The following is a 1,096,633-nucleotide window of genomic DNA, read 5'->3' as shown; positions in this document are numbered from 1 at the left end:
TGATATCACTTATATGTGGAATGTAAAAAAGATGAATTCATTAAAAAAAGAAAAAAAAAAAGAGTAGAGTGATGGTTACCAGTGGCTCGGAGGTGAGGAAAACGGGAGATTTTGGTCAAAGGGTAAAACCTTTTGGTTTTAAATAAGTTTTGGAGATCTAACTTATAGTACAGCATGGTGATTATAGTTAACAATACTGTATTATCTACTTGAAAGTTGCTAAGAGAGTAGATCTTAAATATTCTCACCACAGAAAAAAAAGAAAGAAAAACAAAGAAAAAAAAAAAAAGAAATAATTATGTGAGGTGATGAGGTGTTGGCTAACACTATTAGTTCACAGTATGTGTATCAAACCAGCATGTTGTACACTGTAAACTACACAATGTTGGATGTCAAATACACCTCAAAAAAGTTGAAAAAGAAAAAAAAATCAGTGAACAAAATGAGTTTATTAAACATATATTCCATGATTTTCACATATCTTACAGTTCTACACTTAAAGGGCATTTTTGTCATGGACCCTGTGTGTGCGGGTAATTTGTGTATTACTTGTAAGAATATTTGTCTTTAAAAATTTTGTTTTATTAGGTTTTGATCAACTTCTCTCCTATCCTAAAACCTAAGGTTAGAAGATATCAACAATTTTAATGTAGATTGTGAAGAGATGTAATTCCCTTAAGAACCCATGAACAACTCTTGTCTTTTAGTAAATATTATACGTGCCATGTAAGTCTGTTTTTGCTGATTCTTTTCTTAAAAAGGATTTTTTAAAATTTATTTTTAGAGACAGGGGAAGATAGGGAGAAAGAAGGGAGAGAAACATCCATGTGCCATAGCAACATGGATTGATTTTCTCTCACATGCCCCCAACCGGGTACCTGGCCCACAACCCAGACACGTGCCCTCACCAGGAATTGAACCAGCGACTTTACGGTCTACAGGACGATGCCCAACCCAGTGAGCTACACCAGTCAGGGATGCTTCTCCTTTATCATATTGGTCATTCACTAAGCAGAAAAGCCAACTAATTTTTAAGAGCAAGCTCTCTAATAAAGATGAAACTGGCAGATTTCCTCTCTCCTCTCCACAGTGTGTCCCACTGGCTACGCAGAAAGCAATTACAATTCACCAGTCAGCTCTTCAGCTCTTTTTCCTGTGATAGCATCAGCCATTTTGCTCGGGTTTTTTTTTTCTTTTTTTTTTTTTCTTTTTCTTGATGAACAATAGCAGAAATAATGGCCTAATTCGCTTTTAAAAACTATTTGCTTTCTCCAAAAACAATCCAACATTAACCAAAGTTCTTCCTAATAAATAAGGTTATCCAATTATGCATTTTAACACGACGTTGCTCTTTAACAATATCAAAGTGAAAGAGGTTTATTAGAAAAATATTTAAAACTGAGGAATTAATGTGAGCTCAGAAGAAAAACAAATCTTGATCTGTTTGAACTTCCCATGTTTTAAATGTATTTACAAGTTCTTTTTGGATCCCAGAAGAGTCTATTTTGTCTTTCAGTGCTATTCCTAACACGATGTGATGTATCCTCAAGCCTTTTCATGTAATTTGAAGGAAGCTGCTCTAATATCCCGTTACTTCAGAGAACAAAGTGGCCATGTTGATTACAACACCAACAATAACGAATTCTTATCTCATTCCATGAAGTGCATTTCTGATCTACTCTGGGTTTCACTTTATTTTTTCAAACACACCCCGCCCAAAAAAATGGAATGTAACCAAATCTCTCTACATTAAATGAGACAGGAAAAAATACCTCTTAACATTGATTATATTTAAGATAAAATGCTAACAATAGTTATGCAGTAGAAAACTGCTTTTCATCCTGGTGTTGAGGGGGAAGGTGAAAAGCTCTTTATAAACCTAATTCCACTAGAGGGCAGTGCATCCCAGGGGAGGATCATGGCCAATGTTACAGGATGTTGAATTCAAAAGATTGTGTAGCAAATATAGAAAATGTATGTGATATTATGTTAAGTGAGAAAAAAGATTGGTATCCCAATACTCTGTAAAAATTATGTATGCTTATGCACAAGAATCATATAGCAGTTAAGAACTTAATCTTGGCTTTAATAAGATCCTGAATTCATCCCTGTCTTTACCACTTACTGTCTATAGGTCCTTAGATGAGCTGCTTAAAAATCTCTGAGCCTCAGTCTTTTTTATCTATGAAATGGAGACAATTAAAAATACCATGTAGGATTGCTGTGAGCATTAAAAGGGATCCTATGTGTAAAATGTCCAGCGTGGTGCCAAGCATAATACTGGTCAACAAAAAATAGCAGGATGATGATGATAATGAAAAAACAAATACTAAAATGGAACATAGGAAAACTAAAATAATTTCTGTTAGTGAACTGAGTTGTTTATAGGTTTATTGATTCATTTTATTTTATTGAAAATTACATTGGAGTGCTTGTGGTAGAACATATTTTAAATGACGTTTAATGGAAATTATTCTCTTTGATAAATATTCTGGTTTTTTTTTTCTAATACCCTATTTTCAGCAGTTTTAAACTTAAGAGGGAAAAAGTTTCATTGTCCTAAAAATGTTATTTTTTTCATTTTAATGTTTAGAATATCATTATCACATTATTGCTATTTATTTTTATTTCTTAACTGAATATTCTATCAATATCCCAAGGAAAAATAGGAAGATATAGATAATTTGTCTTTTAATGCCTTTAAATATTATTCTGCTGGAGCTATGTAGCTTCAGGGAGGGTACAGTATACTTCTATTAGAACTCTCAGTGTAAAAAATTATCTGATGAAAAATAGAAATATTTAATAGATTGTCATATATGCCAATTACTCATTACAAAATCATTTTTTCAGATGAGTTCCAGTAATCATTTAGAAGTTCTTGTACAGAGGCAAAAGTGGCTAAAATAGTCCATCACTGACAATAAAAGTTCATACAGAAATAAAAAATTAATGCCTCTGAAATTATAGTGTGAGTCAAACTGGAAATATTTAATTTATGAAACTTTGATTTATATATTGTTCACTCTGTTCTTAGTCTTTTAAAAGTAGCTGACTCACCACCATCCATTATATGAAAAAAATATCAAATAAAAGCCAGTCCCGGGCCATATGTGCCATCTCAGGTCTTTGCCTAGATTGTTACCATCACTCCTACATCATAACCATCACCGGTGTCATTAAGATGACCACCATTTCCACCATCACCAACATCACCACCACATCACAAATATCTTCACCATCACCATTACTTCTTTTGCCCTAATGAACTCATTGTGGACTTTTTTCATCTCCTTACTCTTTGAATCCCACCTGGCCTCTTTAATAGAGAAGAAGGAAATAAATTGAGGATTTCCTGTACCTTGTTGTATTCTGAATCAGGCAGAAGTGACAACAGATTCTTATGCATCTAAGAATGGCAAGTAATCACCTCCGTATCTAAACCAGGATACACTCTTGAAATATCAGGCTCATGATGATGACTAAGAAATATCATCAGACCGGGAGTTGCAAAGCTGTCCTCCTGCCTTCTTGCCTATCACAGATGCGTTCTGGTGGATCCCAAGGCAAGTTCTCATCACTAGAGTGTACTCCAGAAAACAAGGGCCTCCATAAGTATCAAGAAGAATAAGAAATTTGGTATACTATATAAAATATGACCGCAACTTTAACCTAATTACCCTTTCATCCCTGCCCTTCTGGTGACCTTTGCCCACATAAAGCTGGACATCCAGGGTACCAACAATCTTGACCAGTTTAGCAAGAACAATAATTTGCTGAATTATAGGATTCTGCTCAATATTCTGGATCTAAATTGCATACAGTGGTTCCTAATACTGGCTGATAATAAGAATGTCCTGAGGAGGGCTAATTTTTTATTTCTATAAAACAAGGTCTAGAGACTTTGAATGCTATAATTTATACCTTTCCCAGGCTGTCCCCTTAAACGGGTCTGATTTGCCCCACAGAGGACAAAGGAAAGCACACAACTGACACCAGCATATTTCAAGATTTGCTCATAATGTCCTCTTACACACCTGCTCATGACATTTACTTAGACCCTCCTCTTCTGTTTTTTCATTCAATTACATTGAGTACCTCACCATGTCCTTCCATTGCCCCTACACACACACACACACACACACACACACACACACACACACACACACACACCCCACTTGCCTTTATCTCTTAGGTCATGGGAACTTAAACAAGTTGAGCTGGCCTCATTCTTCCTTCCTAAGCTTTCCCACTGCAGGTAGGAAATGGAGACTATAGAGCTTTAAGACTATGTTTAGTGTGTGAGCTACGTTCTTCCTGCACAGTTTAATACCTTAGTTTCAGAGTAGCTTTGTACTATGTCTGACCATGGATTTCAGGAAAGACTTAAACCACAAAGAAGCTACCTTTCTCCTATCTAGAAAGCCTAAGTTCACTTATGGCAGCAATTAGCATCCATCTGTGTTCTTCTATTACTGTCTATCCAGCGTGTGGGTAAGAACTTGGCAGAGTGACAGAGGATATCTTTGTCCTAGGGCAAAATAATTTATTACGAAGAAGTGAAGGGAGACAGAAAGGTATTCTTTGAATTAATGACAAGAAAGCTGTCGGGGGATGGGGATTACTTGTAATAGTATTTTTAATGTGCTGATTTGGATTGGTGTTTGATTTTTGAGAGGATGACCTTTGAATTCAGCCTCAAATCCTGCAGCAGAAGGTTACCTTACAGGAAACTTTCAAAGACTTCTGAGCTGCATGCATGGGTTTAATTATCTCTCCCCGGTTGTGAACTTTGGCAAAATTACAGAAGTGCTACTGCCCTGCCAGTAAGCTGGCCATTCCTGTAGTGAATGATAAATCATTCTTGATCTGGCCAGAATTCTCATCACACTTTACAGTCATTGATCTATAGAAAGCAAATTAATAGCACAAGTAGAAAGGCAAAGCATTTGATGTGGGTTATTTGCCAAGTCGGCCACTGTCCTGGCATGCATTTGGTGATAGATAGCAATACTGGACATGCTTCCAGCATTTAAATTTGGTATATTAATCCAGTAGCTGGGATATCAAGCAACTCTCTTTTTGGGGTCATCCTCCATGTTGAATCATCACAGTTTAGACACCTTCCCCTTGAATCCCTCATTAAGCCCTTAAATAGGATGGTGTAATTATATATCTAACCCACCAAACACAATTTCCATAGGACACGTTTCACATAATACAGATAGTCATGTATTTCACTGCTTGAATATGACTCAGTGGAAATGAGACACTTTTTAAGCAGGCTTTTAAAAAAAATTTAGGACACATTAGCAAAAACTGCTAAGAACACAAGTACTCACAGGAACTAGAATAAAAAGGAAAAATAACCAGAAAACCAGGCTTAGGAGATGGCAGATTAGGCAGCATCTGTTCAACTTGGCAGAGTTCCTTGAAGTAACTTCACACTATCCCCAAGGCTGACACTCAGCACAGCCAAAGAGGCTTGTTAATGGAAGGAGCCTGAATCTCCAGCTAGATCTGAACAACAAGCTTCCTCTCATTTCTCAGGGTTGGACCTCCAACTCCACTGATTATTTCTAGACAGGCCTTCACCCTGCTTTGAACTTGACCATGCTTTTGTATTCCTGGTTATGATTTTGAACCCTACCAATGACTACCTTATTTTTCTGGTTTGGCAATGAATCCCCAGACTACCTAGTTCAAGCATCCTCCTGGCTTGACTATGTTCCCAGGCCTCTCCTACCGATGCCATCCTTCCCCATAGAGTGCTTCACCAGCTCCACCTAACAGCCACTTACCTGTTGGAATTTGAAAGGTACTGGGGAGGTCTCCTTATTACTTGCTTCTCTGGGGAAGCTTCCTTAATACATTCATGTAGAATTCGCAACTCCCCCCTTTGTGCTCCCACTGCACCCTTGTAAAATTTGTTGAATTAATTTGTTTATGTGGCTCTTTCTCCTACTCAAGTTCTTAATAGCAAATATTAAGTATCTTGTAACTTTTAAATTTTCCCATTGTCTTGTACAGGGCATTTATGACACATCTAAGTCTTCAATAAATGTTTGACTAATGAATGAATGAATGCTTTCATAATATAGTCATTTTTTCTCCAACACAAGGCTGAAGTTCTATTAACAGTTACTGGTATGTTTATCACTCATGGAAAATACCACATCTACTTCTAGGAATGTCATATGAACTTACAGAGTCCTCTACTCAAGATAAGAATGTTGAATTTATACAGTACATTTTCATTTATGTGTTATCTTTTGAGATCATTAATTGCAATTAACACTAAGAATTTAACTGTGTCCTAAGTGTTATTCTTAGTACTTATATATATATTGCCTCCATAAATCATCACTACATCTCTGTGAAGTAGGAACTATTGCTATCTTGAAGAAACTAAATCTAGGGTAGTTAAGAAACTTTTCCAAGTTGTCAAAGCTAGTAAGTGACAGAACCAGAAATCAACCTAGTACCTAATTCCAGAGACCCTGCTTACCCACAACACAGCCCACATCAGAATAATCTGTTCATCTACCCAAACAACCAGACAATAAAGACATACCTTCAAAGACTGTGAAGAGAGAAGTTATAAAGTTTAAGGGCAAAGACTAAAACCTAAATTCTATGGTCCTCTTGCTTGTTCCTTAGTTAAACATTGTACTAGTGGTCTTCTCAATGCAATGGACAAAAGAGGGAGTGAGAGAACCTTCTAATGCTGAAGCCCAGTAGAATCCAGTGTCTCTATTATCTTTATTTCTTTTTTTAAAAAAAATTATTTGTTTGTTTTTTTACTTATTTATTTCTAGAGAGAGGGGAAAGGAGAAGGAGAAGGAGAGAAACATCACTGTGGTTGCCTCTCACTCGCGCCCTCAGCTGGGGACCTGACTTGCAACCTAGTCATGTGCCCTGACTGGGAATCGAACCAGCGACACTTGGCTCACAGGCTGACGCTCAATCCACTGAGCCACAGCAGCCAGGGCTATTATCTTTCTTTTTATTGTTAGCCTTGAGCTTATTTTCTTATTTTTCCTCTTTTATTCTAGTTCATCTGTCTTATATTATTCTCTCAGATACCCGACACAAAAATGTACAGGAGAATGAGGAGATACATAGATTTAAAGTAAAGATATAAGTTAAGGAGGAGGGTGGTGAGTACTAAGTACCTCCTATCCCTACTACAGTCATAAGCCCTGACAATTTGAAGAGCGCTGCCCTACAAGTTGCAGAGGAAATAAAAGAATGGCCACTAAATATATGAAAAGATATTCACTTCATTAGTAATCAGGCAAACGAAAACATCAATGAGATACCATTTCATATCCATCAGATTGGCAAAATTTTTAAAGTCTAATAACACCGAGTATGGGGAAATAGGGACTGTCAATGCCTGCTGGTGAGCATGTAAATGAATGTAACCACATCAGAGAGTAACTTCACAGTATTTAATGAAGTTGAAGATTTATGATCCTCTGTGCCCCAGAATTTCTGCTTCTATGTGAATCCCTATAGAAACTCTACCACATGCATATTCAAGGATATTATTTGAAGCATTATGTTTACTAAGAAGAAATTAGAACATGGATGTATATTAATAAGAGAATGGATACATAAATTCATATATGTTTAATGTTTTTTTATTTTTTAATTTTAGAGAGAGGGGAAGGGAGGAAGAAAGAGACAGAGAGAAACATCACTGTGAGAGAGAAACATCGATTGGTTGCTTTCTGCAATCTCCTTATCAGGAAAAGAGCGTGGAGCCTGACACTCAGTCCTGTGCCCTGACCAGGAATTGAACCAGCGACCTTTTGGTTTGTGGGACGATGCCCAACCCACTGAGCCAGACCAGCCAGGAAAATTCATATGTGTTTAAATGATAAAGTACTGTGAAGCAGCAGTGAAGTCAACTTGATATATCAACTTGGTTAGAGTTTTAAAAAATGTGTAATGAGAAAAGCAGGTTAGTGGATGAGGTGCTATGCAGTATAATAACATTTATATAAACTTTGAGAACAGACAATTCTAAATATTTTTCAGAGATATGTACATATAGAACATAAGCATAAAAGCATGCACAGGAAGAATACACATCACCATTGGCATAGTGGTTGCCTCTGCAATGAAGGAGATAAATAGGGCTAGTATAAAGAATAAATGGGAATTTATGTTTAATATTTTTTTTCTTTTTAAAAATAGTTTGAAATATATATGAGAAAATAAATGTTTTGAATTCTAGATAGTCACTATTCAGAGGTTATTAATGTTTAAAATATTTTAGTAAAAAAAAAATTCTAGTTTCAAACGAGTTAAACATCGAGTCCAGTAAGAGAGGCTACAATTAAGGACAAAGAGGCTTGAGGACATAAATGGACCCAGACAGCTCCAGTGTTCCAGAGACTGTGAGTTATTGTCAGAGCTGGCTATGCATCACCTAAATGGAGGGAGGTTCCTCTTCAAGGCCAGCCATGGTTATTTCCCAGCAAGAAAGATAGTTTGGACCTGTCAGACAACCTTTTATTTCTCTTAAAGTCGGGTAGAGTTTCTGTGATTCACATTCTAATATCGCTTGTCTTTGGTAAATCTTGCCACCCACACTGGTGTAAGATGAACAATATTAAAACAAAATTCAATTTTCACCAAAACATTGTATGCACTGACTACAAAACAAAATTCCATTAGTGAGCCAAGCCAGATCCTTTGGGTATAGAATTCCTGTTTCCTTTGTGGTCTCTTCTTACATCGCATTGTTAAAAGACTTTAAAGTTTTATTTTTGGAGGGCTGGGGAGCCAAGTTGAAGAGCTGTTGTAAAGACGGGACAACTTTAGTATGAATAAGGGTAATATATATCTGTAGGAGGTCTACACACATCAAATAATGTTTAAATCCATGAGTTCATTTTCTCTCTCTCCCTCTCATACATAGACACAGACCACAGACACACTCACACAGCTAGTTGCTCACCATGAAGATGCTATTTATTTTAAAAATTGGGAAATAAAAGGAAAGAATTATTTATTCTACCTTCCCCATATGAACTACATCACTACATAATCAAATAATACATGAACCATAGTTTCTCTTTATAAATAATTTCCAACAAATAAATGAAGAAGAAAACTGAGGATGCAACTACTGCCATTTAACAACCCCTGAGAATGAAATCATCTGAACATTAAACATTCACAGCAGCTCAGGGCACAAAAAGAGAAACAATCAGACATCATGTGCCCCCTGATGAAAAGCATACTACCACCTATGAAATCAAATCTTTAAAAAATCAAATCTGACTCTGAGAAAGCTCAAGATCCACCTACTACTTTAGAAGAATACAAAGGAGAGAAGAACGTGTTAAAAGGGGAATATAGTCAGCAAATCCAGGCTGTGGGCAACCACTGGAGAAATTATGTTTCTATAACAATAATCACAAGGAAAAAAGAGAGATTGAGAGGAAACCTGTAAACTAAGAGACTCTAAAGGCAACGCTTTGAAAATCAGGCAAAAGTAAATTACAGCGTTTAGTGTTAGCACATTTAGATTATGAAACTGTACAGAAAAAATGAGGAAGCAAATATCATAAATTCAAGATAGTGTTCACTCTTGAGGGAAGGATGAGTTCAGATTAGGACAGGATGTGTGTAGGAAAATCTGTCTTCTGACCTGAATGGTGGTATCAATGATGTTAGCCTTCTAGTCACTCATTAAGCTGTTATGGATCATGGGTTAAAGACAGTAAATATTGAAATATAAGATGGTGAGGAGAAAAAATAATAATAAATTAATTTGCCTCAAGTAGAACTTCAACATAGATCTATGAATTGTATAATTCTTATCGAAAGCTCTCAGAGCACATCAAGTAATTATAAAAACAGTGTTAACAGGAGGGAATGTAGTGGTGGTTATATTTCATTTGGCTGGAATGTAATTTAGTTTGCTTGATGTAAATATCATGAATACCTGCCATGTGATGTTTATCAAGAGAAGTCTCGTCCATGTCATTAAGAAGCAAAACATGCCCTGACTGGTGAAACTAAGTGGACTGGGAATCATACTGCAAACCAAAAGGTCACTGGTTTGATAACTGGTCAGGGCATGTACCTGGATTGCAGGCTAGGTCACCAGTTAGGGGAGCATGAGAGGCAACAAATCAACGTTTCTCTCCCTCTCTCTCTCCCTCCCTTCTCCTCTCCCTAAAAATAAATAAATAAAATATTTTTAAAGCAAAATATTAAAAGGTAGACAAAAGCCCATTATCTTAATCTGCAAAAATTCCAAACATGAGGTCAAAAAATTAATTCGTGTTCTTTTTTATGCCATAGGACAAAATTAAATTTCATTTATACATTTTAGTACATACTTTGCCTCAAAGTCAGACACAATATAATATGTTATACCCTAATTTATCAGAGTTAATAAATTAGAGTTAAAACTAAATTAAACAGCATGCATTCGTTGTTAATTAGGGAATAGTCACATATTGTTTTCATATATTACTGACATTAAGGATGTATTTAAATGAAACTTTGTTATAAAATAGCTGTATATTTTTGCTTCAATACATTTTATTATAATACACCATAAAATTAATTAAAAAAATAAATCCAAAAAGGATTTGTAAGATTATATATTTTTCTGAAAAGGGTTCCAGAATTTCTCTTTTAAAGACAGAAATAGGAGGAGTCTGGTAAATGCTGGTCTAAAGGAGAATAACTCCCCTTCTTAGCTTAGGCACAGGATCCTTCATAATCTGACCCCACCTGTTCTCTAGCTTCTTCTTACTCCAGCTATTTTACATCCCAAAAATTCTTGGGCACTAAAACCTCTATGACACTAAATGTCATATTTTCCAAACCCACCCAAACTTTCCACAACTTTATATTATGCATAGTCTCTTTCCCATCATTTTTCTCTAATTCCAATGACAAACTCTTACTTTTTTATTGGGTTCCAGTGCACGTGTTTGCTTTATAAGCTTTTCCTAATTTTGTCCAATAGAGGTAGTCAATCTGTGTTCACTCAGTCTGTGTCTTGACTTCTGTGGCTGCAAGTACAGAACCATATTGTAACTCATCATTTTGAAGATCTGTCTCTACCCAGGGTTGTTAGATAAAATACAAAGTGTCTATTTCAATGAAAAAAACAACAACATATTTTTAGTAGAAGTATATCCTATGTAATATTTGGGACATATTTATACTAAAAATTTTTATTTGTTGTTCATCTGAATAGCAAATTCAATTGGGCTCCTGTATTTTTATTTGTTAAATCTAGCAACCCTGATCACTACCATAAGATCATAAAAAACTTGAGTGGGAATGACTGTTCTTTATATCCTCATAATGCTTGGTGTATTTCCATAGCTTTCATTAAATGTGCATTAAATACATGAATGATTCAAGTGAGACTCTTATGAGAACACTTTGTGAAATTTACATTGCTATTTATTCAGCAAATAACTATTGAGCACTTACTGTGTTCCATGCACTATCCTAATAGCAGCAATAAAGCACTTTTAAATATGCACCAGCAATCTAATATTGCAGCTTTTAAATAATATTTCCTATGCTTTCAAATAATGGATTTTCAGGAGGTTGGATGGTTATATATCTAGTCCTTGATCTATACTGTTTAATGGTCCTGATTGACCACAAACCAAGAGCTTGTTCTTATGGAGTTTAGTGGAGACAGACAGATGATAAGAAGTAAACAAGTGCATTAATAATTTTAGAATAGTTATAAAAAGTGTTATGAAAACAACCAAACACAGTAAGGTGTTGAAGAGCAATTAAAGGCTTCTCTGGGGAGGCGACGTTTGAAATGAGATCTCACTGATGAGAAGGAGCCAGTCTGTGACCATCTGGGGAAAGAACTTCAAAGCAAGTGTACAGCAAGTCTACAATAACGAGGAGGAACAACTAGACAACCGGTGTGAGAAATAGAAAAAGCACCTCAAACTGCAAATCAAAAACGTGCTTAAACTTCACCAAAAAAAGATACATGTGTATGAAAATATTCAGGCAACTGTAAATTAAGACCACGATAAGATATCACCACACTTGCACTGGAGTAAAAAAAAAATCTAAAGGTCTGACAATAGCAAGGGCCGGTGAGGATGTGCAAGAACCGAAGATCTTATACACAGCTGGTGGGAATGTAGAGTGGTACAACCACTTTGAAAACAGTTTAGCAGTTTTCTTTAAAGTTAAGCCTGTATTTATCATACAATTGTGTGTGTGTGTACAGCAAAGAAAAGTGAAAATATATGTCTGTGCAAAGAATGACTTTTTTTAAGAGAGAGAGGGGAAGGGAGAGAGAAAGAGAGGGAGAGAAACATTTATATGAGAGAGAAACATCAATCGGTTGCCTCTCCTATGCGCGCCCCACCAGGAGCTGAACCCAAACATAGGCATGTGCCCTGACCAAGAATCGAACTGATGACCGTTTGCTTTGCAGGACAATGCCTAACCAACTGAGCCACATCTGTCAGGGCCTGACAGTTTTCACATTAGCTTTGTTGATAGTAGTAAATCACTGCAAACAGCTCTAATCTCCAAGAACAGGTGAATGGATCAACTCATTGTGGTATATTTGTACAATGAAATACATCTCAGCATTCAAAGGAACAGAATACTGATACATGGAACAACATAGATAAATCTCAAGAACATTATGCAGAGTCAGATAAGCTGGACACTAGAGTAGATACCATATGACTCCATTCATATGAAACTAGACAGGCCAAACTAATGTAGAGAGACAGAAAGCAGATCAGCAGTTGCCTGGGTCGGGGGGAGGACCGAAGTGGTGATGGGGAAAAGGAATTAACTGCAAAGGGCATGAAGAAACTTTCTGAAGTGATGAAAACATTCCCTGTCACAACGGTGGTGTATAAATGTTTATAAAAATCCATCAAACTTACATTTAATATGGGTACATTTTATTATATGTTAATTATAGTTTAATAAAGTTGATATTTTTAAAACTGCCAGAAGAGACTATGTATTCAAGTGTTAAAAGGATTCAGGATTTAGGATGGAGGAAACAATTCAGCATATTAAGTTACCCAGAGAGGATTAGGATTTCTGGAACAAAGATTTTTAAGAGGAGAGAAGCCAGCCCAGGGAGAGGAAACCACAGGAGCAAAGGACAAGAGTAGGGAATTCGCACAATAGAGGGTAAAAAAAAATTATTAAATTTTGGCGTTGATTTTTTCGACAAAGCAATGTTGCTGAGAATTGGGGCTTTATTATTTTCTCATCATTGTTTAGCAGCAATAAAGTGTGAATGCACAAATGATTAACTATTACAGCTTTTAAGTCATGTTTCTCAAGCTTTTGCCTAATGGATTTTCAGGCGGTTGAATAGTTGTGTCTAGTCCTTGACCTACACTGCTTAATTATCCTATCGACTGACTCGTGAAATTCTATCATGTGCAGTGTATGCTATAAATGAAGCTTTGTTCCTTGTGTGAAATTGAGAGCTCTCTGCCTTTCCCCTTGGCTCATGATCAAAAATCAGGCTGCATCTTCTCTCACTGGCTGAAAAAGAAACATAACAAGACAAATGACCATGGTATTCTATCAGAAATCCACATGAGTTCCTCTCATATAAGTTTTTTTTTTTTTTTTTTTTTTTAAATTACACACTGGAAGCAGATTTAAAATCAGAACCAGCCACACCAGCATGAAAGTTGGTGGCTGAGATGGGGTAGCTTTTGGACATTTGGAAGGACAGGCTGCCTCTTTTTCTTTTTTCTTTTAAAGATATTTTTTATTTATTATTTTTAGAGAGAGGGGAAGGGAAGGAGAAAGAGAGAGAGAGAAATATCATGTGTTGTTGCCTGTTGCACACTCCCAACTGGGACCTGGCCTGCAACCCAGGCATGTGCCCTGACTGGAAATCGAACCAGTGACCCTTTAGTTCGCAGGCCACACCAGCCAAGGCTCTTTGAAAAAAACAAAACAAAAACAAAAAAAAAAACCTATTGACACTGTTACAGATGTCCCTGTTCCACCCTCCCCTTCTTAGCCCACCTCCACCCAGCCCCTGCACCTCCCTCCCTTGGACTTCACCACACTATTTTCCGTGTCCATGGGCTATGCATATACAGTAGTCCCTCTCTATATCGCAGTTCATTTATTGCGGCCTCACTGTATAGCGGGATTTTTAAAAATATTACATTTAACTATTTATCATGGATTTTTCACTATATTGCGGAATTTTGCGGTACTGTATACGTATGTTGTTAAAGTTACATAGGTTTAAGAGTGTAGAATATGTTTAAGAAAATAAGTAGTGTTTACAAAAGTGTGGAAAAGATTAATAAGGGAGTGGAGAAGGTTAATAAGGGACTGGGAACGGTTTATAATTGTGTGGGAAGGGTTTATAAAGCCTTAAAATATATGTAAATACTAAAATAAATGTAAGGTTCCTACTTCGCGGATTTTCACCTATTGCGGGGGGGGTGGGGTCTAGAATGTAATACCCACGATAAGTGAGGGGGAATACTGTATGTTCTTTGGCTAATCTTTTCACCTTCTTTCATCCAGGTTCTCCTACTTGCTTCCCCTCTGAGATCTGTCAGTCTGTTCCATGTATCCATGCCTCTGGCTCTATTTTGTTTGTCCAGCCTCACCAGCATGAAGATCAGCGGCTGAGGTGGGGTAATTTCTAGACATTTGGAAGAACAGGCTGCCTCTTGAAATATATTTCTCCTGCTGACTAATGGCAAAGAATCTACAAGAAAGTGACATTCCTGTATCTTGAGGCATTTTTAAAATATATGACCTCTCAGGTCATTTTGTACCTGAACATTTTAACATTCTAAACTGGCACTTGAAAATCCAGGTTCATGGGTTAAAACAGGCCTGTATATATGTCACCTGTTAAATTTATGTTGCGCGTGTACTTTTTCTGAATATATACATACAGAAAAAATATAAAAGACTGAGTGATGGTATATTCTCTAGCTCATCCATCCAAATTAACCCTTTCTTTCACTATCATTAGTCTTTGTGATAATTCTACGGGTTATAGAAAACTGATAATATAAATGATTCCTGTTCAGAGAAATGCAAATTAATTGTCACCAAAGAAATGCAATTGATTATTGCGTAGATGAATAGATAGGTCCATTTTGCATCTATTTGGAAATTCATTTCAGTACTCTTTATCCCCTATAAATGTGCTCTTTAAACTGTCCTTTGAACTCATTGTAGCATCTTGCTACTTACCTCACTAATGAGTTAAACAAAATATTTGGCGTATGTACACTTCATAGTTGGTTTTACCTTTTTTAAAAATTATGTTTTACATTCACATAATTTTAAATCTCAAAAGCAAACAGTTGAGTGAATCATTATATTATTGTAGTTCATGATACATTGTAACATTTGATTTTTGCAAGTTTCCTTCTTGCTTGTTTGCATATTTTTCTTTAATACATGTCTTTTTCTTGGAATGGGTTTGTGTGTTTTTTAATTGAGGTCAGACATAGATAGAACAGTGCCTAAAGTGTAGTAATCTTAGGTATAGAACTCAATGATTATCTATCTATTATCTGTATCTCCATGTAATCACCACCGAGATAAAAAATATTTCCAACACCCTGTAACATTTCTTAGTGCCCCTTCCCAAGTAATATCACAACTATCACCTGCTTTCCTCCTTCAGAGGTAACCATTATTCTGGCTTCTATCTCTGCAGATTAGTTTTGCCTCTTCTTGAACTTTTTATATGCTCTTGAGCAAATCGAGCAGTGTGTTGTCTTCTGCATCTGCCCTCTTTCACTCATCATTATGTCTGTAAAATTCATCTATGCTATTGTGTGTAGTTTATTCATTTTTCATTGCTGAGTAGTATTCATTTTATAAATCTACCACAACTTATCCATTCTCTTGTTGAAGATGAGAACTCAAGCCATCTGCTGTCATGCAGCTCACTTCCTACAATACCATGACTTTGCTATTCCACTGGCATCATCAGTATAATTTTACTATTTTAGTAAACTTTGTCCAGGAAGATAAGAACTGCAAACCACTTTTCTATTCATTCTACGAGCTTCCTGAAAGAAACTCTTCAACAGAAAGTATCCAAAGATAATTTATTCTCCAACTCTCCTTAAAACTCTACCTTGCCTTGCTGTGTCCCTCAACCCCAAATTACCATATCGTTACCCTTGCCCATTCCTAACCAAGACCCTCTCCCTTAAAATGAAAGACTAGCTTTCAAAACAATTTTAGAACTTCATAAATATCTTGACTTTGCCCTTCCCAATCTGAGACACTCATTAAAGCAGACTTTGTTAAAGTAGTTCTTGACCCAGCTTTGCCTGATCAACAGGTGATTTTGGTACTAATTTTGGAGGCCAGAATTCAATAAGAAGTACTGACTTGGTTCTCATTTTTGGCTTTTATAAATAAAGCTGCTGTGAACATTCTTGTACATGATTTTTTAAATGGACATATTCATTCATTTCTCTTAGGTAGATAACCTGGAGTGGGATTGTGTGCTTGTATTCTCATTTACCTAACTAGTATCATGTTAGATATCTTACTGTAATTCATTGAGCTTTTCAGTCTTAAAAGAAAAATCCTAATCTGAAAATGTTTACTGATTTTAGACAGAAAGAAAAAGAGAGAGAGAGAGAGACAGAGAGAGAGAGAGAGTGAGAAACATTGATTGGTTGTTTCCTGTACACACCCCAACTAGGGATCAAATCCACAACCTAGGTGTGTGCCCTGACTGGGGATTGAACCCACAACCTTTTGGTATGTGGGACGATGCTCCAACCAACTGAGCCACCCAGTCAGGGCCTCTCTGCTTTTCTTGAAAAAATGAAAGACTTGGCAATGCCAAGCCAGATTTATTCATTTTCACAGTTGCCTGGACTTGAACCAGAGCTAGCTATCTACCTCCTTTTCTTATTTAAGTCATCTGTCTGCTCCAGCAGGAATTCTAGTTGGTAACCTATATTCTAACCACAGACTTGGAAAGGAATTTTAGGCTCTTATTAATTCTATTACAGATAACCAAGAGCAGGTTTTGCTGGAGAGGATAGGACCATCGGAATCTAAGAAAGCAGCCTCCTCTGCCACTGTAGCTGGATGGCAGCAAGGATAGAGAGCAAGAATGGCTTAGGACGTCTTGATCTATTTTGCAATTCAATCCAGAACCAATGCTTTCCAGATAGAGACTAGCAAAATGAGAGGCATGGTTACTAAAAAAAGACCTAGGTCAGTTTCCCTTACTCATCGTCATCATAAGTAACACTTAGAAAATATTTTTTTTCACTTAGGGTGTTGCACATGCAAAGAAGAATTAAAATCTCTCCTTACTGCTAAACCAAAAGAATTCAATCTAATCCAGAGCACTTTCTTATAAAAACAAATTAGTCATTAAAAGACTAACATAGCTTCTCTATTATTCTTGTATGTAGAAGAAGAGAGCAGAACAGAAATCAAACATACATCATCAATGTGCCTCACTAACACCAAGGGCTGGACAAGACTGTGCTAATTGAAAATTTTTTCCTTCCTCAGAATGAGGTTTTACTTTTCCCAGCCTGGAAAGAGAACGTCTATTTGGGAGGTATATCTGAACTTAGTAAAAATAAGTCTCTTAACAAAAGGAAGTTGTCTGTCTGTACTTCATACAGAGAATTGCAAAAAGGAAGCCACTCCTTACCACTACCCAGTCATCCAGGGGAAGGAGAAGGTGACTCTTTACCTTCCTTCCTTCCTAATAAATTTGTGCTGAAATGCTTAACCTTGCCATGAATAAAATTTGCCTCTCTATCTGCTTGGTCTGCTATGATGATTTTAGGACAACTGAATGATCCATGGGACAAGGAAAGGGAGGCTTGAACCATTTAATCCTCATGCTGGCTCAGCTCATCACACGTACTGAACCTCAGAAACACCAGCACTGTGCACAGAAGGAGAAGGATGGCTAACAGAACAGAAGGAAAGACCCAAGATCTGGGGGCAGCTGTAGCAGCATGGAACCTTCTGTTTATTCCTATAGCTAAAAGCATAGCCTTCTGAGAGGAGAAGAGAGGGAGTCCCTACATCTGGGTTGTACTTATGTTGTTTAAGAGCCAAATAAATCATATCCACCATCATTTGTCGAAGAGCTTGATGTGAACCAAATGACTCCATCAGATGTCCATCGTAAATATAGATAAATGAGAGAGCTTTTTACATCAAGCTAATTGTTAACTGCCCAGAATAACCATGGGGTTTGCAGGCAGCACTTGACTTTCAGGCTTTCAAATGTGTGTGATCGTCAATCATTCAGTCCAGAGCCTGCTGCTTCTAGCCCTCTCCCCAAAGCAGGACGCGTACCCTAGGCCGCAAGACAGCTGGAACTGAGAATCTGGAATGCCCACTTGCAATCTCTACTCTGCCTCTCTTTCTCTGATCCCCTGCAATGCCTTCCCAGGCTCCCATTGTGCCCGCTGCATCTCCAGCTTCAGCCCACCTGGGGTCTCATATTTTGACCCACAGATTTGTCTTCTAGCTCATCACCAGTCTCCGTTGTCCTGGGTTCAGGTTCTAACAATGTCTATTATTCAGCCTGGCCTTCCTGGATTTCCTTTTGAGAATTGTCTCAGTAATCACCCAGGTCAAGTTTCCTGCTTCCCATATAGATGGTGGAAAATATTAAAATTAAAGGCATCTCAAAATATTCTTCCAACCTACATTGGAAGTATGCAGTTCTTTACATATTTTTGCTATTGCTTAAAATTTTCATTGGCTGCTTTCTTTATGCTAACCACAGCACTAAATGTTAGTTTGGGCATTATCTCATGGAATTGGCATATCCAGGTTTCTAGGGATATATACTCAACAAGCTCATGCTTAAAATAGTTCAGAAGGTTACAGTTATAAAGTCACTTACATTTTTTAAATGTGAAATATAAGCCAATTTTCTGAGCTACCTTAGTTATCATCTCTAGTGGACAAAAACCAAGCAAGACCTTTAGAGATGAGTGTCTGGGAAACGTTAAGAATATAAAACACATTTAGGAGATATTAGAAAGGCATTATAGAGAGAATTATGTTTAATATCCTCCATTTTCTGAGTAATAACCTGTAGCTGTTACTTCATAAAACTCAACAGTTTCAGCAGACTATATTTCTTGAGGTTACAAACACACTTAAAACATTTACATTGCACTCTGCAATTTAATTTATCAAACTTGACTCATCTGTGGAGTCAGCTCAGTAATTCACATGTAGAAGCTCAGAGTGATGCTGGTCACCAGGCTAAGCAACTCCACCGGAATCAGGAGACATAGGTGTGCCACGTTTTCTCCCATGACTCACTCTGTAATGTTATGGGAGTCACAACTTCTTGGAGCCTCCTTTTGCAAACAGTAATGTTAACAGAGAGCTCCAAAGCTCTAAATCTTTTTAGATCTGACATCCCATAACCCCACTAATCTTCTGTCATGTGAATTATACATCACCAAGCTGAAATGCCTTTGACGCCAGGACAAGTAAATGAAGTGGCTAAATATAGTGAAGACAAGGAGGGATGGGGAGGGTCTCAGGAAGGCAGGACTTTAACATCAATTTCCATAATCTTTATTACATCCCCCATTCTAAGATAATGACAACTGTTTTTTTTTTCATTTTGTATAAAGTGCTAAGTAACCATGTCCTCAAGACAGAGCTAAGCAACCCCCTTCCAACTGTATTGTCATGCCCAACTCACTCCATTATAGAAACCCAGGAACTTCAGGTAGCCAAGGGCAAGAATCAGGAGTGGTCAGACTGTGGCAAACTGGATAGCATGTACTGCATCTGTTGGTACTCCGATTGGAACCCTCAGATCACTTTTACCAGCTCTTTGTACCCACTTTCCAGCTCCTCATGGTTTGTTGCAAGTGTTTCACCTTGTGACCATCAGTCTTGTTCTTGGGCCCTAGAGTTAATCTCTGATAAAGACAGGGGAAGTGCCTAGAGATTATGCCTTTTCCTCTTTATGGCCATTCATAGGCAATGAATGCCTTTACCTCAAGGCAGAATAATCTCTGAGGTATCAGTTATGCTCCCTGTGGGATCAGGCTGAATCTGGGATGTCACCTGAAATGACATCCTTCCTTGGCTTTTCCCCTGCTGTATTTTGCTTCAGGACCCCTTTATCAGTTTCTGTTGGAAACACTTTCTTAATAAGTCACTCCTAACCAAATCCTTGGCTCAAGACTGCTTCTGAGAGAACCCAATCTGCAATATCATCAAAATGTATTCATACGTATTTTTTTAAAGGTTATTTTTGTATCAAACGAAGTATATCGGAGAACCAAAATTAACCAGTAAGCCATCAATTTGCAATCCCTGGTTTAGTCAAAGAAAAAGCTGTAATCCCAGTCTAGTGAAGAAAGCACAGGTTTGAAGAGGGTGCTGAAGAATCTGAAAATATGTTGAGACCCTCCAGGGACCTGTATATTTAATGACTATGACTATCATAAGCTCTTAGGTTTCCTAATGCATTTGGCTCTTTCTGCTCTATATATCAACACCTGCTCTAACGACTAGAGGATAGAAACAGAAGGACTAATTCTTGGGCTGGTTTGTGATGCACAATAGAAATTACTTACTCTTTTCATATTTTAAAGACTCTACAATGTTCTTTGTACTATAACGCCTAACATTTGTTTAGTATAATATAGTTTCCAAAGTGCTTTCCAATACATGATCTTATGCAATCCTTACAATATCTCTGTAATGGACAGGAAGGAAGCCCTGTAATGTAATGTAATGTAATGTAATATAGTATAATGTAATGTAATGTAATGTAAGTAATGAAGGAAGTCCAGAGAGCTGTCCTGCCAGCCACGGGAAAGGCAGATAACTAAAAAACTAGGCCAGGACTGGGCCAAGTCAGGCACAGAAAGGTCTTGTGATGAACAATATGAAGAAACAAGCAGAATAGTCCACAAGCTGGTAAGGAAGCAAAGAGTTCTTACTTAGCAAGCTCCAGCATCTGGTCCTGGGGATTCCATCCAAGACATTAGTTTCAAAGAATTAGCTATTCTGGGAATGGACTATGCCTTGGAGGAGCAAGTGGTTATGATGAGATACTGACTTAGTCATGGAAACTGAGGTCCAAGCCAAATCAGATCAAGTCTGAGCTGCCTGTCTGACTGGTTGCTAATCTAGCCTTATAATTTTTCCTATTTGTTGGTCAGTTTGATCTCAGAACCTGAGGTCAGCTGTAAGCCTGTGGAAGCACAGTGATTAACAGCATATACTCCTAGATCTAGTCTGCCTAGGTTCAAATCCTGGTTCTGCCACTTGCTAGGTATCTTATTTTGGACAAATACTTTTCTGTGCATCAGTTTCCCCATCTGGGAATTGCAGCTAATAATAATATCTAGTTTGTAGGATTATTAGGAGGGTTGAGTTAATATATGGAAAGTGGCTAGAGGAGTGGTCCACATATGCTAAACATTATGTAAGTGTCAACAGTTAATTTAGGATGGAGGCTGCAACTTGTATGGGAGGAGGGGCTATGCGGCTAGGAAGCCAGGCAGGTTATTACAAATGGGGAGCTAGGAGAAAAGCTTAAGAACATGATTAATTTAGTATCTTACTGAAGGCTGTTGGATGACTTCAGAAAAGGATTGGGAACACTGTGATGAAAAATTATTGTCTTAACTCTATAGTTTCATTTTCTCTTCCCATGGCCTTGAATCCTCACTAGGCTGAGAACACATTCCCATTTCTGCAAGTCTTTAAAAGGTCAGGAACTTGGAAATATGCCTGCCCTTTGACAGCCCTTGCTCTTTATTTGTTCTGTGCAAACATAGAGGACTTCCATTCTATTAGTACCAGGAGTCCTACCTGCAAACCAGGACTTTTTCTGTAACTTGTCCTGAGTTCTACAGCCTCCTACCTAGAATTAGTTCTGCCTCCCAGTCAGGGGAAAGGATGGAACAGTGATTTAAAATTGCGTTTGTCTTTTCCAATGGGAAGCGATGGAGATAGCTTTTGTTATGCCCAAGAGGGTTCAGAGAAATGAAAAGAGTTAGCTAAATTATTATTCCATGTGTACATAAATTAATTACAAAAACTTTTGGTCACTAGCTTTCATTTGGGAGGAGAAAAAGAAAGCATTCCTATGGCTTTAGCTCCATAAGTCTGGTTGGAAGAAACGTGACAGTGATGGGGTACTCAGACATCTTGGAAATGGCAGGACATTGTAGGGTAACACAGAGGATGAGGATTTGACATTCACCCAACACTGATTTTTGAAGCCCATGGTATGTGATGAACTATGCTAATCACATTCATCTCACACATACTTTTTCCTAACATAGACATATTTCAAATGCCAACACCATGAGCTATTTGAAGGAGAATTAGTTAACAGTTCAGTTTTTCTATTATAAGTAATATTGCAAGAGCAAGCCATTCATAGAGTTGAATTAAAATATTAATTTTCCAAGAGTTCTGGAAGTTTTATTTCTATAGATATTTAGTACATCCTCAAAATGAGCGATGGCTGCTATGCTGGTTTTAGAAATCCCCTAAAACCTTTTATTTTATTTTATTTTTCCCGGACAGTCTAGGCTCTGGCTTAGCACCTTAGTGGCAGAGAGCTAAATGAAAGGTAGCAAACACATTTGCTGAAACTATTTTCCCAGTCTGAAAGATAATGACAGTGATAGCCCAGCATAGGAAAAGGGGTTGAAGATAATCTAAAAACCAATCCGTGCACCTGCTGAGACTCATAGGCTACAATATGATTTGAAGATGGTGCAGTCTGTCACGACCCTCAGTAAACAAACATTTCAAAAGGGTCTACTGCACAAAAGGCATGATCTTAGGTGTGGTAGGAGATCCAAAATAAACAGAAGTCATAAATGCTATTCTTAATAATGTTTGTAACCCATTTAGGGGAGAAGAGATACAAACATACTTAAATATGAAATAAAGCTTCAGAATGGACGGTTTCAGTGTGTCTATTGTTACTCTCTCTGTTGCAATAGAGCAAAACACTTGAATAATAGAAGGGATTTGGGCTCATGTATGTGGAAAGGCCAAAGGTCAGGTGGGCTACAGTCGATTTGACTGGTCAGCACTGCAATGTTATCCAAGTCCTAATTTCTTCTGGTTTCTCTCCATTTTTCCTCCCTTAGGTTGGCTTCTCTCATAACTTTGTTCCAGCCTTCACATTTCAATGTCACATTGACTTTTATGAAGAAAGAGAACTTACTTCCCAGCAATTCAAGCAAGAGTTCTGAAATTCACTCTGCTTGGACATCTTAAGTCCCACGACTACTTGAGTGATGGATGTGCTCATTAACATAAGCCAATTTTGAATCGGCCCCTAGATCTAGGGAAAGAGGGAGCTTCCCTCCCCTCAATTCTTGGGCTGTGTGAAGTAGGGATGGATAAGCAAAGGAGACTCTGGGTATTGTTAAGAAAGACAAAGAGAAAGTGGACATTGTGTAAGCAACCACCCATTTCCACCCAGAAAAATACGAAATCTCTCCTAGAATTAGGTCTAATGTTTCACAGTTAAAGTGGTAGTGATTCTGCTGAGGCTAACTCACTCACTGAAATTTAAGCTAATTTATTTTTCTTTTTTTCGGAATGAAGCTGGAAATATATCAATTCCTTTTTCCCCCCTAATAATCTTCCTTCATGTTTTGAAGAGGGCTATTGGCTAATGCCTGCAATTGTCATACATTCAAGTAATTTGAATTCCTTATTCTTAAAACTTGCTTGAAAATTACCCATTTTTCTACCCTAAAATTTTTCCTTCTCTTTTCTGGATGATCCTCAGTATTTTAGATGTCAGTGGGACCCAATGCTTACTATAGCTATAGCTATGATTAATTGAAAGCCAATTATGTGCCAGTAGAGTCTATGTGGTTTTATACTTTGGCTAATTAAATGCCCATAACAATGCAATGAGATATGTGATATTACCCATACTTTAAAGATGAGGAAACTAAGTTCAAAGAGGTTAAGCAACTTGCCCTAAAGCATGACACATCAGAGACTGAATTAGAACCCAGGATTTCTGATTCCAAGTCCGATTTTCTCTTCATTTAGCCAAATTTCTTCTAAAGCACTAATAGTCTAGCTTGGGTAATGCTGAAAATAACTGGTAAATAAATAATATTCCTGTATATTATTTAATATAAGGAAATTATTCCAAGTTTAATATATTAAAACAAACTATCCTTCTTCACTATTCAAATTGTGTTCCCCCAATCACTCTAAAGCCAGGTTTGTGAAATGCTATGGGTCAAATGCATTATAATATAGAAATGATTAATGATTTATGTATGCTAATAACATTTTTATAACCCTACTTCGAGTCTTGCTGATTAACTGATTTTAGACAAGGTTACTTATATTTGACAATATAAGAAAAGGAATAACTTTTGCTTTCAAAGTGAGCCCGAAATTTCACTGACTAAAGCAGTTATTGGAAAGGGTTAAAAAGGAAAAAAATGCAAACACTTATGTAATGTTGAGTTTAAGGGATAAAAGGCCTCAATTAAAGCCATGCCAAAAAAAGTAATTAGGCTGCACATCATTGTGAGAATGAACTGGAACAAGAAAAATGAAAACTCCGGTCAGGAAAAGAGAGAGCAGCATCATGGTGCTATCACCTTATATTAGCACAGAATTATCCTCTTGGTGACATTCTTTTTCTCTCTCTTAGGCAGAATGCTGTTCATCACACATTTGCAAATGTTTCTGACAGTCTCAACCCCCATCTATCTTCTAACAATCAAAGCACTGCATTTCCAAATGTCCTTTTGACCTCCTTTGTCCTAGAACCATCAACAGAATAATATGTAGTAAGTAGGAGTCTACCTGGGTAATGTGACCCTATGAAGAACATTTGATTTTGGGACAATTAAGGAGGAAAAGAAGCTTATCCTATAAGCTTATATAGGAAGAAATCCAGTTAATTCAATCCAAATAGTATGATTTACTGGGGATGTTTTCAATTACTAAAAGAAATTTTTAAATGTTTGTACTCTAACACATTTTCCTGATCTATTATATGCTTATTTATTATATAAACATGTAAGTTATAATATTTGTAATATAATAAGTATACAAAACAACATCCCCCTTTTGTTAAGCAAACATACACACATTTCCACTGGCCTAACAAATCAATTATTTTTCTTTTTTCATGTCCCTTTCCAGTTCATGTCTCTCTGTAGCTATAATTTGAAATTTATTCTAAGTTTAATACAAATACAGTTTTATATACTGCTTTATTCCTTTCACATTGGGTGATAAAGGTTTTACATATGCTATGTCAGCATGGTAAGTATTTTTAATAAATTTATGGTACTTAATTAAGAATGTTTTATGATTTGCTCGACCATTTTTCTATTGTACAGATTATTTTCAATTTTTCTGATTAAAAATGAAGCTATCATGAAGTTTATATTTCATAAAACTTTCTCTGTATTTTGGTACAGAAAGTAAGAAATTTAAAAACATAAGATAAATTTCCAAATATATCACTATAATTTTTTTAAATGTGCCTGATTTAGAGTCACTACTAAAAAGGCTTTAAGCTTAGCATAATAATTTTAATTTAAAGTCCACTATCATGAAACAAAATTACAGCCAATTGGTTTTCATATACCTTTTAGTGGTTGTGATAGAGTTCAATGAAACTTTAAATGTATATATACAAACATAATGCAAGCTCTATATGCAATTTAAATTTCTAGTAATCACCTTATAAAATTACAAAGAAACAGGTGAGATTAATTTTTTAAATATATTTTATTTATTCCACATACCCAATATATTATTTCAACATGTAATGAATATGTAATACTATTAATGAGATATCGCATGGTTTTTCTCATAATGTCTTCAAAACCTGCTGTATATTTTACATTTATAGCACTTCTCAATTCAGATGCCAAAGTTCCATAATAAATACTTGCTCTGTATCATATTACATATATTTATAGTTTAAAAAGCTAGATTTCCATATCGGTTTGTTCAAAACATACTTAAATGTTTTCCAATAATTTGAGTATCAGTTTTTAAATTTGAATTGATGGATATTAAAATGTAAAATTTAGTACCTCAGTTGCATGCGCCATATTTTAAGTGCTCAACAGCCATGTGTTATTGTATTGGACAGCACGATGTAGGTAGAGGTCTTGTAACTTCAACTTTTCTGAGCAAGTTCTATAATACACAGAACCATTAATTACTTTAAGATTTCTTTCTTTCTTTTTTTTTAGGGAAAAAAAAAAGTATTTCTCATCCCTCTCAACATGGAAAATTCTTTAATAATCATTCATATTCATTCTGGTCAAAACTGTATATAGGGATCCAGTAAATGCAGTATCAACCTTTCTTAAAGATTTAAATAGATGGATACTACAATGAGATTTTTGTGAATAAAATGTTCCCATATGAAAAGAGAATGAGCTCTTTCAGAAGCTTTTTCTGAGTGAGGTGGAAAGATCCAATTAACTATTTTCATAGCACCAGCTGGTTCTTTGGAGCCGAAAGAAATAACACCTCCCAGGAGTGAACATTTATTTCACTTACAGTCAGAAATGCAGTCACTCTGATTCCCTAAGAGATCAGGCTACCTGTTGAGCTATATGGATGGTAATTAGGATGACAAATAATAACAAGTAATAAGGACATGAATTCTCACCCCTATGGCTTTTCTTTAATCTTTATTTAATTTGTCTATGTGATTTTGGTACTAACGAGATTTTTAAAAATCGATTTCAAGTTCAGGCTTACTTCCTGTCTTATTAGTGTGGTGTTTTATGATAATTGTGTGATTCTAAAACTGATGATACCTTCTATTTTATTTTGAGAATTTCCACTTTTGAGTACTTAGTATGCACCAGATGCTAGTATAAACATTTCATAATACAGTCAACGTATTTAATATTCAACAACTACCAAATGAAGTAGAAGTTAATAACTTGCTCAAAGTCATACAATTATGATCTTAATAGACATTGTTTTAGATAAGGAATTTGTTATTGAATACTACATTTTTCTTTCTAAATGACTTCATTCTTCACACATGCTACTTGTGTTTCCTTCCTTCCTTCCTTCCTGATTTTATACCTCCCTCTCTACTTTCACTATACAATCCATCACAGTCTAGTCTCCACTATCCAAACTGCTCTTGTTGAGGTCACTAATGACCTTCTAAGTATCCAGCCCAAGGGATCTGCTTTCAATTCTCTGCAGCAATTGATCTCTTTTAAACATTATCTTCTCTGAATTCCTAGAGCACTCCTCTCCTGATTTCTCATATTCTCTACACTCCTATTTAATCATCTTCATTGTGCTATTCCTCCTCCATCTGTCTCTCTCTTTTCTAAAAAATATTTTTTTATTTATTTTCAGAGAGAGGAGAAGGAAAGGAGAAAGAGAGGGAGAGACACATCAATGTGTGTTTACCTCTCACACACCCTCATCTGGGGACATGGCCCATAATCCAGGCATGTGCCCTGACTGGGAATTGAACCAGTGGCCCTTTGGTTCACAGACTAGTGCTCAGTCCACTGAGCCACACCAGCCATGGATCCATCTGTCTCTTAAAGGTAGTATCTCACGTAGTTTGTTATATATATAAATATATATATATATATATTTATATATATATAAAGTACTGATCAGTCTTCAGACTAATCAGAAGGAAAACCTTCTCTACCAGCACTAATTTCTTAAGTGAGCTCATCTAGTCTCATATGTTTAAGTAAGAGGCATACACTGCTGATTCAATCTCCAGTTTGGATTAAATTCAAAACTCATATACATATTCAACTGCGTACTTCACATCTTCACTTGGATGTCCAGTAGGGATTAGCAATTTAATTTGTTAGAACACAATTCCCGACAGTATCCCCACCACTAACATACAAGCACAACCAAATGTGCCTCTCTTTCTTCTCCCACATTTGATCCAGATTACCAGATTGAATTAACTTTATTTCATGAATTTGTTACCTATGTCTATTACCACTTGCCTAATTTAAGGCATAGCTATCTCCTGCTGGGGCCAGAATAACAACCTCCTAACTGCTCCCTGGGCTCCAGTCATGCTACCTCTTCCGACCAGTTCATCTTAACTTCCAGCCTTATCTCTGGTTGTTTTTCCACTCACTATATATATTTCTATTATTATATATAACAATATGCCACATCCTTTTTTGCCTTGGGACCTTCAAATATGCCTTTTCATTTACTTGGAAGATTCTTCCTTGATCTGTTCTCTACCCTTCTTCATCTGAGCATTATAACAGTGTCTACACATAAAGACCTTAGAATAGTACCCCAACAGAGTAAATGCTACATATTTATTAGTTTTTATTATTATTACTATTTTCAGAGATCTTTCCATGTCAGTCACTATTTCTCTTCACAGCCTACATAGTTTATTTAATCGGTCCTCTCCTGTGGGCATTTAAGTTGTTTTCAATCTTACCCTATTACAAGTCCTTGAGTTTATGTTATTTGAAATACATCTTGGATTAGTTCCCTGGAAATAGGCTCTGAGATGGAGAGTTGTGTGTAAAAGTTATATTAGAAGTGCTCTTAAGAGCTATACCTATAAGAGAGTAAAGAAGTAGAACTGGGCAAAGAAAGAAGCTGACTTGCAGTTTGATCACATCTGATCCGTGTAACATTTGGAGGTGAGAAACTTCTTTAGAGTTGTCCTAATTTGAGACAGGAGATTGGGCCTTTGTAGGCCTACATCAGCCAGTCACTGGCCATGGACTACATGCTGGTAGAGAGTATAACCTTTGGTAAGGCAGGTCCCTGAAGCTGAGGGAAAATCCCTGTGAGGAACATAGCTACATCAGTGGCCAAGATTCTCTACAGCTTAAGAAAAGGTACCTTGGCCTTAAACAAGCAACTTGAGCCCAGCACCAGAATATTCAACAGAGCAGGGGTACTCAAACTTGAGGGTATATCAGAATCACATGTGCAGCTGGTTAAGATACACATTTGAGGGCCCTATCCCCAGCGTTCCTGATTCAGTAGGTCTAGGGTAGCTTACTATAGCCACATGACTCTCTTCTGGCAACCAGATGTGAGCTATTAAAAGTGCAAATATGGTACTCAAAAGATAGCTCCATCCACACAGAGGGAGTACAGTACACTCAATCGCCACCAGCTCCATATATATCCCATTGCAATGTAATGTTGCTGCTCCTCCCATCAAAGGAGAAGTCTCTTTCTCCACCCCTTCAACTGGCAGATAGAATGGTTTTACAAGTGACATTGACAGAGTTCCAAGCCTAGGTCTCAAGATGCAAGCAGTCTCTTCTTTTTCTTTCTTGGAACCCTGTGACTGCCATGAAAAGATGCCTCAGTTAGTCTCCTTGACAATGAGAGACCACATGTAGAGAAACGCCTACTTGACAGCCAGCGAGTGAGTAGGCTATCTCAGATCATCCAGCCACCAGACAACAACTTCCTAAGTGATCCCAGATGATATCAGTAGAAAAAACATCCACTTGAGCACAAACCAAATTGCCATGAGCAAAAAACAAAACAAAACAAAACAAAAAGGTGTTTTAAGCCATTAAGTTTTGGGGTACCTTGTTATGTAGTAGTAGCTAATTGATATATAGAAGGTGGAAAAAGAACAAGCTGGAAGGAACATGAGGCCTGGGCCACCCCACAGAGCATAAAGACCTGATTTTCCTAGATTACTATGTGAGAGAGAAACTTTTACCTAGTTTGAATCACACATCAAATACACAATTTCATTTTACTTTCATATCACCTATGAAGTAAATGCTGAGATATTTTCTTTATTTTATAAATGATTAAACAAAGCTCCTACAGGTATAAGGAGGAAGCACTTAAACAGTTTGGAACCTGTTTGGCATGGGTCTGTTGAGCTGACTGGTAAGATGATTGTAGAGCTACTGAACTGACTCTCCATGTAGGAGAAATAACAATGACAGCTTATGTAGCAGTTACTGCTCGAAAAACACTGTTCTAAGCACTTTATACTAATATATTCATTCAATAACTATTTATTGAACCATTGATATATGCCAGGCACAATTCTAGACACTCAGGATACAACACTGAACAAAACAGAAAAAGATGTCTGGTCTTGCGGAGTTTATATTTTAGCAAAGACACACAGTGAACAATAAATGTAATGCATATTAGAAGAAAACAATTGCAAATCACATATCTGATAACCATATATCTAATAGAGACTTTTATCAAGGATATATGAAGAACTCTTATATTCAATAACAAAAAGACAAATCACACAATTAAAATTGGTCAAAGAATTTGAATAGACATTTATCCAAAGAAGGTATACACACGGCAAACAAGCCCATGATAAGATGTTCCACATCATTGGTCATTAGGGAAATGCAACTCAAAACCACAATGAGGTACTACTTTACACACACATAACCCATTGTCTTCTCAGATCACCAGCCAACTGAATAAACCCCCCTAAATATTCAATCCTTGTCTCTACTTATTGGTTCTGCTAGTGGTAGGCAGCATGAATGCCAGCTTTTCCAGTTTCAGAATCAGAAAGTCAGACAATAAGTGTTGAAGATGACTAGAGAAATTGGCATTCTCATACACTGCTGGTAAGAATGCAAAATGATACAGCCTCCCTGGGAAACAACTGGGTAGTTCCTCAAAAAGTTAAATATAGAATATCAGGTGACCCTGAAATTTCTTTGCTAAGTATATACCCAAAACAATTAAAATATATGTCCATGTATAACCCTCAGGTTCACAGTAGCATTAGTCATAACAGTCAATGTGTCCATGAAATGATTAATGAATAAATAAAATGTGGTATATCCATATAATAGAATATTATTTAGCAATAAAAAGGAATGAAGTACTTGTTAGAAACAAGGACATAGTGACTCCCAAACCAGTGAAAAGTCATTAGTAACAAAGGGCAAATGTAATTAGAGGGTCTCTGAGAAGGGAGCTGACAGCACTGGCATATCTACAAACCACTGAAGGGGCATTTAGATAACCGTGTTAGATTGTAACTCCGGAGTAACCAGTAATGGAGAAATGGGGATGTAGGAGAGGGGAGGGGGAGCTAATTGCGTTAGGGCGGGGAAGCTAATCACTCTCACTTTAGGGCAAGGAAGATAATCACTTTAGGGTGGCAATTTTAGGGTGGAGAAGATAATCACTTTAGGGTGGCAATTTCAGGGTGGAAAAAATAATCACTTTAGGGTGGCAATTTCAGGGTGGGGAAGCTAAGACTATAAAACCAGTTTCCTTTGTCTACTTGGCGCGCACATTCTCCTGGCTGTGAGGGTGCGCCCGGCTCTGCAGACTCGTGAATAAAGGCCTCGTTTTACTGCTCAAGTCCTGTGTCCCAGTTTTTATTGTAAGCGTTTCTCACATACTGATACATGCTACAACATGGATGAACCTTGCAAACATTCTAAGTGAAAGAAACAAATTACAGAGGACACATACTGTATGATTCTATCTACATGATATGTCCAGAATGGGCAAACATATAGACACAGAGTAGATAAAACACTGTGTAGGGATGAAATAATTTAAAAAATAGAAGAATGATAGCTGAAGTGCACAGGTTTGCTTTTTGAGGTGAGGAAAATGTTCTAAAATGGATTAGGGTGAGGGTTGCACAACTCTGTAAGGACACTAAAAACCATTGAAGTGTGTATTTAAAACAGGTAAATGTTATGCTATATAAATTACATATCAATAAAGTTATTCAAAAAAGGGAAAGTAGGTGATGGATGAGCCCTGAAGATATCTGAAGGAGGAACATTCTGGCTGAGGGAACATCCAGAGCAGACCCCTAAGGCAGAAGAGCATCCAGTGTATGCAAGGAACAGCAAGGAGACCAGTGTGGCTGGAACAGAGTGAAAGAAGGAAAGGCTCACAGGAGATAAGGTCAGAGAGGTAACAAGACACCTATTCATGTATGGACTTTCAGGTCATTTTGGAGACTGTCTTTCCAGTAAGAAAGATGGGGAGCTTTTGCTGGGTGGAGGGCAGAATGACATTATGTATGATTTACATGATAAGTTGATAAGTCAATCTGATGTGTTGGGAACTAGACCATAGCATGCGGTAGAGACAGAGAGACTAGTCAGGTGGCTGTAATCCATAAAGAGATGATATTGTTACAGAGTGAGGTCCCAAAAAGAGCCTGCAGTTGGGAGATGGGGGAAGGGGATAGCTTTCAAGATACCTTTGCATATCCATGGCTAGTAGCTAGTGTCTTAGTTATGCAAATGGTTTGGTTCTTCCTGAAGCCACAAGGAGATGGGAGGGTCTTTGATCATAGAATGGTGAGGAAAGAGCATATTGGGCATTCCCAAGGTTCTGTGAATGGTCAGAACAGGTTACCACACCCACTGAGTCACAGGCCATGGTCAGGGATCTAAAAGTAAGGCAGCAGCCATTTTGCAGAGAGAGCACCATGCAGTTTTAGAAGGAAAGAGTTATCCATGTGGCTTTGAAAGGACAGAGAGAGAACCATGCAGCTTTAAAAGGATGGAGAGAGAACCGTGCGTGATCCAGTGCAAAATGGCACATGCTTTTCTGGACTGTTATACAGAGGCTGATGACATCATACCCCAGATCCTGAAGGAGAGTGCTGACAGATAAGGGATAGGGAACTATTGGGCTTGGTTTTGGTTTATAGCCTTTTGGAGAGCAAGGGAAATGCTGGGCCCGGTGGGAGAACAGGGCTCTGAGCAGGAGCACTCACAGCCCCGCTCCCCCCACCCCAGGTTGAAATATTGTAAATAAAGACCTGTTTTCCTCAACACTAGTTATTGGATTTTACTCCAAGGCACGATGCGAAAGAACTCCCTTTTGCTCAGTAATAATATGGCAGCTTAGACACCATTGGTAGGTAGTAAGTTAGATTCTGGAGATATTTACTCATTTAATATTTACAAAAATGCTATGAAATAGTTAATAACATCACTCTAATTTTACAGATGCGGAAACTAAGACCTTATCATTCCATAGCTCCCAAAGTCACACAAGGAATCGGTAGCAAAGCTGGGAGTTAAACCCAGGCAATCAGGGTCCTGAGTCTGTGTGATTCATCACGCTGTGCCATCCCTTTCAAAGCTCATCTCTTGTCACCTGTGCCTGTCCGTTCCAAAATGTGAACCTGTTGGGAATTTTAAAAGCACACAGGCCACAGCTGCATGCTAGACTTCCCTTCCAGATAACAATGTTCCTGCGGCTCCGTCTAACAACTTTGTATTCATATTGAAATAGTTCGTTTCCATGACAAATGAGCCAGCATGAACATTGACGCAGACAGATAAAAGTTGAAGCCTAAAATGAGAAGGCAAAAAACCAAGGATGAAAAGTATGGCATTGCCCTCAAAAGGAAGAGGAGAATAAATGTCACGGGAAGAGAAACCGACGCATACCACAGAGGGAAGTGAACTGTAAGCCTTTGCGAACTGACATTTTTGGTTCTACTAAAAGCCAACGTAATGGGAGTTAAATCCATTTTACATTTTGCAGTGTCTGAATCGAGCCATTGTGCAGCTTTTACATCCTGCTGTGATGACACACCGTAACTGCAATCCTGTCACTCCTCCCAACCCCAAGCTGGCCGAGAGCCATGTTTTTTATAAATCCAAATTTCTGAATTGGAAAGAAATTGCATGTGATTAGCTTTTCTTTTTTCTCCCTCCAAACAATAGTCTATCAGGAAGAGATCAGGGCATTTCACCAGAATTTCTACATCATGCCCCCTTTCCCTCCTCCATTCCTTTCATCCTCTTTAAATCTCACCCGTACTCAACTCCATTTGAAAATGGAGATTCCATTTCCATTCCTGCTCTGTGTTTCAGCTCCTCATGGTCATGTGAGACTCACCCCTTTTCCTGCTTTCAGCATCCCTTCACCCCACCTCCATCCTGCACCCCAGTAAGATGCCATGCCTGGAGTAGTAGCTGTCATGTTGCAGCTGGAGTGGGGGAATGCCAAGAGAATCCCAGAGCTTCAGTTCATGTGAGATGTTGACCATGCTCTGGAATCTCCTTCCTCTAGACTTCTGTGAGATATTTATATGATTTCATTGCTTCAGTTTAGTTTTCTATTGTATCAGAAGGTATCCTAAAGAAAAAACTAATTACCAATCTTACCTCCTCTCTCTCTTCAGCTTTTCCCCAGTGCTGGTCTGGGGAAACAGGGCATGCTGATAGAGGGTGGTTTCACCTCCACTTGTCCTTCACCCAGTACTGAGCCACACTGGATCTGCTTTTCTCTTCACCTGGATGTTTCCCTCCAGTCCCCACAGTAATCAAGCCCTCTCTGGCCTCCAGTGAGCTCAGAAACCAAGGAATCTTGTAAGAGTCAGGAACCATTTTCCAGAGTAACACCTGCATTTTCCAACTGTGGTCTGGGTCATCAAGCAATAGCACAAAGTCAGTGCAACAGCAACTTACCACTCACTAGCCTTTAATCCACCTTCTTTCAGAGAACTCAATCGAATGAGTTTCCAGTTTCGTCAAGCATTGCATGTTATTTTGTTATTTATTTCCTTGGCTTAATCTGCTTTAATATTTTCTTCAATACAAAAGCAATTCAAAAATTAATACGTTTTTTTCAATAGTATGTGTGTTTAAAAGTTTTGTTACAGAACCCCTGGGCTGCTCCAATTGAAAACAAACCCACGGGCTTTTAAGTTAGGGGTCCGATTGCCCGCCACCAGAATTACAACTCTTAATACTTCAGATGAGTGAAAAGAAAATTGTTTATTTAACAGTTACACATATCCTTGCCTCCCCCCTACCAAACCTAGCCAGTTTTAGGAAGGTCAGAAACACCGTCTCCCTACTTCCCAAACACAGTTCAGCTTTACCAGCGGCTGCCAATCATTCAATCTGATTGGGGAGGTCCTTTCTGTGCTGCGGTGCCCTTCAGCTCTCAATACAAAACTGCCGGGATTCTCAGCCTCCTTGCAAACTGTCTTCTTTCTGTAAACCGCATGGATCTCCTCTCCTTCTCCAGAGCACCCCTGCGAACACCCGCCAGCGAGTGAGACAGCCCCAGAACGCGCCCTCCCCCTAAAGTGTTCGCAGCTGCCTATATATCCCTGACTGCGTCCTCTGACGCAGTGGGTGTTGCCAACAGTTCTGACCATTCACAGAACCCGCCGTAGACTCTGTGTGCTTTCCATACCGTCCCCTGGTTCAAGACTCCTCCCATCCACCTGAGGCCTTGGAAGCATCCAAGCAATTTTGCATAATGAAAGACACCAGTCACCAGCCTCAGGCGTGTGGAGGCATTCTGAAAGCTGCTTCCTTCTCCCCATACCCCAGCCGCAAACTCTGGGGATTTTTTGGACTCCCCTGTTTCTGTAACAGTTTGGGTGGTAAAATGTAAATTTCTTATCCTCTTTTAAAGACACAATGTGTTCTAAGACTTGAGCTTTGCTTACACTGCTAATATCTGCTTCTATAGCGCTTTAATAATTTCAGCTCAGGCAAATTCCTCACTTTCCCCATGCTCTTTCACTGCTGTGGCATTATTCTGCTGTGACTGATGTAAGCACTGAACAATGTGCTGGCATATTAAAAAATTGTATTTGGGCTGCCTAACTTCCTTGTGATAAAAATCTTTAGTATGCCCACTAAAGCAATCTCTATTCCCTATCAAGACCAGCTTGTGATGCTATTGTCTCCTTGAGCTTTCTTTTTTTTTATGAGTTGGAATGAACATAGAATTTATCTCAGACTCAGAAGTAGCATACACTATGTTTCTGCAGAGTTATTTTTCATCACAAACTAATAAACAGTAGAAAAAGCTCTCCATGGAATTAGTTCACCACATCAGATCTCCACTGTATCACTGCTTGGAAAATTAAAGAGAGGCCAAGAAATCAAGCACAGATATGTGGCAACCTCTATGATAAGGTTGTCATGTGGGATTGGCGACAGGATCTCTCTCCCCAGAAATAAGAGGATGTTGTGACACTGTGACAGAAAAGTGATGCCCTGACAATTTTTTTAATGGAGGCTACAGCTCTGATCTATCTCCTTCACATATCATTGAGAAAGGACCTTAAATTCCAGTCAGATACAAATATTTCTGAATTGATTTACATTGAAAAATAGCATTAGGTCTTTTTTGTCTTCTTTGGATGTGTAAGTCTTTGTTTGAATTATATGGAAGAAGTCCTCAGGAGCAATAAAATTCAGCCCCATGTAACAGTATTGAGCTTACATATTGTATCTGCCCATGTTTGCTCCAAGGGAGGGCCCTGCTGACTGTTTTATCATAAACCACCTGGAATCTCCCAGGAAGACTGAGTACTGTGTAAATGGCATTCCAAAACAAGCAGGCCTGTTTTATATCCTCTTTAAGACGGTTTGTATTGAAAAACTGAAAGGACTTTGTCATAAAGAGCTGTGAGCATGACCTTAAGGGCAGTGTCAACAGTGTCTCCAATCCTTATATTTTGAGGTTCATGAGACAGGACAATTCCGAATGGCAACAGTAACAGATGGGAAACCTGGGGCAGCAGGGAGGCAGTGTCACACGGCTGTGATCCCTGATCTGCCACTTAGCAGCTATGTGACTGTGGCAGACACACCCTACGGTGATTGCCAATGAGTCACACCACTGTATAATCCTCTCCCCTTGAGTGTAAATGGAATCTATGGTAAACATGATGGGATGTCATTGTCATCGTTACCTTCCTTTATATACCCCTCCATCTTAATAGACTAGAGTGAGATATTCTCCTTCTGGATATGAAGAAAAATAGCCATATGAACTGCCTGTGAAAAAGGCCATGTGGCCAGTAACTACAGGCAGTGTTCAGGAACTAAAGAGCCTTCAGCTAATAGCCAGTAAGAAATTGGGCCCTGAGCCACACAGCTGCAAAGAAATGAACTTTGCCAACAACCTAAAAGAATGGTTGGCAAGCGGATTCTTCCCCATTTGAGCATCCAGATAAAAATGTAGCCCATCTGACATTTTGATTACAGTCTTGTGAGGCCCTGAGTAGAAGACCTAACCAAGTTGTGTCCAGATTTCTTTCATGGAATTTTCAGGCAATAAATGTGTGGTGTCTTAAGGCACTAAATTTGTAGAGATTTGTTATGCAGCGATAAAAAGTTAACATAATGATGTAGAACAAGTTTCCCCCTCACTCCTTGAATCTCACCTTCCTCACCTATAAAATGTGGATAATAATAGTTGCTTGTAGACGGGTTTAATCATCAAATGAAATAATGGCTCTTGCTAAAATGGTAGTTGTTCTATTGTATTATTAATAATCATTATTTTGGGGTTACATGGTGCTATTAACACATCATATGGCTGGATGAATGAAGAAATGGTCCTACTCCTGGGGCTTATTATAGAAGTGGGGCAAAGGGCAAGGCATGGTGGTGAACACATCTAACAGACAATGGTCAGCAATCAAGATCTAAGAGGAAAGGTTGAGTCCTAATTCATGGGTGAGTCACTGAATCTAAATTTCGAATAGGTGACACTGGAAAATCTGGTAGGTAGGCAATTCTGTGAGCCATGGCCAAACTAGGGCAGGATAATGAGACCCAGAGCACCAGTCTGGGTTTCAGGAACTGAAGTCCTTTCCAGGCCCCAGCCCAGGGAAAACCGCGTGTGAGTACAGGGAAACACAACCAACTGTCCTGATTCAGCTCCCCCTGAGGCTGATACAGCAGTCTACTAAATATTTTTCAAATCACCTACTCTGTGCATAGCAGTGTGCTAGGCACAGTCAGTACCAGGAGGAGTGGGAGGATTCAAAACCCATTGCCTCGCTGTGTTAGCAGTGAGAAGAGCGGATATGCTCTATCTTATCACTGAAGTTGTAAAGGCTTGGGAGGTTTGTCTTCCAAGATAATCCAGAAGCTCCTGAAAGCTGAATATTAGTGGATGTGAGACTAGTACGGTAATGCTATTTTGAGTAGTTTGTTAAGATGTTTCATTGAGAAAATAGAAAGTAACACCAGTAATTCTAAGTGGAACCTCAGTAACTTCGGAAGTAGAAGTGCCCTTCACAACCAAATTTTCCTATTCTGGGTAACCTGACACCTACCGCCTGATTAGCACCAGCTTCGTCAGGTGGTCCTTGATCATCCATCTGCCTACACAGAGCCTAAGAAAATGTTTCTTTTTCCTCTGCTTTTCACCCTTCATGATGCATTTGAAGGATGTGTGGTGGTTAAGAGCTCAGACGCTGGAGAAAGACATGCAGGATAAGTCTAGCTCTGCCACTTACCAGCTCTCTACTCCTGCACAAGCTTACTTAACCTCTCTGAACCTGGAATCAGGTTAATAAAAGTATGTTAGTAAAGTACTTATCACAGAGCCTGAGTATAGAGATTCCTCACTAATAACAGTCGTTGTTGTTATTAAAATTATTTGTACTTAGATTTCGGTTGATCATGTAGTCGTGGACTGTACTAATCAGATGACACCAGGTAGAATATCTCAGAAGCTTAATTCAGTGAAGCTAAATTGTTTATAACTATGTCCTAGGTCAGGGGTTGGCAAACTCTCTATAAAGACCAGATTTTGAATATTTTAGGCTTGCAGACTATGTGGTCTGTGTTTTAGCTACTCAACTCAGCTGTTGTAGCTAGAGAACAGCCACAGACAATACATAAGCAAATGGATGTGGCTGTGTTCCAATGAAACATTATTTACAAAAAGAATTGGCTGGCTGGATTTGAGCCATAGTGTGCTAATCCTTGCCCTAGCCCTTTGCCCATGTACAAGGTATTCCTAAACAGAACTCTTAGGGAAAGGGCACAGGTCAGAGTGGACACAATGGCAGCTGAGTCTCAATTTTGTCATGTCCTGACTGTAGCATTCTGGGAATATTTCTTAACTCCTCCATGCCTCAGGTTCTTCCTCTAGAAAACCCAGGGAATCGTGCCTCCCATACGGAGTTATTGAGGATGAGTGAGCTCAGGTATATAAAAGATAATTGAGCAAAAGAGATAACATGTGCAAATGAGATAAAATTAGTATATATATTTCAGTTTTTTTCACATGAGTTTATTTCTGATCTGTCCAAGTAGATTGTAGGTTTTTTGAAGGCTGAACAGTTGTTGTTTATTTCTCTTAGCCTCCTCTTTAGATCCTAGAAAAGTACTCGGCAGAAAGCAGGGCACTGACTGCATTCACTTTCCTCCTCTAAAAATCAATTGCTCTTAGTTGCAGACAGTAGAAACCAACGCTTGCTAAGTGAAACAGAAAATGAATTTGTTGGAGGAACATGCACAAACCAGGGGAGCCAAGCTGAAGCCGGGGTAGGGATCCAGGTTACACTGGCTGCTGCCGCTGACTGTCCTGTGCCTGCACCCCGACAGCACCATCGAGAGCAATTTCACACAGTTCCTGCATCATTGCTTTACCCACTGAAGATTGGAAGTCCGTAATGAACTGAATGTCTGTGACCTTTTCCCAAATTCATGTGTTGAAATCCTGCCCTGACCCCCATTGTGATCATATTAGGAGGGAAGGCCTTTGGGACGGAATTAGTTCATGAAGGTGGAGCCTCATAACTGGGGTTAATACCCTTATAAAAGTTATCTTTTCACCCTGAGGACATAAGAAGATAGCAGTTTGCAACCCAGAAGGTTTCTCACCAGAACCCAACAATAATGGCACACCAATCTTGAACTTTCAGCCTCCAGAACTGTGAAAAAATAAAAACGTATTGTTTATAAGCTACACAGTCTGTGCTTCTTTGTTATAGCAGCCCAGACTGAACAGAAAAAGTTCCAGGCAGGAAACTTTGAGTGGCATAGGCCAGATCATCTGCTTGTTCTCTGGCCATAAGAAAGCAAGGAAAGAGCCCTGGCTGGTGTGGCTCAGTGGAATTAGAGCTGGCTTGCAAACCAAAAGGTTGCTGGTTAGGTTGCTGGTTTGATTCCTGGTCAGGGCACAGGCCTGAGTGGCAGGCTGGGTCCCCAGGTGGGGCCATGTGAGAGGCAACAGATCGATGTATTGCTCACACATACATTGATGTTTCTCTTCCTCTCTTTCTCCCTCCCTTCCCCTTTCTCTAAAAATAAATAAAGATAATCAGAAAGAAAGAAAGAAAGAAAGAAAGAAAGAAAGAAAGAAAGAAAGAAAGAAAGAAAGAAAGAAAGAAAGAAAGAAAAGAAAACTTTATTCAGTCCATTTGGCCTCTGGAATGAACAATTGAGCAAGTCACTTAATGATGTAAAAATAGGAAAGATTTGGGGGCTGGGCAGCAAGAAGAATGACAAATGTCTACTATACTGATCATCCATGAACATGAGCCACTTGTTTGTGGAGAACTTTTGGATCATAACATAGTCTACCACTGTGGCTTTCAAATCAGTTGTTTGTCAAGTAGGTGACGGAATAAACTAAGTCCTCCAAGCTCTTGCCTTTGGTCCCCTATAGTACCACCTCATATCTGCTTTTCAACAACCAGAACCTACAACTCTGTCAGAGGGCTCGAACCCATTTTGTTTGCAAGCGAGACAGGCTCAAAGTGCCTGGGCATCCCTTAACCAATAACTTATTAGGTATGGATATCAGGTACAGTATAGCGTAAATACTCTAGCCTCCTTGACCCTTGATAAGAACCATAATGAAGTATGCTTTTTATACCATTTTCCAAAAATTTGCCACAGAATTGAATTTCACTTGCACATTATGGTAGCTGCCTTAATAATAAACCCCTTATAAAATGCATTCCCTTCCTTTTATTACTACACATGCATACATACGCAGACACACACACACATACTCTCTCTCTCTCTCTCTCTCCTCTTCTCCCAACATCCCCCAAAAAACTACGTGTACTCAATCTTTGTTTCAACTTTGCTTCTGGGAGAAGCCCTAACAAATGTCTCTATATCAGAATGTTGGCATACTATTTTTCAGACATATCAGGAATATTGAGGTCACTCCCACAACAAAACTCTATAATTCACAAAAACAATTGCACATGCCTAACCAGGCAAATATGACATTAAGCAAATACCATTTTCTTTCTCTATTAAAGAATCAGTGTTAAAATTAGAGTACTGTATGTTTATTAAAAAATCTGCCATTAGGATTAAAACACTGATGCTATGAGGAAAGGAAGGAAGGAAGGAAGAAAGAAAAAAAGAAAGAAAGAAAGAGAGAGAGAAAACAAGAAAGAAAGAAAGAGAAGGAAAGGAAAGAAAAAAAAGAAAAGAAAGGAAGAAGGGAGGGGAGAAACAATTCAGACAATCATTTTTCAGGAGAATCAGAAACACATAAAGAGCATGGGCCTTGCCTTTCTGGAAAATGATAAGGAAAATTGCTTTGAGGCAGCATGGTAAGAGAAGCGCTCCCTATGCTCTGGAAAAACGAGATATGAGAAGCAAACGAGAAGGGCTGTAAATCACTGGGTAATCAAAGCAAAAGCTATTATGCAGGGCCCTGTGGAAAGCAATCAGAAGACGAAAAGTCAGGACAATTCTCTGTGACTTAAACAGCACAAAGGCATCAAGTCTTGAAACTGAAGGGACTCATCTTGATATTTCTGATGGCATTCAGCAGTGACTGCTGTTCTCCTCTGGGAATTAGGAGGAGGGGGCTCTTGTTCTTGTCCAAGGAGAAAGATAACTTGAACATATTTTTTCTCTGCACTGCATACTGGAAATTGAATTGAGATGATAAAGATCAAGCAATTGCGCTGAAGCACTGAACTCTTTATGAAATAATAGCCCAGGTACTGAACTCTAATCTTGTTTCTCTTTGTTGGAAAAGGGAAAGATTTGACTATCACCTGACTTGGTACAGGTAGAAAGATGGAGCATTAGTCACTGTGTGACCTGTGGTCAAAGTTCTCTCTAATAAAGGGAGCCAGCAAGGCAATCACTAATACAGAATAGTAAAGGTAACCCAGTGTATCCAGAAGAGAGAAATTCTTGCGGGTGAAGAGGGTAAGACTAGAAGTGACAATGGGGTGGGGAATTGGTAGGTTGTGGACATGAAATGCAACAACAACAAAAATAGATGAACTGCAGCTCTCACGCAAAAGGACATACGAAGGGAAAAAAGCTTGGAATCAAGTTTGATGTCCCATTCTCCTGCAGAATACATGAATTTTGGCAGCAGAGACAATCTGGCTAATATATATATATAATATACAGAATTCTGGTTAAAATGTATTTATTTGTGGATGTAGAGCTGAATAGTGTCATTGAAATCAACTGCGAAGAAGATTCTGGACTAGATACAAGGGCTATACGGACTTTCTGCAGTGGTTCCAGTAGCTAACATGTGCTGGACTGACTACAAGTTTATTTTCCCATTGACAATACCATCGTTTCCTTTGCTAAATGTCATAACTGGGGCCTTATCAGGCCCTTCTTATGGAGCAGAAAGCAGATACCCCATCTTGAATCTTCTCAAATGCCAACAAGTTTCTGTGGTAAGTGGTACAGTCCATCCAGCTGGCCCAAGTTATATCAGTTCATCTATGGTGGCAGGCAGTAAATAGTTACTTTAAAAGTCTATATATTAGCAACAATCTTGAAAGCATGATTGGTTCTCTCTCCTGGATAGTCGCTTCTCTATCTGAAATGCTAGGCACAATTTCTCCCAAAGTGGCTTCATGTGATTCTGGACAATACATGCATAGGCATGCAAATGCAATGAAAACCACACTAGGTCATTAATAACTGTAGGCACACTGGTAGGTGACGGATGTGAAAGGGATGAGTTTCTGAGCATTAATAGTGTAACAGATTCTTTATTTAATCTTTAAAAACTGAACTTTGAACTTTTTATGAGTAAAATTAAAGTCAATATGTGTCTTCCATTTTGAACTTAATGTAGGGTTTATAAGGAAGTTATAGTAATATGAATGTGCAATTACTTAAAGAATTACATATAGTTATATAATTCTGATGAGTTATTTCCTTAATCAAACGGTTACCAGTTTGAAGATATGTCAAAATGTTCAAAGTGTCAAATGTCAATGTCAAAACTAATGAAACCTTAGAGGATGGATCAAATAGATCACAAACCGAAAATAACTGGTGATAGGGAAGACAGACAACCCCGAGGAAAAAGATGACTGCAAAGGAGATGAAGAGTAAACACAAACCCCCCCTGAGAATTCCCTGTATTAACCAGATTGTCTCTGCTGCCCAAATTTATGTACTCTGCTTTCTGCATGATGATGGGACATTCAGGGCTTTTCGCTTTGCTCACCCAAACTTGATTCTAGCTCTTCTTCCACCCTAAATTCTTTGTGAGCTGGAGTTCATCTATAGATAACCAAGTGGAAGGAGTTAATTTGACCAGTCAATAAACAGTAATCAACATAGGATGTGCACATGTTAGGAAACGACCACACCTGGAAGGTTCCCATGTACATGTTTTCTTTTCCTACAGCACTCCCTTTTAGTTCAATCTGATACAAAAACCCCTTTCATATTCAGAGTAGGACAATGTCCCTTTACTTTAGCCTCTTTAGGACCATTAACATTTATAGGGAAAAAACAACTTTGACAGCATCTGCTCCTACATTCTGAAACTCTGTGGTGCTTACTTGAAGCAGTCAACCATCAGTCTCATTAAGTGTTATCTAAGAATAGACTTGTTAATTAAAGCTACAATTAAGCTTTTGGAGCAGTCGATAAAATATGTGATTGTGTTAGTTTTCTGTTGTCGCATAACAAATTGCTTAAAGCAACATATCAGTAGATTTCTTATCTCTCAGTTTCTGTAGATCAGGAGTCCAGGCAGGTCCTCTGCACGGGACCTTACGAGGTGGTGGTCTCCTCTAGAGGCTCATCTGGGGAAGAATCCACTCCAATCAGATGTTATCAGAATCTACTTACTTGTGATTGTTGAGGCAGAGAGCCCTGAGTTCTCAATGGCTGTTGACTGGAGGACACCTTAAATCCTACAGGCTGCCTGCAAATCCTTGCCACATGGGCTTTCCAACATGGTCATTGACTTCATCAAGTCAGCCAGTAAGGAGAGTGTTTAGAGCAAGTGTGCTAGCAAGATGGAGGCTTATATAACATAATGTAGTCATGAGTGACATCTCATTATTCGGACTATAGTCTATGGATTAGAAGTAAATCATAGGTCTCATTTTCACTCCAGGGGAGAGGATTATACAAGGCTGTGAATGCCAGGAAACTTAAATCGTGGAAGGCTTTTTGCATAGTAAATACTCAATATTAAGATCCTTTGAAAGGATGTATATTTCTCTCAGGAGTTAAGTAGGGATACCCGATGGCCATGGGCCCCAACCAAGCAGCAATGACTGTCCTCCTCTGATGTTCTCATACACCTTTGTGGGAGCCATTTTCTCAGGCATCAGTACATGCAAATACAGAAGCAACAGCAGCCAAGCAAATATTCTCAGCAGACACTCGGTCACCTCAGAGAAGGACCCAAGAGGCTTCCCTCATCTCTGCACTTGAAAGTGCACACAAACCAGACTTTTCTCTAAAAACTAAAGTCTGATTTTATCTGAGCAGAAAAAAAATATTTAACTAACTAGTATAAAATCATTCATTGCTTGTGAGTAATATAGACCTACTATTTTACCTTGTTTTTCTCAAAAAACTTTTTTGCTTCTAGCCCTGGCTGGTGTGGCTCAGTGGATTGAGCACTGGCCTGTGAACCAAATGGTTGCCAGTTCAATTCCCAGTCAGGGAATATGCCTGGGTAGCGGGCCAGGTCCCCAGGTGGGGAAGCGCAAGAGGCAACTACACATGGATGTTACTTTACCTCTCTTTTTCTCTCCCTTCCCTTTCTCTCTAAAAAAAAAAAAAAAAAGAAAAAGAAAAAGAAAGAAAAAGAAAAACGTCTTAAAAAAATTTTTGCTTCCAATCTTTTCACAGAAAATTTCCATACAAGAGCTTCATGACTGTCTTTATATGGATCTGGCTCCAACTTTGTTTTATATCTTTGAAAACATCCTCATATGTCAAGTAAACCAACAACCTGAAATAGGGAGAGACTGAGCTTCCTAATAAAGAAAATAAAAAAGTCTTGACTGGATCAGTGCCTGAGATTTCGGGATGTTACCATTATGTGGTTGTGCTTCAGTGCTCTGAAATGATGGCCCTTAATTTCAGGTCTACTCATCACTGTCTGAAGCCAAAAAAAAAAAAAAAATTGCCGAGGACATAAAACTGAGGAAAGGTGAAGGTACTGCCTCATTACCTATAAAATATGGTTTTATCTCAAAGCTGTAATAGAATTCATTTTCTTTCTAGTACTAAGAGTTATTTAGTCTTATGTGCTTGAAATTTTACTTCATAGCTTAATGTGAGAAAATCTCATTTTGCTTTGAAATTCCAGTTTTTGTAAAAGTTTTCACTGTAAATAATAGGTTTTTCTTATTCTTGCTGAAATACACTTATTGTCTGTGATAGAGACTCAGCGGCATCCTGGTGCTCTGCAGAGGAAAATGCACATAGGGCTGTAGCATAGTGCCCAGAACATACGTGTTAAAGTCTGAATAGGAAACATCCTGATGCATATAATGGGTCAGAAATGAGATAGTTAGATATTATTACACAATATGTTTTGTGTTTTCTTGACTCCTTGGCACAATTGACAACCTTCTTCCAAAACAAAACAAAAACCCTCTTTTTTATTCTGGAACACTGTATGTCACTTATATCATCCTATTGCACTTAATGGTATTCTGTGTTTTAAAATCTACCTCTAATCCCTCAAATTATTTTCAGGTTGTATCTGTGGTGTTTACTAGCATTTAAATCCTGGCTCTGCTATAGTATGCAAGCTATGTAAACCAGTCTATGTATTTAACCTCAGTGAACCTCAGTTGCTTCATCTATAAAATGGGACTAATGAAGGCATCCTCTTAATTGTATTGTGATGATTACATATACAGCACAAAGAAAGCACCACCCTAGACAGGGCTTGGCCTATCATAGGCCTTTCATATTCCCTTCCTTCTACATGTTATCAGCTCCAGAGACCTCATCTCCCCAGCAGCTTTAACAATCACTGCATTTACATGATGCCCAAATTGAAATACTCTACTTTGGTATCTCACCTAGGCACCATTCTTATATCTTTAGCTTCATGAACTCTGTAAAAGTTCATCTGCTCCTCAAGGAAAGTGTGTCTGGAATCAATCTTAACATATTCTCTTTGAAAAAAAAAAAAAAGACTCTGGAAAACACTTGGCAGCTCCTCACAGAATTAAACCCAGAGTTACAGTACAATCCAGCAATTCCAGTCCCTGGTATATGTATATCCAAGAGTGTTGAAAATAAATATCCACACAAAAACTTGTACATGAATGTTCATAGCAGTATTATTCATAATAGCCAAAAAATGGAAACAACCCAATGTCCATCAACTGATGAGTGGATAAACAAAATGTGGTAAATCCATACAAAAGAATATTATTTGGCAATAAAAAGAAATGAAATACTGATGCATGATGCATTATGGATAAAACTTGAAAACATGCTAAGTGAAAGAAGGCAGGCATAATGTCCATATATTATATGATTTCATTTATATGAAATAACCAGAATAGGCAAATCCACAGAGATGGAAAGTAAAACAGTGGTTGCCAGTGCCTAGAGAAAATGGAGAAATCAGGTGACAAAAATGGGTGCAAGATTTCTTTTGGGGTGATGAAATTTTTCTGGAATTAGTGCTGGTGGTTGCACAACATTGTGAATATGCTAAAAACTGCTAAACTGTGTACTTTAAAAATGCTAAAATCATGATTTTAATTTTATGTGAATTTTATCTCAATTTTAAAAGAAGAAAAAGCAGTGTGTGTAGAAAAAGCAGTGACACTAGTCCATGGAAGCAGAGGGGGTTGGGCCAGCGATGTGGAAAGGGATCTTTGATCTCCAGCAAACCAAGGTATTCCTTAAGGGCACCTGAGCAAGGTCCTGGGGGGATATCACTCTGCTCACTTCCAAGCAGTACTTGGAAACTGACCTCCTGAGGCTCAACCAAATGGGCTGTTTTTGCAGCTTTGCTGAAATATATTCAAATCCATACATAAAGACCAAAAAAGAAGTGAAGATTGAAGGGTGAAAGAAGCCTAAGAAGGAATTGAAATAGAAAGGAAGTTCCTTAGGGACCCATTTATTATATTTTTTATTGCCAGGTTTAGTTGAAAGGGCAATAAATCACTTGCTCAGAATGCATTTAATATTTCCAATGCATTGTCTGTTTATGTCATTTTCTTTCTCCTGGCTTTTTCCTCTTTAATCAAAACTTTGACCATGAAGGCAAATAGGAGGTCTGGGACTTCACAACATTTTACAAGTGAAGCAAAATCTATTGTTCACAGGGACTCAGCTTGAAGTCAGATTCTTTGAAGGTAACCTGGCAGATGACCTGATTTAAGGTGATGAGAATATTTCAGGGAATTTTTTTAAAGACATGCTATACCTGCCTTTATCAAAATTTCATTAATCTTCTGTTTTGGAAAAGTTCCCATGAAAAGGACTGGGAGAAAACTTTCTCATATCACCCCCTTAGATTGTGAAACAGATCTTAGTAGACAATAAAGGAGTCCATGTGTTCACACAGATGGTTGTTGAAAAATGAGTCATGCTCTTCAATTTGAGAAAAAATAATAATAATAACAAGAATTACAAAACTTCATGATTTAGCCAGGTCATGTTCAGGGTCTCATGAATGGCCAAAATCAGATCATTTGGGATTGTAACAGAACCCATGGGCTGTTCAGTTATTAGGGGTCCGATTGCCCGCCACCAGAAGCATAACTCTCAATACCAGAGTTTGGTGAAAAGAAAAAGAATTATTTATTTAATGGTTATATATTTAGATTATTTGCAGATTTCTGCCTTAAGTCTTACTTTCTTTAAAACACCCACAAACACATAGTTCTGCCTCCCCTGCAAAACTAGGCTAGTTTTAGAAAAGTCAAAGATACAGTCTTCCTACTTCCCAGACACAGTGCAGCTCCCAATCATTTGATCCTGATTGGGGAGGTTTTGCCTATGTTGTGGTGCCCTCCAGCTCTTAATACAGAACCACTTGGAGTTCCCAGCCTCCTTGTAAACCACATGGAGCTCTCCCTTTCCTTTCAAAGCCACATGGAGTTCCTTCTCTGCCCTCCTTGCAAACCACACAGATCTCCTCTCTTCCTCCTCAAAGCCGCATGGAGATCTCTCCTTCTTGCAAACCACGTGGATCTCCTCTCCTCTTCTCAAAACCGCATGGAGTTCTCCCAGCCAAAAATGTCTGCTGCCTATTTTTAAATTCCAGACTGCATCCTGTGATGCAGTGGGTGTGGTGACCAGTTCTGACCATTCACAGAAACTTGCGCAGGCTCTGTATGCTCTTTCTGCACCATTCCATGGTCAAAACCCCTCCCATCTTCTTAGGGCCTTGGAAGAACCAAAGTCATTTGCATAACTGAGAAACTAAGCTACTAGCCATAGTCATGCAAAGGCATTTTATAAGCTGTTCCCTTTTCCCCACCCCCCAACCCGCAGGCTCTGAGTATTTTTGGAGACCCCCACTCTGTAACAGGGTTAGTTTGCTCCTCCCAAATTCTTCTCTCCCCAACGTCAATTTTTATAACAAGCAGTGTTTCTTAAAGGGCAGCTGTTACCCTCTGACCCTCTGTTGTACATCACGTGATCTGACAATGATTAGGAAAAGCTGGTGCATCCTACCTGGTTGTATTAGTTCATTAGGAATACCATCCAAAAGCACCACAAACTGAGCAGCTTAAACAGAAACATATTGTTTCACAGTTCTAAAAGTTAGAAGTCCAAAATCAAGGTGTCAGCAGAGATGATTCCTCCTGAGGGTTATGAGGAAAGGTCTGTTCTAGGACTCTCTCCCTGGCTTGTATGTGACTATCTCCTCCCTGTGTCTCTTTGAATAGTCTTCCCTCTATTAGTTGGTCTTTGTGTCCAAATTTTCCCTTTTTATAAGAACACTCATTATGTGAGAAACGCTCACAATAAAAACCGGGACACAGGACTTGAGCAGTAAAGCGAGGCCTTTATTCACGAGTCTGCAGAGCCGGGCGCACCCTCACAGCCAGGAGAATGTGCGCCCCAAGTAGACAAAGGAACCTGGTTTTATAGTCTTAGCTTCCCCACCCTAACGCAACTAGTTTGCCCTCCCCTCTCCTCCTTCCCCGTTTCTCCATGACTGGATACTCCGGAGGTACAATCTAACGCGTTCATCTAAATGCCCCTATTGTGATTTGTGAATATGCTAATGTTATCCACTCCCTTCTCAGAGACCCTTCAATTACATTTGCCTTTTGTTACCAATGACTTTGCTACTGGTTTGGGAGTCACTATGACCTTGTTTCTAACAATTTCCCCCTGTCTCTTTTGGAAAATTGACTACTCAAACCATTCTATTTATTCCTCCAAATTTAAGGAGGATTTCTTGACTTTCTTCCTCATGGTTAGGATTCCCTTTGGTCTCTCGGAGGAGGAGATTATGAAAAGTTGCTGCATCTGTTTAGTTAGTGCAGTCTCAATTAGTCTTTGAACTAAACCTCTAATGCATGGAATACAGCAGCCTAAAGCTGTGAGGACACCTGTTACCACTATGAGGGATACCAGAGCTGATGAGATTATTCCTTTCCAGTTGCCAAACCAATTTTCTAACCATTCTGTTATGGGATTGTCAATACCTGAGTTTTCTGCTAGCTTATTTGCTAAGGTAGTTAGTCTCTGCAGAGCCTTAGTGATAGATTCATCAGGGGCTGTATTATTAGGGATAAAGGTGCAACACTGCCCCCCAAGCATTACACATACACCTCCCTTTTCTGCCAGCATCATATCCAGTACCATCCTGTTCTCCCAAGCCACTCAACTGGTGGCATTTAATAAATAAATCAACAGAAGAGCACTGACCCAAACACTGCTGCTATTTGATTTCTAGCTTTAAACTCATTTGGAACTCCTCTGGGGACCCCAATTGCGTCAATATAGATATGAGGATCAAAGGACCCACCAGGCACCACTGACCTCTTTTCCCTAACAGGGGCAGTCTAGTCTGGACCAGTTTTGGAAATGCTAGGGTAAATGGGATAGCCAATTGAACCAGGGCACAGGTTCCACTCCACCTGTCAGGTAAGATTTTCCAGAGACTCCTTTGCCCACAATACCACCAGACATCTGCTCTGGGGACTTGGAGGGGAATATAGTCGCCGGCCCCACTGTGAAGGTGGCTCGCATTTCTGGTATGAGTGCATGTTCGGAGTTCTTCTGCAGGGGTACCTGAATTTGCTTCCCACCTAGAGAGGCAAGAAGAGTAATTCATGGGCCCCACTGAGTATGAAGGGAGGGATTGAGTCCCATTACTCCTTATAGAGGGAAGAGGAGAGACAAGCTTCTGCAAGTCCCATTTCCCCATGCATTCTCATCCTGGTAGAGAGCGAGCATACAGGCGATTCCCGAGGGGTCAGAGTCCCAGCCTAGTGGAAATGGTACGACCTGTGCCTGGGGTCTCCCTGTGGTACAAGCATAACAGTTGCTTTTATTCAGGGAATTAACAGCAAATTTGACCCATTCTACCCAAGCATTTGCGTCTCCGTACCCAGTCTCTATCTCTAAGGTTTGTCTGAGATCTAATATACCTTAAAAACTTTTACCTTGGCTGGATTATTCTGGAGTCTTTTCTGAGGTGTAGCTGAGAGAAGTTAGATTTTCTAGGGAAGGAGTAGCTGTCACTAAGTGAAGACCTAGCCACCCTACTGGATTTATGTCAGATACATTAGCTTTTAGGCCATAAACTCTGGCAGCCACATGGGGTTCCTGACTTAAGGTCTGTGGCTGGTTCAGTGTCAGAAGAAGAGGGTTGCACTGGAGAGGCTGGCAGTTTCGGGAAGGAGCTCCTTGGTGAAAGTTATTTTAAGCAAAAGAGAGACCAGTTTAAAGTGAAGCCCACTGACCAACCCATACTTCGCCAACCCAACCACTTAAGTTCAGCCAAACTGTTGAGTCTCAGGAGGCAGCAATGCAGATGGGCTTCTTAAGTGCAGCTTCTATGTACAGACAATCACTCAGGTAATGAGATTATAGACTTATATCCTATGAAAACAGAAAGAACACACACATGTTAATTCACACAACACAATTCACAAACCAATTTCTAAATTTGCAAGACTGTCTTATTGGGAAGACATCCAGTTGCAAGGCATTTGACATTCTTCTTGCCTGTAAATTAAGCATTATTGATAATGTCACAGACCTGGTTTAACTTTTGAATGAAAACAAACTTTTAATTAAAATAAACTTTATAGACACAGCTGCACTAGTTTATAGTCTACCACTGATCATTGTGATTTTCCTCAAATCACGATTTTTCTTCTTAAGATTACCCTCCTTGTTATTAAAGGGACTGCATTAAGTCCAATGTTAATTTAGCCTATTCATTTGCATAAATACAACAAGAGCAGCGATTGATATTATAAATTTTTTAAGTCTGCTTTGCTGGAACTCACACAAAGACTCTTCAGGTTGACCTTTAGTCTGCCCCCTGGGCAAGAAGCTGAGCCACACACCTGCCATCTGGCCTTGCCTGTAAAACCCATGCTTTCCCAAATCCTTTGGGTTTTCCATTGTGCCTTAAGTTTCTTCCTAGCCATTTATTAGGGAAGCAATCTTCGTTTTTTTTTCCCTAGAAAGATTGCCATGGACCGCACAACCAGCCAAGGTGCCAGGCCTTTCCCTCATGGGCTTTCATTAGCCTAAGCATGCCTCCTTCAGGCATGACATTCCAGTCAAAGCCTCGGCTGACATAACCACCATTAGCAACTGTCTTTTTAGTTTTATGCAAAGAAACCTAATGTAATTACTTACTTCTTTAAATTGCCAAGTTCTGGAGGGATCAGGTAGGGAGAAAAATATAAGTGTGAAGGAAAATTCTTGTCCTTCTAATATTCCCTAAAATTGCATTTCCATGCCTTATACTTTCTTTTGTTCACTTTCCTACATGTGAAGTTTTTTAAATTTTCTCTGGGAAACCTCAATTTTCCTTTCAGATTATATGGCCAGTACCAATACAGAGAATTCCAGACCCTTCCTAGGCCTCAGAGAATTCTAGGTCTCCAACAGCTAAATGCCAAACCAATACAGGGAATTCCAAATGACCTTTCATAGGTCCCCAATGGCTTAATGCCAATACAGAGGTACAGTAACCATACAATTAGACCACAAGTAGTTGAGGTTTCCCTTTTCCCAGGTTTAAAAACTTTCACAACCTTTCTATACATTTTTATGACTTTCCACAGACTTTCTGCAACATTCACAAACTTTCCATATATTTACCCATTCAGATTTAACCATAACCCATTTCCAATTCTTTTCCACACTGTAAAGGACTCTACCCAAACTCAGTATTTAGCAGCTAAAATTTCCCTAGATTTGTAGATATTCTGCAGTTTTCTGAAGCTTAGACCTTGCAAACACCTGTCATGCAGCAATGACTTGAATGTTTAGACATATACCATTTTGCAAACAAAGCACATCACCTTAAGAGCATATCTAACCCACCATTTTGCCCACTTCAAAGATGGCGGCAGCATTACATGCAGCATCTTTGAAGATGGTGGCACCCATAAGTACCACCCACAAGATGGTGGCAAACCCACGTGACTTATCCACCATGGTGGAGCACTCACATGGCTTACCCTAAATGGCAGTATACCTATGAGGCTTAGTGTCCAAATCACAACCTTCATGCAGGCTCTGGAGGGAGAGACAGTTGCTTTAATTGGCCCATTCACTTACTTTTTGCAATTTCTTACAAATATTTGGCCAGTTTCTGTTACAATGGTGACTTTTAAGAGTCCCTGTCCCACAGCATTCTCTGGATTTAGACCAGAATACTTCCTCATTTTGTCCCTGAGCTTCTGCAGGGATCTGATGGAGCTGTATTTCGAATGCCTTGGAGACATTCTGTGCATGGGGAACGGACTCCTTGATTTCCCTGATGACGAAGCTCCTAAGGTCTTTCATTTGAGCCCTAGTCTCCGGCCTGTTATCCCAATCAGGGTCTATACTGGGAAACTTTTGTTAGGCCGGGACAATTTCCTGACCGGGGGATGTTCCCTTTCCCATATCCTCATAGCAGCCCGTCTGATCATTCCCTTCTCTTCCCCACTGAAGATGTCTAGTATAGACATTAATTCTGTCCACATGTATATGCTGGGTCCGGGGAACTGGTCTAGTTGTTCCACCAGTCCAAGGGGGTCCTTTACCAAGCGCTTCATATTGCGCTTGAAGTTTCTAACTTCAGTGCTTGTTGAAGGAGCATTTGACATATCTAATATGTCCTGGACCCCTGGAGACTTCCCTAAGGGGAAACCGGCTGCTCTGAGGGAATGGGGAAGTTCTTTACGTCTTGCTTACATTGTTTCAATTCCTTTCTTAATTTAGATAAGTTGCCATCAGCGCCTTAGGTGTCATGGGGGCGGATACTGCTGGGGTATCTGCTAGGTGTTCCTGGCCTCTTCCGTCTGTACTGTCCGTCCACGGTGCCTCTGCCCAGTTGGCCGCCGGCTGGCCAGGGCTATAAGGCACTGGGAGACAGGACAGAGGGTCCCAGGCCTTCTCTTTTTCTTTTTTACAGGGAAGAGACCTGCGGATCTGCTGGTAGGTGGTGATCAGCAGAGAGCATATTCCCTCTCTTCCTTAAAGGCTGATGCCTGGCCCTGGCTGTTGTGGCCCAGTGGACCAAGCACCAGCCCGCGAACCAAGTGTTGCCGGTTCAACTCCCAGTCAGGGCACACGACCAGGCCACACGCCAGGTCCCCAACTGGGGGCACGAGCGAGAGGCAACCACACAGCGATGCCCCTCTCTTCTTTCTCCAAAAACAAACAAACAAACAATCCAAAAAAAAAAACTGAACACACATATAAGACCAGGGCTTGACAAACCCAACATTCATCAGACCCAAATAGGGGCTAGGAGACAGATTTCCCCTAAATGGGTTCCTTTGGCCAAAGGAAACAACAATAATTTACCATTGTCTGTTCTTCCTTACTTTTGGTCCCCACCCCTAGGCCTAAAATTTCCATTTCCCATCCTCAGCTGATTCCCGTGGCTGAATCTGGCTGTGTTCTCAACCTAACGGACCCAGCGGAGGGGCACTCCACACTCGCTTACTTGCACACAGACCAAGATGCTTCGTTCATCTCCGGCCGCTTCCCTCACAGGACAATGGACCCAGCGGAGGTGCACTCCGGCCGTTTCCTCACGGGAGAACGGACCCAGCGGAGGTGCACTCCGGCCATTTCCTCACAGGACAATGGACCCAGCGGAGGTGCACTCCGGCCGTTCCCTCACGGGAGAACGGACCCAGCGGAGGTGCACTCCGGCCATTTCCTCACAGGACAACGGACCCAGCGGAGGAGCACTCCGGCCGTTCCCTCACAGGAGAACGGACCCAGCGGAGGTGCACTCCGGCCGTTTCCTTCACGGGACAACGGACCCAGCGGAGGTGCATTCCGGCCGTTCCCTAACGGGAGAATGGACCCAGCGGAAGAGCACTCCGGCCGTTTCCCTCACGGGACAGCGGACCCAGCGGAGAGGCACTCCACACTCGTACCAGCCACACACACAACTCGTACCAGCCACACGCACAACTCGTACCAGCCACACGCACAACTCGTACCAGCCACACGCACAATCAGCTTCCCGAGGATGCCCAACCACCAAGGCAGTACTTAAGTCCAATTTTCCTACCTTGGCCCGTGTACGAGGTTGCCTGGTTGCCGCGGTGTTTGCTTTTGTTTCCCCCTGCGTCGATCCACTGCTGTCCCAACAAGAAGTCTCGGGTCGTTTCCGGACACTGAGGCGGGTGGGCCCTGGGTCAAGCGGGCCACCCAAAAGCGGGTAGGACGCGTCTCCCCACCTTGGCTCAGAGCCCTTCCCACATACAGGCGGAGGATCCCGGACGAGCCCCCAAATTGTGAGAAACGCTCACAATAAAAACCGGGACACAGGACTTGAGCAGTAAAGCGAGGCCTTTATTCACGAGTCTGCAGAGCCGGGCGCACCCCCACAGCCAGGAGAATGTGCGCCCCAAGTAGACAAAGGAACCTGGTTTTATAGTCTTAGCTTCCCCACCCTAACGCAACTAGTTTCCCCTCCCCTCTCCTCCTTCCCCGTTTCTCCATGACTGGATACTCCGGAGGTACAATCTAACGTGTTCATCTAAATGCCCCTATTGTGATTTGTGAATATGCTAATGTTATCCACTCCCTTCTCAGAGATCCTTTAATTACATTTGCCCTTAAGACCCTTCAATTACATTTGCCTTTTGTTACCAATGACTTTGCTACTGGTTTGGGAGTCACTATGACCTTGTTTCTAACAATTATACTGGATTGGGGCCCACCCTTAGTAATCATATTTTTACTTGATTACTTCTATAAAGACTCTATCTCCAAATAAGTTCACATTCTGAACTACTGGGGTCTAGGACCCCAACATAGCTTTTGGAGGACACGCAATTCAACTCATAACACTAGTTTATGCAGCTTAATGAAGAGCTAAGAGGCCCTTTCTTTTGTTATTTAAGAAACCTGTTGATGGAATTTGCCCTAGGGGAGGTTGGTTCTGGACCATCCAGGAAGGACTGGAATTGGGGACTACAGGATGGTTCAAGAAGAAGAGTGTGCAAAGATGAACAGGGATAAAAAGATGCATGGAATTTCGAGGAGTCCTGAGGATAAAGCTGCAATCTGGAGTCTAGCCAAACTAACTTCCATAGGCACAGATCAGAGTCTGTGTGCTTAGCACACGTCATAGATGCTCAGCAAGAATCTATTTAAGTGGAAAGAAATGCAAAAGACCAAGCTGGGCACAAATGTAACATAAATGCAAGATGGGATTATATCATCTAGGAAGTCTCCCTTGCAAACAATAGAAATTGACTCTGCCTGACTTAAACAGGAAACAAATTCATTAGGATCATATTCGGAATATGAAGAAACTTTTAGGGGTGAAGTTTCACTATCTTGCTTGTGGTGGTGATTTTACAGGTGTATAAGTATGTCAAAATTCATCAATATGAATCTTAATATGTATTTTATTTTATGTCAGTTGTACCTCAATAAAACTGTGTTTTAAAAAAAGGGTATTCAAAACTTCTGTACATTGGTGCTGGAAATGTAAATTGGTAGAGTCACTTTGGAAAACTATTTGGCATTATCTATAAAAACTGACAAATGCATATCCTAGGACCTACCATTTTACAACTAAGTAATCACCCAGTAGAAATGCCCCAAATCTTCACCAAAAAAAAAAAAAAAAAAAAAAACTGTACAAGAATGGTCATAGTGGTACTATTCATATTAATAAAAAATCTAAACTGCTCAAATGCCCAACTGGTTTGCAGAAAGGGTTAACTCTGCAAGCCTGGACACTCCCAAAGTCTTCAGGACTGGTCCTGGGTGTGGCTCCAGGGAGATCTCTGAGCCCTTGGATTATCCTGCCTGCAAAGAATGTCTTTGTTTGGCTAAAACCATAAACTATGCCTGTTAGTTTAAGCTAATAATGTGATTTATGTGAACACTTGTTTTTGTTTGCCTGAGCCTTTGGGCTGTGCTGTACTGCTTTGATCTCTGAGGGGGTGGAGATTGAGTAGCTGAGGTCATTCATGGGGGCACAGCAGTACCCACATGACTGACTTCAGAAAAGAAAAGGGGGGGGAGGGGAAAAGGAAGGAGGGGAAGGGGAACGGGAAGGAGAAGTGGAAGGAAATTGAAGGGGAAAGAAAAACTAAAAAATCAAACCAACCCTGGACACCAAGGCTTGGATGAACTCCCCTGATCGGCAACACTTTGCACATGTTGTCACACATACCTGTTGGAAAAATTAAGCACTGTCCATGCAATTCCACTGGCAGAGGACAACTAGAGTCTTGGGCCTAGTTTCCCCTGGACTCAGCTCTATGCACCTTTCCCTTTGCTGATTTTAGTCTTTATCCTTGAATTGTAATACACTTTCTCTGTATGACAGCTTTTCTGAGTTCTGTGAGTCTTCCTAGCAAATCACTGAACCTGAGGGTGGTCTTGAGACCTCTGACACAAATGACTAAATACATTATAGTATATTTGTAAAGTGGAATGTTTTACTATTCCAATAAGCTACAACTACACAAAACCATAAAGATCTCATAAACATAACAGGTATACACACACAAAAATGTCGTATGATTAGATTTGTATAAAATTTCACAAAAGCAGGCACAACTAATCCATGATGTTAGGAGTCATGATTATGATTGTACATTTGGATGACAGAGAGTAATAACTGGAGGGGGAATAAGGAAGCTTCTAGGATATTGGTAATATTCTCTTTGATGATCTGGGCACTGGTTATAAACATGTTTGATTTCATGAAAATTTAGTGTGTAAAAATTGATCACTTAAGTGATAAATATATACACATACACATATACAGGGGTGGGCAAAAGTAAGTTTACAGTAATTAATGAAGTAGGTTTACATAAATAAATAATAATACAAGAATAAACTGTGTTTTGTGTACTCACAACTGTAAACCTACTTTTGCCTACCCCTCTATATATACATGCATATACTTATAATACATATATACTTCAGTAATAAAAAATGTTAGAGAACATTGGATGGTGTGGAAGAGCTCTAGAAACACTGGACAATCAGGCTAGTAGACTCCATAGCTAAAAAAGAGCCCAAACATCTCACCACAGAACAGGTCCAGTGAAAACCCCATGGTTACACTGCTGGGTACCAAATGGCCATTGTCTTGGCCATTATTACCGTGGCCACTGGGAATGTTGTCTCCAAAAAATGGATGTACCTGCTCTTACTGCAGGTGTTACTTCTTGTTCCTTGAATGAACTCAATGGGGTCTCTGCTTCTTCCCTGAACCTGCTTCTTCTTTAAGATATAGAACAAATATGGGTATTGGTCATGGACTAGGTCATGGACTAGGGGTAGGCCATAGGCTTTCATTTGAGCAGCAAGGATGGTAAAAAAATTGGTCTGGCATTTTTCGTTTCTATAATGGGAAATTCTGCTTCATTAGAAGAAGTGACAGATACTGAGTAGTCAAACAAATGAGAAATGTGCACTAAAGATGGTTTGCATATGGAGATCTAAACCAAGTTTTAAAAATGATTATTGAGCCCCAATTATGTGTCAGGCATAGTGTGACATAGTACACTCCCTGAAAAGATCTCAGAAATCTTTGAGGTCTTTTTGAGCATTCATCCAAGTATTGATCTCTCCATACATGATCTGCAGACTACTGGAGGCTGGGGAAAAAGTATATAAAAATGATTAGAGAACAGTACTCTGTGCTCATACAGGGCAAGGAATAGTACCTGTTCACAAGCTAAATGAGGAAAATTCAAACATCTTGGGGCAATGGATAGAAAACTCAGGAAGATCTTGCCTCAGTAGCAAGAAATAAATAGTTCTAGATGAACACAGCTATTTGAGCTAGGTCATAAAAGCAAGACCCCAAACAGATCAAACTGTATCCAAGTAACTCAACATTCCAGAATAAAGCTCAAGAATATTTATGGGAATACAAAAATATCTGACGTCCAACAAAGTAAATTTTACAATGTCTGGCACTCAAACACAGATTGGTAGACAAAGGGGTAGGAAAAGGTGATGCATAATGGGGAGAATAATCAATTAATTGAAATTAACTTAGAATTAACATAGATTGCTACAATTAGAAGCTAAGAACATTAAAACACTATTACAACTGCATTCCATATGTTCAAAATGTTAAGTAGAGATATGGAAAGAATAAAAAATTAATAAAAGATTCAAGTAGAACTCCTAGAGAGAAACCTATAATGACTGAGATGAAAAATACACTGGATAGAATTAATAGCAGATTATCCATGGAAAAAGAAAAGGGAAGTGAATCAAAGGCATAACAATAGAAGATACACAGAGTAAAACCCAAGAAGAAAAAAGGGTAGAAAAAAAATGAATAAATGTGCTGCAAGACAACTTCAAGCAGCCTAATATACATGTTATTGAAGTCTCTGAAAGGTGGTTGGGTAGAGAAGAAATGTTTAAAGAAATAATGGCCAAAAAATGTCCAAACTATGGAAACTATAAACCCACAAATCCAGATGGAATGAACAATAAGTACAAGAAATGTGAAGTAAACAACACCAAAACACATCATCTAGTTGCTCAGAACCAGTGATAAAAAGAAGAGCCTTAAATCATTTGGAGTGGTGGGAGAGTATTTCAGTCACTGGACAGATCTGGGGCTGTTTTCTGAAAGTCATAATTTTTTATTATCTTTTTAAAGCTATGCACACCCTAGAAAAATTCAATTAAAAGGGCAAGAGCTGAGAAGAAAACAGACACATGAGAAGGGTTTTACAGTATTCCGGTAAGTTCAGTGGATCTGAAATAGAGTTGGGAAGTAGAGATGAAAAATAGGAGACACTTAGGAAGAAAACTGACAGTACTTGGAGACTATTTGTGAAGGTAAAATATAGTTCTTGCAGGAAACTGGTAGATAGTGTTAAAATTCATTGAGCAAAAAGGGAAGACAGTAATTTAATTTTAGACATTCTGAGTTTGAGGTACATACAGACTCACCACTGAAACCTGAGGAAAATGTCTGACATACAGATGTAGGTTTGGGAGTCATTAGCACATAGTCTGAATTATATCCCCAATTCCTCCAGCCTTCTTGTGACATTCTTACCTTTAATATCCAAATAGAATGACCTTAATTCTAATATCACACATGCAAATGCAAAAAGTCTGGTCCCACCAAACATTCTTCGGGCCAAGTAGGGAAAGAGCCGAGGACCCAGATCTCTGAGGAGTGGCACTAGCCAGCTGTTACTCTTATCTCGGGACTCAGAGTAGGGTCTTGAGGCTGGGACTCAACCTCTGAGGAGGGGGCACTGGCTGGCTGGGCTAGGACAATTCTGAAAGTTGTTGTCCTGTAAAAGTCTTTTTAAATGTATTGCTTATCTCTTATGTGTTTAAAATTAGTAAAATGAAGTTCTTCATTCAGACCTCTGAGAGGGGCAATGAAACTGATGTGAGAGTTTTGGAAAAACTACAAGCGAGACTCACCTCTACTATCAGAATAAACTGCTGCTAAGATGCATTGCTAGTGTGACCCTCAAGAACAGGAAGCAAAACTGAAACAGAAAGGAGCAAGTCCGTTTTTATTCCTTCAAACTTGCAGTCACTCTCCATTGGCAAAGCCCAATGGGGAGCAGCTTGCCAAGAGGAACAGTGGTTTGTACAACCCCAGCATCACTAAGTGGAGCACAGAATGATGCATTTGGAATTGAGAGACAAGTCACTTAAAGCTGGCAAATTCTGCCTGGTGGTGGTCGGGGGGCAGATAGGCAAATTATTGCGGTTCTTCTTGTGGCTCTAATCGAGAATTATGGTTCCAAGGCATGGATGTGTCAAATCTTGCTTGTTGATCTCATGGAGCTGGTTGTGCTTTCAAAAGGCAAAGCAGAACATGACTGCTGTCACAAGCAATCTCTCCTAGAGACAAGGCAAACTCTACATCTGAGAATAGAGAGGGAGACAGAACCTAAGCTAGACACTCCAGAAAGCTGTTACCTGTAAAACTCTTTTAAAATGTGTTCTTTATCTCTTAGATGTTTAAAATTAATAAAATGAAATTCTTCATTCAGATGTTATAGCCAGTTTGATACATATTAAATTTCAAATGGTCGTCTCAGGAATTACATCTGCCTCCACATATAGTAAGAAACCCAGCCACAGATTGGAGAGGATTTAGCAGCTCTGGCAATTTTAAGTCATCAAGTGAGGGCAACTGTTACAAGGCTGCCTCTTTGGAAAATAAAATAGGTAAGCTTCTGATAAGGGCAAAATTGTAAGAAACAATGTACTTGGAAGTTGAGAATTGAGCACCTGCTGTTGAAGGGGAATAAAAGTCATCAAAGAAACTGGGGAAAAACCTTGACATCATCAAAGAAACTGGAGAAGAACCTTGGCATGCTCTTAGAAAACCACTTATTTATGAATTTACAGCTACGTGAAGTAAGGGGACTCAACCCATGCTATCATTTTGAGTTACTTTTGCAAGTCTACACAACAGTATCAATAACAGTACTTCTGTCGCTGTAGCTGCCTCTTCAACCTTATATTCTTTTTGAACTTGAGAAGCTTAGATTTTAAAGTGTTGCTTTGATCATGGAGCATCTCAGTCATAGGATGTCAGAGCTACACAGGACCTTGGAGCAAGAGAAATCATAAAGAGCTAAAAGGAAATCTGTAACAATAAAAATTTTATAACTATAAACGAAGGCCTCTGGGTAGATAAAGTTATATGTGTCTGAAAACTAATATTAAGGAAGAAAACAGATTGTTTGGTATAGTTCAAGGAAATAAATAAAAAATGCATATATACATCCTGACTGCTGTGGCTCAGTGGATTGAGTGTCGGCCTGCGAGCCAAGTGTCACTGGTTCGATTCTCAGTCAGGGCACATGACTAGGTTGCACGTCAGGTCCCCAGTTGGGGGCACGAGTGAGAGGCAACCACACAGTGATGTATCTCTCCCTCTCCTTCTCCTTTCCCCTCTCTCTAAAAATAAAATAAATAAACAAATAAATAAATTATTTAAAAAATACATATATACATAAAGAAACTGGATTAGGATGAGAATTACATTTTAATATTGAAGGTAGAAAGTAATGGAGACTTTATTATTTTGATGAATTTTTTTACACCATTAAATAACAGATATCTTTCATCTAGGAAACTCAAGCATTTATAAATAAATTATGAGTAGGCAATATTGTTCAAAATTTTATAGAGATGCAAATCCTCACAAATAGGAAAGATAAAACAATTTAGGTACAAAGAAGTATTGTTCTAGTTATACTTATTGAATCCCCAAATCTGCTAAGATCTTCAAAGGTCAACTATTTTCATCCTAGTCAACTTGACTCAGTGTTATGGGCTGAATGTTTGTGTACCCCCAAAATGCATATGCTGAAGTCCTAACCTCAGGAAGGAGTCTCTAAGGAAGTATTAGGGTTCATTGAGGTCATAAGAGTAGGGCACTAATCCAATAGTCTTAGTGTCCTTTTAAGAAGAGACACCAGAGCACTCTCAATTTCTCCTCCCCCACTCTCCACATTCTGTTTTTGTACATATCCACCAAGGAAAGGCCATGTGAGGACATACTGAGAAGGTAGCTGGCTGTCTACAAGCGAGGAAGGGAGTCCTTACAAAGTAAGTCCTTACAAGAAACTGATTTTTCTGGTACCTTGATCTTGAATTTCTGATCCTCCAGAACTGTGAGGAAATAAATTCCTGTTGCTTAAGCCTCCTAGTCTGTGGTATTTTGTTATAGCACCCAAACAGACTAAGATACCCACCAAATCATATACATTATTTTACAGTACACTGCTCATAGGTGAATCACTGCATAACTTCTCCAGTGATAATTGAGAAGTAGCATTTGTTAATGGTCTATCTGCTACTCTCTTTCACAAAGTTATTTTATTTATGATCTTTAAATGAAGGTTTTTTATGACGTTAGATTGACACACTGAGAAATGGTAGCGTCAAGTAAACGGCTGTAATTGAGCTTGGTTTGAGCCCAAGAATTATGTTAAAGACCAAGAGTGCACAGGAAGGAAAAGGTGACAGTCACTATTTGGAAGCTCAGGCTTTACGTATCATGGGGAAGGGAAGGACCCTGACCACATATGTGTTATTTCAACCACAATAATCCAGACCTAAAATAGCTTACTAGTCACAGGACTTTAAATAGAAAGGCTGACCACATAAAAGTTGATTGCCTTTCAGCTTAGTTTACTTTATAAGCACATATACCAGGTACCTACTGTGCACCAGGCATCTTCTGCTTGGAGATGGAGAAGCATACAAAATAGCTAAAGAGGCAGTACTTTCTATTGGTTAAGAGTATGGGATCTGGAGCTAAATAGAACAGGGTTGAAATCATAACTAGCCAATTTACATACTCTGTGCCCTCAGGCAGGTAACTTAACTTCATTCAGCCTATTCCAGCTTGCTGCAAGTGAAACTCACATAACAGTGTTTGATGTATTATAATTCATTAACAAACTGCTATTAATAATGTCAAATATGAATAATTAATACTTTTTCAAAATTAATTATTTGAGCCCTATGGGCTTGTGATCTAATTTGAAGCTAGATGTTGGCACCTCCTTATAAAGGGAATATTGTTATAATAGAGGTTCAAATAAAATACACAGGAGCTATTTGTTTCTAGGAGAAAGAAGAGATAGGGGAAAGTTTTCTAAAGGACCTAACACCTGAACAAGTAAGGAAAATTAATTTCTAAATAATAGACTGTCCTCTAAGTACTCTAAGTTTGTAGCTGTGATGATAACACAGGAATGGAAAAATTCTTAAAAGAGATCCAAGTTGTTATGGGCTATATTTGTGCCCCGCACCACACCAGACTCATATGTTGAAGTCCTAACCCTATATTTGGAGATAAAGTCTTTAAATGGGCAGTGAAGCTATAATGAGAGATTTAGGATAGGCTCTAATCCAATATGACTAGCATCCTCATATAAAAGACCACATGGGAAGGATCATGTCAAGACACAGGTTAAAGAAGGCCATCTACTAGCCAAAGAGAGGCCTCAAAATAAATCAACTCTGGTGATACCTTAAGCCTGGATTCTAGCTTCCAGAACTGTAAGAAAATAAATTTCTGTTGTTTAAGACACCCAGTCTGTGATACTTTGTTATGGCAGCTCTAGCAAATTAACACACAAATATATACTGGAATGTGATGTATGATAAATGTGGAATTACAATTTCATGGAGAAAGAATAAATGGGGTCATGAAAGTTGCCTATTCATTTGTGAGAAAATACAGTAGAGCTCTACTACATGCCATACATAAAAATAAAATTTAAATGTTATTAAATATCTAAATGTAAAAATAAAGCATATTAAAAAATATATAGAAAGATTTTTATAACTTTAGTGCTAGCGAAGTCTTTTTTAGCAAGTTAGAATCCCCAGAAGCCAAAACACTGATAGATTTTAAGTGCATTATAGGGTGGTGGGAGACCTGTTTAGAGAGGATAACTTTGAGCTAAGAATGAATGAACCTCCAGGGAAAGAGGAAGCTAAACAACTGCTAAACCCAAAGAGAATGAGACTATCTTATAGCAGCACCAGCCAAGGAAGGTCTCTCCTTATTCCTTCTCCTTCTACCCCTGCCTTTGCCATGGCAGATTTAGAAGTCTCAAGTTAGCAAGCTAGAGGTGAGAGGAATGCTAGACTGACAAAGAGAATAAGAGGACCACTCCTCTCTCTTCTACTGCAAATGGTTAGTGCTTAGCAGGTCTCAGCTGGAGGGAAGGGAAAATACTTATGGGTATGGCATGATGAACACTTTTATTTTCTGAGACTGTGTTTAGGACATAAAGTTACTGTAGAATTTTCTAATTCCTTTGGACAAGTAAAAATTTCATGGAAACTGCCCAAAAGTTTACTTCTGTATAGAAGAAGGTGCACAGAACACACACACACACGCACACGCACACACACACACACACACAAACACACATGTACTTCACAGGGCACACTTAAAGAAACAGTAGGGGTCAAAAATAAAGCTTCTTTTTATATCACCCTATGAGTTCCGTGGGTTCAATAAACTAGTTACACCAGAGAGGACTCAGCTAATGAGAAAAGAAATAGGGGGAACCTATTCTAGATGAAACAGTACAGAAACCTTATCTACAGAAGAATTATTTAACCTCAGACCTAAAGGATGAAAAAGGAGGCAGCTACACACAGGGAGGAATGGCCTCAAATAACAACTGATGTATTTAAAGGAAAAGGCACTAACCCAAAGAACCAAATGAACAGGAGTGAAGGTAAACTTCAGTTTTCTTGTGCAAGGAAATTTCAGTCACCTCCTTAATGGAATGGGGAGGCATCTGGTCCAAGTGCTTCTTAAAAGACTTTCAACCATCCTTCCTGTTTCCACCCCCTACTTGCAGTGTGACTTGGTCTGCCAATTCCTGTGCCTTTGGGGAATTCTGCAGTGTAAACTGGGTTTCTTCTCAGCTTTTTATGAGGCTGCTTTAGGTTTCAGCTCATTTGTTCTGCTAAGTCAGGTACCACTTGTTTTTCTGTGCCCTGGCTTCCAAATTTAGTTACTATTTGTGTTATGTGTTAGAAATAAAATGATGACCAAGATAGACATGGGTCTATGTTTCAATGGAAGAAACAAAAAAGAATAAAACAAATGAAAAGAGAAATAGCAAACTGTGATGAATGGTGTGGGGGAAACTCATGTATCAGGACATTAAGAACTGAAGTTTCAACCGAAGCTCCCATACATTCCAAAAGAGGTCCCAGATTCTTGCTAATCTAAGTGGGAGGTTCATGAAAAGTCAACAACCCCCCTGAGCTTGTCAGAAATGCAGAATTTTGGGCTCTATCCCTGACATTCCAGGTGATTTATAGTCACATGAAAGATCAAGAACATTGTACTAGAATCATGCAAAAAGTTTCAAAGGCTTAACCCAAAACATGTGTTACAACTCTCTTGAACCTCTTACCTATGTGTGACTTGTTAAAGGCACTGTAAAGAAGACTGTATTCAAGAGGAACTACTGCAATGAAGATTTTGCAGTGGGGGGATGGGGTGGGGGAGAAAGATTGGGTTCAACTCCAAATACACCAAGGACAAGTGGAAATTTATAGTCAAGGAACAGGGTTGGGGTCAGTGGATGGGAAATTCCTAAGAGGAAACATCAAGGCTAGGGAATTCTTGCTAGACCAACTCAACAGGATTCTTGCTGAAGCCAGGACAGAGCGATAAAATATCAAAGGTGGGGGATTTGAGCTAAACTGGCCCAGCAGGATTCTTGCTAAAACTGGACTAAATGGGCAAGGTTGGGGCTGAGTCAAAGAGAAGACTCAGAGGAGCTGACTCAAGTTTGGCCAAGGAGAGAGTCTTTGTCAATCAAAAAAATAAAATAAAATAAAAAGTCAAGCATGTGGAAAAAACAGGGGAATGATTTATTGAAAAGTATTTCATTGGGAGAGACACTTAAAGCGCTCATGGTTCGTTCTCCACTGTGGGAGAGAGCTTCAGAGTGTGTTCCTCACTTCAAACTTTTATGAAAGCACTTGAAGAGGTTGATATGATTTATACTTGAGAAAAAGAAGCAGCAATCCATGGCAACATGGTTAAGGACTGTGTCTAGTAAATAATTTTGTCCTTTTTTCTTGGCAGATCAAAGGTATTTAATTCCAGGGCCCAGGCATGGAACCTGAGGCAGCAATATTTTCCTGGGATTATTGTAAAAGGGACCTGCCCAGAACCCACCATAAGGGCTCTGAGTTGTACTGAAGATAGAAGGGCAGGGAATGATGGAGAGAGTGTCCTGGGAATGGCAGTCCCAGAGCCTCCAAAGAATGTATGAATAGTGTCCCCAGGAGGGCAGCTCTTGACTAAAATGTGAAGGGACAGAGAACAGTGAGTTAAATGAGGAGTGAGGCTAGAAGATGCTTTGGACCTAAAGAACCCTAAAGCCTCACTTGTGAGGACACAGTGACATACCAGGTGACAATAGTAGAGACAGGTGGACAGGGTCAGGGGACCAAAACAGGTACAGGGAGGGGAAGACTGGACACTACCTGGCAGCTGGCCAGAATTTGCTTGAAACTCTATGAGAGACACATCCCAAAGCTCTCAGAGATAGTTAGGTGGCAGTTTTCAGCAGCAGGCAGTTCTACATGGACAGACAAAGACATGAACCAGTGAAATGTGAGCTGTTACTTCATTATAACCAGTCTGGACTGAGAGACCAACAAGATCTGGGAAAACTCTAGGTAGCACATGCCTAAATAATATGTACACTATATATATAATCAGTCATTCACTCATTAGACAAAAATCTATTGAGCACCTGTGAGGTACTGATGTAATAATGGACAAGACACAGTCACTGCCCTGAAGATGGTAGTGAAGACGTTTCCAGTCAAGGGGCTACAGACAAAAAATAGCCGCTTTTGTGAGGGGTAGATGAGAGTTTGTAGAAGTCCTGTATTTATTCCTAGGCAGTGGCTCTCAAATGTTAATGTGCATAAAAATCACCTGGAGAACTTGTCAAAATGCAAATTCTGATTCAGGAGATGTAGGGTGGGGTCCGAGATTCTGCATTCCTAACAAGTACCCAGGACCAGGTGATGCTAATGCCACTGGTCTGTGGACCATCTGATTAGTAAAGCTCTAAATACCTAACCAGTATTGTAAAAACAAACAAACAAACAAACAACCCCATTCACCTATGATTTTGATACCGAAATGTTACTGATAAAGACAAACTTACCTTCTCTTAATATTACACAGGTTATTGTACCAGCGTGTAGTCTGGGTTACACCTGCACTGATGTTCTTTGATGATCCAACTGAGGGAAGATATGATTTTGACATTGCATTTGGTATTTTAAAAATTCAGGGATAATAGTATAGAAGAACATGACTTTCTAAATCTCACTGTAACAAGCTATTAGTCTATGCCAAATTGTATGCAGATTGTCATTCTTTTAGATAACTTCAACAGCTACTTCTACCAGACTGTCCCGCCCTCATGCCCAATGGTAGTCTTCACTGCAGGTGGGAATGGGAATTGGGTGAGTTACCCAAATAAACAACTCAGGCCTGGGTCTTTTTACCAGAACCCAAGACAAGTATTTGAGGATCATCGGTGGTACCATGCTCCATGGCCACTTAACTTTGACCCAGGCAATGGAGTCAGAGAAATGGGAAAGGAGGTTAGGTCACTTCTTTATCCCAAGGGTTATCACCTGTCAAGGTAGGCCTAGCCAGTCATATGCCTGCTTTCAGTTACAGCCTTAGTTTTCAAACCACCAGGTTTTAGAGGGAAACATACCAACTTGCTCCACCCACTCCCAGCCTCCATCTTCCTAGATAGGCAAGGCTACTTTACTTAAGAGAAAAATATATTTTTATTATTTCTAAAACCAGTTTATTAGTTTTCATACAGAATTACAGGTAGCACGATCACCAATTTGCAATTCCCTTGAGGCTAAACCACTGCTCTCCTCTCCTTAAAAGAAAATACCTCTTACCCTGACTGGTGTGGCTCAGTGGGCTGGGCATCATGCTGCCAAGTGAAAGGTTGCTTGCTGGTTCAATTCCCGGTCAGGGCACATGCCTGGGTTGCAGGCCAGGTCCCCTGCTGGGGGCATGCGAGAGGCAATGGGTGGATGTTTCTCTTGCACATCGATGTTACTGTTCCCCTTCTCCTCTCTCTGAAAACAAGGAAGTAAAATCTTCAAATAGAAAATTGCACCTCTTCTTCTGCGTTAGTCCTCTCAGAAAGAACAAAACATGATTGCCGAGGGGGTGAAAGGAAATCCAGTCCTGAGGAGAAGGTAACACAGCTCCATAGACCTGTCCCCAAATCCATCAGAAACAGCAAGATGTTTTTGTTTGTTTGTTTTGTTTTTAAGTTTATTTTAGAGAGAGGGGAGGGGAGGGAGAGAGGGAGAGAAACATCAATGTGTGGTTGCCTCTCATGCGCCCCCAACTGAGGACCTGGCCTGCAACCCAGGCATGTGCCATGACTGGGAATCGAACCAGCAACCCTTAGGTTCAACGGCGGGCGCTCAGTCCACTGAGCCACACTAGCCAGGGCAGAAAGAGCAAGTTTTGCTGGGTGCATTATATGTTTCCATGAAAGGAATAGTTTGTGGTTAAATCCTGATAGGAGACGCAAGACTGGATGAAGGAAACAGATTTAGTGGAGAATCCATCCCAAACCACAGTTACATTCAAGGTAGACACGAGCAGATTGTGCTTCAGTGTACATTTGTGGAAGGCTATGATTTTGGAGCTTGTTGGTGTTCCCTGAGGGGGCTTCCTGTTCCAGGTTTGAGATTTCCCCTTCCCCATCAGGAAAAGAACAAAGAGCTAGAGGCAGAAAGGGAGAGAGGGATTGTTGGGCAGAGCAGGCTGTGGTTTCTGGTTTGGACTTAAAGAAGAATATTGATAGTGCCTGCAACTTGATAAGAGGCACTGAGTGAAACAGAGTTTGAGAGCAATCTGATATCACATCCAAGTATCACTAAGACAGAACTTGGTGGGAGGCCCATTTGAAGCTTGAGAGCTGCAGGCGCTCCCTCTTGAAGACTGGCTACAAGAGAATAGATTGACAGAGAACAACAGAAATATTGGAGAAAAACGCTTTAAATGTGGGTCCACGTGCTCCAGCAAACAGGTTCCCTAACTCCCAAATGCCACCTGAGAAACCCCTCTACAGCCCCATCCCTACCTGACAGTGCCCAAACCAGTGGTCCACGGAGTGAGGTCCCCAGAGCAGTAGCATCAGTATCACAAGGGAAGTTCTTGCACCAGTAAAATCTTGCTCCTCACCTCAGACCTACTGGATCAGAAATGCAGAGGGTGGGGCCCCTAAGCTGTGCTTTAACAAGCCTTCCAGGTGATTCTGATGCATGTTCAAGTTTGGCAGAAAAATGTTTTGTGTTTTTTAATGCAAAAAAAAATTTTTTTTTTCCTAAGTGGAGGACCAGTGCTCTATGGGTGCAGAGTTACTGTTAAATTTGAGAAATCAGTGCCTGAAATGAGAGAACAGAAGGCATAAGAGTTTGTATAGCTCATAGAGCAATTTGAAACATCACAGTTGTTGAATTAGAGCTGCAATGGAAACATAGGATTTTGAACATGGATTTTGGGAAAGGAAAACTGCACCATATGCAGATGTGAGATAATTAATACCTGCGAAGTGGGGGCACCAAGAAAAGGTTGTCTTACGAAGTAGCACAAGTGCTTTAATCACGCAAAAATGTGCAGTGTTGGTGCTGTGTAAACTTGTCCTGAAGAGCATGGTAAATTCCTCCCTTTCCTCTCTTCTACTTTCATTTAAAACTGTCCTTCAGGGAGCAAGAGACTGAGCCAATATCCACAGACCGAGTGGGATGAGAGTGGTTTCTCGGTGGAATTCATAATAAAAAATGGTTTTTGCTTTCTGGGCACTGCTTCTCCATCATTCTAACTGCCTGCCCTTCACTTTATAGCTGGCCTGGATTAATTCCCAGAGAATGGAGTCATTTTCCTGATGGAAGCTTTGGGCACTGATTGGAAGGAGAAAGAATGGGGGATTAGTGGGGTTTTAGTTTTGCCCTGATGCAATTTAGAAACCCTGTCAACTCAAAGGTATTCCGGAGACACATTTTCTATTTTCCTTTCCTGTTTCGAACATTCTGAATTTGGGCCCCATTTTTTATCTCTTTGCCATTCTTGTTCAATAAACGTGTTTTGGTGTGCATTCATGAAATACTTACCATGTGCCGTGCACAGTGCTGAATGACTTCACACACCCACATTTTCACCTTGTCTTCTCCAACCTCTGAAAAGGAGTAGGCTGGAAAATATCTCTCCTTTCACTCCCTTGTCACGATTTTTTCTGGCTTTGGTTTGGCTTTATGTTGTTCTTCGGGTGAAGAAATTGAGATTCCCCATATTTTAAGCTATTTGTGAGAGAGGAGGTAATTTTTAGAAATCGAAGAGAACACACAAATATCCTTTCACAGTGGGATTGCAGCCTCGATCTGTGACTTTATCGGTTTTGTGATTTGTTTCTTTTTTTTCTACTGAATAGAGGACGGGGGTGGGGAGTGAGTTGTACAGAGGTAATCACTTCCACTCTTTATTGTGTTACTTTGTGGAATAGACCTCATATGACTTGAGGCAGATACTCTGGGCTCTTTAAATCCTTGCAGGTATACATTGTAGCCACCAGGGGTCTGGTCAGCTGTCTTTCACCAAGGCAACTGAGTCAAAGTGGCAATCAAAACCAGCACTTGTCCAGGCTGAGATGGCAGTGATCCCCTTACTGTGGACGGTGCTTTCACTGAGAAACAGGGTGGGGAAAAACTCGCATCGTATATATGTTAACTATTGAGAGAAATGAACCACTGTAACTTATGTCAAACAGAAGCTAAAAGGATAGTGATTTTTAAAGTTTGGGAAACAGGAAACTTGTAATCTACAAATACAACCTCTTTTCACTAGAATAGTTTCATAAAGGAAACTTTAAGAGGTGAGTAATGAGTATTAGCCTTACTTAGAAAGAAATAGAAAGTCGTATGATTTTTTTTCACAAAGATGCACCTGGTCTCTATTCAATAATCTTAGTCTGTAAATTCCGAGCAGTCCATGACTGTCTTTCTCTTTAACAAGGCAACTCCGTGCCTTTCCTTCTTCAGGTTAATCTGTTGAAAGTTGCTCAGGAATCCATTTCTGGCTGTGGGCTAAGAGACTGATTAGGAACTGAGACTAGGGTCAGCCTCTATCTAGTTGGAACCCCTTCTCCTCTGCTTTGTAGCTGTGTGAGCCTGAGTTTCCCCATAGGGTGTCGTAGGATTACATGAGATAATACACATAAAAAATGTAGCACAGTGCCTGGCCCAGAGCCCAATAACTATTAGATATGATTATATTTGTTACCAATTAAACGCCTAAGGGAATTTTAGTTGCATTTGTTTCAGCCGTTTTTCTTCTTGTATTCTATCCAGTCAGGACAGAGTTTTGGGGTTTTTTTTTCTTTTCTTTTTTGATCTCCTTCCCATGTCTTTTCATCACACTTCTCAACTCAGGAAAGGGTTGATCCTGAGATAAGCATTTGAAATGAAGTCTGCTTTGTGTTTGTCCTTTGGGGAAAGGCTTTGATCACCAGCTGTGCTGGGGGCATTTGACAGGCTGCTGGCACCTGGCTATGGGGAGAGGCATCTTGAAAGGTTTAGATATTTTTAATAAAGAGAAGCAAAAGGGCAGCTGGTGGATTCCTTGAGGGTGTGTACAAATGGCAATTTTGCCTACTCCCAATACCTTGAGGGCCATGCCACTTTCCAGGGCCTCCAGTTGGCCAGAGTGTCTAGATTTCCAAGCTCCTTGTGTTTCTGGGCTGTGAGCTGGCAAGGGGTGCATAACCCTGTGCCCTTAGCATTCCGGTCACTCACAAGCCAATGCTTTTCTCTGGTCCTCATTAGAGCCTGCTGTCTCTGCCATTCAGAGGACTGCAAGAGCCTCCATAAGCAAGAAGCAGGGCATCTGGAGAGGGAACTGGAGGGCAGGGCCTCCTCCTCCAAGGAGCTGGTCCCAGCAGCAGTATGTAAATGACTTCTTGGAATTGCCAGCCTCACCCTGGTGAGATCACCTTGCAAGTGGGCCTGATGCCAGCCTGACAGATGGCTTGGGCTGCTGGCCGCACAGCCCACATTAGGACCATCAAGGGTGTGTTCCTTGAGGGTAGCTGGCCCAGCCGGGGTGTCAGGGAGGTCATCCAGGGGCATGGCTCGGGCTGCAACATGGGTTCCCAACTCTGCCTGACCCTTTACTCCAGCCTGCAGCATGCTCTTGGAAGGGGGAAAGACCAGCTCTCTCTTTCCACCTAAAAGCAAACCTCTGAGTCTCATGATTTTCAGCTGATGTCCATCCTAGACTGTGCGACAGCCCCTCAAGGAAGTGGCCGCATGTTCCATCAAACGAACCAGCTACTGCAGAGTTAAAAAGGATAGTAAAATAGTAAAACCGACATGGAGACTTTGTTCAGAACCCCGTGACAGCTATAGAGTATTGAAAAAATATTAAACTTTCAAATTTTATGATTTCATGTCCTCTAAGACCACAGACCTCTCAATCTATTCTCTTTTTAAAGCAGGAATCCTTTTAAACATAGTTAGAAAGTAAATGTATAACTTCTTTTTTCCTCCCTACACTCAGACTGGAGCTGGTGAAACTTAATGTTCCTGGAATCAGCCTGTGGATTTGAGATAAGGATTCAAGGAGAGAAGCCTTTTAACTCCAAACAGAATCTGTTTGCAGCTATTGTTCAATTAACATAAAGTATTCTGTTACAGGGTATGTTGCATAATGCATGACACTGTAAACCAGACGTTTTAAGTGCTGACACTGAACTCTTGGATAACAATGAAGGGGGAGGTAATTTGTTAATTTTTTTAGAAGTTCCCTAAAGAGAATGCTTCTCAAGACTGAATGAATCAACACTTCAGAGCTGAGATGCAGCTGAGGGTTTTCTGTGTGTGCTCATGACGATAGGAAATCAAGAAGGAAACAGGAGAAACCACATGTCACGTTCTCTTTAAGAGCCGCAAACGGTGTCAGAAGAATTAAGATTAAACCTCATGTGAATCGTGGGTGTGGAAAGTCACCAGCTAGCTAATATTAACATAGCTAGCAACAAAACGCTGTTGCTAGAAATAGGACAGTTGCAACGCTACCACTAAGCAATTTGCATTCTGTGGACCAGCCCCTAAATTCCTCCTGGCTCCTGCGCCCTTGGGGCATTGCACTTCTGGACGCTTTTAGAAGGAGTTCACACTGGGCTGGCTGGTTTCACCACAAACTCTACCAAAAAGAAGTGGCAAGGACATCTGCTTTGTTTGCAGGAAAGTGGTTGAGCTACAAGCAAATCTTTAGGCATCTGAGGAATTGTGAAGCTTGTGGATTTCATACGGTTGCTGACAGGGAGGGGCAGACAAGAACCTTTTTTGGCTTGCCTCACCATGGATAATCTGTTGTCTCAGTCTAGATTCTCTTATTTCAAAAAATATCCTCTCCATGCAATTAGAAAATACGTATCGATGCTGAGAAACCAAAAAACGGAAGAACAGGTATCCTTTTGTTTATATTTAAGGTTAACTGATGTTTGTTCCGTGGGCGTTGCTTTTATATCAATTGGTGATTTAGTTCCTGCTAGTGTACCCGTTTATAGGTACAGGTCAGCTTCTGCTTGGGGCTGTTCAGACTTGGCAATCAGAGGAGCAAGCAGGCTGTGAGGATTTATTTGAACTTGGAACATTTGGATCATTGAAGAGCTAGCTAGGCTAAACTACTCTATGAGAGTTAAATTGTGGATTCCTTGATAATTTTCTAGGGCCTCAAATGTGAATTTAAAAACTTATTATCTCCACAAAGAAAAATGATCAGGCCTTAGAAATAGTCTTCTTGTATTAATGGCTATGTTACTGTCACCAGGACTTAAAAAACAAAAACATTTTGTAGACTGTAAATACAATAGCTTTAAGCAGATCACTAATGAGCTGAGAAGGTCATTAAAAAGTAATTACTCCTTTTTTTGGTGAAGGGTAGGGGATGGAGCATTGCAAGTTTCAGTCTTTTCAACCAATCAAAAGTTCGAATTTCTAGTAGTAGGCTCTAACATGTGGGACTAGAAATATTTTTAAAAACTGTTAAAATGATCACTTCTTGTCCACTTTTTATTTCATTTCTTGTTTAAATTATGCATTAATTTTTTGTTTTGCGATTTATATCATTTTATCACTTACAATTATGAAAAAAGGCGTTTCTAAATACTGCTTTTCTGAATTATACCAACTTATTAAAAGAAATTGCTGTATCTGATCCATTAAATCTGGTGGTTTTATTTAGAAAGAAGAATGGCAATGGTAAAGGACAAATGTATAGCCACATTGAAGACAAGAGTCATAAATTGCTTGGGCATCATGCTTGTCACTAGAACTGCAAGACTGCGTGGGAGATATTAGCAGTGTCTTGTATTTGAATGAGATGACCTACTTATTAAAACACTTCCAGGAAGTGAAAGCAAATGTCAGCGGACAGAAAATCCTCTAATGACAGGTTTCCCCAAAACGTAGAGGCATAATTTGGAAAACTCAAAATCATTACTACTGTTCAAGAGGAAACTGTTTTTATGCTGTGCTTTAATAACGTTACATGAGCTGGTAATTCAGACTGTGCTCACTAAGGAGCTATGCTTAATAGCCAGTTTATCTCCTACTTAGGCAAGGTGTCATGATTACAAGGAATGTCTTGGTTTCCAAGTCTCAGCATGCGCTTGCTTTTGAAGTGGAAAGCCAGAGAACCAGGTAGTGGTGCTGTGAGTTGTCTGCCACACTCAGGAAGTTTATACCCATAGACTTCTGGAGGACTCATTACAGGGGGGAGGTGGTGCTGTGAGTAATAGAGGGGAGATTGCTGAAAGGATGGGGCTTTAACTGTGGACTGTGGATTAAGTGACCCCTCCCCTGCTTTTCTAAGTATTACGAGTTTTTGGAGAACTGGCTATATTGCTTATACAGTTTCCTTTTCCAAGTTTATTTTTAAAATGTTGCAAAATGCATTCAGAGCATTGAATTTAACATGGGTCCTCTGACTTGGACTGAGTGGGTTTTACAACCATTTGAGATGACCTAGAAACAGCTGTGGGCATTGTGCTGATTTCTTAACTTCACAAGTTAATGGAGAGATCAAGAAAAATGATATATTCAATTCTTTTCTGAAACCAATTACAGCTCGGCAGACATAATGTCTCACAAAATTAGGGAAATTAGGTCAGAGTCAATCATGGCTAACCTTGGAAAGCTTGTTGGAAAGTTATAAAGGAGGTTAATGATGTCTGTAATTTTAGGACCTGCATATTAATTGTCTCTAATCCTTACATTCTTGTAAGATGGATCCTCACTATGAACATGAGGGAAGAGAGACTTAGAGGTCTTGAATGGCTCAAGGCCACTCAGGTAAAAAGTACTGAAAGAAGATCTGAACTCCTGTTGGCCTGGCTTTAAACTTGATCCATTTGACCATGTTTTATCTCTGAATAATCCAGTGACAGCAACACAGCAAACTGCTAACATTTGTTTGTTTGTTTGTTTGTTTTTTGTAGAGAGTATTTCCAACATTTTAGTGGTTACATACCACTGTCACAATTCTTACCATAAGGGTTTACTATCTGTATGTACTTATGAAGTCCTTAATATTTTTCTGTTTTTGCATTTAATTGACTTACTTTTAAAAGTTAAATTTGTTTAGAAAGAAAATTTCATATCAGTACGATACATGGAAAACCACTGTCATTTGCCATAACTAGAAGAGTAGCATAAATATAATAAAAGCTAATGTTAAATTCTAAGTAGATACCATTAGCTGTGAAACCTGTAAGTGTGAAACCTGCTCCATTTTGTTAAGAAGGAAGATTAGCTTTTAAGTGATTAGCATCTTAGTAGCCAACAGAAATTCTCCTGGGCAAGAGTAGAAGGGAATTAAAAGACAGATAACTTTCTCAGTTCCAAGGAATTCATTGTTGTTTAGTATGGTGTCTGTGTGCCACTTAAAGTCTCCTTCCAATTCATCCAGCACCGCTGACTCCCACCAGTGTTGTGTTCCACGCTCTTGGAGAATATGATTCCAGGCACACCACCTGCTTCTCCACCCCAGTTCTTTTAGATATGCATACTCCTCCCTCTAGCCTAGAATTGTTTCCTTTACTTACATCTTGCCCACCTGGAGATCTCCTACACATCCTTCAAGACTCACATTCAATGGGCTCATGAAAAAGCTTTCTCCAGTTCTGCTGGGAAGAGTGAAACATAGCCTCTCCTTTCTAAGATATTGTCTGTTTCTAATAAGGCCCCTTGCTATATGGTATGTAGTAAGCCATCTGATTACATGCTCACAAAAACACAGCCCATACACACATGATGCTGAATAATATCTTGTTCTTTGTTCCCTCAGGCCCAACTTGACACCTGGCACAGGGTGATATGGGAGAGACCTATACCACGGGCAAATTGCCTATGGAGCACCTCCTTTTGGGCCTCTACCCATTTATTGACTAGACCTGAAGGGTTCCCACACTTAACAGTCAAGGTCATTGTTATACTTACCTTGTCCACAAATGCTTTTTTCTCTTTTTAAAGTATATTTTATTGATTATGTTATTACAGTAGTCCCAATTTTTTCTTCCCTTTGCTCCCCTCTGCCCAGTACCCCCCTTGCCTCCAGCAGTCCCACCCCCCTTAGTTCATATCCATGGGTCGTGCATTTAAGTTCTTTGGCTTCACCCTTTCCTATATTATTCTTAACTTCCCTCTGTCTATTTTGTACCAACCAATAATGCTTCTTAATCCCTACACCATTTCCCCATTTCTTCCCCTTCCTCCTCCCAGCTGATAACCCTCCAAATGATCCCCATACCTATAATTCTGTTGCTATTCTGGTTTGCTTAGGTGGATTTTGCTTTTATTTTTTAGGTTAAGTGGTTGATAGTTGTAAGTTTGTTGTCATTTTAATGTTCATAGTTTTGATCTTTTTCTTAAGTAAGTCCCTTTGACATTTCATATAATAATAGCTTAGTGATGATGAACTCCTTTAGCTTTACCTTGTCTGGGAAGCGCTTTACCTGTCCTTCCATTCTAAATGATAGCTTTGCTGGATAGAGTAATCTTGGTTGTAAGTCCTTGCTTTTCATCACCTTGAATACTGCTTGCCAGTCCCTTCTTGCCTGCCAAGTTCCTTTTGAGAAATCAGCTGATAGTCTTATAGGCACTCCTTTGGAGGAAACTCTCTGCTTTTCTCTTGCTGCTTTTAAGATTCTCTCTTTATCTTGAACCTTTGGCATTTTAATTATGATGTGTCTTGGTGTGGTCCTCTTTGGGTCTAGCTTGTTTGGAACTCTCTGTGCTTCCTGGTCTTGTATGTTTATTGCCTTCACCAAATTTGGAGAGTTTTACTTCATTATTTTCTCACATAGGTTTTCAATTTCTTGTTCTTCGTCTTCTCCTTCTGGCACCCCTATGGTTCAGATGTTGACACGTTTAAAGTTGTCCCAGAGGTTCCTAAGCCTCTCCTCATTTTTTTCAATTCTTGTTTCCTCATTCTGTACTGGTTGACTTTTTTCTTTCTTTCTTATGTTCCAAATCATTGATTTGAACGCCGGTTTCCTTCCCTTCACCATTGATTTTGTGTGGATTTTCCTTTGTCTCATTTAGCATAGCCTTCACTTCTTCCTTTTATGCATTTGCCTTACTTAAGCATATCTGTCAAGCCTGTGAGCATCTTTATCACCAGTGTTTTGAACTCTGCATCTGTTAGGTCGGCTATCTCCTCATCGCTTAGTTCTCCCACGGGAACCTTGATCCGGTCCCTCTTTTGGGCCAGTCTTCTCTGTCTCCTCGTCTTGACAGGCTCCTGTGTTTGTTTGCCTCTGTGTCTTAGGTAGAGCTGTTGCACCTGTGACGTTGTAAGGTGCAGAGCCTTAGGCATTCATCAGTACAGGGCGACTCGTTTCAACATGTTGTGGCACTGTATGTGGGGGAGGGGTCTGAGAGGGAACAATGCTGCTTGCTCAGCACTTGCCCCTTTTCCAGGCACTTCTCTCCCTTTGTATGGTACTGGAACCTCTCTAGCTGTTGTCCTGGCTGTCATTGCCAGAGTGGGTGGGTCTGCGGATGTTCTCGACTATGAGTGCCCTTTAAACAAGCGGTCTCTGCTGAGAGATGGATAGTTTTTTCCTCGGTCATAGTCCCCACTGGTTTGCACAGTCAAAAGCAGTGAGGTTTTATTTTCCCCAGCTGCTGGAACCATGAGCTGCACAGTCTGGTCTGGTGATGGGAGCACTCCCCAGGTATCCCTCCCTACTTTTTAAAACGTGTGACTTTCTGCTGGCCTGCCACTGCCACCACTGCTGCTGCCACAACACTGCATCCTCTCTACCCCGGCTCCACCCCTTCTTCCTGTCTGGATGGGTATTTCTTCTTTATATCTTTGTTTGTTGGACTTCCATCCAGCTCGATATTCTGGAACTTCTGGTGGTCTCTAGCTTTGAGGTAGTTGTATTTCTTTTTAGTTATGGAGGGAGATGCGATGTGTCTGTCTAGGTCTCCATCTTGTCTGGAAGTCCCCACAAATGCTTTTTTTGTTTAAAGTTTCTCCTTAATGTTCTTCCCTCTTGCACTTGATGTCATACAGATGTGAAGGTTTGACCTGAGGGTTGGTTGGGTTGGTTGCATTAGTAGTTTATGTTGCTGTTCTTATTGTAATGTTCTAATCAATGGGTGAAAGGTTATTTTTTCAGTTGAGAACAAATTACCCATCCTTTGCATCTCTACACTCTATTTTAGCAGGCTTTTCACAAAGCTAAGTCCCTAATTAGGTAGAAGATTAAGGTTATTAATTAGATGAAGGTGCTGAAGGTTGGAAAAATTTGATGATGAACATGATTGAACAGTATTATTCAAATGATGTTTTAGTGGTGATGGTGATGGTTGGGGGGAACCAAACCTAAACGAGTTCTCAGATGAGTTTGGGCAGGTGGTCTGAACACTTTCATAAGGGTTTATGATTGCAGCTGTTTTCTTTTGGTCAGATGTTGATGCATGAGCTTATGGGGAATAAATGGGACTTGCAGGCAATAGTCTCTTGCATACTGGAGTCCCAACAGCCTTCTCTGTGGCTCAGGTGACCAAGTAGGACACTGAGTGTAGATGGGAGAAATTGCTCCACTTCTGGTCAGACTGTAGCCTGGCTTTAGCCCAATGAGGCCTACAGAGACTTGAGTACTCTACAAATCCCTGGGGAATGCTACTCTTAGGGGTCAGCATCTTGGATGTAAACATATTGATGAGTGCCAGTGTTAAATGATAAGAGAAGAAAGTATATGAACTCATATGGGACAGTCTTCTCTCTCTTCCTTGATCAAACACCACCCATTTGGTGACAACTCCCGAATATTTATCCCCAGTGCACATTGGCCTTGTATATCCAGTTGCCTATTTGACATCTCCATCTGAATGTCTTGTGGATATCATAGACTGAATGTGTCCAAAGAGAATTCACAAGCTCTGTCCTCCCCAACTTGCTCCTCTTCAGGTCCATTGATCAACACAGAAGCTCAAACCAGAAACGTGGGAGTTTATTTATTATCAACAAGTTGGTCTTCAGTCATCACCTAACCTCCCCTCTGGAGTCAGCCTCCTTGGTGGCTCCCTTTCTCTCTCTCACTTCCCTTTTGCAACCTCTTAACAAGACTAGTCAATTGTACTTTTAAAGTAGTTACTGAATCCTCCATCTTCACCTACCAAGCCTGCTACACCATCCTTTCTTGCTTGGACCATTTTAATAGCATTCAAATTTGTGTTCACTCTTGTTTATACTACAACCCAGCTTCCTCATAGCAGCCAGAATTTTCTTCTTTAAATGAAAATCTTATTTCACCCCAGTTCAGGGAACATGATTATTTTCCTTTTCTAAATTAGCGCCAGTGCCAAACATAAATAAGACACAGAGTAGGTGATAAATTTATATAACTGAGTGAGTGAATTTGGAGGTTGGAGAGTTCAGGGGCTGAGGTGCTGTTATGCAGGTGAGGGCAAGCGATGGTGAAAATTGGGGTTATTGTCTTTAATAAGCAGAGGCTGCTGAGATCTAGGGGAAACTATAATTTATTTTATGGATGTGGAATTACTGTCAGGAGCTAAGGGATTTGCCCAAGGTCACACACCTCATTTGTATCAGCACTGGGATTTGAATTTGGCCTGCTGCACTCCCAGTTCAATGTTCTTTCCAGCGTATATTGTGAGTCTAAGCAGAGGTGTAGAAAAGAGCAACATGACTATCAAGCAAAGAGAAAAAGCTTCTACAGGCTGAGTCCAGAGGGTAGGGTAGGTGATGCCTGAAGATTGGCTTGTCAATAATGAATCAACCTCCTTGATGAAACACTGAGACGGAGAAGAGCCTGCTATTTGGAGCTCTTGTCCTTCAACTTACACTGCCCTGCAGTAGTGTCAGCAACTTGAATCTCTCTTCCATGTGTCCCACAGATGAGGGGTCAGAAAATACAGGATGGCTAATTTAAGATACAAAAACTTAGGATGAACTGTGCTGATGGTGCCTTGCTGTCTTGAATAGAAAGACAGCTAAGAGCTGACCTGGCATGTTTTGTCTATTTAACAGTGAATCTGCTTAAAATGAGGAGAGTGATCTTTGGTGCCAGGAAGCATTTATAATAGCTATATGTATAATTTTGGAATTAGACCCTTGAACTGGTATAATATCTTCCGACAAAATTAATCTACAAATATTTTTACTATCTTTCTATATCCTTATTATCTGAATATGCAATCACATTACTATTGATGTCCTTATATAAAAATGGACACAAATGTTGACCTGGATAGGACTGAATGCAGAGAAAAGAATCTGTCACCTGCCATCTCGTTTTGTGGAATTCCTTCATTTCTTCAATTGTTAAGGAGGTTTTTTTTCCAATATAACATATGTAGAACATTTTTACAGTTAATGAGGATATAAAAATGAATTAGATGTAGTGTAGCTGCTCTGTGATACTTATAGTTTCAATGGGCAGAAAGAGCTGTACTGAAGTGTTTATAATATAAGGCAAAAACCACACAAACTGCCATTTTAGCGGGTGTATCTGGCTCAGGACTTGCTCTGGTTAATCTGCTTTAAATGAAGAAAGTGGTTTTTGGGGGCCAGGGAGCACATGCAGTAGTTATATTTTAATTAAGAATTAGAATTATATTTTATTTTGGAGGCTGTTCTAAAGTTTCTCTTCAATGGCTTAAGAAAAGCTTTCTAGTTCAAACAGGATCACTGGATTTTTTTTTTTTAAACTTCATCTGAGGACATGCTTATTGATTTTAGAGAGAGGGGAAGGGAGGGAGAAAGAAAGGGAGACAAACATCGGTGTGAGAGGGAAACATCGATTGGATGCCTTTTGTATACTCCCTGACTGGCGACCAAGCCCGAGCCCTCAACTAGGCATGTACCCTGACTGGAAATTGAACCCACAACTTTTTGGTTTGTGGGACAATGCCCGACCAACTGAGCCACACCTGCCAGGACAGGATCACTGGATTTTTGGTTTTTGCTTTGTTTCTTAATAGAATGCTAACCTCAAAGTTGGGTTGTTAAATAAATCTTTGAATTTAACTTGAACCTTAGAAACTTAGTTCTTCATTTGGTTCTTATATTTTCTCTGAATAAAAATATAAAAATTAAGGACTCCCCTTACACCCCCCTCAAAAAAGACTATGTTAATATTTAGAACATTACATAAGCATTTCGGTTGCTGAATGAGGCTTTCCTCCCTAGGTATTGATTGAAATTTCACTCCAGCTTGGTTTAAAAAATGTTAAGAGTTTTTAGCTCCTTAAAGTAAGTGAGTTGGTTATATCCTGATAGTATACCAAAGTTATACATTTTATAAAGTCTCTAAAAAAAAGTCATGTAAAATTGGCTCTTGAGGTGCTACTCTTCCCCCCATTCAACCCCCCATGAACCAATTCCACAAACTTGTAAAATTTAGTTCTTTCCATCCAATAGATACATGGGTAGTCATACGGGACATACTGGGACTCTAACAGCCCCATAAATAAATGCAAAATTCCTATTGGGGTGGGTATAGCAAAGGAGAGTGACAAGGCACCTTCAAAATACATAACAGGAGATAGGACCAAGGTGGGAAAGTCAGAAAACGCTGCCCTAAGGGACTTAATATGGAGTTAAAATGGAAGGAAGAGTAGATATTAACTAAAGGAGGATAGTGAGGGGACAATCGGAACAAAGGTCTTGGCCAGAAATTATCAGGGAAACGAGAAGAAGTGAAGAAGGGAGTGTGTATATTGGGGGTAGGGGGGTAGGGGCTAATGAATGCTACCCAGAGAGAGCAGTGCTTGAAAGAATCCCGGATGTAAGGCTCAGTGAGGAAGAGACTTAAGAAATGATTGTATCTGTATATGTGTTTTATGTATGTGTTTCATAAGACCATAGGGCTAATTTGTAGGAGAAACATGGAAGTTCATTTGGAATGTTCCAGATTAAATAACTATAATTAATAGGCAGAACACAGGGAGAGGCTGTGATACAACAATAAGGATGGACTCTCTAAAAATGAGAGGAAAAGAAATGGGCCACCTTTTACAGAGGACGGGGTATGTGAACCCCCACCCCCCACCCCCCGCCTTTGGGGGTTGTTGTAGAGATGATTTCTGCATCATGGAAGAAAAGATTGCATTATCTGGCTCCTTCGAACCCCAAGATTCTAGTGTAGTGGGAACTTCAAAGATGGGCAATTAAGACACCTTAGGAACAAAGAGAGGGCACAGATGCATCAGTTAGCATTCATTTGTTTTATTCGGTTAGTGGTAAATACCCCATAATCTGAGCATATTGCTCTGGAATCTAAGGCCAAAGAAGACAGACTCAAATGTCTTTGGAGATTCAGGAAATAAAGCAACATCCAGAAAATACATCAGATGAGAAACGGATGCACCAGTAACTAGCTTTTCTGAGCCTGATTGGGCACTGAACTGCTTGTACACATAAGGATAAAACACTGTGTATAGTTATGCAATCATTGATGAATAGGGGTGCTGAGAAATTCCATGTTATTTTGTGGCATTTTAACTACATTTAAAAAAATACTTCAACCCTCTTTTGCCTTCAGCTCTCTTTTATGCATTTAATGCTGACAATTTGTTCCTTATCATGGTCCATTCAGAAGTGTTCCAGTCTTCTTGTCCACATTAGCACAGCTGTGAACTATTCGACATGCCTGGGAGACACCTGAACCCTCAGTTGATTTCTGAGCTATTTCTAATCCTGTTATCTTGCTTCTAAACTTTCCTAATCTACTGTACGCAGATGCCTTTGAAATGTAAGAGTCAGTAAATGGATGAACACCTAAACCTTTGCTTTTAAATCAGCATATTAACTCAAATGTAGAACTCCCTTTTTTGGTGAACTGCAGTGTAGCTTTTTATGCATATTCCAAAATTTGCTATCACATTCCACTTCATAGACAGTATGTTGGCAACATTTTATTTGCCAACTTTTGTTCAGAATGGAAGATGACATATTTTCTCATCTGGTACAGATAATTCCATGCCTTAACAGAAAAAGAAATGAACTTTCCACATCTGCTGCACTGCTCATAATTTACTGTGAAGAGAGCAGGAAAAATGCTGGAATTATTTCTTTCCTCTTCATCCTAAAGGCAGTGTATTAGTAAGGCTATTTCAAGAAATATAATTTGGATTATGCATTCAAGAATAAGGAATTTTACATTTTTATTGAATGCCTTATCTGTGCTAGGTGCTTGGCAAAGTTCTTTACATACGTTGTCATTTAATCTTCATAATGGCCTTACAAAATTGGTGGAATTATGCCCCACTTGTGGATGAAATAACTGAGTTTAAAGAAGTAAGAGAACTTGGAATACAGCTCATTAGTGACAGCAGTAGAATTTAACTCCAGGTTTGCCTGTCTGACTCCAAGACCTGACCCACTGCCTCATACTGAGACACTCCCATAAATAGGATTCTTTTCTTCCCTCCTTTCCCTCACTAATTTTCTTTTCTTCCTTCTTTTCTTTAATTTATTGAGAATAAAGGGGTTACAAATAAAACCACTATAGCTACTGTGCAGGAAAAACACCTTAAATCCTTTTAGGTGGAGATCCACAGTTTTGGGAGTTTTTAGGGTTATTCAGTTTGGGGAGACTTCTTTTAAGAAAAAAGACTATGCAGCAGAAAGAAAGAAGTTACTCCTACCATTTGCAACAACATGAATGAAACTGGAGAGTATTATGCTTAGTGAAATAAGCCAGGCAGTGAAAGACAAATATCATATTATATCACCTAATACAGGACACTAATGAACAACATAAACAAATGAGCAAAACAGAACCAGAGGCAAGTAAACAAGGAAGAGACTGACAGTGACCAGGGGGGAAGGGGGAGGGGAGAAAGAGGGAAATAAGGGGAATGGTCTAGTCAAGGAACTAATATAAGTGACCCCTGAACATGGACAATGAGGTGGGGGTTGACTGTGGGAGAAGGGGTGGGTGGGGAGGGGGGAGCAATGGGGAAAAAGTGGGACAGCTGTAATAGAAAAAACAATAAATAAATTAAAAATAATAATAAAACTTTCTTGAAATGTTAAAAAAAGACTGTAACATTGTAAATATTAAATTAGATACAAAGTGAATATTTATTTAGAATGATATAAGAAATCACAACAAGTTACAAATCAGGGTGACAAAAACAACAAACATCACAAAGAAAAAGAAGTGTTTTTACTAATTAACTTATGTACCCTAAATGTTTTGTTCTTATATTTTTGCATTACACAGTCTTTTTTTAAAGTATATTTTATTGATTATGTTGTTACAGTAGTCCCAAATTCTCTTCCCTTTGCTTCCCTCCACCCAGTAACCCCCTTCCCTCCAGCAATCCCACCCCTCTTAGTTCATGTTCATGGGTCATGCATGTAAGTTCTTTGGCTTCACCCTTTCCTATATTATTTTTTAACTTTCTCCTGTCTATTTTGTACCAACCAATTATGCTTCTTAATCCCTGCACCGTTTCCCCATTTCTCCCCCTGCACCCTCCCAGCTGATAACCCTCCAAATGATCCCCATACCTATGATTCTGTTCCTCTTCTGGTGGTTTGCTTAGTTTTTGTTTTTGTTTTTATTTTTTAGATTCAGTTGATAGTTGTCAGTTTGTTGTTGTTTTAGTGTTCATAGTTTTGATCTTCTTTTTCTTAAAGAAGTCCCTTTAACATTTCATATAATAATGGTTTAGTGATGATGAAGTCCTTTATCTTTACCTTGTCTGGGAAGCATTTCATCAGCCCTTCCATTCTAGATGATGGCTTTGCTGGATAGAAGGATCTTGGTTGTAGGTCCTTGCTTTTCATCACACTGAATACTTCTTGCCAGTCCCATCTTGCCTGCAAAGTTTCTTTTGAGAAATCAGCTGATAGATGTATAGGTAGCCCTTTGTAGGTAACTCTCTTCTTTTCTCTTGCTGCTTTTAAGACTCTCTCTTTATCTTTAACCTTTGCATTTTAATTATGATGTGTCTTGGTGAGGTCCTCTTTGGGTCTAGCTTGTTTGGGATGCTCTGTGCTTCCTCGACTTATGTATGTCTATTTCCTTTGCCAAATTTGGGAAGTTGTTCTTCATTATTTTTTCACATAAGCTTTCAATTTCTTGCTCTTCCTCTTCTCCTTCTGGCGCCCCTATGATTTGGATGTTGGCATGTTTAAAGTTGTCCCAGAGGTTCCTAAGCCTCTCCTCATTTTTTTTCAATTCTTATTTCCTCATTCTGTACTGGTTGACTGTTTTTTTCTTCCTTATATTCCAAATCATTAATTTGAACCCTGGTTTCCTTCTCTTCACTATTGGTTTTGTGTGGATTTTTCTTCATTTCATTTAGCATAGTCTTCACTTTTTCCCTTATGTGTTTGCTGTACTCAGGCATATCTGTCAAGCCTGTGAGCATCTTTGTCACCAGTGTTTTGAACTCTGCATCTGTTAAGTTGGCTATCTCCTTGTCTGTTAGGTTGGCTATCTTCTCGTCACTTAGTTATCCCACTGTAACCTTGATCTGTTCCCTCTTTTGGGCCATACTTCTCTCTCTCCTCATCTTGACAGGTTCCTGTGTTTGTTTGCCTCTCTGTCTTAGGTAGAGTTGTCAAACCTGTCTGGGTGCGTATTTCTTTATATCTTTGTTTGTTGGACTTCATGCAGCTTGATTTTCTGGAACTTCTCATTGTCTCTAGTTTTGAGGTAGTTGTATTCCTTCTCAGTTGTGGAGGGAGATACACGTGTCTGTCTAGGTCTCCATCTTGGCTGGAAGTTGAACAATGATTTTTTAAATATCCTCTAAAGAAGTAAGTGAAACATAACTCAGACACTTCTCTAGCATAGTTAATGTATATATGTATATGTTTTCTAGAGTCAAGAAGTTTCATAGACTAGCTTCTGGCTCTGTTTTTCCTTTACCACCCACATACTTCAGATGCTAGGCACCACTGCACACATTTATTTAAAGATTTCAGGCCCTGTGATTTAGTACACTACATAGTAGCAGTATTCCTGGATGTCCTTTCTCTACTAGGCCAGCTAACAATGACTTAACCACAACACATGACTACAAGCTACTTTTATTCACCTCACTTAATCTAAACAAAATCTAAACATAGCCTCATCTCAGCTTTTTAAAGCCAGATCCAAAATTTGCCCATGGCTGCTCCAATGCTACCTGATAGGAGAAATGTAAAAGGAGGAAAAGTCAGCAAACGAGTATTTAAAAATCAATGGTAGTTCCAATATCTTTTGCAAATTTTACCAAAGTTAGGATGGTCAGAGCATTTCGGACCTTCACAGGGGCCTCCGCAAATGAGGCGCATAGAACTTAAACTTCATTGGTTTCCAAGGAAAGCCAGCTCTGGACAAAAGGTATAACAGCAACAACAACAACAAAATGGTGTTACACTCTAATATGCAAGAATCCATGCCATAGGGTAGCTTCAGAAGTAATGGTGTATGAGATCCTATTCTGAGCAGCTTGAGTTCCCAACCTCATGAAGGAAGTAGAGGATGTTCTTTCTCTGTGTTTCATTCTCTAGGAAAGCGCACTATGGAGATAAAGACGTTCTGGTACTGCTAAAATTGAAAGGTGCCCAACCCCACTTCATATTTGCAAAAGACTTATTATTTGCAGTGGGATTACTTGCTAATAACAACAGATCTCAAAACTCCTGTATGGGTCTAATTAATATTAAATACACCATTTACTGTCCTTCCAAGCAAGCCAGTTAGCACACAGAGAAAAAGCCTTTTATTGCTGTTAAAGGCTACACAGTAGAAAAATTATAGCAGCACTAAAGAATGTCTTTAAGAATTCATTAGGATGTAATCAAGCTTTTGCAAACTCATCTGTTATTTGCAATTATAACATAGTTACTGCAAATTGTCTCTGGATAAAATCACCTTTGTGCTGGATTTCTTTGTTGAATTTTGCTAATATATTCAAATACCCAGCTTTCTCATGTATGTCCTCTTCTTAGAATCTCTTCATTATTCTTACTCCTGTTTTTTTTTATGTTTAATTGTCCTAAAACATAAACAGTCCTTACAATTGTGTCCTGTACCATCAACCCTATTATAATATTTGCAACTAAAATTGACTATGGCCTGGAAATAATCTCAAAGCTAAACATATTATAGAAGTATTTTGGTCTTATATAATGAGTGCATAGTTTATAATCACATTGTTTGAAGTGATTGATTGAATAGTGAGTGTTCAACCCTATTTCTCTAGTGTTGACCAACTACCCTTTTGCTCTGTTCCCAACATATAATTTCTATGTAATGCACTTAAAATTATTTTTGTAGCTTCTGAAATGTTACACAGGTTTTTTTTTGTTTTTGTTTCTGTTTTTAAGAGATGAAATTATTTCTCTTGGGAATACACTTTTTCAAGAGAATGGCATTTTGTATTTATGAAGCTTTCCCCCTTCTTTCATCTAACTGGTGCTGCAAAAGCCTGATACACCTGCTCAAAGAAGCATTGTTCCAAGGTCCTGTGTAAGAACACAAAGACTGACTTCATAGCTGGGAACACAACTGTAACTCCATTGCCATGGCATTGCCCTCTAACTTTTGTTCTCCTCTGTACCATGACTATGCTGACGTGATGCTCAGAGTTACTTAAGATGGGAGAAATAAGATCTTTTTATGGTTTTAGTGCTCTTTCCCCTGATCCTTTAAAATAACCGATTTTAGGCCAACATGTATTTACCCAGCTGAAGCTGCGAAGAGAGGGGGGGTCTGCTGCATGGGCAACAGCAGATCCTCCATATCACCCTGCCCAGGCTCTGTAGCTTCAGCTTCACTGGAGAGGACACTCCAGCGTCATCGCAAGATATCGATTCAACACGGGAGGAGACATATACCGTGTCACTCCCGAGTTGGACTGCACAGCCATTCTCGGCGGTGCAGATAGACTCTTAAGAAGCTACACCATCGTCTCTCGAGACGGACGGCTGCCGACGATGTATTTACCCAAAGAAGTACAAAGCCCTATTTGATTTAAGAATGCTGGAGATTTAAAATGCTAATAGAGGGTGGGGCAAAAGTAAGTTTACAGTTGTGAGTAAGCAAAACGGAGTTTATTCTTGTATTACTATTTATTAATTATTGTATTATTTTCCACATGAATAACTGTAAACCCACTTTTGCCCCACGCTGTATATACTCTCATTCTGTTCTTTAGTATTGAGGACTATTAGAAATATTTTTAGATCAAAGTTTTATGTTCCTTGTAAATCAGTGCTCAAACTTTAACATGCATTGGAATCACCTGAAGGACTAAACTAACAGCACACCTTGGAGATAATTGTGGGTTTGCTTCCAGACCGCTGCAATAAAGCAAACTGTAATCCTTTTTCGTTGGCGGAAGGTCTTGCCTTGAATCACTAAAAAACATTATGAAGCACTCTAAAGTGAAGCACAATAAACTGAGGTATGCCTGTACAGAATACACAGCCCTATTCCCAGAGGTGCTAATTTAATAGGTTTAAGGTGGGGTGCCAGAATTTTCATTTAAAAGAAGTTCTTGGTGGTAGGGACTACAGTGTGAGAAACACTGATGTAGCTCATTTGATGAAGCATGTTTTCAAATTCAGAGCTGACCAATTCAACACTGGGAGGGATTGCCATTCCTTCTCAAGAATAGACTATGCCATTTACAAGATGGAGAGTCATTGCTAAAGCTAGGTGGATGGATAGTGATAACTCACAGTTTCACAGGCTCTTTAAACATTTTTTAAATTAAATTTATTGGGGTGACATTTGTTAGTATAATTATATGTTTCAAATGTACAATTCTATACCACATCATTATATATTGCATTGTGTTTTCATCACCCAATGTCAAGTCTCCTTCTGTCACTATATATTTGACCCTCTTACCCCCTTTTACATCTCTGTTACCTCCCTTTCCTTCTGGTAACCACCATTCCGTTGTGTGTTTATGAGTATTTGTTTATTTGTCTTGTTTGTTCATTTGTTGCTTTCAGCTTTATAGCCTGTGTATGAGTGAAATAATTGATCATTTTCAATCACAGCTGCCCCATGCCTAGTAGCATTACATAATGCTTAGTAATGCAAGAAATTGTTAAACAATGTCTTTGCTATAAGAATATAATCTAAAATATTTTCTTATCTCTTTAATTTCTTCTGTTGTAGCTTTTTACTGATTAAACTGATAGGGCAACTGAAAATTTTAATTATTGATTTAAATTATGGAATATAAAAATGGTGTAAATGTTGTTATGTCCTCCATACAACCTAAAGCCATTTTAAGTTCTTAGCATTAAAAAAAAAAACTCTCAGTTTTTTCCTTGTCCATTTTCTGATTAATATGTAAATGTAATTATAAAGACTCACAACAAAAAATAAATTTACCACTTGGAATGATGAAATCAGTATTCCTAATACTGTTTAATGGCTTCTAGATCCTTAGAACATGTGTTTAATACATATTCTGTTGATTTTTCAATAACACATGTTAATGAGCATATCTCAATTACCTACTGAATACTCTCTTTAAAATGCCTGTCTGTGATTATTTACTCATAAGATTACACTCCCATTTTAGCGATAATTTCCAACTCTGAGAAGATAAACCCAAGGGATTCTGGAACAGCTTTTGCTTGGAACATGATTTCCCTGGTGATGGCGTCCAAAGGTTAAATAAGAACAAGTGAATAGATGTAGACAATGACCAAGGATGTTTCAAAATCAAGTCCTTATTAATACATTCTTCAATGTCATCAATGAGGGATGATTGGGCACATATCCCAGGCTTAGGAATTAGTGCCTGTGGAGGTTACAGGGTGCTCCATTGTGTTGAAAGATGAATGAATTTAATAATAAAAAAAAATGATACACTATAAAAAGGTAATTCAATAAACAGGGCAGATTCTTACATATTTTTAAATGGGTCATTGTGGAAGAATTAAAAGTATTAAAGCCAATATGGATATTTGACTCCTGGCTTTGACATTCAAGAGCGAGAAACTGTTGGGCAAGGAGCTTCACCTGTGTGAGTCTCAGCTTTGTCAGCTATAAAAAAGCAATGAACAAGATCTATTCTGCTTATCTCAAAGGATTGTGAAGATTAACTTTAATTACATACATGGAAGTGTTTTGTCAACTAAAAAGCCCTAAACAAATGTGTAGTTTTGGTGACTGTTCAGTGAAAATTGATTCTCATTTCCCTAAAAGTAATTTAAATTCTTGAATCAAATGTGCAATGTTGGCATCTTTACTTTTCCAAGGTTAAAATGAGCAATTTAATCATTTAAACCCTGTAAGAATACATGTAGAATTTTTTTAAATGTCATAGATTTTTAACTGCACTAACTCAGAAAATAGAAACAAGTTGTGCAAACCTCAAAACAATAAATAGTTTCATCAAGTTTGTTGAAAAAATGACTGTCATATTTTAGGAAGATGTAAACTTAATTTCGTTTTAGTAATTTTATGGTAGAATCTATCATCAAGTAGTCATTAGTTGAAGAATTAAACAAGATAAAGCCTTGTACCAGAGCAAACAACTATCTAAGAAAGTAGAACTTCTAACCCCCTGGCTGCTGTGGTTCAGTGGGTTGAGCGTCGGCCTATGAACCAAGGCTTACTGGTTCGATTCCCAGACAGAGCACATGACTAGGTTGCAGGTCAGGTACTCAGTTGGGGGCGTGAGTGAGAGACAACCACACAGTGATGTTTCGCTCCCTCTCTTTCTTCTTTCCCCTCTCTCTAAAAAAAAATAAATAAATAAACAAACAAATAACTAAATTATAAAAAAAAATGAAAGTAGAACTTCTAAAATCTCACTAGTTTTCAAGAATAAATTGTAGTTACATAATTTAAAAATACTACTAACTGGTTATCAGAAAAACTTGTCAAAGGAGCTTCTGAGATCAGTCAGTTTTTTACTTATGTCTTAATAAGGAAATCACTTGAACAAAAAAACTTTGTGTTCAGTCTTTTTGACTTATATCTTATTACATTGATTAACAGTGCCTATAATATTTTAAGTATCTTATTTAATGTTTTATTATTTGAATGTCATATTACATTGAATTATTTTAACTTTTATAGGAGCAATCAACTTTATTTTTATAGGAGTAACCAATACTTTAATCTATTTAAAGGAAACTTTTTTTTTCATTTAAAACTCTATCAGTTAGAATGTTTTTATCTGCAAGTAACAGAAAAAATATTTTGTTTATTATCTTACATTAATGTGATAAGGCAGGCTCCAAGGTTGGTTGAATTGTTAGCTTAATTATATATTAAAGGGCTTGGCTTCCTTTCATCACTATTTTGTCATTCTTGGTATTAGCTAGTCCCTGAGGAGGAAGGGTGGTGGCTGCAGCACTATCAAGCATTCAGAATTATGGGGAAATTTTATTAAATCACAAATTGCTGAGTGCAGCTCTCAGAATTTGACTGGTAGGTCTGGGTGCGATCTAAGAATCTGCATTTCTAGTAAGTTCCCAAGTGATGCTGCTGCTGCTGGTAGTAAGGGCCACACTTTTAACTTAAACTAATGATCCTGGAGGGGAATAAATATTTGAGGGTCATTGGTAATGTCCATTACCAGGTACCTTTATCATTTGGAATATAACAGAGTTCTTTTTATTTTCCTCATAGGCCTAATGGCCATTTCTAGTTTGTTGGCTTCCTGTTAAACATTCTAGAATGGGACACTGTTCATTTAGAAGACCAGTACATATTCCTTTTAGTTGATGTAGCAGTTTCTTAGAGGACAGTTTTGCATTCAGCTGTTTGAACTGGGGAATGGTTGGGTCAGTTCAATCCCCCAATTTGCTTTTCAGTGTATTTGTTCCTGAGCTAAAGAAAGCTTTCTTTCTTTCCTTTCTTCCTTTCTCTCTCTCTCTCTTTCCTTCTTTCTTCCTTTCTCCTTCCTTCCTTCCTTCCTTCCCTCCCTTCCCTCCCTTCCTCCCTTCCTTCCTTCCTTTCTTTCTTCTTTCCAGAATCCTCATTTCGTAATCCCCCAAATATATTATATTTCATACATTAAATTACTTTTAATATCTTCTGAACTTGGCTACATAAACAATGCCTTTTAAAACCAACAAAGCAAAAATAAAGTTGCTTGAAGGTATACAATAAATGCTAATTTAATTTTCCACCTGATCTATATTTGTAGAGAAGTTTCTAACCTAAAGTTTTAGCAATTTTCTTGTGTTGCAAAAATTCTTTCCTAATAATTTGTAATTCCTCTTCTCTATCATCTGTCTTGTAAATGATTTTGCCAAATTGCAATTCCCCTTTCTCTATCACCTATCCTACAAACCATCTTTGGTGCGGGTCCCCCATTTTTGGTGGAATGCTCAATGGGAGTATGATCGGTTCACATGGTCCAGGGCAAAGGTTCAGGATCCTCATAAAGCAATTTCTGTGCTGTGAAACTCCCTCTCTAACTTATTAGCATAATAATATTTTTTGTGCCTTTCTCCCCCTCACTTTTTCTCACAGTAGACAGAAAGGTAGAGAGAGATGATTTCTGCAGGGGGCCTGGAAGACATGGGGCAATTCAGGCAAAGATGCAAGCTTTGCAAAAAACATTTGGCTTCTAGAAAATGGTGGGGTAGAAAATCAATGAAAAACATACCGTTTTGGAGGTCTGAGGAAATGCAACCATTTCCAAAACTCTTTCAGAACCCAGTGTGCAGTGGAATAAAGAGAAAGAAAAAATATTTCTGATGTGAAATTGAGAGAGCATATAAATGGAAGGAGGAGGCCTGGGCTATTACTGCAAACACAGCAGGGGGCCAGGAGTCATGTTATGGAATCTATTTAACAGTTTCAACTATTTGTGACAACCAATCCATCAGCAAGGATTTCAAAGTTGGTAGAAGACACTGGCCAGTGGCAATTTAACTTACTTGGCTATTCTAAGGTCTGCTGCTTATACCTAGTCTCCCAGCTGCCTTGTCACTAAGGTAATACCTGATAAACTGTGCTGAAATTTACAGTGCTTTTGATTTTGTCAGGCGTTGATATACATGCCATTAAAATCCAAAGCACAAACTTAGCTAAAATTTCCTACATGCATGGAAGCAGCCACCTCAACATTATCTTTTAATTTCAAACATTTATCTGGGCTTAAAATCTGGGTGTGAAATTTCATCGGATCTGGGCAGTGTTTAATATTGAACACTTCTTGAAATGATTAATGTTTATTCCTGTTCAGATCAAGTCGTTCCAGTTAACTAACCCCTTTGCGAGAGTCACACTCACTTTGCTCTTCTTACTTCCCTTTCTTATCCTTATCAGCATCCCCACGTACCCTCATCTCCCACCCAGGACTGGTCGTACCCACCAAAGATCCCAAATATCATTACAGGCTCTGAACCCACTGAATGAAAAAACTGAGTCATACTTGAAATGAACTTCTTTAAAAATAAATATTAAAAGAATACACTTCAAATTCTCTAATTTCTTCTGCTTAGTTTCATCAAATATTTAATTATTAGAATGCTAGCAAGTGTTGAAACTATGGAGTTTTGTGGGCTGATAAATATTTGTAAAGTATTTGGGTATCAATATATGTTAAAACTAATCAAACACAGGTATCTTATTTTTGAGTCTGTTTGATTTTTTTTTTTTATTGCTTCCAATTTTTATTCTCCCAACACTGCTAAGACATAGAACCAAGAAGATTTATAGCAATTCTGACAGGTGGTTGTTAGACACTCATTTTATATGAAACTTCTTTCAATAAGACTGTATTTCCCCAAACTTGACTCTTAGTATGTCTTATATTTTGTAAGAAAAATCCTTCTATGCACAACAATCTTTAGCAGAAAAGAAGGGTAATCCTGCCTATATCTATATATAAAAATCTCATATGAACGTATATACACATATATGTTGTATGCATGTATATGTATGTGTATACACACATTTGTATATACATGTAATACAGTATACTATATTTCTTCTTGAGATGAGAAAGTGGAAATTGCTACACACAAATCTCATAGGAGGTTAGCTGGTCAGAGGTGGCAATGTTGGAAGAAGAGAATTTCTGGCTTGTGGATCAAGCATTCTCCACTGCTCTGGTTTGAATAATGTTAATAAATTTCATTTTTCATATACATAGGAAGTCAAAGTTGGTGCTACTGATGTTCGTTAGCTTGGTGGAAGAGGTTTACAGGCATAGAATAGAGGCTTGGTCTACAGAGGTATGTTAACGCTCAAGGATCAGCCAAGTGGTTGAATCAGCTGTCCTTTTAGGTTTTTCGCTGCTCCCAGGCCTAGGAATTTGTGAGATGATTGACAGTGGATTAAGCATAAAATATGTAACAGTTCTCCTGGAAATAGCTGGTTTTATTTTTTATTATTATTAGTTTTGGCTTAGCAATAGGAACAATGACTTTCACAAGTTAGGCAATCAAAAAGTAAAATTTCAGTGTAAGCTACTTGAGGTATCAGTCATGGAGTAATACATTTTGGGAGGAGTAAATTATGAATTCAGTGTTAATGCTGGTGTATTGCAGTATACAACACATAATTCTGAGAAGTTGCCTTAGATAAAATGTTTGAGGTAACTAAAGCAATCCAATAGCAAATTCTGTACAGTGAAATTACCCTCTATTTTGTAAGATTATGCTAATGTCAAATAATGTCTATATCATGTACTTTTCCTATTTTAGATGCTTTGTCTTTAATGTGATGCTGTAGTGTCAAGGTTCAACGAGTAACTAATAATCATTAAAAATTGATTACAACATTGAGCAAGCAATAGTATATTCACTGTACAAAATCATAGGCTTATAACACCACTGGGTAGACAAAAATTTTGCAAGCCAAAGGTAAGTCCTAGACAGTTAACTCCTCAGACTCTTACGGGGGAGACCTGAGTCAGGGGCTCCCACTCAGTTCTTGCCTTGCTTGCAAGAGAAGTCAGGTGAGAGACAGCATGTATAGTGGAAATGAGATAAGTTTATTTATGAAATACATTTGAGCACAAAACTACAGGCAGGGACCCAGCTACTCTGAATAACCCAGTATAGAACTGTGAGTGCTTTGACTCTTGCGGTTTAGGAGTTATATACTTTGTCCAGTTTCTAGGTTGCCCCTCCTCCTCTCCCTTCCAGACCTTGGGATTAATATACAATTTCAAAGGCTTTCTTTCCCAGCTAGTGGAAATATACACACAGAACTTCAAAGGTTCCCCTCCTTCTGTGCTATCATAGTTTTGCTTGTAATGTTCTGGACTCCTGGCAATCTTATTGGATCAGGCTCAGGATTGCTAAGTTAATGGGTAAGGCATGTCTTCCTCCTCCTTCCTGCCTCGGTTTGCTATCTATCCTGCGTAACAAGACTAAACATCTACTTCATTCTGATTTTTATGGTTTCACTTTTGAAATTTAAAAGTGACCTCGCTGAATAAAATCTCAGTGTTTCCTAAAAGAAATTTAGAAAGCTGTCCAGAATTTTTGATTCTAGACCAGTACCACTTACTTGGGACAAAACATAGGAAAAGAGGCAAGATAGTCCATCTGTTTATTTGGATGTTGAACATGTGGCCAGAGAGCGCACCGGAATATGATACATGGCTTGAGATAAGGGCCACATTTTTTAATGGGGTAAGTGTTGATGGAGAAAAACGCCTTTAGGATATAAAGGGAGGGCTTTTGTCCTTAGTGGTCTCTAGACTTTTTGGAGGATGCGCTCAAACTCAGGTGTAGCCCTGCCCTCTAGTGGCTGTGGGTATGAGAGGCCTTCAGTTCTATGTTTCCCCTATCTGGCTTATTATAGTTTATTAAAAATCAGCGTCCACCAAAAATCACTTATTGGGGGTGTGGGTTAGGTGAAAGGTTCAAGTGGCAGAAGAAATAGCCAGTGGCCGAAGGGAATGTCCGTTCTTCAGCTTCCATTTGTGGACGCTCGGTTTTTACCCCAACCTCTGAGGTTCCACACACTTTAAATCAATGAAAAAGGTTGAATCCTCCCTTGAGCCTTTTGAGGCTGATCTCCGCCCTCTCATTACAGAGACACTGAAGCAGACCCCTAATCGGGGTAGAAGTTTGGGAAGTAGCCCAGCGATGACCCGCTCCAGCAGTTAGAGCAAAGAAGCTGTTAACAGAGGTCTGCAAGTGAGGGTGCGAGGTATCAGTAACTAGTGCCTTTCAGCGCTCGCCCCTTCCCTCGGCCGTTCTTGAGTCGTCTACTTTTGAGTGTAACCGCCACCCGACGGCAGGGGTTTCCCTGGTCGCCTTTGTTGAGGGCAAACACCTCCAGGACAGCGACCGTGACTGTGCCTGCCCGCCTGCTCATACCCCGCGGCTGCCTCCTGAGGATGCGTGGCCGGCGCGAGGGAGCGGGCGGTCTCCGACCCTCATGCCCTGTGGGTGCGTAGAAACCGGCAGGTACGTTCCCCGGAGGCTCGCGAAGAGCCGCCAAAGGGACCACGCTCACTCCTACCGGACTGCTCCGCACCCAACCAGAGACCACTCGGGGAGGGCCGCTCGGTCTTCACTTCCGCCGTCTCCGCGCGTGCCTGCGAGTACGCGTGCGCGCGCGCCTCTTGCAGCGGAAGTAGTAGCGACGGAGCTAGGTCCGCGGAGGGCCCGGGAGTGCAGAGCGCGCCGGGGCGCCTGGCGGCAGGCGGCGGGGAGGGGCAGAGCGCAGGAGGCGGAGGCGGGAGCAGATTAGCGCAGACGGCCGGCCGACAGTGACGGCCCCTCACCTCCTCTTTCTTTCCCCTCCCCGTCCGCGCGCCTTCCCTCCCCTCCTTCCGTTGCTATTTCCTCACATCGGGATCTGACTCCCTCCTAGCGCCGCCGATCAGCGAGCAGTTCCTCTTTGCCCGAGGCGCGCGGGGCGCCCCGGCGAGCCCCGCGGGTAAGTCTCCTGCTGCCCGGAGGAAGGGGGTCTGGGGCATTGGGAGTGCACCACTATTACCCATTTCCAGAAACTTCCAGGTCCTGAGGGACGGGGCGTCCGGGGATACCCGGGTTGGGTGGGGTGTCTTTGGGCGCCGCCCTGCCAGCTTGAGTTGGGGGTGACGCGGGTGACCGAGGGGGTGGGCGCGGGGTCTGGGGACTCCCTCCTCGCCTTCTCTTCTCGTCAGCGCCGCTTCTCCTGGTTTCTCTTGCAGATGCTGCTGCTAGGGGTGGTGGGAGCAGCCGTGGGACGCGTGGCCGGGAGCGGGGGTGACAGCCTGGGATTCCGGGGGCTTCTCTTCCTTGTCTTCCTCCTCTCTCTATTCCCAGTGTGGCCGTGGCTGACACTAAAGACTTTGTAGCCACCAACCAAGTGCTGTTTCAATGGAAAATGAAGGTAAAGGCCCCTGGCAGACGGTTTGCAACGCGGAGTTGAGGGTGTGGTGGTTTGCTTTTAAGTTGTCTTTCCCTACCTTTTTATTTTCCTGATTTTATTTTTTTCTTTTAATTGTGAAGTGTCCAAAGAATTGCGTTCTTAGGATATCTAGATTTTATTTTGGTAACATAGGGGTATTTCGGAAATTAAGGTTCTGTGAGGTGACTGAGCTTGATTCTGTTTCCCTGACAAACCTTTAGTTTGGGGAACAGAAGGGAAGTTTTCATTTCAGATAGCATCTATGTTTATTTAAATCGCTATTTGCAAGTAATTACTAGACAGACAGTGGAAATGGGGAGGGAAGAGGGCCGTATCTCTGTATATGTGCATGTCAAGTCTTGATATGGTATGTGACTGGATTCGTTTATAAGAAAGAAAAGGTTTTTTTTTTTTTTTTTTTAATGAAATGCAGCTTTGGGGGGAAAATCTCACTTTTTTCAGTATGTGGACACAAAAAGTTATGAATTAATGAAATATTTGAGGTTATTTCCGTTTCAAGTTCCTCTCTATTTCAAAACATCATTTAGGAGGTTGACAGTGGAACTTGTTTGGCCACTGTACACTTTGTACACATTGGATTATCATTCAGGTGTTACTTAATTCCTTTGGTCTCATTTAAATATTTAATGCTTTTCATACACAGCACTGATTATTTTTTAAAAGCGTTGAAAATCTGAAGAAATAATTTTTTACCCTCCTGAAACAACCACAGTTACTCTTTGGACTGACTTCTGACTTGTGTGTGTTATTATTATTATTTTCTTGCTTCAGGTCTGCAGGATGCTATAAAAGATAATAACAAATTACAGTTTGTCCTCTTGTATCTTTTGGTTTTAAAAATCTGTACAGTATCTGGTAAAAAGTGCTGCAGTAGAGCTTACTGGCTGCTTCCTAATTTGTTTTTCCCTTGTTGAGAATGTAAGCTTGATTCTTCTAAGTAGGACTAGTAATTGTAAAATAGATGCTTCTTATATGCAGTAATCTGTTTTGCTGCCTGAGACCCTGGGATATGTGGGAAATATGATGAAAGGCACAATTACATTGCTGAGTTCTACTTTGGATGGGTAATTGGTGGAAGACATTTTCTGAAACACTAAAGTGTATAACTGCAGGCGAGTTACACTGTCTAATTGGGTCTTTAGAAACAGCCCTTGAAAGCAGTTATATTTTTGTCTGGTGATATGGAAATACCACTATTCTGAGGCCTTTTCTTCTTTGTCTTTTAGTTTATAAATTTAAGAAAGGCAAGTCCTTTCTGCACAAGAGACAAAGAATAAGTGCATTCATTTATATACCTGTTTCTTAGTAGCTGCATCTTAACAGCTAAAACTTGAGCTTCTGCTTTCAGAATGGTCCAGATTGAAGAGAGTAGCTTCAAGTAGGTGGATTCTTAGATGTTGCATTTATTTCTTGATCTCTTAGGAAAAGGAGCATGACTAACAAAACTGGCTCTCATATTGTCTATTGAGATGATGGGGGAGAGGAGTGGTATATGCTGCTGGCTGACTGGGCCTCTCTACTTTTTGGCCAAATAAAATTGATTTGGCTTTATAATAAAAGATTATACAGTTCTTAAAAATTTGGGGGGGTTTTCTGCATCATAATAATCAAGAGGCCATTTTTGTCAGTGTCTCATAACTAACATTTTTCTCTTTTCATACTTAAACATTTTAAAGAAGATCTGTATAGTGTAGAAATTTTAGAAGCAGTGACCATTTTGAAATATACATGTATTACATGATAGTAATCACTTACCTTTTTATATAGTTAGTATCCTCATTTGACATGGTGTGTTAGCATCTTAGGAGTTGAAACAAAAATGGATTCAAATCATGCCTTCACCACTAAAGGTTGTATGACTTTACCTTTCTGAATCTCTGCTTTCTTTTCTAGTTTTTTATTTTTTTTTAATCCTCACCTGAGGACATCTTTTTCATTGCTTTGAGAGAGAGACAGACAGATAGACAGACAGACATTGATGTGAGAGAGAAACATTTATTGACTGCCTTCTTGTATGTGCCCCAACCAGGGATCGAACCTACAACCTGGGTACTTGCCCTGGCTGGGCAACCTTTTCAAAGATGGGACGATGCTCCAACCAACTGAGCTACACCAGCCAGGCCTGTTTTCTAATCTATAAATTGGGATTTATAACACTTAGCTTACATAGTTAAGAGGGTTAAATGAGGAACTCCATATAAATTTTCTTGGAGGAGAAGAAGTCTAGAGTTAAAGAACATGTGCTGTAGAGCCAGGCATCCTGATTTGAATGCTAGGTCCTGACTTAACAAAATTTAGCTTTGTGTAAATTATTAAAGCTTTTCGTAATTCAGTTTCTTCATCTATAAAATAAGGATATTGATAATACCTACCGTTTAAGGTTGTTGTAAGCGTTTATAACAGTATTTGGCATATATTATATGCTTAATAAATGTTAACTGTAAATAGCCTAGCCCAGTGTTTGCATACTAATGTACCACCAGGCATTAATGTTGCTGTTATGGCAGCTGAATGCTAACAGGGAAACAGTAGTGGCCAAAATGCTCTCCATGGCGTTGTCATTGTTAGTTAGGAATCAGGTGGAGTTAAGTACAGAATTTTCTGTAATATCATGGCTTAAAGTTGGAGCGCTACCAAGTAGCCAGGGGCCAATGTAAAAAGAGGCTTGGATTTGAATCTTGCCAAGTTTTTTTTTTTTTTTTTTTTTTTTCCTATCCTAAAAAACTGATGAGTTACTATGCTTCTAAGCTTTGTCAGCTTCTAGTGCTTTTCCATCTGTAAATGGAATAATGCCCTCTTGGAGGGCTGGTGTGAGGAATAAATGCAGCCTGGTCTGCGAAGTGCCCAAACATCATGACACACAGAACGCATGAATGAGTGACTGCTGTTGTTCCCGAGAAACAGAATCCTTCAGTAGGTTTGTAGATAAGTCACATCCTAGCTGTGTACAGGGTAGAATTGTTAGTGGTGCCCAGGAGCATTAGCATGAAGGTTCTTAGGGTGGTGTGCCGTGTGTACAGTTGTTGCTGGAGGGAATGACGTTTATGTGCTTCCTTTTCAGCAGATGTAATATTCTTTGACACTTCAGTTTTGATTCTTCTGGACCTTTCTTCTATGGTTTTCTCAGCAAAGATTGACAGATTTTTAGCCTTAGCTTCCAGGGCGCTTCATGAATATAGTACTTCCTGCTAGTCACTAGAAATATTTGAAGTGTTAATTTACTAGAATTTTAGGGACTGGTCAGAGACATCCATTTGTGGGTTAGGATTTTATCCACATCCTTTGGAACTCCTTTTTGCATGTTTATCACAAATCTAAACAGATACCGCTTAGGAATCAGATATTTAAGTAAAGGACCCTTTTTCTGATTAAAAAAAATGTATGTGTAAAGGGATGGCTTATTAGAAAACATTGTTAGCTGGATAATTTTGCAAATAGTTTCTCTTTTCCAATAATGGATTTTTTTCTGTTAGAATAAATTTGACCTTTCCCATAGCAAAACCAATATAAAATTAATGCACATGAAACTATTTAATAATAGCCATTAATGTTTCTTTGACAAATGGGTAAATATGTAATGATCTTCAAGATTTCAGGACATGCTTAATTTAAGGCTATAGGCAGAGCTAATAGGTCTAGAATAAATCTCCCCCAATTTCTTTGACTAGCACTTAAAAATGATAGTATGTTTATTTACAGCTTACTTTTTAAAATAGTTGCTTATTCAAGTTCAAATTATTAATCATTTAGGAATGTCTTAAAGATTGTGTTAGAGTAGTTGGAAACACTATAAGGAAAAATAGATAAGAAACCACCTTAATTGTAGTTCTTCAAGTAGGAATGGGAAACCAGATTATAACAATATTTTATATTTTGGGGTATGGAAAATTTAACTTATTTTGTTTGCAGGTTTGGCAGCAAGATAATATTCTTAATCACTATTTCTAGAAGAGTCGAAACTAAAAGATTATGTATGTGACAGCATTGTATAAATGTAGTAATTTAATGCAGAGGAAGTATATTGCAGAGACTGAGCAGTAGCCTTCTGACAGTTGAATTCTAACTACTTGATTTGTCTTAATGTTTTTATCCTCCATTTAATGTCAGCAGAATTCCACTCTTATTAATGGAAGCAGTAGCAATCAAAATGGTCTCCTAGGGAACACACCCCTTGGGGCTCAAGGCTGATTTTCTTTTGAGATCTTGGTTAACTGTAACCTGTTTGACAAGGTTAAATTTTGCCTTAAAATTTGAAAGAACACTGTGATTTGATGGTAAAATCAGTTGGGATGAATTTTAAATTACACTGTGGTTGCATGTAACATCTTGAAGATCTCTTTAAGGACTGGTTCAAAGGGTCAGCCTGTATTTACTTTGTTAAAAAGCAAATTATTTTTATAAAGATTTCAGGTATCAGCTGTGACATTATCTTTACCATTTTCTTAATGAACAGGTGTTGGTGAAAGGCAGTAAAGTAAAATTAGGTTGGGCGAGTTTAAGTTAATGCTCTCATTTCCTACAGGAAATGATTTCTTGGAAAAAATGTCAGGCTAAATTGATGCATTACCTCTTGAATTTATATGGCTGGTATTTATATGCATTTGTTCATGTCTTTCATCTTCAAGGCTTTATTTACGTGACTTGACAAAGGCACACATCTTTGAATTACAAGGAAATTACTTAAATCGGTTCAATTAGATTAGTTGGGCTAGACTTATTTGATATATATATTTAGAAAAAACTTGGATGAAATGTTAAAAGGCTTTTTTAAGTTACAGACAGAAGGACAGTAATAGCAGGGGTCAAAAGCATCACCTTTAAATGGCTGTAATTGGGCATCAAGTTCAAGTTTGATTTCTGCTTCAGATATTAGAGAAGATGTATGAATTGCAATTATTTAATATAATGGAATTATTTAATAACTCAATATATCGGATGTTAGAGAATGTGTGAACTGGAATTGGAATGTGTGAACTGGAATTCGTTAATTATAATTCCTTGCTTAAGTAAAGCCTTTTGGCTTGGATTTTGATCATTGCATAAAAGTGCTGAGCTAAACTGTGTCTCCCAAGAGGAAATACTGTACAGCAATTTAGCATGACATATTCGTTCTTTTAGAAAACTGAGACATTGATACATCCTTGTAGAAATTATTCTAATTAGTTATTTATCTACTTAAAATGAATAACCTAGTAAAGTTGTAGTAGCAGTAGGGCCCTGAAACTAAATATATTTGCCACTTGGTAATTTTGTTTGATATGCAGCCCTTTACAGCAAAACTCAAATAATAGCTGAAGCAGAAATATTTAGGATATCAGCTATCATACTTTCCTTGAACATTGCTTTTTAAAACTGTGAAGTGTAAATTAAAACTTTTGATTAGGTTTTGAGTTTCAGATACTGAATTTAAAGTTACTTGATTGTGGTATCTTAAAGTCAAAAAGGATAAAGCATTTCCTAAGAACCATTAATGCAGTTAAGTTCTATTCTCTGCCTAAGGGAGAGATAAACTTTAAAACAGAACCTGGATTTCCTCTCACCTGAATCAGCCTTTCTTTCTCAATACTAATAAATTAGCCTTTGGTGCTGAATACTCATATATGTATTGAAAATTTGATATATGTGCCTTTGTAACTAGATTTTGCTTTGTAACTAGATTTTGTGTGACCATCTGTTTTAGAGTTTCCCTAGTGGAATGTTTGCTTTATCTGCCTTCATCTGGGTTTATACAGGGGAGGGGCAGAAATACTAGCTGGTTCAAGCTTTCTGTGGGAATCTTACCTCACTTCTCTGTTGTGTCAGTTCTGCATTCCCTTGTAGCAGCAAAAGTGGTTCATGGTACAAGTGCCAGAAATAGCATGCAAGCCACTTTTTAATGGCATGCAAACTAATCTCTGCTGTGTCCTTTTCTTAATGCTTGTCAGGGCTGTTATTTACTGAAAGTTGACATCTGGCTTTGGAAGTGTCTGAGATCAGATGGGAAATTCCAGTTTCTTTCCCACTCCACAAAAAGGATGTGGTCTTTACTTTTTGAGGTCTGCCTGCCCCTACCCTAGCAGTTGGTAGTTCAGTTATAACATCTTGTTTAATACCCTTAATTGATTTTAGGGGCCAAGTGAGATTAGTTCCTTCTGATTTCTTCTGTTAGTAGAAAGGAGGAGAATTGGGCTTGTATCTATAGTAGGATGGAGAGTAGGGATGGACTAGAGAGACATTTTGCTCCCAGAAAAAACCAGCAGAACTTGGGCAGTAACTATTATACATCCAGGGAATGAAGTGGGGGTGGAGGAGGAAAGTTGAGTCAGAAACGACTACAGACTGTTAAGCCAGCAGAAGTGGATGGGTGAAGGTGCCACTGACCTGTTGGAGGAGTTAGCTGATGTGGGGGCTGGCTAAGGGGAGTGTATTGAAGGTTAAACCATCAGGGCATGCGTGTCTTTTTTTTTTTCTATATTTTATTGATTATGTTGTTACAGTAGTTCCAATTTTCCCCCCCTTTGCTCCCCTCCGCCCAGTATCCCCCTTCCCATAGTAATCCCCCCCCCCAATGGGTCTTTGGCTTCACCCTTTCCTATATTCTTCTTTTTTCTTAAATTAATTAATTAATTTTTTATAACAAAAAATAACAATTCCCCCCTCTCAGACTTAAGACCCTTTATAATCTTATAAAGGACAGTGGTCGAAGGTCTCGTTCTCCTCTAGCTGCTTCAAGCTGGACATGGTCATCATCCTACCTACCCTTGGGTCCAGAAATCCCTAATAAGGTTGGGGGTGTGGAGGGGAGGGTGGCCTTCCCACATGGGGAAAGATCGTGCAGACTCCAGGTCAGTTGGCTGTCCCCGGACAATGGCGTGCTTGGTTTAACAGGCTGGCATCCTTGTTGTATTCTGGGGGCAACAGATTTGGCAACAGGGTTAAAAGGCATCATTCAGTCCATAACCACTAGATGACAAAAGGCAGGGATTAATTTTTCAGTGTCCCATATTAGGGGGAAAAAAGAAGTCTCTTTGGAGGAAGAGGTTGTGCATGTCTTAATGCTTGTCAGGGCAAAGACCCTCATTTGTTCTTAATTCAGCTTGAATAGACTCTGGCATGTAGCCGTTTTCTATTGAGTGAAAATGCTGGCTTCTTCACTTGAACTCACTGGTTCTCAACTGGGGGCGGTTTTGCCCTCCAGGGAACATGGGCTATGTTTAGAGATGGTTTGGGTCTGCACAACTAGGGCAGATGCTGCTGGCATCCAGTGGGGAGAAGCCAGGGTGTTGGTAAATATCCTATAATACACATGACCCCCTCACCCCTGCTAATAAAGAATGATCTGGCCCCAGATGTCAGTGTTGTGGAGGTTAAGAAGCATTGGTCTAATCAAAGGCACAGAAGTTAACTTCTCTAAGCCTTGTTTTCCTCACATGTAAAGGATGATGATGACTCTTCCTCAGGCTTGTCAGGATTAAACTGGGTAAGATGAAAGATCTGAAATGAAAGAGCTGCTCAGGAAATGCTAATTCCCTTTACTTTGGGAAAATTATTTTTTCCATTGGTCTCTTAGGTATTAATTTCAAGGCTTTACATATTTTTTGAGACATGGAATGCTCAAGAAACCTATGCTAGCTTAGCTTTTAAAATCTTAATGCTTATATCATGGTTTCATCAAATTGTGATTTTGACTGTACTTTGGTTTAGGTTTTGAGTATTTCATGATTTGTAACCAGCAGTAGGGCAAAAATGTTGAAGTCTAGATTAAAAGTTTTACCTACTAATTAATGAGGTGGATGAACTTAATATTTTACTTGCTCTCAGAACTATTCTTTGACATTAAGAAGTGAAGTGTACCGAGCTCTTTTTGAAATTGCCAGACCTCCTGAATGTAATGCCCTTTTCCCTTTTATTCATTTATAAAATTTCAAGTAGACTTCTTTTTGCAGTCAGAATTCTTCATCAGATTTATTTATTAGGCTCTTCAGGAAGTGGCTTTTTTTTGGACACCCAGTATGTTTTTATTCGTTTTTGTGAAGTGTGGAATACCCCCAGCTCTTCCACTCATGTTAGGGACACGATACATGTATTTTCAATGCCAATAATACAAGGGACGGTTCCCTTGGACATGCATTCTAGTCATAACCTCACTGTGTAATACCTGCTTACATGTACACAGTTGTGTGGTATTCTTATTTTTAAGGAGTTCTTTTCTGCTGTATTTCCTTTTAGGAAAAAAAAACCTAGTTTAGTGTCACTATACTTTAATTTCCCCATCTATAACATTCAATTAATAGGTAAAGGTGTCTGAGCTAGTGAACTATTTATTGGACCCTTTATAATTTTTCTTTTATTAATAGTGTGGAATTTAGAAGTAACTTTCTTCTTGTTTTTCACTTTAAGATCATTTAAACATAATATTAAAATAGTTGGTTAGAAAAATAATTTTTGAGGAAAACCACTTAAAATGGGAAATAATATATGTGGTAATAAGAGTACATTTTGTGACAGCAAAGAAGTTCTCATTCAACTTAAACCTATAGGATTCAAAGTTGGTGGCTTATAGTATCTGACCACAATTTACTTTTAAGAGCTTATGTGGCTCCCTGTTGTACCTGTAGCTATTTAGATCAGTTAAGTAGGGTGTGAGGGATGCCACAGTCATGTCTTTAATAAGGATTTTGTTTGCGAAAGCCAGTAAAATTAAGTAGTTAATTAACTGCTATATGAAATGCATTCTGTTGGTGTATGGTGGAGGAACAAGGAGAAGGAGTAAAGAAATCTACCATCTGTTTGTACAGTTGAATTACTGGCTAGTCAATAATTTCAAGGAAAATATATTATTATTAACAAAGGAGATCAATAGAACAGAATAGAGAGCCCAGAACTAAACCCAGGACTATATGGTCAACTAACATTTGACAAAGGGGGAAGGAACATAAAATGGAGTGAAAAGAGCCTCTTCAACAAATGGTGCTGGGAGAGCTGGACAGGGACGTGCAAAAAAATGAAGCTAGACCACCAGCTTACACCACACAGCAGAATAAACTCAAGATGGATCAAAGACTTAAATTAAGACGTGACACCATAAAAGTCCTAGAGGAAAACATAGGCAGGAAAATTTCAGCTGTCTCATGTAGCAGTATTTTCACTGATACATTTCCTAAGGTAAGGGAAATAAAAGGAATAAAGAAATAGGACTTCATCAAACTATAAAGAGTTTCTGCTCAGCAAAAGAAAACATCAGCAAGATGAAAAGGAAACCAACCATATGGGAAAACATATTTGCCCATGATACCTCAGACAGGGGATTGATCTCCAAAATATATGAAGAACTTACACAACTCAACACCAAGAAGACAGACAACCCAATTAAAAAATTGGCCAAGGACCTGAACAAACTCTTCTCCAAAGAGGACATACAGATGGTCCATAGGCATATGAAAGAATGCTCAACATCACTAGCCATCAGAGAGATGCACATAAAAACCACAATGAGATACCACTTCACACCGGTCAGAATGGCCATCATCAACAAATCAACAAACAAGCGCTGGTGAGGATGCAGAGAAAAGGGAACCCTAGTGCACTGTTGGTGGGAATGCAGACTGGTGCAGCCACTATGGAAAACTGTATGGAATTTCCTCAGAAAACTAAAAATGGAACTGCCTTTTGATCCAGCAATTCCATTGCTAGGATTATACCTGAAGAATCCTGAAAACACCAATTCAAAAGAACCTATGCACCCCCGTGTTCATAGCAACACTATTTACAGTAGCCAAGTGCTGGAAACAGCCTAAGTGCCCATCTGTAGATGAGTGGATCAAAAAACTGTGGTGCATTTACACAGTGGAATACTATGTGGAAGAAAGAAAAAGGAGCTCCTGCCATTTGTGACAACATGGATGGAACTAGAGAGAATTATGCTTAGTGAAATAAGCCAGGCAAAGAAAGCAAAGTACCATATGATATCACCTAATACAGGAAACTAACGAACAACACAAAGGAGCAAAATTGAACCGAGACATGTAAACAAGGACAGACTAACAGTGACAAGGGGGGAAGGGAGAGGGGGAAGGGAGAGAAGGAGGGAAAGAAGGGGAAGGGTCTAGTCAAGGACCTAGTATAAATGACCCATGGGCATGGACAACAGAGTCGTGACTGACTGTGGGAGAAGGGGTGAGCGGGGTAGGGGGAAGCAATGGGGGAAAAAGTGGGACAACTCTAATAAAAAAACAATGTAAAAAAATGAAAAATAAAAAGTAAAATGGAAACGTTCAAATAAGAAAAAAAAAAAGAGGACCACAGTCAACATTTTTTAAAACATCTGGTGTTGCTAGTAAAAGAATTGTTGCTAGCTGAAGGCTTTAAAAAACAGTAGTTGCATGTTTAATGTATGGTAACAAAATGGAGAGATTTTAAAAATATGTACATCATATGGTACTCCTTCCCCCATCCTTGCACCACATTTCTGTCAGGACTTGGAATAATTTATACAAATTGATCTATCAACAAATGGAGTATTATGCCCACCTTTTAACTTGATCAAAAAATGTCAAATTCTTTCTAGGTGTAATTGCTTAACAGTTATTAAAGTGTTTAACTGTTGTTTAATTGTTTTAACTTCCTTTGAATAATAGAAGAAAGATTTGCTTTACTTTCAGAGGTTGTTCTAAAATCTTTTAAACTTTTTAATTTAAATAATTTTATATTTATGTCAAAGTTCAAAATTAGTATAAAGAGTTCTTATATACCCTGTTCCTAGTTTCCCCTAATGATAAAATCTTATAACCATAGTATAACGATCAGAACCAAGAAATTCACATTTATAAACCATCCTTTTTCTGGTCTAGGATCCAGTGTGACATTCCACCTTGCATTTAGTTATATCTTTTTAGTTTCTTCCCATCTATTAAGTTCCCCAGTCTTTATTTATTTATTTTTTTAAATCTTTTGGGATCTTGAAACTTTTGAAGAGTACTGGTCAGTTATTTTCCTAGAATGTCTCTCAATTGGATTTGCCTGATATTTATTTACCCATGATTAGTGTGTCTTATGACTGGTTATGTTAACTGTAATCACTGGTTAAGGTGGTGTCTGCCATATTTCTCCACTGTGAAGTTAATGTTTTTTCCTTTGTAATTAGTAATAAGTGTAAATTTTCTTTTGTAATATAATAATTCCTTTGTAATTGATACCTTCCTCTTGTGGGGTGGAACTTGGAAATCTCAAACATCCTATGTCTCATCACAGGCCAGTTTTTGCCTCTACTTATGGTTCTTGATGGCAGCAAGAACTAATGTGTTAGCTTAATGATGATTTTGTTTCTGTCATTCCTTCTATATTTATTAATTGGAATTCTGTTAAAGAAGAACTGCCCTTTTCCCTCTGGTCAGTAATAGTTCAATTATTTATACAGATTTATGGATATTTATTTTACTGTATGGGTTAAAGTCTTAATGCTTTGTTGCTCAGATTTTTTCAGCTTTGCTTATTAAGAGTGCTTTCAAATTTGTACTTGTGTCCTTTCTACAATGTTCCCATCATTTTGTGAATACTACTTTACTTTCTGGTATTGCAAGATGTTCTAGAAGCATCTCATGTTTTTCTTGTTTGCACCAGGCACAGAATCAGCCATTTCCCAAAAGGAGGCTGGTTCATTTTATTGGAGAATGGTACCTAGAAACCAAGATCTGTATGTTAGGTGTGCCCAGTACTCTTGGGGTGTCATCATTTCTAGGTCCTCTCAGTAGATAGAGCTAGCAAATATATGTATAGTAATAACAATGTTGTGGGAGGAAATAGGATTCTTCCATGGTGTCACAGGAAATGCATTTCAGGGGTACATGAGTAAGAGTATTTGAAGTATAGTGGCAAGATTTATTGGAGCAAAAGCAAAGGAAGGGCTTAGGTGATGTTTCATCCATGACCAGGTGGCTCAGCTTTGTTTCACAGTGGAAGTAGCCCAGCTCTGGGGTTGCAAGCTCACAGTTGTCCCCACCAAGCCTAGGAGGAGGGCCAGGACCCAGAACTACTGTGCCATTAGCCTGGCATTTGAGGCTCTTGTAGTCCACCACAGTCTCTGTTCTTGTCCAGCTTGTGATGGCAGCTAAAGAGGGAAAGTATGACTGCCTCCAGCCTTTGTGAAACTTTGATTATATCTCCTTGGGTTTGGGAAGGAGTAGGCTTTCTTTCAAACTATCGAATCTCTCTGCTCAATCTTCCTGTGGCTATGTTGGTGCCTTCCTCTATCCAGTCCTTTTCCCGGATCTCCTGGGGTTTCATGCCCTTATTCTATCTGGTCTATTTCTCAGATTTTCCCAGGTTAGAGTCCTCTCCTTTATGGTCACCATTTTGGCTCTTGTGCATGCCTCATAGATTGCTTTGCCATCTGGCTTCTACTGCACATGAGCTTAGTAGAAAGACTTGCCCTGTGCTATCTTGGCTTCTACTGTGTATGTGCTCATCAAAGGAGTTCCCCCCTCACTATCCCTCCCCTTTTAATCTGGGGGAATGGCCGGTTGTTCTTTGGAAGATTGGAAAGACAAGTCTTTCCTACTTGGAGATTAACATCTCTTTGACTGAAGATGCAGCTGTTCCCCTGGAGTGTCTGAAGCTGCCCTTTCCTGGTTAATCAGGCTTACTGTCTGATTCCATTTGTTCCTTTCCTTTGTTAATAACTTAAGTACCTACCTGCTGTAACATACGTACACATATATTAAAATTTTCTTATCCATTCATCTATATATAGTAAAAACTATGAGTTCATTCTGATGCTGCCAGATCCAGTCCCATACCTCAGGGTTTATTCTAGTCTCCCTGCCATCTTTTTCCCTTTTCTTGTTACTTCCTCCAAAGATGAGAAACCTGGTTCTAATTCACAACATATTTACTTATTTGTTCAGTCCTAGTGCACACACAAAAGTAGTTTCAAAATTGCTAACCTATTCCCTTGTGAGAAACACTTTTTAAAAACTGGAGTACAGTATTTGTTTTTAGCTTTAAAGTATAGTCATAATCTGTTTTCAAAAGTTAGTTAGGTAATATTTTCCCCCTACTTCTGTATCGTTGCTACTTACTTGTAATAAAATTAAGTTCATTTATTAACTGTTGGTATTCTATTTTAGGTTCTTCCCACATCCTGTTTGATTTTAATTTCTTAAAGCCTTTTTGAGGTAAATGGTAACCTTTTTCCTCCTCCATTTATCTGTAATGAAGATCTGTTTATAGAAGACTGGATCTGCTGTAAGTTAGGTACAGCAGGAATTGCTTTGGCTGATAATTCATTTGAAAGGAGCTGTGCTCTGGCATTCCCTTGGGCTTAGCTTCCCTGTTCCTTAGTTACAACTCTCACATCTACATCTTCTACTCTTGGGAATTTATTCCATTTATGGTCACATATGTATAAGTGCTTGAAATCAGTCCCCTAACTAAATTGTCTTTGTAATGGTTGCCTAGTTTTAGACCCAAAGTCACTTACGGACTGAATACTACTAATTCCCTTATTGCTGTGGTAAATCACAAGTTAAATTATTTTACAGATCTTAATCTTTACTTTTTTTAGATATAACTTATATATCATAAAATTTGCCATTTTAAAGTGCACAATTGAGTAGTTTTTACTATACACACAAGGTTATGTGCATTGATCTAATAACTCCAGAACATTTCTGTTACCCCCCAAAAGAAATTCTTTTCCCATTAGCAATCTTTTCCAGTTCTTTCCTTTTTCCAGCTCCTGGCAACTACTATTTGTCTCTGTGGATTTGTCTACTCTGAATATTTCATGTAAATGGAATCATACAATATGTGACCTTTTGTGTCTGACTTCTTTCACTTTAGCTTGTTTTCAACATTTAGAAACATTATGGCATATATCATTTTTTTTTGTTAAATAATATTCTGTTGTATTGATATACCACATTTTGTTTATCCATCGTCATTTGATGGATTTTGGTTTCTACTTTTTGGCTATATGGATAATACTGGTGTGAACATTCATGTACAAGCTTTTGTGTGAATGTATGTTTTCAGTTCTTTTAGGTATATACTCAAGAGTGGAAATGCTGGGTTGTATGTTTAATTTATTGAGGAACCCCCACAGAGGTTGCACCATTTTTCATTTCCAACAGCAGTGTTTGAAAGTTCCAGTTAATTTCTCTACATCTTCTCCAGCACTTGTTATTTTCCAGGGTTTAAAAAAAATTGTTCTCTTGGGCATATTATATGGTATCATGTTGTGTTTTTGATTTGTATTTCCCCGATGACTAATGATATTAAGCACCTTTTCGTATGCTTATTGGATATTTCATGTCTTTGGAGAGATTTTTATTCAGGTCCTTTTTCCCTTTTATAATTAAGTTGTTTGCTTTCTTTATTGTTGGGTCATAAGATTCTTTATGTATTCTGGATACTATATAGGAATGTATCCTATACCTGTACTTGCACAAGCATACAAAGAGGTTTGTGCAGGGGTGTTCATTGCACATGGTTGCAGATGGGCAAAAGATACATGAAAATGTGCTCAACCTCAGTAGTGAAAAAATGTAAATTAAAGTAATCATTTCACACTTATCGAACTGGCAATTAAAAAAATGTGGTGTTGCTTAATTTTGGCTAGGTGGCAAGGAAAATAGAAGCCCCTGACAGTTGTTGGGAGTTTATTTGATATAGTCCCTTTGGAGAACAATTTTGCAATAGCTGTGAGAATAAAAAAACAAACAAACAAACAAACACCCTACTGTTCCACATCCGGGAATGTATCTTGTACCTATACTTGTACAAGCATACAAAGAGATTTGTACAAGTATGTTCACTACAGCAGTATTTATAATAGCAAAAGACAGGAATATCCCAAACATCTGTCATTGAGAGGATTAGTTAAATTTAAGAACTACCATATAATGAAATGCTCAGTGGGCTATTAAAAAAGGAGGCAGATCAGTATGTGTGGTGAAATAGAAAGAGATCAAAGATACAATGAGTGAAAAGAGCAAGTTGTAGTCAGGTGGCTACCTGTATAATTTAAAAACAAAAACCAGAAAAAAACTTGGAGCATACCTGCATAGAAAATGACTGGAAGTATACACAGAAAACATTTATTTCTGGGCAGCAGGACTGAGGAGATGGGCTTATTACATCAAACCCTTTCTTATTACTTGCTGTTTAAAAACGAACAGGTCTTTATTTTTTTTTTTAAGTCATTGAGATGACTTAGTAATATAATTTTTATAATTACACTACTCTTTAGGAATAAGAGATTTTCTTTCTTTTTCTTTTTTAAGTTGATTATTTTGTGTGTGATCCCTGTTGGTCTCCAGAGGTAAATGCATTTGTTGTTGTATCGCTCTACTGAAAATGGATTAGAATTAGCTCTTGGATAAAAACATCTAATAGCATTTAAAATCTTGTTTCATTCCAGGCATTGTAAATATGGGAGAGAAATAGGGTTTTTGATTGTGACTGTGAACATGATTTGTGATTGTGCTAGTTTTTAATTTGTCAAATGAGTAGTATTTAAATGCTGGTCGTCTTTGGAGCCTAATTGTGCCACTGTTTTTTGTGTCCACGTTATATAACTCACAGTTTCAGTGTGGAAGGTAACCTTTTCACAGTGTCTCCCTTAACAGAGATTACTAATAACCGTAGTTTTTGTTCCATAAGATGCACTACACCCCCCCCCCCAAAAAAAAAGTGGGGGAAAATGTCTGTGTGTCCTATGGAGTGAATATTGCATCACAGACCGTGATGTGTATTACTTGGCCTGTTAACAGTGGTGACAGCTGTTAGAAGAGGAAGCGGTGGGCCCACGCGAAACCCCTGGGGATGCTTAAATGTCCTACTTTACTGCCGAATCTCAGGGTGTCTGGTCAGTATGAAGATAGCGAAGAAAGTGATATCAGAGATTATGAGCAACTGAGCTTCATAAATTCTGACACTAGCAATGATGAGTTCTTGGGGTTCCTAGAAAACTAGAAGAGTACTTGAACCTTAAAGTCTCTCCTCATTTGTTAATGACAGTGATGATGGTTCTTAATATTGCTGTTGACTGCTCTTCACTTTACATGGTTGAAATATTATTCTGTTGTATTTTATTAAATATTTTAGTACACCATTTGGTTCGAAATATTTTTTTTCTTGTGCTTCCTCTAAACCTAGGAGTGTCTTATGGTCAGGCGCGTCTTATAGTGCGAAAAATACAGTAATTGTTAGAAACCTTAGTACCATAGACTAGCGATTTTCAACTGGTGTGCCACAAGAGTTTTTCAAACATGCAATACCTGACTATTTAATCAAGGGTACTGACCTCTTTTCCCTTAGAATATCAAATAAAATAATCACAACAGCCAACACAACAATAGCTATCTGGTGTGAATGAATCAAAATTGTACCTATTTTTTGGTCACATGGCAAAAAAGAGTATAGTTTTTGGTGTGTCACAGAATTTTAGTGATTAATTTGTGTGTGCCATGAGATTAAAAAGGTTGAAAATTTCTGTTATAGACAAGAGTTCATGGTATCTCCCTGCACTCTGTGAAACCATTCCTAGAATCTTAGAGTTTGAGGGGACCAACTTCCTATCCTGTATAAAATCACCAGTATTACCTGCTAGAAAGTTTTGGTAATTGGAGACTCTGTACTTTTGCTTGTTAACACTAGTTCTGGTTTTAAGCTTGGCAGAATGTTGTGTTTCATATAACAGTCCGTAAAATATTTGAAGATGCCTGTCATATCCTTTATTTATCTAGAAACTTTTATTGAAATCCAGTTAGTGACCATACACTTCCCTTCATAATTCTTTAGGCCAAATATTCCTAATTTATTCTACCAATCCTCTTAAATCCTCATTTCCAGAAATGTCACCACTTTGCCGTAGACCCTAATGATGCTTTAAACTGAATATAGAATGGTCGAGGTATGATTGGGTTGTATAGTACTCTGGAGTCATTAGTCCTTGGTGTAAAAGCTGTACTTCTCATAATGCAGTATGGTTACACTGGAAATAATTTTACAGTTCTGTATTTTTTATTTTATTTATTTTTAAGTATATTTTATTGATTATGTTGTACAGTAGTCCCTGATTTTTTCCCCTTTTCTCCCGTCCACCCAGTATACCCCTCTTCCCTCCAGCAATCCCACCCCCCTTAGTTCATGTCCATGGGTTGTTCATATAAGTTCTTTGGCTTCACCCTTTCATATATTATTCTTAATTTTCCCCTGTCTATTTTGTACCAACCAATTATGCTTCTTAATCCCTGCACCATATCCCCATTTCTTTCCCTTCCCCCTCCCAGCTGATAACCCTCCAAATGATCCCTATACCTATGATTCTGTTCCTATTCTGGTTTGCTTAGTTGGATTTTGTTTTTATTTTTAAGACTCAGTTGTTGATAGTTGTAAGTTTGTTGTCATTTTAATGTTCATAGTTTAGATCTTCTTTTTCTTAAATGTTAAATCCCTTTAACATTTCATATAATAATGGTTTGGTGATGATGAACCCCTTTAGCTTTACCTTGTATGGGAAGCACTTCAACTGCCCTAACATTCTAAATGATACCTTTGCTGGATAGAGTAATCTTGGTTGTAGCATCCTGGCTTTTCATCACATTGAATACTTCTTGCCAGTCCCTCCTTTCCTGCAAAGTTTCTTTTGAGAAATCAGTTGATAGACATATAGGCGGCCCTTTGTAGGTAACTCTCCTCTTTTGCTGCTTTTAAGATTCTCTCTTTATCTTTACCCTTTGACATTTTGATTATGATGTGTCTTGGTGTGGTCCTTTTTGGGTCTTGCTTGTTTGGGACTCTCTGTGCTTCCTGGTCTTGTATGTCTTTTTCCTCCGCCAAATTTGGGAAGTTTTCCTTCATTATTTTTCACATAAGCTTTCAATTTCTTGCTCTTCCTCTTCTTCTTCTGGTACCCTATGATTTAGATGTTGGTATGTTTAAAATTGCCCGAGAGGTTCCTAAGCCTCTCCTCATTTTTTTTCAATTTTTGTTTCCTCATTCTGTACTGGTTGACTTTTTTTCTTTCTTATGTTCCAAATCATTGATTTGAACCCCAGTTTCCTTCCCTTCACCACTGGTTTTGTGTGTATTTTTGTTTCATTTAGCATAGACTTCACTTCTTCCCTTATGCATTTGCCATACTTAAGCTGTGAGCATTTGTCACCAGTCTTTGGAACTGTGGATCTGTTAGGTTGGCTATCTCCTCGTTGCTTAGTTCTCCCACTGAAACCTTCATCCATTCCCTCTTTTAGCCATACTTCTGTCTCCTCATCTTGACAGGCTCCTGTGTTTGTTTGCCTCTGTGTCTTAGGTAGAGCTGTCGCACCTGTTACTTTTAAGGGGTGGAGCCTTAGGTATTTGTCAGTATGGGCGACCCATTTCACCACGTGGTGGCGCTGTTTGTGGGGGAGGGGGTTGAGAGGGAACAACGCTGCTTGCTCAGCACTCACTCCTTTTCCAGGTACTGCTCCCACTTCCTATGGGACTTATACCTCTCTAGCTGTTTCCTTGGCAGTCGTTCCCAGAGTGGGTAGGTTTGCTGATGTCCTACGACTGTGGGGGCCCTTTAAACAAGTGGACTGTACTCAGAGACCAGTAGTTTCTTCCTCCACCCCAACCCCCACTAGTTTTCACAGTCAGAAGCAATGAGGCTTTATTTTCTCTGGTGCTGGAACTGTGAGCTGTGCGGTCGGTCTGGTCTGCTGCTGGGAATGCTCCCCAGGTGTCACTCCCTACTTTTTAAAATGTGTGACTGCGCTTTCCACCGGCCTGCCATTGCTGTTGCTACTGCCACCACTGCACCTTGTCCTCTCCGCCCCTCCTACCTGTCTGGATGAGTATTTCTTCTTTATATCTTTGTTTGTTGGACTTCCATGCAGCTTGATTTTCTGGAACTTCTGGTTGTCTCTAGTTTTGAGGTAGTTGTATTCCTTCTTAGCTGTGGAGGGAGTTACAGAGTGTCTGTATAGGCCTCCATCTTGGCCGAAATTCCTGCAGTTCTCTAAATGGTATATGAGTTCAGTTTACATTTGTGTGTTATTCTAGAGTTGTATCATCTGGTACTTTAATAGTTGGCTTTTGAGCTTTGGTTTTTACATTTATCTCTGTTGTACATACTGGATGCTTTTGGAACTGCAAAGGTGGTGCTATGTTGCCTTACTTACTGGTTCAGCCTAATAAACTTGTTTGAATTAGGATGTAAGGTGGCTGCTCCTCTCCAACTTTGAGTGGATGTCATCTTGGATAAGCATGCTGTTTAGGTAGAGTTGTTGATAAAATATTAAATAAGATAGAGCTTAATAGCACGCGTAGTTGTACTGAGATAATAATGTTGGCTCATCTAGCAAGAAATATACCCATTTCAGCCCATGTGTCTTGTCATTTAATCATGTGACAGAATTTATAAACTGTTGACCTTAGAAGACGGAACAGTCTTAGTGTTCCAACTTTGTGAGAAGTTCTGAGAGACATATTGGTTTTCTTTTCTTTTTCTTTCTTTTTTTTTTTTTTCTCGATTTTCAGAAAGTATCTGCTGTATCCCAAGTTTTTTTGGTGTGTGTGGTGGTGTGGAAAGTGAGAAGCTTCTTTGCACCAACATTGTTTTTGGTTAAGAAGGTTTGTCCTCAGAGTTCTTTAAAAAACATCATTACTGAGCTATAAATTCAGGTATTATACAATTCACCCATTTAAAATGTACAATTTAATTGTTTTTGGTATATTACATTAGTAATATTTTAAATGTTTTAAAATATATTTAACAAAATTGGCTGTTTTAACCATTTTTAAGCATGCAGTGACATGAAATATATTCACAGTGTTGTGAACCATCACCACTATTTCCAAAGCATTTGCATCACCCCAAACTGAAATTTTGTACCCATTAAACACTAACTTCCTATTCTCCCTCCTTCCAGCCCCTGGAAACCTCTAATATACTTTCTAACTCAGTGGATTTGCCTAGTCTAGGTACTACATCATGTAAGTGGAGCCATAACAGTGTTTTTGTGACTGGTTTATTTCACTTACATAATGTCCTCAGAGTTCATTCCTACTGTAGCATATTTTAGAATTTCCTTACATTTTGACTAAGGAGGGACTTTTTTTATTTTGCTATTTGTTTTCTATATATTGTATCACCTTTTTTGTCCCTTATTTCCTACATTACTGCTGCCTTTTTGTTTAGTCTATTTTTTTGTAGTGAGCATTTACATTCCTATCTCATTGCCTTTTGTTTATGTTCCATAGATAGTTTCTTTGTGCTTATCAGGAAGATTGCATTTCATATCCTAAAGTTATAACATCCTAAATTTGGATTTATACCACTTTAATTTCAATAACGTACACAAACTGCTCCTTTACATCTCTACCCTTATCCTTTCAGTTGTTGATGTCCCAGAATTACATTTTTATACGTTGTGTATCCAAAAACATAATTAAAAGTACATTAGTCTCTTAAATCATGTAGAAAACAAAATGTGGAGTTACAAACAAAAGTTATGACAATACTGGTCTTTATAATTGCCTATGTATTTACCTTTACTGAGATGTTCTTCACATGGCTTCAAGTTATTGTCCAGTGTTTTATTTCAACCTGCAGGGCTTTCTATAGCATTTCTTGCAGGACAGGTAATGAACTTTCTCAACTTTTGTTTTTCTGGGAGTGTCTTAATTTCGCTCTCTCCTTAGAAGGGCAACTTTTTCCAGACATAGGATTTTTGGTTGATTTTTAAATTTCTTCAGTACTTTAAATGTATCCACCCATTGCCTTCTGGCCTTTACAGTTTTTAATGAAAAATGTGCCAGTTATCTTTATTGTTGATCCCTTGTGTGTAGTGAGTCAGTGCTCTCTTGCTGCTTTCAAGATCTCTCTTTGGATTTGCCTTTTGATTATTATGTGTTTTGGTGTGTGTCTCTTTGAGTTCATTCTGTTGGCATTTGTTTGATATTTTTGGATGTTTATATTTGTGTTTCATCAAATTTGGGAAGTTCTTGGTCATTAGATCTTCAGATATTCTCTTTGCTCTTTCTTTCTCTTTTGTTTTTTTGGAGGTGGGGCACCCATAATGTGTATGTTGTACAGCTTACTGGTGTCCCACAGGTCCCTTTTGTTCTGTTTACTTTCCTTCAATCTTTTCTGTTTCTCAGATTCTAAGTATCCATTGATATATCTTGAAGATTGCTAATTCTCCTCCTGCCTGTTGGAATTATCCTTTGAATCTCCTTAACTGAATTTTTAATTTCAGTTGTTATACTTTTAAGCTCCAGATTTTTTTTAGGATTTCTTTTTAGGTTGTGTTTTTTTAGTTGATACATCAGTTTTGTTCATATATCTTTTCTTTTCCTTTTGCCACGTCTTCCTTTAGTTCTTTGAGCATCTTTAGGCCAGTGTTTTAAAAGTCTTCAGTAGATCTACATAATGTTTTTTTAAGGGGTTTACGTTTTTTCCTTTGAATGGGCCATACTTTCCTCTTTTGTTGTATGCCTTGTGATTTTATTTTTGTTGTTGTTGAAAACTGTACATTTGAATCTAATAATGTAGTAAATCTGTAAATCAGATCCTTCCCCTCCCTTGGGATTTGCGTTTTTGTTATTGTTGTTGTAGGTTATTTCTGTACAGGGCATCATCCTGACCTGTGCAATTCCCTGGGCATGCATAGTGACTCTAATTTCCCCATATATGTGCTTGCTTTTAAGTTTTCTTGTCTCTAGTGTCTGGCTCTCAAAAGGGGAAACAAGGAAAATGATTAGGGGGGAAATGGTTGCTGGCCTTTTAAATCTTCTGGAAGTCACTTATCTGGAGGGGAAGGGGTGGTTTGCAACAGTTGGGGGAGGGGTGCAGCAACAATGGATGCCCTTGTTTTTGTATGTATAATACCTCTGTGATTAGAAGCAACAGTCAACAATCCCCCATATTTGGAGGATAGGGTGCTTTTTGCTTTCCCCTCTTCGCTCCCGTAAGCTGACCTGCTGCTCTACGAACATGTCCACAGCTGTCTGCCATGGGTTGGGGGTGGAGGGTGAGGGGGGTGTGTGTATGTCAGGGTGGGGTATACTAGCTGCTACTATGCGAAGAGCTGAAATTGACGGAAATTAATTGCAGTTTCCCACCTAAGCCTTCTCCTGGAAGTTGCAAGACTTTCATAGACTCTAGAGATGTAAAATAGTTCTGTTAGAGAGATTCTGCCAGTGCAGTTGTCTTAAGTCCGGACAGATTCCTGGTGTTTCCTACTCCAACATTTTCATATAATCCCTGTTCTTAGATTTTTAAGTCTAGTGTCACCACAGTAAAATTAGTCTTCTAAACTTTATTTACTTTAAGAGTTGTGGATGATCAGGTCAATTTAAATACAGTATAATCATTAAGAAAGAGGGCTTTATAGTTAGACATTGGTTCAGTTCCTGGTTATACCACTTACTTATTTTGTTGGTTTCTTTTCACCTTGAGTAAATTACTTCTTCAACCTTCAATTTCCTCATCTATAAAGTAGGAAAATAATAATGTCCTTTCAAAGAGTTTTTCAAGGATGGAATGAAGTAATGAAAATAAAGCCCTCAGCATCACCACTGGCAGTTAAGTTAACAAGGTGAAAAGTGTAAATCTCTTTCTCTTCCTACTACTAGTCCTTTTCTAATCATACCTCCTCCAACTACTGTGATAACATTTATAAAGTACAGTATGCTGAATCAGGAGTTTGAGACTTTTTTTAAAAACTCAAAGCTTCAGAATTACAGAAACATTGTATTTCTTGCAGATCCTTTAAGTCAAATAATTCATTTTTTTTTTAAACGGAAGTGCCCTGTGGAAGTTTCATAGCTGGAACTTTTTGTTCTTTACACTTCAGGGTTAAAGCCATATAGTTAACAACCAAAACTTTATTCAGATTACTGCTTCATTCCACTTACTTTTGGACACTTTGGATTCAATTGTATTCTTTTGCAGTGTCATTGATTATACCTTAATAAAAGTATTGGAAGTTGAAGCAAGGAATTAAAAATAAAAATATACATGTCAGTTACTGATGAAAGTATATTAATTACTTGTTATATAAATAGTTGCCGAGGAATGGAGAACTTGTGTGATTAAGAGACCTTTGACTACCCTTCTACTTTTTGCCTCTCTTCTCAGGGCATATTTTTAGCATGGTAACATGTATTTCTAAAGAAAGAAGCCCAGTTATTCATGAACAAATATGAGGACCATCCAAGTATTCTGCAGTTATTTGTAATGCAGAACAAATAGAGCATTAGCATTCAAGTGAAAGCAGTTGGATCACTGGATCTGCCTTTGACCTCATAAGATACTCTGGACTATAGGAGTCCCCTCCACACACACACACCCCGCCCCCCAATATGGATCAGGAAAGAAACGGTTTAAATATGAACTTATTGGGATTAATTATTAATTATAGGAATGTACAGTTTTTTTAGACAACTTAGTTTTAGTTGAAACAGTTAAGGAAGAAGTCCGTTAACATATTCCTTTGCTCTTTTAATAGTTTTTGAGAACCAAATGTGTGCCAGGCATGGCCAACACATGTTTGTGTGACCCACAGTTCTTGGAGCCATTGAATTTACAGTGTAGTGGAGGGAAGAAGACATATTTGGAGGAGCTGTGATAGCTAAGCGGGGTTCCAGGGGGTGAGTAGTTTGTTAAGAGTTGTGGTGGAGATGTTACAAAAAGACTCAGAAGGTATGTGGCCTGAAAGCTTTGTAGAATATGGAGTGCTCAAGGCTGGAACTGGTTCCTCTTGTCTGTAGAGATGTGCTGCAGGCATTGCAGATAGTGGGACTAAGTGGTAGACTTCTTTTCCCACAGAGGCCACTTAGAGTTGTGTGGTTTTGGAATTTTTATTTAGTTAGCCATCTAAACAAATAAATTATGTATTTTACTAATAATAGAGGATAGGTCATTCTTTTTATGGAAAAGGCAGCATTATTAGGACATTTAAAACAAACTTGTTTGTATCAAGTAAACTATATCTAATAGAATTCTTATGATCTCCAATTAGGTAACATTTCCTTTTTTAGAGATACTCATGGAGATACTCATGTGTTGTGAGTGTCTAAAGTGAGGTAGAAGAAATGATTTCCTTGGGGTGGGGGCAGGCTCAGAATGTGATTGTTTAATAGAGTTAATTAAAGCTGAGATTTGTTACTATTTATCATAACTGGTACTGTGTGTTACTGCAATACCAGTTTCTTTTGGCTTGAAAAGGAAATAGCTGGTACAAGCGCAGGCAGCATTCAAGTTGCCTGACTCATGAAGTGGGAGACTCTCTGAATTTCTGATGTCTTAGCTTTCTGTGTAACTTGACTCCTCAGTTTGCTTTATTATTATTATTATTTTTTTGTCCATATACAAAAGTGGTGTTTTCTTGCCTGCTCTTCTTATTCATGCTGGGAGTTGATTTTTCTAAACATGGCTTTTGTTAGTGGGTACTGGTCAAGAATTCATTTCCCTGATTGTATCCTTGGAAGCAGCTAGGTCATAGGTTAATGGAAACAAAAGTATTAAGTAGTGGATTCTACAAAAAATAAACCTAACCATTGAGTAAGATGGCCTTTTTTGGGGGGGGACAGCAGATTATAAATGTGAGCCCCTGCAGATTGATTTGTACATTTCATGTAAGACTTTTGTCTCAGTTGGATTACAGATGGTTTACAATTGCATTCAATAGACAATAGTTGGGAGTGAATGCCAGAATCTGTTTCTGAATCTTACTTAAAGAGTACTGTGTGCTAAAAATTGAAATGCAACACTTCTTTTATTTGACCTGGACATTTAAAAAATAAAGTAAAACTTGGGATCAGATGAATGAAATCTGACAAGATAATTTGTGATTGATTTTTTAAGTTGCACTGTTGTGGAAGAAAGTACACATTTACCTTATAAAGTACTTGAAGAAGGACTTTGTTCTTGAAATGTGTATATTTGAGTTTTTTCAAGTTGGAGGAATTAATGGCAAGAATAGGTAAAGTTGAAAAGAGTCAGTGATTTGTTCTTCTGTGAGTCATAACAGGATAAGAAATGAACTATATTTGCCAAAGAAAGCAGGGATGAAGAACCAAGAATTCTGTCCAGTGGGATAGAGAGGTTGCCAGAAGGGTGGCAGAGGACTGCCATCATTAATACCAGAATTACATTGACTGAATGGCTCCGAAAAATGTCCATTTACCACCATGTAAAAACATTATTGAATATATAATGAACTAGATAGGTAGAAAGGAAGGTTGGTAGGATTCTACCTGTCATATTCTTTACTTATTTACTTTTTTTTAATTTAAGAAAGTACTTAGTATTCTGGTAAGCATGGATTTATTAGCAGTTACGCATGGGAAATGAAGGGGAGGCATCGGGAGAACTAACCTAAGTAACGCTGGAATACAGGATTTTGACTGTGCAATCTAAGGCTGTTGACAAAAAGAACTATAAACCTAAGACTAAAGACAAAAGAACTGTACACAATGATTGTGTTAGTAACTTTTTTTTTCTCACAGTGGTATGGTTAGAATTCCAAAACTACTTTATATTCTAGATTAGAGCAAATAATGTAATGGTGATAGGTCACAGGTTTTTCATTATAAGAAGAAAATTAAAAATAAGGGAAAGGACTGAAGAGTTAGGTTGGAACTTGCAGCTTCAGTATGCACTCATGGTTTTTAACATATTTATAGATAAAAAGATAGCTAGGTAGCTAGCTAGATAGATAGGTGTTTGAGTGTATTTGTATATATTTCTTCACAACTCAGTCTGTTGTGAAGGCCTTAAAGCCATGACACTTCTGAATAATATTTGTCACTAAAACGAACCAAGGCTCCCTGGAGAAATGGCTAATTCGAATCCTGGGGCAGGGAAAATACAAAGATAAGCTTGGAACAACTTGTGGTGCCAGAAATTAAGAATTGTTCAAAAATTGGTGTGAACATGTCAAAAGGCCATAGCAAGCAGCCTCTTCAAGGCTCTTTACTGGCTACAACTGGGACAATTTCAGCAACAAAATGAATACGAGGATTCAGCTTAATAAATGTAGATAGAATAGTGGTATTAGAAAAAAATCACCATTTTGCAACCACTAGAGTTATTGTTTCAGTCAAGTGTTTAACATAGTGAGCAAAAGTATAAGGTATAGGATATTTTACATAACCTCAGAATATCGCCTTACAAAATACTTATTACCTATAAAGGGAAAACTATTAACTTGATAGTGGGAAAATCTTTCAGTACTACTTCAGCCACTGTGATCAAAATTAACATCACCAGTAATGGGACAAATAACATTGTTCTTGCTCTTCATTTACTTATTTTTTTAATAGCTCTTAGTAACTAAAAATGTCTCCTCTTTTCTTTTTCTTGCATTGTTGGCAAAATCATGTTGTTTGTCCTGTAGAATTTCCCACAGCCTGGAATTTGCCAAATGTGTTCTTTTGAAGGAATTTAATGTACTACTTTATTTCCTGTAAATTGATGGGTAGGTTGAGTGTTGGCTGTATATTATCACTTTAGGAGATTTCAAAGGCCTATCCTTGGGATTCTGATGCAATTGGTCTGGATTTCTGGCTGTAAGAATTCTTAAAAGCTCCCTAGGTGATTTTAATGTGCAGTCAGGATTGAGAACCGTTGTTCTAGACCTAGTTACCACCGATCAGATTCAGCTTCAACTTTTTTTTTCTTCTCAAGAATACCTAATAGCACCTCTATTTTAATACCTAACTCCCCGCTGATGTAAAGACAACTAAAGTTTGAGAATGACCATACTCCATCTTGTTTTAGATGATGAGACTGAATTTTTGTGATGACTTTTTCTGATATAGTTGGTAGGAAAATAGGAACTTGAATACTATAGGGGGCATTTGTGGGTGTTTCTGAAATCTTAGTTATGTATGTGACCCTAGATATGTTTGGTGTGGTATTCATAAGAATGTGTTTACAGTGCCCTTTCATTTTATGCCACCATTTTTTCATTGGTAGGGCTGAACAGTGATCCTAAGCTGATGAGACCTGCTGTCTTTGAGACACGTGCCGGCTTCTGCTCTGTGTCAGCAGTCTGATCCTTGTAGAGTTTCATGAGGGACAGATAGACTTTTCCTGCTTGCATGGCTACTACTACATTTGCCAGTAAAATACAGTGTCTGGCAGTTGGAAACTTTGATCTCATTTTTTTCAAAGGTGAAATACATGGACTTGGCTAGTCCTTGTACAAGATAGACTAATAGTGCTTTTGATGCTGAATATTATTATGAACTTTGCAGAGGGTATCAAGATGACAAAAACCAGGTCATACCTTTGTGAAGATGTAGAGTGTAGGTGAGGCAAATGCATACATGTTATACCATTATGTTACCTTAGGGGAAGGGAGCGAGTATTTGAAATCTCACTGTGCCACAGACTTTTGTAAGTGGTGTTTCTTTAGTTTTTGTTGAAATCAAAATAGGTATAATCTCAGTTTTCCACTGTGGAACAAGACTCCAAGAAGTTAAGTAACTTGTTCCGGGCTACACAGATGGCAAGACAGAATTGGTATTATAAATTGGGATTTAGTCAAGTCTGACCTTGACTAGAGCAGTGTGGTTCTCAAAATGTGGTCCCTGGACAATCAGCATCGACATTCCTTGAGAACTTGTTAGAAATGCAGTTTCTAGGACTTACCTCAGACCTGCTGATTTAGAAACTCTCAGGTTAGGACCCAGTAACTGTGTTTTAACAAACCCTTAAGGTGATTCTGATGCTCCCTAGTAAGTTTGAGAACCACTATACTAGAGTGTTTCAATCCCCTCCTCCCCTTTCAAAGATGTAAAACCCTTTGTTTTAAGTACCAGTGTTTTGTTTTGTTTTTTTTTTTTCCCTGAAGCCAAAACGTAAAACAAATAAAAGCAGAGCAGTTGTATTTGAAGTTGGAGCTGGGCCTGGGACCTTGTCTTTTCAGCTCTGAAGGGGATGTTTGGTTAGATACCTGCTGTTAGATACCTGCTGTACTGTTATCCCACCCACCTGAACATGGTATAGTGTAGATACAGGTGGACTTATCAGCATTACAGAAAAATACTGGTTGCCTTGTTCTCAACCAGATGATTAATTACAGGAACTTGGGATCATTTGGGCATCTTTGGGACAAAAAAAATCACTACTTCTTCTAATAATAGTGTCGTGGTTCTTCCTACAAAATGTGGCTTGGAGATAAGTGTGCAGAGTGCAAATTCTCCCTTCTGCCTAGAGTGATTTTTTATGCATGTAAGCGTCTCTGTGTCGGTAATTGCTATTACATTTAGTTGGAATTATTTAGTATCATTTAATAAACAAGCAGCTGTTTCTTAAATTGAGTAGGTTTGCTTTATTTCTGTAAGTTATTATAAACCATACTCATTTGGAACTGCTGTCATCAGTATTGTCATGTTGGAACTACTGTGCCACTGTTCCTGTTTTCTTCGCCTGTATATGCCTTCTTCACATTTATATAATGGCAATCTGCGGTTTGATTTTTAGAGTTCCAGGATAACCTTGCTTTCACATGCTATTGCTATTAAAACAACTGTGGTGAGGTGCGTGGTTTTTCAAGTTTAACACCTAGTGTACCAGATTTTGGGGGTTATTAGATATCTTTCTGATTACTTGCAAGTGAAGGTTGGAAAATTTTATTGTTAAGAGTTGACCTGAAAAATTTTAATAACTCATATTTAACACTCCAGAATTCTGCAGAGATGAATATTTTTATTTTTCCCCATGGCTTGACTACTGGTGGGTAATTTGGGCTACCTTTGCTGATTTATTTTTTAAAATCATATTTCTGTCCATGTGCTGCATGAAGTGACAGAATTTGCAAAGTTAATTTTTCCACAGGGATAGTTTATGAACCTATGGCAGTAGCTCATTTTAGAAAGTATTTACCTTTTAAAAGTAAAATACTCTAATGTTTGCATTTAATCTAACCATGCCTTACAGCCCCATTCTCTACGTCAGTGATTATCAACTTCGATTGCACAGGAGACCCACCCTGGAGAGCTATTAAAAATAAATTGTTTGCTCCACCCCAAACCTAATGATTGATACTCTCTAGGGATGGTGCCTGAACACTTGGGTTGAAACAAAAAGAAAGTTTCCTGTCTTAGTCTGCTCTTGCTGCTATAACAAAATAGCATAGACTGGGTGGCTTAAACAACAGACATCTGTTTCTCACAGTTTCGGAGGTCTGGGGAATCTAAGACCAAGGTGCTGGCCAAATTTGGTCCCGAAGAGGGCCGTTTTCCTGGCTTGCAGAGGGCCACCTTTTTGCTGTATTCTCACATGATGGAGAGAATCCGCAAGGCCTCTCTGGTATCATGAAGGCTCCACTCTCATGACCTAATTACCTCACAAAGGCCCCATGTCTAAATACTGTTACGTTAGGGTTTGGGACTTCAGTATGAACTTGGGAAGGATAGATAAAATTTAGATCATAGCAGCCCCAAGTAATTTTAATTTGTAAGAGAACTGGAAACTGATATATGACAGTGCTTTGAGTCAAAAAATATGAGCGAATCACCTAGGAATCTTGGAAAAACCAAATTTGGGTTTAATAGGTCTGTGATGAGGCCTGGTGCATATAGGATCCATATTTAACTGAATTATTTGTATATTCTAAAGAGCGGAAAGTTTCTGCAGTTTTTTTAAATTTTAAATGTTTATTCAATATTCAAAATTTTTTTATTGAAAGGAATATATGTACACATATATATTTGTAAAGACTTATAAACATGTAGTTTGGTAACTTTTCTTGCTAATATCGTTTGTAGTTTATATGACAAAATTAAGTATATTTTTAGTTCATGCTGTTCTGCAAAAAGCACCATTGGCTCAAAGAACAAGGCATGCATTTGGAGACTCAAATCTAGCTTTTCTAGGTAGTCCCATACTGCAGAAGGCTGGATAAACACTTTTTTTTTTTTTTTTTAACAATTGTCTCTAATTAGTTTTTAAATACATCCAATGGAAAACTCTAAGCTTGCCTTATTTGGGTAGATCTGGGTCATTTAGTAGAGGTAGATATGTATAATGAAACAGTTATTTCATTCTAATCAGATTTGGCCTAGTCACACACAAATTAGATTTTCATTGCTGTGGCTTTTACTAGTGTTCAATTCTTGTTTGGAACACTTCCTGGGTGCGACTTAGCCATTCCCTGCCAACCATTCTTTATGGCTTAGCTCAGGAAAGTTTTCCCAGAATACTGAAGGTTATAACAGATTTTTTCTCTGAATTTTCAGACTTAATTTACTTGTCATTGGTGGTAATTTGTGTTATAGCAACTCTTAATATCTGTGGTTTGGTATGACTTGGCTCTCCAGACTGAATTATTCATCTCTGCAGGTTATAGACTTAGGAACTTTGTGGTTGTATGTATGGTCTGTTCTTTAGTAAGTGGTAATTGGTTACATGAATTAAATAATCTTAAGGTGTAGATCTAATAAATACCATTATTTGAAATAAATGTAAAGCAGTTATGAAGAAACAAAGATATGGTTAAACCCAGAATATTTTTAAGTTTAGGTAGGAGATTAGCAAATAATCTAGTGCTTGAAACCTGGGACCACAGACAACAGACTTCTATAATAACATGAGAAAAACAGCCTATCTTTAGATGGTTTACTTTCAGATGATTAAGATGGTCACTTTCAACTAAACTTATGTGATCTTTTATAATTCTCAAAACTGAAGCATTAGTAAGTCACTCAAAGACTGTTTTTCAGCTGAAAACACTCATTTAATCAGAGAAAATTAAATGTTTGCATGGAAACATAATAATATATATTAGCTGCCAAACTTTTCTGTAGTGGATGCACCTTTTGACAGTTCCATCAGCAGTGTAACAAGGTTTCAGTTTCTCTACATTCCAACACTTGTTAAAGCCTGCCTTTTTAAATTTAGCCATCCTAGTGGAAGTGAAGTGGTTTTGATAATGTATTTTCCTTATGGCTAATGATTTTGGGGATCTTCTAATGTGCTTTTTGGTCATTTGTATATCTTTGTAGAAATATATATTCAGAAATTTTACTTATTTTTAATTGGGTTGTTTGTCCTTTTATTACTGGATGGTAAGAGTTTATAGATACAAGGCCTTTATCAGGTAAATGAATTGCAAGTATTTTCTCCCATTCTGTGGTTTGTCTTTTTCACTTTCTGGTGACCTTTGCAGCACAAAAGTTTTTGATAATGTTGAGACATTTTTTTGTTTGTTTCTTGTACTTCTAGTGTCATGTTTTGAAATGGTGGTCAAGAAGATTTAAGCTCATGTTTTCTTCTAAGTTTTATAGTGTAAGCTCTTATATTTGGACTTGTTTTAAGTTAATTTTTATGTATGGTGTGAGGGAGGGGTCCATCTTTATTCTTTTGTGTGGTATATAGTTGTCCCAGAACCATTTATTGAAGAGTCTTCCAGTATTCTTTACCATGGTGAATAGAATTATTATTTAGCATGTAAGAAAGCTGGAAATCTAGTGTAATCCTTGATATATGTGTCTGGTTTTATTATCATGTCCTATCATTTTTACCTGTGCTTGTATTCCCATACCCTATCACCCTTGTCCAAGCTACATTTCTCTTTTGTTTAGATTTACATAATAGTGTCCAAACTGGTGTACTGTAATCTCACCACTCTTACCCTTCATTTCTGTTATTTTCCAACTTGGACCTTTTTATTTTAAGACCACAGTTCATGGTCTTTCTTTTGCTTCTAGGATTAATACAAAAATTCCATAGTATAATCTATAGGGCCTGGTAGGGTGCCCACCTACTTACTTGGCCTAGTTTTGATTTTATGCCCTCTTGATTTCTTCAGTCCAAATACTTCTCGGTAGACTTTTCATATCCTCCCTCCACCACAGCTACCAGCCTTCCTGCATCCTGTGTTTCTCTGCCTTCACACCAGTAGTTTTGGATAAATTTTCCATTCCCTTATCTAAGGCCAACCTTTCTACAAACTCTTAGCTGTCATTCCCTTTCATTTACTCAAAAACATCACTAGATCAGTTGTCCCATTTCTCATCTGCATTATCAGTTTTTCCTCTAAAGATCAATTTGCAAACATGCTGTTATTTCTTCCATCTTAAAACAAAAGAAACCAAACCAAACAAAAATCCCCCTCACCTCTTAACCCTATGTTTCATTCTGGAGTCCAGTGGTCAGTTCTCAGTCTTCATCTTAACTTTTCAATAACATTTGTCCCAGCCATTTATAGCCTCCTTGAAATACTTCCTTTACTTGGCTTCTCTTTTGGTTCCTTACCTCACTGGTTGCTCTTTCTTTGTCTCTTCTTTTGTTTACTGCTCATTTCTAATCTCTGTATGTTGAGAGAATGCTCTAGGGTCAGCCCACAGACATTTTCCCTTTCTTTTGTGCTGGTGTGTGTTTATTCTCAGATTTAGTACCATTTATATGCTCATGACTACGCATGCCTGGACATTTCTGCCTAGATGTCTAATAATAGCTAGTTCCTTTGCTTATTTCAGGTTTTTGTACCCAATTATTACCTTACTGAAGAGGTCTTCCCTGGGGCCCCGTACCCTATGTAAAATGAAACAACTCCTCCCCTGCTTAATCCTTTTTTTCTTGTTTTCTAGAGCATTTATTGCATAGCACTTTATTTGTAATCTTTTATCCCTATGAGCTAGAGTTCTTGCCTGTTTGGTCACTTCTGTGTCTCCAATACCAAGGACAGTGCCTGGTACATAATAAGCATTGATTCTTTGTTGGAGAACTGAATGAGTAAATGCCGCCTTTTAGTATTTCATTCTCTCTATCTTCCCTCTTTCTTTTGGAACTTTGAACATTCATTTCTCTCTGTTCTTCCGTTGCTTCCCTTAGGCAGCTTCTTGACTTTTACTTCTGTAAGCACCACTTCCTCATCAAAACTTTCCTGTCCTGATTGTAAGTTCTCAGGTTCACCGGACTTCTCCTTCACAGTAGTGGTCATTCGCAGTTTCCCATTTATTGGTCCCATTCTTTGGTAATGTTTTTCTTCCTCCTCATCTCCAGGCTGTTTTTGCTTATTGTTAAACCCTAAGGTCCCAGCACAGTCAGATTCTTAGTAAAAGCATTGTTTGTTGAAAGAGTAAATGAATTAACAAATAAAACTACTCTTATGAGCCATATAATGAATGACTCATTTGAGCTAGTAAATCTCTGTACTTTTGCTTAAAAAAAATAGGATTAAAATTCTATAATTTCCATAATTTTAAGTTGACATAGAACCTAGTAAGCATAATTATAGTTTACATCTCTGCCTTTAGCCACGACTTGACTGCACTGTAGCCTCCCTCTATTGTGAGATAAATTTCTTCATTGAAATTAGTCCTTACTTATCAGATGGCCATCCAGCTTTTGCCAGACATATGCAGCACTCATCATTCTAACTCCAAAGTTGTTCTTTTGCAAGTTCACCCTTTGGTTTTGGTGTTGCTTTCTTTCATACGGCAGCCCTTTCATATTTAGAGAGTTATCATCGTGCCCCTTCAGTATCTTACACTTTATTAAATGAAATAAGCTCCCCTCTCTTGAGATTGTTTTCAGCTGTTTTTAAGCCCATAACATGTTCCTGAGGGATTTTATATAAAGTATGCTGCAATGTAGACCCTATCCATGTACCAGCTACCAGAGGATTACTTTAAAAAGGTTTTATGAATAAGGTTCTTTTTCTGCATCTTGGATACTAGAGATGGCAATTTCTAATATATTAATGATAAGAGAAGTATACTTTAATAGAAAAATGATTGCACATGTAGCTTTACTGATCTTTTTTTAATTGATGAGAGAGAGAGAAAGTGAGAAAGAGAGAGAAAGAGAAAGAGGGAGGGAGAGAAACATTGATTTTTTTTTTTTTTTTTTTTTTTAATACATGCTTTGGTTGATTGTTTTATGTTCCCTGACCTGAGATTTAACCTGCAACCTTGGTGCATCGGGATCACACTAACCAACTGAGCTACCCAGCCAGGGCAAGTTTCACTAATCTCGATTAGTAACTTAGTTCTCTGTTGAGCTTCTTGTACTATTGAAATGTACATATAAATATTAAATAGTTTTGGGCGAAAAATAGCTATTTGAGTGCTTATCACTGGTGGTTCAAATGCTATATTAATGGTTATAATTCTGACACAACTTCAGGTACCATTTGTCCTCATTTTATATATGAAAGAAACTGAGGTACAGGAATCTTAGAAATAAAAGATTTTCAAAAGATTTTCTTAGTCTCATTGTCACCGCAGGCAATGTCAACATATTGATCCTTCTTAATTTTGTTTTATGATCTCACAAGATAAAATAACCATGTCAGACTAGTTAGGCCTCTGTAAGAACGGTGTTGCTCAGAGAAACATAGGAGGCAGCGAGCAGATAGAAAGAAGTTTATTTGAGGGAATTAGCAAGCAAGGAGGAAGCTGTGCCGCGAATGGCCCAACTCCGGGGTTGGTCCTAGGGAAGGAGGGGCTGTTTTATAGGGGGAAGAAAAAAGAAACTATTGAATTCAGTTGTCATCTCCCAGCTTTGAGTCTGGGGCTCATCAAGGCCAAATGTAGCTCGGGTTCATATACCCCACTATCATGGGAAACTCCCAGGCAGCTGCAGGCGGGTGAGGAGATGAGGGGATGGCGTGGGAACCAAGGCTGTCAGTCTCACTGCTTTATGAGTCAGGTAATGTAGGGGAAATTTTCTCCAATTTTTAATTTAGAGATGGTTCACTGTAGCCTTTCCTCTGTCCTCCTTGGTTTTATAGGATTGAAACAAGGGCATTCAGTGACTCTAAAACATCTGTACAGCTTTTATGAAATTTCCAATATTTCTCTTAAGGTTTAAAATTTCAAAATTATGTAAAAATATTATGCTATAAAATAATTTCAAGACTTAAGTCTGTCTCTAGTTTCCTCAGAATTTGTAGTCACTAATATCTTCTCATTATAAAGTGGAAAAATAACTTCTGCTCTTTTCTTCTAAGGTACTTATACATTCAACAAATGAGATTAAGAACATGTAGTATTTAATTATTTCTGAACTTGGTCACACTGAGGGGATCCTTTTTTCCCCACAACTCTTTACCATTTTATGGAGTAAGTACAAAAATTTTTTTATGGACACAGGCCTCCAAAATGACATTTTAATAATAGAAACTTTAAAAATTATTCTTCCTTAATCTCATTTATTGTCTTAAAGAAGTGTTGCCTCAAAAATATTTTAGGGGAATATTGTACCTTAACCATGTTGATTATCCAAGACTGAAAACATTTCGCCTGAAAACATGGATCTGGGCAGTAAGGTGATCACTTCAGTTTCAGTATTAATTTAATCAGTGGATGTGTGACAGCTGGAGTATTTTCTTCTCTAAAAGTTTCAGTAGGGAACTTTTTGTCTCTCTTTCTCATACTTACTCAAAACTTTTTTTTTTTTTTTTTTTTTTTAATCTGTAAAGAACCTCTGCTTAGGATCCAAGACAAGGGTCTGGGTTTGGGATTTATTTCTAGATGTGTGTTAAACGGTTTTTGCTACATATATACTTAAGAAGCTGCGTAAGTAGGTACTATGGTTATCATCATCTCTGTGACTTACTCTGCTTGTTCACATTCCCTTCACTAACCTGTGCATCCTCTGCTTGTGTGGTCTCTTTAGCTTTTTGTTTTTCCTCTTGTTTGGGACTTTAAATCTGACTTGCTGTCATGGTGCTTCAGTAGAACAGCTAGGTGTCCTTTCTGGGTAGTTAAGAAATGAGCTGACCAACAGGAGTAATAAAGTGAAGAAAGCTTAGCTGTTCCTTGTCCTTTGTGTTAAAATTAATAAGTTTAGAGGATTATGATTACATGTAATCATTAGGATCTGCTAGACTGGACATCTGTTTTACTTTTTACTCATTATGTTGGTGTAGAAATAGCATCTTTTTCATTTAATGTGAAAATTATTTTGTGTTCTAGCTGGCACTGGTGGCCTATTTTTTGAAATGTGCTTTCTGGAAAAATCAGCACGTGGTTAGTATAAAATTATCTTATTAGTACTAGATACTCATTTTTAGTCTGAAAATATTTGTTTTCTAACTGTGGAAAATAAGTTGCTCTGAATGCTTGATTTTTTATTTATTCTAGACTGCATTAGAAATATTTGGTATATACAAATATTTTCCTTTGGTTTAATTTTCTAGGTTGCACGTTTTCAAAAAATTCCTAATGGTGAAAATGAGACAATGATTCCTGTATTGACATCAAAGAAAGCAAGTGAACTACCAGTCAGCGAAGTTGTAAGCATTCTCCAAGTAAGTGCTTGGTGGGGAAGAAAGGAGCGGATAGTAGACTCAGTCCTTAAGACTGTAGATAAGTGTTGTCCAATACAATTTCTGTGATGACAGGTGCAAAAAAAAAAACTTGACTCTTTTTCTATTTTTCTTTCTCTTTAGGAATTCACGTATTTTAATGATGGCCTTAAAAATATTGGCTATCCTTTATTTGAGGGTTTTCTTTTTGGATTGTTGTATTTATACTCTGTTTTAAAACCACTTATTTTAAATATATTTAAGTGTTGCAAGACTTCGTTATTGGAGTCTGTTATAAAACTTTGGCCAGAGAAAACATTTTAGGGGTCTAGGTAATTTCATTCTTTAAAAAAATATATTTATTTATTTATTTATTTATTTATAGAGAGAGGGGAAGGGAGGGAGAAAGAAAGGGAGAGAAACATGGATGTGAGAGAGAACATCAATCGGTTGCCTCTCTCAAGGACCCCAACCGGGGACCGAAACTGCAACCCAGGCAGGTGCCCTGACCAGGAACCGAACCGGTGGCTTCTTGTTTTGTGGAACAATCCCCAACCAACTGAGCCACACTGTTCAGGGCTAATTTCGTAATAATGAATTATGAGAGACAGTGTCTGAAGAATGAAGAATACCCCAATAACCCGTTCATCTTAACTTCATAATTTCGAGTAATTTAGGAACCACAAATTTTCTGCATGAAATAATTATGTAGTCCAAGAGCAAAAGGTAATGCCAACCTCAAAGTTTTGATTGGCTTAAAAAACAAGGGAGGTCATTCTGGCCCATTGAATATTCTTTTGGAGAAACTAATTTTAGAAAACAAAACAACAAAAACAAAGATAATTAGAATATACTGATGTTTTTGCTTTCTGTAAGAGTGGCTGGTTTGTATTCTTCCTTTTCCCCACAGGAAACCTTTTATTTTATTAAAAAAAATTTTTTTTATTAGACTTTTATTGCTTACATTAAAAAAATTTTTATTTAAGTATAATTTATGTAAGATAGACCATACCCATATTTCATGTACAGTTTGCATTTTGACAAATGTAAACAACCACCACTACAATTAAGATATAGAACATTTTCATCATTTCCCAAAACTCCCTTTTGTTCCTTTGCAGTTAATCCCTTATACCTCTGGCCCCAGGCAACCACGGATGTACTTTCTGTCACCATAGATTAGTTCTGATTATTGTAAAAGTTCCTATAAATGTGATCATACAGTAGGTATTTGGTTGCTTTTCTTCTTTTGTTTTCTGCTAACACTTTTAGTAAATTTTATATGTAAAATCTAATAGGCTGATCTTCAGAATGGTCTAAACAAATGTGAAGTCAGTCATAGGCGAGCCTTCCACGGCTGGAATGAGTTTGATATCAGTGAAGATGAGCCACTATGGAAGAAATATATTTCTCAGGTGAGATATTTTTCTTTCTTCCTCTGTTGCGTAATTTACATGTATTTTTGTTAGTGTACTTATTTGTGAAAGGAAATCTCTAAAAATGTTTTTTACCTAATTTTTTCTTTTTGTTGGGGTGTACTGTTAGGTTGGAATTTCTGTCATTTTTAGTATGCAAGTCTTTAAGGGTTTCTAGACATACGACACACAGGTGATGCTGTTATTAGTGGTTTTCTTTGCAGATGTCTAACACTTTTTAATTATAGGAATGCTAATATTTTTTAAAGTAATATGGTCAGTGTAGAGAATTAGTAAAAGTAAGTTTAGTAATTTGAATCCAGACCACCTGAATTTCACCATATTTATAGTTTCTCTATGATCTTTATTATCCTCTGAGCCTTGTCTGTTTCACCTTTATTTATAGTTTCTGTATGATCTTATTATCCTCTGAGCCTTGTTTATAAATGAGAATAATAATCTTAGGAGATAGTAAGCTATCAATAGATAGCTATTTTTAATAACATTTTATCAATAGCCTAATCTTTTCAGAAAGACTTATTGTAGGATTTTTTCATATCTGGACAAGTTATGTTAGTGTGAAAAGTTCTAAGAATCCTAAGGCCAATTTTCAACTAGTAGGATTAGTGTGCCACACAAACTCCTTTTTAGTAAAGAAAATTTCTAATGCCTTTTAACCTGCAGGTTCTTTTTTTTTTTTTTTTTTAACAAGGATCTATGTTTAACTTTTCCTAAAGGGCTTTGTCTGTTAATGGGCCCAAATTTACCAATATTATCTGTGCAAATGAATTTGTCTAAAGTAGAAAAACTGAATTTTTAGACATTAAAAAATCCTGTGTGTGTTTGTCTTGTTTTTATGGAATATTTTTATATGCATATTTGTATTCTGACATTCCCACATGACTTAGTCCTTCAGAAAGTGTACTCTGGATTTATGAACTACAATGAATTGACTTACCCCAAGGCAGTACGATTTAATGTTTTACTTCATCGTCTTTCAAAGCTAGAGTACCTGCATCATGGGATTGCTATGGGAATGAAATTAAACAGTGCCTATAATGTAGTTAAGCACAAACAACAATTGATAGTATGTATTAGTTGTCAGTCATAAAGCATGAGTTGACTCTACTCCTCTACAGAGAACGCAATTGGTTGTTTTGCAAACATTTGGAGCTCGCAAGTGGTGCCCTAGTACTATGGCACAGCTGTTTTAGGGGGGGAATAAAAAAGACCATGGTCCTTGTCCTCGTAGTGTGATGATAACATGTAACATTGGAGAGAGTTTTATGGTTTATATATTGCTTTAATATACATTCTTAGTTGATCCTTACCACAGTGTTTGGTATAAGGCACTATTTTACTAGATGAAGAACTTGTGGGGCTTAATGAGATTAAAAATCATACAAGTGGCAAGAGCTGGATTCCAAATGGAACTCTGACTCAGTCAAATATGTCGTTTGTCAGCCCGGAACCACATTTCAATTGTAATTTTATTTTGCTGGGGCAGTGATTTTCAGTGCTCTTTGTGTTAAAGTCACTTGGAGAGTGCCCTAAAAATGCTGAAGCCTGGGCCCTGTGCCCAGAGATTCTGATTTAATTGGTCTGGTGTGAACCTGGGCATTTATTAGAACTTCTTCACGTGATTCTGATGAAGCAGGGTTGGAACCACTGTACTAGGGAATGGAGCCCTAAAGGGAGTGGGAGTGGGTAGCATCTCACCTCAGAACTGTGGTATCCAGGGGCTGGGGTGAATTCTCTGTAGCCTAGTATTTTGTAGCTTGGACAGCAGTTGACACCAGAGGAAGAGATTCTGGCAACAGAGCTCTGATGTTTCAGGAGTAGGATGTCCCCCTAGAAAAAAAGTGGGTGGCTCTGGTGCTTAATTATTTAAATACTGCCTGATTGAGTTGGCACTGTGGTCTTGTTTCTTTGTATACTATTGGTTCTGTTAGAATGGGTATCAAGAAAAGCAGCCTTAGGAAAAGGCTGCTTCTGTGGAGAGGATCTTACTTTCTATTCTTTGCTGCCTGAGGTGGTTATTTCTGTGGTATGTGAGTCAACCACCGAATTATAGTCTGCACTAATTTTTACTTAGTATAGGAATGTTTTAAGCTAATAATTTAGGGGTTCTACCCAGTGTTTAATGTAATCTTTAGTGTAAAAATCATTTCCCACTTATTCTAGCTTCAGTGGAAATTCAGAACAGCTATATTGTTAATATACTGAAATACATGTGCACTTTAAGAAATTGGTAATTTCTTAGTTTTGAATATAGATATTTAATTTTCTTTTTTTCTGAAAGGGCGATGTTATAAACTGGTAACTTTTAAATGTAGTAAGTGTAAATTTTTTGTTAATTGAAGAGATACATAAACTAAATATAGACTTGTAATTTTCTAATCATGCTCCAGCTATTTTATTTTTTTTCAAGCTTTTGCAGTGATGGAACCCAACTTTCATTCATACAAAACTGTTGAATTGTTGTTTGTTTTCATTTTCAGTTTAAAAATCCCCTTATTATGCTGCTTCTGGCTTCTGCAGTCATCAGTGTTTTAATGCATCAGTTTGATGATGCTGTCAGTATCACTGTGGTAAGTTTAAACTATTGGTTAATCATATAAATTAGGATTGGCTTTTATTTTCGAAAACAAATTAAGAAATGCCTTAATGTTTTCTCAGGTATTTTTGGTTAATATCCAACATGCTTTCAGTTGTAATCTCAAACAGTGTTCAAGGATGAGTGATTGGCACATGTGAGGATTATTTAACAATTTGGTAATATTCTATGATATTATTATAGGACATATATAGTGATATAATTTTGCAAAATTTTTATTTATTACTATGTGCTAGGTAGCTTCCCAATATTTCAGAGTTTATTCTAATGAGATCAATACTGAGTTCAATGAGTTGATTTTTCTTTTACTATTATGAAGTGTGTTAGCATTTGGAAGATTTGAATAACCAAGTGAATCAATATTTTGTAAATGACCAGAGCATGATGCTATAAAATTTTTAGTCATAAAAGATCTATTCAAAATGCAAGATAGATCAGTGGATTTTAATATAATAGGATATAAAAAGTTCATCGATAAAGTTTTATATTCTACAGTGCACATTACTTTCAAGTAGCTAACACTTATCTAATTTTGGTGTAGTAGCAAAGAAGACTCCACAATCATCTGAAAAGGCTTTTAAAGTATTGCTGCTTTTTTCCTAACATCGTCTATGTGAGGCTGGATTTTCTTTGTATACTTTGGCTTAGTCAACATAGTACAATAGATTGAATGCAGAAGCAGATAGGAGAATCCAGGTTTTTCTTAAGACAGTCATTAGAGATAGAAAAATTGAAAATGCCACTTTTCTTACAGTTCTTTTTGGGGGGAATATATTTTTCATTAAAAATGTTATGTTTTAATATGTAATGGGTTTATTATTTTTAGATGAATTAATAAGTAGAAATTAAAACAGTAATTGAAAAAGTATTTAATATGGCAAACATCAGTACATATTACCTACATAAACAAAAGCTAGTCCTCAGTTTTTTAGAGCATAAAGGGATCCTGAGATCAAAAAATCTGAGCTGTCTTAAAGGAGGCAAGCCGCTATCAGTTTTTTTCCCCCACAGAAAAGGGCAAAGTTGTGATTTTTTCCCCAGGTGATCTCAATACTTAGTGTCAGGTATCTTGGGACTACAGATAGAGTAAGAAAAATAAAATACAATTAACAGTTATTTCTGAAGTTATAATGTGTGATTTAAAAGGATGTTTTTTTGTTTTGTTTAGGCAATACTTATCGTCGTTACAGTTGCCTTTGTTCAGGTGAGTAGGTAGCCTGTTTTGCCAACATGAAAATATTTTAGTTATTGCTTAAAAAATTAAGGCAGCTTATGGCAGAATCTCTAGTTATTAGGGGATGATAATGTTGGTCAGAACAATTTATTATTTATTTATTAAATAATTTCAGAAAAAACTCTCCAGGGAAGTTTGTGGGACTAACTTGACTGCTTTGATTTAGGTAGTGGCATGAAGAAAATCTAGTTTCTAATTTGATAGTGTTAGAGATAACTGAAGCAGATGGAAACAAAAAAGCACAGTAATATATATATATTTATCCATCAATAGGTTTTTAAAATATTTTCCAATTATAAACTCCAGCCAGGGTTTATTTATTTTTATTTTTTATTATTCATTTGTTTTTTAATTGTTTTTTTTTATTACAGTTGTTCCACATTTTTTCCCATTGCTTCCCCCCCCGACCCAGCCCACCCATCCCAGTGTCCATGTCCATGGGTCATTTATATTAGGTCTTTGACTAGGCTCTTCCCCTTCTTACCCCCCTCCTCTCCCTCCCCTTCCCCTCTGGTCACTGTTAGTCTGTTCCTTGTTTACATGCCTCTGGTTCAGTTTTGCTCATTTGTTTGTATTGTTCATTAGTTTCCTGTATTAGGTGATATCACATGGTATTTATCTTTGGTTGCCTGGCTTATTTTGCTAAGCATAATTCTTTCTAGTTCCATCCATATTGTCACAAATGGTAGGAGTTCCTTCTTTCTTTCAGCTGCATAGTATTTCATTGTGTAAATGCACCACAGTTTTTTGATCCACTCATCTACAGATGGGCACTTAGGCTGTTTCCAGCACTTAGCTTTTGTAAACAGGGCTGCTATGAACATAGGGGTGCATAGGTTCTTTTGAATTGGTGTTTTAGGATTCTTCAGGTATAATTGTAGCGATGGAATTACTGGATCAAGAGGCAGTTCCATTTTTAGTGTTTTGAGGAAATTGCACACTGTTTTCCATAGTGGCTGCACCAGTCTATTCCCACCAACAGTGCACTAGGGTTCTCGTTTCTCTGCATCCTCACCAGCACATGTTGTTTGTTGATTTGTTGATGATGGCCATTCTGACCGGTGTGAAGTGGTATCTCATTGTGGATTTTATTTGCATCTCTGATGGGTAGTGATGTTGAGCATTCTTTCATATGTCTATGGACCCTCTGTATGTCCTCTTTGGAGAAATGTTTGTTCAGGTCCTTGGTCAATTTTTTAATTGGGTTGTCTGTCTTCTTGGTGTTGAGTCGTATAAGTTCTTTATATATTTTGGAGATCAATCCCTTGTCTGAGGTATCATGGACAAATATGTTTTCCCATATGGTTGGTTCCCTTTTTATCTTGCTGCTGTTTTCATTTGCTGAGCAGAAACTCTTTAGTTTGATGTAGTCCCATTTGTTTATTCTTTCCTTTATTTCCTTTGCCGTAGGAGATACATCAGTGAAAATATTGCTACATGGGATATCTGAAATTTTCCTGCCTATGTTTTCCTCTAGGACTTTTGTGGTGTCACAGCTTACATTTATCCAATTTGAGTTTATTCTTGTGTATGGTGTAAGTTGGTGGTCTAGTTTCATTTTTTTTGTACGTCCCTGTCCAGTTCTCCCAGCACCATTTGTTGAAGTGACTCTTTTCACTCCATTTGATGTTTCTTCCCCCTTTGTCAAATATTAGTTGAACATATAGACCTGGGTTTATTTCTGGGCTCTCTGTTGAGTTTTCTTGATCTTTATGTCTGTTCTTATGCCAGTACCAGATTGTTTTGATTACAGTGGCTTTGTAGTATAGTTTGATATCAGGTATTATGACTTCTCCTGCTGTGTTCTTCTTCCTCAGGATTGCTGTGGCTATTTGGGGTCTTTTTTGTTTCCATATATATTTCTGAAGTATTTGTTCTAGGTCTGTGAAATATGTCAGATATGTCATTGGTATTTTAATAGGTATTGTGTTGAATCTGTAAATTGCTTTGGATAGTGTGGACATTTTAATGATGTTGATTCTTCCCATCCATGAACATGGTATATCCTTCCATTTATTTGTGTCTTCCTTAATTTATTTTTTCAGTGTTATGTAGTTTTCCAAGTAAAGGTTTTTTACCTCCTTTGGTCAAGTTTTTCCTGGGTACGTTATTTTTCTTGTTGCTATAGTAAATGGGATATTTTTCTAGTTTCTATCTCTGATATTTTATTATTGGTGTACCGAAATGCCTTTGATTTCTGAATATTGACTTTATACTCTGCTATTTTGCCAAATTCACTTATTAGATTGAGTAGTTTTTTTTTGTGGAGCTTATAGGGTTTTCTATGTACACTATCATGTTATCTGCAGATAATGACAGTTTTACTTGGTCTTTTCCAATTTGGATGCCTTTTATTTCTTTTTCTTGTGTGATTGCTGTGGCTAGAAATTCCAACACTTTGTTGAATAGGAGTGGAAAGAGTGGACATCCGTGTCTTGTTCCTGATCTTAGGAGGAATGCTTTCACTTTTTGCCCGCTGAATATGATGTTGGCTTCAGGTTTCTCATATATTGCCTTTATTATGTTGAGGAATGCTCCCTCTATTCCCATTTTGCTGAGTGTTTTCATCATAAATGGATGTTGTACTTTATCAAATGCTTTTTCAGCATCTATTGATATGATCATGCGGTTTTTGTTTTTCATTTTGTTATGTCGTGTATTACGTTGATTGATTTGTGAATATTAAACCATCCTTGCATCCCTGGGGTGAATCCCACTTGATCGTGTTGTATGAGCTTTTTAATGTGTTGTGGATCTGGCTTGACAATATTTTGTTGAGAATTTTAGCATCTATATTCATCGGCAATATTGGTATGTAGTTTTCTTTCTTTGTTGTGTCTTGGCCTTGTTTGGGAATTAGGGTAATACTGGCCTCATAGAAAGGGTTTGGGAGTCTTCCCTCTTTTTGGATTTTTTGGAATAGGTTGAGAAGGCTAGGAGTTTGTTCTTCCCTAAATGTTTGGTAAAATTCACCTGTGAGGCCATCCGGTCCAGGGCTTTTGTGTGCTTCAGTTTCACTAGTTGTTATTGGTCTATTTAGGCTTTCTGCTTCTTCTTGATTCATTATTAGAAGATTATATGTTTCCAGAAATTTGTCCATTTCATCTAGGTTGTCAAACTTCTTGTTACACAGTTGTCTGTAGTAATTTCTTGCAATCCTTTGTATTTCTGTGGTATTGGTTGTGATTTCTCCTCTTTTGTTTCTGATTTTGTTTATTTGGGTCTTCTCTCTTTTTTTCGTGATGAGTGTGGCTAAAGGTTTGTCAATTTTGTTTATCTTTTCTAAGAACCAGCTCCTGGTTTTGTTGATCTTTTGAATTGTTTGTTTAGTCTCTATGTCATTTAATCCTGCTCTGATCTTGATGATTTCCTTCTTTCTACTCGCTCTGACCTTTGTTTGTTATTGTTCCTTTAGTTCTTGTAGCTGGGTTAGATTTTGTATTTGAGATTCTTCTGTCCTTTTTAGGCTCCCTTGTATATTATTTGCTGTTTTTATCTTGCTGCCTTTAGGATTCTCTTTGTCTTTAAATGTTGCCATTTTAATTATGTGCCTTGGATTTGGCCTTCTTGGGTTCATCTTCATTGGGACCTTCTGTGCTTTTTGTACTTGTGAGACTTTTTCTCTCCTCATGTTTGGGAAGTTTTCTGTCATTACTTTTTCAATCAGGTTTTCTATCCCATGCTTCTCTTCTTCTCCTTCTTGTATCTCTATGATATGGATATTGTTTCATTTCATGTTGTCCTGCTGCTCTCTTAAACCCTCTTCATTCTTTTTCAGTATTTTTTCATTTGGTTGCACTGTCTGAAAATTTTTTTCTACGTTGTTCTCTAACTCACTGATCTGATCTTCTGCTTCATTTTATCCTTCTTTTGATTCCTTCTCCTGTGTCCTTCAGTTCTGAAATTGTATTCTTCATATCTTCTTGGCTCTTATTGATAGTTTCTATGTCCTTTTTAATGCTGGTGTAGTTCTCATTAAGTTCCTTGTAGTTCCCTAGAGTTTGTTGTAGTTTTCTTTGAGCTTGTTGAGTTCATTGAGCTTCTCATTACCATTGTTTTGATTTCCATGTCTGATAGTTTGCTTGCTCTATTTCATCTATCGCTCCTTCTCGGAATTCCTTTTCTTTCAATGGGGTATTTTTAATTCGTCCTCTTATTGTAGGTGGCTCTTCTTGTTTGTTTCTACTTTTTAGGTTTCTACTTCTTAGGTTTATCTGCTTTTATTTTCTGCCTTTGCGGTGTGACCTTCTGTGGTAGGAATCCTGTGAGATTCAGTGTTGCAGGCTCCTTAATCTGCTGAACTTGATGCTCTGGGATGCTCTTTATGCCTTTTATTTGGCCTCTCTGGTGGTATTTTGGTTTTGGTTGTTGCTGTGTTGCTCTTACGTGGGTCATTCCCTCCAGTTAGCTTTCTGAGAGTCACTCCGCTCGCCTGTCTTATAAACAGTTACTGAGCTGCTGCTAAAACAGAGCTGCAAGTCCAGGCAAGAATCCCAAACTCACAAAGATATCCCCCACCCTCAATCACCATATCAACTGCAAATGAGCCACTGTTAATAAGGATGTATAGAGAGCAAGAGGCAGAAAACTCCTGTAGAAGATCTCAGTGGAATTGGTCTCTGTAGAATCTTGTTTTTTTTCCACTTTCTTCTCTTTCTGGATTTGTCCCTGATATCCCACCCTGGATCTAGGCAGTCTGTTCAAGCCTACTGGTGTTCTACTGCCCGTGTCTCTTTCAGTTGTTTTTTGCTCTAGTCACACTGTAATCTGCAGTCAGGCTTAAGCACCATGAGGGGCAGAGCTGAGTAATTTCTCCAGGAGGAGCTACTGCTCACCCTTTGGCTGATGCCACTTGGAGAGGAGTAGTCTGCTTAAGAGATTTCTCCCGTAGCACTGGGGATGAGTCTGCACTGTGATCCGATCCACTGCTCCCCAGCTCTTTCTCTAAAACCAGTGCCCAAAACTTTAACAAAGTGCCTCTAGTTCACTTCACCCTCCTGTGGCTGCAGCCCGGGGTGAGCAGACCAAATGCACCCCTGCTCACGCGCTCAGCTTGGGCCCGGCTGGCAGGCCAAAGGCACCCTGCATGGCGAGCAAAAACGCACCCCAGCTGGTGGGCACAGCTGGCCTGGACCGGCTGGGATGTGCTCCTGTGCGTGTGCGCCTCAAGACTCTCACCCCGCCCCTAGCCTTTCCTCCCCAGTCAGCAAAAAAACCAATCAAACCAAAAAACAAAAAACAAAAAGAAAAAAAAGTAAAGGAAAGAAATAACATAAAAAATACACTGCTCCTTGCCTCATCTGCCAGTGGGCACAGCCTCGAGCTCCACCCCCGACTCCTCTTTGGGGAAGCTTAGGGACATTGAAAAGTCTCTCTGTGCAGCCAGCCACTGCCCCGGGAGCCAAGCCAGACAGAACTTCCCTCTCTCTTGGGTCTCCTCCATGATCCTCACCAGACAGGTCGCTCTGAGGAGGTCTCCTCTGCCACCAGCTGCCCCAAGGCTCAACGCCCACCAGTATCTAGATGGCAGTTGAGATGCTTTGTCCACAATTAGCTGAAACTCCAGACCGTTTTTGGAAGTAAGCAAGCGTAGCCTCCACTCACTTCCTCTGCCACCTTTTTTTTTTCAGCCGGGGTTTAAATTCCTCATTCTTCTACAGATGGGATGTTTTGATTTGGATCAAACTCCCTATTTAGCAGAGACACTGAAACAGTAAATAAAACATGAAAAGAAACTCCTTTTAAAAATTAATTTAAATAGTGTGGAGATAATGTCAGGATTTTTATTGACCATTATAGACATGAATAAAAACATGGCTTAGTTTTATGTTTATATATCTGATACCTTCTGAGAACAATGATAGCAAGTTTCATTTTATTAATTAAATGTTCTAAAGCATGGTTAATAAGAATATAAGGAAGGATTATTCTACTTGAGGGAAAAATATATATGATCCTGAAGTTCATGTTGTTTTGAGTCTTACTATATTTTAGGTGATTATGGTTATTTTCACATGATTTATTCCTTGGGTGTTTACTGTCATCCTGTAGTAATAGCTAATTTGGTAAGTTTATTAGTTTTGTAAAAGCCCAGTGTTGAAAAACCAGTTAGAATCAGATTGTCTGTAGCAAGTTTGTGAGCTCCATCAGTACTGTCAGGGATCCTGTTTCTCGAGAATCCTCTTACTTAGAACAGACATAAGTTGCCCTACGGCAGGTGAACCTGGTTAGTCTAGCAGGTCATTCAGGCTAGGCACTGTTCAAGGCTGCTATTCTTTCAGCCTTATGGGCGACAAGACCCACTGGATCAGTAACTGGAACCCTTTTGCTTTTTTAATAATACTATATATATATATATGGAGGCACTTTCTTAATTAAGGATTCCTACAATATTATCACTGTGTATGGAAGACCTTAGTAGCTTGTTTTGGTAAACAGAGAGCTCCTGTCCTCAAAAAAAAAAAAAAAAAAAATGAAACCAAGCAAATAAAGATAAAATTGCAATTTTAACATAGTTGGTGTGGAATTTTACACAAAAGTAGTATGTTATTCACTTTAAGTGCAGTGGCTGAAACCATCTACTAAATATCTTTATGATAGGTCAGTTGATGGGAAACGCAAAGAATCAACTCCAGTTTCAGATTGATAGATCTGGTTTCTCGTACAGACGTGAGTCTTTTCCCCAATGTACCTATGAAACCAACAAAAACTATAAACAGTAATTAAAAACCCTCTCTGAAAAAGATCCTATTTATTGTCACTTGAACTTATCATAATATTTTATCAAAAAACAACTTAAAAAGTATCAGAAATTTGTAATGCTTTATCATTATGTAGTGTTTGTGTTTTTACCTGTGTTTTAGAAGGGAAGTGCTTTTTATATTTACTTTATGTCTGCTTTTTTTCCCTGTCTCTTTTTAATCTTCTTCCCCATCCAATTATGCACCCTCACAGCCATAAAAATAGCTAATTTTTTAATACAGTCGTATATTGATGGCACCTTACAATAAATTTAAAAAAACAACTTTTAGGCATTCATTAAAGATGGCTATCAGATTTTTGGTGGTGTGTTATGTTAAATGGTCATTTTGATAATGGAGGTATCTTTGTAGTTTTAGGGAGTAAAGGTTAAGAAATCTGAAGAGGGAGGTAAAGATTGGGCACCTTTTATGGTATTTATTTCTAGGATCCAATATTGGTGTTTTCAAGCCTTCTGTGGAATTTTTAGGTAACACTTCCAAATTCCTTAATATCCTTGGTATGGCTGGTGGAGGGATGTCTTGTAATTTTTTTTATTAATAGGTTTTCCTCACTCTTACATTTGTTCCTCTTGCCCAAGTGAACACTGATTTAGTTCTAAGTTATTCTTATATGACTTTGCTTCTTCTTTCTTTTTTTTTTTGCATTTTTTATTTGAAAAAGTTTGTGATGGGTGTGAAATTTTGATTTGTACTAACACTGTGATCATTTCAAAACTCCCCAAATTTCACTCCCACTGCTCCTTCTCCCCTTCTCACCTGAGATCAGAAGATTGATATGCTTAGTGCAGATATGAGACAAAAATAGCAGTGTTATTGTATGAAGCAAGACTATCCGTGGAAATGTACACTAAAGTGTATCACAGTTAGGGCTTCTGAGAATTTCTACTTTTGCCTAATTCAGGGTGATATGAAAGGTGTTTATCAAGGTAGCGCAAGCCACATCTTACTCCTTGCTTATGGTATGTTCTTTTCAAGCAAACTTATTCCATAAACCTTTTCAGTTAGCAAGGATCTAAATCCTCATATCAGATGTTGCTTGCAGTTAAATGTCTTTGACTTCTTTGATCATTAAACACTAAAAGTAAAATTGTCTTAATTAGGCCCTGGCTGCTGTGGCTCAGTGGATCGAGCATCTGCCTGTGAGCCAAGTGTTGCTGGTTCGATTCCCAGTCAGGGCACATGACTGGATTGCACGTCAGGTCCCCAGTTGGGGGCACGAGTGAGGGGCAACCACACAGTGATGTTTCTCTCCCACTCTTTTTCCTTTCCCCTCTCTCTAAAAATAAATAAATGAACGAACAAATAATTAATTTAAAAAATTATCTTAATTATGAGGCTCAATGATCTTAACTTATGATAATTGAAAATTATAAAGTCTTTGGACATGCTAATCAGTTTTCTTTAATTTCTGATAAATAACTTGACCTTAGGTTTGCACACGGAATATTAAAATAAAGAATTGGGAATATTTAATAAACAAAATTGTTTTGACACTTTATTTAATAGGAGACAAGCTTTTATGTGCAGAATATAATTGCACATAAAGGAAAAGATAAGAATTAGGAAATTTTTTTTTTAAGATTTTATTTACTTATTTTTTAGAGAGAGGGGAAGGGAGGGAGAAAGAGAAGGAGAGAAACATTGATGTGTGAGAGACATGGATTGGTTGCCTCTCACATGTCCCCAACTGGGAACCTGTCCTGCAACCAAGACATGTGCCCTGACCAGGAATTGAACAGGTGACTTTTCTGTTTGTAGGATGAATCCTAACCCATTGAGCCACACCAGTCAGGGCTAGAATTGGGAAATTTTAAAATAATTCTTGAGATCAGTATTTAATTAAGTTTAATATAGAATATGCTCTTAGCAACATACATATATACATTTTATTATAAATGTTGATTTTAATATTTTGTTCTGCTTTTTTAAAAATAGGAATATCGTTCAGAAAAGTCTCTTGAAGAACTGAATAAACTTATGCCACCAGAATGCCATTGGTATGTTCCTTTGTCTTTGATATGGATTTCTACTTTTAAAAATAGAAATTGAATGTGACTAGTGCAGTGATACATTGTGGCCTCAAACTTGTTAAATATAAGGTAGAAACCATTAATCTGATATAAAAAATTCATGTTCTGTTCAGTGTAGCAAGTTGTACTAATACTTTAAAGTTATGATTTTGATATTGTTAAGACATGCATTTGTTCAACAGATACATTTTGTGTGTGTGTGTGTGTGTGTCTGTGTGCGCATGTACGCACAACCACATGCTGAGCACTGTTGTGGGGACAGTGCTGTACAAACAGACCCAGATGGTTATTTTTTCTCAGGCACACCCACTGGAAGTCATTTTTAAAAAATAGTGGCATGGCTTTCCTTTTCAGCCATGGTTGTTTCTGTTTCATATTATAGTGTACGTGAAGGGAAATTGGAACATACACTTGCACGAGACTTGGTTCCAGGTGATACAGTTTGCCTTTCTGTTGGGGACAGAGTTCCTGCTGACTTACGCTTGTTTGAGGTAAGTTTGCTGTCTTAGTCTGTTTGTGCTGCTCCAGCATGCATTCGACTGGGTTGCTTATCGTCAATAGAAATTTATTTCTCACAATTCTGGAGGCTGGAAAGTTCAAGATTAAGGCCAACATGGTTGAATTCTCTTGAGGGCCCTCTTCCTCCTTCATAGCTGATGCCTTCTCACTGTGTCCTCACATGCTGGAAGGGGCTGAGGAACTCTGTGGGGTCTCTAAGTACACTAATCCCATTCATGAGGGTACCACCCTTATAGCCTAAGCACCTCTGAAAGATCTCACTACCTAATGCCTTCATCTTTGGGGTTAGGATTTCAGCATATGAATTGGGAGCGGGGGAGGCACAAATATTTAAAACATAGCATTTTGTGATCTATTTGTGAGTAGTGAACATACTTGGATTTAGATGGAAGAATACACATTAGCAGTTGTAAGGATTAACACATAGTTGATTTGATCATTTGGCTTTCTAGTTTAAAGAGTGACATATATAAATATTTTTTTTCTTAAAATTAATGTGTTTTTCCCAGAATCTTTTGAGGAATTTATTTAGTGAATTAGCAGATCTTTATGGAAATGTATTTTAGACATTGTGGGAGACAACAAGATGATGTGATAGAATTTTTATAATCAGTGAGTATACTATTTGTGTATACAAATCTCGCACCATAAAATAAGATAGAACTTGTTGGGTAAGAGAAGTACTGAGAATGCAATATAAAAATTTAGAAAAGTGGGGAGTGGTTACTTCTGATTTGAGCAAAATCAGAGAATACGTCAGACAGCATTGCTTTAGTGGTAATAATTGAAGGGCAGGACTGGATAGAGATGGAGAAGACAATGAAGGAACATAATTTAGGTCACTCTAATGTGTTCCGGTATATAATACAGGACTAGAGTATGTTAAGGGTAGAGAATGTGTGATGGAATCAGATTCGGGAGGGTCTTGGATACAAAGCTCCACTTCAGATTTTATTGGTTAGGAATTAGCTTTGAAGATCATAGGCAGCAGGCAAATGCTATTACCCTTAATCTGGCCACATCATGTAGGACGGATTAAAGGGATGGAAAATGGAGTTAGACAGCTTGTTTAAGAGGCCCTCACAGCCCATTAGCATGCCAGTATCATCTGTTCCTGGGATTAACAGGCTGTTTCTTAACACCTGTAGAGCTATCAGTCTGTGAATACTTACTATGTCCCAAAATATGAGTGTTCTTATACAGAAGTTATGGAAAGTCTGAAGAACCTTCTGAAGTATAATAACAGACTGCACTTTATCTTGCAATAATGGTCTTTTTTTTTTTTTTTTTTTTACAAATACTTAAAATTTGCCCTTAGATGTCAGACTGCGAATGTTATTAATTTCACTTTTTTACCTTTTGTCTTCCCTTGGTAGGTCTCTTTGTTTTATGTTTTTATTCATTTTTTTTTCCTCTCTTATTCCACCTTAATATTAGGTTTATGACAAGAGCTTGGATTGTTCTTCCTTAGAGACTTGGTAGACTTGTCACTTAATATAAATCGTCTCCCCTCCCTAATTTAAATTCATGGAGTTTCTGTCATCATTTACTCTGGAGTGCTTCTCTTCCAATTCAGAAGCAGACCTCTTCAGTTGTGCTTCTTATTGTTTGAACAATTTGAACAGTATAATGAGATAGAAACTTCAAAGCACCATTTGGGATGGTAGTGTTTTAGGGTTTTCATTTAAATAAGGGTTAATTGATCAAATTAATTATCTCCAAGTTTGTGTGCAAATAGGAGAAAACTTCAGATTAGTACGTATTTTATCCATTCAGCAACTATATATTGAAAATTTACTTAAGTTCAGTAAGAGGGGATTTTTGGCCTTTTAAAGTTTGATGCTAAAAATATTAAAGCATATGTTATGTGAAGTAACTTATTAGTTCCGATTGTTTTCCCCTGTGTGTTAACTTTTCAGACACTTCATCAGCATATATTTTACTTGGCAGTGCTATCGTTATGTGGATTTTTCCACTTATACATATATAGCTGAACATCTTTGATTCCCTCTATCCCTTTTCTGCCCTATTTGTTTTGCCTACTACCTGGTACCACAAGCAGGCTTTTGCAACTATTTTCCCAGTAGATTGAGATAACTTTCCTAAAAGATGGGAGAAAATCTCCTGTTCTAGATTTAAATGTACTGACTTAAGACGTAATAAGGCTGGTAAAGTCTATTTCTCTTCTATACACAGATGTTTCGCTGAATTTGTCTGAGGTGTGATCTTTGGATGATTTAGTAAGGCCAGCCAGTCATTTGATGTTCCTGCATGAAACAGGCTATTACGATTTAAAGGAAACAGAAAACTCCTCAGTTAGTCTTGGGATAGTATTAATGTCTCACAGAATACATAGTTCTCTTCTTGTGGACTTGACCCAAGGCCAGGGTTGCCACTTTAGCATTGTCATGTTGCAGCTCTAGGGTTTCAGTGGTTAATATCAGTGGTTCAGATTTTGACTATAAATCTTGCATGGGCCTTCAGTAGCATTTTGTCATCATATTCAGTGACTTGAATGCTCTACAACTTTTATGTGATACTATCTTTTCATAGGTTATGTCTTAAGTCAGCTCAGGCTGCTGTAATAAAATGCCAGAAACTTTCTGGCTTAAACAACTGGCATTTACGTCTTACAGTTCTGGGGCTGGCAAGTCCAGAGTCGGGGAATGACAGGATTCAGTTTCTGGTGAGGGCTCTCTTCTTGGCTTGCATCCTTCTAGCTGTGTCTTCACATAGCAGAGAGAGTGATCTCTCCCTTTTCTTATAAAGCCACTCATTGCATTCTGAGGGCCTCACCTACATGACCTCATCTAACTCTAGTTCCCTCCCAAGGCCCCATCTCCAATTACCTTCCCATTGGTGATTAGGACTTAAACATGAATTTTAGGGGGACACAATCTATTTCATAACAGGCTGGGACTGTCATTTGTAGACACTTAAAAATATATTAATATTGGTAACTTGAGGAATTCTGGTTTTTTTCCCCCCTGAGACAGTTTTTCAAAGCCAAAGAATATGTCCATATGTATTGGTGGAAGTAATCTTAACAGTTTAGAAGCCTTAGAGTTGGGAGAATAAACATTAGAGGAATTGAGCTATGAACATGTTTTCCAGGTCTTTTTTTTTTAAGGGTTTTAGTTTCACTTTTAACAGTATTTGAGAAAAGGCACCCCAGGCCCTTTCATTGATGGTAGCCACTGGATTAGTCAGACAATGACGTTAGATGAAGCAGTATTATAGACTTTGTATATCTGTATGACACTACATTTTGCTTTTTTGGAAACAGCATATTTTCCATATTGTTCCAGGTGTAGTCTATATCAGTATTTGAATAAAAATTCTTTATAAGAGAAAACAATATAAGAGTCAGAGGAAAAGAAGGTTTCTTTTGTCTTGTAACTTTCTAAGTTGTAACTTAGCTGTAACTTTCTAAGCCCAAACATTGCTTGACATGTAGCAAGTTTTTTTTTTTTCACTTGGAATTCTGAATGATTAATTCCATTGACATTTCTTTTGTGTCTCATGTGCTTCGGGTTAGCCCATATCATTCTTTAAAATTGTCTTTAATATCTAGACACTGGGTACAATTGCCTTTTTTATTTAAAAAAAAATATCTAATTTTATATGATTTTCTGAACGTATCAGATTTCTTTTAGAAAACTGCCACGTATGTGACAGTTTATAGTCATGAGTACGTGTACAGAGTTTATTCTTGTATTATTATTATTGATTATTATTTTTCATACAAACAACTGTAAACCTACTCTTGACCCATCCTGTATTAGTCATTGTTATGACACTAGATTATCAGACCATTTAAATCTGGGCAGAAAAGTGATCGCTTCTAGGAGTTAAGTTCGACTGGGGCAACTCAGAAGTCTAAACTTAAAATAGTGAGCCTTCTTATCTCATGCATCTATCTACTTTGTTATAGGATAGTAGTCTGACTCTCAGTACTTTTTGGTGTCTTTAGGGTTGTTCCTTCTTGTTTCTTAGTTCCCAGGACAAGTAAAAACCAAAGATAATGAGTTGAATGAACACAGATCTACCAACTGAAGGACTAAAACTGCACTTAGACACTATGTCCTTTTCTGTAAGGCTCACATTCTTGCACACTCTTGTTAAAGGGCCACTAGCAAGAAGCTTCCTCTATGTGGGTTAACTCCATTAGTGGAGCAGTGTCAGAGCATTTTCTAACCTCTTTAGTTGCAGAATACATTTTCCATTTACTCAGTGAAAAACTTCATATTCTGGCAAACTTAGATTCTGATTTGGTTGTGCTTTTCAAAAGAGTCTTCAAACATTGCTAGAATATAAGCATGTTGGCTAGAATATAAGCATGTTATGATATTTTAAATTTACTTATTCTGGTAATGAAGCTGATTAGACAAAACGTATTCCCTGTCTTCAGAAATGAGGTCCTAGCCTCTGTGGTTTCTGATAAGTAATGGACTGCTGATCTTATTGAGGAGTCCTTGTACATGAGTTGCTTCACCTTTGCTGCTTTCAAGATTCTGTCTTTGTTTTTTAATAGTTTGATTATGTCTCTCAGTGTAGATGTCTTTGATTTACCCTCTTTGGAGTTTATTGAACCTCTTAGAGGTATAGATTCATGTCTCTCATTAAATTTGGGAAGTTTTCATCTATTTTCAAATATTCTTTCTGCTGATTTCTTTTTCTTGTTTTCCTTTTGGTGCTTCCATAATGCTTATATTCGTATGTTCCATAGTGTCCCACAGGTACCTGGACTCCTGCTCATTTTTCTTCATTCTCTTTTTCTCTCTATCCTTCAAACTGGTTAATTTCAGTTGTGCTCTCTTTAGGTTTGCTCACCCCCACCCCTGATCTGTTATTGAACCCCTTTAGTGAACTTTTCAATTATTGTACTTATCAGCATCAGGATATCTATTTGTTTTCTTTTTATAACTTATTTGTCTTTGTGGCTGTTCTCTTTTTGTTTATTACTTGCTTTCCTGATTTCTTTAGTTCTTCATCTGTGGTTTCCTTTAGTTCATTGAGTATAGTTAGGACAGTTGATTTAAAGTCTTCCGGGACAGTTTCTGTCATTTTTTTCCTGTGAGTAGGCCATATATTCCTGTTTCTTTGTATTCTTTGTAATTTTTTGTTGAAAACTGGGTATTTTTAATATTATGGTATTATAACTCTGAACATCAGATTCTCCCCTTTCTTAGAGTTTGTTGTTTTTGATAGTTGAGGGCTGTAGTGGTCCATTTTGGTGACTTTTCCAAATTATATTTTGCAAAGACAGTACTTCTTGTTGTGTGTGGTCATTGAAGTTTCTGTTTCATTATTTCAGCAGTCAGCCATATCTGTCTGGAGCCCAAAATGGGGGTGCGGGGAGCCACACTCCTGGCTTTGCAGCTTGTCTCTGAGCTGTGGTGCTTCTTCAGCATTGAGCTAGACTGCCTACTCTGACTTCACCTTCATTTCCTGCCTTTTCCAGAGGTGCAAACCTTCGGTCCTCTCAGGTTTTTTTTGAGCATGCGTCTGGTTCTGGGCATACATTTTGCACTCTGTCTTCCATGGTGTAAGAGGTAGCCTTTCCAAGCCCTCATTCTCGCAAGAAGCTTCTGCCTTAGCCTCTTACTGTATTTTAGGTGTGTCTGTTGCTTGCCCTGTTCTCTGTCCCTTGCCTGCTAATACATTTTTAAATGTTTAGCAGACACCCAGAAAGCTACTCTCTGGTGGGTGGGGGTGTGAAATAAGGTTTAACTTCTGCATGAGTCCCTTAGGGAACTGCCAGGCAGGTCAAAATACACAGCTACAGTATTTTAAAAACAAGGTCTATATTAGCTCCCTGATTACCAGTAAGCTACACCAGTAACATATGCTTCTGTCCCTACAGCCAACTGCTGCTTTGGGGAATGCGAGATAGTAGACACGTAAACAAAAATTTCACAATGCTCTTTTATTGAAATTGAGCCACCTTTTTTTTTCATGAAGTGATTCCCTGGTTGCTTAAAGTTTTTCTTTAATCCTCACCCGAGGATATGTTTATTGATTTTAGAGAGAGAGGAAAGGGGAGAGAGAAAGAAACATTTGTCGTTTGCCTCCCATATACACACCGACAGGATCAGACCCACAACCTAGGTATGTGCTCTGACTGGGGATCAAATCTGCAACCTTTTTTTTGGTGTATAGGACAACACTCCAACCAACTGAGTCACCCAGCCAGGACAGTTGCTTTAAGTTTTTGATTCCAGAGTTGGTTCTGTCAGTTCTTGCCAATTTATGATTGTTTTAGTAGAAGGAGCAGTTCTTTGAGAAAACTCCACTGTTTTCTTTGATGTTATTCCTGAATTATAAGTTTTATATTGACTTCAATGTATTCTTTTGGTAGGTAAATTTGTTAAATTGATTTAGAGTATGTTGCTCCCCCTCTTACTGTGATTTATCACTCAAACTTTGCTTTTAAAAGTTTCTGAATTATTAAACTTACATACAAACTTGTAAAAAAGAACAACTTACAAATAACTTAGGAAGCAGAGATTTTAAATTAGCTGTTGGAAGAAATTGAGTAGAATGTTGAAGGTGTATGGTATATTTGTGCAATTTAGGAACATTCCTGTTCGCTAAAAACTGATAAAATTGCTTGCACTTGGTATATATTTCTGTAACAGTATTATCATTACACAGCTCAGAAAACCACTCCAATCTTAGAGCACTGGGGGTGTTTATTTTCTTAGATAATATAATCTTGAGCTGTACTTAGTGTTTTGTTGTCTGATTTTTATATTTCAGTGGTTAAAAAGCAGTATGCACTGAGGAATACTATTTGTGTTTAAAATGTTGAAGAAAAAGAACTTTTTTCTCAACCTAAATCACTAGAATTTAAAAAGAAAATATGGAAGGGTTAGAAGTAAATTAGAAGTAAAAGTTAGTGTCTTTGTTTAAAGAGTCATTTCATGTTGGTATGAAAGAACTGTTGCAAAAATAAATTCATTTTTTTTTCCATTTAAAAAAATATGTTTATTAATTATGCTGTTACAGTTGTCCCAATTTATTTTCCCTTTGTTCCCCTCCACCCAGTGGTATCCCTCCCTCCAGTTGTTCCCCCCTTTAGTCCATGCCCATTGGTTGTGCATACAGTTCTTCTCAGCATCTTTCTGTCTACTCCACTGCCTCCTACTATACTTCTTTTTTTTTAAATGTGTTTTATTGATTATAATGTTACATTTGTCCCAATTTCCCTTACCTCTGCTCCCCTCTACCCGGTGGCCCCCCTCCCTCCAGTTGTCCCCCCCTTTTAGACCATGTCCATTAGTTGTGCATATAGTTCTTCTCAACCTCTCTCTGTCTATTCCATTCCCTCCTACCATGATCCTTAATTCCTATATCATCTCCCTCCCTCTCCCCGTTCCCCCTCCCTGTTGACCTCCCCCCAATATGTTCCCCATACCTATAGTTCTTTTTCCACTTTCGTTGCCTGTTTAGTTTGCCTTTGTTTCATTTCCCTAGCTTCTGTTGTTGTTTCTTGTGATGCAGTTTTCATTTTAGATTTCATAGTTTTGATCCTCCTTTTTCTAAACCAGTCCCTTTAACATCTCATATAACAGTGGTTTGGATATAATGAACTCTTTCAGTTTTATTTTGTCCTGGAAACACTTTCTTTGCCCTTCTATTCTGAATGACAATTTCGCTGGATAGAGTATTCGTGGTTGTAGGTTTTTGCTTTTCATTACTTTGAATATTTCTTGCCAGTCCCTTCTCGCCTGCAGGGTCTCCCTTGAGAAGTCAGCTGATAGTCTAATCGGGACCCCTTTGTACACGATTCTTTTCTTTTCTCTTGCTGCTTTTAAGATTCTCTCTTTATCTTTAACTTTTGACATTTTGATTATAATGTGTCTTGGAGTGGTTCTCCCTGGGTCCAGTTTTTTTGGAACTCTCTGTGCTTCCTGGACCTGTAAGTCTATTTCCTTCCCCAAGTTTGGGAAGTTCTGCTTTATTATATTTTCACTTAATTTTTCAATTTCTAGTTCGTCTTCTTCGCCCTCTGGCAAACCAATGAATCTTATGTTGGGCCTTTTATAGCTGTCCCAGAGGTTTCTGATCCTCTCATCATTTTCCTTGCTTCCTGTTTCCTCTCTCTGCACTGGTTGACTGTTTGTTCCTTCTCTGTGCTCTGGTTTGTTGATTTGAACTCTGGATTTTTTTTCCTCACCATCTGTCTCGTATGTGGTTTTGTTCCTTTCATTATGAGTGTTTTTCGATTCTTTCTCATCTTTTTCCAGATCTTTTGTTAATTCTGTAAGCCACCTGATAACAATGGCCCTGAACTGAGCCTCTGACAGGTTTCTTATTTGTTCATCTGTCAGGTTCTTCATCTGTTACCTGGTGAGCTGCGCCACTGGGATTTCTATAGTTGTCTGCCTCATTTTGACAGATGCATTTTGTTTTCTTGGGCCGGCTATAGGGGGCAGTGCCTGTGTACTCGTCACGACCCAGCGACCGGCGGCAATCCGCAACCTTTCTCGCTGCGCTGTGGCCCTTTGTCGTCACAACCCAGGGACCGGCGCCTATCCTCAACCTATTTCGCAGCCCTGTGGCGCTTTGTGTGGGGGCGGGGGTCCAAGATGGATTCACACAGTTATTCCGCTAGGAGACCGGGATCCATCCTCCCGCCCTCTGGGGCTCACTGTTCAAGGCGATGTGGTGGCTGCTTCTCCCAGCGTTGGGGTTGCAAGCTGCCGGGGTTCGACTGCAGCCGGGGTTGTTCTCCCTGCTGCTGGGATTGCTCTCCCTGCCGCTGTCCCAGGTGCGACCGCAAACAGCGCCGCCCCCTTTCGCTCTTACCTGCCCAAAGGGCGCCGCTGGTTTATAACTTCATACGTTGGGCTTCCGTGTAGTTTTATTTTCTGGAATTTCTAGTTATCTTTTGTTTTGAAATAGTTGTATTCCTCTCTAGTTGTAGAGGGAGACCGAGCGTGTCCGTCTAAGCCTCCATCTTGGCTGGAAGTCCAATAAATTCCTTTCTGAAATTTGGTTTCTTTCAATAGCCTTAGTGAAATATCTTAGAAATTATTGATAACTGAGTTCTGGCTTTTGAATTACTGGTGACTTGATTAAGTTGAATCGGTGTACTTAAGTCAGAAAGTTAATAATTTATGCAATCATTTATCATGGGATGCAGTTCATTTCATGTAGTCTTTTCAGTAGTTTATAGCAGTTAACTGTTTATTAAAAAACGAGCTCAAAGAATTTTTAGTTACATTTTTGTTCACTTAAATAATAGGAGGAATCTTATTTTTCAGAGCAGAAGTAAGATACTATCATAATCAGGCAGCTGCAGATAACTATTTTGGAAGATTATTTTCTGGGGGAAGAAATTTCTGATTTAGTTTTAATTCTAGAGTAGAGAAGTGATTGACTTGCAGCATACAGTATACCAAGATGTGCTTTAGTTTGAGAACTTATTTGTAGCTGTCAATTGTTCCATGTGAACTACAATTAGAATCAGTTACTTTTGTTTTTCAGGAAACCTTTGTGACTTTGACATTTACTTTCTGCCTAATTTTTATAGGAATAATCCTCCAAATTTTTTTCAACCATTTTCATTCTGTAGATGTTAAATATTCAGATTGTGGATTATATATGCATCTAGATTCTTATTTATGTTCTGACTTTTAAACTGCCTTGTATTGGGTTGGTGAAAAAGTTCATTTAGTTTTTTCCTTAAAATAAAAGACACATTTGTCATTTTCATCAATAACTTTATTGATTTGGATAATTTTGGTATGTTGGCTATCTTCCACGTGGCATAACTTTGCTTGTTCTAAATTAATGTCTCATTTTGATCACTGTAAACCTCAATCTACCCCCGACCGTGGAGCATCGTCCAACAAGAAATCTCCAGAATGAAACTTCACAAACCACTTTTGACATGTTTGATCAGTTACAGTACCTTCTCCATACACTGCACAAGTCTTTTTTTTTTTTTTTGCGTTTCAGTTGCATATTTACCTTTCTTGAAATAATAAAGCATAAAGTGTTGAAAATGTGTATTTTCTTCCATCTTCAATATTAAAATGGCTACACAGAAATACACCAATTTTGATTAAGGTTTTTTAAATGCACGCTGATATGACAGCTGTCACAATACAATCTAACAAAATTGTTTCTAATAAAGTTAAAGACAAGCACTATTAGAGACATCTTATGGAGAAAAACCGAACAAACTTTTTGGCCAACTCAGTATCTTATTCACACCAGAGTGCCTGAGGAAAAATGAAGAGAAAGTGAAATATTATCAGTTTTCCTGTTCATTAACAGCTCTTCTGAAGGTTTAATGTTTAAACTTTTGACTGAAAGGCATGAAGCTGGCTGGTTCTTTGATTGCATTTTATCCTACCTTTCTCTCATGAATGCAGTGAATAAATGACTATAATATCTTCTTGGATTAAATTTTTACCTTGTTAAACTGTAATAGGCTGCCTAATTTATTAAATACTACTCTTCTTTGAAATGTCTTCCTTTCCTTCATTCCCGCAAAACTGCTTCCTATGAAAAACTCTTGGAATCATCATTAAGAGAATAACTTGTAACTTAGAAAATATTCTCCTTCAATAGATAGTTGAGATCTGTGCAGTTTGCTACTTTGTATGATTTATCAAGTTTTATTGATAATATATTCTTTAGAATTTGAGTTTTATGAATTTATAATTGTGTAGAGAGAAGATAAGGATCCAAAGCCTCTTTTTCCTCCTCACCAGTTTGAACACTAGACAAGACTGATTGCTTTTATGCTAAAAATATACTTTTTTTTCTGTAGAAAAACCTGATCTGAACAAAAATCCTTACTCTCTTAAGTGGTTCTGACACGGCTAAGGCTGACACTGGTGAGCTAAGTAACTGACAGGGCCAATAAAGCCATGCATTTTCTCTTAAAAAAATCAGATTATTTTTATGCTCCTTGTCCCTATAGACAACAACCTAATGTTAGTATTTATTCATATTTAACATTTACATTTAAAATAAAAAGTCTTCAGTGGGAAAGCATAAGTTTCATCTTTCTCAGAGAAGGAGTTCTGTAGATGCATACAAGTTTTGTCTGCTTTTAAATATTAGCAGATCTTTTCTAATTAAGAGCTCAGAAAATTAACATGCAGTTCTGATTTTTGTAACAAGCATTACAGAGGAGATTGCTAAATAAAATAAACTTCGTTGACTTTTGTGATTAAAAAATATCTTTGCTTAACTGCTTCTCTTAGAAGTAGTTATAAAACTAGGGAGGAGAAATAATTTGCAAATTGATCTGCTAAGTAATTGAGATGAACTGGACTTAATTTGTCAACATTTCGGTTTCACCTCCATAGCTTACTATTTATATAATGTTGGATGAGTTACTTAACCTTTTAAAGTGTCTGTAAAATAGGGATAATAACAGTACTTGCCTTATTGGAGTTGTTAGTAGCTAAGTAATTGTTAATAGGTAACTTAGCATAGGTATGTAGCATAGTGCCTACCAGATAGTAAACAATGAAATGGCACATGATTGTTTTTAGTATTAATATCATCCTTTAAGGAAAAACTAACTTCTTTTTTTTTATTTTGGTAATAAATGTGTCAGTGTGTAAAATCGTACGGTCCCTAAGATTAATTTGAAAAGAGAAGTCAAATAAATATGTTCTTTTAGTAAAGAAAAATTCCATTGCCTTTGAACATGGCAGCTGTTTTTCTTTTTAATCTGTAATATGTTGAAGTAATGAACCCAAATGTACCTGGCTTGTCTTTGCATACATAATTATATAAAATGGGAAGCCTTTTGAAGACTAAAGGACTGTTGATCTGTGTTTTAAGGTATACTCTTAATAAGCCTGCTTTAATACTAAAATCCATCACGTTCACATGGCACTAAACTTTAAGGAAATGTTAATGTAATTTGGTCTCCTTGGAGTTATATAATTTATTTTCATTCTGAACATTTAAAAATTTTATGATCTAATGATGTAAACTGTTAATTATATTTGCAAAGTTATATATCTGCCTAGCACAAGAGCACACCAAGCATTTTCCTGCCGCCATGTTCTTTGCTCCCTTTGTCTAGAATCCTTTTTTCCCTAATTATGGCCCAGCCTTGGGGCTCCAAGGTAATTAAGGGTCTGCAAAAGGATTATATACTTTGGAGAGATGTTGTCTCTTCTATCTGGAATGTCACTCTTCATCCTTATCATTGCTGTTTTCCCCCACTACCAGGCATTGTATTATATATTCTTGTTTGTTTATTTTTCAAGTCACTTTTCCCATTAGAATAATAAGTGAGGGCAGGAAGATTTCTTTTTTACTGATTACCACTGTGTGAGATATAGTGCAGGGGTCTGGCACATTATAAGCATTAATAAATATTTGTTAAGTGAAATCATTGGCATTGATCAAATTAAAACATAGTTTTATTGTATAGGTGGGGAGAAAAAAAATCCATGAACCAATATTAAATAATTATTTTCTGTGAGATTAAGGTATTTATGCTAATAAAAATGAACCATTTAAAAAGATGAGATTATCTCCCATAGCCCCCCCAAAAAAACATGATTTAAAGTTTAGAGTATTTTGTATATAGTATGAACTATCAATCAAGAGGCCTGATTGAGAGCACCAGCTTAATTTATAATAGCAATGAGACTGTACAATCAGTTCATTGCTTTAGGTTCATTTCCTTATCTTGTTTCCTTTCCATGATATAGCTCAGTGCTTGGTACATAGTTACAGTAGTCAGTAAATGTTCGTTGGGTGAGTGACTGAACCTGTAAAGTGAGTAAAATCATGAGCTAGGTCTTAGTTTCCTAGAGTGTCCCAAGGACCCTTGAATAAGAGCTTCTGAAATAAAATGGCTCAAAGAAGTTTGGGAAACACTATTTCATTGATTCTCAAACCTGAATGTGCATCAAAATTAGCTGGAGGGCTTATAGATACAGTCTGTTAAGTTCACCACTCCAACCTTTGTGTTTGAATGAAGTAGAGCAGTGAATTTTTAACAAGTTCTGAGGTGGTAGAGGCGATGATGCTGGTCCTGCTGGCATGCAGTTTGACAACCCTGCTGTATCTATTTCTGTTGAGGTGATTCACCTAGTGTATTGAAAGGTCTGAGAAGCACTGCAGTAGGGGAACCTGTTTAACTGTGAACTATTTCTAAAACTTACTTGACCACAGTGCCCCTTTTGTATTTTTATGTTCATGTTTGTCTGTCAGTCATGTATACATTATATTTTTATTACATAACTTGGTCTGTTGTTCTCTAGGCTGTACTTAGAAAAACAGGGCCAGGTCCCATCTGCAGTATTTTCCACATAAGATGGTGTTTTGTTTTATTTTTATTTTTATTTTTTTGCTTGCTTGGGTAGGTGAATACTTAATTGTATTAGGAGTGAAATTGTCAGAATTGAACTCTGTTGCAGAGTTGGAAAATAATATGATAATCATGGTCTACATGGAATTGTTTATAATACATTTATTTAAAGTTTATAAGGTTTATATACATTTTTGATTCTTGCTATTGTACATTTGTGATAAATATAGGGGTACATAACAGAAAAAAGAATTTTTTGAAAATTGAGGCCAAAATGAAGAAATGATTTCTTTCTCAGTACCTTTTATACCTTTTAATCATATTTCTCTTTCCATTATGGTGGTTTTAATCTGACAAACACATTTTCAGAACTTTACGACATGGGAAAATTAAATAATATTTTATCATGAGAGTTGAATTTTCTTTAGATAAAGATTAAGTCTCAGTTTCTCCTTTTCTCTAGGTGTATTTTGAACTTTAGGTTAGTCTTTTCTCATGGTACAGCATTCTACTTTTCATGATGGGTTTTGTTGACTTAACCTTCATTTTTAAATATGACTGTCCTTATCTGGTCTTCTGTTTTAGAGTAATGGATATGATAAAAGACTATAGTAATTAACAGAAAGGGGCTATTTGAGGAAGAAGTAATGGTTACAAACTCTTTAGATGTTAAATGTAGTACAGAGAGTCTGCATATTTGAACGGAATAGAATGCTTTATGTTCCCCAAGGCTGTGGATCTTTCCATTGACGAGTCCAGCTTGACAGGAGAAACAACGCCTTGTTCTAAGGTGACAGCTCCTCAACTGGCTGCAAGTAATGGGGATCTTGCATCAAGAAGTAACATTGCCTTCATGGGAACACTGGTCAGATGTGGCAAAGCAAAGGTAATTTTTTTTCTTGTTTTGAAAATAGCAGTTCCTTTGTTTTCAGCCATTTTCTCAGTTCTTTTTCACTAATTATATGTAGACTTAATCCTTAGCACCTATTTATGAAGCTGAGGAGAAGCTGTCTCTCTGAGGTATATTTGTCTACAGTTCTGCCATTTAGCAGATATGGATCCTTTAAAGCCGTAGTCCTCAGTACCTGTTCCTTCTTTTCTTTCTTTTTCTTTTCATTTTTTATAGAAACAGTGGCTTATGAATATGTTTATTCTTGGCTAAATAAAGTTTGAATTTAGTTGATGTAGTACTCTGGCTACAATTTTCTGACTACATATCATTCATGTACTGATTGATTGCAAATATTTTGTTTCTGCATTCTAATGCACAGCTATAAAAGGCATCAGTCAGTAGTATTTGAGGAGACAAAGACATCCTACTTTAAACGTCTAATGAGTATAAGATTAAAATTGCAGAAATAGTAATATAAACAAAAATGAGCTTCAGAATCGAGTCAAAAGGAAGTTTAATGAAATGTTTGCTTTTAAGGTTTGTGTCACAAGCTGTAAATACTAATTATCTTTAGTGACATCAAAGTGTAAATTTGTGCTCACTTTGATAGCACGTATGTGTGTACCAAAAATTGGAACAACGCAGAGAAGATTAGCATGGCCCTTGTGCAAGGATAACATGCAAATTTGTGGAGCGTTTTATATTTTTAAAGGGAAAATGTAAATTTGCTAAGTGAACCTTGGATATATGTATGTCAGATAACTTGCTGAAGGCAAGGATTTGGAGAAATGGAATGAAGAGTTTTTTTTTTTTTCTTTTCACTGAGAGTTGATTCCATCTGAATATAAATATATTTTCCTGTTTTTCTCCTTTAGGGTATTGTCATTGGAACAGGAGAAAATTCTGAATTTGGAGAGGTTTTTAAAATGATGCAAGCAGAAGAAGTGAGTACTTAGTGTGTTAATGATGCATGTTGCAAATCTGACATTATCTTTTGTAAGTAGAGGAAAAGAGAATATAGGTAGATTACTGTATGTGCTACTGACAGTCAAATTTTATTCAGAATATCACTCAATTGTCTATGTTTTAAAACATTGGAAAGCCTGTAATTGGAAGGACTTGAATTGGTGTTGTTAATATTCTATAATGTTTTGACACTTATTCATTGTTTATGAGATAAAAAGGTTTATAGCTTATTTATAGGGCTAATTCTTTTAGAAATTAGCTTTGTTATGTTACTTTTAAAGATTACTGACTAATTACTAGTATATTGTCCCTACCAAATGTTTAGGTAGAACATGTTTTCTACCTAAATCCCCAACTTTATATAGTTCCAAGTAATGGGAAAAAAGATTATAAAGTAAAATAATCTGGAAGATATCCTTGTTCAAGGATTTTGAAGATTATGATGTCATTTACGATACTTATATATAAAAAAGAAGTTGCAGTCTACAAATACTGTTTTTTCCCCAGATCTTCTGGATTTCTCAAGTAACTTGCCAAACTCTAGTATTCGTGATGCTGTGTATAAACCATTCCAAGAAGCTGGGCAGTGAAGAGACCACTAGAGAAGGGTGTTAGCAGATCAGAGAGCCAACAGGATAAAAAGACTTGGGTTACAGGCATGCTTGTGGATACCAAAAGGAGAAAGATGGGAAAAGTGAGGGGCAGCTGAAGCTAATGAAATCCTGGAGAAATCAATTGGAAGAACAGATTTTTCCTCAAAGAGAGGCATAGGGAGCATGGACCTTTTCAGAAAACAGATTTTTAAAGTGTAAGCCTCAGTTTCCTCAATGAAGAAGCATTTTTATCTTAATGGAGAGCTGGGTGTGCCAGAGATATAGTAAGCACCAGCACGGGTATGTGAAGCACTTAGCAGAGTCCCTGGCACTTAATATATCTTACTAAATTTAGTTAATTGTGGTGACAGTCTTTTCTAATTTGTCCAGGCACCGAAAACCCCTCTGCAAAAGAGCATGGACCTTTTAGGAAAACAACTTTCCTTTTACTCCTTTGGTATAATAGGTAAGAGAAGAGTGAGTATGTATGTCTCATATATTTACTTAGGTTGTTTTTGTTCATTTGTTTGTTTTTTTTTTAGTATGAAGGGGGAGTTTAGATACATACATACTACATATACACATATATTTATTCATTTGAGTAACCCAATTTTAGCTTTATTACTACTTTTTTAAAGTTACAAAACTGACCCTCAGCCATTGTCCTTTTGTACAGTGATAAAATAGAACTCTGTTTAATTCCTATAATTAAATGGCCTTTCTGTAGACATACTATTTTTTGTGATTATATTGTTTTATGGATTACCTTTTTTTCACATATCCTATCATAAACATCTTGTCATTAAATAGACACTCATCTAAAACATGTATCAGGCTTCTCTGAGACATTCCTGTAGGTTCTTTTAGTTTTTAATTATGTCAGTGATTGTTCAGTGCAGGTATTTATTGTAAACACCTGTCATTTTCTTAGGATAAATTCTTAAAAGTAAAATATTAGGCCAGATAATATCCATGTAATTTTTAAATTTTTGGCGTGTTTTTAAAGGCTTTTGTTTTATATTGCCAAATAATACCTTTCATCAACAAGGTAAAAGTGTCTCTCTTCTAGCACCCTTGCCAACTTTGTTATTAACATTACAGGTGAATAAAAGACTTATTATTTTATTTCAGAATTTATTATTAGAGTAACGGAATACTTTGTTATATGCTATTGATCCATTTTTGTGACCTGCCAATCTATTAAACAATTGCATTAGTTTTGTAATTTTTCCTTTAATTCTTTCATGATATATTTTAATTATTCTTGCTAGCTTATAATGTTTTAAATTAATAGTGTATTTTTAAAGCAATATTTCTACTGTACAGTTTCAGTGAAATAATTTCTTAAATATTAATTCTATTCCATCTATCTTCATCATAAACATAAAGTAGGAAGATATTTTGTTCCTTATTGAACTGTTTATGTTCTCAAAGCTCCCTTCCTTTGATTATTGCTACTTATTTTCTAAGATTTATAGTGAATTAGATAAATTGAAAGGCATTAAATCTTTCCAGTTTATATAAACACGGTACCAAGAAGCCACTTCAAACTTAGGGATAAAAATATTTTAACTGGATGATTACTTGGCTTTAATGCATTAGACATTATTTTTCTTGTTAAGGTAGTATATGGATTGGGTAAGAGTTAAGATCAAAATCAGGAATTAGGAGACTTCTTTTGGAAAAGGGCAGATAGTAAATATTTTAGCATTAGGTCCATAGAGTCTGTGTTGGAAATACTCAACTCTGCCATCAGCATGAAATAGATAACACAAAACAAATTGGTGTGGCTATGTCAACAAATTTTATTTATAAAAAACATGCAGAAGCTCCATAGATTGTAGTTTGCTGATCCATGATATAATTCATTGAATATAATATCTTTTCTTAGGAGAGTATTTGGGATAGGATCTTAGAAGGTCACAATATACATCATTATTTTTTAGTTATAGAAAGATGAAGAAACTTTTAAAAATATTTATATTGATCTAGAATAAAATCTTGAAGTTGCTTTATTAAACCTCTGATTATGTTGTGGTTTTCCTCATAAAATCAGTAGCGTACCATCTGCACCCCTTGTTTTCAAAGACAAAGGTTAAAGCAGAGAATATGGAATTAGTTGTTTCATTTATATTAGTTGATTTTTTATTTTTAAATGTCATAAAATTAGTAGTTTTTAAATATTAATGCAGTTTTAGATGTCTTAGGTATGATCCATCTCTCTTTGAGCCAAGTCCTAAGTACTTCTTTATTTGTGTAATGTCTGGATATTGAGTTATGAGAAGTAAAGTTACTGGATTTATTTTTGCAAAGCTGATAATAAGTGTAAGACCTGTATGTCTTATGTGACCTTCTTTTTTCTCCCAATTGTATGAAAGTATTGGCATTGTTTTCTTATACTGGGAGCTTTCATATATTACTGTTTTAAGGGATGGGTGGCAGCAATGGCAACAAAAGGTAAAGTGTGTGTGTGTTTGTGCATGTGTGCATCAGAGCATTAACTTTAATCTCTCCTGCTTAATGGATTTTTGTAAAGTCTTGTAATCATTTCCTGATATACTTTCCCTTTAATATCAAGGAATATTTTGCTGTCCTCAGCTTGTTATTCTATCTGTTCTGTGCCTAACATTTTATGTAAAAAAGAAAAATAGCTGTTTGATTCTGTTTCAGGTATCATCATGTTGGTTGGCTGGTTACTAGGAAAAGATATCCTGGAAATGTTTACTATTAGTGTAAGGTAAGGTCTTATGGTTTGTTTATAAGTGAAAGTCTCTTTTGCTGTTTTCATTTCTCTGATAGGCATAGCTTATATTCCTTTGTGGAGGTTTTGTATGGGTGTATAGAGTATAATATTTCTACTAAAATAGTTAAGAATTCATGTATTGAAAGAAAGTCTAGGAAATTTGAAATCAACATATGTGACAATGGAGAAAACCCATACTAGATGTCTGGTATTATCAATCTATTATTACATTTTTATATGTAAATTGTTAAGGATCGATGAAACCAAAGACTAGCAGCATGGAAAGAGAAAGACCACAGTATAAAAACTGAATAATTATTTTCAGTGGAAAAAAATGAAAAAATTCAAGAAACAGAAGAAAACAATAAACAGCATTTGTATTTCCAGAGATCTGTGAAGAAACAGCATTCATGATAGACAGATTGCTATAGAAAAGGATACGTAACAACAAAAAGGTTTTAGAAATTAAGATTACAATTGCTGAAATTAAAATTTTAATTTAAGGGCTGTAATATACAGTTGAAGAGGTCTCCTAAAACATTGAATAAAAAGTCCAAAACAGAATGAGATAAAAGTGTCAAAGAGAATAATTCAGTAACTACCATATCTAACTAATGAGTTTCAAAAAAAGGTAAAAAATTATATAAGAAATGTTACATTAATATTTTCCCAATCTGAAGTGAGATATGAATCTTTACAGTTTGGATGGGTTCTCCAAATGCCAAGCAGGATGAAAAAAAACCCAACCTAGATACATCATTATGAAAGTAAAGAAATTAATCAGGCCATCTACAAAGGAAGGCTAATTAGATGGGTATCAGACTTCTAATTAGCAACAGCAGTTCCCATCAGAAGGTCTTTTTAGGTTTTGCTGAAGATTTCAACTCATGAGACTCTCGTAGGTCTCATCTGGTACCCATGCCCTGGGCACAGTGGGGCAGCTTTAGGCGTCCCTCTGCTGAGAGAGCCCTTGCAACGGTTCGTGCAGCAGTTCAGCTTAGGTACAAGGGGATGAGATGATCTGTGAGTGTGGGAATGACCCGGGGTTCCAACAAGAATCTGGACCACCCCGTTTTGCTAAAAGGATAAGGATGTTATGATGGTATCCTTTCATCTCTTATATTTGTTTATCAACATTTACTTCATACCATTTATAAGTGGAGAAATGCTCAAGGCTGGCATGAGTGTAATGGTGATAAAAAGGAAAGAAATGAAATATTTAAATGGATTCAATTTGTAACTGGTGTTTATAAGTCTAAAAATGAAAATGTTTAGCAATTATGTTACAAAGAAGATGACTGTCTCTTTTCAATGAAGTTATGAACCGTCAGCATTTTCAGAAGTGTTGCATTTGAAGAAATAAATACAAAGAGAGGAACCAGAATTGATAAGCCTATAACCTGTTAGAAATATTTTTTGATTTTGAAATCACTATTTATATTCCAGGGTCATTCATGACAGTTAATGAACAATTAGTGGCATCCAAAGGATATTGCCCATTTCAGATAAATATTCTTTTAGGTTGAGGAATATAGTTAAAATTCAAGTGAAAACTTTAACAATCCACTTTATTCCTATGAATTATTGATAAAATTGCTTAAATATAAAAGCATGACAAGGTCCATTGGATCTAGATTGTAAATGATGATGCCTAGTTTTCCTGATATAGTGAGGGTTAATGAAAGCATAAGATTCTATTTGAACTTAGAATAGTTCAAAAGTGAGAAGGAAGTATTAACGATAGCACATATTTCTTGACTCTTTAGTGAACACTGTTGAGGCGGTGGTATTATAAATGTTATTTATTGGCTTTCAATTTTAGAATCAACCTCTAAACAAAGCATGGAAAAGTTAATTATGTTATAGAACAGAATCCTAATAATATCAAGTTAGATCATGCAAAAAAGCATGTATAGAAATTGGAACGTAAAAACAGAGGAGGTAACATTGTTAGAATGAAGAATAGAAATGCTTATATCCTTACCTATAGTGGAGTCAAAAGATAATACTTGAAATGGGATAAAAATAGAGATTTAATTCTTTATGTCACAAAAGAAACAGTGAAGTAATTAATTTTTTTGTTATTATAAAATACACATACCCTAAAATTTGCTATGTAAAAATGTGCAATGCAGTTAACTATATTCATAATGTATAACCATCACCACTATCTAGTGTCAGAACTTCCTTCATCACCCCAAAAGAAAACTGTGTTCATTTCAATCAATCTTCATTCTTCTGTCTCCTAGCCCTTGGCAACCACTAAACTGCTTTCTATCTCTGTGGTTTGCTGGGTCTTTGATATTTCATATAAATGGAGTCATTTGTCCTTTTGTGTCTGGCTTCTTTCACTTAACATAATGGTTTCTTTTTTTAAAAAAAACTTAATTGTTGGCACTATTACAGATATTCCCATTTTCTCCCCTTTGGCCACCTCCACCCAGCCTCTTCCCCCCCATCCCCCATGGCCATCACCACACTGTTGTCTCTGCCTGTCATTTATTCATACATGTTCCTTGGCTAATCCCTTCACCTTCCTTCATGCAGGACCCCATAAGTATGCTATGAAGCTCTTTTTTAAATTTAGGAATCCACAATTGTTGAATTTAATTTCTTGTTTTCATTTTATTATTGAGAAGGTAAAATACCTTAAAATACTGATTAAAAATTTTGTGGATTTATATTTAGATACCCTTAAAACTTTCTAGAAGATGTTATATAAATTTATTTTATAAAGCTATTATTGGGTAGCTTTGAAGAAATCAGTTCTAAAGGTTTTCAGGGTTCATGCATGTTGAGCATATATTGGTACTTCATTACTTTTTATAGATGAATAACACTCCATTGTATGGATGACTAATATTCCATTGTATGGCTATACCACAATTTCCCATTCATCAGTTGATGGACATTTGGGCTCTTTCCAAGCTTTTTGGCTATTGTGAATAGAAATGCTGTGAACAGTCATGTGTAAGTTTTGTCTGATCATCTGTTGTATTTGTAGATGAGGAAAGTAAACTGCAGAGGTGGAGTAATAATAGCTCAGGGTCATACAAAAAATTGGTAAAGCTAGCAGTACAGATTTAAGCAATCTGATATCAGAACATATATTCTTTACTGTTTACTATTTACTTACCTGACAGCAAGTAGGTGTCCAGTAAGTGTTAGCTTTCCCTTCCTTGTGAGGCCATTTTTGGCGTTGACAATATTAATTTTGCAATTATTTTTAGTCCCTATTTTAAGTAACAGGCAATTGAAATTATTGCTGTGGTTACTATGTAACTTAAACTTCGATACATTGGTTCCAGTTTGGCTGTTGCAGCAATTCCTGAAGGTCTTCCCATTGTGGTCACAGTGACTCTGGCTCTTGGTGTTATGAGAATGGTGAAGAAAAGGGCCATTGTGAAAAAATTGCCCATAGTTGAAACTCTAGGTAAGTCTGTGAAAAGTGCCTACTTATGCAAAGATGTGTTAGTTTACACTAACAATGAATTATCTTTGGGTTTTATAATTTTTTGTCATAGAGGTTTGCATAGTGATGGTTGGCTTGTGACAATGTGCGTATGATTTTAACAACCAAAAAAGGTAATTAAAAATGCTATCACTCAGGATAGGTAACTTTCAGAGAACTCTTTCTGCACCATGGAGTGTTCTAATTCTTCAAATGTTTTAAAAATCCATATAACAAATGAAACTTTCTTATTTTTATATTTAAAGATTTTATTTATTTATTTTTAGAGTGAGGGAAAAGGAAGGAGAAAGAGAGGGAGAGAAACCTCAATGTGTGGTTGCCTCTCACGCCCCCAAGTAGGGATCTGGCATGTACCCTTTGGCACTCAATCCGCTGAGCCACACCAGCCACGGCAACAAATACAACTAATGGAATTTTTTTCTTTTGACATATCAAAAAAGATAATTGATAATTACAGATCTTAAAATGTCTACTTAAGTATAATTTGCTGATAAGAACCATAAATATACAATAGTTAAATTTCTATAATACAACTTTATATGTGCTAGGAAAATTGCAATAGCTTTATGTATGCTATGAAACTTAGTATTTTTAAAAATTTAGGAATCTGAAATAGTTGAATTTAATTGCATTTTATTATCAAGAAGGTAAGTTACCTGAAAATACTGCTTAAAAAGTTATGTGGGTTTATATTTAGGTACCCTTAAAACTTTCTAGAAATATATTATATAAAATTATTATATAAAGCTAATATCGAGTAACTTTGAAGAAATCAATTGTAAATAAAGAGTCAGCAGTTATCAATATCTAATTTTTAATTTTAATTTCAGAAACTACCTTATGATGAAGCAAACATGATGAGAGTCAACACACTAAAATTATCAATGAGCTTAATTTGTACGAAATTCAGAGAAATGGGCAGGCTTCTACAATACAATCTAATTTATTTTCAGTGTAAACTTGCATTTCTCCTTGACTCTTGGTGACATGTAATGATTTATTCTTTAGGCTGCTGTAATATCATTTGCTCAGATAAAACTGGAACACTGACGAAGAATGAAATGACTGTTACTCACATATTTACTTCAGATGGTCTGCATGCTGAGGTACTCCACAGATTGATTTAACAACAGAAACTTGGTGTTTAGCATTCTTAACTATCCCAGTGTCTTACCTTTAAAATGGCTATAATATTAGCAGCAGAGCTTTCTCTTTCCGATGTGATTCTACCAAGTTTTGTTTTACGCCAGTTGTACAGTCCTGAAACTTTGAATGCTGCTTGACACTTCTTTTTTTAATGATATTTATGTTTAGAGAGAGGGAAAGGGAAGGAGGAAGAGAGGGAGAGAAACATCAACATGAGAGAAAAAAACAGCAATCTATCAGTTGCCTTCCATACATGTCCCAATCGGGGATGGAGCCCACAACCTAGGTGTGTGCCCTGACCTGGGGTCAAACATGCAGCCTTTTGGTGCATGGGATGATGCTCCAACCAACTGAGCCACCCAGCCAAGGCAAATCCATAATTTTATGAGGTCTGTCTGGAAAAAGTCCAGCCATTGTTAATATAATGAGATTGGTTTGCATGACATCAGTGTAACTTGGCAGTCAAGGAGAGTGGACTGGAATGTGCATGGATGAATAATGATAACTTCACTCTAATAGTCAGTGGGGGTAGTAGACTGGTAGACTCCATTGAGTGAGTAAGTGTACTGTGTGGCCTTCACATTCAAAATGAGTAGAGCAACGATTCTGCATCAGATTATGCATTAAGCTTGAACATTCCTCCATGGAAACTATTCAGATGACTCAGAAGGTTTTGGGGGATGATGCAATGAGCGCAAATAAAAAGTGTGGCAAGATGCTTCAAAGATTGTCAAGAATCTGTTCAAAGCGATCCACATCTGGAAGGCCTGTAACAAGCAGAACACCTGAGAATGTGGAATGTGTATGGGCTGCAATCAACAAAGATTGATGACTGACTGTGAGAACTAGAAGCTGATCTGGGGATTCCAAAAACTAGTGTATCTGACTTTTTGATACAGGATCTTGGCATGAAATGTGTTGTGGCAAGATTTGTTTTGTGGCTTCTGCTACGAGAGCACAAGGAACGTTTTGCTGCAGTTGCTAATGACTTGATTCAAACTGCTACCAATGAACAAGATTTCCTCAAGAAGGTCATAAGTGGAGATGAAATGGTGGGTCTGTGGCTATGATCCATAAATGAAGGCCCAGTCGTCCCAATGGAAGTCCATGTCTGAAGTAGGTGCAGTAAAGTTGCAGCAAGATCAAGACCGTGTTAACTGTGTTTTTTGATTGGGAAGGTGTTATCCATCACGAGTACATCCCTCCAGGCCAAGCAATTAATAAGGAGTACTACCTCAATGTTCTTCGTCCTTTGAGAGATGCAATATGACGAAAATGGTTGCAACTATGGGGAACTGGTGATAGGCAGCTTCATCACCACAACATGCCTGCTCATGCATCATGTCTTGTGCAGAGGTTTTTGGTGCAACATCAAATTATCGAGGTGACTCAGCCCCTCTACGCCGCAGATTTGGTGCCCTGAGAATACTGGCTTTTCTCAAAACTAAAATCATCTTTAAAAGAGAAAAGATTTCAGACTGTTGATGGGATTCAGGAAATCTATGGAGCAGCTCGTGGCGATTCCAACAAGATTTTGCAGTGTTTTTTGAACAGTGGAAGAGATGCTGGGAGAGCTGTGTGAGGTCCCAAGATGCCTACATTGAAAGGGACTGATGTATCGTTGTCCTATGTTTAATGTTTCTTGTATCTTTGATCTTCTTCAATAAATGTCTCTTTTTCATAGTAAATGGATGGATACTTTCTGGACAGACCTCATATATGTCAGGCATTAACCATTTGTTAATTTATCTCTAAATTATCTTATTTTTATTGTAAATTTAACTGGTGTTTAGCTTGGTTTGTTCTAACCATATGGGATAAGTATGCAGCTTGTCTAGCTTATAAGTGCTAGAATAAATCACTTAATGTCTCTGAGCCTGCATATTTGCAAAAAGAATTCTGCTTTTGTCTACATTACAAGCTTGTCATGAAAGTTAGATGTGGTAGTGGATTTGAATTCCTTGCATATTATAATATGTCATTAATATAATTTTTTATAAATTTATGCTCACTTATGTATAGAGATTTTCATGGTTTATTTGTATTTTATAGTATATTGTAGGTAGAAGAAACAAAAGATTATAATGTTAATTATTCTTCTTATGATATACTATAATTATAATTATTATAATTAATTATTAGTATAATTAAAGGTTTATCATTGTGGTGAAATTAGAATTTGTTTATTTAACAATTATATGTTCTTTTATACAAATTTCTTTACTTTTTTATGTATTCATGCTAACAGTGTCATGATATATAAAATGAAAGGAATGCAACTCATTGTAGATTTTGGTTTTCATAAATATTGTCCCTATCTACTGGTTATATTATTGACCCTGCTTTATTTCTTAGGTTACTGGAGTTGGCTACAATCCGTTTGGAGAGGTGATTGTTGATGGTGATGTTGTTCATGGATTTTATAACCCAGCTGTTAGCAGAATTGTTGAGGTAAATACTTCATTCTCTAAGAAGGTGACATTCTTCATAATGACTTAGGGTACAGTGATGATTTCATAGTTTATGTGTATTTCTCTTAGGCGGGCTGTGTGTGCAATGATGCTGTAATTAGAAACAACACTCTAATGGGGAAGCCAACAGAAGGAGCCTTAATTGCTCTAGCAATGAAGGTATGTGCCTAATCTCTCTTCTTTGACATAGACAACATCATCCCTAACGAGAGAATGAGAATCTGTCAGTTTTAGTATTACTGGTTTTAGGTATTTTGTTTTTACTGCCTTTTGGGAAATACTCTGTATTTCCAGGAAGTACAGAGTACTATAAAGCTTTTTCAGTATAACTTGATCCCTTATATGCAAGAAACAAAGTAATGACCAGTTATGGAAGAAGAAATGTTCCTGTCTTCCATAATCTTTAGAGTTTTGTATGAAAAATTTTATGTGTGTTACACCTGAAAAATACTAACTTTGAAATGAATAAAAGGCAACATTCTATTATTTCCATGTGCAGATATTAAGGACTTCTTGAGAAACCAGCTTTTCTTTTTTCAGTTTTCTTTTTTGTTTTAATTATCAATTTATTTAAATGAATCTAGAGTCAGAATTTGTGTTAGGGAGATGGAGTACTGTTCTTAGTAACCCTTTTATCTGTTGATATTGGTTCCCTTTTCCTAAGTCCTTCATTTGATTAAATGATAAACCTGAAAGTCCAGACATATGTTACTCCCAAACAAAAATAAAAGTCTTATGATATTTTTAAAAAGACTTTACTTATTTATTTTTAGAGGGAATGGAAGGGAGAAAGAAAGAGAGGTACAGAAACATCTATGTATGAGAGAAACATCAATAGGTTCCCTCTCACATGCTCCCACCTGGGGACCCAGCCCACAACCCGGGCATGTGCCCTGACTGGGAATTGAACCAGCAACCTTTTGGTTCACAGGCTGGCACTCAATCCACTGAGCCACACCAGCCAGGGCTAAAATTTCTACTTCTAAGAGAAGTCTTAGAAAACTTTGAGAATTTTGTGAAACAGGATGTGCTTCTAAATGAAGTTGCTTGAATTGAGATCCAATATAGAAATGCTGGTTATTATTACATTTAATTTAGGAAAAGAAAATTGATATTTTTAGAATATTTACATTTCCTTAACAGTCAGTAACACTTTATCATTTGTCCTCCTTATAACTAAAATAGCATAGTATAGCTTTTTAAAAGCTATTCAAAAGTTGAATTTGTTCACAAATATTTACTGTATTATACTTAACAGGATATTCAAAAGTTTAATCTGTTAACAAGATTTACTGTGTTATATTTAACTTTTATCTCTTTGAGAGATAAAGAATGTGAAACCAGCTTCTTAGGGTGGAGGCCTCACACTGTAGGTAGGACATTAACACTGATGTGCTTGGAACAGATATAAGGCAGACCAAGATAGTGGAGAGCTAAGTCCTAAACATTGAGCCACACATTAGAACAGTGCAAATTCAGACCTTGGGACCTAGGCTTTGAAGGATAGAAAAGTTTATTTTTTAACTTTTATTTTTTAAAAGATTTTATTTATTTATTTTTAGCGGGGAAGGGAGGGATAAGAAGAGAAACATTGATGTGAGAGAGAAACACCAATTGGCTGCCTCCTCCATGTGCCCCAAAAGGGGATCAGGCCTACAACCCAGGCATGCGCCCTCACCAGGAATTGAACTGGAGACCTTTTGCTTAGCGAGATGACACCCAACCAGCTGAGCCACACTGGTCAGTGTGGTAGGAAGGGTTTAGGTAGTAAGTCAGGGTAAGAGCAGTAATAAAAGCATAGGGGAATAAATAAGCATAGAATGGATTATGGCTTTTGAATTGGTTAACCTGGATAAAATGGAAGGAATTTGAGTAACCCAGAATATTGTTAAATAGGCTATATGGTCAGTTTCTGGAGAACCTTTGAAAACCAGGAAGAAGAGTCTCAACATGTTCCAGTCGACAATAAAGCATCAACAAAAACTAATGAACTAGATTTTTGAGTAGTTTGAAAAATATTTTTGAATATTTGGAGGAAAATGCAAAAGGGTATTGGGAGGGAGAATAGCTACATGACATTGGTAGTAGGCAGAATATCAAGTGGTCAGGTGAGGGTGTAAGGGAGTAGAATGGTAGCAACAATTAAGAGAGAGTTGAAATCTTAGGAAGAGAAGAATGGAATCTGAAATTTCTGTTCATTATAAAAGTAAATACTTGGTATGGGTTGGGTGTCTTTGTTTAGTTGTATCCTGCTTCTGTCCAGAATTTGAGTCAGTAGAGATTTTAATATAATCAGTGTTGAAGACTTAGTGTGTATACAGTTCAGGTGGCATGCCTGGGAGTGTATCTAAACATCCAGGCTCTCATGTTGAATATGTATGCTGCCATTCAGAGAAATATGATATATAGAGATGGAGTACTGCTATTCTTTCACTATTATTTGAAAAATAATTCAGGTATGTCTACCTAGTCTAGCCACAAGTCTGACCCTTGTTCTTTGTTAAAGGAAAAAATGATCATGTGTTGGTGAGTTAACTCTTTTTGTGCCTTATAGATGGGTCTTGATGGACTTCAGCAGGACTATATCAGAAAAGCTGAATATCCTTTTAGCTCAGAGCAAAAGTGGATGGCTGTTAAGTGTATACACCGAACACAGCAGGTATCCTTTCCATTTAAAGAATACTTATTATATCTTGTTTAACATAGAACGACTATTTTTCATTTATTGTCTGTCCATCTTTAGATTTATACAATCATAGAGTGTAATAAACATCTATTGCTTTAAAGTGTGTATAATTCTTAGTGGGTTCATCCCTTGTTATTCTTGCATTTTCTTTGACTTCATGCATAGATATATCCAATTATGCTTTGTGAGTAAACAACCTAAATGAATGGGAGCCTGGTCTCAGTTTCTTAAAGCTTGTGACATCAAATTCTTTCAACCTGTATTTTGTCCTTGTTGACAGACTATTAAGGTCTCTGCTGACTGTTGTCTGTGTTCTTTCACTGAAGGAATGTCTTGTCTTCAGAACTAACAAAACCACATTGTTTTGTGGATCACATGTGTATATTTCATATTAGTTGATCCAGCTTACAAACTGGTAAAGTGAAAATCACTGATATGTCAAGCTACTACTACTTTGTGATTGGGTGTAGAAATTTTTACAGAGCGTAATAAGAGTTTTTAATTATCTCCAGTGCACAGTTATATCATTTATAGTTGCTATTTAAAGCTTGATGCTTAAACTTTGATCTCAAAAAAATATATATATATATGTATTTTTTTACATTAACTTTATTAGGAATTAATAATGAGTTTTTCACCTGTGAGCAAACATTTTGAAACCAATACACTTTGTAACCTAAAGCTTTCAAAAATTGCATTTGAGTAATATAATTTTCAGCTGCTGTCCCTTGACCATCTAGTTATATAGCAAGAATACATATGTGAATTTATTTGCAAAGCCTCTTTTTAAACATTTTACATACTATCACACAGTACTTCCAGATACTGTAGCTCATGTAAAGTTTTAATGATTTGATTTCAGCGGTTTTTAATCCAGCCTCATCCAGGTTATATATTGGAAATTGTACTTTGAATCTTCTCAGTTGTGAAAATGGCAGAATATAGATATCTGTGGTTATTCTTCCTATATGCCAACCTGAAGAGTTTCTCTTACAGAACAAAATCAACCAACATAACAAAACCCAAACCCACTGATTTGACTCAGGATCTAGAATAAGTCAGCCTGGCACAGATAAGGCAAAGTTATCACTTTAAAAAACAACCTCAGTGGTTCTCAAATACTTCGTCTTTAGAGGATTTTCATTTGAGCATAACAGAGCTCTATACTCTGTGCCTGGAATCTGCATAAACAGCAACCAATGAATAAAAGATACAAATTTAAAAAGAGAAAGTATGGGAAAGACTCATGGTGAACAGGTACCTTTGAAGGCAGAGATTAAGGAGTAAGGCTGAAAACTGGAGACCAGATTGAAAATCTGAGTAAGGAACCAATAGAACTCCTTCAGATACCTTTTCTGTTTTTTGAGGTCATTTCATTAGCTCTGTAGAATATCAGAAATCTCATCTAGGGGATTAAGACTGGAAGGTAGAATTAAATTGGTTTAAGACTGTGAAAAAGGAGTGACTAAGGGGGAGACATTGTCCTGAAGGGCAAGCCTCTAGACCCTAACTCCACCTTCGTAGAATGCCTGCACGCTTCTCCCTCTTCTAAGTCAGGACTGAAGAGTTTTAGAGAAGCTGACTGGGATTCCAACAGTACCGAGTAATCCTAACTAAGCCTTTGTTCATTGGTGGGACGTATCTACTCCTGGGCTTCATCTAATCAGCATACAGCCTCAGATTGATCAGCTCTGCCATTCATTGCCCACAGAGCTTCTAGACCTTTAATTGCTTCAGTCCTAAAGATAAATGGACAGTGAGGGATTGCTAGATATTTGGGGAAAGTTTTCAGTTTGAAAGACACCGAACCAGCAGAGTACGCGGTCTCAGAGAAACAAAGATAATGCCAGATTTTTAAGTAAATTTGCAAAGACCATAAAAATGACAACAAAATGCTTTAAATAGGAAGTTTTTTAAAGTCAAGGAATCTATCAGAAAATAGAACAAAAAGTCAAAGAGGTGGATAAAATAAAAGATAAGGTACAAAAACCAGAATATGGATTTAGGAGATCCAGTATCTACCTGATAGTGGTAACAGGAAGAAAGAATAGAAAATGGGAAGATTTTGTCAAAAAGCACCAGAAAAATTTCCAGAGGAAGGACTTCAGCTTCTAGACTGGAGGAGGTTGTACACGCAGGCCCAGGAAAAGGCCCCGAGACTGAAAATCTTCCTTCGTAGGCTGAGGGCCCTGAAAGACCTGAGAGAGACTGGCCCCTGCAGTCTCATAATTGATGGAGTTTTTAAAGGGAAACTTACACAGGAGGTGATTCTTGGGCAGCTGACAGATGAGATGTTCGGCAGGTGCCAAAGCATTATACAGGGTAAAGGAGGAGATAGTCATGGGTACTAGTATGTGAATGCTTCCAGGTATGAGAAATTAGTTTGCATGCTTGACCAGGCCACAGCAATGGCCTGTTACAGGAACTAGCACGTAGTGGGAGGCAGAGGAGGGTTACTGATTTATGTCAGAATGAGCATAGGTTATGATCTGTCTGTCTCTAAGTGGGGTTTGGAGGAAGCCATCTCCCCCTTCTGGCCCAGGTCCAGCTCATGGGTCAGGCAAAGGTCACATCTTGGAAGTCTCCTTCTCAGGGGTAAAAAATAATCAAATTATTTGATTATGACGGTACTTAGGGCGAATTCTAGAAGGTTCCAGAGGTTTTGGGCTGGGAGGCCTGGCGAGGGGAGATCATCTATATAAAGGTTTAGGAATTAATGTAGCTTTTTTGGACTTTAAATGCAACATTGGGTAGTGGAGGCTGGAAAATAATAGAAGAAAGTATTCAAATTGAGAGGAAATTTATTCTTAGATGAACTAAAAAACAATGTGGGGATGGAATAAAATGGATATCCCACACCTTTTTCTTAGAAAGATACTGGTGGATATGTTAGTCCAGGAAAAGACAATAAACTAAAGAGGAAGACATAGCACACAGTGAGTTCTAACCAGGACAGGGAGCTGCAGTTATTCATTGTGAGCCTTTGTATTACTTTACTGTGATAAAATATAGAAAAAAGTCTGATAGTACCCATAATTATAAGGTGGTTGTGAAAATTAAATGGGATCACATATATACTAATAATAGCAGCCAGTAGAAAGCCTAAACCATTATTTGGGCTGATGTTAGTTCTCTCTCCTATTGAGTGGTTGAACCTCTCTTCAAATCTCAGAGTGCTTAATCTGGAGTTTAGTGTAGCACTGCCTTCAATGTGTGGGTGTGAGGGTATAGGATAGATGCCAGTTTTTAAATTTAAATTTATTTTTTATTTTTATAAGATGCAGAAAACCCCCACATATGAACTTTTAATCTTCAGAGTTCAAGTGCCACTCAGAGCCTTAGTCTTGAGGGACTTCCCTGAGAATTATGAGAAATGAATGCTATTGGCTTTTGGACTCCAATGGCAGATAAGTACAAGTTGAAATTAATTTGAATTTATTTGCTATGTTTTTTCTAGGATGGACCAGAGATTTGTTTTATGAAGGGTGCTTATGAACAGGTGATTAAGTATTGTACTACGTACCATAGCAAAGGGCAGACTTTGACTCTCAACCAGCAGCAGAGAGATCTGTACCAACAAGAGAAGGCACAAATGGGCTCAGCAGGGCTCAGAGGTAAGCTCCTTCAACATAGTCCCCGAGGTTGGAAAGGTAGTGCTGTCTGTTAATTGCAGATGAATTCATGCTTCACATCTGAGCTCCCCAGATCTAATCCAGGCTTTGCAGAACCTCACCATTTCTGAAGTGTTATGTTTTAGTTGGCTAATTGGCCCCCCAAACCTGGAAAAATTGGAATATTGCAAAATATGAAATCTCTAGGTCATAATAGAGTCGCAGTGGTCTCTAAGTAGGTGATAGAAATTTTATTTTAAACAAGTTTATCTCAAGGGAGATGGATAAAGGTAAAGTGATGTTATTCTTTCCTTATTTCATTACTTGATGGTCTTATTTGTTAATAGATCAAAAATACATTCTTAAATATTGAAGTCTTAAGCCCCTAATTTGTCCTTTAAGCTGAGGTGATTGCTTACTTGTTCCTCATCTGCTTTCTTCCCTTGGCGTTTACCAGAGGTAAGGAAGTACCCAGATTCTGCTGATGTTTGTGTTACTGACTAAACATGACATACACATCGGGCCACTTCTCAGGGCCATCATGTATAGGATTTAAGAGGTAGGGATTGAGGCCATACCTGGTTTTAACCTTCTGAATAGTTGCCTGGCTTGTGGGACACACAGACACACACTTACGTAGTCTTTCCCAAGGAAATTGGAAGAGTTGGCTTCCTGAATTTAGTATTTTTACAAAATGCAAGCCAAGCACTATAATTCCTGGGAGGAGGACACAAGTTGTGTAAAAAATCTTCTTACTCTTGGTTCACTTAAGCAAGGGCTTTTTGTGTGTATAAAACATTTGTATAAATTTATAGACTTTCTGATTTACAGGTTTAGAAAGGCATTCCTGTGGCTTTACTTGAGGTCAGAGTTTTGTTACTCTTAGCTCACAGCAAGAGGGTTTCAAAGTTGGTTTGGATTTAAGAGACTTTGAAGACATCTTAAAGTCTGGCATGTGGTTCTTGTTTTCCTTAATATTTGGGGCAGGGATTTCACACTTTCTTTTTATTCTAATTCTTTTTTCATCTGGAAGAATGTAGTGATTTGTGTTTGTGTGGTTTTGTGTTGTAATGTGAAATAGACCAGAGTTACTGGAGGAGAAAATCTTTGTTTCACAGGGCTTTGGAAAACATTCTGGGTATTTGTCTTGTTTCTTATTTTTTCATTTCCTCTGCTTGTGCTCCATTTTTCTCTTCCCTTTGAAATTACTGTAATGGAGAACAGAAAGATTTTAAATATAACTTGATGTTGCGTCTTAAAAAACTGAAGCTTTTTAAAGTACATGTGGTTTGTAATTTTGAAATTAGAGTGTTTCTCTTTATGTTTTAGTTAGGGACCCTCCACATGAAAAAGGTCTACCCACCCTGTCCCAAACAGTAGTGACAGATCTTCATTTGTTCTAAAGAAGCAAATAAATATAAGATACTAACCTCTAGGCTGATACTATTCCTCCATTGAGAGTTCCAAGCACTGATCACCTTTTCCTAGGATTTGCTGACACAAACTGATACTGTCTCCCTCTGTTACTATCTGCCTCAACACTAGGTATTGTCAAGGTGAAGTCCTATACCTACCTATTTACGTAGATGTGTGGCCCATCTGTAGTACACAAGTAGTTAGGTACGAGGTCTGTCTGGAAAAAATCCAGCCATTATTAATATAATGAGAATGGTTTGCTTGACATTGATGTAACCTGGCAGCCAAGGAGAGTGGACTGAAATGCGCATGCATCAATAATGATGACTTCACTGTACTAGTTACTGGGGGTGGTAGGTGCTTTGAATGATCATGTGTACTGTATGGGCCTTCAAAATGACTGAGCAAGTAGAGCAATGAATCTGTATCAAATTTTGTGTTAAGCTTGAACATTCCTTTGTGGAAACTATTCGGATGATTCAGAAGGCTTTTGGGGATGGTGCAATGAGTGTAGTGCATATAAAAGTGTGGCACAAATGCTTCAAAGATGGTTGAGAATCTTTTGAAAGTGATCCACATTCTAGGAGGCCTGCAACAAGCAGAACGCCTGAGAATATTGAACGTATATGGGCTGCAATCAGGAAAGATCAGTGACTGACAGTGCAGGAACTAGAAGCTGATCTGGAGATTGCAAAAACCAGTGTGTCTGAGATTTTGATGCAGGATGTTGGCATGAAATGTGTTGTGGCAAAATTTGTTTTGCGGCTTCTGCTACCAGAGCAGAAGGAACATTGTGCTGCAGTTGGGGGAAATGTGTGAGGCTCCAAGGTGCCTGCTTTGAAGGGGACTGAGGTGTCATTGTCCTGTGTACAGTGTTTCTTGTGTCTTCTTCAATAAATCTATTTTTCACATCACGTGGTTGGATACTTTCTGGACAGACCACATATGTGACTCTTAACACTGGAAAAAATGGAGGTTTTTGCTTCTAACCTAGGTTTTCCAAATACATCTTGATCTTCCACATCTTTTACTTGAATAAGAATGGATACTTCCTGTGATATTGCTGGGACTTTTCAGTTTCCCCATGAGATGCTTATGTTTAGTTGGAGTGTTTCGTGTGTGTTTTATTTGGTAAGTTCTTCAGTCTAATAATATCCCAGGTAGAGACACATCCCTTTGACTCATAAGTTACAAGAGGTTCCAGAATTCTGAGAATAAACTAAATGATATTTGGAAATGAACAGTACTTTGTACTATATCTTTTTTTTGTATGTTTTATTGATTATGCTATTACAGTTGTTCCAGTTTCTTTTCCCTTTGCTCCCCTCCACCCAGCACCCCCTCTCCCTCCAGCAGTTTCACCCTCCACAGTCCATGTCCATGGGTCGTGCATATAAGGTCTTCTCTATATCCCTGTCTATTCTGCACCCTCCTACTATGCTTCTTAATTCCTGTACCATTTCCCTCCTACCCCCTTCCTCCTCCCAGCTGACACCCCTCCACATGTTTCCCATACCTATGATTCTGTTCCCACTCTGGTTGTCTGCTTAGTTTGCCTTTGTTTCCATTCCCTAGCTTCTGTTATTGATAGTTGTGATTCTGTTGTCATTTTAATGTTCATAGTTGTGATCTTTTTTTTTTTTTCTTAAAAATGTCCCTTTAACATTTCATATAATAATGGCTTGGTGATGATGAACACCTTCAGCTTTACCTTGTCTGGGAAGCATCTTATCTGCCCTTCCATTCTAAATGGTAGCTTTGCTGGATAGAGTAATCTTGTTTGTAAGTCCTTGCTTTCCATCACATTGAATATTTCTTTCCAGTCCCTTCTTGCCTGCAAAGTTTCTTTTGAGAAATCAGCTGATAGTCTTATAGGCACCCCTTTGTAGGTAGCTCTCTTTTTTTCTCTTTCTGCTTTTAAGATTCTCTCTTTATCTTGAACCTTTTACATTTTAATTATGATGTGTCTTGGTGTGGTCCTTTTGGGTCTAGCTTGTTTGGAACTTTCTGTGCTTCCTGGACTTATATGTCTATTTCCTTTGCCAAATTTGGGAAGTTTTTCTTCATTATTTTTTCACATAAGCTTTCGATTTTTTGCTCTTCCTCTTCTCCTGCTGGCACTCCTGTGATTCGGATGTTGGCACATTTAAAACTATCCCAGAGGTTTCTAAGCCTCTCCTCATTTAAAAAAAATTTTGTTTCCTCCTTCTATACTGTTGACTGTTTATTTCTTCCTTATGTTCCAATTCATTGATTTGAGCCCTGGTTTCCTTTCCTTCACCACTAGTTTTGCATGGTTTTTCCTTCATTTCACTTAGTATAGCTTTCATTTCTTCCCTGTCATGTTTAATCTTTTCTGTCAGGTCTGTGAGCATCTTTTATCACCAGCACTTGAAACTGTGCATCTGTTAGTTTGGTTATCTCCTCGTCTGTTAGGTTAGCTCTCTCCTCATTTGTTACATTTGCTGTTTCTTGTGGCTAAGTTCTCTCACTGGAACCTTGATCTGACCGCCCTTTTGGGCCGAACATCTCTCTCTCTCCTCATCTTAACAGCTTTCTGTGTTTACCTATGTGTCTAGGTAGAGCTGTTGCACCTGTTACGTTGTAAGGGGTGGGACCTTAGTTATTCGTCAGTACAGGGCGACCTGTTTTACCACTTGTGGTGCTGTATGTCGGGGAGGGGTCTGAGAGGGAACAATGCCGCTTGCTCAGCACTGGCACCTTTTCCAGGCACTTCTCCCACTTCTGTATAAGCAAGCTGCCTCCTTTGAGAGACTGGTAGTTTCTTCCTCTGCCCCAACCCCCACTGTTTTTCACAGTCAGAAGCAATGTGCCTCTGTTTTCCCCAGCATTGGAACTGTAAGCTACACGGTCTGGTCAGGGGCTGGGATCGCTTTCCAGGTTTAATATGTATGACTCTGCTTTTTGCCATGGCTATAGTCACTGTACGGCTAGCCGCACCACCAGCTACCACTGCCTCTAGCTGTGCACACCAGCTGTCGCTGCTGAGCACCTCCCTCGGAGCTGCTGCTTGGCACCTCATTCTCTCTGTCCCAGCTGCGCCCCTCCTACCTTTCTGGCTGAATAGTTCTTCTTTCTTTCTTTGCTGAACTTCCCTGTCGTTTCGATTTTCTGGATTTTTTTTAGTTTTGAAGTGGTTATAAATTCCTTTTTAGTTGTGAGAGAGAGGCAGCATTTCTATTTATGCCTCCATCTTGGCCAGATGTCCTGTACTATATCTTAAGTGCCTAAGGATGATAGGAGCTGCAAATTACCAGAGTTGCAAGTAAGAAATACCTGTTAATGTTATGGAAAGAATGAAGGAATCCAAACTGTTAGTGGTTTTGTTATCACTTTAAAGTTAACTTTACTCCTAGGTATATGAAATTGTTACATGCTGTGTCTAATTAATTAATATAGCCTTCTCTGCAAGCTATTGAATTGTTATACAGACCTCTGAACTGGAAATCTGAGAATAAAATTAATAAAAGCCACCTTCAAAGGTATCTTGCTTAAAATTGATTTTAAAGCTCAACACATCTATAGTTTTTCCAAATAATTAATTATATTTTATAAAGAGCCAGTAGTTATGTTGAAATGAGCTGCATATGGTTACTATATGAAAATATTCTTTGTTTCTCATTTTCCTTCTCTTCTTAACAGTTTTGTCTTATTCCTTTTAAGTTTTAGTACTTTAAAGCAACCCAATATCTAGAAGCATTAAACTGTAATATTTTACTACATAATAATTTTGGTTTTTAAAGATTCTATAATAACCACAATGACATTATAGTTTTAAGTGATTTATTTGAGAAGTGTTAATATCTCTAAGCTTTTGTCAAGTAAATTCTAATGTTTTCTGTGATTCACATTTAAAAAATTTTTTATTTTATTATTATTTCCTAAGTTCTTGCTTTGGCTTCTGGTCCTGAAGTGGGACAGCTGACATTTCTTGGCCTGGTGGGAATCATTGATCCTCCTAGAACTGGTGTGAAAGAAGCTGTTACAACACTCATTGCCTCAGGAGTATCAATAAAAATGATTACTGGAGACTCCCAGGAGACTGCAGTTGCAATCGGTATTAGGCTACTTCCTTTTGCTCATGATAATTTTTTAAAAAAGTTATCGCAGTGCATAGTTTTGTGAGCCATTAGACATGAAATGTGCTTATATAACATTGAGATTACGTTATAATTAAAATTGATTCTTTTCTTTGCTCACACTGTAAAAATTGTGGAACAAAACTTTAGTTTAAAAAGTAATATTGTTTTTTAACCTCATAATCCACTGTGCTGATGAATAAAAGCACTAGATCATGAATATGAAAGGAACCGTGAAATTTAGTTTTTCCTTTTAACGTGAATATTTTCAAATTAGACTTGTACCTATTTTGAAAGAAAATAGCTTTGTTTATGTTTCTGTTGTCTCATCACATATATGCCTATGTTGTTTGAATGCCATTTATGATTACCTTAAGAAATAAGAGGGGAAAAAATGGACGTGAAAGTTAATCTTAAGAAGTAAAAGGGGAAAAAATGGACACTAAAGTTAATTTCCCAGAGCCTGTGAAGTATAATTCATACTGATAAATTTAAGCAGTTTGCTTAAAGTTCATTAATTATAAATTTATTACTATGTAGAGAGACTGGGATGGGAGTTTCACACTTTGTTATCAAAGAAGAATGTCACTAGAAACTTTAACTTTGTTGGGAAGATTATACTTTGAAAATCTTGCAACATTTATTTTCATTTACATACAAACTACACGATAACCATAGATCTACCGCCATTTTATTTGACTTTGGATACTTAAAATGCACTCTGATCTTCATTAAAATTGAGCTGCTGAGCAGAACCTTATTGCTCTTGTTTTAGTTTTTAGGTTTGATGATGGATTAAGTTGTGAAAACTTTACTCTTAAATTTAAACAAAAATAAGAGTCAAATAGAAAACCCCAGACTTGTAAAATTCAGTTAGTTTTGTCTTGCCAGTAGTTTGTCTTGCAATCCCTTGATATAGAGGCATTTTATACTTAAAAGAGAGCAGATAACAAGTTACATTAACTGAGCAATTTGTTTAATTATGTTTTTTTCTTCCATTTCACTTTAGCTAGTCGCCTGGGGTTGTATTCAAAGACTTCCCAGTCAGTCTCAGGAGAAGAGCTAGATGCAATGGATGTCCAGCAGCTTTCACAAATATTACCAAAGGTACACATAAACTAAGCCTTTTAGATGAAAGGCCTTATACTAAGTGTTTCCATTTCTACTGCTATGAAAATGGAACTATTTATATGAGAACAGTTAGGACATGACCACCAAATTTGTGGTCCAGATCATGAGATGAAATCTTATCATTGAAATCAGTCTAATTATTGAGAGTATTTGTGATGTGATCACTATGACCATCATTACAAATTTATTAACTTTAGCAAGAACCAAATTTCATCAGAGGAAAGTACTATATAAATTAGCAGTGGTTGTTGGTTGTATTATATTTATAAAGTGCAGTTGAGAGAGAGACCATTACTTTATACTCCTAACCTTTTGTTCTCTTTTAATTGTAGTATATGTAATGCTTTTTTAAAAAAATTGAAATAACATTTACATGCAGTAAAATTCACCCTTTTTAATGCACTAAGTTTTGATGTTTGGTCTCATAACTACCACCACAATCAAGATATAGGACAGTTTCATCACACCCCCAAATTCTCTTGTGCTTTTTTATAATCAGTTCCTCCCTCTACTTCCAGAATGTGGCAACCACTGGTTTGTTTTCTTTCCCTGTATTGCGCTTTTCAGAATGCTCTAAAAATGGAAGCATGTAGTATGAGGCCTTTGAATCTGTTTCCTTCAGTTATTAGCGCATGCATTTGAGATTTATGTTGCTTGTGTGTGTGTGTGTGTGAGCAGTTCTTTTTTTGTTTGCTAAGTAATATTCCTTTGTATGGGTATATGTTACCTATCCACTGGTTTAAAGACATTTGTATTATTTCCAGTTTTTGCAGATTTTGAATAAGCTACTATAAACATCTGTGTATAAGTTTTTGCATGAATATAAATTTTTATTTCTCTTGAGTAAATACCTAAAACTTGTTGCTGGGTCCTATGGTTAATGTCTGTTTATCTTTGTAAGAAACTGCCAACCTGGCTGGTGTGGCTCAGTGGATTGAGTGTCGGCCTGCAAACGAAGTGTTGCTGGTTCGATTCCCAGTCAGGGCACATGACTAGGTTGCACGCCAGGTCCCCAGTTGGGGGTGTGAGTGAGAGGCAACCACACAGTGATGTTTCTCTCCCTCTCTTTCTCCTTTCCCCTCTCTAAAAATAAAATAAATAAATAAACAAATAAATAAATTATTTAAAATTAAAAAAAAAAACAAAAAAGAAACTGCCAAGTTGCTTACAAGATAGCTTTATTACTTTGCAACTCCATCAGCAATGTTTGAAAATTCTGTTTGCTCTGCGTCTTCACCAGCACATGGGATGGTCAGTTCTCACAACCCTCATTTTGATAGGTATATAGAGGTATCTTATTGTGGTTTTAATTTGTATTCTCTTTATAAATAATGCTGTTGAGTGTCTTTTCATGTGCTTCTTATTTTTTGCCATTCATATATCTTCAGTGAAGTGTCTGCCCTGCCTATTTTTTAAAAATTATGTTTGTGTTCTTCCTAAATTTTGAGTGTCCTTTATCAGAAATTTGATTAGAAATATTTTTTCCCAGTCTGTGGCTTATTTTTTATTCTCTTAGCACTGTTTCAAAGAGCAGAAGTTTTAAATTTTGATGAAGTCGAGTTTATCATTTTTTTCTTTTATAGGTCATTTTTTGATGCCTTATCCAAAACTCTTGGCCTAATTCCAAATCACAAAGATATTTTTCGTATGTTTTGAAATAATTTTTGTCTATGTTGTGAGAAATGGGTTATGATGTTGAAAAGATTTTTCTTTTTTCATTTAAATGTCTTTTTATCTTTGATTGTGATGCTTTTCAAACAAGTTATTTATAGGGGGAAAAGGTATCTCCTGCCCCACAACACAGTAATTTCTTTAGAACCAAGTTACCTCATGTGAAATTAACTTACTATGTTGGGATGCTTTGTGGGGACTTTATAAAGCCTGGTTTGTGGGTATACAAGTCTCATAGGACAGGCCCCATAAGAAGTAGGAAGCATTTTTGCATCCAAGTTGTTGAAAGTTTGAATTTTTTGTCCTCGTTGCTTGTCTTTTTATACACATATGTGCGTATGTCCTTTAAAATAAGTGCTTATTATCTGGTATTTATTTTATTAGACACTATATAGCTATCCACTGACAGTAATAAAGTGTGCTACCTTCTCTTTTAGTTCACTTATTTTTACACTCACAAGTGCAAGTTACATATTTAGAGCACTGAATTTTCTTAAATTATTTCCACATCTTAAAGCTTGTCTTTTTTTTATGAAGTCATTAAATTTTTTAAAAATTGTTTTATTTTATTGATTATGCTGTTATAGTTGTCCCAATTTCTTTCCCCCCTGCTCCCCTCCACCCTGTAACCCACCCTCCTTTCTGTTGTCCCCCCCTTAGTCCATGCCCATTGGTTGTGCATATAGTTCTTCTCAGCATCTTCCTGTCTACTCCACTCCCTCCTACTATGCTTCTTAATTCCTGTACCATCTTCCTCCTTACCCCTCTTCCTCCTCCCCACTGACCTCCCCCCAATATGTTCCCCACACCTATAATTCTTTTTCCCCTCTCGTTGCCTACTTAGTTTGCCTTTGTTTTGATGCCCTAACTTCTGCTGTTGGTTGTTGTGATATAGTTTTCATTTTAATGTTCATAGTTTTGATTCTCCTTCTAAACAAGTCCCTTTAACATCTCATATAACAGTGGTTTGGATCTAAAAACTCCTTCAGTTTTACTTTATCCTGGAAACACTTTCTCTGCCCTTTTATCCTGAATGACAGCTTCGCTGGATAGAGTAATCGTGGTTGTAGGTTTTTGATATTCATTACTTTTGAGTATTTCTTGCCAGTCCCTTCTTGCCTGCAGAGTCTCCTTTGAGAAATCTGCTGATAGTCTAATTGGGACCCCTTTGTACATAATTCTTCTTTTCTCTCCTGCTGCTTTTAAGATTTTATCTTTAATTTTTGACATTTTGATGATAATGTGTCTTGGTGTAATCCTCCCTGGGTCCAGTTTTTTTGGAACTCTGTGCTTCCTGGACCTGTAAGTCTATTTCCTTCCCCGACTTAGGGAAGTTCTGCTTCATTAGTTTTTCACATAACTTTTCAATTTCTAGTTCTTCTTCACCCTCTGGAAGTCCTATAATGTTCGTTCGCTTATAGCTGTCCCAGAGGTTTCTGAGCCTCTCCTCATATTCCTCACTTTTTGTTTCCTCTTTCTGCACTGGTTGACTGTTTGTTCCCTCCCTATGTTCCGATTTGTTGATTTGATCCATGGCTTTCCCTTCCTTACCACTTGTCTTGTATGTATTTTTGTTCACTTCAGCAGGACTAGCCTTCATTCCTTCCCCGTCTTGTTTAAGATCCACTGTTAGGTCTGTAAGCTGCCTTATGACTATAGCTCTGGACTGAGCCTCAGAAAGATTTGCTATTTGTTCATCAGTCAAGTCCTTTATTTGTTTTTTCATTAGCTGTGTGATTGGTATTTCAATCATTAATTCTGCCTTTCTGACCGTTTTATCTTTCCTTCTTGGGCTGGGCGTTGTCGCACCTCCTGCGCTATATTGGGCGGAGCCCTGTGTGCTTGTCACAACCTGGTGCCACGCTGTGGCGCTTTGCGTGGGGGCGAGTGACCAAGATGGATTCCTGCTGTTACTCTCCGCTGAGGAACCGGGATCTTCCTCCTCCGTCCGCTCGCCCTCCGGGCCTCACTGTCTGAGACAATGGGGTCTGCCTTCCCCGGCTTTGGAATCGTGAGCCAACTGGTCTGGTCTGCAGCTGGGTTGGCTCCCAGGTGCTTCTCTCCTCCCCCCAAATACAGGTGTCTGCTTACCAGGTCCCTCTGTTGTTCCCTGCTTTGGCTGCCACCTCCAGCACAGTTTGATCTTTCAGCCGTGGTTTCGCCCTTCCTACCTGTTCAGACGAGCACCACTTGTTTATGACTTCATATGTTGGACTTCCATGTAGCTTTATTTTCTGGAACTTCTTGTTATTTTTGGGTTTGCGGTAGTTGTAGTCCTTCATAGTTGTGGAGGGAGACAGAGCGTGTAGGTCTATGCCTCCATCTTGGCTGGAAGTGAAGTCCAGCTTGTCTTTTTATAATACTTTTTCTGATTAGAAAATTTATTCATTCATTGTATATCTTCATTGTGAAAAACTGGAAAAGCTAGAAGAGTAAGAACTATAATGCAAACTCCCTGTAATACAATCCAGGTACACAGGAGTTATGTACCCACAGAGCATCCAAGATAATAAAATAAATTAACCCATGTTTCTTTCTCACATGTTTAACAAAACCTGTGTTGTTTGTGAGTTTAACAAAGCCTGTCTGGTCCTTTATAGTGTTATAAACCTGAATATTCATTTAACAGAATTTTAGCACCCCTGAAATCTTAGATATTATTATAAAACATTTTTAAAATGGATGCACGATGTTTTGCTTGGGTATACTGTGTAAACACCCAGCAAATATGTGGTTATATAACCTTTTAAAAAAAAATTTGAGCTTCCATTTATATTTTGTTACTGTAAATAATACCTTTTGGAGGATAACAATAGCAACCATTTACCATGTGCCAGGCAATGCATATATTACATAGGTTATCTATTTACTCCTTATAGCCACCCTATAAAAGGCAACTTTGTTTTTGCTGATGGAGGAAACAGGCACATAGAACTTGGGAGACTTAACTGAAGCCTGAGAACTGATGAGGGGTGGCATTGGCATTGGGGCTGGAGCCATGTCTGTGTGAATCCAGAGTTCATCATCTGTTGCTTATTGAGTCATTAAACATTGTATATAAGACCTCGTACCCAATTCTGATTACTTCTATAGAATAAATTCCTGTGTGTGTGAAATAATAAGACCAGTGGTCAACACATTTTAAAGCTCTTAACACGTATTGATGAATTACCCTGTGAAAAGGTTTTAGTTTCTAGTTCCACAAACTGCACCTTATAGAGTCGCATTAAGTCCCTACACCTCTGGCCTCACTTGCAGTTAGATTTGGGAGGTAGTTACTATTAGAAATGCACTGTTTTGCTCTTTCCTTTTCTCTTTTTCAAGCTCTTGACACTCCTGAATGCTGTTTTCAAAGCATATGGGAGCAAGTATGGGTGTTTGTTTTAGGTTTAGTGGAGAAGACGTTTTCATATTTGAATGAGACTTTTTCTGTGTCTTATCCTGATGGTTTCTTTTTGACATTTGTTTCTGAAAGAATAAATCTTGTAATTAGGTTCCCTGGGAGTATTGGGACGGAGTGTACATTAGTAAATATATGTGAAATCTGTAGTTAATTAAACGTTTTTCTCATTTGACCTTTGCTCAATCCTTTCTTCTAGATCTTTTCTCAGAAATGCTAACAGGTAGTGAAACTAACAGATTAAAATTTTATTTTATTTTATTTACTTCTTCAGTTCACTCTCTGGCTCTGTTAACAAACCCAACCTAAAGGTAGTTAGAGAAGAAAGAAGCAAATTACAATTTACATCATCAGCCTGGACAAATTACATCATTGGTCTTTTCCAAAAAGAGTTTTTGTGCATTAATCAATTATCATGGATACCCTAAAGCTGCTCCAAAGAAACTAAAAAAATTAAAAAACATAAGCCTTGTGAGAAGCTCATTTATTGAATTGCTTAAAGTCATCCTACTCTAAAGAGAAATTTCATAAATACCAGGGCTTTCTTTCATGTATTTCTTCTTTTGAATACCTGAGTCTTTATTTTTTTCTCTAAATATTTTTACTGAAATTTTTTAGTCCGCTGAGCTTAGCTGTCTCCCTGCCCTCACCTCCCCCATGTTCCCACCCCTTACCCCAACTTTTTTTTCCCCACTTATGTTTATATAACTGTCTTATAGCCAAAATGTGTTCTTGTTTTATGCTTTTAGTTCAGATCAGTTTGAATAGCTTTTCACTTATTAGTGTTAAAAACAAAACTTTTCTTCCTAATTTGTCAGCTCACTGAGGTTTTTCCACATGTACTAAATCATATTAATTCTGTTCCTCATTAAAATGCTTTTCAGTTTTCCCTTTCCATAATTTAACCACACATTTCAAATCTTTTAACATTGCTCTGTCTTTTTGACCTAAGCCAGTTAAAAAGTTGTATAATAATTGAATTTTGCTTAATTATTTATAAAGTTCATCTGGGCGTTCTCATTGTTTTTGTTTATGGCTTCTTACAATGTATTCTATAGTTCCCATTGTTAAACGTGGACATCCTCTTTTGTCTTCATTTTTATAGCAGTACCTGGATTTGTATTTCAGTCAAACCTGTTAACCAAGTCCCTGTAATACAATCCCAATTCGTGTGCTGTTTAATTTTTGGTAGGTTATAAATACTTATTTTAGTCACCTATTTTCTTCTTCAGTGCATCAGGTAACTTTATATATGTCTTGAGAGATTTGGGGACCTTTGGCAGGTTATTTTAATGCTGGGAACACTTTTTTTTTTTTTTTTTAAATTAAGCTCTCCTTTAATATTTTCATACTTTCTGCTTTCATAATTTTATTTTCCTAGTCTGTTAATGTTGATCAAAACTGTTGAGTACTGACCACAAATATGACACAGGAAAATAAGTACCCACGAGAAGAAGAAAATCCTTTTATAACTTGTTTCTGAAAATGCATAGCCTTTCCCCCTCCCTTTAATGATTTTTATCTTTTCTTCCCATATTATTCCCTAATCTCTTCTTTTCTGACAAAGTACTACTTTTTCCCCACCGTCTTTTTATCATACACTGTTGTATCTTCCTATCTTCTCCCCTTCTGCTCCCAGACTACAGTGATTTTATTCTGTGCTTGCCTTTAATCAGTATATTCCCTTCGTCTAGGTAAAGAAACAGACATAAATGTGGAAGGATTATTAATAGATGAAATTCAATTACCCTCAACTTTAATCCTAGCTCTGTGTTATAGTGATGTAGTTTAATTTTTACTCATTTCTAGGGCTTTTTAATATCTACTTTCTTGAGGCCATAATTTTGTGTTTATTAAGTTTCAATATTTTTACTCATCTAAAAAGATTAACCTGTTCATCCTGGTGTTTTAAGAACAAATTTTACTCTGTACAGTGTTATGTACCACATGCAAAACACCAAATGAGTGTTCAGCTTTGCATTAGAAAGAAAGGTGCCTGGAGACATATACTGGATGGTGGGAATTGTGAAAATTCTAGTCTGATTTTGCTTCCCTTGAAGTAGGAAACAAGGTTTTCAGTTGAGTGTGAGGTTGGAGAAAAGGATCAATTGAAAGTGTGAGGAGAGAAAGCTAGTCTGAGTGAATTTGCTAGGAGAACAGGAAACAGAGTGGTGTATTAGGTGGATATTAAAATCACCATGGCTGGTAAGTGTCATTGGAGAGAGTGACAGGAAGGTGGAAGTTCATGTTTTTGTGACACATGAGGAGTGACTCGGGAGCAGTGAGTGCTTGCAGTTAGTTATAGGGAAGTGTAGTCTCCAGTGACATTCAAAACTCAGGTTTTATGAAGAAAGGGTGATAGGAGGATACCTGTCCCCTCTAGGCTTTCCTGGTTGTACTATTTGAGAGGAATATAGGGATGGCTCATGTTTTGTGGAAAAATTAGATTAGAGTAATGTGGAAAACGGGAGGATGTAGGAGATTTTTGTTGATTACTGATGACTGACTTTGGGGCACAATGAAAGGATTTCAGAAGACAGGAGAGATGGGATCAAAAAAGGAGATTAAATATATGGTTTGAGAAGATAAGAACATACAAGCAGTTGGACATATAGTGGAGGGGTTCCTAATGAATTAACCTAAATAAAAGAATGAGCAGACACTTGACACTTTAAAAAAAGGTAGGTGGGTACTTTACAGGCCTGGAGAAGTAGCTATTCTTTCTGTCTCCTGAGACAGAACAGAGGGAAGAGGTCATTTTAGTTGTATGCCAGCATTGTGAGGAAACAGATGCAAGAGAATTTTCCCTTTTATCCGTCTCAAAGATTTCAAGAGTAAGGCTGTTTTTCTTGAAGATTGTGTATTTCCTGTGGTACCTTTGGTAAAGTTTGAAATGACCATGTCAAATGAATGTCTTAACAAACACATGGCTTAAGCTTGATCTCTGTGGCAAATTAAATACAGTTTAAATTAATAATTAAAAAAAAATCAGTTAGTTATAAGCATATGGGTTATTCTTGTATTTCTTAACATTGAGGATTTTTAATGTTTCTTACTTTTTAACAGGTTGCAGTATTTTACAGAGCTAGTCCCAGGCACAAGATGAAAATTATTAAGGTGGGTCTCTAAAAATCAAATTTTTAATCTTTATATCCAAAATGCTACTTCTGTCTTCCATTATGTTTGCCTTACTAGGAATATTTGATAGAGTATTACAGTCAGAAGTACCGTGGAGCAAACACGTGATTTTTTTTTTTTTTTAAGAACCTTAAATGGAAACACTAATAGAGAATTTAGTTAGCAAGGAAGATGTAAAAGAAAACTTTAATCAGATATCTGCAGATACAACCTTCTTAAAACAATTGAAAAATGTAGAACTCTGTTCTGACAGGAGTCCATAATCGAATCATCCCCATGTGAATAGCAATAATTACTTAGAAACTGAATAAGTGCATCAGAAAGAAAATGTTATGAGTGTAAACAATATTTAAAAGGCTATAGTAATATATATAGTAATATTTATATTAGACATATATATACACAAAGCAATTGACATAGTATCCAGTAGTTAATGGACTAAAATTATTTATCACCATAACTTTCTATTGTATTAGTTCAGGGTTTCTTAACCTTAGCACTATCAACATTTTGGACTGGATAATTTTTTGTTGTGAAGGGCTGTCCTGTGTATTACAGGATGTGTAGGAACATCCCTGACCTCTACCATTTAGGTGTCATAGCATCCGTGAAGTCGTGGCAGTCAAAATTGTCTGCAGATATTGTGAGATGGACATCCCTGAAGGCAAGGCTGCCCCTGAGAACCAGTGCATAATTGACTCTAGATCAGACTTTAGACATACAGTTCTCACACATTGCGAATATTAACCCTTTGAAAGCCATGTGTAATTCGAAATTTGGATCAACATGAGAAAAAATTATATCAATATATAACCTGAGGTATAAAAAAAAGAGAACAAAACATAAAATACGAATTATTCCATTCTTATTTACATTTATAGCCATCGAAAAAAGAGTCGCTGGGGACGATGCTGGCACTATTGGGAAAATTTGTCATCATCACTCACAGCAACATTGGCACTCAAAGGGTTAAAAGAAACTATTTAAAGCTTTGTCCTAAGACCTCAATATATTGAAATTTATTGAAAAAATTGGTGATCTATATTATTTCCAATCTTAATTATGTGAAAAAATACAGAGGGTTTGTTCATCACTTTATCTCTGTAAAAGCAACATTTTAATCAGAATTCCTCCTTAACCCCTTCCCCCTGTCTCCCACTGTAGTCTCTACAGAAGAATGGATCAGTTGTAGCCATGACAGGAGATGGAGTAAATGATGCAGTTGCTCTGAAGGCTGCAGACATTGGAGTCGCAATGGGTCAGACTGGCACAGATGTTTGCAAAGAAGCAGCCGACATGATCCTGGTGGATGATGATTTCCAAACAATAATGTAAGCTTTGTTTCAGTATTCCAGTATTCCCTGATTAGTATCAGAGAATCTTCTCCCATTCTTTCCTCTGCCTCCTCTGTAGACAGTTCAGGTGGAAAAGAATTAGCAATATTTCAACATTGGATGAAATAAACTATTTTACTAGCTCAGTTAATCTTATTTTATGAAATAGCATGTAGTTTTGGAGAAAATTATTCTGTATGAAATGGAAAGGCCCTGCCATTTATTTGAGAAATATTTACTGACTGCCAATCAGGAGTCACATTTTTCTGGCCTTAAGTGTGGTGGTACAGCAGTGAACCTGTATGAGGTCGGTATTCTAGTTAAGTTCAGGCTATCAGAAATAGGCATATGCGTTGCCATATAATAAATATTAAAGACAATCAAGTTCTCATCCGTACCTATTTTGTTGTCAGTGATACAGTTTGCTAAGTTAGAATAACTTTGTTTCAGCCACAGTTTCTAATTGATTTAAGATTCTTACGTAATACATGGTGGTGTCAATGTCACAGTGTTCAGGTGAGGGTCGCCTGAATCCTGTTTTGGTAATCACCTATCTGCCAACCTGAGTCTTAACTTACTTCAGTGATATATGCTAATTATATCCCCATGGTGCTTCATTCACCTATTGTGGCCGAGAGTGAAGCATGTGGGAATTCAGGACTCAAATTGCCATGCTCTTATAAGGATATAAGATTTTTTTTTTCTTTCCATTCTTAAAATTATATAAAAATCTTGAAAGAAAGGGGGAGTTGTTTTAAAAACACATATTTTCCTAGATTCAACCAAATGAATGAGATAATTTACATGAATCTTTTTACTATAATTTTTCTACGTCTATGTATAGGAGCAAAAGATAGTTTAAATTCTGTAATTGTTATATATCTCATCCCCATTTATTTCCTGACATACATTAATTTAACCTCTAACCATGCATGCATCTTGAACGTTTAAGAAAAATAAACTTGGGTTAAAAAGATTATTTTGGTATTACAAGTGTGTAGTATTGTGTCTTATGTAGAAAGACAATATGTGATTTTAATGTTGAAATATCTTTTTAAGAATAATAAATTTAATATTGTAGAATGAAATTAGTTCAAATGGGGCTTATTATCAGGCTTTACTTTAATATTTGCTGGAATAATGGACTAATTTTTTCTAATATTATGTGAAGAAAATAATAGATTCTTTTAGCCATGTATATATATCAGTTGGAAATTTGTTTTCAAAATTAGTGTTTTAGTATAAATATCTTTATTTTTGTGTAATAATATTTTCTTTTTTAAAAATTTCAGGTCTGCAATTGAAGAGGGTAAAGGAATTTATAATAACATTAAAAATTTTGTTAGATTTCAACTGAGCACGTAAGTTTGTAAGAAGTTTATCACCATGAGTCTTATAGATAAATTACATGAAAATTGTAAGTCAAACAGAATGCCTAGAAGCTTCTGTACTCTTTCTGCAGGTTGTTCCATATATTTTCCAAAATCAAAATTAATTCAAAAATGAAAAATGGCATCGTTAATAGGTTCTTAATGTGGTACTTAAGTGTCTATGTCACTATCAAAGTACAGAAACCTTTGTGGTTTATTTAATAGCTCCTGAAATAACTAAAATGTGTCAAATCTTAGTGTTTCCTCTTGGTATCTTTTTCCAAAAGTAAAAGGGCTTTTCTGTAGTCAGAAAAAACAGTTACCAAAATATTGAAACTGTTAACTGTTATGTAGCAACAGCTACTCCAAACTCGATTTTTAAAATCTTCCTCTGTTTCTTGTCATGTAAACATCTTGAAGATTCTTTATTAAAATGCTGTGAATTTTAAGAGTTAGCTCCTGGTTTCAAAATGTTCTTAGAAGTATAGGTTTCCTTTAAAAGCACAGTAGTAACATGAGATTTTTAAATGCTAAAAAAGTGATATCTTAAAGTTAGTAAGAATTATACTGTGCTGACAGATTTTTTTAAATGACTTTTTTTTTCAACAGGAGTATAGCAGCATTAACTTTAATCTCATTGGCTACATTAATGAACTTTCCTAATCCTCTCAATGCCATGCAGATTTTGTGGATCAATATTATCATGGATGGACCCCCAGCTCAGAGGTAAGACTTTTTTGATGCATAAACTAGAAAGATAAGGAAGGTATGATATCCTGTTTTAAGTTTTAAGATTTATTCATGGGTAGCATTAGAAACCTTTGCAGCAATACGTTTGTTATAAATTGTGTGATGTGTGCATATCATTTATTTTCTTTGGGTGCTCATTCACCCATTATGAAGCTGAGCCTTTACCCCATGTTCGATGCCCAGCCTTGCATTGAGAACAGATCAGGGCAATCCCTGTCCTAAGGAAGTAATCTTTTTGTTTCTAATAATGGGATGTAATGGAGAAATCTTTGAGTTTGGTGTTATTAGTTAGGCTTTGTTGCCAATTTTAGAGACTTAGGGAAAGTATTAAAGAATCTAAGCATGTAGGTATTTTCTTTTATAATAATGGGACCATAGATATCACTTCCCCGTATAAAGAGTAGTTGAGTAATACATGTCAGTGGCCATTACAACAAATCCTCCTAGTTGAAAGTTCCTTGCATGAAAGAGTTTTTAAAGTCCAGATGGTAGGTCATATATTTTAGGGCATATTTGAAATAAATAAACTTAAATGTAGATGAAGTTGGACAATTTTTTGAAATTGAACTATTAATTGCCTATTAAACTGAGATAGATAGATATGGGTAAAAGAAGAAAGAGTGATAAAATTTGTATTTTCGAGTAACCATAGCCAAGGATTCTTTGATTCAACACTTCGTTTTTATAAGAAAACATTTAATTTGCTGGATAATTGAGGTTAATTAAATTTGAAAGTAACAAATTTAAAACTTTAAAAAATAATTCACTTTTGTATTTGTTTTGAAGCCTTGGAGTAGAACCAGTGGATAAAGATGTCATTCGTAAACCTCCGCGCAACTGGAAGGACAGCATTTTGACCAAAAACCTTATACTTAAAATACTTGTTTCATCAATAATCATTGTTTGTGGGACTTTGTTTGTCTTCTGGAGGGAGGTATAGTAACTGGATAAGCTGCTTTATTAACACGTATTCTGTACGATAGGACTCAGTTATTTTCGTGTGTTACATGGAAGGCTGGAAAGTTAGAGCTCTTTGAAAATTTGATAATAAAACCACTTATTTCTATTCTTTAATGAATTTGTTTATTTTTAGAGAGAGGGAAAGGGATGGAGAAAGAGAGGGAGAGAAACATCAACTTGCAAGAGAAACAGTGATCTATTGCCTTCTGCATACCCCTCACCGGGAGCCTGGCTCACAACCCAGGCATGTGCCCCAACTGGGAATCAAACCAGTGACCCTTCACTTTGTGGGGCAATGTCCAGCCCACTGAGCCACACCAGTCAGGGTGATAATAAAAACATTTAAACATAGTTTGATTTTAGTTTTTGTGGGTTATTGGTATTTCTTATTCATTGTAATGTAAATTTGCCTATACTATCAACTACAATAAAAAATAAAAATATATGAAAATTTGGGGAGACATTAGAAAATCTGAGTCTTACATTGCTACTTTATTGTCATCAAAATGAAAGTTGTTTTAATATCCATTATATGTTTTGTAAGAAGACTTTACTTGATGGTGACTACAGCTATTCATTAGGAGACTTATTTAAATGGCATATAGGAAATTTAGGTAACTTATGTTTTTATATCATAAGACTAAAGATATTTTATCTGAATGGAAAGAAATTATTAACCTTTTAAAAGCATGTAGTATTTGTCCATTAAATTCAGCCACTGACAATCATTTTTTCCTCTTGGCAGCTACGAGACAATGTGATAACACCCCGAGACACAACAATGACCTTCACATGCTTTGTGTTTTTTGACATGTTCAATGCACTAAGTTCCAGATCCCAGGTATGTTGATGAATTCAGCTGGGTAGAGCACTTTCTAATTGTAAACAGGCAGGATTATGGGTTTTTAGCTTTCCTCGATTTTGTAGTCACAGATTACAGCCTCAGATAGAGCTTTCCTACAAGCATGTTCCTACAAACTGTGTCATAATGGGTCTGGGCATTTAGAAAGATAAGCCTTATCTTTGACCAGAAAATCAAAGTAAATCACAGGTGTTATCACCGGATCTTTCTTCTTTCCATTCTCTTACTTGGATATTTTTAGGTTAACATTATCCAAGCTTAGGGTAGCCCTTGTTGGCTCTGTTAAGATGGTGTTGGTCTCCTTTTAGAAGCAAGTATTATTAGAAGTACAATAATTATTTTTTTTTGTCTATTCATCTTTTCTTGTTAACTTCCATCAGTGTGTCAAAGCTTAGGACTTTTTAACTGCCATTGTAGAATTCAGTTCAGCTAATTAAAAATTAGAGGTGAATGTAATAATAAAGTAGTTGTTGCTATGACCAAAGAGTAATAATCAAATTCTGCTCTGCCAACAGACCAAGTCTGTGTTTGAAATTGGACTCTGCAGTAATAAAATGTTTTGCTATGCCGTTCTTGGATCCATCATGGGACAGTTACTAGTTATTTACTTTCCTCCACTTCAGAAAGTATTTCAGACTGAGAGCCTAAGTATACTGGGTAAAGCAAATGTTCTTTATAATTTATATATTTTAGATGAATTGTATTTTCTTTTTCTTAGAATATATTTTATTGATTATATTGTTACAATAGTTCCAACTTTTCCCCCTTTGCTCCCCTCTGCCCAGCACCCTCCCTCCTCCATGAACTGTAATTTCTAATGCATTGATTCTAATAAAATTTTTCTTTTAAAAAGGGGAGTAAGAAAAGTGACTGATTTGATTTGAAAAAGGAGTATGTGCTCTTTTTTCATTGGGAGGGGTTTAGGAGAGTCACTCTCCTTACTCTAGGTTTTTATTTCTATTTTTGTAATTTTTTCCTAGTTTTTCTAGGTTATTAATAGTCAAAATCATATTTGGTTATTCTGTAATACAGAAAATTAAAACTTGTTATATACTAATTGTAGTTTATAACTTTTCAATCTTATGTAAAGAAGAAATAGATTTAAGCTCACTAAAAACCAAGTTGCTTTTTTATAAAATAATAATTTCAATAGTTAAATTAATATTTCACTATTGTTAATTGCTAATTTGTAATTCTTATTTTATCAAATAACACACTAATCCTAAAAGCAGAATATTTTATTAAGATTATATAGAAGATAGACATTATTCTTTCACATACTGTGCACTAAATATTATATTGTACATTTAAAAATTAATTTTCTATATGAGTGTGAGGACTGATGTATTTTATGATAATGCTACTTTTAATTCTTGTTTTTTAAGCTAATTTGGATATTTATGATTTGAGTGATACAGCCTCATTGGATTTTCTGTTATAAGTTAAGTTTACCTTAAAAGTGAACTAGTTTAATGCCAGTATTTTAATTTCACCTTCACATTTGTTCCTCTTAAAAAAAGAGTTTTAAGGAGACAACTGCAGTTTTTCAAGCGGTAAAGAAGAATGAATTAATGTGATTAATGTTGTAAACACATGGGCTTTAAAGATGAGTTCTTCTAGGCTTTCAGATGAAATAAATGCAAATTTCTAACTAATGTTTAGGCATTTTTCAATCAAATTAGTTACCCCTGCTTGAATAGCCTTTTAAAAAGGTTGTGTGATCTATTAAATAGAAAATTCTTGCTTGTGTTGCATTAAAAGTTCTAATTATGAGGTTATTTATGGTTTAGGGAAAGTAATCAGAGGACTTGGATTCTATTCATAGCTATGTGATTTTGAATAAGTCACTTAACTTTGAGCCTGGCTTTCCTTATTTTTATACTGAGGCTGATTATTTACCTCATGGAATGGTTGTAAAACAATGTATTTTAAAAGCTGTGGTAAAATGTTAGAAAAATATAATTTATTAAGCTTTGCAGCTATAAGTTTCAAAGAATTACAAAACCCAATTTATTTTCTTTTGCAGATCTGCTGTTTCTTTTGGGTCTCACCTCGTCAGTGTGCATAGTGGCAGAGATTATAAAGAAGGTTGAAAGGAGCAGGGAAAAGATTCAGAAGCATGTTAGCTCAACATCGTCGTCTTTTCTTGAAGTATGATGCATATTGCATTCTTTTATTCCCAAACTAGGAATTGCAGTTTGAAGATCATTTAGAAGGGAAAATTCAAGAGGATAATGAAGATTTGAGGACTTTTTAACTTTTCATTGACTAAAATGAGCATTAATGTTAAAGACTTGATTGGAGACTTTAACGTGCTGACAGTCCCAAGTGAAAATATGCAACTTTGATAACAAATTCTTTAATTTAAATTGGCTTTTGCGATTGAGGGGAACTTTATAAAGTATATGGGCATTTATTTAATTAAAAGAAAAAAAGGCAAAACCTAAACCACTTAAAGAAGTTTAACAATACAAATAAATACACTGTCTATCTTAGATAGATATAAATATTTTTTTTAATTTTTAAATATTGTACTATTTATGGTGGTGGGGCTTTCTTACTAATACACAAATAAATTTAATCATTTCAAAGGCATTCTCTTCGGTTTAGAAATTGATTCACAGGAGTGCCATATTCAGCTACTGTATTTCCTTTCTTCTGAAATGTAAGCAGCTCAATTACCTTGTGTTACCATTTTTGTATCTCAAGTTTTTGCACAGGATGTGACCACTGTCAAATCACTCTTCTTTTCTTTCTTTTTTGTGACTGAAAAAACCTATACTGCAATTTGAAGTAAATGTTTGCTTTTCTTAGTAAGTATAAATGGTTGCTTTTTTCCTCCTCCCACTATGAATCTTTGGTCTAGCAAAATTCATATAGGGCTGTCAAGTGGCATTCTAGTTAGGGTAGTCATGTCTGTAATTAAGACTTAGTCAAAGAGTCAAAAGTATTTAAGACTGATTGGGCTGAAATTTATAAAAACTTAAATTAAAATGTTATGCCTTCTTTTAGAGTTAAATACAAATATACACTTCGTCAAATGTCATTCTTTCATCCCTTAAATATAAACCAAGTACCTCACCCTAACAACTGAATTTTATTATTTTTAATGTCTTTTTAAAGCATCTTTCTTAGGAAATATAGAGTGCTATACTTAAAAAATAAAAAAGCCCTAAAACCAGGCAAGTGGTTTCAGAACCAGGGTGTATGTGGAAGATCCTGTGTGGGCCTTGCTCTTCATGTATCTGTAGCCCTTCTGGCCTAGATTGCAGCACAGCCCTGAGCCTGTCCCTTCTCCTGCTTACACCCCTGGTCCTTTTCATTGGGCGTGCTAGAGAAATAGATGGCTTCACTCTTGTATTGCTGTCAGTTTTTATGATAGTTTGATGAGGTAATAGGTAATTTATTTAGAATGTATGGTGATTTGGGCCAGAAATTCAAAATTACAAATCCTTTTTCCTGTTGACTTTGTTTCTGAAATAGAAGTGGGTCTTAAATTCGATGTTTAATTCTTCCGGAAGTTAGTTTTGTATTTTATAATTATTCTTTATTTTTTAAACTGTTTGGATAAATTGTGTAGTTTTTATCACTCATATTAAACTGCTGGTGTTAGCACTGAAATGTTTTTATTGGTAGGGAAAATATCTATACTTTGAGTCTTTGTTAGTGAAACTGTTGAGTATAAGGAGATGATATGTTTGCAACTTATTCTACTTTACTCTTTAAGACTGAATAGTCAAAAAGAAAAAGAAATAAAGACTCAATAGTCAGATCTCATTAGCTAGAACATAGAGGCCATTGTCTAATCAACTTTATCTTTAGTGACATGATATCTCACTCCTAAATTTTGTAATGATTTTTCTTTTTTGTTACAAAGACTTGAAATACATATTAAATCAATGTTAGTCTTTTGCATTGTAGGTTCAAATTATGAGTCGTATGAAATAAATGTGCCCGTTTGTTTGTTTGGTTTTTGAACAACATCAGCAAAAAGATTTTATAAGTAACGACCTTCCATTTAGGATTTGTTAACATTAAAGTCATATGGATGTTGAACATAACAAAAATTGAGCAGTATTCAGTACGTAGAGTCTGTGATTTAGAACTGAAATGTACAGTATAGATATACTATATCCAGGTTTCAATTTTCCATAATACAATAACAAATCAGAATATTTGTATATATATCTTTAATAATATATTATCCAAATCAGCGTGAATAATTTTAAATGCTCTAGTATCTAAATTTTAACTTTTAACCTCGTTTTCTAGCCTCAGGACTTGGTAGAGTTCCTAACAATACTAACTTACCTGTTGTGATTTGATTTTTGTTATTGTTGCTGTTACACTATCTCATGAAGTTATTTGGCCCCAAAGTGATTAAACATCAGGGAAGTAAAGGAACTTGAAGTAATTCACCAATTAGGTACAGTTCTCAGGTGATTAAAAACTGGCTGCAAGGAAATACGGCTTTGGGTGTTCTCTCACATTTGTACTGAGTATTCATGATCCAGAGAGGAAACAAAATAAAACCAGGCAACCTAAAAAAACCTACCCCCTCAGGATACAGGCTTGATTTGATAGCTGTGCCCACACTCACAGAATAAAAAACATTTTTTACCTTTCATACTTATGCAAGGTACATCTTTTACATTGGTAGTCTTTCTGAAATCACTTTAAATTTCTGTCTCTTTCATGTAGGACGTAAATAAAGTGAGTATTGGCCATACTTAAAATAGTTTCTCAGTGAAATGAATTGGTAGCAAAAAAATATCTTATCTAAAAACCTTAATTAACTTTACCTTGCTTTCTGCCTTTTTCACTTGGCTATTCATGGGTATTTCACTTCCACATATGACTCATCCAAAAACCTAGATGGATGAATTGATTATCATTTCAGTAGACCTTTATTTAGTAGCTGGAGTGTGCTAGGAATAGAAAGGGGGTGGCATCCCTGCCATGGAGGAGTTCGTGGACAGGATTATCAGGGGACATAACTGTTACCAGGTCATTCCATGAAACATAGTAGGCACATTTATTTTAAAAATGCACATAGGAGACTTCTGGCTGAGATGGAGGCCTAGACTAACACGCTCCGTTTCCCTCCACAACTAAGAAGGAATACAACTACCGCAAAACCAGAAATACCCAGAAGTTCCAGAAAATAAATGGAAGTCCAACATATGAAGTTATAAAGAAGTGGTGCTTGTCAGGACAGATAGGAGGGGCCAAGCTGGGGAGAAGAGTTCAGGCTGTGCTGTCTGCAGCAGCAGCAGCGACGGGCAGCGGGACGGCAGTAAGCACAGACACCCGTATTTAGGGGAAGGCGAGAAGCACCTGGGGAGCACCCCTGGCTGCAGACCAGACCCATCAGCTTGCGATTACGAAGCCGGGAAAGGCAGACCTCCATTGCCTTGGACTGTGAGGCCCAGAGGGGGTGGGGACGGAGGAGGAGGCTCCCAGTCTCTCAGCGGAGAGTGAACAGCAGGAATCCATCTTGAACCCCCACTCCCCGCAGAAAACGCCACAGTGTGGTGAGACGGGTCGCCCAGCTGTGACGAGTGCACGGGGCTCTGCCCCCTATAGCATAGGAGGTGTGACAGCCCCACCCAGGAAGCAAAGGTAAACACAAAATGGTCAGGATGGCACAGATCATGATAGAGATCCCAGTGATGCAGCTGACCAGACAGCAAATATCTAATCTAATGAAGCAGCAGATAGGAAATATTTCTGAGGCTCAGTTTAGAGCTTTGCTTATAAAAATGCTTACAGACCTAACAGCAGATCTTAAACAAGATGGGGAAGGTAAATGAAGGCTAGTGCTGCTGAAATGAGTAAAAACACATATGAAACTAGTGGCAAGGGCAAGAAAACCAGAGATCAAATCAACAAATAGGAACATAGGGAAGAAACAAAGTCAACCAGTGCAGAAAGAGGAAATGGAAGTGAGGAAAATGAGGAGAGGCTCAGAAACTTATTGGACAGCTATAAGCAGGCCAACATCCGAATCATAGGGCTGCCAGAAGGTGAAGAAGAACTAGAAATTGAAAAATTATGTGAAAAAATAATGAAGCAGAACTTCCCTAACTTGGGGAAGGAAATAGACTTACAGGTCCAGGAAGCACAGAGAGTTCCAAATAAACTGGACCCAGGGAGACCCACACCAAGACACATTATCATCAAAATGTCAAAAATTAAGGATAAAGAGAGAATCTTAAAAAGCAGCAAGAGAGAAGAAGAGAATTACATACAAAGGGGTCCCAATAAGACTCTCAGCTGATTCTCAAAAGAAACTCTGCAGGCAAGAAGGGATTGGCAAGAAATATTCAAAGTAATGAAAAACAAAAACCTACAACCACGATTACTTTATTCAGTGAAGCTGTCATTCAGAATAGAAGGGCAGAGAAAGTGCTTCCAGGACAAAGTAAAACTGAAGGAGTTAATCAGATCCAAACCACTGTTATATGAGATGTTAAAGGGACTTGTTTAGGAGAAGGAGGATCAAAACTATGAATGTTAAAATGAAAACTGTATCACAACAACCAACAACAGAAGCTAGGGAATTGAAACAAAGGCAGACTAAGTCGGCAACGAAAGTGGGAAAAGAATTATAGGTATGGGGAACATTTTGGGAGGAGGTCATTGGGGAGGGGGCAGGGCAGAAAGGGAGGGAGATGGTACAGGAATTAAGCATAGCAGGAGGCAGTGGAGTAGACAGGAAGATGTTGAGAATTATATGCACAACCAATAGGCATGGACAAAGGGGGGGACAATTTTAGGGAGGGGGGCGTCACTGGGTGGAGGGGAACAAAGGGAAAAGAAATTGGGACAACTGTAATAGCATAAATAATGCATATAAAATTAAAAATGCACATAGCATTAAAATGAATCCAGCATACAAGTTTACCTTGACATTGGCATTTGGAACTCTTCGAAATGCCTTTTTAGATGAAGCTGCAATACAACAGCTGATTTGCATACTAAAATATGCTATGCATTAATATTAATCTTAACTGGCTGATATGTGACTGGACAAAACTACCATCCCGATAATTAAGCGTCCTTGACTGTTGTTGGACAGCTTCATTTGGAATTTTGGTTTTTAGAGTTTGTTATTATTAAAAATTGGATAATGGTTAGCCAGTCCTTGATGTTAATATAGATATAATTAATTGTCTGCAAATATTGTTGTGGGTTTAGGTTTATAAAGAAATAAGAGGTAGTTTCTTGTCTTTGGGGAGTCTTGAATCATAACTCTGGAGACCAAAGTAAAATACATCTAATACAGTGGTAAAATGCTGCCCGAAATGCTACAGTAGCCCCACTGAAGGAAGTTGTCAGAAATTTCCCAGAACTAGTGGCAACTGAATCAAGCTTTAAGTTGGGACTCTCCAGCCCAAAAGGAGCATGACGTTGCAACCAAATGGCAAAGCCTCTGCAGAGGTGTTGGCGGGTGCTGGATGGAACAGGTGGGAACTACACGGAGTCTGGGGTTGTTAAGGAAGGAAAATATACATTAAGAAAAACAAAAACAGAGAGACTGACTAGAGAATTGTAGAAGCTTAAAGGGCAGAGGGACTAGCTGAGCTGTGGCAGTCAGTCACTGTGGAGAGAAAGGCGTAAAATACCTATCTTCTAAGAAGTAGCATTGTCACGATGAGACAGTACAGGATAATATGGCCACTACCCCAGTTTCTGGCTCTTTGGCTTGAATAGCAGAGCTGTCGGGAGAATCAACAAAGCTGAGCAGCCTTAGCGGGATATGAGTCAATTGAAAATGTGACTTTTGTGGTGTCCTTGAGATTTGCCAAGGGACATGTTAGGTAGATTTGTAGAACACAATGAATTAAAACCATGGCTGACTGACTATAATGTAGTAGGAAAATAATTTCATGTTACAAGCATCTTTCCTTTTTTCTTTCCCTGTCTTTCCTCTTTTTCTTTTGTTTGGTTAAAGTAAAGCAGTAAATGAATGTGAACTCAGCTTTGACAGAATAAGATATTTTTTGAAAGTAGTTTCTTTGTAGAGTATGGTTTAAGAATCAGTGAACAGTTATATAGGCAAGGACATTTCAGCCTCTTGTTATAGAGCTTTCAGAATGAATTTGTTATTAAGGTTACTGACTAGAAAACACTGATCAGAATGGCTGGTAACACATCTTTTTGATGTTTGTAGTAGACTCCTAAGAGTTGAGAGAATATATTTAGCAAAGAACTGCATAGCTTGGACTGAAGTTTGTTGTGGGTGGAAGCCCAATTAGTGTATAGCATTAACATTAGAAAATAGTTACTTGCTCCAAACAAGTAATTTATAGCAGGAGAGTAGAAAACTTGATTTTTTTTTCTGTTTTTACTCATAATTCTTCCTTGGGTCTTTTCAGCCTCATATTCCACACAGTGTGCCAACACAGCATTTACTACTCTTTTTGGAAACTATTCCTTTAACTTTAAATCCTTTTTCCTTTGCCTCGATTTTCAGAATCAGAATTGTTACATGTTTTTCAAAGACCAGCTAAAGAGGCACCGAAGGTGTGTGTGTATGTGTGTGTGTAGTATACAGTTTCTTATAAATACTATTAAGAATAAATGCAGGGCCATAAGCTTGGGTATAAAATTGTGAGATTTTTTTAGAAAGCATTAAAAATTTAAGTCCAAACCATGTCACTGATAAATCTAGGCAGAAATGGGATCTTTTTTCATTCAAAATTAAGTGTGGTGAAATTTGGTAAAGGAAGTGGAAAATATTTGAGCCATTAGATTTTTGTTGTCACTTGCTGTTTTCTATTTTTTTATTTTATTAAATTTATTGGGGTGTGACTAGTTAATAAGATTATATGTTTCAAGTGAACAGTTCTATAATATGTCAACTGTGTGTTGTGTTGTGTTGAGCCATTAGTTTTGATCCTTATAAATTCTTTTCTGACCTAATCATGCCGATGTTTCTATATATACATGAGTGCAGCTCCCTGTATTTTTACATGTGCTCCAGGCAGCAGTGTTCATATGCAGGTCACTGTCTACACTTGACTTTGCCATTCCTGTTGCCTGTTGCTCCAGTCTAGGCAAATTGACAAATATTCTGGCAAAGGCCCACATTGCTGCAGTTTTTCTGTTGCTAATAGGCTTGGCAGAACTGCTTTTCATATCTAAATCAAGGTTGCCCCATCACCGTTATTTCTTCAGCAATATTGCATTGTTCTGTTTTGTAACCCTCTAAGTAGAAACCCAGAGAAGGAAAACTCTGACTCCAAAAAACCTCCGCTGCCTTGCGGCATACCTCTTCAGGGGAAAGGCTAAGGGAGTAAACCCCGACAGAAAATCCGGAGCCGGAGTCCCTAAGGCGGTTTGACGTTGTAGTCAACACCGGCAACTCCTGCGGCGCACCTGAAGCCAAGCTGTATTGACTCCGTCTTTCCCTTGGACCCTTCAGCTGCGAAGAGAGGGTGGGTCTGCTGCATGGGCAACAGCAGACCCTCCATATCACCCTGCCCAGGCTCTGTAGCTTCAGCTTCACTGGAGAGGACACTCCAGCGTCATCGCAAGATGTCGATTCAACACGAGAGGAGACAGATACCATGTCACTCCCGAGTTGAACTGCACAGCCATTCTCGGCAGTGCAGATAGACTCTTAAGAAGCTACACCATCGTCTCTCGAGACGGACGGCTGCCGACGACGACGAAGTAGAAACCACATCTCACAGTATTAACGGTACACAGTGCTAGAAAATGGGCAATTGTTCTACATGAGCCTAGAGGTCCATTTTTTGGGTTCTGAGTATTTCTAGCTTTTGAAATAAAAACAAAATAAGCTTTTAAGAACAGTTTAAAAAAAAAAACAATTTACTCAGCACTATTAAAAGCAATTTTTAAATCAGGCCTTCCCAATGATAAAGTACACTGACATGCACATTAGTTTAGAAGTGACAGTTTGGTGCCATCCTATAGTCATAAAGAAAAGACTGTAATGCCTTGACCATTTGATTGCTCCTGAATTAGATGGAGGTGTTACAAGTTAGAGAAACTATTTTAATAACTTAGTACTGCCCCAGCTCACCCACATGGGACTGTTGATTTAGTTAACAGCCAGCAAGCCAACTCTGCTGCCAGATTTGTAAATAAAGTTTTATTGGAACACAGCTATGCACATTTATTTACATATTGTTTATCACTACTTTCATGTTGAGGTATTGCACCAGAGACCATATGACTCACGAAACCTAAAATAATTTACTTTCTGGCCCTTTAGAGAAAAAGTTGTCAACTCATATATTCAAAAAGAAAAAGTTGTCTACTCATAATATCCACTGCATCCAGTGGCCCAGAAAAGAGGTGGTATCAATTTTATTTCCCTGTCTCCCAACAGGATGTTCTTTCTGGGACTCCTCCTATCTCCCAACAGGATGTTCTTTCTGGGATAAATGTACTTGATACCAGATTTGATATCAGTGACTCCTCTGAGCCTCCAACAAGGCTCCTATGTGCAGGAAGTCAGAGAGTCTCAGTCTGTTCTCAGAACATCTTGCTTAGGGAAGACAAAATTTAGTAATGATAGAAACTAAAATATCCTTTCAGCCCAGTCTTAGTGAAAAATACAATCTCTAAACTCATTTTCTAGGAACAGAACATTCTAAACCAAAACACATTTACCTTGTATTTATTATATTTCTAAGATAAAGTTATGACAATATTCCTTATTGAATTTCTCTTATAGTTCGCACTTGTCTGACTTACTGCTTACAAAATACATTGTGGTTATTATAATAGGGTCAATTTCTTTAATTTGTCTTTAAAAAACAACTTGCATAAATCTGGGTGCCTGAAGGGCTACAATACTTTGGAAATTTGGGTTTGTGGATTTCACCGTTCCCAGATTTCAACACCCAGGAACCCACCCACCATTTTTACTTTTTGTTTTCCAGAGCTTCTTGGGACAAGACAAGGGAATATCAGAAGCTTGCTCTCTTGATGCCATTCTTCCTAGAGGTTTCAGTTGTTACAATAATTTCTGACTCTAATAGTACAGGATACTCATTGGCGATATTTGTAAATAGAGGAAAGAGGAAAATATTTCATAATCTCAACCCCCCAAAGACTTTAACCTAGGCTCCAGACATACATCCACAACAGAACCCCTGATTCTCCCACTTCCCAACTGTACACCATCCTACAGAAATAAAGGACAACCAAATAGGAAATTGCAAAATGGTTCCTGCCAGTATTTTAATGCAGGCATAAAAATGCTGATTAGTATAGCAATTTTAGCAATAATTCATAGTATGGAGTTCTCACTGGCACATTTACCCCCCCGCCCTTTTTAGAAGTAATGTTAATATGTATTTACTTAAAAAAAAAATGTTTCTATATCAGAGCAAGTTCAGCTTGCTACCGGATTAATCCACGTAACCCCTCCTCTGTCACAAAATTAATTACTCTGTATCCATTGAGACACTGCAAAGTAGACAGTGTTTTTCCTGCCAACATCCCTTCACTTATCCCTCATAATGTGTAACACATGTGAACCAGATAGAGGACGACGGGCTCAGTAATGCCGTGTGTCCTTCAAAAAGCACTAAACTATAAAAACACTCCTGGGAAGTGTTCATAATCATCTATGGTCGCTAATGGGATGGCATAATTTTTTCACAGAGTCAAATGATTCAGTCTTATAAATGATCAAATATCCAATATTGATACATTTTGATCAGCTTTCTTTTTGCCAAAACATTCCTAGGTGTTCACCGATTCTGATGACAATAGGTTACATTGTACACAGAAATCTCCAAGTGTCTCCAAAGTAGTAATGAGAAAATTGATTCTTAAAGCATATATATATACATGTATACGTTTGTGTGTCTATACAGGTGGGGGAGGGCAAAAAATCCAGAATTATCTTCTGGAGGGCAGGCCCCTTGTAGTACAGGCTTCCCCCACTAGGTGAGTGTTCTAGGAGCCCATCTCTATTAGTGAACCAGCTGACGTTGTTGTGAGAGCCTGCATTCGGTTTCAGTGAATTTTTTGAAGACTCAGTGCATTTGCTCATTTCATGATGGGTGATTTACAAGTGTACCTGCCCACACCACACTGAGTGTTCAACGTTTTTTGAGCAAAAATGGCGTGACTTCTGTGCCCCACCCACCTTATTCGCCCGATCTCGCCCTGAGCGACCTTCTTTTGTTTCCTAGGATGAAAAAAGTCCTTAAAGGGAAATATTTTTGCTGATGTGGAAGAGGAAACAAAAAACAGCAGAAGCACTAAAAGATCAAAACAAGTTCAAAAACTGTTTTAAGTGGTGGAAAAAAATGTCTCAATAGGTGTATTGCATCAAATGGAGAGTACTTTGAAGGTGACCGAAGTTTAAACATAGAATAAATACACCATTCTTTATAAATAAATTCTGGGTTTTTTGGGGGGGGGTCCCCCCTCATAAATACACATAGATACATATATTGAGAGAAGGAATTAGCCTCTTAACCAGATATTTAAAATGTTACCAAGACGTATGCCCTGAGCAGTCTGACTGCCGTGGCTCAATTGGTTGGGCATCATCTCGCAAAGTGAAGGGTTGCTGGTTCAGTTCCCAGCTGGGGCACATGCCTGGATTGCAGGTTTGGTCCCTAATTGGGGCATGTGTGAGAGGCAGCCAATTGATGTTTCTCTCATACCGGTGTTCCTCTCTCCCTCCCCCTTCTTTCTAAAAATAAAAATAAATCTTTAAAAGATATATGAATTACAGTATATTCATGTGAAATTTGATTTCTCTCTGAAAACAATCTAGTGAAACTAGCTTCCATTGTAATCTCACTCATCTATTTCCCATTTTAACAGACCAGTATATCGCCTGGTGCAGTCATGCCTCTGAATTTTAAAATGTCTTTTATCAGCCTGAGGTTCTTATCTTAGAATTTTTATAGCTCAATGGACTTAAATTTTAGCATTATTACCTGGAAAGAAATGCCAAAACTACTTATCCTGTATGGTTAAGATGGCTGTTGCTGAAAGGGGGGCAGGCATCTTTGTAATACATCTGTCCAAAGTATTCAATTTTAAATTGGTACAAGGTGTAAAATCATTTTCAGTTGTCTTGACTGAAACACATCAACAAAAAACATTATGACATAAATACCAAGTACCCCAAATCCACCTCACTTAAAGCACTAAGGTCGCTAGGTTTGGAGTAGGTACTAGTGAGAGTTTGTCCTCTTACAAAAGTGAAATTCTTTTCTACTGGTCTTAGGAGTCACTGTTCCAGGTGCTGCTCTGGGTTCCTGCTGTGCCCGCGGGTCAAATGGCATGTGTTGGAGAGTGGCACCCAGTGAACCCTGGAAACCAAACTGGGTTTGGCCTCCTTCGGTTATTGATAGGGCCAGGATAATAACCCTAGCCATTTCAGAAGGAAGAAATTTCCAGGAAGTGGTAAGACTAGCTCTTAATTTTGTCTTTTCTTAACATATCCGTGGCTCTTTCAAATTAGGGTTAAAGACACTACAGAAAATCCCTGGTAATAAGGCAGAGGGGCAGGAAGGGCACAAGTACTCACAGAGGGATTTTTCCTTCCGGGTTTTTTTTCTTTTCATCCTTTTCTGAGGTTGTGCTTAGCTGCCTATTCACATTCTTTCGGCACTTCTCCACTCTGCAGTGTGGCTTCAGCTTAACATCTCTGCTGAAGTTGCTTTAATATTCTCAACTCTTGTCTTTCTCACCTTAGCCATAGTTGATGGTGTTGACCTCCTTTACAGCTGCAAAATTCTGCTACTAGCTCTGGCAATCACTGGTCTGAGGGCGCCTTGATGTTTCTGCTCAGCAATCTTTTTCCCAGATCCCTTGCTTTGATCTTGGTTTTCATTTATGGATGTTAACAGTAATGTCTTAATCATTTCATGTTTTTAGTACTAGGCACTGTACTTAAAGGTACGCAGCATTTTATCCTTAGACAATAATTTGAACTATTCTGATCATGTTTTACAGATAGGGTAACAGGCAATCATGGATTCATGCATTTTATGCACAAAGGAGAGAAAGATAATTATAAGATCTTTCTAGCTATCGAGGTCTTTATCTCCTAAAATTGTTCATTTGGATTCTTTTTCTCATGGTCAATTATCATGAAAGGCCTTTAAAGTTGATATTTACAGGATATATATACAAAAATTCCTATATCCAGATAAAGGGGCTTATAAAAATGAAGTTCAAGTATAATTTCATCACAACTAAATTCAGAACATGATTGCATTAGTCTTTTTCTCCAACTTTATTTCTAAAATTATTCATTTTAGTTCTCCAGAGTTCCTTTTGTCACTTAAACTGCTTATTGAAGACACCCATTTCCAAAGCCTCAGGTGAAATTTCATTAGCTAGAATGCAGTAAGAAAGAGCAAAACCTGAAGACTAGATTAAAAACATAGGAAAGATTTTACAAATGGAATATGGGACATACAACATTCTGCTTTGACACATGCTCCCCTTGCCTCCTGTACTGCATCTGAGTTACATCCTTGTCTCATAAAGCCTTCTCATCTGGTGCCTGCTGTCTCATTGTAGGATCCAGTCTATGCCAGTTTGCACCTGACAGACTGCTTCATAAAATGTTCTCTTATTTCATTGTGTGTTGTCCCTCAAAGCAGCTTATGTCTTCTGGGGGTCAGGGACTGTGGCATTATTTCTTTGGTAACCGCCCTCAGAGATCTTGTAGAGGGTTTACGATCTCTCCTTTAATACATACAGGAGATACACACCGGGGTAGGTAACTTTCCTAAGTTCCCACAGATAGTATGAGTTCATGGACATTATTAGATTTTAACAACAGCAAGGCTGGGTAACCTCAAGTGAACAGCTGTGATTGAAATGGCTAGGGAAAGGAACCTGACTTCTCAGTCTACTGGAGGGCCCCTTTGCTTGAAAAACTTCAACATGAAAGAAAAAGATGATTGATATACTTCAGTTGACTTTTAATTAAACTGTGTTGCCCATGCACTCTTTAGTTTAATGCCTGTGAAGTCATTACCAAAGCGGAAATGGGAATGAGTGGGTTTCCATGCAGGGTTGGTGGTTTTAAAAAGCAGTGTTGATGAGCTGATATATGTGATACTTTAACAGGTACATTTTCCTGACTGGCCCCCAACTCCAGAAATCAAGGAAAAGAGATTTTTTGATACAACAAGGTCTTATGTGCTTCTAGTCCATATTGCAGCCACTATTTGCTGGCAAAATACATTCTCTTCTCAAAAATCCATGCATGTGACTTCTTTTCTTGATTCTTCTGGGAATAACCATTTCTCTAGAGACATTAAAAACATCCTTACTAAGGATGCCCTCTTCCTAACATAATACAATATTTTTTAATTTCAAGAACTCTTATTTGAAACAGAAGCCAGTCTTTTAGGTTGAAAACTTGAGGAGCAAACGAGATTGTGTTTTGCCTTTTGTAAGTGGCTAAAGCCAGTCACCACTGGCTGGTGCTGGGCTTACTCGCCTCTGAGAGTGTGGTGCTACTAGGAAAGTGGAGAGAATTATTTACCAGGTCGTGGGAACTGAATATGGGCCTGTTCAAAACAGTAGCTTAAAGCCACATTTAGGGTCTTTACTCATGGGATATACCAGCGAGGGAGTAGAGAAGAAAGGAATAATACAATTTGGATGAGTATAAATGAAATGAAGGTCGGAGTACTTTAAAATCTTGCTCAAATGTATTCATCCCTCTTGCTTTTTTATTTTCAAGTTCTTTATTTGGAACTGGCCAGTACCTTCACAATTCTTCTGGTAGTTTGAATTTTAGCGGTTGCTAGTGTGTTCCAGAGCAGTGCAATCCACAGTAAGAAATCTGTTTTGCACAAACATCTAATATATAAGATGCATATCTGATATTGCCCATTAAAAATGTTGGTTATGACTCATTAAATTAACTTCACATCCCATAAATAGGTCAAAACCTACAGTATAAGAAATGGCCTAATTCTAAAATTTCTTAGTGTTTTCTCCTCCTAGATCTAGAAGCTCAGGATGCTGTTTTTTATTTTTGTTCAGGCCATTGGGCTTCATCCTTCGTTTTAAAGCCTGGAACATATCTAAAGTGCTCACCAACCCTGCCATAGCCTCATTTACTAAGTATTTAAAGGTGTACAGTTTTCTGTGTGGCATGCTGTCTTCTGTTTTCCAAGGCTCATGAAGAGTAAGCGATGTAAAATCATTTTTTTCAAAAAAATAATAACCTAGCTTCTGCTTATAGGAAATGATTGAGGTAGGACTTCTTTTTGAAAACATAGCTGGCTGAGTTGCTGCAACTTAAAGGTAATAAATAGAATATTATTATTAACTTACTGAAATGGAACAGAGAAGTACAAATATGCTTTCAAATGTTTGACGAATACAAGAGTTTCTTAAATCAGGTTGTATTTATTAAAAGCAAAATACAAAATACCTTGGAATTCAAAATTACCCATTGCAATGTTTATCCCCTAACTGGTTAGTTCTAAAGAAAAAATGTAATCATTTCAAGGCAGGTAATAAAAATATTTTAAGACAGAATTACATAATACACTTGCTTGCAGACTGACTTTATTCAAGCTTTGAGGCCTCAATATATTCCTCTACGTTTTCAACCGTTAATATCCCAAACCGATTGTTTCCCTCGTACCAACATCTACTGTCTGAGGTGGTTCCCGCTCTGTTCTTTGACTGGCGGGTACCTTGTTTCTTTCGCTTTTGCTTTTTTGAATTTGGTTTACCCTTCAGCAGGAATAATTCAGCAGGGGCATATGACCTTGTGGCATGGAACAGATGTTCATAAAGCTGCTTTGCTTCAGGACACGTGCTCAGGAGACTTTCTACGGTGGTTGATGTTAGCAGTTGTCGGCACAGTCCATGCACGAGGCTTCCACTATACAATCTGTTCAGCACGCACATGAGAGAGAGAGAGAGAGAGAGAGAGAGAGAGAGTGAGTTAGAGTTGAAGCAGTGTCAGTGCACTGTGACAACCATCATTAACATGGCTTCAATGAATGCATCTAAACACTGAGAGCTCTTCTATAAAATCATTCAAATTAAGAATAATCTGTTCCTTGAAGGAAGGAACTGAGTTGTTATTTAAAAGATTACTTCTCAGCTAGTGACATTTTTAACATCAAATTCAATGATGGATGCTTGCTGGTTCTACAGCTAGCCCAAAATTGAGCAGGCCTCTTAACACTTCAAAGAAAAGGAATTAAAAATGCCTCTGATAAACCAAACAGGTAGTCTGTTGAAATAAGAAAATTTAATGGCATCATTTGCAAAGCTGTCACTTACTTTGGACTAAAAACCTACTTCATAAATATAAGATGGGATTAACTGAAAGCCACAAATTTAATATATAACTTACTGCCAGATCTGGCCAACCAGTGCTTTAGCAATTGATGTATAACTCCCATCATTTAATTAGGGTAAAACCATCACTTAAAAAGCCTTAGTACTGCTGAGATGTAAGAACAGTGCTTTTACTGAAATCATTAAGAGAACTGTTTGGTCTTGTTTACCCTTTTTTTGGGGGGTGGGGGTAATTATTTTTGTATTTTTTCCATTATGATTTATGCCCCTTATACACTCCTCCCCTCAATCACCACACTGTTGTCCATGCCCATGAGTCATTTTTTTCGTTTTGTTCAATTCCTCCACCCCCTAACCCTTCGCTTTGCCCCATAGCTGTCATCCTGCTCTCTATGAGTCTGTCCCCATTTTCTTTGTTAGTTCAGTTCATTAGATTCCACCTATAAGTGAAACCATATGTATTTTCTTTCACTCATTGGCTTATTTCACTTAGCATCATGTTCTCTCCAGGTCCATCCATGCTGTTGCAAAGGGTAAAATTTTCTTCCTTTTTTATGGCTCAGTAGTAGTCCACTGTGTAATGTCCTGTAGTTGTTTTATCTACTCATCTAGTGATGGATATCCTGTTTTGTTTTTAAAGGGATTTCTGGTATTTAGAGCGCATCCAGTCAAGAATGACCTAAGTTATTAAAGGCTAAAAATAAAGTATCCATAGGTCTAAGGCGAATTAAAATTTCACTTGGTAAAGGATTCTAGGGTTAGCTCACATATTAAGGCCCAGAGACATAGTAACAACACTACTGCTAGGAAGTTTTTCACCTTGAGGCATTTAAAGTCACACAGCATATTTTGCATGCTTCCATATATCACTCATTTATTCAACAAATATCTGCATACTTACAATATGCTAGGCACCGGGGCTACAACAATCCATAAAATAGACAAGTTCCTGTACTCTCAGAGTTTAAGTTTACATTCAACTGGAGAGAGACAAAGCATATATACAATCTCAACTCCATTTTCAAAACTCTCTTCATTTTATCTTCTTTAATCACCAGGATGTCCAATTCTTTGATCCTACCACCTTTTCACTGGCCCACACACTACTGCTACATTTCTTTTTTACGCAGTTTAAATTCCATAATCAAACATTACAAATTGCTTCCTGGCTGCGTCTCCCTTCATACATGCCTGGCAAAACAAAAGCCTTAAAGTGCATGTAAGCATCTAATAGCCATCTCACGAGAATAAAACCTCCATGACAGCAGAAAAAATTTTTTGATGTTTTGTTCATTACACCATAAAGCAGAGTAGGCATTTAATATTTGAATGATTGAGTGAACAATATGCCAAATGGTAAGAAATGCAATTATGAAATACAAAAGAGTAATAGGGCGAGAGTGACTGGAAGCAGAGTGATATTTTAGTAAGATGATCAGAAAAAGCTTTTATGAAGTGATATTTGAACAGACTTAAAAGAAATGAAGGAATAAATTATACCCAACCAACAACTGTCTTTTTAAAAAAATTTGGAACTGATTTTTAAAAATTTGATCTAATCATGGACATTTTCTTTGAGAATATAGAAATAATTTAATATTTTCCTGTTTCCAGTTCTTTAGCTATAATAGTGTTCCAAGACCAATGATACTAAGATTTATTTTAAAAAATAACTTCTGTGCTTTAAATATGAATAAAAGTGTCCGCTTCTGCGAGCAGCCGTCTAAGCTGGGTCCCCGCGGTGCTCACCGAGTCAGGTCCGGCTCGGGGAGGGGCGTGGACAGCAGCTGGTTGAGGTACAGCGCCATCTGCAGGCAGCACTGCCACTGACAGAAGACGTGGGCCGTGTCGAGGTTCAGTCTCGCGCCAGGCTGCGCCTCCTTCACTCTTTGGAGCTCTTCGTACAACATCTCAGCGCCATCCTCCCGCACACCGTCCTTGTCTAGATAAAGAAACAACCCAAGGGCGGTAGTTCCCAAAACACTGTATCAACCTGTAATTTTCTCCATATATAAAACTTCAAACTCCGTAAAGAAAAAAACTGGTTTCAATAACCAAAATGCTTTTCTTTTCTGGCTCTTTATTATTTTAATACCAATGTAAAAGCCTTGCTGTATAAATTGAAATATTATACTGAAATACCGTTTTAATGATAATTAACTTTATTCAACTTTAAATTATTTTTTTCTTTAATCTCTTCCACTGGTGTACCTCCTGACTTTAAACATATCTGCATCAAACTCTCCAAACCATGTCTGTCTCTGAAAAGTACAAATCAGCTATTAAATATCATTCTTTTTATCGTTCTCTTCCACCAAACTCCCTTTCATGGAGACCTTCATGCGATAGTGCACTGTAGCCCATGTGTTCAGAGCACATTTGAATTTCTGTTCTATGGGAGGAAAACAAAAGTATGACTCAGAGGGAACGTGGCAGATCAGCACTTTTCTCAGAGAGGATAAGGGAAAGGAGCAACAACCCCGGGAAATGAAGAATGCTGTGTGTGTTCACCCAGAAGCTCCTGCGGGCTGGTGTGAGCAGGGTGCACAAAATGACGTCCAGACCAATTTGAAGGTAATAAAAACGAGGCCCACCTTTTACCAATTAGCGAGCAGCAAGGCACTGAGCCTGCCTGGGTGCCGGGTCCACAATTCCTAAAAGAAAAGAAACAGACCCTTGACATGCCCCTTCTGTTGGACTCAGGTAAAAACTTAATAGGCTTGTGCTCTGAGAATTTTAATGAACTATATTTTTCATTCAATGAGAGGAAATAGCCTAAACTTGTGTCTTAACCATTAGTGGGCCTATGTGTTCTGCATTAAGTTGGTTGTCTGACAGCTACTGCCACACCTGGGGTTTCTTGGAGTCTATGCTGGTTATTTTACTTAACTTATTTTAAAAAGTAAACTCAGAGTAGCACTAGCCAGTAGAACTTTCTGCAATGATGGAAAGTTCTATATCTGTGCTGTCTTCTAACTACAGGTGGCTACTGAGCACTTGAAATGTGGTAGTAGCTCAGATAGTACTGTTTTAGAGGGTGTTAACTATTATACATGTTTACATAAAGTGCTACAGCATTCATATCTTTAAAGAGAATAATTCCATTAGGGATTTGAAGTACTCCAGTGCATCAACATTTATTTCACCTGATATTTAAATTTAGATGAAATTGCCTCAAAGTATATTTCTCCAATAGAAAAAGAAGTTACTGCTTCCTTCATCACTACTTACATACTTATGAAAACTCACAGTGGAGATAAGAGAAAGCAAAAAAACATCAAAGCATGAATGTTTATTATAATTGAGGTATTCAGAAGGTTCACAAATGGGAAACTTTAAATGTTTCTGGTGATGATGTTGCAGCTGTACCGATGATAGGGACAGGGAGAGAAAGGTGGAATACAAAGTGCAACTGACATCGGTTACACTTCACAGGTTAAAGCATTTAGGCGCCACAGAGCAGGTGGGATTGGGCAGTGTCAGTGCATCTTCACTGCTGTGCCCTTGAAGTCAAACCCTCCAGCACTGAGCCTGGCACAAAGAAGTGCTCAAAAATATTTACTAATGAATGAATGATATATTGGTGCTTTCATCTCTAAGTTCTGATATAACTGATAGGAGTAGATGATACAAGCATTTTTTAAAAACTTTCTTTATTGTAAGTAACAAACAAAAATATACTTCTGGAATTTCCAGATACCTACCAGGGCTGTTGAGTATGGCATGCAAGGGCCCCATCAGCATCCCCAGCAGTAAGGCTTGTAGATGATGAAGTTTTGCCTTAGCTTCCATGTGCTGCAACCAGTAGCAACTGACAGCAATGGGCAACTTCAAAGAAGAAGGGATGGGGTCCAGGATGGACTGTTTCACCTTTAATGTTTCCAACAGAAGTACCTGCCGTCTAGCCAAAGAGAGCTGAAAATATATACCAAACATCTTGCAAGTTACTTTGGGGGAATTTTTTTTTTTTTTTCCTAGTATGAAGAGACTTTGTGCAAATGAAATTGCTGCTGTCAGATTCTTATCTTACTGTGTAAAAAATCAGCCACACCCAACATTTAGAACATGAATAAGGTGCTTAATAAATATGGTTGAATGAATATATGTACTGTCTACTCCCACCACACAGCCCTTGCTCATGTCATTCCATCCTCCAAATAGGCTGGCTGAGCAGCTTCCGTACCCATGTCACTTGGGAAGCTTGTTAAAATTTCAGTCCTCAAGCCCTACCCCCCAAATTTTGGTTCAGTAAATCTGAGGGATCCCAGAAACCTGCATTTTAACTATTCTGCTTTGAGAAACAATGATTTATACTCAACCAATCCCTTACTTGGCAGTGAATATTTAGACCCCACCTTCTGCACGATGCCATTACTTATCACCTCTAGAAGAAACTTAGATTATGTGCACCCTTGTAGCATGGCATACAGTTTTCTATTTGTTTGGGTCTTGCCTCATGTTTGTACCCAGCTGAATGTTTTATTGTCTTTGTGTTCTTCTACACAGGGTGCCTATTTGTAGGTGAGAGGTATATTCAAGGGAGATAGGAATATTTGTGCTTGTAGTTACACACCAGATTCACTTTTACTCCATGCTTTAGAGAGTGCACTTCAAGTAAAAGGAAATAAACAGCTATGAGGGCTTTGGGCTACCTGCTGAAATAATCTTACCTTAATGAATCTTAAGACTGAACAACCACAAGGGCCCTTGCAGGTCACATACTTATACAGATGAGGAAATTAGGACTATTAAAAGGGTGCCTTCAGAGGCACTTGACGATCAAACTTTAAGAGAAAAATATAATTGTATTCCTAGCGTCCGCTAGACAGTTTCTTAACTTTCTGAGGGTCTGAGTCATTTCTCAGCACCAAACACCTAATTAGTAGTCAATAAGTGTGCTGACAGCTGAGAAGATGTTAACCCAAAATAAAACACTTCATAATTGACAAAATAGTTTCATCATCAGTGCATGACAGCATTAAATCAATGATTTATAAGTACTAGTTTTAATAATACTGTAATAAAAGTTTTCTAATTAGAAATATGTAAAGTGCTTTACAGTATAATCAATCACCCCTGTGAGAAGTAGCATAACTACTTAAATGTAAAGTAAAACAAAAACTCTTCTTTTTAATCTCCTAAACTGGTAGAAAAACACACCAAGTAAAGGCTAAGGAAATACACGCATTCTTTACTGACATATAATGCTTAAATTATTGAATTCTTTAGCCAAGTTACAACACAGGAACAAAGCAGAGTCTGAGCTTGACTTCGGAGATATTCTGTCCCCCACTAACTCTGTGGCCTTGGGCAAGTTTCTGACCATTTCTATAGACAGTCTAATCATCTGAAAATGGGCATTATAATGAGTTACACAAAATGTCCCATGGAACCCACTAATCCTTAGCCCCTTCCGAAAGGGGCACTACTCTGCTCACAGCCCTTAATTCTGGTTAGGTCTTATCCCATGTGACAATTCCCAGGGGGAGGGAAAGCACAAGCTTGTGGAAGAAGCTGCCACAAAGAGGCAGAGGTGCTCAGAGAGAGGCCCGTCTTGGCACTGCCTTACTCCCCAAGAACAATCCACTTCCATTTCTCCTTATGATTATCATCTCGTTGGTTAACCTGAGTGGTGCTCTGTCCACTGCAACTAACCAAAATTGAAAAGCTATCCTATGTGGTTACTGCGGGAGTTCAGTGAGAGACTGTATAAAGTTTCTATTACAACAGTTGGCCCAAAGCAGATAAAGTATTATTACCACATCATATTAAGAAAAACAAAATGAATAGATACCATCACAAAGTTTCTATACTTGTACTTGCATTTGTCTCTGGAACCACTCTTGCACCTGATACTGTTTAGAAGTATCATGCCCTAATTAGAGCTAACATCAGTGAGATAAATACAGAATTGATCAGCTTATGCCAAGGGAAAGCCAAGTGGTATCACTGCGTAGGGAGTGAACTAAAATTTCACCTTACTTTGAATACAGTTAAGTGATGAGAACACTTGTCATCTCCACTTATCAGGGAATATAATCAGCCTGTGACATTCATGGACCCAATTGGATTTTCATTTGTGGGGAAAGTGTCCTGATCCCTGTGTCACACCATATAGGAGCAAATTAGTTCTAGATAGGGTATAGATCTAAATATGAAAGGCAAAAAAATTTTTTTTCATGACCAAGAAGTAAAAAGTAGTTTCTTAAGTCACACAAATGATAACCATAAATAATGAAAATTTAGTCTATATTAAGAACTTCTGTTCATCAAACCATATTAGACAATCCACAGAGCGGGAAAGGCTATTCACCACAATACATGTTATTTAACAAAGAACCTGTATATAACATAAAATAAAATAAAACAGAAAATGGACAAAAGACTGAACACTTACATAACAGAATGTCCAAATGACCAATGAACACATGAAAAGGTGCTCAAATAAGTCATCAGAAAAGTGCATATATAACTAGGAGGGAATTGCTTGGTAATAGGATACATATGTTCAGCTTGGAAGATATATGCCAAGTAGTCTTGTAAAATGGTTTTACCAATTAATATTCTTATCAGCAAGCTTATAAGTTCCTCTCACTTTACACCCTTGCTGATACCTGGTATTTTATAGCCTTTTAAAAACTTTAGCTATTTTAGTGGTTGTGTAGTGGCATCATTTTAGCCAATTTTAGTGGCTGTTAATTTGTACATTTTCACTAAATGACTTGCACTAGAATGTTTATAGCACTGTTCACAATAGCCCAAACTGCAAACTACCCAAAGGCCCATCGGTTATAAAATGGAAAAAAATTTTTGGTATATTCCCAAACTATAATAATACATAGCAATGAGAAATGAATTTTCTACAACTCACAGAGATATGAGTAAATCTCACATTGTGTTGAATAAAAGGAGCCAGATTAAAGAATTCATACTGTATGATTACATTTTTATAAAGTATAAAAAGTCAAGACTATTCAATGTTGTTAGAGGTCAGGATAGTGATTAAAGGGGGTAGGAGAGGGGGTGACTAGAAGAACCAGATAGTAGAGAAAGCTTCTGGGGCGCTGATAATGACTCTTCATTTGGGTGTTCTTTACATGGAAGTGTCGAGTTGGTGAAAATTCATCAAGCTGTAAAATTAGCTGTGTACTCTGCTGTATGTACATACTCAGAAGGGATGGACTGCAAAGAGGCAAGAGGAAACTTGTAGGGATGATGGATACATTCATTATTTTAACTGCAGGATGGATTCACGGATGTAAACATATATCAAAAGTCGCACTTCAAATACGGACACTTCAGTGTACATCAATTATTTCTCAACAAAGACATAAAAAATTGTTTTTAAAAAATCCTCCATTACAGCACCATTTATGTTAGGAGTGAAATATAATTTTGGCAAAACATCTTTTAGAATGTTGCTAATTTTAATTTTTAAAAAATATTTTATTTTTTTATTTTTAGAGATAGGGGGAAAGAGGGAGAAAGGGAGGGAGAGAAACATCGATCGGTTGCTTTTTGCACGCGCTCTGATGGGACCAAACCCGCAGCCCAGGCATGTGCCCTGACTGAGAGTCCAATCAGCGATCTTTTGCTTTGTGGGATGATGCCCAACCAAGCCATATGGGTCAGGTCATGGCTAATTTCAATTTTACTGGTGTAGGTAAAGTTTTAATAAATCCCTTCTCTTTGGAATTTGACCTATGCTCAATTGTCTAGTTCTGTAACCCTGGAGATGTGATAAAGTTAATTCTGTTACTTAGCATGATAAAAATGACTCTTGTAAAACTACATCTAGACTTGAACTATAAACAAACTGTAAACACCAGATGGGGACACCATATCACAGGGCTTCTGTGAGTACAGTGACTTGTAAGTAAGCATGTCCCTAGCAGAGACCCTGAAAGTGATGTCTATGGAATTGTTACAAGAAAGGTTGAATCCTGTGGGGAAGGAGGCCAATGAGACTTTTCCTTTCTTTAATTGAGATAATTCACATAATAAAATTTACCCTTTTAAAGTGGTTTTTGTATATTTATAAGTTTGTGCAACCATCACTAATTTTTAGCAGCATCCTTAGCCTCTGCCTACTAGATGCCAGTAGCAACACCTTCCTCCTTCTACCCCCACACCCACCCCTTCCCCCAGGCAGTGACAATCAAAAGTGTCCCCAGACATTGCCAAATGTCCCCTGGGGGGTGAATCATCTCCAGTGGAGAACCAATGGTGTAGAATGGTGCAAGGTCTCTCACAGAGGAAAGCCGGATTCAAACCTGCTGGGAAGCTATGGTTGCTGTCTTACATCCCTGAGTAGACAGGCACCAAGAGTGATCTGTGAGAGTCTTGTGAATCTGAATATTTAGTTGGATCTAAGAAAAACTCCAATGGGCATTGAAATTGGTAAATTTATCTGCATGTAATTTGTAAATTTGTGTTAGCATAAGCAGTTTCATATCTGTTTGTAATTTTTAATATACTTATGTAATCAATAAGAATTTTTGTTTTTACTTTGAAAAGGGGATTAGTCTAGTGTTACTCAGATTTAAGCAGCACTACTTAGGCTAAGAGTCATTTTTCCATTATCAGACTAAGCTAATCACCATGATGCTATAAATTCAAAGCCCAAAAAAAGGTCTTCATCAATAAAAAATAAAAATAGACCTAAGCATCAGTATTAATCTGGTTAACTGAAATTTGATGCAGCTGATATGTTAATTATGCCTATGATCAATGCCTTTAGGCACATCTTTTTTTTTTTTTTTGTAGCTCATAATTTTTTCCTATTATTATTTTTTTTAGAAGCCACATAACCCCATTGTATTGGTAGCTAGTAACAATATAGTAGTACTAATAATTACAGAGATAATACAGACTACTACTGAAATACAGTGAAGTGGCAGATTTGGAGCTAAAAGATCTAGGTGAGAGTCCTGGCACTGATACTCCCTGGCTGAGGTATCACATAGTTACCACTCTGAGCCCTGGTTTTCTCAACTATGAAATGGGGGAAGTATAGCAGCCAACTTCAGTTTAGTACACTGAGAGATAATATACATAAAGCACTTTGTAACCTGTAAAGTGCTTTACAAAATTTACATTAGTATTACAAACACTTACCTCAGTCAATTTGCTTAAGTCAGAATGATCCTTGGGCAGTTCTACTGCATCAACAATTGATGTTTTGATATTTTTATTCATTCTTTCCACTTCACTGAAAGCTAGAGGCCGAAGAGGCGATGCATTCAAGCACACGTTTTCCAGATGTGGAGAAACATTCAAAAGAAGCCCATAAATGACTTGCCGGATGGGCAGAGCTATTCTGTGGGCATTTGGTTGCTGCATGTTTTCCACCTGTGTGTGAAGGATGGTCCGTCTTAGCACCAAAGCATCGCTGATGAAAGGAGCAAGCTGACCTTTGGCCAAAGCCACTAGGACCCATTCTGGTAAACCCAGATTCAAGGTCTCCGGACAGGCATAAGTACCACATTGGAAGAAGTCCTGCAGCTTCACCTGGGACTGCTGGTATTCTTCCATGGAACAGCAGAGAAGTTCCTTAACATCTTCTCGATCCTTTTTCGGGAGACATTTCAGAACATTATCTAGTGCTTCAGTAGGCTCAGCAAAACGAGACAACCAATTCAGAAGTCCAAGAACTCGGTGGTGTCTCCTCCCTTTAGAACTGGCACCTCCAAGAGGAAGACGTACTTTACTTAAGAATGTCTCCATGATGGGCAGATTAATATGGTCATTTCCACATAGCACCGCAAAGAGAGGTAGTAGAGCTTTATTCATATTGCTGAAGTGATGGCAGAATGCATCAAGGGAAAAGCATTTGGCAGGGATATAGTAGTCTTGTGTGCCCTTCATAGTGTTCATATTTCTCCACTGAAAGCTATTCAATGGGCAAAACCCAGCTTTCAGGTCAAAAATGCAGAAGTCACTATCTGATGATAACACAGGGCAATTCCAATGATTAGCTAGTGTCATAATATCCTGATCTGCTTCTGAAAAGCATTGGACAAAATATACCCGCAGCTTGATCAAAACCTGGATGAACACTTCCCGGATGAGTAAGGGACAGACATACCCACCCCCACCAACAGAAAGGGAATGGGCCTTCTGGATCTTATCTCTAGCTCGATCCTTCAGAGTTGTAAGCTTTTTATCTGAAATGTCACATCCTCCATCTAATACAACATATGGACATATATTACAAGAAAACAGTGATTCAAAGAATTTTTGTACAACGTCCGCAAAAGAATCATAGTCCCCTCCATATCGAAGCTCCAAGTTTGAGTTGAAGCAAAGCCGGTGGAAGAGAGCGTAGCCATCAATAATAATTTTTGTGTCTCGCAACTTCAAATCAGTGAAGAACTCATTACTATGATCTTCCACAAAACTCATTAGTCCTCGGATACCCATGATGACTGTCTGAAGAATTGCCTGTTTAAAACAATAGAATACACTTTCAATTGGTGCTGATTACAGAGCACCAAGCCATTGTTTCCACCATCATCAAATCAACAGCAAATGCTATACAGAGCTCTTTAAGTAGGACATGTTAGGTGTCAGCATCTCATTTCTTATCTAGATCCTCAGGCAATACCAAGTAGTTGAGTGCTTTTTCATTCTCTTTTGCTTTCCCCGTGTGTTACAAGGCACAGATTCAACGGTCCATGGAGTTTGATCTTTGGATACAAATGAGGTTGCTAATAAATCTAAAGGAATATTGATTAAAGTCCATTACTGACACACTAGTACAGAACTTCTGTTGACTTTGATACTGAGATAGGCAATAGTCTTACAACACAGAATATTTGTTTTGTGGGCTCAGAGTAAAAAGTTGCAAGTCAAAAAAATTATATCCTCAATTTCATAATTAATAAGTCAGAAAGCATCAAGGCTTCAGTTAGTTAAAGTATGTAGAGTCAATGATATGGATCCAGTTTTTCTTTTTTGAAAATCAGAGTCTGGGAACTTATTTCAGGCATTGGCTTGTGGGCCCATCTTAATTGGCATAGTTTTGAGGAGGGGACATTTTCATGTCTCCAGGAACTAACTGTCCAGTTTACTGCAACCAGAGGCTCTTATCTTCTTGTCTTTGTACATCTGGCCCAGTTACCAGCAATATCCTTCAATATCTGGCTAACTTAAGTCACAGGATCAGTATTACTAGTTTTTCCTTTGGCCTTACAATCCAAAATGGCTCAGCATGGGAGTTACAAAATCGTGAGATTTTGTCAACTATGGATTTTTCTGCATTAATTTTGATTTTTAAAGGTATTGCATTAAAATGTATCTTGATTACAGAGTTTTTGAACATGCCTTGCATTTTGCGTCTTACTCATTTTCACCCTAGTCTTGGCCCTATCTCTGATAAGTATACAGAAATAATACTCATTTCTTTAGAAGTTCGTCTTGTATGTAAAGTTTGACAGCAGAAACCGTGTCAACTCATCTTAAGCTAATTGCAGAACCTTAGGTTAGGCAGTTGTTCAACAAATACGTGCTGGATAGGAGAAAGGCGCACAAAAGTTTTGATCTAAATCCTCCAACACAGGCCTTCATACCCCGCACCACCCAGGCCCTCACAACCCGCTCCTCGGACCAACAGCTGAGCCCACCTGCTCCGGCCTCCCATAGGACCGGCCAGTCCATTAGAAGCCCTCGGGAGCCAAGCAAGTACTGGAAGCGGAAGCCCCTTGCACCTGAGAGCGAGAACAGGAAGTCTCCAGGCCTACGTCACTGGGAAGCCCGGAGCCGGTAGCGCCAGACAGCACCAGGGGTAGTGGAGCGGGCACTCCAGCGGCGCGAGATCGCTAGAGGCTGGCAAGTACGCTCCGAAGTGGCTGCTGTCAGGTTAGGGCCCCGCTCTCTTTTCCCCGCCCACTTGAGTCCGAGCACACTTCCGCTCCGGTGACAGTCTCGAAGGCGCCTCTCCCGACTTCCCAGCATGCCCCGCGCTGTCTCCCTGGCAACGGTGCCCAACATCCGTGGCCCAGGTAGTCCTGGAGCTGAGTGGGTCCTGAGGGTCTGCCCAACCTAGGTTCCATTTACGGGCGGGACACTGAGCATACTTGGGCACTGCCGCTCCTCCGCTCTCGACCCGGAAAGGTATGCGAAGGAGCTCTCTGCCGGCCGTGCCTGGCTCTCCGGCGCCGGGGAGGGTAATGGACCCCCAAGCCTTCTATCTCCCTCGCTTCCCTCGACTCCTTACCTGCCGGGTCTGCTCCACTCTCTGGAGAATAAGTGTTGCTGGTGCCCCCTCGGTATGTTAACCCGCTTTGTGAAAATATCGCTTTAGGGAAAGTTGAGGCAGTTATGTTAGTTTTACCCTAAGGTTAGGCTTACCTTTAAGGTTGGATTGGTAATTTAGCAGAATCTGGTGTCAAATCTGCTTCCTCTCATTTATCATCATAGTGAAGAGAACTGCTTGGCTTCAACCTGTGATCAACACTCCCTTCCCTTGTCTTCTGCCCCCAGCCAGATCAGCTTCACCCGCAAGGGTCGGTTTGCACAGAGTGGTATGGTAGTCTTTCACTTTTCTCACGGTCTCTTCAGCTTTGTAAATTTTCTCTCCCCAAACCCTACAACACATACTTTTCCCCTTCCTCGGTCAGGTGTTGTTCTGCTGGACGCTTATTTAGTCTAACAAAGTTTATTGAACACCTACTATATGTCAAGCACCAAGGATACAAAGGTAAAGAAGCCACTATGGACAACAGTATGGAATTACCTCAAAAAACTAAAAATGGAACTGCCTTTTGAACCAGAGATTCCCCTGCTAGGATTATACCCGAAAAATCCTAAACACTGCTGGGTTTAAACGCTCATTTACAAATGGGAGCCACTGGGAAACTGGACTTCTCTGAACTCTTCTGTCCTTCGGTATACAGACACCCTTATCTCACCTTAAAGTAAGGAGAATTCCTGAGTGATATGAAGGGTCCTTTTTATTTGAAAAGCTGTAAGTCCATACATTTTTTTAACCGTTTAAGTTGGCCAGAAAGCCTCACTTTTATCCTAGCAGAGGAAGGTAACAAAAGATACATTTGGATGCCTGCTCTCCAGTTTTTGTTTTTTGTTTTTTCCAGCAGATTTCACAAACACTTTCCGTGATCTTGATAACTTCACTTACTTTTTTATTTATTCAGGGGTTTTGAGGTACGGGCCTCAGCTCTGAGTCCCAATTCAATGCTAATGTTTTAGTGTTGTCATGAGTACATAGCCACTCAGGTGATTTGATTTCTTTCTCTTTTTTAATTTCTTTCCTCTGTTTTCCCCCTCCCTCCTCTCTCTTCCTTCCTTCCTTTCTTTCTTAGCTGGTTGTAGTCTCCTCACTGGTATCAGGTGAAACTTACTTGATTAATACATTATTTCAAGAAGAAAAATGCTGTAAATAAGCAATTTTCAACTAGTGTGCCGCAAGAATTTTTAAAACATGCAATACCTGACTATTTTGTCAGGGGCACTGACCTTGTTTCCCTTAGACTGTCAAATAAAAAAATGATAACAACCAACACAGCAATAACTGTCTGGTGTGAATGACCTATTTTGAACCATAAATATATAAAGTCATAATAGAGTGGCATCAAGAGGTCACATATAATAAGGTTATGTCTGATTCGTTAATTTTTGGTACCAGAATCCTTATATATAAGTATAGTCACCTGATATTTTAAAAGTTACTTTGCCTGGCTGCTGTGGCTCAGTGGATTGAGCATCAGCCTGTGAGTCAAGTGTCGCTGGTTCGATTCCCAGTCAGGGCACATTACTAGGTTGCACATCAGGTCTCCAGTTGGGGGCGCGAGTGAGAGGCAACCACACAATGATGTTTCTCTCCCTCTCTTTCTCCTTTCCCCTCTCTCTAAAAATAAATAAATAAACAAAACTAACAAATAAATAATTATTAAAAAAAAATAACAAGATATCCAGTGTCATTACTTTAAAAAATAAGTTACTTTGGAGCAAAAAGGGTAGGTAATTACTAGTATTATTATATATTTGTAAATCAATCAAAATTATGCCTGTTTTTCTTTTCAGATTGGCAAAAATATATATTTTTTAGTGTGCCACACAATTTTAGCAATTAGTTTATATGTACCACGAGATGAAAAAGGTTGAAAATCGCTGCTGTAAATGGGCATTTACTTGTTTAGTTATGTTCTGAAGCCTATTGGCTATGTACCCCAAAATACACAGATAACATCTTGTTTTATCATTATATACAATAGGTTTTGTCTTATAGCTTTGGAATTGTTGAATAAGGAAACCTGACTACAAGTCATAGAATCTTCAATTTAAAATCTTGTTTTTATACAGACTTAAAACAAAACCCTCTTTTCATGATTAGTAACAAAAATTTTTATATCTTAATGAAATAAAAGTGATTTTGCAGTGCACATACATATGAAATGGTACTCTTTTTATAATTCTGCTATGCATTTGTAGCTCTAAGGAATTAAAACAGATTTACCTATAACACATTTGTATTCAGTTGACATTAAAATATAGTTTTAGGTTTGAACTGCTTTTGTGACATTTCTTGTTTCCACTCCAAGGAGAATGCTCCATACATAGTATGTGTAACTGAAGCTTTAGAAACTGGATCAGAATTTGCTTAGGATGGGAAAAAATTCATTCAGAATCCTTATCCCTTTTCACATCAATTCTAAGAAATGCAAATACCATGGTTTAAAGTCCACAGATGTGAAAAAAATAAAAAAGTCTGAAGAAACCAGCATCATGCTCATTTCTGGTTTAGTCTTAGCTCAGTATTTGTTATCATAAACAAATAGACATGGTGGAAAGAAAGACTTACAAAAAGGTTGCAAATATATAGATTTAAGGAAATGATAATGTTCTTATATTTGGATGTTTTTTGAAAAGTTGGTGGGAAGTATATATCTTAAACAGCTTGTTGATTGAAAAATATATATTCATCTCAGAACTTTGGGGGAAATTGACTGTAACTCAGTTTTGCCAAATGTGAATGTATTAGGGAAGTCTCCCTTCCTATGAAAGACTGCCTTCTGTGGGAATCTTCAGTATCTCTGCCTTGTAACATTTTTCTTTTTAGTGGTTAAAGTTAACCAACATGGGTAAATCCACTAATCAGGGTGCAAGCATCACTGCCAAAAACTTACACTTTTTGTTGGGAATAGTTCAACCTTTTTTAGACCTGAGCTCTGGACTTTTTATCTTTAAGGCATTGACCAGTGCTACTTGGATGAATTCGACCATCTCCTAGGAGACTTGAATGTTAAGTTTCTACAAGCAACGAAACCAGTTATTTCATGTTTGGAGCAATGCTGAAATTCCAAGAAGCTGCTAAATATGTGAGTGGATCAATAGCTAATTCCAGTTATCTGAAGACCTTGATCGCAAGAAGATATGTGCTTCAGCAGAAACTGGGCAGTGGAAGTTTTGGAACTGTCTATCTGGTCTCAGACAAGAAAGCCAAACAAGGAGAGGAATTGTAAGTAAAAATACTTTCTATAGATCTTGACTTGGCATCCTGTGTGTGCAACTTTTAGCTGATTAAAAATATGAAGTACCCTTCACTTTGACCTTTGCGTTGAGGAAATTAGCAAGAGATAGAAAAGCTCCTTGAATGGTGTCTTCAGATAAGATTTTTGAAGGCATTTCAGCAGGTGAGTAAAGTACTCAAATGACTTAGAGAAGGGAAAAGGGGTAGATTATGTCAACATAAAATTCCTATGCATCCTAGAGTCTCAATTACAACATTGCTTCAATTTAACTTGATTGGGACTTCTCAAGTGATAGAATAAGAATTGTTTATAATGACTACAGTTTTAGAAATGCTATGAAATACAAATAAATGGAAATTTATGTTTGAGGTGACTATGGTGTCTTAAAGGAACTATGGTGTCAGTTTTCTTTGCCTTTTTTCTATAGAAGAGTTTTTCAATGTCTTTAGTTATACAGTTCTCAAATTAGATATATAAACCAAACAGGAGCTCCCATTTAAAATTAGCTTATGCTGATGACCTTCTTACTACTTCTCCTTTGATTTGATTGGACCCTATAAACTTTCATAGTAGAGAAAAATGCTTAACACTGTTGAACAGTACATCTCTTACAGATAAGGATGAATCTTCATTTTTAGCTTAAAATTTATTGAATTTGCCACAATGAAAAGTTAGTTGGAACTGAAGTTAGGATAAGAAACTTGTGCATCAGAAATACAGTAGGAAGAGAAAACAAGCAAGAATGATGTAAAAAAATCAGCCCTTAACTGAATAACTCATTTCTATCCTATAACCTATTTTGAGGCTACTCTAAATTCTCCCAGCAATTGTCTGTTGGATATTTCAGTGTGGGTTTAAAATGAGTGTGATAAACAATTTTCTACTTCTTAATATTTTGTAGGAATTATAAAGGTAAATGTTACTGATGTTTCTACTTTATTTTAAAAGTCAGCATTTTAAATGGTCTCCATGACCAGAATTTTAAAAATTATCTGGAATTCATAGTTTTCAGAAAATTCCTACCCGAAGAATGGTGACAGTGCTGGTACTCTTCTGGTGTCCTTAAAACATGCTTTAAGGCTCCTACTGAAAAGAATTTTTTCCCTTTTAAGTCCTAGGGGTACTCTTCCAGCCATTTCAAACAAGATGATAAATTTCTGAAAATTACTAGAGAATCTTGATAGAAACATTGAAAGTAAGGCTTAAATATGACTCAAGACTTGTAAAACCATACTGTAAAGTCTGTATCCAGTTTGGGTTTCTTCAACTAAGGAGGAATATGAAAAAACTTAAAACAATTCACAGGAGGGCTGAAAAAAAGTTGATTAAAGGGATGTAATGTGTGGAGACCAAACTTGAAAGCTACAGACTTGAAATGATGGATGAGTGTAGTGTGTGTGTGTGCGTGCGCGCGCGTGCGGGGGTGTGCATGCGCATAAAGGAAAAGGGAGAGGGAGAGAGAGAGAGACAGCGAGACAGAGAGACACAGAGACACAGAGAGAAAGAGAATGAATATGAATATGAGAGAGAAGAGGGACTGGTTGATTGGGAAGTGATGTTAGTGACCCTTCCTGTACCTGAACTAGTCTTAAAACTTATATGACTTGAGCTGAAGATGATTGACCAAGCCTAGGTGTGTAGAATGAATCCAGTACTGAGGATATTTGACAAATCACTCGACATCAGAAGGTCTAGTCTAGAATCTCTCAGAAAGGAATCACTCGTCATCAGAAGTCCTACAACATATTGGCCACATTCAGCCTTCAGATATGTTTCGTTTGGCCTATATAGTGCTCCTTTAAAATCTAAATTAGTTGCCAGCATTTAAAAATGAGCAGCTCTTATAAAAATTGAGTCTTTTATCTTCTCTTAAAAAAAAAAAAAAGATCAAAGGATTTGGTAACATTTGCTAGCATTTTTGCCTATGTAGCCAGTAGGGACTGGAGCTGGGTAGCAGGTGGCCACTTAAGACAGGCCCTGTACTCCAATCAGCCACATTCTTGCTATTCCTCATTGTCTCTTTTACCTAACTACATCACACCTTTCCACCACCTGCCTACCTTTGTAGACATCTAATTTTATAACTCTCTGATAAAGTCATGAAGAATCATGAATAGGGCTGCTCACAAAATCCTGGCATGCTAGAAGGAAGAAAGTATAGTGTCACAATTAAGACCACAGGCTCGGAGGTGAACAGGTGAGGAAGCAAAGCCAGTCCTGTTCCTAACTGTAAGCTTAAGGTTATGCGGGTTCCTAATCTGAGCTTTAGTTTTATTATCTGTAAATGGATATATTTTATAGATAAGAAGGATTGTAATAAGGGTTAAATAGATATCTATACGTATATAGTATCAATATAAATATTATATAATAAAGGCTATAATATGAATAAATAGATATAAATTTGTTTGTAGATATATGTATAAAATATAGAATACAGATATCACATTCTCTTACATATAATTATCACTCATTAATAGTCAAAGTTAATCTTACTTATAAACAATGAAAGTTAAGAAATAATTAAAGGAAGCCTGATAAAACTTTATCTAATCATCACTCAATGACAATAATTGGAATTCTCTATCAAATGGAAGTTTTTCTTTGGCATTCCACTTTGAAGAGAGAAAAATCAAAGAAATATTATATCAAACGTGATTTTTAAAACTTCTTTAAAGAACTTTCTTGAAGTTGTAAAAATTCTATATTCTTTTGTAGTTATATAACTGTTCAAAAGAAATTGGTCCTCATAACGTTGACCTTTTAGCTGTACAAGATAGCAACTCATCTGTAATTGTTATTTTTAATAGATGTGCAGAGACAGGGAAACTAAACTCATATTTTTTTTAGACTCTTCCCCCAGAGTGTTGACAGTTGAACCTTCATTTTATGAGCAAAGCACATTAATTAGCACCACCCACTCTCTAAGCAGTTTGGTTGGGTAAGATTTTAAATTCTGAGGGGACTTCCGGCCAAGATGGAGGCTTAGATGGACACGCTAGGTCTTCCTCTACAACTATAGAGGAATACAACTACTTCAAAACAAAGGATAACTAGAAATTCCAGAAAATAAAACTACACGGAAGCCCAACATATGAAGTTATAAACCAGCGGTGCCATTTGGGCAGGTAAGAGTTAAAGAAGGCAAAGCTGTTTGCGGAGCGGCGGGCGGGGCGGCGAAAAATCCGGGAGGCAATCAAGCCCCTGACGTGCGCGACTCCAATCAAGCCCCGGGCGTGCGCGACTCCGGGCGCTGGGGAGAGCAGCCGCAGCATCGCCTTGAACAGTGAGGCCCAGGGGGGCGGGAGGACGGATCCCGGTCTCCTAGCGGAATAACTGTGTGAATCCATCTTGGACCCCCGCCCCCACAGAAAGCACCACAGGGCTGCGAAATAGGTCGCGGACAGGCAGGCGCCGGCCGGTCGCTGATTTGTGACGCGTACACAGGCACTGCCCCCAACAGCCAGCCCAGGAAAACAAAACGCATCTGTCAAAATGTGGCAGACAAATATAGAGATCCCGGTGGCACAACTCACCAGACAGCAGATAGAGAACCTGACAGATGAACAGATAAGAAACCTGTCAGAGGCTCAGTTCTGGGCCATTGTTATCAGGTGGCTTACAGAATTCACAAAAGAGCAGGAAAAAGATATGAAAGAAGCGAAAAACTTTCATAACGAAAGGAACAAAACCACATACGAGACAGATGGTGAGGAATCCAGAGTTCATTTCAACAAACTGGAATATGGAGAAGGAACAAGCAGTCAACCAATGCAGCGAGAGGAAATGGCAAGCAACAATGAGAGGATCAGAAACCTCTGGGACAGCTATAAAAGGCCCAACATAAGAATCATTGGTTTGCCAGAGAATGAGGAAGATGAACTAGAACTTGAAAAATTGAGTGAAAATATAATAAAGGAGAACTTCCCAGACTTGGGGAAGGGAATAGACATGCAGGTCCAGGAAGCAAGGAGAGTTCCTAAGAGACTGGACCCAGGGAGAACCACTCCAAGACACATTATAATCAAAATGTCAAAAATTAAGGATAAAGAGAGAATCTTAAAAGCAGCAAGAGAGAAGAAAAGAATTATGTACAAAGGGGTCCCAATTAGACTATCAGCTGACTTCTCAAGGGAAACACTACAGACAAGAAGGGACTGGCAAGAAATATTCAAAGTAATGAAAATCCAAAACCTACAACCACGAATACTCTATCCAGCGAAATTGTCATTCAGAATAGAAGGACAGAGAAAGTGTTTCCAGGACAAAATAAAACTGAAAGAGTTCATTAGATCCAAACCACCGTTATATGAGATGTTAAAGGGACTGGTTTAAAAAACAGAAGCTAGGGAGATGAAACAAAGGCAAACGAAACAGGCAACGAGAGTGGAAAAGGAACTGTGGGTAAGGGAAGCATAGTGGGGGGAGGTCAACAGGGAGGGGGAGTGGGGAGAGGGAGGGAGACGATATAGGAATTGGGGATCATGGTAGGAGGGAATGGAATAGACGGAGAGAGATTGGGAGGAACTGTATGCACAACTAATGGACATAATCTAAAAGGGGGGGACAACTGGAGGGAGGGGGGCCACCGGGTGGAGGGGAGCAGAGGGAAGGGAAATTGGCACAAATGTAATATTTTAATCAATAAAACACATTAAATCTGAAAAAAAAAAAAAGATTTTAAATTCTGCTTTATACATTAGGCCTTAAACACTGGGAATTGGTTAATGTTAGAGATGGATAAAAATTTAATTCTTTAAAGAATTTTTCTGTAATGTTTTGAATGCTGTTCCCTTAATAAGTCAGAGTATATCTGACACTCCTTTTATTGTTTTGCAGACACACCACTAACCTTTTGAGATAACACAGAAAATGTGTCATACCTTTACATACCAGACTATCCGTTGGTATTCCTTATAAAAGGAGTGACTGAGGTATACCATGAGTCCCAGATGGTCTGTAGGACACTTATTATGAGTCCCTTTGAAATATGCACTTTTTATTAATCAAAGAACTTGACAAAACGGAACAGTTACACAGTGTTTCTAATTTTTCCATCAGTGCATTGCAATTTATCATCGCGCCACTTGGGGGCACCATTCTACCACTGACATTTTTCATATACTGTGAATTTTAATTACAAGGTAAATACCATATTCCTTTGCATTTTTTATTGACTTTCTGCATTAGCTATGAGATAAAAATGTAGAAAGCACTACAGGCATTGAACTTGGTTAGTTTGTGTTTGAAGAGAACTTTCTTTTTGGCATAAATATCTGGCATTCCTTTTTTAGTTGTCACAGTAGGGTAAAATTAAACTTAAAACGAGTAGTGAATGAGATAGAGCTTTTCCCTTTGTTACATTCTGCATCATGAAATTCATAAAACTATTTGTGGATATTTTCTTTCATAATTATAGAAACTCTGGTGTAATGGGTGTGAGGATGTTAACTGATCCCTGAAGATTATCTTGTTCTAATTCTAGTTCATAATTTTATATTTTTGTTAATCTGGAAAAAAGTTATTTTGTAAACTTATTTACTTTTTTTAATCAGACCTATAAGATTTTGATGAGCCAAGACGTTATTTTGGCCCTTAACATAATACATGTAACTTAAAATTTTGAGAGGGATGGTAGGGATATAAGCTTACCCTAAAATACATGATTAAACTTGTACACGATAACTTGTTAGTGATAAAATGCATGATTAATCATGGCTACAGTCACAGTGAATTTCAACAGTCACCTTATCAGCCTTGAATACTGGTTATAATGGTTTTTATAATTTTCATCACAATTAAGATACAGTGATATTATTATGTGAAGATGATTTTCTGCTGTAACCTTTCCTTTTTGAGTTTAATACAATTTATGTATTAAACCTTTGCCTTGGACTGAGCCCCTGGGAGGAAACTGAAGCAGAAGGAAATAAGACTTGGCTCTCAGGAGCTTCCAGTCTAGAAGAGAGGCAGAATTAACATACAAAAAACAATGAGCAAACATGCAGTGCTTAAACAGCTGGGTGGCAGGTTGATCTTAGAGATGTTGGAATGGCCACTGCCCAGCTCCCTTTCTAGCTACATGTAATCATTATCTTACTAGCATCTGTGTTTTATCTAAGAACTTTTTTTCCCCTCTTTTTCCTGTCCCTATAAATAAATATACATATATATCTCCTTTTAACTGTGTGCCTATTCTTTGCCTAAATATGGTCAGCATGGTTAGCATGGAAATACCTTCTCTCTCCACATGGCATTTCTTCTCAATATCAGATGTCTGTAGCATGAGATGAGGACCAGGAGGTAAATAAGGAAGGCTGCCAAATCCTTAAAGAAATGTCCTCAAGACCACACACTGAGGCCCAGCCTTCTGGAAGAGCTCTTGGGCCTGCATTAGAGTAGCTTTTTAGAAGTACTAACAAGCAGATTTTCCACCCAGCCACAGAAACACAATGGAGGAGGGGGGCTAAGAGTTGCTGCTAGTCACGCAGTGGAGGGGAGTGGTCTGAGATTTGAAGGGTAAGGGAAGTGAAAAGTCAGAAAGGAGTGATAACAATTTAAAAACCCACAACAGTCTGGGTCCATCACTGTTAAGCTAAGTCTCTCTCCTTAGCCCACTCTCTCCTGAGAGCATCTCAAACTTGTAGCCCAATGCCACAGTGCCATGTTGGAGTATAATGACCAACAGCATGAAGCCTAGGAGGTCAGCCCCTCTGAAGGACAGGACTGTGGAGCCACCACACTAGGATTCAGTTCTCAGCTTTTTTTCTTAATATACTTAGAGATGGTCAGTCTTGATGAGGGGCTTATGTTAACTAAGTTCAGACAAGATAAATTTATAAATCATGATGCTACTTCTTAATTCTCAACCTTGGCTGAAGAGTGAGTCACAGTATTTTAAAATACAAATGTTTTGAGTCATATACTCTAATACATTCTGTTTAAATTGGGAAACACCCCAGGCATCTGTATTTTTGAGAGCTCCCAGGTAATTCAAATGTGCAACTAGGTTTGACAATATCTGGTCTAGGGGGAGAGGAAAACACAAATGGTATAATTAGAAAAATAAATAGTTGCAAGCTGCCACACTATTGCAAAAGAGAAGTCTTGGTTGCTGTGAGGTACAATAGACTTACTTAAGTGAGAGGATGGAGTTGGGTGAGGCAAGGCTTCCCTGAGGACATTGCTGTTTTGGGGGAGACATGAAGATGATTAAGAACTAGCCGGTGGTTTTCACACTGTATTCAGCATCAGAATTGCCTGGGGACTTTGTTAAAATACAGATTGCTGTGTTCTACTCCCAAAGTTTCTGATGCAGCAAGTCTGGGTGGGACCTGGGAATTTGCATTTCTAATAGTTGCTGCTTCTGGCTTGAGAACTATGTTTTGAGGACCATTGTATGAGGCAAAAGGGAGGGAAAGGAGTTCCATTCAGTGCAAAAGGGCCTAAGATGGAAGAGAGTTTCAGCGTATATATAACTTTGCATCTTTTTTAAAAGCACTAAAATATAAGTATTTTCCCACAGTATCAATACTCTTAAAAACATCATTTTAAATACCTGCACAATAGGCCACTGTATGGCTGTATCATCATTGAGCTTCCTCTTGTTGGGTATATACATCTGGTACCCTCTGGTACCCTAAAAAAACTATTGTGCTTTTTAGCATCCTCAGAAATCTGATGTGATTGTTTCAGCATATTCTGTCTGTCGATGGTATGGCTGTGGAAAACTAATGAAGAGCAAGCTCCAGTCACTGAGAAGTGACGGGCATTCTGTGTCATTCATTTGAAGTGTATGTGGGCCAGTTATGAATTATGGCCACATTTGCTGAGATGCTCAGTTGTAATTAGAAAAATAGGACTTCATCCATTTTATATTTATTTCTGACACATTGAGAAATGGAGAAATTGGTTTTCATATTGTAAAGGATGAACTAAAAAGCCTCCATTCATGTGTCAGTTTTCACTATTTATAAAAAAAGGACATTATTTCTTCTTAGAGAATTAATAAATTGGTTATAGTAGTCTGACTGTCAAACAATTAAAAATGAGTAATAGTTCTTACTAGAATGCATAGATTTTATATTTGAAACAAGCTTTCAGTGACACAGAATGTGACAGCAATTTCTATTTAATAGCGGATAGCCTTCAGCAAAGCTATTGTTTGTATATTGCACCAACTAACACCTATTATGGATCTTCTGTCTGGTTTATGTTATCATTTTAACATATCCTTACTTTCAGTGTTGAGTTGTAAATAAAACATCAGTAAATTTAATCAGTCCAACCTCGAGCCCAGTCTGTGTACGCTTATTAAAGCTATTATTTCTATATTATGACCAGGAGTTCTCTCCAATGGTATCTGTGAAGGGGAAATCAGGTTATTGAGTGGGCTGAGTTAATTTAATAAGATTCACTGGTTTATACGGTAAAGTGTTATAAAAGCAATTTTGAGGAAACCAATGATTTCTTTCCATTTTGCTGTTTTAGAAAAGTTTTCTTTTGTTTTTCATTGTAGTGAAAAATCTTCAGTCTTTTAAGAGGGATTACAATATGAAAGAATATTAAAGTATCTTTAAAATAATTTGTCTTCTGTAGAATCTTGTGCTTAGGCTCCTCCTAGGTAAAACTGAAAAGGGTAGATTTGAACTTGTGGCTTTGCCAGATCTCTGTCTGTGATAGAGTCAAGCCTCTGAGATACTGGGAAATGGAAGGGAAAAGAAGAAATGCAGGGGTGCACAGTTACTTTGACTTACCTTAGTCATGATAATGAAGCTGATATTCTGGGGTAAATAATTTACATTTTCCTGAGGCTGCTTTGCTGCATGTGTTAGCATAAAAGAAGCTGCGAGCTTTTTATGGTTTTTAATATTTACAGGTGAAAGATGAAAAATAAAATATTTTAGGATTCATAGGATGCAGGGAAGTCCACAATTTCATTTTGACTTGGGCAGGCGACCAAAAAAGCCTGCTTGGAAGACTAAATCACCAAGAAGCATTTAAAAAGCAGTCAACATGGAAAAAGCCCCCCCCCCCTTTAAATATGCTTTATTGTTTATGCTATTACAGTTGTCCCAATTTCTTTTCCCTTTGTTCCCCTCCACCCAGTGAGCCACCTCCCTCCAGTTGTCCCCCCTTTAGTCCATGCCCATTGGTTGTGCATGTAGTTCTTCTCAACATCTTCCTGTCTACTCCACTCCCTCCCACTATGCTTGCTAATTCCTGCACCATCTCCCTCCTTTCCCCGCTTCCCCTTCCCTGCTGACCTCCCCCCAAAATGTTTCCCATACCTATAATTCTTTTCCCACTCTCGTTGCCTATTTAGTCTGCCTTTGTTTCAGTTCCCTAGCTTCTGTTGTTGGTTGTTGTGATACAGTTTTCATTTTACTGTTCATAGTTTTGATCCTCTTTCTCCTTAACAAGTCCCTTTAACATCTCATATAACAGTGGTTTGGATCTGATGAACTCCTTCAGTTTTACTTTGTCCTGGAAGCACTTTCTCTGCCCTTCTATTCTGAATGACAGCTTCACTGGATAGAGTAATCGTGGTTGTAGGTTTTTGCTTTTCATTACTTTGAATATTTCTTGCCAGTCCCTTCTTGCCTGCAGAGATTTTTTTTTGAGAAATCAGTTGATAGCCTTATTGGGACCCCTTTGTACATAATTCTCTTCTTCTCTCTTGCTGCTTTTAAGATTCTCTCTTTATCCTTAATTTTTGACATTTTGATGATAATGTGTCTTGGTGTGGTTCTCCCTGGGTCCAGTTTTTTTGGAATTCTCTGTGCTTCCTGAACCTGTAAGTCTATTTCCTTCCCCAAGTTAGGGAAGTTCTGCTTCATTATTTTTTCACATAATTTTTCAATTTCTAGTTCTTCTTCACCTTCTGGCAACCCTATGATTCGGATGTTGGCCCGCTTATAGCTGTCCCATAGGTTTCTGAGCCTCTCCTCATTTTCCTCACTTCACGTTTCCTCTTTCTGCTCTGGTTGACAATTTGTTCCTTCCCTATGTTCCGATTTGTTGATTTGATCTCTGGTTTTCTTTCCCTCACCACTAGTTTCGTATGTGTTTTTGTTCATTTCAGCAGGACTAGCCTTCATTCCTTCCCCGTTTTGTTTAAGATCTGTAAGCATTCATATAATCAAAGCGCTGAACTGTGCCTCAGGAAGATTTCTTATCTGCTGTGTTGTTAGATTAGATATTTGCTGTCTGGTCAGCTGCATCACCAGGATCTCTATCACGATCTGTGCCATCCTGACCATTTTGTGTTTACCTTTGCTTCCTGGGCAGGGCTGTCACACCTCCTATGCTATAGGGGGCAGAGCCCCATGCACTTGCACTCGTCACTACCAGGTGACCCTTCTCACCATGCTGTGGTGTTTTGTGTCGGGGCGGGGGCCCAAGGTGGATTCTTGCCACTTACTTTCTGCTGAGAGACTAGGAGCTTCTTCTTCTGTCCTCACCCCCTCCAGCCTTCATAGTCCAAGGCAGTGGGTTCTGCCTTCCCTGGCATTGGAATCATGAGCTGACAAGTCTGGTCTGCAGCTGGGGGTGTTCCCCAGGTGTTTCTTGCCTCCCCTTAAATACGGGTGTCTGTGCTTACCGCGGTCCCACCACCATCGCCGCCAGCACAGCTTGACCTTTCCATCCTGGCTTCGCCCCTCCTACCAGTCCAGATGAGCACCACTTCTTTACAACTTCATATTTTAGACTTCCATGTAGCTTTATTTTCTGGAACTTCTGGTTATTTCTGGTTTTGCGGTAGTTGTATTCCTTCTTAGTTGTGGAGGGAGATGGAGTGTATCAGTCTAGGCTCCATCTTGGCTGGAAGTCCAAGGCCCCCCTTTTTAATGCTTTAAAAAATGTTGCTATTGTTTGAAAGATAATAAAAGTGATTTATTTAAAATAGATAGTTTGTTGACAGGAAAAAAGTTTAGATAAATTACTATAATATAGTTATTAGATTTTCAGACTAGCTGTTTAAATTCTTTACTTATCCTGCTCTGTTATTCTGATGTATTATTTTGGTGGATTTCTGAGTAGGGAACCTAATGGTTTTGCTAACACTGAATAATACCCCCAGGAAGTAAGAAATATAATTCTTCATTTAAATGTTTGAGATATTTAATGTTATAAATGTTATTTTCTCTCATTTATTCAGTAAATAAAATATTTAAGGATGAGTGTATAATGTGTAAGAACAAAATCTTATAGGTGTAGTATAGTTAAAGTTCTCCCCCTCCTAAGAAAATCCTTTTGTGTGTGTGTGTGTGAGGTGTATTATAGCAAAGACTGAGCTGGTTTTTAATAGATTGCTGAGGGACATCAGTAACCAAATTTAGGGTGTTTAATGATTGGTGTCAGAATATTTTGGGGGCTAACTTTAATTCCCTGACCCCAAAGTAAGCATGACACTCTGGAGTATAATTGGTAACTAATCCTTCTAGTTCTTGGTTTTCTTCAAGCAACCTTCTCGACTTCTTCCTCCAGTAGTTTTTGGTGGGTCAAACAGCCAGCACTCTGCTTGGCACACAGCAGGGAATTCTTCTGCACCATCATTTGCTCCAGCAGGGTCAGCTGAGGGGAGCATCTTCTTTTTTCAGTCCTTTCCCTCCTGAAATGGTCTGGTTTCTTTTTTGACTTTTGCATTGACCTGGGAGTAGGTATGGGCAATTTGGGGTTAGCACCCACTTTTATAACTATTTTGAACTGAAAATTTGAGTTGTGATATCATACATCTTTAAATAACTTGGAATGAGATCCATCTATAGCTTAAATGTGGAATAAATGAGAAGGTGAAAACTCTCATATTGAAACTAGCTTCAAGCTCACTTTTTGACATTTGGACTTATTTTCCTGAGGAAAAATGTTTAGCTGCCATGAGATAGATGTCTAAATAGTGAACTCATAGTGATGTACATGACTTAAAAGTCAACAATGGAGAAAAAACAACCACCTTTATGTTACTATTAACTTCTTGATTAATTATTCCTAAGCTTAGTTTTGGAACTAGTGATTTGTAAATATATAAGTATTTATATGGGAAATAGACATAGTTGATACCAAAGAGTTCTAAAAGTAGCTTGTGTACTATACTAATTGTGCATTGTGTAAATAATTCCATGTGGGATTAAAAATAAGCAGTTAATATTATATGACCTTCATTGCTTAAAAGTACTGTGAAATTGCATATTTGGTCCATAGTTTCACAAGAACACAATCACTTATTATTTCTCAGCTGCTTTCATAGCCCCTATTACCTGATACTCGTAAGTCTGAATGAACAATTATGAAATCTTTCACTTGCTATAGGACATACTTATTAGTACAACACTGCTCTTAGTCATTATGTGAAAAGTCCACCCAAAATTTTAGTCATTGAAAAAGCAAACCCTGGGCATGAAGAAACTTTTGGAGATGGTGGGCATGCTCATTATCATGATTGTGGATATGGTTTCACGGGCATATCCATATGTCAAAAATTATCAGATTATACACTTTAGATATGTGCACTGTATTATTTGTCAGTTATACCTTAATAAATGTATTTAGAAAATGCAAACCCTGGAGCATGATATAGGAAAACCTCTAAGATTGTTAAGCTGGTCAATTTTGCAGTTGTTAGTGACAATCATTGTGAAATTTTATAGTTTAAGCCCAATGTTGCTTTTTAATTTTTGGGTTCAGACCAATGTTCTATTTTTAGTTCAGAGAAAAACTATAGGCTTTGTTTTCTATGACCTTTATTGAGCAAGTGAGGAAAGAAGGTTAAACTGTATGTTGATACTCTGGTCATATGTTCTAGGTTTCCAAGAGTGGAAAATGTGGACGATTGAAACTTTGATTAGAATGTGTTTGGGTGTTAATTTCCTCAACTTCTCTCATATATGATAGGCATTCAGCATTTTAATTAAAGTTTGATTGGTGTTTCTAATTTTCTCCTAGTTTGAATTTGGAAAAACCCCGAAAAACCAAGCAGCTATACCTGCCTTCCCCCAGGGAAGAGCTGAGGAAGATTTGTGGCCTGACAGCCCTTCATTTCTTCTCTTCCTCCTCTCCCCATACCTCTCATCTCACGGGCCTCACACAAAGGCAGACACTGTGGGTTTGGGGGCAAGATCAGCCGATCCCCCTTTTTATAATATTGGATTTGCTGTTCGTTGACCTGCTGCTTTTAATTCATGTGCCCTTTCAAAGTTCTCTTAGTACAACGATTATTGAGCTCTAAGGAGTAGTTTCTATTATTTTTAGAATTGTTTTAGAAATGAAAATTACAAGAAGGATCAATGAGAGATGTGGTTTGTAAGGTTGCTTAACATTACTTTAGGCAGTGAAGCATTTGGTTGTTCAATGGAGATGGGACTTGACACATGTGAAGTTGAATTTTAAGTAAGCCTTACTATCTTTAAAGAAGTTGAGTTTTGAGCTCATAAAGGGTAAATTATATTCAAAGGTTTTGAAAACTGAGAATAGAAGATAATTTCCTCTAGGTAAAGCTTATTTCAGCATTATTTTATTAGTCCTGCATAATCATAAAAACTCTGCGTGTGTTCCTACATCTACACAAAACTATGTAAATATGTATATATGCATACACAAACATGCATATATATGTGTTTCTGTGTATGTATGTACACACATTCTTCATTTTACACTTTTTCAGTCTAATGCTAATTTTAGCAGCAAAGGTTGTACTCAGATGATAACCAATATCCTGGTCTGATGGATGAAGAAGTCAGGGCTCAGTATTTCATACCCATACTTGGACAGACACTAGAGTACCCTGTGGGGACGTCTACTTTATAAAATTTCAAAAGGCATTAATATGGCCTCTCGTTCAAAATCCCACGCTGGGAGGCACTAACTACCCATGCCTCTGCAGTGTGGAGTAATTGTGAGGTGTCCCCTTCGCAGCTGCCTCTGGCTTATATTATGCCATTAGCTAGACTCACTCCAGGATTCCTTGGAAACTGTGTGCCTACCTGAATAATTTATTACTCAGTGATCAATTATTCATAACTCGTTATTACAACTGAAATAAAACCTAAAGGTGGAATTATTCTGCCACTTATGAATATCCAAAAGATTGTCAGGAGATTGCAGTAGAGACTTAAGTCCTTGCAGTCCCTACTGCCTGTTTGTTTCTCTCCAAAGAGAACAGGCTTCTGTAAGGAAATTGGAATTGATAAAAGCAGTAACAAATTACTCCCTGCTGATCGTGCTGCATTGGTTCATCTATTCATGCTGTTTGTCTTTTTAATTCTGGCCTTAGTTATGCCTAGAAATAAAATTACAGTTTGAGAGAATTTAGGAGACATTTATGACACTTTTGGTTTATTAAACCACTCTTAGGAGGCAAACAAGGATACAAAACTTGTCCTTAGAATATCTTTTCTGGGATAAAATGCAGGTAGCCTACAGTACATTTTATTGACATTAGTTGTAGCACATTTGCTTGTTCCATCAGGGTAATATCTGAGTTGTAATTTATTTACTTATTAGACCATAGCTTTTATAGAAAGAAAAGCCATGTTTCTCACATAAATAAAAGTGGTTTTGATAAAAGTACTGTGAAAGTATACCCAGAAGAGCCTAATTATTTTTTAAATTTAGGAAATATAATACGGAATTGTTTGGCTTACGCCAGCTTGATTTTTTATATATAGATAATCACCATGCTTTAAAAAATATATTAAATGTAGTCGGAGACTTTGAAATTCCATTTGCTTTGGGCTGTAAAGCAGAGGTTTGGTTTGCTTTTAGGGTTTGGCTTATCCTGGGACACTCTGGTACTGAAGAGTGGGCCGAAGTCTGCGGCACTCCACATTCTGGGTTGTCATTTTGGTGTTGTGGCACTTTCTGTGTGGTCACTTCCAAAAGTAAGTCAGTACTGATTTTGAACTTAAGAGTTCTAAGACTGCAGTTAACCTTGCCATGTTAAAAAACCCTAGTCTGCAGATAAAAATCCCTAACTGTTGAGCAAACATTTTTTAAGTAGAGGTTCCAGATGTTTTGTGTGTTGATGTTGGTTTTCCAAATGGAATGAAGGCTAAATGTTTAAACAAATTTTAAATGGCCTAAACCCATAACTCTCACACTGGAGCAACATATAATATCACCAAGCAGGAGTTTAAATGTGGATTTAGATTTACTACTGTAAAAATGGGTAATTAAAAAAGAAACAAACGAGGATAAATGTAAATATATCATTAGTAGATGAAAAATGTTCATGATTTTTGAATTTTTAATGATTTTAATAAGTTACACATTTATATGACTTAAAAAATATAAAGAGGTATACTGTTAAAAGTCTCTTCCCATTCTTGTCCCCTTTTTCCTTAGTTCCCATCCTCTACTCCAAAAGGTAACCACTGTGAAGAGTTTCCTGTAGATCCTTCCAGGGTTGCTTTATGCATATATAGGCAACTCTGGAATATAGATTCTTATTTTGGCTCCCTTCTGATTAAAACTAGCATATTATATATATCTGTTTCATGCTTTTTAAAGATTTATATGTATTGATTTCATAGAGAGGAGAGAAATATTGATTGGTTGCCTCCTGCACGTGCCCTAACTGGGAATCAAACCCACAGCCTCGGTATGTGCCCCAACTGGGAATCAAACCCACAATCTTTTGGTTCTTGGGACAATGCTCCAACTAAGTGAGCCACACCAGCTGGGCCATGCTATTTTTTCATATGCCAAAGTATCTTGAAGATCTTTCCATGTTAGTATAGCGTTTGTCCCCATTCTTTGCTTTACAGTTGTATAATGTATTCCTGTATGCCGTAGTATAATTTATTCACTTTCCTGTTGACTTACATTTGGGTTATTTTTAATCTTTTGTTATTAAAAATGCTGCTGCAGTGAATAACCCTGAACATTTGTCATTCACAAACATGTCACTATTTTTTGCATATGAGTTTATACCTCTTCACTAATAGGTGTATCTTTCTGGAAGAGTTTGAAAAGCAATGCCGGAAACTTGTTACTGAGGCCTAGTGATGGGATGATTTTTCACTTTCTGAAATAACTTTGCTGTGAAGTGATATTGACAATGATGTTACTTTGCCCTCCTGTTTTCCTGGAGGTGACGTAAGCAAATGTGTAAATCTGGTGACAAATTCTTTATAAACAAAAATCAAGTTTTAAAATTGTCTAGGTTGCTTGCAGGCATTTGATATAATGAAACATTTAAAGCTACGATTTTTGGGGGAATAGGCTCAGTGCCCTCTTACCTTAAGCACTTGAACACCAAAGGCCGCTGCTGCCTTTGAAAATGTTAATAAGTGTTCTGTGCAAAAAGGAGTTACACTATTAAACAAGTTTAGAAAAGAACCCCACCCCCCCCTTTTTTCTTTCTTGAGGGACTCTTCAGAGCCTTAAATCTGCTAGGATAAATTGTGACTCTTCAAGAGCTTTTCCCAAATTTGTTCAACCACTGAAATCCTTTTTTTCAGGCCACACTTATTAGTACTAGTGTACTGAGGAGCCCAACTGAGGAAACACTGTGCTTGTTGGGCACCGTGGACACCAAGCTGAAATTAGTGGTCATAAGCCTTTGAGGTAATGAAATTTACAAAAGATCCAGTAAGGGGAGTAAGAGTAAAAGTCGCTGTTTAAAAGTCACCATTATGAACAGCAGATGGTGGTAATGTAACATGCAGATCAATGGCAATATTAATTCACAGTCTACAATGTCATCTTCGTTTAATTACATCCTACCAATATTTCAATTTTACTGGTTAAATGAGTAAAAAGCCAAAATAGATCATCAACATACTTTTAATTTCTTCCTCAGATAAGTGCACCTCAGCTGAGAAATAAATGTGGAAAAATCTTTCTATCTTCACAGACCATATTAACGGGCATGAAATAGGTGTGGTTTTTCTTATGTATTAGATGCACATTTCCTAGTTTGTGTGTACACAAAGATGTTTGTATGCTTTATCTCAAAAGAAAAAGCCATAAATTTAACCAAACTTAACTCTCCACTGTCCATGACAATGGCAAAGTACAGTTTCATTCAACAAGCCCGTAGTTGGTGGCTGCCAAAGAGATGAAGCAGCTACAGCCATTGTCCTCCAGGAACCAGCATTTGGGCTGAAAGCAGGATGTGAATGCTGATAGCTCTGTTAGAAGGGCCAATAGGGTGAGAGAGATGGGAGTCTGTTAGAGGTTGAGAGAGATCTGGGCCACTTCCGTTCTTTAGGAGTCTATTAAAGGCTTTGTAAAATAGGGCAACAAAAAATGAGGAGGATTTTATTTTTTTATATTCATTGATGAGGGAGGGAGGGTGGAAGGAGGAGAGAGAGAGAGAGAGAGAGAGAGAGAAACATTGATTTGTTATTTATATATTCATTGGATTTTTCCTGTATGTGCCCTAACCAGGGATTGAACCTGCAACCTTGGCATATTGTGAGAATGCTCTAACTGACTGAGCTCCCCAGCCAAGGCCAAAATAGTGTATATTTTAAATTTAAATTTAACAGCAAAAAAAATATTAACACAAAAAATGCAATGCTATGTGACTATACTACTCACAAGGTAATTACAGAATTATTATGAAATTTAATTCCTAGTGTATTGCAGTTGGGGTAGCCCGAAAATGGGAAATATATCAGCGGTTTTATGGACAACATCTGTCAGAGCTGTCAGTGGGTCTGTGGTAAGAGGGTATGTAATCTGGCTTGGAGCTCTTGTCAAGAGTCAATATTGGAAGCCCTTCATGAATCTGCAGCCCTGAGCAAAAGGCCCTTTTGGCCACACCTAGCAGTGAGCCCTGATGCAGAGGATAAAACCAGAGGAGCTGCAGAGAAAGGAGGCTTATCCAATGAAGGACATGTGGATCCCCTCAACGGATATGGAATTGCTGAAGATGGCCCAGGGAGGGGTTTTATAACTTAGATTGATGAGTGGCCCTTAATACGTGAAACCTTCAGAGGGGCAGTTGGGCAGCTTTTCCGCTCCGTCCCATCCTCCCCTCTTACTCTAAGGGTGAACTTGCTTTGCCTCTCTTTTCTAGATATCGCAGGAAGACCATCCTCAGGCAGGGCTGATATCTTAATAAACTGGTTAGACTGTGTCTCCCCTGGGCACGGGATAACCATGCTGTTCCCAGGTGGGGAAGGGGTCACTCTTTTTATCTGAATATTCATCTTGTCAGGTCCTGCAGGAAAAAAATGAAGGGGTCCAGTTTATATCAGCCAAGTGCTTAATGCAGCTGAGTCATTCGGTCAGTAACAGGAAGCAATGTGGGCCTTTAGTAACCTACAGAGTGAATGTCTCTGTCTTTGGTCAATGGATCGACTGCTGAGAGAGTCAGGGGCTGCTCTAGGCATGGGCTATAGCAGCAAACACAACAAAGTCTGTTCTCAGTTCTGGTGGAGTCGGGGAGAGAGGCAATGAATCAAATAATATAGTATACTAAAGTATGATTAAATGCTCTGGAAAGAGTAAAACAGGGAAAGAGGGTAGGGAATGCTGGGTAGGTGTCTACCAGACAAATGCTAGTCAGTAGCTTATATTTTGTTTGGTGTTAAAATGATAGTAAATAGTTACTCTGACAAAAACACCCAAGATAAAATATCATTGGAAGGACTTGTTGAGCCTATCACTAAAGGTCTTGTTTTTTTAGAAGCAGAGGGATACAGAATCTTCCGTGTGCTCTTATTTCCTTGTCTGAGCAATAGGGCAGAAAGACCCAAGTATGGTTTTTCAGCTCTTGCTCCTGGAGGGGTGGAGGGATTTTACATGGAAATAGGGTGACTGTGGGTCGGGAGAAATGGCACTCAGGTTTTCCGTGGGGGCTTGAACTGCATTTCACTGCCTTGAGATCAGTAGAGGTGAGCTTATGAAATCTCTAGCTGTTTCTCTCTGGCTCTGCCTAATGTGTGTCTTGCTGTGCTCTGATGAAGAGATTTCACACTGCGGTGAATAGGTGCCATGGTGTTGGGATGGGGAGATCTGGTAAGAGGACAGCTGCCCCCATCCCTGCCCTTGCAGACAGTGTCTCCCAGGGTATGTTAGGAGTTAGGTATTTTCACAGGGGCATGTTTTCCAGGCTGCAGCTTCATTCAGTTCCTGAAAATGTTTTGTTCCTTCAGCAGTGACTGGCACACCCAGTGTGTTTTCCTCTGATCAGACTCAGTAATGCAGAGGTCCTCAGGAAATTCCTCTACTTGGAGTCTGAAAGCCTCCAGATATCTTCATTAATGGTTTCTTTGGGGGAGCAGATGAGTCTAATATAGAGCTGTGTCTTGAAGCACCCCTTATTTCTGCCTTCAGAGAAGATAACAAAAGGAGTCAGAGCAGATGCCCTTCACAGGGGCAGATACCTCCTCCTGTCTTGGCCCCCAATTTGAGGGAAAACAGAGCCAGCTCTGGATCAGGGCTGCTTAGGCATTGAAAGATCCCCTCTTCAGGCTGGGGGCTGAAAGCTATTGGTGCAGTTTCTGGATATTGCTTATCATTGTTTTTTAAGTAAATAAAACCCATTGACTCATCTCTCTATCTCTTGATATCTTAAAGCCTCCATTGTAGTTCCCTTCAATAACATACTACAGTATGGAGAAGAGAGGGGAAATCACCCCAGACTTTAGACCCTAAGACAGTCTAACCGGTCAGCTCCCCAATCTTCACAAATATGTCACTCTGGGTTGATAGGAATTATCCCTGGTCATTGCTGAGGTAATTGAGGAGAGGTGATTGGTTCAAATCTAAGGTGTGCTAGGGAAACGAGAACAAATGTAAGATTTCCTTTATCTTAATTGAGGATTTAACCATTTAATTTTGAAAATAAACTCCGTAGTTGATTGAAGTATTTAATATTATTTTGCCTTACTTTTCTATAATATAAAATTGATCAAAGTTGATCCTATTAAGTCCCATAAATTTGTCTTTTTATATTATTTTCCATTAATAACATAAATTTTTCTTTTGAAAAAAACCAAAATATTTCAATAACATAATTTTGTTTGATTTTACATTAATTCTATGAAGCTGCTTCAAATAAAAAAGTTTTAAAAAAATTCCAGATAACTACAAGGTATTACTGATCTGTAGTTTAGGAGAACCCTTAATTAACATTGAAAATGCACTTTCAGATTATTTTAAGGAGAAGCGTTATTTTTCTTGGTCCCATGAAAACATATTTACCTCATTGAAGCTACTAAGGAGTTTTTCAACTTTATTTCAAGGTACTTTTTCTGGGGCTGGAGATTTAAATATAAGAGGAAATTTTATTATATGCATTGATTTTGCTATTTTTACATACATTCTTGAAGAGTTAGGGTAAAACTTTTGGGACTAAATAGTCATATTTCTCTGACATAAGTTAGAATTTTATACATGTAACTCACAAGAAATAAAACCTGGCTTTGTAATAAAAGCCCCATCTGAGAGTCTCATCATTCACTGAAGCTCCATCAGTGTGCTTTAACTCTTCCATATAGACCTTTCAGGAATGGAACCAAATTAAGATCCACCCACATGGTGTATCAAAGTATTTGTGCATTTGTATCAAAGTATGTGCACAGTTGATTTCCATTTGGGAGCATTGCTCTGAGCACCTGATTTTCACAGACAGCTAAAGATGTATCAGTTCTTATAAATGCTCCTATGGCTCTCGACTTCCTCATCTGTAACCATGGCCTCGCACCCCTTCCATGTTAAGAGCATTCACACCAATGAGAGGTATATAGGGGATGGACAGATTTGAGACCTGTCTCACTTTATCAAATGTGTAGAAAGCAAAGTTGATCCAGTGACCAAGAATGAAGTTGGTTAGTTTAGCAACAGTCAATTATGAATAGCTTTTTATGTTTGAGTAACACAGGAAGGACTGGCTACATCATTTGTGAGACCCCAATAAAAGATACAAATGCAAGGCCCCTTGTTAAAAAATTATTAAGAATTTCAAAGCAGTGAGAGGAAAGCATTAAACCAAATGTAGAGCCCTTCTAATCATTGGGCTCAGTGTCACTGCAGAGGTCCCATGCCCATGAAGCTAGCCCTGAACACAGGATAGCATGGAGATGACTATGGGTGGGTGGGTTGGGGGTGGCAACTATAGTCTCCCCCCAAATGAGAGACCTATGGCATTGTTCAGTAGCAGTTAAAGTAGTTGAACTGTTTTGGTTCCAAGGGTCTAAAAATAATTAGCAAGGGTCAAGTCATCTTGTTTGAACAGATCTTCTCAACCTCACATGAATGAAATCTTAGACATAAAGGTCTTGGAGGCTATGTTTAATGAGAGAAAATATGTTTTGTCTTGTCATTGTTCACTGGCTTTCATTGATTTTCTCATGGAGGCACTTTATCTAGCTTTCTGATGATTCACTGAGTGGAAGCTTATCTTGTAAATGTTTTCTGGGGTGAAGGATGATATGTTTAAGCATAGGTGTAGTTTCACGTTTTCCCTGTTACTTGAGAGCAGATGATCTGAAGCCTACACCCATTATGAAAGCTCATATTTTCAGGGTCTAGAGGCAATTTCCATTTCAACGGAAATGGCAGTGTCTGAAATTCAGCAAATCAAATGTAAAGTGTCCTTTTTTCTGGGAGTTACTGCTCTTTCTGAAGACTGGTAAATGGTGTCACATGGACTGGCTTCTCTTCCCACCACATATCCAGTGACCTGCCAATTCTTCCTTAACAATTTCTCCAATTTACCTTTTTCTCTCCACTGTCAACTTACTATAGACCTTTGTAATTTTATATCTGTAGAGTTTCCTGACTGGTGGGCCACTCTCCTCTTTCCTCAAGCTCAAGGACAACCATTTTTTAGAACACTACTTTTATAATGTCACTCTCTTGCTAAAGATCGTAGAGCTCCTGTCAGACAAAATTTAAGGCATTCTGTCAACTGGACCCTCTCTGTCTATCTGAACTGTAAATCATTCCCCAACACGATCAATCTACTGTCTCTCCCACGCACCTAGGAGGGAGAGAGTGCAAAGGCGTTTTAGCCTTTAACCTGGAAGTTTCTCTGGCCCAGGTTGCAAGGTTGCATAGTGTCCTTTGTGGTAGCTAGAGAGCTCCAGGGCTGATGGGGGGCTTCCAAGTATGATCTATCCCTTAGTTACATGATGACATATAAATTAACCTACAACATTGCAATTACACTGCTACACACATGTTCTGTCACCTTAAATTGTGCCCCTTGTTTATGGGGAACCTTGTAATTGTTAACTAACAACAACTGTGTACACCTCCACTCTTCACCTACAATTTAAGTTCCTAGAAGAAATAAATTGGGCCTTTGAGGTTTTTTATACATGCCTCATGATGCCCAGTGTTCCCAGTGCCTATTGAATTCATTCATTATCAACTCAATTACCCATTGATTGAACATTACACAGTCTACAATTGATGATCAGGACTTAGGATTGAGCACTGATGAGATAAAGAATCACGGGCCCAGAAAGGCCACTCTGGGAAGTGGCAATGGCAGCAAGATGGAGTTCCTGGGGCAATCATGCCACCGGGTCCAGCACCAGTGACGTTGGCACAGAGATTGTCCACACTCTGGTCTCCTGAATCTCTTAGGGAATCTGTGACCCACTCACTGAGTTTGTAATAAATTCCTTTTTGGTTTCAGTCAGCCAAGTCTTTATTTTGTTGCTTGGAACCAAGAAAGCTGACAGACAACAGGAAGGAGAGTACACATGTATTAGCAGTATTTAAAGTAAGATAGCTTGTGTATCCACACAAGCTGAAATCTTGTTTTTCCTTTTTTCAGAGAAAAGCAAGAAGTAGAAAAAAACATCCAGAGGTAGGAAAACCACCGACATTCTCTTTCAGTAGAGATTCAGTCCATTTTAGACATAACTAAAACCAGGTCATGTTATTCAGTCATAAGGAAGAATATTGAAATATTTGTGCAATTTACCAGGTACAGAAACAGGAGACTTTCCCTACAAGGACCGCATGCTATCCTATATCTCATCCAATGTGAGAATCCCTTCTGCATCTTTCACAGCAAATAGGCCAGCCAAACTCAATTGATAGTGCCTGTGATTCTTGTCCACCAGCCCCATTACTGCAATCAACAACAGCATAGATCACATATTTACTTCTGAATACATCACAGCAATTTAGATGTTTAAAGAGTCTTTGTTCAATTAAGGCAGTAGTCTTCAAACTTCAGTGTGAAGTATAAACCTCCTTGGGACATTGTTTATGTGTAGAATCCTAGGCCTGAGCATGGAAAGTTTGATCCAGTAGGTCTCAGCTAGGATATAGGAGCTCTGGATAATTCTGCTACAAGTGGTTTATGATTTTCATGGTTAGCCACTTTGCAAAAACAATGTGCCTATTCCTCAGAATGTTAAACATAGGGTTACTATATGACCCAGCAATTCTACTCCTGGGTATGTACCCAAAAGAAAACATATGCCCACACAAAAACTTGTACACCAGTGTTGATAGCAGCATTTTTCACAATAGCCAAAAAGTAGAAATAACAGAAATGTCTATCAACTGACAAATGGATAAACAACATGTTATATACATACAATGGAAAATTATTCAGTAGTAAAAAAATGAATTACTTATAAAACATGGATGAAACTTGAAAATATTATGTGGAGTGAAAGGAAAAACTCACAAAAGACCACATATGGTATAATTTCATTTATTTGAAATATCCAGAATAGGCAGATCAATAGAGACAGAAATCATAGATTAGTAGTTGCCTGGAACTGTGGGACATGGGAAGGGGCAGTGACTGCTAATGGGTAAGAGGTTTCTTTAGGGATGGTATTATTTTCTAGGACTTCCATAACAAAATACCACAGCCTAGTTGCCTTAAACAATAGAAGTGTATTTTCTCATAGTTCTGGAGACTAGAAGTCCAAAATCAAGGTGTCGGCAGGATTGGTTTCCTCTGAAACCTCTCTCCTTGGCTTGTAGGGGGCCATCTGCTCACTCTGTTCTCACATAGGTCTTTACTCTGTGTAATCCCTCACCTGACCCCAGTGTCTCTTTCTTTCTTCCTGCAAGGGCAGCAGTCATATTGGATTAGGGCCCCACCCTAATGTCCTCATTTCTTTTTTTTTCTCTGCACATGTAAGCATACTTCTGTAGGGTAAATTCTTTTTTTTTTTTTTAATATGCTTTATTGTTTATGCTATTACAGTTGTCCCAATTTCTTTTCCCTTTGTTCCCCTCCACCCAGTGACACCCCATCTCTCCAGTTGTCCCCCTGCCTTAGTCCATGCCCATTGGTTGTGCATATAGTTCTTCTCAACATCTTCCTGTCTACTCACCTCCCTCCTACTATGCTTATTAATTCCTGTACCTTCTTCCTCCCTTTCCCCCTTCCCCCTCCCCACTGACCTCCCCCCAAAATAGTCCCCATACCTATAATTCTTTTCACACTCTTGTTGCCTACTTAGTCTGCCTTTGTTTCAATTCCCTAGCTTCTGTTGTTGGTTGTTGTTTTCATTTTAATGTTCATAGTTTTGATCCTCCTTCTCCTAAACAAGTTCCTTTAACATTTCATATAACAGTGGTTTGGGTCTGATGAACTCCTTCAGTTTTACCTTGTCCTGGAAGCACTTTCTCTGCCCTTCTATTCTGAATGACAGCTTCGCTGGATAGAGTAATCGTGGTTGTAGGTTTTTGCTTTTCATTATTTTGAATATTTCTTGCCAGTTCCTTCTTGCCTGCAGAGTTTCTTTTGAGAAATCAGCTGATAGTCTTATTGGGACCCCTTTGTATGTAATTCTCTTCTTCTCTCTTGCTGCTTTTAAGATTCTCTCTTTATCCTTAATTTTTGACATTTTGATGATAATGTGTCTTGGTGTGGTTCTCCCTGGGTCCAGTTTATTTGGAACTCTCTGTGCTTCCTGGACATGTAAGTCTATTTCCTTCCCCAAATTAGGGAAGTTTTGCTTTATTATTTTTTCACATAATTTTTCAATTTCTAGTTCTTCTTCTTTACCTTCTGGCAACCCTATGATTTGGATGTTGGCCTGCTTATAGCTGTCCCATAGGTTTCTGAGCCTCTCCTCATTTTCCTCACTTCTTGTTTCCTCTTTCTGCACTGGTTGTTTTATTCCTTCCCTATGTTCCGATTTGTTAATTTGATCCCTGGTTTTCTTTCCCTCACCACTAGTTTCATATGTGTTTTTGTTCATTTCAGCAGGACTAGTCTTCATTCCTTCCCCATCTTGTTTAAGATCTGCTCTTAGGCCAGTAAGCATTTTTATAACCAAAGTTCTGAACTGAGCCTCAGGAAGATTTCCTATCTGCTGAGCCATTAGATTAGATATTTGCTGTCTGGTCAGGTGCGTCACGGGGATCTCTATCATGATCTGTGCCATCCTGACTGTTTTGTGTTTACCTTTGCTTCCTGGGCAGGGCTGTCACACCTCCTATGCTATAGGGGGCAGAGCCCCATGCACTTGTCACAACCGGGCGACCTGTCTCACTACGCTGTGGCATTTTCTGCGGGGGGTGGGGGTTCAAGATGGATTCCTGCCGTTCACTCTCCGCTGAGAGACCAGGAGCCTCCTTTTCTATACCTACCTGCTCCAGGCCTCACTGTCCAAGGCAGTGGAGGTCTGCCTTCCGTGGCTTTGGAATTGCAAGCTGACGGGTCTGGACTGCAGCTGGGGGTGCTCCCCATGCGCTTCTCGCCTCCCCTTAAATACGGGTGTCTGTGCTTACTGCTGTCCTGCCTCCATCGCTGCTGCCGCCGCAGACAGCACAGCTTGAACTCTCCTCCCTGGCTTCGCCCCTCCTACCTGTCTGGACAAGCACCACTTCTTTATAACTTCATACGTTGGACTTCCATTTATTTTCTAGAACTTCTGGTTATTTTTGGTTTTGCGGTAGTTTTATTCCTTCTTAGTTGTGGAGGGAGACAGAGCGTGTTAGTCTAGGCCTCCACCTTGGCTGGAAGTCTCCTGTGTTTGTTTGCTTCCGTGTCCCAGGGAGAGCTGTCACTCCTACTACGTTGTAAGGGATGGAGCCTTAGGTAGTCGTCAGTGAGGGGCGACCTGTTTCACCACGTTGTGGCGCTGTATGCAGGGGAGGGGTCCGAGAGGGAACAATGCCTCTTGCCCAGCACTCGCCCCTTTTCCAGGCACTTCTCCCACTTCCACACTGGACTGTCACCCCTCTAGCTGCTGCCCTGGCCATCGTTCCCAGAGTGAGTGGGTCTGTGGATGTTCTAGGTCTGTGGGGGCCCTTTAAACAAGCGGACTCTGCTGAGAGACTGGCAGTTTCTGCCTCCGTCCCAACCCCCACTGGTTTGCACAGTCAAAAGCAATGACGCTTGATTTTCCCCGGTGCTGGGACAGTGAGCTGCGCAGTCTGGTGAGGAGCTGAGAGCGTTCCCCAGGTGTCCCTCCTGACTTTTTAAAATGTGTAACTGAGCTTTCCGCTGGCCTGCCACTGCTGCCGCTGCTGCTGCTGCTGCTGCCACCACCACATCGAGTCCTCTCTGCCCTGGCTCTGCCCCTCCTACCTGTCTAAGTGAGTATTTCTTCTTTATATCTTTATTTGCTGGACTTCCATGCAGCTTGATTTTTCTGGAACTTCTGGTTATTTCTAGTTTCGAGGTAGTTGTATTTCTTCTTAGTTGTGGAGGGAGATGCAGCATGTCTGTCTATGCCTCCATCTTGGCCGTAAGTCCCTAATGGCCTCATTTTAACTTAATCACCTCATTAAAGACCTTATCTACAAATAACTGGTTATATTCTTCTGTATTGGGAGTTGGAACTTCAACATATGAATCAGGGGTGGGAGGGGGACACAATTCAGTCCCTAATAGGGATGATGAAAATGTTCCAAAATTAGATAGTGGTAATGATTTCAAACCTTTGGGAGTATACTAAAAACCACTGAATTGTACATGTTAAAAGAGTGATTTTTATTGTATGTGAATTATATTTCAATAAAGCTGTTATGAAGAAAAAAATTAAATTGGTTATGGCTCTTGCCTTTAAAGAGCTGACAGAGTAGGCAGGCCAACAAGGATGTAAATAGGCACTTTAAACTCTTTGCAGGACATGCTAGGTGACGTGCTAGGTGAAGGTGCACTTAACCTATTTTTATAGAATAGAGAAAACATTGTAGAAGAGAGCGTAGGAGCCAACACTTACAGGATGAATGTAAATCAGGCAGAGAAGGGGTAGAGAGAGGATGTCCAGGTAGGGGAAATTGAGTGAGTGAAGGTATAGAAGCATGAAACCAGGGCATGTACTGTATGACATAGTTATCATGTCCCTTCTTAGTCTAGTCTCTCTTGGTTAATACTGATATTATCAATGTTTTAACCACTGAACAGAGGTTACATTAATAATGAATTGGAAAACGCCTTGGCCTTGAAGTCAGACTCTTCTGTGTTCATATCTCAACCTCTCCATTTACTTCAGACAATTACCTAAACTATCAGTCTCAGTTTTCCCATTTGTAAAATAAGGAAAATAATAACTACTTTATATAGTTATAAGTATTAAATACACAAGAAACATTTCTAACACATTTTCATAAGTTATTACTCAAAATGTATTAGTTCTGTCCCTTTCATTTCTCTATTCCTTGGATAACCTGATTTTTAGACTCCTGAACATCTTAATCATCATTTCTTGGGTTAACTTTAGGGACGATATTTTCCTTGAAATAAGGTTTCCAGGCCTGAATTCAAGGGCCTGATGGAACCAACTATATTCATACTAAAATCCTTCAGACATTTCAAAATGAGCTTGAAATCTCAGGAGCTCTATGAGCAGTCATATCATATTGTGGTCTCATATTGAGTTTGGGGGGGCAACTAGTCTTGTCCCCACATTCTACCTTCAGAGTTTTTATATTGATAGATGAGCCATTTTACTCTCTTAAGCCAGTTTTCACTCATTTGAGATCTGAGGATTTTATTCTCCTAGCTGTAACTATGGAACTCCAGATTTATCCTTGCAAAATTTAACCTGGGTGGTTTCCAACTCATATTTCAGCTTCATCAATCACTTTGAAAAATTGACTCTTGACTATGTCTATTGATTATGCTGCCTGGCTCTGTGTCTCCTATTTGGTAAATATGTCTTTTTGGATCTTCAAGTCATTAATAAAGTGTTTGCAAAGATCTTATTAGGGATGGATTCCAGTGACATTACAGGAGGGAGCACCTGCAAAGTGGCCTGAGACCCAAGACTCTAGCATGTTAGGTCTGCTTGTTCAACCAGCCGTGAATCCACATGAAGACTGCATCTCTCCCATATTAAAAGCCTATCACAAGACTCTTCTTGTTGAAGCCATGAATCCACATGAAGACTGCATCTCTCCCATATTAAAAGCCTATCACAAGACTCTTCATGTTGACATCTTTTATCATGAATTTATCAGATGGGCTGAAATCATGATATGCCATGGCTAATTGCTTCTCTCTGATCTACCAATAAAATAACCCTCTCAGAAAAAGAAATTAGGTTAATTTAGTGCGGCTGATTCTTCATAGTCCATGCGAGCCCCTGCTGGCCTCTGCCTCATGTTCTAAATGCAGACAAGCCATCTGTTCAATCGCCAGTCCTTCGACTTTGCCAGAGATTCATGTCTTACTGCTCTACAGTTTCTGGAAGTTTTTTCATTAAAATCAGAACACGTGCTCTTGGAGGGCGTGAGTAGGCAGGAGGTTACCTCTTTCTTTTTTCCTGATTATTCATCTTAGCAACCTTGTGTTCTCAGTGTGCGGCTCATTTGGGCCTGACTCTATAAACTCAGAAGGCAGGATCGCATGGTGGTGAGGTGCCCAGGATTCAGAAATGGGATCTTAGTTTTAGTTTTATTATGATTGGGTAGCCACTCTATTGACTCTGTGTCTTTCAGTGAGGTCCTTAGCCTGTCTATATCTCAGTTTCTTCATTTCAGAAGTGAGGATTATAATAGTGTCTTAGCACAGTGCATGGTGCCAAATAACTGCTCCATATACGGCATTTGCTCTTGTCAAAATTAACACCAGTATCACTATGTTAGTATTGGATGTTTTCATATGATTATCTCATATCTTGGCCTTTGGTTCTCTTTTTAGGATATTCATTTTGTTCTTTTAGGGTGCATGATGCTTTCTTGTAGTTTGTAATCATTTGTCTCTGCCTTTCCACTGGATTGCAAACCCCCGGAAGGCAGAGGGTGTGCCTCAGACAAGTAGGGTGTCTCGCACAGTTCAGGTGCTGCATATACATGTACCGAAATTAGAAACTGGAATTAAGGTGAGAGTTGAGAAGCTTTTATTAAATTAGACATCAAAGTGTATTATTCCATATGTACATTGGAATCCTGTTTCTGAGCAAGTTCTATTTAAAATAATCACTGATGTCCTTTCTGAGGAAACTACCACTGCTATGTGACTAAAGTGAAAACCAATTTATGTCATGAAGGATACAGAGGTTGAAATGCCCTCTTATAACAGGCAAACATTACATCTATGACATTATCATCAGTAACAGCAACAACAGTAATAGTAGTAATAATCATCATGCATTCTAAGAAGTTTGGAATTAAATTTGAAATACAATCATAGCAGCCACTTTGGGCCAGCATATTTGAGTTCTTCTTTTCCCTGTTTCTTATTTCTACCTACTCTTGCTGGTCTCAGTTTTCTATTTTATTATGTAAGTTGTGTCAAGCCCTTGGTGGAATAAGGCAGAGTATAAATACATGAAAGCAATAAATTATATAACAAGACATATTTGAAGGGTCATTGGGACTCTGTCCCTTATCACTAATGGGAACAGAACAAGAGGAAACCGACACAAACAGTTTTTTAAATATGGGCTAAAAATGTCAGGGAGATTTTCCTAATGATGTTTTAAAACTGACTGGAGTTTTGGGCTCATATTGGGGTTGGGTGTGGAATATTCTCAGGAGGGTGCATGGTCAAGTCTCACAACCTTCCTGGGTTCCAGTGTCTTTATATGTAAAGTGAGGGTCTGGACCATCCATGGCTCCCAAAGCTCTGTTGTCAAATAAGATCCCATGCTACCTGGGGGGGTGGGGGAGGATGTGTGCTCTTGCTCTTGGGCTGCTCTTCAAACCCATCCTCCCCCAGGCCTCCAGAGAACTCTGGGGCTCCTCAGCACTCTCAGCCCTGGCAGTCTCCTGGAGCCCTACCTGCTGTTAACCTTGCTGTTTGAAGTGTGCTCCCTAGACTAGTGGTTTAGGGCCTCACCAGTGGCCTTTTTATAAAGGGCAATGTCGGACCCATCCTAGACCTGTATTGGAACAGATACCCCAATGATTTGTATGCACAGTAAAATTTGAGAAGCACTTCTGTTAAGATCCTGTTTCCTTTCTTTGAGGCTTCTCCAGATATCCTGCTTTATGAGTCTAACAATTCTTTTTCCTTTCATTGTATGAACATGACAACACTTTGATTTATTCTCAAATTTCAGAGTCTCTAGAAACAGTGCTGGTGGGAAGTGATGCTCAAGACTTGTTTTTAGTGTCCTTGGCTCAGTTTTTTGACCTGAGGAGGTGATCTCCCATGCAGAGTTCCTGTGGACTCCTGGGGCAGGTAGGACAGACTCTGCACAGCCATCTCTGTGAGAGGCAGCAAGCACGAAGGTTCCGAAGCACTTTATTTAGCCAGGCTCCCGTTGCCTTCCTGACTCTGAAAAATGAAGCCTGTGTAATGAGAGACAGGCTAGCCGCCTGCCCCCTGTCTCTTTCTCCTCTTACACAGTCTACAGAACCTTTTTGTGTTACAAATCAATGACTAAATCCATAAGCTATCATTCAAGGAAACTAGATGCTTTCTAGTAGAAGATTCTAATTTGAGCTCTGTAGGTAGGTTAAGCCCTGGTTTGCTTTTTATTTTCATTCCTCAGCAAAAATATGAGACCCAGAATCAATTGCTTAAACTATCAAATGGAAGTATGCTAATTCAGAGCTTTGCTCCTCTTCCTTTCCATCTCAGAATTAAATACAGTGACAACCTGCTTTATGCTAAAGTTAAATTAAAGAGTTTTAGAGCAAGTCCATATATTACAATTACCATGATGATGAAACAGAGACTGAAATTTAGAAATACAAACTTTTTGCTATTTGTTTGTCTTAATGTTAACGGGAGGCCAACCAGCACCTACCTATTACCAGTAAGATTAGGGAATTTTATTTCATCAAAACCCTAGATTATATTTTCATTTTATTTTTGGAGTATCAACCTTCTTGCCTGGATCGTAATTTTATTTTATTTTAAACTGGGATTATCCTTTGTTAGTTTAACCTAGTCAAGAAACTAGAACTAATTGTTTTTTCTTGCTTCTTAAAACTCAATTTTTCTCTGTACCTTAATTTCATGGTAGGCTTCGATCACATCAGGCTTTCTCATTGAAAGCCACAATTCTGGTATTTTCCTATAATACTTAAAATGAAAACATGACAATAGTTATGTGTTTAAATATTGCATTTTGAATATTAACCTAACATTAATTTAAATTTAGAGCATATAAGAGTTGTAACAAAAGCTAACCTGGTTATCTGTGGTAAATTATCCTTTCATATCCTTATTGACATTGTCACGCTCCTTGATTTTCTTGCCGACATAAACAGGATCTTTGCTTTCTTTAAGCTCAGTGTCTTTCAGAGTGTGATAGAATGAATGAATGATTTGTTGCATTAAGTTTTATATTATCAATTTTAATTTTAATTTTTTTATTTATTGAGAGAGAGAGGGAGAGGGAGAGAAAGGAGAATGAGAGAGGAGAGAGAGAGATTAATTGATTTGTCGTTCCACTTATTTATGCATCACTTATTTATGCATTCATTGGTTCATTCTTGTATGTGCCCCGGGATTGAACCTGCAACTTTGGTGTATCATCGGGACGATGCTCTAATCAACTGAACTACCCTGTCAGGGCTGTTTTTGTTTTTAAGGCATATTACTAGTTAATTATTTAATAACTTTGAATCAAATGAGTTTTGCACAATTGAACAACTGAACTTTAAAAATACTGGCCCTTACATAAACAAAATCATAATGTAGACTTATAGTACCTAAGACAATCTCAAAAATATAGCTTTCACCACTTTGCTAGGAAAGCTAAGTCCTGAGAAACTTTGTCTCCCTCCTTTGTATGGTCTTATCCAGACCTCTGAGTCTGTGACTGTGTTACTGGCAATAGCTCTTGACTATTGGCAAGATTTTCCATAACACTGAAATGATAAAAACAGACATATTCATTAGTGCTTCATCAAGAGTAAGACAATTAAATTCTATTCCATTCTATTCTATTCTATTCTATTTTTGTTTTTGTTTTCCCTTCTCTAATGCTAAGCAGGAGAAGAGTAGAGTAGGGGCTACGAGTTTTTGTTCTTTGAATAATGGTTTGAAAAATGAAAAAGTTTTAGGCTGTCTTGTTACTAGACATTGAAGACCTCTATACTAACAAAATAGAGGGGAAAACTGTTACGTATGGAAGCAAAAGTATGTACTTTGCAATTGTCTGTTTCCTCCTTCAAGAGGTAAATGATGGCTCTGCTGTAACTTGCTGTTTGATTTTGGATAAAATACTAAATTCTCAGAACTTGAATAGGTTGAGGTGCTTTGATTAGTCTGCTTTTTGAGGGTCTTATCTAGCTTTAAAATTCTAGAAGTACATAAAATCCATTTCAAAATTTGAAAGGAAGTTGAATAAGGAAACAGGATTAGGAAAACTGGGTAGCTTTGTGCTTCTCTTGGGCAAGGTCACTGCAGTAGGTGTCATCTTTGAGACATTGTCAAACATCTCAGCAAAACTATTTTCCAGGTTAAAATACCTTGGCCATTTTCTTGATCTATGCTAATGTTTCTGTCAGCTCCTATGGGTAAGTCAGCTCTTAGATAAGGGCTATTTCAGCAAGTTTGTTAGGAAAAATTTTTTTCTAAACTTTCATTTTCTTATGGATGCCCAGTATATAAGCTTATATATTTCCATAAAGGAAAAATTCACATGTGGGAGTTGTGATGCCCATTACTTTTGCAACAGTGCTTGGTGTGCTTTAGATTTTGATCATGTAAGAAGTCAACAAACATTTATGGAATGTCCACTGTGTGCTAAGACTTGTGCTAGACACTGGAGGTACAGAACTGGACAAAATGTATTGTTCTCAGTCTGAGGGTGAAGCCCAGCAAATAAATATGAGAATGCATAATTGTCAAAGTGATAGTAGCAATGGTGGAGGTGATGTGTGAGCTGAATTTTTAAGGGTAAGGAGTATGTAAACTTGAGTTCATTGAAACACAGCCTTGGTGAATAAAATGTGACCTGGCCTTTAGGGTGCCTTCATTCCGGTAAGGGAGTTCATACGTTGGATGATGTTGTCACAGGATGCAATGGCAGCAGAGGAGAGAGGCTGCTAATTTAGCTCTGGTGGGGTCGAGAGAGACTGTTAGGCAGAAGCTTCTTACAATGCCTCAAAATGAGTAAATGTCATCTGTAGTTCTTGGAGCTTTGTTTTACCTTCCAAAAATTATAATGACCAACCCTGTGCTTCCAACACCTAATAAAGTCATCCATAATTTTTTTAAGTTTGAGACTTCTGACTGTGTAAAACAAAGTAAATCTGCACATTAGTAATTTTTCTATTTCCAGAGAATTATAGAAAAAGGCATATTTATTAAAGTATGTTTTCTTAAATTTCTTTTGTTGGGGGGCATTAGAGAGGAGACCAACTATTTTAGGAACTCCCTTTTTCTTGGTCTTTTTTATCTCAGAGGTTTTATTTTTTTTAATTTCTATATTTTATTCATTTATTTATTTTTTTAATTCCTACCTGAGGATATGTTTATTGACTTGAGAGAGAGAAGAATGGAGAGAAAGAGAGAAACATTGATGTGAGAAACATCAATTGGTTGTCTCCTGCACCCACCTCAACGGGGATCGAACCCACAACCTAGGTATATGCCCTGACCGAAATTGAACCCACAATCTTTAGGTGCATGGGATAATGCTCCAACCAACTGAGCCAGCCACACAGCCAGGGTGATATGTTTATTGATTTGAGAGAGAGAGGAAAGGAGAGAGAGAGAAAGAAACATCGATGTGAAAAACATCATTAGATGCCTCCTGCATGTGTCCCAACTGGGGATTGAACCCGCAGCTTAAGCCTGTGCCCTGATTGGGATCAAACCCACAAGCTTTTAGTGTACAGGATGAAGCTACAATCAACTGAGTCACCCAGCCAGGGCTTATTTTTATTTATTTTTTATTTGATTGCTGAATTATCCTTGCCTTTTACTATTTTCCTCCTTGCCACTCATTTTAGATTACCTTCTGTTTGCCATCATAACTCCTATATCTAAAATCAAGAAAAAGAAGGGAAAAGTGGTGAATTTTAATCATTTTGAGTCTTAATACTTTTTGATAACTGATAAAATTTTTGACATATGACAATTTAGCATTAATGTTATGTTTCTGAATTATTTAAAGAAATTCCATGTTGTCTTAGTTTCCAGATTTATTAACAACAAATAATTTCTAGTCATTTATCCAAATATCTCTTTCTCACTGTAGATTCATTCTTATATAGTTCATTGTAGTATATCATGAATTTTTTGAAGATTCATACTAATGTCCAAGTAGAAAAGAGTCAAATTATACCTTTTCAAATTTAAATTAGGAGACTTAGTGCTTTGTAAGTGAATAAAGCCCTTTATTCTCAAGGGACTTTGTTTTAATTTTTATGTACAGCACAGCTAAACCTTTTTTTAAAATTGTTTTTAAATTACAGTTGTCCCATTTTTCCCCCCATTGCTCTCCACTACCCAGCCCACCCCTTCTCCCACAGTCATTCCCCACTCCGTTGTCCATGTCCATGTCCATGTCCATGTGTCATTTATACATGTTCTTTGACTAGACCCTGCCCCTACTTATCCACCTTCTCTCCCTTCCCGCTCCCAGCACAGCTAAACTTAACTTCATGCTTTGGGTTTTCGCAACCTTAATTGTGTACAAATGAGTGGAGTGTTTACCACATTCTCCACCTCTGCTTCTAGTCTCTTCTTTAAACGTCTCCCCTTTCTTTGTGTAGCAAAGTGTTATATCAGAATGTCTGTGGCCGCCAGGATGGCTTCAACGATGAAAGACTTCTCTCTCTAACAAGAAGGTCCAGGGCTGATGAAGTCAGCACTTACGTCATAAGGAATCTTGGTGGCTTCTCTTTTCCATCGTTTAGCCTGTCCTCTTAGGGTGGCTTCTTTCATGAACCCAGCTGGCTGCTGAAGTTCAAGGAGTCACATGCAGATGATAACATGAAGAGGCAGATTAAAGAAGAGTTTCCTCCCATGCTTGTCTTTTTATCAGTAAGAAACATCTTTCTTAGAAACCCCCAAGAGACATTTCTTCACATCTCACAGGCCTAAACTAATCACTGTCAAGGGGCATGGACTACATGATAGGCTTAGATCAACTATGATTCATCCCAGGGGCTGGGGAGTGGTTCCTCCATTCAAGAGCATGTGATGGTGGAGGTGGAGGGAGATGGGTAGACAGCCAGCAGTGTCTCTTAAAATAATCATGCTACAGTATTCAAGGATCTTACTCATCTGTCTAAATAAGAAAAATAAAAGTGCCTGACCACTTGTCTGAAGGTGTGTGGGAAGAGGAGCCATACACGGTTTTGAGGGGGAAATGAGAGTTGACTCTACTATGTCCCTGCAGGTAAAGAGAACTTTTAGTCTGTAGAAAGAAGCCCAAAGAGCTGTGATTTAGAAACGGGGGAGGAAATAACCACCTTGTAGTGAATGCGCAAATATACAGGTTCTCCCAACATGGCCGAAACAAATGCTGGCTTTTGCAGATCCCCAGATAATTAATACTCACTCCTGGATGTCTTGGTTTTGCTATATAAACTCTTCGGTCAAGCCCTAGGAGAAGGGCTTTGCACACAGAGTAGTTAGACTTTTTAACTCTTCTCCATATGACCTCCAAGGATCCATCTGGAAAAGGGCTGGATATAGTCCATCCTGTAGGCAATTCTCTTCTGGCATCGACACCGAAGATTCTCTGCAGAGAACCAGCAGGGAGTACCAGTGCTGTTTTCAGCCTTGCAGCATGTGCTTGAGCCATTTCTATTTTTCGAAAAAATTTATACAGATGGAAAAGTCATCAAATATACATGATTTTTAGGTATTTTTTTATTCAGGCAATATTTGTCTTCAAACCTCCCACTCCTGAAATACTTGTTCACATTCTTCTGTTACTTAGGGGGAAAAAAGGCAACTTGCATGATTTATTATGGTACCAGCATCGAAACACTTCATGGAATTTGACACCACAAATGAAAATAGAATCTAGACAGGAGCCAAGAATAGCATATTTGCCAAACAAAAATGTCTGAAATACTTCTATTTTTATTTGTTTTTTATTACCTTTATTAGTTATTATCAATTATTTATTCTTTGCTTATTATCTGTATGTAATGCTCCTGTATGCTGCTAGTGTATTTATAAACTAAATCAGTCTTGAAAAGATTAGGAAATGGAATTTATCTATAGGTTATAGTTGATTTGTAGTTCCATTTCTCAGTATTCAAGGCATCTTATTTTGTCTAGCCAACTGCAGGAATATCCTAGCCATCTTCAGGAGTCTTGATAAAATAGACCAGGATTTAAAACAGAGGAATTTTCTTTATTTTTATCCCTATGGAAGATGGTGTTGGCATTCCCTGGGCAATTAATATTTCCTATGCATGGACCCAGCATCCAACTGCCAGCACCTGCAGTTCAGCCTGAAGCCTCTCTCTGGCCACTAGGGCCCCTGTACTCCAGTAGGTTGGAAGAGTGGGAGTATTAATATTTCCAGGGAGCAGTCTTAACCAGAAAGGAATTGGTCCTCGCTCCTCAGGCAGGGGAGCTCAGAGGTGTGTTCTACTCTGGCTCCCAGAGTTCCTCCATAGAATTAAGCCACAGGTGCCCACTGTGGTGACGAGCTTGATAATAGGCCCTATAATGGCTTCCCTCCTTCTCACTTCTCCACCCCTCTTCACTGCCCAAATCAACTATTGCACTTAATTCCTTTTTTCAGGAAATTTTTCCTGGGGACTCCAAACTAAGAGGGTCTTCTAGAACAGGGCATGGCTTAATGGGAGAGTTCCTTACATTTGTTTTTTAAAATTTTGTTATATGAAGCTTAAATGCTTTTTTAAAAGATAAAATGGGATACATAAATGTATGGGGAGGAAGGAAGGAAGGGGAGTGGTTTGTGAACCTGCTAGTTTTACAGATATTTTAAAAGTACCCCTTCTTGTAACATTTTTATTCCACATTTCATATGTATACTGTAGATATGTGTGTATGTTACTCTAAAGAATGCTATATACATATTAAAAATCTGAGTTTTTTTGAAGTGGTTTAAAAAAAAGTTACATGGTTATTCACATTCACAGCCTATTAAGTATTGCAAATACATTTGTCTACTGGGTATTGATTACATAGGACAAATAGAAAAGAATAATAATTTCATTTCTTTTGCTGTTTGGAATCCACCTGGGGAAAAGGCAATTCAGAATACTATAATGTAGTTTCCGTGTGCAAAAGTGAGTGTCCTGGGCCTCCAGTCTACAGATTTGGCCTTTTCTTCTCTCCTTAAAGAAGGTCTAGGGAACCCCATGCCTTATCCCTAGTTCTATGATTGCATTTATCATAAATTTTCAACTATTTTTATTCTTGTTGACCTCAATGAGACTGAGCTCTCTTAAGAGGGCAAGATTTTTATCTTTTTCATCATTGTATCCACAGCACATAGCATTGTGTTTGGCATACTGAAAGCAGTAATTAAATGGTATAATAACTGAAGTATAGAATTTTCTATCTTAATTTATTTGGTAATGGCTGTCTGGGGCCTTGTGTGGAGTCTGAAGTTGGGCTTGGCAGGAGATTGCTCCTCAGTTGCTGAAGTTTGCCATAGACACCTGTACTGTACCATGTCATTGGAGCCCCTACTGTGTTCCAAAACTCTGCTACACGCTTGTGATCAAGGGTGGAGAGGAAAAGACCAGATGAATGAGAGTTCTAGCCCCAAATGAGCTGAAGTCAGGGATTTAATTGTTAAAAGCAAGAAGAGCAGCTCATAGATTATGGCATGATGATGATCCATACAATATTTTTGTTCTTTTTCTTTGATCACAGTCATTAAAAATATGTTTTTGAATTGCTAAGAGAAGCAAAAACAATTAAAATAAAATAAAATTTTATCTGGTATATGCTTCACTAACATCTACAGTTTTTCTTTCAGCTACTCTTTAAGTAGCTTTAGTTCCTGTTTTTTTCATTTTTCCCCCTTTTAAAAATTTATATGAATTTATACAAATAAATGTATATGACTATAAAATTTACAAGTGTATATCACCCATATATTGCATTGTGTGCTCATAACCCGAAGTTTAGTCTCCTTCATCATCATTTATTTAACCCCCTTCACCCTTTTTAACCTCCCCTACTCCTTTGCCCTCTGATAACCATCACACTGTTGTCTGTATCAATGAATTTTTTGTTTGTTTGTTTTGTTTGTTCAATTGTTGTTTTAAGTTTTATCTCCCACATATGAATGAAATCTTATGATTCTTGTCCTTTTCTGTTTTATTTCACTTAGCATGATACTCTAGGGATTCATTCATTGTTGCAAATAGCAGTATTTCATCTTTTCTTATGGCTGAGAATTATTCCCTAATATACATGTACATCTTCTTTATCCAATCATCTATCTAAGAACACTTGGTTTGTTTCCATGTCTTGACTACCATGAAATAATGCTGCAATGGACATAGGGGTACATATATATTTACAAATAAATGATTTCGATTTTTTAGAGTAGATACTCAGAAGAGTCATATGGGTCATATGGTAGCTCCATATTGAGGAAACTCTCTACTGTTTTCCATATGACTACCAATTTACATTCCTACCAATAGTGTATAGGGTTCCTTCTTCTCCATATCCTCTCCAACACTTGTTGTTGTTGTTTTGTCTTGTTGATAACTGGCTTTTCCATTTTTTATCAATGTGCCACTTTTTGGAATACATATCACTCTCTGACATTACATTTTCATACCCTTTACCTTTTAAAATTATATGTCATATTAAGGGAATGAAATCACTTTCAAAATAGTGTTTCCTACTATCATGATATTCCTACTTGTAAATGAGAAATACTGTGACCTTAAATCCCTTAGAAGATCTTAAATTGTAAGACTCAAATAAATAAAAATTAACCTAGAGTCAAACCTTTGGACGTTCAATTTTCATTATCCCAAAGTGTTTACTGTGACTCATGTTAACACCAGAATGTGCTTATTATAACTGCATTGGTCAGGGCTCCTAGGTGTAGATAAGAGCAGCCACCCTCTGCACAGTTTAAGCAGAAAAAGATTTGATCCAGAATACAGATAACACACAGTGGCAGTGAGAGGGTGGGGGGTGGCAGGAGAAGGCTGACAGCTAAGTTTCCAGGAACATCAGCCAGAACCACACCACCGAAGTGACCTGCTGCCACTGCCCCCAGTGCCATGCTGTTAAATGACACCTGTATTAGTAAAATGGAGGCCCTGTGTCCACCCTGTTGCTTCACACAGCTCACATACAAGGCCAAGATCTAGGGTGTAGCTGACTGGGAGAACCCAGGTCAGATACTGGCACCCTAACTCAAAAAGGTGGAAGATGTAGGGTCTGTTTGTTGTCTGTTTTTATCTATCTGGGGAAGACAGGACCCATAGTCCAGGGGTCTACTTACAATTGTAGGGTGGTGGTCTAAGGATGCGGGGCAGCCACAAATGACAGGTGTCAACTATGGTGCTGTCTCATGAAAATAACAGCAGGCAAATTGTGTAAACTGTTTGACCTCTACTGTTAAAAAGATGTGTAACAAAAAGAGGGAAATTCACATAGTCAAGGAACATGTATAATGACCCATAGACATGGACAATGGGATGGGGATTGACTGTGGGAGAAAGGTAGGTGGGGTGGGGGGAAGCAATGGGGCGAAAAGAGGGACAACTGTAATAGAAAAACAATTATAAAAAAGGGAAGTATCACAGAAATGTTAATGCTGATTATGTCTATGGTGAATTGTAATATTTTCCTTATGTTTTATCTTCAAAAATTTCTATAATGAAACTATATTTCCTTATAAATTAGGAAAAAAATCAGAGTTTACCATTTGAAAAAGAATTCATTAAAATAATTGTTGCCTTGCTAGATGGATGAAATCTCTATCTTAAAAGTTCTGGGCAGATTTATTTTTCTCTCTGTCGAGCCAGTAAATGCTGAATCAAAATAAATCAAATTACTCCTTGTTTAAGCTGAGGTTAAAATCTATTTCCTGTGGCATTGCCCTCAGTAGGTACAGTAGTTGTTGATAACATTAGAGAGTCATAGCATCTTAAAACAGAAGGGCCTCAGTCATCACTTACCCTAACTTTATAGCATTTGCCTCGATTTGAAGTTTTTTGTAAGAGAAACATACATATACACACACATTTGTGCATACTTATCTGTTTAATATTTGTCTTTCCTAGGAGACACAAGAGTAGGGATCATGAATCCCCAGTGCCCTCTATCCCATAGACACATGGTAGACATTTACTATACACTTGCAGTGCCTGGTTGTTGATGGCAAAATCACAGGGAAGGGACTGTAGCTAGTTATCTGTAAACTAACCAGGAAGTCCTCCAGTCCCACCAGCTGACTGGCTGTCATGGAGATGGTTGTGGCTTCATGAAACATCTTTCTGCCACTTTCTGCAATCGTCACTGGAGATTCTAGAGCTCTTTTAGGCCATTGGCCTATTTTTCCCTTGAAGACCTTTTTTTTTTCACTGCAGGCCCCTCTTGAACACTAGAAAACATGAGGGTCCTGCTATTTTCTATGGCCTCATTTGGAAAGAGCACAGATCTCTGTGCTTAGGATCCCCTACCCATCTTGGAATTCTGTTTCTATCAAGCTCTCTAGACCTGGCCAAGGGTCATGACTTTTCAAGGGCTCAGCAGTACCTAACTTTCTTGCCTCCCTTCATCTGGTCCAGGTGGTCTGTTTCTGACCTGGGGCCAGGGAGGACACTCACCCACTGGTCAGGTGTTCCTCCATGCCTTTTCTTTTTGGTCTTGGTCTCGCCACTTGAAAATGAAAAGCCAAGGATTTGACTCATTTTCTCTGTAGTTTTTGATGTCATCTCTTTCCATATACTGCTGCTTCAATGGGGGAAAATGTGAAAGAATATGAGTAAATTTGGGAAAAAACAACCCTTGCTTAACATCTCGAAAATGCCATCTGTTTCATTTGTATAAAAGGTGGGCAAATTCTAAGGGAATGAAATTCGCTATGGTTATCCCAGATTTCCAGTGTCACTCTTCAAGTTTTGTCACTTCACTACGGATTCTGGAAAGAAAGAAGTATGCCATTCAGGAGAGGGAACAGAAAGTTTGCAAAATGAGTCTGCTGGGATACCTGTTTTTGCTGCTGTCATAAAGTTTCTCCTGAACAGTTGAGAGTCTGATAAAGTAAATATCTGTCACATTACTTAGCAGGGGGTGACGGGCTGAGAGTCACTGAGCAGGTGACAAGCTGCCCTTGACTTGGTAAGTTTCCATGCATTCATTGGCTGATATGGATCTCATCTTAAGTGATAAGCAATGAGAGCTCCCTCTGTTAGTTCCGTGGCATAATTTTAGGTAAGGAAAGAAGGTAGAATGATTCCATCTCAGCCAGAGATGATTGTATTAGATATCACCTGTCTTAAGAGTCCTAACTTTATCTGCTAAGCTGTGAGAAAATGAGACTTTATGCTTTATCATCAGGCTTCCAGGTGGGGCTCAGGTAACTGTATATAAAGTCTCATGCTCTGTTAGACAGTGGTTGATGTTTGCAAGGAGAAACAAGTATGTTAAATCTTTTTATAGCATTTTTACAACTTCATGTAAGGCTTTATATTGTCATGCTTAACCTCTGTGACTTGCATAACTGCATGTTAGTTGGGGCACAGTAAATTACTAGAAAAGCACTGTGAAGATGTCATTGAGCTGTGCCCACTGTTTCATAATCATTAGAAGTTATAAAAAAAAACATAACTGCAGACTTCTGGTAAAGATGAAGGTATAGATAGACACACTTCGCCTCTTCACACAAACTCAAGAAGAATTACAACTAACCTCGAAACAAATAACACCCAGAACTGCCAGAAAAGTCAAACTGTATGGAAGACAGATAACCAAGGATTTAAAGAAGCCACATTCATCGTGACTGGTAGGAGGGATGGAGATGCAGAGTTGGGGTGGGGAGGCGAAGAGACACAGTGTGGCAGGGAGAGGCAGCAGCGGTGGAACGGGCAGTCCTACATTCATGTGTGGTGGATAAAAATCAGGAGCGATACCTTGAGAAACAGTTATCCCAGCCCCAGGCCAGACCACACAGCCCAGGGTTCCAGCGCTGGGAAGATAAAGCCCCATAGCCTCTAGCTATAAAAACCAGTGGGGGTTGGGCTGGTGGAAGAAACTGCCAGTTTCTCAGGAGAGTCCGTTTAAAGTGGGTTTGCATATATTCCTGCACAGACTTGGAACATCGCAAACCCACCCACTCTGGCATTCACTACCAGGGCAACAGCAGGAAGTGCACCAGTCCCATATAGAAAGCGGGTGAAGTGAATGGAAATGAAGCAAATGCCGGGAAAACCTATAGAAAACAGGCAGTGGCACTGTCCCCTCTCTGATCCCCCTCCCGCACGCAAGAGCCACAAAACATTGAATCAGGTTGCCGTGCCCTGGCGAATACCTATGGCTTGGCCCTATACAACTTAACAGATGCTCTAAGACAGGCAGTGAGGGCATAACTACCTAATACACAGAAACAAACACAGGGAGACTGCCAAATTGAGGAGACAAATAAATATGGAACAAAAAAAACAACAATAACAACAAGACCCCAGAAAAAGAGCTAAACGAAATGGAGATTGCCAAGCTATCAGATGCAGAGTTCAAAACACAGGTGATCAGGTGCTCAGAGAACTCATTGAGTACAGCAACAATATAAAGGAAGAAATGAAGGTTACCCTAAATGAAATAAAGAAAGATCCACAGAGGTTTCCAATCAAGATGGAGGCATAGGCAGACATGGCTTGCCTCTTCATATAACCACATCAAAATTACAACTAAAATATAGAACAACCATCACTCAGAACCATCAGAAATCAAGTTGAATAGAAGTCTGACAGCTACAGAATGAAAGAAACCCTATCCATCCAGACTGGTAGAAGGGGCACAGACACGGAATGGGCTGGTCCCTTACCCACTAATCATGGATAAATATTCAGGAGGTATATCTTGGGAGTGACGAGTCCCAGCCCCACACCAGGCCCCCCAGCCAAGGGTTCCAGTGTCAGGAAGATAAGTCCCCACAACTTCTGGCTGCAAAAACCAGCAGGGATTGAGTTGGTAGAAAAAAAACCACTGGAGCCCCAAGAAGTTTCTCTTAAAGAATGCACACACAGACTCACTTACTCAGACTTACTCCCTCTGAGGCCTAGCATCAGGTAGCAGCTTGAAAGGTACCAGTGGCATACAGAGAGCAACTGAAGTGTCTGGCATCAAGGTGAACAGAGGCCATTGTCCCTTTTCTAAACCCTACCACACAGAGCTGACAAACTGGTGCCATATCTGAGACTCCATCAACCTGGCTAACATTGTTTGACCCATCTTGGGTATTCCCAGAGTCTCCACACCACCCAACTTAAGGACCCACCCAAGCTGCTTTTCCATATGAATAGCTTGTCTTGGCTCATGCTTTACAACTTTCTAAATCATATGAAACAAGCAATAGCTGGCCTCAGTGAGCCCCAGACCTGGCACTAGCAACAGCCAGCCTAGTTTCATAGTTTGGCTTCACCTGGCAATCTCCAAGCCCAGCACAAGTAGCAGCCATCTCATATTACTTTATAGCTCAAGAAGGGGAAAACAGAAAAACAGAGGTAGGGGCTCACCTTGGCCTGCAACATCCAGGAAACTCCAGGGCCAGTGCAATCAGGGCTGGCACAGCCAGGGCCAGTGCAACCAGTGGACAGCTACAGATCATGTCAGAGAACCACCACCCTGCCCTTGCATAGCTGAACACAGAGAGCAGAGGTTGGTGGTAAGTGGTCACAGCCAGTCCTTGCAGCTGACTGGCCTGGATAAATCCCTCCCATTGACTGGCCAACAACAACCAGGGCTCAACTACAAGAGGAGGGTGTACTCAGTGCATGTGAAGGGCTCACCTTGAATACCCAGCTTGGGTAATAGGGGAGACTGTGCTATTGGACCCTATTGAACACCTACTACATAAGGCCACACTACCAAGACATGGAGTCAAAGCAGCTCTACCTAATACATAGAAACAAACACAGGGAGGCTGCCAAAATGGGGAGACAAAGAAACATGGCTCAAATGAAAGAACAGATCAAAACTCCAGAAAAGGAGCTAAGTGAAATAGAGAAAAGCGATCTATCAGATGCAGAGTTCAAAACACTGGTTATAAATATGCTCAAGGAAATTAGTGAGTACATCATCATTAAAAAGACCCAATCAGAAACGAAGGATACACTAATTGAAATAAAGAACAATTTACAGGGAAACAACAGTACAATGGATGAATCCAAGAATCAAGTCAATGATTTAGAACATAAGAAAGCAAAAAACAATCAGAACAATAAGAAGAAAAAAGAATTTTAAAAAATGGGGATAGTATAAGCAGCCTCTGGGACTACTTCAAGAGGTCCAACATTCGCATAATAGGGGTTCCAGAAGGAGAAGAGAAAGAGGAAGAAATTGGAAACCTATTGAAAAAATAATGAAAGGAAAGTTCCCTAATTTGGCAAAGGCAATAGACATACAAGTCCAGGAAGCACAGAGAGTCTCAGACAAGATGGATGCAAAGAGGCCCATTCCAAGACACATCATAGTTAAAATGCCAAAGGTTAAAGATAAAGAGAGAATCTTAAAAGCAGCAAGAGAAAAGCAGAGAGTTACCTACAAAGGAGTTCCCATAAAGCTATCAGCTGATTTCTCAAAAGAAACTTTGCAGGCAAGAAGTATTCAAAGTGATGAAAAGCAAGGACCTACAGCCTAGATTACTCTATCTAGCAAAGCTACCATTTAGAATGGAAGGGCAGATGAAGTGCTTACCAGACAAGGTAAAGCTAAAGGAGTTCATCATCACCAATCCATTATTACATGAAATATTAAAAGAACTTAATTAAGAAAAAAATCAAAACTATGAAAAGTAAAATGACAACAAACACAGCTATCAACAACTGAATTTAAAAAACAAACTAAGCAAACAACTAAAATGGAAACAAAATCATAGATATTGAGGTCATATGGAAGGTTATCAGCTGAGAGGAGGAAGTGTTACAGAAACAGGGGAGTCCAAAAATCCCTGGAGTTTGCGGCTGGGGGATGGGGAGAAGGAAGCAGCTTTCAGAATGCCTCCACACGCCTGAGGCTGGTGGCTGGTGTCTTTCATTATGCAAAATTGCTTGGATGCTTCCAAGGCCTCAGGTGGATGGGAGGAGTCTTGAACCAGGGGACGGTATGGAAAGCACACAGGGCCTACGGGGGGGTTCTGTGAATGGTCAGAACTGTTGGCAACACCCACTGCATCAGAGGACGCAGTCAGGGATATATAGGCAGCTGCGAACACTTTGGGGGACGGCGCACTCGGGGGCTGTCTCCCTCGCTGGTGGGTGTTCGCAGGGGTGCTCTGGAGAAGGAGAGGAGATCCATGCGGTTTACAGAAAGAAGACAGTTTGCAAGGAGGCTGAGAATCCAGGTGGTTCTGCATTGAGAGCTGGAGGGCACCACAGCACAGAAAGGACCTCCCCAATCAGGTTGAATGATTGGCAGCCGCTGGTAAAGCTGAACTGTGGGAAGTAGGGAAACGGTGTTTCTGACCTTCCTAGGTTTGGTAGGGGGGAGGCAAGGATATGTGTAACTGTTAAATAAACAATTTTGTTTTCTTTTCACTCAACTAAATTATTAAGAGTTGTAATTCTGGCAGCGGGCAATCGGACCTCTAACTAAAGAGCCCATGGGTTTGTTTTCGATTGGAGCAGCCCAGGGGTTCTGTAACAGACGGGGGAGAAATGAGGGAAAAGTAGAGGGATTTAGAAGTATAATTGGTAGGTATAAAATTGACAGGGGGATATTAAGAATAGTAAAGGAAGTGGAGAAGCCAAATAACTTATATGCACAACAGAATTCTGGATGGGAGAGAGATACCAGGTGGAGGGGCCAAAGAGGGAAATCTTGGGACAGCTATAATAGAATAATCAACAAAATATACTTAAAAAATAACTGCATATGTCATTTCAAGCTTCTTATAGTATACTAAGAATCTGAGGTGCCACTCTTAATAACATAAGGTCATTTTTAACCAAATTCTTGATAGATCAGTTTCTCCCTAAAATACGTTACAAAGCATAATTTCTCTAGAATTTACTGCATTATCAATGTGAAAGCACAATTAGGGAAATGGAACCAAATATTCCAACTTTCTAAATTACAGTCATAGTTAGACTCTTATAAATGCCAGAGCCTGTGAAGTCATCCTTTCATTGTGGAAACAGTGGTTGTGGTGGTTGTTTTTTTTTGGGGGGGGGGGATGAATTCAGTATGGGAAGACCATGAAGAATATTTAAAAATAATATTAGGTTTAACATTTTTAAACCAATGTTTTACAATTGTCTTGTCAATTATTTAACCACATTTTTTTTTGCAACTTGTTACGGTTTTTTTGGTAAGCATTTGACTTAGTTTCACTAGCAAATATAATTTTCACACTTATCCTTCATCAGTTTGTCATATTTTAGTCACAAATTTACAGTAATGATTCAACGGGCATAAACAAGTTTGAGAATAAAGACAATGACTTGGGTAGGCACATACATCTCAACTGAAGGACAGAAATGGGTGTGCCAGAGAACACGTCCTAGTCCTGGGCAGTCCCTGTGGGAAAGGCAACTATCAGCATCTGTTAGGAAGGACTGGAGGACTCCGGTTAATCCATGAATTGGTTAAAGGGCCTTTATTTAAGAGAGTTTCTATGTAAATACATTTTCATTAATATGCATAAGTGGTAACTCTTAAAGAACATTTTTTGGAAAGTGATTTCTAGTACAGGTCCTGCAGAACTTGCCTTAATGAACGGCTACAGCTCACTTATAATCAGTGGAATCTGTCTGCACACATAATTGGTGCTCTAAAGTGCTTCTCCCCAGCAAGCTAGTTTACACTCTGGTGCTATAATTGGTTTGTTCATCAGACTACTTTTTTCTTAGATGGGAAGAAATAATGTTTTGGTCCACTACTCATTGAGTTATTACAATTTTTAAATTAATAATTTGGAGATTTAATGAGTTTTTGCTTCACTTATATATGCTCAAGATGCTAAATACCTCTGACAGTGTCTTTAGATTTTTTTCCCTTCTCATAAATACCAGTAGTAATAATGTATGCTATGCAAAGAATAGTTTAAAAATAAAATAAATAGATATTGTCCTAGTAATAGATTTGGAAAATTTTAGAGCTTAAAGACAGACAGAAGCATGTGTGTGTGTATGTGTTTGTGTGCAGTATGTGTATTATACATACACACACAAGCAGAGAGAGATACAGTCAGAGAGAGAAAGACGGAGAGAGATAGGAAAGCAAGAAAAAGAGACAGAGAGACAGAGTGACATATTACGTTTTATTACATTATATTCGCATACAGAGAGAGAGACAGACAGACAGACAAAGGGACACAGAGAGATAGACACCAAAATAGAGACAAATTGAAAAGCAGACAGAATCAGAGGAAAACATATGACAGAGAAAAAAACAGAGAGACAGAAAAAGACACAGAAACAGAGCCACCCTGCAAAAACCAAAGAGAAATGACGATATCTGGAGAGACAGAGAAAGGGCACCTCAGTGATGTTACTCAGGATTAGTTCTACCTCTGCCCTATTTGGCCCAAACTGTAGAGCCAACAGATGTGGAGGTCAGAGGCCTTGGGGAAGCCAGGTTACTGGCTAGGACAGAGAGGCAGGCCCAGGCACCACCTGGAGACAGAATGTCATAATAGGCATAGACCAGATCTATGAGGAGGTCACAGCTTGGGTATTGATTAGATGGCCCTGTAAGTGTTCAGATCTATTAAATGTGGGGTTTTTTTTTTTTAGCTCTAAATGTATTTAAATTTTTTTTTTGGCTGCAGAAAGGTATTGAAGGAAATCCCTGTTGGAGACCTCAATCCAAATGAGACTGTGCAGGCCAATTTGGAAGCCCAGCTCCTTTCCAAGCTGAACCACCCAGCCATTGTCAAGTTCCATGCAAGCTTTGTAGAGCAAGATAATTTCTGCATTATCACGGAATACTGTGAGGTGAGACTTTCCCTTTCTCTTTGAAATCTTGATAAAAATCTGTTTCATAGAAAAAGTTGTCTGCAAAGAGATATCTCAAATGTTCAATTACCAAACCACAAACTGAACTATAGAGACCTGGGTCTCATGTCTTGCAGCTAAGAATGATCATCTCTAGGTAACTGACAAATTTGTTTCTAATGAAGGGTTTCTCTCATTTCTAAAAGTCAGAATGAGTATATTTTAAGGAGGAAGTGCTGCAGAAGAATGCTTCAATATCTTTTGGGGGGAGGCATTTCCCAAACTTCTTACAGTGGTGCAGTGCTTACCTGGACATTTAGGTGCTATAATACAGTCCTGGATAGAGCAGAGGCACATCTCCTGAATTCTGGGTTTTAGTTCTATGGCTCATTCCCTCAGTGGGAATTGGCAATGTAAATAAGGTTCATTTCCTCCATGGAAATCCTTTACATTTATTGATTTTTGATTAATGGCTTCAGGTATTTGCAATTTCCCCTTCCACTCCATGCTCTCTCCAAGTAATAACAGGCTGTGCGTTTTACTGATCCCCAAGTGGATATAAGTCTGCTTAGGAAAGTGCCAGAGAGGGAAGTTAACATGGTGCAGCTGTAATGTGAATCTGTGTGTTTACACTTAAGAGGCTAGGTTGAGAGGAATTAGAAGAATTGGATCAGATTGAAGATGGTGTTGGAGTAGGTGGAAGCTACATTCACCTCCTCCCAAAACCAAACTGGAATTACAATGAAAATATAGAGCAATCAACCTGAATAATCAACTGAAGACTAGCTGAAGAGAAGTCTTATAACCAAGGATTTACAGAAGAAGCCACACTGGGACTAGTTGGAAAGGCGGAGACTTGAAAAGGGCTGGCCCAGTTCCCATGGGTGGCAGCTGAGATTCCAGAGGGATATCTCAGCTGCAGAATTTCCCCTTGAGAAGTGTGGGGTCTCAACGTGAAGCCAGACTCTCCAGCTGAGAGCACCAGAGCCAGAAAGAGGTGCCCACATAACGTTTGGCTGTGAAAATAAACTGTCCACTAGGAAAAGACAAGAGTCTGCTAGAGACACAGGCACCTTCTTTTTATTTTAAATATTTTTATTTATTGATTTCGAAGAGAGAGAAATGGGGGGAGGGAGAGAGAGAGAGAGAGAGAGAGGAAGAAAGAGATTTGTTGTTCCACTTATTTATGTACTCATTAATTCTTGTGTGTGCCCTGAACAGGGATCAAACCTACAACCTTGGTGTATTGGGATGATGTTGTAACCAACTGAGCTACCCGGCCAGGGCTCATAGGTGCCCTCTTAAAGGTCCAATACACAAAATCTTTATTGCAGCCAGTCATCGTGGGCTTCAGCAGAGGGAGGGTGGATCAAACTAGAGTCATATGAGGAGAGACTAGGGTTTGTGGCTATGAGTAGAAGAAAGGAAATAATAAAGATCTGAGCAGAAATAAATGAAACAGAGTGTAAAAAATTAATACAAAAAATAATGAATCCAAGAGCTGGTTCTTTGAAAAGATAAGCAAGATTGACAAACCTTTAACCAGATTAATCAAGAAAAAAAGAGGACCAAATTAGAATCAGAAATGAAAGCATTTATAACTGACACCAATGAAATACATAGGATTGTAAGAAAATGTTATGAACGACTATATGCCAACAAATTGGGCAATCTGGACATAACAGATGAATTACTTGAAACATACAGTCTTCCAAAACTGAGTCAAGAAGAATTTAAAAAATCTGAATAGGCAAATTACAACTGATGAAATTGAAGCACTATTCAAAGAACTTCCAACAAACAAAATTCCTGGACCAGAAAATTTCACAGGTGAATTTTGCCAGACTTTCAAAGAAGAACACATATCCTTCTTAAACTATTCCAGAAAAATTTAAGAAGAGGAAAGACACCCAAGCTTATCTTATGAGGCCAACATTATCATAATTTCAAAGCCAGATGAGGACACTACAAAGAAAGAAAATCCTAAGTCAATATCCCTGGTGAACATAGATGCTAAAAGCCTCAACAAAATATCAGCAAGTCAGATTCAGCAATACATTAAGAAGATCATACACCATGATCAAGTGGGATCTATTCCAGGGATGCAGAGTTGGTACAATATCTGCAAATCAATAAATGTGGTATACCACATAAAAAAAATGGATAAGCCTTGGCTCGTGTGGCTCAGTAGATTGAGTGCCAGCCTGCGAACCAAAGGGCCGCTGGTTTGATTCCCAGTCAGGGCAGATGCCTGGTTTGCAGGACAGGTCCCCAGGTATGGGTGTGCAAGAGGTAACCACACATTGATGTTTCTCTACCTCTCTTTCTCCCTCCCTTCCCCTCTCTCTAAAAATAAATAAATAAAATCTTAAAAAAACTTTCTTAAAAAAATGTATAAAAACCACATAGTTATATCCATATATACAGAAAAAGCATTCAACACCCCATTTATGATAAAAACTCTCAGCAAAGTGATAATGGAGGAGATGTACCTCAATGTAATAAGGCCACTATGACAAACTCATAATCAACATTATACTCAATGGGCAAAATCTACAAGCATTTTCCTTAAGATTGAGAACAAGTCAGGGATATCTGTTTCACCACTCTTATTCAACATGATACTGGAAGTCCTAGCCAAAGCAATCAGACAAAAAGAAGAAATAAAAGGCATTTAAATTGGAAAGGAAGAAGTAAAATTGTTATTATTTTCAGAAGGCATGATACTTAATAAAGAGAATTCTACAGATTCCACCAAAAAAACTATTTGAACTAATAAATTAATTCAGTAAAGCATCAGGATACAAAATAAATGTCCAGAAATTGCATTTTCATGCACCAATAATGCACTATCAGAAAGGGAAATTAAGGAAACAACCACATTCACAATTGCTTCAAAAAGAATAAAATATCTAGGAATAAGTTTAATCAAGGATGTAAGAGATCTATACTTGGAATATTAAAAGACACTGAAGAAAGAAGTTGAAGAAGATACAAATAAGTGGAGGCATATACTGTGTTCATGAATAGGAAGAATTAACATCATTAAAATGTCAATACTACCCAAAGCAATTTCTTTCAAGATACAAATAGTGTATTTTATAGAACTAGAACAAATACTCCAAAAACTTATATGGAACCACAAAGGACCCTGAATAGCAACAGCAATCTTGAGAAAGAAGAACAAAGTTGGAGGAATCATGCGACTTGATATCAAAGTATATTACAAGGCCAGAGTAATTAAAACGGCATGGTACTGGCATGAAAACAGACATATAGATCAATGGAACGGAATAGAGAGCTCAGAAATAAACCCACACCTTTATGCTCAATTAATGTTTGAATAAGGAAGCAAGAACAATGGGCTAAAGAGAATCTATTTAATAAATGGTGTTGGGAAAATTGGACAGATATGTGCAAAAAATGAAACTAGACCACTTGCTTATACCATATAAAAGAATAAACTCAAAATGGATTAAAGACTTATATGTTAGAATCGAAACCATAAAACTCCTAAAAGAAAACATAGGCAATAAGATCTCAGATATTCGTCATAGCAATATTTTTTTGTGATATATCTACTCAGGCAAGGGAAGCAAAAGAAAAAATAAGCAATTGGGACTATATTAAACTAAAAATCTTTTGCATAGCAAAGGAAACCATCAACAAAATTAAAAGACAACCCACTAATTGAGAGGACATAGTTGCCAATGATACATCTGATAAGGGATTAATATTCAAAGTAATCAAGAACTCATAAAACTCAACAATAAAATCAATGCCCAAACAATTCAACTAAAAAATGGGCAAAGGACCAAATAGACACTTCTCCAGAGAGGACATACAGATGGCCAATAGACATATGCAAAGATGCTCAACATCCCTAATCATCAGATAAATACAAATTAAAACCACAATGAGATATCAACTCACACCTGTCAGAATGGCTATCATCAATAAATCAAAAAACAATTGTTGGCAACGATGTGGAGAAAAGAGAACCCTTGTGCCCTGTTGGTGGGAATGCAGACTGGTGCAGCCACTGTGAAAAGGTATGGAGTTACCTCAAATATTAAACATGGAATTGCCTTATGACCCAGGAATTCCACTTCCAGAAATATATTTTTAAAATAAATTTTATACACTGATTTGAAAGAATATATGCACCCCTATGTTCATAGCAGCATTATTTACAATAGCCAAGATTTGGAAGCAACCCAAGTGCCCATCAGTAGATTAGTGGATAAAAAGGCTGTTGTACATTTACACAATGGAGTACTACTTGACCATAAAAAAGAAGGAAATCTTATGTTTGTGACAGCATAGATGGACCTGGAGAGTATTATGCTAAGTGAAATAAGCTAGTCAGAGAAAGACAAGCACTTTATCGTTTCAATTCAATTTAGTTATATTCATACCTTAGAGTGTATTAGTTCATCACCTGAGTATTGCTGGGACCCAAAAGGAATGATGCTGGGAAGAAAGAAAATGCTCTTTAGAATGAAAGGCAGGCCTAATTGGATCAGAAACTTTGGACAACAAAAGGGTGCTGTGTATTTGAGACAGAAAAGTAGAGGCAGAATGTGGGGAACCACTCCTTGTGGTTTCGGGAATTGTAACCCTGGCTGTGAGCCTGACTTGCCCCCCCCCCCACCCGCCCCCCGGCTTGTCTTTAAGTCTCAACAGGACACTGGAAGGCTGTGTGGGAGACATAACCAAAAACCATTCAGAGAGTTTCCATGGGAATTGGATTTAAAGAATGCTTATTATGCTTTAGAACTTGCTCTGCTTTTCTTACCTCTTCATTAAGTATAAACAATCTCTAGCAAGGAATGTATGAAATCTTGCACTAATGCCAGTGTGGCATCAAGATGTTTAATAGACCCTGACACAGACTGGTCACTGTGCCCTCTGTACTGGTACTTGTAATCTGTTATTGTCAACTGTAATCCAGGCGCCTAAAAGCTATTGATGATTTATGAATTTTGACCTTGTATCTCCCATGCATACCCTTCTCAATAAAAAACATGAGGGGCCCTGGCTGGGGTGGCTCAGTGGACTGAACACCGGCCTGCAAACCAAAAGGTCGCTGGTTCGATTCGCAGTCGGGGCACATACCTGGATTACAGGCCAGATCCCCAGTTGGGGGTGCGCGAGAGACAACCACACATTGATGTTTCTCCCCCTCTCTTCCTCCCTCCCTTCCCCTCTCTCTAAAATAAATAAAATATTAAAAAAAAAAAAAAAGCATGAGGGATGGAGGTCTTGTGCTGTTCTCCACTAGAGAGAGCAGCTGCCTCCCTACCCCCCAGACAAAATATAGTGTACTGTAGGATACATTTGTTCTGCCGTGGTCATGAAACCTCTGCTGGACAGAGTAGTTTCCAACCGAGTCAGGGTCTTGGAGGCAACTCCACCTCAGTAGAAAAAGCAGCAGCTTAAAAGCAGTAGGAGCGACAACAAAAACCAACCTTGCCTGTGCTTTACACATTAGTTGATGTATCATCCAGAATGAAACCAATAGCTAAGGTAAAGTATCTGAAAGTCTGAGATATTCTACATCTCAAAACCAGGACATTTGGATGTTTACTTCTCCTTCATCCAGTGGATTGTTAAAATCACTAAAATGATAAGGTGTGCAAAGTGGTGAAAGTGAATAGCTAGTCTGGCAATTATGTCACTAATCCATGCAAAACTACTATGACCCACCTAGTGTAATTTTATCATTTTCTTCCTTTTGCACCATTCAATGAATAAACTATGTTGTGTGGGATCCAACTGACTCCATTTGCTTATGACTATTACTGCTACCTCTACTGCTGCTTTTGGCACATTGAACTTTCCTGACCTTCAAAATTTTCACTGTAGTCAGTACTGTCCAAAGGAACTTTCCGTGATGATGAAAATGTTCTAGATTTGTGCTATTTAATACAGTAGTCAGTAGTCACACATGACTCTTTAACACTTGATGAAGTGTGGCTAGTGTGATTGAGGAGCTCGATGTTAAATTTTATTTAATTTTAGTAGCTAGTGGCTACTGCTATATTGGACAGATGTAGATTATAAGCTATAACTTTATTTCCCTGCATTAATTTTTAAATTTTAATCTACCAGAAAAGTTATTAGAGTAACATAATAAACTCCCATATACCTTTTGTTCAGATTTCCCAAATACTACCTTTTTTTACACTTATCATTCTTTTTATTCAATTTGTCTATTTTTCATCAACATTTTGAGAATCAGCTGAGACATGATGTCCCTTTGTCCTAAATGCTACTTTTGTATTTCGTAAGATCAAAGACACTTTTCTTACATAATTATGGTACAAATCAGGAACTTAACATTAATACAGTGCTAGTATATAATGCAGTGGTTCTCCCTCAAAGTGTGACCGCAGATCAGCAGCATCAACATCACTTGGGAACTTGTTAGAAATATACATTCTCAGCCTCCACCCTAGCTATACTCAATCAAAAATTCTGGGCATGGGATCAGGTAATCTATATTTTAACAAGCCCACCAGGTGAGTCTGAATCACACTGAAGTTTGAGAAGCACCCATCTCATTCACAATTCATATTTAAATTTATCCCATTTGTCCCAAATATGTCCTTAGGACATTTCTATAAAAATTTTGTCCTTGTGCAGAATCCAGTCCAAGATCATCTGCTTTAAAATTTTTATTTATTTATTTATTTATTTATTTATTTATTAAGTTTATTGGGGTGGCATTGGTTAATAAGATCATTTAGGTTTCAAGTGTCCATTTCTATACATGATCTGTATATTGCATTGTATGCCCACCACCCTAAGTCAGATCATCTTCTGTCACAATATATTTGGCCCCCTTTATCTTTTAGTACCCTCCCCATCTTCCCTCTGGTAACCACCATACTATTGTCTGTGTCTGCGAGTTTCAGTTTTATATTCCACATAGGAATGAAATCACCTTTTTCTTAGCTTTTTCTGAATGACTTATTTTGCTTAGCATAATATTCTCAAGGTCCATCCATGTTGTCGCAAATGGCAGTACTTCATCTTTTCTTGTGGCTGAGTAGTATTCCAAGTACTGTATATACAGGGCGTCACAAAAAAATATATCCACAATTTTAATGATTTTAAAGTCTGTATTTATTAGCATACAGTTCCATTTCAACATTCACAATAAACTACATAAATGCACTTTTTGATACTTAACGCCTGCTTTCAAACTGATGGCCGTTCTGGTCTAGACATTGCTGGCAACGCAAAGCAACAGAATCACAAACATCAAGAATCTTTTCATTTGGGATTTGGGCACATTCTCTTTCAATGGCTACTCATAATTCATCAATGGTTTCAGGTTTTTTAGCATAAACATTGTTCTTGAGAAGTCCCCAAAGGAAAAAGTCTAGTGATGTGAGGTCTGGTGATCGCGCAGGGTGATCTGCAGGACCTCTTTGCCTGATCCATCTGTTTGGCAGGTTCTCATTAAGATAGGCCCTTACATCATGATGGTAATGTGGAGGCACTCCCTCTTGTTGGAAATAAAAGTCCTCATTGTGAAAATATTCATGAATGCATGGCATGGCTGATTCCTGCAGTAAATTCAAGTAAGTAGCACCAGTGACAGTACCTACAAGAAAGGGCGGGCCAATTAATCCATGCGCGGTAAGCCGCACCACACCCTCTGTCCTGTCTTTGCACTTCTACCATATTTTCATACTTCCAGTAGCACTTTAAAATAAACTTTCTTTGTTCAAAACTTAATCTGGTTCAGCCATATTTCTCAACGGTTAAATCTACAACAAACAAAAAATCAGCAAGTTAACATATATTAAAGTGTTGATACTTTTATTTGCAACACCCTGTATGTACCACATCTTTTTTATCCAGTCCTCTATCAAAGAACATGGTTGTCTCCATGGCTTGGCCATGGTGAATAATACTTCAATGAACATAGGGGCGCATATATCTTTGAAAATGTTTTTGACTTTTTCAGGTAGAATCCCAGAAGAGGGATTGCTGGGTCATATGATAACTCTATTCTTAATTTTTGAGGGACTGCCAGACTGTTTTCCATTCCACTGGCTGAGCTGCTCTCCTTGGAGGGGCGTTGCTATAGTGACAGCTGCTGGCGGGGCCTGGGAACAGCTGCAGGGCTTCCTGGGCCTCTGCCCTGAGCTGTCTGTCATATTTCCACTTCCCTGGCTCCCAAGGAATGACGTGTACAGATTGCTCTGTCCTTGTTGTTAACAGAGATATTTCTCATCTAAAGACCCAAATTTGCTCTTAATGCACACAAGCCTAGCATTACCCTCTTTATATTGAGGTAAAATAATAGCAAAAATGGCAGTTAGCCAAACTTGCACCTTGTAGGAACATACTATGTCACCATTGAAATACTTGACCTTTTTGTCTCCAAGTTTCCTCTTCTGTAATTTAATTTAATTTAATTTAATAAATACATAAATACATTCATGAGGCTGCTATATTTACGTTTGGAAACATCATATCAGATGATGACTGTGAAAAGCAAACAACTGAAATCTCACAACTTCTTGTTAAGATCTAACCAAATCTTTGAGGGGGACTAATTCTACAACTACTTAAGTGACAGAATATTGGTGTCTTCTATTCTTTCCCACCCAGTGGGGGTGGAACTACTTGCTGTTGCCTGTCCATCCTCCAGTTTCAACCTCTACATCTGTGCATGGCCCATTTCCTCTCAGAATGTCCTTTTTAGCCCCACATGTTCAAACCCTATGCATCCTCCCAGGCCTAGGTGAAATGCCACCTCTTCTGCAAAGACTTCCACAATCTCCTGGGTAAATCATCCCACCCAATCCCCCTCTCATAGCACTTTATCACTTGTGGCACTCAGCACATTATACATAGTATAAACCATCTCAGTTCTCAATGTATGGGACTGATCTTTTTCTGATTCATTTTTATGTTACATCATGGACATAAAAATGGCACTAAAATTTTTCTTCTTTTGTTTTTTCTGATAAATTCTTTACCACTTGCACCCCGCTGCCTCCCATCTCATTTCTGTCAAATGCTGATAGTAAAAGACAAAATATTGGATCCTTCTACCTGTCATATATGTCAAAAGCATTTTTCCTACCTTATTTTGCTGTTACACCTAACAATGGTCTACACTGGAGACCTGTGAGATAGTGCCGGAAGGTTTTCCTTTTTCATTAGAATAAGGTCTTCCCATAAAGCTGGGTGTTAAATTAGTAGACAAAATAGAGAACAGGTGAGGTAACATTCCTTCAGGAGAGAGACAGCATATGACTATCAGGTCAAAAAGCAGGAACAGTTGGACTTTCCTGCTTGGTGATATTAACATAGCTAAACAAAAATTATATCAGTATAATGGGAGTGGTCAACCTTTGTTACATGTTATAGTCACGTGGAGAGCTTTCGAAAATTCCAGGACCTGAGTTCCATCTCCAGAATGTCTGATTGATTTGACCTGTGGTCACGTCCAGGCATTAGGATTTTTGAACCCTCTCTGGGTGATTCTAATGTGCAGCCAGAATTGAGAATTGCAAAAAAAGAAAAAGTCAAATAGAAATAAATAAGTAAATAAATAGAGGTTAGTGTGGTGACATAAAAATAGAGTCATAAAAGAACACTTTGTCAGTGTTTATGTTTATGGAGCACTGAGCAAAGATGGGGCCCAGACCTGAGAACAGGGAAGTGTGGCCCTGGTGGTGGGTGTGATTTTATGCTCGGGCCACCCAGCTTGGTGCTATTATTCATGAAAATCACCCAACTTGTTCTTGCTCCCTGAGCAGCCTTCTGATTCCAATTTGTCTCTCCACATGTGTTTCTTCTAACTGGAAGAAATCTGAACGCTAAACCAACATGAGCTCCCTGTTGTGTTGGCAGTTCTAGTTTTCACTGCATATGAATAAATTGGCATTCCAGATTATTTATTGGTTCCTTAAGAGTTTGAAGTTCATAAAAGCAATAGCAACCCAAGGTCTTTCCAAAAGCCATTATTGAACCTTAATTCTGTGTCATACAATTCCAGATATGGTGTAGGGTAAGAGAGATAATATAATATTTCTTTAATGAACCTGTTAGGATAAATGAATCATTTATATCAATGGCTAAAATATAAGGGGGATGTGGTGTCAAGAAAGGGTATGATAAAACTGTGATTGGAGTTAAGAGTAGAGAGAAATGACTTTAGCCTGCAGGAGCCATGGAAGGGCTGGCATATATGGGGAGGATTTGGTAAGGGATATGGGGCAAAGCCATTTCAGTTGAAAGGAATAATGTAATAAAAGGCTCAGAAGTAGAAATTATGGGCCATGATTTAGGAACCAGATACTTTACCTTTATTTATAATGTGTTTGTAGTTAAACACATTCCTTAATGTGTAACAACTTACTTAACAATAATATTGGGTTGGCCAAAAAGTCTGTATAGCTTTTTTCTTCCATAAAATAAAAAACATTTTTCATTTTCACCAGTAACTTTATTGATTTGGATATTTTGAGTATGTCAGCCCTCTCTTGTGTGGTATAGCATTGATTGTTCTCAATTTGGTCTCTGTCACCTTCAACTGGCCTTCCTGACAGTGGAGCATTGTACAGCGAGAAATCTCCCCTATGAAACTTCACAAACCACTTTTGACATGATCAATCAGTCATAGCACCTTCTCCATATACTACACAAATCTTTTTTTGCATTTCAGTTGTTTTTACTTTTCTTGAAATAACAAAGCATAATATGCCAAAAGTGTTGCTTATTTTATTCCATATTCAATGTTAAAATAGCTACACAAAAATTCACCAATTTTGATGTTTTAAAAAAAATGCATGCTGATATGACAGTTGTCACAATACCATCTAACAAAGTTGTTTTGCATGAAGTTAAAACATTACTAGAACTAGAGCCATCTTACAGAAAAAAAAAAAAAATGGAAAAAAACAAATGAACTTTTTGGCCAACCCAATAGAATGATCAAAACCAGGATACTAGATTTTGCCAGTTTTCCCCCTTGTGTCTTTGTCTATTCCCAGGATCTAATCTAGGATCCTACATTGCATTTAATTGTTGTAGCTCCTTAGTCTCCTGGAAGCTGTGGTAGTTTCCCTTTCCAGACTTGTTTTTTATGGCCTTGACACTTTTGGTGAGTATGGGTAAGTTTATTTTGTGAATGTCTCTCAGTTTGGATTTGTCTGACACTTTCTCACGATTAGACTGAGGTTATGTATTCTGGGTCAGGCTGCCATAGAAGCGATGATGTGTCCTTCTCGGTGCATCATATGAGAGGGTACATGATGTTAGGGTATCTTATTACTGGTGGCGTTAACTTTGACTATTTGATTAGGGTACTACCTGCTGAATTTCTCCACTATAAACAGACTATTTTCCTTTTTGTAAAGGATAAATATCTTGCGGAAAATACTTTGAGACTATGTGACCATGTTAATATCTGCTTCTCCTCAAACTTTCACCCACTGATTTTAGCATATTTCAGTGGAGGTTGCCTGGTGTAATGTTTCTTGTCATGTTTTGCTGATGGTGATTATGTACTTCTCTCATTCTTTTTACATTTACTATTTGGGACTCTCCTATAAGGAAGAGCTATCCCACTCTTCCTTCTCCTTCATTTATGTATATATTCAGTTATTTATTTATTAGCATGGACTTATGCATATGTTTTTATTCTATGTGTTATAACCCGATACTGTCATTATTTCTTTTGTTGCTCAAATTGTCCCAGCTTTGGCTTTTGGGGTTCCTTGAGGTTAGCTCCTGTATCCTCTTAACATGCCCACATCCTTTTTCAAGGAGAAGTGGACTCTTGTTTATTAATTCTATTTTATAGATGAGGAAATAGGACCCCAGAGAAGTGGAGTGATTTTCTGGCAATCATGTGGCTGGAATGTTGAATTTCACCCCGGACATGGGTATTGGAAAAGCTACCCCTTAAAAAAAAAATTTTTTTTTTAACTTAGATTGCTCCAGTTCTCTTCTTACTATTTAAATAGAGTCAACCAAATAGTCCATGGTTCCTATTTTCAAGCATGCAATTATATACTTCTACATCGACATGAATTAGTTGAGATTGATGTTTTATTGTTCATATCAATAATATTAGCCAAACATGTTTCAAATGGAGGCCCTAAACTAAACATAAATTTCAACAGTCACACTAATTAAGGCTGAATGTGTGAATTATACAAAATATAAAACTGAAACTTTCAGTTATAAGATAAACAAGTTCTGAGGAATCTAATATGCAGCACAGTGACTGTAGTTAATAACATTGCACTATACACCTGAAACTTGCTGAGTGTGTAGATCTCAAGTACACTCTCCTAAACAAACAAAAAAGGTAACTATATGAGGTATTGGATATGTCAATCAACTTGACTGAGGTAACCATCTCACAGTGCATACATACACATTGTACACAAAAGCTGCTCCTTTTTTTTTACTTATTCTCACTGTATTCTGAACCTTTATTTCCATATATATAAACATGGAAACATATATATTGATTTTTACACACATTTTGATGTGAGGATGATATTATTATTTCATTTTCTCTCAATAAGAGACTAGATAAGATTTGAAATAGTTGAAAGTGTGTGGACTTTAGCATCACACTGACTCCTGTTCAAATCTTGGTCCATTTTCTTGAGCAAGTTATTTCATTTTTCTGACCCTTCTCCTGATTTTAAGATAGTATAGCAACACCTATTTTGTTAGTTTTTATAGGAATTTGAAATAATGAATGTTGAAAAAGAGGCTATCGTTGCTTTGCACCTAGTAGACAATTGATAAGGGAAGTTGATATTACTTTATTATTTCATTGCTACTCCCTCTCCCTTTCCAGTTATTTTTAGAGAGCAAGCTAATTTTTACTTCTGAGTTTTTGGCTTGCAGCCTTTACTGTAAGGAGGGAAACACACAAATTTTTAACACTAATGAGTCCGATAGCAACTTTCAAGCAAGTACTTGCCAATGATCTGTATTGTAAAAAAAGAACATTAGAAATTTCTCTTATGGTTCTCGTTTATGTAAAACTGTTTAAATAAACCAAGTAAGTGGGTTGGCTTTTACCATCTTGAAACTCTAGTGGGTGTCAGTGGACTCTTGCAAATGAATTTGGTGGTAACATGTAGCCACCAAGGTAATTAGCTCTCCAAGAGTCCGTACAACATCATACTGGTTGTGTGCTTGGTCTACAATTAGAGACAAACCTTTTTCTGTCCTGCAATGCCATTGCCTATAGCCCTGAAGCTCTGTCTGGGGCCACCACCACCCAGAATTGGTTTTTTATGGATGAAAGACACAAAGGATATTTATCATTGTGACATTGATTAGTGGCCATCTGTCTTAGTCTATTCAGGCATTTATAGCAAAATACAATAAACTTGGTGGCTTATAAACAACAGAAATCTGTTTCTCACAACTCTGGAGATTGGAAGTCTGAGATCAAGATGCTGGCAGATTCAGTGTTTGGTGAAGGCCCCATTCCTGATTCACAGATGGCTGTCTTCTTGCTGTGTCCACACATGGTGGAAGAAATGAGGGAGCTCTTTGAGGATTCTTTTATAGAGACACAATCTCATTCAGAAGGGCTCCACTCTCATGATCTAATCACCTCCCGAAGGCCCCATGTCCTAATATTGATCACACCGGGGGTTAGGATTTCAACATATGCATTTTGGAGACATAAACACCATCCTTCCTGGTGTGAGTGCCAGGTGTCCACACATCATGGTTGTTGTCAGTGGCTTGCTTTACAGGAATTGCTGCTGATTGAGGGAACAAAGTGTTATAGGCAGAGAGGTGGGGCCCGTCAGGGCCCTCTGGTTTTCCTCGGCAGCTCTTCCTGGAGTGGGTAAGCCTCCTTGAATTTGCTCTGTGTTAATTCTGCGGGTCTAAAGTTTATTCAGTTGGGGAAGACTATAAATAATGTCTCATGTTTTTGTACACATAAATTGATCTGTTCATGATTTTTATAAATACCAAAATTAAAGCCATTTGATCTATTTACTTTTTTTGTTTAAACTATGTAATATTTTAACCTTTTAACAAAAAAAAGGTTAAAAAAATAAGGCCATGGATTTTTACTTAAAATTGCTAATGTAAAAAAATTGAAAGCAAAACTAGTTTCATTAAAAAGAAAGGTACTAATGCACTAATATAAAGCAATTCATAAACCCAGTAGGACTTATGGCATTTGGGATATGGTTTTAGCTGACATATGACTTTATGTAAATATATGTTCAAAAATAGAATCAGAATAACCCACTTCAAATAGTTCACTTTAAAAAAACAACCCAGTGATTTATAGATGAAAGCATTATTTCATGTCACTTCTTAAGATAAAAATGAGTTTTACCATTTTATTCTTATTCATATATACTTACCTCAGCAGGAAGGATATTTACTCTAAAAGGATTTGAAAAACACTAGCAGCTAAATCTAGGAATGCTCACTTATGTTATCAGACATAACCACCATGATACTACATGCCATTCTTTAGTAACTATTTAGAAACTGGATTTTTTTTATACTTTGCTTTTAAGAGCATAATATGGCTTGACATTTTTCCTATTTTTATGCACTCCATTATAGTAAACTTCCATAATTCTGAGAACATGTGTTTTGGTTCTACAATGTAATGAGAGAATATTTTCTTTCACTGTCCCTTTACCTTCATTTATTGGCATTTTCCAAAGTAATGGCGCAGACTTTTAAAAAATGTTATTTTAAAGTGATTCTGATTCAACCCTGACTTTCCCAAGTATGTTTTTTTTGCCTTGAAGTTTTTCAAATTATTGGATGAAGTGTTTCTATTCATGGGTGAAATATTAAGTTTGTGGCCCATTTGTATTATCTTGCAATGTTTTCTTGAAGAGTAGTGCAGGGACCACCTGTCCCAGAGTCACTTAGGATGTTTGCTAAAAAGATACAGACTTTCTGGTCCTCTCTGGATTTACTTAATCAGAGTCTCTGTTGATATGGCCTAGGAACATGCATTTTTAAAAGCCACTTAGATGATTCTTGTGCATGCTAAAATTTGGAAGGATGTATTGGAAGTTTATTTAAAGGAGATGTAAAACATGAAGGGAACATTTTAAGATGTCAACCAAGTGAATTAACAAGGGGTAGCTTTTTTACTTTAAAATGAAGTAGGGCAGAACAATTTTTGAAGCTCCTTCCAGCCCCAAAACTATGAGAATGTTTTGTCCTTTGTATGTGCTCTGAACATTGCAGTTTCATTGTGTTTGGGCTTCTGAGAAGGCTTTACTTTTTTGCCTTTTATGAACTGGTTGTTAAGTGCTTCTGTTCATGACTTAAAAAAAAGCATGAATTAATTTTTTTTAAATGAAATCCTTTTAGGATTAAGAACTCTTTAATGGTGATCAAAGATGGAGTTTAGACTCTGTATTTGAATTGTTTTTCATGTTGTCAAGGTATGGGCATTTGAGAGTCAATCTGATGTTGGCTAACTGGGATGGGGAGAGGGTGGAGATACCATCCATCAAGTGCTACATTTTGGTTTACAGATTTTCACAGCCTTACAAGTTAACATCAAGGCTTATATTGCAAATTTCAAGGGGTGATGTTAGTGAAGAAAAGCATTTTCTCTCAGTAATAGCATTATAGGACAACATTATAGTAAATTAAAGTCAATATTTTTTCATTGACAGATGAAAGGATTAAATATTTCTCAAAGACAAATTAAGGAAACACAAATTCAGGAAATATTATAATAAGAATTTCTTGCCCTGGCCAGGTGGCTTAACTACTTTGAATGTCAACTCGTACACCAAAAGGTTGCAGGTTTCATCCCTGGTCACGGCACATACCTAGGTTGTAGGTTCGATCCCTAGTCGGGGAGTATACAGGAGGCAACAACACATTCTCTCTCTCTGTCTCTCTGTCTCTGAAGCTGGTAAACATATCCTCCGGTAAACATTAAAAAAAGAGTTCCTCAAACTGAGGTGTGCCATTTCATCAAAAACCTTTGTTTTTTTACCTAGAGAGTGGCTTAGAGGAAGAAAGTAAATAGTGCTTTTCATAGTGCTGAGTTGAAGTGACATTGCTTCACAAAACATTATATTTTTTCTTTGTTATATAAAAACATAATTTGTTTTGTTTTAATCTGTGAGTGACTTGATTACCTTAATTAAATCCTAAGAAAATAATCTATAGAGTGTTTGTTAAAGAAAAAAGTAAATACAAAACATAGATTTTCTTGGAGATAAATATGCAAAATGAAAATTATAGGGGAGTGACTTAAGGAGAATGAGACCCAGTTGTCTGATTTAATCTTTTGGCCTTCTTCTTGTTGATTGAACATGTCCCTTGCTTAGTACTACTGATCAGTGCATTCCTTCTTTTTATGGCTCTATCCAGAGAACAAGGGGGAGTATGCACTTTGAGACCTACTATTAACGGCCCTATTTTTCAATAGTCTAAATATATATATTTATTTAGTCACAGGGAATTAGGCACACATTTAGTATCAGTGCAGGAAACAGACAAGCAACTTCTACTCATTACTTGAGGAGGGAGCATAAGGAGGTGATTGTCAGAGTAACAATAAATGTCACCCAGGGAGTGTGCTCTGCATATGCAAAGACCACTTTCATAGGGACAACTGTACTTATGTATGACCTTCCTAAAGTAAGAAACGTTAGTTTGAAACAGCTTCATTGATATTTCTTTAAGGCACGTTTTCCTTTTTCTTTTCCTTTTTGTTTCTTCTTTTATCTCTCTCTCCCTTCCTTCTTTCTTCCTCCCTCCCTTCTTTCCTTCTTTTCTCATTTTCTCCCTTCTTCCCTTCCTTTCTTCCTTCCTGTCTGTCATTCCTCATCTGAAGCTATGCAGGAAGGAGACAGCAACATGTGGATAATTATCTTTCTGCCACTAGATATATTTTATTACAGTCAGAGAATCTAAAGGGGTTATTGAAATGAATTATTATTTTTGTTTAATATTTTTAAAATTTTTGTGAGATAAAGGTTTGCTAGAATCTCCTTGGATAGGAAATAAAAATTAGAATTGGAAAATATATATACATTTATAGCTTGCTTTTCATCTGAAGGGCTTTTGTGACTACTTCACAGGATGTTATAATAATCTATTGTCAAAAATGTTTTAGACAACTTATAGAAATATGACAGTATAGCTTGTGTGATCTAACTTTGATAAACTCTACTATTAAAAAAAGAGGAGCTATAAAGATAAAGACAGGTTTGGGGAATGAGAGGAAATGATGGTCTTTTTGACAAGCAGTTAAATATTCAATTCACTGTATTTGGGAATTCCAACAAGGTTTGATCTCCCTGCCCAGAAAATTCATCAGAAAATTGAATTTGAGCCAGGGTGCAAGGTGAAAATTTGATATGCCATTTTGACTTGCTGTGCCCTGTGCAGAAGGATAGAATATGCTACAAAACATTTGCATATTACACTGAAAATAAATAAAAAAATACATGACAAATCAGTTATTCTATTGACTTCATGTTGTTTGATTGGAAATAATTACCCTTTGATCCTATAATTGCCTGTAAATGTTTTTCCTTTGCATCTACTGATGATGACTCTGTCAGAAATAGTCCATGAGCAGCTTAATATTTGGCTCTTATGCTCCTTAAAGACGTGGCACATACCTCTCCTCTATTCAAGGAGCCTATGTTGTTGACATCCCCCGAAGACAAAACACAATTGCATTTACCCATCCTTTTCTTCAGAGGAACAGTTCTTGAGTTGTCTCTAATATGTCAGCATACAGAGATCAGGTTAGTGGTTTTCTAAGAGAATTTAACAGTTTGTGTTTTCATTTCTATGGTGGATAAAATACATTAAGGTAAACATAATAGAAAGGGTCATTTTTATAATATTTTATTGATTATGCTCTTACAGTTATCCCAATTTTTTCCCCTTTGCCCCCTCCACCCAGCTCTGCCCTGCTCTCTCAGGCAATCCCCACATCATTGTTCATGTCCATGGGTCATGCATATATGCTCTTTGGCTACTCTATTTCCTATGCTGTACTTTTTATCCTCATGGCTATTCTGTAATTACCAATTCATACTTAATTCCTTTATTTTTTTGCCCATCCTCCTGACCCCCCTTCTGTCTGGCAACCATCAAAATGTTCTCTCTATCTATGATTCTATTTTTGTTCTGCTTGTTTGTTTATTTTGTTTTTTAGACTAAATTGTTGATAGATATGTATTAATTACCATTTTGTTGTTTATATTTTTGATCATCTTTTTCTAAAATAAGTCCTTTTAACATTTCATGTGATAATGCTTCGGTGAAGATGAATTCCTTTAGCTTTTTCTTGTCTAGGAAGCTCTTTATTTCCCCTTCAATTCTAAATGATAGCTTTTCTAGGTAGAGTAATCCTTGGTTGTAGGTCCTTGCTTTTTTATCACTTTGAATATTTCTTGCCAATCTCTTTCAGCCTGCAAATTTTCTTTTGAGAAATCAGCTGACAGTCTTATGGAGACTCCCCTGTATGTAACAAACTTCTTTTCACTTGCTGCTTTTAAGATTCTCTCTTTATCTTCCACCTTTGGCATTTTAATTATGATTTGTCTTGGAGTGAGCCTCTTTGCATCCATCTTGTTTGGGGCTCTCTGTGCTTCCTGGACTTGCATATCTATTTCCTTAACCAAATTAGAAAAGTTTTCTTTCATTATTTTTTCACACAGGTTTCTAATTTCTTACTCTTTCTCTTCTCCTTCTGACACCCTTAAGATCTGAATGTTGGACCCCTTGAAGTTGTCCCAGAGGCTGCTTATACTGTCCTCTTTCTTTTGCATTCTTTTTTCTTCTTGTTGCTCTGATTGGTTGTTTTTTTGCTGTCTTATGTTCCATATCATTGATTTGATTGCTGTTGGCAGGTCATTGGGAGGGATTTAACCAGGCTGATCAGCTTCAAGGACTGGCTGTGACCACTGACCACCAACCTTTGACCACTGTGGAGGATCAACTTTGCAGGGGCCCACTCCCCAGATCAGGACTTACTTCATCGGTGCTCTGATGCCCACTGAGTCCACTCCTCAGTGTGTCACTTGTAGAGATGCCTGGGTGGTGGTGCTCGATGTGGTCTGTAGCTGTCCACTGGGTGTGTAGGCTCTGGGGCTTCCTGGGAGGTACCACCATCTTTGTTCTGCCTGGGGCCACCTGGAATAAGCTACAAAGCAATCTGCAGATGGCTGCTACTTGTGTTGGGCTCAGAGATGCCCTAGTGAGGACAAGCTGTGAACCAAGGCAGCTACTGCTAGTGTCGGGCCTAGGGCCACTTAGCAATAGGCACAGGGCACACTGAGGCCAGCTGCTGCTTGTTTGAGAGGATTTAGGAAAATCTGAAGCTTAGTCAAGACCAACCTTTTGTATAGAAAAGCCCCTGGAAGCAGCCTGGGGGGGGGGGGCAGAAAGTTGGGTTCTGTGGAGCCTCAGGGAATCACCAGGGCATGGCAAACAGTGTGAATGAGGTTAGTGGAGTCTCAGATGTGGCACCTGCCTACCAGCTCTTTGTGGAGAGGGCTCATCAAAGGAATATTAGCCTCTGCCAGCACCTCTGTCTCGGGAAATGCTGTCTCCCAGCTTTCACTTTGATGGCAGACACTTCAGCTCTTCCCCATTTGCCCTGTTGGCTTTTGAGCTGCTGCCCCAGCACTGGAGCTCAGAGGTAAGGTCTGAGTAAGTTCATGCATGGGCCCTTTAAGAGGAACTGCCAGGGAGTCCAGCAGGTTTTTCCACAATCTCAATCCCCACAGGTTTTTACAGCCAGAGCTTGTGGGGACTTATCTTCCTGGCACTGGAACCCTGGGCTGGGGGGCCTAGTGTAGGGCTTGGTCCTCTCACTCCTGAGATATCCCTCCTGATTTATATCTACCACACGTGGGTGCGGGACCAGCCTGTCCCATGTCTCCACCCTTCCTATGAGTCTTGACATGGTTTCTTCTTTAATTCCATAATTGTAGGACTTTCATTCAGCTTGATTTCAGGCAGTTCTGAATAATAGTGGTTCTGTAGTTTAGTTGTAATTTTGATGTGGTTGAGTGAGGGGGAGAGCTGTGTTTACCTGGGTCGCCATCTTGAGAAGGGGCCTTATATCGTACTCTGCCAGACAATTTTAGATGTTTGTTATTTGTGATCACGATTCTTTTTTGTCAGCAAATATTATTCTTTTACTTATCTCTAGTGAGTGGTAGGACAGAGACTGACTAAATGATGTGTTTGGACCCCACATAAATCAACAGTTGCTGTATTGCTGAGAGTTTTGCTACAGTTAAATAGAGAAAAGGGCGGTTAAGTCAACCCAAGGTACATGTTAGTCTGGGCACGCCAAAATGAAAAGAATCTATACTCCAGCAGCCAGCATTATGTACACAATGTAAGTACCAATTTAGTTTCACCGACACATCATTACTTTATATTAATATCATTAATTTGAATTTTATTGGCTTTATATTTTTAATTTGTATACATGTTAGGGTTCTATTGCTATATAAAACACTATGCATGAGGAAATTTCTTCTAGTTTTATATTGGTACATATAAATATGTAATGAAATGTAATACAGATAAATTTTTAGGTAATATTTAGGTAATTAATGAAAATAAAACTCATTTAGAATGGTTTTGTCCTTGAGTGATGTAAAAGATAAATACTGCCATATATTACTTAAATCAGTGAAAACAGTTTCTTTAGTAACTACTGGCAGTAGAGGAAAGAGCTGAGCTCCGTTCTAACATGTACAGAGGTGACTGGATGACTTAAATGGAGAATGGGGGAGGGGAGGGACAGAGGGGGCCTGAGAGTCAGGGAAGTGAAAAGTTACAAAAAGCAGGAAGCAGTTGTTCCATGTATATATATCTGGGTTTGCTAACTGGCATGTATTGAAGTTAGGCTCCTACTTTCCCACAGAAACCAGGAGATGGGGTCCTATCTTGAGGTGTGGCCTGGAACAAATAGTCAATTCTTTTGGCATCCTTGAGTTTTCTCTGGCAGGCACTTTAAGGGGGACTAGGTCCATTCTAGGTATGTGGCCTTGAGCTGTTAGAAATATGTTAGTGTTTATTCAAGTCTTTATAGGATAAGGTTGAGGCCTGGCTGAGAAGAGTGCTCAAAGGAGCCTACCTAGAGCTTGATCAAAAAGTGAACCTTTGTTGATGATAGTTACAGAGTTTACAGCATGCCCTCGGTTTCTTATAATAACAGTGACTGTTTTATATTAACTGTATTTGAGAGTTTGAATTTAAAATTTTAACTGAAGAACAATGTGATAAATTATGCTGTTTTGCTTCAGGGCCGAGATCTGGACTGTAAAATTCAGGAATGTAAAGAAGCTGGAAAAACTTTTTCAGAAGGTCAAATAATAGAATGGTTTATCCAGCTGTTGCTTGGAGTTGACTACATGCATGAAAGGTATGTTCATTTGTTACTGAGGGACAGGGTTTCTTTAAATAGGCATGACTGAACTTGAAAATGAAATTTTGGGGAGTAGAATTGAAAGAAAGTAAGACCAAAAGGGAAATGACTATGGTTAAACATCTGTAATATGCTTTTTCATGAGAAAACTGTCGAATGATTATATGTAGAAGATTTACTTGAATAGCTTTTTATTGTTGTTCTAGAAGTCAAGTTGGCCTTGAGTACAAGACAGAAAATTGTATTAAACACATTCACTATGTCTGATCATATCCTGTGACTCACAAATGATTCTCAGATACCTTCAGCATGCTGTGAATTTATTATATCTTAAACAGCCTTGAGCTATAAATACCTTAGGTTGTGGCAAATGCATTGCATGGTCACCTTGGAATGTATCAGTACACATTTAACGGAGTTTACTTTTCAAGATGAACTAAGTAATTCAGGCGAAAGATACTGTTTGGTACTCAGATCAAAAGTCTCTTTTGACATGAAATATCTAAAAAAGGTGGTCAAGGTATGCTTTATGAATTCAATAGTCTATAATTTATATTTACAGTCTGGCTCAAAAATTTATTTTAAAACCTTTAAGAAGTTTTAGATGCTAGAATGTTTCACAGACCCATACAATAGTATGAACACATTTAAGAAGATGAGCATACTTAGACAAATGAAAGTGGATATTATGAGGTGTCTATGTTAACTTTCGACTTAGGCGTGGGAAGAACATGTGGTGACATTCTTCTTGAACAAAGGGGAAATTTACAGGGCACACCAAGGTCTGCCTATCCATGGATGTCAGATAACTTCAATGTGTCCTCTGTGTTTTCTGATCACGGAAAAAGTAATCGGGTTTTTCTGTGCTCTGCCAGGGATCTTCTGGAACACATGCTCCATGGTACAGATAACCATTGACTTATTGATGGCCCCTAACACTCTTTTGGTTGATATAAAACTATTCTAAGAGACAATAATAAGAGAACATCAAATAATTTTTTAATGAACTACTCAATGCTGCTAAATGTAGGACATTGTGTACATACAGTTTATATTGTAGTGTATCTTTTATTTTCTTTACTATTGAATGGCATATGCGTTAGCTTGTACATAAGGAAAACAACACATATAAAGATGCTAACTTTGGTGTTTTGTGTGCAAACAACAAAACTGAAATCTGGTTCATTTAGGAACCCAATATTTTTGATACATTTGGTTCTACTTAGTACTAGTTAAAATAAGAGAGTTTAAAATAACCCTTCAAAGAGAGGATTTAAGTTTTTAAAAGTCCTTCAACTTTCCAAGAAAGCCATTAAATGGGGCTTAAATATTTGGATATTTGTGGAACTGTGGATCTGAAATGCCATCCTTTGATTCAGATAACAAATTGATGGTGCTTCTTATTCATTATGATACTATAACCAATTATAAAGTTTTTATATTTATATTAAAATTGTATATTTATTCATTTATTAGATAGTGATAGATTAAATATAAGGGCCTAACTTCAAACTGCTGTTAGTAAGCTAGTAGAGATAAACATGGACCCAAATAACTATAAACCATGTATCATGGTGGCTATACAGGATTGAGTAGCTCTACCATATACTCTATTATGGCCCTGGGCAAGTTGCTTAACTTCTGAGTCTTTGTTTTCTCATCTATAAAGTAGGGATAATAATGGGATCCTCCCTGCTTACTTATATGGCTATAGAGAATACACATTGAGATATACATTTTAAAAGTTTGCTAAATATTAAGCCCGGTATAAATGTTATCTGTGGTTGTAATTCAATATAGAAATGAGAGCATAGCCACCAGAAGGGCCAAAAAACCTCTCAATAATAACAAATGTTGGCAAAGATTTGGAACTACTGGAACACTCTTACATTGCTGTTAGGGTATAAATTAATATAACCATTTTGAAAAAAATGTTTAATAGTACCTCCTAAGCTAAACATTCAAATATCTTGTGACTCATTAATTCTTTTCCTCAGATGAAAATTAATTACCTGTATATAAACTAGTCAGAGAAAGACAAATACCATATGATTTCACTCATATGTGTACAAACTGGACTAACAGGCAAAATAGAGACAGACTCACAGAGAGCAGGATGGCAGCTAAGGTGCGGAGGGTACAGGGTGGAGGGGTGGAGCAAAAAGGAGAAAGGACTCGTGGACATGGACAGCAGTGTGGTGATTGCGGGGGTGAGAGGTGTATAAGGGGACTAAATGGTAATGGAAAAAATACAATAAAAATGTTTAAAATAAAGGAAAAGAAAAATACCTGTGTCCAAGAAAAGACAGGTACAAAATTGTTCATAGAAGGCTTATTTGTAATAGTCAAAACACTAAGAAATGTCCATTTAGCCCTGCCTTGGTGGCTCAGTTGGTTGGAGCATTGTCCCATACGTCAAAATATTGCAGGCTTGATTCCTGGTCAGGGCACATACCTAGGTTGCAGGTTCGATCCCTAGTTGGGGCATGTATGGGAGGCGACCTGTTGATCTCTCTCTCTCTCTCTCTCTCTCTCTCTCTATCTCTCTCTCTCTCTCTCCCTCTCTCTCTCTCTTTCTCTCTCTCTTCCTTACTCTAAAATCAATAAACATATCCTTGGACAAGGATTTAAAAATATCCATTTACAGTAAATGGTTAAATAAATTGTGGTATAGTCATACAATGGAATTCTGTGCATTGAAAGTAATACACAATTGATATGCATGACCTATATATGTCTAAGAAACATGATGTTGGATGAAAGAAGCCAGATGCAAAATACTGTATACTATGTGACTCCATTTACATGAAGTTCAAAAACAGACAAAACTAATCTAAAGTGAGTGAGAATAGACTGGGAAAAGCTTTTCAGTGGAAGAGATGCAAAGAAACCTTCCGGGATTCTGTAAATATTCTATATGTTGATCTGGGTGGATTACAAGGGTGATAAATTCATCAAGTATAAGGCTTGTGCACTTTAATGTAAGTTATACTCTAATTTAAAACAAGTGATAAGAATGCAAAGAAAAGTATAATTTAGGTGACACAGGAGATAAGAAGAGGGACCATGTTTCTATTTGGGAGACTCAATGAAGGCTTCTTGAAGAAGTGATATTTGACCCAAGGTAGGTTTTGAATACGATATAAGATGGGTCAGAGCTTTCCAGGTATAGGGAACAGAGGGAGAACTTTTAGGGTGAAAGTTGAGTGGTTCAGCTGGAAAGGCTTGCGGGGTACATGAATGAAGTTGTGAGGAAAGGTAGGTTGAGATCAAGGGATTTTGTAGTACATACGTTGATGCCACAGGAACCTTTGGAGTGGAGCTGTAATATGAGCAGAGCTTCAGGAAGATTAGATGATAAATTACAGAGGGGAGAGAGGGAAACATGGGCTATCAGTCTGGAACCTCTTATAATATCCACACATGAGGTTGTAAGACCTGAAAAACAGTATGGCAGCAGTGGGCAGGATGTGCAAAGATGAGGGTGAACTTGGTAAGTTGAAATGACTGGACTTGAAATTAAGTGGATAGGAGAAGGTCAAAAATGAAGCCAAGATTCATCACCCAAGGATGAGTGAAAAGTTGGAAAGACAGATTTTAAACAATGGTGCTGAGTTTAATTGTGAATGTGCTGGCTGGAATATGGAGAGAGAATGGGAGATGGAGAGGGAGAGGAAGAAGGAGAGCAAGAACGAAGCCCCCGATATTGGGGAAACACCAAGACGGGTCTGTGTGAGACCCTACAATATCAGACTGTGAAACAAAACCAGGGTTACAAGAAGCCTATCTAGGAGGTGATCTCAGGAAGCAGAAGCCAGTGAGTGAGATGGGGATGTGAGAAAAGCCACGCGGGGACTGTTATTGAACCAGTCCTTGCTGGGAGTAGAGGAATGTAGCAGTTTTCTTCTGTATGTGTTTTAGGTTTGGGGTTCCTCTTTTTGCATTCCTTCAGAGCTTTTTCAAAAATTTTTGCCCTTATATAACTACAGTTTTCTGGCCCTATTATGAAAAATTCCTCATATTTTCTGGAATTTGGGGTGGAAAGGGGAGGCAGGTATCTCCATCTTGATCCAATTTCCAGAATAGTTTTTAAGTGGAGAAATGCTATGTTATTGCTGATGAGAAATATATAATCTACTTTTCACTTGTTAGTTTTCAGTATTTAATATCTGTAGGTCTAAAATATGTTTCCTAAAGGAAACAAACTATCTTAATTATTTGTTTTTAAAACAATTTAAATCCAGAATAATGATTCTATTAACATATGGCTAGGTACTTATATATAATGATGTAAATAGATAAGAATTTTCACAGGTCACTAAAGGCTACCTGAGAATGTGGCCCTAAAATTCATTCCTGCTGAAGGGAGTCATGCTGTGCTAACAAAACCCCAAATCAGTGGTTTACAACAATTATTTCTTGGTCATGTTGCCTTTGGCAGCTGCAGATCAGCTGTGAGTCTGGTCTGTATGTCCTTCCCATTCCAGTATCCACACTGAAGGAGCAGCTTCGCTTTGGGAGAGTGATCAGAAACACTCAATGGCTTCTTAAAGGTTGTGCTCAGACAGTACAGGCACCTTGTCTGCTCACATGCCATTGACCAAGCAAGTCACATGACCAAGCCCAGTGTCAGAGGGTGGGGATGCCTCTTCCTCCCAAAGGGATACTCACTGCAAGGCAGAGGTTTGAATATTTGGGGGACAAGAATACAGCCTATTACAGTATTTCATTCAGCTGTTAATTGAAATATTTCAAAATATAGCTAATATAAATAAATCTAACTAAAAAGCATCATTCCAGCCTTTTTCTCATATTGTCTATAATATACATTAAATGTATTTTGAAAATTGCACAGATTGCTTACAATTGAGTAAGGAAGACGATTACCTTGGAAACAGTACATATGAATAAGTGAGTTTTGGCTCCTCTGTTGCAAATACCTTGCCAATTATTTTAGTGCATGTGGTGGTTAATTGTATGTGTTAATTTCAGTGTACCATGGGTGCTCAGATTAAACATTGCTTCTGTGAGGGTGTTTCTGGATGAGATTAATATTTGAATCAGTGGACTCAGTAGATTTCCCTCCCCACTATGGCTGGACAGCGTTCAGTCCTTTGAGGGCCTGAGGAGAACAAAAGGCAGAGAAAGGAGGAATTTACTTCTTTCCTTTTTTGCCTCACTACTTGTGCTGGGACATCTGATCTCATCTTCTGCCCTTAGACAAGAAACTCTCCTTATTCTCAGGCTGTTAGACTCAGACTGCTTTATGGGGCTCCAACTTGCAGATCTAGGAACTTCTCGGCCTCTGTAATTGTGTGAACCAATTCCTCATGATAAATCTCCAGCACTAACTTTATCTCATCTCTACCTTTATATCTCTGTTTCCGTATATCTGTTTATCTCTTATTGGTTCTATGTCTTTGGAGACCCCTGACTAATACATTGTAGCAGCAGAGGAGATAAAGAAGATCCTAGAAAAACTAAGAAAAATGAGGTTATAGAAGAAATTTTTTTTTTCTGACTCCTTTGGAGAATTCCTGAACTTATTTTAATTTGGTCTATTTATACATTCATAATATTCTAAAACTATACACTCATAAATAACGATGTTAAAAGCTGACGATATTCACAGTTGAATAAAAGCTATCTTGAGAATGTACCACTAAAACTTCCTCTCCATGGGCTAGCGCCTCTGTTGCCCAGACAGATCTAAGCTTTTTCAAAAGGTGTTTATATCCTGAGGCTCATTACCAACTCCCCCAAGCTTCCATAGGCTGCTTCAGTATTGAGGGACTTTTGGAATCTTGGAGAAAGCTAGAACCCTATTCTCTCTGAAAGTGAAATCCTATAGCCTTTCTTCTCTATGGTTTAAATAATTGTCTAATCTGAAACATCATCTTCTATAGATGCCACAGCAAATTGGGCATTAGGGAACTCCTTTGGGACAGAGACAATGTCTTGGTGTTTGTTTTTTTGCCCCCAGTGCTAACACAGAAACCACAAAACCAAACCAAACCAACAAACAATCCCCCCCACCCAAAAAACCCTCATTTCTGTTGAAAGTGTGGTTCAATTAGCCTAGATTTTAAAAAGATGGACAGAACAGCTGCTGTGCAGAAAGCCCATTTTCTGGGGACCTTGAGGCCTTACTGATCTGGGTGCTTTCACAGTGGAGGAGTAACCAGCACAGAGAAACGTTTCCTAAGATGACTGCCTCATCACCTACCTTCCGACACATTTCCCCAGCCAGTATTCTGTTACAATGGCTAAGATATCCCCTGAAAGGTGGCAAGAGCAGTTTATTTTTAATGTAGTATGAATCCAGGTCAGAAAATATATCAGAGGTGGGGTGCGCTACCTTTGAAGATGGGGTTGCAGTGTCAGTGGTGTTGCTGGAGATTCCTGCTTTCGGCTGGTTCCTACTTCTTGAGGATGTTCTGGGGTGACTTTTTTCAAGGAGACCAGGGCCAGGTAGGCAGGTCCTGCTGTGTTTGCGATAGCTACCTTGGAAGAGGACCTGACTCCATCCTGACTTACCACACAGAGGACTATCCATGCCCATGAGGGCCCGCAGCACTGAAGGGGAAGTAAGACAGGTGCCTCAGAGTCCAGGACAGAGGCCACATGGCAGAAACCAGCGATGGCAGCTGCCTGGGCCATGCGTCACCAAGGATTCATTGCTTGCGTCAATGGCTTTGGCAAGAAGGGTTTGAGATCTGCCCTGAGACCCTGCCAGGTGAAGGACAGACTTGTAGGGAAGGGAGTTGATGTGTCAGGAACTATTAAGATAAGGGCTTGAGGAGAGATGAAGGTTACATCGTCTGTACCTTCCCCACAGTCCTTCTTCTGGCCGGGGTCCTGAGAAACACTTACTCTGTCTCCACAGACTGTTCTTTACTGTGGTTCTGGGAGCTAACTAATGTAGAAAAGGTCCTGATAGAGGAGACAGAAGCAGTAGCTCTACAGTGTATTTGAACACAACTGCCATCTTATCGTAAACAGATCACTTAATTCTCTTGGGCATCATGAATCTGAAAAATGAAAGAGACCCCTACCACTTCTACAGATACAGTGTGGGACATATGAGGTAATAGACAGAGAGCTAGTTGGAGCTTTTTAGAAAAAAGATTCCATATAAGTTGCCTATATTACTAGTCACCTTGTTATTACTTAGATTTGATTTTTATATACTTCAAAGGAAAGGATATTAACCAAGTATATGATAAGACTTTCTTCCTAGGACTCTTTTTGTTTACTGTGACCACAAAGTCAATAAATTATCATTTTAAAAAATTTACCAAATAGTTTGATAGCTCATCTGTTGCATAGAATTTATTATTTCATCACCATGGCACCAGCCAATTACATTTCATAACTGCTTTCTCACATAATTTGCCTTTTTTTGGTAAAATATTTATTTCTGAATAATATATTCACATATTTATGTATGTGAGGGCTGTTGATGTATTACTATCTGTAACTCATTTTCTATTGTCCAGTCTAGGAATCTTCAGATAAGTTTCTCTTGAATATATTACTTATTCCAAGTGTATAAATACCTGGTTTCCTAGTAGACTCCCTAGATTGCTATTCCAAATTCTAATCCCTTAGACTCTCTGACCTCCTGGCTACCTGTAGCTAAAGGAAACCAATATCCACTCCTTGGATCTAGAATCAACAACTGCAGGGACCAAGTGACCTTAAGATGATTTTAACTGCAAGTAACAGAAGCAGCTTAAACAATAAAGAAAATTCATTATCTCACCTAACAAGAAGTGTCCAAGGAGGCTGGTTAAATAACTCCAGTGGCTCAGGGGTACCCCCAGGGGGTCAAGCAGTTTCTATCTCCTTACCCCCATTCTCAGCATGGTTGGCTTTGGTCATCAGGCTGCTCCCTCATGGTTACCAAGATGGCTGGAGCACTGCCTCGGATCATGCCTTCACACCGCAGTGCCAAAGGCCAGACAAGCTAACAGGGTCATATGTCACCCTCTTTTCTGGTCTTTTATAAGAATTGGAGAATATTTCCTGCAAGCTTCCAGCAGACTTCCCTTATGTTTCATTGGTGTCAATTTTTTTCCCCTAAAACTCAGAAAAGGCAAAAGAAATTACTGAGTATTATTTTAGTGCGGTGCCAGATTTAACTTGCTGTCATCTGTGAAATTTTATAACTCTATAGAGGCAGAGGTTAACTTGAATATTTTTGTCCATAAGAGATACAAATAATTTCTTTTCCATAAAACAGAACTCTGGGATGTGGTTTATGGCCTTGTTTGGGTATTAACCAGTTATGTATCTAACCCAGCAATCATATCCCCTGATAAATACCCTAGCTTGTCAAAGATTCTTTGTCCTTTTGTTTACTTGGGAGTGTTTCTTAGCGGTCTTTTTACTTAAGGTATGGACCACAAATAGGATTCTGCTTTTATGTGTATATGTATTAGTTCTAATTCTCCACATTACGTTACATGGACTCAATGTCTTGGCTCTTGTTTCTGTGACGCCATTAAAGCCAGTTACCAAGACAAGTACAATCCCCTAGGTTTTCTTGTTGTATAATCCTCAGCATTTGCTTTATTTTCTTGTGGGCTCAACTATGCATATGTGAAGATATTTGTATACTTACTTTAACATTTTTAGGTGTTTTTAGGCAAAGATTTTCAGGTTGTTTGGTTTACCATAATTCCAGAAACAGAAGTCTTAACTGACATAATTTACATTGCTGACATATCGTAAGGCTTAATAAATGTTACCTGTTATTAAATTTCATCATCAACATTATTTCCACAAATATGTAAAACCTGAATTATAATATGTATAATAGATTATATATCGTCGGCGGCGGCAGCCGTCCGTCTCGAGAGACGATGGTGTAGCTTCTTAAGAGTCTATCTGCACCGCCGAGAATGGCTGTGCAGTCCAACTCGGGAGTGACACGGTATCTGTCTCCTCCCGTGTTGAATCGACATCTTGCGATGACGCTGGAGTGTCCTCTCCAGTGAAGCTGAAGCTACAGAGCCTGGGCAGGGTGATATGGAGGGTCTGCTGTTGCCCATGCAGCAGACCCCCCCTCTCTTCGCAGCTGAAGGGTCCAAGGGAAAGACGGAGTCGATACAGCTTGGCTTCAGGTGCGCCGCAGGAGTTGCCGGTGTTGACTACAACGTCAAACCGCCTTAGGGACTCCGGCTCCGGATTTTCTGTCGGGGTTTACTCCCTTAGCCTTTCCCCAGAAGAGGTATGCCGCAAGGCAGCGGAGGTTTTTTGGAGTCAGAGTTTTCCTTCTCTGATGTGCATATTATATATTATAATATGTAATAACTTGTATATAAGAGGTTATAAAGCTTTGTGATAATTCGTCCAAAACTAAGTATATGATTGCTGAATATATGTAGATCATGCTACAAAAACACAGTAACACCTGGCCTATTAAAATAGTTGAAACCATCTCAATTTTTTCTCAACAACATGTTATGAATTAAAACTGTTTTTTTTTAAACTTCTATTTCTTTACAGAAACAAGAAAAAGTTGTGGCTTTGTAGCTTTTAAACACTTAAAGACATATGTATGGGAATGTATATTTATGTGTTAATTACTTCATATATACCCCTATATATTATATATGTTGGAATTTAAAAGTAATACATTTTGCATGAAGTTGTATATATTTTTTTGCCTTTTTCTAGGAGGATACTTCATCGAGACTTAAAATCAAAGAATATATTTCTGAAAAATAATCTACTTAAAATTGGTAAGATTTTTAAAGTATGTATTCCAAAAACATGGGAGGGTATACTATTTAGATGTTATCAATATATCAAATTGAAGTATTATGGTACTTCCGAGTATCAGAGTAAACATTGGTTTATTTAAAGTTCTCAAATTTTTGTTATTTGATTGGGGCCAATAAAACCCAATTCTTTTGTCTCTGATCATCCGATATAAATTGAGGTATGAGACATTTGCTGCATACTTTATAGATTCAACTAGTATTTTTTGAGTTCCTACTCCATACCAGACACTTTGCAAGTTGTTAGACTTGTTTTACTAGTTTGATCAGTTACTACAGATTTCCCTGCCTATTTTTTCACAAGCAATCAGCAGTTATCACAGAGAATTAAAATACTAATATAAAAAAATAAAATAAAATACTGATATAATGCTTTTGTTAACCTCTTGTTCTACCTCAGAATTGTACCTCTGCTCATAACTGTTATTGGATTGTTTAATCTTCATGCAAGATGTTCTCAGAGAAAGAAGGCATTAAGAGCATGCAACTAGTTAGGCAAGTATAGAGAAGCTGATGAATTCTAATTTTTATAGTCATGTTCTTGAAAGGTCTCAACTTTTTAACTTAAAGTGTTTCTTTATTGTAAATGAAGAACAAACTCTCCCCGCTCAGATGAAATTGCGAATCATTATATTGAGCCCTTTCAAAACCATTCTGTTTCTTGTTATTCAGACTTGAAATAGCTTTTTATTTCAAGTTGCTGGTCCTTCAGAATTCTAAAAATAAAGGAGTTGGTTTACATAATTTAGTTGACTGGATCAATGTCTTCTTTCACCCATAAGGCTTTTGTTTTTAAAGCTATTCACCAGCATTGTGTAATTTAAAACATATTTCATTTCTTCCCTCAAAAATGGTATGAATTGTTGCATATTGAAATTGTCACATTAGATCCTCAGTTGTTAATTTCCAGGGCTGCTTTTCGTTTTTTTAAAATATTCATAAAAGTTAATTATTATTTCAAGGGGATTTTGGAGTTTCTCGACTCTTAATGGGATCCTGTGATTTAGCCACCACTTTAACTGGAACTCCCCATTATATGAGTCCCGAGGCTCTGAAACACCAAGGCTACGACACGAAATCTGACATCTGGTGAGTGGGCAGTGGGCTAGTCGGATTGACTTACTCATTTGCTGTCCTGAGAGAACAGTGTGCTCTGGTTTGAGAATTGTTCACTTACTACATCTGTTCACTTTATCCCTTTGAAATCTGAGTCATTTTGTGACCAAAGTAAAAGACGGTTTTTAAATTTGGAACTTGATATGTTCCATTAAATTGATTTCAAAAAGTCTTTTTATTCCTGGATTAATTGTTTGGTTTGGCTTTTTTCTTTTTGAACCACAGGGTAAGTTCTTAATGTATAATAACAATACATTTTAATAGGTTTCTGCTAGCCTATTAAATAAAGCATTTGTAATCTTAAACACTGCTTTATTTTATTTTAAGGTTAATTTCTACCTCTGTGAGGAATGGACAACTTTTCTTTATTTTTTCTTCTTGTTGCTTTTAAGACTTTTAACTAAAGGTATTAGCTTTAAGGGTAAACTTAAATTTAAAAATTATGTGTTTTCAGCGATAGCAGCATCTTAGATTTCTCAGTTTCTCTGATCTCTTGTACGGAAGGAATTTCTCCTTCCCCGTCATGGGACCAGTTTAAATCTCAGTGTGGAAACCATATGAAAAATTGTATTCTATTGTTAGAAATAGACCCTATTTGGGGAAAATTTCTTTTCCTTTGAAGAGGAAGTTTACATAATTTTGGGCTAGTTACAGTGGAAAGGACAAACTGCTGAGAGCTTGTTAATTACATAAATAGTTATTATATGAAAATCAACTTAATTAGTTCTGAGCTTTCAAAGATGAGCCATGTGAAAGATTGTGCCCCATTTATTCCTCTAAGAGGATAAAGCAGAATGTTACCTTTTCGTGGGTAGGGAAAAGTAAGCACAAGGGAGAGCGAACACTGTCAAGACTTGCTCTGGCTATGGCAGATCCCCATCCACCCTGTCTCTTCAGTTCACTCTTGTGATTATTCACTTCTAGGTTCTTCAGTGGTTTTTCATTGTTACCTTGTTTCTTTCCTGGTGGTCTTTTCCAACTTAACTACCATTCTTTCCCTCTATCACAACCTTCTCCTAGCCCTTTCAAAACAATATCAACAACAAAAATAGACCAAAACACAAAGATATGTTCAGAGGAATGAGTATTTTTTAAATTTTGCTTTATTGAGCATCTGCTATTTGCCAGTGACTGTGTAAAGGTCTTGGGGTGTAAAATCAACAGTGACAGGATTCCTAACCCTCAGGGGAAGTCTTCTTACTCTTTCTGGGGCACATTTCTTCAGATTGAGAAAACATTTTTGGGCTTTGGAGTGAATTTGAGTTACATACCTATATCTTTCTTCATACTTAGTATTTTTATTATTATGGACATTTAAAAATAGCTCCAAATATAGAATTTCTTCATGATTTAAGATTACATGATATCTCAGAAAGATGTTACATCATGTCATTTGAATTAAGGTAAATTAATTTATGAAGCCCTCACTTAAGCATTTGGAATTACATGTAGCAAAAAGCTGGCTCATTTTGACATGTATCTACATCTGCTTGCCAGATCAGATGTGTGTCTCCTAGAAAACCTGGGCACCAGAACACACAGAGGGAAATGTATAGTGTAGTCTTTTTGTCCCAGTAGTATGCCTTCTTTTTAAAAACAAAAACAAAGAAAACTTCTCCAAGTATTGTGTGAAGAATTATAGGAGCCCTGGCTGGTGTGACTTGGGCATCGTCCTGCAAACCGAAAGGTTGCCACTTCAATTCCTAGTCAGGGCACAAGCCTGGGTTGCGGATTCAGTTCCCAGTCAAGACGCATTCAGAAGACAGCCTATTGATCTCTCCCTTCAACACTGATGTTTCTCTCCCTGTCCTTCTCCTTTCCTTCCCTTCTCTCTAAACAAAATAAAATAAAAATAAATTAAAAAAAGAATTATAGGAGTACCACACAGTATTGCTCCAATGTTTTAGGCTTACAAAAATGATATCTAAGGCAAAACTTCAAAGGCCAAGGCCAAACCTCCCAAATATAAAAATGCAGGAGAATTTTAATATATTTTTTGCAAGCTTCAGGTTAGCTCTCCTTATGGAGATTATTAATTATTCATCAAGTACAAGCTAAGGATTTATCATCATCCTGACTCCCATAACCACCTTATTATGAATTTAGAAGTCCCCTTGGTCATATCTGAATTAAAACAAGCTTATCTGGTGATGAAATTCCTACAGCCAAACCTAAAGTGGAAAGAATAACACAGAACTATTAATTATAGTGGCAGATACATAAGTGTGATGAGTAATATTTGGGAAATACTCTTAGAAAAATTAGATTAGATTCAGAGAATTTTTCTCTGAGTCTCAGTATGTAGCATCTGTTTACTGTGGAATATTTTCTTAGGATTGGATAAACTTGTGAGTAATTGACAGGTGTTTTGCTCTAGCACTAATAGCTGTACATATTATATTTATAATACTTAAATATAATACTAATTATATTTTCATCTGTTAATGTTTGCCCATACGTAACCTCATCCTCCTTCTGCAATCTGTTAAGCCTTTCGGGATTTATTTATTTATAGCAATCAAGTATGGGAAGTGTCTCTCTTAAAAGTGAGTTAGGCTCCAGAAGTTTATAAACAATTATTTAGAAAGCGAGGATAATTAAGTTATCTGAAAAAAATACTTTAAACATTGTTGATTTGTATAAACAATTGCTGAACATTTTTTTCTCCCACACACCCAAAAAATACAGTATATGAATTGGGTTCCTAGGCCAGCTCTTTAAATTGATTTAAACTATGAATACTTAGAATTTATTATTTTGGTAGAGAAACAAACAGTTAAGGGACAATAAATACTATTGGAAGAATAGTACTATAATTGAACACAATATTTCATTGCTGGTCTTTCCTATCTTGTGAGAGGTCAACCAGATGGCTCTTTGATCTTGTGGCACTCTATTCTTTCAGTGATTTAAGTGGAGGTAATGGTAGCGGGACTAGTAGGGGTGTCAGAGTGTACTGTGAGGCTCTCAGCGTGTCATTCAGAGATCTGGTATGGGGGTTGGCTGGGTAGAGGCCACTGGAGGAGTATAGTTCACACCCAACATTGGAGTTAGGCTTTAAGGATCTTGGGCAGAAATGTCAGACAAGTGTACAGTTAGCCTTTGGGGGACAGTGGTTTTAGCAGGGCTCTCTGACTTCCCTTTCCCTGTTTTCTCAGTTCAGCTGTTGCTGTTGGTATAACACCCAGCTGTTAGCCTCCACTAATTGCCAACTAATTGCTCTATTATTTTTCCATAATTCCCTGGGGCATAAATTGCTCTCCAGTCTCTCCTAATTAAATTTGAGCCTCTCTATAGGTGTAGTTTTTGAGGTCAGTCTTTGAGGTTTGAAATTTGGCTCTTTTTAACCATCTCTTTCTCTGGTAAAGCAGCTAGCCTATGGTTTAGCTTATTTCACTCACAGAGCTACCAATCTCCTCTTAATTTCATGCCACTAAAATCTCCATTGTTTCTGAGAGCTTGAATTTTCCACAGTTGGTTCCAAATAAAGCCAGGCCCTTTGGGAAGAGCTTTTGAACTCTCTCTTCTTATGGCCTGCCTCAGCCCTGGGAAAAATCTCTGAGCTACTACTCTGGAAGCAGGGTTAGTGGCTCACTTTTCTTAGAATGACATTCCTGCTTAGGAGCAGAGTACTGGGGAGGGGCAGTAGTCTCTGGTCTTCTTGGCTGCCTTTTCTGGCATGGAACTTCCACCCTATGAATGAGCGGGAGCAAGAGTGACCAGTGATTGGGGGGCCCTAGTATTCCCTTCCTGCCATTTCTGAGGTAAAGCCTCCATCATATCAGAGGGGACTGAGTAGAGGAAGGGAACTCTCAATATCTTGACTGCAGTTGCCTAGAATTTAGCCTCTGCAGCACAGAGTTGGGGTGGGGAAGAGATGAGAAATGTCAGAAACCTGTCCCATCTGGAGAGCAATATTAGGCCATGACCAGTTGCTGGGGAAAGGGGGGAGCATTTAGCATCAACCAGTGGAGCCCTGTCTTCTTGGCCACACCTGCTCAGAGCGAGGTTTTTTTCACACTGAATTGGGGAGAGGCTCAAGTGCCAAAAGTCTTGTTTTTACCGAGGTTTAGTAATTGTTTTGAATAAATGTTTTTTCATTTACTGTATGCCTTTAAGATGGTTTTCAGAGACTTTAAGTTATTGGGGGGAGAGGGGTGTTTGGTAATTTTCACCACTTAAAGTTGTTTTTACTGGGTACCAGGTCTGCTGAGCTTCTCATGCTGCCATTCCAGAACTGTGACGTTATCTGGCTAAACAGTTTATAGAAAAATTAGAGGCTAACTCAGTAATCAATTTTGATTAGGATCATTCTTTTTTCTAGAAATCCTCTCAGCTACAGTGAAGGCATGCTGCTTTCCACTTACCCATTTCACTTTGATTAGTGATATTTACTTGCACTTGAGTACATGTTATAAAACTTCATTTACCAACCAGTAATTATGGAAAGGGACCTGCTATGGTCCCAGTGCACCTGCCTGGAGTGGGTACCGATAACTGAAATAGGAGACAACCTGAGTACAGAAACTACCATGACACTCAGGATGAAAGATTTTTTATTACCCCATTATCAGTTTTAAAATCTAGTAGTATATATACTTTTATTCTAGTAACTATATATCTATATACCTCTGGTTTTTATTTTCACCAGTTTCAAAGCAGACATTTCTATATGAAAATAATTATAACATCTCAAGCTTATTATTTCCATCCCTTTTGAAGACATTCTCTTCTTTGGCTCCCAGGTCTTAAATATGGCAATGTGAAAGCAAGGAAAAGGGCTGGAGAGGTGAGTTGAAAAAAATCAGTGAGAGGGACACTTTGCTTTGAAGTCTATGATTTGCATTCTTTTCTTTTCTGAAATACAGGCAACTGTGAGGTAAACAGAGCAGACTGAGGATGGAGATGGTGGTGGAAGCTACAGAAGGGAGATAGGCAGGCCTCTATTAACTTCACACATTCTGCTGCTTCTGACGCTCTGTCCATCTTGAAGGATCCTGTGGAGACTGTCAAAGATTATTAAAGCCGTTGAAATGCAGCCATTCAATCAGTGTGAAACAGGGGAGACTATTTCCATACTCAACCTTTATGGAGTGGCTGAGTAAATAACAATTGGGAAGGGAAGGATGCTTTGATCATTACTTTTATTGCCAACTCATTCCCTACACCCCAACTTTGAACACTGTCCATGTTCATTTCCCAAATTTTATGATTCATATGGAATCTGTGATGGTGACCCAAAGAATAGCTAAAGATGAGAGAAAAACCTTTCCCTGTTATTTTCTCCTCTGCCACCCTGTGATCTCCATATCCCTCTTTCTCCCCAGAGTTGGTCCTGTCTTCAGATCTTTCATTGGCCAAATTCTTATGGTATGGAGGGCATGGGACCACAGCCAGGGAGGGGGATGAGATGATCTGCCTTCAAATATGGTAAAATAAAGCTCAATTGTGGAAGAAAGTAATTAGAAAGGGCTGGTAAGAGCAGGATGAAATTTACCCAAAATTGTTTCTAAAATTTTATGGATTTTTCTCAAAACATGATAGCATATTGGGAAGTTATGGTAGAAGTAGAGCATTTACTTTTCCTTTTAACTATTCTTTTAAAAATTTGGTTCCTCAGGTACACTAGCCACATTTCAAGTGCTCACTGGTCACATGTAGCTACGCTGTTTCCCTGAAAATAAGACATCCTCTGAAAATAAGAACTTGTGCAATTTTTTTCAAGGCCTCCTCCCCTTAAAATAAGACCTAGAGGCAGTCATTGCTACAGTTCCCCCCAAATTCTTGATGGAATTCAGAGTTTGGCTGGTTATGCTGATGTTTGTGATGACCTGATTACAGTATATTAATAAATGTTGATTTTTTTGTTCAACAATAAGTGTGAATTCTTATTCATGGAAAAAAATAAAACATCCCCTTGTTACAGAAACAGGGGAGTCCAAAAACAAACCCCAGAGTTTGCGGCTGGGAGATAGGGAAAAGAAAGCAGCTTTCAGGATGCCTTTGCATGCCTGGGGCTAGTGGCTGGAAACTTTGTTGTACAAAGATCCGCTTTGATACTTCCAAGGCTCAGGAAGATTGGAGGGGTCTTGGCCTGTGGGATGGTACGGAAGGAGCCTACAGAGCCTGTGTAGGGTTCTGTGAATGGTCAGAACTGATTGCAACACCTACTGCGTCAGAGGATGCAGTCAGGGATATATAAGCAGCTGTGGACATTTTAGCTCGCGCGCTCCCTCCATGTGACTTGGAGGAGCAGGTCTCTCCAGGCTGCTTTAAGGGAGGCCTCCAGGCTGCTTTAAGAGGCTCTCGCCATGTGGTTTTGAGAAGGAGGGGAGATCCACGCGGTTTGCAGGAAGAAGGCAGTTTACAAGGAGGCTGAGAATCCAGGCGGTCCTGCATTGAGAGCTGGAGGGCACCACAGCACAGAAAGGACCTCCTCAATCAGAATTGAGTGATTGGCAGCTACGGGTAAAGCTGAACTGTGCCTAGGAAGTAGGGAAACGGTGTTTCCAACTTTCCTAAGACTGGCCAGGTCTGGGAGGGGGAGGCAGAACTATGTGCAAATAAACAATTCTTTTTCTTTTCACTAAACTCTGGTCTTGAGAATTATAATTCTGGCGGTGTCCCCTAACTAAACAGCTCATGGGTTCTGTTTCAATCGGAGCAGCCTAGGAGTTCTGTTACACCCTGAAAATAAGACCTAGCGCATCTTTAGGAGCAAAAATTAATATAAGGCACTGTTTTATTTTTGGGGAAACATGGCACTAATAATTGTATATAGAACTACTCCAGCCCCTGCAGTTCTTACCCTGGGGTTTTCTTGCATTCACCCAGCTTTTGGATTGGGCAGGACCCATACCAGTGTCGGCTGCTGTTCTTAGATTGGTCCACTGTGCTTTTCAGTGAGTACTTTTGGATATTTTGAAGTTTTTTGGGGGGGGTCCTTGTGTCACTTCATTGATTCCTTCTGCTTCTTCTCACGGAGATGCTGATACTGTGTGGACTGCGTGGTGATTGCAGTTTGTCTTCGCTTGCTTGTATTTTGAGGTCTGAGACACATCGTCGCCTACATTTATTGAAAATGTTGGCCATGGTTTTTGGTTTTGCTTTCTAGCTCTTCTCTGTTTTACTTGGAGATTCAAGAAAGACCCAGAAACAATACTTCTAATGCAGCTGCTATTTTTCCCAAAATACTCAAGAGTCAGCATTTTAACAAAATTCCTGCATGATTTATATGCATATTAAAGCTTGGGAAAAACTGATAGAGGTTCTGGAACATGATAGGCCCTTAATAACTGTTGCTGTGAAATATTGCTTCTTAAATATTAGTTCAAGCAGACCAATGTATTTCATTACATTTAGATGGAGTTTATGTTTATATTCAGTTTCACCTAAGTAAAGACTTTTATTTAGAGTAACACACACTAAAGCAAAACTCACTACGCTTAAATTTCTGTTTGTTACCGTAATTTATGGATTGGAGATGCAGAGGAAATTCTGGCAGGCAGAATGATCAGCAACGGACGGAGGGCTGTAGCTCGCTCAGGCCGTCAGCAAAGACTAGCAGTCCAGCCGTTCCTTTTATTGGTTTACAAAAGTTGCTAAGAATAGAATCGATAGGGTATATGTGTACATTCCTTACGTGATTATGGAGCAGCATAGCTTCTGCGGATAGGTTAGAGATTAAACTATTAGGCTTACAATACTAAACTACATTTTATCTATAAACTACAAAGTAAGGTAATAAGTGACAAGGGTCTGTTCCATCTCAGATGTTATCACTATGGGAAAGGAGACACAGTCCCTTAGGACTCCTTTGTTCCCAAGGACTTGTGACCTGGCCACCAGGAGCTGCATGCAGCTGCTGGCGTCAGCGAGGCTGGCGTCAGCGAGACTCGCTTGCAAGTTCTCCCAGGCTGAGTCATAGACCGCCTGGGGGGTAGGGCTCGCATGCAAGCCTCCCTGCGGATGCCATTTGGTTTTCCTCTTCACTGTTACTCTATTTATTCAACTGCTTAAATTATGTATACTCTCTTCCAGATGGATATTGGGATGATCCTCAATTACATCAGATAAAAATATGTATTACTTAAAAGATCTATATAGCTTTCCCAACCAACCAGAGTCATGCATTGCTGTGGCTTCTCCTGACAGAGTCTGAGCAGATTTCAAAGGGTAAATTTAGTTACTTTGAGACAAGTCAAAAAGTTTGAGTTACATTTGCAATTCATTATCAGCCTGTGCTTCAGAAATCCTTTGGGCAGTTCTGGTGGACTTGAACAGATGGCAAGTTTACCGCGTTCAGATGTAATATGCTTCACATGCACCTGATCCCGTCCTTCCCTTTCATAACTACATTCACTCCCCCAGGGATTTATTTGCTTATTTCACAGTTGGCTATATTTTGAAAAAATAAAAGAATGTAACTCATAGACTTCTAAGCAAAGTGTCCCTCTCACTGATTTTTTTCAACTCACCTCTCCAACCCTTTTCCTTGCTTTCACATTGCCATATTTAAGACCCGGGAGCCAAAGAAGAGAATGTCTTCAAAAGGGATGGAAATGATAAGTTTGAGATGTTACAGTTATTTTCATATAGAAATGTCTGCTTGGAAATTGGTGAAAATAAAAACCAGAGGTACATAGATGTATAGTTACTAGAATAAAAGTATATATACTAGCTAGATTTTAAAACTGATAATGGGGTAATAAAAAATCTTTCATCCCGAGTGTCATGGTAGTTTCTGTACTCAGGTTGTCTCCTGTTTCAGTTATCGGTACCCACTCCAGGCAGGTGCACTGGGACCATAGCAGGTCCCTTTCCATAATTACTGGCTGATAAATGAAGTTTTATAACGTGCTTAAGTGCAAGTAAATATCACTAATCAAAGTGAAATGGGTAAATGGAAAGCAGCATACCTTCACTGTAGCTCAGAGGATTTCCAAAACAGAGAATGGTCTTGTATTAATTGATGACTGAGTTAGCCTCTAGCTGTTCTGTAGTCTGTTTACCCAAATAATTTCACATTAAAAAAATATTGATACAGTTAACCCTTGAACAACATGAGTTTGAACAGCATGGGTCCTGTAATATGTGGGTTTTTTTCAACAAATAATGTATTTTCTCTTCTTTATGATTTTATTAATAACATTTTCTTTTCTGCAGCTTTCTTTATTGTAAGAATACAGTATATAATACATATACCATACAAAAAGTGTCAGTCAACTATTTATGTTATCAGTAAGCCTTCCAGTCAACAGTAGGTTACTTTACTGCTATAGTTAAGTTTTGGGGGAGTCAAAGTTATAGACAGATTTTTGCCTGCATATAATCGTGACCCCTGATTTTTCCAGGGTCAACTGTATATTCATCAGATATAGCTCAGGTAGAATTATGTGTTCATAAAACCAGGGTTTGACTTTGTGACCAACTCCCTGTGCTTAAAAGACCACTAACCAACCCCTTTTCCCTGACAAGCAACAGCAAAACAAAAGCCAAACTTGCCTGCCTGCCTTTGTTTTTGCCACAGAGGGTCCCATTTCTCTGTGTCCTATATTTTCCATGTCTGATGTCCTGCATGGCTTGTCTCAGGCTCCAGATATCCTTGGAGGTGGATTATGGTTCCAGATAGAAGTTGGGGTAAGCTTGGGAAGTCAGCCCCTGCTTGAAAGGCTTCATCGGGGTTAGTCATGATGTCCAACTCAAGATAGTCCTTCATGATCAGAAATGCTTTGCTTCGTACAGTACGGAGAGGTGGGGTAGCATGAAGTCTATGTCTCTGTGCCCAGGGAGCCTGTGTTGGAATCCTGGTTCCACTACATACTTAATATGGAGCCTTGAACAATTTACCTAATCTTACTGTTTCCTCATCTGAAAATGGGAGTGATAATAGTTCTTGCTTCATTAAGTTTGTTATGAGAATGCTTAAATGACTTAAAATATGTAAGGAACATAGAACAGGGCCTGGCTTGTAGTAAACACCATTAAAATTTCAGCTATCATTTTCTTTATTATTAAAATTATTATTATTATCATTTGTATTATTGGTAAGACAATATAATAGTCTGCTGCCAAGACAGCTCAGAATGTCCTGGGTCAGAGATTGTTGCTCCCATCTAACCCTTCGAACCTATCAGAGCCAGGAGAGATTGTCTGGCTTTGTTTGGCTTCTAATCCAAGTCCTGAAAGAGACTGAGTCCCTGAGGCTGAATCAGATCCTCAGAAGAGAGGTTTGAATTGGACTCTTCTTTGGGGAAAATAAGTAAGTATATCGGGGCAGTTCATAGCACACAGATATTTTACATATATCCACACTGGTAAAAGTATTTGGTTCAATGTAATGATTATATTTTACTGGTAATGTATAGTCCCTCCCCCCTCTTTTTTTTTTTTTTAAGAAAGCTTTTTTTATAGTATGACAAGTACTGACTTGATATTGTCTTTTTTTTCAAGAATCTACAGCCATTCCACCCGCAACGTGCCCAATCTCTTCTGTTTTTTTTTTTTTTTTTTCTGTTGAGTGTGTAGTGTTACTGCACTGTGGTTTCAATTTTCATTTCTGCGATGACTAATAATGTTAAACATCTCATGATTTGGGACAATTTAGTGTCTCTTCAAGTCTTCTGCCCATTTTTTTCTATTGAATTCTCTCCTTTTTGCTATTGATTTGTGATAGTTTCATTAACTAATTAATTTTTTTTACATATTCTTGATACCAGTCATTGATGAATATTTGAATTGTCTTCTCCCACTTGTACTTTCCCTTTCACATTCTAAAGGGAGTATTTTCATGTGTAAAAATCCATAATTTTAATGAGGTCCATTTTATCAGTTCCTAACTTTATTGTTTCATAAGTCTTTGCATGTGCCAAGATCGGGAAGATAGTCTCTTCTTTTCTTTTAAAAGCATTATGACTTTATTTTTCACAGTTAGGACACCTGTAATTGACTTTTATGCATCTGCCTTTTGTGAGATAAGTCCACATACATTATCTTCTACATGGACGTTCAACTGGTCCAGCATAGTTTGTTAAAAATATACTTTTTTCTCCACCACAGTTTAGTTTATCTTAGTGTTAATCAAGTGATTGAACATGTGTGGATCTGTTTTTGATCCCTCTGTTTTGTTCCATTGGTTTATTTTTCCTTCTTTACCAGTATCACACTTTCAGGAGTAATATAACTTTGTAATAAATCTTGCAATTTGGTTATATAAGACCTCCAAATTAGTTCTTCAGTTCCCTTGGCTATCCTTATCTCTTTGCATTTCCATATAAATTTTAGAGTCAACCTATCAATTCTTGCAAAAAAAAAAGTCTCCTAGTATTTTGATTGATTTGAGTTAGGTTTGTAGATCATTCTGGAAAAAATTGACTTCTTCATAATATTGAATCTTCCAACCTATGAATGTAGATATATCCCTCTATCTCATCCATTTTTTAGGTCTTCTTTTATATCTCTTAGCAATGTGTTGTGGTTTGCAGTATAGGGTCTTGAATGCCTTTCATTGGATTTATTACCAGGTATATGAGGTTGTGTGATGTTAATATAAATAACATTTTAAATTTTATTTTTAAAGTGTGTTTGTTGCAGGCTTATAGAAATTAACTTTTTATATACACAATTATATTGAAATGCTTAGTGATAGTTTGTCTTCTTTTCTGTTCTTTATATGTATTTTTGGACTTTTTCTGGCTTCATTGTTCTAGATAGCACCTTCATTACAATATTCAATAGAAGTGGTGATAGTAACCATCCTTATCTTGTTCTTGATTTTTAAATAAAAGTAAATTATGAATATTTTACCAATAAGCATAATAGTTAATATATGTTTTGATAGCTTGAAAAACCCAATTAAGGAAGTTTCCTTTCATTCCTAGTGTGCTAAGAGTTTCCTTCTTTTTAAAAACACAAATAGGTTTGAATTTTATCAAATACTTTTTTCTACTTCAATCAAAATGATAGAATTATTTCTTCTATAATGAGGTACTTTCTATTGATTGATTTTCAAATACTAAATCAACCCTGTATTCCTTAAATAAAATATACTTGGTATCTCATATTCTATTTGTAATATGTGTGCATGTGTATTTGGATTTTTTTGAATCTATGTTCACAAAAAGTTGTCTATAATTTTCCTTTCCTGTAATGTCCTTATTATATTTTAGTATCAAAATTATGCTGACTTTATAAAATGAAGAGATTGATTAAGACTGGTATTTATTTCTTGAATGTTTAGAAGAATTTGTCGGTGAAGCCACCTGGCTCTGGACTTTTTTTGTATGAGGGGTGAGCAGAACTTTAAAAACTTTTAAATTATAATTTAAAATAATTATCCATTTACTAAATAAAAAACTATTCATATTTTCTATTTCTTCTTATATGAGTTTGGTGAGTTATACTTTTTGCTATATAATCCTTTTAGTAATTTTATTTTATTTTTTAAATTTATTTTTTATTGTATTTTTTCCATTACCATTTGTCCCCCTTATTACCTCCCCTCTCCCACAATCACCACACTGTTGTTCAGGTCCATGAGTCCTTTATCCTTTTTGCTCGATCCCTCCACGCTCTAACCTCCTCTCCAAACACTTCACACTTCATCTCATTTGTCAAATTTTATTGGGGAAAAACACGTTTATAATGTCATCTTAATACTTTCTAATACTGGTGGAATCTGTAGTGTTTTACACTTTTCTGTTCCTGTTAATCTGTTTGTTTTTTCCTCTTGTTTTCTTCATCAGTCTTACTAGAGGTCTATTAAATTTATTAGTCTTTACTGGTTTTATTTTTATTGTCTATTTGTTTCTATTTCTGTTATTTTCACCTTTTAAATTTCTTCCCTCAATATTTTTTGTTAGATTTGCTGTTATTTTTCTATCTTCTCAAGCTGACTTAAATTATAGATGTTTAAAAACGTTTTTCTTTGCTAATATATGCATTTAGTACTTTCAATTTTGCTATAATTTATTTTAGCTGCATTCAGTATGTTAATATTTTGTACCTTTATTAACATTTAGTTAACAATATCTTATTACTCATGTTGGAGTTTTTAATTTCACCTAGGGATTAGTTAGATAAGTATTTGTTGTTTTTCGAGCAGTTAAAGGTTTTTTGTTTTTTTCTTTCTGTTATTAATGTCTAGCTTAATTTCACTGTGGTCAGAGAATATACTCTGAAGTTTTCAATCCTTCAAGTCTGTTGAGGCTTGCTTTATGACCCTGAGTATGGTCAGTTTTGGAAAATGCTCCATGTGTCCTTGAAAAGAATGTGAATTCTGTAATTGTTGGCATTCACTTATGTTAATTTGTCAATTATATCAGTTTTGGTGATTGTGTTTGGATTTTCTCTATATTTATTTTTTTGGTCTGCTTATTCTATCAGATATTGAAAGAAGCATGTCAAAGTCTTTCTCTATGATTGTTAATTTATCTATATTTTCTCTTAATTCTATCAAGTTTTGCTTCACACACACACTTTCTCTCTCTCTCTCTCTCTTATTGGGTTTTAAAATAGTTTCATGTAATTAATCCACCATCTTAATTTTAGTAGTGGTTCTTGCCTTTAAGTCTACTTTCTTTGATACTGGTATAACTAAACTACAATATTTTGGTAAGTATTTACATAGTGTATTGTTTTCTATGAACTGCTCTGTGTTTTTAATTTAAGGTTTGTTTGTGAGTGTATGTAATTTTTTTACCTAGTCTGATAGTCTTTTTAATTGAAGTATTGTCCATTTATGTTTAATATAATTACTCTTTTTTTAAAAAATTATTTATTTATTTATTGGGGAGGGACCCTGCTCTGTAACAATTCCTCCCTCTTAGACTTAAGACTCTTTATAATCTTAAAAAGGACAATGGTTGAAGGTCTCATGCTCCTCTAGCTGCTTCAAGCTGGACATGGTCATTATCCTACTTACCCTTGGGTCCAGAAATCCCTAATAAGAGTGGGGGTGTGGAGGAGAGGGTGGCCTTCCCACATGGGGGATGATCTTGCAAACTCTAGGTTAGTTGGCTGTCCCCGGACAATAGCATGCTTGATTTAACAGGCTGGCATCCTTGTTGTATTCTGGGGGCAACAGATTTGGCAACAGGGTTAAAAGGCATCATTAAATTCATAACCACTAGATGACAAAAGGCAGGGATTAGTTTTTCAATGTCCCACATTAGGGGGAAAAAAAGACTTCTTTGAAGGAAGGTGTGCAAGGCACGTCACACCTATCCAGAGCTCTTTGGCCCACTCTACTTAGTTTGGGCTGAAGGGAATATTTTAGGCTTCCCCCCTCTCAGACCTCTGGGATCTTTCTGTCTGAGCCATTAGGATAGAAAAGGGAAACCAGTTTTAAAATGAAGCTCACAGATCACCCCATACTTCGCCAACCCAATCACATTGCTTCTCAGGAGGCAGCGATGCAGACAGGATTAAGTGAGGCCTGTATGTACAGACAGTCACTTAGGTAATGAGATCATAGGTTTTGCCCTATGAAAACAGAACACACATGTTAATTTACACAACATAACCCACAAACCAGTCTCTAAATCTGTGAGACTGCCTTATTGGGAAGACATCCAGTTGCAAGGCATTTGACATTCTTCTTGCCTGTCAATTAAACATCTTTGATGATGTCACAGACCTAGTTTAACTTTCAAATGAAAACAAACTTTAAATGAAAATAAACTTTAAAGACAGCTGCAATTACTCTATTTTTATTTGTAATCTTATTATTTGCTTTCTGTATATACACCACTTGTTTTATGTTTTTTCTCTCCTTGTTTTATTTTGGTTTAAAATTGTATTTCGTTTCTTTTCCCCTCTAGTAACTTATTAATTATACACTTGTCAGTTATACATTATTTTACTATTCTTTTGTGATAACTCCTATCAATTATAACATGCATAATGGACTTAATAAAGTCTAGTAAAAGTTATTAATTTTACCATTTTCCCAATAATATTAGGACCTTAAAATACTTTAATTCTATTTATGTTTTTAACTCTTAGGTCTTTTGTATTGTTTTTCATGAATCTTTAGTCTACATAATTTTTAAACCCCACAATATATTGTTAATATTGTTTTATAGATTAATGTTGACCTATACATATTTACAAAATTACTTTTCCTAGTGCTCTTTCTTCTTTCTTGCATTTCTGTGTCTGTCTGAGACCATTTTTCTTCCTTCAGAAGCAATTCCCTTTTAGAATATTTTTAGTGCTGTTCTGCTGGCAATGAATTCTCTCAGTTTTTGTTTATCTAAAAATGTCTTTAGTTTATCTTTTTGCTATAGAAATATAAATATATACCATTCCACAGTCTTACGAATGGATGCAAAATTTCTTAAGCTTCAAATAATGTTCATAATTTATAATGTTCACTTCGATCTTGGTGTTCTAGCCAATATCACATGATTTATCCTAACGTTCCCCTTTATTCTAGAAGCCTGCAATGGAAATAGTCCAGAATTTGGAAGGAAAAATGCCTTTTGAAATTAATTGGTCAAGTGATTTAACTTTCCTGAGCTACTTTCCTCATGTATAAAATGGGAAATCACTGTAAAATTATGAGGCTCTGTTGAGATATATATGAAAGTTCTTTGTGTTATATAAAGTACTAATAAGTTGGGAATTTTTAGTTTCCAAATAATAGTAAGTAAAAAGTATTGTTATTGAGTAGAACAGGAACATTCTCAGTGTATGTTCTCTTACAAATGTACCTTTTAATGAACACACACAAAATGAAAGAGTTTGGACATTGTTAAAAATTACATAAAACACAACTTACATAAGATCAATTGTAAATTTAATCCTGATCTTTCAAGCCAGTAACATGAAAGGGAAGGTCTGGCCAGTTACGTAATTCAAAATACCCATAATATTTAGAGCAATCCATTATTCAGGGGGCAGTACAGTTCTTTCTTAATACTAAGTTCAGGCAGGAATTCTCCCCTTAGTTTTCTTAATCATGCAGAATTATTTGAAAGATTATTTGGCTGGTTTAGAAGTTACTAATTTGCATGCTTAATACAAATCAATATTGGACTGATCTAGACTTTTAATATTCTGTTTCATACCCCTGAAGGAAGAATTCTACATTTTCATGTGAGCTGCAAGTAGCTGTTCTTCCAGCCTACTTGCAAATGGATTCTAATTTTAAAAAACTAATAAATAATGTGTTTCCTTTTCAGAATGGTAGGATACATATTAGAGGGAAGGTTAGGCTGATAAATTAAAATTTCATTCTGTATATATAACTAACAGAACTGCTTTAGGGAGATGATATTTTGCTGCATTTTATTTTTTCTTCATAGAGGTTAATTCAGAAATTCCTTACTACATTGATCAAATATTTATGGGGTCCCTACTATGGGCATATTCCTATTGGTTCGTTTGCTGTCCTTTGACAAAAGGTGGCAATTCAAACTTAGATTTTGTGCTTTCTCCCCTCTGCCTTTTTCTTTTCTTTTTTTTTTTTTTTTTTCAGTAAGCATTATTTAAATGGAACAGAACAGTATGGAACCGAGACTATTAAACAACAGAAGTGTATGTTAGTGCCTTACAACCAAAGCCCTAACGTGCCTGAGGTTTTGTATGATAATCAAATATAAAGAGAACATTTGATCTTTATTTAAATTCTTTGATTGTGTCTTCAGGTCTCTGGCATGCATTTTATATGAGATGTGCTGCATGAATCATGCATTCACTGGCTCCAATTTCTTGTCCATTGTTTTAAAAATTGTTGAAGGCGAAACTCCTTCTCTCCCTAAGAGATATCCAAGAGAACTGAATGCCATCATGGAATGGTATGGAAATAATATATTACCAGAGAAATAGTTTTAAATCGTACTGAAATTTTAGTCCATCTGAAAATTAATTTTCTTTTTAAACATTACAGCATGTTGAACAAGAATCCTTCACTGAGACCATCTGCTATAGAAATTTTAAAAATCCCTTACATTGATGAACAACTACAGGTATTAAAAGTGAAAGGGATACTGGGAAACACATAGTAGTTAGCATTTATATACATTCTAGAACTTGAAGGTATGCTGTGAGAATAACATGCATTAAGAATCAGTAAAAACAAACTAACGAAGGAGCAAAATAGAACCAGAGGCATGTAAACAAGGAACAGACTGACAGTGACCAGAGGGGAGGTGGGAGGGGGAGAAGTGGGGGAAGAAGGGGAAGAGTCTATTCAAGAAAGTAGTATAAATGACCCAAGGACAGGGACAACAGGGTGGGGAATGACTGTGGGAGAAGGAGGAGGTGGGTCGGAGAGGGGAGAGAAATGGGAGAAAAATAGGACAACTGCAATAGAAAAACAATTAAAAAATAAAATAAAAATAATCAGTAAAAACAGAGACAAGATTTTTTTTTTAAGTTGAGGGAAACTATTAGTCGAGACCATCTCTGTGCACAAGAAAGTATATGAACTCCATTTCCCTGGTGTCCCAGGTATTAGGATTGTGATTTTCTGCCTAAACTCAACATCCATCCTCAGGGTTTTTGTTTTACATATCTCACCTCAACACATTGTAAATATATTCTTGCTAGGACAGAATGTGATACTATAAATAATGAAATCTGGGATTTTCATTAAGTCTTTATTATTCTACTCCTTTATTATATATCTCAATAATACTTTGTATTGAGTAGGTGAATTTATTTTGTTTTTCTGTAAATTGGAAAGTTTGATGGTGGAATGGTACAAATTCAGGGTTGGAGCCCATCTCTATGTAAACTTTTGATATTGTGTTCCATGGCTTTGTGGCATCAATTTTGATTTTTCATAGTATTGCATTAAAATATTCATTATCTTGGTAACTGAGTTTTTGGTGCTCCTTAAATTTTACCTCTGAGGTGAATGCCTTACTCATCTCACCTGAGTCCTGCGCCTGGGAGTGTGGATTTTGTCCACTACAGAACCAGAGGCAAAGAGGGCTTGTGTGTTCTTGGAGTCGAAGGAAGGCCTGTCTGCCTGGGTAGCAGGGAGTGAGAGAACAGGAAGTGCAAAATGAACTTGGAGAGGCAGGCGGGAGCCTGACCCATCAGCATTTGATTGCATAAGCTACCATGTAATATTTTATAACCTTTTATAGAATGAAAAATAGCTGGTTTTGTTTTCAAGCTCTCAGGTATAGTCAGTAGTAGGGCAAAGTAGAAAAGGCACCTGGTAGTTTTATGCCCTTCCATCCCTAAAGAGAGGCCTTTTTTTCAGCACCTGGTTTGTAGATATTCGGAAATGACTCCAGAAGGCAAGAATTTGAATTGTCAGAAGGAAGCTGCTCATATAATTAATGCCATGTAAGTAATTACTTTGTTTTTAAAAAGCCCATTGAGCATAAATAATACATGCATTTGTCTTTAAAAATCTATTAGTGCTGAGCTGACTGCATGGAGTGTCATATTTACTTGTCTTGCCAAGAAATTCAGGCACTTCAGTAACTTAGCATTCCAAAGCCCTTTGCCTCAGGTGAAGCAAATTGAAATCATAAAAATTTAAACTGCTACACAGCTTACAGATCTGCAGGGTAGCTCTGCAGTTGCCTTGTAAGTATATAGAAAAATTAGTATCTCAAACATTTAGTGATATATATACTAATGCACCTTCCACGTTAAGCATAATTGGGTTTCTCATGTTGTTTATTTAACAGGAACTGTCAGAGTGTCTATTGAAAAGACAACATTGTGGAGTCCTCGAACAATTGAAAATAAGCCAAAATTCACTTCCTTGAGATATATCTAGAAACTAGAGAATGTGTGTTTCAGAAGATCCATAATTATTTATTGGCCTAACTTCTGTTTCCTACCTCATCAAAATTTTTGTGCTGTAACTTACAAGAGCCCAAAATACTAGGTAACTTCAGAAGAGACATGTACAGCTGTGCTGGCTGTGTACTGAACAACTCTGGGGGTGGGCACTAATTATAAAGGCCAAATTTATAATTTTGCTGAAGGAGCTGTCTATTTAGTTTTATAAGGGCCCAGTGAGAATGGCAGTCCCTGCCCAGAGCTCTGCAAGGCAGCAGGGGAGAACAGGAGCCCTTGTAAGCCTGATCTTCAAAGCCAAATAGCTCAAATACGTTTCTCGAATACCCAGTCTAGTGGTTTGTCAACTGCACCATTTGTTTTCTGTCTTCACATTTTAATCTGAGGAAACTGGTCCATCAAAGATATTCGGTCTTTGTTTAATGCATGATCTCCAGCTAAAATAAACTGCACCTCAGTGGGACACATTTTTTAGGCATGCTCCTATAACCTTGTTTTCTTAGGTTACTACCTATTTTTTCAAGAAAGCTTAATTTTATTTATTTTTTAATTTTGTTTTATTGATTGGAGATGTGAGAGTAGTAGATAACTTATTTTTTTAAATGCTGGACTAATTTTTGTCATTTCGCACTAATTATGAAACATTGCTTACAATTAAAGTGTGCTGGAATCGAGTTGTTTGGATGGTATTTCACATTTTGATATATTGACTTCAAATCGTCACTGTCATTTTCAAGATGTATGTCTATGCTTTAGGGAGAGCTATTTGTTCTTATAAAATAAGGGACGTATATTTCTGAAAATTGCACGTCCCCTGGAGCCTCTGGTCTGGATGGCATTTCGGATGGATGAGACCTGCCTAAATGGTCATTACAATTTTATCATTGCATTTCTTACTGCTCTTTGTAGCATTGGGCCCTGGCCAAGTCAGGCACAGAAGCAAATGTCACTGAGAATGTGGTTGTAGACCTTTCAATATGTGATTAGTGTACGCACATTTCTTTCAAGAAAAAGGCTCTTAATATTGGCTAGCATTTTGGGGGCAATGACCATCTGTTATGAGCACTTTTTATGAATTTCCTCACTTAAACTTGCAACAACCTTATGAAGTAGATACTATTTATTTTTTTAATGATTATAAAGATGTTAAATAACTTGCCCAAAGGCATATAGGATTTGAACCCAGAAGAGCATATTAACACATATGATTTACCACTGTGCAACGCTGCCACGAGAGTACCTGCTGTATTAGGCTTGGAATGTGAGACATAGTAAAAGTTAGCTACTATAATGCCATCATCACCTGGGGTACTTTTTATGTGTCAGACATTGTACATACATCATCTCATATAATACTCACTGTAAACCCATTCTTTATGGCTGAGGAAACTGAGATTCAGCGAGGTTCAGTAACTCGCCCACGGCTACAGATCTAATGAATGAGGGTGCACATCAGATTTAAACCCTGCCTGTTTCCAAAGATTGTGTTCTATCGGCATGGCCGAATTAGTCTGCCTGTCTACTTACCTCTTAATGGCCAGGATCCTAATTTGTCTTACATTATGAAAGGCAGTTACAAGTAATGAAATGAGCGGAAATTTGGAAAGTCCATAATTTGCTTTTAAACAAAAATCTAATTTGAAAAATATTGCCAATTAACCACAGTCCTGGTTGGCTCATTACCTACCCAGATTTTATTAGTTTTTGCCTGGCCTGTCTCGAGATGCTTTTCCCTTCTCAGTAGGGTAATGATACTTACATAAAATATTTGTTTAATTTTTCTGAGCATGTTTGGGATGCATTCTATGTGGGGAATCTTTATTTTCTCTAGGCAAAAACAGATCCACCTCCAGACTCTGCGGGCGCTCTCTGAAGTGCAGAAAATGACACCAAGAGAAAGGATGCGGCTGAGGAAACTCCAGGCAGCGGACGAGAAAGCCAGGAAGCTGAAGTAAGCTGCCCCTCTTCAGGGTGCCCCAGCCTTTTGGCCACTTCCTGGGGCTCTGAAGGAATTTACTGTAGAAAAGCAAAGCCAAAACAAGAAAACCACATGCACATACTCATGATACATGTATCTGTTTATTTACTCACTCGTCCCCTCAAAAGATGGTTATGGAGTCATAGATGCTGATTGGCTGCCAGGCATTATTCATATCAGGCTTTCAGTCTTGTGTGAAAAGGAAGACTGACTAGCAGGGCGGCTACTAGGGATGAAAATATCATCAGCCTCCAAATGTCTTGCTGTTGCTGACACCTTCTGTACATACCCCGGGAGAAGGTGAAAGAAGTGATGTCAGGATCTGGTCCTCATTCTCTAGGTGTTGCTGTGTCCCCTCTGCCAGGAAACATGGCTGATCTCCAGAGAGAAGAAGGTACTGGCAGGAAATTGCTGGCCTTAGGAAGCAGCTTGGAAACAGGGCTCTGTTCTGTCACGTGAAGCCCTTTGAAATGTCTCTGCTCAGGGTAATGCTGCCGGTGGGAAATATCACTAATAATTAGAGTACTTACATGGAAAGGGGGGATTCCAAAACCCTAGAATCCCAGTTTCTCAAAGACTGATTTTTGGGTTTGTAGGTTATCCAGTTTCTTAATTTTTTTTCTTCTTTCTTCTACTGCCAACTGTTTGGTGAGCTTAGAAGCCCCAGCCAAGAACTAGGGAGTCAAATATGGGCATTTTGTGACCTTGTCAACGCATCTGAAAAATGATTTAGAGATATCCTTGTACTTACAGTGAATATCATGATGAACCAAGTAAGAATCTGTGAGAGTATTTGTCCCTTAAGACATGTTTTCTTTAATAAATGTGGAAAAGGACTTTCTTCAGGGTGCTCAAGGGTGGTAGTGTGTCGGTAAATGTTTACCAGCCACCTCTGGGCTTGTGAGGTGAGTGGGGCTGGGGCATGACTGCTGGGTTTTTTGCTGGTTTCCGTGGTGGAAAGAGCCCTATTATGGCCAATTTCAAGCTACCAGTGTGATACCATGGACTGTTCAGTTGGGAAGATACGTGCACAGTCTTCTCTTGGGAGCCCGTACAGGCTGGTTTCTGCAAAGTACTACACCACTGAGTGTGGGTTTTACTGAGAAAATATATTCACATAAATTGTGTGAGCCCTTGCGCCAACTCACAGTCCCAAATCTGCTCCCAGCACCTCAGAAATGGCCATATATCCAGGTTATCATGATTCATGTCATTGGTTGAGGGTAAAAGGAAAAGTAAATCTCTTAATAGGAGCAGGAGCTATTTAATTACTCACATCTATATTACAAATTATTTTTTCAGATGAAAACTTTTCTATACACAAAAGTCATAGATCTTCTCTATGACACCTTATATTTTTCTTATTTAAAGGCAAAGGCTTTTCTTTTATTTTTTCTTTTAAATTTATTTATTTATTTGTTTGTTTATTTATTTTTAGAGAGAGGGTAAAGGAGAAAGACAGGGAGAGAAACATCACTGTGTGGTTGCCTCTCACTCACGCCCCCAACTGGGGACCTGATGTGCAACATAGTCATGTGCCCTGACTGGGAATCGAACCAGTGACACTTGGCTCGCAGGCCGATGCTCAATCCACTGAGCCACAGCAGCCAGGGCTAAAGGCAAAGGCTTTTAAATAAAGTTTGGCCTTGATTTTATGAATGACTTGCACTGGAATTGTTTTTTGATTGTTATTTCTAGGATCCAAGAGTGGTCATGTGTTATAGCTAGAAAATGTCTCTGTTATCAGAGGGTTACAATGTACCCATTTTACAGACAACAAAATTTGAGCCCAGGGATGTTCAGTGACTTTAAAACAAAACTAAATATAAATTAGCATACAAGGAACTCAAATTTGTATTTCAGTTTATTAATAGATTTATTAAATTCAACTTTCCTGTAATAGAGAAAACAAAGAAAATGTGTCTGAGAACAATCCCCTCCACAATAAGTCTCATATTCTTTTCCATACTTCTTTGAAATGTTTCTCTATTTCCTTGTTTATGTGTTTGTTTCATCCTGAAGGCAGTTATTGAGTTATTAGTGTGTGCTGGGCACTGTGCTGGGCATCAGGGACACACCCCTGTAATTACAGTCAGAGAACACACAGGGATCAGTACTGCATTCTCCTGTATTTTGGGAGGTCTCAGGGCGAATGAGGAGCCAGAGCACCCTTGTGTGTGCTTTAAAGGAGAATCAAGTGGGTGCTGCACTGTACACATGCCCTCACGAGAGGAAGACCCATTGGCCTGGCTTTCGAACACCCCAGTTTGCCTGTTAAAACAGGGATCACACTTACCTATGTAATATAGATGTGGTTTTAGCAAATTGCAACTGTTTTTTTACATTTGCTTTAAATTTGCAGAAAGCTTGTGGAAGAAAAATATAAAGAAAATAACAAACGGATGCAAGAATTGAGATCTCGGAACTTTCAGCAGCTAGCTGTTGATGTACTTCATGTAAGTACTCTTATTTTACATTTTACAGAGAACCTTTTCTTGCTTCAGATTTTTTCAGATTAGTGTGGCCAGTTGGGTAGGGAAGGGACAATGTAGGAAAAAAATGCATCCAGACCAACTTTGTCCTGTTCCAGGGAGGATGTTCCTTTTAGAATGTAGGCCAACAGTTAATGACTACACTAATTCAAAGCAGCTATACTTAAAGATGGAGCAATTGATTCATCCAACAAATATTGAGTGTCTACAAAATAATCAGCACTGAATGAACAATTGATGAGTTAAAATTATGACTTTGCAGAACCAATATGTGTATATCTAATTTTGAATTTCAGCCATGCTATTGTTGCTTTATCTCTTTAGTCCATTGTACTACTTTTGACTTTCATTTTATTCTTTCTCTTTTTATTTTGTCTCCCATCCATATTATGCCTTGTGTTAATAATTTCATTCAAACTTTGAGAATTACCGTGGATATCCAATAATAAATAGGGTTGCAGATTCACATGAAATGAACTTCCAATGCATGTCTTCTATAGCCCAAGACACTAGATAGAAAATACTCTTTTCTTTAATGGTTAAAAATAGGACGTGGTGTAGCCTCTGATACTTAAGGCAGTCTTTCTTCAGAGTCATATTTGAACAATAGACATCAACACCAACTCCTAGTGCTTCTGGTAAAAGCACCTTCGGAAGGAGCCATTTTTATGGAGAACTTGATTGTCTCAAATTCTATTTGTTCATTCACTGGAGATCCCTGCATCTAAGGGAGATTCCTTTCTTTAGCAGGAAAAACCAAGTCCCTTGAAGCTGTGGGGATGATCCCTGAAGTTTGAGGATGCTCATTCTGCTGTAACTCAGTAATCACAGGGCTCCAAATCCTGGGGTGTGCAGGAGCACCCAGCAGAGCTCACTCTCAGCCAAGCACAGTCTAGGAACTCTTGTTTCCTGTCTCCTGAGAGGGTTTTCACCTTTCTCAGTTATTTAGTGGGTGTGAGTGCTTTAGAGTTCTCAAAACCAAAGTTGGACCAGACGGGGGGGTGGGGGGGGCAGCCTTTTCTGACCTTAAGAGTCTCCCTCTGTTGGACCCTTTTGCAGAGTTTGGGATATTGGTGATATGTGCTCGATCCCACCACCCCATTTTTTCCACCCAGCTTCCACTCAATTAAGTGAAGGCGGTTGTGGGATCTGTTGCAGGCTCCAGAGGCACGGGGGGGTGGGGGTGGGTCTGATGAATGGAGGAGTTGCTGGCTGGACGGGCATGGGGTCAGCAGTAGTGCTGGATCCCTCCTCGGAGAAGGGCCTTGATGCCACCACTTGATGCCCCTCTGGGCGCTTAAGTGCCTTCCTCGAGCTCCCCAGACACAGGCTAGGCCCCGAAACAGCTTGGAAAGATGGGTTTTCTTTCCTGTGTCTGTTGGCTTTCTTCCGTACAAGTCTGAGAACTATGAATTCCCACAGATCCTCACAAGGAGTCTGATGTAAGAATTCTGTTTTTGTTATTATGTGTAAACTACTTGTTCAATCAGCTGATAGAAACTGGGACATTTTTTCTGAAATGTCCAGGGACCCTTGCTTCTAGGTGATTTTACCCCCAAAGATTAGAGATTTGGAAGTACAGATGTGGTAATATTTTTAGAGTACACAGATATTAAATTATTATAACCTTGTACTCCTGATATTATATAATGTTATTAACCAATGTTACCCCAATTTTAAATTAAAAAATAACTTCCTTGGTTCTTGAAGTTACCATAGAGCAACTAAAAATGTAGTTGCAAGCATGATCTTACATGTTAGTGTCAGATAATTTACTTAACGTTTTTGCTTTTCTTTATTGACCCTTCAAAATAATCATTTTGTGTTCTTTTTCACTTCCAATATGATTATTATCAGTGTTTATACTACATTAGATCTTGTCTTTTCTGTAAACCAGGGTCACTGGGGGGCTCCTCAAGTAACTTAAGACTGAGACCATAATGCAGGCAGAATCTCAGGAGATTTTGTTAGCTATATATTATCCCAGAGAACTCAGGGGCCGGACAGAGAGTGCAGATCTTGGCCCAACTCGGACAAAGAGGATTTCACAGTTTATGAAGTCCCGACTCCACATTTTCTACTGAGTTCTTTCCAATGCCATCCCATTTCCATCAGCAAGGAACAAAGGGAGCAGGTGGGGAAGGGCCTGATGCTGTCTTGGCCAGCGATGTTGGTTCATTCTTTGATCTTCTGAGATTTAATTTCACCAACATCTTGGGCCCTGAACTTTCCAGAAGCATGTTTCTAGTTTGCATATGATGGGGACAGGAAATGGTCCAGGCAGGTACCTGGATCTTGAAAATAATATCCTCTTCTAGTTGTTTCAGTTCTGCAGAAGGTGTTTCTTCGCCCCACCCAAGGTCTCATGTCCTCTTTCGTGCAATTACATCAACCATGTCCCCCTGGCCTACTGATAGCACCCCACCTCCTTCCTTTTAAAGGCCACCTTCTCATCAGGAAAACCTTCTTTGACCTCTCAGGCCCACCATTAACTGCCCTCCTCCAAATTCTTATGGCTTATGGCAACGCTTCTCAAACTTCAAAATCACCTGTTCGTCTTGTGAAATGCGGATTCTGATTGGGTTGGTCTGGGAAGGGGTCTGGGATGCTGCATTGCTAATAAGCTTCCTGGTGATTCCGATGCTCCTGGTCCAGGACCACAGTGGACAGAAATAGGGCCACTTGAAAGCAACAGTTCACCTTCAGATGGAGGAAAAAGCTGCCGATAAATAGACCTTCTCATAATCTCTTTAGAAAAGAGAGCATTTAATGGGAACGAAAGAAAAGGAGGAGCAACCTGAGGGAAGGCTCCCCTGTCCGCCCCAGGGGGAGGATGAAGAGAGGAGGCCAGGCGAAGCGGCAAGTTTAATCATATTCACAGACACAAGGTTTAATGCCATTCCAAGAACAAAGTGGGCAGAAAACAGGCTTAAACACTCAAGGAAAGGCATTATTGAGCCAAAAAAGATAAAAGAAAGAAAATCAATCAATCTGATGCAAGATGCTAAAGAAAAACGTGATAAAAGAGAAAAGGAAGGAAGAGGAAAATGTTCCTGTCTCTGCCCATACACATACTTATGATTTAATGTCTTCCTGATCTCTTGGGGCTTCTTTCTTCTCTCTTGCCAGCCGAAGAAACCACTTTATATTTCAAAAGCAGCTGTAGGAGATAGAATCAGTTACGGGAGAGAATGGGCTGGCTATGTCACCTCTTGAACATGTTATAAAAATTTTTGAGTCATTTAGGAGAGTGGCTTGTTTTGTTTTTCAGACCCTAACTGACAGGATCTCTTATTTGGGCAGTCATTTGCTGCTTGGCTGAATTTGGACTTTGAAATCTTGAAGCATAGTTGAATGTGGAAGCATGTTAGACACTGTTTCTTTAAAGAATAGTAGCTTGAAAACAACTAGATACCATCATACACACAATAAGCCCAGTCCTTTTTTTAATCCTGTGGTATACACAGTTGTGAAGGTATTAGAATTGGGTGTATGTGGAAAGTGCATAGCAGGTCAGGTCTCCATATATGACATATCGATAGTAATTCAGATCAAAGAGAGATCAAGTCCTTCCCTTTCTAAGAGAAACAGTTATAACAATTCTATATCTTCTCTTTAAAGAGAACCCCAGCAAATCAAAGTCATTTGATTTCAAATAATTTCAGAAGTACACATTTCATGCAGTCTCTGCTCTTTGTTCTTAAAGTTCTCTGTGTGCTATCACTGATCCTTTGAAATCTGAAATCAATCTCACCTCATGCAACAATTATTATACAGTACAACAAACAGACTTCTTAAAAATATTTTATGCCTGTGTTTTCACAAACACTGTACCACAGTGTGTCACAACTTTTATTTGTTCATTTAAGATTAGCTCAAACTTTTCTTTCTGTTTTAATAAGACATTCTTGACAGTTCTCCAGGAAGGAAACTAAGTCAGTTCAGCATTAGCTCTAGGTTGTAAACACACACAAACACAAACACAACTAAAAAAAAAAAAAGCAAAATGGTTTCTTGAAATACCTATTGAATAGTTAAGAAATTTAATTTGTTTTGAAGTGTGAATTTTTTGTGTGGCCTCTTAGACTCCTTTTTTTTTTTTTTTTTTTTTAGGGAATTTAAATTTATAAAATCACAGAACTTTTAAAGCTAGATGAGAATTTGGAGGTCATCCAAATCAATACCTCTAATTTTGAGATGAGGAAACTGAGCAGGGCTGGACAAGGGAGAGGTGAAGTAAGTGTGATACCGGGCTGCAAATTTGAAGGAGGCCCTTGTTTTCCGCTGCTGATCGATCCTGCACTTGCATGAGCCTGAAAGTCAGTGTCTCCTTCCCTTTTGCACTCGGGGCATTCTGCTTGCCTCACCCTAGTCGTGGCCTGAAACTGAGGCTGTGGGAGGTTAAAATGGTTTGCCCAGGTTATCCAAGGCAGTTTCTCTTATCCCAAGCTGCCTTCTTGAAATTTGAAAATGTTTAAGGGAGGTTAGGTAGGCTTTTGCTTTCAAACAGACTTCTAAATAAGAATATTGTTTCACTTGTGCAAAGCTACTTACTTTTTTATGTTTCTCATGAATTGTTAATTTCCTTCCACAAGGAATCTGATGACCCTACTTCAGAGAACCTGCCCGAGTCTCAGCTCATTCCTTGCCCGGATCTCGGTGTGTTCGAGTCAAGTGTAGAGGACACCCTAGCTGACCTTGGAGATCATGGTATGAGTTTGCACCAGTATTCAGAAGGGCGCTTTCAGCAGATGCATGGGCTGGTGTGGCTGGTCCTGCCGTAGGCCTGGCTGGTCTCTGAGAGAAGCCCTGGATGTATGTAACCACCTTCCATCAATTTGCCAGAGCTGGGCTGTGACCAGGTTGCAAAGCAGAGAAACCAAGCGGTTACTCTGTCTTCCTATTTTCTTAGTGACACTGAGGTAGAAACTCTCACCGGGTGAAGGACCTCTTCTGTGTGGGTCAAACAATATTGTCATTAACCTGCCTTTGGAGCAGTGCAGGGCTGTGAGTCCTATGAAGCTCTCGCTCTCTCTCTTCTGTAGATGGTTTTCCTGGCCCTCATAGTGTGCAAAGATGTAAAACAATGCCATGCTTTTCAAAAATTACGTTATTTATGTGAACAAGGAATCAGCTCATTATGATTGTTTCTAAATGGATTAATAAACATGTTTTAAATGTTAAAAAAAAAAGAAAGAAATGAAGTCAGGCTTTGAAAAATCAACTATTTGGATGTGTAATCATTGCCAGAAAAAATGTGTTCAGAGCTTTCACCCAATAGGGGAGATGCATCATATCATAATGGTTGAAAACATGAGTTCTGGCATAGAAAAGCTGGCTGTCAGGGAAGCCCCTGGCAACTTAATCTCTCCTTATCCATAAAACAAGAATAACACCTCCTTTAGGGGTTGTTGTGAAAAACAAATGAGACTAGTCAGGTGATGTTCTCTTAGTTCAGTGCCCAGGAGAGTGAGAGACAAAGAAAGCGAAGCAGTTTATGACTCTGAAGGGGGGGGGGGGGGGCAGGGGTGGTATGAAAGTAAGAGCCCTCTCAATCTTGTACCACTCTCTCCGGTGCCTAGGACAAAGTGCCACGATATTGTAGATACTCAATAAATATTTCTTGAATGAGTGGATGAATAAATGAATGAAGGATATGTTAGTCTGGACCTCTGAGAAGCAGGTTCCAAGATGGGACTAAAAGTGCAAAGATATTATTAGGGGAAATGCTCACATGAAAGGAAATAGGAAAAGAACTGCAAAAGCCTGAGGGAACCATCAGACCACGATTCCAGTTTTATTCTAAGTGAAAAGAGGGGAATTTGAAGGTGTGTACTAGTCTGGTTAGGCAAACAAAGGCAGCCAAGGCTTCAGGAAGCGCCTAAGCAAAGTCAGCCATCAGAGGCCCGATTTTGTCACTCTGCTGCACTCTGGCAGTAGCCCTGTGGGGAAGTGTCGCAGCCACTGGGAGGAGCAGCTGCTGGGCCCTTGGCCAGTTATGACCCTCGCAGTTGGAGGTATGTGAGGAGGTGTGTCCTCGTGGCTGCGTCAGGGGATAAGTGCTGGCTCCGGCAGCAGTTGAGTTCTCTTCTCAGAGTGAGAATGAAGGTAGAGAAACTTGGCTCAGCCCAAATTTGCATTTGATGGCTTCCTAATTGAGCTGTTAGAGCTTGTGTGGCCTCCTTCAGCTCGAAGGAAACTGGCACCGGATGCTCTTGAGGTTGGCATTTGCCACCTTTTAAAATGGTGTTGTGGCAGCCATCTGGTAACAGATGTCAGTGACAGACAGATATGTATATCAGATGGATTTGTATCTTAAACTTTTTTTCAGGCACTTCTTTAATATATTAGTTGGTATTTTCCACAGGTAGAATTTGGAAGCATAGAAATATTCCATGAGCTTTTCTTTCTGAGAATATAGAACTGAGAGGCCACTGCATTGCACCTGATATGGATGGCTTATTGCTCTGCAGGGGGCAGGACCCACACTATCTGTAAAGAGGAGCCTCAGAACAAGGTGTTGAATGGGTAGAATAGGATCAAGAAGACTGGGCCCAGCCTCTGGACCCAAGAACCAAAAGTACATACTTATTATTCATTTTATAGATGAGAAGCCAAAGACATTAAGTAATTTGCTCCAGGACCCATTCTGTTTCTGTCAAAGTGTATGCATTTGGAGGTGGTAGGTAGGAGCAATAGATCTGCAAGAAACGCAAGCTTGTCAAGTAATTGAACTTTCATAAGGCAGAGATTCTTTTTGTGTCTCTATGAGAATTATTGTGAGCTGAATTACTCCTGAGACAGCCCTGTCACAAGGCATGAGCTATAAGGAAACACTACTTAGATGTCCATAATAAGCCCTAAGATCCAAAAATACATAGTACTTTTAGTTGGGCCAGTTTCCTTGCAAAATACTTTGAACATTTCCTTTATATACTCTTCTCTGTAAATTTGTGTTATTTTTTAAAGATTTTATTTATTTACATTTTTAGAAAGGTGGGGGGAGAAAGAGAGGGAGAGAAACATCAATGTGTGTTTGCCTCTCTCATGCCGCCAACTGAGGACCTGTCCCACAACACAGGCATGTGCCCTGACTGGGAATTGAACTGGCAACCCTTTGGTTCACAGGTCGGTACTCAGTCCACTGAGTCACACCAACCAGGGCTATAAATTTGTATTTTTAAATTCTGTTTTGTCTTAAGTATTAAATTGAAAAGAAAGACTTAGAACTCTGAAAATGTAACCTTTGGGTAGATGATTGATTAAAAGAATGATGGGCAACTACAAGATTAGTGATCACATAGCTTAATCATGAAATTTCAGAAACATGAGACTTTTAATTTGCTGATGAACCATGAAGTGGTTATTATTTTTCCCATTCTTTTTGGCTTTTAGAAGACTTGATGCCAAACTTTCAGCACCTAGAGAAGTTTTTGTTTGTTTGTTTATTGTCTTGCATATATATGTAAAATAAAATTACACATTCATTTTTTAAGCTCCTACACCAAATGTTTAATCATGTAATATTGAATGGGAAATTTCCCTCTGGGATGTAAGGATTTAGTTGCAGAGAAAAAGGACGTGGTAAGACATTATTTACATTTGATATGCATTTCATTGACTATAGTTTATTTACTCTAGCCAGAGCCACGGATAACTATTATAATCAAGTGAGAAAGCACAACTGGAGCATTAAGGAAATGACCCCTTTAAGTAAGGATTTATATTTAAATCCTCATATGTAACGCTGATGATTTATTGCACATTGTTAATTTTTGCCAGGCACATCGTTGCACTCTAGCCTTATCTCAGCAACTCACAGCTGAGCTTCAGAATAGCGTTCGTGGCAAAGCTGGAAGAGTCTGAGACTCGCGGGCCCTGAGCCCACTCAGAGCACAGCTCTCAACCCAGTTCAGATGCGCAGGTGTCACTGGCATAGGCCTTGGCTGCCTCCTGACACCTGGCCAGCTGTCACCTCTTCATTTTCCTTTCAGCCACTCCTTCAGCAAAAAAGCCCCTTCCCTCTGTTAGGAGAAAACTCTGACCCAAGAGGGTCCCACTTGGCTCGTCCACATGCTCTTTCCAGTTGTGAGCTGCTTTGTGACTTATCTTCCTTTTAAGTGTCCAAAGTGCAAATAAGATGGTTTGAACTCTGTTAGACAGTGGGATGTTTTTATTGTTTTAATTTTAGAAAAGAAAATGTCTGTTGACTGCAATTTCACTTCTGTATACTTACCTTGGAGAAATGAAAGCATGTCTAAAAGGTCCGTACACAAATGTTCTTAGCATTGTTATTCATAGTACCAAAAATTAGAAACCAGTTAAGAGTCAATCAACAGGTCAATGGGTAAACAAACTTATAGTTTACCATGCAATGGAATACTACTTAGCAATGAAAAAAACAAAAACAAATTTTCAGTATATACAACAATATGGGTGGATATCAAGACCATTATGCCAAGTGAAAGAAGCCTCAAACAAAAGAGTTCATAGTGAATGATTCCATTTCTATGAAGTTCTAGAACTGGCAGCACCTACCTACAGTGGTGGAACTGAGGCCAGTGGTTGCCTATGGGTTGTGGTGGTGGGATTGCTCAGCTCCTCTCTTCCGTCTTTACAGTGGGAGGGCTCACATGGCAGGGAGCCATACCATCAGGCCGACAAGGATCTAGTACCCATCAAAGCAACCTGAGCATAAAGGACCAAAGAGTAACAGCCCAGACTCCAACCCCAGCCCAGACAGGGAGGCTGTGGCTCTGCCTGGCTCACTAGCCCTCAGAAAAGAAGACCAAATGCCACTTCTGTATTCTTAGGTGTCCTGCGTCTTCCAGAGCTTTAGATAACTTAAAGACCTGATTTATCAATACAAATTGATGGTAATTTTGTCTATTAATTATCACATATTCCACTGAGTTATTTACTTGACTCTCCTATTTATTTCTGAAGTTACTCCCTAATTTTCTGAGCTCTAGAAGATAATTAGAATAAACCTAATATTCACTGAAGATGCACTGACTCCCTACCTAAGGCACATTTAATAATTTTGAGTGTTACTTCCATATGACAAGCTGGATAGGTGCCTGTAACTGAAATTTAAAAGATAGATGCAGTATAACAGCTGCCCAACCAGCATTTTGCTGTTGTGTCTTAAGCAGGCATAATAGAAATAAGAGGACAGTCAGTCCCCAGAACATCAGTTTTTCATAAAGAAAGTCAACCTGTCTGCTGTGGCTCAGTGGATTGAGCATCAGCCTGCGAGCCAAGTGTCGCTGGTTCGATTCCCAGTCAGGGCACATGAGTAGGTTGCACATCAAGTCCCCAGTTGGGGGCATGAGTGAGAGGTAACCACACAGTGATGTTTCTTTCTCTCCCTCTCTTTCTCCTTTCCCCTCTCTCTAAAAATAAAATAAATAAACAAACAAGTAAATAAATAAATTATTTTTTAAAAAAAGAGAGAGAAAGAAAGTCAGCATCCAGGGAACTCTCAAAATCAGTTTCTTACTTGTGAAAGCCGTGTGTGATTCCACAGTCCATCCCTTAGCTAAATATAAATTATACAATAATTACTAAACTAAGGGCCCTGCTGGTCAGGTAGAAAGCATCTTTAATTGGCCTTGCTTGGCCTATTGTGATTCAGGTTTGGAATTACTCAATTAAACAGAAAGTTAAATAAGCATTAATCATAGTTTTAAAGTAGGATAGAATATAAACTATAATAGACTAAAACCTCATATAATGCATGCTTCAGACAGCATCTTGGACATGCCACAGTATGGTTTTCCTTTAGTTGATGAAATTGTTTTCCAAGCATGAAAGTTTCAGGGCTGTACTCAGGGCCCACGCACTCACCACGTGGAGAGTACCATTATGAGGCCTGAAGGCAGCTAAGCTGCCGTGGAAAACCAGTACAGCTATACTGGATAGTGTCTGCAGCCAGTCAAATAACCATCTCTGATTCATATGCTAATTTGTTGTTGAAATGATTGAAATATTTTGCTTTGGTGTTTAGGGCAGATTTTAATTAAGGTATTTGTGAGAGAGATTTAAATTGGTCCTCTGATCTCTGCAAAGGGGCTTGATGTTTTGCTTTGCAGCAGTGAAGACCACATCAGCACCAGCACCTCCTAGATTCACTTGTCAAACTCTTTTCAAGTTTTTGAAAGCGTATCTCCAGGGAACAAAACAAAACCAAACAAAAACTTTCCAACAAGGAACAGTAGTATCTATCACCTTTTGTCATTCATGACTACCAGCATTTTCCAGGTTTTCTTTTTCTCTTGCTTCTAAAAAAATTCAAACTAGAAAACTAGAAAACTGACAGAAAGATCCAAAACAATTGCCATGTTTCATAGTGATATGTCTATGTATAATGAAGTTGACTTACTCTTAAAAAGTCATTTTTTTCCGCGTCTGTCTGCAGAAAGTGCATCTGTGATGTTGCCAGCATTTGCGGCTCACGAGTTGGGCTCATCTCTGAGGCTGCAGGATTGGCTCTTCATAAATTCACCTTCCTGTGCTAAGCACTGGCGTCCACATGTGAGGATACAGTTTTAGGGGAGTGGAGTGTAACTCTCCACACCCAGCTTCACAGCCAACTGTGATCATCCTTTCCTGCTAATCCCTTCATTTATTTGGGTTTCTCTTTCTGGCTTTTGAATTAACACGGGAGTTTCTTCTTGCTATTATAGGTTATCTGGCTAAGTACATATTTGTAGAGGAGTCTTAGATGCCTGTAATCTTTCCCTGCATTCTGGACCTGGGTATTTTGGGTTGTAGAGATCAATGTGACTTTACCCTTTTTATATCTCAGGTTGATTTTTATTTTGAATCTAGGAAAAAATGAACAAACCCGACTCCTCTCCCCAGCTTAACTCTACGTGGCCTGTTTTCCTGGCTGAAGATAGCCTAGAATTAAATTAACTCCCCCCTTTCCATCTGCGCTGCACCTCCCACAACCCCATTTTAAAATATATTAATTGACAGTTTGTATAAGCAGTTGCTTATGAACCAGTAGTCTGGTTAGTGGCTACCACATCAGACAGCACACTTCTAGAATATTTCATCATCTCAGAAGAGTCCTTTTCAGCAGTACTACTCTAGGAGAAAATCTTCACACTAACTTTTTTTTTTTTATAATTCCACAGGTACTTCCAGTGGGAAATCTGTTTCAATAGTCACTACAATGATTAAATGTCGATCTCACATTTCAACTGTCTAAAAGTAAAACTCACAAAAAAATTAGTTTTCTGCATTTGCTACTTCTCACTTTGGAAGAAGGATTATGTGGTCAGATACTGACAACACGTTTTTATACATGAGGACATGAGGTGCAAAGCGGTAAATACAGAAGAGGTATTGTTGATCTGGGACCCAGCCCCAAGTCCATAACATTTTCAGTTCAGTAAAAGTTATTTTCTCTTAAATAGAAGACAGCTTTCTGCTAAATAGAGAAATGAGGAGAGGTGTTTGTTCGCAGTCCTACCTTTAGATTGTATCAGGTCCCAGCACAACAGTACTGCACTGCCTCAGACTAAACATATGGAAGGTAAAAGCCCCACAGGTCTTTCAGACTTGATCTAGTAACAACTCCCTTCTACCCAGTAAAAGATACAAATGGCACTTAGTGAAAAGCAGTTGATTGTGTTAATCAGTCAGAAGTGTTCAAACCAGCAGATTACACAAGACTAAAGAGGGAATAGAATTTAATTAGAGATGAAGGTCAAGTGAAATGGTTAACAGTCATTGGTGACACCTGTGGAGAAAGTCACCAAAACACCTGAGCTAGTGAGGCTTACACAGGCAGGTAGAGGCCTGATAGTTGAACCAGGGAAGAGCTGGCCTGGACTGCCATTGTGTGTGGGTGAGCTTCTTATGTGTTGTTGGTTAATGGTCTGTGTATTACATAGCCTGGCATATGGAAGTGTGCTTTGTAAGTTTCCATCTCGAAGATGCTTGTGTGGCCTAAATAATGTCTATTTATTTTAGTTCCTATGTGACTGAAATTTTATGTTCTTTATAGTGAGTAAAAAAGTAGTCAGTGGTGTTTCTTTTTCCTGTGAAAGATTTATTTTAATTGACTTTATTTTCTCAAGAGGCTGTTTGCCTCTCAGAGCTTCAGAAGCTGTTGCTTTGTCTGGTCTGTAGAAATCTCTTCAAAACCACTGGGTTTTTTCTTATTTCTAGGCTTCCTTTTAGGAATTCTGGAATTCTCCCTTTTAGAAATTTCCCACTGCTATTATCCTTGTACCTTCATAGGTACCATTATGTCCTTGTTACTTTGTATCCTAATTGATCTTGCTGCCCCTAGGCAATTGCCTTTTACATCCTTCTGCAAAGTTTTCCCTAAACACCACTTTCATCAACGTTAAACTTCCAATAACTCTTCACTGGGTGCCTACTCTGCTGGGCACAGGGAACACAGAATACATTATTAAGTTAAACAGACTTAGTTCTACCCTTATGAGCCTACCATGAACTTTTTCCTTCACCCAGAAGTTTTTAATTACTTCCTGAAGTGGGTTGAATTGTGGTCCCCAAAATATAGGTCCCTTCTAGTGGAATGAATCAAGGAGCCCCTAGTTTCATCAAGACCTGGAGGGTCTACTCTTACAGTAGCCAGGCTGTGATGTTATTTGATTAAAGGTCTTTGCAAATGTATTGAAGTGAGGCTTGTCCGATGAGATCATTCTTGGATTATGATGAGCCCTAAATCTGATGACAAGTCCTTATAAGAACAAAGAAGAGAAAACAGGGACAGAGATACACTGAGAAGACAATGTAAAGACAGAGGCAGAGACTGTAGTGATGTATCTTTAAGCCAAGGAACACCCAGGATGGTCAACAGCCACCAGAATCTAGGAAAGAGGGAAGGAACAGATGCTCCTTTAGAGCCTCCCGAAGTAGCCAGCACTGCTGACGCTTCGATGTCAGACTTCTGACCTCCAGGATTGGGAGAGAATAAATATCTGTTGTTTAAGCCACGAAGTTTGTGGTACTCTGTTGCAGCAGACCTAGGAAACTAATTAATCTTCAAGGGCATGAACCCTTTCATTCAGTTTTCATGTAGTAGTGATCAAGAGATCCGGTTATATAGAGGCTGTCCTGGTTCGAGTTCTAGACTTGCCAATCACTAACTGTATGATTTGAGTCAGATTACGTAAACCCCTGTTCCTCAGCTTCCTCATCTGTAAGATCAGAGCAATAATATGTCATAGCATTGTTATGAGGAATAAATAAAATAACATATAAAGCATTCAGAATGGTTGCTGGAATGCTTAATAATTATAAAAATTGTTTTACTACTACATGGCTAATTTTTGTTGTTGTTCAAGGTTTCCAGAATCTTTCACAGCCAGTCTAGACTGGTGTGTTTTTTTCTCACTCCTCAACTCACACAACACTTTAAGTCTCTCCTCCTCTGTGGTTGTATTTAACTTTCTACATCAGTACATAAATCAATAAATATTTACTGAGGATTTACTAAATTCAAGATATTCTGTGAGTCACTTTGGAAAGAATGTTAATGCCATCAGGGAATGTAGAATCTTAGTAATAATAGGTATGTCTACATTAAAGTGATCACCAATACTTTTTATAGAATTGGTATAATTCCAAAGTATAGAGGGAACTGAAGAGATTATTTCAAGCGGGAATTTTCAGGAGCAAAGTTTAGAGCTTGGCAAGAACTGGGCAGTGCTATGACCAGACCAGCCAAATCGATCCTATAGGAAAGGACTTGAAAGGGGGTACAGAGGATATAAGGTACTCAGTGCTGAGACTTACGGATAAGTTGATCAAGTGAGGTAGACTCATAGGCTCTTTCACCTCCAAAATTTAACATGAATTAGAATTTTTTTTAAAGCAAAATGTCACTAGCAGCAAATAAACAAGGATGGGATATAACCTCATTTGTCCATTCAACTAAAAACTATTGATCAAGCACTTACACGTGCCCAGCATTGTCCTACGCCCTGAGGATTCAGGAGAGAACAAAGGGGACAAAAATCCCTGCCTTCATGGAGCCTACATTCCACTGGGGAGTTGGATAGTAATAAGATATATGTAAAATAGATGGTATGTTGGAAAGTGATGAATACTCAAGAGAAAAAATAATGCAAGAAGGGGGATAAAAAGCTTTAGGCAGGGGTTGAAATTTTAGATGGGTAAAAAAAGTGAGTTTTGAATAAAGACTTGAAGAAAGTTAAGGAGTGAGCCATTAGCTATCTCAGGCAAGAGAGTCCCAAGTGGAGGAAACGTTGAGTGCAAAGCCCGAAGGCAGGAAGGTGCCTGGTGTGTTCAAGGAGCAGCAAGGTCAGTGGACTGGAGTGAGATGAGGAGAGCAGGAGGTGAAGTCAGATCATAGGGACGTGGTCATATAGGACATTGCAGGATATGGGAAAAACTTTTGACTCTTAACTGTGAGCAATTGGGGAGTTTTGGCAGAGGAGTGATAGGAATGGTCGCATATTTTATAGCATTATTATAACTACTGTATTGATAATATGCTGAGGGTAGGAAATCTAGAAGCAAAGAGACCAATTGTCGCAGTATTTCAGGAAAGAAGAGATAGTAGCTTGGACCAGCATGGCAATGGTGAGGTGGGGGTGAGAGATGGTTGAATTCTGGGTATTATTTTGTTGCTATAAACAACAGGATTTCTGACACAATAGAGATAGAATTGAGACTGAAAGAGTGGAATCAAGAATGACACCAAGGATTTTGGCCTGAGCTCTTAAAAGAATGGCCTTGCCACTCCTTGAGACGCGGAGGACTGTGGGAGGGTCATTCTGGAAGACAGTTGTAAAAATGAGAAAATGCAAGGATGAAGCACCTTTAAGCTCTTTCTGATTAAATCTAGCTAATTAAAAAAGAGAGGGGATGGGGTAGGAGATGGGCAGAAAAGGCGAAAGGGATTAAAAGGTACAAATTTCTAGTTATAAAAATAAGTCACAGGGACCTAATGTACCACATAGGGAATATAGTCAATGATACTTTTTACAGTGCTGAAATAATGTTAGACTTGTGATCACTTTGGAAGGTATATAGATATCAAATCACTATGTTGTACACCTGAAACTAATATAATCTTCTAAGTTAATTAGACTTTAAAAAAGAATGAGAAGAGAAGATATGGTAAACAGGATAAACGAAGCATTAGGAGTCAGTAGGCTGATGTCTACAAATGTGAGGTTAAAATGTAACCAAATAAATTCACATACTACTAAATTGTCCTTTGAGTAAGTAGTAAGAGAAGACATTCTTAGGCTTAAAAGTATAACACCCGGGAGGGCCTGTTAGAAATAACTGCTGATAGTTTAAAGGACAAATCAAAATTAAGAACTCAGGAATAAAGAAGCTATGGTAAAAAGCTGGGCAGGTACACTGTATCTCTTAATTCAGGATAAAATTCTAGGATAATTTTAAAGATTAAAATCTGGGAATTATTATTTCAAAACAAAACATAAGTAATATAAAAATTAAGAACCTTAATATAAAAGCAACTATAACTAAAATTCGGAGGTAATGGAAGTCAAGGTAGAAAAAGCCTTACTCTTTTGGCTTTCTTATCAGTAACAGCAGGAAGTCAACCATATTATTTAAAGTGAAACGCTTAGCTAATACAAAGCATAATGACTCCAGCTTCCACACATTTTTCATAATCATTATTTTTATCCTGAAGACATACTTTCATAGCTAATATATTTTATGGTAAAGAAACATCTGAAATTCAGCACTCGATTCCAGTTTTTGATTTCTTAATATCAAGTAAAATTACATTTAATACCTAGAAAAAAATCCTGCATTGCTGTTCTATTGCTTCTGTAACAACTTATCACAAACTTTGTACCTTACCTTACAGTTCTGGAGATCAGAAGTCTGAAATGGGTCTTGCTGGGCTAAAATCAAGGGGTCAGCAGGACAGCATTTCTTCTAGACAATTATGCCAGACCCTCTCAGATACTGCAAGATAATCTCTCTATTTTAAAATTGCTGGGTTAGCAACATTAATTTTCTTTTGCTAAGTAAAGTAACATATTAAAAAATTCCAGGTGGATGGCTTTAGGAAGGCATTATTTTGCGTATCACAAATATTCTTAATATTGATAAAAATGTGACATTTTAAAAGAGGGACAATCTTTTCAGAAAGTGGATATTGACATGCAAAAGAATAAATTTGGACCCTTGTCTTACCTCGTATATAAAATTAACCCAAAATAGATTAAAGAATGAAACAATAGAGCTAAAAATATAAAACTCTTAGAAAAAACATAGGAAAAAGCTTTATGACATTGGATTTGGCAATAATTTCTTGCATATGACACCAAAAGCACAGGCAGCAAAAGAAAAAATAAATAAATTGGAACTTTACCAAAATTTAAAACTTTTCTGCATCAAAAGGACACTATCAACGTAGTAAAATGATAACCCACAATGGGAGTAAATATTTGCAAAGCACATACCTGGGTAAGGGATGATATCCAGGATATATGAAGAACTCTTAAAAATCAACAACAAAACAAAAAACCCAATTTTAAAAAATGGGCAAAGGATTTGAATATTTCTGTCAGGAAATATACAGATAGCTGATAGCACACAAAAAGATGCTCAACATCACCACCCATTGGGAAAATGCAAATAAATATCACAACATACCACTGCACACCTATTAGGATGGCTACTATATTTTAAAAAACAACAAAATAACAAGTCTTGATGAGTATGTGGAGAAACTGGAACACTTGTTCACTGAGGCTGGGACTATAAAATGGTATAGCTGTCGTGGAAGACAGTATGGTGGTTCCTTAGAACGCTAAGCATGGAATTACCCATTATCCAGTATTTTCTCTTCTGATTACCCCAAAGAATAGTAGCTCAAACAGGTATTCTTATACCCGTGTTCATAGCAGCATCATAGACAATGCTCAAAAGGTGGCAACAACCCAAATGTCCCTAAGTAGGTGAGTGGATGTGGTATATCCAGATGTTACAACATGGGTGTGAGCATTGAAGACATGCTAAATGAAGTAAGTCGGACAGAAAAGGACAAAAATTGTATGATTCCATTTATACAATCTACCGAGAGAGTCAAATTCATAGAGCCAGAAAGTAGAATGGTGGTTGCTAGGAGCTGGGAGAAGAGGAGAGTAGGGAGTTTCTGTTTAATAAATATGGGGTATATTTAAAAAGCTCTGGAGATGGATGGTAGTGATAGTTGCACAACATTGTGAATGTACTTCATGCCACTGACTGTACATTTGAAATGGTAAGTTTTATGTATAATTTATCACAATAAAAATATAGTTAAAGCTATAAAGATCATCTGGAATCAGGCGATGTGAGATCTTGAGTAAGTCAGCTTATGAAATAGGAACTTTTCTCACAAGAGAATGGGAAGCAGTGGAAAGGTTTTGAACTTAAGAATGAACATAGCAACCGCCATTTGTAGGCTAGGTACTGTGGAAAACATAGATATACTGTATCAGAAAGTAAAACTGAGAATTTTCAAAAGTTATTGAAAAACAACAGTAATAAACCTATTATATAACAATAAATAGCATATTATTATGAAAATTACTTTTTGTTCTATAAGTGATTATTTCTCTACATATAATTGAAATATACACCAGATTTCTACATAAATTTCTGTTTATATATTCATTTTATTACTGAACTTGATTCCCTCACTAGATTAAAAAATTATGTTATTACTGTAGTATCTCAATATGTTTAAGTATTTGTTAGGACATACCTTTGCATTTATTTGTTTGTTTACTAGTATTTATTTTATTTCTTTAGTTTTATTTTATTTTGTGGTAAGAACACTTACCATTATATCTACCCTCTTACCGAACTTTTCAGTGTACAATATAGCACTGTTGATTATAGGCGCAGTGTTATACAACAGATCTCTTGGTCTCTTATTCATCTTGGGAAACTAAAACTTTTTGCCCGTTGATTAGTAAATCCTTGTGAGCCCCCCACCAGCCTTTGACAATCACCATTTTATTCTTTGATTCTATGAATTTGAGTATTTTAGATACTATATTTTCTTTGTGTGACTGGTTTATTTCATTCAGCATAATGTCCTCAAGGTTCAGCCACATGGCATATTATGAAAATGAACTATATTTTCCAAAATTAAAAAATATTGAGAAGAGTGACATTGTTTTACATTTTTACAATTTAAAAAAATTGGCTTCCTAGAAGACAGTTGGTTTCTCAAATCGGCTTTGCATTTCAGCTGTTATGATATAACATGGAAAACTTCCAGTGCCTGGAAAACTTCACTGTGCACTCATGAGAGGATGAAAGTGAAATAAGCAAGTAACATCCTAGCATTGTTATGAAAGTAGTTTAGATTTAGACTCCCCTGAAAAGCCCTCTGGGGTTCTCAGTGGTCCCTGGACCACTCTTTGAGAACTGTTCCTCCAAGCATGAAATGAGACACTGCTAGAGCTAGCATTAAATATTCCTAGATATCATGAATAATTTATCCATTTGTACTGCCCGTTAAACAATTTTTAATGAAGTGGAAAAAAGGATAATGAAGCAGCAGGAATGCCTTTCGTGGATAGGATGCTATATGGTAAAAATCCTATTCTATATTTGAATTTTATGGGTGTGAAATCATTAATAAGCAGAAATAATGTTGCCTGTGTTATTGTAATGGTCATGAAAATCTGCAGTCTTACTAGATGATACACTTTTATGCTTTAATCGACATCATTTTTCGTGCTAAGTAGGTGGATGCAAGGTCTTAAAATTGAGGGGCCTCCTGTGGGGGCAGTTGTGTGGTGAAGTGTATTCATTTACTTATATGTTTTCCCCCCAAAAGTTTGGGAGTTTCTAAATCAATCACCCAAAGCCCAGCTCCAGCGCTTGCCAGGCACAGCAGTTTTTCATCACTGAGGAATCTCAAATAAGATGCAAATTGTCTGCTAAGTTATTTTGTGAGATTCTTCAACTTTTCAGAAAAATAGTCCTTGGAGAGCTGTAGCATCAGCAAATGTAATCAACTATTTAGAGCAGGTTGACTTTCAGCTTTTATCACCATGGAAATAAAACCTTCAGACACAGGGAAGAATGGTGACAGCAAAATGCTTTTGGCCTGGTGGCGTGGGATTTCAGAGCATGTCTTTATATGGATTGTTCTTTGTCAACATTGATAAATTACACGTATAGCTAGCTCTATTTCAGTTTCTCTAGTTATAGTCTTCAATAAATATATTCCCATTTTCTTTAATTATCTCTTGGGAAGATATAAAATTATCTTTAGTTGAATGGCCTGTGAAAAATTAGGTTCATTTGACAAAGGCACATAATATGCTGATAGAATAAACACAATTTTAGTTTCCTAAGTGAATACACAGCAAAAGCACTGATGGGCCCAGATTTATGTTTCTATATATTCGCCTCTTCCATTGGCAAGATTTATTAGATTCTATTAGTTTCCTAGGGGGCTTTTCAATAGGATCCTCTTAAGTCAGACCCTTCCCTACCCTTCTCTTCCCTTCCTTTCCCTGATTGTTTAAAATAATTATTTTCATTTTATTGAGTGAAGCAACACAGTACTTACATATTTGCATTGTTAAATTGTTACAAATTTATCTTTTCTCTAGTAAAATGTTTTGGTATTTATTATTAGACCATTTTAACTGTGAGTTTTGGTTATGTTTTTTAATTATTGATTATGCTATTACAGTTGTCCTGATATTTCTCTCCTTGTCCCACTCCACCCAGCACCGCCCACTCCCTCAGACAATCCCCACACCATTGTTCATGTCCATGGATCATACATGTAAGTTCTTTGGCTACTCCAATTCTTACACTGTACTTTACATCCCCATGGCTAGTCTGTAACTACCTATTTGTACTTGTAATCCCCTCAGCTCTTCCCCGCTCCCCACACCTCTGCCATCTGGCAACCATCAAAACCCTCTCCATATCCATGATTCTGTCTCTGTTCTTCTCATTTGTTTAGTTTGTTTTTAGATTTAATTATTAATAGATATGTATTTATTGCCATTTTATTGTTCATAGTTTTGATTTTCTTTTTCTTAAATAAGCCCCTTTAACATTTCATATAATAATGGTTTGGTGATGATGAACTTCTGTAGTTTTTTCTTGTCTGGGAAGCTCTTTATCTGCCCTTCAATTCTCAATGATATCTTTGCTGGGTGAGCAATCTTGGCTGCAGGTCCCTGCTTTTCATGGCTTTTAAACCCTTCTAGCCTGCAAAGTTTCTTTTGAGAAATCATCTGACAGTCTTATGGGAACTCCCTTGTGGTAACTAACTTCTTTTCTCTTGCTACTTTTAGGATTCTCTCTTTACCTTTAAGATGTGTCTTGGAGTGGGCCTCTTTGCATCCAGCTTGTTTGGGACTCTGCTTCCTGGACTTGCATGTCTCTTTCCTTCACCAATTAAGGAAGTTTTCTTTCATTATTTTTTCAATAGGTTTCCAATTTCTTGCTCTTTCTCTTCTACTTCTGGCACCCCTATGATGTGAATGTTGGACCTCTTGAAGTTGTCTCAGATGTTGCTTTATACTCTCCTCTTTCTTTTGGATTCTTTTTCTTGTTGTTGTTCTGATTGGTTGTTTTTTGCTCCCTTATGTTCCAAATAATTGATTTGATTCTAGACTTCATCCACTCTACTGTTGTTACCCTGTAAATTATTCTTTATTTCAACTAGTGAATCCTTTATTTCAATTAGTGAATCCTTCATTTCTGACTGGATCTTTTTTATGCTGTTGAAGTCCTCACTAAGTTCTTTGAACATCCTTATAACCAGTGTTTTGAACTCTGCAACTGATAGATTGCTTATCTCCATTTTGTTTAGCTCTTTTCTGGAATTTTGATCTGTTCTTTCATCTGGGCCATGTTTCTCTGTCTTCTCATCTTGGTAGCCTCCCTGTGTTGGTTTCTATGTATTAGGTAGAACTTCTATGACTCTATCTTGACAGCATGGCCTAATGTGATAGGTGTCCTATAGGATTCAATGTCACAGCATCCTCTATCACCCAAGCTGGGTACTCAAGGTACACCCTCCTCTTGTAGTTGATCCTTGATTGCTGTTGACAGATCAATGGGCGGGTTTATCCAGGCCAGTCAGCTGCAAGGACTGGCAGTGACCACTTACCATCAAGCTCTGCCCTCTGTGGAGGATCAGCTGTGCAGGAGCAGGGTAGTGGTGTTTTGATGTGGTCTGTAACTGTCCACTGTGCCTTCAGGCTCTGAGGTTTCCTGGTTGGTGCAGGCTTAGGTCAGCCTCCACCTGCGTTTTGCTCAGGGCTACCCTGCCTGGGCTATAAAGCAGTCTGAAGTGGCTGCTACTTGTGCTGGGCTTGGAGATTCCCAGGCAAAGCCAACCTGTGAATCTAGGCTGGCTGCTGCTAGTGCTGGGCTGAGGACCACTTAACAAGAGATGTGGGGGCTAGGGGCTCACTGAGCCTGGCTGTTGCTTGTTTGAGAGGATTTAGGAAGTTGTGAAGCAGGAGCCAAGACCAGCCTTTGATATGGAAAAGTCACTGTTAACAGCTTGGGCAGGGTCCCTTAAGTTGGGTAGGAGAAGTCTCAGGAGATCTACAAGGCAGGGCAAAGAGTGTTAGCCAGGTTGGTGGAGTCTCAGATAATGGCACCCACCTGCTGGCTCTGTGGCTCTGGGGGGGAAAGTTTCAGAAAAGGGACAATGACCTCTGGCTGTCTTTCTGTATGGGAGAAAGCTGTCCCCCAGCTCTCGTCTTGATGCCAGACACTTCAGTTCCTCTCTGTTGGCACTGGTACCTTTCAAGCTGCTACCCCTGTGCTGGAGCTCAGAGGAAGTGAGTCTGAGTAAGTCTGTGTGTGGGTTCTTTAAGCAGAACTGCTTGGGACTCCAGAAATTTCTTCCACAGACTCAATCTCCACTTGTTTATGCAGCAAGAAGTTGTGGGGACTTATCTTTCTGGCACTGAAACCCAGAGTGCGGGTGGTGGTGGTATGGGGCTGGCACTCCTCACTCCTGAAATATTCCTCCTGATATTTTATCCACCACGTGGGGGAGGGACCAGCCTGTTCCACATCTGTGTTCCTCCTACTAGTATGGATGAATGTGGTTTATTTAATTTCGTGGTTGTCAGACTTCCTTTCAACTTGATTTCTGATGGTTCTGAGTGGTGGCGCTTCTATAATTTAGTTATAATTTTTATGCGGTTGTGCAAGGAGGTGAGCCATGTTTACCTATGCTGCTATCTTGACCGGAAGTCCCTAAATTTTGCTTATGTTTTAAATTGAGCTCTACAGCAGACAGTGCTGAGACTTGGAAAAGTTTGGGAACATGTCTGATGCCACACAGTAGTGTGGGAAGGGTGCCTGAACCTCAGGCGTTCTCACTCTGTATTTTTTTGATTTATCCCTAGACTGTGAAGGTTTCTTGCTTTATATTTATCATATGAAAAACAAAGTTGAGAGGATGCATCCAACTGCGTGATCCTAGACAGGATCAAAATTTCTTAGATAAATAGAAGAGGAAAATATATTTTTTATTTTACAAATGGTTGTGATTTCACGTTGGTGAGTTAAGAAGGTCTTAGTGCAAACAAGCATTTTTGGCAGTTTCCTGACTTCCTTCAGCTGTTCTGTTAACAGAGGGGTGTTTCCAATGGGAAATAAATATTTTCCAGGAGAGTGGAGGTGGAAAAGAGAAATTATAACTCTAGGAGTTCATCAGAGAGGAAATCCCATATGGTTCACAAGGTGTTCTCTCTTGCCAACAGACAAGTTGCTAACTGTGTTCTGATATACTCCTGCCTGTGTTAATGAGGAAATACAGCCCAAGAAAAATAACTGAGAAGGTAGAGGCTTCATTTTAATGGCAATTTAAACTCTTCAACTTTGTTATAGTCTTAGTTGTAATCTCACTTCTTGTCAAATACTTGGTGGCCAGGAACAGAAATGCAGTGGTCTAGACTCTTGCTCCTCCAAGTGTGGTTCTGGACCAGCAGCATTTCCGTCACTCAAGCACGTCAGAAATGCAGACTCCCAGGCCCCACTCCAGCGCCACCAGTCAGAATCTGCATTTCATCCAGTTCCCCAGATGATTCACGTACACACTGGTCTAGTCATTACCCTGTGTCATACATCTGCAAGCCTTACAGTGGGAAGGTGACCTGAAATCTGTTTCTAGGCTGTAAGTTATGAGCATCCCCATTTTACATATGACACACCTAAAGCCCAGGGAACTTATGCCAGTTGCCTAAAGTCACAGAACTCAAGGTCCCCTGCCACCAAACACCAAATGTAAAGCATCCAGCTATGGCGCCAGTTCCTCCAGGGTCTTTGTTCAGTCTCCCTATAGTTCCCTTGAGAGAGTGGATTCCTGGTCGGTATTTATTTCTCTGAATCTGGTGAAGAAAAGACAAACTTTACCTACTTTCTCCGGCCTTTGCTCTCCAAACCAGAACAAAAAAATCAGAGAAATATTATCATTTTGCTTAAGGGAGAATCACCTTGACACATAGGATAAAAGACCAACTCCAGAGCTCCAGGGGAATCTGTTTCTAAATGGATCATGGAGCTTGTTTCTAGGGTGTTTGTGTGGGAGGAGAGCCTTTGCTGCACCTAAAGAAAAATTCTCAGCAGAACCTGCTGTTCTATATATTAAAAAGGCACTGTAGTGTACCTAATTAGCCTTCCGTATAGATAGGGTGATGAATATACATTTTATTTAAGGAAATTATTTCTTTTCACAGCCTCATGTGTGATCCTGGAGGCTAATCAACACAGCTAATTTTAGTCTTGGTTTTTTGAGGGTTTATTTTAGAAAAGGTCATGGTACTGGTACTAGCTATACCTTATTGTGTGAGGAAAGAAGGCATCAAAAAACACAAAATTAGCCACCTGCTGTACCATCACCCCCAAGTCTGTAAACATACTGTTTGTATTTGAGGTTTAGTCCCTCAGTTAGTGATACCCTCAGTATGTGGACTTGAGTCATGCTCTGCCATGAAAAGCATTTTCTCCTGAGAGGACCTGGGAGGTCCATGAGCTGCCTTTCTCTGAGATGAGGAGCAGGAGCTACGCATCTGTTAAAGTTCTACTTGAAGATACTGTATAAAAGAACGTGGGAAAAGGCACCTCACAGATGAAAAGGGGCTCTGGGGGGCATGCAGAGGAGACCCAAGGCTAGGGTAGAATGAAGTTGTTGCTTCTCCCTTGCTAAGTCCAGGACTGTGAGAGTGGGCGGACCTCCAAGGGTCTGTGGTTCCACCTTTGCTCTCAAAGGGGTGGGGGTCTGTGGTCGTGGAGGGTGTGCTGGCCATGGGGGAACTACGGGACAGAAAGGTAAAGTGACCCACATCCCAGGACTTCAAAAAATCTAGTCAAATTCACACTGGAGGTTGTGGCCCAGCAGGGCTGGGTATATAAAGGAAGGACGCTATAAAAGTCTCCGTGATGGTGGAAATGTTCTATAATCTTGTCACAGGTGGCTTTCAAGCACTTGAGATGTGGTTAGTGTGACTGAGGAAGTGAACTTGTCATTTTATTTCCTTTTAATTAATTGTTGTTTAAGTAGCCACCTGTGTCTAGTGGCTACCATGTTGGACAAGAAAATTCTAGAAGGAGAGTTCTTTGAAGGAATGAAATTGGAAAGTAGGAGTGAGTTCAGGGGAAAAGGTAGAGCATCCAGGTTACAAAAGCCAAGTTCTCATCTACAGAACCATCTAGAAAGCATCATACAAATAAAGCTGCCTGGCCCTGGCCCCAGGCCACCCAGTCAGAACCCCTTTGGATGCGCACCGTTCACTGAGAGCCAGCAAATTCACTGGCAGGAGGCAGATCTGAGAAGTGTTTGCAGCCAGATGAGAAAAGGCCTTGGCTGCTAAGCAGAAGATTTCACACCCAGTGTAATTGGCAGTGAGGAGCCATTGAAGGGGGTGGGTAACACAGCGAGTGCTTTAGGCAAGATTTGTGATGGCGTGTATGCAATGTGGTGGAGGCAGAAGAGTGGAGGTGATTATGAGAGCGGGGTGTTAAAAGCTATATGGACTCTACATTTCTCCCTCAGAGTGTGACTGTGTTGATTTCACTGGGGACTGTCCATAATTTTTCCTGGACTGCACGTTGGTTCAAAATGTTTCTTAGCAAATATGTGGCTGCAAGCCTCCAGCCCCACTGAATGTTATGGTGATTGAAAATTTCAGTCATTTCCCATGGACCCTGAAAGGGGCTCTTTGTAATGAAATAGAGGTGCAGCAGCCATTTGAAATATGGAATAGGGGCCATGGTATCCGTTAAAGGGGATGACTCATCACGGGAAATCATGATCGCTGTTCTTAGATTACCCTTCCCCCTCTGTGACTTCTGAGCTCCAATGAGCGACCCTAATGACTGCGGACGGGCGCTAGCACACCGTAAGAACTGTGTTTGAGGCTCAGCTGATGACTCACTGCATGATTCTGATACACCATTTCATGGTTCACAGTGGGGGAGAGATGGCTTTTAAAAATTGAAAAGAAAAGATATAATTCAATCCATACGGAAGTTGAGAAATTGACAAAATGCCTTTTCCAAAACAACTAAGTTTCAGTCAATCCTTTTCTTCTCATTGTTCCGGGGAAGAGATGTCCAGATGTGAGAGCCTGAGCACCTTTATTAGCGCCCAGGAGAATGGAAGGCTGGGGTTTTAGAAATGGTGTCTGTTTGGCGGAATTCAACTATCTCGCTGAAGGACAGGTTGCCTCTTACCAAAGAGTGTTTTCTCTAGTTCTGCTGTTGGCCCTTTATGTATAACTGCTGCTTTTACATCTCAGTACTGATGTAGCCTAGAGGTCAGCTTGGACTCCTTGTCCCCAGGTGATTTGGGAAGCTTTGCTCAAACTGCGGCTTATTTGGAGCTTTCTTTGTAATTGCCACCACAGGCTTCCCTCTCCCTCTATCGCATGTACAAAGGCCAGTGGCCTCTATTTGGCACTTACTGGTTCAGGCAGCAAGCCCAGCTTTTTGACCTAAACCAAGTAAGTGTTTGTTGAGGTTAGCATCTCACAGAACATGCAGCCTTCCACCAGCTCACTGGCTCTGACCCTTCCTACTGTCCTTCCCTTTCCTTTCTCTAGAGTTAGGCCAAAGCTGTCCTCTTGTCTCTGGCAGAATGGCTCATACTTTCGTCCCCTGAATTCTTGTCAAGTATTTTTCTAAATACTTAGCGGTAGTATGAGAACTATTAAGGAAACTGACATTTTCTACCCGCTCAAGTACTGGTAATGGTCATTTATTGAGCACATGCTATGTGCTGGACACTGCTTAGTGGAGCATTATATGATTTTGAGTAGGGCTGGTAGACTAGACCTCAAGAGATAAAAAGAAGTTAGCAGTCTTAGATATAATTGATATCTGACAAATGACTCACATTCATAGGTGGGGGCTCTATTGTTTTCTAAAAATTCTGAGGATTACATTTATAATATAAAAAAATGTGACCTTGCTGCCTGAGATGGTTACCCTGTGGCATGTATTACTGAGGGAGAGGTCTTGGGGTCTTGGGTTCAGTTGAGTAGCAGTAAGTCAGGACAGCGCAGTGGAAGGGGCTGAGCAACGATGTGGTCTCAGTTGGTGACCAGCCCCAGCCTGATCCCACAGGGAGCTCTGGGGTGTGAATGACACCACAGAATTGGTTCCACCTTGAGTCAGTCAGTCAATGGCCAGGACTGCCCCAGGGGGGAGGTGACACATAACCTTTTTCATGAGGAAATTCCTTGATCTGAGAGCAGTTGTCCGGAAAAGGAGGCATCTGTACCTTCTTAGCAGTTACAGGCTAAATTGTGTTCCCCTAAAATGTACTTGTTGAAGCCCTAATCTCAGTTCCTCAGAATGTGACTGTATTTGGAGACAGGGTCTTTAAAGAGCTGATTAAGTTAAGCTGAGGCTATTTGGATAGACCCCAATCCAGTCTGACTGATTCCTTATAAGAAGAGGGGATGAAGACACAGAAAGATTCCAGGGGCAGCAGGGTCTAGAGGGTCAGCCCTTCACCAGCCAAGGAGAAACCAAACCTGTCAACACCTTGACCTCGGACTTCTAGCCTCCAGATGATGAGGAAATCAATTTCTGTTGTTTAAGCTGTCCAGTACGTGACATTTTGCTGTGGCAACCCTAGCTGACTAACACCGCAGCCAACATTCACAGCAACTGGAGCATATCTGGCAAAGAAATTTCAGCAGGACATCAATGCTCACTACACCCACTTACAAATGAGAAAACAGTGACTGGAGAAATGAAGTAGCATGCCCAAGGCCACATAACGGACAAGCAACAGAGGCCACGTATGAACCTGGACCCTATAGGTTATCCTCTTCATCACTACTCTGTATCACCACTCCTGAGGGAGGCAGACTCTCTCAGAAAGAGCAGACATCACCAGTTAACTTGGGCTTCAATTTTGTGATTTTTATCCCAATTTGTCCCCCCCTTACACAAGATGATGCTCCATGGGGAAGCTGAGGCAGCTCAGCATGGTGTCTACATCTAAGTGCCTTCTGAAAGCATTGTCTTTTGACCCTGTTATCTAGAGAATATTATAGCATATTAATCACAGCTTTTCTCTACATGTAAAAAGATGATGTCAGCTGGTCTGGCTCAGTGGATTGAGCATCGACCTGTGAACTGGAAGGTTGCAGGTTTGATTCCAAGTCAGGACACATGCCTGGGTGTTGGGCCTGGTACCCAGTTGGGGCCATGTAAGAGGCAGCTGATCAGTATTCTCTCCCTCTCTTTCTCCTTCCCTTCCCCTCTCTCTAAAAATAAATACATAAAATCTAATAAAGACTATTGTCATTCTGAGCACTGTTGCTCCCAATTTGTAATGGTAGAAAGATCATGGTCTTTGGAGAGGCCACATCAAGATCTAACAATAAATTGGTTTGTTCTTATGATAGCCTTTGTTCAGTGTAATAAAACCATTGACCTCTACAGAAAACTAGGAATGAAAGGAAAAATAACGAAGGTCATCTCTGATCCCCAACTCACATCCAGCCTGCCCCACCACAGCTAAAATAAAGAGCATCCTGTCTTTATGAAGAGATTCTTTCCCCCAGATGGTAGATATAGTGAGAACCATTTTTAAAGGTATCTTGTGAGTATTGTTAACCTCCTGGGAGAAGGGTCATAATAGTGCAAGAAAGTCTATTGGGTTTCCCAAATCACAAGTTACTTGGTCATCAAGCTCAGCAAGCATTAATCAATTCTGATGCTATTATTAGATATGTAAAGAGATCCAGGGTCTCTTGCAGCTGGATCAGAGTCTGGGGCTCCTGGGGATCCTCACAGTTGGCCTGAGTCTGAGTGAGGTCCCCTGGCGTTCAGTATTCCCAGCTCCCTGCAGACAATTTACCAGAATGACTGAAGTTCAGTTTTTCTATCTCATAAGTTGGAAGTCTATACCCTGTCCAACATTTTTCAGAGTTAAGGGAAGACAATCACGTCTTTCATCTATGATGTGGTTTTACTAGCAAAGATGAACATTTCTGGCTAATCATAAAATAGCACTAATTCAGTGGACAAAAGATAGGAGTCAGGTGATTTGCATTCTAGTCTCGTGTCCACCACGCATGCAGCTAGGCGACCTCTAGTTGGTTCTTTCTGAGCCTCACTTTCATCATCTGAAAAATGAGATAAAACATGTTTTCCTGGTCTAACTTGAATTATTTTTCACAATGGTCAAATGGAATAATGAGTATGAATATGCTTTTGCAAACTGTAAAATGTTGTAACTTTGGGATACTTCTATCTTTGTTCTTCCCCATCAGTAAAATGGGAAGAGTCCTTTATAACTCCATAGAGATTGTGAGTGGTTGAGACAAAAATAGCACAATTAAATCTCTTTTAAAGTAAAGTTTATTTGTTTTTATTGTCTAATATACAAAGGTTGTAAGATGCAGAGATATTACATAGTCATATATTTTATTATAGTGCTTCTATATAGCATGCGATGGTACTTTTATTCGTACTAGCCACGGCTTAGAGCAGTGGCTTTCAGAGTGGAGCGCCTGGACCAGCAGCACTAGCATCTCCAGGGAAGTTGTTAGAAATGCACATTTTCAGACCTCACTCCAGACCTACTGAATCAGCAGCTCTGGGTTTTAGCAAGTGCTGTAGCTGATCCTGATGCTCGCTTAAGTTTTACAGGAAGAGATTTATTTGGGTCTTAATTGAAGGGTGTGACAAAGAGCACCCTTTTCCCGGAATGGGGTGATTACTTCTCTTTTTCTCCAGCGCAGATTTGCAATCACTGCGTCCAAGCTCAGGCAGCCATTATTGGCTTACTTCATAAACACTCCGTCACTGCCCACCCAACGGGGTGGAGGTGCAGGATGTCGCTCCAGTGCATGTCACAAGACTGACTTCAGGGTGCGGGGAAATTAAAGCTATTTATCACAGACCATTTTCCCCTCAAGTGGCAGGAGAAATGAGCCTTAGCCTAAAAAGGTTTCACATTGGGCCCACGTGCAAAAACAGAACTGCTTGATGAACACAGTTTGAGCAGATTTACATTTCTTTTGACTTTTCCCTTTGAAAATGAACCTGTTTCTGAGCTGCACCAAGTTGATGGTGCTTAAGAAAAACTGGAGATCGATTCATTCCAGTCTGTTGGTGACAGGCGTGTGTGGAAGAATGGCACTTTCCTCCCTCCCCTTTCTGGGAGGGGGTCCTTGGTAAGAGAGGGAAGGGGACCAGGACTGTGCACAAGGAGCCGTGCTGTGGGCCGAGAGGCATACTGTTTAGCAGGAGACAGGCTCGTCTGTGCTGTAGAGTTGTATGGTCTGAGCCGCTGCCTGCGTTGTCAGGAAGGCTTTACTGGGACACAGCCATGCTTGTTTGTTTAGGTATTGTCTGCATCTGCTTTCAGATGGCAGAGAGTGGAGTGGTAATGACAGGGAGCGTATAACTTGCAAACCTAAAATGTTTACTATTCAGCCCTGACAGATCAAGTTTGTGAATCCCTGTGGTAAAGGTTCCCTCTGAGCTACCTATAGGGAACCTAGATGGAGCCAGAGGACAGGAAGGACAGCGGGGAGCAGAGCAGGGAAATGCCCAGGGGTTGCTCTGGAGCCAGCAGAAGGGAGACCAAAGAAAGAAGGGGTTCCTTATTGTCCGTTTGAGTTGGGTACTGTATGGATTTTGAGAAGTTATTCTATTTAAAATATATTTTTAAAATTCAAACTTGATATATAGGTATGATTGTCTAATATTTATGTTGTTTCCTGGTGTTGAACATTACAGGCAGAAGCGCAGTTTTATGTTAAGTGTTAGTGAGTAACATTTATCTGGTACCTACTATGAGCAGAGCACTTTGCATCCATTATACTACTTAATGTTCACAATAATTCTGTGAGATAGGTACTATCATCCCCATTTTACAGACGAGAACACTGAAGTGCAGAAAGTTTAAATAATGCCTAATGTTTTTTGGAGCTAATGGTAGAGGCTTCATTTAAATGCAGCTCTCTCTCTCTCTCTCTCTCTCTCTCTCTCTCTCTCTCTCTCGCCAAAGCCAGCATTATAAATAAGTGTTTTTCAAATTGTGGAGTGAGAAATCAGTTTAGCACATCGCAATTGGCATTTAAAAACAAATTGAATAGAATGCAAAATACCAGAGTGTGTCAGATATAGTACGGGTAAATCTTGATACATGAAAGTTTCTTTCAACTCTAAAAAATATTTACATACAATGCACAAATATAGGCACATTTTTTTGTACTGGGCAACAATGTAAATGATATTTCTTACTGTATCATAGTCAAGTTTGAAAGCAGATATTCTTGCCTGAAGAGGGGGATGAATAGAAAGAGGGAGAACAAGAGGGAGAAAATGTGGATGAATAAATGAATAACTGTGTCAAAGACAGAGAGAGAATCAATGAGTCTCTGAAAGAGATGCAGAAATCCAAGGAGAGGAAGAAGCAGAGGAAGAGAGGTAGGAAGTCGTACAGTTTTGTCTGCCATTCCGGTCAGCAAGCATATGTCCCTACTTGAAGTAAAAACTGGAGACCTGAAGTGACATCTTGGTAGATTTCAGTTTTCATATACTTCTCTTGCTGTGATCTTCTTGTCTTTGTGAGTTTGAGTCAAATAAAGGATGTTGTAAAACACTGCCACAAATACAAACCATCTATTTCATCTGGTGCTTAACGGAAAATCCGGCATCAGAAGGGAGAACAGTCTGTGTTTGAGTTACTGGGAGACATGATGAGATTCACAACATGCCCCTTTCTAAGGAATTGGCAAAGGCAGTTTTGAATATATGTGATTTTTGTCTTTTTAGCCAACTAGTTTTGATTCCACAGTACTGCCTCTTAGGTTTTATGGGAAACCGTAAATAGAAAAGATTTTAAAGTATTTTATTGTCAGGGAATTCTACAGCCACTAGTATTTTACTTTCAAAGGATTCTGGAATCAGTTAATTAAAAGTCGATTTTCACTGATGGGAAAATTAAGTTGTGGAGATTAAGTGAACGTTTGTGATCAATTTTCCTGTATGCAGATGTTTCATATAAGAATCATATTATTGAACCTTCATGGCTACACTGCTGTAGTATCTTTATGGCACTTTTACTGGAGCAATTGGAACACAGGACGTTCAATCCCTTGTTCAGATTCTCATCAAAGAGGTGGTCAAGCTAGAGTCAAACTTTGATCCCCTGATCCCAAATTTCATATTTTCCCATTAGACAAAAATTGGCAATAATAGGATGAAAACAGTGTAGTGTATTATAATTTAGAAGAATAATTTTATTTATAAGCCAATGTATGGTGCAAAGCCTAAAATGCCCAGGATTTTAATGTGCTGTGGTGTCCTTGTGTAATTTCCTCCTGTCTCCAAAGATAGTTCTCTATGTCTAGGCCCCCATTAGCAAAGTGGAGTTGATATTGCTATGCTTTTTGTGATTCATTCTTGGTCTTTCTTGGCTTTTGCTCCCAAATGTCCTCCTTGGTCCAGTAATAAGGACCCATGCCTAAAGATGTTAAAGATGTGTGTTGGTTTTATTCTTCCATTTTAAAAATGTGGTTGCAAATAGAGTCCTTTCTCCTACTGGTTTCATTGTGCTGAGTGTTTATTACTTTCAACCAGATACTTTCAGAAGCTAAGATTCAGCTCTACACTCCATGGAAGCTTTGTCAATACAGATGGAATGTAGATCTTGGGGGAAACACAGGAAACCCTACCCTTGCTGTAATTTTAATGACTGGTCGGACTTGATTGTTGTTATTCTTTGTTTCAGGGATCCCAGAAGACCCACTGGTAGCTGAGGTGTATTATACTGATATGTTTGAGTCCTGTTCTGAGGAGAGTGAGGAGGAGGAAGAAGAAACAGTGTTCTCAAGACCAGAGGAGGTCGAGGAGGAGGGACCCCAGCCTGATCATGGAACAAACCAAGAGGTGCCTGGTGGGACTGTCTGGGGTGCTGATGGGGCTGTGGCTTCCCAGAGAGAATCAAGGAAGTTTTATAACTTGAAATGGGGGAGGGGAACTAGGATTTGTTAAAAAGGCTCCATGCGATGTCTTGGTTTCCAAGGTCTAGGGGCAGCAGGGCCCCCACGGAATCCTGAGGACCTGGTCTGGGCCATGTTGAGGATGGAAGGGCTGCAGCACCCAGTACTTATTAGGGAGAAATGCACTACATTGTACATTGAAGAGCACCCCATGTACTGCTTTGAATAAACAATACAAATGTCTCTTTAGCAAGGAGAAGAGGATTTTAAAAATACAGTTTTCTGTCTGGGAATCAGATTCGTGAGTCATGTCTCAATGCACAAAATTAGTGTTGGGAATGAGGCCCAGAGATCCTGGGCTTAGGGGATGATCTTTCTGGCCAGTTTTAGCCTCTGAGGGCCCATCCCGACATGCAGTGCTGAGATCTCTGAGCATATGCCCCTTCCTAGATCTCTTTAACTACAGCAAGACTAAGCCCCATGTGGGCCAGAGGCCAAGAAACAGCCCTGGCATGTGATTTCTGTGTTGTGTGTCTGCAGGAGAGGGGAAGGGCAAGGGTAGGTGAGGAGAAAGCAGAATAAAGTACTTGGGCAGTGTATGCTTAGGTACTTTATTTTCTTCTTATGCTGTGACTTACTAACCTTTTCAGTCCTAAACTTCCATAAGGTACAGATGCATTTTATTAACTACAAGCCATTAAACTAGTAAAATAAAAGTCAATCAAGAAGCACCTGTGTTAATGGAAACTTAATTCAGGAAGATTGTTTTTGGAGTGGAGAGAAGATTGTACATAATCCATTCAACCATTTAATGAAGACTAAATAATATATCATATTGAATAAATAAAACAAATAAGAAATGTTCCTGGGTTCTATATGAGAAAAGGAGAGAAAGGCAGAGAGGAGGGAACTACCATGGTGTGGATATGGGGCTCAGCAGAGAAAGGGGTTGATCAAAAGAGGAGGAGAAAGAGAAAAAGAAAGAAAGGATGAGAGAGAGAAATTAAGAGACAAATACATGAGGAGAGAAACAAATGAGAAAAATACAGAGTCTGGTGGTGGCTGTTCAGATTGCCAAAATAAAAACACTTTCCTTATACCATTTCTGCATTTTTTTACAGTGGACTCTGGTGAACAATAGCACCTCCTACCACAAATTAAAATACAATTTCCATTTGCTTCTGTGCCATTGTTCAAAACAATGGAGACAACTGTTATCACAATGTTACAGAAACATCATTCTGTACCTGTGGTTGCAAACAGATGATATGCAAAACATATACTCAATTTTTGCTCAAGTGGTAAAATTTTAGCTACTAATACTATTACTTAAATATGTTTTTAAATAAAATAAAACTGGCTCAGAAAACCACATGAATATAATATATGGTAAACACCATCCAGGTCAAGAAATAGCCCTTTGCTAGTCATTCCAGAAGTCCCGTGTTTGGCATACTTGTTAGAACATAGGGGTGGAAATCAAACTGCCCATGGGAGTCTAGCCTTTGTCACTTAGGCAAGTTACTAAACTTCACTGTTCCACAGTGTTCTAATCTGTAAAATGGGAGAATAGTGGTTCCTACTTCATAGAGTAGTTTTGAGGATTAAATGAAGTAATGTAATGTATTGGAATAGTGTCCCAAATTTAATAATGAAATTAATAATGAGATATTTGCTATTATTATGATGAAGTTACACAGCCATCTTGTGGTATTTTTTATGATACTGCCAAAACTTTTTAATGTTAAAGTAAGATTTTTACAACTGTATTAAAAAAAAACAACAAAAAAACTCTTCTTATTTCTTAGGACTGGAGATAAATACAGGGCAACAATTCTGCTTTCTGGGCTATGCATCTGCCACATGTGCTATGATAGATATAGTGACTGATTTTAAATAAATCTGTTGGGACAACATGTTAAGATCGCTCACATACATGATGGTATTTTGCCTCACAAAATCCTGCTGCATAGTTATTCTTATTCCTATTTTCCAGGTGAGGAAACTGAATTTCTGAGCGAGAAGTAACTTGCCCGTGGCCACACAACTAGGGAAGGATCAGAGAACCATGCTCAGGCCCAGACCTGGCATATTTATAAGCCAGTACTTTTACTAGTACAGAAGATATATCTTTCTAGAATGGAAATCACTCCTGAGTAATTTGTATTAAAGACAAGTAATTACAACAACCCCGTTTGTTTTTTTCTAGTAATTATATAATTTTTTTCCTCAAAGTTGGTGGCTGTGGGGTTGTGATGAGGTTGACCCTTTCTTTTGTTAAGTTATTTTATTAGCAACACACTACACAGTTACAAAACTGTGCTGAGACCCAGCCACTGTTGGTTTTGTAAATTGCGTGAAACCTGTAACCCTCTCTGAGGTTCACCTCTTCTCCCCTCTCCTCCATCTTGCCCTTGACCCCTGCATGTGCCAGGGTCTACTTAGGTGATCACATATTCATGGCTTTTATGTGAGTATTCAGATCAAAGTTGATTCCCATTCCTTTGGATGGGCCCAAAGTCTCATAGTTTTTATTTTGATGGAAGAAGCACTTGCAGAAAGAAGAACAGCCATGGACTTCATTGGGAAGGATTGCTGAGTCCCTTGTGCCACCCATGACCATTTTTTCAGCAGCAGTGTCTCCAAAGCAGTTCTGTTAAGTACATGATTGCTGTTGATTGTCAGTGGCTTCTTTGCTGCAATAAGCAGAACATCAATAACACCTTTATCACAGCCATTATATTGTTGTTGATAGCTGTTTTATGAAGTCCATGGTCACCGAATTGGAACTAGCCACTTAGATCCCCGGGGGATGGAGTTTGTGACTGTCATCATAATGGCTCTCAGCAGTATTTATGGGACCTCTCACTGAAAGGTGTTTCATATGTTCTAATGGACATGGTTTAGGGCTGCAGACTAATGTGTGTTTTTGTAGACCCTCTGTCTTCCCCTTACTGCCTTGACCATCATTTCGCTGCTCCAAATCTAATCAATGTCCCATGTGCACCAGTAATAGACATACTAGCTGAACCATGATGACTTGACACAAAACTCGCTCCGGAAAGGCTCTGTTGAATGAATGTGGCTTTTATTGATGCTTATTTTGAGGCTCTTAGGACCAGGATGTGTGTTCTTGCTAAGATGAAGGGCTGCAGAGGCCCATTTTCCCAGCTAATTCTGAAGTTTTCAATATGTTTTGCCTAAATCCTCCAGTGGTTTTGAAATTCCTTCTGCACAGTGGGGCATTAGAAAAAGCAGGAATGATCTTCTACTAGGAATGGTATCAGGGGGTGGGGAGGAGCAGAGAAATGGACAGTTTAAGCAAGGCCTAAGATTCTACGGAGGACTCTTGGATCAGATTGTTATGTGAGTAGGTGCTAAGAGTGTCTTCCGGTAGTTGAGTCATTAGTTTAATTAAATCATAATTATTATAACAGTAAGAACTAACATTTCCAGAACCTTTATTCTATGCCCAGTACGTTATATCCTGTGTCAGTTCAGGTCCCCTAAGAAGCAGATAAGAAGACAGAATTAGAAATAAAAGAGAAATGCCTCCACCACAGTGCCAGTCTCCATCTTTGAGGGTAAGGACGGAAGGGAAGGAAGGAGGGTCAGTTCTGAAACAGGTCTTAGCCAGATCAGTATAAAGTGGAGGAGCCCTCCGTGGGCAAGAGCGATCTGGCTCCTGTGTTTCCACCATGCTCACATTGACTGGAGCTGCCCGGGAAGAGCGTGGCCTTGGTGGGGACGCTGCATTGGAGCCTGAAGGCACAGAAGCCTTGGGCGGTCAGCTCACCACACAACTTGCACCAGGCTCACTCTTGAAGAGAGATGTAAGTGGGACGCCTCCGTGGCTAACACTGATGCATTATTCCATTTGATTCTTGCAATAACTTTTCGAGACATGTATTCTAGTTGGGCAGCATCAAATAAGTATTTAACAGGCTGCTGGAATGCAAATAAGGAAGAGGCTGAGGGTGAGGAAGAAGGTGAGGGTGAGGGAAAGGAGGAGACCATGAGTTAAGGGTTTCAGGCAACTTTCCCTGACATTTCAATCAAGAAGTGGATGCCAGGAATGAGACTGAGCTGAGCTATAAATCCAGAGTCCTGCACTGCATCTCAGTTTCTGCGTGTCTCGCAGGTTGTGAACTTGCTGTTGAATTACAGTAGTCCCGCTCTATATCGCGGTTCACTTATCGTGGCCTCACTGTATTGCGGGATTTTTAAAAATATCATATTTAATTATTTATTGCGGATTTTTCGCTATATCATGGGATTTTGTGGTACTGTATACGTATGTTGTTAAAGTTACGTAAGTTTAAGAGTGTAGAATAAATGTAAGGTTCCTACTTCGCGGGGGTGGGGGGGTGTCTAGAACGTAATACCCACGAAAAATGAGGGAATACAGTACTGCCCTAGACTTACAGGATTTAAAGATGCATGTGTTTCATACAATGCAGTGCTGAAGTGTAAGTCATCTATTTCACTTGGTGCTCCAAAAAGAAACATCAGTGGAGGGTGTTTGTCTATAATTGATTATGGTATTGAGCCCTGACTTTAAAGTCCAGGTTTGTTTAAAGGTGAGACTATTGTGATATTTTACCTTTGCACAAGAGGAAGCTGAGTGAGGTGAAGAAACTTCTCCAAGCGCTGGACTGTCTGATTTTATTTTTAGCCTCTCCTGTATGCAGTCTTCTCCCTGCACAACAACAGAGTAAGCACACTGGGTGGGAGGGAATAGCCTGAGGGCCAGTGCATTATAGGTCCTTTGGCGATACCTGTTTTACTGATCAGCATTACTGATCAGCATTACTGAGATATGTAGAGGCCAAAACTTATACCACTTCTAGGAAAAGTGTTGAATTATGAAAATTAAAGCAAAAAAGAGCCTGCCTCTCACATCTGTTATTCGATGCAGATTTCTCTCCTACTGTGTTTTTATAGAAAGTGCCAGAACTTTTGAGTCCAAATAGTAGGGCTGACTTACCTGGTATTCACATGGTATGACCTAATTAATTTAAATTCATCCATGGGAGAATTGACCTTAGAGGGTATTGGTTCTAAGAAGCAGCCAGCCTTGCTAGAGTGTTAATTAATACTAGCAGTTTGGTGGGCCTTCTGCAGACCCAACATGTGTTATTCAAAGGAATGACTTTGATATAATGATTTCGACCCATCCTTCATTTTGTCATGGTGGTTTCCCCTTCTCTCTCTACCATCTCTTGTCCAGGACAAAGCACAGCTTGTTGCTGGTCAGGCAGGGACCAGCAAAACCTTGCCTGGGACATATCCCAGCAGGCTCTGTAGAAGGTCATAGTCCCTAAATCTTTTAAACTAAAACCACTGTTGGGTTTAGGATAACACCTTCCTTTTTTGCGCCGTTACCAAAGCATGGAGGGGAAAGAAGGAAAATGACAGGGTTGATAAGGACAAAGCAAGACTGAGCAGGAGCTTAAAGTGTCCATGCAACCTCTTCATGTGGAGGGTGGGAGGTTACCAGCCTTCACCCCCTCCCTGTGGGTGAGCAGAGCTCCATAGGCAGATGGGGCACTGAGGGGACAAGAACCTGCACGGCAAGATGTCCTGCGCTCTGCTGCGCTGCTCCTGGAGCTTGGGGGGCGGAGTGGGATGTGCTAGAGTGGTGGAGAGGTTTGTGCTGAGTTTTACAGAGCTGGTAAGACTAGTTGGAGCGGTACTTGTAGGGCTTTTCTCTCCAACACCTTCCCCCCCACACACCCCAATTTCTGTCTTACCAGCTGTCATCAGAGCTGAGGTGCCCTGACCATCCAGGGTACAGAAGAATCTACAAAAATATGCAAATCTTCCTGAACAGCCCTTGCAAACAAAAGTCACACCCCACTATTTTGTGATTCATTTACACAGATAAATTTAATTCAAGTTTTCTGAATATTTTATTCACCTCCGAAAAGGAAGTAAATACTATTTCATGGTGTCCAGCCTAGGAGCACAGGAGCGTGGCACATCTGGAGGCGCTGTCCTTTCTATATAACTTGCTAATCTGGTAGCGCATGGGGTCACATTATACCAGAGAAAACAATAGCCACGGTTAATAAAACAGCTGCCTTGCAGCTGTTACATGCAGTGCTAAACCCTTTACACCTCATCCCATTTTCTACTGATAAGCACTATATGAGGTTAATATTGTCCATCCCATGTACAAATGAGAAAAATGTGAAACAGAGAGAATAACTATTTCAACGTAGGTCAGCCAGTTCACTGATAAAGCAAGGATTCAAATCCGAAAAATACTGCATCAACTAGTAGGCATTTGGGTTAAGTATAGAACGAAATGTAGAAGTTAGTAAAGCAGAAGAAAGAGACACTTGGGACCTAAGGGACAGTTCCAAAATGTGTGAAAATGAAACATTGTCTGATGGTTTCAATTTATGTTTAAAACAGGAACAAAGTTAGACTGGAGTGAAAAAAAAAAATAGTGATCTGCCATAAAGAAGTATGTATCATGAGGTTACTTTCTGGCACATGAAAATCTTTCTCCGTTTGTTCCAGTCAACCTTCCTTAAATTGCAAGACTGACTTCCCTAGACTGTTGGACATGTGGCATATAAGTGAGCTGCTGGGGGGCAGGGGGGCAGGCTTTCCTCCACACTGCTGCAGGTACGGACGAACCGCAGCAAGAAGGGGACCAGCCTCACCTGCTTCCGAAAAATCCATTGTCCGCCTGTGTGCTCGGGGAGGCGTTGCGATGCTGCCCTGTCAGGCCTGCTTGCTTTTTCTCCTCTTCGCCCTTCACACTTCCAAACTGCAGCCCTGACATCTTGAGTGTTCCGTATTGGATTCCTATGGATGTCTTTGAAACCCTGAAGCAACCCCACAGAGACGGACTTGCTGCACGCTTGGGCATTAATAAGAGGCAGCTGCAGTTAGAAGGTTTTAATAATGCAGAGTAAACAAGGCATTAGCAGTGAAATGTGGACACATTGACAGTCACGTTCCACTGACTCCTAATTCAGTGACAGAGGTGTTGAATGTTATGGGAGCAGGGGGCTTGTTTACAGTTTGAGTTTTACAGATGTGGTTCTCTGTTCCCATCATTACATACACTTTAAGGCCTTTCTCCTTGGCAGAAGGCCACCCTTGGCAGGGAGACAGGAGTTAAGATGTCAGCTTCCTGATTTCAGGGCAGTCTTCACGAAGGTGCCATTGGCTCTGTCCTATGGCTTTGTGTTCAACGGCATCCTCTGTCTTCTCATGAATTATGAATGCAGGTAAGCAAGGGCATGGCTTCTGATGAGATCAAACTGAGATGTGAGAGATTCACCTGAGTATATAGAAAATAGATAAGGTCACCTTGGTGTTTTGATTTCTGTAACTTAGTGACATTTTTCAGGGCTGTTTGTAGATGTGGCCTGAAGGAGAGTGAATGATAGCTTAGTAAAGCAAGTTGCAGAGAAGAGAATAGGTGGATTGTCGCGTGGATCATTTTTACATCACATATTTAGTGTTCTAGGCACTGAGTATATGGTAGTGAACAAAACATAGTCCACCTTCATGGACATCTCACACAGTCTCATGGATGAAACAGTAGTCATGGACTGTCAACTCCCAAATATGTGTCTTTCATTCTTCATTTCTGCCTCTCAGAAGTCTGGACTCAGCATCCAGTCTGCCCAGGATGGGGGTCGTGTGGACCTCTAGTGGACATCCTGAACTATGCGTGTCCACAGTGACCTAAGATACCCCAGCCCCAGTCCAAATCAACTCCTCCTGACTCACCCTTGACTTATGACGTTAAATCCATAAGTAAAACCTATTGGTCTGACCTTTTCAAGGTCTGCTTAGAAGATGATCATTACCTAGCACCTCTGCTCCTACTGCCAGAGCCACTGTCACCCCCTCAGATTACTGCAATAATTTCTAACTGGTCTCCCAGTGACCCCCTCATCTTACTCAAAATAAAAGGCCAAATGAGTGCAGCACCCCATCATCAGTGGTGGCAGAACCCCTCTTCTTCATCACCGTGAGTCTCGCCTTCACCCACTCCAGTTACACTGGCCTCCTTGTCTCTGGAACTCATCAGCTGTATTCCTACCTTTAGAAACCTGGAATACCCTCCTCTTCAGATACACAAATGATTTGTTCCCTCTCTACCTTTACGTCTCTGCTTATATGTCATCTCATTGGGGAGGACTCAGACTACCTTATATAAAATAGAATTTGCTGGTCTAAGAATTCTCTCTTCCATTTCCCTGCCTTATTTTCCTCCATAGTCCTCATCACCATCTGATTTACCACTATTTATTGGCTTATTCGTTTAGGGCCTATCTCTCCCTACTAGGATGTACGCTAGTAGGGTGGATATTGTTTGTTTTCACTGCTGTGTTCCCAGCGCCTTGAACAGTGTTTAACACAGAGCAAATACTCAGCAGATAATACATTACAGAATAAATGAATGAATGCCTACAGCATACAGTCTAGAGGTTCAGGCAGCCAGTAAGCCAGTATGTGAACAGGTAAGAGCAACTAGGAAAGGAAGAAGTTGAAGTGATAGAGGAAGTGAACATGGAGAGGGGGGGCACAGACGGGAGTCAGGGCGAATTTCTGAAAGAGGACTTTCAGCTGTTACTTGAAGGATGGAAAAGACTGGCCCCTCAATATAAGCAAAAGCGTCTCAGAGAGGGGAAGAGTATGTGGGAAGGCCCTGGGCAGGAAAGGGCTTGGCAAGCTCCAGAAACTGCAGAGTGAGCAAGATTGATGGGGTTGGACAGGTCAGGCCAGCTGTGGCCACATCATGAAGGTCATGTAAGGAGAGCGGGCTTTATTTTAAGTGAAAAGCCAATCCAGTGAGGGGTAACTGAAATTAAGTCTTTAAATAAATCTACAGAGACCGAGAAGGGTGGGGGTTGGCTGGGAGGGGGCACAGGGAACCTTCAAGGGTGACAGAGCTGTTCTTTACATTGTGGGTGGAGGCTACAAGGGTATTTCCTTCTTAAAACTTACTCAGTTGTGCAGTTAAGATCTGGGCATTTTACTGCATGCAAACCTCAGTAAAAATACATCATCAACAATATCATTAAGAGAAGAAAAACTACAAACATACAATCAAAAACAACAACAACCCTACAACAGAATTGTGATATTCAACTACTCAGCTGTAAAAAAAAAAAAGAACACTTACCTTTTACAACAGCATAGATGGACCTCAAGAGCATTTTGCTAAGTGAGATAAGCCAGTCAGAGAAAGACAAATACCATATGATTTTACTTATATGTGGAATCTAATAAACAAAATAAAGTAACAAAATAGAAAAAGACCCATAGATACAGCGAACAGACTGACAGCTGTCAATGGGGAGGGGGTTTGGGGTGCTGGCTGAAATAGGTGAAGAGATTAAGCAAGAACAAAAGAAAACAAAGAACAACCCTCATAGACACAGACAACAGTGTAATGACTATCAGAGGGAAAGTGGGGTGGGCGAGGTAGAAGAGGGTAAAGGGGGGATAAATGGTGATGAAAAGGGACTTGACTTGGGGTGTGAACACACAGTACAATCTATTGACAATGTATTATAGAATTATACACCTGAGTCCTATACTCACTAATGTCACCCCAATAGATTCAATAAACATTTTTTAAAAAAGAATTGTGATATTCATATACATGTAATGACACATGTAAATCCTTAGCGTGCACCAAGGCCACCCCTTCAGCTTCTTGTGGCCTGTGCATGACTTTTCAGCTTCAAGAGGTCCTGGGTACACTCAAATGAGGTCCCTCAAGAAAAAAAGAGGCGAGTCCAGAATGACTGAGGTGAGTCGGGACAAGGGTCCTGTATGGCTTGCTTTCATCCTGTGGGTGACTCTGAGAAGAGGACCAAGAGCTGAAAGAAATCAGCCCCTTCACCCCTTTACCCATTCACGCTCATATCCACAGATAAAAGGGGCCCTTGAATGGGATGATGGACCTGGGGTCCAAGTAAGATGAAGCTGAGCTCCTGTCTGTGGCTGGAGCCGTAATGGGAGGTGTATTGTCCACTCTAGGCACATTTGTAGACCTCTGCCTGCTGAACAATCCCCAGCGGGCAGAGAACGCGGGGTCAGGCCTGGCAGCACACCATGAAGGCGACCATTCCAACTCATTCTGAGCAGCTTCCTGCCACTGGAAACATGAGATGCCTTGTAGCTTTGTATCTCTGTCCCTTTCCCATCCCGTCTCATCCTATGCAACTCTCTCATTCTATTCATTGGGTATTACCAACAAGCCATCCATTGTACTGAAGGATTTTTATTTCAGTTGCTTCTCAAAAGAGCCCTGTGTGAGGAAGAGGCCGTTATTCTCCTCACTTTACATTTACGGAAACTTAAATGGAGAGGCCAATGGACTTGACCAAGGCTGCAGAATTAAGAAATAGGATGTTTTTCCTCCACTTTCCAAGTGATGATGTACTTTGAGTAGGGGAGAACCCACTGCATAGGTAGCTGTAGCCCAAAGTTGATGCTATTCTTGTTTTACTTCCTTGCAAATCACAGAAGCTGGAAGAGTCCTGCACAGATTTAGTATTTGTCATGTGCCAGGGACTGTGCTAAGTGCTGGGACATAAAAAAGGAAAAAAGTTAGTCAGTGACCTCGGTTTGTTTAGTGTCTCAGTTATCTTTTACTGTGTAATGAAACTCCCCAAAACTTGGTGACTTTAAACAATGACTTAAATTGTTTCTCATGATCCTGTGATTTGTTTGGACTCAAGACAGTTCTGCTCCACGTGATATTGTTTAGTCACTCGTGTGGCTGCATTTAGCTGAGAGCTTGGCTTGGGTACCAAGATGGCCTCATTTACATGTCTGAGAGTTGGATGCTGGTGTTGGCTGGGGGCCTCTCACCATGTGAGCTCTCTGGAAGGATAGCCTGCACGTCCCTATATAGTTGTTGACTTTTTTCCAAGAGAGTGAAAATGGTCTCTTTAAGGTCTAGTTATAGAGTTCACACAGCACCACTTCTGTGGTATTCTGTGGCCCAAAGCAAGTTATGGGGCCAGCTCAACAGGTGGGGAAAGGTCTCTACTTTTCGATTTTTTCTTCTTCTATTTCCATGCTGGGTACCTGCCCCCTATTCCTGGGCTGGGCACCAGGGTCTTCAATTAGTGCTTCTGGCCTCACTGACTAGGCAGACCTTCCTCGTCACTGCCTTGTCTGTACATTTGAAACATGAAACAATGCTGGGTTTTACCACATGCATAGAAAGTGACTGCCCAACCCCCACCAGATGTTATAAAACGAAATTCAGCACATTCATGCAGTGCTTCAAGTAGTGTGTTATACTGCAGTACATTTTTTTCTAAAATCCAAAATTACTGCAATATAAAATGTGTTGTTTGTTTTGAAATGGAGCAGGTGAGCCATAAACTATTAATTCCTCTCAAAATAACCACAAACCTGAAAATAATTAAAAGGTTCTATTTTCTGAGATCATTATGATGCTATTTTGAATATTTCCAGTCTCCTGGGTAGAGGACAGATATTCACTTTGTATTAAAGACAATGTTTGTTATCAAATACAGTTCTGGGATTCCCCCCTAACCCTCATGGGGCTGTCTGACTCTTACTGAGAGTTAAGGTAAATAAGGACTGTAATTCTTAGATTTATGACTTCCTGAAGACCATATGTTATTAAAGAAAATCTGGTAGAGACTTCATTTCTGCTGTATTGAGGAGATTATAGATTGTATAAAACTATTTTAAATTCTAATAGCACTTATCATTTTATAAATTAAATTATTTGTTTATTATTAAATTTTAGAAAAGGCATAAGCACACAAAGGATAAAATAAAGATCACCCATGATCCCATGCTGTAGGCAAAACCACTGTTTTTCCCATCAGAGAGAGAGAGTGATAGAGAGACAGAGAGATAGGAACATGTTTTTTGTTTTTGTTTTTGTTTTTTTTTTTAAGTGGGATCATATTAAAAATAATTTTGCAACCAGAGTGTTGTGTTTTGTTTTGCCTAAATGTGCCAACATTTTTCATGTCATTGAATATCTTTCTACTATCCAGGGAAGTAACTCTGTCTTATTTTGACAGGGCAGTGATATTGAAGCACTCGTCAGGTGTTTGGAAAACGCTCTGGGTTGCACCTCTCTAGGTGAGTAAGTTTCTTCATTCCAAATAGAGCGATACGTACTGATTCTAGTGGACTATCAAGAAATAGAAAGCTTAGAAGGAATCTTGCAGCTATTCCAGTCCTACCTCTTTACTCTATAGATGAGGAAACTGAGGCTAACTGAGTCTGAGTGTCTGGTGCATGGACCCAGGAATCTCAAAGAAGAATTGTTTATTACTGTTGGTAGTGACCCTCAGTTCCCAAGAATAAAATAATTGAAATTCAGTGATTTATCATGATAAAATGGTGGCCTAGCAGTGCTTACTCCCCGGTTTTACAGGTTTCCTTGAAATCTGTCTACCTCACTCTCCTGTAGAAACAGATTGCATTCAGGCAAGCTGAAAGGGCCGTCACACTGAAGGCCAGCTAGTCATTGGAAGAGAGTTGGTCTGAAAAACAAGATTGAAATTCCTTTAGGACTGTTCAGTCTCCATATATGAGATGGCTGTGTGCTCCAAGAATAAAACCTTATTTCTTAGTCTCTTCCTTTTTAAATCCCCAAATCCAACTGTGATACTGTCTGGCACTGGATGATACATTGTCATTTAAAAATTTTTTAATCGTATGACAAAAAGCCATCTCTTTAAAGGGAATGGCAAGCATAAAGATTGAATTTTGGGGTGTGCATTTATCATTGCTTTTAGGAGTTTTGTGCACAATTTACAGCCTTTTTCTAGCTTATTCCACATCTCTGTGTGCAAAGCCTCAGTTATAACACAGCTCCCTAACTTTTTCTTCTGACCATCACCCTGTGATTTGTTTCACTGCACATCAGTAACTCTTAGTAGGCACATTTAACTCCCAAGGATGGACTTGAAGACTAGAAACACTTTCCTTTGGCCAAGTCACTTTCCCTTGGACCTCGGTTAGATTACCTCCATAATTTTCAAACTGGGTTCCTTGGGATCTCTAGGAGTGGGGTTGGGGGATAGGGGCACTGGGCTGATCGAGGACAGAAACCAGGTCTGCACTGCTCATATCTGCTTTTCCAGAGTCTGCCTCACCTGGTGCAGGAGAGGCATTTCACAGATTTAAAACTTTAAGAGAGATGAGTTCTAGACCCTGCTCCTTTACCAGCTTCAACCAAGATAATTTCACTCTTATCTGTTTTATAAATTAGATTTCTACATATAAGATTTTGTCTTGAAAAAGATGGATTCTATTGTAAAAGAAATTAACACTGGATTGGAGATATGATATCTAAATTCCCTTCTGGGCCATATGATTTTATAAAAATGAACTTTAGAAACATGGAATAAAAATATGCATTTATTTCTGTCTGGAGCTCCGTAAAGTGACAGAAAAAGAACAAAGGGAACAGGAAAGGCCATGGGAGCAGGACACAGCTGTTAGTGAATTTGAGAAGACAGAAAGCAGATGATGAGTGGTAAGTGATTTAGAAAGTAGGAAAGTAGAAGCTTAGTGCCTAAGATGTGTGTGGGAAGGAAGAGGGGAGGTGTGATGGGGAGGATGCTTTTGAAATACCTGCCTGGGGTGATACTTACAGCAGGACCCTCATCGAGACTCCAGGTACTTCTCTCTCTCATTACATAGAAGCCGTGAAGAGACCTCCTCACATAGTCTTACAGGGGATGAGATTGCCCAGGCAGCTAGTATCTGTTTGCTGTGATGCCATTTTGGGGATATTGGCCAGCTATAATAATAATCAGAGCTAATTATTCGCTGTGCTTGTTAATACATGTCATAATGTTAACAGAATCCAAGGGACAGTTTGAACTTAAATGTATCAGAGTATAAGTCTTGTCACTTAAAAATGAGATCTCTGTGAATTGAGCTAGACTTTGCTCTCATTCAGCATCAGCCTATGCATTTTGTAGCCCTGAGAATGTTGTATGCAGTGGTTTGACCCCACCCCCAACACCAGATTTGCTTTTATTTCTATTTAAAACAGGGACAGTGTATTTTCCCTTCTTCTATCACTGGGGAGCAGAGAGGATGGATAAGTGAGCATTATGTAGCTTCAACAGACTCTAAATAAGAAGGTGCCTTTTTGAATTCCAAGTTCAGTGTTAGTCTCCTCTATGCATCAAGGTCATTTGAAAGCCTTTAGATCTGTGGTTCTCACACTTGAGCACGCATCACACCTACTTATAGGGCTTTGAAAATGCACATCAAGTGCATGCTCAAGTGATGCTGGTGTTCTGGTCCAGACCGCACTTCGAGAACCATGCAGCATATAAAGTTTAATGCTTTTCTGATGTTTGAGAAATTAGTTGTCCTCCTAGAGGGAACTCATCAGCAGAATGACACAAGTCCTTGGTGAACTATATTTATAAAAAGGCTGTTTTGTAGATCTAAACTGAATATTGTCACAAAAGTAATTAGAATAAAAACAGACGCTTCAAAATCTCTCTGTCCATTAAGATTCCATTGGCATGTTGATATATTTGGTCAGTTTGGCTTTTTGAAAATTGTTACCCCTCATTTCTGCCTTTGATCTTTGGAAATAACTATTTAATCTCCACTAAACCATGTGACTAATATAGACCAGAGAAGGCAACAGGGCTTGTGAATCCCTTAGAAACTTCATTGCTTAAGCTCTGCAAACTAAGTTGTTATGTGCAGGGATGACTGACAGCCAGTTAACCTTGCACTGCTGATCTTTCCACCTCGACAGAAAAGAATTTCTCATAATAATTACAGTGATTTCAACATAGTGTTTTATCTTTGGTTATGGACACATTGAAACCACTACTTTTGGAAGTGAGGAGGGATGTCCTGGACCATAAACCACTTGAATCATTTTGATGTGACTACACAATATTTGTTTGCCACTATCCCTTCTGTTTATGCATTAGAGAAATTTAATAGTTTCTGTAAGTTCTTTAAAACTTGAAAGGATACAATGGATTCAGAATTAGTGGCAAGTTACAGAGAACCTGCTCTCTGTCCGTTACCCTGCCAGACCCATTCATGTGGCAGGTGTGTGGTGCTGCGAAGGGAGTAGGGAAAGGGCTTTGTAATATAAACGGATCCCTAAAACAATACTATTAATCATTCTTAGTAGTAAACTCTTAGCAGAGGACATTCTGTATATTACTAATACTGAAAAAAATGTTCCAGTAATCAAGTTTACCTAATTAAGAGAGAAACTCAGCAATCATGCGCTCATTGATTACTCATACACTGTGATTTCATCAAAGTTAGCATATGTTGTAGAGGAATGGTATTAGCCCACAATGATGTGTTGGGGCTGGATCCCGCCACCGAAAGCTTAGATTTCAGAGGAGAACTAAAATGAGAGCCTAAAAAACTATACAGCAAGAGAGTAAGGATTCAAAAAATGGGGGTATTGCTTTTAGTTTGGGAGATAGAAGTCATCAAAGAAGCCTGAAGGAGAAGGTAGCATCTGAGATCATTCCTTATGTGAGGATAAACTTGGCCCTGTGGGGATGAGGAGGAAGGCCCTGCAGCTGCAAGGGCAAGATGCAGAGGAACACACACGGAGCAGCAGGCAGGGCCAGGCAGGAGAGCAGTTCCCTTCGGTGTCACTTTCCCGAATCATCACACCGTGAACTTGGCATGAACTATCTTAGTAGCTAATTTTTATTTTTAGTTTTCCAAAAGAAATAAGCTCTTCTTTTCCTTGAAAAGAGTGTTTACTAGGATCTTCACTAATCAATACCCTTTGGTGTGGAGAAGAATATTCACCACCACTGTCTCCATGGGGTAACCACAGCTGAAAAAGTTAGGGTACAGACACCTTCTTAACTTGTATGCATGTTTCACTGCTTATTAAAAAACAAGACACCCCCTCTCTTATTTTTCTTTCCTTCTTTCTTCCTTCCTTCCTTCCACTCTCTCTCTCTCTCTCTCTCTCTCTCTCTCTCTCTCTCTCTCTCTCTCTCTCTTTCTTCCTTTCTTTCTTTCCTTCTTTTTAATTGATAGGTCCTATTCTTAGAGGCTTCTCCTGGTATAGTCAAAAGGAAGTGAGCATTTTCAAACTCCTGTTTTTAATCTTCTGTACAACTTAGTTGAGTATTTGTTGTATGAAATATCCATGTAGTAAAAATAGAAACTTTATTGATTTCCTATCTTCTAGTATTTATTATCTCCCCATGAGTAGCAAGTTTGCTTTTCTGAGCTAACCCATTTTTTCCCCCGACTAATTTAATTTTGTTGGGGGTGGTGGAGAGCTATTTATTTATTGAGAAGCTGCCCTGTGCAAAGCAGTGGGGTGTGTGCCATATGGCAGGGGGAGGCAATGTCATAAATTTACCTTAAATGGTCTTTTACCAACAACAAAGCACTTTTATACAGATCACTGCATTTTAGCTTTACTAGAGCCCCAAAAGTTTATTTTTTTGCACAAATGAAGAAAGTGAGTCATAGAAGTTTTGTAACTTATGACCATCGGAGACTCAAACCCCAGTCCTCTGCGACAGCTCACACACTCCTAATGTGTCCAGCTCCCTTCCTACTGGAAGCTTCCGGAGGTGTCTCTCCTGGACAACCGTTCTCCCCTTTCCCCCTTTCTGCTTTCTTCTGCAGCCTCCGTGTGTGGTTTGGTTTGGACGCAGCTGCTGCTGCGGGGCTGACAACCAGCTCCTTAGGTGGTGGCTTTTGCCCTGCGCCTATAGAAGCAATTCTCTGAAAGATGGGGATGTTGGGGTGGGGGGTAGGAATGATTACATTTGTGTCATTTTCATTATCGCTTTTATCAAATACCCAACCTGTTAAAGGCACCAAGACAACCACCTCCATGTCTCCACACCCTCCAATTCCAGCGCCCGAGTGCCATGGTTTGGGTTCTTCAGAAAGCAGCCCCTGACACGAAGTTGGGTGGGCAGGCCATTTATTCCAGAGTGCCCTCAGGATCGTCCCCTGTGGACAGGAGAGGAAGGGAGCAGGAAGGGGCAGAGGGCAGAGCTGAGCAGTGATGCAGGCCTGACAAGACTTTTTCAAACCCATGGAGAGCTCTGAACTCATCAGAATTTTTACTGTAGGCCCAAATGGCCAGGCTTCCTAGCTCTATCATGACATGTCAGTAAATGTGGACAGTATAGGAAGGGCATGACCTGGGGCAAGGCAGCTTTCTATGGCTGAGGCAGTTTCTGATGGGACCACAGCTGGAGGCTGTCTCCAGCACTCCCAGCAGCTAGGCAACAATTCCTTCTTGTAAGGGAACTATGGGCCAAGTGTCTCCATCCCTGGGGTGTTGGGGTACAACAGAGACCAGCATACTTTGCAGATCCTTAGGCAATTTTATGGACATCCTGAGGTCCACTCTCATCACAGGCGAAACTCAAGGAAGAATCTTCACAAAAATGTCGGTCAGCTACCAGTCTCAGCAGAGTGGAAGAGCTTTCACAATGTCCTGCTGGTTCATGGCCCCTTTTATAATAAGCCATGGGGCCATCATCTGAAGAGGTGGAGAAGTGAGATAACAGATATAATGTTCTGCCCACATTTCAACCCTTGGAAGAGGGGTTTTGTCTAATGATCTCATAATTCTTCAAAATCAACACATGAAAGTTCTTGTCTGGATGTGTTACTTCTTGGATGAGAACTCGTTTGGGAGTAAGGAAACCATAGTTCTAATCCTGACTCTGACCCTCTCCTTAGAGCTCTGTGACCTTGTGCAAGTCATACAGCCTCTCTTGGCCTCAATTTCCCCATCCATAGATGAGGTAATTTGGCTTAAAGGTCTGTGGTCACCTCCAGCTCAATCATGATGATTCTCTATCATGTAGGCCAGGTTTGATAAACTGGAGTCCATAGGCCAAATCGACTTACTACCTGCTTTTGTAAATTAAATGTTACTGAAACACAGTCTTACTCATTCATTTATCTATTCCCTATGGCTGTTTTCATGCTACAACAGCAGAGTTGAGTAGTTACAACAGAAATTGTTTGGCCTGCAAAGCCTGAAATAGTTACTATTTGGCCCTTTACAGAAAAAGTTTGCCAACCCCTAGGCTAATCTTCAATCATGTGCTAAAGAGTTGTAAAATATGGGCCATGAGAACATGCCTTCGCAAGACTTTGAATAAAAAGGGTTGTCTTTGAATTGCAGCTGTTTCCTGAGTATTCCTTAGGCAGCTGAGAGAAAGAAGAGGGTTAAAAGATCAGGTACAACACATTCTGTTTGTACTGTGCACCAAGGGCAGTGTCTGCAAGGATTCCTGAGTAAGCAGTGTCCCGGCTGCTTAAGTGAGATCTTGTTTGCCAAAATATCCACCCCTGCAGTCCCTGCATCAGCTCTTTATGACCCACATGGTAGGATGCTTACTTAGCAGGGAGAGCAAATGCAGGTTTCTGTTTTAAGATCAAGGTCATTTGTCCAGCCACTGAAATGAATAAAGGGAAATTCTGGAAGAAATGGAAGAAGAACCCCTCTGTGCTGGTGAAATGTCAGAATCATCAAGTTGTCACTCCTTCAGAGAAAATAGCTTTGCTGGTAAGAGGCTATAGAAGTAGGAGGGATCCTGACAAACGTACTATTATGAGCTGTGCTCTGTGTTCTTAAGAAATACCACTTCTCGTTGCTTAATGTCTTTTCATTTCATTTTGTTTTCATCTCATTGTCAAAACATCCCCATGGGGTGGTATTAAGTATTATAATCGCCATCATCCTATAATTCACAGGTGGGAAAAGAGCTCAGGATGATTTTGCCTGATGTTTTATAATGCCTGTAGCATTTCTCGTTGATCCCAACCATTTGCCTGTTAACATTTGATCTCTTTCGGTGCTTTTTTATCTTTGTTAGTATAAGTGTTGCCTTCCCAAGTAAATTCTATCCCCCAGGGCTATCTCTTACACCAAATTATAGAAAGTTTGAATTGAGAGAAGGCCTTCAGTCTAATGAAACCGCTTAAATATAAACTGAGGAAACTGAAGCTCAGAGAGGTGATCTGAGGGCCATGCAGCTGGTGAGAGTAGAAAGAAAACAATAATTGTAGTTCTCTAGCTTTAAGGCTAGTGCTTTTGCCACAGGCCCTCACTACACTTCTGTATTCCCCCTTCCTAGCTAGCATTGTATCTTACGTATATGTACTCAGTAGTATTCCAAGTGATTATCTAGATAAATAGCCTGTCCACCCCACCCAATTGATCCACAATTTTTTATGGGTTAAGGACCATGGCTACTATTTACATTACCCTCAATTTTAACTCCCTTCTTTTGAGCATCTGAAATATATGCTTTACTTTAAGAAACTAGAAGAAAAATAAGCAAATTAAACCCAAAGCAAGCAGAAGGGAGGAAATAATAAAGCCCAGAATGGAAATAAAGTAAATGATAATAGAGGACATCGATGAGACTAAGACTTGGTTCTTTGAAAAGATCAACAAAATTGATACATCTTTAGCTATACTGATGAAGAAAGGAAGAAAGAAGACTCAAATTAATAAAGCAGGCATGAAGAGAAGACATTACTATCTATAGTAAAGAAATGAAAAGGATTATAAGGGTATATCAGAAAATGCCAGCAAATTAGATAACTTAGATTTAATGGGCGCATTTCTGGAAAGACACAAAGATGAAAACTAAATTCAAGAAGAAAAAGAAATTTGAGTAGTAGATCAAATTAGTAATTTAACAACTTCCAACAAAGAAAAACCCAGACCCAAATTACTTCACTGGTGAATTCAACCAAACATTGATAAATGAATTAATGCTAGTACTTCACAAACTCTTCCAGAAGACAGAACAGGAGAGAACACTACTAAATTCATTCTATGAGGCCATTCTTTGATATGCTAATCAGACAAAAACATCACAAGAAAAATAGAAAATTACAGACCAATATCCATTTTGCATATAATTATATGTATAAAAATCTTCAAAAAATACTAGTGACCAAGTCCAGCAACATAAGAGGATTATACACATAACCAAGTGGGATTTATTCTAGGAATGCAAGGGTGGTACAACATCAGAAAATCAGTTACTGTAGTGCACTCTATTAATAGAATAGGGGACAAAAACTGTATGATCATCCCAATAGTTGCAGAAACAAACATTTGACAAAACCCAACACCCTTTCTTGACAAAAAGAAAAAAAAAAGTCAACAAGGAATAGAAAGGAACTTCCTATATCTTATAAAGGCCATCTTTGAAAAAAATAAAAAAATCAAAGGAAGGATCCAAATTGGAAAGGAAGAGGTAAAACTTTATTTGTAGGTGACATGATCTTGTATATAGAAAACCCGAAGATACCCACTAAAAACTGTTAGCGGTAATAAACAAGTTCAACAAGGTTGCAGGACATAAGATCAATATACAAAAATCAATTATATTTCTATACACTAGCAATGAACATTCAAAAAATTAAATCAAGAAAATAATTGTGTTTATATTAGCATCAAAAAGTATAAAATACAGAAACATTTAATAAAACATATGGCTTACTGCTTTGACCTTTATTTGCATAAACCTTCGGGACCTGCCAGCTTGCTCTGGGAGAGACCGGAAAGCAGCACCTTCCTTTCAGCCTTGACAGAACTGGCTTTGGAACTTATACGTTCCTTGGCATGGTGTGACTGGTTATTGTTTAGTAACTTTTCAGGTTCAGGGGAAGATGATTATAAAAGGCAACAGACGTGAACATGCAATGGACCCCCATGCCTTCCCCTCACCCCCACTCACAAAGCCCTCCCTGAACAGAAGCCACTGACCTGGCCAGAGAGAGGAAGGGTAACTTTTGGAGGGAAAGAAATAGGTCATTGGTGCTGCTGTCTTAACATGAGGGCATAATTGGTGATGCACCAGGAAGGACAGGTTGTTTATTTAACTAATTGTCATATGCCACCTGCAAAGTTTATACCTGTTGATCCAGTAATTCTGCACCTAAGGACCCAGCCTGGGGAAAGATCAGAGATTCTGACAAAGAGCGGAGAGTGGGAATATTGATCTCAGTGGTATCTATGACAGCAAGAAGTTCAAGGTGGGATGCATGCCCCCAGGACAGTATACAAGAGAAGGATGTATGTGAAAAATATTGGAATTTGCATTTAACTTATTAAATTTATAAAAACTAAGACATATAATGATAAATTTACAAATTTATATTTAAATTTATAAACAGAATAAATTATACTTATATTTATAATTTGTTTATAAATTTAAACATAAATATTAAAAAATGAACAGCATGTAGAGCTGTCCCTTGGTTGGAGACAGCACGGGTGTGCACTGGGCACTTAATGCAGCAGTGAATTAGGTAGAACAGTTTACTGCCCTCTTGGAGCTTATAGTCTTGGTGGGAGAAAGAGAAAAATCAATAGTAATTGCATCTTACAGGGTGAACAGTACTGTTATTGGTGCTATGCAAGTCTAAGGGAGGACCTACAACTCCAGCCCTGGAGGATCAAGGACTCCCTGAAGGAAGCTACATCCAATAATTATGTTGCTTTGCATTGTAATGTACTTTACTGTATTTTATTGCATGGCATTGGATAGATGATAGATAGATAGATATCTTGCTGTAAAATGGAGTTTGGCTCTCCCACTTTCTCATGTGGTCCCTAAATCAGTCACTTATTATATGAGATCTGTTGGGAAAACAGTGGGAATTTCACAGCTTGGGTCCGTTTTCTGACAGTAACTACATGGATATAATTTGCAAATGAATATTAGGGTGTTCAAAGTTTTTTCCTAGCAGGGGTGTAAAGCACCTTGTGGGAGATCTGCAGAACACACAGGAGGAGGACTCTGCCCGCAGCTCCAGGGAGGGCCAATGCACAAATCCCACTCTGGCTCATGCTGAGCCCAGCTCAGGGGCCAGCATTAGCTGCTCAATGGAAAGTAGTGTTTCATTTGCTGGACTCTTTCTTCCCCTTCAGTTCCAGCATATTTTGTAAGAGCCTCCAGGGCATCTCTGTAAAAGCTGTGGCTCGCTCAGCATATTTCATAAGGCCACAGCTTTCATTGACAGCTCTTTACCTTCTGAACCCAACTGTGGCCTTCTGCTCCATTTTGCTGAAGTTCAAGGTGGCAGATGACCTCCTGGTCAGTGTCTTGCTTTCCACTGCAAAAAAGCTAATGCTCAGGTGTGGAATTAAGAAAAAGAGAAAACTCAGTTTATAGCAAAAATTCCCCAGTCGTCAGAAGCAAATATCCACACCTGCTGAAAGAAACTGGCCAGAGGCTCCCCAACTATTGCTTTTCTATACATGCACTTCTTCCTGAGTTTTCTAGTATAAAAAGCCAATCTTCTAAACAATCATGTTCTGTTTTAATTATCCTTTTTGAGAGCAGCCTGGTCTTGAAATTCCTCATACATATTAAGTGTAAATAATCTTGTCATTTGGAATAAATCTCCTTACTGTGCATGGCATAATTGAATTCCTCTTTAATTAACGTGGCGTTACCTTGTGGCAAAGGTGGGTTCACTTCTGTTTTCTGATTGCCCTTGAGTTTTGCCTTGAAGATACTGGAGTGCTGATGAAGTTAATAAAGGCTGTGCATTGATTTTCAGACACAAGGACAATCACTGGCACAGTTCCAGACGTGTCCCCAGGACCAACAATTTTCAACAGTGCGATGGCCAGGACCAGGATGCAACGCATGAGGGAGTAAGTAGCATGTTGCCTGACCCCTGGCAGTAGGACATATTGACAGAGGATGTGATCCCACCATGTGATGCTTTCCTAGCAGCTGTGTTTTTCTAGATGCAACAGTGATTAGACTTATTTGCACAAGCTCAGTTAAAAGGCCTGAGTCTGCATCAAAGGCACCTGCTATGGTTTGACTGTATGCCCCCAAATTCATACGCTGAAATCCTAACCCCCAAAGGTAATGGTATGGTAAGTGAGGCTTTTGGGAGGTACTCTTTGGACCATATGGTTTCTGTCAGAATTACTCTACTTTGCTGTTGTTACACATGAGCAGCCATGGGCAATATGTGAATAATGACTGTGCTTCAGTAAAACATATTTTCAGACTGAAATTTGAACTTCATATAACTTTCAGGTATCACAAAATATTATTCTTTTGATTTAGTCCTCTACTATTTAAAAATAATATATGGTGACAGAAGGAGACTTGACTTTGGGTGGTGAACACACAATGCAATATACAGGTGATATCTTATAAAATTATACAATTGAAACCTATATGTTATTAACCAATGTTGCCACAATAAATTTAGTATATTAAAAAAATAAATTAAATATATAAAAATATAAAAAATTCTTAGCTCACAAGACCTACAAAAACAGGTGGCATGCCAGATTTGACCTGTGGGCTGTATTGTCTTCAGAACCCTCCTACAGATGTTCCAACTCAGAAATTTCTCTCTAACATCTACTTCCTGTATTGGTGCTGGCTGAATAGTTAGGGAAGTTTGGCAAAAGTTATTTTTCAATCAATTTGCATTTAAATTATTCTTACAATGCAGTGCTTCATCATCTAAGCTAATGTCTGAAAGCAAAGAAGAAAATGGTGTTGAAAATTATTTCCAGACCTAAAGCCGGTAGTGAGATGCTTATTGTTTTCAAGTTCTGCCTATATCTGAGTGGTCACATAGTAACACAGCTACCATGGCAACCAGAGATTCCCTGGAACTGGAGGTGAGAGAGTTTGGACCAAACTTCCCCACCTCCACCTACTTCCACTTCTCATTGCTGGAAGATTATGGGGAAGACTTTGCTAGTGTCCCAGTCAATAATTTTCAAAGAAAGGAGACTTGTTTAGTTCACCCTTAAAATTTAATAATATGTTGTCATATTTTTTATCTAAGACTTTATTATTTTTGCAAAGTACACAATATCTCATTCCCTAGCATATTATGACATGCTTTTAATAATTAAAATAAAAGTAGTTTTGCCAAAACAAATGGCCAAGATACATTTAGGGATTTTTATTCCTGATATGCTGTTTTCTTCCTTAATGTGTGACTGAATTTGATGAAGTGTTACCTGGTTCATGTTTTCCTGTGGATCCATGCAGTTTGGGATACTCCACCATGGATGGTATTGCTCCTGTGGCAGAATAACCTGCCGTCCCCTGATACTCCATGTTACAAAGCTCCGTGCCATTCCAGAAGAGACACAAAGGAAATTGTGGCTGCAGGCTATGTGTCTTTGAGGATGTTGTGTTTTCTCAGTTTCTAAGACTTAAAACATAGCCAGAAGGGAAGGATGGTTGCTATTCATTCACTGCATACTGATATACTGTGTGCTCAGCATGGGGACAATAACTGATGAGATACAAAGAACAGTGAATGACATTTGTCCACAGGGAGACAGCAAAGAAAGTACCAAATTTCAAAGTGAAAAGTTAAGTGACAACAGAGGGCCTATATAATATGAGGTGATGGTTAAGAAAAGTCCCCAAATGGGATCATGGCTGTGTGCCAAAAGAAGCAGATGATAAGAACTTCAAGACCAGAAAGGGGAAGTTGAGAAGGCCTCTGAGAGAAGTGGGAACTTGTCCTTGGCCTTCACAGAGAGGTAGGACTTGGAGAGGTAAAGAGAATGGAAGGGACACTGGAGGCCAGCAGATTTGGAGTCTGAGTCTCAGGTTCACCTATAAATGGCTTTCTGACCTCAGGGTTCAGTTTCCCTCATCTGCAAAATGGTCATGATATTATTGCTGTAGTTGGGGCTTCAGGAAGCAGACTTAGGGATGGGGATTACTGTGCAGGTCTGTGAGAGGGTGTTCTTGAGTCCAACATCTGGGGGAAGGAAGGGGAAGGAAGTGGACTGGGTGCTGGGACATCTCAGGCTTTGGTTTCGTCTCAGGGGAGGCCTTGGTGGACTCTGCAGAGAGCTCTGAAGCTGGGATGGCCTGCTAGACTATCTGAAGTTGGGGAGAGAAGGTCAGGCCTCTGCAACCTCAGGTCAGTTAAGCACTGGATGTAGGCCACCCTGGGAAGGGCTGTTACTGAGCAAAGCATTCTGCAGCCAAAACCATCCCCAAAGGGGCTGATAGCAGAGGGCAGTCCACCAAGGATCCACCCAGCTGGTCTGCTGTGACGAGTAGGTGACATATGCATGTGAAAAAGAAACATACAAAAGACATTCTTAAAGAAAAATCACGTAAATATGGTACTCATCGCTAAGGCATAAAGAAGATAGCTTTTGATCCAAAGGCCTATTGGGAAGGGAACACAAGGGATGTGTTTCAGGGATACTGATAACATCAAGTTAATCATGTAATTTTTTTAAAATTTTATTTTGAAAAATATCAAGCCTATAGAAAAATTGCAAGAATAGTACAATGGACACCGCTGTATGCTTCACCTAGATTCACCAGTTAACATTTTGCCACATTTGTATAATCTCTCTACATCTATCTACATTACATATATTTATAAATTATAATTATTATTACTGTGTCATTTGAGAATAAATTTAATTCATCATAATTCTTCACTCCTAATTATTATTATTTTTTAATGTGTTTTATTGATTATAATGTTACATTTGTCCCAATTTCCCTTCACTCTTCTCCCCTCCACCCGGTGGACCGCTCCCTCCAGTTGTCCCCCCCTTTTAGATCATGTCCATTAGTTGTGCATACAGTTCTTCTCAACCTCTCTCTGTCTATTCCATTCCCTCCTACCATGATCCTTAATTCCTATATCATCTCCCTCCCTCTCCCCCTTCCCCCTCCCTGCTGACCTCCCCCCAATATGCTCCCCATACCTATAGTTCTTTTTCCACTCTCGTTGCCTGTTTAGTTTGCCTTTGTTTCAATTCCCTAGCTTCTGTTGTTGTTTCTTGTGATGCAGTTTTCATTTTAGATTTCATAGTTTTGATCCTCCTTTTTCTGAACCAGTCCCTTTAACATCTCATATAACAGTGGTTTGGATCTAATGAACTCTTTCAGTTTTATTTTGTCCTGGAAACACTTTCTCTGCCCTTCTATTCTGAATGACAATTTCGCTGGATAGAGTATTCGTGGTTGTAGGTTTTTGCTTTTCATTACTTTGAATATTTCTTGCCAGTCCCTTCTTGCCTGCAGAGTCTCCCTTGAGAAGTCAGCTGATAGTCTAATTGCGACCCCTTTGTACATGATTCTTTTCTTCTCTCTTGCTGCTTTTAAGATTCTCTCTTTATCTTTAACTTTTGACATTTTGATTGTAATGTGTCTTGGAGTGGTTCTCCCTGGGTCCAGTTTTTTTGGAACTCTCTGTGCTTCCTGGACCTGTAAGTCTATTTCCTTCCCCAAGTTTGGGAAGTTCTGCTTTATTATATTTTCACTTAATTTTTCAATTTCTAGTTCATCTTCTTCGCCTTCTGGCAAGCCAATGATTCTTATGTTGGGCCTTTTATAGCTGTCCCAGAGGTTTCTGATCCTCTCATCATTTTCCTTGCTTCCCGTTTTTTCTCTCTGCACTGGTTGACTGTTTGTTCCTTCTCTGTGTTCTGGTTTGTTGATTTGAACTCTGGATTTTATTTCCTCACCATCTGTCTCGTATGTGGTTTTGTTCCTTTCAGTATGAGTGTTTTTCGATTCTTTCTCATCTTTTTCCAGATCTTCTGTTAATTCTGTAAGCCACCTGATAACAATGGCCCTGAACTGAGCCTCTGACAGGTTTCTTATTTGTTCATCTGTCAGATTCTTCATCTGTTGCCTGGTGAGCTGCGCCACCGGGATTTCTATAGTTGTCTGCCTCATTTTGACAGATGCGTTTTGTTTTCTTGGGCCGGCTATAGGGGGCAGTGCCTGTGTACTCGTCATGACCCAGCGACCGGCGGCGATCCGCAACCTTTTTCGCTGCGCTGTGGCCCTTTGTCGTCACAACACAGCAACCGGCGGTGGTCCAGCAACCTTTCTCGCCACGCTGTGGCGCTTTGTGTGGGGGCGGGGGTCCAAGATGGATTCACACAGTTATTCTGCTAGGAGACCGGGATCCGTTCTCCCTCCCTCTGGGCCTCACTGTTCAAGGCGACGTGGTGGCTGCTTTCCCCAGCATTGGGGTTGCAAGCTGCTGGGGTTCGACTGCAGCCGGGATTGTTCTCCCTGCCGCTGCCCCTGGAGTGACTGCAAACAGCACCGCCCCCTTTTGCTCGCCCTACCTGCCCAAAGGGCGCCGCTGGTTTATAACTTCATACGCTGGGCTTCCGTGTAGTTTTATTTTCTGGAATTTCTAGTTATCTTTTGTTTTGAAGTAGTTGTATTCCTCTCTAGTTGTAGAGGGAGACTGAGCGTGTCCATCTAAGCCTCCATCTTGGCCGGAAGTCCACTCCTAATTAAGTGAACAGTTCCTAAGAACAAGGACATCCTTTTATATAACCACAGTAAATGATTAAATTTAAGAAATTTCACATGCATATATACTATTTAATATACTAATTTATATTAAAGTGTCACCAGTTGCCCCAATAATGTCCTTTATAGGAATTTTTTTTTTTTTTTCTGATGCAGGATACACACCAGGAACATTGCAGTTAGTTATGTCTTGGTGTAATTTATTCTGGAATAGTTCCTCAGTTATTCATTGTCTTTTCTGATACTAACATGTTTGAAGAGTACAGACCAGTTTTGTAGAATGTCTCTTAATTTGAGTTTGTTTGGTATTTATTCATGATTAGATACAAGTTATCCATTTACTAATGGTATCCTATATAAGTGATGCTGTGTCCTTCTGAATTTTTAAAAACTTAATTTGGAGAAGTTGCAGACATATGCAAAAGTGGTCAGAAGAGTATAATTAATCCCAATGGACTCATCAACTAGATCAACAATTATTAACCCATGGTTAAACTGTCACAGACTTCCGACCAGCAGGGTCCACAGTGTTGTGGATGAAATGAATAAATGCACATGGACTGCAAAAATCCTGTGGAGAAGAGGGGACAGAACTGGCCACTTTCTAGAGGAGAGAGCGCAGTTTGCCCCTGCCTCAACAGGCTTTTATTGATTCTTTAGGTAGATTACATCCAAGAAAGTTGTGAATCATTGTGCCAATCATTGCCTTATATGATTATTACTTTAATATAACAGCGAAAAGAATGTCACACATGCATGGATGATAAGTATAACTCATCTAGCCACATCCCATTCTTAAAAATCAGCCCAGAATAGGCCCTAAGAAACTGCTTCAAGGTTACATGCTGAACATCTGTTGTTCTCAGCCCAGGATGAGGGGGTCCTTTAGCAGAAAGCAAGCTTTTAAGTTATTATAGATATGCAGGGCTGGTTCCTCACGGGAAAACTGGTGTGTGGAGTGGGTCCTCTGTGCCGCCATGCTCCCAGTGGTTTTCCAAATCTGTGGCTGAGCTACATTTGCCACCACCAAGCACCCCGGCTTCCCATAGTAAACCTTGTTTTATCTCTGCTCCCACCTATTCTCCTATGTTACTTTCAAGAAAGTCCTGTTCATCATATCTTTTCATCCATTAATCTTTTAGTAATGCATGAATTTTAACCTGCACTTTGACATCTCCCCTAGGATGTCCATGAGGCATTTTTAAGATGTCCAAAACTGAAACCCTGATTTCACTACCAAACTTGCTCCCTCCACAGCCATCTTTACACAAGAAAGGTAGCGTCTAGGAAAGAACAAATCTTCCAGCTCAGTCATTGGTGCCTCAATGGCTTCATCTTCTCCTACTGTGAGAAAATGAAGCTCTGTAAGGAAGTTAGGAAGTGATGCATGTGATCATACTGCCATGATTCTTGAAGTCCTCTCAGCTGGGAGACCCTGGGGCTTAGTAGCATTAATGTATGCACGTCAGGCATAGAGGAGACCCAAGCATAGTGGTCAGAGTAAGATGTGGAGTGTGGGACAGCGACTGCTGGAATTTATATTCCTGCTTATAGTTACTAGTATGTGTCCTTGGACAAGTTATCCAACCTCCTTGTGCCTGTGACTTCTTATCTTTAAAGTGGGGCTAATAAGGGTTCCTGCCTCATGGGTTTATTATGAGGGTGTCTTGCAATCATGAATGTATCAAATTCACTTAACATAGTTCATAGCCCATAGTAAGTGCTCAATAAATGTTAACAACTTATAATAGACTCTTGATACATGTGTGGTTGCTTCCTCTTGAAAAGCCTCCAAGCCACGTATCTGAAGGTGTTGGCATATATTAGTCTGTTAAGTGATGTGTTATACCTGAAGGCATCTCTGGGTAAAGAAGCTATCTGTGAAAACATTTATATAGAATTTTTTAATATGCAAAAGAAGTGACAATTCTCCTGAAAATTTTCATAAAGTTGTTGAATATAAAAGCCAACCATTTACCATCCTTCAACACTTGGCTTCCTGTCAAGGCCATTTCTTACACCTGCTGGGAAACCACTCCATAAATGAAACTCCCAGCTGGGGTGCAGGCAGCATTGGCTCTCAGCAGGTGTTAGGTGATGCCGCTCAAAGTTATTGGAATGCCAGCAGAATCACAAGAAATCAGCATTGACTTCCTTTCTGGCTAATTTCCATGTACATTTGAAGAGAAGTTGCTGTTTATTGATAGATGGGTAGATGGGTGGTTGGATGGATGGATGAAGGATGGTGGATGGATGAGCTTTTGTGGCTTTATGAGCCTCCTGAGGACTCTACCCCTCTACCCTCAGGGCATGGTTTTTTGTTGTAAAGAACTTTCTTTACCACCTTGAGCTGGAATTGATTCCAAGCCTGACTCCAGGCTTCCATAGAGGCCAACGAGGTGAACCTATGGAACGACAGCTGGTCAGCTTTCAGCTCTGTGGATAGTGACACGCTGTTATCCATGGACCAATTCTGTAATTTACACAGGCCAACACAATATTTGTGCCATGGAGGTTCAATCTGAATAAATAAATATCTGTTCTTTATGTATCAAGTGACCTCTCTAGTGTCCTTGGCTTTGCTGCTTAAAGTGTGGTCCATGGGCCAGCAGCATTGATATCACCGGGAAGTTTGTGAGAAATGCAGATTCTCTGATCTTCCATCTCCTTAATCAGAATCTGTAGTTTAATAAACTTCCTGAAGACTCATGCACATATTAAAGCTTGAGAAGCACTGTCTCAAGAGGACTTCCACCCTGGGAGAAGTTTATTACCAGAGTATGAATTCAGGTCAATCTTTTTAAAAAGTAATTAAATTTATTGAGGTAACATTGGTTAAAAATATTTGGATAATTCTCAATAAAAGCCACAGGACTTCCAGTCAAGATGGAGGCATAGGTAAACACGGACCACTTCCTCACACAACCACATCAAAATTATAACTAAACTATAGAACAGCTATCGTTCCGAACCATCATAAATTGAGCTGAATGGAAGTCGTACAACTGGAGAATTAAAGAAGAAACCACATCGAGACTGGTAGGAGGGGCGGAGACACAGAACTGGCTAGTCCATGTCCAGGTGTGGCAGATAAAAATCTGGAGTGATATGTCAGGAGCAAGGAGCCCCATCCCCACACCAGGCCCCCTAGTAAGGGTACCAGTGCCAGGAAGATAAGTCTCCATAATTTCTGGCTGTAAAAACCAGTGGAGATTGAGACTGTGGAAGACAGAAACTGCTAGAATCCCAAGCAGTTACTCTTAAAGGGCCTGTGCACAGACTTACTCAAACTCATTCCCTCTGAACTCCAGCACCAGAGCAGCAGATTGAAAGGCATCAGATACATATGAGGAGGAACCGAATTGTCCAACATCAGGGTGAGAGTAGAGGGGCAGCTTTCTTCCAGGTAGAAGCTCTGGCATGGGTATTTGTTCCTTTTCTAACTCCTCCCCACACAGAGCAAGCAGGAGGGAGCCATATCTGAGACTCCATCAAGTTGGCATACACTGTTTGCCCCACCTTGGGGATTCCCTGAGGCTTTGCCTCACCCATCCTTCAGGCCCATCCAAGCTGTTTCCAGTGACTTCTATATGAGTGGCTTGCCTTGGCCCATGCTTCAGGTTTTTCTAAATTCTCTCAAACAAGCATCATCTAGCTTCAGCAAACCCTGTAACTCTCATTAAGTCACCTCACCTGTCACTAGCAGCAGCCAGCTTTGGTTCACAGCCTGGCCTCTCCTGAGCACCTCCAAGCTTACACAAGTAGCTGCCATCTGCAGATCATTTTGTACCTTATGCTGTGTGACCCCAGACATAACAGAGGAGGTAGCTCATCTTGGACGTGCCAACAGAAATCAAGACTCCACTACAAGAAGAGGGTGTGCACAGCCCACACAGTGGACGTACTTTGAGTACCCAGCTTGGGTGATAGGGGAGGCTGTGCCACTGGATCCTACAGGACACCTACTACATTAAGCCACTCTTACCAAGCCTGGGAGATGTAGTAGCTCTACCTAATACATAAACACAAACAAAAAGAGGCTGCCAAAATAAGGAGACAGAGAAACATGGCCAAAATGAAGGACTAGATCAAAATTCCAGAAAAAGAACAAAACGAAATGAGGATAAACAATCTCTCAGGTGCAGAGTTCAAAACACTGGTTATAAAGATGCTCAGGGAACTTAGTGAGGATGTCAACAGCATAAAAAATCCAGTCAGAAATGAAGGATACACTAATTGAAATAAAGAACAACTTACAGGAAACAACAGTGGAGTGGATGAAGCCTAAAATCAAACCAATGATTTGGAACATAAGGAACCAAAAAACAGCCAATCATAACAACAAGAAGGAAAAAAATCCAGAAAAACAAGGATAATGTAAGCAGCCTTTGGGGCAACTTCAAGTGTTCCAACATTTGCATCATCAGTGGGTCAGAAGGAGAAGAGAAAGAGCAAGAAATTGGAAATGTATTTGAAAAAATAATAAAAGAAGACATCCCTAATTTGGTGAAGGAAATAGACATGCAAGCCCAGGAAGCACAGAGAATCCCAAACAAGATTGATGCAAAGAGGCCCACTCCAAGACACATCATAATTAAAACACCAAATGTTAAAGATAAAGAGAAAAGCTTAAAAGCAGCAAGAGGAAAGCAGTTAGCTGATTTCTTAAAAGAAACTTTGCAGGCTAGAAGGGATTGGCAAGAAATATTCAAAGTGATGAGAAGCAAGGACCTACAACCTAGATTACTCTACCCAGCAAAAATATCACTTAGAATAACAGGGCATATAAAGAGCTTCCCAGACAAGAAAAAGCTAAAGGAGTTCATCATCACCAAACCATTATTATATGAAATATTAAAGGAATTTATTTAAGAAAAAGAAGATCAATAATATGAAGAATAAAATGGCAATAAGTGCATACCTATCAACAATTAAATCTAAAAAAATAAACAAGCAAGCAGTACAGAAGCAGAATCACAGAAAGAGAATGTTTGGATGATTGCCAGATATGAGGGGCTGTTGAGAGGATTGGTGAAAAAGGTGAAGAGATTAAGAAGTACAAATTGCTAGTTAAGAATAGTCATGGGGATGTCAAGTACAGTATAGGGAATAGAGTAGCCAAAGAACATATGTGCATGATTCATGGACGTGGACAATGGTGTGGGGATTGCCTGAAGGAGTGGGGACAAAGGGGGGGAGATTTGGGGCAACTGTAATAGCATAAACAATAAAATATAATTTTTGAAAAACAAATATTATATAAAATATATTTATGTTTTTAAGGTCTTAATTTTTTGGAATTTTTATTCACTTGCCTTTCATTCTTTTTATTAAGGGAGGTATAATTTATATCTAGTAAAACTCACCCTTTTTTTTTGCACAGTTCTGTGAATTTTGACAAATGCATTCCTTTTATATAGTAAAATTCACTCCTACTATAAGGTTCTATCAATTTTGATAAATGCATATTGTCATAGAACCATCACCACAATTGATATTATAGAACAGTTTTCTCATCTCCAAAACTCCCCTTGTGCCCCCTTTATAGTCCGCCTCTCCCGTCATACCCTGCCCTGGTAATGCATTGACCTTCATTCTGTCCCTATAGTGTTTCCATTTCTGGAATATCATATAAGTGGGCTCATCACTTAGCGTCTTAGGCCCCAACTGTCACTGAATAGTAGCTGTAGATATGGATCTAGATCTATGAATAGTCCTGTCTTAGACCCTTGTAGTTCTGAACTCCTTTATTCCCCATACAGGGAGAATTGTCACAAGGAGGGCCACATTTTGGGTTAAAGTCCAAGGACCCTCACAAGCAGTTGTTCCTAAGGTGTCTGGACTCATGAACTTGCTCTTAGAAAAACTCACTACCTACGACCTTCTGAGGCTGAATTTCAAATTTCCCTTTCAGGGACTCGTGAAGTTTTTGCCAGTAGCCCAGAGTCCTTAGTGCCTGGGAACAAGAGAATGGGGGTGGCCTCCACTGTTCTGATCAGTGGGACAACGTTCTAGGGAAGGGATCCCCCCCACTAAGCCTCAGCCTGGAAGTGGGAAGCCATGGAGAGGGGCTCAGGGTCTCGGGGAGCTTCAGAGCCCCTTTCTCCCATTGGAAGCTGATGCTCCGAAAAGCATCTGGGCCCTAAGAAATGCTCTTAATGATGAGGGATGGGATCTCTTTGTGGTGACCACAGCTCCAAATCACCTCTGCATTGCCAGTTTGTGCAGAAGGCACAGAAAAAAATCAAAATATTAGACAGCATAGATGTGTGTCATTTTGACATTGTCCCCAAACTCACTGATGCTCTGGTCCTTTTTTGGCCTCCCCCACCCCGATGATTTTGGATAATTTCTATTACTATATCTAATTTAACTAATCTTTTCCTCTGAAATGTCTAATTTCCCATCCAGTTTATGAGGGAGAGACCCAACAAAAACTAGAATGATCTTCTGGAGGGCAGGCCCCTTGTAGTACAGGCTTCTCTGGCTAGGTGGGTGTTTTAGGAGCCCATCTGCATCAGTGCACCGACTGGCCTTGCTGTGAGAGCCTGCATTTGGCTTCAGTGAATTTTTTTGAAGACTCAACACATTTGCTCATGAATGTTCAGCAGATTTTGACCAAAAATGGCATGACCCCCATTCTCTACCCTCCCTATGCACCTGATCTCACCCTGAGTGACTTTTTTTTTTGTTTGTTTCCCTGGTTGAATAAATTCCTCAAAGGGAGATGTTTTGCTGATGTGGAAGAGGTGAAACAAAAAATGGCAGAAGCACTAAAAGGCAGCAAAGGTGATGAGTTCAAAAACTGTTTTGAGTAGTAGAAAAAAAGCCTCAATAGGTATATTGCATCAAATGGAGAGTAGGTTGAAGGTGACTGAGGTTTAAACATGTAAGAAAAAATACACAATGTATTATAATAAAAGTTCGTTTGGGGGGGCGTCCCCCTCATTTTTCATCTCAGACCTTGTAATTTTCACCTCTAGACATTTTATTTGAGTCTTTCTTATATCTCCTAAGCCTCTGCTTAACATGTTTGGTATTTCCTTTAGCTCTTTGAACAAGTAGCATACAGTTATAATAATCTTAATGTCATATCTGCTAATCCTAACATCTGTGCCATTTCTGGGTTGGTTTCAGTTTATCTCAGTTTCAGTTTATTTTTCTCCTTATTTTTCTGCTTCTTGGTATGCCTGGTAATCTTTGCTTGCATGTCAGGCATTGTGAATTTTATCATTTTGGGTGCTGGATATTTTTGTATTGCAATAGATAGTCTTGAGGTTTGTTTTACAATTCAGTTAAGTTACTTGAAAACAGTTTAATACTTTCGGATCTTACTTTTAGCTTTGCTTTGTGGGGTCAGGGCAGCAATTAAACTATGGCTGATAATTTTCCACCACTATTGGAGCAAAACCCTTCTGTGTATTCTATGCCATGGCCAGTGAATTATCAGATTTAATAACAAATGTCAGTTGCAGGTGTGAAGAGAGGCACTATTTCTGGCCCTATGTGAGTTTCAAAGACTATTCTCTCCAGCCCTTTTACATGATTTTTCCTTCCCCTTAGCAATTTCCCCACATGCGCACACTGATCTATATGCTTAACTGAACCATTAGTATCTGTGTGGGTATGCAGAGGTCTGTTTGTTTCAAAATCTTAAAAGCTGCTTTTGTTTTATTACATTTGTTTCTCAATTGTGTAAAGTATTTCTATGGGTCCAAAGTTAAATCTATAAAAAGACATTTTAAAGAGGGCCTGCTTCTATACTGATTATTTACCCTATTCTCTCCCTTCCCCAATAAAGAATTTTTAAAAATGTTATGGCTCATCCTTTCATTTTTAAATATATTCAAATAAAAATACATATTGAAATAAATACATCTTCTCTCTCATTTCTTAAGAAATTGGTAACATATTATACAAACTGTTGTCAGCTTCACTTAGCAATATATCCTAAAGATTACTTCATAGTAATACATAGCAATATGCTTCATTTCTTTTTCATAGCGTTCAAGTTCTCCTTTGTGTAGATGTACCAATGTTTTATTCAACCTCTTTCCTGGATGGACATATGGGTCTTTCTAGTCTTTAGCTGTTATGAATAATACTATAATGAATAACACCCCACTCTTTTGTTGTATTGCCAGTTTATCTTTGAAATAGATTTCTAGATGTGGGATTGCTTGATTGAAGGATAGACGTTCATATAATATGTGCATATAGATGTGGAGTTTCCCCACAGAATATATTTAAAACTTTTAGATTTTATGTTTTATATTGTCTTTCTCTGTGTATCTATCTATCTGTCTGTCTGAATGTCTGTCTGTCTCTTTATAAATGTAGCCTTACAATATGGGGAATATTTTACTTGCTGTATTTTCATTCTCTCTCAGCAAATGCACTTGAGGGTCAAGTACACAGAATGTAGCAAAGCCTAGACTTGCCATGGATGGAAAGAAGTTACTTTTGGCCTCAGGTTGCAGCTGAGATTTCCAACCCCATTTACCAGAAAGATTGCTTATTGGAAGTCAAATGATATTGCTTGCACAGGTTAATAAAAATGACACTTTATTTTATTTTTGCATGTAGCCAGTGATTTTTGTGTGAATTATCTTAATGAGGTGAAGAGATCTGTGGTGCTTTAAATATCTAACATGTGAGGGAAATCACCTTTACTGGGCTTCTGACTTGGTGTCCTCGGTTAGGTGATTAGCACCTAGAGACCAGACGTCAATGTGGTGACCTGCAGCCCCTTCCCAGTGGGCATTGCTGCTCCTAGAAGTAGGCACTTACCATAGTCTTTACTGAGGAAGATGAGGATAAGGGCAGTTCTCATGCAGCTGCCAGTGCTCTGCTGTGTTTAGTGGGCTGCACTCATGACTCACCTGTGCAAGCATGCCCGGTGGTGCATCACCTGGCTCAAAACTGGTTTATGTATTTGTGTGTCGTGAGACCCATCGTGGCCAGATGGCACTAGATTTTGTGTCAGCTGCTGTGGCCACAGAGACTTCCTGGAGTGCTGCAGGGCTGCACAGAGTTTACTGGCAATTTAATTGTTGACCTCGCATGTCAGCTGTTTGGAAAGGTCTTGTCAAGGTCAGAGCACAGCCCTGGCAAAGTGCTGTGACGAGGGCACAAGTCAACTACTTAGAGGCTGTGGAAGGCACAGGAGGTTCTCTAAGCAATAATGAGGCCAGATGGAGTGGTGGGAGCAGTGTTGGTTGGATAGATGGCTCGCCAGCTTCTGAATTTATTTTTCCCTGAAGATGGGAAGCCCACAACCTTTATTGTTCTTCTCCTTCACCTGGCCTATAGCTCATGGTGTAGAAGCAATCATTGTGAAAATGACTATGGAGCATTAAACAGTTGCTAAAAATGTTTCCAAGATGAAGTAGCATGAGGTTTGTTATAGTATCAGCTCAGGTTCTTAACTAAACCAAAATCTGTAGCAATGTTATGTGGAGGGGAGCTTGCTTTCAATGCGCACCTCCTCTGTGCCAGGCAGCGCGCTAACCCAGACACACTCTGTCGCATGCAGCGCTCACCACATACCTGTGACGTGGGCAAGACTCTCCATTTCATAAGTAAAGAGGTGTATTCCGGGAGTTAAGGAACTCCCAGTGTCGCACAGCGAGTAAGTGGCAAGTCTGTTGCAATTGCAAGTCTGTGAATTCTAAAACCAGTGCTGCTAACGACTGCCAAGATGGGATGGTGACAGTGGGAGCTGAGTGACACGAAAGCCTGGGTCCCCTCAGGAACTCTAAAAGAGCCTTTTCACTGCCACAGGCCTTTCACATGCCTGGCATTGTGCTCTGGAACCTGCTTGTTCTCATTTCGTAGTCAGAAGTATGTGCCAACCCACCTTAAAGCCCCTGCTGGTGTGGCTCGTTTGGCTGAGCATCATCCCATAAACCGAGGGGTTATGGGTTTGATTCCTGGTTGGGGCACATGCTTGGGTTGAGGGTTCAGTCCCCAGTTGGGGCACAGGCAAGAAACAACCAATCGATGTTTCTCGCACATTGTAGGTTCTCCCCCTCTCTCCCTCCCTTCCCCTCTCTCTAAATCAATAAGCATGTCCTCCAGTGAAGATTAAAAAAATAAAAACATACATGCCAACCTACTTTAAAGATGAAAAGTCTGTGATACAAAAAGACCTAGTAAAACACCCAAGGCCAAAGCCAGCATCCAGGCTTGGTCTGCTGCTATCAAATTTTATGAGTTGTTGGGTATTTGCTATCTGAATTGCAACAGCACCTCATTCTCTGAGCCCAGACTTCTCTTGGTCAAATATATATATTTAATACAAATAACTTACTATTTCAGGATTCCAAATGCTTTATGAATAAAGCTCATTCTGTCTCACTGATTGAAATAACCCTTCAATGGAGACAGAGATGAAGTGATGGTTCTTTTCTCCTCCACTTTCTAAATCTCATTGAAAAGGTGTTAGTTATGCCTCCAACATTCTATTTCTTTAAGAAAAGGTCAGTGTCAGGCAGCACTTCTGAAGGAACTGCTGATTGAAACCAGCATTTCAATTTCAAAATAACAACAAAAGCTTGTATGTAAGAAAGGTTTGGTGACCAGCAAATGAGGGCTTTCTGCCCAAAGAGCAGTGGTTCTAAATTTACTTGTAATATTTAAGACGTCCTTTAAAGAGCCAGTTAGTTTTTTCACTCTGCTGTCTCAAGGTCTACAATCAATTAATTGTTCTTTTCTTGGGAGTCTGTTAGTGTGAGGGTGTGAGGTGGTAAGTTGTGAGGCACTTAAGGGAGTCACCTTACCCCCTAGCAAGGGATATGGACACCCGAAGTGTGATTCACAAGACAGGAGTGAATGCGAAGTGCCACCTGAGTGGAGCCAATACCCAGAAGTTCAGGGGAGGAGCCTCTTTTTCCAAAGGGCTGGGTAGGTCCACACACTGCTCAGATGATGCCTCTTCAGCAAACAGATCTGCTGTCTTGGTTTCCCTGGCCCAGAAATGATGTTACCCGTTTCTGTGAAGGTGAGGCTCAGCCACATCACTGTACTCGCACATCAGCCAGCTTGGCTCTGCCCTGCCAGGTCTAGGTAACTTTGCCTCAGGTCCTAAGTCCATGTCCTGTTGTAGTTGACAACCCTTCCCAAGACATCTGCAGACCCCTGGGTATTGTGAATGTCTCATCCTCTGTCTGTTGTCTCCATTCTGCACCGTATTGGTCTAGACTGAAAATCTAACCTCTTTACCCATTTTTCCTAGTACTTCTACTCACCCAAATCATCTGTGAGTACAGGAGACTGTTTTTTGTTTTTCGTTTTTGGACATACGGAAGCTGGTGATAAAGGCTTCATGTCACAAAGACTTAATGACTTCAGACTAATCATTACACATCCCTATTCTTTAAAAATGCTCATTAGCCACAGGTTGTAGATAGACTCACTGCCAAGCAGGTTCTGAGATGATTTTCCTACTCAGTTTCCTGCTGAGGGGAGGGGGACCCATAGTGCTGGGGGAGGGAAGGAAGCAGGACTGGCTGGAGGGAGAAGCTGGGACATGGTATCATCTCAGCAAGGCCTCCTCTACTGCACAGGATGCGCTGAAGCAGGATGGTCCTGCAAACTTGTCCCAAGTGGGCCTGAGGGGCTGAGCTTGAGAGCCCTGCATCACCAGGCACTGGCTGCAGAGACAGAGGCAAGGGTGCAACCCTGGTGAGAGGGCCATTCCCCAAGAGGGCTGGTGGCCGAGGGCTCTCTGCCTGGGGAATGAGACTTCGGTCCTGAAGAGGGGGTCTTGGGGTGCAGCCCAAAGTCCACTACACCTCCAGGGTCCTCTTCCCCAGCTCCATCCTGGTTCTCTGGCATCTCCTGCTCTCCTCCATTTTTTAGGAGCAAAATGAAATGTTCCCATACTGGGCATCTTAGCCTTCCCCCACTTCTTGGCCTTTGGCTCACATCTGTGTCCTCAGGATCTCACCTTTCCAAAAAAGTCTTCTCGTGTTTTTTCTAAATATTACACGTGCGTGTGCGCATGTGTGTGTGTGTGCGCGCTCCAGCTGAGGTTTGAGATATGTATGCCCTCATTTCATTTGTTCCACTTCAGTAGCAATGGGAGGCATCGGAGGTAAATTGCTGTAATGAGCAGAAGGTGGATTAAGAATCTGGACTATCTGGGTTTGCAACTGGCTCTTCTTACTCTGTGGTCTTAGACAAGTCTCTTTGCCTCTCCAAGTCTCGGTTTCTTCACCTGGAAAATGGAGGAATAATTAGCATAAATATTAAATAGTGCTCTGTTTAGTACTAATGGGGACCAGTAAATGCTAGATGCCTCCCTTCTCCCATCTCTTTTTTGACCCTTTCCATTGCCATCCTATAGCCTTCGACTTGACCCTGAAAGGCTTGTTTTGTTAGTTGTTTTTCTACACAAATTTGAGATCCTGCTTTTAAGCAAGCGATCCTAAGAGGCTTCTTTAGCTATTGTCAAGTGCAAAACAGATAGCCAGGGGAGTGTAGGGATGGTGGTGTCCTGGGGCACAAGTTCAAGGACTTCTTGGGCAATGTTTTTGTTCATAGTGCCCAGGTTTCTTCAGTAGTCCTAGGGTATCCTGTTTATTCTTCCTTGTTCATTTTTAAAAAAATTTAGACCCATAGATAAAATGTTGTATGTCTTTGATTTCCATTAAGACCATGCCTGGTTTTTAGTAAAGTTGTGCTTTTCCCAGCTGGGGGTAATAGGCATTACTTTGAAATAATTAAGCATATTTATGATAAAACTATAATAATGAACACAGCTGTTTCTATATTACTTTGATATATCTACAATCTGTTCAGTGCTGAGAACACCGCCAGGTACTGCATGTTCAGCAGGAAATCTTCTGTTTCTTGCTGTATTTGTTGAGTTTTGACTCTAACAGATTTTAATTGTCAAATTAGAAAACAAAAGTCAGCATGCCGCCAACCTTTTCAGTTCTCAGTTGTGGTATCAACAGTCACATCTGGGCTCCCAGCTCTCCGGACCTTAGGAAGGAGGCAGGCTCCCTCTGACAGTACAATATGAAGATATTGGAAAAGAAATAATCTAAACAAATGTTATTTAAGTTTTTTGAGAAGGTAAGATAGCGTCAGAAGTTGTATCTGTTTCTGTTAAACTCCATTGTGTTGAGGGGCACAAGCAGGCAGGTCACCCTTGTGCAAGCTGAGTGTGAAAAGAAGCAGCCAGAGCATCCTGGGTGGAGTCAGGTTCACAATAAGAGGAAGAACCAAGGTGTTTTCTGTCTTCCTATGCTGATAGAAGTGGGCTGGTTTTGTGCATCTTTGATGTCCCTTTGTGTGTCCAGATTTCCTCTTCTAGTAAAGACACCAATCAGATTAAAATAGGGCCCACGTTAAAGGCCTCATTTAAACATACTCACCTCTTCCAAGGTTCTATCCCCAAACAGAGTCACATTCAATATATGAATTGGAGGAGGGGGAGCGATTCAGCCCATAACAGGTGTTTTCATTATATGAGGCACAAGTACTTTCTAGTGGCTTTTCCCTGGTCCAGAGGGGCAAGTGCAAGGCTCTGGAAGGCTCTTGCATATATCCAGACAGTACCATAAAATGCCACCCGAAGGACTTCTAACTGTGGAACAGACATGACTAAGGGAATGTCTTGTGGTTGGCAAACTTGTTTGCTTTGTGTCGCCTGTGAGAGATAGCAGGACAAGCCTGACTCACTCCTGTGCCTGGATCCAGGCCCTAGGTGATGCACAATTCCCACCTGCCAGCAGGTCCCCAGTGCTGGCTCACTCTTTGTCAAAAAGATTTGAAAATCAGGTTACCAGTGATGCATATGAATAGCATATTTTGCTGATCAGAGATTGCCTGTAATGCTTGAAAGAAGTTCTTTAACCCATTATTATGTCAAGTGCAATATTAATAGAATAATATAGAGAGAAGATGTCCCTGGCTGGTTTGGCTCAGTGGATTGAGCGTCGGCCTGCGAGCTAAGTGTCGCTGGTTCGATCTTCCAGTCAGGGCACATCAGAGAAGGAAAACTCTGACTCCAAAAAACCTCTGCTGCCTTGCGGCATACCTCTTCAGGGGAAAGGCTAAGGGAGTAAACCCCGACAGAAAATCCGGAGCCAGAGTCCCTAAGGCGGTTTGACGTTGTAGTCAACACCGGCAACTCCTGCGGCGCACCTGAAGCCAAGCTGTATTGACTCCGTCTTTCCCTTGGACCCTTCAGCTGCGAAGAGAGGGGGGGTCTGCTGCATGGGCAACAGCAGACCCTCCATATCACCCTGCCCAGGCTCTGTAGCTTCAGCTTCACTGGAGAGGACACTCCAGCGTCATCACAAGATGTCGATTCAACACGGGAGGAGACAGATACCGTGTCACTCCCGAGTCAGACTGCACAACCATTCTCGGCGGTGCAGATAGACTCTTAAGAAGCTACACCATCGTCTCTAGAGACGGACGGCTGCCGACGATAGAGAGAAGATGAAGATCAGAGAAAAAGTGAGGAGGTCAATGTGTGAGCAAAGTTGCTGAGGCTGAATGTATAGTTTGGTTTTGAACTTCCAGGAAATCAAGTCAGAAAAGGGAAACATGGCTACCAGTTCCTCAAGGAAGACAACTCACAGGGTATATTATATAGAGCGTATTTAGTGAAGTCATATTCTCAACAATAGTTTTGCAGGAAATGCAGATATGAATTTCGTACAGGTGGCTTCTTTGGTGATAAAAAGCTGTCCTGTAAGGAACAAGTAAGCCACGTAGTTTTCTAGGGGTCTAACTCTATTCAAAGGTAAAACTTGGACTACCTAGAGAATTCACAACCTGTTGATTTTAATTAGAATTAAATGTTTAATTAGAATTAAAAGTATGTGACCCTTGAAGAAGGAATAAGAGCAAAACTGAAGGCAGATTTTGATTTAAATTCCCTAAGGAATAGCCCTGACTGGTGTGGCTCAGTTGGTTGAGCATCATTTCACAAAGCAAAAAGTCATGGTTCAATTCTAGGTCAGGGCACAGGCCTGAGTTGTGGGTTCTGTCCCTGGTTGGGGCACATTCGAGAAGCAACCAATCAATGTTTCTCTCTCTCTTTCTCTCTCCCTGTTCCTCTTTCTAAAAATAAAATAAATTAATCAATAAAATTTTTAAATTCTCTGAGTAATAAATGACAGAGAAGCCCTTGGCCAATTTGATGAGTATGTTTTCTTACTGTCATGCATTAATTAACTAGCAGTGTTTTGACTTCCTGTTTTTATGGTCAACTCCCAATCAAGGAGTGTTAAGTACAGTCACTGTTAAAGATATACTGAGAAAAGCAGGACAAAGACTAACATCCCTTTGTAACTCAGTGTCAAACCTCATTAGCCTTGGGTCATGGATTGGTTTACCCATGTTCAGCTGGTAGAATCTTATGCATAACAGCCAGGAAAAAATGTAATAAAATGTGGAGAGGTTTCTTAACTCAAGACTGTCTAAAACAATCTCAAGGATTTGTAGCGTGTGATCAACTTTGCCCCTCTGGCATATGAAGAATTTACAAATACAGGATTTCAAAACAAATTCTGATGGCTAAATTAAAGGGGACAGAGGATGAGAGAGTGAGGACAATAAGTTTTCACCTCTTTCTCTAAGACTTGGGGATTATTCCATTAGAGTATAAATTGTCCAGTCTGATCTGGATTTTTCTCCTATGGTATGCATTGTGCTGGTAGACTTTTGCACATTCCATTCTATTCTAGATGGGATGATCTATTCTTTGTATCAGGGCCCTTTTATAATTTGTAAACATTATATTTATATTTATATTTACACCTGAGGATTCTGAACATTCAATTTAAGTATAATCACTGCTGGCTGGCTTTCCTAATTTAGGCACTCTGTAACAGGCTGGGTGCTACTTAATTCCCCCAGAAAGCTTGTAGGAGAGGCCAAGGGAGAGGAGGGGCCGCCACAGGGCTTGCGCTGGTGTCTCTGAGCTTGGAGGAGGGATTTGGGATTTTGGAGAAGAGAGTGCCAGCCACTGGTGCCAGTGCATCTGAGGGGAAGCAGTGAGCAGGATCTGCAAGTGCTGGAGAAACCACAAACAGGATTCAGTGCTGCTGAGGGCAGAAGCTGCGTTGTCAGCATGACAGCCACTAGAATTGGAGGGCAAGTCCCTTTTGTCTGCCACAGCTTTCCAATGTCCATGCAGCACCTCCTATTGAAGGAGCCTAATAGGGAGCAGCCGGCAAAGCTAAATTATGGTCAGCTGAGTCTTGAGGCCAGTGTCACAGACTGAGAACAGAAGAGTGGGTTTGGAGCTGGGCTAGTAGCTTAAACCCTGGCACAAGTTGCCAGCCCAACACAGATCAAGGGCAGTCTGGGAGCAGACCATGTTTATATACTTCCTGCTTCTCCATGAAACTTGAGCAACTCCTTCAGCATCTTTGATGGGAGTCTTGACATTAGGTGGTTCTGGGACTGGCCTTAAGCTCCCATTTGCATATTTCTTTGAATGCATTATCACAAAAGAATAAAGATGTGTATGGTTTTCTATGCATGCGTTTGTAAAGATAACTCTTAAAAAGCTGTTTGTGTTCTTTCACACACCAGGTAGACATAGTTTGGTGGTTATAAGTATATAGTTCAAACAGCCTAATTTTTTGAAAAAGCAGAGAAGCATGCTTCTGATCTTCTGCTCAACTAGAACTATTTAATGCAAATGAAGGCACGAATAAGCATAAAAACAACCTAATTGCTAATCATCATATTTTAATAATCCCTAATTAAAGCAAAATTTAAAGAGAATACAAGCATATTAAAAACTTTTCTCATGTATCCTTAATCTGTATCCATCACTCATAAAGCAAATCTCGCATCTCTGCGGGGGTTTTCTGACCCCACAGTTCCCCCATCACGGTTGAAATGACTGACTCGGAGGAGAAATGTCTGAGGAAAGAGAAGGGGAGTGCCTCTCGGTGGAGGACACTGCCAAACCTTTTTTAGGTCCGAGTTTTTATTAGGTTGTCTATGTGAAGAAATGCATGACTTGAGGAGGCAGCCACCCTCCTAACTGTCATTAGCAAGAACAAAGAAAGAGAAATATGAATCAATATACAGTAATAAGCGGTTCAGACTTTCAGGGCCAGAGTACGTTGCAAAAGTTTAGTCTACACTCCTACAGTTAGACATTCCAGTGATATAGATTAGGAGTTACACAAAGCAGAGCAGGCTTTACTGGTTTCAGAGAGCACGTTGCATTCTTATCTCTTTTCCTAAGACCCTCTGGAGAGTGGGAATGGTTGTGCAGGAATTGGAGCATGCCAACCAGCTTGTTCTTAAGACTTACGGGCCCGTGGGAGGGTCCCGGCTCAAAGAGCAGTCACAGTTTTCAATACCATACAAACCAGGCTCCCACACATGTCCTTCCAGGCTTTAGGGGAACATACCATTTCACTCACATGGTACCTATTTCTTAAATGCAAACACCTTTCCTAGGTATAGACACAGAGGATACATTCAACAGCTTCATCAGGTGACAAAGTTCTTAAGACCAGTGCTATTCTGGGTCTTGTTCTTTTGATTATGTTTTGAAAAGGAGAACATGCCTTAACTCGTTTTCCTGTGGTTCCAAATGTGAGCTCTTTCTCCTCCCTTGAGTGTGTGTTTTTACTCTTATCTTCATGTCTCTCCATCCTTAGGCAGAACTAAGTGAGGAAAAACCTGAATGGCCCAGCATCAGACACTGTCTGGCTTGGATCAGAGAAATGAAAAACCTTCCTGTCAATGTAAACTTGTGAATTTTTTAAGTTAGCATTGCTATTTCCCTTAATTTATAAGGGCTGATGGCCTAGAAATCATCCCACGGAATTAGATATAAAAATGCCCTGGTTCCTAAACATACATTAACAATCCAAACTTTGCTGGAATGTAACAATATTCAAAAAACATTTCAGTGGAACATGGGGAACAATCATACAAGCTGCAGGTTGTTGGTGCCCTCAGGACTGAACCTCTGGCAGGCAATTGCCACTTAAACCTAGGACAATGACAGCAACACCAGATATTACGTAAATCAAGGAAATGGAGGAGTCTGTGTGACAGAAGTTATTGCTAAATTTTGGAGATGAAGCAAATAAAATATGATCTGATTTCAAGATAAGGGTTCCTGAAAGAGTGGAAAAAATAAGCATGGGTTTGAATGTAATGTTTGGTCTGGATGCTGTTGTGGGCCGGGCTGAATCCGATGGGTGAAGCAGCAGTGACAGACTGAGCCCGCTCCTTACTTGACCACCTGGTAATATTTGCAGGAGGCATTCTTGGCTCTAAATGGTAATGCTCACAGCCCTGCCCACTGGTTAGTAATGATCCTGACTCTTGTTCCTGGCTGTGGGCTTTATCAGCTAAGTCCTGTTCCTCAAAGTGTGGTCCCAGACTAGAAGTATCAGCATCACCTGAAAACCCATTATAAATGTGGAATCTCAGGCCCACCACAAGCCTACCTAATCAGAATCTGCATTTTTAATGAGTTTCCCAGGTGACTGCTGTGCCCGTGAAGATTAGAAACACACATCCAAATTGTCTTCCCCAGTACGCCTGACTGCCCCACACTATAGACTACCAGGTAGTCCCCATCCCATTCTGCTTCCAACTTTTTTCCCCACTTTTGTTGAGCTATAATTGACATATAACATTATCTAAGTTTAAGGTGTACAATCTGATGATTTGAAATGCGTATGCATTGTGAAATGATTACCACAATAAGGTTAATTAACACATCCATCACCTCACTTAGTTACCGTAAAAATATGGAACGCTTCTCAAATGTACATGTCATCCTTGTGCAGGGGCCGGTCTGGTCTCATCTGTACGGGTCCAGTGTTAGTGTATGTGCTGCCAGAGTGTGCATTCTGCTTCCAGTTTAAGCCCATGCCCTGCTCCCTGCCATTTCTCTAAATGCCACAGGAATTCTTCACTAGCCTTCACATTAATGTTCCCTCTGTCTCTTCTCCCATTAGATAAAATGATAGGGTAGAAAGGAAGGAAAGGAGGAAGAGGGGAAAGAGAAGGAAGAAAAGAAAAAAGGAAGGTAGGTGGGAAGGAAAAAAAAGTGAGGAGGTAGGCAAGGATGAGGGAGAGCTACGGTACAGATGTGTCATAGTAGTGTTCGATTACTCTCAACTCTGTCTCATTCATTATTTCCATTTTAAAGAGGAGCTGTTTACTTTCATACAGGATTGAAAGAGTGTTAATCAGTATAATAATTTGGAGGACAATATGGCAATGTCTATTCAAATTTTGAAAATGAACATTCTTTTTGATTCAGCAATTTAGAATTTATCCCACAGAAATACTTGCATAAATGCACAAAAATGTATGTCAAAGCCAACTATTGTAGGATTTTTTTAATAGCAAAAAGCTATAAATAGCCTAAAGGAATCAATAAGAGTTATTTTGAAAAATCAACATATATCTTTGCAATGCAATACTCTCCTGGCATTGGAAAGAATTGAGGAGGGTCTGTGGGTGCTCGTGTGATGAGCTCTCTAGATTATATAATAACTGAGGAAGGGAAGGTGCCAAATAACTGGCATGAAATGATCCCATTTGTGTTATTTTTAGTGTATGTGGACACGTGTGTATTTATTAAACACTGTTAATAACTTACCATATTTCCATCCAATAGAATATACCTTAATCATTACATATAAATTTGGCATAATTTTGAATAATTTGGGACATTTTTGTAATGTAATGCTAAGTTAAAAAAAAAAAAGCAGGACATAATGTCATGATTTTCCTCTTCTACTTTTCTTGAGCATTTTCCAATGTTATTAAGTTTTCCAAAAAAACATTAATTTCTCTATAACTCTTGGGTTCTTAGGTTGTTTGTCATTTTTTCAACTCATATATGATGCTGACATAAACATTTTTTAGTATATGGTATTGATTATGCTGTTAAAGTTGTCCCAATTTTTCCCCTTTGCCCCCCTCCACCCAGCACCCCCTTTCCTTCAGAAATCCCCCCTCTTAGTTCATGTCCATGGGTCATACATATAAGATCTCTGGCTTCTCTAGTACTATTCTTAACATCCCCCTGTCTATTTTGTACCTACCAATTATGCTTCTTAATCTCTGCACCATTTCCCCCATTCTCCCCCTCCCCCCTTCCCATTGATAACCCTCCATATGATCTCTGTATCTATGATTCTGTTCCTGTTCTAGTTGTTTGCTGAGTTTGTTTTTTATTTTTAGATTCAATTGTTGATTGTTGTGAGTTTGTTGTCATTTTAATGTTCATAGTTTTGATCTTCTTTTTCTTAAATAAGTCCCCTCAACATTTCATATAATAATGGCTTATTAATGATGAACTCCTTTAGCTTTACCTTGTCTGGGAATCACTTTTTCTGCCCTTCCATTCTAAGTGATAGCTTTGCTGGATAGAGTAATCTTGGTTGTAGGTCCTTGCCTTTCATCATTTTAAATACTTCTTGCCAGTCCCTTCTTGCCTGGAAAGTTTCTTTTGAGAAATCAGCTGATAGCCTATGGGAACTCCTTTGTAGGTAACTGTCTTCTTTACTCTTGCTGCTTTTAAGGTTCTCTATGTCTTTAGCCTTTCACATTTTAATTATGCTATGTCTTGGTGTGGTCCTCTTTCGATCCAACTTATTTGTGACTGTGCTTCCTGGCATTGTATATTTCCTTTGCCAAATTATGGAAGTTTTCTTTCATTATTTTTTCAAATAAGTTTTCAATTTCTTGCTCTTCCTCTTCTCCTCCTGGCATTTCTATGATTCAGATATTGACACTTTTGGAGATGTCCCAGACTCATCTTCTTCACTCCTTGTATTTTTGAATTTTTGTTTCTTAATTCTGTACTGGCTGACTGTTTATTTCTTTCTTATGCTCTAATTCATTGATTTAAATCCCAGCTTCTTTCCCTTCACTATTGGTTCCATGTGTATCTTTGTTTATTTCACTTAGTATAGGCTTTATTTCTTCCCTTATGCATTTTCTGTACTCAATCATTTCCCTGAGCATCAGTATCACCAGTGTTTTGAACTCTGTATCTGATAGGTTGGCTCTCTCTCCTTTTTGCTTCATTCTTTTTCTGGAGTTTTGATCTGTTCTTTCATTTGGGCCATATTTCTTTGTCTCCTCAACTTGACAGCCTTTCTGTGTTTGCTTCTGTGTATTAGGTAGAGATGCTGCACCTGTTGTGTTGTAAGGGGCAAAGCCTTAGATATTCATCAGTGCAGGATGACCTGTTTCACCACTTTGTGGCACTGTGTGTCAGGGAGGGGTCAGAGAGGGAACACTGCCATTTGCTCAGCACTCACCCCTTTTCCAGTCACTTTACCCACTTCTCGTATGCAACTGATGCCCCCTCTAGCTGTTGCCCTGGTAATGGTGCCCCTGTGGCTGGGTTTGCACACATTCTAGGACCTTGGGGGCCCTCTATATGAGCTCTCCTAAGAAACGGACAGTTTCTTCTACCACCCCAACTCTCACTGGTTTTCACAGCCAGAATCTATGAGGCTTTATTTTACTGGCACTGGAATTGTGAGCTGCACAGTCTAGCCTGGGGCTGGGATCACTCCCCATGTGTCCCTCCTGGCTTTTATCGGCCACACATGAATATGGGACCACTCATCCCACCAGCTGCAGCCACTGCCTTGCCACCATCACCACCTTGTCTCTGTCACACTGTGTCCTCTCTGCCCTGGCTCCCCATCTCTGCCCCTCTTACCTGTCTGAATAAACATTTCTTCTTTAAATCTTTGGTTGTTGGACTTCCATATAGTTCGATTTTCTGGCAGTTCTGTTAGTTTTTTTTTTTTTTTTTTTTTTTTTTTTTAGGTAGTTGTAATCCTTATGGTTGTGTGAGGAGGCAAAGTGTGTCTACCTACGCCTCCATCTTGGCTGAAGTCAACATAAACATTTTTTAACCCAATCTTGTTTCCAAATTTTAGACCATTTTCTAAGAAAAATGTCTTATGTAATTACTGGTTCATAGGATATGACCCTTGATATTTATTGGCAAATTAGTTTCCAAATCCACAAAGATTTCTAAGGTAATATCTTCAATTTTTGTTATTGTGATTGGTTATTAAAAGTCATAATTTATTCAACACATTTTAAAATTAGAGATAAAACAGGTCTTAATGCCTACTATCCACCAAACTCCCTTAAAGGTTCTATGCACACCATTACAAATAAGACATGGTTCCTATCTTGCTATGCAAAGTATGGTCCCATGCCAGCACACTTAAACACATAATTACACTGTGATGCGATCCAGGCTCTCCTAGAATTATGCCATGGAACACAGTGTGCCTACAGTATAGTTGTGATAATTAACCAAGAAAGGGACTAGATCTTCATGCTTCACTTTAACTCTTCCCTACATTCTAACTAGAGTGATGGTGACTTGATAATAGGAAAATCTCTTTTTACTCCTATCAGAGTTCAAGGATTAAGTGCACATGACTATAACAAGGAAGTGGAAAAGAAATCCAGTTCGTGTGTCAAGGTCTGGTGCCATTTACATATTTCACAGATTTAGAAGGTGATAGGCCTCCTTCAAGGAAACATACATTCATCCTAAATCTATACCCAAACCTGACCTTCAAACACCCAATTTCTTCCTGGCTACTTAAAACAGATGGTTATCTAGCCTTCAAAGCAGTTGCCCCAACTTCCAAAAAAAATCTCCAAGGAGAAGAAACAGCCAGCCTCCACAAATAGCACTTTTCAATTCTCTTAATATTTCTTAGGTTAAAGAATTATGAACTAAAACATTCTAATTAGGTTGACTAAATGAAATTGCCATTATTTTATTCTTTTTAATCTGTAAAAGTAGCAATTTTATATGGTTCATCTAAAACCTTCAATTGAATTCTTCCTGTTTCTTTGCAAACATAAGCCAAAACTACACATCCATGTATTAAACCTAATCAAAACTTTATTTCCCACCAAATGATTTTTGCAATATCTGTTCTAGGTACAAAGAAAAGAGAAAAATTATTAACACAGGTTTATGCTTGGTTGTCACTTCCTAGTCAGATCATCAGTAAGATAAAATCAGAATTCGGTGTTTCCCAAATTGAAGAGAAAGAGGTTCCCTGCAAGACTCCTAGCTAATGCAGTTACAAGTCAAGAGCAAACGTGGCCATGCAGACCCAGTGAGCCACCAGACACATTTCATAATCTCAACCTAAATAAGGCTGGTGTCCTCCTCTGAAGACAAACATAATGCTGACAATGTGTTGTGCATCCAGGGTTATTAATACAAATCTGTGTACCAGAGATCCAGGGAGAAGAAAAGGAGAAGGGGTTGTGGGAGCTTGAGCTTCAGCCTGAAATGATGGAGTTCTCTTTTCTATTATTCTTATCGGATTTAAACTCATATTGTAAAAAAAGTACATTTAGTAATTTGGTAGAGGGTTCTGGTATGGGAAATGATGCCTCAGTGCGTGGGAAGCTGGCCCAATTTCATAAAAGCATCTGAATTGTCTGCCAAAAGCTAGTTCATAGTTTTAAATGCTTTTTAGAGTATTGCTATTCACAATGTAATCTACAGCTCGAGCCAGTGTTTCTCAAACGCTAAAGTGCATATGAATCACTTTGGGTCCTGTTCAAAGCAGACTCTGGGGTGGGGTCTGAAATCCTGCATTTCTAACCAGCACTCATGTACTGTGACTCTGCAGGGCCAGGATCATCCTGAGTGACGAGGTTTTACTAGAGCATCCTTCTGGTGGCCGTGGTTGTTTTTTTCTAAGTCAACAATCTGATCCTGCATAACAAGGTGCTCCATCCAGCTCCCTTTCAGTGAACTTGCTCTCTCCCTAATTGACTTGTTCTGCCTGTAAAATGGGGTTAACAAATCCATGTTGAGAGTCCACTGGAGGATAGAATCTTAGACTTTCTGCTAGAAGGGTACTTTGGAGATTGACTGATCCAACCCTTTCCCCTCTGCCCTCACCCCCACCAGGGCATTCAGGGCCTGAGATCCTTCCCAGGGTGTCTGCAGGTCTCTTCCCATGCCCTGGGACTTGGGACAGATATTTTCAAACTAAGTGGAAGTAGCTAACAAACCCATTGCTCAGAACCATTTGGCAAACCTCACCATGGTGAGGGATTTTCTCCTTTCGCCTCAGGACAAAAGACAATTAAGAAACCCATCGTTTCCAGCTGAAAGGCTTTAGGGCGTTCCCTTCTATCCTGCCCTCTCCCCATAGCAGGTGAAAGCAACGCTCAATCTTGATTTGTCCCCACCTATTAAGAGGACACGTCAGCTTCAATTGTTGTTTTGTAAATTCATTTCAGTCCTTTAATGCAATTCGCCGGAGAATTCAGTATTGATTCCCCAATCACATCTGTTTTTCCTAAGGCCTGTACCACCCTGGCCTTCCTGGTGTCTCTGTCTCTCTATCTCCTCCTTCCCTTCCTCCTTCCCTCCTACTCTGGAATGCTTGTCACATTCTGGTAAGTGTGCTGTGATAAACCTGTCTGTAGTGATCAAAGGAAAGGCATAATAAAGGCAACGCGTGAACATGTTTGAGAGATGTGATGAAAATAATAATTTTATCCTGGTGGAGAAACATTTTAATTTGGACAAAATGTTATAAATCAGATCTAACAATACCTCAGGAGTCAGGATTAAAAGGAGTGTCCTCATTGAATGAATCTGCTCCCTTTTGTCCTTTGTAATTGCTGTAGCACCACTTTTATTTATTTATTTTTAGCGAGAGGGAGGGACAAAGAGAGGGAGAGAAACATTGATTGGTTGCCTTGCACTTGCCCCAACTGGGGACCAGCCTGTACCCCAGACATGTGCCCCGAGGGGAATCTGACTGGGGATCGAACTGGGGACTTTCATTTTGCAGAGGACACTTAACTAACTGAGCCATGCTGGTCAGGGCTGTAGCACGGTTTTTAAAGTTCAGCAGGTTCTCTTGTCACTGAAGGGCCTCTAGCCAATAAATTTCACACCACGTGTGGGTAACCATGAGATTTATTGTCCAAACCAGGATACTTCAGATGGTAGAAAAGGGCAACACTGATGATTATGTTCCAGTGTCAGCCATGCACTGAGACAATCTCAGTTCAACCAATCACGGGTAGTTGGTAATATGGGAACAGTAACTGTCTGACATTAAAAGGTGAACCTGTTTAAGAAAAACTGCCCCATACAGAAGTTAAACAGGCAACGAAGGCTTTATTCAAGATTGTTGCAATAGGGAGAGAGATTGAACTCAGCCCTGAATACAACAAGGGGCAGCTGGGGATTTATAGCCAAAGGGCAGAGTGAGAGGGACAGTGGATGGAAAATGACCAAGAAGAACTTGGTTAGGCATGAAAGATGGGGGGGATTCTTGCCAAGCTGGACTCTGCAGGTGTTTGCTTGGAGTGAAAACTGAAACTAGACCCTGTACACGAAAGGAAAGAAGAGACCAAAGAAAGAGGCAGACCACTCCAGGTTGGTAGGTAGCAATTTGATGAGCAAGATACATAAGAGGTTTGTCTTGGCCACAGTTTTCCACACTCACCTGCCAAAACTTAAATGTTTATACAGAGGTCTTAACTGCGTTTAGTTATATATACCGTCCAGATGGTTGCAGCAACACATTATGCTCAATGGTGAGCCCTTAAAAATGGCTCCCATTGTAGGAACATTGGGAAGAGAGTACATGTCATTCCCAGGGGAGGGGGTGAGGAACCTCTAACTGCCTGGGTCCAGTTCTTAGATTAAATGATGGTCATGCCCTCTTCATTACCTCCTCCAATGATTGCAGGAGAGAATGAGGACTAGTTGAGAAGAGGACTCAGGGGGGCCTAATATTTGTTCAAGAAGGGAATCATTGTGGAAACTCACCAAATAGAAACTGGCTTTTAAAATTCACTCTTCTCCAAGGGAACCCATAATCACCCAATCATAAAAACTTAACCTGCCCTGACTGGTGTGGCTCAGTTGGCTGGGTGTCATTCTTCAGAACAAAGGGTTGCTGGATTGATTCCCAGTTAGGGCACATGCCTGGGTTGCACGAGAGGCAACCAATCCATGTTTCTCTCTCACATTGATGTGTCCCTCCCTCCCTTTCTCTTTCCCTTCCTCTCTCTCTAAAAATAAATAAATAAAACCTTCTTTTAAAAAGTAGATGACACTTAAAAAAAAACTCATCCTTGCTCTGAGAAATTCTTTCAAACATATTTATACTCTAATTTCTTTTCCTTTTGTGATTTCATTTTCTTTGCAAATCAAATTACTCTTGTTATGTTTTATTAGGAAATCTATTTTATCTTCTGATCTTTGCTTCTACTCAGCAAAACTGGGGTAAAACTGACTTTTGAAAAATGTAGTTTGAATTGATCAAGAAAAGCACAGTTGTAATTTAGCCAGGAAGAACTTCATCAAGTGATCCACAAGTCATGGTGCATTGTTTAGTGGAGCTTAGAGAACAGAACGAAAAGCAAGTGGACTTATTTATTTTATATTTATTTCATACGCATGTACATCACGGTGGAGGCCCGGTGGAGGCTCCACAATCTGTAGCCCAGTACTTACCATGGGCAAGTCCCTTCATCATTTTGCAATTAGTTTCCTGCTCTATAAAATGAAGATGTTTAATTAGAAAAATTCCTTGCTACTTTTCAAAAATTCCACAATTCTGATTTTTAAATCATCTATCCCTCTCTGGATTGTATTTTCTTATTATAAAAAATTCATTTTGGAAGGATCCAGGATGGCAGAGAAGTAAGTAGAAGCTATACTAACCTCCTCCCAGGACCAATCTGGAATTACAACTAAGTTGTAGAGAAATCATCCAGAATAACCAACTGAACATTAGCTGGAGAAAAACCTTATAACTGCGGACAGACAGAAGAAACCGCTTCACCACAATGTGACTGGTAGGGAGTGCAGAGGAGGCATGAGAGGACTGGCTGGTCTCTCATGGGCAACAGCTGAAGTGCCAGAGGGATATCTCAGCAGCTGGGGGGTTCCCCCTGAGAAGTGTGGGGTTTAAACCCCAAGCTGGGTTCCCTAGCCTCCAGCACCGGAGCCAGAAAGGAGCCCAGATAACATTCAGCTCTGAAAAGTGGGATGGTTTCCATCTGCCAGGGAGAGACAGCTGGAGACCCTGGGCTCTGGTTAGGGGGAACAGTGTAGACTAGAGATGCTTGAGGAGAGTCTGGGGCTGGTGGCTTTACGGAGAAAATCGAGGGAGCAGCCACCAGGATTCCAGTGCTGTGTCATTCCCCATATGGCAGGAGCCATCTTGCTTAGGCAGGGCAGTCCCCTCCAAGTGGCATCAGCCTGAGAGGAAGCAACAGCCTCGCCCACAAAATCTGTAGGACACTGGAAAAGCAATCCTAAGAGGGAAATGCATATCATTACAGGCTTATCATACAAAAGATCAATGAATCCAAGAGCTGGTTCTTGGGAAAGATAAACAAGACTGACAAACCTTTAACCAGACTCATCAAGAAAAAAGAAAAAGGACCCAAATAAGTAAAACCAGAAATGAAAGAGGAGAAATAGCAACTGACACCAAAGAAATACAAAGGATTGTAAGAAAATATTATGAACAATTATATGCCAACAAACTGGACAACCTGGGTGAAATGGATAAATTCCTAGAAATATACAAGCTTCCCAAAATAGATCAGGAAGAATCAGAGAATCTGAATAGACAGATTACACCTAATGAAACTGAAGCAGTAATCAAAAAACTCCCAACAAACAAAAGCCCTGGACAAGATGGCTTCACAGGTGAATTCTACCAAACATTCTCAAACTATTTCATAAAATTCAAGAGGAGAGAAGGCTCCCAAACTCATTTTATGAGGCCAGCATTATCTTAATTCCAAAACCAGATAAAGACATTTTGAAGAAAGAAAATTATAGGCCAATATCCCTGATGAACATAAATGCTAAAATCCTCAATAGAATGTTAGCAAACCAAAAGATCATTCACCATGATTAAGTTGGATTTATTCTGAGAATGCAAGGTTGGAACAACAATCGCAAATCAGTAAATGCGATTCACCACATAAACAAAATGAAGGATAAAAACCACATGATCATATCAATAGATGCAGAAAAAACCTTTTGATAAAATCCAGCACCCATTTATGATCAAAGTTCTCAGCAAAGTGGGAATAGAAGGAACATACCTAAACATAATAAAGGTCATATATGACAAACCCGCTGCCAGCATCATACTCAATGAGCAAAAACTACAAGCGTTCCTTTTAAGATTGGGAACAAGACAGCGATGTCCACTCTCACCTCTCTTATTCAACATAGTACTAAAGTTCTAGCTGCAGCAATCAAACAAGAAGAAGAAATAAAAGGCATCTAAACCGGAAAGGAAGAAGTAAGACTGTCTTTATTTGCAGATGACATGATACTGTACATAGATAACCCTAAAGATTACACCAAGAAACTACTAGATCTGATAAATGAATTCAGCAAAGTAGCAGGATACAAAATGAATATCCAGAAATCAGTTGCATTTTTATATGCCAATAACAAATTAACAGAAAGGGGAATTAAGAAAACAATCCCATTCACAAGTGCTACAAAAAGGATAAAATACCTAGAAATAAACCTAATCAAGAACGTAAAAGACCTGTACTTGGAAAATAATAAGATACTGAAGAAAGAAATTGAGAAGATACAAGTAAGTGGAAGCACATACTGTGTTCATGGATAGGAAGAATTAATATTATTAGAATGTCCATACTACCCAAAGCAATTTATAGATTCAATGCAAGTCCTATCATGATTCCAATGAAGTATTTCACAGAACTAGAACAAATATAATATTTCACAAATTTATATGGAACCACAAAAGGCCCTGTATAGTAACGACAATCCTGAGAAAGAACAGAGTTGGAGGAATCATGCTACCTAATGTCAAACTATATTATAAGGCCATAGTAATCAAAACAGCATGGTACTGGCATAAAAACAGACACATAGATCAATGGAACAGAATAGAGAGCCCAGAAATAAACCTACACCTTTATAGTCAATTAATATTTGACAGAGGAAGCAAGCACATACAATGGCTAAAGATAGTTTATTCAATAAATGATGTTGGGGAAATTGGACCGATATGTGCAGAAAAATGAAACTAGACCACCCTCTTATATCACACACAAGAATAAATTCAAAATGGATCGAAGACTTAAATGTTAGACCTGATACCATAAAAATCCTAGAAGAAAACATAGGCAGCAAAATCTCGGGCATTCCTTGTAGAAATTTTTTATTGGCTATATCTTCCCAGGCAAGAGAAACAAAAGAAAAAAACAAATAGGACCACATCAAACTAAAAAGGTTTTGCACAGCAGAGGAAATCATCAACAAAATTAAAAAAACAACCTACAGAATGGAAGAACATATTTGCTGATACATCTGATAAGGAGTTAATATCTAAAATTTATAAAATTATTACAAACAAATAACCCAATTAAAAAATAGGCAAAGGACCTCCAAAGAGGACACACAGATGGCTAACAGACATATGAAAAGATGCTCAACATCACTAGCCATCAGAAAGATGCAAATTAAAACCACAATGAGATACCATCTCACACCTGTCAGAATGACTATTCTCAATAAACTGACAAACAACAAGTGCTGGCACTGTGGGTGGGAATGCAGACGGGTGCAGCCACTATGGAAAGCAGTATGGAGACACCTCAAAAAATTTTAAATGGATGTGCCTTTTGACCTAGCAACTCCACTTCTGGTAATATATCCTAAGGAACTCAAAACACTAATTCAAGAGAACATAAGCACCCCTCTGTTCATTGCAGCGTTATTTACAATCACCAAGAGGCAGCTCAAGTGTCCATCAGTAGATGAGTGGATAGAACAACTATGGGATATGTACACATTGGAATTCTACTTGGCCATAAAAAAGAAGAAAATATTACCATTTGCGACAGTACGGATGGAATTAGAGAGCATTATGCTAAGTGAAATAAGCCACTCAGAGAAAGACAAATACCATATGATTTCACTCATATGTGGAATCTAATGAACAAACTGAACTAACAAGCAAAACAGAGTTGGACTCATAGATGGAGGGCAGATGACAGCTAGTGGCCAGGGTGGAGGTCAGGGGGTGGAGGGGTTGAGCAAAAAGGAAAAAGGACTCGTGGACATGGACAACAGTGTGGTGAATTCTGGGGGATGAGGGTAGAAGGGGTCTAAATGGTAATGGAAAAAATACAATAAAAATTAAATGAAAAGTAAAAATAAGAATGAAAACAAAATAATGAAATTAAAAATCCACGTCGAAGCCATTATAAAGAATCAAATACAAATGATCATAAATCAATCTGGAAATAATGGCTTAATGTAGGACTTGTGTCTGAAAGCTCAATTTTCCATACATGTTTATATTTTGTGGTTTAATATATATTAAATCCAAGCTGTGTGCAAAGAATGTTCACAACAGCTTTTATAATAAAAGTGGGTGTGGGGTTAATGGGGGTCAGAAACAATCTGAGATGTACTTTAGCAGGAGAAATCACAATACAATAAAATACAGTGAAAATCAATGAGCTAAAGAAACCAAGGGGAGATATATCAATAATTTTGAGCAAAAAAGACAAGCAAAAAACTAAGTACGATACCACTTAAAGTTTAAAAACATACAAAACAATACTACGTATTTCTAAGGGTACATGCTTACACATATAACAAAAGTATTTTTTTAATGCTTGGTGATAATAAAACACCAGGTTCAGAATAGTGGTTACTTCTAGGGATTGTGAGGGGGATAAGATTTGGGAGGGAATTCCCACTAGTACATGTGTTCTGTGAGGCCAGAGTCTTGTGGCTGCCTCCCCAGCACTTGGTACGTACTAAGTGCCTACTAAAAATGTGCTGAATGAGTGACTTAGGTGCTGTATTGTGCCAGGACCGTGCTGGATGCAAAAATGACTAAGAAAGGCCCTCTCTGTCCCCCATAGGCTCCAAGTCGAGAGGCAGAGCAGAATAGGAAAACAAGGATCCTTGCCTCTCAATTGTATACTCCTTAAGTGGTTAATTAATCTGGAAACACAAATATCATGCAGCCATTACCAGGGAATTTTACTGGGCAGAGAGATTGGTTTGCAAGGTAAATCAACTCCAAGGCAAGGGAGAGATGCTTTTTCTGTTTGTTCTTCTAAAGCGATAGGAATAACTTGATGACCCATCAGAACTGGTGGAAATGCCTTCCTTCTTCATCTCCCTAAAGAGAAATTGCCTGTTGTTTTTCTAGGAGGGGGAAATGTGTTAAACACGTTCTGCTGTTAGGCTAAAATACTGCTTAGAGCAGGAGGCTAAAAGCCTCTGCCGCTCGCTGCCTTATTTGACTCCTACAGCAGACGGTGGCATCTGCTGAACAGCGCTGTCAGCTGCTCATTCCCTCTGAGGAACTGAGGGCCTTGGGAGTCGTCCCTCTCCAGGCCTCAGATGTGCGGCCACGCAGCTGGGGCCCCAGGTGTGCACACGTGAGAAAGATAGCAGGAACACAGTCCCTTCCAGGTAGAATTTTTTTTTAAGATTTTATTTATTTATTTATTTATTTTTAGAGATAGGGGAAGGGAGGGAGAAAGAGAGGGAGAGAAACATCAGTGAGTGGTTGCCTCTCTCACAACCCCAACCGGGGACCTGCCTTGTAACTCAGGCATGTGTCCTGACTGGGAATTGAACCGGCAATATTTTTGGTTCACAGGCCCAGCAATCAACCCACTGAGCCACATCAGCCAGGACTAGAATTTTTTTTAAAATATGATTTGTTTCTTCCCACTCAGAAATAGAAGAGGTCATTTTTATCCAGAGATAATAATACAGGCCCCATAAAGCCAGTCTACTTGAAATAAAATTGAAAATATCCTAAGAAATATTGAAACCTACACCTGATTGGAGCTTTATCTTAAAAAACAACTAAACATCATAAAAGCAATCTTACACTTTGCAAAAATAAGTTGTAACAAAAATACGTTGTAATTTCACTGTGTGCTAATTCATAGACCAAGCACTAGGAATGCATATATTTTTAAAATGAAATTACATGACATTATCATGTTTCTCTTTTACTTGTCTTCCAAATGAAAGGTATTTCTTTGTCCAACAAGTATTTATTGTGTACTTGCTATGTGCCAGGCACTTTTCCAGGTGGTGCGATCAATGGAAAAAAGGTGAAAATAATCCCTGCCCTATGGACCATATATTCCAGTGGGTGATTGACATATCATAAAATATTAGGGAAAATCAGAGTACGCTGGGAATAACAAGTGCCACGGAGAAAATATAAAGCAGGGAAGGTGGATAGGCAGTGCAGAATGGGGTCAGAGTTTACCACTTAGTTGTACAGAGGCTGGAAGGGTAGGTCTCTCTGAAAAGATGACCCAGGGCAGTGACTTGGAGGAGACTGGGCAGGAGGGACATATGCACGTCTGGAAAGAGCGCATTCTAATCAGAGGGAATAACAAGTGCCAAAGCCTGAGATGGGACATACCTGGTGTGTTTGAGGAAGATCAAGAGGGCCAGTGTAGCTAGAATGAAGTGAGGGAGAGAGGAAGGGAGGAGAAGCGTTTGGAGAGGTATAGTGGGAAAACCTTTCAGGGTAGGGTAGATGAATGGAAGAACCTTGATTTCACTCTGAGTGAGATGCAGAAGCCAAAAGAAGCAATAGGGGACCTTGAGCAGAGGAGCAAAGGGATCTGGCTCACTGGTTACTGAGTTGACAATAGACTGCAGGAGAGTGAGGGTAGAAGCGGGAGACCCACTGAGAGGCTTTTACAGCAATCAGGTAGGAGAGCACGGTTGCCTGGGCCAGGGTGGGCCTGGTGGGAATGGTGAGAAGTGTTGGGATCCTGGATACATGTTGAAAATGGAGCCGATAACATTCACTAACTAGGCTGATTACGAGAGACACTGGACTACCTACCGGGGAGCATGGGGACAGAAGGGAATCAAGAATGACTCAAAGGTTTTTGGCCTGAGCACCTTGGAAGGCAGGCACTGACATGAACAGAAATGGGGAAAGTTGCAGCATTAGGATATTTTAGAGGGAAGATCAGAAATTCAGTTGGGCATAATGACTAGAAAACACTTGAGCGGAGCCTTCAATTAGGTAGAATGCTCAGGGCCTTCTGTCCTCGAGCCCCTGGAAACGTCCCAGGCGGCTTCTTTCCCTAAAACAACCCCTTATTTCCTACAGTACACGAGGAACAAGGCTGTAGGGGAGAGTCATGAACTAGCACCTGGAAGCAACAAGGTAATAGTGTTACTACCAGGGCAAGGAAAGGGAGAATTTTTTCGATCTGTTTAGGTGGGGTTCTCCAATAATGATTCAATATAATGCTCCCAGAAGGCTCTACTCCTGCCTTTCTGGCTAATACATAAAAGGAGGGCTGGCACAAGGGTGGGTGTTGGTAACTCCCATAGGCAAGGGCAACACAGATTGAGGGTTGTTCTGCAAAATAACTTGCTTCAAACCTTTGAAAGTGCCAAGGTCATTGAAGGAGACTAGAGAGACACAACAAATAAGTACAACACAGGATTATTTGGACCAGGATCCTTTTGTTATAAGGGACATTATTGGACAGTTGGGGAAACTTGAATGTATTAGAGAATTAGATGACGGTAATGTATCGGTGTTAATTTCCTGATTTTGATGGCCGTTCTGTGCTTATGTAAGAGTGTCTTTATTTGCAGAAAATACAAAATATGGGAGAAAAGGAGCATCAGGTCAGCAACTTATACTCAAAAGGCTCAGAGGAAAAAAAGAATGTGCTATAACTGTAACTCTTCTGTAAATGTGAGGTGGTTTCAAAATAAAAATAATACTTGAAACGGGAGGGCATTTTTATATGACATCCTTATAGGCCTAAGCAGACACAGCTGTGACAGAGCTAGAGCGTACACAGAGCACTCAATAACTGATGGGCAAATCAATACGATCTAATACATTGTTTGCAAATAAAAAATAAACATGAGAAGTTAGTAAAGGAGTATGGAGGATGAGAGCTTGAGTGTGGAGGAAATAGGCAAGGGAGAGAGAAAGTGCTCTCCTGTGGTTTAATGGAGTTTTCAGCTGCGGAGTCAGCCACACACATCTTGGGGATTTGCTCCAAGCAGCTGGAGCTTCTTTAGAACCCTGGGAGGCTTCCCCCATGTCCTGTGTTTGCCATTGGCCTGGGTAGGACATGATCAAGCCCAAAGGGCTCTGGCCTGTAAAGGAAGCATCTGCACTAAGATGTAACTGGGATCCCTTAAACACTTGACTTTTGCACGAGAGGACCAAATTGTTTAAGGATATGGGGCATAGGGAGAAATAGATGAAAAAGAAAGAAAATATGAGTTCTCTTCATTTGAAATCGCAAGTTCTTTTTATGTGAGTTACCCATCTGATTAAAGGGGTAGTTCGTACCCCTTCCCATCTCTTCTCCCCTCCCTCCTTTTGAAAAAGCAAACTTAGAACCCTTCTTTAATTTGAACAGCACAAGGAGTACCCCTCTCTTCTCAAATCTTGGATAACAGCAAGAGAGTCCCCTGAAATAGAATTTTCTATTTTATGATTCCTAAAATACTCATTGAAGGATTATTACAGCATGTTTTCCAAGTGTCAGAATAAATTTACACTGCAATATTTCAGTGCGAGAACTCTATAACTTTTCTTTCGGCTTAAAATAAGTTTGTTTATAGGATGCCCATCTTCTTCATTGACCCATAATTTACCTCGAATAAATAAATTTAAAAACACAGTAATTTTAATCCATATTCTTGTTACAGATTTCTGTCAGTTATACTATGGTCTGATAACTATATTCTGTATAAAATCAATTATTTGAAATGTTTTGAGACTTGAATTGGTGTCTGGTATGTGATCAGTTTTTGTAAATGTTACAAGAGAGTCTGGGAGCAGTGTGGGTTCTCTAATCATTGGGGAGGGAGAGTGTATTCAGATTTTCTACATTACTACTAATTTTTCAAATGTTCACCTACCAACGACTGAGCAAGGAGTATTGAAATCTTACATCATGAAGACATTTATGACAATTTCTCCCTTCAGTGCTTTATATATTTTGATTCTACTTCATTAGATTCATGCTAGTTTCAAATTTTTACTTCTTCCTGGTGAATTGAACTGTTTTCATTATCTAGTGGCATTATCTTAATAACACTTTTTTTCTTAAAGTCTATTTGTCTCATATCAATATAGCTACCCCCAAATTTCTTTTTGTTTATTATTTGCCTGGCACATCTTTTGTTTGTTTATTTACTTTCAACTATTTAATGCCCTGTCTTTTAAGTGTGGCCTTTGTAAATAGTATTTAGCTGGATTTTTGTTTTTTAAATCAGTGAGTTTACCTATCTATCTTCACTGATTATGAACAATGGAAGGTGTTTAGGTCATGAATAAAATAACCCTTACAGGAATGGTTGGTTAGCTTTAACAGGGTGCCCAGCCAATGGTGACACTCAAGGTTCTGCTGCCCTGCATGGACAGAGCAGAAGATAAGCACCACTTACAGAAAGGGCCTGACAGTCACATGTCTCATCTGGGGCTGTCATCTGTCACCCCACACCCACAGTGCAGTGTCTGTGGAGATCTGTAGAGAGTGCAGATCTGTAGAGAGATCTGTTCTGTTTTTGCCCAGCAGATTCACAGACAGCTGTTGGAACTACTAGGCATGGAGAGGGGAACTGAATTCATCCTTAATAAAGATTACTGTTGCCTGTTAGCCCCAAATGATCACTAAGACGGCCAAATCAAGAGAAAATGTATCGCACTGTTCTATTCCTGCAGTGGCTCATGCATATTTGATGTGCAGGGATTTCTTATATTCTAGAAAATCATTTTAAAGTTTTTTTTAAATTGTGCCTGAAGAATAATCTGTGTTGTTTCCTTAATGCTTTCTGCTAAACTAGGTTTTCATGATTATTTCTACAAAATGACATTATTTTTTTACTCCCACTGTGCCACTGGCTTTCCTGTGTCATTTGTTTTTCAAATTCAATCAGAGAAAGTAAAAATATTTAAGACAGTTTCTTAACCAGAGGTAGAACTAAAAAATTGCTTGATGCTTCCAGTTAAACCAAAATAGGATGACTGTGCTACTCACCACTGGGGAAAGCAGCAATAATGTGCATGATAGTAAAACAAAGGCTATTAAATGCCTGGTAGGTCACAGGTACTCAACTCAGATGTGTGTGTGTATGTGTGTAATCTCCACTTAAATATGAAATTTTGAGGCTCAGAGATGGTAAGTAATTGGCGCAAGATCACACAGCCAGTGAAGGGTTGAGCCAAGACTCAACTTTGGTCTTTCTGAATCCATCATGATGAAAGAAATGAGTCCTGACGGGAAACTACTGGAATTCATAACCCATCTCCACCGCTTAAACACTATGTGGCAATGAGCAAGTTATTTATTTATTTTCCAGTTTTATTGGGGAATATTTGCTATGCATCACGGTATAAGTTTAAGTCACACAGCATGATGGTTTGGTTTACATATATTGTGAAATGATTACCACAATAGGGTTAGTTAACATTCATCATCTCATATAGATACAATAAAAAGAAAAGAAAAAAAAATTCTCCTTGTGATGAGAAATCTTGGAATCTACTGTCCTAACAACTTTCCTTTTTTATACCTGTTTTCCAGATTGTTTCTTTGAAAAATATCCTCAGATGAAGGCAGTTACAGTTTTTAAAAATTGTCTTTCACTTTTTTTTTATTTAAATTTTTGTTTCAATTACAGTTGACATTCAATAATTGTTAGTTTCAGATGTACAACATTGTGGTTTGGGCAAGTTATTTAATACCCTCTTATATCTCAGTTTTCCCATCTGTAAAATAAAAGTAAAAGTACCTATCCATAGGGTTGTTGTGAGGATTTAATGGGATGATGAGAGATGTCCCAAACAGAGCATGGCCCATAGAGAAAGCTCAAAAACTCTTAGTTATTATGGATTCAGGCCACATGTTGGGCTTCTTTACCATCAATGGGTGATAGTACTCATCAAATTTTTAAGGTTTCTTTAATGGCATGTTCATCTGGTTCCCACCCTCTTCATCATGCATCTTACTTACCTGCCAAACTGACTCACTGGTTTCCCAGGGCTCCCACACTTGGCTGCCACCTGGTTTCCCTCCAGTTGTTATGGTCCACATTAGATGATGCCTTTTCCTCCTCCAAAGGGCATTCTCTGATTTTCCCAACTATAAACTTTCATAGCCCTTCATGTTATTCGTATGATACTTAATGGCTGTATGAGTCATTCCTTTGTTCTATAAATGTTTCCTGAGCACCTTCTGCATGCCTGGTCCTGTTTTAGTCACTAGGTTCCTCCCTCATGGAACTTGTTTGCTCATTAGAGGAGTGGGAGAGAGAAGCACATTTCCACAAAAGAAGAAAGAGGAGGAGAAGGAGAAGAAAAAGACCAGAGTTGTAAGTGCTGTCTGTGATGGAGGTGACCAGGAGTGTGAGGCATCCTGTGACCCATCCTGATAATCTCTTGGCAGAAGGTGGGAAACTTACTCAAGCTGCATTAGGTGGGGCCCTAGGGCTGTGATCTCTCGGCACTCAGAGTTCCAGTTTGCCAGGTTGGAGTTTAAGCTCCATCACTAACTAGCTGTGTCAACCTACTTATCTCATCTGCAAAATTGAGATAGATGTTTAACAAATTGCCTAGTTCACAAGGATGATTTGAGCTAATGAACATATAAGCATTTTGCAAACTCTAAAGTACTATAAAAATGTTATTTAAAAATGCATATAACTTGTGATATGATTACTAGCCTCTAAACTAGAGCAGGATCAATTACTTATTCTTTTTACCTGTCATAATATCTAACCTAGACCCTGTATTCTAGAGATTACAAGGTTAAATAGTATTGCACAATAAAAGCTTATAAAATGTATGAAAGAGTCTGTGATTAGTGACTTCAGTGTTATTGTCAATGTTATCATCATTACTGTCTAGTTGTAATGCTTTAAAAATTCTGAAAAAGAAAAACCCAATTCTAATCTTGCTTTTCACCAAATCCATTGAAATGAAGAATAAAGAAGCATTTTTCAAGGTTAAAGTCATACAAATAACTTATACCTTTGGCCTAACAATTCCATTCTCACAATTTTTATATCTTCTCATCAAGCTCAACATATATACAGAAAAGTGCAGAAATCATAAGTACAAATATGAGTTTTCCAAGAGTGAACATGTAATTAGCCCCCCTTCTAGAGATGATGCCTGAAAAGATTTCCCTAAACAAAAAAGCTGTATTTCTGAAGACATTCACACAGCGTTGAAGCGAAAAAGCTAAATGTTTGGTGGAAAAATGATTAGGTCAATGTTGGCGTGTAAATTTTGAACCAGATATCAAAATTCATAAAACTCAAATGCCCTTGAGTCAGGCAGGGGCGGAAATAGGAGAAGCAGCCGAGTATCAGATGATAAGGAAGGAGGGAGGTGAGCAAAGAGCAGTAAAAACACCAAGGGTGCAGAGTGCAGGCCCTGCCTGAAGACCTTTACATTAAAATGCTAATCAATAATAGTAACCCAGAAGAAACGAAGAGGATGCTAATCAAACAAAATATGTCATGGGCCAAGTTTTACCCACAGGCCTTCAGTCTGTGACCCTAGCTAAGAGACAGAGGGAAATGCAGGCAAAATAAATGCGCTAGGTGTGGCAATATGATTCTAACAGCGCACAGATTATGCCTGCATATGGACAAGGACTGGGGGCAAATACAGGCCTTGATGGTAAATGATCCAATTACCTTACTCCTTTAAACCTCAGTTCCTTCTTCTGTAAATAGGGATTTTTAAAAAAAAAGCCCTCATAGAACTGTTGTGAAAGGTAAATGCCTAGAAAAGTGCTTGTAGTTAATATAACGATGTTTCCCTCTCATCATTTTAGTCTCGTTATTATTACTTCTGATTTCATATCCCACCACCCTTTACCCTACATTTCCCGACTCCAGCCACACTAGCTTTCTCCTGTTTCTCCGGACAGGTTTTAGCCTCGGGGCCTCAGTTCTCCCTGCCCCGGTACTAGCCTCACTTCTGGTGGGTCCCTGCACAGGGGACGCCTCCTCAAAGAGGACTGCCCTGCCCTCGCCTCTCTCTTTCTCTCACCCTGCTTCATTCTATGTTGCGCTTAGCCCTGCCCGACATCTTTTTATGAATATGTTTTTATCTCTACCCGAGAAGACAAGCTCCATGGAGGTAGGAGTTCGCTTCACTTGCTCCCTGTGGTATTCCAGTGCCTAGAAGGGTCCCCGGCACATAAGAAGCATTCAAGAAATATTGTTGAATATTGTTGAATGTTCAAGTCAGAGACATCAGTTGTCATTTTTTCCCTTTTTTTTTTCTAAATCCCAGGGCTACAATGTGACTTGTGTCATTAATAATTTAAAAATATGTTTCTCACAGGTGATCTCTCTAGGTAACTGTTGTTTATTTTTCCTACCCTGTCTGGCAGGTCTGCCATGCGGAACCTGGGAGCAGAAGTATTTGAGGAGGTCTATAATTACCTCAAGAGAGCAAGGCGGCAGAATGCCAGTGAAGCGGAGATCAGGGCATCTCTGGAAAAAGTGGTGCCTCGTGCCAGTGACTGTTTTGAAGTCGACCAGCTCCTCTACTTTGAGGAGCAGTTGCCGATCACACTGGGAGAAGGACCCACACTTCAGAACCCAAACAGGCAAATGTCAAAATCAAGCAAGTTCTGTGAAAATCCATTCAACACCTAAGCTGGACTCTATTTTGGGAGGTGGGTACGGGCTGACCATCTTTACTTTTCATTCCTTATCAAGAGCAGTTAGAGAGGAGCAGGCACATAGGTCTGCCTGTGCTGGAAGTCAGGGGCCAGTCAGTATTGTTGGGTTTACGCTCTGAGATAAGCATCTGGACCAGGCTTGGCTTCCTGAAAAGCATTCCTGCCAGTGTACCCTCAGGGCTTGGGCCACCCTGAGGATGGCCTGGGAGGAGCCCTCTGCTCTTTCCCATGTCCTCTTGGAGGATAAACTCTGTGCCTCTGCCTCGAGTCTTTGTGGACTGTGGCCAGCCTGCCCTTGGACATTTTGGGCACTGGCCTCTGACACACGGAGCTGCTGCCCTGGAGTCAGACACACTTGTCCCAGGTGATCTGTTTTTGGTCCACTTTTGTCCTTCCCTAGCTAACAAGCAAGAAGTGCCCATGTATGAAGACCTGGGTAAAATATTCAAAGTGATTCTTCTGTGATTTATTCTCCAGACTCATGCATGGAGTATTGAAGACTCTTAGGCTTAATAGATTGTCAATGGTTACAAAATAAATCACTTGTTTTAGCTTTTTTTTTTATCTAGAAGTATCTTGTTGAGTGTAACACAGCCGTCTAATGATAATTACTACTTAGAGTAGCTAACATTTGGCTTATTAGGAGCCTATTATGTACCAGTACTGTGCTTATTACTATAAGGATGTAGTGGATCTTTTCACCAAGGAGAGGGGGCAAAGAGAGAATTACCCCATTTTACAGCTGGGGATGCTTGAGGCTGAGGATGCTCAAGTTAGGTAACTGCTTAGCTGCACAGCCACGAGAAACTGAGCTGGGATTGCAGCCAGGTCTGTCTCATTCCAACACCCATGCTCTTAACCACTGTGCATGTGGGTTTTCAACTGAGGACATATACATGCTTAAGATACTGTCCAGGGAATAAGACCCAAGTTTAAGATCATGTTATAGGGAAGGAAAGACTTCCTCTACCCTTTTAGGTTCTGCAAATTAAACTGGGGCCTACAAATTAAACTGACCAAAAAAAAAAAAAAAAAAATAGATTAACAGGAGAAAAAGCGTACAGATTTTATTTAATATTAACATTTTCACATGGCAAAGGGGGCTTTCTAGAAAGAGGTGAAAACTCCAAGGATGCAGTTGAGCCTGGGAGCGTATATGCCATTTTGACAAAAGAGCAATCAATTTGTGGAGAAGTAACAAGTTAAAAGAAAAGGGATTTGAACTCCAAAGGGGGTTAAATTATTGGACAGTGACTAGGAAATACATGGAGGAAACTAATGGAAGACAAGGGTTAATGTCACAGGTTTGTTTGTACAGTTCCATCTCAGCGTTGCCACCATGTCTCCAGTGAGTCATCTGAAACATGGTGTTGGAGGAGAGCTCTACCCACACCCTGGATTGCCAGAAAGATGAACAAGCTGGTAGGTCCTAGAGCAAATGAAGCTGAAACATTGCTGGAGGGAAAAATGACAAAACTAAAGCTGTTCTACTTCAGGCACATCAGGAGAAGGCAGGGTTCTTAGGGAAAAAATTTTAATACTTGGAAAAATAGAAAACGGCAAGAAGGGGAAGACGAAATATGAGATGAATTGGCTCTACAAAAGAAGTCATAGACATGAAGCTACAGGAGCTGAGCGGGGCTGTTGAGGACAGGACATTGTGGACAACATTTATTTATAGGGTCACCAGGAGTCGGAGCCAACTCAACAGCACGTAACACACACACACACACCAGTGTCAGTATTAATCACTAACCAACGGCAAGATGATGAGCGGAAATTGGCAGAGGAATTAGAGAACTAGAAAGATGCTCGTTATGAAACAGTCACAGGAGTGAGGGAGTAAAGGGACCCTGCTAGCTTGCTGCTCTTTAAAAAAATACATATATTTCACAAATGCCAATTGACCTTTCTATTTATGCAGAGGAAATGCCACCAGCTATATTGGGTGATGCACAGATAAGATACACAAAGGAGTGTGATGGAAGTTAATTATTTAATGTACTTGGACTGAGGCTCGAGCAAAAGTTCGAGGTCTATTATAAGAGTCCAGCCTTCACAGTGAGCTGACAAACAGTAGCTCAAGGGGAAAACATACCCCACTCCTCTTTCAGGATGATGGAGTCCCTAACTAATGTGTGAGAAGAGAATGGAGCCAGGCCACCAAGATGGTAAAGAAGCAAAAATGACAACTGAGGCAAAAAGAATGTGTGTGTGTGTGTGTGTGTCAGAGAGAGACAGATGACTGGAAGTGGGACAGAGGTAGATACATAGTAAAGAATGTTTTTTGAGTGATCTGCCACAGCCTATGTCAGGAAAAAAAATTGAACTTAATACCAGGTGATGTGGATTCTAGACCTATTCTTGCCATTTACTTTGTGATCCAGTACAAGTCATTTTCTCTGAGTCTTAGTTTCCTGCCTGTATGTGAAGATTGCTGTAAAGAATAGGTAAGGTAATGTAATAGGCTGTATCACATGACATCACCAATGGGGTTCACTGTAATGTGAGCAAATACTTTAAACGCTCTAAGATGCTCTCAAATTTGGAGGAGAAATTACTATTAATTTGATGTTCAGGCTACCTGATCTCCCGTCATTGGAGATTCATTTCTGAAGGCTTCTTTAGGTTTCTAAGATTCTGCTACTACCATGCAAACACACCCCAAAGTGCACACTTTTAGCCATTTTCAGCTGGCACTTGATTAAAAATTCGCTGACAGTTGGCTAAGAGCTGAGAGGGCCTGGAGAAAGCAGCTCTGAAAAGGCCGGTGAGTGGTCTCTGAGGACCAGCCGTGCCCCCTGCACAATGCCTCAGTGACCTTCACACTCCATTAGCCTGCTGTGTGACCCCAAAGTCAGGGGCATCACCAGTACCCTTAGGACACTGAGTTCTTCCCTAACTTCAGAAGGAAGTTCAGAAATTTAGTCCAACAAATATACAAGGGTATCTTATAAAATAACATTCATGAATATTCATTAGGAGTACTAGAGTCATTAACATGTATGCAGAATTAAAAGCTTGACTCCAAACAGAAATATTTTCAAAGGAGATTTGTAGGGTTCATTTGACAGACAATCTTGCAACAACTAGAAATGTTTTTCTTTCCAAAATATTGTGGCTGTGTCCTGCCCCAAAAGATTAAACTTTGGGTTCCAATTCAGCCCTCCCTGGACCTCTGACTCTTCCCTTGTAACTTCGTAGCCACCCTCCCCTCTTCTTGAGAGGAGTACACTTCTCTACGCCTTGACTCTGAGTTTGACCCGAACTTGTTTTGGCTGAGTGATCACTCAGGAGCAGGCCAGTCACAGGTGCCTCTGCCCTCACCAGCTAGTCTGCCAGTCACAGGGGTTCCGTCTTGTTTGCTCTTGGGTCATTCACTCTGAAGGAAGCTGGCCACAATGTCATGAGGACACTCGCACAACCCTACAGAGAGATCTATGCAACTTTTGCCAAGAGCCAACACCAACTTCCAGCCACATCGGTGACCCACTGGAGAAGCAAGTTCTCCCTCAGACAAACCTTCAGTTGACTGTAACCCTGACTGACATCTGGATTAAAACCTCATAGGAAACCCTGAGTCAGAATCATCCAGCTGCACCATTTTAGTTTTTGACCCACAGACACTGTGAAGTAATGTTATTGTTAAGTCACTACATTTTACTGTCTCAGCAATAGATCACCAATACAGAAGGCAAAGCTCAGATCTGAGTTGTTGAGTTTGCTCAGCTGTGTCCTATAGAAAAGGGCGGCCCCTGAAGTATTGAAAAGGCATGGCTTTCATTTGGATCATGAAGCTGTGTGGAGCACAGGGTGAGACTGTAGACAGGACAGGGAGGCAGTTGTTACTGGAGCAATGCTGGTTCTTCTCGCCAACACAGTTAAGAAATACACATCAGCGAGCCTATTAGTGTGCACGCAGAGTTTATTAGTGAACGGGGAGCAAACACAAGGGTGGCCGAAGGCCAGGGTGGCAAGCTCGCCCTAGGGTGGCCAGAAGCCCTGCGGCCAGAGAGCCAAGAAGGCCAAGAGAATGAGTCCTTTGTTCTGAGGACTTATGTAGTCGGTGGGCTGGGGGTGAAGAGATTACATATTGATTGGCAGATAAAGGTGGTGCCAGCTTTTCTTGGGGGAATGTGACTACCCAAACTTCAGTATGTGTGGGGGTCTGTTAGTCTGAATTCTTATCTTGCTCCAGACTCCCATTTGTTCATCTTGTTGTAAAACATATATGTCACAGGAGGCAGTTAATTAAAGTTGGGGCAGTTACCCAGTTATTTATGGGCTTTTTTCTTTGGGCACTGTGAGCCTCTCCCGCCTTTCTGTCCTTGGGATGAAAGCACAGTTTCAAAGGCTTTCCTTCCCAGATAATGGAAAGGATACATAGAATTTCAAGGACTTCCCTCCTCGTGTGCTCACCCAGTGTTTCTCGTGATGCTGGAACACCTGGCAATATTATCGGCCCAGGCCCAGGAGTGCTGAGTTAGCGGGCGAGACAGCTCCCCCTCTGCTACTCACTGTCCTGTAACAGTTAGATAGTGTAGCCCAGCAGAGAAGAGATAAGACCTGGCCACCTGATGAAGTCTGGGCACTGAGAGAGAACTGAAGAGAAGCCAAGTCCTACATGACTTGGCTGCAGGACCTGTATGAGGACTCCTAGGTCTCCAGCGTGGTGACTGGGCAGGTGGTGGGCCATGCCCAGAGCTGGGGAAACAGGAGATGCCAGCAGGTGGGGGTGGGGGCTGGAGCAGGGTTGAGTTCATTCCTGGGCATGTTGGGTTTGAGGTGTTTGTAGGGTATTCAGGTGAAGAGGTCCAGGCATGAAGCTGGAGGTATCTGAAAAGTTCTGTCCTTAGAGTGAAATAGATCCGCCTAATGAACTCCAGACAGAACAGCTGAGGATATTTTTGATGCTGGACATGCAACAGCCAAGAACGAGGCTGGCATTAAAACCTAGCTGGCACCTCCTCCCCCTTCAAAATCAGCAGTTTCAACTTTGGCTCTGCATTTGAAAGACCAGGCAAATTGTAGGAGGATTAGTGGAATGATTTTAAATTTCCTGGTCGATGATGGACTTGGTTACAGTCTTCTTTCTGCCTAAAAATGAGACTAGACTAACCTCTCATTGTGTCTGTAAAAAGGGTTTTGTGAAATGCAAAGCTTTATTCAAATGTAAATTATAACCTTTACCTTTCACTTCATGAGATTTATTTTTGGCATTTTATTATGGAAAACATCAAACTACATAAAAGTAAAGAGAATAATATAATAAGCCCTTGTTATAGAACCACCACTCAGCTTCAAAAGTGATCAATTCATGGCCAATCTTATTTTATTTATGCTCTTACCCACTCCCCTGACTGGATTATTTTTATCATATCACTCATAAATATTTCAACATGTATCTCTAGAAGATAAAGAATCTTTTTCCATGGTTAAATCATGAGGTTTTTTTATTCTGCTATGTGCTTAAAACTTAAAACATGAAATGCAGTTATCAAGGTATATAAACCATAATATCAAGATCTAAAAGTAGCAAGAAAAATCTTTTTTTTTATTTAAAAAAATCTTTTTTAAAGCCACAATACCATTATCACACTTTAAAAAATGATCAATTCCTATATATCAACTATCCAGTCAGTTTTGCACATTTCCACTGCTGTTTTACTTTTTTTGTTTTTTCAAATTAGGAGCCAAATAAAGCCAACTCATTTCAAATGATAGGTCTACTTATTCTCTTTTAATGTATAGATCTACCTCCATCTTTTTCCCCCTTGTAATTCACTTATTGAAGAAACGAGGTCATTTGTTTTATAGATTCCTTCAGTCTAGGTTTTGCTGATTGCATCCCCCTGATTTTTTCTAAATAAGCTTAATTTTTTAGAAGTTTTAGATTTACAGGAAAACTTTGAAGGAAGTACAGAGTTCATATAGTCCACCCAGTTTCTCTTATTATTAACATCTTACATTAGTACGGTGTATTTGTTACAATAATGATTCAATATTGATACATCACTGTTAACCAAAGTCCGTATTTTATTTAGATTTTCTTTTCTGATCCACGATCCACCCTGGATATCACATTACATTCAGTACTCATGAATCCTTAGGGTCCTCTTTGTTATGACAGTTTCTCAGACTTCCCTTGGGTTTGATAACCGTAACAGTTTTGAGGCATTCTCTTCAGGTATTCTGTAGATTGTCCTGCTGCTGAAATTTGTTTAATGCTTTTCTCATGATTAGATGGGGGTTATGCCATTTTGGGAGGAAGACCACTGATATTAAGTATCATAATCATCACATCCTATTATCAAGGGTACATACTATCAACCTGACTTAGCACCGTTGATGCTGACCTTGGTCACCTGGCTGAAGTAATGTCTGTCAGGTTTCTCCACAGTTACGAATTCCTCCCATCCCCCTGCCCAACCCATATACCTCTTTCCATACAGTCCTCTTTGGAAAGCAGTCACTATTCACAACCCACACTGAAGGAGTGGGCAGGTATGTTCCACCTCCTTGAGGGCAGAGTACATTATTCCAAATTCTTCTGCATGGGAGATTTCTCACCAGCTTATTTACTTATTCATTGTCTGTATCAGTATGAACCTGCAGATATCTTAGACTTCGATTATATACTGCAATACTGCTTTATTTTGTTGCTCAAATAGTTTCAGCTTTGGCCACTGGGAGCTCTCAGTTGGCTCTTGTGTCCCTGTCCCTTTGACATGCTTCCATCAATATTATTTTTGTTTCCATTAAAAATAACTTTGGGGGTGCACTTCCTTTCAGGCATCACAGGGCGCCCCAGGCACATCATATACCCACTGTGTATATTTCCTGCCCCAGTGCTTGAATCAGCCATTTCTCCAGGGAATATTTGTTCCTTTTACTGGTATTATAAATCAAAATTTGGGCACTAGCTGTGCTTATTGCCATGGGCGTAACATTGCTTTATGTCCTCTCAGGTGATAGAGCAAAGAAATATATATGCACATTAAGCCTTGAATATACACTTCTCCATATATATTTTTATATGTAACCATCTGTATGCACCTAAATTAAGTTAAACACAAATTCATACTGATGTGTCCAATTCAGTCCATTATCATATGGATCATTATAGCTTCCTGATCCTTAAAAGATATTCTTTTGTATTTCCTATAAAATGGTAGTCAGATCGAGATTCAAATTCAATTTGCTAGGATTAACATTTTACAGGAAGTGATGTGTTCTTTCATTATGAGGGATAAAATAGCTGGTTTCCTATTAGTGATGTTAGCAGCCATTGATGATTGATCCCTAAGATTTAATTCTTTAAAGTTTAAAAATGGTAATCTTTTATGTCTTTGTCTTTCTTCTTTTGATTAACTGGAATACTCTATATCATTAATTTTCAACCAGTGCCCCAAGAATTTTTTAAACCTGCAATACTTGACTATGTAGTCAGGGGCACTGATCTCTTTTCCCTAAGAATGTCAAAGAAAAAAATGACAACAGCCAACACAATAGCCATCTGGTGTGAATGAATCAAAATTATACCTATTTTTTGGTCAGATCAGCAAAAAATATTTTTTTGGTGTGCTACAGAATTTTAGTAATTAGTTTGTATGTGCCACGAGATGAAAAAGGTTGAAAATCACTGCTCTATATAAAGAGAAGTTTCCCCTCATCAACTTTTTGATAGCCGCAACATACAGCCTATGTAAAAAACAGGATATATGCTTGATTTTTAAAATAATGAATTAATTCCCTAGCATCCTCTGAGGCTGACCACTGAATTATTTTTGGTTTTGAGTACCATTATGAACACGGAGTAGCTCTTGAGGCATATGGCATTGCTCAGCAACCTAGTCCAGCTTCCATCCTGGGCAATCTGCCTCAGTCGACAGAATGGGGAAGACGGGGAGACACGGAGGCTGGGCTCTCCTGACAGAGACATAGAGCAGTTTGGAAAGGGAGACAAGGTAGGGGAGCGAAGAGGGAGGAAGGGACGACTGAGGACTGCCACGTTCATTCATCCTGAAAGAGCTCTGGTCTCCAGAGGCATTCATTCTCGGATAAGTGTTGCCTTGGTTCAGAGTTTTCCATGTTGCCTAAGAAATAGCGGAATAATCTTTAAGTCTCCTCAAGCAACCAGGAAAGACATATACTAACAACCTGAAGCTCTGGAAAGGGTCCATTTGACCCTAAATCCTTCAAGGAAGCCAATTGAGAAGAGAAACCAAGTCACTTTTAGAATGTTAGGGGTAAGGGTTAAGGCACTGATTCTCAACCCTTGTTGCTTATGAGTCACCTGAAACATTTAAAAATGACCTAAGCTTCAGCATAACAACCAGAGGTTCTGAATCCATTGGTTTGGGGTGGAACCCTGTAACTGGCAGTTTTTGTGAGTTTTTTTGCGAGCTTTTTGCAAGGTGACTAATGTTTACCCAGGGCCATTCCCAAGCCCCCTAGAACTCTGATGGAGTAAGAATTGTGTCACATCTACAGTCTCATCAGCTTGATCCAGTTGCCTGATGGTAGTAGACGCTATCTCTGCCATCTTACTCGGAAGACCATAAGCTAGGAAAGATGCCAGGAATGTCTCACTCTACCTTTGGAATGCTGAGGCTTGATGATTGTGGCTGACTTCCAACCCACAAGTCTTTAACATAAGACACAGCACACTGCCCACTTCAATGCCAAGAACAGCTACGTTGACATGGTGCTGGCACTATACTAAGTGCTTTAAACCTCTCAATATTCCTAACGTGTTGGAACCATCTCCGCTTAACCGATGTGCGACTGGGGATCGGATAGTTAAATGATGCTAAGGTCACAGGCCTGTGTGTGGGTGGATTCTTAGGCTCTTCCCTATCCTGTGTTGTCACTTACAGGCTGTGACTTCAAGCCCAAGCCCTCATCCTTCCCTCCGTGTAATAAATATTGACTCTTGATGTAGAGGCAATTGGCATACAGTGCAAGGGCTCAGAAAGGGTGGGGGAGGCCTGGCCTGGGGTGAGAGATCCTGAATCCTTGTTTCTCAGCGTTAGGCCCTGAGTAGCCCCCTTCCCTGGCCGTGGGCTGTTCCCCACCTTCTTCACAGCTCAGTGGTCTGAGAGTATGTGAGGGTTAAATCTAGAAAGACTTAGGCACTTCTGCCTCTAAACCGTCTTCACGTTCCTTCCTGTGCCCACAGGACTTCACCCACAGCTCTTGCCTCTCACCCTTCCTTGGAAAATTTGATGGATCCTATCTATCCCATCCACTACCTGTTGCCACCCCCAATTCTTGACTAGCACTATGGTTATCATTAACTACCCCTCCCAAATCCCCATCTCAAAAAATGACACCCCATCCACCCAGCCCACAAACACTGATCTCATCCCAGCACACTTCTCCCCCAACATTTGATCGGCCACGGAGTGCCCTCAGTTCCACCACTCAGGACAGCTGTGCTACACCCATCGCAGCTCTCCATCCCCACTGTCCTAGGAAGGCCACGTCTCAGAAACCAACTCTGCCTCATTTCCTTTCTAACCGCCACCCCAGCCCCTGTGCTTCACGTACCATCCAGACAGACGCTTCCTGTGCTTCTCGGCTCCCAGGGCTCCTCCCTAATTAAATCGTGCTCAGGCTACAACCCGTTACATGCTCCCCACTCTCCAGACCCTCTCGGGAAGTTTTACGGGCGTTCGATTGTGATGTAGGCATAATTTACCCCCCACCCTCCGCATTCAGAACGCCGGCCTGGCCGGAGGCCCAATTTGGAGCAAGGTTTCCGTATCCCCAGTGCCCGTACTGCTGCCAAGGACTCCACCCAAGCCCCGCCCTGATTGGCCACCTTCCGGGCCAGTCACCGCCCAAACTTGGGCCTGCCCCTGAGCCGTGCAGGGATTGGCCCTGACCGCCCCGCCCAGGCTCTTATTGGTCCAGGTTGAGAGCCGCCTGCTCATCCACGTGGGCCCCGGAAACAGCTGAGGGAAGAGCGCACGGCCATGGCCGGGGTGCGCAAGCTGGGGCTGAAGGAGGCCTTGGCGCTGGGGCCTAACTGGCGTCACGCGTGCCATTCGCTGCTATACGCCCCGGACCCCGGGCTACTCTTCCGCCGCATCCCGCTGCGTTATGCCGTACTGGTGAGGAGGGGGCGCGTCCGGCCACTCCCGGCCACTCCCTGCCCCACCCCCGCCCCCGGGGGCAGGCCTCCGGGGCCGCAGGCAATTCCCGCTTCCTTCTCCTGCAGATGCAGATGCGCTTTGACGGGCGTTTGGGCTTCCCTGGCGGTTTCGTGGAGTTGCAAGACGGCAGCCTGGAAGATGGGCTGAACCGCGAGCTGAGAGAGGAGCTGGGGGAGGCGGCGAAAGCCTTCCGCGTGGAGCGCGCCGACTACCGCAGCTCGCACGCGGCATCCGGCCCCCGCGTCGTGGCCCACTTCTACGCCAAGCGGCTGACGCTGGAGCAGCTGACTGCAGTGGAGAGGGGCGCCCCGCTCGCGAGGGACCACGGGCAGGAGGTGGGGCCAGCCCGGAAGCCTCCACCCTCTTAACCCCTCCGCCGGAAAGCCTGCCCTTCGGTTTCCTGGTGTAGTAGAAGTCATGACATCTTTCATCTGGGTGACTGACTGCAGCCAGTCTGGCCTCCCTTCGAAGCTCTCTCCCCTCTGCCCCCTTTACTGGTCTCTGCATCTAACTTTCTAGAACACACCCAACCAAGCCTCTTTTCTGCTCCCCATTTATAATGACCAGGCATTGCACCCTAGGCCCGTTTTTCTTGGGCAGAGGATGTGGCCTGATACTTTGTGGGGAAACCCAGCATGTAGGCTAGGGGACCAATGGTGAGTGGAGGTGGTTCTCAAACGTTGCCAGTTACCAGATTTATCTGGGAGGCCTTTTAAAACAGTGTTTACTGGCCCCACTCCCAGAATTCCTCGTTTAGTGGAGGGCAAAGGGAAGGCCGTGAGAATTTCCATTTTTCAGAAAGTTCTAAATGGCGCTATTATGGCTGGTTTGGGTACCACATTTTGAGAGTTGACATGGGGACAAGCAGGCATCCCGGAGGCAGCAGCCACTAAAGGTTTAGTGATACGGGAAGGTGTAGCCTTTATGGAGCTGGATAGCATGACTTGGGTCACTTGTCTGCAAAGAGTTGGGCCCAATAGGCTTTCTGGAGATACGAGTCCCCAGGCCTGGTTCTGCTGGACTGATAAGGGGTGAGGTGTCTGATCTAGAGAGATAGGCTGGGATGAGCAACTACCTGGATTCCCAGTGTCTCCTGCCTCTCCTTTCACAGGTCCTGGGCCTGGTGCGGGTGCCTCTGTATACGCTACGGGATGGTGTTGGAGGCCTGCCTGCCTTCCTGGAGAATACCTTTATTGGAGCTGCACGGGAGCAGCTACTGGAAGCCCTTCGGGACTTGGAACTGCTGGAACCTGGCTCTGTCTATAGGCTTTAAGATCTCAGCTCTGAGATCAGGACCTTTGTACTTCGGAAGGAGGGAGGAAGGAAAAAGGGAATGTTTCCTTTTCTGGGCCTGGGCCTGATAGGTGATAACATATTACAAAGAAAGAAGTATGTGTAATATCTTCTGAGCAGAGGGTTTCCAGCAACTCATGGCACCAGGGACAAAAATGTGCAGCTCATCCCAGAGGCCCTGGCAAATTCCCGGAGCCTGCCTCCTCCCTGTACATTTGCACACTCCCTGTACATCTGTGCACACACAGCCTGGCGGCCCCCAGAGATACAGATACAGAATCTGTACCCACACATAAGCTGATACCTCTCTGACCCTCCAAATTTAATTTAACCAGAAAGTGGCATGTGTGGGGCCTAAGTTGTCAACATCCCATCCTCTTGCTGGGGAGGAGCTTCTGAACCACACTCCTACATAACTGCTCTCCACAGTCTTTCCCAGTCCATGATTGTTGTGGAACACGGTGAAGCGGAGGACTTTTGTCCCTACTGACAGTGGTTGCATCCTTGCCTGGGATTTGGCCAAAGCAGTATTCCCCCGAAAAGTGGTAAAGGCTCCTAACCAGCTCTGACCTGGTCAGTGTGGGTTGGTTAGTTGGGCATCATCCTGCGAAGCAAAGGGTTGCCAGTTTGATTTCCCCGTCAGGGCATATCCCCGGGTTATGGGTTCAGTCTCCGGTTGCGGGCATGTGCAGGAAGCAACCAATCGATGTTTCTCTCATTGATGTTTCTCTCTGCTTCCCTTCCCATCTCTAAAAATAAAGAAATAAAATCTTTAAAAAAAAAAAAAAAAGGTCCTAACCAATCTCTGCTCTCCTCTGAAACTGAGCAGAACCAGAATGGGTGAGGAAATGGCTTGTTCTCCTTGGATTGGAATTGAACTTGACATATCTGAGTCCTGATGCATCTCCTTCAGTGTTTTCATCTTTTGGACCCCTTAGATTCTGGGGACATCGAAAGGGAGCTGACCCAGACCTGGTCTAGCCCTGCTCTGACAAAAAGAACCTTCCAATAAAGGAGGGCTTATAGATGGGCTTCTTGGCCCTTCTGTTTTTTCAACAATAAATATGAGGTATTGGGGATCTAAGGATGAAGGCCATAGGACTTGTTCTCAGGATTGGGAAGCTTTTGGGTGCTAAAATTGTAAATATTTTAGGCTTTGATGGGCCACGTGGTCTTTGTAGCAACTATTCAACTCTGCCATGTTGGAAACATCAATGAACAGTACATAAATGGGTGTGGCTGTATTCCAATAAAATGTTTAAAAAATATTTTTATTTACTGATTTTAAAGAGAGGCAGATAGAAATGTTGATTTGTTCCATTCATGTCATGCATTCATTGGTTACTTCTTGTATGTGCCCTAACCAGGGATCGAACCCACAGCCTTGGTGTATAGGGACAACACTAATCAATTGAGCTACCTGGCCAGGGATCAATAAAACTTTAAAAGGAGGTAGTCAGCCTTTGGGCCATAGGTTGCCAACCCCTGCTGTGGAGCAAAAGAGAAAATCCTTTTAATTATGAGGGCTATCTATTTGTTTTTTTGTCAATGTTAAGGAAATAAAGGATTGATACAGGTCCCACCTTGATTTTTTTTTTACTTTCAGTTGAGATGGTTTGGAAGGACCTTCTCTGAAGAGTATTTAAACTGAAAGATGAGAAGAAGTAGCCATGTAGGAGTGTGAGAAGAATATTCTAAGGTTTTTCAGAGAGGAGAATGTGTTAAGGTCCTAAGGAAGAATCTTGGCAAATTATCCCAAAACAAGGGTAGGGAACTAGACACCATTTCTCAAAAATTGGGAGGGCAGGGAATTTGTAGCCATCTTTACCAGAGCACAGTTTAGAAATGGCAAACAACTATTATAATTAGACTACAGTGAGCAAGGGGAGCTGAAGCGGGAGAGGCAGGCAGGAGGCCATGGTCTGGGGCCTAGTGTGTGGAACGTGGACTTAGAGGGGATAGAGCGTGAGATGGGAGGCTACCACAGTTCACATGGGAGATGGTGGTGATCTGGGCCAGGGTGGATGTAGAAATGGAGAGAAGTGGATGCATTTGAGGGACACAGTGGTGGCACTGACTGGCCCTCTGGTGGACTGGTTGCGGGTATAGTGAGGGAAAAGAGGATGCAAGGATGACTTTTCAGTTGGTGTCTTAAGTTATTCAAGTTATGGAAGATGAGAGACAAGGGTAGGGGATAAGCTTTTGAAAGACAGAATCAAGGTTATTGGGGCATGTTGAGATACAAATTTGTGAGTCATCTGCATAAATATGATATAGCAATTTGTTAGACTAGTTGAGGTCATCCAGGGCAAGAAAAGAGACAAGGGCTCAGGGCAGCATTGGAGGAAGCCCAACCCTGAGGGTTTTGGGGGAGGAGAGAACATGTTAAAGAAGAGCAGCAGTTGAGAGGAAGCTGCTCTAAGAAAACAGACTGTGCCTAGGCGGTGGCTCGGTTGGAGCGTCATCCTGTACCGGAAAAGCTGCGGGTTTGATTCCTTCCTGGTCAAGGCATATGCCTGTGTTGAAGGTTCAGTCCCCTGTCCCATGTAAGATTCCCCTTCTGGGTGGGTATGATCCCCACTCATACCAATCAACCTGTAGAGGATGGGGAAGAATAAATTAATGGTAAGGGAATGGAGTCTGAGTCTCTTCTTGGTGAAATGAAGTGAGACCCTTAGCTGGATGTGTCTGGAAGATGTTCTCAGAACGTATGAAGTATTTGCTCATCTTGGTACTGAAAGCAAGTCAGTTAAAGAAGCAGAAAGGCAGGGCAGGCTGACCAATGAGGCGGTCAGTTTAGAGTAGGAATGGAGGTGTCGAGATGTGTTGGGGCAGGGGTGTGGGGCATGGTGCCCACGCTCATGTTTCCCCCTCGTGGGCGATCAGCTGGGATGAAGACACTTGGTGCAGGCTTGGGGGTTTTCCAGAGGAGTACAAGGAAGGGCGAGAGGGGCAGTTAGGGTCCCAGGAGAAATGACGATGGACTATGGGTACAAATTTTAATGCAGACAGGAGGGGACTTCAGAGGTGGGAGCAAATTGGCAGTCTTGATGAGGTAGAACTCCAACAGGGGTGGGGTGGGAGGTGTATTTGCGCCAGGGAGGGGCATGTTTGAAATTGACAGGTAGAGCAATCACAGGTAAAGTCAAGATCTGTGGGGGTGATGAAGCAAGAAACTGACAGATGTTGGAGAAGGGTGTATGCCCTCAGTACCACACACCCTCTGCAAACAAGAAGAGTGACCAAAAGGCCAATGAGGGGAAAGTGGGCACAGCAGGACAGAAGGAATCTGTGAGGGAAGAAGGGCAGGTTGAGTAGTCGACTGGAACGGCAACGGAGAGCACTGTGAGCCCCAGTGGCTGTTCTTGGCCTTTGAAGGTGGAGGTAGGGAGGAGCAGAGATCGGGAAGATAGATACCTAGAGGAGTTAATGACTCCCTCTTTCCTCCTAACCTAACCCTGAGCCTTTTGCAAACTCCCAGGGTGGACCAGCTGGAGGGAATGGACACTGAGTGCCTCTGGGATATCTGCCCATCTGTGACTGGTATCACACAGCCTCCAGTTCATCTCTGTAGGGGTCGGGGGGAGGACCCTGAGGCCCAGAGAGATGGGAGTAACTTGCCCAGGAGAGCAATGCTAACAGATACCTTACCCAGGATTCCCCCTTCCCAGGCAGATCTGCACCAGAGCTCATTTTCAGATGTGATCTGGTCCAGCCTCACACACCATTCATGCAGTGTCTTTATGAGACAAGTGTCTCGGCACTGTCTCTCAGTCCTCCTGGCAGTTCAGTCATCACTTATTTATTTACATCAAATTTTCTTATCTCTTAGGTCTGGTGGCTGAGGGAGTGAGTCCATGACCCTCCTGTGTTAATCCCAAGCATGTCCTCTCCCAGTTACTAGGTGATGTCTCAGTGAGCATCTTTGAAGTGTCCATCTGTGGCTTGAGTCCCTTCACTCCCCTCCTCAGCTCCCCAGTCCAGAGGCAGGCAGGGGGAGGTGAAGCTCAGCCTCTGGTTTCTGCCCCCTTACTGGGTACCACTCAGCTGTGGGACAAGGAAACCCAGCATGGCTGCCCACATAGGATTCTTGGCCTTGTTAAACCCAATCACCAGAGGTAGAGAGAAGATGGGAGGCTTCCTGGCAGTCCTTGACCCTCCCCCACCAAGCTGCTGCGGTGACTTACAGCCAGCACTTGACCTGCTTTTCCTCATCTGAAATGCTGGTTTGCGGCTCCCGTGGTGAGGATGAACCCAGGCAGCACTTCGGGTGCAGCTTTGCAGAGCTGCCCCTGACACTATTTCAGCCCCCAAAGCCATCCCCTCCACCCCCACCCCCGGGCCCTATTTGCTCCTGCTTAGTAGTGCATTTTGTTCTTGGAAGGTGAGTAGCCTGCTGCCTCTCCCCAAACACATATTTCTGCCTTTCTCAGCATAGTCAGCAAGATGTTCTCTCTTCTCAATCCTGTGCCTTTTCCTTGAGTACGCAGCTGCTGGTGCTGTGTTAACACTCTCGGGACCCGTGCTGTCCTGAGCCAAGTTTCCCTCTGCTCTCAAGTTTCCAGCAAAGCTGCTGCTCTTAGGCAGGGACGTTTGAGGCAAGAGTGGCTGCCTCCTTCCTCGGTTACTTGGACCTTTAGAAACTTCTAAGGGAAATAGACCAGCACAAAGGTGAACAAGTGGGAAGGGATGTTTTCTATGAGTTTCAGTTTATCACACAGAAATTAGATTCTCCCCTCCAAAAAAAACCCTCTCCCCACACAAAGAAATGAATATTTAAAAAAAAAGAGAAAAAGAAAAACATTTTATCTGTGATGAAATTAGTGAATGGCGTCAGAATTAGAGCCAAACTAGAAGCAGTAAGTGAAACTAGGAATTCTTTAATTGATCAAGACATTATCCAGTGATCATATGAATTTCAGATTACATACAGCAAAATCTATTGGAAATGCAAGGAGAAATCAACAGAATATTGGGGGACCACAGACACTTCCTCAGTCCTTGGCAGATAAAATGTCAAGGTATAAGTATGAAATCTAGGACCTAAAAATTAACAAAGTGATGGCAACAATTAACATTTTGGTAGTAATTACTGTGTGGCAGGTACTATTCTAAGCTCTTTTCATATATTAATGTATTTTGTCAAAACAACCATATGAGATAGAAATACACTTGCCTCCATATTCCAAATTCACTTAGGTACAAAGGTCAACAAAATAATATACTTTACCTAAAAAGTAAATGTTGAATATAACTTGAAAAAGAGAATATATCTTTTAAGGACACGGAACATTTTCCATATTAGTCACATATTGGACCTTAGGGAGCCTCAGTAAATTCTCTCCAGGCTAGTACCACCCTCTCCAAAATGATGTAAGTACTATCACATTCTGTGATCACAATATGTTATAAATTAGAAATAAATCACAGGGAAAGACACTGAAGTTTCCTTCTGCCACCAGATGTCTCAAAATGTTTGTTATGACAAAGGGTTTGGGGTCTGAGAACCCTGCCACAGGCCCACCTACCTCAGCACACAGCTCCGGGTAGATACTCCTCGCGTGCATCCAAGCATTAATTGGTAGGCTTAAAATTAGTCCTTGACAGCAGGTTCTGCTGTGGGGCTGGCTTTGAAGCTGTCATCCTACTACCTGATGTGAACTCAACAGAAACGAGGCTGCCAGGAAAAGCCAGCTCTTAGAAATCTGGAGCTGGACACCAGCTGAGGGGCATTTCAGGATCCTGGACTTCTTTTCTGGTAACTTTCTAAAGCAGTGATAATGTGCTGAGAAACATCAGTTCTGACATCTTTTTTTTCCATTTTTCTGAAATGCATTTTTAAAAAATCTGGAAATCAACTAGGCAGCACTAAGTGTGGAAACATGTGAGGTCATGGAGACCAAATGATGTGGCTGGAAACAGCATTGGGGTAAGAGGGGGCATGATGGTGTCAGAATCAACTGTCCCCCACCATGAACACAGACAAGAGGAGGTTCTAAGGTGCCCTTTTGGGAGTGGGAGGCCTTCTGCCTGTCTCTGCTACTTGATGACCAGGCCAGCCTCCAGTATTCTATATAAGGGACGAGGAGGACCCAGCAAAGCCCCGGAGGACATCATAGGTGGACATGGGACTGATGGCATGGGACAAGCTGTCCAGCTGAGGTAGGCACCAGTGGAATCAAAACATTTACAGATTGTTTACTTATGGAAGAAGTTAAAACTGCATTTTGGTGTGTGATTGGATCAGATGTTTCAGGTAAAATAATTTAGCCACTTGAACCACTCATAGCAACTTGAGCACCTTGTAGTTTAAGATCTGTTTAAACACTGGCTTCCTTACCCCAATTCTCCAGCTAGGGTCTGTGGTCCGTCCATGTGGCTTCAATCCTGGGGTACCAAGATGCTCAGTGGTTGAAACTAGACACATCTCCATAGGCATGGGGCACCTGGTGTCAGAAACTGCTGCGAAATGCCAATCCTAGTTTTAGTAACATTAGTTACAGTAAACGCTGCCCATTCCTGGAAAGTCCCACTTGCCCCAAGCCTCGCTAATGCCTACTCGTGCTTCAAAGCTCATCACTCCCATAGGGCAGCTTTTGCCCGACTCGTCTGGGCTGCAATGGCAACAAGACCACGACTTTATTTCCTCAGCTCTAGAATGGTGCCAATAAAGCAGATTCAGTAAGCTAATTAAATGCATGTTACTTTTTTTTAAAGTATATTTTATTGATTATGTTGTTACAGTAGTCCCAATTTATTTTCCCTTTGCTTCTCTCTTCCCAGTACTCCTCTTCCTTCCAGCAATCCCACCTCCCTTAGTTCATGTCCACGGGTCATGCATACAAGTTCTTTGGCTTTACCCTTTCCTATATTATTTTTAACTTCCCCCAGTCTATTTTGTACCAACTGATTATGCTTCTTAGTCCCTGCACCATTTCCCCATTTCTCTCCCTTCCCCCTCCCAGCTGATAACCCTCCAAATGATCTCTATATCTATGACTCTGTTTCTGTTCTGGTTGTTTGCTTAGTTTATTTTTGTTTCTCTTTTTTAAATTAGGTTGTTGATAGTTGTGAGTGTGTTGTCATTTTAATGTTCATAGTTTTGATTTTCTTTTTCTTAAATAAGTTCCTTTAACATTTCATATAATAATGGCTTGGTGATGATGAACTCCTTTAGCTTTCACCTTGTCTTGGAAGCAGTTTATCTGCCCTTCCATTCTAAATGATAGCTTTGCTGAATAGAATAGTTTTGGTTGTTGGTTCTTGCTTTTCATCACATTGAATACTTCTTGCCAGTCCCTTCTTGCCCGCAAAGTTTCTTTTGAGAAATCAGCTGATAGTCTTATAGGAACCCCTTTGTAGGTAACTCTCTGCTTTTCTCTTGCTGCTTTTAAGATTTTCTCTTTATCTTGAACCTTTGGCATTTTAATTATGATGTGTCTTATTGTAGTCCTCTTTGGGTCTAGCTTCTTTGGGACTCTGTGCTTCCTGGACTTGTCTATTTCCTTCACCAAATTTGGGGAGTTATCTTTCATTATTTTTTCACATAAGCTTTCAACTTCTTGCTCTTCCTTGTCTCCTACTGGCACCCCTATAGTTTGAATGTTGGCATGGTTAAAGTTGTCCAGAGGTTCCTAACCCTCTCCTCATTTTTTCAATTCTTGTTTCTTCATTTTGTACTGGTTGACTGTTTATTTCTTCCTTATGTTCCAAATCATTTATTTGAACCCCGGTTTCCTTCTCTTCATCATTGGTTTTATGTGGATTTTCCTTTGTTTCATTTAGCATAGCCTTCACTTCTTCCCTTATGCATTTGCCATACTTAAGAATATCTGTCAAGTCTTTGAGCATCTCTGTCACCAGTGTTTTGAACTCTGCATCTGTTAGGTTGGCTCTCTCCTCATTTGTTAGGTTGGCTATCTCCTCATTGCTTAGTTCTCCCACTGAAACCTTGATCTGTTCCCTCTTTGGGGCCATACTTCTCTGTCTCCTCATCTTGACAGGCTCTTGTGTTTGTTTGCCTCTGTGTCTTAAGTAGAGCTGTCACACCTGTTATGTTGTCAGGGGTGGACCCTTAGATATTTGTCTGTACAGGGTGACCCGTTTCGCTACATTGTGACACTTTGCAGGGGGAGGGGTCTGAGAGGGAACAATGCCACTTGCTCAGCACTCATCTCTTTTCCAAGCACTTCTCCCACTTTTGTATGGGACTGGCACCTCTCTAGCTATTGCCCTGGCCATTGTTCTCAGAGTGGGTGGGTCTGCCGATATTCTAGGGCCATGAGGGGCCTTTAAACAAGTGGACTCTGCTGAGAGACTGGCAGTTTCTGCCTCTGCCCCAACCCCCACTGGTTTACAGTCAGAAGCAATGAGGCTTTATTGTCCCCAGTCTGGTCTGGTGCTGGGAGTGCTCTTCAGGTGTCTCTCTCAACTTTTTTTAATGTTTGACTGCTTTCTGCCAGCCTGCTGCTGCCACCACTGCCGCCACTGCCACCACCACCACACCGCAGACTCTCCGCCCCAGCTCTGCCCCTCCTACCGGTCTGTATGAGTATTTCTTCTTTATATCTTTCTTTGTTGGACTTCCATGCAGCTTGATTTTCTGGAACTTCTGGTTGTTTCTAGTTTTGAGGTAGTTGTATTCCTTCTTAGTTGTGGAGAAAGACGCAGCATATCTGTCTAGGCCTCCATCTTGGCCAGAAGTCCAAATGCATGTTTCTTGAAAATTCTTTACTCTTATGGAAGTTAAACAAGCCTGTAGAAACTTATTTTGAATATTAATTCTTTTCCAACAAGTTTTTTCATATTGTGGCAAAGAGCATTAGACTGGGATTCAAGTCTCTCTTACAAGTCCAGTGGTCCTGTGATTTCAGGAAAGTTCCCTAACCTTGCTGTATCTTGGTCTTCTTATTTAATGTGAAGATCTCAAGGGTGCCCTGTATCTTCCATTATTTTAGCACAATGCCTAGCACATAGTATGTGCTCAAGAAATACTTGAATAAATTAATCTTTAAAATGAATGACATGATTGTAATATCTCAAATTTCCCTCTCTGGTCTTCTAATGCAAATAAACATTTCCCCTAAAAGTTCTCATCGTGAGGAGAATTTTTCCTTTTCTTTATATGGTATCTATATGAGTTGGCAGGCTTTAGTTGAAATAACAATTTCATAATATACATCAATCAAACCCTCATGTTGTATGCCTTAAACTTATACAGTGATGTATGTTAACTACTTCTCAAAATTGGGAGAAAAAGGAATGTGCGATGCTCACGTACAAATAAATTGCATGTTCAGGATTCTACGTCAGTTGTGAAGGAAAATCACTTTAAGTAAGTAAGACTGTCTACTTTAATTATGCATGTCACTACAGGGAGTTGTGGGCTGAGCCTCCAGCATAAAATGCAGGAAGTCAAATTTAATTTGCCTTTTCTATGGGCATATATTATTTATGAAGTTTTGTGTTGTAAGTAACAGAAAACTCAATTTAAACATTTTTAGCTTATACAGTAGTCCCTCTCTATATCGTGGTTCACTTATCGTGGCCTCACTGTATCGCAGGATTTTTTAAAATATTATATTTAATTATTTATCACAGATTTTTTGCTATATCATGGGATTTTGCGGTACTATATATGTATGTTGTTAAAGTTATGTACGTTTAAGAGTGTAGAATAAATGTAAGGTTCCTACCTCACGGGGGGCGGTCTAGGATGGGGGGGTCTATACCTGCGATAAGTGAGGAAATACTGTATACCTGGAAATCTGAGAAAGAGGTAGATTTCAGGAGTATTTGATCCACAAGCTTAATGACAGTTTTCTTCTGTCAGTGCACTCTACTGGGTATATAGTGAGGGCTTCATCAAGGCTGGTTCCCCTTATTTGTGTCCAAGTGAAGAATTCTCAGCTTTGCCATGACCGGGCCAGCCCTGGCCAGTCCCTGTGGTCACGAGAAGGCCATGAGCTGACTGACTTAGGCCTGGGAGACCTAAATCATTGACTGTGCCAAGTGAGCGTCAGCTCTATTCAGGTTTCATGGCTGCTATTCAATGAGGGAGGGAAGAAAGCCACGAAGTCCAAACCGGCAATAATAGTGCCATGGAATCGGAACATCACCTCTCAATTAAGTACATGGTTATTTTTGTCCAAGTGTAAAGGGGTCACAAACAAAACTGGTATTGTTCTGACTGATTTCAAACAGTTCCCTGTAATTGAAGGATTTATGGGAAGCCATTAGCTGTCCTTGGCAGCTTCCCCACTTCCCCCTGTACTCAATAAGAGGCTGAAGTCAGAAATGGAGGTGGTTAATTAGACATAGCTAATCTCGTGTCCATGGCTTTTGTTTAGAATGCTGGCACAGAAAGGAAAGAGTCCAGTGGCCTCTTCTCTGTCTGGCACAACTGTCCTACTTGAAGTCAAAGCTGAATATTCAAACCTTCATAGCAATATCTCAAATGGCCAATTAAAAAAATTATTTACACATTAGGCTGTTCTCTGAAGGATATTTTGAAATACTTATTTGATCAAATGACTATAAAATTAGTAATATGGTTAGGACTCAAATTAATGGACTGGGGTAGCCTTGCAAATTAACTTCAAAGGCTCTACTTGGCCAGAACATTTGGCATCATTTTTGTCATCCTTAAAGCCAAAAAATTATCAAGATTTTTACAACTGACAATGCACCATACTCATTCCTCCTGAGGATCTGGAGGTACATTTTAAATATGTACTCTCACCCTAGAGTTGTTTGATATTGTGTGTGTGTATGTACATATGTACCATATGTCCTCATTTGTGAACAGAGAATGGAGTGTCTCCTATGTACCAGGTAGTTCATCTAAGTCATTTTATTTAATGTGCAGAGTCACCTCATTAAACATGAGTCTCATGGTAAAGATAAGGAAATAGGCTTGACAAGGTTAAATGATTTCCAGTTGTCACAGAGCTATAAAGAGCAAAGCCTGAGGTGAATGCGGGTCTGCCTGTGGTCCCAGTTCATTACCTGACCCAGCAAGCTTCACTGCCTCACTGCCTCTCTGAACTTGAATTAAGTTACATTTTTTATTTTGCTTTTAGGTTTGCTTCCTTCCTTGTCCACATCTCCTCTGCTGAACTCTATATTCATTAACTCAATAAATATTTATTGGCACCTCCTATAAGCCAGACACTGTTCTAGAGACACAGCAGTGAACAAAACGGACAAACATTCCTACCCTCAGGAGCTTACATTTTAGTAAGAATAGCTCGGTTATTCTGTCCTGATCTCCCAGATTCCCACCCTAAATATCCCTTTCAATCATTCAGTAAACTCAGGGCCTCTTTTCTAACTGCTACTTGCTCTGAAATATAATTCAACACCTCAAATCCATAAGGGCAGTGGGAATTTGCTTTTACTCTTTGATGGAAGACACTCTTCACTGTCCAATTTGTTTGCTTTCAGAGGAGGCAGCCTTGAATTGGCTGCTTGCCCAGTGGCACCTGGGCATATGAGCATCACGGTGTCCAGTGCATGAAGAGACAGTTGTCTGGCCGTAAAGGGCAGTGTAGGTCCAGTTTCCAGCAGAGCAGGTTCTGAGCCAGAGATCTGGGATGAGGAGTTTGTTGAGAAGTGCTCCCAGGCACAGACTGGGTAGAAGGAACTGCTGTGCAGCCCTAACAGAGGTCAGTACTACAGGGTGTTCTGGAGCTGGAGCCCTCTCCAACAGTGGGCACCAGGCCTTTGTACCCCCACGTCAAACACTCGCCGGATGCAGCTGTCCTGAGGAAAGAGTGTAACTTGGGTAGGCGGCGCTCTCACCAATTCCCACAGTCTTGGCTGAGTGATGGCCGCCAACATTCCTGGAAGTTGGCGGAAAAAGGGGTGAGTGCTTCAGCCCTGATGGTGTAGGTCTGGGGAGCACACCACAGTCTGCACATGTAAGGTAAGAGGGACATCTTCTCCCTGGTGGAACGTTGCTATGGACTCCTCACCTCTGGATATAACTTCAGCAGAGTTTTGCAGGAACTCTGAAGGCCTCAACACCCTGAGACTCACCAAAGAAACACGGTAGAAAAACAGGACAGAAAGCCTCGAAGGCAAAGCTGGAGTCTAAGCCTCCACTGATTACAAAAGCTACTTACCTCTAAACTGGCTTCCAGGTTTTGGTAATACCAGGAACATTCATTTGACTGACTTCTGTTATTGTTTAGTTCCTTTTGCTCTTATAGACCATAATACTATTTTGTTTAGTCATAAGTAACATTTATTGGGCTGAACTAGGCATTGGACCTCCAGTTACACAGATTATCTAATTTAATCCTCAAAACAACCCAGTGAGATAGGTATCACTGTTTCCTCCCTTTAACAGAGGAGGATACTGAGGCACAATGAGGTTCAGAAACTTCTAAGGGGTTAAACTATTAAGTGACAGAGCTTCTACCTGAATCCAAGTCTACCTGATGTTGCAACCTGAGCTCTTACCACTGTACTACCCTGCCTTTCCCTTGTTTATAGAGTTGGCCTGGGTCTCCTTTAAGTTCAGTGGTTGAGATATATTCTTGGATCATCCATTTCTCATTGACTTATTTTATCAAATCATTCAGCAAACACACCATATTCTGGACAGTGTCCAAAGTACTGGGCCTATAATATATAACAGACACACTTATTGCCCTTATAATTTCTCACAGGATGGTGAAGGGCTTCAGAGAAGTAAATAGGCACTTATGAGACAGTAATAAGCGCTAAGATGTGGAAAGGCCTGTGTAGTACTGGCGCACATAGGAGGGGCTCCTAATGCAGTCAGCAGGGTAGAGACAGACGGTCAGTGACAGCTTCGTTGAGGCATCTAAGCAGAAGCTTAAAGCAATTATCCAAGCAAATGTGTGTGTGTGTGTAGGAGTGAAGCATGGGAGAATGTTCCAAGAAGCAAAAGGATGCAAACGCTTGGAGTGTACCCAGGAATTGAAAGCAATTCAGGATGTCTGGGGCCCCTATTTGAGAGGTTAGGCATAGTAAAGGTTGCAGTGAGACTGAGCAGGGGCCAGATCATGCAAGCCTTCCAAGTCACATTATAGAGATTGGATTTTGCAGTAAAGAGAATTTGGAAGCTACAGAAGGATGTTAAATAGGGTGACATTATCAGATTTGCTTTTTCGTTGTCAATAAGTTCTTATCGTTTACTTTTTAACAGATTTATTGAGATATAATTGACATAGAATAAACTACATGTATTTAAAGTATATATTTTCATATATCTCCACATAATATATATTGCTGAAACCTAAAACTATCAAGAGAGCAAACATATCCATCACCCCCAAATGTTTTCTCTGTCCCCTTTTTATAAAAATTATATTTTATTGATTTTGCTATTACAATTGTCCAGATTGTCCCCCTTTGCCCCCCACCCCCACCCAGCACCACCCACTCCCTCAGGCAGTCCCCACACCATTTTTCATGTCCACGGGTCATGCATATATGTTCTTTGGCTACTCCATTTCCTATACTGTACTTTACATTCCATGGCTATTCTATAAGTACCTGTTTGTACTTCTTAATCCCCTCACCTCTTCCTCCATCCCCCATAGCCCTCTCCCATGTGGCAATCACCAAAACACTCTCTGTTTCCATGATTCTGTCTCTGTTCTTCTGGTTTGCCTAGTTTGTTTTTCAGATTCAGTCATTGATAGATGTGTATTTATTGCCATTTTATTGTTCATTGTTTTGATCATATTCTTCTTAAAAGGTCCCTTTAACATTTCATATAATAATGGTTTGGTGATGATGAACTTTTTTAGTTGTTTTTTTGGTTTTTTTTTTGCCTGGGAAGCTCTTTATCTGCCCTTCAGTTCTAAATGATAACTTAGCTGGGTAGAGCAATTTTGGCTGTAGGTCCCTGGTTTTCATGACTTGGAATATTTCTTGCCAATTCCTTCCAGCCTGTAATGTTTCTTTTGAGAAATCAGCCGACAGTTTAATGGGAACTCCCCTGTATGTAACTAACTTCTTTTTTTTTTTTTTTTTTTTTTGAGACCAAGTCTTCGACTGGAATGTCAAGCCTAAAGGAAACATACTTGGGCTCAGGTTGTTACCAAAAAGCCCTGAGGAACTGGGAATGACTTTCAAAGGTAATAAAAACCCACGAGATAAAAGGCCTGGTACCATGGTTGGTTGTGCGGTCCACAGCAATCTTTCCAGGGAAGGAACGAAGGTTGTTTTCCTGAAAGATGGCTAGAAGGGACCTTAAGGCACAATGAAAAACCAGAAGGACTTGGAAAAAACAGGTGTGTACAGGCAAAGATGAATGCCAGATATGTGGCTCAGCTTCTGTGCCCTGAAGAACAGACTGAGGGTCACCCCAAATATTCCTTGGGTAAGTTCCAGCAAAGCAGAACTAAAGATCATAAGTGATCATTTGCTGCTCTTGTTATGTTTATGCAAATGAACAGGATAAATTAAAAATGGACTTAATGTAGTCCCTTTAAAGAAAAGGAGGGTAACCTTAGGGAGAAAAATCATTATTCAAGGAAAATCACAATGATCAGTAGTAGAGTATAAAATAGGGCAACTAACCATCTTAAAAGTTTCTTCTCATTTAAAATATGGTTTCACTTGAAAATTAAACCATGTCTATGATATCATCAAAGATATTCAAGTTTCAGGCAAATAGAATTTCAAGTGCCTTGCAACTGGATGTCTTCCCAATAAGACAGTCTTACAGATTTAGAGACTTGTTTGTGGGTTATGTTACATAAATTAACACGTGTTTTCTGTTTCCAAAGGACATAAGCCTATGATCACATTATCTGAGTGATTGTCTGTACGCATAAGCCTCACTTAATCCTCTTTGCAGCGCTGCCTCCTGAGACTCAACGGTTTGGCTGAACTAAATGGCTGGGTTGGTGAAGAATGGGGTGGTCTGTGGGCTTCACTTTAAAACTGGTTTCTCTTTTCTATCCTAATGGCTTGGACAGAAAAGGCCAGAGGTCTGAGAGGGGGAAAACCTAAACTATTTCCCTCAGCCCAAACTAAGTATAATGGGCAAAAGGGTTTTGGACAGGTGAGATGTGCCTAGAACACCTTCCTCCAAAGAAGCCCCATTTTTTTTCCTCTTTTTTTTTTCTTTCTCCTAATATGGAACATTGAAAAATTAATCCCTGCCTTTTGTCATCTAGTAGTTATGGATTGAATGATGCCTTTTAACCCTTTTCGCCAAATCTGTTGCCCCCAGAACACAACAAGGATGCCAGCCTGTTAAACCAAGCACGCCGTTGACTGGAGACAGCCAACTGACCTGGAGTCTGCACGATCCTTCCCCATGTGGGAAGGCCACCCTCCCCTCCACACCCCCACTCTTATTAGGGTTTTCTGGACCCAAAGGTAGGTAGGACGACGACCATGTCCAGCTTGAAGCAGCTAGAGGAGCTTGAGACCTTCGCCCATTGTCCTTTACAAGATTACAAAGGGTCCTAATATTTGAGAGGGGGGGGATAGTTATTTTTTACGAACCAGGGGAATGGACTTGGGAGGGGGGATTGCTGGGGGAGGGAGATGCTGGGTGGAGGGGAGTAAAGGGGAGAAAATTGGAACTGTTGTAACAATATAATCAATAAAATACATTAAAAAAAAAGTAACTTCTTTTCTCCTACTACTTTTAAGATTCTCTCTTTATCTTTATTAACCTTTGGCATTTTAATTATGATGTGTCTTGGAGTGGACCTCTTTGCATCTATCTTGTTTGGGACTCTCTGTGCTTCCTGGACTTGCATGTCTATTTCCTTCACCAAATTAGGGAAGTTTTCTTTCATTACATTTTCAAATAGGTTTCCAATTTCTTGATCTTTCTCTTCTCCTTCTGGCATCCCTATGATGCAAATGTTGACCTCTTGAAGTTGTGCCAGAGGCTGCTTATACCGTCCTCTTTCTTTTGGATTATTTTTCCTTGTTGTTCTGCTTGATTATTTTTTGCTTCCTTATGTTCCATATCATTGATTTGATTCTCGGCTTCATCCACTCCCTGTAAATAGTTCTTTATTTCAATTAGTGTATCCTTCATTTCTGACTGGGTCTTTTTTATGCTGTTGAGGTCCTCACTAAGTCCCTTGAGTATCCTTATAACCAGTGTTTTGAACTCCACATCTGAGAGATTGCTTATCTCCATTTCATTTAGCTCTTTTTTGGGAGTTTTGACCTGTTCTTTCATTTGGGCCATGTTTCTTGTTCTCCTTGTTTTGGCAGCCTCCCTATGTTTGTTTCTATGTTTAGGTAGAGCTGCTTTAACTTCATGTCTTGGTAGTCTGGTCTAATATAGTAGGTGTCTTATAGGGTCCAGTAGCACAGCCTCCCCTGTCACCCAAGCTGGGTACTCAAGGTGCGTCCTTTGTGTGGACTGAGTACACCCTCCTCTTGGTTGCTGTTGTCAGCTGCAAGGATTGGCTGTGACCACTGACCACCAACCTCTGTGCTCTGTGATAGATCAGCTGTGCAGGGGCAGGGTGGTGGTACTCCAACATGGTCTGTAGCTGTCCACTTGGTACACTGGCCCTGGGTTTTCCCAGGTGGTTCAGACCAAGCTTAGCCCCTACTTGTGCTTTGCCCATGGCCACCCTTCCTGAGCTATAAAGCAATCTGAGATGGCTGCTACCTGTGCTGGGCTTGGAGATTCCCAGGTGAAGCCAAGCTATGAAATTAGGCTGGCTGCTGCCTGGGGCTCACTGAGGCCAGCTGCTGTTTGTTTGATAGGATTTAGGAATCTGTGAAACATGAGCCAAGACCAGTCATTCATATTGAAAAGCAGCTTGGGTGGGCCATAAATTGGGTGGGGCAGAGTCTCTGGGGGTCTCTTCAGCAGGTCAAACAGTGTTGGCCAGGTTGATGGAGTCTCACATATGGCACCCTCTGTGAGGGAAGGGGGAGTTTAGAAAAGGGACAATGGCCTCTGCTCACCTTGATGTGAGACACTTCACTTTCTCCCTGTGTACAATTGGTGCTTTTCAAACTGCTACCCTGGTGCTGGAGCTCAGAGGAGAGGAATCTGACTAGGTGAGTCCATGTATGGGTTCTTTAAGAGGAACTGCTTGGGGCTCCAACAGTTTCGTCCACTTACTCAATCCCCACTAGTTTTTGCAGCCAGAAGGACTTATCTTCCTGGCATCAGAACTCTGAGTTGGGGGGCCTGGTGTGGGGCTGGAACTCCTCACTCCTGAAATATCCCTCCCAAATTTTTACCTACTGCACGTGGATGTGGGACCAGCCCATTCCATGTTTGTGCCCCTCCCACTGGTCTGGATGGATGATGTTTCTTTAATTCTATAGCTCTCAGACTTCTATTCATCTTGATTTGTGATGGTTGTTCTATATTATAAATGTAATTTTCATGTGGTTATGTGAGGAGGTGATCCATGTCTGCCTACGCAGTCACCTTGACTGGAAGCTCTCTGCCCCCTTTCTATCCTTTTTCTCTACTCCACTCCTGTCCCTAAGCAACCACTGATCTTTCTGTTATTAGAAATTAGCTTTTATTTTCTAGAGCAGCGATTTTCAATTGATATGCTGCAAGAATTTTTAAAACATGCAATACTTGACTATTTAGTTGGGGACACTGACCTCTTTTCCCTTAGATTTTCAAATAAAAAAATGATAACAGCCAACACAGCAATAGCTGTACAGTGTGAATGGCCTGTCTTGAACCATAAATACATAGGTCATAAATAGAGTTGCACCTTATTGGTCACATCACATAATAAGGTTGCATCTGACTGGTTAATTCTTGGTACCAGGAATTCTCATATACAAATATAGGCACCTGATTTTTTAAAAAGTCACTTAGGAGCAAAGAGGGTAGATAATTACTACTATTATTATTTTTTTTGTAAATCAAAATTATACCTATTTTTTGTCAGATTGGAAAAAAGTGTATATATACATATAGGTGTGCTGTAGAATTTTAGTAATTAGTTTGTGTGCCATGAGGTGAAAAAGATTGAAAATTGCTGTTCTAGAGCTTCATATTAATAGAATAACAATTTATATGTATTCTAAAGGGTACACATATACATATTATTTTATGCAGACTGCCATGTAAGGAACAGACAAGAGGATTTAGTTAGTGAATTGTTAGCTGAAGTAATTAATTAGCCCCTTTGGAAAGGGGCAACACTTGAAGCATATTCTGTTCACAGCATCATAAAGGGGCAAGAACTAAAAGCAAGCTTAGTGATAGCTAATTCTCCTCCCCCCAACCCCACCCCATTAGTCAGGTCCTTCATTTTCAAGAGACAGAAAACCAACTCCAGCTGTTTGAGCACGTAGGCACGTGTGCACACCCACTCAAGATTTTATTGGCGCGTGCCCTTGGAAAGTGCAGGAGTGGCTGGCTGTATAGTAGGTCTGAATTTTTCCTGATCTCTCAGCTCTAGTCTCCTTTGCCTCACATAACCACCATCTTTGCTGTGGTGGTGGTTGTGGTGAGAATATTTAAGTTCCACTCTCACAGCAACTGTCAAGTATACAATACAGTATTGTTAGCCATAGTCACCAGGCTTGCATTACATGCCCAGAACTTATTCATCTTAAAACTGGAAGTTTGTATCCTTTGACCAACATCTCCCCATTTCCACACCCCCAGCCCCTACAGAATATATTTATTATGCTGGTTTTCATCTCTTTCTCCTTAAGTTCCAACCAGCATTTATTGTTCCATTTGTTGTCTTTAGATGTACAATTACTTTGCCCTGGGGACTTATGTCCCGGTTTTAAGCTACCTGGGCCTGTAATGTGTTCTGATGAAGAACCGAATGCCTCCCTGTGAGTTTAAGGAGAGGAGGAGAGAGCACCCAAGGCAAGTGCTGCAGATACCACAGAATTCTGCTCTGCACCAGGCAACTCCTGGGAGCAGTGGTCTCCTAGATTAAAACCCACCACCCAGGGGGTTTGAGAGGAAAGAAGTGAGTGAGTGAAGGCTCTGTACCAGCGGGTCAGCCTGGCTGTCATCGGCTCCTCACCCTAGCAGGGCGTGTGCTGCACTTTTATGGACCCCACTGCACTGGCAGCAGCCTGTAGCCACGAGAGGAGCTGTGATCCATTCCAGGCCGGCGCCCAGTGGGAGGAGGAGGATGCAGGGTCCTTCCTCAGCCCACCCTCTGTCTGCTCTACTCCCTGCCCCAGCTGTCTGCACGCTCCAGGCTGGGGAACCTACCTCCCGTGGGCCTGCTCCTACCACCGTCCCTCTACTCGGGGGGTTCTCACCACTGGGGGCCTGCGGATCCTTTTCTTAGATCTGTGCTTGCATCAGCCCCCATAGCTTTCCCAGAGGTGGTCTGTGGGAAGGAGCCCGCAGCCCGTTTTAGCAAACCACCTTGACAGAAACAGGAAGAGGTCTGAACACGTCCCTCACGGACACACTTACTTTCCAGAAGAATCAGCATGCCTCTGAACATTGCATCTCTCTTAAAGGGAGTGATAAGGAGGTCAGGAAGTTCAAGAGAACATGGGCAAGGACCAGGACTTCTTAAGGGAGAAGAAAAATATCAAATTTTAGCCCTTTATTTTCTCCTCCTATTAAACTGGAGTTAAATCTTTTATTTAATGACTCAGAAACTCTGAACAGGGTTTAATAATAGCTCTTGATGATTTATATGAATATTTTATACTCAAGTTGCTTGTCTTTGAGGAATGTTGATGTGAAACTCTTGCTCCTAGGCAGTACTGGGGAAAGTCTAAGTACGTCCTGCTTTGTGAAGTGGTTATGATAACAGTAATTAATAATTGGATTTCTCTGTGCTCTGCCAAAGCAGTTGGGCATTGCAAAAACACTTTAGAATAAAGCAATAAATACATAAGCAGTTAGAGACTTTCATTAAGCCCCTTAAAATAAAGCACCCTTTCATTCTTTTTTTTTACCTCCAGTGTCTACAAACATTAAAAGATAGCATTTGAGCTAATTGCTTAGATAGATACTAAAGATTATCTTTTGCAGAGTATATTGTTAGATAGAAATAAAATTGCAAGGTTCTAAAATACATTTGAGAGCAAGGCTTCAGTTTGAAGCCAAACCATTTCTAAATGATAGAACTGAGAGGGTTTTCAGCTCGCAATTCTAGGCTTGGCCTGACACCAACGAGCTGTGTAACCTGGGGCAAGTGGCTGCTCTCTGGGCCGCAGTCTCCCCCTCTGTTAGGAGGCCACTGGAATATATCTCTTAGGCTCTTTCCTGCTCTAGAATTCTCTAGCATCTATAGATGTACAAGACCTTCTGTAACCTAAATACAGTAAAAAATTTTCTATAAGTTGCCCACATGTTTATCATGTTACTGAAATTTTCTATACATTAGAAAAATTTTCAAACATACAGAAACACTGAAAGAGTTACACAGGGAATATCCATAAACCCACCACCTACATTCTACCATTAACATTTTACTTCACTTGCTCGATTTTATTTTTATTCATCTACCCACTCATGTGTCCAACCATCATTTCATTCTATTTTAAAAATGTAATTCAAAGTAATGTCCAGGTACTTCAGGCCTAAACATTTTAGCATGCATAGTGCTAAATAGAAGTTCAACATTTACTTATGTTTTTCCCTTCACTTCATAGTTTATATTTTATTGTATTTTCTCCATCACCATTTGTCTCCCTTATCCTCTCTTCCACCTCTGCTTATTTTTTTTTTTAAATATAAGCTTATATACTATAAAATACCAACCCTGGCTGGTTTGGCTCAGTGGATTGAGCGTCGGCCTGCGAGCTAAGTGTCGCTGGTTCGATCTTCCAGTCAGGGCACATCAGAGAAGGAAAACTCTGACCCCAAAAAACCTCCGCTGCCTTGCGGCATACCTCTTCAGGGGAAAGGCTAAGGGAGTAAACCCCGACAGAAAATCCGGAGCCGGAGTCCCTAAGGCGGTTTGACGTTGTAGTCAACACCGGCAACTCCTGCGGCGCACCTGAAGCCAAGCTGTATTGACTCCGTCTTTCCCTTGGACCCTTCAGCTGCGAAGAGAGGGGGGGTCTGCTGCATGGGCAACAGCAGACCCTCCATATCACCCTGCCCAGGCTCTGTAGCTTCAGCTTCACTGGAGAGGACACTCCAGCGTCATCGCCAGATGTCGATTCAACACGGGAGGAGACAGATACCGTGTCACTCCCGAGTCGGACTGCACAACCATTCTCAGTGGTGCAGATAGACTCTTAAGAAGCTACACCATCGTCTCTCGAGACGGACGGCTGCCGACGACGACTATAAAATACACTAATCTTAATGGCACATGCATACATTTGTGTAACCCAAACCCCTATCAAGATAAAGAGCATCACCATCACTCCAGAAAGTTCCCTCATGCATCTTCCAGCCAATTCCTATTTACATTACCCCACTTCACCTCCATGGATGACTTTTAGAGGTTCAAAAACTTCATATAAATGGAATAATACAATATGTTCTCTTTTGTGTTTGGCTTTCACTTAGCTTTTTCTTTTTCTTTTCTTTTTTTTTTTTTTTTTGACATTCATCCATGTGATTACATGGACTCAGTAATTCCTTTTTTATTAACAAGTAAATCCCACTGTAGGAATATATCAGTGTTTGTCTAACTTCTTCTATTGATGGACCCTGGGCTAGTCTATTGTTCTCTTCACTCTCATGACATCTACCCATTCTGAGCTTCAGAAGATCCATTCCTGGAAATGTGTGTAAAGAGCGCTTTGGTATGATGAGCCCTATTTGCCCACTGGCTTAGATGGGGGCTTCTAGTAGAATGCTTTGCACACTGGTGGGTTGTGAATGAGTCCTCAGTGTGGCTGGGCTGGGACTGGGGTAGCTGAAGGCTGGAGTCCCCCAGACAGTCACCTCGGCATCTGAAGTAACCTCATTTATTGTACTATGGTGTGGAAACCTTTGGGAAACCCTGACTTAGATTTATAACAAGAGGGAGATATATCTCTCATAGAAAAAGAAATTGAAATGTCATAAAATCACGCTAAGATTTCAGCAAAATGTAAACAGACATGCATACACACTGTACATTCAGAGGAAAACTTTCAGATGAACTAGGAATAATCTGAGAATGATGTTATTGTAATATGCAGAAGGAAAAGCTGAGAGAGCCCTAGTGACTTTCATGGAGCAACGGGAGAAGCAGGAAGGGCTCTGGCCCTCTGACCTCTGAGTATGGCTAAACCGGAAGCAGCCAGCGCTTTGCAGAGGGCTCTCACAGAGTCCTTTGTGTTATCGCTGTCCCTTGTTCTACTTCATGACACCTTTTACAAGCCACCTGGTGCATTTCAGAGAGCACAAGAGGACCAGCTTTCGGGACTGCAGATTGATGGTCTCCTCTCAATTCTTCTTCTAAATGACAGTATAACTTTAGCAAGTTACTTTAAAGAAAGGAATACAAGTTCTTATAAAAATGTATACCTTGTTCATTTCAAAAGTGAATTTTGAGGTGACTTTGGACAAAATAATCTTTTCTTTTCAGCATAATTATAGAATCTTCCTGAAGTCCTTTGTTTTCCAGTCATGCCAGTCACAGAGATTATCAGAGAACATGGCATTTCACAGCTGCCCACATCCAGACACATCATCCAATCCAACACTTTTATTTCACAGATATGAAAACCAGGGTCCAGGGAGCTCCAGTTATCTCTGAAGGCTGCAAAGCTACTTTGACTAAGAAGTCCAGAATCCAGTTCTACTTGAAAATTTTACATTAGTTCTGCTCTCTCCCAGCCTTTCCCTAGTTCAAATAGCATTTGTAGTATTTTTTTGTTTATCTTTGTCCTTGGGTGCCCAGCACCTGAAGTCCTTTTGATTTGAGGGGAGTCCCTATCTTAAGCCACCTCCTGACAGAAGCCGGACCCAGTAGATACAGGACCTGCTTTCCCAGACTCCCTCCAGCTGGTTGCAGACAGGCAATCTTGGCTCTGCCAGTCTGAAGCATGGAGGCGGGGCTTTCTCTCAGAACTGGAAAGGAAGCAATTGCCTCTGACACCATCTGTTGGCATCAATGGCCTCTTCGTGAGAACTGGTAGTGAGGCATTCCTTGGGGTCTGCCCTCTGGGACTTTATGTCCTCTTGACATCACAACATTTTTGGAAACATACCAATATCAATTTAATAAATTCCTTAGCCAGATTCTTTTTATCACTTACATGTAAGATTCTTGACAAATACAGCTAACAATATTTATCAAACACCATGTGCCAGGGATTTTCCAAAGGACTTCACATGCATAAAATCACTGAATCTGCCAAATAACCCCATGAGGTAGGTATTGTGATCCTGCCCATTTTACTGTTGAGGAAACCACAGCACGGTGATGAAGGTATTTGGATCTCCTAAGTAAACCAGCACAGGTTTGACTTATTCTTATTAGTGGCCATGTGGAATTCTGTGGTTCAGATACATGACAATATTTTGATGTGCATTCAGTCTCTTTCCCGGGAGTAGATTATTGGATTGAAAGGTATGTCTACATTTAATTTCCATAGCTATTCCCAGATTCTAGCCCAATGGCTAGAATGATCCTCATTTCCTCCAGCAATGCGTGAGTGTATTCTCCCTTCTCCCTTCTGCTCCTGTCTCTCCTTTACCCCCAGACACCTAAATCCTGACCAACATGAGATGCTATCATACCGCTAGATTTCCCAGATCTATGGTTGAAAAGTGCTATTTCTCTACAGTGGTGTACCAAGGGAGGGATAGTGAGAGCAGTTACCCAAAATATAAGCAATAAAAAGTTGCAAAAACGTCCATTTGCTTGTTATTATTCCTATACATAGGTCAGTCTGATGATGTTAGTGATAACATACTCCACCCCCCAAAAATCTTTTGTTGGCCTAAATTCTAAGCCATTTCGGGGGTTACTATTGAGTTTTAATAAGATGTCTAAGTTTCACATCTCAGTTACACAGCTGACCTCAAACACACGTGACTCAGCTGCATGTTTGTTTCAAGAGTACATTTACAGTGGTTGTCAGTAATTCCAGCTCACTTCAGATGCAGCCTGTGTCTCCCGCACCTGTGACCACACATTCCTGTGCTTACACAAATAAACCGGGATAGCTAGATGCAATTTTTCATTCTGGGGATGAAAAAGACACAAAAATCCTTTCAAACAGAATTGGCCTTGAATCATGTAGCCTGAAACACCAAGCTCTAAAATCGTTCCTTGAAGAGAGGTGCACAGAAATTGCAGAGATGGCATAATATTGAGGAAATAGGCACTTTTATAGAAAATCGAGTTCAATTTTGAAGACAAACACTGGGCGAAGGTGCTGTTCATGTTGCCAGAAGAAAGCAAAAGAGCTATCTTTGAATATCTTGATCATTTTCACTAAGAACTAGATACCCATTCTAAAGCATTGAATGAAATAATGTCAGTGTAATGTTAGCCAGTTGTTTTCTCTAAATTTGGTACAAGAGGAAAACCTTCGGAGATTTCACTAAATGTGAGAGAAATGTGTGATGAATTTTCTGGTGAAAAAAATCTCGGTGTGGGTGTTTCAACTGCAGAGGCATTTGAAAATGCCTGAGATCAATCCTGAAGAAACAAAATATGTGGAAAACGCTGCAACTTCTGGAATTTTTTTGTAAAGTGGGATTTTATAAACTTGTCAACTTTATCTTTGTTTAAGATGTTTCCTAAATGATTTGTCTGTTACTTTAAATAAAAGAAAATTTTTGAAATTAAAATGAAAAAAACTCTAGCTATTATGGACAAACCTAGCTATTATGTCTATTTAACATGAATATGTGAATTTTGACCAAATCATTGACATTTGTAGAAGACTCAAAAACAAGTACTATATGTTATTTCATTATTGAGATGGAGTACATAATATTTTTTTGAAAATTGCTTTAATATAATCTTAAACTATGAATCATTATTTTTCCTTTAGTTGTAATATTTAATTTTTTAATTTATCTCACTGGCATAATTATAATATGTAATTTAATAATAGAAACATTTACTGTCTGCATTTCCTTTCTGATCATTAACATTACTTTCATTTCATAATTATTACTGAAAATCCTTTGGCAGTAAAGAGGAGGGGAGGATGTTATAAAATGACTAAAAGACACAACAATGTTTTCAATCAGACAGAATTGGCCTTGAATACCCTGATACACCGAGTTTATCATTGTGAAGCCACTGGGCACATGTCTGTTAGCTCTAGAATGACCTGTTTCCAAGTGGGAGGCAACAGAGACCAAAGGAGCTGTAACTGAGCCATTGGAAGCTTCACTGTACCTGCTTGCACTTGGACAATCACGGCTCAGTTTTGTGATAAGCCCATTTCTTTCACTTGCATTTCCCCGACAACAGAGAAGGTGAGCAATTTTAGTGCGTTTTGGGCATTTGACTGCTTCTTCTCTAAATTCCCGATTTGAATCCTCTCTGGGATGGTGATAGTCAACCTGTTTGGGTCAGGGAGCCCTTTGAGAATATGATACAGCCTACAGGTTCTTTTTTTAAAAAAAGACTTTATCTATTTTTAGAGAGAGGGGAGAGAAACATCACTGTGTGGTTGCCTCTCACATGCCCCCCAACTGGGGACCTGACCCACACCCAGGCGTGTGCCCTGACTGGGAATGAAACCGGTGACCCTTTGATTTGCAGGCCGGCACTCAATCCACTGAGCCATACAGCCAGGGCTACGGATTCTTTTTTTAAAACAAACAAATATACCAGGTTCTCATTGGTGTTGACCTTGCCACCCAACTTCAGGGGGCAAAGTTACTGACCTTATGTTTCTTATCTTTCTGCCCCTCCCCCTACAAGTGTGTTTTTTGTTTTGTTTTGTTTAAGTTTGAACCAGTTTCAACGTTTAAAAATTGAGTGTTCTCACACTTAAAAATAAAAAATTCCACATTTCTGGCATCCTTTAAATACAGCACCCACCTAGTCGTTACCAGCAAGGGGCTGAGCTGGAGAAGCTGTGGCCCTTCCAGAGGCCTCTAGATCTGCGGATCCCGTTGCTCTTGTCACTCCCCTTGCTACCTCGCAACAGCAACAGCGTTGGCGGCACTTTCTCCTCTCCTGCCTGGTGACTTCACTCACGTTACTACGCCTTTGGGCTGTGGACTCCCGCCTAGGTCCACTGATCAGGCTAGATAAGGATTGAGGAGATGCTATCTGTCTCTGGGAGATTTACATTCTAAGGGGACTGGGGAAGGCCTTCCTAATCCTGTGGCTCTCTGACCATGAAAAATCCCAGTAATTACTTGAGAACTTTCTTGCAATCTCGACAAGGGACTAATGGAATTGTAGTTGCTTTTATCTCCAAACTATTTCACAGTTCAGTCAATTTCTCCCCATTTCCACTGTCTAAACCCTATTTCAAGCCACCATTACTTTCCTGGAGTCCCGTGAGTCTAGGAGAAAGCACTAACATGCTGTTATGTCTGTATTTCCTTTGGTTAGTGTTTATTTCTTAATAAACCCTTCACATTTTAGAGGTACTATATTCACAAATTTGGGGTGGTTTTAACATTTTGTTATTACTACTTATAACAGCATCTTTTTAAAAAAAATTGTTATTTTTCAAATTTGAATAAGTCACCTAATCCCAGTGCTAAAGTGTTTTTCTTCTAGGGGTCAGGATACATTCTCCCTAAAAATAATTTATTAATTTAATAAATATCATAATATTTTGCTAAATGATTTTTTAACTTAATTGATTGACTTTAATTCTGCCTTCTCTCTCAAGTACTTTGCTCCATAAATATTGAAATTTGGGGTTTTTTTTTTTTTTGGTGTTGGTGGTGGTTTTTTACTTATTGCTGCTGTTATGCTTACTTTATAATACATTTTTCTTTCCTCTATGGAAACTATGATCCAGAGAGAACAAAGAACAGTAATTCTATGACGTGTTGGTTCTTTACCTTTTTAATTTTTCACTCTTAAAAGTTTCTGTTTACCGCTACTCTAAAATGTGCATCTTTAGGCTTTGTGATTTTTTTTTGTTTGTTTCTTAGTTTATGTACTCTAACTTCTGAAAGAAAAATGACTTTTATTTCTCCAAATGTATCTTCATCAATTTTCTATAGCTCAAGCTGTCACTTTCAGCTGCTCAGTCAAAAATGTCCCGTGGGAATGACTGCAGCTTCTATTGCACAGGTGGGAGCCAAATGCACTATTAAATTATAGTAGCTTTATTGGATATTCTACAAAAAACCATCATGTTTTATGCAAATAAAATGACTTCCTTTCCAATCTCGATTCCTTTTATTTCTTTTGCTTACTATAATTACACTGTGTTGCCTTAAACCTATTTAAAGAGTGGTGTTCAGATTTGCCAATACGAGGCTCTATTCGGGAGTCACAGGGTTCAGAAGGCTGGAGTCCCCAGGTGAGGGTGCCGGCTGGGTTGAGTTCTGGTGAGGGTCCCCTACTGGGCAGCAGACCTCTGACTTCTGGACAGAGAGCAGAGGGAGCCACAATGATGACTATTGTCTCTGTTGGTTAGTTTTCAGTTCCGAATTCAAGCGGCATTCGGACAAATCACCGGGGGGAAGACTGGGGGTTAGGCTGAGCTACAGTGATGGTTGTGTGCAAATTAGCAAGCTGAAGACAAAATGTTCCAGGCCTTGGTTTCTCAGAGATTTGTTCCAGCATCAAAGAGAGTTGGGAGCACAACTTGGACAGGAATTCCCAGAAGTGTGGAGCTGACGTTTTCCAACATGAGTCTTGCTGTCAGTTGGGCTTCCAGGCTGAGCAGGAGATCAGGAACTTGCAACCTGAAATCTGGCTACTGAAAATTCATTCTGGGTTAACCCCCAAGCACAGGAGAGAACTGTGCAAGGCCTGGCTGTCTTAGGAGCAGAGTACACAGTTAGCAGGCTGATAGAGTCCCTTGCCTTCTGCCCCTGCGAGACAGCACGTGTCCTCTGTAATACGTTCTATTTTAATCATAGGCCATATGGCCTTGATAAAACCCTATTGGAGTCCTTTTCTGAGGCAAATTTCTGCAATGCCCAAGTCTTGTCCTGTGTCACTGGATGCTCAGCAACCCTTGGGAGAATGGGATGTCCCAGTGCTTCTTTAACTAGGGATTCAAGGACTGTCTCCATGTGACAGCATCCTCTGGGGTGCTTGCTGGTAATTCAAATAACCTAGGTCTCACCCCAAGTCTCCTAAATCAGGATCTCTAGGAGGGGTTCTGGGAACATGTATTTTAAAGCAACCTGATCCTGCATTTCCCACACTCAAAATCCTCCAATGACTTCCCATGGCTTCTAGGAAGAAGAAAACCAAACTATGTTTCCATGGCTTATTAGATCCTGCCTGATCTGGACTCTTACCTGCTTTTCTCCCATGAGACTGTCACTCCATTTCTCTGCTCATAATCAAAGTAGCCATTTGTCTGTCCTTCACAATGAGTTCCCTCCTTCCACAGGACCTTTGCACATGCTCCCCCGTCCCCCCAGCCCAGGATTGTAGACTCTCAGTCCAATGTGCTCTTTAAGGCACAGATGCTTATTTAATGTATATAACAAAACCTTAAAAAACCACCTATGGGCCAATGCTAAGTGCAACACAAATATTAACATATGTAATTCTTATGATGACCCTAGGGGATAAGCGCTCTTTTTATTTTACAGTGAAAAAAGCCAATTGAAGCACTGCTTTAGAAACCCCACAGTGGCTGAGGATGAGGAATCGGTGGGGCCAAGGTGCCATCTAATGGGAAGCTCTGACCTACCTTCTAGACCATAGCCAGGTAGGTCCCTAACCCCAGAATCCCCTGCCCAAACAATCTTGAGAATGTTTCCAGGTCCCGTGTGGGCATTTTTTCCCAGGGCCATCCATCCTCCTGAGAGTGGACCCGCCCCACCCCACCCCACCATCCCAACCTGTGTGCACCCTTAGGGCTGATGAAAAACATATGTTTGTGGCTGTGGGATTTCAGGGGAGCTTGAATGTGCAGGCTGGGGGTCTTCACATGGAGCAAGATGGACCTGGGAACAGGGTGAGAAGAGAAAGCAGGTGGTGGTAGGCTCTTCACTTCCTGCCACCTAGCTCTGAAGAGCATTCGAATTCTAAGTCAGAACACGGCACTTCCATCATTATGAAGGTCTGTTTGCCAAGGCTGGAGGATGGAACTATTCTACATGCCAGTGTGTTAGCGTGATTTGTAACTCTTCAATATTTAGACATATGTTTTATGGGTCTACATTTACGCTCTTCTCTGGATCCCCATAACTGTTACTGGTGAGAAGAGGTGTACTGGTAGATGTTTAACAACCAGTTCTGGGGAGTAGGGTGAAGATAATAAAAAGGAAGCCCTGATTTGTAGCGTTAGCCTATTTCCATGGTGCAAGTTCGCCCGCCGCAGCTGATTCCACGAGATGGGCGATGGGACATCACCGAGCAAGGGTGGGAAAAGATGTGCTCAGCGGGCTCTCAGGGGCCAGCTGAGCCCAGCTCCAGCACAGGTCACACGGCTAGCAAGCGGTAGGGGCAGAGTTTGCACCAAGGCGGTCTGGCTCCGGAGTTCCTCCTAGGGGCTTTGCTGCTTCCCAGCCCTCTCCTTCCCAGCCCACGTTCCTAGACCCTGGGAGTGCAGAGGGCTGTTGCACAGCTGTGCTTCGAGTCTTGGACCCTGGAGGGCCAAGTCCCAGCACTAACAGACAAGCTGTGGTCACAAACACAAAGAAGGCTTCATGGCTGAAGCAAGGTGGCCGTGTATCTCTCAGTTTCAAACTCTCTTGCCTGTGCTCTGGCTTTCTTTACCTTTGAGTATATTGCAGCTCTAGGAGGTCCTACTTCCTGGCCTCTGTGTGCTAGCCTTGTCTTTCCCATCTTGGCTTAGTCACTTTCACTCACTTGTCTCTCTGGCTTGTCTGACGATGACTCCTCAGGCCCCTAACTGGACAGGAGTTCTGAGTTGTGGACATTGGGTGCTTGGATTTTTAAGGGTCAGTTATTTTCCTTTTGAATAGGTACTTATCTGGGAGGGGCGCATATACAATGTTTTGACCTTATAAAAGGATTCTACTCTCAAAAAATTAGGAGTTCTTTTTCTAGACAATTCGCCCTTTTCCAACTTTGTGGGGAGGGGAGGAATCAAATCTTAATGCCTAAAGCATCCACTGTAAATAATCAGTTAACTTCTTTTCTAGGCATCTAGAATGGTTTCATCCTTGGGAGAATGGAGAAAATTGTGCTTCTCATACTTCAGTGAGCTCACGGATCACCTGGAGATCTTGCCATTATGGAAATTCTGAAGCAGTAGGTCTGGGGTACAGTAGTTTGCAAATTATGATCTTTGGACCAGCACTATCAGCGTCACCTGGGAACTTCTTAGAGCTGTAAATAAACCTCAGACCTACTGAATCAGAAACTCTACCCAGCATCTGTATTTTAACAAACCGTCCAGGTGATTTTGATGCAGCTAAATTTTGAGAACCACTATTCACCAGTGATACTGAAAACCTGAAACACCATGGAACCCAGAAAGATAAGGAGTCTGCTGGAAATGGAGAGCAAGGCTGAGGGAAGTTATGGTGGACTGGCAGCTTGGTGTGTAAGTTCACAGGTTAGAGCATTTCTCCCAGTATAATATTTTAGCCCGAATTGGGAGTCGGCCTTGTTCTACATGTATTGCAGCACATGGGTGGTTATATTTTGCCCCCAGTTGAAATTTCAATTCCCAAGGTTGTATGTCCAGTCCCCTTTCCAGAGGTGACCAATAGCTTCCTCTGGGTGCCTTTCAGGCACCACCTGCAAAGAGATATGAGGCTCCTGCCTCTCCTTCCTCATTTGCATGTAGAATAACTTTTTTTTAAAGTATATTTTATTGATTATGATGTTATAGTAGTTCCAATTTGTTTCCCCTTTGCTCTCCTCTGCCCAGTACCCTGCTTCCTTCCAGCAATCCCACCCCCCTTAGTTCATGTCCATGGGCCATGCATATAAGTTCTTGGGCTTCACCCTTTCCTATATTATTCTTAACACCCCCTGTCTATTTTGTACCAACCAATTATGCTTCTTAATCCCTGTACTATTTCCCCATTTCTCCCCCCTCCCCCTCCCAGCTGATAACCCTCCAAATCATCCCCATACCTATGATTCTGTTCCCATTCTGGTTTGCTTAGTTGTATTTTGTTTTTATTTTTTAGATTCAGTTGTTGATAGTTGTGAGTCTGTTGTCATTTTAGTGTTCATAGTTTTGATCTTCTTTTTCTTAAGTAAGTCCCTTTGACATTTCATATGATAATGGCTTGGGGATGATGAACTCCTTTAGCTTTACCTTGTCTGGGAAGCACTTCATCTGCCCTTCCATTCCAAATGATAGCTTTGCTGGATAGAGTAATCTTGGTTGTAGGTTGCTTTTCATCACATTGAATACTTCTTGCCAGTCCCTTCCTGCCTACGAAGTGTCCTCTGAGAAATCAGCTGATAGTCCTATAGGCACCCCCTGTAGGCAACTCTCCACCTCTCTCTTGCTGCCCTCAGGACTCTGTCTTTATCTTTCACCTTTGGTATCTCAATCATGATATGTCCTGCTGTGGTCCCCTATAGGTCCAGCTCGCCTGGGACCATCCATGCTTCCCGGACCTGTATGTCCATCTCCTTCGCAAAATTTGGGAAGTTTTCCTTATTTTTTTTTTAATTCTTGCGTCCTCATTCTGCACTGGTTCACTGTTTTTTTTTTTTTTTTTCTTCCTTATGTTCCAAATCATTGGTTTGAACCCCGGTTTCCTTCCCTTCACCATTGGTTTTGTGTGGATTTTCCTTCATTTCACTTAGCATAGCCTTCACTTTTTCTCTTATGCGTTTGCCATACTCAAGCATCTGTCAAGCCTGTGAGCATCTTTATTACCAGTGTTTTGAATTCTACGTCTGTTAGGTTATGATCTCCTCATCTGTTAGGTTGGCTATATCCTCATCGCTTAGTTGTCCCACTGGAACCTTAATCTGTTCCCCCTTTTGGGCCATACTTCTCTGTCTCCTCATTCTGAGAGGCTCCTGTGTTTGTTTGCCTCCACGTCCCAGGTAGAGCTGTTGCTCCTGTTATGTTATAAGCGATGGAGCCTTAGGGATTTGTCAGTACAGGGCGACCTGTCTCACCATGTTGTGGCTCTGTATGTGGGGGAGGGGTCCGAGAGGGAACAATGTCACCTGCCCAGCACTCGCCCCTTTTCCAGGCACCTCTCCCACTTCCATATGGGACTGGTGCCCCTCTAGCTGCTGCCCTGGCCGTCGTTCCCAGAGTGAGTGAGTCTGTGGACATTCTAGGACCTGGGGGCCCTTTAAACAAGTGGACTCTGCTGAGAGACTGGCAGTTTCTGCCTCCACCCCAACACCCACTGCTCTGCATAGTCAGAAGCAATGAGGCTTGATTTTCCCCGGAGCTGGGACCGTGAGCTGTGTGGTCTGGTGAAGAGCTGGGAACACTCCCCAGATGCCCCTCCTGACTTTTTAAAATGTGTGATGGCGCTTTCTGCTGGCCTGCTGCTGCCTTGCTGCTTCTGCAGCCACCACACCGTGTCCTCTCTGCCCCAGCTCCGCCCTTCCTACCTGTCTGGATAAGCATTTCTTCTTTATATCTTTGTTTGTTGGACTTCCATGCAGTTTGATTTTCTGGAACTTCTGGTTTTCTCTAGTTTTGATGTAGTTGTATTCCTTCTTAGTTGTAGAGGGAGACGCAGCATGTCTGTCTACGCTCCATCTTGCCCGGAAGTCTAGAATAAATTTTAACAGGGATGATTCAGATTCCCAGCAGGTGGCCTGCCTCCCTCCTTTGGGCATCCCCACATTGTAACCTGCATGCTAAACAGAGCCCTGGGGAGCACAGAAAATGCATAGAGAAGTAATGTCACAAAGGCAAGCAGGAGTTCCTACCAACCTCATCTTGCTTGTAATTGGCACATTATACAACTTTAATTAAAAAATTGCAGACATCTAGTTTCTTTTATGGCTAAACATTAATGAGTTCAGACTCCTGAGACCCTTCAATATATTCCAAAGCCATAATGCCTAAATCTAGGACCATAACAAAACCCAGTAGTGCTGGAATATAAGCAGGAAAAAATTGAGCTTCTGACACAGAGAGGTGATGGGAGAGGAGCTTGTCTTTTCTCTTAAGATGAAGGAGATGCATTCGGTTACTTGTCTGAGAGCCTTTCTAGTAACCTTGCCTGAGCTGTAGGTGCCCTTTTCTTATCGCAAAAATCATTGACTCTGCTTGAGCGTTTTTGGTCTGGTGGAGGGAGTGTATTGGCCTGTGACCAGAGAAGCTGAAATGTCTGGAGGTAATGTCCCCAGAAGCAACACTCAACCAGTGACAGATGGGGAAATAGCAGATCAATACAGCCCGTGTCCTCACCGCTTGGCTGGGACAGCTCAGAGGAGGCCCTGCCTACCCCTCAGAGCACCTAAGAGAACCCTTTATTGCCTTCTTTCTCTCCCCAGCTGGTTTTGGATCACCATTCAACTAAACGACTTGTCTTTGAATCCCTGTCTTAGTGTCTGCTTCCGAGGACAGCCAAACCAAGATGAAGAGAACAAGAAAACTTTTTAGGTGGGATGCCTAGTCAGGGAAAAGGGCAGCTTTTAGTATTCATCAAAAACAAAAAGCAAACCATGACATTCAGTTAAGTGATATTAATGACATCATTTATCCATTTATCACCAAGCATTAATTGAGCACCTACTGTATGAACAATACTGAACTAGGTTTAAATTTTATTTTTCATGAAGTTTAAATCTAATTTTGATTTTAAGATTCATAAGTATCTCAATTTGTAATGAAATGTGACCAAAGGATATTCAAATCAAATGGTTGTAAAAGTCTGAGGAAAAAGAAAGAATTTATGCTGGTGGTCAGGGGGTTCGGCCAGGTGGATGAAAAAGGGTTATAACCAAAGGTCATTCTATGCAGAGCAAGCAATAAGGGTAGTTTTCAGGAGGCCAGAAAGTGAAGGTGTGTCTGGGGAAGGGGTGAAGTTCTGTCTACCAGGAGCCAAGTGTAGGTTTAGAGAGGTTGGGGAATTACCCTAAGAGACCCAGGATACCAGTCTAGTGCATTTGAACCTTCTTGTATCAAGAGGAGTAAGCTCTTGAAGAGTTTTGAGCAAGGGAGTGATACAGTCAGACCTGGACACTGGGAAGTGGAATCTGGCTCTAGTATGAAATGGAGGGTAAGAATGGGCCAGTGAGGCACATTTCAAAACTGCTGGCATATTTTTAGTGTATGTGCTAAAGAAAACATTTCAACAAGTTACAAACATGGCCCTCCTATAAATATAAAATAAACATGTCAAGGATTTTATTCCATTCATTAAGGAATCAGTAATATGTTAAAACTAATTCTCAATTGAGAATTTGAAGAACAGAGCTTTACAACAGTCAGACCAAAAAGAGGTTAAAATGAATTTGTTTATAAATGTGATATTAGTTTCTATACTACAAACAATAAAGGGTAACTTTGGGGCTATACTTTCTACCAATGGAAATCAATTGTCTCACTACCAGACAGAATTAGCATGTGTCAGGCACCATTTGCTTTGCTTTCAGGCAAAAATCATTTGCATTGTTTTCAGTTTTCTACCAGTTAGCTAGCCGCTGCCCCACAGGGTTGTAAAATGGACTGATCAATAGAAAGGCAATCAAAGGTGAGTTCCTAACATTACTCTTGAAAGAATCCCAATAATCTCTTGCTTATTTTCAAGTTCAGGATAATTTTTCTTGACAGCCTTCCCCTTTGTGATCATCAATAATCTACGAAGACTACTTTTGATCATAGAAAAGGCCATTCTCATTAGGTCTGGCCTGTACAGGAAGAGTATTAAATACCCATATAGACTTGCTTGAGTTTGCTTTACAAATCTAGAGCCATGCAGTACTGGGCAACTATATTAAGTTGAAATCTCAAATTGGACTTTGAAAGCTCTCTATTACAGTAGCCCTGCCCCCCTTATCTGGAGGAGGATGTTTTCCAAGACCCCAGTAGATGCCTGAAATCATGAATAGTACCAAACCTTGTATATACTATGTTTTTTCCTACACATATATATCTCTGATAAAGTTTAATTTATGAATTAGGCACAGTAAGGGATTAACAACAATAGCTAATAATAAAATATAACAATTACAACAACATACTCTAATAAAAGTTATGTGGTGTCTCTCAAACTATCTTAATGTACTGTACTCACCTTTTCATTTAATGGAAGCACTTCACAACTTGTCTTTGGCATGTCTGAAATGCCAAAATCACTACTCTTGCAATCTGGAGCATTACTAAGTTAAATTAGGGTTACTTGAACACAGGTGCTGTGATACCACATAATGGAGATGGCTTCTAAGTGACTCGCAGAGTCCGGGGGAGCTATACGGTGTGGATCACTGGACAAAGGGCTGATTCATGGCCTGGACAGGATTAAGTGGGAGCATGAGATTTCATCACAATACTCAGAACAGCATACAATTTTAAAATTATGAATGATTTATTTCTGGAATTTTCCATTTACTATTTTTGTTCCAATGTTGACTACAGGTAACTGAAACCGTGGATAGATGGGAGAACTACTGTATCATATTTCCTATCTTGAGGCTTGGGAAATAAGCCCCAGAAACTCTGTCCCCCGGATTTAACCCAGAGAACCTGAAATTTTGGTAAGTTCCTCTCTTCTCAAGTTCCCCTCATTTTTTCAGGCTTCCTGGCCTGCCAAGAAGTGACCTTGCTTAGCAGCCATAAGGCTGAGACCTTGTTCGCCAGGCAGTAGGCCAGTTTTCCCAGGAGAGCTTTGCAGGCATTGCTTCGTATGTAAAGTAAAACCTTTAATGGAGGGTTTGCAGTATGTGATTGAATATAGAAATGGCTTCTAGGGATACTGATGCGATAGTTCTTTGATTTCTCGGTATGCAGGAAAATCGGACATGCCGCAAAATATTCCAATGCATGTGTGAAAAGAAAACCGGATAATTTCCTAATTTTACAACAACTCCAAATATTTACATAACTTTACTAATAATGAGCAATAAAGATAAAAGAAACTTTTGAAAGCTGTAAATAATAATAATAAGTTTTAATCAGCCATGATAGAGAATAGACTAATGGTGGGGTTCAGTGCACTACCCCAAAATATGGCATTTTGGCACATTACCAAACCAAAGTCTGTGTGTCTAATGCCTCAAAAGGTCAAAACTCAACACATGAGAGTTTGGAGTCAGGAAAACTTTGTTGATCCGGAAGATGCCAACTGAGGGGATGGGAGACCTAATGATGCCTCAAATCCATCTTGCTCCCTGGACTAGGGTAAGGAGTTTTAAGTGGTTAGAGGGAACAGATATGAGGAAGTGCTGGTGAGGCAAGTTTTAATTGAAGGACCTTGGAACTTAGCCATTTATGTTAAAGGGGCATCAATGCTACATCTTCCTGGACTGCAGACCCTTGGCTTCCGAGAGGGTTCCTGGTGTTCAAGTTCTGGGTACGGCCCAGCCCTTTAGTTCCTTTTGTGGGGGTGGGGTTGGGGGAGGGGAGCAAGACTTTGGTTCTCAGTGCAGCTGGAGATCAAAGTTCTTTCCTCTGCATGTGTTTTGGTTGCATGACTTGCAGTTTTAGTCTGGATATCTCTGAAAAACAACTCAGTATCTCGTTAAACAGGATAGGACCATTCTGAGCTGGTTCTGCAGTTACAGGCATTTTGGATATCTTAAACTGAAGGAGTCTGAGCAAATGGCAGAAGCAGGAGGGTCTTCTGACCTCCCCATCTTACCTTTCCTTCCTGAAACAGGTTATAAAACCCTCCTGTGAAAGGTGCCCTCCCTGCACCAGGAGGAAGGTATTCTTACCACCAGAGACAGAGAGTTTGAATTGAGTAACCTGCATCTACGACCCTCAGCCCAAACTCCTCTCTCTTGTCAGTTCTTCACAAATTTATTGTTTCTTTGTCTAAAACAGAGGTTTTCAGCCAGTGCACTGCAATAATTTTTAAAACATGCAATACCTAACTATTTAGTCAGGGCTATTGATCTCTTTTCCCTTAGACTGTCAGATTTAAAAAACAGCCAACACCACAATAGCGATCTGATGTGAAGGAATCAAAATCATACCTATCTTTTTTGTTAGATCAGCAAAATATATAATATATTTTTCTGGTGTGCCACAGAATTTTAGTAATTAATGTATGTGTGTCATGAGATGAAAAATGTTGAAAAATCACTGATCTAAAAGGTATAAAAGCTTCTGCTCCGGTCACTTCTTCAGGTCTTCATTCTCTTTCAAAGGATCCCATGTACAAGCAAATTTTTAAATAAAATTTGTATGCTTTTCTCTTGTCAATCTGTCTTTGTCAGTTTAAGTTTTTGTCCCAGCCAGGGATTCTAAGAGAGTTACGGAGAACTTTTTTCCTCTCCTGTACTCTTTCCATTTTCTCTGTAGAAAATGATGTTACAAAATTGTCATCTGAAAAGACAGATAAAAGAGTTCCTCAAAAAATAGGGGGGAAAGCTTTATAGAGTTTGGTGAGGAGTTAATTAATAAAACTATGTTATTTTTTCTTGATTTTGTGATGTTTGTGGTATTTGTCAGAACATTTATATTTTTCATGTGTTGTGATCTATTTCTTTTTTTATCCTAAAGAAATATTAATATCTGTGCCTTATTTTGCGTATGGTTTGTTAAAGAGAGTCCTAGAAGCTTTGGGCCCAAATGTGGATCCAGCCCTTCAGAGTGCATCACACACCTGCCCACTGAGGCCTGGGCTCTTCCAAGGGCCTCACCACAACCAGGACATACACATGTCCCTGACTCACAGATATCCTGTCCTTGTCTCTGCTTAGGGGAAATCTTTCTTGCTAATTTTCCAGGGACTATTGCTTTCCTCTGCCTCTACAATACTGACTTCTTTGTTAAGTTCTAGGGTTTCCAAAACTCAAGAAGTGCATCTTTTAGGAGAAGAGTCTAGAATAGCTAGATATAGGAAAAGCAGAAGGTGTTCCCAATCATAAAAGAGATGGGGACAGAGACAGGACAGAGGGCTGTGGGTCAGGGAGTGACATGAGTCTGTGCATGTCTAGCTACCTGGGGTGATCACGATGGCAGATTATCCAGACACTAGGCAATTATGCGCTTCTCTGCCCCTGTATGCAAATGGCAGAACTAAGCCAGTTAGTAATGCTTTTTAGTTAACTAAACCTCTTCCTAAAATATTGTAAAAGGGCTTATGAATGGGATAAAGCATATCTTGGGGGATGGGAGTAAAGGGTCATGCCCTAAAGAAAATTTTTTTTTCTATTTCAGAGACATTAAAAATGTCACTTCCTTCCACTGGAAGCCGATGCTTTCAAAGATGACACCATCCGCTTACCCCCACTGCTGACTCGTCCCTGGTCCTTCTTTCCTCCCTTAGGACTTCTCAGTTTTATTTCCAACTCTTTCTTTCCTAGGATTTTAAAACTGCTGAATAACATCACCTGAACCCATGTGAGCAGCCTGCCAACATCTGTGCTCATGAATTTAAAGTGAAGTAGTCAGCCCTGGCTGGGGTGGCTCAGTTGCTTGGAGCATCCTCTCATAAAATGAAAGGTCGCCAGTTTGATTCTTGGTCAGGGCACACGCCTGGGTTCACTCGTCGTCAGGGTGCGTAGGAGAGGCAACAGATAGTGTTCTCTCACATCATACCTCCCCCCCCTTCCTCCCTTCTCCTCTCTCTAAAAAGTCAATAAGCACATCCTCAGGTGAGGATATAAAAAAATAAAGTGAAGTGGTCAGACCGACGCTGCAATTTTCACGAGCAACATTCAGCTGTGGAAACCAGGCCTGGAAAAGATAAGAAGCCCAGCTTTGCTTTGGTGAGATTAATGGATCTGAGATGAGACATATGAGCTGGAAGGATAGGAAATAGTGGTTAGAGAAGAGAGTACGTGAAATTAAGAATTGGAGTTCTAGTCAACAATTCTATCTTGAGTAGCCACTACGTGCCAGGAGAATTCTCTGATGGGGTGCCTTAATAACTCTATTTAGAAAAAGGGGAGAGTAGACAGGGGGTCAAGTTGGAGTTGGCAAAAAGAACCAGCGGTCACTCACCTGAGCCAGGATAGGGGGGTGTTAGGTCATTTTTGTGGTCTGGACAATGTTTGTGTTTTGCTTGTGTTCAGACATAGTTGCAGGATGGTCTCGTTTTTGTCTCCATCTATCAAGGTCACAGAGTGACCTTGTCTGATGCTGATGTTCTATGCACACATTATGTTGCACAGGAGGACGCCACACCCAGCTGAGAGTACTATGCCAGCTTCCTGGTGTCAAGGGCTGCTTTTCTCTTGTTCACCCACACAACTGGCCAGAGATTAAGAGAAAGAGGATTCCAGCTTTCAATAAACTGGCTCTGCTGGTCTGACATTCAGAAGAAACAAACAAGGCAGCGTTTACAAATTCCCCAAGCTCCCAGCAGCAGACACTCGGCACCTTTTGAAGACTAATTAAAATTTCATGTCAAAACGATTTAAATGCAAGAGCAATGAAAACATTTGAATTTCACTTATTATAGGTACAGTCCTGACACACAGAGCCAGAAACTGACCTACTTTAAAACTGTGATAATTTGGGGGGTATTTATCATGGATGCTAAACAATTTACTTCTACATTCTGTCTCAGTTGCTGTGATTTTTAAAAATAACAACACACTTTCTATTTTCATGACTTTGGGTATATGATGTTCCCCTCCACCCCTCGTCCCTTGCTAACACTTTGCACTTGTCCTAGTAGATGATGTGTCTGGAATAGATATATGGTTCCTGCATTTATACTATCCAGGGGATAATCAAATAATACAGTGTTGATGCTGGAAGGAAGGTCCCAGATCTCCAACCATCACCCAGGTCACCAGGCTAGTGTGGAAGCACAAGACCACTGATCCCAGGTCTCTAGATGCTCAGCTTTAAACAGACATGACACTTGCTCTCAGGCCCTAGAAAATCGGTCCTGGAGGGCAGAGACATTTTCTTTCTCGTTTCCTGCTGGTTCCCCAGTGCCTAGCATGGTGCTTGGTGAATGAGAGGTGCTCAATAAATGAATAAATAAATTACATTGTTTAAAAAATAAATAAGTACAGAAACAAAGCACACTTCTGGAAAGTCAGGGTTTGGGAACAGTAGGGAACTTTAGACTCTGTTATTCAAACTATGGTCTGTGGGTGAGCAGCATCGGCATCACCTGGGATCTTGTTTGAACTGGAGAATCTCAGGCTCCACCCAGAGCCCTGAATCAGAATCCGCTCATTCACGGGATCCCCAGGAGATCAATAGGCATGTTAAAGTTTGATAGACATCATTTAGCCAATGTTTCTCAACCCTGGCTGGCTATCGCTATGGGAAGCTTTTCTTTTTTTTTAAATTGTCAATTAAAGTTGGCATTCAATATTACTTTATATTAGTTCCAGGTGTACAGCATAGTGGTTAGACATTTACATAATTTACAGAGTGATTCCCTCAATAATCCTGGTACCCACTGGCACCATACATAGTTATTACAATATTATTGACTGCATTTCCTGTGCTGTACTTTACATCCCCATGACTATTTTGTAACTACCTATTTGTAATTCTAAATCCTTTTACCTTTTTCACCCAGTCTCCCAATCCCCTCTCGCCTGGCAACCATCAGTCTGTTTCTCTAATTTTGAGTCTTTCTGTTTTGTTTGTTTTTCAATTTTGCTCTTTAGATTCCAATGTAAGTGAAATCACATGGTATTTGTCTTTCTCTGTCTGAATTATTTCACTTAATATAATACCCCATCAGTTGTGGAAGCTCTTAATACGTATGAATGTCTGGGTCCTGTCTCCAGAGAATCTGATCTGTGCTTACCATTGAGGGTCACTGCCTGTAGCCCAGTATCCTGTATGACCTTAAGTGAGTTACTTTGCCTTTCTGTGCCTTAGTGTTCTTTTCTGTTAAATGGGCTTCTCAACATCCTCTAGCCAAAGACGACCAGGAATACACAATAGTTGAACAAAGTTGATTTAGTGACTTGCTGCAACTTAGGAAATACCACTTCACAAGGGCCATGAGGTGATTCCCAAACAGGGTGTTGGGAGAGGTTGGTGCAGGAATTGAACTTGTATTAGGTGATTTGGGAGAGAATTCAAAGAAGTGTGGTTTTGGTCTGGACTGGGTGCTGCCTGGAAGCAGGAGCAATTCTATTATACCATAGTAACTCTTATCCCTCAGAAGTGAGAGGAGCAAAGCTGTAATTGATAAAAGCTGTGATTGATAAAGAAGCAGTCATTAGTATCAGCTGGGCATGGGTGCATTTGGTCATTTTGTGGTTTGGACAGTGTCCTTGTTCTGTTTGTGCTCAGATACAATTTCAGAGTGACCCTGTTTTTGTCTTGCTCCATCATGGTCACAGAGTGGACTTGTCTGCTGCTGTGTATGAAATTGTCTGTATCAGCATGTAATAAACATGTTTTTGTACTATCTTAGAACTCCAGTAGGTATTTTCTACCTTTACACCACATCTCAATTCAGACCAGCCACATTTCAGATGTTCAGGAGTCACATGTGGCTGAGAGAATTATTTTGAAGATTAAATTAGGTAACAGTTAAAATAATTAGCCCCTGGTCTAAAGTAATTAGCTCTTGGCTCAATAAATCTGAGCTATTATTATTGTCACTGATGCAATAAAGGCAGAAATGATAGGAGCCTCATCCAGGGTTAAGACTGGAGTGAATCTTCCAGAAAAAGTATAATATTAATTAACACCTGGAAGAGTCCAGAGGGAGTTTTGTGCTGCCAGGAAGTAATGGCTCTTTAAATATACATTAGATTAAACTTGTTAATTGTCTTGCTCAAATCTTTTAAGTCCTTATTGATTTTTGTCTGCTTCATTTATCAGTTGAACATACCTGATAGGGATATGTTCAAATTTTCTACTATAATCATGTATTCGCGATTTATTTCTTTTTTTAGCTGCAAAAAGCTGTATTGTTTCCATCTGGTCCAAGTCATGGGAGAGGGCTCCAGGGTAGTTAAAAGGATGCCTAGTGGTTTCAGGGAGAGGATGAGACAAAAGCCAGAGCCAGACACCAGGCAAATGCATAAGGGCACATAAAAGGCCTCTGGGCTCCGAAGGCTCCTAGTCGAGTTTGCTGGTGAGGTTTTCAAAGAGATGCTTCCCAGTCCAGCCTGGGGGCCACCAGCCTGCAGAAGTGAGTCCGTAGTCACCCATCTTCTTGATGAATTTCACCTGCTCATTCAGGAAGTGGTTCTCCGGAAGTCATAGAGATGAGAGTCTGTGCAGGTAGAACCCAGGACCTGCAGCTGCCAAAGGGCCTTGTTCATGTTCTTCTCCATGACCATGGTGGCTTCCATGGTGTCCCGAGTCTCACCACACTCTCCTGGGGAAGGCTTCTGCACCTCCTGGGAGAGCGCAAGGCCACATTGCTGGTTTTGCATCTTTAAGAGATGCTTGGCTCCGCCAACTCCTGGAAGTGGCCCACACCCTGCAGAGCACATCATCCTGGTGGAAGCAGAAACTGAGAGAGAGAGGTGGATGTAGGAGGCCTGCAGAACAGGTTGATCAGGTGGTTGATGGTGGCCTCCACCTCGGTGGAATGATTCTAATGAACTTGGGAGCTCATGGCTGCTCAGCAAATAAGGAGTTCAGCTCAAAAATGGTGTTGGCCGCTCTCAGAGGCTGAGGATGCCTGAGATGGTTCTGTAGGTGGTGACAAGAAAAGAGGTTGGAGGGTGGTCAGAGGCTGGAAGAAGGGGCATCCCTGGGTCTGTTCCACCCAAACACTGTTGAAGCAAGAGACAGATCCCAGGGACCGCTCTGAGAGCACTACCAGGGATTTGTAATTTTCCCTTGTGATTCTACTTGTACATGCTTTATATCTTTTGAAGTTAAATTGTTAGAAGCATATAGATGAATAAGTTATGTCATTCTACTGTGCATAGTTCTATGGTAATTTACAATAGCTTAAATGTTTTATTTGTGAAGATTCTGAGGCAAATTGTTAAGTGTTACTTTCGGTCTTTCCCCCCAATTGCTTTTTCTTATCCCGTTATTAATAAAGTTTCTCTTGAGCTTTCCTCCAAGTTATTATTCTGGATGAATTTTAGAACCATTTTTATATGATTATACCCCCCATACCTTTTCTCCTCACTGCTTTCCCTCCACTCTGGTAGAATTGTACTGGAACTGCATTGGACCTACAAACCGATTGAGAAATAACTGTCAATTTTGTGATACATAGTCTTCCTCAGGAACAAGTGTTCTCTCCATTGATTCACGTTTTATTCGGATCCCTGATATTTATAATGAGCATATATTCTATAATAGGAAGCATAGGGCACACAAATGTGCTATTGCTCTGTGGGATTCTCGAATGATCTTAAACCTTTAAGAGAATGTCACTATAGTGCTGGCGTCAACCAAGAGGAAGGCAAATAAAATAACCAAGGAAATGAAAAGACAAAATAAAAAAAGTTTATTTCATTCACTTAGCAAGTAAGCCTTCTGCAGGTTCCCCATGTCACCTGCCAGGCGCTGTACTAGACGTGGGGGCACAGAGAGGAAGCCAAACCAGAGAGAAGTATAAAATTAAATGGATAGGAGAAAAAATACATAAAATCCTCAATATGCTCATTTCATTCCCTGCTTATACATTCCTTTTGCAGGCCTCTCCATGTCACCTGCCAAACACAGCCAGCGATGGGACACAGAAATGAACAAACTATAGGCTCTGCCCCTTGGGGTTCACAGAAGACTTAGGGTTATAGGGCTGCAGTCTAATGAAGTGGGATGAAATGATCATAAACTTGTCTTTCAAATTTCAAAAATCTTGATCATGGTGTATCCCATTAGAGCTTGAAGAAAGTGGTTTTCGGGACAGATAGTATAGCAAAGCATTGACAAGAAAATTAATAATAGTTCAGTGATAAGCTTCAATAAAATGTTATATGATTAATTTATAACATGTTAAACTCACAGCCTGGGGAAACTGCTGCACATGAGGCAGAAAAAGTAAGAGAGAGTATACCTCATCATTAAAAAAAAAAAATGTTGTTGCTCTGATTAGTGTGGCTCAGTTGGCTGGGTGTCGTCCTGCAAATTGAAAGGTCACCAGTTTGATTTCCAGTCAGGGCACATGACTGGGTTGGGGGTTCGGTCCCCAGCTCATACTAGAGGCAACTGATCCATGTTTCTCTCCCTCTCTTTCTCTCTCCCTCCCGTGCCTCTAAAAAATTCTTGAAGAAAATATAGTTTAAAATCTGGAAACTTTTCCTGAGAGCTTCACTGTCTACATCCTGCCCCAAGGGACAGAGCTGTCTGGAATGGGCAGGTGCTTCCAATGTTACCACTTGAAAGGATTCAGATCTCCGCTTTCCGTGCTCTGCAGTCAGCAATTAAAGTCATTGCATCCGCTGTCAATAACAATGAATGCATCTATAAGTGCTTAGCCAACTTTCTTAGCTTGTATTAGCTTCTCAGCACCTTTCAGGAGGCTGTCTGCTCCTGGGCTATGGCCCAGATCACTCCCTGCTCCTTTGGGTGAGGCCTGAGACCCAAAGCAAGCATTACCCAGCTCATGGGGGAGAAGGGGCTGGTGTCACTGCTCAGCGGGGACCTAGAGTCACTCAGGCTATCTCAGTGGTTTAAAAGGACATTCCTAGGTCATTTCTTATTTGTCCTTCTTTTCTTTTCCCTCCATTCTCCCTTCCATCCCCTTCTGTTCCTCCCACAGGTACTTGGGACACACGACCTCAAGTGCTTTTCTAACTCCTGAGCTTATGTCTTCAGTGAACAAGAATTTAATGAATATTTATTGTCCATCTTGTTTTGGATAAATGGAAGGGAATAAACTCTTTCCAGTATTTAAGTAAATTAAAATGGAACCTAAGACTCACAGTTCAGGTTCAAGTTAGGCACTTACAAAACCCCCCAGGTGAGCTCCTTCCCTTCCTCCCTCCCACTCTTCTTTCCTTCTCTTTACAAGATGTTCTCCTTACCACAAAAGATACACACACAGTAAGAGTGCATACACTTGAAAATATAGACCTAAACATTGATTGCCATGCAGCATGGAAAGGTGGAGTGAGGAGAGAGAATTATTCCAGAAACCAGGCTAAGAAGAGTTGGTTTGCTTTTACTCTGTTTCCAAGGAGTCAAGGTAGAGATGCATGATGAATTAAACCTCTTTCTTTACTGATTCAAGGGATGATACTCTTTCTGACAGGAAAGACACAGTTCTTTTAAACCCGATTCCTGGAGAACCACGCAGTCCCCTGTGTAAAGAATATGGACAGTGTACTCAGCAGAGAGGGTGTAACAACACCTGCCCTTTTTTGACCTCCCAGAGCTGTTGTAGTGGAGATACACACAGCTGTGGTTGTCAAGTGTTAACACCACTCTGCTGCTGCCAACTCGAACACTGCCCTTCACCAGGCAGGCCAGGTGTGGCCAGCCTCCTCCCTCCCTGGCGCTGCAGTGGCTTACTCTTCCTAGGGCTTGGGCATCCCTGAGGGAGACACTTGGACCCACCCAATGTCCATGAGCTGAAGTGGTCTGTGCTTCTGCATTCCCTCCTCCGCAGTGGCCCAGTATCTTCACCCAAGGCATTGGTTCTTCCCAGAGCTCTGAAAATTTCTAGGTTGTGTTAAGGAGCCTTGTTTGGTTCAATGGGATGATAAATCCAGCCTTTGGAATGGAGGGAGAAAAGTGGAATAAGGAAGGGTGGGCATTGCGCCCTCTGGCACATGGGAAAGGACAAGATAAGAACGACACCTCTAGCTGGAATTAGGGGAGAAATTGCTGATAAGTAGGTAATTGTTGGAGAAGGAAGCCAGTGAAGAACTCACATCAGGGAACAAGGGACCAGATGTCTTAATTGAGGAGATTTTGAACACTTTTAACTTGTTACAATCTTTCTGAGAGCCAATTTAGTATTATATGTCCTTTGATGCAGTCATTTCACTTCCAGTAATTTACTTAAGAAGATAATTAATGATGTCCACAAAGATTTAGCCATAAAAACATTTGTCATAGGATTGTTTCCAGTTGCAAAACATCAACAAAAAATCCCACCAAAAAGCAAATTTTCAGACACTAAAAGACATGTTATCAACTGAAAAAAGGAGATTATGAAATAGCTTGCACAGTAAATCCTATTTATTATACAGATTTTGTTATACATGTCAACAGTCTTAGCAACTCTGCAAGGTGGGATCATGAAGCCTTTTGCTCTTTCCTTTTCTAAATTGATATAATAAACAAATACTACATTTATAATACAAAATAACATTTCTTTTTAAGTTTTAAGAATCTGTTACTCTTTTTCTTTGGTGTCCTCTTAAAATCAAACTGGATGATTGATCCATAATGATTTTTTCCTAATTTTTATTTATTCATTCAGTAGGTTCTCTTAATGTGTCTGTCATTTCAGTGAGAACAGGAAGCTAGCTCTGGCTCAACACAGAATCAACAAACAAAGAGCTCAGGAGGTGACAAAGAGGACCCCTTCCCTGCCCAAATAATTCCACACAGAGACCAGGAAAGAAGAAATTATGAATCCCCATGCTTGGGGAGCACCCAGATTCTAGAAAGCTCAGACACTTTTCTGCCTGATGCTGAAAGAAAAGAATCACCAGAAGATTTCTTAAGTTGACCAAATAGTTGAGCTTCTGTGTTTGATAAATTAGAACAATCTAACTTACCAAATAAATAGGAGAAATGGCTGACGAATCCATAGATATTCTTTATAGGCCTCCCATCTGTGAGGAGGCTCACAGAAACCAAGAGTACTTATCTGTACCATCCAAGGCTCCTTACCATCTCGCTAGATGAAAAGGAAATTCGGACATGGCCTTAAAAAGCAGCAAGATTTCTCTATTCAATTAAATTTTGAATCAATGTTCAAAAAGTTGGTTTGCCCTGGCTGGGTGCTTAGTTTGTTGGAGCATTGTCCTGTAAACCAAAATGTTGCCGGTTCGATTCTCTGTCCGGGCATGTGCCTAGGATGTTAACCCACATCCTAGGCACATGCCCGGACAAAGTGCATGTGAGAGGCAACCAATATGTTTCTCTCTCACATCAATGTTTACCTCCCTCTTTCTCTCCCTACCTTCCGCTTTCTCTAAAATCAATAAGCATGTCCTAGAGTAAGAATAAAAAAAAAAAGTTGGTTCAGCAGTGTTAGCTGGTATGACCTCACCGATATTCTAAAACATCAGGATTTTTTTTGGTAAGTTTCATACTGTTTTACTGCCTGATGCTATTTGTAGGTCTAATCAATATCTATGAGTCAGGCTTAAGACCCCTGCTCAGATCAGAACAATGCTTTTGGAGTTGGCTGAGAGGGTAATAGACTGTCTTGACCATGGAATGAAAGGGCAGAAGTTTTCACCCTAACTTTCTATTCACCTTCATCAGCACCCAGCTCCTCAAATATACACTCAATCCTCCTCTTCTTTGAGGATGGTGAAGATAGCCTGCCAATAGAACAATTTCACTCATATGTAAATAGGAGTGGCATCAACTGAAGTTCCAGTCTAGTAGTGATCAAGCCCACACTCAAGGCGAGCTCACCTCTCACACTTGCTCCGACCCAGCTCTCATCTGGCCTCACCCAGGCAGACTCGTCTTCCTTCAAATGTCTTCCCGTCTTAGGTGGTGGGAGAAGAGGTGAGAAGGGGAGAACTTAAGGCACATGATACTGCCTCAGAAAATTGTCTAAACCATGTCTATAGGTGTAGCCAGGGGAAAAGGGGGCCCTACCCCTCCCCAGCTGAAGAGAGGGCTTATTCAGTGGTACGCATCAGAATAGTTAGAAAATGTGGGTGACTGGGTGCCAGCGCTCCACCCAGAATTCATGAGTTGGAGTCCAGAGGCAGCCTGTAGTCCTTGGCCCCACTCAGATAGAGTAGAGATGTAACAACTACGCAGACGGGTGGTTAAGGGTTAGATGGGGATGGTGTAAAACCTCTGACACTTAGGGCGTGTTCAATAAATGCCATGTAGTCTGTTACCTTCGAGTCATAGGGGAGAGGGGCCTGATGAGGCTTGAGAGAAAGGATGACTGATTAAAGTCAGCTCTCAGGAACCTGCACCTCAGATTCCCCGTCTCCACGCCAGCTTCTCTAGAGGTGTTCTGAAGCCTTGAAAAGAACAGTCTTGATCTGTCCCCATTAACATCAAAAGAAACTAAGCTAATGAATAAAATTTTCTCCATTTTTAATTTTTCATCTCAGTAATTTTCCTAAACCTTTGATACTTGCTCCAGGTGGAGGGCAAGCGAAATAAATACAACAGCAAATTCTGACAGCAACAACCATCTCTGAAAATTTCCCACAAGCTAAAACGGGCAGCATGTTTCTCTTGCGATCTTATCATTGAGTTGAGGCACTAAAGCAACATATTTCTCAAGCAACCTAAGCACAATTAATACATATTTGTCTCTGAGGTTAAATTGCCATTTTGTTATAACAGAGGAAAGCAAATAGATCCATATTTTATGGTGCTCTTCAAAGATACCACGAATCCCAGGTGGCTGTGCAGAGGGACATAGCAGAGTCAGGAGCTCTGATTTTAGTGCCAACTCGTCCAGCCACTTGTTGAGTGAGACCCTAAACAAGCCCCAGGCCTCTCGAGATGCTTGTTTTCTCAATTGCCACGCAAGATTGGTCATCTCTAACATTTGTATAGTTTTACAAGATGCGGAGCATTTTCCCAGAATGGTACTCTCACAAGAACATAAAAACACCTTATAATATAAAGTATTACACACATACAAAACATTACAGTTATTACATTTTTATAAAATTTTCTCTAACTTGAATCACTTTACGGACGTTCCCAGATAACTGGCCTGGGTGCTGCAAGTGACTTGTCTGTCTCTATGTCAAACTGTTTAAGGCCAGTCGTTTTGAACCTTGACTGTGAAGCTTTATAAAACACTCATGTCTGCGGCTCAGCCCCAGAGAGTCTGAGAATATTGAACTGGGTTTTTTGTTTTTCCTCTTTTTTATTCTTTTTTCTGATTACAGTTTGCACTCAACATTGTTTTGTATTAGTTTCAGGTGCACAGCCCAGTAGACATATTCACATAGCTTACAAAGTGTTCTCTCCAATAATTCAAGCACCCACCTGGCACCAGACAGTCACCACAATATTACTGACTACTTCCCATGTCCCACCCCACATCCCCACGCCTATCTGTAACTATTAATTAATGCTTATTAACCCCATCACCCTTCCCCCCGCCCCTGCCCCGAACACCTCTCCTCTCTGGCATCCATCAGTCTGTTTGAACTACGGTTTTCAAAGCTCCCTGTGTGGTTCTAATGTGCAGCCAAGTTTGAGAAGTCCTGTGTTGGGTGAGGGTAAGACTTGCCTAAACCCCTTTGAGAATTACCTATGCTTCACATGGTCTCTTCCTGTGTCCTCTCTTTTGGGTGGGCCTTGTCATAAACATGAATCTCAGTGGCACCCGGGGCACAGTGTGGAGCCTCTCTTTATGGGAATTGATGTCTAATAAGGGGCATTGGATCATTAAATCACAGCCCTCTTCCTGGGACAGATGCATTGTCACCTGTTACTGGCTAGAGAAATGAAGGATGCAAGCGAGGGAAGAGGGGATACTGCCTGTTCTCATTTCACAGGTAGAAAAGTCTCGTTTTTATAGATCTTCCCTTACTTTCTTTTTATCAGTTTTTAAATTCTTTGCCCACTTCCTCTGCTTTGATCCATGTTTTCCTAAATCTCTGTTTCCGCTGTGGATAGTCCCCTCAGTGTTGTCACTTACAGTGATATTTTAGCTGCAGGCTGGCTGTTACTAGCAGATTGTAAAACCCTGAGGAGGAGGTGAACACTCTCCTTAACCAGCACTTTCTGCAGTCAGCAGGAAAACACGGACGGTCAGCTATCTCTGCTTCATCACACAAACACATCATTTTGGTTAAGGAAACTGATGCCGGATGCCCAAGAAAGCCATTTATTATTGTTCATTCTGATCCAGTCCCATTATGCAGTCATCCATGCATCTTTGTCGGGACTTTTGTGATGGAGTGTTTAGTAAGTTCCTTCTCAAATAAGGCAGCTTCAGTGCAGTGTCACAGCCTGATGGATAGCTTATCTTTTTAAGGACAAGCAGCTTTCTAAATGTCCTGACACATACTCGATGCTCATATAAAGTCTGTTTTTAGGAGGATCAAGATCATACTGTTACAAATGCCAGGAAGAAACAATTATTCACCTATCATGCCCAAAAGAGTCTTTGGCCAGATGATTATAATCATTTATTTACTTTTATGGTGTCATGGGTTGCATTCATTGAGATTAATTTGGCTCTCCGACTTGCACAGGCCACCTCATAATCTAAAAAGTGAAAACAGTGTGTGACATGGATTGCATACTCATGATTCTGGCTGTCTTCTGTGGAGGGAGACAATGACACTTTAACTGGGCCTCTCCTTTCAGGGACTTCTAGGCAATAGCTAGAGGCAGAATATGGATGGCAAACCTCAGCTGTCTTATAAGGAATTCTTTTGAGACCACTGCTATTTCTGGGGTCGAGTTTCCACCTGGTTTGGCAGGAATTATTACTGGAAGCTGGCAAATGAGACTTTATAGCAAAGAGAGCAGTAAAACTGGACATTGAAAAATGTGTTTTTCCAGGACAGTCAACTTCATAGAAAATCCCTGAAAGCAATAGAAGCTTTAACCATCATTAGTCAAGTCAACTTGTGTATAAAGTACTGCTTCCTATATAGAAAACAGGAAGCTCTGAAGTGACACACAGGACTGTGAAGCTCCTGAAGACATTTGCCCAAGGGGGCCTCACAGCATGGGGGGGGGGGAACCTATTTCTGTCTGAATTTAAATGTTCTCTTGAGTAAGCAGTTCAGTGAAGCTGGTGTCAGAGACATGCCCTGCCTTCTCACTAAAGTCCTCTACTATGAAACTATGAAAACAAGAGCAGTACAATTGCACCCTCCCTGCCACACTTCCTGCCGGAGCAGGAAGCCCTTCCAAAGCGGTGACCTTCAGGCAAAACAGGCAGGAGTGGGCATTTTTAGAGTAATACCAAAGGAAGGAAAGTGGCTGTGGCAAATCAAATAACAAAATAGCTAGGATATCATTTCTTTGTCCTTCCTTCTTTTTTTTATTTGAAGATTTTATTTACTTACTTTTAGAGAGAGAGGAAGGGAGAAAGGAAGAGAGGGAGAGAAACACCAATTGGTTGGCCTTTCGTTTTGTGTGGTGACACCCAACCAAAAAAGCCACACTGGGCAGGGCGACTAGAACAACACATTGCAGGCTGGACCATTTGAAGGTATTCACGTGACAGCCTTCACCCAAGAGGTCCAAACAATAGATCCAGTGTCAGCAGTTGGAACGCTGCTCCTTCCTCCTGAATGGGTTGGCCAGTGACTTAGGACCAAGGTCCAGTTTTGCTGCAAACAGAAGCTCTCATTTTGACATTTTTTTTTTTTTTCTCATAGAGGGGTTCTTTTGCTAACTAAAACAAAGAGCTCAGTTTCTGAATGTAAAGCAAGTACTCCCAAAGACTGGTGGAATGTATCCTGCGATATCAGGGCCCCAGATTGCCTGCCTGAACTTGTGTGTCTTAACACCTTTTACATTAAAAAACAAGCAGCAGTTCTGTATATACGTCATCATATATCCTGACATATGGTCGGGGTCCATTCACAAGTTTATTTTTGCAAATAAGCTGAAAAAGTCATCCTTATACGCCATGTGAAGAGTAGGTCTGTATCTCAGCATTGAAGATTACAAAAAGCACAATTAGCTGACTCTGAAATATTTAAGCTACTTTCAAATCGTACCCTTACATCTGCTACATGCAAGAAATGCTTTGAAATGTCAGTTTGTGACAGCTTGGCATCACCCATTGTTCACCCACTGTCAGGGCCCCTGTGGAGACAGGACGAGACAGGACTGACCAACATTAGCATTTCAGCTCCAGCTACCCTCGTAGGCAAGCTAGGGGTCCTGGAAAGGAAGGACAACCAAGAATTAGTGGAACTCTTAAAGCAGGTATACCTTGACAAGTTGGCTTTCCTGAGGCCTACAGAATTTATATAAGGTTCCATATTTATCTATTTTATAGCTAATTGCTAGTATACACCAAGGCTGGAAGAAATAGGAGGCCAACACTGCTCAGGGATAGGTCACTAGTATTGCACAGGCTTCAGAGAGGTGAGTAAGCCAGTGTCCAGACCATGTACTCCTTTATCCATAGTAGGCGGGGTTCCATTTTTCTCGAGTTGAACATTTTAATGACAGGTGCTGTGGCCAGAAATAGTGAATGAAGTTTCTTAACAAATCACATGCTCTGCTTGGTGTTTGGAGCTGGCACATTCTCTGGTTTATGGGCCACTGGAAGTCTGCAAAAGGAAGATCTAGATTCTCAACAAATAGGAAGTTGTACAAGCTGCTGGCAGTGGAAAGTGGGTGGGAGGAAGGTGAAGGGTGGTGGGTGGGAGTAGATGCTTTCCTGTCTGGCTCTAGAAACCAGGACTCATGCTCGTAATCCTAAAAGGTGATCATCAATTTTCTCCTTAAAACTCAAACGCAGGTCCACAGTCCACTTGCAGACTCTATAGAGATAGATGGCGGTGGGTTTGGGGTGGGCTCTATGAGACTGCCTGACTTCAAAACACATGCCCTGGGCAAATGTGATCCTTGATCTTATTCTGTCATCTGGCTACTTTCAGATGCTATGATTACAAGATTATGTTCTCCAAGTAATGACTGCTCATTTGTCTTGCCAAGATAACAGCTGCTTCCCACCACTTTATCAGCAAACTTGACATATCTATAAGTTCATTAAAATCCTTTTTTTATTGTTGACACTACTACAGATGTCCCCCATTTCCCTCCCTAACCCCCCTCCACCAAGCCCCACTCCTGACCTTTAACATATTGTTGTCTGTCCATGGGCTAGTCATTAAAACCTTTTTAAAATTAAAAAAAAATTATTGACTTGAGAAAGCAAGAGAATGTAACGTTGGTTTCTTGTATGGGCCCTGACTGGGAATGAAACCAAAAACCTTGGCTTATCGGAATAATGCTCTAACCAACCAAGCTACCGGCCAGGGCTATCATTAAAATCTTCTTTTAAAATTTTACTTTATTTATTTAAAGTATAGTTTGATTATGCTTTTACAGTTGTCCCAATTTTTCCCCCCTTGCCCCTCTCTGCCCAGTACCTCCCTTCCTTCCAGCAATCCCCCAACCCTTAGCTCATGTACTTGGGTCATGCATATAAGTTCTTTGGCTTCTCCATTTACCTTACTATTCTTAATGCCCACTCATCTATTTTGTACTTACCAGTTATGCTTCTTGATCCCGGCACCTTTCCCCCCATTCTCCCTCTTCCCTGTCCCGCTGATAACACTCCACATGATCTCCATACTATGGTTCTGTTCCTGTTCTAGTTTGCTTAGTTTTTGTTTTTTTAGATTCATTTGTTGATAGTTGTGAATTTGCCATTTTACTGTTCATAATTTTGATCTTCTTTTTCTTAAATGTGTCCCTTTAACATTTCATATAAGGGCTTGGTGATGATGAACTCCTTCAGCTTTACTTTGTATGGGAAGCACTTTATCTGCCCTTCCATTCTAAATGATAGCTTTGCTGGATAGAGTAATCCTGGCTGTAGGTACTAGCTTTTCATCACTTGGAGTACTTCTTGCCAGTCCCTTCTTGCCTGCAAAGTTTCTTTTGAGAAATCAGCTGATAGTCCTATGGGAACTTCTTTGTAGGTAACTCTCTTCTTTACTCTTGCTGGTTTTAAGATTCTCTCTTTATCTTTAACCTTTAGCATTTTAATCATGATGTGTCTTGGTGTGGTCTTTTTTGGGTCTAGCTTGTTTGGGACTCTGTGCTTCCTGGACTTGTATATATATTTCTTCACCAAATTAGGGAAGTTTTCCTTCATTATTTTTTCAAATAAGTTTTCAGTTTCTTGCTCTTCCTCTTCTTCTGGCACCCCTATGATTTGGATGTTGGTACATTTAAAGTTGTCCCTGAGGTTTCTAACCTTTTATTGTTTTTTTGAATTATTGCTTCTTTATTCTGTACTGGTTGACTGTTTATTTCTTCCTTATAGTCCAAACTGTTGATTTGAACCCCAGCTTCCTTCCCTTCACAATTGGTTTTGTGTGTATTTTTCTTCATTTCACTTAGTATAGCCTTCACTTCTTCCCTTATGAGTTTGCCATACTCAATCATTTCTGAGCATCATTACCACCAGTGTTTCAAACTCTGTGTCTATTAGCTTGGCTATCTCCTCCTTGCTTAGTTCTCCCTCTGGAGCCTTGACCCGCTCCCTCTTTTGGGTGATATTTCTCTATTTTCTCAACTTCACAGCCTTCTATGTTTGCCTTTGTCTTAGGTAGAGAACTGTTGCATCTATTCCATTGTAAGGGGTGGAGCCTTAGGTATTCGTCCGTGCTGGGCCACTGGTTTCACAGCCTCATATGTGGGGGAGGGGTCTGAGAGGGAGCAATGTCCCTTGCTTGGCACTCACCCCTTTTCCAGTCACTTCACCTGTTTCCTGTATGTGACTGGCACTCCTCTAGCTGTTGTCCTGGTGATGGCTCTGAGTAGTTGGGTTTGTGAACATTCTAGGACTGTGGGGGTCCCTCTAAAGGGACTCTCCTAAGAGTTTTTTTTGTTTTTTTTTTCTGCTGCCCCAATGCCCACTGTTTTTCACAGCCGAAAGCAACAAGGCTTTATTTTCCCAGCACTGGAACCATGAGCTGTGTGATCTGGCCTGGGATCACTCCCTAGGTGTCCCTCCTGGCTTTTATGTGTAACTGTTCTTTTTGCCGATTGGCCATAGCCACTGCCTAGCTGTGGTCGCCGTCACCACTGACACACTGAAGCCTCTCCACCCTGGTTCCCTGCCTCCACCCCCTCCTACCTGTCTCAATGAGTATTACTTCTTTATATCTTTATTTGTTGGACTTCCATGCAGTTTGGTTTTCTGGTAGTTCTGGTTGTTTTTTGTTTTGAGGTAGATGTAATCCTTCTTATGGTTGTGGAAGGAGGCAAAGCATGTCTACCTATGCCTCCATCTTGGCCAGAAGTCTAAAATCTTTTGATCACTTGTAGCTAATTAAAGAGTATTCTGAATTTCAAAGTTAAGTAAGCCTAAGACCCTAAGCATAGTATGTATGGGTCATAGCTAATTTTAAGTTTCGGTTATTGGATTTACATGTTCACATAAATTTTAGAATCAGTTTGAAAATACTATGGTAAGTCCCATTGAGATTTTAAAAACAGGATTGAATTCTTTACAATATTAAGTCTTCTCATGCATAACCAAAATATTACTCTCCACCTTCTAAGATTTCCCTCTTCCCTTCTACCTCCCAACTTCCTAGGTGCTCATTCAGTCTTACACTTGTATTTCCAGGTCTCTTATGTCCTTCTATAAAATTTTATCTTCTCCTACAAGACTACGAAATTTATTGTTAGGCTTTTTCCCAGGTAACCTTTTTAAAAAATTGCTATTGTGAGTGGTATCAATTTTCCTTCCATAAAATTTTCCAATTAAATATTGCTATTATGTTTGTATATTAATCTTGTATGCAGTCACCTCTTTGAATTTTCTTCATTCATTCTGATAGCCTGTCAGTTAATTGTCTTTGATCTGGGTACAGCATCTTTCTTACAAATATTTATTCTCACTTTCCAGTACATATAGCTCATTACTTTTGTGTCTTATTGCACTGGCAAGGGCCTCCAAGAACACTGTTGAGTACAACTAGTAAAAGGTATTCTTGTTTGGTCTCTGAGAAGAATGTGTTTAATATTTTACCACTGAGTATGATGTTTGCTTGAGATAGCTTTTAACAAGTTCAGGAATTTCTAGTTTGATAAGTTATTTATATTTCTAATAAAAAAAAATAGTATGGAAACCAAGACTTACTCCAGTTTAAAATGATTCCTCTTGAGGAACTTATGATTAAAGATAAATATGTAACAGTTCAATGTTATTTATTTTACTTTGGTACCCAGGAAGACAAGAGCTAAACAGCATATAACCACATACCATAGCCTGCTCATTTATATTATATTGGCATCATTTCTTTCCAACCCTCTACCTATTTTGATTTATATCTTCCTATTTTCCCCTTACTGAACTATTTTATGACAAGTTATCACCTGCCAACTTTCACAAATCTTTAATATAATGATATAAAGTATAAATAAAACACTTTTAAAAAAGGTGTGGCTACATTTGAACTCAAAATTAAGAATGAGAGAAACGTAGTACGGACAGGAAAATATTGTGGGACTTTTTAATAACAAACCCATTAGTTATCATGAAATCACGTGGAGACCTAACATTATGGTTAATAAGTCTCTTGGGTGGCTATATGCATCAAGTCTCAGAAAACATCTGGAGTTAAAATAATTCTGTGGGGCCTCAAGAATCTGGTCAGAGTAAATCCGGCAGATAAATGAGGTCTGCTTATACTTAAATTTTTAAGTTTAATTATTTGTCGTAAGTAGCCACTAGTAAACACATTTTAATTTCATACTATGAAGAGAACCCAGGAGCCATTAACATTTTCAGCAATAGGTGCTTAATAAAAGTTTGTTGAATGCACTATCTCAGGCCATTTCAAATCATTTTTAGAAGGCATCAAGAAAAAATGATTATACATATCTTATAGTTGAGGGATCAAACCAAAAATTATTACTCAACAGAAGTGTATATAAGACCCATAATTTATGATTTTATTGTCTTTGTCAGGCCTTTTACTATGAGATATATTCCTATAATTTAAATAAAAATCTCACTTCCTTTCTCTCTTCAGGACACTAAAATGTAGAAGACTGAGAAAAAAGAACTTCAGGAAATGGATTCTGTTACCCAAACAGGTTACACTACAGTTCTCAGGCGGTTTGCCACTGTCCCACAACCATGCTTTCACAAAGACAAATCTTAGTAAGAGTTTAATTCATGAACATCTTAAGATAACCTGAAAAACATGTAGTAAAAAAAGGAAGAAAACCCATAAATTACAAAGATTTTGCTAATATGCAAACTGTGAGTCCATCTAAATTTGTCATTTCTAATCTACTTGATTTATTTGATGTGGTAATGTAAAAAAAAAATGATATACTTTTGCCCCTGACAAAGGTAACAACTGTGATATTGTTGTGGCTAAGAAAGCAAACTATAATTTCTGGTTCATCAAAGCTAACAAAATATGTGACTTTCTTCCATGTCCACTGAGGTTAGGAAAATGTAATAGAAGGTGCGCTGGGTAGACACACATTTTCGTCATACAAGTTTTCTGGTAGTTGCTCTTCATCTCCATCAGGAAAATATGTAGGGAATGGTAGATTTTTACAAAAATCTTTATATGCTGGTAGTTTAGAATCTCTGACCTGTGTGTGGGAAGGAAGCAAAGATCTTATTAATAAGAATTACCAATTAAGTTACTTAAGATAATCTTTTTTATTTATTATTCATAATCAAGGAATATCTGTTCCTGTATTTTCTAATGTGAAAATGCAACTGTTATAAAGTAAAAGGAACTCAATGTATTCTTTTTACTCATAAATTTAATTAATCCAATGATAGATATACAATTTTCCTCAAGTTAATCAGCTATCTCCTAAGAAGAAAATTACTAGTTATTAATTTTCATCTTATCCGTAACTTATAAAATCTTTAGAACTGCCCAACAGGACAAATCATAGTCTATTAATTACTAGTTAAATAAGTTATTCCAAATTGACTTTTCAAATATAAATAGGGATATCTTTACACTTAAATGGTATTACTATCAACTTCTCAATAATCATATCTATTCATGTTATGTATTTTTATTTTATTTTATACTATAATTTTTTTGATCTGAAGTTAAAAAGTTTACCTAGTATTTTTATTAGTCTTAATTCTAAGAAAACATAATTGAAAATATCATTTTATTTAGAAAATTGCTTACATTTAACAAGTAGCATTCTCATTTAAAAGCTAAGAATAGTATTTAGAAAAATAATAAACTCATAATTTTATATCTCTGTTAACTCTATACTCTAAAAAATTCTATCTGTGAATCCATAAACCAAGGAATAGTACAGATATTGATACAATCCTAAAAGGCTGGGTTTTATTTTTAGAAAATATCTTTGAGTTCTTTAAAGTTCCTGACTTTATCTACAGTCTTCATTCAGAGAGGAATTAAAAAATTACATATAATTATACACAGAGTAAAATAAGACAAATCATTTTAACAATAAGAAATGAATAATTTGGTTGAAATAAGGACACAGCTGCTAGGAACAGTTAAATACAGAAAAACATGTCTATTTTAATCTCTCTCATTAAAACTGTTCCAAAAAATTGGTTAAGTTGCCCAGAAGAAAATAAACTTATTTTTTTCTCAACTAATCTTGTGTCGAACTTTAACTTGGGGAAAAAAAGGTCATATTCTTACCAGTTTAAACTGTCTCAGAATTTAGAATTGAAAATAAAACTGAATATTAAAAACCAACAATAAAACTTTTTGTGCTAATTTGATAAATAGAAATGTTTACTCATAAATGACCTAAATAGTGAATTTTCACTTTTACATTTTTATACATTTACCATATCCAAGGAACATTTCAGACAAAAGTATTGCTTAAATATTCGAATTGTAAATGCTACTGTACTATAATTCATTGATTTGAAATGTAAATCATGGCAGTGGATCTAAAACTGAGGGCCAGAAGTTTGCAGCCCACCTTTAACAATGTGCGAGACTCTGTTGTATGCATTTTTTTGCTCTTACTTTTACCCCTGGCTTCCCTGCCTTCACCAAGACCCCCTCGACTATCTACCTCATTCTTTATCTATTTATGTATATTGGCAAGTCAGTTCAAACCTTTTGAGGAAAGGTGGAAGTTAGGACACACATACAAAAAAACAGGTACACTTGACAATAAAATGATAAATTAGGACATTAGGAATGAGCAAACACGAGTGGTATTTAGTAACATAAACTACATTATTCTGTAAACAGTTCTTTAGGCTCTCTTGACACATTTAGTGAATCCAAACAACAGCAAAAGCTTAAGTTAATTAAACAGGTTGGTCATTCCTAGGACTATCTTCACCAATTTTAGATTACAAAAAAAGTTATTGGTAGCCCTGTACTCTGAGGACGCCAAAGGTTCTGTGGGTGAGTGGATGCTGATGAGGCCACCTGTCCAGCAGGAAGTGCCTCATCCCCACGGGTAAGGGGACTTCCTCACCTGCTGTGCAACCACCCGGAGGAACGGAAAAAAGCTCAATGTTTTCAAAAGATGTACTAAACTTTTAACATTTAAAACACAAGCCCACAAAATACCCATTCAAACCTACATCTTAATGTTTGGGGCAGACATTTAGGGCTACAAAACGGAAGTTGTTCAGGCACCATGATTCAAAGACATTTTTTCAAAGATGAGTTCTTTTTTTAATTAAAATGTTTGTTGAAAATATACTCACTAGTGTATTAACAGTTCAAAGTGGACTAGACATTTCTCTGCTATAGTTTCTCAAAATATATTTGGATTCTGCTTTTAGAATTGCCTCTGGGGTACCTTCTGACTGTCTTTGGTGATAGCAGGCCATCATCCATTAAGAGTTGATTGAGCCCTGGCTTCTGTGGCTCAGTGGATTGAGTGATGGCCTGCGAACCAAAGTGTCACTGGTTCAATTCCCAGTCAGGGCACATGCCTGGGCTGCGGGCCAGGTCTCTAGTTGGGGGCATGAGAGAGACAACCACACATAGATATTTCTCTCCTCTTTCTCCCTCCCTTCCCCTGTGTCTAAAAATAAATAAAAAATAAAATAAAATCTAACTGCAACAATATATGTTTTTAAAAATTTGAATTTTTGAAAGCAATCTTTTATTAAAGTGGATGAAAAGTCTGAGTAATAAATGTTGTTGATTATAAACTGTTTATAACAACCAGATCAGAAAATCACTGTACATATTAGGTTTTTCAAGACAGCTGGCCTATTCATCCCTGCTGGTGCCAAAGATGCTGAGGTGGTACCTGCCAAGTGGCAGCAGCAGTAAGGTTGAGCTGGAAAGCCAGCCTAGAATCATGTCTGTAGCAAGTGGGAATGTAAGGACTTGACAGGATTTGACAGCATAAAAAATCCACCTGCTATCCCGTATAATTTTATTGCAGAAAATAATCACTTCCCTTTTTTCTCTTTCTTAGGTTGTGATATGCATAACATGTAATAAATCTGGAATGTGAATGTAGGAATATATTGAATTTTGAAGCCAAAATGTTATAAGAAACACAATGACAACCTGCTGGCTTCAACTACCTGTCATTGTAGTCATCTGGAGAATGGGCCAGTTGGAGGCTAGAAACCTACGTAAGCCTAAATACCTGCAATCTTAAAAAAGAAAAAGACCTTGCTAATATTCATCAAACACATTGGTTTTTAAAGAAAAATGAGAATAAGCCAGTCAAAAAATAAAGAGTGCCAGAAAGGGAATTTTAATTAAAACAAATATTGTACCTTATGCTAATAAGAGAACCTACTTTAAGAAATAAAAAGCATATATAGGAAGAGACCCAATATGAAAAATTAGAGGTTTAAGTTTCAACCTATTTTTGTTGTTACTGTTGGAAAATTAATGAAGAATTTATTTCTAGGAATAGCTATTATTACTTCTACTATTGTACAAATTTATTTTCAGAATGGAAGATTCAAAATTCAAGTGAATTATCACTTGTATTACATCAACTTAAATCCTAGGCAGAATATGTAATTTGTACTTTATTTGATAAAAATAAGTCTCTGAAAGCACAAGTTTTTCTTCAGATCTATCCTGTTTTTTTCTTTTACTTTATATTTTTGAACATAAAAATGAACATGCATATTTTCAGAAAAAATACTTAAAAATACAATCAGAGCAATGGTAGTAATAATAATAACAGGATTTTTCCTTAAAATGTCTACCTTTAATCACCTTTCTTCTTGACTCTCTCATTTAATTTCCACCTCCTGTATTATTCATATTTTGGCAACAATACCCTAATCTCCTCTTCATATTTCTACAGAGCCTCTGCTTACTGGTCCTACCCTTTTTAAGGTTCATCATTTTATAGACATAGACTATGGGTTATTTTGTGCATTTTTTAAAAACTCATGCTACTAAAAAGCAAAAAAAGAAAAAGAAACAAAAAAGAAAAAGTATCAGCACAGAACTCCTGGAAAAACAGCCACTAATTTTCAAACTACATTATTCATGGGTTAAAGGAGAATTTTATTCATATCCACATATATGAACATTGGAAAATAAAGACAGCTAAACATACCTTTACTAAGCAGTTTCTATGTCCAGGTACGGAGCCATTTACATAGATTATATTGTGCTTTGTGTTTATTCTCCACACCTAAAACAAGAAATAAAATAAAATTTTAAAAGTTAAGAATTTGAGAATATATAACACATAGTTCATATATTCTCTATCCCTTAGTAACTGTAAAATATATTAGAAAAATCATTAAATTGAACAAACAATAATTAAACAGAACGCATTAAATACATACTCTGGCGCCTTCGCATTTAGGCATTAATTTAACTGTTCTTACAAAGAGCCACTTCAGAAACTTACTTTCAGTCCAAATGCTGTCCTATCGATGTTTCCCATTTGTCCAGGCATTTTAGTTCCAGGCCAGACTCGGGCAACATCCTTAATGAGAGAACCGAAATTAGCATTTTTAAGCACTCTCAGTTTCAAGCAGTTCTGATCAAAACAAAATGTCAACTAAGATAGGAGTTATTAAAATGTTTCATTTTTTCCCCCCCATTCTGCTAGGCCCTAGGAAAGAACTAATATGGATTTAGGCACATTCACCCCAGTAAAGGTAATCTAATCTAAATTAGCTTGGAGCAACAAAACAAATACTAAGAACAGATTTAGGAGAAAAACTCAAGTAACAAGAAAGTAGCAACTGTGCTAATACCGGTTGAGAATTTTTTAAAAAATAAATAAAGGATATGCAAACATGTCACACCATCAAAGAAACAATTAACTGCCTGGCCTGTTTTCCCTATCTTCTGTATTAATGGATTTAATGGACTCCATCCACAGCACTGCTGCTGAAATGGCCCTGCTCCCCCGCCCCTTGCTTTTGATGTTACCTTCCTTCACCAGCATGATTAAAGGACAGAATTAGTTATTGGAATACTGAGTTTGTCCATCCAGCCCTGGTCATCTCTGATTTACATAAATCAAACAGCTTTACAGTCTCTCTGATTTTGGCTTTGATAATGGATAATAATTTTACACCTAAAGAAGCAAATCTGAATTACATTTAAAACAGGAAAGGTTCTCATAACACATGAATTCTTGAAAGATACGACTTTTGCATCACTACTCTCACAGTAACAGGCAGAAGTGCAGGAGAAGTAGCTCATATTAAGAGATAATCAACAGCTTAAAAGACAATTCTGAATATTACAGATGAAGTATCACTCTTATTTTATAAATACACTCTCTGATAAGCACCTTACTTAACATTACATTACTAAAAAGACTCTGCCCTCTGCAATTAAATTTACTCTCCTTAAAAGTATACCTTAACTCTTAGGATTGTAAAGGCATTCACCAGCTAATCCTTAGTGAAAGTATTTACAAACACAGAACAATACATTTCATGACAAATAACTAACCTGAGTTATAAGAATAGGTTCTTCTACATGTTTAATTTTCATAAGAACTTCATTGATATAATTGACATAACATGTATTTCACCCCTTTAAAGGGTACAGTTTAATGTTTTTAGTATATTCACAAAGTTGTGTATTACTACAATCAATTTTAGAACATTTTCCCACATCCTTGCTAACATGTTATTATCTGCCTTTTTAATTAGAGACATCTCACTGTGGTTTTGACTTACATTTCTGCAATGGCTAAAGATGTTCAGCATCTTTTCATGTACTTATTGGACATTTGTATATCCTTTTTTTTTTTTGGAAAAAGAGTCTACCCAAGTCCTTTGCCTACATTTAATTGGGTTATTTTTACTATTGAGTTGTAAGAGTTCTTTTTGATTTCCGTGATGGAACTGTGTGCAGCACAAAGTTTAAACTTTTGATGAGGTCTAGTTTATATCTTTTTTTATTACTTGTATTTTTGGTATCATATATAAAGCTTTGCCAAAGGTCATGAAGATTTACTGCTACATTTTCTAAAAGGAGGTTTTAAACTCTAAAATTTATGTCTATGATCTACCTCGTTTTTAGAAGTGTTTATTTTTGTGTAATTTTAATAATTTTATATTTATAAAGAAGTTGCAAAAATAACACAAAAAGCTCTCATGCTCTTTACTCCAATGTACTGATTACTGACACATCGCCCATCTGCTTCCCCATTCTCTCTAGATATGCACACCCCTATCATCTAAACCTTGGTGGCAGACATGTTGTCATGTTGTTCCTTTACCTGTAAGTACTTCAGTGTCTATTTCCTAAGAACAAGGATATTCTCTCACATAACCATAGTATAATTACGAAACTCAGAAAATTTAAAACATTATTATCTAACCTTAAGTCCACATTCTAATTTTGTCAACTCCACCAATGATGTTCTTTACAGCTATTTTCTCCCCAAGTCCAGGATCCACTTCAGAATTATATATTGCACTTACTTGTCGTGTCCCTTTAGTTCTCCTTAAATCTGGAGCAGCTTCTCAGCCTTTCCTTATCTTTTATGACCTTGACATTTTTGAAGGCTACAAACCAATTATTTTATAGACCATCACCCACTTTTGGTTTGTCTAATGTTTCCCTGTGATTGGATGTATTTTCAATTTGGAATCACTACAGAAGTGATAATGTGTTTTTTTCCCCAAGAATCCCATCAGGAGGCACATTATGTTGGTTTGTTCAATTACTGGTGATGTATAACACTGATTAGTTAGTTAAGGATGTGCTCACTCGGTTAATCTACTCTAAGGTTATTATTTTTCCCCTTTGTAATTAACAGGCAATTTGTCTTGGGACTATGTAAATAACCAGTCTCCATCAAGCTTTCACCACTTATTTTGACATTCATTGATGACTACTGTCTGAATCAATTATTCCTATGATGGCTGTCAAAGTAAAATTCTAACTCCATCTTTCCTTCTATTTATTCGCTGAGATTATCCTGCAGGGAAGAGCAAGCTGTTCCTTTTCTCCCTTTTGTTTATTAACCTATCCATTTTATTTATGTGTATCAGTGTGAACTCACTGATTCTAAGTTTATTTTGTTTTTTAAGTTTTCAGATCAAACTGTCCCAATTTTTGCAAGTGGGAGTTAATTTTAGCTAGGCCCTGGGTCCTTTTCATGTGTCACCATCTTTTAAGCACTGCTTTCAATTTCTTAAACAAGCTGGTTTGTGTTCAACTTGTATTTCTCCTACCCCATGCATGAAATCAGTCATATCTCCAACAAGCCCTAGTTCCTTTCAGTGGGGAATGGTGCTCAGAAACCAAGATCTAGGCTCATTGCTATGGAATATCTTTGCTTTGGGGTCCTTTCAGCAGCTAAAACATAGATATATATTCAACCATACACATATCCATATCCACTTCTTTCTTTATGTAAGTACAGAGTGAATATATACTCATACCTATAACTGGAATTCAACACTGTAGGGTTCATTTTAATGTCCTTCCTTTTCATAATTTAATACCCTTCTCTAAACAGCGAGAAACTTGGCTCTTGTTATCCATATATTTACCTATCTACCCAATCCTACAATTTACAGAAAATTAATTCAGAATAGCTACCTAATACCATTGCAAATAAACATAATTAGGATTCAACACTTGTGTACAGTACATTTTAAATTTAGACTCAGGGTATAGAGCCAAATACTGTGTTCAAAAGTTACTTGAGTTACTCCATACTTCTTTGGTAAGGTTATGCTATTCATTTGAAACAGGATCATTTTCTAATATATTCCATTGTGGATCCTCCCCCTTCTATTTTATTTTGAATATGTAAAACATTAACATGGTTCCAAGTATAAAATGTGTAACAAAAAAGTATATCCAGGGATGTGTTGCTCTTGCCACTTTTAAACCCTTTCATACTGTTCCCACTTATCTCCTGTAAGTAACAAATCTCTTTAGTTTCTGGATTATCTATTTGGTCCTGTTTTGCAAAAATCAGCAGGTAACATCTGTATTTCCTTATATCTTGGAAATCACTCCATCATTTAGAAATGACCTCATTCTTTTTCAGCTGCATTGTATTCTTGAGTAGATGTACAATATCATACTTTATTCATCCAAATTCCCAGGTATGGACATTTATACTTGTAATTACAAATAAAGTTGCAATGACTAATTTTGTGAAAATGCATTTTTATATTTGGCGAAGAATATCTTCAGGAGAAATTCCTGGAAGTAGGACTGCTGGGGAGTTCTGTTAGGTATTGCCACATTCTCATCCATAAAGGATACACTATTTATATTCCCACCAGCAATGTATGAGAGTGCCTGCTTCCCCACATTCTTATTAAAGAATGGTAAAAACCAAAGAGCTTCATAACGTAATCTGCTACATAAAAATCAGCAACTCCAGACTTTGGCCAAGATGAAGGCCTTGACTGAAACATTCCATCTCCCTCCACAACTAAGAACAACTAAAACTATCGCAAAACCAGAAATAACCAGAAGTTACAGAAAATAAAGCTACATGGAAGTCCAACATATGAAGTTATAAACAAATGGTGCTCATCCAGATGGGTAGGAGGGGCGAAACAGGGGTAGAGAGATCGAGCTGTGCTGCTGGTGGTGGTAGCTGCAGCGACAGGCGGCAGGTCTGTGGTAAGCACAGACACCTTTATTTAAGGGGAGGCAAGAAGCGCCTGGGGAGCACCCTCGGCTGCAGACCACACCTGCCAGCTTGAGATTCCAATGCTGGAGAAGGCAGGCCCCCATTACTTTGGACTGTGAGGCCCAGAGAGCGTGGGGACGGAGGAGGAGGCTCCCTGTCTCTCAGCAGAGAGTGAACGGCACGAATCCATCTTGGACCCCTGCCCCCACACAAGCGCCACAGCGTGGTGAGAAGGGTCGCCTGGTAGTGACGAGTGCACAGGGCTCTGCCCCAGATAGCGAAGAGGTGTGACAGCCCCGACCAAGAAGGAAAGGTAAATAAAAACTGTCAGGACGGCAGGGATAACGATAGAAATCCCAATCACGCAGCTGACCAGACAGCAAATACATGATTTATTGGACCAGCAGATAGATAATATTTCTGAGGCTCAGTTCAGAGCTATAGTTATAAGACAGCTTACAGAACTAACAGTGGATCTAAATCAAGACGGGGAAGGAAAAAAGGCTAGTCCTGCAAAAATGAACAAAAACACATATGAAACAAGTGGTGATGGAAGGAAAACCAGTGATCAAATCAACAAATTGGAACATAGGGAAGGAACAGTCAACCAGTGCAGAAAGAGGAAACAAAAAGTGAGGAAAATTAGGAGAGGCTCAGAAATCTATGGGACAGCTATAAGCGGGCCAACATCCAAATTATAGGGTTGCCAGAAGGTGAAGAAGAACTAGAAATTGAAAAATTATATGAAAAAATAATGAAGCAGAACTTCCCTAACCTGGGGAAGGAAATAGACTTGCAGGTCCAGGAAGCACAGAGAGTTCCAAAAAAACTGGACCCAGGGAGAACCACACCAAGACACATTATAATCAAAATGTCAAAAATTAAGGATAAAGAGAGAATCTTAAAAGCAGCAAGAGAGAAGAAGAAAATTACATACAAAGGGGTCCCAATAAGACTATCAGCTGATTTCTCAAAAGAAACTCTGCAGGAAAGAAGGGACTGGCAGGAAATATTCAAAGTAATGAAAAGCAAAAACCTACAACCACGATTATTCTATCCAGTGAAGCTGTCATTCAGAATAGAAGGGCAGAGAAAGTGCTTCCAGGACAAAGTAAAACTGAAGGAGTTCATCAGATCCAAACCACTGTTATATGAGATGTTAAAGGGACTTGTTTAGGAGAAGGAGGATCAAAACTATGAACATTAAAATGAAAACTGTATCACAACAACCAGCAACAGAAGCTGGGGAATCAAAACAAAGGCAGACTAAGTAGGCAACGAGAGTGGGAAAAGAACTATAGGTATGGGAAACATTTTGGGGGGAGGTCAGTGGGGAGGGGGAAGGGGGAAAGGGAGGGAGATGGTACAGGAATTAAGAAGCATAGCAGGAGGGAGGTGAGTAGACAGGAAGATGTTGAGAAGAACTATGTGCACAACCAATAGGCATGGACTTGGGGGGACAACTGGGGGAGATCACTGGGTAGAGGGGAGCAGAGGGAAAAGAAATTGGGACAACTGTAACAGCATAATCAATAAAACATTAAAAAAAAAAAAAGGAAATCAGCCACTCCAGCGTACCTTTAATCTGTATTCGTCTTATGAAAGCAGAAATTATCTCCAATGAACCCTTATAAACACATACATATATATTCTATACATTTACTTTAAGCTTTAGAGATTAAACTTGTATTACTCTGATGCTCCAAAGAATATATCCCCCAGCCCCGGCCCTTTATATCTCTGGGAAAATAGAACTGAATTAGCAATACAAAAGTCTTTCTCCATTTCCTATGCACTCATTGTTTATTTCTCCATTTTTCCTCTACCACTTTCCTCTTGTACCATTATATTGTCCTTGACAATCTTTCCAAGCTGTCTTTTAAGAAGGAGGAAAAATCTGTGAGGGAACCAGTGGGGCCAGATGAAAGGGCATTCTTATCCCTGATTTCCTGCAGCTGTCTTCAGAGTGTAGACTGGGAGTCAGAGATGGAAATGAGAAAGTAGGCAGAAAAATATTAAGAATACTGACTGTAGATATGTAGCGTATAACTAAACAATGCAAGTCAACCCCTGGAAAGTAAGTAAGGCCAGGGCCCATCCTGAGTCAGATTAATATTATGTGACTTGACCCAAAGAACAGACTAAAAGCACTCAGTGTATGCCTAGAAGTTGAATATTTAGCATTAAGAAGAGCAGTTGTACTTACACCAGTTGAAATAGCTCCAGGTCTCCTGTGAGTTTTCGTCTGACCATGAGTAGCAGGCTGGCCTTTAAATCCCCATCGTTTCATGACACCTTGAAAACCTTTACCAATACTGAACAAGGTAAACATTAGAATTTAGATAATGAACAGAGCATAAAATACTTCCAATTGTATACTTTCTTGATAGTGCCTTAGAGTTTTAACAAAGCTCCTTGTCTATAAATGAACATTCCTTTATCTCTGACCTGGTTTGCATCACTTCCTCCAAAAGTACCAAAATTTATTGGAGAGCAGCTACAAGTGATTAATTCAAGATTGTGAGAGAGGAGCAAGCTAAGCAAGGGGAGCTCAATCTGAACAGGGAGTTTTATCATCATAATCATATGAAATAACATAGTAAGAGTGGTAATATTCTGTAAGTCCCAAAGTACTCACAAGAGATGTGGCAGGCAACAATTAAGATCCCCACACCTCTTGGTACCCACGCCCTTAAGCAATCACCTCCTCTTGAGTCTGGGTGGACCTAGCAACTCACTTCCAAGGAATAAACTACGGCAAAAGTGAGGAGATGCCACCTCTTGCTTGAAAGGCTCTGAAGAAAGTCAGCTGCCATACTGGCTATTCTATAGTCCAGAGGCAAGGATATCTCCGGCCAACAACTGTGGACCCAAGGCTTGGCACAGCCATGTTAGAAAGCTGGGAGACAATTCTCCCCATGTCGAACTTCGAGATGATTGCAGCCTTGACTGATGCTTTGGCTGTAGGCTGTGAGATGCTCTCAGCCAGAGGAACTCAGCTAAGTTTACTGGGATTCCTGCCCACAGAAACTGTGAGCTAATAAATATTTGTCGCTTTAAGCTGTTATTGTTTAGAGTAATGTGTCAGGCAGCAATAGAAAACTAACCCAACAGAACATTAAATAAAACAATAATGCCCTAACTGCTGAATGTTTTACTATTAGAAGATACCAAATGGATATTGGTTTCAAGGGTTGAACAGGAAGCTAATGAAAAAATAAAATCAGAGAGTAATAATTTCTTAAAGTGTAATATTTCATTTTTTAGACAAAACCATTCTCCTTTCAAAGTCTTCTAACTAGATAAACATTCTGCCATGCAGATGAAAAATGAACAATACTAAGACTCAAAGCATTATTAAGTCTGTCTCTGATTGTCAAATATATCATTAGAAATGATACAATGGAAAGGATACAATAAATTTTAAGCTGTACACGCATGGGCATGAACTAAGGGGGAGGGGATGGGGTTTCTGGAGGGGAGGGGGCTACTGGGCAGAGGGGAGCAAAGGGAAAAGAAATTGGGACAACTGTAACAACACAGTCAATAAAATATACTTTAAAAAATTGTAAGCTGTGCTGGACATATTTTTATAGACTATCAAGATGAACATTTTTTTTTCAACTTTCATTAGTTAATATGTCAACATATTTTTTAATGTGTTTTCTAACCCTAACAAAGCTCATTATTATAAAATAGACAGTGAAGAGTTCGGGCCATTTACAAAAAAGGACCAAAGGCAAAAGATTATGAAAACCACCTTCTTTCCACAAGGACTCAGCTATGCATTTAACAAAGAATTATCAGAGAGTAATGGATTGAAGCCCATATGTATAATAGTTTGTTTTAGATAAATCAAGAATTCAAAATAAACACAGTATGAATGATGTATAGAACCTAACAGCCAAAAATAATCAAATCATAGGTTGAAGTTATTTGTATATGAATAGTTTAAATGCAGCTTACACCACTTTCTTCATGTTAATCAAGTGGACAAATCACTTTTGGTGTATACATAATTCTTTTTTTGTCTCAAAAACTCAAAATAATGCTTATTCCCGAGAAAAGAGCAAAAATGAAAGTTTAACATATATTTAAAAAACTGCAAGATTAACATTTAAGAAGGAAGACTATGATAATCAAATACTTTACTGAAAGTTTGCTTTAGAAAATTAACAATATTTTCATTTAACACAGGATTTTAGAACATATTTGAAAAATAAAAGCCTTGGCAATTTATAAGTAAAAAGGAAATACCCAGAGTCATTTGAACCTATGACAGTGTTTGGCAAATAACACTTTAAACAAAAAAGAGGAGAGGACTGGCGACACTACACCTCAAATGAAGATGTTTTAAAAACACATCACATTCTAACACTGGCCATTCTTGATAGAAAGTTTACTGGTGCCTTCTGAGTTCTCAAACTGGTTCATCTCTTAAAAAGAGAGCATGGCTGTGCACCAACAACACACATGCCAGGTAAATTACAGAAGATAACTTAGCTCATTTTGAGAGTAAGTGATTATAAGATGAAATTGGTATCCTGAAAGTGTTAATTATCTGTCAGCTAATTACAGACTGTTTTTTAATCTAGCTCTAGAGTACATCATGTTGTTATACTGTGTACAATGGAAGCTCTTCAATAAATAACTTTTAAACAAAAGGACAAAACAGAAATGACATGACAAATTATTGGCTTAATTCAGATGATGTGATGGAGAATAGAGTGCACCTGTTGATCCATGGGTGGTACAGGTATCTATTGCTTGTCTCAGTTGTCATCCAAATTGAGAACAAAACAAAAGAAACGAACTAATCTATACTTAGCATACCCACGCACATTTCGAACAGAAGGTTTTCACAGGTCACAAAAAATAATAACCTTCATTCTACTAGAAATGATACACAACACAAAGCACATATGCACTGCCCCCACTGCTAATGCAGTTTTTAGTGACAGCAGAAAAAAAAATCAAGAAGAATTCAAATTAGAAAGAACGCCACGTTAAAAGTTCCAAATTTAGTGAAACATCTGAAAATGAGAAAAACAAAAATGTGTTTTACTTAGAGCATTTATATTTGTTAAAGCAAGGATTCATCAAAAAACTCAGAAATACTATTTAAATTTAGGAGACTTTATTGTCCTGTTTCTTGGCACAGTTCCTTAGTATACTTTAAGTTCATGAAGCGCAGGCATTGTGTATTATTATATCTAGTGCCCAGCCTAGAGAAGTTAAGAGTAATTCTGTTACTGGCATTAGCTGCATTTTAGGAAAAAACATGATTAGTTTTCTTAATTTTGCCCTGTAGTTTCCAAATGTTGTATAACAGCATGCCTTTCATAAAAGTTTAAGCAGATGGTGTTAAAAGGAGAAAAGGGACTTAAAAGCATGACTGTAAGAAGCTTGCAGAAGAGAATGCATAATTTAATGTTTCCAACTGCATTCTACACATCTCTAGAGATTACTATCATGTGAATTTCATTCCTTTGCCATATTGTGACAGATGCCCAAATGTCTATCAGCAGACACACAGGTTTTCATACAAACCCATCACTATTTCACCACTTTGTGGGAAAGTACCTTTGTTTTCATGGTTCAGGATACACTTGTACATGGGGATAAAACCAAATGACCATGAGGTGAGGAGTGCTCTCAAGTCCATCCGTTCTGAGTCCTCTGAGAACTTCCTCCAAAATCCTCATCTTTGAGTCTTTCCCTCGCCACTGGCTTCTAACTTCTCTCTCCTCTGTATTCATCTGTTGGGAAGCAAACTGCTTCTCCCTGTGTCATCCATCACCTGCAATCGATTTTTCTCTCCAGTTGCCTCTGGAACTCACTCTGAAGTAAACCCTTTAATTGCCAAATCCAAAGGCTTTCATTAAAATAACTTTTTTATTATGGAACTTTTAAGACATATCCAAAAGCAGGAAGACTAGTACAATGAATCCCTATGTATTCACCACCCAGGGTCAAAGAATTTTCAACTCAAGGACCATTTTTATTCTATTTTTTCATTTATTTCCTTCTCCTACAACTCCAATTGATTATTTTAAAACAAATTCCAGATATCATATTATTCCATAAATATTTCAATGTGAATCTCTAAAAGATAAAGATCTTTTTAAAGAACAAAACCACATTACCATTATCACAATCTAAAAAAATTAACCATTCCTTACTATAAAATATCCAAAGTCTAATTTTCTATGGCCTCTTTTAAAATAAAAGAATTGTCCACTATTACTCCTCCTTCCACCCTGTCCCCACTACCTCAATCACCATTTTCTCCTTATTTTCCCGCTTCCCTAATGCTCTTTGAGGAGTTCCTTTCCCCTTACAGCTACATGAAAAGATGACCTCTGAGTACTGCCTCTGACCCTCTTCTCACTATAATTTGAACCAGGTGGCAAACTATGGCCTGTATTAGCCATGTGTTTCTGTAAATAAGTTTTATTATAACACAGTCACGCACATTTTTGTATTTATTGCCTATGGTTGCTTTAGAGTTGTAATGATAGAGCTGAGTAGTTGCAACAGAGACTGTAATGCTCGTTCATGAACCTATAATATTTACTATCTGGCTCTTTAAGAAAAAGTCTGCTGACCTCTGAAGCTGGAGCTCCACAAACTTTGCCCTCTGGCAAGAATTCTGTGACATCCCATTCTGCAGATGTATGGACCATATGTAACCAGAAGTACCTCAGCCATTCAATTAAGATGTTTCAGAAACAGAAATTGAACATCTCCGTCCCTTCAAGATATCCTCCTCCGTGACCACTAGAGTGAAATTCCTAAGACAATAAGCTTATTACACAAGCTGGCTCTTGCTCTAAAAAAACAAACAGCAACAACAAAAACAAGCAAGCAAACTAAACAAGTTCCCTAGCAATTTCTTTAGTTTGGGGCATATAAGACCTTTGATAACTGGGTCCAGCCTACCTTTTCAAACACTGCCCATTACAGAGCTGGTCACAGTAGATGACTCTGTGACTCCCTCAATATGCCCCTCTTCTGCACCTTTGCTCATTCTCTTCCCTCTGCCTCAAACACCCTTCCTGCTGCGTGGTCTCTCTTTCCACTATTACCATGAAAAAGAACTGGAAGTGTTATCAAATGCTGCATGAGCTGGAAAGTACTCGATCTCTTTATTAAAAAAACAATAAAAATAAAAATCCATACTGTAAATAGGTTTTTCAATCCAAACCATTTCCAAATTAAGATTGAACTTTCTCTCTTCAACTAATTTATGTTGTAAAAATTTTAAGTGTCTTGCACCTAATCTCTCAAAAAACCCATACCTGAGCACTAAACAGAAGGGATGACTCTACCTCTCTAAGAACACTCCAAGATTAGGCTACATTTTTATACTTAACAAGTAAAAATGAAGGTGGGGGTGGGAAGGTTAACACCAGCTTCTCTGGTTGAACGCTACATATAAACATAGGGCAACAGTCTAATGCCAGCTCCTAGACAAAATCAAGACCGAGCTTTATAAAACCAAACAACTGAGAACAGATTGGAGTAAACTGAAAGCTTTAATTATGAAAAAGGACTACTGAATATAAAAGCACAATGTCCAAACCGACAACCTAAATGATGACTTGTGGCATATAACTTAACACCACTGTTATGTTTTAGATTCAAACCACTAAAGAAGCTTTTAATAATAAAAAACTCCAGTAAACAAAAATTACATGTATATACAAGGCCCTATTAGCTATTCATTATCTCCATCAGGATTGGCTTTAGTGTATGATAAACTAATATGGGCTAAACATTTTAATCTTTAATTATAGCTCATCCTCCTTTCAACAAGCTCACCCAGATACTACCTATCTTCTTTCATCTCCACACATTTTAAGGATAAAACATCTGCAAACTCTGGGAGTCGACTTTTACCCAATTCAGTGGTGTTGACCTGTGATGTACAGCTCCTGAGCCCATGAGTAAGTCACGGTGGACTTTTCCAATTGTTTTGTGTTCCATCACATATAGTTAAAAGCTGACATGAAACACCTGTGTAGCTGTTACTCTGAATTTGTGATGGCAGGACCTGATATGCAGATATTCTGTTTCTGACTACAATCTATACAACTCCTGTCGATATTTGAGAACATTTTTATCAACAAGGAACTGCAAAAAGTGCATTGTTTATAGCTTTCTGGCATCAAATCTAGCTCATTCAATAGTACAAAGAGTCAAATGTTTAGTGATTCCTTTGAGTCTTCTTATAAAAAGGGAACATTTCCTGGCTGTCCTAAATAAGTTCAAGACACCACATTTGCTGTCCTGAGTTCAGTACACTCTTTTTAAAAAAGAAAACTCACATAACCAATTCTGCAATATCACAACAGGACTTAACAGTTTTCTGAAAGTCTTCAACCATATCTTTTCTTCAATCAGAACACCATATTGCCAGGTGCTATGAATCCATTGTTATGTATTATTTTTTCATTAATATAGATGAAAATGAGCTACACCTCTTGGAAAACTGAGGGATTATTTTTTGGAAAAAGACTTTTACAATTGAAAGGAACAATAGAAACCATTTGGTCCCATGCCCTTATGTTAAAGATAATAAAATCTACAACCAAAGAAGTTAAGCTACTTGCCCAAGGTCAAATACCTTGTAAATGAAAGCATCAGGCCATACTTTCAACCCAGGCCATACTGCCTCTTGAGAAATAGATAGCAAAAATATAAAACTACCTAGCAAATCATAGAGGCATAAAGCTATTTCAGGGCATCATCATTATTCTGTAAATTCTAGATGTAGCAAATGGTGTGTAATCTTAAAATTACCTAGAGTGCCTTGTAAGGGTATATAAGAGACAGTCTAAAGTAAGACGGCAATAATTTGATGTACTGGTGAAGGGATTAGCCAAAGAATATATACATATAACCCATGGACACAGACAAGTGTGGTGATGCCAGAGGGAATGGGGAGCAAGGGCTGGGAAGAGGAGACAAAGGAAAAGAAAATGGGAACATCTGCAATAGTGTCAACAATAACAATAAAGAAAAGAAATGCCACAAGTGAATTCCTAATGACTCAATATTTTGTAATCATTAAAAAAGATACTTCCACCCTGACTGATGTAGCTCAGTGGGTTGGGCATTGTCACCAGTTTGATTCCCGGTCAGGGCACATGCCTGGGGGGTGGGCCAGGCCCCTGGTTGGGGGCTTGTGGACGATGTTTCTCTTGCACATTGATATTTCTCTCCCTCTCTTTCTCCCCCCCTTCCCCTTTCTCAAAAATAAATAAATAAAATTAAGAAAAAATGTCTGTAGGCAATTTCGTTCTTAAAGTAGATGGATTCTATTTTAATACTACTTCCTTAAATTAGACAGCATTAGTTTTTGTTTAAAATTTTCTTCTTTAGTTATTTCTAAAGTATGTTTAATCCAGCAATTAAAGTGACATACTAAAAATAAATGTAGGTTTTGAAATTAAATATAATTATTACAATACGAGAAAAATGAGAAATTCAATTAGAGCTTAATTTGAGGTTTTCCTCTCTTCTAATGGAAGGGAGATAATGAAGCCAATTACTAAAGAGACCAGTTCTCTATTTCATGCTAACTAAAATGTGAGTAATAAACAGGCTCAGTTTTATTGATAATGTTATTTGAAATCAGATTGAATAAATCTGTTTGCTTTAAAACAGACGTTTTATGTTATAATTTGAGTAGTGTTAAGAAGAAGGTACTAGGATTCTGTGTTGGGTTGAGAAGTGGTGAGCTCTTGACTATTCTTCAAAGTGTGGTCTCTGGACTCGTAGCATTCACAGAACCTGAGAACTTGTTAGAAATGCAAATTCTTAGGTACTACTCTAGACCTACTGAATCAGAAGACTGGGGTAGGGGTGGGTCCTATAATCTGTAATCTGTGTTTAACAAGCCCTCCTGGAGGTTCAGAGGCCCACTCAAGTGTGAGAACCAATGCTCCAGGCTGTAAATCCATGTCCTTCATCTTCTGACCTAATCATGTCATTGCACTTTTCTCCCCTAGTTTCTTTAACTGTAACAAGGTTAATTATCAAGAAGATGGAGCCCAAAAGTTTCAAAATTTTAAAACAGAGATTGTAAGCAGAGGACAAAGTATTGGGTTGGACAAAAAGTTTGTTCTTTTTTTCTGTAAGATGGCTCCAGTAGCACTTAGTTGTCTTTAACTTCATTTGAAACAACTTTGTTAGATTGTATTATAATAGCTGGCAGATCAGTGTGCATTTAAAAGAAGTTATCAAAATTGATGAATATTTGTGTAACCGTTTTAATATTAAAGATGGAAGAAAATATACATTTTCTGCATATTCTACGTTGTTAATTCAAGAAACGTAAGAACACACTGAAATGCAAAAGATTTGTGCAGTATATGAAGGTGCTGTCACTGATTGAATGTGTCAAAAGTGCTTTGCAAAGTTTCATGCTGGATGGAGATTTCTCACTGGACCATGCTCCACAGTCAGGTAGACCAATTGAAGTTGATAGTAATTAAATCAGACATTGAGAACAGTCAACGTTCTAACACGCGGGAGATAGCCGACATACTCAAAATAACCAAATCAATAAAGTTATTGGTGAAAATGAAAAGTGTGTCTTTTATTTTATGGAAAAAACTAAACAGGCTTTTTGGACAACCCAATAGTTAACCTCTGGCAGTAGAGAGCCACAGTACGGGACTGAGGACCCAGAGCCTACTCCCAAAAGATGATGGTTCCATGTTCACTCAACAAGAAACAAACAAAAAAAATCTCATTGGCTGTTAAGGACTTAAACTCCTAGCAGGGGAAACTGTCCAAAAAAATGAGAAGCATCAGGGGAAGAAGACAGAAGAATTTTAAAAGAAAAATAAAAGCAAGCAAATGTACACACACCTCTACCCACATTCCCACGCACCTCACAACCTAGGGAAGCCAGTGGCAAATGTATCCAGAAGTAATTCAATACAGCTCCATACGAGAAGGAAAATCCTAAAAACTTATAAGCACTTAGAAGCAACTTGAAGCTGTAATAACATGCCAGCTACAAGAGTTACAGTCATCAGAAACACTCAGCAAAAGGTAAAGTCCATTTCATTCTGATCTCAGATAATACCACATGTAAAGCTATGCACACCACAGTGCACATGTATGTGGGGTAACCCTCCTCCCAACAGGTACACAGTGATAGTCAAACAGAATATTGTACTGCAGACAACACAACTGTGAGGATCTTTTCAAATGAAGGTCCTCCCTTCTCCAGAGTTACACGTCAACTACTTTAAATCCCAGGGCTGATTATCCTCCCAGCTCGTCTATTAGCTTTCTAGTTCTGAGTCTGGCATATGGCTTTACAAAATCTTATTTTCTAGGTATATGATCTTAAAACACAAAACAAAACCAACATACTTTCCCCTTTCATTTTATACTCACAAGAAGAAGGCTGAAGTTTTGAAACTAACTTTTAAGAGACCAAGGAAACCAAACAGTAGCATATGAAATGAAAGCATTGACTGAACACGGGCATTTGAAAAGCTAGGCTCTATTCCAAGCTGGTCACAAATCCTGTCATGAGGTGTCAGCTAACAAAGGCTTCTGACTTGGCAGGGCTTTTCAGAATATCCCATATATCCTATAAAATATGTAATGGAATTCACATGCTATTAACTGTGTTTAAATTTACAGAATTACTGTGAGGTATTTTATTATACGTAATAATTCAGAAATTAAAAAAGTAAAATAATCTAATTCAGAACACATACATCTCCCAACTGACCAAACCAAAGCATTACAGCTCCAATATTCTGGGTTCTTGACAAGAAATGGCAGAAAAACAAAGTCACCAAGCAACCAGTGATTTTAGAGGCCCCAGTGAGTAGGAATAAGTCCACAACAATCAAGGAGCAAGGAGAAAGGGAGAGGTTCATAATCTCACAAAAAAATCTACTGCCAATCTATCCCACTCCATTTCTAAAGAGCTCATTAAAGGTAAAGGCACCTCACAGCTGTATCTAATGGTTCACATTTGAAAGCAGGCAGTAACAGTGTAGAAACAAAGATGTATCTAACTGACCGTGTTAAGAAAACTGATGCTGACACTCATCTGATTTCCTTTGATAATTCAGCTCTGTCACTGTGACCTTGACACTATCCCAGAGCACCTGTGCACCACTGCTCACTCTCAAAGGGTTCCTAGTCAGAATATTCCTGGAACACAGGCTGCAGGCTGCAGACTTTGTCAAACTATAAAAAAACAAAAAACTGAGGCACATAATGGAGTAAAATAGTCATGTGTGTTGACAGAATAAGAAACAGGAATAGATAAGAGCTGACACTTGGAGTTTACTTTAGCCTAGGTCATGTGGATCCTAAAAACCTATACTGAACAGTTTCTACAGAAACACATATTAGGACTCAATTTACTTCATTCCATGGTGAAGCAAACTCAACTAATTTTTGAAAAATTTCTTTTATAAAATCTAAATGTTTTCTGGAGATCATCAAGCCAATGCTGAACTTATCTTAAGCCATCTGAAAAAGGGTAAAATATGAAAAAACTACAGTGTCAAAAATACCACTGCCCAGTCTACTTATGACTCAAAGTCAGCATTTCTGTTAGAGTGACAATCCAGTGTCGATTTGTATCAAATTAAACCTTTAAGTATATTTAAAAAAATTGCTTTTATGGAAGAAGTCTCACTTATCTAGACTGAGAGATGATGTCATGCTACTTAAGAGGTATAATATTACTTAAGGTATAACACTACTTCTTCTTCCCCATCCTAGTAGGCTTTTAACACAAAAAGTTACCTAAGGGCAAATTTAGGCACAACAACCACTAACCACAAATGGTATAAAATATTTCCAACTTACCTATTTCCTAGAATTTGAAAGAACCACCAATTACTAAACTATACAATAATCTCAAAAGGACTCCATAGCATTGCTCATGTTTATTTCACCAACAAACTATACCTAGTCTTTGGCGTGCAAAACAGAAGAGGGCCCATCCCACAAAGAAAACAAGTAGTGTGACCTTTCTTAGTCCCATTTGATGAAGTACACATCTCAGTTTAAAAGCTGTAACCTGGGGATGACTGTGCGTGAGGGGACGGGATGGTGGGTTGGAGGAGAGCAATGGGGGGGAAATGGGACAACTACAGTAATAAATTAATTTAAAAAACTAAATCATGTAAACTTAAATAATATTAAAACCAAAGATAAATATTAAAAAAAATTTTAAAAAGCTGTAACCTGATATGAACTCTTCACATAAAACTAATTCAATGAAATTTACAAACTAGTACACAGTACATTCAGTAACATTATAGATTAGAATTATGAATGAGCATAATGGTTACTTATCCTTTATTTGCTAACTTGAAAAACTGTACTTCTTTCATTTGCTGTTATTTTTTAATATACGAGGAAAACAAAAGGAAAAGAGAACCCATTATGTGGACCTACGTTTTGGCTGTGACATCCACATACTGTCCTGGGCGAAAGTGAGCAGCATAAAGAGGAGTGCCTTTATGAAAAGGAAGGAAACAAACAAAATCAATATGAAGTTTGCCCTGAAATAACTTCACTAAACATAAAGCACACCCAGAAAGCATTCTAGATAACAGATTTCAAAAATGGTAAGAGATTCTCTTCTGCAATTATAATTATTGAGAAATAGCAACTCTAAGTTAACAAAATTATTCAACAAACATGCTTTAATGACTACAAGGGTGAAAGAACAATATGCCCCAGTACAAGGGGCATGGTGCTAGAGTGAGCCAACAGACCACGCTGGCTGATGGTGTGCCTATACAGCAGTCAACGTGGTGCTGCCCGAAGTGAGCAGTTCTTGTGCTAACACAGTATTTCCCACCGGTAAACACACGAGTGGGATGCTTCTGGGGTGTTTTGGTGAATAACAATGTACTAAATTAAGGTATATTTCCTATTTCATATAAGACAAATAAAAAGAGAATGACAAAAATGTTGCGGCTAGAGCAAAGCTTCTTTTACCTTTTGGGGATAAATTATCCAAAACAGAAACTTGAATTATTTGAACACAGGTCCATCATTCCCTGGGTAATAATTAGAGTGCATACAATATCCCTATGAAGCCTATACACTTCAGATTTTTGGTAGACTGGTCATAATTCCAATAAAATATAGTTATTCTAGCATGTCCTCAGATATTTGGAATCGCAAAAATCTTCTACTATAGCTACCCTTAATTTTATATACTAACATTTCCAAAACTAGTTGTATGTAAATAAAATCTTACCTTGGGAAATGTATTTAATGGAATCTGGTAGCTCAAAGCCCTTTGCAGTATTTTATACAATTTTGGAATTAACACATAAAAACTATTTAATTTGGCAATTAATCTCCATACATTTATAGGGCACTTACACTATGTAAAGTTAGAAATACAAAGGTATAAGACATGGCTCCTGATCTCAAGAATTATTATCTAAGGGGAATGGGGAGAGATGGATGAGAGTGTAAGGGGGATAAATGTTAATGGGTGAAGACCTGACCTGGGGCGGTAAACACACAGCATAGTATACTGATGGCGTGTTGTAGAGTTGTGCACCTGAAACCTGTATAATTTTGTTACCAGTGTCACCCCAACGAATTCAATGAAAAAATTTATTAACTAGGTGAAGAATCAACATTACATCATCAAATAAGAGGACATGAAAAGATATTTCTCCAAAGAAGACGAACGGACGGCCAACAGACATATGAAAAGATGGTCAATATCACTAATCATCAAGGAAATGTAAATCAGAGCTACAATAAGATACCGCCTCACCCCGATCAGAATGGCTCTTATTAAATTCAACAAAAAGCAAGTGTCCTCAAGGATGTGAAAAAAGGGAATGCTGTGCACTGTTGGTGGGATTGCAAATTGGTGCAGCAACTATTGAAAACAGTATGAAGATTTCTCAAAAAACTAAAAATAGATATACCAGCCTTGGCTGGTGTGGCTCAGTTGATTAGAGTGTCATCCCCAAAACCGAAAAGTCACAGGTTCAATCTGAGGTTAGGGCACATGCCTACGTTGCTGGTTCAGTCCTTGGTCAGGGAGTATGAAAGGCAACTGATCAATGTTTCTCTTCCTCCCTTCCCTTCTCTCTAAAAATCAGTAAGTATGTCCTTGGATGAGTATTTTTTGAAAAATAAAATAAAATAAAAATAGAGATGGCATAGGACCCAGCAATTCTACTTCTGGGTATTTATCAAAAGAAAATGAAAACACTAATTCAAAAAGATATATGTATCCCTATGTCCGCTGCAGCATTATTTACAATAGCAAAATATGGAAGCAGACTAGATAGATAAATGGATAAAAAAGATATGGTATATACACACAATGAGATATTATGCAGCAATAAAAGAGAGCAAAATCTTGCCACTTGCAACAACATGGATGTATCTAGAGTGTATTGTGCCAACTGAAATAAGTCAGGCAGAGAGAAACAAATACTGTATGGTTTCACTTACATGTGGAATCCATAAAAGAAACAAATGAACAAACAAAACAAAACAAAAACAGACTCACAGAAAGAGACCAAAGGGATGGGTACAAGAAAGGAGGGGGTGGGGAGGTGGGTGAAAAAAGTGAAGGGAAACATAGTTAATAATATTGCGATAAGTTTGCAGTTAACAGATGATTACTAGAATTTGTGGGGTCATCACACTGTAAGGTATAAAAATGTCGAATCACTATATTGTACACCCGAAACTAATATAACTAATACCAAGTATACTTAAATTGAAAATTTTTTTAAATTAAAATAATTTTCAAAAGTTGGAACCGATGTAGTAGAGAATGCATGGGAAGATAATTTTTGTTTGCTTGTTTAAAAATGAGATTAAAGTGCTGTAACGTTCCAAAGGGTAGTATCTTTTAAGGCAGTGCCTAACCTGGATCTGTACGGGCAGAGAAAGACCTTGAATTAAGAAAAAAATAGGGGAATTTGCAACAGCATGGATGGACCTAGAGGGTACTATGCTAAGTGAAATAAGTCAGGCAGAGACAAATAACAGATGATTTCACGTATATGTGAAATCTAAAGGACAAAATAAATGAACAAACGAAACAGAAAGAGACTCATAGCTGAAGGAACAGACTGATGGTTGCCAGAGGGGAGGTGGGCTGGGGAACTGGGTGAAAAGGTGAAGGGATTAAGAAGTACAAATCGGCGATCACAAAATAGTCACGGTATGTAAAAAGTACAGCATATTAAATATAGTCTATAGCCAATAATATCGTAATAATTATGTATGGTGCCAGGTGGGTACTTGAAATATCAGGGGTATCATTTTGTAAGGTATATGTCTAATCACTGTTGTATATATGAAACTAATATAAAATAATATTGAGTGCAAACTATAATTGAAAAATAAAATTAAAAAACAAAGAAAAATAGGGGAGATTAAAAATTTCTATGAGGTTAGCTGATCTGAACTGCTGATATTTGACTACTTTTCACCCATAAGAAGGATTTCACATGGTTTGAGCTACAGCAAAAGTTAACGTGGACTTAATTTTTACATGTATTAGTTTAATTCCACTTAATAGCAAACTTGCACTTCAAAAAAACACCTTTTAATTCTTACTCATACCAAGGTTGACCCTCTGTCATTCCAATTAATAAGGTCTATTACAATTGTATTTTACTTCAAAATATTCAGTTCAGATATTAAAATACCAAGTCTTAAAACTATGTACTGCCCTGACTGGTATGGTTCAGTGGATTGAGTGCTGACCTGCAACCCGAAAGGTTGCTGGTTCATTCAATTCCCAGTCAGGGCACATGCCTGGGTTGCACACCAGGTCTCCAGTTGGGGGCGTGTGAGAGGCAACCAATCAATGTATTTCTCACACATCTGTTTCTCTCCCACTCTTTCTCCCTCCCTTCCCCCACCTCTAAAAATAAATAAATAAAATCTTTTTAAAAAATCCTTTTTAAAAAACTTAAGTTCAAGAGATCAGAGAGCTCTTCTGAAGTTTAAAGACATCAAATGCTGTTAATTACATAAACTAATATAATCATATTGCCAGGTCTCATTTTTTGATATTCCATGGGTTAGGTAAAATACTTTAAAATTTTAAGCAATAACCTTTACACCCAAGTGCTTTGGTTGGTCACTGTCCAATTTCAGGCTATATTTTTTCTAGTTCTTCTGTCTCAGTTAAAGTGTAGCTATTCTCCACTTAATACAATGCCAGCCTATAAATAGTCAACTTCACATTTTAAACGTTGATGTATTTACTTTGAGAGGCTTTTCCAAATGTGAAACTCTATGTACATTAAAAACAAAAGTGTTCCTCCCCCTTTCATGAAAAACAAAGAGTTCTCTACAATTCTTTTCACTGAAAAAAGGAAAGACTTGTTTACCCCTAGTGATTAAATCAGATACATTTTTATATATAAAAATAAATGTTTGGGACTTTGTACTGAGGACTCAGCTTTGTTGAAAGGGCTGACACTAAACGAATCACACACTTGGGGATTTTTGCCTCCCTCCCCTCCCACCCTCAGATCACCTGGCTTAATCGCAGCGTTCTCTGTTATGCGAAAGATCTTGGTTTTCTGTTTTGGTGGCAATCCAAGTTCTAGGTAAAACTCCAATTCAGGTGTAGATTTCTACAGGAAAAGCAGCATACATAAATAACATATTAAATACTAAAGGGGTTTAATGCAGATCCAAATCAAGTTATTAACACACCAAAAAACAAATCAAAGAGCATTCTGTTCCCCTAATGAACAGAGAGCTCCCTATCCCCCTAATTAAAGGGAGGTGAGATTTTCATCTATGATCCATTACACCCAGGATCCAACCATGTGCATAGTGTAGCTCATATATGGTACATGGGGAAAGACCTTTGTTCTGTAGGAAAAGAAACAGAGCTGTGCTCATATTTGAATTTTCACTGGAGACTACACATCAAGAACCTCAATCCTGGGAAATTTAACTGTCTGCTCTATGCTGTTTCCAAGCAGCTAGAAGAAAACGTGGTAGGTCACATTCAAATGTAGGACCACACACTTTAAAGTGAATCCCAAATGTGGCCTGGCCAACCTACATTTCCCTCTCCTGGTTAAATCCTTCACACTCTCCAAGGCCGCTATGTCACAACCACTTTTAAAACCTCCAGTACTGTTCCCTCTTCCCCTCCCCTTTGAGCTGATCATGTTGCTCCTTCACTGAAAAAACACAGAATTAAGAGCACTTCCCCACACTCCATCACCAAATCCATCGACCTGTCTGCACCAGCACTTCTCGTATACTGCCCTTCTCCCATCCCACTCCAGGTTGCCCGAGATGCACATGGGGAGCTTCTAGAAAACGCCAGTGCCCAGGGCCCTCAGCTTGGAGTCTGTAACTTCACTGGTCTGTGTGGTACCTCGGCCCCAGTATTTTTTTTAAAGCACTCCATGATAGTGATGTGAAAAGAGCTGGAAATCACAATGAAAGATGAACTGTCTACTCTCTTATTAAAAGCTGTATCTCATTCCTAACCCTTCTCATCTATTCAATGGTTTTACTACTGAAATTGTTCCCAATATCTTCTGAATCACTAATTTCCCCCCTTTCTACTGAAATTTTCCTATTGGTATACAAAGATGTCACAATAACTCATATGTGGCTTTTCCTTAAGTCAGTCTCCTTTAGCTAATTTTTCTGTTCCCCCTTACACCAGCACTCCCTGAAAGAGTTGCCGAGTCTATTTTCTCTCCCCCCATCCTCTCAAAACTGCTTTAGTCACGTGCTTTCAGCCTCTAATACTCAATGGAAAGCGTTTGTCAAGATCACCAATGCCTCCATGTGGTCAAATACGCAGGTCAATACTCATTTTATTGGCTCAATAAGCAACGTTTGGCACAGGTGACCACTCTCTCCTTGAAAGACTCCCAGTCACTGCTCTTTGGGTTCCCTTCTATGCTACTGACCCCACATTTGTAACTTCGGTCCCAAATTCTACTCTGAGCTACAAATTCCTGTGTCCTTCTGCCAACTCAATATCTCAATCTGATGTCACACAGTAACTCAAGTTTAACCAGTCTAAAATTGAACTCAATTATCCCCAACCCCCCAAACCTGCTTTCCTCGTCTTCCAAATCTCAACAAGTGGCAAATCTATACTTCTATTTCCGGACCAAAAATCTGCTGGTCACCTTTGACTTTTCCCCCCCTAACATCTCATGTCCCCTCCATCAGCAGTTCCTGTAGAGTTTATTTAAAAATACAGCCCAGATCAACTACTTCTCACTCCCCACTTTACCCATCTTTTGCTTGGATTATTTCAACAAACTCCTAACCCAGTCTTCAAAATTCCCACTCCTAACCCCTGGCCTGTTCTCCATTCACAAACTGGCATGTTTTTTTTACAACTCAGGCTATTTCATGTCTTTAAAATGGCTCCCATGTCATGCAGAATCAAGTTCTAAGTACGTACCATGGTTTATAAGGTTCTATACAATCTGACCTCATCTACTGCTCTTCTCTCAGTTCACCATGCTTCAGGTACAATGCATTCCTTACTAGTCTAAGAACACATTAACCAATGGCCTCAGGTCCTTTGCATATACTGTTTCCACTGCCTGGAATGCTTTTCTGCCAGATTTTTGTATGACTTGTCACTTCCCTTTTTTTAGGTCTCCATCCAAACATCAACCTACCTTTCCTGATTACTTTAAAATAACACCACTTTCTGTCATTCATAATACCCCCACGTACTTTATTAGTCTTCAAAATACTTCTCAATTTATCATGATACACAGTTTTAATTTTTTATCTTCCATGCAACAGCCTCCCCATCTTACCTCTATTCCCATCAAAATGTAAGCTCCTTGAGAGCAGAGACTTTAGTTGCTGCTATGTCTGCAGCTCCTGGTAGATCCACTAACTGCTTTTCCCTCACCCCTGCCTTTTGTTTTTCTGCTATTTTAAATACCCCTGAATAAAAAACTTTACAGACATCTCGCTTCCTTACCACAATGTCCTGGGTCTTCTTAAATTAAGACTCTTAATATAGATTGCTATAAGACTTGCCAAAAACAGTTGTACCACTTAATATTTTCCTGATGTGAAGAGTGTCTCTTTCATGAGACTGCAGCCAACATAGGTGTATCTATCTTCCTGCTGTTCCCGCTAATCATAAATGAAGCACCAGCTGGCCCCCAATGAACATGGTATGTATTCTATGTATGCTTACCCATGTCTACCTCTGCCAGTCCCTTGTCCGCCGATCTCCTCCCCACCCTGTACCTCCAAAGCTCATTTAAAAGCTGTTAAATGTATTTTTAGCCCCAGCTGCAGTGATATTTCCTGTACAGATCCCCCCCTTAGCAGCCTTGCCACAGCAGACTGCTCTTTCGTCTACGCCATCTCTAGACCTTGCATGTGTATTAACTGTCATTCATGTTACCTTACATTTCTTTAACTGGGAGCCCCTGGATAGTAGGGGCTGTTTTATTCACGTGTGTCTGTAACTTTAGCTCACTTTAGACACCACAAAGTGAGCTAAATGAATGGTGAAAAGACGCAGATAGAGGACAGACATCCATTTGGGTGTGAAGTCCTCGTTTGTCTCTCCAAGGCACCATACCTTCTCATTCTTTCTGCTGCTACATTGGTTCTCAGCACACAGTATTACTGTTCGTGGCCTGCCACTGTGTGGCCTCTATTTTCAATTCTAGTTATTAAAAATGTGTAGGCCTAAAATAAATATCATGACTTATTTTGAGGATGAACAAATTTACAAGAAACTATTCTGTAAAACCAAACCCATAGCAATAGCAACAACTGAAACACCCTAACCAGCTCCAGGTGACACTGATGATGCACTGAAACAAAGCATGTCCCTCCCCCACCCCAAACCCAGTGGAGTATATGCTCAGTCAGACTTATTTGATTATGTAGCAAACTTTAGGGACTTGCTAATTTCAGTTTAAAATGTGAACTGTTGGTGCCCCGTTATAACTTACTGAGTAGGTTGACTTTCGTGGGTATGAAATTGGGTGGCACTGGCTGTAAGCACAGAACTTTAATTTCTGGATCAGCCCCCATTCCCTGGGAAGCTCCTTGGGGCCCTCAGGTGGGACCAAGCCACAAATGCTGAGCAGCTCTGTTTCAATGTCCGCAAAAGATTGTTTTGTACCTCTTAGCATTCCCTCAAAGCTATCCTTTTCTCCAAGGGTGATAACATAAACTCACTGCAGTCATTCTTTATGCTTTCACTCACCACTTGCTGAAAGCTATGACTAATATTCAAAACCCTTTTAACCAAGGCCCTTGCTTTTCATTTTTAATCATACTTATTCCATAACATAAGCAGACACAAAAGTTTTTATTTAAAAATGTGGCTCCTTGAAATTAATACTATTTTCCTGATGAATCAGATTCAGATATATCAAACTTTAAAACAGACTTCAATTTTAGCGTTCACATATTCCACCTGGTGGTTTAAGAAACATATTATTTTATTAATATCAGTTTTTAAGTATGCCAGAAGGCTTCTGAGAAAAATCCTTTACTTTTTTAGTAATATAAAAGACAAATTAAACATCTTGACCTAGCTATAGACTGCAACATAAAAAGAAAAAATGTAATATGTACTTGATTATCTTCCAATTTCACTAAAATAAAACACTTCAATTTTTTTTCTTTTAAAAATCAAAATATCATATAACTAGTTAGGTATCAGTGATGACAAAAATCAAATGCTCAAGTTGAGTTGAAGCCAGCAGCACTTTAACAAAAGTGTGTGTGTGTGTGTGTGTGTGTGTTTGTAACTTCCAAATAAATAATTTCAAAGGCAATTTAAAAGACTGACAGCAATGTCACACTTGGATAATCCTGTCTACGAGACTGCATTTTCTCCCCCCCTTCAAAGCTTTCTGCAATTATCTTCTCACAATGAAAATGGTTCTCTGCTCCTAAGATAAATTGATTTAATCAACTTTTAAGGCTACTTAAACTTCTTTATTCAAAAATACTATGTATCACATCAGTTTTTATTTATAATAAGGTACAAAAATAGCAAAAGCAAAGTGACTCCAATTTCTTGGAGGCATAAATCTTTTCCAGATTAAAACAAAAAACACCACAGTTTTAGCTCTGTTATAAATAAAACTGATTCAATTTATTTTAGAATGCTTAACTACTCAATAATATTCATAGGTCTTTCTCTTTCTCTTTAAAAATCCTTTATAATAATCTACTTGCAGTTTTCCTAATGGGTACAATATACAAGAGAAAGTTTGTATGCTTCTAGTTTAAAATTTCTTTTTCCTTTCTGAATCAAAATGTTTTACTTATAAAGTATTCTAAAACTTCACTTTCATGTACCAATCTGAAGAAAGGTTATTCAGAGGCAAAGCTTTTTCTTAATATAGTAATACATATCCTCTGGACTTAGAAAATTTATATCTTGAAGAATAAGAAGGGCCTCTGCAGCATTTTCTATACAAGTGAAAAGAATTAAAAGTTTATGCTGTGGGTTAAAATCATTGTTCTAATATTTTAGCTATTGGTATTATATTGATAAAATTTTACTTGTAAGACATTATCACTAAGTAAAAAAAATTAATTGAACTGGCAAGTACTTTTTTTTAACTTTTGCTTTTTCTTGAAAACTAAAATATTAGAGAACGAATATGAGACTTAGAACTGGGAGGGACTTTACAGACCATCAAGGCCAATCCTGTTTTCATGAGGAAGAAAATGGATGTCTTAAAGGTGGAGAGAAAGAGGTAACGGCAGAAATCAGGACTCGGCTCTTCTGACCGTACGTCCACTCACCTTTCCACTCCCTCACAGCTGCAAGGAAGTAACACTCACAGGCTGTTGAGGCAAAATGGATTATCCCCAAATGATGCTTGATTTACAAATATCAAGGCTGTAAAGTTGTGAATTTACAATAATTGGTAATAAAAATAAAAAATGATGGTGCTAGTCATAACAAAAACACAGAAATACAATCATTTAGAAAACAGTGGCATCTATTAAACCAAAGAATTATTCACATGATTCATACGAAGGCTGGCATATATTCATACAATTAAAAAGTCAAACATTTGGCATTTAAAAAGAAGTTTCCATAAATATGTCATTGTGCTTTTAATTACTGTGGAATTATTTGAACCCTGAAATCATCAGTCAATAAATTGTCAAGAATAGCAGGCTAAATATTGCTATAAAGCCTTAATGAAAAATAAACTACTCTACCATAATATGCAAAAATAGCGAACTTCTCTAATGCTCAGGCCCTACATCCCTATAATCCTCTTAAACTATAGGACTGAGATGATTTCAACTACTCACAATTTACTGATCAGTATACATGTAATCACTGTTTACAAGACAACTCCACCTAGATTTTCTCTAAACACTTCAAACATATCTCTCCTCCCATTTCCCTTTCTTTGCCCCTATTCCAGTTTACAGCGTAAACACTGACCTAGTTAGAAACCGCTCTGTGCCTGAGTCCTGGAACCACACGTCATACAGTCTTTCACATACCCCTGCTCCTTCCAAGCCCAATGCAACTGCCCTGGGTCAAAAGCCTTTATCAACTCTCCCCTACTGCTTAAACCAGCCTTCTAAATATCCCCCTTCCACCCAGAGTCTTATCAGTTATTTAACCAAGATAACAATTTGACCCCCTCACTACCCTGGTTAAAGAATTGAGAAGGCTCCTTTGGGTCTACAGGATGAAGTCTAAACTCCTTAGCCCTCTATCCTGACAGGTACACCTTTGCCACCTTCTCCACGGACCCCACACCCACACACTAAGATCAAGACACACCACACTGCTCTTTCCAAGAACACGTGCTCTTCCACGTGTCGGCTTCCACAGAGATCACTCCCTCTGGCATGCCTTTAATACATTCTCCTTTCTGGTCTCCTTCCTGTGAAATCTCGGAGGATTTGTCCAACCAGAAGTGGCCATCCCCCATGCTGTGCTTGTTGCATGTAAATCCTATGTTGAGATGGCTGATTTACTTGTCCATCTTCCCCATCAGTTTATGTGTTCCCAGAGGATGGACATCAAGTCACAGTTAAGAAAGTAAGGTCCTGGGGTCTGCTTGTCACTCTGCCTCTTACCAGTGGGTGGCCCTGAGTGAGGTTCTAATTCCCTTTCGCCTCAGAGGCTGAAAAGATTACTTATTAAATGTAAAAGTTTAATGTTTACATACCCAGTATGTAGTAAGTGCTCAACAAAAGTTACTTATGACAAGGAAACAGGAGGTGCACAATAAGCATCTGCTAGTTTTGACAGTTGCATAGTACAGGTTGCATCCTAATTTCCATCCAGGTTCATTTCATAAACAATTTACAATGGAAAATTGTTTATCTTAGAAATAAGCAACATTTTCATAAACCGAAAGATGTTTCAGTATCTATTAGTGAAAACCATGGCTATTTCTAGAAAGGCATTCTTTTCTTTTAGCCATCCAAAAGATACTAATTGTGCAGCGTTTTCAAATTTAAACTACGAACTCAGTGTTCTTTTAGCATTCTCTTTGGGAAAAAATGCTTCACTTGAAAAACATACAAAATTAACCCTCATGCTGTTGTTGTCAACTGTTGAAACAATTTAGAAAAAAAGTGACTAAACATAAAACAACAACAAAATAATAAAAATGGTTATTATTGAGTGTCTGTTACATGGCAGGCACATTGAAAAATTCTCATGCAATCCTGGTAACAAACTTCTTAGTACGCAGTATCTTAATCCCCATTTTACAGATGGGCGCATACTGCAGCTTACAGGGTAAAGTTACTTGTCTGAGACAGGGAGGAGAGGGACTGGAACAAACTCAGTCTCTCAGACTCCAGGGCTCAATGGCTACTCGACTGCCTCTCCTAAACCCAAAATTTATCTCATGGACAAATGCAAGCTTGTGGCACTGGAATATGCTCAAAACGTAAAGAAGGTCAGGTCTGAAACTAATCGAATGTTACTATTCTAGGAATGAAAATACATCCTTACACGGAAACGGGATACAGTTTTTCCTCCTACAGTTAGGGCTGCCATTTTTCCATCATTGTTTTCCTTTGGAGTATACTTTAGGACATGACAGTCTTTTACCTATAAACACAAACATTAAAAAAAAAAAATAAGTCTGTGCCAAGACACATTCTAACTACTCACATGGAGTCCCTAGAACAATTAGTAATTCCCTTCAAGTTACTTATCTCTTCATCCCTCTAACACCAACTACAATCTTAAAATACAGATAACTTTTGGCGAAAAAAAAGTCAATCAACACATATAAAAAAGTGCATTCACCACAACTATACAACAAAGTATTTATAAGAAAATGTGCGTAAAACCACTACCACGTCAAGAAGTAGAATCCTTATAACCTCTGTGTCTCCCTTCCCAATCACCCCTCACCCTTTTTTTCTTTTTTAAACCCCTAGAGCAGTGGCTCTCAAAGTGGTCTGCAGAGAAGCAGCATCAGCATCTCTTGGGAACTTGGTGGAAATGCAGGTTGTCAGGCCTCTGCAGTGACCTATTAAATCAGAACCTGGGTGTTTTATAAGGCCTCCAGATGATTCTGAGGCACACGCCGTTTGAGATGTACTGCCCTAGAAGTAACCACTACACTTGACTTCATGGTAATCCTTTACTATTCAGTATTCCCTCACTTATCGCGGGTATTACATTCTAGACCACCCCCAGCGAAGTGTAGGAACCTTACATTTATTCTACTCTCTTACACCTACATAACTTTAACAACATAGGTCAACAGTACCGCAAAATCCTGCGATAAATAATTAAATGTAACATTTTTAAAAATCCCGCAATACAGTGAGGCCGCAATAAGTGAGCTGCGATATAGAGGGGGATTACTTTACTTCTCTTTACAATAACAAAAGCATTGCTTAATAATGTAGTGTTGTCTGCTTTGAACTTTATATAAATGGAATCAAATTGTTTGTACTCTTCCATGCATTAAGTTTTTCACTCAAGATGACATTTGTAAGGTTCATTCATATTGTTGCACATAGCTCCATCCTGTTCTTTCATTGCTACCCAGCATTCCATCACATGGATACACCATGATTTACCCATTCTACCACTGAGGGACATTTGGGTTATTTCTAGTTTTGGAGTATTAATAATAATACTGCTGTAAGCACTGTTGTACAGTTATACTGGTGCATACCTGTTTAAATCTTCTAGTAACAATCACAAATGGAATTGCTAGACTATAAGGTTCACTTATCTCAACTTTACCACATTAGGATAAATCATTTTCTGAAGTGGTCACACCAACTTACAATCCCACCAATCATTCCCCAAAGCTCCCAAAGTCCTTAGAGTTCTAGAAATTATAATCCTATCCTTAATCATTTAATTAGAGTCAATAAAAATTTACTAAGAGCTTGTAGGCTCCTTATTCATATTAGCACTCTGAGTACTTACCAGCATGAGCTCTTATTTTAATTACCACCACCTGCCTAATCAATTGTCCCTATAGATGAACTGAATTGTCCAAAGTAATTTGAGGAATGATGGTCTCCTAACTTTATCAGTGATCTTTTTGTAATTATAATGATAAAGACAACAGCAGACAACATTTATTGGACATTTACTACTGTTTTACATTTTAAGTGATGGACATTTATCATCTTGTATAATCCTTACCATAACTTTTTGAGGTAGGTAATGATTTCTTTTACAGAATAGAGTATCTTTTATAGATGAGACACACTGCTCCAAAGAACACTGACAGGAAGTGGCAAAACCAAGCCTTGAAGTCAGGTATTCTGGTCCCAGGGCCCACATTACTAAACATTAGAGGAGCTTACCTTACTGGCAGAGAAAAAAATGCTGCTTCCCCTGACAAGGGTGCTACATTCTGAGTTAGCTAATAGATCAAAATTATTTTGGAGTTGAAAGAACTTCAAAATGAAAATAAGAGGGGACTAAGTTTTTTTTTCTGATTATGAATTAAACTAGTAGATCTATGATAAGCTAGGTTACAATTGCTAAAAATTTTTCTTGTTACTTGCCTCAGTTTTCCCATGCCAGTATCAAGAAGGCCACCACTCAGGCAAGAGTGAGAACATTCACTGAAACTATTAGAAGTTCTTTAATAGTATTTATGCTCAACATTAGCCTTCTTCACCACACTGTTATGTTGCAGGACACAAATGTTGCCCATTTAGGTTTGCACAAAAATATCTTGGCACACGTACAGATCTGTTACGTCTCCTGTTTTTTACCTGAAGTAATGTGACCACATGCTTTCGACCATCTTTGGTCCATAAAGGCATCATGCCCAGCTTCAGTGCGACGAGGCCTACTCTAGCGGAACCTGGCAATTAAAATCAAATGAACATGAACATGAGCTTTTTCAACATTTACCAATACGATGAAACAGTATTTCTTAAACTGTGGTTTCAAAATAAGAAGCAGGCAAATAAGAAACATGCTGATATATTCATAGAATAAAACACAACAGTTCCTTACAGATGAAAGCACCTTCAACCATGCCTGACATAAGATACTGGTACTTAAATGATGCACGAACATGGACAACTAAATGGGGATAGACTGTGGGAGAGGGGGGAGGTGGGTGGAGCAAGGGAGAGCAAAGGGGGAAAAATGGGACAACTGTAATAAAAAAACAATAAAAAATAAATTAAAGTAAAAAAGATTGGTACTTAATAAATCTCCATGTAAGGAACAAATATAAGAGAACTGTACAAAATAAAGAAAACAGTTAAATAGATATATTCTGGTTTTAAAATAGTGGTATTACTAAAGGGTATGATAAATATCAAACCTCATTAATTAGAAAACATCTACAACTCAAATTCTAAGAAGTTAGCTGGGGTTACAAGGATGATGCAAGTGATCACATTGCTAAAATATGTTAACCTTCACCATGACACTTAGATTTGTTGCATAAATTGATCAAGTTGCTCCACTATACAATTCAACGGTTACAATAAACTGCAACCAGAGACCATGTTCTCCACAGGAAAGGCCTTATTCTTCTTGGTATGTCCACATATGGGTTTAGCGCTCTACCAGGTACAAAGAGCCGATCTTGGGGTTATGCTTGGCAAATCTGGAGTGCTAGGACATCCCGGCTGAAGACATCTGTTTAGATCATATTCTTCCAGATTTTCTTCCCTAATTTATTTTTATATTCCTTTTTATTTGAAGGAAACAAGAAACTGTATGCAAAATGATTCTCATTTCACATACAAAAAAGCTTCTTTAATAAGCATTGGATGATCATCAGACATTCACGAACCATGAAATAGGATGCTAGAAATAAACTTGCAAACCAAACCACAATAAAACAGAAACATTGAAGACATAAAAAATAAATTCAAGAGATGATAAAGTTATCAAGAAGCCACTATAATTTTGAATGTGCCAACCACAGAATAATTAGAACTCATCATATACAAAACAACTACCTGGTTCCCAAGGATGTATAGGCCATGGTTCATCTTTCAGAGGACACAGTTTACTTGCTAATTGAGCTTTATCTTCATCAGACACCAACTGCTTAACAAATGCAACATTTTCTTCAGAAAGATGCTCATCCCACCAAGTACCACTTTTGCCATGGAGACCTCTAACTAAAAGCCAGATGTCTGTTCTGTAAAACAACAACAATAACAACAAAAGCACAATTCAAGTTTCTCCATGTAATACAGAGAAAGGAGGTCACATGCATTGGAAAGTGTTGTCAGGGCCTTAGGAAAGGGCCTGGATTCTATGCAAGTTTCCTACCCCCACCCCCCAACATTCCTTATGATAATAATGGGGCTGACATTTTAAATATTAATAGTTACCTTGGAGGAAAAGTTCTTCACCTTCTGTTCTGGAATAAACAGTTTTCTAACAAAGTAGTCCTGCCTACACACAGGAGAAGCCATTAATACATGAACCTTAGTAGTTCATATCCAGTAGAAGTGGGAGAACAGGGAATGGTGATCTTTCTCTGATAAGCTCACCTCTTCTCTGCGATGACATGGCTTAGGCTCAGAGTGGTGAAGAACCTGGATGTACAAATTTAAAACATCCCTAAAAGACATGACCTCTGATCAGCTGAACACACCAAGAAAGACCTTAGGGGACTGAGGTCTGTAAGTTCTGCACGGACTGTCAGAAAAAGTAAAACTTTCTGTTATCTAGCCCCCTTTTGTAGCCAGGTAGATTATTCAGATTAGAGTCTCAATTTTGCACTTATTGAGTGATCACGAGCAAGTTACTTCTCCCGTCCAAGCCTCCGTTTTATCTGCGAAACGGAATGATAGTTTCTGTAAAAGAGATAATGATAGTTCTCTCACGGGAGGATACATGAGCTAAGGTGCCTAATATACTTAATAGAGCATTTAATACACAGAAAACGCTCGCTAGTTGATAGATAATATTATTATTGCTGTTGGTAATGCTCGCGGCCAGTCGCTCATAAGCATTAAAAAGCAAAATAAAACAAAAATCACCCCGACCTTCAGTCTTTGAAAAGGCTTCCTTGCACTAACGCTTATTCGCCCATACTTCAGGTGTGGATACAGCCTCTTCCTCCTCCACTCAGGGCAGACCCCTCTGTGCCGGGCCATGCCACTGTTCAAAGTCATAGTTTTCCGGGGACCCCACCCCCACACCCTGTCTCGTCCACACCCACCTGTTCCCGCAGCCCCGGGCAGCATCCAGGCCCCCGGCGCCGCGGCCCAGCCCCCGGCAGGCGGCCTGAGCTAGCAGCCTCCAACCAAGCATGGAGCAACCGGAGAGCGCTCGAGCCGCCACACTTCCGGGGGCCCCTCAGCTGTACGTGCAGGGAATCCCCACGCTGCTGTCACGCGTCCGCCACGACCGACCCGAAGCAGTCACGCCGACTGTCCGCCGATGCCCTCCCGGACCGAAGGAGAGGCGCAGGAGCCTTTTTCCGGTCCGTTCCTCAATGCGCTCCGGGCACCGTGGTCGGCCCCCGGAACTAAAGTTCTGCCTCCGGAATAGTCCTACTTTGGTTCGGAGCTGGTGGAGGGTGGGCAGAGGTTGATTGACCCTCCAGGGGGTTGGAAAGAAAAGTATGTTTGGAGTTTAGAAGAATGAGGCGTACTAGGGACAGGCTTCCTAAGGAAGTGAAATAACTTCTAAAAAATGCCTGCTTGGTACATTATTTTACTATGCAGCGCTTGATATTCTTATATTGGTTTGTGTTCAAAACAGCCCTAATGAAGTTGTTATTTTAATATTACAAATGAGGGAACACAGACTCAGAATTGGTGCTGGCCCAAAACAGCACATCTGGAAGACGGGCAGAGCTGGCACTGAAGCAGGGCTGGCATGTGTTAGCAATAGGACATGGCCAAGGTGATGGTGTGTGACTTCCAGGACTAGGTCATAAAAAGTTTGCTACTTCTGTCTTGGTCTCTTGGATTGTTACCTATGGGGAAAGCCAGTGGCCATGTCCTGCAAACACTCCAAAAGCCCTGAAGAGAGGCCCAGATGAAGACGGAACAACTTTCCAGCCAGGAGTGAGACACCTGGAAAGGGGATCCTTCAGCCCCAGCAACTGTTCTAACGACTGCAACTCATGAAAGATCTTGAACCTGAACTACTCAGACAAGGGACTCAAGGGTTCCTAACAGAAGGTACTGCCAAAGAGAATAGGTGATTACTCTTATTTTGAGTCACTAAGTATTACGGTGAGTTGTGACACAGCACTTGGTAACTAATACACCTGTACAAAGTCCTGTCCTTTGTTCCAGACCCAGCCTAATCACTGTGAGTGTTACTTGTGCATTCACTCTATTAGTCCAAAAGTCTGTTTGCTAATTTGTAGAAATTTGGGAATAAAAACTTAAAAATTTGGCTATTTTAACACCCAGTTTTTATAGCTATCTGGCTAGCTGGGCTTACACGTTCCATGCAATGGTCAATTCCTGGTTACTACTTGGACTTCAGGAGGTTCAAAATCTTTACTTTGCTTTCTCTTTTATTTCACCAATTGTAGTTATGCTGGGGGGACTTCTAAATAACACTGAGCTTTGAAGAAAAAAGTACATTGCTTTATCCTAGCCATGCTTAACTGACTTCCCAGTTATATAAGAATGGCCCTTCATTCAACAAACATGTTTTGAGGTATGCTACATGAAGAAGCTGGGGGTACAGAAGACTTGCCTACTATTGCCAATAGCCAGTATTTCTTATGCATATAGTGTGCTATGGTATGTGTTCAATATGTGGAAGCCCATCAGTCAAAGACCATCAGTAGCACACCTGATCTCAAACAAGGTTAAGTTTAATGAGTTTGCTGCAATGAGACAGTGCAACACCTAACGGGGTGTCCCTTTATGAATGAGTTGGGAGGGGCTTGTTATAAGATCTAGACTTATGCTGGGTGATTTTAAGGTGGCATAAGGGAAGCAGAGACTTGTTTAGAAATAAAGGCTATTAATAAGAAAGAATAGGTCAGCAATGGGGATGATGTTGGTAAGAAAGTAAAAATAACTCAGAAGAAGGAACTGTTATTCATTTTGTACCAGTGGTGTGGCTTTGGGTGTGGTCTGTTAGAAATATTGTGTTGATATTCCATGATAAACACTGCAGTCTGATTACTAATTAAGGATTAATTTTTACTCTTTCAGTTTATTTTCTCACTTAATAACAGACCCATGTGATAATACTAAAATTATCTCCATTTTAGAATTGAGAAAATAAAGAGATATTACATAACTTAAATAAGATCACTCTACTAGTAAGTACTAGAGCCAAGATTTAAATCTTGCCAATGTGACCAGAGAACTTGCGCTTTTAGCTATTTCGTTTCTTTGGCTCACTCTGATAAATCTGTTACTATCCTTGCACTGGAATTTATTTATCATTAAAGAGGAAGTGGTACATAAACATATGGTACACAGTGGGCAGTGAGGGTTGAGAAGGCAGCCATTCACGCTGACATTTGCCTCTAGTGCCAGATCTCTCTCGGTCCATAATGAGGACCCTGAGACAACAGAAACCTCAGCAGGCACCAACGCTGGACTGAATCAAAGCAAAATGTGCTTCACTTGTTGCACAGCACATGCCTCCTGATTGCCAGCTGGGCCTGGGAGGTGTCATTATACTCAATTTTGTCACTGCAATATGCTGCTAGTTGACAAAGACCAGGCCCAGTTCTTGAGGGACCCAGCTCAGGCTCCTTTTGTTCACTCAGGTACACAAGTTTCCTATTATTTCTGACATCACCCTTCAGTGACTGCCTTGGACCCTGGGACCCTCATACCACTTTGCCTCTCTGAGATGTTGGTTCCTCATTGGAAGAAAGATAATTTTCACTATCTCTTTTTTAGTACAGTGGGTACTCGAAAAATGTCCTTTCGTTCAACATTATTTTGTTATAACATTGATGAGATGCTGTAGGAACTTAACTCTTGTTTATACCAATGAGCCTATGATAAAATTGGTTTCATTGTATGTCATTTCTCTTGAAGTCACAGATTCAATTGATGATGTTAAGTGAGGACTTACTGTACTACAATTCCATAATTCTTACTCCTCTAATTCAAACAAAAAAGGTGATATAATAAATGTTCTTATAAAGTAAAACATTAGGAATAGTTTTATTTTTGAAGGAGTAAATCTAAAACCAAGGGTTTATTGGCAATATTTTTTCTATGCGTTCCTGCCTTTAGGCGCTTCAGTTCATTTTTTATAATGTTTGTGACATGTCCTGTATGGGTGGTTTATTTCAGAATAATACATATTTTATTGTTGGTTATTTTGCATTTTATATTCACTTATGCTGTCTCTTAGTTCATAACGTGCCTTATATTAGAAATTAAAAATCTTTTAAAAATGAGTTTAGCATTTTCATTAAATTATCCTTGGCTTTCTTCCCTGTTCCTAAAGAGAATTTAGCATATTTTAAAATTGATAGAAATATTATGAAGGCAAGTCAAGCACTGGAGGATGGAATATATAAAATGAACTTTAAGAAATTTTGAACTTTGAGATTTAATTACTGGCTGATTTAGAAATCTTAAAAGGCCATGTTGCAAAATCCAGACATGCTCATTCAGTAAGAAGATAAATTCTGATTCAATGTCTTTCATCAAGATCAAATTACAAATTTCAACTTCAATATAATGATTTGAAAAGCATACTACAAGGTTGGGCAAAAGTAGGTTTACAGTTGCTTGTATGAGAAGTAATACAATAATTAATAAATAATAAAAATACAAGAATTAATGATTTCACATACAACTGTAAACCTACCTTTGCCCAACCCTGTATTTATTTATAAATTTTTAAGTCGGCCCACAGATTTAGGGCTCCAAGAGATGACCAGAATAGAAAACATTTGGCTTGAAGGAGGACTTAAAAAAAAGAAGCAGTGTGGTCATGTTGTGATGTGGGCTTAAAGTTTCTCAGCATCCTGCCCCCCTCTGTTGTATTTAGAATCATTCTGAAACTTAATGTATTTAAATCTATGTGCATTTCTTTAAAGTTCTGTAAAGACTGAAAAAAAAAAATGTTAGGGACAGACAATGAAGAATCACAGACCAGTGGACCAAATGCTTTCAGCCAAGGACAGCTCCTTCTTCCTGGTCTTCCTTTTGATGCCAGTGACATTTGTCATCTGGAACCATTGTCAGAGTCTCCTCTCTGATCCCAGAAGATAGAGTCTTGAGAAATTCCTAGAAACTTAATTCATTTAGGATTTTGAGTCTACTTGGAAAGGGTCCCAGAAGAATGAGAAATAGCTAACACATTGCTCTTGCTAAGTGGCAGATTTTAAGTGGTTTACATATATTAACTAATTTGCTCCTCAGCTATGAAGTAGGCACTATTATTCTCATCCTTATTTACAGGAAATTGAGGCATAGAGAAGATAAATAGCTCATTCAAGTTCACAAACCTTAAGTGGTGGAGCCAGGAGCTGAGCCCAAGGGCTTCACTGCCCTCTTGTACTGCCTCTCTTCCAAGAGGACAGTCACATGGCACAATATTGGAACATCAGCTTGGCATCCAGAGGTTGCCCCAGGTAAGCAAAGACTGGGGATGGTAGTGCTAAGTCTGCACCTTTAGAGATCTGATCAGTCTGGATCAGAATCTGTTGGGCTCAATAGAGAGCAATAAGGCCAAGTTGCTTGAGATATTGCCTCATTCGGTCATATACAAACTTCTTGTCAGGAGTGAAACAGGAGGCTCGGTGATGTCTTAGATCAGTGCCTTTCTAACTTATATGTCCATAAGAATTACCTGGGGATCTTGATAAAATGCAGTCCGATTTAGTAAGTATGAAGTGAGGCCTGAGAATTTGCATTTTTAATAAACTTGCAGTTATGTAGATGCTGCTGGTAAGCAGATCACACTTTGAATAGTGGCATTCTAGAAAGAAATCTGGACCCAAAGCCAAGAGACTTTGGATCCAGCCTCAGTTCTAAACTTAACAAGCAGCGTAGCACTGAGTAATCACTTCTTTCTCTGCATCTGTGAGATGGTAAGGGAATAAGGTTTGTCCAGCCTTTTCAGTGAAAGTTTGTGTGGAAGGCAGAATAATGATATTGACCCTATTCCCTGAACCTTTGTGTTCTGTGGCATGGCTTAAAGGGACTTTGTCATATGATTAAATTTAAGGACCTTGGGATGCGGAAATTATCCTGGATTATGTGGGTGGGCCCTAAATGTAATCACATGAGCCCCTAAAATCAGAGAACCTTTGTGGCTGTAACAACAGAAAAAATGTGAGATAGATGAAATGTGGAAAGGAGTCAGCCTATTGTTGATTTGGAAGCTGGAGGAAGGGAGTGAGGAAGGGGTCCACAAGCCAAGGAGTGTGGTGGCCTCCAGAAGATGGAAAAGGCAGGAAATGCATTCTTCCCTAAGGCCTCCAGAAATGACTGCAGCCCTGCCAACATCTTCATATTAGCCCAGTAAGGCCCATGTTGGTCTCTGACCTCTAAAACTGTAAGAGAATACATTTGCGTCATTCTAAGCTACTCAGTCTGTAATTTGTTATGGCAGCAATCAAAAACTAATATAAACCTTTAAGCCCAAAGTTCTAAATGCTGACAACTCTTAGAACACACAGACCTTGATTTTGGACCATTATAAGATTTGACATCAAGAATAAAAACATCACTGCTCTATTTTCAAATTTAATTTTGAGTCTGAGAAAAAATAATTTTTGGTAAGAAGGCTCATATTTATGAAAAACCTATCAATTGCCAATTGCATTATTTTATATATTCATATATTTAAAAATATTTACTGGCTATCAACTATAAAATTCAGTGCTTGGCACAGAGTAGGTGCTCAACAAATATTGTTGAATAATCAATAAACTTGACTCACACTGCACTAAATGCAGGGATAATAACATAATATGATAATACCTGCTATTTAAATGCCAGGTACTGGGCTCAGAATAGATACCATCAAATTTGCTCCTGACAATAATGATAGATATGTTCATTAATTTATATATGTGATTACATATAAAGTAACACAAGGGAGTAACTTGCCCACTTACTAATAAGTAGCCCAGCTGAATTCAAAATTATCTGACTCCAAACTCCTCACTCTACTATGCCGCTTCTCCTTCAAACCAGCAAGAACAAAAAACAGTCTCAGTCCTCGAGGAGTCTATGGTAGAGCAGGAAAGACAGAGGAAGTAAACAGCCATATGGTAAGAGCCAAAGTAGAGGTTTTTGTACAAAGTGTCTGGATGGGATACATACACAGGAGGTAACATCTTAATTACTCCTCAAGGGAAGAGCAAGAGTGCCCAGGAGAAGAGTAAAGAAAGGAAATTTCAAATAAAAAGAACATGGTTCCAGCTACTATTGCTGAGTGATGAACCACGTCAAAATGTGGGCATAGAAAAACTGCCAGTTTATTGTTTATATGGCTTCTGTTGGTTAGGGAATCAGAAAGAGGACAGTGGAATGGCTTGTTTCAGTTTGGGCCTCATCTGGGATGATGATTCAAAGACCAGGGGGGATGTTAGCTGGGGGGATGAAATCATCTGAAGGCTCATTTGCTCCATATCTGGTGGTTGGTGCTGACCATCAGCCAGGAGCTCAAATAGACTGTTTGTTGGAACACCTGTATGTGGTTTCTCCAAGTGGCTGCTGGGGCTCCCCTACAACATAGTGGCTAGGTCCCAAGAACAAGAGATCCAGAAGTAAGCTAAATTACCTTTTATGACATAACCTCAGAAACCATATGGATCACTTCACTTCAGACACAAGCTGGCCCAGATTCAAGGAGAAGGAACAAAATTGCACCCCTCAATGTGAACATGGCAAAATGACATTGAAAGAAGAGCACATGGAATGGTTCCAGCTATCTTGAGAAAATATAATTGGCCACAATCACCATGTGTCTGTCCACATGAAAAAATGGAATTGTAGCCAGGTAGCTGCAGGGGTTGACCAGTTGCCCACTACCATGACAAACCTACCCTGTTAAAAATGTTTCAGATTATGTATGGTTGGTCTATAGGAAAGAAAAGAAGATTTAGTCCAGATTTTCTTGTTGGTAAATATCTAGTATTTCCTCTTTTTAAAGAAACAAAGGCTAGGCTTGAAGGACTGTACGTGCTCAAGAAGAATTGAATATATCCCAGCATGAACAACACATTCTGGGACAGGAGACTGACCATCAAATCAAATGAGTCAGTGACCCCGAGTGCCCTTCCAGCTGGGCTTGTGCTGCTTATTGGCAAAGAGTGGGCAGCTGAGGTGGGTTTAGGAGGAGGAGTGGCAAACTGCAAGGGATGGGGAGGGCACTGCCAGACTATTCAGGAGTCAGGTAGTGACAGTGGTTCCTCCATCTGTGGTATTTAAACTCCAGCCAGGCTTAGCAGGATTGTCATGGCAACTTGCCTGCGTGTGCCGCTGAGCTGAGACAGGATTCCCTTAGTAACCAAGGAGCCCGGGAGATGATGCTTAAAATAATCTTTTATGCCCAGAGAGAAATGCTTTTGCAGTTTTATTAACCATGAAGCATCACAGGGCAGGGCTTTCACTCCCACTTTATTTCAAAATGGAACAAAATGGCTTTTTAAAGCAGGAATTTCCAACCAAGGGCCAAATGCTGTCTTCACTCCACAAAGCACACATCTCGCTGAAACCAGTGGGAATCACACCCAAATTCTGAGAGGAGCTACTGGTCACTGTTATATAAAGTATCTTCAAATAGACCAGGTGATCTCTGGCTGAAATCACTGGCTTCATCTAATCCCTTTTCTGTTTCCTATTGAAGTCCCTCCCAGCACGTCTCTCAGTAGGGCAAATACTTCTGCTTGGCAAGAGTTTAGCACTTGGGCCGCTGAACCTGGGAGTTCCTTGTGTCTGATGCCCTCCCTGCTCACAGCACTTCTTTATTTCCACTCATCTCCAAGGCCTGCCTTAGGCCAGCCTCCTCTGTAAGGACTCCCTCATCCTCACTCGCCCTGGGTGTGAATCCCCCTCCCCTCACTTAGAACTTCCCATATGTATGTATGTTCTTGCATGGTATTATTGTCTTTTATTATAAGTAGTGACAAGTCTCAAGTTTATAAACCATATGTTCTTGACAAGACTGGAAAGTCTTCAAAGGCTGGGCAATACCATGTAATATATTTCTTCTGCTCTCCTGGAAGCCCTACATTTACATGAACCGGAAATACTTGTAAATTTTAGTAGTGATTGATGCACAACTTTGTAAATATACTAAGAATTACTGAAGTGTATGTGTTGAAAAGAAAAATTTTATGATATCAAAAAATATATAAATCTGTTGTGAAATACTGAGAGTAGCCAGACTTATTGCATCAACAGCACGGGACACCCCAGAAACAAAATTTGGTTGAAAGGGTTTGACCTGGGTTACCAAATGTCTAACAGAAGGAAAGGGTTCTGCCTTACCCACTGTTATGTTCCTTCTGCCTCCTCCTCCACCAACATCGTTAGGAACAGAGGACCTGCTACACCCATGTAATCAGTTAGGAGAAGTCTTTTTTAGAAGTGGGAAGTCTGGGAAGATCCTGTCTATGCTACTATTTCCATGCACCTGGGTGAATCACTTAGTGTTTCTGAGTTTCCTCATCTGTCAGATATGATTTAAAAAAAAACCCTTCAATGGGTGAAGGTGGAAGAGGGTACAGAGGGGATAAATGGTAATGGAAAAATACAATAAAAATGAACTATTAAAAAATAAAAATAAGTAAAAAACCTCCTTCCCAAGACAACAGTACAGATTAAATGGAATGATGTATATCAAGTGTTTTACATAGTACTCAGCACACAGTAAGAACTAAGAAATGCCGACTACTAGATTATTAATATTTATGTTGACTTTGTTACATATATGATTATCATGACTTTTTTGTTGGTATTTTCTGCATGAACAAGTTCATCTGGGTGCAAGCCTGTCAGATTCCTAACAAGATCTTAGGAGATCTCTTGACCTTTCTGTTGGCCTCTGGTGTTTCCTATGTCCATGTTTGCTGATCTTTAAGATTAAAGAAATACAACATACACAAGAGTAGCATTTTCATTGTTTAAAAACATCACCACCATCATAATCATCATTACTATGGACACCACCATCAGGGAGCCAGGGTTTTTTCTAGACAAGATGTAATATGTTAAGCTCACTAAGCCCAGCCCCTCTTTTCCTTCTATCTCTTCATTTCTCCTTGGAATTCACAACCCTCAGTCTGGGAGCATTGCAGGGAATGCCAATGTGGTTCTGCCATCTTTGCCTTAAAAGAAAACAGTTTCCTTCAAGTGAGTCAGCCATGATGAGAATAGTAATTTGTTTGTAAGAACGTGTATTCTCTGGAAAAGAAACTGTTGTTATACCATAATGGTAGTAATAGGAGCAATGAAAAGGCTCATAGTAAATTTACTTTTTGAGCCATTTAGATAATGTCTGGTATAATGTTAGATGTTTTGAAAATGTTATTTTATTTAATCCCCATAACAATCTATGAGGAAAGTACCGTGGCCAGAGAGGTTGAGTAAGTTGTCCAAGACTACGTATCTGGTAAATATCCCTAGTGAAGCCGTATACCTAGTACAGCCTGGTTTAGAATGCAGGTATCCTATTTTCCAACCATGTTTTCCATTCTATGTAATGTTGAATTTACAGGTTTGCTGGTTTGGATGACTGAAAACAGAAGTTATTTATAAAATGTCTCTTTGCTTAAATTATGGCCAGCAGGAAAGGGGAAAATGAACTTTAAAGTGAAATATCAACTAGATTGGAAGTGTCTAAATGTAAAATGTCATTCTGAGTGGGCAAGTCTTTCTGCAAAAGGGAATTTGGGACTTGGTCACCCAACAAAATAAAATATATCAGAAATTGAGCAAAGGGCAATGTCCCAGCACTGGGCAGCTGGGAGGTCTCAGACAGTAGAAGGTACCAGCTATGATGGATGCTTTCTTGGACTCTAAAGCACAATGGCCTTTCCTGAGGAGCAAAGAGAGGCCAGCCTGTGGGACAAGGAACTGTCCTACCCTGAATTTTCCTCAGTTCCCCCACCCTCAATCTTCTAGCAAATTTAGAAAACACCTTAATCATGATTGCCCTCCTGCTTCCAAAAACGTGAGAGAGATATGATGTTGATGTCTACATTGTTTCATGCATGTAAATCTGAATTATTATTCCAAATCCTGAAATGAAAAATGTAGTGAGGCATCATATAATGGACATGAAGGGAAATAGAGGTGGTAGCTGCAGAACATTAGGAAGGAACAGAGTGGGTTTCTTAGGTGGAGGAGAGGAAGACACTGCAATTGCCTGTCCTTTTGCTCTTTTTCTGCAGTGGCAACTTGAATGATTTTATCTAGTCTAAAAACAATTGTATTTCCTCTGTTTCTTTTTCATCTCATGTAAGAAAGTGAAGTAGAGGTCAGTGAATGGCCAACATGCTTGTTTCATTCAACAAATATCCAAGCACTTTCCATGTTTGAAATCCTATGTGCCGTGAGCGATCTATGTGTTAAGTTCTACAGGGGAATCAAAGATAAACCTGTTCTCCAAGGACCTAATGCAGAATACTTATAATAAAACAATGGATTAGTAATATAGTATTAATTGAGATTATTATTATATATATAATATACCTATATATATAGGTAAACTTCAACTGGGTTAAGTGCAAAGAAAATCTATGAGCTTTGGTGGCTGAAAATTTCAGCTTTAGGCAAGGCTGGATCCAGAGCCTGACTGAGGTCATCAACAGGCAATCTTGCTTTTTTGTTTTTTACCTCTTAGTCCTGCCTTCCACTGTTTTGGCTGCATTCCCATGAGGTGGCAGGATGACTTCCTGCTCACACAGATTCATATCCTCATAGCGCAGCAACATCAGAGGAGACTTACCTTCTCCTGGGAGCTCCAGCATAAGTCCTAGGTTTGGATTATTTGGCCTGGCTCAAGTCACGTGTCCATCCCAGAGTCAGTCACCATGACAAGCGCTACCAAGTGCTAAAGGTTTCTGCATTTTTTTCAGCTTACTTTAATTATTTTCTGACTCATGCTTTTGCCTTCTATACTACACAACTTACCCATTATGCTAAAAATCATGACTTATGAAGAACATTTAATATATGTTATTCATTGAGCTCAACCTTTTAAAGATATTCTTCAGTCCTCACAGAACTCGAAGAGATAGAGGTATTGTTTCCATTTTGCAGACGAGGAATCTGAGGGTCAGAGAAGGTAACTACATTTATATTTTCTGAGAAATATATTTCTGTTTGAAGCCAACATTCTTGCTCATAACCATATGATTCTTCTATCTTTGGGAGGGGTCAGCCCAGCTTGTTAACTCTCCTTGCTGGAATGGATAAATACACATTGGAAAATGAACTGAAATCTGTAGAATGGCAGCTCTGCTAAGCTCATTCTGATCCTGAGGATATTAAATAAAGAGACACAGACAGACGTGATGGTAATTCCTGGGCTGTGGCTGTCTTTAATGATGTTTTTAGTCACTTTCAATTCATTTGATTCATAATAAACTGTAGATGAATTAGTCTAGGTTATAAAATTATCTTTTCAGCCTAATCCATCCCGGTGGGTGTACATATTTTTAATATCCCACACTCCCGTCGATCTGGGCTTGACATTTGGGTCTCTGATGGTTTTCTGTATGCAGGGATTGCAATCCTAGGGGCTCCCAGCTGGCTGCCAAAGATTTACCTTTGGTTCGTTGATGAATTCAGGAGGTTCTCTTTTTATCATTTTTATGTTACTTGGAACAATCATTCAAAATGCAAGAGGGAAGAAAGATCTTCCCTTTTGAAATATACCATACCTTTTAATCATCTGCGAAAGAATCTTTCCTCCTAGAAATCATACCCTGGCCATCAGGATGGGAGCAATAATAGGGGAAATAGTGTCTGTTCCTCTTAGAGTGCCATGCTTGGGTTCTGCTTTCAATTTTACAAAAGTGAAAGCTAATGAATATGTGTACATATAGATACATATAGGCATAAAAGAAAAGGGCACTCCACAATGTATTTTAAATCTACTCATTTTCTTTCAGAAATTTCTGGGTAAGACTAGACAAATAATCCATAAGCCAGAACTTGACACTGTATTTACTTTCTGGGGAAGAGCTTTTTTTAAAATTTTTGTCTTGTCCTGTCTAGAAGGCTGCAATTTTAGGACTCTGATGCTCTCAAGAGTCACAAACACAGACAGGAATGGAATGACAGCCTCTGCCCCTTTGTGAATCCATGCCGGGCTTTAAGCCACACTGTATGTTTAATCAAATAAGAAATACATAGAAAACCCCATACTTTCTTTTAGAATCACCTGGCAATATCCTGCATTTCCATTGTGGTAGGCAGAATGGCTCCTCAAACATGTCCCTGCCCTTATCCCTGGAAGCTATAGGCATGTTATAGTATGTGGCACCTGGGACTTGACAGATGTAATTAAGGTTATAAAATTTAGAATCCTGGATTTATTTGGGTGATCCAATCTAATCACATGAACCCTTATAAGCAGAGGGTTTTTTTCTGGTTGGAGTCTGAGAGATGCTGCAGAAGAAGTCAGCGAGGTCCAGTGTTTGAGAGGTATTTGACCCACCAATGTTGGAGGGGACCATATGGAAAGTATGAGAAGTCTCTAAGAGTAAAGACTGCCCCCCACCCTTCTCCAGCTGATAGCTGGCAAGGTAATGGGACCAAGGTTCTATAGTTTCAACCAACAGTCTGAGTGAGCTGGCTAGCAGATTCTTTGCAAGAGCATCTGGGAAGGAATGTTGTCTTGGTGGTATTGTAATTTCAGCCTTATGAGGCTGCACAGACCCAGCTGGGTCTCCCTGGACTTGTGACACACAGAAACTGTGTAATAATCAATGTGTGGTTTTAAGCCATGAAGCTTGTGGTGATTTGTTATGCAGAGACAATGAACCATTACACTCTTTGTCAAGTGGTCTAGAGCAAGCAGTTCGGGGGTTGTTCCCAAAGGTCCCTGAGACCCTTTCAAGGAGTCTAATGAGGTAAAAACTGTTTTCATAATAACATGAAGATGTGACTTGCTTTTTCACTGTGTTGACCTTTGCACTAATGGTGTAAAAGCAATGGTGAGCATAACTGCTGGAGTCTTAGCCCAGTTGAAAAAGGTGGCACCACACTGTACCACTGGTCACTTACTTTTCACTGTCACACCCTTGAAGGAAAGAACATGCAGTTTCAGTTACAGATGTTCTTGATAGAGCAGAAAAATTATAAATGTTATTAAATCTTGGCTCTCATGTCTTTTCCATACGCTGGGCAACAATGTGCAAAGCACCCAGAAAGTACTCCTGCTGACCCCAACCTGAGATGGTTGCCTCACAGTATGTGTACCATTGTGTTGTGACCTGAACTAGCTGTTCTTTTTTCCCCTACAGAATTCCATTTTCAACTGAAAAAGAAAGACTGACAGATACATGAGTTATTCAAATGTGTATTTAGGAGATATTTTCTTGGAAATGAGTGAAGTTGAGCCTGCCACTTCAAGACAAACAACTGACAGTGTTTGTTGCCAATGACAGCATTTGAGCTTCCTAGCAAAGGTTAGCGTTTCGGAAAACCTGCATCTGCCACCGTAACTTGACAGACTCTTAATACTTAAAGTCTGTGTGCTGAGACTGGCAGAGGCATTAGAAAGCAAAAGAATGTGATCTTTTTTAGTATTGTAAAATAAAGTGTGTGAGCATTTGGAATATCTTAATAGCTGAGTGGATCAACATTTTCCAAATGACCAATGCATGATATTGCAAAGTCTTGTGTGGTAAAAGAACCATTAAATGTGCCAGAAGAGGTTTATTGATATGATTGCATATTTCACATTACAACTAACCTTTAAGAAGCTACCACTTGTGAGTTTTGATGTGGTAAAAAGAAGAATAAGTACACTTATCTGAGAAGGGTAAAAATACTCCTCCTCTTATCAACTGTGTTGCCATGTGAGGCTAATTTTCTTGGTTGTACTTCAACCAAAACATCACATTGTAACTGGTTGAATGCAGAAGCAGATATGAGACTCCAGCTGCCTTTTATTAAGCAAGACACACAGAACTTCTTTGTCCCACTATTTCTTTAGTTTTGAAAATATAAATTTTTTAATGAAAATGTTGTATTTATGTTAACATATAATGAGTTTAATGTTAATGTTTAAATGAATCATTAATATATTACATTTGCAGTTTCAATTTCTAGTACAACAAATATTGATAGAGTCTATAGTATCTACTGAAGCCCAGTGGAGGGCAGGCCATGAATGGAGTAAATCAGTGGTTCCAAATTTGTCCTCCAGTGCCAATGTAAGCCCAGAGGTATTTTTCATTATGTAGTGTCTAAAATAGTTGTTTAGTTTTGAATGAGTTTTCCATATTTACAAATTGGTGGGATTTATGTGAACCATGAGATTACTCAATTCTCTTGAAAAACTGGGTGAGCTGGCTGCATTGGATCCACCCTGGGGCTTGGCCCCTGGGGCTGGGTGGTGGCTGCCCTCTTCTGGACACACACTTGCCAGCTTCCCTCCGTCCTCGCCACACTCTACTCTTTCTGTCCCTTTGTTTGAAACTGTTCGTCCTCAGTTGTTCACATGGCTTGCTCAGCTCCTGGGAGCATCCACATTTGTAATGTCCCATCTACATGGTCTCCTTGGTGGCAAAAAGTTGGGAAGACCTAGTTGTATCCTGAGGTTCTTCCACTGCTCCCATGGGGATGTTGTACATCACAACATGCCAAGAACCCACAACAAAAAGCTGAGGTCACCAGATGAGAAGAAATTTCTGAAATGGAGGAAAAAGTCATGTTTTAAGGCACATTCTCTCAAGTCTCTTAAGAATCTCCTGCTTGATATGGCAGTGGAAGGGTATTGTGCCAGGAGGGTGGCTGCAATGGGGATTATTCAAAATGCGTTTGGGCTCAGGAGCCAGAGTGTCTGTGTTCAAATCTTGTCTATGCCTTTTGATAGTTGTGTGACCTTAGGTTAATTACCCAACCTTTCTGTATCTTAGTTTCCTTATCTGCAAAATGTGATTAATACTTACCTTCTAGGGCTATTGGTAGAATTAAATGAGATAGTATGTGACAAGCACTTAGAACAGTGGCTGGCATCAGTAAGTCCTCAGTGATTGTTAGCTACTACTTTTGTTTGTTTGTTTTAGCTGGGTTTCAGGCTGGCTGTGAAAAGGGGAGTAAACTGTTATAAGGTTCTGCCTGGCAAACTGAACTCTATCCTTATCACTGTATCTCAGAGCTCAGCAGTCCTGACATAAATGTAATATATTTCAAGAGACATTTGAGGATGACACAGTGCATCAGTTTGATTGCCAGCCACAGCCACTTAATCTACCTGTTAAAACTGCGACAGGGTTGCGATCACTCATGGGGCACATTAAAAAGTTCCTTCCTTCATTCATCCATCCATGCATTCATGCACCCATTCATCTGATTAGTCACCTCTTTATTCATGAAATATCTATTGAGTTCTTACTGTGTTCTCAGCACACAGACAAGGAAACTCATGTCCTGGTTTAGGGCTAGAAACAACCACCAGTTATTTCTGGAGGACAGAACCTAAATATTTTAATTCCTTGTTTGTTAAAAACAATGATCCATGTCTCTCTGAGACTGTGAAAGAGCTAGTCCTAATCTGAGGCCATGTCACCTACAGGGAATAAGTCACTGCTAGAAAATTGCCTTGAAAAGAGAAACAAGACCATAACTCTTAAAAAAAATTCTGTAAGTACCCAATTTATTCATAAAACAATACAGTTTAAATATTTATGATTTTTTCCAGTCATACATTTTTACCATCATTCCCAAAATGTTGTGCTGACATGTATTTGCAAGGTTAGAATCTATAATTATAACACTGGAAATTATACAAGGCCTATTTGACTTGCATGTTAATATGTTTCCCCTCAACAAACAAACAACAAACAGATCTATTTTGCCTTGTGATTTACTTCTCCATTTACTTCCACCATCTTGTGATTTTTATGCTGCAAAACACTTATCCATTTCTCTGTGAGAAAATTATATAAGTGAAACATTAATTCTTCTGGTTCAAGACTGGCTGCTTTGTATCAAAACAAAACACCTTCACCTAAAACAATGATTCCAAGCATTTCTGCTTAAAGAGTTAGCTCTCGAGAGTGATAAAAAGAGGCAACAAGAAGCCCCACACTAAGTTTAAAAATCAACTTGATGGGTCACATTTCTGGGGAGCCACACTGCACAGCCATGTGCCACGGACAAGTCTCCACTACTGTGGTTCTACTGAAGACTTTTTGTGGTCATTCCTAGGGGTTGACGTAAACATGGAATCATTCATGCAAGGTGTGCGATGCCTCCTTTAAGAGGGCAAGGCCTGGTCAGGAGGAGCATTCCCTCGTCTGTTTAAAGAAGAGGTGTGACTATAAAGCAGTGAGACTGATTTGGTGTGTGCAGCTTCTGGAATCAGTCTCACTACTTTCTACTCCCACCTCGGAGACTGGGACCTTTGTGCTACTGTTAGGGGAGAGGTGACATTCTCAAGCAGATGAGATTCTGCCCTGTTTGGGATGGTCTCTAGATCACACCTTAAAGTATAGAACCTCAGTACCCTCAGTGCAGTCTGAGGACTGCGTTGGCATCACCTGGGACCTTGTTAGAGCTGCAGAATCTTGGGCCCAAGCAGACCTAGGGCATCACAGCCTTAACTTTGCCAAGATACTCAGGTGATTTGTGTGCAGAATAAAGGCTGACGGTGTTGGGCTAGGTGCCCCAGACCCACATCAAGAAGACTACCTCTAGGCGGCTAACCCTCTTTTCAGTTGAGAGACCATTCTCAGCAGGGATGAATTATAGATAACAGCTGCAAGAACTGAATGGTTATTTTTTTTTTATTTTAAACATGCAAAATACAGTCCATGCAGCTGCCATTTTGAAAAGTCTCTCCTCATCCTGCAGCAGATAAAACCAAATATGTTTTGGCTATCAACATTCGGTAAATGTTTCAAAATGCTTTACAGTGTAAAGATAATAAGAAATTTAGCAAAATTTCAACAAACCTGTATAAAAAAACTGATACAGATACCATTTTATTTCAAGGCGACATGCTGTAATGTAGAGTAAGTTATAATTATTTGTGTTTTTTTGTAAAAAGTCTTTAACAATACAAGGGTTTATCAGATCCAGGCCTCATGGCTACACATGCAGAAAAAAAAAAAAAAAAAAAAAAAAAAGGTTAGTTAAAAATCACCAAAAACGTGCTATTTTTAAATGTGTATGTGGTTTTTTTTTTTTTTTTTTTTCTTTTTTAGGTACAGGAGTAGTAGAAGTATTAAATATAACAGGAATAGTACTTTAGAACTCTGTAAAAGTGCATGGAGTTCACGGTGCTAGTGTCCTGGAAGACTCATACATTTCTGATGAACATTTTGGTTTAATCCCTTTGCCATTGTAATAGTCCACGACTTGGTTTGGGACTTCAGCCAACACGCTCTTTGCAAGGGCAGCTGGAGATGCCTGCAGGGAAGATGAAATCACATGATTTTGGAACCTGGCCAAAGGAGTCTGGTTGAGAATCAGCCTAAAAGGCTTGAGTCCTGTTCTTAGCAGCTAGTCTCATTCATTCATTCATTCATTCATTCATTCATTCAGTGTTTGTCAGGGGCCTCCAAGGAAGAGTTGCCAGGTTGTCGGAAAGTGAACTATTAATTTCCTAATTATATTTTTGCATGACTGGCTCAAAATATAAAACTATTTACATCTGAAATATGGGGGAAAGTTGGGTGGCAGAATGAATTATCTGTTTTGTTTCTGATTTATATTTAATTCTTTACACTTATTTATGTTCCAGGCACTGTGCTAGAGTTTATGGGGTCTATGATTCTTGCTACTAGGGAAGTTACAATTGCATGAGAGGTGACTGGTGTGGCCAAAATTTACCCTACTTTGAGGTAAAACAAGACAGTCTCGCATCAAATGGGAGTTTATTAGAAATGTAAAATCCTAGACCCATCCCCAAGCTACTGAATCAGAATGTGCATTTTAACTTGATGCCCATGTGATTCCTATGCATATGAAATTTGAGAAGTACTGCTCCAGAGTCATAAATACTGTGTGGCCAGAGCACACAAAACAAAGAGATTAAGTCATCTTGGAGGAAATCAGAGCAGGCTTCCAAGAGGAAGTGGTATTTAAGCTGGGTATGTTTTAAAATGTAGAGAAGGAAGGGACTGGCATTTGATCATTTTAGGGACAGTGAGTCATCTGATGGGGCTGAAGTGTGTGTGTGTGTGTGTGTGTGTGTGTGTGCGTGTGTGCATGTGCATTGCAAATGCAGGATTGGTGGGGCATTCCACTGGAAAATAAGTTTGAGGTAGGGGGATGAATACCACCACACTAATTAATGCAACTGTTATTCTATCAGCATTATGGCTCCACTATACAATTTGAGGCACGAAGGTCGTGGTTGATATTCTGCATGAACTCTGATGTTCAGTACTAACTGCTTAACCCCCAGGCAAGCAAAATTGCCGAAACCTCATCATAAGTACTGAGAAGATTGAAAATTTGAAGCAGAATGTCCAGTTAACAAGTGTTTGAGATTCCTCAGGAAAGACCCGCAAGAAAGGGAGTGAATGAAATGCCAGATGGCCTGGTTTCTAGTCCTTTCCTACCCATGTGGCTTGTCACTCAGCCATTCAGCTTTGCTAGACAAAATAGGAAAGAATTAGAACTCATTCTCTCTCACAGAGTTTTTAGGAAGCTCAAAAGAGACATATCTTAACAACAATCTGAAAACATGGTGAGGGATTTTTCTAAAATGATTCCTCACATTTTGGAGATATTATATAGCCTGTTGGAATTTGACATCCATGAATGTGCTCTTATTTTATAAATAATTGCTTAGGGTTTTGTGTTAGATCATGTTCCATGTGTACACTGGGGAATATAAAGTCATTTCCACTTTTTCTCCCTGGCCACCCCTCATATAAAGATTACAAAGCCAAATGGATGATTCCCTAGCCTCTCTTCCATCTAGGTAGGTGCATGTGGTTCAATTTCATCTTTGAGACATAAATGAAAGTTTCCTGGGGGATGTTTCTTCGAAAGCTTTTCTTTCTTGGTTAAAGGGGACAAATATAGTTTTCTCTGTTTCTCTTTCTTTTTCTTTTCCCTGAACTGGAATGTGATTCCTGGAGCTATGATAACCATTTTATCATTATGAGGGAAGAGCAAAAGAGAATCACCAAGTGCTGGCCCTGGTGCTATTAAATCATTGATAAAAACAAATGTCAGCAGCCTTCAGCACTAAATTCCAGCTACATGAGAAAAATATATTTGCGCTTATGTAATCCTGGGTTTCTCAACCTTAGTACTATTGCCCTTTTGGGTCAGATAATTCTTTGTATGGGATACTGTCCTGTGCATTGTAGGATGTTCACCAACATTCTGGCCTCTACCCACTAGATGTGATATAGGCACCTCATGACTGTCACCATTAAAAATGTCTCCAGGGACTTCCAGCCAAGATGGAGGCGTAGACAGACATGCTGCATCTCCTACCATAACTAAGAAGGAATACAACTACCTCAAAACTAGAAACAACCAGAAGTTCTAGAAAATCAAAGTGCACGGAAGTCCAGCAAACAAAGATATAAAGAAGAAATACTCATCCAGACAGGTAGGAGGGGCGGAGCCAGGGTGGAGAGGATGCGGTGTGGTGGCAGCAGCAGCTACAGCAGTGGCAGGCCAGCGGAAAGCACAGATACATGTTTTAAAAAGTCAGGAGTGACACCTGGGCAGCAATCCCAGCTCCTCACCAGACTGCACAGCTCACTGTCCCAGCACTGGGGAAAATCAAGCCTCATTGCTTCTGATTGTGCAAACCAGTGGGGGTTGAGACGGAGGCAGAAATTGCCAGTCTCTCAGCAGAGTCTGCTTGTTTAAAGGGCCCCCACGGTCCTAGAATGTCCACAGACCCATCCACTCTGGGAACGACAGACAGGGCAGCAGCTAGAGGGGTGCCAGTCCAGTGTGGAAGTGGGAGAGGTGCCTGGAAAATGAGCGAGTGCTGGCCAGGTAGCATTGTTCCTTCTCAGACCCCTCTCCCGCATACAGCGCCACAACGTGGTGAAACAGGTCGCCTGTTACTGATGAATACCTAAGGCTCTGCCCCTTACAACATAGTAGGAGCAACAGCTTTCCCTCGGACATGGAAGCAAACAAACACAGGAGACTTCTGGCCAAGATGGAGGCTTAGACTGACACGTTCTGTCTCCCTCCACAACTAAGAAGGAATACAACTACTGCAAAACCAGAAATAACCAGAAGTACCAGAAAATAAATGGAAGTCCAATGTATGACGTTATAAAGAAGTGGTGCTCATCTGAACAGGTAGGAGGGGTGAAGTCGGGGAGGAGAGTTCAAGCTGTGCTGTCTGCGGTGGCAGCAGCGATGGAGGCAGGACAGCGGTAAGCACAGACACCCGTATTTAAGGGGAGGCGAGAAGTGCCTGGGGAGCACCCCCTGCTGCAGACCAGACCCGTCAGCTTGCGATTCCAAAGCTGGGGAAGGCAGACCTTCATTGCCTTGGACTGTGAGGCCCAGAGCAGGTGGGGATGGAGGAGGAGGCTGCCGGTCTCTCAGCAGAGAGTGAACGGCAGGAATCCATCTTGAACCCCCATTCCCCACAGAAAACGCCACAGCGTAGTGAGACAGATTGCCGATTGTGACGAGTGCACAGGACTCTACCCCCCTATAGCGTAGGAGGTGTGACAGCTCTGCCCAGGAAGCAAAGGTAAACACAAAATGGTCAGGATGGCACAGATCATGATAGAGATCCCGGTGATTCAGCTGACCAGACAACAAATATCTAATACAATGGCCCAGCAGATAAGAAATCTTTCTGAGGCACAGTTCAGAGCTTTGGTTATAAGAATGCTTACAGACCTAACAACAGATCTTAAACAAGATGGGGAAGGAATGAAGGCTAGTGCTGCTGAAGTGAACAAAAACACATATGAAACTAGGGGTGAGGGAAAGAAAACCAGGGATCAAATAAACAAATTGGAACATACGGAAGGAACAGTCAACCAGTGCAGAAAGAGGAAACAAGAAGTGAGGAAAATGAGGAGAGGCTCAGAAACTTATCAGACAGCTATAAGTGGGCCAACATCTGAATCACAGGACTGCCGGAAGGTGAAGAAGAAGAACTAGAAATTGAAAAATTATGTGAAAAAATAATGAAGCAGAACTTCCCTAACTTGGGGAAGGAAAACAGACTTACAGGTCCAGGAAGCACAGAGAGTTCCAAAAAAACTGGATCCAGGGAGAACCACACCAAGACACATTATAATCAAAATGTCAAAAATTAAGGATGAAGAGAGAATCTTAAAAGCAGCAAGACAGAAGAAGAGAATTACATACAAAGGGGTCCCAAAAAGACTATCAGCTGATTTCTCAAAGAAACTCTGCAGGCAAGAAGGGACTGGCAAGAAATATTCCAAATAATGAAAAGCAAAAACCTACTCTATCCAGCGAAGCTGTCATTCAGAATAGAAGGGCAGAGAAAGTGCTTCCAAGACAAAGTAAAACTGAAGGAGTTCATCAGATCCAAACCACTGTTATATGAAATGTTAAAGGGACTTGTTTAGGAGAAGGAGGGTCAAAACTATGAACATTAAAATGAAAACTGTATCACAACAACCAACAGAAGCTAGAGAATTGAAACAAAGGCAGACTAAGTAGGCAACGAGAGTGGGAAAAGAATTATAGGTATGGGGAACATTTTGGGGGGAGGTCAGTGGGAAAGGGGGAAAGGGAGGGAGATGGTACAGGAATTAAGAAGCACAGTAGGAGGGAGTGGAGTAGATAGGAAGACGTTGAGAAAAACTATATGTACAACCAACGGGCATGGACTAAGAGGGGTGACAACTGGAGGGAGGGGGGTCACCGGGTGGAGGGGAACAAAGGGGAAAAAATTGGGACAACTGTAATAGCATAAACAATAAAGCATATTAAAAAAATAAAAATAAATGTCTCCAGACATGGCCAAATCTCCCCTGGAGAACAAAGTCACCCTTGGTTAAGAACTATTCATGTAATCCACTGTGAGATGGATTTGCTGTTACTTAGAGACAAAAACTTTCCTATACAATGCTGTCGAGTAGAACTTGCTATAATGATGGTGATATTTTCTATCTGTGCTGTCCAATATGGTACTCACTAGACACATGTAATTAATGAACCCTTGCAATGTGACTAGTGCAATTGAAAAGCTAATCTTTATTTTATTTTAATGAATTTAAATAGCCACATGTGGCTGTTTGCTACTGCATTGGACAGCACAGTTCTTAAGCGGTTCCCCCACTGTTTTTCATACCTGTGCTGGTGGCTCTGTTGAGCAAATAGGGATTGGAAGGCATTGGTTGGTTAGGAAAAGGCCAAAAACATGAAAGCAGCTGGTAGTAACAGCTGTACTTATTAATCAGCTACACGGATCAGGCACTGTGCAAAGAGTTATGTAGATACCACCTTTAATCCTCCAACGTGTGTGTCACTCGCCTCATTTTACAGGTGCAAGTCTGTGGTACAGAGGGGTTAAATAACTTTCCCAGAATCACATGGCTCAGAGCCTGTGCTCTGTCCACTTTGAAGTTCTGAGTTATCACACAGAGCAGAAAATGAGAAGCGACTCATAGGTTATGGGCTTACATGAAATATATCAGGTCCTCTCTTTTCATTTTATTTATGGCTTATTGAATTCAGTGTAGTCTGGATAATGAAATGGTTTTCAAAATCTAATGTGAGATCCACAAAGATAAGGTGGATGATATGGTCCTGGCATTCCACATCAGTCATTCACAGAGTGGCTGCAGACTGTGTAGCACATATGGTGACTGGTGGTGGGCCCTGATCAGGCCACTTCCCTGGTTGCCGCTGCCCCCTCAGCTCCCTGCTCTGTCCTTCCTTATAGTCCCAGCTCAGCTGTAAGGCCTTCCTCATGGTGACTTCTCTGCTCTGAAGTCCTGTAGCAACACTTCAGCCCGTTTCAACCACCCACAGATTGCTTAGCAAGGGAATTTGCTGCTGATACCTGTGTCCCAACCATGCAACCCTCCAGTGAATTCCTTGAGGCCTGGGCCCATGGCTTTACTACTTGTCAGTGGTACACACATGCTGTGGACACAGCAGGCACTCCATGGGAGGAGGAGGCCTGGGGTAGAGGCTGGAACCTGGCTTGGCTCAGTTGCATTGTTTCAGCACACAGATGTGTGTATACGTGTAGGGGGCAGGGAGAGGGTAGTTGGAGGAAATGTATGAATCTCCTAGGGAGTAAGTTCTTTGACCCTTCATTCAGACAAAGTTGTAAGTGGTAGTCAGTGATTTGGCAACTCCTCTCTGGCTGACAAAATGAAGCAGGACATCCCAACCTGAAAGAAAAGCCCTGTGCCCACCTTGGAACACACAGTGATCTCCCTATGTGGTCTTAGCAATTCATAAGATCTACACTTCAGGGGAGGCCCCTGGGCCTGTGATTTCTAGGCAGCAGAACAAGTGGCAGTGTATGAAAAGCACAGACCAAAGGCCCTGATGCTGGCACTGAGACTTGTCTATATGAACAATGGTTCATCTATACGTCCACTCTCTATAAGTACCTTACCCAGTGTAGCTGCAGTCCCAGCGCAGGCTCAAAGTGGAATGTACATGTGCCCAGACAGAGCTGATAAACTAGCTAGGGCACTGTCAAGGCCTCATTCGAATGAGGGTTTTGGGCCGGAGTAGAAAGGCTTTCCCAAAAGCATCAGGACGGAAAGCTCGAAGTGGATGGCATAGTGTCTGTCCCTCCCTCTTGGGACCCTAAATCACTGAGCTCAGCCCTGAGGACTGGGGGGGCGGCAGTGGAAGCTAAAGAAGAGGTGTCCAGCAGGGATCCTTGAGATGTGAGGACACAGACTTCACTGCATTAATGGTCCAGGTGACAGAGCGGCCACTGCAACAGGGATAGGAGGGCATTCTCATTATTTCTTAGGAGATTGCAGAGTTGCTTCTGAAGATTACCCCCTGCATGGGTAGCTCAAGTTCAGTTACCACCAACTGGGAGGGTTGTTGCTGGCCCCACCAGCAGTGGACAGGGCAAGGCCTCAGGGGCAGGGTTGGTGAGCATGACTTTCACTAGAGGCAAGGGCCAAAAGTTCACAGAGGACTGTCTGTGACAGCCACATTACCATCAAGGACTCCCAGATACAGCTGGGGAGGCTCTGAAGGGTCCTTCAGGGCCATTTCCAGCCCTGAAGGAGCCTTTGTATGAGTTAGAAGTGTCCTTATGGGTGATTGTAGCCCCACAGGTGGAAGGTGTTGAGATTTTAGAGGTGCCCCTTCTTCCTTGGAGTTAATAATTATCCCAAAATTGGAAGTGCCAAAAAATGGTCTTGGAGCACTTTTGGATGTTATACTGGAGCACCAACATGCTCACTTTCAGGTCATCAGTAGGATGTAATGCAGCTTGACTTATTATTATATTTACTGTTGACTAGAGCTCAAGACTGTAAAGCTAGATGTTAACTTGTAGAAAACTGAGATGTCTTCTGTCCAGTAGAGAAGTCTACTTATTTATTTCTAACCCCTTTGGTCATTACCTTGTTTTGAAGTTGCTTGAGCAAACTTACTCCAGCCTTGTCCCCACTGACCATAATCAATTGTTTTATATCCTCCTCTGAACTACTTTTGTCATCTTTCCAGTTCCCTCAATGAGTTACATAAATCTCTGATGCTGCTTACTATACTTATAGAGGATTTATGTTTTTATCATTTTGAAAATGTGCTTTGCCAAGACCAATGCAGGTCAGGGCCCACGGCGTGACAAGCAGAACCCAGGCTGAATTTCAGCTATCTCGTGCTTCTTTGGCCAGACCCCTGTGCAGGAACAATCTGCCCACCTGTACACAGCAGCCCCTAGGGCACTGAGATCCTAAACTAGGTGGATGGGGACAAGTGCCAGTGAAATGCTGGATACTACAGTTGGCGTGGTTTCTCATCTATGATTCAAGCTGCACTTTTATCTCCAAGGAGCCACGGTCTACATATCCCGTGTAGGAGACAGCCTGACCTAGGCAGGGAGAGTGGGCATTGCTTTGCAACACACTGGTGGACACAGGTAGGGAGCGAGTTTGTTTTGGTTCTGCCCTCCCATCGAAAGCCCCCGAGATATGCATACATGTTTGAAGTTCCTGAAGGGCACGAACTGAACGATGTCTCGAAGGACAGGCTCTCCCTTGGGTGACCTCAGAATCCCGTCGTCACCGTCCAGCATCTGCATGTCACTGAAGTCAGCGTTGCCCACTCCCACGATGATGACTGACATGGGGAGGTGGGAGGCATGGACGATGGCCTCCCGGGTGTCAGCCATGTCTGTGATGACTCCGTCGGTCAGGATCAGCAGGATGAAGTATTGCTGCAATGGATCAGACGCTGCCAGTCAGTGATGGGGATTTTGGGGGTGGGGACAAGGACAGTACCAGTTACACACCTGGGTGTCTTCGGTGCACACTGACCACAGCAATAGTGACAACAGACCTTCTGAGTGCTTGCACAGACAGCCCTAAAGACTTAAGGTTATAATGAATGGGACTTAAAGGCAGGTGCAGTGATTGTAGGTTAATTCTAATAATCACCTTAGGGGATGTTATAAAGCACAGTTTATATAAGTCAGGAGGACTGGCTTCAAAGCCTCATTTTCTGAGATCCTGGGAAAATCCTTATCTCCTCTGGGTCTCAGCTTTGTCTCTCAAATGAGGGGTGGAACTAGATCTTTTGTATAGACCTCTTCAGCTTAGAGATTTTAAGAATCTAAAGCTGCACTGCCCAGTAAAATAGCCACTAGCTCCATGGGACTGCTGAGCCCTTGAAATGTGGCTTGCACAATGGAGGAAACCAATTTTTAATTTTACTTCCTTTTAATAAATTTAAACCTAAATTTAAAAATGTGTACCCAATTCAGTTACTGGAAACCTTTTAAGTATGTTTGAAACAACTTAAGTAGGTAAGTCTACTTTCTCAACTCTCAATTTATAAAGTCTAAATAAAGATCAAGTATTTGTGATGATAATTTAGCATCCAAATTAACATGATGTATATGTAAAATACACACTGGGTTTTGAAGACAATATAAAACTGTAAAATATTTTATTAATAATTCTTATACAGAGTACATGCTAAAATGAGATTTATTTTGTGCATTTAAAAATACTCTGAGAAGGGGTCCATGGGCTTCATCAGCTGCTAATGGTGCCCATGGGAAAAAATGGTTAAGAATCCCTGATCTGAAGAGATTGTCAGTATTTGAGAATCTGATCCAGGGTTAGTTAATTTAGCTAGAGGTATTAGGCTGCAGATTGCCAGACCAAAACCCTGATGGAAATTTCCAGTAAAGCTACGGTAACAGTTGCTTCCAAAGCCAGGCTAGGAAATGCTTGCAATGAAATATTATAATCTTTGAATGTACATGAAATATTATGTGATTTAAAAAAATTCTTACCTGAGAATATGTTTATTAATTTTAGAGAGAGGGAGGAGGTGGGGAGAAAAACATCAATATAAGAGAGAAATATCAATCGATTGCCTCTTGTACTCACCCCAACTAGAGACTGAACCTCCAACCTAGGCATGTGCCCTGACCAGGAATCAAACCCGTAACATTTTGGTTTACGGGGTGATGCTCCAACCAACTGAGCCACACTGGCCAGGGCAATTACAGGATGTTTTGTTTGCTAGTGAAAAATGAACCTTCCTTCAGTAGATGTAGGGGACCTCTCCTTGTGGTTTCAGGAATTGTAGCCTAAGCTGTAAGCCAATCCCCTACCCCTCCCACCTCCACCCCACCCGCTTCCATCCCTCCAGGGAGGCCTTTAAGTCTCAACGAAAACCTGGAAGGCTAAAAGGCAAATAGGACCGAATGCCACTCAGAGGGTTCCCATGGGAATTGGATTTAAAGAACACATATTATGCTTTAGAGCTTGCTCTGCTTTTCTTATCTCTTAGTTAACTATAAACGACCTGTAGCTAAAAATGTATGAAGCCTTGCACCTAATGCCAGTGTGGCATTGGTCACTGTGTTCTCTATATCGATAACTGTAATCAGTAACTGTCAACTGTAAATCCAAGCATCTAAAAGCTTATTGATGATTCATAAATTTAGACCTTGTATCTCCTGAATCCTCTCCTCAATAAAAGGCATGAGAGGCGGAAGTTCAGGGCTCTTCTCCTCTAGAGAGATTAGCCACGTCCCACCCTCCAGATAAATTTGTCCTGCCATGGTCCTGAAACCTCTGCAGGACAAGGAGTTTCCAACTGAGCTGGGGCATTGGAGGCAGGACAGCCTCAAGTAGAAAAGGAAAAAATAGGTGAGAGAGAGGAAACATAGCTGCTAAGTCAATGTCATTGGATAATTGAGAGGGGATGTGGTCCAGTACATGAGAGAAGAGGCTGGGATTGGATATAAGCATGGTCCTCCATCCCTCCTATCCTGAGGAAAGTCTGAGAACATGGCACAGTGCATGTAGGTTAGGTGAGCTGATGCAAGAAGATGATGCAAGTGCAGTATCTTGGAACCCAGAATAAAATCACAGAGAAAATTTCAGATATCAGTAATGTTATACTAAACCTGAAAAAAGTCATAAAGCTAAAAAATAAATACATTGGTGTCATTAAAAATGATACACAGACAAGTTTTTATGGTAATATACAGGGTGGGCAAACATAGGTTTACAGCTGTGAGAACATGAAACCGTTTATTCTTATATTATTATTTATTAATTATTGTATGATTTATTTGTATTACAAGTGTAAAACTATGTTCGCCCTCTTTGTATTTAACTCAAAAATATTAGGGAGAAAAACAAATTTTTCTGGGCTCTGTAGCCTTGGTTTGCATTTTTCTTAAGAAAACCACAAATAGAATAAAAAACAAACCTTTGCTATGATGTTCTATGTCTCTGTACCTGACCACCAGGGTACAGAAATACCTATTGTTTTGCTTCACTTCCATCTATAATATGGGTACATTGGAAAGCAAGTTTATTTTGGACAGCTTTTTTTTTTCTAACCAGGAACATAATGTGGGTATGACTTATACTCCAGTGAATAAGATAAATTCCATTGTTGATTGTTCCCTCTGTCCAGCTAAAGTTGCAGACATTTGAGATGTGTCATCTCTAAGCCTCACAATAACCCAGCAGAGATGGGTATGATTATCCCCAATTTTTGGATGAGGAAACTGAGGACAAGAGAAGGCTAAGTCACTTGTCCAAAGTCACACAAGTAGAAACACTATAATTTATTGTCACAATGGGAGGGCTGCTATGGCCAATATGCAGGGGAGAAAGGGTAATCTCCCATTGGCAGGCAAACTGCCCTTCTCCCTACCGATGCCTCCTTGGTGTTAGTCTCCTCTGATGCCGACTTGGCGACCTTCTGAATGATGGGAGCGATGTTGGTGGGACCATAGAGCTGGAGCTTAGGAAGGCAGCTCTGATAGGCTTCCACAACCCCTTGAATTCCTAAGGAGAAATGGACAAAGATCAATAGTCCAGCAGCCCCCTCGAATAAATTTGTAATCAAACACACACACACAGATAAAGCACTCAATTCCCCCAAATGCCTTTTTTAACATCACATTTATGATCTTAAGATTAAAAAAATACCACAGTGCTGCCTCTATTCCCCACTGAAATCATTCTCTTTAACAGCTTAAGTCAAAAGAAATCCTTTTCACAAACTTTCCCCTAATATACCACTTTACACATAAGATTTCATTAGATTCTCATAGCATAATGAAATAGATGTTATACCCATTTTATAGGTGAAGAAACTGAGGCTTAGAGAGGTTACATGATCTGCCTCAGGTCACACAGCAAACTCAGGATCAAAACCCAGGTCTGTCTGGCTCTGAGGGCTGTGCTCTCAGCCATTAGGCAGTCAGTTTCAATGCTTCTCTAGTTTCCACACCACCTTACTGACTCTACCACCCTAGTCCACTTAGAAGAGTTATGTGTATATACACATGAGCAGCATTCCACGTATCTGATGAAGGAGCAAAATGGTGACATAATCATCTGCTGGGGACTGTAGTACAGATGAGTGACATTCATCATCATGGTCAACCTCTCATTTAAAGGAGCTTTCCATTCTGAGGCCACATGAGCCAAGGAAACATTAAAGGTGGGACTGTGCTGGAAGGGACAGCCCTGATTGTGTAGCTTCTCCTAGCACTTTGTGAGTCTTGACTGTACATTTAATGTTATACTCATGATCCCACAAGAGTCCCATTACTAATGAATTTCATTCAAATGGCTCCTCTTGGTGTCTGTGCCTGTGTTAGCTCTTGCCTTTCCCTGTTTTAGCTCATGCTTTATCCCTTTCTATCCTAAAATAGCACATTGGTCCTGAAATGGTTTTCCACAGCCACCACGCATTGCAAACCGGATCTTAAGTATTTTGGATAAGCAAGTTCTGTGTGTTCTGCCTTTATATACATTCTTCCAATCCCACTGAAAATGCTGCATCCTCTTTGCCCTGCCCCAAAGCCTGTTATTCTAAAGACAGATGTCATATCATTTTGCAGCTTGCTTCTGAAGTTAAATGACACTTGACAGAAGCTCTTTACCTATTTTGGCTCTTGAGTTTTGCTTAAGTTCTTGCCTAACATAAACAAGTTGGATTTCTCTTTCAAAAGTAATAAGCAGATGAATTCTAAGAGTGTGAAACAGGTCAACCCTGGGCATGTCTTTTGTTCTGCTTTGGTAAAAAACCTATTCTTATAGTTTAAGAATGGGGGTGGTGCGGGATGAATGAACTATGAACCATAATCAATTTAGGGTGAGGGATCACGAGAGGGGATAATGGCAGAACGGAGAGCAGGTCTCAGAGGTTACTATGTGCAGACCCAATGATATTGAGGTCATGTTCTTGGACATTAATGCCAAATTGATGAAAGAAACTGCTAGGTGCTCTGCACACCCTAGTGGATCCGAATTAACCCTGGTTCAGCCCCCTTCCTCCTTGACAAGAAGGAGGAGAGAGATGTGGATGTTTCTATCTATCCCACTATAAAAATATCTTACAAGCTTCATAGCAACAGGTATACTTGGCTCTATTTGTTAGCAGAGAAAGTAATTCCAGGATAAAATTTATCATCATAGTTGTCATCATTGACGACTCTTAAGAAGCTACACCATCGTCTCTCGAGACGGACGGCTGCCGACGATGTCATCATTATTCTGTGGAATTGTTTTGGGGAACTTAGCTGGAAATAATGGAACATGGACCAAAGCCTTTGAGAAGGCATTTTTTTGGGGGGGGGGGGCACAAAACCATGAAGCTACTCGTTGGAAGTCACTGAGACTGTATATCCTTTGCCAAAATGTTGAAAGTCTCAAATGATTTCTATGTCTTTCCCACCCACTCCCCCTACTTATACCTTCACAGAGAGGAGGCTGTGAAAAATAAATACTTGAGGAAAACTTGGAGAACAGAAAGACGGGTATCATCACTGCCCATCAGGTGAATTTCCCCTGGCCCCTGTGTTTTTTGGCCAGAGGAATCCAGAATTGGAATCAATATTATTGTAATAAACTCAAGACCTCTGCTGCATTCTTCCTTTTTCACCTCTTAATTTTCTACTCTGTCATTATGGGTCTCTGTTGCCTTTGGAGCAGTAGGGTCTATATGGAATCAGAAAGACTACTTCTCTCTACAGACAATCATAACTGATGTACTGCATCAGACGAGAGAAACTAAAATGGGAAATGTGATGCAAAATGGCTGGGAGACCCTGGCTTTCTTTTATATTGTAATTTACCTGCACATTCTGGGTTGTCCTCATTAAAGTTGATTGCGAAGTCATGAGAGACCTAGACACCAGTTGAAATTGTAAAAAGGAAGAAAGGAGAATTACAACTTTAATCCAGTAAGGAGGCACTGGGTTGAAGAGTTTGCAAACAAATGCCCATTACATTCATTAGGTGTTAAACAGCAGGAACCATTTTAAATCTTCACACAATCAGTCTGAGATAGAGGGTGAATTCTAAGCTCCCTGTGGAGTTGAGGTGACAGGAAATTTTTCTAGAATCAGATAAATGCTGGCAGAAGGGGAGAATAACACATATAAAAAAAGCCAAGATAAGATTTCAGAAGAATGTAACCCCAGAAAGAACTTGCCACAGACTGGAGACTTAGATATGACTGACTTCTACTTGGATCCAGTGAAAAAAAAAAAAAAAGGTAACTCATCACCAAGTCTGTTCAACATGGTGATAGTTATAATGGCTCCTGCTTCTGCTGACATTTAAGACTCATTCTGTAGGGAAGCAGGATTTTCACATATATACAGGTAAAATAGACTCTACTTTTGGGAAAGTGATAAAGTAATGTATCTTGTAATATTCCAACACAAATTCCTCTACCTGGCAGGACCTGTCACAAGGTCACATGACATGTTTGCTTCTTTCTTTCTAAAATCTGATAGAACAGGAGGAATGTCCTGGCACCTGGGCATTAGTGGATCATTTGAGATTTTAACAGAGATTCCATTTCAAAGGTTATTTCCAAGTCCTGACTCCCTTGGAGACTAGAAAATAGTCACTGTGTCAAAGACCCCTCTTCTCTTTGTGGGGGGTCAGAGTGGATGCTATTGGTGCCTGGCCCACATTCCCCTGCCCTTAGCTCTCCCAGGCAAGTCAGCTGACTTCTAGCCATCTTACCTGCTTTAGTTACCTTAGTTTTTCTTGGGTCTCAAGAGCCTGCTTTTGCCTGCCCCAGTGAATGGCTAAAAAACGTTGGGGAATTAATGTCACTTGGGAGCAGCCCTTCCTGACAGCCTCCTGAAAGGAGATGGTGTATCAGTACACTGGACTCTGTGTGTGCTCTACACTGTCTTCTAGGGTCCCCAAAAGGATTAAGGTCCACTGCGCATGATGGTGAAAGACGTGTCAGGATGCCCTATGTTTACTTTCGTTCACTTTCCCTTTCTCTGTTGAGGTTTCTTCCACCACTCACGTAAGCTACTCATGTCCAAATCCTGTCTCCAAGTCTATTCTAGGGAAGAGTGTAAACTAAGACAGAGGATGCTTGTGGCTCATATTCAAGGCAAACTCTGAGATTTTATCCTAAAGTAAATTGTCGTGACCTTGTAAACTGGTTGGGAGCACCTGACCTGCTGAGTTCATCAGTGCCTGTCTGGAGCAGAGGGACAATTAGGCCTGGAAAAGGGGGGCCTTTGAGTGGCAGCCGAGGGAGGAGATGTGAGGGAAACCTGTTAGGACAGCAGGAAGAAGAAGTTGGCTGACAGGCAGGATGGAACCAGGGCACCCGGGGAGCATGAGGACTTCAGAAAACAGCAAGAAGTGTAAGTTACACCAGGAAGGGACCAGGCAGATGTCCCGGATGAGAAAAGGAAGGCCTGGGACGAGGTGTCCCCAGCCTTTCTGGGCCAAGCCGAGACCGGAAGACTGCCTGGCAGGGGATGCCTGTGGTGGGGACACTCAAGCATCTCTGGGCAGTGGGACTGGCGGCTGTTGAGGTGCATTCCAGTCTCGAGGTTCAAAGCTGTGTGCATAAGGTGGGCACCCACCTGAGCACATTCTGGAGCTGATACCGCACCTGAAGGGATTACATCTCCTCAGCTCTGGCTCGTTCTTATTGTGTCATCTTTTAATCTTAGTGTTGCCAGGCCTTTTAGTTTTTCCAAAGAAGCCAGGTATCTGACATTTTATATAAATTGCCTAAATCTTTAAAAAAAATTTGGTGTCAGCTATAATATATTTTTGGCCTGAATAATGTCTCTAGGCCACCACCAGTCAACAACAGCATTTCTGTGTTCTTCCGTCCTATGTGCTCTATTTTCAATAATACTTCTAGAATTCTGCAGGCATGCCCAGCAGGAAGGCCAGCGTGGAATACAAGACAGACAAGGAGGACAGGTCATGGGGACATGCCAGTCCATCCACTGTTCTCACTAACTGTCACAGGGAAATGGGTTCCCTCTTTCAGCAAGGGCACAGAAGGGGAAGGCCCTAGGTCTGACAGCTCTGGTGTGGGAGTAAATGTCAGCACCTGCCTCCTGCCCTGAGATACAGACACAGCCAGCCAAAGAGGAGTTGATGATTGGACAGTGTTGCCTGCACGTAACTAGGTGAGGCTGGTGTGGGAACACTGCTGCCCCTCCGAGGCTGAGGCCCTCTCGCCTGGGGAGCTGAGTTCTCTGTGGAGCATGTTCCACAGGAGCATCTGGTCTACCACAGTACCTCAGCTCCACTGTAGCACAAATATCTCACTGCACAATCTTTGCCTTCTTTGTGTCATGGAAATTAGTATCAAAATCAAATAGGATCCCAATGTTCTCACAGGAAGCTTTCAGCTTCTCGATTCTCTAAGCCAGAGTGGTTCTATCTTAGGACTTCTCTCTCACACAAGACTGGCGCTCAGAGAACTGGGATGAGGGAGTTTGTAGACTTCATTGCCATGGACTCCCATAGTTGGTATTGTCAATAGTATCTTTCACTAGGGGAGAGCTGAATAGGTAGGTTCTGAACTACTGAAGATTAACTTCCTGAGTGTTTTCTCAGCCTCTGGCCATATCGCTGAGAAGCTAAGCAATGAAAACCTTCATCTGGACCTCTGAGAAGAACCATTCTGAATACCAGGAGATCAGGTTTCATCAAAAGACAGGCTCTGAGGACCTAATCTTGCTGGTTCTGAAGACTGTTTCTGAGTCTTTGGGCCCTACTTATATAATTATATCAAGAGCCAAAGGAGTGAGGCTACTGTGAAGGAAACTCAAATTATCCTCTGGCAACAGCAAAGCATTTCTACTCACTCACCGTGTACTCTGGGGGTATCCTGGCACCGAACCCAAAGGCTGGGAACATTTTGTCACTAAAAAAAAAAAAAAAAAAGAAGTTGCTTTATTTATCATCTAATGAGGGAGAAAAACATGAACTCTGTTACCTCGCTAGGTATGTTGCTATGCCAGGTGCTGACTCACGCTTCTGGGTTATCCGTGGTGACAGGGAATAGCAATGACATGGGTAATTAAAAATCCAGAAATAATCCACTGAGTTCATTATAGTCATTAGTCTGTGACTTCTTCCCTTACTTTTGGCTAGATTTGATGCCAACAAATAAAATGGCCCCAGGATTTCCTCACCTCCTTTATTCCAGACTCTGTCTCCTTTGAAAAAATGATCATGAATTAGGTTAACTCCTGTGGTTGACTGTGCTACATATACATTATCTTTTTCAATCCTTATAGGGAGAGATGATTACTCCCATTTTACAAGTGGAGAGATGCCTTGGGAAGTAAAGTGACTAGTCCAAGATCATGCTGCTGGTTAGATCCAGGGTTCAAATACAGACAAGCCTGAATCCAAGGGGATATTAAAAAGCAATAGAAAGCTTGGAAGGCTGACTTATTGACAGAACTCAGTTTCATCTACAAAATTCATTTTATCCACTATTTTATCTTGTATAAGCAGCAACAGATTGTTTACATGTCCTGTCTCCTGAATTCAAAGCAATGCTGTGCTTTATATTAATATCTTTATATCTCCACTGCCTCCTTTCCTCAAACTGCCCCTTGTCCCTACCTTCAGAATGATACTTGCCATAGAGCGTGTACCTAATAAATATTTAATGACTAAATAATCCATGAACTGAATCATTAAGTTATGGCTATATTTATAAAGAAGAAAAATTCTTGTGAAAACCAATGAGAATCACATATGTGTCTTTTGGCTTGATTTCTCTTATGTTACTTGAAATTTCTCTCAATTTACACATTCATGTATGTTATATCTTAACTTTAACTTTACTGTCCAATAGGTAAGAGGATGGGGAGAAGAATGAAAATTTATTGGCCTATACAATGTGCCAAGCACTATGCTAGGCAATATATATACTTATTTAATTCTCAAATAACATTTGAAGATCTACCTACTTATTATTCCCACCTTACAGATGAATAAATTGAGTCTGAGAAAGACGAAGAAAGTCTCAGAAACCCTCAGGTGTTTCCCAGAGAGAATTGTGTGATTTCAAAGCCAATGCTCTTTCTGTGAATGATTACATATAGCATTAAATGGGATTTCCTTCTGGCACTTCCGGCAACAAGGCCCAGTGACCAGAAAACAAATAAGACGGAGGACTGTTGCAATGGAGGCTCTGGAATATTGCTCTCGTCAGATGGCGTGTCCTTCTCACGCCATTTACCTTTTACTTTCTCTCCCATTAAAAATGCAACCGAGATTTGTTCTTGGAACAATCCCCACATTTTTCAGTTCTTTGCAGAGTTAGTTGAAGAGAAAGGAAAATTCAGGTTAGGGCTCACTGTCCCTCAGCATTTTGGGAAACAAAAAGGAACACCCACCCCCCACCACCATCTCAGCCCCACCCTGTGACTGAGAAGTCAAAGTCAGATTCTCACCCATCACCATCTATCTGATGTGAAGGTCATTAGTAGTCAATAATGGCCTTGATAAAACTTTACCAAAACACAGCCAATTTGACCAAATTTGGGGCAGGGATTGGTAGATGCAAGGAAATCAGAATCCTGTGAAATCAAAGTCTAAATTCTCCGGGAAAATCACCAACTCCCCCTTTTCCTCACTGTTGTGTAGATAAGAGCTTTGCGGTACATTGCATTTAGCATGTATTAGAATAGGTATTAATGCTGATAAACAGAAAATCACAACAGCTTATAAAGGATTAGCTACAGCTTTGAGAAAAAATACTTCTGGTCCTTGGAAATACGAAATATTTTGCCTCAGCAATGTCTTCTTAACCATAACAAGGGCAAGCAGGTGTGGAAAGAAATATGTTGGGGAATTTTATAGGTAATATCCAGTTAAGTCTGGAAGAAAGCTTTCCTGGATGGAGGATGGGTCCTAGTTCTGTCCTCAGAGCTGGTTCAGAAGTCAAAACAGAAACCCAGGAGGTGCCATACCCTTTACTTTATTTTCTTCTTGATGAGTTTAGGAAGGGTGTGATCTAATATTTCACCCATTTCTAATCACCAAACCAGTGTTCCAGCCTTAATGATATTCCTTTACATCTTCTCCTCCACCCATGGGAATTTGAAGTTTGCTGAGCATGATGTAATGTTATGTAACTGAGTGTATGGAGATGGGAAAAATGTCTCACCTACAAGATAAATAATTACTGAGCCAGTGGGGTGAGGGTGGGGGGGCAGGAGCAATAATCCTCTGAAGTTAGCCACCACAAAGACTAGCTAATAAGCATACTAAAGAAAATATTTCAAGCCTAAACCCAATGGGCTTAAACATCGCTCTTCCTGATTAAAAATAAAACTAGGCAGAGAGGAGTCTTCTTATGCAGGAGGCAAGAGAAGGCAAGTTGAGCACACAGTGAGCATCAGCAGGCATCACATCAAAGAACTTGAGACTGGATCGTCAGCACTGAGTGAAGGGGCCACTTAGCAACTTTTGGGAAAATGACTGGTGAAACATGACTATACGGAAAATTCAGGGGTGTATCACTACATTGATAAAGGCAATATTTCTTACTATTGGAGTAAAATAGTGTAAAATAGAGTAAAAAACAGTCTATGGTCTTCAGTGCAATGAGCATGCTATCCTAAACTTCTTTGGGAATGACCATGGTCAAAGGATCTCCAGATGGAAGATTCATTTTCAACCACCATTTTTACCCTCCCTGTTAGGAAGGCTTTGAAATAAATTAGAAGTTAATAAAAGTAAAGACAAATTACTGCATCCACAGGAAAATGGAGACAACCTCAGAGCAAAATGACATTTCAGAAGACCTGGACATTTAATAAAGATTGTTCTCTAAAACAGTGGTTTTAAAACTGGGGTATATGGAAATGCAGAAATGCAAAACCCTACTGCGGATATAAAAGCACTTTTTTTTTTCTTGTTTGTTTGTTTTTTCTTTTAAGGAAATTGGTATTCAGTTTCTCAACCCCCCCTATGTATTCTTTGCTGAAATTGATCTTCTGGGAACACCTGCGATGGAAAGACCTATTCTTCACTCACACCTTTCCTTTTCTAATTACCCTTTTCCTTTACCCCTTCTGAATCTTAAACACCACTGTGCATTGCTCCATGGTGTAAAAAACTCTACAGGAATCATTCTAAATATGAATGATTCACTAGCAAACAAATCTTTTTGCAAGTCAAGTAGTTGCCAATTTTTGTTTTAAAAAAATTGTAAGAAGTGCTGATGTCAGCTGGTAGGTCACTAAAAATATATTTTGATAATAGACCATTATATGATTTTTTAAATACATTACTTAGGATTGAATAGTACTGCTAGTCAAACTCCATTATCACATAATTTCTTGTAAGAACAAGTTTTTTTAGCATTCACATTGATAGAAACAAAAAATTGGATTAAAATTGATGCTAGACTCTCCCATTCTGGAAACAGGTAGTATTCATCCACAGATCAGTAAACTAATTGAAAAAGAAAAACCCAATCTGTTTCATTAAGAGTTTTTATTTTTATAGGCAATAATTAGATATTAAAATTTTTAATATATTTATGTTCTTTCGATGAATTGTTCACTAGAAGATATTTTAAAGTACTTTGAATATTTTCAACACAAAAATTTTAGAAATTAAAAATTTTATACAGTATTCCCTCACTTATCGCGAGTATTATGTTCTAGATCCCACCGCAATAGGTAAAAATCCGCGAAGTAGGAACCTTACACTTATTTTAGTATTTATATATATTTTAAGGCTTTATAAACCCTCCCCACACACTTATAAACCATTCCCAGTCCCTTATTAACCTTTTCCACACTTTTATAAATGCTACTTCTGTTCTTAAACATATTCTACTCTTAAACCTACGTAACTTTAACAACATACGTATACAGTACTGTGATATAGTGAAAAATCCACAATAAATAATTAAATATAATATTTTTTAAAATCCCACGATACAGTGAGGCCACACTAAGTGAACCACGATATAGAGAGGGACTACTGTATTCATATAGTTATGAGAGAAATGTGTGAAACAGTGATCAATAAAAGAATTTCAATCCAAAAATTTAAATATACATTATGATGAAATCCTGTGGGGGAAGGGAATGGAAATATGAGCTCATGAAAAAGAAAAAAAAAACAATTAAGATTCTCAACTCAAAATGAAAAGCTTGTTCATGCATTTTTAAATGGATGATGGTGGGTATCAAATAGCTATGGCATTTAGATTCCCCTGAATACACTCATAAAGTTATATAAGAGTTGTATTTTTAAAAGTCTATATTTACGATACACTAGATTTTTCATTCTTTGTCACTATTTAAACTCATGATGCAAAACATTAGATTTCAATGTAAAAATGTGTGAAGTTTATGCATTTTTATAAAATTTTTTTTAGGGATATCTGAACCAATTTTTTAAAGATCATTGGTCCAAAATGATTTTTAACTTGGCACAATAGTTCTTTTTCCCTGTTGTGTACAGTTTATTTTTTAAAAATAAATTAAAATTATTAATGATAATAGTCTCTATTAAGTATTTATAACAGGAAGAACCTGTGTTAGCTAGCCACTTTATTCTTTCTGCTACATAAATTTATTTTTTAATCTTATTTTTCAATTACAGTTGACATTCAATATTTTTTATATTAGTTTCAGGTACACAGCATAGTGGTTAGACAATTAGATAGTTTACAAAGTGATCTCCCTGATAATTCAAGTACCCACCTGGCACCATACATAGTAATTGCAATATTATTGACTCTATTCCCTAGTCTGAACTTCACACCTCTGTGCTAGCTACCCACTTAATATTTAATCCTTACAACTGCTCTGCAAGTGAAGTTAGATAAATCTTCAATTTTCAATCAAGGAAACCAAGGCCCAGGTCCACCTGTCATCAGGACCCCATGCTCTTTCTATCACCCCTGTTGACTGCCCTTCCTAGTTGGTCAGGCCTAATGACTCACAATAAAAAGAGTAAGTTCATCCATGTTCTAAAAACAGCAAAGGGCAGAATTAGCAGAATTCACCATCCCCAGGAGGCCCTCCTTGACCATTCTCTTCCCACAGAAGAGCTAACCTTGTCCTCCTCATGCAGTCTCCATCCTTACAAAGGACAATGCTGTCCTGGCCATGCTGGGCTGAAATTTATGTACATGCCTTTCTCACCCATGAGATTGTGAACCACTTGGGGGTTTTATTCACTTCTGTCTGTCTTTATGGCACCATGTGAGGTGCCTGGCACCCAATGGGTCCTGTGTAAGCTCTTAGCCATTTCATCTGACTGGTCTTACCTGACAGCTCTGGGTCTCAATCCTGGAAGCTCATTAGAATTAAAAGTACTGATTCCCCAGGATGCATACCAGCCTAACTAAATCAGAGTCTCTGGAGTGGAGTCCAGTGTGCAACCAAGGTTGAGAAGCACTAACTGGTGTTGGGAGGATGGAAAAGGTAGCACTGTGGCCTTAACCTGCCTTCTGAGTTCTACCCTTATCCTCTGCACTTGAAAACACCTGTCGGGTTGGCTTTCAGTTCTAACCTTGTACCACACCCAGCACATTGAAGATTTCTGATATTCTTGTCTCATTGTGGGGTGGCCACATCTATAAAATGGCAGTCTGTACTTCCAAGCAATGTGTTCTGTATCTATACTCTCTTGACAGCAGATAGACCAGCGTTTTCTTTAGAGGACATGGCAGGTGGTCAAAGGCACATGTCTATGGGACCAAGAGGTGGATATCACCTTAGCCTTGAGCAGCCTGAGGAGACCAGGATGTTCACAGGAGCTGGGCAAGTCTATGACTGACTGGGAAAGTATAAGTTTGTGTGTGTATGTGCATGTGTGTGCATATGTGCAAATGCATGTGTGTGTGTGTGTACTTGTACCTGTGCAGTCAAAGGGGAGGGAATGAGTGGTGGTATCTTACAGAGATGCAGAGAGAGAACAGGCTGGCAGGATTTCCTTCTGGGCTTGAGGACCAGATGTTTGGAAGGGGCGTCCCTTCAAGGCCACCCTGAGAAGAGCCTTACACATCTCTGAAGCTGTTCCACTTCACGGATCACCTCGTAACAACCTGTTAGCAATGACTATACAAGGCAGAAAGAACACCCTGGCTGTCAGAGGCTGGGAGGAATTTCTAAAGCTCATGGGGATTAAAAACCTCTGTGTCGCTGCAGGGGGGGCAACGATGCCTTCTGTCAGTTTTTATTCAAGTGTTTCTGTCAGTTTTTATTCAAGTGTTTCTTTTTGAGCATCAACCTCACTGGCTTTGATATGAGAAAAAATTAATACCAAAGCCCCGACTTAAATTTCCTGACTCTGCCTGTCTGTTGCCTACGCGCTCACACAAAGGAGAGACTGCGAGGCACTTGTCACTTTTCAGGAGAGCAGCTTGCTTTACACAGCCTGCTAGGGAGTCTTTTCAAAGAGTGTCAGGATTTTCAATCCTCTTTTCTTCCTCGGGTATTTTTCCATTTCTGTGCTGAGCTGTCATATATATATATGTTTATGTATGTGATCCACTGAGCTGAAGAAACCTGATTTTCTTGGCCTGTTGGGGCTCACACGTTCCATATTATCCTATTAAGGTTTTACAAAGAATCACGATTTTTCACATAACCCCTACGGTGTCATATCTTATTTTTGTAATGAATGTGTATTTTTTGAGGGAATACAAAATGCTCCCCAGACTCTGTCTGGCTTACATTATAAAGGGATAACAGCTTTGAAAGATGAAGGGGTCACTCCAATTAGAGTCTCCACATCTGGCACATGAGGTAATCAGGGAACAGAGAGGTTTTAAGCAGCTTGTTCCAGATCAGCCAGCAAGAATGCCCCAGGGTGCTGGCCATCAGCATCTCATTTTCTGACCACCCACCAATCTTCTCGTTGGAATTCATTATTATTATTATTATTTTAAAAATATTTTTTTAATTTATTTTTAGAGAGAAGGGAAGGGAGAAAGGAAAAGAGGGAGGGAAACATCAATGTGTGGTTGCCTCTCGTGCACCCTCAACTGCGGAGCTGGCCTGCGACCCAGGCATGTGCCCTGACTGGGAATCCAACCAGGAACCTTTGGTTCGCAGGTCAGCCCTCAATCCACTGAGCTACACCAGCCAGGGCTGGAATTCATTATTATACAGCCTTCTCCACTGAAGAATCAGTCAGTTTTATTATTAAGCACCTATTGTTGTCTGACACGTATAAAATGCCTTTACCTACTTCTTTTATAAGCATTTGAAGAATTTAAAAGTTATTAAGATTATTAAAGATATTTTTTCCCTTCCTTTTTGTCTTTTATGTACACATTATTATACTGGATTATTTGTGTGTGTGTGTGTGTGTGTGTATGTGTGTGTGTGTGTGTGTGTGTGTGTGTGTGTGTGTGTGTGTGTGTGACAGAAAGAAGGGTAAGGAGAATTACTGTTTTGGTGTCCTTGAGGACATTTAGAGAAGTTTCTGACAGTGGAGATGCAATTTGTCAGTCTTTTCTTTTTTTTGATAGGAATCTCCATATGCTACAGACCCATATAGGAATCCTTCCTGTATTTGGGCCTAAGGAAATCAGAACTGAAACTCAAGTTATCTTCACAATCACTATCTCTAGGTTAAATATGAGAAGTATTGCTTCAATAAGGTAATGTAAGTGCTGTTGCCCTGTTCTAAATGTTTAGGAAAGGAAGTGTCAGCAAGAGCCCAAGTGTTTAAAGCTTTCTGATTTTACTGTCCATTCATTTCCCAACTGCCCTCATGCCCATTTGAGTTACTGGCAATGGCCACACTAAATCAAGAGCCTCACCAGCAGGAAGGACACTAAAGGGACCTTTCCCATTACCTGTCCTATTGGCTTCTAAGTTGTGTCATTCTTTATGGTGTCTGCAGTAATAGTTTTTTAAATTTTTTTTAACATGGTTAACACCAATTATGAAACTACATAAAATAGAAATCATACTATCCCCTAAATTTTCTCTGAAATCGAAGGATAGAATTGCTTTACTTATTTTCCTGGTTTAAAAGATCATTCAATCAGATGCTGCTCATTATTAACTAGGTTTGTTTTATAATCACAATAGGGAGTCAACTGGGATTTACCCATATTTATATTTACATTGATTCTACCTCAAAAAGCCTTCTTGAACAAGCACATGAACAACTTCATCTCAGTCTGAAAATATTGGAAATGCAGAGAGAACTCAGTTTAATGTTATGTATGTAAATCACTTCTAACAGGGAATTATCTTAGTGGAAAAGGTCAGTATTTACCATCAAGTAAAAATAAATATAATACTCATCTGATTCCAAAATAATGCTTCCTGTATACACACACTTGCATGGGCACACACACATGCATGTGGGCACACACATATCCTCTACTAAAGTTACCAGTATCTTCTGAGGTCAGTGAAATACAGGGATTGTGAACTTAAGCTGTGGAATGAGACAGATATGGACTCAAGGCCTGTCTCTGGCTATGCACTGTCACAGGTTACTTAACCTCTCTGCACAGCTTTCCTTTTCTGCTAAGTAATACCTACTACATAAGGGTTCATATGAAGACTAGATGCAATAATGTCCAATATTAGTGCTTCTCAAGCTCTAAAGGGCTCTCAACTCCTCTGGACATCTTGTTAAAATGCAGGTTCTGATTCAGTAAGTCTGGAATGGGGCTTGAGATTCTAAGCTCCCAGGTGATGCTGGTAGGTAGCTCATAGACTAAACTTCGAGGAGCAAGGCACATATTAAAACTTTGGGATTGACTGTGGGAGAGAGGGCAGGGCAGGGGAAGGGAGAGCAATGGGGGAAGAATGGGATAACTGTAATAGAACAACAATAAAGACAAACAAATAAATAAATTCCAGGTTTAAAACAAACAAAAAACTTTGAGAAACCAAAATTGTTATCCAGTGATCTTGCAAGCCAACTGAAAAGAAGGAAATCTGAGAGAGAGAGAGAGAGAGAGTATGTGGGTGTGACTAAGGTGAACATGGCATGAACTCAGTTTCTGTAGCTTTGGGGCAAGGTTCTATTCCGTCTCTGTGTGAGCATTTGCATGATGAGTTGGTAGGCTTAATTTCCATTCTTCTGCCAAGGATCAGCCAGAGACCATTAGAACCCACAGAGAGACAATAAGGCCTGAGCCACCTGAAAGTCTCATACCTGTCATAGTCTTGGCAAATCTCCCCTACCGCCACCAAAGCCTTCAGGTACTCGTTGGGTTGGTAAGGGTGGATGTAGTGCAGGGAACAGCTGTTCCTAGGATCCCCGTTTGAGGCAGTGAAATCTATAGCTACCTGGAAGAGAAAAACAGGAGAATGGGTAGATTTAAAGTGAATGCATCTCATAGGAATTGTGATCAGCCTCAAGAAAGACATAGCCCGAGATAGAAAAAAAGCAGCATGTTACCTACCCTGCCAATGAGTTAGAGAAGAAATTAATTAGCTTAAGAAACTAGGGTTGAGACCCATTTCTGTAGCCTTCCATCCCCCATCCCCCACTGCCCTCTCTTCTCTCTTTCCAAACAGAAGTTGAAATTGACATACAGGTCAGAAAGACCAGCTGCTGTTGATCTATGTCACCAAGCAGTAAGGACAGAATATCATAATTCACTAAGAAAGCACTTCTGTGCTCTCTGGCAGGGCAACACCTTCTCAGAGGCATAGGTCAAATCCCTTAAAACCAAATTCTGTGTTAAAGATGCGGTCTATCTAAGGAAGCCATTGTTGTATTTTCTTCAGTGGCCGATGGGAGAGAGATGTGCTGATGTGGTTATAATAAATTTTATGCAAAGAGCAGCTCCATGTAAGGTATTCAGCTTTTGGTTCCCATTCATGTAAGAACTGCTGCCTATAACAGAGCAGATGCCTGGATGTTATGGCATTGTGAGCGGGAAATGGAGAAGCAAGACCTGTCTTCCCACCTTGAACTTTCTAAAGTTTTGCTGACCCCCAACATCATCTAAATAAACAGTGGACTCATCCAACACTTTAAAATAACAACAATAAAAATGCTTAAGCCTCAAGGGTGCTAAAACAGGAAGGAATTCCTTCTGATTTCCTACATTATTACTATTTAGATAAAAGTTAATCCAGCAAATACCTCTCTAGAAAATTAGGGTGAGAGGGGAAGGGGGAGAGAGAGATTAAAATGAAGAAAGAAAGGTTCATGTTGCATCTTTCCTTTTTCTTCAGAGCTCAACAGAATTCACTCACTGGCTTATTAATGATCCAGAGTCTCTTTTCTCTTATGATCTTGTGGGTGAGAAGTGTTATCTGTATAATATTTGGCAAAATTCCATTACAGCAAATAATTAGAATGTCCCATTGGATTTATTAAGATGAGAAGTTACTTTCAGAAGGACAGAGACAATGTACTATGTGCTGTCTGTTCAGCCTAGAAGAGTAAGGTTGACAGGGAAAAAATGTCACCCATGTCTTATATTGTAAGCCTGCAATAGAATCAAACTAACTAGAAGAGATAAAGCTAACCATAATTTACTTATAACCTTTTTTTAAAAATAAAGTTTGTTGTTGGTTATTTTTTTACTGATTTTTTTCCCTCACCCCCTTCCTAAGAATATGTTGAAAATAAGTTTAAGCAGGATACAAATTCTATTTTCATAATACCCAGATGTTTTCAAGTAGGGAGTACCAACTGATAAAATGCTAGTACTACCAGCGTTTCCAAAAAAAGGGTCATCTGAAGAAAAATGGCACAATACTTTCCTACCCCTTATAGATGCCCTTACTAGAGCTAACAAAGGAAGAAAAGAGGGGTAGCCTTTGTTAAAACCCTACTCTGTCTCACACACTATGCTAATTGCTTTTTATATATTGTAATTTCATTTTCAAAAAGATTCTGGGAGGTAGAGATTGTTATTGCTTTTAGTTGAGGAAGATCCTGATCCCCAAAGGTGATGAATCAGGTCACATAGGTCATAGGGGATGGAGCTGGTTTAAACTCAAGTCTATATGACTCCAAAGACTCTGCTCCTCCATTATATCAGTACACATCCAAGAGGACAGGAGGCCTGCAACCAGCATCCTGAGATGTCTCATGGGAACATTTTCTTCTTACAAAGAATGGAAGGGATTTGGCCTGGAGGAAGGGAGACTAGCTAAGAGGCAACTACATTAATTTAGGAGAGAAGAATGGCCTTAAATGAAGATCTCTTTGCAATCAGAGCAGTTGTAAAAGGTAGGAAAAGGGAAATTGAAGTGTGTGTGTGTGTGTGTGTGCACTCGCATGTGGGCTTTCAAATATGTTACTGAGGATGACTGGAGGTGACCTAAAAGGACCAGTAAAATCCAGTATCTTCTGATATAGATTTCATCCAGAAGGTGAAAGCCAATCCACTGGAGGAAACAAGAGGAAGACAATAGTTGATGGTCCTTTTACTGAAGGACTGATGACACGTGGTTGTGGGGGGAAACCTACATGTATCTGTGACCTAGAAGGAGGTGGGAGCACTTCAGAAACCCACCCACGGGGCTGCAACCAGACAAAGGTCCACGAGGCACACTCGAGAGGTGCTTGAGAAACAGTGTTTAGTGAAATCATACACCTACAGCTCTCCTGGGTTTACTAAGCTCAAACATGCAGGGTCACCACTCAGCCTCTTTGTCCTAAGGAGACACACATAAGTGACAATGGCACCTTGCATGTGTGTATGTAGTGTCTCAAAAGTAAAAACAATGCTAGGAAGGCCAGGTGTGAAGCCACCTCTTTCTCTCCTACTAAAGACAACATTTGAGAACTCTAGAGGCTTCTAAAGAATGTGAGAGTGTTGTTATGGAGATCACTTTGATTCTGCTCCGATTTATCTAAGATGCAAATCATTGGCAGGTGTGGATACTTGGCAAATATTGAGTATCTATGGCTCCCCTTGTTCGGTAGTATGATGATGCCCTTCACTGTGGATCACCACACTCCTCTACCTGTGCTTCTCCCCCCTGCAGTTGACCACTGTGCCATGTGCTGATTTCCTGACTGAGAGTCAAGGGCATCCTGTGATGGCAGAAACATGCTAGTGTCTTGATATAAAACCAGAGAATAAAATCAGATAATATAAAGATAAGGGGGGAAACCTCCTTAAAAAAATGACAACTCAAGAGATGTAATTTTTCCTCCTTCCTCCCCAGGCACCAAGTGGTGACAACTGAGCCCAGGTACATCACGTGAGCATGCTGTGGTATTGGGAGAATGTCTAGATGAACATACATAGATTTGGCCATGTCTTAAAATAAACAAATATGGGGCTGGAATGAGGGTCAGGCAAGAGAGGTCACTGGGACTCAAACTCCGGAAGGCACACATTCTCAGCTGACCCTACATTTGCATGACCTTGAGTGTCAGTGGCTCCTTAAATTTTGCACCCTTGGGACCTCTCTTGCCTCACTCTTATCTGGCCCTGCTCTGTCATTTCATTTCTATCAACTCTTTATCCTCATGCTAGGAATCATGCCCTTATGTGTAACAAACTAGGGCGAGGCAGAGATGAAAGTAGGGGACTGTGATAGAAAATGCTAAGGACAGAAAGTGAACAGGATTTGGTGACTGATTAAATGTGGCACTGGATGCCACATTTAAGAAAAGTAGGGAATGGGACTAGCCAGATTTCTTTGGGGATAGAGGAGAGGACATCCTGAGAATAGTGGAACAACCTGAAGATCAATGTTCGAAGGTTGGTATTAAGCTGTCTGTACTTGGTAGTACTGGCTAGACATACAACATGCCTGATGGAAATTTTACTCTCTTTTCTTGCAAGCAGGCCTCTGGGCACAGGCGGATTTAATGGTGGGCCCCAACTTCTGAAGGGCCCTGCAAAACCCCAACTTTACACCTTTTTCTAACAACACCAAGTTTGGTTTCATGACTACACTGCATAAAATATGGTTAACATGTATTTTTATTTTCCCTGTCTCTCTCTTTTATTTAAGGGGCCCAATATTTTCTTCTGTGCCTGGGGCCTCAACCGACCTTAATCCACCTCAGCCTCTGGAGGGCGGTCCACTTTTCCCATGGGGATGGCCCCATATCTGACAACCACAGAGGCTCTTCAGGCTCAGGAATTCTGATAAAGCATTGAACAAGGGGTATAAACTCAAAAATCAACTGATGAATAAGGAAATAAACCAAAGATCCTTATGACCTACCCCTTTCCGTAGTTCCCATTACTCATAACGAAAATATTTTATCATTTGACCAGAGAGCAACAGACAGTCTTAAGTATGTGGCATCTAAAGATTTTTTTTTCCTGGTGCGTGATGGTTTCTAAAGTCTCCCTGATGGAGCAGGAGATAAAATATCCATCTTCAGGGGGTGGACTTCTACCAAGAATTCTCTGTGCTCTTTATAGTTAGCTTTAGTGAAACGAGAAGAGAGTGAAAGGTTACTGTCTCCCTGTTTATTTTAAAAAGCAACAGGGAGACAGTTAAAGATGGGATGAAGTTGAGAAATAGAAGCAAGCAAATGACTGAAAATTGCCAGCATGTGGAGGTGGCTACTGATGCCTGGCGCCCTGAAGGGAGTGATCTTGCAGAGCCACCACGTTTTCATTTTCCGATACAAAGCATTTGTTTACAGAAGCCTATGGTTCTGGTATGTGCTCCAATCTTCTCAGCGGGCAGCCCGAGAACAGGCGCCCACCCATGGTTCTCCCCTTCTGCCCAGGACGCCTCTCTCACCAGTAGGCAGAGCTGGGGAGCAGCCTGGCAAAACCCTGTCCAGTAGGAATGCAAAATGCTCCCTCCTGCCACCAAGTCCCCAATGTGTAGGGGCTGCTTTCCAGAAAGGGCAGGGAGTGAATGGCGAAACTTTGTCTCCTGAGGACGTGTGTATTGATTTTAGAGACATGAGAAAGGGAAGGGAGGGAAGGAGAGAGAGAGAAAGGGAGAGGGAGAAAGAGAGAGAGAGAGAGAGACAGAGAGAGAAACATTGATTGCCTCTTGAATGCCCCTGACCAGGGACAAACCTGCAATCCAGGTTGTGCCCTAACTGGGAATCAAACCTGGAACCTTTAGGTTTACGGGAGGAGGCTCCAACCAAGCCACACTGGCCAGGACTGTCTTTGGACATTTCCAGTTTTTTAATGAGATGAGCACATGGTTTCGATCTCTTCCCTGCCTGTGACAAAAGGGCTATTTGGGACCCTCCTGGGTGTTTTCTAAGGGGAACCGCTGTGAACCAACATCTGCAGTTGCCTAATCTCTCTGTTTTTATGTGTGTACAATTTGGAGCTATGCAATGAGCCTGTAGGTGAAGATACTGTTTATTTTGGACCATTTCTTCAATGATAGGTTTAATTCTTGTATTTTACTATTTCCTCAAAACTCCACAGGGAGCAAAGAAATAGGAACCTAGACTAGAGATGGAAAAGACCCCTGAGGTAATTTCCTGGAAATTGCAAAGCATTCCTCTCCCTCTTCAACCAGGGCTCATTCTTACTTCTCAGAGGTCTACACCAGAATCTGTCAGTGTTTAATCTGGGATATAAAATAAAGTTTTAAAATTTAAACTAGAACACAGAATGCACACAGGATGTCCTCAATGTACAAAGGTTAGAAAAGATTTCCCGAGAGAACTTTTAACAGGTGATATATATATTTTTTTAGGCTTCAAGGTTAATTTGGGAGAAGCCACATTTAGTTTATAATATTATATCACCTTATGTTATTAAAATGTGGACTATAAAATCAGAGATTAAAAAAAGCAATACCATCCTTAATTTCTAAAAATTTCAAACAATAAAAATGGCCATTTGACTTATTTCGTTAAACATAGTAAATAAGCCAGGCAATGAAAGACCAATACCATATGATATCACCTAATACAGGAAACTAATGAATAACACAAACAAATGAGCAAAATAGAGCCAGAGGCATGGAAACAAGGAGCAGACTGACAGTGACCAGAGGGGAGTGGGGAGTGGGAGAAGGCGGGTAAGAAGGGGAAGGGTTTAGTTAAGGAACTAGTGTAAATGACCCATGGACATGTACAATGAATGGGGTGGGGATTGACTGTGGGAGAAGGGGTGGGGGGTGGGGGGGGCCAATGGGAGAAAAATGAGACAACTGTAGTAGTAAAACAATAGATAAATTAAAATTAATAATTTGGAAAAAATGGCCATTTTAGAATAGTAAGAAAAAAAATGATATTTTTTTTGGTCACGTGAACCACTTGAGAATCTGATACAAGATCTATATCCTCTCACTGAAAAATGCACATACTCAATTTTGCACCCAACTTTGGGAGGTCAAGAGCACTCTGAGGACAATCCTTGTCCCTTAAGGATTCCACTAGCCTAGTAAGCCATATTTTCTTTTCCTTTCTAGTTATTGTCTACATATAGACAAATGTTTTAAACATCTTAGATAATTGTAATTATAGGGTGGCTCTGCCTTACATTCTTCTTTTTTGCACTTAACACCATGTCATAAACATGTCCCCATGTTATTTCCAATCATTATAATTATCATTTAAAATGGCCTTGCCATAGTCCACTTAAACAAGGTACTGTGATTTACACAGCCATTATCTTATTGTCAGACATAGAGATTGCTTACAAACTGTCTGTGAAAATCTGCTTCACAATGAATATTTTCATGCATCTGGAAAAGCAATAACTTTCAAAGGAAACATTTAATTCTTCTACCATTTTCTTTCCAAACACCTTATGGTGTCTGTCTCTCCGTGCTGTCTATAATTTTGTATTTTGCCTGTGAAATTCTAGTATCTAGTTTTATTTTGGGTCAAACATATGCCAAACATATTGAACCCAATCTCTCTCCCCATGGTCTCTGTTTTACCTATGCCCACCTCCTCCAAGAGTACAAGGACACGGTTGCTCTAGGTTTCTTATGACTTGAGGAATCACAGGAGGAACAAGGATTGTCCTCAGGGGCACCCTTGACCTCCCAAAATAGTGTGCAAAATAGAGTGTGTGCATTTTCCAGTGAGGCAAGATAGATCTTGGATCAGATTTCTAAGTGGTCCAGGTGACCAAAAAAGAATAAAAATCATTGACTAGGGCTCTATTTTAGCAGCATGAATCTCCTTTTTTCTACTTGGCCTTATTCTCTATGGTCCAATTCTAGCCAAAAACCTTCCCCTCTTTCAATCCTCAAGTTGCCTCCTTCTTTCCCACGCATGCCTTCCCTTTACTGTCAGCCTTGGTGAATGAATGGTGGCATCCTGCTGTGTTTACTTCCCTGCCTTCTGTTTACACTAACTCCTGGGTCTTCTCTGTCTCATTCTACTATAATTGCTCTTTTGACAATGTGTGCTTACTCATCACATAACCCATCACTGATTTTTATTCTTCACCCTTTGACTTCTCCTTAGGTTCTGGGATTATTAACCTTGATTTTGTAACTTTTGTTTCCTGATCATTTGAGTCAGTGCCTCCTCCTGGGCCTTCCCCTCTGGCATCTCTTCTTTTACTGCTTGCTGCTCTTTCCCTTGGTACCAAATGCAGGTCTTCTGTCATTTTCTGTCACCAGGCCTCTTTTCTTTCTGCAATCTTCTCTTTGGTCATCTCTAGACCTGTGTATGTGCAGCTTCCACCTCTCTCCTGAAACTTAGGTCCATATTTAAAAAGTGCCATCTGCACTGGGATATCTGCAAGTATTTCTAACATGCCCACAGACAGATTCATCACCTTGTCCAGCAGCTCCGCTAGAGTTTCATATCTCCACGAGAAGGATGGCCATGTTTTGCCAGTCAGGCACAAAAGATGGGATCCTCTTGGACACATCATTCTCTTTTACTTTTCTTTTAGTATTGTGAGCCAAGGCTTGCTGCCTCTTTCCACAACATCTCTTCCTAGTTTAGCCTTAGGACTGTAGTGGACTTTTATCTCTTCTTGCTTCATCTCCCATAGTCCCTTCACCACTATTGGTGCCTTTCACTAAACATTCCTGGATTTATTTCCCTGAAGCATGGTTTTGACTGCTTCAATGCCCTGCTCAAGAGGCTACTGCACATTTCCTTATTCAGCATACTATCTCAAAACTCAAAGCCCTTCATGTTCTAACTCCAAACCACTTCCCCAAGATTCCCTAAAATATACCCCACTCATTCATATTAAGGTTTCAATATTTATCATTAGTATACATATAAATGCATAAACATTTAAGTTCATAGGGGTGCTTTTTAAAGCAAAAACCTAGTATGATATTTATTCATCAAATTTCCTCCTTTCCCTAAACCTTATCTATTCTTAAAGATTTGGGGTTCAATCCATTTATAAATCAACAAAAATATTTTGAGCACCTAATATACTTCAGCCTGGTACCTGAAGGAAAGCTGAAGGTTGAACCAGAAGCACCAGGCATCTGTGGAAGGTGCAGAAGCTTTCTCCTTGCCCCTTTTTGTCATATGCATTGGGTGACAGTCTTGATGGGAAACAAATGGCCCACTGCAAAGGGATGATCAGGGAGAGTTTAATGAAAAGACAATTCTAAAAGGTTAGGAGGGACTGACTAGAAAGAGTAGGGAGAAGCTGTTACTAGAACTTAATAAGAGTACTACCTGCAGGACAAGGCACCTGACAGGAGCTGTGACCTTCTGCAGAGGAACATGGTCACTGCCAAACCATAGCCTGGCAGACAGGGAGCTGGGCTGCCCAAACTTCTCTTTCCTCTCATTCATTGATCTCTGGTTGGTACTTCCCATTGGTCACAGTCAACTAAACCCCATGAGCCAGAGAGCCTGGCTAGCACATCCAAAGAGGAAGGCCTCCTAGGGAGCAGGGGAGAGGCAGAGAAGTGTCAAGAGTAGAAGACACATCCAGAACTTTATGTCACTCCTGACTCCTGAAGGTCTGTCTTCAGGGAGACAGAAAGTTCATCTCCGCTAAAGCTCCTGGGCTTAATTAATTTCTGTGCCAGTGGGAATTTCTGACTGCAATGAAACATCTTTTTCTCCTCTCTACTCCACCTGTCTCCAGGCCAGGAAGCTCTTTTCTCATTTTGCATCCCTCTGCCACATTCCTTTCATGTTGCCAGATGATTTCAACTAATTACTGGACAGATATAAACACTTATAGACCAATTGAAAGAAGGACCTGCTAATTTTTATGAATAGTTTGCATTATAGCTTATACTTTACATTAGATTGTACTGCTTGAATAATAAGAAATTAATGAGAAAGCTGACTTAATTTTGGAGGAAAATGACATTGAAGTGACTGGGATGTGGTCTTTAGTAGAAAGCTCAAAACAGAACACTTTTCAACCTTCCTCTGAGGCCCCAGTCTGAACCTACAAGGGGGAAGGGCTTTGTGGCAGACACTGATGATGGCCAGTCCCCTTCTCAGCATTTATAGGCACATTCTTCTCCTTTTTTCATTCACTGCCCCAGACTCACTCCAGACCCCCCATAGGTCCATCAGTTGATATGGGAGGGGCTGAGAAGCTGAGACTGTGGAGGTGTTGGTGAGACCCATTAAGGTGATACCTTCCAGTTGGGGAGGGCCAGCAAAAGAGAGAAAGAAGGGACGATCAAAGCTCAGAGGGCAATTCTTCAGTGTCAGGAAGGCTATACAGAACTCTGTAAGTCAAGGTATAGCCCTGGGAACACTGTGGGGTTAAACTTCTGGTTTTAATTGGGGTTGATTCTTTGCAGCACAACTCCAAGGGCAAAGCAAGGCCCCGAAGGTTGAATAAAGCATTCTTCCAGAGCATGGGATCTACAGAATCTAAAACAAACCCCAATCAATAGAACTTTCCCTTGAAAACCTATAAATAGTTACTTGAAATCATTCTTTTGCCTAAGATCTTGGGACGCTATTTCTGGTAGCTCTCCTTTATGACATTGCTGGCTTTTCTACTTCATTGATATATACTCAGAGTGACAATGAGCCCACAGGACAGCGAAAGATAGATGTGTGTGCCACAGTGCACATGTTTGCCAGGCTGCACGTAGGAGGACTGGATGGGTGTGTCTTTAAAGAACCTTAGACCTTAAAGAAATGACCAAATTCTATGCTTCAGTTCTGTAACTAATCAGGGGTGAATGAAGGATGCCGGAGTATGGCAGGACATAGGTAGATGCCTCAGATTATAGCAGAGGACAAGCCTCTAGCTAGGGAGGGGTTGACCTATCAAAAGATGCCTTATCTGCTCCCCTTGGGACTTCCTCTTTTAGGTCTTTGAGCCCTGGCTGGTTTAGCTCAGTGGATTGAGCGTCGGCCTGTGAGCTAAGTGTCGCTGGTTCGATCTTCCAGTCAGGGCACATCAGAGAAGGAAAACTCTGACTCCAAAAAACCTCCGCTGCCTTGCGGCATACCTCTTCAGGGGAAAGGCTAAGGGAGTAAACCCCGACAGAAAATCCGGAGCCGGAGTCCCTAAGGCGGTTTGACGTTGTAGTCAACACCGGCAACTCCTGCGGCGCACCTGAACCCAAGCTGTATCGACTCCGTCTTTCCCTTGGACCCTTCAGCTGCGAAGAGAGGGGGGGTCTGCTGCATGGGCAACAGCAGACCCTCCATATTACCCTGCCCAGGCTCTGTAGCTTCAGTGTCATCGCAAGATGTCGATTCAACACGGGAGGAGACAGATACCACGTCACTCCCGAGTCGGACTGCACAGCCATTCTCGGCGGTGCAGATAGACTCTTAAGAAGCTACACCATCGTCTCTCGAGACGGACGGCTGCCGACGACGACCACTATCCCTAGTCACAGGAATACATTGGTTCTGTCTACTCTCTTTGGCTCAAACCTGGACAAAAGTTAAACCAATTTTTATTTCTTCCTCATGTGATTGAGCCAGGTTAGGGAGTTACAACAGGGCTGAGCTTCATGAATATACTTCTGTAATATGAGAAACAAACACTGCACAGATTGTAGTTTTTTTGTTTATATCCATGTTGCTTTGTCACAGGCTTTAGAAGGTCTATCACTTGCCATCTGAGAATTCTCTTTCTGGAGGTCACATCTCACCAAACGTAGGAACAAGTTTTTCTATAACAAAGACTCACAAACTTGGCCTACCTGGGAACTTTAAAAAGACCCAGCCCAGGCACCCAAATGCATATTAAGGAGTATATAAATCCCATAGGCTTACAGATTACATGTAGGGGATCTACCCACTGAGTCTAGACACTCACTGTATTTCACAGCTTTGAAAGAATGGTTCTCTAATCTTTTGTAATTCACCTTTTTATTGCCTGATGAACAATTTGGATGGCTTACTCTTGGCACTAACCATTGGACATTACATTGGTGCTTATGTTCTGGCCACATGACTACAACAAAGGCACCTGTCCTAGTTCAGTAGGACTTACTAGCCTGGTTCACTTCCTTCCAATCCTCACGAGATGATGGGATCTGGTACTGTGCCTACTGCCTCATGCCTCATGTAATTACTGAAAGAGTGAGAAGCATTAGGATGGTTCCCCAAATCACCCAAGGTTGAATGGCGTGAATTTCCTGACATGATGCTGAAAATCACATTCACTGCAAAAAACAGAAGTATGAACTTTAAAAATATGTGATCATTTATAGATTCAATGCAATCCTTATTAAATTACCAATGACATACTTCACAGATCTAGAACAAATACTTCAAAAATTTATATGAAACCAAAAAAGAGCCTGAATAGCCACAGCAATCTTGAGGAAGAAGAACACAGTAGGAGGGATCACAATACCTGATATCAAACTATACTACAAGGCCTTGATAATCAAAATGGTCTGGTACTGGCATAAGAACAGACACATAGACCAATGGAACAGAATAGAGAGCCTAGAAATAAACCCAGGTATATATGGTCAACTAATATTTGACAAAGGGGGAAGGAACATAAAATGGAGTGAAAAGATCCTCTTCAACAAATGGTGTTGGGAGAACTGGATAGGTACATGCAAAAAAATGAAACTAGACCACCAACTTACACCGTATACCAGAATAAACTCAAGATGGATCAAAGACTTAAATGTAAGCTGTGGCACCATAAAAGTCCCAGAGGAAAACATAGGCAGAAAAATTTCAGATATCCTGCATAGCAATATTTTCACTGATATATCTCCTATGGCAAGGGAAATAAAGGAAAAAATAAACAAATGGGACTACATCAAACTAAAGAGTTTCTGCTCAGCAAAAGAAAACATCAGCAAGATGAAAAAGAAACCAACCATATGGGAAAATATATTTGCCAATGATACCAAGACAAGGGATTAATCTCCAAAATATACAAAGAACTTATATGACTCAACACCAAGAAGACAGACAACCCAATTCAAAAATGGGCAAAGGACCTGAACAAACATTTCTCCAAAGAGGACATACAGAGGGTCCATAGACATATGAAAGAATGCTCAACATCACTAGCCATCATAGAAATGCACATAAAAACCACAATGAGATACCACCTCACACCAGTCAGAATGGCCATCATCAACAAATCAACAAACAACATGTGCTGGTGAGGATGTGGAGAAACGGGAACCCTGGTGCACTGCTGGTGGGAATGCAAACTGGTGCAGCCACTATAGAAAACAGTTTGGGATTTCATCAAAAAGCTAAAAATGGAACTGCTTTTTGAACCAGCAATTTCATTGCTAGGACTATATCTGAAGAATCCTGAAACACCAATCCAAAAGAACCTATGCACCCCCGTGTTCATAGCAGCACTATTTACAATAGCCAAGTGCTGGAAACAGCCTAAGTGCCCATCTGTAGATGAGTGGATGAAAAAACTGTGGTGCATTTACACAGTGGAATTCTATCTAGCAGAAAGAAAGAAGGAACTCCTGCCATTTGCAACAACATGGATGGAACTAGAGAGAATTATGCTTAGCGAAATAAGCCAGGCAACAAAAGAAAAATACCTTATGCTATCACCTATTACAGGAGTCTAATGAACAACACAAACAAATAAGCAAAATAGAACCAGAGGTATGTAAACAAGAAGTAGACTAACAGTGACAAGGGGGGAGTGGGGAGGGAGAGAAGGGGGTAAGAAGGGGAAGGGTCTAGTCAAAGAACATTTATAAATGACCCATGGACATTGACAACTGAGTGGGGACTGACTGTGGGAGAAGGGGTGGGCAGGGTGCAGGGAAGCAATAGGAAAAAAAAAAAAGAAAAGTGGGACAAATGTAATAGAAAAACAAACAAATTTTTAGTGGGGAAAAATATATATAAAGAATGGAAATACAATTTTAGTGAATATTAGAAAGACAAGGATTTTCCTTCACACTGTATATTTTTCTCCCTACCCGATCCCTCTAGAATTTGGCATCCTGAAGAAGTAATGACATAAGGTTCTTTGCATGAAACTAATAAGACCAGTTGTTAATAGAGCTTTTGTTGACCAAGACTTAGACTGGAATGTCATGCCTAAAGGAGACATGCTTGGGCTCTGGTTGTCACCAAAAAGCCCTGAGGAACTAAGGTTGACCTTAGAAGGTAACAAAAGCCCATGAGAAAAAAGGCCTGATACCTAGGTTGGATGTGCAGCCCATGGCAATCTTTACAGGGAAGGAATGAAGGTTGCTTTCCTGAAAGATGGCTAAAAGGGACCTTAAGGCACAATGGAAAACTTGAAGGACTTGGAAAAGACAGGTGTTCACAGGCAAGGCTGAATGGCAGGTATGTGGCTCAGCTTCTGTGCCCTGAAGGGCAGACTGAAGGTCACCCTAAATGTTCCTTGTGTAAGGTCCAGCAAAGCAGAACTAAAGATTATAAGTGATCATTTGCTGTTCTTGTTGTGTTTATGCAAATGAACAGGATAAATTAAAAATGGACCTAATGCAGTCCCTTTAATGACAAGGAGGGTAATCTTAGGGAGAAAAATAGTGATTCAAAAAAAAAAAAAAAAACCTCACAATGCTCAGTGGTAGACTATAAAGTAGTGCAGCTAACCGTCTTTAAAGTTTCTTTTCATTTAAAGTTTCCTTTCATTTGTAAGTTAAACCAGGTCTGTGGCATCATCAAAGATGCTTAATCTACAGGCAAGAAGAATGTCAAATGCCTTGCAACTGGAAGTCTTTCCAATAAGACAGTCTCACAGATTTGGAGACTGGTTTGTGGGTTATGTTGCATAAATTAACATGTGTTTTATGTTTTCAAAAGGCATAAGCCTAGGATCTCACCACCTGAGTGATTGTCTGTACATATAGGCCTCACTTAATCCTGTCTGCATTGCTGCCTCCTGAGACTCAATGGTTTGGCTGAACTAAGTGGCTAGGTTGGTGAAGAATGGGGTGGTTTGGGGGCTTCACCTTAAAATGGGTTTCTCTTTTCTATCCTAATGGCTTGGACAGAAAGGACCCAGAGGTCTGAGAGGGGGGAAACCTAAAATATCTTCCTCAGCACAAGCTAAGTATAGTGTCCAAAAGGGTTTTGGACAGGTATGATGTGCCTGGCACACCTTCCTCCAAAGAAGCCCTTCTTTTTTCCCTAATGGGAGACATTGAAAAATTAATACCTGCTTTTTGTCATCTAGTGGTTATAGATTGAATGATGCCTTTTAACCCTGTTGCCAAATCTGTTGCCCCCAGAATACAAGGATGCCAGCCTGTTAAACCAAGCACGCCATTGTCCGGGGACAGCCAACTGACCTGGAGTCTGCAAGGTCCTTCCCCATGTGGGAAGGCCACCCTCCCCTCCACACCCCCAACCTTATTAGGGAATTCTGGGCTGAAGGGTAGGTAGGGCAACGACCATGTCCAGCTTGAAGCAGCTAGAGGAGCATGAGATCGTCGTTCATTGTCCTCTATGATTATAAAGGGTCTCAAGTCTGAGGTGGGGGGGATGTTATTTTTTTTATTGTTATAAAAATTAATTAATTAATCAATTTAAAAAATAATAATAATATAGGAAAGGGAGGGAAAAAAACAAAACAAACAAACAAAAACATGTGACCATACCATATTTCAGCAATGAGACTTGATTTGAACAAAGCTGACCCAGTGTTTTAACAGACTTTTGTCTCCTTGTGCCCCAAACCCAACACCATTCCCCAGTCTTGCTCCTTGAATAAGAACAAACAAGGAAACAACTTACTGTAAACTGGATTTGGCAGCCACCCATGATGTAGTCCAAGAAAGAATGCATCTTGTGGATCTGCATAGGAAGGGGAGGGGACACCATCTTAGTAACATCATGATCTGTGACCTTACAGATAGGAGGCTTAAATTTTGTGGTTAGGCTGCCAAACTAGAGGAGAGAGCAGAGATAGCTCTGTGGGAAAAAGATGGGTCAGTTGATTGGCTTTATTCAAAGAGAAAGAAAGCAATGCTGAATTCAGACTAGCTGGTGAGGACTGCAGATATTCATTACTTGCTCCCCTCCCTTTTGGTTTATGCATGGTTTTAATCAGCCTCTTTCTCTGGGGTGAGACTAACACTATATTTTCAAGGGTCACCACTGTTTTGAAATCAATAGAGACTCACACTTGGCATCAGTCCTGCTCCCTGTGTCTAAGGCCCAGTCCTGGTAACATTTTTAATTCTATAAGTAATCTAGATTGGCAATGTCAAGATCACAATGACCTGAGAAACCCTTTGCTGACAGTTTCCAGTTAGTCAGAGTCCTCCCATGTCATGAACAACAATGACTAACATTTATTGAGCACTTACTGTATGCAAGGCACTTAACATCCGTTATCTCATTTAATTCTCGGAACAACCCTATCAAGGTATATTATTATTATTGTGCCCACGTTACAAATGAGGAAATGAGACTAAGATTGCCTACCTAACAGATGGTAGAGGTGGCATTTGAATGAAGGCTGGTGGTCTGGACTGCATAGTCCATTCTTTTGATCTCTATGTTGGAAGTCAGCATGGTCTCTGCTCTCCACCTGAACACCACCATTTGTGATTTCAGATTTTAATTTCTGCTTCTTTGTGATTCTGTTGCTTGACTCTTAGTGACACTCTTCTATTCATCTATTCAACAAGGACTTATTGAGCCTCCTTCCACCCACCCTGCCAGGTACTAGATGTTAGAGACATAATGATGAGAAAAAAAAGACACAGTACCTACAGTTGTAAAGCTTACAGAGCCTTTTACTTCGACAACCAGTAACTATGATTTTTATCCCTTCTCAGACTCTATCTGATGCTCAGGGAAGCTTCTTAGCGACAACCCACGAAATCCCATGTTGGTGCCTAGGTTCTAACATACAGATGGCACCTGTCTGTTAGCAGACTCCTGGAGTTGAACTCCACTTGGCCCTCTGAATAGTGCTTGCTCTTGGTTCCCTGATGGCAGTGCCTTGCCAGAGAGTTGGAATGAGTTCAGTAACAGTGGCCTTTGAGTGCTGAACTGTTAGATCAACTCACAGAGAATTAAAACAGATATATGCACATATCATATGATACCTTAAGGAGAAAGATAGTTAAATTGGTTCATCTAGATCTTCTTTTCTCCTGCTTCTTTAGGCACAAGGATGGCCACATGACTGTTTTGAATGTACCTGGGATGTGATTTGTGTAAGGAGGTAAGATGATCAGAGACTAATGCCTTTGAAACAAGAGTTTATCACTCAGAGCTCCCCAAAGGCAAGGAGGTATGTTATACTATATAGGATGGGGCAGAAGGAGAAGCACTAGGGTTAGTCAGGAGGCAGAAGTGAGGGATAAGTGTGGGCAAACATCTTTATTATGGTTTTTATGGGAAAAATGAGTGAGGTGGGGCAAGCAGCCGAGCAGGTTTAGGATTGGATTGTTTGAGTAATTTTAGCAGGCTCTAGCTATAGGGGTGGTCTAATTGTCCCCTGGGCTGATACAGAGCAGGGGGAATATTGCCTTCATGTGTGAAAGTAAAGGAGGTAGTTGGGAGTATAGGCTCTAGATTGGTAGGCCTGCATGTTAAAGGCAGGCTTGTAGGCAAATGGATTGCTATCTCTAGGAATTAGCTAACTCTGGGAGGGGCAGGCCTTCCTGGGGGTCTACTAGGCTCCCAGGTGTCAAAGCATCATAAAAAAAAAAAAAAAAAAAGACATGATTAAAACAATGACCCCAGATAGCCAATCACAGTACATTATTCCTTGGTCCCAGTGATTGGTTCAAGAGCAGGCATGTGACCCACATCAGACAAATCAGTCTTTTCCTCTACTCCCCTGTCATGTAAGGATGTGCTCCTGCAGCTCCTGGCAGCTCTGGGGAGGCTGATCTGGGAGAAGGAACCTGACATATTTAGAGAAAAAATGGATGGCACTTAAGTCCCACATGGTGAAATCAGAAAGACATAGACTAAAATCTCAGCTCTTAAACTTACCACTTGTGACTGATCTCATTTGAAAGTGGAAACCTTGGGTCGTGATAAGAGTAAATAGAATTTATTATAGTTACACTTCCATAGTAAGTACTCAGCCAGTGGCAGAATTATTCTCAGATGCAATTTAAGGGGTTTCCTTATTAGCACATGGACTTCTCTGTGAAGTTAGAGCCCCTCTGAGAGAAAGTTCTAGGCCATTCGATCTTCCTCCATTGTCTTGTTTTCATGGTTCCCTCTCAGCAGAAATGAGGTGTCACATATAAATCACCGAACACTGTGATTGACACATGGTAGGTGCTTTGGAAAGGCCGGTTGCCCCCTTTGGTGATCTCCCTCTGGTGCTGCCCTGGGCAGAGAAGAGACTGACTTGTGATCAGGACTCTCCTCACTCTGGGGGAAGGACTGTCCTTGTGGAGGGAATGGTGGCATTGAGCTACCATAGCTCTAAGACCACCCATGCATACACTTCACATTGTATGTCCATTAATACATTGACTTTCTGATTTTTATTTTAAAATATATCACATCTCCTTGATGCTCTCTCCCCCTGACCACACAACCTGAACTCTTCCTCCCAGACAGCCCTAGCTTCACACTCCTGAAAGACACTTTATGTACATACCTTGCATTGATTCAAAATCACAATGCCTGAGTTCTTATAATTCTTCTTCTTGGCTTTGTACTTGGGGTTTATGCACTCCCACTGTACCTGCAACAAGAAGAGTCACAGCATGATTGCCTGCTCAGGAAGAAGTGGCATCATTGGATGAGTCAAGCCCCCAGGCACAGATGCAGATGAAACTGAGGACTGACTGTTCAAACCTGTGTTGTTCAAGGGTTAACTGTACTCGATTCCTCTATGTTTTGGATATGCCCACTGTGAATGTAGCTTATAATTGTATCTGTCTCATAGGATTATTGTGTGGATTGAATAATTAATCAGTATAATACATTTAGGACAGTGCCTGGCACTTTTAAATGCTTAATATTAATAGAATCAAACCAAGCATCAGGAGAAAGAAGATATATGAACACACACAGATGAGTAACCCAAGTGCTGAGTTTTGGTGCCTGAGAATTGAATACTGGCTACAAGAAGTTAGTGGGGATAATGATGTGTTTACTGAGGACTGAAATAATAGATTGACACATGTCACAACAGTGGCACACTAGATCTCCAAAGAGACATCTTTGAAGGACAGGATCAGAGCTGCGGGACATGTCTGGGGACTGAGGAGGTAGCTAAGGGTCTACCTAGGAGAACAGATCTCAACCTTTCCAGCCTCCAGAACACTTCATGGGATAAAGTCAATTGCAAGTCAAACACCCAAGAGTCATTGACTGCTTCTGCCCATTATCTGATGGGAGCAGGATCCTTGGGTTTCTACTCAGGAGACAAATTTTCACTCTCTGAAAATGAAGCAATCTCTGAGGCAGATACGAGTAGACTGACACAGCATTGGTCCCCAGAGATCCACTCCTCTCAGTGTCTGTGCATTTGTGCAGTTTCCTCCCACAATGACACTGAGCTTAGTTAGGTGGCTTGTTTGACCAATGGAACATTAGAAAAAGTGATAGGAGCAGAGGACTGAAAAGTGTCTTTACTATTGGGGCTTGGTGCTGGGAATTTCTCACCACCATGTAAAAAGAAAGCATAGGTTGGTCTCTTGGTGAATAAAAGCACGTGGAAAAATCCCAGCTGCTAAGGCAAAAATGCCGAAGTGAATTCAGTTGGCGCCATGTGTAGTAGAGAAGAACTATTCCAATTGAACTCAGCCTAAATTGCCACCCAGAGAATCCTGAGTATATATTGTTTTTTTTTTTTTTTTCATCCAGGAAGTTTTGGTGCAAATTGTTACTCAGCAACTGATAACTGATAAAGTACTTTCTCAACACTGGGGGAGTTGCTGTAGGGACTGGGCAACCACATATAGGTTTTTCAAAAGACCTAATCTTTCCACCATCATGATGATTGTCTTTCTTTCCTCTCTTGGGTTTTCTTCTAATTTGTTCTTCATGGTGGTATCACTCGATAATCGAGAATTCCATTCTGTCTCAAAGTAGATTTAGTATTTTCAGAAAAAGTATCCCAAGTCCACCCCTAAACCCATCAACATTGAAATTACCTTTCCTCCAAAGCTTCCTCTAATGCTACAGCATAAACAAGTATCTTAGGGATTTCCCTAACAATTGGAAAGAAAAGATTCTAAAATTAGATCTGCTGATTTGTTTGTGTGTCAATTTCAATAATTGCTATTAACCTCAATTTTTCAATCAGGCAGGTTCTAACAAACTTTCAATGAGTTAGATTCCCAGTTCTATTAAGAATTATAATGATCATCCATGAAAAAGTCTACTCATTTCCATCTCAGGCTAAATGGACCAATAGCGGAGCATGCGTTGGCTCAGTCAGACGAGGGCTCCCAGGAAGCGAAATCAAAACCTGAAGGTACGTGGGGCTTTTATGCCTGTTTTGTGGGCAGGGGGTGCTGAATGAGCCAGGTCGAAATAGTCTGCATCTGTCTTGGCATGAAATTGTCATGTAGCTGTGGGCTATTTGCTTTATATCTACCATCCCACTTAACTCTTCCTATAACTCACATTTCTAGATGAAAGAGGAGGCTCAGAGAAGAGGCTCAGTCACACAGGTGGTACCTGGACGAGCTGGTTTTCAGACCACATCCGTCTCACTCCAGAGCTGGCCTATTAGTCACAATGCTCACCCTTAGGAGAGTCTTGGAGGGGTCATCCTATTTGTTCTTGCAAGTTTCCCTTTTGACCACCTCAAACTAAGCATGTTCATAAAGGCTACCTAAGAATTAATCCAAGTTGTTCAGCAATTTACCTTGTACCTGAAGAACCTTAACTCTCATAAGCAGGAGCTTGAAAGAGATCTCTTTCTCTCTCTGTCTCTATATATTGAGGTTCCACAGCATTTATACCTCCCCTATTATCTCTTCTATCTTCTCTCCACAACAGTGCTCATTCATTCTCTTGACTTTAAATACTATCTCATTGATTATGGCTCCTAAATTACATCTCCAGGTAAGTTCTCTGAATGTCAAGCCCCCAAACTCAATTCTTGAACCTTCATCACAAACTGGACTTCCCTGAAATAAGACTTCCTCAGTCAAGGTAGCAACATTTATTGATCTATCCTCAAATCATTCTTTTCCTATACCCTTTCCTCCTCAGATAGAATTCCTCCAACAAATCTCTCCACTTCCCTCCATCTCTATTATCTCTCTCTTTTTTTTTTAGTCCAAGTCTTTTATTACATCTTGTCTTGCCTGTAGTTTTAGCTTCTGACAGATTTCCCTGCCTCACTCTCTTGTCTCTCTGTAATTAATTATCTACACAGTAACCAACATAATCTTTAAATAATTAAAACCAATCATGTCATTCTCTTGTCTAGACTCCTTTGCAGCACTGTCCAGTAGAACTTGCTGCAATGGTGGAGATAGTCTATATCTGCACCAGCCAATACTGAAGCTACTAGCCACATGAGGCTATTGAGTATTTGAAATGTGGCTGGTGCAACAGTAGAATTAAAATTTTAATTAATTAAGATTTAAATTTAAATAGTCTCAGGTAGCTAGTGGCTACTGTAGTGAAGAGCACAGCTTTAGAGTACTCTCGTTACATTAAAAAAACAAAAACAAAAACAAAAAAAAACCCCAAACTCCTTTTATTTCTGAGCTATCAGAATTTCTTTTTCCTGGCCTCTGTCTCTGTCTTTAACCACATCTCATGCATGGCTCCCTTACCCTCTCTGCTCCAGATACAATAGGCTCTTTCCAGATCCTGAATTGCCCCAAGCTCTTTCCTATCTCAATACTTTGCATGCTGTTCCCTCAGTCTGAAATGCTTTTACCTTGCTCATCACATGGTTGATTTCTTTTCATGTTTAAAGGGCCTCAGCTTAAATATCACTTTTTCAGATTACCTCTTTTATACCACACTTTTATAACTAAAGTGGCTCAGTTTTTTTATATCATTTGTTAGAAGTTATACCTGCATTTTTATAGTTTTGTTTATTTGATTTGTGCTTATAGCTTACTCTAAAACACAGTCATGGCACAATTAGAGCGTGGCATTGTGCCTGGCACTTAGTAGGTGCTCCTCAATAACTATTAATATTAGTAGAATCAAATAACAAAGCAGTTCCCACAGTGCAAATGTGTCAAAACAGGGCCTGGGTCGTTGAATTAAAATCTTTCTGATATCTCAGTGATACAGAAAAATACAGTAGCATATGGTCCATTTCCTTAGTGAGACTCTAAGATTTATTTCTGTTTCTTTGAGTGCATCAGGTTTTGGTGTTCTTCAATTGTGACATATGTTATAATTTTATTTTTAATACCCTCTTAGGAGCCTTGAGATGAAATGGTTCTCATATTTATTAATTTGGATATTTTTATTTGTAGAGAGGAACAAGGTAACATTTTGTAAAACTCTTTAGAGCTCTAGCAGATGGTATCGATAACTATCATGGATTTATTAGCTCAATAGAGCCTGACCCAATACATTCAATGGAGCAATTTCTCTAGCTATATTCCTTTTTATCCTGGAAGTGACTTTATTGATAATTTAGTGTTGGTTTTAATTGTGGCCCTGAAACTCTCCATACCTGCTTATGGATGAAGGTCTCTGTGTTTTTACAAGTGTCTTGCAGTGTCTAGTACACAACAGAACACGTAAAGCAGGTTTTGTTACAACTATACAGAAAGCTGCCTTTGAGTTTCCAGGCCAAAGGTATGTATTCAACAAATGGCCTGATTCAGGTTAAGTTTCTAATTCTAAGCCATGTTAGTTTATTTCCATAAAGTCTGGTTATATCTTGAGCTTACATCTAAAATAAGAGACTTGAATAATGACTCAGGACATCTTCTCTACACTTCTGACCAGGCCATGGGCAGGGTCTTATCTCTAAGGAAAAAGACCTTTGTTTAAGCCACTGCTGTCATTCCTTTCTACTCCATCGGGACAACTGGCTGCAGGGGAAGAATGGGAGGTGTTTTGGGTTGAATTCCCCCAGAAATAAAACTCAAGGCAAGGATTTAAGTGCAAGTAGCTCATCTGGGAGATAATATCAGAAAATACCAATAAAGTGGGAAATTGAGAGAGGGAAGGCAATCAAAAAAGTCAGCTACTAATGGGCAACCAGGGCTTATTCCTGCTAGGAAACTGCACAGTACACATCTCAGGGCTCTGCCACCTCTATACCCTGACTCCCATTAATTATTTATTGAGGGTTGCTCCCTGGTAGGTGTTACATCTCTGCCCACACTCTGCCACCCACTGTGGGAATAGGCAAAGTAGGCTCCAGCAGCCAGTGAAAGCCCTCAGGCAAAGGGATTTAGGTTCTGCAGCTGGAATTTGGGTAGGTGAACATTGAACAGGTAAGAGCAGAAGTTACTTGTACGTCTAGATGATAGCAACTGACTGATAAATTGATATATTTGTGTGTATAAAAGCACATGTGTCTGTGAGAAACAGAGGAGGTTTAGGTTTCTCTGTGGTACAGTGAAATCCCTACATGCCTCTGTGGTACGTGACAGTATTGGGTACATGTCTTGGCACCCAAAGAATAAAAAGGGGGAACTAGGTGAAGATTTGGTGCCCACAATAAACATTTGGAGGAATCAAATAATCTCTTCAAAGCATTAAATGTGCAAACAACGTCACCAAGTCATGGAAATATAGAGCTAGAAAGACTATCACTGCTAACAGCAGATGTCTTGAAAGTTCTAGCTATGTGTGAGGTACTCTGGTAAATGCATATCATGAATTATTTTGTTTAATCTTCACAAAATTCTATGAAATTGGTACAAGTACCAATTTTTTTTTTTTTTCAGGAGAGAAAGCTAAGGTACAGAGAGATTAGGTCACTTGTCTAAGGCTACAGAGCTAAAGGAAATTAGATCTATCCTAATCTAGCCTCTTCATTTAACTGATGGAGAAGCTGTACCCCGCGGGGGTGGTATCTTGTCCAAGGTTACCCCAACTGCTTTGTGCTGGGCTAGTATTGGACGCTCAGTACTGAAATCCCAGCATGCTCTCCTCTCATCCCATTTAATCATATATTGATGTCTCACCTCCAGCTGTTCACGTGTACCTGGGTGCCTCACGAGAGAAGTGTCTGGAAAAATACCACGAGTGGTTTACCACATACCTGCTTTCCTTCCATTGCTCCTCTCATCTCCTTGAATGTCGAGGTGAATTCCCCAATGAAGTCATGTTTGCCGTTGGAGTCCCAGTCCCACACTATGCACTGCAAGAGACAAGGGTTTTGTTTTTTAAATTAAATTGAGAATGCATCCACAGTAGCTGAAAGCCGTGCAGACTTTACGAGAAACGTGCTTGGCCCGAAACAAAAGCCCAGCCGTCTAGGACTGGGGCACGTGGGGTGTAATATTCCTTCAGTTGCTGTAGACTTTATGTAGCCTTTTTGCCGCCATCTCCAAGCAGCCTGTGCTACAGCAGTGACTGATAATGTGCATATATTTTTAAAACATTTTATTTATTTATTTTTAGAGAGAGGGGAAGGGAGGGAGGGAAAAAGAGAGGGAGAGACACATCAATGTGTGGTTGCCTCTCCTGTGCCCCCAACTGGGGACCGAGCCCCCAACCCTGGCACGTGCCCTGACTGGGAATTGAACTGGTGACCCTTTGGTTTGCAGACCAGCACTCAACCCACCGAGCCACACCTGCCAGGGTAACTTGTCTATTTTTCAGATAAGAACAGTAAGACCAAAAGGGAGATAAGTGACGCGCCAAAGGGACCACCTAGTGAATGAAAACCTGGAATCTGAAGGCAGGTGTCCCTACCCCAATTCCAGTGCCCTTTTCCCACCGCCGGTTGGCCTCCCTGCTGTACAGCTGGAGTCAAATGCCTGAGTCCATGGCTATAGTTTCTACAATGATGACTTATGTTTAATGACAGGAATGAGATAATATTAATCACATTTTCTTTTTCTATTTTTTTTTTTCTGAAGGCAAAAGAGCAATGGTAAGAGAAATGAGTAAGAAGGCAAATGTGAAATCTTTAACTATACCCACATTTGAAATGGGTTGAAAATGGTGACAGGTAAGTCACACTGGGAAATATCAGGCATCCATCACATAGAAGATGTTTTTGGGCTCCAAGGCAACACCTTGCTGAGTGACTCAGATTAAATCAGCAGTCATCCCTCTGCTTGGCCATATATACTTAAGTAAAGAGGAAGTTCCCATTTTTTTTCCAGGGTGGAGGCTGGATGAGGGTCTCAGGTACTTTAGATGCTGCTTTTACATCTTACACCAGTGATTTGCATCACAGAAGTAAAAAACCCTCAATTAAGATCAAGGCAGCAAAGGGGACCTTTTATTTAGATGTTTTCCCTGGGATGTTGGGATTCCAAGAGGCAGCCTGGCCCTCCCTCAGAATCCACATCCCATTGGCCAGTCCTGCCTGGAAAACCTACAAACCTAAAATAAAATATGTCCAAATGAAACATAATTTACCCCCTAAATTTATTCCTGCTCATTTTTTCTGTCATAGTAAATTGCACCAGCACTCATCCCGCTGCTACAAAAAGAAAACGGGGTATCATTCCTGGTGTTCCTCCCTCCCCTCCCTCTCCCGCACCAACTCCTGTGCATTCTGACTTCTAAATAAGGCTGGACTTCAGCACCCCTCTCCATTCCCACAGCCCCCGCCCACCTGCACCACTGGGACAGCCTCCTCCAGGATTCCATGGCTCCCTCCTGCTGCCCCACCACCCATAATCCACCTCTCATGCTTATTTCCTGCTCAAATCAAAACGTATAAGGCAATGGGTTTTCCAAGGATTGCTGTGATCTTACTCCCTAAATATTCCCAAATATGCCTTTTATAATTCATGTTTACTGTATTTTAAGGTTTCTCTAATATGAGGTTGATTGGAATCAAAACAATTTGCTAAGGTTTTTTTTTTTTTTTAGGTTTCTTAAAGAAAAACTAACAATTTCTCAGCTTTTGTTCTCTCTTCTACTGTGGAGGCTTTGGTAGATTACTTTGCTCACAAAATGTATGAGTAATCCTTTTTGTTATGAAACAAAATGGATTAGACTAACTCAGAATGGAAGAGGATAAGACAAAGGGAGCTAAATTGCTCTGCTGAATAAGGTAATGGTGAGGTTGAGCTTTCCCTTTGTAAGGAGAGGAGGGTAGGCTCAGGGGTGTGGGATAAGATGAAACCAGGGCAGGATTCATTAGAAGCTGAAGACGGGCCTAGCATTGGAGTGGGGGTGGTGAAAGACAGATAAAGAACTTTGGACACCGTGATGTCTAATTTTCAATGTCAAGTTATTTACCTATCCCTCCATGCCCCTCTTTACTTCACCTCTGCCATTACCCCAGACACTCCAGGGAATCTGCCATAGGTAACAGCATTATGCTGGTGGTGACTTGGAGAACAAAGGAGAGGAGTGTATCCATGTTTGGGGAAAAAGAGACCAGAGAGCACTATGAGCTGGCCCACAGGATGACTGAGGATTGGGTGGGAAGCAAGACTGGAGAAAGAGCTTGACAGATGAGTCCTAGGAGTAGAAATTCAGAGACATACGGGGGAAGGTGGTCAACTTCTGCAGTGACATGGAATTAGAATTCCAAATATCTTATTTAGATTTGAAAAGATAGTTTGGGCCCCAGAAGTGAGAGAATAAAAGTTGAAATTCAGTTAAAACCATTACTTCATTTACACTACTCTTTGGTCATTATAAGTTCGCCCAATTGGTAGATGCTAAAAGCAGACTAGTAGTAGTAGCTGTTCTGTCAACCTGAGTCCCTATTGAGGGCAATGCACTGCAGAGTCCCCAGATAATCCATGAAGGACATATATGTATACAAGTAACAAACTGCCCTTGTTTTCAGGCACTGAGATTACTATAGCATAACCTAGTGCAAGAACCAATTAAGTACTTGAAATGCTGTCATAGAAAAAGGTATTTCAATTTTTGACTCCAAAAGGGGAAAGCATTTCAAGAGGAATTTATAAAGAAGATACAAAGAAAGGATTTACCAATAGTTATATCTGTGTACAAACAAAATAACTTGTGAAGAGTGTTTTATTGCTGAAATCCTGCTTCTTTGCCCTTCCTTAGTTATCCCATCATGCTGTGGATACTGTCCCCCCCCCCCTTCCAGCTGCCAACCACAGCAGTCAAGATATTTATGATGTGCTCTCTCTCTCTGGGGCAGAAAGGAAGTGATCATGGAGCTGGAGGGTGAGTCAGGCTTGACAGACTCCATGGGGTCCTCCCAGGGGCAGGCACCGCTCCTTACGGGTCCTGCTTCTTCAGTTGGCTGGCATTTCTCATCATAGCAGTTGCAGAGTTCTGTTTTGATCTTCAGAAGGCATCCCAAAGGAAGGAAGATACAGCGAGGCAGAAAAATAAAAACACAGTCTTGCCTTCTCTCACCGCCAGGAAGCTGGCTTGGAGCAGCTCTGACACGGCTGACAGAGGAACACGTCTTGGTGAAAAGTAAATACATCAATTGCTCTGCAGAAAAACTGAGACAGAGGCGGGGATCTTGGTGTGAATCAATGAGGGAGCCTTGACAGATCTGCCAGGGATCAGAATCTCAAAACTGTCTATAAGCCAGTGAGCCTCCTCGAGTTCTTACAGCTTACAGTGGAGTTTAGGTATTTAGTCTTAAAATGTTTGAGCTCGACAGATGGTCTTGTCAACTCTCTCATTTTACACAGAAGGAAATGGATGGCAGAGAAGTGAAGTGACTTCTGCTAGTTCACCAAGTGCAGGGCTAGGGCTAAAATCCAGGTTTTTTGCTCCCCTGATTTCACCACTATCACACAAATACCAAATTATAATAATAAAAACATACATGCTTACTAGGTACCAGACTTACTAGCTATGTATTGCTCTGAGCACCTCATATACATCAACTCAACTTATTCCCAGAATAATTAATCATTCTACTCATTTTATAGCTGAAGTAACTGAGGCACAGAGAGGTGAAGTAAGTTTCCCAAGACCACACAGCTAACACTAGGTATCTTTGAGCTAAAAGAAAATGAACTTCATAGTTTGTCTTAACTGATCAATGTATTATGGACTTTAATCCTTTATGATAGCGTTAAAACGACAATATTATTATTAACCGTTACAGGTAAATTGTCATTCACAGGCGTCACTTACAGCCTTAGGGAGGTTAAGTGACTTGGCTGGCCATTTGGAAAGTGACCAAGATAGATTTGAACCCAGGTGTCTGGTGCCATGGCTGATGTTTTTTGTTAGGCCACCTGCCTCTGAATGCAAGCAGGAAGTCATAATGAAGATCTCCTTAGCCTACTCTGTGTAAAAAGCCCTAGTCTTTGATTGAAGCTATAAACTACAGGGATCCTCTAAGGCTCAACGAGCACACCAAATAACACAGAGAAGCTGCTCACTGTTCCCCTGCAAAAGGACACAAAGGCAACAGTATGTGCACTGTCCCTGGGCTTCTCAGCTTTATGTGTAAAATGCACGGATAGATGTGCATTGAGTGGTCAAGTTACTCCCTCCTACGCTTATTTTATATCTGCATTGAGCCCATTAGAAGAAGGGTGTGTTCGACTGCTGTGCCATCTTATTGCTCAGTACCCTTCGGGGGTGGTCAGTTTTGTGTCACCCTGGCTACGTTACAGTCCCCAGTTATTTAATCACACACTAGTCTAGGTGTCACAGTGGAAGTATTTTGCAGGCGTGATTAACCAGTTCATAATCAGTTGATTATAAAGTAAAAAATTTGTGGTTCCATATGATTTAGGGTGTCTTTTTTTCCTATTTCTGCAAGAATGCCATTGAATATTTACACTGAATCTTTCAGGAGTGTGGATATTTTTAACACCATTAAGTCTCCCAATTCGTGAACATGAATGTCTTTCCATTTATTTGTGTCTCCTTGAAGTTTTTCATCAGTATTTCTTAGTTTTCAGTGTGCAGTTTCACCACTTTGATTGTTTATTCTTAACTATTTTAATCTTTTTGATGCTATTGTAAATGAGATTGTTTTCTTTCTTTTCTTTTTTTATGAAGTTATACTTAACATATAACATTGTGTAAGTTTAAGATATACAACGTGTTGCTATAATACATCTATAGATTGCAATATAGTTACCACGGTAGCATTAGCTAACACTTCCATCAGGTCACAATATTATCATTTCTTTTTTGTGGTGAGAACATTTAAGATCCAGTATTTTAGCAACTTTGAAGGATATAATACAGTACTGTTTTCTATAGTCGCAATGCTGTGCATTAGATCTCCAGAACGTATTTGTCTTCTAACTGCAAGTTTGTATCTTTGATCAACATCTCTGCAGTTCATCCACCCCCAGCTCCTAGTAACCACCATTCTATTCTCTGTTTCTACAAGTTAAGCCTTTTTAGATTCTACATATAAGTGAGCTTATAGAGTATTTCTATTTTCCTATCTGACTTATCTCACTTAGCACAATGTTCTCAAGGCCCATCCATATTGTAGCAAATGGCAGGATTTTCTTCTGTCTCATAGATGAATAATACTCAATTGTGGGTGTGTCCATGTATCACTACTTTATCCATCTGATACTGTTTTTCTAATTTCCTTTTTGGATGGTTCATTGTTAGTAAAGAAACACAACTGACTTTTACAAGTTGATTTTGTATCTTGCAACTTGACTGAATCTATTTATTCTAACAGTTTTTTGTTTTTTTGGGGGGGTGTGGTCTCCATAAGATTTTCTACAAATTGTATTCTGTCACCTGAAAATGGATAATTTTACTTCTTTCCTATTCAGATTTTTAAATGTCTCTTTATTGCCTAATTGCTCTGGCTAGGACTTCTAGTACTAGTTGAATAGAAGTGACAATAGTGGGCATCCTTGTCTTGTTTCTGATCTTAGAGGAGACTATTTAAAAATTTCATCACTGAGCACAATGTTAGCTGAGGGATTGTCATATATAGTCTTTATTATATTGAGGTACATTCCTTCTATACCTCGCTTGTTGAGCATTTTTATCATGAAATTGTGTTGATATCTGTCAATTCAGAATTACTAAAGCAATCTTGAGAGAGAAAACAAAGCTGGAGGTATCACTTCCTGATTTCAAAGTAAATTACAAAGCTAGAGTAATTAAAATAGCATGGTACCTGCATAAAGAAAGATCTATAGGTCAATGAAACAGGATAGAGAGCCCAGGAATAAACCCATGCATATATGCTCAACTGATGTTTGACAAAGTTGTCAAGAACACGCAATGGGTAAAGGGTAGTCTTTTCAACAAATGATTTTGGAAAAACTGAGTATCTACATGCAAAAAACAAAACTGGAATTGTATTCCTATCTTACACCATACACAAAAATCAACTCAAAATGGATAAAAGACTTAAACATAAGACCTGAAAATGTAATACTCTGAGAAGAAAACAGAGAAAAATCCTCTTGAGATTGGCTTGGCAATGATTTCTTGGCTGTGATACCAAAAGCACAGGCAACAAAAGCAAAAGCAGGACCACTTCAAACTAAAAATCTTCTGCACAGCAAAGGAAACCAAAAAATGAATAGGCATCCTACAGAATGAGAGAAAATATTTACAAACTATATCTGGTAAAGGATTAATTTCTGAAATATATAAGAAACTTCTATTATTCAATAGTAGCACAAAAAACGACCCAAATAACCTCATTAAAAAAATGGTCAAGGGATGGAAACAGACATTTCTTCAAGGAAGATATCCAAATGGCCAACAGGTATATAAAAAAGATGCTCAACATCACTAATTACCAAGAAAATGTAAATTAAAACTACTATGAGACATCACCTCATATCTGATAGAAGAGAAATTATTTAAAAAAATACAAAAGATCATTGTTGGCAGGGAGATGGAGGAACTGGAAGCCTTGTACATTGTGGGTAGGAATGTACAACAGTGCAGCAGCTATGGAAAACAGTATGGAGGCCCCTCAAAAGTTAAAAATAGAACTAATTTGATCTAGCAACCTCATTTCTGGATGTAAAACTGAAAGAATTGAAGTCAGAAGCTTGATTTGGTATCTTCACTCCCATATTCATTGCAGCATGGTTCAAAATAGCCAAGATATGGAAACAGCCCAAGTGTCTATAGACAGATGAATGAATAAAGAAAACATGGTAGATACATATACTAGAATATTATTCAAGCCTTACAAAAAAAGGACATCTTGCCATTTGTGACAACATGAATGGACATTATGCTAATTGAAAATAAGCTAGTCACAGAAAGACAAATCCTTTATGATTCAACTTTTATGAGGTATCTAAAACAGTTGAACTCATTGAATCAGAAAATACAAGAGTTTCCCAAGAGCTAGGGCAAAGGAGGGAATTGGGGACTTGATGTTTAATGGGTATAAAGTTTCATTCATGCTAGATTCATAAGTTCTAGAGATCTGCTGTACAACATAGTGTCCATAATTCACAATATGCTATTGTGCACTTCAAAACTTAAGTGCTTTCCTCATGAAACCAAAGGACACAAGGAAACTTTGAGAGGTGTTGGTTATGTCTGTTACCTTGACTGCAATGAAGGTATCACAGGTGTTTGCCTGTGTCTAAACTCACCAAATTATATGCACTGAATATGTACAATTCTTCGTATATCAATTATATCTTAATGAAGCTGTTACAAAAATAAAGAAATTTTTCCTTGATAATCTAGGTGGGCCTGATATACTCAGCTGAGAAGCCTAAAGAACAGCATCAAGGCTTCCCAGAGGAAGAATACTGTTTGCCTATAGACTATAACTTCAGCTTATGCCTAAGAGTTCCAGCCTGCCCCTCCTGCTGGCCTGCTCTGAGGATTTCAGACTTCTCCAGCCAGGCCCCACAACTGCATAAGCCAACTCCTTGCAATAAATCTCTTAATATGTATCTCTCACTGGTTCTGTTTCTCCGGCTGACCCTGAGTGATACATCTCTCTTCAGCTTCTTCCTTGGCATTTATACATTTACATTAAGAAGTGAGTTTTCAGTGACCACTGGTCTACTCACACTGCTATGCCAACATTCATTGAATGCTTACTTTGTCCCAGGCATTGTTCTAATAAGCACTTAAAATGCTCTGACTCATTTAATTTTCACAGCAACCCTATCCATGAGACAGTATTATTATCACCTCCACTTGATAGATGAGGAAATGGAGAAATAGAGAGGTTAATCCTCAACTGCTGTTATAGAATATTTAGGGGGTGTAAAGTATGACTGAGTTTGACATCTGAGTTCTCAGAATCAGAATCTGATCCAGTTCCTGGAAGGCCAGGTTGAGCTGCCCAAAATATGATCATAAAACTACATCATGCTGACTTCCGGCCAAGATGGAGGCTTAGACGGACATGCTAGGTCTCCCTCTACAACTATAGAGGAATACAACTACTTCAAAACAAAGGATAACTAGAAATTCCAGAAAATAAAACTACACGGAAGTCCAACATATGAAGTTATAAACCAGCGGTGCCATTTGGGCAGGTAAGAGTTAAAGAGGGCAGTGCTGTTTGCGGTTGCACCCGGAGCGGCAGGCGGCGAGGAATCCCGGCTGCGCAAGCCCCTGGCAGTGCGCGACCCCGGCGAGGAATCCCGGTGGCCAAGCCCCTGGCGGTGCGCGACTCCGGAGCTGGGGAGAGCGGCCACCGCATCGCCTTGAACAGTGAGGCCCAGGGGGGCGGGAGGACGGATCCCGGTCTCCTAGCTGAATAACTGTGTGAATCCATCTTGGACCCCCGCCCCCAAAGAAAGCACCACAGGGCTGCGAAATAGGTCGCGGACAGGCAGGCACCGGTTGCTGATTTGTGACGCGTACACAGGCACTGCCCCCGACAGCCAGCCCAAGAAAACAAAACGCATCTGTCAAAATGAGGCAGGCAACTTTAGAAATACCGGTAACACAACTCACCAGGCAGCAGATAGAGAACCTGACAGATGAACAGATAAGAAACCTGTCAGAGGCTCAGTTCTGGGCCATTGTTATCAGGTGGCTTACAGAATTCACAAAAGAGCAGGAAAAAGATATGAAAGAAGCGAAAAACTTTCATAACGAAAGGAACAAAACCGCATACAAGACAGAAGGAAAGGAAATAAAATCCAGAGTTCATTTCAACAAACTGGAATATGGAGAAGGAACAAGCAGTCAACAAATGCAGCGAGAGGAAATGGGAAGCAACAATGAAAGGATCAGAAACCTCTGGGACAGCTATAAAAGGCCCAACATAAGAATCATTGGTTTGCCAGAGAATGAGGAAGATGAACTAGAACTTGAAAAATTGAGTGAAAATATAATAAAGGAGAACTTCCCAGACTTGGGGAAGGAATAGACCTGCAGGTCCAGGAAGCAAGGAGAGTTCCCAAGAGACTGGACCCAGGGAGAACCACTCCAAGACACATTATAATCAAAATGTCAAAAATTAAAGATAAAAAGAGAATCTTAAAAGCAGCAAGAGAGAAGAAAAGAATTATGTACAAAGGGGTCCCAATTAGACTATCAGCTGACTTCTCAAGGGAAACCCTACAGGCAAGAAGAGACTGGCAAGAAATATTCAAAGTAATGAAAATCCAAAACCTACAACCACGAATACTCTATCCAGCGAAATTGTCATTCAGAATAGAAGGACAGAGAAAGTGTTTCCAGGACAAAATAAAACTGAAAGAGTTCATTAGATCCAAACCACTGTTAGATGTTAAAGGGACTGGTTTAAAAAAAAAAACAGAAGCTAGGGAGATGAAACAAAGGCAAACTAAATAGGCAACGAGAGTGGAAGAGGAACTGTGGGTACGGGAAGCATATTGGGGGGAGGTCAACAGGGAGGGGGAATGGGGAAAGGGAGGGAGATGATATAGGAATTGGGGATCAAGGTAGGAGGGAATGGAATAGACGGAGAGAGGTTGGGAGGAACTGTATGCACAACTAATGGACATAATCTAAAAGGGGGGGACAACTGGAGGGAGGGGGGCCACCGGGTGGAGGGGAGCAGAGGGAAGGGAAATTGGCACAAATGTAATAATTTAATCAATAAAACACATTAAATCTGAAAAAAAAAAAAAACTACATCATGCTGCTGATCACTGCAGAATTATCATAGTTAAAAGAAATCTGTTCTCCTCATGTCTTTTAAACTTTTAATTTAATTATTTTTAACACTCTCATTTGTCTTTTCTACTTCTCCTCACCTCCTAGTCACATCAACCCTTCAGCAGCTTCCATTGCAATTGGTTTACATCTGCTTCCACAAATCTCCACCTACATGATCACCATTGGTCAATATCTACTACTTGAAGGAAACTTCTGAGCAGTGAGAAGAAACACCTTGACTTTGCGGATAAATTGCTAGTGGTCTGGTAAGTGTAGAAGCAACAGAATTCTTGAATTTCCATGCCTAGGAATTTGGGATGCCCAAGGAGAGCTTGTTACATTTCAGATTCCTGGGTACTAGCTTTGGAGATTCTGATTCAGTTTTGGGGGGACGGCCCCAAGAATCCACCTTCAAAGTAAGCAACTGGTCAGTTTAGATGTATGTAGTCTCTGGAAATATTGAGGAACACTGGGTAGAAAATCCAGGAGTCCATGGTTTGTGCCAATGATGGCAATAATTATAATTACAATAATTACAATTATATCCTGGCTCATAATGTCTTCTTCAATTCAATTAAAAAAGCCAACCACAGACAAAAAACAACATTCAAGGGCCATCCTGGCTCCTTAACAATCATTCAATGCAGCACTGATCTAAGCAGGCAAACATAATCCTAAAATGCTGTGCTCATGAGTGTTGGAGGGAGAGATGCCCTGGAGGAAAGGGCATTGCTTATGTTGGCTTTATCTCGCCAGTTCACACATCTCTTCTGGGCTGCAGCCAAACCCAGGGACATTCCACAATAAAGTGTGTCACTCTTGGAAGCTTTCACTGGAGATTTACAGTTTTGTGAGACATGGCTAGTTCAGATAAGCTTCAGAGGCTCTCAAATGCTTGTCCAAACCTTTTTAACTTCATACCTCGCTACTCTTTAGGAAGATTGAAACTCCAATGTCTGTGTGGGCAGAGTGAAGAGGCAGGCTTTGACAGTGACTTATGTCTCAAGCTTTCAACAAGAGCTCTAGCTTCATGATCTGAGTCACTCTGCAATGGCTCAACCTGTACCCCTTTCTTCTCCCAAATTTACAGGTATAAGAACTATCTGAGAAGCTGACATTCTATCTAAGAATCTTCTCATTTGATTTTTACATAACAGATCTGTTTTAACAGGTGTTGATCTTTCCCCTGGAAATATCAAACTAAATTTTGAAAAGTTAAAAATCCTTATTTCACAAGGGGGAAAGATTTTCTAAGCATATTGAAAGAGGCAAATTCCAATTGAATAATGAGCCCTGAATAAAAGCCCTTTGATAGACTGAATGGGATGATGTGGGCAACGTAGGCATAAGTCCTGCAGGTCAGAGGTCACAATTCCCCAATTTTTCTCTTGAAGTACTCTATATAGGTGATGCCTAATAAATACATCCTTTTTGTTCTGCCACTTCATTTGCTTTTAATACAACTAGCATTTGAATTCTTTCTGTATACCAGGCATTCATTGGCCAAGGTGTTTAAGTCCATCTCATCTAATCTTCACAGAAAACCTACTAGGCAGGTGTGACCACATTTTGAAGAAAAGTAAAGTTACAGTAGATAAGTTTCCTGATGTCACTCAGCTTAAAGCAGGGAGAGAGGTGGCGACAGGTTGAAAGAAGCTGAAGGGGTTGGTCAAAGAACATACATGAAGGACCCATGGACATGGACACAGTGGGGGGTTGATTATAGGAGTAGGGGGCAGGCTGGGTGGAGCGGGGCAGAGGGAAAAAATTGGGATAATTGTAATAGCATAAACAATAAAATATGTCATTAAGTGGGGAATTGAACCTTGGTCTCTTAGAGAAGAGTCCATAATTTTCCATACATTGTATTACCTATTTATTTATCATTGAATGAACACTTACTTAGTATCTGTTCTGTTTTCTGTAACTTTCTAGGGCACTGATTACATTACAGTTGCTACAGGATGCTATCTCACTATTTTTACGTCAACCTACCCCAGAATCTATCAAACCTAAAAGCATTCTATAGAATTCCTTGGTTGAATTGATCCTCTGTAGGCAAGTCAGAGACGTAAAGTAATTTAAAAAGAGGAATGACATAGCAAGACTAGTAATGTAGAGAGATCACTCTGGCTGCTAAGTGGAGTATGAATAAAAGGGAGGAACAGAAGTCCAATGAAGGCCCTGTCATGCATGAAAGATTACAGTTATTTAAAAGTGGCCACAATAGGTCTCAATTTCTAAGTAGATGTTGGGGTTGAGAGAAACAGAGAGGAAGAAGAAAAAACTGAGATTACCACCAAGCTTCTGGCTTGTGTTATTCAGTGTAGCATTCACCTACATGGGAATCACAGGAAGAAGAACCAAGGGATAGTTTCAGGGCCAAGCAACAGTTTAGTATTTGGCCATGCTGTGTGTTGAATCACACATCCTTGACCTCTAGCAAACACCATGATTCTCTGGATTCATGAAAGGTAATCATTGTTTCTTCCAGCAAAATGCCTCTGTCTCTGTTTCTACATGAGTCATGCTGCTTGTGGTTTATTGATTGCTATAATTTGATGCCTTAAGACAACCTCCCATTGGGTCCCTCAGGAGGAAGAGGCACCTAAAAACCAGAAAAAAACTGATGACTCCATTTGTATGGCTTAATTGGTCTGGAAACCACAAGCTGGCAATGTGGGACTCACTGACAGCCAGGAGGAAGTCTTGGCACAGCCAGGTGAATTGATTACTGTGTATTTCAAACATAAGCTCATTTACCTGACTCTCTTGCTTAATTATCGTCTATGCAGCCATCATAGGTGTTCATGACTTGAAAGTTTTCAAAAAAGGAACAAAACATGTTCTAAAAGCATGGAGAAAATAGCCACTCCTAGCCAATCACATGAAATGATCTGTGGAAAACAGTATGTTGCTGACATGTCCAAGCAATTCTGGGTGTTTAAACTGGACTAACCATCTATCCGTAAGAAAATATAAAATAAACTCAGGCATTCCAGTCAGATGCACAAAAATTATTCTGGATCCTCTTGCTTAGTCACTACCGTTGATCTTAGTTCCTGCTCTGTTCTAGTGTCTGTAATGTTTCTTGGCCTTGCTTGGATATCTAGCTTCACCTTTGAGCACAATAGGACCTTTGATGCTCAGTATTCTTTAGGGATAATCCTTGGGATCCTCTGACCTTTTAGGCAACTATCACATCTAACCCAGCTCTTGGTCCTGAATTGTGTAGACTTCAACTACCCTTGAAACCAAGCTTAGGATAATCCAATTCTTCTTTTTTGAAATTCCCTTTAGTTATTTGTGATAGGGTCTCTTTGTCACTTAGCCTTTCTGCATAGACTCAGCCAGTCATGGTCCCTTTGAGCATCATTGAGTTATGACGCATACTTACCTAGTGTGAAAAAATGAGTTTGGAGATTCCTGGGTGAAACAAGAAAACTAAAAATTTGTACTAAGTTTTTAGCCTAAAATTGCTAATGAGTGAAATTTTTCTAGGAGAATCATTTCTAATCTTCTAAATAGTTATTATTACAGATGGACTTTGAGTATAACACTTTCCAGTGAGATAGAAAGACTTGGTTCTATGAGTCAACCAAACAGATACCCTATTCTTTTCATCTGGATGGAATCAGACACACATTTGCAAGATGGACAAGCAGAGAGCTGAGAGTCTGACAGTATTAAGCAGGGCCACTGACCTGTCTTATCAGGCTTATTACCCAAGAAATTGAACCTTTCTTCTCGTTCCATTTCTATCACTGGACAGACCAATAGCTTTATTTGTCTTTGGGGAGATGAACCAGAACTTCTTTACCTGGAAGTGTAAACCCATCCATTCACTGATGGGGACATTCCTCTTAGTAGCAGCCTCATTAATAACTACTTTGGGAGACCAGCAAAAAAAAAAAAAGTAGTGAAAACTATTAGAAATTTCTTCTGGCTATCATAATAGTAAATGTATTTTCAATGTTTCCTTTCTTTCTTTTTCTTTCTTTCTTTCTTTCTTTCTTTCTTTCTTTCTTTTTTTTTTTTTTTTTGATAAATGGACCCAAGTTTCCATCTAAATTCCGTTCTCCACATCAAGGTTATCATATGAAAGAGTGAAAATAAAAAATCATTAATCCATATAGCAAAGCATTTTAAAAGTTCATTTCACAGAGTATCAATTCTGCTGGAGGTTAATAGCATTAATGAAAAATAAAAAAGGGCTGGATCCTCAATAAATTTGGGTTACCCTGGGATAATAAAAGTAAAACAATTTTGACTACTGCAGGGACTGCCAGAGCCTTTGAAAGGCCAATGTGCAGGGCACCATTACTAGAATGAGGCAAATGAGCAACCAAGGGTACAAAACTTAAGGAAGCGCTATCCTCAGAGCACTCCAAGTACAGAGTTGTCACTTGCACAAAGCTGAGATTTAGTGCTTCCTTAAACTTTGCACCCAATACACCTGTTGTCTTGCCCTAGTGCAGGTCCTGTTAACATGCACTATAAATAATTTTCAAGATTACAGCATAATATACAGTATTTCCCAATTTGTTTGACCTAAAAACTTGTGTGTGTATTGGTATATAGGTAAAATACTTCGTGAGATGAATGTCTTGTGAAAAGAAGTTTTTGAAATAGATTTATTTTTTTCACTCATTCAGTAAATATTGTTTTTGAGTGTCTAGTATGGTACCAAACAATGACAGGGCACTGGGGACATGAAAAGAAAAAGAAAATAGTCATTTTCCTTAAAATACTGAAATTTAGTAGGGCAAATCAGCCCAAGCATACGTTTTAGTAAGCACTTCTAATGTGAAGTGCCGCATCAGATTGGAGTTTTAGGAGACTGAGCAAAGGATTTGTAGTGGGGCTGAGCAGGGAAGCTGAGTTTTGAGGAATAAATGCAATTCATCCTGACATGTGAGAGGGTGACCAGTCTGCAGGTGGGAGGAACAGCAAGTGTGTGCTGTGTGTACTGACGTATGAGAACCTGCAGGGAGTCTGGGGAACTGCACATTGCTGGACACGCCTGCTGTGCTGGAGCCATGGGGAGGAAGCCAAGTTCCATTGAAACCAACTGGCTTTAAAGAAAGGATATTCAGAGAGGTTCACAAGAATGGAGAATTAAGAGCACAGGCATGGATACATGTGTCTAAACACCCTTCATGGACCGACGTGTGACCAGAAGGACACACACAATAAGAGTCAACAGGACTAGGAAGAGGATCAAGATGGTAATCACTCCTATAGGGCCCGGAAGGGCTCTGCCTACTTCTCAAGCCCCATTTTGTCCCAGCTGCCCTGTGTCTCTCTCACTCTCAGGGCTTCAGCCACCCAGGCATTCTTTCCTATTCCGGCTTCTATCAGGGCCTTGACACATGCTGTTCTGTCCGCCTGGAATGTTTTTCTCTCCAACTTTTTCTAACTAATTCTGTTTAAATTTTAGGGTATCAGCTTTAAATGTGCCCTCCTCAGGTAGTCAAACTAGATCTAGTTTGTTTTAAACATTTTTCTCTCCTAGTAGTTTTTCTTTATTGAACATTTGGGGATCGTGTGTTTTCATACAATAATTCTTATAATGATTATCTGATTCATTTCTACCTCCCCCATAAACAGTAAGTTAGCTTCAGGGACAGCAGCCACTTCTGTTTCACTTTCCATTTTATTCCAGACAGCTGCCACAGAACCTTGTGCACCTTAGGTGCTTAGTAAATATTGGTTGAATGGTGGTGTGGCAGAGTTGTTAACTCTCCAGTGTAGTGTAAGGTTGTTTCTAGATGGGCCACATTGCCCTAGCCATGTGACTCTTACCACCAAGGAAATGTGATGCGTTTGCCCTCTGGCTGATGTGGTTAAGAAGGGGGTGTGCTTTGTCCTCTCTCTCTCCCTATCCACTGGCCAGAAGTAAAGGACTTTAAGGCTTTAGAGGATGATGGAGTCACAAGGTGAACAGTGTTCGGATCCCTGAATCACTGTATGAAGATTGCTCATGGAACACCCACATAGATTCTCCTTGAGTGAGAAATAAGCTTTCATTTCACTCAGCCACTCAGAATTCAGTTAAAAAAATACATATAAAAGAATAAGTGGAAGATTAAACAGCAACCCAGATGTGATCAGAAGAGAGCTGGCTCTCTAGACCACATTCACAGAGGGTAAACACATCACATTTCCTTGGTGGTAAGAGTCACATGGCTAGGGCAATGTGGCCCATCTAGAAACAACCTTACACTACACTGGAGAGTTAACAACTCTGCCACACCACCATTCAACCAATATCTACTAAGCACCTAAGGTGCACAAGGTTCTGTGGCAGCTGTCTGGAATAAAATGGAAAGTGAAACAGAAATGACTGCTGTCCCTGAAGCTAACTTACTGTTTATGGGGGAGGTAGAAATGAATCAGATAATCATTATAAGAATTATTGTATGAAAACACACGTTTAGTAAAGAGGAGCTGGGAGTTAATAGAAATCTTATTGTTGTCATATTTATGTTTGTTCAAATGAACTTTATAGTGAGATGATTACAACTTTAACTCCAAATCATACATTTGATTATTCTCCTCTCATCCAGTTAATTTATGAGTCCCTGCAAGACTGTTACAAATGAACTCTTGGGCTGGATGAGCAATAGCTGGCTTCTATTTAAAAAGTTTTTTCTTTTCCATTACCATTTAACCCTCTTATATCCCCCCACTCCCTGTAATCACCACACTGTTGTCCATGTTCATGAGTTCTTTTTCCTTTTTGCTTGATCCCTCCACCCCCTAACCTCCCTCACCAATGGCTGTCATCCTGCTCTCCATCTATGAGTGCCTCTATTTTACTTGTTACTTCAGCTTGTTCAGTAAATTCTCCATATTAAGTGAAATCGTATAGGCAACACCTGACTTTTAGAACCAAGATTCTCATGCTCAGAATGAGTTGAATCTAGGTCAGTATAACCTCTTTAAGAATATTGCTTTTGCCAAGATTTGTTTTTGGGTGTGCAGTACATTATATGAGTGTAATCCTTCTATTAAACCAACATCCTTGCCCCCTTTTTTTTTCTTCTTTCAAAAATGTTTTTTGAGCACTGACCATGGGCCAGGTAGAGTACCTAGTTATTGGTGATAAAATGATGACCAAGACAGCCATTTCTTCTGCCATGATGGAGCTTACAAGCTAGCAGGAAAGATAGACAACTAACTAAGCAATTACAATGCAGGATAGGTGTTATCCTAGAGAGTGTAGAGGGTGCTATGGGAATGCATTGCAGGCCAGTATAGCATGATATCTGTATGTTCCACCCATATGACAGTTGATTTCTTACCATTTTGGGGCACATCAACTCTCGATATCTTTTCTCTCCCAACACCCAGCACCTATATCTTTGTTAGAGGACTCTCTAAGATGTCAGACTTTTCCCACTCTGTGTATGTAGTTCTTTATCAGTGACTGACATGCAGAAATTTAAATGTTGGCCCTGATTGAGAAAACTCTGAGATGTGACTATACTGCTTCCAGATATTCCTTGGAGGATTAAGTCAAATTTCTCATTTTTGAGACTTTGATTGATATCCTGCCCTTGTTTTGTTTCCTTTCCTTTTCTGGTCCCACTTGCCCACTCTCCTATCAGTTATTCCTGGGAATATGTTCACATGAATTCTTATCTCAGGGTTGGTTTTTAGAGGACCCAACCTATGATAGGCACCTGCCCTAGTGAAAAAAGTCAGGGAAGACTTCTTGAAAGATATGCTGCTTATGATGATATCTGATGGATAAGCAGAGTCAACCAAGTGTATGGGGAGTGGGTGGAAAAGGAAGATGTTATAGGACACCAAAAGGCTTCCTTTAGCAAAGCGGTGGTTGGATACAAATGACCTCTCCTGAATCCATCTTATTTTCCATTTTGGCAAGTGTTACGATGAGCTCACATCTTCCTTAAGCTCTATGTCAGCAATACAAAAATCCCCATTTCCTCACGATCAGCATTTATCAGGGAATTTTTTTTTAAACCACAAAACAAAGTATATTTATTTCTCCATTGCTTATGGATTCATTGCCTGGATCAGTGTGAATAATGCCTTGGCAAAAATGGGGGTGGGATAGCCCATTACACTTTGTGATATAAATTATCCTTGATGGAGAAGGTCGCTGTTCATCAATTCTGAAATGGCTGTGTCATCAATTTAATAGCAAAACGCTAAGGACCATTAAACCTAGCACTATTTGCTATACCATTATTTATAATAGTGCCCAAGAGTAACATGTAATTAATTCTATGACTGATTGACAAAGTAAATTGAACGGTAATCAATCATATTGTATAAACACTTGTCACAGGGCTACATGTGGGATGTGAAGGTTGACTTGTGACGTTTCAGAACTTTCCTGTTTAGATTGTTTCCCTGGGTTGCTGTGAGGCCCAGCACTGATAGGGACTTGATGTTCAGATCTAGATTTAAAGCTGGTTGCTTCACTATGAAGAATCTCTCGGTTCCCCTTTATCTGGAATGGCTTTCTCTTTTTAGGTTTCCCTGGCTTGTGATGTTTATTTTGCCCATGAGTCCCTGCTTTCACATAGTTTTCCTTTAAAACAAGCAATTTGCACTCTCCTGTAATAGTTTCCTCTCACTAAGGCTATTATGTAATTTGTCCTCCTCTTTGAGCTAACCAGGAATGCATTGCCATGAACAGGGGTCATGGACACCAAGTTAGAGATTTCCTCTCACGTGTGGGCTGTTTTGTCAAATTCACAGTCACCCAGAAGGATAGGCTTCTCTGTCTGTGATAGTTACTTGAGACTTCAGAAACACCAACATCTGTGTGGCCAAGAGAAAGACTGAGACAATTGTTGAGATTCATTTCAGAGAAGAAAATGGCTAACAGAAAGATAGGACTCCAACATCAGTGTGAGTTTCTCCTGTCTGACTACTAAGGCTAATATACAATATTTTAACATGGCTGTCTGTAGTAATTGGACTCTGTGGGTTAGGTGGTGTTTTTCCTGAAGTGGAGAGGCAGGATCTGAAATATTAGTCATAGAATAAGAGCCCTTAGAGTGGTGAAAGACAAGGTCCTGTGCCCCTCTCTTGGCATCTCTTAGATCTAGACTAGGATGCCAAATATAAGGCACAGACATTATCATTGATTTTCCCCACTACTCCCTGGCAAATCCTCTTATCCTCATCCACTGTAGACATCAGCAATCAATCACTGTACTTTCCTCACTGAGTTGGGGTAAAACCTCTGACTCCTCCTCAATCAAGAATCCCAGTCAGTTGCTGTCTATTGTTCAAAGTTGGAATGTAAGATTAATGCCCATTTCCTATTGTCAGTCTCAAGTCTGATGAGTCAGACTGCACGTGTATCTAGTACACGCTCATGGTAGGCTGGGTGCTAGGAGGGGGAGAACTCCCTGAATGTCATTGCCTTACTCACTGGGGCAGGACTGTGAGCCTTGAACAGTAAGCCATAGCCTGTAAACCAGACCATCTTCACTGAACCCTGCTCCCTGGGTTTATTTTCTTATTGTTCTCACCTTTTAATCACATTTGGTTTGAGTGATTTGGCCTGTCAAGCTGAGCCACAGAGTACCCAAGAAAAACTGTGTGTTCATAGTTGGGTCAGAGTTAAGTGGGAAGCTGAGTTTCCTTGAGATCAGAGTATACCTGATACTGCTGTTTAGTGAATACTCATAGGAGGTCTAGATCTTATAGTTCAGCTGGTCTTCCTTTCCTTTATCTGAGATCCTTCCTCCTAATGACAACCTTAGTGATACTTAGTGATATTTTATTAAAGAAGGCAGATTTCCTTTTTGTCACCTTGCCAAGACTATGAAGAACTCATAATGAAGTAGCAAGAAATTACTTCATTCATAGAAATTACTATCTTATCTCTTCCTCCTACTTCTCCTTTTCACAAAGTCATCAATTTTCTATGGCAAGTCCTTCTGATTTTATGTGTCACTAAAGCCATATGATCAGGTAACAAACATCAAAGTCTCCCAATGACTTAAAACTCCAGTGTCCTATGGATATAATGGTGATGATGATGACTCTCTTAGCATTAGTTTCTAAGAAAACTGCAGGAATCTTGCTTTAGTCTCTTTCTGTCCTTACTTAGAAGCTTAGTTTTTAAGAATATCTCTGGAGATTTGATCTATGAAGAGGTAAACAAACTGAAAAATACAGACCTTGCAATATCTTATTCAAATTTTCAAACAGCTACCTTGGCAAGCAATTATGTGCTTGATAAACCTAAGTACTTCTCTGACATGTAAGTCAAAAGAGAATCTGCAAGCAACCTGTATAGGCAGCTGCTTATGGAGAATTCAGCTTGCATGTGATCTAGTTCAGCTGAAAGATTTGGACATGTAATCACTGCTAAACAGACCACCATTCTCTGTGTCTCTCTGGTCATGTACAAATCATTCATTTGGCAGGTTCTTTGTAATTCCACTAATTCAGGGCATCCAATTGGTCTTTTTGGCCCTGAGTCAGGATTCTACAAAATTTTTCTTCAAAGCCCAACATCATCCCCAACCAAAAGCAAGGGAAAGAATTAAAGTACAATATTTAAGATTTTTTTTTGAACTTAAGAGTTCTGTGGATTGACATTTGACCTTGTGGTTGGCCTGGCACTTGTTTGGACTCTTCCCCAGCCCAGCAGGGGAAACATGAATCCACTCTTATTCAAATGAGTTGCCAGGGGTTTTATTGGTTTAATATCCCAGTTTAGTTGGTAAGAGTGAATCAAAGGCAGAGGAAGAAAAGACAGAGAAGCTTACTGTAAAGGTAGAGAATCCAGTCTGTACATGTCTATACTATTGTTTCAATCATTACTCCATTCACTCAGCCCAACATCATGCCCCTAATAGTACGTGTTCAACAGGCTTCCAGGAAAAATGCCATATACAAAGTGAGCTAAAAACACGGTCACTCAGGGATTTTGCCATCTAGTAGGTAAGAAAAATATATTGGAAATAACTAAAACCAGAGCAAAGTTCTGTGACAGTTTATTAGGAACTGTAGAGAAAAGTTTGCATGAAAGCAGAGGAGAGGAGTGATATTTTTTTTGTCTTCACTGAACACAAGAACAGGGATGGAATCTTAATTATCTTTGTAACTTTTGCCAGGAAAAACCTAGGTGTTTAATGAATGCCTGATGAATGCACTTGAGACAGAACATGGAAAGTTTCCTGGAGAAATGTGTAGTTTAGGTTGACAGAAAGGAAGTAAGAGGAAATTCTATGTAGGAAACTGAAGGAGCTTAGAAATTGTGTGTATGTGGTGGGAGGGGGTGGGTAGGAAGGGGGACAGCCTGCTGGAGCAGAAAGGATGGACAGAGAATAATGAAAGAGATCCAATGTACATTGACAGCATTCGTCATTGGTGTGCGTTTCCTCCCAGATTTGACTCCCAGTTAGAAATAACTAAATATACAATTCTTCTATTCCCACTCAGAAGTAACTAGAAATACAATATAGCCTCTTGTTCCTAACCAAGTTGTGGGTCTATTCTTTGTTCTCATGGGAAATGAAGTTGTCCTGAGACCTTTGGAGGTCACAAAAGTCTTAGAAATCAGCATAATCAAATGTTAGTATGCAAAAGAATCTCACAGATTTCTCGGCCCATCTGCAAAATTTCTGATTCAGCAGGTATGGGGTACAGCCTGTGGATTTGTACTTCTAAGTTCTCTGGGGATACTGATATGTTAATTCTATGACCATAGTTTGAGAACTGTTGTCTTAGTAAATATACTCTTACCCTTCCCTCATATTTACAGCATTTCTCAAGATGGAGAGAGAATGAAATGTCATAAGATGGCTGTGATGGAGGGAAGGACTTCCGGCCAAGATGGAGGCTTAGACGGACGCGCTAGGTCTCCCTCTACAACTAGAGAGGAATACAACTACTTCAAAACAAAGGATAACTAGAAATTCCAGAAAATAAAACTACACGGAAGCCCAACATATGAAGTTATAAACCAGCGGCGCTCTTTGGGCAGGTAGGACGAGAGAAAGGGGGCGGAGCTGTTTGCGGTCGCACCTGGGACAGCGGCGGGGAGAACAACCCCGGCTGCAGTCGAACCCCGGCAGCTTGCGACCCCAACGCTGGGGAAAGCAGCCACCACATCGCCTTGAACAGTGAGGCCCAGGGGGGCGGGAGGACAGATCCCGGTCTCCTAGCGGAATAACTGTGTGAATCCATCTTGGACCCCCGCCCCCAAAGAAAGCACCACAGGGCTGCGAAATAGGTCGCGGACAGGCACCGGTCGCTGGATTGTGACGCGTACACAGGCACTGCCCCCTACAGCCGGCCCAAGAAAACAAAACGCATCTGTCAAAATGAGGCAGACAACTATAGAAATCCCGGTGGCGCAGCTCACCAGGCAACAGATGGAGAACCTGACAGATGAACAGATAAGAAACCTGTCAGAGGCTCAGTTCTGGGCCATTGTTATCAGGTGGCTTACAGAATTCACAAAAGATTTGGAAAAAGATGAGAAAGAAGCGAAAAACACTCATAACGAAAGGAACAAAACCACATACGAGACAGATGGTGAGGAAATAAAATCCAGAGTTCATTTCAACAAACCGGAATATGGAGAAGGAACAAGCAGTCAAACAATGCAGCAAGAGGAAATGGGAAGCAACGATGAGAGGATCAGAAACCTCTGGGACAGCTATAAAAGGCCCAACATAAGAATCATTGGTTTGCCAGAGAGCGAGGAAGATGAACTAGAACTTGAAAAATTGAGTGAAAATATAATAAAGGAGAACTTCCCAGACTTGGGGAGGGAAATGGACTTGCAGGTCCAGGGGGCACAGAGAGTTCCAAAGAAGCTGGACCCAGGGAGAGCCACTCCAAGACACATTATAATCAAAATGTCAAAAATTAAAGATAAAGAGAGAATCTTAAAAGCAGCAAGAGAGAAGAAAAGAATTATGTACAAAGGGGTCCCAATTAGACTATCAGCTGACTTCTCAAGGGAGACCCTGCAGGCAAGAAGGGACTGGCAAGAAATATTCAAAGTAATGAAAATCCAAAACCTACAACCACGAATACTCTATCCAGCGAAATTGTCATTCAGAGTAGAGGGACAGAGAAAGTGTTTCCAGGACAAAATAAAACTGAAAGAGTTCGTTAGATCCAAACCACTGTTGTATGAGATGTTAAAGGGACTGGTTTAGAAAAAGGAGGATCAAAACTATGAAATCTAAAATGAAAACTGCATCACAAGAAACAACAGAAGCTAGGGAATTGAAACAAAGGCAAACTAAACAGGCAACGAGACTGGAAAGAGAGCTATGGGTATGGGGAACATGTTGGGGGGAGGTCAACGGGGAGGGGGAATGGGGAGAGGGAGGGAGATGATATAGGCATTAAGGATCATGGTAGGAGGGAATGGAATAGACAGAGAGAGGTTGAGAAGAACTGTATGCACAACTAATGGACATGATCTAAAAGGGGGGGACAACTGGAGGGAGGGGGGCCACCGGGTGGAGGGGAGCAGAGGGAAGGGAAATTGGCACAAATGTAATATTATAATCAATAAAACACATTAAAAATAAAAATTAAAAAAAAAAAAGATGGCTGTGATGATCAGAGCCTTGAGGATGCTTGGTTTTAGGTGATATAATATTGCTGGGATAAAACTGCATTCACTTCCAACTCATACATGATTGTATTTTGGAAGTACCTATTGTTAGTTGGATGTTTAGAACTCAAAACATTAGTTTCCTCAGAGCAACAAAGTTGTAAATAGTGTTTAGGTCTCCAGCTCAGCAGAAAAGCTCTGGTCACCTGGAATATATCTAATGAACTCAGTTCTAAAATAGATAATCACAGAAAATAACACCACAGTAATAAACCACAACCCTGAACATGAGTGCTTCAGTTTCAATAGTTGATTCTTAGAAATTACATGACCACTAAATGTTGATAAATTAAATTGTATTTTAGCACATTAGAAACCTCACTAATTGAATGATCTTTAATCAAAGGATAATAAGAGTAGCATAGAGTGGATTTTAAAATAATGAAATGGTGCATAAAAGAGTTCTTAAAAACTCTGTGTTTTGTAAGTTGGAGTTTATTTTTATAAAGCATAGTTAATTATAGAAAAATAATTTGTTTTACATAGGCATCTCAGCCTCTGTTAGGGTACTGACTTTGAACACTTTACTAGAGAGGCTTCAGAACATCTGCTCTTCCCACATCCTCTTCTGAGGGTTTCTTTCCACATAAGTTACTATAATGGCACCTCACGTCTTTGCTCTCCTGAAGTGAGCACCTTTTCTAAGGACAGCCAACCTGTAGGTTGGCCAGGAGTCTACCACATGACCTGGTGTGGAAGTTTTATTCATTTTGAACAACGTGCCCTAACTGAAACAATCAGAAGTTGAGACAGAGAAAGGGAATGAAGCAGCTGGTTTGTGGAATTGTAACTGAAGGACACAGGGAGAATAGCCGAATTAACATTATAGCAGAGCATGAGAAGAAACACTTGTGAACCCCTGCTGCTTAGGAGACTGACCAGATGACCCCGTCACTAGTGCTGCTCCGTATTCTGAGTGACTTATAAAGTCCTGAACTAATTATTAAGCTCTGCAAGACCTGGTGGTTCAGATGTTCCTGGAATCCTGGGACTGTAGCAAAATCCCGTATCTTCCCCCTCCCCTAACCCCAGGTAAATTCTAACATAACTCACTCAAACTAAAGGTCAGTAAAATTGCTTTTAATAAAAACAGCCTAAGCAACATAAACTCCTATGGAAATTCCTTGGTGATAGATTTGGCACATAGGTGATGCTTACTTTCCAATCTTCATTTCAGGTCTTTATCTGAAAAATAAGGATAGTATTTCTCTCCTCTCACCCCTGAGCATTCCCAGCTGATTAGTAAGTTAAAATTTGCAAAGCTTTGACTTCATCAGAACTGAAGGCACATAAAAATGTAAGGAATCAAGGAACAGACAATACATAAAAGAGAAAGGAAGAGTGAGAGTCAGGGAGACTGACCCTCACCCCCCAAAAAGTGCAAAGCCTTTGATGAGCTGTACCTATAAATAATTAGCTCTGTCAACCTCTATACGGCTTTGGTCAATTGGTCCAGGTCCACTAGGGTTAATGCAAATGAGGGATATGCTGCCAACAATCTCAAATGTGACATGAGCCAGAGAGCAATGTGCCTCAGATAGTCACCCTGCACTTGTTTGGTGTAAATTATAGGGTCTGAGTATTATTCTGGTGAGTACTGGTATTCTTAGATTCATTAAATGGGAACTTAGCTCACCATGCCTGTCTCAAATCAGTCACAGAAATCTTATCATCTTAGGTTTGATGGCAGTTTGAGGATCATTCCACTCTGACTCTAAATTTAAGGATAAGAAAACAGGCTGTAGGAGGATGAACATCACAATATTTATCCAAATGATAATATTGCCTTTAAAGCCTTGCTCGACTTGCTCTTAGCACAGAGACAGTAAAAACTTTTAGTTACCTATTCAATCACTTGTTTTGTGGAACTTTTTATAATAAATAGCTCCACTGCTGTCACCTATTTTGTCTTATTTAATTCTCTCAACAATCCTTTGAAATGGGCAGAGTTATCATTTCCATTTTAAAAATGAAGAGGCTAAAGCTCAGAGAGGCTAGGCTACTTTTTGGAAGCCCAGATGGTCTGGTTTCTGATCCAGATGCCTTTTCAACAAATAATATATTTAAAAGCAGTTTTTAAATTAAAATTTGGAACAAAAATGCTGGTTTTAATCATAACCCTCACCTTCATCCCCTTGCTACATTCTTGGAACTATAGCAAAGGTTCATTCTCAAGGACAGTGTCTACTTTGTATCTTTGGTTATCCGCACAACACTTTGCAATTACAAAAATGCAATTACAAATGAAGCCAGGATCTCCATTGGATTATAAATAGAATCCTTTTGAATGGCGGTAACTTTTCTTGATCCCCAACAAACTATTCTGAGCTTTTGCTTAGTTGCTGTGATCATTTTCTCCAGAGGCTTCTGTTTATCAACAACATTAATGTCACCACCACTCAAACAATTCATTCATTCATTCATTCATTCATTCATTCATTCATTCATTCACCATTTTCTTGACAAGTATTATGTGCCAGACATAGTGTTGAAAGTTAAAGATAGGAATGGTGCCTGTTTTCCCAGAAATTTAGAATATGATATCTGTAATGAAGTGAGATGTTGAGCAGAGGGGAAGGGGACAGGAAAGACACATAAATACACCAATAGTTCATAATAGAGTTGAGCACTTGCTATGATAAAGATGAGAACAGGATACTGTGGAAACATGAAAGTTTTAAGTCAGAATGAGGGGCCAGGGAAGGTGTTTTAGCAGAGATGGTACTCATATGAGGAACCACCCCTCTGCAAGGATCACCTGACTTTCTGAATCTACAGGAGAGCTCTTGGTGAAAGTAGAGAAGGCTTCTTTCTATTTGCTATCCCAAAGAATGACTTTTATGGCAAAAACAGAGGATCAATGAAGCCTTGCTAACATCTTTGCCTAAAGTTATATTGAGCTAGGACAAAGTGTATCTTAAAGATATCTTATCTAATGACCCATTTTATAGAGAAGCAAACTGTTTTAATAAAATTAAGTAATATCACAAAGGAAGGCAGTCATTGATTGGGAAGACTTAACCCCAAGTGTCCACCCCCACCACAATATGTTTTCCTTTACATCACAAATAGACTATTTTGTCTGTGCATACTGACTGGCCTAAAGAAATAAGGTTTGGCTTCATCTAGTTCTGAAACTGTTCATTTGCATAGCAATGTGGGAGGATAAGCTTCCCTTTGGTCTTATTTTACTGAAAAACGCAGATTGGTCTTACATAAATATAGACAAGTCCTGTCTGATAGGATATGAAAAAGCATTGCCAAAGATCCCTCTGCTTCTAAAATATTTATCTCTCAGGGGCTAGAGTGTTCAACAATAGCATGCAGCATATGGCACGTGACATATGTTGCTGTGGTAGTCTTGCTGTGGGGAGACACAAGACCTTGAGGGTGGCCCCTACCTAGGACCTGCTGGGTAGTAAAATCATCATGCTTTTTTTTTTTTTTCTTGTAGAATAAAAGTCAAGCACTCCTTGGAGGCACATCCTAGAACTATGCTTGACACAGCTATGGGGGAAGATTAGTTCTCTTTCAGTAGCTGGATGATGTAAAGAAAGAAAAACCTTTGTGGGCAATTTCTTGTGAATGAGAGAAAGCAGTGTTGCAGGGAGAACTCCAAAAGCCCATTAAATTACATGATGAAGTTGACACTGGGTGGGTAGAGAAAGTCCTGGAAGAGAGATGAACCAAGTGTTACTAATTATTAGTCTATGATATTTGCAGAGTCAGTCAACATCTCCCAGTTATGAAAACCACATATGGTAGGTACTGTGTGAGATGTGTGAAGGGCAGGAGAAGTTAATTCACAACTATTGAACTCTGGGCTCTGTGTACAGTGAAATGTACTTGTAATCCTATTAAATTCTCCAAACAACTTACGAACTTCTGATTGTACAGGTTCTGGTGAGCTAAGGTACTTGACCAAGTTCACTAGCTTGAAAAATATTCAAACAAAGGTGTACCTGATTTCCAAGGCCAGCTTGTTTGGCCTATCCTTGTCAAATAATAAAAATCACTTGGGGGTGTTTATTATACATACAGATTCTAAGGCCCCTGGCAAGACTTAGAGTCAGAATGCCTAAATGAGGTGTCTGGGAATCTTCATTTTTAATACACATCCTAGGTAGTTCTTAGGGTCAGGTCATTTTGGAAAACCCTGTAATGTATCACGCTGCCTTGACAAGTGGCATGAGGTTAAAGAAGAAAGGGGGTGGGGTAGAGAGAGAGAGTAAGAAGATAGAATTGACAGGTCTTGATCATGATTGCAGAAAAGCAAATTCTTCAATCCCTGATCAGCATTTTCTGTCCAAAATTCTATGCACTGTAAACCCCTGTCTTGCAACAAAATCCCTTTTTAACTAGGGAAAAAGCAGTGAATGGTCAATCTACCATGTTCCTTTGGGTGTGAACGACCCAGGAGAGTTTTAGCCAGAGCACACAGCATGCAGGTACATTGATTTGGTTGCATAATGTGCTGGAGATGATTTTTGTAATACTCATAGATGGAAAGCAATGTTAAAAGGTTTCTGGGAGAGCAACCAACTATTATGTCCCTGTTTTCAGAACACAAAAGCTACTTTGTTTGGTTGACTTTAAAAATGATGATGATGTATGACAATGAAATGACTTAAAGAGAGAGTTTCTTGGAGCAAAAAATTATTTCAAAGTTTAAAAAAATTTTAAATGGACAAATTGTGCTTGGGCAAATCCTTTTCCTTTTAGCACAGTGGGTCATTTTTCCTGAGCCCTTGAGTCCTGAGTTACTCACTACCTGTGGGTCAGATAAATGCTAATTTTTTGGCCTTCAGTGATGATACCACCTATGGTAGGCAGACCAATGTTTCCTCAAAGATACCCACACTCTAATCCCTGTGAATATGTTATTTTACAGGGCAAAAGGGACTTTCAAGATGTGATTAAGTTAAGGATCTGGAGATAGGAAGATTATCCTGGATTATCCAGGTGGGGCCAGTGTTACCACAGGTCTCTATAAGAGGGATGCAAGAGGGTCAGAATCAAAGAAGGAAATGTAATGATGGAGGCAGAGGTCAGAGAGATGGGATTGCTAGAAAGTGGTCACAAGATTAGGAATGCAGGCAGCCTCTAGAAGCTGGAAAAGGCAAGAAAATTGATTCTCCCCTAGAGCCTCCAGAAGAAATGCAGCTCTGATGACACTGTATTTTAGCCTAGAGAGAGACTAGCTTTGGGTTTCTGACCCCCAGAACTGTAAGATAATACATTTGTGTTGCATTAAGCCACCAAGTTTGTAGTTTGTTACAGCAGAAATAGGAAACTAATACACCTTCCTCAGATGGCTTCTGTCTGGTATTTTCATGCAGAGTAGGAAGGCTCTTGTGGCCATGTAAGATCCTTAGGAAAAACCAGAAGAGGGGTCAAATTAAGACCCAAGTTCAAAGTCTATGGTGTTGATCCTTATTTAGAACTATCATTGCACAGAAAAGCCCTGATTTTCTCCCTTGACTCTAAGATCCATAGAGTTTCTATTCTTTATAATTGCCAGTGACAGTTCCCATCTCCACACCTTTCTTATGATCATATGCTCTTACTTTTCCTGATGCTACCATTTCAGGTATCTTCTAGGCCATTGTCTCTTAGAAATTGTAGCTGTCATGGCATCTTCAGAGAATCTCCCCATTGAAATTTTTCAGTCTGCACATCTTATTCTGAAGAAATTAGAACAAATGTTTGCTAAAAATTAGGCATTAAATGGCATGTGTCTTGGCGTTTCATGCCAAGGTGTCCCTTTGCAATGATAATCAACTGGCTCTCTTAGGTGAGGGCTATGCCTCATGACCCTCTGTATCACAGAGAGAGTTTCTTATTTATAGTCATCAGCCCTAGGTCTGCTCATTGTCTGCTACCTGGTGTCCCCACTCTCAGGTATCTCCTTTAACTTTACTTCTTTACTCCCATCTTTGGTCTTAGGGATTGAATTAATCCTCTGCTGCAAGGGGGAATTTCACTTGCTATGCTATAGTAGGAAGGGTGGCAGCTTGTCAATAAATTAGACAGTTTGATCACCCTCACCTGACCTTAAAATTTTTATGATATGAAACATATCATGGATTCTTGCCCTAAAGTGTGCCTCATTTAGAAGTCTTGAAGGCCACCTCCTAGTCCTATAGATACAAGCAGTTGTGATCTGATGGTCAGTAGCTAAAAGAGATAGACCAAAGCAGAGTAAACAATCAGTATGAAACAGTCTATAGCTAGACACGCATCTGGTATAACTTGTTTGATACATGGGTGCCTAATTCCAGAAATACATATAGCAATGCCTGCCCAAGGAAAAAGAAGTATGTTGTCCTATATGCATAAGCACAGCAGGGAACAGAAAGGGGGCATAACTGACAGGAAAGGTGGGCATTTGATATGACAGTTCAGAAATGACCTTTCTCTGCTTTGTTGTCTGCTACCTGATGTTACCACTCTCAGCAACCTCATTTAACTTCACTGCCTTACTTTCAATTTCAGGCCATGCTGAAATCAGAGAGGTGTCTACAAGAATGTGCTTCTGTCCATGGTTCTGAAAGCACTGGCCCTAGAACACAGAATCTAACAACAGTCAGGTTGGGACTGATTTTGCAACACTAGCTTAGACTGTTGCTTGGTGGCCACACCTAGGAGCATCTAGAAAAAATGGAAGCATGCTCCAAATTCTCTTTAAACCCAGACTACATGCTATATATAGTTCACAGAGGACAATATATACAAAAGGACAAAGGAGGAGCAGAGTTGCTAATGGGAGACTACAAAGAATTAATGTGACAATTCTGTCTGCAATGTCTACAGAGTTCTCATTTCTACCCTTTTGCTACACCATGAACTCTATTTTTATATCAGCTTTCTATGCCACTAAACTCTACTGTAGTAATATACACAAACTAAAAGAATAAATCTGAAATTTTATTTTTATGCAACAAGACAAATGGAGTGTGATAAGTGAAGTCCATCATTGGATGATGATTTTTGTTAGGTTATTAGAAGTGGGGATGGTTCCAGCAGATGAACCATTGTATAAATTTTGTTCTCCTCTCAAATCTGCACATACAATTCTAGGCTCCTGTGGCCTCTTTTTGCTGGGCATGGGGCCATCAACAACCACTGTCCCAGGAAAGTTCCCCAAACCACTCTTCACAAGAACTATCATTTTTCTCCAAACCTCATTTCTTTACCTTAGAAGATGCTTTCCTTATCTCCACTGCAGTCCTCCCTCTTGCAATTGATTTATGTCTTAAAAAAAGTTAATACAAGGCCCTTGTTACTCAGATTGTGGTGTGGAGCAGTGTATCTGTGTACCAGCAGCATTGCAGTCTTAGAATTGTTAGAAATTCAGATTCTCAGGCACCACCTCAGACTGAATGAACCAAAACTTGCATTTAAACAAGATCCCCAGGTAACCTGTGTGTACATTAATGTCTTAGAAGCACTAGTTTAGGCTAGCAGTTGGCTGAATTAGAAAGGCCAGTTTTTAATATCCTAAATCTGTTTACTGGGCTATGCATTCATTCAATAGTTAATGGGCACCTACTGTATATTAGTCATTGCCCTAGGTTCTGTGGATAAAAGGTCATGAGGGTACAGCTCCTTTCCATTCTATTTGCCATGGCATTTGTTCACCACCTCGCCTTCTGCTTTAACTCTAGCAGGTCTGTCCCTTTCTCACCATCCCCTGAGCTTTGGGTGACTGGCCATGCTACATTCTCTGTTATCGTACACATGCCTTTCTGAGTTTTTTGTTTTTCTGTCAGTTTAGCTGTTGTTCTGTTTTATTCTGCTGTCAATCCAACTGGACTTTTTGATTTTGACTTGAGACATGTTTATGACCATCACTTCCTATCTTATTCATCAAGTCTACTGAGGTTCTCTGCCCTGTGCCCATATCTCCTTGTTACATCTGCACTTGGAACATAGTTTTCTCATTTTAACCATGAGATACATATTGTTCTACCTGCTATTGAGCTCTGGGTCCAGGTTTCTAGGAATTGTGGCTGCCCTTAGAGACTTCCAGGGTCATACCTTGGGGAGAAGTAATGTGCCCTTACACAGGAAAAAAAAAGGCATTATTTTCTCCCTAATCAAAGTAGACTCCTTCCTCTAGAGTCACGTTTTATCCCTTCCTAAGTGTTTCTTCTTAACAGCAGAATAATGAGCCACAACTGGAATAACAAATGGGTTTATTTCTTAGAAAGCTTGCTAATTTTCCATATTCTTTTCATTCTCGTTTATCACTGACAGAGCTTAGCATACATTCAATTCAACCCCAAATCCAAGTGGATTAAATTAAGTTGAGAGATCTGGACTGAAACCTACAGATATTAATTTGGAGTAATTTTTTAAGGAGGCGAACATCACTTGTGCTTTCTACTTTCTTCAATGAACTAACATTTCACCTTAGATCTGCTTTATATAAAACACGCTTTCCCCCCTATATTCATATAGCACTTTATGGGTTACTATAATCTCATTTGATGATACAAAAACTCTGTGAGGTCTCAGAGAGGTATATCATATCCCATTTTCAGACAAGGATATTGTGCTTGGCAGGCTAAGTGAATTCACCAAGGATGCTCAGCTTTGACAGAAGTTACTCAAACATGAGCCTTCTCACTCAAGGCCAGTACTCTGTCTACAATGCTTAATGCACCCCTAGAGGGGCAGAGAATGGATCATTTTGATGTCCAACAACCCAACGGCCAAAAATGAGCTCTGCACGAATCCCAGCTTTGTCTTGAGTCTAAGAGGCTTGTCGTTTTCCAGAAATCCTCAAATGGGCTTCCCAGTTTTTACATCTTGTGGATAAAGTATGAATGAATTAGGTGTAAAGGGATATTATAGTTATTTTCATCTGCAATTATGGTTTCAATTTTGGAAAAAAAGTAACTTAGTTTCTTCCTTTATTTGTCTCCCTCTCTCATGATCTAAACATACCAGTTCTTACCCACTCCTCAACTGAAGTGAGGTCCCACAAATATTATTACTAAAATTTTGCTAGGGGTGAGCTACATGTGTTCAGTCAGAAATGGTGGTTATTTGCAGTCACCTGACACCCCACGTATCTTAGAGAATCTTCAACTGAACCCGGAAATCCACCTGTCTAACTTTATTACAATGAGTCATGGTGGCTTTTTCCCCTTAGGCTCCTCCTTGTTCATTTAAGGATGCCTCATGCTCGCAGGAAGCATTGGTGTCCAGGATGACATATGCACCATGAAAGTGACCATCAGAGTTCTCAAAGCTGCAGATGTGGGAGGCCAGAACAGGACTGGGTTTTGTGGAAGTGCGGAAGGGACACTGCTTTTGCTTGTTACCTGGCATCCAAAGCTGTACCTCTTGTTCACAGAAGCTCATAAAGATGCTCCTGAAACCGTGTCTTTAGCTTCTAGACTCATCTTGTGCAAACAGGGTTCTAGTTCAGTTTAAGAAGCCAGACCGAGGGAGATGCTGCTTCATCCATCTCTGACTTCCCATCTTTTCCCTGTCAGGACTCAGACTGATATACTAAGTATTAAGCCTTCTCCTCCCCCTGTACCCCACCAGGTCTCATAAATACAGTGTATTCACTCTCAGTTCCTCTCTTCTTCCATCCAAACAAAAGTTAGCAGTGTGTTTAAACCCACTTCCCACAAAATAGATGGAGAGGGGTGGTTGGCATAGAAACATTTTAAGAAACATTCAAACTGCATGGCCCTATTTGAACTTCCCTCCCTTTCCCCACTTCACACCTGCCCCTACTCCTCCTTCTCCTTGCTCCCCTCCCCCCACCTCTCTCATTACATCCCTATGACTTATTTGTTTTTTAACCGGGGTTTGCATCTTACGGCCCACTTCATCCATTTTGCCCACTATCTATACCCCCCCCCCCAGCCTCGGGCAATCACTACTCTGTTCTCTTTTAGCTTGTTTTGCTTTTTTGTTATTTTTTGTTTTATTTTGCCTTAGGTTCCTCATGTAAGTGAGATCACACAGTATTTGCCTTGGTCTGACTTATTTCATTTAGTATAATGCCCTCAAGGTCATCTTTGTTCTCACACAAATGGCAAGTTTAAATTATTTTTTATGGCTGAATAATATTGTATTGTGTATATGTGCATCGTAACTTTTTTATTCATTCATCTATCGGTGGACATTTAGGTAGTTTCCATATCTTGGCTGTTGTAACTAATGCTACACTGAACATGGAGGTGCATATATCTTTTCAAATTAGTGTTTTCATTATTTTCAAATAAGTACCCATAAATGGGATTACTGTATCGTATGAGAGTGCTATTTTTAATATGTTTTTTGAAAAGATTTTTTAAATTCTCATCTGAGGACATTTTTTTGTTGCTTTTAGAGAAAGAGGAAGGAAGAAAGAAATATTGATGCAAGAGAAAAGCATCGATTGGTTGTCTCCCATACGTGCCCAGACTGGGGATTGGCACCTGGACCAGGTATCAAAACTGCATCCTAGGTATATACCCTGACCAGGAACCAAACCTGCAAACCTCTGGTTATGAACAACACTCCAACCAACTGAGCCACACCAGCCAGGGCTATTTTTTAATATTTTGAAGAACCTCCATACTGTTTTCTATAGTAGCTGCACCAATTTACATTCCCACTGATAGTGCACAAGAGTTCCATTTTCTCCACATCCTCACCATTTGTTATTTCTTGTCTTTTTGATAAGAGACATTATTTTTCTCAACTAATTTTAAAAAATATTTATTTATTGTTTTTTTATTACAGTTCTCCCACTTTTCTCCCATTGATCCTCCCACCCCGCCCACCCCTTCTCCCACAGACAATCCCCACCCCACTGTCCATGTCCACGGGTCATTCATACTAGTTCCCTGACTAGACACTTTCCCTTCTTTCCACCCTTCTCCACTCCCCAGCACCCATCACTGTCAGTCTGATAAGAGGCATTCAACAGGTGTGAGGTAACATCTTATTGTGATTTTGATTAGAATTTCTCTGATTATCAGTGATGCTGAGCATCTTTTTATGTATCTGTTGGCCATCTGTATGTTTCCTCTGGAGAAATGTATATTCAAATCCAGATCCTTTGCCTATTTTTTAATTAGACTTTTTTTTTCTACGAAGTTGTATGAGTTCTTTATATAATTTGAATTAATCTCTTATGAAATATATGACTTGCAAATATTTTCTCCCATTGACTATGTCACATTCCCATTTTTTGATACTTTTCTTTCTGTGCAACTTCTCTCTGTTTCAACTAACATTTATTAAGCTTCTACTATGCATCAGAACTTACATTACTATATTTCACTGGCTATAAGTTATCACTGATGGAAGGGAGCACCATTATTTTAGATTTCACTATGAAGTTAAAAAATCCAAGATGATGAGTTTAATAGGAAACTATTTCTGCATAATCCTGGGACTTCAGGGGTACTCCCAGAGGGTAAGGGCAGACAAGGGGAAAAAAGCCCACCATGTAGAAAGGGACAACAGGAAAATTTACAAATCTCAATCCTGGCTCTGGCTGGAGGTAGGAAAAGAAAAATCTCTTATGAGAATTTGAGCTAAAGCTGGTATGCATTCAGGGTCATGATCTGAAATCACACTACCAGAGAGGTCCAAATAGCCCCAAGCAGAGAATTTAATTTTAAAAAGTCTTGAATTGGTCATTCCTCAAGTGAGTGCACAAACAAATGTAAATCCCTTTTGAAAGAATTTAACTTGTATCTGTGTTGTCCAATATGGTAGCCACTAGTCACATGTGAGTATTTGAATTTATAACAATGAAAATTAGCTAAAATCAAAAATTTACTTCTTTAGTTGCATCAGCCACATTTCAAGTACTCAAGAGCCGTATGTGGTTAGTGGTGACCATATTGGACAGGACAGACACTGAACATTTCCATCATCATAGAGTATTCTTTTGGACAGTGCTGACCAATAACAAGAGTAACATGCCATTGATTAATTGCAAGCTTTGGCCTCATTGTTTTTTAAAAATTTTCCTCCAGTTAGTTTATTCATTTTTTGTTATAAATTCTTTAAATTTAATCTTTATTGTGTTTTTTCTATTACCATTTAGTCCCCTTATACCTCCCTCCCCCCCTAGCAATCACCATGCTGTAGTCCATGTCCATGAGTCTTTTTACCTTTTTGCTCAATCCCTCCACCCACTAACTCTTCCCTGCCCCAGCTGTCATTGGCCTGGTTTCTGAGACTTAAGAATTTGAGAACAATGTATAGATGTAATAAATGTAATAAAATACAGCAGAGGCAGAGGTAGGGAGATGAAGTGAAAGCTAGCTCTCATTGAGGTTTGGTAGATGTGGGAAGCAGGTTGCCTGAGAATCACTTGGGACTGAGTCAGGGCAACTATAAGTTCTAAATCATGGAGAATTCCTCTTTTGCTTTCTGAGCTCATAGAGCAGCCAGGAGCTTCTTGGACTAAGAGCTCACAGTGTATGACTAACTGGGGAATTAACACAAAATCTCATTACTTGAATGACCTTCCAGGGCTCCTAGTTCTGTGGAAATTAGAATTGAATGCAGAATGACATGTTTTTGGATATCTTCTTTTCTGTAATATGACTACCTTTGACCTTTTGAAATTAAATTCATTTTTATAAAGTTACTGTGCAATCATTAGGGTAATGTAATCATTTTCTGAGTCCAAATAGAAGACAGTATCAATGGGAAATTCCAGAGTAAAAGTTTTAAAAAGTCAATTTCCACCTCTCTAAATTTTTCTGAGTCTCCTTCCTTTTCACATCTCACCAAGGGTTTTTGGTTTTGATTGAGAGTTTGGAACATAGGAGTTTTGTGTGGGGTAAATATGTAGAACTATAGTAGACCTAGAAAATGGGCCTACTGTTTTAGTTTTCCACAGTTCCAAAAGTGTAGAAAGACTTCAGATATAATACAACTTAACAACAGAATATCTAACTTCATGAGAAATTACTTTGTGATTCTGTATACTTCTAAATTTCTACCTGTTTTTCTCCCAGTCCAAGACATAGAAAAACTCTAATTATTAACATATTTCTTTTTCTTCAGTTCATAATAAGGAATAATTTCAATATGATTCCCATCACAGCATATATTTTAATAAAAAAATTGTCTCATAGAGTACTAAATAATCCCTAGGGTGTGATAAAGCACTGAAGCAGTAGGTAGGTATGTGGTGTGTGTGTGTGTGCCCACATGCAGGAAGAGGGTGCAGGAGGACAGGAGTGGGAAATCAATGGAAAAGTTGTGGAAGGAGGCTTTATTCAGTGCTTACTGCATGCCACTTCGGTGCTAGGTATTTTACATATATTGTTCACATTATTTCATGCAACTCAATAAAGTAGATTACTTTCATTTTATGTATGAGGGAACTAAAACTTAGAGAGGCTAAGTGCCTTGTCTAAGCTCAATCATGACTTTTGCCAATGCCATTCTGCCAAAATGCTTTTGTCAACATGGGGGTCTTGTCAATAACTCCACAATGAAAAATCCAATGGTCAATTATAATTTCTCATCTTTGTTGACCTATCAGCAGCATTTGACATAGCTGATCACTTTCTTCTCCTTAACAGGCTTTCTATACTTGTCTTCTAGTACACAATATTCTCTTGGTTGCTTTTCAGTATCACTACACATATATCCTCAGATGCCTTGGATTGTTTCTCCTCATTTCCTTGAACTTCTAGTAAAGAGTGCCCCAAAGCTGAGTCCTTGAGCACCTTATCTTCTCTAGCCATTCTCATGTCCTATGTAAAGTTTTATCAACCTCAGCACCATAGACATTTTAGGCCAGATACTTCTTTGTTGTGGTGGGACACCCCTGTGTATTATAGGACATTTAGCAGTGACCTCCTACCCACTAGATGCCAACAGTACCAACTTCAGTTGCATCTAGTTGAAAACCATTGCCTTAAGTGAGTTCATCTATTTTTATGACTTTAGAAAACACCAGTAAACCAGAACTTCCCAAGTTTATATCTTGAGTTCATACCTTTCTCCTGCCTAGTATATATGTCCATTTGGGTGTCTAACACATATTGTCCATTTGAGTCTTCTACCCCCAAATTATTCCACCTGTTGTGCCCCCCCCCCCATCTCAGTTAATGGCATTCCTCCCTTCCAGTTGCTCAGGCAAGACTTCTCTCTCCCACATCCCAGATTCAATCCTTTAGGAAATCTTGTTAGTTTTATTTTTAAAAATATAACCATAATCAAATTTTGTCTCATAACTTCCACTACTACTTTCTGGTTCATGCTACCATTCCTGGCCTAAATTATTGCAACAGCTTCTTAACTGGTCTCTTTGCTTCTACCCTTGCCCCACTATAATTTCATTCACCTCTTGTGTCCACCTGGCCCAGCCTGCTGTAAGAATCCATTCTAATGTAAGGAGACATATCATTCTTCAAGCACATGTGAAATCTTCATTAAAACTGACCTATGGCTGAAGATAGGCCTTAAAGTGAGTTTCAAAAAAGTCAAAGAATCAGAATAAGACAGGCCATATTCCGTGACTAGTACTATTACATTTAAAATTGATTTTTAAAGCTACATCTCCAGAAAGAAAGCCAACCAGCCAGTCAAGGTAGAGGCTTAGGAAAAATGGCTCACCTCCTCACACAACCACAGCAAAAAGTACAACTAAACTGCAAAACAACTATCACCCAAAATCATCAGAAAACTGAGCTGTATGGAAGTCCAAAAACCAAGAAATTATAGAAGTCACATTCATCCAGATGGGTAGGAGGGGTGGAGATGCAGACATGCAGAGAAGCAGAATAGGAAGTCCTATACCCATGTGTGGTGGATAAAAATTGGCAAGGATAACCCAGGGATGAGGAATCCCTGCCCCACACCAGATCACCCAGCCCAGGGTTCCAGCACCAGGAAGATAAGTCTCCATTACTTATGGCTGTAAAATCCAGTGGGGTTTGGGGTAGCAGAAGAAACTGCAGGATTCTTAGATGTCTCCTCTTAAAGGGTCCTCAACAGACTTAGGATTTATGCAGACTCACTCCTTCTGGGCTCCAGCACCACAGCAGCAGCTGAAAGGGCACTGGTGGCATATGGGAAGAAACTGAAGTGTCTGACATCAGGGTGAGTGCTTGGGGACAGCTTCCTCATGGATAAAACTCTAGAGGCCAGGAAGCAGCCGTTGTTCCTTTCCTGAGCCCTCCCCCACAGAGAGCCACAGTGTGGTGACACCATATCTGAGACTCCATCAACCTGGTTCACATGGGTTGCCTCACCCTGGTCATCACCTAAGGCTCTGTTCCATCCAACGTACAGGTGTGGTTTTCTACAGTGGGCCATGCTCCTAAGACACTGATTCAAAGTAGCTCTACTTAATACATAGATGCAAACACAAGGAGGCTGTCAAAAGGGGGAGATAAAGAAATATAGCCCAAATGAAATAACAGAACAAAACTCCAGAAAAAGAACTAAACAAAATGAAGATAAGCAATCTATCAGATACAGAGTTCAAAACACTAGTTATTAGGATGCTCAATGAACTCACTGGGTACTTCAACAGCATAAAAGAGGACCCAGGCAAAAATGAAGACAACACTAAGTGAAATAAAGAAAAGTTTACAGGGAACCAACAGTGGAGTGGATGAAGCCCAAAATCAAATCAATGATTTGGAACATAAGGAAGAAAAAAACATTCAATTAGAACAGCAAGAAGAAAACAGAATCCAAAAAAATTAGGGTAGGCTAAAGAGCCTCTTGGACATCTTCAAACATACCTACATTCGAATCATAGGGGTACTGGAAGGAGAAGAGAAAAAGCAAGAAATTGAAAACTTATTTGAAAAAGTAATGAAAGAAAACTTCCTTAATCTGATGAAGGAAAAAAATACAAGCCCAGGAAGCACAGAGAGTCTCAAGCAACTTGGACCCAAAGAGGACCACAGCAAGGCACATTATAATTAAAATGCCAAAGGTTAAAGATAAGGAGAGAATCTTAAAAGCAGCAAGAGGAAAGCAGAGTTACCCACAAAGGAGGGTTATCAGTTGGGAGGGGTAAGGAAGAGAATGGGAGAAAAGGTACAGGGGTTAAGAAGTGTAAATTGGTAGGTACAGAATAGACAGGGGGATATTAAGAACAGTATAGGAAATGGAGTAGCCAAAGAATTTACATGCAAGACCCATGAACATGAAATAAGAGAGGGGAGTTACCAGAGGGAATGGGGGTTATTGGGTAGAGGGGGACAAAGAGGAAAAAATGGGACAACTGTAATAGAATAATCAATAAAATATATTAAAAAACAAAACTACATCTCCATATACTTATTTTTTTAAACCCACTAGTCTAAATAACTCATGAAAAATCAATAAGTAAATAATAATGGAAACTAAAAATAACTTGGAACTAGATGACAATGAAGATACTAAATATCAGAATTTCTATGATGTGGTTAAGCTGATACTTAAATGAAAATTTATATTAGTAATGAAGAAAGATAAAAGACTGATAAGTCAAATGTTTAATTTAAATTTTAAAAGTATTAGAAGAAATCACAAGGAAATAGAGAAAGGAAAAATTTGCAGATGATTTTGGTTTAACCCCGCCTTCCACTAATCTTGAATCTTTGTTTTGTAACATTCTTTTTAAAGAGGGCAGAGGATTCCATTAAATTGATTGTTCTGTTGTTCGTATTACCATCCATCTATGTTGAACATTTCATTTATAAATATAAAATCTATGATGATTTCCATAGAATAACTTTTAAAAATATAACTGTAAGGCTAAAAAGTCTGCACTTGTGTAAGGTCTTAGATATACTAAGACAATTAACCATACTGACCTCAATTAATGTTGGAGATTATACCACAGCCTTTGGTATATTTAATGACCAACTCTGCCTATTTTTTATCTTGAACTTAGTTCTGTATAACAATGTGTTTTCACTGCCCACAGGTCTATTTATCCCTTAGATATTGGAAGCACATTTAATAGTCTCCTGAACTTTGCAAGCTTTGAGCATCCATTAACTGACTTAATAAGTTTAGAAGATGTGAATGCCCAGATTGGCAAATGTTTTGTCAAGACTTTATTTATAGGAAATCTAGATTAGATAAAGTGCTTCATTTTGGATTATTTCCTCAAGTAGAGATGTCAGAACCAATGAAGGAAGGAAGTAATCAAACTCACTTATTATCACAATCCAATTTGGCTAAATTTCAGCCAGCAAAGAAATTGTAGGTATAATTAAACCTGAATCTCAGTTAAGGGGCCAGTGATATTCAATAATTTCATAGTCATTCCTTATTTGCTTATCTTCATTTTCAATGTGAACATTTTAGATTGGGCAAATATGATTGCTTCTACCTTAAGCCTACTCTGAGCATCAATATTGTTGTTCTTGAGCCTGACAATACCTTAAAACTGGAATGGAACCCAGAGGATAGAAATGTAAAGGTAAAGCAATATCCTTTCTGAATTCATGTGAAAAACTGAGGTTGAAAGAGTCTCTTGCTATTTTTTTAAGAGAGACTGTTGAAAGACCAACAGGTACATTAAAAGATGCTCAACATCATTAATCATCACAGAAATTCAAATTAAAATCACGATGAGATATCACCTCATACCTGTTAGAATAGCTACTATCAAAGAGACAAGATATAGAAGCAACCCAAGTGCCCATCAATAAATGGATGGGTAAAAATGTTGTGGTATATATTTACAATGGAATATTACTTGGCCATAAAAAGAATAAAATCTTACCATTTGTGACAACATGAATGTATGTAGAGGGTATATGCAAAACGAAATAAGTCAAACGGAGAACAATAAATATCATATGATTTCACTTATATGTGGAATCTAAAGAACAAAATAAATGAACGAACAAAATAGACAAAGATTCATATATACAGAGAACAGACTGATGATTGCTAGAGGAGGTGGGATTTGCAGGACTGTGTGAAAAAGGCAAAGAGATTAATAAGTACAAATTGGTTGATACAAAATAGTCACAGGGATGTAAAATACAGCACAGAGAACAGTCAGTAACATTGTAATAACAATGTATGGTGCTAGGTGAGTACTTAAAATATTGAGGGATCACTTTGTAAAGGATATGACTGTCTAAACACTATGCTGTACACTTGAAACTAACACAAAATAATACTGAATGTAAACTACTATTGAAAAGCAAAATTTGAAATACATATATTTAAAAAAGACAAGAGATAACAAATACTGGTGTGGATATGGAGAAGAAGGAACTCTTGTGCTCTGCTGGTGGGAATATAAGTTGGTGCAGCCACTGAAAAATGGTATGAAGGACCCTTACATTAAAAAAAAAAATACAACTACCATGTGATCCAGCAATTTTTCTTCTGGGAATATATCCAAAGGAAACAATAACACTAACTTAAAAAAATATCTGCACCTTCATGTTCATAACAATATTTTTTACAATAGCCAACACATGGAAACAACCTAAGACTCCACAATAAATAAGGAAATCCTACCACTTGTGACGGCCTGGATGGACCTTGCAGGCATCATGCTAAGTGAAATAAGTCAACCAGAGAAAGACAAATGCTGTATAATCTCACTTATAAGTAGAATCTAAAACAAACAAACAAATTCACAGCAAAAGGCATCATATTTGTGATTATCAGAAGCACAGGGTGGGGAAAGGGAGACTTGGAGGAAGATGGTCAAAAGTTTAAACTTCCAGTTATAAGACAAATAAGTACTAATAAGTACTAGGTATGTAATGCACAATGTGATGACTATAGCTAGTACTGCTATATGGTATATAAGAAAGTTGTTAAGAGAGTAAATCCTAAGACTTGTCATCACACGGAGAACATTTTTTCCTTTTCTTCTTTCTTTTCTTTTTAATGTATCTATATAGAAGATAGATGTTGACCAAACCTATTATGGATAATCATTTCACAATATATCATGCTGTATGCCTTAAACTTATACAGTGATGGATGTAAATTATTTCTCAGTAGAACTGGAAAACAAAAGAGAGAAACTATTCCTTGGTTTTTTATCATTACTTCATAAACTGAAATCATTATAGGTGGAAAATAAAAAAAAATGGGCATAATTTCTCTTGGCCAATAAAATTATGGTCCTAGAATTATTTATCCCCCATCATTAAAGGCTCTTAACTTTGTCAAAACTACCCTATTGTTTAGACATAATCACTTTTGGACTGACTCTAAGAGTGATTCATCAATTTTTATAAAAGATTACTCTAGATTCAGTTTGTAGGCTTTCTAAGTATTCTTCAAAAGTACACAATCAGCTTTCTATTTAATCAATTATTGTCTAAGGTGTTATATTAATGTATCTATTCCTACACTGTTCACTTGGGTAGTTACTAGTCACATGTGGCTATTTAAATATAAATTAATTAAAATAGAGTAAAATTGAAAACTCGGTTCCTCTATTGCCCTCAGCCACATTTCAAGTGCTCCATAGCTCCACATGGCTAGTGGCTACCTTACTGTACAGCACTGATCTTAAACATTCTATGGAACACAGAATAGAACATCACAGAGAGTTTTATCAGACCTGGCTGGGACACATCTAAAATCCTACATAAAGAGTAAATAGAATTTACCCTGGGTAGTAAACTCAAATGTCTTCAGAGACCAGGAAGATAAAACACATGGGTAAAACAACATAGGGTAAGGTTGGAGAGAGATTTAATATCTCTGTTAAATTGGACAGTACAGACTATATGCTCCATCCAGGGAGACATCTGCCTGCATCTAGCAGTGTCTACCCTGGATCCTGTTTCTTTTCTGCCAGGCCTGTGATTCCACAGGGCCTTGAGCACGCCTCTACCAATTTCAATAAAATCTTAGACCCTTGGAAGGTATTAGCCTACCTTGCTTTCTGGGTAAAATAACAGACTTGTAATTCAAACTTACTTGTGAAATCCAAACACAATTTCATGCATCAGTGGCTATTTAATGGCCTTACATAGTTGAAATATATGATTTTGGCATAGTCTGTACCATAGGTTCTCAAACTTTGGTCTGCATCAGAATTGCCTGGAGGCCTTGACTCTGCTTCAATCGGTCTTGGGTGGAGCCTGAAATTTTGCATTTCTAACAAGTTCCCAGGTGGCACTGGTGCTATCGGTTAGAGGATCGCACTTTGAGAAATACTTAACTAATACTAATAATTTTTCTCAGCTTAGGCCATTTTCTATGTCCAGTTTTTAGTTGGGAATCACATTTCTGTTTATAGGCGAAAAGGCCATCAGTATAGAAAGTGAGAAGATCCCAGAATGAAGAATTAGGAGACCTTGTGGTTTTTCTTTTCAACCCACTGATTGAATCTGCAGCCTCAAACAGATCATACCATCCAATGGGCCTTGGGAGAATGGGAATGGTCTAAGGATGATGCCGTGGAATCTAGAAATATAGGAGGGGTATATACTCAAGAAATGTAAGGAAAAGTTGGGCACTAGTTAAAGTTTGAATGGCTTTCCAGTAATAGACAGAAGCAAAGAAACAGCAAGCAATTATTCCAGCTTTAGGTAATTCACCTCCAGCTGAATTAAAAAACTTTATTCAGATAAGGATGAAAAGACTGAGAATGATGTACCAACAAAAAGTCTCTGGTGACCTGGGACTGGGAATCAATTGTCAGGAGAGAGGCTGGAGGTATCAAACCATTGGTTGCCTAGAGAAGGAAACATGAAAAAAACAGAGACTGAAATCATCCTGGGGAGAAGTTCTCTACACTGAAAGGACACCTGATATCTTAAATTACATTTCTGTTATTGCTACCAACCCACTATCCATCTGCCAGGCTCAAACTAACACCGTACATCTCTTGAAAGGAGACTAGACCTTCAGCATTAAGACCTAGAGTTACCTATGCAGAAAGCCTCTTGGTTACTAATTACAGAAAGGGTCTCCTCATCTTTCAGGCTTAGTCATTTTAAAAAATGTATTTCTTGGTTTTAGAGAGAAGAGAGAAACATTGGTTTGTTGTTCCACTTATTTATGCATTCACTGGTTGATTCTCGTATGTGCCCCGACTGAGGATCAAACGGGCAGCCTTGGCATATCAGGACAACACTAATCAATTGAGCTACCCGGTCAGGGCTTAGTCATTTTTTTTTTTCTTGAAAATGTTGACACTCTTTATAGGAGTGGCTGGTGCCTCAAATAACACACGTACATTTTCATTTTATTTGGTTCCTGGCCACTAAAACATTTTAATGATCGATCTATCATAACATCTAATATAGGAAATGTAGCCCATGCTTCCTGAGCACTTAACTGGGTGTGTTGCTTTCATTTCCGCCTTTAACCCTTACAACAGCTCTGTGAAGCAGGTGCTTTTTTATGTCCATGATAGAGGTCCAGAGAAGTAAAATATCTCACCTACTCATATAAATTAAACATGGTACAAAGTTTCAAATATAGTATCTTGATAAGGAATTTTTTTTCATTCTCAATATTCTTGAAACTTGTTTCAACATTCGGAGCCTTTAAGATATATATCTGGCTGCTCTGGCTGTGTGGCTCTGATGGATAAAAAGGCATTTCTAAAGTAACAGGTCCTTAGAGCAATCCAAAGTGCTTTTCAGACTTTCTCATTGACTCAAACACAAAAAAAAATTTTTTTAAAAATGTCACCGAGAAGTGGGTGGGGGCAGGCACTACTATCTTTGTTTTATAGATAATGCAATTTAAGCACAGGAAAGTTATTTATCAAAAGTCGCAAAGAAGAGTTTCAGAATCATGAGTAGAACTCAAACCTTGACCTTGGAGAAAGACTCAGGGAGGCGAAGAACCTGTCCTTGCAAGGCCTTTCTTTTCAACAGCTTTGGAGTATACAACTCCTAATGTAGGGGATGACTTTTTGGAGAAAGTGGTCAAAATCTACTCTTTGTGATTCAGTAAGGACACAAACAGTTGATGAAAGGCAACAAACTATACATGAATAGAAGGAAAATACGAGAAAGGCTTTCACTGCATATCGAGCTAGGATACCAAAGAGTTCTAGTTATATTTCTCTTAAAACATATAATGCTCCAAGGATTAAGAGGCCAAGGATTTCCCCCCACCTTCCTGAGCAACATATTTCTTTCTTACTATAAAATGGAATCCATAGGAACACAGAATTTGATTTAGATAATTTTATTGCTAACTTTCATTGAAACCACCTATTCTATGAAACAAGGAAAATTCTTTCCCCTACATATTATGACAGCAGATAAACTCAGGTCAAATTTTGTTCTTAGGAAACCTCCTTATGAAACCTCTCTCATATCTCCAAGGTCTAACAAAGGGCTAAATTCACAGAGTGAGTCCTGCTGAGGACAGTCATAGTGAATCTAGAGTTAGGAAGTCAACTCAACTCTGGGCCATTAGCATTCCTTGACATTTTCTTTGGCAATTTGGAGCAGCAATGAATGGGAAAGTTGAAGAAAAAGATATGCAAGCATGTCATGATGAGGAAAAGAGCTGGAGAGCTAGTGATGACAGCTGGGTGCAATCTCTGGGCTCCATTGCTGCAAGGGAACATCTTTCTTACCTTGGAAATCACTGATGATGTAGAGCTTTGATCCACAGATGGCACTAATCTGTCATCTGAACCACCAGGTCCCTAGACTTTTGGAGCAACGGCTCAAAGAAAAGATGGGGGAAAGGAGATTTTCTACTTTCCCTACAGCTGTCTTATAACTGCTGTGCAGATCCAGAGGAAAGTCTGAAGGGTAAAATAATTCATGTCCACTGTCAAGATATGGCTTTGACAGCTGGAGTGAAGAATGAAGCCAGAGAATGCTGGCAAACAAAGAGCAAACTGGAGTTTCCAGACTATCATCTCTACAGCCATTCCCTCTAGAGTACATTGATACATCCCAAGCCTGCAGGACGCGATGAGTAATACCCGCAAATCTGATGGGCAGCGACCACTGCAGTGACTGTCTGTGCTGATTTCTATAGACAGGACAAGGATACCAAGCAAACCCTGAAAACCATGCATCTTCTGGTGAAGAAGAGGGGTGGGGAATGTAAGAGGGTGCTGGAAAGAAAAGTCTGGTTATCAGGCCGCACCCTTTGCCTGCCCTGCACCATCTCCAATCTGGCCAGCCATGTCCCTTCTTTTCCCTTGTCCCATCTAATGGGTCAGGGAGCAGATTTTTGGATCTAAGAACAGGGGTACATGGTCAGATTAATATGAAAATCCTGGAGGAGGCTGAGACTGTAGTAGAAAAGCCTGTGTTTGAATTTTGGCCCTGACTTTACTAGTTACTTGATCTTGAGGCTCTGTGAGTAAAATGACAATAACGATACCTACCCTGCATAAACTGATAGGAGAAAGTAATAAGATCACTCGAGCTAGAAATTGGAGAAGAATCTTAATTCCCTCTTTTCCCTTCTCCCCTTCCCCATCTTATACCTCGGCAATCACATTTTCTGCCAAATGTATTTATTGCCTTTGGTCTGCAAAGGTTTCCTTTTCTCTCTTGCCCTCATTGGCCTTGCATTTCAGGGCCTCGTGATTTCTTGTCTGGACACCACAGTAGCACCTTAACTGTTTTTTTTCCTCATTCATGTTCATGGAACCAGATTAACCATTAGAAAGACAAATATTACCATATCATTCTTCCCCCATAACCCAGAATGGGTGCCCCATAGATTTTCTTTTGCCTTTTTCTCTACTTTAAAAAAATATCTCTCTGATTATACATTGATATCAGGCTTCCCCATGACACTCTGAGGATGGGGACACTGATCTTTGTACTTCCAGAACCTAGCAGGTCTTGAATGGGGATTTATACACAACTGAGTGAATTATCACATATTTAAGGTAGTTAAGAAAGCTGATACTTAAAAGAAATTCAGCAAATAGTTATAACTTCTAAGGAATAAATGGTCTAAATATTCAAAATTGAGTTGGTTCAGAAAATTCAGGTTTTTCTCCTTGATCATAATTTTTTAAATGTGGCTCATTAAGGCTGTCCTGGCTTATAGTAGGCAATCTAAGATTTGCTGAATAAATTAGTGAATGAATCCTATTCCATAGGATTGCCTATGGAATAAGGGCAGGTACTGTTATTTCCACTTGACTGATGAAGAAAATGAGGCTCAAAGAGGTTGGCACTTAAGCTCTGGGGTGTGCTCAAGGGGCCCAATCACCTTTAAGTAGGTGGCAGAGCCAGAAGCAAGTGCTGGTTGATTGTTTACCATTCCAGTTGTGAAAAAGCCCTTTTTCATTAGAACAAAATGGCAACCAGCTAGGCAAATATGGAAACCAAGAATTGTTGTACTTTACTTGGTTCCTGGGTTTGATGAGAGATGGATTTGCATGGGACAACAGCTGCTAGGATAGTCACACCAAGGTGAAAAATCGATTCATGGATAGCCACAGTTTTTGGCAAGTGGTTCTACATTAGCTCATCACAATAGCATGAAAGGGAGGTCATTATCAAATTGCCTCTGGAACTCCACATGCCATTAATATTTTTATTTATTTATTTTATTTTTATTGAATTTATTGGGGTGACATTGGTTAATAAAATTATATGAGTTTCAGGTGTACAATAATATTGACTCATTCAATGGTTTGAACTCTCCTGTCCAATATCATTATAGCCCTGACATGGTCCTCATACAGACTCCTTCTCATGCATAAGCAACAACTACACACAGAATCCACTATTTCCACATAAGAGATACAGGCCACACAATGCATGAGTGTGGAAGTAAAAGCATTCAGAGTGTGTGAATGCCATTAATAAAAACCCAACAGAAAGGCTAGCTAAGCACTGACTTCTTATTAAGGGAGCACCAGAGTAGTACTTGAAGAGGGAAGTGGGCTAGATCCTTTAAGAAAAAGAAATTTTGTGTCCGTTCGCTAAGCCAAATTTTGCACCAGAGTAGGGCAGCCTGACGTGTCTCATTTTTCAAGACTCCTCAGAGTATGCTGCAGTATACCATGGGGCCATTAGGATGCAGCAGAAGAGAAGCTAGAAGAACTGGCTTTATTCTCAGCTCCAGGCTGAAGTTTAAGTCCCTTGCCTTCCATTTCTGGCTGTGGGACCTGGGGAAAATTAATCCTGCTGGCTTTGTTTCCTTGTCCCCAAAATAGGTACAAAAGTACCAATTCCATAAGATTTGGGGAAGGATTAAATGAGATCTCGTAGCTGAGCAGCATGCCAAGTGCTTGGTAAGTATGCAAGTTTTTTTAACTACAAAAGTAAGTTATACAAAACCAAGAGGGTCAAAAGACCAGCCACTGGTGTCTGAGTTTTATATTGCCATGTCACAAGTTACCACCACACAGTGGCTTAAAGACCATGTACTTTTTATTTCATAGTTTCTGTGGGTCAGGGATCCAGGCATAGCTTAGCTCTGCTCAGGACTCCATAGGCTGAAATCCAGGTGTGGGCTGGGCTGCACTGTCACCTGGAGACTTGACTCAGAAAGGATCCACTTTCAAGGTTCCTCGGGTGGTTGAAAAAATTTGTGCCTTTAGAATTCATGGCAGCTTGTTTCTTAAAAGCCAACAACAGAGCCCTGGCCGGTATGGCTCAGTTGGTTGGGCACCGTCCTGTAAGCTGAAAGGTTGCTGGTTTGATTCCTGGTCAGGGCACATGCCTGGGTTGCAGGTAGGGTCCATGGATGTGGTGCATGCAGGAGGGAAGAGGGAACCAGTCACTGTTTCTCTCTCGCATCAATATGTCTCTCCCTCTCTTTCTCCTTCCCTTTCCCTCTCTCTAGAGTCAATAAAAGAAAAAAGCCAGCAACAGAAAGATAGGGTCTCGGCTTTTTGAAGTCTCTGATATAGAGAAGATATAGGCACTCTTTTAAAGGGCTCATCTGATTAGGTCAGGCCCCAGGATAATCTCTCTTTTGAGGAATTCAGGATCAACTATTAGGGATCTTAATTACATCTCCACCTTTGCCATATACTGTAAACATAATCTCAAGAAGGATATTCCATCACCCTTGCAATACCTAATGGTTAGAAGGTTATAGGTTCTGCTCACACTCAAGGGAGGGAAATACATAAAGACATGGTTACTAGAGGGTAGGAATCATCACACCCTGGTGTGTGCACAGCTGGGGTAAAGAAAGAAAATATCAGCATTATATTCATTTTTATCACATCTTTAAAAAATTCCACTGTTGTATAAAACTTAAAATATACACACTATGTTAGTACAATAGTAAAGGTGTATAATTAATAGAATATGCCTATGTTGAAGGTATTTTTGATAGGAATGTGTAATCAAAATATTGTAAACCATTCCAAACAACGGCTCTTTCTCCTACTTTCCCTTCCCACCTTTGCTAATTATTTGTGCAATCCAGGGCAAATTCTTTACTCTATGTCTCAGTTTTTTTCATCTGCAATATCAGAATTATAATTTGTGCCCTGTCTACTTCTTAGATGCATCTCTGAAGGGAAAATGTTGGAAAACATTTGGAAATAGATACAGTACATACAAAGTAGGCAGGAAAGAAAAAAAGAATTTTTATCATCTCTGATTTCAGATTCAGAAAAACAAGAAAAGTGCCTGTTCCTTTTTGCCTATACATCTCCCGCATATACGTAAGATGACATTCCCAAGAGATTTAAAACACTATAAGGCTCTCTGGGATTTTATAACAAGCTCACTAAAACCCTTGAGTCCCTGTTTCCTGGTTGTTCACTGCAAAGGGCAACTTCACTTGAAATGTAATGAGTGATATTCAATTGCATGAATGTCCTTAACATTTCTCCTCTTCCTTCATCCTTCAATCATGGAGAACGATGGATAAACAAATCTTATACTTAGGCTTTCTCTTGCCACGGTGACAGCAGTTGAACCTGATCTTCCATATAGCCAAGCATCAGAACAGTAGATCTAAGGAAGACTGTGGCCTGATAGAAGGAACCTTCAGGAGGTATCAGGTGGACTTATGAGTCAACCAGACCTGGGTTTCAGGCTCTGTCCGTAAGAGGTCTGTGAGTTTTTAGGAGCTTATTTAACTTTCTGAGCTTCAGTTTCCTTCTGCCAACATTGCAATTTTGTTGTGTGGATTAGAGGATGGAATGTGGGAAAAGATCCAGCATAGCTTCTGGCATCCAATATGTGCACAATAATGACTCAACGTTCTTTTCCCTTCTATAAGATTCAAGACTTGGTTTGGCTTCTAATGAGACACGTGGTCCAGGCCAAGTCAATTCTCCTCTTTGGGTCTCTATCACATAATTCTAAGGAGTCCTAGGCTTCAAAATCCCAGCACTGCTGTACAAACAAGGTGCCATGGGGTCCAGGAAAACACATATAGGGTTCCCCAAGTTTTCTTCCTCACTTTAGTGGGGGGTTAGTGCTATCATGCCTCGATCACTTATTTTTTAAAAAATAGCTGATGAAAGTATTGGACATGTATTTTGCAAAGAAGCTAATGCTGCTTTGTTGTATACTTAACACTGTGTAGTGTGGGTTGTAATCGTAGAATGAACAATGTAGAAATGTGGTATCTGATACACTTATTTTAGAAAACTAATGAAAGTACAGAAGGATTGCAGCCTTCTTTGTTTGTCTGAACTAAGCAATTGCTGTATTGCCAGGTTACTTCAAGCCAAAGTCGATATTGGAATTTAAGAAGATAGGCTAAATTGATCTGAAGTCTACTTCCTAACTTTATATAATATCACTATACAAAAATAGGATATGCTTGCCTATCACCAGAAAAACCTGCTGGGACTTTTAAAAATAGTTATTTTAATTCAAATTTTAAAATGGGAACTAAAAACTTTTAGGCAAATATAGAAAATTGGCATGGATATTAAAAATTGTGTGTCTATTTTAAACTAGTGTTTTCTTTTTTCTTCTTACAAAAATAACACATTCTTAAGGTAGAAAATTTAAAAAATTCCAAAAAATAAATAGCTCTACTATTTAGCCACTGAGATATATGCACCATTAACATCATTTTGGTATGTTTTTTTCTGGTCATATACATATGTGCACTTTGCATACACATTCAAACATGCACACACACACACGCACACACACTCACACACCATCTATTTATTGACAACATTTATATTTATGCTCCAGCCTAGCTCTCTCAAACTCACACTGGCAAGTGCCAGGTTGGCCAACTGTCCTGCTTTGCCCAAGACTGATGGTTTTCTGGGATGTTGGACTTTCAGTGCTAAAAACTGAGACAGTCCTAGGTCAACTGCCCATTGGATGACCAGTACACACCTTAAACTTAGCAAGTACAAAATTGAACTCCTCATTCCTATCCCAAAACTTCTGCTCCTTCAATGGTCTGGTCTTAAGGAATGGTGCTATTTTCCACCCATGTGACCAAGCCAGGAATTTGGGACTAACTCTTGAGGCATTCCTTTTCCTCTCTCTCCATTTAACAGCCAATCTGGTACCAAGTTCTGATCATCCCTGTCTGGTCAACAATTCTTACCTGAATTACTGCTATGATTTCTAACCATAGCTCCTGCTTCTAGTCCCTCTTCTCCCTCCAACCCCCATTTTATACAAATTCCACAAAAGGGGCCAGAGTATTGATCTTAATAATTCAAAGATGTCTGTCACTCTGCTGCAAAGAACCCCTCAGGGCCTCCCATTGCTCCCAGGATAAAAATCTAAACTCCTTAAGGTTCTGTTTACCTCACTAGTTTTATAGCTATCTCCACATCCTGTCCTGGGGTCTCTTCCCCAATACATTAACATGCTGCAGCATTGGACCTCTTGATCAAACTTTGGTCCTTTTCACAAACCTTTGAGGTCCTGGATTAGAAGATAGGTTCTCCCAGGAAGCCTCCTCTGAAGCCTGTAAATATTTTGTGCTCTCTATAATAAGCTTATGTAACTTACACATCAGCACAATTTTGAAGACTAGTTAGCTGAAAAAGCCTTTAGAAACTTACTGGGAGATCTTGTATCAGACTGTTGTTTCAACACCCATAGGAAAATCAAAAAAGGGACTAAATCTTCTCAGTCTCTTTATTTAAGCAGTGTTTCTCCACCCTGAGTGCACATTAGAATCACTTTAGGAGCTTTTCAAAATTTCTCATGCTTTGGCCAGAAATTACTTAATTGGTCTGAAGTGGATCTAGGAATCAATAAATATTTTTAATCCTCACCAGAGGATATATTTATTGATTTTAGAGAGAAAGGAGGAGAGAGAGAGAGAGAAAAAGAGAGAAACATTGATGGACAGAGAAACATCGATTGGTTGCCTCCCAACCAGGGATTAAACCCACAACTGAGGTATGTGCCCTGACTTGGGATCAAACCTGCAATATTTTGATGTATAGGACAGTGCTCCAACCAATTGAACCACCTGGCCAGAGAGGAATCAATAATTTTTAAAGCTCCCCAGTATATATCCAGGGTTGAGAACACTACCTTAGTTAAGCCACTGTAGGGCCACCTGGTATTTATTAAACAGTAATTTTTTGCCCATTTTAGGATTAACATGGGCTTCCTTGGCTATTGTTAATCACAAACAACCCAAACTTCTACCAGGAGAAGCATTCCTTCCTGTGCAGCAGGAGCCAGCTTTAGCAGCAATGAAGTGCTCATGTAATCTCCATGTTTCTGAATTCTACTTTTATTTTTCAATTGGACCAAACTCAGAAGGGAATACAACAGATTTTCATCCTTTAACCCCAACAGAGAGGGAGAGATTAAAGATACATTTGACAAGAGTTCCCAACCAGGAGTGATTTTGTCCCCCCAGAGGACATTTGGCAATGTCTGGAGACATTTTTGGTTGTCACAACTAGAAGTGTGTGTACTGGCATCTAATGGTGCAAACCAAGGAAGCTGCTCAATGTCCTATAATGCACAGGTCAGTCCCCTATGGCAATGAATTATCTGGCCCAAATGTCAGTAGTGCTGAAGTTGAGAAACCCTGACTGAGAGAAGAGATGATCCCAAAGCTTCCTTCTAGCTTTCAAATACTTGTATCAATGACTAGCTGTGGAAGAGCCTTTGAGTACTATGAGGAACTCAGAGTGAAATGGACAGATAAGTAATTAGATTTGGAAAGAAGAAAACCACAAGTGCAGGTAGGGAGGAGTTTTAAGGTGTAAATGGGTAAATTGGGGGAGGCATGCTGCTGAGGTTGTCTCTTGACTATTTCTTCCATATCAATATGTGAATTTGACATCAGCATCCCCTGGGAACTTAGGAGAAATGCAAATTCTCGGGCTCTACCCAGACTCACTGAATCAGAAACTTTGGAGTCAGGGTCCAGAAATCAGCGTTTTAACAAGTCCTGCAGGAGATCTGACGCCTGCTCAAGTCTGAAAACATTGTTCTAGATTTGATTATATGTGGACCTGCCAGAAGGTCTGCCTGTGATTTGGTACATTGCATGCCTTCAAGAGTCAGTTTCATTTTGGAGGGTAGAAGAGGTAAGTGGATTGTAAGAGAATCTAGGAAGAGGGCTAGCTGGTCTGCAAGAGAGATGAGCTGGAGGTAATGCTTCCTGACAAGTCCATTTGGTGACTTTAGTCTTTCATGGGATAGCTGTCATAAACTGTTTAAATGGCAGTGCAATCAGGCATGCCGGGTGGTCAATAACATTAACATTTGGGCAGATATTTAATGGCCCAGGAAAAGGAAAGGAGAAAAAAGGGACAAGTAAATTATAGGAAGCGTTTGGAAGATCAGAATATAAAGGATGGCCTTTTTCTTTATTCACCCACTCCAAGACTTAATTGAATCCAGCTTATCTCACTCACCCCACCTCCACACCCTGATTTTTTTTTTTCCATTGAAAATCTCACAGCTTAAAGGTGAGCCAAGATTTATCATTCTTAGTGCTAGACTGAGTCCTTGCTATTTCAGAGATGGCTTAAAGGAAGTAATGTACCTGACCATGAAAAATGCCAGTGAAATGAAAGAGACCTGACATTTGGAAAATCTACAAGGCTGCTTTCCTTTCTCTTTCTTTTCTGAAGGGATTTAGGCCCCTTGGTCCTCCAAGAGCTATGCTGTGAGAGCCAGGTGAGGCCAAGATAATGCTTCTCCTTTTAGTGATTTTTCATTCCAGCTCCTCATTCCTGAAGAAGTCTCTTTCCCTGTTGGTTTCCTCATCATCATCTGGACTCTTCCCATATTTCCCCTCCCTCCAGGGCTGGTGGAGGAAAAGATATATTACAATTTGAAAGGAAAAATCTCTTAGGGGAGGGTATAATGATAAATGGGCTGCAGTGGGGATGTTGTCCAAGACAGACAATAAAGAAAAAATTTCCATGATGAATTTAGACTTGACTTGAGGGAAAGGAAGTGTTCCAGGTCAAAAGGGATATGATGGCAATAATGAATTAATCAGTAATGTCAATATATGTGAGTGGATAAGAGAGCTGTTTTTCTTGGAGCTTTTAAAAGGGCAAACCAAATAGCAAAAACCTCCAGAATGTCTTCCATAGGATCTAGCTCATGTAAATATAGGCATGCATGTATATCTAACCACCCATGAAGAAGATATTTATTAAGCATCTACTGTATGCTAAGCACCATTTTAGGATCTGGGGATGCCAAGTTAGATGGACCAGTTCACTTGCCTTGGTCCTTGGTATATGCATTTCAATACAAGAGACAGATAAACATGTAAAAAGGCAAATGCGGTGATCAAAGATGATGGTAAATGCCATAAGAGAGAGTATAACACGGTGATGAGATGGAGAATAACTGGAGGAATGCATGTATGAGCAACAAGATTTAGGAAGGCATCTCTGAGTGACTGAGTGTTGAGCTGACACTTCAAAATTAAGAACGCGCTAGCCATTCACAGGTGGAGAGGAGGCTAAGGGAGGCAAATAGAAATTTTAGGTCTGGAAATGTGAGGCTGTTTTAGCTTATTAAGAAAAATTATCCATAATATGGCATTAAGTCCAAAAGTGTGACTGCAAGTCCTTTCAATGGCAAACTGAAGCTGTGTTTAGTGGGCTCACCCAAACATGATATATTTTCCTACAAGAATACCATTGGTTGATTTTGCTACTTAGTATTTATGAATTAAGAGCTCAGACTTTGTAAAGTTATACACATCAAACTTGTACATGATGTAATAATTTCAGTCTGATAAGCAAAGATAACCCTGCAGTTTATGATTTATTGCTGTGAAGGACATTAATCAATTTCATCATTAGAACTCTTAAGTCTTGTTTAAAGAAAAAGACTATGTAAATCTGAAATGCTCTTAGAGAACAGTTTCATCATCTTATTGGTTTCCTCATTAATGAGTGAGTTGGAAAAATCTTTGACATGTGGTCATTTGATAGTTGATTGAGAGTCATGCTTTTAATTCTTGAAAGTAATACTTTATAACAAGACTCACCAGAGCTCAGCTTTGAGATCTGGGATCTAGGGATCAGCTTTAATGAGTTCACAAAGCCCTAGAATTGTATAAATTTTCACATGCAAATATTCTATTATCTTAATCAGACTCTCCAAAGTGTCTTTGTGTCAAACTGCTGACTAGAGTAGAATCTCTGAAGACTCTTCATCCACCCTTGATTTTTCCATGCTTACCAAGTAACATTCTAATTGCTAATCAGTGTTCAGATATCAGGAAAGATGAACCCTAAATGAAGCACAGGGATCATAGTTTTTGTTAATTTATTAAAATTTTTGTAAATTAATACATTGAGATCCTGACTTATGCATCTGCCTTTCCCATGAGCCAAGTTTTTCAGTCCTCATCAAGACTGTGTGATTGAACAAAGCTGAGTTTATGTATAAGCAAAGAAGCTGGAGACCACAGCAGGTGAAAGGAGACCCTGGCTGAACAGTGCAGCCTCAGCGACTTCTGTAGTCAACATGAGGAGGCATCTCTAGCTTGTTTCTCCTTATTGGGATGGCCCCAAAGCATGTGTGTTCCTCTGCAAATGAGTTAAAGGCCACAGGAAGGAAGGTTATTCATATGCTCTTAGGGAACACATAATTCATTTCTTATGAGGTTCGGTCAACCTGCTTGCCCTTGATTTAGTTTCATGTGCTCCCCACAGACAAAACCCTGGCCTTCCTCAACCCCTTTTGGAAGTCCAAGCACTTGGAAGACAGATGGGATTTCATGAGCACTCTCTCCACAAGGAGATGCTAACACCTCTTCCAGCTCCTGAGAAGGAGGGCCTGTGGGATTGTTCTGCCAAGCACCCAAGAAACGGTCATTACTCTTGGCCTAAAAGACTCTCCTTTTAATAAAAGTTGCCTTCTCCCTAAGAAATAGCTTTCTTAATTCTTTCTCCAGTAATTCTACTGAAAAGACTTTCTAGAAAGAAATGCCCAGGCTGGCTGCAGATTGCAATACTTCTTTTAAAAAATAATGTTCCTGTTTAATATTTAAAATGTGGGAGAGTAGCTGAATGCCCTACAGAAAGTGTATCAATGTGAAGGCCTCTACAGATGTCAACCCAGTTTGGGAAAACCTTCCAGTTGGCATAAAAAACAGTATTTCCAAAGTGCAAAAACAAAAATTGAAATCTTGAGGCAACTCTTTCAGCTTCAGTGTTAACAAAGTGGTGCAATGATATGAGATGAAGCCTCCTTATGAATGTAAACTGCATTTTTTCCTGATTACTAATGAAACCTGGCATTTTTCCTTATGTTTATTGGCCATTTGTGTTTTCTGTTTTGTGAAATATCTTTTCATGTATGCTACCCATTTTGTTAGTTGATTTCTATGTATGTCTTTGTTAATTTATTTCTATGTATGCGTATTTATATATTTATTCATATTTATTGGCTCCCCTGACACTTTGGACCCTGGCCATGCTATGTTTGCAAGAAAAAGGAAGGAAAGAGAAAAGAAGCAAAAAGAGAAGAGGAAGGAGAGAGAAAAAGGTCCATGTAATTTTTAACCAGTGTGTCATGGCCCACTGGTATTACGTTGAATCTATAGACCAGTCTGGGGAGAACTAGTATCTCTATGATATTGACTTTTCCAGTGAAGAACATGTTCACTAAATCCAGTTTTTACATGTATTTCACTATTTGTCTGTAATTTTCTACAGAAAGAGTATAGAGGATTTTCTTCATAGCTCTGTTATGAAATAGAGTATATTAACCAATAGTCTAGCTTTGAAGCATCCTTGATCATGAAGCATTACTTTTTATTTTATATTATTGATAAGTGTTAAGAATGTTTTATATGGGATTTTTACATCTACACTCATGAGTGAGATTGGCTAATACTTTTTTAAAAAAGCTTTATTGAGATGTAATCCACATAGTGCATAATTCATCCATTTGTATGAGTCAATGGGTTTAGTATATTCAGAGTCACTCAAGAGATACTGTTGGTGCTATCATAAATTTGGGAAAATTTCATCACCACACAGAGAAACTCACCATCCATTACTGGTCTCTCCTCTCCCCAGTGCCTAATTTGCTCTCTGTCTCTTTGGATTTGCCAGTTCTGGATATTTCATGTAAATGGAATCATATGGGCAATTTTTTTTCTTTCCATATATTTTGCTTTAGGTACCAAGGTTATGTTAGTTAAGGTGTTTTTCTTATTTTTTTTTAACTAAAAGGTGTTGTGTAAGATTAAAATATCTGTTCCCTGGATAGTTAAAGAAAGTCATCTATAAAATTGTGCCTGCTGGGTTGTTTTGTGTGCGCGCGCGCGTGTGTGGGTGTTTCTGGTCAGATTTTTAATCATTAATGCTTGCAGGATCATTCTTATATTCAAGGTAAGAATATCTATTCATCTCATTAACATATTTATGGAGAAAACCCTATATACTTTTGTCGATAAATACAGGAAGAAATCCACAATATTAATTTGTAATCCTAAAATAAATCCTCTGAAAAACTAGGAATGTAATAGAATATCTTCAGCTGATAAATAGCTTCAAAAATACTATGGCAAAAGTTGTACTCAAGGAACCCTCCTTTCAAACCCCAAAGGAAAAAAAATCCCAGAGTCATTTCTGTGTCACAGTGTACAGCAATTCTAGCCCACACTAAAGGAAGGGAAAAAAAATTTAACAATTGGAAAGAAACAACAGCCATTATTTGAAAATGATTTCTGCATAGAAAATACCAAATCAAATAAGAAAATATCAGAATGAATAAGGCCCTTTAGTAGGTTGCCAAGTATAAGATTAATCTATAGGAATCATATTTCTGTGCATAGCAGCAAAGGTCGCCATTTTACACACACACACACACACACACCACATAAGAACTACCGAAAACCACATACAAGGATTTTCCACGTGCACTTCTGTAATGCAGGTAGAGAATGAGAAACACAGGATACTTTCCATTACACGATTTGGCTTGGGTTTTTTAGGACTCATCAGTACTGTGTCTTCAAATCTGAAAGCATGTAAGTAAGGACACATGCTTTAGGAATGCTCAGACTATTCTGTTTTTCCTTACTCTCTCTAAACCCAGGTCAGACAAACATCGTTACCGCCCTCCAGTACTTTCTCCCTGTGGTTGCTGGGTCTTGTTCAGGCAGGAGTCTCAGCACTGACCTGCCCTCCAGGTGGACCCTATATCCTGGGTGCTGAGGGCTCGGGCATCAGCTCAGCAGGAAGCAGCAGGGGCTGTCAGCAAAGTCTGGCTCCAGGTGTGCCTGCCTGTCCCAGATCAAGCATTCCTGCCATGTGTGGCCTCCAGCTGTTCCTCTGACATTATTTTTAGTGCAGTTATTCTTCCAAGTTATCTATAAACATGCTTATCCACAATATAGAGATGTTTTATACCAAGAATGCTTTCTGAAATGGAAGTATCCCTTTTAAAATGTACAGATTTGCTTTCTTTATCTAACTAATGCATGCTTAATATAGGTTGAACAAAACAAAACAAAACCCTACAAAGGGGAGCAGTGACTAGTGAAGTGGCTTGCATAAATAAACTAATTAATTAATTAGTTTAAAACAACAACAACAACAACAACACAACTCAGGGCAACCAGCATAAGTGACTGTCTGTTACCAGCACAAGGCATCATTTGGTAGAGACCCATCAGTTTGTATCATGCCACAAAGCTGCATCAGAAACATCTCAGGGTTTCCACTTACAATATTTCTCCCCCTTCATCATTCAGCAGCTTTGTCCAGTTTCCTAGTTTTCCTCAAGCATCTTCCCAGTAGCTGGTTAGCTCTCCTACATTTCAGTGCGGAAGCAGGCATAGGTGGGTTAAATAACGTGAGCAGACTGCTTCTCCTCACAGCAATTGTGATTTATTGAGACGGTGTTCTCGCTAGTGGGGAAATGTCCACCTCGGAAGATAAGAGGACTCTTCTTTTCCCTTTAAATTAGAAATCTCACCAGGGCACTGATTGCTATCTATTTGGTGTTCTTAGTTCAGAGTTTCAAATTTTTTGCAAAGGTTATTTTCTTTAAAAAAAATAAAACCCAGAAAACAAAAACTTGTTCTGAGTCAAAGACAGAGCATGACCACGGACAATTTTCCCAAAAAATAGTTTGGCCAGACCATGCAACCTCTTTTATGCTCTTTGTTATAATGGTGCAAGGAAGAACCTCCCTTCTACCTCTTACAAGGGCTTCTCAGAGGGAGGAATCTGTGGTCAGAAAGCTCTTAGGAGGTGCCATACCCTCTTCCCAGATTGCTGACCAAGCAAAAGCCACCTCAGGTAAGGTATACCAGGTGTAGGCAGGAGTCAAACACTCCTGAATACAATAACGTCAAGTAGTCATTTCAAAAGGGGCAAGTCAAGTCATGTTAACAGGAAAAAGATTCTTTTTTTTTTTAAATACATTTTTAAGTTCTGGTAAAAGATACATAGCATAAAATCTACTACTCTGTGTGCACAATTCTGGGCATTAAGTGCATTTACATTGTTGTACGATGACCACTGCCATCCATCTCCAGAAGTTTTCCATTTTCCCTACTGGAACTTTTTATCCATTAAGCACTGATTCTCAAGATTCTTTTAAAAACATACTATATACATAAGACCAGATTGTATGGCTTCTCTGAAAAAAAAAAAAAAAAAGCATTTGTTTTGGCAAGGTATATTCTCTTTTTAGATCCTGAAAAAAAAATCAAACCTGATTCTCACTGATGGAAAATGATCTTGTCATTGAAGTACCTACTGTCGACCTCATTTATAGAAGGCCCATCCCACCTCCTTTGGGGTCACGAGACTAACAGAAAAGGGCTCCCATTAGCGACTGAGGCTTGACACACGAAGGGGTGGAATTATCTCCTTGGATGGTGTTGGAGAAAAAGGGATGAAATACCATCAGAAGAGGAGGACTGAAAATAGGAAGGAGGTTTGAAAAGAAAGAGAGAAGTTAGGAGAGAACTCCTCTGGCCACATGTGGGTGGTGGCTATTCTCTTGGGTAGCACAGATATAGAGTATTCCTGTCATCATGGAAAGTTTTACGGGACAGCGCTGATACAGAGTCAGACAGTCTTGATCCTGGCTATGTCACTTGCAATCTCTGTAAATTTGGTCAAGTTATTTCCCCATTCTGAGCCTCGGTTTTCTCATCTGCAACATGGGGATAATAAGAATGTTTCTCCTCATACACTGTTGGTGGATTTGTAAATCAGGGCAGCCACTATGGAAAACAGTATGGAAGTTCCTCAAAAAGTTAAAAATTGGACTACAATATGACCCAGCAATCCTACTTCTGGGTATGGAAGCAACCTAAGAGTCCATTGATAGACAAATGGAAAAATAAGATGCAGTATACGTGTGTGTGTGTGTGTGTGTGTGTGTATATACCCCTGGCTGGTTCGGCTCAGTGGATTGAGCGTCGGCCTGCGAGCTAAGTGTCGCTGGTTCGATCTTCCAGTCAGGGCACATCAGAGAAGGAAAACTCTGATTCCAAAAAACCTCCGCTGCCTTGCGGCATACCTCTTCAGGGGAAAGGCTAAGGGAGTAAACCCCGACAGAAAATCCGGAGCCGGAGTCCCTAAGGCGGTTTGACGTTGTAGTCAACACCGGCAACTCCTGCGGCGCACCTGAAGCCAAGCTGTATTGACTCCGTCTTTCCCTTGGACCCTTCAGCTGCGAAGAGAGGGGGGGTCTGCTGCATGGGCAACAGCAGACCCTCCATATCACCCTGCCCACGCTCTGTAGCTTCAGCTTCACTGGAGAGGACACTCCAGCGTCATCGCAAGATGTCGATTCAACACGGGAGGAGACAGATACCGTGTCACTCCCGAGTCGGACTGCACAGCCATTCTCGGCGGTGCAGATAGACTCTTAAGAAGCTACACCATCGTCTCTCGAGACGGACGGCTGCCGACGACGATATATATATATATATATATATATATATATATATATATATACACACACACAATGGAATATTAACTCAGAGATAAAAAATAATAAAATCTTGCCATTTGTGTCAATATGGACAGGCCTAGGGATATTATGTTAAGTAAAATAAGTCAGACAGAAAAAAAATACCATATATAATTTCACTTATATGGAATTTAAGAAACAAAATAAACCAAAAAAAAAAAAAAAAAGAAACAAACTCATAGATACAGAGAACAAATTGATGGTTGGCAGATTGGGTTGGTGGATGGGTGAAAAAAGGGAAGAGACTAAGATATACAAATGACAGTTATAAAAAGTCACAGAATATAAACTACTGTTTAGGGAATACCATCAATAATATAATAAGTATATAACATGTCAGATGGGTACTAGACTTATTGGGGTGCTCACTTTATAAGTCATATAAATAAATGTCTTATCGCTATGTTGTACACCTGAAACTAACATAATATTGTATGTCAACTATAATTGAAAATAAAAGTGTCTCCCTGTAGAAAAATCAGCTAGCTGGTCACCAAAAATCTGTTGTCTTTTCTCTCTAGGCATCTAACTAGCCCACATTTCCCAGCCTCTCTTGTAGGTCAGTGTGGTCATAGGACTGAGTTTTGGTCACTGAAATATAGGCAGCAATGCCAAGTATTGTTTTCAGCTAAAACTTCTAGAGAGAGCTCTCTCCACATTTTTTACTCTTTTGCCTGCTGGATGCAAGTGACAATGAAGCCCTAAACTATGGATGAACCACAGACAGAAGCCACAAGATTCTTGAATCACTGCATGGAGGAGAAGCAGACACTGTGATCAGAATGGTTTACTTTTAATTGTTTTGTGAGCAAGACATAAACTCAAATTGTATGGGGCTCTTTTTTTACTGCAGAATTGTTTAGCCTACGATAATTATAGAGTTGAAGGAAATGATGAAAACAGTGTCCATTATAAAGGACTTGATATCTGGTGAATGCTCAGTAAATGTTAACTGTCTTTTAATACTTAAGAGCAAGACATATAGAGCACAAGACTTGGGTTTAAATTAAGACGGTGCTACTTATCTGTATAGTTTTAAGTAATTTGATTAAAAAGAGAGTTCCTCTTTTGTTTTAAGGAAGGGATAATATTAATGAAACAAATTATTAAAATTAAGACAATATATGTTTTTTCTCATTCAGAAGCCTCCTATATTCCTGCATAATTTAACACTATTTAAGCTGGTTATTGCTTTTCCATACTGCAGCATTGATTACAGCTCTCAGCAGAGACAGCCTGCTGGGCTCACAGGTGCCATTTAGTTAAGTGGTGTCAAGAATTCCTGTGCCATGGCTGATTTGCTATAGAGACGCAGTGATGAGTCTGCAATCCTCTGGTAATTGCAGGACATTTAGGCTGAGTGAATTACCAATAGGTACAAAATCAGCAGCCCTCGTGAAGGCCACAAAGAAAGCATCTGAATTTTAACAGACCTCAAGAAAACAGGACCATGAACTTGATTTCTTTTTATTCATAATTTTTAAGTTTTTCAATTACAGTTGATAATCAGTATTATTTTATATTAGTTTCAGGTATATAGCAGAGTGGTCAGACATTTATATAATTTATAAAGTGATCCTCCTCATAAGTCCAGGACCCAGTTGGCATCATACATAGTTATTACAATATTATTGACTATATTCCCTTTGCTGTACTTCATTACCGTGTGACTATTTTGTAACTACCAATTTGTACTTCTTAATCTCTTCATCTTTTTCACCCAGCTCCCCTAATCCTCCTCCCATGGCAACCATCAGATTTGAACTTTCTTTCAACTGCCTGACAAGGTCAGGTTCTTTATCATAGATTCTTTAATGATGGACCCTTCAATTCCAACTTCTCATATTCTGTGAAATGATTCAGGAATGCTAATGTAACCAATGGGGTATATAATGATTGAAGCCCTATGGGTTTAGAGGACTCATGGGGCTGAATTGGGGCCATTGTCAAGGACTGAGATCTGGGGGTTCGAACTGGGGTGGTTATTTTTCCCTTTCCAAGTAGTTTGAGCCAGAAGATTTTTTAGAGAAAATCAGAATGAAACAGACAGAAAATAAGTATGGCAGGTAAGTCAGGGGACCAGAGGCAAAAAAAGAGTTCAGGGGTCCAGGAGTTAGACATCAATGGGATTGGGAATAAAGGGGCAAGGCTCAACACAGACTTTAAGAGCACACTCCAGGAGTCAAATCCACTGGGCAATTTTGTGTCAGTGTGGCTCAAAGAGTCCAAACATGGACAGTGAATTTGTGAAACATACAATTTCAATTTAAGATGCTTTGGTCACACATAAGAAGTGAGGACATGAATAGCTGATGTAAGCAAAGGGCAAATGCTAAGAGTTTCCTAAAGGAGGAAGAGCAGAATGTTCGAATACATATACACTTAGTTTTGCAGTGAGATGGCAGAAAAAATACTGAACCATCTAAGAGACACACCAACAAGTCAGCTAGGTTTGGAGAATCATTAGGAAGCGTGTTTCTCAGTGTATGCTTGGCAGATGGCCTGCACCAGCACTGTTTAGAAAAATTGTTAAAATAAAGATCCCAGGACCACTGGGGTCTGGGACTTTAATTCAATAAAGCAATTTTCTGATTGGCCAGGAATCCAACTTTGTGGGTATCAGAAAGGAGCTTGTGAACATGGCTGTTTTAAATCAATGAGACATGGCTGCAGAAGAGGGTGGACATTAGAATGAGCAAGACATATCACGGGTGAAAGTGTCATTTGTTGATTGTTTTAGACCTGTAACTCTCACCCCTTCTCCTTCTCTTCTTCCTTCTGCCTGGGCTTGCTTGTACCTGTCCCACCACAACCTGGGCTCTCTTCTGCACAAGACTCAGGTGCAGGCTGATACAGAAACAACTGGTCCCCATCACCATAGATCCTTCTTCAAGGCAACCATCCTCTATCAGTCATACTCAGAGGATGCCTGATAAACTCTGTGGGGAGGGCATTAGAGAAGGAGAACTCAAACCACAGAGGCAACTTGGAGACATTGCCCATAGAGTTTATTAGGCATCCTATTTCCTTCTCTTATTAGATCCTTCTTCAAGGCAACCGGCCTCTATCAGTCATACTCAGAGGATGCCTGATAAACTCTGCGGGGAGGGCATTAGAGAAAGAGAACTCAAACCACAGAGGCAACTTGGAGACATTGCTCACAGAGTTTATTAAGCATCCTATTTCCTTCTCTCATTAGGAACTGGCTTCACAGTGCTTATCTGATGTTTGTCTAGATTATCCCTGCATGGCATTTTTTCCCATAGTACTAGGCACAATTAGGGTGTTAATAAATGCTTACTGATGGTGCCATTTTACTCTCTTCTTCAAGACCCCAGTCTGGAAGAACCTATTCTGGATATCAGCATTGCCTCCTAAAGAATATGTACTGGGCATTAATAACATGTTGATCAAATCAAAGGAAATGATTAATACTATATTTCATAGACTCTATGAGGCACGTATTAATTTTCTTATCAAGCACACATTGATAAGAAAGCAATGTGTTATAAGTTTAATTGAGAGCATTTTTCCCCTTAGTGGTATGTTAAGTAATTGATAGTTTCTCATACTTTATGAAATATGTTACATGTAGATAAGTCTTGTTTCTGTCAAATATTAAAATGATGATAAATAAACATTGTGGTTGAGTCAGAGTAAAGGGATATGCTTTATTGAGATGACTTATTTTCTAATAAATACAACAAAATAGAGGTAGCACAAGTCAATGAAAAGCATTAAATTTGGCATTTGACTACATAGGGATTTTGGCCCTCAGTTTCTTCCTCTGTAAAATAAATACAATGGAACCTATCTCACAGTATGGTTAGAAATAAACAAAATTATGATTTTGACAAAGACTCAAATATTCCATGGAAATCATGGATAATTTCATTAAATAGTTAACATTAAATATAAACAAGTCAATTCAGGCAGCAATGCAAGGTCTTTCACATAGCTCGGAAAGATATTTCAGCAGGTTGCAGTCTGGGTAATCATGACAAAAAAGAATACTCTCTAAAAGCTACCACAAGTATTTAAGGCTCAGTAGATGCAGCTTAGAGAGTTCTAAACCTCTCACACTTTCTGAATTACTTAATAAAATTAATCTCTGTCAGAATTAATGGGGAAGCACTATAGGATTTTTTACTATAGTGATGAATAAGACAAGGATGCCTTCTATCTCCACTATTATTTAACATGGTATTGGTCTACACAATTAAAGAGAAAAAAATGGAGCCATTAGTTAAGTAAATAGGGAAAAACTATCTACTTCCAGATGATTTAATTGCATATTTGGAATTATGTAAAACAGAAATAATAGAACCTAATAAAATAGTAATTTAAGAAAACAATTCAGTAGCCTTTCTATATTCAGCAATAGTTAAAATGTATAATGAAAGACCCAAATTTACAATAGCAAAATAAAGAAAGAGAAAGAGAGGCAGAGAAAGGAATTATTAGCTAGGTGTAAACTCAACAATAAACATTCCAAACCTATAAGAGAAAACACTAAGCCCTCCTGCAAAATGCAAGAGGAGATGTGAATGATGCCATGTTCTGGGATGGAAGGACAATATTAAAAGATATTTCCTTTGCAATCTCAATGGAAATACCATCAAGCTTCTTTTTCTTCTTCTGGTACTAGTTACTTATAAAGCTAAGTGGAAAGAACAAACAAGCTAAATATCCAGAAAAACCCTTAAAAGACAAGGAATACAGAACTGGGAAGGGCTGCCTCTACCAGGTATTAAAATATACTACAAAATGATTACCTGTAAAGGAAGAGGGTGAGAACTGGGAAAGACAAGAATGAGAGCTAAACTTTCCTGAATATACCTTATTTTGTAGTTTTGACTTTAGAATCATGTAAAGTGTTATATAATTTTAAAACAAAATCATAATTGTAAAAATAAATCCTAAAAACTGAAATCAAAATGAAACAAATGAACCTGATAGTTTTATGGTGTAGGGGTTTAACTATGAAGAAAAAGTCAAGATTTTTAAAATATGAGTTACCATTCATAAGGAGATACAACTTGTGGAGAAAAAAAAAAGTTAAAGGTTAATGACTTTAAAAATTCATACCAGAAAGCAAGGAAACTATTAAACACTATAAAGTTTAATCAAAAGAACTTAAGAGCCATCTTGAAGGGGTTTTCATTGGTTAAGCAATTCAAGTTTTCAAAGAAATAATGACAGGAACACTTGAATATATTTTAAAAATTCATGAATTCTTAATAATATTGAGGAACCTTGCTAGTCACCTGTGGAGGATGTTAAAGAAGTAACTTGTTATTCTGAAAACTGATAAAAAGAAAAAAAGACCGAATAAACCATATTATGTCATATGTGTACATATCATACCTCAGCAAACCAAACAGTTGTTAAAGTCTTTCTTTATAGAAGAACTCTAAATAATAAATAACAAAGAAATGATAATATTAGAAAAACACCATTTTGGAAACCCTAGCAAAATAGGGAATGCAGGCCATGTTCTTCCATGACTGTTAACACCGTAAGAGAGCTCCATTACTTGTAAAGCATTCTTGCTAGAAAAGAGACCCCGAAGCTGGTCAGGTTTACAGGGAATAGAGAAATGCTATAGAACAAACAAACCTTGCTTCTTCAATAAGTAAATTTCAAGGGAGAAAAAAAGAAGAAGAGACAACTAAGACATTAAAAGGGACTTCAGAGACATTTCAATCTAATGCAATGCTCGAACCTTGTTTAGATACTAATTAAAAAAAAACACAACTAAATGTTTTCATAAATTAGACAATCAGTCACATGTGAGTAGTGGCAAAATATTTGATTAAAAGGAAGCTTAGTTTATATTTTTAGATAGGAAAATGGGTTTGTGGTTATGTTTATAGAAAGATTCCTTACCTTTTAGAGATACATACTGAAGTATTTTGGGATGAAATGATATGATGTTTGGGGCAGGGCCACATCATGACTTTTGTTGGTCTTAGACACTTTTGCCATAACGGATTTTTGACATCCTAAAAATGTCATTGTTTTCTGATGTGAGAAAAAATTAAAACATTTTATTTAAACTTACAAGTTCATTTTTTTCTTCTGATTTTAAAAGCAATTAAAATATTTTCATAGGCCTTTAAAAGTACCATGGGCCCTGGCACTATGCTTGTTGTGTCTAAGGGATGAGTCTGCCCTGCTCTAGGATTTGCTTCAAAATGATCCAGTGGTGAAGAAAGAGAGAACAAGGAGGGGGGTGCTGGGTGGAGGGGAGCAAGGGGGAGAAAATTGGAACTGTTGTAACAATATAATCAATAAAAAACATAAAAAAAAAAAAGAAAGAGAGAACAAAGAAGATTTGTGAGGCCAAAGACAAAGAAAAATACAAAGTTTCAAAGATAAACCTTGGCAATGCCCATATAACACTAATCCTTGAAAGACCAACATGAATATTTAGCCTGCCTCATGGTCTTCTATTCCTATCGTGGAGACAGATGCCCCAAACTTTTAGAGTCTGAAACCATTAGCCATTGCCATTATCCAGCATCTCTGCCTTTACTCTTAGGCTATCACAGCAGCCTTCTGACAATCATTTACCCTATGGTTTGCTCATGTGGAGAAAATACGCTGGTGAAGCTGGGGTGAATGTTAAGCCAACTTGATGGTCATGCTTCTCATTCAATGTTAATCAATTGGCCTTACAGGCTCCAGTCTCTCTTGAATTTACTTAGTTATCCTGAATTGGTAGAGGCAACTCTGGGATACTGACAATATGTCTAAGATCTGGACTCCCAAAATAAAGAGAGGGCCAGACCATGGATCATAGGCAATGCTTCCTGGAGTTTGCTTCTGCCATTCAGCCTGTTGTCTTCCTTTGGCCAGCCTGACTCTCACAATATAGCTTTTCTTCCAACTCCTACATTCCCATGATATTCAAAATACATTTGTGGTACATTGAAAAAATTGGCCACAGTATTTTGAAGCTCCCCCCACCAAGAGGTGGAGTTTATTTCTTATTTCCTTGCCCCTTGAATCTAGGATGGCCATGTACCTTGCTTTGGACAACAGAATGTAGAGGAAGTGACCATGTATGAGTTCTAAGACTAGGCCTCAAGAGGCCTCACAGCTTCTGCTCTTGGTCTTTGGAAACCCTAAGGTTGCTCTGGGTATAAGGCCAAGCTAGCTGGTTGGATGATGAGAGACATATGGCCCAACCACCCCAGTCACTCCAGATGACAGCCAGCTCATGTGCAGCTGACTGCAAATATGTGAGGAAGTCTGAGCAAGACTAACAGAAGAACCTCTTAGGTGAGCTCAACTTGCCAAAGCACATAATTTTAAGCTAAATAAATGGTTATTACTTTAAGCTACTACATTTTGGAGTAGTCTATTATGTGCCAGTAGATAATCAATACAGCGGTATTTGTGTTTTTAATAACTTCCCATTATACCCTGAAGTTATTGCCACAATTTATCTCTGAGAAGCTCTAAGTTGTACCTCTTGACATAACAAAATTGGGATTTATCTCGGGCTAACTCACGAGCTTCAATGACTTTAGCAGAAAAAAAAAGCCCCTGGGTTTCCAAAAAGATGCTAAGAGATTTGGTTAAATGGTACAGAAAAATTTGGGTTTGCCAACACTCAGCTGAGGAGAAAGAGGGTTAAATACATTAAAATTGCATTTCTCAGATGTAGATAGATTTCTAACCTTCAGCCGGCGGTCTGGATCTCCACTGCACAGGGAATTTACCGATACTTTGAATGATTTCCAAGCTGGGCTTAAGTTATTCATCACAACCTGAGAAGGAAGAAAGATGGGGAGTGGTTGGGGGGAGGAAATTCTTGACATTTTTACATTTCAACATAAAAACTACTTGAGAAGCATTGTGGCACTTATGAGAAGGACAGTTTCTGGAATGGGTGCCTTCATAAAAACCTGGAGTAGTAAATCTTTCAAGGGTGTCTGCTAAAGTGGGTCATTATGGACAGAACTCTTGTGATCACTGGCCTGGCTGTTGTTTCAAGAATAATGACAGTAACACCATCCAGTATGTGTATACTGGGGATGACCCATTCTATATAAAAAGGGGTTGAAATCAACAAGGTAGGGCTACCTCTGGCTTCTCATAAAAGATCTTCTGTTCTGTAGGACTGTCAGTCCTAGGGCATCAATTCTCTTCTACTGAGGTCAGCATAGGCGAAGACTATTGGTGGGTGTAGTGGGTGTAGGGGTGTGGCAGGACAATTCTGCTACAGAATTGAATGGTCTTTGGTAACCCATGACCTTGAGTTAGGTCAGATTGCAAATCAGAAGAGAAGTTTCTCAAAGAAAAATCCCGGGAGATAGATACATTACTTATCCTAAGAAAGACAAACACAGGGCAGATTTTCAGATCTTCAGTGTCAAAAACTAAGTCCATAACATAGTGAAACCCTTTCAAAGGCAGTTTACTAGTCATGAACTTGGCTAAACCCTCCCTAAGAGCCCATGTGAGACAAGTCTCATCCTGTCATCACTATGATTCAAATAATTCAATTTGTTTTAGAATGTGTGAGTACCTCTCTGTGCCTAAGACTGTACTGCGCACTCTAGCACAGGGGTGTCCAAAGTGTGATTCCTGAATCAGCAGGAGCAGTATCACTTGGGAGCTCGTATTAGATGCAAATTTCAAGGTTCCACCCAGACCTATGGACAGGAACTCTGGAGGGTGGGCACCCCTACGTGATTCTGGTGCATGCAACCACTGCTCTAGGGGACATACAAATGAACTTAAGTGCTATTCTGTCACACTAATTTTTCTTCCTATGAAGTTTTTAATTAGCAGAAATGTCAACACTGTAAAATAAAGTAATTCTCTATCCAAATAACATAATTATTTTATAAGTGATTTTCTCTTCTACCAAATTCCTTAATATAACTATGAATTAGTCATCACTACAATTATTCATTATAATGGGCTCATTATTAAATTTTTTTAATTCAGTGAGGTAGAAAAATAATATTCTTGTGCAACTTTGTCATAGAATGAGTGAAGTGATAGTGAGAAGAAAAATTAGATAAAATTGTCTGGGTTAGTTCAAAATGTTCACCTTTATATGAAAATACTAAGAAGTAAAGATGTTTTGTTACAACAGTTTTGAAAAACTCAGTAAGCAAATCAAAATTTCAACTAGAAATTTTCTCCGAAATTAAAATGGTTTGTGCACATGCCTGTGGGGGGAAATCAGTGTCAGGTTGCCTGACTCTCTGGAAAAATTTACAATCCCATTTCCTGTGGGCTCCAGAAGCCCCTCAGCAAGGGGGTAATGAAGAGAAGTTGTAGATATTCTTGGGGCTAGGAGAATTTACTCCTATTAATGATGGGAAGAGAAGTGCTGTCAGGGACAAAGGAGAGAAGGGTCTTGTGAGCAGTCTAATAATATACCATCCAACTCTGTTCTCCCTGCACATGAAAGCCTCCATTCACTGACTACAGTAAAAGCTTGAGTGGTTACCACTTCTGGTCCTCCCCAAAGTTTATTTATTTCTGAAAAAGCCTGTTTCACCAAAGGAACCTTTAGGTGTGAAAAGATTCTATTCAGTGCTGGTAAAACTGTCCCAGTTGCACCTGAATCTATTCCCCAGGAATGAAGTACTGGAGAATCACATTGTGCTATAATATGTAGTGAACATACTATCTATACTCCACTCCATTAATTTATTCATTCCTTTATTGAGCACATTTAATTAAATGCCAACTATGCACTAGATGATATTCACAGACTAGCTCATTCAAGATTATTTAATTCTTGTCTACATTAAGTATGATATATTCTGTCTCCCTAATGTTCCCTGCAACTCTGTTGCTTCAGGAAAATGGAACTGGATTTCCAGTGTAGGTACTGGGAAGATGGCATCCCCACTATCAGCCTATGAGTCATGAAGGTTTCTTCTTCCTTTACCCTACCACTGCACTGGTGAGCACAATAGTCCTCTCCATGGCAGTCATCAAAATTACCCCTCTTCCTCCTTATCAATGTACTTCTCACTTCCACAGAATCTCTCTTGGACTTGCTTATAAATAAAATAAATAATTAAAATAAAAAGTAGAGATTGGGGTTGGCTATTGAGTGGTGCATAGTAGTGGGTAGTGGGGTGTTGGATAAGGCTTGGAGTCACAAGGAGAAAGAGGAGGGAGGTAAGAGGGGGATGCAGCTAGACCAAGTGGCTGCTGAGACAGGGCAGCTGTCCATATGATAAACTTGACATCAGTCAAGTGTATGAACTTTTCCTGAGAAGGCAGAATGCCTTTCCAAATCACAGTGAAGCTCAGGGTCTAAAAACTCAATTCAAACTTCAGTTGTACCACTTGTTAACTGTGAGACGGGGAAAGTGACTCGAACTCCCAAAAGTTCAGTTTATTCAACTGCAAAATGGGGGTAATCATAAGCATGTCAAGGGATTGTTGTGAGAAGTAGAGAAAATAATGCATATAGAATAGCTTAGTACAATGCTTGGCTCCTAGTCACCTTCATTAAATGTTTGTATTTTGTATCATTAATAAGTTGCTGGCTCTCTGCATTGAAGGTCAATAATGAAAACTTTGGGTAAAAAAGAATCTTTTCTTCTAATATCTAAATTGAGGATAAAGAGTCCTTTTGAGGAGAGCGAGGACTCCATGTCTGAGTGCATAGCTACAGATATTAAGAAATGCAAGGGGTTTCTTAAAACACATCAATTTGTCATCTTAAGAGACAAGACGGCATAGCTGAAGATGACTCTTCTTACCTCAGTTCGGTGTACGAGCTGCTGAGTTGCATCATCATTCATACGAAAAATTTCCAGAAATGGGTCAGATTTACTGAAGAAATCCTAAAATAGACAAAAATGAGTTGTTTCCCTTCCTCTGAACAGATATATCTAATTCAGCCCTGAATCAAATACCGCTGGGTTTTATCCTTTGCTATTTTATTCTTCATCCCTATGACCCAACCTTGGTTAGAATAAACTATTCTGAACTGCACGTCCTTTGAGAAGTAAGTACTTGGTCAAGATCAATATATTCTTCAAAAATAAATTCAAATGCCAGTTCTTTGAGAAGCAATGTATAGCTGCTGTCTTAAACATGTTAATTATAAAAGGGGGAAAGTAGAAGGGTCTAGTCAAGGAACTAGTATAAATGACCCATGGACATGGACAATGGCGTGGGGACTAACTGTGGGAAAGAGGTGGGTGGGGTGGGGGGGAGCAATGGGGGAAAAAGTGGGTCAACTGTAATAGAAAAACAATAAATTTTTAAGAATCTAAAAAATAAATGTTAATTGTAAAACCTATTCTGATGTCTACAATATCTTGATCACCTATAGGTCTGTTTCTATTATCTGTTTCTTAGTTCTGCCTCTTGGTATGCTTGTTAACTTTTAAATACTAGACACTGTGTAAAAAAGGTTACAAAGGCTTTAGTCTTTAGTTTCTGGCAAAGGTCCAATTTACTTCTGCTTCCTTTACTGTTTGGGTATAGTCCTTAAAGGGCTCCCATTAAAAGACTGAGTGTTTATGAGGTCTCCTCCTCCTTGACAAGCCCTTAATGCCAATTTTTATTTGTGAGACCCTCAGAAGCTCTGTTTACCTCCTTAATCTCTTGGTTCTAGCCTTTTGTTCAGTTTCTCTCTGTGCTATTTTCTCATTAGTGAATGCCTTGAGAGATGTCACTCAGACTGTTGGACTTCTTCCTTTCTCTCAAAGGCCCTGAACTTTGGTATTGGTTGTTCCCCAGTTCCATGAGGCTACCAGAACCTTTGCTTAGTTTCTCTATTTCTTACTAGCTATTTCTGCTAGGCTTCCCACTTCCTTATCCAAGGCGCTTTACTAATCAGCCATGAGGAATTGCCTGCAGTGGAAAATCTGAACAGGATGCCTGATTCACTTCAATGCATTTTTTTCCTCTCAAGTTTTTCTTGGCCTGTCAAATCTTGGCTGCCTTAGGACTCTCAAACAGATGTTTCTTGTATCTTATCCAGTGTTTGTAGTTATTTTCAGTGGGAAAACAATGTAAAACAAACAGGTATTTTATTATTGGAAGCAAGCCTAATTCATATCTTTTAAAAACAATTTTTTTTTACTCCAATAGATTCTAAACTCTCAGAGAGGAGGAACTATGTCTTATTTTCCTTTATATTTCTATCATTTCCCCAGCACGTTCCACAGTGCCCAGCTTTTAGTTGTACATGGTGCTTATTGAATGTATGAACCAATAGATAAATAAATGAATGAATGAAATGAACACCTGGTATAGAAAGATCTCTGAGCAATAGCCTTAGTTAGACACCGCTATTACGTACTTCAGCAAGTGATCTCCCCTGCCCTCTGAAATCTAGACTGCAGCAAATGAGAATAAAGCCATAGCCATCATGGTCTTCAACTCAACAAAATATTTTTAGGAGATATACTCATCATGCAGCCTTCATGCTTGATGTTAAGACTTTTAAGAAAGGCTAAAAACTCTTCAGAGTCCTCCAAAGAACCATCTAATTGTGTGGTAAGACAAGTATACAAGTAAACATTTCTGAAGGTTAAGTATGAATGAATGGATGAATGAATGAATGAACAACAGAGAAGAGGGGAAGTTGATGGATTCTGACTGGGAAATATGATTTTGGGGAGGATATCTGTAGGGAGGGAACAGACTGAGTGAAGGAGTGAAGAGTAAACATAGAGCAGGGACATCACTAGCTTAATTCCACTGCAGCCTCAGGGTGTGTAGGGGAGGAATTTGAGACAAACGCTGACAAAGCCTGCTCCATGATGTGAAGGGCCTTAAATACTCATCTGAAGTCTTTGCACTTGCCTGGACAGGCAGTGTGAAACCACAGAATGAGTTTGAGAAGGCAAATAATAATTGGCTCTGTAGTGTAGAATATCATCTTAGAAAGTTTGTAGGCTAACTTAGAAAAAGAAGAGCTGGGAAGTAGGAATAATTACCTTTCCTGTGGCTGTCCTCCCCACCCAATCAGGAACTAAACGCCAAGCTTCACAATACCCAGAGTCTGGAAAATACCATTCTATTCTATTTCTGAAGGTGCCTGATTACCACAGCCTTAATCTTATCAAGAACCCTCAATAGCTGCTTTCATTAGTAAGTCTGTCCTGCAGACCTTACCTCTCTACCAAAATGACTCCTGCTTTCCTCTCAGACAAACACCTAGCTGATTCCCACCTCCATACATTTACTCAAGACATTTGCCCCTAGAACCTATTTTTGTTTCAACACCCAGCATAAGAAAGTTGGAACCTCCTTCTTTCCTCCCTTCCCTGATAAATGTGGGCCACATTACCTTGCTTTTAGGTGCCCTTGGGTTTCTTCTCTAGCAGCTTCAGGCTCTGCCTCCTTAAATAGACTGTTGATCCCTCAGGGAATGTGTCTGTGAATTGTACTTAAAAGTTGCTGACCCCATTGGAAGAACTATATTGATTTTTTTTCCTTTTCATAATTTAAAAATGTTATTTTAATTTAAAAACAGGATATAGAGAAAATTAGAAAGATAAAAAAAATAGAAAGAAGGAAAAAATAGCCTATGATCTTACCCATAAATCTATAACTATCAATAAGATTTTGGTAAATATTTTTTCTAGAATCTAGACATAATTTTCTTCCTTTAAAAAATATATATTTGTAATTGTATTCTATATACACTTTGGTACCCTACTTTTTCTCTTGGGAGTATATTGCAATGCCTTTTCTATTTTATTTCATGTTCTCTGAAAACATTTACATACTGCTAATGTCTGTCTTCATGCTTCCAAGACAGAGCTGAGTACTTGGGACAGAGACCATATGGCATGCAAAGTCTAAAATATTTACTATCTGGCCCTTTATAGAAAGTTTGTTAACCTTTGCTTTAGAGACAGATTTGTTTGCTTATACAGCACCCCACCAAACTTGCATCATGGGAACACTAAAAACGCAGTTTATATTGACTGCTATTACAGATGGGGAGACCACCCGTGTGAGAATCAGTTCCAACACACCAACATGAATATATTCTTAGGAAAGAGGGAAAAAGAATAGTATTGTGTCAGTTTAAATGTTTCAAAATGACTAAGTACTTACTACTTACTTGTTAGATTAACTGCTAACTAGCTGCTAATGTGATGAATGTGCTTTAAAAGTTAGAAAGCCCATCTCTTTACTAAGTGAACTGCACTGCTTTTGGATAAATACTAAGTTATTATTCCTTGCCAAACTAATCTATTATACCTGTCGCTCTCTTTGAAGACTACTTCTCAGATTTCAAGGACTCTGGATTTCCATTTTAGGTAGATCATCTGCTGAACAACATTGGAAAGACAAATTAAAAATGACTTTCTATCAAAGGGAAAGAAACATTGCTCTGTCATTGTGGTTTGCAAAAGTACTTAGTGCTCCCTGGTATGTCCTACAACAGTGGTTCTCAAACTCTTTGGTCTTAGACCCCTTTATATTCTTAAAAATTATTGAGGACCCCAAATAACTTCTGTTTACATGGCTTATATAAGCCCTGGCTGGTTTGGCTCAGTGGATTGAGCGTCGGCCTGCGAGCTAAGTGTCGCTGGTTCGATCTTCCAGTCAGGGCACATCAGAGAAGGAAAACTCTTGATTCCAAAAACCTCCGCTGCCTTGCGGCATACCTCTTCAGGGGAAAGGCTAAGGGAGTAAACCCCGACAGAAAATCCGGAGCCGGAGTCCCTAAGGCGGTTTGACGTTATAGTCAACACCGGCAACTCCTGCGGCGCACCTGAAGCCAAGCTGTATTGACTCCGTCTTTCCCTTGGATCCTTCAGCTGCGAAGAGAGGGGGGGTCTGCTGCATGGGCAACAGCAGACCCTCCATATTACCCTGCCCAGGCTCTGTAGCTTCAGCGTCATCGCAAGATGTCGATTCAACACGGGAGGAGACAGATACTACCATGTCACTCCCGAGTCGGACTGCACAGCCATTCTCGGTGGTGCAGATAGACTCTTAAGAAGCTACACCATCGTCTCTCGAGACGGACGGCTGCCGACGACATGGCTTATATCTATCATTATTTACCATAGTATAAATTGAAACTGATAAATTTGAAAAATAGTCATATGGCTTATCATTTTTAAATAATAAAAATAAACCCACTATGTCATAACAAAAGTAGCATTTTTATTGGAAAAATAATTATATTTTGCAAACTTAAAAAGTCAGAAGAATGGCATTATTTTACATTTTTGCAAGTCAGTTTAATGACTGGCTTAATAGAAGGCAGTAAGATGGTCATATATGCTCTACATTTGATCTGTTATGATATTGGGCATCATGTGGCTTCTGGAAAACCACTGTACATGTGTGAGAGGTGGCCACCACCACATCCACTGTCCATATGCTTTTCTACAGTGTGACTGTGCCACTCCCCCATCAAGGCATGGAGTCTGTCCCCACTCTCCTTGACTCTGGGCTGGCCTTATGGCCCACTTGTAACCAACAGCATGCAGCAGAAGTGATGATGCATGACTTCCAAGGCTATGTCAGAAAAGGCCATACAGCTTCCGCCTGGTTCTCTTGGATGTTCTCTCTGGGAAATGCCAGCCACCATGTAGGAAGTGCGACTAACCGAAGACCACCATGTAGGCACTCTGGCTGAATAAGCCAGCTGAGCCCAGCCTTTCAGCCGTCCCACGTGCCAGGCACGTGAGTAAAGCTAGAGCAGCTTCTCCAGGCCAGCCCACCATGAGCTGAGTATCACGAGTGGCTTCTGTCAACATCATTAGGAGTAGAATTGCCCAGATGCCCTGCCTGAATTTCTGACCCCCAAAATCATGACATATAATAAAAGGGTTGTTAATTTAAGTCACTGGGTTTTGAGGTGGTTTATTATACAGTAGTAGTGTCTTTGGGTGAGTCATCAAACCAATCAGAGTCTTTATTTCCTGAAGAGGCTGTATGAGATAATCTTCATGGTATTCTCTTATTTCTTAAATTCTACAGCTTGCTGTCTTTCCACCTGAGACCATCCACCTTCCAGTCCAAATTGAAGCAATGACCTCTGCTTTGTTCTGAATGGGGCCTGCTCCTCTCTGGATACTGAGGAGTCTGGGCAAGATACTAGCACATGATAAAGTGCCTGAGGTCTGCATCACTGGGGCACTGAGGCTCAGCAGTGACCAGGGCCCTGGGCAATCAGCACACTCAAAAGGGGAATGGCTATTTAGAACCATATTAAATGCTACTTGGGGGCCCTTTCAGTTTTGTGAGCAGTGCTTGTTTGGATGAAGGGAAACTATCCAAATGACTTAGAAACAATGGGCCCACTAACAAATCTCAAAGTCCTCTTGCATGTGATGTAAGTTAGAAGACAAATTAGTGGTATTTAAGGGACTACTAAGAAGAAAGAAGGCATTTTAAGCCATTAAATGACTAGTTTAACCTTCTACACACTGACTCAATGGCTTATAATGGCACCAGGAAAGACACTACAAAGCGGTTTGGTGAATTATTCTGAAACCTGGAGATATGATCGTGAGAAAGAACATAACTGTCCCAAGGAAGTGAAGGTTAAAAGCTTACACCCAATTGAAATCAAGGCACACTGCAGTTCCCAGCACCAAGCTCAAACTAATGTTAAAAGGTAGCAGTTTGTGAAAGTTTCACACAACCTACCCAGGACACTAAAATGTTCAAATATAATTCATTTATAAGGATAAAGTCTTCCCTGATGTCCCCAGGCAGAATGTATTACCCTTTTCAGGACACTCTGGTTACATACCACTTATCACATGCTGTCAAGGCTGTAGTATTATTATATTATTTATTGTCTATACTTATGTTTCACTTAGATGGTGAATTGCAGGCTGTCGGTGTGACAATGGTTTAAAGTATGTTTTTTTCCCCATCCCCTGATGTATAACAAACATGCAACCAAAGTTTGGTAAATGACTGATGAATAAATGAATAGATGAACAAACAAAAGAGTGAATGAATGAATGCATAAATGGGCTGAGTATTTTTGTAGGTGAAAGTGAATGAGATATACCAGGATCTAAGCAACCACTTAAGACTTTAGGAAATTGCTTAAGATACTGCTTTACATTTTCTAGCCTAATGCCTCTAAGCAATTGTTTGAAAAAGTGGTGCCACATTTCAAAATCCCCTCTTCTCTGGTGTACTCTAGGAAAATGGAGTCCTTTGTGAGTACAGTTATTAATGTGATGTGTTCTCTGATTAAGGATATGGTTGAAGGGAAATCATAAATATGTAGTGTGGACATCCCCCCTGTTTTCTTTTTTAAAGCACTTTTTCTGTATACACAAGACTAACATGGCCTATGATTGGGTGGAAGATGTGAGATATAATAGAAAAAATATAGATGGGAGGTAGACAGACATGGATCCAAATCATCAGTTCAGCCACTTATTAGCAGGACGTGGCAGCCATGAGAACATGCTTTGCATGTTACAGGGGGCACAGCTGACCAAGGGCCCCAGCTATACTGCTTGCAAATCCAACCCTGAACTTGCACAAAGGTCTGGCTTCCCATGGGCTGCTCCCAGCCAGTGAATGCATGTGTAGTCAAGGAGGCCAAGGACTCACTCCACAAACTAGATGTACAGTATATAGTAAACATTACTGATCTTAAGGGTCTAGGTCTTATGGTCCCCTAGAGGTTTGTGTTTTTACACCTCATACCAAATACCTGGGAACACATTTTGAGCTATGTGGTTACTTCTCCCACAAGCCTTGCTTTGATGGAATTGTTTCTCAGTTCAACAAAGTCTTAACGGTTTATTCATGTTACAAATAACTGGTCTGATTTAGCTATTAAATGAGGCATGGTTCAGATAAATAAAGAGCTTGGTTCAACAATTACACTTGGTAAAATTCATACGACTTCCATTAGAACTTGGCCTTTTGAAAATGATCAGTTCCTAAGTCTGAAGCATTCCTTTTTGTTTTTTTTATAAGACTCCGTCTATCCTTAATTCCAGGATAAACTGCAGGTGAAGACTACCAAACTTGTCAGCCAGTTTTGGCTCTAGGACTCCTTGATGGCCTTGCTGAACCTTTTAGATTGCATGGCATTCCAGGACCCTGCCCCCCACCTTTCTTTCCCTCCCTCCTTTACTCATCAGACTTGCAGTGTGGTCTGTCAGCTCTCCCAGACTTCCTCCCTATGTCCCCTACACAAGCATGTCTCCTAGTAAAATCCTTGTGTGTTTACTTCTGTCTTAGATTATCTGGACTAACACATGTGACCTTAGACAAGTTACTTCATCTTTGAATAATAATGCCTGTTGCATGGAAGTTATAAGAATGAATAAATGTGATAATGCATGAAAAGCTTTTAACTCTGGCAAATATAGGTGCTTAATAAATGTCACTTTTCTTTCCTTTCACATCTCTTTTCCTTTAAAATGTTCCTAGCAATGGGGTTAAATCATATTTACCCATACACATCTGAGCTGTAGCATTTGGGAACAAAATGAAGTATTGGTGTAATAAAGTTGTCCTATTTTAATTATAGTCTCTTCCCCATCTTATTAACTAATGCACAATTTGGAGAAAGTCTTACTTTTCAGATCTCTGAAATCTTTGGTCTGTTTAATAATGTAGGTTGAAAGGGAAAACATAGCTGTAGGGGAAAATCTGATTAAACTTTGTGTGCTGGCTTTATTACTTCCTTCAATAAGGTTAATGCCAAACACTTTACCTTGTCATCCAATTTCCGTGCATTGAATGCAAGTTCAACATAGTCGTCATTGCCAGATAATTCTTCAGCAATCACCTAAAGGAAAAAGCATGTATCAGCTACAGTAATGGTTGAACCATTTCGCCCAGGAATTTCTGAACAAATGTTGCTCATATTTGGTTCAAAAATCAACAAAGGCTGATGTTGGAAAAGGAGTTTTCTACAATGTTCGAGAATATGGTACAACTCTTCCAGGTGTTCAAGGCAACTCTCTAGAGTAGACAACAGTAGATAACTAGGTTTCATTTATGCTGAGTGTGAGAACGCAAGAGATTGGGCAGCAGTCAAGAAGAGCTTCTTTCTTTATGGGTCACATAGCATTGGATGGCACACCCATACATAATTACATGCACACACACACACACACACTCACACACACGAGGTCTGCCTGGAAAAAGTCCAATAATTGTTACTATAATGAGAACTGTTTGCGTGACATTGTCAATGTAATCTGGAAGCCAAGGAGACTGGACTGGAATGCGCATACACCAACAACAGCAGCTTCACTGCACTAGTCAGTGGGGGCAGTAGATGCCATTGAGTGAGCACCTGTACTGTGTGGCTGTCGCATTCAAAATAAGCAAGTAGAGCAACAAATCTGCACCAACTTCTGTGTTAAGCTTGAACTTTCCTCCATGGAAACTATTCAGATGATTCAGAAGGCCGCAGCTATGGGCAACTGGTGATTGGCAGCTTCATCATGACAATGTGCCTGGTCATGCATCATGTCTCATGCAGAGTTTTTTGTGAAACAGCAAATCACCCAGGTGACTCAGCCCCCTACAATCCAGATTTGGTCCCTGTGACTTCTGGCTTTTCCCAAAACTAATATCACCTTTGAAAGGGAAGAGATTTCAGACCATCAATGAGATTCAGGGAAAATACAACAGGGCAACTGATGGCGACTGGGAGAACTGTGTGAGGTCCCAAGGTGTCTACTTTGAAGAGACTGAGGGGTCACTGTCCTATGTACAATGTTTCTTGTATCTTGTATCTTCTTTAATAAATGTCTCCTTTTCATAGTACATGGTTGGATACCTTCTGGACAGACTTTATATATATTATTTTCCTTTGGAAAGTCACAAATAAGGAGAAGCAGTAATATTTCTCCACTGCTTTGAGTCAGACCAACAAGGAATGGGAAAATAAACCAGTCCTTGTGTTCTTTCTAGACCAATGATTATAAGGACATAAAAAAAAAAAGTTCTAACTCCTAATTTTCAAAAATGAATCTGCCTGGGCTTTTTGAAAAGTGAAGATAGATAGATATACAGATAGATAAGCCCTTAACTCTCAAGAATAGAATTCCTGACAAGAATTTTGGTATAAATGAAAAGATAGTATTACCTAAGAACCTCTTTTACAATGTCACTTTCCAATATTTAATAGTCAGTGATTCTCAAAGCCCTGGAGCAGAAATTGGTGAAAAAACTTAGAAAAAAAGCAATAACAACAAAAATCTAGGGCCCAGTCTAGTTGTAGAAAGATTCAACCATTTATAAATAATGTTTATGACTTTACCATGCACTCATGCATATAGATACCCTTATCAAATTGGTTATGTTGAGACATTGAGCTTTAATTCAATTATGTCTTCATTCTATCTGAGCTTAACTTTTCCATATGATGAGTTAAGTCCACATTGGTAGCCCCTGGAAATTTTTATTTTACACCTAATATTAAAGCCAAAAAGTTTGTCTAACAAGGGAAATCTACCCCAAAACCTATGAGCACCTAAGAAGTAGGAAACATGAGTCCAGATAAACAGTAAAACTCAAGAACTTCTTGGTAAATGAGAAATCATCTTATTTAGATTTTTCATTTGCTTCTCTTTTGTACCTAATCACCTTAATGCCTCTTACACTCCACTTGAGCAGTGTTCTTTAACTGTTTTGTGGTCATAGATGCCTTTGGAAAGATAATGAAAGAAAAATTTGCACATATTTTCAAGTGTTTTCCAAAAGCTAACAGAGCTATTGTTTTGATCCAAAGACTGAAGTTTAAGAGTATTTAAATATTTAAAATTAAGAAAGAGATAAAGTTTCTCTGGGATGTATATAGAAAGAAAATCTCCAAGATATTTTAGAGAAAACGTGGCAAGGTGAAGTTTTGTTCTCATGAGGAAGAACGATGGCAAATCTCCCACCTGGATCTACCACCCCAAGGCTTCTCTGGGTTTTGGGGGATTGGGAGTGAGCCTTTGGGTCCATGGCTTTTTGAAGCACCCATGGGGTATTCAAAGCCATTTAAACCATTTGTTCATGATTGAATGTAGCAGTCAAGAAAAAGCTTTGACATGACTGCATCATTTCAAATATTTAAGCAACAAATTTAGGTAAGTTATTGTAAGAATGGTCATAACTTTCACAAGTAGGAACTATTTGGAACTTTTCCTTTAAAAAGTGTCTTACATTAAAAAACAAAAATTAGCCACTTTCAAGTTAAAAAAGAAATGCTCAAAATAACTCAGGGAGGTTGCCTCCTGACAATTTAGATTCCCCCGGTCCTTTTTTCTACCTTTCATGCTTTTATTTATCTTGGTCCACACAGCTCACTGGCTAGACTACTTTCTCTACCTTTCTCAAAGGCTCTAATACAAGACATCAAAGTTTCAAATATAGGAAAATCTAAGATTTTATTTAGAAGTACTTCCAGCATTGCCCACAGAACATTCTGAAATCACATAAAATTTCTATAATATACACTGTCCCAAATAGTATCTGCTAGCCACATGTAACTGTTGAGCACATGAATTCATATGTGGCTTGTGTGACTAAGCAGTGACTATCTCCTTTTATTGCATTTTAAATAATTGTATTTAAACTTAAATAATCACATGTGGCTCGTGACTACCAAACAGGGCAGCACAGCTCCAAACTGTTACATTAAATAAGAGAATTAAACGCTGGGCTCTCTGGCCCATAGGCAACAAATCAAACCTTGAATTAGATGTGATTAGAGAAAATTTTTAATTCTCAGAAAAGTGATCTGAAAACCCCACACAATTCCATATTCTTCCTGAGCTCGATGACTCCATCTCTGCTTCCCACTAAAACCTATATTGCCATTGCAGAAGTTCTTAGTAAATGTGAATGGCTTCACTTTCAGATCCTTTTTTTTACCCCTTTTTCCTAGGGGTGAAAGATCAAAAGCATACTGGCAGAATGGAGAAAGAAGAAAAAGAAAGAGGTGGCTCGGATAGTTGAGCAATTGTGGCATCAACTCCCAATAGCCATGGGGTCTGCTTCCCACAGGTCTGGTTTGCCCTGGCCAGCTGCACCTGGGCACACACGCAGACGGCTGCTTAGAGACGGCTTACCGTGATGGAGGACTTCCCTGCCGTATTGCCGTGCTTCAGTAAGGATTTGGACAGCTTTCTCTGGGAGACAATCTGTGCAAAGGAAACAAAAGGTGCACGGAATAAAAAAATAAAATTCAGAATCAAAAAAAAAAAAAAAGGAAACAAAAGGTGGATATATTGGTCATACAACTGCCGGGCTATTTTTAATTTTTTCCTTTACAAAACTCTGCATTCACAGCTCTGTTTGGAAGTATGACATCCATGTCCATTAATTTTCCAAGGATTTTCCACCAACCTCTCCTAAATACAGGTTACTCCATGTTTCCTCTCATGGCGTGTGATGTAAGAGAGTGTGTGATGAATTACAGATAATTCAGTCAATTAAGAGGTGGTTTCATTGTTGTTGAGGGATTTATATCAAAATTAGATGGCAAATATTGGATATATGTATATTAAGGTGAAGTTTCTGAATGATTTCAAATTAGCAGTAAAACTGTGCAAAGTGAAGAATGGGGTGCAGGGTGGGGGGCAAGAAACACAAGATCTAAATATACTCCTTTTGTACCAATTACCTCTAGAGTTCTATTTTTAAAAAATATTTTTTTTATTTATTTTTAGAGAGAGGGGAAGGGAGGGAGAAAGAGAGGGAGAGAATCATCAATGTGTGGTTGCCTCTTACATACCCCTAATTGGGACCTGGCCCACAACCCAGGCAGGAGCCCTGACTAGGAATCGAACTATCGACCCTTTGGTCCACAGGCCAGCACTCAATCCACTGAGCCACACCAGACAGGGCTAGAGTTCTATTTTTAATACATTCATTAGGAAACTATAAAGTAAGTCATCAGGAAACTGATGTGCAGATAAACCAATAGGAGTAATTGAGGTCTTCTCCATGATTAAGTGCAAATGCACAACATGCAGTGACAACTAAAATTGTTATCATATTAGGAGCTATTTTTATCAGAACCTGCTCCATCCCCCTGTTCTGCTTTCTTCCACTTTTTGAAAGAGGAATGTGGCAAGGCATTAAGGCCCTGAAGGGCATGCTACCCACGATTCCCAAAGGAGAAAAGGCTTAAAAGAATCAAGTGAAAGCCATGCTCTTGCCTAGAGAGAACAAAGTCACCCCTTGTACTAGGCAGCTTCTTGTGTAATTCCCACTCTTTTAGTGTGGGATGGATCCAGTGACTTGTTTCTAATGAAAGAATACCATAAAAGTGATGGTATATCACTCGACTGTGGTTTCCTTCTTGCTCACCATCTCACTCTCTCTCAGAGCCCCTGGGGGAAAGCTGTGAGAAGTCATAAAGAGTGGCTGTTCAGGTGATAAAGGAATTGGTATTCCATCCCACAGCTATTTCTGAATCCAAACTTTTAATCTTTTCCACCCTAATTGTTAAGAAGGTGCCAGTGGTTCTTATTCTGTAGGCAAAATCATTATCCAAGTTATGAAAGTTACCATTTCCTAGAAAAATGTATAAATTATTCTTGAACTTGAATTGAACCAACACACAGAAAAAAACAGAAAACAAACAGCAAAAAGGCATTGGAAGATGGTTTAGTTTCTCTCCAGGAGCTTTCAGCAAGCAGGGGTGAGGAGGACAAAGGAATAAAGGACAAAATGAGGGTCACCACTAAGCAGCAGCCAGGTCAACATCAGACCAACAATAGGCAACATACCTCATTTCAAGATAAATCTGGTCTCAGAAATACTTCCACCCATTGTCATTGTGTTTCCTCCACATTGGTTACCTACCAGTATGGCTCCAAGTGACCCCAACAACCCTTTCAGCACCGTAATAACCCACTCACTGGGTTATCGGGTGTGGGCAGATTGTCCTTACAGACTGTCTTTTAAGATCCACATTATTGTTCTTCAAGGAAGACCAAGGGACACTTAACCCATGAGAACCAGGATGGTCACACTTCTCTCTCCTCACTCTTATCTAGAAAGGCCAGCATTTCCATTGGTAGGGTATGAAGAGAATGCTACTATATTCCAGCTCTGTCTTTCACAAATTCTAGGAAGATGAGCAACTTCTCAGAAAATATTCCTTCTTAAGACCTGGGCCATTGGGTATACAAATGGCTAATCAAGCAGGCAATTAAACTTATTTTACAGCCTCCAGTCCTCTATCTCAGCTCCAAAGAATGAGTGATAATTAGGAATTCAAACCTTTCCTTGTAATAATGATCAGCAAACAGTGATGTTGACATTCTCACAACTATTGGGAAAAAATAGTGGGGATGCTCAGCTGGAGCAGTGATCTACAGAGAAAAGCTTATTTGTTTGCAAATCTCACCTCCCTTGCATGGTTTATTGCAGTGGAAGCAACTGCATCGAGCTCAGCAAAGCCTTAGGTCTTGACAAAGGGTGAGAAAGAGTGACAGGGACCTACCCTGGTCTGAGCTAACATTTGAGGACAACAAATACCCAGCTCTGCCTTGCATCCAGATAAAGAGGATGCAACTTGTCAGAAGTCCTCTAATTTGACTCCTTTTACCCATTGGTGGGGTCACAGCTGCAATCCTTAGCATTCAACAGATGGGTGAAGTATAGGGGGAGAAAATAGAAGTTGGAACACTCTTTTCATCAAAGTTGGACCAGAGGGACACTAGTACCACGAAGTCCCAGATCTGCATTCTCACATGGATATGGGGAGGACGTGATTCTCCCCTCTACAGAGCAGACAAAATTTTAATAGCATAGGCCCTCATGTTACAGACAATGGGAACAAATAACAGACGTGCTATTCTTATGGGAGAATAAGCCATGTTTTGGCCAATATTTCAACAGATGTATGTATAGTCAGCTGAATTTTCTTTCAAAGTCTTTTGGGAATTAAACAGTTATTTTTTCATGAGACAGCTTTTACTGAACATATTTTCAGATGCTTTTTTAAAAAATTGCACCAGTAGTAAGATTCTGTTGCAACAATAAACAGTTATTGAAATTTTTTTCTGTGCCAGACACTGTTCTGAGGCTCCAGTGGTGAAGAGATTAAAAACATCTTTACTTGACAGTCACATCTCTATTAGCCAGAATTGATAATCCTCAAAGCATGTATCAGAGGCCTTTCATTCCTTAAAAGTTAAGTACCTATTGTATGAAAAAGTCTTTCTATAGCAAGTCTGGAAATCACAGGATTAGAAAAAGTTTGATGTCCAAACTGCAGGACATCAATAGCGTTTTAGTGGAAAATCCCTGAGGACAACCATCCACTGAGCATTGGTTACACTTGTTTGTCCCCAGAACCCTTTTGTCAAACAGCATGTCTAGTGTTCTGAAAACTTCTAGTAGGATGATTACTACCTAATGGCTCGTTGGAGCAGACAGATTCCCTCAGGCCTTACTATTGTAGAGCTGGTGGAGCATGTCTTTGCCTGAAGGTTTCCTCTGGTATCCATGCCCATTGTCCAAAAGCACAGCAGGTGAAAAGTGGGGATGATTAATACCCTTGGGAGTGGACTTCAACCAATGACTAAAGATAGTTAGTACAGAAATCCCCCAGCTCATTTGCCCCAGAGGTGGGGTGTCTCTATGGTATTTGTTCTACACAGGCACCTGAGTTTCCCCAGTGCATGGCATCTCTAAAAGGCTAATACAGATAGTTGATGAGCTAAAGCCAGGATTTATTCCTTTATTGAAGATATGGTTGCTTCCAGCGGTGATTTGTTAGACAGTGCACCCTTTAAGGTACTTACTATCCAATCCTGCCTATTTCTGGGGAAAACAACAAAACGTTTACTTTGTGTCAGATGATATGTAAAGCACTTTACACACATCCCACTTACTGTCATTTAATGATCAAACTCACTCTTGCCCCCAAAGAATTGGGATGAGAGAAGCAAAGCTTAGAAAAAGTAAGGATTTTATCTAAGATCACATAGCATTATGGACTGAATTGTGTTCCCCCAAATTCTTATGTTGAGCCCCTAACCTTCAATGGAACCGTATTTAGTAAAAGGTCTTTAAGAAGATAATTAAGGTTAAATGAGATCATAGGGGTGGAGCCCTAATCCAATACAACTGGTGTCCATATAGGTAGAGAAAGAAGCATAAGAGATCTTATGCTATGTGAGGCCCCATCGAGAAGACAGTCAGCAATAGAGACCTCACCACAAACCAACCATGCTGTCACCTTGGCCTTAGGATTCCAGCCTCCAGAACTACAAGAAAACAAATTTCTATTGTTCAAGTCATCATCAGTTTGTGGCATTTCATTATGGAAGCCCTAACAGACTAATATTACACATGGCTTATAAGAGTTAAAACCAAGATTCATTCCTTCATTGCACAAATATTTACTGAGTATCTATTATTTGCTGAGTATTAAGAAAAGAAATGATGATATAAGGCAGACATGGGTACTGCTTTCTCAGAGACAGTCACACAAAATACATGACAGATTCCAACTCTGCAAGGAGAAACAATGAAAAGGCCATGAGAAGGGGACTGGCCTGGTCCAAGAGGTCAGGTAAGGTATTTCTGAAGAAATTCTCCTGACCTGAAGACTTATAGATGAGGAGAATCAAACATCCAGAGAGTGGAGAGATGATGCATTAGCGGAGGGAACAGTAAAGTACAAAGGTCACATATGAGTATGAAGAGCAGGGTGAGTATTAGGGACAGAAAGCAGACCTTTAATTTATCCATAGAGACTAGGTGCTTGGTATGCCTTACTGTAGGTACTTTAGCAGTGTTGGCTATAGTAGGAGAAAACATGATCCCTAAAATATATCCATCTCCTAATCCCTGAAACCTGTGTATATTACATTATATGGCTAAAACAAAGGGTCTTTGCAGATGTAATTAAGTTAAGAGTCTTGAAATGGGAAGTTCACCCTGGATTATCCACCTGGACCCTAAATGCAATTACAACTGTCCTTATAAAAGGGAATCAGAGGGAGGTTTGGTGAGATACAATCAGAATTAAAATATGCAGACAGAACAGTGAGAGATTTGAAGATGCAAGATGTTTGGAGTGATGTGGCAACAAGCCAAAGAATGCTGGCATCCACCAGCGATTGGAAGAGGCAAGGAACAGATTATCTCCCTTCAGAAGGAGCAAAGCCCTGCCAATACCTAGATTTCAGATTTTTGCCCTCCAGAACTATGACACAATAAATTTCTGCTGTTTTAAGTCACCAAGTTTGTAATAATTTGTAACAGTAGGCATAAAAATAAAAACTGATTTGCCCATGATAGGGTTCAGAGTCCCAGGAAAAGATGAGTGATGGCCTCAGTGGTGACTGACTTTAGGGAAATCCCTAACATCCCATTTCCTTTTGGTAGAAATCAGACTGCTCAGGGTAAATACTATGCCAGAAGAGCCTTGGTGTTATCTCTCCATTCCCTGGTCTCCTTGCTCCGGCTGCTGACCAAAACACCCACAATCTTGTCTGAGCACAGAGTAACTCCCAAGAACTTTGGCCTCTCGTATGCCTTATCAATAAAGGGAAGCTTTAAAAAAAAAAAAAAGAAAAAGAAAGAAACCCTTCAAGAACTATGCCTTTTCTTCTGCTGTTTCTTCTGTCAAGGATTACTTATATCTTCTTCCCTTAATTGGTAAGCTGTATTTATTCTTCAAAATCCACATTAGAAGTTGGGAATAGTTGCTGAGGTGGGAGGAAAGTGAAGTAGCCTGAAGGACTGAGAACTTTTCCTTTGCTCCTCTCAGTGTGTCCTCCCCTCCTTGTCCTATCTGGCCCCTTCCAGCAGCAGCGGGGCCTGAGAACTTGTTAGAAATGCAGATTCTAAAGCCCTGCCTGGCCTACTGAATCAGAATCTGCATTTTAACAAGATCTTAGGGGATTTGCATGTACATTACAGTTGAAAAGCACTGAGCTAGAAAGTGAGAATTGCATGCAGACAATTTTAGTTCAATATGATCAGATTTAAAAGATTTATAGTAAAGGAATTTTAAATGAAATTTTCTTTTTTGCTGATTTAGACTTTTATTAATGGGTAAACGTGTAGTAAGTAAGGTATAATGCTGAAGCTTTCTCATACATTCAGAGGAGAGGACATACGACATGACTGGGTGTGTATATAAATTTTATGTAAATTCAGTACAGTCCTCACTTCCCAGTGGGGTCCTACAAAAGAACCACCCTAGGGAGAATGATTCAGAATGACAGGAGCAATGGGTAATCTACTAGTTTGGGCTCCCTGTCTTAAGCTTTCTATTAAGCAGGACTCTAATTACTTCAAGTGTAATTACAGGCTTTTACCCTTTTTCTGACTTCATTAGCAAGGGATGGAGTGGAGGGAGAGTTTCAGAGAGGGATTTAAGGACTGTTGTGTCTTAATTATACACCTTTGCCTCTGATGATGGGGGTAAGGCCCATCATCACCACAAATGACCTAGCTCAGTTATTAGTCAGAGGCCACCCCCCACCCCTGCCACACCATGTGACATTCAAGAGAAAGAGGAGAGAGCTGTATCTTCAAGCAGCCTAATGGCCAGGGTAGAGCATTTTGTCAGGTCAAGGGCACAAGAAAGCTTTTCATCCACCACGTTTGGCAGGTTGTGACTTGTCTTCAGTGAGGCTGGCCACCAAATATTAATATTTGATCATCTTTTAATGAAAGAAGCTTTGAGGTTGTTAGACTAAGAATTTCTATTATTACCAGTTAATAGGTGAAGGGGCCAGGGACTTAAAGAAACTAAGGTCACACAACTAATAGAGTCATAATAAATACTACTTCAAGAGCACTTATGTGCCAGCTAAGGCTCTAAAGTGCCTTAGGTGCATTGGTTTATTTAATTCTCAGGACAGCCCTGTGAAATAAGTGTTAACATATGCCCATTTACCGAAGAGAAAACTGAGTATAAAGACTGTATTAGTTTGTTGGGCTGCCATCACAAATTTCCACAAACTTGGCAGATAAAACAACAGAAATTTATTCTCTCATGGTTCTCGGCCATGCTCCCTCCAGAAGCTCTAGGGGTGATTTCTGTATCTTATCTCTTCCAGTTTCTGGTTCTTGCCACTATTCCTGGGTTTGTGGCTATATCACCCCACCTACTTTCCATGGCCCTCTCCTTCCTGTGTGTATTTGTCCTCTATGGGGACCTTTGTCACGGGATTTAAGGCCCTCTTGGATAATCCAGGATGATCTCCTCCTCTTGAGATCTTTCACTTAATTAGATCTTCAAAGACTGTCCAAATATGGTCATATTCATAGGTTCTGGAGCTTAGGATGCAGACAACTATTTTGGGGGACACCATTTAGCCTACTACAGAGAGGCTAGATAACTTGCTCAAGGTTCCACAGTCAGGAAGTAGCAGAGTTATTTGAAGCCAGTTATTCGAGTTCCAGAGTCCATTCCCCTAACTGCTACACCGTCCTGCCTCCCATACATGACAAAAGCAGGATTTGATCCAGGCTCTGTGCTAAACCCTACAACATAAGCAAAGTGATTCATACTCAAGGAGCTTATGAGATAGGAAGAGCCCTTTCAATCAGGCCACAGCTAGGGCTACTTAAATGGTCCCCTAGCTTCACTCATGTTATGTAATGTTGAGCAAGAATCACACTTGAGCCTCGACTGATCTTAGTAATAGTTTTTTTAATATGTCTCTTCTAACAAAAAGAAATAAACAAATGAGACTACATCGAACTAAAAAGTTTTTGCAGAGCAAAGGTAACGTCAACAAAATGAAAAATAAAAAATGCTAAGTAGAAGAAAGTATTTGCTAAGGATGCACCCTACAAGGGGTTAATATCCAAAACATGTAAAGAACTCCTACAATTTAACACCAAAACCCACCCCCCAAACAATCTGATTTAAAAAATGGGCAGAGAACCGGAATAGACATTTTTCCAGAGAGGACACACAGATGGCCAATGGACATATGGAAAGATGCTCAATGTCACTAATTGTCAGAGAAGAGCAAACTTGTTATTGTTAGCCTTAAATGCATCATTCACTGAATAAATGAATGACTGGATGGATTGAATGAATTCATATCAGTTATTTCCCTCTGATCGTAATCCTTAACTGCTATGTAAGTAGTCAGTTTCTGCCAAGGGAAGAATGAGGTCAGGAATATTTCCGATAAACACTCACCAGTGGAGTATCTATTTGCAGATGATGTCACAGGTCTTCCTGAGCTGGGAGAGGTTTTTTAGATATAGGAGTCAATTTATCAACTTGGGGAAAGGGTTGCTTCCGCTCTTGACCTGGTGAGAGCATTTAGGCAGAATTGCTACTCTGCTTTTTCCAATCTGCAAAGGGTTGTGGAAATTGAACGGAGTACAGTAGGTAACGTGGTATAATGGGGAAGCAGGTATTGAAATCACATCAACTTAGGTTTTGAATTTTAGCTCTGCAACTTTCTGTCAGCATGATCTCAGGTGAATTAGTTGAGCTCTCAAAGCCTAGTTATTGATCTATCAGGTGTAGACAATACAGGCTTCACTTAACATGACACCTGGGATACACAGCAAGGCCCCATATCAGTCTTCCTCCCTTCAGTTCACCACTTAGGAGAAAATCCGTGGGAAGACTTGGGAGATTTTTGTAAAGGGATATGGACCTTTTTCTTATTAAGTATATGAAATGGAAGCCCAATGGTAATATGGTTTAGGAGTAAGGTAGGAAGAGCTTAGCTCTCTGAATGTGAATCTGAGTACCCATTGTTGCATCTTGGCTGTGCCACTTAAGAAGTGTAATCTTGGCCTCCTGATTATGAGGATTATAACATTGATAACACCAAGCTCACCAATACCTGGCACATGATCAGCTCTTAGTACATGTTAGCTAGGAAAAGGGCTTATTGTCACAAAGAGACCATAAACTATATTGTTCTAATTGGGACACTTTTTAAATGAAAGGTGACAGTGTTAATAATTAAACCATGACAATGGGTATAAACTCAGATGGGCTGGACAAACGAGGTCCTAGATTACCCTATTGTTACCAGGATACCTGATGTGGGAGGATGAATTCGCCTCCTTGGAAGTATTCAGCAGAGGACAGGAGCACCAAAAAGGTGGCCCTGCACTGGCCCAGCTAAGCTTAGCCTTGCTTTCCTCTTCTTTCCCAAGCCATGCAGTTCTGATTCCACTGGAATCCCATAGCAGACTGACTGCAACAGTAGTTTTCCTGGTTTGAATCTCACTAGAGAGACAGAGGCTTGAAGAATTTCTGCTCTGGTTCTGATAACTGGCTTGGGAATGTGTGCAGACCTCAGGCTCCTGGTGGCAGATGCCAAGGGAGAGTGGGTGAAGCATAACAGCCAGCTCCCTGGGGTCCTTGCCCAACCTGCCCTGGTGTACAGGGAAGCCCCAGAGGCTCCCACTCCACCCAAAATAAGTTAACGAATTCATAACTGGCTTCGTTTTGTCCTTAAATCTGAAACCAAGACTCTAGGGAATTATTTTATAACCCAAGCAGCTATTGTTTTTTTCTTCCCTGAACGTTATTAATAAAAATATTCTCTCTCCCTAATGAGGCTTGAACTGGAGATTTTAGGTTTTGCGGGATGTCAGAACCCCTGTGGAGTTCCAAGGATGCTTCCTAAACTTATTACTTATTAGTGCTCCAAGCCCTCCCGGGTCTCTTCAGTAATCAAAAATGGTATTATAAAAGATCAGCATCGGATTACCCAAGCAAACCCTCCTCCCTAGAGCAATGCAGTGGGGATGAAGGCTTGACCTATAGCTTCTGTAAAATGCTCTCAAACACCTAACAGAGAACGCAGCCTCAGCAAATGCCTCACCCCAAAGCACTTCCCACAAATTCCTCATATTAGAATTCTTTGCAGGTTTTAAAGCTCTTCAGATGTTTAAGAATCAATACAATACTTAAGTGTCAAACTCCACCACCTGCATTCGAGTTCTCTGAAATCAGCAGGCAGGCTGTATTACAATGTTTTAAATAATATTTATTGTAGGAGTATGTCCTCCTAGTACTTTGGTCTATGAATAAATGGTTACTTTAAAAGCTAGTACTATATTTTCCCTCTCCTTTGGGAGAGAGGACAAGGGAGAGATTAGTCTTCTTATGGATACATTCGTCGTCGTCGTCGGCAGCCGTCCGTCTCGAGAGACGATGGTGTAGCTTCTTAAGAGTCTATCTGCACCGCCGAGAATGGCTGTGCAGTCCGACTCGGGAGTGACATGGTAGTATCTGTCTCCTCCCGTGTTGAATCGACATCTTGCGATGACGCTGAAGCTACAGAGCCTGGGCAGGGTAATATGGAGGGTCCGCTGTTGCCCATGCAGCAGACCCCCTCTCTCTTCGCAGCTGAAGGGTCCAAGGGAAAGACGGAGTCAATACAGCTTGGCTTCAGGTGCGCCGCAGGAGTTGCCGGTGTTGACTACAACGTCAAACCGCCTTAGGGACTCCGGCTCCGGATTTTCTGTCGGGGTTTACTCCCTTAGCCTTTCCCCTGAAGAGGTATGCCGCAAGGCAGCGGAGGTTTTTTGGAGTCAGAGTTTTCCTTCTCTGATGTACCCTGACTGGAAGATTGAACCAGCGACACGTAGCTCGCAGGCCGACGCTCAATCCACTGAGCTAAACCAGCCAGGGCTATGGATACATTAGATATTCAGAAATGTTTATGATAATCAGTAGCTAGATTTCATAAGTAGCCTAAACTAAAAACAATCAGAAAAAAAAAACACAGAAAATTTTGCAAGTTTTAAAAACTTATAGTGAACTTTATAAATAGTTCAAAAGCTTCATTTGTGGTAAACAAAACTATCTGGTAGAAAATTAAGTTGGGGGCTATTGTATTATTTGGTTCCAGCAAATTTGTCATTTGGCATATTGATGATTCAGTTCATGGCGCTGTGGTATCTCATGCTTCAGGGCTAAGACAAGTACAGAAAATTTTTGTACAAGGCACTCAGGGATGCTGATCATTGAGAAGATATAGCAAGACAGCATCTGCAGGGGAAAGGTAAAGGCTAAATTATGGGGAGAGCATGGTAAACACCATGGAGACAGGGTTCAGACTGGATTTTTCCAGTCAGTCATCCTGAGTGGGTAAAAGGGATTGCAATGAAAGCTGGTTGGGAACAAGCAAAAGTGGGAGCTGTGGTAGAGGTCCTGGGGAGCTGCCTTCAAACCCAGGCAGCCTATGTGGCTCCTCGTATGGGGAGACAGGTCCTGGGCTCATTGGTGGGGTAAGCTAGGGGCCAAGCAACCTGCACCAGCCTGGCTTAAAGGGATGGGACCACAACAAATACCAAGCATTGCTTTTCAATAGTAACATTCATTCCTCACAAATTCTCATCCAGGTCCAAGTCTCTTGCCCTTGTCCCCTGTAACCACATGGAGTTAGGAGAGATATCATATATTACTGTGAATATATACAGTACAAGGCATGTTAAACACAGGCCCACTTTAACTGCCATCAAATATACCTTTTAAAAACTATCCTTAAAATTAAGTAGACACAAGAGGCTGTTTTCCTGGGAGAGACTTAGGGAGAAGATACAGTCTGTGGCTGAATGACATGCTAGGATACAGATGAGATTAGCAGGGGATGGGGTGGGGGATGGGAACAGAGAGCATCCTGAAAAGGGAAGAGAACTCAAGAAAGATGCTCACTTTCTGAGACAAGGGGAAAAGCAAGAGATGAATGAGAATCACTGATGACTAAACTGTTGAGAACTTGGAGATTAAGCAAAACAAAACCTTCTCTCTCTAAATGAGGTCACTACGTCAGAGAGGCTAAGCAAACTGCCCAAGATCCCACAGGGATTTGACAGCAGCTCCAGGACCAAGAGCTCATGACTCTAGTCCAGATCATCAAAAAGCAGATTTAAAGGCATAAATGGAGGACTCTGGAGAAAGCAGAGGGATTTTCCTAGGACCAGAATTGAAGAAGATTACTTGTTTGACAAAGATAGCAGAGAAAAAGGCAAAAATTAATTTTGTTCTTGGAGAACTAAGGGCTTGCTCACTCACAATCACTGTACATGAATCCCACCGGCCAATGAGCAGAACAGACGGTCAGCATGGGAAGCAGCACTATGCCCAGGATTTCTTAGCCAGTTCATGGGAGCTGAGATGATGGTACTTACTTGTAACATCATTCATCACTCATGTATAATAGCTTCTGCTTATAGTAATTCTGCTTAGTTAGAAAAAGCTTTTCATGTGAGAAGCAGAAAGTAAATGAGTTGCCAGCTGTAATGTGTGAGTTTGACTTCCATGGGCCATCAATTTTATTCCATGAAGATATTAGATATTATGCAACAAATGCCAACCTGTGGAATCTCACTGTGTGTGAGCATTACATTGAGTTTGGATAATATCCTCTGTACTGTCATGCGATTGGCCCAAATATTAGTTATTTCACTATGAAAACTAATGATACAATGTCCAATAGCCATTAGCATTCTTCTCCCCAAGACTCTAGGGCACTAGTTCTCGAAGTGTGGGCCCTAACCAACAGCATCCTCATCACTTAGTAATACAAATATTGGGTCTCTTGCTAAACCCTCTGAATCAAGAACTCTGAGGGTGATGCTCAGTACTCTGTTTTAATAAGTCTCTTGGTAATTCTGATGCAGTTCAAATTAGAGAACAGCTTCTCTGAGGGAAGATAGTCCATGATCTCTCTCTTAGGAATGAGGGTCAGAGTCCCCAGACAGTACAAGATTACTCCAAGGGGTCACAGATTTCCCTGCCCCACTTATGAGAACATAAGGCAGGACACTCTTGGTTCTTTTAACAGATGTTCTCTGAACTTTGTGGAAAGAAATACATTAAAGAAGAGCCACATGGCGATGAAGAGAGGAGGACATTGCACAGCTGCAACTGTCCTCTAAGCTATGGAGAAGAGAAAATGCCTGTAAGAAAGGCAATGATGAAACCCAGGGCAACTATTAAATTTGGATAATGGGTTTACTCAACATGGTTGCGGGTGAAAAGGCCAAGAGGGGATACCTTCGGGGCACTTCATTTTAAGGTACTAGTTATGGGAGGTTGACACATTGATGTTATTTAAGAAGCCATGTTATATTTAAAGTAACTTCAGGATGCACACCTTGAGGAAAATTAACCAAGGCTATTTCCCTGCATGAGGATTCTTATGTTACCTCTATCAGCTTTGTGTAAAACAAACAAACAAAAAAACTTAGCAAGTTCAACTCCAACTTGAATTTGCATTAATAGGTGCAACATCATAACTTATACTAGTTAGTGACAAGCTATTACCGTAAATGAAAAAGATTAGAAGGGGCTTAGGAGCTGAACATATCTGCATTCAAGTTCCAGCTCTGCCACTGGCTACGGGACACAGCTAAATAAGTTACCCAGCTTAACTCAGTCTCAGTTTCCTCAAATGTAAATAGGGGTAATTGTAATGCCTGCCTCCCGGGGATGTTGTGCTGATTCGATGGACTGAGGTATAGTGAGTGCCTAGTAAATAAAAGGGCCTATAGAAAATCATTAGGGTGAATGAAGCAGTTAATAAACAGTTAAAGAAAAAAATAAGGCACAGTATTAAAAAAGATTGGCTTGCTGTTCTAGATAGTGAGGGGTCATGTTTCTCTTTGACATACCCTCTGTTGGGTGAAGCAAGAGAGGGGCTTAAGTTTCTGGCCTCCTTTTGGCCAACAGAAATGCAAGAATGATCTCCAAGCTCGCCCAGAAGGATTACACAGCTTCCCAAGCACCCTGCATTTCTGCGATTTGCCCCTCTCATCCATCTGCTGAGAACACACAGTTCTGCCTTGAGTGCTCTTGAAGGACGGGAACCTTCATCTGGCATAATTGCTCAGTGCTAAGTCACTTGCTGTGCTTGTACCAACTTCATGGCCAATGCCAATTGCTAGCATGCCTAGGGCTGCTATGTTCCTCTCCTAAAGGCCATGAGTCCTGCTGTTTCACATGGCAGAGTGAGAATGTGACAAACCCAGAGGGACAACGCAAGTACCTGTAGACAGCTTTGAGGAAACAGGCTTTGAATGTGTCACTGCCTATGGGTGTGGGGAGTCCCTTTATCTCTCCTTTTCAGCATCATTTGTGGCAAGACAGGAATTGGAACACCTGTCCCTGATCTCAAAGCAGTTTTACTTAAAAATAGTCTGAGAAGATTAAATATTATACACACACAAACACACACACACAGAATCTTTTGACTAAATAAAGTACTCAACAAGCTGGAGGCAAAGTTGTTTTACTAATTGTCCAGGATATGGGTGTTCTGTCATAATGTTTTTATGCTTTTTACTGCCACCTTTACTCCTGAAACAATGTGTCAGTTCTTCCCACCATCCTGTTGATTCTTAACATTTTAATAACAGCATCCATATCCTGAGTGCCATGGACTCCACTAAGCACCTTATATATATTTTCTCAATCTTCACAATATTTGCTTCACTCTTTATCCCCAACTAGACCGTGAGCTGCTTGAGGGCAGGGACAATGTCTTGGGCTCAGCACTCTATCACTGACATCTTGGACAATGCCTGGCACAAAGTAGAGGGTCAAGGACTTACTGACCCTCTACTTTGCTGGGAAGATGACACTTGCGAGAGACTAAAGAGGTAAGTCTGAAGGTCATTTACATGGACAAAAATATCAACGCTTTGGGTGAAGAAGGTCTTTTATTCATAGGACTCTTAATGGATCTACATTTGTTTCTTGGGACAGAACTTGACTTTTGTACACAAGGAATGCCCATCACCTAAAGAACATCTTGGAATGATTCATTTTGTCTCAAAAAAAAATGCCATTTTATTCACCTTTTTATTTTACTTTTATAGAATTTCACTTTAAATTCATTCATTTACTCATTCATTCATTCATTCAATATCTACATCCTGGACGCTGTACCTGGCAATACCTTAGAACTCTTTGCCATCAATCCTTTCTTAGAGTCCTGAAAGAGGTTATATTTGTGAAGAATATGCCAGGTTCTCCATCTGCCACCCCTCACTGTACTTCCACATTGGGCTTTTGCCTTTCATTAAAGGAACAAGGAACAAACCTATGAAAGTAATCACTATATTTGTTGGAAAAGATAACTGAGGACATTGCCTATTTTTTCACTCAGTGTCACATGGAAGAAGTTTCTTTTTAGTGATAAGCGGCATGAGGAAGGGTAAAAACAAACAAACAAACAAACAATCAAACAAAATGCATATGTGCCATCTCTTTGCCATGGCAGACTCTTCCGTACTAACCCCTTAATCAAACCCTAATCTCTCCATGGGACTGATGTTAGTTTTGTAGAGTTAAGTTCATATAATTTGGAATCCTTCTTTGAGAAAAAAGTACAAAACTACAAATAAATATGTGACACAGAGCCTTGGAAATGGTCCACATAAGAAGGGGACTCTGAAGGTTAAGCTTCACTGGTTTCACAGTAAATTAGCATCTGACCTTGATTCAGTGAAACTGGTCTTCTCCCCCCCTTACCCCACCATGGTTGTTCTGACCGCTGTGATTTGTTTACCTTGCTTTCTTACTTGAAAGGCCTCCCTCCTTTCTCTCTAATCTCTGGACCGTATTTTTTTAACATTCTGTCCCACAATGACTTCTTTGAGTCTAGCCAGCAGAAAGTTCTCCCTTCCCTGAAGGTCCACAACACTGTGGACAGAGCCCAGGATATGTTGTCTCCCTGCGGCTTACGGGGCATCATAAAGTACTCTATTTGAGATGCATGTAGTATGTCTTCTCCAATCAGAGTGTCTGCTTCTTGGGCACAGGGACTACTTTTATTTAGATCACCCCCGAGCACCTACCAAAGTTCTGGGTACAGCAGGAAGATAAGAAAAGGAAAGGTATTATTGAAGTAAATGACAGGGAAAAAAATGATGGGGTTTGGAGTGAGGCTGACCTGGTCAAGTTCTAGCTCTTCCACTTTTTAGTATGTTGCCTTAAGCTTAACTTCTCTGAATCTTGCTTTTCTCACCAACAAATGCATACAGTAATGTTTATTTCATATTGCTGTTGTGAAGAAGATTAAGTAGAAGCATTTATTCACACATGAAATATCTATTTAGCTCCTCTCCTGGGCTATTTTTGATCACAAGAGGCTTGGAATACATGAAAATGAGCAATAGTCCCTGTGTGGGGGTTTTCACAGTTGAGTTGGGAGATAGAAATTTATAATGTATCAAGATATGGTTATAACAGACATACAACCAGAGCAGAGTAAGTGATCAATAAACAGTTGTTAAATAAATGAAGGAATTCAGAAGAAAAGATGATTAATTTTGAAAAATAAGTAACTTCACATATTTGCACCATCATTCCTATGTAATTATAATGGATATCACAGTGCCTGAGAAGTCATAAAATGCTGTATGTAAAAGAAAAGAAAATCAAGAGAAAGAAAGCATGCACTAAATGAGAACAGAGATATCAATGGGAAGATAAAATGCCCTAAGAAGGCAAGAGGTTGGAAGGGACACCTGTTGACCCACCTGGCCAAGTGTGCACTCCATGCCACCAAGGAAGTCAGCCTCCTTCAGCCCATTGTGGTTGCTGCTGATGTCATGGACCTCAAACCGCAGGCGCTGCACCTCTTCAAAGTAAAAGTCCACTGTAAACAGTTTTGAATAGACTGGGTTTATGCAGGTGCGAATCACCTCTGTTCTGTCAACCTGCAAGGAGAGAGAAAGGGAAAATCCACCTGAGATTAGGGCTTTTTATTAGTAACATTTATGCAAATTAATTTTATGGTGTTTCACCTTCTTGCAAACCATAAATGCCCTCCATCAAGTCACTAGGGCAAGTAGTTCGAAAGTCTTCCAGGAAGCACCACCCTCAGAGAATGAGTCATGTTTCAAGGAGGGAAATCTAATTAGAATAATCTGAAGCTTTGTATTTAAATATTTAGTGTTGTTAGATAATAGGGAAACTAGATCAATTATCAGTGACTGTCTGGAGCCTTAGCATGAGGAAGAGTCTGAGGGCACATCTGGGTTCAGGAAGAAAGAAATTGATAATAGATTAGTGATGTCTGATGGGCATAGTAATGGTAAATGACTGTGTAGGTGCCCATTTTAGCCAATCTTACTCTATATGAGTTTTGTAACTCACAGTTCCCAGCATAATAAAGTGGAAAGGATAATGGATGCGAAGACAACTGCCTTTGGTCTTAAGTATGCTTTATTTGGGGATTATCATGTTTACTCAGTCATTTCAATTCCCTGGGCTTCAGTTTCCTTATCAACAAAATGAGGATTCCTGAGCTAACATTTCATGAGCTAGGATTCGGCTTGCTTTCCGTGATAATAACTCTCCATTTGCCCCTCTGTCCCTGATTTGTATCTGCCACTCTCTGTCCTTCTCAGTGCCCCTTGAGGCTGACCAATTTGGATTGAATTTCCTGGGCTCTTTTGCCATCTAGGTTCTGATTGGAGTCAGCTAAAGGAGGGATTTGGCAGGATATCAGAGACTGGAAGTCAGAGAGTGGTGCAGGCAGTGGCTTCATGGCTCTGTACACAGAGTCTGCTAGCAGACACCCTTCCACAAAGAGAACCTTTGCTGGGATCTGGTAGCCTCGTGCCACCTCCCTGTCTTCAGACCAATAGGTGGTAATGACTTCTTGCTGTTGCTGTCCCTGATGTCTTAAACGCCTCACCGTCCTTGTCCTTTGTGGGCTTCCTTATCCCTGCTCATGTCCTTAAAAAGTGTCCCATTAGGTGAAACTCTCTGGGTATGTCATCTGTTTTCTGCTGGTATCCTTACTGCTAAGATTCTTCTATGTCTATCCCATGTAAAAATACACAACACCATTTATATTCTGGGAAATATTAAAGGACCAAGTTACAGATAACCCAAGATTTTATAATATCTCTCAAGTGGAGATATCCATTACTTATATTTTACAAATCAACTGGAGTCTCCATGCACTGTTGGCTTTCAAATAGAAACAATGTTTAATGAATACTTCATAAATGCCATTCATTAGCACAAAGTGGGAAAACTTCCATGAGAGTACAGGGAAAGTCTCTCAAGAAAATGAAGGGAAAGTGGTGTTTGACCATATCATGCATATATACGTTTTCCAGCAAAGAAACTTTGATATTTTCTGCAGCCTCCACTGACATTCTTTTTTGGAAAAGTTTTCCTCCTTTTCATTGTTTCTTTAATCAGATTTTACATGCTTGCTTTCTCCTCCATATTAGATTTATTAGTATTTTTAAATCTATTGGGATGACATTGGTTAATAAAATTGTACAGGTTTCAAGGGTAATATTCTATAGTACATCATCTGTATATTGTATTATGTGTTTGCCACTCCAAGTCAAGTCTTTTCCATCACTATTTACCCCCCCTTTACCCTCTCCTACCTCCCTTACCCCCTTTCCCTCTGGTAGTCACCATACTGTTGTCTGTGTCTATGAGGTTTATTTGTTTGTTTTGTTTTCTCTCTCTTTTTGTTTTTGCATTTAATCCCTTCATCTTTGTCACCCAGCCCCTCAACCCTCCTCCCCTCTGACAGCCATCACTCTCTTCTCTGTATCTATGAGTCTATTTCTATTTGACATTCTTGAGTTCAGTGATTTGTCTGTGGCCCAGGTCCTGCCTGTGGGGCCTATATGAGAGAGCTGTCCTGTAAGGAACACCCCCTGCTTTTCTTAGTGGGATGGACAACCCAGGTTGCCAGGAAAAGAATACGGTTCTGGTTCTGTCCCTGTCCAACAGATAGAAAACCAAACCCTAACCAAATGTTGATTAGTATTTTACAAAAGCTGTTGTTCAGCCCAATGGTGATCTGACTCTCCTGCTGGCTGTCCCTGAAGATTCCATTTCTGTTGAGCTGACTTTTACATTCTTATATACAATGTTCATTCTGGGGGACAGGCCTGCATATGTCATGGCCGATTGTACAGGTACAAGGATTTGCTGTATGAGCATAATTTTTTTCAGTTGTTAGGAGATCATGGTTTTGAATTACAGCATAAATCAGAGGTCACAAACTCGTAGTCTGTATGTTCAAGCTGACTTGGAGGTATTTTGTTTGTCCCATTTAATAGTATATTCCCCTTAATTTGTTACCACAAAAGAAAGGCTATTTTTATTGCCTAACCTTCAGGGGAAAATATCAGAATATTTGGCAACCTAGTGCCACATTCAGACATGGCAACAACTGGTAACGGCCCCATTCAGAAAGGACACCCATTCACCAGTTGCCAAGCTCTCTCTCTCAATGAATTTCCCTGCTTCCCCCTACAGGCATCTTTGTAACATCTGTTCCAAATTTGTAGAATAATGAACCATACAATAAAAGATTTAATTATATTCACATGGTATCATTTGACAGAGAATTTCAAAATGACTCTCAAGAAGTTAACTTATAGGTGGATTTGACATCCTCAAGACACAGAAATGGAACCATCTCTCTTTATGGATGGAATAACAGTCAAAAGCAGATTTAGACTCCATCCAGTTCTAGTCATTTTGCCTCTGCTTTAACCAACCACTCCAAATGACACAAATGGCTGATTTACCCCAATCCTTCCACTTTTCTTCTCACTTCTTGATTTTCAAATGGTGATCGCACATAGGTATAAAGTTCATGTTGGCATCAAGCCACACAGCTCAGACAGGCTGCCCAAGGCAAGCTGCAAGCATGCAACACTGAATAGCATGGTTTCTTGAGGGAAATGGCTGGTTGGAAGGAGATTAAGCAATACACATTTACATTACCAAGGTAGGTAATTTCCAAAGATAATCTCAGGGCCAGTAAAAACCCTAACATAGGTGCTCAGGAAAAGAAGAATGGTGATAGAAGACAGGTTCTCAATACTAAATGCTTATTTGAAAGATCTTCCAAACCTTTCTGCATTCCCAGCTATTATGGGAGATGCATCATCTTTTCTGAAGACTGAAGCCAGGTTTATCTGAGTAACAGAGCCTAAGGTAGCTTATATTTCTCATTGAAATGTGTTAAGGTCACGGTGATTGTTTCCAAAAGACTATGCATTGACATGCTACTAGCTATATCAGAATCAATCAGGCAGCTTTCTTTAAAACTCAGATTCCTGAAAAAATACAATAAAAAGCCATTTAGAATTATAAGGGTCCTTTACAGATCATTAGGCCATTTTATGGATGAGTTATCTGAAGCCCAGAGAGATTCAGTTACAATCTAAGGTGACAAAGTCAGTGATCAAGTAAGATGGAAAGCCCAAGTCTTTTTAACTCAGTTCCGCTGTGCTGTGTACTATTTCACACCGTTCTTGCTGTTCCCTTTAGCTGTGTAATTAAAGTATTTTCAGCCAATAAGAAATATTTTTTAAAACTTAAAAACAGACAAACAAAACTTAGATTCCTGTTCCCCCAGCAATTTTGATTCAGTAAGTATAAGGTGGGATGCAGAAATCTGTATTTTTAAGTGTCTCAGGCAATTCTGACGTAGGAATATTAGAGTAAGGGATTTCAGAAGATGCAGGGTTTATCCTTTGCTCTTGTGTGAGGATGTTTTTGTTTTTGTTTTTGCTTTTGTCAAGGTTCATTTTAATCTTGCTGGCTTTCTGTTACCAAGTCTTCAGAAAGTGTGCTTATCACCCCTCCTCCCTGGTCATAATAACCGATATACTCATGTTGCTTTACAGTTTTCAGAACAGGTTCACATTCATTTTTTCACTTGATTCTTACAGCAATCTGGGGATGTAGCTGTACACTATTTTATATATGAGAAAAATCAAGGTCAAATATCAGCGCAAGATACTGGATGATAGAGTAGGCACTTGAACTCATGTCTTTTGACCTCAAAGCCTTGACTATTTTCCTTAATTTGATTTTATTTGTGAGCATTCCTTGAAAATGAAAAATACAGCTAGGTTTTATGGCATGATGGTGACAGACTCAATCATTGACTCTTGCTTTTATAAATTGCTTTCTTAAAAATTTCATCTAAAATATTTTTCAGTATAAAATTAATGTTTATAATAAATAATACTTATGGAATGCCTGCTATGCATTATTCAGTTATAACTGACATAAAATAACCACATCTATCTAAAGTATGCAACTCAACAAGTTCTGACATATGTACATACATGTGAAGCCATCACCACAATCAAGATAATGAACATAAACATTACCCCGCAAAGTGTCCTCATGCCCCTCTGTAACTCCTTCCTGCCACCCCTCCTTCCCCCGTTTCCAATTATTTTTAGATTTGTTCATTGTTGTGTGCACCAATGATAAATCTATTTTATTACTGAGTAATAGTCTCTTGATGGATATCTGGATTGTTTCCAGTTTAGCTATTACACAAAAAACTGCCATGACTATTCACAAACAAGCATCTGTATTTCTTCTTCTCTTGGGTAAATACTTAGGGGTGAAATGAGTGTGTGTTTAACTTTTAAAATTCTGTTAGGCATGTTGTGATATCTCATCATGGTTTTCATTTGCATTTTCCTAATAACTAATGATGTTGTACCTCTTTTCATATCTTTACTTGCTGTCTATATATCTCTATGGGAAAGTGTTCATTCAAATTTTCTGACCGGCACCCTCTTCTCATTTTTATGACAACATTATGAGGTAGATACTATTATTATCCCCTCTTGCCAAGAGATAGAGAGACCCTGTAAATTGCCCAATTTCACACAGCTTATGAAGTATAGAATTTGAACCTAGGTAGTCAAGCTCAGGAGTCTGTGTGTTTCACCTCTGTGGTATATAGTCATGCAAATTTGAAGCTTTTGCACCTAAACCCTGTTGTTCCAAGTAATGCATGAGCCAGACAATAAATGTAAAATGAGGAAGTGATATAAGAAGTCATTGGATAAGCCTGCAGTTGTGTCCCTAGAGATCTGCTTTGTCCACTGAGCACATTGGAAATACAACGGAGGTCCTGAACACTGACCAACCCAAAACAGATTGGACTGTGTAGGAGACAAGGTCAATATGTCATTAAGAAATAGTTCAGACTATGCATGGAACGGCTGTCTGGGACTTTGGGCTTCCAAGGGCTGCTGGAACTGCCATAGGCAAAGGAGAGAAGGTTGTTGGGAGGTGAGCACCAAACAATGGGATGCTCTTAGTGGGGAGAAGGTGAAGGCAGGGACCCAAACTGATGCCAGTCACTGAACAGTCTAAAGTTGCCTGCAGAAGTACCAGGACCTATCCCAAGGGCAACAGAAGCAGTGAAGAATGACATTGTGGGCCAGAGAGACATGATGGCTTCCAGACGAGGCATATAATTAGGTGTTTATTCTTTAAATATCTCCTCAATATTTATTTACTGAGGGTGGGAAGGAAATTAATTTTCTATGAATAAAGAATAAATAGCTTCTTTTTTGTTCAAAAATAGAGGATTTATTACAGACAATTTTTCAAACTATATAAGTTCCAAGAGGACATATTAAACCACATAAAATTTAGATAATAAGATCAAATCACTGAGCCACCAGAGTAGCATTATCCAATTTCAGGATTCCAGTTGCTGATTTTAAGTGGCTGCCATAGAGCTGCAACAAATTGTGAGTCTCAGAAATCACTCAGCAGAGATAGGGTGGTGTTAGTGAGATATGACTTTTATTTTCAATATAAGTGATTTCTCTACTTCCCTAGGATAAAAACTCTTTAACATTTGTCAGTTATATAAAGAGTCACGTGTGATATCCAGTTTACCAGTGCTATTTTTGTGATATGTCTACATGCTGAGGATGCATCATTTTGGGGGGCCTGGCTGACCTGCCACATGGACTGGGTGTCCCTGCTCAACAGTTTCTAAAAATAAAAACATGCTTGATATTGGTGGCCTTTGCTTCTCCTCAACTTATAAAATCCTGAGCAGAAGCTGACCTTGAACCTTGACACATTTGTCTAGTGTAGTGGTTCTTGTTGGAAGCAATATTCACTTTCCCAGGGGTTATTTGGAAATGTGTAGTGAACTTGGGGGTTGTCATGACAAGGTGACACTACTGGATGTTAAATATCCTATATTGTGGATGTTAGTCCTGATTAACACAGAACTACACATCCCTCAAAACCAGTAGTGTTCCCTATTAGTTCAATCCACCTTCTACCCCAGCTAAACAAATAGAGAAACTTCTCCAAGGGCTCTTTGCTTTTCAGAACAATCCACATGAATAGACTTAATAAAGAGTGAGATCTTCCAGATGAGAAACTTTGGAAGTCACCCTGCTTGAAGTAAAATTTTTGTGGGGATAACACACTTCACAGAACTATCTCCTTAGGAAATCATTTGGACATCTGCCTAGGAAATTATTTCATTCCCTCTTGAAATGGATGTCAAGTTGGGTGGTGACCAGTGGAGATGGTGACTTTTCTGCTCAGGCAAAGAAAGGGGTGAGAGAAAAAATGATGCACTTTTATTGTACACCTTCTTACCTTCCCACAGAAGGCACTTTACATGTTATCTTCGGTCCTTACTTTCAATGACTTTAAAACATAGTTTTATTTCACAATTTAACACATTTAATGTTACAGTTGATGATACAACCACAACTTGAAGTGGTCCCTTTATGAACATTTCCTTTTTGGCTGGAACTCCCACTGGTTCAGCAATGCTCTAAAAAATGGCCCAAGATTCTACTGCAAAACCTGCAAGAGCCTCCTGAATCTGAAGGGCAGATGAAATTGGGTCCAGTCTGGTGGCTCAGGATGAATGAATTATATGGACTTTTAAAACTTGGAGAAGTGGTAATCCACGTCAAATTGATGTGGTACATTACCCTTAGGCACAGCATTCTATTCCCCAACCATTCCCCAAAATGGATCACAAACAGCATTCACTGAGTACTTTGTATGCACCACGCTTTGTTCTAACCAATTCACATGCACTGCTCCACTTAGTCATCCCAACACCCACATATTAACACTACAACTATTTTACACATGAGGAAACTCAAGGTTAAAGAGGTTAACATGCCCAAGGTCACCAGTTCTTCAGTGATGGAGCCACTTGGGATTTCCTTTAGACCTCTTTCCTGGAATGTGGCATCTCTCTCTTGAAGAGCGCAAATCTACTCAGGTACCCTGACCAGAGTGGTTTCAAGCAGAGCCCTTTCCAACACTCAGGGTTCCAAATGCTCTTTGAGAGAAAAATAATCTTTAACACCTTCAGCTGAGTGACAGACCCTGAAAAGTCTTTTCAGTGTGAAAGCTGAGTGTCTAGCATGCCTTTGCTAGTCTTCTAACTCTCTCTTTCCTATCCTTTTATATTTTACCCCTCAAGTTCCTTCCACTTCAAATAGCTCTGGAGAAATCCGGATGTTCCCGCCAAGAGGACTTTAGAATATTCTATGACAAAATGGTGTTTTTCAGTCCTAAATCAACTGCCTTGTAACCCCCAGTCCAGCTGTAAGCTGGCATGTAAATATCAAGCAATCAGAAACTGCCTGGCAAAATTCACACCCGCCTGCTCAAAGCAGGCAGTCTGCAAGGATGGCAGAGAGAAGGTGTTGGGTTGCAGGTCGCTCCAAGTTGCAGCTGCTGTCAGATCCTTCTCATATGGAGCTTGGAGGCCAATCCCACACAAATGTACAGCAGTTTGCACTTCACTCAGATGTTGGTTATTAATAGCATGTTCCCACCACATCTCTCCATCAAACTGCGGAATCCCCAGAAAAAGCCACCAAAGACTGGGAAGCCTTAGTTTTCTTATTGATGTCTGAATTAGTGAGAAAAACCTCATCTGCAGGATGATGCACACATGTCACAAGTCCCACATGCTCACCAGCTAGCAGACTGTAAAAGTGGACTCGCAAGCCCATGTCCGCCCTCCTCACCAGGGATGCCCACCTGCAGGCATGAAGCAATGGGGATTGTCCCATTGCTTGGGGTCAGTCTTCTAGGTTTCAAGTCTCCCTCCCCCAACTCCTTCAGAAGAACCAACATTCATTCTGTTTATAAGTCAATTGTCAAACTGTGAATTAGTCCCAGGATCCAAGTGGACCTTCTCCAAATGCTATTGGGCAGGAAGGAGCATATCAGCCTACACCCTTCACTCTTCCCCACAGTACTCACCTCTCCTTGACACTTGGCTCTCCCCATGAAGTATATGTGGGTGATAGCAATGACCTCAGGTCTTAGATTCTTAGAGTTCATCAAATCTGGGAATGGCAACAGCTTTCATCCTGCCACGCAGTGCAGAGTGATTGGTGGGAACAAGGTGCTGCAAAGGTATCTGAGGTTATCTCTATTTAGTGGGAAGGCTGGTCAATTAGCAATGTCTGCCCTCGGTGTAGGAGTGAGTAATGGTGGCTCAGGTGTCACATGTATGTCATTTCTCTTCTACTCCAGTGACTCAATGGTTAGCAGAGGAAGCTGAGGCCTATAGATATTAAAACGATGTTTTTGTACATAAAAGGGAATAGTACTTGGCCACAAAAAAGGGTGAAGTCTTGCCATTTGGGACAGCATGGGTGAACCTAGAGGATATTATGCTAAGAGAATAAGTCTGATAGAGAAAGATAAATACCATGTGATTTCATTTATATGTGTAATCTAAGGAACCAAGTAAGTGAACAAAACAGAAACAAACTTATAGATACAAATTGATGGTCACCAGATGGTAGGGGGTTGGAGGACATGTTACCAGTTATAAAATAGTCACAGGGATGTATAGTACAGCATAGGAACTACAGTCAATAATATTGTAATAACTATGCAGGGTGTCAGATGTGTACTAGACTTAGGGTGCTCACTTTGTATGATATATAAATGTCTAATCACTATATTGCATACCTGAAACAAATATAACATTGTATCTCAATTATAATTAAAAAATACAATTTTTAAATGACATTCTCAAATTCCTGAAGCTACAAACTGACAGCTGAGATGTGGACCTGGCTAGGTGCTCTGAGTCCTCCTGGTCTCTACAGCAAACTTTATTCCACGGCTGTCGCACAGCTACACAGGTGCTTACAGGAATCAGCGCCCAGCACTTCAGCATCCAAGTTCAACACAGACATACACATATTCACATTCAGACTGTGTGTGTCTGTGCTTTTGTCAATGAGGGCTAATCCCCTACACCCATGCCAGGCAGAGATGGTCGGCTAACAGAGCAGGGCACAGTCAGACACACAGGTCCCTGAATGGGATGGTGAAGACTTTCAAATAACACTCCGGAAGCACACTCTCCAGCACACCAGCCCCACAAGGAGCCAGTGGCAAGTGTCCTGCAGTCCAGGAAGTGTTGGAAACTCTGCCCATGGTTCCCTTTTCTTAGAAAGCTGTCCTGCAGAACATATGTGGAAGGCTCTTGAGGAGTTCTGCAGCAGATAAATGTGTTCACTTTTCTAACATTTTCCAGACTTTTTAAATCCACTTTTACCTCCTCATAAAATATGTATAGTAATGTCCAACAAAATACATTTGAAGAAGTTTGCACTAAAAGGTTAGAAAGTAGGCATCTTTTACTTTCTCCAAGAGCAAAGAAGTTAAAACACCAGTGTGACAAGTTGCCTTACGTATTTCACTCTTGGCAAAGTGCCGAGAACAAGTTATGTTCAGTGTTTATTCATTAATTGAAAAAACAGATGATAAGCCCCTGAGGGCGTTCAATATTTTACAATTTCCATATCCCTCACCTCTATTTTTCCCTGATGTTCCTCTTGACCAGATTCTTTTCCCTAGCTCCTTATTAAAATATTGAGCTTCTATCTGAAGCCAAACCTAGGTTATCACAAATTCTTATTATCATGAGACTCTATCCCTGTAGCAGAAGACAGATTGGTAGAGATAACCGAGTTCCTCTTGGCCTGGAGTGGATTCCAGGATGAGCCACAAGCTCCTGCCTTCTGTCCACAGTCAATTTAGACCAAACAGCTTTGTTTAGCTGTACGCCACAGGCCCTGCCTCATAGCAAACTGGGCTGATGCCCGTCTGACAGTCACTAGCTATACACCTGGATTGTCTTCCCACTGTGACCCAATAACCAGCACCCGCTTCTTGCTCCATTTCCATAAAGATCACTTTTTGTTTTGCGAGCTCCTGAAATTTTCTTCTGGAAGCCAAAGGATTTACAACATTTTACTATAACTGTTAATTTAAAAGTTGCAGATGCTTACACAGGGTTGAGGAGAGCATGGGGGGAGGATACCTAGCTTAGGAACCACACTCTCTTTGTTAGACCCTGATTTGGGGGGGAGCTTGAGTCTATCCTGCAGCAGGCTGAGTGCTAAATGTTCTAGATTGTTATAGATGACGCCTGTTCCCCCATATCCAGTGTATTCAAGCTGTTCCGCATACCAAAAATCTCTCCAGATACGTATTTTTTCTTTCTTGTTTCTGTTGCTTTCATTGTAAACATAAGAAAGAGAGGTTCTGATAAATGAAAAGAATTGGTAATCAGAAAAGTAATCTCAATGTATTTTCAATTCCCTGTCAATCACTTGGGTAAACTGATTCTTTGTGGCAATCACTCTAAGACTATCACAAGATAATATCTTTATTAGAAGAGATAAAAATTCTTCTCTTTCTTTTTCTCATTCCCATTCTTAAATGTCTACTTTCTCTGCTTATAAATACACATGTACCTACAGCACACAATGCTCCTTTTATAAAGCACATGTCTCTTTTAGAGGCACCTGCCACTAATGCTATGGCATTGCTCTTACCCATTTGTCATTAAGTGTTGATTATGAAGAGTTTATATTGCTGAGTCCTTCACAAAGTACAAGCACTATAAGTGAGTGAGGCCAAATCTCTAAAGAGTGAAATTTCCTATCACACTATCATCACCATCAGCATCATTCAAATGATCATCAGTCATCAATATTTATTGCATGCCTACATTTTACAAGCACCAGGGAGGGGCTGGGCACTCATAATTATACAAAAGCAGCAAATTAACAATAGTTGAAGTGCTTTGATAGCTTACCATAGGCTCTGTGCTAAGTTTCTGATGCTCATTCTCTCTCTGAAGTTACACAACAGCCCTTCTATGTAGGCCCCTTGCTCAACAGGTTAGAGGGTTCAGGAATCATAATCCAAAATATATTGCTTTCTTGAGACAATATGAATGATTTCAGTGCCTAACCTTACCCCCATCCCCCACTTCCCAGAGGAATGCACCTCCCCGCCGAAACCTTCTTTTCTTATGTCTTACTTATTTGGCTAAAGTGAATTCCTTGCAGTTGCTTCTCATTAGCAATTTGCACTTATTTCTATGCATTCTTCTCATTCTTCAATGAAACTTTAATGAATGCATGTGATTTTTCCAGCACTGAGCTAGGCTGTACGGGTTCAGCATTAAACTAGACCAATTCCATCTATCCCAAAGCAAAATGTTCAATTTATAATATAAATGTTCTACTCATTCTATAGAAGGTCTCGAGTGCAGAGGAAGTACATTTTATGTAGCGGTGGCAATGAGCAATATTCTGTGGTGCCCTGCAGTGGAGAAATTCCTGCTCAGAGAAAGGAAGACAGAAAACAAATTCTCATAAGTGACATCTTCAGATGTACAGTGTGTGTGCCAAATACAAGTGGCTCTCATCAGAGTGGTAGCAGCAGTTCTGCAGGCCCATTATACACACTTTATCTGATCTGGCTGGCAGCTGTTCTGGGATCTGGGCTGAGTGTTATTTTCTTACTACACAGCAATACATCAGGCTTTCAGGAACTAGCAAGCCAAGGCCAGAATGCAGCAGATTTTGGCCCCATAAAGAGAAGACTTTCTTACAATAAAAAAATTCTGAAGAAGGAGTAAGACATGACTTAGGAGGAATGAAGAAGAGGAGATTTAAGCAACAGGCGCGGGTTGAGGGGAGAACCAGACTAATTGTTAAGGTTTCTTCATAACCTGTAATTCTAATTCTATGCTTGAATCCAAATAAGGATTGTTTTAAACTGGCTTTGATAAAGAATGAGAAGTTTTTAATTACCCAGAGGATGAGTTTGGTGGTTAGAAACTGTCCATGATTCATTTCCAGCTCCCTGATTTTGCCTGATCCAATGTGAGGTCTATTTTTCTTGGTCCATATGCACAAACACATTAACAAAACAGAATGTGTATATTAATTATGATTTATATATATATATATATATATGTGCTTTGACATCTGGGGCCTTCCTAGTCCTGAAGAGAGTGTTCCTCTCAAAGCTAGCCAATTCTTAGAGATAGTAAAGAAGCCTGGGTCATCTGCTTCACATGTAAACCAACCAATCCAGAGACCACCCCTCCCCTCTGCAAGCCCCTCCTCCATCCAGCTCTTACACTTTAGATCACTGTCCCCCTGCCCTGACCAGGGCCAGGTATCAGATAACTAGGCACAGCCACTATTCTCCAGAGCTCACTGAAATTATTCAAACTAGCGAATCCGAAATTGCTAACACGGCCTTGCCCATTCCTTCCCATGACAATAAAGAGACTCTTATCCACATTTCCTTTTACTCCTTCTGCCTCCTGACTCATCCCAGTGCCTCTCCATGTGACCCTGTGTGTCCTGTGGTATCTCCTGGTTCTAGGGAACTCATTACATGTGGGAGACCGGTATGTATGGTACAGAGGAATATATTGCCATGTGGAGCCAGAACCAGGATATGGGCCTATAAGCCTTAACCGGCTGGCAAATGTGCCACACATACCATGCTGCCAGCCCCACACTCCAGGGGGTTTTAGAAGAATAGGAATGCAATGTACTCTATGAAGCTAATGAAGCCTGCTTGCTCTGTGTAGCCCCAAATTCTTATCAGTGAAATGTGAAAACAAAATCTTTAAGTAAAAAGAGGCATCTGGACTTCTATGACATGCCTGGGTGCCTCACAGTCTTGCTACCTATCTCCCTAAGCTAGTTTATGCTTCCCTTTGTTGTTACTCCCACGCATTTGGTGGAGGTCTGCATGCTTACCCTGTGCATTTCTGCACGTAGAAAACGCGACAAAAACCCTGACTGAGAAAAGAGTGATCAGTGATTTCCTGTGAGAGACACTCACCCTTCTCTCTCCTCAGACAATTTGATTCTGAGTCAGTTCTTTCATCCACACCGAGGGAGCTGCAGGACAGGGAACCTCTCAACTACAAACTTCTTTCTTTACAACAGTCATTTCCATGTGGGTGTGTCTTGCCATACCAGATTAAAACAAATCCTCGGTACCCTTAAAACAATTTAATTATAGGCAACTAGACAGGCTGGTGGAAAAAAAAACAACTAAAATGGAAAATTAGGGAGTATTTTGTGGATTTAAATTGCTTTTCACTGGCCTGTGTGGTGAGTAAAAGAAAGAACCTGACATTTATTGAGCACCTACTATATGCTATTGTACTTACATTATATTACTTAGGTTTCTAAACACAATACTATTGTGGGGTAGATACAATCAATATCTTCATTTTAAAGGTGAGGAAGCTGACCCTTGAGGAATTTATTAAGTGACTTTCCCCAGGTTATACTTTCAGCTCTGGCATTGCTGAATATGAAGCCAGGCTTTCTGTTCCAGGTAATTATTTATTTATACCCCAGCTACCTCTCCCTACATGAACAATGAATGTCAAAGCAGCCTCTCTTAATTTTGCTTCAAGGTAGCAAAGATAGAATGGGGAAGGATGCTTCTTATCTCCTACTGACAGAGCCATTTGGATTCTTGAGACAATAGCATATGGCAGACTTGACAGAGGAAAAAAACACATTAATAACCAAGTAATAAGAGGACAGAATATGATAAATAAGGTATTGAAACTCAGTGTGCCCATTGTAGCTTCACAATGAGCTGGCCTGTGGCTGGTAGAATCAGGTGTTTTCTGACCCTGGTTTCAGGCAGGAGCTCCTCATCTGTGTGTGGTCTTAACTCAGCTCCACATGTCTTCATGATCCAACGCTGAAATCTTGGACTGTTTTTATTTGTTCTCTACATGGGTCCCTAGGTCAGCTCACCTCATCTCATGGATTTAAATAAAATTGATAAACTGATGACTTCCAAACTGATATTTCAAGCCCAGATGTCCTCCCTGAACATCAGACACATTCATCTAACTGGCTGTCCCTACCCCCACCTTAGTGCATTGGCACAGACATTCTGCCCAAACGGAGAAGTTAAGACTTAAAGGAGAGAGCTCTTCATGAAGGGGATTATTCTACTAGGAACATAGCCTGGAGAAGTTATAACTAAGTCTTTGTTGTTAAAAACTATGGAGATCTTGGTGGGGAGAAATTAAGAGAAGGCTAGTAGTCTTAAGATATAGTAGCAACAAGCTTCCTGGTAGACCAGCCAGAAATTAATAGAGAACCGAGGAAAGAAGCTAAGAGGAACCCTCTGGGATAGGAAGGCTGTGGGCCTGCCTTAGGCCACATGCTCTTAGGAACAAGCAGAGCAGGACGCAGGGCAGACTCAAAAGCATCTCCAAAGCCACACAGAGATCCTTCAGCAAAATATGGAGGTCTTACCAGGTTAGGGAGATAAAGCACAAACTCAGACAAACCCTAGATGAGTATTAAGCTACTGTGACCCAGGGGTGGCTCCCAGGAAGTCCTGCTTTGAAAATGAAATCATACCCATCCCTGATCGTCTAGAAGATTCTGCACATTCCCAAGGCTGTGCCTTCCCAGGACAATCTGGAGAGAGAACCTCACAGCTACAGCTCTGTTGCTGAGTATAAGGCAAAACTGCAACTCCCCGAACACAATAACATAGCCTCCATCCCATCCTCTGCCCTCCTCCTCCCTCAGTCTCCACACCTCACATCTAGTGGTAAAATCTGAAAATCTAATTGCACAAGGGGGTTCAAACATAGACTCAACTGTCTACTCTGTCTCTCCATTTAACATTTCACAGGTATCTCAAACTTTACATGTCAAAACAAAGTTCCTGATAACTGCTCCTGGGTTCCTAAGAAAAATTAGAAAAAAATTTCCAAATTAATAAGGGAAAATGAGTAACAACTTTATCATATGAGCAAAAATAAGGAAATGAATGAAAGGAAATAGTGGTGTTAAGTAAGTAATATGCATAAGCTAAGATGCAAGGAATAAAATAAACTTTAATGCATAAATGTAAATACAAAGATTGTCTTATTGGCTTAATAAACAATCGAATGCAGTTTACAAGAAGTAGTTAGAGAAGAAATGAAAATTAAACATAAACAGATTAATCCAGCGGGATATAAGTCTAAGGAAAGCAGTATTGGTGGTATTAATAAGAAACAAAATGAAATTTAAGGTTAAAGTATTTAATAGGATAAACAGAGGGGTCATGTATTTATAAGTTGCAAAAGCTGTGAAAAAGATATGTGTCAAAACCAGAATGCACACAAACATGAAAATCATTCATGTATATGAAACAAAACCTGTGCAAGGGAATACTACAAAAATACAATGACTATAGACTTCAATACACCTGTCTCAGAATGGACAGATTTATTAGATAAACAATAAATAGGGCTATAGAGAAACTGGCTAATACAAAAAAATGTGTGTGTGTTTGTGTGTGTGTGGGTGTGGGTGTGTGTGTCTGTTGGGAAAAAGTTCATCCATTGTTAATATAACAAGAATGGTTTGCATGGCATAGATATAACCTGGCAGCCAAGGAGAGTGGACTGGAATGTACATACATGAACAATGTACTAGTCAGTGGGAGTGGTAGATGCCATTGAGTGAGCACGTGTACTGTGTCGCCGTTGCATCCAAAATGACTGAGCATTTTTAAGGACTTCTGGCCAAGATGGAGGAGTAGACAGAAATGCTGCATCTCCTTCCACAACTATGAAGGAATACAACTACCTCAAAACTAGAAACAACCAGAAGTTCCAGAAAATCAAAGTGCATAAAAGTCCAGCAAACAAAGATATAAAGAAGAAATACTCATCCAGACAGTGCCACAACATGGTGAAACAGGTCGCCTGTTACTGATGAATACCTAAGGCTTCGCCCCTTACAATGTAGTAGGAGCGACAGCTCTCCCTGGGATACAGAAGCAAACAAACACAGGAGACTTCCGGCCAAGAAGGAGGCTCAGACTGACACGCTCTGTCTCCCTCCACAATTAAGAGGAAATACAACTACTGCAAAACCAAAAATAACAAGAAGTTCTAGAAAATAAATGGAAGTCTAAGATATGAAGTTATAAAGAAGTGGTGCTCATCCAGACAGATAGGAGGGGTGAAGCCAGGGAGGAGAGTTCAAGCTGTGCTGTCCGCAGCAGCAGCAGTGACAGAGATGGGACAGCGGTAAGCACAGACACCCATATTTAGGGGGAGGCAAGAAGCGCCTGGGGAGCCCCCCTGGCTGCAGACCAGACCCGTCAGCTTGTGATTCCAAAGCTGAGGAAGGCAGACTTCCATTGCCTTGGACTGTGAGGCCCGGAGTGGGTGGGGATGGAGGAGGAGGCTCCTGGTCTCTCAGTGGAGAGTGAATGGCAAGAATTCATTTTGGACTCCCACCCCCACAGAAAACACCACAGCGTGGTGAGACGGGTCACCCAGTTGTGACGAGTGCATGGGGCTCTACCCCCTATAGCATAGGAGGTGTGACAGCCCTGCCCAGGAAGCAAAAGTAAACACAAAACGGTAAGGATGGCACAGATCATGATAGAGATCCCAGTGACACAGGTGATCAGACAGCAAATATCTAATCTAACAGCTCAGCAGATAGGAAATCTTTCTGAGGCACAGTTCAGAGCTTTGGTTATAAAAATGCTTACAGACCTAACAGCAGATATTAAACAAGACAGGGAAGAAATGAAGGCTAGTCCTGATGAAATGAACAAAAACACATATGAAACTAGGGGTGAGGGCAAGAAAACCAGGGATCAAATCAACAAGTCGGAACAGAGGAAAGGAACAAACAGTCAACCAGTGCAGAAAGAGGAAATGAGAAGTGAGGAAATTGAGGAGAGCCTCAGAAACTTATTGGACAGTTATAAGTGGGCCAACATCTGGATCATAGGGCTGCCAGAAGGTGAAGAAGAACTAGAAATTGAAAAATTATGTGAAAAGATAATAAAGCAGAGCTTCCCTAACCTGGGGAAGGAAATAGACTTACAGGTCCAGGGAGCACAGAGAGTTCCATAAAAACCAGATCCAGGGAGAACCACACCAAGACACATTATAATCAAAATGTCAAAATTAAAGATAAAGAGGGAATCTTAAAAGCAGCAAGAGAGAAGAAGAGAATTACACACAAAGGGGTCGCAATAAGACTATCAGCTGATTTCTCAAAAGAAACTCTGCAGGCAAGAAGGGACTGGCAAGAAATATTCAAAGTAATGAAAATCAAAAACCTACAACCATGATTACTCTATCCAGTGAAGCTATCATTCAGAATAGAAGGGCAGAGAAAGTGCCTCTAGGACAAAGTAAAACTGAAGGAGTTCATTAGATCCAAACTACTGTTATATGAGATGTTAAAGGGACTTGTTTAGGAGAAGGAGGATCAAAACTATGAACATTAAAATGAAAACTGTATCACAACAACCAACAAGAGAAGCTAGGGAATTGAAACAAAGGCAGACTAAGGAGGCAAGGAAAGTGGGAAAAGAATTATAAGTATGGGAAACACTTTGTGGGGAAGTCAGTGGGCAGGAGGAAGGGGGGAAAGGAGGAAGATGGTACAGGAATTAAGAAGCATAGCAGGAAGGAGTGGAGTAGATAGGAAGATGTCGAGAAGAAGTATATGCACAACCAATGGGCACAGACTAAGATGGGGGGAGTACTGGAGATAGGGGGGTCACTGGGTGGAGGGGAACAAAGGGAAAAAAATTGGGACAACTGTAATAGCATAAACAAAAAAGCATATTTATAAAATGACTGAGCAAATAGACCAACGAATCTACAGCAAAGTTTGCATTAAGCTTGAATATTCCTCTGCAGAAACTATTCAGATGATTCAGAAGGCTGCAGCTATGGGAAACTAGTGGTTGGCAGCTTCATCATGACAACTGTTCTTGTTATATTAATAATGGCTGGACTTTTTCTGGACAGACCTCAGATCCACAAAGAACTTAGACACTCTAATAAAATTTACCAGTATTAATGAAAAAAAAAATAATTGAATGCTGGCTAGTGTGGCTCAGTTGGTTGGAGCACCATCTTGCAGACCTAAAATTCATGGTTTTGATTTCTGGTCAGGGTACGTACCTAGATTGTGGGTTAGGTCCCCAGTTGGGGTTAACACAAGAGGCCACCAATTGATGTTTCTCACATAGATGTTTCTCTTCTTCTCTCTCTCACTTCCTTCCCCCCTCTCTAACATCAATAAGCACGTCAACAAGAAGATAGCAGCCTAAATGACACACTAGATCAAATGAATTTAGCTGATATCTTCAGAGCATTTCACCTCAATGCAGAAGAATATACATTCTTTCAAGTGCACATGGAACATATTCTAGGATAGACCACATGTTAGGACACAAAGCAAATCTCATAAGTTTAAGAAAATAGAAATCATATCAAGCACCTACTCTGACAATACTATGAAACTAGAAATCAATCATAAGAAGAACATTGAAAAACACTCAAAGACATGGAAGCTAAATAACATGTTATTAAACAACGATGGGCCAACAATAAGATCAAGAAAGAACTCAAAAGATACCTTGAAACAAATGAAAATGCGGTCACAACAATCCAAAATATGTGGGACACTGGGAAAGCAATCCTAAGAGGGAAGTTGAGTGCATTACAGGCCTTTCTCAAAAAACAAGAAAATGTTCAAATAAACAATCTAACTTTACATTTAAAAGAACTTGAAAAAGAACAACAAACAAAGCCCAAAGTGAGTAGAAGGAAGGAAATAATAAAGATCAGAGCAGAAATAAACTAAATAGAGTCTAAAAATACAATACAAAGATCAACGAATCCAAGAGCTGGTTCTTTGAAAAGATAACTAAATTTAACAAAGCTTTAACCAGACTCATCAAGAAAAAAAAAGAACCCAAATAAACAAAATCAGAAATGAAAGAAGAAAAATAACAACTAACACCAGAGAAATGGAAAGGATTGTAAGAAAATATTATGAACAACTATATGCCAACAAACTGGACAACCTGGATGAAATGGATAAATTTCTAGAAACATACAATCTTTCAAAAAAAATCGGGAAGAAATAGAGAATCTGAATAGACAGATTACACCTCATGAAATTGAAGCAGTAATCAAAAAACTCCCAGCAAACAAAAGCCCTAGACTGGATGGCTTCACAGGTGATTTTTACCAAACATTCTGAGAGGAACTAACACCTCTCCTTCTCAAAGTATTCCATAAAACTTAAGAGGAGGGAAGGCTCCTAAACTCATTTACGAGGCCAGCATTATCCTAACTCCAAAATCAGATAAAAACACTACAAAGAAAGAAAATTATAGGCCAATTTTCCTGATGAACATAGACACTAAAATCCTCAACAAAATATTAGCAAAACAAATACAGCAATGCCTCAGAAAGATCATACATCATGATCAAGTGGGGTTTATTCCAGGAATGGAAGGTTGGTACAACATTCGCAAATCAATAAATGTGATTCACCACATAAACAAAATGAAGATTAAAAACCACATGATCATATCAATAGATTTGGAAAAAGCATTTGATAATTTCCAGCACCCATTTATGATAAAACTCTCAGTAAAGTGGGAATAGAAGGAACATACTTAAACATAATAAAGGTCACATATGACAAACCCACTGCCAGCATCATACTCAATGTGCAAAAACTAAGCATACCTCTTATGATAGGGAATAAGACAGGGATATCTGCTTTCGCCTCACTTATTAAACATAGTACTGGAAGTCCTAGCCACAGTAATGAGACAAGAAGAAGAAATTAAAGGCATCAAAATTGCAAAGGAAGAAGTAAAATTGTCATTATTACAGATGAGATGATACTGTACATGAAGAACCCCAAAGATTTCTAACAAGAAACTACTAGAACTGATAAATGAATTTAGCAAAGTAGCAGGATACAAAATTAATACCCAGAAATCAATTGCATTTTTATATGCCAATAACAGACTAACAGAAAATTAAGAAAACAATTCCATTCACAAATGCTCCAAAAAAAAAAAAAAAATACCTAGGAATAAACCTAAGCAAGGATGTAAAAGACCTGTACTCAGAGAATTGTAAGACACTGAAGAAAGAAATAGAAGATACAAATAAGTGGAAGCACATACCATTTTCATGGATAGGAAGAATTAACATCATTAAAATGTCCATATTATCCAAAGCAATCTATAGATTTAATGCAATTCCTATCAAGATTCCAATGATGTATTTCACAGAACTAGAACAAATATTTTGAAACTTTATATGGAACCACAAAAGGCCCCACATAACAACAGCAATCCTGAGAAAGAAGAACAAAGTTGGAGAAACCACACTGCCTAATATCGAACTATATTGTAAGGCCATAGTAATCAAAACAGCATGGTACTGGCATAAAGAAAGACACATGGAGCAATGGGACAGAATAGAGAGCTAGGAAATAAACCCATACCTTTATAGTCAATTAATATTCAACCAAGGAAGCAAGCACATACAATGAGCTAAAGATAGTTTATTCAATAAGTGGTGTTGGGAAAATTGGACAGATACATGCAGAAAAATGAAACTAGACCACCTTCTTACAGCACACAGAAGAGCAAGTTCAAAATGGATCAAAGACTTAAATGTTAGACCAAAAACCATAAAAACCCTAGAAGAAAACATAGGCAGAAGAATCTCGGACATTGCTTGTAGCAATTTTTAATCAGCTATATCTCCCCAACCAAGGGAAACAGAAGAAAAAATAAATAAGTGGGACTACATCAAACTAAGGCAGTTTTGCACAGTAAAGGAAACCATCCACAAAATAAAAAGACAACCCACAGAATGGGAGAACATATTTGCCAATACATCTGGTAAGGGGTTAATATCCAAAATTTATAAAGAACCTACAAAACTCAACACCAGAAAAACAAGCAACTCAATTTAAAAATGGGCAAAGGACCTCTTCTCCAAAGAGGGCATACAGATGGCCAATAGACATATGAAAAGATGCTGAACATCACTAATCATCAGAAAAATGCAAATTAAAACCACAAAGAGATATCATCTCACATCTGTCAGAATGGCTATCATCAATAAGTCAACAAACAACAAGTGCTGGCTAAGACAAAGAGAAAGGGGAACCCTTCTGCACTTTTGGTGGAAATACAAACTGGTACAGCCACTGTGGAAAGCAGTATGGAGATAGCTCAAAAAATTAAAAATGGATCTGCCTTTTGACCCAGCGATCCCACTTTTGGGAATACATCTAAAGGAACCCAAAGCACTAATTCAAAAGAACATAAGCACCCCTATGTTCACTGCAGCGTTATTTACAACTGAAAAGATATGGAAGCAGCCCAAGTGCCCATCTGTAGATAAGTGGATAAAACAACTATGGGCCATTTACACAACAGAATTCTACTTGGCCATAAAAAAGAAGAAAATATTATCCTTTGTGACAGTATGGATGGAATTGGAGAGTATTATGCTAACTGAAATAAGCCAGTCAGAGAAAGACAAATATCATATGATTTCAATCGTATGTGGAATCTAATGAACAAACTTAACTAACAAGGAAAATGCAGACAGACTCATGGATGCAGAGCAGGATGCCAGTTAGTTGGGGGTTGGGGAGGGAAGTGGATGGAGAGATTGACCAAAAAGGAAAAAGGACTCACGGACATGGACAGCAGTGTGGTGATTGCTGGGGGGAGGTTGGTGTAACGGGACTAATTGGAAATGGAAAAAATACAATAAAGATTAAATTTTAAACTACAATCAATAAGCATGTCTTCAGGTGAGGATTATAAAAATTTGATAAGTTGCCTGAAAATAAAATATAAGTATTAAATACAGAAATTTTAAAAGCTATTGGCTTTTCTTTAAATCCAATAAGAACCCAGAAATGGAATAGGAAAAATAGTACACTTATAACTGTGATAACATATTTTTAATTGCAGTTAAATTTATTTTTAAATTAAACTTTTTATTTTGAGTTAATTGTAGCTTCATGTGCAATTGTAAGAAATAATACAAAGATATCCTTTGTACCATTTACTCAGCTTCCCCCAACAGTGACATCTTACAAGACTATAGTGCAGTATTATAACCAGATTACTGACACTGATATAGAATATTTCCATCACCACAAGAATCCCTTGTTTCCTTTTTTAATGTCACACTCACTTCCCTCACACCCCCAACCCCTTCTTAATTGCTGACATCCACTAATCTGTCTTCCATAGACAGACTCAAACAGTATGTAAGCTTTTGAGATTGGCTCTTTCCTTGCCACAATACTCTGGAGATCCATCTAGTCTGTTGTGTTTCAGTCGTTTGTCACCCTGTATTGCTAAGTAGAATTCCATGACAGGGATATACACATTTTGTCTAACCATGCACCTATTAAAGAACATCTGGGTTGTTTCTAGTTCGTGGCTAGTACAGATAAAACTGCTAGCAACATTTGTGTACAGATTTCTGTGTGAACATAAGTCTTAATTTCTCTGGGACAAATGCCCAGGAATGTAATTGTTGGGTCTTATGGTAGCTCCATGTTAGTTTCTGTTCGAATTTACACTTTCTAGTGTTGATTATTTTCTTTGTGTGTTTTGTAATGGTATTTGTTAAATACAAAGGCCACATGTCTACCTTATTATATCATTACTAAGTAAATAATATTAGGATCATCTGGTCCATCTCATTAGACATTCTTATTCTGGAGACTGTCAGAATTGCTAGTACAGTGAAACATTTTTCAGAGAGACTCTCCAATCCAATTTTAAAATCTAAAACTTCCCTGGCATGGCTAAGAGAAATTCCTGACAGTGTACTTCCATAAAGTCTCCATTCCCTTCTGAGAGAATGTCAATAAACTCACCCACGTCCTCCTGAAACAGTAACTATCACACCACCAAGGGCTGTGCACAGTGTGCCAAGTGAGTTTTATGGCTGACTATAAAGAGACAGTGGGAAAAGTTGCCAGAAAGCTTTGGTGTTTAAAACATTTGACATCTCTTTTGCCAGATACAAGAAGTGTTACTATATATAGCCTTGTTAATTAAACTTTCATATATTCACTAGTACTAAAGTAAAAATGACCTCATAAAATTAACAGCTGTATATTTCACCTGCTCTGTCCTCCCTTGCCAGGTGCTGAGAAAAGGGTGGGCTTTACTTAAGAGCATTAATTCTTCTGAGCTTGGGCTTTCCATTTCACCTCATCAATTGTAAGGCCTCAAAGTCTGCCATACCCACACAGAAGTCCACCTGAATGAAGATCTCACTATCCAGAGCTATTATAGTGTAGAGCTTCTCTTCCCCTGAAGCTCAACTTCTCATTTACAAAGCAGGGGCCCTAATACTCATTTAATGATAGCACCAGCTATCCTCACCCCTGCCATTAAAACAAGAAAATGAACATGGTGATACTGGCCCACGCAAGAAAGATGTTGGATCAGAATCCCTACCCTACCCCCCCAAAAAATTCATCTTACAAAAAAAAATGAAGTTGGGAAGAAAAATATGGAAGTACAATCAAGTACTGACATTGTTTTCTTTGTCAGGCTATGCCAACTGCTTCATCATTGTTAGGATAATGAATAGAAAATTGCACGAGGGCTTAAGGAAAGGTTATAAGTTCTTTAAAGCTTATCTGCAGGGAAGTTCTTTAAGGAAGTGATTAGCAATTTAATGAGAAATTAGACAACTTCAGCACCATCCCTCCTACAGATGCGAATTAGTCTCTAAAGTACCTCACCAGCTATTCTAAGGATTGGACTCTAACGTGCCTTAAGTTCTGTGAAGTGCATAAGGTCATCAATATTATGGCTTTATCAGGTGTCCCTTTATAGGATCAACCTCAGATAGCTTTGCCATTTCTGAAATAGTATGTCCTCCATTACAAAGAAAATACCCTGGTCATTGTGACCTGCTATAACACTTACTTACCAAAGAATCTCACTAGCAGCTTTGATACATGTTGGTCAGAGTGCAAATAGTGTATTTTTTTCTTTAAGGGTCAATTTCATCAATACTGCAACTGCCACTATAGCTGTTAATTCAAGAACAATCTTATTGAAATGAAATGCATGACAATGAAGCCTAAGTTATGACTATAGGATTTTGTTGTGTTTCAGTGGTTTGTTGCCCTATATTGCTAAGTAGAATTCCAGGGTAGGGATATACACATTTTGTTTAAACATTCACCTATTAAAGGACATCTGCATTGTTTCTAATTTGTGGTTATTACAGATATGGGAGGAAATGAGGAGACTGACAGTGTTGAGACCTTATATGTTTACCTAACTTAACCCTCACAACATCCCTGTGAAATGGGCGTCCTCCCCCCTATTGTACAGGTAAGAGAAAGTAGACTTAGGTTTATAACTAGTCTAAAGATGCTTACTATTAAGTTGCAGATGTGGTATTTGAATCTGATCCTTTTTTAAAAGTAAATTGTTCATAAAACAAAGAAAGAAATAAAAACAGTTGACAGTTTCCCATTTTGCTAATCAAACCCAGCATCCCATGTGACATGCACCTAAAGCTTCACTTTAGGTGACCCAAATCTCAGCCCCAGATATGGCAGAAAGCCCCATTTTCATCCTGCACTTCACCTGAGTTGCCCTCAAGGTACTTGGTGCATGGCCATTTCCCGATTTCTGGGCATAGGACACCTCACTTTTGCCCTTGGTACGATTTGCCAAGCCAAGCTTTGGAAGTCCTCACTTGCACTCCAGGAGCAACCAGATCCTTTATTTCCAGGAAGGCTTCCGTATGTGACAATTTTTTATTTTCAAAAGTGCATTTTGGAAATGCAGATAAGTGAGATTACGAGTTCTGTCTGTTCTCAGGTTTGAATGTGGTGAGTCAGATAGGGGGCAGGAGCTCGGTCAAAGGGAGATGATTGTATTTTCTTATCAGTTTGAGCCTTTCCTGATGAAGAAACACACCTTCCTCATTGAGAAGATGCCTACAAAAGTCCATTTTGAGGTAGACTCTGAATGAAGACAGAACTGTTTAGCTGAAATGGGGTAAGATCTGCCTTTTTTCCTCCAAAGAGGGAAGAAGCAGGAAGGAAGAGGACAGCAGGAAAAGAGGGCACAGCAGGTGAAGCAAGGGACACTCTCCTGAAATACCAAGTAACCTCATTTCATTCCCCACCTCTGTTTCTAATGAGGTTATCAAAGTCATGAAACGCTTGAGAAAAAAAAATGTTTTAAATAAAAAAGCCTGGGCATATCGCCTGGAATGACAGTGGTACTATTGAAAAAATTGGGGGTCATGGGGCAGAGATCCACCAGAAAGTAAGCTTCTGAGAAAGTTTATTAATTGGTAGGGGGCAGCGGGGGGCTCTAGATTCTGACAGGCCATGAAATACATAATTTGGACCATGAGGCAGCAGACACCTGCACTTAGTACCTTTAAAATTATGTGCTCTTGCTGTTTCTGATCCCATTTGCCTCTCTTAGAACCCTAGGACTTTTACCAACCACAATGAAGTCTTGGGTTAACTCTCAACAACTCTGAAGAGAAAGGACCAAAAACAGATGTTGGAATGGAAGCAGGTAGGATGTCTAGATGTTTCTCTAAAACACACACACACACACACACACACACACACACACACACACACACGATTCTCTAGCTGAAAAGAGATGAAAATCTGCATTAGCACTGCTCTAATGCTCACATAAAAGAATTAGGAGGCATTTCAGGGTGGAAATAAATGGCTGGGTTACTATTTATAGTCAACAAATTAGGGAGCAAATGATAACACTCAAATGAGGTTTCCCTACTTGGTGAAATATAAGGATCTTTTTAGCAACTTTGATGTTTGCTTCAAGAAGGATGTCATTTAAAAAATAAATGACTCTTGCCCCTTCCATCAAATCCTCTCTCCCTTTGTAGTTAAGCTCCAATATCCTGGAGAGGGAAGCTTTAGTTGGTTTATAGTTGCTCATTTCCTCCATATGTCAGAATATTAAGGGTGCCCAAGAAGACTGTCTATCTTATGGTCTTTCTAAAATCCATTTAGGTGCACTCAGTGGCCACTCAAATTCATAGCTACTAATTATTTTGCAGATTCTTTACTGAAAACTTCATATACCTGATCTCATTGAACCCTCACAAGAGTCCCAGAATGAACATACAGTATTATTCTCATTTTGCAGATCAAGAAACTGAAGGTCACAATAGTTAACTTGCTGAAGTTTTAGCCATTCATTTTTCTTTTAAAATTAATTAATTAATTTTTATTTATTGATTTTGAGAGAGAGGGAGGACGGGGGAGGAAGGGAGGAAGGGAGGGAGAGAGGGAGAGAGAGAGAGAGAGAGATGTGTCAATTTGTTGCTCCATTTATTTATGCACTCATTGGTTACTTCTGATATGTGTCCTAACCAGAGACTGTACCTACAACCTTGGTGTATCAGGATGATGCTCTAATCAACTGAGCTACCTGGCCAGGGCTATTTGTTCATTCTTTCAATAATTATTTATAGAGTGCCTACTCTATCTACTCTGTGTTACATATTATTCTAGTTGCTGAAAATACAATAGTAAACATAACAAAAAGTCCCTGGACTCATGGAATTTATATCTAAGTGGGAGACACAGCCAACAGTTGAAATATGTAAGACATAAAATATACTTAGTGATGATGTTGTTATAGATAAAAATTAAATCAAGAATAGAGATAGGAAGGGGGGAAAGAAGGAGAAGGGTCTAGTCAAGAAACTAGTATAAATGACCCATGGACATGAACAACGGGGTGGGGATTGACTGTGGGAGAAGGGGTGGGCTGGGTTGGGTTGTGGAGCAATGGGGGAGAAAGTGGAACAACTGTAATAGAGAAAACAAATAATTTTATAAATGAAAGAAATAAAAAATTATGAAAAAAAAAAAAAGGAATAGAGATAGGACATATTAAAGGGATTAATTTTAAATAGGAATGATAGAACCTGGCTGCTGTGGCTCAGTGGATTGAGCGTCAGCCTGCAAGCCAAGTGTTGCTGGTTCGATTCCCAGTCAGGTCACATTACTAGGTTGCACCTCAGGTCCCCATTTGGGGGCACAAGTGAGAGGCAACCACACAGTGATGTTTCTCTCCCTCTCTTTCTCCTTTCCCTCTCTCTAAAAAAATAAAATAAAACAAATAAATAAAAATAAATAAATAAATAGATAGGAATGATAGAAATGGCCTTACTGAGACATGTGTTGAGTTCAAGAGGGCTCAAGTTCTTTGTCACTCCTTCTATTAAAATAAGAGGTCTATTTACACCTCAATTTACTTCCTCTAAAACCTGGGCTGTTTGGTATCTTCTCTAACCAACAGCATTTGGCAGAAGCTCTGTGATACCTAATTGCTGGCCCAGCTTCAAGACAACTGGTAGCATCCATCTTGATTTCTTCTATCCTCTGAGCTGCTATGCGAGGACTTCTACTACTGGAAGATGCCATATTATGAGGAAGCCCAAAGTATGCACAGCAAGAAGCATGAGGGGAGAGGGAGAGAGGGAGAGAGAGAGAGAGGGAGAGGCAAAGAGAGAGAAAGGGAGGAAGAGAGAGAGAGAGAGAGAGAGAGGAAGGGAGATGAACCTAGCCATCCCCAAACTGTTTCAAATCATTCCAGCTGAGCTCCCAGACACTGGGGTGCAGGAACAAGCTTTCCTCTCTATGTCCTGTGTGATGTGCTGACCCACAAAATCATTAGATGTAGCTATAATAAACTGTTATTTAAACCACTAATTTTTAAGGCTGTTTTTTACATAATGATTGATAACCAGAACAGATGACTTTTAAAAAAATTTTTATTGAATTTATTGGACTGATATTGGCTAATAAAATTATATAGGTTTCATATGTATAATTCTATAACACATCATCTGTATATTGTATTGTTTGTTCACCATCCCAAGTCAAGTCTCCTTTCATTACCATTTATACCCTCTCAATCCTCTTCTAGCTTCATACCATTATGGTCAGAGTAGATGCTTGATATGATTTTAATCTTCTTAAATTTATTGAGACTTGTTTTGTGTCCTAACATCCTAGAAAATGTTCCCCCTGCACTTGGAAAGACTGTATATTCTTCTGCTTTGGAGTGAAATGCTCTGAAGATATCAATATGATACAGTGTATCAATCTGATCTAATGTGTCACTTAAGGCCACTGTTTCCTTATTGATTTTCTGTCTGGAAGATCTAGCCATTGATGTCAATGGGGTACTTAAATCTCCTACTATGGCTGTATTACCATCAGTCTCTCCCTTTATGTCCCTCATGATTTGCTTTACATATTCAAGGGCTCCTATGTTGGGCACATAAATGTTTACAAGGGTTATGTCCTCTTGTTGGATTGCTCCCTTTATCATTATGTAGTGTCCTTCCTTGTTTCTTCCTATAGCCTTTGTTTTAAAGTCTATTTTGTAAGATATAAGCATTGCTACCTCAGCTTTTTTTTTTTTTTTCATTTCCATGCACATGAAATATCTTTTTCCATCCCTTTACATTTAGTTTGTGTTATCTCTCATTCTGAGGTAAGTCTCTTGTAGACAGCATATATATGGGTCTGTTTTCTTATCCATTCAGCTACCCTCTGTCTTTTGATTGGAGCATTTAAGCCATTACATTTCAAGTGATTCTTGATAGATATGCATTTATTGCCATTTTATTCTTTTAACTATGTTCCTATTTTTTTCTCTCTTCTTCTTCTTAAAGAAGACCCTTTAACATTTCTTATAATACTGGTTTGGTGGAAATGAATCCTTTAGCTTTTTTCTTTTTCTTCTTTTTTTTTTTATCTGGGAAGCTCTTCGTTTCTCCTTCAATTTTAAATGATAGCCTTGCTGGGTAAAGTAATTTTGGTTGTAGATCCTTGCTTTTCATCACTTTAAATATTTCATGGCAATCCTTTCAGGCCTGAAGTGTTTCTGCTGAGAAATCAGCTAAGTTTTCTTGTAGCTCCCTTGTAGGTAATATCTTTCTCTTGCTGCTTTTAAGATTCTCTCTTTGTCTTTATCTTTTGCCATTTTAATTGTCATGTGTATGATGTGGGACCCTTTGAAATAACCTTGTTTGGTAATTTTTGTGCTTCCTGGACTTGTGTGTCTTTTTCCTTTACCAGGTTAGGGAAATTTTCAGCCATTATTTCTTCAGATAGGTTCCTGATACCTTTGCTGTCTCGCTTCTCCTGCTGGTACCCCTGTGGTGCAGATATTGTTATGCTTCATGTTGTCCCAAAGCTTCCTTAAGCTACCCTCATTTTCAAAAATGATTGTTTTTCTGCTTGCTTTGTTGTTTTCTGCTTCCTTGTCTTCCAAATCATTGATTTGATCCCCTGCTTCAGTCAACCTACTGTTTACTCCTTCCAGTGTATTCTTCATTTCAGATAAGGTACTCTTCATTTTTTACTGGTTTCTATGTCCTTTTCCACGCTTTTGTAATTCTCACTAAGTTCCTTAAGCATCCTTATAACCATTTTTTAAAAACTCTCTACCTGACAAATTGCTTGCCTCCATTTCATTTAGCTCTTTTTCTGGAGATTTCTCTTGTTCTTACATTTGGGGCATTTTTCTTTGTCTCCACATTTTGACTGCCTCTTTGTGTTTGTTTCTATGTATTAGGTAGATCTGCTATGACTTCCAGTCTTGGTCGGGTGGCCTTATGTAGTAGGTGTCCTGTGGGACCCAGTGAGCTGGGAGGGGGGACATTGGAGGGTTGGAGTAGGGTAATGAAATGGTATTCTACATACTTAACTATCATTCCTTAAAGATCTGTAAGCCAAAAGTGAGTATATATTATTAAACAAAACCAACATAGAAGCTGTTCTCATTAAATTTAAAGAAACCAACAGTTAAGTGACAGAACCAGACGTGAGTCAGGGCTGCCTGTGTCAACCAAAGGCTGTGTCCTTAGGCTCTGCACTATGCCTGATCAAATCAAAGACTGCTAAACTTCTCCAGGACCTCTCATTTCTCAGTTAAAGTTCAATATCTTAAGACTTTTTGCTGAGGACAAACAAGAAACTACTTGCTTCTGTTACTCAAGTTGAGAATTAATACTGAATGATATGTAGGATAAAAAAAAACCACAAGATAAAATATTTATCAGTTAGAGTTCAACCATTTTTATCACCTTGCGAGGCTTCAGTGTTAGAGCAATAGTGTAACTGCTCAAGATTGAGACAGGTGTTAGGTGGGGGAAGTGGGAACAGCCTAGGCCTGGGGCTGAGCACCAACTCTACCTTAAAATTTCTGTGTGAGCTTAAGAGCATTACATAGTCTCTCTGGGTCTCTACTATTGCACCAGTACAATGAGAGTTGTTTTGTGAAATATTAACTGGCAAGATAGTCTGTTTGAAAGTGTCTCTTTGAGTGTGCGTGTGTGTTTGTATGAAGGAGTGGGGATTTGTGCCAAATAAGCTGCAAGATTCTGCATATTATGTCCATTTCTTGAAGATCCACGATCGTAATTAGCAAATTAAAGACCCTGGTAAGTTCTGTAATGCACTTGGGGACTGACTGCATGTAACCAAAACATCATGATCTTTCTTGACCCTAATGATGTATTTTATGTCTGTCATGACAGGATACGTACCTATCTTATCTCACTGCTGTGAATTGAAGTTAAATAATTTATCACATATTAGCTGCTCTAGTCTGTAGTTGGTGCTCAATGTATGTTAGTTCCAGTGTTTTGTCTTATCCCTTCCCTTTCTGACTTAGTTAAAACACACAATTTTCTAGGTTTTGGTTTCTCGAACAATAAATAAGCATGAATAATATTAATACATGCTTTCAGTGCTGTAAATGACAGGTGAATTTAATGTAGTGCTACCACTCAGAAATAATTATTTCTCTATCTGTGTGGTTTTGGGGATAAAGTGGCCAGTCATCTCATATGGGTCAAGAGCTTCAACCCCCCTCTTCAAGCATTGAGAGTATCTTAATAGGGACAGTATGACGGCATACATGTGCTTACCTTTTCCCTCAGGCATTGATAAGTTAATAGTCAGGCACATGACCTAAAGAAGGTAACCAGAAAGAGAGAGAACTGACTGACATCCTAACAATTTTAAGCAAGAGCTAGATAACCACTTCTGGAAATATAAAGATTTTATAAATATAATTTCATTTCTTTCAGAGGGAAAGCTCAGGTAATAACATTAAAAATATCAACTCTTTTTTCCTTACTTTAGATATACATTAATCTTTTCCTTGACCAAGTTCAAATGGGCAAAGGTTTATGTTCTTTTCGATATTACAATTAACCTGATGTATATCAAGGCCAGAAAAAAAGTCATACACACACACACACACACACACACACAGAGAGAGAGAGACAGAGAGAGAGAGAAGTGACTAGACCAACCCCATTAAGATTCCTGTGGGGAAGGAGGATGTAAGGCAAAAAAGAATATGTAGACCACAAAATGGTTTATTTTAGAAAATAAAGCTATCTTTTCCACACAGAGCATGACCATCTAGAGTTTCCTCCAGTACAGTAATTAATGTTCCCTCCAAGAAAGTCTAGGTTGTTGCATGTGTCCTTAATTATGATAAAGGAGCCAGTGCTGGATTCTCTTACACAATGAGTTCTTCCTCTTTAAATTGGACACATAATAAGGTATCATAATAAGTGTGATTTAGCAACTGACTTAATGACCGAGATAACATGAACAGCGGCTGCCACATTCAAGCAGACTTCATTTGAAGCAGCTGCTAAGAAGTACACCCTTCTGAAGTACCCATCATGATTTACCTATCCAGTGCTCATTGTACGCATGGGGAGTTATAATAAATTAGGTTGTTATTCCTCCAAATCTTCTACTTATTTCAGGAGGTAACCCATTGTATTTTAGCTCCAGTTAATGATAACCCTAAATGCAGTATTAGCAGTTATTATTTGTCACTTTAAATAGTTCTTAAGTGGCCAATGTTCCCTGGTAGGGATAAAGTCCGAGGCCAGCTAATGAGGAGATTATGATGGGCAGAACAAAGAGCCACCGGAAATTGTGCCTCTGGCTCTCCGATCGAATCACGTTTACCACCCAGACATCACCTGTCTTAGGCAGGCAGAGAATTGACAGGAAATTGGTTGCTAACATTGAGGAAGAAATTGCCCTCTCCTACACTGCTTATGGGTTGTATTTTTTGGAGGAAAACTTAGCAATATGTATGAAAGCCTTAACAATGCCTGTGTTCTTTGATCAAGCAATTTATTATTTAGGGATTAATCTAAGAAATGTTGATCACAGCATTTTCAGTAGTAGAAGAAAAGAAGAAACAACTGAAATACCCAATAATATGGGTTTGATTAATTAATTATGTCACACCCAATATTGTTTGCAGCAAACACCTAATGTGTCAGGCTCTCTAAGAATTATAAGTTTTAATTATTTAATCTCCAAAACAACCCCATGAGGCAGTAATGTTATGATCCCTATTTTACAAGTGAGTAAACTAAGTCACAGGGATCTAAACAACTTTCCTAAAGTCACATGGCTACTGAGTGGCTGACCCCGCAGTTGAACCCAACAGTTGGGTGCTATAGTCTATGTTCTTTTTCTTTCTTAATTGTTTTTCTATTACAGTTGTCCCACCTTTCCCCCCATTGCTCCCCCCAACCCCACCCACCCTAGTCTATGTTCTTAATCTCTATTTATGCTGCCTCATGACAATGGCATAATGTTCCATCAGTACAACTGATATTAGAGATACAAATGATTTCATGAAAAAGTATTCAAAATAAGTGGGAGAATAAAAAAAGCAGGTTACAAAATAGGTTAGACAGTGTGACCCCATTTTAATAGAAAAAACGAATGTATTTATAGCGAGAAAAAAAACTTTAAAGGTTTTTCAAGATATATTCAACTCATAACATTGGTTATTTTTAGGTGGCATTTTAATAGTACTTCTGAAGTTTTCTTTTTGCATATCTCTTAGTCATTGTTACAAAGACCATGTATTCAAATATTAAGCCTACTTATAAATCAAAGAAGTAGGAATTTAAATATAAGAAATACTATAATTAAATTATGATATGTATTTTGAATCATAGAGCTTTACGCTAGTCATAATGTTGTGAAAACAGTACAGTCATGCTTTGCTTCCAGCACTATAAATCCTTACTACCCTCTGTAGAAAGTAGCTGGCAATATAATTCAAGAACCATGAAGATGTTAATTTCCTGTTACCCCATGGTCCCACTCTTGGAAATTATCCTGTGATCACAGTTCAAAAGAAGTAAACTGCTTTACGCATTTAGTAAGAAATCCATAACTAAAAGATTCAATTTGTGCATCCACTGGTAGGACGGGGCAGCTACCAGGGTTCCTATTTCTACAGCTTCCCAATACGCTTGTGAGAGAGACAATGACAGGACATGGTGAAGAGCTCTGAGGTGGTTTAACAAAGGCCTCCTGTCAATGTCCTGGGTGTCACTAAAGCCAGGAAATGCATGCAGAAAACTAAAGAATAGACCTCAGTGCAGGAATACCAGTGGATTGTGGGATAGAAGGCCTCTTGGGTATGATGCCAGTGTTGTTGCTGGTATTGTCTTCAGGACTTGTTTCAGGCTTCTGCATGGGGGCCTATAGAGATGAAGGCCTCCTCCCTGTTTGAGGTTCATGGGCCTTTATGCAGAAAGAACCTCTTCCTCCTGAGAACTGGAAATATCACATTTTCCTCTCTCTGTGATAAACAATACTGGGACCAAGCACTTTTCCTCTCAGTGTGCTAAACATTACTGGGAACAAACAAAAGTGATTTAGATCAATGCACTAGGAAATACCTGCATCTGGAAGATGAGATCTTGAACCAACATATTGGCTTATTTATGAAGACTAATGGCTTGCTTATTGAGTTGTTTAAGGTCATTCACCTTACTGTGCCCACCAATCAAAAGCTCATGAGCTCTTCCCAATCCCAACCAGTTTGGTGCCTTGTGAGACCTCTCTTCTATCACTCAGCCCAGACGCTAACACCTTTTAAATGTCCTCCCTTCACCACACCCCCATCTGAGACATAATTAAGACTCTGTCTGGGTGGCGTTCTCTTTCACTGCAGTAGGTCCAATAAACTTGGCTTTCTTTTTTCTTTTTATGAAAAATGTTACATGTATGTAATTATTTTTAATGTTGAGGTAGTATCTAACATACTTAAATTTTAAGGAACCATTAGGTAAAAACATGGGGAAATACGTGCTATCTTAAACATATAAAAGTGAGATATACATTTATATTAACCATGATTAAAACTATGTACAATATGCATATAAAATGACTGGAAATACACTAAATAATACTGATTTTTTGGAAAGTGGCTATATTACTTTTTTTTAAATACTTTGCTTACTTTATTTTTTTAAGTATATTTTATTGGTTATGTTGTTACAGTAGTCCCAATTTTTTCCCTTTGATCCTCACATCCCAGTACCCCACCCCCAAGTACTACCCCTGGTTGTGTGACTTTGGGTAACCTAGTTGACTATACTGCCCAATGATTCTAAACCTCACTTTTCTCACCTGTAAAATGGAATTAGATATAATATCTAGTTTGTAGGATTTTTTTTTCAAGATTTAATAAGGTAGGTGACATAAGGTATCTGACACATGGTAAGTACTCAGGAAGTGTTAGCCTTTATCTATTATTCTTTTATTATCATTATGCCCTTGGTTGAATTCTTCCAGATGACAGAAGAGGGAAGAGAACTGGGAAGCTTAGTCAAAAATAATCATGATTTTATATATAATAGCAAAAAACATATAAATAAGCAATATGATACTAGTAAATTTGCAACACTTGCCAATTTTTATTGTGTAAAGGCTCCCGCCACAGCCAATTTCAAGCTAAAAATTTGAAGTCACTGAACCCAGAGAGGGAAGAGGTACTCAGAATGAGCCCGCATGAGCAAGCTGGTACATCAGGCTTAAGTGCACCACTGGGAAGAGGCTTAAATATGTGCAAGGCAGAATGGTCAGTAGGAGGCCCTTCAATAACCTAATACGATACTATAAAAATAAGAATTACAAAGAGTAGACACAGGCCTATAAAATACTCATGATAATAAAAAAATAAGGTTCAAAATCATATCTATAATAAGATGGCAACTCACAGGTTTCTATGAATCTAAGATGCAGTTTTCCCAGTTTTGCTGATTTTCTATATCCATGATTCATTTTATAATCCACATTTAATGCTGTTTTATTTTATTTTATTTTATTTTATTTTTGTTCTGGAAAGAAATTAATAAATCAGTGATGCCCCTTCAGCCGGGCTGCTCCGGAATCAGCAATAAGTGACAGATAAATTGATGCCAACATCAGGATGCAGACAGGAAAAGAATACAGCAAAGTGACAACGGTTTGATTTGTTGTTGAAGCAAGGCTGTAAGTGAATGTTTTCTTTCATTTGGATGCCTGTTAATGTTGTCTGCATAATAAATCATAACAAAACTTTAAAGAATGTCTAAACCTGAGCATAAATGCATGTGTGCAAGGAAGGAAAAGTCATTCCCCCAACCCCTTCCTTTCCTTTTTTGCTTTCTTTCATTCTCTCTCACTTTTCCTTGTTTTCTTTTTTTCCTGCTTTTGCCTTTAGTCTGTAGCTTATATATGACATTTGATTATGAGCTAGTGCAGGCTTGACTAGAGGTGTGGAAAGTGCTAAGTGTGTGTTGGGATGTGTGTGTGGTATGTGCCTGTGTATTCTATTTAGATATTTAGTAAAAGAGCTCCATCACTTCTCACTTTGGTTTACCCTCAATCCAGGGGTGATGCACTGTATTGAGATGTATATTTAGAGCTTTAAAGAAAGCTGAAGAAAACCAGTTCAGACTGGGGTACTGATGGAGGGGCTGGGGAGAGTCATGATCCCCTTTCTCCTGTAGGCAAGGAGAGAACATTGTTCATGTTTTGTCAGACTTGAAAGGAAAAAAGTAAACCACAGGTACACTTCTCTGCTTCCTCAATGAATATTTCTTCAAAACAAGAGCTTCAGATCCAATCTGTCAAGCAAAAGGATAACTTCAAGCTAGAAGGATTTCTTTTTGATTCCCCAAATCCCCTCTCCCTCAACACCCACACTCAGATTTCAGTTTTTAGGAAAAACACATTTTAAGTGTTTGTGTTCCAGAAAGTCAAGTACTTTATCAAACAGAGCCTGCAGCCTATTATTTTATTTTGCAACCAAGTCTGCAGTTTGTGGATTATTTGGGTCTTAAGTTCTTCTGCTCCTTTGCTTTGCTTTCTTTCTCTGCCCAGGTCTGGTTAAGGAGAAGAGAGGGAAAGGAAAGTAGCTCCCTTCAGCTAATGGCTAGGACATCTGGAATCTCGACGCTTGGTGGGAGAGGAGTCTAAGATGCATGCCTGTATCAGACTCGAGCAATTCTGCAGGTACCAGAAGCATCAGTGCTCTCCTGCTCCCACCATCCCTGCAGAAAACCAAGAGCTGATTTTAAGGAACTTTTGCACCTACTTATTCTAGAACCCAATCTTGATTGCCAGTGGCCTGTCCAGGCCACTAAGGATGCCAAGAAAGAGGGATTCTGTCACGGCCCAGGAATTCCAATTTTGCATTTTGCAAGGAGAGGCAGAATGAAAACAGACCGCTAGAGGCTAAACAGGGTACAGGAGAGAGTTGATCTAAATCCTATCATAGATGTAATATCCTGAGCACAGAATGAATCCATCCATGGAGGTAGATATTGAATCCAAAATCATCTTCTGTGTAAATGTTCTTCATGTTGATCTTTTCTTTCCACTCAGCCTTGTTTTGGTGTCAGATAGGACTCTCAGTTTTTAGAAATCGCAGCATTTAAAAAAGACCTTGAACTGGAGGAAATTCCATTCATGCTGTCTGCAAACACAGCTTTAATCAGAAGGATCAAGAGGGATGCTTGCAGAACAACCTCGTCTTAAGCAGGTAGGGAATGACTCACTCTGATTAGCCGTTGAAAGGCCTGGGAAAAAACAGAATTGATTTCCTTCTGCCGTCGAGGATGGATTTTTGCCTTGTTTTTTATCCCTTGCACCGTGCATTCAATGCCACACTTCCCTGCCGTGCAACCAGATTGAACATGAATACTGAATGAGTCTCCTGAAAAGAAACTTGAGCACCAAATGATGCCGGTTAGAGAGAAAGGCTACCTCCACCCGCTGAAGTGATTGGCTTATTCAAGGGACATTCTAAGGTCTCTGCATCTCACCTATGCTTAGAAAAAGACATTTTTTAATATTTCATAGGCCTGACAAATGGACAGAGTAAGTTATTATTGTAAGTTATATATTTTAGGTATATGTTGGCATAAATGTGTGAATTTCCATTAAATATCAACAAAGTTTGACCTCATCCAAGCTGTGTTCCTCCACTGGTGCTGCTAGAGATACCTACATTCCATTGCCCATGGAATTTTCCAGTGCTTATGGCTTCCCTAGTGTTGGGTGAGGTAGCTGATTTACTTCAATAATCCTGTTCTTCAATGTGCATCATTAGAAGGCAAGCTCAAGGATGGGGTTTGGGAGGCTCTAGTGTCAATTTGCTACATACTGAAAACAGAGAGACACTACCAATGGGTGTCTCCTTTGGGGTTGTGGGAAGATGTGAAGAAAACTAAAGTGCCAGGTCCCCTTTATCTGACAAACCCTGAGACATGCTGTCTGTAAATGAGGCTGTCCCCACCTGGGTGAAGAATACCTATGTGTTAAATCTACAGTTACTTTTGTAGGCAAGATTGCTGACAGCTGATTGTTCTGCACTAAAAAGCAAAGTTTCAAGATTTTTCTTATAAATTAATGAGGAGCCTAGATGTAAATTATGTCCAGAGAGGAATGGTTACCAAAGATCCCCAAGTGACAATGATAGTAACCTGTCTGGGGAATGGGGGAGAATCCTGCCATCAACATATGGTCCTGAGACAGCTGAGAGAAAACATAGAAAAAAGACTGTCTATATAAAAAGGCTCTTTCTGCATTCCTATCTGCTCACTTCCTCCTGATCTTCCTGGATGACCAGTCTTGCTGGTCCTGGAATTTTCATAGCAGCAGGGACAACCCACTTGGCCATTACTAATAGGAAGAAGTGCTACCCCTCCTCTACTTTGAGTTGGAAATTGAGTCATTATTTGTTTGTCCGATCTCACATGCTCCCCTGTAAAAGCCAAATAATCAGAATTGCATTATGAGATGAGCGTTGCTCATTTCCTTTTACATACTTTTTTTTTTTTTTTTTTTTTTGCCAAACAGGGCCAAAGAGAAACCTTCAGTTTATTCTCAGAGCTAATCTACTCTTGGTCTGGGCCCCAAAATGTTCAAGAACAGTTGAGCATTTGTTCAAAAGAAAAGAGCCAGAGGGGAGGACAGGAGCATTCAGGACATGTGCCCTTTGGTGTGGCAAAGATAAGTGAGTTTTTTGTGGGTCAGGTGGCTATACTGGAAGGCAGACAGCATTGAGCTGTTAGCATCTATGCCACTTGTAAGAGCTGACACCTGGAGGATGCTTCAGAAGACACCAGAAAACTATGAGGCTCCAAGAGACCCAGGAAACTAAGTTCTCTAGAAGCAGCAATGAAGGTATAGTTTGAAGAGGACCAGGGTCCTCTGCCCAGTGTTTATCACAACCTGTTGGTATGTAAGCCTGGAGGAGCAATTTCCAAAGCTGGTATCTTGAGATTTCTGCCACCTTAGGACTAGCTTACACTGTGTTCCTATCACCCAACCCCCCTGAATACCTGCCTGAGTTAAATGTCATGATTGGGATCCCTAAATCTAAACTGCAGAAGACTTCACACCATTCACAAGCCAATTACTAGAGTTGCTTGCCTGTGAAACAGAGCTCTTTCCTGCAAAAAGTTTGATATTTTATCTTATGGACCCAACAAGAACATCTGAAAATCTATTTATGAGAGTAACGGCTAAAAGTAATACCAGATGGCCATCATAGTATCTATGTGGATAAGTCCTTATTTCTATGTGCTGAGTTGTTAAGGTTTTGCCTCTACCAAGTTTTAAGCTTTATGAAAACAAAGCATATTTGACTATTTTAATGCTGCATCCTCAATGTCTAGTGCAGTCTGTCATACAATAAGAGCTCAATAAATATTTGTGGAAGAAACAACAAAAGGATATTTCAAATGCCACAAGTGAACACACAAAAGTTATAAGACATATTGCATTTACTTTGTTATTTTTCAGACAGTAATAAATCTGGATTTGGAGTTCATATTGATTTTTCAAAATCCCCATTCTGATTAGATCAATACTATCTGAAAATAATTTCATGTGCCCCTGATTCCATCTCAGATACCTGTTGCACAGTTAGAGGTTAGCATCAGGTTTTAAGTTTTTTTTTCCAGCACACTAATTTCCAGATACAACCATTTCTGCTTACGGGTTTACACTTACTTCAACTGATTTTAAGGGAGTGAGTGTCCTTTTCTGAGCTGTCACCAGCTCTCCTCCTCATCAACAAGCAAAGACCAGTCAATGGGCGATGTCCCAGGAGGTTTAGCAGGTTCCTTGTTCTATCACAGGAGCTGAATCACCACAGGCGGCAACACCACAGGCTTGGCTAGACCATCCTCATTGTGATCACAAGAAAAGAATGACCAAGAAGCTAAGACTATGTGGCTCATACCTACACCACACCAAGAACAGTACCTAGCATGTAGTAGGTGCTCAACAAGTGTATGTTAAATGAATGAATGAGATAAATGAATAAAATTTTACTGTATTAATTGGTATTAACAAGGAACTACAGAGTGAGATCTCAAGAGCCCAGACACACTGAATATGGTTATAGAAGTTCTGTCAGTACCCAAAAAGTGTATGAAATAGGAGGTTGCATCACCATGGTAGTTATGTTAGTTCAAGAAGAATCACTGGATGCATCTCCTCCCCTAGCAGAAGCCATAATTTGTCCTTGAAACTGAAATGATTGATGTGAAGTCACCTACTCTTTCTACTCAGATTTGTGAAACACAGATGGTTTGGTAACGCCCTGTCAATTAAAAGGAGTGAGTGCAGTGGAGAAGGATGTTTATTGACCTCAGATCTTACTGCATGTCATTTAATATTAGCACATTCCTTCCACTGTGTTCCTGTTGGTTTTTTTTTTTTTTTTTTTTTTTTTAGAATTTGTGATTTGTAAGCTCATCATGAATGTGCGTGGGAAAAATCTGGATTTGAAGCTGCCCAGTGAACATTGTCTACTGAAGGCGGGGCTACTCCTGGCCTGATGTGCCACCTATAAACCCCCTTATCAAACGCAACACAGGAGATGGTGTGTCTGGTAATAGGAAGGAATTGTTAGCCTTTGAGAAATATGCATATCTCTCAACAACTTTAAACTATGCCTCCAATTCTATCAGAAGATTCCACAAAAACTAACAAATGAGTAATCATCCAAATATTTCTTGAAACCTTTTTGGAATGTACTGACTTTTTTTATTGTTGACACTATTACAGATGTCCCCCATTTTCTACTTCTTTGCCCACCTCCACCCAGCCCCCAGCCCCTGCCCCCTCTCCCCTGGCCTTCCCCACACTATTTTCTGTGTCCTTGGGCTATGCATATATGTTCTTTGGCTAATCTCTTCACCTCCTTTTATCCACTCTTCCCCATCCTGACCCCTCTGAGATCTGTCTGTCTGTTCCATGTATCTGTGCTCTGGCTCTATGTTGTTCATCAGTTTATTTTGTTCATTAGATTCCACATATAAGTGAGATCATATGGTATTTGTCTTTCTCTGACTGCCTTATTTTGCTTAGCATAATAATCTCCAGGTTGGTCAATCCATGCTGTGGCAAAGGGTAAGAATTTCTTCTTCTTCTTTTTTTTAATAGTTCACTTTTATTGTATTTTTTCCATTACCATGTATCTCCCCATACTCTCTTCCACCCTCCCTCCCGCCACAATCACTGCACTGTTGTCCATGAGCTGTATTTTTTTTCCCTCAATCCATCCACCCACCTCCTTCCTCCAGAGATGTCAACCTGTTCTATACCTATGAGACTGTCTCCATTCTGCTCATTAATTCAGTTTGTTCATTAGATTCCACATATGAGCATAATAATCTCCAAGTTAGTTCATTCATGCTGTCAGAAAGGGTAAAATTTTCTTCTTTTTTACAGCCATGTAGTATACCATTGTGTAAAGGTACCATGCCTTTTTTATCCACTCATCAACTGATGGGCACTTGGGCTGTTTCCAGATCTTGGCTATTGTAAATAATGCTGCTATGAACATATGACTGTATATATTCTTTCTCACTGGTGTTTTGGGATTCTTAGGGTATATTCCCAGAAGCGAGACCACTGGATCAAAGGGCAGTTCCATTTTTAATTTTTTGAGGAAATTCCATAGTATTTTCCACAGTTGCTATACCAGTCTGCATTCCCACCAACAGTGCACTAGGGTTCCCTTTTCTCTACATCCTCACCAGCACTTGTTGTTTGTGGATTTGTTAATGATGGCCATTCTGACTGGTGTGAGGTGATACCTCATTGTAGTTTTACTTTGCATCTCTGTGATGATCAGAGATGTTGAGCATTTTTTCATGTCTGTTGGCCATCTGCATGCCCCTTTTAGAGAAGTGTCAGTTAGGTCATTTTACTGCTTTTTAATTAGATTGTTTGTCCTCCTAGTGTTGAGAATGTACTGAATTTTTTAGACTGAACTCGTCGGCAGCCGTACGTCTCGAGAGACGATGGTGTAGCTTCTTAAGAGTCTATCTGCACCGCCGAGAATGGCTGTGCAGTCCAACTCGGGAGTGACACAGTATATGTCTCCTCCCGTGTTGAATCGACATCTTGCGATGACGCTGGAGTGTCCTCTCCAGTGAAGCTGAAGCTACAGAGCCTGGGCAGGGTGATATGGAGGATCCGCTGTTGCCCATGCAGCAGACCCCCCCTCTCTTCGCAGCTGAAGGATCCAAGGGAAAGACGGAGTCAATACAGCTTGGCTTCAGGTGCACCGCAGGAGTTGCCGGTGTTGACTACAACGTCAAACCGCCTTAGGGACTCCGGCTCCGGATTTTCTGTCGGGGTTTACTCCCTTAGCCTTTCCCCTGAAGAGGTATGCCACAAGGCAGCGGAGGTTTTTTGGAATCAGAGTTTTCCTTCTCTGATGTGCCCTGACTGGAAGATCGAACCAGCGACACTTAGCTCGCAGGCCGACGCTCAATCCACTGAGCCAAACCAGCCAGGGTTAGACTGAACTAACTCATGGGTAAATTACAAAAGAATTCAGTTAAACACTTTTTTGAGTCTCTAGTATTTATTATTAGGCAGTACAGAACATCATAGAATCCAGTGTAGGTAAAACCCTTTGAACCTCAATTTGGAATCTCATAATCTGCTAAATGAGGCAGTATGGTAGGGAAAAACCAACTATATGTTTTTATAGGCCAGAAGTTTAATCTCTGTAGAGAGAAATGTGAAGGATTTTAGGGCAGATTCTCTAGCTAGTTTCAGAAAGAACATACTTGTTCTCTTTTATTTTAATAAGTGCATAAGTTAATATATGCTTTTAAAATGATAAAAGCAATATGTGATTATTAATACAGACTTGGAAAAGAATGAAATGCACAGAAAAACAACCACCCACAATCCAATCATGCACACATAGTCATTGTAGCATTTTGACATATTTTATATCATCCGTTTTGTAAAATTCCCTATCCAAAGACTCTCTTTTGGTTCCAGATTTTATTTTTTTATTTATTTTTATTTTTGGTTTTTCAATTACAGTTGTCCCATTTCCCCCTATTTCTCTCCCCCACCCAGCCCACCCCTTCTCCCGCAATCATATCCCTCCCCGTTGTCCATGTCCATGAGTCATTTATACAGGTTCTTTGACTAAACCCTTCCCTTACTTATCCCCCTTCTCTCCCTCTCCCCTCCCCCCTATTGACTGCTATTCTGCTCTTTGTTCTATATAGTTCATTTGTTTGTGTTGTTCTTTAGTTTCCTGTATTAGGTGATATCATATGGTATTTTTCTTCCTTTGCCTGGCTTATTTCACTAAGCATAATTCTCTCTAGTTCCATCCATGTTGTTGCAAATGGCAGGAGTTCCTTCTTTCTTTCTGCTACATAGTATTCCACTGTGTAAATGTACCACAGTTTTTTGATCCACTCATCTACAGATGGGCACTTAGGCTGTTTCCAGCACTTAGTTATTGTAAACAGGGCTGCTATGAACATAGGGGTGCATAAGTTCTTTTGAATTGGTGTTTCAAGATTCTTCGGGTATAATCCTAGTAGTGGAGTCGCTGGTTCAAAAGGCAGTTCCATTTTTAATCTTTTGAGGTAATTCCATACTGTTTCCCATAGTAGCTGCACCAGTCTGCATTCCCACCAACAGTGCAGTAGGGTTCCCGTTTCTCCACATCCTCGTCAGCACTTGTTGTTTGTTGATTTGTTGATGATGGCCATTCTGACTGGTGTAAAATGGTATCTTATTGTGGTTTTTATTTGCATCTCCCTGATGGCTAATGATGTTGAGCATTTTTTCATGTGTCTATGGACCTTATGTATGTCCTCTTCAGAGAAGTGTTTGTTCAGGTCCTTTGCCCATTTTTTAATTGGGTTGTTTGTTTTCTTGATGTTGAGTCGTATAAGCTCTTTATATATTTTGGAAATCAGTCCCCTGTCTGTGATGTCATTGGCAAATATGTTTTCCCATATGGTTGGTTTCCTTTTCATCTTTTTGATGTTTTCTTTGCTGAGAAGAAACTCTTTAGTTTGATGTAATCCCATTTGTTTATTTTTTTCCTTTATTTCTCTTGCTTTAGGAGATGTATCTGTGAAGAAATTGTTACGTGAGATATCTGATATTTTCTTGCCTATGTTTTCCTCTAGGACTTTTATGGTGTCACGGCTTACATTTAAGTCTTTGATCCATCTTGAGTTTATTCTCGTGTGTGGTGTAAGTTGGTGGTCTAGTTTCATTTTTTGCAGGTCCCTGTCCAGTTCTCCCAGCACCATTTGTTAAAGAGGCTCTTCTCACTCCATTTTATGTTCCTTCCTCCTTTATCAAATATTAATTGACCATAGAGACCTGGGTTTATTTCTGGACTCTCTATTCTGTTCCACTGATCTATATGTCTGTTCTTATGCCAGTACCAGACTGTTTTGATCACAGTGGCTTTGTAGTATTGTTTGATGTCTGGTATTGTGATTCCTCCTGCTGTGTTCTTCTGTCTCAAGATTGCTTTTGCTATTCGGGGTCTTTTTTGGGTTCCAGATTTTTAATAATTATAAAATCCTGCATCCTGTTTTTCAATTTGTGTTCTAATGGGAATATTTCAACTTGTTATAAAAACTTTTTATAAATATTTTAAGTGGTACATAATATTCTATTAAGCGGCTAAACCAAAACTTACCTAACCATTTTCTATTACTGGACAATTTTGGTGGTTTCCAAATGTCTGCTCTTTTAAAATAATGGGTGATGAATATCTTTGTGTCCAACATTTTCCCTGTTTATGGGTTATCTCATTAGAAATTATTTCATGAGGCATAATTATTGGCTTATAAACATGTCACCAAATTACTTTTCAAATGGTTGTATGAGCGAACAGTTTATATCTCAATGTGCAAAGCTTCTGCACAGCAAAAGAAACCGACAACAAAATAAAAAGACCACCCACCAAATGGTAGATGATATCTGCAAACAACTGCTCTGACAAGGGGTTGATATCCAAAATATATAAAGAACTCATACAACTCAACACTAAACAAACAATCCAGATAAAAAATGGGCAGATGACCTGAACAGACATCTCTCCTAAGAAGACATACAAACAGCCAATAGATATAAGAAAAGATGTTCAACCTCACTAGCTATTAGGGAAATGCAAATCAAAACTATAATGAGATACCACCTTATACTTGTTAGAATGGCTATTATCAAAGACAAATAATAAAAAGTTGGAGAGGTTGTAGAGAAAAACAACCTCTCATTCACTGCTGGTAGGAATGTAAACTGGTACAGCCACTATGAAAAACAGTATGGCAGTTCTTCAAAAAATTAAGAATAGAAATATCATATGATACCACAACTCCTCTCCTTGGCATCTACTGAAAAACTCAAAAACATATATTTGCAAAGATATATGACTCCTATGTTCATTGCAGCACTATTCATGATGGCCAAGACATGGAGATAACTAAAGTGTCCTTCCATAGATGGTTGTATAAATAAGATGTGGTACATATATACTATAAAATACTACTCAGCCATAAGAAGAGATGAAATACCACCATTTGCAACAATATGAATAGATCTTGAGAAGATTATGCCAAGCTAAGTAAGTCATTCAGAAAAATCTAAGAACCATAAAATTTTACTCTATGTGGGATATAAAACTTCAACTCATAGACACAGACAGACAACAGCAGGTGGTTACCAGAATGAAGGGGGTGGGGGTAATAAAGGGTAAATGGGGACAAATATATGGTGACAGAAGATGATTTGACTATGAGTGGTGGGGATACAATGCTATATACAGATTATGTATAATAGAATTGTACACCTGAAACCTGTGTACCGTATAAACTAATATCACCCCAACGAATTTAATATAAATAAGTAAAATTTAAAAATGAAATGTTTCAGTGTTCTACAATTGTACAGAAATGAAAAATTTTTTAAAGTATTAACTAGTTGACTTATGGCCAATATGGAAACCTAGACAGACACACTGCATCTCCCTCCACAACTAAGAAGGAATACAACTACCTCAAAACTAGAGACAACCAGAACTTCCAGAAAATCAAGCTGCATGGAAGTCCAACAAACAAAGATATAAAGAAGAAATACTCAACCAGACAGGTAGGATGGGTGGAGCCCAGGCAGAAATGATGCGGTGTGGTGGTGGCAGCACCAGCAGCAGCAGTGGCAGGCTGGCAGAAAGCGCAGACACACATTTAAAAAACTAGGGAGGGACACCTGGGGAGCTCTCCCAGCACCAGACCAGGCTGTGCAGCTCATGGTCCCAGCACCGGGGAAAATAAAGCCTCATTGCTTTTCACTGTGCAAACCAGTGGGGGTTGGGGCAGAGGAAGAAACTACCGATCTCTCAGCAGAGTCTGCTTATTTAAAGGGTCACCACAGTCCTAGAATATCCACAGACCCACCCACTCTGGGTCTGGGCAACCCACGATGGCCAGGGCAACAACTAGAGAGGCGCCATTCCCATACAAAGTGGAGAAGTGCCTGAAAAAGGAGCAAGTGCTGAGCCAGCGGCATTGTTTCCTCTAAAACCCCTCCCCCACAAACAGTGCCACAAGGTGGTAAAACGGGTAGCCCTCTACTGATGAATATCTAAGGCTCCGCCCCTTACAATGTAACAGGAGTGACAGCTCTACCTAAGACGCAGAGGCAAACAAACACAGGAGCCTGTCAAGATGAGGAAACAGAGAAGTATGGCCCAAAAGGGGGAATGGATCACGGTTCCAGTGGGACAACTAAGCGACGAGGAGATAGCCAATCTAACAAATGAGGAGATAGTCAACCTAACATATGAAGAGTTCAAAACACTGGTGATAAAGATGCTCACAGGCTTGATGGATATGCTTAAGTATGGCAAATGCATAAGGGAAGAAGTGAAGGCTATGCTAAATGAAATGAAGGAAAATCCACACAAAACCAGTGGTGAAGGGAAGAAAACCTGGGTTCAAATCAATGATTTGGAACATAAGGAAGAAAAAAAGCAGTCAGACAGTACAGAATGAGGAAACAAGAATTGAAAAAAATGAAGAGAGGCTTAGGAATCTCTGCGACAACTTTAAACATGCCAACATCTGAACCATAGGGGTGCCCAAAGGAGAAGAGGAGGAGCAAGAAATTGAAAGCTTATGTGAGAAAATAATGAAGGAAAACTCTCCAAATTTGGCAAAGGAAATAGACATACAAGTGCAGGAAGCACAAAGAGTCCCAAACAAGCTAGACCCAAAAAGGACCACACCAAGCACATCATAATTAAAATGCCAAAGGTTAAAGATAAAAAGAGAACCTCAAAAGCAGCAAAGGAAAAACAGAGTGTTACCTACAAAGGGGTGTTTATTAGACTATCATCTGACTTCTCAAAAGAAATTTTGCAGGCAAGAAGGGACTGACAAGAAGTATTCAAGGTGATGAAAAGGACTGACAACCAAGATTACTCTATCCAGCAAAGCTATCATTTAGAATGGAAGGGCAGATAAAGTGCTTCCTGGAAAAGGTAAAGCTAAAGGAGTTCATCATCACCAAGCTATTATTATATGAAATGTCAAATGGACTTACTTAAGAAAAAGATCAAAATTATGAACATTAAAATGACAACAAACACAACTATCAGCAACTGAATCTAAAAAATAAAAACAAAATTCAACTAAGAAAAAAAAATCAAGAATAGGATTGACAAGCCAGTCAGAGAAAGACAAGTACTATATAATTTCACTCATATGTGGAATCTAATGAACAGAGTGAACTAACAAGCAAAATAGAACCATATTCATAGATACAGAGAAGAGACTGACAGCTGTCAGAGGGGAAGCAGAATATGGAGGCTGGGTGAAAAAAGTGAAGGGATTAAACAAAGAAAAAAACTCACAGACCACAGTATGGTGATTACCAGAGGGAAAGGAGGTGGGGAAGGTAGAAGAGGATAAAAGGGAGATAAATGGTGATGGAAAGAGACTTGACTTTGGGTGGTGAACACACAATACAATATACAGATGATGTACTATAGGATTGTACGCCTGAAACCTATATAATTTTATTAACCAATGTCACCCCAATAAATTCAATAAAATTTTAAAAATAAAAGAAGTATTAACTAGTTAAACTACTCTATATATTTTATATCGAAATCTGTGTTAAGAAGAAGTATATTCATATTTCGTATCACTGAGATATTATAAAAAAATGGGATAAAGAGGGAGAGAAAATAACTTTGCTTAAAAAAATATTGTATTTAGTAATGAAGAAGTGAATATAATGATTTCTATTGCATATCTCTTGAATGTTTTCCAGTGAAGAAGTTAGGAATATTAGTAGAATTTAAAACAAAACATAGGGTCACTTTATATTTTTAATTTTTTAGGACTTGTCCTTTAAATGAAAGAGACTTATCAAATTTATAACTAAAGGTACTTAAAAACATTTGTGAGTGATCCTATAACTTCTGAAAACTGAATAATATAATATCTTGCAGAATAAGTCTATTAACCTGTAATATACAGAAGGTGTGAGCTTAAATTCAGAATATGTGGTCTGATGAATGATCATAGCAGCATTATGCACATATCAGATGAAAATCACAGGTTCTCTGATTGATTTGTGTCCCTCAGAATAGTGGGCATTCTTTTAGTTTTCTTTATGTAGAACAAGTGATTCACTAAGGTTGGAGCTATACTGGACTTAATATATTGGTTTTTCAATAAGTCATACTTGAATCTATGATTGAATAGATGGGTAAGTGGTTTCATTAGTTTTGATGGCCGAAGTTCCTATACCATAGGAGAAGGAAGCAGTTGAGTTTAATGCATAAAGACACAGCCTTTATTTAATCTTCCAGCCAATTTAAAACTTTACGAGGAGGACTATACCTAAAAATATATTTTCTGAGCTTCTTGCAGCTTTTGTCTTTTGTTGATCTTCACAACAATCTTGTGAGATGTTTTGTTTTCCCTACTTGTCAGGTAAGGAAACTGAAGCTCAAGATCACCAGATAGTTGGTTGCCTGCCCAATTGCCATTCCTCCCCTTTTCCTTGTTAATAGAATGTCAGCTTTGTTCAGTTGGCAGGGTCCTCATGGAAGCATAATTGGTCCAAACCCCAAGTGATAATTTCATTTTCTTTGGTCAGTGACTGGTTTAGAGGTGAGCCTATATCTAGTTCCAGTCAAAAATACAGCAGGGAAAGTCTCTTGAGCTTCTGCAATATGTTTTCTATCCTGAAAAAGAAAGAGAAGCAAAGAGAAAGAATCTCTTTTCTTACTATGGACACAGAAGAGTGAGGACATAATTTCTTGAGCTGTGGCCGCCATCTCACTATGATGTGGAATCAGCCTAAATATGAAAACCAACATGTTTTGGATAAAGGGGCAGAAGAATTAAAAAAAAAAAAAAAAAAAAACACCTGGGCTTGTAGGAACATAAATAATATATCATAATTAATAAATAGTTGAGTATCCTATTACTGGTAGTCAAAAGCATCCTAGCTGGTAGAGTCACAGAGATGAGATTTCAATCCAACCCTAACTGGCCACAAAGTCCACAAAATTACCAAGTCAGTGTGATCTGGTGGCCTCCGGGAAAGCCTCTTCAGTGCTTTAGGGATTGTTACCATGAGCTAGGGGGAAGCTAAACTGGGAAGACCACATCCTGCCCTCCACTGCCCTCTGTCCCTACCTGACCCTCTAACACATATAGGTTCAGAGTTAAGTATTGTCCTTATAAAGTTTTACCTGATTAAAAATAATAGAAAACCATAGCACCACCCTGGGCAGCTTCTTTGAAGATGGATTTATTTTCTTCAAGCCAATCCTAAACCAGTGGTTGCCTTTTATTTAAGACAACCTCTCTTAAAATCCTGCTCTAAAGCTTGCCTCAAATTTTTTTGGCTGATAAGGGGTGGGGCAGAATGGAAGAAATGATAAAATCCCATAGCAATTAAGAAACTATCCTTTAACTTAACTGGGCTAGTTTCTTCTTTATTATCTAGATCTCTTTTTCCCTGAGTTACTCAGTAGTTGAGCCAGTTGGTTTCCTACTCTAGCTTATTTTTCATTTGTCTTTTCCCTTTTTCATTTTTCATCTGCAGGGAAGGTCCCAATGAGACGTGAAATGGCCATGGGTGCCACAGAGGAGAGAAGAAAAAAGGGGAACAGACCAGGTTTGTGAGGCAGTCAGATTTGACTGTACATGGGCAAACAGCTCAGACAGAGCATACATGCTTTAAAACCTTTGATTCTTCTCAGGACAGGTTTCAGTGATCATTAACTTCTGTTCCAGAAAGCTATCCACCTTTGGTGGAGTAGACCTTTAGTTCATACAAAATAAATGTCTAACAAGGTGCTAGAAAAAGAGAATGAGGAAATGAGGGGAGAGAAGAAAACAGAGGGGAAAGGTGAAAAGGTGTTCTAACTACTTACATCAGCTTAAATGCCACTGAATGTATACTTCTTTGGAAGGATCTAACCTGAATTCTTCAGGTTTGCAGTATGGTATACAGATAAAAATGTACAATGGAAATAATACCCCAAAGCCCTGAATCTGCAGGTTCTGTTTGCTGTGGATCAGTGTTCCTGCTGGCAACATGTAGAGGGCCGGGCAGCAAGATGAAAAAAGAAATCTGGAAATGCTGTATCTGGAAAACAAGGAAGGAGCTCAGGCCTCTCCATTTCCTTTTTTTCTTTAGTTTTCTCATTCCATAATCTCAGACATCAAAACTAAAAGGTGAAGGAAACAGTGCAAATGTCATGGCTTCTCTGTATTCGGGAGAAGATCAGACTGTACTGGTAAGAGAGGCCTTTGTGGGCAAAGTATAACAGGAAAATAAATGCATAGTAAATGCATCATGAGTCTAGGTCTAGATGATGGCATAGGCAGACATGGCTTGCCTCTTTACATGACCACATCAAAATTACAACTAAAATATAGAACCATCATCAGCCAGAACCATCAGAAATTGAGTTGAATGGAGTCTGACAGCTATGAAATTAAAGTAACCACATCCATTGAGACTGAGCTGGCAAACCTGGCTAACTGTTTGACGGCCACTGGAGATCCCCAGAGACTCCACACCACCCAACTTATGTGCCCACCCAAGCTGCTTTTCCATATGAATGGCTGGTCTTGGCTCAAGCTTCACAACTTCCTAAATCAGCAGTTCTCATCCTGTGGGTCGCAACCCCTCTGGGGGTCAAAAAACCCTTTCACAGGGGTCGCCTAAGATCATCGGAAAACACATATATAATTACATATTGTTTTTGTGATTAATCACTATGCTTTAATTATGTTCAATTTGTAACAATGAAAATACATCCTGCATATCAGATATTTACATTGTGATTCATAACAGTAGCAAAATTACAGTTACGAAGTAGCAACAAAAATAATTTTATGGTTGGGGGTCACCACAACATGAAGAACTGTATTAAAGGGTCACAGCATTAGGAAGGTTGAGAACCGCTGTCCTAAATCCTATCCAACAAGCAACAGCTGGTCTCAGTAAGCTCCAGGCCTGGCACTGGCAGCAGCCAGCTTAGATTCACAGCCTGGCTTCACCTGCGAATCTCCAAGACCAGAACAAGTAGCAGCCATCTCAGATTGCTTTATAGCTCAGTAAGGGTGCCCAGGGCAAAATATAAGTGGGGACTGACCTTGGCCTACACCACCCAGAAAACCCCAGGGCCAACGTACCCAGTGGAGAGCTACAGACCATGTCGCAGCACCACCACCCTGCCCCTGCACAGCTGATCCTCAACAGAAGGCAGAGGTTGATGGTGAGTGGTCATAGCCAGCCCTTTTAGCTGACTGGCCTAGGTAAATCCCTCCCATTGATCTGCCAACAGCAACAAAAGCTCAACTACAAGAGGAAGGTGTACTAAGTCCACATCCAGGGCAAATCTATAGTTACCCAGCTTGGGTAATAGAGAAAGCTGTGACACTGGACCCTACAGGACAGCTACTACATTAGGCCATTCCAGAAAGACACAGAATCAAAGCAGCTCTACCCAATACACATAAACGAACACAGGGAGACTGCCAAATTGAGTTGGCAAAGAAATATGACCCAAATGAAATAACAGAACAAAACTCCAGAAAAATAACTAAATGAAATGGAGTTATTCAACATATCAGATACAGAGTTCAAAACACTGGTGACCAGGATGCTCAGGGAAATGATTGAGTACGGCCACAAAATTAAGAAAGAAAGTGAAGGTTATACAAAGTGAAATGAAGAAAAATATACAGGGAACCAACAGTCATGGAAAGGGGACTGGGATTCAAATCAATGATTTGGAACAAAAGAAAGAAAAAGCATTGACCCAGAATAGAAAGAAGAAATAAGATTTGAAAAAAACAAGGAGATGATTAGGAACCTCTGAGACAACTTTAAGCATACTGACATCCAAATCACAGGGGTTCCAGAAGGAGAAGAGGAAGAGCAAGAAATTACAGACTTAGTTGTAAAAATAATGAAAAAAACTTCCTTAATTTGGCAAAATTATGAACATTAAAATGACAACAAACTCACAACTATGAACAACTGAATCTAAAAAACAGAAACAAAGATCTGTTCATAAGATTTGTACAGTTCAGGTCTCGTGAAGCAGCTTGTTCTAGACCAAGCATGAACTAGAAGTAAAGTTCAAATCTTGGCTTTTACAAGCAAAGAACCAGAACAGGAACAGAATGATAGGTATGGGGATCATTTGGAGGGGTACCAGCTGGGAAGTGGAAGAGGGGAAAGGGAAAAATGGTGCAGGGGTCAAGAAGCATAATTGGTAGGAACAAAATAGGGGGGTGATAAGAATAGTAGAGGAAAGGGTGAAGCCAAAGAACTTATATGCAAAACCCATGGACATGAACTAAGGGGGGGTGGGATTCCTGGAGGGAAGGGGAATACCAGATGGAGGGGGCCAAAGGGGAAAAATTGGGACAACTGTAATAGCATAATCAATAAAATATACACATCAGCCTAAAAAGACTGTGGGGCTTCCTGGGCCCTCATGAACAAATGTGCTCCACAGGTAGACACTTGGGGGCTGCATACACTTCCAGGCTCAGCCCCAGAACCCTCCTCCAGGGTGGAGTATTCTTTTTTATGCTTGTCTCTTCTCTCCTGCTTGGCTTTCCCTGGAGTATCCTTCTGACCTGGTCACTGCCTCATTCCATCTCAACTACTCACTAGCATTCTAATAAGTTTCCCAAAACAACAAAGCATCTTATGTAACTGATCACACTTTGGCCTCTTCATGTATTCATCATGGACCTGATCTCAGTGCAGGTGAATGCACCCCCTTCAGTAAAATTATCTCCCCACTTATTGGTCAGGACACCAAAGCTCAAAGATTTTGAGAAATTTTTGAGACCAGAATTCCAAGTGGGGGAACCTGTGTTCTTTCCACTGCCTCAGGACCTTCCAAAGTCCTGATTGGAGGCTGCAAGAAACCAGAGCCTACAACAGCAGCGGGAGTAGACTGAGAGCATCTTGGCTGAACATTTTTCATCAGGGCATCCTATTGCCACCCACGAGAGATAAGGAGTGAGTGTCACAATGGGAACTTTATTTCAGACAAAATCATTCCATTTAGCTTCAAATAAGTGCACTGAAGCCAAGCGAGAGAGATGCCCCTAGAGATACAGCAGATGCCAATTTGGGGAAAGCACTGCACAGAAGCACTTAGACTGGAAGCAATCAACATCTCCAAAAGCCAACATATTTTTTTATAAACCATTGAAAATGGGACCATCTTGTCTAATACATTTCATCTACTGCATCTCGTAGACAACAGCCTCTGTTCATTAGGAGCTGACAGATGATTAAGGGTCTTTCTTCAGGGAGAAAGTCACTCACCTCCTCATTCTTCACCTGCCACACACATATTTAGAGAGATCTATTAAACCTTAAAAGTACATTTAAGCAAGTATATAGATGGAATTACAGGCTGACAGGGTAATTCATTGAGTTTTATATCGGCTACTGCTACTTCTGTCCCCAAGTAGCTCAAAAGTTGGCTTGAGGCTGCTAGCACATGCAAAGCAAACAGCTTTCAACATATCCTGTCCTCAGGTAGATCTATAACTGTAGAAACAGAGACAGAAAAAAATATGACATGTGTTCAGCTATGAGTTTTTAAGTAGACTTCGGACCAGAGACATTAGCATTTCAGGAATTTTTTTTCTTTAGTTTCAAGAGCCTAGATATTTCAAGTAACAAAAGCAAACTTATTATAAACAGCAGAATTAGGAAGAAATAGCTGAAGACCAGAAAGACCTCCTCAGAGGATAGATAAGAGTTGTTCCACTGGAGGATAGATCAAATTCGAGAGACTGGTCAAGAGGGACTTAGGAGCAGACTTAGAGCCATTCTAGGGGCCATTGTCCATCAGGAGGTATGAGGACTGTCCTCACAGGGGAGGGCCTCTTATCAGTCACAGGCATCAAGACTCAATAAGTACTCCAAGACTCCTTTTATTAGCAATACCCTTTCCACACTCCCAGGAAAATCCTAAACCCCTCAAGACCAAGAGTGGCCATTGGGCATGCAGAAGGATGGTGAGGATGTGGAATGGAAAGCACCTGGCACCCATCCTTGGACAAGGTTGAAAGAAACCACATGGAGAACTTCTTCTGAGCAGGCCTTGAGGTGAAACACACCCTTGTAGTGGGACTCTTATTCAATGACAGTGTGTGGAGGAAATTTCATAGCCTTGTCTTCAGGATGGGGATGTACACTGATTCTGTATGACTCTGACCCAGTTATCAAAACCAAGTCCCCCAAAGGGACTGTGTTTTGTTCTCTGGTGACTAGAGTTCTCCATCTTGCCTAGGGACCCTGCCTGGGTCTTGCCCTTGCCCTCTGGATTTGAGTATGGCTCCATCCAACATCAAGCCTGTTTGCTGGAAACCAATGATGGAGTTCTCATGATCCTTTCTTTATGACTGGAGCTCTTCATATTCTTGCTTCTGCCCTCTGCCTTGAGGCACACCACACTGCCCCATGTGAGACCTCCCTGAGGCCAGCTCCTTGCTGGATGCATTTCCTAAATACCTCCTACCCCACTCCTAGCATGTGCCCCTCCCAGAAGTGTATGTGTAGTTCAGATCTTATGAAGCAGCCTGTTCTAGACCGAGTATGGGTTAGAAGTAAGGTTCAAATCTTGGCTTTTACAAGTGATGTGACATTTGGCATACAACCCCAAAGGCACATAACACCCTTGAATCTCAGTTACCTCATTTAGAAACTGGGGATTATCATCACTACCACACAGGAAGTACATGAAAAATGCACTTTCTCCTGGCTACTGTGGCTCAGTGGATTGAGTGTCGGCCTGCGAGCCAAGTGTCGCTGGTTCGATTACCAGTCAGGGCACATGACTAGGTTGCACATCAGGTCCCCAGTTGGGGGCGCAAGAGAGAGGCAACCACACAGTGATGTTTCTCTTTCTCCTTTCCCCTCTCTCTAAAAAAAATAAACAAACAAACAAACAAATAAATAAATTATTTTTTAAAAAATGCACTTTCTAACACAGAGTAGTGGATACCAAAATGGTGGATACTATCTGCTTTTTCCATAGTCAGCCTCCATGTTCCAACTTTATTGTGTGATATTTAGATCCGAAAATCTGTTTCTCTTGTAGAGCTCTGCAACAGAGCAGGCTGCGACAATTCCTAGCATGACTGAACACTGTGGATAGCAAGGAACAGATACTTTGTCCCTCACCTGTCTTATCTTCCCTCTCAGGAGTTGAGGGGAATGGCTAGCAGGTTATTGAGCTGGAGGTCATACAAATATTAGTGCCCAGGGAGGAACACCATGGGGCAAATCAGAGAAGGTAAACCTGTCGTCGGGTCCAAGGTGGGAGTGTGGACCCAGGATTATAAGGCAGTGCCTGAGGTCAAATGGATGGGTGGGAGGCCAGGAGAGAGCTGGAAAAGAAAGAAGGACATGAATCCTGACCATGATGAAAACCAATTTGCTCAGCAGTCCCCTGAAAGTTTGAGTGAGCCTGCCTGAATGTTTCTCTGAGGTAGTGGAGGAGAAGGAACATAAGTCCTCCTGAATCAATCTATCTCTGCCTGTTGGTGAACCCAGTTATGGATAAAATAAAATTGGTTCTTACTTTGGCCCCATTCTTACCAAGAAGTCAAACAAAGTTCCTGAGAAGCAACAAAGATAAAGAACATTTTTCCAGTTTTTACATAAACTGCCTGGATATGGTTGGAAGCAGACAATGTTCATGAACAAATAAGCTAAAAAGGCAGAAAACCTGTTAAAAGAGACATTTCTGTACTGCCTTCCATGAGGCTGATGATGTCATAAATTTGGACTTAATTTTGTTTTTACTGCAGTTAAAGCTTCAAACTTACTTACCCCAGTTATTTGAATATATAAAATGAAAAAAAAATGAATAATGAATATGTGAAGGCCATTCAAAATCTTAACGGCAGAGCAAAATATAGGGTCGTTCTAAATAAAAAACTGAAGAATTAAATTTAAAGTGTTTGAAACTAATATATGCAGAGGATTCCAAACTCAAGTTGAAGTCAAAGAAAAGCACTTACTGGGATGAGGGCACACAGCTGGTAATTCTCGCATGTTCTTGTCTTTAATATTTCCCCCCGGGGTCATGATTGGTTCAAGAATCAACATTCTGAGCCTATATGTCAAGTGAAACACTTATTAAATGCCTCATCTTAAAAATGTCTGAGCTTCTCACTTTAGCCAGGAGACTTGGTTAAAATTTCAGCCCCTTTCAAACATTAATGACTTTTCCCCTTCGGTAAATGGCTTCATCTTTTTAAGTCTCATCTTCCTCACTGTTCAGAGCACACAGAGGAGCCTTACCTCCCAGGCTGTCAACCTGCTACTGCAGTTCCTTGCAGCAGAGATGAGGTTTTCAGCTCTGCACCTCCAAGTGCTTGACACTGATCCTGGCACAGAGTGGGTGCCAGGAGCTGTCGCTTAAATGACTGAGTAAATGACTGAATGAAGATATGAAATAACTGATCATTAAAATACTTTGAAATGGTTAAATGACTTAAAAATCACCCTATTTTGGCCACTCTTCAATTCTTCCCTTCTGTATGCCTCTAATCATCTTCAAAATCTTAAATAGATTTTTACTTTACACCAAGGAGGTCCAACTTTGTAGAATACAGAGTGAAGTACTATTGGTCAATTCTAAAGATGACAGTTTCTAAAATTCATAATAGAAATATATCTTAGTGAAAAAGACATTTAACACAAAAGTTTTTCATATACTATTACCATCTCACCTCTATTCAGAAGCGATGTTCACTGACATGTCATATTTTACAAATACTTTATAATTATATTAAAACATTTAATAATTTAATCTATATCCTCTGAATAGTTAATGTACTTAGAACGCATCTGAATAAGTTCAGTCTGGTTCATCGCATTTCGTTAAAATCACACACACACACACACACAGAGTCCATCATTTGTAATTATTTTGGAAAGGTTAATTTTGCTTCATAAAGGTCATACAGGGTTTCTGAAATTAGACAATTAGGTTTAAAATATTCTAAGTGAGAATATAATAAATTGTGAAAGAGATGGCAGCTGGAGGGCCAGAGAGTTGATGTCTTCGGTAGGGAATGGTGAACGGAAATGCAGATCTTTTGGTATTTCATGCACTGAAATTTTCTCTAGAAGAAAATGGTAAAGCCTCTGGATTTTCTCTGAAGCCATGGGAGCCCATGTGGAAGGCACCCTGGAACCACACGCAGGGCAAACCATAAACAGTGAGAGTGAGGGAAGTGGGGTGAATGTCCCAGCACCTCATCCTTTGGAGGGACAATTCTGAGGTACCTAAGAACACAGTTCCTCTGGAGGTCCTCAGTATGATTGGGTCCTCATTTCCTGCAGGAGTATGTAATAACCTTTACTGTGTTTTCTTTCTTCTTCTCACTCTCCCCATTTCTTCATTCCTGCTTTCTGACATCAGCTCCCCAAAAAATGACTTACGTTCAAATCTTGCCTTAAGGCTGTGCTTTGGAGGAACCTAAACTAAGACTGATTCAATTGCTGATGCACCTGGTTCAGAATAAGAAAAAAAATAAAGCTACTGCTACTAATCACCTACTATATGCCCAACACTGTGTCTAGCCATTCCACATGACGAGTATGGAAAGAGTTTGGGTGTTAAGACAAATGGGCCTGTGTTTAAATCCCAGCTGTACCTCTCACTGTCGTTTTGGTCAAGGTGTTTAACTTCTCAAAGCCTCTGCGTTCTCATATGTAAAATGGAGATAATATGAGCAACCTTAGGGGCTTCTTGTGAGGATTAGGTAGTGGACAGAAACAATCTAAAACACTGTTCTTCCATAAATATGGCTCTTTTGCTGAAGGTATTTATTCTCCCCAGCTCTGAGAAGTAAATAGTCCCCATTTTCCAGTTGAGTAAACTGAAGCTCAGCAAGATTAGCTAACTTAACCCTTCCCCTTAGGCATTCGCTTCCAACTCTCCTGGCCTCCTGCCTGTCCTCAAACAAAACAGCCACAGTCCCTTTGCAAAGGTTTCCTTTCTCCTCACCACCTGGAACTCTCTTCTCTCTGGTTCCTGCTTAACTCACGTCCTCACCTCCTTCATGTCTGCTTATTTTTCACTCGCCACTGGAGGCCTCGCCTGGTCACCTTATTTCTTTTTGTTTTCTTTTTTTTTTTTTTAATGTATTTTATTGATTATATTGTTACAATAGTTCCAATTTTCTCCCCTTTACTCCCCTCCACCCAGCATCTCCCTCCCCCAGCAACACCCCCCCCAAGTCCATACCCATGGTTGGTCACCTTATTTCTTACAGTCCTCCTCAACGTGATCCCTCAGTCCTCAGGGATTTTGTTCCCTTACTTTTCCCTTATTTTTTCTCTCCCTTTAGCTCCCTGCATATTTTTAAAATACTTCTTTTAAAGTTTTTTTCACACTGTGCTCGTAGCTCCAGTTCTTTGGGTACAAATTGACAGTTTGTTATATCTGCTACCCCTCTCTCTCTCATGGTAGCTTATTTCCCGCGTGCGTTTTGTAATTTTTATCATGTGTTCATCTTCAGCAGAAGTTGTGTTCCCTGAGAGTGCAGGAACTCTGGGTTTAAAGTCATCCCTAAGGGATGGGTTTTGTTTGCTCCTGCTGATACCCTAAGAGATCCACAAGTTCTAGACTAGTTGTTTTGTGCATTAGTTTCTTGAATGGGGTTTTCACATATTCAGAAGGTATAAGTCAGGACTGTGTTAGCTACTCCAAGGTGACTCTGTTTGTATTTGTTACTTTAGGTAAATGACCAGCTTTCTTTCTTTTTGTTTTAAATCCTCACCCAAGAATATGTTTTTACTGATTTTAGAGAGAGAGGAAGGGCACAGGAAGGGGAGAGAGAGAGAGAGAGAGAGAGAGACATCGATGTGAGAGAGAAACATCAATCAGTTGCCTCCCATATGTGCCCTGAGTGGGGATGGAACCACAACCTTTTGGTTCATGGGATGACACTCCAACCAACTGATCCACCTGGCCAGGGCATGACCAGCTTTCTTGATACACCTACTTCTTTTTGATTCTCTAATCATGGTAAGTCTCATGTCTATATGGGAGCTTAGCTAGCTGCAAGGCCCAAAGGCCTCTTCCCCTGCCCTGTATGGCAGTTTCAACACCAGCTCTCTAGGATGTAGGGCCTATAGTCATATCCTAATAGCTTTATGAGCTAGTCATCAATAACTATTGCCATATACTTTAGCTTTGTTCCCCTTTTACATTTCTGACACCTGGATTGCCTTGTCCTACTTTCAAGCTCAATTCTGTGTTTATTCTATACTTTTGTATATTTCATCTATTATTTCTATGCCAGATCAGTTTTCCAGGGTAACTAGAAGTCTTCCCATGTGTAGTCAGTCCCTTATCAAAAAGGAAACATATTTCAATGTGGATATTCATGTCACAAACCTAGAAAATAACTCTGATAGTAACTGACATGAGTAGAGTTTATTTTGTGGCAGATAAAACGCTGGGGGCTTTCTATTACATTATCTAATTTAGTCATCCAAACAACTCTGTGAGATAGTCACCATTATGCCTATTTTAAAGAAGCAGCAGCTGATGTTAAAGTAACTTTGCAAGGCCATGCCGCTAATATTCCTAGAAGCAAGTAGTGCTTGGGCTGCCGGGGTACATATTCAGAGTCCACCACTTACCATGTGTATGACTTTAAGCAAGGTTCTTCAACTTTCTAAGGAAAATAGGGACGACATTAATAAAAATCACTGTGAAAATTAAGTGAGCATAACCCTAGAAAGTGCCTAGTGCAGTGCCTGGCACACAGTAAACTCTGTAAATGTTAGGTGTTATTACACAGCATCCCTTTAGAGATCATATTTGTATTGGGCAGGGAAAATAAAAATCCTCTCTTTGGACATGAAGAGAGGATGCTATGCTTCCTTCATCATATCCTAAGAAGTCAGCACCAGACACACACTCTCTCTGTCTACCAGGTGGTTCCCTGTAGACCTTCTGTGAACACATCAGTTATTACCAACTTGAACTTCTGCCTCTCTATTTGTATCTTCACACATTTTAAATTCATATTCCTTGCTAATTGATGCACCCATTATTCTCCAACTCATTTCCTAGTATACCAAAGTCATTTCTAAGATTTCTCCTAGGTCTCCAGAATTAAGTTTCTATAGATGCCTTGGAAAAGCTGCTGTGTCCCCTTGGTCCAGGCCAATACATGAGGGAGAGAGAAGGAGAGTCTCAGGTTAAATTCTCCAAAGGCAGACATGGTTTTTGGGGGTGTAAGATGTTTATTAGAGGCCATGACCACTGTGGCTCAGTTGGTTGGGTATCATCCTGCAAAGTGAAAGGCTGACAGTTCAACTCCTGGTCAGGGCACATGCCTGGGTTGCAGGTTCAGTCCTGGTTGGGAGCTGGTATGGGTACAAGAGGCAACGGATGGATGTTTCTCTCTTGCATCAACGTTTCTCTCCCTTTTTCCTTCCCTTCCCCTCTCTAAAAAACAAATTTTAAAATATCTTTTTAAAAAAAGTTGTTTAGTGGGGATTAACGTCTGTGACAGGAAGGGGAGGAAGCAGGATTTAGCAGATGGAGAAGGCGAATTAAAACTCAGGGCTGATAAAGTCTTGGCCAACCCACAAGGATCTCTGGAGCAAATACTGCCTGTCAGAATTGCCCTGTCCAAATAGCTAGGCTTACATACCTCGGCCTCACTCAGTCATTGGATGCTCTAAAAAGGTCATGTCCTTGGGTGAGGTGCTCTCTCTGACCCAGGCAAATCCTGAAGGATCTGACAGTTGGAGGCTCTCTGATGAGCTTTCTCCCCACAAATGGACATTAACTTTCTTCAAAGGGGATCTGGGTGGTGCATCTCTGCATCTTCCATGAGGGAAATTAAAACTAGACATAAATTTCATCCATATTTTAATGAATCCATTAAGGCCATTACCAAAATAACTGCCTTCCTTTTTCCTTCCATGAGTGTGAGGGTTAATTTGGTAGCTTGACTTTCCCACATTTGGTTATAAATTCCTGGTGGGCAGAAACTAGGCATTATGCATCTAAAGACTTCACAGCACACAGCACAGTGCCCTTTATATAATGAGGATGAAGCAGATGTTTGTTAAATAAAAAACTAGGGGAGAATTTTACTAAGGGCTGCAGGGGAAAGCATCACTCAATATATCACTCTGAACTATTGTTTAATTGAGAAAAAGGCAAGATTAATTAGCACCTACATCATACCATGCACCAAAATGAATGGCAAATGCATTACAAGCTAAATATAAAAATTGAAACCCTAAGTTTAAGAAAACATAGGTAAATATGATTCTAATTTTGAGGTAGTCAAGTGTCAGAAACAAAGGAAAAAAAAGTAAACTCATAGTTTGCTTATTATTATTTTTCAACTTCCATATGTAAAAATAATTAAAGACAAATGAATGATTTGGAAAGTATTTGAAACAGAGCAAGTCTTCTTTTTAATACATAAAGAGATCATACAAGTTGATTAGGAAAATAAAAATATCCTAATGGAAAAAAGAACAATTCAAAAAAGAACTACAAGGGACCAGGAACTATATAGAAAAGGTCAAGCCACTCTAATAATCAAAGATTACAATTTTAAAACTGAAGAAAATGTTTTTAATCTACCTAACTGACAAATTTTATAAAGGTAATATTGTAGACAAAGACTGGGAAGATGAGATTTACATACAGATTTGGTGGCATAATAAATTTATAGCATTTTTCTTGAGGACATTTACCCCATATTCATAAAAAGTCTGTGATCCAACCATTCTTCTTTTAAGAAATTATCTGAGATGTAAATACTGATAAATAATAATAGAGGAAGCAGGATTAAATAAATTATGGTTTATCAGCTTACTATGAAGCTATTAAAAATCACATCATTGAATGTTCGTGAAATTACACAACAATGTGAGTCTAAATTCACTTATAAATAAATATATTTATTTATATACATACACACATACATGCACACTAGATGAACAGAAATTAGCAATGATTATGTCAAGAGGGTAGAATAATGATAATTATGGTTTTCCTTATCCTTTTCTGTGTTTTCAAATTTTTATGCTGTACACATGAATTTTCCATTCAGAGAACTCAACACACACACACACACACACACATTTAAATAAGAGGCTAAATAATAAAGAAATTCAGCCTACTCCTGCTGTTTCTGCAGCCACCCATCTTCACCTACTCCCCTTACATTCTCGAAGAAAAGATACCCTAATCCTCTCAGCTTCCTTAGTCAAAATATTTGAGATGATTGTTATAGTTCTGAGAGTGTGTAAATTACTCTGGTGTGTAATAGACATGAACTTTGGAGTTGCAAATATTTGAATCTCCATCTGCAGCCAGCAGATTACAGTCTGAATGTCTTGGGCAACTTCCTTATACTTAGAGACTTATTTTCCTTCTTTGCAAAACAGGGTTATAAGGTTACAAATATCACCGAATAGTATCACGGCAGGAACAGTGCGGTATAACAGTTCAAAGCACAGACTCAGGAGTCAGGTTGCCTTGGTTCAAATCCCATCTCTGCTACCTACTAACTGTTAGTATTTAACCTTTATGTGACGTGGTAGCCCCCTATTTAATGGGAGGTAATAATAGTGCCACTTTATAAGGTTTTAAGAAAAGCATAGGGTTAATAAGCACTTAAGAGTAGTCCTGGTAGGTGGTACACACCATAGCAATTCAGCTAATTAAGCACCTGAGTGCCTACTATGTGCCAAGTCCTTGTTAGGGGTCCAAAATATCACAATTGATAACCTCTGTTTCTGAAAAAGTCATAATTTTGAGAAGGAGGTATAGACAGGAAGAAAAAGAAGTATCCCCAATAGAGAAGAGTAAATGGAGTTGGAGTTCTATACAGGGCACCCTAGGAGTACAGAAAAGCCCTTCATTTTTCTACCCATGAGTTCAAAGAAGGAGGTAATAGTGAACTGAAGCTTAAAGCACTTAGTACGCACTCAATCCATGTCTGTTTTCTTCCTCTATTCCATTCTCCTTCTAATCGTACCCCATTGTCAAATCCGTAAGGGGAAGCCATGTTTGTCCTCCCAATTCTACCTCCCCACTCCCACTGCAGGAAGCCTGGCAGTATAATCCCACCTTGCACTCACATATGACACATTTTTGACATTTCAAGGTCCTTTCTCCCATCCCAGCCAGCCAGATAGGGGGGGTATATACTTCTCCATGGGTCGGTTTGACCTTTAGCGAGAGGCTGTGCTAACCCCTGTGCTCACAGAGTGGTAAATAGCCATGTCTTGCTGCCACAGTTTTAAGAACACCAGGATATCTGAAAATTAAATATTTAGCCAACATCCACCCTCCCCAGGGGCACTTCTATGCTCTGCAGGCCAAACGCGACCTGTTTGGATACCCCACAACATAGCTGATTTAGTCACTCCGTGCCTGGCTCTAATTGGTAGCTTTTGTAGGAGTCTAATTTGACCTCTCCAATACAGGTCAAGAATGGGCCAGGCCTAGGGAGGGCTCTTTGGGAAGGCCAGCTGGCTGCTCCTTCTGGCTAGAAATCCTGCCCTTCCCTTCTCCACCCTGCTGATTCCTGCTTGTCTTCTGAGACTCAGCTGTGGCATCACCTGGTCTGAAACATTTTCTTTAACTGCTTCCTGGCTCAGTTAGGTGCTTCTTAGCTGTCAGCAAAAGCACTCACCGCACTGATAACATTTTGAATCATTCTCTTTCCCATTCTAAACCATGAGTGTTTTTTGAGGGTGGTTATTATAACATTACCCAGAAGCCCAGTGCCAGCATATGGTAGGTGTCCAGTCAGCGAAGGAATAATGAATGAGTGAATGAACAAATGAACTTCCCAGGCAGGTCAGATATACAAATCAATGTAAAGATAAGAGAGGAAATCCTAGGCAGAAAAATATCCTTGCAGACCCCCTACTGGGACTGTGTCTCCTGGGCTTCAAAGATGGCCACCCTTAGTCATTCAGAGCTGAGTACAGAGCTCACATCCCTTGGTAAAAGACATCCAAATTTTTTTTTGTTTTATATTTTTAACCACATAAGGAATACAAAATTATTGCAGGTTTAATAATGCAGATACATAAAACAAAAAGTCCGGCCACTGCTAACATTTTTTAAATCAAATTCTTACCAAGACCTGGATGCTAGCGGGTATTTCTCACAGGGATCATACATGGCAACACACAGTCAACAAAACTCTCCATCAGAGTAAGACAGGAAATACGGTGAAATATGCCATATGTCTGGTTTTCTTTTAGCAGACACCAATAAAATGCATTTTATTGATTATAAATATTTGAGGTGCTAAATCACTTTTAAAAAATATTTCCATGATGTTGAAGGATGCCCAACAATGTGAATGTACTTAATGCCATGGGACTGTATACTTGAAAAGGGTTAAAATGGTAAATTTTAAAAGGAATTAGTATGAATAACCCATGGACATGGACAACAGGGTGGGGACTGACTGTGGGAGAGGGGATGGACTGGATGGGAGGGGATCAATGGGGAAAAAATGAGACAGCTGTAATGGAAAAACAATAGAAGTAAATTAAAAGAAAAAAAAACCAAAAAAAAGGCAAATTTTGTGTTATGTATTATTATTTATTTATATTTATATTTATATTTATAGTGGTTGCTTTGGAATTACCCCAAAGTAAGTAAGACTGCAACACCAGTGCTCAATTGCCCAAGAGTGGCCATTTAGAAGAAAGCTTTGTGTCCTTGGCCTAAGAGGAATCTAAATGGTCCATAAGAAGGTCCATCATCTGCTCTAAACAAGTCATCTTCAAGTTCTGTCACTTATATGCCCACCAAAAGAATTGTGAAAAGCTATGAATCCACTTAAACACCTCTAAGCTGGCATCTAAAATACTTCATTAAAGTTTCAATAGCTGCAATGGGTATCCAGCATATTTTAATTCTGCCATCTTAAAACTGTTTGAAATCTAGAGTGGCAATTAGAAGGCACAGTGAGTGATTTAATGCTATTATCTGCTGAAAAAGAAAACAACATGGACAAGCTCTTCTTTAACAAATTTTGTAAACTTCCTTTTCTCCCTTTAAATTATATTTCCATTTTACTTTCCTCATAGTTTTACCCTAATGAAATATAATCTTACACTTTAAAATGTTTTATTAATCAGTCTCTCATACCTCTTTGTGACAAAAATGTCTATAAATGTCGGTCTTTGAAAAAGTTTTCTGTAACCCTGAGTGTTAAAGATTGAGTTATCATTATAATTAGGAGCACAAAATTATTTTTAAAAAATAAAATAGCTTCTAAATTTTGATAAATAATTATTGAGTTAAAATTATAATTCAAAATGTATCTCTTAATGAAATGAATGGCTACTCCTCTTATAATTACTTCATGTCTTCATGGATGAATATAACCGATCTCTAGAACAAATGAGGTTCAGCCTCAATTGCATTCCTATTTTTCACTTTTATAAATACTTAGAACTTATAAAATTTTTCTTGTAAACAACTATATTTTTACAAGAAGTTTTATAATGGCAGTGTCACTCAATTTTTGTACCCCTTGAAATTGTATGTCAAAATCAAATAGTGATTAATTATTAATTTTTTAAAAGATTTTCTTTCTTTCTTTCTTTTTAGCAAAAGTGGAAAGGAGAGAGAAAGAGAAGGAGAGAAACATCAATGTGCTAGAGAAACATCAATTGGCTGCCTTTTGCAGGCCCCCAACTGGGGACCTGGCATGCAACCCAGGCACATGTCCTGATCAGGAATTGAACCTGTAGCCTTTGGTTTGCGAGATGACACCCAACCCACTAATTCACACCAGTCAGAGCAAAAGTTATTTTTAATGATTCAGCAATTGGCAAGTCAATTAGGTGCACCTTCAGTGTTGCACAAAGAACTGAAAAACCTGATTTTCAAAAAGATCTGCTAAATACCAAGTCAGGACATCCATCCATTTTTCTCAACACATACAGTAATATTTCAAAGGGCCTGTGTTTGTAAACCACAGGGCAATGCACAGTAGGCAGCGTCCTGCCACTGACAAGCTCCTTTTATATGATAAAGTGGGAGAAAGGTGATTTCCTAGGCAGTTCAATTTTAGGAAACAGCACAGGCAGAACTTGAAAATCAGTAAATTAAGCCCTGTGTACTCATTGGAAAATCTTCATGTTTCTCGAGGGTGTCTTTTTAGGTTTGAAGAGTGTTGCTCAAAGTCACCCCATCAACACACCATGTAAGACTGGGAAAGGAGGCAAATTACTGACATGCTTCTAGGATAGAGAAATTTATCAAGAAGGGAAGGCACCCTCCACAGCCACTCGGTGTCCTGCGGTCATGCTGGTGGCAGATTTCAGCTCTCCTGGGCCATCTGCAACCAAGCTGTGCTTTCTCCTTTATTTCAGCCCTTCTGTAAGAACAGGACTCATTTTCACCATTAAGTCTGGCATTAAGGTTGTCAGAAAACATCATTAAGTTATATAAGATATTGAACTATAATTGTTCGGTCATAAAACTGGCAATTTTCTGCTTGAATCATAGTGAAAAGAAACTAGGAACTGAAAGTACACATCTCTTTCCTGGCAGGGAGAACCAGACTGGGATGAGGGGCACAATAAGTATAGGGGACAGTAACTTACTTTCATAAATTGGCCATGTGCTGCCATAACATAAAATAAACCAAAATTATTGTCCTTGAGAAGTTTATTCCTGCCCCACACCCTCATAGTAGCTCATACCTATTTTCATCCAATTTCTTAAGTGAAAAATTGATCTACAAAGAGTATTATATATATAATAAATGGTTTAGTTCCATTTTTTCTTCTTCAGATTCTTTTTCTTCCTCAGGAAAAATATTTTAATACCAGTATGAGGGTGTTCTGAACAGAGCCGTTAATCTCAATTTAAATTCACCCCCAAAGTTCCCACCTGTCTTAGATTTCTTAAATGTTACCATACCCCAATCCTCTGTCCATAGTCACTCTCAAGGAAATGTCTATCTATGGCTTGAAATACTATTGATATACCATATAAATTCACGAGTGTCTATGTATAGCCCTTATCTCTCTCCTAAATTACTATTGTGAATACCCAACTGTCAATCAGACATCTGCACATGGAAATCTGACATGTAGCCCAACATAATATGCCAGGACAGAATGTTTTATTCCACTCCCTCACCCTCCAAAAAACCTACACTTCCTCTGTTTCTGTAAATGACCCCACAACATACTGAGTTGCTCAAACAAACAAAAAAAAAATCTGTTGGTCATTCATCTTTAAAGTGTTGTATTAATCAGTCTCATAACTCTTTGTGACAAAAAATGTCACATACCGCCAAATCCATACCGTGAAATCCCATCGTACTGCCAAATCCAGTCCATGAGCAAATAAACATTTTCAGAAATGTGAAGGACTACACCTTCCCATTTCCCCTATCTATCCACTTTACTCTCCACTAAACCAAGACTCCACGGATATTTGCCAGAAACTTCTAACAGTTGCCCTCATACTTGCCCCCTTCCACCCTTTCAATCCATTATCTAAACACAAGCAAAAATGACAGTTTAAACATGAAACCACATCTTGTCACTTCCCTGTTTAAAATTCTTAGCGGTTTTTTTTTTACTGTTCTTAAAATAAAATCCAAACTTCTGTACAAGCCTATAAGGCTCCATACTAGTGATTTTTCACTTGTGATTAGAATCACCTGGAGAACCTCAAGTAACAAGAGCAGAAACAACAGCAACAACAACAAAAATCAAACGCGAACGTCTCACCCCAGACTAACCAAAGCAGAATCTCTGAGTAGAGCATTGTGCATCTTTGATAAACGGTGGCAGTTGACAACCACTGCCCAGTATGATATGACTTCTGTCCATTACTCTTGCCAATTCTCCAATCACTCTCTCTCCCTCACTAAAATCTAAACATAATGACCCATTTCTTTCTTGAACACACAAAACTTGTGCCTTCCCCAGGGCTTTGGCACTTCCTGTTTCTTCTCTCTGAAATAAACCCAGATTGTCACATTAGCTGGCTCCCCCTTCTCATTTAGGTCTCAATTCAAATATTACGTCTTCAAAGAGGAGTCACAGAGAATTGGGCAACAGACTTGTAAACCTTCATTTTTATATATGTAAGATATAAGATCAGAGTCCTCATGTCAAAAAAAGTTACCACCGTTCATCCTCAAGTCTCTCACATATCATGTGTCCTGTTTCTATGAGCTCGTTGGCAGTGCCTGTCCTTGTTTCCTCGCCTATGGTGTGCAGCCATCTTTTGAAGCATCAGAATTATCAGGTTCTTAATGTGCCATGCAGACAGGAGCCACCTCTGATTGCCTCTGAGGAATGTCATTTCTCCCTGGGGATGGATCCTGACATGCAGACCTTTATAATCTTTCTTCAGTGACCTTTCCCAAGAAACTGCTCACAAAAAAATCCAGTTCCATTTTGAAAACTACTGTTTCAGAGATGCAGTTGACCTGGGCGTAAAGCTCTCCATAGTAGAGTGAGTTTCAAATTAGCTCCCCCAAAACAATGCAGCTACAAAGGGGTGTCTCCACCACTTGGTGTATCTGCATGGGATATGGACAGGATTGCTACACCACACAAAGAACCCCAATGGTCTCACAAAAACATGGGAGTAAAGCTAGTACCAGAGTCCCCGCATTCAATGTGTAGTTTGCACCCCGCAAAGTGTGCCTGGCAAAGGCAGTAAGTGAGGAATGAAATTCAGCCCTCTGGCAAGCTAGTCCCCTGTCACAAGGGAAAGTCATCCCAGAGGAAAGGGTGCCTTTCTCAGATTTCACCACAGCGGGGGCGGGGAGCATTTTTTTCTCATTTCTGCAAAGGTTCTGTATGTGGTTCAAGTAGCCCTGCCCATACTATTATTGATTGTTCTATTTTGCAGATGACATATCTCTTAGTCAAAGGTGAAGTACCCAATCCCAGTAGAAAAATTTCAGTGAGTCGCAGACCTGCTAGAGAGTGGACACAAAGTCTAGAGGTCTTCTCACGATCACTTGGGAATGTTCTTATTGTTACTTTGGGATGATTCCTGCTTTGTAACCATGGCCTATGGGGTAGCAGTTGGGTCCAAGATTCCAGAATGAGAGGCATAATCTTCAAACACAGAGCAGTCCATCATTGATACCATCCAATTTCATGGGAGTCATTTAACTTCTTAGGGTTCCTTTTCCTCCCTTGAAATTGAGGGGGTAGACTCAGCACCAAATAAGGTTCCTTTGGGCTCTGATATCTTTGGTATGAGGAAATGGAAGAGCTTTTATAAATGAACAACTTTATTTTTTAGTCACAACAAGGTGGTTACTTAAATTAAAGCCATCTTGTGAGATAACTTCTGCCACATTAAGCCATTTGGAAACACCTTCAGCCTCATTAATGACTTAAGGGAGTTAGTTTGGCCACTACTGACCTCCCTTTTTTATCAGATTTTTGCTGTTGCACTGAATCCCTATTGGATTAAGTCAGGTGTCCCATTCCCTGAAGTGAAAAGCCTGCCCCTACCCCTCAGGTCAAGAGCACACTGCTACCCCATCGTTTTCTGCTAAGGAATCATGTTTTCTGGACCTCATCCCTGCAGTCTTTGGAGGAAATGATGAAGATTGGAGGAAATATGCAAATGAATACATTTTCTTTAAGTCAATTCAAACTAAAATAAACTCATTGCCACACACCTGACGGCCCCTTTCTCCCTGTTCCCCCTTCCCTGCAGACCCTCCATCAGTAAATGGATCTAACTTCATTTGCAGCTCTCTAGGGAGAGTGCATTCAAGCACAAGCTTCCCAAGGCGCTTCCATTCCTAGCACAAAAAGCTGCAAATGTCATCGCATTTGCAAATGAACAGAAACCTCCCACTCAAAGAGCTACCGTGCTACTGTGGCTCCCAGAAGCAGCCTGCAGGGGCCTTCCTCTCGCTGCTATTGCTTTGTTGTTAGAATAACACACACATATTCTTCTCATCTAATGCTGTTGGGCAAGTTTAACTTTCTTTGCTAAGATAACAACTCTTTGCATCCAACCAGAAGACTGAACAGTCTTTGGAAAAGGCCACAATGGCACTAGCGGCTTCCAGCCCCCAGACACGTATTTCCTTAAGTTTCACTCCATGCTGTAAAATTAAACTCTGGAGGTCATGGTGGCTTTTGTATTCTTAAGGTATGGAAGGCTGAATTCTGGATTAAAATGCTGGCCACATCAAGACCATCTTTCTTGGCATTCTCATTTGTTAAAAAGAGATGGGCTGAAAGCTGAATACTTCATACCCCTCTAATCTGCAATGGCTTTGAGCTCCAATCTGTCTTCTTGGATTTATTATTTCCTGAGCAAGTATCTATCACCAAACTGGCAAGGGTTCTGGGCAAGTCAGTACAGAATGTATCCAATTTACTGGGGATTTGCCCATAATTTTTTCCTACATGAAAAAACCATTTTGTGACTGGGCTCTTGCCACTGGCTAATTCAGACTGACTGTCACAGAGGCCTCTCCCAGAATGCAGCCAAAGATGACCAGGCATTCCATTAGAAACTTTTCAGTTAGACTGTTTTACAGCCTTGCCAAATGAACATCCTAGGAGGGTCCAACATTCAGGACACCTATTACATGTTTTTGTCCTATTCTGCAGGAACCCATGACATAGAAATGGGGGTGGGGGGTTCTATAGTTACAAACCTTATTAATACAACAGAGTCAAAGGCTACAGAAAATGGGTTAAGTATTACTACAGTCCAGTTAGAAATAGCAAGCTGTTTGGTCATTGTTCACTAACTCTAAAATAGATTGTCTAAGATAGATTGACTGTCCTGTTCAGATGTGATGCATCAATGCTTTTGGCACCCAAATTCACTGACTGAGCCATGCCGAGGCCTGCCTATAAGTGCAAAGGGTGAATAAAGTTGCCCAGTGACTGGACACAGGAACTTAGATGCTCTACCATTGAACCTCTGCCATCATTAGAGAAGAGTACTCCTCAAAGGTTTCAGTTATAGGTTTCTGCCAACTAAGAATGAAGATGTAGACAATAATTCACTCAATCACTGCCTAGGACCTACTCTATTCCATAACCTGAGCAAGACAATGGGAAGATAAACAAGTGTCCACCCTCAAGAATATCACAATATAAGAGAGTTGGACACATAAACAGGTAACTTACAAACACACACACAAATCTGAGTCTTATGTTAAAGATACACTCAGAGTGATATGAAAATTCATACCTAGGAACATCATCTAACCTAGCCTTGAAGGCGTAGTACAAAGATACATCCTAGAAGAGGTGATCCTTAAGCTGCGTGTGATGCAGTAGTTTGTGAGGTAGTTGGAGTTCAAGGAAGAGATATTTCAACCTTCCAATTTTCTTCCAACTAGGCAAATGCTGGGGATAAAGAAGGTCGTTGCCTCTCATTCCCTTCTCAGCCTGATGAAATAATTAGCTGACTCACAGATAGAGAGCAGGATGACAGCTGGGTTGGGGAGAGGTTAGGGGGTGGAGGGATTGAGCAAACAGGAAAAAGGACTCATAGACATGGACAACAGCATGGTAATTGTAGGGGGCGGGGCATAAGGGGACTAAACGGTAATGGGAAAAAATACAATAAAAATATGAATTAAAAAAGAAAGTACTAAAAAACATTAGCTGAATTAGGATAGTTAAATGGGCGTTAGGTGATGGAAAATTGGTGATGTTTTGCTCACACAGCATTAATGCTACTGGCACCACAACCTAAATTTCACAAAGGAAAGTGATTACTTGGAAGTTCATATATTTTTTCCTCCTCTTTTAAACCAAAATGCAGATGAAAGTCAGGAAGATAAAATCATGCAAGGTTTAACTCCATTAGACTTTGGAATTTAAATTGAACTATGCACCCATATTCAATTAAAGACACTTTTCTCCAAACTCTTCTAACAAGACACTTGCAAAGAGCTTTAGACGCATTTATTCACTCTGTGGAGTTATAAAAACTGGCCCTGAAGGAAAAAAAAATAGTCATGAATGCTACTCTGGAACTCTTTTTAACTTTTTTAGTCATTCCCATGAGAGACTGAATATAATTGAGTTAGAAAAGACACAAACAGCTGGGCCATGATTTGCTCCTGAGGTAAAAATAAACTCACGAAAGGTTAAACTCTGTGCGATGTCTTTAAGACTAAGGCAAGGAGCACAGCTGCAATACCAAATGGGACCATCATAATCTCACCCAAAATGCAGCACCCACAGAATTGGGATCACTCCGAATTCTCTTGTGGGAGCCTGCAAGGGTGTATTCAGTCCTATCTCACGGAATCCACTCTATAGGCAAGAGGGACTCACATAATTATTTATGCTGAAATGAGATTATTTTCTACCTGCTCTGGTGTTTAAAATTTTTGTAATTGAATTTATTGGTGTGGCATTGGTTAATAAAACCATACAGGTTTTAGGTGTACAACTCAATAAGAAATCATCTGCACACTATATTGTGCGCTCACCCCCAAAAGTTAAGACTCTTCTCAACTCCATTTATGAAGTATAGATGGCATATAATATTGTATTAGTTTCAGGTGTACAATATGGTGATTTGACGTTTATTTTTCTTAGGATAGATTACTACGATAAGTCTAGTAAGCATCTGTCACTGTGCAAAGTTATTACGGTATTATTGACTATACTCCCTCTGCTGTACACTACCTCTCTGTGGCTCATTTATTCCATAACTGAAAGTTAGTACCTCTTTTTCTCCTTTACATTTTTTATCCATCCCCCACCGCTCTCCCTCTGGCAACCATCACTTTGTTCTCTGTATCTATGAATCTGTTTCTGTATCCATGAATCTTGTTTTGTTGTGCTCTGGTGCTTTGTTTCTATTTTCTAATATTTTTCTGTTACTCCCCAGTCTCCAAATTTAATTATGAAATAAACTGGAATAATCTTCTTCTACAATTCTTTCCCTTTCTCCCATCTCTCAGTACCATGAATGATGTTCTATCACTAACAGTAGATCCCCACACACACTGTTTTAAATGGAAGCCTAGATTCCCTTCACCTATTGTAATCACTAAAACATGCCCAGAATGATAATTCTAAGGCCTGCAGATTATCCCAGGGTTAGTAAGGAAGTGGCCTCCTCTCTAGTGTTGAAGATAAATACTAGGTGTAGAGATGGAGAAGCCTTTGGTTTCCAACAGGCCAAATCATCAGGTCTCAGTCTTCACATGGACTGCTTATTGTTAGACTGTGTATGTGTGTGTATTTCACATCTGCCACATTCTACAATCCACTACTAGCAAAAAGGGAAGTAACATTCAGGATTCTGATCCTAAATATATCTATATTTTAATTTTATAGCACTTAAAAATCAGGGCTAGAATGGATCTGAGGCATTACATCTCTTCCCAGAAACCTTTCCTAAACACCCCAGGGAGTTTGTGCTCCCCATGCAACCATTAAGATTGCTATTGCAGCTCTCATAACACCTAATAATACAGCTCTGTTGACAGGTCTCTGCAGCTCTTGCATGGCAAGCTAGGTGAAGACAAGCCCATTTATCTCAAAAACCTGTATATTCTCAGCTCCTTGAGAGTGCCTAGCACGTGGTGACTGCTCAATGAGTATTTACAGATGACTAGGTGGAGAAATAAATGGTGGAATGGGTACCGCTTCGCTGTCGTAGCTTTGCCATAATGACAGAAGAATGGTTGTGCACACATCTGACGACCTTGTTAATTCAGCCACATTCTTTCAATCCACTACAAGCAAAAAGGAAATAATACTCAGGATTCTGATCCTATACATATCAATATTTTAATTTTATGACTCTTAAAATGCCAGAGCTCCAATGGATCTTAGACATTCCTTGCCAAAATGTTTCAGTTTCGTTCAGGGCAGTAAGTTCTGTGGGGCCATTAAGCCTGTGCAAGGACCTCTCCCTGTGTTCTCCTACTAATGCTGCCCATGTGCCTGTTGGGAAGGCCTGGCTGAAAATAATTCTGGCTACAAGGGAGAGGCTGTGAATGTCAACCCAAGGGCAAGGTCTTAATTTTACAATGAAGTCTTTGAACAAATGAGAGAGAACGCTGAATAGATGCTTGGAATAAGTGATGTGATTAGATACATATTGGGAAACCCACTCTGGTAGCAACGAGAGAAAGATAAGGACAAAGGTATACATGCCTAGCAGGCAGCCAGCTACTCAATATCCTATGAGAGAAATAAGGGTAAAAAGGAAAAATAATGTGGGATGGAGGGCTATTTTAGGAGTGAATTCATCATATCACAGAAAGGAATCATTTAGAAAGATTTCCAAGGGACTCAATGTTGGTTGTAAAGAAGAAAGATTTGAACAAAAGGACAAAGTTCAAAACACCAGCAGGGGCTTACATCAAGTAGAGCGAGGATCCAGAACCCTGACATGTGGTACATGGACATATATTCCCTCAGAAGGTGCTTGCAGGCAGCCTCTGACCTTTGTACAAGGGGCTTTGGAGAAATGACCTGCTTCTATTAGCAATGCCCACGGCAGGCCAATCAGTCAGTATTCAGGCAGTGCCTGGAATTTTCTAAAAGGCTCATGGTGCTTTCCTGATTGAAATGGGTCAGGTTTATTTTTACACTTTCTTGCATTTCACAATAACTTTCTGTCCAATCACTCCAGACCATGTATACTACTACAGAAGAGTTAAATTGATACAATTAAGGCAAAAAAGTTGACTTGTGACCCCAAACAGAAAGAGAAGAGGAATCAAACGTAGATGCTCCATTTGCTCAAGTCTCTGGCAGTTATATGTCAGCAGAAGAGAAACTGGGGAGACCAGAGAGCTAGGGAGTCATTACTTCTTACCAAAGACAGGACTCAACCATACGTTAACTCTTTCAAAAACAGGACATCACGGTACAAAAAATTTCAGGACATAAAATGCAGTCCACACAGTATTTGCTCAGGCTTGTGTGTGCTGATAGGCATTTAGTAAATGTTCAGTGCCAGGACTTAGTCTGGGTATATTGCTTGGTGGCACTGAGCACAAGCAAGGCTAGGATTCAAAAAAAAAAAAAAAAAAAAGCCTAAGCCAGAAGCCAACAGTAATGTAGAGAGAGAGGCATTGCTGGATCCCCAGACGAGAAGGCAATAATCAGATAAGCCTATGTTCCAGGTCAAGGATACAGGGTGGGAAAAGATAAAAGGAGGGTCAGTTTCATGCCAAACAGGCAATGCATTCAAACTAAGAGAGGACAAGAGAAATAATAGAACATGTCCCGGAACTTTGGTAAGAATCAGGTTCTACGGACCTCCTCAAAGTAGAGTACAAAGTTTCCTTTCCAATGGGTTACAGAGACTCAGGACCACAGAAAAACATCAGATCCCCAGGGCAGAAAATAACCAAGAATATTAAGGAATACTATTCAAACATCTCAGACTTTTGGTCACAGGTATAAAACAGTAGATTATTACAGAAAAAAAAAAAAAGATATGGTGATAAATTGCTTAGCTGCTACTTCTGGGTTCCAAAACTGAAGTGGGGTGAGACAGCCAGCAGATGCTGGCGATGCACTGTGTGGCTGGGAGGGGCTGTGACAGTGGTAACAGGCAGTGTTCAGTGAAAAGACCAAAGTCACACTGCACTCATCTCACAGCAAGGCTGTGAGTGGTGTCAAAGAACAGATGTCTAAGCAGAGACCCTTAGCAGCATCCCTAAAACAGAAAGTGTTCTCAGAGTCGTCGTCCGTCGTCGGCAGCCGTCCGTCTCGAGAGACGATGGTGTAGCTTCTTAAGAGTCTATCTGCACCGCCGAGAATGGCTGTGCAGTCCGACTCGGGAGTGACACGGTATCTGTCTCCTCCCGTGTTGAATCGACATCTTGCGATGACGCTGGAGTGTCCTCTCCAGTGAAGCTGAAGCTACAGAGCCTGGGCAGGGTGATATGGAGGGTCTGCTGTTGCCCATGCAGCAGACCCCCCCTCTCTTCGCAGCTGAAGGGTCCAAGGGAAAGACGGAGTCAATACAGCTTGGCTTCAGGTGCGCCGCAGGAGTTGCCGGTGTTGACTACAACGTCAAACCGCCTTAGGGACTCCAGCTCTGGATTTTCTGTCGGGGTTTACTCCCTTAGCCTTTCCCCTGAAGAGGTATGCCGCAAGGCAGCGGAGGTTTTTTGGAGTCAGAGTTTTCCTTCTCTGAGTTCTCAGAGTAGAACCCTGGAAACTCCCCCACATGTGTTCATGTATCTGAAAGCTCAGGAGGAAATCAAACAAGGAATATAGAATATTCAGCTTTCTAGATACATCTGATGATTTGCAAAGAGGGACCAGGTTATGATAACACAGAGCAAAAAATCACAATAGAACAGGTCAGCAATTCACAGAGACAATTGTTCCTGAAAAAGTACTTCAACCTTTGGATTTTATTATAATATCCTCATCTCAGACAGAAAACTTGAATGAACATGGGACTGGAATTAGAAGTTTTTGAGGTTGGCTTGTTGGAGGACTTTTGAAGTTATATATCCAATTTGGTTTCCAGGTAGGGTGTGAGAGGTAAGAAGAAGAAGAAAGGGAGGAGGAGGAGGAGGGAGAGGGGGAGAGGGAGGAAGAGGGGAGAAGGAGAGGGAGGAGAAATGCTTTGAAATCAAAGAAATTTGAATTCAAATCCTGGTTCTAGTATTAGCCAGCTGAGTGACCTTGAAATTGGGGAAACTGCACAGTCCACTCCACACAAACCTTGTATATGGGCATAATTTCACCAGTATCTTGGGTGTTGTGAAGATGATGCAAGTATCATGCTTAGCACAGTGCCTGGCACATAGTAGGTGGTAGGAAATGCTAACTCCCTTCTCCTTCTCTATCAAATCAGTCTCACTCTTATTCAGCATACCAGAAAAGTAAAAGGAAGTTTGGCTGATACTTGCCTTGATCAAGTGTTAAACACAGAAGAAAACATGTGTGTGCAATTTATTCTTCTCCGTAAAGAAAATATTTGGATAAAAACACTTTGGAGGCCTAGACATCTGGAAATCTTTCCTGAGTAAAGAATTTAAAATGTGAGAAAAGATATTAAAAAAAAAAACATTGCTAGACACACCAGGCAGTATTCTAGGCAGGCGCTGGAGACACATAAGATGAACAACGCTCTGCCCTCCTGAAGCCTAGACACAAGTTCGGAAGAATATAGTCTGTTCAGAAATGTTTATTGCAACACTGTTTGTAATGATAAGAAACTAGACACAATATAACTATTAAACATCAAGGAGGTGGTTAAGTAAATTATGTATTGGGTTGCCCAAAAAGTCTGTTAGGTTTTTCCCATAAAATAAAAGACACATTTTTCATTTTCACCAATAACTTTATTGATTTGGATATTTTGAGTATGTCAGCTATATCCCGTTATGGGTTTCTAGTGGGCAGAGTCCAGGGGTGCTGCTAAACATCTCCCAATGCATGAGACAGCCCCACAGCAAAGAATTATCTGGTTAAAATGTCAGCAGTTCCAAGAAACTTCGCAAACCACTTTTGACAAGTTTGATCAAGTCATAGCACCGTCTCTCTATACTGCACAAATCTTTTTGTGTGTGTGTTTCAGTTGTGTTTTATACTTTCCTTAAAATAATAAAGCATAACATTCCCAAAATGGTGCATATATTCTTCCATGTTCAATACTAAAATGGCTGTGAAAAATTCACCAATTGTGTTAAGTTTTTTAAAAATTCATGCTTATATGTCAGCTGTTACAATACAATCTAACAAAATTGTTTCCAATGAAGTTCAAGACAACTGAGTACTACCAGAGTCATCAATGGAAAAACTAAACAAACTTTTTGGCCAACCCAATACTTATAACTGCAAAACATTATGCGGTGATCAAAATGACAACTATGAAAAAAATGGAAAACCATAAATAAGAGCTACCAGTCTTATACTAAATAGGAAATTAAGGTTCTTATTAAGGTTTGATTTCATCACTGAGCATCTGAGTTTATAAGATATAGTTCTTGGCACAATAAATCTCATCTTATTTTATCTTTTGTGCCTCACAGTACTAGTCTCTCTCTCTCTCTCTCTCTCTCTCTCTCTCTCTCTCTCTCTCTCTCTCTCTCTGTTTCTCTCTCATACACACACATCATTAATAATTCATTTATACCATCAGAGTTGAAGTGGTTGGTTGAAATTCCTTTCTAGCTCTGAAGGTTTAAGATGCCTTGATTCTACCATCACAGAAGCTCTGAGAGTTGATATCACTTCTGCCATTTCTATTCATTCACACTGGGTTTTAGCATCACCATGTACACCTTTGTGGAACTTTGTCAGCCCTAAGAAGAATCCACATGATTTAGCCAAATAAAATCAGGTGCTAGAGACAAAATGTTAATTTCAGAGAGCTGGCAAGCATTATAAAAATATGAATTGTAAATATCTGTGAAAACTGCTTACAAATGGAAGTATATCTTCCCTGAATATGACTTCAGCCTTATAAGTAAATGTCTAGCATCCAGTTCTTTGTATTTCAGAGACTGCTTTTCTTAGCCTGATCTATGGAGCTAGCACTACTAGTTTGTTTGAACTACTAAGGTTTGTACTACTGATTGACCAAGATCAGGACTAAGTTATTGCAAAAATTGATTTTTTTACCCCTCCTTGTGTCCCACATCCTTCACAATGTGACTGCAATTCAGTTCATCCAAAGTTATAGTGTATTTGCCTACCCATGGCATCTTGGCATTCCTTATGATTTGCTTCAAAGCCAATGGCATGTGGTAGCAGTGGCAGAGTGCCAGTTCAACACCAAGGTTCTAAGATACTTGCATGCTTCTGCTCTTTCTCTTGGAACTATGCCACCACCATGTGACTAATCCAGGATGGCCTGCTGAAGAACAAGGGTCATGTGGCACAGTCACCCCCATTGCCCTTGGCATTAGCCAGGCCTTGCTGCAGTTGAGCACCGACACATGAGAAAATTCATCTGAGACCAGAAGAACCGCTCAGCTAAGCAGAGCATAAAGTGTTACATCGTTAGCCACCTAACAATGAGTTAAATAAATGATTGTTGTTTTAAACCACTAAATTTGGATGGTTTATTATTTAAGTCAAAAGCAGATTAAATTCCAAAACGAGCAGAATTCTGAGCATTTCCCAAATTCTTTGCCCTTAAGTCCAGTCAGGAGAATTCTAGTTGTGCACTCTGTGAGTTTTCTGTCCTCATTCCCATCTAATCAGCCCATGAATGAATCATACAGTACCTGCCACAAAACAGAGATGTGCATTTCACTAGGAAGGCCATCTCTTACTTCCCTTGGTGCCCTGGGGAGATACATTGTTCTGAATAGCTAGTTTAAAGAAGAATTTTGCAGAGATGTAAGAGACAGGGAGCTCTCATGCTTTCTAAGTATTTATGACAAGATAAAAAGTGGATGGAAAAATTAGCATACAGAACTACAGTGAAACCACAAATAGGTAATACCAACAACTTTGACAACTCTAATTCAGTGTTGTTTTTGTCCCTGAGCCAATATGTTGTTCCTGTTTTCTATGTCTGTCTAAAAAACACCCTAAATTTAACAGTATTTAAAAACACTACCATCATTTATTATTATTATTTCTCACCATTCTGGGCATTGGGTAGGCTTAACTATGTGATTCTCACTCAGGGTCTCTAATGAAGTTGCAGCCTAGTTGTAACAGCAGCTGGAGTCACCTTGAAGACATTCTCACTTGCCATGCTGTGGTAGTTGATGCTGACTGTCAGCTGGAACACCTACCAGTGGTCTCTTCATGTGGCCAGGATTTCTTCACAGCATGGTGTCAGGGTACCAAGGACAAGTGTCCCAAGAGACAGCTAGACAGAAGCTGTACTTCCTTTAATGCCTTTAATAGGCTCATATAATTCCAGAATTGGAAGATATCTTTAAGTTATCCAGTATAATAATCTGTCTGCTCAATTTAGGAATGCATGTGGATAATCAGTTTCCTAGTGAGTATCTGAACAGTGGGCTTATGAGGAAATACTCCTCCCCCCAACACTATTCACATTTACCTGTTGCATCTTTAAGTAGCTATTTTGATTATTAATCATTAAATATCATTTTTAGATCACAAACCATGCAGATTTCTCTATTCAGGACATTTTTCTGTTTATCAACTTTGTCTTTGATGTCTCCCCTATTAATAAAATTTTGTGGATTATGATATCTCATCTATTGATTAAGAGAGAATATAGCCATATATATGTTTCTATTTACATGATATATTTCTATTTACTGATCTCACAGCTGACAAAGTGCTAGCTTAAATTTCAGTTGAGTCGGGTCTTCTATTTCCTGTATCCTTGCATTTGACTACTGGAATTTGTTGTAAGGGATTTTGTGAAAGGGAGAACTAAGCACTGTAATAATAGAACTTTTTTGGAAGAGACAGTGCTTCCCCCCAAAATATGATTTTGCTTCCACCTTGATCTTAGTCAGTGAAACTCATGTCAGGCTTATAACATACAGAACTTAAGTTAATAAATTTGTGTTGTTCAAGGCACTAAGTGTGCAGTAACTGGCTAAAAGAGCACTCTCCCCTGATCCACAAAACTTCACTTGATGCATAGGAAAAAGCAAGAGAACAGACTGTGCAGGGTCAACTCACCAGTGGGTGGTAATAAAAGTCCAATAAGATTGATAATAAAATATACTAGGGTTAATGAGAAACCAATGGAACATGTGCCAATAGGAAAGCAAACGTAGTCTAACAGAACATAAGCTATAATGATCACTTGTACAAGTGTGAACAGGTCATAAGTATCTAGTAGATTTGAAACTATAACACAAAAAGGGAATAAATAACTTCAAGTGGACTATAAAAGGCAGTATTCCTTAAGGGTCATCAAATGATTGTCTTAGTCTAAATAACAGGAAAACAGGTTACATCCTAGCATTGGTCGAAAATCTTCTTGTGAAATAGGCAAGAAAAAAAAATTCAAAGGAGGAAAAGTGGGAGGAAGAGAAGACAGAAGAAGAAGAAAAGAAAGGGAGAGCAGGAGAAGAAGAAGAAAGGGGAGACAGAAAAAAGAGGATGAGAAAGAAGAAATAGGTGGAAGAGGTAGAAATATATAAAAATGTTAATATCTAGAAATGGAACACTGGGGCAGGGAAAGAGAAATTGCAGAAAGACAATTCAGGGAATGGCTTCATATCCCACAGGATGGTCACCTGGTACAAACTGAAGTTTCTATTATGTTTTCAAATCTATCTTTCATGAGAACCCACCCTTGCATCTTTTCATTCTGTCCCAACATTGCCTCTAATTCTTTCTCTGAAAATGTCATTCAAATTAGCCTTTATATAAAAGTTCTTAGTCTACTGAGTGTCCCAGGAGAGAGAACATGATGTAGATTTTCTTAAATTAACAATTAGAATAGTGAATTATGCTGAACATAGTCCTAAATAAGAAGAAAACCAATATTTATGAAGGGCTTCTCATTTAACTCCCTCATCTTTATGGGGTAAGTGTAAACATCCTGATCAGGAAACTGAGTCTGAAAGGATAAAGCATCTTGCTCAAGGTCACACAGCTAACATTCAGTGAAGGTAGGAACATGGATTTTCAGAAAGGCAGCATTGAAGGGTATTGCTTGAAATTCAAATACAGGAGAATGGCCAGTCAAGGGAGGGCTCAGAAACCAATATTGCTTGCTAGGAATTTCAATGTGCTCCCTGCCGGGTGTGTTCAGGCCTATGAAGAACAAATTAAACAATGTTACTCCTACCTTAACTGATGGTCTAAGTCATCCAGGGCTACAATTTGGATACAATGTTTATGGTTCCCCGAAAGGAAATTTAGAGATGGAAATTAAGCTGTCCAAAGTGGGGGACAAAATCCAACAAAATCTCGGAAGCACAATTCTAATTTTTAAAAATTCAGTACCGTTTGAGACATTAAGATGAAAGTAAAGCAAAGAGATTTAGCATGGTGAGGGGAGTAAAGGGGCAGAATGAACGCTCAGATGAGGGAAAAAGTCCAAGACAAATATTTAACACATTATAACACAAAGCAAGAAGAAGGTCCAGTCCAGGAAGCAATCAGGGCGCAGGGACAGAAACAAAGATATCTGAGCCTGCTATTTTGTCAATTAGTCCAAAGAATCTCAACTTCTCTGATCTCTGCATTGATACCAACTGCCCCAGGATGAATGTCAGCCATCACATGGCAATGTTGTGTGCCTGGGAGTGCACCTAACCTTTTATTCATTCCATTCCACAAACACATACTGAGTTCTTGCTGTGCTCATAGGAACTGTTGTGAACACTGGTGATGCCCAGGAAAATCAGACGCCCCCACCCCCAACACACACACATTCATTCCAGGAGCTCAGAGGCCAGTGAGAGCAGACTGGTAGACTAAAAATTTCAAGATCTGTAGAACAGTCAGTGCTTCAAAATATGCAGTGTTGCAGGGAGCACCTGGGAGAATACTGGATATCTTCGCAAGTAGGGGACTATTTCAGTTGGATTTCAAAGTATAAAGAGGAGTTCACCAGAGAAGAACAAAGGAAAGAATAAACACTTCAGACAGTAATCCCACATCTATACACTAAGAAAACAGGTTTTTAAATAAATGCATAAAGGTATTTAAAGCAGATTTATTCTGAGGTTTAAATCTGCAAACAGTCCAAACAGTCTACCACTGAAGAACAGTTAAGAAAATTTTATGTTGATTCAATAGTTTATTTTTCACATCATTTAAACCAATGGAATTCCAACATAATAAAAGTCATTCCAACTGAATGGAAGAAAATCTGTGAAGACCATATAGTAACAGATAAAAGAATTTGTGAACTAATGGCAAATATTTAATAAATAGGTAAATGAATAAAGCATAAATATTCAAGCATGTAAAATATATTTCCATATTGACAAAGGTTTAAAAGAAAATAGAGAAATGAAAGTAGTTGTAACAGAATATCAGAAGCAAAAACAGAAACAATGCATTGTTATTTTAATTTATATAGACATGTGTGTATATAATGTATGTGTGTATACATATACATATGTACATATACATTTAAAGTGTGGTGAACCAAGATGATATTAAATTAATCAGAATCCTTTAAAAATTGTTTCATAGGTTATCTAAAATACTCCATTTTATGTAAGTCTGGAAGAAACACTTAACCTCTTTCTCCAGGGGAAAGCAAAAGAAGTCAGTAATTTCATTCTTAAATAGCAATATCAAATAGAAGCCAGCCTAAGAAGGAAGTGATTTGCATGCTATGAAGCAGTGGTTCTAGGAGGAAAAGTCCCAGAACATATGTTTATTCCTGCTGTTATTGCAGTTACTGAATCCAACATGTGATGCGTTTAATTATACCTGACACAGATTTGATATTTGTGTGTTGAAGATATGGTGGTTACTTAATTTCCTCTATCTTGGGTCTTTGGCAAGAGGTTCAATTATGTCATCTCTTCTGGACCTGATTTCTGACTGATAAATGGCAAGGGTCTACATGAAGGCATGGATTTGTTACAGTGTAATATCCAATAGAGATTTGCTGTGTTCACAGACTCAAAAGTATATTGTAACAGGCTGCTGGGAATGACATAGAGACTTTTATGCATCTCAGAATATCTGTTAGAGTTGAAGCAGTCAGGATAATCTAGGTTATTCTGCAGTAACAAACAGCTCTCTCATCTCAGAGGCTAAAAACATCAAAACTACACTTTTTGCTCTTGTCATGAGGATATCATAGCTTTGTGGTGGGCTTTCAGTTCGTACTACAATGACTCAAGGATTCAGGCTACCAGAGAAGTCACTGTCTTGAACATTGTCAACAACTGTTCCAGAGAGAAAACAATGTTCTAAGGGATGTTTTACTGGTCTGGAAGGGAGTCCTTAGTCCTAACTCACTTGATGGAATTAGTCACAAGTCTGCCAATCATAAGAGCCCAGGAAGTACAATCCTACTGTGCTTTCAGAAGGCAGAGAACTAAAAATGCTTGACAAATATCATAAGCGTCTACTCCCAGAATCCTTCTTTCTGCATTATTTTTAGCAGAGGCATAAGACACTAAGATATGATGCTACCAGTGCCTTTAAATATCATCTCAGAATATCTGCAGGGTCACAGGGCAGCAACAGTCAGGAGGAGGTCTAAAGACAAGCAACACAGTTTTCAGAGCCTGGTGTCTCTGGTGGATAAAGAAAGATTAAAAGAATTAAATATGTATAGTTTAGCTGAGCAGACACAGTAGGGAGCAATAGTGGGTGGTAGAGGTGGACATGGTAGCAATCTAAAAATATCCATAGGATGTAAAGGATCTGAAGGGAGAATTATTTAGCATGAAAATGAGAAAGCATCACTAGACATTCTAGAGAGAGATATGAGAAAATAGGCTCTGGTATCAGGAAATTGGACAAAGTGCTAACAATGTAAAACAGTGACAGGGACAGAAGCATTATTGCATACTCTTTACTTAAGTCGGTAGGGAAAAAATTCCAATGGATAAGCATGGGACGAAAACTGGAGCTGTCCAGGGATGAAGATCAAGAGCACCTGCGGTAAACCTGGCCTCCTGTATTCATGCTAGAGATTCATGATTGCTAGCCAGGTTCCACCAGGAGGGGTCAGGCTAGAAGAAGATATATCCTCCTGATAGCACTCCTGAGACTTCAGAGCAACACAAGTTTAAGTAAACCAAGTAGCACTTTACAATGAATCTTTCCTCTATTCCAATATGAGGAAGAGTCCAGAACCTACCTATATATAATACCTGGAGTACGTTTGGGAAAAAGTCTTATCCACTGTAATTACAGTTACATAAGGTGCCTCTATAAGCATTTTAACTTTTCGAAGTCTAGAACCTTAGGTTTTAATATGGCCAACACTAACACTGATAGTCAGATCCTGACAGGTTTTCTCAGGCCTTCCATGCCATCAGGGTGGGTGTTTCAGAGGTGGCTGAATTTGGATGTAGGCCTTCCCTTTACTTACTCATTTTTAAAAGTTTAAAATTTAAAGGTGGGAGGGGTGGGCATCTGTAGACACCCAAGTATGTGCATTTGGGAAGTTTGCTAGCTGGCTTCTTATTAGCCATTTCCTGTACTAACACAAGAAGAGTTTAATCATTAACTTTTTGCTAGCTTGTTTTTCAACAAAATGAGGGGTTTTACTTATTTCTTTTATTTTTTGATGAAAACTGCATGTTTATAGTTACAAAATTCTAATCCTTTGCAGGGGCAAAACAGGGATCAGCTCAGTTCAGAATAACATAAAATCAAACCAATCCAGAAATTTCTAATCTTTGGGTTTCCAAGAGCCAGCAACGGCAATGCCAATGTGAACACTAAGGCTTTCTCTCCAGTCCTTCAAAGCCAGGGCGAGTAATCTGCACGATATAAATTTCTACTGACTCCTTTGTCCACACTATTTTTGAGGAGGAAAGTAGAGTGGAGGATCAGAAATGTGGGGATGAGAGTGGCCATGATTTGTAGTTTACAATATTAAAGGAGCAGTCTGGGGCAAGCCTTCACTGAGAAAGTTCACACTTGAAGGGAAGTAGGGAGTTAGTCAGGCTGCTCTCAGACAGCCACACCACAGGCTCTAAAGTAGGAACACACCTGGTGTATCCAAGAAACACCAAGGCGGACAATGCACCTGAAGTCTGATCAATGAGAAGCAGATAGTAGGATAGGAGCTCAAAGAGGTTAGAAAGGAATCAAACCATGACGAGTCTAGGTGGCCACTGGAGGGCTTTGGTTATTACCGTTATTCTACCATGTCACGTAGTGGTGTGGAAGGAGTTTGAGGTCACAGAGCTCATTGGCTGAGGAAAAAGTGGCAGGTATATATTAGTCTTGGTCCAAGATCCAAAAAGATGGAGCAGCAAAGGACAGCCAGGAGTAAATGACTTATTAATAAGAGGGCAGGCTAGAAGAACACAGGGGTTCCAGGAAGCCAGGAAGCCAAGAAGCCCAGGAGACATGGGATTGTATTGTTGATGCTCATGGCAGAAGTTAAAGAAAGAGAAGTACTGCCTTGCGCCACTGGTGAAGGAATGCAGGAAAGTCCCTTCTCAGCCTTCTCAAAGAAGAGGTATTTTACTGCCTCCCCTAAACAAAGAGAATAAATAAAAGAAACACCGCCTACCCCCATCTGAAAGGTTGCCAACTCCTGTTTTGTAAGAATCCCAGGATCTTTTCAGCAAGGGGCTGCACTCTAATCTTAAAATGCACCATGTCATTTTGCACTATTTCAGCCGTTTAGGGCCTCTGGGCCTTTTGAGCCACAACTCCATTTTCAAATGAACATCTAAATTCAATTAAAAACAAACAAACAGTCATCTGATGAGTCAATCAAAAGGAGTAAATTTCTCATTGCTTTACTTTCAGTGTCAGAAAACAGGTCTCTTCTCAGTAGTACACAAAATTGCTTTATTAGTTGAGTCTATAAAAACGCCCCAGGATTGATATTCTTTGCTCAACACGTGCTCAGATAACTTCCATCAGTAGTGGCAGGAGTTGCTATAGCCCACATAAGGGGAAAACAGAAGCTTCATAGGGGTAAGGCCACAGTTAGCAGCAGGGACACCCAGTGGATTCATCTTGCTGTCACCATGATCTGCTTGCCCAGCTGCAGTTTCTCCAGCTGGTGAATGGGTGTGAATTTTGCGGTCTTAGGTACAGAAGGTGCAGGATAACTAATTAAGGGTTCATACTAATATCAATAGTTACAAATATATTGACCTCATACTATAGGTCTAGCATCATCTACATTCTTACTACTCAAAGTGTCTTCTATGGACTAGTGGCATAGGCATAACAGTGGCCTGTTAGAAGGCAGAACCTGGTACTTGACGCCTAACTTTGTTATCTGAATTAAAATCTGCATTTTAACAAGATCTCCATCTCGTACATTAAAGTTTGAAAAGCACAGTGCTAAGTTTCTTTAAAACCAATTTAATCTTTGCAACAGATCCATGAGGCAGATAAAATCATCCCCACTTTTATTTTATTTTATTTTAGTATTTTCTGCTTTTTAATTTATTTTTTATTAAATTTATTGGAGTGACATTGGTTAAGAAAATTACATAGGTTTTAGGTGTACAGTTCTACAGTACACCATTGAGGTTCAGTTCTGATATGACTTGTTCCAAGTTAATCAAGTGGCAAAACCAGGATTCAGACTCAGGTATATCTGAATCCGAAAGATACATGCTGTTTCCAGTAATACCTCACTACCTCATGATACATGCGGCCAAGAGCACAAGACTGAAGGAAGAAATGAGGGGAAATCTTCATCCTATACCTCATCATGATGGTTAACATTAAAGAAAAAGGCCACCGTTAGCATGTAGGAAAAGCCATTTGGGTGTATAAGAAAGATATATGGCCACAATAGAGGCCAGATCTAGTAGGAGAAATTGTAATTAAGGAGGGGAAAAAAGTCTTCTAGAGGACCACAAACCAAGACCCTTCTCTCATGTCCCTTGTATAGTAAAAGGACACACACACACACACACACACACACACACACACACACACACCGCCACTTTCCTTAAGAAAACCAAATCCTGCTTGGCATGAATATGTATAATTAGATGTTCCCTGGGAGTGAGAAGTAGTAATTAATTCAGTGTTAAACATCACAATCTATTACTTGAACTCCATAGCAACCGTGGTTGCCAACAGGGAGAAAACAAAATTTTAGAGCCTGTTTTTAAATGATTATATTAAAATTTTGAAAATATGTAAAAGCTGACGCTTGTTATTTTTAGGCTAAAACAATAGCCATTAACTTAGGGAGTCAAGAAGGATGCTAATGAACACAAGCAAAAGGAAAGGGAATCTTATCCAAGCGCCCTCAACAGTTGTGTGGACAGAATGATTCTGACCCTGCCCAGAGCACGGAGCCAGCTGCTCACTCTGGGAGAGAAAATTGTCCTTTCAGGCCAAGAAGAGATACATTAATAATTTCTCTAGGCACAGCCTTTGGAAAACTGAACTGGTTTGAATCTCAGCTTTATCACATAATGTGTTCCCTTAGATAAATTGCTTACTTCATTGAGCTTCAATTACTTCATTCGTTATAATGGAATAAATAATAGATAGTTCATAAGGTTCTTAAAAGAATTCAGTGTAAAATGTCCAACACAGGGTATAGTAGGTTAGGTTTCCCTGGAAGCAGTGTTTGAGTATAGTGTTCAGGACATTTATTAGGGAATGCCTTTATGGTCAACATCTGGGGAAGGGAAGGGAAGGAAGCAGGGTCAGGCAGAAGCAGATGTCATGTTATGATAAAGGCCCACAAGCAGACTTGGTTAGCCTCATGGAAAGTTCTAGAGCTAACCTGGCTCTGACAGGGGCCTAACTGACAGGTGGCTGAAATGGCCAGCCCACCTCCATCAGTCAGTCAATGAATATGAACTACTTAGGGAAGGCATGACCTTGGGTACCGGGCTCTCTGCAGCTGAGTCAACCCCTGACTGCTGACAGTCTTCTCAGCAGCTCACTGACACACCCTTTGATGGGGGATCTGGGTGCCCCATCTCTCTAGCCCACGCACACTACACAAGTAATGTTTGCTTTTCCTTTGCATATATAATCCTTACAAACATCTCTTACTAACAGAGACTCTAGTGTCCAGAAAAAAATTCATTATGGTCAACATCCTTATATTGTGCTCTTGAAAATAACTTTTAGTACTTTGTTAGACCCTGAGCTCTGGGGCTCTGAAAATCCACACTCATCTCATTTAAAGCTCTCAATAATTCTATGAGGGAATATTCATTTTACAGTTGAAGTAACAAGTGCCCAGAGTAACAAGAAATAGTTCTGGTAAGCAATTGAAAGTGAAAGGACCCTCTACTGGTTTGTTAATGGCACTTCTTGCCACACCATCGCTGTGCCTAACATCAACTCAATCCATCAACCACTGAACAACAGGGGCTTCAAGGGAGCTGTGTTCCTTTTCTTCCCATTTGTTGAGAAAGGTGACTCATGCATCTTGCCAACTCATTTAACCTTTATGCCGCAATGTTCCCACATTTTAAACTGTAATCAACCCATGTCTCCTCCGTAGCCCACACAGTTAAGAACTGCAGAAAAAGAATGTGGTTGGATAACAGAAATTCTAGTCAGTTTGAGAATTCTCCAATGATAATCCAGCATATCAATTAATGGGGAGTAATATACTTTGAGATGAGTTTAGAATAAAGTCTAGATCAGTTACGGTTTCTCAGTGGCAAGCAAGAGATTAGCATTGGCCAAGTTATACAAAAGAAAATTTGCTGGAGAATATTAGGAATTTAGGGAATCAGTGGAAGATTGGTGAACTGGGTTTGGGAACTGGTAGGACTATACAGCCCTGTGTCGGGAGGGGAGGGTGGAAACCAGGAAGCCAGGGGCTTCCTACTTGCAAGAATACTAGACAGATGCTGTCCATTGTGCTAGTTTAGCCAAAGACTCCTTTCACCCTTCATCACTCACTCAAGATGGAAGGGCTGGAGAGGAATCATCTAGGCTGCCCCAGGCAATACTAGGGAGACGACAGAGAGAGCATGAATCCATTGGTTTCCATTGTACAACAGATGAAGGCACAGGAGATTTTTCTCCCACCAAGTCTACACAAACTGGGGGAGATTTTGTTTCTCAGAAGGAAACTGGGGGATATTTCAGAAGGGAATGTAGCTTGGCGCTACATTGCAGATTCCCACACTTACTATGGCAGGGTGCCCACTCAGTCATAATTATGTCCACAAATCAAATCAGCTTATTCTTTATATTCTTATGTTATCCAAATCCTTGTAGGATCCTGCCTTCCAGATTCCTAGGTCTCTCCAGAGGTTCTTATGCCTCCCACTTAGACTCCTTGGAAAAATTTAAAAATTTGACAAATCAACCTTGAATATCTCTTCAAGGAATTGCTTATTCTCTCATGAGGAATAGAAGTACATTTCAAAAGAACATTTCCAGAAAGTAAGGACTTGGTAAATATTCCAATAATCTGGGGAAACTGCTATTTTACATGTATGCCTACATGTAGAGGAAGCCAATAAATTTCTAAATTCTGTAAATTCAAAGAAACTGGATTTACAAACCAAAGTAAACCTCAGCTGATGCACTGGGCAGTTAAATAAAATAAAACTTTTTATTTTTTGTCAGATTCTAAAGTAAACTACTTAGATTTTAAAGCTCCAGTCAGGCTACCTCTGTTGGAGTCCTACCAGAGTCTTTCTATAGATTTGGAGTTTGGTTCTTTGTCAAGAAATCTCAAAGAGGGATTTTTATGTGTTCCTTGTGCTGGTTGCTCTGGTCCTTAGACCAGCATAGGCCAACCACTGTGACTTCAGTCTTAGCTCAATGAATCACTTTCCAAAGTGATAAATTAACAAGGGTTAAAAAATCAATTTATACCTCTTTTTCTTAAACATTCACCCTACTCCCATAATTCAGAATCTGCTAATTTAACAAGGTGGAGAGAACCTGATCATGAGTTTGCTGTTCAGCCATCAAAGTAATATCCTTGTCCGCCTTGGGGCGGCGGCGGGGTGGGGGCAGGTGGCTGCCCTTTCCATCTGCACAGGGAACCAAATGTCTTCCTAGATACAATGCTACAGAGTCAGCAGGTACCTTGCTTGCACAGATGTAACATATATCCAGGTCATCGCTCACTCCAGCAGTCCCAGAAAAATCCATCTACTTAAGAGACCATTTGGGAAATATTCCTGTTTCACATACTTCAACTTGTTTGCATCTAGTACTGTATTTCCAAAATGATTTCCCCACTTCTCAGCAAGGGGGCAGAAATAAGTGGCAACTCACACACCACAAGTCTTTTTTATAATATAATACAGGAAAAAGAGAAAGGAAACTAACGCATATTGAAAATCTACTACGTGTCAAGCGTTGTGCTTCCTTATAGCAATGCTGCAAGAGGCTGGGTTATTTTCACCGAATGGACACTTGGAAATGTTAGTAACTTGCTGAAAACCCCATACCCTGTAAGTGGGGGTGTTGCATTTGACCCTAAATTCAACATCCTTGAGCTTTCCACTATGGCACTGACAGCAAGCCACAAGTTGGATGGCACCACTGCTCAGAAATCAGGCTCTTGGAGACTGTCCTGTCAATACAAACACCACCGCCATGAGCTGTTGAGATTAAAATGTGCCATGTGTTCTGAATATAGACAGGGTCAAGACTTTCATTTTCACAGAGCACATAGCAATTAAATACCTTCCTAAAAGCAAATAACGGAGAAGAAGCTTTAAAGCATCACTTAGGCACTTTCTAATGAATGCAAAAATAACTGGAGTTGTTAAGTCATGTTGCAATCACACCCTCCTTAAAGGTTAGGCATGAAGGCCAAGTTGCTTTCATCAGTCACATTGTGAAATGTTTAAAGATAAGCACATGTTGAGAGGTTTAAATAAGACCCTAGAGCAAAACTGTATTTTGTTTCTAGTCTGATATAAAGTGCAGCAAGCCAGATACATCTTCTCTTCATTTATTTAAATGAAAAAAGACTGGAGCTACTGGTGTGCATATTGGAACTTGGAACTAGGTTGTAAAATCTGGATACAGAACTATTTCGTGATTCTTTGGAGACCTTTTATTACCTAGCACAGAAAAGATACACAGCAAATTCTTTTTTTTTTTTTCAGATTTAATGTGTTTTATTGATTAAAATATTACATTTGTGCCAATTTCCCTTCCCTCTGCTCCCCTCCACCCGGTGGCCCCCCTCCCTCCAGTTGTCCCCCCCTTTTAGATTATGTCCATTAGTTGTGCATACAGTTCCTCCCAACCTCTCTCCGTCTATTCCATTCCCTCCTACCATGATCCCCAATTCCTATATCATCTCCCTCCCTCTCCCCACTCCCCCTCCCTGTTGACCTCCCCCCAATATGCTTCCCGTACCCACAGTTCCTTTTCCACTCTCGTTGCCTGTTTAGTTTGCCTTTGTTTCATCTCCCTAGCTTCTGTTTTTTAAACCAGTCCCTTTAACATCTCATATAACAGTGGTTTGGATCTAATGAACTCTTTCAGTTTTATTTTGTCCTGGAAACACTTTCTCTGTCCTTCTATTCTGAATGACAATTTCGCTGGATAGAGTATTCGTGGTTGTAGGTTTTAGATTTTCATTACTTTGAATATTTCTTGCCAGTCTCTTCTTGCCTGTAGGGTTTCCCTTGAGAAGTCAGCTGATAGTCTAATTGGGACCCCTTTGTACATAATTCTTTTCTTCTCTCTTGCTGCTTTTAAGATTCTCTCTTTATCTTTAATTTTTGACATTTTGATTATAATGTGTCTTGGAGTGGTTCTCCCTGGGTCCAGTCTCTTGGGAACTCTCCTTGCTTCCTGGACCTGCAAGTCTATTCCCTTCCCCAAGTCTGGGAAGTTCTCCTTTATTATATTTTCACTCAATTTTTCAAGTTCTAGTTCATCTTCCTCGCTCTCTGGCAAACCAATGATTCTTATGTTGGGCCTTTTATAGCTGTCCCAGAGGTTTCTGATCCTCTCATTGTTGCTTCCCATTTCCTCTCTCTGCATTGGTTGACTGCTTGTTCCTTCTCCATATTCCAGTTTGTTGAAATGAACTCTGGATTTTTTTTCCTCACCATCTGTCTCGTATGTGGTTTTGTTCCTTTCGTTATGAATGTTTTTCGCTTCTTTCTTATCTTTTTCCTGCTCTTTTGTGAATTCTGTAAGCCACCTGATAACAATGGCCCAGAACTGAGCCTCTGACAGGTTTCTTATCTGTTCATCTGTCAGGTTCTCTATCTGTTGCCTGGTGAGCTGTGTCACCGGGATTTCTATAGTTGTCTGCCTCATTTTGACAGATGCGTTTTGTTTTCTTGGGCCGGCTGTAAGGGGCAGTGCCTGTGTACGCGTCACAATTCAGCGACTGGCGCCTGTCTGCGACCTATTTCGCAGCCCTGTGGTGCTTTCTTTGGGGGCGGGGGTCCAAGATGGATTCACACAGTTATTCAGCTAGGAGACCGGGATCCGTCCTCCCGCCCCCTTGGGCCTCACTGTTCAAGGCGATGCTGCGGCCGCTCTTCCCAGCGCCGGGGTCGCGCACCGCCAGGGGCTTGACCGCAGCCGGGATTCCTCGCCGCGCTCCAGGTGCGACCGCAAACAGCGCTGCCCTCTTTAACTCTTACCTGCCCAAATGGCACCGCTGGTTTATAACTTCATATGTTGGGCTTCCGTGTAGTTTTATTTTCTGGAATTTCTAGTTATCCTTTGTTTTGAAGTAGTTGTATTCCTCTCTAGTTGTAGAGGGAGACCTAGCGTGTCCGTCTAAGCCTCCATCTTGGCCGGAAGTCCCCCGCAAATTCTTGTTGAATGAATAAATGAGAGCCTGTTTCCTTATTCAGAGGCCAGAGGATAGAATCTAACACTGACTGAGAATCTTTAACATGATAAACTCTCAGAGAATTAAAGACACTAATCTGAAAGACAGAAAACCTGACTTCCACAGCTAACTAGTTGGATAAGTCATTTAAATTCTCTGGTCTTTAGGACTTTATTTATCATATGAGATGTTTAAAAGTCCCCATCTAACACTGTGACTCCATGAGTCTGTGAAATCAAAACCTAGCTATTCAGATCATACTTACTCTCTTATATCTTTCCTGTTATCCAATAACAACATAAGGATGTGGTTTAGAAAGCAATGCATAACTCAAAGTTTTTTTAAAAAAGAGAACTACTCATCTCTTAAAAGGTGGCATACTTGATGGCTCTTGAGTATGTCATCAAAGGATGGAGTTCAAGTCTTCATTGGATGCCAGTGACTTTTGCAAAAATGTGACATGATGTGGTACCTGGCCTTATCCTTTAGTTGGATATGGTGGAAAACAGGGTATAACTGCTGAGGTTAACATCAGTTAGGGGGTTTGCTCAGGTCTTTTAATGTCTATGGGTAAACTTGTGTAAACTCCTCTCAAAGGAGAAAAAAAAAACCAACAACAACAAATTGTACAAGGCAGAGTAAGCATAGGATCCTCTGGGGAAAAATTTTTTTTCCAGTTAATTATTGTTTCTGCTTCCTTTTCCTATGGAGCAGACTTCGAGAAGAGAGAGAAACTAGAGCAGGAGACCAAGTGTCCTTCCTCTTATTTACAAGGTAACTAGGATTTGATGAGCATTTGGTTAGGGCCTGCAATGGGCAAATTAGGGAGCAGGCAGAAATTCTTCATAGCAGCACTCAAGTGGGATTTCTTGTCTGAATCTCAGGAAATGTGCACCCTCAACTATTGCCACAGTGGAATGGCCATGAGTCCACTGACCTTTGCTGAAGCAGGATGCACTGAGGGACCTCAGGGCTTGGGGAACTTGCAAGGGGTCTGTCATGAGATTCCTTGGCAGCTTTTGGTGTCCCAGTAATTTATTATTCCAAATGTAAATTAATAGTGAGAAGTAGGAACCATGTACATGATTCTTGCAGCATTCTCAGAAAAGGCAGCTGAAATCTGGCAAAACCATTTCCACTGTTTTGAGAAAGTGGTAACTTTCATGAGTAGTCATTTCTAAAGTAGAGCTTTGTTCCAAGAAGATTATGAGCAATAAGAAATATACAAGAAGTCATTCTTTTCCTACCAATGTCAGCTGCTTCTTGGTCATGTCCTGATTTGCCTTGACTGTAGTAATTTGGGTATTAGCACAAAGTTCAAGGTAGGCCAGAATATGTCTGCTCTGTGAATGTTTAGGTTGAGAGTTGTCAATAAAATCCTTCCCTAGGATGATGACTGTAATTCAGGTCACCAGAAAGAGGCCCAACCAAGGTCCCTGGGCTTCATAAAGGTTATAGCACACAGTGAACTCTCAGTCAACTCATTCAGTTCTGCTTAGCCTCCAACGGCTGACCCAAAGGCAGAGGCCATTTGTTTCTGGCTTGCTGATATAACAAAGCATTCCCCAGAGCTCAGACTCTAGTCCCAGGTCTTAGATGGATAGAGTGTAAAGCCAGAAATAATCAAAAGAAAAATTAAAGGGTCCCAGGGAAACTTGTGGGAAAAGCAGCAAACTCTACAGAAGCATCTGTGTTAGCTCCTGCTGCAATAGGACCCAGCACCTCTCCAAAGAGAACCATCAGCTGCACCTGCAACAGACCTGAAGCTGGCACAGGACCCTATAGCACTGAAGGTAGAACCATCACCTGCACCTGCACTGGCTTCTGCAGGAGACCCAGACTGGCAAAAAATGGCAGCACCTGTGCAGGAAGAACCATCACCTGCACCTGCTCTGGTCTTACAGCAGACCTGCACCTGCACATCAGGGAGCGCTGACTCTGAACACACCCCAGCATCATTTCAGGAACCATACCTTCAACCTTCTCCCCCACTAAAACTCTCCTTTCACTCTATTTTTATTTTCATTTTACATTATATAGGGTGTCTTATATTTCAGGTTTTAAATTAAAGATAATATAATTTGAGATTTAACATTTAAAAAAAAAGCTTTGATGGTATGTGTTGGACTATGTTTACTCCTAATGGGAAAAAGAAAGCCTGAATTAGTATTTTTATAGACATCCCAAATCCCCAGTATAGAGATAAGCACAAAGTAGGTACTCAGTATAAGTCCTGGATTTGCATAAATAAATAAAATTAGTGACTATCTTAGGGAGTAGGAGCAAGACAAAGGGGAGATCGTAGGCCCTGGAATCCAATCCTGAATTACACAAGCTATATCCTGGGTAAATTGCATAATTCCTAGAAATCTCCATGCTCTCCCAGCCCCCAAATGGGGAAAAATACCTATTTCACAGGGTTATGGATGATGATGAAAGAAAAGTGTGTGTGTGTGTGTGTGTGTGTGTGTGTGTGTGTGTGTGTGTGTGGTGTAGAGTGCTTGGCCTATGGTACACGGGCCAAACTTTGTTTGTCTCATTTTTGGTCTAAGGGGAGTCTAGAGAACCTGAGGATCTTTGGTTAAGAGTAACACCAGTGATAAAAGGATACAAACTATGCCACATGAGAACAGCTGGGTGGATTGAAATAGAGGTTTAAGGATAATTTCGTAACTGAGAAAGGTTCAAGCCAGAGTCACAGAAAGTTACACTGGGCTGGAAGGAAACTTTGGGCTGAGAGGACAAAGGCGTATTTTCCTAAGAGCATGCAGGACTAACCCAACCCCTAACCCCTGTCCTTCTGACTCTGTTCAGTGACTTCTTCTTCACTGAGTTACCTTCGCACAACAGAGCTCCAAGAACGCTGCCTTTTCATCCAGTCTCTTACATCATAAAGGACAGTATCAAAGGAAAAAGAGAGATCTAGGAAGGAAAAAAAATTATCTCAGGGAAAATTCCCACCCAGCTTTTGGAGTCCATATGTCCTTGAGTCTCTCTAGCTCTCTTAGAGATGAGGTCCCTTGCATCAAGTCACTCTGAATTTAAGAATACTAAGTAAGTAAGTAAATTTGTGTCACTTGTCCTTTAAGCTAACATCCCTCCTTAAACCTCGTCCTAAACATTGTTTTCATTCAACAGGGCAATCCACTGAGCCTTGTTTGTTTGTTTTTTAGAAAAGAGGAAGTGAGAGAAAGACATCAATTTGTTGTTCCACTTGTTTATGCTTTGATTGGTTGATTCTGTTTTTTGCAAGAAGAAATAAATAACTACATCTGTTAAATATATTAAATTGTTTAAATTAATAATTTCCCACAAAGAAAGCTTCGTTGTGCAGATGGCTTCACTGTTGAATTCAAGAGTATTGATCTTTTTTTTTTTTACTTTTATTTTTATTGTTTATGCTATTATAGTTGTTCACACTTTCTCTCCCTTTCCCCACCTCCACCAGCCCCATCCTTGCCCTCCCCAAGCCAATCTCCATGTTGTTGTCCTTGTCCATGGGTTTTGCATAAATGTTCTTTGGTTAATCCATTCACCATTTTCATCCCATCTCCTGCCCTACCTCCAGCAGATGTCAGTCTGTTTTATGTATCTAAGTTTATATTACTGTTTAGTTTCTTGGTTTATTGTGTTCATTACATTCCACATATAGGTGAGATCATGCAGTCTTTCTCTATCACTGACTGGCTTGATTCAGTTAGCATAATTTTCTCCAGGTCCATCCATGCTGTTGCAAAATGTAAGCGTTTCTTCTTTTTCACTGCTGCATAGTATTCCATTGTATAAATGTACCACAGCTTTTTCATCCACTCATCTACTGATGGGCACTTAGGCTGTTTCCAAATCTTGGCTATTGTAAATAATGCTGCTAAAACATAGGGGTGCATATATTTGTTAGTATTGGTGTTTCAGAATCCCTGGGGTACGGTCCTAAAAATGGAATCACTGGGTCAAAAGGGAGATCCATTTTTAATTTTTTAAGGATACTCTATATTGTTTTCCACAGTGGCTGCACCAGACTTCATTCCCACCAACAATGCACTAGGGTTCCCTTTTCTTTACAACCTCACAACACTTGTTTGTTGATTTATTGATAGTAGCCATTCTGACAGGTGTAAGGTGATATCCACTGAGGATTTAATTTGCATGTCTCTGATAATTAGTGATGTTGAGCATCTTTTCATGTCTACCAGCACTCTGTATGTCCTCTTTGGGGAAGTGTTTATTCAGGTCTATTGCCCATTTCTTTATTGGATTGTTTGTCTTCTTGGCATTGAGTTGTATTAGTTCTTTGTATATTTTGAAGATTAAACCCTTGTCAGATGTATCATTGATGAGAATGTTCTCCCATACAGTGGGTTCCCTATTCATCTTGTTGATGGTTTCTTTAGCTGTACAGAAGCTTTTTAATTTGATGTAGTCCCATTTGTTTATTTTCTCCTTTGTCTCCTTTAGAGATATATCATTAAAAATATTTCTTCACCAAACATCTGAGATTTTACTCCCTATGTTTTCTTCTAGAATTTTTATGGTTTCACAACTTACACATAAGTCTTTTACCCATTTTGAGTTTATTTTCATGTATGGTGCAAGTTGGTGGTCTAGTTTCTTTTCTTTTCTTTCTTTTTTTGCACGTACCAGTCCAGTTTCCCCAACACCGTTTATTGAAGAGACTGTCTTTCCTCCATTGTATGCTCTTGCCACCTTTGTTAAATATCAGTTGCTGATACAGGCATGGGTTTATTCCTGGGCTCTCTGTCCTGTTCCATTGATCTCTATGTTTGTTCTTGTGTCAGTACCAGGCTGTTTTTATTACAGTGGCCTTATAATATAGTTTTATATCAGGGGTTGTGAAACCTCCAGCATTGTTCTTCCTCCACAAGATTGCTGAGGCTATTCAGGGTCTTTTTGGGGGGGGGGGGGTAACATATAAATTTTTGGAGTACTTGTTCTAGTTCTGTGAAGTATGCCATTGGTATTTTAATAGGAATTGTATTTAATGTATAAATTGCTTTGGATAGAATAACCATTTTAATGATGTTGATTCTTCCAATCCATGAACATGGCATATGCTTCCACTTACTTGTATCTTCATCAATTTCTTTCTTCAATGGCCTATAGTTTTCAGAATACAGGTCTTTACCTCTGTGAATAAATTTATTTCTAGGTAACTTATTTTTATTGTTGTTGTTGCAATAGTAAATAAAATTGTTTTCTTAGTTTCTCTTTCTGATAGTTCTTTATTGGTGTATCATTGGTTGATTCTTATATGTGCCCTGGCTGGGGATTGACCTGCAACCTTGGTGTTATTGGTACAACACTCTTAACCAACTGAGCTATGCAGCCAGGCCCCACTGAGCTCTTAATAGCCATTCCTATCCTATAAATGTAAACACACAGCTGTACTGCATATTCTGTCACATCAAGACTTCTGGGTGTTCGTCGGTCACCAAAACCCAAGAATTCTGAGTCTCCATAAACAGCCTGAGTTGTTAATTCTTCGTCTTCACTATTATTTGAAGATTGTTTCATGTACTTTGAAGTTATAACGTATGTTGTATTGCACTTTAAAAAGGAAGAATTTGAATATTCTTGAGGAATTGCACTTTAAAAAGAAAGAATTTGAATATTCTTGAGGAATTCTCTTATGGAATTCAAAAAAGATATGCCTAAAACATTAGTGTCTGAGATATGTATTTGGGAGAAGAAAGAAAACTGTCTCAGGGTGACTTTAGAAAAAAAACATCAAGCCTGGTCAGCCTGGTTCCCAAATGTTTCCATGTCCAACTACACACATTCAATTAACCTAAGGTTCTTAGTTTTGCCAGTAATGGAAACCCGCTTCACTGTACACAGTACTTTAATGTGCATATACTCAAGGGTGCAACAAGATGTGATAAACCAAGTAGCCAAAGTAATCCGTGGCTGCTGTGACAGTCTCATGGACTCATCTACAGCAGCCTCTAAATTAATTTCATCTGAAATGGTAGAAAACAGCAGCAGTGGACAAATAAGAGACAACTGGCAGAACAGCAAGACATAAAACATTTTATGATTTAACACAAATAGCTATAAATGTCAAAAAAAGGGCAAAATAGAGTGAATCAAATCACTAGTAAATTCTCATGTTCTTACCATAATAATTGTCAATTTTAGAGTATTTAATTTTAGTCTTTAGTCCTATTTTATTATATCATAAGGAAGAGTGCTGAGTTGAAACTGAAATGTAGGAAAATGTTGGTTCTTCCAGTTGGATTTGTAATAGAAGCAACCGAAAAGTGAATAAGATACAACAAAATGATTAAACATGGAGCTTATCCAGGTGCGGTGGAGAATAAGTATTGAGTAATTGTAGAACACCCTTCACAGGAGCTAGGTTGCCATCACTGGTAACTTGTATGCTTTTCTTAAACTGAGGACATGGCAGATTCCAAAAATCTACTTTGCGACCTGCATTATGCTCTTGACCAAGATGAATTAAAAACTAATGAGTTCGTTTTAAATGAGGGAAAATGAGATGGAAACAATAATTTAAAATAGCCCAATATAGAAAGTCATATATTTGGTGGTAGTATCTCTATAAGTCCAGGACAAACTAATATAGCATTACACTGCTCAGATCCTAAATTTGCCTGATGCAATTTTCTGATTTCTGGAGGCTTAAATTATATCTTAATAATTTTTATTTTTTATTTTTTAAATTTATTTTTATTGTTATATTACAGTTGTCCCAATCCCCCCATTGTTCTCCCCTGCCCCCCACCCCCCATAGTCAGTCCCTGCCCTGTTATTTTTAATGAGATATAATTTGCCAGCAATTAATGTGCAGATCTTAAGAATATAATTCAATGAGTTTTAACAAATGTATATACTAATTTAACCAATACCATAATCAAGATATAGAACATTTCTATAATCCAAGCAGGCTTCTCCCTGTACTGACTTCTATCATCCTAGTTTAGATTTGCTTAGTTTGGGTTCATAGATATGGAAGCAAATAGTATATATATATTTTCTATTTGACTTCCTTTAGTAAAAAAATATCTATGAGATTTATTCACATTATTGTATTCATTTGTTGTTTGTTTTGTTATATGAATATACCACAATTTATTTATTCATTCATTTACATTGTTTCCAAGTAATCGGTTCCAAGTTTGGGCTATTATAAATAAAGATGGTATGAACATTCTTATATAAGTCCTGGTGTGGATGTATTTTTGTCTTGGATGAACATGAAGGAGGGGAATTGTTGAGTTCACACATTTTATTCTTGAACTCTTGTGTTTGACTAATCTCTTGGTGATCTGGATCATATTTTTAAATGTTTTTTGCTGAAAAATTTGGTAAATAGTATGTTTCTTGAGAAATTGTTTTATTTCTTGAGAACTTACACAAATGTCTTTGTTATTTATATACATGGATGATACAGTTTTGAAATCCATCTCCTTCTCTCTCATTTATGATCAAAGTCATTACTTTAGACCAGCATTTTCAACACTTTTCATCTCATAGCACATAAAAGTAATGAATACAATTCAGCAGCACACCAAAAAGTATATGTTTTTGCCGATCTGACAAAGAAAATAGGTACAATTTTGATTCATTCACACTGGATGGCTATCGTTGTATTGGCTGTTTTCATTTTTTAATTTGATAATCTAAGAAAAAGAGGTCAGTGCCCCTGAGTAAATAAAATATTCTTGTGGCACATCAGTGTGCCTACCATGGCACACTGGTTGAAAATCACTGCTCTAGACTGGGCTTTATCATCATTCACCTGGAATACTGTACCTTGAGATAGAGAGAGTATTTTTTCATCATTATAATCCCAGTGCCTGGCACATTGCCAGTAGTTAGTAAATATTTGTCAGATGAAATGTGTGCTCCTATTAAGTCACCCAGACTTACATTTCACTGTTACAGTTTAGTTACTGCCTCTTATCCACAACCTGACCTCATCAACACAAGGTGAAACACATAAGAGCCAGGAATAAGGATTCAAATCCAAGATGGAGCTGATGAGGAGCAAATACAAGAAAAGTTGTCCAGGACATTAACTACACAATCCTATGAAATGATACTGTAACTGCACTATAAAAAACAACAAATTAAAGAGTAACAAGCCCAGTGGAACATTGCTTGACAAATGTAGATACTGAACTAGAATAAATCAGAAGTGACACCCCTTCACAAGAGGATGGGGAGAAATTGGTAGGATTTATGTGTCCTTTGTTGTTGAAATAACTTACACACATCACTGCCATCAAGAGTGTTTATAGCAGAATGTGGTGTTGCATTTCAATCAAGCCCCTAGGCTGTAGTTTTTGGAGGCAGAAATTAGCAAAATCTTATGTGCACACATGCATATGTGCGCAGTTGCGTGTACACACACACGCACACACAGACACCCTTCCAAAAGTTGATACTATGAAGATTATGGCAAGAAGTTGTGGTCACGGTTTAAATTTACTTGGCTAGGCAGGCCAAAAAATAAAAAGGATTTTATAGATCTTTTCTTGTTAATTAACTGTTTGGAGCTTAGAGGACACCATTAAAATATGGCTGTCCAAGGACCACATCCTCCTCCAAAGTTGTGCCTTTGCTACAGGGAACCCTTCCCAGGCATTGCATCCTATGTGCCCTCTTGTTGACAAGTTCTTTCACACTCTGCATCCAGTTCACCAAGAAATTCATCTACCCTCAAAGATATACAGAGTATGGCCACTTTTCTCCACCTCTGCCCTAGTCCCAGATCCCTTCTATTTGGTCTTCTTGCTTTCATCCTGTTCCTCAATAGCTTATTCTCAAACCAGCTGACAGCATGATTCTCTAAAAAGATAAGCTAGATTGTTGTTACTATATTTCTGTCTGAATACTTCACCTGTGACCATTCCATTTCTTTACACCCTCCACTGTTGCTGCTCAGGGGCACCCCTGAACTGTAGAACTGTGGTGGTAGTTCCTTTGTACTCTTACTTACCCACCTTCAAGTCTTTGCCCAAATGTCATCTTCTCAATGAAGCCTTCTCAGACCACCCTAATCCAATCCCAGCACCCGCCTGCCTTCCCACCCTCCTTATGTACTTACATATTTGTCTATATGTATACTTTATTTTCTTTCTATATATGTATTCATTTTATATATAAATATTATTTACTCTCTTCCCTAACCAGCTCCACAAAGGCAAGCTCCATAAATTCTCATTTACTTTGTCCACTGATATACCCCAAGTGTGCAATATTTAGCATACAGTAAGTACTCTATAAACATTTGTTGAAAAAATGGGAAAACCTTGCATTAGATGCTTCTGGGGATGAAGGTATCTCTTGAGATTAACTTTGGCACAGAAAATTTAGAAAATATATTGAATAACACTGTTGAATCATCGTTGTAGGTCAAATTTTAAATTCCATGCAGAAATGCAGGTAAAAATGATCTTACCTGCAAGTATAGGAGGACTTTTAAAGGAAGAAAATCTACAATTTTTCTAGGCAGTTCATCTAGTAAATAACATTGTTAGAAATTCCTCAAAATTGAGAATAATAAATTTTCCTTTAATCTCTAAGGAAAATGCTGTCATGTTCTGGTGCTGGTATTTCTCAAATTCAGTGGTCCACGACACATGGGATGAATGTTGTGGGCCTTAGGGAAAGGGATTATACATCACCTGTTCAAGCATTGACATTGTTCTAAGGATTTACAGCATCATATGTGCTTCCCACACATTAGTCTTTCATATACTCCTAACGCTTACATTTAGATATTCTTTCTTTATATTGACACATAAAAAATTAAAATATATCCATTTAAAGAGCTGAAGCTTTATATCAATACCATAATAGAAAATTAGTTATCACTTGTCATAAATAGATGAGACAAATAAAAGCATATATAATGAAAAGAAAACATATATTAAATTCTAGATAAACACTATTGCTGGTCCAATGCTTGAGTCTGGGGTCTTTCTCTTCCATATTGAAGATGGAGAACATAAAATGTTAACAAGATATAAAATATATAATACCATACAAAGCTTTCTTTTGGCATCATCAGAAGAATACATGGAGAATATAAAAGGGATGTCTCATTGTGTTATTCAGTTTTACTTAATCCTGTGTCCAGATTTCCCCTAAAATAATCTCTTTTGTCCTTAGAGCCATAAGGCAGTTAGGGGGGACTTTGGAGTAAAAGATCTGGATTTAAATGCTAACCCCCATCATTTACTAATTCTGAAACTTTGAGTTAGAGGCATCACCTGTTCAAGTTTCATTTTCCCTCACCTAAAAATGGGGCAAATCGTGCCTATTTTGCAGACTAATATGACAGTGAAATGATAGAATATGTGAGACCACAAAGCAGATGCTTTATAATGTTAGTTCCCTCTAGGTGAGAATAGATTCTTGGCCTTTAATTTCAATTCCTCCCTGTTCAGGCCATCCTTGAGTCTTTACTGTTAAAAGTTGCAAAGTTCTGCTTAATGGGTTTATGATTTATATTTTATAGTTGATATTTATAGCAATATGTCATTATCATTTGGGAGAGGAGGGACTCGTATGGATATTCTTATACAGCAAGCCCAGCCACTTGTGAATGGAGAGTGACAGTAAGCGATAGGTCAGTTGAGGTCACTTTGAGAACGAGGATGATCTCAAAGTCTCTACAACTAAATATGCCATCTGTACCAGAAAAGAGCTGGCCAATAGCATCAAGATATTAAAGTTGGTTGGGCTAATTTGCTCGAGAATAATTCATCAGAATTGGGGAGGTCTGCAAAGGTCACCACTGATTCATCAAGAACATCCAACATTTCCAATTCTCTCCTTTACCTTACATTTCGCTATGATTCCTTCCTCCACTGTGAAGAGTCACATACATTCCAGCAAGAGGAAATTGGCATTTGGAAGATATTTTCCCCATCTGTACAAAAGCAGGAACAACTGGCGACGAATGTATGTCTTTAAATTCATATAGCTACTAAAATGGTCAATTAAAATTATTTGAATAATTCAAAGAACCAAGCAGAAAAATATGAAATATCTGCAAATTGAGAAATATACAATCACCTCTTCATGAAACACCAATTTTAATTCCACATTTTTAAAAGATGACAATGAATATTCATATGTTTCACATTTTTTAAGACAAAAGCTAGGGAGAAATATGCAGACTAGAGTGAAAGCCTGTGGTTTAAATTAGCTTTTCAGATTTTTATAATAACCTTTATCTTCCTGCATTTTCTCCCTCTATTAGTATCATGGGACAGCCAGATTTAATTATCTTCTTTTAAATTATGTTTCTTATTTCTTTGTTTGGCTCATGTACTTGTTTATTCCTTAAGATGTAGATTGATGAGGGAGGGGTAGAAAAGTAAAGAGAAGGAAATTATTTTGTGTAACTTTTTATGAGAGAAGTTAGATTTTATTATTTTATCTAGATTGCAAGAGAGGGTTTGTTAAACTTGAAGGTGTGGGTGGCAAAGAAATTCTTCTTTAAAGGAAAAAGGGCTTATTCATTCAATAATTATAACTGTTACTAGAAAAAAATTACTAAATAAACAAGGATGTTGAGACAATTAACTATCTGGAAGAAAAATCAAGTTACATCACTTCTCAACATAGAATAAAAGTAAAATTCAAGGTTGATTATAATTTAAATGTGAAAAATAGAAATGAATCTGAAAAAAAATGACTGTTTATCTACTATTAGAATGTACAAAGAAGAAATCGCAATAGAACAACTATAGGTTTGTAAAAATAATAAAAATACTAAAAAGACAAAAAGCTGGAAAATTTATTTTACAGCAAATAAAATTATTACAAACAAGTAATACATATAAAGTATTCATATTAAATAAGAAAGAAAACATTTAAATCTCATTTGAAATTGATTAAAAGATATAAGTAGGAATTCAAAGAAGAAATAAAAATTAATAATAAATTCAAAAAACAAATTTTATCTCACAAGTAATTAAAATAAAATGATAGCTTCTGATCCTGGTCAAGATTAAATAAATACAGTATACCCTACTTCTCCTGCTAATTACCACTAAAATCCCAGTCCAGCATAAAACAACTATTACAATATTTTGAAAGGTGGAATCAAGAAAATGATTGAGCTAATGAGGAAGGAAGACTTGACAGTGAGTTCCCTGGGGTTTATTTTGGTCTCATATATATCTTAGTCTGGTTCTACAGCTGCCTGCAACTCAGAACCACCAACGGTACAGTAAATGAATAAACAAATTAAGTCCCAGTTAAAGTCTTCTCCCTCTATCCAGAGGACTGAGAAGAAGGAGGCCCTGTACAATGGACTTGTTAACTCACCTCACTACTAACACCACAAGAGAAGTAGCACCCTTCTTACTGGCCACCAGCAAAGCCATGACATTCAGGCAGTGTCCCTTTCTTTGCCTCTACCCAGTGGTTATATCCACCAAAGAGTCTTAAGTGGAGCCCTATCAACTGGGCAAATGCCAGTAAAGAGATGGTGTCCACCCCATCCCCTGGCATGACTGCTGCAGTTACAGTGAAGTGGACTATCCACAACCTTCACTAAGAGAATGTAAGCAGAGGCAGCATCTCTCCACTTCCCTCCTCCCTCAAACTAGAGAGTAGGGAGAGGATCACTGAGAAGATGGAGCTAGAGAAAAAGATCCTTTGTGAAGTCCCAGGCTCACCTTGACCTGGCCCATGCATGAAACCAACAAGAATGTACACAATAAATGCTTTGAGAACAGAATTATGCCATAAAAAATATCACTCAATCGCCAGGTTTGCCTCTAGGTGGTATACACGTGGAATAAGAGACCAGAATAACACTTCAAAGACTTTAAAATGAAACTGGCACTTGAACCTCAGCCCTCATGATAATAGTAAAAAAAAAAAAAAATCTCAGCAAAATATTAGTAAATATATAAAGAGAATAATGCATCATGACCAAGTGGGATTTATTACAGAGCACATATTTGGTTCAATACTGAAAAAGAATTAATGCGATCTGCCATAGTACAATCTAAAAAAGAAAATCCACATGATCATATTGACTGAGGCAGTAAAAGGTTTTCAATAAAATGTAATACCTATTCATGCTAAAAACTTACAACAAAGTCAAATAGAAGGAAACTTCCTCAACATGATTAAAAGCATCTAGAAAACAACCTATATAGCTCATATCACATTTGATGGGACAGACTGAATGCTTTCTCCTTAAGATCAAGAATAAGGCAAGTATGTCTACTTTTACCACTCTTATCCAGCATAAGGATGTTCTAGTTTGTGCAGTAGGGCTAGCAAAAGAAATAGTTTAGAAAGGAAGAAATTTACAATGTCCCTTTATGATCAGGGGTTATGCAAGGAGTTCTTAGATATGACATCAAAAGCATGATCCATATGTAGGGGCACCAAATATTCCCTGTAAAAAGTTTCAATATGTAAGTATGTAAGGGCTTTAAATGTTCTTTGTAAGAAGTAACAAGGACTTGCTAAAAGGCCTTGGAAAAAGGAATGTAAGAAGGAGTGTTATAGAAATTAGTAATTTACAAGCTAAAAGGATCTCAGCCTCTATCACCTCCCATTTGCTTGCTTGTGTCTGGTTTATAACATTTGCGAAGGTTGTGCTTTGCAGAATGTCTAGCCCTTTGAAGATAAATTGCTTCACAGGGAGTTCATCCCTGGCTGAAGAGCTATGCTGCCGCTGGAGATAACCTTATAGCCTTGCGAATTTCTGTTCCTGTTACTGCCAAGACATTCCTGCAGTCCTTCCCAGCCCCCTCTTCCTATTGCTGTTTCCCGCCAAAGAAGAAACAAAGAGACTGCACCAGTATAAAAACCCAGCGTTTAGACTCCATTGTAGGTTGGAGCATGTTAGAGACCAGCTCAGGGTCTGCCCAACTCCTGGCCATCATTAAAAACCCTTTGCTTACTTTATACACCGCTTCAGAGTGTTCAATCTTGCCTATGTAGCTGTAACACATAATAGAGTTGGTAAGACTTTATCTAAGCAAAAATCTTTTGGTCATTTTAAGAGAACAAGAAGACAAGATACAGAGTGGAAGAAAATACAGTGATCCCTCACTTATTGCGGGTATTACATTCTAGACGCCCCGTGATAGGTGAAAATCCGCGAAGTAGGAACCTTACATTTATTTTAGTATTTACTGTACAGTACTGCAAAATTCTGCGATATAGCAAAAAATCCACAATAAATAATTAAATATAATATTTTTTTAAATCCCACAATACAGTGAGTCTGCAATAAGTGAACCATGATATAGAGAGGGACTACTGTATGTATAAATTATATATGCAACAAAGGATGTGAATGCAAAATATGAAGAACTCTCTCAACTCAACAGTGAGAAACTAAGCAATTCAATTTAAAATGAGCAAAATACTTGAATATACACTTCACCAAAGATAAGAAGATGGCAAATAAGCAAATGAAAAGATGTTCAACATCACTGGACATTAGGGATAGGCAAATTAAAGCCACAATGAGACATGGCTACAGACCTATTAGAGTGGCTAAAATAACAAAATACCGGCACTGTCAGGTGCTCATGAGATGGCAGAGCAATTGGTCCCTCATACATTGGTGTGGACGTGTAAAATGGTGCCACCATTCTGGAAAAGTGGTAGTTTCTTATAAACAGATATTTGACATGATTGAGCAACCCCACTCCTGGGTATTTATCATAGAGATGAAAACTTATATTTACATAAATACCTATACATAAATGTTTATAACCTAAAACTGGAAACAACCCAAATGACCTGCACTAGGTAAATAGATAAATTGTTGGATAGCCATACCATAAAATACTTTACAGCACTAAAAGAGACAAAGTACTGACACACACAACAACATGGATGGATTTTTCACAAGCACTATCTTGAGGGGAAAAGCCAGTCTCAAATGGTTACATAGTGTGTGATTTAACTTTATATAAAATTGTCAAATGGTAAAATTGTAGTGATAGAGAACAGATTAGTGGTTGCCACGGGGATTATAAATGGAAAAGGGCAGGGCTATAAAGGGATAGCAAAATGAAGTGTTTGTAGAAGGTGAGGGAATAGCTCTATATTATAATTGTGGCAGAAGTTATACAAATTTACACACATAATAAAATTAAAAGGACTATACACTTCCCCTACTCCTCAAAAATAACAAAAAGAAAATGCATGAACAAACTGATAAGACCCAAATAATATCTGTCATTTAAGTAATACTATTATACAATTATCAAATTCCTGGTCTTGATAACTGCATTAAGGTTCTTATATATAATATTAACTTTGAGGGAAGCTTGGTAAAGGGGACATGGGAACTCTGTATGTATTTTTAAAAAGAAATATAATCCTTTGCTTTTATTGAGGTATAACTGGCATATATTAGTTTCAGGTGTACAACATCTTGCATCAATATTTAAGAGCTTTATGACGCACCATATACAGACTATAAAATTCACTCATTTTAAGTATACAATTGAATGGTTCTTAGTAAATTTACAGAGTTGTAAAAGCATTACCACTAACTTTTTTTAGAGCATTTTCATCACTCCCAAAAGAAACCCCATGGTTATTTGCAGTCACCCCTTGTCCCATTCCCAGCCCCAAACTTCTTTCTGTATAGATGTGCCTTTTCTGGTCTCGGTGCTCTTTTTTATATAATTATTTCAAAATAAAAATGTTAGAAATAATTTTAAACCTTATTATTTGTTCTTCTAAATTTTTGGAAAAATTATCAGATATCCATATTGAATCTCTCTAGGCACAGAAGTATTTTAAAGATGGCATATACAATGTATGTTAGAAAAGTCCAAATGACAAGATAATGGTGTAGTTCTGTTATCAACACTTAGAAGCACTAGTCTTATTTGAATACCCAAGATATCTCAAAACAGAATAAAGACAATTCAGGTATTACTGATGACAAATTTGTCCCACAGGGACCAGTAAAAAGCAAACAAAGTATATAAATCATTTAACAAGCTTATTTCTGTACGTGATATAATATGATATTTAAAAATAACTCTAAAATTCTGAAAAGTCAATGGCAAATTAAAGAAAGAATATTAAAATTTTATAATAATAATGTTGATCAACATGGTGGAGAGAAGGGCACAGGGCTAGTCAGAGAACATGTATAAATGACCCACAGACATGGGCAATTGTGTGGAGATTGGATGTGGGGGCAGGGGGTGGGCTGGGCAGAAGAGGGCAAAGGGGGAAAAAGTGGGGAGAATTATAATAGAATAACAATAAAAGTAAAATAAAATAAAGAATAAGAAAGTATATTGCATATTTACAGAGCAAAAAGTAAATAAATGAATAAATCAATCAACAACTAAACTTAAAAAAAGAAAGCAAGTTTTAACCTGACACCTTATTCAAGAGCGTCAGATAATGGTAATAGGAGTATGAATTGGTGCAAATATTTTAGAAAAGTCTTGTGATATGTATCAAAATCCTTAAAATAGTTTATTACTTTGTTTTAGAAATTACTTTTGTAAGGAAATGTGAGGTGTGGACAAAAATAATGTGCAAAGATGAGCTCCATGACTTTACATTTAATAGTAAAAATTTTTTTTGAAAGAAAATATTTGCATTATAATGTAAAAATTTTGAAAATTTTCAAAACCTACATTGAAGAAGAGGAGTTCAAAACTCGGGTTAAATCAGGGGGAGGTGGGGACAGATTGAAAGAAGGCGAAGGGGTTAGACAAAGAACATACACGCATCACCCACAGACATGGACGGCAGGGGACTGACAGTTGGGAAGGGAGAGGCTGGGGGAAGGGGGTAGAGAGGGAAAAACTGGAACAACTAAAACAGCATAAACAATTTTTTAAAAAAGAAAAAATTGTGTTAAGTCTACACAATGAAAATTTTAAAGTAGTCTTTAAAGATCCTTTTTGTGTAATCAATATAATACCACTTTAGAAGCATGGTACATATGCCCATATATAAATATATTCATATTTTGTTCAATTCATAATATGTAATATATATTTAATTATAATATTGATAAACATTTATTTACACTTACATGTAGATTATGCAAGGGGGGGACCCCAATAAGAAACAGAATTTATTTATAAAAAGTTGTGTATTTATTCTTACATCTTTAAACTTCAGTCATCTTCAAAGCACTCTTCATTTGATGCAATACACCAATTGAGACTTTTTTCCACTGCTCAAAACAGTTTTTGAACTATTCGATTCTGACACCTTTTAGGGCTTCTGCCATTTTTCATTTCACCTCTTCCACATCAGCAAAATGTTTCCCTTTGAGGACACTTTTCATCCAGGGAAACAAAATAAAAAAGTCACTTGAGGTGAGACTGGGTGAATAGAGAGGGTGAGGCATGAGGGTTATGCCATTTTTGGTCAAAAACTGCTGGATGGTCAGCATAGTGTGGGTAAGTGCATTCATAAATCACCCATCATGAAATGGGCAAACGCATTGAAAAAGTTTACAAAAAAAATTTCACTGAAGCCGATTGCAGCCTCTCACAACAATGTCAGCTGATACACTGATGCAGATGGGCTCCTAGAACACTCACCTAGTGGGGGAAGCCTGTACTACAAGGGTCTTGCCCTCAGAAGATAATTCCAGTTTTGTGGGGCCCCCCTCATATACTATACATATTTCTGATATAAATATATTAAATGCCTATTTTATACATTTATATACTTATACATATATTTAGTACAGACTGCTTAGTGATTATTCTGAGTGGTGGGATTATGGATTACTTTCAGTTTGTGCTTTGTATTTTTTGTCACATACAGGAGCAGGCTTACATGTTACATATGTTTCCATGTAATATTATAATCAGAAAAATTCTATGCCTTGAGAGTGAGGAGACCTGGTGTTTAGGTGCTGTGTTGCCACTAAGCAGGTAATAATCCCAGCCTCAGATCTCACCTGCTACAGAAGGAACTAGCTTACGTCATTTCAGAGTTCCCTTCAGCTCTATTATGTTCCAGTTCAATTACCTAGCATGTGGGAGGCACTATACCAGGCAATACAAGATGGAAAAGGGGGACTGAACCTCAAGGACCTTCATGTCTAGTCGGGAGGAAAGGATCATGTACACACACATCCATCTAGGACAAGGGAGAACTTGCTGAGCGCCACGAGGGTTCGTGAAGAAGCCACATCTGGCGGGGTGAGCAGAAATGTATTTATGGAGGAGTTAGCATAATCAGCCTTATCTATTCTACTCCCAGGTCAGCTGATTTTCTCCTCTGTAATTTTCTCAACTGGCTTCCAATTTTATTCTATTAGTCGTTTGGATCATTATTCGTTTTTATTTCAATTTCCTCTGCAGTGAGCCCTGTCAGCAGCCAAAGAGTGACACAGAACCAGTGAATTGGAATCCAAAAAGAACAAATCGCAGCTCAGTTAACAAATATGTTGGCTAAATGCCGGCCTCAGTAGGAAACAGTCAGCCAAAATATTTATCAACAGGATTTTAATTCTACAGTTTGATTTAAATTTCTGCTCAGCTGAGTGTGTGGTATATCTAGCTGGTTAACCCTAGAATTCAAATCAAAGGACCTTGAAAGCAGCAATACAAATATTTGAATTAGCATTTCAGTTGTCAGCCTCAGAGGGGGGGTGGGGTATGGCTCTTAAACACATTCAGGCACCATCCTGAGTACTTGACAGCCCTTTAAGAAGTCTCTTACGGCGTTTATTATCTAGCTTTTGGGGAGCATTCTGTTAGTTGAATAGCCCCTGCATCCCTAGAGTAGGCCTCTAGGACACAAATTCTGGCTTGTTAATGACCTGAGCTTGGCAGGAAAGGCACTTGGAGTTGTTTTTGCAATAGTAATGATACAAATAGGCATTCCCAATATCTGCAGGGTGAGGGGGAGAGATCTTCAGGTGTGAACATTTACCTGGATAAACCACCTGCTGTGTTATCTATTTGGGGAAATTTCTCAAGGAGTGGGATAGCTCCTTTTCAATCTTTTCTGCTGACTCCTTCCTGCCTGAATCCACACACTGCTTCTGAACAGTTCATCCTCAACCCATCACCACCTCCTAAAGGGTTGAAATGCTACCGTCACAGTTTCTGAAACAAGAGTAGCACCTTTATAGTTCTGAGCTTGTAATGGCTAGACAGGAAGAACTTAGCAACTACAGAGAGAGGGGGAGTCACATGGTGTTACACAGGGTTTCATGGTTCAGCCCTGGTGGTGAGGAGAGAACATAGGACATCAGTTTTTGGTTCAGATTCCCATGAAGAAGTGACTGAGCCCTCCCTCCCCAAGGAGTAAACACTGCCTCTCCTTTCACTCCACAAGGTAAAGAAATATGTAGGGTATTTAGATGGGCCTAGAAAGGAAGGCCCAAGTTCATCACTAAGCAAGCACAGAGCTCATCCATCATTGTACTGGGCATGGACATGCACCACCCAGATCCTTCTTCATGGAAGGAGTTGTTGACTTGGCAGCTGGGGGTGCTATTAGCAGATGATCTTCAGTAACAGCTTCTCTGGGAATCTCCAGCAGAGACAGCTATAAAACATGAAGTAGGGGACATCATGATATAAAGCTGATGATGGTTTCCTGCCACACTGGGAGGAAGAAAAATTCTGCTTGTGTTAGCGAAGCCAAGAAGAAGATGGAGAGAGAGAGAGATAGGGATCAGGATCAGGATAGAGATCGTAAGAGGACAGCAGGGTAGAAATATGAGTGTTGAAACAGAAGTTGAAGCCTGATCCTTGCCTCTCCCTTTAGAAATAGATCAGATGAGTCCCAAGATGGGCTTGGGGTCTTCTCTGAGCATCCTTGGCCACAATAGAACAGAAATGGTGGAAAAGCATTTTGAAGGAAAGAGTGAGAGTGTATGCTTCAGTGTCCCAGTACCCATATGTATTTAAAGAAGTTTCTGCAGGGAATGGAAATGGGCCAAAAGGACCCATAGGCTGGAATAAACCTATAAGCAGGGTGAAGAAAGCAGACAGAGAAGTCAACAGGGACCATGAACATCAGCAGGTGCTGGAACTCCACCAATGGCCAAGTGGATCCATTTCCAAGGGAAGACAGTCCAGTGGACACAGACATCCACTTCAGAGGTGGCCAGTAAAGATCTAAATGACTGCATGAGAGCCAGACACCCTTTCTGTGGTACCATGTAGCTACCCATGTAGATGCCCCTATAACTCAAGCACCATACTGGAAAGAAGACAGGAAGAGAAGATTCCTTGAGAAAGAAGAATTGCCTGGATAGAAAGTCTGGCTTTCAGACTGAATGAATTTAAATCCCCAATTGGCTATTTATACAAAAATGATAGTGTTAACCTGGATGCAACGATTGTAAATTGGAAATAATAAAGCTACCCTCAGCAGGTAAATTCAGGGTCATTCTCATCACCACATGGGAAAATAAAGGCTCAAGAGTAAGTCATGTTCTGGCCCTGGCTGATGTGGCTCAGTTGGTTGGAGCATCATCCTGTACACCAAAATGTTGGGGGTTCAATTCACAATCAGGGAACATACCTAGGTTGTGGGTTTGGTCCCTCGTTGGGGTGCCTATGGGAGGTAACCAATCAATGTTCTCTCACATCTCTCTCTCTCTCTCTCTTTCTCTCTTTCTCTATCTGTTTCTCTGTCTCTCTCTCTCCGTCAATAAACTTTAAAAAAAATTTTTTTAAATTAAGTCATGTTCTGCGGGGGAAAAATAAAATCATCTATTTTCACAACTGAGTGGTCACTGAAAAATGTAAGCCATCTACATATCTTTAAAAGCAACATCAACACTTGATTCCACCAGACACACATTTGAAAAGTGCTCTACGATGGGCAGAAGCAGAGACAGTGCACAATATTTAACTCTGGGCAAATAAGGCTTGTGAGAACAAAGCACACACTCAATCAACTGAGTCCTACATAGTGATTTTTGTCCTAATCTCACCCCTTCCACAAATATGCAATGGTTCCTTGGGCTCCCTTTAACCATCTCTGCATCTCAATTTTCTTGTTAGTAAAAATAACTAAAATCCAATAATATTAATCACAAAACATATTGGAAAAAATGAAATAACAATAATTAGATTCATAGAAAAACAAATCTTATTTCTACCACCCCCATCTCCCTATGCCAGGCCCAACATGACTCAGAGATTTCTGGAAGGGGACATGAGGATAGTTACTAGCAGAATCTAACAAATCTGCAAATTATTTATGCAGAAACTGAGCAGGACAGGGCTTGCTATTTGAATGATGCATGCTTCTGTTGTATCAAATCCATCCCTCCCCCACACATATTATAGGAGTTGTCATCTCTTACTTACACACCACAGGGTTATATCACTCAAACAAAGAGGCAAAGTGATATGGTGCACACAGAAAAGAGTGTTGACATGGAAAGTGAGCATTTATTAATCAACACATTTTAGAAACATTTTTTGAAAAATGAAGTAACATGCATTGGTAATGTTTATGATGAAAGAAGTTATTTGCTACTCAGCAGGTTCTTCTGGTAAGAAGACCATTTCTAAACTGTAGTTTGAAATTTTTTGTTAGTTCCAACTTTTTTACTGCTCTGAGCCTCAGTTTTCTCCTGGGCAAAATGGGGATAATGAGGCTTCCGTTGCAGGATGGCTGTGAAGATTAAATGATGCGCTGCATATGCAGTACTTGGTGTATGAGCCCGGACATGATTAGGACACTTTCCCCTTTATGCCTGAGCCACCCGCGTGACTGACCCTCCCTCCTGATTTCCCTAGCCCCATAATGTTAAAGGAGAATGAGGAGACTTTTTGCCATGACCTGGTCTTTTTCCCTGAGCTGGTCTGAGTATGGCCTTAACACACACACAGATGAATGTCCCTTGAATAGGCAGAGGGAAGGTATGGAAAGCACAGGGAAGAGGAACAGTAAGGAAGCAATATGAAGATGTTTAGCAAAATTAATTCAAAGAAACATTTTTTCCTCCATTTCTTTATCTTTGGTTACCATTCTGCACACACATTGCCATTCCCATGTCCTATCCTGGCCCCAGTCTGTGTTCTAGTTATAGCATATACAATGTCTGCTCACTCTCAAAGGTCTCTGTGACATTTTCCATGAGTCCCTTAGACAGATGAAAGCAACTCTTTCCTCTATAAATGACCCCAAGAATCTGTCTGTTCCACATATGCCATGTTCTCATTATTTTAAATCCATTGTATCTACCAAAATTGTAGCTCCTTGAAGTTAAGCTGATAATGTAAAAAAAATTATTAACGTGTTATTAATGTTTACTATATGCCAGGCAAATAGTTTTAATAGGTATGATCTCATCAAATATTAAAAATGGTCATAGTTTTAGGTCCTATTATCATCCCCTTTTAACAGATAAGTCAATGGAAATTCAAGGACGATATTGGATTGAAGGTCCTAGATCTTTGCAAGAACAGAATGGGCATTTGAGCTTAGGCTGCCAACGCAAGAAGCTGAGCTCTCAGGAACCACTCTGTGTGCTGTGTGCTGTGTGCATCTCACGGCTCTTCCCCATCATAGTCCCTCGTGGTGCCTGGCACAGACATTCAGTTCATGCTGGCTCTCTGATTTCAACCTTGGAAGTATGGAACAAGACAGAACGCAGAAAATATAATCACTTTTTCTCCCATTTTTGATTTTTTGACTGCAGAACCTGTATGTATTACCATGTTGCATCTTATCCAGCCACAACCTTCCTCTTTCTCTTTTGAAGTTCTTTAAAATGGCTCCCATATGACACTAAAGCATATTCTATACGCAACACAAGTCAATACTCTTGGAAAAGTGCAATTACTGTAAGCTAGGAGTTCTAGCTCATCTGCTCCTCTCAGTTTATATCTTCATTATTTAGTGATAATCATTTTCCTTACTAGTTCCTTCGTAATGCATTTCAATATCAGGTGACCTAAAAAGATGACTTGGGAAAACATTGAACAGAAAAAGAAAAATAGACTCTTTCGATGTTTTGATTCCATTTATGTATTTTCACTGGATTTCAGACTTGCTGAAAAGCTCTAGCAAATTGATTTAAAATACTGACTGCTTACTATATATATATGACTATAACAAAATCACAACCACCACCATTCTCATTAATGTATATTGAATAGTAATCCTACACCAGGTTCCACGCTCAACCATTTAAATATATTACCCCACTTAATCTTAACAACCTTATGACATTATTATTCCATTTCACAATGAGGTAACTGAGTCTTAAAAGAGATCAATATCTTATGTGAGGTCACATCCAAGGAGCAGACACAGGACTCAAAACCTGACATCAGAGGCTGCCTTCCAAAGGATACATTGCCTACCCACTTAACTATAGTTACATCTTTCAAAAGCTAACGTTAACTGCAACACAATTCCATTAATCTTAACTTCTTAAAGAGAAACATACCATACTTTTAAGAACCCAGACAGTCAAAAAGGCACAGAGGTGGAACACGGGTTCAAGGCAGTTAAAATATGTCTAAGGATATTTTTGTGCTATTTTCATGCATTTCCTTTAACACAATAAGCATTTAATAAGTATGCTGATTTAATGAATGAAGAAATGAACAAATGCTTGATTAAAGAAACTTGACTAGACATGAAATTGTTGGTCCATATCCTTGCTGCTCCAAGACTATGTAAATATTATTCAGTTTCCTTTGGCATTTAATGTGACAGAAATTGGATACTAGCTTGATTTTGGTTCCCTTTAAGGTATTTTTTAAATTCTTGGATGTTTAGAGGCTTTATATGTTTGCTTTGTGAAAAAAAAATTGGCCACAGTAAATTGAGGATGAACTCTTTTTGTCTTTTTTTTTTTATTATTAAATGAAATAAACCTTTTCAGATTGCATCCTTTATTCTATTCTAAATTCTGAAAAGTTAATTAGAATTAAGTTAAGCACCTGAAGCCTGATAGCAGAGAGGTCAATAGAATAGGGATTATAGCCAGACTGCCTAAATTCTAATTTTTACAAGCTGTGTACTTTTGGGGGGCAAGACATTTAACTTTTCTATGCCTGTTTTCTATATGAAGGATGGAGAAAATAATGTGTCTTCCCCATGGAGCTATTATGAGTTAATACACGTAAATCACTTAGAGCTTCTTGGCACTTAGTAAGTATATATTCTTCAAGAACATCTAGTATAAGTTCCAGGAACCAAGAGGCATTCATTTAGCACAGATCCTCTGGAAAGAACTGATGTCTTCTCTTCTTACTGCTTAGACTTAGAACATTCTTGATGAAATAAATTAACAGATACTCGCCCCCTCTCTCACTCTAATGTTCAGCCACCCAAGTTCTTTTCCCATCAGTTACTGGGTTTTGTTGTCAGAACTCTGTCTCTAAAAAACCCTTTGCATGACTCCAGTTTCCCCCATACAGCCCACTTCCCCTTATCCCCTTCTTTGCCTATTGGCTGGGAAAAAACTGTCTCACAACAGATGTAATAAGAAAGGTGCTAAGGACTTGGCCTTATTCAAGAGGTGGATAAAGGTAATGAACCAGATTAGAATTTACTAGGAACATTTATAGAAGGCACGGCAAAGACAGAATAAACCAGTGGCTTCATGAATTCATACCCACACAGTAAAAAGATCAGTTTCCTGCCTGATTCAAACCTTAGTCAGGAAATGAGAAAGTGTTTCCCTTCTTTTTTCAAAGGGGGGAATGGCTTCGGATGGCCAGCTGCCTATTGAGATCCTCAGTTCAACTCCATGAGATTTAAAGTGTGTGAAAACTCTTCTAGAGCTGTGACAGTCTTTCCTGATGTTTGGAGGTGTTGTAGATTTTCTTCTGTGCTTTTGGTGATATTTCAACATGGAGTTACTACTAGCTAAATGTCATTTTTATTTTAGATGACATGCTTTGTTTTTATCCTTCTTTAACTTGATTCTGTCCATCGGGATGCAGCCTTGTCTCTGCATCAAATCCTTAAACTCTGACCTATTTATACTAGCATCTTCCCTGTTTCTATTACTCTGCTGTGTAATAAACATCCCAATTCTAGTGGTATAATGCAATCACTTTAACATGCCTATAAATTCTGTGAGTTCCTCACAACATGACAGCTGAGTTTCAAGAGCATATATCACAAAAACCCTAACCCCTCCCCCCAAAAAAGAACAGGTAGAAGGTATCTTTTCTTCCATGACCTAGCCTCATAAGTCACATAGTATCATAGTCACTGTAATCAAAAGTCTATCTAGATCCCACATCTTGAAGGGAGATATGTCAAAGTCCCATCATAGGAGAAGCATGAGGAACAGTCATATTGTTGTGGCCATTCTCAGAAAATATGATACAACCTGCTACATACCTCTCAGACTTTAGCTAACTCAGTCTAGTGTTCTCACTCGGACATACTGTCACGTCATCACTGGCTGCTCACAGGTGGTCTCCTGCCATTCTGCTTCTGGACACTACCCCAAGGCTTCCGCATCATCTTCTCTCTGTGGCTGTGCCCTGGGCCCAGGTGTCCATGTGTGCGTGGTTTTGTTTACCTCCACTATGCCACTCACTACCAGTGTTATCTGATATAAGTTTAGACATATGCCCTTCACCTCTTTGTCCTTAGTAAAGAAGCAAATTCCATTTATTTCACTATTACTCATAACCAGTATTACTAGCTCCTAATGATTTATTTTCCCACAATCCTGGGCATATATGATTAAGTATGACTGAATGCCTTGCTGGACCTGTCTAATCAAGAACAAATCTGGTTCTTTCCTAAGTTGGGGCAAACCTGGAAAGAGAATCATGGATCAGCAGAGGTCGAATTCAAAGCTACTGCTAAATAAGTGTTAAGATGCCAATGCAATAAGATTGCCCTCAAATATCACATGCTGGTTTTGTCCAGGTTGGTACAATTAGTCTTTTTTTTTTTTTTTAGATTTTATTTATAGAGAGAAAAAGGAGAGAAACATTGATGTGAGAGAGAAATATCAATCAGTTGCCTCTCGTATGCACCCCAGACAGGACCAAACCCACAACCCAGGCATGTGCCCTGATCAGAAATTGAACTGGCAACTTTTTGCTTTGCAAGAAAATGCCCAGTCAACTGAGCCACACCAGTCAGGGCAGCACAATTAGTCTTAAGACCAGCACAGAAGTAGATGGACATTCATCTACTTTAGAACCCTATTGTGTAAAAAATCCACTATTTCAAGAAGGTACCAAAAATTCAAATGGAGAGAGAAAATAAATGTTAATCGCAGCAAATGAGTTATTAAGCAAGTTGTAAAGCAGAAAATCATGACCCTCGATTAAAAAATAATAATTTTACTTGATTATGGAAGACTGGGATTGTACCAACAAGAATAAAGAAGACTATTAAGACCTCTCATTTGCTCATAACCAAGAGATAAACAGTATGTACATTTTAGCAAAATTTTTTCTGGCAATTTTGTGCATGATAATATGTATTTTTTCATAATTTAACAGAAATGGGATCATATTGCGCCTACAGTTAAGTATCCCTCTTTTTAAATAACATTAATTTATGATTTATATCATTAAATATTGCTTGAAAATCTCATTATTAATGATGGAACAATATTGAATTGTATGAACATAATTTATGTAATAACTTTCTGATTGTTGCACATGTAGGCTGTTATTGTTTCCATAGTTTCACTATTATATACAACACTATAAGGAGCAACCTTCTCTATATATAAGATTTACATATTCATTAGATCCTATTTCCACTGGCCACCATAAGGGGTTTAGAGCATCCCTCCCCCCGTACCCTCAACAATACTGGGTATTATCACCTTTAAAAATCTAAGGAATTAGGATAATTGAAAAGTTGCATATTATTTTAATTTATATTTATTTGATTATTAACAGAATAGAACATTTTATGTGTTGATTAGCCATTCAAAAGTCTGCTTTAGGAATTCTGTCCATAGTCTGCTCACATGTATGTGATAATAATATCTGCAGCATGGATTTATGTGTCAATGGGGCTCCTAATTGGAAGGAAAGAAAGAGAGAAAGAGTGAAAAAGAGAGAATAAATGAGAGGCAGGGAGGGAGGGAAGAAGGGAAGGAGGAAGGGAGGGAAAAAGGAATGAAGGGAGAAGGAAAGGAAGGAAGGAGGGAAGGAAAGAAAGAAAGAGGAAGGAAGGAAAAAGACCATGCTAAAATGATGGTTCAGAGGGTCTTTAGGAAGGCTTGAAAACTGACCTTGAGGCTAAGCAGCCAGGAAATATGACTACCACTTTCCTTTTCAACTGATTCTGGTGAAAAATCACTGCCCCTATAGCAATCACCCCGGAGAGAAAGAACACTTGTCCCTTGCATTTCATATCACTAGCTTTTGAGTCAAAGTCTGACACTGCCATGGCCAGTTTACAGAGCTGGAGGCTTCTTGGGACAGAGGAGGTTTCTGTCCCCTCCCAAACTCCCAAGAGGGAGATATCCAAAATACAGAAAGAAGTGTGCAGCTGGGCAGCTGAGACAAATGAGAAGTGTCTCCTACACTTTATAGTGGGGGGCTCTTCTCTGTTTGTTTGCCCCTGGCCTGACCCATGGTATTAAGATGAAGCAAAATCATGATATGGATATACCTTAAGATAAAATCATCTCTCAGTGATACTTGCAAGAAAGATGTCATTAGATGGTGCCTTGCATGCATTTCTTGCTTTATGCCTTACAATTTCCAAATCTAAAGGAAACCATAAGGTTATGAACACATCTTCTGAGAAAAGACATTAGTGACTCAGCTTAAACTTTCTCAGCTGTGCAGCCAGCAAGCCAGACAAGGGAGTCAGCAGTAGGCCAGATGTGCACAGCTGAGAGCACACTTTCGTGCAGTTGACAGTCAGTTGCTCCTGCCATTTATTTTATCTAACGAGACAGGAGAACCACTGAAAACAAAAGTCTACAGCATAATCAGTCAACCACATAGTTTTTGTGTTCTCTGCTTCTCTCACAGCTACCTCTACCACCCCGAAGCCTTTCTGCTACAGTGTTGATGACTTTTTAAGCTTCCATCACATTAAATTAAGCTTTCTCATAACTCTGATACTCACTTAACTGACATTTCCTGGGTACCTACCATGTATATATCCACTTGAACTACTCCACGTCTAGGTTGCTGCTGAACATGATATGTTCTGCCTAAAATTTATGCTAGAGAATCCAAATGCTTCCAGATAAAGAAATCAAAATTAGGCTGAAGAGCTTCTATTCTCCCCTCCTGACCCACTCTCTATTCTCCTCCATCCTGCTGTCTGCTCGGAAGACTGACTGAGCCATCTGGCTTCTGGCTGGGTTTGGCCAATGGGCAGCACCAGCCGGCAACTGGAAGGAGAGAGGAGGGTGAGGCTGGCATCTATTCCTCCAGCTTCCAACCTGAATTTCCCCTGTCAGGCAGCCCCCTCCACACAGCTCTATCTCTAGTTCTAGTGAGTACTGCCTTCTCTTGTCCATCCAGGCCCCAGGGTGGCATTGGTGCCCCAATGTCCCTGGAAACTGCACCATTCCCATCTTTATGAATGGTCCTCAAATTGCCCAGTTTGACATGTCACCTCTTTCCTGCCATGACCCATGATACATCAACCAAGAATACATGACTATTACACTGCTCAAAGAGATTAAAAAAATTTTTTTATTTAAAATTCTACCACTATATCTGCAATTTACTTTGGAGTTCATTAAAAAATAAAAAGATGGACTGGTGGGTAGAAATGTGATAAAGCAAATACAGAAAACTGTTGGCAGTAGAATCATGGTAGAGGTTATATAAGTGCTCATTGTAAAATCTTTTAAACATTTCTGAATGTTTAAAAAAATCACAATAAACCATTGGGGAAATTCCTATCACCACAAATAGAGGAGACTTAAAAAACTATAAAGGAATGTGTTAAGTTCAATGAAATTGACTATTTATTGGTGAGAAATATGAAGTATCAAAGCTGACACAGTAAAGGCAGATACTTGGAATTGTCCAATAACTACTAAAGAAATTGGAAATGTGCTCTAAGTACTGCCCCCTAAAGAATGCAATGTCATTATGGTCATAAAGGTTCTATAAAGCACTGAAGACTGATCCTTTCCTCATTATCCACAGGTGTTAGGGGGAAATGGTATTAAGTCCTCATTCTACATTCTACAATTCCATTTCAACCCTACTGTCATCACCACATGTCAACATGAGGTATCTCTGCCACTTCTTCTCTGAGTTACAAACAGGAACAGTTTAAGATCCTTCAGCTTTTCCCTCAACCTATCTGTGGTTTCTTGTTTATCAGATCTCCTGAATCAAAGCCCGTGGAATTGAGAAACTGGATTCTTGGGGATGGCAGTGACAGAATCCTCAGTTTAGACTCAGATCTTAAACTCTCTCCTTCCTCACCCAGCTGAAGACATCCATGTCCACTTCTTGTCATTTGGTATTCCCTATGTTCATGGTCTGGATCTTCTCTACATCAGAGTTTAGAATAAAGTTCTATGATCAGAGCCAGATAGGCTTGACTCTTGCTCTGTAAAAGGGAGAGTCTGCAATTTAGAAAATCCTTATGATCTTCAAGACAATCAATCACAAGTTGCATAATGACCCTCTGATTGTTTTGTGGCTTTAATAACCCCAATATCTCTTGAGGCAAAGGTTTCTTCTGGTTGAATATGGGGGTCACAATAGTCAAATGTATAACGGGAAAATATATTAACATATTCTAAAACATTTTCATCATATCAACATCTCTTGGGTTGTCTCTTATCCCAGATTCTCAATTCCAATAGATCAATTCAAGTCCTGAATCACCTTCCCTTGCTGCATGTGCTGTCTCTATTCTTTCTCACATAGACCCAGTTGTAAAACCCATAGATAGTGCTGAGATTTACACACACATGAAAAGGAGAAAGCAGACACCTCCACAAGTCATTACGACATGCAGAACAAACTTTACTAAAGGGTAGGGGGTGATATAGATGAAGGGATTTATATTTCAGAAAAGCAAACAACTGAAATTGAACATTAGGCAATGTTGTTCTTAAAAGTCCATTGGCCCACCCATCACTGGTGAGTTTTCACAGGCAGCTTCCCACTCCTTAGTCTACACCACCTCCTCCCTATCTCCCTTTTCTTCCTCTGTTTTTAGACTTAACCTTTTCCAACCCAGCAGTTTGAAGGCTGTTCTTCTCTAGGTTCATGTGAACCAACTGGGGATAGACCACCAATAGGTCTATGGTGAGCCCCAAATTCTGTTTTCTAACAAGCTCCCACTGTTACCTATGCTGCTGATCCAAAGAGGATACTTTGAGTAGAAGGCTCTTGGGAATTCTTATTTTTTATGCAGATCAGTTCTTTTCTTCTGGGTTCCTATGGCCAAGTTACATTTCCGAACCCACCTTTTCTTTCCAAACCCATTGGTCTATTCAACAAATGGAACTTGGATTTAGTACAATCCATACTCCTTGGAAGACAGCTTCATTAGAAAATTCAAATGTAGTTCTGGCCAGATGGCTTGGTTGGGGCATCATCATGCACACCAAAAGGTTGCAGGTTTGATTCCTGGTCAGGGCACATACCTTGGTTGTGGGTTCAGTCCCTGGCTGGGATGCATATGGGAGGCAACTGATGGATGTTCCTCTCACATCAATGTTTCTTTCTCTCTCTCCCTTTCTCTTTCTCTAAAATCAATACACATATCCTCGGGAGACGATAAAAAACATTAATTAATTAATTAATAATCTAGATGTTTTCCCTTTGCATCATGGTTATCATCTCTAGATTATCTAAAGCAGATATTACCAATGGCCAATCTTGTTTTCTGGCTTCTACCCCACCCCACTCTTCTTTTCTCCCAACTTTATCTCATCCCACTAAACCCCAACCCAGAATATTCTCATCTATGAGAGCATTAGTTTTAAGTTGACTGCCTTCAAGCCTGACCATGTGAGCAAAAATAACAAACACAGAGGCGAGGGAAAAGGGAAAATAAACCAAACCAATGAGTTGGAGTTTGCCAGGGAGGCTTCTAAATTTGTTCTGCTGTGAATTCAAAGTGGGACACTGGGACTTTCATTTTTTAGCTACTTTATTAGGTGATTAGTAATTAAAAGTACCTCAAAAAAAAAAAAAAAAGAAAGTACTGAAGAAGATTAGTACCCAACCCCTATCTGGTTCAACTGAACACAGAAACACTTGAGAAATGTAAAATTCTTTAATCACTCCAAATTGCCCAAGCACAAACCAGACCAACAGTGTCAATTGCTTCTAAAATAAGATGCAGGTGTTCTGAAAAATCTAAAACAGCCAGCTCATTTTAAATTACTCTTCTCTCCATGTACTCACAGGGGAGGGAGGACTGAAGCAGGCATTTCATCACAGCCTCACTAGTGGAATGAGAACAGTGATTCCAAAAACAAGGACAAAGAAAAAGAAACAAATAAACACAGATACCACCACTTCCTCTTTCTGTGTTAGCTGCCCAAACAAGGTTGGAGGAGCAAATAAATATCCTCAGGGGAACTCTATGCCTAAAATCCTAGGATTACATTATTGGTTCCAATTTTTCACCCACCCTGATTCCACATCCTTTGGCAAGTGATTTTGAAGTTCCTCCACATAAAGATATGGAGTATATTTCCCCACACCTCGACTTTGAGTTTATCTATTTTCATTGACTGTAGAATGAAGCACAGGTCAAGTGTATTAGCTCTGAGAACAGGATTTACAAAACTTGTGTGCTGGGTCTTGCTCTCTGGGACTTGTACCATCACCATGATAGAATATGGCCTGGCTAGTCCTCTGGTCCCAGGAGGTGGATGAGAAATTCATGAACCACAGCTGTTCCAACCAAGAAGAAGAATATAACCAGCCTAGATAAATCACCTGGCTAGCAGTCAACCCATAGACACCTGAACTATAATAAGTCACATTTCTGGGCCACTGAATTTTTGTGATTATTTGCTCCACAGCATCATCATAGCAGGGGCAAACTGATATAGTATTAAATGCAGGAATTACGACCTAAGAGTACCCTATTTTTGATCTGATGCTGTAAATCTAACTTTCAGTATGAGTATAGAAACTATATTCCATTGTGTACAAAATGTGGAATATTCATGACTGGTACGTCCTTAATATTGGGAGTTGTCACTGTTGCAGCAGTCTGCACAATTCATTTCCATTTTTCTGAAATTTAAAACACTTATTAGTTATTCTTTTCTTTCTTCCTCCCTTCCTCCCTTCCTTCCTTCCCTCCTCCCTTCCCTTCCTTCCTTCCTTCCTTCCTTTCTTTCTTTTCTTTTCTTTCTTTCTTTTTTCTTTCTCTCTCTCTCTCTCTCTCTCTCTCTCTCTCTCTCTCTCTCTCTCTCTCTCTCTCTTTCTTTCTTTCTTTCTTTCTTTCTTTCTTTCTTTCCTTCCTTCTGTCTGTCTTTCTCCTTCCTAAAATCCAGGATTCCTTTCATCAGCTTCATGTTAAACAGGTCTTAAGGTAGTTCCTGCTCTAAAAAGTGCTTTCTAAGGGTTCTTGATGTAGTGATATGACACCTCCAGAAAAAAATATATCTTCCTTCATGGGGACTGTGCCTATAGGAACAGGAGACATACTGTTGTTTGTCCTGGGAGAGCAGAATTCCCTCACTTATTGTGAGTATATGTTCTAGACATGCCCACGATAGGTGAAAATCAATAAAGTAGGAACCTTACATTTATTTTAGTATTTATATATATTTTAAGGCTTTATAAACCCTTCCCACACACTTAAAAACCGTTACCAGTCCCTTATTAACCTTTTCCAAACTTTTATAAACACTTTATGTTCTTAAACATATTCTACACTCTTAAACCTACGTAACTTTAACAACATACATATGCAGTACCGCAAAATCTCACGATATAGTGAAAAATCCACGATAAATAATTAAATATATTTTATTTAATCCTGTGATACAATGAGGCCGTGAAAAGTGAACCGCGATATAGAGAGGCACTACTGTATTCATTGAATCAGAAAGCAGACCACACTGAATTCGAATTCAAATTTAATAGCTATGAGGCCTTGGACAAGTTACTTAACTTCTCTGAGCCACAATCATTTAATCTATATAGTGAGACCTCACAGGGCAGTTACATTAGGTAAGGGATATAGAATACCCAGCATGATCCCTGACATATACCAGCACAGATACTCAATATATATTCATTTGTTTCCCACTCTGACTCCATTTTTCATCTTATGCAAGGAGCTACTATGGCTACATGGAAGAATAGCCATTTTGGTGTTAAACTAACAATGTTCAATAAAGATTTCCTGAATCCTTAATATGTGCCAAGTATTACTAGGGTTACAACATAACTAAGACATGGTTCCTGGCTTCAGTGAAGTGTAGCGGAAGACACACTGGGTGGGTACTATTTTAAGTGTTTCACATGTATTATCTCATTTTATTCCCATAACAGTCCTGTGAGTTCTTACCCCCATTTTGCAGAGTGCTTTACCAGCCCCAAATCACACAGCCAGCAAGTAGCAGAGCAGGGATTCAAACCGGAGTAGTCTGGTTCCAGGACCCATGCTCTTAACCATTTTACTATAATATTAGGTATTATAATTAAATATGCACATAATCCATGATGCAGCAATTCAACTTCCTGCCACCTCTCCTTGCACTTGTATACAAGGCCACAGTATAAGAATGTTCACTGCAAAGCCATTTATAATATTGATAAACTGAAACAATATAATGAGGGTATATGCTGAAAAAATGTGCATTGCATGATGCCATTTATGTTTATTTTTTATATTTATTTAGGTACATACCTTGGTTGTGGGTTCAGTCCCTGGCTGAATAAATACTTCAGAAAAGTCATCAAATGGCTAACCTCTTGGGAAGTGACCAGGAAAGAAGGTGGGTGATTCAGAGGATTTAAGCATTATCTATAACATTTGAAATTGTAAAAATGAGCCTGTATTTGTATATTCCTCATTCAGTTAAGAATTAATATTTTAATCCCTCCTTAACAAAAAACTGAATGAGAAATTCTAAAGGCTGACTTGCAGAATATTTTATGAGTTTAGCACCAGCTGTGTAACAGTCAGGTAGAGAAAATATGACAAGCTGAATAAATGAGGAACAGAAAATTCTCACATAGATCAGATCATTCTTCTCTAAAGGAATGGCTCTGAGGTATTGAAAGAGTTATATGTCACTACATAAGGGTTTGAGTACACTTTAAATATCTTACAATTTTATTCCTCAGTTATACTTCAATAAATCTGAAAAAGAAAATAAGAGTGTGACTTCCATCCTCACATTTATAGAGACTTGGTATAAAAAACTTCATAGAATTATTTTGTAAGAGTTGGTGATAGAAGAGAGGGAGGACAGCCATTCCTACTGCTGGACAATTTTAATATAAGCCTCCAAACAGCATGAAACAGTACTTATTAGAAAGAGAAAGGCAGAGCAATCCAGCAGAGTAAACAACCAGTTTGGCCCCAGGGACCTGGTTTTTATTCCTGGCCTTCCCAAAATTCAGTTGCCACCTGCAGACTTACTGAATCTTATACCCAGGAGAGGCCTTAGAGACTGAGACTTCTTACTTTATAGATGAAGGAACAGAGGCACGGGCAAGAAAAGTGGGTTGCTAAAGATTCCCTGTGTGAGAAATGCTCACAATAAAAACCAGAAAACAGGACTTGAGCAGCAAAGTGAGGCATTTATTCATGAGTCTGCAGAGTCAAGCGCACCCTCAGCCAGAAGAATGTGCACCCCAAGTAGATGAAGAAAACTGGTTTTATAGTAATGCGATTAGCTCCCCCTCCTTAATGCAATTAGCTCCCTCTCCCCTCTCCTTCTCCCCTGTTTCTCCATTACTGGTTACTCCGGAGTTATAATCTAACACAATTATCTAAATGCCCCTACTGTGATTTGTAAATATGCTAATGTTGTCAACTCCCTTCTCAGAGATCCTCTAATTATATTTGCCCTTAAGACTCTTTAATTACATTTGCCCTTTGTTACTACTGATTTTCTACTGGTTCGGGAGTCACTATTTCCTTGTTTCCTACACCTGTAGCAGCAGAGCCCAGATTAGGATTCCAGCCAGAACTCTTTTCTAAAAACTGCATAGTCTTGTGGATGAGCCACTCTACTCATGAGTGATAATGGAGCCACCATAGTGATACCTGTGTATACCATGGACAGCTGTGATAGCGCACATCAGTCGAAGGCACTCTGACCTATGCAAAAAGGAAAGCTTTAGGTGTGAGCTTTCATGCAAAGCAAAGCCTATTCTTGAAAGAGACATGGGAGAACCAAGGTATATACATTCTTTTATTTATTCATAAATTTTTAATTCTTAAAATATTTTCAATGCACTTACAGTGATGGCTGTGTGTCCACTGCAATATTAGCAATATATAAAATCCAGCAATATATAAGAAGGATAATATATCACAACCAAGGAGGGGTTCATTTGAGAGATACAAGGTTGGCTTAACATTTGTAATGAATCAATAGAATTTACTACATTAGCACACTAAAGGAGAAAAACATATAATCATCACAAGAGATGGAAGAAAATTATTTGACTGAAGAGATCCAAGATGACAGCAGAGTAGATGAGTGTTATACTCACCTTGTCCCAGGACCAAACGGGAATTACAGCTGAAATATAGAACAATCAACCTGAGTAACCAACTGGACTAAGTGAAGAGAAGTTTTATAACCAAGGATTTACAGAAGAAGCCAAATTGAGACTGGTAAGAAGGGCAGAGATGTGAAAAGGGCTGGCCCCACTCCATGGGTTGTGGCTGAGATCCTGGAGGGATATCTCACCTGCAAATATTTGCCATGAAAAGTGTGGGGTCTCAACCCCATGCCAGTGTCCCCAGACCAGAGCACCAGAGCTTGGAAGAGGCACCCACATAACAATCTGGCTATGAAAAAGAGTGGTGATTCTGTCACCAGGGAGAGACAAGAGCCTGCTAGAGAAACAGGCACCCTCTTAAAGAGACAATGTACAAAATCTCATTCCCAGCCACCTACTCTGGGCTCCAGTGGAGGGAGGTTGGAGTAGACTAGATTCACATCAGGATAGACTGAGGTTTGTGTCACTGAGAAGAGAGCTGAAAGGAAAGCCACCAGGATCCCTGTTCTGAGTTCCTCTCCAACATGGCAGACACCATCTTTCTTGACATCAGGCAGGGAAAATGCAATAGCCTCACCTTTGGACTCCCTGTTGCCTCAAGTTATGGAGCTTGTGCCCAGCTGAGCTTCCTAGACAGACTCGGTATGTGTCAGTGACTGAGCTGTGTGGCTTTGGTTCAGGGGCCATTCTCCCCACTTTCCCATGAACCTGACCTGTGCCTCTCCTTCTCAGGATATATGCTAGCCTCACTCTCTAGGCTCCTAGCAGCCCCACCCTCCTGACTCCTGGTGGCCCCATCTGCTGGGATCAGGCTCTGGTAGGGACCTGGGACAGACTGAGATGTGTAGTTCTATGACAAAGAACATTTTCCCCTTGTACAGCTGACCAGTACAGAGCCCTCCTTTTATATGACCTAATCTTTGTCCATTTGGGCTTGATAAACTCTGCTGGCCTCACCCTGATGACTCCCTAAAACTCTGCCCCACCACAAAGATGTGTAAGTACCCTGCAGGTGGCAACTAAACTTGGTATACCATGGAACATTTGCTGAATGACTTCAAACCCAGCACTGGCCCCAGGTTTGAACCTATATCAATCAGGTGAACAAAATGAAGGATAAAAATCACATGATCATATCAATAGATGCAGAAAAAGCATATGATAAAATCTAGCACCACCTATGATATAAACTCTCTGCAAAGTAGGAATAGAGGGAACATACATCAACTTAATAAAGGCCATATATCACAAACCCACAGTCAACATCATACTCAATGGGCAAAAACTAAAAGCACCTTCCTTAAGATCAGGAACAAGGCAGGGATATCTACTTTCCCCACTCTTACTCAACATAGTAGTGGAAGTCCTAGCCACAACAATCAGACAAGAAAAAGAAATAAAAGGCATCCAAATTGGAAAGGAATAAGTAAAACTGTCTTTATTTGAAGATGACATGATACTGTATATAGAGAACCCTAAAGATTCCACCAAAAAAACTATAATACTAGAACTGAACATTAAATTCAGTAAAGTAGCAGGATACAAAATAAATATCCAGAAAGCGTTTGCATTTTTAGACAATAATCATGAACTATCAGAAAGGAAACTAAAATAAACAATTTCATTTACAACTACATTAAAAAAAAATACCTAGGAATAAACTTAACCAAGGATATAAAAGATCTGTACTCAGAAAATTATAAGACACAGAAGAAAGAAAGCTGAAGAAGATAAAAATAAGTGGAAGCATGGACAGGAAGAATTAACATCATTAAAATGTCCATACTACCTAAAGCAATCTATAAATTCAACACAGTTTCTACCAAGATACCAAGACCATATTTCACAGAACTATAACAAGTATGCAAAAATTGATATGGAACCCAAAAGATCCCAAATAGCTGCATCAATCTTGAGAAAGAAGAACAAAATTGGATGAATCATATTGAACCATACTACAAGGCATGATATTGGCATTAAAAAAATAGATTAATGGAACAGAAAAGAGAGTCCCAAAATAAACAATAGTGAGATATCACCTCATAATTGTCAGAACAGTCATCATCAATAAATCGGCAAACAACAAGTGTTGGCAAGGATGTGCAAGAAAGGGAGCCCTCATGCATTGTTGGTAGGAATGCAGATTGGTGTAGTCTCTGAGGCAGATAGTATGGAGTTTCTCTGAAAAAGTAAAATGAAACTTCCATATGACCCAGCAATTCTACTTCTGGAAATATGTCCAAAGAAACCTGAAACACTAATTTGAAAGAATATATGCACCCCTATGTTCATTGCAGATTCCAAAATCTGGAAGCAGCCCAAGTGCCATCAGTAGATGAGTGGATTAAAAAAGCTGTGGTACATTTACACAATGGCATACTACATGACCATAAAAAATAAGGAAATCTTTAACTTTTGTGACGGCATGGACTCGTCGTCGTCGTCGGCAGCCGTCCGTCTCGAGAGACGATGGTGTAGCTTCTTAAGAGTCTATCTGCACCACCGAGAATGGCTGTGCAGTCCGACTCGGGAGTGACACGGTATCTGTCTCCTCCCGTGTTGAATCGACATCTTGCATGAAGCTACAGAGCCTGGGCAGGGTGATATGGAGGGTCTGCTGTTGCCCATGCAGCAGACCCCCCCTCTCTTCGCAGCTGAAGGATCCAAGGGAAAGACGGAGTCAATACAGCTTGGCTTCAGGTGCGCCGCAGGAGTTGCCGGTGTTGACTACAACGTCAAACCGCCTTAGGGACTCCGGCTCCGGATTTTCTGTCGGGGTTTACTCCCTTAGCCTTTCCCCTGAAGAGGTATGCCGCAAGGCAGCGGAGGTTTTTTGGAGTCAGAGTTTTCCTTCTCTGACGGCATGGACTGACCTGGAGGATATTATGCTAACTGAAATAAGTCAGTCAAAGAAAGACAAATATCATGTGATTTCACTTATATGTGGAATCTAATGAACAAAATAAACAAATAAGCAAAATATAAAGAGACTCAGATACAAGCAACAGACTGACAGGTCTCAGAAGAGAGAAGGGCTGGGAAGCTGGGTAAAAAATGTGAAGGGATTAAGCAAAAACAAACAAACAAACAAAAACCCTGATAGACACAAACTAGGGTATGATAATTACAAGAGGGAAAGGGGATAAAGGAGGATAACTGGTGATGGGAAGAGACTTGATTTTGGATTGTGAAGACACAATACAGTATACAGATGATGTATTATAGTATTGTACACTTGAAACATATATAATTTTGGTAATCAATGCCACCCCAATAAATTCAATAAAAATTAAACTTAAATTTAAAATTAAAAAATTATTTGACAAAATTCAAAAACATATTCACATCAAAAATGTCTCAGAATACTGGAAATAATAGGGAGCTTCCTGAATGTGATAAAGGGCATTTACAACAAACCTAGAGTTAATATCATATTTAATGATGAAACACTGACCACTTTTCTCCACAATCAGAAACAAGGCAACGATTTTCGCTTTCACTCCTTTCTCAGGTTATAAAACTATTCTACGTATTGTTTTGGGTAGTTGTCACATAAGTGTATTTAATTATGGAAATAATGTGTTGACATCCAACTGAATAGATCTGTGCATTTCATTTGCAGATTTACTTCAATTTTTTTTCTTTCTTTGATTTTTTGGTTTTTCAGTTATAGTTGTCCCATTTTCCCCCCATTGCTCCCCCCCACCCAGCCCATCCCTTCTCCCACAATCATATCCCTCCCCGTTGTCCATGTCCATGAGTCATTTGTACACATTCCTTGACTAGACCCTTCCCTTACTTATCCCCCTTTGTATCTATTTCTTTTATTCTTTTCTTTCTCTCCCTACTTCTCTTCCTCCCTCTCTCCCTCTGTCTTTCCTTCTTTCTTCTCTTTCTTTTGAGGAGTCTTAGAAAATTGGAACAGATTTATTTAAAGAACACAATTGCACTCAATCCAAGAATTTAAATTTTGTGTGAACAAGGCATAACAAATAAATCCAAATGCTTATCTAGCAAATGTTTTTCCATCAGTCTGGACAAGCCTACCAGAGAACTAGTGTTCCCATCATTCCTTTTGATCAGAAATACAACAAAGTTCAAGAGAAACTAGCTTTTGTTTCATGTCAGTGAATTTCTGATGAGCCTCTTTCCAGGTTTAAGTTTGCAATAGTCAAGAAGGTCTTGGAGGGTCTGATCTCATTTGCTCCATTTCACAGTAGTTGGACTTTTTCCTCCAGTCTCGAAAATACACATTCCTGTATTGTTGAACAAGGTCTCATGATTTCCTACTTGGACAAAGACTGGCCTACGCAAAGGCAAGGAGGCGGTCCTGGAACTAGTCCCTTATCACCAGTACTTATGACAGTACTGGGTCTGTGCCAACTGAGACTGAATCCAATGAGCAGACATAAAGAAGACAAGTACCTAAGACTCTGGTTTCTAGGCATAAGCAGGTATTTTTGGCTCTTGACTTGCCAATAATTGGACCATTTTTCACAGCACTCTTATTGTAGAGTTGACTCTGCCTTTGTTTTGGGAAAGTTGCTTCAGGTGTTTGAAAAGGATCTTTTCCCTCCTGCAGCCCTACCCTCTTCTTCAAAACTTGGATGGGTTTCAAAATCATCAGTTTCCTTTTTCATCTCACATTCATTAGTTGCACAATTAGGTAAAGCACAAAGAAATTCAGGAACTTTTCTGCTTTGACCTGACTAGTCATTTGTTCTCCCAATTGTGCTTTGTGAGGATGTGTGTGTATGTATAATATTGCAAACATTTAATTTTGAAGAATTTGTCTGGGCCTCTGTTTATAAAGCCTTTCACTTCCAGACTCTGCTTAGTTATATCTATCATCATAATATCTGGCAATATTTGTCATCATTATCCTCACAGCCAAGCCTCTTCCTTTCTAATAAGCAGATATTGAGTTCATATAAAATAAAATGTATTTTAACTTTCTTCCTGCATTTGGTCTCATATATCTGCGTCTCTCTGAGTCCTCCTCTGAAAAGCCTCTGAAATCAGGACTATATGTGAAATTCAAGCTAATAATTAAGTTGTTTGGAGTAGTCCCTCTGTTTGCCAATAAATTGTGATTTCCTCCAAGATATGCCAGGAACTTTTGATACTATAATCTAATACAAATAAGAGGAAAATGACCAACCATGTGGTTTTATCTATAAAGTCAATTCAATTCATCAAATATCACTGGGACACCCACTATGTGCAGAACCTTCGAAGACAAACATTTTCCTTGATATAGTTTCTATGTAATTATGTGTTTCATAATGATCATGCACTCATGCTATCCAGGTTAAGATGCTTTATAATAAACACAGTATTCCAAAATGCCATTATAAGTGAGCCAGAAAATCAAAGGTATTATACATTCTAAATATTCTAAAGATTTCTTCCAGTTCTAACATTCTTTGGTTGTACAGAATAGGATGAATACAAGCAACAGCTCAATGAGATGCTCACATGTAATTTCTGCACTAAGTTATTGGAAAAGGAAAAGAACACACATATGAATGAAAAACATGGGAGGTAGGAAGAAAAACCTACTGAGAAATGCTAAGACCTTGGAGATGTCCATAAAAGGATTTTCCAGGCATTGTCTTTCTCAGCTGGTAACAATTGTTCTTATTTATTAAATACTTATCCGTGCCAGCTACTGCTCTAAGAATTTACACATCTTAGCACATTTCACATTCCCATAATATAGAGGTTATTGTCCCCATTTTACAAATAAGCCAAAATACAGTACAGAAAACACACAATTTCGCACAGCTAATAGATGGAAGAGTTGGGATTTGAACCCTCTGGAGACTTGGTCCCTTCACTCAGTGGAATAAAATGGAATGGTTTTTGTCAATTATTTCTGTTTACAAAACACAGTAACTTCGACTGGCCTATATTGCACCTGGAAGTGGATGTCAAATCTTTGCCTTCAAGGATTATGCAATGAGAGAAACTAAGTTCATAAGTCACATTCTTCCATTCATGTGTTCCTTTCCAAGCTCTTTAAAGAAGAACCTACCGACAGATAACTTGGTTCCCATTTTAATGCCAGATTCTAAGGTTTCAAAACTGCATTCAGTGAAACTTACCCTTTCAGGTCCATGGATATTTTATATTTTTAGTAGCAAAACTAATTGTGGTTTCTACTCTACCTTAAAAATCTTATATAGAATTCTGCAACATAACTCAGGTAAAAGGGAAGAATAGGTCTTCTAGCAGCAGTTTAATCCCTCTCTGTTGGATAAGAAATGCTTCCTTGTTTGTAGAATTTACAAAACCAGTGCCTGGAGCCCTAGGGTGGATAGTGGGATACTGTGAAAAGAGCAATAAACAGGGAACTAGAAGACTGAATTAGCTTGACTTTGGGAACATTTCTGTCTCTGTGACTTATTTTCTTCATTTTCCAGAAAGGAGTTGGGTGACCAGAAATTTTCTGAGGCCTTAGATATGATGCTCTATAGTTGTATAGAATTGGTGCTGCTTGGCTTCAGGACAGAATGTTCTTTCTGGCCCTTACTTTCTGAGGAAAGGGTCAGTGAAAGAAAACCTTTGTGGAAAGTCAGAAGGAAACCCTCTTTTAGTCTTCATTGCCTCTCTATCTCCCAACTTTTCTACTGCTCAGTCAGTTAGTTATACTCCTGGACTATCTTGTAGAATCCACAAAGAAATCTAAATCTAATACAACCCTAATTTCTACTAACAACACAGGCAATTTCAAGCAGGTGCTATGTGGTTAAAAAAGAAAAAGAAAAAAACTCACACCAGATGTAGCCCATATAAATACTTCCACACAGGTGTTTGGAGGGGAATAAGTTCTCCAAATTATGCAAATAAGTCTCTTTACTTGACAACTCAACTTTTTCAAACATCTATACACATTTATTCAAGAATTTTTATTAATTTTAAAATATCAATTATTCACGTTTTTAAGTTTATTCACACAATTACACCTTCAAACTTCTCTTAAATTCTTGAAGCTAAGAAAATTAAAGGTTTGACCATGATTTGTTCTCTGAAAACACAAGGAGTGAAAAAAAGATGAATGAATTGCATCACAAAGGTAATGTAAAAGCATCATTTCAACCCAAGCTTTACATTCTCTTCCCATTCAACCCTACTACCAGAGCCATTAATGAAAATAGCAATTGAGATTCCTTTCTCCTTTATGATGCCCTTGTAAGGAGCTACTGCTCAAAAAAGAAGCAGCCCCAAAGAGACAAGAGGACAGAGAAGTACTGATTGTTTGCACAGAGCCTTGGGTTAAAATAAAATAAAATATACTTGGATATGTTTACAAAGAGGCAGTGTTTAATAAGTACTGAAAACAGAGGGAGGTGCTTTTCTTCCCTTGTCATCCATGGAGACCCTTTCACAAGTGGGCATCCTAGGGTATTATCATGGTATTCCAAAAGTTTTATAAAAGGGCTTTAAGATATTTTCTCCTTTGGATGCCATCACATCAGTGAACATTTGGAAATAATCACTGCCAAAAGTCCTCACAAGGCCATAAATCCTCAAACCACATAATGGTCACATAAATTCAACAGCAAATGGGACGAAGCACATCTAGGAGTTATAGCTACAAAGTAACAAGACTCATTACACAAAAGACCACAACTGATCTTTATAATGTTGTCACTTGTCATCAGTCAACCCTCCACAAAAGGATGCAAGCACATGGAGCTTCAGCAGCCCCCTTCCTCTTAAACAGGGCTTCTCAGCCATGGCAGCTAATTAGAATCATTTAGAAAGCTTTAAAAGAAGAATAGCCATTCTTCCCACCAAAATCTGAATGTCTTAAGGAGAGGACCCAGTATCTGTTTTTAGAAGTTCTAAGTGATTCTAATGTGCAGCTAATGTTGAGAACCACTGTCTAGAGAAGCTGGTGGAGCTGTGAAATAATATTATCAAAGGTCAAAAACAACTTTCAATTGTACATACTTATAAGGACAAGTGTACACTAGACAGATGCTCTTAGCACCAAAAGTCATGAATGGAAAAAAAAAATAAAAATAAATAAAAAATAAAAAATAAAAAGTCATGAATGGGACCCATGCTGAGGTGACCATACATCCCAATATTTCCAAGGTAACCTTGGTTGATGCCTGTTGTTTCAATGTAATTATTATAGCACTCCTTTCCATTTTCAAAAATGCATGGTTTAAATGGTAATTTATATGTTAAACCTATGCATGAAGAATCCCAAGAAAGCCAGTCACAAATCCCAGCTTGGATCCTTAATTTGCCTACCCCTCATCTGCTCGACGTCAGTAGTCCTCAGGATGCTCTGCTCTGCCCAATGCCAGCCACTGGAAACCACCTGCAGTTGACCTCCTTTGGCTCTATTTGCAGCCCAAGCTACCCTTTGCTTTTGACCCTCTTCCATACTACTTTCCCCCAAATTTAGCATATATCTCAGCAGTTCTCAACCTCTGTCTGAGTGGTTCTCAAGCTACACCACAGGATATTCAATTACCCAGGCCATATTCCATAAAAGCAGAATCTCCAGGGGTGAAACTCAGACATCAGCACTTTTTAAAGGTGACTTGAATGTGTAACCAAGATTGAGAACCAATGCTGCCCAGTGATTCAAATAAGCAGCTGGTGCTGCCAACCACTGAACTCTGTCCAATTCATATTGCAGTTGGCCCCTGGATTCAGTCTATGATTCTGGTGATGCCCAGGCTTCTTTTGTTTCTCAAGAACCTTACATCAAGAGTCAAAACTTGTATGAGAGGCTAGTGGAAAAAGATGCAGGGAAATAATGACTCTGGTTCAAGAAATTATGATGATTCTGATCCAATGGACCCAATGCCAGAACCTAATTAAAACAGAAAATAATGCACATCCATCCACAGAATGACCCCATCACTCCACACTCCCCCAATTCATTCTCTTTATCTCAAACCAATAACCTCCTGGGCTCGATCTATTTCTAATGAACTCATAATATGACAACCCCAAAGTCATTTAGATAAGCTAAGGCACTAGGGGTTTTAACTGTTTGTCATCAGTTAGACCTTCTGTGTCTATGCAGTTATGCTGGTGCATCACACAACAAGCATAAAAACAAATGCCTCAGAAGTTATGTTTGGGAGACACAAATAGTCAAAATAAAGAGTCAATACACCATGACTGTGGGAAAAGGAGTGGGCAGGGTGAGGGGAAGAAATTGGGAAAAAAGTGGGACAACTGTAATAGAAAAACAAACAAACAAAAGTTAAAAAAAAAAAAAAAAAAGAACCTGGGACACAAAATGGCTTCCATTATCAGAGTCTATATTTTCTACTAATCCAAATCAGGGAATTATTTGCTCTAAAATTATTTAATAACCTTATTGGCAGTAGCTGAAGGAATTGGGAAGGCTTCTACCAGCCAGAAAAATGATCCACAATTACTAAAAGGAATTTTTGATGCCCTCTCTTCGGCATTTCTGTGAAATCTACCTGGATACCCTGAAAGGGGTGTGGTCCGGGTGGTCTCCCACCTGTTAGTCCCTTACAAAGCACCTATTTACTTGCCTTTGACATGTTAGACAACCCTCCCCCTCAAAAAAATTCAGTACACCAGACTAAGTAGTTTCTAAGTACAGTCTTACAAAAGTAAGTGTTACTAAATTACAACGATAACTATTTTGGAAACAGTTCAAATATTAACTAAGGATTACTGGTTGTACAGAACCCAAGGAGAGGAGAGCCAAGGTACAAAGAAGTCAAAAACTAATTGAGCTCATTTTAATTATTGCTATAAAATTCCAAAAGAAATGACAGGGTATGAAACAGAAAACAGTTGAGACAAAGTCTGCATATTCCCTAGTATTTCTTGTTCCTGGGATGGATAATTCACTAAGAGAAACAAAGACATCTGAAAATTGTATGAATTTCCCCCCGACTGAAGCTCTGCATACATTTTGAAGGGTTATGGGAAATGAAGGGTTATGGGAAACACTGTGGACATATTCTAAAGAATGTAAGACTTTGAGTCAGGTAGACCTAAGTTTGAATCCAAGATATAGGTTGTGTGACTAAGTCTGTCAAACCAAAGAGTCTTAGTTCCTCATTTGTAAATGGGAGTTATATTGCTTACATCACAGAAGATGCTGGAAGAATAAAATAACTAGTACCTCCTATGTGCCAAGCAATGCAAAACAACAACAGAAATAAACCACAGCGCTCAGCATACAGAAGATACAAATGACAGTTGAGTCTATCGTTGAATGAATAATACTTGTTTCATGAGTTTGCCTTTAATAATACCTGAGGAGAAAGAACACTGTCCAACAATGCAAATGCTACTTCTCAAAGCTGCTAGTTTCAATATACAAATCCCATGTCAGGAACATCCTGCTGCCTCTGTCATCACTGACTCTGAGCATTTGTATCCACCTGTTATGGACCAAATCTTTGTGTCTCCCCTAAATCCATGTGTTGAAACGTAATCCCCAATGTGATGGTATTTAGAGGTGGGGCCTTTGGAGGTGATTAGGTTATAAAAGTAGAGTCCTCATGAATGGGATTAATGCCCCTCAAAAGGAGACCCCTTTATAGAGACCTCCTTTGACCCTTCCTCCATGTGAGGATACAGTGAGAAGCCACTGTCTGTGAACAAGAAAGTGGGTTCTCACTGAGGACCAAATGTGCTAGCACCTTAATCTTGAACTACTCAGCCACCAGAACTGTGCAAAATAAATTTGTGTTGTTTAAAAACCATCCAGTCTATGGTATTCTGTTACAGCAGCCTAAATGGACTAAGACACCACCTCGTATAAAAGTGAGTTTGGGTTATATTGTCAAGTGCAATCACAAATATATTAATATTTACCTCCATTTTAGTCTATCTGAAATTAGGCATTTATCATCCATCTTTGCAGAAAACCCACATTTGGAGCCTGGTAATAATTATAACACATCACTTTATGGAAGAGATTCTTACAGGCTTCGTTCACTTCCACCTGATTCAGTTCAACACAAAGTCATTGTGTTTCTTCCACACCAAGACTTTCGAAGACAAATCAGACAGTTCTTGCTTTTAAATAACTTATAGGTTAGGTGCCCAAAACTGAGTTTGATTTTATTGCAGAAAACTCTCTTGATTCAAGAGTATTTGAGGTTGAGAGATTTCCTCTGCTTTCTTTGAAAGCAGCCACTTCTTCTGACTCTGAGTTTGGAACACCCCATCTTGTTAAAAGAAAGGGAAGATGTTAGAACTTGAGAGACTGCTACTTTCCCTTCAATATGATAAAGAGAGTTCAAGGCAGAGAAAATAAGCTTTAGTCAGTGAGTATACTAAGATATAAAGCCTCCACACTATTCTAGGGTTTTCTAGAACAGTGGAAGAGGGAGTTATGCTGCATGGTAATGAAGGGAAGGAGGGGCACAAATACTTAGTCATTGTCACTCTACTCAATTCAGCAGTATTTAAATCCTAATAAACACAACAGTTGTTCCCCAGGGGCTCTGTTCTTTGCCAATTATTTTCTTATATTTTACATCCTCCCTTTGAATAATATCACTCAAGTACATAGCTTCAGGTAATAGAAATACCTCAGTGTATTAGAAACCTATATTTGCAACCCAAGGATGGTTCTGTGTGTTAGAAATCTATTGCAAGTTGTCTTCTTGATGTCTCTGATACCTTGAATCTCTCAAAATCCCTATCCTGGCTCTTAAGAGTACCATGACTACATCTCATTGGCCAAAATTCTCAGTCAACTTTGACTCTTTCTTTTCCTACTACCCATGTCAATCTGAGCTCCAAGCCCTGTTAATTCTTCCACCAATGTCCTCTCTGTACCCTCAGTCCCTGCCCTAATTAAGTCTCTTTACTGGTTTGCTTACCTCTGGTCTCTCCCTAACTAATCTACTAGTTGGCCTTTCATCAACCCTCAGATTTTTATAAAACTTTTACTCTGATACAAACAAACACCAATGGTTTCTCAAAGACTTATATGTCTTCCACTCTCTGGCTTCAATCCAACTGTCTCCCCTCCTGCCAGAAAAGCATTTGTCTTTTTCAATCAGGCCATGCTTTTTCAAGCTCTTGTATTTTTTAAATGCATACTCTTCCTTTTCTAATGCCCTTCATCACCTACTTTATATGGTAAACACCTCCACATCCTTAAAAACTCTTCCCAAACCTCACATTCTCTGTGAGGTCTTCTCTGATTCTCTCAGGTAATTTTTCAGCCTGTCTCATATATTCCCATATAATCACCACTATAATTGGACTCATCACCCAAATGAAAAGTATCTGTTTATCTATCTTACTCCTTCACTAGACTAGAGCTACTTTTGATAAGGACTGTGTCTGATTCACCTTTGTGCTCCCAACCCACTCACCTCCATCACCAATCAAGGCACAGCACAGAGCCTGGTACTGGCTAGGACGTCGGTACACACCTGTGGACTGAAGCACAATTTAGCAGGTTTTACAGATTGCATTCTCTGAGCAGCATACCCAGAGAAAGAATCTAGTAGAGAGGTATGTATATATTTTGGAGTGTATACGTGTATATCAGAGAAGGAAAACTCTGACTCCAAAAAACCTCCGCTGCCTTGCGGCATACCTCTTCAGGGGAAAGGCTAAGGGAGTAAACCCCGACAGAAAATCCGGAGCCGGAGTCCCTAAGGCGGTTTGACGTTGTAGTCAACACTGGCAACTCCTGCGGCGCACCTGAAGCCAAGCTGTATCGACTCCGTCTTTCCCTTGGACCCTTCAGCTGCGAAGAGAGGGGGGGTCTGCTGCATGGGCAACAGCAGACCCTCCATATCACCCTGCCCAGGCTCTGTAGCTTCAGCTTCACTGGAGAGGACACTCCAGCGTCATCGCAAGATGTCGATTCAACACGGGAGGAGACAGATACCGTGTCACTCCCGAGTCGGACTGCACAACCATTCTTGGCGGTGCAGATAGACTCTTAAGAAGCTACACCATCGTCTCTCGAGACGGACGGCTGCCGACGACGACGATACGTGTATATATTGTGGAAGGGCAGGGAGGAAATCACTGGTTAACAGAGGGATAAATCAAGCTTATATGGTCTCAGTGACAGCCACTCCCACTCCCACAGGAGGTCTAGCCCTTTGGAGTTGTCCCAAGTTAGATCAATATGACCACACCTATATATACCAAACTGATCATTTATTGAATGTGGACCCTTCCAGGAAGGGGAATAGGCATGGGTGAAGAGGCTCTCTGAAACTGAGTAATGACTGAAGGAGCTGACAGCTGAGGATTGCCTGCTGACAGCACTGCCAGTGACCAGGTGACAAGATCTTCCTTGTATGAAACCTGGGTGGTGTATCAAAATATCCACCACAGGGACTCAGTTCATTTAATTATACATGGATACATGGATCACTTAGCAATTGCACTTAACTGAGAGTAGCAGAGTCTCCTCAACAGTGATGCAAACTCATCAGAGGTTTTATTTATTTATTTTTTAAAAGATTTCTGGAGGTAGGAGATTACTGACATTAATTCAGTGGTCCAGAATTCTACTGCTGAGGTCTCCTCAATCCTCTGAGCCTTTCTCTAATGGTCAAAGGGAATGGTTGTGGCAGTTTCATCTGTCATACCAGCATTCCAAGGAGCACAAATGACAAAGGGCAAAGAATAAGGAGCTGGTATCTAAGGGGAGTCAAACTTCTTCACAACGCCCCAGCTCAGACTTCTACAAGGGGGGACTCAAAAAAAAAACAAAAAAAAACATGGAATTTATTTACAAAAAATGAGTATTTATTCTTACAGGTTTAAACTTCAGCCACCTTCAATATACTCTCCATCTGATGCAATACACCCATCGAGACATTTTATTCCACTGCTCAAAACAGTTTTTGAACTTGTTGGTTTTGATGCCTTTTAGTGTTTCTGCCTTTTTTTTTTTTTTTTTTTGTTCCACTTCTTCCACATCAGCAAAACATTTCCCTTTGGGGACTTTTTTTAATCTGGGAAACAAAAAAAGTTGCCTGAGGAGAGATTGCATGAATAGGGAAGGTGGAGCATGGAAATCATTCCCTTTTTGGTCAAAAACTGCTGAATATTCAGCAATGTGTGGGCAGATGCACTTGTAAACCACCCGTGTTGAAAGAATTGTCAAAAAAATTCACTGAAACCAAATGCAGCCTCTCACAACAATGCCAGCTGGTACACTGATGCAGATGGTTTCCTAGAACACTCACCCAGAGGGGGAAGCCTGTACCATAAGGGGCCAGGCCTCCGGAAGATAATTTTGGGTTTTTGGGGTCCTCTCTCATATTTACATGTTATTGTGGGAAACATTATTACATGGCCACCCTTAGATGAAAGGGAGGCTGGAAATTACAATTTTTATCATACTTATATTTATTAATCTTTTCCAATTTTTACTACTATATTGTTCATAGTACCATGGTCACTGTGTAGGATGTTATACTAACATAATAGAGATTTATAAATAAGGGACATACTTCCATCCAGAGTTTAGAGTCTTGGCTGAGGGAAGCAAAACACAGACATATAAACGTAACAATTTCAGAGTAGCAGAAGTATAGACTAATCTAAGTTTTGTCTTTTATTGTGGTAAAAAAATGCATGGCATGGAGATTATAACTTCTATAGCTTGAAGCAATTGCCTCTCTCTTACACTCTCACAAAGCAGAGTTCCGTTAGTGAAAAAGAGAGACTAGATATTAAATAAATAAGAATTTCTGTCATATAGATTGAGGTTTAAAAACTCAGGTTCAAAGGAGAAACAAGTGGCATATAATAAGATTGGATAACAAAGAGGAAGGGTGGATTCATACGGTAATTGCTCTTTTGTAAACTGAATGTTCCCCACTTACCATAGCAAAATTATATGAATTAATTAAGCCTGCCAGAGGAGATTAGAGACAGAGAGAGGTTTACAGCTCCTGACGCAGCAGAAGAGAGATTGCTGGGACAAAGAATCCAAGTCATCTTAAACTCAAGAGGGAAAGAAGAGAGCAAAAAAAGAACAAAACTGGAATAAGACACCAGCCAAGCATGACAACAAAGCAGTGAGCCTGAAACACAAAGCACAAACATCTCAGCAAATGGTCAGGGACACTCCTTAGAAATCCAAGTGAGGAGTCAGAAAGGCAGCTGGTGCTGCTGGGGGTGTGTTAAGTGTGTTCATAGAAGAAGCGAAACGTCACATTTTGAAGATAGAAATGTTTTCCTAATGTGAGGCGAGAGATGAAAAGAGGGTTATCACACTCAGGAGAAACTGAGTCCCCCACCTCTCTTCCCTTGGGGCACAGCTGTTACAGGAGTGGGTACGAAAACTATGAGGACAAAAATTACCAGGGGCTGAGAAATAAGAATCCTTGAATTCAGGATGCAGCAACCAAAGCAAAAGCAAAACATGAAACATTTTAAGATTGAGAAAAGAATGGAACCCTAATGTGACATACGGCGGCCAATCTCAACTCTAAGAAAAGGAAACAGAGATGATATTGAATGAATCCCTGTGAACTTGAACTCCTGTCAATAGGAAAGCACGAGGCTGAGATCACCCTAAGAGATCAACTCATCCAGCTGTCTGTGCAAATGCCAGTCTCCGAAAATTCTAGCAACTTCTCTACCACAACTTCCCTTGATAGTTTAATCACCTCTCATTTGACAGTTGATTTTCATTTTGAGTAGGTAGAAGCTTTGATAAAATATTGATTACTCTGTCAGGGATCCTGGGTTTTAATTCTGACTCTGCCACTAACCAGTGCTATGACCTTGAAGAATAACATCCCCGTCTCTAGGCCTCGTTTCCTCATCTGTAAAATGAAAGAGATGGTCTGTCTATCTCTCAGTTCCCTTTATCCTCCTTGTGGCTAAATAATGAATGATGTTTTCCTCATAGCAATCCTTCATAAAACAGATCTTAACAATAACTCTTCAGAATTAAATTTTATCTAACAATTGTCCTTTTAAGAAATGGACAACCTAGGTCCCTTTAACGTGTCTTTATTTTTCTGAATTCCTACCCATAAAAATAGTACTAATAATATTTTTTAAAGAAAACCTGTCAAGGATACAGGATTTAACAGATTAAGAAATTCATTTGTATCCTCACAATATCCAGGGAAGGCAGCAAAGACTTGGAATTGCCCCCCATGTCCATTCTTCTTGTCCTTTATTATAGCCCATGAACCCCTGAAATAAAGGCTGCCTTTCCCAGCCTCCCCCCACAGCTAGGCTTGATACCTTTCTGGCAGAGGCAGTGTTATAATTTCTGGAAAACACCCTTAAAAAGAAGTAGCCATACACATGTTTCCTCTTTTCTCCTTCCTTGGCTGAAATGTACACTGAGAGGTGGAGTTCAAGCAACATCTAGGACCAGAAACTCCATGCGGGGAATGGAAAAGCAACAGGACAAAGCTCCTGGATTCCTAATGGCTCCATCAATCTGCTTTAGCAGGCTCTTTAACATGCAATAAAAAGAAGTTTCTGTTTTGTTTGAAGAACTAATGGTTTTATTTACTTCCCTTGAAGCCCAAGTAACTCCTAACTGGTAAGTGCAGGAATTATTAGTTTTATTTTACAGATTTAATAATTTGCTGAAAACTTCAACAGGGCTGACCTTTGAACACATGAAAATTTTGAGACCTAAGCCCAGTGCACTTCCTACTTCCCTCTAAATAGATAAGAGCAACCATTAGCAGATGTAAGCTGAAACACAAACCCTCTAAAATGGAATTTGTCTGAGTAGAACTTCTCAGAAACAGCTTGTGTTGCACTCCACGTGGAAAGACATTCCTACAGCAAGTTAAAGGGGACAACTGCCTCTCAGGAATTCAGTAGGAAATACTGGATAGTACCTCTATGAAGGACTCTCATTCTCCTCCAAGTGTCTAAGTAAGGACTAGGAGGACATGAGAACACAGGATCAGAAATAGTAGGTAAATGACTGACACACCCACGCACCCCTTACCAGGGCTTCTCTAGGGTACAGTTTGCAGGCCTTTGAGAACAAAGCCAAGGCTTCAAGAGGAACTTGTCAGGAAATAAACAAAGAAGTATTTACTTTCCCTCCCATCGCTAGCCACTCCGTACCTGCCCAGTCCTAAAGCAAGCACTTGGATAAATCTCATCACTTTCAGAAAACAAAGGTGTGGGGAAGTCAGTCTCGATTCTGCCTGTGCTCAGTGAGACCATCAACTTCATCCTGCTGGCCTCCCTTACAGTGCTCTGTTCTGACAGCCTGTTGCAGCTGAAGCATGAAGAGCAGGAAATATGATTCCCGCATAGGTTATATTAGGACTATTCATTCATTTGGCCACTTTTAGATAAAACGCATCGGTGTTGATGGATGGCACCCGTGATGATGCCCTGAACAGCCAGGCAGCCCATTCACAACGCACAGCAGAGGCAACCAAATCCCATTAGTCAGCCCAGCTTTTCAAGTCAAGGAGAACTTCTGGGCCTTGTATCTTCTATTTCTGCATGTTTTATAGTACCAGACTGTTTTTAGACAAAAGCATAAGTAAAGGCTGAGTTGTTGTAGAATGCATTGAATGTATTATATTTTACTGTGGTTTCATTGTTTCACAACACAATAACAACTATATAGATGGTATTGTCCTATCACGGAGGAAAGAAAGGGGAGAGACAACTATTCCAAGGCCCACAGGGAAGGATCCTGTTTTTATTACTCTTTCATATACTTTTATTCTTGTCTATATTCAGAGTCTACAGTATACCAGGAATTCTGTATGGTATTGAGAATACAGTGAAAGCAAGGTACCTATGGACCTGTCTCTCCTGGGCCATACAGTTTAAAGGTGAACATAGAAAATGAATAGGCAAATAGTAAAATATGGCATTTACTATAACATGAAAAATATAAGGAAGCATATACAGGCGTTCTTAACTTAGTAAGAAGAGAAGGGAGACTCAGGTTTGGAGGAGGTGAGGGGAACTTTCTCAAGGAAGTGACAATTAGGCTAAGATCTACCCACAGTGAGTAGGAGATGTCTTAGTGAAGGCTGGAAGAATGTACTCAGCAGAAGAAACAATAGAGGCAACTGTCCAGGAGCATCTCAGTGGGATCATGACAGGATATCATAGTAGCTACCATTTGGCTGCCTTACCCCAAATGAGCAAAATAGCATTCCTTACTAATAATTAGTTCATTCATTACATATTTACTGAGTATCTGCTGTGTGCCCTGCACTGTGCTATAATTACAGAGCTTAAAGGGATAAATTAGACCTACTCCTTACCCTCAGTAACTGGTTTTGTCAGCACAGGCAGTCCGTGCATAAATTGGTGGTATGAGGCTTCAGTTACTAATAATAAGACATGAACAGGACATAGGATAGTCATTAAAAGATAAGCAGTTATAATCCTGAGGTGAGAGGATCAAGGCACAAAAGAGAGAAATTCCATAGACTCCTCATGAACAATTAACCAGCAAGGGCTGCAGTCTGTCTACCTATCTATCATCTATCATCTATCTATCTATTTTGAAAGCAGCCAACTCAGAAACTTCATTAGTTGTGCTGGGAGCACACTGTTCTCCCAATTAGCTTCTTTTAGATGTTCTGAGAAAGGATGCTAATTAATAATGGTGCTACCAGAAGGTTTCTATTTAGAAATCATTTGACTCAGGGTAGCAGACATCACACTGAGCCATGTTAGAGAAGCACAGGGAGCAACCCTCTGGGGATGTGGGATCAGTCTGCCTGGAAAAGAACAGGTGGAACGGCATTTCAATAACCACCTCCTAGGAAAAACCAAGCATTCACCCAGTGCCCTCTGTGAAGAGGTCCTAGTGACATTAAGTGTGTGGGAGTGGGAAGAGACTGTAGGTTAGGAGACCCATCATTAAGCTACCTCAGTAGTCCAGGAAAAAAAACAATCCTAAGAGTGAGGGAAAAGGAAATGTAAAGGAATGAAAGAAAGAAAAATAATTCGAACAATAAAAATTGGTCCCTGGCCCTGACTGGTGTGGCTCAGTGGGTTGGCTGTCATTCTGCAAAGTGAAAGGTTCAATTACTGGTCAGGGCACCTGCCTGGGTTGCAGGCCAGGTCACTAGTTGAGGGTGTGTGAGAAGCAATCAATTGATGTTTCTCTCACACATTGATGTTTCTCTCCTTCTCTTTCTCCTTCCCTTCCCCTCTCTCTAAAAATCAATAAATAAAATCTATTAAAAAAAACCCAAAAACCTGGTCCCTGAATAAATCAGGGAGGGTAAGGGAAAAAGAACCAGCAATGTGAAGCTATTTACAACTGGCATTTCCAAGCTGATGATGGCCAAGTGTTGTACAACTTCACCAAGGCAGACAGGAGGGTGTGCCCTCTCTGCCCTGGGAATTAATATTGGTTAGAAAATTATGAGTCAAGAAAAACATTTTTAATAAAAATACTATCAACAATATAAATATCAATCAATAGTATATGTAAAGATTTTAACAGTGTACATTTCCACAATAAAAGAGTGGTGGCAAAAATGACTATAAAAGCTAAGAATTACCCTGAACATTATTGTAATAACTACTGTAGAAGTGAACTGGAAATAGATTAAAATGAAAGCAACTGTTGGAGTTGGAGACATATATGCAGAATAGAGATACAACTAAGTAATGTTCATCAAACAGAGATTTTTCACAAAATAGAATATCCAAATGCCCAACAAATATATACAAGTGCTCATCTTATTACTCAAGGATATGCAGATTAAAATTCCAATGAGATACTGCAAAGCTACCAGAGTAGCTACAGTGAAAAAGAGAGGTGCTATAAAATGTTGAGAAAGATGTGGAGCAATCATCACTCTCATACAATACTGATGGGGATGTACTTTTGTACAGTCATGTTGGAAATCTGTTTGGAAACATCTACTAAAGCTAAACATATGTTCACCCTTGACCCAGCAATCATACTTCTAGGTATTATTCAAAGCAACACATCCATACGCTCACCACACATTATCTATAAGAATGTTCATAGCAGCATTATTCAGAAAAGGCCTAAACTGTAAACAACCCAAATGGCCACCAGCAACTGAATGGACAAACTAATTGTGGTATATCCATAGAATGGAACGGTACATAGCAATGAGAATGAATGCACCAGACTATATGCAACACGAGGAATCTCACTATTAAAAGCTAAATGAAAGAAGCCTGACACTAAGAACATGTTCTATTTGTATAAAAGTCAGAGATAGGCAAAAGCAATCAGTGCTGTTAAAAGTCAGGTTAGTGTGTTCTCCTGACAGAGGCTGAGGGGTAGTAAACAGGAGGCTCAAGAGGGGCCCTGAGATGCTCTTGGTTTCTGTTTCTTAATCTGGGTGCTGGTTTTATAGTTGGGTTCATGTTTGGAAAATTTCTTGAGCTCTACACTCAAAATAAAAAGTTTACCTAAAATAATTATTAGAGGACATTTCTCCTAAGATAAAGAAAATTTCATACCAATTAGATAATTTCAATAACAAGAAGACATATTCTTAATCCATTTGCTATCAAGAAATAAGATATTCCACTAACAACAGATGTGCTACAACGAGACAGGGTACACTATCTCTGTAGAACTTCCAAAGGATCAAATGCAGCACTGATGAAACACCAATAATCTCTACAAGCAAGAGGAAACCTCATCCATCTATACATTCAAATATTTGTTTAGTGCCTTCCAGGCACCAGACACTGTTCTAGGAGCTAGAGATTCAGTGGTGAGTAAGACAGACAAAAATCTTGACCTCATGGGTTTTACCTTGCCCCACCCCACATTCCTGAATAAAGAACACCTAGGAAATTGATTTGTTTGTTCTTGAAAATTTCATTAGAAGTGTAATAACTAAGACTATCTCCTACTGTTTGACTTCTTTTTTCTTAATCCTCACCCAAGAACATGCTCCTTGATTTTAGAGAGAGGGAAAGGGAGGGGGAGATAAACATCGAAGTGAGAGGGAAACATCAATCAGTTGCCTCTCACACACCCTGATCGGAGACAGAACCTGAATCCTAGGCATGTCCCTGACCTGAAATTGAACGCATGACTTTCTGACTTATGGGACAATCTCAAATCAAATGAGCCACACCAGCCAGGGCAGCTGTTTGACGTCTTGATATTAGTTTCATTTGGTAAGCGCACTAACCACAGTTAACTAAAAGTGTGAAAGTATATGTGTGTATTCATTAAAAAAAAAAAAAAACAGATTCAGAGCATTAGAGTTCTGTCAGTGACTACAAACAACACAGTGTGTGTGTTGTTTAAGAAACAAAAATATGATTAGGTGAAGTGAGTGAAGGAAGTATGGAACACTATGGGAGAGTATACAAATATGGTTGTGCATAAGGCTGAAATCTTGCAACTAACATAAATCTATTCCATTAGTGAGTTTTTTCTTCAGCTTCCCCTATCACTCCCCAAGATCTCAGGATGTAAAAGAAGTCAACTGTTTCATCTGACATTACCATAACCAATCTCTTGTGGTATATTTATGGGAAAAGGCCAGGGCATAAACAATCTGATTCAAGTTCAAGGCTGTATCAGGGTTATTCTCTATTCAAAAGATTAAACCCTCAAAACTGGCCCCTTATCCATCCTGAAATGTTTCTTCCTCTCCCCACTGAGAGCTGTTGAACACCATCTGTGATAATAAGGCTCTGTGGCTTAAAATTCATCGACCTCCTAGGAAGACTGTGGATTCCCCTTCTCAAAAGGTCTTTAAAAATAGAAGAGATATTCTCTCCTGCGGACATGGTTTAGGCAGGCTCTAGCAAAAAAGATGATGGTTCTTTCATAAGGTCCTTTCAAGAACCTTACTGTCACAGTCATCAAGGTTTGGTAATTAGAAGGAGTTGTCTCCTCCTGTTGAGGTCAATCCTTTGTACATTGTACAATTTTCCCTTTTTAAACAATGTTATTTTCTACCTTGTTTACCTGGTAGACACATCACCTAAGATCTAGTTCAAGTAACGGCTTCTCTATAAAAACTTCCCTGGTGTCTCTTCCCAATCTAGAGTTGAAAAAGCTGTCCTTTGACTCCTCCAAGCTTTTAAGGAATATTTTGAATCACATATTTTTCTACCCCTTGAGGACTATGAGCCTTATGAAGACAGGGACCATAATTGTCCCTTCTCATATGCAGTGGCAAGGAGGCTGCATGGCATTATGATAAATATTCAATTGCCATTTATTGAATGAATGCCAGTGACCAGATTATATTGATAATATGAAACTTCTGGAAAATATGTTCCTGAAAACACAACAAGGAGCTGGCTTAATAAATGGGACAGAAATTAAGCCATCTACCTGATCTTTTTAAAAAATCCTCCTGTCCACATCTCTTGTGAAAATTTATGCCCTGTCTGATAGACTCAGGGTATTTCTATATAGACTCAGGAGCTTTCTATAGAAAAGTTGAACAGAAACTTGAATGTCTTTAAAAGAGCTCCTGGGAATTTTCTCTCTAAATGATCAGGAAGATAGGAAAAGACTAAAAGGGAAATATGGGGTTAAATTGAAAAAGAAAAATTAACTTATGCAATCCATATACATTAAGCATCATAAATATCATTCTTTAGATAATAATAATTGAGAAATAAAAGGTTTAGATTCAAGACTTGTTCTAATTGCTGTTTTGTTCTTTGCCAATGTTGGTCCATTGTTAAGATATCTTTTCAATGGAACAGCTTGACTTCCGAGTGTCACCCTGAGCAAAAGGAAAGAAGCCCCTGACATCTGGAAGCTTGCCTGGTGGGCTGACTTGATGCTGTCAGCAAGGTTTAGTGTTGCTAGGAACTGGCCTGGCACATACAGCATAAAACAAACATGTTTTGTTCAACAAAACAAAAATGTCATTAGAACACCAGCATAGCACAAGGCCGCTGTGTGCCCACGATGGAGCAAGTCAAAAACTAGACTTCTCCATAATCACGCTGGAACCAAACAAAAACATGAACACTGTCCAAATCACACACACACACACAAAAAAAAAGACCAAATATCCCTCATCCCAGTTAAAATGAATGACTGCTGCTTCTTTCCCCATTACAGCTTTAACCCGCATCTATTCTTCCCTCTTAGATAAGATCTATTAAGAGACTCAGTTATAGAATTGTCCTGGCTTTCTGAAACCATCCAATCCAGAGTAAAGCAGTCCTTCCTCTCTTAAATTCTCCTGAAAACACCAAACAATGGGCTGAATTCTGTAAGTCCTTTCTTAAACTCTTTTACTAAGATGCCTCACAGTTCACCATGAAGCATATTCTCCCTTGTGGCAATAAGCAATAAACCCAACTTATTCAACTACAGGTGTCTTCCTAGTGGTTGGAGGGTATTATTACCTAACTTTATTTGCTCACTAAAGTATAAACTTACTTTCCCAGGATGCCAGAGTTTAACACTAAGATATTAAATTCTCTTGATTGAATTTTACAATTCTATCACATTATCATAATGTGTTTTTATTCTGTCTGTCCTCGGTTAAATTGAATATTTTACAAACCTCCAGAGGAAATGATAAAATAAATTATTTTTAAGAAATTTTTTAAAAGAGGGAATAATTGGAGTTGTTATTTTCCTATGCCCCTTATAGAACAGAGGGAAATTGCCCTCTCTAATGTAGAGCTCTGTGGTGTCGTGGTCAAATTTATTCCACAGAAGCGGTCTGTTTTTCTAAGATCCTCCATTCATCACCATAATCTCTGCTCGTTCTCTCTGCACAAAGATTTCTCCATGGAGTTGTCATAATATTTTTCTTCCCACTAAGAATATCAGAGTGCTTTTTCTTCCCAAGTTCTTTTTATGTTGTATAATATGACAGGTTATTAAATCAATTTCTCTTCCTCTCTTTAAATAAAGCACAGCATCAAGCACAGTGTTCATTTAGAATTAAAGATGACAACCGAGCGACGTTTGGATTCAGTCTTCAGTTCTAATACACACATACACAACCCACAGTTCTCTCTGGCATGCTCTTACTCTCATAAACTCACATACTAATAAAAACTTGTTAATAATTATGTTTTCATTGTATTAGTATGGTATTATGTAAGTCATATTATGTTATATTCGCTAATATATATGTTAATATAATAATTTTGGAAGGAGAACAGAAATGTGATTAGAATCATTTTAAGTGAGCTCAAGACATGCCAGACCAAGGAAATGTTCATTCTGTGATTGGAACAAGAAGGGATCACAATAGTTTGAGGAGTCTATATATTAATCCTTAATTGCTTCACATATTTTTTAAAGAATTGCCTCCTTTGCATCTCCCAGTTTGTTCGTAGAAACACATTGATATGATCATTCCAGATAAACAACTGGGTAATTTTCAAAACTTAAAAAATGTGTGTAACTTTGACCTAATACTTTCCTTAAGAAAACAATCATAAGTAACACATGTTTATATTAATAATAACAATGATGGTTAAGTGTGTTAAATCCTCAGAACTACCCACAGTATAGGTACTTTTATTGTCCCCATTACACAGAGGGAAAATGGAGGCAATTGACATGGTCAATATCTTATAGCTGGTAAACAGAGCTGGGATTCAAGTAGTCTGTGACCAGAATCACAGTATGGTGAGACCATACTGTCTCTCAACATTAGAAGCAAGTTCATTATAGAATTACTGATACAACCTGCTCTTCCCCCAGTATTATCCATCATCATTCACCCAGTTGATCAGATGTCTGGAATCACTCTTGCCTCCTCTCTTCTTCTCATACCCTGCACCCAATCTATCAGCAAATTTAGAGTCTACTTTTTAAAAACATCTCATTTCAAACCACGTCTCATCTCCTCCCTCGTTACCACCTGATCCAAACTATTATATCACTCATGTAGACAAATGCAGTAGCCCCTGAGTTGTCTCCAGCATCTCCTCACCTCTGTACACTGTCTGGCACAAGCAAAAAATGTTATCTCTTAACACACAAATCATGTCCCTGCTCCAAGCCTTCCAAAGCCTCCCACCAATCCCATTTGGAATAAAATCCAGGATCCCTACTATGACTTATAAAGTCCTCCATGATCTGCCCTCTAGATGCCTCTTCACCATTATTTCCTCTTGGTCTTGTTTTCTTATCCCACTGCTCCCCAGTCACCTTGCCACCATGCTATTCTTTTCAAACAAGCCAAGAAAATGCCTGTGTCATAACATCTGCTAGTCCTTCTATTGGAACACTCTTTCCCTTACCCATTCAGATTTCTGTGGAAATATTGTCTCCTCAGAGAAGTCTTCCCTGACTACAAATTTTAAAGTCATCCTTCTATCATTCTTCACCTTCTCCCATGCATCATTTTTCATCATGGCATGTATCACTACCTGACAACAGAATATATATCTATTGCTTATACTCTATTTTCCCCACTAGCACAAAAGCTTGGGCTGTGTATTGTTCCCTGCTATATTCTTAGCCCATGGACCAGTGCCTAGCATATATTAGGAACTCAAGAAATGTTCATTGAATGAATCAAAAAATGAACCACTTACATGCGTAACATCAGTGGACTGGTATGTAAATCATGGCTCAACTGTAGTGTGAACTGCTCTCTTGTCAGTAAATTATAGAGGGAGATATTTATTAGGTTTGCTAAATGTGGTTGGGCAAATATCAAGATAGCAGGACCCAGCAGCAAAGAGATGAAGACCACTGTGTTTGGGGTTCAGTGTCTCCCACAGCCATGGGTACACTGGTGTCTAAGAAGGGGACTGGACTTGCCATAATGGGCTCCAGTAGCAAAGGACTCGTGCTGTGACAAACGGATCCGAAATCCAAAGCCCGATGATTTTAGAGAGCAGGTTCCATTCACACTGACTATATGATCTTAGAAATAATATGACATCTCTGAATTTCAGTTCTCTCATCTGTAAATTGGCAATAAAAATAATAGTACTGCCTTCAGTAGGCGGCTGTGAGGAATCGATGGAAAAAATGTAGAAGGGCTATACAAACACTAGTTGCTCTTCTTCTTCCACTTTCCCTCCTCCCCCTTTTTCTTCTCTTTCTTCTTCTCCTGTTCTTTTGTTGTATCTAGTGGTGGTAGTATATATGTGTATTATTCTTTTTTAAATTTATTTTTTATTTAATCTTTATTGTATTTTTCCCATTACTGTTTAGTCCCCTTGTACCTCCCCCCTCCCAACTCCAGCGATCACCACACAGTTGTGTATTATTCTTAAAACTGGTGTTTAAAACCAGGAGAAAGACTTCAACTTACATTTTCTTCCTGTTGTATTTCTTCAGGCTATGCATTTCCTAAGTGTATCATGCAGAGTACAGTAGAAAATCTCTCCTTTTACAAGTTCAATATTTGCATCTTTCAAGCTTCTAAGACAACACCCTAAATGGGAATTGGGATAATAAATATTCCTCCATTCTTCCTATCCACACCCTTTAAGGTAATCATAGGAACATGGGAGAATAAGATGAAGCTCCTTAGTTAACTAACATTTCCAGATATAGTCCATGATTTATTTACTTTCGAGGCAAACATTGGACATCTTCCAGGAGCTACGTCCTTGCCCTGGGGCTTCCCGGCATAGAAGGCCAAGTGCAGATACTCCAATTGAAAGTCCTAGCCTCACATGGGAGGGAAGAGACCTTTAGATGATTTGAAAGCCCAGCCTTATATCATCACTAGCCGTCCAGTCCTCCCAGCTGAGACCCTAGACATTGTGGAACAGGGCTAAGGCACCCCTGCTGTGCCCTGTCTGAGGTCCCAATGCAAACAATTCATGAGTTAATAAAATGGCTGTTCAATTTGGGGATAAGTGCTATGCAACAACAGTAACTGGAACAAGTTGAATGAAGCAAATTCCCAATAAGGGTATCCTTAAATAGGTGCCCCCACCAATTCCCAGTTTCTCAGAAGTTGCTTTAAAAAGGCTAGAATTCAAAGGAGGGGGGTTTAAAAGGGTATCTAATTTCATTGCTTTGGTACACAGTTCTAAAACTGTAATCTTTCAACAAAAACTAGTCTTCACACCCAAGAAGAAAATATCTAAGACCAAATTCTCAAACAAGAGGAAGCTCTTGAAATATAAAGTATTTGAAAACTGACAAGCCGAGATAGGGAGCTGAACATTTCTTGAGCTTGAATCAAGATAAAATATTTAATTAGCCTATAAACTGACCCCTAGAACATCTGGAGATTCCAAAAGGGAAGAATTTTCTTGTCACTGCTCCTCTAAGACTGCCAAATAGTGGGGGCTGATTTTGGCACAGAAGCAAAGATGGAAAGCTAAGGTTATCAGCAAGGCCTCTCTGATTCCCATCCATAGATTAGAGAACAGGGACAAGAGGAATGAAGTCACTCCAAGTCTATTTATCTTCTTCAAAATATAGGGATTGCAGATGATAAGGAGACTTAGATAATTCCCTATCAGGAAAGCCAAAACAGATCAATCCAAGTGGTTAGTCTGAGACTTGGCAGAAACTTAGAGATCTGTTAGATTTTCTCACTGAAAAGCCTCTTATTTTACACAGAAGAATGGGACCAAGAATACCTGGGCTGGGAAACAGCCCAAACACCTGCCTCTGGCATTAAACACACCTCAGTATAGCTATTATCTGATATCTTCTGTATACTGAGTAGTAGGTGATATGTCAACCACATTAGTCTTGCACACATTATGTCCTTTAAACATAATACTATTTAATATTTACTAAGCACTCACTATGCTCTGGGTACTATGACAAGCAACTCTTAAGTGCCATCTCATTTCATCCTTACAATAAACCCATGAATAGGTTTTATTGTTGCTTCCATTTTACAGGTGGAAGAAAATGCAGGCCCAAGGATGCTGAGACATCTCCATGAGATAAGATTACACAGATAATCCAAGTGGTCTGATTCCAGCGTCTGTAGCATCAGGCTCTTCACTATCCTGCCAGCCAATCATTAATCCTGACAACAACCACTGAGACATGAGGTAGTAGAAGAGGCTCAGAGGTGTTAGGTGACTTTCTAAGGTTATGATGTTAATATGTGAGAGACCTAGGCTTTTTTTCCAAACTAACTTCAAGATCAAGCCTGCCTGGTATGACAGCTTGCTAAGGTGCCAGGCATGACCTGAAGGTTGGTAAGTCATGACATCAATACTTTAGTTTGATTCTGAGCTAAAACAGCTCTGGGTTTATATTTCTTCTTATGGTATTCTCTCTTGGGTTTTCAATTTTTTTTGCAATGGAACCATATTTTCCCATTTTAAACCAAAATCTTACATAGGCCCTCAATATATGTAATAGATAAAAGTGATATTTTATTAGCATATATTTATTTTATAAGTTCAAGTTTGTCACTTGCTCTGATATCAATCAATGGGAACACAATCTGAGAGTTAGTGGTTTCCAATGTGTTGAAAGTATGTGTCACTTTTTATTATTATTATATTATTATATTTTAATATTTAAAATATATTTTAGGAAGTGTTCCATATTTTGATTGGGACAGTGCATCCATTGTAAAATAGGTGCATCTTGATGCATTTATATGCAAATTACCTCATTCAAGTTGATAAAAAGCAAAAAGTTATATTTGTATTTCAAACAAATGTTTGCAGCACTTCTGAAGTAACTAGGCTCTACCCAGAACACTAACTGAAGTATCGCAAACAAACATTTCAGGGACTCAAAACATGGACGTTGAAAATGGTTTCTGTCATAAGGCTCAAATTAAGACATTGAAGGACTTCAATCTCATTTCAGGAATTTCTCTGGTTTAGAAAAACCATCTCATCCCTGAGAGTCAACAAGAAACACTTGCTGCCACATCTATACCCAGTTGCCCTTGAAGTGCACAGAGGAGAGAAGCAGGTGCCAGGAGCTGGGTTTTCAGTAAATCACTCACTCTGTCTTCCGTGTTGTCTCAGTGAGAGACTTGAGGAGGAAGATCAACTCAGCTGCAGCCTGGGGAGGGGGTGAGAGCAGGCAGCGAGGCCTCTGGTCACTAACGCTAACTGCAGCTACGGGTTCTCCTTGCTCTCCTGCCCCACGCTACTCATAGGAAGAAGAACGGGGGAGAGAAGAAAACAAGAGATACACGAAGAAGTTTAAAACCAAAGGAAAATTAACGTTCACAGGACCAGGTTACAAACCACTCCATAGAACTCATCCCTGGGTGGCAGGAAATGTCCTTCAAACCCCATCTCCTGACTCTATTCAACATATTTAATCTGCCTTGTGTAGAATTTACACACAAACACATAAATAAGACCCTTTTAAATGAAACTTCTCACATCAGGCACCCCTAATCTTACTTACATGTGAGTGATAAGCCTAAGAGCCTAGTTAACTTCTTATGAGTCGAGTTCTTATTCTCCTGAATGAGAACAGGATGAGCCTCAAAAATTCAGTGCCTTTGGAGGCAAACACAGGGACATGGGCCAGGAAAACGAATCACAAGCATCCATTGTGCCAGATACTGGGAATCCTAAACCAATAAAGTGGTTACAGCTTCAGTATCCCAGAACTCACTGTCCCAGTGACCTCTAAATATGTCCCCACTTCTCTGCCCCTAACCATGGGCTCTTTAAATTGCCTTAGTTCTCAGAAAACTTGAAGACTGAACAGCATATCTTTAGTTAGAAAATATTTCTCAAAAAATGACATGTAGCATTTACTGAGTATCCACTGTCTTGTACTCAGTACTGTTCTAAGCACTCCACAGGTACTGACTTATTTAATGCTCATAATGGCCCTCGGAAGGTAGGTGCATTATGATACCCATTTTATAGATGAGAAACTTGAGGCACAGAGAGGTTTGGGTAATTTGCTCATTAGCATAGCTGAGCTAGGACTTTAATCTAGGCAGTCTGGCTCCATAGTCTGAACTCTGAACCCCTCTGCCATGCAGGGTGTCAGGCTGAAGCCATATTAAATTGGGGGTGAGAAGGATGTTTCAAGTACAGTATTCCCTCCCTTATCGCGGGTATTATGTTCTAGACCCCCTCGCAATAGGTGAAAATCCACAAAGTAGGAAACTTATATTTATTTTAGTATTTATATATATTTTAAGGCTTTATAAACCCTCCCCCCACACTTATAAACCATTCCCAGTCCCTTATTAACCATTCCTACTCCCTTATTAACCTTTTCCACACTTTTATAAACACTACTTATGTTCTTAAACATATTCTTCACTCTTAAACCTACATAACTTTAACAACACATGTATACAGTACCACAAAATCCTGTGCTATAGTGAAAAATCTGCGATAATTAAATATAATATTTTTAAAAATCCCGCGATACAGTGAGGCCACGATAAGTGAACTGCGATATAGAGAGGGACTACTGTAACAACCAAAACAAAATTTATATTTAAAAAAATAAAAAGAAAACAGTGTTGAATGCATTTCTGAATTCTCTGAAGAGCGGAAAACATGTTCATTTTAAAGACTAATGGCAATGGCATGTGGAGCGACTACCTTCACAGAGGTCCGAATGAGAGTGGTGCAGCATCATAGATGCTGAAGACAAAGAGATCTGAGTTCAGATCCTAATACCACCTCTTACTACTCTTGTAACCTTGGACTTGGACTTTTGAGTGTCAGCTTTCTCACCTATAAAATGCCTATTCACAATCTCTATCTTCTGACATAGTCATGCGGATTATACAAAGAGCTCAGATCTGAAGTCAGACAGTCTGGGTTCAATTTGTCATAACTCCTCCACTTATTACTTGAGCAAATTACTTTACTATGCCCAAATATAAATATATATGGACCCCAGTTTGCAGGGTTGTTTTGATAATTAAATCTCTTAGGAGATTATCTGATACATTGTATAACTACTCTCCACATATTAGTGGTATCATTATCAATAAACTACCATTACAATTCGTAAAACCAATTAAATGGGTTGCAATTACAAAAGAAAGTTGATTTTCTTAAGGAGAACATTATCAATAGTGAGTGTACCTAAACATTATAACAGGTACCCAGGAACTCTGTTGAAAACATCTTATCTGGAACTCTGAAGGTGGTTTGAGCTAGAGGCAGAAGGCTCTAAGACACGGATGCCTTTCCTCAACCTATAATTCCCTATTTCAAATGCTCATCATGGGACTCAGGCTATAGTATGAAAACCCACAGCGACCAATGGTGTTTGCCCAGAGTGTGACTTGCTGGTTCTTCAAGTTCAAGAGGCAATGAAGGCGAAGTCATGGTACTTTCCTCTCTCCAGGAGGCCAGACATTATTCTTCCAGCTGATAAATATCTTCAGGGCACACAAAAGAATTAACAGGCAACACAAGATTTCAGTTGAAATTATTTCCTCATTCACAGCCCCAAGTTTTTAATTTCGTGTGATTCTGCTCTCAGACATCACAACATTGACAATTTTGAGATTTCAATAATAAGAAAGCCACCTAGTCATCTACTATGCAACCCAGTAATCTTCTTTCCCTTCATCCAACTGCATCACCTACAGGGTGAACAGCATGTGACCTTAGTCTCTGGTCACAAGGATGTGACCTCAGCTACCAGGGAGAAAATATTTTCTGGTTCTAATATTTCATTTTATTTTGTTTTCTTCTCTATTCAGTGCTCAAGGTAAGGTTTCTACTATCAGCAAAATCAACTTCCTTTTGTTTGTTTTTTTAAGAAAAGAAATTATCTTTATTAAGGACTTGTTAAGGGGGAGGTAGAAAGCAACATCAAAGTTTTCCCAAATGGGAGTTTGATGTGAGACCACAGTGGAAACTTTGTAAACAACTGAAGAAAACTGTTGTTTTTTTAATCATCTGTCATGCTAGGTGTTAGCCACCAAAACGTTGCAAGTCAGTCAAGTGTAAACAGAAAATCTTTTGAGAAAGGAGCTTGTTTGTGATATCCAGAGGGAATGCTTTAATTGACCTAATTTTCATTTCTCAGCGCTTGTCTGTGTCCAAAATTCATAAGCTAACCATGTTTCAGAGACACAGCTCAGGGGGGGAACAGGAGAGTAGTCCACAATGAAACATCTCCAGGGCCATTCTAGCAGGGCAAGTGAGTGAAGCCGGCTGGCTCACCAGCAGGAAGTTTGGGGACAAACCCATACTCTGAGCGTGAACAGCTGCTAACTATCTCCAGTTCATCACTGCACAAAACTTAAAGGCTTCATGTGGTAAGATATTCAGGTAACTCGAAAGCTAAACTAAAAATGTAGAGTTTTATGAAAATTTTCTGATATTTAAGTTTTGTCAACAAGTATAAAACTTGTTTGAACATTATAAAAGCCAACCAAAATAGCCTGGAGACCAGATGGAGGCCTCAGGTTCAAGTTAGCAAATTCTTGGAAAGTGAAGAGAAGATAGGTATCAGAATCAACCAGATTCCAGCTTTTCTATTTACTACTTGTATAACCTTGGGTGATTTATTAATTTGCCCAGCCTCAGTTTCCTTACTGGTTAGTAAAGTCTACATAGCAGCATGGCTATGAGGATTAGAAAATAAAAATAATGTAAAATAGCTAATACATAGCTGGTATCAGCACATATAGTTAACTACTTTATTTTGTCATCACCTAAGTGTTCATATTGTCTGACCTATTTTCATTAACTTCTAGCACTTAGGAGCAACGGAAAATTGAATATCTCAGGTACAGGTTAAACTACTATTTTGGGCCTCATCCTCCTAGCTGGATCCACAGATGGGTGATGGCTCACTACTGCCCCAAGCATGAAAGAAACTGTTCTATGGAACTCCTCTGTGAGCCCTCCAGTGAAGAAGGAACTGCTGAAAATGTTGCCAGCCCACTTTTTTGGGAGTGGGCAATCCTACCACCTTGGATCCACATTTCCCCTTCTGTGCTGCTAGCAAAGACTCTCGGTCATATGACAACCAAACCCTACAGGCACTTGGGTAGGTGGAGAATTTGGAGAAAAGCTGGAAACTAATGGAGGGATTAGAGAGTGGTTTTTAGCCCCACTCCATATAAAGGGAGCCCGGACACCCTTGAGGTGGTCTGCCCACAGCACATTTAAGGAAAGGAAGAGTTTAAGTCAGTGCCTTGTTTTGAGCTTGCTTTCTCAAGGTCATGTGACCATCTGAGTTCCCAGCCCTCTGTCTCTAAAATAGGATGAGTTCTTCTCTTGAACTCTGAGGTTGTTGAAGATATAACCTATCTTTTTCATGGTACTCATTACACACTGGGGTTAATTTCAATGCCCACACCACCTTTTCATGGGGCTGTTATGAGAAGAAAATAAAAGTAATGTAAGTAGATGGGCTTTATTAATATAAAGTGCTATATAGATATATTATTATTATTATTATAAGCAATCTTGCACTAGAGTCCACTGGTAATTGATGTGTTAAGGTATAGCCACAATAATTATCATTAATAATTACTATTATTACCAACAATCCACCAAAGCACCAGACTCATCATAACATGTTTTCATACGGAATTTATCCAAGGGTAATTAGTCCTCAGAATTACTTAGCGCTTCCCATGGAGAGGTTTAATAACTGTGTACTAAAATTAAATGGAAAAATAGAATTAAAGGTGTTTGGAGCTACATTCTAATAGTATGGGAAATAATTTGGCCTTTTCTAATGAGGACAAGTACCCTGCCAAGGGCCATGGCATCCTGAGCATAGTTCTGCTTCATGGAGAGCATTCAATATGCCCAGGAAATAGAGCATATGCTCCAGGAAACTGAATAAAATCATTTGGTTCACAACAGCCATTGCCTTTTGAATCCCTGAGAAGTGTTCATTTATCCCACGTGGACATGATGTTTACTTCCAGGAGTTGGTGAACATATCAGTACTCACCAGAAATTAGGGGAAAACTATTTCCACTCCTTATTGGAAGATGAAATGTGTTCTCAATTATCATTACACTGAACTGTACCATATACTGTCGCTATTATATGGCCAGGAATAGGTGCAGCGGGAGTTTTTAAAAATCAGTATGATTCCAAATTAGATAAATTAAATGGTAGGTCTGAAACTCTCTCTGGAATATATTTCCAAGCTGCAAGTTTTCTCTTTTCTTCTTTCTCATGGCCATTAACGATTTACTAAAAGTTTCACCCAATAAAAGCACCATCCACTTCCAGCCAAGATGGAGGCTTAGATGGACACGCTCGGTCTCCCTCTACAACTACAAAGGAATACAACTACCTCAAAACAAAAGATAACCAGAAATTCCAGAAAATAAAACTACATGGAAGCCCAATGTATGAAGTTATAAACCAGCAGTGCTCACCTGGATGGGTAGGAGGGGTGAAATCGGAACCGGAACAGAAAGGTCAGGCGGTGCAGTAGCAGCGGGGAGAGCAGCAGGGGAAGCAATCCCAGCTGCAGTCGAGCCCCGGCAGCTCGCGACCCCAACACGGGGAAAGGCAGCCCCCCCCCCCCCCATTGCATCGGATGGTGAGGCCCAGAGCATGGGAGGATGGATCCCGGTCTCCCAGTGGAGAATAATGGCAGGAATCCATCTTGGACCCCCACCCCCACACAAAGCGCCATAACGCGGTGAAAAAGGTCGGGATCACCGCTGGTCGCGGGTAGTGACGAGTACATGGGGCTCCGCCCCCCACAGCCTGCCCAAGAAGCAAAGCAAAACACAAATCTGTCAAAATGAAGCAGATAACGATTGAATCCTGGTGACGCAGCTCACCAGGCAGCAGATGAAGAACCTGATAGACGAACAAATAAGAAACCTTTCAAAGGCTCAGTTCAGAGCTATTGTTATAAGGTGGCTTACAGAATTAACAAAATATTTGGAACAAGACAGGGAAGGAAAGAAGGCCACTCATACTGAAATGAATGAAAACACATATGAGACAAGTGGTAAGGAAATAAAATCCAGAGATCAAATCAACAAACCGGAACATAGAGAAGGAACAAACAGTCAACCAGTGCAGAAAGAGGAAATGAAAAGTAAGGAAAGTGAGGAGAGGATCAGAAACCTCTGGGACAGCTATAAGAGATCAAACATTCAGATTATAGGATTGCCAGAGGGCGAAGAAGAAGAACTAGAAATTGAAAAATTATGTGAAAAAATAATGAAGCAGAACTTCCCAAACTTGCGGAAGAAAATAGACTTACAGGTTCAGGAAGCACAGAGAGTTCCAGAAAAAGTGGACCCACTCCAAGACACATAATCGAATTGTCAAAAATTAAAGATAAAGAGAGAATCTTAAAAGCAGCAAGAGAGAAGAAAAGAATCATGTACAAAGAGGTCCCAATTAGACTATCAGCTGACTTCTCACGGGAGACCCTGCAGGCAAGAAGAGACTGGCAAGAAATATTCAAAGTAATGAAAATCAAAAACCTACAACCACGAATACTCTATCCAACAAAACTATCATTCAGAATAGAAGGGCAGAGAAAGTGCTTCCAGGACAAAGCAAAACTGAAGGAGTTCATTAGATCCAAACCACTATTATATGAGATGTTAAAGGGACTGGTTTAGAAGAAGGAGGATCAAAACTATGAACATTAAAATGAAAACTGCATCACAAGAACCAACAACAGAAGCTAGGGAATCAAAACAAAGGCAAACTAAATAGGCAACAAAAGTGGAAAAAGAACTATAGGTATGGGGAACATACTGGAGGGAGGTCAGCAGGTAGGGGGAAGGGGAAGAGGGAGGGAGATGGTATAGGAATTAAGAAGCATAGTAGGAGGGAATGGAATAGATAGGAAGAGGTTGAGAAGAACTATATGCACAACCAATGGACATGGACTAAAAGGGGGGGACAACTGGAGGGAGGGGGGCCACTGGGTGGAGGGGAGCAGATGGAAGGGAAATTGGGACACCTGTAACAGCATAATCAATAAAAACATATTTAAGAAAATAAAAATAAAAATAAATAAAAATAAAAAAGCACCATCCTATCTCCCTATTCTGGAAAAAACAAAAACAAAAACAAAAACAAAAAACCATCCTCTCTGTCTTCTGAGTCCTTGGGCATATGTCTCCCAAACCCTGCTCATCTATAAAGAGGAACAAGCCATTCTGCATTTTAGATCAATTGATTTCCAGTATTTTAAAGACATAAATTTATCCTTGTTACAGCATAGAAGGTCAGATTGTAGGTCTTTGGAGTCTAAGAATCAGGCTTTCATTTTTATGATCCATCTTAGAGACCAAATGTTCTCTTTTATGGCTAACAAGTGAGAGCCAATTAAAAGAGCAAAGAGTTCCTTTCCACATGGAAAGACCATCTAAAGGTAGTTCCAACTATTGCAGTAGTAACCTGAGCTGGAAACCTGGGCATAATGGGCCCTTTCCCTGCTGGCATTTCATTACAAAAAGCACAGGCCAGCAATCACAAGTAATAAAAAGGAAATGTCAATCTTTAATTACAGCTCCCCAGAAAAACACTTAAGCTATAACATTAATAGCTCACAGTTACATTTTTACAAACTCCCTTTCCTCTTCTCCCTAACCCAGCTGAATTCTCTAGCACACCAAAAATACTCTGGAACTGTGTTAGCTATTTGCACTTACTTCTAAATTAATTAAAACTAAATAATTAAAAATGTCAGTTTTTCAGTCACACAATCCACCTTTCAAGTGCTCACTTGTGGCTAGTGAGTATCTCATTGGACAGCACAGATATGAGAACATTTCCAGGGACAGTGCTAATCTAGAGAGAACCTATTTGTCCAAACTTGAAAATTCTCTGTAGTCCTAGCTGGTGTGACTCAGTTGATTGAGTGTGGGCCTGCAAACTGAAAGGTCCCTGGTTCGATTCCCAGTCAGGCCACATGCCTGGGTTGCTGTCCAGGTCCCCAGTTGGGAGCATGTGAGAGACATCTCATCAATGTTTCTCACCCTCTCTTTCTCCCTCCCATCCCCTCTCTCTCAAAATAAATAAATAAAAAATTTTTAAATTCTCTATAAAAAAATACGCTTACCTTGTTTTTTATTTCCTTACCCTGATACTTCCCAACAATCTCTTCATTATGAAAATTAGTTTGGCCTCTATTTTTTTCTTCACTTAGTCAATTACCAGACTCCCCATAATGAAGTCACCCAAGGAACTGACACAGCCAGCATGACTTCTCTACTGCAAAACTTTCTCTCAATTCTATAATTCTGTACATAGTACTCTCTCGGTATATCCATCTTCTATGGGCTAGATACAGGAAAACTCACATATCAATAAATCTTGCCCCAGAGCACTGCCCATGTTTGCTAGCCTTCACTAAACATAGGTAGTAGCAGCTACATAGTTTAAATACTGTCAGTTGCTTCTAACTTCTAGCATAGGTGTGCTTCTAATTTGTAGCATAGGACCACTGGCTGAATTTATACTGAAAAGTGAATGTTAAAACTAATGATGAGAGGGGGTGAATGATTCTCCAAGTTTCTGTGGGTTGTCAGGAGGTTCATGTGCTAGTCATTTACCTCTTTGCTCTCATACCCATTCTATGCCTGCAAACTGCACCAGCTGGCTTCCATCAAGGTTTGGTTAATGGAAAACAGTGATGGGAGACCAGAGAACAACAGAGGGGAATGCCAGGGTATCCTCATCGCCCTCCCAAGCAGCATTTCCAGCATTAGTGCATCTCTGCTATCTTTACAGTTTCCACCCGGGAGGCCCTCTGTCTGTGGATCCAGCTTCTGCTACATGACCCAGCTGTTTGGTTCTCCTTTGTCCCTCTCACCCGGTGGTGGGCTAGTAAATGGTCAACAACTGGCTCTGGAACAGGGAGCAAGGGAGGTGAAAAGAAGCCCTGGTTTGAAATGTTTGTCAACGTCTGTGGTGTAGATACTCACATTCAAGCTTGCAAAATTCCTGAATATGTATTTCCTAGCCCAACATGCCTAAGCCTGTATACAGGCTGGTTCCTACACACTATTGCTCACCTTATGCAAAGAAGCAGGTTCCTATTGTTCATCTCTGGGTTCCTTCACAGTTCCTCTTAGTTTCTCTGCATTTCTAACTCTTCTGTTACTAGTTACCTGAATTAAATCCTATTAGCTACCTGGCATGGCCTCTGTTTTCCCAACTGTATCCTAAATGTATATTGTTATGAGCATAAAATTTATCAGAGAAGAGCTTCTCAAAGTGCTGGCATAAAAATCAGCCACATCACAAAGTATGCTGGAAGTTCAACTGACAAAGACTGTTTTTAATGAGTGAAGACTTTCTATGTGAAGGAAGCAGTGGATCAATACACATTGTGGTACAAGTTTCTTATCTCACTACGCATCAGTAACAAGGAGTTTGTGGACTGGTAGCTGTGTGCAGTCCACATTTTGAGTGACACTGTAATAGGGCACTTTGGAAAAGCAATTTGGCAATGTGTATCAAAAGGCCGACAAGTGTCCTATCCTTTGTCCCACGAGTTCCACTCTGACAGAATCTCTCCTAGGAACTCATCTCAAAAGAAGGGGAAAGCCTCTGATAGGTGTGAGGTGGTATCTCATTGTGGTTTAAATTTGCATTTCTCTGATGGTTAGTGGCATAGAGCATCTTTTCATATGTCTATTGGCCATCTTTTTGGAGAACTGTCTATTCATGTCCTTTGCCTATTTTTAAATTGGATTGTTTGGTGTTTTCTGGTGTCAAGTTTTATAAATTCTTTATATATTTTGGATATGAACTCCTTATCAGATGTATTGAAGGAACTTGAAATACTAATTCAAAAGAATATGCACCCCTATGTTCACTGCAACATTATTTATCATAGCTAAGGTATGAAAGCAGCCCAAGTGCCCATCAGTAGATAAGTGGATAAAAAAGCCATAGTAACTCGACACAATGAAATACTACTTGGCCATGAAAAAGAAGGAAATCTTACCTTTATGCAGCATAGATGGACCTGGAGAGTATTATGCTAAATGAAATAAGCCAGTCAAAGAAAGACAAGTACCATATGATTTCACTTATATGTGAAATCTAATAATCAAAATAAACTAACAAAACAGAAGCAGATTCATAGATAGAGAACAGACTGACAGCTACCAGAGGGGAGGGGACTGAGGGGCTGGGTAAAAATGGTGAAGGGATTAAACAAAACAAAACAAAAAAAACACCTCATAGACAACAGTATGGTGACTACCAGAGGGAAAGGGGGTGGGAGGTAAGACAGGGTAAAGGGGGATAAATGGTGACAAAGGAGACCTGACTTTGGGTGGTAAACCCACAGTACAATATACAGATGATGTATTATGAAATTGTACACCGGGAACCTACATAATTTTATTAACCAAAGTCACCCCAATAAATTTAATAAAAAAGAAGGGAAAAGCCTCATGCTCAAAGATGGCTATTGTAGCATTATATAAAATAGGGTATTTTTGGAAGCAATTCAAAGAGAAAAGATAAAAAAAATGATTAATTAAATCCATTTGATGGCATATTACACAGCCTTAAAAAATATAACTATGAGTATTATAGCACTAAGGGAAAGACATATACTACTAGATAATAAAATCAGGAAAGAAAATTTTACATACATAATAAGACCGAAAAGAAATATATATAAATAATCACAGAATTATGTAAAGAGTGTATTAGGAGATAATTCTTCTCTAATTTTCAAAGAGTGACCCTTTTCTGATGTAGAAATTCCACTTAGTTTTATTAATTAAAAAAAACCCACTAACAAAGTCAATAAGGATATTTAGAAGGAAAAAGAAAAACATTATACAATAAGATACCTGTAGTGCTGTTTTAGTTGACAATAGAAGCCCTGGATAAGCCTGAAGTTAAATTAAGATCCCCAGACCTGCCCATCTGCCACGCATTCCTCCACATATGGTGCCTCCTCATGGATTCATCTGCTCTCCAACCTTAGTCCCACCTCCCTTTCAGAGAAGTGGTTTTTATCACCTAAGTACTAATAAGCAAACATGCTCCCTCTAGGATCTTTTGAGCCTTCTTTCTACTGTGAAGTAGAAGACTTTGCCCCCTAGAGGAGCACTTTCCAACTATTTGCAAACAGGTAGGAGAAGTATTGAAGGTTCAAAGAGTTTGTCCTCAGGGATCCAAAGCAGGTAATAATAGTCTCCTCTTTCTTGACCCAGCATGGCTTCAAATGTATATCCAAATTCCATTAGCTCTCAGGCTCCCTTAGAGAGGGTAATAGCTGCTTACTCTGCTGCACCCCCTGCCTCTCCCTATTGCCCCAGTAACTTCAGATCTGATCTTTAAAAGCGTAGCTTATTTAGACCAGGTACCTAGAAGCGAAAAAAAAAAAAAAAAAAAAAACTAAAAACTTAACATCCAGTGCTCATCCAATTCGTTTCAACTTTTAAATAAACAAAACCCAACTGCAGAAATCAACCTGCAATGTCAGTACGCAAACCACCAAAGCCTACACAGGTACCCATCGTTTTGATAAAATAGCAATGAAGTTCCTGGGGTTCTAGAGCTCCACTACCTGGGTGCAAATATTAGATTTTCCACTTACACGCCAAATGATCTTCGACAAATCCTTAACCAATTTGTCTCTGTTTCTTCATAGGATTGTTGTGAGGACTAAGTTATTTTTAAATAAAGCAGTCAGAATAGTGCCTGACACTTGATTAAGTACCCAATAAATTTAGCTAATATTAAGTTCTCCCTCCAAAAAATAAATGTTGTGTATGTAATGTGGTCCCTGAAAGGCCATCCTCTCTGTCCTCCCTCAAGGGCCACTGTGTCCACAATGACCACACAAACTAAGGGTAAATGTCAAAATACCCACAACACTAAAAGAGCCACCTCAAAACTTCATGATCCAAGCAAAATTGTGATCCTACTCATTTCTAGAATTTTTCATACTATCAAAATAAACCACCGAAGGATGAAAAATGTCAAATATTTTTGAACCCATCCTCCAGCCACGCTTCTGTCCATTGGCGTGGACATGCCTACCTCGAACCACTGCCCATGGGACTGCATCTTGAGGATGACACAGGGGTCTGGTTTGGAAAGGGCATCTCGGTCGGAAATGCCTTTGCAGGCGACACGCAGCTCAACTTTGGTCAGGCAGGGGCTGTTAAAGATTCCCAGCGTGTTAGCAGCCGACTCATAAATGTTGCTCATCTTCTTCATTCTGTTTTAAGCAAGAAAAAGAGGAAAAGAGACATGCCAATCACTGCAGTATTTGTCCAAGGATCAAGCCTCTCAATCACCATTTAGCAGCTTGCTCAACACACCATTTCAAATATTGACTGTATTTACTATCTCATGTCCCACCCTGGTGGCACAGTTCCAGTGAAGTAAACAAATAAAAACAAAAACAAAAACAGAAAACAGAAACCAAAGAACCTCAACAGGTGTTGGTGCACCTGACCAAAAGCACTGTTTTCTTATATGATTTGCATACATTTGCATAGTAAAATTTTTAGTCTATGAAATAAAATTAATGAATTAGTGCAACAGACTGTGAAGTGTAATCCAGTTCTATATTAAGGGCATAGATTGTGTGAAATTTTACGGGCTTGTTGGTTAATCAATTTAATCACTTTCCAAGTTTTTAAGGCTCCTCAAAATTCAGCTCTCCTTTTTCTTCTATGCACAGACATGTATGTTGCCCCACCTGAAGAAACAGTCCAAATTCCCCTTCCCTAAACTCTGGTCCGCCTTCTCAAGATGCCCTCAGCAAATCAGCTGCAAGAGAGAGGCCCAGAATCTGATTTCCTGCCTCAAGTGCCCAAGTCCATTCTCACCTTTCCCTTTCCAGCTCCTACCTGCAGCATCAGGATTCAGAATCAAAAGGTGGAAGGCAAAAGGATAACTGTGTGAGAGAAAAAGCACAGAGCCTCTGATTCTGGACTCATGGAAACAGCAGCCACAAATAAGCTCTGCAGGCCCCCTTCCCATCTCCGCATGATAACCTTTCAATAACACTGCATCAGGAGGTCCAGGGCTACAAGGACCCCCCAGAGGCCACCAACACTTTCTTCCTTCTCTGAGGAAAACTGGACCTGTAAGGACATTGAAAGATTCTCTCAGGAGTTCAATTCAATATCCTTCTCATGGAATTCTGTTTCCTTGTAGATTCCTTAGGAAAACCAGCAACAGCTTCCTCAACCTCACAGGGCACTAGCCCCGTATAGTGGAATCTTATCATCTGTCAAATGAAGAGAATCCCTCTAGTAAGTGCCAGCTCATTGTTGGCTAGTTTATTGTTGCTATGGTCTGAATATCTGCATCCCCTCAAAATTCAGTGTCGAAATCCTAACCCTTGAAGGCAGTGGTATTAGCAGGAAGCACCTTTGGGAGGTGCTTAGGTCAGGGACTACTTCTTATACTTTATTGAAATCCAGTAGTGTTCAACTTGATAATATTGTAGACTGATGATGAAACCAACATAGCCTTCACTTCTAGAGGAATGTGGTACAGGAAAGAAATGTGGGGGTACTGAAAATAAAACTCCCCAAATTTTTACTATTACTCTGGCTTACCTCCCTGTCCATGTGAAACAGAGTGAAGGGAGGATCCCCAAAGTCCCCACAGCCCTCAGTTTGTGGGATGGGGGAAGGAGATAACACAGTTTTTAAGGTACTTTGAATATCTATGGCAAGCCGATAGCTAGATAATAGCTGTGCTACTGCCCCGGGGCAAAAGATGTAGTGACTTTCAGGATTTAAAGGAAGGGCAGGTAGCCTTGATAGAGCGAGCCTGTTGGAGAAGCAAAATGGAAGTCAGTGCTATAACGGAAGTGGTTGCCATGATGTAGGAGGATGTTGCGGCTATGCGGTTTGTAGACAGGATTCGGCAATGCAGCCTGGGCTAGTAAAAAAGCAGGTATGCTGCTGCTTTGATCATGCCAGCTCCAGATGACTCCAAAGCCACCAAAGACTCTGCCTTGCAGACCCAGGCTCTATCTGGACTCTTGGAACTCAGGACATGCAGAGAGGACACTCTCTTAGAACTTGTGCCTTTCCTGGACTTCACCATGATCAGTGTAACAAGGCACATGTTTTCCTGGACTATTATACAGAGGCTGAAGGCAACATACCCTAGATCCTGAAGGAGAGAGCTGACTGATAAGGACTGGGGAAACTACTGGGCTTGGTTTTGGTTTATAGCCTTTTGGGGAGCAAGGGAAGTGCTGGGTCTCCTGGGAGAACAGAGCTCTGAGCTGAAGTGCTCCCAGCCCCACCAAGGTTGGAATATTGTAAATAAAGACCTGTTTTTCTCAACATTAATTATTGGGTCACGCACCGAGGTGCCACATGAATGGGCCTCACTTTGCTTGGTAACACATGCACAAATGAAAGCCCTGACCAGATATATTGGAGTTCACAAGTTCCTCTGGCTGCTGAGGTCAGCAGTCCTGACCTTGACCTTGGAGGTAGTATTTAGGCCAGTGAAGTCAAATTGTTTGGCCTTGGCCCAGCAGAAGTTCACTGCTGAAAGGTGATCATAAAATACAGCTCTGTCAATGAGTGATGAGCTACCTCTAGCCCCAGATAAGTGAAGTAAACAAGTAATTTCACACTCTGTTAGAGAACAGGATTAAAATATGGCCAGATTACCAATACATTTTCCATGGCCTATTTAAATCCTCTTTGTTGTCTTTCATAAAATATCCTGGTTTTACAGAGAATAATGTCTGTTGAGAATTATTTTGATGAAAGCTGACTTCTGGCCAATTTTAGAAGGAAATTATAATTGCCCTTTCACTCAGATAATTTAAGTTATAAAAAAAATGAAAACTACTTCAGTATATCCACACTCCCTAACAGGACAAACTGATCCTGAAACTTAATTAGCTTCTGAATAAGTTGCAAACAATGCCAAGACAATAGAGAGCTCAAGAAGGAAAAGAATCAGCTTGAGTTCACAGGGGAACCAATTGAGCAGAGCTTGTCTTAAACCTATGTTAAGAACAAGGGCATTATCACTGTTCTGCTTGCTTTGGCATTATTTGGCCTTTTTAAATGTCGGAGCACATCCAGGGAAGGCTGGTATGCCGGATGTCTCTATCACACAATATTTCCATCTCGATTCAAGAAATATGTATGGGGTATCTGTTTTGTGCCTGGTACTGTGCTGGAAGTTGGCGGCACTGAGCATCCATTCACTCAGCTGAAGATAAACCAGTTGTTATTCAACCAGGACCTATCAGTGTATTTCATATTCAACATACCTTGACCTACTCTTGGATCAAGTGTCAACCTTTTAGGTGGCCAGTGCTGTGCTAGACACTGTAAAGGATGGAGACATGAATGAGACAGTCCATGTTCCTAAAGGTTCACATTCTGAAGCACTGCTTCTCAGACTTGAACATGATCATGAATCAATCACCTGAGGAGCTTGTTAAAATGCAGTTTCTATTTCAAGAGTCTCAGGTGGGACTGAGATTCTGCTCCTGGGAAGTCTGTGAACCACAATATGGGCAGCCAGGTTGTTGAGTATAAACTAAGCACCTATAAAACAGGGCAAGTGGCCCTTGAGTTTATCCTAAGATCAGATACTCATATATGAGATGCAGAATGACAAAGAAGATAAGAGTAGAATATAGCATCACAGTATCTGAAGCTACCCAAGCTCTGCTTCTCACTTATTGTGTGACTTTGGGCAAGTTATTTGAATCATCTGTGCCTCAGTTTTATCATGTATGAAATGGGGATAATAACAGTTTCCTACCTTGTAGAGTTGTCTTGAAAATTAAAGAATTAATCCTCATAAAGTCACAGAAGACTGCCTGGTTCATAGTAAACATTCAATGAATGGAAATTATTATTGTACTTTTAAAAACAGCACCACTGAGTTCACATTTATCAACTTCTTATGTACCTGCCAAGCACTGAACATTAAGCCATCAGATCCTCAAGAGACTTTCACCTAATCCTCTGGATAATCCTATGGTAGGTCTGGTTAGGACGCTCATTTCCCAGGAACAAACTTCAGTTTAGAGAGGTGGAATAACTGTGCGTGGCTATCCAGCTACAGCATTGTAGTACAGGATTTGAACCCAGAACTCCAGGTCTGGAATGGAGGCCATTAACCACTCTGCTATTCTTGCCTTCCTGTGAGATAGCTACTTAAGAAGACTTTCAAAAAACTGACAACTAGAGACTTTTACCATACAATACTTACAAAATATTTTTTACCCACCTGTCTCCCCTGAATGTCACACTGCAGCTACCCCTACCCCTCTTCCCTCTTTCTATCTACCAAAACTTCCAGCATCCTTCTCGCAGAATCATCTAGACTTTTACATGTTTGATTTTTTTCTTTTATAGAAAGCCCATTATTTTGTAAATTCATCTGCCCACTAGGTTTCTTTCCTCTCACAACTTTAATCATTGCTTACCCTGCGCAGCCTCCCTCGCCCACCCCTAGTTTGGTAGTACAAACACCCACTCTTCCCAAGAGAATGGGAAAGGAAGAAAAGCTTGACTGTTTATACTTTTTGTCCGCATTAGCCACATAATGCTCTATAAATTTATTTTAAAAATAGCTTGCTTTCTTAACCCCTAATACTAACTACACTAACAACAAACCTGGAGACAATCTCTTGAGACAGGAATTGTCAGCCCCATTACACAGACATAAAAAATAAAACTGATGGTGGATAACTTGACCCAAAGTCATAGCTGATAAGAGGACCAGGAATTAAGCCTGAGTCTAATGAACTCTAAAACACGTTTTTCATCATTTCTTATAAAATTATTTACATTTTTAATTTGCTTAACAATTACTTTCTTTCTAGATCATGCAAAGGCAAATTTCAACCCCATTCCAATCTTAATAAACCACAAAGATGTAGTATGTGCATTATAGTTAAGTATGAGATTGTGCTCCAGCAGTCTTGAAACATTCACCTTTCCCCTCCTTACTCTAAAGGTAGCTCAAATCACATTTGGAACTCTGTCGCAGTAGCCTCATCAATTTGAGGGGTCTGGGAACTCAGTGTGCCTACTCTGATGATTTCAAACACCGAGCACTTGATGAGTGGCAGACGGTAGAGCTACAACACCTGGAAACCTGGAGATGAAGCATGTGAACCCAAAAGACCATGGTTCTAATGAATATGATTCAGAGTTGGGCAATATGTGTACATGGATGTTTTTCTGAAATACACTGTGCCAAACCACTCAAGTGCAGTAAATTATTATTTCAGCCAATTCCTGAGCATTCTAATTTGAGACAATAAAGAGACCAAAAGAAAAAATCCAGCAGAGATTCTATTTCCTGAAAATCAGCTTTCTTGGGAAAGATGTGCATAAGGAATAAGATATATCGATGTTCTAGGAACTTCTGTGCTCACATTTTTATCTCTAACGATGAGTCATAAAGATGAGATTTTTCTAGAAACCAATTATATCCATTGCATCTCATTCATATTAATTTTATAGCACTCAAATGTCACCCATTTTTAGGAGAACTGGCTTATAATTTTAACTAAATAATTGTAAATGGTGATAGAAAGTTTTAAAAGTAATACTCGAATAAAATATAAAAAGAAATGGTAACAGGAAGTTTTAAAAATAATACTTGAATAAAGAAATCTTATGAATGACTGTCTCCTCCCCGTCATAACCCCTTCTTTTCCTACCACACCAAAGGCAGCTACAGTTCCTGAATGAGAGGCGGGGGGAAGCAAATTTAGTTGATGCTTTTATTATTTTGGCACTGAAATAGATTCTGAATGAGTTGTAAATGACACCACTCAGGCAATGAAATTTACCCAGTAGAGAGATCAAATCCCAGTCTTCTTTTGTTCAGTTATTTTCCCTTTTTAATATAATCACAGATTGGCTTCTCCTACTAACGTAATCTAGCAGGAAGCTAAGGGCTCACAAAATGGAGCTTGTGCTTCTGGTCTCATAGGTGTGGCTAAATTTAAAAGAAGAAAAGGAACAAAATTTTATGTTCAACAAACAACACATGAAGCCAGAAGCCAACTTCCCTGAGAAAGCACGATAATTGATTTACTTATGGGTCTTGCTCTGTTTCTACACCTTCTTGTTTAAGACTTGCTTCATCTGCTTTGAATGACATCCTAGCACTGACGTGATTTGCTTATTTGGTGGAGGACAAGATGGAGCATTTGGGGAAAGAAGAGGGGGTTGAATAAATGAAATACCTCTTAGGATACAAAACACAACCTCTAGTTCCACACGGGCCAAAAGAAATGTGAATGAGGAGGAAAATATTCTCCATCTATGCTGTCCAGTACAGTGACCACTAGCCACAGGTGACTATTGAACCCTTGAACTATGGCTAGTGCAACTGAAGAAAGAAATTTTAGTTGTATTTTATCTTAATTTAAATAGCCACCTATGGCTAGTGGCTACCATATTAGACATGTACTGATCAAGGCTTTTTTTTTTTTCTTAGTGTCTCCTAAAGACTAACACTGAAAGGTATTGCTCAAAAACACTTCCCAACACAAATGCAATGGTAGAACCTCACCTCAAAGCAATTCGTTAAACAGGATTCTTTTATACGAGAAATTCAGCTTCATACTACTTGGTGGAGGCTGGATGCCGAAGTGTTCAAAGGACTCAACAGGTCCAAGTTAGGTTCATAAAGGCTTTCCTCATCTGCCAGTGCCATTGATTGGTGGTGACTGCGTGGAGGCAGATGCATGAGAAAGAGTGCTTCATTAGTTGATGCTGAGTGCCTTCCACATGCCAGAGAGAAGGAAGTGACAGCTCATGGGCCATGTTTTGCTAAGACTAGGAGAGACCTTAAGAAAAATACTAGAGTGAAACTCTCCTTAGAACTTCTTCCTAACGTGTAATAATGTTTCCCCTAAAAGCTTCGAAAGGGGAGCTTACAAGCTCTGTGGCTGGCCTTGCTAGAGCAGCTCTGGGTGAAAACACAGGAGACAATAATTTAGGTAGAAGTAGCATGTGAACAGGGCATGTTTTGGGAGGGGTGAGAGAGCAGTGTTCAAAAGGGAGGACTTTTTGGAGGAGAGCATCATGTCTGTCTCTGAGACCGGTCATACGACCAGCCACCATAGATGCATGGGTGATGCTCTGGGGAAGAGAAAAACTACAGTAGCCATGAAAGGAGTGGTATCTGCATGTCAGCAGCCACACATGATATGGGCATACACACATTCTTACAGATTGCCCACTAGCACAGAGAAACTTTAGGGGCTCTCTGGCAGCAAGTAGTGATATGGCCTGAATTGATCAAGTCTATGACCTGAACAAGGCTTTATAGGAGACATCATTAGAGGAGGAAGAAATTTGATAAGTGGCCTGTATGTGCCAGCTGAGAGTTCTAAGAATTTGTGGTCCTCACTGAATGTGAAGAGAATGGGAGCACAGAAAAACCTGCAGGCTCCAGTGTGGGCAGAGACCAACCGAAGGAACAGTGCCACATGTAAAATAATAACAGCAACAGTGACACCAATCATAGCAACTGTTATTGGACATTTACATGTCTGGTAATGTGCTCAGCGTTTTCAGTTAATCCTTTCAATGGTTGTGATGGGGAACTTGATATCATTTCAATTTTACAGATGAGAAAACTGTGTCTGGTGGTCATGAGATGCGTAGATGGATAAGAGTATCACCAGGGTGACACATGAGAGTCAAAAGTGCATTGGAGACCCATGCACTTGAATTTGTGTCCTGGCTCTGACATTTCCTAGTTGTGACATAACTTTGCTGACCTTCAGTGTTCTCATTCTGAAAAGAAGATAGTAATAACTACCTCCCAGGACTATTGTGAGTGTTAGAGAAGATAACAGATATAAAAAACCAGGCACAATAATGAACACAATAGATTCCACAAATTTTTTTTTGTTTCACCTGCCCTATGATTTAAAATATAGCAAATACCCAAATGCTCCCACATTCAAGCTTCAGATCATTTGAGAACACTATGATTCAAAGATAAGTCATTATTATAAATCAAGACTCCAAGTTAAAAATCAGTTCATGTTTGGGTCAAAAATTTGAGAATGAATAGGTTCAATAATAATTTAGAGGGGTTTATTGGATACGTGGGGTTTTTTTTGCAAGTTCTGAAAAAAAAAATTAGCTTCTGGGGGTGGGGGGTTAAAATTAGTTAACCACATACTCTCTTGAAAAGTCAGAGTTCAGTTCAATTAGAAAGCGTGCTATAAATAACTTTTGCTTTATTATAGTTCTCGTTCATGATCATAGTAGAACCGAAGAAGCCAAGTAAAAATCTGTCTGTATGTATGTGTGTACATGTGTAAAATGTTCTCACCAAACATTCTACCTACTCTGTTAGCACTCTTGCAGTTGGGTGGAGCCATGTGGCTGGTTCTGAGAGGTAAACTGCTTCAGGAAGAAGTGTAGAAGGGCCAGCGATATCCCCTAGCTGTCCTTTCCACTGCCATGTTGACCAAAGAGGCCTATTATTAAGACAGTTGAGTGACAATATCAAAGCCTTGCAGTCACCAACTCACCACTGAAAGATAGTAGCCCTAGAAATTAAAGGACTTGATGTTAGTTAGAAATAAACCTTTGTTGCAACAGGCATTGAAAGTTTTGGCTTGTTTGTTACTGCAGCATAACCTAACCTATCCTGAACAACACAGTATCCATATTCATTTCTTTTCTTGAATCAAACAAAATGTATGTGTGTGATGGAGTATAAGCAAAAGAAATTGAGAGAAAAGTATGTGAAAATGTGTGCACTAGTAGAGAAAATCATGATTTATTGACTGTGGTTGCTAGGCCTATCTCCTAAATTCAGATAAGGGTCTTCTAGAGGAAATTACCTGTAATGACAACTGAATGCTCTATCAGTGGCTGTGAGGTATAATGGCGCCTTGAAATCCAGCTCTTTTAATTAATCCATCCTTCATATTCTTCTTTGATCACTTATGATTTTCTCTATAACCAACTACTAAATACCTGTCATCCCAACATTGCAGGAACATGGTCCATTGTTTATTACTTCTCCGGGAATAATTAATTTTCGGCCCATGGGTTTGACCTCATGTGACTTACATAGCCAAACATTTTTGAAAATAAAACTTATAGTTTTCTTTTATTAAGTATTTCTCAGAAATCAAAGAAATTCATGTTCATGATTTAAAATGGAAACTATTAAGAAAGCACAAAGGAACAAAAACCTTTTGTAATTTCACCACTCAGATGAAAAACACTATTATTATTTTCATATATTTTATTATAGCCTTTTTATGTTTTATGAATTTTAAACAGAATCAAAATCTGTGCCCACTTTTATATTGCTTTTTAACCTAATGATATACTGAAGAATATATCCCAGTTTCATCAGTTTTTATAAACATGACTTTTAATAACTAGTATTCTACTATGCTGCCATATTAAATCTAACCAACCAGTCCCTTTTCCTTGGACACTTAAATTGTTTACAGTGTGTTGTTTTTAAGAAGCATACATATTACATCAGTGTCTCAAGGCCCGGCTTCACTCAAGACATCTGCTTCATAAAATTATATAGACCCATTTCTAAAATCAATCTGATGCTTTTGCTTTGTGGTCATCAAAGTGGAGCTGGAGCCATCAGGCTTGTGAGAAGCCAGGGGAGGCACAGAAAACCCAAGAAGACTAGACAGGGGTCTAGTGGACTCAGGCCCTATGGCAAATGACTCCCATTTTTCTCCAAGTTTTTCTTTCTAATACTCTGTTCTCCACCAAGAGTACGACACAAAGGAACAGGACAAAGGCATTGAGAAGCCAGCTGCCTGCCTCTACTGTCAATTCAAAAGATGAAAGGGGCCCTCCGGACTCTCCTGTGGTCCAGTTCCATTCAACAAAACGGGAGACTAGATAGGGATTTCGGTCCATGGTCCACCTGGTGATAGTGTTTACCTGTAGTGTCCTCCATACATTACATGTCTCCTGGGGACCCACCAAGGGCACTGAAGGAACAAAGGTCTTGAACCCATCTCATTACAAGCCCAGCTAAAAACAAACAGCCAGCACATGTCTCCCTTTCATCAGCTAAGTTCTTATCTGTTCCCCTCCCTGGCAGCCATTCATCCCCAACCTCCACCCTAACTTCCAACTTATTTAGCTAGGGCAGTGAAGAAAGAGTGGGAGGGATAAGGCATTTAATTCAGTCATGAAGTTAGCTCAAATACTTTACTAAGTAACATTGACATTATACAGATAGGATTTAGAAAAGACCACAAAAATGGCTAAAGGGATGGGAAATTTTATAAAAGGATCTAGGATGCAAAGAACAAATTATCTTCAAATCAGTAGAGGAGTGGGACCAAAACTTTTTTGTATCCAGGAATCACTTGACGATCTTTTAAAAAATACCGACAGCTGTGTTTCAGCCAGTCTGATTTAATTGAAGTGAGACTTGGGCGCTGGGATTTTAAAAACTCCCTAGGTGATTCTAATATGCATCAAAATTTGGAAACCACTAGTGTAGAGATTTATGTCACAGGATGCAGATCAGTTATTTTGTTTTCAGTCCTTAGAAAGGATGGGATAGGGAACATGTACATTTTTTTTTTCAGATTTAATGTGTTTTATTGATTAAAATATTACATTTGTGCCAATTTCCCTTCCCTCTGCTCCCCTCCACCCGGTGGCCCCCCTCCCTCCAGTTGTCCCCCCCTTTTAGATTATGTCCATTAGTTGTGCATACAGTTCCTCCCAACCTCTCTCCGTCTATTCCATTCCCTCCTACCATGATCCCCAATTCCTATATCATCTCCCTCCCTCTCCCCACTCCCCCTCCCTGTTGACCTCCCCCCACTATGCTTCCCTTACCCACAGTTCCTTTTCCACTCTCGTTGCCTGTTTCGTTTGCCTTTGTTTCATCTCCCTAGCTTCTGTTTTTTAAACCAGTCCCTTTAACCTCTCATATAACAGTGGTTTGGATCTAATGAACTCTTTCAGTTTTATTTTGTCCTGGAAACACTTTCTCTGTCCTTCTATTCTGAATGACAATTTCGCTGGATAGAGTATTCGTGGTTGTAGGTTTTAGATTTTCATTACTTTGAATATTTCTTGCCAGTCTCTTCTTGCCTGTAGGGTTTCCCTTGAGAAGTCAGCTGATAGTCTAATTGGGACCCCTTTGTACATAATTCTTTTCTTCTCTCTTGCTGCTTTTAAGATTCTCTCTTTATCTTTAATTTTTGACATTTTGATTATAATGTGTCTTGGAGTGGTTCTCCCTGGGTCCAGTCTCTTGGGAACTCTCCTTGCTTCCTGGACCTGCAAGTCTATTCCCTTCCCCAAGTCTGGGAAGTTCTCCTTTATTATATTTTCACTCAATTTTTCAAGTTCTAGTTCATCTTCCTCATTCTCTGGCAAACCAATGATTCTTATGTTGGGCCTTTTATAGCTGTCCCAGAGGTTTCTGATCCTCTCATTGTTGCTTCCTATTTCCTCTCGCTGCATTGGTTGACTGCTTGTTCCTTCTCCATATTCCAGTTTGTTGAAATGAACTCTGGATTCCTCACCTCTGTCTCGTATGTGGTTTTGTTCCTTTCGTTATGAAAGTTTTTCGCTTCTTTCATATCTTTTTCCTGCTCTTTTGTGAATTCTGTAAGCCACCTGATAACAATGGCCCAGAACTGAGCCTCTGACAGGTTTCTTATCTGTTCATCTGTCAGGTTCTCTATCTGCTGTCTGGTGAGTTGTGCCACCGGGATCTCTATATTTGTCTGCCACATTTTGACAGATGCGTTTTGTTTTCCTGGGCTGGCTGTCGGGGGCAGTGCCTGTGTAGGCGTCACAAATCAGCGACCGGCCGGCGCCTGCCTGTCCGCGACCTATTTCGCAGCCCTGTGGTGCTTTCTGTGGGGGCGGGGGTCCAAGATGGATTCACACAGTTATTCAGCTAGGAGACCGGGATCCGTCCTCCCGCCCCCCTGGGCCTCACTGTTCAAGGCGATGCTGCGGCTGCTTTCCCCAGCGCCGGAGTCGCGCACGCCAGGGGCTTGATTGGAGTCCCGCACGCCAGGGGCTTGATTGCCTCCGGGATTTTTCGCCGCCCCGACCGCCGCTCCGCAAACAGCTTTGCCTTCTTTAACTCTTACCTGCCCAAATGGCACCGCTGGTTTATAACTTCATGTGTTGGGCTTCCGTGTAGTTTTATTTTCTGGAATTTCTAGTTATCCTTTGTTTTGAAGTAGTTGTATTCCTCTATAGTTGTAGAGGGAGACCTAGCGTGTCCGTCTAAGCCTCCATCTTGGCCGAAGTCCGGGAACATGTACATTTTGACTCTAAAGGAGATCAAATCCTTAAACAAACAAATAAATGTAAATATGTGTATTATCAACAAGCTGGTAAAATAACTTGACTTATGTGTCCCTGGTGCTCAAACAGCAGAATCATAGTTACAACATCACCTAAGGTCTCTCTTCCCTGGCTTTCCAAATGGGGCAGTGACCTTGTTAGTGGAAGTTGAAAGCACAGCTCAAACCAGGGCAGATCTTGGCCTTCAACAAGAACTAACTTTTCACATAAATTCATCTTCATAAAGAAGTTACACTCTCAAAACCTTAGGGTCCTTCTTCCAGTCATTTCTGATTCATTGAAAGTATCTCTTCCTTTCCCTTCCACACTCCTTTTGCTTGGGATTCCCTTCCATAGCACTCCCTACCCCCAAACACACACACACACACACACACACACACACACACACACACACACACACACACACACACACACACCACAGTTTCAGCTGAAACATCACCCACTCCAGGAAACCACCCAGAGCTATCCCTAGGCTAAGTTGGCTGCCTCTCTTCAAGGTTCCTATAATACCTCAGGTTCATCACTGCACCAACATAGTTATTTTACTTGATCAAAATCATCAATTAACCTTCCTGCTTCCTTAACAAAACTGTAAGCTCCATGAGGGTTCCGGTTCCAGCTTTCCACCTGTAAATCCCCAACATCTGGCACATGACATAAAAAATAAACTTTTTGCACAAAAAAGGTTCTGCTTGAGGGGAAAAAAAGAGATTTTTACTCTTATACTTGAAATAGCAAAATATATCTTTTAGGCTTGGGGATGGGGAAGAAAAAATGTGAAGAGAAAGAAGAAAAATATATTTTTATAATGTACCCAATGCTATTCTAAAGAACACAGATGTTAGTGCCTTGGGCCCTTGTATCAACCATCTGAAGGAAGAAGTACTAAGACATTCCCAATGTACAAGGTCTCAGACAGTCTGGGCAATTTCCCCAGGGTCGCACAGCAAATGAGCACTAAAGGTGAGAAACAAACTGGGCATTCTAACATTTGGTGATCAATCATCATGTCATCCTGCATGTATTGAGAATTTCAGGGACTCTAGGGGTATTTGACATGTTTTCTACCTGCCTGGTAAGGAAAGTAAAAAAGTGAGAAATAGGGTTGATCCTTTCACATCTGCAGATGGATAAAAAAGGAGACTAACAGAAGAAAAGGTCTTCAGGCCATGTGAAATTTCATCTGTAAATGACGCACCAGTGGTAGGGAGAGTGACTCATTCTGGTGGATTTCAATAGCAAATAAGCCAATTAAGAAAAGATGGGAATTAATTAGGTATCATAGAAGTTAAGGAGTAGTAGGAAAAATTCTATGGTCTATCTAATGTGGTTCTTTAAAACAAGTGCAGACACAAACATTTAAAGCTTATTATATACTCAAGCTAAAGTAAAGTGTAATTTTTTTTTTCGGGGGTGGGGTGGGGAATAATAGAATGTCTAAATAGATGACCTATAGACTGTCTGGAGAATCTAAAGAAACAAGAGGCAGGTATGAGTCAGAGGGATTAACAACAAACAACAACAACAACAAAAAATAAATACTGTGAGAAACTCCAAGGGAATGGACAAAATGAAGAAAAACTTCTAAGTGTTTTTCCTGCTTCTTCTCTAGTTAGCCTGTGACAAACACCATAAAAAAACAATGTGCCAATAAACACTTGTTGATTTGAAGCAGAACTACTGAAGGAGATTCACAAGAATTTAAAATGAGCATTAATCATAATAATACTTACAACAAATATTCTTAAAAATAAAGATGTGATCAAGAAGAAATAAGAAGAGAATTATAGTGAGAAAAAAACAAGTGGGGTTATTAGAAGATAAAATAAAATTAAAATATAAACAAAACAAGTGAGAGTTTATGCGGAGGGGTAGGAGGAGGAGAACCCAGAGAAGGAAGCTGATAATTCCTGGATCACATACCAACCCAGGGCCCTTCCCTGGATATTTAGCTGTTTTAAGAAATGAACTCTTTTAAAGTTTGTATCTGCAAACTCACTTTTCAAAATGTCAGAGACTGTTATGAATGAACATTGTTTTAAACTCCATCACCCAATTTTGAGTGAGAAATTTTCCATTTCTCTCCTGTCTCCAAAATTTCTTGAATACTCTAGAGAAGAGTGAATATTTAAAGTCAGGTCTTGAACAATGGGTCCTAGTTCTTAAAGCAGGAAGGAGAAAGGAAAACAGCATACCATGAAGATGGAACAGCTTGGGCGAAGGAGTGGAGGTCTGAGGTTGGAGCGGTGCGGGAGGGGAGGAGATAGGGTAACAGCCTGGAGTGGTCTATGTGGTTAGAATGCAGGGTGTGGTGGAGAGGAGAGAGCAAGACTGAGCGGAGGCTGGACTGACGAACTTGCATGTCTTGCAACTAACAATAGCTAGTGTGATTTATTGACATTCATTAGTTTTCAGTGATTTTTGCCTCACAACCTACTTTCTTTTGCACTTTTTCTTTTTTAAAATATTTTGTTGTTTATGTTATTATAGCTGTCCCAAATTTCCCCCTTTGCCCCCATCCATCCAGACCCCTGCCTCCATCAGACAATCCCCACACCATTGTTCAGGTCCATGGATCATGGGAATATGTTCTTTGTCTAATCCCTTCACCTGCTTTCAGTCAGTCCCTACCTCCCTCCACCCCTCTTACAGCTGTCAGTCTGTTTCATGTTTCTATGCCTCTGGTTCTATTTTCCCCTTTAGTTTATTTTGTTCATTAGATTCCACTTATGAGTGAGATCATATGGTGTTTGTCTTTCACTGAATGGATTATTTCACATAGAACAATAATCTCCAGTTCCATCCACACTGTCTCAAAAGGTAAAAATTCCTATTTTTTACTGTTTTGTAGTACTCCATTCTGTAAATGTACCACAGCTTTCTTATCCACTCATCTACTGATGGGCACTAAGGCTGTTTCCAACTCTTGGCTATTGTAAATAATGCTGCTATGAACATAGGGGAGCATAGGTTCTTTTGAATTGGTGTTTCAGGATTCTTAGGATATATTCCCAGAAGCAGAGTCAGTAGTTCAAAAGGCAGTTCCATTAATAATTTTTGAGGAAATTCCAGAAGGTTTTCCACAGTGACTGCACCACTCTGCATTCCCACTAACAGTACACTGAGGCTCCCTTTTCTTTGCATCCTTGCCAGTACTTGTTATTTGTTGATTTGTTAATGATGCCATTCTGACCTGTGTGAGGTGGTATCTCATTGTGGTTTTAATTTGCATCTCTTTGATGGCTAGTGATGTTAAGTATTTTTATACATCTATGGGTCACCTATATGTCCTCCTTGGAGAAGTTCTGTTTAGGTATTTTGCTCATATTTTTTTTTATTGGATTGTTTGTCTTCCTGATGTCAAGTCATATTAGTTCTTTATGTATTTTGGAGATCAAACCTTTGTCAAATGTATCACTGGCAAATACATTTTCCTGTATCCTTGGTTCCCTTTCCATATTGATGATGTTTTCTTTAGTCATGCAGAAGCTTTTTAATTTGATGTAGTCCCATTTGTTTATTTTTTCTTTGTCTCCCTCTGACCTAGGAAATACGTATATCAGTGAAAATATTGCTACATGGGATATCTGAAATTTTACTGTCTACGTTTTTCTCTATGACTTCTATAGTGTCACGGCTTATATTTAAGTCTTTTATCCATTTTGAGTTTAAACTGGTGAATGCTGTGAGTTGGTGGCCTACTTTCTTTTTTTTGCATGTACCATTGCAGTACTCCCAGCACCATTTGTTGAAGAGGATATTTTTACGCCATTTTATGTGCCTGTCCCATTTGTCAAATATTAATTGACTATAGAGACATGGGTTTATTTCTGAGCTCTCTGTTCAGTTCCATTGATGTATGTGTCTGTTCTTATGCCAGTACCAGACTGTTTTGATTGCAGTGGCCTCATAGTATACTTTGATATCAGATATTGTGATCTGTCCAACTTTGTTCTTTTTTCTCAAGATTGCTGAGGCTTTTCATGGTCTTTTTTGGCTCCTTATAAATTTTTGGAATATTTGTTCTAGATCTGTGAAATACGCCATTGGTGTCTTAATAGGAATTGCATTGAATCTATAGGTTACTTTGGGCAGTACAGACATTTTAATGATGTTAATTCTTCCCATCCATGAACACAGTATAAGCTTTCACTTATTTACATCTTCCTCAATTTCTTTCTTCATGTCCTGTCGTTTTTGGAGTACAGGTGTTTTACCTCCTTGGTTAAATTTATTTCTAGGCACCTTATTTTTGTTGTTGTTGCAATAATAAACGGAATTTTTTTTTTTTTAGTTTCCCTTTCTGATAGCTCATTATTGGTCTATAAAAATACCATCAATTTCTGAGTATGATTTTGTATCCCGCTTCTTTGCCAAATTTATTTATTGGGTCTAGTAGTTTTCTGATGGCACCTATAGGGTTTTCTATGTACAGTATCATGTCATCTGCAAATAATAGGTTTTACTTCCTCCTTTCCAATTTGGATGCCTTTTGTTTCTTCTTCTTGACTGATCAGTGGCTTAGAATTCCAATACTATGTTGAATAAGAGTGGTGAAAGTAGACATCCCTGTCTTCTTCCTGATCTTAAAGGAAACACTTTTAGGTTTTTCCCATTCAGTGCGATGTTGGCTGTAGGTTTTACACATGTGGCCTTTATTATGTTGAGGTATGATCCCTCTGTTCCCACTTTGCTGAGAGTTCTTTTTAATCATAAATGGGTGCTGGATTTAATCAAATGGTTTTTCTGCATCTATTGATATGATCATGTGATTTTTATCTTTCATTTGTTTATGTGATGTTTCACATTTATTGATTGGCAAATATTGTATCAACCTTGCACCCCAGGATAAATCCCACATGATCCTGATGTATGATATTTTTAAATGTATTGCCAGATCTGGTTTGCTAATATTATGTTGAGGATTTTAGCATCTATGTTCATCAGAGATAATGGCCTATAATTTTCTTTCTTTTTTGTATCTTTACCTGGTTTTAGATTAGGGTAATATTGGCCTCATAAAAAGAGCTTGGAAGTCTTCCCTCCTCTTGAATTTTTTGGAATAGTTTGACAAAGATATGTGTTAGTTCTTTTTTTAATAATTGGTTAAATTCACCTGTGAAGCCATCTGGTCCAGGACTTTTGTTTGCTGGGAGTTATTTGATTATTGCTTCAATTTAATTAGTTGCTATCGGTCTATTCAGGTTTGCTGCTTCTTCCTGATTCAGTTTTGGAGACTGTTTCTAGAAGTTTATCCATTTCACCCAGGTTGTTCAATTTCTTGGCATATAGTTGTTTATAGTATTTTCTTACCATCCTTTGTATTTCTGTGATATCAGTTGTTGCTTCTCTTTTATTTCTGATTTTATTTATTTGGATCCTCTCTCTTTTTTTCTTGATGAGTCTAGTTTAAGGATTGTCAATTATGTTTATCTTTTCAAAGTACTAGCTCCTGGATTCAGTATTGTTTTGAATTGTTTTCTTAGTCTCTATACCATTTATTTCTGCTCTAATCTTAATTATTTCTTTCCTTTACTTGCTCTTGGCTTTGTTTGCTGTTGCTTTTCTAGTTCTTTTAGGTGTGTGGTTAGATTGTTTATTTGAGAATTTTCTGTCTTCCTGAGGTAGGCCTGTAATGCTAGAAGCTTCCCTCTCAGGACTGCCTTTGCTGTGTCCCACAGGTTTTGGGCTGTTGCATGTTCATTATCATTTGTTTCCAGATATTTTTTATTTCTCCCTTGACCTTTTTGATAACCCACTCATTATTTAATAACATGCTATTTAGACTCCATGAATTGGATTTTTTTTTTTTTTTAGGGTGTTTTTGAGGTTGATTTCTAGTTTCATGCCATTGTTATCCAAGAAAATACTTATATAATTTCAGGGGTTTTTTTGAATTTGTTATTACTTATTTTGTGTCCTAATATGTGATCTGTTTTTATCAGTGATTCATACCACTTGAGGAGAATGTGTATGTCACTGCTTTGGGATAAAATGTTCTGTAAATATCAAATAAACCAATTGGACCTGGTGTGACATTTAAGTTCAAGTTTCCTGGTTAATTTTTTGTCTGGAAGATCTATCCATTGGTGATAATGGGTTACTAACATCCCCTCTATGACTGTATTGCTCTCAATATCATTTTAAAAGTCCACCAAGATTTTCTTTATACATTTAGGGGCTGCTATAATGGGTGCATATATGTTTACAAGGGTTATATCCTCTTGTTGGATTGATCTCTTTAGTATTATATAGTTATTTTCTTTGTCTCTTGTTTGCTTTTATTTTGAAAGCTATTTTGCCAGATATAAGTATTGCTATCCCATTTTTTTTCTTTTTGTCTCCATTTATTTTTTTCCATCCCTTCACTTTCAGTCTGTGTAATTCTTTTATTCTGAGAGGGTCTCTTGGAGACAGCATATACATTTGGGCCATGTTTTCTTATCCATTCAGCTACCCTTTGTCTTTTGATTGGAGCACTTAAGCCATTTACATTTAAGGCTATTATTGATAGTTACTTATTCATTGTCATTTTTTTCTTTATACCTATGTTCCTCACTCTCTCTGTTTCATTTTTTTAAAGAAGTCCCTTCAACATCTCTCACAATGCTAGTTTGGTGGTAATGAACTTTAGTTTTTTTGTTTGTTTGTTTGGGTCTGGGAAGCTTCATATTTCACCTTTAATTTTAAATGACAGCCTTGCTGGATAGAGTAGTCTTGGTTGCAGGTTTTTGCTTTTCATTACTTTGAATACTTCATGCCAGTCCCTTCTGGCCTGTAGTGTTTCTGTTGAGACATCAGCTGATGTTTTATGGGAACTCCCCAGTAGGTAACTTTCACTCTTGCTGCCTTTAACATTTTCTCTTTGTCTTTAAACTTTGCCATTTTAATTATGATGGGTCTTCGTGTGGGTCTCTTTGGGTTCATCTTGACTGAGACTCTCTGGGCTTCCTCTGAACTTGTGTGACCTTTTCCTTCACCAGGTTACGGATGTTTTCTGTCATTATTTCTATCCCTTGCTCACTTTCTTCTTCCTCTGGTATCTCTATGATGTGGATATTTTTACGCTTCATGTTGTTCGAAAGTTCCCTTAAACTATTGTTCTTTTAAGTCTTCTTTTTTTGTTGTTGTTGTTGCTCTGCATGGGTGTTGTTTTCTACCTCATTTTCCAAATTGCCAATTCAATCCTATGCTTCATCTAACCTGTTTTTAATTCCTTCTAGTGTATTCTTCATTTTAGAAACTGCATTCTTCATTCCTGACTGGTTCTTATTCATAGTTTCTATGTCCTTTGCATTTAAAACCCTGTTGAGGAGAGAACAACATAGGCAAGATTAAGGGGTGTAAGAGACTGACTTAAGGGTGTGACCATTCCATACATTTTCCTGGGAGTTGTACTAGCACTTCCTCCTCATGGAAGAGCCATAGAAACATCCTCTCAGTTTCTGGCAGACCCAAACTCTGGGTTCTGAAGACCCCACCCACTTTCCTACTAGAAGTTCTGTCTTGCTGAGTGCAAGGAAATAACCCAGGACAGTCTCAGACATGTGGCTCTGGGGTGTGGAAACACTCCCACCATCTTCACTGAAGTCTGAATGGCACACCCCCATCCACAGGAGATCCAGGGGTCCTATCCTCCCAATTCCACCATAAGACCTCTCAGAAACTTTAGGATCAGTTACTAAGACTGACAGCAGGCCTGCAGGCAGAGGCAGGTAGAGGTGATCCTGCAGTACCTTGGGACATTTGCTGACCGGCCCCTGGGCCCTATGGTGATAAAAGCCAGCCTTGCAACACAGCCTGGCCCATCCCATGTGCAGCCAATCCTGGAGGAGACAGCCACAAACTGTGGACTGTTTTACACTTTGAACAGCCTGCCAAGGACAGACGTGGACAGCATATGACATTGGTTTACACCAGCTTCAGACATCAGAGCCATATCCATAGGGAGAGCACAGTAGGCAGGCACTAAATTCTGCTGAGATGAATTCTACTTTGTTCTTTTTCATTATTTTCATTACTTTTTCTTTTTCAGGGCCTTTTTATTATTTTTCTTTTTTCTCTACTTTTCTGTTCATATCTCTTATTTTACTCTTTCCTTTTCTTACTCTATTGTTTCTTCTTCTTCTCCTTCTCCTTCTTCTTCTTCTTTTCTCTCATAATCATTTTTCTTTCCTTTGGTCTTCTCATATCCCTTTTTTTTCCTTTTGCCATGCTATTTCCTTTTCTTCTTTTCTTATTCTTTGCTCTTTTGTCCATGATTTTGCCATTGTTGTTGGAGGGGGGGAGGTTGCTTGTTTTTGTTGTGTGTGTGTGTGTGTGTGTGTGTGTGTGTGTGTTGTTTTGTTCTGTCAGCACCTGTACAACAGCGTACAAGTCAGTCAGCAGAGGGGAGATCCCACCAATGAATGGGCCAATAAAATCAAGACCCAAATATAACAAGAGAGCCCACATAAACCACACAGGGGACATTCCTAGAGCATCCAGCTCAGAAGATCAAGAAGACTATACCACTTAGTCCCACAGGAGTCCTACTATAAAAGGCCACCCCATGAAGGCAGGGAGTCAAAGCAGATCTATCTCAATACATAGAAATAAACAAAAAGAGACAGTTCAAATAGAGAGACAAAGAAACAACTCCCAAACAAAAGAAAAGGAGGAATCCCCAGAAAAAGGAGCTAAGTAAAATTCAGGTAAGCAATTTATCAAGACACAGAGTTCAAAGTAATGGTTATAAGGATGCTCAAGGAACTCAGAATTACAAAGAACTTAGTGAGAACTACTTTCTTTTGCATTTAAACCTCACAAGAACCTTATAGGCAGTTATTCCCATTTTACAGATGGGATAACTGAGGCTCTGAGAATATTGTTTGCTTTTTAGTTGTTGTTTGCTTTTCAAAGGATCATGCAGCTGTCTGATGTCAAAATCTTGTTTGTTTCCAATCGTGCACACCAAAATACAAATGTGAACATTTAACTCCCTTTTCTCTAACCCTGCAGTGAACTCCAGGCACTTTTAGGATTAAGAACAAACTCCCTTGTACAGCACACAGAGCCCTTCTCCCACCACACCTCCACAAAGTCCCTTCCTCTCCAACCAGTTAAACTGATGTGCTACTTTCCACACATTCATGAGGCTCTACCACAACTTTTAAAGCATCTCATTGTCATCGCTAAATTATTCATCTGGTTTCCACCCAGACTGGGGGGCCTTCTGAGGTCAAGGGGTTGTCCTATTTACGTTTTTATTCCATTGCCTATGCAATACCTGGTTCAAAGTGAAGACTTAATCAATGTTTGCTGAATAAATGAATCAATTAATCAATGAAACATCTGTATGTTCCTCTATATAAAACAGTCCTCCAAATGCATTCAGCAAGATAGTTTACCATCTAGTCTAGATATTAAACAGTTTCATTTTTCTCTGCTTGTCCTTAATCCCCACCCTATCTCCCCACCATGGTTTTCTGGCTTTGTCTGCGTAGTAGGAGATAGAGGTAGATGGGTTATGTTTGAGAGAGTATGTATTCAAGGACAAGCTTGCAAACAGGCCAAAAAAAAAGTAATTTCATTTTCTTTACTGTCTGCATTGTTGATGTTATTTAGTTTTATATGTAAAAATTACTCAAAAACACATTAGATGCATTCATAGGATCAAAGCCCAGAAGAAAATACACTACAATGTTAATCTACCTGAGAGTCATGGGATTATAGGTGATTTTAATTTTCAGTGCTGGTATTTTCTAAATTATAGGTAATAAACATGCATGTATTAATTTTGTAACATTAAAGTATTAAGTAAACTCTACAGTCATAAGGTGTTGCATAATATTTGTGTTAAAAATCTAAAATAAGCATGTATTAATTATACATATTATACCTGTGAATTAAGTAAGTTATAATTTAAAATTTATATTTGCTCTTCTAAAAGTATTGCTTGCAGGTGAATTGGGATTGTATTGAAACAAAAACTTTGTAATTTATCCTTTAAATCCACTTGGCTATGAAATCCAAAGGGAATTTTATCATGAAAGCAGACCAAACCTATTAAAAAGAACAAGCCTTTCAAGCCAGTGACCCCCCACCCCCCACCCCCACTGCCCTTATTCCTTTGCCATACAACAGGAGTGGCTCATCTCTTACAGACAGAGGTCTGGAAGGGTAACAGCATCTTGGCAGTGACTGCCTATAGCAAGCATTCCAAAGCCCATCTCAAGACCTGAAGCTGTGTCCAAGTGAGCGTGCCTAAGGTGTTATCTCCATGTGTCTCCAAGCTATGTCTTTTCCATGTCTGTGTTTGACCATGCTTGTTAAGGCAAACACCCTGAAGTGACTACTCTGTTGTCCATGCTCACTCTAGGCCAGATTGGAACAGATGGAAGAACATTAGGTCTCCCAGGCATCAGCCAGGGGAAACTGTCATTTGAGAAGCTGTTGTTTCCCTGACACCTCTGTCAGGATATGGAAAGATTAAAAGGAATGAGCAGCAGCTGGCTGTACAAGCATTGATGCCTAGCTTCTGGTATTGACGGTGAATAACGAGGCTCTGGATACAGTCCAGTGGAGACAGCCAATCCTAGGATTAGCTGAGGGAGAGCATAGCTAGAGTGTCTTCCGAACAATGACTGCAAAGGAAATCATTCTGATTTCTGGTGTCCATTAAGTAACTATCTCCATTTCTGGGATGATTAATATTTTTCAGTTTAACCAGAATTACATGTCATACATCCTTGCCAACCTCTCCTTTCAACACCAATCTCTAACCCCTAATGTGTTTTCAAACACACACACACACACATTTGCAGTGTTCCAGAAGATACCAATGAGTTGATGAATGGCTGCATTTACTCACTATTCACTCATTTGTGCCAGAGAAAAAGCACTGATGACATCACTTTATTTCAAACACTAAGCTCACGAGGGACCAGAGATTCCCAGTATAGACCAATATTTCAATAACCTTGGGAATCATGTAGGTCACAAATTTCCTTTACACATCATTCTACCGGTACACAGTTGTTGACTGAGAACTGAGAAGAGATAACGTCTCTGCCCTAATGAAGTTTTAGAGCACCTAGCTCAATGGTTGGCAGGGAGGTAGTGTTCAATAAACACTTATTGAATTGATCAATAAATCACCTTTGACCTTAAGTGTATTGCTCAATGCATTATCTATTTTCTTTTATAATACTAAGGGATTGGTCAGCAGAAAGCCAACCTTGACATTATTCTAAGCCAGCTAAAATTTCCCATCCACCTCTTCATTCTCCATATAAACTTAACATGCTGGTTCCTTCCCTAATATAGCACATGCCTTCCTATATTATAATTATCTGTTCACTGATCTGTCTCCTCCATTGTCAGGTAAACATGTGACAGACTATGAATGCTACCAATGATGAATCTAACACATCATTCAGTGTTTAGCACACTTTAGACACTGAAGAAATATTTGTGAAATGGATGAATGAATGACAAAGGGTTTGTTTCCTAGGTTGTTTGCTTTTGTTCTGGCAGCACCTATACAACAACATATAAGACGCGGTGAGCAGAGTGACTCTCAGGCAGGCAGCCGGAGGGAAGGACCAAACAAAGAATGACCAAACCACAACCAAAACCCAATTACAACCGGAGAGACAGCATAAAGGGGCATCCCAAGGGCATCCTAAGAGTATCAAATTCAGGAGATCAAGGAGACTGCACCACTGAATCTCACAACTCTCCTACCACAGAAGATCACACCATGAAGACAGGGAGTGAAAGTAGATCAATCAAAGGAGCAGAAACAAACAAGAAGAGTCATCTAAAATGGGGAGACAAAAAACAACCCCCAATCAAAAGGAGAGAAGGAATCCCCTGAAAGAGTGCTAAATGAAATACAGGCAATTAATCTATCAGACATAGAGTTCAGGATAGTGGTTATAAGGATGCTCTCGAGCTCAGTGAGACCTACGAAGAACTGAAGGGAAGCTACAAGGAACTAACTGTGAACTCCACCAGCCTGAAAAAGGACATAGAAACTATCAATAAGAGCAAGGAGGAAATGAAGAATACAATATCTGAAATGAAGAACACAGTAGAAGGAATTAAAAGCAGGCTAGATGAAGCAGAAGATTGAATCAGAGAGTTGGAAGACAAGGTAGAAAAACCTTCCAAGACAGAGCAATAAAATGGAAAAAGGATCAAAATGATAAAAGGGGGGTTTAGGGAGCTTCAGGACAACATGAAACATAATAATACCCATATCAAAGAAATACAAGGAGAAGAAGAGGAGCAAGGGAGAGAAAACCTTTTTGAAAAAGCAATGACAGAAAACTTCCCTAACTTGATAAGAGAAAAAGTCACATAAGTCCAGAAAGCAGAAAGGGTCCCAATGAAGATGTACTGAAAGAGGCCCACTCTGAGTCACATCATATATAAAATGGCAAAATTTAAAGACAAAGAGAGCTCTTAAAGGCAGCCAGGGAGAAACAGCTGATAATATAAAAGGGAACTCCAGTAAGGCTGTCAGATGATCACTCAACAGAGACACTAAAAGCCAGAAGGGAATAGCAAAAAATATTCCAAGTAATGAAAATCAAAGGCCTGCAACCAAGACTACTTTACCCAGCAAGGCTCTCTTTCAAAATGGAAGGTGAAATAAGAAGTTTCCCAGACAGAAAAAAATGGCTAAAAGAATACATCTCCACCAAACCTGCATTGCAAGAAATGCTAAAGGGACTGCTATAAAAAGATGAAGAAAAGGAGAGAGAGAGATAGGTGGTGGGTGGGAGGGACACAGGTAAAAAGTGAAAAAATGACAATGAATAACTACATATCAATAATAATCTTAAATGTAAATAGATTAAATGTTCCAATCAAAAGACATAGGATAGATGAATAGATTAGAAAATATGACCCACATATATGCTGTCTACAAAAGACCCACCTCAGACTGAAAGTGAAGGGATGGAAAAAATATTCGAAGCAACAGACTGAAAAAATAGCTGGGGTGACAATACTTATATCAGACAAAATGGATTTTGAAACAAAGACCATAAAAAGAGACAAAGAAAAACACTACATACTAGTTAAGGGAATAATCCATCAAGAAGCTATAACCCTTGTAAACATATATGCAGCCAACATAGGTGCATACAAATATATAAGGAAAATCTTGGAGAACTTCAAGAAAGACATCAACAGAAACACACTCATAGTGAAAGGGTATTTTATCACCCCATTGTCAGTAACGTATAGATCTTCCAAGCAAAGAATCAACAAAGACATTGTGGCATTGAACACTAGATCAAATGGGCTTAATTAATTGATATATACAGAACATTTCACCCCAAAGACACAAAATATACATTCAAGTGCACATGGAACATATTCAAAGATAGACCACATGGTAGGAGACAAAAGAAGCCTCAACAAATTCAAGAAAACTGAGATAATATCAAGCATCTTCTCGAATCACAACAGTTTAAAACTAGAAACAAATCTCAAAAAAAAAAAAAAAAAACTCAAAAACATTCAAATTCACTAAGTCTTAAAAACATGCTATTAAATAATGAATGGGTTAACAATGAGACCAAGGAAAAAATCACAAAATTTCTGGAAACAAATGAAAATGAACACAAAATAGCCCTAAACCTATGGGACACAACAAAAGCAGTCCTGAGAGGGAGGTTCATAGCAATACAGGCCTACCTTAAAAAAATAGAAAAAACTCAAATAAACAATCTAACTCTACATCTACAAGAACTAGAGGAACAACAACAAACAAAGCCCAGAGCAAGTAGAAGGCAGGAAATAATCAAGATCAGAGCAGAATAAAATGACATGCAGACTAAAAGAACAATTCAAAGGATCAATAAATCCAGGGGCTTGTTCTTTGAAAAGATAAAGAAAATCAACAAGCCTTTAGCCAGGCTCATCAAGAAAAATATAGAGAGATTCTAAATAAATAAAATCAGAAATAAAAAAGGAGAAATTGCGACTAATACCACAGAAATACAAAGGACTATAAAAAATTACTATAAACAACTATATGTCAAGAAATTTGACAATCTGGGTGAAATGAAAAAATTTCAGGAAAAGATATAATATCCCAAGACTGAATCAAGAAGAATCAGAAAGCCTGAATATACTGATAACAAATAGTGAAATTGAAGCAGTAACCAAAAATCTCCCAGCACACAAAAGCCTTGGACCGGATGGCTTCACAGATGAACTTTACCAAACGTTTAGGGAAGAGCTAACTCTTATCCTTTTCAAATTATTCCAAAAAACTCAAGAAGAGGGAAGACTACCAAACTCCTTTTATGAAGCCAGTATTATCCTAATTCCAAAACCAGGTAAAGATACAACAAAGAAAGAAAACTACAGGCCAATGTTGCTGGTGAACATAGATGTTAAAATCCTGAACAAAATATTGGCAAACTGGATCCAGTAATACGTTAAAAAGACCATACACCATGGTCCAGTAGGATTCATCACAGGGATGCAAAGATGGTATAATATTCACAAGCCAATAAATGTAATATAACACAAGCAAAATGAAAGACAAAAATCACATGATCATATCAATAGATGCAGAAAAGCATTTGATAAAGTACAGCATCCATTTATGATAAAAACACTCAACAGAGTGGGAAGAGAGGGAGCCTACCTCAACACAAGAAAGGTTGTATACAAGAAACCTGCAGCCAACATCATACTCAACAGGCAAGAAACTAAATGCTTTCCCCCTAAGATCAGGAACAAGACAAAGGTGTCGGCTTTCACCACTTTTATTCAACATAGTTTTAGAAGTTCTAACCACAGTGATATGACAAGAAAAAGGAATAAAAGACATTCAAATTGGAAAGGAGGAACTAAAACTGTCATTATTTGCAGATGACATGATAGTGTACATAGAAAACCCTATAGGCTCCACCAAAAAAACTACTCAACCTAGTAAGTAAATTTGGCAAAGTAATGGGAAACAAACTCAATATTCACAAATAGAAGGCATTTTTGTACACCAACAATGAAATGTCAGAAACAGAAAGTAGGGGGGAAATCCACTTTACTATAGCAACAAGAAAAATAAAGTACCTAGGAATAAACTTAACCAAGGAGGTAAAAGATATGTACTCAGAAAGCTACATAACACTGAAGAAAGAAATTAAGGAAGATACAAATAAATGGAAGCATATACTGTACGCATGGATGGGAAGAACTAACATCATTAAAATGTCCATACCACCCAAAGCAATCCCTATTAAAATAGTAATGATATATTCACAGATTTATACCAAATATTTAAAAAATTTATTTGGAACCAAAATGACCCAGAATAGCCTCACCAATCTTTAGAAAGAAAAACAAAGGAGGAGGGATCACAATACCTGATATCAAACTATATTAAAAGGACATTGTAATCAAGACAGTCTGGTACTGGCCTACGAACAGATACGCAGATCAATTGAACAGAATAGAGAGCCCAGAAATAAATCCAGGTCTCTATAATCAATTAATATTTGACAAGAGGAACAGCAGCATAAAATGGTGTAAAAATAGCCTCTTCAACAAATGGTGTTGGGAGAACTGGAATGATACATGCAAAAAAATGAAATTAGACCACCAAGTTACACCATACACCAGAATAAAGTCAAAACAGATAAATGACTTGAACACAAGCTATGACACCATAAGAGTCATAGAGGAAAACATGGGTAGTAAATTTTCAGATATCCCCTCATAGGGCAGAGGGAAACAAAGAAAAAATAAACAAATGAGACTACAGAACAGTAAAAAGCTTCTGAACAACTAAAGAAAAATTATCAAAGTGAAAAGGAGTGACTGTAAAGAATGTATTTGCCAATAATACATTGGACAAGGATTTGATCTCCAAAAAAATAAAGAACTCATATGACTCAACACCAGGAAGACGAACAATCCAATTAAAAAATGGGCAGAGGACCTGAATAGACACTTCTCCAAGGAAGGTATATAGGTGGCCCATCGGCATATGAAAGAATGCTCAACATCACTAGCCATCAGAGAGATGCAAATCAAAACCACAATGAGATACCACCTCACACCAGTCAGAATAACCGTCATAAACAAATCAACAAACAATAAGTGCTGGCGAGGATGTGGAGAAAAGAGAACCCTAGTGCACTGTTGGTGGGAATGCAGACTGGTCCAGCCACTATGGAAAACAGTATGGAATTTCCTCAAAAAACTAAAAATGGAACTGCCTGTTGATCCAGTAATTCCGCTCTGGGATTATTCCCTAAGAATCCTGAAACACCAATTCAAAAGAACCTATGCACCCCTATGTCCATAGCAGCATTATTTACAATAGCCAAGTGTTGGAAACTGCTTAAGTGCTCATCACTAAATGAGTGGATCAAAAAACTGTGGTACATTTACACAATGGAATACTACACAACAGAAAGGAACTCCTACCCTTAGCAACAGCATGGACAGAAGTGGAGAGTATTATGTTAAGTGAAATAAGTCAGACAGCAAAAGACAAATACCATATGATCTCACCTATAAGAGGAACCTAAGGAACAAAACAAAGAAAAGAACAAAATAGAACCAGAGATATGGAAACAAGTAACACACTGACAGTGACCAGAGGGGAGAGGGGAGGGAGATAAGAGAAGAAAGAAGGGGAAGGGTCTAATCAAGGAACCGGTATAAATAACCCATAGACATAGACAACAGGGTGGGGATTGACTGTGGGAGCGGGAGTCGGGGTGGGAGGACAGGTGAGAGCAATGGGGGAAAATTGGGACAAGTGTAATAGCACAACAGTAAAAATATATATAACAAATAAAATAAGGAAAAAGCTCCCTAGTTAATTAGCTATTCTGTCAAGATGTACACTCCTATTTTTACAAGTTTACTTTTTTAAATCTTTAATTGAACACTTCTGGACTTGCAAAATGTTAGTCCTATTGAATGAATCTGCATTATCAGCACTGACAAGCTTCTGAGACCAGAGAGACCCTGTTTGCAGGAGGTACTATTCTAATGTATCTTAACAAGCAATCACTTGAACACCCTGCATATACAGGGCAGGCCCTCTTGGCTTCAAGTCCTATTGTAAGTATCCTGTGGAGATCTTGCAAGTAGGCATCTAACTTGCACTGCCTTAGAGGTTCTTGCCAGTTATGCCGCCTGACTCAAAAGTCATGCTACAGTATGTATTAGCACTTTTCAATGGGTGTTAAGAAGAGGTAGTGGAAAGGACCTTAACTCTCTAGTCAGATAGACCTCATTTTGAAATCCAGCCTGTATTAGTCAATGTCCCTACTGAAAACAGATGGTACATCCAAATTAGGGTAAGTGTAATACAGAGAAGCTTCACAGGACAATGCAGCAAAGGGACAACCGAATGAGCTAGAACCCAGAGGGATAGTTACACAGAAAAAAACTGTCTTGAGAAGAGCAGGGACACAGCAGCCCAGAGTGACTCTGCAGGGAAGAAGCCAGCAGAATACATACCACGACCTCATCCTTTCTTCTGATCTCTTTTCTGCTGGGGCCCACAAGATTTTTTTTTTTTTAACATTGGAAGCCAAAGAACTTCATTTATTGGTGTGGTTATTTATCAGTCAGTTGTAGTAACTGTTAAAATAGACATAAGGATACCTCATCACACAACTTTTTCTTTAGTGGCACAGTGGGAATTGTTCCCTGGAGTCATGCAATACAACAGCCCTATGAACCACTTAGCACAGTGCCTGGCAGACAGTAAGTACTTAGGGAATATTAACTCCTCTCCCTCTTTCAATTGGGACAGACTAAATTGAAAGCTGCCAATTATACCTAGGTCTCTTTGGGTCCTTACATATAGGACCCTAAGGAACAGAGCTACCACCCTTCAGGTTACCTGTTTCCCTTAGGTAGCAAAGAACTTACTGAATAGTGGGGAGTCTTCAAACCTGATGCCTGTAATCACATGACTTTTCAGAAACAGATGCTTTCGAACTTCCTACTTCCCATCTTGGGCCTTTGCCTCTTTCACAAGGTGGGGTGAGGCAGATGAACTGTTGTGAGGTGAGAAAGAATGAGCTTATTCACAGGAAACTAAGAGTGTTGATTAGAAATATTTCCAGTCAACACATGGCCCAATGCTTCATACAGGAAATATCACTACCTGATATTTTAGCAAAGGCAACTTACACTTACTCATTCCTCATAAATTTCAGGGCAGTTTCAATCATGGTATGAAGTACAGCCAATGAAACTTGCTCTACCAATCAGGCTGGTAGAATCATTCGCATATATTTGTGAAACCTAACCAACACTGAACAAAATCCTCAGCATATGAATAGCGCAAAATGTCTCAATAAAGGAAATGAAAATCATTTCAGCGAAGGAGAAGTTGGTGAATCCATTTAATGAAAACATTAGGGAGAAACTGAAGTCCCTTCAGGTAGAATAGTAACCTTATCTTGATCAACAACACTATTTTGCCAAGGACACTATATTCATCAGAGAGTAAGCTTTATTCCTAATTACCTCAATGTTAAGCATCATACCCATGAACCTGGCAACTGTGTCTGTAAGGCCTGAATCAGGGTCTATGATTCCTATGACTTTTGAGGTTTCTTTCAACCCAGAGGGATAAAGAACTTGAGTATCTCCCTCTATAATCACAGAGGCACTGTCTCAATCCCCATTTCATCCATAACCTTCATTTTGGTTCAACCATTTTACAATTCTGAAAAAAATTCAAGAAAACCAATCTAAAGTTGACATGTACATATTTTGGTTACTAAGATAAAAACAAAGTGTAGTAGACAAAGAGGTCAAACAACTGTGTGACCTTGGGGAAATTAATTCTCTGGGCTTCAAATTTCTTATCTGTTCAACAGAGGTTTAAATTAGAGCTGTAAAGTACTTTCCCATTCTGACATTCTATGAATCCAGGAGAGAGAAAACAATCCCTTAGTGCTTACATCTCAAAATTTATTGCTTTTTAAAATGCTACTTCTTTTTTCTACTTCCAGTTTGGCACCATGATACAAGTGAGCATCAATATGATATGGCTGCAGCCACCACAGTGAAAAGCAGTGTTCCCAATGAACTAGTAGTCAGAGGAAAGGAAGATTCAAGAGACTTCCTGAATGATGTGGCCGTGAATAGCAGAGAGATCTCACATGTCAGCTCACGGGTTTGGAGAGGAGGACAGGAGGTCTGGACACCTAAGATTAACAGTGTAAACAGAAGTATACATATCCTTATAATTTGAAAGGGTGCATTACCATAAAATCTGCTGGTTCAGTTACCAGGCCATAGTATAGAACCCTGAAAGGAAACCTGGCTCTCTGATATATGACAGATTAGGCCACTAAATACCTCTGTGTCAAAGCAAGGCCTAGCCTAAGTCCCCTTTCAATCATCCAGTAAACAAATATCTACTGAGTTGTGTTTTGTGTCATGTTCTGTGAGAAATGCTGGTAATTAAGTGACAAACAAGACTGACCTGGACCCCATCTTCATGGAAAGGACAGTCATTTAACAAATAAGTATACAAATATGTACCTAAAAAATTGAATAAAGGCCATGAAGAAAGACTATAAAGTATGATGGGATATTATAAGAGGAGTGACTTTGGGGGCCAGAGAAGAATTTTCTGAGGGACATTTAATTTGAACCTGGTGGGTGAGGAGGAGTCAACCACGTCAAGAAAAGTTAGAATAATATTCAGTATTCAGTATATGCAAAGTTTCTGAGCTTGCCTGTATTTAAAGTTGGTCAACGTAGCTGAGGCACTGAGAACAGGAAGAAAATGAGGATTAAGAGAAAGTCAAAGGTCAGATCACATCTTGTAGACCACATTGAAGATTTTGGGTTGCAATCGTAGTAGTGAGTGACATGACATATGTCAATCCATGAAGAATCACTCTGGAACAGTGTAAAGAGTGAATTGGGTAGAACGAGAATAAAAGTGAGAAGAACGACTAGGTGGTCATTACAGTCATGAAGTCAGAAGATGAAACCTTGGACTGAAGCAGTAGCAGAGGAGAAGGGGAAAATGGGTGGATTTGATAAGTAACTTTTTGGGAGGGGAGTGGGGCATGCGAGTCAAAGATGAAAATATTGCTTATATTCATGGCATGACCAAATGAGAAGAGAGACACTGGAAAAGGAAGAAATATAGAACCAGAGATGGAAATGGAAATAAAAAGTTCTGTTTTGATAGAACTATGTTAAGTGCTGCTGTAAAGCCACTGAAGATAAGGACTTAAAGGTGACCATTTGAATTTAGGAAGAACATGTTGACTTTAACAAGATCAGTTTATAGAATAACAGGTACAGAGTCTAGATTGAGATGAATCAAAATGTGAATGGGAGGTAAGGAAATGGAAGCATCACATTTACAAAGATTTTTCAGAAAGTTTGTTATAAAATGTCATTGAGAGATGCAATATCAAGAAAGTGTTTAAAAGCTGAGGTTTACCATGACATGGAGGCAGGCTGCTAGGAAGAATCTAGTTAAATAGCAGAGATTAAAGCTGCAGGAGTTTGCAGGAATACTTGCTAAAGCAAAGTTCATGAAAGTGACAAGGGATGGTGTCTAGAGTATCTGTGGAGGCACCAGCTACTGATTAGAAGAGGGATGCTTCTACCATTGAACAAGAAGGAAGGAAATGCAGGTAAGTCTGTGGATATGATGGTAGGAAGAGGGAAATTTCCCACTTGATGGCTTCTATTTCTTCTTTGAACAGAAGGTTGGGAGGAGGTGGGAGTTTAAAGATTTAAGGAGGATGAAGGAGATTTAAAATACATTTAGTGATTAAGGAAAAACTCACTAAGAAAATTTAAATAATATGTTTTAGCATTGTTGAGGGCCCAGTTGAAGGTTGATGCTCATAAACCAACATGATACAACACAATCCTTTCCCAATGTGTGATTCTCTCCAGAGGTCTTGAGTTACATCTCTGGATATGGGCACTCAGTTTTATTCAGTTGGGTGGAGATCAGGCAGTTGTTACAATGACAGAGAGAAGGGCAAGGAAGTTAAGGTTATTTGCAAGAGAGAGAGAGAGTAAAATGAAGGCCAGTAGAATATAATCTGGATAAGATAAAAATACAACAGGAAGTACCTAATACAAAAATTAAAAGAATCAATAGCTTGAACTTCCTGATTAGGTCTTAGAATCATTGTATAGAGATAATTGAGCATGTGAATTGGAAAGAGGGATGGCTGAATTAGCAATATTGGAGGTAGGGTACTTTGTATGATGACAAAAGTCAACAGCACGGAAGACTGGAAAAGTGGAGTACAGGAAAGTAAAAGGTCACCAAAGACAGAAAGAAATCAATGAAATGGGAGGTCTGAGTCTTTTGGGGGAATGTTTAAAGTAGATGTCAAATTTTTTAGGATAATAGCAAAAGGCAGGGAGCCAGGTGTGAAATGGTATGACCAAGAGGTAAGGGGAGAAGATAGCATGATTTGATAATGTAGCTTTGAAAAATATACTCTGATTGAGAAGGCTGCAGGGAAAGTGGTACCTTAGAGGTTCAACCTGATGTCAACCTAGACAAAACAGAGAATGGAATGTTTGTATTAGAAGTAAAACATTTAGAGAAATTTGTTGTTTGGAGAATTCTAGAAAACACCACCTGAAGTGGGTTTTTGGACGGAGAGGACAATGTTTAGGGTCTATAAACAATAGGGGTGGGTTGGTGGAGGGGTATGAATTTCTCTTAATGCATTAAGAAAACCAATAAATGATTTAAGGCTGAAACAACCAGTGTACAGTCCAGGAAATTATCAACAAAATGAAAAGCAATGTGTGGAATGGGATAAAAATATTTGCAAACCACATATCCAATAAGGGGTTAATATCCAAAATATATAAAGAACTCATACAACTCAATAGAAAAATACCCAAATAATCCAATTTTTTTATTTGGGTGAAGGACCAGGATAGACATTTTTCCAAAGAAGGCATATAAACAGCTAACAAGTACAGGAAAAGGTGTTCAATATCCCTAATCATGAGGGAAATGCAAATCAAAACCACAGGGAGATAATCACCTCATGCCTGCTAAGATGTCTCCTGTCAAAAGGCAAGAGATAAATGTTGTAGAAAAAAAGGGAACCCTTGTGCACTGTTGGTGGGAATGTAAATTGTAAAGTCAGTGTGGAAAACAGTATGGAGTAAAAATAGAACTAACATATGACCCAGCAGTCCTACTTCTGAATATATATCTGAAGAAAATGAAATCACTATCTCCAAAAATATCTGCATTCCCATGTTTATTGCAGAATTATTCACAATAGCCAAGTAAAAGGAATAATGAAAAATATATATGTGTTTGTGTGTAGACATACATACATATATATTCGTCGTCGGCAGCCGTCCGTCTCGAGAGACGATGGTGTAGCTTCTTAAGAGTCTATCTGCACCGCCGAGAATGGCTGTGCAGTCCGACTCGGGAGTGACACGGTATCTGTCTCCTCCCGTGTTAAATCGACATCTTGCGATGACGCTGGAGTGTCCTCTCCAGTGAAGCTGAAGCTACAGAGCCTGGGCAGGGTGATATGGAGGGTCTGCTGTTGCCCATGCAGCAGACCCCCCCTCTCTTCGCAGCTGAAGGGTCCAAGGGAAAGACGGAGTCGATACAGCTTGGGTTCAGGTGCGCCGCAGGAGTTGCCGGTGTTGACTACAACGTCAAACCGCCTTAGGGACTCCGGCTCCGGATTTTCTGTCGGGGTTTACTCCCTTAGCCTTTCCCCTGAAGAGGTATGCCGCAAAGCAGCGGAGGTTTTTTGGAGTCAGAGTTTTCCTTCTCTGATGTGCCCTGACTGGAAGATCGAACCAGCGACACTTAGCTCGCTATGTATGTGTATACATGGTATATTATTCAGCCTTTAAAAAGAAGAAAATTCTGCTACTTGCAACAATATAGATGAAACTGGACAACATTATGTTAAGTGAAGTAATCTGGACAAAGAAAGGTAAATACTGCATGATATCACTTACATGTGGAGTCAAGGAAGGAAGGAGGGAAAAAGGGAGGAAGAGAGGAAGGGAGGGAAATGGACTAAGCATGCTATATAAATTTATAATTATCAAGATAATATTAAAATAAAAATACAGGTCTTCTCAAATATCACTTGTAAAAAAAAAGGAAAAGATAAGTGTTTTTTAAAAACTTGATAAAGCATCACACAATAGTAGTATATAGATACTTAACATTTTAAAATTTCAACTCAAAAGTCAGCATTTAATGGACAAACTCAAGGGGTATCTAAGTAAGGTCAGGGATATTCATCATCATGACTACTGTTCAGCATAATAGTAAATTCAAACTACACTAAAATACATACCAAATTTCTGAAACAAAGATAAAAGGTTGCCAATATATTGTTGTCAATGCCTTGAGGAATGGGTGCGCTCATACACCAACAATGCAAATTGGTACGCAGCGTATACTGGGAGTCTTAGCAATACTGTTTAAAACTATAAAGGCATATACCTTTTGACCCAGCCATTCCTATACACAAAGTTATTCATTACAGCATTATTTGAAATAGCTAAATATTGCATACAATCTAAAAGTTTAAAAATAGAGAATTGGTTAAATAAGTTAGTGGTATATCCAAACAATGATCAGATCTAGGGTGAAGAAAAAATAAAGAACTATTGATTCAGGGGAAAAGAAGGCACGGAATTCCAGATGTGCAGATTTTGTGAACAGGAAGCAATGCTTCCCAGGAGAGGTGAAGATGGCAATGTCTTTTCTCCTCGTAGTCAAGCTGACCACGAGAGTCTCAGAAACTGACTGTGAGTAAGTGAATCATGCTCACTAAGTCTGCCTGAATATTCCAAATAATGCATCAAACTAGAGATGTCATGGGCTCTGAGGAGGAGGATGGAGTTTAATAAAACACAAAGAGAGAGGAGAAAAATTAAGATTTATGGAGGAACTATGATGTTCTAAGGCACTATTAGTCAGTTTTAAAATTAATTACTTCCTTTTAATGTTCACAATACCTAGTGACAATTATGCTGGAGCTGGCTTGCACTGGCTCCAAGAACCTGTTAGATTTTCAGGAATTTTGCAAGCTTGTTGTTAAACACGGCCATTACTAAAAACTAAACTATATAAATTTAAAATTAAATTATATTTAAAGCATGGCAATAAATACTCAAAACTCATCCCTTCCTAATTGTTTGACTACATTTTACTGCTATCTATGCTCTTAAGGTTATTTATATTTATTATATATAAATACACAGTAAGGAAGGAAATACTGAATAATGGTGTTCTGATGTTACCATGGTGGCTTGAAATCAGCTAGGTTAGGGCTCTTTACAGCTCAGAAATTAGGAAACACTGCCAATCAGAGTTTTTTTTTCTCCTTTCTTTCTTCTTTTTGAAGGTTGTTTGTTGAACATTTAGCAGCTACCACCAGTTAGACTTCTGTGAAATAAGTCTAATTATCTCTGACTGCAGATGAGAAGACTCAGGTCCAAACAGAAGTTATTTTTGAAAAAGTCATGCAGTATATCTGATGCTATTTACTGTTCCTTTAAAGCAAAATATTATATATAAAGGTGACTTGATGAAAGATTAAAGAAGGTTAACACTTCTGGTTCAGAAGATGCATATTTTAAAACACAAGACCAGGCCTACCATTTCTTAGAGTCTCATGACCCTCTTAGCACATATCAGGCGCTCAATAAAAATTTGCCTCCTGTGGCTTACAGATATTTTATTGTTTTTTCTAATACATATAAAATGACATAATTATACCTTGTTTCACAGAAAGAGACTTCTTTCTCTTAAAATATAATATAAGCTTCAAAAGATGCCTAAATTCTCTAATGGTACTGGAATGCTTATTAAATTGAGTATTCCTTTATTTTCGCCAAACAATTTGTTTGACTTGAAAATCATTTGATTCCTTTTAAAATTTCTTAATGTAATAAAGTGGACCAGTATAGCTTTAAAAAAACTGAAAAACATTTTGGAAAACATGAAATGATTCCAAGAAATTAACTAAAATTCTATTTTTCAACTTTCCAGTATTCATGGGCCATTACCAACTGGGATAAGAAAGTTGTCTATCAATTGAACATAAGAAATAGTTACTAAATGTCTTATTTACAAGGTACTTAACTGCATTTTCTCTCCTCAAAATAATGTCATTTAGTAACAAAAAGTATTAAAAGCATATTTTCTAATTATAAAATTTACATGTGATAAATTGTGAAATAACTCTGTAAAGCTTTAAGAATCAAAACCAAGATCATCTATAACCTTGCCACCTAAAAGTTACCACTGTTAACATTTTGACAGAATTCCTGATGCACATGGGCACCATCATTTTATTTTTTTGAGTTAAAAACTGAAGAGCAAAATCTTACCCCAATTCCTTCAATCTGGAGTCCCAGGATTTTAAGCAACTGTTATCTTTCATCTCCACTGAGGAATCCTCCCAAACTGGCAATGGATCTCCATCTCTCCCAGTCTCCCATCCCCTACCTTTACCCCCATGAAACCTACTTTATCACCCTAGTCTTTTTTTCTGGCCAAAGGATTCATTTGAGTAACTTTGGTAAGGAAACACTTCCAGTCTTCTAATGCCTATAATGATATTATCATTCACAGAAAGAAACATCAGCTGCCTCATCTGTAAAGTGATCTCCAAAATTTCTTTCTGCTAACCTATGCAAACAATACAGAAATAGGGTTCAGGTGCAGGCTCTGGAGTCCAAAAAAGTTGGGTACCTTTAAACAACTTACTTAACCTCTCTGTGCCTTGTTTCCACAGCTATCAATGATTACTATAGGCCCAGAATCCCTTATCTGAAATCCTTGGGATCAGATGTGTTATGGAAATTGAGAAGCTTTGAAATTTACAAAGGCAATAAAGTGGATGCAAAGTATCATCTGTAACACCCACAGAGGGCATTACATTATCTATTGTATATTTAGTAATGTCCCCAGAAGGGTTTGGGGCAGCACTCTGTCATCAAACACATTTATATTCATTCCTGAAGCCAAAATGTGGATATCCACACCAGGTAACATAAATGAAACCTTTAAGTAGCTTCCCATCATCTCAAGTCAGGTCTTCCCACCAAGGGAATTTAAAAAATCTGGTCAAGTTTTACTGCAAATAAAAAACTTAGAAAACTTTTTGTTTTGAGGAGTGTAGGAATTTTAGAATCTTGAATGAGAGATTGTAACTCGTTATTACTTCATAGGATTGTTGTAAATGGGAAGAGTTTATTGATCACAGGGCCTGGTACATTATGAGGACTTGATTAATGTCACTATAGCAATAACAACTTATTATTGCTATTGCTGTTACTATTTCTTATTCAAAAGCCTTCTTGTGCCTACCCACTTCTCTCCACTGTCACTGCAATTTGCATTAATTCTGATCTCCATCTTTTCTCACCTGGACTCTTGAATTAACCTCTAATTGATCTCCCAGCCTGGTCCAGTCTCTCCCATACACTCATCTTCCCCTGTGAGCAAAGGATTACTCTAAAAACACAAGTGTGATCACACATCTCCCCTACTTATTATCCTCCCCAGCTTCCTGTCACTGACTCCAGTAAGTCTAAATCATCCAGTAGGATCTACAAAACCAGTTCTTGCTCTGGTCCATACCTCTAGTTTCTGCTTTATTTCCTCCTAAATCCTTCTTTGTACTTTCCTCTGCAGCAATGCCTCTTTAAGTCCCATCAAACATATAACAGCTTTGCAAAACTTTTCCTTCTGCCGGTGATGCTAATCCCTGTTAGCCACTTGATGAATCCATAGTTAGCTTTTGATGTCCCCTTTGGGAAGCACTTCCTCCTGGCAGCCTTCCCCGATGGATCAGGTACCCCATCACACATGCCACAAACCATTATCCTCTCTGTTGTCACTCTGCCACATACATAAGTCCACCATCATACTTATAACAGAGGATTGGAACTGGTTTGCATCTATGTCTCTCTCTTTGAAAAAAGGGACTATATTTCCAGCTCGAAACTTCTAGCACCTACCCATAGTCAATACTAAAAATGTTTACCAAACTGCATCCCAGGTATTTATTTATGATAAGGTTAACCAGACATCAAATGTTTTTCTCCTAATGATAGTAGAGATGAACCTCTTCCTCTCTTTTTGCCAGAAAATAATCTGTCCAGGGAAAGCCCAGAGAAGGCTGCCTGGTGTCCTCCCTTCAACAGTGGAAGGTGACAAATGACTGCAGGATGTGGGCAATTGCTGTATTCTTGAGTAACATCCAAAAAGGCGTAAGAGGTGAGACAAATGGCTGAGAGACCCCACAGGGTGTTATGTGCAGCTTCTCTGACTAAAGGTTGCTCCTGGCTATCAGTATTGTTAAAATTTCACTTTCCGCAACAGTAGCAGCACCAGGGGAAATGTAAGGACCAGAGCTCAACTCATCCTCAGCAGGCTAAGTCCCATGATGCCAAAACCCCAGACAGGGAGGAGCTGCTCTCCATCCATCTCTCTACAGATGATGAGGGAGAAAGGGAGCCATTTCTAGTCTGACTGTGTCCACTTAAATGAAACCTATTTACATCTTAATTTTTTCCCCTCCTATGACAGTGTTTATCAAAGATGAATATTTCAGTGCTAGAAATATTATCATCCTTCCAAAAGCTCCAAATGCCAATATGCATGTAATGGTGAGAGAAGATGCTTGGAACTCGTCTGTGGTGTGACAATGGAAAGTAAGACACAAGGAAATTAAGTAAAAGCTATGTATGTGCCACTTCAGGACCGGCAGATGTTTCACCACAGACGGCCTACAGAACACAGTGAGTATTCATGCAGTCCCAAGTTCCAGACACTGGAAATAAATTCTTAGATAACCATGTCCCTAAGTGGTATATGTGTCGGCTACGAGGTTAGGCTGGGTTTTAATACTGCATTTGCCATAAGTCATGAAGCCTTGAGAAAAACTACTGATTTTCTCTCTCTGAGCCACAGTCTACTCATATGGATAATGGGAAAAAGAATAATGGTCGATCACTTATATTCTTTCCAGATACTACGCCACGTAGTTTTACTTATGTCATCTTGGTCTTCCTAAAACCTGGTGGTGGAGATGACATCAAGTTCATTTTATAAATGAGTTTCAGAAAGATTATGGGACTTGTCCAGTATCACACTGTGATGACCAAGGAGGTGTATGGCTCAGATCTTCTTTCAAACACCCTGCTGCAAGGAGGGTCGCTGGATACCCTACAGCTGCCAATCCTGCGAGTCCACAGCAGTATTCACCACTGAGGCCCCACTCTCCCACGGTTGCTCCCAGCCAATGATTGAGAATGATTCTAGAGAGAGAGAGAGAGAGATGGGTCATTCCAGCCCAAAGCAGACTCCCTGATGGGCAGTCTTTGCTCTGCGGACCTATATTGTCTGGCTGAGATTTTCTCAGAGCTGGACTGAAGTCTGAAGTTTTTCTTGTCCAATCAATCCTCCCACCTCTTCGCTGTCCTTTCACAGACCTCAGACTTGTACTCAATCTAAAAGTTCTTCCCACCTAATCTGTTCTCTTCCTCTTTATTCTTTGCAGTTATTTCCCTCAAATAAATGTCTTTCATGTCTCATTCCACCTTGGCATCTCCTTCGTGGAGGACCAAAACTGGTACACAGAGAGTGACTGTGACCCACGCCTCAGGTCCTAAGAGGATTCAGTGAGGACAGCAATGGATAATGAGATAATGCTTGTGAAAATTCCCAGGCACTGCGGGCAGGGAGGCCACCGCCCACCACCCTTGGTACACCTGAACCACTTTTGCTAGGTTTTCAAAATAGACATAGTCCACATGCATCTCACATCTACTAGAAGCTATGGTGTTGGTCATACATAATATTTTTTTAAAAGAATTACTTGGGGTTCAATTTACAGTGCATTGAATTAAACATTTTAAAGAAAACTCACTGTCACTTCCTATCTTCACATTGTTGTAAAACCATCACCTCTATCTAGTTCCAAAACATTTCCATCACTTCTAAGTAAAATCCCTATCCCTTAGTTTTCCCAACTACTGACCCCAGCCCCTGGCAACCACCAATCTGAATTTTAACTCTATAGATTTCTCAATTCTGAATTATTTGTATTAATGAAATCATACAATATTTATCATTTTTAGTCTGGCTTCTTGCACTTAGCATAATGTTTTGGAGGCTCATTCACTTTGTGGTATGAATTCACTTTTATGACTAAATAATATTCCTCTGCATGGATGTATTACAATTTGTTTATCCATTCATCTGCTGATAATCATTTGGGCTGTTTCTACTTTTTTGCTCTTGTAAATGGTGCAGCTGTGAACATGCACACGAATGGTTTTCCATTCTCTTGGGTTTGTACCTAGGAATGAAATTGCGGGGTCATTTGGCAATTCAATATTTAACTTTCTGAGAAACTGCCAAACTGTTTTCAACAGGGACTGAACCATTCTGCATTCCCACCAGCAATGTACAAGGGCTCTAATTTCTCCATATCCTCACCAAAACTTATTTTCCTTTTTTTAGATTATAGTTATTCTAGTGGGTATGAGGTGGCACCTCATTGTGACTTTGATTTGCATTTCCTTAATGACTAATAATGTTGAGCAGCTTTACATGTGCTGGTTGACCATTTGAATATAATCTTTGGAGAAAACTCTATCAAGTCCATCGTATGTTTTAAAATTTGGTGGGTTATCTTATTGTTGAGTTGTAACCATTTTTTAATATATTCTGACCTTTATTAGATATATAACTTGCAAATATTTTCTCCTATTTTCTAAGTCCTTTTCACATTCTTGATAACATCCTATGATAAATGAAAGTTTTTAATTTTGATAAAGTCTAATTATTTTTTAAGTCGGTCATGCTTTTGGTGTAATATTTAAGAATCCATTGCCGAAGTTGTAAAGATTTACCCTTATGTTTTCTGCTAAGAGTTTTATAGTGTTAGCTCTTCTATTCGGTCTCTGATCCATTTTGAGTTAATTTTGTATATGAGAGCAGACCCCCACAAAAAACAGTATTTATAAAAAATTGTGTATTTACTCTTACATGTTTAAACTTCAGTCACCTTCAAAGCACTCTCCATCTGATGTAATATACTCATCGAGACTTTTCCCCCACTGCTCAAAACAGTTTTTGAACTCATCAGTTTTGTTGCCTTTTAGTGATTCTGCCATTTTTTGTTTCATCTCTTCCACATTGGTAAAATGTTTCTCTTTCAGGACTTTTTACATCAGGGAAACAAACAAACAAAAAGAAGTCACTCAGGGCAAGATTGGGTAAATAGGGAGGGTGGGGCAGAAGGTCATGACATTTTTTATCAAAAACTGCTGAACACTCAGTGCAGTGTGGGCAGGATCACCCATCATGAAATGGGCAAATGCATTGAAATAGTCTTCAAAAAATGAAGCCTCTCACACCAACATCGGCTGGTATATTGATACAGATGGGTTCCTAGAACACTTACCTAGCAGGGGAAGTCTGTACTATGAGGGGCCCATTCTTCAGAATATAATTCTGTTTGGGGGGGAATCCCCCTCATATGGTGTAAGGTAAGAATCCAACTTCATTTTCTTTCCTTTTTTTTTTTTTTGCATACTGATATTTAGTTGTCCCAGTGCCATTTGTTGAAGAGACTATTCTTTCCCCTGTTGACAGGTCTTGGCATTCTTGTAAAATATCAGCTGGCCACAGATTTATGGATTTATATCTGGACTCTCAATTCTATTCCACTAATATATATGTTTTTTTCTTGTGCCTGTACCATATTGTAGTGGCAAGATTTCCTTCTCTTATTGCTGAATAATATTCCAATGCAATATTCCATAGCATTGATCAAATTCATATGAAATTGCAAAGTCTCCTAAATAACCAAAACGATCTTGAAAAATTGCCATAGCTTTTGGATATTTTTAATCATGTTATGTATAATTTCCTTTTGTTCATAGCTAAGAGATTTACTTTTTTGTTTTTATATTTTTTATCCTTGCTGTTACATCATACTCAATGTTTTTTTCTAAATTGAATTACATATGTTACATCATATCCAATGCTTTTCTGAAATTGAATTGCATATGTTAGGTTTTGTTTTCTTTTTTGTGTGTGAGCCTCCTGTGTGTCCCTCAGCTGCCTCCTTTTCTCTCTTGGTTGGTACTCCAACCTGCTTCCAAGCTCCCCTCTGCTACTAGAGTAGAATGACATGCCACACAACGGGGCTTAGGATCTGGTGTCTTTAGCAGCTGCCATCTTGTCAGGTATGTGTTGGTCTCTCTCTGCAGGATGAACCCTGAGCATAGGAAAACACGTTAGGAGGGAACCAATCTGATCAATTTTCTCTCCCTCTGCCCCTCTCTGCACTGCTTCCTGGTAGCCTCCTCTCACACATCCCCCGGAGAAGTCCCCACGAGCTGTGCGGTTATGACTGAATGCCTTTGCAATGAGTTTAGAAGTGGTGGCAAGTACAGCAACATGACTGCCTCACGTCTTTCCTTGCCTGCCATTTACCTATCTTTCTCACTCTCACGGCTGAGCCTTGTGCCTCTCAAAGTGTCAATGTAATAATCTGTGCCCCAGGCTCTGCCTCCCAGTAAGTCCAGACGAGGGTCCTCAGGATAAATTCTACTGCATTTATTGAGACAATATTAACGTTTTTCTCTTTTAATCTCTTTTAGGTGTTGAATATGGTGCTGACACAGACTGACATAGACCTATCCTTCATCCCCAAAATAAATTCTTCTTGTTTATGATGAAACCTATAATTTTACCTGAAGCCTATATAATTTTATTAACAAGTGTCATATCAATAAATTCAATATAAATAAATAAATAACTGGATTTTATTTAGAAATTATTCATTTATGAATCTAAGTAAGATTAGTCTACAGTATTCTTTCCTGTTACTGTCAGCATCTGGATTGAATATCAAGGTAATACTTGTTTATAAAATGAGTTTGGTAGTTTTTTTTTTTTTTCTGTGTTCTCTGAAATATGGGTGAGACAGGGACTACTGGTTCACTGAGGTTTGATAAAATTTGTGTTCAAAGTTTATTAGCCTGATGTATTTCTTATATTTGAGAGATGCAGAAATGATGGGGTCATATTTTTTAACTATCGAGTCTATTTCTTTAATGGATATTGGTTCACTGAGATTTTCTATGTCTCCATCAGTCAATAAAATCTTAACTATTAAAATGGTTTGCATTAAAAATGTGTTTGAAATTTACAGAATGGAAAGCATGTTCATGTCCTATGATCCAGTAAAATTCCACTTTCACATAGTTTTTCTACTGCAATTATCATAAATGTACACAAAATTTATATGTAGGGATGGAAGTACAATACAGAGTTTATTATAATTCCAATAATTGGGGGGAATATAAATATTAAAAAATTGAGATTGTTTTAAACAATATGTTGTATCCACCCAATTGAATACCATATAGCCAGTAAAAGTTATATTCTTGAAAAACATTTAGAGATAATGAGAAAATACTTTAGGTTGGCAAGTGAGAAAAGTCTGTATTTTATATTACTATTTAATTTTGTTTGAAAATGGTGAGATAGAGAGAGAGGGAGGGAAGGAGAGTGAGAGGGAGAAGGACCAGAAAATGGAGGGAGGAAGGGAGAGGTAGGAAGAGGGACAGAGAGAGAAAGAACAAAAGACTGTAGGATATATCCCAAAGTTTTAACCTTGTTATATTCTTCATTAAAAATGTATATCTTTTATCATAAGTATGATGATACTTCTGTCATCAGGAAGAAAACATGCAATGTCACCCCAATAAATCCTCAAAATAATTTTTATAGGAGAATTAAAAAAGTAAAAGTAATACAATTAAAAAGTCCCTAGTTTTCTATAGCCACACTGATCCAGGATGTGGTGTTAGATTATCCTGCATGCAAGGCAGTCTCTCCTAGTTCAATGCCATGTCCTAGTTTGACTGAGTTGGATGCAAAATAACCCTACACTGACTGGAACCCAGTGACAAACTGCTCTCTCATCCATAACTGCTATCGGAGTACATCCCCACTAGAGCCATACTTTTGTCAGAATACACCTAGGGCTTCCTCTAAACTGTTGGGGGGGGGGGAGAAGGAACCCTTTTCCAAAGCATAACAATGTCTCCAAGCCTGTCAGCCTGATCCTGGGACAAATATAGAAGCTTCTGGAATTGTCATGGGATTTAGAAAAAGAAAAGTCTCCACAGTGTACACTAGTATGACCTACATTCCATTCAGCATCAGGTACACAGGAAAGGAGATCCTTATTGTAAAATTAGCTAAATAAGAGCATGCATAGAGCCTTTGGTTATCAGTATTGTTATCAAATTGCTGAAAGGAAGTCATTTGACCTGGGGAATGTATAAATAGAACAGAAAAGGCAGGTGTTTAAAATCTGTAAATTCTGATTCAAACTTCTCACTGAGGCATCAAAACCCGTATGAGGAAATAATCCCTCCGAGTGTCAAAGCTCTTTCAGACTTCCTGCCTTCCAACTCCCTTGCTTAGTTATTCACTCACCAGCTACTGGCTTTGTGGGAGGCATTGTAGCGGGTCAAAGATGTATTGCACACAGCCCCCATCTTCAAGGAGCTTATTCTCAGTGCGTCCTGAAGCCAATGATTATACTGCATCTCCTTTGCCAGAAGGTAGATGAGGCAGAGAATAATTAAGAGATAAAGTTAAGGAAGAGAAATTGCAAAGCTAGAGGGCTGGATGTTTTATCTATCCATGTGGATATGGAAGCTGGAGACAGATGTGAGTTCGGGCAGTAGTTGTTGAGGAAGGGAGGAAAGGAAGACCGAGTGTGATAGAAAACAACGTGGGTGTGATAAGCAAATAATGGGACTTCAAAAATAGAACAGATGATATCTCAGAGCACGAGAAAGACTAGCAGTGCAATTTAGTAAGAACAATAACAATAGGCATCACTTTATAGTTATTTTTTAGATTCTGGGCATTTGAAACACTGTATCTCATGTAATCCACACAGCAACTATGAAGCAGTTATAGATGAACAATAAGTGACTCAAAGACCGAGTGATTTCGCCTGGTTCTTGCTCTAAGTAATGGAGCAAGTATCTGAATCCAGGCAGACTGACACGAGAAACCCATTTCTGTGTACCACACCAGTGGTTCTCAGTGTGGTCCTTAGAGCAGCTAGAAATGTGCATTTCCAGGTCTCCTCCCCAGAGCTTCCAATTCAGAAACTGGGGCCCAGGAAGCTCTTTTAGCAAGTCCTCCGGGGGGATTCTGACACACCCAATGTTTGAGAACCACTGCTATATGTCAGACCCTTAGCAATCAGAGATTTGGAGTGAAATTCCAACTCTCCTATGTACAATACCAGCTGTGTGATGCTTAGCAACCTATGTTCTTTCCTAAGCTTCAATATTCTATACACAGAACAGAGTTAATAATAAGTATTCCTGCATTCCCAATCCTGGAGGGATTTATAATGACTGAAATGAGATAAATGTGAGCAAAGTATCCAGAGCAATGAAGGCTCCATAAATGTCACCTGCAGCCCAAGCTCACTGGCCGTATGCTGTGAATCAGGCAAAAACTGTCTGACCTAAACCAAAGGCCAAGGAGTTAGCAAAGAAGACTGGAGGGACTTGCAGTCATTAACGGGCATCAAAGACACCAAAACATTGACTAATAGGGAAATGACTCAGTGAAATATTGCAACATCTAAGCATTAGCGGGGCCAGGAGGTTCGGAGAGAGAGGCAAGCTATTTATTTTTCATCAGAAGCCATGAGAGCCCTGGCCAGTGAGGCTCATCATCCTGTAGCCAGAAAGACTGCAGGTTTGATTCCCTGTCAGGGCCTATACCTAGGTTGCAGGTTCAATCACTGGTCCAGGCATGTACGAGAGAAACAATGCTTCTCTCCTGCATCAAAGTTTCAATCCCTCCCCTTCTCTCTCCCTTCCTCTCTCTCTCTAAAAGCAATGAAAAAAATGTTCTCAGGAGAGGATTTGTTTTTTTTAAAAAGCCATGAGAAAAAAAAGTCATAAACTCAAACAGTGTCCTTTCAGAACAGATTATCAATCAGCAAGGCCAATGTACCTTAGCAGAACAGAGTGTGAGAGGCAGCACTCAGGCTCAGCCACCAGCTTCTCCCTCAAGGACCACTATGTCACTGGGAACTCACCATCAGGCTATGGAAAGGGGAAAACTGAAACACCCAATTTTAAGTTCTCCTCAAGCCAGTCTAGCTAACTTATGTAACTGCCTATAGCATTGAAGCATGATGGTGCCTCTCTGAAAAATAACAGAAGGTTACAAAGGATGTTTTCACTATCAGATGAAATTTAGAGTGATCTCCTTTTGCTCCCTTTTACCACAATTTCACCCACTTACCTGCAAAGGCATCTAAATTAAAACATTATACAGTGCCCTGAATTACAATGACAATAACCTGTGAATATGAATGTCTAACAGAACCTTCTTTCTTTTGAATGACTAACCACATTATTGTAAGAAATATATCTTCTGAATACAAAAATCCAATAGTAAATTCAAGTATTATATCATACTCTGGGGTACTTCTAAAGATTCGGGTTATTAAAATGACTCAAAAACAGCTTTGAAAGGAAAAGAATTGTAAGCCTGATGATACATTATGTGAAGTACATTAGAGAAAGAATACACTCTTCATACTGAATAGCACAGTATATAATGATATTACTTCAGAAACCATATTGCTTTGAAAATGCTGATAATATCTTCTGTTTGTTTTCATATGATATTTGATTTACCTTTCAATCCACAGAGTTTATTTCAGAAAGTTTAGTCTCGTTACCATAATTTATATGAGAACAAGCAACATAGCTTATTATAGTTGGAGAGGTGTCATAGGAAACAGAGGTCCACAAATGTTCAGCGACCTTTCTAAGGCCACAAAGGTAGGTAGTTAGGGGCAGAATTAGCATTAAAATCTTCATCACCTGCATCTTCATCCAGGGCACTTTGTTCCATATGAACAGGTTTTTATAGAAAGACAACCAGAAAACAAAACAACCCTTTAGAGTAACTATGACCCATAGAATGATGTTTTTCTTTATTTCCTTGAAGAATCATTTCACAATGCTGTATTAGAATTTAAGCATTCTTACATCCTAAAGAAGTGCATTTCAGTAGCTCCTCTGTGGCCCTGGGCAGGTAACTTAATCACTCGGAGCCTTAGTTTCACCACTGGTGAAACAGTAATGATTCTGATTAAGTCCCACAGTTGTCGTGAGGAACAAACATCTGTGATGTTGCCTGACCCAGGAACCCACCCAAAGTAGTGCTCAGCAAATATGCATTATTATAAGGCCAAAGGAAATGGAACGGGGCCACATAGTGTGAGCACGCTAAATTATAGCCTTTCCAATAACCTGAATCATCAGCCAGGACCTCTGGCTGAAACAATCATTAAAACGTGCATTCAATGTATTGCCCCATCACAAAAGTAACCACAAAGGATGGTCTGAACATACAAATCCTAACTGAAAGAGGATCATGGCAGGAAGTCATGTCCTAGGTCAGTGATTTCCTTCAGGAAGGTCAATCTTTGCCTTAACTGAACCTGCCTATTGTTTTTTGCATCCAAGATAACATACCCTTGGAATGACAGAGTAACTCCCCTTTTCCAAACCAGAGCAGGAGACCACGAAACATCACATTGTTATATTTTTCCCTACATACCATCTCTATGTGTTGTAAATGTTCGTTGTTAACTGCCCTGTACCCACCAATGTAAAAGAAGTATGTGTCTCTCTGTTTTACTCTTTATTTCCTCTCAGTGACCTCCCTACTTTGCTTTCTTCTATCTCCCAAAGTTACCACCAAAGAACTTCAGTAACTTCCCCCACTTATGTCTCTTTCTTTGAATCTAATGTATAAAAGGAGCTGTAAAACTGCCATTCTCTGGCATGTTTTCTCAATTCATTGAGATTTTGCTTCACGGCAATTTTTCTCAGCTTCTCTGGGTCTAACTTTCATGCTATGAACAACAACAAAATTTGCTCAGGTGCCCAAAAGCAAACTATACACCATCCTTTTGAGTGACAGCCACTAAAGGAAGCATGTGCTAGAGATATATCTCAAATATTCCTTCATTCTCTTTCCATTCATTCATTCATTCAATAACTTATTGAGAACCTAATATGTAGAAGTTGCTGTTCTAGAAACTTAAACACTTATAATTAATCTAAATAGCGGAGTTTTGTTTTTTAATCCTCACCCAAGGTTATGTTTATTGATTTTAGAGAGAGGAAGGGGGAAAGAGAAAGAGAGAAACATTGATCAGTTACCTCCCATATGTGCCCCGACCAGGGACTGAACCCACAACCTAGGTATGTGCCCTGACTGGGGATTGAACCTGCAACATTTCTGGTGTATGTGAGGATGCTCCAACCACCTAAGCTACCCAGCCAGGGCTAAGTCATGGAGTCTTAAGCAAATAGATGAGCTTCTAGTGGGGAAATGCATCTGTGAAGCCCCTGAAACTAAAAAATTCACAAGTGTGAAAACACATTTTCTTAGTATGAGAAAAGCTCTCAGCAGATTCTCAAGAGAGTCCTTGATTCAAAAAAATGTAAGAACCATTGTTCCAAAAACTCTTCTTGGAACAATATATATTTAAACCTGAACAAGTTCCAAGATTTTGCTATTTGCATATAAAAGGAATCTTTAATGTTGATAAAACACCTTGTTCAAACTTCAAGAGATGCAGCATATATTAATTTACAAATGGACTCCTGAAGTGTCTATAAGCATTTTTTAAAAGAATGTTGAGTTTCTTCCCCAGAGTATAATAATTTCTACAGACCTAGAACAATGCCCTGAACACAGGGAGGACTCCACAACTTCAGTCAAATCAGAATACAGGTCAAAGGGGGAACGAAGTGCCTTATTAAGATGAAAGCAATCCCAAAGTAAAAATATGATTATTAAATTGTCTTCACTTCCTTTTGCTCCTTCAAGTTTTTAAATTATATGAATTGCTTGATAGAAATCATGTTTTGTTTTATTTTGGTTTGTTTAAAGAAAAAATTCGCATGCAGAGTTTTTTGGTGAAACATGAAATCACCCAGGTGACTCAGCCCCTTTACAACCCAGATTTGTCATCCTGCAACTTCTGGCTTTTCCCAAAATTAAAATCACCTTTGAAGGGAAGAGATTTCAGACTGTCAATGAGATTCAGCAAAATATGATGGGGCAGCTGATGGTGACTGAGAGAACTGTGTGAGGTCCCAAGGTGCCTACTTTGAAGGGGACTGAGGTGTCATTGTTCTATGTACAATGTTTCTTGTATCTTGCATCTTCTTCAGTAAATGTCTTTGTTTTTTTAGTTACATGGCTAGATATCTTCTGGACAGACCTCGTATGTGAGTATAAGTGTTGATGGAGGGTTGCTGTTATTGCCCATAATTAATATGGATTTAGAATGAATGGAAATCATCAATTTGAGATGGTAAAAACACTTTCCAACTTTTTTATTGCTGCTTAACAAACCGCCCCAAAACTTAGTGGGTTAAAACAACAATCATTTCATTCTATCTGATGGGTTTTTAGGACAAGAAATTGGGAAGAACTCTGTGGGTGAGTCTTCTGTTCTATGTGGCATAGGTGGGGCCACTTGGTGGTATTTATATGGTGGCAAGTCTGGTTTAGAGAGTCCTATATGTCTTCATTCAAATGCCTGGCACCTTAGTGGGGACAGCTGGATGGCAGGGCCTCATCTCAGTCTGTAAACTATAGTGCCTATCCAACACTATAGTCTAAAGGTAGCTGGATTTCTTATGTGGTAGATCAAGATTTCCAGAAAGAGTATTCCAGGGTGCAATCTGCAAAGCTTCTTAGGACCTAGCCTTGGAAGTCCCAGAACAGCACTTCTGCTGAAATTTATTGGTCAAAAAAGTCCAATTGGGTTATATCTAACTATATGGAGAAGAATTGGATTCTATGTCTCAGTGAGAGGATTAGTAAAGTATTTGTAATCATTTTATTATACCATAAAATAGCAACCTCCTGACTGATTCTCTGATCTCTAAGATATCATTGCACCTAAAAACCCTAGTCACTACATTAATCTTTGATGAGTGAACAGTAACTCCCTTACAAGTTTAAATGCCTTCCTTTTAGCTCCAAGGGGTTATCTGGATTCATTTACAAAATTGCTACTGTGCTACCCATTTCCTTGTCCCTTTCCCAGCCCCCCGCCTGCCCACCAGTGCACTCCCCACCCTTTACTCCCTTGCTATAGTCCCTGGAAGTCTAACCTGTAGAGGCTATATCAGTGGCTCCCTTATCCCTTAGTATCTCCTTGGAGGCAGCCTATGGGAGGTCCTGGCAGGGGAGTAAAGGACAAGAGGAGAGTAAAAGGGGCATTGCTTCCTGGCTTCCTTCCTCCTGGAGCATTGTGGTTGGTCACGTTCCTCTAGCTGAGCACAGGTTACAGCTCTGGCCAGGCATCCCTCCTCTAGAATGATAAATACTTTTTTCTAATTTCAATAACCCCTTTATTGAAACAATTCTGAATTAAATCTATTTAAGGCCTCTTTGAGGTTAGTGTTAAGTAAAAGTACAATACTATATTCTTAGATTATTTTTTCTTTTAACATTAAAATATTGTAATGAGAAATCAATAGGAAATTACTATAGAATTCACTTCTTGAATTGACCCTATGTCAAAAAAACAACAACAAAAATACTCCAACAAAAAGTTGATCATCAACAGACTAGAAGATTTGAAATATCTCCTCACTTGGACCAGAAGATATGAGATAGTCCCTCGGTTAGATGACATGCCTGAAATATCTTACCAGGTAATCCTGACTTAGATGCAATTGAACTTAGCAAACATTTATGAAGTACTTACCTCTCTCCCACTAGCCTGTGGACCCCTCATGGCCCAGGATGTGCTTATTTGCCTTTGTTCTCCCTTCATTTAGCTCTGTGGCTGGCACTTGATAGATATTTAATGTTTATAGAATGAATGGATAGACAAAGTAATGGATGAGAGAATGGCAAAGCACATATACTTAAGAGATGAAAATGCACATGTCAACCAAAGCTCAGAATTGAGATTATGAAATTTATCTTCCTATCCTAGGGAGAAAAAAAGAATATTAAAAAAAAAAGCTTATCCTTTCAAAGAACAATAAATATTGTTCTCTCAGAGTCTTTGAAGCCAAATGACTAAGGGTTATACAGTAGTCCCTCTCTATACTGGGGTTCACTTATCGCGACCTTACTGTATCGCAGGATTGTTTAAAATATTATATTTAATTATTTGTCACAGGTTTTTCACTATATCGAGGGATTCTGCAGTACTGTATATGTATGTTGTTACGGTTACATAGGTTTAAGAGTGTAGAACAAATGTAAGGTTCCTACTTCATAGGCGGGGGGTCTAGAACATAATACCTACGATAAGTGAGGGAATACTGTACATCAACACCCCCTGAAACACAAAGGTCTCACTGCTGTCAACAAGTACTCACTCCAGTATAAAATATATATATATATATATATATTTGTTGACATATATACACATGTATGTGCATATGTGTGTGTATATATATATATACACATATATACATATACATATGTGTGTATATATATATGTTGTTCTCTGCCTGGTAAATTCCCCAAGTTCAGTTGGCCAACTCTAAGCCTTATCATAGGATTTAGAATTAGCTTTTCTATTTAAGCACACAGAACTAGACAAACACCAACTCCCAGTGACCTTTGTTTCTCTATTAAATAAATAGATGGCATTACTGGGGACATAGAACACTGGTCTTTCCTGTTGGAATTTCACAGGAGAAACATTATACCACACAGGAAGTTGCTGCTGTCATGGAACAAAGAATGCTCTTACCTCTGAGAAGAATCCCTCTAACAGTTTCAAAGTGTCAAGATGTCATTTCTATACCCCAGCCCAGGAACTAGAAGATGACAATGAGGAGAAGGCCAAAACCATGGATAGTTCTGCTATAGAAGGTAACTCTGAACTGGGCCAGAGGAGACCTAAGTTCCCATCCTTCCTTTGTCCCTCCCTCCCCAGGTTACCTTGGGCAAGCCAGACATGTTTCTGGGATTATGTTTCCTCCTCCATTAATGGGAGGGTTGGGCCAGATGTTCCCAATGGATTCATCCCAGACCTAGCATTCTAAGATCACATGTTTCAAAGAAAGCACAGCAGCAAGACACTAAGTTTTACTCTTAATATTTCCTTGAACTCTCAACTTTCTCATATACTTTTTAAAAAGAGAATTGAAACATAACAAAGGTCTATAATTCAAGTTAAATTCCAACTTCTTCCCTATCATATGTATATAAGCTCCCTAATTCATCACTTGGTTCTGAAACTCCAGCTGGACATAATAGAAGAGTGTGATTTAACTTGAACTCTCTGTATCTAGTGACTTGTAGAAAGTCATTTTATATCATATTAATGGTGTCATAGCTACCTTAAAAGCTACCAAAACCTGAGCTTAGGAGAAGGAAAGAATGGATGAAGCTTCTTAGATGGTTTCCAGATTTTTAGGTGATCTTGAAATAATTTGTGTGATTTCAAGTTCTACCAGCCTCTCTGTTCTATGGACTTATTTTCCTTCTCCCCCCCAGAGCTCATCTAAGTGTAGGATAAAAAAAAAAAGTCAAGTGTTTTCCTGACAAAAATTCAATGTAATAAAAATAGAAATAAGTAATGATAATAATGATGATGATATCTGATATTTATGTAGTCCCTAGTATGAACTAGGCATGATTCTAAGTGCTTCACATATATTAATTTATTCTTCAGTACAACTCTAAATAGTAGAGAACAGTATTACCCTCACTGGCAGACAAGAAGCTGAGGATCAAAAAGTTTAAGTAATTTTTTTAAGGTCTCCCAGCCAGAAAGTGGCATAGCTGGGATGCACCCAGACAATTTGATTCCAGAATCAAAGCCTTCAACGTATTATGTTGAATAACTTCTACCCGCATAGAAATTTATTTCGAAGAAATCTGGAAGGAATGATTTGAATCGTTATAACAGTAGTAAAATGAGTATGGGTGTTTATCTCTAAGGTCAATTTAATCTGTCTATGTGCAAAAGCACATATCTTGTCAAAAAAAATTGGTTTGTGGAGCATAACATTGATTTTTTTTTTTTTTACCCTAAATATTCAGCACAGATTAGCAAGATGCCAAGCCACAAAATGTGCATTCTTTGGGCTCTTTACCCAAACTACAGGACCATACCAAGTTGCTTTAAATCACCATGGCAACAAGAGCCAGTGGTGATGCCCCCATATAAACAGACAGGGGAAGGGCTGTCATTAAAATCTTGTTTGTGGTACAAAATAGGCATTTGGGGAGAATCTACTCTGTGGGAGATATTTTACTTTAGAAGGAAAACACTCTTGCTTTTGTCAGAACTTTCTGTTCTCAGATCTTCTTAATATATAGTTATTCTTTCTCCCTGAAAGTGTTTTAAGAGAGATCTTCTGCTTCCCTTCACAGCTGTATATTGTAAAATCTATTATGTGTGTGTGTGTATATATATTTGTATATTTATATGTGTATATGCCCACATTTATACACATATATACATATATGTATGTGTGTATACATACACATAAAGAAGTGCACGTGTATATACATACATAATGTACACATTCACACACATCTAATAGATAGCTATAAATATAGATAGATATAGATATAGATTTCCCAACTTCTCACTGTGACACATTCATCTCATGATTCTGACATATGACCTGTCCATCTGGAAGCAGATTCACCTGAGAAAGAACACTGAGAGGCACCTTCTCTTCCCTGACTCTAATGAGACAAGGGCCAAACTCAGATGTGATCTGATTCATTTTTCTACCACTGGCAGAAAAAAAAAAGTCTCTGCTTGTTTGCTCCTCCCCTCCCCCATGCTATGTGAAAAGGTCCAAGCCTGTCCCTGTCCCCTCAGCTTGTTTGAAAGAGATGTTGGATACAGAAAGAGAACTATCATTTTTTTTAAGTTATAGCATTAATTTTTAGCAGTGGGTTTGAAACTATCATCAAATTGAGATTATAGCCTCAGAGAAGTTGGCAAAATCTCTTCTGAAAGAGAAAACTGCCTGCCAAATTTTATCTACGTTCTAGAGATTGAATGAGAAGATATTTCAATGTCCCTTTCCACTCTGAATCTGTAAGTTAAGAGATCCAGTAAAGCTCATGAACAGAAATAATAAAGAGCAGGAGAGTCGGCCTGTAGCAAATACAAGTACAGGTTTCCACAGTGTAGTAGAAAAAGCCCTGCCTGGGGAAGAGAAGGCTCCATCCCTCAACTGAGTAAGTGACTCAGATGTAACTTTGCCTAGCTGTCCAGTCCCTCCACTTTGAGAATGGGGGAGGGGATGGATTCAATGACTGCCACCAGCCTTGGCTTCCGAGCTATGGCAAGCCTGGGTGCTGCTGGCTCCAACCTCCGCAGCCCCCATCTCATACCCAAGGCAATCTTCTCATGCTGCTTCTACAGGTTCCAAAGCCTACATTACAGAAATAAACACCCTGACATCTACATCTCTAGAGGGAAAATGCAAGGTGATCCTGAGAGAAAGAAGTAGCTCTGTACCTGTTGCTATCCTAAGGTACTTTGTAGAATAAGGAAACCAGGGTGCAGAACTGCATGTTCTTTGTGCTTCTGTATCAATATAGCTACATGCATGGACATTTATACCTAGTAGGCACAGACTATTATCCAACGAATATATACCAGGTTCCCCTGGCTGGTTTGGCTCAGTGGATTGAGCGTTGGCCTGCGAGCTAAGTGTCGCTGGTTCGATCTTCCAGTCAGGGCACATCAGAGAAGGAAAACTCTGACCCCAAAAAACCTCCGCTGCCTTGCGGCTTACCTCTTCAGGGGAAAGGCTAAGGGAGTAAACCCCGACAGAAAATCCGGAGCCGGAGTCCCTAAGGCGGTTTGACGTTGTAGTCAACACCGGCAACTCCTGCGGCGCACCTGAAGCCAAGCTGTATTGACTCCGTCTTTCCCTTGGATCCTTCCGCTGCGAAGAGAGGGGGGGTCTGCTGCATGGGCAACAGCTGGCCCTCCATATCACCCTGCCCAGGCTCTGTAGCTTCAGCTTCACTGGAGAGGACACTCCAGCGTCATCACAAGATGTCGATTCAACACGGGAGGAGACAGATACCGTGTCACTCCCGAGTCGGACTGCACAGCCATTCTCGGCGGTGCAGATAGACTCTTAAGAAGCTACACCATCGTCTCTCGAGACGGACGGCTGCCGACGACGACGACGATATACCAGGTTATGAGAAAATGGCATACAAATAAGTATAATCATTACGACATGACTTGCAACAGCCAAATAAATGAATGAATAACTGAATGCAAACACTGAAATGTTCACTGGCAAGGGGCAGGTGAAATGGATTATAACTTATCCATGCAATGCAGCTGTGACAAAGAATGAAGTACACTTGTGAATGTTGATATAAAAAGACCTCTAAAGATATGTCATTAGGTGTGCGTGTGGTGGGGGGCAACCTTAGTAAGTTGTCCCTAGGAGTTCTTTTTAAAGCAAAGAATGCTCTCTCATTCCTTTCTCCTTCTTCCCTCTGCTATATAACATATAATCCTTGGAATACAGAAACAGTCCAATTTATAGCAGGAAATCTCTTTAAAGTTCAAAATATGCAGTAAATTCATGGAATTCTAAAGTCTTCCAACTAAAAATTTAATCAGTTACAATTTGTTCAAAATTCAAAACCAATAACTTATGTATGAGTATAACTTCTTAATTCATACCGTAGCAAGCATGCTCATAGCAAAGTTACCTTCCACCCCCCTAAATCTGACATGATCGTCCTTTGAATACAAGAACAAGGAAGAATGAAGTTACACAGACGTTTGCCCTGGATTCTCTTCCTTCGTGTCTGAGGAGCCAAGGAAATATTTCAGGATGTCAGAGATATGGTTTTCCAGGAGGAAACTGAACAAAGTAGTTGCGGCCAAACTCTCCGTCAAAGACAAGAGATGCACAGAATCCCTGGAACCCGCTGATTGACATCAATGTGTCTAATGTGCCTTGCAAGCATCACCAACTCTTCAAGTCACAAATTACTGAATTTGGAAAATAAAAATGAGGAGACAGTTAAGGATACTAAGAAGCAATATTCTCATCTTTTCCTCGTTTGCTTGCTCAAATCAGCATTATCTATCACTACAGAAAAAGCATCTGGGAAAGAAAGCTGGCTTTAGAAGTTGGGGCTGGGAGGAAGGTTCATTTTCATAGGGCCTAATTTTTTTAATATACTATGACCATGGTTTACTCTTCCATCTAAAAAATGTTCAGTTCATGTAAAAACAAGCAAACAAATGAAAACTCAGTAACAACAACAGAAAACTTTAATAAAATTCACCTAAGCTATTTTGCCTTTCAGATCAGCCCGCATGCATGTGGCAATTTGGGTCTGAGACTCTGTAAGAGAAAGTCATCTTTTTGTTTGTTGGTCTGTTATGGTTTCTTTGCTTTTTAAGAGAGTTCAGGAGGAAAAGTAAAAGAGAAGGAAAAAAATAGGAAAAATGTCTCCCCCAGAAGTAATTTCCTGAGATGAATGTCAGAAAATTATGTCTAGCATGAGGCTGCTCAATACCCAAGAGGAAAAGTAATTAAGAGAGGCTTGGGGGGTGGAGGTGAGACTCATACAAAAGATCAAGGAAATTACTTTTGGGTTAGAGGCCAAGGAAATGACCTGGTTGTGTAATGGCTGGCAAAGGATTTGGCAACCAGCTTCTAAATATCTGAAAGGAATAAATATCCAACACTAAAAAAATTAATAGGTGATAAAGGAAAAAAACATTATTATTCTTGATAAACCTACTTTATTTTTTTATTTTTTATTGTTTTTCTATTACAGTTGTCCCATTTTCCCCAGTTGCTCTCCCCTGCCCCACCCCGCCCCTCTCCCACAGTCAATCCCCACCCTGTTGTTCATGTCCATGGGTCATTTTTACTAGTTCCTTAACTAGACCCTTCCCCGTCTTCCTCCCTTTCCCCCCGTCTCCCATCCCCTCTGGTCACTGTCAGTCTGTTCCTTGTTTGCGTGCCTCTGGTTCTATTTTGCTCATTTGTGCTGTTCACTAGTTTCCTGTACTAGGTGAGATTATATGGTATTTGTCTTTCCCCACCTGGCTTATTTCACTAAGCATAATACTCTCCAGATAAACCTACTTTAAGTGAAACTCACTTCATTTCCATTCCCAGTCTTTGTAAAGATGCAAATCAGCTATGAACTAATTCTGTCCAGCACCAATATTCAACTAACCTGGAGTTAAAGGGGTGAAGTGAAGGAGACACAGTGAGAGGGGAACAGAGATCAGAGTCTCCTGTTGCACGCAAGGACTGATAGCAGCAGAGAATGGATAAAAATGCCATTTTCCCCCAAAGTTGCACTTTAGTGGTTTAATAAGTAAACCAAATCACCAGGAAGAAATCTTTACTGCATGGGCTGATTGAGGATAAGCAAGACACCATTTTGTTGTTACACCAATAAAGTCATCACAACACTTTCTCCTTTCAGGGCTATGAAAAGTAGCACAAAATAAGGTCCTGCAACTAAAGTGGCATCCTGTGCTGACAATCCAGTAAATTCACATTTGACCATAAATCACCCAAGGAAGAAACCACCTACCCCCCAACTGCAACCCACCACACCTTCCCCCTGCCTCCCTCCACACATGTGAACACACACATGGAAACCACTGCTATGCTATTTAGTTTCAGGCATCTCCTCTAGATGGTTCTTTAAAATGCTCATTGCATGATCACTGAAAGCACTGGAAACCTGCTACACCTCCACCTTGCAGCTTTATTTATTAATGTCACCTATGAGATAAGTTCTCTTCCCACGAAAACTTATCCATTCAGATCTCTTCACCGGTGACCGTTTTAGACTAGAGAAAAGTCTTATGTATATAATGAAATTAAGTAAAAACACTTGCAGAGATATAAATAAATTATCATAGGGATAAGTTAATAAAAATATTGAGATTCATAAGGATCCAATCAATCTGCAGTTATTCACTGCACACCTTCCATGCACAGGGTGCAAACATGCAGGTCCTTCGACTTGCAAAAAGAAAGCGTTAGTGTGGCTCAGAGGATTGAGTGCTGGCCTGCAAACCAAAGGGTTGCCGGTTCAATTCCCAGTTAGGGTACATGCCTAGGTTATGCACCAGGTCCCCCGGTGGGGGTGCAAAAGAGGCAACAACACATTGATGTATTTTTCCAAATAAATAAATAAATATAAATAAATTTTTTTTAAAAGAAAGTGTTAGATATAGAAACTAAAGTCACAGAAAGGGAGTACTAATTTTCTCAAATATAATTATTATAGGCTGAATTCTTAAAAACAGGAAGATTACAACTTCAACTTTACTTGTGTACTTCTCTGCTTGGATTATTGGTGGTACATTATGGTATTTACTGGTATGAGTTTTTGGTTTTCTAGGTTTAAAAAATCATATTGCTAGAAAAAAGAGAAAAGACAAGATTTACTGTGATATATATGCATATATATATATAATTTCAGCAAACTTCGAATTGGCTTATAATGGAACTATTATATTTCATATATATTATAAAACTCTCTAGAAATATTCTGCCCATGTTATCTCTATATGTTGAACTTAAAGATAATTCTGATTTGAGCAAATGAAAGCTTAAGAAGAAAAAGATGAGACATTATTTTCTAGTATCTTTAATTCTCTCATCATTTTTATTTTCCAAATCATTTCACCAAGTTATTTTCTAAAAATTGAAGCTAGAAAATAGGCCCTGGCCCATGTTGCTCAGCTGGTAGTAGTGTCATCCTGTAGACCAAAAGGTCATGGGTTCGATGTCCAGTCATAGCACATACCCAGGTTGCAGGTTCAACCCCCAGTTGGGGCACGTATTGATAAGGCAACCAATCAATGTTCCTATTTCTCTCCCCACCACCCACCCTTCCTCTCTCTTTCAAAACAATGAAAAAAATGTCCACAGGTGAGGATTAAAAAAATAAAATTGAAACTAGAAAATAGTTTTAAATAATTTTAAAGATTTATTTATTTATTTTTAGAGAGAGGGGAGGGGAGGAAGAAAGAGAGGGAGAGAAACATCGACCAGTTGCCTCTCACACTCACCCCAAAGGACCAGTCCCCAATCCAGGCGTGTGCCCTGACTAACCGGGAATCAAACTGGCAACCTTTCACTTTGTGGAACAACACCAAACCAACTGAGCCACACCAGTCAGGGCCACACTAATTTCAAATGATACTTTGGGTCAGCATTAGATTTCCTGACTAAAAGCCATAACCATATAAATCTAAGTTTTCAGATTTGAGTTTAGGATCTTAGGAATTAACTCTAGTTAACTCTGTATTTGTCTAAATTTATTTAAAAATAAAGAGAGACAGTAATCTTTCTATAACAGTAGGTCCATCCTTAAAATGTATATAATTTTGCACTTGAATTTAAAACAGAGCCTGACAGAACTAATTTACATTTATATTACACTGAAATCGTTTCATTGCTAGAATGTCACATTGCATCTTTAAAATATATGCATATTATAAATTTCTTGTTCTGACGTGCAGCTACAAGAAAAGACATGTTGGATAACACAATTTACAGAAAAAGAGCTCTTTAAAGTTCAAAATATGCAGCAAATTCTTGGAATTCTAAAGCCTTCCACCTAAATATTTACCCAGTTATAATTTGTTCAGTAACTCAAAACCAGTACCTTATATACAAATAGAACTTAATTCATAAAATGGTAGGTGTGTTGAAGGCAAAGACGCCTTACAGCCCCCAAATCTGACATGATTATTCCTTGGATTTGAGAATAAGTTAGAATTCATTTCTAACATAGGCATTTGCTATGAACTCTTTTCCTTCATGTCTGAGGAGCCAAGGACATGTTCTCAGATGTTGGAAATACCGATATCAACGCAGTTTCCAGGAAGAAATTGAGCAAAGAAGTTGCAGCCACACTCTCCATTGAAGACAAGAGCTGAACAGGCACCTTAGAACCAGTTGATTTACATCAATGTGTTATATGTGCCTCGCAAGAGTCACTATGTCTTCAGACCACAGATTATTGCAGCGCTGTGAGAAGCATAAGGTAATCAGAAAAACCCTACAGAGAATTCAGGAATCCTGCCAAAAGCTATCAGAAGCCCCTTGTTCTTTTCAAAGCACTATTCCATGTGCTCCTCACAACAAATTAACTAGGCAGGTAATAGTTCCCCTTCAGTGGAGACTTGGGGAGATTTTGCTCCTTTCATAGGCCAGAAAATGGTAAATGACTGAGTCAAAATGCCATAAAACCCTGCTAACTCCCCATCCTGTGGTCTTTCTAGTAAGCCATACTGCCTCTAGAAAAATCTGTTTTATCATATTAGAGTTGAACGGCTACAACATTACTATTTCCCATAACTACCTGCCACAGGAAACAGAGATAGAAATAATTTACAAATATTTATATGGGAACATGGACAAGTATTGATGATAGATCGACTATGGGTGTGGGTGTCAAAGATGACTCTGAATCTTATTTTCCCAACAATAAAAATGGGGTTGCCATTTGCAAAGGTGGGGAACACTGTCTTTATTGTTTCCATATTTTTCAGGCTTGCCAGGATAATCCACATTTCATGCAAATTTATTCTTTTTCAGTAAACACAGTTTATCAAATAGAAGACTTTTCCTAAAAATAAGTCCACAAACTAAAAAAAAAAAAAAAAAGAAAGAAAGTTTGGCAACCACAATAGAACCTCTCTTGAAATGTCAGCAGAGCACTTTTTCTACATGAAGCAGATACACAAGAATGGATCACTGTTAGGTCAGGGCCACTTACGTGTCATTGTGAATATAAAGCCCCCAAAGATCAAAAAAGGAATCCAAATTATCCCCTCCGTTCTTCCCTTCCTTCTTTCCTTTACTGCTCACAAACCAATAGTAGACTACTGCATGTAGAGACACATGCTTAGGAAATTGCTTTTAACTATGTGCTCTGCTGGCACGCCAGGTGTTGCATTTACTTCCCAGAGTAATGTCATGTTTTGTTTTGTTTTTGCATTGTAAGATAGTGGAATTTTTCTCCAGCTTTATTGAAGCATACTCGACAAATAAAAATTGTATGTATTGAAGGTGTACAATATGCAAAAGTACATTCAGAACCCGCCTGCCTGAATGACAAATGGGGCAGATGATGAACATGACCCGTAGGAGACAAGCAGCAGGCCTGGATAACTAGAGGAAATAAAACCTTCTGGTGGCTACAGAGACTGGATTCAACACCAAAACATGGGAGTTTGGAGTTGACTGGGGGTCTCTGTAAGTCAGCTAAATGTCCTTAAAAGTATCAGGCTTGTTTCAGGCACAAAATGCAGTTCTGGAATATAAAACGCTGAGATTTCATCAGTCGCTGTGGGTGTGTCACCAGAGGTTTTCACTACAAACACCTTGAGCACACCCAGTGCAAGTTTGGGGACCTGGAAACCAAGAGTCCTACCCTCACAGCACTACAATCTACCAGGGAGACAGATATGGGAAGAACAAAAAAACAATCTAGACATAATAAAGTTAGTGCTAAGAAGAGAGAGAAGCAATTTTTGTGGAACAGAAGAACAATAGATTTTCCTTTACTGGTGAGACAGGAAGTGTATTATAAAGACAATGAAATTTGAGGTGGTGGTAGCTAAGAAAGAAAGAAAATTTCAACAAGCAGGAAAAGCCTCTCCAACCTAAGACAATGCTGTGTCAAAAGCATCAAGAAGCAAGATTGCATTGAGATTTGGGGAAACAGGAGGCAGTCTGGAGTGAATCAAGTCCAACTGCCCCAGAGTGGGTAAGATCAGAAGGAAGCAAAGAGGGGGCCGGAGCCCAGGCTAAAGAGACTGAAAGGTAACATGTGGGCTCTGGGAAGCCATAAATGGTTCTGGAGCAGAAGACCTATTCGTTGATGAGAACAATGTAAATATTGAATTATTGTGAATTTTTAGTCAAAGCCCATATTCTCTCCAGTCGTCGTCGTCGGCAGCCGTCCGTCTCAAGAGACGATGGTGTAGCTTCTTAAGAGTCTATCTGCACCGCCGAGAATGGTTGTGCAGTCCGACTCGGGAGTGACACGGTATCTGTCTCCTCCCGTGTTGAATCGACATCTTGCGATGACGCTGGAGTGTCCTCTCCAGTGAAGCTGAAGCTACAGAGCCTGGGCAGGGTGATATGGAGGGTCTGCTGTTGCCCATGCAGCAGACCCTCTCTCCAGTTAAATTGTGATATTTATGATTTCACTACAAACTATGCTTACTTATCAAAGAGATATTTAAAATCCCAGACCTTCTTTTATCATTTGCACTTATCATACAAGTCTCTATAGACTTATATGACCACGTTTCCAAGAGATAAAAATGTATCTATATTCAACTTTTCCAAAAGAAAAAACTTTGTCAATAGGTTTAATTTTGTGAAAGAATAATTTCAATATCTAAATTGTAATTGTACATGCTATAGGGTTTTTACCCCTAAATATTTCTTGGTTTGAGGGCGAAGTTGAGTCTTGGGTTCTAACCAGGTTTTTAGTGACTAAATCTATCTTGACATTATTGAATAGAGGTAGAATAAATATTTTGTGTAAAATAAATGTTGTTTTAAGTTCTTTTTCACTTTAAAATCCCCCAGGGCACACAGTAACAAATGCACAGAGCTTTTCAAGGACATATTCAATGAAACATGTAGCAGAAATGTTACTGAACTTTAACAAAAACAGGATGTGAGGATAGAATGAAGCATGAAATAATCGAGCTTCCTTACTTTCTTTGATCTCTTAATAAAATAAATATCTGATTTGGAATTTATACTTCAAAAATGGATTATAATAATCACTCATATCCCTTTCTCCTTCTATCCAGTGTAATTTATTTGTCTAGGATATTCACTGATAATGATAGAAAAGGACAGTAATGAAGGATTAGGGTACATGGCAGACCTGGAAGAGGTCCCTTTGTGGCTCTGGAGAGGCATAAGCAATTTCATTACCACACATTCAGGAGGTGGGTCCATACAGAAATGTTCTATTCTCTTTTGTGGACGGTACTAAAGTTCTAATGGAAGAATACATGTGCCGTGTCCTGTGCTATGTGAAGTTAAGTAGATTGATAAATGTTACCCCCTTCAAGGCTTTTATAAAAGGGCACAGAAAACTTGTGATTTTTATTTCAGGCTCAGCATCCTTTTCAAAAAGCAAAAGATGCTCACAAAGGGATACTGTTAGTAAGAGCTGTTCAAGGGTAGGTTGCCTCAGCAGAAAACACTCGTATTTTGTGTGCAGGAATGACACAAGATGGCATGGCTTAGAGGGTGATGAGCTGAGGTTCTGGTGATCATTATTAGAATGACTTTGTGAAATGGTGCATCTGGGTAAACTTCGACATCCTCCAGTGTGGCAGAAACAAAAACCTTGGGTAGGGGATGAACTCCAGGAAGGTATCTAACGCACAGAGAAGATTGTCTTTTTGCAATACAGTAACTAGGAAAAAATGCATGAAGATATGTTAATAGGCAATGAATTTAAGATACCACTCTTAGATTTGCTTTAATTATTCCTTGAAAAAAAAATTCCTACTTTTAAAAGAGCCAGTAAGGCATTCATACTAGCAATCTTTGGTAGTGCAAAAATGAAAGAAAAAAAAATAGAAAGAAAAGATGTAGAGATTAGAAAGGAAGAAATAGCACTGCCTCTAATCTCAGACAAAATGACTATCTACATAGAAAATACTAAAAGTCTAGAAAAAAGATTCTTTGAACTAATAGTGAGCTTAGCAAAGCTGCACAATACAAAGACAATATACAAAAGTATATACAACATATTGTATATACTTTGTATGGAATGGAAAATTAACATTTTTTTAAAAGCACTACTTACAGTGGCACCAAAAACGTGAAATCTCAATCTAGATGAAATCTAAGTTTAGATGGAGATCTAAATCTAATAAGATAAGCTCAAGATTTGTATGAGAAAACTTTAAAATATTAATGAGAAAAATCAAAGAAGACCTAAATAAATGGAGGCGCGCGCGCACACACACACACACACACACACACACACACACACACACACACACACACACACACACGTTCATTTTGTGGATTGGAAGACTAAATATTGTCATGTAGATTCAATTCAATACCAATCAAAATATCAGGAAGGTGAGTTAGTGCTTTTATTTTGCAAACTATCACCTTACATAAGAAAAAGTCAGGATAACTCCAAGCTTCAAGGACAATGGAATTAGAGTTTGAAACACCAGCTCCTTGCTTCTCAACGTATGGCTTGTGGACCAGCAGGAACAACTGCGCCACCTGACAGCCACTCCAGACCTTCTGAACCAGAATCTACTTTTTAAACAAGAGTCCCAGGCAAGTGAATCAATATACACATTAAAGTCTGAGAAGCACCATCTTAGTGTGACTTGCACCTCCAGGCCTCCCCCAAACAAATCACTCTTATCCAAAGTCTTTCCCTTTATTTAAGTATCAATGTGCAGGTAAAGGAAATTAATTAAATTCTTTCAAAGGTTTATTTCTTTGGGAGAGCCCCATGTACTGGGCTCTGACGCCACTTCAAAGGTCTGAAAAAGTTAAAGCAAGTAATTAGCTGAATTGACACCTATTCCATCCAAAGGACCTGAAGTTTTAGGGACTAGTATATACAATAGAGGGTGGATAAACAAATGAAAAAAAATCTTTTCTCTGTTGAAACTTTCATTTGTAGAGAAAAGCAAATAAGGTTAAAAAGAGAAGGGCTTTAACCAAAAGCACATGCTGACAAATATTTAATAAAAATATAAGTGCACTGTCCTCCTTTCTGCTCAACTTATCAGATGCCGCTCTTTCTTTACTCCTACCTCACTGAGTAATTGGCTCTAAGATACTTTATTTTATTTTATCTGTTCTCAAAGCAGAATACACATGCATGTGCATGCATGTGCACATGCAACGCACACGCTCCTGTTCTTCTGTAACACATGGCTCTTAAGGGGTTGAGCCAGGTCTGTGATGTTCCTGTGACATTACTGCTCTTTTCTTTAAATGGATGAGTGTGCTTTGTTTCTAAATCCAGGAACCAGGCCTTTCCTCCCCATGGGTGTCTGAATGCTATACCTTCCCCTGCAAGGTTCTGTAGAGGCCTCTGGCCTCTCGTGTAAAGGTTCTGTAGACTTCACCCAGGTTGAAAACACTACTTTTCTTTCATCCAGAAAGTCCATTCACAAAGCAGCAGAACAGGCTGTGGCATAATGGGTGCTGATACCAGTGCCTTCTTAGCCGTAGCATAAGCAAGATGTCACAGGGTGAGAGAAGATACCATAGAGGGAGACTACTCTGGAAGGAAACCAGGCAGTCTTTGGAAAGCCTGAGAAGAACTTGTAAAACAGGAAAGCTGATGAGAACCATTTAGCCAGGTGACTGCCAGCCTCCTCTGTGGACCACCCATTCCTGAGACATTATCCACACACAGCATGCACGTTGCTTTCTGCACACTTACCATGAAACAGTCTCTCAAGTCCACCACCTCAACATGGTCTCTAAGAGAATCTCAATTTCCCACTTCACCAAACAGATTCTTTCTAACAAATGAACTGCCACTACGGCACATTTACCAAGCAGGAACTCAGAATCTGTGATATTTGGTTATAGAAAAGAAGTATGACAAGAGAAATATTATATAGAAACAATTGGTCAGTGAACTCTGTCACTGTCACATGCATCACAGTTGGGACTTCACAGCTCCTGCTGCTAAATTTGGGAGCAGTGTCATCCCTGTCCAGTAACTGGCATTCATTAGCATGCTCCATTTTTTAAAAATGTTGTTGATCAAACTAAACCTCAGTTTTCTTCCCTCTTGAAGTAATTGGCTGTGACTCATCCATTTAAATGGGACACCATAAAATGCTATGTTTTGAAGAAATTAAGTGCCTAATTTAATCCATGTGCCTTCCTTTAAATTTTTAATTATTCATTTCTCCATGAGAGCAAAAGATCAGATACCTTGGGTTATTTATAGCTGGGGGATTATGGGAGAACACAGAGAGTAGGAGGGGAGAGAAGAGAACCAGAGGAGAAATTCCATTAAAAATAAAATTAACTCGGGCAGGAAAGCAGAAAGGCTAGAGATGAAAAACTCAACAGTAGAAGGAAAGGAATCTGTGTGCACACCAATGGCAGAGAATAAGTGAGAGCTAGAAGGACCAACTCCATAACATCAGGGAGTTCGAGGAAGAGAACCCGGTGATGGGCACATAAGAGAATCCTCATACCAGCAGTAAGAGTTTTTAATGCCCTCCGCACGTTAGTCACTGCTTGTCAACTCAGCCGTCATCTGCCTGCAGAGCCCTGACGTCGTCGTTACTGTGGGATCCCCAGGCCCCTGGGATTGCATTGTTACTCCTTTAAAGCATGATGTGGCTTTTTAGTTAGGAGGGAATAATGAAGGAATGGCCACATCTCTTTGGAAAAGTATCTCCCTGTCTAGAAATGACGCACTGAGTTTTAGGAGGCCTGGAAGGTTTGCACCAGCAATTTTGAAACACACCCAAATGTACAAAGCATCTGCTTCAAGAATTATGGAGACCAATGTGTTGATGATGGGAATGGCTGGGTTACATAAAGAACCCTCACATGGAAATAATAAAACAGGGACAGACCTAGGGTGAAGGGGCTATAATAAGTGCTGACAGAGCATTATTACTGGAAACGCCTCCCTCTAACTCAGAGTCAATCTCTTCACCACAGTTTTGAAGTAACCCATTTTTATATAAAGGTCTCTGGGTCCTCGAATCCCTCCAACTGCCTAATTCACTTGCCTGAAAAAATATTTCCCCAGTATTAAAAGTCTGTTTTTAACCAACAGTGGAAATGGCAGGCCAAGCCCTGGCTAAACAGCTCAGCTGGTTATTGTTGTCTTGATACACACCAAGGTTGCAGGTTCCGTCCCCAGTCAGGGCACATCGAAGAATCAAACAATGAGTGCATAAATAAGTAAAACAAGAAAACAAATTATTCTCTCTCTCTCTCTCTCTCTCTCTCTCTCTCTCTCTAATCAATAATTTTTTTTTTAAAAAGGAAAAAGGAAAAATGGCAGATCATTCAAGAAAGAAATTTTCAGACATTTCAACAGCTACCATTATCCTAAACACAGAAAGAGATTTTACAGGTCGGATTCTGCCCAGTACCCCTCCTTCCCATTGCAGGGCCTGGTCCTCACAGCTGACTATGCTAAAGGTTACTGGCAGCAAGAGGAAAGGGCACTCCTGAGACATAGCCATTTAATTTTCCTCAGTCCTGGCCCTGCTATTTGGAAGCAATGTGATCTTAATCAAGTCCCTAAAATTCTCTATTGGTTATTTTCCTTTATCTCTATGAGTAAAATGAAACAGCTGGCCCAAAAGAGAGAACAGATGAATATTTTATAGATAAGAAAACCTTTGATTTTCAGCACAGAGCTAGAGATCCTTTGATTACATGCAAAATGGAGAACATTTTTATAGGAAGAGAAAAGCCATTGTAGGTGTAATGTTCAGTATGGTCACAGGTATAAATAAAAAATAATTAGGTTAATGACAATCAAGTGGTCAGATTTGGCAGGAACTTGAATGCTAGGCCGAGATATTAACAAACATGATCTTGCCAGCAGTGACAAAAGGCAGAAGGTGTTTGAGGAGAGTAACACAAAGAGAATGCTGTTTCATAGAAAGCAACTAACTTGTTTTTTGTTTTAATTTTAAAGATTTTATTAATTTATTTTTAGAGAGAGGGGAAGGGCAAAGAGAAGAAGAGAAGCAGTGATCCATTGTCTCCCATATGCACCCAACCAGGAACCAAACCACCAACCCAGGCATATGCCCTGACCAGGAATCGAACCCATGACCATTCAGTTTATGGGACAATGCTCCAACCAACTGAGCCACGCCGACCAGGACAAAAGCAACTTACATTTATGGAGTAATAGGGATATCGGTGACAGAAATAGGAACATTAGTAAAGAGCCACTTTGGAAATGACAATGTGAGTGTGAGTTCCTTACTACTGAGTTTGAAAAGTGTGGTGAGGAGTGGGTATAAGGGGACTAAATTATAATGGAAGAAAAATGCAATAAAAATTTTTTTTAATGGAAAAGAAGTGGATAAGCCATACGAAGAGCAACTTCTTAGGAAATTTGAGATACTGAGAGCAATGGAAAAGGTCATGCATGCCTAGAAATATCAATTCAGTAATCACAGGAACATGTATATGTCATTATTGAAACAGAGAGAAAAGCTAAACATGTAATCAGTTAGGCTCCTTCAGTTGCAAGCGACAGAAACCCATTCAAGGCTACTTAACAAAGAAATCTATTGGAAGAATATCAAGTAGATCACAAAATCAAAGAACTTCCTCCCTCAACTTGGTTGGAAGGATTATTTGACTTGAAACAAGATCTGGGTTCTTGCCCTGGCTTTTCCACTCATTACCAATGAAGCTTTGGTTAATTTACTACTTGATATTCTTTAGTCTCCTGGTCTTCATAAAGTAGGAGCTAGAACCAGATAATACAAAAAATGTATTTTAAGTCTGATATTTTCCAATATCTCTGTTTTCAAGAACGATATGATACTGATGAAAAATTTTCCAAGAACAAATGGTAAGGTTTGGGAGAAAAAGCAATTAAAGGGCTTTTTCTGTAATGCATGAGGGTATGTTTGGAAGGCCCACTAGTCTTCTGAGTTCTGCCCAATAAACCAGTTAGCATGTCTAAGTCACGTAGTCTCAAACTAGGAATAATCCCTTTTCAGAAAGTTCAACATGACACAAAAATTCAAATTTTCCATAGATGTTATTTCTGCCACAGTCTAGCTTTTACAGTTGCAGATAAGAAATCTGGTGTCAGTCTGATTTTCTTTTCCTTTACCAGTAACCTCTTGCTGTTTTGAAGCTTTTAACAGTTTTATTCACATTTTGGAAATCCAGAAGCGTTAAAAGCATATGCCCAGAAGTGTGTCCTTATTTCTTTTTAATTAATCCTGCTCAGAACTCAGTGAGGACCTTCAATTTATAGACTAAAGTTTGTTTTCAAAGACAGAAAATTTTCTTTTATTATTTTTAAAAATAACTGCCTCTCTTTCATCTGTTCTTTTGTGGACCTTCTGGAATACCTATGTCAGGGTCCTCAGGCTATCCTCTGGGTCTTTCAGCATCCCTCATTATTTTTATATTTTTATGCCTTTCCTCTGAGCTTCAAAATATTTCTTCACATTCATCTTCCAAGCCTCTCTTTTAGTTCCTAATAGCAATTATTCTCTTTCTGTTGAACTATTTCATTTTAATTTTACAATAGCTTTAAAATCCCAATAATTTCTTTGTTCTTAAGCAAATATTCATAAATACCATTATTATCACTGATCATCCTACATCTCCAGTAGCTCGGTTTCATGAGGCAACATCTGTCCTAGGTATTCTGTTGGGCCCTCCTCCTATGGCTGCACTATTATTGTCTTTGATTAGTCATTACTTATAGCCTTTCCACAATCCTCTCATCCTCCAATAATCAAGTACAAGTCACCCTAGCCCTGGTCAGTTAGCTCAGTTGGTTATAATATTGTCCCAATATGCCAAGGTTGTGAGTTTAATCCCCAGTCAGGGCACATATAGGAATCAACCAGTGGATGCATAAATAAGTGGAATGACAAATCAATGTCTGTCTGTCTCTCTCTCTCAAAACCAATAAATAATTTTTTAATAAATTTTTTAAATAAATTAAGAGTCATTCTAGGTAGTAGAAAACTTGCAAATAGGGGATTGTGCAGCAGCCATTGTCAGCCAGTGAAGCACTGACCAATAATCACCACCTTCTGTTCATTTTCCTGGGAGAAGCCTCTCTGCACCAGATCTTCTGAGTTACAACAGCTAATGGTCCCCTAGACTCAGGGATTTGGGGGTGACATCCTATCCCCTGAATTCCCTGGCCATTTATTATGGTCCAGGAAGATCCAACAGGCCCACTAAAGACTACACTTGAACTCCTTCCTTCATGAGGTCCTTTCATCTTTCCTAGGCTACTCATTAGTTATTCTTGGTCCTTGGCTTCTCAGGCTCTCGATATCCTAGTATCTACTTATCCCAACAGGGAATAAAGCCCCCAGCTTGCTCTCTCATCCAAAAACCCCAGGGAAAATTGGCTCAATTATACCTCCACTGTCTGCCAGCTTGTCAATCCCAGCTGCCACCTAGCTCAGTAGAAGTAGATCACTGGAAGCTGGGAGGGGATGATATGAAGAATACACCTTCTAGTTGCCATCTTTCCAGAATCCCCTACCTCAAAGTATCCCTTAAACTCAAATATTTTTTTAAAAAATACAACTAAATAATCAAAGTCCAAGTTTCTAACAGACATAACGTTGGGAACTTAAAGAAAGAATCCTGTTGGGGTCTTTAATGGGCCTGATGGATCTTATCCACGTTACAGAATAAACTCTGCTTCACAAAATATTACATTGCCAGATAGCTAGCATCCCCTTAGAATTACAATAGCCTGACTTAAAAAACAACGACAAAAAACAATTGATGAGTGTTTGGTTTTTCATGGTTATGCCTCCTGAAGAAATAGAAGCCCACATAAGGTTTCCCTTATTTCTTATCAAGCTTCCTGAGATTGTCTTAATGCTACCAACTTTTCTTTCCCTCAAACCAAGAAATTTCCAGACAGGCTTTAAATCAACTTGTGTAAGGAGAAAGACCTTACTAATCATGAGCCAGTTTCTATTGAAAGAGGAGAGGCCAATGTTAACAGTGAAAGGCACAGTGGAAGATGGTATCTTGAGTTTGGGCTCCAAATAAGTGGATTCTCCACCGGGCATGGTGGCAGAGGACTAGGGCTGAGGGATGGAACATTGGTTTGAGGGCTTATGTACAACTTAAATTGTAAGTCCCACCTTGCCTCTTTCCATACCTGTGTTTTTAAAATTCAGGACACATGCATACCAGTGGCCAAGGCAAAGAGAAGCTGATATTGAGAAGAGTCTCTTCCAATGTCCCCATTGACTGCCCATTCCTTCTAGGGAGTATCAGAAGATACTAGGACTCCCTTCTCAATTCAAATGATGGACAGGTCCAGTTCTCTGCTTGTACATAGTACAAGGTCAGCTAGATTGAGAAAGAAAGGACTTAGATATAGGTATCACTACGCATTATTTCTCTCTTGCCCCTCTCTACCACTCCAGGAAACTCTAAGAGCATAGAAGTGCTGACTTTTCCTGTCCTTGGACTTCAAAGATCCCCTGTTGCTATTGCTACAGGCATCCTAGATAACAATCCATAAGCAAGACAAGAAAACCATGTCCAATTGCTAACCCCACTGTGTGTACTAATTGCTCTATAAGGTAAGCACTTCCTCCTTCACACTCATCCCCTTAATTAGGATGACTACCAGAAACTAAATTTGGAGAAATACATTTTATCATCACTAATATTCAGATTAGTGAGCCAATCTGTTCACATGGCATCTTACAAGCACATTTTCCAGTTTGCCACCAGCAATTTCCCCCTGGATACCAAGGCACATAGGACAGATGCCTCACCTCACATCTCTAGCTCTGACCCATTTTTACCCAGGTTTTGAACATGTTTAAGGGAGTGAATGAACTGCCTTTATATGATAAGGCAGGAAGGAAGAGCTTTTCTAGAGTAGCATTTTCTTAAGAGTTTCTGATCTACCAAGAAACTGTTCTCATGTATTCACCCACCAAATACATAGTGTGCACTTGCTACATGTTGGGTAACAAGAATTAAACAATGAATTAAATAAATGGGGTTCTAGCAATTTGGAATTTAACTTACTCATTCCTGTACTGATGTCTTCACATGTTTATTGAGTACCTAATACATACCATGCCATTTTTGACCACAGAATAGTCTAAAACTAAAACTAAACTGTTGTCGACCACTTTAGAATACGGAATGAGAACAGTAAAGCAGACAGGCCCTATCCCTAGCTCATGTTAAAATAATGGAGTAAAACAGAAGTATCAGGTGATGAGAAATGTTATGTAGATAATTAAAATAGCATCCTGTGCTGAAGAGGGACTATGTGATTACTTTAGAATGGGTGGTCAGGGCAGTCTATACTCTGAGTGTTACAAAAGAGGCAGTCACAGAGAACAGCATTCCCAACAAAAGAAAGAGCTAGTGCAGGGAAAAGCTTGGTATGTTTGAGGATACAAAAGGAAGGAAGTGTACTCCAGAACCCAGAAATGTGAATATGAGGTATTATCCAAAGTGAAAAAGACAGCTTTGTACATAAATGTACATGAACAGCACCCTTATTCATAATGTCCATCAGCTGGTATAAGGACAAAGAGATACATCCATGAATGGAATACTACTCAGCAACTAAAAGGAATAAGTTTATAAGAACATAGATGAATCTCAGGAACACTGTTTAGTCAATGAGCCTTATGCAATAGATAGTACATACTGCATGATTCCATTTACATGAAGTCTTGGGAGAAGAAAATGAAATCTATGCTGAAAAAAAATCAGAATGATGGGTGAAATATTAATCTCTAGCTCAGTACATGCTAATGTAATTATGGGAAAGTATACTGATGCCTGCAAGTTACTTTGCGATGCACCAAGTTAAAGAGATTAATAGACAGGTAGAAAGGTAGACAGTTGAATGGATAGATGATAACACAATTAGACTAAAATTTTACCAACAAAACCTAACTCATGGGTACACAGATGTTTACTATAAAATTCTCTCAACTTTTCTGGTATTTAAATTTTTTCATAGCAAAAGCTAGGGAAAGAAAAGAAGTCCAGTATAGCTAGAGCACCCAAATATGATAAAGACAAGTACTGATCAACTAATCCACACAAGTAATGTATTTCACTCACGTATTTTTTGGGTTAAAAATGATAACTTCTTTTCCTCCATTCAATTGGTTTCATGGTTTCCAGTTAGTAAATGATAAATTCTGTAGTCACACATTTCCTCAATGTGGATTGATACAACAACACTCAATGAACACGCACTATGCCCCTGATACTATGCTGAAGGAAATAGAAAATAAAAACTGTGAGTTACTTTTCAAGCTTCCAGAAGAAAGCTTGCAAGAATAGTTGAGGAGATTGGACCAAGTCATATAAAATAATGAGAGAACAAGCTAGGAGAAATAAAAAATAATAATGCTATCATAAAAATGAGATTTAAAGAAAAAAGCAACTGGCAAAGAGGGACGGACATCTGAGTGGCCCAGAAGACAGATGAAACTGGAATCAGCTGTAGAGTTTAAACAATAAGTCCTGAGAAGGCAGTGTAAAGCCTTCAGGTCACAATGTGATGTTTATTAAGTACTTATGTGCTGAGCTGTGCTAAGCACATTGTATTAATTGAACAAATATTTATTTTATTCCCGGGAGCTAGGGATAAAACAGGGCACCAATTTCTTTTACTTAATGGATCTTACATTCTAATGGGTTGGGAGGAGGAAATGACCGTCAATAAACATGATAAATAAACTACTCAGTTTATTAGACAGTGAAGAAAGCCAAGACAAAGAACAAAGCCAGGAAGAAGGATATCAAGTGTTAATAGAGAGGTAAAATTTTTTAAGAGTTAGGGGGAATTCTTGTTGAGAAGGAAATTCTTAAGTAAAAACATAAAGGAATTAGAGAGCTGGTGATTTGGAGAACTGGAGGAAGAACATTCCAGGTAGAACGAAGTCCTGAGGCAGCAGCATTTCAAATGTTTACACAAACAACAAAGATGTTTACACAAAGGACAAAGAATGGATAATACATTGTTATCTCACTTCGTCCCAGAAACCTGCAGCCCTATGAGCTGCGTCCTATAAATCACACACATTTTACAGATGAGGAAATAGGGGACAGAAATGTTAAGACAGCTTCGATCCACTCAAAACAACACTCAGTAAAATTAGTCATAACCATGTCAGAACAAAGTTGCTTTAATGCACAATTAGAACCTGTGCGTTCTTTGCTTTGTAGGTGCAAGCGTTACAATGAAGTAAAAGTCTAAGGTTCTGAATATTATAACCTGAACAACAATGCAAAGCAAATTCAACTAAATCCTGATCACCAAATAATTTGTTTTGCTGGCTAGAGAACAAGAAGGTCAATTAGGCTGGCCAAAAGATTATTTGATTTGAATAGATGAGAATTATAATTAATTCAGAAGAACAAAATAAAACACTTTCATAGAAGGGCAGAGGGGAAATCTTATTCAAGTATGATGAGTAGATAATGTCAGCAATGTGGTTGCTTTAATCAATATACCGCAGATGAGATGATAAATGCAATCTGTGTGCAAATGAAAACTATAAATATATCATAAATATGATGTAGCAACTGCTACAAGCAGAAACTCAAAGCCTACTGGCCTGAGCCATAAGAAGTACCTGGAGCCTTGTAGTTCTCAGCATTTAAAAAAAAAATTGCCTTCCATATGTGATTCAAAGCAACAATTCTTACAAATGGCTCTGTGCCTGGACCATGGGCCATCAGCCTCTCTCCTTCCGTGCACTCCACGAATGAAACATCCAGAGACTCAAAGGCTGAATCGAGGCTAAAACCCATTCCTATGGATCATACCGCTGAGTCCCTCCAAATTGCAGAAGGTTATTTACAACTTACTCAGTGTAAGAAATAATTTGAAGTTAACTCTGATAACCCACATGCAATCGATTTCATTTGTGTAACTTCCCTAGATCAGCTGCTGCTGAACAGAATTTTTTCCCATCTGTGAGCCTTTCCAAACACTTTTATTTTCCTTAACCAGGTTATGTTATTCCCAGTGAGTCCTGGGCTACCTTCTAAAGGATGATATCACTGCAGACACATCAGGTGCCACCTAATAAAAATCTATTAGGCTGCCAATCTTGTCGCCACCTCTGGCATTCACACCCACATGGCAATAGCCTCCTATGGCTGCTTTCTTGACTTTTCTTATTTGCCCCATTCATCATCTCAACAGCACATCATGGCATTCAGAACAGTCTCAAAAGGCCATAGACCAATTGCTGCAGAGATGGGGTTATTAAGTTAAACCCATGCTTTGGCAGAAAGCCTCAGAGAGACCCAGGAAGAACAGGCAAGTGACAGAGACCAAAGCTTTCATTAACATGTAGCTGACTTGTCACGTTCATGGGACTGTTATAAGAAATTCAATTCTGATTTAAACAGGAATACAAGGCAATGAAGTTCTAGAGGAATTGCTTCAATTTTTCTTGCCACATTTAACTCAAATGCCTAAACCTTTTTTATTGTTTTGATTTTTTTGTCAGGTTAGATCACAGCATAAAACTTGGACTATAACAAGCAAGTCTTTATTAAGCATCTGTCTGCACAAAGCATCAGCCTTTGTCCTCCAGAAAATTAACAGTTTAAGAAGTTAGGGTTTAGGTGGGGAGGTGTGTTTCTGAGAAGCCTGCAGAAAATCAACTCATGGCGCCCATCTGGACATTTCTCTTCCCAACTTAAAAAAACAACTCTGCCCTGGCCAGGTGGCTCTGTTGGTTGCAATGTTATCCTGTACATGAAAAGGCTGCAGGTTCGATCTCTGGTGAGAGCACATATGGGAGGCAGCCAATCAATGTTTCTCTCTCACATCAATGTCTCTCTCTCTCTCTCTCTCTCCTCCACCCCTCCTCCTTCTCTCACCTGCTTCTCTAAAATCAATTAACATACCCTAAGGCAGTGGTTCTCAACCATCCTAATGCAGAAGCCCTTTAATACAGTTCCTCATGTTGTGGTGACCCCCAACCATAAAATCATTTTCATTGCTATTTCATAACTGTAATTTTGCTACTGTTATGAATAGTAATGTAAATATCTGATATACAGGATGTATTTTCATTGTTACAAATTGAACATAATTAAAGCATAGTGATTAATCACAAAAACAATATGTAATTATATATGTGTTTTCCAATGGTCTTAGGTGACCCCTGTGAAAGGGTCGTTTGACCCCCAAAGGGGTCACAACCCACAGGTTGAGAACCACTGCCCGAAGGTGAGGACTTAACGAAAAACAACAGCCATGAATCAATCCCTTTAAGAGTTATTTGTATATTAAAGGTTATATTAAACTAAGCATCCTTTATAATAAATAAAAATTTAAATAGAGGAACATATCAAGAAGCCAAGTCTTGCCAAAATCCTTCTGATAGGCTGATGAGCCCAATGAAGACAACAGCTGCCAATTAAATCCTTGCTACTCAAAGTGCGGTCCTGTGGTCAGCAGTCTCAGTATCGCCTGGAAACTTGCTGAAATGCAGACCCTCAGGCCCCACTCCAGACCTCCTGAGACTGAATCTGCATTTTATCAAGATCCTCAGGTGATCTGCATGCACTCTGGGGCTCAAGAAGCACCAAGTTCAATGAATACACTGTGTTCTGAATGGAACTCATCCTCACTGACACACCCTGCTCATTTACTGAGCACTGGCAGCTGGATGTGGTGCACGCACACACTACAGCATAAGCTCGCTCACGTGGGTCACGCAGATAACATCAAGGCTGCTGCTTGAGGGGCTCTGTGCAATTCAGGGGATAAGTGAGGGAGGGCCAGAGCCATCAGTCTATTTGAAAGATTACCTGTGGTCAGGGGCTTCAAGCTGTCAATCTGATCAGCCTCTTCACAAAGTCTCCCATTAGTCAATTCACGCTCTGTGGACCCCAGCTTCTTGCCTATCTAGCTCTTTCATTCCTGGGGAGCAGGTGAGTAGAGCTCAGCTCTCCTTCCTCTCATGCCTCAGACAGCAGTTCATGTGTTGGCCTCGACAGCCATAAGCCCCTCTCTCTCCTTCTTCCGAGGGAAGCCGTGCTCACTGCCTGCTTCTGGATGGTAGGCCTTCCACTCACCCTGAGTGCTCACTGTAATGGCGTGAGCATCGGTGGGAATCAGACTGCAGTGGGCACATCCTCCTTGCATTGTACAAATCACCCCAATGCCAGGTTTTTAACACATTTCCTGAAATGCAAGTAATTAAATTAAAATTCAACTAATGTCTCTCTTCTCCACCCAGATTCACTGGGATCTGGAAAAGCAAGTTACTTGATGGAAGAGAGTCATACAGATTCTGATGAAAAAGACAAGGCTGCTGACAGCTAGGGGCCAAGGAAACCTAGATGCCGAAATCGCTGGCACCAGCATTTTAATTGCAAGATAATATTCATCAGAAGATACCAAATTAACTAACCTGGAAGAGCAGAAGGGGACAGTGATGCAGGGACCTGCTGACCCTAATTAAACTGAATATTATGATGAAATTATGGTCCCTTCATCTCTGCACGGCATTTCTCTTTCTCTCTCTCTTTCTCCCCACCCCCAAATCCTTCTTTCAACATTGTCTCCAAGTTCTAAATGATTCAAAAAGGAAGCTGAGCAAGGAAATAATCTACAATGAGTGCTTAAATATCCATTCTACATCTATATATAAAATGTATTTTTCTGTTTATAACATAATCTAAACAAAACAAATTATGTATTTTAAAAGTGGATATTTTAGTATGAAAATTTTTATGAAATTCAAAATAATATAGAGAAGAAAACAAAAATAACCCTTAAGTATAGAAATTGTAGTAGTTAATATTCTGACATACTGATTTCCAGTATGGGGTGTGTGTCTTCACATGCACACATGCACACAGAGAATGAGAGAGAGCCACAAACAGCAATTATTAGAGAGACAGACACAGAGAAATCTGGGGATATATATATATATATATATATATATATATGGTTTTATATTCTGTCAAGCCCACTAGCATTGTTTTGTGAAGGATTTTAACAATCTGTTGAAAAAACATTTTTACATAACCATTAAAAAATACCAGGACTTCCAGCCAAGATGGAGGCATAGACAGACACACTACATCTCCCTACACAACTAAGAAGGAATACAACTACCTCAAAACTAGAAACAACCAGAAATTCCAGAAAGTCAAACTACATGGAAGTTCAACAAACAAAGATATAAAGAAGAAACACTCATCCGGACACGTAGGAGGGGCAGAACCAGGGCGGAGAGGATGCGGTGTGGTGGCAGCAGCAGCGGCAGCAGCAGCAGCAGCAGCAGGCCGGCAGAAAGTGCAGTCACAAGTTTTAAAAAGTCAGGAGGGACACCTGGGGAGCGTTCCAAGCTCCTCACTGAACCTCAAAGCTCACAGTCCCAGCACTGGGGAAAATAAAGCCTCATTGCTTCTGACTGTGCAGACCAGTAGGGGTTGGGGTGGAGGCAGGAACTGCCAGTCTCAGCAGAGTCTGCTCATTTAAAGGGCCCCCATGGTCCTAAAACATCCACAGACCCACCCACTCTGGGAACAACAACGAGGGCAGCAGCTAGAGGGGTGCCAGTCCAGTGCAAAGGTGGGAGAGGTGTCTGGAAAAGAGGCAAGTGCTGGGCAGGCAGCATTGTTCCCTCTTAGACCCCTCCCCCACATACAGCACCAAAACGTGATGAAACAGGTCGCCCGGTACTGACCAATCCCTAAGGCTCCGCCCCTTACAGTGTAACAGGAGTGACAGCTCTACCTGGGATGCGGAGGCAAACAAATACAGGAACCTGTCAGAATGAGGAGACAGAGAAGTATGGCCCAAAAGGGGGAACGGATCAAGGTTTCAGTGGAAGAACTAAGCAACGAGGAGATAGCCAAACTAACAGATGAGGAGAAAGACAACCTAACAGATGCAGAATTCAAAACACTGGCGTCACAGGCTTGACAGATATGTTTGAATATGGCAAACGCATAAGAGAAGAAGTGAAGGCTATGCTAAGTGAAGTGAAGGAAAATCCACACAAAACCAATGGTGAAGGGAAGGAAACCTGGGTTCGAATCAATGATTTGGAACATAAGGAAGAAAAAAACAGTCAACTAGTGCACAATGAGGAAAGAAGAATTGAAAAAAATGAGGAAACCTTCCCAAAGTTTGTGAAGGAGATGGACATACAGGTCCGGGAAGCACAGAGGGTCCCGGGCAAGCTGGACCCAGAGGGGACCACACCAGGATGCATCATGATAGAGATGCCAAAGGTGAAAGATAAAGACAGAGTCCTGGGGGCAGCAAGAGAGAGGCGGAGAGTTGTCTACAGGGGGTTGCCTATAGGACTATCAGCTGACTTCTCAGAGGACACTTTGCAGTCAGGAAGGGACTGGCAAGCAATATTCAATGTGATGAAAGGCAACCTGCAACTAGGATTACTCTATCCAGCAAAGCTATCATTTGGAATGGAAGGACAGATGAAGTGCTTCCCAGACAAGGTGAAGCTAAAAAAGTTCATCATCATCAAGCCATTATTATATGAAATGTCAAAGGGACTTACTTAAGAAAAAGAAGATCAAAACTATGAACACTAAAATGACAACAAACTCACAACTATCAACAACTGAATCTAAAAAATAAGAACAAAATCCAGCTAAGCAAACCAGAATGGGAACAGAATCTTAGGTATGGGGATCATTTGGAGGGTTATCAGCTGGGAGCGGGGAGGGGGAGAAATGGGGAAATGGTGCAGAGACTAAGAAGCATAATCAGTTGGTACAAAATAGACAGGGGGATGTTAAGAAAATAAGGGAAAGGGTGAAGCCAAAGAACTTATATGCACGACCCATGGACATGAACTAAGGAGGGTAGGATTGCTGGAAGGAAGGGGGGTACTGGACAGAGGGGAGCAAAGGGGAGAATATTGGAACTACTGTAACAACATAATCAATAAAATATACTTAAAAAAAAATACCCAACAACTCTAGGTAAGCCAGTCAGCCACCCTTTGAGACAGTATCAGGAAAATAGAACAATTTTCTGAATTAAATCATTCTTGATAGATTAGAAGAAATATCTCACCCTTTAAAAAATGCAGTGCTGGTTTAGGCAACTTTAAATAGCCAGAGTTGAATATGAGTCACTGTGGTTAAACATATGGAATTGAAATTAATACTGCATGCTTAATGAAACTGCCAATTCACAATACTATTTTGAAGAAATCCCATAAAATTATAACTGTAACCTTTAACCCTTTCTATGATTCAGTCGTGGAAATATAATAAAGAACCAATACCAACGGGGTAGAATGTTCTGGAGATCACATCCAATTTTCTTCTCCTGAGCACAAAGGTGAGTTACTTCTCTTCTCCACATGCTTTGAAGTCTGGGGGGACATGACTAATTTCAGCTAATAAGATGTGACCAGAAGTGATGTATGTCTCTTCAATGACCGATGCAAGGTAGTCCCTGCACCATTCACCCTGCTGTGGTGACTATGGAGGTGGCCTTGCGTTGACATGGCAGAGTGAGAGACCAAGACCATATCCTGGACCACTGAAAGTCCCCCACAATTGCCCTAAAGAGCTAGCTGCTCAGTAGTACTAAGCCACTAGGTTTTTTTAAGTTAGCAAACCCATCTTATTGTGATTTAGTCGTCAAAAAATAAATAAATATTCCATTCCTATCATATATACATGATAGATGGAGGTTGCTATGCTTTATATAAGAAAAACATGTACAAGGTCCCAACACACCCTTCTTCCCCATATGTCCATCCACCTGATAAAACAGAGTTGGTCAGAACATGCAAAGGGACCAAAAGCACAGATCAAGGAGGGTAGTTGACATCCATTCAAATGTCCAGGCAGCACCGACTATGGGAAAACCACTTTGCAGGGGCTTCTGGGAATAAAGAAGTTAATTAGGGATAGTCTCTCCTTCTAGAAGTTTGAAGTCTAACAGAGAAAAAAATCACAAGAGTACAAAGATGGGGCACTTCTAACAACTGTGTGACTTTGGAAAGGTCACTTATCTCTCTAAGCTCCAGTTTCATCATCTGTGAAATAGGTATAAAAAATAGTACCTTCCTGCTCTGGCTGACTGGCTTAGTTGGTTGGAGCATCACCCCATACACCAAAAGGTCACAGGTTCAATTCCTGGTCAGGGCATACACCTAGGTTACAGGTTCAATCCCCCGTCAGGGCACATACAAGAGGCAACCAATCAATGTTTCTCTCTCATATTGATGTTTCTCCTTCTCTCTCTCTCCCTCCCTTCCTCTCTCTCTAAAATCAATAAACATATCCTCAGGTGAAAACTTTTTTTAATTTCAAATAAATAAATACATAGTGCCTTCATCACTGAAGTGCTATGAAATATAACATCTATTAAAATGTCTAATGCAGAGTAATTATTCATTAAATGCCTATTATTATTGGTTGAAATACTGTCTTTTGCACCTTGGCTGGTATGGGTCAAGTTGGTTGGGTGTCATCCCACAAAGTGAAAGGTCACCAGTTCAATTCCTGGTCAAGGCACATGCCTAGGTTGAGGGTTCAGTCCCTAGTCAGGGTGCATACAAGAGGCTACCAATCAATATTTCTCTCTCACACTGATGTTTCTCTCCCTCTCTTTCCCCCTCTCTAACAAAAAAATACTGCCATTTGTGACAACATAAATGGAACCTTGAGAATATCATGCTAAAGGAAATAAGTCAGGCAGAAAAAGTAAAGAACCATATTATTTCACTCATGTGGAATGTAAAACAGAAAGCCAAGAAATGAACAAACAAGAAAAACAAACAAAAACCCACGGTGGTTACCAGAGAGAAGGAGGGTGCGGGACAATAAAGGGGATCAAACACATGGTGACAGAAAATTTGACCTTAGGATGGTGGGCACACCATGCAATATACAGATGATGTATCACAGAACTGTACACTTGAAACCTATCAAATCTCATTAACGTCATCCCCAAAACTTAAATTAAAAAAATATAAATGAAATAAAAGCAGAAGAAAAACAGAACTGTAACTTCTTCTACAGAAGGAAGTGGCCTCTTCCTGAAGGTCAAAAATGAGGTATTGTAGACAGAGCATGTGCTATGTAAGGCACAGTTCAGAGATGAAAAGGTTGAACACATACCCTGGGCCATGTGACTTCTGAAGACCTGAATGTCAACATCAATAACATTGAGATAATATTTTTCTCTCAGAATCCTTGGAGAGAATTAAGGAAATCAAGCACATAACTCAGAAATATAAATCTTTTTCTCACTCATCCCCTTCTTTCAGTAAGAAAGATAAACAGAACAAAAGATGCAAAGCACCTGAGTGTATCATATCTACATATCCCCACAGGCTCTGAAATCAAGACAGAAGTATACAGCAGAAGAAGCAGATACACTGCTTATTCCCTTTCAAAGACATATTATTCACAATCCTCCATGTCCTGTAGCTTTATAATCGTATTCATTGGTATACACAATCTTTGTTAACCTGACATACATTTTTCTTCCACCTTTCGCAGTTCTCTGGGCTGAGCTGTTATACTAAAAAGTTGATTGAAAAATAAATCACCTTTACAAGCAACGAGCAACTGTGAGCAGTCAGCCAATCCCCTCTCCTGTGGATTTCTGGGATCACAGGGGCATGAGGTGCCAAGACTTCAGTGGAGCAGTGAGGGGAACAACGTGTCATTTCACAATCCATACATCTCAAGAACACACCACCTTGACACTGTATGATCTACTTTACTGCTGACTCAGGGGTGGTGAGAGATTAAAAATGAGTTAAAAAAAGAAACAGCACATGAGAGCCAGATGTGATCTCCCCACCGAGAAGCTGCTCATGTGCTGCAATAACGGCTCCTACAATTACAGCTTCTCCCTTCAACTGGTCTGGCTGTTCCTTTTCATTTTTTGTTAAGAATACATACGGTGTGCCAACTTCTCTACCAGGTGGGTTTTTCTGGGGTCTTTGATCCAGGCTTCACTTGAGAAGATGAAAAAGAGCTAAGACTAGGATGTGGTCGGGTAGGAGAAAACAGGGCAAGGGGATTGATTACAGAGTTTGTGATGGGAAGCACAGGACTTTTGTGAATGAAAAGTAATAATTTCTTTGTTTTCACTTCTCCTTTTTGACCCCAAAGACCTAAGAATTGGTTAAAGAAAAGGCTCAAACCATCAAGTTTCATTTGTAAGGGACTGTTTACTTCCTATTCTCCAAGCAGAAACTGAAGTCAGAGGGTTCAGCACCCCAACTGTGATTCCCCATCACTGACTCACTGTTAACCTGGACAGGTAACAACCTCACTGAGTCCGAAACTCCATGCCTGTAATATAAAAAAAAACACAACTTAAATAGTGGAACCTTGGAAGGATTGAATGTGATTATGTATGTGAAGTGCTTGGCAGAGCCCCTGATGGCACAGATTGAACATGATCCCCACCATTTGAGTGGCATGCCCTGGAGTTACATACTATAGAACCTGCACAACCATACACGGCAGGCTTTTCCTTCATTCAGCAGTTTGTTCATCCAAAGGCTCATATACTATCTTCCAGGCACTTATGCTGTCAGCTTCCCTTTAATAAATCTCAATGAATTATTTGCCCATAAATGGATTCTAAAGCAACTCTTGGATTGCCATGATGCCTATCATGATTTTGTATTTTCTGTCTCAAAGTCAATTACACATGTGTCAATTACCCAACACTCCAACCACATTGCCATATTCCAGTGTTTTCTGTTCATCGCTACACCCTGCTTCCCTGAGCACCCAGCACAGAGCATGAAACAAACTCTGCTCACGACTGATAGCTCCAACATCAAACGGCACCCATCCTTCCTGGAGCCATGGCTGGGGCAGCCTTGGCATGTAAACTAGCAGCGAGCATGGGTCTTTTTCTCTACTTTTATTGTTGAGCCCCTAGCCCCTAGATCAGTGGCTGGCACACAGTAGGTGCTTCATAAATGCTTGTGGAATGAGCTGGAGCCTTTGGAGTGTTACATGACAATGATTTAGATTCCTGAAAGTTGACTTATCATTTGTATCCAATGAGAATTGAAAGAAAGTTATTTTGAAATGGAAAACATCCGTATCTAGCCCTAAGAGTAAAACAGAGTATCAGGTATAACAACCCAATTCCTAAAGAGTAATCTAAAAAAATCTGCTCTATCCCAGACCTGGTATCTGTTCTTCTTAATAGTTCATAAGAAGATATGATAGTAATAATAATAACGCCACTTATCACGTGCCTTCTGTGCTCTGCAACTTCAAAGACATTATCTCTACCCTTCACAACAATGCCATGACGTAGGTACTACTATTCCTTTTTTAAGGACCAGGAAACAGGCTCAGAGACCTTACATAATCCATTCATGCCTTACTTGTGGAAACTAATTAAATGGAATTTGAAACAGGTTCAACTGGCTTTAAGCCCTGTGGTTTTTCCAGATGGAGGAAGCAATGTGTGTGTACGTGTCCACATAGGTGTGAGGGCACATGCGCGTGTACACCTCACACCGTCTGTGCTTCAGGATGTGCGATACACCCTTTCACATAAAGAACAGCTCGCTGAACTGGACTGCTAAAGGCTTTTCCTGGTGATTTTATTTAGCTCCAAAAAATTATGTTCTTTAAAAAAGCCTATTTTTAAAAATCCATTAACAATCTCCATGGTGACATTGCCCAGGAGGGAGATGTCCCCCTCTAGGCATGATTATGAAAAGTCACAGGCAGTCACTTTTCTGGTAAACTATGCCAATGACCTCAGACACCTGCTCTGTGACCAAATACCCAGGGCAGTTTCTGGGCCTAGAACTCTCCAAGTGATGGGTCCCCCCCTTAGGAGGTTGAACCTGCGAATGGAGTGGGTCCCTGCTGAGCTGTACACATTCTCTTACCTAATAGAAGGCATAGCTCAGCAGACAGCTTGCCTGAAGCCAGAGGTAAGGGCTGGCGCAGGGCCACAGGGCTACTCCAGGACTTGCTTGGTGGCAGATGTCAAGGTCTGCAGGGTGTTTTATTAAAGGACAAAATGCAATGGCTTAAAGGCACCAGCCCTCTTCCCTGCAAAGCCTTGGTCTGTGTGGCATCAAGATCCCTGAGAAACCCCAGCCCAGCTGCTCCTGGGGGTGAGGAGGTCCTACACTTCCCTCCACACTTGTTAGAAGCCCAGCATGGTTTTCAGGGGCCATGTTGATGCCATATGTTTATGTCACTGAAGCGTTTTACTGCCTGAGCAGAGGCACTTAGCACAAGGAAGAGCACACTGTTTTCATAGCTGGTTGGCTCTTAATACTTCCTCAGAGACTTCATACTCAAAGAAATGATGTCTGGAAAGTTGGGGAAGATGTCAGCAAGGTGACCACAGATCGGGATATCAGCCAAGCAGTGAGAAGGGCCCGAATTATTAATTATAATAGATTTTGGTGAGGAAAATAATAAAATTTACCTATGCAGAGTTTTTTTTTTTTTCTTTAATGACAAATTAACATTAGTTTCTGTCAGTGATTCTCACTCCACCAGGGTCAATTTTGTCTCCCAAGGGACATTTAGAGAAGTCTGGAGACATTGTGATGTGTTGAAACTAGGTGGAAATGAAGGTGCTACTGTCACCTAGTGGGTAGAGACAAGGGATGACGCTAAGCACCCTACAATGCACAGGTCAGTCCCCCACAACAACAAATTCTCTTGCCTTAAATGTCAAGAGTGCCAAAGTTGAGAAACCCTGGATGATGTTAACTCTGAACAGATAAGAACGCTCCCCCTTCCCTTGCAACCTCATTGCCCTAGCAATTAAATGAGCCACACTGGAGGCACTGTGGGGATGCACCAGGGCATAGCACTAAGAACAGTGTTCTCTGGGTGTAACATCTGGGTTTGAATTTTAGGTGCAGAACTCCAGCTCTGTGGCCTTGGAAAGGTTCTCGAATTTCAGTGGCCTCAGTTTCCTCTTTTGCCAAATGCAGACAGAAGAGGTAGGCTACACCTAACCTTGTGGGGTTTTAATTACATGAGATAATGATAAGAAAGCATTTAACGATTGAATTCTAGTTAATGATACGCATCCTGAAGTATTTAGGGAAAAATATGCTGATAACTGTAATTTGTTTCAAACGCATTTAAAATGGATGAATGGATAGATACGATAAAGTATAGTAAAAAAAATTAGTGGTTGACTCTAGATGGTGGTGAGAATATTCTTTGAACCTGGCCGCACATTTGAAATTTTCATAATAAAATGTTGAAAACCAAACAAAAAGCATTTAGCACCACGTCTTACACAGAGCTACAAATAACTGAGTGTTCAATGAAGTGAGGGAAAAACAGAACAAAACAAGGTTTTAAGAGAAATACACAAGTACTTGGGTAATCTGAGGGCTCTGGAATTGGAGTATAAAAGATCTCAAGGATGCTCAGATCTGTAGCCTCTTTCCTCAGAGGGTTCTTTGGCTCTACCAAGCCACACCACTGTGCATTCACACCCAACTGAGCAACTCATTCCCCACCCCACCCCACCCCCGCAACTGTTACTGTCCTCTTTGTCAGCCCAGGTAACTGGTCACTCTTATGTCCAGGTCTTGTGTCAAGGGCCACGCATGACTCCAGTGGCGGTCTGGTCAGGGAAAAAAAAGTATCAATATCTGATACTTAGTCACATGTCACTGCTCTTCTTGTGCATGGAGCCGGAAAGACTCTGGCTTCTCTCTATGGTTCCAATGTTCAGTAAAATTAGGCCAGACTTAGCCACCCCTGCCTTTGGTCTGACACCCCTTTGACCTCCCATAGCTGTTATTTGCCTTGACATTGTTACGTCCAATCTTCAGAACCCTGTCCTCAGAGCAACCCAGATGCTCTGCCCTCCAGAAGCTCCATGGATTTCCTGGCACATGGCTTTCCCCACTGGCTTCAAAGGCAGAGAAGTGCCACAGAGTGTGAAGAGATCTGCTTGGCTGCCTCAAAGGACCTTCAATCAAAGAGCTAGGAGATGTCTCAGAAACCATCTAGCTCAGTTTCCCCTAGTTGATGAAACTGAAGCTCAGAGAGAGAAAGGGGTAGGACTGCCACTAGCCCATAGGGTGCCTTTGTGCAAATTAGGAACAGTGCCCATGTGGATGGCCACAGGACTGAGCCGGAGTGAAAAATAGCCTCTCAGGCTGACAGGCCTCGTTGTGCACCAAACAAGACTGTGCAGTAACTCTGGGAAGTGGTGTGCTCAAAATCGCAAAACTCAGTTGTCACAGAGTTGAGATGAGACCAACAACCTCTTAGTAGAGGTGGTGTCAGTTATACATAGAAAATGAGTAGCTCCTGAACTCTCTGCTGTCCTTGCAAAGCAAGATGCATTGGTCAAAAAATATGGATTTCACATTCCATCTGCCTTGTGGCTCCTTTAGTGGCAGAAAAGGGAAAGGAAGACAACCTGGGTGGTATAGACCCATGGGAGATATTTCACATGGAGATGGTGGCCCAGAAGAACTCAAGACCTTCAAAGGAGTGAGGGGGCTCTAGTATTTGGGGAATGGGAACCTAATAATTTCTCAGTTCAGAATCAACACTTAAAAATATAAGGTCATATCCCAAAAAATGGCTTGAGTTTGAAGTTGTAACAGCCAGCATGGCACAACTATGGGAAAATGGGATCATTTCAAAGAAACCCATTAAATTTCCCATCACTAAAGTATTACATATGACTTTTGTGATAAGAAAGACATGGCACATTATTAGGGGCAACTTTAATTAAAATTAGAAGAGTTATTATATACTACAGCTTAAGCAACAACAGCCTGTATCAAACCAGTTCCTTACTGCTTAGTCCCCCTTATTCTATAGGCAACTTTCTTATACTTATCTCCTTTCTTATGCTGAATTTCCCTACCTGTAGAACTAGCTGCTGATCTCTGTTTCCCTATATTGCATTAGAGGACTTCCCCCTCTTCTTTATGTCTAATCTGTAGGTCAAGGATCAGCAAGCTTTTTCTACAAAAGGCCAGATAGCACCTACCTTGGTCTTGGCAGGCCACAAGGTCTCTGCCACAACGACTCAACTCTGCCATTGTAGCACAAAAGTAGCCATAAACAATGGGTGTAGCTGTGTTCCAACAAAGCTTTATTTATTAAAAAAAGAAAAAGAAAAAATGGTGGTAGGCTACATTGGGCTCATTAGCCACAGTCTGCTGACCCCTGCTCCAGGTGGGCATGAGGTGGGCAGAACCCGAGCTCCAGGTCTTTGACACATGCTGTGAAAGCCAACAAGAGGTAATGCTCCTGGTCAAACAGAAATCAGGAGCCAAGATCGCGATGGTGGGAAATCCTTCCTCTGATCCTACGCTTGACTGTCATCAAATTGGGAAGAGGATTAAATGGAGAAGATTGGTATAATGCAGTCAGAGAAGGGATTTATCTGGAGCATGGGTGCTTCATCCTAAGGTACTCCCCAAATGCTAATTCCCATGGCATCTGTCTGGACAACATGAAATTAGTAAACTGGTATAAGATTCTGCAAACTAGACTACTCTCTCCATTACATTTTCCCAGGATACCAAAAGGACACAAACAACAACCTGTGAGCTGGAACCTATTATTATTGTTATTCCATATTGACAAATAATGGAACTAGGACACACAGAGGTAGTGTAATTTGCCCCAAGTCGTGTAACTACAAGTGGTGGAGCCCAGATTTGAACCCGGGTAGCCCAGCACCAGAGCCAGTGTTCTTAACTTCTATGTACTCCCTGCTTCTAACAATGCAACCTATATAGGTGATCAATAAATATTTGGGGTTAATGACAGTAGTGACTCTAAGAGGTGGGAAACAAAGGACGAGGTTTGAGTAGAAGCTAAGCCAAATAGTGCTTGATTGCCGGCAAACTCAACCTGCAACACTCTCTCCCGAGTGGGGCATGCTGTACTGTCCTGAGGGTCCTTGAAGGTGAGCCAAACTTTAATTAAGAGTTTCAAAAGACTCGGGCAGCTCTGTAAAGAAAGTCCCTTCTTCAATAGCTTCACACTGGAAGGCCCTGGAAATATGCCTGCAGGTGAGAATGGTGATCTCTGGGCACTTCCAAAGCCTTCCCCAATGGGGACAGGATAGAGAAAATGGTGCCAGAGCAACCCCCATCCCATTCTCCCCAATCTTCCTCCTGCAAGGTGCAGGGGCCAGGCAATCTGAATTTCCCAGTGACTGGGGTAAAGGCCAGGGCAACTGAGGCGGAGGAAGAGACAGGGCACTATCAAGCAGAGGCTAGAAATGATGGCTTTGTTCATTAGACCACTTGGCTTTTCCTTCCCTGATACCAGCTTATTTTTATTTTTACTTTTTTTTCTTAAAATATTTTCAATTCTGAGCTATTTAATCTCTCTTTTTCTTGTCTAACATTGGCATTAGGGAGTAGGAGATGTAGTCTAATTACATGGGAATGCATCCCATGGTGTATGGGTAAGAACACACTTCTATTGTCTTCTAATGTACAAGTATTGTGTTCTTGATTTCTGTCTTTCACAAAACACTTATTTAAAATCACTTCTAATAAAACGTGGAATAAAACTCAAACTTATTCGCTGGTCAAGTATTTGTTTATCATTTTTTTTTGCTAACATATTTTGATAATAGGACACAAAGATTCTGTACATTAAATTATTTTTAAGAGTCAGAGAATCTGTACTCAGATCGTGATTTATCTTTAACCTGCTACATCAGTTTGGCTCAAATCACTTCTCGGCTCTGGATCTAGGTTTTCCTTAATTATAACATCTGTGAATAAAAAAATTCAAAGTTGTCTTTTGGCAATATCATTCTAGGACAGCTTACAGAGAGGCTTCTATTTACCCCCCAGGACCCCCTGCCCACCTCCTTTCTGCTACATGGTAACACCTCTAACCAGATTTCACCTGCTGGAGAACAGGAAGGAAAGATCAAATAGACCCTAAGGATCACCACACTGTCCTTGGAAAGAAAAAGAACAATTTGTTCTAACTCCCCTCCCTCCCAAACACACACACACGAGATGTATATGGTGCCTAAAGCTGAACTTTTCAATAATCAATCATAATGTACCAGTGAGGAACATTCTATTCTGAGCAGCCAGCAAATATTTGGTAAAGGGATTATTTCCTTTACTTAAGGGCAAAAATCAAAAGGCCACAAGCTGAGGGGACCCCAGCCGCCCTGTATCTCCCAAGCAACACTGCTGATGAGGCTAAGCCTTCAGAAAGATCTGACGGAACAATCGCAGAGAAATGCCAGCCTCAGAGGGAATAAACTTAGAATCTCCAACTTCCAGTGCTAGGTATCAGTCATATTTCGTTCAAGTCACTGCCACAAAAGACCCAGACATCGGGCTGGGATCGGGCTGATCAGACACCTGAAAATAAAATATCCCTTCATGGACTGGAGACGTCAGAACTAAATAATATAAATTGGTTTCAGCTCATAACACACATCTACTATGAAAACATCTAAGAACACAAGTAAAATGTACATATGGGGAGCAAGAAAAACGGGAGAGTCCCCTGACCCATAGGACTGGACAATGTAAAAGGCAGGGCAACCTCTAAGATCCTTTCTGCTGCAATAAAAAGAAAATAAAAATCCAATGACATGCCAGGCACTACATCCTGGATTGGCCTCAATCATATCAAACCAGCCACACCAGGAATTCCAGCTGAAACCCTTGACTTCAGAGCTCTCTGAGTTCTCCAGTGCATCAGACCACTTGCCATAAAAGCACTGCTTTGGCTCATCCAAGAGCTGACAAAAATGATTGGTTGAAATTTCAACCACCAAGCTGGGAATTTCATTGCAATGTCTCCTCTTCAATTCAGACATCCCTTCGAAGTAGCTTTCCCGTGCCGCACAAAGTGACTGCTGACTGGGGTCTGAGAGAAACTGGACAACTCCCCTGAACATCACCAGCTGAAGACAAAAGGCATTTGGGGGAGAAATATGGAAACTCGAGAGGAGAAGGCAGTGCCCAGGAGAAGAGGAGAAGTCAAAGAAGCCCTAAAAGAGGAAAACGGGGTCCCCTGGAATATTGCCTTGGAAAACGAAGGCAACAATAGCAACCAAAAAGATGGTTGTCACAGGGCTTTTACTCACATCAACCCCACTTCCTGGACTGAAATTTTCTTTCCTCTCCAAATATTAAAATCCCATTTGAAACCCCAGTTTATATCCCTTCTCTGTAGGACTTTCCCAAACCCATCCACCCCACAAAAATTGCTCCATTCTCTGAGCTCAGAAGGTGCCTCATTTCCCTTCTCTAGCAATAGTGCTCACACTGTCCTGCATGATCTCACATTTTCATGACATGGTGTAACAATTACACTATTATTTGTCTCCTCACATACTTGTGTTTGATTCCTAAATTTGATTTTAGCCTTCCTGAAAGCAAAGTCCATCATTAGTTTAGCTTTTTCTGAGGCAGTAAAGGGCACAGGTAGGTGTTCAACATATATATGCCAGTTGATTAAGGAAGACAAACAAGGAAGGAAAAAGGAGTAGAGGGAAGGTAACAGAACAAAAATGTGCTGCAGAGCAGGAAGGCAGATCCGTTATGATGGCAAAGGGATGAGAATTTCATGCAAGCTAAGGACAAAGTGCACACAAGAGACACCTAAAAACGTATGCTGAATTGAAAGAAGAATTTAAGGAAAGAAAGCATAGATGGAAGGAAAGACTAATGGAAATAATAAAAAGGAAAAAATAATGAGGAGGGGAAAGAAAAAGAGGGAAGGAGGGAAGGAGAAAGGGAGGGAAGGAGGCAAGAAGACTGGAAGAAAGGAGGACTGGGAAGAAAAGTGTAAGGAAAGATATAAAAAGAGCAGGAGGAAGGAGAAGGGAGGTTGAACAGAGAGGGCAAGGCTGGGGTGCAGAGCAAGACTTACCCTTGTGCTTCTGGATCTTCCATTTTTAGATTTGTTCTCTTTATATTTCCAAAATACCTCTTGGTGCCTTACGGGCCACCCAGCACCTGGCTCCAGGCTGGTTGATGCACCTGCATAAAGCTGTGTGTGAACCACTTCCAATGCCGATTTGCTTCACTGGTCAGCACGCACCATCTCCCACCAGTACACCACCACCAATCCTGGCAAGTCAGCGCCAGGAAGGCTGCATTGCATGGCCCAGGACTCAGAGCTCGGGAGGACGTCTGGGTATAAGCCTCGGGCACCACTGGCCCTCCACCAGGAGTTGCAGTGGGAGGCCTTCTCCTCTTATGTGAGCCAAGGCATCACATGACAAGCTCAGCCCACCAGCATCCTGGGCAGCCCATCAGGGAATCAGGTCTCCGAGGCTCCATGGGGCGGGGGCAGAGGAGTGCCTTTGAGGATACTGGCTGGCCCACAGCCAGGCCACCCTCTCTGCCAACCCCCTGAGGCACTGCCATCATCCCTCCTCCACCTGCCTCCTCCATCCTCCCCACAGGACTTAGGCACTCAATTCCGAGTGTGCCCAGATGACACAGGAAGGTTGCAGCCTAAATCTTGCTGGGCAAATGCACAGTTCTTTGTGGTAACCCCCATAAAAGATCCTGGGCAGCTCCAGGCTTCCCAAGGTGTCTCCAGCTCTCCTGTTCCTTTTTCCCTCTCACAGTAATGCCACAACATCATGAATGTTAACTCACATAGTTTTTTAAAGAAATTTGCCATGGAGAACACACGCATTAAATATACAATGAAGGGGCTCTTGATGGGAAAAGGAGATCTATGCCTGAGAAAGGTCCATAAACCCCTGAAATTGGATGCACACTTCTGTCTGTAGATATGCTCACTTTTCATGTGAGAGTCCACAGCTTTCAGTAGACTCTCCAAGGAAACTGTGATCCAAACAAAATTAAAACTACCACCTGATACAAGGCAAGTTGTCAGGTGTTTATCAGTCATGAAAAGAGGGCTTGCTTAGTTTGCAAAAGATGACTAAATTTTATGAAAACGCATTTCCCGGAATTAACCCATTTCTCTAAGGTGACAAATTTTAATTTAGGAGCGTTCTTCTCCTTCCACTCCACATCTCAGAGATAAAGCAGTCTTTGTGCCCATCTATCTGTCTGTCTGTCCCCACCAGCCCTGCAGCCCATATCTGCTGGTGGTGGTGAGGAAAGGCCATTTAAACTTGTGACACTTCATTAAGCACCTGCCCACCACCATCCCAGCTCTAAATTAAAGTAAACCAATTTCAAATGAATAAGCCTTGGACATGCATTCCCTTCTGTCCATCTTATTATTTCTTCTTTTAAAAAAAATGAGCAGTTTTCAAGGAGGTTGTGGTCTTAATATACCAAATCATTGTCCTGAAACTTAAAATGCTGCTGGAAGAATAACGAGGGATCTATGTGAAGTATTTAAGTAAGCCCTGAGAGAGCACTGCTGGGACATGAAGGGTGATTCGACTGCTACAGCGTAAAATGAAAATGAGAAAAATCAGGGCGATACACTTGAGCAAGCACCGAAACATGAAATAATGGGAAAATCTGCTTTATCACTTTATTTTTAAAGAGCTGTTAACAGACTCTGCGGTTGTTAATCACTGCTCACATATGGCAAGGCTGTCGCCTTTATAAATCATGCTTTATCTCAAAAAGATTGTCCTTTATTACCTTTCCTTTTGCACATTCCTAAGGAGTTGTGAAACAAGAAAATAGAAAAAAGCTCTGAGGTTCTCAGTGCCCAGATCAACATTTACAAATAGGACAAGCAAGGTGTGTTAAAGTTCTACATCATGTCCAGTTCTGTGAGGCCAAATATAAGCATCTTCATTTCCAAGCTGCAGAAATGGTGCCCTCTTTTACTAAAAGGAACTTCTACTCTAAGACTTTGCCTTGATTGCACATGAAATCTTCTAAGCCCCGAGCTGGAAGTAACTGAAATATTCAGATAGTTGTTGTTTTAGATGAAGGATTTCAATAAATGTTATTCAGAGCAACAGGCGCAGTATCGCACCGGTCCATAACACAATGCAGCTAAAACACAATTTTGGTGAATGAAGGTAAATATACATTGGGGCACATGAAGATACACATGCACAAGAATAAGAAAGGTTTACAGTGATCTGCATATGATGTATTCAGTTACTTGAAAAAACTGAACAATAGAGGTAACCAATATGAAACTGAGGATTCCGGAAAATTTGCCTTGATTCTCTCAATTAACACGAGTGATGGCACTTTATTGAACTGTAACGCTAGCCATGCTTCAGCAGCTCAAAAAGCAATCATTCCACTTCCAGCCCTAAGACTAACAGATTTCAGAAGTTCTAAGTATTAGGAACTCTCAGAAACTAAAAGCCTAGAAAGAAATAAACTCAGCTCCTCGGCCAGGAGAAGTAGGCAGTCTGTGCACACAACACACCCTGCATCCGTGGAGCTTAAAGGGATAAGAGTCAGAATGTGGCACTAACTGTATCTTGCCAATGTCGGTCCTGTCCTGTCCCTTCTATCCTTCTCTTCCCAAAAGGGGAAAGTGGTCTTGGTCCTACACATCCCCTCCTCAGCCCGGGGCTGCTCAGGGTCCTGCTTGCTCTCAGCTGCCTGACCTGCCCCAGTAAGTCACTTACCAGATGGGAGGCAGGCAGGGCTGCTCCGTCGGAATCCCAGCACTCCAGAGGCTGGAGTGCCTGAGAGGAAAATCCAGGGCGCAGCCTGGGATGAGGATGCGGAGGCTGAGGCTCTGTCACATTTCAGCAGAGGCTGTGCGCCACCCTCCCAAATTAATGAATTAATAAATGATAACCCCATGGTCAAATCTGTGGAGCTGAACAGATGGAAACCCTGGATATTTTTTTCAGGACAGAGGACCGTGGGAACTCCAGTTAATAAAGGGGGACAGATCATATGCTACCCATATCACACCACAGAGCATGAGCCTTTCTCTTACGATGACACATCATATTTCTCCCCAAGGGGCAGAGGACATGAAGAGCCAGGAGAGTTTGCCATCAACTCTACCCTCCTTCCATTCCCAATCAAGTAATCAATCTACAGCTGTCCTCCTCCCTGTACAATAAATTTGGAAACTAGCAGAAGTGTGATTTTCATGTATGATTTCAGTGTATGAGCGAAGGGACCTTAGGTATATCTGGCATGTGGCCAAGATTATGCCAGGAGCCACACAAATTTGTTCTTTAAGCCCATCTCCATAAAGCAACTCAGAACAAGCATTAAGCAAAATTTGGATGCTCTCTGCTCTTAAACGCCTTTGTTTCTCTCCATGCACGACACTTGATATCACTGTGACAGCAAATGGTCATGCTTCTTGACCCTGCCTAATAATTTCAGCTGATGCTAAGTGAACATGACTGATGGTCACTCCAGAGGCTGTGGCTGTCACTTTGGCAGACTTGGGTGCAAGGCACCAAGACTGTTTTACCTCCTCTCTAATATTATGTAGAATAGCCATGTAAGAAGGATCTTTAGACATCAAATCAGACACCTTGATTTTATAAATGGGAAAATAAACCCCAGGTCACTTATCACAAAATATGTAATCACTCATCCTACAAGTAACTACTGTGTACAAGATCCTCACAATGCATAGCAACAAAACTTCATCAGTTAGATATTTGGTCCATAGCCCATATTTCGGAATAATATTCCCTTGGATTTCCTGAAGTCTATGTATGTTTCCCACCTGAAGATGGCCAGATAGAGATATGCCCCAAGTGCAAGTGTTGGCAAACGTTTTCTATAAAAAGCAAGGATATGCCCTGGCAGGTGTGGCTCAGTGGATAGAGCACCAGCCTGTGAATCAAAAGGTTGCTGGTTCAATTCCCTGTTAGGGCACATGCCTGGGTTGCAGGCCAGGTTCCCAGATGGGGGTATACGAGAAGCAACGGATTGATGTATCTCTCGTACATGGATGTTTCTCTCCCTCCCTTCCCCTCTCTCTAAAAGTAAAATAAAATAAAATCTTCTAAAAAATAAAATAAAAGCAAGTATAATAGGCTTTGTGAGCCACACAGTCTCTGTTGCAATTACTCAGCTCTGCCATTGCAGCGTGAAAGCAGCTATAGGCAGTGAGAGGTGTGACTATGTTCCAATTAAACTGTGTTTATAAAACAAAAGTCTGCACACTGGATTTGACCCATGGGCTATATTCTGCTGACCCCTGCCCTAGTGGATCTCATTTGACAATGACCTTTTTGGGCTGCAGATCTCAAGTTTGCCTTAATCAGGTCTTATTTCACCTCAAACCTCCCTTAGATTCATTGAAATTAATATTTATATAAATATAAATATATATATGCATATATATATAAACAGAAAAAACAAACAAGGAGTTTAGAGAGTGAACCTTATAACACACTATTCTAATTACTCATACAACACAGAGAAGAAATAGGAATCAGAAATAGAACTGCTTCTGCCCATGTAAGCAAAGAGCCTCCCTAACTGAATATTATATCTTTCCAGTTTAGGGAAGATGATGTTCCCATGATATTAGGTAGATTCCATCATCATTCTGTCCCCAGAAAATAACTCTCATCCATTCTTGCTGGAGGCAATTCTAAGCTGGGCAGCTTAGCTTGGCTGGTAAGGCAGACACAGGACAGATGTGAAGGGTCAGTCAGTAAACAGGTCTGATCTTCCCGGAGCCCATGACCTGGCAGGATGGGTGGGAGAGGAACAGGGGGCCCAGGTACCTTCCTATTTGTGCCCACTTTAGAGAATGAGGTTCTCCAAAGTGGCCCTAGCAGCCTGCAAAATCAACAGGGTTCATCATGTAGAGTGAGAAAGTGATTGCTCACAAGAGACCATGGAGTCAGAATCTGAGAATTCCGAGCAAAAGGTCACAACTTAAAAAGAGCACAATAAAGCCGGCTAGAAGGGTTTAAAAGGGCTCCGAGGTGATGGCTCTCAGACCCCTCTTCGATGTGGTGAAAAGGTGATCCAACAATCGCTTATGCCTTAGATCCTCCTACAAGTGCTTCTTCCCAGAAAGATATTTCCTCTAAAAAGGTATAATCACCCCGCCAAATGCGTCCTGTACACAGAGATGCTGTATGAAGGCATCCATGCTGCCTCAGGTTAACCAACAGAGATGCTTCATGTCAAATTTCAGCTTTCGAGGACGATGACAAGTGATCAGCTAGCATCTCATGGTTTTGGTTGGCTTGCTTTGGCTATGTGATGTGCTGTGACACCAAACATCTGGATAAACATTTTCAAAGTTCTTCCGTGAATCAGTGATCCAGACCTTCAGTGTCGAAAAGACCAAATGGTCAGATGACTGGCAGAGTCCCTCTTTCTAACTTCTCATCCAAGGATCTGTTACCTCTAAATAACCACACTAGCCTTGCTGTGGCACCCCCCTTAGTTCACTGGCTTCTATAAAGATAAAAGGCAATTTGAGTTCACTGATCAGCCATTGAGAACCACACTGAGTTATGTCAGTTCCGATTCGGTTGGTTTTACTCAGGAAAATTTAATGATGGTATAAAGCATTCGAGTCAGCCAGAGCATCAGTGTCAGAGCAACCACGGACCATTACCCAGCACAGGGAGAGATCTACCAGGACTTCCCATTGCCATTAGATAATGAGTAAAAATGATGGGAAAGGGTAGTATTTTGGTCGTTCGCCCACGATTAAACTCAGTCCAGCTGCCAGTATTACATGAAAGCTGCAAGCCCTCGGGTCCAATTGTGCATCTACTTTTCTTCCCGTGGCAGGGCAGCGGGAGTGACCCCTCAGCGTGCTCAGGCTTCCCTTGAGATAGTGTGTGCCCGAGGAACCCTGAAGGCAGCACATGCCACAAACTCCTCTAAACTGTACCTTTTTAAATGCCCTCAGCTGGGATAGAGATCCTTCGATGAATAGCCCAGCCACCACATCATAGTTTGTTCTGTGATTGGCAATTTCACCGTTGCTTTTCCTTATCATAAAGACACATATACATGCATGCATACAAGTGCAAATACAAAAAGGCAGTTCCAAAGCAGGTCAGCTTTTTCTGGAGGGAAGTCACCATCACTAGAAATAGAAGATAAGGCTTAAGAGAGCCCCTTGTGTTTTTTAAAAAAAGTTGGAGGAGATGAGACGTTTCTCATCTTTGATGGTTACAAGAGTCATTAAAACAAATTAGAGTTCAGAATCTAAGGAAGATAGTGCTACTTGCAAGATGGTTTAGTGCCACGGTTCTCAAAGGGTGAACTACTTTGTTTTAATTTCTAATACAGTAAATGTTGACAGGTTTAACCCAAATAAACAAAAGCACTTTATGAGTTTTTAATAATTTTTGAAAGTATAAAGGGGCCCTGACACCAAAATGTCTGAGAACCTCTGGTTTAGTGGCAGTAAAAGGGTATTTAAGTTTGTTTTGTCTCCTCTGTCTCCCACTAGCTGTGTAATCTTAGCCAAGTTACTTAGCCTCTCTGATCTTCCATTTTCTATGGATCAGAGTACTCTGCTCAAGCATGCTTCTTTACTGAAATATAATATCCAGGAGGTCAGGATTATGTCTGTAGTATTCATTCTGTTTGTCCCAGAGCTCAGCACAGCATGATACATAACAGGGTTTCAATAAATAAGTAAGAATTGATTGGCTGGATGATTGTGAGGATTAAATAGGACAATATGTGTATAGTGCCCAGTAAGGCACCTGGCACATGGCAAATGTCACAGGTGCTCAGCAAATGTCAGAGCCCTTTGTTCACCACTAATGTTCCCAGATGCACCACACAGGAGAGAAAATGAACAGTTTATCTATATGAAGTGACAGCTTAAGGCATTGGTTCTCCAAGTGTGGTCCCCAAACTAACGGCATTAGCATCACCCGAGAAACTGTCACAAATACAAATTATCTGGCTCCAATACTAGACCCAATGAATTAGAAACTCTAGAGGTGGGGCACATCAGTCCATGCTATAACAAGCCCTCCAGGAAATTCTAATTTGTGCTCAAGGGTGAGAGCCATGGCTTTAAGATATGCATGGGGTCTCCCTGAAAAAAAAGAGTATTTTGTGCTAGAAGCATTTTGGAATTGGATAGCAGAAAGTATGCAGTATGTTCTCTATTGCTAGCTGCCTAGGATCTTTTTTGGACAAAGGTAGGGGATTCAGAAAGTCAAATACAGTAAGCGTCTCTTGTGGGCCTTGCAGGGTGCAGTGACTGATGCCGTACTCTGGCTATGTATCTGGAGTTCAACACTAAACACAGTTTGTATTTAAAATAAAACTGGAAGTAGAAGGAACAGAGACAGTTCTCTCTTAGAGAACCCCCAGCACAACCCTTGAGGGATCTCTGTGGCTAAGCATAAAATTTGTGGGTGGGACCAGAGGTGGGGGAGGGGAGAGAAGGAATGGGTAAATGGCTGTGTCAGTACCTGTAGGAAAAATACATTTGATTGCTGGTCTCCAGTTTTCACACCTCGCTTGAAACATAGCCAAGCACTACCATTAGGGAAATTACTTATGAGTTCTAACCTCTGAGGGATGCCACTAGCCAATAACAGCTGCAATTTGAGTAATTTCCATGGGCCCACAACAAGAGGGGCACTTGGATGCTGTAGATGTGCACTGTTCCCTTCGAGGCTCACAGCTATCCTAAGGCATAGCACTATCATTATTCTCATTTTACAGCTATAGGAAGTGAGCTTCAAGAGATGAAGCAGAGGTAGGATTTCAACCCAGGAATGCCTGACTCAATATGTATGCCCTTTACTAGTAAGTCTACCTATCTACATACAACACAGAGCTTACAAATATAACGAAGCTCATTTCCAATAGGGGTTATGACTCAAAGTTCATGCATACACTAAACCTCCCATAACAATCCTTGAAAAAAAACCCATCAATTGTTCATCAAGTACAATATACTGTATATTGCATAACATACACAATGTGGTACAGTAATATATCTGTACAACTTTATATATTAACTTAAGTTATATTATATAGAGCAAATGATCAAACTATGAATATTTTTAATACAGAGCAAACAATCAAACTATGAGTATTTTTAATAAGTGAGAGAAGATATAGAGTTGATTTGGAGTAAGTTAAGTGTACATGGGAGCCACCTACAAGCCTGGCCTGAATGCAGGACATATGCTAAGAGAATGGGCACACACAGTGTAACAGAAGGTTCTTTCTAGGTACTCTGGAGTTACAGCAAGAAGTTCACAAGACAGCTGCTACCCAGAAAAGCTTCCATGACACCTGAGGAGAGGACATACTCATACCTAGTGATGTTACAAGGCAGGAGCCAAAGCACAGCCAGGCCTTGAGGGCAGGTGAAGAAAGAGAATCAGAGCCTCTTCAAGGGAAGCAGATGTAGAAAAATGGATAAGAAACAAAGATCATATGAAACATGGATTTGAGACAAGCACCCTGGTCTTAGAATTTGAGTGGAGACACCCAATTTGAGTCCTATTCCTCCTCAGTTGCTAGTGCTTTGGCATTGACCCAATTATTTATAAAATGGGAATAATAATATCTAATCCACAGAATATGTATTTGTAGTGATTGTGTATATGTTTATGTTTAGTGCAATAATTTTATTTCCTCTGCAAGATAAATAAATTAAAATCACTTTTTAAAAAGTCCTACATCCCCCTTTAAATCCACTGGGAAGAACAAAGAGCAGGAGTGGGAAAGTAAGAAAAACCAACACTTAGTGCACTCCTAGGATGCAAGTCCTCTGCTACCTTATATAGCTTTATCCCCATTTTTACAAGTGAGGAAATGAGGCTCAGAGAATTTTAGTAATTTTCCCAGAGCCAAACAGCTATTAAGTGACAGAACCAGGATTTGACCCAAGTCATAACAAAACTCGACAAATATTTATTTGTCATTAGCAAATTGCATTACAATTTGGAAGATTTCTTGGCACATTTCTTGAATAAGAGTGAGGAAGAAAGAAAGGGCTCTTGTTCATGAAGGCAACCAAGATTAATTGAGGAAGCACTGGGTGACTAGCCCTCCTTGGGGTTCAGCAGTGACTAAAACAGGGAGAGTCCTGCTCTCATGAAGGACCCAAGCACCACCAACCAGCTTCAGTGGTGATTTCACCTTGGGTCTCTGTCTCCTCATCTGGAAAATGGGAAGGGGTGTGATTGTCCAGCTCTCTCAGTCTCAGATTCCATAAAAAACATGTATTTCTCTGTCTCTTTAAAATTCAATCAGGCCATGAGCTGTGATGAATGTTATTAGCTGTTCCCCAAATCAACTAGTTCCATACTTTCCTTCTAATCAGGCCTTCCCTCCAACATGATTCACAATCTATCAAGTCACAGCATCTAGGGGGCACCCAGCAAAAGAATTTCAACCATGGCTTCTCAGGAGCTGTGTCATCTACCTGGTCAGATAAAAGTAACACGCATGGCCCAAGGTGCCCATCCCGAGTTCACCTCAACACGATCTCAGGCACAAACCTCGTTGACTTTTGCATTTTGTCACTGAAATTTTTGTCTCTAAGTTATCTGTGGAAACAACTGCATAAAATGTAACAAAGACATCATCAAATTAGGTGTCCCTGTGCCCCCAGTTCCTACAAAAAAAAAAAAAGCTTTTCTGTCACTTTAATGGTGATAACAAAGCATTTCTTTCAACCATTCTACTGCCCTTATTATTTTTCATTTTCGTTCATACTTGCATTGAAAACATCTTTCAATATCTTAAAAATGGAATCCTTATTTAGGTTGTTCCAGACCCACCACTTGGTGGTAAGGGTTTTGTTGTTGTTATAGTTCTATTACATTTCCTCATGAACCTGGACAGCAGTGTGATGATTGTGGGTAGGAGAGGGGTGGGTGGAAGTGGGAGAGGGAAAGGGGGGATAAATGGTGATGGGAAAAAAATGTCATTTTAAAAGATTTGTTTTATTTTTTATTTTCAGAGAGAGGGAAGGGAGAGAGAAAGAGAAAGAGAGAAACATCAGTGGTTGCCCCAAACTGTGCACCTGGCCCACAACCCAGGCATGTACCCTGACTGGGAATCGAACCCACGACCCTTTGGTTTGCAGACCAGTGCTCAATTCACTGAGCCACACCAGTCAAGGCAAAATAAAAAATTTTTAAATAAATAAATTTAAATTAAAACAAAAAATAAAATGATTTTCCTGTTTAACTAAATTAAGTTAATTACACAGACATTTATCTTTTGATATTGATGAATTTAGTACAAGCTGACTGGATTTCAGAGCCTCTCTTAGCACCGTTAAATACACAGAAAAACCAAAGTACATGGTGAGTGAGATTCCCCTAGCTTTTCTTCTCGCTCAGAATTACCCTTCATAGACCCTGTTCCTTGACATACAGGGAGATGGAAAAAACACCTGAGTGTGACGGACATGAGGGACCACTTTCCAGGCTCTCTGACACAAAGCAAATGACTCTGGTATGTCTTACCCATATCATTTATTCATCTCTCTCCTCACACTTACCACTGCGGTTTTTAATGTTTCATCTCATATGCTTGTCTGCCCCTCAAGCCTGAAACTTCAAAAGATATGAACTTCACATTTATCCCCAGTGCCTAACATAGCTTTTGGCGTAAAGGCTGTGATCTATTATTATTCAACAGATGGATAAATGAGACCCTTCTGCGGAGGGCGGTGTGGGGGCAGATGTGGAGACAGAAGAAAGAGCCTCAGATGGAAAGGAAAGGAAGGAGTTTTAAGGGAACTTATCTTAAGAGAAAGGCACAGGAACCAGCATTTGTCTACCCACTAAAATACGGGACACAGTCATTACTAATCCCATTTTCCAGATGCTAACTCTCTTGCAGATGATGTAATTCACTCCAAGACCTGCAACTTGAAAACTGTAAACCCAAGATTCAAACCAGGTATTTCAGGATCCAGAGCTCTGACTCCAGGGAAACCAAGGGCATCAGGACTCCAGACAACCAGGTAGAATCCTGACAGCAGCAGTCAGGCTGTCCAGCCACCAGGCCCCTACCCGGTGCTCAAAGTAAAACCTTTGTCTCCTCTCTGCAGTGAGACAATTTGAGGCGGGGGGTGAGAGGCGCCCGAAAAACCAATACCTCACACCTGGGCACCTCTTTGGGGTTCTCTCATACCCTAACTCTAACCCTAAAAGACCAGCTCATGGTCCCCGGAGGTGGGCTCCGCCGGTGCTCCGGCGCCCTCTAGCGACCATCCACTCTAATGCCGACTCTCTCCCACCCTTGCTCTTGTCTCACCAGCCCCTTGAGCCACCCTGGCCTTAGACCCCTGCCAGCCTGATTTTGTTCCTCCTCTCTCTCTAAACGAAATGAATTGCCCTACATATGGTTATGATCTCTTGGATAAGGAAGGTCTTTTAGTCGACACACCTTAAATCTGAGAAGGCTTCTAGAATTAACCTGAAATACTTTATTTTTCCCTTGATGCTTCCAAGGAGAACCATCTCTAGTTTTCTAAATAATAAGAGATACAAAGTTGGAAATGTTATGCTCTGCACCAGAGATAGAAAAGCAACGTTTTAGAAAGTTTGTTCTTTTTGCATGGGCCTTTAATTTAAAACAGAATAGAGGATTCCCCTGTGGGTTCCTGGAACTGTAAACACTCATAAAATCTCTTTGTTTACTTTATTGACCTGGTTGTGACATTTAAAATAGAAAGCTAAGACTGCATGAGCAATTCTTCACAAAACATACACATTAACAGGGATGGCTGCAGACAATGGCTTTGTACAAATTTAATCATATCTATTGGGTAAGTATTACACTGGCTCCTAGAGACAGCAATGTAATAAGTCCCAAGCTAGCTCCTCCAAGCACTTCAATGGAAGAGGGAGCCCCCCACGCCCTGCCCCCACCATCCCCAATTCAGTAAGATTATCAGGCATCACCACAATTATTATCTACAGGGAACTTGAGTCTCTTAATGAAAGGAGGGTTGTTGAATGAGTTCCCTGGTCTTGAACAAGTCACCTCTCTGAGGTTCAGTTTCCACATCTGCCAAATTAAACAGCTAGAGTCAACAGCTTTTCCCCAAGCTCTCTTCCAGTTCTGAGAGTCATAGATTCCAAGTGATGAAGTTGTTCACAGTGTAGAGATGAGATGAAGTTGTTCACAGTGTAGAGATGAGTGCACCACAGGCTAGCCTAGATGGGCTCTCCCGCCCCTGAATGCACTAAAATCATAGGGCTGGAATAACCTTTCCCAAATAAGTCATCCTTATCACTTTCAGCTTTTCAAGACTTGCCTCCAGGTCTTCAATATTTACTGAGCTAAAAGCTAGTGATTCTCAAGAGGCTTTCCCAAGAATACAGGAGCCAAATAAAGGGCTTCCTGGCATTTGTCAACTTAAGGAAAACATACTATACATCATATACAATTAGTAAACAGAAAGCTCTCACATAAAGGAGGTTTCTGGTACAGAAAAGACTAAAGTATTGTGCAATCACAAGTTTTATCAGGTATCCACTTGTTGAATTTAATGCTAATGGAAGCCTTACTATATATTGTCTGTTACAAGTAACACAGAAAAGACAGTACATCTTGCCTGGCCCATTTATTAAGCTTGATTTGGGACCTATCAACAACCTTCATATAAACTCCTTACACCCCCCAAAAATCAATTTGTCACTCTAACCCCTTAACTTTCATAAAGCTTGCTTCAAAAGAAAAGCTATTATAGAATTTTTAGGACATCCTAAAAAGCATTAAAGTCCTGTAATCTGTTCTTTACCATCTACATTCAATCAGGAGAAAGGCAGAGGCTAATGAAACTCTGTTCTATGCTGCAAGGTCAGTTCTAATGCACTATAGGGTAGTCTTGAACCATGCAACATTTTTAAATGCATTTAAAATTTTCTGTCTTGATATTTTGTGACTCTAATATACTGACTACCATTGCCAAGGAAATATGACTTAGGGTTACTGCATGGATCCAAAGGGGCTTTATGTTTTTTTTTTTTTTAAATATTAACAAGACAAAAGTGGAAAGATCAAATATAGAGTACAAAGTCAGCCCCTTTCCTCTTCAAAATGCATTACATACAGATCCTCAGGCTACATCTCTGATTAAAAAGCACAAAGACTCATGAAGTGACTTTCCCAACTAGTGTAGAGACTTTCTCCCAATCAGTCAAGTTGACACCATCAGAGTACCCTTCTCATTCTCCATTTGGGATTCAGATCCCTGTGAAAGCATGTGACATTGACTACACACAATATAAGCTGCTCACCTCCAATATGTTTACTTTGTATGGAAAATTCCTTTCTTTGTGTGAATGAAGGTGGCCATAATAGTCCAGAGTGTTATATTTCAAAGAACACATAAAAGGAAGACAGAAAGGCATGGTACAAAATGTATAAAAGATTCAAATGCAGATGGAGATTAAGACGCCACCACTCACCCACTTTTTTCTCCATAATTATTTTTATAATCAGTGTAATCTTAAGGTTTTCAGTCATGATGATAGACTCAGTCTGAAGATGGGAACAATCAAAGCTTCTATTTATTGGAATACTACATAAAACATCTCTGGAAACAGAAAGTGTCTTTGCTTCCTACTAAATGAAATGGGGTATTTTTTAAGTCAAAAATTCACAAGGAGATCAAGAAACACTTTAATACAAGACGACTTCTAATTAAAACCTCGAAAAGCAGGGTGCCCTTAAGACAAACCAATGATTCAAACAAAATGCCACGTTGCTACTACCAGATAGCTGGAGATAAACAGAAGTCTTTTTAAGCACAATTTAAAAACAACCCACAAACCTCAGGGCAACTATTTTAAAAGAAATGTTTAGAAGCTCTAGTGAAGTGGTGGTCCCATGCTGGGAAGCACACTGGACACCATCTGTGCCTACTCCCAGTAAAGTATGCTGGGAGAATAAAAAGGAAACTGACCACTCAAAAGAGAGGCATCGCCTCCTGAGACTCAACGGTTTGGCTGAACTAAATGGCTGGGTTGGGGAAGGATGGGGTGGTCTGTGGGCTTCACTTTAAAACGGGTTTCTCTTTTCTATCCTAATGGCTTGGACAGAAAAGGCCCAGAGGTCTGAGAGGGGGAAAAACCTAAACTATTTACCTCAGCCCAAACTAAGTATAATGGGCAAAAGGGTTTTGGACAGGCGAGATGTGCCTAGCACATCTTCTTACAAAGAAGCCTTTTTTTTTTTTTTTTTTCCCTAATATGGAACATTGAAAAATTAATCCCTGCCTTATGTCATCTAGTAGTTATGGATTGAATGATGTCTTTTAACCCTTTTCGCCAAATCTGTTGCCCTCAGAACACAACAAGGACACCAGCCTGTTAAACCAAGCACGCCGTTGATCGGAGACAGCCAACTGACCTGGAGTCTGCACGATCCTTCCCCATGTGGGAAGGCCACCCTCCCCTCCACACCCCCACTCTTATTAGGGTTTTCTGGACCCAAGGGTAGGTAGGACGACGACCATGTCCAGCTTGAAGCAGCTAGAGGAGCTTGAGACCTTCGCCCATTGTCCTTTACAAGATTACAAAGGGTCCTAATATTTGAGGGGAGGGGATAGTTAATTTTTATGAACCAGGGGTATGGACTTGGGGGGATTGCTGGGGGAGGGGGGGTGCTGGGTGGAGGGGAACAAGGGGGAGAAAATTGGAACTGTTGTAACAATATAATCAATAAAAAGCATTAAAAAAAAAAAAAAAAGAGAGGCATCGCTCTGGTGGTAGTGAGTTTTCACATGATAACGCACATAGACCTTTGTTTCCCTTACAGGCAAGCTCTTCTCACTCAACCATTTAAAACTGCCCAGGATTCAACATCCACTCCTGCTATGACCTGATACTTCCTTTTATGTAATGACCTGGGGAAATGACCTAGTTTTGATGTGGCTTGAGTTGGATACTGTGAAACCACCAGAATCTTCCCACCAGAGACAAATGAGGAGAATCTGGCCTTTATTAGTATCCACTATTAACACAAGTGTATTTGCCAACGCTCCTATTTTTATCCACCTCCCTACACATGAGTACCTGTGACCTACTCTGAGCTCAGAACCCTGATCTGCTAGAGTGTCTTTGTCAGTCTTTCTTTAAAAATGGACAGGCAAATAAAATGAATGTAACCTAGAGGCAGCAGCTCAGTAAGGGAAATGAAAACATCAAAAATTATCTAATCGCAGCCACAGCCATCCTGAGCTCTGTCTTATCTGCTGGGCAATCAAAAGAAATGGGACCTTCCTCAACTTCAAGGCCACAAAATAAGGAAAGTTGTGGCTTCTCTCTAACTCTTGGGGGATGTGCTAAGCAGTTTAACCAGCATATACTAACTACAAAACCCCGTTGTGGGTTCACAACACCTAAGCTCTAGGAAAGTTGGTGGTTGTGGGGGGGGGGGTGTTGTTTGAGAAGAGGAATTGCTAAGAGGGCAGTAGAAAAAAAGGAATGGGGAGAAAAGAATATTTCCTTTGAAGTTAAAATATTCATTTCCATAAGAGCAGGGTTTAGTCTTAGTTTCAGAAGAATTTTTGAGTACCTTGGGCATCTAAAAAAAGCTGTTTAGGAAACCAAAAACCAAGTGAGCCAAGAACAACCAGAGCAATGTTTTAAAAATTCCTGGCAAATCAGCAAGAGGGTGAAGAGATGGTTTTGCACAGTTTGGAACACAGGTGTAAACGAGCCTCCAAAGACTCTCCCAGGCGCTGAAATCCTACGGCATCAGTGGGTCAGCTGGGGCAGGACGGAAGACGGTTCTGTTATTTCTCTTGCAAAGTTTCCCCCGGTAAGCTCCCCTCTCTCTTCTTTCCACCCTCCACCTCCGGAACCCCCATGGCGCGCACTTCAAACGCTAGTGCCCTAGGGATCTTCAGCTCTGCAGCCGGGATTTCTCCCAGAGCCTAGCATGTTCCAGGACTGGAATCCAGTCTGGCAAGGCCGCCGGGAGGCGCGGTCGGATCTGGAGGGCAGGATGCAAACCAGAGCCTTAAAGCCCATCCACTTCCTTCAAGAGAACGGAATGCATCTTCCTAAGAGGACTTCTCTGGCTTCACCATTTCCCCGCCGAATGGTCATCAATACCCACTGGACTTGGCGTGGACCACCTCCTAACTGCCTCCCTCGATTCCGCCCTAACAATCCTCGGGCGTCTGTGGTACCACATCTGGTTAGTGAGCTGTGGCTAGCGCTTCAGTTATCCCTCCGGTTCCACCCCCTGTCCCCTTACCCCGCTGGCTACTTAACAGAGAAAGGATGCTAAAGAACTTGGCTGATCAAGGGACTTGTAAGCCTATTGATTCGTTTTAAGCCCGAGAGCCGCGGGCGCGATTACGTATTATTGGGACCTATTGTAAAGGAGGTTGAAAAGGAGGCTGAGAGGCTGAATCCCATGGCAGCCAGGTGAAGCCATTGGAGACAGCTACAATTGCCCAGAGCTTTCTCGCCGTCAAGGGAAAGCTGCAACTTCAGCCAGGACTCTGCTCCCCTCCTCCTCCCTGATATCTGTAACAATACTGCCCTCCCACCTTCAGGACTTCCAGGACTGGACACTCCGCGGATGCACCGCGGTCCCCCTCCGCCGCCACCTCCCCTCCCCATGCGCCCCACCCTACCTGAGCGAGCAGAATGTCAGAAGGCGAGATAGATGTAGAGGATCAAAGTTCCCTTGCATGAAAGACTATGCTTGTAGCCAATTACTAAAACAACAACAGCAATGATAAACAAGCAAATCTGAGCCAAAACCACTGCATCTCAAAAGTTGGTCTTACTACGCAGCAGCCCCAACACACTTTGCAATCCTAGCGCCCCGAGAACACAGGAATGCAGAGTTGGCATTTGCTTACCTGGGTGTGCCAACCTCGAGGAGTAGAAAGAGAATTCAGCCCGGGACAAATCTGTCCCACCCCCGGGATGCAAAATCCGGCTTTGGAGTGGAGGTGGTTGGTGATATAGTTGTGTAGTGATTAAGGGGGGGTCAGACTTCCCTCCCCCCTTGTCCTCTGAGGCCAGTTTAAAAACAGCGGATGGAAAAGATGCTGGGAGGAGAGTTTGGTCTCTCCGGAAACCCTGACTCCATTCTTGGTGATGGGGGTTGGGGAATGGTGAAAATGTTGAGGATAGCTGCTCGGCTCTCAGTGAACTCAGAGAGTAAAGTGGAAGGTAGTGGAGTGAGATGTGGAGCGGAGAGGAGCCAGGGAGGGAGGAAGGAAGAGTAGGGGCGGCGAGCGGGTGGCGGGGAGATGGCAGCTTCTCAGAGAGATTTCCACCTTCTGACGAAACCCATGCGCCCAGCAACCCGCGAGATACTAGTTCGGAAACCTCCGCGCGAGCGCCCCCTGGGGGGTTTTGGCGAACGTGAGCATTGCCCTGGGAACTCGAGTCCGCGGCCCCGCCCTGGGCTGGGCTGGTGGCGCGCTCCGTGGTCCTGCCGCATCCCCGGTCCAGAGTGCTGCTCAGCTATGTCACTCCCACCGGGCTCCTGGGGGCATTAAATTCAATTCTCCAAGTGCTTGGACCTCGTATCCACTTTGGGGTAAAGCTGTAATATCTGCGGAGAGCTGGGACTGAGACTTTTTTTTTGCACACACTCAAGGAAACTTCTTGGATATTTGCTCAACTCCCACGAAAAAATGGTGAAGAATTCACTACCCTCCGTGTATGGTGGGAACCCGAAAATAATTTTTTAGTGTCTACAAGAGTGCCTGGCATAGGATAGGAGCCCGATAATTTTTGTTTTTTGTTAATAAGTGCATGAATAAATGAATGGACAACCAGGATTTTTGGTCATCTCATTACGTCTGCCTAAATACATCCACCTCACAAATAAGATAAAGAAATGCTTAGGGAATATCTATGTTTAAAAATAGACACAAACATGCTGTTTTGTAGACATGCTATTAAACACTTTAGAAAGAAAGCATAGTTTTCCTGTTCCAGACTTAGTCAAAGTAGACAAATGAGCAACGGGGAAACATATTGTGTCTGATTGTTTCTGCAGCAGAAGATAAACTAGACAACACAGCATACAGGTATTGTCAGAATCACCAACTGGATGGACTTCAGAATCCATAGGGATCTGAAGAGACTCTCTGACATAGAGATGGCATGAAAGATGTCACTATGTAATGTGGACAGGGACATATGGAGATAGAAGGGTCTTCACTCCATCCTCTTCAGGCACTATCTAACAAGACTCTCTTCCTGTGACGAGGTTATCAGCCAAGAGCCTTTCACCAACCACAGAGTTCTCAATTTTGAAGTCTACAAAGGAGAAATAAACAGATGAGGGGCAGGCACCCCATTAATGGTTTTATAGTGGCAATTAGGAAGATCTTTGAGAGGAAGAAGAAACACCTTCAGAAAGGAAAAAGGAAAGTCACCTCTCAGGACCTTCTGAACTAGGGTAATAATACACATTGTCCCTAGAAAGGATGTTAGGGAGCTTGTTTGTATACTGAAGCTCCTTTGATTCTCTTTGATTGGAAAAAACTTCGGTCAGGTAGTTTAGCACATGCCAATCATTGTGGCCTTGGGATATGAGATTACACTGATGGGCCACACCTTCCACAGTGACAGGGAGTGTTCAGTTTGCTCTATAGCTCTCCTGGAGCCAGGGTGGAGCCCCACCTCATTCAGAATGAGAGTAGAACACAAGGAAGGTTCTCCAAAAGAAATTCAGGGTCTTCCTACCAAGAAAGGGGGGATGGATGCTGGGCAGACAAAGTCAGCATATGTTTACTAAATATAAAAGCATTAAGTTCAAAGAGGCATGGATACATGTCAGACAAAACAGGCTGACAGAGGGAGGGGACTAGATGAAAGAAGGTGAAGGGATTAGCCAAAAGACATATATGCATGACCCATTAACACAGACAACACTGTGGTGATGGCCAGAGGGAAGGTAGGGGGGAATGGGGATGGGAGTGGGCAAGGTGGGGGTGGAATGGGGACATCTGTAATAGTATAAACAATGAAAATAAAGTAATATATATAGGAAGTCAGAAGAGAATTCCTTTCAGGTTTAATGAAGAAGTAGCCTTAAAGATGAACTTAAAGTTTGAGCTGGATTAAATTTACAAAAATGAAGAAAAGAGAAAGGAAAGTCATTATGCATTTCCTTGCACATTGCCTGTATCCTCTGAAATTTAAGTCTCATGAAGGCAGGTGGTAGTCTATTTTGTTGTCTTGTTCATGACTGTAACTCCAATGCCTCGTGCCATGTGTGTCACTTAGCGGGCAGTCAACAAATATTTGTTAAATTAAAATTTTAAAAATACCTTAAGGTAGTTGAACACAAACCTCTTATGTTATAGGTAAAAGAGAAAGAACTAAGATATGCTGAACATGAACTATTTGCAGGCAATCTGTGAGGCACTCTATGGGCCATCCCATTTAATTTTCTCAACAACTTACCCAAGAATGTTTTATTACACCTACAAAAAAACAAACAAACTGAGGTTTAGGTTGTCAGGTTAATCACATCATGGAACACAACTAGTTAATGGGAGACCATGGAGTGTTAATTGAAGCAGCCTGTGAAAGCTCAACTCAGAATAACTAGGCATGCACCTGAGGACAGAATTAATAGAGTCAGAACCCATAGGGAAGAATCCAGTACAATCATCTTTGGTTCCCCATGTTAAAAGCATAGACACACAAACTAAATGCGACGCCACAACTTGTGATGAATACAATTTCCTCTGCCAGCAGCCTTCAGCTCCCTAATTAGAAACAAACAATTGCCTACAAGCTGGTGTGCGGAATGCACATGCAGCTTTATGCCAGAAACTTGGATCCCCCCCCCCCCCCCCCGGAGGCATGACACTAAAGGTAAATTCAATGAGGCTCTTTGCAGGGCACACAAAACAGAATTTACTCCCACCTCTCATATGAAACCAAAAGCTCATCTCTACAAGTGAAGATATATAACCAGCTAATGAACTATGGTTGCAATCATTGAGCCCACAGCAAATTGCTTACCAGCCAGAGTCCCTTCCACAATTGTGACATCGAAATCCCCTTATCTGTATCACTCACCTTCTTCCAAATCTCTTTTTCATGGATTCTGAGCTGCTGGGTTCTACAGCCATAGTCAAAATTGTCTCGAGCCACGGTGCCACCAGTGTTCCAAAGCCGCAAAGGAGGCTCCAGCTCTGGGTAGATTCACTAGCTGGGTCTCTGCTTAATAACATAAGGGGAGGCATCCGCTCGCTGTCCTATGCCAATATGAAAGGCACCTCACCCATCAGTGTGACAAGTGAAATGCTGGAATGGAGCCAGGGAACAAAAAGAAAGAAATGTGGATTTCTACCAAGGCAGTAGATACCATTTTTTTTTAAGGGTAGCAGATGACGAAGGGGGAAAACAGGCAGAGTCGTCAATGCCCTGTGTTAAAAACCTTGGATTCTTCTCTGAATGAGTCAGGATGAGCGTTTTGTTTTGAAATTAAATTCCTGTTTTCTTTCTTTATCTTTCTTTCTTTCTTTCTTTCTTTCTTTCTTTCTTTCTTTCTTTCTTTCTTTCTTCTCTTCCTTCCTTCCTTCCTTCCTTCCTTCCTTCCTTTCTTTCTTTCTTCCTTTCTTTCTTTCTCTCTGAGCTGTAGAATGGTTACATACTCAATTAGTCAAGGGAACTGCTGTAAATAACAGGATTTATTTTTCAGGCTTTGAATCAGATAAGAACCTTGAATTTCTCCCTAGGGTTATATATAGCTCAAAATGTGTTGTGTTTTGTTTTCTATTTCATGTGATGTTGAGAACCGACTGATATGTCTTCCTCTGGTGTTTATATGCCTGAAATGGGTTGTATTACTGAAAAGCAGAGAGGAACGCTCAAAGAAAGCTCTTCTAAGATGCTGAGAGTCAAGAAAGCACAAATGCACATGTTCCAAGCTGATGCAGGGAACGCATCTGCCATTGTCTGTCATTTCTTTTCTATGAGACCCTATATGAGCCCCGGTGCCTCTAAAACTATCACTGACAAGCTATGCCAGGAAGGGGCACCTTATACTCTTGTCTACCAATAGGTGGCATGAAAATCCCTCTAGCTTTTCTTCATCGCATTTTTTAAAACCATAGGCAGAGAGCATTTTCTTTCCGAGATTTTACATTTGCCCATCCGTGATATATTAAAGGACACTGAATTAGCTCTATTATTTTAGAGCAAATTATTCCACTTATCTCTTAATTAGGCTTCTCAGTCGCCTCTCTAAACCTCAGTTTCCTCATGTGAAAAGGTTATTTTGAATTGAACTCCATCTCTGGGATTCTGATTTTCATCTGCATAATGTCAGCCCAGCCACGCCATTCTTCGTGTTTGTGATAAACTCATTAAGACTCCATTCCTTTGGGTTTAAGGAATGTTAGCATGCAACTCTCACTGCAGAGACTGCTATTTGCCTAGCCTACATTCATTTTTGTTTGTTTTTCCTTATTAAGAAAAGCACAGTTTTGTGGGAGGTAGTACTGTGCTTAGCCCCAAACGCACATTCCCCAGCCTTGCTTGTATATAGAGTAGTCATGTGACAAAGATCTAACCCTGCACTGTCTGATATGATAGCCACTAGACACGTGTAGCTATATAAATTTAAATTTATTGAAATTAAATCAAATTTAAAATTCACTTCCTCAGTGACACTAGCCACATTTTAAATGCTAATAGACCCACAAGTGGTTAGTAGCTACCATCTTGGATGGTTCAGATACAGAACATTGCCAGCATCACAGAAAGTTCTGCTGTACATGCTGGTCTAGCCATTGAGATGTCAGTGGAAGTTATAGAGTCTGTTCCTTCATCCTCTTCCCCTTCTCTTCTTTCTTTCTGAAGGTGAAGGTAGGTCAGCCATCATGTGACTATGAAGCAGCAAGCATTTGCTAAGGCAGGATAAGCAGAAAGATAAAAGGAACCTGGGTCTTGATATCAAGCAGGCGAGCACATTATCATCAATTTTATTATGAGAAAAATAAAGCCACCAGTTGATTTAAGCCATTATTTTCAGCTTTTTGTTACTATGAGTCAAATACTATTTCTGATATACCTTCAGAAACTTACCTAGACAACTTTCTGCTAATGGCTTTGGGTAAACAAGTTTCTTTACTGTTTCCATTACTTTAGACAGAGTTGGGACAAGATCTTGACTAAAAACAAAACAAAACAATGTATATACCCACAAAGAGATAATAATTAACCATTCATTTAAATATGCAAGTGGGCCAACAGAGGGAAGATTGGATATTAATAGTACCCAAAATAATTATCTTCTGTTTTATAGTTTGGCTGAAGAGCAGCTTTTCATTTTTCTGGAGAAGAGGTTGGTGAGTATGAAGAGAAAAGGAAAATAATATTTGAGTCTGTCTTATATGCTAGAGACTTAGCTAAATTATTTAACTCTTAATTATCATATTTAACTCTTTGACAGTAAGGTAAGTATTCCCTTTTTGTTTTGCAGATAACAAACAGAAGCTGAGAGAGAGTTTATTGACAAAATCTACATAGCTAGTTAGTTATAGAGATGAGTTTTAAATCCAGGTCTGTTTGGCTTTTGTCACAACTGCATGATGAAATTTCCATGGGAAGTATCATCAGAGTCTGGTCCATACTTGCTTATTTCAAGGCTCTCATCCCATCCTCTGTACCACTTTTTCAAAGGCTTAATTCTTTTCTGCTGTTGAAAAGACTGATAATATTTATCTTTATTTTCATAAGCTATAGAAATTCACCAGTAAGTTAGAGCACAAAGCTCTCCAAACAAGGAAATGACACAAACAAAGGCTCCAAGTCAAAAGCAGATATGTCTGATCAAGGAAATTCAAGTAACTGATTAATGTACTATTGTTACAGAGTGGAGATCCCCCAAAATCCCCAGAGCCTGCAGGTTGGGGGATGGGGAGAAGGGGGCAGCTTTCAAGATGCCTTTGCATAACTATGGCTGGTAGCTAGTGTCTTAGTTATGCAAAAGGATTTGGTTCTTCCAAGGCCCCAAGGAGATGGGAGGGGTTTTGACCATAGAATAGTGAGGAAAGAGCACACAGGGCCTGTGCAAGGTTCTGTGAATGGTCAGAACTGATTACCACGACCACTGCATCACAGGCCATGGTCACAGATTTAAAAATAAGGTGACAGCCATTTTGGAGAGGAGATCCACATGGTTTGGAGAGAGAGAAAGAGAGAAGAACCACGCAGTTTACAGAGTAGAGAGAACCACATGGTTTACAAAGAGGTAGAAGAGGAGAGATCCATGTGGTTTGCAGAGGGAAGAGCACCATACGGTTTTAGAGAGAAGAGATCCATGCAGCTTTGAAAGGGCAGAGAGAGAACCATGTGTGATCCAGTACAACACGGCACATGTTTTCCTGGACTGTTGAGTCTGGTGACATTGTACCCCAGATCCTGAAGGAGAGAGCTGACAGATAAGGGATGGGGAACTTCTGGGCATGTTTTTGGCTTCTAGCCTTTAGGGGAGCAAGGGAAGTGCTGGGTCCTGTGGGAGAACAGGGCTCTGAGCTGAAGTGCTCACTCCCCTTCCTAGGTTGGAATACTGTAAATAAAGACCTGTTTTCCTCAATTCTAGTTGTTGGGTTTTCCACCAAAGTGCTGCATGAAAGAACCCCTTTTTGCTCTGTAACACTGTATCTGGGGCAAAAGTGGGGGGTGCGGGTCAAGGACAGAAGCAAACAAGCAGGCAGAGGTACAGGTACAAAGGGCCTGGTAAGACTTAGGGAGATTTCATTTTATTCCTTGAATCGCTTATTCCTGAATCTGAAGGAAAACTCCAGAATTTTCTTTAATCGATGGTGAAATGAGAAAAACAAAGTTTTTTATATACCTAAATTAGTTTTTTGAGATGATTTCCTCCTTGATCTTCTCATGTAAATATTAGTCACTGCATTCTTGTTATCAATTTTTTATGAGATTCTGTCATTTTAACATGTCTTTACTTGGTAAAATAAAAAAGTACTTGATAAGAAAATGAGCCATGAGCTACCCAAGAAATGTGTTTTGAGATCTGTTCTGTGAAATTTAAACATTTAGAAACACCAGCTGGAGGTCATGGCAAAGACAACTGAAGAATTTTGAGCAGCAAGTGTGGGGATCAGCTCAGTGTTAAACTCAGGAGGGATTGGTGAGGGAAAACACTAGAGTCAGGGAAATGATGAGATATCTTCCCACTGACTTCAATAGATATTTATTAAGTACTATTCTGGGGTTAAAGTCAGAGATGCAATGATGCACCAGAGAGGTAACTTATAAGCCCTCATGGAGTTATCATGATGTCAAGTTAGAGAGAGAGCATACGAACAAAGACAGAGAGACAAACAGATTGGGAGTCAAAGACAGGGGAGGATGAGAGAGAGAGAAAAGTAAAAAGAAAAAATAACACTGGATTATAATAAGCCATGAAATAAATAAAAAGGGTGAAGAGTTAAGGGAGTAACAGGGAAATGCCTCTTTAGATAGGGTCACCCAACAGGCCTCTTAAGGAGAGAGCATTTGAGCTGAGAACTAAAAGGTAAAAATGGGCCAACATGCAAAGAGACAAGGGGGAAAAGCTTCCAGAGAGGGAGGAACAGGAAGTACAAAGGTCCAGAGGATGCAAAAAATTTTAATATTCTTAATGGTCAGTTTTAAGAGTTGGACAAGAGAGGATGAGGCTGTTACCCCACACCAGACTCCTTAAAGGAGGAAATAGGAAGGAAGAATGAAAAGGATGTAAAGAGGCTTCAATCATACAGAAGACTTGTCTTATTAGTTTCATTCATTAAGCACATTTTGAGCATCTGGTCTGCATCAAACACCACCCCAGGTACAAGGGTTGACAAAATATTGTCCTCATTCATACAGTCCAGTATAAAGCATAGAGCAGAAAATGAACCCTAGATGGGTCATCCACAGGAGCCTCCTGGTTGGGAGTTTACTTCCATCTGAAAGACTAAAAGACAAGATCAACCCTCACTGACACCAATGGAAAGGAAGGCCTCTGGGCTGTGGGCTCCGGCAACCAGCACACAGAGGCTTATTTCTGAGCAAGTCCATGTGTCCACAAAAGAGATTTAAAGGAAGAATGGGACCTGCCTCAACGGAATCCCCTTTTGCATATAACTTGCTCTTCCCATTCTGTTTCCTTGATGGTTCCTCAGGTTTAGCCAGTATCCATGGTTACCTTTTGAGTTAAACACTTTTATATATGTTACATGATTATACGTTATCATGTTTACTCCACGCAATGAATCTAGCAGACATAATTAGCCCCGTTATGTAGAACATGTCTTTGGAAAACATGTACTCTTTCTGGTGGGAGATATCTTTCTGAAGTGTACAGGTTGTTTCAGGAAGAACCACAGGACCCTTAGGGACAGGTTCTGGGACAAAAGCAGGGTGGTCGTGAGGCAGTGTGCAGAGTCTTTAAACCACAGATATATAATGATATTTTTAATTATTAAATGAAATCTTACCATATGCCCTGCTTTGCAGTCTGCCTTTTTATGTCTAAAATATTAAGCTCCATCACAATTTATAATGGCTATGAAATATCCCCATTGTGCATATAACAAAATATGTTAATAATACTCTGTCTTCGAACATTTGTTTCTAGTTTCTCACTATTGTACACAAGGCTTCCATGAGCATGATTTTATATCTTGTACCCTTCATATGATGTGATATGAGTACCAAGAAGGGCGCCTCTGGGTATTCTTTACAAAAATCTATAATCTCAGTCTAATATCATAAGCAAAACACCAAACACAAATTGAGGAACATTCTATAAAATATTACACCAAAAAAAAAAAAAATTACACCAGCCCTGACTGGTGTGGCTCAGTGGGTTGGGCATCATCCTGCAAAACTTTAAGGTCACCGGATTGATTCCTGGTCAGGGCACATCCCTGGGTTGTAGGCCAAGTCCCCAGCTGGGGGTATGTGAGAGGCAACCAATAGATGTTTCTCTCACACATCAATGTTTCTCTTACTCTCTTTCTCCCTCCCTCATCCTCTAAGAATAAATAAAATAAAATAAAGTAAAATAAAATAAAATCACAACAGTACTCCTCAAAACTGTCAATGTCATTAAAAAAAAAAAAAAAACCACCAGGAAGGCTGAGACACTGTCAGACTAGAGGATATTGCATCAAAACAAAAAATACAAGCTGTTACCCTAGATTGAATTTTGGAAGAGAAAGAGGATAGTAATGGAAAAATAAGTGAAATCTAAGTAAAGTATGGAGTTTACTTACTTAATAGTATTATTCCAATGTTAGTTTTTCAGTTATGATAAATATTCCTTGGTGATATAATCTGTTAACATTAGGAGAAAATGAATGAGAAGTATATAGAAATTCTATTGCTATCTTTCTAATTTTTCCATTAAATCTAAAATTATCTCAAGTTAAAATTTTATTTTTAAAAGACATACAACTGTTCCACTTGTTTCCTTGGATCAAGTGAGACTGGTTGAGGTGAAGACCAGGAACAATTCAGGTATATGATACATTTTGTAAAATTGCCAGGATGGTAATTTAACTTAATCCATCATTGGTGCCTACTTTTTGAATAAAAACTTCGCTTTCTCTGCTTGGTATCTTTAAGGCAGGTGTCTCCTTAGCAAATTCTATAGAAAGTTCTTCCTCGGTTAATTCCTTGCAAAACTTAGAGAGAATATTGATGAGAATTATCAGAGAATTAGGAGACAGCCCACCTTTCCTAGCCTGGCTTGTTCTCAACAGGCAAAGGAATTAAAAAAAAAAAAAAAAAAAAAAAACTCCTGGGAAACAAGAACAGACAGTCAGAGGATGCCATTTTTACATAGTCGTTTTCCTGATTTCAGCTCAGCTTTCTGCATTTTTCCAGCAGTGCTGCCTTTAAAGTGAATCACCAGTGATCAAAGGCAGACCGAAATAACACATTGTTCCTCTGGAGAAGAGAGGGTGAAGTCCTATCATTCTGAGGGTATTCTCAGGGGAAAGAAAGATGAGCAAGGAGACCACATTGTCTACTTTTTTTTTTAAAGCAAGGCCTGTAATTTTGTTCTTTTGAAAATCTTTTTTAAAAATGCTTGCCTGTTGGGAAAGGAGTAACTAACGCTGTGGCATCTATTAAAAAGTTTGTCTATTCTGTTTCTGTCATCTCCTCCTATAACAGTGTGCAGTGGATGGTCTACATTGTGTCTGATCTTGCTGCTGTTATTTATAGAAAAGGAAACATTAACACAGGTATTAAGCATCTATGTTCCAGACACTGTACTAGGCTCCTTTGCGTATGTTTTCATCAATTTCTCCCAACACTGCAGGTAACAAGTGTAGGACATTCCAGAAATGATCACCAGTCTTCCCTGCTCTTATCCATAACCCTTGCAATGTGCCCCTGCAGTTCTTCCCATCCACTAGGGGAGTCTGTTTCTCCACCCTCTTGAGCCTGGGCTGGCCTTGTGACTTGCCTCAGCCAATAAAAAGCAGAAGTTACGTTGTGCCAGTTCTGAGCCTAGACTTTTAAGAGGTCTGGCACATCTCCACCCAATCACCATGGGAACACACCCAGGCTCTTATCAAAGGATGAGTGAGAGATGGGACAGAAATGAGCCATTGCAGCTGAAGCCCAGCCATGTGAGACAGCCCAGGCAAGATCAGCAAACCAGACCCAGCCAACCCTCAAATGACTATCAGCCCAAGAATGAGCCATGCCAAAATGGCTGAGCCTGGGCAAAACTGTAAGCTAATATCTCATTATTTTAAACCACTGAGTTGTGGTGGTGGTTTGTTATACATCAATAGCAAATTGATACAAGATAGTAGTCCTATTTCTTATTAAAATATAAGAAAATTGAGGCACAAAGGGATTAAGTAATTTCCTCAGGGCTGCATAGCTAGTAAGTGGGGACAGTCAGGGTTCAACCCAAGAACTAAAAAAATCTAAGGTCTCTACTCCTTCCACTATAACCCCTGCCCATGGAATAGAAACAAGAAGGAAAACCGACACAAGCAAAGGCCACAGCTAGTTAAATATGATAAAATCAGAGTCACTTTCCTGGCTGTCTTCTAGATACAGTGTAATGCATGTGACATGTACATGTTGGTAAAGAATGAGCTATTCAATGGAGAAAATGAGCTGGGTAAGAGAAAGCTATTTATTAACTTCAATAACAGTCTAAACCAAATGCATTCATCTTGGTGTAAATCTGTAATTACTTCACAATGACAACTGGCTTGATTTTGACAAACTGACTTAAAAGCAAGGTCACTCTGGGGATAAACAGCAGTACCTTTCTCCCTCCCATGGGGTTCTGGCCTGCTCTTCTATCCCTCATTTGTTCAATGTCTTTTTCCAAATCTTTTCCCTTTTATCTCCTGGACTCATTCTAACTTTTTCTGTAAAAACCTGTATAATAGCAGTTAATTAATCCCTCGCAGCCCCATTCTCCTACCTCCTGTGTTTTTGATAACTTCCTTTTCTGATTTTGAATTTTCACTCCTCTAGTGCATTACTTTCAGATCACCTCTGGATCCAGAGGATGGTGAGTTAGATTTTGTCATTCCTCTGCTTAACCCTTTAGTAACTCTCTATTGCTCACAACCCATTAACATAGCCTAGTAGGTCCTGCATAAGCCAGTCCTTTCTACTTTTCTTGGTTGGTCTCACACAGGACCCTCTCCAGTTCCTCAACATTCATGCTTTGGTCAGACTGAATTTCTCTCAGGTCCTTCAACTCTTGTTTCTGAGCCTTCTCACATGCTGTTTCCTCTGCTGGGAATTCTCTTTATATGTGTTATGTGCATGCATGTGTGTGCATTTGTGTGCATACACACATGCACATGTACATTTTGACTAATTTTTTAAGGCTTAGAATAAATGTCCCTCCTTCTGAGAAGTCCTGCTCTGAATCTACCAAAGAAGATAATATGGCCATATTAGTGCCCAAGTAGCTTATACTCATCCTATTATGACATTTACCATTCTATATTGTATTTGCTGCCTTAATTATTTCTATTCTTTAACTTACTCTTATTTGCCATTATATACCCAAGGCTAGAATGAAACTTTGTATTGAATTAATAAATATGTGTTTTTTAATAAGTATTAAAATCTTTCAGTATTTATTGAATTAATAAATGTTGTTTTTCTTCCTTATGTATGCTTTACTGTCAAAATAATTTTTACACTAAATATACAAGAGAAAAAAATGAGAATATTTTTGGTAATAAGTAACAGAACAATGAACATAAACTAGCTTGACCAATAAGGGATTGATTGGCTCATATAGTTGGAAGACTACACAGGCAGGACAATAATCAAAGGTGGTTTTATCCAGTAACTCTGGCTCTGTGTTCTCAGACAGATTGGAAGATAGCTGACTATTCAAACTACACATTCCCAGGTCCAGAGAATGAGAGAAAACAGTTTTGTCCAGAAATCCCAAGCAGAAGTTCCAAGGTTTATTCTGATTGCATCACGTAGGCCACGTGGTCAGCAAAGAGTCAATGCTGGGGCCAGGATAATGCAATATGCCTATAGCTTAAGCCTCTCGCTCCCCAAATAAGCAGGTTGTGTAGTGGAGGAAATGTCCAATTAAATGAAAATTGAGGTTCCATTAAGAAAAGAGTAAAGGGTACTAACTAGCTATAGCTAAGAGAACCCTTGCATTTGTCACCATGTATTTTACATGACTGAATTTATAATAACTTATAAGATGTATGCTATACCCAGATCTTCTGGGCCTGTGTGGGATAGACATAAGATACTACTTCTGCCCAGCAAGAACTTAACCTTCAGTTGGCATAACTCCTTTGACTCTTCGTTTCACATACAAGCAGAAGTTGATTTGGGATTCTATAAGAGTGGAGAGGGAAAATTGCTTATATAGATTTGCCCATTTGGAGCTTCAATATCTTGATAACACTAATTCCTTATATATATATATATATATATATGTATAAAAACGATGCTGACTTTATGAAGATAATAGAAGATGTATTTGAGTATAACTGAATGCTCACTAGAGAGGAGACAAGCATGTGATTCACTGTATGATTAACTGCAGCATGCATAATATATTCTTCTACTATCAAGTTCACATTACATTGCCAACTTCCTAGAAATTACAGAAATCATTAGCTAAGCATGGCCAAGTGAATTTTCTTGCATGTGGTCTGGTCTGGATATGCAAACTTCTCACATCATACAGGTTCTGATTAGCCTCTTCTTAACTTCATTCTGTGATGGAACAGTTCTGATAGAAGAGTTGCCTTAACATGACTGGCAGAAACTTTTCAGCCTCTTGAGTAATGATCACTCAAAGTCAGCATTTTACATGCTGAGTCATTATCAGCTATTTCTAAGAGCAGTCCTTCAAAGGTGCTCTACTAACTCTAGCTGCTGGCTGCTCCTTGCCTTGGGAATGACTTTTTTTTCTCTTTGGTCTTATTTTCTGTTTCTATATTCCTCTCCCTGGAACTCTGTTTTTTACCTATTCTGCATCAGTGGAAAAGCATTTGACATTCTGCTCTTGGCAGACAGAAAGAACAGCTTTCAGATTAGGGCCAAACCAAAAACTAATCTATGCCTGGAGCAGAAACATGATCCTTCTATACTGACCACAACACATTCTTTCTGGCTTTAGCATATCAGAGATACTACTATCCAATCCCTTGCCTCCCAATATTCACCAGTTCTAAAATTAAAATCAGCACAGGTAAGATAAAGAAAGAGGTCAGTCATGTCATTTAAGGGGGTGATCCAGGCCATCAAATGACCCATCATATCATAATATCTTTGCTTTTTTATATAAGTATCAAATCAACTAGACTTCAAGACCCATCTTTATTTGGTAAATACGTTTCCATCCATGAATAAATAAATGAAAAGGGCCAGGATCACAGAGATACTATACTCCACAGCTTCTTATTAGAGTTGCCTAAAGTAGCATGTTGATTTATCTGATTCATTTCTTCTTCCTGAATACTTCCTTTGGTGAATATAGAAGCACAGAATCAAAAGTGAATGCTGAACATTGTTTATTCATTCAATAAGTATTTACTGAGCACTTGCTATGTGCCAGGTACTCTGCTAGTCACTAGAGACATAAGGGAGTGGGGTGGGGAATAGAATGATATTTAATAGATTGATGGTCATGAAGCATGGTGAGATTATGATAAAGAATTTGCAGGGTGCTATGGCAGCATTAGCCTGGGGGAGTTAGCATGGTCTAGAGAAATGGAAAGGTTTCCTGAAGAAGTAATATTTAGGCTCAGACTTGAAGAGTCAACATGAGTTGGCCAGGAGGAGGAGCAAGCAGACAAAGTAGAGTATGCACGAAAGTCCAGAGGCAAAAGTGGTTGGGGAGAGAGGTGGGAGATGCATGGAAAGGTAAAAGGTGGGGTTGGAGTAAACAGAAGAGACTGGCTGATTCCTTGACACAGTTCAATGAGAATTATGAGGGGGGAGGGGCTAAACAGGCTGGTGGGAGACAGATCATGGAAGATCTTGTAAAGTCACTCAAGAATGGATTTTAAGGAGCCATTGGAAAAAATATATAGAAGGGGCATGATTTTATTTGCATTTTAGAAAACTTCTTCCAGCAGCTGGGTGGAGAATTAATTGAAGGTGAGCAATACAGAGGCAGGGAGACTATTTATGATGGTGGCAGTGATCTGGGTAAAAGATGATGGTAGCCTAAACCCAAGAGGGGACAGTGATGATGGAAGAACTAGGTGATTCTAGACATATACATAAGATAAAAAGTCATGGGACTTGGGAAACCTTTAGTGTGGATCCAAAATATCTGAACAGTTCAAATGGGTGGCATCATTTTACTATGGTTCTACTTACCATGGCAGATGCTATTGGTATTCTCCCTCCCCTCCCTGCTCCAAGCCTCCTCTGCCCAAATCTGAGATCACCTGCAGACAGTTGCCATACACATAAGTGGCTACCTACATTTGCACCACTGGCAAGAGCAGCCCAAAATATAAGGGAGGCAATGCCACCAAGAGTAACCCTCAACCAAACAGGGATGGAAACTAATAGATAAACATCCCAACTTTCTTGCCCTTTTGTGGGCGCCTCTAAGCCACGTTCCACATAGTTTCTCTGGGCAGGGGAGGGTTAACTGAAACCTAGCCCCAGCTGCCCACAGTGGTAATCCACTCACAAATGTATCTTTATTGGCTTTCTGACCTTTCCTGTCTACTACTAACCTGTCCACTCATTTCTGCCTCCTGGGAACACTTTCCAAATACACTGCTTACACCAAAATCCTTTTCTCAGGGTCAGCTTTTGAGGAAACCCAAATTAAGTATCATATTGTTGCTAGATCTGTTAACTGAAAGAGAATTTTTAAAAGCTTATCTATTCTCTTTGAGTCTTTTAGACTATCCCTCTCACTCAGCAGTCCCAGTCATGGCCAGATCCCATTCAGGCCACTTCTCTAGAGGGCAGACAAGTCAAGTATCGGGTTCTAACCAAGTCAGACCCCTTCCACCTCCCCAGGCACTCGGTCAGGCTAGCTCTCTGCCGGACTTTCCCTTTTCTTGGTGGGTGACTGGGAGCCACCGGAAGAGATTGTGCCTACTGCAAAGCATCTAAAATCAATACCTCGGCCTTTTGCACTTATGTTTTATTAATATGTATTAATTCTTACTGGGCCTTGTCAAGTGCCCTCCTTGGGAGGACAATTAATTTAGTATATAATCACTTTTGTAATGACTCTGGGTTTTACATAAATCTAATTTTAAAGGAAAATGTAACCCATTATCTAAGAATAGGTCAGAAAGCAAAAACTTGACCACCTGCCCAGGACTTGGTCTCACCTCATACACCTTTTTTTTTTTTTAAATTTTTGATTTACTTATTGTTTTTCTATTACTGTTTTCCCACTTTTTCCCTCATTGCTCCCCCAACGCACCCAGCCCACCCCTTCCCCCATAATCAATCCCCACCTTGTTGTACATGTCCAGGGGTTATTTATACTAGTTCCTTTACTAAACCCTTCCCCTACTTACCCCCCTCCTCTGTCTCCCCTCCACCCCCTGGTAACTGTTAGTCTGTTCCTTGTTTACATGCCTCTGGTTCAATTTTGCTCATTTGTTTGTGCTGTTCATTAGTTTCCTGTATTAGATGAGATCATATGGTATTTGTCTCTCGTTGACTGGTTTATTTCACTAAGCATAATTCTCTCTAGTTCCATCCATGTTATTGCAAATGGTAGGATCTCACCTCATACCCTTTATGTTAGAAATCATGATATGAAGTGGAAAAAGCATCTAGGAGGAGTAAGGTATGTGTCAGGCCCCCAGACTCATTTCCTCACTGAGCAAAGTGGTCTCTACCCTGTTAGCTCAGGTCAGGTGGCCACGTCTGAAGGTCAGAAAGGTGGATTGGGAGGAGGGGCAACAGGGATGAAGAGAAGCAGGAACTACCATTACTAACACCTGAGCAGTGCCAGGCTGTAGACTCAATATTTTCATCATGCCCTCTCATCAAATCTTCCCCATAAGTCTACACAAAGGACATTAATCCCATTTACAGAGGAGGAATCTGAAGCTTAAGGCAATTTAAAAACTTGGGCAATGTCATACATGTGTGTGGTAGAGACTGGATTTAACCTAGGTCTTTTTGGCTCCAAAGCTCATACTTTTTCCACTACCCTATTTGATTTCAAGCCATTTTTACTGTGTTTCCTGTAGATATTTCCCAAAGGCAGATTAAACTTTTCCTGATGGAACTTTCAGTCTCCATAGAGGACAGTATCAAGAACGCTACTATCCCCTTGATTCCTCCAACCCCAAACTTATCAACATATGAATAAACTTTCACTGTTGCCACAAACAGCCAGCTAGAAACACCCCTAAGTTTAATTTAAAAACTTAATAATTCATAACAAGAAAAGTATTCTAGTGGGCAATCGACTCTCCCTCCCTCAATAAATAATAACAATAATAACAACAAAAACAAATTATCTTAAAAGTGAAAGGAACAACCACAACGAACTTTTTTCTTTAAACTTATAAAAATGGCAGCTGAGGGGACTTCCAGCCAAGTTGGAAGTGAAGAGTTACCTACAAAGGAGTTCCCATAAAATTATCAGCTGATTTCTCAACAAAAACTTTGCAGTCAAGAAGGGACTGGCAAGAAGTATTCAAAGAGATGCAAAGCAAGAACTTACAACCAAGATTACTCTATTCAAAAGAGCTATCACTTAGAATAGAAGGACAGATAAAGTGCTTCCTAGACAAGGTAATGCTAAAGGAGTTCATCATCACCAAACCATCTTTATATGAAATGTTAAAGAGACATACTTAAGAAAAAGAAGAAGATCAAAATTATGAACATTAAAATGACAACAAACTCACAACTATCAACTATTGAATCTAAAAAATAAAAACAAAAACAAACTAAGCAAACAAATAGGACATGAACAGCATCATAGGTATGGGGAAGATTTGGAAGGGTATCAGCTGGGAGGGGTAAGGGGGAGAAAGGAGGAAGTGGTGCAGGGATCAAGAAGTATAATTGGTAGAAACAAAATAGACAGGAGGATGTTAAGAATAGTATAGGAAAGGGTGAAGCCAAAGAACTTATATGTATGACCCATGGACATGAACTGGGGGATGGGGGGGGGGTTGCTGGAAGGAAGGAAAAGGGAATAAAATTGGGACAACTGTAACAGCATAAGCAATAAAATATGCTTTTTTAAAAAAGAGCCCTATTGACTCACCAGGGTCAGCACTTTTTCTGTAGAGAGCCAGGTAGTCAATATTTTTGGTTTTGCAGTCCATATGTTCTATGTCACAAGTACTCAACTCTGTTGTAGCAAAAGTAGCCAGAGACACTAAGCATAAGCATAAGTAAATAGGCATGGCTATGTTCCAATAAAACTTTATTCACAAGAACAAACAACTGGCTACATTTGGTCTGTGAGCCATAGGTTACCAACCCTTGGATTAGAGGAAATATTTATTTACCCTATGTGGTCACTTTAGAGACACATGGAGGGTTGGTAACCTGAATGTCTCGCTTATCAACAACAGTCCCAGTATACATTTGCTGTCCCAGCAAAATTATTAGTACAGCCTCCTTTCACTAAGAGTGTCCCAGTTTGAAGGCTAAACTATATGGTTGGTGTACACTTCTTTGTCCTACTCAAAGAGAAAATGGGTAGTGCGTTGCTCTCAGTACTGTTTTTATAGTTACACTCTTTGTTTCAATTTACAGAATAAAAAAAGTTTTGACTGCCTATTCTATTTGCTGCTCTAAGAAGGATCTAGAGCAGGACAGATAATACATGCCATACCCCACTCTTGCATACACATGTCAGGCATTACTAATTGATCATGGCAATCTATTCATGAGCCAGCTCAAATACAGCATCACCATTTTTTTCAACACACTGATCAGGATGGCCACTACCAATCATACACAACACAGTCTCTAAAGTTATTGGACCAGTTCTATACATACCTGAAAATAACTGCATGCTTCTGATGCCACAAATATACATTTCTGTGTAGGGACATTTTTCACCTTTCTTATTGTGTATCCTATTTTCTTGAGATTATAAAAAAACTGAGTCCCAATAATACCAGTATCTAAAGAAAACAGAGTCTGAGGAATCAGCACCCAGAAGCTGTAATTTGGAACCAGATGCTGTCCTGAGATTGTTGTTAGGTGTGTTGGCTTTGCATTGTGATCTAAAGCTTGAACCAGAAAAGGGTAAAATTAAGAAGTGTTTCCTTCTTTGTAAAATGAAGGATTTCCAGATATTGCCACTTCACTCTCATCCCCCAAGCCCTGAAAAACAGAAAAAGCTCTGGGCAGAATTTTCAGAAACATTTCACTGTTCACCCCTTGGGAATGGGCTCAGCAAATCCAGTGGTGACAGGCCAAACAGTGAAATTAAACAGAAAAAATAGGCCATAGGCAAAGTTCTACGTGACTTGAGAATTTTCTCTAGTGTCAGTCACAGTGGCAACAGGGGCAATATTTTGAGAACTTCTAGATCCGCTCAGGATTACTGAATTGTGGAGATGTCACTAAGAGAGCAATTAAGGATGGGGTAGATTTGGAACTCAAGAAATCTTTTTCTTCCTCACTCATTAGAATGATAACAAATTTAGCTAACTTGCATTCACCCACTATTTGCCAAGCTTTGTGTTGTTTCATTTGTAGTATATCAGTTATCCTTTACAGGGAACCCATGAGATGAGTACTATTAGGTCCTATTATTATCTCCATTAGCCTGAAGATAACAACTAAACAAATAACAAAGTGAGTTTTTTCAATTATTATTGTTAGTAGTAGTAGTACTAAAAAGAGAAGGGGGAAGGAAGAGAGATGTGAGAGAGAAACATTGATTGGCTGCCTTCCATACATGCCAAAACCAACAACCCAGGCATGCGCCCTGACCAGGAATTGAACCGGGGCCCTTGAGCTTTGCTGGACAATGCCCAACCAACTGAGCCACACCAGTCAGGGCCCAAGTGAATCTTAAATAATCTAAAACTAAACAACAGTTGTGGATGAAGGAGGCTGTTCATGGAAAACTCATCAAGAGGAGTCTGAATTAGGAAGGGGTGCAGGGGAAAACTAACATTTAATGAGTACCTATTCCATGTCAGGAAACAGTTGCATATTTTCTCCCTTTGTGCTACAAGAACACGGTTATTATTATCCATGTTTTACAAATAAAATAAACTCACTGCAGAGAGCTTAACCATCTTGCCCACAATTTCAAACTCATTAGTGGGACTTGAACTGAAGTCTATCTAATTCTATTATACCAAATATCTGAGAACAGGACTAAAGAGCAACCATAATTCAACAGCTTGTTTTTCTAAGTCTTATTTTAGACAAAGAACCAAGATTTTCCTGACGAAAAGTCAGAGAATTATGAAGCATATGTACCTGGCTTAAATTACACCAGTCTAAAATATCAAACAGATCAACAAATAAAATAACTAGTAAATTACAGTCATGACCTTATAATTCAGAGCAACTTGATTCCAATTTCCTCAGTCACTAGAAAGCATGCTGAGTTATCCTACTGATCTGGATTTGTTCTCTATTGAACTAAACAGAACATTCCAAAAGCTCAGTGGATGGGAATTCCAACTCTTCTCAGCCATCCCCATAAAATAAGAGCATGAAGTAACATGAGTGGGAACAAAGCTGAGGGGCCAGTCCCCAGAAACTCTATGCCAAGATATCAACAGAGCCTTGCCATTTTGAGTCCTAACCCTGATTTCTGATCCCAAGATGAGCCTTTTTTGTGGGAGTATCCTGTTTCTCCTCTCCCTTCATACTTCACAGTCACCATGAACTCCCAAGCTCGCATGTAGACAACAGCTTACAAGACACCAACACTGCTTTCCCAAGTGGCATTATAAATAGCTGTGGGAAAAACAAGATTTTTTGTTATCACATGATTTAAAGAAATCATAGGTTTGAAGTTGGGGGGAAGAGATGTCTGTGTACATGTGCATTTATGTGTGTTTATGCATATCTATGTGTGTGTGTCTGTGTGTATGTGTGCCATGGTCCCTTGAATTTCTGCTCTCTTTTGAATAGATCACAAGATTCATTTAAACAATGGTCAGCCAAGAGTCTGATAGAAGCTAACCTCCCGTATTAAATGTTTATGTAGCTGCTGCTGATCAGGGCTGGGAGCAAGAACAATACAGAAAACCCATATAAACAACCAATCCCTTTTTATTTAAAATACCAAATCAGAACACTTATTTGTATACTTTATAGTTTATAGAACACCTTCACATCCACCATCACAGTTGACCTTCTCAAATACCCTCAATGTATTTATTTCAATTTTACACATAAGCAAATGAAGCTCAGAGAGGAGACAGGATGGGTCCAAAGTCATATAGCTACTAAGCGGGAAAGAGAGGGTCTCTTCATGTCACAATCTTCAACTTCGTATTTCATATTCTTTTACCATCTCACCATGCTGCATATTCCTGTCCTCCCAAGAGGCATAATGAGAATAGTAAGAGGAACATACAGTCATCCTAGATAGGACTCCAAAGCTTTCAATACATACTTTAAAAAGTTAGAATAAGAAGGTGTCTTCTGAGGTGGCAGCATTTTTTCCCTCTCAAACTGATTTTTAAATACCAAGGACACCTATAATAGAACAAATCAGGGAAGCAGAACAGTACATAAGAACAGGCCCATTTGTCAAAGATTTTAGGGCCATCTCTCCCAGTTAGGGAACAACAGGACATTAACTATTTGTGGATAAGAAACTGTAAAACGACAACTCTTCCACCAATGCATGAAACTACTCTGGCACTCGCATGTGAGTGGTGAAGATAAGGAAACTGAGTGTAGGTATGCAGAGTTTTTATTGTTTATAGCTGTTTGTGGACTAGCTATATGTTTCTTCTCAATTAATGTAATGAAAGAAAGGGTGGAGACGGGAACCTCTGAGCCAGCCAGATGATCCCAGAAAATGTAGTCACCATTCTGAGAAAGGAGAAGCTACAGGAAGGTCACACACTCAATAACCAGATGAAAATAGAGTCAACCAGGATCCTACAAGATGGTAGATTAGATGACAGTTTCAAAGGAAGTGTTGACTGTAATGGATCTAGATGATCCTACTGAGTTCAATGCTAACATGGCTGAAAGAAGTAATAATAAACTGAGAAGGTCATTCAGTGATCAGGACTTTAAAGAATATGGCACTGGAAAGACAATGTTGGGGGAGGAGTCAAAAGTAGAGAAAGAGTGGAGAATCAATATGACTAGACTGTATCATTGAGTATGTCCATGTACAATAGTGCCCATAAAAACATATGCCCTGGAGGAAATAATGAACAAGTAATTCCTGTTTTAAGTGCTTCAACTCAGTTTTAAGGAAGTTATACAAAGTAACACAGAGAATCAGATTGTCAAATTAGACTAACATAAATCAGTGATCTGGCACAGATTTTACCAGATCAAGCTTTTCTAATAATTTTGAAGATGACGATAATCATGAAACACAGACAAAGCAAGGAAAGGCTTGGGGACTTCTGACACTGTCCATTAAGTTTTTTCTTGCCACATCAGGTCATATTCCAAGCTTAGATTGACCTGAGAGTCTCTAAGCAATGTGTGCAATTCACATCACTCAACACAGAACAGCTCATGTCTTGCTCAGTTAGTAACATAGTTTAACTTCCAGGGAGCTATTACATATAAAGTCATTGATTCAGGTTTGTTTAGGATAAGAGTCCTAGAATCCTGCTGAAAGCTAACGACAAAGACAAAGCTTATTTCCCAAGAAGTCTGTCATTAGCAAGTTTATAAGAAAATTTTACTGGCTCTCTTGCCTTCTTCCTTTTCCAACTGTATCACTCCAATAAAGAGAAAGATTAGATTGCAGGCCTTTTCCTGCTAACCTTTCCCTTCCTAACGTATGACTACATGCAAAATGGCTGTGGAAGTCTTGCTAGTTGGCCTTGACTTAGTTCTGACGATTTGTTGTATGAAAGCATTGCCCTGTTTGTCTCCTGATTCTGGCCTAAGTTAGAGTTCTGTTGCCTAAGCGTCAAATTAGAGGACGAATAATTCGTTATTTTGATTGTTCTTTTCACTCAGTAACCATACTTTTCATTTGTGTAACACTTTTCACTATACAAAGGATTTCCATTTCCATTACTCCAATTCATAGGCAAAACAATCTTAGAAGACAGCCAGGAAGATAACGGTTTATAATTAAGGAAAATGAGGGTCAGTTTCAGCTAATAAATGGTGGGTCACAGACTCTGGCCCAGCTTTGTCTGGCCCCCAAGTCCATGCTCTGCCCACCACAACTACACTATATAGGTGCTTTGAAGATTAGACAAATGGCTTGACCAAGGTGGGGAGAAAAATAAAAGTCTCCATGTTCCTCTTTAATTTGAAGCATTTCCCCCCAAACTCTGCTTGAATAAAACTTTTATGGTTGTGGTAAAAGCTAAGGGTGCTATGATAGAGGACTGCACTGGAACCATGAATCACTTTAAGAATACACTAGTGGGAAAAGATGGATGGGCTGTCTGACAGCCCTCATCCATGTCCTGACAAGTATGGTACTCGTAAGGGGAGTTTGATGCTCTCTCCTTCTCAGGCCCTTCTTTTCTCATTCTTCAACACGGCGTTGATAATTGGCTTCTGGCAGATAAATGAGCAAAGGGATAATAAAAGGATGGGTGAAAAATTGTCTTCATAATCAATCTGTATATTCAAAAGACAGGATATTGCACTGATCCCAAACAGGGACAAAGACATGAACTGCATTATCTATGCCATGTTCCTGGCCCAGAGTCAGGCCTGCCTCACTCCCAGTCCCAGCACAGCTGCTTCATTCCACAGCAAGGCTCCTTTGACCCCTCAATTGCCAGCCTGTTCTAGGACCAAACCAGTTCTGAGACAGAAGGTTATCTAATGCTCTTGCTCAACACTCCATGATGCAGCTTCGTCACCTGGGTTGTCAGGTTGCTCTGGCCTTAAACTCTGTTCAGGTTGTAGAATTTTTATTTTTTAAATCAAGTGACAACCTCATGTCCTAGTCTGGTTAACTGGCCTCCTGCCTTTAGTTTGCCTAGGATCCCAGTCTCTGTAGATCCTCTAACCATCTTACTCTATCCAGGTAGACAAGAACTAAAGGCCAGATCCTATATTCATAATGTCTGGACACATATAATCTTCTGAAAGCCTTCCCTGAAACGCATTGACATGATCATAACAGTCATCTATTGTCACAGTGTTATTTCCTCCTGTTGGGACATCTCCATTATTTTCTGTTGAAACCTACCTTTTGTACCACCCAATATTATCATAGTATCTAGTGTTTGTTGCCACATTATTTAGATACCATGTCTTACACCTAGACTGCTTTTTTTTTTCCTGTTTCCACAATTAGTTCTGTAGCCTAAGTGTTAGTTCATCCCAGTAAATAGATCATTCCAGCTCTGGTCTCATTCCAGTCAACTTTACTTCACTGTTCTCAGCCAAAATGTGCCTGGCTGGGTAAAAACACCTAGCACATAAGGTCCTTTGCCATCAAGGTATTATTTGCCAATCTTCAGAGACCTGAGAAGCTCTACTTTTTTGATGTCTCCTTCTCCTCCTAAAATCATTCTTTGAATTTTCAAATTAAATTATATTTAATTACCTTTGAAAAAAAGTTATGGCAACCGAGAGTAAAACTGAAGACATCTGGAGTTATTACATAACCAAAGTCAGGCACTCTTCTTAAAGTTAATTTTAAGTCAGGGTCAAATGCTGAGTGGGTAACAAAGTCTTTATAACCTTTCCTTCCCCAAATTCTAATCAGCAGCTTCAAGTCACGCCATACCCTCAAGTACATTCAAACTTCCTTGTCAGCCAGAAGGAGATGAGAGACAAGTGTTCTGCGAAGGTGAGGGTGAAGAAGAACACGAATCATTTATTATGTCTCTTGGCTGCAAGATGAAGGCACATCCAAGAATAAAGAAAGTCATGGTGGTTTTCTGGACACCTGATTCGTGCTTCATTTTTCTCAGAGAAATAGAAAAGGGCAATAAAGATTCAAATAGAACAGGAGAGTCTTGTTAGCCTTCAGTAAACAATGCAACAACTAATTCAATAACAGAAGAACTTTGAGAGTATTACACAAGTCGGAGAAAATGTCGGTTCTCAATCACTGGAGTATATTGCTGAGGGAGTGCACTGCTGTACTTTCAGTTGGAATGAAAACCCCTTTTTGTAATATCAATAAAAAACCTTTAAAGGTTAAAATCTCTAAACTCAGTATTTCTAGGAATGTATCTAAAAGAATAATCAAGTATGCAAAGAACATTTACAAAAGTACTATTTATAATAAAGAAAAATCAATACAGTTAAAGAAATTAAGAAACACCCAAATAATAAAATGCATTTAGCCATTAAAATTATATTCTAAAAATATGTAATGATGTGGAAAAGTTTTCAAGACATAATGTTAGTGGGAAAAGCCTGATACAAACTGTATATGTCTTGTAATCTTATTTGTACACAAGATTGTGTCTGGAAGATTAGATTACAGACAATATAAATTTCTTTAGACTTTCCTGTATTTTCTGAATACAGAGAATGTCTCAGACACTAGCCAGGCCAAGGACCAGACTCCCCACTCTGTAACTATCTTATCTTTTCATCAGGGAGCTCCATCCACATGGATCTAAAGTGCTTTTATTTTCTCCACAAGAGCTCCAATTGTACCATGCAGCTTGCTGTTGGCAAAAGAGAGCAAATCTAATTGTCCTGGTAATTTCTCAGCCACCAGCACATTTTGAAAATGGGGCCTTCTCATTGACACCCTTAGCCTCACATCTGGCCACCATTTACAATGCTTATTTTTGGAAACAATATGGCTGAAGTATTTTATGGAAGCAGAAGAGATTTGTTGTTAGGCTCAGTTGCAGGCAGATGACACTTGATAACTGTGCTATAAACAAGAGAATGAATGAATGACTCAAACACACAGTTAATTTATTAGTCATATTGGATTCTTGCCATAGACCTCAGCTATTCCGGACACCCAGATAAACCTCTCACCTGCGAAACTTCTCTCCTGTATCCTGTTGAGGCCTCAAGTGGCAGAAATTCACTGGTTATCAAGAACTTCAGTATCCTGACTTCACTTCAGTTCTGTCACCTGCCTTCTAACCAATTCTTTTCAAAAATGACCTCACATACAGCCTGCTCTGTTTTGTCACTAAATCCTGACCAGTGGAGATATTGAAAAGTGTATTTTTGGGAAGATGCCTGAAAGCTCCCCTTTTTCTTGTGAGGAACTGTGAATGGCCCAGCTGCTGCCAAGATACCTTTAGGCAGCATGAGGAACAGCAGGAGTAATAAAGCAAATTTTGAAGGGGAAAGGCAAGATTTAAACACTGCAAAGCCCTGCTTCAAAGCCCTAGTTCTGAAGACCAGAGGTGAGGTCAAGTTCATGGTTATGGAACCAAGAGATTAGATGATGAGAATCAGAAACTAAAGAAAATCAAGAAGAGACAAATGGTAAGGGGCAGAAACGTGAACATGTTCCAGTGGCTACAATCACACACAGTTGTGTTGTTTTGTCTTTTAAGTGTTTAGCTAAACTGGCCTTGTTTAAAGGGCAGGAGGCAGAGCAGACAATACATGGGGGGAAGGAAAATAAGTTGATCTGTGCTAAGAACTCACAGCTTTGGTTGTATATGCAGTGTAAAGCACCATAGGATTAGGAACCCCACCGCTATAGTCATTCTTCAGGCAAAGCCTGGAAGTTAGGAGTCAGCTGTGGGGAAATGAGAAAATATGTACAGTGTATATAGAAACCCTGAGGAAATCCTCGCTTATCCTTCTTTATCTGTATGCACAGTTTGCCTATCAGTAAGCTTGGGGGAGAGAGAGTTGCTGGGAATTGTGTGTTTGTTTGTAATATTGTGATGTTAACTAGGACCTCAGAGAAGAACAATCAAGATAACTTCATCTTTGAATAAACATACACGGGTCCGGAATTAGGTGGGGATACATTTGACTTGGAACTGCAAAATTAACAGCACCCTGGGCAGCCTTGCAGACTGAGCACAATTTCCCCTGTTCTCTCATGAGCGGTAGTCTCCCCCACCATCGAAATTTCTCTCTGGCATTTACTCTGTTCCCTGTTCTCATTGCTCCACTAACCAACTCTGTATCAAGAGTGTTGACATTCTTGTATCTCTGAAATGTCATCACATTCTCTCCAGATTCTCTGTCTGCCTTTGCCTCTACTGCTATGCTAGCGCGCGTGCGTGCACTCTCTCTCTCTCTGTCTCTCTGTCTCTCTCTCTCTGTCTCTCTCTCTCTCTCTCTCTGTTTCCCAGTTTTCCAAGAGCAAGGATCTGATGTGTCCAGCTCATCTTTGGAGTCCAGGCCAGGTTATAAGTCATTGGCAAGTCTCTGGTCTAACTTAAAAAGGAGCAAATGAACATCTACCTTGTAGGACCATTGCAGATTAAATAAGGTGAAAATGTGTAAATGAACCTAGCAAATGTTGGGCATATAGATTCTCATTAAGTTGTTTTTCTTTCTTTTTCCTCTTTCTATAGTCAGCCCAATTAAATTCTAAGTCTTTGAATTTCCCTCAAAACTTAATTCCTAGTCCCTAGGTATTTAGTTACATTCATAGTTGCCTATCTCCCCCCAAACTCCTTTCTAGGTGAAATTGCCCATCTAAAAGCCCATGAAATTCCCCTCCCCATTGTCATAGTTGTTCAGAACATGATCAGTACCTGTTCCTTTTAAAGATGAGAAAATGTAGGCAAAGAGGTTAAGTAAACTTTCCCAAGCAGTAAGTGACAGGGCTAGGCTTCAACCAAGCCAAGATCTTTGCTGTTTTATTTGTACCATGGAAAACTGTCTTGAACAATGGAAAAATATTAATATTTGAGAGAAAAATTTCATCAATCCTGGCACAAAACAGCCAAACCAAAATAATCAGAATCCCTCATTATAGATGTTTATAATGTGTATCTAGGGAAAGCTTTTCCCAGAATGACTACAGATCAAAGGAGGGACTCCAGAAGAAAGTTGTTGCCTGAAGCACACAGAGAAAAAATTTAAGATCTCAAGGTGTGATATCAGAAATAATTCAAATCAATGGCATGAGCTGTTAAGCCATACCTAGCTCAGCTTCTGCAATTCCAAAGTTTATAAAGCATTATTTTTTTTTAAGGCAGAGTGGTTTAGAGAAGGGATGAAATAATTTAAAAGAAAATGATTTGATTTACTAGGGTTCAAATATTCTACTTAAATTATGAAGTCATATAAAGTTTTATTAAACAATCAAATTAATCATTGCTTTCCACTTGTTTCATCAAATCAAGATGCTACAGATAGATATCATTTTAGTTTCTTCCCTTTTGAGGTCCTTATTTATCTCAACCAGGGAAAGCATTGACCCAATAATTTTGAATTGTCTGTAATCTTCTGTAAGTGAGATTAAAAAAAATATATTGTTATTTTATTTCATCTTAATGTAGTGTAGCTGATAATTGTGGCTGGAAAAAACTAGCCACTATATCCGATATATCATTTGATATTTTCATAAAAGACATGTTCAGTGTGCCAGCGGTCCTTGAGTTGTACCCAATGGTCCAAGTCTCTGGAGCTTAAGCAAAGATTATATAAATGACATCCACTGGCCCATGTCACTGCTGCTTGAGGACCTAGGCCTATAGTGATATAGATTGAATTTACAAGAAAAAGACTTCAAGAACACAAGAGATGACCCCTGTCAATCAGAAGAAAAGATAATGCCTAGCACACTTGGTGACTCTGGAAAGCAGAGTTTATTGCTGGTAAGTAGAACATTATCATTAGCCAAGTGATATAACAGGAAATTCTGGCCATTCCATTATTTTCCTCTATTTAAAGTTTATCAATTTTTGACCTCGAAGGAATCACAAGTCATGTGCACTGTTACTCTGTTGAAGCAGTGATATAATTAACAGGAAAACTAAACGGACATAGGTAGGGAATATAGTTTGTGATGGGGCAAGGATGGCCATTCATTGAGGTCTTGTGGTTGTTACATATCACATGAGAGCATTTAAAGCACGGTATCTCAGCCTCAGGGCTATTTATTGGCATTTGGGCCAGACAATCCTTTGTTGTAGAAGCTGTGCTGTACACTCTAGGAGGTTTAGCAGGATCCTGGCCTAGACTCAAGAGATGCAGCAGCCCCATTTCTCTTCCCCACCTGAAACAATCAGAAGTGTCTCTAGACATTGCCAAATGTCCCCTGAGTGGGGGAATTCCCATGGTTGAAACTTCTGCTTTAACAACAACACTCGTCGGCGGCGGCGGCGGCGGCGGCAGCCATCCATCTTGAGAGACGATGGTGTAGCTTCTTAAGAGTCTATCTGCACCGCCGAGAATGGTTGTGCAGTCCGACTCGGGAGTGACACGGTATCTGTCTCCTCCCGTGTTGAATCGACATCTTGCGATGACGCTGGAGTGTCCTCTCCAGTGAAGCTGAAGCTACAGAGCCTGGGCAGGGTGATATGGAGGGTCTGCTGTTGCCCATGCAGCAAACCCCACCTCTCTTCGCAGCTGAGGGATCCAAGGGAAAGACGGAGTCAATACAGCTTGGCTTCAGGTGCGCCGCAGGAGTTGCCGGTGTTGACTACAACGTCAAACCGCCTTAGGGACTCCGGCTCTGGATTTTCTGTCGGGGTTTACTCCCTTAGCCTTTCCCCTGAAGAGGTATGCCGCAAGGCAGCGGAGGTTTTTTGGAGTCAGAGTTTTCCTTCTCTGATGTGCCCTGACTGGAAGATCGAACCAGCGACACTTAGCTCGCAGGCCGACACTCAATCCACTAAGCCAAACCAGCCAGGGTAACAACAACACTAATAGCCAACAATTAATGTGGCTATAGTACATATCAAGTGTTGCTTTAAACCCTTTGCTAATTTTATGCTTTTTATGGTCAAATATATTATCCATACAGAGTAGTGTACAAAACAAAAATGTATAGCTTAATAACTTATCAAAGAGGGAACATGTAACCACCAGCCTGGTGAGAGGGAAAAAAAAGAACATTGCCATCTTTAGAAACTTCTCAGTCTTTACTCACTGCTTCTCCCACAAGGTAACCATTATATTAAGTTTCTTTGTTTTACTTTATAGTTTTACTACCTAAACATATATCTCTAAAGCCCTAGTTTACCATTATGCAACACTTCTCAGGCATTTACTGGTATATGTGTGCAACCAAAAATGTTTTTAAAAGAGAATAAATCAAAAAGGGAAAAGATTTGTGTTCAGCAAACAGGAAAAACAACACCAGAATCCCCAGATAATGCAGAAGGGTAATCCCAGAAGAGCAGCTGACAGCCAGGAGAGAAACCATCAGTCCATATTAGAGCAAGTAAGACAGTTTCAAGACAGAAAATGAAATCAATATAATGCAGGATGCATCTAAATATGTATTGAGAGGTGAACTGAACACCTGGTGAGAATTTGGGTTTAATTTAGGGAACAGTACATAGAAAACTACACAAGGAAACAAAAAACAGCTTCACTGTGGAGAGCAAATAGCAGTGCAGAATGGTTATTCTAGTACATTCCATGACTCAGCTGTGATCAATTTACACAGTCATAGTGTAAACCCTGAATACTGATCTAGATAATATAATGATATAACAATAGTAGAACAGGAGAATGGTAATGGGGGTGGTGCGCAGAGATTGAAAGAGTTAAGTCCTCTCATATGAAGGAGTTAATAGATAATGCCTAACAGAAAAATATGATTCTAAACCAAAAGAATCCACTAAAAGATATGAAAACGGTTGTCTCTCAGGAAAGAGAAAAGGAAGTACAATAAAGATTACTGTTTTTCATATCATACCTTATAACAGGATCTGACTCTTTAAATTGTGTGCATATAAATGCTTGATGAAAATGCATACTTTAAAAGCTGACTTTAAAAAGTTACTTATAATGAAGAGTAATGCATAAGTGGTGCTTGAAACAAAATGAATAGGGAATAAGTAGATATGTTCATAAACCCAGATTTCATATAGCTTTCCCTGAATCACCATTTGCAAATAGGTCATGAGCTGGTTTGATGATCCAGAAATGGCAGTCAACTCATCGCATTCCACACAAATAAAGACTTTAGGGGATGTGTCTGCAAGATCCAGAGCACTGAAGTACAGGAAATTTGAATGCTCAGGAAGAAAGTTATATTTTTCCCAGTGAGATATGTACTCGCTTCCTATATTTTAATATAACTTTTGCTTTCTAGGTCACACCATCAGAAGGAGAACTATCAAGAACTTGATAACTATTTCAATTATCTCAACCCTGAAAATCCATGGCCTCCAAAACTTCCAAATCCTTTATTTTGCCAAGGAGGAGTCTGATCTCTCAGTGACCACTGAAAGCTCCTAGGAAGGACACAGGATATAGCTGATTGAGCACAGACTTTTGGATCGTATCTATTTTGGTTTGAATCCCCGTTCTGCTCTTTCTTTTTATTAAGTAAATGTTGAGATCTGTTTTTTTGTTTGTTTATTTATTTATTTATTTATTTATTTACTTATTTATTTATTAGAGAGAGGGGAAGGGAGGGAGAAAAAGAAGGAGAGAAACATCAATGTGAGAGAGAAACATTGACCAGTTGTCTCTCAGACATACCCCAACCAGGGACTGAACCTGCAACCAAGGCATGTGCCCGGATGGGGAATCAAACCAGTGACCTTTCGCTCTGCAGGACAATGCCCAATCAACAGAGCCACATGGGTCAGGGCCCAGTTCTATTCTTAATAGGTAGGTGATCTTGATAAAAATTACTTAATCTTTATTAATCACAGTTTTATCATCTAAAAATAAAAAGATAAGAATGCCTACCTTGCTTAATGGTTCTCAAGAACACAGAGATAATTTTTCTAAAACACTTAGTACATAGATGGTTTATATACAATTTAGCTCTTATAATTATTGTCGTTGTTGTAATTAGAATAATAATAACCATTATTATTACCACTGCTGCTATCGATGGTGTTACATGCAACCCACTGCTCAGTGACTTTACATAGAAGCTGCTACTGCCTTTGTCTCATTGTCCATGAACTCTGGCCTTGCTGAAGTCACTGGTCATCCACACCACTTCTACCAATGGGCACCAGGATCTGTCTTACTGCTGTCACCAGCATATTTTTAAGGCTTCCTATAATATCATGTGATTTTTAGCTTTCTAAGACTCCCAGTCCAGTCCCATTATGCTAGAAAAACTGTGCATGAGGGTTGGGTCAGATGGAATTCAAATGACACCATTTATTTATATAATAGACATTAACTGAGTGATTACTGTGAATCCAACACTATTCTGTGTGCAAAACATTCAAAGACAGAGAAGCCATAGCCTCTGATGTTCATTTCAGGAGTCTGATAAACATTAGTCACAACCTACCCAGTATTTAGAGGTGTCTAACACTGCCAAGTGGTTTTCACATTTCCTGTGGGACACATTGTGTATTCCAAGATGACGGCAAGAAGATCTCTCATCCCACAAGTTCTTACAATATGACATTGATATTCCTATTATGGAGAGTTTGGGTCTCTGTTCTCACCTATTGAATCTGGGTGGATCTGTCTATGACTTTAGAGAAGTGTTGCTAGATGACTTCCAAAACTCAGTTGTAAAAGGCGATACATCTTCTTTATGTAAAGACACACACACACACACACACACATACACATTCATAAACACAGGTAAAAATTTTAAAGCAACAGTAATCATTTTGGTCATGGATTTTCAAAGTGAACATGGCTCAATGGAAACATCTCATCTTGACATTAGCTGGAACGGCATCAAATGGGGAGGCTAGACTGGGCTGGAGGATCCACTTCCAAGTTGGCTCACTCATATGGCTGGCAAGTGGTTACTGGCTACCAATTCCTTTTCACATAGGTCTCTCAATGAGGCAAATTGGCTCCCTCACCGCATGCTGGCCTCAGATGTTTTACATAGCAGCTCAGGGCTCCAATGGTCAAGTCTCAAGAAAACAAAGCAGAATATGCATATCTTTTTTTTTTTTAACCTTGCCAATGTAGTGTCACTTCTGCTGCAGTCTGTGTGTGGAAGCAGTCACAGAGACCTGCACAAGTCAAAGAAGAGAAACAGATTCCATCTCTGTATGGGAAGAGTGTCAAAGTCATAGTGTGACGTGAGCATGCAGAATGATAAGTAGTGTTATACCATCTGGGGAAAATGCAATCTGCCACTCTTGCAAGATCTCTCTGTCAGAGGGATGCCCTCAGGCTGCAGGAGACCATTTTGCCTATTTGTCTGGAGAGACCTCCAAGTGTCTGGGAACTGACATTCGCCTCATAGTCCTTAGCCAATTACTGACAGGCACAGGGGTACAAATACTCCATCTCACTTGCCTCCTGGTTGTGGTAACTTTGAGGTGTGACCTGCACTGTTTTTAGAATTCCTCGGTGGATAGAGCCAAAGATCTCCTCTGGGGACTTTTCTTAATACAGCTCCCTTTCTTAGAGCTTTCTATCTGATCCCAGTTCCCTATTGCCCTGATGGCTGTTCCCAAAGATACTTTTACATAAATCCTCATCTCAGAATCTTCTTGGAAGACCCTAGAAAAAACCTGTCTAAGACACACACCATTCCATCTTAAGGTATTTTTCATGGTTTGTCAAAGAAGGCTTTAAGGAAAGCTTTAAGGACCCCAGAAACAGAAGTCATTATTTCCTTCAAATGACAAGAGAACTTACACATACGGATGTTAACAAAACTACACGTGGAGAAATGAATGAGACATTAGTTTTATTTTGGTCTCCATACCTTTTTTTCTCCCCAGTTTCCATTTCAAGAAAGTAGCCAGGCTCTCAGGCTCTTTGTAATCCCTTGTAACTAGGGGTGGTGGGAGTGGGGTGGCTGTTAGCAAGTCAAGAAGCTGAAGTTTCTGGTGAGTCTCTGTGAAACCCCAAACTCCTTGAAGTTATTCTGTTATATGTCTTGAAGAAGAAGGAAGAAAAAAGAAAATATCCTTGAGAGGTCTGAAAGAAAGAGATTGACTCAACTGGGAAGGGGTAGAGGTTGTCAGGACCCACAAATGGGGGAACTTGGACTATTCTTGCAGAAGACCTTAAAGAGAGATGGTTTCATGGTAGACCTAGTGGCTTACTGCATAGACCAAGAACCTGAGACCCCACCGTATAAGGAATGGAGTTTCCTACAAGTTGGGTGGAAAGTCAAAAATCTGAGGCTTAAAAAACAAAAAGAAAAAATGGGATCAGCTCCCTCAGGGAGATGAAGGCACCTGAAAGCAGAGGAACAGGGTGAAAAGCAGAGGGCATTCTGCCAGAGAACACCTTGGAAGGACATAATTCTCCTGTGTTTTTCCCTTGAAAATTGCAAAAAAAGTAAAATGTAACCTACAGTTTAACATCCTCTCTCAACTCTTCAGTAAAGTGCAAAATGTCCCACACAACCCTGAGTGCTGTATGTTAAAAATAGCATAAGGGGGGTGGGGGCAAGGGGAGTAGTAAAGGATTTATTCCTGGTTCCACATCCAGCCTTCTAATGGACTCTTAGTGAGGGAGCCTTGCCCCTTCAAGGGGGACTGTCCCAGGGCGTTCCACAAGTGACCATAACAAAGCAAGTGAAGACCCACCAATTAATCATATTGAAATGTTGAATAGACAGCTAGTACTATGGAGGAATCTATAGTAGAACAGAGTACAGATTCAACAATGAATACAACCACAAGTCATTCTATGATTTGCTGGAAAATGGGATGACAATGTTATGGCACCAGTTCTATTATAGATATGATCTTAGCTCATTTTTTAATTAATCTCCCCTAGAAATATATGCACTTCCTAGTCATGCCTCTAAAATTCATTTTCAGTTAGAATTATGTTTCTAGTGTTAGTCAACCTCAATTATTTCAAGCAACTTTAAGCCCCTCAATCACGGAAAAGCATGTTAACACTCTAAGGGAAGAGGCTAGGGAGAGGCCCACACAATTAAAATAAGAGTCAAATGATGTACTGAAAAAGATTAAAAACAGCCAAGCTCATATTGTTTGCAATAACTCTCAGAATTTTAAGAAAAGCTATTTAGAATGCAATACCTAGCCATTCCATTTCCTATGAAGGTTTCAATTTCCCACCTGTAATTAAAACAACCTGTAAATTTTATATTGCATGAATAAGAACAATGTCCAATTCACTTTGCATGCTCCCAAATACCAATCAGATGTGGAGAATCTTTGAAAAAGAAATATTGACCACAATCTTTAGCTGATTCAAGTGATGAATTGCCTTGGTTTGAATATATTCTGAAAACACTACATTATAAGAAAATGTTTTTAATCTAGTTCTGAGAAATAACCCAAACCATATTTCTAGACAGCTGACTTATGAGAACAGTCTCCTTAAATAATGAAATTTGAAAGCCTGTGTGTGGGAGTGAGGAAAATTCAGTTTCACCACTGGAGTTTGGATTTCTGCTCTCTTGTAGAACTTCGCAGCTGGTAGTTTGACTGTCCATTTGTAACCATCTATGTTGCCTGCCAGGAACAGCTCTGAAGACTGAGATGGGCCCGACGCCTGGCTAATTCATTCATGATACTGACTTGGAACGGAGCTGACTCTCCCTGTAGAGCTGACTGAGAAAATTTCTTGTGCTTCCACTTACAGATACCCTATGTCTCTATAGACATTCAAAGAAAGCTGGATAAAAGGGAAGAAAGAAGGAAGGAAGGAAGGAAGGAAGGAAGGAAGGAAGGAAGGAAGGAAGGAAGGAAGGAAGGAAGGAAGAAAGGAAGGAAGGAATGACAGAAAGAAGGAAGGAAGGAAGGAAAGAAGGAAGGAAGGAAGGAAGGAAAGAATACTACACTTTCCTAGTTCATTCACTTTCCTACTCTTTGAAGGAACTTTCTCACACCTTCTCTCCTCAAACCCCCAAGACCCATCCCACATTCTTACTCTCAGCCAATTCTAACTTTCTTCTTCAGGGAGGAATTAGAAACAGCAGATGATTGGCAAATTCTGCCACCCCTCCTGGCTATCTACCATTTCTAAGGCCACATTTCCATCTTCTCACTCACTAACATATAAATTAATCACATTCCTTTCTAAAAACGGTCCCTCATCTTTGCACTTGATCTCATCCCCTTAGGACTACTAAAGGATGCTGTTCTAACAATACTCCCTTCACCTTCGTATCGTCAAATTTTCACCCTCTACAAAATCATCCATATCAGTTTACAATATGTTATCTCTCCCATCTTAAAAAAAAACAAAACCTTTCTGGAACTTCCCACTTGTCCTGTAGCTGCCACTTCATTTCTTTCCTTTCATTACAGCAAAACCCTCGAAAGTGTTATTCATATAACCTATCTACAATTCTTCTCTTATTTTCACATAAATCCACTCCATCTTGGCCTTTTCTACACTGCTCCACCAACACTGCTCTTGTTAAGGTCTCCTCTGTACAGCTAACTCCAGTGGTCAGTTTTCGGTCCTCATCTTTGATCCATCAGCACATTTAACACAGTTCCTCACACCCTTCTTAATTTTACTTTCTTCACTTGGATTCTAGGACATCACACTCTCCTGGTTTTCCTCTTACTCCCTTGGTTATTCTTTCTTAGTCTCCTTTCTTGGTTTCTTCTTTTCCTAACCTCTTCATATTGAGTTGCCCCAGGATAGAATCCTTGATCATCTCTTCTTCTTGATTTATACACGTTATCCTGACAGTTCCACTGAGTCTTATAAATTTAAATACCATATATAAAATGGCTATTTCCAAATTTACATCTTCAGTATGAAGATTTCTCCTAAATTCTATACTTCACCATATAGCCACCTGTTTAACAGCTCCTCTTGGATGTCTAATGGGCATTCCTAATTCAACCTGTCTAAAAATAAGCTCCTGATTTTTTTCTCTCAGGCATGCTCTAAATGAATGGCATCTCTATCTTTCTCATCATTCAGGTAAAAAAGGAGAAGACAACTCCAGATTATCCATGACTCTCCTTTCTCTCACACCACAATTCAACCCAGTATCTCACCACTTCTTGGTCTGAGCAAAGGGCTCTGACTGGGTTCCCCACTCCTCCTTTTGCCCTCCTACAGTCTATGCCTAATCAGCAGACAGAATTAGCCTTTGTAGATATAAATCAAGTGATGTTATTTCTCCAGTGATTTTTCCATTCTATTCAAATTAAAAATCATACCTTGTATGATTTATAAGGTAATCATAAACCTGCCATTCCTCTGATCTCATCTCCTACTTTCTACTCCTCATTTATTCCACTGCAGACCCTCTGGACTCATTGCCATTCCTTGAGCATATCAGATACATTCTTACCTCAGGGCTTGTTCGTTGGCTTTTCTCTCTACTTAGAATATTCTAGGTAGAGAATATTCTAGAGAATACTCTAGAATACCCCCCTCCAGATAACCACATAGCAGACTCTCATTGTCTTTAAGCCTTTGCTCAAATGTCACCTTCTCAATCAATCCTGTCCCAACCTCTCTATTTAACACTGTATTCTTTCCTCATTCCACCCCCGTAATTCTGCACTGGGTTTTTCCATAGTTCTTATCATGTTGTATAACTCATTTATTATGAATATTGTTTAATGTTTGTTTCCTTGATAGCATATAGGATTTATGGAGACAGGGATCTTTCACTATTTTGTTCATTGACATGTCTCAATTGCATAGAAGATTAACTGAAAGATTAATAGTAATACTTATTATTAATATAGTAAGTATTCAATACATATTTTCTCAAAGAAGGAAAGAAGGAAGGAAGGGAGGGAGGGAGGGAGGGAGGGAAGAAGGAAGGAAGTCATGTTGGCCATTCTTGGACAGTTCACTTCAGTTGTCTTCCCTGGGCCTCAGTTTTCACATTGACATAAAACAAAAGAGTTGAAGCACATGAACTCTAAGATACCCTCCACTTATGCATGCAATGATTCAATGAACAATGTGAATCAAAAGGGGTTCACAAAAAATGCAAAGAATATTTGGACCTTATTCCGATATAGAATCTCAGGATGAGTGGGAGGCCTGGTAGATTCTGCTTGGACTGCAATCCTCTGATCCCTGCTGGCCATGAGGCTTTCCTGGCTGAGTCACTGCAGCCATCTTCCAGATGACACTGATCCTGGAGAAGCTGTGGTGTCTTTCCCATGTCACCCCCTGATGTCCAGCCTACCCAACCAAAGATTTCTTCATGAAATTCCAACACACATCTCTGCCAAATTTAAATAATTAGAAATTGCCATTTAATGTCCCCTGGTTAGACTTTGGCCTTTGAACCTATCCACCATTACTTCTTGGTTTGCAGCATCATGGCAGAGCTGCTATGAACAAATCTCTTGCCCTGCCCGGTAGACCATAAAATGTTCTATGGCTTTTTTTAGCAAAGAATCCTGTGAATCTCTCTGCTCTTGGGTACTGAGTCCCTGGAATAAAAGCTATCACACCTGCTTTTCCCCCACAGGAAAAAATGCTATTTCCCGAGAAAAGGATAAAGCCTGAGCTATAGGAAATCTGGACCCCATGGGACACTTGTTGATACAGAAAGCCAAGATAGGCATCTGCAGATGGATTCCATCCCTGATGCAGGTGCCAAGGGAGAATTGGCAGGGGGGGGGGGGCTCAGACCTTGGAGAAGTCAGCAAGATATTGCATTAAGGTGTAAGATGCAGATGCATCTGGGAGGCTTCTTAGTGTCACCCCTTAGTGTCACCCAGGAAAGGAAATCTTTCAGCAATAGTAAGGCTGGAGCATAGGTCTCACCTCTTTCTCAAGCCTGAATCCCCACTGCTCCAAAGGTCACAAAAGTCATGTGGTTTGGTGAGCCAAGCCAAACATCAAGAGTTAGGGATTGTATATCCCCTTCCCAAAGACAAGGAAGCATATCTTTTTCCTGAGACCAAATGGCTCTTTCACAAAAATACCACCAAGGAGACCCAGAAAATGGTCTGTTCCTAATGGCTTGTCAAGAGTCAAACTTGCTATGGACAATGAAGATGCATCTAATGCTTCTTATAAAAGCCTACCGCTGACTGCTCTAAGAGGTGGACTGGTCCTTCTGCCTGAACTGTCTTCCACCTGCTCTTTCATCTAAGAGCTGCTACTCATCCTTCCAGACCCAAATAAAATGTCCTCTATGAAAATTTTCCCAATCCTTCCCCAGCCTAAACACACACACACACACACACACACACACACACACACACACACACACAATTGTCTTCTCTATAATATCTCAATGTTTTGTTCATAATTTGGTTAGTCAATCCATAAATACCTTGAAGAAATGGGCTTATACAAAAAATGGTTAATTACGACATCTTCTTATCTCATCAATTGCTATAAATTATATATTTTAGTGCTACTATCTAGTGATGAACAACTATAATAATGAGACATTTTTTAAAAAACATGTTTCCAGAGCAACCAATATCTAGTACACATACACATGACCATTTCTTTTTAGTCCTCAAAATGAGCAATTCTCATTGGCTTTTATATAGAATTTTTAGTTTCTTTCACAAGAAACAACTGAGAATAAAATATCAGACAGTGTAATGCAAGGTGACACAACTTCACAGTTTTTTCCCTTCCTTTATCTGATGAAAATTACTTTTCTGTTTAACAATTTTCAACTTTACCTCAGATGAAAGCTGCTCTAACTTGCCATGAGTATAGATGTCAGAGCTATGGATGACAGCCACATCAATGTTTAATTTTTATTCAAAGTCAGTTTTCAAGCTTGACATTCCATCTTATGTGACTGCCATTTTGAAGATTGGAGAGAAGAAAAGTGCAAGAATGTTCAGTCCAGCTGGTTGAAGATAATGAGACAGCTAGTTCCTGTAGCAAATTGACATTTGGTGGAGATCTATCAATAGACCTCGGTTAAACACTCTGGGTTCAGCCTATGCTTAAGTGAATTTTCTCTAATGTGGTCCTCACAGAAGTGAAACAGTCTTTTCTCATGAAACACACTTCTAAGGAGAACAGAACTTGGATCATGAATGAGAACCAGAGGATAGTTCATGAGAAGGAACAAAACCCACCTGGGGAGTGTTCCTTCAAGACAGGGTTTGGCAAACTTTTTTATAAAGGACACATATATTTTACAGGATATGTGGTCTCTGTAGCAACTATTCAACTCTGCTACTGTAACACAAAAGCAGCCATAGATGATACAAAGCTGAATGGACCTAGCTGTGTTCCAATAAAACTTTATTTTCTCAAACAGGTAATCAGCCAAGGTTGGAAGATCCCTCTAAGCCAATGTTTTCCAAAGTATTGTATATATACCACCGTGGGTACAAGGTTGTACTGGCTGATTTTAGGTGGCTTACAGATAAACATTTTAAATTTTAAGTTACATGTGTGATTCAATGTTTACTAGAAACAAATATATAATTACCTATCAAACTCACCATTTCATGCATATTATTACTTAGAATAAGGCTAAATTTATTTCAAAGTAAAAAAAACTTGATTTAAAGAAAAGTAATAAGTGAATTAAAGGGAGATATTGATATTGCAAAAACATTGTAGGTGATATATAAATGTCCAAAGCCTAGAAATATTGCTGTAAGCTGCACTTACATCCTCCCCTCTGGCATGGTGTGACCTCACTTCATCTTTATGATCACTGTGTTTACATTGGGCCAATAGAAAGGCCACTAAGAGACCACGTTAGACCTCTGGACTGGATTTTTCCCTCTGGAAAATGGCTAGTACCCACAGATTGTTTCACAAATGTGAACTATGGTTTGTCTCGAAGTCTCTCAACTGTTGTATGACCATATCTATAATTTTATTTGAAATATTTTTGATGTTTTGAAAGTTAAAGAAAAATAAACATTCCATCACTTTTTTAATTTAAAAAGAGAAAAATATTGTTCATTTTATGAAATCACAGAACCTGTGCTGAAAGGGAAATCAGAGTTGATTATGTGATTAGCTTTTGAGGGTTTGGGGTAGAGGGACAGGAAGAGATTTTTGTTCATATTTTTAGCTCCTAGTATGGCACCTATATAAATCATGTTTCAGAACATGCTGTTTCCAACCATAGAAAATAAAACTTTAAAGGTCAAAGAATGTAAGATTTTTCTCACTCTCGCTTCTTTTCTGAATAGTTAAGCCTTTTGACAATTTCCTCTCAAAGTCCCCTTTGGCTTCCAGGCAGAGACTTAATTCCTAGGTGACATAAGTCACCTTCTTCCTAGGAGAGAGGATCAGCTCAGCACAGATGTTATTCCCACTGTGTATTCTCGTTGACCTTTATTATTTGGACTTCTATATTCAATGTGAACAAGGAATAAGCAGAAGAAGGCTAGACTCAGAAACGAGACATAGCTGGATTCAAACTCCAGCTTGGCTTTTTTTATCCTACTTTGTAGAATTGGGATAAATATTCAAGATAAACTATGTAAAGTCTCAAATGTGGTTTCTAGTCAGAAACCACACTTTTTATTACCAAATAAAAATAGAAGCAATCTGTATTTTTATCTGTCAGCTCTAATCTGGTGCAGTGTACACTTGCAATAAATTTTATACATTGTTATCTTTATTGGAAACACATAATTTTTCTGTCGTTTCATGCTGTTAGTTTCAGGAAAAATAAGAACATGTCTAGCTACAAGCACTTAATTAATTAAATTAGTTCTTTGCTCAGAAATGGAAACTTGGCTTTAGATTTGAAAAGAAAAAAGAAGGAAAGGGCAAAACCTTTGTGTTAAAAAAATGGATAGTATAAAAGTAAAAGAAAAGCTAAAATGGATATTGGAAAAAAGGAAGTAAATAGGGAGCAGGGGCAGGGAATCACGCTTATTTGAAAAGTAGTCTCTGGGAAGGTAATATAGCTACATTCCCTGAATGCAATTTCTTCAAAATTCTCATTGAGTCAACGCTTGAATCTAGTTCTTCATTGCCTTCTGTGGCTCATTTAAGTTGTGGCAGACCTATTTTAGTAAAAGAGTTATGAGATTAAAGTTCGGGAGATATATTACATACACACCCATTTTCCAGAGTAAAGAATAGGGCCCAGTCTTTCCAGCTGACACCCGTGTTCACCTCTCATAGAAACTCTGACCACGGAAGTCTGAGTGCTTCTAACTATGGGACAATGTGTACTGGTGAAGTTGGTTAACTTACAGCATGTTTCTCTTTTGCCCAAGATGATTGAATAAAAAGGAGTCAGTGCTCTCTATGCCAAGGGAGCATAGAGAACCAGTGATGTTCTGCCATTGGCTTGTTTTCTAGAATATTTCTCATGATAGGCTTTCTGAAGATGTATGACTGATAGTGTTTCCACAGTTAGTATGTCAATATAAGATGGCTTTGAAAAACAGGGGGAAAAGTCTGCTCTCAATCCTACTTGGATTGTGAACCTCAAATAGTAAATTACTTGTCTTAACCATAATTAAGCTATTCAAGTGTGTCTTATGTGACCATTTCCAGACACAATATCTTAAAATGTTTGAGAAGGAACAAAACAGATCTCTGCTTCCTGCAGTATGGTTGATAAATATTCTGAAAAATGCATTTAACATCCAACTAGATCCTGAATAAATTACAAAATTTATTTTTTCAAAGCATTGCTGAGCTCACAAGAAAGTATCCCCAAAAGGTTTTGTTAGGTGGAAGGAGAGTGGGATAGACAGTAAGGTGTAACCAGAAGGATGAGCAATGAGAAGGAGCAAAACCCAGTGTCTCCTTGAGGGAAAATGCCTGAAACATCTTTAGAATAAGAATACTAAACTTAGGGCAAGGTGGGAAACTAAGTCCTCTGTGGTCCAGATTAGTAGCTCCACTGGCTCCCAGTAGAAACACATACAAATCCTGTCCAGTGGGAGGCTCTCAGTAATTTCACTAAATAAGATAAATTAAGTATGATATTATGAAATAAAGGTACCAATACACAGGAAGACAAATGAGACAAATAAAAGTAGCATGAAAATACACTGTGTTATCAGCTATAAATCATAAAATAAGAATGAAGTTGTTGAAATAAATAAAAGATAAAACTGAAAAGCAAAAAAGAGCATATCAAAAAGTTTGTAGAATTTAAAAATAAATATACTAAAATCTTAGAAATGAAAAATAAAATAGCTGATAATAAAAACTCAATGGAGGTGTTAAACACAAAATTGTTTAATAGAGCTGAAGAGATATTAGTGAACTGAACAATAAATGATGTTGGAACAATTGGACATTTATACAAAAAAAGAGAGCACCTTGACCCATACCTCACACATCATACAAAATTTAACTCCAAATGGATAATACAATTAAAGGTAAAACCTAACCTTATAAATGTTCCAGAGGAAAATGTTTTTAAAAAATTATGACATGAGTTAGACAACAATTTCTTAAATACAGCACTGTAAGCACAATAGATAAAAGATAATAAATTGGACTTTAAAATTTATAACTTCTCTTCTATATTTGAAAAGACTGGTAAGACAATGAAAAGATAAAGTTACACACTTGGAAAAAAATATTTGCAACTTATATTTCTGATGTAGGACTTGTATTCCAAATACATAAAGAACTTCCAAAACTCAATAATAAAAAAACAAACAACTCCCCCAAAATGGACAAAAGAATGAACATACTTTACCAAAGAAAATACACAGATAGCAAGTAAGTCATTAATCATTAGAATTCATTAGTCAAAATTATTAGCCATTAGGAAATAGAAAATTAAAACAATGAGCTAATACTTCAAACACAATAAAGTGGAGGCGACAATGCAAAGCAACGGGAAGTCTCGTGTATTTCTTATGGAAATTCAACACGGTGCATCCATTTTTGGAAAACTGCTTAGAAGTATCCTACAAAGTTAAGCATGCACTTACCATATACCCAAAAATCCCACTCCTAGGCACTTCTTGAGAGAAATAAAAACTCATATTTACATAAAAACCTGTACATGACTATTTATACAGTTCCATTTAAAATTACCCAAAACAACCAAAATGTTCTTCAACTGATAAATGGATAAAAAAATTGTAGTACATGCCTTCATTGGAATAATACTTGGCAATAAAACAGACCTACTGAAACACACAACAACATGGATGAATACTACATACATTATGCACCATTTCCTTCAAAGATGATCCTTTTTCTATTCAATAGATTTGTGCCTTTGCCAAAAATAAGTTGGCCAATTATCTAGAAAGAAAGACTATAGGAAATGTTGAGCTTTAAGCAATAAACCAGATTAATTTACCAGACATTTAGAGACCATTTTAACTAATAGCAGCAGAATACACATTCTTCTCAAGCAGACAAGCAACATCCCCCTGGACAGATTATATTAGGCTGCAAAACAGGTCTTAATATATTTAAGAATATTGAAGGCATATCAGGCATATTTTTCTGACCGCAGTAGTATATCTAGAAATCAATTACAAGAAGAAAGCTGGAAAATTCACAGTTATGTAAAGATTAAACAACATGCTACTTAGGTTTTGTATCATTTACAGAAACATACATATATGTTGTAAAAAACTGCTTTATTAAAAGTAAGGAATATCTCAAAATTTAGGAAACTATTTCCCCCTGAGAAAGATAAAGGGACATGCAAGGAGGAAAGAGCATACAGTAAACTTCGTAGTGCTGGTGATATTCTATTTTGTAACTTTGGTGATGGATGGGTTCACCAAATTTGTTTTATTATGTTCACTAATCACATACCTGTCACATGTTTATTTATCAAATATTATGTATCTGTCTTAGTTAGAAAGATTCTATATGTACTGACAAGAAAATAGCTGTAAGACATAGTATATAAAAATGAAACAAGGAGCAGACTATTATGTATAGCATAGTCCTATCCTGAAAATATACTATGTATGTTTACATTTATAAAATTATACAGAAAACCATAGAGGAAGTCTAGAAGCATATGTCACACTCTTAAAAGTGACTAAGTTTAAGGAGTAGAACAAGGTGGAGGTAGACTCTCCCCAATGACTTTAGGTATCACTATTCTTTTTACTTTGGGGACAATATGTTAGTATTTTTATCTGAAAATTTTTAAATGAAGGAAAAGAAAGTTATGTCAACACCTGTCACAACAGCTCTTTGTTAAATCATATGAGGTCAAGAAATGAGACACATCAAGTTATTTCACCCACAGAGTTTCCCTTTCATTGGAGATATTTCCACATTGCTTCCCAGCCTGGGGTGGGGGTGACAGGTGGTATTAGGAGATCCCACTACTAAAGCCAAGACTGAAATCCACAGTGCTTCTCAACATCTTGAACCACAATGATTGTGACCTGCTCACCTTTGCAGGGGACCTTCATGCGCAGAGGACGAAACCTGGCAGCCTGTGGCAGAACCAGCCTGCAGATTCTGTCTCACATACATACTGACAACTTGCACGGTGTTTAACTTTTTCTTAATTTGCTAATTACATTGAAATTAATCATCTTCACATGAAAACCTCCATTTCCCACCTCTCTTTTAAAATATCCAAATATGGCAACACAAATAAGTATTCTCATGTGGCACAAATCTGCTTCGGGCATGAGTGTTTGGTGACTCCCAGTCCCTAGCCCTCCCTTCTGTCTCCTTTACCCTGAGAATGAGCAACAGTTTCCATTTATTACCACACTGTGTTGCCATTTTTATTAAAGGGAATTAAAAGTGAGATTGTTTTTGTTTTTATATCTCTAAATAAAGCAGAAGATTTTTTTTTGAAGGGTCATGTGTTTTAAGTGAATGAGAGAAAGCATATTTTATTGTTGGAGGGGTTTCTTTCCCTATGGGTTCAATATAAAAACAATAAATAAAAGCAAATCTAAGTTAAATAAATTAATTTAAGGTGGTTCAGTGAAATAAATCATGACAAAGACTCATACCTAAATAACTGGAAATATTTGAGTTTCTGATTCTGATTGAAAGGAATCTTTGAATGCTTTCCCCCAATAATAATATCTACAGTCATTCCTAGCTCTCTTTGCTAATGATTTCTGTATTTACCCAGTCCAGAAGTTCTTGCTATCTCATCTCTTCTATGACTCATTATATGGCTGGGTTAAGAGAACATGTCATTTATCTAATAATAGGTACCAAATATCCTTAGTCATTCACTCAGATACATAATTCCCACATGTTTAAGTTAAGACAAAATGGAAAGGAATGACAATTACCTATTTCCTCTAGACTTTATGCCTCATTTTAGTCCTAATATGATTCTCTTAGGACTCGGGATGTCTAACAAAGGCTAATGTTTTGGCTATGTATGCTATAACTGAAAAATATTTGAGAGCTTCATGTGAGGTCTTTCCTATAAAATACTTTCTTGAGGTTTTTATTAACCTCGCTAAAAGTATGTCCTTCCAGAAAGCTGTGAGAAGAGTTTATCTCCTTCAATTATGTTTGTGAGATTATAATTGCTATCCACAAGATAATTCATGATTTGATTACTTTCCTAGAAGACTTCAAGTGAAGGTAGAAAAGAACAAGGGAATAGGAAATTAGTATGGGCAAAATGCCAGACACTGGTACATAGCAATCACTAAATCTCCATAGCATTTTTTGTCCCGTTTATGGGTGAGGAAATCAAGGATTAGATTGATGAAATAACTTGCTCAAAGTCACATAAGGAGTAAATGACAGAGTCAGAATTGGAACTCATATCCATGTGTAAAACCTCTGCTCAATACCAACAGCATCAGCATCACTTGGCAACTTAGGAGCTAGTTACACATGTAGATTCTTGGACTCGCCTGAGTGAGACCTTCTAAAGAGAAACCCTAGGGGTAGGACACAGTAATCTATGTTTTAATAGGCTTCTGGATAATTCATATTTGAGAACCACTGCGCTGTGCCAGACCAATTCACAAAGGGGAGGACACAGACCTGGTATGTAAAATAGAGAAGGTGCTGAGCAGAGGAGAATCTTTATTAAAAGTGTTTAGACACTAGATAGCCTCTAGCTTGGATCCTGGGAATAGCCTGAGAAAATGATTCCTCCTTATAAATACACTTCAAAAATGACTTAGAGGATAATAAGCAGGCATAGATGATGCCCTCAAGGAAGATGGAATAAGTTAGTTGTTCCTTTTATTGAATTTTAATGCTGGAAAGAGACTGGTAACTAACTAATCCAGTCACAACACTCAGAAAAGTGAACTGGTTTGCTCCAAATCACACAACTAGTTGACTAGCAGCAGAGCCAGAACTAGAAGACTGGGCTCCCAGTGACTAGTTCGTGCTTGTACCATTAGGTCACCAATTCTTTTGCTGTACTTCACATTAACCATGAGATACAGCATTGCATTTTTCTCTTCCAAGTCACAACATGAGAACTGAGACATTTTTTAACTTTGAAATTCTGAAAAGGATTCCAATATTTTATTCAACCTTTCTTCTTTCTGGCGATGGGCCAAGGAAGCCTGCCACCTGTTCTTAATCTATTTTTATCAGCTGGAGAAAAACTGAGAGATGCCAGCAGTAACCTGGTCAAGAAATAGGGCTTGGGGGGGCCCCCCTGTTAAGGAAGCTGCAGTCGGCAGGGAAATTGCAGGGACAGCTGGCAGGCAGAGATGTAATCAAGAATGAAGACGCAGCATGTGCCTGCTGTCGTTTGGAACGTTTTTTTCTTCCTGGGTTTCCCACCTCATTATAAGACAGCTTTGTTAGAAGAAACACAATGAAGAAATTAAAAATTAGGTATGAAGGACTAGGAACGTTGTTGCCAGTGACCATAGCATAGAGGATAGAAACAGAAATTAGGTCCAAGGTAACAGGAAGGAATGAACTAAAACCCTGATTGTCTGGGTCCCTGGCAGAGAAGCAGGGGAGACGGGAATTCAAGTTACTATATAGGCTTTCCAGATGAGAAAGGGATGGAGAACAGAAGAGAGAATTAATGTAAAACACATGGGGTTTTTTAAATGCAAGATGATGCCATTATCCTGTCATCATTTCATCAATGCTACTCTGGGATATTGGTTTAATGAGAGGGGTAATATATCTGTGAGTTAATTAAGGGTATAAACTCAGAAATGATACTCTTTTTTTAAGTATATTTTATTGATTATGTTATTACAGTAGTTCCAACTTTATTTTCCCATTGCTCCCCTCTTCCCAGTACCCCCCTTCCCTACAGCAATCCTACTCCCCTTAGTTCATGTCCATGGGTCATGCATATAAGTTCTTTGGCTTCAACCTTTCCTATATTATTCTTAACTTCCCCCTGTCTACTTTGTACCACCAGTTATGCTTCTTAATCCCTGCACCATTTCCCAATTTATCCCCCTTCCCCCTCCCAGCTGATAACCCTGCAAATGATCCCCATACCTATGATTCTGTCCTGTTCTGGTTTTCTTAGTTGGATTTTGTTCTTATTTTTTAGACTCAGTTGTTGATAGTTGTGAGTTTGTTGTAGGAATGATACTCTTAAGACAGAGAGTAAGTCAAGGCAAAGAGTACAGTGAAAACTCTCATCTGACTGAGATTTATACAACCATTATCACAGCTACTAACTGTTAGAGTAGTAATTCTCTTCATTTTTCCCCACCGCAACAACAGGGGGGGTTGATTTTCACTTGTAAGATGCAACATGCATCCCAATTATTGTTTCTGACACTTAGTGCAAAATGGATGAATCTCTCATTCTTAGAAACTCTATTGTTCTTTAAGACAGATGTAAGAGAAGCAAAGGGTCTGCTTACCTTCAGGACCCTTCACTGAAGCTCCCACTGGGTTATAAACTCTGCTTTATTCATGTCTATAAGTACATAAAGCATGTCTCCAGGATATGTGTAAGCATGATATTAGAGAACCTATGCCTAAAACTACATAACGGATGAGTTCCTGGCATGAATCCTGCTAATTGTCTACCCAGTGGCCATCCCTCTCCCTCCCAGCACCATCCGCTCCTAGCTTCCCCTTCCCCACATATACCGCTTCCTTACTAACCTGATCTGTTTAGGGCAGCTAAATGACCGTTTAAAATGCAGCCTTCTTTGTAGACAGTGGTGGTCTAAGGGCACATGTCTGACCAATAAAATACAGGCAAAAGTCCCTAAGGCAGATTTTTAAAAAGTCCCTGGACAAAAAAGTGAAGCCTTGCTAAAAGGCATTTCTCCACTGTTCATTTTTCTTCCTGCAACCATGTGGCCTAAAAATATAGCCACTGTACCATCTTTGAGTATGAGGTGACAAGCATGAGGATGATGCCTGACCCAATAAGCATTGAGAATGAGGAGACAGAGCCTGAGTCCCCAGGGGCATCACTGGACAGCTGCACCAGCTGCCTCTCTGTTTTTTGTTGAGAAAAACAAACTCCTTATTTAAACTTCTCTCTGTTCGCCTTCCTATTCTTTTCAGCTTTACATATTCCTAACTGACAAAAGAAACTTTCAAAGGGATATTTGGGCTTATAATCCATTTCAGGTCATATGAGCCATTTCCTGGGAAGACAGTGAAGGCAAGTAAGAATGCTAAGGAAGTTCTGAAGAGATGACACAGAGGGGCTGATGTTCACTCATACATCATCATTTTGACATAAGTAGAAAAGGCTAATGGCATTTTAAAGGCAGCAGATTGTGGACATGACTCGCAGGATTGCTCAACCTATTAACCCGTGAATGTTTACCGAGCCCTGTTCTGCACCCAGTGTCTTCTTCCTTCTTTTGTCAATACCATTCTTGGGAACTCCCAAGATTTTTTCATTGGTAAAACAGGAACCTCGCCACCAAGGATCTCAGAATGCTTCAGCCATGTCTGTCCAGAGAAACATCATACGCTGATTGGCTGAGAACTTTCTCTAAGTTACCCACTCACTTAATGATGGAGGTACAAATAGATACAAGTCTATTCTACTTTTTTTTTTTTAACTTCTATTGTTTATTCCTCTATGTGGACAACAAACTTTGACAGCCAAACAAAAATGAGCTGAGTTTTCTAGTCCTCATAAAATAACACATCTAGTGCTAGCCATAATCATGCTGTGCTGCTTCATAATTATAGTTAAGTGATAACTGATACACATGAATGAGGGTAATCACTTGAGTACAAACAAGCCACTTCTTCAGTTTTTCTCCTCATTTTGTTAGTTTGCTGGTCTACAATTAGCAGCAAAGCCCATGAATTATTATTTTAGCATCATCATGTATGCACACACATATGCACTAGGAAAATATAAAGTAGGTCAAATAACTGGAGCTTCTCCTGGCAAAGGAGCATTCCTCTTTTTCATGACCTGCCCTCCCACAGCCCTGCCCTTCACTGACCTGAGGTTTTCTCTCCTCTACCCACACATCAGAATCCTCCTACTCACTTGAGAGGCACTGAAACACCAAAGCAGTATTTCCCAGATGTTAAAAAGCTTAAAAAAGCAAGACTTTCAGACCATTGGACTATAATCATAAAAACATCACCTCTGTAGTGCTATGTGCCCAGTACTCTCCTAAGCATTTTAGACGCATTCACTCATCTAATCACAAAACAACCCCAGGAGGCAGATACTATTTTATCATGCTCATTTTACGGGGGAGGAATGGAGCTATCCGTAAGTGGCAGCAGCACAGTTTGAATGCAAGCAGTCTGGCTCCAGAATCTGGGCTCCTAAATGCTAGGTCCTACAGCCTCCCTCCCCAGGCATTGTAGGAATCCCGCTGGTTATTCTCTGTTGACCCCTGAATCCCCAGAACCAGTTTGCACCCTCTGTCTTGCTCTGTGTCCTGGCAGGCTGCACCCTCCAGTTAGCTTCAACCAGACTCCCTTGCCTTCTGGTTTCGGTAGATTTGGCCAATGAAAAGGGCTGGTGGGAGATAAGAGAGTGAAAGAGGAAACTTATTCCCCACTTCAAGCCTTCCCCATTCCCTCCTTACCTCACCACAGTGCTAACCAGGGCTACTTCCTCAACAGACGGCCACAGCTCCTGCTGGGAAGCCACTCTCCCCTCACTCAGCTCTCAGTGGACTCTGGTAACACCATCACCTCCTTCTCTCCTAGGCCTGGGGGAGCTGACGGCTCCCCTCTGTTGCCAGTCTTCAGGTGTTCCAGGTATTTCCCATCCTTCGTTATTTCCCTTAACTGTCTACGTTTTGCAAGTTTTTGTTTCTTTCTTTTTTACTTAAACTCTCTTCACCTAAAACTTTCATGTATGACATCTATTTTTCTTCCAGGATTCTGACCTATACAAAGGTTCATATGACAGATGCCCTTTCAGGTGGTAGCGGGAGAATGATGGTCTTGAGGAAAGGACACCCATCTTGTGAAACAACGGTCCATATCCCTGGTACCATCTCAGTCCTTCAGAATAGGTTAATGGACTGGGGACCGAAAGAGACCATTTAAAATAATACAAGGGTTAATATGTCAGAAATATATAACAATTATAAATGTGCATACATCTATTAATAAATATTCAAAATACATGGGGAAAAAGTTGACAGAACTAGCGGAAGAAAGACAAATCTAGAATTCTAACTGGAGATTTTACCATAGCTCTCTCAAAAGTGATAGAATAACTTGATTTTAGAAAACCAGTCAGGACATAAAAATCAGAATAATCCCCCTTCATACCATTACCCACAATATCTATACCAGGAGACGCATCTTCTACTGGTATTTAGAGACAAAATATTTGTACATGCTAGCACACTGATATAATTGCCTATCTGTCAACGTACCAATGAAACCCTTCATGAGGAAGTTGAGAAGAGGAGAGGGCTCTAGAAACTTGGAGAGGCATATAGAGGGGGAACTTACAAAGAAGTCACAATAAGGAGAGGCTGGAGACTCAAAACACAGAACTTAGTTTATGATTCAATCCATTTATATAAAATTGTAAATCTCATGAATACTGTTAGAAGTCATGCTAGTGGCTGCTCTCATGAGATAATGACAGAAGGTGGCCTCAGGTGGACTCCTAGGATAGCGGTTATATTTTATCAACTGATCTAGGTGCTTGTTACACTGCTGTGTCAATTTGTGGAAATTCGTTAAGCTATACCCTCATGATCTGTGCACTTTTTGGAATGCATATTATTTTTCAAGAGCAAAACATTCTTAAAAGGACAGACTCTGTGACCTTCAACTTTTATGTCAGTTCTTGGATTGTCTTCATGAACGTGGAACAGAGAACACATGCAAAGATAGTTTATTTTCCGTTGTGCTTGGCATATGTGCATTTGAAGGAAAATATAACTTTTATAAGTTTACATTTTCCTCTAAATTCCAAGATGGGATTACTGGCTCCAGTTCTTCATCCATCCTATGTCCACATCCTATGCTATGAGACTTTGAGAAAGGAAATATGTTCTTGCCTCCATTGATTGAGTGCATTTCCCCAACCTTTGCCTTTGGGCTTGATCATGTGACTTTCTCTGGTCAATCACATATGAGCAGGAGTGATAGTGAGCTTTCCCAAACCTAGACCTTCAGAGGCCTTATATATTTCTGTTTATTTTATGCCTCTGCGATTGCCTTGAGAAGAGTTTTCTTCAGGTTGTCATTGTCCCTTTATCTTGAACCTCAGAATGAAATGCATGAAGCATACCTGAGCCAGCTGGACCCACAACTTGAATAGAGACATCTCAATAAACCTACAGACATATGAGCTAAGTAAATGTTTATTGTAAACAACTGAGAAGCTTTTTAAATCATTTACTTATTGATTTTTTTTTTTGAGAGAGAGACATTGATATCTTGTTATACTTATTTATGCATTCATTGGTTATTTCTCATATGTGCCCTGATTGGGGATCAAACCTCCAACCTTGGCATATGGAGATGACTCTCTAACCAACTGAGCCATCCAGCCAAGACCAACTGAGAATTTTTTGTAGTTGGTTGTTACAGAGCAATCACTAACCACTACACCAGCCAAAAGCCAGAAATATGTGGTTGAAGCAAGCTGTACAATTCTACCTGATTTCTTCAAGCCATAAAATCTGCTCATACACAATGTAGCCTGTACCAGATTTCAAAATAATAATAATAATAATAATAATAATAGTAATAAAAAGAAGCCTGGGCAGGCTTCTGATATTCATGCATGGCTCACAGTTTTAGAGTAGCCAAGGGCGATACCCAGGTTAATGCCAGAGAATAGTGCTAGATGTCAGGAAGAGATGTAAATAGGCCACAAATTTCCTAAGTTTGTAGCTTCTGGCCTTGTGATCTACTTATAAATTTCTGCCTTCTTCCATCCTGAGTAAAGCCTTCTACTGTCTAGCAAAGTCATGTTTCTTGAAATGTGCTTCGCCTTCCTCCTTTCCACCTTTGAGCCATGCCATAGGGTGGATGCTCTGGCCTGGCAAATGGATCGCAGGCAAATTGAGCAGAACAAGTCCCTCGCTGCTAGAAAAGTAGGTCACTCTTTCCCGTCAAGCCTAGGGAGAGTTATGCCTCCCTCTCCCCAGGTGGCTTTTTATTCTCCTTCCTAAAACTACATGCTCTGATCCCTTGGTATTAGAATCCAGCTCAGGTCTGCATCCCAGAGCCCATGAGTAAGTCACTCAACTGCTTACCAGTCCATAGCTCCAAGTCATTTCTCTCAGGCCACAATGAGAAAGAGCGAGTTCTGACTTGACAAGCCCTGGAGGCTCATTGATTTTAAAATTTTAAAAGGCACTCCTGAGAGCTTGAGGAGAAACAGCAAAAGAAAGCACATCGATAGTCTTTGGCAGAAGTGCTGCCTTTTGACATTCAGCAGCTCCTGGAAAAGCTTATTTGCATACCTGGTACTGTCACAGGACTGGGCCTTGTAAATCCAGAGTCTAGCATCTGTCAGAGCGAGATTGCAGTCTGTGTAGAATCCCCGGTAGGAATGTGAGAAGGATGCCCAATTCGGAATCAGACACTGGCACACGTGGCTTTCAACTCAGTCGAGCAATCCACTTTTCCTTGTGGGTTACTGAATTAGAAAGGAAGTGAAATTTACTAAAGACCTACAGTGTGCCTGGCAAAGAGCTTAGGATTTTTATACGTGCTCTCATTTAATCCTCATACCAGCCCTGCAAGGTCAGTATATATATATTTTTTCTTCCTTTTATAAATGAGAAAATGGAGGCTCAAAGAGATTAAATGACTTGTTTGTTCAATGTCACGTGGCTAGTAAAAATGAGAATGTAAATTTGAACCTGGATCTATTTCACTGAGTTCTTAGAACCTAAAAGGTAAACTTGACTGCAGAAAACCTTAGACATAAGAAAACTATCAATTACAGGTATTTTTCAAAAGTCCACAACTGCCTTATCTGTCCCAGAGCCCAAGGTGGGCCTTTCAGTTTCCATCAGCCATGGGTGCTATTGTCAGGAAGTGGCGTACTGGTGGGCTTACTTCAGGCAGAAACAGAGAGCCCTGGCCCTGGTGGGTTTCTGGAGACCCTCAGGTCACTCATTCTACAACCACCCAAAGCTAGTATTGGTGCCACCCCTCAGACAAATGGCACCGTGGGGACAATAGAGGGAAAGAGAGCAGACCTGTCTCTAGTACAGAAAAAGGATGGCAACCATGGATTCTCACCAAGACCCATCTGAACATTTCCTGAACCTAGACAAGAACCATTCTATAAAGCTCATTATAATTTTAAAACAAATTTGGATTCCAATGTGAGTACTTTCTGCAAGTGTTAATTACGCACCTACCACTGGGCTAAGACTTTCGCCTGTGTTATCCTGTTTGTCGTCCTTGCCAATCCTGTGAGTGAGGAATTATTGTTTCCTGAGAAAACTAGGCTCCACAGATGTTTAGGCAAAGCTGAATTTCAACTATGCTCTCTCATTCTCCTGTTGTTCTTTTTTTTTTTTTTTTCAGTTATCTTACTATTTTTAAATTTTTAATTACAGTTTACACTCAATATTATTTTGTATTAGTTTCAGGTATATAGCATAGTGGTTAGCCAATAATATACTTTACAAAGTGTTCCCCCCAATATTTTCCGTACCCACCTGGCACCATACATGGTTATTACAATATTATTGACTATATTCCCTGCACTGTTATTTACATCCCCTGTGACTAATTCTGTAACAACCAGTTTGTACTTCTTAATCCCTTCACCTTTTCCACTCAACCCCCTAACCCTGCTCCCCTCTGGAAACCATCAGTCTGTTCTCTGTTTCTTTCGACTCAGCTCTCCTGAAGAGTAGTTCAGAATTTCTAGTTCCAAACTGTGGTTGCCTAGGTTATAATTACTTGGACTTTTTTATAACTATAAAATAGTATTTTGAACAAGTACAACATTGGAAGAAAGATGCCACCTCCAGAGCTGGGAACTTGAATGATAACTAGACTGTATCTGAAGGCAGAATTCACATCTTACTACTCTTAATAAATATTCTTAAATGACTGTTTTTGAGAGAAATACGGAACAGGACTTATATACCTAATTCTAGCAGCTTTACTTACTTTATAGACTATCCGTGGTGATTTATAAGGCTGAATTTATAAGGGTCTTCTTTAGGGAGTAATATCACTTAAAGGATCAGTCAAATGGACAGCCCTAAAGATCCCTAAATCCAGGGAAAAAATTTCTCTAGGTTTTAGGAAGACTTCATTTTAATTCCTCTTAGGGAATTGGATTCAATATTACCAGATGGATTCCTAAGAAATCTCTAGGAGTTCTCAGAGGTATGTCATCAATTTTATATCCTTGAACATTAAAACAAAAAAACTAATAGAAATGCTATGTTAACTATAATATGGCCATTTAGACCAACAGATATACCTGGATGTTTTAGCTGCAATTATATCAACTTATTGATTAGAAGGGCTGATAGGAAGCCATGGTTAGCCAATGGGGAGATTGGCAGCAATTGGTAGAGATACAGGCACACTAAAATAGGAAAACTAATTCATTACTACTTATTAATTATAAAATTTATAACAAAATACAGTTTTGTGGAAAAGATAAAAACACTAATTGACAGGGGGGGAAAAGAAAAATGAATAGGCAACTTGTAGAAAGAGAAATCCACAAAGTTAAATTATTAATACGTGGAAGATGCAAGTCAAAATAAGATGCCACTTTTTGCTCATCACATTAGTAAGAAGTCGCATGATACCAAATACTGGCAAGAATGCGCAGAAATTGGAAATTTTATGCATTGCCATTCTGAAACTGTGAGCCTGTTCAGTCATTTTGGAAACAAATCTGTTACAGTTACATCTGAACTTGTGCCCCAATTTACTATAAAATAAATTCCTTGCTGTAGAGAGAAAGGAGAAAGGGGAATGTTGGCTTGTCCGGTGGAGGGAAACACAGCTCCGTCATTGGCCACCAGTGTTGTCTACTGCTCCACCTGCACCTCCAGAGTTGAAACCTGTTCAGTGGTGGCTCTATGTGGCTCCCCAGCTTGTCCTAGAGTAGGTTTTAAAAATTCCAAGGAAATACCAATTCAGGAGGAGACATGGATCCTCAGAAAGATAATTGGAGGTAATTAACTTCCTAAATCGCCATCCAGACTGCAGTCTCCCCTTTGCTCCTAATAAACAACCAAATGAAGAAATCAAGAAGCAGTTACATTTGCTGCCAGGAAACAATAAGGAAAAAAAAAAAAAAGAACTTCCACAAATGACCAATATTTTTTAGAGACAAAACAAAACAATAATGGGAGAAGTTTTGTTGAGCTACAAACAGTTGTTTAAATATAAATCAGCTGAAGAGGCCATTATATCAAGCAAAGAGGGCACAAGGAGATTGAGACACATTACAACAAGAACATCAAAGCTTGAATAATTACTAGCATCCAAGTTCATATCTAAAATAAAGCTTCAGACATTCATTTAGTTAATGCATACAGTTACATGGTGGCCAAAAGAAAATCAAATTGCTATGGCTAGAACATTTGTAAATGTCATGTGAGAAAGTCATTTTTTAGACATTATACATTTTTAAATATTTTTCATAAGTGGGACATGGAGTTGTGCAAAATTGATTCATGAAAATTCAGTATCAATGCTTAAAGCTGTTGTCAAAGGTTAAACATTTCTAGGCAATTTTCAGGATTTGTAGGCTGGAGAAGATAAATAATTTCTAAATAATCTAGAAGTAGAGGGGAATCTATACTACATATGGGACTTTATAAAGTACTTTTCTGATAACTGGAAACATTCTTCCTAAGCAACTCCCTTCCCAAACACACCAACACATCATCTCATCCTTGTCCCATTAAACGACAGTGAAAACTCAGAGATATTTTATATTTTTTCTATGGATTTTCATTCTTTAGATGGCAATGGATATGAACACTTTGCAATCAATCTTCTGTAGCCTCTTTCTAAAAAAAAAAAAAAATCAGGTAATATGCATTTCATCAATTATCTAGGTGAACAAAAATTGAAATCCTGTACCTTCAGGTAGCTTAGAATCTAATGGGTCAGACCCTGAGGTGGAAGGGTAATACCACACACTGATAAATAACATGTTAGCAAGAATTACAGGATTTCGTGGGAAGGGTAGAGTGAAGGTCAGAGATCGGTGCCCAGAGGGCATGATGGCTAAGCCAAAGCCAGAAGTAAGCAAGAAAAGAACAACAGACACTGATTTATCATCTCAGTTTTCTGTATCATAATGTTCCAATATGCTAGGATGTTTAAGTCCAACATGGAATATGAGTGGAACTGTATAACAACAAGCCAAAAACTCCAAAGTACTAATGTTGCATGTACTTAAATAATACAAGGAACACTCCATGCAGCTTACTTTATAGCCCATCAGGTAAGACCATGGCGGCCATGACCGATTTTTAGAATCATCATTCTGGAAATATCACCCATCTATGATCAGCTCTCTGAAGCTATAGTGGGTCCCTGTACCCTGGATCATCCTCATCCCTCCTCTAAAACCTAGAAAAGGTAATGTAGGTAATCAATGGAAACTATAGAAATTATAATATTTTCTCTATTCAAAATTTCAAACATAGCCTTATTGCATAAAAAGACGTACACTTGGACAGGAATATTCAAAAACTAGGTTGTGGTAGTAGCTGCAAAATCCTATAAATTTACTAAAACTATTGAATTTATCCTTATAATGGGTGAATTTTAAAGTACATAAGTTATAACTCAATAAAACATATCTAAATATCAAACTTTTAAAATTTATATATTGCTTTCAATGCATTTTTTCATGCATTTCTCTATATATTATTTATTTTATAAAGGCATCAGCCTTGCTTCTCACCCCAACCAGTTCTGTGACCTCAGCAAACAGCAAACCTCTCCGAAACTCACTTTTTTGATATTAAAGATAGGCTTTAATATTATTTACATACTTACCTCATAGGGCAGATTGAAGAATAAGTGTGAAAAGTGCAAGATCAGTGCCATGTGGGGTCCAAGTAATTAATAGAAGCTTCGCAAATAGTTTTCTTCCTTCCCTCTCTTTTGTGAAGGATATAATTTGGTAACTAATTTTTGCATTGCAACAATAGCACCCCTTTTATGGAGGGATTTGTATCCCTGGCTAAGAAACTATTAGTATCCCACAGCAGTGACTTACTCCCCACTGCATTAGCAGAATGCTGGTCCATAACCCTCCTAGCCTGTGGCTCCGGCTCCCCAAGAAGTATCAAGTCCTCTGAGCTCTCCCCTCACCAGTGGCCTTCTGAGGGTGCTACCACTTGGGTTTGCACCTTTCATCTAAGGAACAAAAGCTTGTTCCCAGCAACAGCAGGCTTTCAAATGTGCTTCCAGGAACCTTAATAGTAGCGGTCACGAGAGCGAGAATTGCTACCCAGAGAATAGAGAATCAGCTAGCATCCTTCTCCCCTGGGGGTGCCCAGAGTTCACCAGCTCCCTCAAACTGTATAGTTAATGCTTCAACCAGAGAGCAAGGGTGAATTAAGATGTCTTGAATGAGAAGCAGCAGAAAATGGGAAGCCTTGGGCCTGACTCCAGCTGCAACTTAGACTTGAAATGCCAGTGTGCTTTTCTCCCATGACTCATTTTGGGGAAATACTGATGAGTTCCAGGTGCTCCCCTCATCTCCCAGCCTCGGGTGCAGGACTGGGAGCATCACTGTCGCCTTCAGCTTTGCAACCAGCTCACAGCAACCCTCCCATTGAGGGGATTCCATTAAGGCAAAGCCACTGCTTTCAGGATGAATCTTTGGTTGTTTCTCTCTCACCCTCTAGGACAGCAGCTCCTTTGCCTGAGCAGTCTGCTAGAATCCTCCCTGAGATCTGAAAACCCAGGCTGGCCCGACGTAGAAGAGAAAGAATGATACACTTCTCAGAAAAACTGATGTTTCACATCACTTCTTTCCTTTCACCAACCAGCTGGCCAACACCTGGAATTCCATAATAATATGTGATAATAGTCTTTAAAATATTTATATCCTTCAATTTATCAGCCCCAGTATAGGAATTTAGTCTGACAAAAGAGAGACATGTAACAAGACTTCCGCACCAGGAAGTATATCACAGGATTACTTATTATGTTTAAAAAAAAAAAAAATGGAACCAATGTAAATGTCCAAAGACAAAGACATGAAATAAATTTTACATAGCCATGTAATGGAGTATGAAGCAAATATTAAAAATCATGTTTTCTAATAGTTAATTTTTAAAGGACAAAAATTATATAACAAGTCTGATCAAAACTGCATACACACAGGCACACACACATACCCCGTACAATGTTATGCATAGCGAAAATTCTGGTAGTAAATATACAAAAATATTAACTGTTTTTCTTCAGTTGGTAGGACGGTAAGTGACTTGTGTTTCATTTCTACTATGCTATTTATTTCTCATCTAGTGAGCATTTGTTACTCTTCTGATGAAAATTAAAGACTTCAATAAATAAACTGATGAAAACTCCACAATCCTCTAGAAAAGATAAAAATTTGTTATCTTGTTCTTGCAAAGGGTTTCTGGGAATGTCATCCATCATTTATATCCAAAGCCTGTTGGTTTCAAATCAGCTCTGGGAGCCAGTTTTGATAGGGAAGAGACTTAGAGCACCGAGTAGTGAGTCTTGAGGGGAAAAGGAGGTGATGTGTCGGTAGCCTGGGAGTGAGACGGAAGGCGAACTCACAATGCACCCCCCCCCACCACTCATATCAGCCCTTCTCAGAAACCTTGACACTCTACTGGGAAGACTGTATGCAGAGGTCGGCAGAGTAGTGTAGTGATGAGAGCACTGGACCAGGAGTACCAAGCTTTTCCAGAAAGCAAAGAGCAGCACCTGACCGCTGTCACACGTTAGCTGGCTGGCTCTTATAGGTAGACCTCGGTATTCTCAGGTTAACAATTTTACAGAACATTAATCTCAGACAAAAATCACTCTTGCCAAAGACAGAAAGAGAACCTCCCAAGGAGACTGTGCACACCACAAAAATATCCTGTTCCGTGGCTAAAATGAGTGTTTCTTATCCATTGAAGCTTTATCCCACTCCATTCCTCAGACCTCCCAAATACAAGTTATTGAGATACCCAGTTGTAGAATTGTCCTGCTTCCTAATAGCATTCAATCCAGAACAAAGCCGTGCTTCTTAAAGCCTTCCTCAATTCTCCAAGTTCAATCTTACAACAAGTTTCTCCTACAGAAGCGCCTCGCAGTTCCCCATGGTGTGTGTCCTCCCCCATTGAAACAGGTGCCGATAAATCCAGTTTGTTTGACCTCAGCTATGTTGCTAGTGGTCTTTGTCTTGGGAGCATGGATTTCTTATTTATTTCCTCTCTTTGTTAGGCCACTTTCTGGATGTGTCCTTGGGCAGGTCAATTGTCTTAACAGAGCCTCCCTTCCTTCATTGTGAAAATGGTTACAATAAATCCTATCCCTCTTACCTCTCAGGGTTTTTGCATTTCAGTGGCAAGAACAGCAACTGATTAAACAAAAATGCCAAGTCTTAGCTGAAAGCAAATTCAAAAGGTAAAGAGCTGATTCAGTGTGGAGTAGCATTCTGGATCCTCTCCTTGCTTACTATGTGGTGTTGGACAAATCAATTAACCTCTCTTGAGTGTTAGCTATCGAAAAGTGATGATAATAAATTACACCTATCTTATAGTTTTCGTGAAGTATAAATGGAAACTTAGTTCAATACCTGGGATATAGTTAACATAAAATATTCTGGGTCTTAAGCTTATTCACCTAGATTTCCTAGTGCCTGACACTTAATGGACATCAAAAATATATTTTTAATTAATACATGTAACTGAATTACATTTGAAATTATTTTATTCATTGAATAAAATTTTTGAGCATTTTCTACAGGACATGCTATGTGTTATAGCCATGACTGCAATGCTAAACCAAAGTTACTATCTCTTTCAGTCTAGATAGGGAGACAGATGTTAAACAAACATACAAGTAAATTATATTTATAAGTTGTAATAAATGGTAGAACATAGTTTTTCAACCTTGGCACTACTGATGTTTAAAAGTAAATAATTTTTGCTTAGGAACCATCCTGTGCACTGTAGGACATTTAGGAGCATCTCGGGCTTCAACCTACTAGATACCAGTAACATCCCTGTCCCTCAAGTTATGACAACCAAAAATGTCTAGATCACCAAATGTCACATCACTTTAAGAACCACTCTTATAAAAGAAGAAAAGAACAGGATTCGCTGAGACACCCAAATAAAGGGACCAAATTCAGGTTACAAGTTAAGCGAACATCTGTTTGAGGAGAGAACCCTGAAGCTGAGATGCCCCAGATGGTCAGGATAGACCTTGGCAATAAGCAGAAGGAGTGTTCAGGCAGGGCTCAGAGCCCAGGTAAAGGTCCAGAGCATGGAGTTCTGGAGGAATTAGAAGTCCAGTGTGGCTGAAGCATGGTATGGCAGACAACACGGGAGAGGAAAGGACATTCACACGGTCTGTAAAACAGGAGGACGGCTACATGACCTGGGTTTCACTTTGGTCCCACCCACCTGCCATGCACAAGCATCCTTTCTCATCTTCACTCCATCTCTGCGTTTTATCATCTCTACACTAAGAGATCAGGGAGCACGAAACAAAAGGAGCAGTGTGACAAAGACAGCAAACTGTGTATCCAAACCCAAATTTTCCTCTTCCTGAGAAACAAGCCAAACTAAACTTACTAACATCTGTGTGCATTTGGGCTGCTATAACAAAATACCATAAACTGAGTGGATTATAAACAACAGAGGTTTATCTCTTACAGTTTTGAAGGTAATTAAATCCGAGATCAAGGCACTGGCAAGTTCGTTGTCTCACGAGAGTCCTCTTCCTTGTTCACTTGTAACTGTCTTTTCCTTGTAACCTCACACGGTGGAAGGGTAAAGGGATGTCTCTGGGGCACCTTTTATAAGGACGATATTCTCATTGATGAGGGCTCTGCCCTCGTGGTCTAATCACCTTTCAATGGCCCCACCTAATACCAGCATCTTGAGGGTTGGGATTTCAACATATGAATTGGGGTGGGTGGAGCACAAATGTTCAGACCATAGCAACCAGCCTCCCCTGCACTAGCTATGCCCATACAGCTGAGTTCTGGACAATGGGCTGTGAGCCGAAGTGACATGTATGACTTCCAGGTCCTTCCTTGCTCTTAACTCTCCTCCGGCTGGATGTCAGTGTCAAAGGTAATTATGGAAAGAACATATTTAAGACAGGAGCTTCTCTGTTAGTCTGGGTCCTTCAGTGACTACGTGGACTACAGGGAGCAGACTCCCGTTCACCCAGAGTCTCCCAAAGAGCAACAGCCACAGTGGATTGTCACATGAGCCAGAAGTAAACTTCTGTTGTGTAAAGCCCTGAAATTTGGAGGTTTATTCGTTCCCAAGTTTGCATTATCCTAACAATTACATGCAGCATCTCAGGAAACAGCTCCCCTTGGATGGAGAACACAAGCTTCCCTTGGCCAACCCCTAAAGCACAAAAGTAAACCTCCAGCCTTATTAAGCAACTGTGGAACCTTCAGGGAACAGAACTCCCAAACCGCTTAGGGACAGTTTGGGCCTTAAACTTCTGATGTAGAGAACATACTGAAAATGAGCAGAAAAGTCTTCCCTTCTTTTCAAAATGGCATGTGGAGAATTTCTTTTGCAAATATTTAACAAAGAAGGAAATTTCAGTACAATGAAAAGTTCTGAAACCAAATATGGTATAGATGATAAACTCCGAAACCTATTGGAAAACTACCACTACCACCAAAGTGAAAATTAATTAATTATAATCCATTTAAAGGGAATAAAATAATAATTTGAAAAAGAGCATAATATCACCTGTATTCCCACTCTAAAGATCTAGGTCATGTGTCTCCCTTTTGCCTACCTGACTTTTCCATCTAAGCTTGTGAATCCAAATGTCAGTAGCTAGAAATGACTTCCACTTTTCAGCAATCACACACTTCAGCAATCAGCCAAGCAAAATGAACAATTTTCTGTACATTTATTCAAATGCAGAACTCAAAATTGATGCATAATATAAGGAGTGGATTATAAGGAGGGTGTCCCAGGGAAGAACTATAAAAGTTTAAGCCAGAACAGACATGCTTTCAGCAGGAAGTAATAGAAAACTCGGCCTCCAGTGGACTAAAAATATCAAGGAGGATATTTTGTTACTCGATAAGAAATGTGGTATTAAGTAATTATAGATGTATTTAACATTGCAACACAGTACATATATGTGTGTGTATGCACACATGAATGTTGGTTATGTGTGTAACACTGAAATAAAAGTATAATGAAACAAAATATATTGTATGCAATATACTCTGATAGTTTTTATTCTGTTTTATTCAGTTTCTGTACTTAAAGCTATCAGTGACAACCCAAAAATATTTGAACAGATGCTTCAAAACAAAAGATATGCAAATGACCAATACATACCTGAAAAGATACTCATAAAAAGACACTTGTCAGAGAATTGCAAATAAAATCTACAATGAGATACCACTAGCACACACTAGAATGGCTAAAATTTAAACGACAGACAATGCTAAGTGTTAGAGAGGACAGAGCAATTGTGACTCATCATCACACTGCCAATGAGCATATAAAAGGTTGTACTTTGGAAAAACAGTTGGCAGCTTTTTATTAAGTTAAATATACACTGACCATAAGACCCAGCAATTCATAGTTTATACTCAAGAGAAATAAAAACACAATTTCTCACCAAGAATTGCACACAAATAATCACAGCAGCTTTACTTATGATCCCCCAAAAAGATGGGAAAAACCATCACACGTCTATCAACAAATAAATAGGTAAACAAAGTGTGCTACACCCTTATAAAGAAATACTATTCAGCAACAAAAAGTAACCATTAAAACACATAGTGTGAATGAAACCCACAGGCATTGTATTATGTGTAAAAAAAGCTAAACATAAATGGTATATATTGTATGAATCCATTTATATGAAATCCTATATGAGTACTCTTTTCTTAATGACCAAAAAAGGAATACCAGTGGGGCCTGGAATCTGAAGGAGAAAACTGCCTACAAAGGGGCACAAAGGCATTGGAGAAAATAATGAAAATATTCTTATTTTGATTATGGTGGTAGTTAGATGGGTGTTTACATATGTCAAAACTCATGGAACTATATACTAAAAATAACTAAATTAATTTTGGATCCACTAATGGAGTGACTTACCATTTGAAAAACACAACTTTATTATTCAAATTATTTATATTCAAATAACATCAAAGAACTTTCTGGAATCCAAATGATTGGTATAAAAAAACAGTAGACTGTCATGTTACATAAGATTACATTAAACATGGTGTAACTATTAAAAGTGAAACCTGCTACCCAATAATTCCAAATAGCACAGCCCTTCAGAAATTTTCACCTTTACTTATAGGACTTATAGTAGTTTAGTAAAAAATCACTTTACTGTGTGAGAAGAATGTTCACTTGCATCTTCTTCTGGCCTGAGCAATAGTTCAGTAAGGCATATATTTTCATTCTTCTTTTACAGAAATAGTAAACACAAGATGAACTACAATCCACTTGTATCTGGGTCTACCAATTTCCTGTTATATCATCAATGGCTGTAAGATCACTGAGTCATGGGCTCTTGACTTTTGATTCTCGTTTCTTTGTAATAAAGACACTCAAGCACCAGAAGACATATTTGGTGCATCGTATTTCTGTCAAAAAATAGAGTTTAGTTCTACTGCTATCATTCCAACCCGCAGATCTATACTTTACAGGTTCAATAAGATCAAAAGGAAGTCACCTAAAAATGCAGCTTTAAAAAAAGATGTCCTTTACCTAAACATTTCCATTTTTCTTCCTCCAAGAGTTGAATGCCCTTTCTTCCAATGATTTTGGCTAATCAAAAAGAAACTACCTTAAGAGGGGAATCTATGACCTCTTTGTCATCAAAAGTCAGATTATTCAATGCCAAGAAAGGCTATTTTTATTTTCATCTGATGGTCTGCAGGATTTTTTAAAGGTCAGCACCATGGAAGTAAAAAGGAGAAACTACTTAAGAAGTTCTCCCATAAATCTCTCTCCTCTTAATAGCCTCAAACCTGACCCGGTGTTATCAGCAGCCAGTTACCTTTAGTTAGAGTGTGGTTATATAATGAGGACAAGTGACTGGCTCTATCCCTGACATGTTCTGGAGCCACCTAAACCACATTGACACCAGCAGTCACAATGTGAGTCCAGAAAGGTATATCTCCCTTAACTCGTGCTGCTATTGGAAATAAGTCAGTAGTATCATTTAGGCAGCTAAAGGAATTTAAGGCATTTGATGATTTACTTTAGTGTTTACTTTATCTCTGGGAAACAAGAAGGATGGGTCATGTTTAGTCAACAAACACAATCACTCCAAGCTGCAGCAAAAAAAAACCCTTGCAAGAGCCACTCACGGAGTCATGATTCTAGGCAAACTATTTAGTTTCTCTGAGTCTCAGTTTCTTCATCTAGAAAATTAGAACAGTCATTCCGTTCCTCACCAAGTTGTTATGAAGTTTAAATGAGACAAATGGGAACGAGATGTGGGAATTGTGAAAAGCAGTATAAGCATTCATGGCCATTATATTCTTTATCAGAATCTCCTTTTTGTTAAAATAAGTTATTTTTGTGCTCAGGATCTTTGTTGATTCATTTAATAAAGGTTTGTTGAGTGTCTGCTACATGCCAGACAATGGGCTATGTGTTGGAAATACAGAGGAAGTATGAGATACTGATCCTCAAAGGCTACAGTCTATATAATGGGGTAGGGAGTATGGGGGTGGGAGAGCAACAGGAAAGGGGGTTAAGTACAGTAGGTGCTGTGATGTGGTGCCCAGATCCCCCTTTGGTATCAAAGGACTTAATTCCCCAGCTGCTAGAAATACTGCCAATTCCTGAATGGAATGCTTGGGCTGAGTCACCATGCCCAAGGCCATGTCCCCCTTCTGGGCAGTTCATACCAGATAACTTAAGCATATAAAGACACAGTCCTTGATCTCCAAACTTGGACACTTCTACAGAGAGGGTCATACCTCCTCAGAGTTTTCCACAGGGCTGGTTGACATTGCGACTGTATCAGAGCTCACCTTCATCCTCTGACCAATCCTGCCTGCTTCCCGTCCTCTCCACAAGTATTGATCCCAGAGTGCTCCTCAATAAACTTCCTGCACATTGACATTCTTCTCAGAGTCTACTTCTGAGATGATTAATTATGTGTGTCAACTTGGTCAAACACCAGCGTGAATATTGGTATAAAAGTATTTATTGGATATGCTTAACATTTAAATTGGTAGACTCTGAGCAAAGGAGATTTCCTTCCACAATGTGGGTGGGCCTCATCCAATCAGTTGAAGGCCTTAAGAGAAAAGACTGAGATCTCCCAAGGAGGGAGGAATTCTGCTTCCAAACTGCCTTTGGACTCAAGTTGCAACATCAACTCTTCCCTGGGTCTCCAGGAGAAAGAAAAGAAGAAAGGGAGGAAGGAAAGAAGGAAGAAAAGAAGAAAGGAAGGAAGGAAGGAAAGGAGAAAGGGAGGGAGGGGGGAAGGGAGGGAGGGGAGAGGGGAAAGAAAGAAAGAAAGAAAGAAAGAAAGAAAGAAAGAAAGAAAGAAAGAAAGAAAGAAAGAAAGAAAGAAAGAAAGAAAGAAAGAAGAGAGAGAGAGAGAGAGAGAAAACAAGAAAGGAAGGAAGGAAGGAAGGAAGGAAGGAAGGAAGGAAGGAAGGAAGGAAGGAAGGAAGGAAGGAAGGAAGGAAGGAAAGAAGGAAGAAAAAGAAGGAAGGGACTGCTTCTGTTCTCCAGAGAACCCTGATGAATACAAATTCCCAGAAATCAACTGCAGTATCAGGCAGTTATGACACAGTGATTAATAATCTAAATTAGCACAAGAACTAGCTTCATGGGCATCAGACCTGTGCAGTCACACAGGGTACCACACTCAGAAGGACCTAGGTTATATGATCTACTGTCATCAACTTGAAAGTCTTGGTAATTTTATCTTTAAACTTGTGTTATGTAAGTACAGTCCAATGGAATACTGGAGCATGTGTGGGAGCAAAAGAAGATACACATAATGCACATGTTCACTGTTCCTTGCCACCCCATTCATATCAGACCTTTTGAGATGCCCTGTAACCAACTAATCCCAGTGGACACACAATATATGGGAATCCAGCTAGATTCAGGGTAGAGGACTGTTACTTCTACAACAGAGTAAATGAATAGGTAGGAGACCACTGACAGTCCTAAGAGGTCACAGTTCAAGTTCTGATCAAAACTTGCTTCAAACACAGAAAGAAGAGAATGGCATTCTTACAAACACCTACAACCAAGAAACACTATTTTTTATTCATATTATTTTCCCCAAGCTAGCCAGTCACTTATGCTTAAAATAATGATACAGAAAGAAATGAAATATCTAAACAGTCTAGTTCCTTTACCTTTCAGTTCTTTCTTATTCATCAGTAAGCTGACGGTAGAGAGTATTGGTAGACTATGCTCTCATCAGGACATGAAATTTAAAATGTTGTGTTAAGCCCTGGCTGGTGTGGCTCAGTGGATTGAGTGCTGGTCTGCAGACCAAAGGGTCACTGATTCAGTTCCCAGTCAGAGCACATGCCTGGATTGTAGGCCAGGTCCCCGGTTTGGGGTGTGTGAGAGGCAACCACACATTGATGTTTCTCTCCCTTTCTTTATCCATCCATTCCCCTCTCTCTAAAAATAAGTAAATAAAATATTTTTTTAATGTTGAGTTCATTTTATACATGTTTTTCACTGTCTGGTAAGAATAAAATACATATGCGTATACAAGCTATGAGACATGAATTCTGTGATTTTAGTGATCCTACATACAAGATAAATGCTCATAGAAAACTGCACTGCGGACTTCCGGCCAAGATGGAGGCTTAGACGGACATGCTCGGCCTCCCTCTACAACTAGAGAGGAATACAACTACTTCAAAACAAAAGATAACTAGAAATTCCAGAAAATAAAACTACACGGAAGCCCAACATATTAAGTTATAAACCAGCAGCGCCCTTTGGGCAGGTAGGAAGAGCGAAAGTGGGCGGTGCTGTTTGCGGTCGCACCAGGGACAGCGGCAGGGAGAACAATCCCGGCTGCAGTCAAACCCCGGCGGCTCGCGACCCCAATGCTGGGAGAAGCAGCCACCACATCACCTCGAACAGTGAGGCCCAGGGGGCGGGAGGACGGATCCCGGTCTCCTAGGGGAATAACTGTGTGAATCCATCTTGGACCCCCGCCCCCACACAAAGCGCCACAGCGCTGCGAAATAGGTTGCGGATCGCCACTGGTCGCTGGGCAGTGACGACAAAGCGCCGGCGAGAAAGGTTGCGGATCAGCACCGATCGCTGGGTTGTGACGAGTACACAGGCACTGCCCCCTACAGCCGGCCCAAGAAAACAAAACGCATCTGTCAAAATGGGGCAGACAACTATAGAAATCCCGGTGGCGCAGCTCACCAGGCAACAGATGAAGAACCTGACAGATGAACAAATAAGAAACCTGTCAGAGGCTCAGTTCAGGGCCATTGTTATCAGGTGGCTTACAGAATTAACAAAAGATCTGGAAAAAGATGAGAAAGAATCGAAAAACACTCATACTGAAAGGAACAAAACCACATATGAGACAGATGGTGAGGAAATAAAATCCAGAGTTCAAATCAACAAACCAGAACACAAAGAAGGAACAAACAGTCAACCAGTGCAGAGAGAAAAAACGGGAAGCAAGGAAAATGATGAGAGGATCAGAAACCTCTGGGACAGCTATAAAAGGCCCAACATAAGAATCATTGGTTTGCCAGAGGGCGAAGAAGATGAACTAGAAATTGAAAAATTAAGTGAAAATATAATAAAGCAGAACTTCCCAAACTTGGGGAAGGAAATAGACTTACAGGTCCAGGAAGCACAGAGAATTCCAAAAAAACTGGACCCAGGGAGAACCACTCCAAGACACATTATAATCAAAATGTCAAAAGTTAAGGATAAAGAGAGAATCTTAAAAGCAGCAAGAGAGAAGAAAAGAATCATGTACAAAGGGGTCCCAATTAGACTATCAGCTGACTTCTCAAGGGAGACCCTGCAGGCAAGAAGGGACTGGCAAGAAATATTCAAAGTAATGAAAATCCAAAACCTACAACCACGAATACTCTATCCAGCGAAATTGTCATTCAGAATAGAAGGGCAGAGAAAGTGTTTCCAGGACAAAATAAAACTGAAAGAGTTCATTAGATCCAAATCACTGTTATATGAGATGTTAAAGGGACTGGTTTAGAAAAAGGAGGATCAAAACTATGAAATCTAAAATGAAAACTGCATCACAAGAAACAACAGAAGCTAGGGAATTGAAACAAAGGCAAACTAAACAGGCAACGAGAGTGCAAAAAGAACTATAGGTATGGGGAGCATATTGGGGGGAGGTCAGCAGGGAGGGGGAATGGGGAGAGGGAGGGAGATGATATAGGACTTAAGGATCATGGTAGGAGGGAATGGAATAGACAGAGAGAGGTTGAGAAGAACTATATGCACAACTAATGGACATGGTCTAAAAGGGGGGGACAACTGGAAAGGGGGGCCACCGGGTGGAGGGGAGAAGAGGGAAGGGAAATTGGGACAAATGTAACATTATAATCAATAAAACACATTAAAAAAAAAAGAAATAAAAAAATAATTATAAAAAAAAGAAAACTGCATTGCGCAATACAGAGATAAATGGTAAAATTCAAGTTCATTAACAATTTAAAATATTAATTTTCTTTACTTAACATGACATTAAATAGCAAATAAAAAGCAAACAAATACACAAGAAATAGACTATGGAAGAAAATAAAAAACTTTATAATTTAGTCCCTTTAATGGCACTTTTTTCCCTACTTTTGGAACAAGGAGCCCCACATTTTTATTTTCCACTAAGTTTTGAATATTATGTAACTGAGCCTGATTAGCAACATGTCTTATGGGTACACACACAATGAGGAAAACTTCTTAAAAGTTGAGTCCTAAGAAACTATTGAAAATAGCTGGGAAAAGTGAGTATATAAAATGTTGACAAAATATAGAAGAACTAGAACTCTCATATACTTTTAGTGGGAATGTAAAATGCTACAACTACTTTGTAAGATAGTTCAGCAGTTTCTTAACAAGTTAAATGTATACCTAACATATAATCCAGTCATTCCACTCTAGGAAATACCCAAGAGAAAAGAAAGCATACATCCCCCATGGAAATACGTACACAAATGTTCATAGCAGCTTTATTGCTAATAGCCAAAAGCTGGAAACAATGCAAATGTTCATCAACAGGTGACTAACTAAACAAACTTTGTTATATTCATACAGTGGAATACTACTCATCAGTAAAAAAGGAACAAAAAAATCTTAAAATAATTATAGTTAAAGAAATCAGACACTAAAAAGAGTGCATATTGCTTCCATTTATATAAAGCTCTAGATAAAGTAAGCAAATTCACAGTGACAGAAAGCAGATGATGACTTCCTGCAGACAGGGAGAAGGGAAATGGAAGAGAGATCATGGGGAGAGATAAAAGACATAAGAAATCTTGGGAAGGTGTAAAACTATATTCATCTTGATTACATTGATGGATTGACAATTGTGTGGGTGTGTATGTCAAAACTTTCCAAATTGTACCCTTTAAATATATGAAAGTGATTCTACATCAGTTATATCTCAATAAATCTTTTTTTAAAAAGTCTTTGTTGTCTGGGAATCCATTTCACTATTTTGTTCCCTTTGTACATGTTTAAAACAGTCTAGAATAAAATGTAAAAAGAAACACCTTTGTTTCTTTTTTTTTGGTACAACATAATTAGAGTGGTAGAACTAGAAGTGGCCATGAGGAAACATACGGGTTCCCCTCCTCTCTAGGAAGGTCAACAAGTGTTTTTTTGTTTGTTTGTTTGTTTGTTTTTATTTTTCAATTACAGTTGTCCTATTTTTCCCCCATTGCTCCCCCCACCCAGCCCACCCCTTCTCCCGCAATCATATCTCTCCCCGTTGTCCATGTCCATGAGTTATCCATACACGTTCCTTGACTAAACCCTTCCCTCACTTTTCCCCCTTCTCTCCCTCCCCCTCCCTCCTATTGACTGCTATTCTGCTCCTTGTCCTGTTTAGTTCAACGAGTGCTTTTAATGCTTATGCATGTTATAACCTAAGTTGCATTGCTAGAATTCTCAGAAACATGCTGGACTTGCACAAGTTTAATTTGCCTCCTAAAATGACCCTCATCCATTCCCCTCTACACTTGCTGTCCCATGCATCAGGACAATAAGCAAACCTCTGACAATGCTAGCAGTAAAGGTTTCCCTACACAGTCTGACTCCCATGAGAACCAATGGAGGTGCAGAGAAAAGTGATGTGGAATGTATATTTGATTGCTCAATTAGCTACTGACTTTCTCCCAAGTAGCTCTGGCTGATTTAAAGTCAGGCAGGGACTGAAATGATAATCAGATCTGATTTTTCAACTCAGCTCCACTGGTAACTAATCTACTGACCTTGGGTAAGTCACTTCCCCTCCTGGCTCTCAGTTTCGTTCTTTATACTATGAGGGGGCTAGGTCTCTAGGCAATCTCCAAGGTCTCTTCCAGAACTAATATTCATAACTTTTTTGCTTCCGTTTTCTATACTTAGAATAATACACCACAGGGTGAGACTCATCAAGGATTTTACAATATGGGCACCGGGCTGTGACTGATGAGACCTCGGAGGAGACATATTCGGAGATGAATGGGTCTCATCTGGGTTATAATGTCAAGTGCATTATACTGAAGTTGGAATGAGCACCTTGGTCAAGCATAAAAGGAGCTGCCAAAAATTTCTTAGAACTGAAATGTATGAAGCACATATAGATCTTACAAGAGGCTAAAACTAGGGACCATAAAGTGTAATTCAGCCACCCCAGCCCCCATACTCCTGTAGTCTTGCACTTTCTCTCACCCATATGACCTCTCTCTCTCTCTCTCTCTCTCTCTCTCTCTCTCTCTCTCTCTCACACACACACACACACACACACACACCCTCCACTCTGCCTCCACAAAGGCCTTACTCCTGTCTTTCTGCAAAGGAGTGTCCTGCACTTCAGTGGCTTATGATGGGGAAAATGACTCAAGTCTCAACATGACCTCCCACTCTAACACCCAGCACCACCTAGTCAGTCTCTCATTTGAAATTCCAGATGCACAGGAGGGTACTCCAGAGGAGCCCGATTAGGTTGAGTGATTCCCTGGTATAAACAGTTGTCATGGTGGGCGTTTGGGGAGATGGGTCATGTGCTACAGAGAACTGCTCCTTGGGGCTAGGACAACATGAAGCTCTCTTAAAGAGGGACATTAAATGATTGGTATGCAGACTACCTCTGATGAGGTTTGGGAATCCAACTTCATGCCCAGGGAACAAATTTCTTTCCCTGATAACTTAAGAACAGAGTTCCTGACCTCTTAGACCCTTCGAAGTTTATAGATGATGGGCTGAGGTCCAGCTACTTGTGACAGAGCTGGATCTGGAATTCTGGCTACTCAATTCCCAGCACGGGGTGCTCTGTGGGGCAAGTTCTGCCAGAGGCACACCTCATGTCCAGGACGGTGATGGCTCAGTAAGAGTCTAGTACCAGGAAGGATGCTGGCTATGATGACTCCACCATTAAATCATAAAAAAGGAATGGTTATTTGTGATAGTGTTTTCCAAAGATGACTACAATATTATCCCTTATCCTACATGCCCTTTGTACACTGTACTTTGACATTTCTCCAGGGAGTCGTGAGGTCTGTGTTCCTTCATTTGAACTTTGGCAAATCTTAGTGGCTTCTTCAACCAATAGGGCAGGAGTAAGCTATGTAGCTTCTGCAGCTAGACCATAAAAATGCCTTTTGCAGCACCATATCCTCTTGGAATACTTGCTCTTGGAATGTAGCCACCACATTCTGTGGAAGCCCAAACCAGACCCCATGGAGAGGCCACATGTTGGTATTCACAGTGAGCCCAGCTGAAGTCCCAGCCAACAGCCAGGATCAGCTGTCAAACATGGGAGTGAAGAGGTCTCCAGAGTCCAGTCCTCCCACCCAAAGCCATTGAGAAACTTCCAGAGTTTGAATCTGAGGCCCCAGTTATTAAGGAGCCATCTCTGCTATGAGGCTGAGTTTGGGGCTGGTTTGTTACACAACAATAATAACTAGAACCACAGTGGTAAATTATCTACCAGCAAAGTCTTTGGGTCTTAGAGACAACTTTTTTTCTGGGTATCTTTATTCTATTGACCATTTTAAGAAGAATTACTTCCTACTGGTTGCTTGGTTTAAGAGAGAGAGACAGAGAGGGAGAGAGAGGGAGAGAGAGAGAGAGAGGGAAAGAGAGAGAGAGAGAGAGAGAGAGACAGAGACAGAGACAGAGAGACAGAGACAGAGAGAGATGCATTAAGTCCCAAGTCTCATGTCTGTGGACACTTGGTTTATCACCTGTTGCAGTAACTAATCAGTAGCCAGTGTCTGTCATTTTGAGAGAAGGCAGAATTCCCTCATGACCCATAGAAACAGTCTAAAATTTGCCTCAGTTTCCTCTACTCCATTCCATTTCTTAGATTCTTTTCAATTATTACTGACTTTCTCCCCAGCTGTGGCAAGGCTAAAAGATTCCAGGTATTTTCTTCTCTCAGTCTATGGGAGAAGCTTCAATATTTGTTCTAGCAACTTTGGAAGGCTTTAGTGATTCCACAGGTGAAGAAAACCGGATTCCAGTAGCTTCCCTCCTCACCCCATGCTGACCCTCATCCTGGTAGCCATGAACTCCTGTCTCTGACATTTATTTGTATTTTTCTATGACTCTCTCCATGCCGTTCATCTGCTTGTTCCCCATCACTTCAATCATGCCCTAATAGTTACTCATCAACAGAGCCCTCGTGTTATTGTTTGTAGAATAATACATGATTATACTTCCAACATAAATAATTATCATGTGCCAGGCACTATGCTAAGGTGAAGGAGATGCAGGGAAGGTCTTCAAGAGGTTCATGCTCTTCATCTAAGAACTTGCATCACAAAATCCAGATCACGGCTGGATTCACTCACATATTTGGACATCAGCCCCAATTCTTCATGTTTCCCTATGTCTGCAACTTTTGCAGCATGACTTTGTAGCTCCTTCCATCAAGAGGCAGAATTTATCTTCTTACCTCTTGGATTTAGCCTGTTTTGATGTTTGTCTAGTTCCAAATCTAGGTCTCAAGAGGCTTTGCACACTTTTTCTCATTCTCTTGAAATGCTGTCACCACCATGTGAAGAAGCCTGGGTGAGCCTGCTGGAGGACCAGAGCCCCCATGAAACAGAGCTCGGTTGTCCCAGATGAAGCCACGATCAACTCAATGTTCATCCAAACCACAGCTTAGCACGGATACATGCATGAGTCCAGCTGAGACCAGAAGACACATCCAGACAACCCATAGACTTGTGAGCATAAATACATGCCTGCTGCTTGAAGTCACTGAGTTTTGGAGCAGTTAGTTTTGCTATAATACATAATATACAAAAACTGTAGAAAAATAAAACTGAACAAAATCTTCTTAGTCTGTGGAGGTTCTCAAAGCAGGGGTGAGGTAAGAGTGCCCGCATCGCTATGGGCTGGGAAGAATGAGGTTTGGATAGTCTTCATTTTCTTTCAAAGGAACATCTGCTAAAAAAGGCTTGAGAAACACTGCTCTCAAGAAGCCTAAATGCTGTTCAAAGGGCCTGATTAAAACTGAGTGTTCATTTATCTTCAAACTGAATGTCTATTGTTAGAAATAATTAGAAAATGAATCTGGGACTTGGGAAAAGGGGTTAAGGTAGACATCTATTTGTGTTGCCTTTCCAACCCACTGCCATTTCTGGGAAGTGCTCCTTTTGTTCATGGAGTTTAAATGGACGTTACTCTCAAACACTTGCCACCAAGAGTCTGATGATGAAATTAGTAGCAGAAAACATCTTCTGCAACCCAGGTTTAAAGAAAACTTTTTTAAAAACTAGAGAAAGATAAATTACATGTGGCAGGCACAGAGAAGTGCCACTTAGATCCTCCCATCAGACCCAACATAACCCTTGCAATAAAGAACTTGCTGCCCTGCTAGAATGTGGCTGGCTGGCACCTCTGGCTGTAAACACTCTCATGGTCTGCCTCCACTTTCAAGCCAAGGGCATGCCATTCTGAAGACAGTCTCCAGCCAATGACTGACCAAAGCAATGATAGTCAAGGTCTTGCTGTCCTGGAGGCAGCACATGCTACAAGACATAGTCCTTTCCTTCTAGGGCAGGACTCCTCTTGTGGACAATTCCCCCTCACCCCTGCCCCCAGATTCTCATTTGGCTAGCAGAGGCTTTGCCAGTTCAGCATTACAGTCTAGATTCTCTCTGTCCAATTCAGCTCCCTCTTTCCCCCTTTTAAAGGTGTTACTTCTCAATAAACCTTTTCTATTTCTAACTCAGTATCCCGATATTTTAAGAAGCCATAAATTTGGCATGTCAGAACCTTCCTCCAGCAAATTTAAAATAATACAATCAAGACCATGAATATTTTAATAGACATCTTCTCTAGAAAGGGCATTAAAAAAGAGTCCTTTCTAAGAGCCAAGAGAAGATAGAGATGATAAATATCTCCTTCTTCTTCCCCCTTTAGCCAAAACTCTGGATATCTGGTGTTGGTTCCTATCTCATCCTACACTGCAACCATGTAGCTAAATCAAGACCACACATCAGGAAAGGTTTCCTGATCCCCTCCTTATATGTGTGGTATCAGTGGACTTGCCTCCAGGCCATTGCTCTCCCCTCCCACCACAACCTCTTTATTGCCTCACCTCCTACACCATCTCTGGAGCAGGAGATTAATTAATGAACAGTCACTCTGAATGATGCAGACCTTGCACATGTCTGAGCCATTTATTTTCAATGCTTCCTATCATATCTAACCTTGAAGCTTTCAAATACATAATAGATAGCTGGAAATGAGCCTGAACCTGATTCTTCATTTTATTTTCTACCAGGATATATAGAAAACATTAGAAGGGGAAGAAATTACAGCTTCTTCACACCTTGACTTACTTAGTCACTGGTAAAATGATTGACCTTCAAGCTAGAATTCCTGCAGAACTTCATATTTCTCCAACTTGATTAGCATAGAGCTTATTCATTCCACAATCAAAAATCAAACACGTAAAGTTCCACTTGTTTTGGGGCTGTTTTGCAGATACCATCTCCTGAACATTAGTCAAGCTCAAAGATACAATTATTGTTTGATAATACACATTAAGTGTTTAAATAGCCTCCAAAGATGGCTACCAACATGTTTTGAGTCCTTTTGTGCTCTCCTTAGTCCTGGGTTGGTCCTGTGAATGCTTTGATCAATAGGAGGAAATGATGTTCTCAACTTCATTGCCCAGACCTTAAGAGAACTGGTAGCTTCTACTTCTTCTCAAGGATCCCTGCTGCTTTTCTATGAGAAATCCAAGCCACACGAAGAAGACAATGGCAGTCACAGGAAGTAGTCATCTCAGAATCATGAGAAATGATGAAATGGTTGTTGTTTCAAGTCACTAAGTTTTTTGGGAGGTTTGTTACACTGCAATAGATAAATTAAATAATGATGTTTAGATATTCTTACTTAAGAAGTGTGAGGAAAGTTTGGGGAATAAGTACTCTCACACACTGCTGGTAGAAATATAAATTCAGTTTATGCTAAATGCAAAAAGAAGTATACAAATACTTGGTACAAAAAGAGTTAACTTGGAGGGCAATTTGGAAGTATTAATATTTGAAATGCATATGCCCTATAATTCAGCAATTCTATTTCTCAGTATCTATTCTTGACAAATCACCAACATATGTACCAAGAAACAGGTACAAATATGTATATTTCAGTATTGTTTGAGAGAAGAAAAGAGAGAGAAAAAGATTATCTATCAATGTAGTAACGGCCTAATATGGAATATTTTGTGTCTGCTGAAAAGCTAGATAATCTATATGAACTAACACAAAACATGTCTCCAATATATTACTGAGTGAAAATAAGTTTCACTGCCATATATACAGTAAGAAAACATTTATTGCCAACATGCATAAGGCAATATTATATATTTGTAATTATCTATATATCTAAATGCATAGGAAACCTGAAAGAGTGAACTGTATCCTTAGTCAGGATAGGAAAAGTTATTCTGTAATAATAAACAACTACAAGATTTCAAAAGCTTACCACAATAAAAGTTTATTTTATCATGACAAAAAAATTCTGTGAGACAGGTAGCCCTCCTATGTGACTCTCCTCTAAATGGTCACATGGAGATCTGTGTTGTTCCATCAAGTAGTTAAACAATCTGATATATGTGGCCTTCAAGGTCACACAGGGGACAGGATGAATAGGGGAGGCACATTGGCTTTAACTGCCATAGCCTAGAACAGACAATATGTCACCGTTGCTCCGAGTCCATTTGTTAGTGAAGGCAGCTAATTAGGTACTAACAAAAGAGAAGGGATCCAGACATCTAATTAAGATGGATAAACTAGGAAGCTAGAGCTTCCAGCTACCCACATCCTTTGCCAAACAGACACTAATTCCCAGTATGGAGGAAGGACCAGCTTTCCACTCTCCCATTCGTCCCAGATTACCAGGGGAAGGAGAACCAGTAAAGGGGAAATTCCTTGCTGAGCCATGCACAGTAGGAGCTAAGATGGCGACCATAAAGGGGAGTTCTCTAGCCTGGGAAAAAGTTTGGATGGTTAAGGACATGAAACCCCAGAAGATTCAGGAAAGGGGGTGGGTAGGGGGAGGGCCCAGCACAAGCCCAGAGAGAGCCAAGAAAGAGAGTGGTTAGCTTGAAAGAAAGCCTGCTTTTTCCCAAGCCAGAGATAATATATTCAAAGCTTAACAAAGGCCTGGTGAGTTTGCTTATTTGTTCATACGCACTTTCTCCTAGCAGCCACACAGGCCCGAACCGGGGCCCAAGCACAGCCTCGGTGGTAGCCGCGCAGATGAGGAAATGAGACACAGAGAAGTTCTGCATCTCTGGATCTTGGCCCTTCTGGACCTGATAGGTACGGGTGCTGGCTATGGCCCCAGAGGCTAGACTTCTTCCACAGCAAGATGGAGCTGATCCACCTGGTTATGGCCGAGACACTGGGCACATGGGGACAGTCCTTTGTTTTTGCTCCAATAAACCTTTCCACAATTGCTCACTTCCTCTTACATGTGGGTCCATGAAATGCTTTTCTTGTTACTTTACAAGAACCTATGATTCCATGGAAGAATCCTATTTCCACTGGCAACACACTAGTCATACTGGCCCATATTGCAGTTTCATTTTTGAGACATTTACATTTATTTCCAATATTTTTCACCATTATACATAATACTATACTACATGTGCATGTGATAAGCTGAAATCTCTTTACATTTATACACATTACTTTAAAGTTTCAAATACATTGCACATCCATTATTTCAATTTAAGCTGCATAAAAATCCCATGTGATAAGAAAGCTAAGTATAATTCTTTTCATTTTGCCAATAGGAAAATGGAGTTCTCAAGAATTTTGACTGGCCCTAGCTGGTGTGGCTCAGCGGATCGAGCACCAGTCTGTGAACCAAAAGGTTGCCAATTTGATTCCCAGCCAGAGCACCTGCCTAGGTTGCCAGCCAGGTCCCCAGTTGGGGGGGTGAAGAGGCAACCAATCACACATCAATGTTTCTGTCCCTCTCTTTCCCCCTTCCTTCCCCTCTCTCTAAAAATAAATAAATAAAATCTTGAAAGAAAAAAAAAAGAATCTTGACCAAAGTCTCGTGGCTATAAAAGAGCTGAGACTCAAAACTAACTCTGCAATACTCTAAATCAAGTTATCTTTTATGAGAGACATGCCAATCAGCTTCCTGCCCTATATTGTATCTTTTAAGATGCCCTCAGTGTGTGTGAATAAAAGGAATTTGACCAGAGAATAGATGAGAATTTTAAGGAAATGAAAGAGATAACTGTTTCAGGAATCTGGAACAGAGTGACTTTGAAAATGTTTGTTTCCATGTCTTTCCTCTTGACTAGAGTGTGACCTGCTAAATACAACTGGGCCACATTTACTTTCACAGCCCCAATGTCTGGCATAGGACTTGAATCATGTTGATCACTAGATAAATATTTATTGAATGAATAAATAAATAAATAAATGGAGACAAAAAAAGTCTTCTATATTCTCTACCATAAATCATAGCATTTTAGACCTTGAAGAAATCTAGATCATTGTTCCTCAAGGTAGTCCCTGAGGCAGCAACATCAACAACATGGGGAACTTGTTAGAAATGAAGAATCTCAGACCCCACTCCAGACATACAGAATCAGAATATTCATTTTAACAAGATTTTAAGATAAATCATATGCATTTTAAAGTTTGAGTAAATTTAAATGCACTAGTCTTGAGTAAACTCTGCTGTTGTATTGTTAGGGAGGTTCCGTAAATGCTCCAAGCCTTGGGTCAAGCTGAGCTGGAAGCACAGTCCCACCTCTCTGATGTCATTGATCTGATGCTTTTTATACTATATGCTCTTCTCAACATAAATGAAATGCATGATAAACAGAGCTTGCCTAAATTCAATACATTTAATGTCTGTGCTGGGTTGAAGGAGGTAAGGTAGTATTTAATGATACAACTCTGACACCAATTCCAATGTGTAGGTTTTTTCCTCCACACCAAGCAATTCTCAGACGCCAGCTGGGTGTCCTACAATTCAATTCAATTCTAATACTATCCACCTGAAGACAGCATCAACTATCACTGGGTACACAGCTCAGTCCCACAGGACTGCCCCCACTTCAGATGCCAATCACATGTTCAGGTTTTTACCTGTATGTACTTCTGACTCATCGGCTTACAAATCAGAGGTTCCTGGGACCCCATCCTTGGATTCAGTTAATTTGCTAGAGTGGTTCACAGAACTCAGGAAGTTAGTTTATTCACTAGATTATTGGCTTATTAGAAAAGGTATTAAAGGACATGAATTAACAGGGAGATGAAGGGGTAATAGGGTGAGGCCCCATAGGAGCTTCTTTCTCTGGGGAGTTTTGGGCCCTGGAGAGTCATGTGTGAATGCATCAGGTTCACCAACCTGGAAGCTCTCTAAACCTCATCTTTTTGGGTGTTTGAAGAGGCTGCATTTACATAGGCATGAGTGAGTAAATCATTGGTCATTGATGATTGAATTCAATCTCTAGCCCCTCTCTCTTCCCATGAGGTCCAAGGTGGGACTGAAAATTCCAACTCTCTAATCACATGTTTGGGTCTCTTGGCAACCAGTGCCCTTCCTAAAATACTTTACAAAAGTCACTCATTAACATAACAAAAGACACCTTAATAGCTTCATGCCAGTAAAAAAAAGTGTGTGTATATATATATATATATATATACATATATATATATACATATATATATATAAATCACAATATTACAAGTGATATAACTAGTACATTAGACTTGTAGAAAACTTAGAAAACACAGGAGAGTGAATGGAGAGCGGGAGGCAGCACCCCAGTGTTACAGGTCTATCTTTCTCACCAGCTCTATCATCACCTTTCCTCCTCTAGGACATCCTCCCTAAGGCTAGTGCAGTTCTAATGTCTTACTATCACTGCATGAAGTCATTAGGGCAGAATATGTTAAGAACAGCCCAGGAGTGTACTCCACAGAAGAAAAAAATGATACTAACTCTGCTCAACATTCTCACAAAGGTGATCTCTCTTAATCTTTATACTATCCAATAAAGCTGATTGTATGTGCATTTCACAGAGAGGGGAGGTGAAGCTTCAAGAAGGAAAATAACTTGTTTATGTCACTCTACAAAGGCAGAATCTTTGGTTAAAAAGTCTAAGATGGCCTGAGACTGACCCTCCTAGACTGGCTCAGGTGGGGAAGAGTCAGTGACATCAGCATATGATGCAGTGGGGGCAGAGGTCCACTGACTTTAGGATGACAGTATCTGGGCTTCTTTGAAAACACTGGCAGTGTTTTTTGGAGAACTGCCCAATTTTAAGCCTCCTGGCCCTATTCCAGCTAAGGTCAGGGCCCTGGGGACCCTGAAAGTCTGCTCCGAACCCCAGACTGCAGATAGCTCTTTTGTGCGTGGAGATGTGGCTGCTCTTCACATCAACTAAGATGACTGGTTCAATGATATCAGCACAAGATGGGAAGGTTCCCAGGAAGGTAGGTAAGTTCCTTAAGACCCAATGATTCCACTTCTGGAAATATATCTGAAGAAACCCAAAACACTAATTTGAAAGACTATATGCACCCCTATGTTCATTGCAGTGTTATTTACAATTGCCAAGATATGGAAGCAGCCCAAGTGCCCATCAGCACAGGAGTGAATGAAAAAGCTATGGAATACACAATGGAATACTATATATCTATAGGGAAGAAAAAGACATCTTACCTTTGCAACAACATGGATGGTCCTGGAGAGTATGATGCTAAGTGAAATAAATGAGTCAGGGAAAGACAAGTACCATATGATTTCACTTATATGTGGAATCTAATGAAAAAAATAAACTAACACACAAAACAGAAACAGACTTATAGATTCAGAGAACAGACTGACACCTGTCAGAGGGGAAGGGGGTTTGGGGCTGGGTGAAAAAGGTGAAGAGATTAAGCAAAGCAAACAAACAAACTCATAGACAGACAACAGGGTAATGATTACCAGAGGGAAATGGGGTGGGGAGGAGGGGGTGGGGGATAAATGGTGATGAAAGGAGATTTGACTTGGGGTGGTGAATACACAATACAATATACAGATGATGTATTATAGAACTGTACCCCTGAAACCTATAAAATTTTATTAACCAATGTCAGCTCAATAAATTCAATAAAAAAGTAAAATAATAAAATAACAAAATAATAAAATAAAAGTGTTCTGTGGTGTCAGATGCATCTAGATCAAGCAAGAGTTTCCAAATATTGGATCCCCAACATTTTGCTCCTTGATATGCAAAGCTGGAAAATGATTTCAAATGAGAACACATGAAGATTATGGAGTTTTGTTCCTCCAAGTAGATGCAACTTATGATTGGCCAAGAAATGTGATATGGCAAACAATTACTATTTGAATCAGAGGCTAAATATCATAGATTTTTAATATTTTCAACATTAGGAAACCAAGGACCAAATATATAAAAGGCTATAGCTGCTACGGGGCCAAGTAAAAATTGGAATCTGGGTCTGATTCATACTTTTCCAATTCTGTGAGAATATCTTTACAATGTTTATTCCTATCTGGTTGTCCTCTCCTCATTTTTATCAGTATTTTTATTTCCCTGGGGGATCTCTTTCATCCCCATGGCTCTTAAAACCAACTACATGCTACAGACTCTAGAATTCTTATTTTCAATTTTGGCCTACTCCAATTTTGATATCACATCCAGAGTATATAGCCAACAGTACATCTCCATGTGGCTGTCTAACCAGCCTCACAAACTTAATTTTCCTAAAACAAAACTCTTTATCCACATCTCTATCAAATTTGTCCTACCCTTAGTCTTCTCTAGTTTCATAAGTGCACCAACCCTCTGCTTGATTGCTCCATCCAAAAATGAAAGTCAGCTGACACCCTTTCTTTCCCTGTTCTCCACATCTAATCCATTAGCCTGCACCACTGGGTGTCCCAGATCAATCCACTCCTCATCATCACCACTGCTTCCATCCACTCTCACTTAGATCTTTCCTTGCTTCCATTCCTGGCCCCTCCAACCCATTTCCTAACAGCCAAAATGATCTTTGCAAACATGCAAACATGTATTGAGTCATGTCACTACCCTGCTTCAAACCATGCAAAGGCCTTCTAGTGAATTTAGAATAGATCCAATGCCTAATCCTGGCCTATAAGACCCCATTAATCTAGCTCCTGTCTATTTGACTTCATCTTTTATCACTCTTCCTCTCACTGTTTCTACTCCAATTTAATTGGCCTTTTCTCTGTAGTTTGAATATGCCAATGTAACTCCAGGCCAGGCCTTTGCTCAGGCTCTTCTCCTGCGCCAGGGCCTCTTGCCCAGGTCTCTGTAGGTATGCTCCCTGCTCCCCAGCACTCAGAGAGGTCTGCTCACATGGAACTCCCTCAGGAAGGCCAGCCCTGACCATCCCACCTCAGGCGCTCCTCTGCCCCTTACGCATTCTCTAGTACACCCCTCCTTTTTATTTGATTTATAGCATTTAGCAGTGCATTTTTTTTAATTGCTCACTTATTATTTTCCCAGCACCATGTTTCCTCCCCAAAATGTTATCTCATTAAGGTCATGGAGCACTGTATCTTCCTCATAAAGAACAGAAGCCTTTCCACAAAGAGATTTGCAGGTCCAACCGTCTCTGTCACAACTACTCAACTCTGCCACTGGCGCAGGAAAGCAGCCATAGGTAATATGTAAAGAGATGAGCATAGTTGTGTTTCAATAAAACTTTATTTAAAATAACAGGTGGTGGGCAGGATTTCACCCATAGACCCTAGTTTTTCAGTCTCTTATCTAGATAAACACGTGACATGTAAAAAGATGCTCAGTAAATGTTTATCAAATGCATACATGAGATCTAAACAGAACACTCTCTGGGAGGAAATAAAAAAGAAGAAGAAGAAGAAATGCTCAGCTGATGAGTCTTGCATACACCTAGCAATAGTTTATTATTAATAGAGCCTTAGTTTCTCTCATATAGTTAGCTCTAAGATGTAATATTTTCACCCCTCTGTGACTTAGCAGAGGACTTAGAATATACTTTGTGCTAGGATCAGACTGATCAGTGTGAGCCTAAGGCATTGAGAAACACTTGACATCCAACCAAAAGACCCCATCTCTGCTTAGACCCGTCAGGATCTGAGTATAGAAAGAATGGTGTGTCACATCAGCTGATGAAAAAAATGACCATAGTTTCTAAAAGAAGATTTTTAGTGACTTACTCATCATCAGAAGTTTTCCTCTGATTCTGCTACCTCCGAAACTGTATCTTAGCCCTTTTCTGCTTCAATTTTTTCCTCCAGATATCCTTCAGAATGGATAAAAATGTGATTAAAGCACTACAATTTATTGTGAGGCTGCACCTGCCAAAGATAGAATGATTCAATTACTGAAAGAAGATACAGACACAAAGGGAGACTTGATTTGAGAACAGTAGATTCCCAAAGCCCTGGGTGGGGAGGAAGCTAAGGTTTGCCATGGGAAGGTAACTGCCCATGTGTGCCCATTGAAGGATAACAGAGCATGAGGGCTTGTGAGAGTCCCCCTCTGTAGTCCAGGATAATATATCAAAGGGTTACTGGTGCCAGGAAACCGTTTGAGCACAAGGGGTCCACTGAGAGTGGAGGGATTCAGAATTCACTTTCCATAGAAACAATAGTGTACATGGTACCTCCATTTTGTTAAAATAGTGCTGAGACTGAACTTCAAGCACATCAAGGGTAGAGAATGCACTTATAGGCACCTCCCATTATTGCTAAAGACACCTGTTTCAAGAAGGGGGCTTTGAGTTCTAAGCAAATGATCTCCAAACGAAAACCTCTGGGGCACAATGTATTCAGAGGAGAGAGGAAGGGGATACATCAGATCTTCTAAGTGAAAAAAAGGGGGGAGAAAATTTCTCTAATTGTGTGTTGTTGTTGTTTTTTCCTTCTCAGACATGGAAGATACTACAGTTAAAAATTTTATAAAGAGAGCAGTGTAATAAGCTAAAGAAAAGCAACTTCCCCTCCTGTCCTTTGAATTCTGATTTCTGAAAGAATGGGCAATAAACCAGGAAATGAGCAAAAAATGTATCTTTTAACAAAGCTCTAGTCTTCCAAGAAGCTCTAAACTCAAAACATTTTAGTAGTACAGTACTTTTGAAAGAGATTAAGATGTGCCTTTTCAGAAAATTTCTGATGAGCACCATCTACTGGGAACTACCCAACATGTGTTAGGAAATTTCAGTGCACAAATGCAGAATCCTTTTTGTTTGCACGATAGCCTCTTGGCATATAAAGAGAACGTTCTGGGAATCCAGGCAGCCTTTTGGAATCACCTGCAAATCTTAATGTCTTGGTCTTTTGAATAGGTACTGGAATAGCATTAGGGATTCCATTTCCAGACGAAAAAATGGAAAATGAGCACCTCCGGAGAAGAAGGCTTCAGAACATCTCTCTTTAAGGCAGTCAGGGCTTAGGGGTGGAATCTAATGGCATGGAAAAACTGTCCTGCTTACCCTTCCCCCTCCTCTCACCACCTTCAGGTGACTAGATGGGGCAGTGGGGCAGGGGCGGGGCGGGTGCAGTCATCTGAATATCAGATTGCCCTCAAAATTACTTTCTCCTCTATTGACAAAACAGGATCATGAACATTTAATCTGAATTAGGTCCTTCACTTAACAATGACTGTCACTGTCTGGCGAATAAAATAAAAATATGCAAGTGTGTATGGGAAACCACAATTGCTGATCTCTCAAATTCTTAGTAAATTATATTCTGGTTGGACCTGTTGACTAAAAACACTCCAGTCCTGGGAGGTAAACAGAATATTTATCTCTGGATTCCCTCACCTCTGAGCCAGAGCATCTTCTGCCTGCATGGTCCTAAAGGTTTTGCAACATCACTGTCTTTTCCTCATCACTCCTGTGTAGTTCTGATGTAAGCAGAAAATGTAGCTCACACACGCAAAAAAAGTTTGCTTATAAAAGGATAGCATTAGTGTCATCTTACCCAAAGGCGTGGATGGGGAAGGATGAGGTTTCACTAAGAATGAGAGAGTAATATGATGGAAATAACACAGGCTGCCTTTCCAGCTCTGCCACTTACCAATGAGACGACGCTGAGCAAGCCGACCTTTTAATCTTCGCTTCTTACTCTGCAAATGGGGTGATGTGACCTCATAACCTTCTTATGAGACTTCAAATGAGAGCATGCTTTCTAAGTCACCTGATGTATATTCAGTATCAAATGCCTTTTCTTTCTCGTTTTCTTTTTTGTAGGCCTCTGTGCCTAGTAAGTGTGAGACCCCTTCTCCGGATGTCTCATCAAAATTCAAAGCGGTATCCCTTGCCTTTCACTCCAGGAAGGTCCGCAGTGCATTATTGCACAGTCAGCTCGTAAAGTATGCATGCACTGTCTCCAAACTGGGGTTTTCAACCAAGAAATAAACCACTGCATTGTAGGTACCTATATATAGAAAGGGAAGGTTTCCAACCACATTTTTGCCTGTGTCAAAGGTGAACACCTGCATGGCTCAAGGGGATTGCTAAAAAGATATTAAAAGAAAAACTCACCTATGCAGATAAATTCACAAGTGCTACCCTAACAATTGACAACAGTTTAAGAAGAGAGGTTTGTTTGTTTGTTTTTTCTACCACAGCTTTCCTTTCCTTGATTCATGAATCGCAGCCCCATGGAACTTTATCCCAAACCAGCGAACACACACAAAAAAATGTTGTCGTTGTACAAATTGGTAGTTTGGTTATATGTTTGCAAATAATCTTAGCTTTTAATAACAACATGCTGAAATTTCAACAGCAAAAAAAAAAAGACTTTTTATTGTTTATTCCTTTATTAATTCATGAAATACTTACTGAATACCTAACTTTAGCCAGGCAGCGTTCCAGGTGCTGGGGAATAAAACAGTGAATCAAACAGGCAAAGCATTCCTGCATTTAGGGAGCTTAGTACTCCAGAGAGAGGAGACAGATAAATAAACATGTAAGCAAATAAAATGTGCTACATAACTTCACAGAATAAATGACAGGAGAAAATTCAGCAGAATACTGTGGTTCCCTAGGCATCAGCACTCTTAGGTGCTCTGAGGGAATACTACTTGAGCTGAACTTCCAGTGACAAAACAGAGCCATGAATAATTTGGGGACAGAGCAGTGAGAATCAGGAATAGCAAGTGCAAAGACCAGAGGTAGGAGCCAGAGAGCATGTTAGGGGCAAAAAGAAGGCTACTGTGGCTGGGTAATTATACCAAAGAGGTTGTGGGCTACCTTGTTTATTCATTTATTAAACTTCTCAAACTTGAATGTAAATACCAATCACCTGGGAGTCTTGTTAAAATGCAGAGTCTGATTCAATAGATCTGGGGCAGGACCTGAGATTCCACATTTCATTATTATTTTTTGTTGTGTTTTCTCCATTACCATTTATCCCCCTTATATCACCCTCCTCACACCCCTGCAATCACCCCACTATCGTCCATGTCCATGAGTCCTTTTTCCTTCTTTCTCATTCCCACTGCCCCCTAACCCACCCCCCAGAGTTGTCAGACTGCTCTCTATCTATGAGTCTGTCTCTAGTTTGCTTATTTGTGCAGTTTGTTCATTGGATTCCACAGTTCTTTTTTTTTTTTTTTTTTAATTTTTATTTATTTATTTTTAGAGAGAGGGGACGGGAGGGAGAAAGAGAGGGAGAGAAACATCAATGTGTGGTTGCCTCTTGCGTGCCCCCTACTGGGAGCCTGGCCTGCAACCTAGGCATGTGACCTGACTAAGAATCGATCTCACAACCATTTGGTTTGCAGGCGGGCGATCAATCTACTGAGCCACACCAACCAGGGCAGATTCCACATTTCTAGTAAGCTAATAGATATTGCGGGTCCATGAAACCCACCACAGATAGCAAGAATATAGAGCCTTGTAAGCCGTGGGGAAAATGTTTGAATTCCTGCTCATTGCAATGGAAAACCCCCTTTATCTGATGCCCTCCTACCTCTGGAGCCCTTCTCAGATACAGAAAGGTGTCATATCCCTTTGGTATTTTCTTCCCCACCAGCACAAAGCTAAGTATTTGGCAGATGCAGTATAAATGCCTGCATTAAATGATATGACTGGTTATCTAGATCCTGCTTTGTGATTTTCCTGGTGCTAGAAAGAGTAACAGAAATAATGTTGGGAGGGGGTGAAACAAGTTAGTAAATGGAAAGATTACAAATGGACTTTGAGTCAGCCTACTCTCTATCTATGAGTCTGTCTCGATTTTGCTTATTAATTCAGTTTTTTTTTTTTATGGGTTCAAATTCTATGCTAACAGCCGAAGGAACTTGGGCAAAATGCTTAACTTCTCCAAGCCTTGATTTTCTCATTTATAAAATAGGAATAATATCCTCCTCCTTAAGGAGACACAAAAATTGCATGCTATTGTAAATTATATTGCCTTGCAATAGTATGTACTCAATAAACATTCACTCTCTCCTCTCCTTCCCCAGCGTTCCACCTGACTGTTAGTACCATGACCTTTGTATTATAATCTGAAAATTTTGTAGAGCAAAGTTGATTTCCAAATTAAGAATTCAAGACCCATATCCACGTGAAATAACTGATTATGTCCCTATAACATTTGTTTATTGCTGCCTGAAAGACAACAAAGTCTAGGTTCTAGCCTTCATTTTATTATAAACTTGCTTGACAATCTTGAGTAAATCCATTGATTGATTAACTGTGGGCCTCTGAAATGAGATTGAAGTAGATGGTCCCACCCAACCCTGGCCAACTGATTACTCTGGTGAGAGTTCTGAGGGATTGCACTTGTCTCCCAGGAAAAATAACAGAAGCCTTGTAGCTGAGATAATTTGGGTAATAAAATCCAAATTCATCGAGAGGAGAAGTGAAACCCCATCCATTAACCCTGGCCAAAAAATGGCCTCATTGCCTTCCCTTCAATCCCATTATTCTAGAAACGAGAGCGCCAGAAATATTATCTCATCCTTACTGGACCTTTAATATTTTTAAAAGCAACTGACATCACAGAGGAAACTTAAGTGCAAGACTTAATGGAATCAAATGTACGCACCTCTCTTTTTCTGCTGTTTTTATTTTTGTTTTTAGTCAAACAATATTATAACACTTTATTTCCAAAAATATCTTGGAGATGATAAAAAGAAGCCTATAAAAGTGCTAATATTTTAAATAGTTGGAAAAATTTAAGGAAGATGTTTAGGGTTTGTATCTATTCTTATCTTTCCTACCTCCACTCCTTCCTCATCCCAGTTTGGGGTTTTATTGGCTTTTATTTGTCTGCTTGGATTTTTGTTGTTGTTTCTACACTTAAGCACAATAAAAATTAAAATAACTCCAGCAGCAAATGCCTTTAACACTAGAAAATTACAACTGTTGTGAGAGGCTTGAGCTGAAAAAGGAACTTGTATACTTTGTCTTAAGGTGTATATTTCAGGGAAACGGTTTTTCAATGAAGACTTGGTAATGAGCAGAGACTAGTTCTTAAAAGATCAAATGCTTCATATCAAAAGAACATTTTCCCACATACTACAGAGATCAGTTACTTTCAGAAATGCAACAAAAGTGTTACCCTCTGCCTTAGCCAGTTCTGCCATTGTTTGTCTGTCTTCTTTCTCCTTGTGTTTTGAAGACTCAAAATGCTGAATGAAAAATGGACCAAAGATCTAAGAACCAGGTAAGGGAGACACATTGTGTGATTTCAGAATGCTCACAACAGTCACAGATCACACCATGTTGAACGGATTAAACTACATGTACCAAACGTAGACACGAAGTCCTCCAGATTCTATGTGTTTCCCAGGTCCATGAGTCTATGAAGCAAGGCAAAGGAGCAGGTGCTGCTTACCCAAAACATCAGATGATACCCTTTAGTATCATCTCTGCTCTTTCCTGGCAAAGGGCACCCATAATTTCCTCCCATAAACTGAACCCACAGCCCTACCACTCCCCCCACACACCCGCTGCTGAAAATTATATTGGCAATTAATTTGTCAGGAAAATGCGAGAGAATGTGAACACTGGTAATTTTATACCATAGATATTCAAATTAAGCCTCGAGCCTGAGTGTTTTCAGTGTCAAACTGTAGAATAGCTACAGAAGAAGAGAGAAGAAGCACAATCTTCTTCCTGCTCTCTCCCTGCAAGAGGCGAAGAATGTTCCAAGGGGATGTAATAACCTTGGCTCCTTCTGTAGGCCTGACTTGGGAACATTAAGAACAAAAACACACTAATTATGGGTGACTTCGTTGAAAAGGCATGGGGTGGTTGTTTGTTCTATAGCATTCCTCGAGTGCCAAGAATCTCTTTAATGAAGAACAATAGTGTCAGATACCAGTAAGCTGCAAAAGTCCACTCCAATTCTGCACCTTCTTTTCCCGTGATTGCTGTGGTTTATCGACTCTTAAGGTCAGAAAGGAAGCACAGGACAAAGAGTACCGACATACCACCCACTAGAAAGTCTTGCAAACTATATCATGTGGAGAAGAAAAGCCTTTGGGACACTGAAGTGGAGTCAATGGGGAAAGCACAAAGCTTCACGTTCTCCTGTGACTACAATCTATAGGAGCCACTTCATTGATTCTTACAAAGGAAGAAGATAAACTAACATTAATTGTCTACTTCCAGCCAATAATTGTCCATATATGACATCATTTAATCTTTGCATTAAAACCCTGAGGAATATATAACCCTTCATCATTTGAGGGAACTAAGACGTATGGGTCGTCGGCAGCCGTCCGTCTTGAGAGACGATGGTGTAGCTTCTTAAGAGTCTATCTGCACTGCCGAGAATGGCTGTGCAGTCCGACTCGGGAGTGACACGGTATCTGTCTCCTCCCGTGTTGAATCAACATCTTACGATGACGCTGGAGTGTCCTCTCCAGTGAAGCTGAAGCTACAGAGCCTGGGCAGGGTGATATGGAGGGTCTGCTGTTGCCCATGCAGCAGACCCGACGTATGGGTTAAGTAGTTATCTAACTCAGCCAGTGCGTGTCCTTCATGGAATTCAAACTCAAGTCTTCCTGGGCTTTTTCTTATTCCAAATGATTCAAACTTCTACATCAGGAATACTCAGGACAGGATCACAGACTCATGGGTTAGTTGATAGAATTCTTTCATAGGGTTTCTTAATCCTTCTAAGTAGATTAAATAAAATATATCTTCCACACATCTATGTACTAATACTCTTAAATGGGCATAGACGCTATTGGTGAAATATAAATGCATTTAGAAGTGTCGCTGAATTCATAGCATCTCCTAATTATTATATATATTTAGCATCAGTAAATACCAAAAGTCCAATATTATCATATGAATATGTTATTTTTGCCATTAGGGGCTTTTATACTCAAGAACTACTGCTATCCTCTGTACAGCTTCTTGAGTGAGCACCACAGAGTTCAATTGTGGCACCATGCAGTTCACTTGCATGAAAAATGGAAGCCATCAATATCTTGTTTTAAACTCAGGAAAGAACTATTTCACTAAAACATAGACAACTATTTTACAAATTGTGATCTAAGGACTATCTGGGACTTGATAAAAAATTATATTTTTGAGCTCTATCTCAGACCTATTAAGTCAGACTTTGAAAAAGTTGCATTTTTTTTTTTTTGCAAGCTCCCTAGGAGATTCCATCACCCATAAAATCTGAGAACCTCTAGTGAAAACCGAGACCATGTAATAATTTCTAGTCCAACCATACCATATTGGATTTAAATAAGGATCAAGGGATGAGCATAAAAGTATATAGGATGTGAGGCCTTGACATGCTGGTTTCCGTCCCTGGAGAATACAGACTATGGGCTATATTCCATCAGTTTAAACCAAGGCAACAAAAAGGCCTTCAGTGTTCAAATGAGCAACACAAAATTGTTATCACATTGTTAGCCAAAGCGTTTTTTCCCCTATTCTGAGATATGAGGCTGCTTTGCCAAACTAGATTTGGGATTTTAAAATTTTTTCTATGTCTCCTACTTAATAAAATATAAAACAAATATCATTCACTAATATAGATATAGCCTCTGTCTTTACTGTTGCTTTTTATTTCATTTCATTTATTTTCACATTCAGACATCCTTGCCTTGATTTATGCCAAAAATTGGGAATGGGAGTTTATCCTACTGAGTCTGTTAAGATATCTGTCTTCATGTACAACTAACAAGCTTGAGGAGCTATTAGGAAATGGAAATTTCAATGTGATGAGAGATATGGAATCCTGAATTCTCACACTCTGGGATGTCAATAAGGTTTCAACTTGAAAGCAACTTCAATTGATCAGTAGTGGTCTCTGGGGTATCGTGTTAAGAAAGATTCTGAGACCGTACTCAGGCACAAGAGAAAAGATTAATGGATTGATTATAGGCAATGGGGCAGCAAAGCACCAGGCACTTGCTACTCTTGCTCTTAGTGATTTAGTATTTGCATTGGAAATGTCTGCCAGGTTATACAGCACCCGAAGTCAGAGAATTCTGGAAACTTTCCCTTCTTCAAATTTGCATTTAATATAAGAGAAGCAGTATCCAGAAAGGATGAATTCCCCGAAGCTACATAACTACTTGGAAATGCAAGGCCAACACTAGAACTTAGTTCTCTTTATACCCTCAGCGATGTCTCACAACGAGACAAGCTCCATTTAATCTTAGCCATGTCTGTTGCACGGCTTCCAAAAAGAGTGTTGAGCAAATCTCGACTGTCTGGTCAGAGGGCAGTTCTCCCAAGCAGCAGGTAGTGACCTCTTGCCCCCAATACCAACTTGGCCTACATACCACCAAGAAATAACCTGGATTAGTCCAACCGCACCAAAACCAAACAAGATAATGACTGGTTCTGCCCTCCTAAGCAAGAATACACTTCCAGGAAAGTTGGGGGTCAAGGGGATTAAGTCGGCTCTGTGAAACAAGGCAGAACTGACTAAACGCTGCGTGTTGTGTGATATGCTCTCTTGCTTGGAACCTGCAGGGGTGTGGATATAGATTCTCCTTCCCAAATGCACTCTGTAGTGCATCACGATAGAGGGCTGCATTACTCCTGATGAACTCTCACAGAGATGCTCACAGCTTTATAGAGCTCTCAGGGTTAGATACAATTTCACCAGTCCAGACAATTAGGCCTAAAAGGAAAATTAGCATCACAAACATTTTAGCACCTTCCTTCTCTTGGAATCCTTTCATTTCTTTCTTCTAGCCTATTAATGGTCTTAAACAGCTTTCTCTTTAAAAAAAAAAAAAAAAAAATCTTGCATAGACTGTCCCTCCAATCTCCAGAGTCATGTACCATTGTTGTTCATAAAGAAACTGGTTACATACAAGGAACCTTAATCAGATTCATCATAGAGCATAGGTATCTCCAGGTAAATCACAGAAGCAAGGGAATGAGACCAGATTGCAAGGACTGAGGCAAGGCCCGGGGATGGTCCTTGCATCTGTACCCTGTGATGTTTGCAAACACAAAATAGTCATAAGAAAATGTTTTATCCCCCAACCATGAGGTTTTTCCTATTTATCATGTCTTCTCTATCCCTGGCCAGGTATAATTAATCACAAGGATAAGGGACAAAAGGAGAGGGACTAGAAACTACACCTAGACTCTCCTGCAAGATTTGCAGGCAGACCTCGCTGGCAGCCTAGACACTAGCTTGTTCAGAGACTTTGTGCAAACTAGGAAAAGGCACCCCTTGCTCAAAACACTTTACTGCCATCTGCTGGAATGTTGTCAAAATAACTCTTCACATCTAGGGAGATTGCAAGTGAATGTCGCCCCCTGAAGGTGTGCCTGGTCGCTGTACAACCCAACTAAATTGAGGTCGACTTGGGAGAAAATCTAGTCTGGTAAGTAGAATAGGAAATCCCAAGACTGCGTAAGCATGGTTGTGGGCTATAAATCAGTCTACGCAAGGACACCACAATATATAAACCCATGTAAGCATACAAACCCAGGTAAGGCATAATCCAGAATGAAGCAGTCCAGAGGGAGGCCCGACTCAGAGACAGAGAGAGCCTGACAAGCTCAAGACAGACTCCAGCACCAACCAGACTGAGGAAGCATGGCAAACTCCAGCTCAGAGAATCAGATACAGGTCTTCAGGAGGTGACTCTAAGTCTCAAAAACTGAGGGAAAAGCTGAGGCTGCAATAGAACCAGCCAGCCTCAGCTGTGAAGACAGAAGGGCTGCAAAACCTGAAGTTGTGGCAGGGGTCAACAGTCACTCAACAAACATTCATAGAGTGCCTACTATCTGCTAAGTATTATGCTAGGTGAACAGAGAGGAATAAGTCATGATCCCTACCATCAAACAACTCATGGTCCAATAAAGGCTCCAAAACAACTTTTTTTGGATGAATTTAACAATTTATCAAAAAATTATCCACCCTGGCTGGGTGGCTCGGTTGGTTAGAGTGTTGTCCCCATACATCAAAAAGGTTGATCCCCAGTCAGAGCATGTAGGGGAGGCAACCGATTGTTCTTTCTCTCTCACATCAATGTCTGTCTCTCTTTCACTCACTCACTCCCTATCCCTTCCTCTCTCTCTCTCTAAGATCAATAAACATATCTTCAGATGAGGATTTAAAAAATAAAATAAATACATAAATATTTTAAAAGATTAATATATATTTAAAGAGTATCTTCAATATGCCTGGCCCTGTACTAAGCACAGGACATATCACAGTGAACTAGAAATAGCCTTTGCCTATAAGGAACCTGTAGACAAGGAAATAAGTCTTTGCAATACAGGGTATATGAGCACTACTGTAGAAGTTGGCCCAGAGGGCTGTAAGTACTCACAAGAGGGGCACCTAACCCAGTCTTGGAGGAAATGGAAGGGTCCAAGAAAGAAGCAATAACTAAGGTGAGAGGCGCATAAAACATAGTTCCTATCCTGAAAGAGTTTAATAGCATAGGCCTGAGGTATCCGATACAGTAGCCACTTGGCTATTGAGGACCTGAAATGTAACCAGTACAACATATAATATTAATTTTAATTGACTTAAATGTTAAAATTGAAGCAATACAATTTTTTTCCGTTAAATACTCTTAATTATTTCAGTTGAATTGCATTTCACTCTAACCATTGTATCATATAAGGTATTATAGTTTTATTACCATAAGTGTGTGGTTTTTTCTTCTAGAAAATTTGAAATTATATATGGTAGTCTCATATTTCTATTGGATAGCACTGGGCTATATCAAAGAGATAGTCATACAATCAGAAAAGTAACGTAAAGTATTCATTACAATTTCTGGGATAGAAGTAGGTTCACCTACTACCTGCTAATGCCTGGAAATATTAAGACAAAATGCTGAGAAGATCCTAGATGCCAGAGAAAGGAACATTTTAACTGCAAATTAGTGCAAGCTGGTTTATAAAGAAATGGATGACACAGGGGGAAAAAAACACAATATATTTTAGGGAGCACCTCATAATCTGGGCAGATAGGTCCCTACTCTGGTCCCTACTGCTACAGATGTGGAAATACAATGCTCACTGTCCTACATCAGTCCATGTGCATCAGGCTGCACATAACAAAAAATCTAGTAGACAGTAGCTTAAACTTTAAAAATATATACTATTTATGTGGAGGAGGGAGGTATAAGGGGACTAAATGGTAATGTAAAAAAATACAATTAAAAACAAAGACCTATTCAGTTTATTTAACAAGCCCAGAGGTAGGAGTCTATGGTTGGTTCAGCAGCTCAATGTGTCTTCAAGGATTCAGCAACTGCTGGTCTTCATACCATCCTAAGAATTATTTTTTATCCCTAGGTTTGTCACCTCAAAGTCCTAAGGAATAAAACAATAGTGATGGGAGTGGTCAAGTTATAGAATCTTCCCTTTAGCTCATTGACACTCCAAGTCCTACCCCCAGATTGCTTCCAGGGAGGCAGGAATCATCTGGCAAAGGAGAGCCAGAAAGCCATGATACATTTGCGACAGCCACAAGTATTCTGTTGAGGCTGGAATTCAACTGGGGTTCTGTTAGCAAGGACGCAGGGAAAGTAATTCCCAGTGTCTACCATGTATATAGACACTGGAACTTATTTTATGATATTTAAATACCACACTAATTGTTAGCAGGTAATTGTCTAAAAGAGACTCCATTAACGGAAAACACAGGACATTTATAACAACATATGAAGAACGAGAGAGCTGAAAGCTCTAATCAAAACAAGGCAACTGGCCTATAATTCTCTTATTCTCAGTTAGGGAAAGTCATGTCATCTCAGAGCTTTAGCTCCACTGAGGAGGACAAGTGTGGAACTCACAGTGACTGAGAAATTGTTTTTATTGGGAAAATAAATGATTTTTAGCATTACTCTAAAGAGATGAGAAAAATGCAAAGTGTTCAGCATTCCTGAGCCAAGAACAAGTCATTTTTCAAGTTTCCCCAAATAATGAGGGCATTAAACTGAACCCTGTACACACACAGTCATAGTTCAGATAAATTTTATAGACAAATAGGCTAATATAAGGAGCTATAAACCAAAAAGCAAAGAGTGGGAAGCAACAAAAAATACCAACAATCTTGGTGACAGAAGAAAAGGAATCTCATTGTGGCAATCACAGAGAAATTATGACATGCCTTCCTGATCTCCTGGAACACTGGTAAACCACCCCCACGAAACACCTCACCACCAGCAGAGGCCAAACAGAGCACCCTCAACAAGGATGTGACTGTCCACAGAAAGGAATGACACATTCATCTGTGGGACATTCATCAATCAAATGAAATTGAACTATGTTTAACCATCAGAAGTACATGTGGGCCTTCCATTTTGAAAGGCATTTATTAAGTTTCTACTCAGTTCTGGACAGTGAGGTAGATCCTGGCAATACAGAAGCAAGGAGCACCAGGCCCTACCCTCAATCTGTTCACAGCCTAGTAGAGAGACAAGGAAATAGGAAATGCCATTCATTAGGACCAATGGTCTTCTCATAGAGAAGAGACGTCCTAGGAATGTCCCACAGAGGAGGTAATGCTCTCCTGAGTTATAAAGATGAGTAGACACTTTTCAGGGAGGTGAAGAGCTAAGGAAGAGTCCTGGACAGCTCAAAGGCAGCGATTTGAGAAGCAGAAGGGTGTTTGGACAGCAGGCAAACAGTGCCACACGGATGTAACTGAGCAGGTAGGATGGGTCTGGAAGAGCAGCAAGAAAAAAGGCTGGGAGACCCATAAGGGGTTGTACCACAATACCGTGCAGCAGCAAGTGTATAGCTCTGAGGTTGAAAAGACCTGCTTTGGAGTCCCAGCCCCTTCACTACCAGCCATGTGATTCTGAAAGAGATCTTTCCGTTTTCTGAGGCTCAGATTTCCTCTCCATCTGTAAAATGGAAATGACAAGTACTTCCCATGGTTCCTGTGTGAAATGTAATAATGATTATAAAGGTATTCAGTGAACTGCAAAGCAGCAGACTGACATCCATTATTACTTTTATCTTTATACAGGCGTTATTGTTAAATGGGGTACAAAATCAGAGCAACCTGCCTTTACGTCACCGTCCAGAACAAAACAGTGCTACTGTTTCCCAGAGAATTAGTGCAGGCTAAAGGGGCAGTGAACTAGTTTAAGTTGTGAAAATGCGTCTGATAGCTGAAACAGTGCTACTTAATTTAACAGCACTGTGACTATAGAGCACTGAGCACTTAGCAAGTGTACCTATCAGTGTAACTCAGTGGTGATTTTATAGGAACCTTTAATCAAACTGTTTGATTTCCATCTGAAACATGTTAGCTGCTGGGCACACCCCAGTCCTTTCCCAGGGAACCACTCACTGGGCAGTCTTGTTATTGGGAGCCACAGTGAAATGTACTGTCTAGAGTTTCACCACCACCACCACCCCAATTGTGTCTGGTTACCATGAGACATGGTTATCATGCAACTGTTGACAAAACCTCCAAAATAACGTTTATAAGGTCCTTTGCCAGGTTATGAGGTGGTGGCCCAAGTTAGGGGTGGCTCAGATAAGTTAAGTCTGAGCTCTAGCTTCAGGTGTGTCATTAAGCATTCAATATTCCTAAATACTAAAAAGTGACCTCAATTTGTTAGGCTCTGATTGTTCCTTACATGGAGAAAGAAGGTTATTCTGCTCTGTTTCACCTCTGCAAGGCTACATGAGCACACTCATTCAGATAAATACATTTGAAGGCCTATTGTCCACCAGGTACTCTATGGAATGCTATACTAGGAGTCTGCAGGGCTGTATGCTGTGGTCCTCCAAGGTTTGTAATGGTCTTTACCCACAAAGCCTGGTCTGAGAGTAAAGCTTATTTTTCCTTATTCGAGAGCTAGATTGTGTGAAGCTGAGGGAGCAATTAAGGGACAGTAATACCTTGGAAAAGAACTAATTCAAAATCCCAGAAGACCATGCTCATACCCTACCCAACCAAGGGGAGCTGGAGAAAGGAGGAGGATCCAAGAAGGAGGCCAACAGTGGAGCCAACAGGAAAGAGGGAGAGAAGTTACTTTTTACCAACATGGAGGCAGCTGCAGGTGATTTTTGTGGTGTGTCCAAGGCTATGCAGTGGGGATTGCTGGAGCAAATGAAGGTCCAGTCAGTGGTAGATGCCTTCTTTAGGCACTAGGTTTCCAATCACTAAGCTTTCCTACAGAGGCGGGGTAGCCTCCACCCATCAGGACACCTAAAGATTGTGTTCCATCACAGGCAGAGAACTTGGTCTACATTATGCCCTCTACAGTCTCTTCCAATGCTAAGACTTATACAGTTCTATGGATTATAACATCCCACTCAATTAATTCCTATATAACTATTGTATTTTCTTCACCTTTTTTCATATACTTCGTAGGTATTACATTCTAGACCCCCCTGCAAAGTAGAAACCTTACATTTATTCTACACTCTTAAACCTACATAAGTTTAACAACATACATATACAGTACCACAAAATCCCACGATATAGCAAAAAATTCACAATAAGTAATTAAATATAATATTTTTTAAAATCCCGCAATACAGTGAGGCCATGATAAGTGAACCACGATATAGAGAGGGACTACTGTATTCAGTCAACACATGTTTATTGAATACCTAGTGTATAGCAGACATTGTATTCATTACTATGGAAACATGGTTCCTGTCCTCAGGGAACTTATGGTTCAGCAATGCTGCCCATTAGACATAAAATGTGAGCCACATTTGTAATTTTACATTGTCCAGTAGCCACAGTAACAAAAGCAAAAAATAAAGTGTGAACATAATACTAGTAATATATTTTATTTAACCAAGCATATTGAAAATACTATAATTTCAATATTTTAAAAGTCACTAGTGAGATATTTCACACATTTTTTTTCATATTAAGCTTATCTCAGTTGGGATCAGCCACATTTCAAATGTTCAATAGACATATATGCCTAGATTACCACATTGGGAAGTATAGGTATAGTAGGGAAAACAGTTGTTTTGGAAAAGAATAACTACACAGACTGACAGAGGAGAGGAGAGCTGTTAGAACGTTAGCAATAGTGAACTGGTACTTGTTCAATAACTGACTGGAGAGGAGTGGGTAACTCATAATATTTGCTAATTTCCATGGAGTCTTAATTGAAATTTCAGGCCAAATAGGAATGACACCTTCTGAGACCATGAAATTTTTCTTCAAGTGTGGAAGACATAAACTTTCCTCTCTTAGAAGGTGACCACAAGAAGAAATCAGAGCCATCAGATAGAACACGGTGGCCCTGTCCAATGGACCTGGGTTCTAATCCTAAAAATGTAACTACCTTAAGGAAGTCCTAACACTTGCTCACCTGTTGAGTGGGGATTATAGTAGTTGCTATTGTATAATTGCTATTATACAAGGGATAAAATGCATGAAGGAGTCTTATAGGAACCACTACCAATGTAAAGTTTCATTATTAACTTTTTACAAACTTCGGTCAATGAGTTTTTATTAATTCCAACTTCCCCATTAAGTCAGGAGCCTGTTACTAAGGGAGGGAAGGGAGGTGGCCTTTCACAGGCCCTAAGCAAGCTTCGGACTGTTGTATTCCCACTGGCAAGATGAGGAGCAACTGCCACCACTGAGACTGCCCAGTCTCCAAAACATGTCCCAGCTGTCCGGAAACAGAAACTTCATAGAGACATCATTAAGAGACCGTATCAATTTCTACATGTCTCTGTGGCTCTAATTAATAAAAAGGGCAGGGGGAAGCATGATTTACTCATGGTTCTATAATTATTACAAAGTAATGCAGCTTCCATGATAAATATTATCAACTAAGTGCCATCAATCCTGTGCCTCCAAAGCCCAGCTGTGATTAACAGGCATTTTTATCAAGGCTTCTCACACAGCAGGAGTGGAGCAGATGGTTCCAGGTGATCAGCATATCTGGGTGATATGGGGACATATATTAATAACTCCCATGATCTAGTAAGTGTTTGCTTGGTCTGGCTTCAGCCACAAAGACAAGTATATTCTGAGCTGCTTATGGAAGCACTAAAGATCATGATGATGCTCAAGATCTGGGCCAGGTAGAAGTCCTCCAACCAGCATCTCCTCACTGACTAAACAGAGCAGCCTCATGACAAACCACACTCCAGAGTTTAGTTTTATGAGATTTTGCTTTCCCTGTCACAATGTGTGAACATGGGAGACAAATCTAAAAATCAAGATGTCTGGTAAAATGTCCAGAGCAGAAAGCTACACGGGGCCAGAATCTCAAGAGGAGAGGTAAATGATCAGGATTGCCAAATAAAATCCAGGATGTTCATGCAACATTTGGGGAATACTTAATGAACAAGTCATTTGTTGTTTATCTGAAATGTAGATTTAACTTGGTGTCTTGTATTTCTTTTTTTCCTTTTTTGTTATATCTTGCAACCCCAAGAATACCTCTCAGAGTAAAGACACAGTTGCTAGCTAAATTGCCCTGACTCAACTAGTCATGTCCCCTTCCCAGTCCTTGTACTAGGAAAAGAAATTTATGAATATTAATTTATACAAATATTAATTTAATGTGAAATTAATATGACTATTAATTAATGTGAAATCAATGTGAATAATAACTTCAGGCCAAACATTTAGGCTTAAGGTATCTCATTTTATCTTCCCTTTAATGTCACAAAATATTAAAATTATCCCTTGTTACTATAGACCAGAATGGTGTTAGCCTTCTTACGAGCTATTTAAAGACCCCAAAGACCATGATAACTAAAGATTGGTCTTGGTACTGTAATGCTTATTATGCACCACAGTCTCTATTAAACACTTTATATACACTGATTAATGCTCCTTACCAGCTCATAAAAAAGGTATTTTTTTTATCCCTGCTTTATAGATGAACAAATCAAATTTCATAGAACTTAGACATCTTGCCCAGGTCGCACAGCTAATTAAATGCCAGAGATAAGATTTAAACCCAGGTGTGACTCCAGAGCCCATGCTAGGATATATCTAGTATAAAGTCAACCCAGGGGGCAATTTGGAAGTCTTTTTGCTTGGGAATTGTAAGAATCTTCTGGAAATAGGAACTATGTCACCTTCTTTGTAAGGTGCTTACTTCTTCAAAGAAAACATCTCTTGGTTTTTAAAATTAGTTGCCAATTGGGCTCCATTAGCAGTAGCAGAAGTCTGAGAATGGTCCCAAGCTGTGTTTGCCTTCAGAGTTGGGCTGCTGGGACTCGTCTGAAGGGCACTAAGACACAGAGGGGAGAGGCTAGGAGGAAGAGGAGTAGGGTTCAAGAACAGAGTCTCTGACTCTGAGGGGTGGAGGTGCCTGTGGGAGGAGCATGTCATTTGCCCTTAGATTGCCCCCTAACTTCTGTAGACTCAAGTCTGAATCACGGGGAAGGGAACTGAAATAAATAGGTGAGTAAACAGCATTTCTTGTTTATGATCTCCTTGGGCTGTTAAGGGGACATTAGCAGCAGCAGTTTCTGTGGTGACAGGACACACTGGGTTGGCATCAGTGGCTTTGGGATAAGGACGGGCATTGCAGAGACAGCACAGCTCCATCAGGAGTGGCAGGGCAGGGCTTGGAAGAAATTGCCACAGCAAATCAGAGGTCAGAGGACAAGAGGAAAAGGCTAATGGCAGGTTTGATGGGGGCGCCCAGAACACATGTGAGACCTGCACCAGGGACTTCAAGAACCCTTAGGAAGAAAGCAGGATCCCACCAGGCAGGTGGGGACAGAGGCAAGAGGTAACAAACTGACTTGGGTTTTTTTAAATAAAATATTCTTAGCTCCTGGCTGACTCTCCTTGGAGTAATTAGGATACACTAAAAACAATGGGAGCCTCTCTCTTTTAACATAGCTTTCAAGTTCAAAAGTAGTGTCTTATCCCTCAATTCTAACAAGATAATGAGAAAGAAAATATAAGAAATAACTAATGTTAATTGTCTCAAATGTACATCCTGAAATGCCTATTAACATGTGATAAATCTGTAGTTAGTTATATAGACATGAAGTTTTTCTTATGTCATTAAAAATTATTAATTCCACAGCAGGTCTAATGTTAGAGTCCACTAAAAGGATTGTATTGTTAAACACTTGAGCATTTCATAACATACTGTAGGAATCAATTAGTCAAAATACTTTTATACATGTCTAATATTTTTCCTCATACTTTGAAAATCATGAACACAGCTATTATGAAGAATTTTTCCTCTTGCATTTGTTTTCTGCCTTTTAGATTACCAAGAGTCCACAGGTTTTTTCTCTCCTGATTTCATATAAACTCTGCAAGGTATTCAGGGCATGAGTTAATAATAGTGGTAAATTATCATTTATTGGGTCACCATTAAGGGTTAGGTACCTTAAAAATGATTACCAATAATGGTTAACATTTGCTCAGGGCTTTTATATCCCAGATGCTGCTATAAGCCCTTCCTGTGAGTTTATTTATTCCAAGAAGCTTCTGATATAGGTCATAAATCCAGACATAGCCTTTGAGGCATCCTGTTTATTGAGGTCAAGAACTTCAGATGGATCACTTTCCTGGGAAAAGGCTGAAGCTAGTCATAAGCTTGCACACCTCTCTAGCACCCCATCCCTTCACCTGGTGCAACCTGGCAGATCCTTCCTGTTAGCTGACCCAGAACCAATCAGCACATGCTGTGAAGGAGTCTATACGGCTGTTGATTGACTTAAATAAAACCAGAGGCATGATGGAGCAGAGCCAAGCCCCATGTCTTGGGGGGCGGAGGGGGTGCTAAACCATTTCTTAACTCAGGGAAGTAATAAAGAGAGATAGCATCTCAGCTGGACAGGGTCTGGTCCTCTGAGGTCGATGGCATGAGACAGGAATACATCTAAGATCTCGGGCTTCATCTCATCAGGACTGCCCAGACGAGCAGTTCACACATGGGGATTCCAAGTCCAAAATGAAGTGGTGAGTTAGCAAGCCAGGATGTTATGGATGAGTTGTAAATCAGGGACCGAAGTTATGGGGCTGGGAACTAAAAAACAGATCATATTAATCATGTTCTCTCCTCTTCTATTTTTTGGGAGAGTTTGTGAAACATGGGATTAATTCTTCTGTAAATGTTTGGTAGAATTCACTAGTGAAGCCATCTGAGCTTAAGATTTTTTATAGGTATTTTTTATATTAATTTAATATCTTTACTTATTATAGGTTTATTCAGACATTCTACTTCTTCTTGATTTAGTTTTTTTAAAGATTTTATTTATTTATTTTTAGAGAGTGGGAAAGAGAGAGAGAGAAACATCAATGTGTGAGAGATCACCTCTCACATGCCCCCAAATGGGGACCCAGCCTGCAACCTAGTCATGTGCCCTAACCAAGAATTGAACCAGGATCTTTCGGTTTGCAGGCCAGCACTCAGTCCACTGAGTCACACCAGCCAGGGTATACTTAGTTTTGGAAGTTTGTGTCTTTCTAGAAATTTGTCCATTTATCTAAGTTATCTAATTTATTGGCATACAACTGTTCATAGTATTCCTTTAACATATTTTTTTTTTCCTGGAAGGTGTATGCTAAAGACTGAATGTCCATCTAGAATTCCTATGTTGAAATCCAACCCCCAATGTGATGGTATTTAGAAGTAGGGCCTTTGGTCGTCGTCGGCAGCCGTCCATCTCGAGAGACGACGGTGTAGCTTCTTAAGAGTCTATCTGCACCGCCGAGAATGGTTGTGCAGTCCGACTCGGGAGTGACACGGTATCTGTCTCCTCCCGTGTTGAATCGACATCTTGCGATGACACTGGAGTGTCCTCTCCAGTGAAGTTGAAGCTACAGAGCCTGGGCAGGGTGATATGGAGGGTCTGCTGTTGCCCATGCAGCAGACCCCCCCCACTCTCTTCGCAGCTGAAGGGCCCAAGGGAAAGACGGAGTCAATACAGCTTGGCTTCAGGTGCACCGCAGGAGTTGCCGGTGTTGACTACAATGTCAAACCGCCTTAGGGACTCCGGCTCCGGATTTTCTGTCGGGGTTTACTCCCTTAGCCTTTCCCCTGAAGAGGTATGCCGCAAGGCAGTGGAGGTTTTTGGAGTCAGAGTTTTCCTTCTCTGATGTGCCCTGACTGGAAGATTGAACCAGCGACACTTAGCTCGCAGGCCAACGCTCAATCCACTGAGCCAAACCAGCCAGGAAAAGGGCCTTTGGTAATAAGGTGATAAGGGTAGAGCCCTTATGAATAGGATTAGAGACCAGAGAATTAGCCTGTTCTCTTTCTGCCATGTGAAGAGATATGGAGTAGTCAGCTGTCTGCAACTCAGAAAAGGGCTCTCACTAGGACTCAGCCATGCTAGCCCACTGACCTCAGACTTCCTAGCCTATAGAACCATGAGAAACAAATTTCTGTTATTGATAAGTCACCCACTTTATGATGTTTGGGTATAGCAGTTCAAACTAAGACAGAAATAATATCTCCTCTTCATTTCTAATATTTATAATTCGAATCTTTCCTTTTTTTCTTGGTCAATCTAGCAAAAACTTTTGGTTCTGTTGATTTTCCCTATTGTTTTTCACTTCTGCATTTCATTAGTTTCTGCCCTAATTTTTATTATTTCCCTTATTCTGATTGCTTTAGGTTCAGTTATTTTTGTTTTCCACCAGTACCTTAAAATTGAAAGGTTGAGTTATTGATATTAGATTTTTGTTCTTTTCTAGTAGGAATTTTATAACTATAAATTTTCTCTAAGCACTGTATCCCATAATTTTGGGTATGTTATATCTTCATTTTCATTCATTTCCCCTATGATTTCTTCTTTTATCATTGATTATTAGGAAACATTTTTTTAATTTCTACATGTTTATGTGTTCCAAACTTCTTCTGTTATTGATTTCTAATTTATTCCATTGTGATAAAGAAGAAAAGTTATACAAAATTAATTTTAAAACAAACATTTTTAAAACTTGACTGCTTTCCTGTATATCAACTATGAACAAGTAAAATTTGAAATTAAAAACACTATCATGTACATTAGCAACCCCAAAATGAAATACTTAGGAATAAATCTAATAAAACACTATACCTGTATAAGAAAAATTATGAAACTCTGATGAACAGAATCAAAGAAAAACTAAATAAATGGAGACCATCCATGTTCATGGATAAAAAGACTCAATATTGTCCAGATGTCAGTTCTTCCCAATTTGATCTCTAGTTTCAATGCAATACCAATCAAAATCCAAGCAAGTTATTTTATGGGCATTGATGAACTGATTTTAAAATTTATTTGGAGAGAAAAAAGGCTCTGAATAACCAAAACAATATTGAAGGAAAGAAAAAAAGATGGAGAATTGGTGTGGCACTGGAATTGATCAATGAAAAAGAATAGAGAACCCAGAAATAGACCCCCATAAATATAGCCAACTGATCTTTGACAAAGGAGCAAAGACAATACAATGCAAT

The 1,096,633-nt window shown here is 39.4% G+C and overlaps 6 protein-coding genes, 1 long non-coding RNA gene and 2 other non-coding genes across 18 annotated transcripts; 5 read left to right on the top strand and 4 right to left on the bottom strand.

Annotated features, from left to right (window-relative positions):
* Window positions 1-73,405: 73,405 nt before the first annotated feature.
* On the top strand, window positions 73,406-203,759 carry ATP2C1 (ATPase secretory pathway Ca2+ transporting 1). Of its 5 annotated transcripts, none has more exons than XM_090284346.1 (29): window positions 97,353-97,642; window positions 98,014-98,080; window positions 134,024-134,077; window positions 134,248-134,358; window positions 135,654-135,770; window positions 138,272-138,361; window positions 139,556-139,591; window positions 148,318-148,379; window positions 148,795-148,903; window positions 162,965-163,120; window positions 164,002-164,070; window positions 165,076-165,151; window positions 167,356-167,422; window positions 170,737-170,861; window positions 171,909-172,006; window positions 174,402-174,497; window positions 174,587-174,676; window positions 177,072-177,176; window positions 180,661-180,817; window positions 186,138-186,308; window positions 187,340-187,437; window positions 195,599-195,649; window positions 196,835-197,001; window positions 198,297-198,365; window positions 198,984-199,100; window positions 199,911-200,058; window positions 200,830-200,925; window positions 201,462-201,603; window positions 202,973-203,759. In XM_090284346.1, exons 2-29 carry the CDS (start codon window positions 98,075-98,077, stop codon window positions 203,101-203,103), a joined length of 2,814 nt encoding a protein of 937 aa, XP_090140472.1. In that variant the 5' UTR covers window positions 97,353-97,642; window positions 98,014-98,074; the 3' UTR covers window positions 203,104-203,759. The 5 variants fall into 5 exon arrangements, with proteins under 5 accessions (XP_090140470.1, XP_090140472.1, XP_090140471.1 ...); XM_090284345.1 differs by having other exon boundaries at window positions 97,899-98,080; XM_090284347.1 differs by lacking the exon at window positions 134,024-134,077 and having other exon boundaries at window positions 97,899-98,080.
* Window positions 163,726-163,834, top strand: LOC150005121 (U6 spliceosomal RNA). Its single transcript, XR_016512493.1, has one exon. It is a non-coding gene; the product is annotated as a U6 spliceosomal RNA (small nuclear RNA).
* An 8,111-nt stretch (window positions 203,760-211,870) lies between the features above and the next one.
* Window positions 211,871-213,338, top strand: LOC150005119 (uncharacterized). The gene is made up of 2 exons (XR_016512316.1): window positions 211,871-211,929; window positions 213,129-213,338. It is a non-coding gene; the product is annotated as an uncharacterized LOC150005119 (long non-coding RNA).
* Window positions 213,339-217,335: 3,997 nt separating this feature from the next.
* Window positions 217,336-230,137, bottom strand: ASTE1 (asteroid structure-specific endonuclease 1). 2 transcript variants are annotated; one of them, XM_090284342.1, is made up of 5 exons: window positions 229,869-230,137; window positions 227,362-228,687; window positions 221,949-222,159; window positions 219,994-220,186; window positions 217,336-217,828 (listed from the first exon to the last, which is right to left on the bottom strand). In XM_090284342.1, the coding sequence occupies exons 2-5, from the start codon at window positions 228,664-228,666 to the stop codon at window positions 217,498-217,500; spliced, it is 2,040 nt and encodes a 679-aa protein (XP_090140468.1). In that variant the 5' UTR covers window positions 228,667-228,687; window positions 229,869-230,137; the 3' UTR covers window positions 217,336-217,497. The 2 variants fall into 2 exon arrangements, with proteins under 2 accessions (XP_090140468.1, XP_090140467.1); XM_090284341.1 differs by having other exon boundaries at window positions 229,953-230,137.
* A 74-nt stretch (window positions 230,138-230,211) lies between these two features.
* On the top strand, window positions 230,212-437,772 carry NEK11 (NIMA related kinase 11). Of its 4 annotated transcripts, XM_090283005.1 has the most exons (16): window positions 230,212-230,358; window positions 233,453-233,722; window positions 281,939-282,104; window positions 303,410-303,528; window positions 313,216-313,280; window positions 314,282-314,408; window positions 331,085-331,234; window positions 331,327-331,405; window positions 332,653-332,738; window positions 335,035-335,154; window positions 337,544-337,637; window positions 342,269-342,383; window positions 369,928-370,085; window positions 382,195-382,255; window positions 392,717-392,813; window positions 436,921-437,261. In XM_090283005.1, the coding sequence occupies exons 2-16, from the start codon at window positions 233,541-233,543 to the stop codon at window positions 437,186-437,188; spliced, it is 1,887 nt and encodes a 628-aa protein (XP_090139131.1). In that variant the 5' UTR covers window positions 230,212-230,358; window positions 233,453-233,540; the 3' UTR covers window positions 437,189-437,261. The 4 variants fall into 4 exon arrangements, with proteins under 4 accessions (XP_090139131.1, XP_090139129.1, XP_090139133.1 ...); XM_090283003.1 differs by lacking the exon at window positions 392,717-392,813 and having other exon boundaries at window positions 436,921-437,772; XM_090283007.1 differs by lacking the exons at window positions 331,085-331,234; window positions 331,327-331,405; window positions 332,653-332,738.
* Window positions 416,211-416,317, bottom strand: LOC150005117 (U6 spliceosomal RNA). Its single transcript, XR_016512500.1, has one exon. It is a non-coding gene; the product is annotated as a U6 spliceosomal RNA (small nuclear RNA).
* Window positions 437,773-447,149: 9,377 nt separating the features above from the next.
* Window positions 447,150-450,246, top strand: NUDT16 (nudix hydrolase 16). The gene is made up of 3 exons (XM_090283002.1): window positions 447,150-447,332; window positions 447,440-447,709; window positions 448,486-450,246. The coding sequence occupies exons 1-3, from the start codon at window positions 447,195-447,197 to the stop codon at window positions 448,645-448,647; spliced, it is 570 nt and encodes a 189-aa protein (XP_090139128.1). The 5' UTR covers window positions 447,150-447,194; the 3' UTR covers window positions 448,648-450,246.
* A 54,683-nt stretch (window positions 450,247-504,929) lies between these two features.
* Window positions 504,930-544,398, bottom strand: MRPL3 (mitochondrial ribosomal protein L3). The gene is made up of 10 exons (XM_090284340.1): window positions 544,160-544,398; window positions 542,943-543,127; window positions 541,734-541,825; window positions 539,488-539,586; window positions 532,033-532,132; window positions 527,943-528,003; window positions 516,697-516,805; window positions 510,270-510,347; window positions 509,970-510,047; window positions 504,930-506,042 (listed from the first exon to the last, which is right to left on the bottom strand). The coding sequence occupies exons 1-10, from the start codon at window positions 544,249-544,251 to the stop codon at window positions 505,890-505,892; spliced, it is 1,047 nt and encodes a 348-aa protein (XP_090140466.1). The 5' UTR covers window positions 544,252-544,398; the 3' UTR covers window positions 504,930-505,889.
* Window positions 544,399-561,288: 16,890 nt separating this feature from the next.
* On the bottom strand, window positions 561,289-994,573 carry CPNE4 (copine 4). 2 transcript variants are annotated; one of them, XM_090283000.1, is made up of 16 exons: window positions 994,184-994,573; window positions 881,123-881,303; window positions 710,666-710,845; window positions 694,279-694,350; window positions 690,921-690,995; window positions 682,996-683,079; window positions 679,936-680,025; window positions 610,404-610,502; window positions 604,851-604,937; window positions 602,009-602,068; window positions 587,159-587,292; window positions 577,853-577,907; window positions 574,834-574,885; window positions 572,400-572,533; window positions 569,194-569,430; window positions 561,289-561,494 (listed from the first exon to the last, which is right to left on the bottom strand). In XM_090283000.1, exons 1-16 carry the CDS (start codon window positions 994,348-994,350, stop codon window positions 561,360-561,362), a joined length of 1,842 nt encoding a protein of 613 aa, XP_090139126.1. In that variant the 5' UTR covers window positions 994,351-994,573; the 3' UTR covers window positions 561,289-561,359. The 2 variants fall into 2 exon arrangements, with proteins under 2 accessions (XP_090139126.1, XP_090139127.1); XM_090283001.1 differs by lacking the exon at window positions 994,184-994,573 and adding an exon at window positions 990,991-991,173.
* Between the last annotated feature and the right edge of the window lie 102,060 nt (window positions 994,574-1,096,633).

The sequence above is a fragment of the Furipterus horrens genome, unplaced genomic scaffold (genome assembly GCF_987537825.1).
Source record: "Furipterus horrens unplaced genomic scaffold, mFurHor1.1.pri manual_scaffold_7, whole genome shotgun sequence".
In the NCBI taxonomy this organism is placed as follows: domain Eukaryota; kingdom Metazoa; phylum Chordata; class Mammalia; order Chiroptera; family Furipteridae; genus Furipterus; species Furipterus horrens.
Note: the sequence above shows the minus strand (reverse complement) of the source record. Positions and strands in the feature narration are given on the sequence as shown.

Excerpts from the sequence above, each read along its gene's own strand:
- MRPL3 (XM_090284340.1), bottom strand. The coding sequence starts at position 544,251 with ATGCTTGGTTGGAGGCTGCTAGCTCAGGCCGCCTGCCGGGGGCTGGGC. Across the intron at positions 539,587-541,733 it reads ATGTGGTCACATTACTTCAG|GTAAAAGACTGTCATGTCCT; the intron begins GTAAAAAACAGG and ends TTGTGTTTATAG. Across the intron at positions 506,043-509,969 it reads ATAGAAACTGCTTAGTAAAG|GTCAGAGATTCTAAACTACC; the intron begins GTATGTTTAGCT and ends TCCCACACACAG.
- NEK11 (XM_090283003.1), top strand. The coding sequence starts at position 233,541 with ATGTTTGGAGCAATGCTGAAATTCCAAGAAGCTGCTAAATATGTGAGT. Across the intron at positions 233,723-281,938 it reads GCCAAACAAGGAGAGGAATT|AAAGGTATTGAAGGAAATCC; the intron begins GTAAGTAAAAAT and ends TTTTGGCTGCAG. Across the intron at positions 382,256-436,920 it reads TCTGGGTTGCACCTCTCTAG|GTCTGCCATGCGGAACCTGG; the intron begins GTGAGTAAGTTT and ends CCTGTCTGGCAG.
- ATP2C1 (XM_090284344.1), top strand. The coding sequence starts at position 73,626 with ATGGATAATCTGTTGTCTCAGTCTAGATTCTCTTATTTCAAAAAATAT. Across the intron at positions 73,734-134,247 it reads ACCAAAAAACGGAAGAACAG|GTTGCACGTTTTCAAAAAAT; the intron begins GTATCCTTTTGT and ends TTAATTTTCTAG. Across the intron at positions 165,152-167,355 it reads TTACTCCTTTGGTATAATAG|GTATCATCATGTTGGTTGGC; the intron begins GTAAGAGAAGAG and ends ATTCTGTTTCAG.
- ASTE1 (XM_090284342.1), bottom strand. The coding sequence starts at position 228,666 with ATGGGTATCCGAGGACTAATGAGTTTTGTGGAAGATCATAGTAATGAG. Across the intron at positions 220,187-221,948 it reads TGCCATACTCAACAGCCCTG|ACAAGGACGGTGTGCGGGAG; the intron begins GTAGGTATCTGG and ends TTCTTTATCTAG. Across the intron at positions 217,829-219,993 it reads CCCGAGCCGGACCTGACTCG|ATTGTATAGTGGAAGCCTCG; the intron begins GTGAGCACCGCG and ends CGTGCTGAACAG.
- CPNE4 (XM_090283000.1), bottom strand. The coding sequence starts at position 994,350 with ATGCCTCCCCTTATGTTATTAAGCAGAGACCCAGCTAGTGAATCTACC. Across the intron at positions 710,846-881,122 it reads CCCATGGGCAGTGGTTCGAG|GTTGACAGAACAGAGGTGAT; the intron begins GTAGGCATGTCC and ends CTCTCCTTGCAG. Across the intron at positions 561,495-569,193 it reads CCTTCAGGAACTTCAAACAT|GCATCTCCAGCTGCCCTTGC; the intron begins GTATGCATATCT and ends TCTTCCCTGCAG.
- NUDT16 (XM_090283002.1), top strand. The coding sequence starts at position 447,195 with ATGGCCGGGGTGCGCAAGCTGGGGCTGAAGGAGGCCTTGGCGCTGGGG. Across the intron at positions 447,333-447,439 it reads CGCTGCGTTATGCCGTACTG|ATGCAGATGCGCTTTGACGG; the intron begins GTGAGGAGGGGG and ends CTTCTCCTGCAG. Across the intron at positions 447,710-448,485 it reads CGAGGGACCACGGGCAGGAG|GTCCTGGGCCTGGTGCGGGT; the intron begins GTGGGGCCAGCC and ends CTCCTTTCACAG.